Source organism: Martes martes (assembly GCF_963455335.1).
Source record: "Martes martes genome assembly, chromosome: 6".
Lineage (NCBI taxonomy): Eukaryota > Metazoa > Chordata > Mammalia > Carnivora > Mustelidae > Martes > Martes martes.
Genome location: NC_137893.1, coordinates 71812600 through 72966032, shown reverse-complemented (window position 1 = coordinate 72966032; position 1153433 = coordinate 71812600). Strand labels below are relative to the sequence as shown.

General features: G+C 36.6%; 4 protein-coding genes, 1 long non-coding RNA gene and 1 pseudogene across 7 annotated transcripts; 2 read left to right on the top strand and 4 right to left on the bottom strand.

Moving 5' to 3' along the window:
- Positions 1-56237: 56237 nt before the first annotated feature.
- Positions 56238-74016, top strand: LOC308344335 (protein LEG1 homolog; the record flags this gene model as incomplete). Its single annotated transcript, XM_080805903.1, has 6 exons — positions 56238-56538; positions 58179-58265; positions 59940-60124; positions 61056-61156; positions 65815-66053; positions 73985-74016. 6 exons carry the CDS (start codon positions 56238-56240, stop codon positions 74014-74016), a joined length of 945 nt encoding a protein of 314 aa, XP_080662029.1.
- A 34611-nt stretch (positions 74017-108627) lies between these two features.
- LOC308345204 (protein LEG1 homolog) lies at positions 108628-122509 on the bottom strand (the record flags this gene model as incomplete). Its single annotated transcript, XM_080807158.1, is given in 6 exon segments — positions 108628-110288; positions 118704-118804; positions 119950-120134; positions 120905-120951; positions 120953-120989; positions 122209-122509. Coding segments are annotated over 6 exon segments (978 nt in total). The 3' UTR covers positions 108628-109981.
- A 12337-nt stretch (positions 122510-134846) lies between these two features.
- On the top strand, positions 134847-155140 carry LOC308344334 (ATP synthase subunit d, mitochondrial-like; annotated as a pseudogene). The gene is made up of 2 exons: positions 134847-134930; positions 154615-155140. The product of its transcript is annotated as an ATP synthase subunit d, mitochondrial-like (transcript).
- A 7297-nt stretch (positions 155141-162437) lies between these two features.
- THEMIS (thymocyte selection associated) lies at positions 162438-357034 on the bottom strand. Its single transcript, XM_080807157.1, has 6 exons — positions 356703-357034; positions 312717-312875; positions 268682-269140; positions 254938-255986; positions 176342-176495; positions 162438-164118 (listed from the first exon to the last, which is right to left on the bottom strand). The coding sequence occupies exons 1-6, from the start codon at positions 356791-356793 to the stop codon at positions 164087-164089; spliced, it is 1944 nt and encodes a 647-aa protein (XP_080663283.1). The 5' UTR covers positions 356794-357034; the 3' UTR covers positions 162438-164086.
- A 61338-nt stretch (positions 357035-418372) lies between these two features.
- Positions 418373-987305, bottom strand: PTPRK (protein tyrosine phosphatase receptor type K). Of its 2 annotated transcripts, none has more exons than XM_080807221.1 (30): positions 986951-987305; positions 862069-862191; positions 787834-788105; positions 707725-707806; positions 705316-705431; positions 687413-687587; positions 655681-655974; positions 547391-547693; positions 541422-541531; positions 540032-540233; positions 535931-536036; positions 523297-523570; positions 520495-520531; positions 458569-458707; positions 450333-450493; positions 443844-444028; positions 442062-442149; positions 440816-440892; positions 437961-437997; positions 436539-436636; positions 436024-436140; positions 432512-432666; positions 430044-430179; positions 429672-429821; positions 428640-428813; positions 425205-425336; positions 424940-425065; positions 422255-422418; positions 421390-421525; positions 418373-418613 (listed from the first exon to the last, which is right to left on the bottom strand). In XM_080807221.1, exons 1-30 carry the CDS (start codon positions 987045-987047, stop codon positions 418560-418562), a joined length of 4320 nt encoding a protein of 1439 aa, XP_080663347.1. In that variant the 5' UTR covers positions 987048-987305; the 3' UTR covers positions 418373-418559. The 2 variants fall into 2 exon arrangements, with proteins under 2 accessions (XP_080663347.1, XP_080663348.1); XM_080807222.1 differs by having other exon boundaries at positions 458569-458704.
- A 124491-nt stretch (positions 987306-1111796) lies between these two features.
- LOC308345237 lies at positions 1111797-1137537 on the bottom strand. Its single transcript, XR_013967046.1, has 3 exons — positions 1137284-1137537; positions 1114879-1115048; positions 1111797-1114496 (listed from the first exon to the last, which is right to left on the bottom strand). It is a non-coding gene; the product is annotated as an uncharacterized lncRNA (long non-coding RNA).
- Between the last annotated feature and the right edge of the window lie 15896 nt (positions 1137538-1153433).

Sequence of the window (1153433 nt, the reverse complement as noted above, 5' to 3'; positions counted from 1 at the left end):
CCAACGTGAAGCGCCCATAAACATAGAAAATACACTCAACCTTATTAATAAAAAAGGAAATATAAATAAATGTACTTGGTCTACCATATCATACCCACCATTTTTTTCTTTTTTTTTAATTTTTAATTTTTTATTAACATATACTGTATTATTAGTCCCAGGGGCACAGGTCTGTGAATCGCCAGGTTTACACTTCACAGCATTCACCATAGCACATACCTTCCCCATGTCCATAACCCAACCACCCTCCCCACTCCCCAGCAACCCTCAGTTTGTTTTGTGAGCTTAAGAGTCTCTCATGGTTTGTCTCCCTCCTGATCCCATCTTGTTTCATTTTTCCCTTTCCTATCCCCCAAACCCCCCCATATTGCCTCTCAGGTTCCTCATATCCGGGAGGTCATATGATAATTGTCTTTCTCTGATTGACTTATTTCGCTCAGCCTAATACCCTCTAGTTCCATCCACATTGTTGCAAATGGCAAGATTTCATTTCTTTTGATGGCTGCATAGTATTCCATTGTGTATATATACCACATCTTCTTTATCCAATCATCTGTTGATGGACGCCTAGGTTCTTTCCATAGTTTGGCTATTGTGGACATTGCTCCTATAAACATTCGGGTGCACGTGCCCCTTTGGATCACTTCATTTGTATCTTTAGGGTAAATACCCAGTAGTGCGATTGCCAGGTCATAGGGTAGCTCTATTTTCAACTTTTTGAGGAACCTCCATGCTGTTTTCCAGAGTGGCTGCACCAACTTGCATTCCCACCAACAGGGTAGGAGGGTTCCCCTTTCTCCACATCCTAGCCAGGCTCTGTCATTTCCTGACTTGTTCATTTTAGCCATTCTGACTGGTGTGAGGTGATATCTCATTGTGGTTTTGACTTGTATTTCTTTGATGCCGAGTGATGTGGAGCCCTTTTTCATGTGTCTGTTGGCCACCTGGATGTCTTCTTTGCAGAAATGTCTGTTCATGTCCCCTGCCCATTTCTTGATTGGATTATTTGTTCTTTCGGTGTTGAGTTTGACAAGTTTTTTATAGATTTTGGATACTAGCCCTTTATCTGATATGTCATTTGCAGATATCTTCTCCCATTCTGTCAGTTGTCTTTTGTTGACTGTTTCCTTTGATGTGCAAAAGCTTTTGATCTTGATGAAGTCCCAATAGTTCATTTTTGCCCTTGCTTCCCTGAACTTTGGCGATGTTCCTAGGAAGAAGTTGCTGCGGCTGAGGTCAAAGAGGTTGCTGCCTGTGTTCTCCTCAAGGATTTTGATGGATTCCTTTCTCACATTGAGGTCCTTCATCCATTTTGAGTCTATTTTCGTGTGTGGTGTAAGGAAATGGTCCAGTTTCATTTTTCTGCATGTGACTGTCCAATTTTCCCAACACCATTTGTTGAAGAGACTGTCTTTTTTCCATTAGACATTCTTTCCTGCTTTGGCAAAGATTAGTTGACCATAGAGTTGAGGGTCTATTTCTGGGCTCTCTATTCTGTTCCACTGATCTATGTGTCTGTTTTTGTGCCAGTATCATACTGTCTTGATGATGACAGCTTTGTAATAGAGCTTGAAGTCTGGAATTGTGATGCCACCAACTTCGGCTTTGTTTTTCATCATTCCTCTGGCTATTCGAGGTCTTTTTTTTTTTTTTTAAGAGTTTATTTATTTGACAGACAGAGATCACAGATAGGCAGAGAGGCAGGCAGAGAGAGAGGAAGGGAAGCAGGCTCCCTGCTGAGCAGAGAGCCCAATGTGGGGCTCAATCCCAGGACGCTGAGATCATGACCTGAGCCGAAGGCAGAGGCTTCAACCCACTGAGCCATCTACGTGCCCCATATTCGAGGTCTTTTCTAGTTCCATATAAATTCTAGGATTATTTGTTTTATTTCTTTGAAAAAAATGGAAGGTATTTTGATAAGGATTGCATTAAACGTGTAGATTGCTTTAGGTAGCATAGACATTTTCACAATATTTGTTCTTCCAATCCATGAGCATGGAACATTTTTCCATTTCTTTGTGTCTTCCTCAATTTCTTTCATGAGTACGTGATACTCTTTCTGAGTACAGATTCTTTGCCTCTTTGGTTAGGTTTATTCCTAGGTATCTTATGGTTTTGGGTGCAGTTGTAAATGGGATTGACTCCTTAATTTCTCTTTCTTTCGTCTTGTTGTTGGTGTATAGAAATGCAACTGATTTCTGTGCATTGATTTTATATCCTGACACTTTACTGTATTCCTGTACGAGTTCTAGCAGATTTGGAGTGGAGTCTTTTGGGTTTTCCACATAAAGTATATCTTCTGCAAAGAGCGATAGTTTGACTTCTTTGCGGATTTGGATGCCTTTAATTTCTTTTTGTTGTCTGATTGCTGATGCTAGGACTTCTAGTACTATGTTGAATAGCAGTGGTGACCACCATTTTTTTTTCTTAATATTAAGAAGCCTTGGGGTGTCTGGGTAGCTTAGTCGGTTAAGCACCCAACTCTTGATTTCAGCTTAGGTCATGAGGTCAGTGTTATGAGAGTGAAGCCCCACATGGAGCTCCATGCTCAGTGTGGAGTCTGCTTGAGATTCTCTCTCCCTCTGCCCCTTCCCTTCTCAAATAAAAACTAAAATCTTGAGAACAAATTCTGATGAAACTATTCAAATGTATGTGAAGCAACAGGAAGTTTTATGTATGGCCAGTAGTATTATAAACTGGTCTGTCACAGGGCAGGGCGCCTGGGTGGCTCAGTCAGTTAAGCCTCTGACCCTTGAATCTAGCTCAGGTCCTGATCTCACTCTCATGAGATGGAGCCCCTCATTAGGCTTCCCACTAGCTAAGGAGTCTGCTTAAAATTCTCTATCTCCCTCTGACCCTTCCTCCCCTCTCTCTCTTAAAAAAAATTATAAATAATAATAATAAATTGGTACAATCACTTTGAGAAAGAGTGTAACCTTATCCAGAAATGTTGAAAGAATGCAGTTTCTATAATCTGGTACCTCCAGTCATAATAATAGAATTTCTTGCATGTTTACTAGGATATGTGTTCATAGAGACATTTGTAATGTCAACAACCTAGAAATTATACAACTTAAGTGTTGATATATTTATTCAATGGGTTACTGTAGAGCAGCAAAAATTCATGAACTATACTTACAAACAATATCGATGATTCTCAAAAATATGGAGATAAGCAAAAGAAGCAAATTACAAAATACATGCCCCCCAAATTTTACACATGTAAGTTTAGAACATGTGAAACTAAACAATTTATCATTTAGGGGTGCATGTAGAGAAATGAAACTGGAATGCGAAGCAAGGGAATAAGAACAAAATTCAGAATAGTGGTTACCTGAATGCGAGAAAAAAAAAGTAGTTTAGAACTAGTTTCAGTAACAGTTGATATATCTAAATTCTACTGTTTGAAACATATCTCCTATTTGTATGTTTCCTCTTCCATCCCTGCTTTCCTCTGTGTTAGTTTCAACTTTAGGCAAGATCTCCATTTATAGGGGACTACCATCACCTCCAGGCTTAGCAACCCCCCGACATTTGTTTTCTAGTTCTTCCAATGAAATTATGAGTATCACTCCCATTTTTCCACGATGGGTCTTGAGTTCATCCCTCTAGTGTTCATAGAGATGTGCAATTATCCCTACTAGTTCTGGGCCATGTGTCAACTGCTCAAGCTTAGATGGTAGGGTCAATCTCTCTAGTCTATGTGGGCAGGATGGAGGATTAATGGCCTTGCAAGGAAAGTGAAGGCCCTGGTACCAAAAGCTCTGTGACTAATGTTGAGATGCCAAAACAAGAGATGTTTGCTTCAGTCTTAAGGCAAACATTGACTCTGTCTTTGAATCAAGTACTTGACAACTCTTAAATGGAGGTTGGGAGTATGGGAAGTCTCTAAGATGCTTAGATACTTTGTTGAATTCTGACCAGAAATCAACAGGTAGGAGGAAAGACTACCATCTACACGAGACAAGATACCACATCTCTGTGCAATAAGCTTTGGAAAAGCGGACTCACTTGGAGAAGGTGATGGAATCAATTGGCACTAAATCCTCAGTGTGGAAACTCAGATTTCACGAAAGATTTGAAGGACTCCAAGAATTCCCAACAGTTGTGAAGATTCTACTGCAGAGAGCAGTAAGGAGAAGAGACAAAATTGGGTGCTCGCAGAGAACAGAACTGAATGCTAGGGTTAGATTTGAAGTATCAATTCAGATTGGGAGACCTGGCATTGATACAGCCACTACAAATTGAATTCCTGAGAAGCATAGGGCTGGGGAGTGGGTAAAACCTGCTGCTCATCACAGGAGTCCTGAGAGGACACATTCAGAATGAGGGGCCTGAGACCATGCAAAGCAGGTGAGACCACTTAGTACTCATATCCAGCTCTCTTGCACTCTCTAACCGAGATAGGACAGAAATAGAACAATGATAGCAAAAACAACTTGAAACATGAAGTTTAAACTTCAAAATATAAAGCTCAGGAATTTGATCACTGGAAATACCACACACCTATGTAGACACATCAGTTAGGATATTTTACCTATTTCATCTGCAGATTTTCAGAGGTAGACGTTCCCAGGAATGGCCAATTTCATTGCTCAACAACGTTAAGGTTTGATTCAATTCCTAAGGGATAACATTCCCTTAGCTTTACCTCTTGGGATAGCCGGTTAGTTGTCCTGGTTTAAAGTGTCGCATCCTTGTAGTGCAATGTCTAAAGGGAAAGAAAGAGAGTTGAGGGTTCTGAAGAGGGTAGATGGATTAGTCTATTACAAACCTGCCATGAATTTAATGGTACCAAAATACTTTCAGAGTACTTATGAGACCCCTCAATGATATGCTTTTAAAAAAGGGGTTAGACGACAACTTTGTTCATATTTCTACTCACTGGATTTAATGTACAAAATGAGACAGAGCTGTTCTGCATTGTGCTTGGGGAAAGCATTGTTGTTTCCGGGGTGGCAGAAAATCTTAAGTGGAGAAACAGAAATCAGTGAGACTGGGCATTTTGTGGGGCAGCAAAAATATTATATAGTTGGCAGAGAAAGAGCTTTGTAGAATAGGAAAGTCTACTATGGATTATTTATTCTACTTACATAAGTAATGTTAAGTATATTAAGTAGAATAGCTTAAAATTATGGAACTATATTATAATAGCCAAGTTATGGAATCAACCCAAGTGTCCATCCATAGAAGAATGGGTAAAGAAGATGTGGTATATATATGTATGTAGACACACACACACACACACACACACACACACACACACACACACAATATTACTCAGCCATAAAAAGGAATCACATCTTGCCATTTGCAACAACATGGATCTGTCCTAGAGGATATAATGCTAAGCAAAATAAATCAGTCAGAGAAAGACAAATACCAGATGATTTCACTCATATGTGGAATTTAAGAACAAAACAAAAAGAGAGAGAGAGCTAGAGAAAAAACAAACAAAAAACCCCAGAACCTTAACTATAGAGAACAAACTGGTGGTTGCCAGAGGGGAGTTGGATGGGAAGATGGGTGAAAAGGTGAAGGGAATTAAGAGTACACTTATTGTGATGAGCACTGAGGAGCATTGTTGAATCACTATGTTGTACACCTGAAACTAACACAACACTGCATGTTAATTATAGTTGAATAAAAAAATATAGAAATATGTAGACTAAAAAGTGAAGGTCTGCCTTCACTGTTCTCCTTTGTGCCGTTTTCCAAATAAAGATGGTCATTGTTGACTCTTATAGAATGTATACTTACTGGTCTTTCTCATGAATATTTATTATGAATATATAGATGAAAAAATAAAGTGTGATGGAGCACCTGTGTGGCTCAGTCAGCTAAGTGTCTGCCTTCAGCTCATGCCTTCAGGTCATGATCTCAGGGTCCTAGGTTGGAGCCCCACATCAGGCACCCTGCTCAGAGGGGAGCCTGCTTCTCTCTCTCCCGTCTATTCTTCCCCTCCTGCTTGTGCTCATACAATCTTCAGATAAATAAATAAAATCTTTTTTGAAAAGATTACATACATCATACTGTACGTATGGTCCTGCAAAATTCTTTATTTTAATTTAACAATAGGAATTAAATGTCTTTTCTTGTAAGTAAGGATTTACCTTACTCTTCAACTGCTGCATAGTACATCCTGCAATGAATATTCCAAATATTTAAGATATTTGTAATGTTTTGTATCTAACTTTCTTTTTCAAATAATAATGTAAAAAAACCAACTTTGTATCTTTGCCCTTACACTCCCGTGTTTTTTGTAGAATGGATATCCAGAAGTCAAAACTGATTGAAGTATATATTCCTTTACTTTTTTAGAAAATTTGCCCTTTTACTTTCTAAAATGTCATGGTTAATACATTTTCCTACAAACAGTACATGAGAAAAATTATTTTTCCTCCTTTTGTCAAAACTAGATATCTTTTTAATTGTTGTCATTATGTTACATAAGAAAACTGTAGGTCATGTTTATTTATTTATTTATTTATTTATTTTTTAAAGATTATTTATTTTTTTATTTGACAGAGAGAGAAATCACAAGTAGGCAGAGAGGCAGGCAGATAGGAAGGGAGAAGCAGGCTCCCTGCTGAGCAGAGAGCCTGATGCGGAGCTCGATTCCAGGACCCTGGGATCATGACCTGAGCCAAAGGCAGAGGCTTAACCCACTGAGTCACCCAGGTGCCCCGGTCATGTTTATTTAATACACATTTCCCTAGCTTTTGGTAATATTGAGCATCTTTTTATATATTTTTTATATTTAAATTGCCTCTATCTCTTTTACTTATGTTTAGATTAGATTCAATTTTACTTACTGACTTTTAGGAGTTTTTTAATATTCTGAATAATTTTTCTATATTCTTTTTTAAATGTTTTCTTCAGACTGACTTTTGCTTTATGACTTTATGGTATTTTGCACAAAAGTTTTAATTAGTATGCCCATAATTTTTTAGTCATTATGTCTTTAGTTGTTTGGGTTTGTATCTAGCTTAGAAATGTCTTCCCATTACAAAACTATAATTAAATTTCCCTGCATAATTTCATTTCAAGTACAATTTTGTTTTATTTTTACTTTGTACAATCAGTTGTTACAAATAGATCTGGAAGTTATTTTTGTGAATGATGTGAAACTGATTTAAGGATGTTTTAAGTAAATGAATAAACCATTATCCTTTCTCCAACGGCCTGATAATAGTAATGGATGTCTTCTTCTGATGATGATGATGATGACAACAGTATCTTTGATTGTTATCTAGGATTGTTTAGCCTTTCAAGTGTTTTATGTGAATTAACTAATTTAATTCTAAAAATAAGTAGGTAGTGTTATTATCCCCATTTTACACATTAGGAAATTAAAGTTTAGTGAGATTAAGTAGTTTTCCCAAAGTGACACAGCCAGTTAGTGTTAGAATCAGATTTGAACCCAGCCAGGCTGGCTCTAGAATGTATGCTCTTAGCTATCAGGCTATGTTTATAATACCCTAAATTCCAATAATAATAGATGTCTTTTCATTACTAGCCACTTATATTGTTGACCTATTCCTATGTTAATGTATGCTACTTTAATTACTCTGAATTCAAGATCATTGGTATATGATAGGGCACATCCCAAATTAATGTCTCTCTAATACTACGCTATTTTTACATAAGAACATAATCTATTCATTGCTTTTGGCTTTTTAAAAATTGGTCCTTAACAATGTTTCTTTTCTTCCTTTTGTTTTGTTTTGTTTTTATTGTTGTAGTCTTACACTTTTCTTTTGGTTTTATTTTCAGGTATTCCAAAATATTTGTTTTTGTTGTAAACAGGATACTTTCAATGATATTTTCTGATTATGTATGAATGTAATTATGTATCTAGGAAAACTATAATTAGTTGATTTTTGTCTCTGCCATGTAGCTGAAAGATCTTGTAAATTCTGTGTTTCCAATTACTATTTTAAATTCCCTTTAGAAGTAAAAACCGTGAAGCTTTTGGCTTTCCTTAGAAATGAAGAATATAAAATTGTTACACAAATGAATAATTTAAAAAAGAAAGGCACAGAGGACTACTATGTTCCTTGAATTTACCCATTAAAGCAACTAAATTTTATGTATTTTGAGCTAGCCCATGTGGGTGTGAAACAATTTTCTTCACTTGAATTTTTTTCTTTGCTGTCTTTTTTTTTCTTTTTGTTTTTTCTTTTGCATAAAAAATTCTAAGAAAAAAAACTATATGTCAATTTACATTACTATGATAATTTCAAATCTTGCTTAAGCAACTAAAGGGTGTCTCACTCAAAGAAAAAATGATCAGCATTGTGCAATGATTTCTTTAAGATTTGTCAATCTCAGCATCTTTAAAAGGCAAATTCTTCATCCTATGAATGTCATTGATGGTGTGAGACAACCTAAAGAATATTTCATCTAAAGTACAGACACACACACACATGCATGTATGTACCACATTAATGTACACCTCTGAAAACATGAAGAACAAAATCAGCAAATGACAAACTGGTGACAGCCATTATGAATAAAATGCTCCATTTTGACCAAGACCATCTTACCAGGAGATGACAACTAGCATAACAGCAGGTTTTAGTTTTATTAAAAAATGTTACTGTTATAAGAGTTCTTCCTCCACCGGTGCCCACGGTTCTTGGTCACACAACTTCAAAGAATGAAAAGGTAGACCAGACAGAGTGGTGGGCAGCAAAGCAAAGTTTACTGAACAATAGTGAAGTGATAAAACAAATGTCCCCAGGAAGGAGTGGACCCAAGAGGGCTGCTGCTATCCTTCATCACTACCTTTGCAGAATATCTCAAACTTGATCATGTTTCCAAACATTACTATTTTTAAAATCCTTACCACAAAGGGATAGTGGTTTAAATCAGAAATATTTCAGAGAAAATTAAAACAACATGCAGTGCCTGATAAAAGGAATATTTACATCTGAACTCTACCAAGGGTCTTACTAATATTTTCCTTTAAACAATTAAATTCTATCTTCAGATTATTAAAAGCTATTACTAATGTGAAACCGATGATATAGCTTTGAGTAGAGTTGATCAAAATCAAAACAGTATTTTCTTTTTTTTTAAAATTTTATTTATTTATTTGACAGAGAGAGATCACAAGTAGGCAGAGAGGAAGGCAGAGAGAAAGAGGGGGAAGCAGGTTCCCCACTGAGCAGAGAGCCCGATGCGGGGCTCAATCCCAAGACCCTGAGATCATGACCTGAGCTGAAGGCAGAGGCTTTAACCCACTGAGCCATCCAGGTGCCCCCAAAACAGTATTTTCAAAAGAAAGGAAAGAAAGCATTTGTAAGGGGAGCAAATAAGAGAAGAGGAGGCAGATATTGGAGGTAAGGGATAGCATGGTAGAGTAATGGAAGTCTGTGTACCAGGGAAATAACAGATAGAAAAGAGGAAGCAAATGGGAGAGAGCACTTGGAAAAAAATAAAATAGATTATTTGATTGATGATTAGATGGGCACAGAGAAGCAAGTTCAAAAGCTAAGTTGAAGGACAGGTTTCTATCATTTATAAAAAATTGTATTAGACAAGAACATCCCTTTTTATTCAAGGCACTGTAAAGAGAATGAAGTCTCATTGGAAAAAAAAATCTTTCTTAATTTCCCCAACAAGGTACATAATAAGTTATGTTTTCTCCATATAATGCAATTATTTTAGTTGTTGTAAAAGAGAAAATAGTCACAACATATTTAGTTGTAAACCAGGTGATAAAATTATGTATTATAAAACCCATCTAAAAATATGTTATGTATGTAACTATGCTCAGTAAAATGTGAAATATGTTGACACTCCCCAAAAAACCCAAACCTCCACACATCCCATAACTCATAGAAATTGTACAATATATGTGCAAATACTACAATTGTTTGATTTAAAATCTAAGGACTAAAATTCAAGACCAAATATTTGACTAAGTCTCTTGAACATTTAGTGGATTACTATTTTGGGCTGAGATGATACACACACACACGCGCACGTGCACGTGCGCACACACACATACATATGCACACACATATATAGATACACATATATGCATACAATTTCATATACATTATACACACACACACACATACACACACACACACCCTAAAAGGGTGAAGTGTTCTGTACTTTTGGGGAGACCTCCTTACCCTCCCCCACTCCTACTCCAAAAGCATTTTAAAATAATGTAAGATGTTTTATAATATTCATGCATAGTTATTTATTTATTTATCTATTTATTTATTTTAGAGAGAGAGAACAAGCTGGTGTGAGCCAGGGAGAGGGGCAGAGGGACAGAATCTCAAGCAAGCTCCTTGCCCAGTGCAGAGCCAGATGCAGGGCTCGCTCTCACAACCCTGAAATCATGACTTGAGCCAAAATCAAGCATTAGATGCTTAACCAACTAAGCCACACAGGCACCCCATTCCCATGCATATTTTATAACTTTCTCACGATATTTATTTAGTGTTTTTAAAGTTCAAAGGAAATTAATAAGATCAAGCTCCTGCTTTCAAGTTGACATTCCACAGTATAACTAATGTACTCTTCTAAGAAACTATACATGTAAGTGCAAATCTGGCTACTGCTGATCTGACACAGGTGCTGGGGAAACTCGCTGGCAAGGCACTTAGTTAAGGAAAGTAATATGGAATATGAAAACTCAAGCTATCTTGAGCCATCTATTGAACTCCCCTGGTTGATATGATCTCTTTCCCCTTTAATTCTGATGTCTTATGCTTTTCATTTTTTCATTTAGCACCTATTTAAAATCTCTTATACCCCACTGTGGAATGGTAACAACACTCAATGAACTTTCAGCATATGTTACAAGATTCTTGAGAACAAGGGTTATGTTTTGTTCATGATTATATCCCTGTTGTACCTCTGTACCTATTTACTATTCCTTGCTCACAAAGGTAATTTATTCATAAACATCTGCATTTTTGAATTATATTGTTATGTTATCTCAAATAAGTATGTTATTTTTCTCATATAGATTGTTAGAAATGTATGAGGAATCTTACATGTTTACATATCCTTCTAGTATTTAGCTCAGGACTTTGCAAATATCATAATAGTCATAAATATCCTCAACTGAATGAGCGTTGTGGCTTGGCAGATGGATCAGAGTTAAGTAGGAGACACAGACAGGTATAGGGAAGGAGCCAAAGTGAAACATGTACAATCTTTCTGTTAAGGAGTAGTTGGTATCTTCAGCCCTTCTCCAGTATCAGTTAGTAGAACCTCCATCTTTCCAGTCACTTAATTCAAAATCTTTGACTCTTCCATTTCTCCTCACATAACCCCTCAAGCAATCATGTAGTCCTGTCAGCTCTAAATACATGAATTCCAAATAGACCCATTTCTCATCGCTTGCTGCTAACCACTGCAGCCCAAAGGAAAATCATCACTTACCGGAAAGGATCTCCCTGCTCCCACCTTTGTTCTCTTTCTTATATGAGTAATGTTCACATGGTGACCAGAGGGATCTTTTCAATTAGAAGTCAGATCATATCACTCCTCACTCAACCCTTAAAAATAGCTTGCCAATTCTCCCAGAGCAAAACCCATGGCATATACGTGGCATGAGCAGCCCTATATGCTCTGGATCCCCTGTTCTCTCTGTCCTGCCCTCTTTCCACTCTCCCTTTACACTAGCCTCTTTGCTCTTCCTTAACACTACAAACACATCCATGACATAATTTTTGAAGCACTGTTTCCACGCTGTTAAGTGTCTGGGTGGCTTAGTCTGCTGAGCGCCAGACCCTTGGTTTTGGCTCAGGTCTTGCGATCTAGCCTGGATGGTGGCTCTGTGCTTGGCATGAAGTTGGCTTCAGATTCTCTCTCCCTGTCCCTCCCACTCACTCTCACTCTCTCTCAAATAAATAAATACATAAAATCTTTACATTTTATTTTTAAAAAATATTTTATGTATTTTTTTGAGAGAAAAAGAGCATGAGTGACAAGGAGGGGCAGAGGAAGAGGGAAAGAAACCACCCACCCCCCCAACTTGGGGCTCCATCCCAGGACCCAAGATCATGACCTGAGCCAAAGTCTAGGTGCTTAGCCAACTGAGCCACCAATATAATAAATCTCTTCTCCGAAATATTAGCTTGCTTCATCTTCACATCTCTTCTGGTCTTTTTCAAATGTCACCTTTTCTGACTATCCCAACATTTTGACTTCTTTATACAAATATATGTCCATTCAACAAACTCTACCTTTTCTATTGCATTTTAGTTTTTTCTTCATAGCACTTAGTTCCATCTAACAGTTTCTGTATTGATTTGTTCCCTGTCTGCCTCCCTGCTCTAGAATGAGAGGTCCAAGATGGTAGAGCTTTGTTTTTTTTTCACTGCTCTATTCTTGGGACTCAGGAAAGAGGACTATAGTATGTGCTCAAAAGTGTTTTTTTTTACTGAATGAATGAATGAATGAATGAATAAAAAGTAAATGCATGAATAAAAAAGAGAGAATTGATGGAGGTTTCAAATGTCAAAATAGAGTTTTGCTTTGATGTGAAAAACAACAAAGGTCCTCTATTGGTGGTTGAGGAAGGAAGTTGAGGTTACCTACAGTCAGAGAGAGAACAAATTTGAGAAAGACATTGTTATAATCCAGTCTGAGGTCACTGAAATCTGGTTTTGGAGAATAGTTATGGAAATGGAGAAACAGCAATGAATTCAAATGGGACAAAAAGTGAATTGGTTGAATTAATGACAGTGGGTGGAGGGAGGTAGTATTCTTAGACATTCCAAATACGGTGATCTTAGAGAACAGTGGTGCCACTACCAACAAGGGAGAAGTTGGAAAGGATGACACTGCTGTTATAGAGAAAGGACTATAGTTTATGATAGGTTTTTTTTTTTTAAATTACAGTGACATAGAGAAGAATGCATGAAAACTTTATAGTCTTAAATGACTTTTTCAAGCCATATTTTACTTTTGTATTTTATATTCCTCTTCTGTATATCAGACAGCCGTAATTTGACTTGTAAACTAATTAGCAGAGGAGTGATTCTGTACTTCTCCAAGTTAATTTAGGGTATGTTCCTACTGGATCTGAAAGAGTATTGAAACTCAGAGGTGAGTTCCCAGGTTCTCTTTGGTCTTACCACCCTAGTAAATGGATACATTTTAATGTGCTCTCAGAGACAGCACATTGGGATTATGGATTCTCAAGGTCCTACATTTGTACACTGAGCTACAGAAAGAGAGAGAGAAAGGGAGAGAGAAAGACCCAAACTGGTTTATTGCTTTGCACGAAAATATCTTTGCTATTTTCTTTAGTATTACATTTCTGAGAATGTAAGAAATACATGTCTGTCCTATTGGTTTATAAGGGGGTAATCAAGAATACTGTAAGTTTATGGAATAAAGGCTACCACTTACCTGCCCTTCAAAACCTGCAGCAAAATGTCTGGAAGGGCTGAGCCATCTAGTCTCGTAAGACTGAAGTGATGGTTATAAGAAGTAATATCCATTTGCATTTCTGGGGGGAGGTGTATCCCTTCAAGATTCTAATTGTTCCTAATGGATCATAAGCTTTGAATTTATTCTCCCTATTTTGGGAGAATTACATACCATGATATTATTACTTACCATTGTAGATAGACTTGAGCAGATATTAGGTTTGGTTACACTTTTGAATGGATAGAGTAAGTCACCACCTTGATTAGTAAGAATGCTTTGGTCAAAGTGATGATAATTCAAACACCTGTGGCAAAAAGGAGTATTTCCTGGAGGGACACTTTGTTGTCAAGTGTGGTTAAACGAATGTAACTCATCAGCCTCTGGGAGGGCAGGACGGTCAAGTGACTGATGCCAGGAACAGTTGGAACTGGGGACATGAACACTACAGGGACTCAATCTTGGCCCCTTGTTTCTTCTTCTCTGTTGTTCATTTTTTTTCCTATTTAAGGCCAGCTTCCTGCCCTGCTTCTCCAGCACATGCAGGAAGTACTAGTTAGCTTTCTCCAATTCTAGTCTGAAAAAAATCCCAGGCAAGGGTGCCGAGTTGCTTTTAGGTTCTAGGTTCACCCTTGCCATATCCGTCCAGATCCCAGAGGTCGTGATGTGGGGTCCTGCAAGAGAACCAGGAGTCTTCTGGTCATTTCATAGATGGGAAAACATAAATGAGGCATAAGGAGGATAACTGACTTGTTCAAGGTCGCTAAGCAAGTACAATATTATTTCATCAGTGTCTGTAGAAGTCATTAAATAAATATTAATTATCATTGGACTTGCAATCATTAAAAAAGAGCCACACTGAAAGAACCTGAAACAGCAGCAAAACCAAGGAGAGCAGACTACATTTACTAGGTTTTATAGTGCCATCTAGTGGTAATCTAAGAAATTTCATCATTGTTCCTATTTCACACTAAAAACTGAGGAAGATTTATTTTGCTTAATGTAATATTTAAAAAGGCACCATAAATGGGAAATACATTTATAATCAACTATGTATAGATTTTATGGGCCCAGAAAGAGAACAGCATATATTTATTTATTTACTATTTATTCAGTTATTTCATTTTTCTAAAGATTGATTTATTTATTTGAGAGAGAGAGAGAGAAAGAGAGAGAGGAGAGGGGCAGAAAGAGAGAATCAAGCTGACTACTGGCTGAGTGCAGAGTGCAATGTGGGGCTGGATCCCATTATCCACGAGGCCACGACTTGAACCAAAACCCAAAGTCGGGCACCCAACCAACTGAGCCACCCACGCACCCTGAGAACTACATGTATTTAAAGGTTTTTTCCAATTTATATTCAAGAAATCAGCTTTTTAGTGCTGTTGTTGACAATTATTTTGAAATTTTAAGAAAATTGGGATAAATTTTCTTATAAAAAATAGGCATTTGCTCTCAGCTTCAGTATAAAATAAGTCAGATTTCAAGGTTTCCAACAGTCTGGTATGTGAGCCCTCTTTCTGGGAAATAAATAGTTGTTAATAAGAATGAAGGAAAAAAGTGAGTGGTAGGGGCCCTTCCTGAGGATGTTCTCACTTATCCCCCAGGAGACCCTGGAGCTGCACTGGGGTTTGTTGCTAGGATAAGACAGAGGGAGGCACAGGGTGCAGACCGGGCCGGTCAGATTGCTTGTGAATTGTGTTCACTCTGGTCCCACCAACAATTTTGATACAATGCAGCCATGCTGTTCTCTTTTATACATACGATATTCAGTAACATGATTCTGGCATTTTTTTTATTTCTACGTATTACAACACAATTTTAAGGTAAGGGAAACCTGATAGCCTTTTATAAACATATTAACCATTTGACTGAAAAATTTTAAGATTGTGTTTAGTTCATCATTTGATGATTTTTAGTATAAACTTACACTCCTATTGCAGAAATATTTCATGGTACACGTGATCACTTAATTTGTCCCTGGAGCACTAGACCTTTAACAAGAGATTTTACATATCTTTAGAGAGTTCACCAAGCCATGCGATATAAGATGAAATCAAGCCAATATTCATAACTCTAGTTTTTTGGCGAGGTCATTCAAACCTTGATATGCTCCACAAGGAAAAAGTCATGAGAACCTCCATAACTCAAACGTGTTGTTTTCTTATATCGAGGTAACAAGACTTGATCATATGTGGAAATATTATTATACCTTTTCCCCTGGTTAAAAAAGAGCTGCTTCTCCAGCTAGCTAATTAGTTTAACCTTCAATTCCTGTATCAACCACCAACACGGGAACAGTTTTTAGTGATATTGGTAAACTAAATGCTAATGGATACAATTGATTTAGTAAGGTTTACAATCAGATACACTTTGAGAGTTAATCGCACTTATATGGAAGGGAAAGGTTTTTAATTTTATTTATTTTTAGTAGACTCCATGCCAAGCAAGGAGCCCAACACAGGGCTTGACCTTACAACCCTGAGATCAAGACCTGAGCTGAGACCAAAAATCGGATACTTAACTAAAAGCACCCAGGCATCCCTAAAAGTTGTTGTTGTTGCTGTTTTAATGGAGTCTCAAAACAAAATATACCTGTAGTCGTTAACATATTTTTTCATGATAAATTCGTGGGTGATATATATCACTAGTATATCTGGAACATTATTGAAACCATCTGGCTTCCTAGTATGTAATTTTAAAATGCATCAGGTTAACCATAATTTTTAAAACATTTCATATGTAGTAGAGAAAGTAGCAGCTCTTGCAGTAATTTCTCCTTTAACTCATTCTTCGCTTGTAGAGAAATTTGGAGGCAACATAGAAATCTCTTGGGAATTATCATTCATCAACTTGCAGAGCCTGGAAGAGTAGCTTTTAGGCAGATTCTCCTGACTGGGTGAAGCGTGCTAGAGAGCCCTTCTATATCCAAGCAGGAGGAAGGAGTCTGGGCCATCTCAGAAGCATGTGAGGTAACCTTACACAGTGAAGAGAATGAACGCTGTTGTTTACTTAATTTTCATGACAAAGCATAACTTATTGCTTATCTGAGTCATAGATTCTTCTAGACTGCCCTGCATGGCCACTGGTCAAGTGTTTCAGGGCAATCGCTAGCAGGACCATATTTGTGCAGATGCTGAGAAAGGTTTAACTGAAGACTTGAGCGAGAATTGTTAGAACAGCTCTATCTGTTCAGCTGCTAACACAGCAAAGTCTTCATTTACTTGGATTGAGAAAGGTCCCAATTTTAAGACCATCCAATAAATTCTGGATTTCAGTGGGTTCCCATGTCCCATTTTTCTAATTTCATTCTCATGTTTAACAGGTTTTTTTAAATAACAAAAATCTTGATACGTCCATTATTAGTTTCTGCTCTTGGTGACATAATTTGATAAGCTTCTATCAATCTGGGGCTATTCAGCGATGTTTTATTTCAGTATTTCTTCAATTACATATTTTCATTAACTCTCTCAAAAACTTTTTTCCTTTTTGCTTTGATGTGGAATTTATTTTTCTGAGGTACTGATCTACCGTGACTTTTAATTACTTAGACCAATATATTCATTATCCAAACAACCCAAACTGGTTTGAAAGTTCTTTTTTATGATATACCAAATTGTTTCAAGTATTTGGGTTAATTTCTGTTATTTTCTTTTCTTTTCCATTTCTGTTTTTTTCTTTTCTGTTTGTTCTTTAATCATTACCAGTGTCTTGTTTACTTTTCTATTTTTTTATTTTGTTTGGTTTTATATTTTATTTGTCTTATTTTTCTCAGGTATAGGAAAGACTTAAATTTTCTCCTTTTGTTCCAGGAACATATTGCCATTCTAAACTCTCATCTGCACTGATAATTCTTTATTTGATTTTCTTGGATTTTCTAGATAAATTATTTTATTGCTTGTAAATAATAAATTTGACTCTCCTTTTTTCATACATATACCCTATTGATTTCTTTCTCTTTTCATCCCTCCGTCTTGCCCTCCCTTCCCCCCTTTCTTTCTTTCTTTCAGATTCTTTCTTTCCTTTTTCCATCCCTCCTTCCTTCCCTCTGTTTCTTTCTCTTCCTTCCTTCGAACCCTCCATTCTTTCTTGGTTAAAACTTTCTAAATGATGCTGAATAACAGTGAGCAATGGTGCAGTCTCATCTTACTTATATTATTTGTGATTTTAATGTGACTAGCTAGATAAGTTTTTGCTCTCTTTTTCAAGAAAGTATAATATTTGCTGTTGGCCTCACTTTCCGGGGTACCATCTGAGCCAAGTGCAAGAAAGGAGTGACATAGCCTGAGGACCAGTTCCTGTATGACGTACGTAGGGTAAGGTTGAGAACTGCTTTTCCTCTCCTCACTCATCAGGGCCTTGCTTCAGGTTAGGCTTCTCTGCACTCCTCTTACCTTGGAACTTAACTGTCTCTTCAGAGCTTTCTGAAAACTCTCCACTGACTCTGCCGGTGTGCTAGTGAACTCCTGGATGGTTTGCCATTTACCAAGCTAATTCATCAGTATAATGTCTTTCAGAAATGACTTGAAGTCACCCTTTTCTGATTTTTCTTAAATTGTTACAAAATATCTCTTTGGATTGTGAATGGAAATTAAGTAAACAAAGTAGCTCAGCCAACTAACTTGAAATGGTTAATGGTTCTTTTGTAGAATAAAATCTATCATGTTCGATTCTTAAGTGCCAAAACATAAGCGAAACTTCTCTTAAGTAATAAGGACAGATGGAAATAATACATTGAAACTCAGTTCCTCTCCACATCAGTGTTGGTAGCTTGCTTTAAAATGTTATTCTGCTCAACTTAATTAGCACTGAATTAAGAACAGTGATTCCAAAATGAAATTATGGATATAAATTTGGTATCTCTTTCCAAAAAAAAGTGAACACTAAGCACATGTGTTGAAAGAGTTCTTTTTATTCAAATTAATCTATGAATTATTTTCCTTTCTTTTCATGTTGGCAAGGAACCTTCCTAAGAAGCAACATTGAATTTTAGATCAACACTGCATAGTAATTAGGGGGAAAAGTCCTCTTTTATTACTCTCTCTGAATAACAAGTATTTTTCCAGGAGAGGCACTGTAGATTTGTGCCTGTCAATGCCTGATTCTTCCACAGATTTGCTACTCTGATCTATGTTTTACAACATTCAGTCTCACTGTGTCTTTTACGGTGAAATGTCATCATTGTTTGCATTACATTTTTGGCAGGACAGTGTTGTTACATTTCACAGGAATTGTGGGAAGTTGAAAAATGAGGGAGATAAAGTTATGTAAGAAGCTTATCCTTGGATTCTTGTTTTGCTATGTAAAAAGTTTGCCCTTGAGCATGATGAGAGCTATGAAATATTTCCCAAAGCCTTGATAAAAAGTTGAGTTTCTCACAGCTGAGGGATTACACACAACAATAAGAAGCTCTTTTCTCAGTTGTTTCTATGCTTTTAAACTTAGTTCAGAATTCAGAATGAGTTTGATTGCTGCCTACAATCTATACCACTGCACCCCACCCTTGTTCTCTTGCCTCCCTTCTTCAGACACCCTATTTTCTTATTTTGTTCCTTCAGTAGAAAATAGCACTTTGGTCCCTAACCAAACCTGTTCTCTCTGTCAGCACCCCATGCTCAGAATCTCTCTGGTTTTTCTTTATTTATTCAACTACTTCTCTGATTTCTATGACTCATTCCCCTGGTTCCCCAGGTAAAAATTGGGTGATCTGGGTGCCTGGGTGGCTCAGATGGTTGAGTGTCTGCCTTTAGCTCAGGTCATGAGCCTGGGGTCCTGGGATCGAGCCCCATGTAGGGCTCCCAGCTCAGCAGGGAGTCTGCTTCTCCCTCTCCATCTTGCTTGTTCTCTCTCTCTTTCTGTCTCTCAAGTGAATATATAAAATCTTTAAAGAAAAATTGGTTGATCTGTCAAACTACCTCTAAGTCTATCCATGGACTCCTATCTCTCTATGCTATAGTCTCACATTAACTCACTATTGAGAATCTATGTTAAATATGTGATAGTAGGAGAGGTGTTGATTTTCAGGGACTGAGTACTTGATTTGACATCTTTGTCCTGAACAGCCTGGAAGTTTACCCTTGTTCCCATGTTTTCAATCACGCTGAAGCTGATATATGATTAAGGTGTTATCCAAATGTCATCTCCTCTTCTCCAGCTTCAAATTGAAGTTAATATCTCACAATTCTACAAAGTCCCCAAATGACACAGACCTTGGTTGTAAGGTTGGCCATTTTGTAACTTCTCAGGCTGATGGAAATTCTTTTCAAGAAGGGAGCTATGTGCCTCCTACTGGCAAGCTGCCTCTCTGGGGGGACACTTTGCTGGTGGAAAGGCTCATCTTTTCCCTAGAACTGTTTCTTCTTCCATATGGTGGAACCATCTCTAGCTCACTCTCCTGATTGATACATTATTACAGCTTTTTAAAGTAGGGAATGTCTCTTGCAAACAAGTATGCTGGTTAAAGAACTATAATATTTGCATTTAGTGCATGGTTCCTTACAGGGTTGAGTTGGGTCCTCATTTCTTGTCTTCTCAATGAAAGAATTCAGTTGAGAAATATTGACAGTGAAGCAGCAAAGAGGCTTTATTGACGGAAGTGGAAGTAGACTCTCAGGAAGGGATAGTGGGCAGCTTTGCAGACGGCAAATATGCTCTCCTTTTGTTTTCCAGTCCTATGCAGATCCTTGATGGGGGAGGTTTCTCAGGTTTCCTCCCTTTTATGATTGACAGGGATTCCTTTTCACAGGGTGCTTGCGCTGGCCTGCCATTTTCCCATGATCCTCTTGAAAACCCTAGGGGGAGGAAGGGAAACCACAATGTAAATGGCACCGTATTTGTATGTTAATTGTGTTAATACCAGGATACCTGAAGGTTCTTTCTGTGCATGTCCACCCTTCCAGAATGATCCTGTGGTTGCTTATGTCCTGGTTATTAGGATGTTGGTGACAATAGCCTCGGCAAATTCTGAGGAGGGCTTTTGACCAATAGGTGTGGTCGGCCATGGAAGCTGGCCCCATCTCATCCCCCTGGGTCCTCTTCTGCTCATGTCTAAACTTTCTACCTAGTAGTTCCATTTCTAACCCAATGTGTGATTTGGGGCAAATCATGTCTCTGGCCTGTACCTCAGTTTCGTGAAATGAGTGTTTTGAGTTATATGATATTTCATGTCAGTTCCTGTTCTAAAATGTAAAACTCTCACTCCTCTCAAAGTGCTTCCCTATCATTTATAGCTGATTATCATGGTCCATTGGCTGCTGGGAGAGGGAGAAAGGCAGGGAGGGTAACTGTTCATTCAAGACGTTAGGAAATTAAATCCTAGTCCAAGTATGTATTTTATTTTTCTCCTCTAGAACACTTCAGTTTTTATTTTTTAATATTTAATAACCCCTTCACTCATTTCTTCCACCCTCCAACCCCTCCCTGCCTCTGGCAACTATTAGTTCATTCTCTGTATCTGTGAAATGTTCTTTTTTTGTTTGTTTTAGATTCTATATATTAGAGAGATCATATAGTATTTGTATTTCTTTTACTGACTTACTCCACTTAACATAATCCCTTGAGATCCAACCATGTTGTTGTAAATGAAAAGATTTCATTTTTTTATGGGTGAATAGTGTTCTATAGGGGTGTGTGTATGTGTGTGTGTATGTATATATATGTATGTATATATATAAACAATTTTTTTATCCACTCATCCACTGGTAGACATTCAAGTTGTTTTTATACATTGGCTATTATAAACAATGTTGCAGTAAACATGCCAGTGCATATATCTTTTCGAGTTAGTGTTTTCATTTTCTTCAAATAATTACTCACAAGTAGAACTGCTGAATCATATGGTGGTTCTATGCTTAATTTTTTCCTGAGTGGGAATGACAGACCCCGGGTTACCAGAAAGTCAGGAAAGCCAGGAAGTCAGAAAAGGTGTTGAAAACCACTGTGTTGCTAGTAACTGATATGAAGACCTTTATACCTTAGATGTCTAGGAATTTCTAGTGTGTTAAAGTTTTTATAGTCTCTGAGTAGGATTTGAAGTTATCTAATTCCTGAATATTCAGACAGCATCGGAGATAAAAAAGCATCATTTGATTGAAGTTAAAACACAGGCAGTTTGTTTGTTTGTTTAACCATATATTTGCGAGTCAAAAATGTATGTGCAAAATGACACTGGAATTTCTGATTCTCTGGAACTCACCCTATTTGAACAGTGGAGTAGAGTTTCTGTTTTTTGCTTTGTTTTGTTTTGTTTTTCCTTCTTCTCATTTGTCCAGGCTGCTGCCCCCGTGGGCCACTAATCAAGTAGACTAGTTATAGAGGCACTGGGAAGTTCAGAAGTTGTGGTACATCAAAGGAAGGACAGTAGCATAAAACAAAGCTGTGGGAAACCAAGACTAAATACTGGGATTTCTGAAGAAAAGACACCTTGTTATAATAGCTGAACTTCGATGTCTTAGGAAGATGGGGATACAGAAATGGAGTAGCAATCTTTGCCACTACTCAGCAAGTCTTCTTGTTTGAGCCCATCTGATTATGTTAGGCTACTTTAAATAAAATCAATTTATTTAGAAACCAAAAGCTAAAATTCAGACCAACATTTTTGGAATCATTTAAATGCCATAAAATGCATCTTAATTAAAAACTTAGAACAGAATTACAACATTTTTTAAAGTGACTACATAAAGATCTTTTTAAAAGTTATTGATATTGCTTGGAATTTACCCTTTAATTTTGTCTTGGCCAGTCTTACTAGAGGTTTATGGGTCTTAGGGACCTTTTCAGAGAATGAGCTCTTATTTTTGCTTTTGATATTGTTTTCCCATTTTCAGCTATTTAAGTTTATACTCTCATTTTCATTATTTCTTTACTTCTACTATCTTAAATATAATTTTGTCATCTTTCTCTAATTTCCAATAGTAGAAGTGTAGGTTATTAATTTTGAATTTTCTAATTTTATTTTTATAATACATACATTTAAAGCTATAAATTATCTTCTAAGCATCATTTTTACTGTATCTTATTGATTTTCATTAGCTGTATTTTTAATTTGTTTAATCCAAAATATATTTTAATTTCTTTTGAGTCTTTTTGTTTGATCTCCATGTTATTTAGAAATGTGTTGTTTAATCTCCAGATGTTTGGGGGTTTTCCAGTGAACTTTCTGTTATTATTTCTAGTTTAATTCCATTGTGGTCTGAGAACATAGTTTGTCTGCAATTTATATTTTAAATGTGTTATGTGCAAAAATAATAAAAATAAAAGCAAAATTTTAAAAGTTGAAAATAAAGAATACAGAAAATAAATGAAAGCCTTTTGAAAATATCAATAAAATGGATAAACGGATAAACCTCTAATAAGGTTAACCAAGAACCCCCCTCCCCAAAAAAAAGAAGAAGAAAGAAAGAAAGAAGAAAAAAGAGAGAGAGAAAACATGAATTACCATATCACAAATGAAAGAGGAATCATCACCAGTGATCCCATGGACATTCAAAGAACAGAGAGGATAATATGAATAACTTTTCCCACAAATTTGATAATTAAGTTAAATGGACCAATTTCTTGAAAGATACAAAAACCAAAACTCACTCAAGGAGAAAAGAATAACTTTAATATGCCTCTATATATTAAAGAAATTAACTTCATAATTTAAAATCTTTCAAAAAAGAAACAGATCTAGATGGTTTCACAGGCAAATTCTATTCAAACATTAACAAAGAAATAACAGCAATGCTCCATAATCTCTTCCCAAAAATAATAAAGAGGGAACATTTCTCAATTCGTTTTATGATATCAGCATTACCTCAGTACCAAGACCAGATAAAGACACTACAAGGGGAAAAAATCCCTACAGAATAGTATTTCGCATGAACATAGACAGAAAAATCCTAAACAAAATATTAACAAATCAAATCCAACAATATATAAAGAGAATAATATATCATTACAAAGCGGTGTTCATTCCAGAAATGCAAAGTGGGTTCAACATTCTAAAATCAATTAATGCAATAATTACATCAATAGGCTAAAAAAGAAAAATTATATGTCATATCAACAGATACAGAAAAAACATTTGACAAAGTTCAATACCCATTCATGATAAAAATCTCAGCAAACTAGGAATGCAGGGAAACTCCTTAACTTGAGAAAGGATATGTACAAAAAAAAATCTACAGCTAACTCAGTAGTGAGAAACTAGATTATTTTCTTCTTAAGATAGGGTAGAAAGTAAGGATGTCCTTTTTCACTACTTAACATCTTACTGGAAGTCCTACTTACTGCAATGAAACAAGAAAAAGAAATAAAATGCATACAGATAGTAAAAGAAAAAAATCTTTATTTGCAGATGACATGATTCTTTATGTAGAAATAAGCACGTATATCAAGGTTGTACAATACAAAGTCAATATATAAAAGTCAATTTCTTCCCTATACTCTACCAATAAGTAATTGAAATTAGAAATTTTAAAAATACAAAAAAAAGCACTAAAACCCCGAAATGTTTGAGTATAAAAATCTAACAAAATATTTATGGATGTGTATGTGGAAAACTCCATAAACATGCTGAAGGGAATCAAAATGACCAAAATAAATATACAGGTAGTCCATGTTAGTTCATTGGAAGATTCATTATTGGTCAAATGTCAGTTCTTCCCAACCTGAACTATAGATTCAAAGCAATTGCAATCAGAATCATAGTAATCTTTTTATAAATATTGATGATCTGTGCTATTATTTTTTTTAAATATTTTATTTATTTATTTGAGAAAGAGACAGTGAGAGAGAGCATGAGAGGGGAGAAGGTCAGAGGGAGAAGCCGACACCCCATGGAGCAGGGAGCATGATGTGGGGCTCTATCCCAGGACTCTGGGATCATGACCCGAGCTGAAGGCAGTCGTTTAACCAACTGAGCCACATGGGTGCTCTGATCTGTGCTATTATTAATAGGTAATAAATTAAGTAATTTAAATTAATTTAACTAATTTAAATTAATAAATGAAGGAAGCTAGTCTGAATAGACTACGTACTGTATGATCTCATTTATGTGACATTCTCAAAAAGGCAAAATTATAGAAATGGTAAATAGATCGACTGCCATAAGTTTGGGGAGGGGGGAGGATTGATAGATGAAACAAGAGGATGTTTTAGGGTGGTTTGACTGTCCTGTATGATAATGTAATAGTGGATACATTATGCTATGCATTGAACTTCATATCACAAAGAATAAATTTTACCATATTAAAATAAAAGAAATTGACTAGAAGTTTGGGAGACACCAGGATGGAATGCAAACTGCTACATTATAGAATTATGAATACTCTCACTAAAGGGTATGAGGACAAAGGGTGCTAACCTAAGTCACTGTGGAAATGAGTGGAGACCTTTAGCCTCCACTAGTATATTAACACTATACTCTAGTTGGCAACATTATTTCCCATGGGGATATGGGTTAGCAATTCTAAAATCACTGTACATAAGCAGAAACTGAGTAACTAATTAAATGAGTGATGGATAGTGGGAGTTAGGTTTCTCACTTTTGTAATGAGAGATTGTAGACAAGCAAAGGGAGAAGGCTAAAACAGTGTGTGTTGTAATAGATCAGAGGTTGAGACATCAGTATGAACTCATGCTTAGTTTAATATAGATACAGGTGACTCTTTATAGAAATCTTTATATAAACTTGCATTAGTATATATACATATTTTTCCTCATCTGTCAGGTAAGAGGGCCTAGAAGTAAGGACAGCTTGGTAGTAAAGAGACACCCAGTGCCCACATCTTCGTTTCTAATTCTATTCTTCAGTACAAGGAAGTGAGGCTTCTTGGTGGAATGGCTGATTCTAAGACTGGGGAAGGAAACATACACGGTAAGCCTAGAGCATTCCATGGTCCCGGAAAGCAAGGAAGTGTTAATCACTACCACCCCCTCATAAAACAAAACGAAGAGCAGAAAAACCCTGCATCAATCACAAAATGCAATGATGTAGATATGTCAAAGAAGCATAGGAGCCAATTGGAATAGCTCCCTGTAGTTAAAGTTGGAACAGTTTGAGAAAAAAAAAAAAAGATAGCAGAGTACTGGATTAAATCCAAAATATGAAACAAATATTAATGAGTCCATACTGATACAAATGATCGAATAAATAACTCCCCCCCACCATAAGTGTGGGCTGTGCATGGTGACTCCTTTCAAAGAAAACAGGAAAAAAAGGAGTAATTTTACAATGGAGAAAACTCACAAATATGACCTCAGCCAGCTGATCAAATTTAACACCAGCAGGGATGTCATGTTGATAGTATGTACACTTGACATGAAGTCATGAGAGTGATACTGTACCTTTGTGATCTCCCCCCAAATCCATAATCTCAGTCTAACCATGAGAAAACCATCATACAAACCTCCACTGAAAAACATTCTGCAAAATATCTAACCACTCTTCCTCAAGACTGTTGCAGTCATCAAAAGTAGTGAAGGCCTAAGAAACTATTATAGTCAAAAGCATCTAACCGAGACATGCCAAGTAATTGCAATTCTTCCTGGGACAGGAGAAGAGTGTAAGGTGCACACTAAGAAAATGAAGGATAGGATATGTTTTAACTCACCAAGTACAGATCTGTATACGACCACCTACCTTTTTCTGGGTCCAAGTTTCAATCTAATTATCCTAACCACAGTAAATTTTCCGTTTCTCTCTTGTATAGGTTGCTTCTCCCTTTCAGAGGACCACTTAGGGAAGTTCCTTACTGGGGAACTCTTTGTCTTGCCTGAGCAAGCAAAAAAACTCAGCGTTCATTTTATTGATGGAATTGTTGACATTCTTTTAAAAAGAGATACCAGTGAGCGAACTGGTTAGCTTTTCTTCATCCAGATCAGGGTTTCTCAACCTTGGCACTATTGACATTGTGGGGTACTGTTCTGTGCACTATGGGACACTTAGCTGCACCCTTGGCTTCTACCAATAGATGTCCATAGCACCCTCTCTTTCAGTTATGGCATTGCCAAATGTCCCCCGCTTGGCAAAATTGCCCCTTGTTGAGAACCTCTGGTTTAGATCAACACGGAGCTTGAAGTGTCCATGTTAGGGTCTCTTGAGTCCCTGTTTCTGGCATCTGCTGTTCTTAGTGAGTGGCAAGTAACTCCGCAATAGCAGAGTATTTATTACTTTCCCTGATTTTTGGGTTTTGTCCTAGCCAGCACTCTTCTGTTGAGTGATACAAAATGTCACCATGTTGTGAACTGAACGTTTGTTGATGGAGCTCCCATCCTTGGTTTGTGGTCTATTTGTACATTAAATTTCCATAGGGAGAATAGTTTGTCACCAGAATTTGAAATACAGCATTAGTGGGCAGCTCACTCAATCTGTGCTTCATCTATTTGCCCCCTGCATCTTCTCCCCATCTCCCACAATATATAGACAGACCAGAATTGGCCAAAACATTGACTAAAAGTCTGTTGCTCTGTGTCATGTCTTATATGTTAGCTTTGTAATATCTTGCTAACTTATCTCCTGATTCTATGTTAAATGTGGGGGAAGGGGTGTCTCTGAATTCAAAAGTGTCAACAATCCCTTAAAGGGAATCCCAGTTCCTAACAGGTATATTCATTATATTTTAATTTATGTGCTGATTGGTTTATAATGGCAAATATATTGCTGAAATCATTTTGGAAAAGAGCAACTGAAGGAATTCTAGAAAAAAATATTTCTCCCAAATTAAAAAAATATGTTGATCTCTTAAGAAAAACTTTTTCTTCTAAAGTTGATCTTACTAACAAAAGGACTTTAACTGAGTCAAGTTAGTGGCCATGTTTTAAAATATTACTATATAAGAGTCTATATCACACTAGGAAAAAAGACTTGCTAACAGAACCAGAGCACTTTAAAAAAACTTAGTTTTAGTAAATGGGTTGCACATGTAAAATAAGTTCAAATGTAAGGGCCTATTTAGCCAGAGCAATTCCATCTGATTAAACAATGATTTTGTTGTTTATGCGGTAAAACTTTAACTGACCCTGCCCCCTCCCCCCAAGGGGAGCTTACTTAAAAGCAAGTCCGGGAAACCAGTAGAATATGGTTGACCAGTCCCAGATAACAGAGCCCAAATAAAAGGGCGGGTCAGGTCAGGTGGAGGTAACAGAGCCTGAATGCAGGAATGAGTCAGGCCAGGTGGAGACATCCAATCAGTAAAGCGCGCATACTGTCTCCCTAGCTACCAAGGAGTGTGGGCCCCGCCTTTTGGGTGCCTTTTGGGCTCCAATTCTGACCAAGGTGATAGGCTAGTTCAAATAGCTACTATGGGGTGAATTGTAATTCAATTGGCTACCTGTGTGTGACCTAGCATGACTGTGAAGCTTTCTCTGTGTGTTACAATCTCATTGGCCACCTGTGTGTGGCCAAGTTCAACCACATGGCCTTTGCTCTATAAAAGTTAATCTGTGAGGATGGGAGGGGTTGCCCTCTCTGTAAGAGGCAGCTCTGACCGGTCGGTTTAATGGGTCGGTTTGATTCTCGATGCTTGGCACGAAATAAAGCTTTGCTTGACTTTTGCTTTATATCAGTCTTGTTCCTTTGATTACCAACCCAACACAGGTAATATCCCCAAATTTGGTAAATACTTAGAAATTAGACTGGGTTGATACTATCTTCTGATTTTCTCATAGTTTTAAAATAATGTTAACATAATACTACAGTTTAAGCAAGAAATAAAGTTATATTTTTAGAGACACTTGGGCAGGCTAACATGACTTTGACAAAATTTTAGGATTAGGAACATACAAATATATGTGTTTAAAAGGAATTTGAATTATAATAGCCAATATCTTTATAAAAGAGATTGATTCTTAGAACTTGTTTTTTAAATATTTTAAAAATAATAATTATTCTTGTTATTTTCTGACCATCTTAATTCAAGGGGAAACTATATGCTCAACTCATAGTAGATTCAATGAAGACACAACTGTATCAGAAAAATCTAATAATAATAATGATATTTGTATCTATTTAAGTCAACATAATCAAAGTTGAAATATTTGGTCCACATCACAGAGAAAAATTTAATATCCATTCCATAGTATACAAGGGCATTGTATAAATCCTTAAGGAAAAACCGCATAGAAAGATAGGTTGAGAATTCAAATAGGCAATTAATCCAAGAGAGAAGAGGTAACTGAAAATCATTTGCAAATGTTGTTATTCTTACTAAAAGGAAAACAAAAAAAATAAAACAATTAAAATTTTATTTGATCAGTTAGAACGGCAAAGATTATAACACTTTATAATAGCATTGCTCAGAACTCTTGAAGTGTGCAAATTAATCAGTAAGTGTAGTAGTATACATCCTTCCTGAAGTTCCATGTGATAATGTCTCTCAGAATTTAAAGTCATATATATTTTGACCTAAAGGAAAAGGTTTCCTATTGCAGATATGCATTTTTTTATTTAGTAAGTGTTTATTGCCAACAATTTTGTGTCAGACATTATATGAAATACTGGGAATAAAGTGATAAATAATATAAAACTTCATAACTGTTTAACAAAAATTTAATCAAGTAGAATTTTAAAGATCTAATTGGCATTATTTTGAATCATGAATTGGGCAGCATTCCATCTAGCAAGGAGGGAAGAACTCCATAGGGCTACAGAAAAGGAAAGGTTTTTAAAAGTAGAGATAGGGAGAAAAAAGGAAAATTATTAACATAGAATCCACTGTTTTGGAAAGGTGGTCCTCCTAATAGGAATGGGAGGAGCCTATCAGCAAATTTCCTAGGGCTTTCCTGGAAGCTCCCATGGTGGCTGGTTAAATGTTACATTCCTGGGTCAGCGGTGGGTGGGGTAAAACCCGTGTGAGTTTGAGGATTAGGCCTTTCTTGGCTTACTGATTTGGGACCTTAACCTAAGTGGTGCCATTTTGGGCTTGTGGTTTTCTTCTTTACACAACCAATTAAAATTTCCATGCTATGAGGCTGGTTTGTATGTACTTATAATGTAGTTTGTTGTGAAAAATTGACATGACTGGAGCCATTTTAAAACAGAGCAGGAATGTCCTTTGCAGACAACAGCCCTACTCTGCTCTGTTTGAACTGGGCCAAAACCTTTGAACTGGGCAAAGCAGCAATTGTTTCTAGTAATTGCTTGAGAAGTCCTCAAGAATGATGGTTGTAGACTTTCTGAAAATAAAGTCGATTAATGGAAAACCCAAAGTAGCTTAACTTGTTAACACCCGTAGAAAAACTTTTTTTTTCTTTCGGTCAACTCATGTAATTGCTCCCCTTAACTTTTCCTCACAAAACTCCTTGTTTTCACACTATAAGCGGGAACACTAAATTTCCACCTGAATCTCTGCTTCCTGAATTGCAATTCTTTAATCTCAAATAGATGCTCATTTGTCTCTCATTTCAGTTCTTTATTTTCAGGTTGACATTCTGTCAACCGGAAGAACAAAGTAAATCTCCAAGTACTGGCATTTAAAATACATGTATTAATATCTCTAGATAAACTTATAAGATTAAGTTACATGTTACAAAAGTAAATTGAAAAATCGTATGATAGTATTTATAATGTCATTTGGGTAAAAGAAATTTAAGGATGTATCGGAAAGAATATGAGGAATATCTACTGAAATTTTGCCACCAAACTGTTTAATAGTTTTTTATTTTTATTATCATGAGATCACGTCTCAGCCTCTTGGCTAAGATCAAGTATATTTTTATTACCATCGGGATCACTGGCCTAAATGAATGAATAAATAATTAAGGAAATAAATTAATCAAGGTTAAATTATTGATAATTTAATTGCCTTCTTTCTGAATAGTGTTACTCTTTACATTTTTTCTCCAAATAGCATGATCAGAAAACCATGTTAGAAGCAATTAATAGAAAGACTTTGCATATAAAAATCAGTCTTTAAGTGTCTTCAAGGTGTAGTAAACCTAATATATTCGTAGTTATTTAACCTTTGGCTGTTGGGGGTCGCAACGAAGGGGAGGTGGTTGTGGGACTTCCTCAAAACTTAGAATTAAGTGCCCCTGGTTGTTTCTCCTTCCTGCTTTTCAGCTGGGATCCAGTACCTGCTCTCTTCTGCCACATGGTGGCAGCATCTGAACACTGCCGCTCATTTCCTCTCGCTCATGCACACATTGTTAGGTAAAACCATACTACAATGTGATTAGAGGGGCGTATCTCATGAGACCTCTGTGCCTGGACCACTAATGTCCTATGTCATGTCTTCCTATTAAAATACTGTCTGTCCTAAGAAAATAATATCTAGCGTTTCATTGCCATGTATAAAGATTAAACATATTTTAGAACATTTTAACTTTTAGAAAAACCTTACCACTAATTTAGTAGCCTTCAGAACAAATTTTTTTAGTCGTCATGCTTTCTACAGTTACTTGTGCTTTTTGGTTTGTTTTTGTTTTAGAAGATTTAGTATTCTTATTTCTTAATTCACTCTTGCTGTCTCTTATTAAAAAGAAAGGTAAAATATGCTTCGTGTGTTTTCTGGGGAGGATGAGTAAAGTAGGGAGAAGAACTCTTTTAAGGTAGTAGAGTTTAGCTTTAGAAAATTTGCTTGTCACCATGTGAATGTGTCTGTAGGAAGGATGATACAAAATTTTCATATTTAACATTTTCTTCCTAGTACCGAGTGCGGAGTGAATGAGCAAATTAATCATGGCCTCTTATTCACCATTTGATGACTCACCTTTCCTGGAGCTGATGTTTTGATTAATCCTTAATATCGTCATAGAATGATACTTAAAATTATTTATTAAAGATACTTCTAAAATGGACTTGCTTTTTAAAAAAAATCTGTAGCATATGCATTAAATGTTCATTTTAAAGAATCGTTGGAAGACTTCTGCATTGGTTTTCCTACAGTTTTGTTTCACCTGTTAAACTTGTAGCTCACAGTGAGAACATTGTATGAGATGACTGTACATCCACATAATATCAATTTAAAAAATCATCGGGTCAATTAAGATTTAGAAAGTATGTCTTTGTGTTAGACATTCCAAATTTCAGTTTTACTCACCTAGATCATCTTGTCCAAGCTACTTAAATTCTTTAAAATTTAGTTTCCTAATGCATTAAAGTAAAATTTTTTAAAAGCCTGAGCTTTAGGAGATGGAATAAGGAGTCTTTTTACCATTTCTGGTTTTTTCCCTCATGGGAGTTTAATTCTGCCTTTTATGGTGGGGGAGGTCTTCCCTCTCCCCAAGCTTTATTGAGACAAAATTGACCTATTATATTGCGTAAGTTTAAGGTGTACAATATGATGATTTAATACACATACATATTGCAAAAAAGGTTAATTAACATATTCATTACTTCACACAATTGTCTCTATTTTGTAAGTATGTGTGGTGAGAACGTTTAAGATCTGTTTTCTTAGCAACTTTCAAGTACATGAAATAGTACTGTTAGCTGTAGTCACAATGATATACATTTAATCCCCACAAATTATTTGTTTTATAGCTGGAAGTTCATAGTTTTTGACCAACATCTCTCCATCCCCTCCAACCGTCAGCCCTGGAAATTACCATTCTACTCTCTGTTTCTGTGGGTTCAAGACGTTTTCTGCCATTATTCTTTTAAATATACTTTGTCTCTTTTACCTTTTCTTATAAAATTCCTATGATAAGATTTTTTTTCATTGTGTTTCATAATACCATTCACCTTTCTTCATTTTTCATTCTTTTTGCTCCTCTGACTGGTTAATTTCTAATGTCCTATCCCTCAGGTTGCTGATTCTTTCTTTTGCATGGTTGAGTCTATTTTTGAAACTCAGTATTGAATTTTTCAGTTCAGTTATTGTGTTTGTCAACCCTAAGATTTCTGTTTTTTCTTTTTCTTTTCTTTTTCCTAATGGCTACTATTTTCTTGTTGAACTTCCCATTTTGTTCATGAATTCCTCCCTCCCAATTTCATTGTCTGTTTTCTTGTAGTTCACTACACTTCTTTAAGACGATTATTCTGAATTCTTTGTCTGACAGTTCATAGATCTCCATTTCTTTAGACTCAGTTACTGGAACTTTATTAGTTTCCCTTGGTAATGTCATATTTATCTGAATTTTTGTGATCCTTGATTTCTTATGTTCGTATTTGTGCATGTGAGTAATGCGACTTTGCAGATTTGCTTTGTTAGAGACAGTTCTCTACCAGTTAGCTCAATTTGGGTTTCTGGGTAAATGTCTTTGGGCAGGTGGGCATTGCTATTATGGTCTGTTTTGAGGGGAAGCAACTATCTGAGGTCGGAGGATGCAGACAGAGAGATGGGCCTCTGGCTGATTGGATAGGACTGCTAGCCTGGTTCCCTACCCATGTGAGGCTGTGGGATGGGCTACGTGGTTGCCTGGACTCTGTGGTCAAACTTACCAGATGGTTGGGATGGGGTACTATAGTAGTTGGGGTTATGAATTAGCTTCCTTGTGCTGGCAGAGCAGCAGGTCAAGGCCCAAGGCCTGCACAGCTCATTTTTGGGGACCTGAACCCCCTGGTTAGATGAAGCCACTGGTTTTGCTCTGCAGAAGGGCTATGCTCTCTGTTCAAGTGCACTATACAAAGGGTTTTTGAATGACTACACAGCCTTCTGTGTGCTCTGGTTAGGTTTCCTACTCAGAGGGGCTGAAAGCTATACGAGCAATGACTGGGGCTGTGAATTGTATTCTGTGCCCAGGCACAGTGGGAAAAGCAGCTCTAAAGTTGATAAAGCTCTCTATTGTCTTAGCTCATGCCAACCCACACCCCACGTTCTGTGGTTGCACAGGACCGGTGGCTCAGCTTTGCAAACTATTCCTCTGTCTTCCTTTCACTGAACTTGCATGCTACTGACCACACAACCTCCAGGTGTTTTTGTCCACCCTTCTGATCTGATGGGACTGGAAGACATTCTCCACAGCAGGTGGGACTATGTCTTAACCCCCTTGCCTGGATGGGAGGGGGAGGGGATCCTCCATGCTACACTCCATTTCCCAAACAGGCTTTCTGGCTGGGCTGGGCTGGGCTGGGATCTACCCTCAGCTCAGCCTTGACTATGAATTAATCCCCCGCCTGTGTTGTAGTAGGAAAGGAAATCTCCATGCTTGGTACTGGCCTTGCTCTAGGGTGGATGTGCTCTATCATAGCACTTGCCACTTAGCTCAAATGCCCTTGGGTTGCACAGTTTTCAGGATTGACACCAGCCCTCTGGTTAGATGGAACTGGAAGGAACGCTCCCCATGGGTGGGGCTGTGACTCACCGCTTTATCTTGGTGTGGGCAAATTGAGCTCTAGAACCACAAAACTCCTTGTTTGAAGATCTGAATAAAAGGATCTGCACCCCACCTAATTCTCTGGTCAGCATACCCCTCTCCATATGAGCAAAGCTGCTGGTTGGGATTACTACTTGGGCACTGCTGGTATGAACTTTGTCAATCTCCATGTGCTGGTTATTGCAAGCCACCCCCCCTTCTCTATCATAGTGAGATTCCCAGGGACTGGGCCCCCCAAATTTCTCTGCAAACCCTGTGGGTAAAATCAAAGGAGGGCTCCCAGAAAGTGACCCACAATGATGGGAGAAGCTAGCTATTGCCTCAGTTCTTTTTTTCCCACTGGAGGAATGAGAGGCTCAACCAAGGCCTCTTCATGTGGTGCTGTTCTGGCCTGGGGATGAGGCAGAGGAGTCAAATGTAGCCTCTTCTCTTATCTCCAAATGTAGTCTATCTTGGTCTCTGAGGTGCAAGTGGATATTTCACCCCCACCCCAGCCTTACCTCAGTGGTATCTTATTCTTGAATAGATGTTAGTTGTTCTTCTTGTGAGGGAGAAAAAAAACAAGAACTATCTATGTCACCACCATCTTGGTGATGTCATTCTCCCTATACCACATTTTCTTTCTCCAATCATTTGTTGATGGACACTCAGGTTGTTGCCATATCTTGGTTATGGTGAACAACACTGCAGTGAACATAAAAATATCTCTTTCAGATAGTGATTTTATTTCCTTCAGATGTAGACTCAGGAGTGGGTTTTCTGGATCCTATGCTAGTTCTATTTTTAATTCTTTGAAGAACCTTCATACTATTTTCCATAGTGGCTGCAACAGTTTGTATTGTGGTGGGGAGGCTCACATGGGAGTGAGATTTTTGTCTCTCCCCAGCAGTAGATCTTTCCTTTGTATCAATATACATCATGTACATGAAGAGGTTTTTGTCCCTTTTCCAGGGAAAGATGCCTTTTGTTTCTTTTTCTCCATCAACAGCAAGCCACCTTTTCCTGTGCCCTGGAGATAAGAGGGTTTTCTGCCCTCCTGTGGCATCAGAAGATTTGTGTTTCGTATGAGATAATGGCCTAATACTGTACCTATGTATCAGCAGTAGACAACAACCACTCACAGTTCTAAACTACGGAGGGACCTCCTGTAGGTCTCCTGGCTGGCACCACATCATTTTCATGACCTATGTGATGAAGTTCAAAGAAAAGAGTTGCTGAGTGAATCTATATTCTTATTGTGCCAGGGGACCCAGGGATACTAAACTGTCTCATTTGCTCACAGAAAATATTTTGTTAACATTTCAAGATGACTGGGTGGCTCAGTTGGTTAAGCATCTGCCTTTGGCTTAGGTCATGATCCCAGGGTCCCCGGATCGAGTCCTGTGTTGAGCTCCTTGCTCAGCGGGCATCCTGCTTCTCCCTCTGCCCTTCACCCTGCTAGTGCTCTCTGTGTCTGCCTCTCTCAAATAAATAAATAAAATCTTAAAAAAAAAAAAGAATTTGACATTTCAGTTGTTTTCCTCTTCCCACATTCTGGCTACCACTTCCTACCCGGTGCCCTCCAAACAAAAGACTGTATATCTCATCGTTCCTTGGAAGGGCTTGATATTCTCTAGAATTTAGTTCATTTCATTGCCTTTGATTGCATTTCTCCAATGGGCCCAGATTAAGCTATGGTTTTGTGAATCATATGACTTTTGTTTCTTACTGTGAGAGTGATATTCTCATATGGCTTCTACCTAAGCATAACAGAACTCCTGCATGTTTATATGTAGAGTATCTTGGTTACCTCAGTTCACTGAATTATTAAGTAGTGTAAAAAAGACACCTCTTTTGCCATATAATCTAAAATATAACAGTACATGGTATAGAAAAAGTAGAAACCCTGAAGCCCTTTCCTTTTTACCCCAATATATGTTCAGGAAAGAAACGAATAGCAGTAAGAAGTCATATGCCACAATTCTTTTTTCTCCTAACTTTTATGCTTTTGAGATTTATAAAAACATTCAGATATACTTGAGCAAACAAAGGTCATCAAAGGATAGCTCTCTCTAGCACAGAGGGGAAACTGACTGGAGGAAATCTCATAAGGAGGCTTCTGATGTGGTATGGGGTGAGAGAGGCTAGTGAGACAGGTCTGAGGTGGCACTCTTGCTTCCTACTGGGAGCAGAAGGACCAGCAATTGTTGTATGAGGAGACACAGAAACAAATCAACCATGGCATGAAATTGCATAATTCCTAAAGGTCAGAGGAATGAAGAGGAAGGTCTGTTAGCAGAACCGGTAGCAATCTCTAGGCAAGAAGGGAGGTGAGAAATCTTTGTCATCCTACTTCTTCCAAGAAGGAAAAGTTTATTATTTTCCTTTTCAAATTTTTATTTAAATTCTAGTTAGTTAACATACAGTGCCATATTGGTTTCAGGAGTAGAATTCAATGATTCATCATTTACATACAACACCCAGCGCTCATCGGGACAAGTGCCCTCCTTAATATTCATCACCCAACTAGCCCATCCCCGCACCCACCTCACTCCATCAACTTTCAGGTTGTTCAGGTGTTTAAGAGTCTCTTACAGTTTGTTTCCCTCTCTTCTTTTTTCTCTTGCTTTCTTTCCAACCCTTCCTATACATTCACCTGTTTTGTTTCTTAAATTCCAATATGAGTGAAATCATATGGTATTTGTCTTTCTCTGACTGACATATTTTGCTTAGCATTATACACTCTAGCTCCATCCATGTCATTGCAAATAACAAGATATTGTTCTTTCTGATGGCTGAGTAATATTCTATTGCGTATATATACCACATCATCTTTACTCACTCATCAGTCAATGGACATTTGGGCTCTGTCCATGGCTTGGCTATTGATAGTGCTGCTATAAACATTGGGGTTCATGTGCCCTTTTGAATCTGCATTTTTGGATCCTTTGGGTAAATATCTAGCAGTGCAATTGCTGGATCACAGAAAGAAAAGTTTAATTTCAGATAGACTCTAGCAGTTTATTTCTCTAAAAATGACTCATTTTCTGACCCTTACGAGTGGGTATAGCAGAGTCCAAAAATATTTCATAGCTATAATAATGATAAAATAATGCGTTTTTAAGGCCTTATGCACTAAAGAGGCAATTTTGGCAGGATTTAGCTGATATAAGTACAATATGTAGATGAAGTGATCTGATACTTTTTTGAGGTCTTGGATAATTAAGAACAAATGATATACTATTTCTTTGCTAGAGAAACTTAAAAATAAGAATTTCTAAGATGATCTTATGTTACATATACAGACCTCTACCAGCCATCTATGATATTCAGCCATCAATATTATTTATGACCCATAATATAACTCCCTGAGTTTGAGCAGTGATGACAATAGTAAAAATAAAAAAATAAACCAAAGGTTGCAGAGAAGCCACTGAACCAGAAACAAAGATCTCTTTTCTGGGGAAATTTTCTATACAAAATGAACCTTTTGAAGCTGAAAAACAAGAGGGATGAATCAAGAAAACAAAACAAAACAAAACAAAAAACCACTCATAAACACAATAAAGACACAAACTTAGAAAAGTGGATTTTAACATGCTAGTTTCAAGTGTAGTGCCCACTTATAGCAGAAGTGCCAAAAATGTATTAAAAGTGACAAAGGCTGTATAGCTGATTAAAGACACTAATGATCAGTGGTGATAAAATGTGGAGCTCTGAGTATGCTCTGAGCAGCCTGGATATAATTGGCAAAACATCTAAAAAGCTCATTGTTTAAATGATCCTTGTCTGAAAATGGGCCATCCACGATCACATGCTTGTGGCATTGAAGAGCAGAATGTGTTTGTCTACATATAATAGAACTTCACATCCACAAGCTCTTTCAGGTAGAGCAGGTTATGAAAACATGAACAGTACAACAGAGCGTGGAGGCACTTCCTGTGTCATAATGACAAGCTAAAGCAAAATGCAATGAAGTACTATTGCTAGGATCTTAGGTTGATTGCAAGCGATAGACTGTAACAATGTAATATAAAGTTATAATAAATTGAAGCAAGAGAAAAAAAAAAAAACTAATGTCAACTTGAAAGTCAGGCAGAGAATATTCCCAATGGGCCAATTCATACATATTTTATAAAACAGGACTCAATAGGACAATTGGTAAAATCTGCCTCTTATAGAACATGAATAAATACCTGTAAAATGAAATTGTTAAAAAAATATATTTTGCCGATATAAGGTTGTAGAGATAAATTTGAAGAAGCAGAGAAATTATCATTAAGCAGTATCACTACTTTCTAATTTATAAAATTCAATAAGAAAATGCTAAATAGGCTCATAAGAAAAAGTGGGCAAAAGACAATAATAAATACAAATGGCTGATAAACTTATAAAACTATTTATCATCACAAGATTAAAAAATGAGGGAGCCAGGTGGTGGTTATGAAGGAAGGCACGTATTGCATGGAGCACTGGGTGTGGTGCAAAAACAATGAATACTGTTACGCTGAAAAGAAATTTAAAAAAAAAAAAAGAAAAAAAATGAAGATGAAAATTTTTTTGATTTATCAAATTAGGGGATTACGTCTAGAAACTGAGACCAGTGTTAGACCTAGGGGAGAAAATAGACACTGTCATTAGCAGCTATAAGGCAAATTATTGCAGATTTTTTTCATAACAATTTATGTGTGTATCAAAAACCTTAAAAATGTTCATGTTCTTGGATCCAGAAATCCCAATTATAGAAATTTATTTAAAAGACATAATTGAGGGGCACCTGGCTGGCTCAGTAGATAGAGCATGTGGCTCTTGATCTTGGGGTTGTGAGTTTGAGCACCATGTTGGGTGCAGTGATTAGTTAAATAAATAAACTTAAAAAAAAGAGAGACATAATTGAGCATGAGTAGTAATATAGACTGGCATGTAGGAAAGTTGGAGAAAGTTCTAATTAGATTTCAATTTTGTTTCCTTTTCCTACCAAAATGCTGAATTTGGATAATTCCCGGCTCCCTCCTCCAAGATTAACCTATAGAGAAAACACCAAGAAAAAAAAAGAAAAATGGAGAAACTCTGGAGTGACTGTGATGGTGCTGGTGGCTTTTACCTAGAGCAGGAGGCAGCCAAGCAGAGAGAAAAAGAACCTACCTTAATTCCTGCCATTTACTAAGGAAGAAATCAGGGCAGCATACAAGACAGCTGCTTAGGAGTAGCTGATGATAACGGGAGGGAATGGATTGACTTCTGGAAGTCATATCCTCATGTTTCTTCTTCCAAACTACCCAGATTGATCAACTATTATCTAAAGAGAACCTCTTCCATATTCTGTTTCTTTCTGGAGAACAAAGGATAAAATCCTCAACTGAAAAGTTGTTTTACTAGGTAAGAAGTGACTGATTGGGGTTTTCTGTTGAGGTTGGGTTTTTCTACTTAAGGCTTATCTATTTCTCACCCACAAATGCAATCTGACACTATGCAACAAATGGAATTAAGCTTCCAGGAGAACATGAGCTTACAGACAAAATACAGTGGGCAGAGGTATTTCAAAGGAAAAGTGATATAATGGATCGTGGCTTACATTAGAAGTGAAATCACTAGAGAAAATGGTAAAAGAAGTTATAATTAGCTTATAAACATACTGAACAAGATAAGACATTACTAGCATAATACAATAAAATATAAAAAAGGACCCAACAGAACGTTGGGTATGAGAATTACAATGGCTGAAATAAAAAAAACACTAAATCAGATAACAAAATGGATACTCTTGATGAACAATTTTATGAAATTGGAAACCAGATGAAACATTTACAGTGATGAAAAAGACAGAAAGAAAATGTTAAAATAAAAGCTAAGAAATATGAAGACTGTGAATACCCACAGAAAAATGGGACCAAAAATGTGTTTTAAGATATTCAGATAAAAAATACATTTCTCAGAATTCTTAAAAATGAGGGAAAACAAAGTAAAGTAGAAAAAAGGAGGGGGAAAAAGAGAAACTCACACTTAGATATATAATAACAAATATAAGAATATAAAAAATCATGATACTGTCTAAAAACTTGCAGAGAACTATCAAATCGCATATAATAATCAAGCGTCTTAGATATTTCACCACTAAGTGCATACAAAGGGACAATGGAGTAGTGTTTCCATAGCAATGAAGGAAAAGGCTTAGATCCTAGAATTTTATATGTAGTCAAACTGTCAATTAAATTTCAGGACATAACTAAATATTTTTTCTGAACTCTAAGACCTTCAAAATTGTACACAAAGACTAGCATTGAATAAGTTTTGGATCAAGTATTTTAAACAAGAGAAAGGATAAGTCCAAGAGATGTTGCCAGAGATCTATGAAGTTCATGTGGGCAAATGAATAAAATTAATCAAAACCTTGGTAAAATTTCTTTTTGTTTTAGAAAAATACCAAAGATAAATTACAAAAGTATATATGTGTATAATGCACATTATAGATATATAAATATATATGCACATATTTTATATACCACATATTTATATATAAGCATAACTTAAAATACATGTATATATCCAAAATGAAAATGGTAGATAGTATCAACATGATGGGACCTGGAGGGGTTGGAGAATGAGTCAATATATTATTGAAGTAGGCTATATTTTAAAAGTAGAGAGAAGTCTCAAATTCTGATAAACTGTGACAAAAATGAAATAAAAAATTAAGATGGAAGAAATAGATGAACAAGAGAGTTCTTATATCTATAATAGCAAATAAAATAATCTCTACAACATAAATTATTATTAAGATAGGAGACAGTCATTACATATATATTCAATCACACTGGAACACTTGATGAAATAGGTAAATTCATAGAAAAACATTTACCATAACTTTCTTAAGATGAAGTATAAGGCTTCAACCATCTTTTCATTATTTTCTTTTTTTTTAAGATTTTATTTATTTATTTGAGAGAGAGAGACAGAGACAGAGTGAGAGAGCATGAGAGGGGAGGTGAGAGAGAGAAGCAGACTCCCCATGGAGCTGGAAACCTGATATGGGACTCGATCCCAGGACTCTGGAATCATGACCTGAGCTGGAGGCAGTCGCTTAACCAACTGAGGCACCCAGGTGCCCCTTTTCACTATTTTCTAATTTAAAAAGTAGTTAAACATCTTCACACAGAAGAAACAGATTGTAAAGGCAGGTTTTGCAAAAATTTTAAGATGTATATAATTCTGATTTTATTTGAACTCTATAATGGAATAATGGATTAAGTGAGAATACTGTCAGTGTATTCTAGAACTGTGCTGTCCAATACAGTAGCCATTAACATATGTGACTATAGAGAATAAAGCAAAATTCATTTCCCCAGTAACATCAGTCACATTTCTAAATGCTCAATAACTATCTGTGATTACTGGCCATCATACTGGATGTCATAAGATAATAGAGCTTTCCCATCATTACAGAAAGTTCTGTTGGTCATTGCTTTTCTAGAGATCAGAACCCTAATAACAAAAACAGCCAAAGCTATCACGAGAAAGTAAAACAAAAAATCCATTTTACCTATGAGTATAGATGCAAGTATCCTAAGCAAATCATTATCACATTAAGTTAAATAGGAATTAAAAAGAGAAAAAAACATAACAGGTGTAACTAAAGAATATAGGGATTAATTAATATTAGAAAAATTCATATCTGAAACTTTTCATGCTAATAGATTAAATAAAATGTAATTATCCAAAGGCAAAATAATATATGATAAAATTAACATCTGTTTGTGATTAAAAGAACAATTAAAATTTAGTAACTGAGATTATAAAGTAACTATTTTTAACACTGATAAAATGTATCTACAAAAGATTAAAGACTATCATCTTCTAACCATGTTAGACAAGTTGGCACTGGATTTGTCTTCTCTTTGTAAACACCTGAAAAATGAAACAAAATAAACAGTAAACATGGTTTTGGACACAGTGCCAGGAAACACGGTACTGCTATCCCCAAGAAAAGCAAAACATACAGGATGAGCTCTCAAGGTGCCCAGGCTTCCTGCCATGAGGCACTTTCCTGACCAAAGGGCAAATAAGGGGAGCCCAAGCAGAACATGGCAATTAAGTTGAGTTCAGGATGTAGAGAACAGAGTTTACAGAGGCCAGGAAGCTGGAACTTGCATCATAGAGTATCAGAGAGGAATCCAGAAGTCTGTATAGAGTTCCCTGGAGGCTATACCTTGACACAACCTAGGTGAACATAAGGTGAAACATCAAAGGGCTGGACAAAACCAGCCCAGGTAGCTGAAGCTTAACAATACCCAAGAAGAAAGGGCACTGGACATGATATTCACGCAGAAAATATGGAAGACATTTTTCTTCATTAAAAAACAAAACAAAACAAAACCTTTAAAGTGTAAGTGACTGTTTAAAGCAAGAATAGTAATTAGCTGGCATGGGTGGTTTATAACACATGTAGAAATCAAATGTATGACAAGAGTAGCACAAAGGCTCAGTGAGGGTGGGCCTCTCCCACTGGGTCCCAGACTCACCATGACTAGGTGAGAAAGTAGCACATGCTTAACCCATTACCTGAAGTTTGGGGGATTCATATCTTTTCGTGCCTCCCTATGGGACCAAAAGTCTCTACTGGTCTGCATATCACATGTGGGGCAGGTGCAGAGGAAGAGGGAGGAAATGACCAAGTTGGTATGAGAGGGGTCAGTTCTTCACAGCAGATGATGGTGGCAAGCCATAGACAGTCCTCTGGTTGGGTCCAGTTGAAAGATTTCTGGTTACTGTGACCGTGTGGGTAAACTAACAAGCTGAACTGTCCAGTGTATCAGTATTTTCATGCCTTAAAACTTGAGAAAAGTTATTTATTTCTGTGGAGTACAAACAGGTCTTCAACTTCTGTTGTACCTCAAATTACTACTCTTTATTCTATTTATTCTCAGCATACAGATGAGCAATGGACAATGAACATGGAGAGGTTTGCAGAAGTGCATGTAGTATTATAATTGGTGTAGGTCCTACAGGGCTTTCTGCAGCTGTTCCTCTAAAGCGTGGCTACTAAACATGAAAAGGACATCTGTGTGTGTCTAGCAGAGAATGCCATTCAGAGCATATAATTCAGAGCTCAGACATTCTCAGGAGCTTGCCTTGATTCACGTGCTTTTGAAGAACTATTTCCAGACTGGAAGGAGAAAGGGACTCGACACTTCTGTAACAAGAAGTCAGTTTTGGAATTTTAACAAAGAAATATATGATTCCTAAGGCCATATCTTTTAATGTATAATCATGGCATTGTAGTTTACACTTAGGACATTCAGTGACCTGGATGGAAGAACAAACAGAAGCTCTGGGTGTTGAAGTATACTTACCTGGTTATCCTGCTGCTGAAGTCCTTTTCAGGACACTCAACATTGTAAGAACACACATTCTTTTCAAGTGTTATTGAAGTATTCTGTAAGATAGACTATATGGTCAACCAAAACAAACAAACAAACAATCAAAAAAACAACAGCAAGCCTTGATATAAAAAAGGCTTTAAAATGTGTAATATATATCCTATGCAATAACTCATTCCAGGGACTATAGAACTAAATTAAAAATTAATTTAAAAAGATATCTGTGGGGTGCCTGGGTGGCTCAGTCAGTTAAGCATCTGCTTTCGACTCAGGTCATGGTCCCATGGTCCCGGGATCGAGCCCTGTGTCAGGCTTCCTGCTCAGTGGGGAATCTGCCTCTCCCTCTCTGCTTCCCCTGCTTGTGTTCCCTCTTTTGCTGTCTCTCTCAAATAAATAAATAAAATCTTAAAAGAAGAAAAATATCTGGAATATCCTCCCTAATATTGAAAAAAAATTACAACACACTTTTAAATATTTCATGAGCTAAAGAAGCAAGCATAATATAAATTAGAAAGAATTTGTATTCAATGAAAATAAGTACAACACATCAAAATTTGTGAGATGCAACTAAAGTAGTGCTTAGGAGAAAGTACTCTTGTATACTCATACAAAACTTACATTCTTATATGAGACTTTTTAGAAGGCTCACAATTAATGGCCTAAACTGTCTTCTGAAACTATGAAAAGAACACCAAATTAAACACAAAGTACAGTAAATAAAAAGGAAATGCTAAAATGTATAAATCAATTAAATATAAAATAGGTGAACAACAAAGAAAATCAACAGAACCAATGAATTTCAAAAGTCAATACAATTGATAAATGTGCAGTTTGATTGGTGAAGAAAAAAGAATAGGACACAAATTAGCAATATCAGGAATGAGACGAGATATCACTACATATTTTACCAATATTTAAAAGATAGTAACACAAAAATTTATGCAAGTTTGAAAACCGGTAAAATTGACAACTTTCTTGAAAGATTTAAACACAAAACTGGCACAGAAATAAATAGAAAATCTGAATAGTCATATGCTAAATAAAGAAATGGGAGATGTAATTTAAAAAAATCTTTCCCTGCACACAATAAAAACTTTCCAGGCCCAGATGTTTTCGTTAGTGAATTCTCTCAGACATGTGAGGAAAAAAATACATTCTTACACAAACTCTTTTTGAAAATAACAGAAGAGAGTAATTATCAAGTCACTTATGAGGATTGTCTTATCCTGTTATCATCACCGAAAACAAGAACAGGAAATTACAGTCCAATGTGCCTCATGAGCAGATACAAACAAACTGATTGTAACATTAGCAAATTGAACCCAACAATATATAAAAAGGGTCCCTGGAGCTTCCAGGTTGGTGAATGCACGCAGGGACTGGGAAGGTGTTGGTTGCATCCTGAGGGCAAGGAAGCTCCGAGCCCCTCCCCCGCCATACCTCTGCCAGATGCATCTTTTTCATTTGGCTGTTCCTGAGCTGTATCCTTTATAATAAACCAGTAAATGTATATGTAAAAAAGGTGGGGGCTCCTACATTATGGACAAATATAGTTCATCCTAGCAGAGTAGCTTAATTTGCTCTTTGAAAGTTAACTTATATAATTTATTATATTAACAGGACTTGGGGGGAAAATATAAGATCATCCCCATAGGTTTAGAAATCCCACTTGACAAAATTCAGCACATTTTGTGATTAAAAATAAGGAGACCAGGAATAGAAAGTTACTTTCACAAAATGAAAAAGTACATCTGTGAAAAATCTATGGGTAACATTATTGGCAAGGATTGCATTTCACTTAAGACCAGAATCTAAGCAAAAATATTCACTCTTACCACTTCTATATTGTTGGAGGCCCTAGTTAGTACAATAAAATAAGAAAAATTAAATTGTGTAGATTGAAAAACAAAAAACAAGTGTCTTTATTCTCAGTCAATATGATTTTGTAGTTAAAAATACTAAGAAATCTTAAAAAAGAAGCTATTGCATATATTTAGCAAGACCAAAGGATATCAAGGTGAATATACAATGTTTAATTGTATTTCTGCATACTAGCAATGAAAAACTAGAAATTACATTAATTTTTAAAATCTGCTTACAATACTCTCCCAGACATAAAATTTTTAGGGATACATTTACCAAAATATATGCAAAGATAAATACTGACAACTGTAAACATTGTTGAAGAAATTACAGAAGACATAAATAAGTGAAAAGATATACCGTGACTATCAACTAGAAACCTCAATGTTGTTAAAATTTCAATTCTCTAATTGAATCAATTCTAATTAAAATCCCAGCAGACTTTTCCTAGAAACTACAAAAGAGTAAATTTGTTAGGAAGAAATAGCAATTATAAGTTAATTAACTTAAAATGATAAATATGTACACATCTATGAATAAAGCACCAAAATAAATGAAACAGAATCTAACAAAATTAAAGGAAGAAATGTACAATTCAACAACATTAGTTGGAATTTCAGTACCATACTCTCAATAATGGAGAGAACAAGTAGGAAGAAAATTAAGAATGACCCAGAAGAGTTGATTAATATCATCAACCAATCGAGCATAATTCACATCTATAGAACACCACCCAACAGCAGAATTACATATGGAATTGTAATTGTTAGACACAATTAAATCTCATTAAGGCTTGATAAGTAATGGATGCATCAAATAAAATAGGGTCTGCAATGGAACCACCTTGTGAACACCAACACTTTATACTTTAGGTTGTGTGAACACGGATTTATTTATTTATAATGATTGTTTATACACCAAACAACATCATGAAAGCCAGATGGTATCTAAATATAAATAACAATGCAACAATATTTAAAGTGCCCATCTAGTGGTCTAATACCTGAGCTTAGAGGAAGAAGAATTCTCCTGTAGATACGGAAAACTGCAGAGAGGAGAAGGGACTGTGCTGTGTGTGGAAGACAGGTTAACATTTTAAAAATGGTGATCAGAAAGGAAGCTAAATCCTATGCAGAAAAATGTATACTAATCAGAGGAAAGATTTCCTTTAGTGTCTATAGGAATCATAATGTCTAGTTTGATTGAGAGAGCTAAGTTTCAAAAGGCTGTTTCTCGTGTGTTGTTTTGTTTTGTTTTAGTAAGCTCTGTGCCCAACATGAGGCTTGACTCGCCCAGAGATCAAGAGTCCTATGCACTACCAACAACTCAGCCAGTGCCCCTCAAGAAGTTTTTAAGGTCCAGATTATGGACCTTCTTCTGAGCACTAAGCTAAAATATTGGGAGTTAAAGAAGGTTGATAGTAAATCTTGAAGTCCTAAGGAAAATGACTTTGAGATCATGGTTCTATGCAATGTTCTTAAACTGACTCATTAGTAATTTTTCTAGTCATTTCCAAACACCTTATAGTTATTTTAATGGTGAAACATTAATTAATCACATCAATGTCCCAGTCTTTAATATTCCAGAATTTTGCAGGTTTTTCAGTTTCTGTTTAGAGTATTCCTCCCCTAGTTTGTTGGTTGCTTAATGTCTGCTTATCCTTGAATATTCTGCAAAGTCTTCCCTGACTCCTAGTCTGGATTAGGCCCTTTTCTTATTTCCTAGTCTAGATTAGGTCCTCTTCTTATTTATTGCATTATCTTAAGAACATAGTTTATATAAGAAGAATGATTAGAATTCACTTAGGTACTTTGTTGTTAATTAATCTTGGTTTAATTGCCTAATGTAAATATTAAAAACTAAAGATAATCCTATGAGAAACTGCAATAAAACTCATATCTAATAGTGCATAACGTGAATTTTTTTTCCAGAAGTGTTCTGTAGGTTACTGTGAAGTTTCTTACCAACAATAAAATATCTAACTAGTATGTAAGGCTGTAACCATGCACCTGTTCTGAATTTCTTGACTAATAGGAAGCATGCTAACATGATGTTAATATTAATACTGGTACCTATGAAGAGAGTTTTGATGATGATGGCGATGGTTTTCAATAGGAGGGAGAAAAATTGAGTTGATTACATTGTGAATATGTGTAATAATTTAATTGCTGACCTTGCAAAATGTGCTTTTATCAGTGAGAACATGGTTATGGAAGTTGATTTGAAAAGAGACTGCTTAGGGGTGAGGGGGGGTAGGGAGAGGGTGGTTGGGTTATGGACATTGGGGAGGGTATGTGCTATGGTGAGTGCCGTGAAGTGTGTAAACCTGGCGATTCACAGACCTGTACCCCTGGGGCTAATAATACATCGTATGTTAATAAAAAATAAAATAAAATAAAATTAAAAAAGAAAAGAGACTGCTTAGACAGAAATCTGTGCTGAGTAGACAGAAGGCACTGAAAGAAGTTTTAACAAAGCCTGCCTATTAAGTGTTGCTCCGTACTTGAAAGTCGTGTTCCTGACACATCCTCAGATGTCTAATATTAATCTAATGATATTGGTCATGCCAACAGTGGTAAACTCTATTCCTAAATGTCCTCAAGTGACCAGATTCAATGATATTTAGTGCATATATCTAAATATATCCGCATATATTTATGCATATATGTATTATAGATCTTGGATTAAACCTGAATTACATTTTTTATGAATAACTTGTGCTAGAATATTTATAGTCAATATTTATCCTACCATTTCATTTAACAGTCTTGTTTCATATAAATGGATCATAATGCTATGTATAGTCCTTATTTAACTTCTTGAGTGTGAATGCTCATTCTTTCATTACATACATTTTAATGTGTTTGATTATAGGATATTGTCTCGGACTATACTTAAGGTTATAAAACACAAATATTACCTTTAAATCTGAAAAAATTTTTTAGTCTGAATTACTAGTATGTTTGTATCAATTGTCTGTTGCTATGTTACAAACCACCCCAAAACTTAGCAGCTTGAACAACATTCCCTTATGAGCTCAAAATTTGAGGGTCAGCAGTTAAGGTTAGGCTTAGCTGGGCAGATTTCTGTTAGTCTTGTCTTGGCTCAGTAATGTGACTTTGGCCAGCTGGTGGCTAAATTGAAATTGGATGGTCTAGAATGACGTCTGTTTTGGTATTTGGTGGGTTGTCATCTGATTCTCCACCACGTGCCTCTTCCACAAGCTAGCTGGAGCTTGGGTTCACATAGTATTTGCTCTCTAGAAGGCCGAGAGCAGAAACTGCAAGGTGTCTTAAGGTCTAGGCTGAGAAGTGGTTCCCCATTGCTTTTACTGCAAATCACAAATCATCTAACACTTCCACCTCCCCCAGGCTTACACGTGTCAGGTAAAAGAAAGTGTGAAATACCACTATGGGATCTAAACAGGCCGACCCTCCCTGAAGAATGGCACATCACAAAGGGAAAATCTAAAGATGAAGATGGAGAGAGACTTAAAAAAAAAAAATTGTCTGGCAAACCAGCTCCCAACATAAAACACAAAGTATCATTATGGGAATTCTAAACCTCTGGTTCACTAAGTGCAACCATAGTAACAAAACAAGTATCACATCCCCACTAAAGGGCTAACAGAAAATTCCCTGTGCCCACATTCAAGCAAAAACTATGTAATTCTAGTATTTATCTCAAAAACTATTTGTCATTTTCCAGCTTCAGTATTTCCTTGCCCTGAGATGACCTAAATTCCAATAGCTCAGAATTCAATGTAACATTTGTACAAAGATAGATTAATACTTGTTATTCCTTTTGCTATGTTGCCATGTTCAAAAATTTGAGGCATAAGAAAAGTCAAAGAAATAAATGTACTCTAAAGCTAGAAGGAAATGGCACCAGACTCAGAAATATCCTGGATGTTTAAACCATCTCAAAAGGAATTTAAGTATGTAGATTAATATGTTAAAGTCTCTGGAGGAATAGGTGGTCAGTATAAGCTCGTACAGGTAATTTCAGCAAAAAGATTAATAAATGGAAAAGTTAAAAATCAGCACAGTAACAGAGATGAAGGATGCCTATGACAGGTTCATCAAGACACTTTGCTGAGGCAACACAAATTGGTGAACTTGAAAATGAGTGACTAGAAATGACCCAAACTGAAATGAATGAAAGATAGAGTACGGGAAAAACAGAACAGGGAAAACAGAATGGGGTGGGAGAAGTATCTGAAGTACTAATTGCTAAGAATTTTCTGGAATTAATGAAAAGCATAAAACTGCAAACTCGTGAATTACGGAAAACGCCAAACAAGATTCATAAACAAATAATTAGTATATTACATTCGAACTGCTGAAAACAAAAGACAAAGAGAAACTCCTGAAACTATCCTGAGGAAAAAAGATCACATCATCCGTTAGTCTTCAGAGTCACTGAGCTCCTCCTTCTGTCCCTGCCCCTCCTTACACTGGCCTCTTCAGAATACATCTCATATGCTAAAGAAAATGAAATTAAGAACTTTAAAAGGGTTACCTACTGCAGGCAAAGCACTGTGCTAAATCACAGAAGATTGGTGAAGGGCAGAAGTTGAACTGACATAAAAAGTATGATAGTATTAAGTGGAGATGAGAAGGGGAAAGACACAATCAGAGAGTGAAAAGAACAAAATAGCTTGTTCAAAGAAACAATGAATGCATTGTTTCTATGATACAGAGAACAGCTGGACAAGGTTGCAAAGCTCACAGGTAAGCAAACTGTTGTAGTCTTGACTTGGTCAAGTGGACAGTAGGGTTTAAAGGAATGTTTTGAGTGGTCAAAATAAGATCAAGACAGTGCTGAGACTTATTCAGAATGCAGTGTAGAATGGATTGAACCAGGAGGGCAAAGGTTTAGGGGCAACAGTACCCCAACTTGTCAGTGTTCCAGGAATGGGGTGATAACTCTTAGAATTCAGTTGTCAAGAATATAAGGTTAGGTCAGCGATTAAAAAAAGGGGAAGGAGTTTTCAAAGAGATAATCAATAAGACTTGTAGAAAACTGATGGGAGTCATGGGGACAGTGCCCTCTATCAAGAAATAAGAGTTAGATAATCAGAATCATGTCAGTATGATTTATTTTGCACTTTCTTCCTTTTTCTTCTAGGATTCCATACTGGTGTCCAGTGATAGTCCCTTGTTGCAGCTCCAGATCTTACAGAAAGTTTACCCTGTACCAGTCAGTGTATTCAGGGTACATTTTTACTTTAAATATGTTTAGAGTCTATAATTTTCAATACATCCATGTCTCTGTTCCAAAGAAGATGCAGTTTTGGTGTTTTTGTTTGGTTGTTTGCTTTTGTTTTTCCTTTTTCCCTTTATAGTTCATGCCGTAATGGAGGGACTAAAGATAATTTTGCACAGGAGTTAGTAAAAGCCTGTTTCACACAGACAGAAAGTATATCCAAGAAATAGTTAACCAGGAAAAATATGGCCTGTATACTATACTATTACATTTGTATAAATATATTTTATGTGATTAAAAATAGCTATAAAGTGTATTTTACGTGCTCTTAAGTTTAGGTCAGGTAAGTGTTTGGGGATATTTTATTTTATAAAAGTCAACCATATATTCTCTTTTTGACAATTTAAGAAATTTTATTGGTTACTATGACAAGAAACCTTGGGCTTTATATACAAAAGAACTTTTAAATGTTTCTACTGTTTGATCAAACATGGAGAATAGAAGGATGAAAGCTTCAAAGTAATTCAAGAATATAGTCAAATAATGGATAAGTCAAGCACATACTCAGAATATGGAGGTAGGTCAAATATATACTCAATCAGGATATTTATTATCATTCTAATAAAAATGGCCTTATGATTTTATTTCTGCAAGGTCTCATACTCTTACTCCCTTTGTCTGCATCTTTTCCTCTATGTTTCCCAATGACTGTGCAAAAGTAGAAAATGGTTTTATTGTCCTTGTTTTGCAGAAAAAATTTAGAATGAGAGTCCCCAAGTTCACACTGCTAGTGCAAGGTTGAAACGAGGACACATGTCTCCTGGCTTTAATTTTCTGGCAGTTTCCACAAAAGTTTGTCATTTCACACTTTCAATCAGCATTATAGGCAAAGAATCTTGACAAGTGCCTTAATATGAATAAAAGGCTGAGTTGCTTAAGCACAATTTCTTTCTTAAATAAATTTTTTCCTGTAATACGATTTGCATTATTATTTTGTGGCACATTATAGTATAGCCTACAAAAGCCTTGGCTTTGACCTCAGGCAGACCGGGGATCAGGCTTTCCAATCTGCATCCTGAGTGACTGTGGGTAAGTGCTTTGATCCTGATAAGCCTCAGTGTCCCTATTATGAAGTAAGTATTAGTGTTCATCTCAAGTGGATCTTTTGGAGTTTGAGTTACTGCATGTACGCATGTGCTTCAATTACAAATATAAATTGACTTGTTTTCATGTTTGTGCTCCACATTTAAATACAAAATTTCTGGGGCACCTGGGTGGCTCAGTGGGCTAAAGCCTGATCAGATCAGGTCATGATCTAAGGGTCCTGGGATCAAGCCCCACATAGGGCTCTCTGCTCAGCAGGGAGCCTGCTTCCCACCCCCCTCTGCCTGCCTCTCTGCCTACTTGTGATTTCTGACTGTCAAATAAATAAATAAAATCTTAAAAAAATACAAATTTTTTATCCAATAATTGAATCCAAATTTTCTATGTTATCACAAACTTCCAATGACTTGAAACAGTAATAATTAGTGGATATAAGAGTAGGTAACCCTACGTCTACATTACAGTTAAGAAAAGAGTCCGAAAGATACTGAAAGACGTCATTAGAGTGTCAGTTCAGATTAGTAACAAATCCTGCAAAAAACATTATCTTGTACAAGATAAAATTTCTTTTTTTTAGAAACAGTAGTCCAGAGGTGGGTAGTCTAGAGCTCCATGAATATCGGAAACCTAGGTTCTTCTATTTATTGTTCTGCCACCCTTTTCACTACTGCATAGTCTAAGAGGTTTTGTCAGTCTCAAGTTATTCCAGCCAGTGGACGGAAGAAGGAATAAATAAGAGACAAACTGTCATTTAAGGAGGTTTCCTGAAAGTTGCAACATCACATTTTGGCTTACAGTCCCTTGGCAGAACCGAATCACATAGTGACACCTTGCTGTAAGTGAGAGGAACTACTCTAACCTTTTTCCTGGAAGGACTGTCCTGCACTAAAAATATCATTGTCGCCTTACTAAGAAAGAGGGAAAATGACTATTGGTGTATGTACCTAGCAGTCCATGCCATGATAAGTTGAATATTCACTTGGGGCTTACCTGTAAGCTTCTAATTATTTTCTCTTTGACTAGGTCAATACACCTATAAACACTGTTCAGAGTTTTCTGGATTAGAAAATCCAGCTTCTTCTATTGACTTTATGATTTCTTGTAGTATCTTTAACAAATATCTTACTTCAGTAAGTATTCTTATTTTCCCACTGTATGTAGGAATCCAATGCCTATCACACCCATAAGGACTGTGCAGATCTATCCCTAGCAATTTCCCCGTAATTTGCTCACTTGTTTTGGGGTGGGGTCTTGATTTAAAAAACCTTTTTCTTTTTTTAAAAAATTTATTTGACAGAGAGAGACATAGCAAGAGAGAGAAAACAAGCAGGGGCAGAGGGAGAGGGAGAAGCAGGCTTCCTGCCGAGCAGGGAGCCAGATGCAGGGCTCGATCCCAGGACCCTGGGTTCGTGACCTGAGCTGAAGGCAGACGCTTAATGACTGAGCCACCCAGGCGCCCCAAAAAACCTTTTTCTTTTTGTTACTCCAATGATCTATATGCTTATATGCACATGGTCACATTATCCCACTGATGACTCTGGATGTGGATGACTCTCATGTGTTACTTTAATCATTAAGGTTTTAATATAGGTTAGGGGAAGTTACCTCTCATTCTTATTAGCCATCATTTTTAGAGTTTTCCTATTTTCTCAACTTATTTACTACTTCTAAAAATTCTCTTAATATTTCTCATTGTGACTGTGGTGAAATTTATAAATTAACATCTTGATAATGTTGAGTTTTTTCATTTAAGAACATGGCATTTCTTAAACTTGTTCCATTTTATTTTGTGTCTCTCATGAGTGTGTCTAAAGATTTTTTCCCATGTTCATCTAACACATTTAAATTTATTCCTAGGTATTTCAATCCCTTCGTTGACATTTTAAATGGGAACTTTCCCTCGAATATATTTATTCCTTTATGCTCCTAAATGTTTTTATATTAAAACTACTGATTTATATATTTTAATTGAGTGCATGGCCAATTTATGAAATTCTCTTTTTCTTTGAAGCTACCATGTTAGTGTATTCTCCCCTATTTTCCAGATATTATCATATTGTCTGCAAAAATATCTCTTCCTCACTGACAATTTTATACCTCTAATTTCTTTGTCTATGCTAACTTAATTGTATGGTATCTTCAAAGAAAAGTTAAATGATTATAATGATAGTGGTTACTTTTTATCCTATAGTTGACTTTAAAGGAAATACTCTCCAGAATTCTCCCATTAAGCATGATGTTGGCATTTGTTCTAGAAAAATATGTCTTATAGTATTCATCCATATGTTAACTTTTTATAAAGATGAAATATATTTTCTTGATATCCAGAATGCTTGGGTTCTTGATCCAGATTAAAAAATAATTTTTGCCACTTCCCCTTTATATTAATATATTTGGAATGTGGAATAATCAGTCATCAGAAGATCATTGGATAAATAAAATGACAGGAGTAAAACAGTTATATCCTGTTGAGGGATATTCAGTGTGGACCATGCCAAAAGTCAGCCTCACTTTTGGCCTGTGGGGAAACAGGGGCTTCTAATGATGCTACAAATTAGACTTTCCAGATGTACTGCTTATTTGTGAGGACATTATTTTTACTACGTGGAGGTGAAACCCAAATAACCATGATGGAAATAAGAAAGTTGTTTTTGTCTCAGGTCAAATCCAGATGTAGGGACTCAGTTATATTTCGTGGTTGCACAGCTTTCTAGGATTCTCACAATCTCCAGGTTTGCATTCTGATACCATCAAGATAGTATCATTGTCCATAAGCATTGAAATGGAATTGTAGCTATCACATCTACAACCCAAGCCACAGCATAGAGGAAGGGATGAAATAGTGACCTTTCCCTTTTTTAAAGAGCTACATGACACCATTTCCATTCATGGCCCAGTGATTGGCACTTACTAATGTGGTTCCTTATGCAAGGGATACTTGAACTGTAGCCTTAATTCTGGATACCCATGTTCCCAGCTAACAGTCCAAGGATGAAAGAAAGCTGGGAATTAACTAGAAGTTTTTGCCAATAGACTGGTTTGGTCTATTGGATACATAAGCTCACTTCAAGCTTCTTCCTTTCAATAGAAACTTCTACTAAGTGGAACATTCTTTTTTTTTTTTTTCCCAGTATAGACTGACACATTATTAAAATCCTGGTATATCAACCTTCATATTATTTGTGCAACACATTAAAGCTTTTTTTTCAATGATAAGTGAGTACCCCAATATCATTGGTGATATATTTTGTAATCACAGTGTAGGTTAGGAAACCCTGGAAGGTTTCTGTTGACAGTAGTCCTATCTATAATAATATAGGCCAACCTAACTTATTCCTTAAAGACTTTATTGATTTGACAGAGAGAGAGAGAGATGTTGAGAGAAGCAACACAAGCAAGGGTATAGGAGAGGAAGAAGCAGGCTCCCTGCCGAGCAGGGATCCTGACGCAGGGCTCAACCTGGGACCCTGGGATCATGACCTGACCTGATGCTTAAAAACCGAGCTATCCAGGCACTCCCAGGCTAAACTATTTTTTAGATTCTGACACGGAAGCAGTTACAAAATTCAACTATTTTATATGCTAACTAATATATCAATTTCCTTTACATTACCCCCCAAACACTAGTTCAATAGCCTCTGCATGGGGGAAAAACTCAGTCCTTTAAGGCAGTCTATTTCTTTTCTTTTTTTTTTTTTAAGATTTTATTTATTTATTTGACAGACAGAGATTACAAGTAGGCAGAGAGGCAGGCAGAGAGAGAGAGAGGAGGAAGCAGGCTCACTGCTGAGCAGAGAGCCTGATGCAGGTCTTGATCCCAGGACCCCGGGATCATGACCTGAGCTGAAGGCAGAGGCTTTAACCCACTGAGCCACCCAGGCACCCCAAGGCAGTCTATTTCTTTATAATGAAACTATAATCACAGCGAATTTCTTTTTTATGTTCTTGAAACTTATACACCCAAAATTAAAACCTGTTAGACTTTGTCTTTTCCTATAGGATCTAGAGATACCTAATGCAATATGGGGGCTAGAAGTTTTTATATTCACTAAACATACCAAATAAATGTTTTAAGTGTTTTTTCTTAGCATTTGGGGAAAGAAAACTAATGGGTATCTGAAGGTTTTCCTTCAGGGACCTCTGTTTAAATATGTTCTAGAAGACATACAAGATTCAGCATGTAATTATACTCATGGCTAAGGTTCTTTATGGTGATATAGTAAGAACTCACAGCTGAATGAAAGGGGAAAAGACACAGGCAGAGTCTGGAGGAATGCATATGTAGATTTCTACATGCTCTTTCCCTTCCATGAGAAGTCCCACAGAGCACAGTTTTCCCCCAGTAACAGAAGGACAGCATATATATGTTATGTTTCTGTCCAGGGATGCCCACTAAAGAGGCAGTATCTAAGCTGCTTCCTGGGGGCTGGTCATATATGAAAGTTCCAGACTCTGCAAGGAAAGCAGGTGTTGAGCATAAACCATATGGTTTGCACAGTCTAGGTACAGTGAATCATTTGTCATTTAACTGTTGACTAGGAACTTTGAGAGCCAAGTAGACAGATGTCAGCCAAGGGCCAATCTTGCAAGTCAATTTTTTTTAAATGATAACATTTTCAGGCTTGCTATATAAATTCTTTTCAGCAGGCATAGGTAACTGCCCATATCTTTAAATTTCTAGATGAACAAGGTCAAGATATATGTGTAGGAGTGTATTTAATTTAATAGGCATAAAAACACAATGTAAACTTCATAGCAGTTTTTTGAAAGTGTGTAGAATATTTATTCATTCAGCAATAAAAGTTTCAAAAGCTTGTTTGGACTATCATGTGATTAACAAACTATATTGGTAAATTTATTATCAATAAATCAATTTATTATTTAGCAAGAGAGGCACCCTATTTTCATTGGTAAGGCCTTCCCATCTTCACTCTATTATCTTCAGGGAAAAGAACAAAAAGTGTTGACATGCTGAAATATAAGCAAATACCATGACTTCTTCCTCCATTTCCCAATAAAAGCCTGGCCACAATCTCAGTCCCCAGCTTTGGTACAATGGCTTTCCTTCCTCCTTGGACCTGTGTGCTAGTTAGTTGCTTTTCTGTTTCTCTAGCAGGAGCATATAATTTCTCAGATCTGTATCCGCCGCTGTGGAAGAAGAGTCCTGGTCAGCTCAGTGACTACAGGGTAGAGAATGGAAAGTACCTCATTGATCCCTGGATATACTCTGAGAGACTGGGGATGTACAAAATCCTAGTGAACAAGACAGCTAGTTATTTTGAAAACATTGTAGCTAACAATGAACAAAATATTTTTTGGGGTTTACCTCTCCAGCATGGCTGGCAATACAGAACAGGTAAGAATGATTCTTGTTTTCATCTTGACGATCTACTAATATGACCACGTAGTAACTGGGAAGTAAGATTCTGTAAATACCATACCATGTTTTTGAAAATTGATTCTCTTCTTTTTCCTCTTTCTCCTCATAACCATATTTCTCCACTTCTCCTCCATAAAACCTTCTTTTACATGCTTCTGTCTTGACTAGAATCCACAATGGGGCATAAGGGGTAGTTGCCAAACACAAAAAGACTTCATATTAAATCTATTGAAATCTATTGAGCATACTTCAAATATCTATTGAACTCCTGCTAGGTGCTAGATGCCATTCGAAGCACTTAGATGAACAAAACAGTCAAAAGGATATACATTAAAAACAGAAGGTGATGTCAAATTAACCTGAATTTTTTTGAAGTCCCAATTGTGATTACCTATACATGGAGATAGGGCAGATAGGTAAGGAGTGCCATCTTGTTCATAAGGAAGTTTCTCTGCAAATGATTGATTCCTCTTGAAAATACATTCTAGTGTTTAGTTAGGAGATATGTTGTGGGCCAAGGATTCATAAATTAGATATTTTTGTTCTTGCCAACAGAAGAAGCTCATGAAGGAGCTTATCCACACTGATAATACCACCAATAAAGAAATATGTTCTATTCCAATAGAAAAAATATAGAGAGTAGATTATGGTTGATCTTAAGTCTGAGCAGTGGTCATATTCAGGAGCTACCGAGGAGGACAAGTCATGCTTCTTCGTTAGGGAATGTCCTGAGACCCAAATCTACTCCTATTTATCTGGCATTCGTTGGGGTCAAAACAACCCTTGTCCAAGAGAAATCATTAATATAAAGTCTACTATGGGAGGCATGCCAACCTCAGGGGAGATACGGAGTCTGAATGAGCTGGTAGATTAATGCTCTTCTTGCTCTTTCTTTGCATTCACACATCAGGATCAAGTCTGACTAAACTCATTCATTGATGAGCTGATAAGTGTCCAGCATTTGCTAAGAGCAGTGGAGAGATGGGGTGTGAATAAGTACTTTCAGACAGTTTCCCTGCCATCAAAGAATTTACAGCACAAGTGAAATAGGAAAGATAGCAGGAATTAAATAGAAAACAATAAACAAAAACTCTTGGATAGACATTAAAAGTGCAAAACAAGGGCCAGAGTGGAGTCAGCTGGAGTAATCAGAAAAAAATGAATTTGACCTGGGACTTGAAATATGGATGAAATTTTACTGGGGAAATAGAAATGAAATCTACTAGGAAATAAAAGAATGAGCCAAAGCAGTATTTCTCAATCTTGGCTGTATATTGAAAATAACTGCCTACTTAAAAAAAAAAAATACCAGCGTTTAAGTCCACCTGAGAAATTCTACTCTAATTTGATAATATTGGAAATTAAGCCAAAGGACAAGACCTGGAAACAGGATGGCATAGAAACATGTGCTTGACTGTAGAGGGGGTGTGTGTGTGTGTGCGCGTGTGTGTGTTTAAGGAAGGGACGAGAAAAGGACGGGAGAGAGGGATTTGGTGTGAGGGACTTGTTGGGGACCAATGAAAGAAGAAGAGACCAAATTAAAGCAAAATATTTATTGATATTCAAGAATTAATGTTAGTATATAACAAATAATCCCTGCATCCTCTCTTTTCTAGGAAGATTAGCTGATCCCAGACAAAGGAAAGGCTGTGGCTATGAATCTGGAGATCATTTGTGTATCTCTGTGGACAGCTGGTGGGCTGGTAGGTTCATTTATTTTTATTTTTTTAAAAGATTTTATTTATTTATTCGACAGACAGAGATCACAAGTAGACAGAGAGGCAGGCGGGGGTGCGGTGGGGTGGGGAAGAAGGCTCCCCGCTGAGCAGAGAGCCCGACGATCTGGGGCTCGATCTCAGGACCCTGGGATCATGACCTGAGCAAAGGCAGAGGCTTTAACCCACTGAGCCACCCAGGTGCCCCTGGTAGGTTCATCTAAATGGCAAAATAGGTAACAGCCATTCCCAAGGAAAGTATTCAACCTAAAATCTTAGGGACAGAGACAAAACAATACTATTCCTTTGTAAGAAGGAATCCATTTCATCACGTACCTTGTGGCCTTTATGCCACATTCTAGAATTCAACAGCCATAATGTCAATAATGATACCTCAGGACACATACAGCTTTTCACAGAAGGACTGAAACAAGGAAATGCAAAGGACCATGGCCTCTGAAAGCCCAGCACTGGCAGTCAGATGGGAGGTCCCACGAGAGACGGCGAGTCTCCAGAATGAGGAAGGATGAGAAATGAGAGAACAAGCAAATAGGGCTTTGCCTCATTTTGTTCAGACCGAATGTGTTTGACTTTAAAACCATAAATGTGTCAGAGTAGTGTGCCACAAATCATTTTGTCAATCCGTAATCGAAGGCTCCGTCACATACTTAATACGAAAATAATCAAAAGGTATTTTGTAATTCTTTAATTCTATTTTGTTTTTTAGTAATAAAATTAATTTCCACAAAATTTCTTAGAGATACTTCCCAATAACTAGAGACATGAATATATTAAGTTTCACTTTCTTGGATTTACATACATCACATAACACCTTTACATGTTTTTCTGATACTATGCAGATGGTTCTTTTCAAAGACCCACAAACAGTCATGGCCACAGATGTAGAACTCAGACTTCTTTATTCTCTGATTGATTTAGTAGTTTGGAGTAGCAGCCTGCTCCACTGGGGCGTAGAATTGCATTCATAAATGCATGTCTTATCATAGACAATGTTCCGCATCACCAGTGAGAATCAGTATAAGCTTTATAGCCATCTAAATTATAATGTCTAAATCTGATGGAATAGATTATATTTAGAGAGAAATAAAAAAGTTAATTCATTGTCAATTTAATTATCCAAAGATCAACTGTCAACACTTACTCAAAATGTTTGCTTTAAAAACCCAATATAAAACAAGGACTTTGTGATATCATGGTTGCACATTAAACTTGGCTAAGTACAAAGTACAAAGTGTTAACACTATAGCCACATTAAAATGTTTTAGAAAAGTATTGTTATGATAAACCTTCAGTTGGAGGTGTATCATTCTAGGCGCAAATAGATAATTTTCTTCCTTTTTTACTTATCACTTTGAAAAAATGGATATTAAGTAATATTAAATTAATATGAAATGTCAACATTAATTTTTATTTAAGATATTATAGACAATGGCTCAAGTCTATGTTTATTTATGATTCTAGGTTTATTAACAAAAGCTATGTATATGATCCTTAGGGAGATCTTTAATTTTTTTTGGTAGTGACTAACTTTTTGGTTTCTGGACCTGTGATTTTTGCTTACTGGCTTACAGATTACTTAAAAATATTCTCTATCACATTTGTTAGTGCTTGTGGTAATAATAAGTATTTTTGCTATTACAGATATGAATTACTTTCTAAGTGCATTACCTTTCCTTGCTGCGGTTGATTCTGGCATAATGGGGATATCATCAGAACAAGTCATGCTTTTGCCACCACCCAAGGATCAGAAGAATTTTTGCCTTAATGTTTCTAGTTGTCAATCATCCTTTCCTGAGATAATGAGCAAGTGGAGTGCCTTTTACCAGGTTGCTTTCTTAAGTTTTATAATTTATTTTCTTAGGAGGCGATTAGAGAATTTCCTTTTTTGTATAATGTTTTTTGTCTAGGTCTTTGTGTTCATCATATAATATTTTCCTAAGTGCAAAAATGTAAATTGTTATGCAAATTATATTATTACTTTACAGTGGATCATTATGTGCCATTAATACCCTCTGAACCAATACAGCATTACCACAAAGTCTATCCACTCATTTAAACTAAATTATACATAAATGTGAGAGCACAAAATGTATCTTACTAAATAAAAAGAGTATTCTGGCTAATTGAGACTGCATGGCAACCAAGGGTTAACTCTTGGGAGAAATACAATTATAGAGTTTGTTTTTTGAACAGTCAATTAACTTATTTCAACTGAATTAATAAATTATCATATATAGGTAGAACTAAACAATTATGTGACAATCAAAACCAAATATTCAATAAGCAAAATGCAAACATTGGCTAAACATAGAAGTGAGCTAAGGTCCACAATAAAAAGATAGATTTACTAGTTCTGTAGATTATTAATTCACTACTTTAGATATGATTAGATTAAATATCCTAATAAAAATTTCCTCTTTTTCTTAATTTTAAACTTTCGTGGTAATTTCTACTATGGTGGCAGAAAAACAAATGACAAAACAAAACCAAAATCCTCCTGGCCAGTATAAAATACTGACTCTTGTGAAAATTGTTGCAGCTCATTTCTTATAGGTGCATTCAATAATATTACTTATAATAGATATTTATTATACTCTATTATGGAGTGTTATTCACTAAGATCCTGCATAGTTCTTAGAAACAAAAATTCTCCTCTCTTGTAGAATATTTCTACCTTATATATGGGATTCAATGAAATGTTAAGGAGAGGAATTGTTATATTTTCTCAAATATGAATAAATATCTCCTTTGCTACAGCATTTGCAGGATCCTTCTAGTAGCTTTGAAGACCTGTTGAAGTACTTCTGGGCTGTACATGTTTCAACCTTGGAATATGCTAGCAAAATATTTGAAGATAGGTAAGAATGATCCCAAATCATTTCTATTTAAGATGGTAAATGATTTTGGCCTTACTTATGCCTTTTTATTCCTCTTCTAAAGTGACAGTTAATCTTCCTATTAAATAATATTATTCACTGAGTATTTTAATGATGAAGTATAACTCTCTTAGAATGATTAGATTAAAAAGTGTTTTATGAAGAAGGGGCAAAATTTTGTAGAAAAAAAACCCCATCTTGTGCTAACCAACTGATAACTAACAAAACAGCTAGCCAACCAACCAACAAATAAAACATAACAAGCAATTTCTCTATATTAAAAAAAAAAAGAAAAGAAATTTTCTTCATTATTTTGACCATGGGCACATCATATGGTAGGTACATACTTAAGGAAAAAGATAAACCAGCATCAGGATTAGCACACAGGATAGCTTAGAAGATTATCAAGCCTACATGTTACATCTAGATGTTACATCTACATGTTACACTCTTTATCTAGAGCGCTTAGTTGTGAATGATAATGTATTAGTCAGGGTTCTCCGAACAAACAGCGCCAATAGGAGATAGTGATAGATAGATAGATAGATAGATAGATGATAGATAAATAGATTAGCTAGATGATAGACAGATAAATAGATACAGATAGATAGATAGATAGATAGAAAGAACCAGGACTCTATCTTCCAGTCTGAAGACCATCAGTCAAGAGAATTCTCTCTTACTTTAGGGAAGGTCAGACTTTTGTTATAATACACCTTCAAAATATTGGATGAGGCCCATCCACATTAGGGAGGGCAATATGTTTCACTCAGTCAACTGATTTTGGAAACAGATTTCCCAAAAAACCCTCACAGAAACACCCAAAATAATGTTTAACTAAATATCTGGGCACCCTAAGGCCCAGTCAAGTTAACACATAAAATCAGCTATCATGGACACCGTCTGAGGGTAAAGTCAACCACTTTGAGTGAAGTGTGGGGTAGAAATCTGGGTATGCTAAAAAACAAGAACCAAAAAATTGGGGTCCTTGGCATTGTATAAGTAGACTGGTAAAGTCAGGCAGGAATGTGTGCCTCTTAATTTCACTGGTTGTCTCTCCCACTGACTCCCACTGACTCCATCAGTTAGGTAAATAAATCACGTAAGTAGCAGATTCAAAGCACATTTCCTACTTTACCTCCTTTCTTGATATGGTTTCAAAAACCAGATATTAAGTTGGGCAATGGAAGAGTTTTCTCCTGGGGCAGTGTCAGTGATAGGATTTGGGACTGCAGTTGTAACTCAACTGCTTTTTCTATTCTGATGACAGGAAATAGCAATGAGATTATTAGACAACGATTCTGGCCTGGGATTGCCAACCTCAAGATATGACTGATAGCAAGTCATTGCTCTAGATTACTTTTTTCATTTACAGATGTTCCAGGTTCATATACAAAGATAAATCACTAGAGAATCCAACTTTGTCCCTAAGAAATATAAGAGTACTTCAGGTAAATTCAAGGAGATTGAAGAAACTTTTTTCTTATAGGCATATTTCCTGTCTCCTGTGGACTTAGACTTTTAATCTTATTGTGTTTATTCCTGTATATGTAATGGAACTGCTTTTGAAAGAAATATCATATTTTTAACAGGCTAAATTTACTTAAAAACTCCAAAATCAGAGAGCATATGAATTTTTGGTGAATAATCTTAAATATTTACATGACTATTTTGATCACAAGCATATGACCTAAAAATTTTTTTTCTGATAGTTTTAGAAGCACTTCCCTCACTAATTATAACCACAAAATAGCTTTTTAATAACTCTTTTTATTCTCTGAAATTCGATCCTTCTTACTTGACCTTCTATTTAGGTATCAACAAATGACTCTCTCAACTGAGTTTTTTAAGCAGCTACTGTTTCTCAAGTACAATAAGTAAAAGAAATTTCATGAAGTATCCTAACATAAGATCTCACCTCAAAACACCTCCTTTCTCTAGATCCTGAGCATGTAGTTGAGCTGTTTAGGAACTTGCTTAAAATGTTATGGCCAGGGAGTAGCAGGGCTAGTATTCAAATTTCTCATGACTCCATAGCTCATTTTCTTACCTGCAAGCTGTACTGTCTGCAAGGTACATGGCCTACAAACTCATTTGATGAGGTCAGTAACTACCAAGGTTCTTCTTCCCTTCTAAAAAGATATTAAAAGCTACTAAACAACAAAAAAGTGCTTCCACCTTCAATATATAATTGAAGTGCTTCAATATATAATGAAGCAGGAATAAAATACAATATTCACTTCCTTGATGAAGAATCTTTCAATTCTGGGGAGAGATGAATCATGCAGGCAATCACCTAATTGAACAAAATATCATTCTTACCTCTTCTCCCTCCCTCTAGGTAGGTTAGCAGGCAAGTGAGTGTGATCGGGGCCTCCCTGTCCTAGGAGTTAGAATAGCGGATGGATGGCCCTTAGACCATCTATGGGAATGGTCTGTGGGAAGATCTTAGCATCTTCCCACAGCTGCTGCTATCTCTATTTCAGGAATTCTTCAGAGATCCATCCATCCTTCCTGTTTCTTTAATTCACATATTGAATTCAGGTGTGCTTTCTTATTTTTGTTTTGGATCACTTTTAGTTTGTATATTATCCACTTCTTATATGTCAATGATTTAAAGAGTCACGTGGTTCTATGAGGTTTTTCCATCTCTTCCACCAAAAATACATAAGTAAATGAAACAGCTGTATCCAGGGAGAATACAACTACAACCACTGATTACTTTGATATTTGGTACTATATTTCTAAAAATAAAAAATCCTAGAACATTTCCTGATTTGTAGATTTAAGTATAATCCTTTTTATCATGACCATAGAAAATTACCACCTAGTTCCCCTCACCCACACACCACACAAATTCTTCCCACTTCTCACTTTCTCTGCATGATTGTTTAGTGATTTGGATTGGGTCAATGTTCAGTGGCTACATTATTTTAACTACTAATTGCTCTTCATATCACATGTACTAAACCGATTACAATTATTTTCCTTTTTTATCTTATTCCCTTTAGCATTGATAATTTTTTTGTGCATTTTTGTTTACTTTCTATTGTACACAATGCTAATTACTTCAAGTTGGCAAATCAAGGAAGTTTCTTCTCAATATGTTTAAAAGCATGTGGAATTATATCAATTTTTTCTTCTTGAAGAGGTTTCTTTCGGAGCTGTTGACCTGGTCTGCTTTGCCTAGGTGGTCAGATAGGATTCTTAGGTCTCTAGTATCTTTGTAATAGATTTCCTTTGTCTCTTCTTTGAGTTGAATCACCCATTTCCAGTATCCTGTATCTTTTTATTTCTTGGATTACTTTGTTTGTTAGGACTTACATACTAGTCGATTCAGAACAGTTGTATAAGAAGAAAAAATTGTAGGTAATTTGCATTCTTATAGTATCATTATTCTATCATGATTTCTGACTGAGGCTTTGAGTGATTACAGAAACCTAGGCTGGTAATACTTAAGATTTTTGAAGGCATATCTCCATTACTTTTTAGCTTCAGTTTCATTGTTGAGAAATCTGCAATTTATTAGGTGTGTTGCCCTGTATTTCATTTTGTTTTCTTCACGAGAATGTAGCACAGGGGATAACTACTAAATCTCAGTGTCATAGACCAGTGTTTATTCCTCACAAGTTTAAGATTCAGCTGGGCAGGTCTGCTGATCATTCCTGGGCTCACACCATGTTAGCTGATTTTGATTGGCATCCCAGGGTTGAGTGAAGCTCAGCTCTGCTCCACTTGTCTTCTCATTCTTCATCAAGCAAGCTTGAGTGTTTACCATAGTGACAGCAGAATGGCAAGAGAAAGAAACCAAATTGTGAAAACATATTTCAAGCTTACAGGGTGTCAAGTTGGTTAATATCCTATTTGGCCAAATGAAATCTTATGGCTGAACCAGGATCAGAAAATTATGCCTCTTTCCTTTCCACCTCCTTCCAATGTAACAGGGAAGGGGCACTGGGAAAAACAAACACCAGAGATAGAAAAAGTTTGAAAAACTGCAGACATGTTTGCAGTCTACTACATACTGGGATATTTCCTTCAAATCTCATGTTACTTTTTTAGGTAAAAGAATATATTAGGGTTTTTTCTTTACATGAGACAATACTGAGCTCTGTATGGTCTACATATACTTAAAACTGTTGGATCTTGGATCCTCAGATTGATTGGTGCACGTATATCTGTATTTTAAATTAAAATGAGCTTTTTAAGGTATATTTTTATTTTTTTTACTTGGCTACATCTTAACTGAAATATTAGATGAATTGTCCATTAACACATTCAGTTAAATCATTTGAAAGGATTCCATTTGATCTGACTTTGCTTATATTTGTGCCTTGAACTGGTGCCCTCACCTCTTTCCTAGTGTTTATTTAAGCCATTGTTCTTAGGGCTTGCTGTTTATCTAAGCCATTGCAGTTTATTTAAACCATTGTTTCTCACTTGTGATGAGCACTGGGTGCTATATGTAAGTGATGAATCACTAAATTCTACTCCTGAAACAATAGTACACTATATGTTAATTAACTAGAATTTAAATAAAAACTTGAAACTAAAAAATCAAAAACAGAAACAAGAAAATAATGAGGCTGGAATTCTGAATGGACTAATTAAAATTGTACCTGTTTCCACTTGTCTGTTAGGTTGGAGTATTATTCTAAACCAGAAGCAAATTTTGGAAGAAATTGGTGTGTGGCTGTGAAATATTTAGCTGCAGCCCTCTTTCCAACAACTTTGGTCAGAACATATGAGTTCCAGAAGGGCCTGCCCCCACGAATGCTTGTTAACGGGGATAGAGCCCCCTTCATCCACGACTTTACTGACTTTCAAAACATGGTTCTTCTTGTTCTAAGTTTTCTTCGCCAAGTGGATAACTCTCCAGGTAAGAGCCTTGTAAGCAATACCTCAAAGGAAATTAATATTTCATTGAATAAAGGAAGAAATAATGATTTTATTAGATACAAAGATCATCATAACACATACTGTCAAAGAAAGTCATGATTATCCATGGGTATCCATTCCACAGTTTTTGGTCCTTCCAAGGGTGGCCTGTCCTTTCTTATGCATCTTTATTGATCCATGAAGCCACCAGACAGCCTTCAGTCCCCTTTTCATCCACAAACCCAGATACAGTCCTTTGCTGCTGTTACACTATTCCTTTTTTAAAAACCTTACACATTGTTCTTAAATTTAGCAAAAAAATAAAGAAATCTCAAAAGAAAACATGCTATGATTAATGGGAAAAACTAGCAAATTGACTTATGTGAGCTCACTTGATCTAGTCTTACTAGCTGTGGATGAAATATTCTGCTGCAGCCCCTCAACTGTAGGGCTTCCTTCAGAATGAAAAACAGAGGAATCTATAATTGTACCTTTGAATTACCACATCATTTCATTTTCTAGATATGGTCTTATGCAGTGAACAAAGCTGAAAACATTAAATTAAAATAATTAAAATATTACGATTTTTAACCCCTCCAAAAGAATCTGAAAGATACAAAAGCAAAGTAAACATAAAGGCATTAAATATATGTTTTGAAATCTTATTTGTATTAATTCAAGTAAGAAATAACCCCAAACATTTAAGGCTTTCATGCAATGGCAGTTTCTTCTTGCTGTAGTAGTGGTTCCAGTGAAATATTCTCGGTCAATGACAGTTTCCCTTTACACAATGAATAGAAGAGTAAGTCCCCTTCTACCTGTGCTTGTTCCAACCTCTGAGTTCTATATAATCTACATCCCACCAGCAGAAAGATGCTCCCATGTTTGGAGAAGCAGTGGGGGTAGGGAATTCAACTGTTGTCTAAGGACTACTTTTGTGTGACAAACTATACCATGAAAGGAGAAGCATGAATTTTGTTAATTGCCTGCGAAATTATCAGATGGCATAAGTTGCATTAGGCTTGGGTTGTATAAACTGGATTTCCTCTTAAGATGTACAAGGTGAAGAACTGAGTGGAGAGTGAAAGTTATTTCCTTTAAAGCTTGAAAGTACCATTGTATAAGATTTTATTACAGATTAAGTTTTACTGAAATATGACTTTGTGTCACAAGTTTGAATTGCTTTCACAAAAAAAAAAAGGGAGAGTAAATGTTGAAAGTTACTGGTGAAAAAATGGTGAGCCTTGATAGCATAATTGTATAGACTTTATATAACAAGGTACTTACTGTTGTCAAGTTGTCATTCTCACGGCAAATACTCTCCACTGACATTCAGAATTCAGTCTGTGTCAAAGGCCTTGGAGTTTTCAAATAAGCAGAGAATAGAGAAAACAGATATATTGAAAACAAAGCATGAGTGAAAAACAAATACTGATATTTAAAAATGAACATTTTCAGTTATCTTTGATAGAAACATATGTATACATTTACAATAAAGTTTTAAAGTGTCATGTAGCTACCTTTTAGTCTCCAGAAGGATTTTCCATAAGAAACTTAAGCTAAGTTCATTAAATTTAATCTACAAAATAAAATTAACCTTTTCAGGCTTCAAATTAGCTTTTTAACATTTTTGCTGATGGTAAGAATTGGCATGGAGTTTTTAATTTTTAATTATGTAAAATTCTGAACCATCTCTTTGTCTATAGTGGTATCAAGTTTTAATCCTTGACCATACATATTCTAAGAGTAAAGTTCATATTTAAGTTGAAAGATAACATTAGGTATAAATTAGTAAGAAAACAAAGCTTGCCTAGATTTTATTACTTTATTTCCGCATGGGTGATATTTAAAATGAACAATGAAGACTGCATGAAGATTTAAAACTGCCAAAAGCTGATATTCATGTTAATATAATTTTAAAATGCTTTTAAAAATTTGTTGAATTTTATGATTCAAGACTGAGGCCAGCTGCCCCTTTTGCTGCCCCTAACCTGACCAAGAGGTTTGTTACCTCCTACTCTTCTGCTGCAATGGTCACTACCTCCTCCTTTCTTTGAATGAGGACAACTGTTTGCTGAAGTATGATGTATGGTTGGGTGAGAGGAAATGAACTTGGGCATCTCAGAAGCTGCAGTGAAGATGGTGACATAGGGAGCTCCTAAACTTACTCCTTTCATGGACACCAAACCGACAGCTACAGACAGAAAAATTCACTCTGAAAGAAATCCGAAAACTAGCTGAGTGACTCTTACTCTTTGGGAAAATGAGAAAAAAATCCATATCAATGTGGGAAGGAGAGGCTGAGACACAATCTTGCCGTGAGCCCCAGCCATGGTGAAGCAACACAGAATAGGGAGAGATCTCACAACTCCCAGCTTCTCCTTAAGGAGTGATGAGTTTGGACCCCACATCCATCCATACATCAGAACCCCAACTTCTAAGACTTCCATGTGAGAGATGTGCTCCCAAACATCTAGCTTTGAAAGCCAACAGAGCTTGGATCCACAAGACTCAGAAGGCTATAGCAAACTAGGAGATAATTCTTGAAAGGTTTGTGCAGACTCACTGTGGCAAATTCCCAAGGGTCCAGAGCAGAGGCAGCAAACTGAAACACACCCAGTCTTTTCATGAAAGAAGGCTGTTTGTTCATTCTAATAGCTATGGACTGAGGGGCAGCTTTCCAATTTAATACTGCAACACTACAGAAACCAAGAACTTGGTGTCGTCTTGGCACTCTCCCTTTATTTTGTTTCAGAGTAAAGGTATCTCCTGGAAAGGAACTTGTACACACATCCGTGCCATGTTTTTTTCAGAGGATACCCCTTGATTGCATGGCTCCAATGGCCAACAGGGCTTAATTAAATTGATGGGTTCCATAGGACTGTAACAAACAAAAACTGCTACCTGAGGATCCAGGTTAAAACCATCTGGCATCCAGGTGCTGACTGAGCTCTGCCTCTTTGGGACACTGACAGGTCTTGGCCCACCTTCAACTACTGGGGGCCATTAAGAACACACTACGCAGTTTCACAAAGAATTGAAAGACAGCCAAGAGGAAGGGCATGGTTGAATGGTAAAATTTATCTTTTATACAGAGGCTTCTTCTTCAAAACTGGGAGAGGTGGCTCTTTTGTCTAATTCATAGAAACCAGCACAGAAATGCAAGGAAAATGAAGACACAGAGGAATATGTTCCAAACAATAGAACAGCATAAAACCTCAGAAAAAGACTTTACTAAAATGGAGATAGGTGATTTACCTGATAAAGAGTTCAAAACAATGATCATGAAGATGCTCTCTGAGGTCAGGAAAAGAATTCATGAACAAAGTAAAAATTTCAATAGGGAAATACAAAATATAAGAAAGTACCAAACTGAATTCACCGACCTGGAAAAATATAATAACAGAGCTGAAAAATTCAATAGAAGTGGAAGACAGGATCCAGAACTTGAGAAAAAGACAGCAGATTTCATCCAATGAGAGGAGCAAAAAGAGAGAAGAATGAAAAAGGATGAAGACAGGTTAAAGACTGTATAGAACAACATCAAGTGGACCAATACTTATGTTGCAAGGGTCCCAGAAATAGAAGAGAGAGAGAAAGGAGCAGAAAATGTATTGAAAGAAATCATGACTGAAACTTTCTGTAACTTGGGAAGGACACAGACATCCAGATTCAGGAAATCTAGAGTTCCAAATAAGATGAACCCCAAAAAACCTACACCAAAACACAGAATTAAATTGTCAAAAGTTAAAGACAAAAAGGGAATCTTAAAAGCAATAAGGAGAAAACTCATTTTGTACAAGGGAACCTCTCCTCCCCTCATAATACTCAGGAGATTTTTCAGGAGAAATTTTACCAGTCAGAAGGGTGGCATGAATTATTTAAAGTGCTGAAAGAAAAAACTTCCAACCATGAATACTCTACCTGGCAAAATTTTCTTCATAACTGAAGGAAAAATAAAGAGTTCTCCAGAAAAGCAAAAGCTGAAAGTGTTCAGTACCAGTAAACAGGCTTTATAAGAAATGTTAAAGGGTCTTCTTCAAACTGAAACAAAAGAGTTGCTGATTATAAGAAGAAAACATATGAAAGCATAAATCCCTCTGATAAAGGTAAAATACAGGTAAATTCAGGATAATCTAATGTAATGGTGGTGTGTTCATAACCTATGAACTTATAAATGAAGAAAAACAATTCCATTTACAATTACATCAAAAAGAATAAAATATCTAGAAGTAAGTTTAATCAAAGAGGTGAAAGATCTGTACACTGAAAACTGTAAGACAGTAATGAAAGAAATTGAAAAAGACACAAGTAAATGGAAAGAAATTCCATGTTCATGAATTGGAAACATTAATATTGTTAAAAAGTCCATACTACCCAAAACAGTCTACAGATTTAATGCATCATGTATTAAAATTCCAGTGTCAATTTCCACAGAAATAAAACGATCCTAAAATGTGGATTCAACCACAAAAACACCCTGCCTAGCCAAAGCAGTCTCGAGAAAGAAGACCAAATCTGGAGGCATCTCACTTACAAATTTCAAGCTATACCACAAAGCTATAGTTAGCAAAACAGTAAGGTACTAGCATAAAAAGAGACACATAGATCAATGGAACAGAATAGAGAGCCCAGAAATAAACCCACGCGTATGTGGTCAGTTAATTTACAGCAAAGGAAGGAGCCAAGAATAAACAATGGGGAAAGGACATTCTCTTAACTAAGTGGTGCTGGAAGAACTGGGCAGCCACCTGCAAAAGAATGAATTGGGCCATTATCTTACCTCAAATGCAGATGGATTAAAGACTCGACAGTGAGATCTGGAGCCATAATCCGGTAGGAGAAAACAAAGGGTAAGCTCCTTGACATTGATCTTAGTGATGAGTGTTTGAATTAGACATCAAATGCAAAGGCAACAACAAAAACAAAATACAAATGGGACTATATTGAACAAAAAGGAAGCAAAGGAAATTATTATTATAGAAGCTTCTCATCGTTGCTGACGTTAACTCCAAGAAATAATTACCTACTACTTTGAGAAGTAAATACGTCAAAAAACAAGGTTCTGATATGAGATGAAACTGAAAACCTAGTAACATTTGTAGACAAAACAGTGAAACAAGTTTTAGACCAACTTAAAAATCAATTTGTTTCAATAAACTGAGTTTTGGGGGGGTAATGATCATTGTTTTGTATTTCAAAAGTATTGAGTTTAGAAATCAGTTGTATGATAATGCCTTTGTATGTTTGTCTTTTCCCATGCATTTTTAAATAACCAGTAATCTACACTTCATTAAAATTTTTGGATGTGTTGACTGACTCAATATTAATCAAATTAGCCTAACTTCCTCACTAGTTTCAACAGAAAGAAGAGAAAAGAGCTATTTTGGTCCTTGGGACTTTATAACAGATTAGCTTTAGCCAACTGAGAAACATGAGCCAAATTCTCTCACCCACCAATCAGGTAACATGCTCCATCTCCATGGAATGTTATGTTAATGATGTTAACGAGAATAGCTCTTCATGGAAATTAATCTTCCCATCCTCAGAATGTAGGAAGAAAACAGAAGTAGATCTGGGACCAAGCGTTCTGGACACTTTCAAACCATTAACTCTCATATGTTAACAGATCTAACCTGAAATATTTCTTCTCTTCAAAAATCATTTTAAAAACTTTTATTTTTTTCTCTATTTTAAAAGCATTTAAATTACTGTTACTTTTACTGACTTATCTTAAACTATAATATAGTCAAACTTAAAAAGTCTAAGTGCATTGATACATTAAATGACAATTAAAGTCTTCTTCCCCACCTCTCTTCATTTATACCTCTTGGCTCTTCACCCAGTTTTTAAAAGTGGTGCAAATTGTGTTTGGCCATGAATATATAAATGGATAAATAAGACCTGTACTGTTTGCACAAATGAAATCATACTCACTGTTTTGCACTCCATTTTTTTACTAGAAAATTTTCCTGAAGCTCTTGGAAATGAGGATATATTGATCCAACTCATTCTGTTTAAAGGATATGTAATGTTTCATTTAATAAGTTTACTATAACTGTAGGCATTATTTTCTGTTGTAAACTGATGGTAATAATGTAACAATGGCATTTTATGTATGTTTTTCTTGGCAGAGTTTATGATTTTACCAATACATTTGTAGAAAGGAAATGAATTAAAGTCAATGAGTCATATATTGCTGAGTGGCACTTAAAATAGTTTTCAGGAGTTTCATTTTTGTCATAAAACTGAATTAAGGTTTTTGTTTTCTCTAAATTACTATCATATAGCAATTTCTGTAACTTACATTAGTTTCTTATGTAGAAAATGCTACTGCACTGTTGTATTAATTTACAGTTCTTTATTTTTTTAATTTAAATTCATTAGCCAACATATAGTACATCATTAGTTACCGATATAGAGTTCAATAAGTCATCAGTTGCATATAACACCCAGTGCTCATCACAACATGTGCCCTTCTTAATGCCCATCGCCTAATTACCCCATCCCCCCACCCGCCTATCCTTCCAGCAGCCCTCAGTTTGCTTCCTATAGTTAAGAGTCTATAATGGTTTGTCTCCTTCTCTGATTTCTTCTCATTCAGTTTTCCCTCTCTTTCCCTATGATTCTCTGCACTGTTTCTTACATTCCACATATGAGTGAAAACATATGATAATTGTCTTTCTCTGATTGACTTATTTCACTCAGCATAATACTGTCCAGTTCCTCCATGTCACTGAAAAAATTGTTAATGGTAGGATTTCATCCTTTTTGGTGGCTGAGTAATATTCCATTGTATACATGAACCACATCTTTACCCATTCATCGGTTGAAGAAGATCTCAGCTCCTTTCAGTTTGGCTACCACAGACATTGCTGCTATGAACATTGGGGTGCATGTGCCCCTTTTTTTCACTATATCTGTATCTTTGGGATAAATACCCAGTAGTGCCATTTCTGGGTCATAGGGTAGCTCTATTTTTAACTTCTTGAGGAACCTCCATACTGTTTTCCAGAATGGCTGTACCATCTTGCATTCCCACCAACAGTGTAAGAATCTTCCCCTTTCTCCACAACCTCGCCAACATTTGTTGTTTCCTGACTTGTTCATTTTAGCCATTTTGACTGGTGTGAAGTGGTATCTCATTGTACTTTTGATTTGTATTTTCCTGATGGCAAGGGATGTTGAACATTTTTTCATGTGTCTGTTAGCCAGTTGTATGCCTTCTTTGGAGAAATGTCTGTTCATGTCTTCCACCCATTTCTTGACTAGATTATTTGGTTTTTGGGTTATCTGATACATCATTTGCAAATATCTTCTCCCATTGTGTAGGTTGCCTGTTAGTTTTGTTGATGAATTTATAATTCTTTTGATGTGTGTGTGTGCACTTCCCCTAGTTTTCTGATTATTTGTATTTCTTATTGATTTTTATATGAGTTTGTCAATAAATTTTAAATTTAAAAACTTCATATGTATAATTACAAGTAACAAATATGTAATTTTTATGTGAAAATACATAGTTTTATTTAAAATAAACATTTTAAAAATTAAGTATTAACTTGAATTTACATGTAATAATTTTATATCTTTTCCAGGTTTATTTTCATTGACTGCATGGAAAATTTTAATGAGGACACAACATGCAAGGAAGCAAGTTCTAGGGCTTTTTCAAATAATTCTTGAAATCTTTAATCCAAAATTTCTGAGTGTTCCCAATGTTTAATTAGTGAACTAAAGATGAACAATTCTAATTTGTTGAGCAACAGTAATTTCAAAATTTTAATATGATCATAACCATATAGTTATCTTGTTTCTGATATTTTTGATTTATGCTCATTCGTTAGGATTTTATCCATGCATTCTAACTTTAAATTCAAATCAATGCTATGATTATTTTGCTTGATTAATAATTCTTGAGTTTTTAAATTTTAGGATCTAAAGAAAATTATATTAAGCCATCATAAATCATTGTGAAATCAATAAACAGACATTAAATTTATATGGCTCCTTTGTTGTAACCCTATATGACCTAATTACATGAAATTTAGAGCACTATGTCTTGCTGATTTATAACCAAAATCCAGAACATTTTAAAATAAATACTGACAGTCAACTAAGATTTTTAAAACTCATTAAACAGAACTGACAGAATACATACCTGATTTGTCTTTCTATGTGTGTGTGTGTTTCCTGTCCTTGGGTCCACACTTGATAATGAATGCTTCAGTGTCAAGTTTGTCAGTGTTGCTGTCTTTCAGGAAGGAGACTACTCTGGTCAGGAAGTGGTGACTTCCAGGGCTGAAATGAAGCTTTTGTATGTAGGTTTTCCCAGGGCCTCTTCCATAGACTGAATCTACCCTCTAACTGTTGGAAAAGGAAATGCTTCTACATCATGACCAGATCATGACCACATCATGTCCACATCATGACCAGAAGTATCTTTTCAGTTAAAAGTCAGATTATGTTTCTCCTCTGTTCAAACTTAAAATGGCTTGCTATCTCTCTCAGAGTAATACCCACAGCATATATACATGTGGCTCACACAGCTGACAGGATCTGGTATTAGATCTCACTCCCTCTTTCCTACTCTCCTCCCACTATCCCCTTTCACAATGGCCTCCTTGCTCTTCCTCAAACACTGAAACGCACTGTGACTCATGATTTTTGGAGCATTGTTTCTTTTCTGTCAAGAATGCTCTTCCTCCAAACCACTGCCTGCCTCAGCTCTCCACCTCTTACTGCTCTTTTTTCCAATGTCACCTTCTTTGACTGTCAGGATATTCTTTGACTTCTTTGTGTAAATTTGTACCCACACAGTAATCTCTATCCTTTTTATCCTGCTTTATTTTTTTCTTCATATCACTTATCTCCACCCATCACATGCTCTATTAGTTTCTTGTCTGCCTTCCTACACCAGTGTGGGAGCTCCATGATGGTAGAGCTTTTTTCTATAATAGCTGCATCCCTAGGACTCAGGACAGAAGTTTTGGTAAACACTCAATTATAGTCTTGTTTGGATGAATACATGAAAAATAAAAGAATGTTTGAAGAAATGAAAAAGAATTGATGGAGCTTTCAAATACTAACCTGAGTTTTGTTTTAATATGAAAGCCACAGGCATATGCTATGGGCACTGAAAGAAAAGAGCAGAAATTACCTGATAATCAAAGTGCATAATAAATTTCAGAAGACAAAATCAGAATAAGCAAGGAATTGATGATATCCAATCTAATCACTAGTATATTGCTTAGGAAAATAGTTACAAAAGCAAAGAAAAAGTAAAAAAAATCAAATGGGACAAGAAAGTAAATTGACTGCATTAACTAATAGTGGGTAGAGGGAAGTAGCATTTCATAGACACATCTGTGTCTTGTGTACTGTGTACTGTGATCTTTTGAGAAGTGTAAAGTACTGGGGCCATTCCCACAAAAGGAGAATTTAGGAAGTCACGCTTGTTTGTGAGAAGTGACCCTTCTGTGTATGGGGTGGGGAGGGTCAGTCTCAGTTCTGGTCTACCAATAATTTTTAAAAAATCATTTTGAACCCATAGTACACTTTACTGCAATGACGCAGAAAAAGTGAATGAATAGAAAAATTTTCAGTAATTAAAAAAAACAGTGTTTTTTAAACCATGCTTTTATTTTTTATGTTATTCCTACACATATCAGCTAACTGTAATTTGATCTGTATATTCATCAGTAGAGGAAAGATTCCATACTGTTCTTAATTAGTTTGGAGTATGTTCTTTCTGTGTTTAAAAGAGGCATAAAACTAATAAATGAGTCTCCATTTCCTCTCTGGCCCTATGTCCCAGTCACATCCTTATTTTAGGACTCTGCTTTTGCAGGCAGCACATTGGTATAATGGAATCTCACGATCCTACATTATTTCCATTGGAACCAAAGACGGAGAGAGAGAGAACCAGAGGAAGAGATCATCTGAATTGGTTTATTGCTTTAGGACTGATTTCACACAAGAACTAAGTCTACTGAAATCCCTTTAGTCTTGAACTTCTGAGTTTACATATCGGGGAAATATATGTTTAATTAATTGGTGTACAGGGATTGAAATCGGGACCTTTATAAATTAATGAAGTCAAGTCATTCTGACTCACCTAATCTCTAAACTAATGAAATTCCAAGGAGCAGAACATTTGGAGTGCTTAGTCTTACAGTTCTTGTTTGCAAAGTGCTTGGCATTTCTGGGGGCAGGCATCCCTTCAACATTCTAATTCATCCTGATGAACCATAAGCTTTGAACATATTAACTCCTTGATTTACCTTTTGGGTGAGTCTTTTTTGGTATTACACCCACATACTGTGAGAATTAAACCCAAACAGATTATGGGATAACAATTTACCCTCAGCTACACTTTTGATAGAACAAGCAATTACCTGGGTTAGTAAGAGTTCCTTTTGTGAAAGGGATGATAATCCAAACTAGTGGAGGGACACCTTGTTGTCCAATGTGATTAAAGGAGAGTTTTAAACAATCTTTGAGCCGTGAACACTTCCAGGACTCTCTATCCCAGCCTCTTGCCTCTGCTTCTCTGTAAGCTTCATTTTCTTCCCTTTAGAGGCTGCCTTCTTGCTCTGCTCCCTAGCACCTGTGTCCCACATGTTGCTTCTCCTTCTACTAGGAGGCACTGGCTGGCTTTCCCTAATTCTAATTTGAATAAAACCCCAGGAAAGGATACTGAGTTACTCCTTTTAGGTCATAGGACTACCCTTGGTGTATTCAGTCTAGGCAAAGAGCCCGTAGTGCCATGACTGACCCATCCTGAGTCTGGGGCTGAATCCTGGACTAGTTAATATCACAGGAGATGTTGGGGCTTGGAGATCAGATCTGAAATAACATAACAGCTCCCATTCAAACCATGTGGCCTAACGGGGTAGGGAGGCCACTCCATGATGTAGGAGAATGTTAACCTAGATTTTCTGGCAAATGAGCCCTGTGACTACATTCTGAATATGGAGAGATTTCAAGGAAAATGAGAAGGCCTTACTGTTTCTGAAAAATTGGTGTCTCATGTGCTTGGGTTCTTGAAATTGCATACTAGTGACCCATGTATTTCTTTGATTTAAGGAAGCATACACACTAAAAAACAAGTAGGGACACCTGGATGGTGCAGTCTGTTGAGTGCCCGGTTCTTGGTTACCAATCCGGTTATGATCTCGGGGTCGTGGGATTCGGCTCCTCATTGGGCTCTGCGCTCAGCCTCGGATCTGCTTAGGATTTTCTCTCTCATCTCCCTCTGCCCCTCCCACCCCAACATAGGTTTTAGGAAAAAAAACCCAAAGAACTATTTTTGGGGGAATGTGCTGCCACTCAGAATGACTTGCCCAAGGGTTATCTTATTCCACCTGTTTTCCTTGCCGGCAGAATCTGCCTCTCCCCGTAGATGCGAGAATGTTCCCTGAAACTACTGTCCTTTTTGGTTCATGGTAGGCACTTAATAAATGTTGAAGTACAGAGTGGTTATTGGAGATTGAATGCTTAAGGAGCCCCAGCCCAGCACACTGAGAGGCCATGTGCCTGGGAATTAAGTCCATGTAGTTTGGAGTCATGCAGATATTAGCTCAAGTCTCACTTTTGATCTTGGGAAAGTTAAAATTTGGAAAACATACACATGTATACACATTTTATATCAAAGTGTCTGATAGAGTATCTGGGAAATAATAATAGTAACAAACCTACCAGTGTCAAGGACTCCTCTAAAGGCTTACGTTCATTCGCTCGCCTCAACATCACAGCAACCCTTATGAGCTGGGTAGGTACACTTACAATTTACATTTTATAGATGAGGAAACTGAGAAGAGGGAGGATAAATGACTTGTCTAAGTCACTATTGGGCCACGTCTTTAAATAAACATTAATTATGATTAGACATGCAATCATTAAGATACAACTTGGAAAGAACCTAAAACAGAAAACAGGAAAAAAAAGGAATATATTATATTTAGGGTTTTGTTGTGCCATCTAGTAACAATCAAAAGAATCTCATCCTTTTACATATATCACTCTATGTAATAACTGAGGATATTTTATTTTGCTTAATGCAGTCTTTAAACAGGTATTATAAATTGAAAATATATTTACAATTACATGTTTACATATTTTATCAGTCCAACAAAGAAAATAGCGCACATTTAAAGGATCATTCCAATTAACATTCTAGAAATCAGCTTTCCAGTGCTGATGTTGATAATAACTTTTAAATTTAAAAAACATTGGCATACATTCTCTTGCAGAAAATAGGCATTTGCTCGCTGCTGCAGAATAAAATGAGCCAGATTTCAAGGTTTGCAACACTGTGGTTGATATGTGAGCCTTCTTTCTGGGAAGTAAATAATTGCTAACGATGAAGTAAAAAGTAGGTAAGTGCTAGGGGCCCTTCCTGAGGATGTGCTCACTTATCCCACAGATGGCACTGGAGCTGCTTTGCAGTTCACAGCTAAGAGAGAGGGAGCCACAGGTGCAGAACTGGCCAGCCAACTTGGTTCTGAATCCACCTGTCCACCAACAATTTTGATACAATGCAGCCATGCTATTCCCTTTTATAAATGTGGGAATTATAAGAGCAGGATTCTAACATTTATCATTTCTCCACAGTGCAGCACAATTTTAATGTGATACCTGACAGCTTTATATAAAAAATTGTTTGATTTGAATATTTTGAAGATTATATCTAGCTCAACATCACCTGATGATTTTTAGTAGCAACTTATATTTATATTGAAGAAATAATATTTCATAGTGTATGTGATCAATAAATTTTCTCTGGAGGACTAGACATGTACTGAGAGCTTTTACAGAGAATTCATCATACCATGTGCTAGAAGCCTAGTATCTGTCTAACATTCTTTTATTTTGTTATTTGATCAGGTCTTCAAAATCTTGATATTATTAGATAGCAAGGAGGAAAAAAAGAGAGAAAGCAGGTAACTTGTACATGATGTTCTCTTTCCTTGAGATAATGATACTTTTATGATTTGTGGACATAATTTTTTTCCTGCCCCAGGTGAAAAAAAGATGTTACTCTAGCTTGCTACAATTAGTTTAATTACAAATACCTGTATTAAATGTCAGTAAGGGAACAGTTATTTGTAGCATAGATGAACTAAGAGCTAATGAATGTCATTGCTTGCAACATTTAAAAGTTGATACATTTTGAATGTAAATCTCATTAGTGTCAAAAGAAAGTTGAGGGTTTTTTAAAGGTGCCTTAAATATGAAATATATACATGTGTCATCAATATATTTTTAGTTGATATAAATGTTTGGATGATAATGTATTTCATTAAATAAATCTGTTATATCACAGAATCATCTGGTATCCTTGCAGTTCTTTAAAAATAAAAATATTAAAAATGTTTCCTTTGGATATAGAAAGCAGCAGCTCTTGCAATATCTTCATTTCTACCCCATTCCCTCCTTCAGGAGAAATTCAGAAGTGAGCAAGAATTCACCTGAGATTTATTGGAAATCGATATTCACATACACACACTCAGAGCTCAACACCTTGAGAAGCCCAAAAGAATGGCATTTAGTCATATTCTCCTGATAGGGGAAAATACACTAGAGAGCCTTTCTGTGTCCCAGCAAGATGTAAGATTCCTGACCATCCTCTAGGTATGTTCCATAACTTACCATTAAAATAAAGTGAGCACCATTATTTGCCAATATTTTATAGCAAGACATAGATTAGCCTGTTCTTGGCAGTGACCAGAAACAGTTTGGCAAATTATTCAGGGACACAAGAGACAAGTCAGCTCAGGTATGGCTAGAATAAGATCTAAGCAGGTGTACTGAAGAGCTTGGGATTATCTGCTCATCTTTATCACACTGTCAGAGTCCTTCTCCAAGCTCTGGCACGGTGGGTTTTCCTTGTCTGGGTTATCTGTGCCTGGCCCTTCCTCTTATCTGAGCTGAAGGTTTAGAAACACAAGGGCCTCTGACTCCTCCTCATGAGGGCCAATATACATATGTGTGTGTATATCTATATCTACATCTATATCTATATATCTATCTCTATTTCTATCTCTATCTATCTATCTATATATATTTTTTTATCCATTTGACAAAGAGAGAAAGAGAGATCGATCACCAGCAGGGGAGCAGCAGGCAGAAGGAGAGGGAAAAGTAGGCTCCTCACTGAGTGGGGAGCTGGATGCGGGGCTTGATTGCAGGTCCCTGGGATCATGACCTGAGTCAGAGGCAGATGCACAACCAACTGAGTTACCCAGGCACCCCAAGGGAATATTTGAAAGGAGAGATTTATCAGGTCCACTGACAATACTGACAAGATCCCAGGCTTTAGCAGAGTTGGGTTTATGATGGAAACCACATTGGCTTCTTTCCCCAGATCTTCTTTTTTCTTTTTTTTTTTTTTTAAGATTTTATTTATTTATTTGTCAGAGAGTGTGAGCACAGGCAGACAGAGAGGCAGGCAGAGGCAGAGGGAGAAGCAGGCTCCCCGCCGAGCAAGGAGCCCGATGTGGGACTCGATCCCAGGATGCTGGGATCATAACCTGAGCCGAAGGCAGCTGCCCAACCAACTGAGCCACCCAGGCGTCCCTCCCCAGATCTTCTGTAGGATAATTTGAAACAGGGAATGGGAACAGGGCAAGGGTGTATTCTAATCCATTTTATGAACCACATCTCTGATGCAATATGGCCTTGGTGTCCCTCTATGTAGGATCGACTCTGCCAATCGGTGCCTTTAGATGAGGGTCCTGATACTGATAAAAACTCCCCTGCGGATCTTTGTATGGGAGACATCACAAAATTGTCTTGATCTCCATATCCATTTCCCTTATTTTCCGCAATACTATGTTTCTTGCTGGCAACCCACAGGACTACCTCCTTCAGGAAAACTTATAAACCATACTTTTGTAAAATAGGTCATGCTTCCTGCAGGCACAAATATTTCTATCCCATATCTATCTTTTCTTCCAAATTAAGTTCCTGGAACCCCATGTAACTCTGTCATCTACTAAGATGTGGAAGATTATTCTTCACCCAGGTATTGTACAATGGAGAGACCAGTCTATCCACTGAACTATTGTTCTAGTTCCCAGAGACTGAGAATAGGGCTTTTGCAACCGGTGATGGTTCATTTTTCCCATATCTAACTTTTTTCCTGGAAACAAGTGTAAGACAAACCTAGGAGAGAAAGTTAGCTTTAGGACATGCTATGTAAATCAGAGGAAGAGGCAGAGATAATTTTTGCAAAAAACTCAGGAATTATACTAGAAAGAGGCCCTTTTTTGTCCTTACTTGCTCTCCCACTGCTCCACCCATAACTCTAGGTCCTTGGAAATTGATGAAATGGAACACTTGACAACTTGTACCAGGGAAGGCTGAGGAGAAGAGGGATGAAATTGGGAGGAAGCAGAGGAATCAAGGGACATATGGAATTATGGTCAATGGAACCAGAGAGGAAGTTTCCTTATTCTCTAGTAATTACAAGGGTAGCATCCATGTTGAGTAGCCTTACTACTTACTTACCCGTCCTTTGGGACGGGACATGGTTTGTACAGAGTAGAAAAGTACTTCAGATATATTGATGTTGAAGATGTGATTCAAACCTGAATCCAAGGATTATTTAACACTTTCCTCTAGACTCCAAGTGTGTGATAAAGAAATAGATTGTTCAATATGGGAGTCTAGGGACACCTGGGTTGGTTTTAGCATCTGCCTTTGGCTCAGGTCATTATCCTGGGGTCCTGGGATCCCTTGGTCTGTGTTGTTGGACTCCCTGCTCAGTGGAGTCTGCTTCTCCTTCTCCCTTTGTAACCCTCCCCAACTCATGGGTGCTCTCTCTCTCTCAAATAAATAAATAAAATCTTTTAAAAAAAATATGGGAGTCTATCTTCCCTCTTCTCCACAGTTAGTCCATGGAACCATATTATATACTTTTATACAACATTCTATTAGTCAGGTACCATCCATTTCCTCTTGGGCTCTTCCAATGCGTGCCAGGAAGAAGAAAACTGGATAACTACATTTCTAACAGGTTTTCCTCACCCTTGCTGCTGTGTCATGAAAGACTACTGGTAAGTTTCACCAATCCTCTTCTAAACCAGCTCTTGGACAACTTGATCTTTATGCAGCCAGACCTTTGGGGAATGCACAATTACATTAATATCCAAGAGATAAATAAAAACATACTTCTAGAAATTTGTGAATAACACAAGTTCCTAGAGATACGTTTTGTGCTCTGGTTTCTTCTGACAGCAGACATACTACAGCTGGCTTGAATTTCATAACAACTAGAAATCACTGCTTATCTAAATAACACATTTTACAAGGCTTCCCTGCATGACTCCTGGACCAAGCATTCTGGGAATATTATAGCAGCACCATATTTGGACCAAAACTGAGAACTAAATATCTAAAAGACTATACATGAATCTTCCTGAATTGCTGCCTCTGTTTGAATCACCTGGAGAACACAAAACAAAATCTTAATTCACTTGCAATGAAAAGAACCCCAACATACTAAGAACAGCCACTAAATCCTGGATTTCAACAGGTTTCCATATCATTTTCCAAATTTACTTCCATGTTTCCTGTTTTGTTTTAATGAAAAAAAAGAATCTTGAGCAGATTATAATTGTTTTCTATCTTTGGTGACATTAACTTCAAAGGGTCTTTAAACTTAGGGTTATTCATAAGGATTTATTCTAGTATTTCTATGATTATAAATTTTTCAAACTCTCTGAATTATCAAAAAATCAGTTTTTTTGCATTGATACATGATTAATTTTTTGAAGTAGTGATCTACCATGATTTTTAGTTACATAGTTTAAACTTTATTGAAATATCAAACTGATTTTAAGCACCACTTTTATCCTATACCAAATTGTTTCACATACTTGGGCCAATTTTTAAAATCTTTTTCTGTTCCATTTATCTGTTCTTTCATCATTGCTACGTATTTTGTTTAGTTTTCTGATTTCTTTCTTTCGGTTTACCTGTTTTTCCCCTCAAATACAGGAAAGCCTTAACTTTTCTATTTTGAGTCTAGGAAGCGGTGGCTGTTTAAACTCTTTCATCTGAGTTACTGTTTCTTTTATTATCTTTGACTTCCCAGGTACATGATCTTATCACTGGTAAATAATCATAAATTTGATTCTTTCTTTGCCATATTTAAACCCTATTGATTTCCTTCCTCTCTCACCCTCCCAGCATCCTTCCCTCCCTTCCTTCTTTGGTTAAAACTCCCTAAATAATATTGAACAAGAGCAGGCAATTATGTAATCTCATCTTATTTGTACTGTATTCTTCACAGCCTAAATGTGTACAATTCAGTTTGTTTTTCCTTTTGCTTTATCCTTTAAACAAATATCTGGTACTGGTTTCATTTACTTGTATGTCTTCTGTGCCAAATGCAAAATGGGAATGATAGCCTGTGAGCCCTGTGTCAACATCCATGCACTTCCATACGGTGTATGTAGGGCAAGGTTGAGAACTTCCTTTCTCTTCTTCACTCATCACCTACCCAGCTTCAGGGTAGGCGTGTCTGCATTCCCTGCACCTTAACTGTGTTTCAGATCCCTCTGAAAACTGTCCATTGACTCTCCAGGTGGGCTGCTGAACTGCTTGGTGGCTTGTCATTCACCAAGTTAAATCCATCAATATCGTATCTTCCAGATATTGCTTGAAGTCATCTTTCTCTGATTTCCCTAATTTCATTTCCTTTAGAATTTCAATGAGAATTTAGTTAAAAATTCAGTTCAACCAACCACTTGGACCAGTTAATGGTTCTTTCAAAAATAAAATATATTCAATTCTCTGGTATTGAAGCATAAATGAGTCTTCCTTTAAGTAATACAGACAGATGGAAATGAAGCATTAAAACTCAGCTCCTACCACACATCAGTGATGATAGCTCCTTCATGATTGTTATCCTGCTTGGCTTAATTAACACTAGTTAAGAGGTTTGTTTCCAGGGTGAAAATACGTATACGAATAGGTCGTCTCTTCTCCCCCAAAACTGAAAACTGAGCACTTGTGTTGAAGGAGTGCTCTTCATTCCATTTATTCTACAAATTCTTCTTCTTTTTTTCTTCTGTTGGCAAAGAACCCTCCTAAGAAACAATGTTGGGTTTTAGATCAACACTATACACTAATTAGAAAAAAAGAACTCTTAATACTCTTTGTGAAAAACAAGTATGTACCCGAGAGGACCACTGCAGGTTTGTACATATCAGTGCCTGATTTTTCAAAAGATTTCATACTCTGATCAATGTTTCGCCACACTAGGTCTCGTTGTCCTTCACAGTGAAATGCCATCATTGTTTGAATCACATTTTGGGCAGGATGGTGGTCTGGTACATTCCATAAGAATCAACAGAGGCTGAGAGAGAAGAGAGAGAGTTCTTTTTACCTGTGTTTTACCTGTGAAGCTGTCAACCTGAAAATGAAGAGCTGAAATGAGAGGCAAAGAAGCATTTATTTGGGATTAAAGAATTGCGATTTGGGAAGTATGGATTTCTGCAGTAACCAGAAAAGTTATCTTCCTCTGGGGTGAAAACGGGAGTTTTATGAAAAAGAGGAAGGGGACAACTACATGATTTGGATAAAAGGGGAAAAAAGTTGTCTATTGGTACTAAGAGGCTGAGCCACTTTTGGTGACACACAGATTGACTATTCTGTGTGTGTTATCAAATGAAACTATTCCTGGTCTGCATTATTTAATTACTCTGTCTTCAGAAAGTTCACAATCAACAGACTTAGGATTCAGGATGGCTAATGTCCTGTTGACTTTTCACACAATTGCCTAAAACAATTGCTGTTTAGCCCAGTTCAAAGGTTTTGGCTCAGTTCAAACAAAGATGGGTAGGGAAGTTTTTTCATCGTGTTCTCTCCAACTCTGTTTTAAGATGGCTTTAGTCATGTCAATTTTTCACAAAATTTTATCCTCAAAATATCTCCTGGTTTTTCTTTTTCTTTTTTTTAACTGAAGTATATTTGACATGCAATGTTAAATTAGTTTGGGGTATACAACATACTTGCTTGATATTTCTTTATTTCACTCAACTAGTTCTTGGATTTCTATGATCCAGGTCCTTGATTTCCAAGGTAAAAGCTGACAGATCCGTCAAACTGCCTTTAAATCTAGCCATAGTCTTCTTTTTCTTTATGCTTTAATCTCCCATTATTATGGCTCTTTGCTAAAAATGTGATCGTATGGAGAGAAGGTGATGGGAGAATAGGGGGCCTGTGTTTCATTGGGTCCCTTGAATTCAGCTAGTTGTCCATCATCTCATTCTGAATACCTGTGAATTCAACCTGAAATCTAAGAAAATAATTTCTGCAATTCTACAAATAGAAAAGTGAACACTTTTTGCAAGGTAAGAGGTGTGGATATGACAAGATATGTCAGAAGATAAGTTGCAGGGGGAGGGAGTTTCTGCAAGCTGGGTACCAGAAAGTGATATAGCTGTGGAATGCAAAATCAGAACTTTTAGAAGTCTGCTCCTGTGAGGGACATCCCTGCCTGAAATGTGTTCAGATGGCAAAGCAGGGTAGAATCCTAGGTGGGACAGTGTGGTCTCAGGATCCTTGGAGTCACAGAAAGAATGGGGTTCCTTAGTGTAGCAGAATTCATAAACATTAGAGCAGGAAAGCTGGCTATATTTACTTAGCCTTGAAGAGGCCTCTCAGCTAGGTGCTGCCATAAATCAGAAACCAGGGAATGATGGGGTGACCACTGTCCAAGTAGGGGTCCTGAAAGCAGCAGAAATGGGGGAATCCTCCTCCTTTCCCCAGGAGGAGTGACATGGGTGCACACAGGATTGGGAAACTGCTCCTGGGCAGGGGGCTAGTGAGCAATGGAGCCTAGGTGAGATCATCCTCCCTCCCCTGGGAGGAGTGGTGTGGTTTTGCACTGCAGGAGTCAGCGGAGTTTGATGCACACAAAAGATTGACTGCTTTTCCCTGAGGGTGCACTGAAGAGTGGAGACTGCTATCATTCACCTCCTGGGCTGGAAACTGGAAATCGGGTGGTGCCATTTTAATTTTTTTTTTTTTTTTTTTTTTACATTCTTTTAAGTCATGAGAAAACCTTCAGGAAAGAAAGCCACAAAGAACAACTGGAAGCAACTGGCACTGAGCCTGACCCCCCAGGCAAGGGGTGGTGCAACTGCACCCCAGCAAAGACAGCTAAGAATCAGTGCAGCAGGCCCCTCGCCAGGAGATCAACAGAAACATCCGTTGAATACTAAGTTTATGGGTCACTCAGAACTGAAAAACTCATATGCTAGGGGAAAATAGCATAAAGAATTGAAGGTTTTTTCTCATGAGTCTTTAGTCTTTCAGTTTAAAATTTTCTTCTACCTCTTCCTTTTTCTTCCTTTTCAACTAGTTTCTTATCTTATCAACTCTCTGTTTTTAAGTTGTTCTTAAACTTTCATTTTTATATTTACATTTGTAGATATTGTCTTCATTTTTGGCTTCCTTTAACTTATATATATACACCTATATAGAATATGTTTTCCATATTTCTATATTTTATATGTATATATAATATATAATATATATTTTCTTTTCTTTATCATTTTTTTCAGTATTTTCTAACAAACCAAATACACCCAGGACCAAGTGGACCACCCATTTGGTCCACGTGTGAGATTATATGGTTCCCTTCACCCCTACCTTTTTTCCCCTCTCGTTCTGGTTTCTAACCTCTTCAGATTTGTCTAGTGTGAATTTCTCTCTGGGGTCTTGGTTGATATTTTTTATTTTGTTCTCTCATTCATCTATTCTTCTCTGAACAAAATGACTAGAAGGAGAAATTCACAGAAAAAAAAAAAAAAAAAAGAACCAGAAGTAATATTCTCTGCCATAGATCTAATCGATATGGATATAAGTAAAAAGTCACTAATCGAATTCAGATTAATGTTTATAAAGTTACTAGTTGGGCTTGGATAAAAAGCATAAAAGACATTATAGAACCTCTTAGTGTGGAAATAAAATCTAATCAGGCCAAAATTTAAAATGCTTTAAATGAGATGCAGTCTAAAATGGATGCTCTAACAGCTAGGGTAAGCGAGGCAGAAGAGAGAGTCAGTGACATAGAAGACAAAATGATGGAAAAGATAGAAGCTGAGGAAACAAGAGAAAAACACCTAATGGACCCTGAGAGGAGGTTTTAAGAAATTGGCAATATCATAAAGGAAAACAGTATTAAAATTATTGGGGTCCCAGAATAAGAAGAAGGGGGGAGCAAAAGGATAGTTGAGGAGAGGGAATAAGGCCACCAGGTTACTGTCAACTCATAATTTTCCAGATTGCTAGGAAATTAAATCCCAGCCATATATGTGTTTTATTTTTCTTTTCTAGATGATGTAACTTATCTCCACCCAGTGATTAAAAACTGAAATAGCAACCCATACATGGAGAATAAGGGGATTTTATTACCTCAAACCCAGATGATAAAATTCCTTGGAAAATGTACAATGTATATAGGCCATGTTTCCTAACAGCTGGTTCAGATAATGGCTGTCATGGTTGGACTATAGGATGATCCTCCCCTATGATTCTTGTGGGAATGACAAGGCTGGGGTTTACCTATTTGGCTAGAAAGTCTGAAAGGAAGTGAAAAAGAAATCTATGCTCTGGAAGACAATGAAAAGAACTTCTTTCCTTCAGATGAGTTGGAATTTCTCTTTCTTTCTTTCGTTCTTTCTTTTTCTTTTTTTCTTAACTGAGGTATAATTTCCAATAACATTGTATTAATTTCCTGTGTACAACATAATGATTTGATGTTTGTATATACTGTCAAACAATCACAATAAGTCTAGTTAACACCCATCACCGTATATAGTTACAGAAATTTTTTCTTATATGAGAACTTTAAAAATTTACACCCTTAGCAAATTTCAAATATGCAATACAGTATCATTAACTAGTTCTAGTTCTAGAACTCTGCTGTAACTAGTGACTTCCCACTCTTCCTTCCCCTCAACCACTGACAACCATCATTCCACTCTTTGAGTCTATGATTTGACCATTTTAGATAGCTTATACAAGTGAAATCATGCAGTGTTTGTGACTAGCTTATTTCACTTAGCGTGAAGGCTCATCCAAGCTGTTACATATTACAGAATTCCCTTCTTTTTAAAGGTGAAATAGTATTCATTGTATATGAACGAGACATTTTATTTATCCTTTTATCTATTGATGGACACTTAGCTTATTTTCATATCTTGGCTACTATGAATAGTGCTGTAATGGACATGGAAGTGCTAATATCTCTTGAGATCCTGCTTTCAATTCTTTTGTATAATTACTTAGAAGTGATATTTCTGGGTAACATGGCAGTTCTATTTTTTATATTTTGAGGAATGTCCATACTGTTTTCCATAGTGACCTCCCAGTTTGCATTCCTACTATGTGCACAAAGGTTCAAATTTCTCCACATCCTTGCCAGTGCTTGTTATCTTTTCTCTCTCTTTTTTTTATAATAGCCATCCTGACAGGAGTAAGATTTCTTATTATGGTTTTAATTTCCACTTCCCTGGTGATTAGTGACATTAAGCATTTTTCAAGTTGAAATATTCAGATGCAACAACGAAATTTTATAAACCAAAGACTAATTTATAAAAGTATTATTGTTCAAAGTTACCCTTTGGATTTTTATTTTATTGCACATTATTAGAAGCATTTACTTAAAGGGATGGGTCACAAATTCCAAAATCTTTACAAAAAATTTTCTTGCAAATTGGAACCTCATGAAAGTTTCTATATTACCAAAGATAATGGTCCTAGAAAGATAGTAAAGATATTAAAAAGTTATATTTTTCTCTCCAAATGTTGAAAGTTTGAAAACAAAATTCAATTTTGCTAATTTAATTTGTGCAAAATTAATATAAGTTCATACACTTTTTAAAATAAAAACTAAATATTGATATTTAAAATTAAGTTTTATGTTTTGATACTCAGACTTATAGGAAACAAAAGTATGTACATGAATAATGCTCTATATCTGCAATCACAATTAAATAAATGATAATCCATAAAACATTGAAATATCATTTCTCAAATAACAGACTGGCAAAAATCTGGAAGTTTATTGATACTCACTGTCAGTAGCTATAGAAAAACAATAATCTTAATAAACATTTCATTTGTAGCAGGAAAAGAAAAAAACTACAACAAACTATTTTGATTTCTATTTATCAAAACCCAAATCACCAGTTTTTTTCACTAACTAACTCTATTAATAGTCCCTACACTGAAAGTTACTTTTGTGTTGTCTGCAAGAGCATTTTGCTGGAAATAATGGAAATCCATTTGATGAGAAGTTATATGTTCTTTTAAGAGAATGATGCATATCAATACAAAGCAATATGAAGAACATAATCCTGTTTTTTGCAAACAAAAAAGGCTCTATTGGTTTACATTCATTGAATACTCACTTGTGTGTGTTTAATTTTACTTGCAGAAGGTGGCACCAAATTTTGTTCGAAAGATATTTTATGGGAAACGAAGCCGTGCAGTGAAAGAGTAGTGTTAGAAAGGGAAAGTTTCATTTCATTTAATAACTTTTTATAGACCTTGAATTTTATTTTATTTTATTTTTTTAAAGATTTTATTTATTTATTAGACAGAGATCACAAGTAGGCAGAGAGGCAGGCAGCGGGAGGTGGGAGGAGCAGGCTCCCCGGTGAGTAGAAAGCCCGATGCGGGGCTCGATCCCAGAACCCTGAGATCATGACCTGAGCCGAAGGCAGAGGCTTTAACCCACTGAGCCACCCAGGCACCCTAGACTTTGAATTTTAAAAATAAAAAGCATTAAATATACAACAAAATAAATAATAAAGCATTATCACCCTTGTGAATTAGGTACTATTGAGAAATAAAAAGCATTTAGTGTATAGAGTGATTTTGAACAGAAGAGACGTGTCAGGTTAGTTAATGTGCAAGAAACAATAGTTCTGCAGGATACAAGAACAAAGCCTACTTCTCTTTTTCCTTTTTGGCAGAAGTAACGCTTATTTACTACTGGACATTCCCCCCCATAAGTTAATATTTCCATAAATATCCCTAAACCCTTACCTCACCCCTCATTTCTCTTTCTGAAGGTAGAGCAAGCTACCTGTTGGTGGATGACAATTGGTCGAAGCTTACTTAATTCCAACTTACTCAACTCTGCAACTCAAATATCTTACCAATTCCAATGTTAATTTTTAATAAAATTGAAGATTACAAAAATCAAGAGATGATCAGCAAATCACCAAATTTTGTGCCCCTCTTGTCAGTGATAAACAGACAAAAAACAACTTTCCCAGCACATGCCGCCCACCCAAGAAACTCGGTGGTGTCATGTGAGTAGTTCTATACAGTATTTTTATTTTTACTTTGTTTCATCTTCTATTTTTCAATTTGATTTTGCATTTTTATTTATTTATTTTTAAAGATTTTATTTATTTATTTGACAGAGAGAGAGATCATAAGTAGGCAGAGAGGCAGACAGAGAGAGAGGCGGAAGCAGGCTCCCCGAGGAGCAGAAAGCCCGAGGCGGGGCTCGATCTCAGGACCCTGAGATCATGACCGAGCGGAAGGCAGAGGCTTAACCCACTGAGCCACCCAGGCGCCCCTGATTTTGCATTTTTAAAGAAAATAATATAAGTGTATATCTGGGTGTGTACATATAAAAAGTGTTTTTTTTTATTATGTTATGTTAGTCATCGTACAGTACATCATTAGTTTTTGATGTAGTGTTCCATGATTCATTGTTTGTGTATAACACCCAGTGCTCCATGCAATACATGCCCTCCTTAATACCCATCCCCAGGCCAATCCATCCCCCCACTCCCTCCCCTCTAAAACCCTCAGTTTGTTTCTCAGAGTCCATATTCTCTCGTGATTCATTTCCTCCTCTGATTTCCCCATAAAGTGTATGTCATATGTCTGTATAAACCAACTGGTCAATTCTGGTTCTAGACATTTAAAATAAGGTGATCGATGCTGTTCTTTCATTTCAAGTTAATTCTACTGAAGTGCCCTGGGTACCAGAATCATCCACCGTGGAAGAAAACTTCCTGCCATTTGGATTAACATCCTTGAAACATTAAGTTAGAACTGGAATTCCTTTGAGTAAGCCATTAAAATTTAGAAGATTATTTATTAATGCAACAACTGTTACCTCAAGTATTACACACATAATGTTTTTTAATGTAGCATACAAATGCATTCATTTTTGTTTTGGTTTATCTCAATTTTGAATTTGATATTTATATAATTTTGAATTTTTCTTTAGGGAATAAGAATCATATATAATACAGAGTATAATTACATATAATATAAATATCTGTAATTTCTCTCTAAAACAAAAATCAGTCAGAGAAAGAAGCAGGTGGGCTAGATCAAGCAGGCACCAACTGAGAAAGAGTGTGGTGCCCTCACTAGGCAGTCCTGCCTCCTTCGCTGTCACTATTGCTGTGGGCCTCCACGACCACAAGTCACATGAGTGCCAATAAAAGAGAACTCTTCCACAGAAAACCAAACCAAACCAGAACAAAACAAACTTTTTTTTTTTTTTTTTACAATTAAGCTTATATATCCAAAATATCACTTCATCATATTTCAGGCTCTTTTCTGCATGTTAAATCTTCAAAAATCTCTGATGCTAAATTGTTGTCATTTGCACTTGATTTGTGTTTGGAGCTCATAAAATCTATAGCTTAAAAAATAGATGCAAATATCCAAGTTGTTCCAAAATATTTTAAAATTTCCTATAACTGAATCAAGTATCCTTCTTAAAATTCAAACTTGAATAAGCTATCTAATTACCGTGGAATCCAACAATTCTGCTTCTGGTTATACACCCAAAAGAATTGAAAGCAGGAATTTGAATAGACACTTGTATATGCATGTTTGTAGCAGCATTATTCACAATATCAAAAAGGGGGGAGGAATTTTAAGTGTTCATCAATGGGTGAGTGGATTAAGCAATATGTGGTACATAAATACAATGGAATATCTTTCAGCCTTAAAAAGAAGTGAAATTCTGTCACATCCTTCAAAGTAGGTGAACACTAAAGACAGTCTGCTAGCGTGAAAATCAACCAATCTCTGAATTCTGCACTTCCAAAAATTTCTGTAGGATCAGCAGACTACAATGCTCACAGAGACTATTTTTGAACAAAATGACTCACCCTTCCTGCAGTAAGCAGTGAATTCATTGTTGCCTTTTATTCAAAAACTGAATGCTGATCTCACCAGATTTGAGAGTTGCTGTTAACAAAGTTAATTTATTTTGAGGTTTGGTTTTGAATATCGATGGGAAAGACCATAAATGAAGACAATATTTTATAAATTTTTTTCTGTAAACTGTAATGATTTTCTGTCAGTCAAGATCTTGATGTTGACAACCTTCTTGTCAAATAATCTCACCTATCCTTGGCAGTCATCAGAAATAAGATGAACAGTTGAGTCTCTGCTATAGACTTTTATGAAGGCTTCAATCCAAATGCAGCTCACAGGGATGACAAGAAAAATGAACTCTTCCATTGTCCAATCTAAAAGCAGTCCCCGAAGTAATACCAAGAGATAGCAAATGTAAAGTGTTGTGAGTCTTCTAATCCTGTGAGTTATAGGAAACGGCGTAGGTGGAAAAGATGGTAGAGATTAACCAGAAGTCTTCAAACATGAATGTTAGCATTTATGTATGTTGTTAAGATGGGTATCTTCTCTCCTTTTCTTTGTCCTTCTGCCGCATGGTTCTTCTACCACAGTGACAGGTACCACCCCGTATACTGTTATTCATATACATACTTAAATCATGATTTTATATCCAACTTCATTTACTGTAAAAGGGGGAGTGTTTTGCTATTATTCTAAGCTATCTGGTATGATAGCCCAGATGTTACTACATGTTTTCCCCAAAAAAGTACTGATCAAAGTAGATTTTCATAATAAGAATGACGCGGAGATCTGGATACTTCCCACTGCATCCCCTGAACTTTTAGACCTCAGTTGGTGTTAAAATAGCCCATCTCTTTTCTCAATTTCTTATTTCCCATTTTTTTATGATGGATGATCATTGTCTTGTTTTGGGTTTTGGTGCAAACTCGTTTCTCTTCAGATTTTGTTTCCCTACATATAAAACATATTGAACTTTATACAGTAAATTATGTCATCATTTTTTCCTTTCATTGTAGTATTCCCTCATAGTTAACATAGTGCTAAATAGGTAAATCAAAAGAGACTTTAACAAAAAAAAAAATATATGACTGAAAGTTGGTTACTATTTTAAACACAAGTAACTTGAAATCTCTTTTTACCTATTGTCAAGTCTGTTGTCAGAAACTTCTAAATATGAAAATATGTGACCCAGAAGTACTAAAACAGCTCATCAAATCTATTAGAAGATGATTTTACATGTGATCCAAGGAAAAATGGGATATTTTGCCAATTAAAATATTAATATTAATATAATGTAAATATTACTATTTTGACAACTAGAACGATCTGTCTCCCTGAAAATCAACTGTACTTGTATATATGTTATTTCTTCCTTCTAAGTGAGAGAACATTGTTTAAAAAAGATTAGTGGGGCGCTTGGGTGACTCAGTGGGTTAAGCCTCTGCCTTCAGCTCAGGTCATGATCTCAGGGTCCTGGGATCGAGCCCCACATCGGGCTCTCTGCTCAGCAGGAAGCCTGATTCCTCCTCTCTCTCTCTCTCTGCCTGCTTCTCTGCCTACTTGTGATCTCTGTCTGTCAAATAAATAAATAAAATCTTAAAAAAAAAGATTAGTGAATATGAAGACTTGATGGTTAATACTCTCTGAAGAGCTAATCATTAGTAACTGCAAATACACCTGAAAATTTTTAATCAACGGTTTTTTTTTTTTTTTAAAGATAGTATTTTTTTGCTGGCTGGGACCCGTTCAAGAAGCAGAAAGAAAACCAATCATTACACAAGCTCAGGAAGGAAGGAACACCATGGTGCTGAAGCTGGGAATTGGGAAAATGGTAGGGATTTTATTAGAAAATGGAGGAGGAATTTATATTATTTTTTACATCCCAAATCGATCACCATTTTGCATTTTTCTTCCTACTAAGAGTAGGGTAGAGATGGGAATGCCTTACCAACCAAAATAGACTGTCTTGCAAATAGTGGATTATGCCTCAGTTTCTGAGAAATGTTATTAAGTCTTGGTCTCATTGATTTCTGTCTTTCTCTTTGTTTGCTTTTCTCTCATAGCAACTACAATAGGTCATATGTTTTTACCTAAAGTACTTGTACTTCTCGTGGGGGATGGTTATTACTCCAAATAATTCAGATTAGTAAATTTTGGCACATAGCTATGTAAAATAAATAGTTCCATATAAAATTCAGGAAAGGTTTTTGTGAGATGCACACCAAAATCCTTTTTCCATTTCAGTCTATGTACAAGTCCAGACCTGTATGTCCAATCTGTCTGAACTTTAACAAGATTTGAGCCAGAGGCTTGCATGCAGGTAGTTATGTATGGAAATGTGATCCCAGGGATATATACTGAAAGACAAGGAAGGAGGAAAAAAGGAAAATCTAATACAAGGAGAGACAATGGTGTTACCACCACTAAGGTATGGGTGTGTAATGTCATGGGATATATGAGGAATATTCTGAAAGGTATCCTAAAACTTTTGGCTTTGAGATATGGAAGTGAGGGGTAATTTATGCATCTGCCATCATCATTCATTATTCAAATTATATTAATTATGATTTTTTTTTTCAGTATGTTATGATGTTTTGACATTCTTTGGGGCTTTACACATCTGGAAAGGGATTGCCCCTCAGGCTGGCTAATTCCTGGGGGTGATGGACAACTTGCCTAAAACCTGACTCTAATGTATAGATGGATGGACCCAAAGCTGTGCGCTAACTCACCCTCTTATCTCTCATACACCAAGCCAATATTTCCTCTGCCCTAAATCATTCCAAGGCCAGACACCAGGCAATCAGAGACTACCCTTATTGCCTAAAGTCAATCCTGGAATGTTTATTCTGCCCTGTCTGGTCTTTGCCAAAGAAATCCCAATAAAGATCAAACCACACCTTCCTCTACTCCTGTCATCTGCCTCCTGATCATCCTGGTGTTTCCCGTGAGTCCTCGTATGGTGTAGCATGTCCCCTTCTTTCCGGAAATAGTAATAATAAATTCTTCTTTCTTTTTTTAAAGATTTTATTTATTTATATATTTGACAGAGAGAAAGAGAGAGACACAGAGAGAGAGTGTACAAGGAGGGGAAATGGTAGAGAGAGAGGGAGAAGTGGTTTCCCTGTGGGACTCCATCTCAGGACTCTGGGATCATGACCTGAGCTGAAGGCAGACGCTTAACTGACTGAGACACCCAGATGTCCATAAATTCTTCTTTCAATGACATTGGCCTCTCCATGTTTTCTTTGTCATTATTTCCATAAACTAAATCCCAGGTATAACTTTTTAACACAAGTGTGGTCCAATGGATAATAACTCTCTTGCCATTCTGGTTGTCTCCCCTTCTCCTATGCCCATTTCCCATCTTACCCTGTTTCCCTAATCGGTTTTGCACTGAATTGTCAGGAAAAAAAGGGAAAGGAAGGGAAGGAGGAGCCTGGAATCATTTATAACATCTTTTTTCTTTTATATCTCACACCCAGTCTATTAACAAATTACATTGGCACTATATTCATAATATATCCAGAATAGAACTACTTATTGCCATGCTGTTACGGTCCAAGATAACAGCACATTTCTTCTGGATGATCTCAATAGCCTCCTTATTGTTTTCCCATTACCTCTATAGTCTAGTTTCAACCAGAGAAGCTAGTTTGGCCACTCATTTGCTCAAAAGCTTTCTCTTTGTTCTCTATTCCATTGTAAACTTTTTTTTTTTTAAATAATTCTCACAATGAACTGCAAGAAGTTACATAATTTGCCCTTACACCTGAGTCCTAATCATTGGCCTCCCAAATGCAACATTGCTCTAATTATACCTCCTACTTCTTTTCACCTTGTTTATTGGTCTTTTTCTGCTCCTCTAAAAGTCCTGGCCTGCTCCGAATTTCCAGCCATAATGCTTGCTCTTCCTCGTTGTCTGGAATAGTCTTACCCAAGATACCCTCAAGGCTCATTCCCTTTCAGCTTCATCTTTGTTGAAATACTTCCTCCTTACCAAGACCTCACAGATGAATCTTTTTACATTTAAGATACCTAATGTATTTTAACCCTTATCACTTTTCCCTAAGTTGTTATTTTTTCTTTGCATTAATATTTACTAAGACTATGAAGTTTACTTATTATCCAATTCATGACTGAGACTATAACCTTCATGGGGTCAGAGATTTCTATTTTTCTTGTTACTATGTAAGTATGGCCAAGGAAGGTGACTCTTGTATAGCAGGTACAAATAAGTATTTTTTGAATGAACAAATTTTTGTGTGTATTAAATGAAATAAATTTTTGATGCATAAATATATTAAAATACAAACTATATTCTATCTAATCTTCCTTCTTCATGAAATCATAAACCATTCCAGGTAAGGGATAATATATTATTCATTTCTTTTCCTCCCAAATTCACCGTAATTAGAACCACACTGTATCATTCAATAACACTTATTTATTTGTTTGTTTGTTAATCAAAACTTTCTTAAATTAGAGGCTTATTGAAACATTGTATCCTAAATTCTGTGACATTTGGTAAGATTGCAAGGCTGTGTTTTCTTATAGTCCTTGCCTCTCTGACACATAGTTGTATCTATCAGTGAGGGTCCAGGGATTTTCCTGTAACTGCCATTTAATAATGGTTTTACTGATACAAGAAAGACTCATTATTTTGTTTTCTTTCCTTAAGTACTTCCTCTCTCCCTTGTTTATTTTCACTCCCTTATTCAGATTCCTTTCCTATAGTAAGTGGAGTGATTTTAAGTAGATCCTAGTGTCAGAAAAATCAGAAAATTTTCCATTGAAAAAAAATCCCCGGAAGGGTTCAGTTTTGCTAAGGAATGGAGAAGGCAAAGATGTTTTTACTCAATCATATTGAAAAATGGAAATTTTCAACTTAAAAAATATAATTAAAATTTTTTAAATTCTTTTTTCTTTCTTTCTTTTTTAAAATTATTATGTTCAATTAGCCAACACATAGTATTTTGATTTAGGTCTTCTGAATTTATATGCTGAGATGGAGTTTGGGGTACAACACATTTATAGACACCAACAAACCAGAAGGAAGAAGAGAAGTAAATAGAATTGGACAGAGATATAAGGCAAACTGTGATGCAGACCCTCTCCCTACCCAAAGCGACAGCCAACCCAAGAGGGATCTTGGGAGGGAATATTGCTGAATATAGGCTTGTATGAGAGAGTAGAATCCATGGGAGCCTCAGATTTAAAGTCACATCTTATGCAATAAAATGTTCTTCTCCATGGGTCTTCCTGGGTATTTGCTAGAGTTTGGGGACAAGGCAGGAATTGAAAAAGGCTCCTTCTTGGTGTGTGCCTGGAGGAAGGGAGACTGCCAGAAAGGCATACCCCACTCAGAGCTTTCTCCTCATATCTACTCAATGGCACAAAATCCTTAATCTGCTGGTAGAGAGGCAGCAAGTCTGACTGCCTTACTCAGCTGGGAGAAGGCACAGGGAAAAAAAAAAAAAAAATCCTAGCTCTGTGGGAAAGGCAGGGAATCAACCTGACTTTAGCTCATTAGAAATGCTTACCTTTAAGTGGGGTTCAGTCACTGCTAAAGTTCCGGCTTGGAGAGTCAGCAATGCAAGGCCTGACTAAGGCCCAGGATGAACCAGGACAATGGAGAATGACCCTGCATATCTATCCCAGGCTAACAAGCATCAAATAATAACAAACTTCTAACATTAGAGGAAGAGAAAAACCATAAAAAAAAAAACCATAAAAAGACCCTAATTGTGGCACAGGCTGGTGCAGAAAAATATCTAAAGCTAAGGGTGGAAGAGCATTGTTGAGTAGAATTCTCCTGCAGTCCTGTTTACACCCTAACCACAAGAGAACATTACAGAGTAGTGATAAAACAACAAAACAAAACAGCGCAACCTTTGGCTAGATTTGCTCACCTCTTCCCTCCCCAGTTCTGAGCATAAACACTCTTCACTCTGGTTTCTCCGGTCTTGCACATGTGCTGGGCTTTCGACCAAAAATTATGAGTCATACAAAAAAAATAAGAGGCACAGAAATCAGCAGAACCAGTCACTTAGGACTCAGATGTTGAAACTATCTGGCAGGGAATTTAAACTATAATCATGATATTAAAGGTTTTAGTGGAAAAGACAGATAATTGCCCAAATAAATGGGCAATTTCAGCAGAGAGATTAAAACCATGAGAAAGAGGCAAGGGGAAATATTAGAAATTTTTTAAAAATTACATGGTAATAAAGGTGAAAAATGCCTCTAATGGGCTCATCAGTAGAATCTACATGGCTGCGGAACAATTAACAAACTCAAAGATAAGTCAACAGAAATTAATCAAAATGAAACTAAAGAGGAAAAGAGTAGAAAACCAGACAACATAAAGGAGCTTTGTGATTAAACAATCTAACATTGGTGTACTTGAAATCTCAGAAGGAGGAAGGAGAGAAAATGGCACAGTAATGTTTGAAGACATATTGGTGGAAATTTTTTTTTTTAAATAATGAAAAATATCAATCCCCTAGAGCTAAAAATTTCCAAGAACACCAAGCAGAATGAATATTCATATTAATTAATTAATATTCCCCCCAAACACACCTGGACACATCTTACTCAAACTGATGGGACCCAAAGATAAAGAGAACATAGTGAAGGCTGCTTGACAGAGAAGGAAATTACATAAAGAAGAATAAATGTAAGGATTCCAACAGACATCCTATCAGAAACCATCAAGTCACTAGACTATAATGTGAAATATATGTACTAAAAAATTGAGAAATAAAGATTTTCAATGAAACAAATGAAAGCTGACATGACTATCATGCTACTATTACCATTACCACTACCAACAACAAAATGGAAGCCATCGCCTGAGGTACTGCACTATAGAAGATGGTAAAGGAAGCTCTTCAGACAGAAGGAATTTGATACTAGACAGAAAGTAAAAAACAAAAACAAAAACAAAAACTCCCACAAAACACTGCTAGATATGATTAAAAAGCAAAGCAAATATAAAATGTGTGTATTTACTAGTAATTTCTCTAAAAGACAATTGCCATTTAAAGAAAAATTATGACAATTTGTTTATCCCATATGTATAAGTAAAATTTGTATCAATAGTGCAAAGAAGAAGATGAAATGGGAATATTCTAGTACTACACACAAAGTGACACAATAAAGTTGTATGCTACCATCTTAAGCACAACAGATTGTTATTTTTAAATAATTTGTATTTTTAAAGTGGCATGAATAGCAATAAGCAAATAGTAGAGATAAAATGAAATAATGGAAAAAATACTCACTGCAAAAAAGAAAGGTAACAAGAGGCAAGTGTGATAACAAAGGGACATACTTCTTAGCTATGTGTAGTTTTAATTTAAACATTTAACATTATAGTAGCTAATGTACAGTAATCAATGGCCTAGTCATAAAAGTTAAAGACACTGTTTGGATAGAAAAATCAAGACCCAATTATATAAGGTGTAAACATAAGATAAAGATAAAGGTAATATAAGAAAATAAGATAATCAGGAGATTAATGTGGCATAAATTCCAGTCTCTAAAATTTTCTACTTAAAATTTTAATTTTCTTAAAACAATAATGCAAATATGAGACCACAAAAAACTTACATTTTTGGAGTCTTCTTTCTTAGATATTTAAGAAAATATATAGATACAGATATATCTTTCAAATATATTCTATATATATTTCATATAAATTTTTCAGTATTTGACCTGAACCTCAGGTGTGGGTGGCCATCTATGAATAGTCTGGACATAACTGTTGAGTGCATATGCTCCTTTGCAAAAACAACTCACTCACTCTCTACATAAAATGGATGATTTTACTCTGTGACTATATTAGCCTTTGTCCGCAGCTCACTGGAGCTAGTGTGCATAACTAACAGGGAAATCAGTACAGGGAGTACATTCCATCAGATGAAATCTATCTCCAGGGAGTCTGTACATTGACAAGAATATGGGCTCACAGCCATAACTTGTAAACTGATGTAGACTCTAGAGCTTTAGTCAGAAATGATAAGTCATGTACAGATGGAGCAAGGGAAGCAGTCTGTGTATAGCAAGGAAAGAATAAATATAACGCCCAGAAAGAAAAAGAAGTGAGTTTTCATAAAACTGAAGAATATATAAAGACAACTTTGTTAGGTTTGTGATGACTTTTTAGCTCTTGTTCTAATAGCCAATGAAAACCATTTGTTCTTCTGTCCCATTGTTTCCATGCAGTATTTTTGTACTCTTCACATAAATCTTTCTTCCTTTTTGCTTAATTTTTTTGCAACTTCACTCCATGAAATTAAATTACTCTAATTTTTAATTAGTAATATTGTTAACAATTAAGATACTGCCAACCACCATTTCATAAAGAATACATTCCTGCTGCATTACAACCATCAATAGAAAACATACCTTTTACTTTATAATGATATACTCAGAAATTTATTGTGTGTTTATTGCTATGCAACTATTAATGTGCCACTTTCTTACATCTATCTTTGTTTCTTTTCATTATGTTCAAGTAGCCAGCATATAGTACCTCATAAGCTTTTGGTGTAGTATTCAATGATTCATTAGTTGCATATAATACCCAGTGCTCATCCCGACACATGCCCTTCTTAATACCCATCATCCGGTTACCCCATTTCCTCACCCACCTCCCTTCTGTAACCCTCTTTGAATGCATACAGTACAGTGATAGTATTATGAATAATGTGGTATCAAAATAATGGCCCCCAAAAGATGTCCATGTGTAACTCCTGGACACATGAAGATGTTAATTTAGATAACAAGAGGGATTTTGCAGATGTGATTAAATTAGGATCTTGGGATGGGAAGATACCCTGGATAATTTGGGAGAGCTCATTATAATCATGATGATCCTTATAAGCTAGAGAAGGGAGGCAGGAAGTTCAGAATCAAAGAGAAATTTGAAGATGCTGCTCTACTGGCTTTAAGATGAAAGACAAGCCATGAGCTGAAGAGTGAGGGCCGCCTCTAGAAGCTGCCGAAGTCAGGAGACTTAATTCTCCCCTGGTGCTTCCAGAAAAAACAAGGCTTTATCAACCCCTTGAGTTTTGTATCGTGAAATCCATTTTTGATTTGTGATCTCCAGAACTGTAATATAATAAATCTGTTATATTGGAGCCTCCAAGTTTATGGCAATTTGTTACAATAGCAAAAGGGAACTAATATAAATGATTAAAAGTTATTAGCAAATGAATATGATTTCTAGGAATGATAGAGTTGTAGTTTGTTGTATGTATGTTTCATGCTTTGGGCTTTCTGGAGTTTTGATTCAAGTTATCTTATTGGTGTCTTATTCACCCAACCTATATTTTGTATCACAATTACTGTATAGTAGGTTTTAGACTGGATGCTCATTGCCTTTTGCTTATTAAAATAGCCAATTTTTAATGAGAGGGTATTATGCTGAGCAAAATAAGTCAATCAGAGAAAGACAATTATCATATGATCTCTCTGATATGAGGAATTTGAGAAGCAGGGTGGGGGGTAGGGAAGGAAAAAAATGAAACAAGATGGGATTGGGAGGGAGACAAACCATAAGAGACTCTTAATCTCACAAAACAAATTGAGGGTTTCTGGAGGGTGGGGGAGGCAGGGAGAGGGTGATGGGGTTATGGACATTGAGAAGGGTATGTGATATGGTGAGTGCTGTAAAATGTGTAAGCCTGACTATTCACAGACCTGCACCCCTGGGACAAATAATATATTATATGTTAATAAAAATAATTAATATAAAAAACTAGCCAATTTTTTAAGGTTTCTATTTATTTATTTGAGAGACAGAGAGAGAACGAGCAGTGGGGAGGGGCAGAAGGAGAGAGAGAAAGAGAGGCAGACTACCTATTGAGCAAGAAGCCCAATGTGGGGTTCGATCTCTGGACCCAGAGATCATGACCTGAGCCGAAGGCAGATGCTTAACCTACTGAGCCACCCAGACGCCCCAAAGTAGCCAATTTTTAGAACAAAAATCTTATGGACTCTTCATTCATCTTCATTTCTTTCCCACAATTTTCATTTATTCAATAAGTATGTTGAGGTACAGGAGAATCCGATAAATTGCTTGGGATTAACCAGTTGACATTGGTTGAAAAATGGCAGAGCTTAGATGTAAACTCAAGTCTTTCTGATACCAGTGCTGAATTATTTTACCATACTATCTACCTGTTGGCTCAATTTATTCACTTTGTTTTACCAAATAGTTTGTTAGTGGATACATTTTGCCTGTGGTTGGAGCCCTATGTAAAACCTGTCAGCAAGCTGCATAAAAACTATGGAAGGCTAAAATTAACAAGTCAAGAAATGACAGATGCTGGCAAGGATGTGGAGAGAGGGGGAACCCTCCTACACTGTTGGTGGGAATGCAAGCTGGTGCAACCACTCTGGAAAACAGTGTGGAGGTTCCTCAAAAAACTGAAAATAGTGCTACCCTATGACCCAGCGATTGCACTACTGGGTATATATCCTAAAGATACAAATGTGGTGCTCTGAAGGGGCACGTGCACCCGAATGTTTATAGCAGCAATGTCCACAATAGCCAAACTGTGGAAAGAACCTAGATGTCCATCAACAGATGAATGGATCAAGAAGACGTGGTATATATACACAATGGAATACTATGCAGCCATCAAAAGAAATGAAATCTTGCCATTTGGGACGACGTGGATGGAATTAGAGGGTATTACGCTTAGCGAAATAAGTCAATTGGAGAAAGACAACTATCATATGATCTCTTCGATATGAGGAAGTGGAGATGCAATGCAGGGGGGTTGGGGGGAGGCAGGAAAAGAAAAAATGAAAGAAGATGGGATTGGGAGGGAGACAAACCATAAAAGACTCAATCTCAAAAAACAGACTGAGGGTTGCTGGGGGGAGGGGGGATGGGAGAGGGGGGGATATGGACATTAGGGAGGGTATGGGCTATGATGAGTGCTGTGAAAGGTGTAAACCTGGCGATTCACAGACCTGTACCCCTGGGGATAAAAATACATTATATGTTTATTAAAATAAATAAATTAATTAAAAAAAAAAAAGCTTTAGCTAACATTGGGGAAGGTATGTGCTATGGTGAGTGCTGTGAAGTGTGTAAATCTGGCAATTCACAGACCTGTACCCCTGGGGCTAATAATATATTATATGTTAATAAAAAAATTTTTTTAAATTAAAAAAGAAAGCTCTTTAAAAAAAAAAAAGCTATGGAAGGAAAGTCACCAAGAGGACAAGCAGGAGGGAAACCACCTTCCTGTCAGGACACATTCTTGCCTCTTAAAGGAGATAAATTTGAAAAAAAAGGTTGGGGGGGGAGAGGAATTTACCCTCTGCGACCCTAAAGTGCTCCATGATAAGTATGAACTAAAAAGAAAAGAGAGAGAGAAAGAGAGAAAGAGAGAGGGACATATGAGAGGAACATAATTTTTCTAACTTTGAGAAAAATAACAACCTCCCAAGGTATTGATGGATCAGGTAATACATTCTAAACGAATAGTTCATTTTTAAATGTTTTAGACATCTAAATTCATCATCCAAATTTTATTTAAAATCTTCTGCTTTTTGCCTATCGACCATGAAAATCTATTCCTCTAAATTCCACAACAATGATTTAGATAGAATTATATCCAAAATTCCAGTCAGGTTTTATGACCTTTATTAATTTAATCAGCATTTGTCAGTTATTCAACTGAATCTACATTAAAAAGTATACATTTTATTTGTTGATATTTATCCACTAATTATTAATTAAGCAAATTAATGGCAACATATTAATTCAAACTTTAAAATATAGACATAGACAATGACAGAATTATGCAAACATGCAAGGACTAATTTTTGAGAATACTGTTCTTTGAGAAATTATCATTGTAGATTTTTATTTTATACAATTTCCAGAAGCATTTAATTAAAAGAGTGAAGGATAAATTCCAAAATCTCTAAAAACAGTTTCCTTGCACCTGTCGACTTCATTAAAGTTTTTTCTAATGTTAAAGATAGTGTTCCTAGAAAAATAGTAAAGATATGTAAGAGTTTTAGGTAAAATTTTAATTTTGATCCCCAATGTTGAAATTATCTAAAAACAAAACTCAGTATAATTAATATAAAATTAACATGTTTTCATATAATCCTTTAATAAAACAGTATTTTGCTCTTTGAAATTATGTCTTTTAAATTTTGCCTTCATATTCAAACTTATGCAGAAGTAACTAAAGAAAATAATGGATATAGCAGTGATTGAGGCAATGAAAACCTGTAAAAAATGAGTTGTCATTTTTCCCCTATCAGATTCTTGAAAATTAGAAAGTTTGCTAATATTCATTTTTGGTGTCTTGAAGGATATATTAACTTTAATAAATAATTTGTGTTGTTTTGTTTTTGTTCTTTTTTTTTAAATTTTTTATTTCTTTTCAGCATAACAGTATTCATTGTTTTTTCACCACACCCAGTGCTCCATGCAATCCGTGCCCTCCCTAATACCTACCACCTGGTTCCTCCGAGCTCCCACCCCCCGCCCCTTCAAAACCCTCAGGTTGTTTTTCAGAATCCATAATCTCTCATGGGTCACCTCTCCTTCCAATTTCCCTCAACTCCCTTCTCTCCATCTCCCCTTGTCCTCCATGTTATTTGTTATGCTCCACAAATAAGTGAAACCATATGATACTTGACTCTCTCTGCTTGACTTATTTCACTCAGCATAATCTCTTCCAGTCCCTTCCACATGTTGCTACAAAAGTTGGGTATTCATCCTTTCTGATGGAGGCATCATACTCCATAGTATATATGGACCACATCTTCCTTATCCATTCATCTGTTGAAGGGCATCTTGGTTCTTTCCACAGTTTGGCGACCGTGGCCATTGCTGCTATAAACATTGGGGTACAGATGGCCCTTCTTTTCACTACATCTGTCTCTTTGGGGTTAATACCCAGTAGTGCAATTGCAGGGTCCTAGGGAAGCTCTATTTTTAATTTCTTGAGGAATCTCCACACTGTTCTCCAAAGTGGCTGCACCAACTTGCATTCCCACCAACAGTGTAAGAGGGTTCCCCTTTCTCCACATCCTCTCCAACACACGTTGTTTCCTGTCTTGCTAATTTTGGCCATTCTAACTGGTGTAAGGTGGTATCCCAATGTGATTTTAATTTGAATCTCCCTGATTACTAGTGATGATGAACATTTTTTCATGTGTCTCATGGCCATATTTATGTCTTCACTGGAAAAGTGTCTGTTCATATCTTCTGCCCATTTTTAATATGATTGTCTGTTTTGTGTGTGTTGAGTTTGAGGAGTTATTTATAGATCCTGGATATCAACCTTTTGTCTGTAGTGTCATCTGCAAATATCTTCTCCCATTCCGTGGGTTGCCTCTTTGTTTTGTTGACTGTTTCCTTTGCTGTGCAGAAGCTTTTGATCTTGATGAAGTCCCAAAAGTTCATTTTCACTTTTGTTTCCTTTGCCTTTGGAGTCATATCTTGAAAGAAGTTGCTGTGGCTGATAGCAAAGATGTTACTGCCTGTGTTCTCCTCTAGGATTCTGATGGATTCCTGTCTCACATTGAGGTCTTTTATCCATTTAAAGTTTATCTTTGTGTATGGTGTAAGAGAATGGTCGAGTTTCATTCTTTACATTTAGCTGTCCAGTTTTCCCAGCACCATTTATTGAAGAGACTGTCTTTTTTCCACTGTATATTTTTTCCTGTTTTGTCAAAGATTATTTGACTGTAGAGTTGAGGGTCCATATCTGGGCTCTCTACTCTGTTCCACTGGTCTATGTGTCTGTTTTTATGCCAGTACCATGCTGTCTTGGTGATCACAGCTTTGTAGTAAAGCTTGAAATCAGGTAACGTGATGCTGCCAGTTTCATTTTTCTTTTTCAATATCTCCTTAGCAATTCGGGGTCTCTTCTGATTCCATACAAATTTTAGGATTGTTTGCTCCAGCACTTTGAAAAATACCGGTGGAATTTTGATCGGAATGGCATTAAAAGTATAGATTGCTCTAGGCAGTATAGACATTTTAACAATGTTTATTCTTCTGATCCAAGAGCATGGAATGGTCTCCATCTTTTTGTGTTTTCTTCAATTTCTTTCATGAGTGTTCTGCAGTTGAAGCAGAAGGAAAACTTCCAGACTCTTTGTATGAAGCCGGCATTACCCTGATCCCCAAACCAGGCAAAGACCACACCAAAAAGGAGAATTTCAGACCAATATCACTGATGAATATGGATGCTAAGATTCTCAACAAGATCCTAGCAAACAGGATCCAACAGCACATTAAAAAGATTATCCACCATGACCAGGTGGGATTCATCCTTGGGTTACAAGGATGGTTCAACATTTGCAAATCAATCAATGTGATAGAACAAATCAATAAGAGAAGAGAGAAGAACCACATGGTCCTCTCAATTGATGCAGAAAAAGCATTTGACAAAATCCAGCATCCATTCTTGATTAAAACGCTTCAAAGTATAGGGATAGAGGGAACATTCCTGAACTTCATAAAATCTATCTATGAAAGACCCACAGCAAATATCATCCTCAATGGGAAAAAGCTTGCAGCCTTCCCGTTGAGATCAGGAACATGACAAGGATGCCCACTCTCACCACTCTTGTTCAACATAGTATTAGAAGTCCTAGCAACAGCAATCAGACAACAAAGAGAAATAAAAGGTATCCAAATTGGCAATGAGGAAGCCAAACTCTCTCTTTTCGCAGATGACATGATTCTTTATATGGAAAACCCAAAAGACTCCACCCCCAAACTTCTAGAACTCATACAGCAATTCAGTAATGTGGCAGGATACAAAGTCAATGTACAGAAATCAGTGGCTTTCTTATACACTAACAATGAAAATACAGAAAGGGAAATTAGAGAATCGATTCCATTTACTATAGCACCAAGAACCATAAGATACCTCGGAATAAACCTAACCAAAGAGGTTAAGGATCTGTACTCGAGGAACTACAGAACACTCATGTTTTGTTTTTATTCTTGTTTTGACAAGAATGTAATCCATAGCACACTGTTTAGTTGCCACTTGGCAACACCTGATCCATGAATTCATTCCTAGTAATATAATCTGTCACTATCCCAACAAATTAAACTAATTAACGTACACAGTGAATTTCACTTTTGCACTACCTAAAACCAAAAAGAATATCAGTCCACTCAATGGAAAGTTATATATTATTTAGAGACTAATGTGTGTCAATATTTGCTGACTTGCTAATATCTCAAATACATACAGCTACTGAAAAATTTATAGCACAGAGCAGTGCCATACATATAATCTCATTTATGAAAACAGCACAGTTTTTAACCCAATTATTTGTTTATTTTATATCTATTCACTACCTCGTGTAAATGTCTTTTGGTAGGAATAGGCCTAAAATTTAAACAATTAGAATCAGGCAAGGAATTAAGATATAGAAGTTAAATTGATGATGGCGAGAGGATAAATTTTACATGCATTTAATAGCTCTGTAGTGTTTTAATTTTTAATAACAGGCATATATTGGACACATTATTAAAATAAGTATAAGTGAAATTATAGTAAAAATGCAATATTATTAAGAAATGGAGAAAAGGTGTTTAGTAATGTTATGAATTTTCAGTAAGACGGATGTATCAGAATGGATTGATACATTGATGAGCAAAAAAAGAAATACACAGAAGTCATGAGCCTGGAGCTACTGACCTTTTTCTTCTATTGATTCTCTGTTAGGAAGAGCATGTTTGTTTCCCATTGCTTTATTTTATGTGCAAGTATTTCCATTAATATCCCTGGACTCTTGGCTCATCCCTGGGCTCTTGGCTCCCCATGGAGATCCCTGATTGGTGGCAGACCAGTGCTTGGAGCTTACATGTCAAAAATCTCAAGTCTCAAGAATCACTCATTTCCCTGTTGTTCCACACCAGCAGTGAGGCAGAGCAGCCATACGAGTGGTCTGTTTTGCAGACTAAACTCTCCCTGCATGGCTTTTCCCAAGTCTGGTTGTGGAAAATAAATATTTTTTTAAATGCCAAAATATGGAGACGTGAAGACTTAAAAATATCAGGGCACAACAGCTAAAGTATAAGGAAATGCAGTTCAGTTTCCAGTGTCAAGCAAAAGCTGAAATGTTCTGACCTCAAAAACGTAGCTGAATGTTATACTAAAAAGTTGGTTCAGTGTATGTTTACTGACTATACATCAAACATGTTCAACTGTAGAACTATTTTTATTAATGGTATCTTATTTTTTCTATACTTGAATTAATTAAAAATATCTGCTAAGGCTTAAAGCACTGTTTCTGAATTCTGAGTATCAATGAGTGCATGCAATTAGTAAAGGAAGATAGGAAACAAGGTAGCTAATTTAACTACATTCCATCTTGTCTTTGTTTTTTTTTTTTTTAATTGTAGCCCATAGAGTCAATTCAGAACTCCTTAACAAATCCAAAGGTAATTGTAGTAAAACAGGAATTTTTTTAAAAAAATCTAGAAATCTGTTGTGCACAATCTTTAAAATGTGATTAATTTTAACCATCCATTCTGTGCCTCCCTCTACCTACTAGGCCAGTAGAGTTTGTTCATATCATCTGAGCCTACATTGTACTTCCTATATCTGACAATGCGGCAAAGATGACTGGCAATCAATACACTTTATGATTCTGCTAACAGTGGGGCTCAGGCAAGAATTAACTTTCCCAAGTCCCTCCTATGCACCATCTAGTTGGGCTGTATTACCATTCTTACCAAAGTTATGTGAAGTACAGATAAGTTTGTCACTTCTAGTCTAGGCTTTTCAAAGAGGGGCCCTCTTAAGCTAATTCCTTAGAATTACTTTATAAGGAAGATATAGTGAAGCTGTGAAGGAGGATGGAGACCGAGATGGAAAGATCCTAGGTCTCTGAATTACCATGGAGGAAAGCCTCCTACCAATTGAGTTAATATCCTACATCATCATTATGTGAGCCAGAAATAGAATCCTTTGAGTTTTCCAACTACAATTTGAAGATTTGTTTATTAAAACAGTGAGTGTTACCCTAAGTAATACACATACAAGTTTTACATTTAAAATATAATGCATTCATTTTTATTTGACTCATATCTTTTTCTGATTTCTGCTTTAGGGAATATAAATGGAACATACAGACACACACACATACACACACACGCATAAATTTTTTTCCTCAGTAAAATAAGGATAAATGGTAATTTGGAAATTGAATGACAAAGTAATTTTCAAATTTACCTTTATGTGATTTCTTCTATGTTTTCCACTATTGGTAAACCTAGGATTTTGAAATTTTGAACAAATATACCTTCTTCAAAACCAGAATTTGGAGGGGGGGGGTCAAGTTTTTTTTCTTTATGTCTACAATCATAAATGATGAGGATGAGGGAAGTTCATAAAACACAACTTATTTCATGATTCTATTAGTCATGGCAAGTATCATTATTTGTTTAGTATCTTTCTTTTTTAAAAACAAAAATAAGATAAAATAGCAAAATTTATCCAAGGAAGAAATAGAGATTTCCATTGTCTCCTTGTCAAATTAGTATGTGGTGATATTGATCTGCTTTGTGTAAGGGTCCCAGAGGAGAGGACATGCTAAATAAGGGAGGGCCTGTAATACATGCTCATTAAATGAAGCCAATCATAAACCCATAAGGATTATTGTTAAAACTTTCAAACAGATATCTTAGGAAGTCAACATTTTCTTCTTTACATAAACTGTTGTAATGATTTATGATTCTAATGGTATTTCACTTCAATATGTATAAAAGCAACACAATATAAAGAATTCACACACACAAAAAAGTTCTCTGTTTCTCTTACCTGTATACTTATGCACTTTGTGGAAAAGATTTAGGGCAAACAGGATTGTGTTCTGAAAGCCATTAAAATCATTGATGAAGGGGACTTTATCTCCACTAACAAGAATGCGTCTTGGCAGCTCCTTCTGGAATTCATATGTTCTAATTAAGGTTGTAGGAAAGCATGGTGGAGCTAAATAATCCACAAACAAAGCCCAACTTCTTGCAAAATCAGCTTCTTGTTTAGAATAATATTTTAACCTAATAGACAAGTGGGGAAAAGTATGAATTTTGAATTAGTCTACTCAGAATTTTGTGAACTCAATTTTTTTTTGTGAACTCAATTTTCAAAATAAATAATTTGTTCAAAGTGACATTGTTCTACTTTTTAGAGTATAGATCATAGAAACTTGGTGTTGGTTTTACCACCTAGATTTTAAAATTTGAAGAGATGTTATTAGGATTTTAAATTTGGAATTACCATCTCAAAACATATGTGTTTTTAATCATATTTTTCCCTTTTCATAAAGCATCTGTATTACTTACATAAACTCTGAAATGCGACCAAGTCTCATTATTTTAAAATGTAAAGATGGGGCACCTGGGTGGCTCAATCGGTTGAGCCTCCCACTCTTGATTTAAGCTCAGGTCATGATCTCAGCATTGTGGGACACTCAACAAGCAGTCTGCTTGGAATTCTTCTTTTCCCTCTCTCTCTTTCCTTCACACTCTCTCTCACTCTCTCTACAGTAAGTAAATAAATAAAATACAAAGATAAAAGTCAATGAAAATTGGGAAAATTTCTGCTAAAATTAGGTATCTCTTAAAGAACATATAACATATAATCTTCATTTCAGGCAACCACTAAAAATGAAGTAACAGAATTTTTCTTGCTTTTTAGGTAGTTTGGTATTTTTTTTCTGGTCATGTATACTAGAAAGCTAATTTTTCTTTCTTTTTTTCAGGTATACATTGTAATCCTACTAGAACTCATACAGCAATTCAGTAAAGTGGCAGGATACAAGAATCAATGTACAGAAATCAGTTGCTTTCTTATACACTAACAATGAAAACACAGAAAGGGAAATTAGAGAATCAATTCCATTTACTATAGCACCAAGAACCATAAGATTCCTGGGAATAAACCTAACCAAAGAGGTAAAGGATCTGTATTTGAGGAACTACAGAACACTCATGAAAGAAATCAAAGAAGACACGGGGCACCTGGGTGGCTCAGTGGGTTAAAGCCTCTGTCTTCGGCTCAGGTCATGGTCCCAGGGTCCTGGGATCAAGCCCCGCATTGGGCTCTCTGCTCGGCGGGGAGCCTGCTTCCCCCTCTCTCTCCGTCTGCCTCTCTGCCTACTTGTGATCTCTGTCCGTCAAATAAATAAATTAAAAAAAAAAAGAAATCAAAGAAGACAGAAAAATATGGAAGACAATTCCATGCTCATGGATCGGAAGAATAAACATTGTTAAAATGTCTATACTGCCTAGAGCAATCTATACTTTTAATGCCATTCCGATCAAAATTCCACCGGTATTTTTCAAAGTGCTGGAGCAAACAATCCTAAAATTTGTATGGAATCAGAAGAGACCCCGAATTGCTAAGGAAATGTTGAAAAAGAAAAATGAAACTGGTGACATCACGTTGCCTGATTTCAAGCTTTACTGCAAAGCTGTGATCACCAAGACAGCATGGTACTGGCATAAAAACAGACACATAGACCAGTGGAACAGAGTAGAGAGCCCAGGTATGGACTCTCAACTCTACGGCCAAATAATCTTTGACAAAACAGGAAAAAATATACAGAGGAAAAAAGACAGTCTCTTCAATAAATGGTGCTGGGAAAATTGGGCAGCTATATGTAGAAGAATGAAACTCGACCATTCTCTTTCACCATACACAAAGATAAACTTGAAATGGATAAAAGACCTCAATGTGAGGCAGGAATCCATCAGAATCCCAAAGGAGAACATTGGCAGCAACCTCTTCGATATCAGCCACAGCAACTTCTTTCAAGATATGACTCCAAAGGCAAAGGAAACAAAAGTGAAAATGAACTTTTGGGACTTCATCAAGATCAAAAGCTTCTGCACAGCAAAGGAAAAAGTCAGCAAAACAAAGAGGCAACCTACAGAATAGGAGAAGACATTTGCAAATGACAGTACAGACAAAAGGCTGATATACAGGATCTATAAAGAACTCCTCAAACTCAACACACACAAAACAGATAATCATGTCAAAAAATGGGCAGAAGACATGAACAGACACTTCTCCAATGAAGATATACAAATGGCTATCAGACACATGATTTTTGTCTATATTGTGAAATGATCCCCACAAGTCTAATTAACATTTGTTACCAAACATAGTTATAAAATTTTTTCTTGTGATGAGATTAAGATTCACTCTAAATACGCAATACAGTAATATAACAATAATGACTGTGCTATATATTACATCCCTATGAACTACATATAACTGGAAATTTACATATTTTGACCCCCCTCACCCATTTCATCCAGCACCTCTCTCTCTATATATATATGTCATTATAATATATGATACCATTATAATATATATGATAGTATTACATATTTTTATCTATTCATGCATTGATGGATACTTAGACTGTTTTCATAGTCTAGCTATTTTAAATACTACCACAATGAACATGTATATCTTTTTAGATTAGTGTTTTCATTTTCTTCAAAAAAATACCTACTTATGGAATTGCTGAATCATATGGTAGTTCTATTTTTAATTTTTTGAGGAATCTCTACACTGTTTTCCATAGTAGTTGCAACAATTTATGTTCCTGCTTTTTCTTCTTACTGAGAAAAAATTTTTAATTTCAAATTTTTAGTGAATAATTTTATCTATTTTATTTATTTATTTGTTAATTTCATTAATTAATTAATTCAATTTAGAGAGAGCAGAAGTTGGGGAGGGGAGGGACAGAGGGAGAGGGAGAGAGAGAATTTTTTTTTTTTTTTGAGAGAGAGAATCTTAAGCAAGCTCCTCACCCTACTTGGAGCCCAGTGTGTGTCTTGATCTCACTAGGCTGAGATCATGACCTGAATTCAAATCAAGAGTCAGACACTTAACCAATTGAGCCACCCAGACACAACTGTATGTATGTGTATATATATATAGAGATATAGATATAGATATAGATATACATATACAAACACATAATTATTCTCTACAGATACATATATCTATACAGATATATCTATATCTATATAATCTGTATCTATCTATATCTATCTATTTTATATATATATATATATATATATATAATCTGTATCACCTGTTCTAGCAATCTTCTGACCATGTAAACAACTTGCTATTTTGAACCGTGCTTGTTCCTTTTGAACTATTTTACATGCTGTTCCTTGTTCATTTTGCCCTAAGTCCTTCAAGTCTTATTATGGAAGTTATATGGTTTGTTACATTCCCCCTGGAATTACTCTAAGTAATACATACATCAGGGTCTAGGTATTATGGATTCAGAAAGTAACTGGAACTTATCCCCCAGTTAATATCTGTGAAAAAAACATACCTGTATATACACGGTTCATATAGAGCCATGGGAGTATAGAGGATGAAATAACCAACTGTTCTTGATTATAGAAAAACTGGTTGGTTGTCCATGCTCTTATCAAATTGCAGCCAACTCTCAAATTTAAGAAGGAGAAAACGTGAATACATAAGGATGTTAAGTTAAGGTTCACACAATGTTAATAACAGCACAACTAGACATTGTGTAGACTGTGGGAGAGCCAACACGACATAAAAAACAGATGAAGACATAAGATTTTCAGTTTTCTCCAATATTTGCCTCAGAGTGGAATTGCTGAGTCATAAATAACACTCAGTTAATATTTTGGGGAATTGTTAAACTAGTTTCCAAAGTGGTTGCACCATTTTCCATACCCACAAGCAATTCTAAATACTCTATACCCTCTCACACTTGTTACTGTTTATCTTTTAGATTTTAGCTAATCTAGTGTTTGTAAAGTGGTATCTTATGGTTTTGAATTTTTATTTCCTTAGTGCCTAATGATTTTTAGCATCTCTGTATGTACTTATTGGAGAAATACCTCCTCAAATCAATTTTCCATTTTTAAAAATTGGGTTATTTGTCTTTTTAAATTGAATTATGAAATATTTAAAATATATTTCAGATGCAAAACTCTTACAGATATGTGATTTGCAAATATTTTTTCCCATTCTGTATATTGTCTTTCACTTTCTTGACGGTATCATTCACAGCACCAAAACTATTAAGCTTTTAAGAAATGTATTTTATCTATTTTTATCTTTTGTCCCATGTGCTTTTATTGTCTCATTTAGAAGAAAATGACTAAACTAAAGACCAAAAGCTTTAGTCTGAAATCTATAGGCTTAGCTCTTACATTTAGGTCTATAATGCATATTGAATTAATTCTGTTGTTTTAGGAGACAAACTTCTTTCATTGTATGTGGATTGCCAGTTCCCCCAGCACCATTTGTTGAAAAAATTATTCTTTACCCATCAAGTTGCCTTACACTATTGTTGAAAACAGCTTTTATTTCTGGACCCCAATTCTATTCTATTGATCCATATATCTACTATCATGTATCAACACTCTGTCTTGATTACTGTACTTTTGTAGTAAGAGATTAACAGAGATTGCATTGACTCTGTGAGTAAGTTTAGTTGCCATTTAAACAATATTAAGTCTTCCAATCCATGAACACAAGAAGATTTTCCTTTAAATAGTTCTTTTACTTCTTTCAAAAATACCTTATATTTTTCAGTGTATCCAAGTTCTACAGTTCTTTTGCTAACTTTATTTCTATACATTTTATTTTTCCTGATAATGTTGTAAGTGTATTTGTTTTCTTAGTTTCATTTTAGGATTTTTTTTTTATGCTAGTACATAGAAATACAATTAATTTTTGGATGTTGACCTTGTATCCAGCTAGGTTGAAGACTTCATATATTAATTATAATATTTTTAGTAGATTTCTTAGAGAGAAAGTATTATTTCTTCTCTTTCTATCTAAATTACTTTCATTTCTTTTTACTTCCTAATTTTCCTGGCTCAAACCTCCAGTGAAATCTTGAATAGATGTAGGAATGGGCAACCTTGTCTTGTTTCTCACTTTAAGGAGAAAGCATTTAGTCTTTCACAATATGAAGTTAACTGTAGATTTTTCTAGAGCCCCTTTAACAAGCTGAGAAACTTTTCTTCTATTCCTAGTTTTTTTTAAATGTTTTTATCATAAAAGAGTGTTGTCAAATGCTTTTTCTACATCTACTGTGATGATTTTGTGATTTGTGTCCCTTATTCTATTAATATGGTGTATTATTTGGTTATCAGATACTAAACCAAATTAGTATTCTTAGAATAAATCCTATATGGCCATGGTTTATTCTTTTTATACATGGTGGATTCTGTTTACTAGCATTACATTGAGGATTTTTGTGTCTACTATATTCACAAGAAATGTTGACATGTAGTTTTTGTGTAATGTTTTTCATTTTGCTATCCAAGTAATATTGCCAATTTGTTTCTGTTCTTATGTCTTATTTCTTTGTCCTCTTTTTCTTCATTACTGCCTTCTTTTGTGCTAAATGGATATTTTCCAGTATAAATGTTTTTCCCCATGCTTTCTTTTCTATCATCTCTCTCTAATATATCTACATTTTAATTTCTTAACTCTTCCTCTTTGCTGGTGAGATTACAATTACTATCTATCTTAAAACAATGTAGTTCATATTAATAGTAACATATTCTAACCATTTATATAAATTTTGCTGCAATATAATTCCATTTCCACTCTCCTGCAGGTCTGCGAAGCTCTCTTTATTTTTCTTCATCCTTTTTTCTTTTTGTTCCTCACACTGTGTAATTTCAATTTACCTATATTCAAGTTTATGGATTTTTTCTCCTGCCAGCTTAAACCTGCTTTTGAATTCCTCAAGTGAATTTTTCATTTTTGCTATTATAATTTTCAACTGCAGAATTTCTATTTTTTCTATAAATTCTACCTCTTTATTCACAATTTCTACTTAGTAAAACATTGTTGTCAATTCACACTTTCCTTAAATTCTTTAGACACAGTTTCTTTTATATTTTTTTACACATGCTCATAAGAAGTGATTCAAAAATTTTGTCCATCATCTGAACTCAGAGGAACTATTCCTAATGACTGATTATCTCTGTGTAAGTGTGTGTATGTGGTGGGGGGGGTCGGGGGGAGGAACTGTGCATATATGCACTATTTTCCCCATGCTTTGCACATCTCTCTCACTTTCCTATTTTTTTTTTGAACACTGAATAGTTCAGACACTATAAAGTGAAAACTCTAAAAATCAGATTCCCACCTTTATCAGGGTTTGCTGTTGTTTGGTTTTCTTGTCATTATTGGTTTATTGACTTGCCTAGAAAAATTCTGTTATTCACTCTGTGTTCTCTGTAGTGAGTCATCACAGAAGTCCCTGCTCAGAACCTTAATGGTCCACTAATGATTAGGTTAAAGATTTTCTTAAATTCCCTGAACTCAAGTCTTCCACCCTTTGCTGAGGAGCTCTGTGTATGTGTTGGGGTACACCTTCAGTGCTAAGGCCTTTTACAACTCTGCCCAAACCTTTACTTCCTATTTGTCCAGGCCCTCAAGGTAGTCAGAGGCGAGACACTGGGGTCCTCTCAGCTCTTGCCTGGGTATGCCCTCAGTTTTGCTCGTGTCTGTGGGTCCTAGAAAAAGACAAATTCTCTGTAGACATAGTAACAAGAAGCCACAAAACCATTTTTAGACTGCCTTGAATCCATCAACAAAAACTTGCTTCAGTGACCAGTGTTGGCAAGCATCTAATAAGTGAGATGCCCTCATTTCTGAAAGTCAGCGAATCAGGAATGGACTCCTTACATAAATATATCTCTAATGCCAATTGACAACTGTCTCACCCGAGTAGCCCTCTTATACTGATGACTCAACCCACGTAAATGGCTAAAAATCTACCAGTCTCTGAACTCTGCATCTCCTAATAACCCATCTAAAGATGAGAAGAGTGCTCTACTCAGTGATTCCATGCATGACAATATAACTTTCCCTTCCTAGAATTGCAATAAATACTGCTTTGTTGTTCTATTTCAGACACAGAGAGCTGATCTCATCCTTTGAGAGTTGCTATGAAAAATGCTATTTCCCAGAGGAATTTAGTTTTGTGTGTCTTTGGGGAAGTATACAAAAAATAATATTTTATAAACTACTTTCTATATAATGACTTGATCTCAGTTCCAATTTTGATGTTGACAACTCCTGTTTATTTCACTGGCTGATAATCTCCTCTCTCCTTGGCAGTGATCAGAATCAAGCCATTGAGTCATGGCAAAAAGATACTATGAAGGCTACAATCCTAATTCACCCCACAGACATGCCAAGGGGATGAGCTCTTCTGTTGACCAACATAAAAATCAGCCTTTGAAGCTCTTAAGAAATAAAGTATCTGAAACAATATAAGTTTCCTGATTCTGTGATTTGTTTAACTTCATGGGATTTGTGGTCAGTGGGAAAGGTAACAGTACTTAGTCAACAAGAAGTCCTCATACATGAGGGCCTATATCTGTTGTGTACTTTAAACAAGTCACCCATTCTTTAGTTTCTTCTACAGCATGTCTCACTCTGGGTGGCAGATACCATCCCCAATACAGTGTCATTCACTTCCATACCAAGTCATGCTGTCTTATTCAATCTCATTTGCTATAAAATGGGGACATTTTAGCCATCTGGCATGGTAACCAAGATCCTTCTTGGATACTCCCCTACAAATACATGCTAACCAAGCTATTTTTTCTTATCAAAGTGAGGAAGAGATCCTGTATTTTTTGCCATCACATCCTTTTTGTTTACAGACATCAGTTTGTGTTAAAACAACCTTAAAAAAAATCTTGTACTTCTGAATTCATTTTGTTTTATTGCTTTTTTGTGGGGTTTTTAAAAAGATTTTATTTATTTATTTGACAGAGATCACAAGTAGGCAGAGAGGCAGGCAGAGAGAGAGGAGGAAGCAGGCTCCCGGCTGAGCAGAGAGTCTGATGCGGGGCTTGATCCCAGGACCCTGAGATCATGACCTGAGCCGAAGGCAGAGGGTTTAACCCACTGAGCCACCCAGGCACCCTGGTTTTGTGGTATTAACATACTTTTCTTCATATACTCCCCCGCTGCTTGTAACATGGTTTTGAACTTTATCCAATAAAGCATTTTCCCATCACTTTTCTCTTTATCATAATATGTCCTCATGTTTGACATATTGGTGAATAGGTAAACTGAAAAAGCCTTTGATGAAAAAGATAGTGTAAGATGGAAAGATTGTTACCATATTAAAATAACATTCTTTTCTTTGCTTTCTTTCTTTTCTTTTCTCTTCCTTTCTTTTCTTTTCTTTTCTTTTCTTTTCTTTTCTTTCCTTTTTTAGAGAGACAGAGTGTGAGAAGGCAAGTAGAGGCTGAGGGAGACAGAGAGAGAATCTCAAGTAGGCTCCATGCTCAGTGTGGGGCCCAACATGAGGCTCAATCTCATGACCCTGAGATCATGACTTGACCAAAAATCAAGAGTCAGATGCTTAATCAACTGAGCCCCCCAGATGCTCCCAAACAAAATAACTTTAGATCCATTCTTACCTATTTTGAAAATTTTTATGAGCAACCTCTAAAGATGAGACGTGTGCAGCCCATAAGTACTCCAATAGGTCATCAAAGCTACTAGAATGTGACTTTACATGCTGCCAAAGACAAAAAATGTTACTGATAGTTAGGCAATTATAACAATCTGTCTTCTTGAAAATCAAATCTATTTACAAATATAATTTTTCAACATTCTGAGTGAGGGGAAAAGATTTTTTTTTTTCTAAGAGTTCGGGTATGAAAGATTTAAAGCTAAACACTCCCTAAAGACACTAATATCAAGCATTTTAATTACTAGTGATACTGAATCCATATGAAAGAAATAAACCATATGTTTTTAGAAATGTTCAGGATTTCACACTGCTCAGAACCACACCTTTAGTATTTTATGCATTTGGTTTTCTCTTGCCGTGCAATGAGCTTTCCACCAAGTGTCAAGTGTAAGAGTGTTTTATCTAATCATATGCAATTTAATGAACAAAACTAAAGGGAACTGAAGAGAACTAAAGGGAAACCCATCTTTAGTCATACTTTTTCACTCACGGCACATTACTTTGGACATCAATATTTGATTCTGACTGTTAAATGCTAATTCAGTCAACTCATATGTGATTTTTTTAAATCAAGACAGTTGAAATAAGCTGATCAAATTCACTACAACCTATTACACAATTGGATTTCTAGACCAGTTATTGCTCAGTTGACCTGAAATTATCATGAGCTAAGATACTTCATGCATTGTTAAGTCATAATTTCTCTGGGCTCACATGTGTGTATGTAATTTATTTGGTATGAGAATAGTAGATAGCATGACCTTGACACAGTATTGGTAATGAGGATGTTAATGAAGTATGATGTCATACAGCAATCCACTCATACTAATACTGTTGTGACCACAATAATTTCATATTAGCAACTTTTTTCACTAGAAACAATTGCTCGATGTATTAAAAAAAAAAAGCTACACTAAGTGCTATTCAAAAATTATCTGGCTACCCTTGAAGAGTATTAACTAAGACACTAGGGTCACCTGGGTGGCTCAGTCAGTTAAGTGTCTGCCTTTGGCTCAGGTTATGATCCCAGGGTCATGGGATCAAGCCCTGCTTCGGGCTCCCTGCTCTGTGGAGACCCTGCTTCTCCCTCTCCCTCTCTCTGGTCTCTTCCTACTTGTGCTCTCTCTCTATCTCTCCGTCAAAATAAATAAATAAGATCTTAAAAAAAAAAAAAACCACTAAAAAAAAACCTGGTAAAATTCATTCCACTTTTTCATTGCTTCTGGAAATGATGAATGGCAGTTAGAAACATTGTAACAAAAATTCATCTGATCCTTGGATGGTGGCAGAAAGGTGACCTTGTCTGATGATATCCCCATTATGCCAGAATCAACCGCAGTAAGGAAGGGCATTGCAGAAAGATAATAATTAGGGTCTGCATAAAAAAAAGTTATTAATATTGTTAACACAAAAAAAAGTCTTTTTCAAAGTAAAGGAATCTATCATAAAAGTAAGCCTAAAGATCTAGAAATGTTGTAAAACTTAAGTGGTAATTTTGGGAACTTTGGAAATTTTATCAGAAATTTCCCCTCGTGTTTTATGCAATTTGAATATGTTTCTCCTAAAAAACACATTTTCATAAAGCAAAATTGATATATCTTGTAGATTTATTATTTTAAATCACAGATAATAATGGTACTGGAATTTTAAAATATTAATTAAGTTCTAAGGCATAGTAAGTGAAAAATTTAGAAATTAGTAACAGAATTAGCTAACTAAAGTTTAAATAAAAACTTGAAACAAAAAAATTGGTAGCAGAATTCTATACTTCTCTAAGTTTTTATTTTAAATCTGAAAATCTGATGTAGCTTTATAATATTCTAATATTTAATCTAGATATTTCTCTTGTTAACAAGGTTTTATCTGATAACATAACAAATTCTTATTTCTGTATTGTGTATTTAAATCAAGTTTTGGGGTTACTGATTTTCCTTAGTTGATATTTTTATAATTGGATAAACTAATTGGTAAATTTTAAAAGTACTTAACTCGACTCATTTTCAAAACATCCAGATTTGGGTCAAACAGATGTTTTTTGCAGTGATTCTGGTTTTGGTTTTTGTTTCTTTAATTGGGATCCTAGGTTAAATTGATTTTTTGTGGAAAGGTCATCAATTTGAGGTTTGACTGTCACATTGAACTCACCAGCCCACCAACTGTCCACTGAGATACACAGATGATCCCCACTTTTGGCCACAGTCTGTACTTTGGGTAGGATCAGCTAATCTGCCTGAAAGAGAGGAAACCCAGAGTTGAGTTTACTAGGCACCTTTCTGAACTGTAGATACAATACATAACTAGACATAATATGTTTACAGGAATAAAGAATTGTACCAGCCTTCCCATCACTGTCTTTCCTTCGCTTGATGACTTTCTGCTTTCCATCTCCCATTCATATTTTTTCCTTTTCCTTGACATGTGTACAATGCTCTATTCTTTTTCATAGGCCCTATTTTTTTTAGCCTCTGCAGTCTGTGTCTTACATTTACTAACTACTCTTTATCTTCAATATTAAGGAGTGACTATTCATGTATAATAGGCAAGATCCAGGCTCTATTTGCTTAAAATCAAATCCTTTTTCATTGCTTACCTACCTACTGTTTGATCCTGAATAAATAACTTCTGCAAGCCTCAGTTTTCTCATGTACATACTGAAAGACTAGCAATAATCACTTCGTAGAGGTTTGGGATTGTTAAATGAAGGGCACAAAAAATGCTCAGCTCAGAGAACATGTGCTTCCATAAACATTAGCCATTACTGTATTTTTATCTCTTTTCTCTTTGTCATTCTCTCTCATCCCCTACTTTCAAAACATCCCATTCTGTTTCATTCATACTTGAGTTTTTGGTACCTTCTGCATACCCTCCCTGCAACTCCCTTCAACTATCTCTGACTTTAAGCCCATCTCTTTCCCTGTTTCCACCATTTTCAAACTGGCTTATTCTCTTTACTCCTCCTAACTTTCTGTTATCTCTGGCTTCACCCTCACACTGTTTTGGCTCTGCACTTGCCACTCCTTTCTCTTTTGCCAGCTTCATTCATTACTGGACACTTATTCTATTAGGAATAGATGCGTGCACCCTTTGGGGGAATTGGTTATTGTTTCCAGTGGACTTTATGTTTAAGTGGAAATTATATTGGATGTCTGGAGATTCCCTCACAAGCTTGGTTTTAACGCTAGCTTAGAATGTCATCACAGACCAGACCTACAGTCTCTTCTACCTTAACTATTTTGTTCCTTTCTTCAGTGCTTAGAACTAGACAGGCAAGAGGTATTCCATAAATACTTGCTAGAAATTAAGCAAGAGATTATGCAAATAGCTGGAAAAGTCATAGGAAATTGAGAGAAAAAATCAATTTTCAAAAACATGATGCTAAATGTGCATGTACTACTTCTTAATCAATTCACACTTAAAGGGTCATTGTAATGAAAAAGAGACCGTCTTACCTGTATGATATTGCCATCCATGATGTACAGGCAGTCCCCATAAAATATTTTGTTCATTTTCTGGTGAAAATTTTGCAAAATCCTTGGCCATCTTGTTCAGGAGGATTTTATATGTCCCCAGTCTATCGGGGTAATGCCAGAAGTTAATGATGTACTTTCCATTTTCTGTCTTGTAGTCACTGAACTGACCAGGACTCTCTTTCCACAGATGAGGATACACATCTGAGATATTAGATGCTTTTGTTAAAGAAGCAAAAACACAACCAGTTATTACACAGGCCCAGGAAAGATTGAAAGCCATGGTGTTTAGCCTGGAGATTGACATTATGGCAAGATCTTTATTGGGAAATAGAGGAGGAAGCTATATTGTTTTTCCGCACCTTGATTCATCAACACTTAGAATTCCCTTCCATGGCAGTAACAAGGTAGAGGTAAACAAATGCCTTACCAAACAGGTTAGGATACCTCCCTTGTTAATCATCTCCCAAGTAAAAATTATTGATTATATATCAATCTCTAGAATTTTTTGTAATTTTTAGCAGAAATTTTTCAGTAAGACTTATTTTTGTTTCTATCTTTTGGTCTGTTTTTCATATTAATCATAATAATAAATTGTATGTCCTTCCCAGAGTTACTTGAATTTTAAAGGACAGCTGTTTTTATCCAATTTAATCTCTAATTAGTGGGATTTCAGCCACTGGCTAACTAAACAATTTTTGATAGAATTTTTAAGACTTTTTAGTGATATTTGGGACTTTATCAGCTCTCCTTGAAATTTTAGTCCATGTGTAAGTCCATACTTGTATGTCAAGGATGTCAACCCAAATTCCATGTTAGCAGAATCTGAGCCAAAGATTTATGTGTGGGCCATTGGTTTGTGGCTATAGAGCAAAAGTAAAAGAGGGAGGAAAAAAAAAAAAAAACAGAAAGGAGGAAAAGTAAATACAAGGAGAGACTATCAGTTAGTCTCCACTAAGGGTATGAGGTACTTAATGTTTTCTAGAAACTAATGAGGAACACTGGCCTTGAGGATGGAATTGAGAAGCATTTGTTCTTTTTTCTTTTCTTTTCTTTCTTTCTTTCTTTTTTTTTTTTTAAGGATTTTTATTCGTTTGAGAGAGAGAGAGAGAGAGCACAAGAGAAGGAGGAGCAGCAGGTGGGGGACAAGCAGACTCCTTGCCAACTGCAGAGCCCAAGGCAGGGCTGGATTCCAGGACCCTGAGATCATGACCCGAGTCAAAGTCAGATGCTTAGCCAAATGAGCCACCGGGCACCCCAGCGAAGCATTTGTTCTTATCATTCCCTGGTCAGAGGTGACTCACAAGTAGAAACGCTCCCGTAATTCTGGTTACACAGACCTGTGAGGTAAGTGGATTCTTGCAAGTGTCTCAGGCAGCCACAGTAGTGCAGAAGCCCAGGGCAGTAGATACAAAATAAAAGTAGATACTGCAGTTAAGCTGCACACTGCATGCGTGAAGCAGGTCAGAGCTTGGTGTGGAACTATCTTAGCAGCAGTAGCTACAGTCAGCAGAGAGGCTAAGAGGATTCAGGAGTGATGCACAGACATCAGTTCAGAACCGCTATGCTATAACCTGATCATGAGCCATCATTGGGAATATGCAAGTCATGGACTCATGCAGACGCAGCGCTTCTCTATATGCAGGTGCTGTATTTTTACTATAATCACAGTGAGTTGCCAGGGAATTCTTTATCAAATAAATAATCCCAAGCCTCAGACTTCATTCAGTGGATATTTATTGAGCAGTGTCCTTTCTCCTGGTGCTCCATCACCACTGGTCGGCCATGATAAACAAAGTAGGAGAGATGCTTGTCTTTGAGAAGTTGAACAAAGGATTACTGTTAAGAAAATTAATCTTTAGTGAGTGTAGGGAATTTGCATATGTAATAGAAGAATTTTACCTTCTTTTAACCCAGCCGCTGCCCTTCCTTTCAATGTGAAGGTGGGGCTTCTCCTTCTCCCTGTTGCATCCATTATTAGCATAGAGAATGACAGGCTGATATGCCAGTCAGTTCCAAGTCTTATAATCTCTATGTCAGTTCCAAGTCTTATAATCTCAGCATTGCTTTTCTGTGGTGCAACCTCACTGCACGCCGAGGTGAACACCTGGCCCTTGTCGCAACACCCTGTGGAAATTAGGGCTTGAGGAACTGGCACCAAGATGTTCTATGAGTTATGAATGTCTGTTTTCTGATCCAGAGGCACCTTGTTTCCTGTCAAAAATTGTACGTACATGAAATAACAAAATACACAAATATACGTATGAAATAATTCTTGGATATAAGGAAGAGATTCTGTAAGGGACATAGAGCTGATGGGCACGTGGACATATTAACCAAACCACATGGTCAAATGGGCAATATCTGAAACTCTACTTTTTTTCCCCTTAATGGAAGAAAGTGGTTGAAGGTGGTTAAAACAAGTAGCCTAAGTGAGAGTTTTGGTTTTTCTTTCCAAGTGGGGCAAGAACACGTTTATAGATACTGAAATTAGTGTTGTTTTTATGCAGAAAGAAAACATTAGAAGTTTATTGTCTGTGCTCCTCCTCAGGCTGGAGAACAGATAAGGAAGTCCCAAGAGCTGGTATAGGGATTTGTATGGGCTAAAATCATAAGTCTATGGAGGCTTTTTTTGTTTTTGTTTTTGTTGTTTTTGGGTTATACTTTCTTTCCAGATAGGGAAACAGATTAAGTAGTTGAAAAAGCTAAACGGAGAGCTTTAAGCGGGCTGGAAACTATAAGTGTGATACTTCGCTCCACCTTGAAGGTAAATATGACTTCTTGATGGTTTGGAGACCCATTCCCTGTATCCCACTAATCCTCTGCTTCCTCTCTGCACTGACCTCAGCTGTTCCAAGAATTAGAGGTGGAGACAAAGTTTCCTTGTCCCTCACAGAACCGAAGGCCCTATGCATACTGAAGAACACCAAAGGCAGGGAGGGACTGAACTCTTTATAGCCTTTTTGGATACTGGAGCCCAAGTCACCATCTTGCTCAGTCCCATGTGAAAAAGTGATGCTGAGCAGAGGTGGCCAAAACCATGGACTCTAGAGTGGAAACCACAGTACCATGTGAGAGAGCAGAAATAGAGAGCTTCTGATCCAGGGTACCTTCTAGACACAGAGAAGGACGCAAATGAAGAATCAACAAGGACGAAAAGCTTCTCCAACAGCTCCAACCATCACCTCTAGTCTGCCAGTTCCTGCTTCCCTAAGTCCTAAGTAGGAAGTAACAGTGTCCTGCAAGAGTGATTGGATCCCTTGAAATAAGATGAACTGATAACAGATCTGTTTGTAAGAAATTTTTGTCAGAAAGTAATTCCTAATCCTCACACTTAATTTGACAGGTGTTTATTGAGCGGTGACTTTTACTCTTGGTGCTATATCAGCACTGGTCTGCCATGGTGAATAAGATAACAGAGATGACTGTCTTTGAGATGTTGTTGGTTCACAACCTTCTCAGGAACTTCCCCCATATCCTCTGAAACATGAGGAGAGCAGGGAGAGATGGAAGAAAGAGGCAGGCCACTCAAGGTTGGTAGATAGCAGCTTTCCTAAGCAGTGGAAACTTACATAGGAGGCTTGTTTTGGACAGCAGCAAGATAAATGTATCCCTGCATCCACCTCCCAAATCTTAAAATTTATGAAGTGGCCTTAACAGGATTTAGTCACATTTATCATGTAGGTGTTTTCAACACCTACATTGCTTTCTCATGACAATGTCCTTGGAATAGTGGGAAAGGCAGGTGTAAACCATATTCCAAGGACAGAGGGACAGAGGTGGGGGTGAGGAGCTGCTGAGGCTCTGAATCCAGCTCATGGGTCAACTGGTGGTTACACTTTTTTTCCCCATGTCTTTAAAAATGTAATATCTCAAGAAAGAAGGTCATTTGATTTGTGATAGATGAACTTTACCTTAAATTTGACTTTTTTCAATTTTTATTGAAGTATAATTGACAAAATTTGTATATATTTAAGATATATAATGTGATACCTTGATACATATACATATTATAAAATGATTACTACAATTGAGCTGATAGCCATCCATCACCTCCTATAGTTACTGTTTTGTGTGTGTGTGTGTGTGTGTGTTGACTAAAGATCTACTCTCTTAGCAGATTTCAAGTATAAAATGTACTACTAACTATACTTGCCGTATTGTACATTAGATACCCAGAACTTATTCATCTTATAACTGAAAGTTTGTGCCCTTTGACCAACATCTCCCCATTTCCTCCACCCTCCAGTCCCTGGCAACCACCGTTCTACTGAGCTTATGTGAGTTCAACTTTTTTAGATTTCACATGTGAGTGGGGTCATGTAATATTTGTCTTTCATGTGTCTAGTTTATTTTACTTAGCATAATGTCCTCCAGGTTTACCTATGTTGTCACAGATCACAGATCCCCTTCTTTTCTGTGGCTAAGTAATATTCCATTGATAAGTTCTTACAATTTATGTTCTAATAGAAGAGAACTAAGTGCATTTGCAATGCTGGAAGACTGCAAAGGAGGAGGAAACATCTTAATGTCTAAGAATCCTGACAGTGGAGTAAGAATGGTTATGCCTCATTTATTGGGTCCGAAAAATGTTTTTTCCAATTATGATATACTTAATAATATTATCTTAGTCTTTTAGGCAGTATTGGTGTTACTAATCCTAAGAATTCAGGATGACATTTTAAACAACCATGAATCTAGATGTAATGCTTTTTATTTCTTCTGGAAGAGGGATGTTGCTTTATTTTTTCATTTATTCTTTGACTAATTATCCATTTACTGAACATCAGATAAATGCAATATATTAAGGAGAATGAAAATGTTAAAGTAATCAGTTCATTTTTTTTTTCAGGAAAAAAATTCTTGAAAAAGTTATGAGCAAAGAATTATGGAAGTTGAGAAAAGGGAGTGATATCTGTAATTTTTAGATAGCAATGGTATCACCAGATAAGAGAAGATTTTAGGGGCGCCTAGGTGGCTCAGTAATTAAGCATCTGCCTTCAGCTCGGGTCAGGAACCCAGAGTCCTGGAATTGTGCCCTGCATTGGGAAGCCTGCTTCTCCCTCTCCTACTCCACTGCTCATTGTCTCTTTCTCTGTCAAATAAATAAATAAAATCTTCAAAAAAAAAAAAAGAGAGAGAGAAGATTTTAAAGATGAGATGGTATATGAGTTGGAACTCTTATACTGAATTCTATGAGTAATAAATATTATGTCTTCTGATTCAGAGGTATCTTGATTCATGTCAAAAACTGCATATACACAAAATAATAGAACACACAATTACACACAAATGTACATGAAATAATTCTTGGACACACACACAGCTTTATTTTTATTTACACACAATAGCTTTATTTTATACACATAGCTTCTCTTTCCATGTAACTTGTTCAACTCTGGTAAGACGTGTTCCAGAGGCAGATGAAAATACACAGTGGTGGGGCGCCTGGATGGCTCAGTGGGTTAAAGCCTCTGCCTTCGGTTCAGGTCATGATCCCAGGGTCCTGGGATCGAGCCCCGCATCGGGCTCTCTGCTCAGCAGGGAGCCTGCTTCCTCCTCTCTCTCTCTGCCTGCCTCTCTGCCTACTTGTGATTTCTGTCTGTCAAATAAATAAATAAAATCTTTAAAAAAAAAAAAAAGAAAATACACAGTGGTAAGAAGAATACAGTGATATGCACAGCATGAGGGAGAACTTATTTGTATGTGTTCAGTTGAGTTTTAGGCATAACTTGGAGCTTGGTAGGGTACTAGTTCAAATTTCTGCTCTTCCACAAATCTTTCATGACACGCATATTGCTAGGTACACAAACAGGCCTTCCTCCAGTGTATTTGATTGCACTTGCCATTAGCATATAAGAACATATTCTGGATATATTATAAGTAGGCCAGTAACAAAAGAAAGAAAAAACTCAATAACTATTAATTTTCTATTCCAAAGAAATTGTTCTGGACAGGAAAGCTATGTCTAAACTTTTTTGTTGCCCTCCAGGGTTATTAGTTCTCCTGATATATGCCAGTTTCCCAAGTCTTAAAATGAAACTTGATGTCTATTGGTGGTCCTTGCACTGGGTAAAGACACAGGCCAAGAAAAGTTTGGCTACTCATTGTTAACCACTTCTTACTTATGCAGAATTTTAATATGACATGGCAGTGAAATCAGTTGAAAGTTCATTTAGTTGCCAATATTTTTTCTTGGTTAACTATTAGTAAGTACCTAATAAATATTTTCAACTTTATAGTCTTTGTCAAATCCAATATGTCTTCTAGCATTCTTTTTGGTGAAATGTCTTCAAATTTACCTGAAGTTGGTGTTTTGTATAAAGGGATGACAGTGATATAGATTCACACTGACACTGAGACAGAAGTAGCCAAAGAATTATTTAAGGACATCACCATAATTTTCCAGGACATGAGATGGTTTACTCTATCACAGATACCAGGCACAAACTAGGATTCCTTCACTTTGGTTATATCTCTCTTGCAAAATTGAATAGAGAAAGTATAAAACTGTAATTAACCTGCTTGAAGGGGTACAGTCTTCCATCAGAGGTGTGTGCAAGTGTGTTTGTGTGTGCATATGTGTGTATGTGTTATATGCTTTTAGGTTCATTTATTTATGTTATCACTCAATTTTGCTCTTCAATCCAAATAAATTTAATTTTATTTACTTTTTTAATTTAAATTCAATTAGCCGACATACAGTACATCATTAGTTTCAAATGTAGAGTTCAGTTACCCATCCCCCTGCCCACCTCCCCTCCAGCAACCCTGTTTGTTTCTCATTGTTAAGAGTCTCTCATGGTTTTTTCCTCCCTCTCTGATTTAATTTTATTTTTCATGTAAATTATTAGTATTTTAAACACCAAAAGAGTATAGGAAGATAGACTTAAAGTTTCGTTCCTTTTCCTTTCCCTATCTCTTTCCAACCTATTTCCAAACTACAGAGTTTCTGGTTTAACCATTCTGAGGGGGGTTTATCTTTTTGTAAAAAAGATCTATCTATTTATCTATCTCTGTATTTATATACTTATCTCTTACTTTCCCTTTATTTTTCTACAAAATGTAGAATACTATATATACTCTTCGGCACCCTGATTTGTTTCACTTAATTTTTTTTCTGAGAAATTATGTCCTCATAAAGATTTTGCTCAACTGATAAAAAAGTTTTGTTTTGTTTGCTAATACTTAGTACTCCTCTGTATGGACGTTCAGTACTTTTTCCAACCAATATCCCATATATGGCCATTCAGATTTTTTCTTAATATTTTTCAAACACAAATAATAGCATGGTGAATAACATTGGATGTATATTGTTCTGTCTTCCATTTCAAAAGAGATAAAAATTTTAAGTAAGTTCCCAAAAGAGGGATTGCTCATTCAAAAGATGAGTGCATAGTAACTTGTGGTTCTGGAACACAAACACATTTCCCCGCTCCTCTATATCTAATAAAATGCCTAGAAATTACTCTAAAAAAAAAAAAAAAGGAGGGGAGCCCTGAAAGCTGAATAGTATAATGTAAACTGACTGGAGACTTCAAGATTTTAGAAATGACATTGTGGTGAGTTCCATGGGTTTTCACTTATCTCCTATGAAACCCCCACACAGGGGGAGACCTGCAACCTGGAACTGCCAACAGGAAACACAATAACAACAAGAAGAGATGCTCTCTCTGGCCAAGCACTAGGAAAGGGGAAACTCAAGAGAGACCTAGTGGAAACCCAGCCTCCCATTTCACAACCTGAACACTTCTAGGCAGTCTAATGTACAGGTAGGAGCAGGAGCAGTGGCAAGAGAAGATTCCAGGTCATTCCAGCTCCCACTCCACAAATATGGTATGAGGGGGTGGTCCCATCCTCCAATAGGCCTGTGACATGAAACCCCTCTGTGTCCCTATGACCTTCACACCCGCAGTATCTGTATGTCCCTCAGTGACATTAGGTGCCTCAAGGAAGTGACTTCTGTTCCCATAGATGGGACCAGTAGAGTTTGAGTGGGAGCCCAACAGCATCAGAACACAACAGACCAGAAGAACTTTGTAAAACTTGAGAAAGCTAAACTGTCATTGGAACTAAGCCCACAAAAGTAGACTGGAATCCATATGCTAAGCCTAAACAGGGTGATTTCCTGCTAAAATTATTTATATAGGATTAAGAGTATCCTAACATGGTAATCAGAATGTCTAGTATACAATCAAAATTGTTGGACAGAGTAAGAACCAGAAAAAGCACCATTTTAATGAGAAACTACACTGAACAGATGCCAATACTGAGATGAATCAGATGTTGAAATTATCTGCCAAGAATTTTAAAACAGCTATCATAAAGATCCTTCAGGCCCTAAGGGACATTTATAGACACTCCACCCAGTAGGAGTAGAGTAAAAAATTCCTTTCAAGTGCCACAAAAATAGATCATTGCCTGGACAATAAAATTAACTTAACAAACTTAAAAGAATTTTTAAAACAGAGAGTATGTTCTCTGACCACAATGAAATTAAGCTAAAAATCAATAACACAAGGACAATGGGAAAATCACCCAGGACAGAAAATGAACAAGCACCAAACCAATTGCATTTCTATACACTAAGAAATGTAAACTAATTTCTGTAAAGTGTCATTTACAATCACTCCAAGGAAAATGAAATACTTAGGTTTACATCTAAAATGAACATGCATTATGAAAGAAACTTTAAAAAATGACCTCAATACTTGTTAAGATATACAATATTCACTGTTTGGAAAACTAAGTATAGTAAAGATGTTAGTTCTCTCTGAATTTATCTATAGGTTAAACACAATTTCTACCAACATCTCAGTAAGTTTTTTTTGAGATGTAAACAATCTTATTTCAAAACTTATATGGAAAGGAAAAGCCCTAAAATAACTAAAAACTCTTTTGAACTAGAATAAGTGGGAAAAATAGTTCTTCCTGGCTTACCACATAGCCAAAGGAATCAGGTCAATGTGGTACTATTAGAGGAATAGACATATGGATCAATGGAACAGAATAGGAAAACATGAAATAAATCAGCACAAATATGTGCAAATAATTTTCACAAAGTTGTAAAAGGAATTTAATGGTGAAGGGAGAGCTTTTTGAATAAATAGTGCTGAAGCGTTTGGACATCCATAGGCAAACAAATGAACCTCAATCTGATCTACATACCCTATACAAAAATTAACTCAATGTAGATCAAGGACATAAATGTAAAATTATAAAACTTCTAGAACATATAATAAAATCTTTGAGACCTAGAACTAGGCAAAGAGTTCTTAGATTTGACTCCAAAAGCATTTAAAAGTGAAAATCTATAAAAGGAAATTGAAAAATTGGATTTACTAAAAATAAAAAAAATTATGAAAGATTCAATTAAGATGATAAAAAGTTAATCCATAGAAGGAAATTGATCAATTGGACTAAAAAAAAATTAAAAATGCACTTCTGTGAAAGATTCTGCTATGAGGATGGAAAGATAATCTACAGACTGAGAGAAAACATTTGCAAACCACATATCCAACAAAGGACTTGTATTGAGAATATATTAAAAAATTCTCAAAACTCAACAACAAATAATCCCATTAAAAATGGGCAAAAGACATGAACAGACATGTTACTGAAGAAGAGTGACAGCTGTCAAATAGGCACATTAAAAGATGTCTAACATCATTAACCATTGAAGACATTGAAAATTAAAACCACAATGAGATATCACTAAACATCCATTATAATGGTTAAAGTAAAAAAATATAACAGTAACACAAATGCTAGTAAGGATATAGGAAATTGGACCTTACATATGTTGCTGTTGGAAATGTAAAATGAGCAACCATTTTGGGAAATCATTTGGCAGCCCTTGACTCTGGGAAACAAACTGAGGGTTGTAGAAAGGGAGGTGGGTGAGAGTTGGGGTAACTGGGTGATGGCCATTAAGGAGGGCACATGATGTGATGAGCACTGGGTGTTACATTCAACTAATGAGTCATTGAACAATTGAACACTAGACCAAAAACTAATGATGTTGGTTAATGGAATTTAAATTAAAAAAATAAAAATGAGTTATGTTAACATATAGTGGGTTTACTTTTGCTATTCTCAAATGAAATAATAAATATTTCAAAAAATAATATAACTAAAGATGAACTTACCATAGACATATGACTCAGCAATTAAATTCTTAGGTACACATACCAAGAAAACGATCATTTATTTTAATACAGAGAGTTGTAGACACATATTCACAGCAACTTTATTTGTAATAGCCCCAAGCCATAATAGCTAAAAACCCAAATAGCTTCAGTGGATAAATAAAAACAAGTGGCACATCTCTGCCATAGAACACTATGCAGTAATAAAAAGAAACGAACTATAGTTGACCTTTGAACAACATGGTCTGAACTGTGCAGGTCCACTTAGATGTGAATGTTTTTTCAATAAATATGCTGGAAAATTTTTGGAGATATGCAACAATTTTAGAATTCTCACAGATGAACTACATAGCCTAGAAATAATGACAAAAATTTTTTAAAAAGTTATGTATGTTGTGAATGCATAAAATTTATATAGACACTAGTCTATTTTGCCATTTCCTCCCATAAAAATACACAGATCTATTATAAAAAGTTAAAATTTATCAAAATTTACACAAATACTTACAGGCTGTACATGATACCCTTCCCAGTAAAGAGAAATGTAAACAAATGTGAAAATACAGTATTAAATCATAACTATAGGTACAAAGCTACACCAGCAGGAATGAAAAGCTTATACTTTTGGTGAAATATCTTTTTATCTCACATTGAAAATGCAATTTTTATATGGGTGCAGGATTGCTATAAGACACTTTTAGCAAAAGGAAGGTGAAGAATCTAAAGCTGGAAAATTGAATTCCAGAAAAGGATGGTTTGATAATTTTAGAAAGAGGCTTGGCTTAAAAAAATGTCACAATAACAAGAGAAGCAGCTTCTGCCCATCAAGAAGCAGCACACAGTTTTCAGGTTTTATTAAGAAAATCATTGAGGAAGGGGTGGAAAAAAAATCATTGAAGAGAAAGGATATCTGCCTGAAGAGCTTTCTAATACAGACAAAAAAGCGCCCTACACTGGAAAAAATGCCACAAAGGGTATTTGTTAGTAAGGAAAAGAAGTGAGCACCAGGATTTAAGGCAGGAAGGGATAGGCTACCTCTACTGTTTTGTGGAAATGTAGTTGGGCTTATGATCAGGTCTGCCCTTATTTATAAAGTTGCTAACCCCTGAGCCTTGAAAGAAAAGATAAACACCAGCTGCCAGTTGTTGTACAACAAGAGGGCCTGGACAATAAGAACACTGTTTCTGAACTGGTTCCACTGATGTTTTGCCTCTGAAGTCAACAACTACCTTGCCAGTAAGGGACTGTCATATATATATATATATATATATATATATATATATAATTATATACATATATAATTTTATATATAAAATTATTTATTATTAAATCTCATAAGTCAAAAAGCTGAGTGTTAGTGACCTTGATGGGCTTGCTCATATTTCTGCAAGTTTTTAAAAAATTTTTAATTTAATTTTATTTTTTCAGTGTTCCAAGATTCATTGTTTATGCACCACACCCAGTGCTCCTTTCAATACGTGCCCTTCTTAATACACACCATCAGACCCACCCATCACCCCACCCCTCTCCCCTCCAAAACCCTCAGTTTGTTTCTCAGGTCCACAGTCTCTCATGGTTCGTCTCCCGCTCCGATTTCCCCCAATTCACTTTTCCTTTCCTTCTCCTAATGTCCTCCATGTTATTCCTTATGCTCCACAAGTAAGTGAAGTCATACGATAATTAACTTTCTCTGCTTGACTTATTTCACTCAGCATAATCTCCTCCAGTCCCATCCATGTTGATACAAAAGTCAGGTATTCATCCTTTCTGATGGAGGTGTAATATTCCATTGTATATATGGACCATATCTTCTTTATCCACTCTTCTGTTGAAGGGCATCTTGGCTCTTTCCACAGTTTGGCGATTGTGGCCATTGCTGCTATGAACATTGGGATTCATAGGGACCTTCCTTTCACTACATCTGTATCTTTGGGGTAAATATTCAGTAGTGCAACTGTAGCAACTGCCTTTTAAAGGCCTTTTGATATTGAACAATGCCTCTGACTACTCAGAACTTATGAGTTCAACACCAAGGATGTCAAAGTGGTCTACTTGTCTCCAGACATAACGTCTCCAGTTCAGCCTCTAGATTACAGGGTCATGAGGACCTCATTATACACAGTACTTTATGGAAAGGATTGTCCATGTTATGGAAGAGAATCCCAATGGAGAAAATATCATGGAAGTCTGGAAGGATCATACTATTGAAGATGCCAGTATTGTTATAGAAAAAAAAAATCATGAAAACCATCAATCACCAACAACAAATTATTGCTGGATAAAACTGTGTCCAGATGCTGTGCATGCCCTCACAGGATTTATAATGGAGTCAATCAAGAATATTATGAAAGAGAACATGGATATGGAAAAAGAAAAGAGTGGGTTAGTAAAGAGTTTCAAGATATGGATCTTGGAGACATTCAAGAACTAATAAACCCCACATCAAAGTAATTACCAGAAGGCAACCTGGAGATGAGTGCTTCCAAACCAGTGCCAGATGATGACGAAGGAGACAAAGAACTAGTGCCAGAAAACAAATTGACATTAGACAACCTGGTAGAAAGTTTCTGATTGTTTAGGACTGCTTTTGCCTTCTTTTATGACAGGGACTCTTCTATGATATGGACACTGAAACTAAAGAAGACAATGGAAGAAGGACTTGTATCATCTAGAAATGTTTTTAAAGAAATGAAAAAGAAAAAAGTCAGACAAAGATTATGATTTATTCTATAAAGTTATACTGAGTGTGCCTGTCTCTCCTGCCTCCCCTTCCTCCTCCTCGTCTCTTCATGCTCTGCCATCCCTAGGACAGCAAGATCAACCCCTCCCTGCTTTTTCACTTCCTCCTTCTCCTCAACCCACTCAGTGCAAAGATGAAGGTGATGAAGATCTTTATGATGATGAGCCACTTCCTCTTAAATAATCATCTTGCCATACCTGTAAATAAACTTTTCTGTTCGGAAACTTACCTGTTGTGAGTGTGACTGTCTTTGTGTGAAAATCTAATAACTATGGCAAGAACTCTATGGGACATTTTTGTGTCATCATGATTTTCATCACTGAGTATTCATCATGTAGAACACCATGTGTATGGCTTGTATGGAAGTGCACAGCCTATCCTTACAGAGGTAAAATGTGAGTGATATTTAATATAAAATTAATAATGTATTAGTTTTCTTACTGTTTTATACCTTTTGTTTTAAAGAATTACATTGCTGTACAGTATGCCCCTCTCTCTTATAATTGGAAAAACTGTGTATCAGCCTATGGTCATAGGTTTTTTAAAAAAGTGTAACAATGTTTCCAATATTGTATTATGAATATGACTATAATAGTGTATGCCATAATGATTCATTCACTAGTGTACAAGCTAGACTTCTATGAAGAAATTTTATCAATTACATGATGCTACCATCAAGCAATAATATTGCTTCTTCTTCATTATCAATGCATGAATCATTTACCCGTAAATAAACTTAAATTTCCTTTTCATGCTAACTTCTGCTTTTTATATTTAGTATTAGTAATACATATGACATCTACAGTGTTTTGTATCATAGACAATACTGTTGTAGATACTAACAGATTATTTGACTTATAAACAGATGATGTAAACTTACAGCATCAATAAATGCAGAACAGTAAATGTATTTTCTCTTCCTTAGGATTTTCTAAATAACATTTTCTTTCTCTAGTTTTAAGAACTTTAAGAACACAGTATTTGTTACATATAATATACAAAATATGTGTTAACTTACTGTTTCTTTTATCAACAATGCTTCTGGTCATCAGTAGACAATTAGTAATCAAGTTTTTAAGGAGTCAAGTTATATGTGGATTTTTAACCACGCAAGGGTCAACTGTAAGTATAAACAACAAAACTGTAACAAAAATCAGCTGCTGTTAATTCTTCCCAATAGCAATTTAAAAAATGCATTTTAACTACTTTTGAATTTAAGAGAGCAATTATATTTGAAAATGAGGAAGATATTTGGTGTATTGCACTTGACATTTTTCTAAGAATTGAGATTCCATAATGAAAATATAAATTATTTTTGTATATTATTGTTATTGTAGTAATTATAGTAGTAATTATTGTAGTAATATCATTACTATGGTGTGATATATCATTATTAATTATTTTCAACAAAGTATTGTCACATACTCACCCATTCCTTTCTTCACAAATTAAACATATAGCTACACCTCTTGAAGGATGGAGAAAGAGGTGTTTAGTTTAATTGAAATTTCAAATCCAGCAAGGCTAATTCTCTGTGTAGATATGATGGTGAACTTGGTTTTTGAAGAGTTGATCAGAAACAATTTGTGGTACTTAAAACTGAAACATTTGTTGGCCAAAAGTAGAAAGTAGACAAGGTCTAAATTTGATTATGAAAACATGTTCATTATGCTTTTCTATAGCCATGTTTTGGGGGTATAATCTTAGATTAAATGCTATATTTTTTCCTCAGTTCTGACAAGTACTATCCTTCTGGCAGAAAACAATGCAAGCATGTCCCCCAAAATCTGGTTCTATCCATCATGAAAACTGATCCACTTTGAAAGCATTTCAAAGCACATTCTTCCAGATACATATTAATATTTTTTTAAGATTTTATTTATTTATTTGACAGAGAGTGAGATCACAAGTAGGCAGAGAGGCAGGCAGAGAGAGAGAAGGAAGCAGGCTCCCTGATGAGCAGAGATTCCCGATGTGATGTGGGACTTGATCCCAGGACGCTGGGATCATGACCTGAGCCTAAGGCAGACGCTTTAACCCACTGAGCCACCCAGGCGCCCCCCAGATAAATATTTAATATCACTGAAATGCTTTCCTGTGTTTTAAACCTAAAAGGTTTTATATGTATGTGACAACCACAAATGGTGTTCTTCCCTCGTTTACAACATTGTAAGATTATATGTGTACAATTTTCAGTGAGAGGGATTTTACTGTTGCAAAAATATTAATCAGATTCTCCCACTTGGTTTAGCATTCACAGGCATCTTCTAGGAATTTGATGACCTATTAGGAACCAATGGACTGCATATAGTTTGTCCCTGGAAGTTGCTGGCAACATTTTTAATGATGAGTAATACTGGATTCCTATATTACTCTAAATCATTATTTCAACTTGATATAAAAACATACCTTCATTCTTCAATTTTTCTGCATGAATATCATTAAATTTTCCTATTTACCCATATAATAATTGTTGAGGAGGCAAAATGCAGGAAATACTATATAACATTCAAAAATTAAAATAGGCAGGAAATAATGTGTGAAAAAGCAGTCATACTCTCCCTACAAAAGCAAGAAACTACAAGGACATTTTTTAGAAGTCCACTTATCACCAATTTCTGCTCTTAAAAATGCAATGGAGAGGGAGGAGTCAAGATGGCAGAGAAGTAGCAGGCTGAGACGACATCGGGTAGCAGGAGATCAGCTAGATAGCTTACCAAACCATTGCAAACACCTACAAACCCAATGGGAAATTGAAAAGAAGAAGAGCAACAATTCTAGAAACTGAAAATCAATCACTTTCTGAAAGGTAGGACCTGCGGAGAAGGGAATCCAAAGCGACGGGAAGACAGACCCCGGGGGGAGGGGCTGGATCCCGGCAAGTGGCAGAGCAATGGAGCACAAAATTGGGACTTTTAAAAGTCTGCATGGAAAGACATCGCTCCAGAGGCTAAACCGGGGGGAAGCCCAGGCAGGGTCAACATAACCCCAGGTCCCGCGGGGTCACAGAAGGACTGGGGGTGTCTGAGTGCCACAGAGCTCGCAGGTATTAGAGGGGGGAAGCTGGCTACAGCGACAAAGCCGAGGAGTGAGCTCTCAGCCCGGGGTTACCTTGTGCTGGTCGCAGGCTGGGTGGGCTTGGAGCGTGGCCGGAGGCCACGGAGACGGAAGCCACGGAGACGGAAGCGACCGGGCGCTTTTCTCCAAGTGCCAACAATTGAATACTTTCTTCCAGGTGTGACCACAGGCCAGGGAGGCAGGGTGGTTGGATGCTTTTCTCTGGGGGTGCACTGAGGAGTGGAACCCCAAGCTCTTGGCTCCTCCGGGCCAGAGACTGGGAGGCTGCCATCTTCATTCCCGCCCTCCAGAACTCTACAGAAAGCACTCAGGAACAAAAGCTCAAAAACAAAAAAGCAAACCCAAGCGGATTACTTAGCCCGGCCCCTCGCAAGGGAGGTGCAATTCCGCCTGCGGCAAAGACACTTGAGAATCACCACAACAGGCCCCTCCCCCAGAAGATCAACAAGAAACCCAGCCAAGACCAACTTCACTCACCAAGAACAGCAGAATTCTAGAAGAGGAGAAAGCAAATCTTATCTGGACAAAATGACAAGGCGAAAAAACTCACCACAAAAAAAAGAACAAGAGGCCGTACAGAAAGCTGGAGACCTAATCAATACGGACAATGGTAACATGACAGATCTAGAGTTCAGAATGATGATTCTCAAGATTCTAGCTGGGCTCGAAAAAGGCATAGAAGATATTAGAGAAACCCTCTCTGGAGAGATAAAAGCCCTTTCTGGAGAAATAAAAGAACTAAAATCTAACCAAGTTGAAATCAAAAAAGCTATTAATGAGGTGCAATCAAAAATGGAAGCTCTCACTGCTAGGATAAATGAGGCAGAAGAAAGAATTAGTGACATAGAAGACCAAATGACAGAGAATAAAGAAGCTGAGCAAAAGAGAGACAAACAAATACTGGACCACGAGGAGAGAATTCTAGAGATAAGCGACACCATAAGACGACACAACATGAGAATAATTGGGATTCCAGAAGAAGAAGAAAGAGAGAGGGGAGCAGAAGGTATATTGGAGACAATTATTGGAGAGAATTTCCCTAATATGGCAAAGGGAACAAACATCAAAATCCAGGAGATGCTAAGAACACCCCTTAAAATCAATAAAAATAGGTCCACACCTTGTCACCTGATAGTAAAATTTACAAGTCATAGCGACAAAGAGAAATTCCTGAAAGCAGCCTGGGAAAAGAAGTCTGTAACATACAAGGGTAAAAACATTAGACTGGCAGTGGACCTATCCACAGAGACCTGGCAGGCCAGAAAGAACTGGCATGATATATTCAGAGCACTAAATGAGAAAAACATGCAGCCAAGAATACTATATCCGGCTAAGCTATCATTGAAAATAGAAGGAGAGATAAAGAGCTTCCAGGACAAACAGAAGCTGAAAGAATTTGAAAACACCAAACCAGCACTACAGGAAATATTGAAAGGGGTCCTCTAAGCAAAGAGAGACCCTAAAAGGAGTAGATCAGAAAGAAACAGAGACAATAAACAGTAACAGTCACCTTACAGGGAATACAATGGCAATAAATTCATATCTCTCAATAGTTACCCTGAATGTTAATGGGCTCAATGCCCCAATCAAAAGACACAGAGTATCAGAATGGATAAAAAAACAAAACCCATCAATATGCTGCCTACAAGAAACTCATTTTAGACCCGAAGACACCTCCAGATTTAAAGTGAGGGGGTGGAAAATAATGTGCCATGCTAATGGACATCAGAAGAAAGCTGGGGTGGCAATCCTTATATCAGATCAATTAGATTTTAAGCCAAAGACTATAATAAGAGATGAGGAAGGACACTATATCATACTCAAAGGGTCTGTCCAACAAGAAGACCTAACAATCTTAAACATCTATGCCCCTAACATGGGAGCAGCCAACTATATAAATCAATTAATAACAAAATCAAAGAAATACATTGACAGTAATACAATAATAGCAGGGGACTTTAACACTCCCCTCACTGACATGGACAGATCATCTAAGCAAAAGATCATCAAGGAAATAAAGGCCTTAAATGACACACTGGACCAGATGGACATCACAGATATATTCAGAACATTCCATCCCAAAGCAACAGAATATACATTCTTCTCTAGTGCACATGGAACATTCTCCAGAATAGACCACATCCTGGGTCATAAATCAGGTCTCAATCGGTACCAAAAAATTGAGATCATTCCCTGCATATTTACAGACCACAATGCTCTGAAGCTAGAACTCAATCACAAGAGGAAATTTGGAAAGAACGCAAATACATGGAGACTAAACAGCATCCTTCTAAAAAATGAATGGGTCAACCAGGAAATTAAAGAAGAATTGAAAAAAGTCATGGAAACAAATGATAATGAAAACACAATGGTTAAAAATCTGTGGGACACAACAAAGGCAGTCCTGAGAGGAAAATATATAGCGGTGCAAGCCTTTCTCAAGAAACAAGAAAGGTCTCAAATACACAACCTAACCCTACACCTAAAGGAGCTGGAGAAAGAACAACAAAGAAAGCCTAAACCCAGCAGGAGAAGAGAAATCATAAAGATCAGAGCAGAAATCAATGAAATAGAAACTAAAAAAACAATAGAACAAATCAACAAAACTAGGAGCTGGTTCTTGGAAAGAATTAATAAGATTGACAAACCCCTGGCCAGACTTATCAGAAAGAAAAGAGAAAGGATGCAAATAAATAAAATCATGAATGAAAGAGGAGAGATCACAACCAACACCAAAGAAATACAAACAATTATAAGAACATAGTATGAGCAACTCCACGCCAACATATTTGACAATCTGGAAGAAATGGATACATTTCTAGAGACATATAAACTACCACAACTGAACCAGGAAGAAATAGATAACCTGAACAGACCCATAAGCAGTAAGGAGATTGAAACAGTCATCAAAAATCTCCAAACAAACAAAAGTCCAGGACCAGACGGCTTCCCAGGGGAATTCTACCAAACATTTAAAGAAGAATTAATTCCTATTCTCCTGAAACTGTTCCAAAAAATAGAAATGGAAGGAAAACTTCCAAACTCATTCTATGAGGCCGGCATCACCTTGATCCCAAAACCAGACAAGGATCCCACCAAAAAAGAGAATTACAGACCCATATCCTTGATGAACACAGATGCGAAAATTCTCACCAAAATACTGGCCAATAGGATCCAACAGTACATTAAAAGGATTATTCACCACGACCAAGTGGGATTTATTCCAGGGCTGCAAGGTTGGTTCAACATCCACAAATCCATCAATGTGATACAATACATTAATAAAAGAAAGAATAAGAACCATATGATACTCTCCATAGATGCTGAAAAAGCATTTGACAAAGTGCAGCATCCCTTCCTGATTAAAACTCTTCAAAGTGTAGGGATAGAGGGCACATACTTCAATATTATCAAAGCCATTTATGAAAAACCCACCGCAAATATCATTCTCAATGGAGAAAAACTGAAAACTTTTCTGCTAAGGTCAGGAACACGGCAGGGATGTCCATTATCACCACTGCTGTTCAACATAGTACTAGAAGTCCTAGGCTCAGCAATCAGACAACAAAAAGAAATTAAAGGCATCCAAATTGGCAAGGAAGAAGTCAAACTATCACTCTTTGCAGATGAAATGATACTATATGTGGAAAACCCAAAAGGCTCCACTCCAAAACTGCTAGAACTTGTACAGGAATTCAGTAAAGTGTCAGGATATAAAGTCAATGCACAGAAATCAGTCACACTTCTTTACACTAACAAGACAGAAGAAAGAGACATTGAGGAGTCAGTCCCATTTACAATCGCACCCAAAACCATAAGATACCTAGGAATAAATCTAATCAAAGAGGCAAAGATTCTGTACTCAGAAAACTATAAAGTACTCATGAAAGAAATTGAGGAAGACACAAAGAAATGGAAAAATATTCCATGCTCATGGATTGGAAGAATAAATACTGTGAAAATGTCTATGCTACCTAAAGCAATCTACACATTTAATGCAATCCCTATCAAAATCCCATCCATTTTTTTAAAGAAATAGAACAAATAATCCTAAAATTTATATGGAACCAGAAAAGACCTCGAATAGCCAAAGGAATATTGAAAAAGAAAGCCAAAGTCGGTGGCATCACAATTCCAGACTTCAAGCTCTATTACAAAGCTGTCATCATCAAGACAGTATGGTACTGGCACAAAAACAGACATATAGACCAATGGAACAGAATAGAGAGCCCAGAAATAGACCCTCAACTCTACGGTCAACTAATCTTCGACAAAGCAGGAAAGAATATCCAATGGAAAAAAGACAGCCTCTTCAACAAATGGTGCTGGGAAAATTGGACAGCCACATGCAGAAAAATGAAATTGGACTATTTCCTTACACCACACATGAAAATAGACTCAAAATGGATGAAGGACCTCAACGTGAGAAAGGAATCTATCAAAATCCTTGAGGAAAATGCAGGCAGGAACCTCTTTGTCCTCAACCGCAGCAACTTCTTCCTAGGAACATCGCCAAAGGCAACAGAAGCAAGGGCAAAAATGAACTATTGGGATTTAATTAAGATCAAAAGCTTTTGCACAGCAAAGGAAACAGTTAACAAAACCAAAAGACAACTGACAGAATGGGAGAAGATATTTGCAAACGACATATCAGATAAAGGGCTAGTATCCAAAATCTATAAAGAGCTTAGCAAACTCAACACCCAAAGAACAAATAATCCAATCAAGAAATGGGCAGAGGACATGAACAGACATTTCTGCAAAGAAGACATCCAGATGGCCAACAGACACATGAAAAAATGGTCCACATCACTGGGCATCAGGGAAATACAAATCAAAACCACAATGAGATACCACCTCACAACAGTCAGAATGGCTAAAATTAACAAGTCAAGAAATGACAGATGCTGGCGAGGATGCGGAGAGAGGGGAACCCTCCTACACTGCTGGTGGGAACCACTCTGGAAAACAGTGTGGAGGTTCCTCAAAAAACTGAAAATAGAACTACCCTATGACCCAGCGATTGCACTACTGGGTTATATCCTAAAGATACAAACGTGGTGCTCCGAAGGGGCACGTGCACCCAAATGTTTATAGCAGCAATGTCCACAATAGCCAAACTATGGAAAGAACCTAGATGTCCATCAACAAATCAATGGATAAAGAAGATATGGCGTATATACACAATGGAATACTATGCAGCCATCAAAAGACATGAAATCTTGCCATTTGCGACGACGTGGATGGAACTAGAGGGTATCATGCTTAGCGAAATAGGTCAATCGGAGAAAGACAACTACCATATGATCTCTTTGATATGAGGAAGTGGAGACGCAATGTGGGGGGTTTGGGGGGAGGTAGGAAAAGAAAAAATGAAAAGATGGGATTGGGAGGGAGACAAACCATAAAAGACTCAATCTCCAAAAACAGACTGAGGGTTGCTGGGGGGTGGGGGGACGGGAGAGGGTGGTGGGGATATAGACATTGGGGAGGGTATGTGCTATGATGAGTGCTGTGAAATGTTTAAACCTGGTGATTCACAGACCTGTACCCCTAGGGATAAAAATACATTATATGTTTATTAAAATAAATAAATTAATTTTAAAAAATGCCATCGAAAGGAAATGTCTGCATATCTGAATATTTTTGATCACTGAACAATAATATGATCAGAACACTCTTGAATAAAAACTAACACTGTGATATGACAAATGAGGCAATGCACAAGAGCCAAATGAATTTACCTAGAAAATCACTCCCTAACATACAACATATAAACACAATACAAAACTGCTTGTTAGCATATAACACTGGAAATGTGTGTGCTATTAAATTAGGTATTGATAAACGACTTAATCTGGAGCAAGCCATCAGCTCCCTAAAGTGAGATAGATAGGCATGAGAAATAGTGTATCCATACATCCTAGCTTGCCTAACAGGGAGCTTGCCTGGCAACTTTTCACTTACAAAGCATCCAGATTTGGAAGAGAAATTATACATCCCTCTAGGCCATAACCTGCATTAAATCAAAAGAAACAAAGAAAACATACATGCCTGGATATATGTTTAAGGAATACTGATCCATGCTGTTGTTTATAAATGAGCCAAGTGATTACATAACGTGTTTAAATGGTAAAATAAATTCATAAAAAACAAGATTGAAACTATGATAGAAATTAATAGTTTATAATACTAAAACACAAAATTATAAAAGTGTTAATTAAAAATATTATATTATAAATTAATAGGAGTTAAAATGGAAATATTTACCAAAGGGAATAAAAGAATGACAAATACAGGCACAAGCACAAAATTGAGGATGACTTATTTGAGTGAAAGAAACTACAGATAGATAAACAACTTTGTGAGTCTAGGGTGTCTCTGACTTGGCTGCCTTTGAGGCTGAGATTTACTGCGCCGGGTTCATGGGGGCTGAAATCCACATCCAGCTGTCCTCAAGCTATAGAGCAAAAGTTACGTAATCATTACCACCAGACATTAATTTTCCCTAGTTGATTAAAACTAGCAAACATATGTATTTACATTGAATTATTGTGGAAGTTGCCAGGGAAGGATATTATGCCAAAACAACAACCAAAAAAGTTTCTATCTTTGCAATTCTGATATTTCAAGTGACTTCCTTGAAACTATTTTTTTTTTTAAAGATTTACTTATTTATTTTTGAGGAGGTTGAGGGAGAGACAGAGAGATGCCCATGCATACTCCCCTCTGAGCACAAAGGGGGTATGCAGAGCTGGATCACATGACCTTGAGCTCATGACAGGAACTGAAACCAAGAGTCAGACACTCAACTGACTGAGACACCCAGGCAGCCCCTTGAACCTATTTTTAATGCCAGTTGTATTTGTTATAGGAATAATTTATTTAATGTAATCAAGTATTTTATACATAGGTGATGAAATGTGTGGGAGTTTTCTTTGTGGGTTTTTTGTTTTGTTTTGTTTTGTTTTTTGGTTTGTTTGTTTGTTTGTTTGTTTTCATTTTGTTTTGCCCTACTCAGGAAAGTCAACAGAAGAAAATTTCAAAAAGTGCTGTCATATTAAAAATAAACTATAAAAGTTTAGGTAGGAGTTGGATTCTAGAAGGATTCTGCACTCAGAATACTTTTGAAGGATCCTAAATTTTACCCCACTTGTAGAAACTTATACAGGAAAACATAAGGCATTGTGTGGTTAAGAAAAGGATGAAGTTGAATTCTAACTAACCAAGCCATGGGAAGGCTTTGACTAGGAACTGGATGCTGGCTGACACATGGACAATTTTAAATGAGAACAAAATACTGAAGTCATGTTTACATCTATTTCGTTTATGATTCTCTATCCAATTTCTTCAAATCACTGACCATCTCCTTCATCATCCAATTGTGGCTTTAGGAAGACTTCTGCTGAATTTCAAAGTTGCTTCTGTGTCCTCTGAGTCTTGATCTGTATCTGTCATCTTCACCTCTTCCTCTTTACTGTGTTGCCAGCGACCCTGTGATTTATTCCATGTCTCAATATATTTTTATGAAGACTGTGCTGTCCTTACTAAATATACTTATAGACTCACTTTTCCATTCTCCTGTGTTTGATCAGCAGCTGTGGTAGATTGAAAAAAGCATTGACCAACACAGTATTGAAGAACAAAGTTGGAGGACTGACACTATCTGGCTTCAAGACTTACTACAAGGCTACAGTAATCAAGACAGTGTGGTATTGCTGAAAGAATGGACAAACCAATGGGACAGAATAGAGAACCCGGAAAGAACCATGGAAATAAAGGCAACTGATCTTTGACAAAGGAGCAAAGGCAATACAATGGAAAAAAAGAAAAGATTGCCTTTTTAAACAAATAGTGCTGAAATAACTGGAATTCACATACACAGAAATGAGTCTAGACACAAATCTTGCACCCTTGACAAAAATTAACTCAAAATGGATCTAAATGTAGAACACCAGGGGTTAAGGTAGAAGGCAGGATGGATAGGTGGAACATAGAGAATTTTTAGGGCAGTTAAACTATATAGTACTATAATGGTCACTTACGTTTGTCATAATTCATAAAATGTCCAACACCAAGATTTAACCCTAATGTAAACTATGCTTTCTGGGTGATAATCATGTGTTGGTGTAGGTTCATCAACTGTCACCCTTTTGGTCCCAATTGGATTTTGAGTGATAATGATCTACCAGTGTAGGTTATTTGATTATAATAACAAAGACACCACTGTGGTACAGGCTGTTGATAACAGGGGAGGCTGTGCTCCTATGGGGTTCGGCGGTATATGGGAACTCTCTGTACTTTCCAAGCCATTTTGTTGTGAACTTAAAACTATTCTAAAAATAAAGCCTATTAAAAGGGAAAGGGGGAGCCCTGAGGCTTACCAAACCCCTCCTAGAGGGAGGCAGAGAATGTTGCTATTAGCATCAAATTCTAAAGAGAGAACAAACACTGTCATCTGGGTTATGTTATTGTTTATTTAACATTAAGCAGGAAGTAAGCAGCTGCTGTGTAAGGGATACAGTGCTGGCTGGTTAGAGACTCGGAGATGTGGAGAGCAATGAGAATTGAATCCTTGTTCACTACATGGAATGGTGAGGTCCAGGACACATTACCCCAAAATATAGCACCTTAGAATGTTGCATATTTCAGGGTAAAGGAATTTGAGAAGTGGCTGCAGCAGGAAGGACTTTCTGACTCTCCCCCAAAGCAGGTCACACAACCCTCAGATGAGAAGTACCCTTTCTATATCAAGAGGAAAGGAACATCTCTATCTCTGAAGACAAGGGAAAGAGAGGAATCTGAACATCCTGTTAAGAAATTTCCCTCAGTTTAGTATATTTACCTCATACCTTTGTCTTATTATGTCTTTCCAATCTTCATCAAACCTAGCATAAAAACACTCGGGTTTAACTATTTCTTTGGATTTTCATTCCCTTATGAATGTTCTCATGTCATGTAAAACTTATGTTAGATAAGCTCGTTGAGGCACCTGGGTGGCTCAGTCAGTTGAGCGTTGGACTCTTGGTTTCAGTTCAGGTCATTGTCTCAGGGTAGTGGGATTGAGCCCTACACTGGGCTCTGGGCTCAGCAAGGAGTCTGTTGAATAGTTTCTCCCTCTCCCTCTCTCTTCGCCCCTCCCCCTCCTTGCACTCTCTGTCACTCTCTCTCTAAAATAAATAAATAAATCTTTAAAAAAAAATTCTTGTGCTTTTTCTTTGTTTTCCTGTCTTTTGTTACAGGGGTTGCAGTAGAGAATTTGAAAGAGTAGAGGAAAAAGATATTTTTTCCCCTACAGAAAAAAATAAGCAGGTAAATATATAGTCCCTATGGAGTGAGAAGTATGGAGGAAAAGGAAGTGATAAAGTCAGCTCTGGGGGCACAAGGAAGTCTCCTGAAAGATGTCATATATTCCCAGTCTTAAAGGATGAATAGGATTTCATCTAATGGAAATTAATGGCAGAAATAATATCACATAAAACAATTTACAAGGAAAGCTCCTGCTACATGTCTGGACAGTCAAGTGGACCTGTGGAATGATTTACATAGTTGCAACACTATTCACTCAGCTTAATATTTATTTTTTTACTTAAGATTTCCCTTGAAGAAATCCTGTCTTTTGGATTGGAAAAGCTAGCTTTTGGGTGGATTGCCACTTGAAAACTGTTTAAGACGGAATTCAAGTTCTACTCAATGGTGCTTCATATTCTTGATTTTAGCAAAGCAGCTCTACTTGAAAGATTACCAGATTCTAGCAGAAATTTTGCTTCAGTTTCTTTGCTTTTTAACTCTATGTTTTCAGCATTATCTAGTCAAGGCTCTAAACTTTGGTTTTATTCCATTATACTGAGCATTACTATATGAGAAAAATAAGTAAAAATTAAACATTTGATAAGAAAATCTTTAGAGATTTAAAGTTTTAATAATCTCATTTCATGTTTCCAAAGAAGGAAGCTTAAATCACCAACATCTTCCAAAATAATCCTTCTACTGAGTGAACTCATATCCTTGATTTGATGGCAGGTACTATTTCATTTTCCTACTCAAAAATTAGGGAAGGTGAGATTCAGAAAAGTCAATCAGTTTGCATTTATTTCTACCTTTTTTTATATTTGAATATTATGAAACAGAATAAGCAAAAAGCTGGCCCATCTTTGTGGACTGAAATACTCATTCCTATAATATTGATACAAAATCTTTTTCTGAAGGACCTATTACAACGGATTCTTGTTACCGGAGTTAAATACTCCTTCATAGTGGCTTTGCTACCTTAAAAGACTGTTGTTTGATTTATGTTTTCTCCACAAAACACCTGATTCTACATGTTCTCCAGATTCTTTTATACATTTTACATTGTATGGCATGCATGGGTAACAAATTAGAAGTTTAATCACAGATATAAATCATTGTGATACATCATTTTAAAGAAGGAAGTGTGACTTCCTCTAGAAATGTCATCCGACGTCTGCAACAACAGGTCCTGGGCACCTTTAGGGCTCTCCTGAAATCATACTGCTCTCTCCATGGGGTGCAGGCAGCATGTCTCCTGGAACATGCCCTTTGACTGACCTGGAGGTAATATGTAGCCCTTCTATTCCTTTCCTGGGGCTCATTATTTTTGCTGCCTCAATTGCTTTTGAACAGAAAAGTTAAACACAAAACGCTGCCTGAACAATGGAAGTAATCATTACAATTTTTTTTTATCAAAATTCAGCCCATCAAGTTCTGTAGATTTCAGACATAACCAAAAATCCTTTTCCCAAATCCTACTGTTCTATACCAGGCCTTCCCCAGCTCGTGGGTTATGTAGCAAAGGAAGAAACAGAAGCACACTATAATTGAAAGTTTGAACTGTACTCATTTAGCATAGTTCCAGAATAAATGTACCCTGTTGAAATAAGTTAAAACAGAATTGAATCATTTGTAATCCTCATGGCAAAAATATCCAAATTAATATGGGTATGAAAGGTAGAGGTTATACGTTAAAATTTATATTAAGAATCACTTTTTAGATATCATAACTATATTCCAGACTTGGATGGTACAAACTCTTACCTTTTAAGATATAATTAAAATAGATTGAGTGGAAAAAAAGAAGAGATTTAGTGGAGAGTTCAAAGTATTTTTTTTTTAACTTTGACATGTTACAAGTTTTAGCTTTTTATACGTTGTGATTTTACTGAAAGTGTCAGATTAGGTATTGTGTCTGGAAAACATTAGTGAAGGAACATAAGGTATAGAACTGTCAAATCACTATGCTGCACACTTGAAACTAAAATAACATCATAGGCCAACTACACTTTAAGAAAAAAAAGTGTAGTATGGGCTCCTAAAAGGGAGAAGCAAGCTTTCGGAAAATAGGGCCCTTGGATTTATGAACTAGATGACTAGCAGCATCTAGTGGTCATTCCTATAATCAACCCCGCTTGCTCTTCATTTCTCCACTGTTGCTTAGAATTCAGTCATATGACAGAAGTCTAGCAGGTATTGTGAATTAAGTAAGATTAAAAAACTAAGCTGTTGATGACGTGATTTCTCTGGCACTTCTGTTCTCAAGGGCCAGCATGTCTGCCATCTGCCCCTTGCCAGACCTTTAACTTCTGTATTGAAAGCTTTCCAGGACTTCAATAAAATAGTACATGCTGTCTGAAAAATAATAATGTTACTTAATTCTTTTTTTAAGAAAAGATTTGATTTATTGGTTTGAGAGAGAGAGAGACCATACAAGCAGTGGGGAGGGGAAGAGGGAGAAGCAGACTCCCCATTGAGTGGGAAGACCAACGCTGGACTCAATCCCAGGACCCTGAGATCATGACCTGAGCTGAAGAGAGATGCTTTAATGACTTAGTCACTCAGGTGTCCCCTCTAATGTTATTTAATTCTTAAGATATCATATTTATAGTTAAATTATGTATTTTACATTTTATTTTAAAATAAAAAAATAAAATAAGGCCACCTGGGTGGCTCATTCAGTTAAATGTCCAACTCTTGATTTCAGCTCAGGTCATGATCTTGGGGTCATGAGATCAAGACCTGCATCATGCTCCTTTCTCAGCAGGGAGTCTGCTTGAGATTCTCTGTCTCTCTCTCACTCCCTCTGCCCTTCCCCTGTAAAATAAATAAATAAATTTTTTAAAAAACGAAATAATAAAATAAATAACGGGAAACAACATAAACTGCAATCTAAGAAGTTGGTTTTAATACACTTATATAGCATAGATATACAATACCTATACTATTATTTATAGCTTTTGGTATATGAGCTATAGAATTTAATACATTGAAATGCGAGAGTGTTACTTGTCATGAGAAGGGTGGTAACTTTGCTAAACACGGGAGACTGGCCTTAATTTTGCCAACTTTAGCCCTAAAAGGTAAACTAATATTTTAAGACTCCTGCTACAGATTCTCCGTTATTTTAACTGATTAAAATGGCATGCATGGATTTTGAACCATTGTTTATTTTACTCAACTGTTTGAAATCAGACAATAGGAACAGCAGGTTTCAAACGTTGAATACACATAATCTGGCAGGGAGGGCTCATATGCATACAAAGAAATAATAATAGCTGATAATTACTTGGCAACAAAGTATTTTATATTTTTCATGGTCAATATACAAATAAAAAATGAATACCAATTAAAAATTACTAGGAAATGGATGATTACTATTAACAGAATTCAAATGCTTTAAAAGATTATTTCTTTCAAATATCGATAATATTTATTATTGATACTGAAAACAGAAGCAGGATTGCAAGCTAAAAACAGAGGGGAAATGAAGAAAGAGACTAATGCTGACCATGTACATTTCAAGTGCCAGACGCTGGGTATTTCCTCATGTGCATCAGCCATCTCTAAATCTCCATGACACTTCTGGAGACAGATGTCAACAGCTGTGCCACCCACCCCATTTTATAGGGAAAGAAATGGACTCCCGTTCCTGTGATCATACAACGGGTAAGTGACAAAGGTGGATCTGAATTCAGTTCACTTTGACTCCAAAATCAATGCTGTTGTAGATAATGCTGCTATAAACATCTAGGTGCATGTCACCCCTTGAATTAATATTTTTGTATTCTTCAGGTAAACTGCTGGTAGTGCAATTGCTGGATCATAATGTAATTCTATTTGATCTTAGTACAATTAACATAGTCTGTGTTATTTCAATCCTTTAAAAGATTGCCTTATGACCCAGTATATAGACAATTTTACATAGAATGTATTCTCTATATGTCCACTTGATTAAGGTAATTAAAAGTTTTTTAAAAATCAGCTTATTCTATGATAGAGATTGGTATATTAAAAATCACCCATTATAATTGTAGAATTACCTATTTTTAAAATTTCTTGTGAAATTTTTAGCTTCATCTATTTTAAACCTAAGATATAGAGGGTAAGTACTTACAGTTGTTAAATTTCTGTTAATGTGTTAAATTTGTAGTCTAATTTTTTTATTATAAAATATAACCATTTTATCTTTGACATTGATTTGGCCTTAAATCTTTTTTTTTTAATCTAATTCCAATAAAGCTTCACTAACATTCAAAGGAAAAAAAAAACAATGCTTTCAGTGCTTATCAAATTTTCATATATATACACTAAAAGTAAACTCTGGGCAAAATGCTCTAAATACAATATCAACAATTTTTAGTTCTCTCATTTTTTCACGAGCCTTGGAAAAATAGCTCCTGGGTCACATGTTGTCTTGAAAGCTGCCCCACTGCTCAAGTCTGACTTTTATTCATCAATGAACAAATTTCTTCATTTCACACTTTCATTCAACTATTATGTTAAGCATTCAGGAGACTAGAGAAAGCTTAAGATACAAGTCTAAGTTAAAGGCAACATAGTGTATTGAATTTATACAGCATTAGAGATTCATCTATTTAAAAAAAACAACAACCATGTATTGTGTATCTACAATGTGACATGACAGATACAAAGACCTGAATACCGGGAAATTACTGAAAATATTCACAAGTATGCACAACCCTGAAGACACATTGCACCCTATGTACTATATATAGTGGTTGAGAAGAGGTAAGAATGATGATGTCTGCTTGAAGAACGTCTTGCAGAACTTACAGAGATGTTTGAAGTCTGCAGTACACTAACCTGATTGAGATGGAACGGAAGAGGAGTCCATGGGAAGGCAAGAAAGAAATTGAGAGTAGTATATGGCCTTGAAACATAATTAGAAGGTAATACTACATCGTGGGTAATGACTCTTTATGGCTTTAGAATAATGAGAAATTGACATCACCACTGAGATGCAGGAGAGTTTGATGCAGCTGGAAGAAGCTCTTAACTTCTTAAGTTAACTTAATGACTTAAGTTAACGTTAACTTAACAACTCTTAACACATTAGCTGGTCTAACCTGACACATTCTCTTTCCACGACATTGTTCCCTAGGAGTTACTAATCATTCATTTCCTACTTTGGCAACACTTTCTATTTAATATAGTTGAAACATTGTCCCTTAGTTATGTTGAAGCTGTAGTGTGTTTATTGTCAAAGTTAAACAATAATACCTCTATAATTTAGACCCTCAATCATTGCTTTACACAGTGGCAAGGAACCATAAAAATGTACAAGCCGATGTTGCATAGTGATCTTAACTGTCAATGAGAATTTTTAAAATTGTTCCATGATCTTTACAAATTTTGCCTAAACATGAAAACAACTTACTGTCAGTTAAAAATGTGTAAGGAAATGAAAAACAACAGTAAAACTCATATTTGTCTAGTACACTGTAAGTGAAAGCAATTGGGAACATTGAGAATTAAGGTGTCCTATTTCTTTGTAAAAGACATACCAAGAATGGTGTGGCCAGTCCTTGCCTCGTTCTCCCCATGTCTCTTACAACACAGAGTGAGCATACCTTGGTGAACTGTCATTTTCCTTTCTAAATTTGAATGGCTTCCAGCGTTGCATCCTTGCAATGAGATGAAATATCCCAGAGTACTCCTCTAATGTGCAGGTTTGTGCAGTCGCCACCTTCCCCTCTTCCTCCTCCTTTATGCTGCTCCGTTGGCCATCACCAGGTTGCTCAGGCTGCACACCTAGAGTCTCCGAGGCAGCCAAGTCAACATTCCCATAGTCAGCTACGCTTCCAACTGCATTCACGTCTGACTCGAATTTTACTGCCAGTGTCACTGCCTTTCATTTCTTTGCTGCATTCTCATTTTCGTTGGCGTCTTTGACACCCATTTTGATCTATCTAATTTTCTAAATGTCAGTTGAGTTTATCACTGGGAGACCAGGGAGCAACACAATTACATGCGTGGCTGTCCTGTGTGAACACAAGGAATGACAGATGTGCCATGAGTGAGCAGCCACCAACATATTTCAAAAGAAATGACGTGATTAGCCACTGATCAATATTTACATGTGTTCTTTACATAGAGATTTGTGGAATGAAGAGCTAGCAGCCCTGTTTGCACTTTGTAAACTTAGCTCATTGACTGTGATACTAAAATTTGAACTCTGTTATTAGGGGGTGTCATTATTTGGTATTATTTAACTAAACCACGGTAGCTGAAAATTATGCATAGTGGCACAATGCAAGACACACACACACACACACACACACACACACACACACACACAGAGGATTAAGCACACCAAGGATGGGGAACAACTGGGAATCTCAAATGCAGCTGATTAAAATGAACATAGGATAATTTTGGGAAACATTTTGAGAGTTTCGTAAAAAGTTAAATATATACCTACTGTATGACCCAGACATGTCATTCCTAGATATTTACCCATCAGAAATAGAAGCATATATAATAGAAGAACTTGTAGACAGTTGTTCCTAGTAGCTTTATTTGTAATAGCCAAAAACTGGAAATAATAAAAATGTCCACCAACCTGTGAATGAATAAACAACCTGAGGTATATCCACACAGTGGAACACAGCAAGACAAAGGTTAAAAAATTTATATAGGCAATATAGCATGTATGACTCTCAAAATAATTACACTGACACAAAAGTAAAAGAAAAAAGTATAGACTCTGTGACTCCACTTATAAAAAGTCTGGAAAAATGCAAACTGATTCGTAGTGATAGAAAGAGGACAGAAGGCAATCAGAAAGAAGTGACCAAGAAAAGTAAGAAGACCAAATCAAAGTTACATGAAGAAATTTCTTGGCATTATAGATATGTTCATTATGTTGATAGAGATGGTGGTTTTAGGGTTTAAATATATGTCCAAATTAATCAAACTTTCCATTGCAAATATGTGCAGTTTATTGTCTGTCAATTATATCTCAACAAAGCTGTTGTAAAAGTCAATATATAAATATACTTCATTTTTCTTTGTCTTTTACTGTCATTAACTTTGCATATATTTTTAAATTGTTGTTTCATACTTGTTTAATGGTGATATAAATTAACTGAAATAAATTTGGTTTAGCCATTCCTTGCTGCTGTGGACTGTGGGCCATCAGTGAAGGATCTCAAGATGGCTGGGTGAAAACTTGCTCTAAAATTCGTTGACCAGGTAACTTTTGGAGAGATCATATCCTGAAACCAGAAGGCCATTTTTGACTCCCCCAAATCCTGGAAAGAGACACCTACCTCCAAATCAGCTATTATCCCTAGAAACCACCTGCTATCGACTGGGCTTACTAGAAGGCCAATGTCGCAAATGCTGGGTTGGTAGATGACTTTGAGAAGAAGTTTAATGCCCTGAAGGTTCCCATGCCAACCGTAAATATACTGTTAGGATGGGTGCTGAAGAAAAAGATGTGAAAAGTTGTGCTGACTTTTTGTCCTTCTCAAAGGCCAGAATTGAGGAATATAAAAAAGAGCTGGAGAAGATGAAGAACGTAATTCCGTTTGACTAGTTGACCATTGAAGACCTGAAGGAAGTCTTCCCAGAAACCTAATTAGACAAGAAGTATTCCTATTGGCTTTAGAAGCCAATTGAAAATGTATAAACTTGAGTTGGGGAGAAAGCTCTGGCCCTCGTATTATAAATGCTGGACATTAAAAATAATGATACTATACATAAAATAAAATATATTTGGTTTAACATTTTTCCAAGAATTTTTTCTGATCTTTTGTATTATAAGACAAGAATTAATTAATTATTGATACAATATATTTAAAGTTCCATGCCATTCTTACTATCCAGAAAATTTCTAAAAATAAGTAATGAAATCTGTAAGATTTTTAGACTTTTTACCTTAATTATGTGGCTACTAGATCTATATAATTTTATCATTAAAAGTAGTTAATGAAATCTGAAAGATTATTAAGCTTTTTATCTTAATTGAATGACTAAATAGATCAGTGTAATTTTATCATTAAACGTAATTAATAGAGCTGCCAGCTGTTAGAATAGGAACCTAACTGGTCACAGAAACACTTAAAAATAAAAACTGAGCTTCCTTTTTTCCAGTGGGGAAGTTTCCAATTACTTTAGAGAAAATAAATTAGGATAATTTAAAATATAGATTATAATTCTGGCCATACTATTCAATTTAAAATAAAATTAAAAATTTTACTAAAATATTGGTTTAAATGTACTCTCCAGAAATGACATAAATGGTTGGTATCCTAAGATGAATTTACTGAGCAAGACATTTGAAATAGTATTTTAAAATAAGTATCGGTAAGTTTTATACTTGCAGAAATCAGGAGGAAACATAGGCCTTCTCCTTTGCTCCTCATAATTTATGTTTAAGCCTATGTTTTGACATCACTGAGTCAAACTTTAAGGCGGACATATCTATGAATCAGAACAGGAGCAGGTAGGAGACAAGGGGCCAAATCTAATCATTCATGCTTTCTTGTTGCTGTTGCCAGATGGTAATTGGGTGTTTGTGGCCCTGATTGTGGTTAATGGTGAGGTATTCTTGCAAACAAAATTAAAATTAACAAGTTTACATGCATAGTTCACTTTATATACATTGATGAATAAGTTAAAAAATATCAAGTTTCAGAAGCATTAAAACTGCTAGTTGTCAGTTTTGGCATATGATTCTGTGGAGTACTGTTAACCTCACCCAGAGGTTGGAATGTTACAGTATCTTAGTAATGTTGCTTGGCATTTCCAGTGATTAAATATTTGCTCTAAGCTATAGTTCTTTGTAGCTGCTTTAACAGAAGAAGTGCAAAAAGAAGACAGGAATGTTGTTGAATACCCCAACATGAAATCAGAAACTGATCTAAATCTAATACAGCCTAAGCAATATCAAAATCAAGGTGACAAAATATTTTCACTATTGAAATGAGTGTATAGGAAACAACATGTACCCTAAAAATTCATCTTAATAATTCATCCAACATTAAAGCAACATTTTCTATGCCTGGAATATTTGTCTCAGAACAACGACCAAGATTATGGATGAGGACAATTGCTGCTTTTTGTGTTGTAAAATTTGATTTTAAGAGTAATTAATGTTAAACAATAAATAATTGTTTTATTATCATTTAATTTTAATGATTTTTATTTAAAAATTATTTCATTAATGTTCCCTTCTTTAATTTTTTTCTAATAATCAAATATCTATTTCAAGTAAACATTTTTACATTTTATCACAATAAATTGTCTCTTAAGAATAATAAATCATGCATTTATTATCATCTCTTTATTTTCTAACTAAAAACCTTTGAAACTAAAATTCTGTCACACAAAATGATTTCCTATTTATTATTATGGGCATTTACTATTATTTTCAGGCATACGGATAAATTGTCATTTTAAAATATAAGAAAAACTTGTGATTTGGAGAATTCCCCAGATCCCCACAAATTCCAGTTTCCTATGCCCAAATTCCCAGTATTAGTATCCATATGGAATTTGAAAGCACCTTGTTAGCAATTTTATTTATTCCCCACTTTAACAGTCCTGTATATATAGATTTATTTGAAGTCTAACTTCACCTTTAATTTCCATGGCTTGTGGGTCATTAGTCCTGGGTTATCAAGTTGTTCCAAGACTTTCTAAACCCATGTTCAAAATTTCCCTTCCCTATACTTTGTTGTGAGAATAGGATGTAGTAGTATTTTGAGTACATCTTTTCATACATATATCAAAATAAAATAACTCAGTTACTCCAAACATTCTACAATGACAAAAATCACCAAAAGTAACATAAAACAAAATATATGGTCTAATTCTCTCTCTCATAAATGAAACATATTTATAACAGACTCTGATAAAGTGAATTAATATTTTAGACTTTTAGGATCTAAATGAGAAAAAAAATGTAGGATAGTTTTTACTTTTTAATACTTTAAATATATGAACCAGTAATCCAGATGAAATTATTATCAGGGAATTATTTCCATGTAATGAGAGATGAGAAAAGATTTGGCCATTCTCCCCCAATGGCATACTATGAGTCTAGTCAAGGATATGACCACTTAAAACAGTTTTGCCACTATTTCACTATCAACCTCTAACTTAGAAATAAGAATTCTTTGCATATCTTAATATTCATTGTAAATACACAGCCCAAGCTTGAGGTTTCCTCATATTGTACAAAAAGAAATAAAAAGAATTCAATTAAATATCAGGGGTATGTCTAAAAATGTATAAATACCATTATTTGTTAAATACTTCGATAACACTGACTAAAGAGTTTAGCTTTTACTCTTGAATACTGTATAAGATAAGAATTTGGCATACATTGTAGAAGGCATTTATTTTTAACAAAAAGATTTGGGGGCATCTTAAGAAACATGCTGAAGAAAATGTGTTTCTTATCTTTTATTAGTATGTGGGATAAATATATGAAAATATTTATGAGATTATCCCAAGGGAAAAATGCATTCCAGCAAGATAAAAGTATATGCCTACTAACAGAGTAGTAGAGCAAAGGCAGAGGAAAAGTATGTGCCTAACATTACATACAATAAAATAAAGTGCTTGCAGGGGATTATAATGTGCACTTTGAAGGAGGTTTGCTGAATATCTACTTCCTCTGTTAGCCACATCAAATAGCAGTGTTTTACTTATATCATTTTTCTTATATTTATTATGAAATATTTCATATATACAAAAACCTAAACATAACATGATATAATATACATATAATATAAATACATACAAGAATAAAAAACATACACACAAGCATAAGAAATAAAACATAAGAAATAAAACATTACCGATATACTCGAAGTCCCTTAGGTTCCCATCCCAACCCCTCCTCAAATTTCACCGTAGGGGTAAGTACTGTTCTGAAACTTATTCTGATCATTCTCTTGCTTTATCATATGCATGGAACAAGGCAAACAACTGATTACATTTAAAGCTCAATGACTTCATATCTATGTGTATGCTCATGTAACCAGAACAGAGATTAAGATATATTAACATTTCCTGTGCCCCCAGAAAACTCTATTGTATCTCTTCCTGGTCATACCAACCCCAATGCTGCAAACAGTATACTTCCTTCTATTAATATAAAGTGATATTGCCTGTTCTTAAAATTAATATAAATGGAGTCAGAGAGCATATAATATTTTTAGAGGGTGGAGGAAGAGCAGAAGGAGAGGCAGAGAGAGAGAATCTTAAGCAGGCTCCATGCCCAACACAGAGCCCAATGTGCCCAGTGCAGGGCTTGATCTCACAACCTTGAAGACATGACCTGAGCCGAGATCTAGAGTCGGACACCTAACTGACTGAGCCACCCAGGTGCCCCCAGCATATATGACTTCTACTATTCAACACTGTGGCTTTGAAATATATTCACATTGTTGTGTGTCTCATAGCACTCAAATTGTTGCTGCCTCATTTTCCAGGATTTGTCTGGACTACAGCTCATGGGCATGGATTATTCCCATTTTGGACCTGTTATGAGTAAGGCTGATACAAACATCTGTGTACATGTCTTATTGGTAGTCTAATGCATTCAGTTTTGTTGGATTTACACCTATGAGTGGAAATTCTGGGTCAGAGGTAGGTATAGGATTATTTTTAGTAGATACTGCAGTTTGCCAAAGTAAATGTATCACATTAAACTCCTACCAGCAATATGTGTGAGTTCTGATAGCTCCACACTTTCTTCAAAACTTATTCTTTTCATTTTTTTTCTTTAAATTTTAGCCATCTGGTGGATTTGTAATGGTGCATGTCATTGTGGCTTTAATTTGCATTTTCCTAAAGACTGCTATGATTTTGAGCACATTTACATATGCTCATTATCCATTTGGATATCCTTGTACATGAAATGCCTGCTTAAGTCCTTTAAATTCTCTAAAAATTAGGTTGTCTGCCTTTTACTTAATGGTTTGTAGGCGTTATTTTTATGTTCTGGATATAATTTTTATGTTGAATGTATATATGCAAAAAGTCCTCTCCCATTCTGTAAATTCTCTTTTAACATAACCATTCCTTCTTGATTCTCAGATCTTTATATCTGGATTTATTTTCTTTCTTAGAGTACACCCTTTGTGTAGTCTAGTACTGAGAATTCAAGTCACTGCAAATCCTGGTTTTGATTACCTGTGAAAGTCTTCATTCTTATTTTTAAAAATTACTTAATTTGGTTCACATTTCTTGAGAGTTTTTCTCCTAGAACCCTGGCTTTTAGCTTCTGTTTTGACCTTAGAAAAGTCTACTGTTTTCCCAATTATTGCCCTAGCCTTATCTTTGTACTCATCTTATCAAATTTCACTATAACATGATGTGTTGGGAAATTACTTTTTTATCTTTCTTGAGATATGCTATACTTTTAATATCTGAGAATTAGAATCATTTATCAATTCTAGAAAATTCTCACATATCATCTTTGAATATTGCCTCACGTCAGCCTTGTACCACTCTCTTAATTTAATTACACAAATGCAATGCCTTCTTGAACTCATCTCAACATCTTTTAACATCTCTTTTATATTTTCTGTTCTCCTTCTTTGACGCATTCTGCATAACTTAAGGTCTACCATCTCATTAACTTTCTCTTCTGTTGTGTCTAACTTTAAAAAAAATTATTATATATTTTTTGTTTCCTTTGTACTCTTGCAAGAAAAACACCACTGAATCTCACTTTCAAGTTGTCCATCAAATATATGAGACACCATAGGTTCACCCAGCATCAAGTTTATTCAGCTTTAATAAAGGGGAAAAAGCAGATAGGAACACTACGTGAGAAGGATGACTCTGGAAGCTTCAGACACTCAGGTGCGGCATCTCATGTGCCCAATCATTTGTACTCTTCTAAGAAATGACAAGAAGGTGGTAAGAATGTCAGTCACATCAGAATAGGGAAGCCAGAGAGGCTAGAGCCCCTCAGTGCAAGTATCTTTTTGGTCACCTAAAGGGGTACGTAGCTAGCTCCCATTCTTTAGTGTGGCTTCAGTACCTTAATGACAGAGTATGAAATAAATAAGAATAACAGCCATGCACAGAGTGCTTGAGTTTATCCTTTCATAAAGTAGATCAAGTAATAGATGGAGTCTTCTGGGCCAAATCTATTTCACGGTAAGCTTACTGGTTCCATAGACACTACCAGTGGTCGTTCCCTCATTTCTCAAGTTATAATCAAAATAGACATACATAGTGGCTCTTGGAACCACAGCAATGGTCCCTTGGTCTGTGGAGCAAGAGCTATTCTAGTAGAAAAAGCTGAGATGAATCCTTTGAACCCCTTCTTCACTTTCTCCTGACCAATATTGTGAACATAGAACAAATCATATCCCACGTGTATTGGCAAAGATTTGAAGATATATAATATGTTAGATAGGAACAATCCTTAGGGAAGAAAGTCAAACAAAGTGTGGAAGGAGATAGGAAGAACCAAGTGGGGTTGAGGTTATAATTTGAGGAAGTGTCTTCTGGGCAGGCATTTGTACAGAACCCAAGGGACTGAGGTGTGTGGATATCTGGGCAAAACGCATTTCTCACAAAGAGAAAGCAAATGCGAAGGCCTTGAAGCCAGTGTCATGGCGTGCTGGATGAGCAGTGGGGAGGCCAGCATGGCTTGAGATCATTGACTGAGAAGAGGCCAGAGAAGTGACAGCAATGAATCATGTGGGACTTCACAGATCATTTTAGGAATTTGGGCTTTTACTCTTGAGTGAGGTGAGAAGCAATGTGGTGTGAAATAATACTTTTTTTTTTATATATGTGTTTTAATGAGATCATGCTGGCTACTTCATTAAGAATAGACTGATTGGCAGCAAGAATAGGAGACCAGCTATGGGGTTAGTACAAGTGGAAGCAGTAGAAGTGGTAAAATTGTGGAAGTATTTTTATACTTTCATTCTATTAGATTCAGTTGTTAGTATTCCAGCTTCTTGGGAGATATTACCACAAATTTCATATATCCTTTTCCCTTTGGAAGTACATGGAGCACTGGGTGTGGTGCAAAAACAATGAATTCTGTTATGCTGAAAAGAAAAAAAAACCTGCGACTTTTCATACAGAGCCTGTGCTTAACTTACTATTACTCATTTTTAAATATTGTATTAGTTTCTGCAATTGAATGAATATTTATTCCCCCCCCCAAGTTTATATGTTAAAATCCTAACCTCCCATTGTGATGGCATTAGGTGGTGAGGTTTGGGGAATGATCAGGTTATGGTAGGGATCTCACATAAATGGAATTAATTCCCTTGTAAAAGAGACTCTAGAGAACTATGTTGCTCTGTGAGAATACAGTGAGAAGTTTGCAACATGGAAAAGGATGGACTCTCACCAAAACCCAACCATGATGGCACCCTGGACTTTGGATTTTCAAGTTCTGAGACTATGAGAAATAAATTTTTGTTGGTTATAAAAGAAAAAAAAGAAAAGTACATGTATCTTGAGCCTTTGGATAAACATCCAGAAGTCTCGTTAATTGACCTTGATCTTAAAACAAACACTTTTTATATCAAAGTCCTGATTATAAGAGCCAAACACATCTCAAAAAAAAAATTTACCTTTGTTCATTTCTCACTCCCTTCCATCCCCTTCATAAAGTTGCTTGCCTGATTCTATTAAGAGGAGGGCAATATTAATAATTGGGAGTTTTGGCAGCTATCTATACAGCCTAACCATACTGTGAACTTTGGTCATTGTGTCCAGCATTCTGGGTCCCTGCTTGTGGCAGAAGGGCAAATTCTGGGTCCCTGCTTGTGGCTTCTTTAACACAGGAGGCCTTCTTCTTAGTGTGAAAAGCTGAATTCAATTCCAGTTAAAGAATTTTAACTTAGTTTTTATAGGATGAGTCATTCCACAGTTAAACATGATAAAGGACACACACACACACACACACACACACACACACACACATACACACAAAAGAAAATTAGAAAATTTATTTTCAACCTTCCAAAATCTTCCACAGATGAACTTGACATTGATTAACACTTTTCAATAGCAATAGCCCTGGAAGCAAAGTACCTAAAAGGATTTGTATTAAGTTAGAGATGTTTATAGATGATGTCCCCTAGAAAGACCCAGGTGGTTAATGACCAAACCTAAGGCATGCATTCTCTTGATTTGCCTATTAAAGGACTGTACTTACTAAAAGTACTAATTTAATTGTTCTCATATACCAAATGAAAACCACTAATTCTTCACTGTTTTTTGAAAAACAGAAAATTGGCCTATGAATTTTAGGAGTTTGACAACATTGTCCAATTGAGAAAGGATTCTCTGTGGAATTCAAATGTGGGGACGTAAGCTTTGAAAAGTTCTTGTTCTTATGGGCACAAACCAGCAAAATAAGTAAAGGCAAAACCATCTCAGAAAATTCAGAAGCTATAAATAACAAACTATAACATCACATCAAGTCAATAAATGATCTTTAGGGTATTGGAAATCAGAATTCATTTCTGCTTAAAAAGAAAAACAGGTAAGGGGAAGTAAGCTATAGTCAGAATATAAACATTGTGTGAAAGATCTCTTACTGCATTGTTTTTTTGTTTTTTGTTTTTTTTCCTGTTGAAAAGATGTTTCATGATTTGTTGCCTTCCAAAATTCTTTGGCACTAAACCAATGAATAATTTTTCTATCTAATATAAAATAATTATGAGATAGGGGATTAACCAACAGTTTTTGTATGGAGCATGACCTATGAACAAAGCCCAAAGCTTGCCATTAAATTCCTGTGTAACTAACAAGATCATTTCTCTGTCTCTTCATTTTGCTAGAGGCAAAATAATATTGTCCCTCTATACTTAACACATAACAATACATAAGTGAGATTGTTTTCTTATAATCTTAACAAGCATCCATCTAAAGTGTTATCTAGTACACAGTACATTAAAAATACAGCATATTATCAGATTTTCAATGATACTGCAGTTATGAACTCTGGTTGTTAGGAGTCAGGGGAGAAAGTTATAGAGAATTCCTGTGACTCATGATAGTTTTGGCTGTTAAGCCTCAAACACTTATTTACAAACAAACTGAAAATGTGAAATCAAACTAATTTTCATAGCTCCAAGGAGATCAGATAAGAGACTTAGGTATCTCAAATCACTCTCAGATATAATTGTTTTTTCAAGTTATTTTTAGCACAAATGAGGGTAATTCTAGAAAAATGGCAAGACAAATCCTGAAAAACTGAAAATATTTGGTGAGCTTTCATCCTATTTTCAACTGGTTTTTACTCAGAAACGGAAAGATAAAATTAATTTTCGATTACCTCATGACTGGAAGGGACGATGAGAACTGCAAAAAAGTAACAATACAGCAATATAGACAGATTGGGGCTCAACAGAATAGACTATGTGAATCCCCTATCATAGGTTTCTCTCTAAGTATTATCTGTTACAACTTTTGAGGTGTTTTTTTTTGTTTTTGTTTTTGTTTTTGTTTTTTTCCTTTGCAGTGGCCAGTTTCTTCTGTGGTCTGTTGGGGAATAGTTGTCTTCACCTGAAGGCTAAGCTTACTTTTCCATTGCAACATTTATGTTCACTGCCCAGCTGGCTTCAGTGGCATCTCATTATTTTTGATGTTTTTTACTTTTGAAGATTTCTGTAAATAAAGAAAAATAAGAGGGGTTCATCGGAAATATGTATTGGACGTAGCCAAGAAAGAAACTATGTGCTTTCAAATACTGTTTATAGTACACTCACAGGCATGTATGTTTTTTTGAAAAATAATTGGGAGCACATTAAGAGGAGGCAAACACACAAAAACAAAACTGAAGTAAACTAAACTAAACAAGGAAGAAATGTAAACTCAAGGCAGAAATTTCTATGAGGTAGGACGTAATACCTTAAATTTGCAAAGTGTTTCTCTGGGTACAAAGTGCTTTTCTTTACATTTTAGTTAATCTTTATAAAAACTCCAGTATGCAGGTAGTGTAAGGTAAAAAACCGAATCCGCCATAATCCGCCATGAAGAGACCTGCCCAGCAATCACACAGCAAATAAGAGACTGAAGCTTGATTGTGCTCTAAAAGTGTCTGATTGCAGACCCATCACCTTGGCTGTGCCATGATGCCTGCAGGATAGAGCCCAAACCTAGTGGAGTTCTAAAGACTGCAGAGGAGGAAAAGAGTAATGATAAACGTTAAACTGAACAGGTCTCAAGCATAAGCAGAGTGACTTACCCTCTCATGAGCATATTCGGACTTGACATTAACGTACAATAACATCATATCAAACCCTCAAGGAAAGCAAGCTACACTGCAGTTAGGAATTCTGTGTGTTCAAGCAAGACACTTCATTCCTTTCCATTTTGGCTTTGTGGAACATGGGGGATGGGTGGTTTAAAAAAATTCTAACAGCATGCGCTCTAATGGTCAAGAGGTACAGAAGACCAGTCCTCTCTTGCCTTCCCGTACTTCCACTGTACTAGTGATCTGTTAAGTGTTAGTCACATGACCCTGAAGAGGAGCACTCTGAGGCTCTTGACTCTGGGCTTTCATTTGCCTGTGACTTCCTCCCTTCTTTCCCTCCTTCCTTTTCTTCCTCTTTTCCCCTCCATTTCTTCCTTTCTTTTTTCCTCCCTCTGTCTCTCTGTTCTTCCTTTTGTTTTTTCCTTCTTTCTATCTTTTTCTCTTTTTCTCTTTTTTTCTCTCCCCTCCTTTCCCCTCCCACCACCCCCCTTCTTTCATTCCTCCCTTCCTTCCTCTCTCCCCCCATTCCTTCCTTTCTTCCTTCCTTCTTTTTTCCTTTTCTGCTATATACTAGCTTTATAATCTTCAAGAAGTTACCTAGCCTTTATGCACCTCATTTCCTCATCTTTAAAATGAAGAAGGAGGAAGGGATAATAATTCCTATTTTACAGGGTTATGACAAAGATGAAATGAACCAACAGATGTAAAGAATTTTACATTTAACACTAAGTTTACTGTCTCCCAACTGTTAGCTATTTTTATTATAGGTGTGAAATATAAAGACAAAATATAGCTTCGTGACCTCTGAGGAACTCATAAACTAACTGGGGAAGAAGAAAAGATATGTCAAAGCAGAAAGAAGTGGAACTTCTCCACATACCATGTTAATTTCCCTGGAAATCTCAATTTATGTTCTTGTGTCAACACTTCCCAGTGTTAACTGCGGCTGGGGTTGGGGGTACGTGGTGGGATGGGGGTAGTCAGTGGCCTAAAGAGAGAAACTCTGGATTCCATGGCCTTCTTGATTTTATTCTCTCTCATTATCTGCTAGCCCCAGCTGCTACCTTTAGATTTTTAGGTCTTCCTCATATCACAAACAGTAATAAAACTACCCACCATCAAGTACACATTATAGATGAAAGAACACAGGCTTTTTAGGCAGTATGCCCAGATTTAATTCCCACTTCTTTCACCTACAATCTTTGTGACTTTATCTGTAAAAAGGGATAACAACATTATTTCTCCTACGGTATTGCTTTTCTTCGGGGAGGGGAGGAAGGGGAGGAGGACAAATAAAATCGAGATTTTGTAGGACAGAGAAAGGGAATCTGAAGAACTAGGTCTGATTCCTGATTCTAAGACCTACAGGCTGTATGTCTGGTGGAATGTCTGAATTTCATTTCTCTATCAGGGAATGAGTTGTGATAGTAATAAGTGAATCACAGAGTTGAGGAAATATCAAACGAAATAATGGTCCTGCAAGTGCTTTGCACAACGTAAAGTGCTACAGAAATATTACCTGCTATTATCATCTCATATTCACATAAAACTATAATAAGCCTGAAGTCTGAAAGTTCAATCTGTCATCTTGACAGTTATTAGTCTCACTCTCCCCTGTCAATAAACTGATTTAAGATAGGACATAGTTAAGCAGAAAAATGGGAGGTGAGGGAATCAGAATAATCAGATTATCTCAATATAAAAAAATAGGATTTAAATAATCTTTGTTTTGGAAGGGACCTTACAAGTTGCCTTTCCTTGCCTGATCTAGCCCAATCTTCCATCCAGTGTAAGAAGGCCCCAAGTAACACTTGTGTTCTTGTGGCGCATTCAGGTTGACAGAATGAATTTTACATTGAATAGAAACTGAGTTCTTTATTGTGTTAAATTGTAAGAATCTCAATGCGTGCAGGAGCTGATTTTCCTGACAATAATTTAGATTTTAAAATTCAAATTGATTTAAAAGCTTCAACTCTTTCAGCATTCATCAATTCTTCCTTTTGGAAATGTGACAAACCTAACATGGAGGTGATGTTTCTTACATTGAGTTGAATATTCACTGATTGCTTTTGAATTCACATTTACTTAAATGATCAAATTAACTGAGGGGTGTGGAATCGAGTACACTCCTTTGAGATCAAGCCAAACACTTCAACCACAGAAGGACAGATAAACAATGCAGTTTAGTTTTGTTTTTCTCTCTATAAAGTATCCTCTGGTAGTTAAAATCTGCATCTTTGTAAGAATAGCCTACTATTCAATCCACAAAATAAAGCTTTATATATGTAACATCAGATGAATTTTTTGAACGAGAAGATTAAGGTGAAAGAAAAGCCTCCGTTTCCACTTACTTTATAAAAATCAAGTTCAAGTATATCTAAAATTGCTTTACATTCTCTTCTAGAGCCAATGCTTCCTAAAGAGTGAATTTGAACCACCGCTAGTCAGACCCTGCTCACTTTCCTTTTCAGGAACTTTGGGATCCAGTCTCCTCAAATTGCTCCAGCTGATGATGAACAGTAGAGCCTGAAGTAAAGAACATCTATTTCTTGTAGGGGGCAACTCAGCTGCAAAATGCGGTTTTCTGGAATCTCCTCTGAACCTTTTCAACCGGATTTGCACCCATGTACCTACCCACTCTCACAACAGTACCAATCCTCTCCTTGCCTTTTCTTAGGATCTTTTGTATTGAAGTCATTGGTTGAGATTGAAATATCTGCTTTATTCTTCCTCTCATCATATAACACCATTTTCTGGAGGCAAGTCTTATATTTATACTCTTGGCAACTGTTTCTGCATGCAAGAAATGTTTGATGGTTCTCACACATTATCTGCCAAGTCCAAAATGGGAGTCTGGGTCTCATTTCTCTGGTCAAGAAATATTTACCAAGAACCTACAACAAGGCAGATACTCTTTTAGAACCTGAGGATACAGCAAATTGCTACAAATCCCTGCCTCCATGGTACTTTCATGTGGGAAAGGTGTAAAGCAAAGAAGTAAAATGTACAGTATGTTGGACGGCATATGGGAGACAGGCAGCCCCAGACAGGAAGGTTAGAATTTTAAGTAAAGTCTCTGTAGAAGGGATCACTAAGAAGGCAGTGGCTAAGGAAAGACCTACAGAAGATGAAGCTGGAAGTCATGTCACTCTCTGGAGGAAGATTACACCACTTGAAGAAAACAGTCTGGGTAGGTGTTGAGGATGGAGCATACCTCTAGTTTTGGAGAAATAGCTGGGGAGCTGATGTAGGTAGGTAGTGAGAAAGGGGGAGAAGTAGAGAGATCATTGGAGGGATTGGTAGAAAGGTGTTATATGATCTAAGGATTTCACATATTCCTTCTGGCTACTGTATTGAGAATGGATTAGGTATGAGACAAGGGCAGAAGCAGACTGACTAGGAAGGAAGTTTGTGATACAAGAATCCAAACAAGAAATAATGATGACTTAGATTTGGCTGACAACAGTAAACATGGTAAAAAAAAAATCATATTCTAGATATTGCTTGAGGATAAAACCAATAGGATTTGCTGAGAGAGTGGGTGTGATGAGTGGGAAGAGGGAGTTTTTCATAATTCTTCTACCTCGTTGTTTTTCCAAGTGTGGTCCAAAGACTCCCTGCCTCACAGTCTTGCAAAAGACATGTCAAAAGAGATTCCTAGTTTCTACCTGGGAACTACTGAATCAAATTGTTAAGGGCAGAGGTTGGGAAAATTTTATTCTAAAGGGTCCAACAGTAAATATCTTAGGCTTTACATACAGTTTCTGTCAAAATCATTCAGTTCTGCTGATACAGTATAGAAGCAGCCATAGGCAACATTAAATGAATGAGTGTAGTTTTTGTTGCAAGTCAACCTTATATAGATAATGAAATTTGACTTTCATGTAATTTTCACGTGCCAGAAAATATATATATTTTTTTATCTTTCAAACACTTAAAAATGAAAAAACAAAAGTTCTTATCTCATGGACATACAAAAACAGGCAATGGGACAGACTCTCCCACTGCTAGTTTGCCCATTTTCCTCTAGAGAGCAGATTCCAAGAATATGTATTTTTAACATGCTCATTAAGTGACTTTTTTTATACACAAGAACTTAGAGAATCACTGCAATAAGTTTTGAGAGTTATTGTCATCTGTTCTTTTTTCTTTTGCTTTGTTCATTGGTAAGAATAAAGACAGATTTCTTTAATAAAATGAGAAACAGAATTGGTTTGGAATAATGGATAAAAGCAAGATCCTCATCTGCCAACAAGAAAAAAGGTTAGAAGTAAAGAGAAAGGAGCTGAAAGTTAATTATGAAAATAATTAGGCAATTGGAGAGAAACTCAAAAACTTACTTTTTAGAAGTAAACTATAGTTTAGAAATGCATTTATCAAAATGAAATCTTGCCATTTGCGACGTGGATGGAACTAGAGGGTATTATGCTTAGCGAAATAAGTCAATCAGAGAGAGACAATTATCATATGATCTCCCTGATATGAGGAAGTTGAGAGGCAATGTGGGGGGTTTGGGGGTAAGGAAGGAAAAAATGAAACAAGATGGGATCAGGAGGGAGACAAACCATGAGAGACTCTTAATCTCACAAAACAAACTGAGGGTTGCCGGGGGGAGGCGGGTGGGGAGAGGGTGGTGGGGTTATGGATGTTGGGGAAGATATGTGTTATGGTGAATGCTGTAAATTGTATAAACCTGACGATTCACAGACCTGTACCCCTGGGGCTAATAATACATTACATGTTGATAAAAAATAAAAAATTATTAAAAAAATACTGTAAAAGAAAAAAATGCATTTATCATTAAAAAGGATCAATCAATGATTTGTGCATGATTCCATAAAAGTCAAAGGCAGAGGTCACCATATGTACCCAGTTCCCTGTTCTACACAGGTTAAGGTACTGTCATTGGTCTGGAGAACAGTAGTATTTTGCCCTATGAAAGAATGCCACCTATCATAATTTGCACATCACGCATGCAGCTCATCTCTGCTTGTAAGCAACCTTGTGGTTTAGGTCTCAGGTAGTATTTGAATTTGCACCACGACATCTCTTTTTTTTGCTTGATCATCTAACGCTTTGATTGCTCTTTCTCTCTAGTGTCACACTCAAATCATAAGAAAATACAGGGGAAACAAGAAAAAATTAATTTACTTAAACAGATCTCTTAACCATAATCATAGTACAAAATAGTGATCATTTTGGGTTTAAAAAACTGACTTTGATTTTTCATTTAGTATTTCTCAACTTCATCCCTACTTTGCTGTCATTCTATTCTCTTCTTTGTCTCAAATTTAACTCACCAATGTTTCATTTCTGAGACTGAATCAAATAGAAATTGACAATATATATTTCAGAGAAAATAATTTTCGAAAATATAACTCAAGTGCAGTGTCAAGTCCTAATAGGTAGATACAAAACTCCTAGCAAACAGCCTTTGGGTTATCTCAAGAATTTATTGGTGAAAAAAATAATAGGTTTCTAAGCATTTAGTGAGCATTATGAAAACTATACGAGAGGAATGAACAGAAAAAGGAAGTGGAGAGGAAGACAGGACTTCAAACAGGTTGCTCAATAGTCCATCCTGGTCTAACACTCCTGACTCCTGACAGCTGGAAGCTATATTTCTTCAAATCTCTGATAGATTCTGTGGTAAACCCACATGAGACGCGGTTAATATGATGCCACAGCAATCCGTACAGTGCTAACCAAAAGCTGTTGATTGAGTCTATGATAACAATAATAATAAATTTTTTGCATCTACTCTGTGCCACTCGCACTCACAATTTCATGTGAGGCAGGGCTTTTTATTCTCATTTTACAAATAAAGAAACAAAATCACAAGAAAATGTGACACTCTTCAAAATAAGAGTTCAGTCTTAGGTCTGCCTGATTGCAAAGCCTGCATATTTCCCTCTATACTTCACTATCCTGCAGAATGTTTCCCCAGTGATTGATGTTCCTGTCCAGCCACAGATTGAGGATCGAGTGGAGTGAAAAGAAAAGAAAAGAGAAGAAATGAAATGACATTAAAAAGATTGTTTGCTTAGAGAAGTGTTTTTTTCCCTTTCAGTATGGTATATGATTTTACTTTTATAATTAACATTCTGCTGATGAGACCTCCCATTGGGGAAGGCTGACGAGTCCGATTTTTCATGAAGAACAAGCACTGCAGGAAATAAATTAATCTCTAGGGCAGAAGAGGGGCAAGGCTGTCAGTACTCACACAACTGCCTAATAGGAAATGATATTTCAAGATTGTTGAAAGAATGAAATGACTATGGGTTCTCTTCCAGCATATTCTTTACATTTAAACCTTCTGAGAAGAGAGAAGTAAATTGCTCTAAAATGAAGAGCAATCTTACAACATTTTACTTTGGGCTGTCAGTACTTCCAGGCTAAGACAGTATTCCCTAGAAACAGGAAAGAAATTCTACCGCGTCATTGTTTTGTTTGTATGATGAAAAATCTGCACTGTTGTTAAATAGAAGAATGAATAATATACCAGATTTTTTGATTACCGGCTTGAAACTATCCAACATTTTATGTAACAGGCTTTCTAGTCTTTGGAGTAAAAGTAATTATTGTGCTTGGAATTACACACTATTTACAATAATGCTGAATTATTGAAGTGTGCTTTTATTAAGATTGTGAAACAGTAATATGTTTTATGATATCTAAAGTACCTGTCTCTTGATGGCCTGTATTCTGTCATTCATCAGTCAAGGTCTTTAAGATGGAACACTGGTCCTGTCTAATTCTCAAAGTCGTTCTCATAGAGAACCACCTCATGTTTTATTTCTCATAATATAAGTAAAATCTGAAGTTTAGATTAAATATTAAGGTTAAGTTAAAACCCAGTATAAAAATTTGGGGGGGCAGCTGGGTGGTTCAGTGGATTTAGCATCTGACTCATGATTTCAGCTCAGGTCATGATCTCAGGATAATGGGACGGAGCCCCAAGGCAGGCTCTGTGCTCAGCTGGGATTCTACTTAAGATTCTGTCTCTCTCTCCCTCTCCCTGCTCACTATCTCTCTTTCAAATAAATAAATAAAATCTTTAAAATTCTTTATTTTCCTGTGGATCTATTCTTCATTTGTAGCTTCTACTTTGACCTCAGTGATGAATTTTTCCATGGAGCTTGTCTTCTCTCCCTTATTTAATGTACCACAATATGTAGCTTCCTACCTGTGGTGAATTACTTCTATGTGCATCTTGCTTAAGGATGACCAACAGTTGCATTGCTCGATGGTTATCAGAATAGACCACAGAATCCCATGCATTCAGAACTGACAGGGCACAAAGATTACTTGGTATGCTTCCTATTTGGATGAAGAAAGTATAACTCAGGAAAATGAAATGGTCTATGAAGGGCAAAACATCTAGCTGTGGCAGAGCAGGGACTAGACCTTAGGGTATGTGCTTTTTGTTTTCTGGCCTCAGGCTCTTCTCACTACTTGACAAGTTGAATTTATGGAGAACACGTCATGGCATGAATTTAATCTAAAGATGGAAGAATAATTAGAAGGACATATCAGAAGTTTCAAAAGAAAGGAAATTCCATTTGATAACTTTGTTCAGGATAGAGTATAAAATTTGTTCAGTGGAGAACGTTTATGTAGGGCAAAAACAAATAAGCATATTTAAATGACTATCTTTTCTGGCAGAGTGCAGTTTCTATGAGACACAGAAGGAGGAAACCCCTGTTCAGCCAGTCAGACCACCAGAAGTGATCTCTGCAATTCATGAGTGACCTACATAATGATCAGATCCTCTTTACAGCTTGCTGGTCATATTCTGATACCATGAGACTTTGCCCTCAACTGAAGGAAGCCACCTCACCCACAGCCCTTCTCAGAAGCTGCAGTATCCGGTGATTGAGTGATGCAGGGGCTATAAAGGCTTGGCCCCCTCACCTCAACACAGCACAGCTCCGAAGAGCCACACCAGCTCCAGGGCTTCGGGTGGGATCAGCAAAGGTCTTTGTCATGACTGTATGATGACTCAGCTTCCCCCTCTGCCCAGACCTGTTTTTGTCCCTCTGCTTTATGTGTTGTTTCTGAGATCATTTCCCAATAAATGTCCCAACCAGGTAATGAGGCATGAAACAAGTCGCTGAAAACAAACATTGGGTCTTCACACATGTTGTCTACCAAAAATAATAACCAGTGGAGTCCTCTGCTCTTCCTGAGCTACTGTGGCTGGAGGAAGGTGGGGAAGTTGTCCATCAGGGAAGGTCAGGACTTCCAGGCCTCTGCAAAAGTGCACTATTTCTTGGACTCAGAGGAGTCAGTGACTCAATTTCAAAGAAGGTTTCCACTTGCCGTCCATGACCACAGAATTCAGAGGGGCCATGGAGTTCCCAGGAGGATACAGTTTTCAAAGGGAAAAAGTGCCGGCAGAAAATGAGGAGCCACAAGAGCCACAGCACGTGGGCACAGCCGGCACTGTGCAGAAGATACAGTCCGGAAGTCAAGTTCTTCTTAGCAACCAGCTCATAAAGATGCAGAAGTTTGTTCTAACAGCTACGCTTCAATTGGAGTCTATGATGTCGTATACGAACTTTAACCTATTTCCTCTAATGTAGTCCTCAAAATAGCCGATGGTGTAGTACTGTTATTAACCCGATTTCAGAAATAGACAGAGACGTTAACAAATTGCTCATGGTATACAGCTCGCAAGTGGAAGCCGAGATTTAAACCCAGCAGTCTGAGTTCAGACCCCAAAGGTTAGCCCCTTAATCATCCTACTTTCAGAGGACTGTTCTTTGAGTAATTTATGGACAAAACAACGCACAGACTTAATAACAAGGTTCCTAAAATAAGATGTGGGCATTGCCAAGCTGCCAAGCAACCAGAGTGAATCAAGGACCCACAGAAGAAGGTCATGCAGGAGATGGGGTGAAGCCTTATCGTCAGTTGCTTAGGGAAGAGGAGCCGGGCCTGACAGCAGTGATCCTAGGTGCAATTTATTGCCCTCCAGGCTGCAGTAGAGCAAACTCTCCTCACATGGTGTGCGTGCAGCCATTCACAGCAAATCTTCTAGTTATTTCTGTTCAATTCCAAAATAAAGAATTTCCTTTGGTATAATTATCAGATACATATTTGAACTGGTTCTACGTCCTCTAACTGGAAGAGTAAGATCTGGGTGTCCAGAAGGAGCAAACCTGGAGAAGCAGCACCTTGGTCTTAATAAGATTTTGGGGTTTTGTCCGGGATGTACTACAAAGACTCTAAAATTGCCCTTCTCACCCAAAAAGAATTTAGGAAGTAACTGATTTATGTCTAAGGACAAAAAGGGGGAAAGTTCAGAAAGGGTATCATTTGCTCCTCCTGAACTCCAGGGTGGCTACTGGATATTCTGAGATCAGCGAACTAGGGAACATGGTAAATGTTAAATAGAGATCCAAGGAGTCTTTTTTTCTTTTTTCTTTTTGCCAAATAAAGACACATATATTGTATTGTACAAGACAAAAACAAAGTTTGAAAAATTTTATTTTTGTTACATCTGACTTCTGTATTTTTACATATGGAATTGTTTTACCCTCTAATTCCTAATGAAGACAGATTCTGTAATTGATTGTAATTGCAAATGGGAAAGAAAGTGAAGCTATTTCCCAGATGAGCATGATAAATAATTTCTAAATAAATGCATGTCGAAATTAACCTAAATAGGGAAATGTCATTTTACTCTTCTTAAATAAAGTTAGGAGTCTCACTTGCTTAAAACCACTTCTATAGGGGCGCCTGGGTGGCTCAGTTGGTTAAGCATCTGCCTTCAGGTCAGGTCATGATCCCAGCGTCCTGGAATCGAGTCCTGCATTGGGCTCCCTGCTCAGCCGGGTGCCTGCTTCTTCCTCTCTCTCGACTGCTTCCCCTGCTTGTGCTCTCTCTCTCTCTCTCTCAAATTAAACAAACAAACAAACAAACAAATAAAATCTTAAAAAAAAAACCACTACTGTAATTCCAGCTCTTCTTTTTTCTTAAGCCACCACTTACAGGCAACATGTTCCAGCAGGTGCTGCCCTGGTCTGGAACACTCCTGGCACTATCCATCCAGGGGACAAAGCTGGGGCTGTCCCACACCAGCCTGGGAAGATGCATACACAGGGTAGATCAGGTAAGTTTCCCATGATTGAAACAAAAACTTTGATCTCAGGAATTTCACTATCTGGTACTTTTTAGGATCCATAATCTTAAGGGGAAAAAAAAAAGTTTTCAATGAATTAATAATGGCTTGAGACTCAACACGCTGTAGCAATATTCACTGCAGTACTTGTTTCTTTATAGTCATGCTTGATTAGTATTTGAAATTTGCAGGAATTGCAATATGCGTGGTTTTCAAAGCCCTTCCCAGGATTTCATTTTTATCACTCGACAAGAGTCAATGAAAAGGCAATAAGAAAAGCTCTATGGGATATTTTTATACAAGTGTCAAAAGCCAGTAAGCTAACTACATGAAAGAACCCAGATTGCACAGACAGAGTTTGAGCAGAAACACTTCAGAGACTTTATATCTAGTATTTTGACTTTTACATGCCCTTGGAGGGGGAAAAAAAAAAAGTGCTAGCTACAAAACCAAATAAGGAGGGAAAAGGAACAAACCATATGCTTAAGAATAATTACAATTTCCATTTTCCTACAAACGAAATGTGAAGTTTCAAAGATAAAGTGTGATAGAAATTGAGCTGCTTTGGTGTGTCTAAAATATATCCAAGAAAGAAAATTCTCATTTCCCTTGCTAACTCATCCCAGATTTCTACAATATAGAAGTTAGTCTGAACGCTGTCAACTTCTCCAGAAGTCCATTTACTCTTATTTTACTTTTAGTAGAGATAAAAAAATATCAGATCGTCATCTCTAGAAACAAAATTATTGTAATTCAAATCTACATTAGGTTATTTATCTGACACATCTTTAAGTTAAAGACATCTCAATTACTATAACCTTTTCTCAACCCATTAATCCTTTTGTTAATTCTACCAAAAATTTAAAAACATTACTGTCATGATAATACAAGCAATATTAAACACTTCTTGGCCATGAAAACCATAAATGAGAAAACGCTAATAAAAAGGAAAAATGAACAGACATATCATTGTGTTTACTATTATACTGCACTTAAAACTACATTTCTTGGGCACCAGGGTGGCTCAGTGGGTTAAAGCCTCTGCCTTCGGCTCAGGTCATGATCCCAGGATCCTGCTCAGCAGGGAGCCTCCTTCCTCCTCTCTCTCTGCCCGCCGCTCTGCCTACTTGTGATCTTTGTCAAATAAATAAATAAAATCTTTCTTAAAAAACTACATTTCTTTTTTTAAAGATTTGTTTATTTATTCGAGAGAGAGAGAGTGCACACAACAGGGTAGGGGGCAGAGAGAGAAAGAATCTTGAAGTAGACTCCCCAGTGAATACAGAGCCTGTCCCTGGGCTGGATCCTAACACCCCAAGATCACGACTTGAGCTGAAATCAAGAGTTGGGTGGGCACCCAGACACCCCTATAATATTTCAGTGAGATTTGCGGTTGAGGCAGTCACATTGACGGAGCCTTATATTCCAAGCAAAGTGAAAGTTAGAATCTGTAAATTAGGCTTGTGGCATGTAAACAATTAAAACCAGTAACATGTGGCTTCACTGACCTGTGGTTACACTGGTAGCTGCTAGTTGAGCTGCCCCACTCTTGCTTCTCTCTTTCTCCAATTCGGCCAAATCACTTTGACAACCAACTGGTACTTTTGAATCCAGGCCAGCTTGATTTGAGCGCAGTTTCTTGGATATGTCTACATGGAGACTCTGAAATGACACAGACCAGAGTGACTGATTTCACAAGTAAATTATCAGTCCAAAATAAATGCTTCCCAGAGATATGACAAGGATAAACATTTATCATATGGCAAGTTATGTTTGTGTATCTGAATCAGAACATTCTATATGTCAAAGTGACTTACAAATTACACTTTCATCAATATATTTTGGTAATCTAGGCATGGGATTTTTGAGATGATCTAAGTGACCAGAATAAGTCATCTCAGACTCAGAACATCATCTTCAAATCCCATTTGAGTATATCATTTTCTTCTTGTGAAACTTAGAAGATATTTTTCATTTAAAACATTTTCACTCAGTTTTTATTATTATAGTTAAATTATCCAGCATTTCATCATATATCACATAATTACATATTGTATAATGAAGAGCAGGTTTCATTTCTGCATTATCTGTAGACTTTTTATAAACCAAATCACAACATCTAGTTTAAATTAACCCACATTTGTATCAGCATTATTCAAACTTGACGAAGCTCCTCCAGTCAGTTTAAGAATAATAATTCATCCTAACAATGAATTATTAATGCACAACATCAATGGACCTTAAAACACATCTCCCATATAAGAGATGTCATAGTGTTTGATGTTATTCTATCACATTGTACGCTTCAAAAGAATCACCAGATAGGAGCAAAAACTAAAGGCCTAAGTAGGAAATGGAACTTTAGGCATTTTGCTTCATATCCAAATTCAGATTAGAATTTTTTCAGTTTAAATATGGCTACATAGTATTCTAGATTCATGCAGTGAAAGTTAGCCAGTCAACTTTAGCCATCCACATTAACCATTTTGGTTCACTAAAGGAAGGATGATGAACATTTTCCTTAAGTTCCTCCTACAGACCATGTGTAGCATTAAATTTATTAAAAGCTTCATGAGAAGCTTGATTGAAAGGCTTTTAAAGTTTGGAAAGGGCCAATAAGGAAATTACCGCCCACCATAATTAAATAACTGGCCCAAATAAACAGAATGAATGGTGCCGAGCCTCAGGGATATGTCTCCCAACCTTTAGGAGTCCAGTGCTCTTCATGCCACTCTACAATCCATTTATTCATTTACCCATTCAGTGCGGTGGACTGGTCGCACTGACAGCCCTGATTCTTCAGCTCTCTCCGTATCCATGTCCCTTCCATGTAATTTTGCCATGTCCTCCTACTCTGGCTTTTGACTCATACAAGTGACTTCTTCTGGATTAATAGGATATTGGCACATGGACATAGACAGAGTCTTGAAAGATACTTGCACAATTGACTTTGATCACTCTTGTCCTTTTACTATGCCATGCCTAGACTAGATTGCTGGACGTTTGGCAGGACAGAGAGTAAAGTCAGTTTACCGTAGTCCTCAGAGCTGAGACAATCAACAGCCAATGGAACCCCAGATATCTGGGTGAACCCAGCCTAGGTCAGTTGAAACGAAGTCAGGTCAGCTGAACCCCACAGCTTCAAGGACTAAATAATGTGGTTTTAGCCATATGCATTAAGTTTTTCTGGTGAGTATGCAGCTTTGTGTGGCAATAGATAAATGATATCTCCAAGAGCCATTTATCTATAGAATCCCAGATACCAGGTATGAGAAAACAAATGTAATATATAAAATGTAATATGTAAATATGACATAGTCTCAGACTTTAAATGGTTTAAACATAGTTTCTTAAATTGTTTAAGTGGAGAATTAAGCTAGAGTGTGTGGGACGTGTGGGTGCCTCAGTCAGTTAAGTGTCTGCCTTTGGCTCAGACCATTGATCCCAGGGTCTTGGGATCGAGTACCACATTGGGCTCCCTGATCAGCAGGGATCCTGCTTCTCCCTCTGCCTACCACTCCTTCTGCTTGTGCTACCTCTCTTTCACACACACTCACAAATAAATAAATAAAATCTTTAAAAAATAAGAGTGTGGTAAGTCATTTGCAGATAATTCTCAAATTCCTTCTTTAATAACAAAAGTTGGGATCCAGGTAATACCACAGAAGGCAACTCAAAAGATCAGAATTTGAATATCAGCATTGATCAAAACAAAACTACTACACCTGCTTATATTTGATTCATCCACAGCCCACAAAATGTAAGTCCATCACCCAGTTTGAATTTTTAAATTTATTGTCAGGCCTGACACATAGTTTGTCTTAGCACATAGCTTTGAAAAGAAGCAGATTCAACCAGCATTTAAGTACTTTCCTGATTTTGATATTAGATGACTTTGGAAAGCATATTATTATTTCAAATGATTAGATGAGTATTAAATCATAGTTTTTCAGTACTGAGCAATAAACTAGATTAAACAAGAAATGTAGCTTCTTGCTTTTTCATAGCAATTTCAATCGATAGTATTAAAATTGCAATTGACAGGATTAAAACAATTAGCAATTTCAACTGATAATATTAAAACATTGAGGGGAAAATGTAAGGTCATGAGAATTTCATGTATTATAATATACCCCAGACTTCAAAGAAGAAACACAGAATTTCAATAAAGTTCTTAACCCTGAAATCTGTAACTTGAAAGGCTGAGCAGATCAAGGCTGATAGATCATAATGGGTCAAGTACTACACAGGCCTGGTGCATCTGGGTGCAAACCTCTGGCAGATTGGGCATTTTATGAACACATTAGCATTTCAATAATTAAGAACCCCATTTTTCTAGAGGCACCCCCACAAAGGGGTCTCCTCTATCTAGTCAAGCCATGTCAAATTTTCCATTCTCTCCTTACCTTTACTTGGTACAGATGGGCTCCTGTTCCCTAGTCCTAATGTAAAGGGAGGTAGATGTTTCTTAAGCTACTGACCCTGTCATATTCTTTCAACCTTGTCTACTTATAGTCAGTCCCTCCCTCCAGTTCCCTGGTTCTCCAAACCATTCACAGATACTGATTCTCCCCATGATGCTCCATTCTTCACTGCCCAATCGCCTTCCATTAAGCATCAATCCCTTCCTCTTTCTCTCTCTTCTTTCTTATCCCTTGGATTCCTCCACAGTGCCTTCAGAACTTTGCTCTGTAGTTTGTAATTTTCACTGCATATTCAGCTTTGTTTCAGAACATTGTCTCTACCTCCCTACCTTGACTAAAATTCCATTCTCCATTGAAGACAGTATTTCTCCTGCAAACAAAGATGGCTGCTTATTCCTCCACACCCTAGATACTCTCAGGACAATGTACTGTCCATTGTTTCTTTCCCTCCTTGCTAAATATCCTTGCTTCTTTGATATTCCTGCCAGCTAGCTATGCACCATCTCCCCTCTTGCTGGAACCAACTATCTACTAATCTCTAGTCACAATCCATCCTTCATAAAAAGAGGAGATCATAGTTTTCCCTTCTGCCCCAAGATCCTGGTTGATGTTCACATCTACACTGACATTCTACTCAATATCCTGACTGGATTTCTTTACTAAAAATGAACTCTTCATTTCTCTACCTTAGACTTTCATCCCCAGAATCACACCTGAAACCTGTCATAACCTTTTCCACCTCCAAAACAACTAAGTGTGTTCCTCTCTCACCTAATCTCCTATCCTTTATTGTCTGTAGTCCAGCCAAGCTCCCATCTCCAATACTGCTTTTTCCACTAGGATAGTTCTTGGGTCTCACCAGAATCCGAGCTCCACTGACCCCTTTGCTTTCTCCATATCCACCAGCCTTCTAGGTTCATTTTCCTTTGTTCTCTACACAATATCCATCCCAGTTTGAAAACTTTCATCTGCCCAGTAGAGTGTCGGACTTTATGCTGCTTTACCCCTCAGCGACATTTGATATGTCTAGTCACTACCTTTCCTTGGCTTTGGTGTCCCTACTACCTCTCTCACTACTCATTCTTAGTCCCTTTTTTGGTTTGACCTTCTTTACCTAAACAATTGACTGTTAAGACTTTCTCAAAGTTTTGTTATTGACCCAGTTTTCTTTGTACCATCCTGGATAATTCCAGTAATCACATGGCTTAACTTACTGTCTATGTGTTTATGACTCCAGGGATAAGGAGAGATTTATTAAATGAGATGACTCTAGGCCTGTGCGCCATGATCAGCACTCTAGATTCTGATTCTAATGTCTTTTAGCTCTACCATTACACCACTCTTCCTTCCTATCTTGAGGCTTAGCTTTTCTGTTTGCCTAGAACATTCTTCACAAACTCTTCCTCCTTAATTTTACTAAGTAAGTCTCAAATTCCTGCAGGTTTTCCCTCACCATGTAGCATTTAGCCAGCACCTTTGTTCTCTAGTCTTTGAGTACCTTGTAGTTTCACCGTGATGCAGTTTTCACAATATAATTAAATAATACCTGGTTTAGTGTTTAATGTCTGTCTCTCTCGTTAAAATATAAACTCACTCAGAATAAGGACTATGCTTGTCCTATTTGTTGTTCTCAGTCCTTATCGCACTACTTTTTAAAAAAATGTTAAAAAAGATTTTATTTATTTATTGAAAAGAGAAAGAGATAGAGCATGAGTGGGGGGATAGACAGAGTGGGAAGAAGAAGCAGACTCCTCGCTGTGCAGGGAGCACCTGTGGGACTTGATCCCAGGACCCCAGGATCAGGACCTGTGTTGAAGGCAGACCCTTAACTGAGCCACCCAGACGCCCCTAGCTCAGTGTTTTAAATATAGTAGATATTAAATAACTGCACACTAAATTAATGGAGAAATGCATGAATAAATATAGACTTAATTTTTACGAATTTTTCTTTGGCTAGTCTATCATTGGATACAACATCGTCACATGTTCCTATGTTAGAAGTGAGATGCAGTCACTTTTAACAGTAACACTTAGCATGTATTTGAAAGGAACACATATTTTAACTTGTTTGATCTGTTAAAAAAACACACATTGCAAATTTTGTGGTTTTAAATGAATTCACTGTTGCAATCCTTGCAAACACTATACGGTATCCCATCTATTTCTGTGGCTCAAGTTAGATTGGTTACTATCTGTGAAAATTATAAATCAAAGAGTGGTTATATTAGAGAAATTGAGAACTTAGTATGTATACACATTGGCCCCATATTCCCTAGGGAAGAAATTGTGACCTGACAATAATGGAAGAAATAAAACTCTGCCAGGTACTACTTCAATGATGTCAAGCCTTCAACCTGAAGATTAAGTCCAGAGGAAAACGAGAAAAATAAAATGTGTGCAGAGAATGGAGAGGAACAGAGATAAATTTGAACTGGCACACATCAAGTCTTTCTGACCACTCTATAGGTGTAGTTCAAATATAAACCCTGTTTATTTTGTGTAATTTTGACTTAACTTGTCATTGGAAATGAGTCGTTATAATCCTGCCTGCTAATGTAAAATGACTATTGAATTATTTTTCATGTTATTCTTAGCTTGTAGTTTGTATATTGCTTTTAGGGTTCCTGTTGAAAGCAATGATCCAAATATAAGAAACTGAATATTTTTCTTATGAAGGAAGAAAGGAACAAATAAATATTACCCCCCAAAATATTTTCTTTCTTCAAATCCATCTTTCATCTCATACCTATGGCCATGTTGTTGGGGAAAAAAATCATCCTTTTCCAAACAATTCATTGAGATTCCAGGTTCGTGATTACATTCGTTCGTGTCCCTTCTACCCAAAGGCTAAACTCATTTTTTTTAGAAAGTCACACAGGGCCTGTCTTGACCCAGGGACTAACCGTCATTCACATTTTAAACAACACAAAGTACCCCAGATAACGTACTTTACTTTTTACTTGGTAAAAAAAAAAAAAAAAAATCAATCACTCTCCTAACAGACTAAAAAAAGCGTCCTCTTCTCTCCTTATATAAACAACTACTCCTTTCCACACCCTGTACTTTTTCACTTCAGAAAAGTGAATTCAAGGGATATGTGGGAAGACATTTCAAGTGATATTTGGGAGGAAATTTCTCATTAAGTATCTTTCTTCCTCAGAATTAAATTATACTTAAGAACAGTGGTAACAGTAATTCAGAAACTATACATTAAAATAAATAAATGAAGTTCCAAATCCAATCATAAGAAACACAGGTTTGAATATTCAATTTACCATTCCAGGAGAACATGTAATCCTCTATGCATTTGTCTTTTAATGTGTATGTGTGTTTTCTCTTTTGTTTGTTATATAGTTGAATCACCATGAATAATTCAGAAGATTATTAAGTGGTTTAAAAAAACTAATAAGTTTCTCATGGTGCATTATAAAGACCCAATTAAATGGAGGCAAATGTTTGGTTTTTCTGAGGAAAATATTTAAACAAGCAAGAGTCTAAACTGAAAAATAATTTGAAGTTGATCATCCATATAAACAGTCCTCTCTTTCAGACAATAACGTGAGGTTTCATAAAATCATCCATCTATACTAATAAACTGTCTTTTTATGCAGAATATGTTCTTAAAAAAAAGATTTTATTTATTTATTTGACAGACAGAGGTCACAAGTAGGCAGAGAAGCAGGCAGAAAGAGGGGAGAGCAGGCTCCCTGCTGAGCAGAGAGCTCAATTCGGGGGCTCGATTCCAGGACTCTGGGATCATGACCTGAGCCGAAGGCAGAGGCTTTAACCCACTGAGCCACCCAGGTGCCCCGAATATGTTCTTTATACCAACTGCAAGAGAGTCCTTTTGAGCTTGTTCCTCCCAATCCTGACAAACCATCTTTGCACCTTTCCTGTCCCTTGTAGCCTTAGGGGGTTTTCCCAGTGCTGTGGTTGGCAGGCTTCATTTCATCAGTGCATCAAAAGCCCACTGTCCCCTCTCCCACCCATCCCAGAGTTCCAGGCTGTGGCCCTCCCATGTGAGACTCTTTGCTAGTATCCCTTACCCTCTTCAGCAAGGGCTTCCCCTACCCTGCTTCAACCAAACACACCTTCTTCAAATGGGACCATGCTGGCTGGATTCTGAACTGGCAGCTAACTGGGGACCTCAGTAATAACAGATCATGTGGCTTGACACTCAGACACTCTTGGCCCAATTGTAGTGAACAAGTGGGACAGATCCCTTTCTCCACTGCTGCAAGTACCACCAGAAGTTCAGGACATTGAAGATTTGGGGTCTTCTATCTGCCCTGCTCTTTCCCTTGGATCAGAGAAGAGGCAATTGGCCTATGGGGGGAAAAATGCCTGTATCTGCTTCCCTACTTACTCTGATGAAAAAAAAAAAAAATGACAGCTTTCCATCTCAGCCCTTCAAGAACTTCTTCTACCTGCTGAATTCACTGAGACCAGATCCAAGAAAACAAATCCCTCCCTGCTGGAACTGCTAGAGAACTGGAACTATCATCAGGCATCATATATCAAAGATTGTACCATGTTCTCTGGGAAAGAAATCATTCATTGTCAAGACTCCTTTAAACCTTCATTTTCAAAGACATCTTTCCAGAACATATCATGTATTAAGGAAAGATATTATTAGTATGCATATATTTCAGTTGCTTCTTTCTCTATCTTCCCTGCTGAAAACAGGAAACTAGATAGATTGACTTCTAGAAGTCCCAGCATCCTGATTTGATGTTGATTTGACCACCCTCTTGCAAAAAAGCAAAGCCTAGCTCATGAGAGCAGGAAGAACTCAATATAATCACACACTTTGTTTGATTTAAACAAGTTTAAGAATTTTCCTTCAGAGTACTCAGGGTAAAGAACCTCTTCACACCCTTTTGTCAAGCTCAATTCAATCTGCCTCTTGCTATTCTGATCTTCTATAAATTTAGCCATAAATGAAATGGACACTTGAAGCAAGGCTTAACCAATATATCTTTATTTGAAAATGAGGCCAGAAGAGACAGCTAATCTGTACATTTATTAATCTTAAGGAGATAAATGAGAGGTCCTGCTGCCCTCAAGCCCTCAAAGACGTTAGCAACGTCACTCCAGATAATGGACAAGCATGCCAAAGGGTTTGCTATATCAGAGCTGCTATGGTCAGGGCATTCCCTACAAAATACCAAGGACAGCTCACTTACAATGATTCATGGACACTGGAATAATTCTGTATATAAATAAATTTTCTTCTTTCTCTTTATTTTGTCTTCCTGCAAACTGTAAAATTACCAGTTCCCATAACTATTGTTTGAACTTTCATAGCTCCTATTTTAATTGGAAAATCATAACTCTTAGATGCCGTGGGGGCAATCTGTGGGCAAAGGGCAGGAAAATTAATCTTGGTCTGAATTAGAGAAACAGAAATTACAGTAGAATAAAGTATGTGACATATTTTTTGTTTAGATTAGTTTTTCATGCAATTAGTTTTTAATCAGTAGACATATGAACAGCATTTGAAAAGTGTCCAGCAGAGCAACACTTGCTGCAGATGGCAGATGGGAACGGCAGTGTACCATATAATAGTTCTGTGTCTAGGAAAAGTATTCTAAATTCATTTCTTAAAAAATTACATTTGAAATCATTTTACCCTTCTGGGTATGAAAACACAGGCTTCCATGTAAGTCTTTGGAAGGTATCTCTCCTGGCAACCTGATGTAAAACATTGCTATATTATTATTTGAGTTAGAAATGATGTTGATGAGTCTGATTCATCTAACTCTTATGTTGCCTGGTGATATCTAGGTCCTCAAGTTTTCTCAGTTATCTGAGGATCTCTCTTTGAGTTCCTTGTGAGGGGTCCAGAGACTATATTTCTATTTTTTCCCTCTTTTAGCAAGCTCGCAGTCCCTGCCCGGCATCCCGCAATCTTAGGAAGTTCTTTAATCATGTAATTGATTGAGATTGTGGCCGTCTGAAATCAATTCCCACAACTTTCCCTGTCTCGTCTTGGAAAGGCACTTGATCTCTCATCTTTCTCACAGAGGGTACCGTCCTCTTTCTAAAGTCAGAGCCTCCTCCTTTGACGGCGACACTCCGCCCCACTCCCCTTTGACTTTATCAATTACTCTGCCCACTTGCATTGTACTCTCTGACCCTGCTCTCCACTGCCTCATTCATTTTCTGCCAAGCTTTAGTAAGAGTAATCTATTCTTCCTGGTCTTTTTCTTTCCCTCCCACTCACTTAATATCTGGGTATTTACAGAGCGCAATCTGGTTTCTGTTCTTACCACTTGACTGAAAATATTTTCACCAATAACTTTTTAGCCATCAGTCATAAATCCCGTGGCCTTTTCTCAGATCTCACAGTTCCTGAGCTTTCTGCTGAACATCACTCTGATAACCATCTCATCATCTGAAAAAAAAAAAATTTTCCCCTCAATCTCCAGTAACACTGTTTTCTCATCTTCCTTTTATCTCTTGGATCCTTATTCACTCATCTGTTTTGCCATCTTTTCTCTTTCCTGCCAACCTCTAAATCAGTGATCTCTGAACTACTCTGCATGTGCCTAATAAAAACTTGAAGCATAAGACATAAATGCCACATATGTATATATACGTAAAATTATGTATGTGTGTACTCCACTGACATATGTAATTAGGTATATTTCCTCTACTGATAATATATCATGCACATTATAAAACAAATTCAAAGTAGACTTTTTAAAATAATAAAGTTGATTAAAGTTGAAGTAAAAATATTTTAAGTAAAATTATTTATTACCAGTATTGAGAAACATGGTTGAATCATTTTCATTATTTTTTAAATCTTGATTTAACACTTTGTGATACAGCAATTCAGTGGTTTGTTTCATAATTCAGTGGACTGATATACTGGGTTTTCGTGGCTGTCACTGCTAAAAATGATACTTCACAAAGGTACACGGATCCAAATGAGAAAAGTACATTGTTAGTTGCTGTAAGTCATGATACATCTTTTCAATGATGCCTACTAATTTTGCAAAGATATTGTTGAAATTGGCTGGTAAATTCCTATCTTCCCTGATGTCAGTGATGGTTAATTAATTCATATTTAACTATTGGATTTTTTAAAGGTTTTTTATTTATTTATTTGTCAGGAAGAGAGAGAGAGCAAGAACAAGCAGGAAGAACGACAGGCAGAAGGAGAAGGAGTCTCCTTGTGAGCAAGGAGCCCCATGTAGGAATCAATCCCAGGACTTTGGGATCATGACCTGAGCTGAAAGCAGATGCTTAACTGACTGAGCCACCCAGGCATCCATAACTATTGGATTTTTTAAATTCACTATTTATTTGAAAGAGAGGGAGTGTACGCTTGAGCAGGGGGAGGGGCAGAGGAGAGGAGAAGAGAGAGTCCACAAGCAGATTCCCCAGCTGAGGGCACAGCCTGATGCAGGGCTCCATTACAGGACCCTAAGATCATGTTCTGAGCAGAAATCAAGAGTCAGCTACTTAACCGACTGAGCCATCCAGCTGCCCCTAACTATGGGATTTAAAACACACTGAAGGGGCCCCTGGGTGGCTCAGTCGGTTAAGCATCTGCCTTCAGTTCAAGTCATGATCCCAGGGTCCTGGGATCGAGCCCCACACTGGGATCCTTGCTCTGTGGGGAGCCTGCTTCTCCCTCTCCCCTGCCTGCTGCTAGCCCTGCTTGTGCTCTCTCTCTCTCTGCCAAATACATTTTTAAAAAGATTAAAAAAAAATAAAACACACTGAAATTCTGTGGAAGATTTTATAAGTGGTTAGAAATTCTGTTTGCAAGTTTTTAAAGTTTGCAAAATGAGAAGTTACATTGTTTTTAGCTATGGAAGCACAGAACATCAGAAATATTGGAAAACAATCCATTTTCGAAATATTCTAGATAGGATAATTGATTCTTTTGTTACAGCTGTTTTTGCTCCTTTTAACTGAAGGGTCAACTCCAATACCTATGTGGGCATTCCTCTAGATGCCAGACTGCTGACAGGCCCCCGTGGATAAGGTAGACAAATCTGAACAGTCACCTTTTTGCAAAATAAATTTTACTCTTAGTACATCTTTAATTTGTTGAAAAATGATCTGTCACAAGACAATCAGCAAATCTTTAAATGGTACAAAAGTGTACCACAGCTACTCCTCATCTCACAAAGTATCTGAGGGTCCTACTGTACTTTATACTTTTGTTTCTATAAATCAACCTCCTATTTAAAACATTGTCCAGAACTTTGTAAACTTCCGGTTACAATTTCTTTGCTGTAGGAATTTGTCTACAGTGACACTGGGAATACATTTCAGAGGTGGAGTCATGTAGTTAATCTCCCTTTAGAATCACCTTTAGAAGTCTAGGCAGCGCCACTGCTCTAACAGCAGTTGTGCTGACTCAGTTCATCCATAAGGCGATGCTTCTGCTCAAGAGGTCATTAAGGGATAGAACAGTGGTTTTTACCATGCATTAAAAAAAATACCTCATGAATTTTATTATTGAACCATAATCTATCAGGTACAATAAACACAGATGTTGGGGAAAAACCGAGCTTTCATGCAACTTTGCAGACATTCTCCCTTACTGAGTCATTTGTTCATACAAATAATTGTAAAAGCTAACAGTTATTTTGTGCTTACCAAATTCCAGGTACTATTTTGTGCCTGTTACCTATATGAGCTTATTGAATTCTTCAGCATTTCTTTCCCAAGCACCTTCCAAGAGTATTTTCAGGAAAAGAAATGGTTTTGTTTTTCACCATATTGCCTCTTTGTATTATTTTAGCTATTTTAAGGGAGGACTGGTATACTTCATAATATGAACTGGTTTTTTTTTCTTTGTCTCTATTTAAAATCTCAAAAGAGTTGAACATTAATTTTAGTGAGGTCTGAGTGTAATGAAGTACTGGATTGGTTACAACATAATTATAAACAGCACTGAAAAACTGTAAACAATTGTCTTCACGTTCTTTTTGCTTAGTTTGAAAATATATTGTTAACCATGAAGGCTTCAATTTCTAGCTGCTAACATCACATAACACAGTATAAACTATGGTGAAATTCATTGTCACCGAGGATATTTGTAAATCTTCATTTCAATTATCTTGAAATTTTCAAATTTTTGGCTAACATCTTATGGGTATGATTAGTTCATCTTCTTATAGTTTTTTCCTCTTAATGTGGCTGGTGGAGAAATATGAGAAGTGTGAGAATTGTCAATTCTTCTTTTCTTTCTTTCTTTTTTTTAAAGATTTTATTTATTTATTTGACACAGAGAGAGAGATCACAAGTAGGCAGAGAGGCAGGCAGAGAGAGAGAGGAGGAAGCAGGCTCCCTGCTGAGCAGAGAGCCCGATGCGGGGCTCTATCCCAGGACCCTGAGATCATGACCTGAGCCGAAGGCGGAGGCTTTAACCCACTGAGCCACCCAGGCGCCCCTCTACTTTCCTTTTTAATCACTGTTCATATCATATCACTTCTGTTCATATTATAATATTTTAATAAATTTATCTTTGGAAGTATGTAATACTTCTAGAAAAAGCATGAATAATGACAGCACAATGACTTGATACACACTGAGTACATCTGTGCAAGTACTACTGAAATCTAGAAGTAGAATGTTGGTAGGTCCTAGCAGCTCCATCATGCCTTAATCCATCACATTTCCAACCCCTCTTCCCCAAAGCTAACTAGTATCCTGACTTCTAATGTCATAGATTAGATTTCTCTCTTGTTCGGAAGTTTTATATGCTCTAAATCATAGAGTATATTCTTTTCTGTGCTTGGATTCTTTCCTTTTATCTCTAATGGCAGAGTAGTCCATTGTATGAATACACCAAAATTTATCTGCTCTACTACAGAAGAACATTTGAGTTGTTTCTACTTTATAGCTATCATAAAAAAAATGTTGCTATGGGGGCGCCTGGGTGGCTCAGTGGGTTAAAGCCTCTGCCTTCGGCTCAGGTCAGGATCCCAGGATCCTAGGATCGAGCCCCACGTCGGGCTTTCTGCTCGGCAGGGCGCTAGCTTCCCTTCCTCTCTCTCTGCCTGCCTCTCTGCCTAATTGTGATCTCTGTCTGTCAAATAAATAAAATCTTTAAAAAAAATGCTGCTATGAATATTTCTACACATATGCTTTTGCACACATATGTAAACATTTTTTTCACATATGCATAAGCTTCTGTGGCATTTTTTTTTTTTTTTTTGGTAGACATTTAATTGTTGGGTGCAAGTGGCTATGTATGTCCGCCTTTAGTAGATTCCACAAAGTGGTTTTCCAGAATATATTCTCACCGGGAGTACACAAACTTCCAGTTTCTCTACAATCTTGCTATGATTTGGTACTTTCCAACATTTTACTTCATCATACTATAATTCTACAGTATTACCTCATCGTGGTTTCCATTTACATTTCCCAGATGACAAGATTAAATAGCTTTGGTGTTTTATTGGTCATCGTGAAACACCAATTTTGTGAAGTACTGTTCAAGTATTTTGCCCATTTTCATTATTGCGTTGTCCCTATTTTTGTCACTAGTTGGTAAGAGTTCTTTACGTATCTGAATACAAGTCTTTTTTAGTATCCTTTACCTGTTTTACAAATAAGCTTCCCCCTCTGTAGCCTGCCTTTTCATTCTCTTAATGGTGTCTTTAATAGTATAATCTTTGACTGATGGGGTTTTTTTAAAGTATTTTTTAAGAACACTTGTCCATTTTGTCAGATTCAATTTTGCTTGAAGTAGAGAACACAATTTCCAAACAACTTGACCACACGCGTTCAATCCACAGCATAGTACAATGCTCTCAAATGAACGGGGCCTAGTCAGGCTCCCTTTCTCAGATACTTACTCTCTGGAAACAAAAATAAGATCCAGTGGCCAGAATTGCTCTATATTTTTAGATAACAGAGATCATCAACAACTGGTAATTTTATTAAAAAAATACAAACAAACAACAGCAGCAGCAACAAAAAGCACCAGATGCTATGTATCTCTTGATAGAAAAAACAAGCACTCGTTATGGGGTAGTTTTCCCAGAAACTCAAACCTCACGTATTAAGTTTCAAAATTTAATTATTAATTCACAGGAAAACAGGTCAGAAGGACATCTCAGTAGGAAGCAACTCACAGGCAGAACAACTCCAGAATATATGACATAAAGACTACACATATTTCTAGAATATACAGCATATGAAGAAACTGATAGACAAAAATCATATGTGAAGTATGAGAAATTGAGGAATAGAAGGTGTTTGGAAAACAGCAAAGTGCACTAAAACAAAACAGTCCAGTTTCTACACAAATTGGTCTAAAAAATTCGCAAAAGAAAAACCATTTCCACCCCTCCTCACTGGCAATCCCGATCAGCAGAATTCATGTTTTGGGAAACTCTATAGAAGGAAGCCAGTTTCTTCAACCAATTTGGAAAGAAAGATAGGAAGAATTCTATACGTTAAAAGAGACTTAAAAGGTGTCATTCAATTGCAATGGGTGTACCTTACTTAGATCCTGATTCAACCTGTAAGAAAACATTTTTATGAGACAACCAGGCATATCTGAATTCTAACACGAGATCTGATATACTTACGGAACTATTGCTAATGCTTTCAGGTATGATACCTATATTGTTTGTTTTAAGAATCACCTATGTTTCAGAGGTATCCAGTGAATTATCTGCTGATAAAATTAAATGAAATGATGTCTGCTTTTGTCTTTTCCCCAAAATAGCCAGTGGGGCTGAATAGTGAGGGATATAGGTAGAACAAAATTAATCTTGAGTTTATAGTTGATGAAGCTGGATGATGGGTGTCTGGAGGTTCATTATGCCAGTCTCTCTACCTTTGTATGTGTACTTAAAATTTTCCAGGATAAAAAGTAAAAAAATAGCTTGGTCTGACTTGAGATGAAGACAATAGCTGACTTATGTACAATGCGGGGACACACAAAAAATATACTGTATGGCAGAGAATAGGCAATAGTTCCTTAAATCATCTAATCTGCCTAAATTTGGAGTTGGGTTAGCACTGACTTGGCTAGTATGACATTGCTGGACTTCTTACACTCTCAGAGGAACATTTCAGAGACTTGACTCGACATCTCCTGAAGCTACACACGAAGCTGCAGTCTGGACAACACTGAACGAGTTGGGGGAGGGGATGGGGTCAGGGAGTAATGTTGCAAGGTAGCAGCAAGGCTGAAAGGCCTGGAGGGATTTGCTGGTGGACAATAACACAGACCGGATCCTCCCCTGTGACCAAACTCACCATTTAACGTGGCATTTGCTTTTGGTTAACTACAGGGAATAAAGAGAGAAAAGAAGAATGTTTGGGCCCAGGTGTGTTTTCCCATCTATACCTGAATTTCTCACTTCATAAAGAATGAAAAATTTAGACCTATCCCTTGATATTTTATTAGTAGTGCATGTATTGAGAAGAAATTAATTTTATTATGTTATTTGTATATTGAGCAGATATTTTATTTATTTACTTACTTACTTATTTTTATTTTTTATTAACATATAATGTATTATTTGCTTCAGGGGTACGGGTCTGTGAATCATCAGTCTTACACAATTCACAGCACACACCACAGCACATACCCTTCCCAATGTCCATAACTCAGCCACCCTATCCTTTACCCCCACAACCCCCAGCAACCGTCAGTTTGTTTCCTGACATTAAAAGTCTCTTATAGTTTGTCTCCCTCCCCGATCCCATCTTGTTTCATTTTCCCCCCCTTACCTCCCAGGAGCCCCCCGACCGCCCTGCCTCTCAAATTCCTCATATCAGACAGATCATATGATAATTCTCTTTCTCGAGCAGAGAGATTTTAAATTCATACTTAGAAAATACTGACTATGAAGAGTCGTTCACACACACACACATCAAATGCATATATACATACCACTTAAAATTCGACAGAAATGTTTCAACTCACTCCCACGTTACTTTGAAAAGAGAGAAATTCAGTAGACAGTAAATTGATGATCAGGGATATTTAAGAGCCGAGCATTTGTCGATATCTTTATAACACTAAAATCTAGCCTCGGGATCATATAAGCACCCTAAATACATTAAAACCTCTCCACAAGTTCTGTGCGCAATCTGTCATTATCATCTGCCGAATTAAAACTCAGCTGACAGGCAAGCTATAACAGTCAAAGCTGAGAAATGCAACTCAAGTGCTAAAGGATTAAACAATATTCTCAAATGCAAACCAGACTAGAGTCGAGGCTAAAGGCTCCTTGTTTTCAGACCTATGTCCAGATTCTTTTTCTTTCCTGCCATTTTATTCATTTCTCCGTATTCTTAACCTCCCAAAGTTGTCAGAGTTGTGTATTACGTCGCCCTTATTGTAATTATAGGGTTTATCTCAGTTTCTGAAAACTAGAAAGTGATGAGTAAGGGAAACTGAATAACCAGATAGAATAAAAGCAAAATATCTGTCCGTTCCTTCTTTTTTTCCGATGTTAGAGAAAAGGTAAGCCAACAGAACAAAAACAAGAGAACAATGATAAGCCTATAGTTATTAATTAAAGCTTGGCTCAGGTGCTGTTTGATTTAAAATGTCATTTCCTTTTGCGTTAAAGGATAGGCGGTCAACAAATACTTGACAAAGCAAGGGGGAGCTTTTGACTGTATTTTAGCAGTAACTGCGTGTCCCCACCAGATGGCAGTATTCCCCAGACCTTTGAAGCTGCCTCCAGAAGGTAGCTATTCACTGCTGACAAAGCAGTGAGATTTTATCTAAGTACTCGGTTTGAATATGGGAAATCTGCCAGGACTCCGTGGCTCCAGGATTAAATGTCTCTTATTTGAAAAGAGACTTCCACGGGCAGAGGTTTTTATTTATTTATTTTTTTAAGTCATACATATTATCTTCAGGACAAAGGCTATTTACATAAACTTGAGGCTTAAGTTGAGCTTCTCAGGATCTCAGTTGGCACTTTTTTCTTGATGCTCAGCACCCCAAGAGGCTGGTAAATGCACTAGTGAATGTTTCAGAGTATTGTATTTCTTAAACCAGAGCCAAGGAAGAAGTATTCAAATGCCACCCATATCTCAAGTATTCTCATCTAATCTCAGCTCCTAGAGTATTTACTTAAAACATTTTCATTTTCTTGGCAAGGAGCTATGTAAATACATTCAATTTTACCTTTTTTTTTTTTTTTTTACATATGTCCTTGAGACATTTTGACTAATGTGTTAAGTTTGAGAATTTTACTCTCTAACTAGATGTGCACAAATATATCATAAACTAATTCTGGAATAAAAGGCTTATCTCAATGATCAGTGACATTTGCATTCAGGAATTATAAGTAATTGAGAATCATCTACTCCCTATATTCCTAGAGAGAAACCTGATGCATTTTCCACTTTTGTATTTTTAATTTGTATTTCTAACAAATTCATATCCTTGACACAGATCAGTATTAGTGTACTACTTTTTCAGTACAGGAATTCACACAAGGCTAGATGCTATCTATACCTTAGATAGGGAGCGGGCTAGGAACGTTCTCACAGGGTGCCTGCACAGGGCAAAAAGTGAGGCTCTGGGAGACTTCTCAGGCAGAGAGAACATGATGGTGATTCAGGGAGGCACATCGGAGGTGGGACTCTGTCCTTATTACCTTGGCTTTTTCCTACTGGAGGGCAGCAGAAAATGTCATCTCCAAATAGGATAACTGCAGGAGTTCAGGACAGGCCACCCCAAAAGATGCCACTTTGGGATATTGATTACCTTGAGCTGTAGGCACTTAAAAAAAGAGAGCAAATTGCAAGGAGACGCTATCTCTGAGCTCCCTTTATCTTCCTAGAGACAGATCCTCCATCGACCAGAAGACTGACTTTTACCACAGAAGAGACTAGAAGGTGACATCACACCCAGACAAACTTTGTCACAAATTGCCACACCTCCCACCTATTTTTGTAAAGGCCCATTCATTTTCCCTAAAAGTTATTTTTGAAAATCATTCTCCCCTAAGAAGCTTGAATCCCCTAACCCTTTTGGCCATTAAGATGGTATTTAAAACTGAATTTAAAGCTACCTGTGTTACTCGGTTTCCCTAGGTATCTCCCTTGTATAACATGAGGTCTACATGTTGGTAAACTTCTGTTTTCCTCTTGTTAATTTGTCTTTTATTGTATGGGTCTCAACCAAGAACTCGGAAGGGGAGAGGAAAAATTATTTTCCTTCACCTGCACTACTTATACCTATTAGAGAAAAGTGCAAGCTAGTGAGAAAAACTAGGGGTAAATTCTACCCTGTCCTAGATTCTCATTCTCTCATTCTCCCTCTCAACCCAACTCCACACAATGCAGTATGCTGCAGATCTAGAGATCTATTTTTCATATTTCATATGCATAATATAATGCAAGTATTAGAATTCAGTATAACTTTTGGTTAAAAAAAAAAAAAAAGTACTCATTACCCGGAACTAAATTCACAGCCATTCACAGAGAACAGTTCTGTAATCCAGTTGCCAAATAATGTAGTGTATGTGGATACAATTATGTATAGAAAAGGGAAATTTTCTATGGATGGGGAATTTGGGACAAAATTACACAGGTAAACTATGCAACAAGGAGAAGCTGTAGTATTATTCATGGTAGTTGAAAACAAAGAGTTCTATTTCAAAAGTGAAAAGTCATAGGCTTTTCTTATAAAATTAGAGTTTTTTTTAAATGCCTCTATTTTTAAAATTTTTAAAATTTTAAAATTTTTAATTTAAAATTTAATTTAAATTTAAAATTTTTTAAATTTAATTTAAAATTTTTTAAATTAAAAATTAAAAATTTAATTTAAATTTAAATTTTATTTAAATTAAATTTAATTTTTTAAAAATTTAATTTAAATTTTAAAAATTTAAAATTTTAAAATTTTAAAAATTTATTTAAAATTCCCCTCTAACTCCTATCCTGTAGCCCAAAGGATTAATTCCAGACCTCTTCCTGTGACCTTTAAGATGAGTCCACAACTCCATTTCATGGTTCCCCTTCTCTGCTTTTACTCTGTAATTTCCTGAGTAGGTTGTGAGTTTCTTATTTTCAAGTCCATCGTGCTAGATAGTATGATCCTGGCTATTCTTCTGCTTGCTTACCTTTGAAATTTCCAGTGAGTCCTTCATATATATATATATATATATATATATATATATATATGATGACTTCATTAATCAATTAAGTAACTCATGGCTAGTTTTTTGACTATGCTATTTCTGTAAAATTCCCGAACACCTGAGAAATACATGCCTATTCATTTTTCCCTGGAAAGCTCTGAAATACTCGTGTGTCGTATTAGTTCCCTGGGGCTGCTGTGGCAAACTACTACCAGCTGGGTGGATTACAGCAGCAGAAATCTCTTCTCTAAGACTTCTGGAGGTCAGAAGCTTAAAATCACAAGGTATCAGCAAGACTGGGTTCCTCCAGAAGCTCTGGGGGAGAAACCCTTTTTGCCTCTTCCAGCTTCTTCTGGTTGTTGACATTCTATCACGTCCCGTGGCCCCTGGCCACACGACTCCAAACTCTGCCTCCGTCTTCACGTTGTCTTTTCCTCTATGGTTTTGCGTGTCTAAACCCCTTCACCTCCTCTCTTGTAAGGTATGCATAATGGTGTGTAGGGTCCACCAGTTCAGCCAGGATAAAATCCTCCTCTCAAGATCCTTACTTTAATCACCTCATTGCCAGAGAAGGAGATATTCATTCTTTGGCCATATAACGTGATAGTCAGATTTTCAGGTGATTAAAGTGTCGGCTACTTTTTAGGGACCACATGTAACATACCACAACCTGAGAGTAAATAATTGAGACTGTGAGGATACAAAGTCAAAACGGGGTTCAGGCTACCTATCACCAACATAGTATTTTCTTCGAGACCTAAACCCAGATGTTTCTATACCCCTGATATGGAACCTTTACGTAGAGTACTCAGGTGGATTGCTAATGTGAAGGGAGCTTTAAATAAACTGACATTTCCTAGAGAACAAAGGGATGCAGAAGACAAAAGTAGAGAAGACCCTGCAGATAAAAGGTAAATGGGGAGACAGACCTGCTCAAGGCCCTCGGGCCCTGCCCAGTGGCAGGCCAGTGCTGTGAACATCTAGGGATGCAGACCTCAAATGCACAGAGTCCAGAGAGAATCATTTGGAGGCTGATCCAAAAGGTGCCCAAGAAGTCCAAGATGAAAAATTAATTTTCATTTCCCAGGAATAAAAACATTGAGAGAGCAAGAGCGACCAAACTGGGAGGTAAAAATAAATAAAAATTACTTCCAGCTACCTCGAAGGGCTCGGAACAAAGGACGAACCATCCCGTGGGAAGGCAGAAGTGCCATGTGAAATGCCTGGGCTTGGGCGACATCTTCAGCGCCGTAGGCCTCGCAAATTGTTCCAAACACAAGAACTAAAATAAGGTTTTATATGAATCTGCAATCTGTCTGCCACTTTGCCAATATTCTTATACTCTGAGATTCCATTATACTAATAGTTAAAAACTCAAGGGGTTTTTGCTAGCTTTCGCTGAAGGGCTCACATTCATACCGAGCAGACCAGCCTCGGTTCAAGGCACGTTCTGAACAGCTAGTGCTGTACTGATTTTTTCTGGGGTCATCTCTGGAAGTCTGGAAGCATGGGCATGTAAGGAGGGGGTTGCAGGAGGAACCACTGGAGAAGGGTTCCCTGGACCTTGAGAGAGAAATTCACCCCAATTCCTTCAGGGGAAGAAGTATAAAAATAACAGAGCATTGGCAATAAGAAACTCATTTATTTCCCCCCATCCCAGGCAGGTGGGAGTTTTTTTTTTTTTATCACAGCAGACATCTAAAATCACTTAAAAATACCCATATAATTATGTGCTGGAAACTCAAACATGAAGCAGGGCTCAAAACAGATAATAGAAGAAAAAGTAAGGACGACGTTTGTGACTGACTCCATGATTGAAGTCACCAGTTTGTCACCCTGGTTAATGACAGTATCTTCTCAGACAAATACTACTGGTCTGGAAACCTCTAATGGACTTGAACATTACTAAAATATCTATTGGATATAAAGTTCAAACTCTTCGTAGAGCCCAGTGATTAAAAAAATAGAACAAAAGTGATTAATTAGGTGATTTTAATTAAACTCGGTTGCATAGCCAATCCAATTGATTCCTTTAAAAGTGTCTTTTAATTGGTCTAAAACCTTCCAATGTCATTAAAAAATGGTGACCATAAAGGCCAGCCCCATTTTGCTGAGTTGCTGCAAACATACATGAGATCATAAACAACTTGACCATTTTTTTCCTTTTTTTTTCTCTTGCTATCTGAAAATTAAGCAAGTATGTAGTTACAAATGGCTGTGGAGAAGCGGATGACCTATTTATTGAAGCAGTCTGTGATGGACATAGCATTATTCCCCCAGAGAGCATTTATGAGTTACTAGGACTCCAATATACAAACTATAAACCATTTACTATAATATTTTTTAAGAGAAAGGAAATAGGAATTTAGGGGGTATTTTATTTTGTGTGTGTGTGTGTGTGTGTGTGTGCATGTGTACATATATTATATTTCCAGCAAGTGTTCAAACTAAAAATAAAAAGCCTTTTAATATTTTTGCTCTTCTAATCATGTTAGAAAATATTTCCACCTTTCTTCCCTCATCATTTGCACGTTTGTGTGCCCATACCTGAAAAGTACTTAAATTTTATAGATATCATCTATGAGAAACCAGTAAAGCCCTACAAATACTGTAGCTCTGTAGAAAATTCAGTTATAAACCTGGAAACCTACTATCCAACTTCTCTATTTCTCAAAAACATGTAGTTAATAGACACAGAAGGAGCAAAAGATAACAGTATACAGACACAAATTCTAAACATTTAGGCAAGATCACCATGTTCCTTAAACTTTGCCAATAAGTCTTCTGATGTGTTTTCAGTACTTTTAAGGGTCAAATAATGACCTTCACCTAATTTAAACATAAAAGTATCATTTTTATTTCCTTTTGGGTTTCTTCTGATCTTGAAACTAGTTCCTTGAATAGCATTGTTTGCTGTTGCTTATCAAATTCCATTTACAGTACTACTGACTTACAATCATAGAGGAATACTCTCCCAGATATGACACACATTTTATTCCATAATAAAATAAAGATGGAAATGAAGTGAATGAGGAGGATAAGCCAAGTAAGGAATGATTTCTTAAGGCTTGAAGCGTAAAAAAATTTGGAGACACAACAGAAAGTGGTCAGCTAGGAATTCAGAAACTCTTAAAACCAGCTTCTCCAATTCCCTAAGTGACTTATGAAGTCACTTATGTTTCCTCTGCTTTTCAGTTAATCCTTTACTATACCAGCTAATTCTCATAACAGATATGCTGATCTGATCTATTTCCTAATCTGCAAAATGGGAATAACAGCTACTGGCTGGCCAAGAAATGGGTCAAGTTTACATGAGGCTGGTCAGGCTAGGTAAGAGAAGAAGAAATCATTGGAAATCAGGTACTTTCTGTCAGGTGACACTTAATCCCCAAGCAAACAATAATAACGCCAGTGAAAAATTACCCCAAAAATGACTGCCACAGAAAAATTAAGGGAAAACAATTTACAGAAGTTCTTTGCAGGACAGACACATTACTTTATGGGAGGGAAGAGGGAAGAGATACAGATCATTATGGAAGACAGTATGGCACTTCCTAAAGAATTAACATAGAATTACCATTTGAACCAACAATGCAACTTCTGGATATACATTCAAAAGAACTAAAATCAGGAAATCAAATAGATATTTGTACACCAATATTCATAGCAGCGTTATTGACAATAGCCAAAAGTGGAAGCAACGTAAGTGTCTATCAACAGATGAAGGGATAAACAAAATGTGGAATATCCATCCAGTGGAATAATGTTCGATCTTAAAAAGGAATACAATTATGACACACGTTGCAGCATAGATGAGCCTTGAAGACAGTCTGCTGAGTGAAATAAGCTGGACACAAAATGACCCAAAAATATTGTGTAATTTCACTTATATGAGGTACCTGGAGTAGTCAAATTCATATAGACAGAAAGTAGATGGTGATTGCCAGGTCTGGGAGGATGGGGGAGTAGGGAGCCACTGTGTAATGGATACAAAGTTTCAGCTTGGGAAGATATAAAAGTTCCAGAGATGGATGGTGGTGATGGTTGTACAGCAATGTGAATCCATTTACTGCCATTGAATTTTACACCAAAAATAGATCAAAATGGTAAATTTATTCTACATGTATTTTATCACAATGAAGAATATTTCTTCCTGAGTTTTACAAAGCTGATTTATGAAAAAGGCTACCATGTAAGAGAATGAATTATTTTATTTTATTATTATTTTTTAAAGATTTTATTTATTTATTTGACAGACAGAGATCACAAGTAGGCAGAGAGGCAGGCAGAGGGAGAGAGAGGAGGAAACAGGCTACCTGATGAGCAGAGAGCCCGATGCGGAGCCCGATCCCAGGACCCTGGGATCAGGACCTGAGCCGAAGGCAGAGGCTTTAATCCACTGAGCCACCCAGGCGCCCCAAGAACGAATTATTTTAAAGATAATACATAAGATATGAAAGGTGAGAGAAAGAGAAATTGGGCCATTTTCTTGAGGAAGGTCTGCATGCGTATGCATGGTCGAGAGAGGGCTACAGGCAAGAAACACCTGTAGGTTACTATCTTCTCCAGATTAAATAATGAGATCTCCAGATGGCCAACAGACCCATGAAAAAGTGCTCTGTATCACTTGGCATCAGGGAAATACAAATCAAAACCACAATGAGATACCACCTCACACCAGTCAGAATGGCTAAAATTAACAAGTCAGGAAATGACAGATGCTGGCAAGGATGTGGAGGAAGGGGAACCCTCCTACACTGTTGGTGGGAATGCAAGCTGGTGCAACCACTCTGGAAAACAGCATAGAGCTTCCTCAAAAGTTGAAAACAGAGCTGCCCTACTACTCAGCAAACACACTACTGGGTATTTACCATAAAGATACAAATGTAGTGATCCGAAGGGGCATGTGCACCCGAATGTTTATAGCAGCAATGTCCACAATAGCCAAACTATGGAAAGAACCTAGATGTCCATCAACAGATGAATGGATAAAGAAGATGTGATATATATATACAATGGAATACTATGCAGCCATCAAAAGAAATGAAATCTTGCCGTTTGTGATGACGTGGTTGGAACTAGAGGGTATTATGCTTAGCAGAATAAGTCAATCAGAGAAAGACAATTATCACATGATCTCCCTGATATGAGGAAGTTGAGAGGCAACGTGGGGGGTTTAGGGGGTAGGAAAGGAATAAATGAAACAAGATGGGATTGGGAGGGAGACAAACCATAAGAGACTCTTAAGCTCACAAAACAAACTGAGGGTTGCCAGGGTCGGAGCGGGGGTGCGGGAGAGGGAGGGGGAGGGTGGTTGGGTTATGGACATTGGGGAAGGTATGTGCTATGGTGAGTGCTGTGAAGTGTATAAACCTGATGATTCACAGACCTGTACCCCTGAGGCTAATAATACATTATATGTTAATAAAATAATGAGATCTCAGTTCTGAAGACAGTTTTACTTTACAGCCTCTTAATTTCAAGTTTATCACATGGCTGCTGATCTTCAGAGCACCAAACACTCCAGATACGAAGTCTAAGCTGGGGAAAATGTCATCACCCTCATTTTTTCTCCCACCCAAAGCCAAATTAAATGAGAAAGTCAGCTTGGCATTTAGAAATTTGTAGACGTGAATGGAATGAAGGAAGTTCATGTTAGAAATATGCTTGGTGGTTAAGAGGAGTTAAAGAATTAGATATTTGGAAAAAGAGTAGAGCAGAATTATTTTGTTCAGAGGATCAGCTATTCAGTCCTTAAATGTAATGGGGATGGAGTATAAAAGATTTCTTAAGCTAAAGTCTCTTAAGGAAAGGTGTACTTGTGTTTCTTAGTTGCTATGGTGTTAGCTTTGTGGGCAGATGCTGAATTCAAACAAAACTCAAGACATCTATCTTATTGTGCCCCAGGCTACTTGACACACGTGATGATGAGGATGATGATTAAATCAATTCCTTTCATAAATCTTAGCCCAAATTTCCCAGGTACATAATACATCACAAAAGCAACTCTTGTATTTAGAATAAGTTCTATTGAAAACAATGTATAAATAGTGAAAAGCAAATCTATGTTTTGCAATATTATTTTAGTCATTTCTGTATTATGCCTACAGGTGTTCCCTTAGGTAAAAGAACAACAGCTCACTAGTTTTACTTCCAAGAATCTAATATGTTACCCTTTGAAAATTGCTTTTGGCCCAGAAAAAAATAAAGGTAGATAGTAAAGACAAATAACTGAGATTTTGAAATAAAACTTTTATTACATCATTGAAATTGACTAACCTTCCAATATCTGATACAGGTACAATGACCAGAGTTGCCCCTAAAACACTGGATTTTTCATTGCCTGCTCCAGGCAATTATTCTCCAATAAGTTACAGAAGCTGCAAATATCTTTATTGGGTTTGCCAGAATCGTCTGGACTTACCTCAGGAAGTTAAAGAGGGGTTGATCTTTCAGAAATTTCAGTGGAAAGAAAATTTGTCGTTAGTAGTCTCTCCTCTTGCTCATTCTCCCTCCTTCAATTCCCCAAATCCCCTTATTATTTTCATGTTATCCCAGACCCTTCATACTGTATCAAATGTATAACTGACAAATATGAGAAGGAAAGAAAAACATAAAGAAATAAAACACAGTGGTACTTACATAAGGATGGCTCCTGAGCTTTAGAGATATTTAAGCAGAAACCACTCCTTAACTTCACAAAGAAATCACCCAAAGTGACCAAAACAGCACTGTTACACATTCTAACTAGGGACAGCTTAAATTATTCCCTAACCTTTATTAAAAGCAATTTGGAGATAGGTATCAAGGCCTTTAAATGTTACTGTACCCTTGACCGATAATTCTACTTGTGGGAAATACCCCTAAGTAACTAATCTTAAACATAAAATGTTTTATACAGAAAAATTAGAAATAATCATTCAAAAGACAATTAAAATCCCAAGTAATGCAGAGTAACTAGGAAACTATAGTGAATCCATAAGGTATTTATTGAAAGCCATTTAACAAGGGCTTTTTAAATAAGTATTTGTAATACTTATAAATATCTTCATGCTATAATTCATATGGAAAAAAAGCAAATAATAGTGCAGGCAATATTATAGAATGTGTTTGCATTACGGTATCAAATTATAAGTACTGACCTGTTGGTGTGAACATAATAGATTAGTAATTTACTCTATAGATTTGGATCCCAATTCTAATTCAACATATTCAACTATGTTACTTAAAGTCAAAAGTTTTTAACATTTTGCCTAGGTCAATTCTCCTATATTTACAAATATGGGTAGAATGGGCAAAGATTATTCAAACTACTAGAATAGATTTGGAAGTATAAAATGCCTAAAGTTAATACCCATACTTAGAACATTGAAATTACTTGTTTCAAGTTCAGTTTCTACCCAGCTAGTTCTTTATTTCTTCCCAAATTATTCTTTCACCCTCTTCTATTTCCAACAGGTAATATTCTATGAAAAATTATTAGGTTTGGTTACCAGTGAGAGAAAACCCAAGATATTAGTGGCTCAATGGAGACACTGTATTTCTTTTTCACAGAAAAATACAACAGAAGTAGTAGACTGACCAGGGTTGATATGAACTGAACAGTGTCAGGCTTGCAGGCATCTCTGTCTCTCTCTTTCCTTCTCACTCTCCCTCATTTAACACCCTCAAACTCTTGCTTCCTCCTCAAGGCCCACTCACAGCTAAAGCTCTAAGTCATCACTGTCACTCCAGGAGCCACGCCCCCCCCATTTTAGAGACACTTCTTGGCATTTATGAATACCATTTCATGCTTCTATCTGACCAGTCATCACTTTGCCACATAACCAACCTAGCTACTAGGAAAAGCTGGGAAATACACTATGTAAACTGGCAGCCATACCCTAAAAGCCCAGGATTCTAGGTTACTGAGGTGGGAAGTGCAGAAGAACAATTAGAAAACAGTCAGCAGTTGGCCACACAGGCCTTCCTCCCCACTGTATTCTCATGGAACCTATCACAGTGCTTTGCACAAGGCAGATGTACAATTAGTATTCCATTGATAGTATTTTTAAAATTTAATTCGAAAGATAGATATTATCAGTCAGTCACAAATTTGGGAACAGGATCTAGAAAAGCCACTTCTAGTCATATATATTAAGTAACAAATCCAGGACGTGCTTAGGAATTTAACAAGATACACTGCTTATAAAAATATTCTCTTCAAAAGTAAAAAACGGGAAATAATAAATGACCAACAATATAAGACTGATTATGTAAATTACTGTATATCCCTAAAACATAATATTATACATGGGAAATGTTGGCTTGATATTAAATTAATTGAAAAGAGCTAATTACAAGTCAGATTGAGCAGAGAGTAAAGAAACTGAAAGGAGATTTATCAAAATTATTAAGGTAATTAACTAAGTAATGAATTGTAGGCAATTTTATGTTCATGTTTGTTTATCTCTTTTTCAAAATATTTTCCTCATATATGCAGAATCTAAAAAATAAAAAAACCAATACTAAGCTCATAGATACAGAGAACAAATTGGTGGTTGCCAGCATGGGGCTAGGGAGTGGGTGAAATGGGTGAAGGGAGTCAAAAGTACAAACTTCCAGTTACAAAATACATAACTATAATAATACTGTGTTGCATATTTGAAAGTGGCTTAGAGAATAAATTTTAAAAATCTTATCACAAGAAAAAAAGTGTAACTATGTATACTGTATACTGTATATAGTTATATAGTATAACAATAGTTATACTATACTATAGTATACTATACTGTAGCTATGTCTGTTCAGATGGATGTTAACCAGACTAATTGTCATGATCGTGTTACAGTACATGCAAATGTGAAATCATTATATTGTACACCTGAAACTCATAATGTTTTTGTCAGTTATACCTCAGTATAAAGAAGGAAACAAGGATATTAATTTCAGTTCCATTACTACTACTATATAGTCTTGGGAGAGTGACAATTTCTCATATACTTAGTTTTCATGTTAACCAATTATATGATATTTATATCCTTTACTGAATTAAAATTTGAGATTCGTTCCTCAGATTATTTCACAGTGAAAAGCAGCCTTGGACTGAAAACTAGGAGATTAAATGTCCATTCTCAGTTCCAGTCCTAATTTCTTATTGATTCTAGGCTAGACAATGCATTAGGAGCTAATAGCATATCTGTATATGAAGAAGTGGGATATGATGGACTGCAAAGTCTCAATGAGCTTAATATTCCATGATTCTTTGAGTATGGCCTCTATAACAATTTCATATGTCAGAATATTGCCATTGGCAAAAATTTCCTCATATGTAAAACTTGATTCAGCTCTGATGCCTTGTTGAATCTAGAGCTCACCGCAGTGTGAAACCTATACTTCCTTTATCTGGAAAAGCACAAAATTATTCAGTGTATGCCCCTCACAGTGTATATAACTTCTCTAAGTCTCCCTTGTTCAAATATGACAAGCGCATAAAAATGTATGGTGATTGTAAACTGACTATAAGCCAAACAACTGAATTTGATATTTATTCAGACCCCAGGATTGATGCCGTCTGTGTCAAGTTAATGGGGAAGAAAAGTCTTCATGAAGCTGGATATGAAGCATTGCACATCCGCAGCTTATTTTGAAAGAAGATTTGAAACAGAAAAGAATGATTCATATTCACAAAAAAGGCTTTATCACATTTTCCATTCTCCCATAGGATTTTTGCCACATGTTCCCTTTGCCTTCATGGGAAGTGGCATCTCTAATGAAGCAGGAAACTTACAGGTGAGCCTGAAATAGATGCTGTGATAGGACCAGAGACTTTTTAGAGAATTTGTGAAAAGAGGTTAAGACTCCAATTAAGTAATCGTATTTTGTAAGACCCCGACAAAGCATTACCAGGCCACAGGGTTAAGTGTTCCTGGACCTTCCTAGATTGAACATGAAGTTTAAGCCATAAAATAGGCCTCATCCCCCTGCACATGCAGCTGAACTAGAAGTTTATTAGAGCATCATACATCATGGAGAATTGCGGCCAGCTCCACTGACCACAATAATACCATGTCATGAGTTTTGCAGAACGTAGAGATAGATCTGGAATTTTTAGTAGATCAAGGGATTAATAAAAAAGCACTTTGCTTGATATTTTCTGGGGGCACTAATAAAAAGCCATTCCTAACCTCTATTCATTTCTTTACAAATGAGGAGCACAGTTTCCTAGAGCACTTGAAAACACTTATCAGAAATGTTCTGCATAAACAAAGTGTCAGTGTTCTCATTATAATCACTGTTATTAAACGATATTACCATGCTCTTTCTAGGTCTCAGCCCACAAACTTTGTTGGACCCAGGTTGTGATAAGAAAGCTGTCCTCACAAGGAAGAGGAAAAATTACAGTTGTCTTTTTCCAACTAATAGCATGTTCTGATCACCTGCAGTTGAAAAAACAATTTTTTTCTCAAGTGAGAGAAAAACAAAGACATATTTTAGTTTAGCTATCATTCTTTTGAGACAAGCATAATTTTTTGTCAAAGTCTTGGCCTACATGGAAAGTATCCCTTCACATACACATTTCAAGCACTAATTCTGTTTACCTGTGTTTATATATACCTCATACACTATTTACAGTAGCCATACAAAATACTGTAACAACTAATTAATTACAAAACAACTAATTAATTACAGGCACAATTTCATTAAAGCCTGATCACAAATTCTAAACCTGTATGTCGATGCATCATTAATATAAGAGCTGTTCTTCCAACATACGTTTCGATTTGGATTTCCAAACGGCGGCCCAAGATATGACCAAACTAGATCTTTTTACCTGATTTAAGACAGGAAAAACTTATTCATTCTAATACTGACTGGAAAATTATTCATATAATTTTAAATTAGTGGTTAAAAATTATGCAAAAGTTAGAATATTATAAAGTAGCTGCTTAATATTCCTTTCACATCATTTAAGTGCTTTACAAATGTTTAAATTACTTAAACACTATGCAAATTAAGTGCTTTATATAAGCAGTCACCAACTTGTGAAGGGATTGTATTCCCACACTTGAATAAAGTGATTTGGAGAATTTTTCCATAAAAGCATTCTCAAGCATTTGCTGAGGGTTTAGGACTTCTTCACAACTGTGGCTTTAATGTAGTTGAACTTTAGTACAAATGTTTTTAAACTGATATTTAAGTCATAATTCTTATGGTGAAATGTGCACGAAGTTGAAACTCAGGAGGCTGTGGTCCAGTGATGCTGTCATAGTTCCATCTTATTACTGTCTCTCCACTCTGCCATTTTTAGCATGTCGGTTTTGTCCATCAGCCACTTCCTCCATGGACACAGGACAACTACCGTAGCAACTCAGCAAAATGCTTCTTAGTTCACATCCACTGGAAGACAGGGAAATCTCTCCCTTAACTAAGGAATATAACATCCTCCCTTCAGTCCTCCTGGACAACCTTGTATCATGTGCTCATCTCCAGACCAATAATGGTTTGTCAGGGAAAATGCCTTAACTGAATCATGAAGTAACCCTGGAACTCAGGACAAAGGTTTAAAAAATGAGAGAGAGTTGTATTAAGAAGATGGAAGAGAGCAATGGGCTTTGGGATTTAGGATACAGCTTTAGGGATTGGGGAAGAACAGCACTAGAGACCATAAAGAGAGATGAGGAAAGAATGGTGAATGGTCCAACTATTCAAATTAGTGAATTCTTTCTAAGTTATCTATTGACAGTTTAGGGAATATTCATATTTTCTTAATAAAATATGTATGTAGGGTCAGGTTTCCAGAAATTATTGCAACTAATTGGAGAATCTGCCCAAAAAATCAGGCTAAGGATTATCCTAAAACGCCATCACATCCATTCTTTTCAAAGGCTTCCTTAAAATCCTGGTTGCTGGTATGGAAAGTTATCTTTCCTCTAAAACTGTCAGCATCTACAGAACATCTCTTCCAGGAACACATGATGCCCCAAATTTTTATCTGGCTTTAGCATTACCATTACCCTTTAGACTCAGACAACACAATTTGAGGTTATAGGACATGATAGGCAATGACTCCCTAAATAAAGATGACCCAAATACTTTTCAAATTAAATGTTACAGGGAACTGGTTAGTTTGGCTTCTCAGTCTGAGCAAGTTTTGGGTTTATACTGAGAAACCAATGGAGATGTTGAGGAGCAAGAATTATGAGGTTTCCAATACAATGTTTAACATTTTATATGTTTTGATTCAAAATATACATTTTTTCCCATCATCCTACAGCATGCTGGAAGGAACCATAGAGTATAACAAGATACCATTTTTTTAAGTTTTTTTTTTAACCTTTGGTATCAATGTACTATAACTTTAAATTATGGGTTGTGCAAGCATTCTCCACAATGAAATAGTAGAAAATAAGGAATATTCTCATCTTACATGTGATGCTTTAGCTAGCAATATCCAACACTAACTCATCTAAGTATAAAAAAGGATTCATGATAGGTAACAAAGGTATGTCCTGAAATGATGCCCCCCTCCTTTTTTTTTTTTTTTTTTAAGGAAAGCTCTATCATCATTGTCTTTTTAAAAAATTAGGCATTTTATTTCAACCCTGTTCAATTTAGTACAAAAATGTACTAAAAATGTGATAATCTCTAAAGGCACTAATATGTTAGGGTACTTTATATTTAAAGAGACATCAATTTACTCATTACAAAGATTTACATAAATATGCACAAATATGCAGATATACACACATATATGCATGTATATATATATTCGTATCAACTGTATTTGCTTAAATTATTTGTGATATCAAGAATCACCAATCTTTAGTACTTTGCAATAACATAGGTTTGTTTCCTACTCTTGTGTTTCAGGATTTAGCTGTAAGTGGGTTCTGGGACCAAGTTAAAGAAGTGGCTACTATCAAAAAATTACCAATTTCTTGGCAGAGAGAACAGTGGTGGAACCAAACACAGGCTCTCAAAGCTTTTGTTTGGAAATGGCATATGTTACCTGTGTCACATTTCATCAGTTAAGTCAAGACACATGGACAAGCCTGATATGAGTGGTGCTGAGACTATTATCTTCCTTCAGAAATAACCTGGTAGAGAAGGATCTGATAGAGAAGGGCAGGAATATTTTGACAATAATGCAATTTATTTTATATATTTTATTTACATATTTGCATATCATATATTTTATTTTATTTTTATATATTTATTTTATATATATAAAGATACAGATTCGGAGACACCACAAATATTATATATTTTATTTATATATTTATGTATATCATATATTTTTATATATTTTATTTTATTTTATTTTTATATATTTATTTCATATTTATATATAGATAGATACAGATATACCACAAATATGTATAAGTATACATATATACTTACACAGCTTCATTACAAAAGAGATTTGAATCATATACATATATATAACAATTATACATAAAACTAATGTAATGTCAAAAAAATGAAGAATTGAGAATTCAAGAGAAATAAGATATAGTCAAAAAAGAGGAAGTATATAAATATCAGATCAGAGGTCCTTTACAATTGATAGAGTTGGATTGTAAAATGGATTCAGAACTTTCTAGTACACTAAAAGAGGGATACATAATAATTTCTTACATTTATATTAATCATAAGACAAAAATAAACAATTTGCTAGAGAAACATAGCTCTTATTGGTAAAACAATTTATGAAGCACTGTGTGATAATGAAAAGTACTACCTCAGAATAAATATATCCTAAATACATACCATTACAATAGATAAATAGCCCTAACGCCTAGTAGGCATTCAGCAGATATCTACTGAATGAAAAGAAAAGAAGAGACAAGACAAGACAAGACAAGACAAGAGAGGAATGTCGTTTCCTGTAAAAGTAACGTGAAAAGTTACTTAATGTATAATGTTAAGGCTCAATAAAATAAAATGTCTTTTACAAGAAGGCAAGTACATAAACAATTATATGACTTGAAACAAGTTTAGCGTGTATAGAAGAATGAATCATTTATTAAGAAAGAAAGAATTATTAAATCATTTCATGGAAAAATGGTTCTTTATTGGTTAAGTAACATCAGAATCATAATAAAATTTTACAAGAATGTTTAATCTAAATTGTATACTTTAAATTGGATACTTGGGTAGTTGGTGTAGTTCTATGTACATTTTAAGGACTTATAAAATACCTAACTAACAAAAGAATTCAATGCTAGAGATACCAACAAGTCTCAAAAGAAATGTACTAAAGGACAAAAGGCATATTAGATATTCCTTTATAAATATCTATGTGTTACACACAGAAATTGGTTGTAGTGTCAGAATCTAGGAATTTCCTAAACTAAAAATGTTTAATATATTAAATTTATGTTAAACTTAAATAATTGCAAATAATAAATTATGAAAATATTATGCCTATTTATGTTGTATTTATTTATTCATAATAAATTATAATTACAGAATTAGAGAGGGCATCCTTTACTTAGCTCATTCTCTCTTTATATAGGTCTGCATTATCCAGTATATAACTACTAGCTGCATGTGGCTACTGAATGCTTGATTGCCAGTATGAACTGAGATGTAAGTATAAGATAAACACTACATTTTTTTTAATTAAAGAAGTTTTTAACTTAAAAGAATGTAAATGATCTCACTGGTAATTTTATATTGATTACATATAAATAAATGAAATTACTTATATTTTATAAATAACAGACTAAAGCATATAAATCAAATTAATTTCATCTTTTTTTGTTGTTTTTTTTATATGGTTATTAGGAAACTTAAAATTGCATATATGACTAATGTTTGTGGTTTACATTATAGCACTAATGAATGGATAATTCTGAGAGGAGACATGACAGACCAATTTTACACATTCTTTTTTTTTTTTTAATTTTACATATTCTTAAATGCTGGTTCAATTTAGATTAAATTTAGAAATAGATAAATGAGAGCACAAACGTATCTTATCACAGGGAAAGACACAGGTAAGTGTGCAACATAATTGTATTCTAAGATTGGCTGACAGAGACCTTAATTATTGATAACATTTACTGAGTGCTAAGTACCTGATATAGTACATACTCCATCCCATTTAATACTCATAAAACTCCTATGAGGTAAAGACTAAATCAGAACCACAGGCATTTCCTGTATATTTTTCCATGGTCATTTGCCAATAATAATAATATTATTATTATTATTATTTATAATATAATTATTATTATTATTATTTTGTATTTAGTTAAAGTTTGCAAACTTGGGGCTCTTTTATTTCAGTACCTTTCCTTTAGTTTTGAGATAGAGTTAATAGTAAAAAAATGTTAAAATATTAAAAAGTAAAGGTAGTTAGGGAATGTATGCTTGCAGAAGAATCCTGTGATCAACAAGATTAAAACAAAAAGTAAACTAATTATTAAGTAAATAGAGAGAGAGCATAGTCTCAGAGAAGGACTAAATGGGACTAGTCCATTGACACTTTCCCTTATCTTGACTTTTTAAGACCCTATTTCCTAAAGTAATGCACTTGGTTAAGATCTAGGACAAGCCCCCAGGAAGGGTATTGCATGCTGGCCTTATCTGGAGGCAGTGGTAATCACTGGTAATTACAATGTGATTCAGTAACAGATGTGTGCATTTGTTTTACTCTGCATTCTCTCACTCCATCTTTGAGTATCTATATTTTCTCACCTTTTATTTAAAATTTCCAGTAGTTCTAAGTCTACTTTTCCTGAAGAGACTAGTATAAAGGTTATTGTTTGTTTTGCTTTCTGTCTTCCTCATTACCACAAAATCAGAACCCCCAACTGCAATAGGAGTTTATACTATGTTTTGTTCTGACATCTCCTTTTGTATGGGCCACCACTAGGGAAACCTCCTTAACTGTGAATTTTAAAGCTTCATGTAAACTACAAGTGTCTCATAAATCTAATCCTGTTGTAGGTGACCCTGAAGGGTCTCCCACTCTTAAGTGATACCCCCTGAGACTTTCAAGAATTCTCAAAGTCAAGAGTACTATGATGGCACATAATTTATTCCTTAACAATCCAAAATGCAGGAAAAAAAAATATGTAAGTGGATCTCTTCAGACACTTAACGGTTCTACAAACACAAGGCCAAAATCATGTACAAAGCTGTTTGAGAGATAAGCACTGTTATTCTTAGGTCTCTTATACTGCTCGCCAACATTATCATCCAGTTATTTTCTGGAAACTATTTCACAAAGCAACAGAGTTTCCATCATGTCATGAGTGTAACTATTTAGAAGATGATGAAGAGAGAACAATTAAGCCCAAGTTGACATAGTTTGCCAACTAGAAAAAAGGGGATGGGAAGCTAACCCCAACCAACCTCAAAGCACGAGATTCAATTTCAGTTGTGGTAAATTACAAATTATTACATGTTATTGTGCCTAAAGATTGTTTACAAAATAATGAAAAGAAATTTGTAAGACCAAATGTAAAGGATTACTCAAGCAATTTAATTGAAATTGAATTGTATTGTGGTATATTTGAATGCTAGTTAACTATAATAGCATTCCTTGGAAAAGTATGTAATTATTATTAAATCTTATTTATGCAATCTAGAGCAAGGTTTTATTGAGTGGCTAATGTAGAAGCAAGTAGATCAAAATCTAGTACCCAAAATTCAGAGCACCTGTTCACATGACTTTCAATTTGTGGGACATATCTGAAATCACTCTTTCATTTTCTCTCTCCATGGTCGGTTAATATAAGAATTCTAATGAACTCTTAATCCTCATCCAATGAGCCCATTATCTTCCTGAGTTTTAGCCCTTCTAAAATAACTGCTTATGTCTTTGTGATGCCCACCAGGAATCCCCTAAGTGAATTTCACACATGCCATGTAGCTTTAATGTTTGTCTGATGCAATAACCAACAGATTTATTGAATGCAACATGAACCATGAATCAATATTTGTCTTTGTTTTAAAAAATGTTTAATGATTGTATTGATAAAAAAATAGTTGGTTATTAGACACATATTTAGCCCCCTGTCTATTCTACTTCTAGAAATAAGAGAATTCCCTTCTCAGGTAAGTAAATATGTAAATATGTTCTTCAACAGCTTCAATATAACAATTGATGAGTTCTTTATTAATGGCTTATGATAGAACCTCCAAATGTTCACAGATACATCTCCCGATTTCCTCTTACCGTCTCTTTCTCTGAACTATAGCACATAAATGTACACAAACACAATTCCCCCCATTTAGTTCTGCGCCTAGGTATTTAATGATTTTTCCATTCATACAGATTATAAATTGGTAGAATACTATGTTCCTTTCATTTAATTAGAGAAGTGCATTTGCAGAGCGAAATAAATGTTAGCTAACATTATTTGTATTCCAGGGATTCATTTTCCATCCCTTCTAACTAACTTAAATGCCATGCTGTGTTTCTGGATTCGTTAACAACTCCAGGCACATTTCCCTCCACTTGCCTCTGTCAACCCAGCAAGCTGTTCCTTCTGACTTCAAAGTGTGAATATTTTTGCTTCATCATCAGTTTTGTAATCTGAAGGGAGAGTTGGCTTACCTAAAAAGAAACCATACTTTCCAATGAAAACAATAGAATAGGGATGCTAATTACCACTTCCTTTTAAAATATGTATGCCTTTTCCTCCAAAAAGAAAAAGACAAGGGAACTTTCTTTTGTAAAAGAATAAAAGCAAAGTGTAAGAGAGATCTCCAAACAGTGTTAATTATATTTTTAAAATTCAGGGTATTAAAATTATAGCACAATATCAGCTGAATTATTTATGCATTCAGACAATTATTCAGATCAGAAATTGAACAGTTTCAAAAATATTAAAATGTTGCTAAACAAAAGCTCCCAAGTTGCTCATCATTTCTGCAAAGTTGCCTGGATATACCTCAATGCCCAATGTAAAAGTATCACTTTGTATTCATTGTATTGGCTTTGCTTTCTACTAGCGGGTTCTAATTGTTTTGGCAGTCCTGATCTTAGCTTCCAGTGGCACATAATCAATCTTGCTTGCTTACCACATAGCCAACCCTGAAGAATCTTTCCACCTTACAGAACACAAAGTTGAGTTGAATCTAAAATGCAAATATTACAGTGTTTCAAATATATCATCAGAAAACAACATTCATTTCCAATTCACTTTACTGACTTTTTTTCCTAAGTGGCTCTCTAAATTTTAGTCAACTTATGGCTCTGCAAGAAGATGGAAACATCAGTTATACTTGGAAGAATCATTTGATTTCTTAAAGCTATACTTCAAATAAAAGGTTTAATAAGGAAAGAAATAGACTGAAATAAAACTACCATTTTTAAGGCTCCCATTAAATTGGGGAAATCATTAGAGTTAGTGCTCCTGTGCTTTTTTCACTTTGTTCTAATCAGTCATTAAATTTCTAAGTTAGTTATATTTATTATGAATAAATGAAAACACATGCCAATATCTAAGGACTTACGTGCTTAGCAGTGTATGAAATGTTTTCCTACAATACCTTCTTTGATCTCCCCCAGGAACTTGTAAGGTATATATCATCTCCCCATTTTGTAAGTAAAGGAAGAGTGGCACAGAAGTGAAACAACATGTTCAATGTCACTAAGCCCATACGCTCAGGCTTTGCTCTCTACTGCCAATCATGCTTATTTCCTTGGCTTAAGATTTTATTTCTGCTCCATTAGATAAAGGACCTTACAAACCACCTTTATATTCTATAGTAATTACTAACCTCACATTGAAATTTGGAACTGCAGAAGTGTTTAATTATTTATGGTTCATCTAAGCATAGTTTAATTATGCTTCACCTAAGCATAGTTTAAAACCAAAAATGGGATTTTTTTAAGTTGCACTTTGGATTTTTTCCCATTCTTTTTATTTCTGCATAATTACAAAATGAATATATGCATAGCCTTTACTTCACTATTTCTCCCTCCCCCCTCTTCAGGGTCACTACCTTCAGAATAATATGTGTGTATCACATCATATACGTGTATCAGAATACAAGAAAGATCATATGAAAATAAGTAGTTTTGTTTTGTGATTTTTTTTAATAAATGGAAAATACTGTGTATTTCATTCTACAATTTTATTTCTTCACTTAATAATACATCTTGGACACTTTTCACTACATCTACATCTGTCTCATTATTTCAAAATACATAGTATGGATATTTTTAGATTATATAATCATTCTTCTATTAATAGATATCTATATTGCTTCCATATGTTTATTATTTGGAACAATGCAACAATAATTGTTCTTATGAATGCACCCATGGGGGGATTTTCTGAGACAGACAGTGGTAAGTGGAATTGCTAGGTCAAAAAATTATTCATAAGGAGTAGAAGAGAAGCTATTTCTTCATACAATATGATTAACTTTTTATCTTTCTTTTTTTATTTTGTCCTTGATGAATTAAATAGTTTATTTTAAAATTTGAATAATTTTTATCTTTATTGGGATTAACAACTCCTTTATGTATTTATTGGTCATTTTTATTTCTGTAAATTTTCTATTCCTATAATTTGCCCATTTTTTTTTCAAGGAGTATTGTTCATTTGTTCATGGAGGGTTTTTAAGGAAGAGCCCATATATTTGAGCTAATAAAGTATTTTGTTAAAAAATTTAATTGGTTAAAGATTAAGTTCTTGGAGTCATTTTTTGGGAAAAAAAAAGAAAGAAAGAAAGCTTGGATGTGATGGTTTCATTTCTGTATAGCCAGAATCACTCGAATATCTTCCATTCCATAGATTATACTCTTCTTTTAATAAGTATTCTTTTCAATAGATTTTAATTCCTATGGCTTTTTTTCTGAAAACAAATATATCATCAGAAAACAACATTGAATTCTAATGTGATTTTGATGTTTCTACTCCCAGAGAAGTCTAAAAGTGTAAGCAGTTTTAGTGAATGATTTAGAGGTCCAATCTTTTTGCTTAGGTGGCTCACTAAAAGGGTAGGAAAACTCAGTCTTCAAGGCATTCTTATCCTATAAGAAGTAAAATGCGTTTATTAGACTCCTCTTGGCTCTGCCAGTCACGAACTACTTAACAGACAAATGAAGTTATACTAAGTCAAGTTGATAACACTGGATAAGTTCCAGAATTCAAAGTCTGTCTTCATATAAAGATATGCTAATTCAAATGATATACCTAAAGTCTTGAAGTTACTTATAGCATGATTTTGAGGAGAGAAAAATAATTAAGAAGCTAGAGGTAATTCCAAGATTCTGCTGGTAATAGAGAATAGAACTTTGACCTAAAATGCACTTCCTTGGGGAACAAGGCAAAGAATATAGCTTGTTTTAATGGTCTCACATAATTAAGCTAATGTGGGAGCCTCAAGACTTAGAATGTTTCCGTCAAGGATCACCATTTCTGATCATCACACATACTCTGGATATAATTCAGTGTGACTACTAGTACGGCAAGTTGTACACTAGAAATATCCAAAAGAAGAATTTACATTTTTAGAATGTGTTTGAGCCTCTTTACCCCATTTTCTACCATTATACAGAAAACAGTTGAAAATACGCAGAGAGATCTTAAAATTATTTATGTATTATTAAAAAAATTACCTGCTTTCTCCTGACTGATAAGCAGCTACAAATTTACACTTCCATAAAGGATTTTAAAAGATTTTTTATTGACAACAAGAAGATTATGGATCGTTCCTTCACACACAGGACATCTGGTATCTTCTTCCTTGCCAAGATCTATAAATGGCTTAAACTGTCACTTAACATTGTAAACGGCAACTTTTTTTTGAAGCCAAACAATGTAAGGAATAATAATCAACATAGCAACAACTGTAGAAGACCCTACTATTAGTGGTTATATAATTATATGCCAGAATAAAAGGTTTAAGATTAACTCAAGTTCAAAGTAAGACTACTACAATAGCCAATTTATTCATTTTATTCTACAAAATCTTACATGTTTATACACAATTCATGGCTTGTATACATGTCTTAGCTATCTACTGCTGCATAACAAATCATCTCAAAATGTGGTGGTTTAAAACAGCATTTTATTATCTCCACCATTCTGTGAATCAACAGGCCCAGTTCCCTATCATATTATCTGGTCTGCAATGTCCAAGATGGCTCACTACAGGCAGAGGACTTTGGTAGAGAAAGTCAGGCTCTCCTGGGATGTTGGACATCCTGGTGGTCTCTCCAACTAGATAGCATTAAGTTCCCGGTATGACTTCCCCAACGGGCTGCATGAGAAAACTGTCTCCTCTCTCTCCCAGGGCCTTTCCCTCATAAACTCCTTAGATTAGACTCCTGCAAAGCTTAACAAAACCTCACTTTGGTTTAAATTGAGCAATTTAAACTTAGCCTGGGAACACTAAAGCCCTCCACCCAGGGACACTAATTAAGGCATATGCTCCAGTCCTCCCAGATCTCTTTGTTGCACCTTGCTTTGACCTTCCGCGTGGTCTCTCCTGGCTTGCTATGTATTTTCTCAAAGACTTCTCTATTTCAATTCTCTTGTGGTCTTTTGTTGAACCTCACCTGACCATCTGACACCCTAGTGTTTAACTTAAAAAATGTTAATCTAATAAAATTACGACAGAGGCCATCTTTGGAGAATAACCACCACAGTTCATCCTCTGGCCAAAGATAATACCCATCTCTTCTTCCATTGCCAACATACACTTACCAGACTCCCTAAACCCTCAAAGATTCACCCCATTTCAACCTCTGGATTATACTTTAAGTCCAGGATCACATGATATCAGGTTCTGATGTAGTTGAGGTTACTTGTGGGGGACCAAATCTTGATCAGAAGACAAGGAAGTAAGGAAACAAGCTATGTGGCCTCCACATACCCAACATACAATGGGGAGAGAGGCTCAGAAGAACCACAAGAGATGTTTCCACTCAAAAAGAGGAGGAAAAATGGGAGTAACATTGGTTGCTCCTCTGAAAGCCACCGACCTGAAAAATTACTGTGATCTAGCAAAGCACAGTCGCCATTTCACTTCGCTCAGAAGGCAGGGGTCTGTTGCTTTGGACCCAAATATGCTTTCTGGAAGGTCCTTCTTGGCTGCTGGTCCCATGATCTGGAGTCTTGACACTACACTCTCAGTCATTTTCTTTTCTTAAGAAATAGCTCACGAGTGCCTGGGTGGTTTAGTCGGTTAAGTGTCTGCCTTTGGGTCTTAGGCCTTTGATCTCAGGGTCCCGGTGTGATGTCCCACACCAGTCTCTCTGCTTACAGAGGAGCCTTCTTGTCCCTCTAAATCTCCCTCTGTGCTTGCATGTTCTCCCCGCTCCCCAAATAAATAAATAAAATCTTTTAAAAAAGGAAAAAAGAAAGAAAGAAGTAGCTCGTGTTTGCTGCTGAGTAGTGTTCTCAGCCTGTTTCCTGCCAGAAAGAAGTTTGGGGCTCAAAAGCCTTTTTGTTTTAAATGTTCTGTTCCTTTCTGTCCCAACGGTTAAAATTCTTTTGAAACCTGTGGATTTGTTATGTATAAATTATAATGAAGTTCACTAGACAAAAGTGACAGTCATGTGTTTTCTGAGTGGGATCTTTACTTTGGGTCATAGTGAGGCTACACAGGCTCACAGCAGAGAGGATGAATATATTTTATGAGTCTTAGATGTAATTTCTACTGAGAGAAAAAACAAGACATTCTTTTACAATTTTCTGAAGCCTCAAGAAACTTCCAGTCACACTTTTGGTCTCGTCTTGAACTAGAGGCCACAATACTTTACTGGTAGCATTCTGGCTTTGGTAATATTTCCTAAATTTAAAATTTATATGTTCTATTATCCCCCATGCCAAATTATTTCATACCCGTTTTCAGTGAATGCCTCCCACCCGTGGAACAAATGATCTGCTCTCTGTTATTATAGATCAATTTTGTCTTTCTAGATTTTATAAAAAGAGAATCATTTACTGTTTGCTCTCTGACTTCTCTGGCTCAGCTGCATGCTTTTGGGATTGACTCATGCCTTTGTATTCCTTTCCATTGCTGAGTAATATTCCATTATATGGCTATATAACAGTATGTTTATCTATTCATCTGTGAAAGAATATTAGGTTGTTTCTTGTTTGGAGTTACAATAAATACAGAATATATAAATATTTCTGTATATGTCTTTGTGAGGATATATACTTTCATCCCTCCTCGGTAAGTTTCTTCAAGTCGAATGGCAAAGTCTCACTGAAGATTTATACAGAACTTCTTTTAAAAATTTGTCATCTTGGGGTGCCTGGGTGGCTCAGTAGGTTAAAGCCTCTGCCTTTGTCTCAGGTCATGATCTCAGGATCCTGGGATCGAGCCCTGCATCGGGCTCTCTGCTCAGCAGGGAGCCTGCTTCCCTTCCTCTCTCTCTGCCTGCCTCTCTTCCTACTTGTGATCTCTGTCAAATAAATAAATAAAAATCTTTGAAAAAAAATTGTCATCTAGGGGTGCCTGGATGGCTCAGTCAGTTGAGCATCCAACTCTTGGCTTTGGCTCATGTCGTGATCTCAGGGTTGTGGGATCAAGTCCCACATTAGGCTCTGTGCTCAGCAGAATGTCTGCTTGAGATTCTTCCTCTCTCTCCTCTCCCTTCTCCTGTGTCCCTCCCCCATGCTCTTTCTTGCTCTTCTTGCTAAAATAAATATATCAATCTTTTTAAAAAATCTGTCGTGAGGTTTTTTTTAAAAGTTGTATCATTTAATTCCCATAAGCATTGTATGAGAGTTCCAGTTCCTTCACAAGCACAGCAAAAGCTGATCCTGTTAGTCTTTATAACCTTAGCTATTTGCTAACTCATTGTGATTTACTTACTGACAAAGATGATTTTAAATGTAGAGCAGTTTTTTATTTTTGTTTTTTTCCCCAAACATTTATGAACCATTTTGAATGCTGCTTTTGTAAGCTGGTCAAATTTCCTTTCTTTTCTTTTTTTTTTTTCCCAGTTGTGTTGTCCTCTCATTGTTAAGTTGTAAGATATTTTTTTAATGTATAACAAATACACATGTTTTTGAGATACATGTATATAATATTTTTTCTCAGACTAGGGCATTTATTTTCATCTTTAATAGAGTATCTTGAAAAGAGAAGACGTTTTTACATCTGATGGCATTCAACTTAACTCCTTAAAAATGGTTGATTCTTGTTGTTTCCTATTTTTACAAATCTTTGCCTTCCCAAATTACAAATATTTTATTTTTGCTTCTAAAAATTATGTAACTTAGGATTTTTGATTTGGGTTTATGACTTTTCTTAAGTTACTAAGTTATTTTAAGTTATTTTTTGTGTATAGTGTGAAGTTAAAGTGGAGGTACATTCCTTTTTCCCAGTTGATATCAAGTTGTTCCATAAATACCAGTTGTTTCAATACCTTTGATAAAAAGATTATCTATTTCCATTGAATTATGTTGGCACCTTTGTTGAAAATCAGTTGACTATTTATGTGTGTATTTCTCTGCTCTTTCATGCAGCATTGATTTTAGGCTTAGCCTTATTCTAGTGCTACAGTGTTTTGATTACTGTGGATTTATTAGTAGCATTGGAATGAATTTCTATTTTTATGAACTCAGCTGAATTTTTATTGGGATTGAGTTAAATGTATAGATCAATATATATTATACATGATAAATTATTTTTTCAGAATGAAACATCTTAGAAAGTTTTGTATCTAGTATACTTCTCTCTTTTAGATTTGATTTGGTGTTATCTTTAATATATGAAAAGATTTTTAAAATGTAATAGTTAAAATATCTCATTTGAGTATTAAAGATGAAGAAAAATTGCTGAACCAATATAGGCATTTTTCAAAAATCAGAGCCTTAAGAATACTAATAAATATAGCCCAAAAGAAAAGAGTATCTTTAATGAAGGGGATCATTAGGAATATTGTGCTTTATATATACATATATATAATGTATATATTATATTTGTTATTATTTTTTAAGTAGGCTCCATGCCCAGCATGGAGTCCAGTGTGGGACTTGAACTTATGACCCTGAGACCAAGACCTGAGCTGAGATCAAGAATCAGATACCTAACGGACCACCCAGGTGCTACTATTATGCTTAATAATAATTTATAGAACAATAGGCAAACAATAGGTAAATAATAATTTATAGAACAATAGGCAAATAACTAATTACTTTTCATAATTAATTACAATTGTTAGATTTTCTGAACTGGCCATTATGACTGTACATTAAACTTATTCATGGAATTCTCATGTGTTTTCTCCAATAGGCTGAAATTTGCTGATATTTAAGGCACTGAAAGAGCCCTATCCTACTCTCCCTTAGCAGGGAATGTCGTAAGAAAGCATCTTTGTCATAAAAATTTATAACATTTTATTAAAAAATCAGTAACTGATAATTCTAGGTATTTCATAAAATATTATAAATCTTATAGTTAGTCCCTGAGGCAGTCCTCTCAAAAAGTGCCATTTTATAAACCATGTTAAAAAAAGTATAAGGAGGGGGTGCCGGGCTGGCTCAGTGGGTTAAGCCTCTGCCTTCAGCTCAGGTCATGATCTCAGGGTCCTGGGATCAAAACCCGCATTGGGCTCTCTGCTCAGTGGGGAGCCTGCTTCCCCCTCTCTCTCTGCCTGCTGCTCTGCCTACTTGTGACCTCTTTTTCCCTCTGTGTCAAACAAATAAATAATTTTTTTAAAAAATGTACAGGGGCTCCTGGGTGGCTCAGTTGTTTAAGTGTCTGCCTTTGGCTCAGGTCATGATCTCAGGGTCCTGGGATTGAGATCCTGCATTGGGTTACCTGCTTAGTGGGGAACCTGCTTCTCTCTCTCCCTCTGCTCCTCCCTCTCTGTCCCTCCACTTGTGCTCTCTCTCTCAAATAAATAAAATCTTCCAAAAAAAAAAAGTACATGCATAAACAGGCTTATTTTTCTGAGGTAACAAAAGGCAAAATTACTCTGTTTTACTATGGTTTTCATCCTGCTTATCTGAATAGTTAGTATAATCATAATGTCTTAAACAGCTTGGCCATTGGTTATTGTTTCAAAAGGCTTCCGGGAATATTCAATATAATAGAATTGAAATCAGGATCTCAAAGAGATAAATGCATTCTCATATCCATTGCAGCGCTATTCACAATAGTCAAGATGTGAAAACAAGCTGAATACCCATTGGCAGGGGAATGGACAAAGCAAATGTGGTATATGCATATAATGGAATACCGTTCAGCCTTAAAAGAGAAGAAAATTCTGCAATATGTGAAAACATAATTGAATCCTGGGTACATGATACTAAATGAAATAAGCCAGTCATAAAAAGACAAATACTGCATGATTCTACTTATGAGCAGTATCGAAATACTCAAATTCATAGAATCAAAGATTGGAATCATGGTTGCCAGAGGCTGGAAGGAGGGGAAAATAAAATTATTAATCAATGGATATGAAGTTTCAGTTAAGGAAGATGAATAAGTTCTAGGGATCACCCATACAACATTGTACCTGTATTCAATAATACTGTATTATACCCTTGATTTGTTAAGAGAGTAGATCTCTTATTAAATGTTCCTACCACGGTAAAGAAAATTTTTAAAAAACCTTATTCTCAGGTTATTGTCACTGTTACACCAATCTGGAAGCTCCCTGGAAAAGCTCCTTTTATAGCCTGACTCCACCCAGTCTGGGAATGGCCCTATCACTAGACAATTATTGAAAACAATCAGCAGCAATTATTTAACATTGCATCTTCCTAAAACTGTGATTTGGTTTAAGATACAGGTTAAGTCTCCATATTCTAAATACCCTCAACTTTCTTGTTTTATTTATCTCTGACTCTCTCCAGCACCCTTGCATGAATACATACTCCCTACAAACCACACCTTCTTCCTTTAGCCAGAAAGCAAAAATCTTGCGTATCTATTCATGCAGATAAAAAGCCCCAGAAATCACCAATCCATGGTGTGTGCTGCTGCAGTCACCATGGTTTTCATATGACATCATCATTATAATAGTATGTTTCAGTGAAATTCAGACCTATTACTCCTGCGAAGGAAATGCTTTTCCCTATTCATCTCAACAGTCCTGCAAACATGTGTGTGTGAAGAACTCCATATTTATACACACACTATTTCTGGGATCTCTTTTTTGAATGTATCAGAGAGAACAAATGACATACAGAATATCATGACAACTAACACAAAATGAGTCTCATTCTCATCAGTACAAACATCAACATGGCATAAGCCTCATAAAGGAAAGGCATCAGTGTTCATTCTGAAATTTAAGTCTGAGACAATGTTCATAAGATAAGAAGTCAGTCTGCCACAGTGTCAGGTAGATAGGAAGATGGAGGATAGATGATGATTGATGAGAGGCAGACAGACAGATAGACAGACAGATATCCTAACAGGAAACACAAAGCTTCTTTTTTTAAAAAGAATATTTTATTTATTTATTTGACAGAGAGAGAGAGAAATCACAAGTAGGCAGAGAGGTAGGCAGAGGGGGAGGGGGAAGCAGGTCTCCTTTTTGAGCAGAGAGCCTGATGCAGGCCTCGATCCCAGGACCCTGAGATCATGACCTGAGCCGAAGGCAGAGGCTTAACCCACGGAATCACCCAGGCTCCTCAAACACAAAGTTTCTAAATCAGAACACAGTTTATTATCACAGAGCATCTTAGAACTGGTGAGGCTATAGAAGGCATCACTACTAAAATCATTCTAAATAAATGGCATTGATATAATTGGCTAATTATTTGGGGGAAACTGAGGATTTTGCACAAACAGAAGGACTGTACCACAGACTCACAAAAGTATCACACTCAGAGCTTGACTGGCACACTGCCCCAACCTCCCATCTGGAGAGGGAGAGGCTTTTATTCTGAGATATAAGCAAATATTACAGGAGAGAGAAGTCTCTGAATCTCTCTGAAGGAATATAACTATCTTCCAGAACATGTTTGCTATTCGATCATCCTTTAACCAAATTTGCCAGTGGTCATTCCTCAGAATGTTTAGACCATGAAGAAACACGAAAGCATTCACAGAGAATGGCCTTCCAACAATCAGATCTAGGGATTGAAGCTAAACAGTCTAGTGACCTTTATTGATTTATTTTACAACTTACTATTACTGAATAATGAAAAGTTCGGTAGGCTAATGTAAATGGGAAAAAAAGAAAATGCTTTCCTCACCATTATTGACATTTTGATTAAAGAAATCAATGATATTCATAATTATTGTCTTACTCTAAGCTACCTGAACTTTTAGAGTTAATCACTTACTGGCAGTAACTTGATACTAAAATATATTTTCAGACTGTAGTTCTCGTTTGAAAATAAGGTTGTTTTTTTTTAATTTTTATCACTAAATCTTTTCTTGAAACCTACAACAAAAACAATCATGCTTCAGAGATTCTCTCTTGTTATTACTGAATAGGCAATACATTTTTATATCTTACAAATTCTGTTCAGACCAGGTTATTTTACTTGATCCTTGTTACCTTCTGCCCACTTGCCCAGATTATGGCAAAACATTAGAAAAATAAAGTTGGCTTTATTTACTTTGATATAGCAAAGATATTTTCAAATAAATTTCAAAATCAAAACAAAATATCTCTAATATCTAGGTCACACTTTAGAAATAAAACTTCAGTGTCCTGAGCATTACTAATGTTAATATTTAGGACCCTCTCACAGCCATTGTGATTTTTTTTGAAGATTTTATTGATTTATTTGAGAGAGAGAGTGAGTGAGCAGGGGGAGAGGCAGAGGGAGAAGCAGACTCCCCACTGAGCAGGGAGCCTGACAAGGGGTTCCATCCCAGGACCCTAAGATCATGACCTGAGCTGAAGGCAGACACTTAACCACCTGAGCCACCCATCTGGGTGGTTCATCATTAACTAGAAATGATAGAGTTTGGTTAAGCCCTTAGGCAGAAAAGGAGAGAGGTCTGGAGAGAGAGCAACCTCTCACTATGAGAGCCCCCATAGTGATTCTTTTAGAGCATAAGTCATATCATGCTACATCTCTGCCCCCACTTTTGATGGCTCCCCATCCTAGTCATGGAAAAAAATCAGAGCCCTTTCAATGGCCTAGAATAGCTTTCATGGTCTGACCATCTCGAGTAACAGCTGTTTTTTGTTTCTTTTATTTTGTTATATCTACATATTCCAACTAATTGATGGATGATTTGATAAATTCAGTATGATTGGCATGTAGCCTAGAAATGTCCTAGAGTTATTTAGCTCTGCACTGAAACTGGATAAATTCTGTATGTAATCCAACTGGTTTCCCCTGGGAGGTTTTTTAATTGTCATGAAAATGTGTTCTCTTGTTCAGCCCCAGACAAAGACTTATTAAGCTACTTTTCAAAACAGTCATACACTCATGCAAGACATGGTGTCTAAACTACAGACTATCCCAGGTCTGACAAAGGAGCTAAGCTGTGTACATCAATATTAATGTTTGCAAAGTAGCAAAAGAAAGAAATGAAATCCTAAGTAATTCAAGGAAACTGTTGTCAAGATTGCTTGATTACTTGCCAAAATGGAAAATTCTAGAGACATATATCTAGATATTTTCTGGATATCTAGAGACATAATTCTGCTCTATCTCAGAGGAAGACAAAGCAGAAGTAGAGCGACACTAATTTTATAAAGTTCAAACAAAAAGTTAGTAGTGATGCCTATATACATACAGGTATATTGGCATAGCACAGTCTTTGTTTACCTGGTTAGCACAAAGAACTATAGATTCAGTGCAGACCAACTAGGAAAATGGCATACAACACCTGTCTCCCCCAACAATGTGTCAGCAACACCATTTTTGTATGAAAAGAAAAATGTGCTCACTTCTAAACTTATGCTACTAATGTACCTATTCACAATGCCTTTCAACTAGAAGAAGTGATTTTGTTTCAAATCATGAAATTTGCATACAAAATTGAGCTTTCAGGTGAGGTCACATTAATTCCCTTTTGATAGGGTTTTTCTTTTCATTTTTTTTTTTTTTACGATATGTGTTATTTCTTTGGATTTTGTCTTTACAACCACCTTAAGATGAAAGTATTGTTGCTCTGATTTGTCCATGATGAAAAGAATAAACACAGATATAAAGCAAGGAGCAATAGTGCAGAAAAGTTGCTAGAGATGATCATACACCACCTTTCTGGGAGATACCACAGGACCATAAGGAGTGCCTAGGCTCTGCTGACTACACTGGCTGCACTCTAGGAACTTTGGGCAAGTCTCTTTAGCTATGAAATGGAGACAGTGATCCCTATATCACAGGGTCGTGTTACAGGAGCTAAATGAGGTGAAGCACACAAAGCCACGGTCTACTATTATCATAGTTCCTAGGAAAGCACAACTTAAAACATGTGTGTGAGTATATATACCAATAACCCAAGTGCTAGAAAATTCTGAGAATCATCATTTTGGACTGAGTTTCTGGCTTTCCTCAAATGCTTCTCATTTTGAACTATTTCCTGAAAAGCCTATGTTGCCAGTCAAATCTGAATTACTGCTTACCCCTACAGACCACTCTCTTGAAGACTGATTACCTTTTAACTATGATTTGAGATTTAGTTTTCATAATAGGAAATACCAGTTTTGCAGAGTGGCCTGGCAGGGCTCTATAGAACGACTTCAGTCAGGCTGACATGAGCTTTTATTAACCATATTTCCTGTAGCTGCACAGACAATGAGAAATCCACTTCTGTGAGCAGAACCAATTATAGCTGAACAGGTACACTTTTTCTCCAGCCTGGTCATGATGTCAAATGTTTGATTAGAAAGGTCTTGTGCTTTCAGCAAAATGGGGGTGAATTTCTTTCCATTTGCAAGAACAAGCTATTTCTGCCTTTCATTTCATAGTCTCTTAGTATCTTAATTCTGGTCTCTCAGTGTCAAATAAGAGTTGCAAATGCAACGCCCTTGAGATGGGGAAACAATATTGCTATATGTGTTTCAAAACAGACTGAGCCAGCTTCTGGGCGGAATAAGCAGCACCAGGGCACGAATCAGACGTACTGTGGGTTCTCAGAGAGAACAGAGACCAAGGTGCCCATGAGCACTATGTTCCAGCGGAGGCAACATGGGGATGGACCTGGTAGCCCTGGAAAGGAATCTCGAGAAGACTGTCAAATATAGGGAAATGTTAGGATGAAACAGAAAAAACGGCGCATGGAAATATTGCCTGTGCATTTATAATACAGTGATACGACCACAGCAAATCAGGTTTTAGAAGTGCAGGACTGAAATAAGGAAGGGTAATTCTAAAAAGAGGCAGTTTTGGGGAAAATCCTCTCATGGAAGGTTGAAAAAAAAAGGGAGAGCAAATGGGAACCAAGTTCCCACTAAATGTAGGATTATAAAGACAAAGTAGGCCCCATGACATCAAGCATTACAAAGGCCCCTCTTCAGCTGCCAAAAAGAGAAACTTACCAGAAATGTCAAGGATGACCACCATCTCCCCAAAACACTGTAAGCTCATTTTTGGACTTCCTCTTCTCTTAAGAATTCTTCAGCTATAGAAAAGCAATCTGATGATATTTCAGGGGTCTCAAATGAAGATTTTTCAGTTACTTTTTTTTTTTTAAGCTTTTATTTATTTGTATGACAGAGAGAGAGATCACAAGTAGGCAGAGAGGCAGGCAGAGAGAGAAGAGGAAGCAGGCTCCCAGCTGAGCAGAGAGCCCGATGTGGGGCTCGATCCCAGGACCCTGAGATCATGACCTGAGCTGAAGGCAGAGGCTTAACCCACTGAGCCACGCAGGTGCCCCATGAAGATTTTTCAGTTACTTTTAACTCTTTACTGACCAGAGTATAAATACAGAATCATAGATTGGTAGACTAATTAAGCTAAAAAAATATATCAATAATTTACTCTAACCTCATTTTACAGTCAAGAATGAAGAATGTGAAGATTATCCCATATCCCATGGTGAACTAGTAACACAGCCAGGATAATAATCACATCCTCCTGATTTCTAGACAGTATTGTTTTTCCACCACAGCTCTCTAAAATTAAATTTTCAATATTTTCAAAAAAGAATTATACCTATATAAAGTCCAAGAGAAGAAACTTCTGTTAATAAGAGAATCTAGGTATGGATAAGCTAAATTTAAAAGGTCAGCAGCAAAGAGTTATGAAATGAAGATTTTTATTGAAAGTAAGAGGACAAAAATGCAACCCAGAAAGAAAAACCTTTTGCTTTGTACTCTAATATACATCTACAACTAACCATTTTTTGTTATGCCCATTGCTACCCTATAGCTACCCAGGGCAGCATCATGTAGAGCAATGTCCCCCTAGTTGGTTTCCCTGTTTCCATCCTTGCTCCCCTATTAACAGCGCACAGAAGTAGAATAAGTCCTTTAAAATGGAATTGTCACTCCCCGACCCAATCTTCCAATCGCTTCTTGTCGCATAAAGTTAAGCCAAAATTACTACATTTGAACTACAAAGACCTACACAGTTTGCTTCCCCCATTTTTTTCCTCAGAACTCATCCTCTTTTGTCTCTTTGGTCATTATATTCCAGCCATCCTGGCCTTCCAGCTGATTTTTGAATATGTTAGACACGCTCCTGCCTGCCTCAGGTTTGTACCATCCCTTTCTTCTGCCAGAAGTACTTAGCCCACTCTGTCTGCATAGCTCATTTTATCCATTCAAGTCCTTGGACAAGTGTCCTGTTCCCAGTAAGGGGTGCCATGACCGCCCTATTTAAAGTTATTCTATTTGCCTTGCACTCTTAATCCTACTTATCTTGCTCTATTCTTTTGTACATAGCACTTATAATGCACTGCCATTCTGTATTCTTTACTCCCACTAGAATGCAACATAACATAGAGTATCAAGCCATTTACCAAGATGTTTTGTTATTGATGTATATGCAGCATCTAAAACAGTACCTAACCAAGAATTATCTGCTGAACGAGAGACTTGACCAAAAACAGATGATCCCTACATTAAAACACATAATCTCTGGTTTTACTCAAATGAAAATACAGAAGTTCTACACAGGAGATAGTACAACACAACTAAGTGTTCCTAACTCTGAAGGGAGAGGTTTAATGTAAAGAAATGGCAATTTGAAGAAATGTCAGAAATACATCAGAGATTGTTATAAAGACAGTGCTCACTTCAGCAGCACATATACTAAAAGCATGGCCCCCCACAAGGATGACATGCAAATTCATGAAACAGTCCATGTTTTTAAAAAATGTTATAAAGATATACAGGGCTTTAATTACAAGATTTGACTAAACGGAGTACCAAACCATTTGCCAAGATGGTAAAATAAAAATCCGTATTCTCCCAAGTTAATATTTAAGTTTAATAAAATTCTGATCAAAACCTCCCAAGATGTTTTTACAGAAATTAATGAAGTGGCTTAAGTCCATTTGAAAGACTGAGGAGCTGAAAACCTAAATAATTAATGACAAGAAGAAAAAAATGTATACCATTATTATAACATATTAGAAAATATGATTTGTGAACTACTGATTTTAGAAAAGCCAGGTAAACCAAAGAAATAGAATTTAAAAAAAATGAGAAACTGCCTTCAGAACAGATGAGAAAAGAATAATTGAGTAAACATATGGAACTGGGAAAACGGTTTAACCACCTGTTTAAAAGAAGTTTTTTTCATACAATACATAATATACAAAATAAATTCCTCATGAATTAAGGAGTTAAAAATCAAAAACAAACACAGATTTAGAATAATTATAAGTGGGTCCGATTATAAGGCAAGTCAAGCTCTCCAAGCTTAAGATTACATAACTAAATTATGAGGTGAGCATTTTTAATGCATTAATAATTATAATGTTGCTGTTACTAAAAAGCAAACAACCCTATGCAGCCATCAAAAGAAATGAAATCTTGCCATTTGCAATGACGTGGATGGAACTAGAGGGTATTATGCTTAGTGAAATAAGTCAATCGGAGAAAGACAACTATCATATGATTTCCCTGATATGAGGAAGTGGAGACGCAATGTGGGGGGTTGGGGGGTAGGAAAAGAATAAATGAAACAAGATGGGATCGGGAGGGAGACAAACCATAAGAGACTCTTAAGCTCACAAAACAAACTGAGGGTGACCGAGGGGAGGGGGGACGGGAGAGGGTGGTGGGGTTATGGACATTGGGAAGGGCATGTGCTATGGTGAGTGCTGTGAAGTGTGCAAACCTGGCGATTCACAGACCTGTACCCGTGGGGCTAATAATACATTATATGTTTATTAAAAAAAAATTAAAAAATTTTTTTAAAAAAGCAAATAACCAATATGAGGTGATCCTAGAAGGAAAGGCACTAATTCTGTGAGATGAAAGCCTAGAGAGGGTAACGGTCAAGGATTAATCATTATTAGGGCTTAGAACTTTCACTTTCTGTTCCTAGCCATTATCACCAGATCTTCAGCAAGTTCATTTTTACCCACAAATGCGCTGTTAGTGGATCCCTGAAAAATCAAAGAGAATAAATTGAATTCATAGTTTGGGGTACTAAAGGCCAGAGCAATATGATGCAAGTTGGAACACCACTACTGAGGCAAAAATTAAACATGAAGTAAGAGTGAAAAGCAATAATAAAGGGTGGCAGGAAACTTTTGGAGGTGATGGACAGCTTTATGGCATAGACTGTGTTGATGGTTTCATGGATGTTTACTTATTACTAAACTCACCAAGTTATGTACATTAATTATGTATAGCTTTTTTATGTCAAAAATATAAAATGAAATAATAAAATCCAGAAAAGAAAGAATGAAGAAAAAGAGAAAAAAGGACACCAAAGGAGAATATATAAACCTCTTACATAAATTTTGGAAAGTAAAGGAGGAGGGCACTGGAATGCCAAAAATTATATGAAATTGGGGCTTTTTAAATTTTATTTGGACATTAAAAAAACTTGACATCCAAAAGAATGTCTGGAAATAACTGCATTGCACACACCCACACTTACATACTCATATACAGAGATATGCACACATGGGTGTACAAACACACACACTTATATAAGCATTTATTGAACAAATTGGACTTGATAGGATATAAGAAGGAACCAACTTCATTCTTATTCTTTTATATCCCTTCAAGTTTCTATAAACTGGTGCTTGTTCTAACTCTGCATAAAATCTGAAGGCAATCCCATAGCTTTAAGGAGCAAATAGTTTATAAAAACCCACATTTATGAATGAGGCACTGAGATCCAGTCCAGTTTAGTATAATAAGCAAAGCTCAAAGAGCTTCTCTAATTAAAAGCATCTTCCTGTAGTAGCTTAATCTCCCTTGAGGCTTCCAGACCTACAAATAGAGAAGAAAGTATGGTTGACTTCTTAATTATTAGCTCTTTCCATCTCCTTCCTCTACTCACTAATTTCTTTTTTACTTCTCCAGCACAGGGTCTAAGAAGAAGAGAGAGTAAGGAGAAAGGCTACACAGTCTTGGGTTGCTCTTATCTCTGTAATTTGGCCAGGGCAAATGTTAAAAACTGACCCCATCCATTCCTGGGATACTACAGTAGATTACCTGGAAACCATCCCAGTTGGGAACCACACTGTAACATCTTGCCCAGGGCTAGCTACTTACAACAATCACCCTCAGGTCCTGGACTTCAGGAAATGCATCTATCACGTAAGGTCCCTTCCCATCTTTCCAGTTCACATCTTGTCTCTAGAGAACCCATTTGCTCTGCCATTGATGGAAGCAAAGTTTACTCTTAATATCACTTACCCTGGAGGGGAAGATCTCCAGTTTAGAGCCTCTCACCTTTAGACTTTGTAGATATGGGTCAAATGTCAGTTCTTACTTGCCTCAAATTCCCACAGCCCAATCCCTCAAAGGGATCACTTGAAGACCCCATCCCGTAACTTGAGATAAGAAAGAAAAACTCAACTTTCTTTACCCATAATGTTGGGGATAAAATCTCCACAGGGTATGATTAACTCTCTGCAAAACGAATCTTTCCTCAACTGTTTAACTTCTTAACCTTTCTCTTTCTTTTGGTGAGCAGAAATGCTCTAGCACTTATAGAACATTTGTTCCTGGCTTCCAAGATGCAACACTGGCTAATGCTTTGGCTCTGACTGTATGACCTTAACCTTTCAAGTCTTGCATAGATAGTCTAGCAACATACTTTAAAATGTGGAGGTTCATGGGCTCACCTTCAGTTCTGAGGTTTGGGGCCTCTGGAATAATTTTAGGGCAGAGTCAAATGTAACAATGTGTTAGACTACACACATGTATACATATGCATGTATGTACATATATCACTTTACCACAGATACAAATACAGAATCATACATATATGTGTGCCTGAGTCTATATGTTAATGAATAATGGAAATACAATATTTATGGAAAATATATTAACGTGAAAATATTATTAGTGATTTTTTCTTTTGTTTTTCTCTATTTCCTAAAATAATATGCCTTACTCTTAAAACCATTTAAAAAGTATATCTACATACAAACACATAATAATGGATCCTATTTTTAAAATGCAATCTTGATTTCCAAATAAAATAAAAGATTACTGAAACAGAATGAATAACCCAGAAACAGACGTATATAAAGAAATTTATTATACACTAAAGGAAATATCCAAAAATTGGAAAGAATTACTTAACAAATGGCATTGAAATATTTTGGAATTACCTTCATAATAAAAGTCAAATGGGAGCTCAATAGTGTTTAATATGTATAATAATATATATACACACACGCAGACATATATGCACACCTATATACACATATCTATGTATGTATGCATATCTGTGTATATATATATATATAAAGTATATATATGAAATCAAATTCTAAAAAAAAATTAGAACCAGGGGCACCTGGGTGGTTCAGTCAGTTAAGCATCCGACTCTTGATCACGATCTCAGGTCATGATCTCAAAGTCTTGAGATCAAGCCCCACATCATCAAGCCATGCTCACCACAGAGTCTGCTTAAGATTCTCTCTCTCCCTCTTCCCCTCCCCCCACTCACAGACACTAAATAAATAAATGAAATCTTTTAAAAATATTAGAACTAAATAGAATTGAGGAACATGTACTGGATCAATTTTAAAAGTTTAAAAGCAGTAAGAATAAGCATAAATGAAAAGGTTAACAGGTTTGGCTTCATAAAAATTTCACACTTCCACCTAGAAGTATTAAAAATCAGTAGTTTAAAAATACCCCAAAATGTGACTGGTTTGTAGAATCTTTTTAATATATGGACAAAAAAGAGTTTACTTAGAAAAAAACCACTTCCCTCCTCCTCCATTCCTCCCTCCCAGAAATATTTATTGAGTGACTGTTCTGAACCAGAAGCTTTAATAAAATACCAAGGAAACATAAATAAATAAATAAATATTATAATACATTTATATTATATATATTATATATATAAATAAATTTATTTATTTATTTATATTTACATCTATATCTCTAGGCCTAAAGAAACAAAATATCTAATGGGTATGACAGATAAGTAAGAGAGACATTCTAACACTTAAAGGTAAATATTATGATAGCAGTTCACAAGGCCTGTTATGGAAACCCAAATTAGGAGCACCGAACAAGGACCCGTGAATTAGCGGATGGGAGACAGGGTGCCAAGGAAATTTCCTTAGAATAGGTAATAAGAGAGAGTAACTTAGATGAAGGACAAAGGATAGTTTAGAATTCTAGCTCTAACACTTACTGATAGCTCTCTTTCCATGGGCAATTATTCTCTGTGCCTCAGGTCCCTTGTTTATAAACTGGGAATGATAATAACATTTATATGGACACTGACAGGATTTAATAAGAATTATTTAGTTATTTAGCATTTAGTAGGTCCTTAATAACTGGTTGTTAAAAACAAACAAAAATTATAAAATGCCATTTGGAAAGATTGGGAACTCAGGAGAGAATAGTCTTTGCAAACGGCAAATCCACTATGGTAAAGTATAAATGTGAGGTATGGCATGGAGAGAAGTAAGGCTTGAGAACCAAATAAGGGACAGATAATAAAAAATTTAAAGGAAAGTCACAAAGAATTTTTAGCAAGAGAATCACACAGTAAGATTTTTCTTTTATAATGTTAACTATATCAGTGATGTGGATAATAAATTTGAATATAATATGACCAAACATAAAAAGACTAGTTAGGAGATGGTCTCAATATTCCAGAAGAGAAATGATGAGGACCTGAAGTAGAGCAGTATATACTTAAAAATGTTAAAGAAGTAGAATCCATAGGATTCAATGACTGATATGTGGGAAGAGGCAAAAATAGGAAGGACTGTTCCTAGATGGCTGCTTTAGGCTACTTAATAGATGCTAGCGACCTTCATAAAGATAAGAAACACAGAAGAAATATTAGTATGATTAATTTTTTAAAGATGGTATAGCTGTCCTTTTATTATTCAGTATTATCTGGTTTCCCTCTACTTTGAGGGATAAGGGAAAGTTACCCTCACCCTAAAATAGACATATACTGTAATTTTCTATAATTAAATGACTTCTTTTGTCTCTTGTATTTTGGATTTCCTCACAGAAGTACATCTTGTTTTTCCTCGTGAGCTACACACTCTCCAGCTTCATCTCATCCTCTCGCAGAACTTCATTTACCATTTATATTTGCTGACACCTGAATCACCATATTCAGCCTGGAATTCTTTCCTCAGCTATAGACCATCATCAACTTCATACTAGACATCTCAGCTCAGACATCTCACAAACATTTTAAACTGAGCATACTTTAAACGAAACTCTCATCTTGCTCCTGAAAAACCAGCCTTCTCTCTGCGTCTTGAGCTCCTTTTTTAATGAGTTTCACCACCATCCATGGTGATGATGCTTACATCAGAAATCTGGATATTTTCCTTATTTTGTGCCTTTCTTATTCCCTACACTTATTCAGCCATGGATCATACAAACACCATCTCCTAAAACCTCTTGAATATTTGTCTTCCAGTCACAGAGGCAGTCCTTGCTCTCTGTCTGATATTGGTAGTTTGGCTTTCTAATGTTCTCTCTACTTCTATCTGAATTGATTATCTGCTCTATAGTTAGATTTTCCAAAATGGACATTTTAATAGATTTATTAAGGTATAATTGATGTTTTCACCATTGTAAGTATACAATTCGATGAATTTAATAAATGTAAAGGGTTGGGCAACCATCCAGGTGTAGAACAACTTCATCAACCAAAAAATTCCTTCATGCCTGTTTGCAGTCCATCTCTAATCCTACCCACCTAGTCAACCATTTACCTGTTTTCTGTCTCTATAAACTTGCCTTTTCTAAATGTTTTGTATCTAAAACAGAAATTTTATTATTATTTCCCTACTGGGAACTCTAAAATACCCTCCATTTTTCCTCTATCCTCTATAGAAAGTACAGATTCCTTAAAAAATAGACCAGTTTAAGGAAGGACTAGTCTTTTTTTTTTTTTTAATATGGAATATAACTGATTTTGTTGGTCTTCATTCTCTTCCGTGCTAGAGGAATGCACCATTTCTTTTAGGAGGGTGAGGTGAAAATGGGAACTAACTTGTTTCAGGTGATAATGTTTTAGCTGTGGGATTAATGGGGCACTAGGGTCTATTGTCAAAAAAGGAGTGGAAGTACAGGAAAAAAACAAAACAAAACAAAACAAAAAAACAAAAAACAGTAACTCGTGGAAAAATAGAAAGAAAGGAAGAAATGACTAAACAGTTGAAAGCTAAGGGATGATGGGTGGAGTTCCCAACAACAGAGGTAACAATCTTTAGGAGACTAGCCCAGGAGAGAAGGGTCTATAGTCACTCAATCACTTCATGGCTGAACCAGGCAAAGGAGAGATCTAGTAAAGGGAAGACTGAGCCCTGAACACTGGGAGAGCACTGTGTGGCAGAGAACCTAAGAAGTTGATATTGAGGGAGTTGAATTCCTGACCTGGAACAGAATAATTAAGAAGTGAACCAAACTAGTTATGAGCCTGAACTAAGAAGCTTGATAATGACACACTTTTCCTGATTCGGCCCTATTTGCTCTTCCACCCTCATAATATCGTTCTACACTACAGCTATTATAAACCTCTCCACGATCCTGATAGAGTTATGTCTACACACTATCACAAACACCTGAGACTCCTTCTGGCTGGATCACAGTAACCATCGCTGTACGACTAATTGATTCTACTTGTCTAAACTCACTTACTTCAACTGGACATCTAAATATCCTTTTCTGAGCTCAATCCCAATTTTTGATACATCATAACAAACTTTCCCCCAAATCCATGCTCTCTCCAAATAAGAGCATTCTTGTCTTCCAGTTTTCATACTGAAATTATCTTCCTGTGTCTAATCCATTAGACAGAAAGTCTCCTGAGTTTAGATACTGTGCTTCATTCTCTTAATGTGTCTCCAGTGCTTATCATAGCAAATGGCATGCAATTAAGGCTTTGCATCTATGGAGCTAAAATAAGTGTAAACAATTATAATAATAATCATTGTCTTAACATTTTAAAATAATTACAGATATGAATAATTTAATAATATTTTACATGCAATATACAATTATAGTAATATCTAAAGAAATGCAAACAATAGATTTTAAATCTTTCTCCTCAATCTTTTAATGCAATTACATAGTTCTAGTTTTCCTCTATGTAACAGTAATATACTCTGAATTTTTCTTGGCTTAATAAGGATGTGTCCATTATTCTGAGCTCTTTAACATAGTGATCCTTATTAGTCCTCTTTTCATTAATAAAGTCATCTCTCCCTTGTTGAAGAAAAGTCTTGATAGTCTTTCTTGACCTTGTGTTATCACCCGCTTGGTGTAGAATTCCAAAATTACTGGTCCTAGTCCTTGTTTGCGGTCCAGCTCCTGACATTTATTTCAGTGAACTTTAATTGTTACTAAAAAGTTTTCTAATGATGCCAAGAATGGCCTTAGGCCTTCCCTAAAATTCTAATATCTCTTACATAGTTTAAGGTACTCTCCAGCTTTTTGTCACTGAAGCAGTTAAAAAAAAAAAATCCTAAGCATGATAAACCAGCACTTACAAGAATAACATCAAAAGGAAGTGTCTGTCCTCCCCTGATCACTTTTCTGACCTCTGATAATTCCAACAGACCAGACACAATGTCACAGACTACCATCTCTCAAAAACTGAACTTTCTTTAGAAGATGACATCTAAGCACATTAAAGTAGGTTTTAAAGGAAAAATATGAGTCCACTTCCAGTTGCTTTTCTTAATAAATCCATACATGTGACTAATTCTGAGAGCTATTTTATAGGTATAAAATAAGAAATTTGTGAGTAAGGACAGGGACTTAAAAAGTGAGCCTGCAGGGGACTTTTAAAAGTCTGCTCCACGGAGGGACATCGCTCCAGAGGCTAAACTGGGGGAAACCCAGGCGGGGTCAGTGTAACCCCAGGTCCCGTGGGGTCACAGAAGGACCGGGGCATCTGAGTGCAGCAGAGCTCGCAGGTATTAGAGCGGGGAAGCCGGCTACAGCAACAAAGCCGAGGAGTGAGCTCTCAGCCCAGGGTTACCTTGTGCCAGTCGCAGGCTGGGTGGGTTGGGAGTGCATCTGGAGGCCACGGAGACAGAAGCAACCGGGCACATTTCTCCAAGTGCCAGCAATTGACTGCTTTCCTACTGGCGCGACTGCAGGCCAGGGAGGTGGGGCAGTTGGACGCTTTTCTCTGAGGGGGCACTGAGGAGCGGAACCCCAAGCTCTTGGCTCCTCCGGGCAGAGAGATTGGGAGGTCGCCATCTTCATTGCCGTCCTCTGGAACTCTACGGAAAGCGCTCAGGGAACAAAAGCTCCCGAAAGCAAACCCGAGCGGATTACTTAGCCCGGCCCCTCGCAAGGGCGGTGCAATTCCGCCTGAGGCAAAGACACTTGAGAATCACCACAACAGGCCCCTCCCCCAGAAGATCAACAAGAAACCCAGCAAAGACCAACTTCACTCACCAAGAACAGCAGAATTCTAGAAGAGGAGAAAGCAAAACTTATCTGGACAAAATGACAAGGCGAAAAAACTCACCACAAAAAAAAAGAACAAGAGGCAGTACCGAAGGCTGGAGACCTAATCAATACGGACATTGGTAATATGACAGATCTAGAGTTCAGAATGACGATTCTCAAGGTTCTAGCCGGGCTCGAAAAAGGCATAGAAGATATTAGAGAAACCCTCTCCGGAGAGATAAAAGCCCTTTCTGGAGAAATAAAAGAACTAAAATCTAACCAAGTTGAAATCAGAAAAGCTATTCATGAGGTGCAATCAAAAATGGAAGCTCTCACTGCTAGGATAAATGAGGCAGAAGAAAGAATTAGTGACATAGAAGACCAAATGACAGAGAATAAAGAAGCTGAGCAAAAGAGAGACAAACAAATACTGGACCACGAGGAGAGAATTCGAGAGATAAGTGACACCATAAGACGACACAACATGAGAATAATTGGGATTCCAGAAGAAGAAGAAAGAGAGAGGGGAGCAGAAGGTATATTGGAGACAATTATTGGAGAGAATTTCCCTAATATGGCAAAGGGAACAAACATCAAAATCCAGGAGATGCTAAGAACGCCCCTCAAAATCAATAAAAATAGGTCCACACCTCGTCACCTGATAGTAAAATTTACAAGTCTTAGCGACAAAGAGAAAATCCTGAAAGCAGCCCGGGAAAAGAAGTCTGTAACATACAAGGGTAAAAACATTAGATTGGCAGCGGACCTATCCACAGAGACCTGGCAGGCCAGAATGAACTGGCATGATATATTCAGAGCACTAAACGAGAAAAACATGCAGCCAAGAATACTATATCTGGCTAGGCTATCATTGAAAATAGGAGAGATAAAGAGCTTCCAGGACAAACAGAAGCTGAAAGAATTTGAAAACACCAAACCAGCACTACAGGAAATATTGAAAGGGGTCCTCTAAGCAAAGAGAGACCCTAAAAGTAGTAGATCAGAAAGAAACAGAGACAATATACAGTAACAGTCACCTTACAGGGAAACAATGGCAATAAATTCATATCTCTCAATAGTTACCCTGAATGTGAATGGGCTAAATGCCCCAATCAAAAGACACAGGGTATCAGAATGGATAAAAAAACAAAACCCATCAATATGTTGCCTACAAGAAACTCATTTTAGACCCGAAGACACCTCCAGATTTAAAGTGAGGGGGTGGAAAATAATTTACCATGCTAATGGACATCAGAAGAAAGCTGGGGTGGCAATCCTTATATCAGATCAATTAGATTTTAAGCCAAAGACTATAATAAGAGATGAGGAAGGATACTATATCATACTCAAAGGGTCTGTCCAACAAGAAGACCTAACAGTCTTAAATATCTATGCCCCTAAAATGGGAGCAGCCAACTATATAAACCAATTAATAACAAAATCAAAGAAATACATTGACAGTAATACAATAATAGCAGTGGACTTTAACACTCCCCTCACTGAAATGGACAGATCATCTAAGCAAAAGATCAACAAGGAAATAAAGGCCTTAAATGACACACTGGACCAGATGGACATCACAGATATATTCAGAATATTCCATCCCAAAGCAACAGAATATACATTCTTCTCTAGTGCACATGGAACATTCTCCAGAATAGACCACATCCTGGGTCATAAATCCGGTCTCAACTGGTATCAAAAGATTGGGATCATTCCCTGCATATTTACAGATCACAATGCTCTGAAGCTAGAACTCAATCACAAGAGGAAATTTGGAAAGAACACAAATACATGGAGACTAAACAGCATCCTTCTAAAAAATAAATGGGAAATTAAATAAAATTAATTAATTAATTAATTAAATAAAATAAATAAAACCAGGAAATTAAAGAAGAATTGAAAAAATTCATGGAAACAAATGATAATGAAAACACAATGGTTAAAAATCTGTGGGACACAACAAAGGCAGTCCTGAGAGGAAAATATATAGTGGTACAAGCCTTTCTCAAGAAACAAGAAAGGTCTCAAATACACAACCTAACCCTACACCTAAAGGAGCTGGAAAAAGAACAACAAAGAAAGCCTAAACCCAGCAGGAGAAGAGAAATCATAAAGATCAGAGCAGAAATCAATGAAATAGAAACTAAAAAAAAAATAGAACACATCAACGAAACTAGGAGCTGGTTCTTTGAAAGAATTAATAAGATTGACAAACCCCAGGCAAGAATTATCAAAAAGAAAAGAGAAAGGACCCAAATAAATAAAATCATGAATGAAAGAGGAGAGATCACAACCAACACCAAAGAAACACAAACAATAATAAGAACATATTACGAGCAACTCTACGCCAACAAATTTGACAACCTGGAAGAAATAGATACATTTCTAAAGACATATAAACTACCACAACTGAACCAGGAAGAAATAGAAAGCCTGAACAGACCCATAACCAGTAAGGAGATTGAAACAGTCATCAAAAATCTCCAAACAAACAAAAGTCCAGGACCAGATGGCTTCCCAGGGGAATTCTACCAAACATTTAAAGAAGAATTAATTCCTATTCTCCTGAAACTGTTCCAAAAAATAGAAATGGAAGGAAAACTTCCAAACTCATTCTATGAGGCCAGCATCACCTTGATTCCAAAACCAGACAAGGATCCAACCAAAAAAGAGAATTACAGACCCATATCCTTGATGAACACAGATGTGAAAATTCTCACCAAAATACTGGCCAATAGGATCCAATAGTACATTAAAAGGATTATTCCCCATGACCAAGTGGGATTTATTCCAGGGCTGCAAGGTTGGTTCAACATCCGCAAATCCATCAATGTGATACAATACATTAATAAAAGAAAGAATAAGAACCATATGATACTCTCCATAGATGCTGAAAAAGCATTTGACAAAGTGCAGCATCCCTTCCTGATTAAAACTCTTCAAAGTGTAGGGATAGAAGGCACATACCTCAATATTATCAAAGCCATCTATGAAAAACCCACTGCAAATATCATTCTCAATGGAGAAACACTAAAAGCTTTTCCACTAAGGTCAGGAACATGGCAAGGATGTCCGTTATCACCACTGCTGTTCAACATTGTACTAGAAGTCCTAGGCTCAGCAATCAGACAACAAAACGAAATTAAAGGCATCCAAATCGGCAAAGAAGAAGTCAAACTATCACTCTTTGCAAATGATATGATACTATATGTGGAAAACCCAAATGGCTCCACTCCAAAACTGCTAGAACTTGTACAGGAATTCAGTGAGGTGTCAGGATATAAAGTCAATGCACAGAAATCAGTCGCATTTCTTTACACTAACAACAAGACAGAAGAAAGAGAAACTGAGGAGTCAGTCCGATTTACAATCGCACCCAAAACCATAAGACACCTAGGAATAAATCTAACCAAAGAGGCAAAGAATCTATACTCAGAAAACTCTAAAGTACTCATGAAAGAAATTGAGGAAGACACAAAGAAATGGAAAAATGTTCCATGCTCATGGATTGGAAGAACAAATATTGCAAAAATGTCTATTCTCCCTAAAGCAATCTACACATTTAATGCAATCCCTATCAAAATCCCATCCACTTTTTTTTAACGAAATAGAACAAATAATCCTAAAATTTATATGGAACCAGAAAAGACCTCGAATAGCCAAAGGAATATTGAAAAAGAAAGCCAAAGTCGGTGGCATCACAATTCCAGACTTAAAGCTCTATTACAAAGCTGTCATCATCAAGAGAGTATGGTACTGGCACAAAAACAGACATATAGATCAATGGAACAGAATAGAGAGCCCAGAAATAGACCCTCAACTCTATGGTCAACTAATCTTTGACAAAGCAGGAAAGAATGTCCAATGGAAAAAAGACAGCCTCTTCAACAAATGGTGCTGAGAAAGTTGGACAGCCATATGCAGAAACATGAAATTGGACTATTTCCTTATGCCACACACGAAAATAGACTCAAAATGGATGAAGGACCTCAATGTGAGAAAGGAATCCGTCAAAATCCTTGAGGAGAACGCAGGCAGCAACCTCTTTGACCTCAACCACAGCAACTCCTTCCTAGGAACATCGCCAAAGGCAACAGAAGCAAGGGCAAAAATGAACTACTGGGATTTCATCAAGATCAAAAGCTTTTGCACAGCAAAGGAAACAGTTAACAAAACCAAAAGACAACTGACAGAATGGGAGAAGATATTTGCAAACGACATATCAGATAAAGGGCTAGTATCCAAAATCTATAAAGAGCTTAGCAAACTCAACACCCAAAGAACAAATAATCCAATCAAGAAATGGGCAGAGGACATGAACAGACATTTCTGCAAAGAAGACATCTAGATGGCCAACAGACACATGAAAAAATGCTCCACATCACTCGGCATCAGGGAAATACAAATCAAAACCACAATGAGATACCACCTCACACCAGTCAGAATGGCTAAAATTAACAAGTCAAGAAATGACAGATGCTGGCAAGGATGCGGAGAGAGGGGAACCCTCCTACACTGCTGGTGGGAATGCAAGCTGGTGCAACCACTCTGGAAAACAGTGTGGAGGTTCCTCAAAAAATTGACCCAGCAATTGCACTACTGGGTATATATCCTAAAGATACAAACGTGGTGCTCTGAAGGGGCACGTGCACCCGAATGTTTATAGCAGCAATGTCCACAATAGCCAAACTGTGGAAAGAACCTAGATGTCCATCAACAGATGAATGGATAAACGCCTGGGTGGCTCAGTTGGTTAAGCGGCTGCCTTCGGCTCAGGTCATGGTCCCAGCGTCCTGGGATGGAGTCCCACATCAGGCTCCTTGCTCAGCAGGGAGCCTGCTTCTCCCTCTGCCTCTGTCTGCCAGTGCTTGCTCTCTCTCTCTCTCTCTTTCTCTCTCTGACAAATAAATAAATAAAATCTTTAAAAAAAAAAAAAAGAAGATGTGGTATATATACACTATGGAATACTATGCAGCCATCAAAAGAAATGAAATCTTGCCATTTGCGATGACATGGATGGAACTAGAGGGTATTATGCTTAGTGAAATAAGTCAATCGGAGAAAGACAACTATCATATGATCTCTTTGATATGAGGAAGTGGAGATGCAATGTGGGGGGGCTGGGGGGAGCTAGGAAAAGAAAAAATGAAAAGATGGGATTGGGAGGGAGACAAACCATAAACGACTCAATCTCAAGAAACAGACTGAGGGTTGCTGGGGGTATGGGGGACGGGAGAGGGTGGTGGGGAAATGGACATTGGGGAGGGTATGTGCTATGATGAGTGCTGTGAAATATGTAAACCTAGCGATTCACAGACCTGTACCCCTGGGGATAAAAATACATTATATGTTTATTAAAATTTAAAAAAAAAAGTGAGCCTGCAGAGAGAGGATACTAAGGATTAAGCTCTAAAGCACTCAAGATACTTACAGTTAAGGGAGCGAGGGTAAAAAATCCAGGAGGAAATTCAACCACTACAGTACAAGAAAACCAGAAGGGCGTGAAGTACCAGAAAACAAAGAATGGATTTCAAAAAGGAGGTAGTGTTCAACTATGCCATTTACTGTTTTGTATTCAAATAATATAAGGACTTTAGACACTAACCCTTTATTTGATACATCATTTGCAAAATCTTCTCCTATTCAAGAGGTTGCCTTTTAATTTTGTTGATTATTTCTTTCACTGTGAGGAAACTTTTTATATTGATGTGAGCCCAATAGTTCACTTTTGCTTCTATTTCCCTTGCCTTAAGAGATATTCTAGAAAAATGTTGCTATAGCCAATGTCAGAAACATTACTGCCTGGCTCTCTTTCAGGATTTTTATGGTTCCAGGTCTCTCTTTTAGGTCTTTAATCCATATTAAGTTTATTTTTGTGTATGGTGTAAGAAAGTGGTCTCGTATCATTCTTCTGCATGTGTTTGACAAGTTTCCCTGGCACCATTTGTTGAAGAGAATTTTTCTTATTATCTATTCATTCCTCTTCTGTTGAAGATTAGTTGACCATATAATTTTGGGTTTATTTCTAGGGTTTCTATTCTGTTCTATTGATCTATGTGTCAACTTTTGCATTAGTACAAAGCTGTTTTGATTACTAAAGTTTTGTAATATAACTTGAAGTCTGGAATTGTGATAACTTCAGTTTTACTTTTCTTTTTCAAGATTTCTCTGGTTATTTGGGGTCATTTGTGGTTCCATACAAATTTTAGAACTGTTTGTTCTAGTTCTGTGAAAAATGTTGTTGGTATTTTAATAAGGATTGCATTAAATGTGCAGATTACTTTGGGTAGTATAGACATTTTAACAATATTTGTTCTTTCAACCCATGAGCGTAGAACGTTTTCCAATTTCTTTGTGTTGTCTTCAAGTTCTTTCATAAGTGTTTTATAGTTTTCATGGTACAGGTCTTTTACCTCTTTGGTTAGGTTTATTCCTAAGTATCTTACTGGTTTGTTTGTTTTTTTACAGATGTGAATGAGATTGATTCCTTGATTTCTGCTGCTTCATTATTGGTGTATAGAAATGTAATAGATTTCTGCATATTGATTTTGCATCCTGCAACTTAACTGAATTTCTTTATCAGTTCTAGTATTTTTTTGGTGGAGTTTTTCAGGGTTTCTATACATAGTATCATGTTATCTGCAAGTAGTGAAAGTTTTACTTCTTCTTTACCCATTCGGTTGCCTTTTATTTATTTTTATTGTCTAATTGCTGTGGCTAGGACTTCCAGTAGTTTGTTGAATAAAAGAGTGAGAGCGGACATCCTTGTTTTGTTCCTGTCCTTAGGGGAAAATCTCTCATGTTTTCCCCATTGAGTATGATGTTAGCTATGGATTTTTCATATACGGTTTTTATTATGTTGAGGTATGTTCCCTTTATAAGAACTTATACAACTCAACGCCCCCAAAATAATCCAATTAAAAATGGCAGAAGACATGAATATTTTTCCAAAGACATACAGATAGTCAACAGACATATGAAAAGATGCTCAACATCACTTATCATCAGGGAAATGCAAATAAAAACTACAGTGAGATATTTCACATTTGTCAGAATGGCTACAATCAAAAATATAGAAAACAAAAAGTGTTGGCAAGGATGTGGAGAAATAGGAACCCTTGTGCACTGTTGGTGAGAATGCAAACTGGTCTAGTCACTGTGGAAAATATTGTGGATGTTCTCCAAAAAGTTGAAAATGGAACTACCCTGTGATCCAGTAACCACACTACTGGGCATTTACCCCCAAAATACAAAAATACTAAATCAAAGGGACATAAGCATGCTGATGTTTACTGCAGCATTATTTACAATAGCCAAACAATGGAAGCAGCCCAAATATCCATTGATAGACAAATGGATAAAGAAGGTGTGGTGTGGGGACGCCTGGGTGGCTCAGTTGGTTAAGCGACTGCCTTCGGCTCGGGTCATGATCCCAGGGTCCTGGGATCGAGCTCCACATCAGGCTCCTTGCTCAGCAGGGAGCCTGCTTCTCCCTCTGCCTCTGCCTGCCTCACTGTCTGCCTGTGCTCACTCTCTCTGACAAATAAATAAATAAAATCTTAAAAAAAAAAGAAGGTGTGGTATGTGTATATATATATATGGCTGAGTGATTTCATATGAAATTTCACATATACGAAATCACTCAGCCATTAAAAAAGAATGAAATCTTGTCATTTGCAATGGCATGGATGGAGCTAGAGAGTATTATGCTAAGTGAAATAAACCAGTCAGAGAGAGACAAATACTGCATGATTTCACTCATATGTGGAATTTAAGAAACAAACCAAATGAGCAAAAGAAAAAAAAAAGAGAGAGAGAGAGAAACCAAGAAACAGACTCTTAACCATAGAAAACACAAGGATGGTTATCAGAGAGGAAGTAGGTGGGGGAATAGGTGAAACTGGTGATAGGGATTCCGGAATTCTCTCATCTTATTGAACCCTGGGTAATGGAAGTCAAATCACCGTATTGTACACCTGAATCTAATATTGCACTGTATGTCAACTATACTGGAATTGAAAAAAAAATATGAGAACTAAGGACTGACCACAAAATTTGCCAACCAAAACACACTACATACCTTTCAGTCTCATTCGTCTCATCTGCATAATAGGGATAATGGCAGCATCCATTTCATGAAGCGTGTGAAGGATTAAATAAGATAATAATATATGTTAGCACTTAACATAATGACAGGAACAGAGGAAGAGTTCAGTAATGAGCAAGTAGTTTTTTAATTACAGAACACTGAGCAGCTTGGATCATAGACCTTATGATATTTTATTGAATGCAGGATGCCTCTCAACCCTGTGAGAGCAAATTTGGCTCAAGAAGAGTCTAGTGTGAATGGAAAAATACAGAAATGATTACAGCTCAGGGGAGAAACTAGAACCAGAGACAATGAAGAGAAAAATATCTTGGGCAGGGCAGTTCCCATCCTTTGATTACACAATTCATACGACTTTGTGTTTTATCCTATTTCACAACTAGTAAGCATGCACTTTTTAAACTTTAGTTAAGGTTTGGGGGGTGCCTGGCTCAGTTAGTTAAGCATCTGTCTTCTGCTCAGGTCATGATCCTAGGGTCCTGGGATCGAGCCCTGCATCGGGCTCCCTCCTCAGCGGGAAGTCAGCTTCTCCCTCTCCCACTCCCTCTGCTTGTGTTCCCTCTCTTGCTGTCTCTCTCGCTGTGTCAAATAAATAAATAAAATCTTTAAACATTAGTTAAGGTTTGGAAAGCACTTGGAAACGACAACGAATTTCCAATACGGACAAATGATAGATAAAGTTTAGTGATCTAAGTAAGTTTAATATCACAAGTTAAAATTACTTTCTTCTCTCTTACACTAGGAGAACAGATATTTCTTGCTTTTATATATTGTTTAATTCCACAATTTTACAATCAGCACTTTTCAATTCTTTGAATAAATAACAATAGACTTATTATACAGTACTTGTGGTCTATTTTTTATATATATAAGTATATACATGTATATATATATACATGTTGACTACAAAATTAGCCAAATGGAATATACATATATATATATGCATATATATATAAATAACAATAAACTTATTATACAATAGACTTATTATACAGTACTTGTCTATTTTTTATATATATATATGTATATACATGTATATATATATACATGTTGACTACAAAATTAGCCAAATGGAATATACATATATATATATGCATATATATATATAAATAACAATAAACTTATTATACAGTACTTGTGGTCTATTTTTTATATATATATGTATATACATGTATATATATATAATAGACCACAAGTACTGTATAATAAGTTTATTGTTATTTATATATATATGCATATATATATATGTATATTCCATTTGACTAATTTTGTAGTCAATGGCCTTATGATCTTATAGGATTTCCTCTTATTTTTTTCTCTCCTCACCAGGTTTTAAATTAGCTATGTGATTTGTTCATGGTAAATATCTTAAACAATGGCATGTCTTACAAAATAGCTAAAAGCAACTTGTTTTATTAGAAGTGTATATTGATAACTAAGCACTAGGTAGACATTTTCCAAGACATCACGATCATATTGAAGTTAGATTCTGGAAAAAGTACGATAAAAAAATTTTTTTAGTGCTATAATAGGCTGGCTGAAAGATTGTCCTTAAATAATGCATTAGCATGAATCATATCTCTCTCCGAATTTTTAGAGTTTTTATGGACCTCTAGTCTCTTAAATTCTATGTTCATTTTTACTTACTACTCTCCTCTAGTATTGAGATAAATCTTTTTCTTCTTCAGTTTTCTACTTATCAAATTAAAAAAAAATACTCATTTTAGGAGGACTCTCTTTAAGCATTTTTTCATAGTACTCTCGTGCTCATTTTCTATCTTAACATTTACCCAGGAAATTTGGTTTGGGAAACAAAACATAAAAGTTTTCATTTATATAGGCTTGGAAACACCACCAAAAGATTAAAAGTAATGGTTCACTTCCAAGAAACTGAGTTGTAGCAAAACTTATTTGCTCAAATATATAGCTTATGTCCTATCAATTTATTTCTAGGTAAGGTTTTTATTCTAAAATGAATTCAGAACTGATATAGAAATGGAAAACTCAGATAAATCAGTTTTTGAAAATGCACAGCCAGCTGGAACTAACCTAACCTCCTCTAGATTTCTCCAACTACTCTTTAGATTTTTTAAAAATTTAAAAAATGAAATTGAAGGTAGTGAGCTCAAACAACAGAACTTAAATATCTAGTGAGCCAACACTCAACTCAATGAATCAATGAATCCCTATAGGGATTACAGGAAGTGGGTAATTCACATGCCCTTACTTTATATATACTGTGCACTCAGCATTTCAAATTACTAATTCTTTAGTGATAACTGGTCATTTCTAAACAGGGATTTCTAGGTTATGAATATTTTTTAAAAATGAAAACTAACCTAATCTTTGTAAAAGCCAGAAATCTAATGTGAAATGATTTACTATAAATTTCTTTCAATCATTTTGCCAATCCACTGGAAAAATAAACAAATGTTTTAAATGACTTTTTTTTGTGTGTGTGGCTAAAAAATAATAACCACTAACACTAAAAACGTGATAATCACATATGCGGTGATGTATTTAGTTCTTGACTCCACAGATGGGAGAGGGAGGCAAGGAGCAATATTCACTAATGTTTTTCATCAGTCTTTCCTCACTCCCCTGCTGAGAATATTGTCAGTTGAAAACTCAAGGAGGGCCAAAAGTTTGGTTAATTCAAGAATTTCCGAGTAGGATTACACTTCAGCCTCGCAGAAGGAAAACAGTGTTCTTTGGACATAAACTCTCTAGAGAAAATGAGTATTTTATTATTAGTTGAATAACATTCATTTTTTGGTTGACATTTCCTGAAAATCAGGCCATCTCTCCTTAATGCCTGACTTTAACTAATTTTTTTCATTTAAAAGTCATTTAAGCCATTCTTTGGCTGTCCAGCTGTAAGTTTTAATATAGTATACATTATACCAGAAGAAAACTTCAAAAGTACTGTTTACTTTCTCACTTCCAAAAGCACAAAAAGAACCTATAACTATTCCACACTTCCTATTGAGTACAGAGTTCTACCTGCAGGGTGTCAGCTGGAACTTGAGTTTGGCTAATTTTCAACTCAGCACTTCCTTTATTCATCCTTTCCCTTCTCCTCCCACTTTTTTTACTTGCTCCTACTATAGTTGGCTGTTTACAGGCTCATGCCTTTAAATTAGGCTGCAGATCTTGGGCAACTCAAAACCCATGGTGTCTTAATCTGTATGTGCCTTAACCTTGAGGACAGCTCAAATATCTGCTGGAAATATGTTAAATTTGTCAACATTTTAAAGGAAGATCATAAGTTCCCTCTTTTTTATTTCTCAGATTTAAAATCCCAGCTTTTTATGTATGCCCATGTTCCACCATTTTTTGCCTTTGGTCTCTGAAGACTGCTAAAATCTTACTTTTCCCTATTCACAGGGAAACAGACGTACAGCTTCTATGTGAGATGGAGAGAATGCATCACACGTAGATAATCTTCAGAACTGTAGAGTTGGTTACAAACCCAAACACTCTTAATGTCTTTATACTCCATCAGGTTAACACAAACAAAAGCACAGGATATAATACTATTCTCTAACAATTTAGATTTACCCTAGGAGCGTGGTTTCTTTAACACTTTTCAGCCACTAACTGTCACACTGGATCAGAAGTGAGTCTTAGCACCCATTAGCAGCTGGTGAAGTGTTGTCTCTGCACCTCCCAGAAACTACTGCTTCCCTCTGTCTTTTTCAGCTCTCACTCTAATTCTGGTACCGGGCTTGTTTTCTGCTCAAATCACACCACCTTACCATTACTGCCTCCCTTGCTCTTTGCCTTAATGTCTCCTGTGGGTGTTCTTGCCCGACAGAAATCTAGAAATTCCGGCAGCAAAGTAGACACTTGGGCATTAAATGGCCAAAGAGAGTTAGTGAAATGCAAGATTTCTGGTCCCAGGTGCAGTCTCTGAAGGAGTGGAATATCTCATCTTTCAACCAAAGGTTTGTTTTTCTATCTGGTTATAGGCCCTTTCATCAGAAGACAGAAGTTACATTTCTCCTATGTGGCACTCAGAAGTCATAGCCATATATATCCACGACAGGCAAAAACCCCAGTGAGTACATGTTCTTTCAAACTATCTGAAACTACTTCTGACATAGGAACTAACCCTCAGGAAAGGAGAGTCTGCCCCACAACATTGCCATGTAGAAAACAATTTTAAGCCCAGCCATTTATTTAGCCATTTTATGACACCATTCTCATCTGATGAAGAAACAGAATGCAAAGATCTTAAAGATGTTATGTCTACACTGTCCTAAGCCCAAAAAGAATGTTGAGGGATCACTCAGGACATTTTCATCCCTTTGTTCAGACCCCATCCATTATTCCCCCTAACGGTTACCACGTTTTCAAAACAATAAAGTCCTTCCATGGAAAACTTCCTATGTCTCAAGATGTGCTGTTATCTTGGGGGATATCTACCGCCCACACACCCTACACCTGCCCCTGCTCATATCCATATTAAAATTTTCAAAGCACTACTACAGTCGATCCTTCCTTATTCTAGGCATTGCTCAAGCTAGAGAGCAGTTGCAATGCTACCCTGGAAAACAGTTCTTTCTATTTAACCTAGTCTCTATAACCTGTCCTCATACAGTCTTAATTTCTAAACTTCTTAGATGAACCCTGTAGGGTTCATCACTGGCGGTGGATATCTGTACTTTCAGGTAGCACATACATCCGTCCTGTTGTCTCACAGTGCAAGAAATGATCTCGGAAAAGTAATGACCCACTGGGAAGGCATAAGATATTCTTATCTACATATAGAATAAGGTATTTTAAGGAGTTAAGTGGGTTTGAATATTTAAACTCTGAACAGCCCTCCGAGTTTAAAGCAATATTCCATATGCAAGTTAAAATCTTAGAGGCTTGTTTTCAATGACTGCTTCCTGCCTGTGGAGTATAAAAAGTGTTTTAACCGATCACTTCTAAAAGCATACATAGATAGAAGAGCTTTAATGTAGATATGAGAAGAAACATAAAAGAAATATATGAACGGATGACACTGTGATGATAAGAAATAGTTGGTTGCAAGACTTTTCAAGTAGATTATGCAGAAACTGACAGAGCTTCTGTTTGTATTTCAAAAATGATCTGCTAAGCAGATTTCTATCTTCATGATAGGAAAAAGTGTTGAAAATGAGGTCAGTAGGTCTGAGCACAGGTAAATTGTAGCATTCTCTCCCATTTTAAGTGATTTCAGAGAAAATATAATTCTTTATCTACTACACTAGCATTGGTGAAACTACTTATAAACAAAGAATTATTGACCCTTCTCAACAGACTGATAAACTTTCAGCTGAGCTCAAGTGTCCTGATAATATCTCTGACCTAGGGTTTCTTAGCTTCTGCTTTCACCTTTTAGGGGACAAGGAATCTATTCCCACATATTACACACCATAATTGTCTTTCCTTTGACTCTCAGCCAATGTTGTGATATAAAATAAGAATCTATTCTTTGGGGGCGCCTGGGTGGCTCAGTGGGTTAAGCCTCTGCCTTCGGCTCGGGTCATGATCTCAGGGTCCTAGATCGATCCCCGCCTTGGGGTCTCTGCTTGGAGGAGAGCCAGCTTCCCCCTCTTTCTCTGCCTGCCTCTCTGCCTACTTGTGATCTCTGTCTGTCAACTAAATATATTTTTTTAAAATATATTTTAATGAAAGAAAAAAAAAAAGGAATGTATTCTTTGCCACAGAGTAGCTCCTTAAATGTATACAACAATATCATTCAAGTTTAATCACGCAGTTCCCTCAACTATTTCTCAGATGAAAATGGCTTTGGGATTTTTTAACATCTTAACAAATAATTCAACATTTAACAAACTTCTATGACTCAATATTCTTTAAGTGGGATTCAGAGGGGTGCCTGGGTGGCATAGTCAGTTAAGCATCTGATTCTTGGTTTCGGCTCGGGTCATGGTCTCAGTGTCCTGAGGTCGAGCCCCATGTCAGGCTCCATGTTCAGCACGGAGTCTGCTTGAGATTCTCTCTTTCTCTCTACCCTTCCCGCTTGTGTGTTCTCTCTCTCTCTCTCTGAAATACATAAATCTTAAAATTAAATTAAATTAAAAAGAAGTGAGATTCAGAAATAGACAAAAGAATCCCTGTATGGTCTGACCAGTGAACTAGCAGTTAGTGATTATTAAGTTGATCTGGAATCCTACACATATGAATTTAGTCAAAGATTGCATTAGTTTTATTTTAGTAACTGTGAGATACTAGGAAATGTATATACTGGTCTCTATCCTTGGTTCCTGATACAGAGTTCCTAAATCCTTTGGAATTTCCTGGGTAATAGGAATATTTTTTTGTTCTAATGAGGTGACACTGGATGGGCTTCTGGATGGAGGCTGTTCACCAGAAAAATTACCCCATAATTAGAAGCTTGGAATTGTCAGCCCTTCCACCACTGTCCACTCTGGAATTCTCCAGAGAGGGGAGAGGGACTGGAAATGGAGCTAATAATTGATCATTCCTAGGTGAGGAAGCCTCCACAAGAATCCCAAAAGTATGGGATTTGGAGAGCTTCCAGGCTAGCAAACATTTCCATATACCAGGAGGATAGTGTATCCCAACTATACAGGACAGAAGCTCCAATGTTCAAGACCCTACCAGACCTTGCCCTTCATATCTCTTCCTCTGACTATTTATCTTTATTCTTTATCGCGTCCTTTAATAAACTAGTAAACCCAATTCCTGAGTTTGCTGAGCCATGTTAGGGAGCTCACTGAACCTAAGGAGGGGCTTGTGGGAACTCCAATTTGTAGCCTTCTCAGATAGAAGTTGTAGGTAACCCGAGGACCTACTACTTGCAATTAGCATCTAAAGTGGGGATCAGACTTGAGGGACTGAGCCCTTAACATGTGGCATCGGACACTATCTCCAAGTAAGTAGTTTCAGAATTGAGTTAAGTTTTAGGACACCCACTTGGTGTCAGCAACCTGTTTGGTGTCAGAAAACTCACATATCTGGTGTCAGAAGTATTGTGATTGTGGCCATTTGTGTGAATAAAGGAGAAACTGAGGAGGGGATCTGAGGGTTTCTCCAAGTCAGTAACCTAGGTGTAACTTGTTGTTCTGTGAGTTTCTCTCCTAATAAAACACTTGGATCATTTTCATCTGACATTCTATGAAATGACTTGTAGCCCATATTAAATGACTTGTAGCCCATATTAAAACTTGTAGCCCATATTTTTTCTATGAATGCTTTCTTAGTAGTTTAGGATTTTCAACTCCTTCCTTTCTGACTGTAACAGATATCTCCAGTTCTTCACATACTACACACTTATCTCTACCATTTGAGACACCAGTCCTCATTCCCTTCCCCATCAGTTTTGACTGTAAGTTGGGACAGCCAATGAATTGACTGAACCAGGAAATAGGCAGGTCCTCCAAAGTCCCCCTCTTTTTAAAATGGAAACAAACAAAGAGATGATATTCTTCTCAAGTGGGAGAACATATGATGCTGGAACCATCATCATAGTGTGCCTTGTATGAGTAAAACTAGTCTGTGAAAATAACTCTGTGATGAAAAGCAAAATCCACTTTGGCCACATTCAAAATTCTCCTTCCAACTGTCCTTAGGACAGTTAGCTGTACCCTTAGGTTCCCCATGGGTACATGAGCTAATAAATTCATTAAAAAGAAAAAGAAAAAGAAAAGGCACTTTGCAAAAAAAAAAAAATTCTAACTTAAATATAGATTTTTCTATGCAAAGTTTTTACTTATTCCTCATGCTTAACTTCTGTCTTATATTAGCTTTCTATTGCTGCTGTAACATAAACTTGGTGCCTTAAACAATACAAATTGATTATCTTACGGTTCTGTAAGTCAGAAATCCTACATAAGTCTCATTGGCTAAAATGAAGGTGTTGACAGAGCTGATGAGGGAACAAAAGACTGGCTGAATCTTTCCTAGTCATCAGCTCCAGACCTCACTCCACCATACCTCACCTATATTCCAAAATCACATCAGAGCTGTGTTCCTTTCTGGAGGCTTTAGGGGAGAATGTTTTCTTGAATTTTCTAGCATCTAGAAACTACCTGCATCCCCTGACTCAGTTCTCCCTTCCTTCATCTTCAAAGGCACAACACTGTCTCCCTGTGACCATTCTCCTGAGTCACATCTCTCTCTGACCCTGACTTCAATTGGGAAAGGTTCTTTTAAGGATCTGTGACTAAGTGGGACCTATCTGGTTAATCCAAAATAATCTCCTCATCTCAAAATCCTTAATTTTGAGCACATGTACCAAGTCTATTTTGCCATCTAATGTAACATAGTCACAAGTTCTGGAAGATTAGGCATGAACATCTTGGGAACGTATTGCGGCGGGGGGTGAGGGGGTGGGGGGGGAATTATTCTATCTACCACTAAAAATGAGACCAGCATTCCATCTCTCACATCATTCCATTCAGCAATAAAAATATATCAAACAGTAGAAGTCAGACACACTCCACATTAATGGCAACCTGTTAATCAACATTATTTGGGAACAATTTTTTAATTTAAAATGACTCCTTCAAGATTGTTTTTTCTGGAGAGGAAATTTCTGCTCCTTTTATCTTTCTTCTGAAGATGAGCTTGAAGATTCTTTCCAAATTTATCCAGCATACACTCAGAATGCACTCTTTGAAATGTAGAATTAAAAGTATTTTCATACCCACATACTTGAAGCCTGAGGCTGCTATCATTCCTGAGTATAGAGAGTAAACACAGCATCTCTCTTTGTTTTACTAATTGCTTTGTTTCCCCAAGCTGCTCGAACAACATCTGCCAGGCCAGAATGCACTCCTTCCACACACTACAGCACCACTGCCGGCCAGATAAACGACCTAACACTCCATGGTGTACTGGCAAGTGCTTTCCAGGCACACAGCAGGCAGTTTTCAAGAAGCAAAGACTTTAAGTAGAAATGAAGCTGAAACCCCTCCCTTCCCAAAATCTTTCCAATGGTTATGGAGTTGTTGATTCTGTTATGATCTCACACTGTCTGCAATTTTATTGATTTTGTTTTTCAATAGAACTGTTAAAGATTACAATCCTCAGATAGACAGAATGTGGGCAGATGCTCATATGCTCACACACAGTTCTGCCAAGATATTTTTACATCTTTTTGCACATAAAACAAAATGAAGACATGTGTTATAGATGCATGCTACTGGTAACCCCCCCGAAGAAGGGAGTTTATTGTATGCTCATTTCCTGGATGAAGTATTAAAACAACTCTACCTAGAAAAAAGAACAGCACTTCCAAAATAAAAGAGATTTGCTTCTGAGGAACCTTATCAAACATTCCTAATTACCAAGATCCATTGAGACGGCAGTTTGGGTCATCACATCCAAATGTCATCCCTGCTATTTCTAATTCAATACAAACTTCTTGTCACATCTACTGGTTAAGCATCAAAATACAAAATGCTGCAACAGCTTATGCTCTGTTGATGTTCATTCATCTACTGTGCATCAGAAAGGCTCATTTCAAATATGGCATGAAAGAAAGAAAAGTAAGCAAAAAACAAACTTGGAGGAGACTTGAAATAAACTGCCTCAAGAAAAATGCTAAAAAGGAAAAACTACAAAATCATAGCCTTACCTTGGGAGACTTAAGCAGACCCACAGCCCTGTTTTCTGCTAAGGTGAACGGGGTTAGCTTTGTTTCCTCCACTGAGGGATGTTTGGGAGGGCGAGGTGGGGGGTGGGAAAAAGAGCCTTCATATCTTCGCATCATGTAATACTGTTCTTCGGTGATCTCTTCAACCAGACTCCTGACTAGAACTGATCCTGTGTCCCCAGAAAAACTATTAACTAGCTGAACAGTCATATTTAAGCGGCTGACAGGAATTTCCCAGCACACCTTGGGGCTGGCAAGGTCACTTATGAGTAGATAAGAGTCTGTGATAGCTTCCTCCAGCCGCAGTCCTGGTGTAGCAGCCAAAATGTCTTCTTCAATGGAAAGATCTCTCACAGATACCTTCACATTGAAGGGCAAGTGGAACTGTGCACAGAGCTCAGAAATCTGGTACTGTTTCTTATCGTGAATCACCTCTACGAAACCTCCTTCCATGTACAAAGGGAGCAGTGTTGCCTCATAGGATTTTTTGAGGATTTTTTCACAGGCCAGAACATTCACCACTTTTTTGATTCCCTCACAAAGGACTTCAGTCGTCTGTGAGTGATGCACTAGAAACTGGTCCCCGACAGATACGGATGATAGCTCATCATGAGGGGGATGAAAGGCTTTGGTGGCCACCACGTGGAGAGGCTCCTTTTCACTCTTTGCTATCTCAAGGTCATAGGCAGTTGGGAACTCCCGAGGTCGCCGCTTGAATTTGCCTTTATAACTAGTGGGGATCAAGAAGTGCCTTTTAGGAAAGTTGCTTCGAATTTCTGAAGCTAAGATTCTCGATGCCTGGTACTTTTTGTGGATCACAATGGTTTTCCCAGGCTGTAAAGTGCTTCTGGGCAGCTCATTTCCCTGAGGTGCCTCTATGACTTCAGCCACTATGGGGAACTCTTTACTGGTCATTTCAAAGAGATCTTGCGTAGATAACAGCTGAAGAAACCAGTTGGCATCATAACTGTCAGTAATGTCTTTGACTTCAACATCTAAACTGGGGAGGATGCGAACTATATCCTTTCGGACTGAAAGAAAAAAAAAAGATTATGACATTTTGTCCATCAAAATGTTGCTTTGAGATGGTATTAGAATCCTTACTGGTGTCATAGATAAATTCCACTGGAAAAAAAATCAGACATTTATGATGTAACACTTCTTATGTGTGACTTTCATTTTTTCACATTTTAAAATGAAGTAGATCATATGTAAAATCAATTCCCATAAGCTCACTGTTCAGCTTACAAAAGAGATATTAACTTGTCCCTTCCTTAGAGCCCTATGAAGCTTATCAAAATTTCGTCCACCTCACTATAACCTAAGGATAACTATTTTCCTGATTCTAGAGTTAATCATTCTCCTGTTTTTAAAATAGTTTTATCTCACACAACATAGATAAATATATGTGCATATTTATAAGTATATATCTGTGTGTATATATCTTTTTCAGAAGGTTTATAATATCATTTGAAGTCATGTTCTTGAGCTCCAGCCATAACATATGAAATTATCTTAAAAGAAATTTTTAGTACTTTGAATAAGACCCTTCCTGCATAAGGCCCAAGACAAACATTCTTCATGCAAAATTTTATTCTCTTGCAGAACAACACTGCAAGATCATGGGATATAAGGTACTTAAGACTAACATATGGAAGTGAACAACAAGATGCATGCTTTTTCCAATGTGAAAGTTATTCTTTCTCTACTGATGTTCCATTAACCTGGATAGAAAAGGAGAGTCACAGAATGGGTCAGAGAGAAGCCATTCAGGAGCCTTAGGTAAGCTGCTGGGTACTTACCAATGTATTCTTTGCCTAATGTGGCTCTGAGGACTAATAAATCTCAAATTCTTTCTAAGCACCCATTATCTTAGAAGTCTTTGTTTGAGACTAGAGAGACAATTAAAATATTGTCCTAAAATTATTTATCTGCTCTCCTTGCACTATCCCACATAGATTGTTAGAATGGTCTTGAATTAGAAATAAAGTTTCTATTAACAGAGTTGTATAATAGTTTATATTTTCTTGACAGTTTCCTACCGTGTAATGTTTTATAGCATTCTCACAATCCACTGTTGTTTCCCAATATCTCCAGCCACACTTCTATCAATACACTTTCTTCTTTGCATGCTTTTGAAAACAAATAATTTGGAAGATTTTGAAAACAGAATTTCCTCTTTAAAAGCATTACCTATGTTATTATGTTTTATATTTTAACTTTATGCAGCATCTGGAAACTATAACTTTATAAGTTGTGTTATATTATCTGCACATGCTGTGTAACAGAGTTCCTGAAGGCATAACATGAAAAAGCATTATTTTATATTCTTGAATAGAGAACAGAAAAAAAAAGAAAAAAAAATCAATGGTTGTCTATAGGATGAAAATCTATAAAAATGCTTCATTAAAAAAAATAAAAAGAAGGCTAAAAGAATACTTCTTACCTTCATCAATTCATTGTAAAAAGTTTAGCATACCCAAACTTTTTTAAAAAAGATTTTATTTATTTATTTGACACAGAGAGAGAGAGAGAGAGAGAGAGGAAGGGAGAGAGAGAGCACAAGCAGGGGGAGCAGCAGAGGGAGAAGCAGGCTCCCCTATGCAGGATTCGATCCCAGGACGCTGGGATTATGACCAAAGGCAGACGATTAACCAAGTGAGCAACCCAGGTCCTCCACATACTCAAAGTTTTAAGATTATTGCCACAGGCTTCCCTGCATCTGAAGGTAATTTTAAAAACTCTAAGATCTCAGCAAGTTGGATAGAAATTAATGAGGTCAAAAAATTGTAGCACTAGCATTAGGTAAGCATCATAGTCTCATGCCATTTCTCAAGTTGAGGGAACAGTGAAACATTGGTAAAACAGATTTCATTAAGGACTTTCTGCAGGCTCTGAACTGATCCATCAGAACATAGGGACCCTAATGTAACCTAGGTCCCAAACTATATTTGGGCACTACAGGTATTGTGGGTATAAGAATCTATGGTTATTTTGTTGACCAACATATCCCAGTGTCTCAAATAGTGCCTGGTATATAGTAGGTACTCAATAAATGAATTGAATAAATGAAAAACTATTGTCAGAACAATGTCCTTGACTGAGCATTAAAGGACGTGATCTGTTAAATAAGTAGAGTTCCACATAAAATTTCCTTGGGAAAAAAATTTTCTACTGCTAATACTCCTGCTATATGTCATAGAAGGTATTATATATATATCATTTAAAACATGCCCCTGTAGGTTGTAGTTTATCTTATTCAATGGCTTTTTCAATGCAGTAAGTATTTTTACTTTTACTGTTTAATTTCTGTAGAACAACAATCTAGACATTTTAAGGTATAAAAATAATAACAATGAATGTGCCTTAGTAGAAGATTCAATAAGGAACAATAGTGCATGCATTGAAAATTAACAAGTCTTCTTTGATCCACCAGAGAATTGAGGTTACAGGGCAAACCATCACCCCCAAAATGAGAGAAATAGGTTAATACACACTTACTGCTTATTGGCAGCAGAAGCCTCCACTGGATTCAACAACTAGTAAGAACACTTTAAGAGTAATTGACTACTTGCTGGAGACAAAGCCTAGACAAGTTTAGGAGACAAAACTTCTGGGGCCCATGTTTAGGGGGATTCCCCCCACACTTTCTTGTTTATTCCCAAGAGACCCACCAGGTTCTCAGGGTGAAGATCAGAGAAAAATCCCTTCATGCTTCTATCTAGCAGGATAATAGAAAAAGTCACAGCATTCAGTTTTCCTTTAAAAAAGGTCTGCTCTCAAGGAAAACTATTTTTCCACAGCCTAACCAACTTGGGTTTTACCAGAGTTGAACTGACATAGGAGAAGGGAAATACCCAATTATAACCTCCTCTATCTTTCCACACAAGGAAGGGAAATACCCACCTCCAGCCCCCAACTGCCATATTCTATCTCATCTAAGGAGGCATGGGGAAGAAAGCTGAGAAGCACTTGTGAAGGTCATAGGGCACAGTGCCATGAAAAGACTCAGACCCAAATACAGGATTATAGAATGCATCTCTTCCCCTATACCTTACTAACCATATCAAAAAGACTCCTGTATAATAACAGTGGATTATAACTGAAGCATTTATATTTCCATTTAAGAAGTGGTCTCTAGGAGTGCCTGGGTTGTTCAGAGGGTTAAGACTCTGCCTTCAGCTCAGGTCATGATCTCAGGGTCCTGGGATCGAGCTCTGCATTGGGCTCTTTGCTCAGCAGGGAGCCTCCTATCTCCCTCTCTCTCTGCTTGCCTCTCTGCCTGCTTCTGATCTCCATCTGTCATATAAATAAATAAAATCTTAAAAAAAAAAACTGGTCTCTAGGGAAAAACAACAGGGAGACAAAAAACAAGGACACTGAATAAAATTTTAGCCTCTAACATCTATAGATACAGAAAACAGTAAACACTGACTAACTCACAGCTAGATAAACATAAAACCTCATATTAAAGGCTTATTTGCATTAGTTTCTTTTATCTGATACATCGTGTCTGCTTTAAACAAAAAATTACAAAGTCTATTAAAAGATGAAGAAAAACAGTGTTATCTGAAGAGACAAAGCCAAACTCAGATATACAGAGATTTTGGAATTTTCAGACTGAGAATTTAGAATATGATTAATATCCTAAGAGCTCTAATGGAAGAAAATGGCAGAAAAGATGGTATAATGTAAGCAATGTAAGCAGAGAGCTGGAGACTTTTGTAAAGAATTAAAAGGCAATGCTAGGTATTAAAAAAACATACTAACAGATATGAAGAATGACTTTGATGGGTTCATCACTAGACTGGACATGGCTAAGGAAAGAAATCAGTGAGCTTAAAGCTATACCAAAATATATCAATAGAAACTTCCCTAACTGAAAAGTAAAAGAAAAAGAATGAAAAAAAAAAAAAAAGGAACAGAGTATCTAAGCATTATGGGGTAACTACAAAAGGTAGAACATGCACACCACAGTGATGCCAAAAGGAAAACAAGAGAGAAAGGAACAGAAACAATATCTGAAGTAATAATGGTGGAGAATTTTCCAAAATTGAGGAAGCTCGAGAACAGCAAGCATGATAAATACCAGAAACCCTACACCTAGGGCATATCATATTCAAACCATAGAAAATTTTAAAAAGAAAAAAAAGGAGAAAACCTGAAGAAGCCAGAAGAAAAGAAAATCTTACCTCTAGAAGAAGAAGTATAGAAATTAGATTGTACTTCTCTTCAGAAAGAATTCAAGCAAGAAGAGAGTAAGTGGCATAATTAAAGTGTTTAAAGAAAAGAAACCCACCAACTTAGTATTCTATCTCCAGCAAAATTATTCTTCAAAAGTCAAGGATGGCAGAATATGACACCCCAAAATAAATCACTTTGGCATCAAGATTATTTTGAGTTAAAGGCACTTGCTAAAATGGCAGGTGCAAGAAGGATATTCTAATCTCTCCTTTTCTTCCTGAAAACAGGAGACAAAACTCTGATGTGAAAGATGCCTTCCCTATACCAAGAGAGAAGAAACATCCTTCCACAGGGAGTTAAAGCCTAGTGAATTCTGTCCAAACAGACCCTGTTAAACTAACTCTTATCTTCTTTTAGTCCCCCACAATACTTAGTTTAGTTACTTCTCCACAGTTGCCTCTTTCATTCAAACCAATATAAAAGCATGTAGGTTTTGCCTTTGCGGGAGTCTTCACTCCCTTTTGAGGGCTACCCTTTCACATAAAACATGTAAATCTGCCTGCTTTTCTCTATTTAATCTGTCTAGGTCAATTTAATTCTCAGGCCCAGTCAAAAAGCCATAAGAGATTATTGTTTCTCTCTATATATTTTTTAAAACAAGTTTTGTCAATTCCAGCCCTGCAGTTTCTCTCAACTGCTGTTCCTCCGACATTATTATCTAATAATAATAATTCTCTTATTTGTTGGAAATTTTCACTAAGTTTGATTTCTTTGTCATTTACTTTCCAAGATTATACTCATATTTTTCTTAAAAGTGTTTTCATATCTGATTGCTCAGTGAATTGTTTTGTTGATATTTTTGTATCACATTATGCTCTTTATAGTGATTATTAGATGCACTAATAATTTCCAAACTTTGCCTTATTCTAGGCTTTTAAATTAAAATTTTCTTTATAGTTCATCCATTTGGTCTCAATTTTCTTTATGAATATTCTGTGAATTATCTTTTTTTCCCATTTATTCAGCTTCATTTCAACTTAAGAGACTATACCATCAATTTCATTTTCTTAGATAGTTCTTCCCTGGTTTTATTGTTGTTTGTATTTATTAATAGAGAAAGTGCCTTTTGGGTTGCTCTCTAACATTTGTAGCAGAAAAAAAAATCATCATGACCTTCACTCAGATATTAAGAGTCATTTAAAATGAATATACTTATATTTACTATGGGCTTATTTATAATAGTTTTCCTTTCATGTTTTTATTTAATTTATAAAAGCTATGAGAAGTGACTAGCCATTTTCTTATCCTGGATGACACACGTCAACAAGGTTCTCCACTGATGTTTGTGATAGTTATTATCTATCAACTTGACTGGGCTATAGTACCCAGTTACTTAATCAAACACTATTCTAGGTGTTTCTGCAAAGGTATTTTGCAGATGTGGTTAACAACTAAATCAGTTGACTTTGGGTGAAGGATGTTACCCTCAATAACATAGGTGAGTCTCATCTAATCATTTGAAGGCTTAAAGCAAATATTGGAGTTTCCCAGAGAAGAAAAAATGTTGCCTCAAACTATAGCATCAACTTCTGCCTGAGTTTACAGCCTGCCAATCTGTCCTATGAACGTTGAACTTATTAGCCCCCATAATTATATGTCAAGTCCTTAAAATTAATTAATATGTAATTTTGTTTATATTATACAATATAATTATATATAATGTGATAAATATCTTCTGTTTTTCTGGAGAACACTGGTAAAATATTTACAGTTGGTAGTATAAGAATAAATAAATACATATATAAATTGTACGTTATACTGTTTGATATTTCTATTAGCAATAGATATTTCTATATTTGATTTTTTGATATTTTGATATTTCTATTAGCAATATTTGATATTTCTATTTGATATTTCTATTTTTGATATTTCTATTAGCAATAAGATTACTTGCCTAAAGGAAGAAAATGAAATGAAAGTGGACTAAAGTATTCATTGGTTCTAAATATCATGTTAAGTCACAATATTTTCAAAGGCACATTAGGAAAAGCATCACTAATAAAAATTGAACCTGTTATACAAATATAAATGATACAACTTTGGTGCCCTGAAGTGAATATTCTTTCTCCTTAGCTACTAAATTCATAAATATGTTATCATAATAAATCATATCTGGATATGGTGAGGCAGAAAACTTTTCTTGTTACCTAAATAGGAACTTTGTACTATGCAGTCTGTGTGTGTGTGTGTGTGTGTGTGTGTGTATACACACACATACAGAAACAGATATTTTAGTTGCTTCATTAATTCATGTATTCGATTTTTTTTTAAGATTTTTATTTATTTGACAGAGAAAGAGAGATCACAAGTAGGTAGAGAGAGAGAGGGAAGCAGGATCCCCACTGAGCAGAGAGCCTGATGCAGGGCTTGATCCCAGGACCCCAAGATCATGACTTGAGCCAAAGGCAGAGGCTTTAACCCACTGAGCCACCCAGGCGCCCCTCATGTATTCAATTTATTCAATATTGAACATTTACTTATCTCATGCATTGAGAATATAAAAATAAATACATAGGAAACTCACTCTGATATGCTTATAAATTACTGAAAATTACGTTTTAATAAAAATATTGTTTATAAATTGTACTTCTCTTTTAGCAAAACTAGCAACCAGTTCTCTCAAGATTATTCTAGGTCCAGGAAAAGTTCTGGGCTGGGACTAGTTTAAGTAAGTAGTGAATTTATAGGTGAAATATGTGTCTTTCCAATCCCTCCTTTTTTTTTTTTTAAGATTGTTTATTTATATGTTTGACGGAGAGAGACACAGTGAGAGAGGGAACACAAGCAGGTGGAGTAGGAGAGGGGAACAGGCTTCCTGCCCAGCAGAGAGCCCGATGTGGGGCTCGATCCCAGGACCCCAGGACCATGACCCCAGTCGAAGGCAGACACCTAATGACTAAACCACCCAGGTACCCCTCCAACCCTTTTTTCTCTCAAATTTAGCATAAGGGCAAAAAGAAGAAAGAGAAAGAAAAAAAAGAGAATAAGATTCAGTAAATCTAAAAGACATCTACAACCCTTACATGGAATGAAGGTAGAGCACAAATGGCAGAATGGTCAAAAATTTGGCAGAAAAGAAAAAGGAAAGCCTGTGTTCCTAAGAAGCCATAGTACAGTGGAAAGCTTGTCCCATGAGATTTCAAAAAGGCTCATAAATTGGAGACATAAGGCTCCTATGACCTGTGGATGAGAATCTAGGGGGCAAAAGGGCTATCTGAATGTCTGAAGCATGGTTAACTCCAGGTCTCCAACTCTATTTTGGGGAAGACAAGTGGTCAGGCCCATGACCTCTCTCTTTGCAGGAAGCAGTTGATGCAGAGTCACAGAATCCGGAAGCTAGGCACAGGCAATCAGGGAAGTAACAGGGGGACTGAAAGCAAAGGAGTGAAGTCTAACCCTATGGGGGAATGGTGAAACCCTCAGCAACTTCCCCACTCAGCTACAAAAGTTTCAGAAGGCCCACAAGGTATCAGAAAGATTCTTCTCAGATGAAACTGAGCAAGTCCTAGAGGAAAGGCTTACAGAGCCTGAATTTAGGGAATGCTCTGATGACAAAAGCTGGCAAAATGAAACCTAGAATTCAGAAACAAAGGGCTATTACGTAAACATGCCTCACTTGTAAATTAAAAAAAAAAAATAGTGTCTCACATATAAATATGAACAAATGGCAAATAAGCACCAGGCATTTGAGGAAAACAGTTAATGAGAGTGACACAAAGCAAAACTTCTTTTTTTCCTTTTAGGGGGAGGGAGAGAGAGAATCTTAAGTGGGCTCTATGCCAAGCATGGACCCTGACTTAAGGCTCTGACGACCCTGAGATCATGACCTGAGCTGAAATTTAAGAGTGGGACACTTAACCCACTGAGCCACCCAGGCGTCCCAAACAGGCAGATAAAATGCAAGGAACACAGAAAACTTTAAGAAACTGTAAAATAGTCTCAGAGAGATAAGATATTGCATTCTTAAAACAAGAACACAGTAACATTTAAAAAATGATGTAAGAAATAACTCTTGGAAATTAAAAATATGATAGCTGAAATTAAAAATTCATTAAAACAGTTGGAAATGTAGTTAAGGAATTTTCCCTGAAGGTAAACCAAAGACAAGAAAGATGTAAAATAAGGAAGAAAATAGTCCTAGATCAGTATGGGAATTTCAACAAAAGATCAGAAGTTACAGAAAGAGAAAAGAGAAAAAAAAAATAGTTGAAAGGAAATTATTAAAGAAATTATCTAAGAAATGAAATATCTGAGTTTCCAGACTAAAAACTGCCATTGCAGTGAAAGAATGGGACTACCCAGATGGTTTTAAATGGAAGTCCCAAGACAACCCTATCATGGATTAAATGTTTTCATCCCCCAGTATAAACATATTGAAACCCTACTCCCCCCCACCCCCTGCCCCCAGAAAAAAAGAAAAAGAAACCCTACTCCTCCTGTGTGATGGTATTAAGAGGTGGGGGGTCTTTGGGAGGTGATTAGAATTTGATGAGGTTGCTAGGGTGGAGTCTTCATGAAAGGATGAGTGTTCTTCAAATCCTATATAAAGTCAATGCCTTGAATAATTGCACTACCTTTATCTTATTTGGAAATTCAAATGTAAATACAAGAATGCAGAGACAGAATATTTAAAGCAGTTACCTCAAAGTAGCAAAATTTGGGAATGGTGGTCAAGGAATCACTTTGTTATAAATCCTTTTACCACTATTTGACTTTTTTGACTTTGATAAATATTGAGATTATTTTTAAAAATCAAATGAAAGAAAGAAGTCATCTCAGAGGGGCACCTGGGTGGCTCAGTGGGTTAAGCCTCTGCCTTCGGCTCAGATCATGATCTCAGGGTCCTGGGATCGAGTCCCACATCGGGGCTTTCTGCTTAGCTGGGACCCTGCTTCCCCCTCTCTCTCTGTCTACCTCTCTGCCTACTTATGATCTCTCTCTGTCAAATAAACAAATAAAATCTTAAAAAAAAATTAAGAAGTCATCTCAGAATACTAAACAACCAATGTTTGTGTGTGTTTTTTTTTGCTATTGATTTATCACTTATTATTCAAAATTAAACTTTCTTTTTTTTTAAATATTTTATTTATTTTACAAGTAGGCAGAGAGGCAGGCAGAGAGAGAGAGAGGAGGAAGCAGGCTCCCTGCTGAGCAGAGAGCCCAATGTGGGACTCGATCCCAGGACCCTGAGATCATGACCTGAGCCGAAGCCAGAGGCTTTAACCCACTGAGCCACCCAGGCACCCCCAGATACTGCTTTTCTGATACCACCTTTCTATTTGTGTGATTCCAACCTTCAGTTTATAAATGAGTTGATATGTAATATATCTAAGCAAAAACTGTACCCTTAAATTTTGGAAGGCATTGACGTTTTTACCTAAAATGAAATGCAGCTTTTTCGATCTTGAAATTCTCATCAGGAGAAAAGTAATTATCAATCTGTACATCAAAACACAAGACAATTAAGAAGTTTTAACAAGCAAGATTTCTGATTTTTAGTAACAACTTTAAATAGATGACTCAGTTTTTCATTTGTAAATATTATGCATTCCATTTGCTACATTAACATGAATTTTATCTTCCAATGAAAGACACAAACAGATCTTACTACGACTTACATGAGACTAGTAGTTAAAGGTCCTGGGTGGTTATTTATATCTATTTTCCAAAGAGATAGAATGTTTTACAAATCATGAAATGTATAGTGAGAGTCAAGAGGGGCTTCAGGCCTATAATGGGGATTATGACCAAGAGTTTCCAGGAACGAATATTTCATGTAAACATGCCCTGCTACTTTTTTATGATGCCTAAATTTTCACATCAATAACATATTAAAAATCTAACACCAGGAGTAGTATATGTTATATTCCTTCTTTTCTTTATTTACTTACTATGTTCTCTTTTCAGCAAATCAATATTTCAAAGCTTCCCATAGTTCTCAGTCTTTTTCATCTTGCTTTTACCCCTAAGGTTTCTCTAAAATTTTCTATCCCTGCCTCAGACCTATTCTTTATCTTGTCACTTGAGAAAGGGAGGACTTGAGACAAGAGGGTTTTCAAATATGCCTGAACTCCAGGCCATCGGAAAGTAACTTAGCAAGCGATATGCTGTTGACTTCAAGGCAAGTTTGAATCTTTAATATAAGATAGAATAATGTAAAACAAGACCACAATTGATTTTTAAAAATAGCCTACATTTTATATTTAGAAGAAAAATGCCTACAACAGTAATTTTTAAAATTGGACTTTTTGTGTTGGGACACCTGTCCTCTATTTCCAGAGAATATTCTACAGTCAGTACACATGCAAAGCAGTACCATAACAGCATCTGTCCTGAAATTGCTATACAAAAAGAACTAATGTTTAAAATAATCGCTAAGAAAGTAAAGATCCAAAAGAAATAAAAATTTGATTTAAATACCATTAAAGAATGGAAATTAGACTAAAATATTTTGGAAAGGATGCTAACTTAACCGAAGGCCTTCTTCTGGGGCCTTGGTTAGCATGAAACCATACATAAGTCCATCTAAACAGTTGTGTCCTAGTCATTTGTCAATGTTTATATTTAGTAAACTGTATCACCATCCAACTAGTAGATCAAGTCAGCAGCCTAGGGATCAGGTTGGCTTCTTTCCTCCTTCCAACAGACCTCCAAATCTTGTTGGTTGTACTTCTTAAATACCAATTAGGAACAAGTGTCCTGCTGATATCACTATTGTGCTAACCCCCCAGTACCCTGCCATACACCTAATGGCCTCCTTACACTCCTCTGTCCTGTCTCTTCCACTGAAACCCTTTATTAATTTGCCCTTTGGACCCCTTAACATGTATGTCAAGACTCTCCATGAGTGATTCCACTACCCCGTTGCATGTTTTGATATTTGTCTCAACCTATCCTCTCTTTTCTCACACCAGCTATACTGAAGCTCCAATATCTTTCTTACTTGCTCTCCTAGAAATTGCTATCACTTCTTTCAATGTTGTCTCCTCTTGCTTTGCCTTACTGTCTCCTACTCATCCTCCAGGTCTCAGTTTAAATGCCGTTTCCTCAGAGAAGCCTTTGTTGATCTCTAATCTAAATTCATAAAATGCAGTAGCCACCTCATTCACATGCTTAGGTTCTGAGTTGCCCTACATTTGCAGCTGTGTGATAGGAGATGCCAATGGTTTTTAAAAATTAACAAATTTTAAAATAAGAAAATGCTATATCTATTTTTTATGAAAAGTGAGGAAAACTCAATTATCAATTTCAATTACACATCTTGGGACAGCTAACAAAACACTAATGTGAGGTCTAAGATTTGCTGCGACATCCATTTTTTGTCATAATAAAAAATGATCATGCTGTGGCCTCGATTTTTTGCAGTATTAAAATATAATCACTACTTGAATGGAATTCCTTCCTTGTACCTTTAATTCAGATGAATTAATTAATTTCTGGTTAAATCACTTACATGTAACACAATTTAACATGTAGTTCTAAAACCTACCCAAAGATTCACAACAGTTTTTTCATATTTATGTAAGTGACCAACAACCAACAATATTTATAGGAGCAGAGATAATTAGAATTTGAGATATCCAAGGAATAACCTTTGACTAAACATTTTTACATACTGCTTTTTTTCTCAAGTGTTATACACAGTACCTTAATACAATCTTATTTCATTCTTAAAACAATTCTAAGAGGTAGGCAAAAGAGGTATCATCATCCCCTTTGCAAAGACACAGTTTAAATGGCTCACTCGAAGTCACCAACTATTAAGTCACTGACCCAGAGTCAGAATCCAGGATTTCTGACTACCTACAGAACTCTTTGCCCCATGGTTGCCCACTTAGTGCCATGATCTTGAAAATTCAAAGTATTAATTCCTTTAGGGTTACAATGGTCTCTCCAGTTATTCCTATTTTTAAATACAAATAATCCTATAAATATTATATATTAAAGCACACTTGTGTGTGAATTAATTTGTCACACCATTTTCCCTTGAGTCAGAGGGACTCCTAGCTAGTAAGATTTATGACCAGTGGTAGCTGGGGGGAGGGGGGGGAAACTATTACAAAAATAGCAGTAAGGGACATATCAAGGAAACTTTGCATCCTTATCACTTTGCTGACCACCTTCATACAAGAAAGGCTCTTTCTAACCAAATGTACTCTATCTTTAAAAGTAGCTCTTTTCTGACCATGTTTAACTGGCAGTGATAGAAATGAATTAGTAGTTTAACCTGTCTGCACCTGCCAATTACTGCATTTACATTTCGATAGCACCACACAATTTACAATATGTATTTATATATATATTCAATTTGACCTTTGCACGAAATACATGGTTTACTTATTTACAGATGAAAATCTAACTCTCAGTGATCTTAAAGGACAAGTAGGGGACAGGGTCATATTCTTCAAACTCTAAAGCCTTCCTCCTTCCCAAACCCCACAGTCCTCACCCTCATAGAGCATCATTCTCAGTGGATACTTACATTTCATCACACCTTGAATCTCATAAACAGGCTTGAGAACCAGAGCACCATAAAAGCCTTTAGGGAATGGATTTGTTAAGTCCCACTTATTTGAAAAACCGGTAAGCTTCACAGTTCGTGTTCTGTTCTTTGGGATCTTCCATTCAACAATCTCCTTTAGGGTGTAAATATGCTCATCTTCACACTCATAGAATTCTCCTTCTTGTGACAAAGGCAAAGTAAATGAGTGATTCTGCTGATTCCTTACCACTCCACAGTTCACCATTATTTCTCCACTGATCTCTTCAACTGAGTTGAGCATGATTTGCTCACCACGTTTTACAGTGAGATTGTCTAGCTTTAGATCCTTCTGATGATAGAAGCAAGGATGCCCTAGTCTACTTGATCCAATGTGAATGGTCCTTGTTATTTCTTCCATAGTAAGGTATGGAGTTTTATCAGCCACAATCTTAAAAAGACCTAAGAACAAAAGAATTATGTAAATTAAAGAGAGTTCTTACAATGAAAGTTCTCATAAGAAAATCACAGTGAGAGAGTTATAAAACAAGTACAATGTAGCTTTTAAAAAGTAATGTATTTGTTTTAGTCCTGAATTTTTCAGGTCAAATTGTAATGTATTATTTGTAGGTTACTGGGTCATTGGATCCAGGCAACACCAATGGAAACAAGGGGAAAATACCTTGAAATAGAAAAGCCCTGTTCTTGGAAGTGGGAAATATGAATGAGATACTGACTGGCTGTATCCCAATGACCTGTGTAATCTTCAGCAAGACATTTCATCTCTTAAAATCACATTTTCTATTTTCAATGTTTAAATTGAGAGGATTGGACTAGATCATTGTCTCCATAAGTATATTTTCTGGACATACCAAAATTAAAAGATATCCCAGAAGAAAACTGTTTCATGGTCAAATTAACAATCACAAAGTTGTATACCTGGAAGGAGACAGTGGTGATGATTATACAACCTTGTGAATGTACTTAATGACACTGAATTGTACATTTTTAAAAGTAAATTTTATGTTATGTGCATTTACCTACATATTTCCAATTAAATACTTCTCAGAAACTTTAGATGCCTTGCAACTCCCAAGAAGAGAATATAACATGTAGAATTTTGAAAATTTAATTGTAAACTCTTGGGGAAACATCCATTAATAAATTATAATATACCATGATATATTGGTGCTCCATGTAACTCTCCTTTAAAAAATGTCAGGTTAGGCAGCTGCCCTTGATTGAATACTCTTGGTGATATATCATTCTTTTCATTGCTTCTCTAACTTTGCCATTGTTTCACTATTGGAAATTTTTTCTTCTAATACTATTGGGATAATCACTGATACAGTGAATTTTTACTGTTTAAGATATAGCTTTTGAGGCTTGTGTGTTTAATTTTCCTCTTTCAATTATGTTTATTTTATGGGCACATCTGCTTTGTAGCATTTTCAGAAATGACTTTATTGAAGAGGTTTTAATAAATTCCAGAGAAAATAAGAACAAAGAAGAAAAGTAGGTAATTGCTCTCTTAACACAAAAGTAAATGAATGACAGTATTATATACTAGCAAGAATTAAGGAGATAGATTATCTTGCTAGATACTCATTAGACAATGAGACAATCTTACTAGAATTCAATATAGCTTGAAAAATCATTTATTAGTTTACTCAACAAATATATTCCAATTAAATTCACCTACATATCAAATCATGATTAACAAATTATAATGTCTCATGTCTATTATGGGTTACTACACAAATGATCAGTTATTTTTGTAGCTAATCTTTGCCGAAACAAAAAAAGGATTTGGGTTATTTTTAGACATAAACATCCTGAAAAAGTCCCAGTGATGCAATCCTGGCAAAAAGTAAGGTAGTATATGCAATCTGTCCGGAAAAGCTTTAGAAATTTGACTAGGGTTCACTCACTGTATGGTGTGTTTGAAGACAGTGAAGCAAAGAAATATTTACTTTGAGGGAGCTTCTTATTTTATTAGATCTTGTATCAGGGAAAATCCAATAAGAGAATATTCTTGAACTCTGATAATAAATGAATGTGTGTGTATGTGTGCATGTGCATGTGCATGTGCATACCTATGTTTTATCTCATTTGTCTGTATGTGAAGATTTGTTTCTAAGAGCCTACACTCATTATCAGGGTATATAAAATTGACCAGTTTTTGTGAAATGTTTTTTTAAAAAAGCTACCTAGAACCTCATAAATGGTAAAGGCACATAGTTTTATTCCTTTTCTAGATATACTGATGACATAAGTCATAGAAGAATTAATTCAGCATCTTCTTTCTTGGGGAATTGCATTCACCTAAGGTAATAACAGACCTAAAATGTTACAAAGCAGAAAAGCCTGAAATCCTAAGGGCCACCATTTATTTCAAGTTAATCAAATACTTCAGAGCTGTCTTGTTGGATGTCTCTATTGCAAGAAAAATCTATCTATGAACCTGTGTGTTTTCCCTTAGAAGATGATTAAGTATACAGTTTAACATACTAAGTGGTAGACATAGGACAATATCTTTGATTAACTTACTTCTTCATCTACGATTGCCACCAATCCAGAGTTTATCCTTCTAAACAGCCACTTGAGACTATACAAACTAAGGCAAGTTCATATATATGTGTGTGTATATACACACACACACATATATATATGATTCAGTATTGAAACTTCAATTTCACAATAAACTAAAGTATCATAAGCTTGATCAGCTTTATATTTCATCAATTTTTCCTCCATCTTTTCACAAAGAGTACAATAGTTTTACACTGGAGAAAATATAATTTGCTGTTCATCCCTCCTCCCCCCAAAACACAATTCAGGAGCTGAGGGATCATAGGGTGATTATAAAATAAGGCAACATGTAACCTTCATAAAGTAAGCTACAAAGCAGAAAGAAAATATATTGCAATTTCCAAATTTGATTGTCACCTATTAAAATGGATATTATTACTTTTAAATTAGGAGGAATTCATAAAGAACATGCATTTGAGAAACAAAAATTATAAGGAAATGCAATTAATTGATCTATTGAAGATTAACTGATGAGTGAATTTAGTCTTTAAGATCTTATCTCTGGGGGTGCCTGGGTGGCTCAGTGAGTTAAAGCCTCTGCCTTCGGCTCGGGTCATGATCCCAGGGTCCTGGGATCAAGCCCCACATGGGGCTCTCTGCTCAGCAGGGAGCCTGCTTCCCTTCCTCTCTCTCTGCCTGCCTCTCTCCTTACTTGTGATTTCTATCTGTCAAATAAACAAATTTAAAAAAAAAGATCTTATCTCTGATTCTTAAATTTTTGGAGACATTATAATTTTAACCAATTCTTAATGATCTGCCATTTTAGTAGTAGTAACAACTGAAATTTGTATGGAAATTCACAAGATTGAAATATTTTTTTCAGCATCATTTATCCTGACAATAATCTTTTAAGGACAATATAACAAATTTTATCACTGAAGGATATAAAAATGGTCACGATTTTCATTGTCATGGCTCTAGAATCTCAAATCAGACCTTTGGCATCCAAGTTTTATGTTCTTGCCACCATACCAGGCTGCCTCCCCATCCTGCACATAACTCACAAGGACATTGTCCAGGAAAACATGTTTGTTCTCGTTCACAAGATATGTATATGGGTCTCATTACTCATTCTCCCTTGCATTTATCAGCCTTTCCAGAGCCTCCAGTGTAAGAACAAGAGTAATTTCCTGATTCACTGTGCATAATTTACGCTCATCAGATTTTTTTCTACCTTTTTTAAATCTCATCAATTCCCACCCAAATAGGGAGTAATTTTAAAAATTAAAATTTCTAACTGGATATCACATTATTTTAAAATGATTTTTATTTAAACAAAATTTTTTAAATAGACTTTCTGCCCACTGTGGGGCTTGAACTCATGACTCAGAGATCAAGAGCTACATGCTCCACCAACTGAGCCAGCCAAGCACCCCCACAATATTCTTTAAAATATAAAACATAAGATCATCATGAAGATTTTACAATCATTTTCATACGCTAATATCTAGCCTGCCTTACTTTCCCAGTTCCAACCAAAAATATTCCCTCCATCTTTGAGATAAGGAATCTTAGAGTGAACTTTGCCTACTAATTCTCTGAAAGTAATGGCCCAACACAGGGTAAATAATCAGTCTGTTTTGTAAAAGCTTGGATGTGTCCTAGTTGTTAATTGCCACATCCCCAATTCCAAATCCTATGGTTCCCTCTTCCAGGGAATATCCAAGAGATAAAAAGTAACATTCAGTAACAGTCATAAATCTTTTTCCCATTCACTCAAAAACACTATTTATTTTGTTAAAGTTAAACTGGATGATCTGTTGAGAGGTAAGTGGTAAGAGTCTAGTATGAAATATGTACACATTTTTCACATTGGATGGCAAGATAAAAGCCTTAGGCAATACCCCTAACTGAAATCTCACTATTCAGAACACAATACAACTGAGCTATGACAGAGGAGAGGAATCAGGCAACACCTAAGAATGCCAAGGACAAAACAGTAGCCCCATATTGCTGTTGTATACAGTAATATAGTTATGTTATGTACAAAGTTACGTGCATTGACTCACTGGAATCCTTGAGTCCCCACTAACCAGATGTTTAAGAGGTAGAAAGGGGAATTCACAGGACAGTGGTGATTATATGTGCTTAGCTGAAAGGATAAAAAGCAATATATATTGCCACATATGAGAAAGTCCTCAAAAGACTGCATACAGACATATAAATTCTATTATTCACATTTTACACATACATCATCAAAATGATCACAATACTGTAATTGAGGGGAAAGAAAGGTAACCAAAGAGGTGAAAGACCTATATTCTGAAAACTATCAAATGCTGATAAAAGAAATTCAAGATGATGCAGAAAAAATGGAAAGATATTCCATGCTCATGGGTTGGAAGAACAAATATTGTTAAAATGTCTATACTACCCAAAGCAATCTACACATTTAATGCAATCCCTATCAAAATACCAACGTGCATTTATCACAGAACTAGAACAAACAATCCTAAAATTTGTATGGAACAACAAAAGACCTCAAATAGCCAAAGCAGTCTTGAAAAAGAAAAGCAAAACTGTAGGTATCACAATTCCAGACTTCAAGTTATATTACAAAGCAGTAATAATTAAAACAATATCATACCGGCATAAAAATAGACACATAGATCAATGGAAGAGAATAGAAAACCCAGAAATAAACCCCACAGTATATGGTCAATTAATCTTCAACGAAAGAGGAATGAATATACAATGGGAAAAAGACAGTCTCTTCAACAAATGGTGTTGGGAAAACTGGACAGCAACATGCAGAAGAGTGGAACTGGGCCACTTTCTTACATCATACACAAAAATAAACTCAAAATGGTTTAAAGACTTAAAAGTGAGACTTGACATCGTAAAAGCCCTTGACAAGTGTACAGGCAGTAACGTCTCTGACATTGGCTTTACCAATGTTTTTCTAGCTATGTCTCCTGAGGCAAGGGAAATAAAGCAAAAATAAACTATTGGGATTACATCAATATAAGAAGTTTCTGCACAGCAGAGCAAATAATCAACATAACTTAAAGGCAAACTACTGAATGGGAGAAAAATATTTGCAAATGACATATCTGATAAAGGGTTAGTATCTAAAATATATTAAAAAAAAAACTTAACTCAACACCCAAAGTACAAATAATCCTGTTAAAAATAGGCAGAAGACACGAATTGACACTTCTCTAAAGAAAACATACAGATGGTCAAAACACACATGAAAAGATACTCAACATCACTCATCATCAGGGAAATGCAAATCAAAACTACAATGAGCTGTCACACTTGTCAGAATGGCTTAAATTAAAAACACAAGAAACAAAAGTGTTGGGAGGATGTGGAGAAAGAGGAACTTTCTTTCATTGTTGATGGGAATGCAAACTGGTGCATCCACTGTGGAAGACAATATGGAGGTTCCTCAAAAATAAAAAATGGAACTACCTGATGATCCAGGAATTGCACTACTGGGTATTTACCTCAAAAATACAAAGATACTCATTCAAAGGCATACATGCATCCCTATGTTTATAGCACTATTTATAATAGCCAAATTATGGAAGCAGCCCAAGTGTCCACTGATAAATGAACAGATAAAGAAGGTGTGGTATGTGCGTGTGTATGTGTGTGTGTGTGTGTGTATACACACACACACATATATGCGCGCACACACACACACACACACATATATGTTACTCAGCCCTAAAAAAGTGAAATCTTGCCATTTGCAGCAACGTGGATAGAGCTAGAAAGTATAAGGCTAAGCAAAATAAGCCAGCCAGAGAAAGACAAATATCACATGATTTCACTCATATGTGGACTTTAAGAAACAAAACAAATGACCAAAGGAAAAAAGAGAGAGAGAGAGGCAGATATCATAAAACAGACTCTAAACTATGGAGAACAAACTGATTGTTAGCAGAGGGGAGGTCAGTGGGGCAATGAGGGAAAAGGGTGATGGAGATTGAACAGTACACTTACTATGATGAAAAAAAACTAATAAAATAATGAAAAAAACAAAAATAGGATTATTAAAATATGCAGCTTAGAATATGCTGGAAATGTATATGTATATTTAATTTTCAGAATTGCAGTGTGAGGTAGCTACCAATAAAACACATACATTTCACAGATAAAAGGACATGAAAGTTTGAAAAGATGCCATAAATCCTCTATCTCCCCATAGCTCAAAGGTGCATAGTAGGTTTTTATGTCTCTAAAGTTCAAGGGCTTAATCACAGTTATACATTTCAATCCTTCATTAGTATTATAAATTATAAACTGTTTGTTTAGCCTTTCATTAGCTAATGAAGAAGGTTCCCTCCTTTTGGGTGCAGAAAATCTTAGAGCTTTTTAAATCAGGCAACATAAGAAAATGAACTTCACTGATATTTAAGATGTTGATTGGCACTAGTCTCATCTGTCCATGTGTCAGATGGCCAGGTACCTGGAGATGAAGGTGAGGCCTCTGAGGGAGGTGTGGGGACTACACAAAGTGAGGGGGTTGACAGGGCTGCCACACAGGCTCATGTACTTCCAATGTGTGGCAGGTCACGCGGCCATATTTAAGTGGGTTTTCAGAATACGTTATCATAGTTTTTAAAGAAAGTAATTCAGACAAAATTGACAAATGCCTTTAAGCATTACCTGCAAAGAACTCATGTATTGAAAATAAAACCAATATAAACAAAGAAATGAAAGTGTTGACATTTCTACTCTCACTCAAACCTTTCTTCAGCCATATTATGAGGTGAAACAAGGATACGCTAGTCTAACGATATATAAAAAGTGGCTGAAACTTCTCTAACATCTCAAAGTTATCAAAATGAGGGTTCATTTCCATGATCATCACAAAGAAATTTGCCTTTAAATTGGAGGTAAAGATATGTCAAAGATGCACACACAATTTTGAATAAATACATAGATATTTGAGATGCATGTTCAAAAATTTCTAATGAACTGAGCTATATGAAGAAGAAGATTTGGAGATGAATCAAACCACTACACATTTGATTATGTGTCTCCTCTCTGCCAATGATGCAAAGTGCATCTCACTTATTTTTGTGGGCGTGTGCTTCCGCTTCTTTAAAAATTTTAACTGCACTCTCTCCTGCAGTCATATTCTTAACGTCCTTGTTATTTTAAATGTATCTAAATAGATTTACCATTTCTCATGCTTCCTGTGGCTTTTCTATCATTTTTTTATGTTTCCAAGACATGGTTTAGGTCAGCATATCCTACAAAAACTACCTTTTTTGAGACTACCCCAAATCCAACATTTCCATGAGAAATTCTAGCTCAAGTATCTTTGACCAACTTCAAGCTGAAATGGGGTGCATGAAATATCTTATCAAGGCAAAAAATCATAATCCTTGAGCAAAGGATTGAGATATATTATAATAATAGTAATAATAATAATAATAATAATGTCCAAATTGTGAGAAAGTTCTCCAGATTTCTCAGAATCAATTATTGGATTATTAAACATCTTCAACGAATGAATGACTCCAAAAATCTTCATAGAAGAAGACAGAAGAGTCTAGATAGAACAGCAGAAACAAGAAATGTTAAGGAAAGTTAATGTCCATGATAAGAAAATTTGGCCTAATAATTTACTGAGTCTTTGGGAAGGCAGGAGTCATATCAAAGATGGCAACTGCATCTGTTAAATGTTAGAGGAGATTAAGTGAGACTGTAGAATTCCTGTGTTTGAACGTCTTTACATTTACAATGGGATCAAAATTGTCTATAATAGCTATTAGCTATTAATAGTTCTTTTACCTGGGGATAAAAAGAATAAATCATAAAAGCTTTCGATTCATCTTTACCTTTTTGGTTCAAACTTTGCATTAAAAAAAAAAAGGAAAAAAAGCAAACAAGCAAAAACGTCTTTTTCCCAATAACACTTAAACTCCTTGAAAGGAGTGACTGTACTATTCAATACAATTGGGTTAACAATTTACATTAATAATGTTAAGCCTTGAAATCAAATTATATAACTTGATGTCTATGCCTAAAGCTCTGTTATAATCTTGGGTTACTAACAAACGTGTCATACGTACTTGTTCACGTTAAAGCTTTCTCTCCGCCAAGCACTGAGGATGAGTAACAGTCTAGGAGGAGGTGAGAGAATGTGAGAACGTCTCAGAAACCTTAGCAAGAGCACAGCTCCCTGGACTGTGCAGGGCACTGCCCCTTGTATTCTAGGAAGACACACAGAGACATCGGGACTGGAAAGAACCGCCACAGACCTCAGCCACCCCAAAGTCTCTCACTAGGCTTTTTTAGGAAGTTCTTCAGAAATACTGCACATTTATTATTCCTGGCTTTGGGTGACTTTAGGCAGTAGAATTTTCAGGACAAGCAATACACAACTATCCCAATAGTAAAATGGAGTGGCTTTTAAAAATGTTAATTATTCATTTCAACAGCCTGGGTTTAATTCTGGCTTTAGTCCTTACATCACTGTGTAAACTCAAAAACTTACACCCCCCCCAGGGCCACAATTAATTTCCTTCTCTGCATAATGGAGAAAGTTATATCATCTACCTCATAAAGTCAATGTGACGATTAAAGGAGTTGATACGTGGAACATGCTTACACAGTACTTCACACATACACATAGCAAACACCAAAAAAGCAAAATAATAACAGTTATTCTTTCTCCTTATTTTCTTTTACTCTAGAATTCTAATCCTTTGTGGGATGGTTAGAAGGTCAGAGAGATCAGTATTTCAGGGCCAAAGAGGACAAAGTAAATATTCCAATCTGGATCAAATCAGATGAGACAAAATATATAGAATCCACAATGTAGCATCTGACACAGACTGAGCAAAAAAATCCTAGCAACAATCATGTCTACAGATTTTGTCAGAATGCTAGAATATGGAAATCAGCCTTAGGTGACCTCTTAGTGTGGACCGCTTTTGCTCTGAAGAGCTTGTCTGACCCCATGCTTTGATAAATTGCTTAGAATTTAACCACCATAATTTTATGTCCATAATGAGCAGATTAGAGGGAGATGTAAGCACATTTTAAATGCAAATATTGTGCTGCTTGTAGTTATTCATAAGGTATACATTATACACAGCTACTGAAGTTCCCTTGAACAAAAGAAACAGCAAAATGCCAAGGCATTTTTGAAAGTGTGTTTTATTCATGGCCCTGAAAGGTAGTTGAAGCCAACCAACTGAGGAGTATACCCTCCCTCTATTTTAATGATCTTAATTTTGCTAATGGAATGTTAGTGGAAGGAGTTGGGGAGCCATGTGGCGCTGATTGCGTTTTTCAGTATTGCTGTTGCCTACAAATTAAATGTACCTAAGTAGCCACCTGTTTATGCTTACGATTATGTAAAGCCCCATATGTTTCCCTCTCTACACATGGGAGGTAAATATTGAAAAAATTACTCTGGTGTGAAGGGTGAAAACAGCAGCAACTCTTCTAAAACTGTCAACGTATGGTATGGTATTTCCTTTAATGTTGTGCTTTGTCTGACATATTTGCTGATTTTTACCATGCAGTGTTCGAAAATATCTGTTACTCATGGTTATATGAAACAATTAAAAATCAGTTTACATTAAGTTCAAATTAGGAAGAGATATAATTTCCTGATGTAACCGTAAGTTTTAAATGGATCTCAGAGCTTATGATTTAAATAGATTTTGATTTGCACGAAAAAGAAAATGGAACTTCGTTTTTTTTTTTTTTTTCTCTAAATTCTCCAGCATATAAAAAGGAACATTTTCTTCCTAGGCACATCCGTTTGCTTCCATATTACTAGGCAACAAAAAGCCAACTTGAATGACATGAATTTGAAAACTGGCAGTGGGTTCTTCAGATAGTTAGCCTACCTCTGTGCCCACTGGATTTGCTCTGGAGAGCAGCTTGCTGGATCCCATACAGAAGATCTGACCTGGTACCTGGTCAGCAAGAGTTCCTGAGAAGTTCTGAGATGAATTTCCTTAGAGTATTAAGAAATCTGGTGCAGGAAATGACTATGGAACAGCCTCAGGCTATTCAGAGATTGGCCCAGATGGTAGCTAGCTGGAAAGACCAGAGAGACTGGGCTTGCTATTGTTGATATTTTAGTCAGTGAAGATAAATGAATTAGAGTTGTATATGGTTTTATATGCGATCAAGAGGAATTTAAATATTACCGTCTAGCAGCCTAGACATAAAAGCCCCTAACTTCTCTTTCTTTTGCAGAGACACAGAATGTGAGAGAAAAAGATGAAAACTAACCACACCGTCAACAACTAAGAATAATACCCTAAATGCCCCCAAAACCAGAAGAGTTACTTTCATAATAATGCATAAAAATACATAAATATATATAGCTTTATGAAATATATATACTTATATAGAGAGAGAATCCACAATATATATATTATATATTATATATATAGAATCCACTATATATATATTTTTCTATATGTATATATATTCATATGTATATATATATACCATAAAGCTAGAGCTGAAATAAGAACCCATGCTGGGTGTAATGAAACAGAGCAGCCACTCTAAATTTTTAAAAGATAACAATTAAAGTAATAATAAAAAAAGAATTTTTATTATTACTTTAAAATCATAGAGTAGTTTCTATAGACCAATGTTTATAGTACGCACTTAATGATCACTTCATTTTATTTATTTATTTCTTGGAAGAATTTTATGACATAAAGAGCACTGATATTCATTTCATTTCATTTCATTTATTTGTTTCTTGGAAGACTTTAATGACATAAAGAGTGCTGATATTTCCTAACTCTATAAATAAGGAAATCAATAAACTGATGCACTAAAACACATCAAGGAGATCATCCAGTCTTAAAATTTTGGTAATTTTTTTCAGTCTTGACATATATTTTAAAAAAAATTTTTTTAAAGATTTTATTTATTTATTTGACAGACAGAGATCACAGTAGGCAGAGAGGCAGGCAAAGAGAAAGAGAGGAGGAAGCAGGGTCCCTACTGAGCAGAGAGCCTGATGCGGGGCTGGATCCCAGGACCCTGAGATCATGACCTGAACCAAAGGCAAAGGTTTTAACCCACTGAGCCACCCAGGTGTCCCTTGACATACATTTGGATAAGTAGAGACAGAAATGTTTTAACACTGAAACTATATCATATACATTCATTTGGATTCCACTTGTTTCATTAAACATTGGACCATGATTAAACCGAATGTTTTAAAATATTTTTCCTAAGTATGATTTCCAATGACTGTAAAAACGTCATAAGGAATGTATCATACTTATCTTTTTCTGCACTATTGGGCATTTAAATTGATTCCATTATTTTGCTATTACAAATAATTCTATGATGATTATTTCCTTAGAGTTTATTTTAATATGTGGAACCACTGAATAAAAGGCCCTTTTGCAGGCAGACTACCAGCTCCAGGAGACCAGGGATCAAGACTTAAGTGTATCTCTGTCATCAATCACTATCTTTGTACATGAACAAAATGAACATTTGCCAACTGAGTTGCAGATGGCTCTCAAAACAGAATATCAAATTTACGTTCAGAAAGGTTATAACATTCTATACACCCTTCAGCTGGGTTTGAGAGTCACCATTTGACAGTATCTTTCTCAATTTTATTATCATAATTATAAACCTTAGTTAACAAATACTTGGAAAAGTTGTCATTATTGTTTTAATTTACGCTGAATCCAAACTACTTTATATGTGGTTATAAGCCATCTGAGTTTCTTCTGTCCTTTATCCAATTAGTGTTTCCCAATTAATGTTATACTAGACTATTTAATTGATTTTTTTTTTTTTTTTACATTTTAGTGCTATCTAGTCTTTTGGAAATTGTGTCAGTTTGTTATTAACCTTTTTTTTTTTTACTGTTTTTACTTTTCTGATATGCAGAAGTTCCACTTTATGTAATAAAATACATTGTTTCTTTATGGTTTTTCATTATATTTATAATCTGAAACTTGTTTCAAAAAGAAGTTTTACTTAAAATGTAACCTTTTCATCTACTTCAACCTTCCTTTGCTATGTGGTATTAAGATAATGATCCAATTTCATTTTTTGTTTTCTAAATTGATAACAATTCTATGATAATTTACTAAATAACTCTTTCCCTAACCTCAGATGTGCAGTACCAACTTCATCAAATAGAAAGTAATACTCTATATTAAAGTCTATCTCAGAGCTATAAACAAATGCTTAAGTTCAGTCACTAGAGTCAAATTCAAAGAATTACTTTGATTCTTCTAATAACTAGTGCCACTGTTATTAATCCATTAATTCAACTTTTGATTTTCTATAAGTAACATACAGTATAATTTACTATAACTTCATAGTGGGCCTTAATATTTGCAGGATAACTATCCTTATTTTTTTAAAAAAATATTTTCTTGGAAATTTTCACTTGCTCATTCTCCCAAATGAACCTTAGAATTAGTTTCATAAGAGCCAACATAATAATAATTATGATTATAACAATTATGACTATAATGTGGAAATTATGTTTACCATTGTGTTAATCTCACAAATTAATTCATGTGCAATTTATACACACACACACACAAAAAATATTGTTTTCTGATTCAAGCACCTAAAATGTCTTTTTATTTCTAATAAATTAGAAAGCCTTTACAATATTTTTTTTAAAAAAAGTAAATCACAAGTTAAAGTATTCTAATATTTCTTACACTAGGTTCTAAAGATATTAAACTTAGTTGTTCTGTTTTTACCTTGCTATTTTAAGTAGATTATCCTTACAAATTCTAAATGGTTATAACTGGAAAGTTATAACTGTGTTTATATATTCTTCTATATATAAATATATATTTATTTATGTGCATGTTTTGTATATATTTGTTTTCTATGCATTTTTTATTCTGTCATCCTGCTAAGTTCATTTGCACTGCTGACAGTGCGACCTTCTGCCACTCTGTGTCAGGCCTTCCATTTTCTAGGATTTTAAAGGTTTTTAAACTCATGTTGTTAAAAACAAATGAACAAAAAAGCTGAGATAGGGATACTAAAAACTAATGAATTACATACTTTAAACAGCTGAATTTTATGCTATATAAATTATAGCTCAATAAAGCCATTAATTTTTAAAAATCAGAGGGGGAAGGAATAAATAGTTAAGTAGTAGATTCAAAAAAACAGTTAGATTGGTCCTTTCATTAGGTCCTGGTGGAATGTGAATTGGCAGAGTATTTACAGAATGTGATTTGGCAATACACATCAAAACCTTTAAAAACATTTTTATCTCTGAACTCATAATTTCATGTACATGAATTTATTATAATAAGCAGAAGTGCAGACAAAACTTCAGTTAAAAGGCTGCTCATAATGGCATAAATTGTAGAAGTGAACATGTTTGGGATGGATTTATTAATTATGGTATATGCATGTGAAAAACTATTATACAGAAAATAAAAATTATGTTCTAAAGAATAATGACATGGGCAAGTCCTCTGAAACAGGCTTATTTTCCATCATATTAGAACATATGTCTATATGTATGCATGTGTATAATGTACTCAAAAACAAAGGAAGGAAATGTACCAAATATTAATGCTAGAAAGCTCTGGAGATAAGATTATAGGGAACTTTTATTCACTTCCCTGCATTTTCTCCCATTTTTTTAATCTTCAAATACACAAGATGTATGTAGTATTTGTAAAATTGAAAAAAAATCAATATATTTTATAACTTTAAAGAGTTGTATTCCTTATGTCCAAACAAAAACTTGCACATGGATGCTTACAGCAGCTTTATTCAATTGCCAAAACTTAGAAGTAACCAAGATGTCCTGTAGTTTCAGCAGTATGGATAAATAAACTATAGTACATCCAGACAATGCAATATTATTCAGCACCAAAAGGAAATGTGTTATTAAGCCATGAAAAGACATGGGGGAAACTTGAAGGCATACTACTGAAAAGGCTACATACTCCATGATTCCAACTGTATGACATGTTGAAAAAGGCAAAACATTTTGGAAACTGTAAAAAGATCAGTGGTTGCCAAAGGTTGTCAGAGAGGAAGGATGACTAGGAGAGGCACAGAGGATTGCTAGGACAGTGAAAATACTTTGTGATACTTCTGTAATGATGAATATATGTCATTATACATTTGTCTAAACCCACGAAGTGTACCATAATGTAAACGTGAACTTTGGGTGTTTCTGATGTATCAAGATAGGCTTATCAATTGTAACAAGTGTGCTACTCTGGTATGGGGTATTGATAATGGGGACTATGCAGACTTGGGGGCAGTGGGTATATGGGAAATCTGTGTACCTTCTGTTCAACTTTGCTATGAACCTAAAGCTGTTCTTTAAAATACTGTCTATTTAAAAAAAGCTTTTGTTCCAATGGCAGACCTGCTAAATTATTAATATGTAATTTTGTATAAATACAGTCACGTGCTTTATCAGCGCTCAGTTAAGAGAGTCAAGGAATTGAAGATCTGTGTAGACAATGTTTTAAGGACAACCTGATTGCTCTCATCAGAGCCCCTCTATGGTGATACCCTGGAGATAACACTATAAAGAACTTTAGAGGAATTATGCATGTAGAAAAGGGGGATGGGAAGAGCAAAATGTGATGAGACAGATTTTTAGAAGATGTACATAAAATAGTAATACTACGAAAACTTATAGAACAGTGTCAGTTGTAGAAAAACCCATTTTAAAATAATCTTTATGGGGCGCCTGGGTGGCTCAGTGGGTTAAAGCCTCTGCCTTTGGCTCAGGTCATGATCTCAGGGTCCTGGGATCGAGCCCCGCATCGGGCTCTCTGCTCAGCGGGGAGCCTGCCTCTCTTCCTCTCTCTCTGCCTGCCTCTCTGCCTACTTGTGATCTCTCTCTGTCAAATAAATAAATAAAATCTTTAAAAAAAATAAAATAAAATAAAATAATCTTTATGACAAAATTCTGGTCTGATGCTAAAATGTACAAAGGTAAGTGAAAAGAATATTTTAACCTAGAACTGCAAAGTTTCTTTGTCTTCCAGATAATATACATTTTAGTTATCCAAAGACCAAGGACTTAGAGAAATAATTTGATCACATGCTAAAGAATAGAAGAAAAATAGCCACCCCCCCACAAAGGAACTGAAAATTAATGTAAAATTCTGAATTCTTGTGTATTTAGATTACTTCAGATTTTCTTGCATAGTATATGCAAGATATCCCTTTTTGTTTAGGAAAGATATTTTGTATAAAAGACATAGCTCAATTTATTTTGCCTAAGTGAGCACAGTGGGAAGAGATGCCTTAAGAGAAGTTGACCCAGAAAATTTGGAAGAATACCCCATGAGTCCCTGAATAGCAAATTATCCAAAAGGCAAGGAGCCCTATTTCAGGCTTCTCTGAATCATATGTCATCATAACATCCAGATGGAAAAATAAGAGCAATTTGTGCCCTATATCTTGCTTCTTTTAACAAAAGTCCTTCACACAAAAAGAAGATAAAAAGGTTTTTCAACTATAAAGCTGCTAAATATATTTTAAATACTTTTTGCATAACACTTTTCCTATCAGGTCCTTTTAGAAACTGATATTTTAGGGGCACCTGGGTGGCTCAGTGGGTTAAGCTTCTGCCTTCATCTCAGGTCATGATCTCAGGGTCCTAGGATTGAGCCCTGCATTGGGATCTGTGCTCAGCAGGGAGCCTGCTTCCCCCTCTCTCTCTGCCTGCTGTTCTGCCTACTTTTGATCTCTTTATCTCTCTCTCTGTGTCAAATAAATAAATAAAATCTTTAAAAAGAAACTGATATTTTAGTCAAATAAAAAATGCCTACAATCATAAGATGGCTAAACATTAAAAAACATGAAAGATTTAATTATTTCAATGGTACATAAAACACAAAATGAATGACCACTGAAAGTATGATATGTTGTCTAGCAATTAAGTATACAGTTTCCCAAATGAAACAATGGGAAAATTCATTTTGAAAAATGTAAGTATTTTTCATAAGGCATAAAAGAATGGGTTTCATAAGTTTTAGTCATTTACTCTTAATTGATTTCTTAAAGAAAAAATTCTATTATTAATCCAATTTTAGCCACTGATTTTTTTAGTACTTTTCTGTATTTTTCACATTTATATTTAAAATGATTTTAAAAGAATCTTGCTGTTCAGAAGAGATAGAGATATTCTGGGAGCTAATTCTCCATGACATGTCTACATGATTCAGAAGCTGGAGGTTTTGTTTACTGACCAGGATAAACAAAATGGAGAATTTCTCTCTTCTGAGAGACATTCTAAGATAGCAAAGTCTTCTTCCTTCTCCCTAACGAAGAGTTTCTTACATTCCAGGATAATAAAAAGAATGTTTTCCTAGTGAGCAAAGATTGGCAGGTTTCCAGCAGCCCCTCACATTTTTGAGATTTCCTAAACTTGGTGTTTCTATGCTATGCATTTAGTACCCACCTGGTCCTCCTCTATCTTCACCCCCATGAGACATGGAGCTCAAGGGACACTAAGACATGAAGATAATGCTGTCTGTCATGCCATGAGAACTAACCTGCTACATTCATTTGGGCTGTTTCATTACTGACCGTATTTATGGAAGAGTGGCAAATCAGCATGGCAGCTACAAGGTTACTTGGGAATGGATTGTCCACTTGACATAAAATTCTTTTATCCCTTTATCTGATAGAAATTCTTTTCAGTAGGAAGCACTGTGTGAAGCTTGTCTTTAAAACATGGTTTAAATACATTAAACCTACGAAGGAAATTTTATATTTAACGAATTTTCTAACAGTCATCTAAAAATTCCTATTTCCTGTTATTTTAGGAGAGCAATCAGTTTAGATCCTTTTAGTATTATAATGTTTACTGCGCAGAACAGAAAAATTAGAAATGCCACATATCCAAGGGATCTGTGGATCTTCATCCTAACACTGATGCTGGTTGACAAAAAGACCATTTCACTCTTCTTCTATGATTAAGCAAGAAGTGCTTCAGAGCACAGACTCGGAAGCCATACTGTTTATATCTATATTGGTACTATCCAATACAACACCACTGTTAGAGGCATTGTACTGAGCGTTTGAAACATGGCTACTTGAAATTTGCATAGCCTGAACTGAGATGTACTATGGAGGGGAAATATGTTTGGATTTTAAAGACTTGGCATGAGGAAAATGCAAAATATCTCAATAATTTTTATAATGATTATATGTTAAAAAGATAATGTAGTTATAGATTTTAATAAAATATTTAATTAAAATTAATTTCATATGTCTCTGGCTCTCTCTGTTTTTGTTTTGTTTTGCTATTTTTTAACTTATTTAAATATCTGTGCCAGGTAGCCTCCATGATACCCTCAGGAATTCCTGCCTGCTGGTAGTCACATCCTTGTACAGTCCCCTCCTACAGTGTACCAGCATTTCTCTGGGAAATCAAAAGAATAGAGCAAATGTGATAGTATATCATTTCTGAGATTAAGTTATAGGAGACTAAGATTTCTATATTGGGTTTTCTCTCACTCTCAGGTCATTCACTCAGGAGGAATTTTATGGAGTCGGGATGTGTGGAAGAACCGAAGCCTCCTAGAATAGCCACATAAATGAATTTAAATGAATAAACATGAATGTATAGTCTCACATTATATATTATATTATATTATATTATATTATATTATATTATATTAGACAGTACTAGCATACATTCATTGCAACCATTTATCCACTATTTGTTCTTGGGCAAGTTCCTTGTTTTCTTATATGTAAATGTGAATTCATTTTATTAAATGAATATTTAAATATTTATAAGTATTTATATATATAAATGTATAATGTTTATATATATAATATATATAAATATATGTTCTATATTTATATATAATACATAATACATATTGTATATACAAAAATATAAAACATATGTTCATTATATATAAACACACATATATATTATGAATAATATATACATACACATAAAAGTGTTTAGAACAGTTTTATATGTAAAAGTTTTTAGAACACTGTTCAGCAATCATCAGGATTCTAATTTGAGTGTGTGTAGGGTAACAGAGATTGTTCCATCTCTCAGTTTTACTATCACATGCTTCCTCTCTCCAGCAATATTATTCCTATACAGTAATAAAGTTCATAGAATTTTAAAATTCAAACAGAAAACTTCAATGTGGCTATGTAATTTTAACAGCGGTTTTACAGATGAAACCACAACCTTTCTTGGACATGGTTTAGAGACACGTATGTAAACTTGCTATTGGTGGGAGGAAATGGGGACTCTGATTATCAGAAAAATGTATTTCTTCTTTGTAACACTTCCTCCAAAGAAATTCATTATGTCTAGAGATGGCAGTTAGTATTCATGCTTCAGAAGGATCCTGCCAGGAAATAACCCAGAAATTTGGAACTTCACTACAACCCAAACATTACATCAGTTACTAATCTATGGGGATAATGTACTTTACAACCAAATATCAGAATGAATTTTTGTTGTACTTGGCAAAAATGGCACATTTTCTAGCTCAGAAAAAGGTTCAGTCAAGAGTGCTGTCTTCTAAAAGAAGAGATCGTACTTCTAAAGTAGTATGTTTATGTCCATAAAGTACTTAAACAATTGTTTTTTATTTTTTAATATACTGAACAGTTTTTGAAGTGACAAAATAGAGACATATGGAAATATAACATTAACAAAGAATGCAACCAAGGATATATATTGCAAGTTTAGTTCCCCATTCACATTTTGGCAAAAATCAACTTCCATTTGTACCCTAAAGTTATCCTTACAAAATCTCTACAAAGATTTCTTTTCTTGACTGTTTCTTGAGCTTCCACTTACTGGAGCTGCATCTCTAAAGTTACATTTACTGATGAAAGTCTGGGTATCTTTTTTCAGTAGAGTATCTTTATTTGCAAAGAAATCATTATAAGCAACCTTGCCAAGTTTATGACCACTTTCCTCAAAACTTTCAAATTACAATGAGAAATTAAGGATCTCTGTTAATATACTTTAACATAGTAGGGTAGATGATGTCAGCAAATATGGTAGAATAAGGACCTCTGAAAATTATCTCTTCCTTTATGAAAGCAATGGAGAAACTGGTTAAAAATAAACAGTCAGAATTAATTTTTTTAGAACTCTGGAAATTAGCCAAAGGATTGCTGTAACCTAGGGAACATTTATTAAAGAAAAAAATAGTTAAATCTTGGTAAGATCCGCAAATTTTTTGACATTTGAACTTGAAGTATTCCATTCCTCCCACCCCTTCAACTTCATACTGAAAACTAATAGCTTGCAGTCATGGCAAAACCAACACTGCTGCTGTCACAAGAAGGAGCAGAAAGGAGCTGGAATTCTTTCAAAGTTCATTCTTAGAGAACTGTTATTTTTTGACATGTCTGGTAACTCCCTGAAAGATTCTACTTGCAACATTATCTTTATTTGATCTCATTTTGAGCTCACTCAATAGGAAAAGACAGTATTTGTCAAAATAGTATTGTATTTGATAGTATTTGTCAAAAACAATAAGAGATAATTATTTAATTGTTGTGGCTGCCTGCAGTCATGTATAACAGTTGGGGGGAAAAATAGGCTAACCAAAACAGTTTAAAAGGAAAAGCTGAGAAATGAGATATCTGTAAGAACATTGAAAAGTTTTGATATATTCCTGGTAATCTAGAAGACCATATACATGTGCAGGACTGTGAACATGCCTCAGACTGTATGTTCAGGAAAGACCTGAAAAGGTCCTAAACTCTCAAGTCTGGCTGACTTTGAGGCTCCACATGAGCAAGCAAGTAAGAATTTTTACCTGCCAAATTGAGTGTTGAAGGCATGCCTTCAAATGAACACTGACCCCTCAACAAAGACTGGGAGACCTCCTGGTTCCGGTTGTTTAAGAAAATCTGTGCCAAGGCATTAGTTACCCACTAAGCTAACTGAGCAGAGACTTCAATGGCCCCATATGACAAAGAATACAGATTTTACAGATACAGTTTAGAAAAGCTACTCAACAACCTGCAATAACAACAAGCCCTGAGATGGGGAGAAAATTAAATTTTTAGAGTTGTTGCATTATATTGTTTAAAATATCCAGCTTTCAACAACAAATTATGAAACAGGCAAAGGAACAAGAAAGTGTGAACCACCCACCAGGGGGATGGAGGGTGGCAGGGAACAGTTGATAAGAACTGTTTCTGAGGGGAAGCCCAGACATCAGATTTCCCAGAGAAAAGAATTTAAATAAACTACTTTAAATATGCTCAAAGAAATAAAGAAAACTACATATAAAGAACTAAAAGTAAGTGTGAAAATGAAGTTTACCAAATAGAGAATATAAATCAAATTTAAAGATAAGTCAGGTGGGATTATTCAACTTGAGAAGCAAAAATAAAAAAGTATAAAGAGAAATGAACAGTCTCAAAGATGTATGTGACACCATCAAGCATATTTATATGGGAATAATGTGTGCTCCAGAAGGAGAAGAAAGAGAAAAGCATAGGAAAAATATTTAAAGAAAAAAGGACCAAAGTTTCCAAAATTTGATGAAAAACAGTAATCTACACACTCAAAAAGCTCAACACATTCCAAGTAGGATAAATTTGGAGACTAATGTCATCCTGATCAAGCTATTGAAAACCAGACAAACAGGGAATTTTGGAAACAGCAAAAGAAGAGATTCATCAAGTACAAGGATTTTTCAATAAGATTAAAAGCCAATTTCTACTCTGAAACCATGAAAGCCAGAAATCACTGGGATGACATAGTTAATGTATTGAAATAAAAGAATTGTGAACTAATTCTCTATTCCAAAAATTTATCCATTAAAAATGAAAGTTTCTCAAAAAATTAAAAACAGAAATACCATATGATCCAATAATTCCACTACTATTTACCCAAGGAAAATGAAAACAATAATTCAAAAAGATATATGCACCCCTACATTTATTGCAGCATTATTTACAATAGCCAAGACATGGAAGCAACCTAAGAGTTCATAGACAGATGAATGGATAAGGAAGATGTGATATCTATGTGTGTATAAAGATAGATATATACATATATATGTATATATGTATGTATATATATGTATATATGTGTGTGTATATATGTGTATATATATACATACATACATATATCTATCTTTATACACACATACATAAATACATAAATACATAAAATAAATCGGATTAAGAAATAAATAAATCAGATTAAGAAAGACAGAAACCATATGATAGTGCTCATATGTGAGATCTAAAAAACAACAAGCAAAAAGCAGGATTAGACCTATAAGTAGAGAACAAACTGATGGTTGCCAGAGGGAAGTGTGTGTGTTGGGGGGAGGGGTGTAAAATGGGTGAAGTGGAGTGGGAAATACAGGCTTGCAGTTTCAGAATGAATAAGTCACAGAAATAAAAGGCACAGCATAAAAAATACAGCCAGTGATACAGGTAGCTATACTAAGTACAAAACAATGTATGAAATTGTGGACTCACTATGTTGTACACCTGAAACTAATGTAACATTGTGAGTTAGCTACACTCAAATAAATAAATAATAAAATGATGGAGAAATTCAGATATTTACAGGTAACAAAAACTGAAAGGCTTTATTACTATTAAACGTACCACATAAGAAATCTTAAAGGGAGGAGCACCTGGGTGGCTCAGCAGGTTAAGCCTCTGTCTTCCGCTCAAAGCCCTGGGATCAAGCTCTGCATCTGGCTTTCTGCTCAGCAGGGAGCCTACTCTCTCCCCCTCCCCGCCCCTCTGCTTGTCTCTCTGTATGTCAAATAAATAAAATCTTTTTAAAATTTTTAAAAAAATTGAAAAAAAAGAAATCTTAAAGGGAATCCTTCAGGCTGAAGGACATAAGACAATAACTTTATTCTGTGTCAAGAAATAAAAGTAACTGCAAAAGGAACTATCGAAGTAAATATAAAAGAAAATTTACGTGTACTTTTTATTTTTAAATATTTTGTCCTATCTAATTTAAAAGACAATTGCAAAAAGAATAATCATAAATCTATGTTGATGGACACATAATCTTTAAACATGTAATTTTTATGATAATAACACCTAGAAAGATAGGATAGGGGATAGAACTACAAAGAAGCCAAATTTTATACACTATTGAAATAAAATTATTTAATCCAGACTAGATTGTTATAAATTAAGATGTTAATTGTAATCCCCAGGCAACCACTAAAAAATGACTAAAAATGTATATGCAAAAAAAAAAAAAAAAAAGCATTGGACTTCTGGGCTCTGGCCTAGCATATAAAAAGTTTGGAAGTTGGCACTCTGTCTACAAAAAGTAAAAAGCCAAACAAACTAGAAAATCAACAACTATTCTTAAATCTCTTAGAGAAGTGAGATCAGAGGATAAACCGATGCCTCTAAAATTGAAAAGACAGATAGGCAAGTATAGAGAACCATAACTTACCAAAGAAACCTATATAAGAACCAATACCAGGCTAGGAAAATCTAAACTATAATTGCTGAATTGCTAGACACTCAGAATGGACAAGTCTGAGAGTAAAAAATCCAGGGTCCTAGTGATAAAGGAGCTCCCATAATTTTGTAAGTTTTACCCCTAGGCCTTGACCAGACTCTCACAGTAAATATGAGAGAAAAATCTCATACTTCTGTCAGGGGAAAGGTTAAAAAAAATTTTTTTTCAAAATAAGTCAGAACAATCTATTCTTCTTAATAAGGCTTTCCCTTAAAAGGCACTATTGGTGTTTTATTAGGACTAACTACCTGGGAGAAGGAAAATATATAACTAACACCCACTCTAGCCTTCCCATTCAGAGAAAATGTGCAGCTAAAGCCCACTCTAGTCTTTTCATTTAAGGAAATGGAAATACCCAGATCTGGCCTGCTCTAGTCTTCCACATGTGAGAAGAGAAATGCTCAACCCACTGTAACCACACTTTCCCACCCAAGGGGTGGGGAACAAGACTGAGAAACACTTAAGAAGTTCATGGTTCAGGTAACGTGATGCCACCAGTTTTATTTTTGTTTTTCAACATTTCCTTAGCAATTCGGGGTCTCTTCTGATTCCATACAAATTTTAGTATTATTTGCTCCAGCTCTTTGAAAAATACTGGTGGAATTTTGATTGGAATGGCATTAAAAGTATAGATTGCTCTGGGCAGTATAGACATTTTAACGATGTTTATTCTTCCCATCCAAGAGCATGGAATGGTCTTCCATCTTTTTGTGTCTTCTTCAGTTTCTTTTAGGAGTGTTCTGTAGTTCCTCGAGTACAGATCTTTAACCTCTTTGGTTAGGTTTATCCCGAGGTATCTTATGGTTTTTGGTGCTATAGTAAATGGAATCGATTCTCTAATTTGCCTTTCTGTATTTTCATTGTTAGTGTATAAGAAAGCCACTGATTTCTGGACATTGACTTTGTATCCTGCTACATTACTGAATTGCTGTATGAGTTCTAGTAGTTTGGAGGTGGAGTCTTTCGGGTTTTCCATATAAAGAATCATGTCATCTGCGAAGAGAGAGAGTTTGACTTCTTCCTTGCCAATTTGGATACCTTTTATTTCTCTTTGTTGTCTGATTGCTGTTGCTAGGACTTCTAATACTATGTTGAACAAGAGTGGTGAGAGTGGGCATCCTTGTCGTGTTCCTGATCTCAATGGGAAGGCTGCAAGCTTTTTCCCATTGAGGATGATATTTGCTGTGGGTTTTTCATAGATAGATTTGATGAAGTTCAGGAATGTTCCCTCTATCCCTATACTTTGAAGCGTTTTAATCAGGAACGGATGCTGGATTTTGTCAAAAGCTTTTTCTGCATCAATGGAGAGGATCATGTGGTTCTTCTCTCTTCTCTTATTGATTTGTTCTATCACATTGATTGATTTGCGAATGTTGAACCATCCTTGTAACCCAGGGATGAATCCTACCTGGTCATGGTGGATAATCTTTTTAATGTGCTGTTGGATCCTGTTTGCTAGGATCTTGTTGAGAATCTTAGCATCCATATTCATCAGTGATATCGGTCTGAAATTCTCCTTTTTGGTAGGGTCTTTGCCTGGTTTGGGGATCAGGTACTGGCATAAAAACAGACACATGGACCAGTGGAACAGAGTAGAGAGCCCAGATATGGACCCTCAACTCTATGGTCAAATAATCTTTGACAAAACAGGAAAAAATATCCAGTGGAAAAAAGACAGTCTCTTCAATAAATGGTGCTGGGAAAACTGGACAGCTATATGTAGAAGAATGAAACTTGACCATTCTCTTACACCGTACACAAAGATAAACTCGAAATGGATAAAAGACCTCAACGTGAGACAGGAATCCATCAGAATCCTCGAGGAGAACATAGGGAGTAACCTCTTTGATATCAGCCATAGCAACTTCTTTCAAGATATGTCTCCAAAGGCGAAGGAAACAAAGGCAAAGATGAACTTCTGGGACTTCATCAAGATAAAAAGCTTCTGCACAGCAAAAGAAACAGTCATCAAAACAAAGAGGCAACCCACGGAATGGGAGAAGATATTTGCAAATGACAGTACAGATAAAAGGTTGATATCCAGGATCTATAAAGAACTCCTCAAACTCAACACACACAAAACAGATAATCATATTAAAAAATGGGCAGAAGATATGAACAGACACTTCTCCAAGGAAGACATACAAATGGCTACCAGACACATGAAAAAATGTTCATCATCACTAGCCATCAGGGAGATTCAAATCAAAACCACATTGAGATACCACCTTACACCAGTTAGAATGGCCAAAATTAGCAAGACAGGAAACAACGTGTGTTGGAGAGGATGTGGAGAAAGGGGAACCCTCTTACACTGTTGGTGGGAATGCAAACTGGTGCAGCCACTTTGGAGAACAGTGTGGAGATTCCTCAGGAAATTAAAAATAGATCTTCCCTATGACCCTGCAATTGCACTGCTGGGTATTTACCCCAAAGATACAGATGTAGTGAAAAGAAGGGCCATCTGTACCCCAATGTTTATAGCAGCAATGGCCACGGTCGCCAAACTGTGGAAAGAACCAAGATGCCCTTCAACGGATGAATGGATAAGGAAGATGTGGTCCATATACACTATGGAGTATTATGCCTCCATCAGAAAGGACGAATACCCAACTTTTGTAGCAACATGGACAGGACTGGAAGAGATTATGCTGAGTGAAATAAGTCAAACAGAGAAAGTCAAGTATCATATGGTTTCACTTATTGGTGGAGCATAACAAATAATATAGAGGACAAGGGTAGATGGAGAGGAGAAGGGAGTTGAGGGAAATTGGAAGGGGAGGTGAACCATGAGAGACTATGGACTCTGAAAAACAACCTGAGGGTTTTGAAGGGGCGGGGTGGCAGGGTGGGGGAACCAGGTGGTGGGTATTAGGGAGGGCACAGATTGCATGGAGCACTGGGTGTGGTGAAAAAACTATGAATACTGTTACGCTGAAAATAAATAAAAAATGGGAAAAAAAAATAAATAAATAAATAAATAAAAATTAAAAAAAAAAAAAAAAAAAAGAAGTTCATGGTTCAGAGGCACAGGACTGTAAAAATACTGATATCTATTGTAGGGCTATAGAATGCTTACCCTCCTACTACAACTTACTGTTAAATTACTAAAGTCCTATTAACAACAGTGCACTTAAGAAGTTCATGGTTCAGAGGCACAGGACTGTAAAAATACTGATATCTATTGTAGGGCTATAGAATGCTTACCCTCCTACTACAACTTACTGTTAAATTACTAAAGTCCTATTAACAACAGTGCACTTAAGAAGTTCATGGTTCAGAGGCACAGGACTGTAAAAATACTGATATCTATTGTAGGGCTATAGAATGCTTACCCTCCTACTACAACTTACTGTTAAATTACTAAAGTCCTATTAACAACAGTGTCTTTCTATCCAGTACATCATGTCTGGCTATCAAGAAAAAATTACAAGGCATACTAAAAGGAAAAAAGACAATTGAAGAGACAGAGCAAGCATCAGAAGCAGACTCAGATCTGCAAGGATGTTGGGGTAATCAAACCAGGAACTTAAAACAATTATGATTAAGATGCTAGGACCCTAGTGGATAAAGCATAAAAGGTGAGCAATGTAAGCAGAGAGAGAGAAACCTAAGAAAGAAACAAAATGAAATGCTGAAGTTCAAAAACACTATTAACAGACATAAATAATGTCTTTATTTGATGGGCTCATTAATAGACTGGAAATAGCTGAAGAAAGAATCCCTGAGCTTGAGAATATATCAATAGAAATTTCCAGAACAGAAAAGAAAAAACAAAACCAAAAATACAGAACAGAATTTCCAAATACTGTGGAACAACAACAAAAAGATCTAAAATAAGCATAAATGGGAATACCAGAAGGAAAAGAAAGAGAAATAAGAGTGGAGGAAATACTTGAAGCAACACCTGAGAATTTCCCCAAATTAATGACAGGTAACAAAAAACAGTTCCAGGAAGCTTGGGAAACACTAAACTGGATAAAGGAAAACAAACAAACATAAAACACCAACTATACAGGAATATCATATTTAAACTGCAAAAATCAAAGATAAAGAAAAAATCATGAAAGAAGCCAGAAGAATAAAACCTCTTACCTACAAAGGAACAAAGAATTACATCCAACTATTCAGAAACCATGCAAGCAAGAGACTGGGCTGAAATATTTAGTGTTAAGAGGAAAAAAAAAACAACTTAGAATTCTGTATCCTGAGAAAAAATTCTTCAAACATAAAGGAGAATTTAAGACTTTCTCAGACAAACAACAACTAGGAATTTATTGCCAGTAGACCTGCTTTGCAAGAACCGAGAAGTTATACAGGTGAGAAATTTGGAGCTACATAAAGAAAGGAAGAACATCATCAAAGGAATAAGTGGCATTTTTCTCATTATTAATTGATCTGACAGGGGTGCCTGGGTAGCTCAGTCAGTTAAGTGTCTGCCTTTAGTTTAGATTATCAGCCCAGGGTTCTGGGATCGAGCCCCACATTGGGATCCCTGTATGGCAGGGGAGTCCGCTTCTCCCTCTCACTCTCCCTCTGTGCTCTTGCTCTCTCTCTCTCAAATAAATAAATTTAAAATCTCAAAAAACCCAGTTCATTATTAATTGGTCTAACAGATAAAGGCTTGTTTGTAATAATAGTATCAACAATGTATTTAATACGTATGCTTAGGTATAGATATACCCTTGTGTGTGTTTATGTATAAGTGAAATAAAATGACAGGATTGGTACAAGAGATAGGAGGAATGAATTAGGAATAGTTTGTTATGATTAAGTGCTTAGACACCTGGGAAGGAATATGGTCTTATTTGAAACTAAACTTGGCTTAATTGTAAATGTATATTGCAAACCCTATGGCAACCACTAATAAAAGCTAATTTAAGTGTAATAAGTATAATGCTTATGCTAAGAACAGAGAGAAAATGGAATCATACAAAGTGCTCAATTGGGGGCACCTGGGTGGCTCAGTGGGTTAAAGCCTCTGCCTTCGGCTCAAGTCATGACCTCAGGGTCCTGAGATCAAGCCCCGCATCAGGCTCTCTGCTCAGCAGGGAGCCTGCTTCCTCCTCCTCTCTCTCTGCTTGCCTCTCTGCCTACTTGTGATCTCTGTCTGTCAAATAAATAAATAAAATCTTTTTTTAAAAAATGCTCAATTAAACCCACAAAAGGCAGAAAAATTATGGAAGACAAAAATAAGAACAAAGAACAAAGGCAACAAATAATAACAAATAGTGTCAACATTAACAGAACTACAGTTGACCCTTGAACATCATGGGTTTGAACTATGCAGGTCCATTTATACACAGATTTTTAATAACAATTTATTTTCTGTAGCTTACTTTATTGTAAGAATACAGTATATAATACATATAACTTACAGAATGTGTTAATTAACTATGTTATTGGTAAGGCTTCCAGTCAACTGTAAGCTATTAATACTTACGTTTTCAGAGAGTCAAAAGTGATATGTAGATTTTCAACTGGGTGGGGGAAACTCTGCATTGTTCAAGGGTTGACTATATAACAATAATCACTTCAAATGTCAATGGTCTAAGTACAACAACCAAGAGACAGATTATCAGAGTCAACCAAATAACAAGACCCAATTATATATTTTCTATAGGAAATCCGTTTTAAATATAAAGACACAGGGGCCTGTGGGTGCCTCAGTTTGTTAGGCATCAGACTCTTGGTTTCAGCTTAGGTCATGACCTCAGGGCCATAAGATTGAGTCCCGCATTGGCTCCAGGCTCAGCATGGCATCTGCTTGAGATTCTCTCTCCTTCTCCCTCTCATTCTATGGACCAGCATTACTCTAATACCAAAACCAGACAAAGATATTGCAAGAAAAAACTACACACCATATTTCTCATAAATGTAGATGCAAAATCATCAATAAAATATTAATAAATCAAGCCCAACAATGTATAAAAAGAGTTAGACACCACAACCAAGTGGGATTTATCCCATTATACAAGGATATCTATGAGATATCAAAGATAACAGAGGGGGGGAGGGAGTCTCCATAAGCTGGCTACTTAGATTTATCCCATCTGAGAGACAACTAATGTAATTCATCACATTAACAGGTCTCAGAAGAATATATAATCATATCAATAGACACAGGGGAAAAAAGTGACAAAACCCAACATCCTCTCAGAATAAAACAAACAACAATAACAACAAACTTCTCAGTAAATTAGGAATGAAACCAAACTACCTCAGCTCAATAAAGAAAATCTTAAAAAAAAAAAAACAAACCTATGGATAACATACATCATGTTAAGTAAGTAGTTTTCTCACTAAGATCAGGAACAAGGCTGTCCCCTTTCTCCACTTCTTTTCAACATTGTACCAGAAATCCTAGCTAATGCAGTAAAACAAGGAAATAAAAGGTATACTGAGTGGGAAGAACAAAATAAAACTATGTTCACAGGTAATATGGTTGTCTATGTACAAAATCTGAAAGAATTGACCAAAAAACTCCTCAAATTAATAACTGAGTGTAGCAAGACTATAAGATAAAACATTAATATGCAAAAGCAATCACTTTCTTATAGACTAGCAATGGACGAGTGGATTTTAAAACTAAAAACATAATACCATCTTCATTAGCACCCCAAAAACGAAATACTTAGGTGTAGATGTAACAAATATGTACAAGGTCTATGTGAGGAAGCTTACAAAATTATGATGAAAGAAATAAAGAAATAAATAGATATTACATGTTCATAAATGGGAGAACTTAATATTATTAAGATGTCAGTTTTTCCCAACTGCATCTACAGATTTAATGCAATGCCAATCAAAATCACAGAAAGTAATTTTGTGAACATTGAAACTGATGCTGTAATTTATATGAAGAGGCAAAAGACCCAGAATAGCCGACACAATACTGAAGAACAACAAAATCAGAGAACTGACACTACTCAACATCAAAACTTATGATAAAGCTACAGTAATCAAGATAGTGTGGTATTGGTGAAAGAATAAACAGTGATCAACAGAACAGAACACAGAACCCAGAAACAGACCTACATAAATCAGTCAAATGATCCTTGACAAAGGAGTAAAGGCAGTACAATGGAGAAAAGAAAGGTTTTATTTAAATGATGCTGAACCAACCGAACATCCAAATGAAAGGAAATAAATATGGGCACAGATCTTACATCCTTCACAAAAATTAATTCAACATGGATCATAGACCTAAATGTAAAATGCAAATCTATAAAATTTTGAGAAAATAACAGGAGAAAATCTAGGTGACCTTGGGTTTGGTGATGACTTTTTAGTTATGACACCAAAGGCACAATCTATGAAAGAAATAATTGATTAGCTAGGCTCCATTAAAAAAAAAACAGTTGTGATTAAAAAGTGGGCAAAACCCTGAACAGACATTTAACCCAAAAATATACACAGATGATACTTGACTCTCTCTGTTTGACTTATTTCACTCAGCATAATCTCTTCCAGTCCCGTCCATGTTGCTACAAAAGTTGGGTATTTGTCCTTTCTGACGGAAGCATAATACTCCATAGTGTATATGGACCACATCTTCCTTATCCATTCATCCGTTGAAAGGCATCTTGGTTCTTTCCACAGTTTGGCAACCGTGGCCATTGCTGCTATAAACATTGGGGTACAGATGGCCCTTCTTTTCACTACATCTGTATCTTTGGGGTAAATACCCAGCAGTGCAATTGCAGGGTCATAGGGAAGCTCTATTTTTAATTTCCTGAGGAATCTCCACACTATTATCCAAAGTGGCTGCACCAGTTTGCATTCCCCTTTCTCCACATCCTCTCCAACACACGTTGTTTCCTATCTTGCTAATTTCGGCCATTCTAATTGGTGTAAGGTGGTATCTCAATGTGCTTTTGATTTGAATCTCCCTGATGGCTAGTGATGATGAACATTTTTTCATGTGTCTGGTAGTCATTTGTATTTCTTCATTGGAGAAGTGTCTGTTCATATCTTCTGCTCGTTTTTTAATATGATTGTCTGTTTTGTGTGTGTTGAGTTTGAGGAGTTCTTTATAGATCCTGGATATCAACCTTTTGTCTGTACTGTCATTTGCAAATATTTTCTCCCATTCCGTGGGTTGCCTCTTTGTTTTGTTGACTGTTTCTTTTGCTGTGCAGAAGCTTTTGATCTTGATGAAGTCCCAAAAGTTCATCTTTGCCTTTGTTTCCTTCGTCTTTGGAGACATATCTTGAAAGAAGTTGCTGTGGCTGATATCAAAGAGGTTACTCCCTATGTTCTCCTCGAGGATTCTGATGGATTCCTGTCTCACGTTGAGGTCTTTTATCCATTTTGAGTTTATCTTTGTGTACGGTGTAAGAGAATGGTCAAGTTTCATTCTTCTACATATAGCTGTCCAGTTTTCCCAGCACCATTTATTGAAGAGACTGTCTTTTTTCCACTGGATATTTTTTCCTGTTTTGTCAAAGATTATTTGACCATAGAGTTGAGGGTCCATATCTGGGCTCTCTACTCTGTTCCACTGGTCCATGTGTCTGTTTTTATGCCAGTACCATGCTGTCTTGGTGATCACAGCTTTGTAGTAAAGCTTGAAATCAGGTAACGTGATGCCACCAGTTTTATTTTTGTTTTTCAACATTTCCTTAGCAATTCGGGGTCTCTTCTGATTCCATACAAATTTTAAGATTATTTGCTCCAGCTCTTTGAAAAATACTGGTGGAATTTTGATTGGAATGGCATTAAAAGTATAGATTGCTCTGGGCAGTATAGACATTTTAACGATGTTTATTCTTCCGATCCAAGAGCATGGAATGGTCTTCCATCTTTTTGTGTCTTCTTCAATTTCTCTTATTTGTGGAGCATAACAAATAATATAGAGGACAAGGGTAGATGGAGAGGAGAAGGGAGTTGAGGGAAATTGGAAGGAGAGGTGAACCATGAGAGACTATGGACTCTGAAAAACAACCTGAGGGTTTTGAAGGGGCGGGGTGGGAGGGTGGGGGAACCAGGTGGTGGGTATTAGGGAGGGCACAGATTGCATGGAGCACTGGGTGTGGTGAAAAAACAATGAATACTGTTACGCTGAAAATGAATAAAAAATTAAAAAAAAAAAATAAATATATAAATAAATAAAGAGGAAAATATATGATAGAAAAAAAAAAGAAAAAAAATATATACAGATGGAAAATAAGCATACGAAAGATGCTCAACATCAGATATCCTTAGGAATTGAAAATTAAAACAATAATGAGATACCATAGGTATATATGTATTAGAATAGACAAAGTCCAAAACACTGACCACACAAAATACTGATGAGGATGTGGAACACCAGAAGCTCCCATTTATTGCTGGTAGGTAAGCAAAATGGTGCAACCATTTTGGAAGACAATTTGGCAGTTTTTTTAACTAAATATATTCTTACCATATGGTCCAGCAACTATGTTCCTTTGTACTTATCCAAATGAGTTTAAAAATTATATCCACACAACCACCTGCACATGAATGTTTATAGTATTTTAATTTATAATTGCCAAAACTTAAAAACAATCAAGTTGTTCTTCAGTAGGTAAATGGCTAAATGATCTGTGGCACTTCCAGACAATGAAATATTATTTAGCACTAAAAAGAAATGAAGTATAAATCATAAAAAGAAATAATGGTATTTTGATAACAGGGAAGCTGTAGCATATTTGGGCACAGCTAGTCAATGGAAAATCTCTGTACCTTCTGCTTGATTTTGCTATGAACCTCAATTGCTCTATAAAATGGAATTTTAATTTAAAAACAGGTAGGGAAAGGGATTAAAATGGCACACTAGAAAATGTTCATTTCACAAAAAAAAAAAAAAACACACAGAAAAGCCTAAGACATATGGAAAACAAATAGCAAAATGGTAGATGTAAATCCTATTTTATCAGTAATTACAATAAGTATAAGTGGATTAAACATTCCAATTCAAAGGCAGAGATTGGCAGAACAGATTTAAACCATCATCTGTTTGCTGTCCACAAGAGATACTTCAAATTCAAAGACATAATAGTCTGAAAGAAAAAGAATATAAGAAGATAAAACAGGGGTTAAGCAAGATGGTGAAAGAGTAGGGGACTCTGTTTCATCTGGTCCCTTGAATTTAGCTGGGTATCTATAAAACCATTCTGAACACCCCCACGAAGTCAGCCTGAGATATAAGAAAATATATCTGCAATTCTACAAGCAGAAAAGAGACTGCTTTTTGCAAGGTAGGAGGTGCAGAGTCATCAATCTCAGAGCCATCAATCTGTGGGGAGAGATCAAAGATAAACAGAGTGGGGAGGGAGTCTCCATAAGCTGGCTACTGGAAAGTAATATAACACCAGAGTACAAAATTGGAACCATTATAAATCTGTTCCAGTGAGAGACATCCTTTTCTGAAAGGGACTCAGGGGATGAAAAGTGCAGAATTCTGGTTGGGTCACTGTGATCTCAAGATCCCAGGAGACACAGAAAGAAATAGGGGTGCCTGAACTGGTAGAGTGCCCAAGCAATGGAGCAGAGAAACCGGTTATGGTCAGCAAGCCCAGGAGGGCCTTTCAGCTCAGATTGCCATAAACCTTGAGCCAGGACAGTCAGACGACTGCTCTTTACCTGAGCACCCTGAAAAGGACTGGAATGTGTGGGCCATTTACCATCCCTTGGGAAGGCTGAAATGGCTGCACCCACAACAAGGCGACAGCTTTCAGGGCAGTGGCAGCCCCTGGAAAGGACAATAGGGAGGCACCCAGCAGTGACCCAAGAGCAGCAGAGCAGCCTGCATGTGTGAGCCTGCAACTACTAGCAGTCCCAAGGACACAAAGGGCAGTGGTGCTCAGGGGTCCCCGGGACTCCCCGGGAGGACTGCAGGGGGCTTGTCCTGCAAGATTCTATGGAGTTTGGCACATGCAAAAGTGAAATCTGTTTGTCTCAGAGGATTTATTGAAGAGGGGGGACTGCAATCTTTTGGCTCTCAATGGAGATCTAGAATGGCCATTTTTGCTCTGATCCTCTGAAGAAGAGCAGAAAGCCTCTGGAACAAAAGCCACACAGAAGACTAGCTTATGCTGAGGGAAGCCTCCTGACAAGGGGTGGGGGAACTCTGCTCAGGTAGAGACACCTGAGAAGCAGCACATCCAGCCCCTCCCCCAGAAGACAGACTAGAAGAACAAGTGGAATACAACTTTATGGATCCCACAAGACTGTAAAACTCCAGGACCAGGGGAGAATAGTATATTGAGCTCCAGGTATTTTCTCATGACTCATTTATCTCTCACGAAAATTTTCCATTTCTTTTTTTTACCTTTACCCATTTCAACTAGATTTTTATTTTACCGACTTGTGTTTTTAAGTCATTTTTTAACTTTTATTTTTTACATCTACATTTTATAGATATATGCTTCATTTTAGTCCTTTTTTCACTCTACTCAATTACATGTATATATATATATATATATAAAGAGAGTGTGTGTGTTTTGTTTTCTTTGAAATTTGGGGGTGTAGTGTCTTCTAACACAGAGACCAAAATTCAATCAGAAACAAGTGGTGGATCACCCTGCTTTGTCCACCCTGGGAGAATAGTCTCTCTTCCCCTCACCCCCTTTTTTGTTTTGTTTTGTTTTGGTTTGGTTTGGTTTTCTGTGGCGGCTTCCAACTGCTTCGGATTTGTCAAGGGAGCACTTTGTTTGGGTCATGGTTCATATTTTGGACTCTGATCATTCAATTACCCATCCTTCTCTGGGCAAAATGATTAGGAGGAATTCACAAGAAAGAAAGAACCAGAGGCAATGTTCTCTGACATAGAGCTAATCAATATGGATATAAATAAGATGTCAGAGATGGAATTCAGGATAGCAATTATAAAATTAATAGCTAGGCTTGAAAAAAGCATAAATGACAGTATGGAACCTCTAAGGGTAGAAATGAGATCTAATTAGGCCAAACTTAAAAATGCTATGAATGAGATGCAGTCTAAATTGGATGCTCTAACAGCTAGGGTAAATGAGGCAGAAAAGAGAATAAGTGATCTAGAGGACAGGCTGAAGGAAAGGGAGGAAGTTGGGGAAAAGAGAGAAAGATAATTAATAGCTCATAACAAAAGGCTTTGAGAAATTAATGATACCCTGAAGCAAACTGATGTTGGAATTACTGGGGTGCCTGACAGGGTGGGGAGAGAGAGAGAGAGCACCAGAAGGTATATTTGGGCAAATCTAGCTGAGACCATCCCTCCACCGGGGAAGAAAACAACCATTCATGTCCAAGAGGCATAAAGGACCCCTCCCAAAATCAGTAAAAATAGATCAATACCCTGACATATATAAGAGTGAAGTTTGCAAATCTTAGAGAAAAAGAAGCTATCCTGAGAACAGCTAGGGAGAGGGGTTCCTTACATATGGAGGGAGGAACATCAGAATAAATCTGACCTATCCACAGAAATCTGGCAGGCCAGAAAGGACTGGCAATGTACATTCAGGGTACTAAATGAGAAGAGCATGCAGCCAAGAATACTTTATCCAGGAAGGCTGTCATTCAGAATGGAAGGAGAGATAACTTCCAGGACAGACAGAATCTAAAAGAATTTGTGACCAACAAGCCAGCCCTGCAAGAAATATTAAGGGAGCTACTGTAAGCAAAAAGAAACCCTAAGAATAACATAGACCAGAAAGAAACAGAGAAAAATCTACAGAAACGGGGACTTTATAGGCAATACAATGACACTAAATTCATATCTTCCAATAGTTACTCTAAATGTAAATGGGCTAAATGCTCCAACCAAAAGACACAGTGTATCAGATTGGATTAAAAAAAAAAGCAAGAAACATCCATATGCTGCCTACAGGAGACCCATTTTAGACGTAAAGACACCTCCATCCTGAAAGTGAGGGGGTCAAGAACCATTTACCATGCTAATGGACCTAAAAACAAAGCTGGAGTAGCAATACTCATATAAGATAAATTATATTTTAAACCAAAGACTGTAGTAAGAGATGTAGAGGGACACTATATAAAGCTTAAAGGGTTATCCAGCAAGAAGATCTAATAATTGTAAATATTTATGCCCCCAACATGAAAGCACCCAATTATATAAACCAGTTAATAACCAAAATAAACATATTGATAATAATATAGTAATAGTAGGGGACTTCAACACCCTACTCACAGCAATAGTCAGATCATCTAAGTGGAAGATAAACAAAGAAACAAGGGGTTTGAATGATACACTGGACCAGATGGACTTCATGGATATATTCAGAGTATACCATCCTAAAGCAACGGAATACACATTCTTTTTGAGTGCACATGGAATATTCTCCAGAATAGATCACATATTGGGTCATAAATCAGGTGTCAAATGATACCAAAAGATCGAGATTATTCCCTGCATATTTTCAAACCACAATGGTTTGAAATTTGAACTCAATCACAAGAAGAAATTTGGAAGGAATTCAAACACTAGTAGGTTAAAGAGCATCCTGCTAAAGAATGAATGGGCCAACCTGGAAATTAAAGAAGAACTTAAAATATTCATGGAAACTAATGAGAAGGGGAACACATTTGTTCAAAACCTCTAGGATATAGCAAAGTTGGTCCTAAAAGGGAATTACATAGGAATACAAGCCTCTCTCAAAAAATTAGAAAAATCCCACATATGCAAGCTAACCTTACATCTAAAAGACCTGAAGAAAGAACAGCAAATAAAACTTAAACCTAACAGGGGAAGAGAAATAATAAAGATTAGAGCAGAAATCAACAAAATAAAAACCCAAAGAACAGCATAAGAGATCAACAAAGCTAGAAGATGGTCCTTTGAAAGAATTAATAAGATCGATAAACCTCTGTCCAGACTTACCCAAAAGAAAGGGGAAAGGACCCAAACTAATAAAATTATGAATGAAAGGGGAGAGATGATGACCAAGACCAAGGAAATACTGACAAATGTAAGAACATGCTATGTACAACTATATGCCAACAAATTAATGAACAACTATATGCCAACAAATGAAAGAAATGGATGCATTCCCAGAAACTTATAAACTAACAAGGCTAAAACAGAAAATCTGAACAGACAAATAGCCAGCAAAGAAATTGAAGCAGGAATCAAAAACCTCTCCCAAAATAAGAGTGCAAGGCCAGATATCTTCCCAGAGGAATTCTATCAAATATTTAAAGAAGAATTAATACCTATTCTAAAGCTATTGCAAAAAATAGAAATGGAAGGAAAACTTAAAAACTGATTCTATGAGGCCAACCTTACCTTGATCCCAAAACCAGACAAAGACCCCATCAAAAAGGAGAATGGCAGACCAATATCCCTGATGAACATAGATGCTAAAATACTCACCAAAATACTAGCCAATAGGACCCAACAGTACCTTAAAAGGATTATTCACCATGACCAGGTGGAATTTATTCCTGGGATGCAAGGGTGGTTCAACATTCACAAATCAATCAATGTGATAAATCACATTAATAAAAGAAAAGACAAGAACTATATGATCCTCTCAGTTGATGCAGAAAAAGCATTTGACAAAATACGGCATCCTTTCTTGAATAAAACTCTTCAAAATATAGGGACAGAGGGAACATACCACAATATCATAAAATCCCATCAACAAAGAGCCCACAGCAAGTATCGTTATCAATGGGGAAAAACTGAGAGCTTTTCCCTTAAGGTCAGGAACATGACAGTGATGCCCACTCTCATCACTACTGTTCAACATCGTACTAGAAGCCTTAACCTCAGCAATCAGACAACAAAAAGAAATAAAAGGCATTCAAATTGGCAAAGAAGAAGCTAAACTCTCTCTCTTAGCAGATGAAATGATACTTTATGTGGAAAACCCAAAAGACTCCATCCCAAAATGGCTAGAACTCATATAGGAATTCAGTAAAGTGACAGGATACAAAGTCAATGCACAGAAATCAGTTGCATTTCTATACACCAACAGTGAGACAGAGAATTTAAGAGAAATTAAGGAATCAATCCCATTTACATTTGCACAAAAAACCATAAGATATCTAGGAATATACTTAGATAAAGATCTATACTCTAGAAACTACAGAACACTTATGAAAGAAATCGAGGAAAGCACAGAGATGGAAAAACATTCCATTCTCATGGATTGGAAGAATAAACGTTGATAAAATGTTTATACTGCCCAGAACAATCTAGTCATTCAGTGCAATCCCTATCAAAATACAGAGCTGGAGCAAACAATCCTAAAATTTGTATGGATCCAGAAAAGACCCCATATAACCAAAGGAATGTTGGAAAAGAAATCCAAAGCTGGTGGCATCACAATTCCAGGCTTGAAACTACATTACAAAGCTGTGATCATCAAGACAGCATGGTACTGGCACAAAAACAAAAACATAGATCAATGGAACAGAATAGAGAGCCCCAAAATTGACCCTCAACTCTGCTCAACTAATCTTCGACAAAGCAGGAAAGAATATCCAATGGAAAAAAGACAGTGCTGGGAAAATTGGGTAGCCACATGCAGAAGAATGAAAGTGGACCATTTTCTTATACCATACACAAAGATAAACTCAAAATGGATGAGAGATCTAAATGTGAGACAGGAATCTATCAAAATCCTAGGGAACATAGGTGGTAATCTTTTTGATCTTGGCTGCAGCAATTCTATGCAAGTCATATTTCTAAAGGCAAGGGAAACAAAAGCAAAAATGAACTATTGGGAGTTCATCAAGATAAAAACCTTCTGCACAGCAAAGGAAACAGTCAACAAAACTAAAAGGCAACCTACAGAATAGGAGAAGATATTTGCAAATGACATATCAGATAAAGGCCTGGTACCCAAGATCTATAAGAAACTTATCGAACACCCAAAAAACAAATAATCTAATCAAGAAATGGGCAGAAGACATGAACAGACACTTTTCCAAAGAAGACATCCAAATGGCCAGCAGACACATGAAAAAATCCTCCAAATCACTTACCATCAGGGAAATACAAATCAAAACTACAATGACATACTACCTTACACTAGTTAGAATGGCTAAAATTAACAAGACAGGAAACAACAAATGCTGGTGAGGATGCAGAGAAAGGGGAACCTTCTTACACTATTGGTGAGAATGCAAGCTGGTACAGCCACTCTGGAAAACAGTATGGAAGTTCCTCAAGAAGGTAAAAATAGAACTACCCTAGTACCCAGCAATTGCATTACTGGGCATTTACCCCAAAGATACAGATATAGTGAAAAGTAGGAGCACATGCATCCCAATATTCACAGCAGCAATGTCTACAGTAGCCAAACTGTGGAATGAGCTTCAACAAATGAATGGGTAAAGAAGAATGAATGGGTTCATATATACAATGGAATATTAATCAGTCATCAGAAAGGATGAATACCTACCATTTATATCCATATGGATGGAACTGGAGGGTCTTAGGCTAAGTGAAATAAGTCAATCAGAAAAAGACAATTATCATATGGTTTCACTCATATATGGAATGTAAGAAACCATGCAGATGATCATAGGGGATAGGAGGGAAAACTGAATGGGAAGAAATCAGAGAGGGAGACAAAGGACAAGAGACTCTTGACTCTGGGAAACAAACCAAGGGTTGCAGAAAAGGAGGTGGGTGGGGTGATGGGGTAATTGGGTGATGGGCAGTAAGGAGGGCATGTGATGTGATGAGCACTGGGAGTTATATACAACTAACGAATCATTGAACACTATGTCAAAAACTAAATGATTTACTATATGTTGGCTACTTGAATTTAAATTAAAAAAAAAAAAAGATAGACCATGCAAGTAGTAACCAAAAGAGAACTATAGTAACTACATTAGTATCAGACAAAATAAACCTTAAAACAAAAATTTTACTAGAGGGGCGCCTGGGTGGCTCAGTGGGTTAAAGCCTCTGCCTTCGGCTCAGGTCATGATCCCAGGGTCCTGGGATCGAGCCCCGCATCAGGCTCTCTGCTCAGCGGGGAGCCTGCTTTCTCCTCCCTCTTTCTCTCTCTCTCTCTGCCTGCCTCTCTACCTACTTGTGCTCTCTGTCTGTTAAATAAATAAAAAAATTAAAAAAAAAAAAAATTAAAAAAAAAAAATTTTACTAGAGATAAAGAATACTATAGAACAATAAAAGGGCCACCTTATCAAGAAGAAAAAACAATTATAAGCACATATACACTTAACATCAGAGTCCCAGAATACATGAAGCAAAAGTTGACAGTAATAGTTGGAAACTTCAATAATAGTTGGAACTTTCAATAATGGATAGATCTAGACAGAAGATTCTCAGGGAACTGGAAGATTTGAACAACACTATAAACCAACAGACGTCTGTAGAACAATCCACCAAATAACAGCAGAATACTCATTCTTCTCAAGTGCACATGGAATATTCTCCAGGATAGGCCATGTGTTAAGCCATAAAACAAGTCTGAAAAAATTTAAGAGAATTGATAAAGTATGTCTTCTGACCACACTAGAATGCAGTTGAAATAAATAACAAAAGAAAATTTGAAAAATTCCCAAATAATAAAGGATGTTTAAAATATATATTAAAGTACTTTTTGAGTTTAATATCTAACTAGGAGTATAAATTGACAGTTTTAAATACAGTATAAATAAAGAGATGTTTCTGTTGAAATTAATTTTAAAAAGTTAATGGCCTTAATTTCTCTTTCTCCCTAGTGCTAACATAGAAGAATTACTTCTATACTCGATCTTTCATCATCACCTCAGAGACCTCTTTGAAAGAAAGTATTCTGTAATCATCACTAATCACTTTTCCCCTCCACATTAGTCCTGATCCATACATTAAAACTAGTTTTGTAAATAAATTTTTCTAATTGTTGCTCAATTGATGCAAGCTTATCATGTCAACTGAAGACTCAAAAAATTCTAAATAGTAACTCCCCAAACTAAACTGCTAGTCAAAAGCTAAGTGGGAAATTGGCTTTACAGATTTTAGACTTGCCAATTTCCATAATCGTGTGAGCTTATTCCCCCAAATAAATATATAATATATATTCTAAAATAGAAGAGGGGGAGATGGGGGTATGGGTTGTCCCAGTAATAGGTATTAAGGAAGACATGTATTGCATGGCACACTGGGCGTAATATGTAAACAACGAATCTTGGAACACTACACCAAAAACTAATGGCATACTGTATGGTGACCAACATAACACAATAAAAATTTAAAAAAAACTAAAAATTAAAAACTAAGTGTTTTCACTACTCTCATAAGAAACACTCCTTCTACTAGAAGATTCTAGTCATTTTAACTTGCTAAATATTTATATACATCTTCTCCTAAACACTGTGGGGATCATAACAGTAAATGAGATTCAGATTCTGTTGTTAGCAATGTTGTAATCTGTTAAACAGTAGTCCACAAATAACTTCAATTACATTGAAAATGTAATAAATGCAATCACTAGGGCATGAAAGACTATAGTTATTCAAAAAGGGAATTGTTACATTCAACTAGAATACTCAGGAAAAGCTTCTCATAAAGAAATGGTCTGCAACCTTGACTGCATATTAATATCATCCTGGTCACTTTAAGATACTTTGGTAACCAGACTTCATTCCAGACCAAATAAATCAAAATATCACAGGCGAGTGGCCTGAGCATCAGGATATTTTAAACCTCCCTAGGTGATTTCCAGTGTGCAGCCATGTTTGAGAACCATTGCTATGAAGGATGGGGTTACGTAAGGAAGGAGTCAATAGAATTGAAAACTAGGTAAAATTCCAGTAGAAAAGAAGAAGATACTGGAACACTTGGAATAATCCTCTCCTCACATAGCTAATTTATTTTCATTCTCCAAATCTGAGCTCAAGTATAACATTTTTCAAAAGTTTTGAAAAACTTGACTCCACTTGATAACAGTATAAAACCTGACATTTGCTATGTGACAAGTACCATTCTGAACACTTCAAATTATTTCAATGTTCAATCCTCTCCAAAATACTAGAAGATAGATAGTATTATTATTCCCATTTTACATGAGAGGAGAGTAAGTAATTTGGCAAGGTTATACAACTAACAAATGGCAGAGTTGAAATTCAAATATATGTAATGACTCCAAAATCCATGTTCTGAAACATGACCAACAGGAGTTAGATATTCCTTATCAAGACTCTCATGGAACCCATGCATATCTCTCCTTCCCCTCCTCCCCCCATCCTCCTCCTCTTCCCCCCTCCCCCATTTCTCCGCCTCCCCCTTTTCCTCTGGAAACCAAGGATATTTCAATCACACCATGAATCACATAATATTTTAAGTGTTTCCTAGATTTTTCTCCTCCACTAATCATTTATTCACTCATTTCACTCATTCATCCATTCAATAAATGACTACTGAAAAAATGCTTGGTACTAGATATAAAGTCATATATGTCACGCTTTATTTGCCAAAAAGTTTTAGTCTAGAGGAGAAGTCAACAAACTACAGTCCACAGGCCAAATTCTACTGGCCAGCTATAATTGTAAATACATTTTTATTGGCCCATAGCCACAACCATTGGTTTATGTATCATCTTTAGCTTCCTTCATGTTACATAAACCACAACCATTGGTTTATGTATCATCTTTAGCTTCCTTCATGTTACAGCATCAGAGTGGAATGGTTGTGACAGAGATCATCTGGTGGCAAAGTCTAAAACATTTACTATCTGGTTCTTTATAAAAAACATTTGCCAACCTCTGAATCTGGAGAATAAGACAAATGAGAAAATCATCAATGACTATCCAATACTATTGGCAAAAAAGATATTGGGAACATAAAACAGAGATACCTAGAGTAGGTTAGGGCAGCAGCAAAAGCATTACAGAGGATATGGTATTTGAGCTCATTTTGGAAGGGTGAGTAGAGTTAACTAGACAAAGAGGAGCAACCAGATGTGTCAGTAAGATCAGACTCGGAAGTTTAGCGGTGATCCAGGGAGCCAGATTCTACTTACAATAGGAATAAAGAGAGTAAATATATTTAAGAGCTATTAGTCCTATATAACTTTGTGAAATATCTTTGATTTCTTCATTCTCACTAGCATAATAAGTAATGCAAAGATGACTTGTTAAGTCATCTTTAAGTTAGAACTCATTAAGTATTTGTTAACAGATGATATTAAGTCCTAAATGAAGAATATTTATTAAAAAGGGGAGAAATAATTTACCTTCTAGTAGTCCTTACAAAGCACTGGTGTGGAGAAAAATGAACCCTCATGCACTATTGGTGAGAATGCAAATGGGTGTAGCCACTGAGGAAAACAGTATTGCGTTTCCTCAAAAAAATTGAAAATAGAGCTTCCATATGATCCAGTAATTCACTACTGGATATTTATCCAAAGAATACAAAAATACTACTTCAAAAAGATACAGGCACCCCTATGTTTACTGAAGCACTATTTATAAGAGCCAAACTATGGAACTATGGAATCAGCTCAAGTGTCCACTGATAGATGAATGGATAAAGAAGATGTGGTGTATGTGTGTGTGTGTGTGTGTGTGTGTGTGTGTAGTGTATATATATTGGAATATTATTCAGCCATAAAAGGGACAAAATCTTACCATTTGCAATAACATGGATGGATCTAGAAAGTATAATGCTAAGTGAAATAAGTCAGTTAGAGAAAGACAAATACCATATGATTTCACTCATATGTGGAATTAAAAAAAAATGAAACAAAGAAAAAAAAGACAAGCCAAAAACAGACTCTTAACTATAGAGAATAAACTGATAGTTACCAGACAGGAGGTAGAGGTGGGTGACTGGGTGAAACAGGTGAAGGGGATTAAGAGTATACCTATAAAGATGAGCAGTGAGAAATGTATTAACGGTTGAATCACTGTACCGTACACCTGAAACTCATATAACACTGTATTTAAAAAAATAAAAAAGAATTCTAGTTTTTTAATCCACTACCCTAGAGTGAAAAGAAAGCTACCACTTGTTTTCAACTGTATAGACGCATATTAACCATAGTTTTATAAATGTGAAATGGTTGCAATATACTGTACCTGGAAAATTCATAGGCAGCTCAAATGGTTGTAGAGACTCACAACCCTCAATGTGCTCAGAAATTTCAGCTATGATCTTCTTAATTTTGAGATCAGTAACTTTAATCACTTCTCCTGTTGACAAACAGCATTCATTTCCAAACATTTCATAAATGGAACCTTAAAAAAAAAAAAAAGAAGAGTTTGAACAGCTTAAAAAAATAAGAATTAAATCAGGGAGAATGAAGTAGGAATCTAAAGCTTCATATAAAGTGTTTTTATTCAGTTCCTCTCCTAGCTACCTACTAAACAGGAATTTAATCAAGCTTGGCAAAATGTACAGCACGTACCAAGAAAAATATTAGATTTTCACTCCATCCACTGGGCAAATTATAAACAACCTTATTTTTGTTATTATTGTAAATTAAATTTATGGTTTCCTCAGCACCTTTAGCTCATCATTCCAAGGTCAAACTACAAACATATCTTCCCTTGCTGGGATTTATGATCTGTTTTTGCTGGGTCACTGAATTAGGCTCATATGAGTCAACAGTGATCTAAGCATGTATTGCAAACAAGGTTGTAATGCAATCCAACATTCAAAGACAGAGTCTATACACCAGGGCCTTCCTTATATTAAGAGCATTGTATCTATTTATTAAACCTGTTTCTCTTTGTCATCATGAATATAAGACTTTCTGTCCATTCTCTCTCTCGATTTTTGACAAGTTGGAAATATCTCTTGGTATCTTTATGGCAATAGGGGGCAGAACAGCCCAGATAAACTGAAAAGCTTTAGTTCGGTTCAGAATTTCAGTCTCTTTCCTAACAAACCTCTTATCATAGATACTAAAGCTAAGCTTTTCACCCGTTTACATTCCTTTTAGATCTCCTGATGGAAGAAGAGTAAGCAGTGAAATAACCAGAAATGAGCAACAGAAAAGAGGAAAGGCAAAAATCTGGATAATCTACCCAAAGTAAAAAGAGAACAACTCCAAAATTACATCTTTAATATATTATTACTTTACAACTGAGCATTAAATGAAAGGTTGATGTAAAGAAACATTACAGAACTGTGGGGATTTAAACATATCAATTTTTCCCTACCCCCAATATAATTTATATCCTCTTTACCACACTAAAATGTGAACAATAGAAGTATGAGATTTCAGGTTGGTTTGCTTTCCGAATTCTTCTCTATTGAAGCTCCCTCTCACAGAATCTCACCTGATACATAGCACCTAAAACATTTTTGTAGCATTAAGGATTATCATAAAAGTTACTAAGCCTGTCATCCAAACTAGTATTAAACAACTCCATGATTGCATCAGAGTGTCAGCAGGGAACAGGGGGCACACTCAGATTAGAATAATTTAAGGAGATTTTAACAAAGGGGCAATTTACACAGAGGCACAGCCAGTTCTAGGTAACACAAGAAAATAAATATTCTGACCTCACTCTTCTCCCTCCATCTGATCCTTGGCCAGGGTACCCTCCTTTGGCCAAATTAAGCCAGAAGCCAGAGGACAAGGGAGCTACTGATGCCACCACAGAAGTCAGCCTCCAAGGTAGAGAGTGGAAATGGAAGTCCAGCACACCATCCTTACTGCCCATTATTGAATGAGGGTCATTTTTGCAAATATGCTAGTATATCTGCTCCCCAATTTCTGAGTATGTACTTCCATAACTCTCTGCTTTTCTAATACTATTCCCTTAACTATATATGTGTTCATACCTCTCATTAATTCCCAAATATGGGATTGTCAGCTATCTCCAATCTTTTGTGGAACAACTGGAGTATTAAAGACATAGCAATAGGGGCGCCTGGGTGGCTCAGTGGATTAAGCTGCTGCCTTTGGCTCAGGTCATGATCTCAGGGTCCTGGGACCGAGCCCCGCATGGGGCTCTCTGCTCAGTGGGGAGCCCACTTCCCCCTTTCTCTCTGCCTGACTCTCTACCTACTTGTGATAGCTCTCTCTGTCAAATAAATAAATAAAATCTTAAAAAAAAAAGTAAATCCCCTGTTTAAAAAAAAAAAAGACATAGCAATAAATCTATAGTGACATTTTCCTCCAATGAACTTAGAACAGTTATTTTCTATGATCCTCATTTGGCAATTAATCACATACTAACATTTTATATCTTCAGTATTATCTCATCCTGTACTTAACTTTTTATGACTTTAATTTTTAACACCCAATTCAATTTAAACTTCATGAAAGACAATATTGCATCATATTATTGCATAACTACAACACACCAACTGCTCTTCCTTATTCATTCAGTAAACTTTAATGGAAACCTACTATGCGTCAAGCATTGTGATTAGCAGCAGGTAACGGAGATAAAATGCATAATCTTTTCCTCCCAAGAAGTGCTATCTTGAAGCAAGAAGACAAGTAAAGAGACTCTACAATAGATTACAAGAAAGTTATAACATTGGAAATATAGGGCATTGTGGGAGAACCCTGGAAGCATTTAATTAAACAATTACAATGTAGAGAGATTAGGGAAAGATTCCTGGAGACTACAGCTGAACTGAGGGGTTTTTTTCCTTTTCTATTTTTCTTTTTTCAGATTTATTTAATTGTTTGAGAAAGAGAGAGATCATGGCCAGACAGGGGGAGGGATAGAAGGGGCAGAGGGAGAGGGGGAGGGAGAGAGAATCTCAAGTAGACCAAGTGCTGAACATGGAGCCTGCCATTGGGCTTGATTCCAGGACCTTGATATCACAACCTGAGCTGAAACCAAGAGTCAGACACTTAACTGACTATGCCACCCAGATGCGCTGAGTTGAGCTGAATTTTAAAGGAAGCAACACAAGATGTTGGGGCAGGCAGAGGAAATAGTATTTGAAAAGGTACTGAGATGTAAAAGAGCTTGACACATTCTGGAAGTTTCAAGTATTTCATTATGTCTCAAACGTAAGTAAGAATAGGATAAGAAAGGAGACTAGAGAAGAAAAAGAAGTCCAGATCATACAACATCTTTATGAGATTACCAATAAACAAAAAGGTCAAAGTCTGATGCAAAGTCTGATGCAAAGTCAGAAAACCTAAGTTTTCAGTTATCATGTTCCAGGAACTAATAGCAATTTAATAAGGGGTCATATGTATCTAGGTGCTTGCTATCCAAGGTGTAGTCAACTGCAGGACCTGGAAGCTTGTTAGAATCTTGGCCAGACCCCAGGTGTGCTGAATCAGAACCTGCATTTTTAACGAGGTCTCCAGATGAAAGCAGTGATCTGGGTTACAAATGCATAACTGAACGTCTCTGTCTTGAGACTGTTGCAAAACTAACCGGAAAAGGAAGGACATGCCATGCGAAAGCATTCAGTGTCATTGAGGTGAAAGATGTTGTAAGTGGGGACAAGTAAAATGAAAGATTTTAAGTAGGGAATTGACATGATAGGATTTTTCTCTGTCACATGAAATAGAATATTAGCTGAAGTCTGTTGGGCTCAATTTCCACGCAATGAGTGTCTAATTGTAAATGTAAAGTATATCAAACTGACTGACTTGGAATGCCATCTTTCTCCCAAAGGTTCCACTGGAATTCAAAATTAAAAGATGAATTTATGTGAGATTACTTATCAATTTACAGGAACAGAGGCCAGAGAATTCTAAGAAGAGAAAACTCTATTTTAGTCACCACACAAGCTTTTGACTCTTCAGGTCTCCTTCCAAGAATCTCTCCTTTTGGTAAAAAAAAAAAAAAAAAAAAAAAAAGTCACCTCTTTTAGTCATATAAGGAAAAGAACCTCATGCAAATACTAATCTTTTACATTTATCTTTAATTATTTGTGACTTTCAATTTTCTCTACCCAAGTATGGTGTTAATTCATTTTTAAAAAAGAAAGTGGTTGCTGATACACAACACTTGGAAGTTATGTCCATGAAAGGAGACAAGAACATACAGCAACTTCAAATCCCTGAAACTTGAAGGATTCCTGTCTTTTGTTATCACCAATATAATGTCTCCTAAAATATATTTTTTCCTCAGTGAAAATATAAAATGGTTAATTTTTAAAATAGCCAACTTTCATAATCTTAGAACAAGCAAATATAACATATGTAATTGCTTTTCAAAAATTTGCTGAGATATGTCTGAACTACATCTTTATGTATAATACAGATGTAGATATTAAAATAGTTTTCATTTCATTTTAACCATGACATGTATTTTGAATATGCAAATCTAAAATCTATTAAATCTTTATAGACTGATTCGTCCCAAGTCAGAGCATATGTATTCAGGATAATGCCAAACATCAGAGAAAGCTGGAACAAAGCAGGCTGTTTTCAGTGATCAAACATCGCCCCTGAAGGCTGTAATGAAAGAGCCATGTGCCTTTGAAATCACCTTTCCTGTAATGCTACTTTGCTCAATAAAAATGACACATTAATATCCTTTTATGAGCTCATCCCTTATTTGACAATCCATACAAGCAATGCTATGATCACACTGGAACAGCCAAGACAGTTGGTTCAATAGATTTTCCTCCATTTCCAATAGAAAGTTTAAAACTTACCTTATTTAGAGGCTCTTTTTCCCCTTTTCTCAAGATGTACCCATTCCTTCCATTCTCCACTGCTTTCCTCTGTCCTACCAGGCCACTTACTCACCCTCCTACCTCCCCAACTTTCAAAGTTCAATCAATCCTGAAGATTCAGCTCATATCCATCATCTTCTTCAAAGTCTTTCTTGATCCCTACATCTAGGTGGGAATTAGTTCTCTCCTCTGTCCTCTAAAGCAGTTTGCATATATCTCCATTATAGCCCCTATGTGATTATTATCACAGCCTGCTATTGGGATATCATTTCTATCCACTGAAATTAGGAATATTTTAGAATTTGTCATGAGTCCCTAGAGATATCTCTTAACTATATTTATACCCATCCTCACAATCCACACAACTAGTAATACAGTTTTTGACACTTAGTAGATCCTTAGTGAATGTTGAATTATACATACCTTAGCTTTACTGTAAAATGACAATAAATTATTGTGAATGTAGTAGAAAGCATAGTCAACCAAAGCTTTGGCATGAGTTATGTTTTCATTTGGTATGTTTAATAGCAAATGTACAAGCATATATGAGATTAGGTAGACAAGGCATACTAGAATGGACTATTCTAATATGAATCTCTTACTTATTAAGTTTCCCACTTTACCATTAGGTCTACCATTTTTATATTGCTGAACTTGAGGGTGGTGCTCATGAAATAATCTGAGATAGGTTTAGAAGAGTTAAGAAATTACATGTGCAAAGTTTGATTGATATTGTATGGTAGTGTATATAGAGCCATGTCAGATTGGGATTGCCAGTGAAGATGTGTCTTTGCTCCTCCTAAACAGGTGTGATTATTCTTTCTTTGCTTAAGGGTTGTGCAAATTACCAAGAAGAAGCATTCCCACAAAGGAAACATATAAGTGTGAAATAATTTTATTAGTAATGCTGTCCCTAGACTTGGTGGTTGATAAGGCATTCAGAGACCATTAAAGTAATAAGTTCAATTTTCCAAATGAATCTCTAGATAGCTTACCATAAGAATAAAGCTTGAAGTGGCCTATGATTGTGACAGACATTAACATAGCCAGCCAGTCTTCCATAAAAAGACTGTCTCTATCCCCTGTAGAGCAGAGCAAAGTTATTCTCACTGTATGAAGAATATGCCTAAAAATAGATAAGCACGATATTGGAATGCACTGTGGAAATAAGTAAGCATGAAACAACAATCTTGCAGTTTTACTAGGGCTGGATTCTACCAGTTGACACTGGATATCCACAGTGAGGTGTATAAATCTGAATGTTGACAGGAAATGATCTTATAATGTCATACAGACTCTCTTAACCCATTGCCAAAATACCAATATAAGGTATACTGGTGGGCATGATCAGATGCCCAGCAAAACATGCGCATCAGGTAGTAAGAAAAGTGATGGCCACACTAAGAAAAATTAAGGTATAATAATCTCTCTCACCTCTAAGAATACGGGGTTCTTCTTGTGAGGTGGAAATTGAAGTGTTATGCAGGAAGTCAAGCCTAAACACAGAAATATGCTAGAAACTGTAGTGAATGTTGTTGAGTCTTAAAATGTATAAACATGAGGGATGCCTTAGTGGGGCAGTCAGTGAAGCATCCAACTCTTGATTTCAGCTAAGGTTGTGAGTTCAGGGTTGTGAGACCAAGCCCCACTTTGGGCTCCGCACTCAGTGGGGAGTCTGCTTGAGATTCTCCCACTCTCCCTCTGCTCCTATCACCGCCCCCATGCTCTCTCTCTCTCAAATTAAAAAAATAATTTTTTTAAGTATAAACATGGAAGAGCAATGAAAACCACAACAGGCTGGAAAGGCTGAGGCCTGAGAGCCAATATAGCAAATTAAAATAGTAGTGAGGACAGAAATTAGAAAATGCCCACTTTTCAGTCAGTCTGTGTGATGTGTGTGGCACTTAAATGACTAAGTTTTAGTGGCTGAGGAACAAAAATGCATAGTTTCAGATGCTAGCTAAAAACTTGATATTTGTCTAATGGCAGAATCAATGTAATAGATTCAATAAACTGTGATGAAATTTTGCATGTTGGGTATTAGGACAGAAGTCATCATTGTGTCTCTTTGTGTTAACAATTATCAGAGCAAAGGGATTTGGGATGTGTATCTATGAAATGAATATCCCTCCTACACATCAATGAAACATTTCCCTATGGTGATGAAACAAATCAGTGATTCTACATTTCCCGACACCACCATTGACAAAATATTCCCCATGTTTTACCCAAGTTTTAACTCTCAAAATAATATCATAAATACTATTATAGTTTTTTATATGAGCAATGTTTCATTGGGAGCTGACATTATTTTAGGAAGAACTTGGTTTCAAGTACATTTTATATACTTTAATATAATTGCCTATGCTTTATATCCTAAATATTAAATATAGCTACTACAGACCTCTATAGTCATTTAAAATAATAAACCTGTTCTCTTCATCTCATTTAATGAATATAAATATACTGATTGAATTGATTATACATGGGCTCCAAAGCACTGTAATGTGTTCATCCAATGCATAAAAATTAAGCTTCACTGTATTATAAATTTTCCTTAAGTTCATTAGCATTGAACACCTCATTAAGTATTCTGCTTATGAAATATGGTTTAGACATTGAGAGTAAAGGTTTAGAAACTTTTATAAGAATTTTGAAGTTATTTTATGCCCACTGTATTAAATAATAAAAATATGTTTGTATTATGCATGTTTTTAATTTTTTAATAATAGCTCATTCATATTGCATCTTATTAAAGTACCAGTCCATAATGGATTGGGAAAACAAAGAAATTGGACCTTCAACACAGTAGTTTGGCCCTAAGCCATTAAGTACAAATGTATGACCATAGTCAGTGCAGGAATCAGGAAGTAGTCTTAGAAAGTTTGAAAGTTAGAGTGAAATTTGAACACACTGGAAAAAGAAAGTTATAAATGAATAGACTAAGTCTTAAGCATTATTATTAACTAATCTATCTCAATGTCACCAGCTGCCTGAGTGCCCTGACTAAAAAACACAGGAATTTTAATCAACTTGACAGTAATAGTTCTAATTGAAAATTATTACATTGTCATTCTAATTTGTACATTATAATCTTCTGATTGTATGAGGCAGTGCTTGAACCTAATTGACCCTGGATGCTTTGAGTTTTTGGACCTACACAGCTAAGGTTCAAAACCCTGAGCAGGTGAAGTCTCTAGGGAATGAATTCCATGAGTTCTATCTAACTAGAGTGCCAAGTATTCTGCACGAGAGAGATGGCAAATATCTAGACTATATTATACCATTTTCTCTTCCCAGCATTAGTCACCCATGGCACATTTCCAGCTGAATCAAAATAAGGCCTAATAATCTTCCTCAATGTGAAGTTCCAGGTGACTAACCATCAAGTGAAGACAGCATACCAGGTATGAATTACTTCCAGCCCAGTCCTGCACTATGACATCTTGCTTTAAGCCTCACTGGCTGATTAGATAGATAGATAGATAGATAGATTTTTAATTATGTTTAATTTATTTTATCACTATTTATTTATTTTATTATATTATTTATTATAGTTATTTTTATTATTTTTATTTTAAAGATTTTTAATCCTTGGATTAAGCTAAATTTTTAAAGGATTTTATTTATTTCTTTGTTAGAGAGAGAGCACAAGTAGGGGAAGCAGCAGGAAGAGTGAGAAGCAGGCTTCCTACTGAGCAAGAAGTCTGGTGTGGTATTCGATCCCCGGACCCTGGGATTATTATCCGAACCGAAGGCAGATGCTGAACCGACTGAGCCACCCAGGCATCCCAGATTGAGCTTATTTACTACCACAGGCTTAGTTACAAGAAATCTGGCAGAATACAGACTCCCTGAATCCATCGTTTTTTTGAGGGCAGCTGTCTGTATTGAGGCATAAAACACTTAACTTGATAACAATCACAACTTCATATAGCCCAATGGCAGCCACAGGATGTGTTTCAATTTCATTTACATCTCCAAGTACAGTGCTGCTAATTCTAAAGTTCTCTTGAATCACTGAGTTTCAGTGTCAGACAGGAGCTTAAATACCATCTTATCCCCTCAATGTTATTACAAAAACTGAGTCCCTGTACAGTATCTCTACCAAGTAGTTGTCCAAACTATATATGAACACTTTCACTGATTGAATTCCAACTATTTCAAGGTAAACTACTCTACTTTTGAGCCATTCTGACTGTAAAAAAGCTCTGCATTTTTTATTAAGTGCAATATGTGCTCTTAGAGGATATACCCATTAGAACTATTTTTAACCATTGATATCATACAGAAAACATTTCTTTTTTTTAAAGATTTTATTTATTTATTTATTTGAGAGAGAAGAGAGTATGAGCAGGGGGAAGGGCAGAGGGAGAAGCAGACTCCCCTCTGAGCAGGGAGCCCGATGTGGGGCTCCATCCAGGACTTGGGATCACGACCTGAACCAAAGACAGATGCTTAACCAACGGAGCTACCTAGGTGCCCCTTTATTCTTTTTTTTTTTAAGTGTTATTTATTTAACTAATCTCTATACTGAAAGGGGTCTCGAACTCATGACTCTGAGATCAAGTCACACACTCTTTGGATTGAGCCAGCCAGGCATCGCCCATTTAATTCTTCTACAAAGCAGCCTTAAAATGTTTGAACAAAGCTATCACAGTTGTCCTTTCTAACAAAGCTGTCAAACAACTGAAATATGTTCAGGGCCACTCCTCAGAGCATAGGCTGCCCCATTATATTACTACTTGTAACACCTTACATGGATGTGAATGGCATTCTCAGAGGTGCGTAACGTGTATCTTGCCTCTCAAAAAGCGTGGCCTTGTGTGAGCCTGGGAACGGTCCATCGTGCCTATCGAGGATGAAACTGGCCACAAAACTAAAAATCTTTATGCGAACAATAAGCCAGCTATTTCACACTAGCAACGTTTGGCTTTACAACCAGTGAGTCAAAGTAATTTCTATAAAAGAAAAAGTAAAAATGTCCTACAGCTGAGTAGTAAATTTAAGCAAATAATTCCTCACCAGCAACTGGATTTCTATCTGCATTTCTTCTACTATTAAAGCCAGGACATGAAGTTTATTTCTCCAGTCAAGGAGAGAGATTTAGTCATTATTTAGGTCTGAGACACAAAGAATTTTTCAATACTTGGGGAGATTATAATCCTGAAAAGAGAGATTTTACTGGAAGATGACAATGGTTTTTTTTTTTCTTTTTTTCCCACAACTGCCAAAATCTTTTTATGTGACTATAAGAATTAAATAATGGAAGATTATCATATTGTAGATTGTAGACAAGGGAGACTCAGTGCATGACATAAAGGAATTGTCTGTCTGGCTGCAAAAGAATTAGGATTTTTTTAAAATTGCAAAGATGAAAAAAATCCAATACCCTATTTTTTTATTTCCAAAATTTGCTCTTTGTGCCATACCAGGAAACAAATTAGTTTTGTAAATCAAAGCTTTTGATTTATCAGAGCTGTTTCTTACTGAGAGAAATAAAAGCCAGGTTTTAAAGAGAAGGTCACAGAATTTATGCTTTAAAGGTAATTTATAAAGAGAATAGAGGAATCCAAGGCTGCCTTTTGAGAGGCAACTAGGAAGAAGAGAGTTGAGTTCAGTGGAGAATCATCTTGGAGATTAGTTGGGGAGAGGTACAGAGAACTCCATAAACAGCCTACCCAATGTCCTTTATGATCAACTCCAGGAATCTGTGATTGCAGTCCCGGACAAATAGCCATTATAATAAATACTACATATACATGAAAAAACAAGCCCAGTTTCTCAGCTTCTCACATCTATCTTTTAAGGGCCTTCCTCAATGAGGCCTGAATGCCCAGTAAAAACTAAGTCTATCCATACTTACAGAGGTCCTTATGTCCACCTTTGGGTTTGACGACTTACTAGAAGGACTCATGGAATTCAGGAAAGCTGTTATACTTACACTTATAGTTTATTATAGGCAAATGTTACAGATTAAAATCAGCAAAGGAAAAAGACACAGAGGGCAGAGTCCAGGAGACAAGTTTCTAGTTGTCCTCTCCCAGTGGAGTCACATGAACAGAATTTAATTCTACCAGCAATGGTAGATGACAGCATATACAAATTATTGCCAACCAAGGAAGTTCACCTGAGGCTTGGTGTCCAGGGATTTTATTTAGAGGTCAGTCAAATAGGGATAGAGTATCCATAAGACTAACCTTAACTACTCAATGTTCAGCAACCCCCTCAGAGGTCAAAGTAATACAGCACGTCCCAGGACCCCAGCCAAACAAGAACTGGCATTCGCCATAAGCCACATTATTAATAAAGCTATCTAGAATAGCCCAAGTCCCAAAGTATACATTCTTATCAGGCAAGATATTCCAAAGGAGCCAGTCAAAAGCCAACCCTTTGTTTAGATTATGCAGAATTTGAACAACCAAAGGCTGTTGAGTTAACCCTTTACTATACACCATAGATCAAGATCTTGTTAAAGCTTGTCAGAAAAAAGTTGTCCAAGACTTGTATAGAGCAAAAGAGAGTAAGAGCTGTCCTAGTGGAAAGCTGAGTGTCATCTAGCAGACCTTTTAGAAATTGTCAGATTCTATAGAGATATGCATCTTCGAATGGCACTAAATTGACTTAGAGAAAATTGATAGAAATGTAAATGTTATTTAGCTATAGCAATGCAAGTGATTATTTTCCACTTAAATAAAAATAAATTTTCCCACTATACATACAATTGACCTATGCCTTGTAGAAAAGATAACCCTAAACATTACATATTCAAGGATAATCAGGCTTGAATACTGGAAAATTCATTTTAGCATTTCTGATTGTATTTTTGCATGTGTGTATGTGTGTTTTCAAACTGGTTTTAATATCTCACTGGTCCCCTCATTTAGTGAGTTTAATAAAATCTTTCATGTGTTCATTTTATGTTTAAATGAGTAATGTTTTTATCTTTGTGAAAAAATTTATTTTATCAACCTCACATTAGTTGCACAGTGTTTGCATTCTCTTTTCAGTATGTTTACTCATTTGTAACAGAGAGTAGGATCCCTGTTTCCCAGAAGTGCACTGATAATCTGATAAGGAAAGTATTCATTGCCCATATTTGGGTGGAAATGCAGTGTTGAAACTCACTCCCCTTACATATGTAAAGTGTTATATATGACTTATACTGCAAATTTCCTTTCCTTTTTTTTTTTTGTTTGCCCTGCTTTCCCGTCCCCTGTTTTCTGATTTACTAAAGAATTTAAAAAAATAATTGATAGGTGAAGAGAGACTAAAGATCTATATTGTCTCCAAAATATATTAAACTACTCTAATCCTTCTATAAAGTACAATATTCATTATAAGGTAACTATCCAAAATGTCTATAGTTTTATTCAGTGAATAAAAATTTTATTTTTTTAATTTTAATTCGAGTTAGTTAACATGCAGTATTATATTAGGTTCACATGTACAGTATAGTAGTTCAACACTTCCATACATCACTCTGGTCTCATCTGGACAAGTGGACTCCTTAATCTCCATCACTTATTTGACCCATCCTCTACCCTCCTCCCCTCTGGTAACAAAAGGTCTGTTCTTTATAATTAAGAGTCTATTTTTTGATTTGTTTCTCTCTCTGTTATTTTTTTTCCCTGTGCTTATTTGTAAAAATTTTAAAATAAACACTGATTAACACCATTATATAGTTATGTGACTTAAAAATATATTTTTACAGATCAAATTATTTTTCTTATAAGTGTTTTACCATTTAAAAAAGTCTGCAACAGATTAAATTTCAATATAATTTTTAAGAATAATGTTTTTTAATTTTATGTTCAAAAGAGACTGAGAAATTTTAAAACAATAAAATTCTAAAGTACATTCTAAATATTAAATCACCCTATGTTAAAGAGCTCACTGTCCTCATAATTCTATAAGTTTTGAAAACAATCACACTTAATCGAGATGACAGGTATATTATTTAAAGAATTTCCAGTATTCAATCTTATTAATCAGTAACTATCATCCACTGAGAACCTATACAATTCAGAGCACAATACCAGAAACTAAAAATACAAAAAGCCAACTGACCAACCAAATAAAGAAAAACAAAGATCCCTTTAGTTTATGTTCTAGATAACTAGAAGTGAAAGGCACATACAAATGGTAAAGAATGAAAACAAGTAAGCTAGTAATGGTAAAGAATGAAAACTAGGGCTAGGCACAGAGAATTGTGGCTAAGCTTACTAAAGTTTTTTGATATTTAATAGAACTGATAGTAGCCAAGAAAAAAAAAGGGGGGGGGGGGTTCCTGTGCTGTAGAAAAGGAAATGTGACTACTCTCTTTCTAAAGACTGTTCCTTTCTTTTGGGTGGGGGGGGAAAAAAAACATGAAGAGCTCCTTTACTTATATAAGTCATTATTGTTGGAAAAACTCTGAGGCAACCACCGACTTCCATGCAACTGTGCTTAGCCAAATGATTTCTCTGTAATATTAATTGATATGTTTGAGGCAAAAGTCTTTCTCTACACCGAGAAACAAAATAATGAATGGTTGTGAATTCACCCCAAGAAGCTCAGTTCAGCTGCTGAAGCAAACTGCAAAACAGTTGCTTAAACAAACAAACAAACAAACAAACAAAAAGTATGTCTATTTCTCTCTCAAATAACAATTCAGTGGTAACTTGTCAGGATTTACATGAAGTCATTATTGGTTCCAGCTTTTTCTATATTGCAATTCTCACCTCTTCAACATGAGGCTTTCCTGTTAGATTCAAAGATGGCTGTTCCCACTCCTAATAACATGTCTAAATTTTCAGTTAGTGAGAAATAAAATATGAAAAAGAAATGGAGAAAAGGAGGAAACATTTCCATTGTTTTACTGGCTTGCAACAGAAATTTCACACATAAATACTTTAACAACCCTTGGCCAAAACTTAATCAAATGTCCCAAACAAGCTTCAGGAGAGCTGTGCAATGTCATCTTTAACTGGGCGGTTGTGTTCACAGCTGAAACCTTTGTTACTACAAAAGAAGGAGAGAATGGATATAGTTAGGGGGACAGTTAACAGACTCTCATCCAAAAGGTGAGGGAAAGGTATGTATATTTCATGATTTAAGTTAAGCTGCATTGTGCCTGTAAATCTTATATTGCTGGGGTGGAGAGTGCAGATTGGAATTTCAGGGCTGATCTTTATCTCTTCTGAAAAGATATAACCATCAAACACACACACACACACACACACACACACAGCAGCACATGCATAAAATTCCTCTCTTCATTCATTCATAGGCATTTAACTACGTAAAATTCACAGATAAGAATTCCTCTAGAGTCGGGTTAAAATCGAGGATCTGTCTTTAAGAGATGTATGACCTCAGGCAGTATCTTCATCTGTAAAATGGAGATAGTACCTCAATATCCTTATCTTTAAAATGAGAATAGTAACATTACTTTAAATAGTTACTTTGAGGATCAAAGAAGATAATTTTTTAATGCATATGGATCAGTACCTGGCATCTATACAGGGCTTAACAAATATTAGCCATCACTGACATCATCATTATTACTCCCTATGATGTTAAAACCAAACAAATCCATATAATGTTATATTATTATAAGCTGGTGTGATTTTTCCTGGCCAAGATGAAAGATAAGTGTGCTCTTATGGATGAAGGTAGGGCTTTCCCTGAATAAAAAAGTCATTATTTCCTTTATCATCCTAAGAAAGAGAAGATTGTGGAAGAGAAAATAGAAACTTGAGAATGGCAATGAACCATATTCCCAACTTGGATTAATGAAACTTGGTATGCTACAAATTTTACAAGGATGCCAAAGAACTGATTTCCTCATTCCCTGAAGTGACCAGTTGAGGTGGGTCTGAGATGACTAGTGGCTTTGGCTGGTAACCTCTGGTAAGTTGCCTTATCTATTTTCCTCATGTGTCAAATAAATATTGCTATTATGTATATGTGTCTGACATAATTTAAGGAGTTGGGAGGAATGGTCAAAGAATGCTCCTAATGGAAAAGATAAGTGCTCTCTCTCATATGGAAGTTGTTATGCCAGGGAAGGTTACAGCTCTACAACCATTAAGAAAGGCACCCTCAAAGACAGTTTATTTGTGTCTTTATTAAATTATTCATTTTTCATTTTTAATCTATTCAACAAATTAATTGAATACATGCTATGTGACAGAGGAATTATGATAAATTCTAATGATATAATGTTATTTGCTCAATGGTGAACAAATAACATGTGGACTCAACCTTCATGAAATTTTTAATATATTAGAATGAAAGATATTAATAAAAGAATCATATAAATACGTGATTACAAAATGATAATTACTATGAAAGAAAATTGCATAATACCAAGAGAAAGACCCTGGGCTTCTGGGCTCCTTGAGTGTAATATCTGTAGTATATTTATTTGTTAAACCATTCAACAAATATTTATTGAGTGTCAAGCATACTAATCTCAAGGTTACAGTAAAAGTTTATTAAAAGATTGCAGCTGGGACTTCAGTTTCTGGGAAGATGAAGTGGACATAAATTTTCCTAACCTCATATATCACAGTCTTGAAGGTGAAGAAACTGGCAAACTAGAAATGCCAATGGGTACAAACAAGAACAAAACAAAATAAAACCTCCACAAATCCTGTTCTCTCTAGCTAAACAATCAGGAAAGGAACGGCATAGTAAGAAAGAAAATCTTTTGACAATTACCTTATACCACAGAAAAGAATTTGGTTCACACAGGAAAGGATGTATGGAGATCTTAGAATTCCACCCTTGATTAGTGTAATTAGGCATTCACCCACCCATTGCTGGGATGGTATCAAGAAAGATAGAGTTGAGATAGGACTTACATTATTGTGAGCCAGTAATAAGCCTCTGATGCCTGTCAGGAAAATCATGAAAACAGTCTGGACTTTCACCCTCACCCACAAGTATTGAGCTGCCCTATCCCCTCACCACTGGAGTGATGTCAAAAGATGTCTAGTGAAAAAATGAGGACTTTCACTACTGTCCAGTGTAATGAGGCACCTCCCCAGTATAAGGCCATGTGAGTTATAGTAATGACGCACTGCCATCTCTCATCGAGTGGTGCCAGTGAAGGCCAAATGAGGAGCCAGTACCTCCACTCTGGCCAGCAGGAAGGAGGATAGCTTCCGCTTCATGTGTCAGTAGAGGACAAAGGGGGAGACTGAACTTATAAGCCCATCTGACAATAATGAAGCAGTGCACTCCATCCCTGACTGGAGAAACAAACAACAGAAACTAAACAAAAAACTAGAGATATAATGGTGATTTGAGCCTTGATATATCAATAGTTACATTAAATGTAAATGGTCTAAATGTATCAATAAAAAGACATAGCTTGACAGAGAATATTTAGAAACATGAATTAATTATACGTTAATTCCAAGAGACTCATTTTAAGTATAACGATAGGCAGGTTGAAAGAAAATGGATTTTCATTCAGTTCAGTTTATGTATATATATGTACACACACTTTATATATTACATATGTATACAATGATGTGTATATATGTATACACATAAACTGTATATATGTGTATATGTATATACATATGTATATACATAAGCTGATCTGAAATGAAAATGAAAATACAATATATCAAAGTTTGTGGAACACAGATAAGGAAGTACTAAGCAGGAAATATGTAGTATCAAATGCTTATATATTAAAAAGGGCAGGGGCACCTGGTTGGCTGAGTCAGAACACAAGCGACTCTTGATCTCAGGGTTGTGAGTTCAAGACCAATGTTGAGTGTAGAGATACTAAAAAGTAAATAAACTTTAAATAAATGAATGAATAAATATGATAAATAAATAAAAATTAAAAAGGGCAAAAAGTCTCAAATCAATAATATAAGCTCTTCAGGAACTTGGAAAGAAAAACAATTTTTTAAAAAAAAGAGAATATCAATGAACCAAAAAGAAGATTCTTTGAAAAGATCAATAAAATTAACAAATCATTAGCAATTCTGAAAAAGAAAGAGACAAAATACAAATTACCAATAAGAACACTAAAACAGAGGAGATAGCTACATACCCTCTGGCAACGTGCAGAAATTTGTTGCATTTCTATACACTAGTAACAAAGCAGCAGAAAAAGAAATCACAGAATTGATCCCATTTGCAACTGCATCAAAAACAATAAGATAACTAGGAATAAACCTAACTAAAGAGGTAAAACATCTGTACTCTGAACACTATAGAACACCTATGAAATAAACTGCAGAGGACATACAGAAATGAAAAGCATTCCATGTTCATGGATTTGAAGAACAAACATTGTTAAAATGTTTATACTACCAAAAACAATCTGCACATTTAATGCAACCCCTATCAAAATATCATCAGCATTTTTCACAGAGCTAGAACAAACAATCCTAAAATATGAATGGAACTACAAAAGACCCCAAATAGTCAAAGAAATTCTGAGATAGAAAAACAAAACTGGAGGCATCAAGATTCTGTATTTCAAGTTATATTACAAAGCTTTAATCATCAAGACAGTATGTTATTGGCACAAAAACAGACACACATAGATCAATGGAACAGAATAAAGAACCGAGAAATGGACCCACAATTACATGGTCAACTAATCTTTGACAAAGCAGGAAAGAATACCCAATTGGGGGGGGGGGACATTCTCCTTAACAAATGGTGTTGGAAAGCAGGGCAGCAACATGCAGAAGAATAAAACTGGACCATTTTCTTACACTATACACAAAAGTAAATTCAGAATGGATGAAAGACCTAAATGTGAGACAGGAAACCATGAAAGTCCTAGAAGAGAACACGGGCAATAATCTCTTTGACCTTGGTCATAACAACTTCTTACTAGACACATCAACACAGGCAAGGAAAACAAAAGCAAAAATGAACTACTGAGACATCAAGATTAAAAGCTTCTGCACAGCAAAGGAAACACTAAACAAAACTAAAAGGCAACCTATGGAATGGGAAAAGATATTTGCAAATGACATAGCTGATAAAGGCTTAGGATCCAAAACCTATAAAGAACTTATCAAACTCATCACCCAAAAAACAAATAACCCAGTCGAGAAATGGGCAGAAGACTTGAATAGACATTTTTCCAAAGAAGACATACAAATGGCCAACAGACGCATGGAAAGATGTTCAACATCACTCATCATCAGGGAAATACAAATCAAAACCACAATAAGATACCACCTCACACCAATCAGAATGGCTAAAATTAACAAGTCAGGAAACAATAGATGTTGGCAAGGATGTGGAGAAGGGGAACCCTCTTGCACTGTTGGTGGGAATGCAAAGAGATGCAGCCACTCTGATAAACAGTATGGAAGTTCCTTAAAGAGTTAAAAAGGGAATTACCTTACAATCTAGCAGTTGCATTACTAGGTATTTACCCAAAGAATACAAATATAAAGATTTGAAGGGATACGTGCACCCCAACATTTATAGCAGCATTATCAACAAGAGCCAAACTATGGAAAGACCACTGATATTTACTGACTGATGAACAGTAAAGAAGATATGGTACACACACACACACACCCATGCACACACACACACACACACACACACACACAGGAATATTACTCAGCCATCAAAAAGAATGAAATCTTGCCATTTGCAACAATGTGGATGGAGCTAGAGTGTATTATGATAAGCAAAACAAGTCAGTCAGAGAAAGACAAATTCCATTTCACTCATAAGTGGAATTTCAGAAACAAAACATGTATATATGGGAGGGGGATAAAAAGAGGGAAACAAATCAAAGGAGACTCTTAATGACAGAGAGCAAACTGAGGGTTGATGGAGGGGAGGTAGGTGGGAGGGTGATGATGGGTGGTGGGTATTAAGGAGGGCACTTATTCTGATGAACCACTGAATGGTACTCCTGAAACCAATACTGCACTGCGTGTTAACTAGCTACATTTTAAATAAAAATATGAAGAAAAAATTTTTTTGAAATGACAAAACCATAAAAATGCTTAACAGATTAATGTTTGAAAGGGGTTAAGGAGGGGATGGGGGAAGTGGGAAGGAAATGGGTGTGACTATAAAAGAGCAACATGAGTGATGAGATAGAAATGTTCTGTATATTGAATAGATCAATATCAATATCCTCACTGCGATAGTGTTCAATTACTTTGTAAGATGTTACAATTGAGGGAAACTGTGAAGGATACATGGGATCTCTGGATCATTGCTTATAGTTGCATATGAATCCACAATGATCTCAAAATAGTTTAAGTTAGAAAGTGTGTGCATATCTGCAATCATCTCAAAATAGTACAATTTAACTGAGAGTGTGTGTGTGTGTGTGTCTGTGCTATGCACATGCTGCACTGCAACTTTCCACATCAGTGACAGACTGAGAAAGCCTAGTCGAACACAAACACATTCAGACAAGGTAAAGTGGTAGAAGCAGCCAAGAACATTTATAACCACAAAACTGCAGTGAGTCCTTAGGAGAGTGGTAGCAGAGGTAGAGGCAGTGGGTTATATTAATATTAGAAGACATGTGAGTCTCTTTCACCTTTGGGCCTCCCTGAGAAACTCCAGAACAGCACCATCCAACAGAACTTTCTGCAGTGATGGACATAGTAAAATGTAAGCTATCCAGCGCTGCAGCTAATAGCCACATGAAGTTAATGAGCACCTGAAATGAAACTACTGACTAAGGAACTTAAATTTTAAATTTACTTAATTTTAAATGTAAATTGCACCATATGGCTCGTGGCTTCTATATTAAATAGAATTTCCTTTTCCTATTAAAGAAAGGGGGGGGTTGCTTAGAAGAGAGCCTAGATTTTGTTGTGGATAAAGTGATTCAGAGCTCTGTCAGTTTGGGCATCCTTTTAGCACCTTGATTGTCCTCTCATGTTAATGAAGTCAGCAACAAACAACTTAGAGTACAATCTCTTATACATGTAAGTAGTTAAAATGTGATTATGGCCAAAAGGAGTCAATCTGGATGGCTGGTTATTAAAAATGATGGAAAGGGAACTCCGGAAAGAAAATATATCACTTTTCAGATTTAAATTAACAGGTGTTAAAGGATTATCTGACTTCAAATATCTTTCCAAGATGATCTGATTAAAAAGTAAAAAGTCAGGAGTTGGAGAAAACTTGACAGTAGATTTGAACTGCAGGCAATGCAGTGCTATGACTCTACGATAGCTCTCCCAGGAGCTGCTTGCAGAGTCACAAAAGACCAGGGGCAATGAGACATGTTACAGGTACCACTGGACCAGAGCCTGAATAGAATGGCAGCTGCAAACCTGAAATGGCCCTCCATGAACTGGTAAAAGAAAAGTAGAAAAATGAGCCAAAATGACTTCCAGACCGTGAAGCTGGGGCACTGAGTGAATGATGACTCACAAGAAGAAAAAACTGGCAGGGGACCAAGGAGCTCAGTTCTTGATATATTGTTTCTATTGTCAAATGCTCATCCTCAAGCAAAGATGGTCCCATCTAGTTCCTCTTAAACAGCTATTTGCCAACGGGCTGCACAAAAACTAATTGGGAAAAATTTAAAAATCCAGATTCTTGCACTATACTTTAGGAATTCTAAATCTGATTCTCCAGGGTGGAACCCAGGAGATTTTTTTTTTTTTTAAGATTTTTTTTTTTTTTAATTTTTAAGTTCACCAGTATATTCCAAAGTTTACTTAGGTTTGTGAAATACTGTTACAAATCAGTAACTAGGTAAAGAGGAATTCAGACTACATATGTCAGCCTGAGAAATCCTACAAATTTAGGACTTAGATAAAACTCTAAGAGCAAAACCAAAAAAGCAACTCTAAGGATAAATCTCCACTGAGAGCTAGAAGAATAGAGTATCTGGGACATGTGTGAAGATAAATGTTTAATATTACCATCATGTGCATGTAATTTATTTCAAATACTTCAGCATAGACAGTGAGGTACATATGTGTATGCTCATTAGTTTTAACCTATAGCCCCCCTAGGGAAGAGATGAGGAACACGTTAACATTTGAAACACAATAATCAGAAATATAAACCCAAGGTGACTAATTAATACACAAAAGATTAATCCAAAGTCCATATTCTTTAAACAACTACCACAGGTCTCACCTACACTTATCTCCTATTAACACAGAAGTTTCTTAACTAGAAATATGAATATTAGTAAGACTACTTCATTGGTGAAATGAATGATGTTTGAACTATGTTGATTAATTCTAAAGGTAACATGGCCCTGCCTGCCTTGCAAAGGGGTGAAAGAATCTAGTAAGTTCAACATGGGCTCCAGGTTTCACAGCCCTGATTCAAAGCAGTTCTGTCGTTAATTAAAAAGGTAGCTGGATGCTACTTCTGGAATATTGCTGACATCTCTAATGAACCATTCCTGCAAGGTGCTATCAGAGCTTATAAAAAGACAAACAACCAGGCCTATATCGAGCTGACACCCAGGTCATATAACTGTTTTTATGCCTGGCTGCAAATAAGTGTTGCACATTTCACAAAATTTGATCCAAGGTTTTATTTTACTGCATGCGACCCTGTGTTTCCAAGGACTGAGGGCAATACACGTCTATCAAAAATAACCTAATAATGGTGAGTGACCAAATCAATTCTGGTCAGTTTGCAACAACAGTCATATTCTCCAGCAGGTTTGGGATGATTTTTTAAATTCTTATTACATAGCATGAAATTAATATTCATCAATGGGTTACTTTAATAAATAAGAGCTGCTATTTTTTTTTTTTGAAGATTTTATTTATTTGACAGAGAGAGACGCAGGAAGAGAGGGAACTCAAGCAAGGGGAGCAGGAGAGGGAGAAGCAGGCTTCCCACCCAGCAGGGAGCCTGATGCAGGGCTCCGTCCCAGGACCCTGGGATCATGACCCGAGCCAAAGGCAGACAGTTAACTGGCTGAGCCACCCAAGTACCCCAAGAGCTGCTGAATTTTAACTGAGCAGTGAGCCTGTGTTTTTTTTTTTAAAGCATGCTATTTTCGTAATAATTCTCCTTTTCTTTATTCAAAGGAATATAAATTAGAAAAGCAACTAGCATGAAGCCCAACAGTAAAAACACAATGCCATAGGTCACTTGTTAGATGAATGGCATCAATCACTAGTTAATTTCACTGTCAAATTTTTAATGGGAATTTGCAAATGAATGGCTCAGTATTCCAAGTAAGAAGAAAATGTTCTTAGTAGCAGAAATTAAAATTTCCATTCTTACTTCTCTCTTTAGTGGTTACTTCTATCACTCATTTAAGTTTTAAAGCATGTGTTACAATAATAAGTAGCTTATTAAATGTCCACTTTAAAAAATCTACTTCAAGATAATACTTTTATACTGAAAAAAAGAAACTTCAGATGGTCTAATAGTGCACAGAAACTGTAGCAATCCAGGAGTGATCACAAAACCTGTCGAGCATATATTACAAAAAAGCGTGTCCTGACATGGAATAAATGCTCAAAAACATAACGTTAGCTAGGTGTCTTCCTCTATAAAACAAGGTTCGTTTCGTTGCTCTAGAATGCTGTCTCATTCTAAAAGGAGTAGATTTACTAGAAATGTAGAAAATTACGTTTTAAAAAACCGGCACTTCATTCGGGGGCAGGGTGTAGGGGGGAAAAAAAGAAAACGGATCCTTAGGGCTGTTAGGAAAGGAGGGTGAGTGAGCCACTTCAGTCTGCCGAGGCGGCTGTGCCTGCGGCACCAGAAGAGGCGCTGGAGGCGGGAGGGGGGCGGCAGAGGCGGGGCAGCCGCATCCCGTCCGCCCAGCCTGCGGCTGGTATTTCAGGAGCTGGAGCTGTCCGCCCAGTGCTGGGTTTCCGACCTGACGTGTCTAGCTGAGCTGGTCTTCGAGGATGTACAGTCTGCGCTCCCCGGGGGCCGGTCCTCTGTTTCAGATTCTCCCGCGGGGGCCACGGTGGTACACCTGCAGTAACCTTCCTCCGGAGGTCTTAATCTATGACCCCTGAGCCCACTTCTGCCCCAACTCCTGGCCGGGTCTAATTGAATCACTAGGGTCATAGCCACCGGGTTCTCCTGATTTTTTAAAGAACACAATGCCTGTATAGTTGATCTGAAATATATATATTGGATATATTTACCGATGCTCCTTAACAGTAAAGTACTTTGAGTACCCGTTATGTACTGTAGTAAGACATGCGGCGTGGTAAAAATAAAACCCAGTGCCATCAAGTTTTCATTCAAAGAAAGGACAAATAATTAAGAGAATAATAATGGAGATGACACCTACTGTATAAATATATTATACAATACATTACTGTCAAAGACCATCTGTAAAATCTCTCCGATCTCATTTGACTAAGGTACAAAGGGGAATGGAAGGAAGAGAGAATGGGAAGAGTAGGGGTCAGCCTATTTCTGACCTAAGACAAGTTCAAATTTCCATTATTTTCAAGATTCTATAAATTCTTTTAACATGCTAAATCGCTGCAGATTTTAACTTCTGTAATAAATTATATACACTATATTTAAATAGAATTTTAAATTACTATGTTATTAATGTTCAAAAGCACAGTGGTCTCTGACAATGAATGGTTAATTCAAAAGTAAGATGATTTGATTTCAGGAGTTCTGGAAAAAAATTGTTTAAGTATGTTTTAAGCTTTTCCTGATGTCAATTGAGAAGTCCAAAAAAAAAAAAGTACTTGAGTTTGTGGTTAGAATTGGCACATTGTTTACGGGTCAGGTGTTCTTTCCCCAACTGACACAAATGCTGAATCACTAAAACCAACACTTCTAACCTAGAATAAAACTTTTTAAATCTAATTACTGCTCATAAGAATCAGAAAATTGGATAGCCAATTTCATTACACAGATTGGTAGAAAACTTGCTCCATTTTCCGTAAGTTATTTTTCTTTAACAAAATTTTAAATAAGGACCATTCATTACCATTTAAAAAGCATTATTTCATGTAAAAAAAAGATATGTTTCTTGTTTAAGTACATGTCATCTTATGGCTTTTGTTAAATCTTAGTTTTTAAAAAGGGCAGTGATTCCAAATATTTACTAGTAGTAAACAAAGCAAATGTGCTAATTAAAATGTAAAGTTTTTAAATTCAAGAATTTGGACGTTGCACCAAAGACATTTCTAAAAATAATTTTTCAGATTTTTTTACACAGTACTTGAAGTAACTTTCTCTTCCATTCTCAATACTTACTCACTAGTCATTTAGCAGTGCCTAAAAAAAAATTAATCAGTATCATAATATACAAAAATATTTGTATATATAATATACAAAAACATGAACTACCACACTTAAGGCAAAATTTCTATATTCTCTTCCTTTTGTAAATCTTGCTCAATGTGAAATAATTGAGACCAATAATTTTTACCAATTAAAATGAATTTAGGGAGGGGTGCCTGAGTGGCTCAGTGGGTTAAGCCTCTGCCTTAGGCTCAGGTCATGATCTCAGGGTCCTGGGACTGAGCCTGCATCGGGCTCTCTGCTCAACAGGGAGCCTGCTTCCTCCTCTCTCTTTGCCTGCCTCCTCTCTGCCTACTTGTGATTTCTCTGTCAAATTAAAAAAAAATCTTAAAAAAAAAAATGAATTTAGGAAATTAATAGCCCAAACCAAAATGCCCATTTTCATGGCATCTGAAAATCTAGCAGACAATACAATTTTTACTTAACCTCTTGCTCAGTCATTTCTTTATACTTACAAAATGAAGTAAGCACGTGAATAATCTATATTTACATGATTATATGCAAAACATATGCCAGCATTCCATTTTTTAACTTTGTATTGCATAGTCAAGGTCAGTACTTAACAATAAATAGGTTAGAAATGTTTAAGTGTGAACACTCCCCTACAGATGTGAATAATGTACTCCATTATACAAAAATGTCCACATTTTGGAACATCTCCACTTAAGTAAACAACACAAAAATTTTTCTGGCAGTTATTTTGCTCTACAGCTTTTGTTTGTAATACAACTGCAATTACTCTTCTCTGAGCTGCTTTTGTTTGTTGTTAAAGTACCCATTTTAGGACTTTCTCCTAAAATAAGCCCTGTTTGAGCTAAATTTTAAGGAAAAAAGTATTCCATTCAAGCCCACAACCCAAAAAGCATTGAACTTTTAAAATTCTTTTACATTTTGAAACCTCAAACATTTTGATTCTTATTTTTTTAAATGTAATGTTTAATTTACACTGAAAGGGTACCTTCTCATTGACCCATAGTATACAGCCTGAAGGCATTCTAGGAGCCAAATTATACAGTTAACTGAAGTGTCAAGTCTGAGATAACAAAACAAGGCTCCACAGTTTTCATAGAAAAAAAACTCAGCATAATTTCAAACAATATTACGCTGTAAAAGAATGTAGCTACAAATGTAATTTTTGCATAATACCAAATATAATTTCAATTCATATTTTTAAATGAAACTGAATATTTAAGTTTTCCAAATTCTATTCTGATACTCATTTTAGTGTCCAGCTGTATGCCAGTGGCAGAAACAGAGCAGATTTCCATTTATTTAATAAATCATTATCAATTTTAAATTTGGAGATATAATGAGCTTTACTTCATTTTAAAGCTCTTATATAAGGGCTCCGGGGTGGCTCAGTTAGTTAAGCATCTATCTTCAGCTTGGGTCATGATCCCAAGCTCCTGGGATCAAGCCCCCTGTTCTCTGCTCAGTGGGGAGCCTGCTTCTCCTTCTCCTCCCCGCTCAAGCTCGCTCTCTCTATCTCTGTCTCTCTCTCTCTCAAATAAATAAATAAAATCTCAAAAAAAAAAAAAAAGCTTAGATATAAAAGTTTTCAATTTTCAACATCTGTGAACTTAGGCTGTCCTAACTCTCAACAGCAGTTTCATGACTGTGAAGCTCAACAGAACATGTTACAAACATGCAGAAAAACCCCACTTTAGAAATATTGTTTTCTTGTCTTTAGTAAATATTTATACATATACTGGGCAGCCCAGGTGGCTCAGTTGGTTAAGTGTCTGACTCTTGGTTTCGGCTCAGGTCATGGGCTTGGGGTCATGAGATCATGAGATCCAGTCCCACATCGGGTTCCTGGTCAATAGGAAGTTTGCTTGAGAATCCTTCACTCTCCCCTTCCCCCAGACCCTCCCCATGCTCTCGCGTGCACACGCTCTCTCTAAAATAAGTAAATAAATCTCTTAAAAATACATAAATAAATAAATATATAAAGTATAAATTCATGTAGATAAATACTGGTATTCTGTTTTGATTTGCTAAAATTCTTTTTTAAAAATGTGGCAGGCCATATTTCCTTAGATTTTTGTGTAATCTCATTCCTAAGACCACATGAACCACTATCAGTGTTGTGATAGTGGTTTCTCAAAAAGAGAAAAAAAGATTTTTCGTGCCTGAATACTTTAACCCTATGAAATATGAATAAATGCTTGTTGAAAGCAATGCCATAATTTTCAGATTTGCCCTGCTTTTACTATCATGTCCTTAGCTGAGTAAGCGTGAAGAAAATTAAGTTCAATTAGCCATAAATAATTATGTTGGCATTAAAACAGGTGTAATTTTTTGCCATATGAACTCTCATATATGCATCAAATCCATAAAAGTCATGTTCATATAATGCACAATTCACTAAGTATCATTATTCACTGTACTTATTCAACCATTTTTAGAGTTAATTATTTAATGTCATACTTATCAAATTACAATCACAGTCATTAATCAGTAATAAGTTATTAAAAACACGGATGGTCTATAATGATAGGATTCACTACAGAATTTCATAAACTTTTTAGGTGGGCAGAGCAAGAAAAAAGCCCTAAGTTTTATCCTTGGGCCAGAGGCAGGTGATAATGGCAAATAGGGGGTGGTCTTGAAAATGGAAATAATAATAATCATCTCACAGGATACCTCCAAGGATTAAATGTCTTTATAAACATCATGAATTATATTTACACATATGAACACTAAATTTGTGTACAGATAAGCATGTATAAAGTTTCATTTATTTGCATATGTTGTGTTAGATATATTTAGATATATTTATGGATAAACAAACACATATATAAAATATATTTATATATGAATTACATATGCTTACACACCCAAATCTATATACAAAGGGCAGAGCACAGTGCCTGGCCCATAAGGCTTCAGGATATAGGGCTACCATTAAAATTAATTACCTACCATAAACCATGTGCTGAAAGTAAACATTTATCCCTGACACTCTCTTAATCTAGTGCTTTATGCCATTTCTTTTCATCATTGAACTACCTTACTTTTTCCTGCTTCTCCACCAACACACAGGAGGATTTGAGGGTTTGGGGGGTTTTGTTGTTGCTGTTTGGCTTGACAGGCTTCTCCTCTGCCCACACCTCCAATGTTGGTCTTCACTGAGACCCACATATTTCTTTGGACCTGACATAGGGACTATAGGACAATCCCTGAAGAAACAAGTCTTCTTTCACCCATTTACGAATTTGTAATGATAAACCTGGCAAGTCTACTACTCCTTTTAAGTCAGAATACGTTTTTGATGGTCCAATATTCATTTGCATCTGAATCTTCTGTGGCAGCTTTAAACTCATTGGACTCTAACTGAATCATGCCTCCATCTTCAAAACCACTGCTGCTCTTGTAATAACTCTTCAAAGTAATATTTTTTAATCATCTACCACATTTACTTAATCCAGGAACCTCACGTCTGTCATCAGCTCCTCCCACTTGCTCACTGCTTTTCATGTACTTTCAAGTTCAGAAGACTCTACCCCAAAAGACCAACGGATTCTGCCTAGTCCCCATATTTATAGCTGCTTTTAATTTCTGGTGTTTGTCTTACATCTATACAATCTAGCATGGATGTGAGGTTTGGTTTTTGTTTTTTTTTTTTGTTTTTTGGTGGTTTTTGTTGTTTTTTTTTTTTTTGCCTTTCTGACTTTTTGTAATCAGAAAAACACACTACAAAGTAACATTTTTAAAAGTCCTATTGATTACAGAATAAATTCAATATCCTTCTTACAGTTCAGAAGCCATTCAAAATATGTCCGTAATTACCTGATTACCTACTATTCCCTGAGCTGTTCCTGGACCATATTTTGAATGTTCAAACTTGTAAAACATTCTAAGCACTTTTCTCTCATTCTGAGAACTTCCTACTTACCTGCTCATCTTCCATATAGGCTGTAGCACCGAGCAAAAAATGCCACCACCTCCTGTCAAGCTTTCTCGGACTTCTTGGGTCATAAGCTGTGCTCTCCCCAGTGTTCTCAAAACAGTTCTTATCTAGTAGAGCACCTTTTGCATTGTTTCATAAATACTGATTTTAAAAACCAATCTCCTTTTACTGACCTATGGAGTTCTTAAGGACAAAAGCCATATTTCATTCATTTATAGAAGGAAGAAAAAACAGAAGGAAGTAATGAAGGGAGATAGATATGTAATTTTCAGAAATAATTTCCATGATTTTGGAAGGAGAAAAATAATATTTTTGTATTTAAAATATGGTGCTTAGAAGTTTTATCTCCCCAAAGGGGAAAAACATCTTCACAGTATTTAAATTTTGCTATAAGAAACATATTTGAACATTGTATTTATGGGCTCATTGAAGCAAAACTGCGGTCTGACTTCTGCAAATGTGTGGTTTCATCAGCATTGTCCTTCTTGATAAAGAGTGAAAAAAATGGGTGATGGTGTCTAAATTCGTTGTGAAGAGAATTCTAGCGTTGTTTTAGTTGTTTTTCTAATTTAGATTGGTATCTCCACATTCCCAATTCTTTCAAGAGTAAATTGGAATGTACAAAAGGCCCTTATACAGGGCTCTGCATGATTTCCTCTCTGATATAATTTCTGATCACTCTCCTCTTCCTTCCAATCTCACTGGTTTCTCACTTTTTTTCCTGAAATATGCGAACACATCCTTGCCATAACATTTTGCTGAAGATGCTCCCTTAGCTTGGAAAGCCGTTCACCCAGATACCTGTTTGAATAACCCTCTCATTCTCTAAATTAGAGTGAACATTTTCTAACCTGAGTTGTTCCTGTGTAGAGATTTGGTTAATTCTTCCATTACCTGAATTTAAGGCTTTAGAAAATTCGAGGTAACTCAACTAGATCCTAGATATAAAGATAAGAGATAAAACTCTTCTAAAAGAAAACTATGCAGTAACGGGTTGAAATGCTCAAACCCTGGACATTCCAAAGAAAGGACTAGCCCTTTGACAGGCTTCTAAGAGATAAAATCTAAATCCTTGGAAAATCCTGCCTGAAAATAGTATTTCTGTACATCTGGATTCTTGGACGACACCAGATAGTATATGATAACAATGTGATTTATGATGAATGCCTGTTTTTATTCACATGGGTCCTGGATCACACTGTTTCACTTGACCTTTAGAGAGGCTGGAGACTCAGTAGCTAGGGTCTGTTACACAAATATTCCATGCCTGTGTGACCACTGCAATAAAAACCCTGGACATGAAGGCACAGACGAACATCCCTAAACTGGAGATATTCTGTGTTGTGACACATTAGCGCTAAGAGATTTAAGTACTTTCCATATATCTCCACCAGGAAAGGACAACTGGCAGGTTGTGCTTGTTTTCTCATGAACTCTGCCCTATATTATGCCATTTTCCTTTCCTGATTTTAATCTGTATCCCTTCCCTATAATATACTATAACTCTAAGTATAACAGCTTTACTGAGCTCTGTATTCCTAAAAAAATCATCAAAACTGGGGGTCATCTGGGGAACTCCTCCAACATAAAGCATAGGGAGAAGCTTTTGTGATCTCAGGTTAGTAACATGAGAATAAAAACATGAGCCCAATGGACAAAAAAAATTGATAAATTTGACTTCATCAAAATTTAAAATCTTTTTGTTTCAAAAGATGACATTAAGAAAATGAGAAGAAAAGTCAGAGAAAGGAAGAAAATATTTGTAATTGTATACAAAGAATACCGAAATGATTTTTATGTAAAATTTTATATAAAAAATAATAATTTTTTAAAAGATTTTATTTTTTTGACAAAGAGAGAGACACAGCGAGAGAGGGGACACAAGAGGGAGAACAGGATTCCCACAGAGCAGAACCTGATGCAGGGCTCCATCTCATCACCCTGGGATCATGACCTGGGCTGAAGGCAGCTGCTTAACTGACTGAGCCACCCAGGCACCCCTCCCAAAAATAGTGATTTTGTAGACAGAATAACTCAATAACAAGAAGATAAAGACAGGAAAAAAATCTGAAGAGACATTTCATTTAAAAAAGGACAAATTGCTATTAAGCACAGGACAAAAAAAGTTCAACACCATTTATCATAAGAAAATTAAATTAAAACTACAATGAGATACTATTGAGCAAAATATAAAAAAACAAACAATACAAAGTTTTGGTAAAGATTTGGAGAAACTGAAAAAACCTTAATACATTGTAAATGGAAATGTAAAAATGATACAGTGTTTATAGTATCTCCAAAAGGGAATAATACAAGAGTCTTTTTACTGGGTGTTGGAAAACAAAAGTGGTCTATCCATACAATAAAATACTAATTAACAAGGAACAAAATACCTCTATATGCTACAACATGGATGAACCTCAAAAATTATGCTAAGTAAAAAGAGCTAGATGCAAAAGACTAAATACTGTATGTGAAATGTGAAGGAAAGGCAAATTTATAGACAGAAAGCAGATCAGTGGTGGCCTAGGGCTGGAAATGCAAGTGACCATCATTAAGAAAGAGTCCAAGAGACTTCTTTGAGGAGATGGAAATGGTCTACAATCAGTGGTGCTTGCACAGCTCTATAAATTTTACTAAAAATCATTTACTAAAAAATGATGGATGAATTTTATAGGCTAGAAAATTATACCTCGATTAAACTGCAAGAAAAATCTTGTAGGAAGAGACAGAAAAATAGACAAGTGACTTACATGGTATGTAGGAAAGAGATAGGTGTTCTGCTACAAACAAAATGAGGAACATGATAAGGATAGAGAATATAGAGAAGGAAGATGGTAAATTTGCAGTATCAATTTGCAGTATCAGGGTAAGCCTTATAGATAAAAGAGCTAGCCAAGGGGTGCCTGGGTGGCTCAGTGGGTTAAAGTCTGCCTTCGGCTCAGGTCATGATCTCAGGGCCCTGGGATCGAGCCCCGCATCAGGCTCTCTTCTGTGAAGAGCCTGCTTCCTCCTCTCTCTCTGCCTGCCTCCCTGCCTACTTGTGATCTCTGTCTGTCAAATAAATAAATAAAATCTTAAAAAAAAAAAAAGAAGCCAAGGTGACATCTGGTAGAAGAGCTTGCCAGGAGAAGGGAAGAACATGAGCAAAGTTTTAAGTCAAGAGCACATCCTCAAGTCTGAGGAAAAGTGAAGAGGCTGGCATGGCTGGAAGGAGACTGGTAAACAGGAATTCATATAATTGATTGGAGTAAGGAGGGAAAAATATAGGGTCTCACTATCCATTGTAAAGTTTTTACTAAAAAAAAAAAAAAAATGGAGAGCCATTGGAGGCTTTCTGACAGGAGTGGCATAATCAGATGTACAACTTCAAAGTGTGACTCTGGATACTATGTTGAGAATAAATTTTAGATATGAATGAGTAGAAGCAGGGGGACCTGAAATTCAGCATAGATTTTGATAATCCTAGCAATAAATTATGGTGGCTTAAACCAAGGAGCTTGTGGGGGAAAAACAAAACATGGGAAAAGGAATTTTGGCATCAATTTTTCTCTTTTTTAAAGTTAATTCCAAATTTCATAAAAATTAGAATACATAAAATATTAATAGTATTTCTCCGATGAAGTTATTGATAATTTCATGTTTCTGCATTTGCCAATTTGCCAGTCATGTGCATACACTATTTCTATAAAGCAGAAAAACCAACTGTCTCAAAATCCAGTTCATTGAATGTGATCATAATGCAAGCAAACTTTCTTTTTTGCCAAATTTTTAAGTCAAAATGGTTACATAAGTGAGGCAAACGGTGATAAACAGTAATGTTAGCAATATGGAGAGTAGCTAAAGAACCAACAGATAATGTTTCCTGACCCAGAATGGTGAACTCACTCTCCCATGAACATGCAGTAACATTATTACCAAGTAACTTTCCTGGCATTACAGGACTGTCTCCTTTGTATGTCTGATGTTTAATTTTTTTAATTGATAGTAAGTACAGATCTAATCATAATAAATATAAACCTGAATCAATCAGGGAAGTTAAGGTTATGCTCATATAACAAATAATCTCAAAGTCTTGGATATTTAAACAATAAAGGTGTATTTTTTATTCCACTACATGTCCACTACAGGTGGATGAGGGAAACCTACCTAATTATTATAGTCATTTAGGGACCCAAAGTGTCAAAGATTCCATTTTGTCATGGTCTAGCACAATGAAATATGTTAGATTATGAACAGGTTCATAAAACATCTCCCTCCAAATGATACACATTATTTCTGCTCTCATTCCATTGGCCAATACAAGGCCTATGGCTACAAAAGTCGGGAATTATAATCTTATAATGTACTCCAAAGGGAAAATTGGAATAAATGAATACCATTTTTTCTTTATTCTTCAAATTTGTTCCTTGGTGATAAACTATTCTTTCAAAGAACTGAACATGATAAGGTGACACAAGTCAAGTAATCTACAATTATAATTATTCATGAACTAGCTTACCCAGGCTTTAATCTGGGATTTATGATGACACTTATGTTATCTCCTAACACAGATCTCTAAAGTAGGCTACAACACTCCATAGAGTATTAAAGATATGAGGTAAGAGAATAAAATATGGGCTTCAATTCATGTTCATTTCTATATTAAACAAATAAGAAAATTAAGTTATACTAGTAGTTAATATAAGTGTTTTCTAATATTTAACTTTATTTTTTAAAGTTTTATTTATTTAAACAATCTCCACACCCAATGTGGGGCTCAAACTCACAAACCCAAGATCAAGAGCTGCATGCTTTTCTGACTGAGCCAGCCAGACATCCTTCTAATATTTAATTTTAAACTTTACTAATATTTACTATTAAAAAAACCTAGTTTATTCCTACATCAAATGGTCACATGACAAAAATAGGCTACATTATACTAATATTGGGAATTCCAAAAAATGAGAGTTAAAAGAATTGTCCTAATCAAGAAAAAGGAATCTTTGTGCACTGTTGGTGGGAATGCAAACTGGGGCAGCCACTGTGGAAAACAGTATGGAAGTTCCTCAAAATGTTAAAAATAGAGCTACCCTATGATCCAGTAATTGCACTACTGGGGGTTAACACACAAGAACATAAAAACATGAATTCAAAGGGTTATATATACACCCCTGTGTTTATGGCAGCATTATTTACAATGACCAAGATATGGAAGCAGCCCAAGGGATGACTGTGGTATAAAGATGTGGTGTATGTACAGTGGACTACTATTCAGATTTCAAGGGTGAAATCTTGCCATTTGCAACAACATGGATGGATCTAGAGAGTAAAATAAGTAGTCAGAGAAAGGAAATGCTGTATGATTTCACTCATCTGTGGAATTTAAGAAAAAAAAATGAACGAAGGGAGGAAAAAGAGAGAGAGAGAGACAAACCCCAAAACAGACTCTTAACTCCAGAGAACAAACTGATGGTTATCAGACGGGAGGTGGGTGGAGGTGATCTTGATGGGCACCAAGTGATATATGAAACTGCTGAATCACTCTATTGTACATCTGAAACTAATGTAACAGTATATGTTAACTACACTGGAACTAAATTTTTTGTTTTAATTTTTTATTTCTTTTCAGCGTAACAGTATTCATTGTTTTTTCACCACACCCAGTGCTCCATGCAATCTGTGCCCTCCCTAATACCCACCACCTGGTTCCTCCGACCTCCCATCCCCCGCCCCTTCAAAACCCTCAGGTTGTTTTTCAGAAAAAAATTGTCCTAACCATTCATTGACTGGCAATACTTCCATATAATGGATTTTATATGCATCAAGTTAAGTTGATTTAAGAATTATCATAATCTAATTTTAACTATACTAACTCACAAAATAGACAATAACTTTGCAAGAGGCTCACAGAGACACTTACTTGAGAATTGAAGACTACAGAGCCCATCAAGAAGAAAAATGGCAGAGTGACACATCTATTCCTAGCACTAACTTGTCATCAGCTGCACACAACTACTACCTAAAGAAGCTGCCAAAATCGGATTTATGAAGAGTATTTCACATATAGATTGACAGCCACCAACAGTAATGAAAATCTGCTCTAAGTATATGTTATATATAGTGCATATTGCTAATTTTCTCTTTACTTCTCTTATAATTTTTATTACAGTGTATGTTTTAGAATGACCATAAATGTCAATAAAGAAATGCATATATAAAGGGTACTTGTTCATTTTTTTTAAACTGATGAACTCTATGATCAAATAAAGTCCTGACCAATTAAGTCACAGATGGGGCATTCCAGCCATGATCTCGCTCTGTGGCCAAAACTGGCTTTTCAGTTGTCTACCTGAAATTTCTACATGGATAAATAACAAGTATTTATATGTCACATGACCACTACAGAGCTTTTGCATTCTGCACCGAAGCCCTCTTCCCCTGGTCTCCACAACCACTCTACCGAATGCACAAACATCTATCTTCTCTTATGACTTTCCTTTCTGCTTTCTTCTCTATGTTCGAGGTGACAGGAATATTTTTCTATCCCCCAGACTAAGCTCTTTTTGGTCTCCAGATGTTTACACTAGCTTTTCACTTTGTCTGGAACATTCATCTCCTAGATCTTTTCTTGGCTAATTACTCCTCATCCCTCAGGCCTCTGCTCCTAAATCAGTTCCTCAGAGTGGCCTTTCCTGATCACTTTATGTTACAGGCCCCCACTGGCTTCCCCACCTGCCAGTAGATTACGTACACCTAGAGCCTTCAAGGCCTACACAATCTGTGTCTACCCACATCCTCAGCCTCATCCCCATCATCCTCCCTTCAGTTGCTCTGCTTCTTTCTCACCGATTTCCTCTGAGTTCCGCCCGATTAGATGAAGAAAGCCATTAGGTGGTTTGCACTTGCTCTGTCCTATGTGGGAATGTTCTTCAAGATCTGTGAAAGGCTTATTTCTTCAGTTTATTCTGGCCCCTGCTCAAATTTCATCTCATCAGAGATACTTGCCTTAATCACCCTACCAAAAACGTATCCCTGGGGTGCCTGGGTGGCTCAGAGGGTTAAGCCTCTGCCTTTGGCTCAGGTCATGGCCTCCAGGTGCTGGGATCAAGCTCCGCATCAGGCTCTCTGCTCAGCGGGGAGCCTGCCCCCCCCCCACTCTGCCTACTTGCGATATCTCTCTGTCAAATAAATAAATAAAAAATCTTTAAAAATAAAAACAAAAACGCATCCCTTCCGTCTGCCTGTTTACTTCCTAGATAATTCTCATGGCACTTGTAAATATTTTAAATCAATCATTTGTTTGTCATTTATCCAATGCACTGGAATATAGAATCCAGTAGGATAGGGGCTTTGTGTTTTTCCCCACTGTAATTCTAGGCTGTTGAACAATGCCTGACCAATATTATCATAATTTATATACACTATTCCCTGCTGAGCTTCACTTGATGTTTCTCTGTAAAACAAGCTGTTAGGATCACTGTAGTAGAATCATTATCCTTGCTTTTTATAATTATATTTTAAGTTAATTTCTAAGAGTCAGATGTTTATACATATTATATATTGACACATATTGCTCAATTGATTCCTAGAAAGTCTAGAATGGTTTACATAACCACTGATCATGCCTCCTCTCATTTCTATACATTCATGCATACAAGTATTGTGAATCTTCTTAATATCTGTGATCTCAGAGGTGATTAAGAATGATTTATTACTTATTAGCATTTTATGGTTAATAAATTTGAAAAATTTGGGGACACCTGGGGGCTCAGTCGTTAAGCATCTGTCTTTGGCTCAGGTCATGATCCTAGGGTCCTGGGATCAAGCCTGGCATCGGGCTCCCTGCCCAGCGGGAAGCCTGCTTCTCCCTCTCCCACTCCCCCTGCTTGCGTTCTCTCTCTTGCTGTCTCTCTCTCTCTCTCTCTGTGTCAAATAAATAAATAAATAAATAAATCTTAAAAAAATTTTTTTAAATAAATAAAATAAATTTGAAAAAATTTTATATGATTTCTGGCATATGAATTGCCCTTTATATATTTTTCCACTTTAAAATTTTTATTCATTTTTGTTTATTGTTTTTTAATGATTTTTATAAACATTTATGCATTTTTTAATAAAGAAGTTTTCTATTTCACAAGTTCAGTTTTTCATTTTTTAAAATCCTTAGTTTAATATATTCTTCTATGATTTCTCTGAGTGTTTTTATTGTTAATGTTTTAACTTTTAATGTTTTTTCTCCATATTTAATTTATGCTGGTACATGTAACAGCAGTGGAATTCAAATTAGTTTTATTTTACATTTTAGAAATTATTATTATTATTTTTTAAGATTTTATTTATTTATTTGACAGAGATTACAAGTAGGCAGAGAGGCAGGCAGAGAGAGAGGAGGAAGCAGGCTCCCCACCCAGCAGAGAGCCCAATGTGGGGCTCAATCCCAGGATCCTGGGATCATGACCTGAGCGGAAGGCAGAGGCTTTAACACACTGAGCCACCCAGGCATCCCGATTTTAGAAATTATTGATCAGTTTTCTTCATTATATGTCAACATATGGTAATCATAATAGTAGTTAAGATTTCCTGTAAGATATCTATGGGCCAGTCATTTTGCTAAATATTTTACATACAATAGCTCAATTAATCTTCATAACAATCTTCAGGGTTATGATGAAGCCTATTTTTCTCAAAAGAGGGACAGAGAAAATGTCAAACATTGTAAGTTGACTGTGAAATCATCTCTCATTTATAACAGACAGGAGGCAGAGTCTTGAGTTTTTAACCTAGTTTTATGCTTCATATCAATAGTGCGATTTAATACGAGCAACATGTTATTAGAGTATCATCCTGCCTATTATTACTGTGGTTAAGTTGGGAGCATTCAAACCAGTGCCACTTTTTCTCAAGTTCCCTCAAACCTCTCTTCTCCCAAAATCTCCTGTCATGGAATCATAACCACAAGATGGGCAAAACCTGGTTCGACTTTCTATACTATTAGAAGAAGCAAAAAGAATATAAAGAATATGTTTCCCTGCACTAAAAACAAGACATCAAAATACTGAGAGTAGATGCTTAGAAAAAATATTCCAAAAGAAAACTGGAAAAGTCATATTATTATCTAACAAAATAGACCTTAATAAAAAAAATCATTTGGAAAAAGGATGACAAAAATAGAGTAAGAAGCTATAACCCTCATTAATATAAGCACATGCAACAACTCAACCTCAAAAAAAAAAGACAGAAATGAGGAATGATTTAGATAAATGAACAACAAAAGGATTTCTTTTATATAACCCTTTCAGGAAATGATAAAGCGATGAAAAATACACAATGAGAGCAAGATTCAAACAAAACAATGAAAAACTCAAGCTACTTGGTATATATGGAGAAATGTTATACCAAACAATAAAACATATGCTTTCTTTGAGCACATGTGAAATACTTCCAAGGTAGGTTATGTCATACCATAAAGTGATAGAAGTCTTAATCAATTTCAAAGAAACAATGTAATACAGACTATTATTTTCTAACATACAACAAAATTATTAATTAAAAGCAAAAGAAAAGCTAAGAATAGCTAAATAGCTAAAGAAATCCCATATTATCAGTAAATAAATAAAATAGTCATTGGATTAAAAGGAATAAACTGTGAGCTGCATAATCAATCCTACTTGACAAAATTCACAAGACACAGTTAAAGAAATGCTTAGAGGAAAAATTACAGTTTTAAACTATAATCAAGAGAATCATGAAATGTCTTTAAAACAACTACTGATTCAACCTAGGATACTAGAGAATAAGCAAAGGAGCAAAAAGAGAAATGAAAGAAAATAATGAAAATCGAGTCAGAAATCAATGAAAGAAACAAAAGAAGAGGGCATATTAACAAAACCAAATTCTGATCTTCCTCCAAAAAATTCTGTGGTTGGTCAGTAGTTCTTATAGAAGATTTCTACCAAATTTTAAGGAAAAATTCCAGTTTTTTTTAATTACCCAGAAAATAGAAAACAACAAAAATCTCTATAGCTTATTTTAAGAAGTTAGTGTTGCCTTGAATTGAAAACAGATGAATTTATTGGCTCATTTCAAATGTGATTAAATGTAAAAATCTTAAATATCAATTCTACAATTGTATTTTGAAAATGTATATATAATATGAAAGGATCTTCAACTTGAAATTTTTTTTTAAGATTTTATACATTTATTTGTGAGAGAGAAAGAGAAAGAGCATGAGTGGGCGGAGGGGCAGAAGGAGAAGCAGGCTCCCCGCTGAGCAGGGAGCCCCATGCAGGACTCCATCCCAGGACCTTGGGATCATGACTTGAGCTGAAGGAAGATGCTTAATCAAGTAAGCCATCCTAAAAATTCTTTAAAAAAAAAAATATTTATTTTATTTATTTTTTAGGTTATATTTATTTATTTGACAGAGAGAGAGAGAGAGAGAGAGCCTGTGTATAGCAGGCAGAGCAGCAGGCAGAGGGGAGGAAGAAGCAGGCTCCCTGATGAGCAGGGAGCCTGATGGAGGACTCAATCCTAGGACCCTGAAATCATGACCTGAGCAAAAGGCAGAAGCTTAATTCTCTGAGCCACCCAGGCACCCCAGATTTATTTTTTGAGAGAGAGAGAGAGAGCATGTGCATGTGAGTAGGCATGCAAGTAGGAGTGGGAGCAGAGAGAGAGACTCTTCAAGCAGACTCCCTGCTGAGCACAGAGCCCCATGCAGGGCTTGATCCCAGAACCCTGAGCTCATGACCTGAGTGGAAACCAAGAGTCAGACACTCAACTGACTGAGTCACACAAGCACCCCTCAACTTAAAAATTCTTTAAAGGTAATATACATTAACAGACTAAAGAAACCAAAGTACATTATCATCTTAATCAATGAAGAAAAAATATTCATGGAGTTCAGTATCTATTTACTATGAAAACACCTAGAAAGCAAGGAATAGATGAAAACTTCCTTAATTCGGTGAAGGTTAAATTTAAATACCAATCTTAGAACATTAGGCTTAAAGAAAGAATTTTTTATGTATTTTCTTTATGATAGGAATTAGACAAGGATTCCCATTATTGCTTAAATAGTATTGGAGGTCCTGGCCTACAATATAAAGATAAGGGGAAGAAAAGGCTGCAAAACGTAGTAGGAAATAGATGCAACTCTTGATACTTTCTACTGGTATCAATACCTATCAGTTTTAGGAAAACCAACACAATAAAAAAGATAAACTATTAGAATTAAGAGTTCATCAGTACCACTGATATTTACTTGATTCCTCTATGTCAGTGATAGTCCATGAGAAAACAGAAGAAATATGATTATCAGTCAATATAGCAATACATATATATATGTTTATGTGTGTGGATTCTAGGAACTAATCTAGGAGACATTTTATTGAACTCTAATACTTTATCTAGATGGGTTTTGTTTTTGTTTTAATGAGAGAGAAACTATGCTCGCACATAGGAAGACCTTACTATTTAAAAATCTGAATCATAATTAAAAGATCTCTATATTAGAAATCCCAGGTCAGAATGGCTTCATGTGGAAGTCTACTAAATATTTAAATGAGAAGTAACACTAAATTTGCATATTTTAGAAGACTCCATCCAAGAAATTCTATTAATGTCAACATAACGCAGTACAAAAACATGGTTAGGACACTATAAGAAATAAAAATTATAAGCTAATTTCATTCTCCAAAAGAGATACAAAAATCCTAAAAGAAAAAAAAATTAGTAAACCAAATTTAGTGCTATATGACCAGGTTAGTTTTATTCCACAGGGAAAAGTCTTATTCAACATTTTAAAATCAATATATACAAAAAACATATAATCATCACAAAAGTCACAGAAAAAATATGTGATAAATTAAACATACATTCATGATTCTAAAAATTATCAGAAAATGGAAGCTTATTTAACTTAAAACATACTTCAGGATGAATTACTGAAATTTCTCTGTGATTGTGATTTTTTTTTAAGACTTTATTTATTTATTTGACAGAGAGAGAGATCACAAGTAGGCAGAGGAGCAGGCAGAGAGAGAAGGGGAAGCAGGATCCCCGCTGAGCAGAGAGCCCGATGCGGGGCTCGATCCCAGAACCCCAAGATCATGACCTGAGCTGAAGGCAGAGGCTTAACCTACTGAGCCACCCAGGCACCCCTGTGGTTGTGATTTTTTTATCATTATTCCTATTCAATGTTACAGTAGAAACACTAGTCAGTTCCTTAACTGAAGGAAAAAAAAATACAATAATTGGAAGGAAGAAATAAGATCCATCAATATTCATAAAATAATAAATATGTACATAACAAATCCAAAATAACCTAAAGGTATTATTTTTAGAATTCAAAAAACATAACAAAGAGAAAATGAAAGTTTCAAAAGATGTTATTTATAATGGAATGAAAAAGTCAAATTAAGAATAAAAAGAAGTATAAGAACTCCACAAAAAAAAGCTATAAAATGAAAGGAGATCTATATAACTAGATAGCTATACCAGGTTTATGGGTCAGAAGACTTAATTTAAAATGATGCCAATTCTCTCTAAAGCAACGCATTGCTAAGCAAAATGCCAAGAAGACTTTTGTGAAAGTTGATAAGTTAATTCTAAAGTATATACGAAAATTCAAACTGCCCAACTTGAAGGAGAATAATAAATTGGAAGAACTTATTCCATAGTATAATTCTCAAATTTGGCTGCATATTATAGTCATCAGGGATATTTTCCAAAACCTGATGGTGATACTGTATCTTTCACACAATTAAATCCTTATCTTTAAGGAGAGATCCAGCATCGTTATTTTTTTATATTTTCCAGGTGTTTCATGTGCATCCAAATTTGAGAGCCACAACTTTTGCAGCATATTATCATACACAATATAAATTATGTATTATTCCAAACGTGCATTAATTAAGATAGGGTGAAACTATTGTAAGGATAACAATTAGTCGAATGGGACAGAATAAAAGCTGTGGAAAGAGACCCACCCACGCATGAATGGACACTGTTTATGACTAATATAACACAATAAGGCAGTGGGAAAAAAGCAGTTTTTCAATTAAAGTCACTGCACCAATTGGCTCTATAGAAGAAAAAAATAAACAGTGATCTCAATCTCAAATCATATACAAAAAATATCAATTCTAGTAGACTGCAGATCTAAAAGAGGGAGTAAATAAATGGGATAGATGCTAAGAGAACATCTTCATGAACTTAAGGTAAAGAAAATCTTCTTTGACAACATACAAAAAGGAAAATAATTATTAACTGACTACACTAACACTAAAATTAAAAACTTCCATTCATCAAAAGCTGCCATTTAAAAAATAAAATGTCAATTTATAGACTAAGAGAGGATATTTGCAACACAAGTTGATGACGAAAGTTCAGGACCCACTATATGTATATACATAGATACATATGTAAGTGTGTGTGTATAATCAATAAAAAGAAGTTACAAAATCTAATAAATAGATGAGCAAGAGACATGAAAAATGTTTTCATAAAATAGCATTTCTGGGGGCACCTGGCTATGTCAGAGGAGCGTGCAACATTTGATCTCAGATTTGTGAGTTTGAGCCCCACGTTGGGTGCGGAGATTACATAAAAATAAAATCCTTAAAAAAATAAAATAGTATTTCCAAAAGGCCAATAAACATATGAAAATGTGACCAATCTCATTAGTCACTGGGGAGATTCAAACTCAAACCATGAGCCACCATTATATTCTAACCAGAATAACTGCAATCACGAAGACTGATAACATCAGGTGTATTGCCAAAGACACAGATTACTTGGGACTCCCAAACACATGCTGCTAGTGGGAATGCAGATTAATATAACTACTTTGAAAACCTGTTTTACGTTATCTATCAAGGCTGAACATACACATACCATACGACATGGCAATTCCACTTACGTATATACCAAGTAAATGCACAGACATGTGAACACACATGTGTAGACATGTGAACACACTTGTACAAGAATGTTCATGACAACGTTACTGGTAACAGCTCCAAACTGGAATTAGTCCAAATGCCCATGAGCAATAGAATGGATATATAAATTGTGGTATAGTTAATGAAGAGAATATTATACACATTGAAATGAATAAGTTATATAGAATATCATGGACGGATTTTACAAAGATAATGTTGAATATATATGCCAACCAAAAAAGAACACATACTATAATTTTTTCATTTATGTAAAGTTCATAAATGGACAAAAGTGAGGATAATGGTTACCTTTGGGGAGGATGGTAGATAATTATTGAGAAAGGGCACAAACTGGGGCTTTTAGAATATTTGCAATTTTCTATTTCTTGACTTGAGTGTTGGCTCTATAAATGTGTTTACTTTGTGAAAACTCATCAAACTGTACATTCTTTTCTCTTTCTTTCTTATTTATTTATTTATTTGACAGAGAGAGAGAGAGAGAGAGCGCGCGCACGAGGGCACAAGCAGGCAGAGCAGCAGGCAGACCAGCACACAGAGGGAGAGGGAGAAGCAGGCTCTCTGCTGAGCAAGGAGCCTGACACGGGGCTCATCCCAGGACCCTGGCATCATGAGCTGAGCTGAAGGCAGTTGCTTAACCAACTGAGCCACCCAGGCACCCCTGTACATTCTTTTCTCTTAATTGAAGTATAATACAGTAGTAAAACATTTAAGAATGATGATAGTCAGAACACATGGAGAAATAAGCTATCTTCTTTTATGAGTTAATATAAAAATGTCAAATTTTCTCAAGTTAATCTATAAACTCAATACAACCTGATGAAAATTCTAGTAGAATTTCTTCAGTAACAAAACTAATTTCTTTGAAAACACAATTACACGTCTATGAATAGCTAAGTCAACTTAGCAAAAAGGAGTAAAATCAAGGGTCTGGTCTATACATGAAATATATTACAACACTTAGCCTGGAACCATTGTTACACACAGGGTGATTTGAGAACAACTAAAAAAAAAAGGCGAGTGGAGTACAAGAAGTATTTCAGAGACAGACTAATCCAGATGTGAGCCCATAATATGATTTAAAGTAGCAACACAAATCAATTGGGAAAGATGACTAGCTTAGTAAATGGTACTGGGAAATCAGGTTTATTATATGGAAAAATTTAAAATTGGATTGCTCTACAATGTATCACAAAGTGTCTTCCAAGTGGATTAAAAACTAAATGAGAAATATAAAACTGTAAAATTGATATAAAATAATAAAGAAAAATATCTTTGTAACTTCTCATGCAAAGCTTCAAAAGCACAAACCATGAGACAAAAAAAAAAAAAAAAATGATTTGGGGCCGGCTTAGGAACAAAGATACATTTCATAATATGGTCTGATTACACATAACCAATTTACAACAATGAATTCAACAAAACCCTATGTCAGGCTGATGATGACAGCAGGTGAGTGTGTGTATGTGTGTATGAGCTAGATCTGACATTTGTCAATCTTTATTTCATAATATAATATCTAAAACACTATTTTGTCTATGAATGGGACAGATTTGCCTACCAACAGTTATTTAACTTAATTTCCCAGTAGTTTTTTTTAATCTAATTCTACCACTCTTGTGACTAGAAATATATATTTTCCTAGAAAATAACTCTTTGTCTTACATGTTTTCAAATTCACTCCTTAAAGATTCTAGGGTATATTCCGTAGGATTTAACATTCTTTTACTGAATTAACACAGTAAGTCACCTCAAAACACACTAACTTATTATTCAAGAATCTTAGCAGAACCCTAACTTTTCAACATAGATTCTTACAAATCATCTTTGATTAGCAGATATTAATTTCTATGCCTTCAAATCAGAATGTCATTATTTAAGGAATTAGAGGAGATAGGCCACTACAGAAAAAGTGAGCGAAATCTTGGCATAAGCAACACTGCAAAGTGGTTAAGAGTTTGGTTAGTTTTTCTTTCTAAACACTGTGTTTTTAACAGCTGTTTTATTAAAAAAAAAACCACTAAATTTTATTTTGCATATTCTAGAGATATAAACATGCATAGTAACTCTTCACTCCTGGAGTATAACCCATTTCAAAGAAGAGACATGTTGGACTGTTAAGAGGCCTACAAAAAAGCTCAAAAATCTTCACTTAATTCCTTTTCCCTTACCTACCCCAGAGTCCTATCTAGTTTCTTCTCTCTAGCACTCTGGGATTGTAACCACCTGTCCGTTAATTACTTTCTCTCTTTTGTGATTACCTTTCTTTCAACAGAACTCACATATTTTCCATTAAAATTTCCCCTTCCAGTTCCCAAGAGTGCATACCTTATCAGCAGTTTCTAGCAGCCAAGGGAGAAGAGGGTGCTTACCTTCAAAATAGATGCCTGACTGGACTTCTAGGACCCTAGGAAGGGTCCTGAGGTCAAGGGAGTGGACGAACTCTTCCAGCGACAATGCCATGGCTTGGGTCTTGCGCGGTCCAAGCACTTACAGAAGCTCCTGCCTTCTGGGCACCACTTGTTTGCAGCTGTTGTCCCTGTTGATCATTCCTCCTTCGGCAGGCGAGGATGTCACACTAGAGTCCCACTAGGGTGGAGTAGCTCTATGTGGGGAGGACTGTGAGGAGGGAAGGAGGAGGCAGGGGACAAAAGGTGTGACAGCTCTTTTTGTTCTCATTGTGGCTTCATTTCCTTCTGACACTGAAGCAGAACAGGATGGGGGGGGGGCGGTGAGCATGTCTGAACAGACAATGCCAAAAAAAACCAAGAGTTGGTAAGTAGCTCACTCTGTCTGTTGCCAGCCCAGGTGCGCCTCTACAACACTGGCAAGACTGTTGGGAGTTAGGGCTGCATGTGGCTTTTTGAACCAGAAAAGAACAGGAATGCAGGACTAGAGTCTAATCTTAACATGGCACCATGTTAATTCTTTATGTCTTTAGCTCATTTTTAAAGTTTGGCTTTGTGCCTTATTTGCATACTCTCAGTGCTTTCACATTAAATTTGGTTACAAAAGTGCTCTGTGTCAGCTCTTTTGAGAAATCTGATATTCTGAAGAGAGAGGATCGAAACCACTTTTTATTGTTCCACATTAAAAATTTTGCTGAATCTTAAAGGAGGGTAGGGGAGGGGCACAATATGCAAAATGATACAGTAAGTTAATCCAGTAGGTTAATACGAATTTTCTAATCACTACAGAATAGTGAAAGTATCTAAATCTGTTGTAAGGAAACTGGGTTTCCTGGGTTTAACTCTCTTTAGATATATAGGTGACTTCAGCCTTATTGTCTCTGTTCCTCATTTGGCTCAATTATTAAATGAAAAAAAAAAAAAAGTAGAAGGAGTCAATGAATCAAGCAATTTCTCCCCAGACTAAAATTCTGCATTTCGGATTTTGTTGTCCAAATAGTAGGGAGAGGGAAATGTCCAAAGTCAAAGAAGCAAGAGAACCCTTGTTGAAACAGATCCCTTAAAAATTCTCCCTCTTCAGGGGTGCCTGGGTGGCTCACTGGGTTAAAGCCTCTGCCTTTGGCTCAGGTTGTGATCTCTGGGATAGAGCCCCACATGGGGCTTTCTGCTTATCAGGGAGCCTGCTTCCTCCTCTCTCTCTGCCTGCCTCTCTGCCTACTTGTGATCTCTGTCTGTCAAATAAATAAACAAAATCTTAAAAAAAAAAAAATTCCCCCTCTCTATTCTTTGTATTTAGCACAAACAATGTTTTATACCTAGTTTATACAACTCAAGTTGATATTTTCTTTCTTTTTTTTTTTAAGATTTTATTTATTTATTTGTCAGAGAAAGAGAGCGAGCACAAGCAGGGGGAACTGCAGGCAGAGGAAGAAGCAGGCTTCCTGCTGAGCAAGGAGCCCCCATGCAGGACTAGATCCTCATGACCTGAGCTAAAGGCAGCCGCTTAACCAACTGAGCCACTCAGGCGTCCCTCAAGTTGATGTTTTCTAAGTCTCTTTAAGCATAAATAAAGGAAGACTAGTTAGTATAGATACAGGTGAAAGATACTAAGAAGCTGCACATTCTCCTTATAAACTGGGGACTCACGGCTCTCTGTTGGGAAACTGTTATAGCTTCAGGCTGCAGAGTATAGCTAGACAGAGGGGGTCAGGGCTCACCCCAGCTCCACCATTCCCTTCACATAAATGACCAAGCAATAAAAACATAACCTTATTGTGATATAGAGCTTACAAAACTCTTTCAGCTCAAATCATATTTGACATTTGCAATAATCTGCTTGGCTTCATTTCTCTTTTTACAAAACTAGAATTTATGGGGTCCTAGTCATAGTTTTTCACTAGTAGCTTCTACTTCCTCACTTGGAACTATTTTGCCCCAAAAATCTCCCAAACTTGATCACTCTGCCTCCTGCACACCCAAGCTCAGGCTCTTCAATTGGCTGCAAATACTGTTTACAGCCTAATAGCATATCTCACATTGCAGATCATATAAAAAAGGCTGCTGTGGATGGCTCCTTAAAAATCATACATCTTTTAGAACTGGTGCCACAACCAATTTCATTTCATACTTACTCCAAGCTAGATTTTACTTGCTTTTTTTGTTTGTTTTTATTTTTGTTTTTTAATTTTCCCAAATCAACTTTCTATCCTACTAGCCAATAAAGCCTTTTTGAAACATCACCTGTATCTTAGTTATCTATGCTATTCCTGCTTCTGTTCTTTCAACAGATAACCCTTGGTTTCCGCGATAATCTGATTCTCTTATATTACCAATCTTAGTTAATGACACTACCATTCTACCAGTTTCCCAAGCCAGAAGGCTGCATCATGGGAGAAGCCATTTCTGGCCTCTGAATCCCTCAATTCCTCACTGTCACTCATTCTGTTCTTGTTCTGTATCTCCACGGTTACTACTTTAGTCTAGATAGAAATCACTTCTGACACCGTAGGCAAGGAATTCGTGACATGAACAGCCAAGACAAAACTGACAAATAAAAATTTTGAGACGGTACCTGAATCTAAAGTGGATGACTACAGTTGAACAACTGAAACAGGAAATTACAAGTGCAATAATAATGATATTAATGAGAGCTCAGAAACAAACCAGAGTACAATGATTTCCTATATGAAAAAGGTGAAATTCCAACGCAGTAGAGAAAAATGTTTTATTCAACAAATAGTTGTTAAATATCTTTTAAATAAGTTAGTTCCCTAACATTCCATGCACCAAAATTAAATTTAGAAAAATTTAAAAGTTAAGCTTAAATAAAAGTAAAACAAAGGAGAAAGTAGAAAAATGTCTGAAGAAAGTAAGGGAAGAAATTTTTAAAGAATTTAATGCAAGGAAAAGACTAATAGATTTGATGACAGACGTAGGAAATATGTCTATAAATAAACACACACACACACACTTCAAACTAAGAATCGATGTCTGGGATGCATAAAGAGCACATATAAAGTGATATGCAAATAAAAAATATTCTAGGACTTCTGCTTCTGGCTATGAGCTTGTATCTGACCAACCCTCCAACCAACAGCAACGAGAATAGTGAATGGTTTTTTGACACTCTTGTTTTAAGGAATAGGAGAGCTATCAGAGCAGTTGGGACTTGAGATGCCAAAACCAGAAAAACAGGGAAACACAATGAGAGGAACCCAACCTCCCACCCCTTTTTTCCCCTCAAGGTATTTGTGGATTAATATTTGGCATCAAAAGAAAAGCTGAGAAGCAGAGCATACGTGATGGTTAAGGGGGACGGAAGCCGAGTTGAATTGCTAGCAGTTTCAGATAGCTAAGGAGATAAAAATTGGAATTTGGGGCTAGCAAGGCATCTAGGGAAACAGAAATGAGTTGTTTAGCACCATTTTCCCCCTTCAGGGTTTTGTGCATTCAAAACCAGCATAGAGTTGATTGTATGACACTGGTTAGAAAGTGATCTGTAAAAAGCTGACAAAACCAAGCAGCACTTTCTGGGGTCTCATTGGCGGGAAAACACACCCTGCTAAGGGGGAGGAAGGAGCTCTGGTAAATACCCTGTGTTTTTGGCGGGGGCCCCTGAAGCCTAGTCCCTAAAAGAATGGGTTGACTATAAATAGGCCTTACAATATTGACGCCCAGATCAAAGTTACCTCAACCCCTGATTGGATTAAAGTGATCTGCCCCATTTGAGATGCCAGACAAAAGCAAACACCCTGTCACTGGGGAAAAGCAGCCAGAACTTCTATAATATTTTAAACACAATGTCTAGCATTTAATAATTTAAAAAGCTCAGATATGGAGTTATGAAGCATGCAATTTAAAATAATTTTGATTAACATGTTGGAAACTAGAAGACGAGGAGAATTTCAGTAGAGAAACGCCACCTATTAAAAGTACCAAATTAAATTCTAGAGTTGAAAAATAACAACTGAAATTAAGACTTCTGGACATATGGTAAGAGAAGGTTGGTAAGTGGACCAAGGAAAGAAGAAAATATTCTCTATTAAAGAGAGATAAAAATAATTCAACATATAAGAATAGAAGAGACATTGTAGCCACAGTGAAAAGGTCTTATGTGGACCTGGCCTCCTCACATGAAGGGAGAGACGGCATAGAGGGAGAAGCAATATTTCAAGAGATAATGGCTAAAGGTTCTCCAACACGGTTCTGGGTATAGCCCTGCGGTGGGGGTTCCCGGGGAACCACCTCTTGCTACAACAGTGTGGGGGGGGGGGGTCGGGGAACAAACCCGAGGCCACCCCTTCCGGCAGCCTTGGACCGCCCTCCAACCTCTTTTCCAGTCTCAACCCTCAGAGCAGTCGTCGCAGCCATCCTCTGCCTCCAGGACCAGCCAACACTGATGTTTTGTTTTCTTTTGTTGTTGTGCACTTAGCTCCTCACTGCCGTCAACCATGAGCCCCAGATTCACGGGAATTATTCCAGCGACAACACGCATCTGCGGGGCTCCTACACCTGCCTCTCTCTGGGCCTCTGTTTGCCTCGTGACGAAGTGGCTCTGGAGGTCTCCCGCCACGTCCTCTGGCGTCGCTGAGGAGAAGCGGGAGGCCTCCGAGCTCTCCCAAATGCAAAACCAGCTCGGAAACCGCGCCCTCTTCCCGGGCCTGCACACGCCGCCCCAAGACGAGTGGTAAAACCCAGGACGCCCCGCGGTCGTCACGGTCCTGGACAAGAACCTGCCCCAAGGCGCGGGGGTCTGCAGGCCCTGGGTTCCCCCCAGGCAGCCAGACCCCACCTCTGACTCCCTAACGAGCCGCTTCCCGGATGAGAGGCGAAAAGCATGGGGAAGGAGGCGGCCACCCAACTCTCCTCTGCAGGCTGGCCAGGGCAGCTGGAAAGGCTCAAGGTCAAGCAGGAATTAGGAGCCCCCAGAGCCCAGCGGGCCTTGAGGGGTGCCTCTGGCGTTCCCAGGGTGTTAGGGCTTCTGCCTGAGCCTCTCCCTTCGGCCCCTGGGCAGCTTTTTAATGACCTGGAGCACTTTCCCTAGCCAGGGGTCTCCCTAGCCAGGGGTCTCCCTAGTCAGGGACCTCCCTAGCCAGGGACCAAATGGAAACAAGGCAGCTTTTTGCAGGGGGGCGGGGGGGGAAGTGCACAAGTGGACCAGTGCAATTCAAACCTGTGTCTTCAAAGGTCAATTGCACTCAATAGCTGAGAGAACAACCATGTATTTAATTCTTAAAACCCGTATATTGCTGAGGATGTGGTATATTCGCCTGTACTACAAACTGATGTGATCTATTTTGAAATCAATTTGATCTAGTAATTTTACATTGAAATGTAATCAGATAAAGATTATACACACAAAGATTTATTTATACCATTCATTGAAGCATTTATTACTTTTAATGGCAAAAAAAAAGGGAAAAAACTAAAGTACAAGAATAGAGGTTATTTACATAAGTTATTCACATGATTATATACTACGCTGCCACTAAAAAGCATGTTTTCAAAGAAAATTGTTGACGTGAGAAATTTGCCAGCAACATAATGTGAAAAATTGAGGATAAAGGATAAGCAGCATAGAAAACAAAGTCTAGAATAGGTACTAAATTTTATATTTTTAATATGCTTGTGTGGTTTTATTTTTTAAAATATTAAAAAGATTAAGAGTCAATGAAATAGTTTTCTTTTGAATAAATAAAGATTACTTTTTTAATTTTGTAATTTCTAACACCTTCATTTCATTGTTTTCACCTAAGCTACCTATTACTCTATCCCTCTTTATTACATTTAGTGGACATTTTTATTCTTTATCTTACCTTTATACTCATGACCATGCTCTTTACATTGAAATGTTCTCTTTACTTGGATTCCCTCAGTTTTCATCCTATTTTTCTACTTGCCCCATCTAGGTCAAATTTGCAGTTTCCCCTTTCTCTGCTTTTTAAATATTGTGTTCTTGCTCACATTTACTTGGGATATTCAACTGCAATTTCTATCTTAAATGCAATGTATAAGGTAATATGAAGCACCAAAAGGGCCAAGTTTAAAAAACAAATTTTCTTGGACAAAGGGTCTTATGGAGAACAGGCTGTCCCATCTCTTGTTGTTGTTGTCAGGAAAAAATATAAGGCCAATGGTCCTGGTTTAAAAAATTTTCAAAAAAATAAAAATGGGGGTACCTGGGTGGCTCAGTGGGTTAAAGCCTCTGCCTTCGGCTCCGGTCATGATCCCAGGGTCCTGGGATCAAAACCTGCATTGGGCTTTCTGCTCAGTGGGGAGCCTGCTTCGCCCTCTCTCTCTGCCTGCCTGTCTGCCGACTTGTGATCTCTGTCTGTCAAACAAATAAATACAATCTTTAAAATATAAATATAAGGGAAAAAACCAAAACTGATGTTTTTCTTGTGAATTCACCTTTTATGTGTCAGCAACTAATTCTCATTTCTAAAACTGATGGCCAAGTTAATATTTTTATGTGAAATTGCTTGATCCTTTTACTAAAAATTTGCGACTTGTTCTCAGAAAAAGGAAATGATAACCGAAAATCAATCAATTAAAGGGCTGTCCATTATGACCTCCAGCCTGTACCAGAAGAGTGATGGCTTCTAAGTCTTTGTCTCTGGCCCTAATTCTTAACTGAGATCCAGACCTGTATAAGACCTTCTGGATATTTTTCAAATTTTATATTCAACATGCACAAAATTGAATGGTTCATTTTTGCTGCTTTCCCCACTCCCCCTCCAATCTCCTATACTCTCTGTCTCAGGAAATAGTAACAGCCTCCATCCAATTTGGAAGTCAGAATCCTGGGTCTTTTAATGACATTTTCCTCTCTGTCATACCCTATATCAAACAATCGGGAGGAAATCCAGGTCTATTGCTAGGATATTTTTCAACTCTCGTACCTCTCCCCAAGGCCACTGGCACCTATGGAATGAAGGCCACCACCATCTCTTGCCTACATGAGGGTAAAAGTTCTTAGTTCTTAAAACTTCCTTCCTCACTGTGAAGTCCGTTTGACCTTTCTAAAGTATTAATCTGACCAAATTCCTCCCTTCATTAAAACACTTCTTTGAAATGAACGTAACATTTTTTTTTGTCAACTATACCTCAAACAACAAAACTTTCGCAGTTTATTCTTCAGCGGTTATTATCTGGAGACTCTGTTGCAATGAATAGATTGCAAGTGACAGGAGCTCAACTCAAACAGTGTGTGCCACACAACTTGTGGCCACAACCTGTATGAGACATTTGGTCCTTTCATTTAGGAAAAGTTGGAATAAATACTTGTGGCTGAAAGCTTTTGTTCTCAGGTAAGCATCACCAGTGTTTGAGGGCATCTCTCTCAGAAAGATGCATTTCACATTATTCCAGTAACTCAAACATGCTTGGAAATTTCCTGTAGAGAAAAATCTCTGTTCAAACACTGAGCTTGCCCCTCAACGATTTTACCAAAGAACAGAGATGGCCTTGCCCATTAGCCAACCTAAAAGGAAACGATAGAGTTATAGTTAGTCATCATCCCATCATTGCCAATCATATCTGTCCTAAGAGAAGTAATGTTGGAGAAAAACAAAGAAAAACAAAGAAAAGCTAAAAACAAGTTTTGCTCAAGATGTTCATTCCTTTGTTAAACACTCAGTACCTATTTTCCTAAAAAGTAAGTGCAACTAGCTGAACACAAAAAACAAATAAGAAAACAAAAACTCACTACATAAGCTACAAAACAGGGGTTTAAAACCACTATTTGGGGGCGCCTGGATGGCTCAGTGGGTTAAGCCTCTGTCTTTGGCTCAAGTCATGACCTCGGGGTCCTGGGATCGAGCCCCGCGTTGGGCTCTCTACTCAGCTGGGAACCTGCTTCCCCCTCTCTCTCTCTGCCTGCCTCTCTGCCTACTTGTGATCTCTGTCTATAAATAAAAAAAATAAAAAAAAAATCTTAAAAAAAAAGTTAAAACCAATATTTGAATATTTGAATATTATGAGATAATACTTTTTGAGAGGAGACTAAACTTAGAGATGGATCATTTTGACTGGTATCTAAGTCTCTTAATTTTCTAAAACATTCTCGTCATAGTTTATTTCTGAAATAATCAACAAGTAAGCCTTTCCTAGAAAAAAGGAATTGCTCCCTAATGTGGAAATTATTGTTTCAAGTCACTGATGTGTTGAGAACCAATTCTAACTACAGGATAAACTGATTCTGGGCGATCAGACAACATCATCAGAGCATCAGGTTCAGATTTCTTATGCATGGGTTGCATTTCAGGGAGGTCATGCTGCCTTGGCAACACCTGGCAACTCAAGACTTATATCGCTATTGATCCAAGTGCAACGGAAAGAGTACTCCTCTCTCCTACTTACACCAGGAAAAATCCCAGGATAAGCTGAGATTGATTCACATTGGGTTACATGTTCATCTTTCAACCAGTCTTTGTGACTGAGGAAATGAAATATGCTAGTTGCCCAAGTCAAATTCATATATTTTTTATTAGGTTGTTGTCCCTGCTAAGTCACCATAATAGAGTTGGGAGAGGACAGGTCTCAAAGGAAGGTCAGCATGCTATTACCAACAAAAGGAGAAATTGGTGTTTGATGGGCAAATTCATAGTATACTTACCATAAGCGTTCCCGGTGCTATATATGGCTTCCTATTTGCAGTACTTTGATCACCTCGTTCTTCCATCTCCAACTGGAGATAGAATTACATACATTCTTAATTTATAATTTAGTGTAATTTCTAATTAAATTAAATTAAAATAATTCATATTTATAAATTAAGTATGTACATAATTTATAAATATGAATTATTTTAATAATCCAGAAAGTATTTTAATAGTCCAGAAAGAAAATTGAAACGTGCTATTAAACTATTTAATTATCTTGTCAAAATCCACATAGGCATATCTTTAAAAGGATTGCTAAATCAAAACTTCTCCCTTCTCCAGTTACTCTGTGTATATATCTCACAACCTGTGAGTGTGTGCCTTCCTCAGGGCCTCATTTTCTAAGCACCAGCTTCTACCATGCTAATTCACCTTTTGAATGAAGCTCCATGCAGGGCTCACATTTCTTCCCAGGTAGGTTCACCATGGTGGTTACCCTTTTTTCAACCCTAATGCTTAATTGTTTTTTTCCACAAACATTTGTTGAACCTTCTCCTGCATCTGTCATTATTAAAGGCACTGAGAAAATAAATAGCCCTTAAATAAGATTACATTTTAGGACACCGTGCACACAGCTTAAGAATCGTAATCTAATGTACAAAGTTCTCCATAGAGATGAACAGGCTACTCTATGAGAACACACAGGAGGGACACTCAACCCTGGGACTTGAGAGTTAAGAATGGTTTCTCCTAGGGACAGTGTTCCTGAGCTAATTTTAAAATATAAGTGGTGGTGAGCTAACTAAACCTGCTCACCTTGTAAAAGCTTTACTCAAATGGATGCACATTTTCCATGGGATTCTGCCTATTACCATATAGTACAGAGCAAGAGCACAGGTTGAAACAGGAATGTTGCAAAGAAGAATGACCTGGATATTAGCATCATGTGACTCCTGCACGGACATTGCCCTTGCTGTAGAACTCAACCCCTTTCTTCAAAACCATAATGACTTATCAAAAATAAAACCCCTTCACTCATGAAATATATTCCACTTTCTCTCTCCAAATGGTGAAGTTTCTGTGATGATATAACTCTACCATTTTCTCCTGACGTTTATATGGCATTATTTAACAACTCCAATATGCCTGTAGAAAAGATATTCCCACTTCACCAGGTCTTTTCTCCTTCTCATATATTTGTTATATCTGAAAGATAATCAGGGATGTCATTTACATATAAGTGTGATAACATACTAGAGTCTCTGAGGAACAATTCAGTCCTAAGCATTCAAAAAAATAAATTTTAAAAGATTCACAATAATTTCTCGTTACAAATTAAATGTTAAGTTCTGACCTCTTTAAAGGATCAGGGCTTTCTTTTCAGACCTAAAGATTTTAAAATACATTAAATATAAATGATATTATAAAATACAATCTAGAGAAAAATAAAATACTGAAATGTATGTTAAATATAAATTATTTGGTTTGGCAAAGGTTATGTATCTCTCTTTTTTTTTTAAATTTCTTTTCAGCGTAACAGTATTCATTGTTGGTTTATGTATTTCTTTAACCCAAGTCAGTTTCATGAGCAATAGACTTTCTGTTTTAACTGTCATATACACACACACACACACACACACACACACACACACAGACAAATACATATACACACACACACACATACAAGTACACACACATATATATATATATATGAAATTGTTCTTTGTAAACTTTTTTTCACTTGTTACCACCAGACTGAGTAAGGTACCAGGTGACTAAAACTCTGGAGTATCAATAACAGATTATAGGGAGAGTGATAGAGACAGTAACAAAAATAAACAAACATACAAATATAAAATAATGACCAATGACTCTATATATGCTGAAGACAGAATGGTGCATGTTGCGGCTTGGTAGGATTCCTACTTCCTAAAGTATTTTAATAACTGAATTAAGTATTTTGCTCACATGGCAGATAAGCAATATATGGTTGAGATCATTATGTTTCTCAAAGTCCCCCTATTTTACAAACTAAGTAGTAATACATAATTTAACTGAGATCATTTTCAAAGTTGGAAAAGTCATATATCTAGTGACATGATAACCTGAGTCAGGAACTACTTATGGAAAAAAAAACAATTTGTTGAGAAACTGTTTAATTATCTTCCCTCAACCCCAAGTAAAAATCTCAAAGAAAGAGATTAAAGAATAGCAATGTGAGGGATTTACAGATTCACTTTATATAAAAAGAATGATTTTAGATTTCATTACTTTCCAGTACATCCAATTTATTTCCCTTCCTTCCTTCCTTCCCTTCTTTCCTTTCTCCCTTTCTTTTCTTTCTTGCTCTTTCTTTCTTTCTCTGTTTCTTTCTTTTTCTAAACATGAAATAGCTAAGAATAAATGGAATAAAAGTCTTATCTTATCTCCACCTCCTTCAGGTGGTTATGTTATACATTTATACACAAGTACATGATACGGTTATGTAATCACTGTGTATATAATATGCATATCATGCATAATAATACAGCTGGAGTCTTTTGTCAAAGTCTGGATTCTGTCCCAGAATTCCTGGGCAATTATCACTTTTATAAGTTCTTTATCACCTAGCAGTGAGATGTCTAATTATCTTTTCTAAGATACAGAAGAGAGACCCAAGAATACATATGAGTATTAAATTCCAAGTTAGTAATTATGTTTTGCTGTTGGAAGTATTTAAATACATGTTAACATATGAATATGTATGGGAAATGAAAATTCTAAAATAATCCAAAACAATACTAGAATGAATAAGTACTTCAGGGCCTATTCCTGCATTGGAATACTCTGCAGAGTGAAAAACAAATTATATACAAATGTACACACAAACATGAGTGCATTTCAAACACAAGAATAAAAGAAGTCACCAAATAATACATATATAATTACATTTAATACAAATGTGTATTTCAATTAATACATAGTATGAGAAGCAAAGAAATAAGAGACACAAAAATCAGGATACTACAAATATTGTAGAGAAGAAAGAAAGAGATGTGTTCAAGGAACTCAGAGGTAGTGGTAATGGTCTACTCCTTAGGCTGACCAGGTGTTTGTTATTATTAATATTATTTTTATTTTAATTTATTAAACATCAAATGAGTACATATGTTTATGCACTTTGTTATGTACTTAAAATTATAAAGCTGAAATAGCCAAAGCAATGTACTCATTCATTCATTTACCTGATAGAGATCTATTGTTCTTGTGCCATATGCCAGGCACTGAACTTGTTGTTAGAGATTCTGCTAATCCCAAACAGGTCATGATCTCTTTACTCAAGGAGCTGATAGACTAATGTTTGATTGTTTGCAAGCAATAGACAATCTGATATTTTCTCAAAAAATATCATGAGTTTAATATCCATGGACAAAGCTTATCTGTACTACCTCACTTTCCTTTGGTTGCCTTTCTCAAATCCTGAAGCATGGACTTAGCTTAACAGGGTTGAAAAGCTATGGAAGTCACCTTAGTATTCCAATTTTCCATATCATCTTAGACTCGGAATCCCTTATGTCCAGGACTAGTTTGAGAAGTTCTCACTAGAAACCGGAACCCTTCTTTGAGAAAACTTTGAACTCTAGACTATGACTTGCTTGCATGGTCCAAGTTGAATTATTAATAGACATAATATATAACTGAAAAATATTTAAAAGCTCTAAGCAAATGCAAAAAAGAAAAGCTATGATCTTCCTGAAATTATGAAATATGTCATATGTCTTCTGGTACTCCAGAGCAGAAACTTTCACAAAAAAATAATTTTTTCACCTCACAAAGTCCAATCCATGTAGTATGGAAGTTAAGGCCTCCAGGACCTGCCCTGAAGTTACCTCCTTTCCAGTGCTTCTGCTATGAAACCCATTGTTTAAACGATGTGAACCTCATTCTTTAGGAATGTGTCCCTTAAATAATGGGGAAAGATGACTCTTGAAGGTGTTTCTTAGCAGTCTGATTGGGTGACGCGTCCAGCCCTGATTTTTGCACAACGTCAGTGGCCACAGAACTGCAGGGCTCTTTCTGGCCAGGTCAGATCACAGCCCCATGTTGACACTCGATATCAAACAGCTGGATGGGCAGTGAAGTAAGAACTGATTCCTCAGAGTAAGGCAAACAGTTCCTGGGTGTGGAAAAAAGTGTCTCCTCCATTCATCATTTAAGTTCCCACTAGAATTCTTTTACCTCCCTGAAGCCTTTTTTGATCTTTAAAGTATTTTCAAAAATCTCTGTTCTTTCATAGAAGTTTCAGTAACCGACCATTTCTTACTACCTGGCCTTTTGTATGCTTTTTCTCTGTTTCTGGATTTAAAATTCTAAAGGGAAAGCTCTGTGTCTAATTCAGCTGCATGCACTTCATAGCTCCAAGCACTGTGCTAAGAATATTTCCCAAAAGAATGAATGAATGGCTTTTCCGTATTTGTTGTATTTAATGGAATAATGTGAAGCTGATCCAGGTCAAGCTCTGCCTCCACCCTCCTCTTCTTTTCCTCAAGATAACAGAGTAAAGTCCTGACCAGACCTCAACACGGGCCAATGCTAAGGCATTTGCCTCACCGAGAGACTTCTCTGTTGAAGTAGGACTATAAATTTAGGTTTTTAATCCCCAAAGCACTATTTACTCTGCATTTGAAGTAAATATTGACCACATAAAGACGCTAAATATTTTCCTCCTGAGTAAGATTTTATAGCCCATACCTTGGAATTCAGTCACATGTGCTATATTCCTAGACTACTGCTATTGAATTGGTAATGACAATCAAGGACTGTGTTATTTCCTCGGACTTAATCTAGAGGAAATATTGCTCTCAAACTCCTTCCTGAAGAGTACAGAGAAATGGTAGATGCTAAGTCTTATACTGCTATTCCTATAAAGGCCTATCTGTGAAGATACTATGAAAAATGTATATTCCCTTTTCTTGTCACTTTGTAAATCTCTACAGGATGAATCCCTTATGCTGTATATTATTTCACATAATGATAGAGTTTAAAGAATAAAAGGAACCTCAAAACATAACTGTATGTCCTCTACAAAGTCTTATTTTGTTAGAAGTAAAGTGGTATTATAAATAAAATTCCAAGTACAATATTTTATAAATGCACACCGTTTGGTTATCAGAAGAGCAACTGACTTTGACTTTCTTTATATATTACCAGTGAACCTAATAATCGCCGGTATTGGATTCTTTTTAGAATCAGCTACATTTTATTTTTTTCCAGTTTTACTGAGGTATGGTTGAGATATAAAATTTGAAGTTGTACAATGTAATGTTTTGATAAATGAATACATTGTGAAATGATTAATGCAGTCATTAATATAATCACAAACATATCCATCACCTCAAATAATTACTTTCTTGTGTGTGTGATAGAACACTGGAAATCTACTTTCTTAGTAAATATCAAGTCACAATACAGTATTATTAACCATAGTCACCATGCTATACATTAGATCTCTAGAACTTATTCATTTTATAACTGAAAATTTGTACTTTTTGATCAATATATCCCCTTTTTCTGCCACCCGCCAGCCCCTAGTAACTATCATTCTACTCTCTGTCATGATGACTTCAACTATTTTTTCTTTAGATTCCACATATAAGTGAGATGATATGATATTTATCTTTCTGTGTTTGGCTTATTTTACTTAGCATAATATATTCCAGATTCATCCCTGTTGTCATAAATGGCAGGGATTTTCTTCTGTTTTGAGGCTGATTCAAATGGAATATGATTATATATATTACATACCTCACATTTTTTAATCCACTCACCCATCAGTGGACACTTAGGTAGTTGCCATATCTTGACTATTGTGAATGAAGCTGAAATGAACATGAGAGTGCAGATACCTCGAGATCCCATTTTTATTTCCTTTGAATATATACCTAGAATTAGGATTGCTGGATCATGTGGTATTGCAATATTTTTGAGGAGCATCTGTTCTGTTTTCCATAATTCTTGTACCAATTTACATTGCCACCAACAGAGCACAAAGGGTCCCTTTTCTCCACATTCTCACCAGCACTTGGTACCTTTTGACTTTTTGATAATACTCATTCTAACAGGTTTGAGGTGATATTTCCTTGTGGTCTCCATTTGCACTTTCTGATGACTAATGATGTTGAACATCTTTTCAGAAACCTGTTGTGCATTTTTGTGTTTTCTTTGGGAAAATAACTATTGGTTCATTTACTGATTTTTATTTTTATTTTATTTTTATTATTGTTATTTTTTTAGTTAAGCTTTCCACCCAATGTGGGGCTTGAACTCAGAACCCTGAGTTCAAGAGTTGAATGCTCTACTAATTGATCCAGCCAGGTGCCCTTCATTTACCCCTCTTTTGGACAGATTTATTTATTTATTTTCAGAGAGAGGAGGGAGAGGTAGCGGGAGAGGAAGGGAGAGAATCTCAAGCAGGCTCCATGCCCAGTATCAAACTGGATACAGGGCTCCATCTTGTGACTTTGAGATCATGACCTGAGCCAAAATCAAGAGTCAGACGTTTAACTGAGTGAACCACCAAGGTGCCCCTCATTTGCCCATTTTTAAATTGAACTTTTTGGCTTTTTGCTGTTGAGTTGTTTGAGTTCCTTATATATATGGGGTTATTACCCCTTAGCCAATGGATAGTTTGCAAATATTTTCTCCCATTTGGTTGGTTCCCTTTTCATTTTGTTATGACTCCTTTGCTGTGCAGAAACTTTTTAGTTTTATGTAGTGCCCGTTACTTATTTTTTCTTTTGTTGTTTGTGTTTTTGGTGTCAGATCCACAACATCATTGCCGAGACCAATGTCTAGTAGGTTTTACCCTATGTTCCCTTCTAGGAGTGTGTGAGTTCAGTTGTTATGTTTAAGTCTTTAATTCATTGTGAGTTGATTTCTGTGCAAGATAAGGGTCCAATTTAATTCCTTGGCATACGGATATCCGGTTTTTGCCACACCTTTTATTTAAGACACTACCCTTTCCCTATTGTGTATTCTTCGCTCCTTTGTCACAAATTAATTGCCTGGGTATGTCTGGGTTAATTTCTGAGCTCTCTGTTCTGTTCCTTGGTACATGTGTCTTTTTATATGAATACTACACTTTTTTGCTTACTATAGCTTTGTAATATAATTTGAAATCAGGAAGTAAAATGCCTCTAACTTTATTCTGTTCAAGATGACTTCTGCTATTTGTAGTGTTAGGTGGTTCCATACAAATGTAAGACTGTTTTCTCTATTTCTGTGAAAAATGTCATCGGAGTTTGATAGGGATTCCATTGAATTTGTAGATTGATTTGGGTAGAATAGGTATTCTAACAATATTAATTCTTCTAATCCATGAACACAGGCTATCTTTCCATTTATGTGTATCTTCTTTGATTTCTTTGGCCAACTTGTTATAGTTTTCATTGTATAAATCTTTGACTTCCTTGGTTACATTTATTCCTCAGCACTTTATTTTCAACTCCATGTTACTTTAATTTTACATATATTAAAGTCCCACTATAATAGTACCTTACTGATGGATCCATTTTTGTCCTTTTGGTGGGAAATCTACTTTTAGAAGAACCACAGAAAAACATTTTAAAAGCTTTTGTTGGAGTGCTGAGTGGGGTTTATTTTACTTCCCTTTTGGAAACAAACAAAACTGAAAACAGACATTAGAAGCAACATGATGATGTTAGTATTTGGTTGTCGTTTGTTTCTTTTGGTATAGCTGGACTAGAGAACATAACTGTGACTATTAGCTAAAAAGCTAAAAGTAGAGCCTCCCATCACCTTCCACCAAGTCTAGAGTTTGGAATTGACAGTTAAGAGAGTTGAAGTTTCAGATTCTAAACTCAGGAAAATTCACAGCCTCTTTCGCAAGTCAGACTTTCAGGCCTATCTCTAAAAAACAGGCCTCAGGCCCTGACTTGGTTGGGCTTACCAATTAAAGTCAAGGCAGAGAAAGATCAAGTGATCTGACTGGGGGCAGGAGCAAGAGACAGACAGAGGGGTAGAGAGACAGGCAAAACCACACATGAACCTTTATCCCACTCTTACCAAAAATGAACTTCTTTTATGCGGGGAGCAAGTAGGGAAGAAAAATGGATAAACTTTTTCCCCAGCATTTGAAATGGAGTGCAGAAGTTCCTATTTTATGTGAAATGGACATCTAGAAAGAGTCAGAAAATCAGCCCTATATTTGTTTAATTTAAAAATTATTTTATATTTGAAACTGAGAGAAAGTGTTAGAAGGAAAATCTATATTTTTTTACATTGCAATTAAATTCCTTTATTGAAAAAAATAAACTTAAGTAAAGAGTCAGAAGGATGACCAAAACTAGAACCATATCCTTTCTGTGGGAAACTTAAATGTTAAGAGCAATAAGACAAAGGGAGTAAGAAAAATAAAATGGATGGCCTTCATTCATTTCAGTGGTTTGGACAAAATAGTTAATTCCTAAATATAGCAATGATAGCTTCTAAATCTTGTACTTTCACCTTCTGATAGAATCAGTGAACTCTTCAATCTGCTTAAAATAAATCTCTTTGCATAAATGAAACAAGACGGGGTCGGGAGGGAGACAAACCATAAGAGACTCTTAATCTCACAAAACAAACTGAGGGTTGCTGGGGGGAGGAGGGTAGGTAGAGGGTGGTTAGGTTATGGACACTGGGGAAGGTATGTGCTATGGTGAGTGCTGTGAAGTGTGTAAACCTGGCGATTCACAGACCTGTACCCCTGGGACTAATAATACATTATATGTTTATAAAAAAATATTAAAAAACAATAAAAAATAAATCTCTTTGATTAAACTAGTTAATTTCTGTTGCTTGTAGCCAAGGATCTTAAGTAACATACTACCAGACAATTGTTTCAGATTGCCACATGGCACAGGACAAGATGGAGGCCATTAAATTGATGGACAGGTCAAAACACCTAGTCTCAAAGCCGCTGATAAGAAACAGAGACTCCCAGGCCAGGACTAGAACTGAAAGATTTGATTCTGCAATATCATTTGTTTTGAAATCTAGTCCACCTCTGGTCCAAGAAATGGAAATAGACACAAACAATGGAAAAATCTTAAAGGGTTGTATTTCTAGCAAAACAAAGCCTGGCAAATGACAAAGTATTTATAATCCCAAATCTCACACACTGTAGAAGAAGGGTTACAAAAGTGGGATAGTTTCCAAGCCTTCCCCAGAACTATCTCAGAAATGGTCTGGAAGTCAACGTCAAGAGAGCAGAGTGGAGTCAGTTTTCCAGTTACATTTTGGGACTGTAACATGGAACAGCTTCTTCTGGTAGCAACCTCTGTATTATTTAGTCCTTTAGTTGTGAGCAATATGTAAGAATGATAATTAAAATAAAAAGGTGAAATTTATTAGGAGGATAACGTATATAGAATTGATCAAATACTAAAACAGCACAGGAACCAAGCAGCATAATCCAGAATGTATAAGCACTATACCTAGTCTTTCACATTAATCCTGAAATCACTACTTTTAAATGTTTCCCTGAGTCAGTTCCTCAGGAAGAACATTGTTTCAGATATTTTTTTATCTACTGCCCAACCCCTGCTCATAATTCCCTTTCTCTTGGAATGAACAGCAGGGGACCCCCTCTCAGCGATATTGTTATGATCACGTTGTGGACCACAGTTGATTAAAGAGGAACCAACACCTAGGCAAGCTGGGTCAATGAGATTCTCTTCACTAGAATTTAGAATTTGATCTAAAAGACATGCCAGAAATTGGGAGTTGTCATTAAAGTGAGAATTTTTAAAGAACTAGCCATTAATCCCTGTTTCCGGGATTTGTTTTTCCTGGTTGCCACATTCAAAAGACCTAATTGTTCAACATTTCCTTGGATTTCATGAGATGTCATAATTATTTCTAAAAAAACTTTCTCTTTCTGTAAGTTAGCATGAGTCAGTTTATGGCATTGATATCTGGAGAAACCTAACCCCTAAACTGACTAGTTAAGTTAAGTTTCTTGATAACATTAGAAGCCATCTTCTTGGATAGGCCCTAATCCCAGTATAGAGAGTGCCTCTTCATTAATTCCAAACTGATGCTTGAGACTCCAAAGGAGAGCCTCCCACCGTTAAAAATAAACAAATAAACAAACAAACCCATGTATAACACATTCCCTGAGATCAGCATTTTAATCCTAAAGGAAGAAGAGAATTATCAATCTGAGTCAGCTGGTAACAGTAATTTTTTTAGAGAATTTTTTTTTCTAGACTAATCTCCTTAATTGGCTACCTCGAAGAAGAAATCCCTGAGAGTATAAACATGACCAGTGATAACTGTGGCCCTCAGATGTCTTATAAGAAAGGGATTATTCCACAAAAAGCTGTATGCTTGATCAGATACTGGTGTTAAGGATCATTATCTGTGTAAGGGCATTGGAGTAGTGTAAGTCTTCCAGTGTCCTGTAGGAAAGAAGGGAGCCATGAAGCCCCAACAGCAGCAAAGGAGACCAATGCAAATATAAGCCTTGTCAATGTAAATATAAACTTTGAGTCTTCAGAATGTACCATTTGTGAACCTGGTCTGTCTACAAAGGGTGTGGAGCTCTTAAATCTTGATGTGGTTAAACCCAGATGGGACCAGACTTGGTATTTCCTGCTGTGTTAGCTGAAAAGTAACAACCCCCAATTCGTTAGAATAATCTGAAGAGTAAAATTATTACAAGGTTTCAGAATTGTTTAAAGGCAGGCTTGAAGTTGGGGAGCAGGTGAAAACTAGAACCACAAATCAAAAAGCCATCTGGAACTTAAAGTGTCCTCTCCCCATCTTTCGTTTTTATTTTCTCTGCCTGTCATGAAAAAATGTAAGTAACCCTCCCACGTTCACTCAGCTAGTTTGTTATAGAGGTAGAACTGCAATTCCAAGCTTCCAACTTCCGGTTTTGAGCAATTTTACTTCACTGAACTCTCTGCCTTGAGAGCCACTAAAATCAGCCATGCAAATCTAACTCCTTCCATGTTCTATTGACTGGTAAATTGCACCGAATGAACAGGTATTAACTGAGTTTCAAGGAGTAGTTGCATGAAGGCCCATATATGTTCCTCCTTTCACCTGTCTGCTGCTTTTCCAAAATAGTGTAGTAGGTGGAGTCATTGACCAAGAAGTCACCTGGTCTGTCCAGGTCCCTCATTAAGCAGACTGTAAGCAAGTCATTTAAACCCTCCCAAGTCTGGCTTTCTTGTCTTTAAAGCAAGGTAGTAATCGTATCACCCACGGAGTATTGCTGTGAAACTAAAGTAAAATATTGCACACACGTGACATCCAGTAGTGCACCAGCACGTGGTGAACCTTTTGATGGTACTAGAGCTGTTAGTATCGCCATTCCCACGTCAGTCCTCCAGACAGCTTTGCCATCCCATCTCCAGTTCTAAACAGGAACACCACGGCCTTGAGCATTCCCCAAACAAGATACTTACATTGATAAAAACAATCTTTAATGTCTTGGTGGAGGGGGAAGTGAGGGGAAGAGATGAACTAACATTTATTTGCAACCGAATGTAGGAGTCAAAGTCTGGTTTCCCAAAGACAATGGCCAGTATTTCTGGGCAGCTGTTGCACCTCCCCAATTTACACAGATGCAACAGCACCTGCTGAATTAACCTGTGGCATTTGCCAAAGCCAACCTCTGCCAGAAACAAATTTCTTTCCTCCTGGCATGTTGAATAAGAGATAGGAATGCATTAAACATTTACTGAGACACTTCAAGATGGTCTCAGGTAACAGGAAGTGTTTTGAGATTTATTTGGCATACTTTAAGTGCACATAAGACAGCAGGAGATATGCAGGGAATGTTCCTGAGATTTTTTTTTCTTTTCAATCAGCTTCCTCTGTGACTTTTACACTATAATTTACTTTTAAAGAGGCATCATAGTTTTCTGGGTGCCATAATAAAATCTAAAATAAATGTTTTCACCCAGATAAGCACTATTAAAAGGAAAGGATACTGAATTCATTTAAATACATTTGCAAAAGATTGATTTTCCCAAGAGAGTGTACATATTCTATTTCTTTAATTATTCTTGAAGTTTTGCCTATCAACTGACAATTTCCTACAGAAGGGAAGCAAAACAGCCTGGCTTTCCTGACAGCAAAGAGTTATAATAATACTAGAATGAAAACAGGTTTGTCACTTTCCTTATCTGTTCTAATGTCTGAGTTCTGGGAGTCAGAAATGAAATAACCCACCCCTCTCTAGTGAACACAATTGCTAAGAATATATTAAACTGAAAATTAAATTCAAAGTCAACTTTCTCTAGTTTTTAAAGTTTAGGATGCTCATCTTTAACTGTAAGTAACCAGTAGGGTACGTTATACAAAATTAAAGTAAAAGGTGGTCATACTTACTTTACTTTTGTGACTACTTTAAAGCTTCTCTAAAACCCAGCCCCTGCTTTGGTGGTTGTTGATAGCAGGTTTCTCAGTAATACATAAGTAACCCATTAAGCCCTGCCTAGCTCTTTTGCTTAACCTAGGTCAGCAACCTCAAATTTCCTTCCTATCTTAGCATAGTTCTTCTTTCGAAGCCATAGTTTCTTTCTTATCATTGAATTTGGTTCAGATCTTCCTGAACCTGGTCCTCCCCCAAAGGCCATGATCTCTGTTGAAAAGTAGTGTTAGTTACACAACATTTTGAATATAGCTAATGTACAAATTGTGATTTGTTCACTTAACCATGGTTTAAAAACAGTAAATATTATGTTGTGCATATTTTAGCATACACACAAAAAAATTAACTGTCTCTAACTTTATTCCCAGGTAGCAGAGGGGCTTTATCTCAGAGGACCCTGGCCATTAGGGTCCACCTATTTGTTTCCAAGAGGTCCAACATCTCTATCTTTGCATGCCAAAAGTAAAAGCTTTTTGTGCTAATCATAGATATACAAAATACAACTATGTCTTTATACCCTTTCCCTTCTCCTTCACAAGATGAATACATTTCCCCCCTGGTATCTATGTGCGCTTATGACTCTCTTGAAACCAACTGAATGTCGTAGATACCATGCTGTGTAAATTTTGAGGATAAATGATTAAAGGCAATTCATCTTTCTCACTTGCTCAAACTCTCAGGTTGGCCTCCTCAACTACCACGTAGGCAGTCGAAGTATCCTGGGGCCACTATGCTATAAGGAAGCCCAAACTAATGAACACAGAGAGACCAATGGAAAAGCTCAAATACTGCAGGAAGTCAGAGAAATGTAGCCCTCAGCTGTTCCAGCTTCAGTCACTCTCTGACCACAACTGCATGAGGCTCTGAGCCAACACTACACCGTCAAGCCCTTCCCAAATCCCAGATTCACCAAACTACAAGAGGTAATAAAATTATTGTTGTCAATTTGGATCCATAAGTCGTTATGGAGCAAATAGAGAATTGGAACAGAATTTGGTGCTCAAAGGTGGGTGCCGTAATAAAACCCAAAAATATGTGACACTGGGTTTAACACTAAGCAGACATCGGAAGAGCCTTGATGAGACTGTTAAGCTTAAAGGACCTGGAGAAAAGTTCAGCAGAACCTTAAAAGATCTCAAGAAGCCTGTCTGTGGAATCATGAAGATTAAGGAACGTATTATTAGAAGGATAAGGAAAGAAGATCCTTCCATGTAGCAACAGAAAGTTGAGCAAAGCTGTCATCTGAGGTAACGTGGAAAATAGCAGATGTACTTAATGAACTTGATGATCTGGCTAAGGAAATTTCCAGGCAGAATGATGAGAGTGATGCTTGGTTTCTTCAAGCTGCCTATCAAAAAACGAGAGAAGAGATGAACTAAAAAACAAATTCTGCAAATTTTGAGTTGGATTTAGAAAAGATCCCCAAAATAAACTTTATGGCTAGCAAAAGCTTCTCAAAATAAGAAAGGGTCTCAGGTCAAAGATCAAATCCAAAATGTGACTATAGGATTATCAGAAAGACCTAAGGCAGGGCCTCGTGGCACCTTTCAGACAGACAAAAGCGCCTCAGAGGACCTTAAGGTCATCACTTTCAGTTAGACAAAGAGGTTCTTGAAAGTCTTAGAGCATTGTCCCTCATCAGCTTCCCAAGTAAACCCAAGGTGGAAAGGGGCTTATCCTGAAGAAATCTGTGGATCTGTGGATGTGGCTTTGTCTACTGAGGTAAATTAGAAACGAATAGCCAGGAAGCCTCTGCAACAGTTCAAAAAAAAAAATAGTATTTGAGAAAACTGAAAATTAAAAGAGGTTTTTGAAAGTGATCCACCTGGTAGCTTCTTGTTTGTCTTTGAGATTTTGTGTGTTTCTGAGCAGGAGCCACAGAGAGGCCCAGTTCATGAGTGAATGTCTCAGGAGATGCCCCAGAAAGGGTCTGGGTCCCTTTTGTTAACTGGGTCATTCAACTAATTGTTGTCCAAGGTCAAGGATGTCTCACTCACATCATCAATTAAAGGGACAATGTGGAATTGGATTTAGTTTGGAAGCCCAGATACCTGTATCTGAGGGGAAGCAAAAACAACAAAATAGAATTGTACTGAGATTGGAAATAGAAAAGCAGAATGTGAGGACCAAGCCAAGCTCATAACCCCAACAGTAAAGGTACAGTGAAGCAGAGTGGTCCTGGGATATTAAGAAGAAATACCTAAAAACAGATCACTGTAAAAAGATTTAATATGCCTGTGTATCTGGTTCTAACTCACCTCTAGAAGCCCCTGAAGGTCAAATCCACATCTTTCCCCATAGAGTTTTAATGAAGGGGATATGGAGGTATAATTTTGATCCCTAACCTTGAGGCCCTAGGAATGGAAAGGGTTTTAGATACAAACATCACATTTTTCTTTTTTTCACAGAAAACCCCATGTCTGATTTCATAAATTCAAAACTTAGCATGATACATTTAATTGTAATTTCTTTCTCGGCCTAGGTAAAGTTCAATCTGAAACAATTTCAAAGTGTTTCATTTTAATGATTGAAATGTGTATTCAATTCCTATAAAAATCCAAAGCTCCATTCTGAATGCAGTTGACATTCTCCAGCACATCATTTAAATTTCTCCTAGTAATTTTCTGCCTTCTGTGAGACAGTGATATTACATTGCCTCAAGGCATTTTGCATATTTTGTTGATTTTAACATTTAAAGTCCTGGTGGTTTTTACTCTCTCATTATGTCCCTGTTCATGTCCCATATTTCCCTCTACTCCTCCCTAGAGAGCAGTGAGAGAGTTGAAATAATTTGTATGAGTTTAAAAAGCAATTTCTCTGAGATGGGGACAGATGAGGGTTTGAGACAGGAGCACTGATGAAGATAGAAGAAGTAAAGGAAGTTTGCTCTGGTTATGATGGCCATGAGGATACAATAATTGAATTCTTCTACCTACCATGTAGAAGGTCTCAAAAAAATATGGAAACTGAATATTAGAGTCACTTTCAGCATTTAGGGAAACAAATTTGTAAAACCACTATATTATTTGCAATTTCTTAGGCAAAAAAAAAAAGACTGGCATGGGGTAAAACTAATAGGGTATACCAGGTCTCTCACCTTTCAAAGGTAAACTCTCTTGAGGAGAGAAGAAAAACTTGAATGAACACAAGAGAGAAGAATAAGCTCATCTGATCAAAAGGCAATGTCAAGAACCATTATATCTATTATAAATTTTCAAATACCTCCATTCCAATGTATGGAAAAGAAGAACCTGTCTTGTATCAAATGATTACTGTATCTATGTATTACATATTTTACTTACATATTTGATAACAATGTCTAGACCATGATGCATAATCCTAGGAAATTTTACACTTTATATGGTAATATTCTTTATAAATATTTTCATTGTTAATCTTAACCCATCATTTCCTCTCATTCATCTGCTTTCTTTTGCTTACATCTTTTTCATTTATCTATCCATCAATCCACCCACCCATCCAACACTTACTGAGGAATGCCAGTGTGGTAGATTCAAGATGGCCACACATTTTTTGACCCTTTCCAATTGAGAGCTAGGATCTATATCCCCTCCTTTTGAATTCAGATCGGTTTTGCTACTACTTTGACCTATTAGAATGATTGGTCAAACTGAATTAAGATTGCTTCATCTTTTTTGAGCCAGGACTTAAAAGATTGGGGCTCTTACTTCCTGCTTGTCCTGGAATGAGTCAGTCACCTTGTGAGAAGTTAAATGCCCCTGAGTCTAGCATGGTATGAGGAAGCCCAGGTCGGTTACATGCAGAGGCCACATGGAGAGAGATGACCAACTAGCCCTTGAGATAGACATGAGTGAGGAAGCTTCCTGACCCCAGCCACAGGTCATCTGACTGCAAACATGAGTGACCCTAATAAACAACCTACCACTGTGTCTATCAACACTCAGGAGAGCTAAAAATAATATATTGCTATTTGAAGGAATTAAGTTTTGGAAAGGATTACTATACAGCAATAACCAGAACAACTCTTCATCACATGGAGTGTTGGGAGCATACAAAGAGAAGGAAAGTAAGAACACTTCCCTCAGGAAAACAATAGAAAAGATTTTTAATTCACATAATAAGAAGTGTTACACTTTTTTTTTTTTTCTCAAGAGAGAGCACACACATGCTGGACAGGGGAGGGGCAAAGGGAGACAGAGAGAGAGAGAATCTTATGCAGGTTCCACACCCAGTGTGGAGCTCAAGGACAGTCTCACCACCCTGAGATCATGACCTAGGCTGAAATCAAGAGTCAGATGCTTAACCAACTGTGCCATCAGGTGCCTCACTTCTTTTCATGGTTAACTAGAGCTAGAATGAGGTGTCAAAACAAGCTCACTGTTGAAGTAAAAGAGAGAGGTGAATTTCACTGTGTGATTTAGATTATCTGAGTCTTGGTTTCCCTATCTGTAAATCTTGTAAAGATTAGATAGATTAATCATGCACAATACTTAGACCATGGCCTGGCCCCATAGTAAATGATCAGTATGTGTTAGCTGCTATTATTATTACTATCCTATTATCAGCAGTAGCAGTGGCAAAGACACCTCCATCCCAAGATTAACTAAAAAGGCCAATAACTCTCTCATGTTAGTTCTGCTGGCCCTTGGTGGGAAACAGATCCATAGTTACGCTTCTGCATCCCATTCTAATGTTCTTTTGAGCATCTTTGACCTTCAATAGCCTCCAAAGTGTTGTATTGCCTTACATCATGCTAGTCTGTCTAAAATCATTGTTTCTCAAAAGTACATAGGGAAAAACATTATGGCATAATGTTTAAGAGCCAATGTATGTTCAAATCCTGTTTTGAACATACATTGGCTGTGTGACTTTCTATTCTTCGGCTCTCTCATCTTCAAAACAAAACAAAATTCTTTATCTACCTCAAGAAATTGTAGAGAGGATCCAGTGGGATAATATGTGTAGAGTCCTTAGCATGTAATGTGGAATAAATGTTGTTATTCTGATTATTATTATTATTATTACCACTGGCAAGTACAAATAATACAGTCTCTACTACATGCAAGTCATTTTTCTATATTATTAATGAGCCATTCTATAGCCTTTGATCATAATTATTACCATTGCTATAAGAAAACTGAGGTTCAGAGACAAATTACTTTCCCACTGCCCGCTAGCTATGAACTTAGAAAGTAGGACTTCAATCCACATCTGTCTGATTTCAAGCCTCATTCCTTTGCTGCTATGCAATTCCTTCCTTCTTGAAAAAACAGTAATATTTACCAGAAACAGGAATTAATATACATTCTTACTTTATTTGGGTTGCCAGATTTATCAAGTACAAATTTTAAAAAATATTTGCTTTTTTACCTGAAATTCAAATTTAACTGTATCTGGTAACCCAGTGTTTTTCTGTCTTTTTAGCTGTTAAACTAAGCATTTTTGCTTTTTGCCTAGCCATTGAAAGCCAGAGATCTTGCCTTTTGTGACTTACATTTTCATTTTGTTAGATGAAATTTGATTGAGGGAAGAAGCACGTTTTTGTAATAGATATCTCCTACCCTTAGAGTCACAGATTATTACCCAAGCAGATTGAAAGTGCCCCTTGGAGAAAAAGGCTTTTCCTCACTCATGTTTGTGTCTCCCAACACTATCTATAACATATCTGGGCACTAAAACAATGCTTGTGGAATGAAAACAGCCGTCAAGTTTCCTAGGGGTCCTTCAGAAGAAAGATTTGAGCTGTTAGAAAGTGTTTACTACCAAATGGTGTGCATGGCAAATATGAAGCAGCAAGAACTTTGTGTAGCTGTTTGGCAACTTAGAAACTGACATTCTCTTTCCCTTCCACGACCAAAAGAAACTCCAGATCCATTTATCCAAGCCTTAGGTAAATGCTCTGACTGCTTATTCATGTTGAAACTCTAAACTGTCAAAATAGACTAATACTAGCATACCTAAAATGCTAAATACTTTGGACCATAGTCTGATTCAAAACTGTATCATAGCAGGAAAGCGTCATCATCATCATCGTTGTCATCGCCGTCGTCACTCCTAGCTGCTCACGGCATCATTTTTAAGATTCCATTCCTTGAGAACATCGTAAACTAAGGCAACCCTTTTATTTATTTATTTATTTATTTATTTATTTATTTATTTAACAGACAGAGGTCACAAGTAGGTAGAGAGGCAGGCAGAGACAGAGAGAGAGGGAAGGAGGCTCCCTGCTGAGCAGAGAGCCCGATGCAGGGCTTGATCCCAGGACCCCGGGATCATGACCTGAGCCCAAGGCAGAGGCTTTAACCCACTGAGCCACCCAGGCGTCCCTAAGGAAACCCTTTGGAGCAAGCAAGAGAAGGGTCAATTAAAGGTCAAGCACAGGCATAGACGGTGGGGCCCCAGGAATAAAATTACCACAAGAGACAAAAGCAGTGTGCTTGGAATGGAGGAAAAGAAAAAAAAAAAAATTTGATCTGTGAACTGGAAAAAATGGGAGATCTGACTCAGAACAGTCTGGAGAGGTACATGCATCTAAAAAACTATAACCCTGACAGACTTGGCCAGCTTTTGCCTGGGGATTTCTGGACACAGTATCTCTGGAGGCGTGGAGTTATCTGCTTTGCCCAGGCCAGGGATCTGAAGTAGCAGCCATCAGAGTGGCAAGAGATCCAGAGTAATCCAACCCCATTGCCATGAACTTGACCATCAGTGACAGTATAGTTGACCCATGAACAACAAGGGGTTTAGGGATGCCAACCGCCAGTGCACTCAAAAATCCGCCTACAACTCCTGACTTCCTAAAAACATAACAACTCAAACAGAAGCCTAGCCAATAAAATAAGCAATCAATTAACACATTTGGTATGTTGTATGTATTTATGCCATAGTCTTACAATAAAGTAAGTCACAGAAAAGAAAATGTTACTAAGAAAATCGTAAAGAACAGAAAACACATTTACATCACTGCCCTATATTTATTGAAAAAAAAATCCACTTGGAAATGGACTTGCATTGTTCGAACTTGTGCTGTTCAAGGGTCAAATATATGTATTTACTGTGGACAATTCTCTGCCTTTTATGATCTTGTATAACTTACTTAACATCTCTGTGTCTCTATGCTCTCATCTGTAAAGGGGGTTAAAAATAATACCTGTGTCATGTCTGTCATACAAGCTAAAGTTAAGGAACAATATTATAAATGCTTACTGTTAGTATTACTATTTTTCTGTAGGCACTCTAGTATGCAGAGACATTACTTTCTTATACTAAAATAAGCCGTAGTCTTGGGAACCCAAAACAGTCTGGGTCTTGAATTCAAGGGAACAAGAGGGAGTTTCCCTTTTGAAAGTCCGCCTATTCTGGGCAGTAGGAAGAAACACCTAATTCTTCCAGTCTACCCCTCCAATTCTGACACCAATTCTCAGGCCTAGGGTCTAGCAGAATGCCAGAACACCTCAAAAAACCCCAGAGTACAATGGGTGTAGAGCATTCTCCAGTCTCAGAGCATGCCCTTTGGGGCCAGCACCAGCTCTGGGATCTGGAGTGAAGAGGACTGGCACCCCTGGCCAGTGCTAGACACACAGGAATTCCTGAACATGGAGGGGTCAGAAGAGTCCCTGATGAGGGCAGGCAGCTGTTTAAGCTTTACCCTTTAGTCTGCCATCTCAAAGTATGATACCGCCCACCCAACTACATGGACACAGAAAAGAAAATAGTACTACCAGGTGTCTGGGTGGCTTAGTTGTTAAGCAACTGCCTTTGGCTCAGGTCCTGATCCCAGAGTCCTGGGATCAAGTCCCACATCAGGGTCCCAGCTCCACTGCTTCTCTCTCTTTCTCCCCTCTCATGCTCTCTCTCACTGTCTCTCTCTCTCAAATAAATAAATAAAATCTTTAAAAAAAAAAAAAAAAAAGAAAAGAAAAAGAAAAAGGAAATAGTACTACCAATTTTTTTTTTCTATAAGGAAAAGAAGGACCTGTGGACAAAGGGTAAAAAGATACACATTGCTGGGGTAAAGAGAGGAGAGTAAAATATGTTCTATATATCACTGATATGAAATCTTCCTGTATTTTGCATTTTAATTAAGGAAAAAAGGGACACAACCTCTACATCTCCTTTTTCAGGACCTGATCCATTTTTTTCCTAGGTTCTGGAAGCTAAACTTAGATTATTTTTATTTTTCCATTCATGCAGTATAGCATATTTTTAATTGTTACCAAATCCTGGATATGGCTAGGGTGAGGAGTTTGATGATAGCAGTGTGTGAAATTTGATTTTTTTTAAAGAAATTTCAGAACATTCCTTTACCCTTTAAGTAGACTTTGTTTAAATTCCTAAGAATTTATTCAGAAAAATGAAAAACCAAAAGAACAAAAAGTAATTCTCTATCTGTTTCTCAACATTTTTTTCCTCCTGTTGATTCATCTTATTTTTGTTTTGCTGACTCACTTTTTCTCTGAGGGTTGGGACCCTAAAGTAACTAACTACTTTAATTTTTTTTTGCTCAAAACAAAACAAAAATCCAAAAAATAAACAAACCACAGTTTCCTGGCTAGAGCACATTTACAGAGATTTATCTTTTTCTTTCCCCATCAGTACTTATCACAAATACAGTACTTACAATTCATAAAATGACAGCATGCACTGCTCTTTTCAACACTTTCAGAAATACATTTAGTGGTATGTTTGTGGATAGCAAAATGATGTCAACACATTTATCCGTCTGCCTTTCTACTAAATTGGAGTTCAACACAGGGTATTTGATGTATACTGTGGATTATAAGTGCTGTCCTCAACACTTCTGAAAATGGGTTATACCAAAAGCTGTAAACATGAACTCATGATACTTTATTTAGAATTGGAAAACTACAAATATCAGAATAGCTTATTCTATATTGATCCTTTTGTGGAAGACATATAATCTTTGGAGATTATGTTGGCTAGAATTCTCTCTCTAAAGAAACAAAGCAAACAAACAAAATAGTGAAAGTCCTTTTTCTTATAGAGAAGCCCTTGCAAGTTTTCCTAGGAACGAATGGGTAAGAGCTCATCACATGAGACTTCTATTTCTACTTCTGTGTATAATGTGTGTGTGTACGTGTGTGTGTGTGTGTGTGTAATTTTGAAGGTTTGGGGAACTGCTGAGGTACACAGAACTTGAGGATCCAAGTTCTTCAGCTACCACGTAAGTAGTCCAAGTACCCCTAGGCCACCATGCCGTGAGAAAGCCCAAACTAGACCCCAGAGAGAGTCCATATGGAAAGCCTGAAGACTACATGAGGAGGGAGACTTAAAATTACATGACAAGCCAGTACCCAGCCGTGCCAGCTCCCACTCTTCCAGCTCTACATCACCGTCTGACTGAAACCTCCTGGAAGCCCCTGAGCTGGGAACTTTCCGAGTTTTTACCCACAGAAACTGAGAGATAATAAAATGATTCATGTTGTTTCAGGCCACACACGCACGCACGCACACACACGCACACACCCGTGTGCACATGCTCACACAAGATAGAAAACTGACATTTCCCTCAGGGCACTTGCCAATTTTGGGAGCATAGTGAGAGACCAAGAATCTGGATGCAGAGTTTAACCAAGGGCAATTGCAAAGAGGCAAAGAACCATGAGAACTTTTGAAAAATCAGGGTGCTGAAGAGACAAAACTTGGAGACTGTCAAGCAGCCAATATTTATATTAAAAGATGGGTTTTACGCCTTATTGACTGCTCTTTCCACCTCACACCCACAAAAATGGCTACATTGAAAAAGACTGATGATAACAAGTATTGGTGAGCTTGTGGAGTGGCCGGAATTCACATACACTGCTTGTGAGAGTTGACGGTGTAATAGGCACTTTGCAAATCCATTTGGCACTCAGTATCTGCTCATGGTAACCAGGTATATTCCAGTCCTAGATACACTCTTAAATATACACTTAGCAGAAATGACTACATCTACTCATGAAAAGAAAGGTACACTAGGGCATAGCAGCACTATCTGTAATAGAGAAAACCAGGAAGCAATCCAAATGGTCATCCCATTAGAATGGACAAATAAATGATGTTATGTTCGTACAATGAAATACTGTGCAGTGCTGAAGGTGAATGAGCTACTTCTATATGGAAACAGCTTAACCTAACAAACATTATGTTGATTAGAATAAAGCCAAACACAAAAGAATTCCTTCTATTTGATTTTATTTATATAAAGCTCAAAACTACACAAAACTAATCTGTGCTTATTGGGTATTTACCCCAAAGATACAGATGTAGTGAAAAGAAGGGCCATCTGTATGCCAGCGTTCATAGCAACAATGGCCACAGTCACCAAACTGTGGAAAGAAGCAAGATGCCCTTCAATGGACGAATGGTTAAAGAAGATATGGTCCACATATACTATGGAGTATTATGCCTCTATTAAAAAGGATGAATACCCAACTTTTGTATCAACATGGACAAGACTGGAACAGATTATGTTGAGTTAAATAAGTCAAACAGAGAGAGTCAATTATCATATGGTTTTGCTTATTTGTGGAGCATAAGGAATAACACAGAGGACATGAGGAGATGGAGAGGAGAAGTGAGTTGGGGGAAATTGGAGGGGGAGACGAACCATGAGAGACTGTGGACTCAGAAACAAACTGAGGGTTTTAGAGGGGAGGGTGTGGGGGGATGGGTGAGCCTGATGGTGGGTATTTTGGAGGGTACGTATTGCATGGAACACTGGGTGTGGTGCATAAACAAAGAATTCTGGAACACTGAAAAGAAATAAATTTTAAAAATTAAAAAACAAAAAAACTAATCTACGCTCTTAGAAGTTGGGATAATAACCTCAGATAGGGTAGTGACTGGCAGTGGTCATTAGCAGGGTTCTGGGGAGCAACATTCTAGTTCTCAACCAATTGCTAGTTCCATGGGTATTTTCTCTTGCTGAAAATTTATTGAGATTTACACTATGACTTGTGTCTACCAGTATGAAGGCCATGCTTGAATAATTAATTATGTTTAAAACGTAAGATCTCACCTCTACATTTTTATGAGTTTTACTTCTGGGAGTTTTCCAGGTTTTCACAGTGAAGAACCAAGATATATCCCATCAAGGCTCTGGCAGGGGGAGGAAGAGTAATCATTTTGAAAAAGTAAATACAACTAACATATTCTACATAACAAAGGCCTACTCTCTAGGGGCAAAGACTTTACCAGAGTCTTCTCCCAGGTAAAGTGAAGAGCCTTTACCTAACTCTTGCTCCTTCTAGCCTGGAGTGGGGGTGGGGATTGGAATGGGGACAGGGGAAGGGAAAAAACACTTGTGAAAGTCAAAACCCAGGAATACAGGCTCAGTAAATGGCTGAGGTTTAAATATAAGATTATAGATCATTTTCCCTCCCCTACACCTTACCACCACACCAACACGGCTGTCACAATAACGTTAGATCACAGTTAAGAGTTGCACTGGGCAGACTCCATTTGAAGACTTCTTAGGAAACCCAAGACAACAAGGAGAGACGACACTAGAAAAATCAGAAGTCAATGGCACCTATAGCTAGCTATTGCTAACATTAAACACAGCCCAATTCCTAGACAGACTAACATAAAACCTCAAATTTAGGCCTGTTTACCTCAGGTTCTATTATTATCTCATGTCTAGCCTTCAACAACAACAACAAAATCACAAGACATGCTACAAGGCAAGAAAAAGAAGGATCTCCAGGTTGGACCAAGACATAGTTTTGTTTGTTTGTTTGTTTTTTGCTTTTTGTTTTTTTAAAGATTTTATTTATTTATTTGACTGAGACACACAGTGAGAGAGGAAACACAAGTAGTTGGAGTGGCAGAAGAAGCAAGCTTCCCACAGAGCAGGAAGCCCGATGCAGGGCTCTATCCCAGGATCATGACCTGAACACAGATGCTAAACCACTGAGCCACCCAGGCACCCAAGACATAGTTTTTACATAAGTATAAATTGTCTCTGAACAACTGAATTAATCTACCTGAATTAAGGTAACTTTTCTTCATTGAATATAGGGCTTAGTTACCTGTTTGAGTTGTAAATAGTACTAAACTTTTAGAGGTTATAATACTGAATTTAATTAACATTGTCTGTTAACATGCTGAATAATATTCTCTGCCTCAGCTCTCTGCTCAAATGTCATGTTCTCAGTGAGTTTTTCCATCACTTAAAGTAGCAGCACTTCTCTATATTCCTGATCTGTTATCTCTGCTTTACTTTTCTTCATAGTTTTAATCTTTGTCCAACACATTGTATATCTCATTCAACTGCTTATTATTTGGCCTTCCCCTACTAGAATGTAAGCTTCATGAGTGTTCTCTGTTTTATTCATTACCCTTCCCACTTAACCTACAATGGTTAAGTGTTTGGTAAATATGTATTGAATAGTGAATAAATATAAAGTCCATCAGTACTTATCTATAGTTAGATAAATACACCAGATTATATGATGCTTGCTAACATTGATTGAATTCTTACTATGTACTAAGAACTGTGCTAAACAGCCATGAATTTTACATGGGTTACCTTTTTTAAGCTTCACAACAATGCTGTACATCAGTGCTATTAACTTCTCCATTTTGCAAACTAGAAAACTGAAAACAAAGAGATAAGGTAAATTATCTAACATCTTCCATAGATAAATTGGACTTTTTTTAATCTCTTAGAACTTTGGTTAAATTACCAATATTATAAGCCATAAATGATAGGAGCCCACTCACTCTAAAGAAGAACCAACATACACATCTCTGTAAGATCTTTTTTTAAAGATTTATTTTAGAGAGTGTGAGTGGGGGAAGGGGCAGAGGGAGAGAGAGAGGGAGAATCTCAAGTGGACTCCCCACTGAGCATGGAGCCTACACAGTGCAGTGAAGAGACTGTGATAGCTTTACCTGTGTCTCTGGCGTTTGGAAGCATACATGGACATAGCAGCATGTCTCTAACTCTCACCTGGGTAATCCTGAAGTTAAACTGATAGCAGAAGTAGCTTCTGATGGCAGGGCCCAAGGATAGGGAGCCACACATAGCCATCACTCCCAACCATTTGCTATGACAGAGCAGGGATTAACCCTTGTTGAAGTTCCCCATTTATGAAGGGGGACTTCTGGGGCAGCAGAAGCTCAGCAGTCAGAGACCATGGAGTAAACCCACCAGATGAAGGGCCAGAGTTGAGCACAACCACATGTCAGTCAGAGAAGGCATACAGATATCACAAAACCAGGCCAAAGTCCCCAAACGTTCTCTAAAGAATGAAATGCTCCACATACTGACTGTTGGATGTCAGCTCCAGAGTAACTGTAGCCAGCTTATCAGGGGTAGCCAAGAGAAAACAAAATTACAGGACCAAAGAAGCAAAAGGTAAATGCCTAAGAAATTTATACCCAGTTCTAATTTTTTTTTTCTCCTTCACAGCGTTGATTTGAATTTCTTTTACATTAGGCAAGAGGGAAGAAGAGTAAGCGAACAGACTCTACACTAATGTAAGACCACAAGCCCAGGTCAACATGAGTTGGGATAGTAAAAGGAGTTGCTTTTAACTGGATTAAGATTTAAGTCAGTTGTGGTCTGTTCTGGAATTTATAACTCCTAAACTTCTTTTAATTGAAAGTTCTCAGGAAACTATGGGATCCGCCTGCCTTGGATATCATCAAGAAATGAAGGCAAGATCAAATCAGACATGTTGAAAGTGATAGTGAAGAAAAATTAAACTTTCCTGTTGTACTCTACCAAGATTAGATGATTCTATATATAAGTTACAAAGACAGCGTTCATACTATGTATATTCTATCAAAATAAATAATTAAAAAGGAAGATAAAATAATTCTCATGATCTCCAAAAACTCTAAAGTATGGCACTATCTGGGATGAAATCAACTTCCTATTTAGTATAAAGGGTTTAGGCTTATAGTGTCAGTCCTGCCATAAACAGGTTATTTTTGACACAGAATCCATGCTTAATCTCATTCAACTCAACTCAATTTTGCATCTGCTCCAATAGCCATATGTGAAATTAAAATATGTAGTAAAGATTAACACAGTAGAGAGGACATGATGGCATATCCAATCTGCTAAAATTGTAAAATTATCAAAATTACATGTGAAGAGATTAACATACAATGTTATGTTAATGTACAATATGATGACTCAACAGTTCTATGCATTTCTCAGTGCTCATGATGAGTAAATGTACTCTTAATCCCCTTTATCTATTTCCCTCATCTTGCCACCTATATCCTTCTGGCAACTATAAGTTTGTTCTCTATATTTAAGAGTCTGGGTTTTTTAATTATCTTTTTTTTTCTTTGTTTGTTTATATGTTTTGTTTCTTAAATTCCGCATGTGAGTAAAATCATATGGTATTTGTCTTTCTCTGACTGAATTATTTTACTTAACATTATACTTCTAGGTCCTCCCATGTGTGTTGCAAATGACAAGATTTCCTTCTTTTTTTTTTTTTTAAACGTTTTATTTATTTAACAGAGAGAGAGAGAGAGATTACAAGTAGGCAGAGAGGCAGTCAGAGAGAGGGGGAAGCAGGCTCCCCGCTGAGCAGAGAGCCCAGTGCGGGACTAGATCTCAGGACCCTGAGACCATGACCTGAGCTGAAGGCAGAGGCTTAACCCACTGAGCCACCCAGGCGCCCAAGATTTCCTTCTTTTTAATGGCTGAGTAATATATATATATATTATATACATTTTATATATATGTATAATTTTATATATATATATATGCACACTACATCTTTTTTATCCATTCATCTGTCAATGGACACTTCACTTAGTTGTTTCCATATCATGACTATTATAAACTATGCTGCAATAAACATAGGGGTGCATATATTTTTTCTGATTAGTGTTTTTTGTTTTCTTGTGGTAGTAGAATTACTTGATCATATAGTAATTCTATTCTTAAGTTTTTGAAGGACCTCCATACTGTTTTCCATAATGACTGTCCTGATTTACATTCCCACCAACAGTGCATGAAGTTTCCTTTGTATCCACAACCTCACTAACACTTGTTATTTCATTTGTTTTTGATTTTAGCCATTCTGACAGGTGTGAGGTGATGTCTCCTTGTGATTTGAATTTGCATTTCCCTGATATTGGTGATACTGAGCGTCTTTTCATGTGTTGGTTGGCCATCTGTATATCTTCTTTGGAAAAATGTCTATTCAAATCCTCCGCCCATTTTTTTAGAAAAGATTTATGTATTTATTTGAGAGAGCATTATGGGAAGAGGCAGAGGGAAAGGAGAATGAGAATCTCAAGCAGACTCCCTTCTGAACACGGATACTCCCACCCAGGGCTTGATCTCACGACCCTATTATCATGACCTTAGCCAAAATTAAGAGTCAAGAGTTTGACACTTAAATGACTGAACCACCCAGTCACCCCCCACCATCCATTTTTAATTGGATTATTTATTTTTTTCATGTTGCATTATATAATTTTTAAAATATTTTAGATATTAACCCTTTTATCAGATATGCAAATACCTTCTCCTATTCAGTAGGTTGTCTTTTTGTTTTGTTGATTGTTTCTTTCATTGTGCAAAAGCTTTTTGTTTTGGTGTGGTCCCAACAGTTTAATTTTGTTTTTATTTCCCTTGCTTGAGGAGACTTATGTAGATAAATGTCTGTATCATGGATATCAGATAAATTACTGCTTATGCTTTCTTCCAAGAATTTTATATATGTATTTATACACACACACACACATATATAAAAAAAAACATATTTTATATATGTGTGTGTGTGTGTGTGTGTATATATATATGTGTGTGTATATAAACGTATGGCCACAATCATTGATTGAATGATGCCAGTCCCTGTACAAAATACTTGACTCATTTAATCTTCACAGTCAACCCGTGAGGTGGGTATATTATCATTCCCACATATTTCACATATGAGGAAACTGAGGCATACAAAGACTTAGAAACTTATTTGTCACCCAGTTAGTAGGTAGCAGATAGGATCTGAGTCCAAGCAATCTGGAGTCAATGTATGCTTCCTTTAATATTTACATAAAAAGGATGCCTCTAGTGGCAAAACAGAACTAGTCAAAATTCTTTAAAAGTAGTTATAAAATTATAAGAGTTGCTCCCCTGTGTTTCCTTAAGAGCCCAGAACTCATAATGCCAGAGGTGTCAGTTTTGAAAAATTTCCTCTGTCCAAAGTTGATTATAGCATTATTATAAAATTCTCAGTGCTTGTCTCTTTTGGATCTTCAAACCCAGTATGGTGGGCAGGGATTTCTTTAAAGTCAAATTTAGCTGGAGGGGAAATATTAATCATTAAAGGTGGACTGGCCCCAAAGGCTTAGGGTTTCTGTTCTTTTATCTTTATACTTACTTCCTGTAATACAAATATTACAAGATTACATATTTTCTTTTTTTCCTTTTTTAAAAACCGAAATATATATTGGTTTCATACTTTTTATTATTATTTTAGTAACCCTCTAGTTGAAACAAATGTGAAATGCTCGCAAGTAATGTATTCACTCCCTCAACTACTAGGAGTATTGCTGGCAATGGCTCCCGATTGAATTTATCTCTAGCAATTATCCTTGGCTGAAAGAAGTAGGCTCAGTCAATATTAAGACATGTCCTTGAGGGCTGTTTGAATTTAATAAGTAGTCAAAGTTATGGTACAAAGCTCTTGATACCCTTGGCTCAGTTGAGACAATTCTGAAAGGCTATCTCAGTTTCAGAAACCTCTGTAGCATCAGGTGAAGCCTCTGTTGCAACTTATTACAATTCAATTTTATCCTCTGCCCTATTTTGACTCCCTCATCCCTAACTGGTGAGGTTCCTCAGGAAATGCCTCCCCAGTAAATCTGGATGCTAATCCCAGAGTCTGTTTCCTGGGGAATCCAACCTAAAAGAGGTGGTACTGGGAGTATACCTAGGAAGCAAACTCAAAAATGTGATTTTGGAGCTAGATCCTCCACTGACCATGTGGCTAATAAGGAACCCATCACCAGAGGTAGGTAGTGTGCTCATAGCCCCTGGCATGTATTTGCACTGGAACTCTTAAAATTTTTACCAGTAGCGCACTAGGATGAGCTATTGGTCAAATGGAATGTGCTGGCAGGTGCAGTATCTTAGGATTTTGAGCGTTTGGGGGAAAGTAATAATTATAAGAATGATGGAATCAGACAGTTATTGCTGGGCTAATGGACATAGTGGGAAAAATCATGAAAAGCTGATAGTACTTAATCACCATCACATGTGAGAGTGGCAAAATCAGTGAGTCTCCTCGACACCATACAGAGACTCTCATTTCCTTTAGCTAGAGAGCAGAAAAAGTTGAGAGTCAGACCTAGGACTTACTTATAAAAGGATCTGCTCCAGAGCAGGTTGAATTCTTGACCCCAGCAGGTCTAATATGCCAAGAGCAGGGCACTTATTAAGAGAGAGTGTGACCCTGAAAGTCGGAGTGGCTGCATCTGGGGAAATGCACTAAGGATCCTGAATCTCCAGAGTCCTCAGAACCACTAAGCTTCCTCACCGAAGGTTACCTCCCCTCCTTCTGGGTAGTCTGTGGCCAGTGATTTGCCAAGGCAGGCCTGTAGAGGCTGGGCCTCTTTGCCTCAGTTGGAGCAGTTCTGCAGCTCTGAAGGGCCATCTCAACTCTGTTGAACACAGCCTAGGAGATCTGACATTTACTCATCCAATATTCAAAAGTATCATAATCTATTTTCTCTATTTCTCTAGCCTTGACATAAAGAAAACCCCTGCAACAGCTCCTTTTAATATGAAACAATGCATAATCTTTACCAAAGCCACCAATTTCCTGTACCTTTAAGCCTCTTTGTCTCATTTCAAGAACCGCAAAACACTATCATTAACAAGAGCCAACAACATTTCTCAACCTAAATTCAAATTTGATATTTCAGTTTAAGTTTACTACAAAAAGCATCTTCAGAAGAGTGTTGTTAAGGATAACTTTTCATTGACAGCAAAATAAAGCCCGAATTCCTGCCATGTTAGGTCCTCCATATTTTAAATTAATCTCCAGCTAAACTGATTGATAGTTCACTGATATGTCTTGTTCAAGAAAGGGACACCCTTGGGGGTGCTCTTCTCTCTCACAACTCTCCCACCCATTAGACAAGCCCATCTCTCGAGTTATCTCTTCTACCAGTTTCCATGACCAACAGCAGTCGTGAAAGTGTCTCCCATTGCTCACGGGAGAAAACCCTAATCTTCAAGCCAGCTCAGAAGGTCCTGTACAGCCTGGTCTCTCCCCAAACCCAGCTTTCTGTTGTACCTTGCTCTCTAATTTTTAGCTATACTGGAATTTTCTCTCTTCATACCACCATGTTCTTCCTCTTAAAGTGTTATTTGCATACCAGCCCTCATTCCTATAATACCTCCTCTGGCCTGAAAGCTTCAGTCCTTGCCTAGTTAATTCTTACACTTTCAGATCTAAGATCAGCTTTCCTTTCCTCAGGGAAAATTTCCTTGATTCCCCCAAACAGATAAGAATTCCTTTATTATATACTCTCACAGAACACATCATTCCAGTCATGGCTCTAGCAAGGCATGAGTTAATTTTCTTTTCCTTATTGATTTCAGGGCTTTTCTGATTGACACAGTTGAGGTCCAGGTAGATCAGAAATACCTTCTTGAGGTGTTCCCAGGAGGAAGGGGTGGAATATAGGAAAGCAAGGCTTACATAAGTCTTTGGAAAATTGGGAAGAATGAAGCCTGGGGGGAAGCTACAATCAGAATTCAGGAAATTATAACATACAATAGTTACTTATGATCTCCACTGGGCTTCATGGCTAATTCATCTAGGGGATACCTAGAAGCTGTTGACAAAACCTGCTCTCGGCTGTCTGCCAAAGCTCTGAAGTTTCTTATACTCTTTAGAAAAAAACTATCTTGTGCTTCTTTTCTTTCTTCTAAGTCTCTTATGAGTACCCCTCATTAGTGAAATTGAATCTACAGGAATTTGGGGCAATCCAGTTCCCAGGTTTCTAGATCAGGTTTGACACTTTTTTTTTTTTTTTTTTTTTTTTTGTGAAGGACCAGAGAGTCAAATATTTTAGGCTTTGTCATTGTAGCTCATAAAGCACACAGAGGTGCTAAAATTTGAATTTTTACATGTCATGAACGCTTATTTTTATTTAGATTTCCCCTGAACCATTTAGAAATGTAAAAACCATTCTCAGTTTGGAAGCAGTACAAAACAGGTGGCAGCCTGAATTTGGTCCACAGGCACTTTTTTTGCCAACCCTTGTTCAAGAGCCGGCAAAACAAGTAGGGTGGATATGGTGACAAGCCAACAGACAACCTAATCACTGACTAATAAAACCATGATGACTTTAGAATCTCAATGAGGCCATAGGCATGAGTTTGCCAGAAGAAGTGAGGAGTAGAAGCACATGTCGGGAGACATCACTTCTGAAACGTACTCATAGCTTCTTGACCTGCTCAGGCTCAGTCTTCTATGTACCAATCACATTTCATACTGGAATGCTGCCCCACACAGCCAAGTTCATAATTCCTTGGACCAGAGGACACTCAGATGTTGATGGTAGCTATTCTTATCATCCACTGTCATAGCCACTGGTGTTCCATTCCATAGTGTGCTGTTCTTTTCCTGTAGTGGCAAATTCAAAGCAGCTCTACTAAAGGAAAATGGTAGCAGGCAAACGAGCAAGCAGCCTTTCTCCAAAATCTCAGTGCTCTGCATTATGACTTCCCACTACTGGCTACATGTTTTATCTCTTTCTGCCACAAATTCTCTAAGCACCACTCACTCAGTCTGCTGAGTCAAAGGCCTAAGTGGCAGGGCAGTCTGTGCAGAAGTGTGGACCTGATGCAGACTCCTTGCTGCACATAGAGCTTAGAAAAGCCTTACAGGTTATCTGGTAGGTGGACTAGAGCAGTACACCCATATACAATCTCTTAGATATCCTAAGTGCTAGGGCCCTTTTGCTGTGGGTTATGCAATGTGAGATAGCGTATCTCTCACTGAAGAGGGAATATCTCGATATTTTTCAGACCATTTGTCCTATTAGATACTTCATAAATATCACAGGTCTGTGAACGTTCACTTTTTTTTTTTCTCCCTTCCTCAATCATGCTTTTTCTTCCTAAGACATCTAGTTGCTAGTTTCTTCCTAAAGACATGGACAAATTAATACATCCCAACATGATATTCTGTTGCATATCAAGATGATCAAGGTCCCTCCAGACCAGAATAACAGCTATTCAAAGTACCTGCCTGCAGCAATGAGGTAAAGAGTTTGCATCCAAATGTAAATCAATGTATTTCTCCCTCATCAGAAAGACTTGCTAAGGAAAAAATCTGTGACTGCACCTAAATATACAGAGTTTCATATTCTGGTGCAAACTCTTTAATTCATTGGGACAAGCAAGAAACAGGACCAGAAACCAGTTCACAGATGACACCTTGAGGATCTACAACATGACAGAGATCAGACAGAGTTTTGATAAAAGGCAGCAAAGTGTACTGCTGAGCCACTGGACAAAGATGAGATGTTACAGGTTATATTTACTGGTGGAAACTAAAAGGAAAGTATTTTGCTAGACCAATAGGTTCATATCACATGCCAGGGGCAAATTGTTTTAGTAAAAATACCAGCTATAGCTTGCCCCAGGTTACTAGGGTCCCATTTCCCTCTGAGGAAGGATGCACTCATTAAATGTATGCATGACCCAACTCCATAACCCAATTTGATGGACTGTGTCTTAGAGCCACTTCTGGAACCAATTACTATTATCAGTCAAGATTTTGACAAGAAATGGAAGGTATACTTGAGCAGTAAATTCAGGGATTTAAAAAAAAAAAAAAGATTGTTTACAGTGGTGCTAGTAAGTTTAGGAGACTGCAACAAAGATTTCTAAAGCACCCAGAAAGTAACAAGAGCGGAAAGTCACTATCATCCATAGACTAAATTGTAAGAGCATGAAGCAGTGTTGCTGGAATCAGGAGAGCTAAAACCGTGGGGTGAAAGGCTACCCTCCAGGAGGCTGGTAGAGGAATGTAGCCCCTATATAAAAGTGGACCAGCAAAGGGAAAGCACCATTTCTCTTTCTGCCAGCTTATCTTCTTGCTATTGGTGCCTTGCAAAACCCAATTCTGAGTCAGAAAGCAAGGGAATCCTGGTGATGCAATTGCAAGAGGTTAGCCTCCCATGACACACAGCCAGGTAGAGAAAGCCTCTGGAGAAGCCAGTAGAGAAAAACACACGCACTCATGAAAGGAAACAGATAATAACATGCATTCATTCACAAGAGAAAGTTCTGATGATAAAATAGGTTATATCTCTATAATCCAGTACCATAAAGCAATTAAAAAAATGAACTAGCTTTCCAACATAAATATAATTCAAAAACATAATAAGTGAAAAACAGAAAGCACCTGCAGAATATCCACACTATAACATTTATATAACCTTTGAAATCCAATAAAACCATATTTTATGGAATCCTAAATATGTAGAAAAAGATGTTCTGGCAGTAACCACTGGGGAGGCAGTTCTCTCTACATCACTGTTATGGGTTGAATATGCCTGAAAATATCCTCTTTCTACCTTCTTCACACTTGAACAATTTGGTGAGGTGTATTAGTTATCTTGCTATGTGTTGGGGGTTCAGTTGCCTCCTCCAAGAAGGTATGTTGAAGTCCTAACTCCCAGTACCTCAGAATGAGAACTTACCGGAAAACAGGATCATTGTAGTTGCAATTAATTCAGTTAAAATGAGATCATTATGCAGTAGAGTGAGCCCTTAGGCCAATAGGACCAGTATCATAAGAGGAGAAGAGACACGGGGACACCGTGTGAAGGTGTAGACAGAGATTGGGAGTGATGCAGCTGCAAGACAAGGAAGCCAAATATTGCTAGCAAATCTCCAGAAGCTACAAGAAACAAGGAAGGAGTCTCCCCTACAGGTGCCAGAGAAAGCATGGCTCTGCTGACACCTTGAGTTTGGACATCTAGCCTCTAGACCTGAGACGATAAATTTCTGTTGTTTTAAACCACCCAGTTTGTGGTACTTTGTTGTGGCAGTCCTGAGAGGCCCTCTTGGGTAGAGGTGGGCCTCTCGATCTTTCAGTCCGGGGCAGTCTGCTTTTCTCCTCCCCTGGAATGACTCCGGTCCCAGATGTGCAGACACAGTGTGATCCAGAAACCCAGCTCGGCTATGGTCCTCTATATGCCTTTCAGAAAAGCCTCTCTGTTTCTGATTGATGAGATTTTCATTTCTAGTTTTCATAGTAGGCTTGGTGTTTATAAAATATGTTTACATGCTGCTATCATTTATCTGTTTAGACTGGAATAGAGAAAGATTTTGTTTATGTTCAATCAGTGGTATTGAACCGGATGAATTGCCATAGTCTACTTAGACCCAGATTTATTTTTTGTTTCTGATGGTCCTGAGTCATATTACTTACTAAAGAGCTCATTGAATTCATGAATACTATAAATGAAGTGCCAAAGTACTTAGGAGAATGAGCTACCCAGTGTACTCAAAGGATAATCCTGGAAAGTGCCCAGGACCAGATGCCTGTGGGTTTCATTTATTTATTCTGCTTTTTTAGAAGAAGAGACACTGTATGATGTTGTGGGGAAAACATCAGAGAAGAAAGAAGAAAACTGGATCCTAGCTCTGGGTTAAATTATATCTAATAAACATTTATTGATATCTGCCATGTGCAATGCAATGCAGTAAGCTCTGGATTATATAGTATGAAGGTAAAAAGAATGGGAAATTTAAATGAATAATATCCAAACTCTTGGCTCTGGCTTACCATGCCCATATGCTGGACCACTCTGGATGACCTCACTCTGTACCCCTCTCCTCAATGTGCTTCAGCCTCACTGGCCACTTTCTCACCATTGCACACATCCAGTTTCTTCCCACTTGGGGACCTTGGATTGAAAAGGTCCTCTCCTTTATTCTCCACAGTGACCGATGTCACTCGTAATGCCATCCATTGTAATCCTCTGCATAACTCTTATTACTATCCATTTGTCTTGATCATCTGCTCTATGTATTTTTTGTCTTTCTGTCCTTTCTACCTGGTTTTACTCTTTTGGGCATGGTTTTGGAAAATCAAGATTTTGATTAAAATCCTATCTCATATTTCCTTCCTTTTGAATACTATTGCTATTCTAACAGAAAAGAAATAAACCAGAAAACGTACTTTCTCTGCTTGAAAAAGAGATTATGGACCCAGGTGTTAATGACTATCTAAAATTTTCCTCTAGATTATATAAGTAGGAAGATGGCTTGGAATAATTTGCCACTGGGGAGTGGTTGAAAAAATTTTAGTCCCATGTTGGATAAATTGAATCACATGGGAGGGATATATGTGCTATGGCATATCCTTTGGTCAATTGAAGAATTTCTCCCTTCAAGTTTCATCTCCAAGGAAGCTTTTCTTTTCTTTTTTTTTTTTTTTTAAAGACTTATTTATTTTAGAGAGAGTGTGCATGTAAGCAGGGGGAGGGGCAGAGGGAGAGAGAGAATCTTAAGCAGACTCCCCACTGAGCGTGGAACCCAAGGTGAAGCTAAATGTGGGGCTTGATCTCACAACCCCGAGATCATGTCCTGAGCTGAAATCAAGAGTCACATGCTTAACTGACTGAGCCATGCAGGCTTCCCTTCAGGGAAGGTTTTCAAACTGAAATACAATATGACAACCAAGACATAGACATTAATACAGTTCACTAAACTTACTCAGATTTACCCAGTTTTACTTTTACTCCTTTGTGTGTGCATGTGTATTTGGTTCTATGCAATTTTGTCACATGTGTGAGTTCATGCATCACCACCATAGGCAAGATACAGAAAGGTTCCATCATCATAAGGATCCCTGTGCTGCCCTTTATAACTACATCACCTCCCATTTACCTACCCCACCCATTTTCCTACTCCTTGACAATAACTAATCTGTTCTTCATTTTTAAGATTCTGTCATTTCAAAATATAGCTTAAATAAAATCATACAGCATATACTCTTGGGATTGGTTTTCTCACTCAGTATAATTCCCTGGAATTTCCTCCCTTCCTTCGTTCCTTCCCTCCCTTCCGTCCGTCCTCCTTTTCTCCCTTCTTCCTCTCTCACTCCCTCTCCTCCCCATCCCTGTCTCTCTCCTTTTTACTCTTTTTCTTTCTCTCTTTTCAAAGAACTAAGAAAAACATACCTTTTTTCTTTCTTTCTTTCTTTTTTTTTTTTTTTTTTTTTGGTGTCTACCACAGCAAGGTCTCAAAGAGCCCAAGCAATCTGTTTTTTGTAGAAATCTCCTTGATCAGATTTCTTGACTTTGACCATCTTCACCTGCCCAGGGCATTCAGTTGTCACTGTGGCACACAAGAAAGAGTTCTTTTTCTTTTTCCTGCTTTGCAGACATTGGCAATACTCAGCAGGTGTTCATCATTTGGTGTAAAAATGTCTCTCTGTAATGCATGCTTGATTGCTGTCATTTTTACTCAGTGCAGGGCTGGACAGAGTCCAGCTGCGCCAAGGTGGGTCCTCCAAGACAGATACAAGACTGGGTTGGGAGGCCACCATTACTGGGATGAACCTGTCAGTTCCCTGGAGATCCTTTCAAGTTGTTACCTCTATCAGTAGTTTGTTCCTTTTTATTGCTGAATAGTATTCTGTCTTACATATGTACAGTAATTTGATTAACTAGTCACCTATTTCAACATCTCTGGACTGTAGTTTGGGACAATTACAAATAAAGCCGCTCTGAACATTTTTATACAGGTTTTTGTGTGAACATAAGTTTTCATTTTTCATTCTGCCTGGGAGTGGAATTGCTGAGTTGTATGTGATTCCATGTTTAATTTTGTAATAATCTGCCATACTCTTTTCTAGAGTGGCTATTCTATTTTTCCATTTTACATTTCTACCAGCAATGTACACACGATCCAGTTTCTCTGTACCTTTGGTAGTGTTTGGTGTTGTCATTATTTTTTATCTTAGTTATTCTGCTGTGTAGTGATCTCTTAATTTACATTTTCCTAATGGCTAACAATGTTGAACACCTTTTCTTTTTAAAGATTTATTTAGGAGCACCTGGGTAGCTCAGTCGATTGAGGATCAGCCTTTGGCTCAGGACATGATCCTGGGGTCCTGGGATCAAACCCTGCTTCAGGCTTCCTTGCTCAGCGGGGAGCCCGCTTCTCCCTCTCCCTCCGCCTGCTGCTCCCTCTGCTTGTACGCTCTCTCTCCCTCTCTCTGTCAAATAAATAAATACAATATTTAAAGAAAAAAAAGATTTATTTATTTATTTTAGAGGGGAGGGGCAAAGGGAAAGAATCTTTAAGCAGACTCCCTGCTGAGCTGGAGACAGATGTGGGGGCTCAATATTACATCCCATGAGATCATGACCTGAGCAGAAATCATGAGCCACCCAGACGTCCCTGTTGAAAAACGTTCCATAAGCTCATTTGTCATCTGTATATCTTCTTCAGTGAGATATCTGTTCACATCTTTTTTTTTAAAGATTTTATTTATTTATTTATTTGACAGACAGAGATCACAAGCAGGCAGAGAGGCAGGCAGAGAGAGAGAGGAGGAAGCAGGCTCCCCGCTGAGCAGAGAGCCCGTTGCGGGGCTCAATCCCAAGACCCTGGGATCATGACCCGAGCCAAAGGCAGAGGCTTTAACCCACTGAGCCACCCAGGCGCCCCTCTGTTCACATCTTTTACACAGTTTTTAATTATGTTGTTTTTTTACTGCCGAGTTCTGAGAGTTCTTTATATACTCTAGATGCTGGACCTTTTACCAGAATGTAGTTTGCAAATAATTTCGTCTAATTTGCCTTTCATTCTCTTCATATGGATTTTCCCAGAGCAAAAGATCTTAATTGTGATGAGGCCTAAATGATCACTTTTTAGTTTTAGGGATTATATTTCGGGGGCAAGTCTAAGAATTCTGCTTGTCCTAAATATGGAAAATTTTTTTCTATTGTTTTTTCTGTCTAAAACCAATATTGCACTTTTCTGAATAACATGCCAAAATAGTAAGCTTCAACATTGGGTAGAGCAATTTTTCTTACTTTTTAATTCCTTGTCAAGATTGCCCTTCTGTATGAATTTTAGAATAAGCTTGTCTGTATCTATAAAAATTCTTGTTGGGGTTTTTATAGGATTTACATTAAATCTATAGATCAGTTTGAGAAGAGAATGGTTTTTCGTTTTTGAAACTTTCAATGCAAAAATGAGTATATCTCTCAATTTATTTAGGTATACTTGATTTCTTTTATCAGCATTTTATAATTTTCAACATGTAAATCCTATAGATATTTTAATAAGTATATATCTAAGCATTTCATTTTCAATAGAACAACTGTAAAAGGTATTATATTTTTCAGTTTTACAAGGTTTATTGTTAATATATAGAAATGAAATTGATATTTTTATATTGGTTTTGTATCCTGTGAAATTATTTAACTCATTTATTAGTTCTAGGGCTTTTTTTTTCTAGATTCTCTGGGACTTTCTACATAGAAAATCATGTAATCTGCAAATAGCGGTTATTTTAACCTTCAAATCTGTATGACCTTTGTTTCTTTTTCTTGTCTTATTGCATTACTAGAAATTCCAGTACTATGTTGAATAAAGTAGTGAAAAAGAACATACTTGCTTTGTTCCCAGTAGTATAGAGAAAGCATCCAGTCTTTCACCATTTACTATAAAGTTAGCTGTAAGTTTTTTAGATGTTATCAACTACAGGAAGGTTCCCTGTAGAGAGTTTTTCTCATGAATGAATGCTTTCATTGAATGCTGTTTCTCAGGCAATCTCTCAGGCAATTAGTTATAATCATGTACCTTTTTTTTCTTTAGCTTGTTGATACATGGTATATAACATTGATTGATTTCTGGATGTTAAAGCAGTTTGCATATGTAGAAATAATTTCATTTTGTTATGCACATAATTCCTTTTAACTTTGTTGGATTCAGTTTGCTAATATTTCTTTGAAGAATTTTATTTTATTTTATTTTTATTAAGATTTTATTTTTTTGACGAGAGAGAGAAAAAGAGAGAGAGAAAGAGAGGGAGAGAGTAGCAGAGGGAGAGGGAGAAGCAGATTCCTTACTGAGCAGGGAACCCGATCTGGGGCTTGATCCCAGGACCCAGGATCACAACCTGAGCTGAAGGCAGACAATTAACTATTTCTTTAAAAAAAATGGATGGGATTTTGATAGGGATTGCATTAAACGTGTAGATTGCTTTAGGTAGCATAGACATTTTCACAATATTTGTTCTTCCAATCCATGAGCATGGAACATTTTTCCATTTCCTTGTGTCTTCCTCAATTTCTTTCATGAGTACTTTATAGTTTTCTGAGTATAGATTCTTTGCCTCTTTGGTTAGGTTTATTTCTAGGTATCTTATGGTTTTGGTTGCAATTGTAAATGGGATTGATTCCTTAATTTCTCTTTCTTCTGTCTTGCTGTTGGTGTATAGAAATGCAACTGATTTCTGTGCATTGATTTTGTATCCTGGCACTTTAATGAATTCCTGTATGAGTTCTAGCAGTTTGGGAGTGGAGACTTTTGGGTTTTCCATATAAAGTATAATATCATCTGCAAAGAGTGAGAGTTTGACTTCCTCTTGGCTGATTCAGATGCCTTTTATTTCTTTTTGTTGTCTGATTGTCAAGGCTAGGACTTCTAGTACTATGTTGAATAGCAGTGGTGACAGTGGACATCCCTGCTGTGTTCCTGACCTTAGGGGAAAAGCTCTCATTTTTTCCCCATTGAGAATGATATTCACTGTGGGTTTTTCATAGATGACTTTGATGATATTGAGGTATATACCCTCTCTCCCAACACTGTGAAGAGGTATGATCAAGAAAGTATGCTGTACTTTGTCAAATGCTTTTTCATCCTCTATTGAGAGTATCATATGGTTCTTGTTCTTTCTTTTATTAATGTATTGTATCACATTGATTTATTTGCAGATGTTGAACCAAAATTGCAGCCCAGGAATAAATCCCACTTGGTCCTGGTGAATAATCCTTTTGATGTATTGTTGGATCCTATTTTGTACTGTAATGTACTGTTGGCTAGTATTTTGGTGAGAATTTTTACATCCGTGTTCATCAAAGATATTGGTCTGTAATTCCCTTTTTTGATGGAGTCTTTGTCTGGTTTTGGAATCAAGGTAATGTTGGCCTCATAAAATGAGTTTGGAAGTTTTCCTTCCATTTCTATTTTTTGGAACAGTTTCAGGAGAAGAGGTATTAATTCTTCTTTAAATGTTTGGTAGAATTCCCCTAGGAAGCAGTCTGGCTCTGGGCCTTTGTTTCTTGGGAGATTTTTGATGACTGCTTCAATCTCCTTACTTACTTACTTACATGGGTCTGTTCAGGTTTTCTATTTCTTCCTGGTTCAGTTTTGGTTATTTATATGTTTCTAGAAATGCATCCATTTTTTCCAGATTGTCAAATTTGCTGGTGTATAGTTGCTCATAATATGTTCTTAAAATTGTTTGTATTTCTTGGGGCGCCTGGGTGGCTCAGTGGGTTAAAGCCTCTGCCTTCGGCTCAGGTCATGATCTCAGGGTCCTGGGATCGAGCCCCGCATTGGGCTCTCTGCTCGGCAGCGAGCCTGCTTCCCTTCCTCTCTCCCTCTCTGCCTGCCTGTCTGCCTACTTGTGATCTCTATCTGATAAATAAAATCTTTTTAAAAAAATTGTTTGTATTTCTTTGGTGTTAGTTGTAATCTCTTCTCTTTCATTCATGATTTTATTTATTTGGGTCCTTTCTCTTTTCTTTTTGATAAGTCTGGCTGGGGTTTAACAATCTTATTAATTCTTTCAAAGAACCATCTCCTAGTTTTGTTGATTTGTTCTACTGTCCTTTTGGGTTTTATTTCATTGATTTCTGCTCTGATTTTTATTATTTCCCTTCTCCCGCTGGGTTTAGGCTTTCTTTGCTGTTCTTTCTCCAGCTCCTTTAGGTGTAGGATTAGATTGTGTACTAGACAACTTTCTTATTTCTTTTTTTTTTTTTTTAAGATTTTATTTATTTACTTGACAGACAGAGATCACAAGTAGGCAGAGAGGCAGGCAGAGAGAGAGGAAAGGAAGCAGGCTCACCACTGAGCAGAGAGTCCAATGCGGGGCTCGATACCAGGACCCTGTGATCATGACCTGAGCTGAAGGCAGAGGCTTTAAGCCACTGAGCCACCCAGGTGCCCCAACTTTCTTATTTCTTGAGAAAAGCTTGTATCACTATATACTTTCCTCTCAGGACCACCTTTGTTGTGTCCCAAAGATTTTGAACATTTGTGCTTTCATTTTCATTTGTCTCCATGAATTTTTTTTTCAATTTTTCTTTAATTTCCTGGTTGACCCATTCATTCTTTAGTTGGATGCTCTTTAGCTTCTGTGTGTTTGAGTTCTTTCCAACTTTTCTCTTGTTATTGAGTTTTAGCTTCAGAGCATTGTGGTCTGAAAATATGCAGGGAATGATCCCAATCTTTGGTACTGGTTGAGACCCAGGATGTGAACTATTTTGGAGAATGTTCCATGTGCACTAGAGAAGAACGTATATTCTGTTGCTTTGGGATGGAAAGTTCTGAATATATCAGTGATGTCCATACGGTCCAGTGTGTCATTTAAGGCCTTTACTTCCTTGTTGATCTTTTGCTTGGATGATCTGTCCATTTCACTGAGTAGGTTGTTAATGTCCCCTACTATTATTGTATTATTGTTGATGTGTTTCTTTGATTTTGTTATTAATTTGTTTATGTAGTTGGCTGCTCCCATGTTAGGGGCATAGATACTTAAAATTGTTAAATCTTCTTGTTGGACAGACCCTTTAAGTATGATAGAGTGTCTTTCCTCATCTCTTATGATAGTCTTTGGCTTAAAGTCTAATTTATCTAATATAAGGATTGCCACCTCAGCTTTCCTTTGATGTCCATTAGCATGGTAAATGGTTTTCCACCCCCTCCATTTTAAATCTGGAAGTGTCTTTGGATCTAAAATGAGTGTCTTGCAGAGAGCATATCAATGGGTCTTGTTGTTTTTTTATCCACTCTGATACCCTGTGTCTTTTGATTGGGGCATTTAGCTCATTTACATTCAGGGTAACTATTGAAAGATATGAATTTAGTGTCATTGTATTGTCTGTAGGGAGACTGTTACTGTATATTGTCTCTGTTCCTCTCTGGTTTGTTACTTTTAGGCTCTCTCTTTGCTTCGAGGACCCCTTTCAATATTTTCTGTAGGACTGGTTTGGTGTTTGCAAATTCTTCCAATTTTTGTTCTGGAAGGTTTTTATCTCTCCTTCTATTTTCAATGACAGCTTAGCTGGATATATTCCTGACTGCATATTTTTCTCTTTTAGTGCTCTGAATATATCATGCCAGCCCTTTTAGGCCTTCCAGGTCTCTGTGGCTAGGTCTGCTGCCAATCTAATATTTCTATCATTTTATGTTACAGACCTCTTGTCCTTAGCTGTTTTCAGGGTTTTCTCTTTGTCACCAAGACTTGTAAGTTTTACTATTAGATGATAGTGGGTGGACCTATTTTTATTCATTTTGAGTGGGATTCTCTGTGCCTCCTGGATTTTGATGTTTGTTCCCTTTGTCAAATTAGGGAAATTCTCTGCTATAATTTGCTCCAATATAGCTTCTGCCCCCCCTTTCTTCTTCTTCTGGGATCCCAATTATTCTAATATTGTTTCGTCTTATGGTATCACTTATCTCTTGAATTCTCCCCTTTTGGTCCAGTAGTTGTTTGTCTTTCTTTTTCTCAGTTTCTTTATTCTCCATCATTTGCCCTTCTATATCACTAGTTCTTTCTTCTGTTTCATTTATCCTAGCAGTAAGAGTCTCCATTTTTGATTACACCTCATTAGTAGCTTTGTTTATTTCAACTTGGTTAGGTTTTAGTTCTTTTATTTCTTCAGAAAGGGATTTTATTTCTCCAGAAAGGGATTCTCTAGTATCTTCCATCCTTTTTTCGAGCCTAACTAGTACCTTGTTAAATGTCATTCTTAACTCTAGTTCTGAGACATTACTAATGTCTGTATTGATTAGGTCCCTAGTTGTCAGTACTGCCTCTTGTTCTTTTTTTTTTTTTTTATGGTGAGTTTTTCTGCATTGTCATTTTATCCAGATAAGAATAGATTAATGAGAGAACAAAATACTAAAAGGGAGCAATGACCCCAGAAAAATATACACTAACCAAATCAGAAGAGTCCCGAAACTGCGGGGAGAGGAAAGGAGGAGAAAAAGAAAAAAAGAATAAAACAGATATATATATATAGAGATATATATCAGATATATCTATCATATCTATATCTATTTATTATATATCTATATATACTAGACTGGTGAATAGAACAGAGCCACAGACCTGATTTTGGGTGTATTTTGGCCTGTTAGAAGAAACTACCTCCCAAAATTTTAAAGAAAGAAAACCTTATATATATATATACAAAAATAAGGGTAAACACAATGAAGGGATGAAATATGACTATAAAGATGAAAGTTTAAAAAGATTCTAAAAAAGGAATTGATAGGTAAGAAGTTGGTTGAAAAAAAAGAAAAAAAAAAAAAGGTGAAAAGAATGTGGTCAGGGTGGAGACTAGAACAAAGCCATGCACGAGATTTAGGGTATATTTTGATCTATTAGAAGAAACTGTATCCCAAAATTTTAAAGAAAGAAAAACCTATATGTATACAAAAATAAGGTTAAATACGATTAAGGGATATAATATGACTACAACAATGAAAATTTAAAAAGATTTTTAAAGAGGTATTGTTAGGATAAAATAGTTAAAAACATGAAAATAGGAAAGAGGAAAAATTTTTTAAAATAGAATAAGAAAAAAATAAAATTAAAAAAAATTTAACTTTGAAAGACTAAAGAATCATGGGGGAAAAAACTATGAATTCTATGTGTTGCCTTCCCCTAGCTCTGGAGTTCTGCAGATTGGTGAACTTGGTCTTGGCTGGTTGTTCTTGCTGATCTTCTGGGGGAGGGGCCTGTTGCAGTGATTCTCAAATGTCTTTGCTGGAGGCAGAATTGCACCGCCCTTGCCAGGGTCCAGGCTAAATAATCTGCTTGGGTTCACTCTCTGTGGCTTTTGCTCCCTGAACACTTTCCATGCAGTTTGGAGGACAGGAATGAAAATTGTGGCCTTCCAATCTCCGGCCCTGTAGGAGCTGGAAGCTCAGGGCCCCACTCCTCAATGTGGCCTCAGAGAAAAGCAGTCAATCCCTCCTGTCTCTCTGGTCTCCGGCCACGCTCCAAGCTCACCCAGCCTGTGACCAAGCATTTCTATCTCAGGTGTATGGCCCTGTTTGAAGTCTCCAAACCCAGCAGATGCGTGCTCCCACACCATTCCTCCCAGAGGAGGAAGGAGGGGAATCTCCCTGGATCTGTGACTTGTGGGGTCCCTGCTTGAAGAGCAGTGGTCTCACTGTGCCTTGGATCATGGATTAAGGTAACACTGAGCTAAGAGCCCACTCCTCAGCTCCGTTTCTTCAGCCGTCTTCCCGGGTCTGACACCTGAGAGTTCTGCCACCCTCAGACACCCCTGGTCTTTTTGTGACCTTGTGGGTCCTGAGACCACACTGTTCCCACACAGGCTTCACTACTCCCCCACCCCCCCCCACACACACACACACTCCCCTGCTTAGCCTCTGGAGCGACCTCCCTTAGTGGAGCAGACTTCTAAAAGTTCGGATTTTGTGCTCTGCTGCTCTACTGCTTGCCAGGAGCCGGCCCCTCCTTCCTTGGTCTATCTTCCTATATATTGTCTCGGATTCACTTCTCCACACAGCCTACCTTTCAGAAAGTGGTCACTTTTCTGTTCATAGAATTGCTGCTCTTCTTGTCTTCAATGTTCTTTTGAGTTTGTAGATGTTCAGAATGGTTTGATATCTGGCTGAACTCTGGGATCTGATGATATTTGGTCTTATACTCCTCTGATATCTTGCTTCTCCCTTTTTTTGTTTGTTTTTCTGGTCTGTTTCTTAAAGTTTCCTTTGAAGGGGCGCCTGGGTGCCTCAGTGGGTTAAGCCACTGCCTTCGGCTCAGGTCATGATCTCAGGGTCCTGGGATTGAGTCCCGCATTGGGCTCTCTGCTCAGCAGGGAGCCTGCTTCTCTCTCTCTCTCTCTCTCTCTGCCTGCCTCTCTGCCTACTTGTGATCTCTCTCTGTCAAATAAAGAAATAAAATCTTTTAAAAAAATTTCCTTTGTAAACTTCTCCTTGTCCTATGAAATATTTAGTAGTGTGTAGCTTAATTTACATATGTTTAGAGATTTTTCTGTTGTTTTTCTGCTACTGAATTTTAGTTTGATACTTTTCTGGTCAAAGAACAGAGTTTATAGAATTCTTTTCAGTTTGTTGAATTTTTTAAAAAAGATTTTATTTATTTATTTGACAGAGAGAGGGAGCTCACAAGCAGGGAAGCAGCAGAGGGAGAGGGAGAAGCAGGCTCTCTGCTGAGCAGGAGGCCAGATGCATGACTCGATTCTAGGACACTGGGATCCTGATCTAAGCTGAAGACAGTTGCTTAACCAACTGAGCCACCCACGTGCCCTCATTGAGGTTTGTTTTATGGCTCAGGATATAATCTCTCTTGGTCGTGTTCCATGGCTGTTTGAAGAAAATGTGTTCGGCTGTTCTTGAGTAGCATATTTAAAATTTTTCAATTAGACCCTGTCAGTTGATTGTATTGTTCTGATCTTGCATGTCTTTGGTGATTTTCTATATACTAGTTATATAAGTTGCTGGTAGGAGCCAGTGTGGGGTATGAAGTTTCTACATATAATTGTGGATTTGTCCATTTCTCTTTGTTTCATGCATTTTGAGGCTCTGTGGCTTGGTGTGTATGCATTTAACATCATTTTGTCTTCTTTGTGGATTGATCTTTTTATCATTATGTAACATCTCTTTATGTAGTAATTTTATTTGATCAGAAGTCTATCAGATATCAATAGTAGTTACTAATTATTTTCAAAATTGAAAGCTTGCATAGCATATCTTTTAAAATTCTGTTACTATTAGCCCACCTATTTCATCGAATATATAGTGAGTTTCTTGTATGTAGTTAGCTTCCTTTTTCTCAATCCAATATGACAATCTACTTTTATATTGACATACTTAGACCATTTAAGATAATTATTAATACACTAGCACTTAAGTCATTCAATTATTTGTTTCCTATTTATTTTATCTAGTTCTCACTCCCATTTCTCTTCCCTTAATTTTCTGTGTTATGTTAGCATATTTTAAGATTCCATTTTTATTCATTTATAGTGCTTTTGAGCATATATCTTGACATAATATTCTCAATGGTTTCTCTAGGCAGTTTAATATACACATGGCACTTGTTATAATTTAGTGGTATCATTATTTTATCACTTTGAGTAAAGCATGGAAACCTTATTTCTATTTAGTTCCCCTTTTCTTCCCCATTTTGAAGTAGCATTTACTTGAATATCATATGGTGTTATAATTTTTGTTTAATCATCAAACACAATTTATAAAACAGATATATGAGGGAAATGATTTTCTATTGCATGTACCCATAATACTGTTCTTTCCATGGTTCTTTCTTCCTTTCTGATGCTTGAAAGTTCCTTCCATCCTTTTTGGTTGTTTGAAGAACTTGCTTTAAACATTCTTTAAAAGTAGGTCTAGCAATGAAGATAACAGAAGCCAATGGCCTAGAAATCTCACAATGTTTACTATCAGAACTTTTCCTTTTAGACACATGATGACTCTTGGCTTTCATTTCTTCTCTTTTTGTTTTTTTTAAAGATTTTATTTTTATTTATTTGACAGACAGAGATTACAAGTAAGCAGAGAATCAGGCAGAGAGAGAAGAAAGCAGTCTCCCCACTGAGCAGAGAGCCAGATGCAGGACACGATCCCAGGACCCCGAGATCCTGACCTGAGATGAAGGCAGCGGCTTAACCCACTGAGCCCCCCAGGTGCCCCTAATTTCTTAAACTTAACAATAAGAACATTGGATTTGATAATCTTAAATATCCCTCTACTGCCTTTCATTTCATGAAGAAATCAATCATGATTTCCCATGTGAGGGAATATTTTTTCCCTCAGTGACCACATTTGAGCTCAGAGAATACAGAAGTTGACATTGGAAAGTAACAGCACTTACTCACTTTATCATGCTAAGAACTAACTGGAAGGTGTAAAGAAATCAAATTCAGTCTGCTGACTGTGCTTCAGGTAACTTGATTTATGGAACTGGAGTTCAGGTTCCTACAGTGGGCTGGCAAGAGCCCATACTGTTTTGCACCTGCCATGGAAATCAGCCTGTACCATTACAATCTGGAAGTGTGGTGCTTCCACAGATGCTTGTCTGCACTTGTGACTAAAATGGGTCAGGCCATCCCATGGCTCACAGAATAAGCACTTTCTTTTGATGTTCTCAGTACTGTAAGAATTATTTTCTTGTCATCATTTTGGAGCTGCTTATTAGGTGTGATATGTGTGATTTACCTTCTGAAATACACTCTTTTGCATTTAGTCCAGGTAGGAGGGAGCAGCAAGAGATATTGACCTTGTTTTTTTGTTGTTGTTGTTTTTTGTGGTTTTTTTTTTGTTTCTTTGCATCTTAGGAGTCAAGACTCATCTACACATATTTTTAAAACAGAGAAGTATGTAAGAAGAGAAGGTAAATTGGATAAGAATAAATATGAAAAAATAGTCATGATAGCTGTTTTAAGAGAACTAAAGCTTGTATTTCTTTAAGAATATTTTTAGAAAGTTGAATGGTAAAACAACAGGTATTCTACAATGGAAGTCAAAACTGGGAGACTGTGTTTCTTACAGACCACATCAGATGCAGCTTTCTGACAGGGTTTTTTGTTTTGTTTTTGGTTTGGGGGGGGGGGTTTGCACAGGGTTGGGCCAGAGGTTTTTGTTTGTTTGTTTGCTTTTGAATTTAATTGGTTGTTAACATTCAACGGTCTTTAAGAGTCTATGTAAAAATGCAATGTTCCGCACTCTTGAGAGATGATACACTGTTGGGTCCATATTCTCATGCAGCAAACACTGCTGGGAGGTAAGTGCCATTTTCTTTAGGCATCACACCTGTCCAAGTTGGGGTTGGCCTCACCACATTGTTTCCTCTGGTTCCCATACCAAACAGCAGTTGTCACTTATCATTAATCTTATTATTTTGTTTTGTAATAGTAAGAACTGAAGATGGCAGAGTAGCTCTAGTATCCATTTTTCAATCAAAATTGGGAAAAGGAAAACTTGGGGAAATATTTTTAAAAGGATTTTAGTAAGTAATCTCTACACCCAATGTGGGGCTCAAACTTACAACCCCGAGATCAAGAGTTGCATGCTCCAGCCACTGAGCCAGCCATGTGTCACAGGATGTTGTTTTGATAAAAATGGGACATCTATTTTTGTAGAAATGAGAACTATTTCTATTAGAAAACACATAAGCTAAGGGTGTCTGTTATAATAATACAAGAATGACCATTCTGAAATCCCTGTCCTGTTTTCCCCACTCAGAGCGTCTATTGGCCCTGCCGGCATTTAGGTTTGCCTCTTCTATTTCTCAACAAATAACAAGTGGATGTCATACTGATCTTATTTTTGTCTGCTCTTCCGTTTTGATTTTTTCTGAGACCAGGCAAATAGTGGGAATGTATGGCCTTTGCTTGTCTGCACATCTAACATCTATTTAAGAAAAGAACTCTTTGGTGACTCAATTTAAATATTCTTGTTCTTCATATTCTGTTTCTACTTAGATTGCATTTAAGTACTGAAACATTAAAGAAAAATGTTTTTTGGCTTCCATGCTACGTATCTCCTAAGGGCATCAAGACTAAAGCTTATAAGACTAAGAAGACTGTAAGACTCATAAGACAATTACACATCAGAACCAGCACACAATATTCTGTGTTAGATTTCAGGTATTGTAGCTTTTCTACAATTGCCTAGTGCCTCATGAGAGATGGTATCTGTCACAAAACCTCTCTCCCCGAGCAGACTTTGACATTAAAAAAGGGACTTTCTGATCCCCAGTAGCGACTTCATGTTTGCTTCAATGGTTTAGAAACACCTTCAACTGGTTTCTTACAGGATTTGATAACAACAGTATCTCTCTGGTGTTTGTTTTCTTTCAGGTTAGCATTTCAATTCACTTTGGAGGAAGCTGAAGTTCAGAAGTCTTATAGATCTACCATCATTGATTTTTGGACAATTTATATTCCAGAAGCCACTTATAGCTTACTTAACTAGATCCCAAGACAGAGCTTTTCCTTTTAGTTTCAGAGATAATATTCTAATACTCTGCAGACCACTTGAATAGACCAGAGTTATGAACAAATTCAGAAAATATTGCTCCCATTCTGAGCATTCCCATTCCCTAAGCTATGGGGAAACTTTATGAAATAACATGTAAGTAGAAATTATTATAGGAGGCACAGCTGGCCATCTTCTGTCTTCACATAGGAAGGTATTGAGCAGAATAGCATGTTGTAGGGGGGGTGTTTACTAAAACACTGAAATGCATCTAGGTAGGCTGTGGAGTTTCTGCCTGTGGAAATATTTTATAAGTATTCTACATATTGCACTGGGATGGGGGCAGAATATTGACTTTTAGCTATTTTGTTATGAAAAAGGACTGCTTGCTGAAGTGCACAGAAATTAAATTAAAAATGTAGAATTGTCACTCTCCTATGTAAGTTAGGCAAATCTCAAAGGCATTCTTCCAAAGCTAAAAGATTATCTCATATTTCTAGTTGAGCTACAGCGACTTCTCTCCTGCATCCTAATATTTCTTGTTGTCTACTATGTTTTTTAGATGCCAGGAGCCTCTTCCCACCATTTTCTAGCAACAGAGTGGATTTGAGAGGGAGCAGCTGCTGAAGTCTGCCTTCCAAGCTTATTACACGAGTACCTGGAACCCAGGAGAATCTCAGTAAGGGGAGGATTGAACGAGCACATCGACACATCACTTTAGGGATAAATATCTTTCTTCTCCCTCTTTGTCCAAGCAAAAAGATCTTCCTTTCTCTCAAAATGAGATCATTTAGTTGTGATAAGCAACACATTCACATGAAAACCTTTCTCCAAAGACCAAATATTAGAAAAAGTCTACACAGCTCAAACCAGAAGCCTCACAGTTATTTTCAAGAGGATTTTGTTAAAACTTATAAATTCCCAAGTGTTTGTGTCTCTTCCAGCATTTCCTTAGTGATAATATCTAAGAGGATGTATAAAATTTAACTTCATAACTGCCATTCAAGGAATAACTGATAGGGAGATAAGAGGACTTTCACTGTGAAAAGCATGACAACTTTTAAAAGTTGTGCCAGGACATCGCCTGCCCAGAGGGACACGGCTGAGTGGGACATGGCCATCAAGCACAAGTCTGCTCAGGGAGTGCCACAGGGTACTGAGTAGGACTTTCTGAATAGGAGTTTTGAGGAAAACAGATTTATACCTCCCCACATTGTCTCCTGACGGAATGGCTTCTGTGGTGCCCGCAAGGAAGCAAACACAGAACTGTTTCTTGTCAGAGAGAGAGAGGACTCTTATTTTCTTTGCTTAAGTTTTGGAGGCCACAGGTACCCTAGAGCTTTGCAAACAGTATTTACGTGATTTTGGTGAAGTGTGGACACAATCAGGTGAGAGGAAATGAAATCAGGGTCACGCAGCAAAGCAGAATCCTCTGTAGGATTAACATCCTGAAAGTTATTGGGTAAAAAAGTCTGGGAGGAGCTTGTGGATTTTTTTTGTTAAATGCATCCATGTTTAAATGTAAATTAGTCTTTCCAGGAAAAGATAAAAGTTTCTTTGTCTAAATTCTTACTAATGAAAGTCACAAATGTTCTAATAATGTACACAGCAAATAGAATTTTGAAGATACCCATAATGAGACTTTATGAGAAAATTAATTAATGAGGAACAGTAAGAATGAAGTGCCAAATTTTGTCATGCCATTGGGGAAGCAGTGTGTTTAGTGGAGGAGAATGAACTGCTAAATCAGACTCAGATATGAATATGTTGACAAATCATTTACTTTCTCATTAGCTTCAATTGCAACATCCATAAAACAGGAATGCTACTTATTTTTCATTTGCTATAAGAAGTATGAAAATGTATATTACATAAGAAGACAGTGATGTACATATATAGCAATTAAAAAAATTATGTCAATCCTCTGGCCTTTTCCCCCTCCATTCATCTGGACTCGTTGATATTCAATTAAAAAAAAAAAAAAGATACCAGTGCTTGGAGATTCATTTTACTTTTAATAGAATTTTTGGGGTATACTACTATCAAGGAGAAGAGGCTATTTATTTGGGAATGAAGGCATGAAAATTTAGAGAAAATAGGTGCAAACAATTGTTGTAATTATAAAAACTTTATTTCACGCTTCCTTTAGTTAAATCTTGATAAGCACCATGTCATGTACTGGCAATCTAGGAGGAGAGGACTGGAATGCCTTAGTCAATAACAAACTGCAAGCTGATGATGTGAAGTTACAGCTACAGGGAGCATCTGAGTAAGACCACATTTAGAAAGGTTCCCTTGCCAATCCCATGACAATGCACAAACAGGAATCTGGCATCGATTTGTTCACACTTCCCATGGCCAGAACCCAGAGCTTGTGCATGTAAACATCCAAAGAAACACTCTATCATCTTGACAGTTTACAGTTTGCTGAAACTTGACTCTGAAAGCGTGAATGTTGCCATCTTGTTTTCTTGACCAGTGCTTGCTCATAGGCTGACAAAATCAATTCCTTTAAAATTTAAATGACGCTTAAAGGTGTGTTCAGCATTGCGTAAGTCATCAGCAAGGCCTTTGAATGTGTGCAATTCTCAAGTATGATCACCAAACCATGATTTACCTAATGAAATTGTGAAAAATTACACATTTTCAGCAAAATGTTTGAATTTGGTCCTATATTAAAAGACCCAATTGCCAAGGTGTTTTACATAAATTTAATTCACGAGCATGTACACAAGAGAATCACTATAAAGAACATTGCTTCCTCATTTATGAATAAAAAGTTTATCCTCTACTTACACTAAAACATACAAAAAATAATCTACAAAAATCGTTTACAATTGATTTTAGTGAAAGAAAAAGCTTTCTTCAGAAAAAAAATGATCGTGTGGTGGTAGTATTTTAGCCATCAAAAAGGAATGTAAGTAACCAATAAATATAATGTGCTTTCTCCATATAGACATATTTACACTTGAGTCTTTGGCTTATGTTTTTGTTTTTTTTTTTCCTAAAAAGAACTTTAAATGATCCAGCCATCATTGCACATCAAAAGAAAATAAGCCAGTTTATATATATTTATATATTTATATAGAGATCTGCTACACTGGAAACATATAAAAAATGAACTTTACTATGAATTTGCACAGCTTTTCATACTTCTGCTTAAAGGTTTAACATCTTTTATCCAAAAAAAGGGAGAAAAATGCCACATAGAAAGTATTAATTCATGCAACATGTGGTGTTGCCAGGCGAGAACCAGGCGAGAAAAAGCTGCATATTCACTGTACAAACACTGATAAGCTCTCATTGGAATCTGTTCTTATTAAATATAATTCATGTGGCACGAAATGTTGATGCTTTCATACAGTAATAGAAACTAAATGAATCCTTTTTATTAAGATACACAACTTCATAAGAAAAATACTTTCACTTCTCGAATGTAAAAGCCTCCCACCCCCCACATTAAAATCTTTCTGCACGACTGTAACAGGTACAATGGCTGCTGGCTCAACAGACGAACAGGCTTCTGGGTGGATGCACTCTGAGGTCTCACCCAACTAAGAAGATTCCAGGTACTCCAAAGCGACATCATAGCAGAAACGGTACTGCTCCTGGAAGAGGCGAAAACGTAAGAGTTGAGAAAAGTTAAGAGAAGGGAGACTAATGCGAACCATCGCCACCAAATGAACACCCAGCCACTGCTTAAAATTATTCAAGAATTACCTATTAGTTTTCCTATATAAAGAAGCTTAATTTCTGGGCATCCATGTTTTATGTTTGAGTCTAATGTTTCTGTTTAAGGAAAAGGAACTCGATGTAAAAAGATATATTATCTTTGCCTCATATTTTCTATTAATTTTTGAAAATCTCCAGTATTTTTTAATCCAGTTATAATAGTAAAACCTGATCACTACAGAAAAATTGCCCACTATAGGAAAGTAAAAGCCATCAGAAAAAGAGTTCCATAATTCTATTACTAGAAACAATTATTGATAAAATACTGCCTGAGTTTTGCTCTAGTCCTTTTTAAGGCATGGTTGAAATAATAATTATTTTAGGCCAAATATAATTACCCTCACAGATTTGAGAATACAAGCTTATATTTTATTTTCCTTTAACACTGTTATGTATCTTTTTCTTATGTTATTTAACATTTCTTTTCACACTATATAGAAGTCTAACATACAGATTTGACTATTAGATTGTTTTTATTTTTTCTTTAATAGAAATAAATGCTATAGTGAATATGTGCAAATGTTCCTCTCTAAACTTCAGATAATTTTTCTTAGCAGGAGGAAAAAAAGTCACTTTAAGCTGCCATTCACAATTTCAAGTTCTTAATTTTTGATACAGCTTTTCATTTGTCAGAGTATTTAAGTAAATTTTTAAAATTTAAAAATTTTTTGAGCTTATTTATATCTGAAAATTTATTTCTGCTGTCTTTATATATTTAAGACAACTTGGTTGACAAGTTCAGTTAAAACTTCCTTTCCTCTATCTATGCACTTCTCCATTATTAAGAATTTAGAGAAAATCAGACTGTATTACAAGTTATGACTTATAATATGTCATTAAAAACTTCTCAACTCAGTCCAAGTGGGTAAAATTCAGGCTGGAATGGAGAACAGTCTAAAATGCATATTATTTCTAAAGAGAACTTCCAGGTGTCTCCAGCAATAAACCAGGCTAATAAAAAACTTCCCCAAGAGATCTTTATCAATCCTACCTTTAATTATCAAGTAGGTGTGATTTAAATTAGCCTACCACTGTGGCAAGTGCATCTGAAGAGCCAAAAAGTGCTTGAAAACAGTTATGTCTCTTTAATCTGTCATTAGCAATTTTGTTTACACTCTAAATTTTCTTACCAAACTTGTCAGTTCAATTCAACAGCACACTAAACTCATCATTAACACTGATTAAACACAAATCAGAGGGTAGGAGTTCAGTCAGGATTAATGGGACATGAATGTAAACGTACAAAGAAACTTTTTGGAAGGTTCTAGAATGGCTGAATTAGACCAGAGATCCACCCCCCCCCCCCAAGTTATTGTAGGAAATCAGAGTTAAATTTGGAGGTAAAACTTGAATTCTGATGGAGAAGTGAGCCCACTGAGGAATTTAAGAAGACGTGATCTTAGACACCGAGGCAGAGTTTACGTTGAGGAACCTTCAGACAGCAAAGAATCAAAAGACATAATCACTATGTTCTGTAGGAAGACTTCAGAGTTCTACATCAAAAATCCTTCAGATCCACCCCCCTTTCTCTATCTCCACTGCCAGTACTCCAGTCAAAACCAACATCACCTTGTCCAGACAACAGCAATAAAACCCAAGGGATGAGCTGGAGAAGGGACGGTTGGAGGGGGTCTGTAGAAGGGGAAAACGTCTGTTACCACTTGTAAAAGCGAAACGGTATAAATGTAACTCTTCAGATTTTGTCTCAGGAAGCAATGCAGTTTTTGTGTGAACAATCCATGAGCAGGAAGTGGTAAGAATACTTTAAAGGTTTATTGAATTGCTCATTCTAGTTATCTGATCATCTTGATAATGTAGGGCAAGCAACAATTTTGCCTTGGTTTTTCTGGTTTACTTTTGTGTGAACATAAACTAACTACACAGCTGCTCCTGACCTTATCCCACCATGTACATATGTGTAACCCACAGACAACTCTCTTTAGAAGTAAAATGTGCTCGAGGAGTTTAACTTTTCTTTCTTACTGTTCACACAGCTCCACCCAGATGAGCTCCCACATACCCATTCCTATCAGCTCTTATTTTGCGAGCTGTGGTCTGATTTTATGAGCCCTGGCAAATTCAGGTGGCACCATCTGAACCACTCACTCTAATTTGTAAAAGCTGAAAAATGTCAATGATGACAGTTTAAAATTTATGATTTGACCAGAAGTGAAGAATTATAGGAAATGACTAAAATAAATTTCATTTGCCAGTTAAGGACAGACATTAGGTGCCTAAGTGCTGATACAATTTAGGAATATATCCGTTGGATGACTGCTTTACCAGTTAACCTAAATGCTTTAAGAAATTAAAAATAGACAAGAATAAAGACTAGCGAGTAGAATTTATTCTTATTATAGATCTATTTACTGAAGCTTCTTACAGCAGATATTTATGGTCTATCACAGGAAAAAACCCATAATTCTATACATTTCCCAAATCAAGTGAAAATAGTTTCCATCATGAACATTTGTGATATGTGATTAGGATTCTGTGGGTAGAGAGAGATACTCAGCAGTTCATCAATTAGGCAGAAAAATCCCCACAAAGACTCACACATCTTATTGCCTTGGGTGTATGAAGTCAACCCAGTGAGTAGGTTAGGATTGTCTAATGTCTCTGCTCCCTTCTGTGCCTGAGACTCTGACTCACCGGGGCTTCCACCATGTTGGGCTTGCTGTTCCTCAGGGTCTTGACTGCATGGAACACGTCCACCACATTTTGCCGCTTCACCATTTCAACAACAATGCCTATAGCACAGAACATACCGCTTCGCCCACCGCCATTTCTGGAAGCAAAGAAAGCCAGGGCATTTTTTTTTTAGAGAATTTTTTTTTAAGATTTTATTTATTTATTTAGTCAGAGAGAGAGAGAGCACAAGCAGGCAAAGTAGCAGGCAGAAGCAGGCTCCCCACTGAGCAAGGATCCTGATGCGGGACTTGATGCCAGCACCCTGGGATCATGATCTGAGCTGAAGGCAGTGGCTTAACTGACTGAGCTACCCAGGTGTCCCAGCCAGGGCATTTTAAATGGCAGCTTTTGGTCACCAGAGGTCACACAATCTTATAAATTGAGGAAATGAAAACATGATTTTTATTTTTTTTCCATTTTGTATTATTCTGCTTCATTTGTGTGCATGTATGTGTAGAGGGCAGAGTGCAAGGACCCATGAGGATGATGTCAGCTCTATAGCTTATGCTTAGGAACATTCTGGAGTCACCAGCTGCTGCAACTTTGATCCCCTGAAATTTTGGTATATTTGTATACTGTGTACATTAGGAAAGTGGTTCTGAGTAGTGTTTGAAAGAGTTTAAATCATGTGACAACTATATAATAATCAATTTTGAAAAAATATGAAAATGAAAATTGGTAGTTAATTATAGAATCACGAGACAGGAAGATTATTTAAAATGCTATCGATGGAGATCCATAAGATCTTTAATGTGGGAAACATGAAGTCTAGTGAGGAAATGAGCACCAAAGCCCCAGCACCGCCAAGCTGAGGCGCCATACTCACAGGCAGTGGATGATGGTTCGGCCCTCCCCTTCCTCGCACTCCTCCTGCCATTTTTCCACCTGCAGTATCAGTTTCAAAAATGACCGTTTGGAGCCTGGCACTTCTCGGTGAGAGGCCCACCCTAGATACTGAAACTGCTGTACCATCAGATAACCTTCTTGTGGCTGTAGAGGGAAAAGCATTTTTCTGTAAATAAGTTGGGACTAGAATTTTTACTAAAAAGTAAAGGTGCATAAAAATTTATACCGTGACATAAATGCCGTTTATACCGGATTGAGTCTAGATGGTAAGTCCAAAATAGGTACATGCTAGTACAGAAACATTCTAAGTTACAGAACCAAGAAACATGAGAATTACCTTTACATAAGCTTCTCCCTTGCACCCCATATCCAATAATCAATCACACTTCTTAAATAACTTTCAAATCCTTTCTACTCTTTATCACTGCTGACATCATTGCATTGGCCCAATTACCAGTTATGATAATTGCTTCCTAGTTGATCTCCTTGAATAAACTTTGATCTCCTTCCAAATCTTTCTTACTGCAGCATCATGATTATTTTGAAATGCAAATATGATCTTGTCATTCCTCTGCTTTAATGGCTTCCAAATGATCTTACATAAAATCCAAATTGCTGCAGTGGCTTAAAAATTCCTACATGATATGGCTCCACTTCCTTCCCATTTATCAAGTCATTTCTTGCCTGGGAACTTTGCACAAACTCTCCATTTGGCTTCAAAGATCTCCTTCTTGTTTGTGCCTCTTAATCTCAAATACAGTGACCAGTTTGTCTTGGGTTTGCCTGCGGCTCTTCTGGTCTTTGAACTGAATTTGTGTGTCCTGGGAAACCTCTCTATTCTGTGAATACTGAGATAGTTGGTTCTCCCACCGCCCAAAAGCTCCTATGGTTTTCAAATTTTGCTTGAAAGATCACTACCCCAATGAAATCTTCTCTAGTCACTCAGCTATGTCAGATAACCCAAACATTCTGGATTCTGTCTTTTGCCTAAAATTTCTCATATTTGTAAATAAATGATTATAGAATGAGTTGTTCAGTGCTTGTCTTCCCTGAAAATATAAATTCTTTAAGGATGAGGCAATCTCTTTCTTTCTCCCCTAAACTCTATATTGCTAGAACCTAGCAAAATACTGTGTCCAAAGAATAGTACTGTTGAGTGAATGAAGCAAAACATTAAGCCCCATATGAAAATGTAAGAAAGAATTTGCAATACATGAGTAAACTGTATAAGGCATCAGATCTGAATTTCCATATGGCAAGGGCTCACACATCATAAGGACCTACTAGTACAATACCCCAACTTCTCATTGGTGCATATTAAATATCTCATGAACTACAAGATATTAAGATTGGGAATAGAAAAAAAAAATCAAGCACTAATAAGAACCAGAACACCAAACATAGAGGAAGATAAATAAACAAATACGCTGACAAAAAAACCAGATTTCAGTTTCCATCCTTAGAATATTCTTCATACAAACAGCTCAATAAAAAGACAAGTCTTACTTTCTTAGTTTAGCAGCTATGGTTTCTCAGCTAAAATATTACTAGAACCATAATGGAACAGATGTGCAGACAAAATGAGATTCCATTTAAATTAACATCTAAGATATGCATGAATATTATGACATGATTTGAAGTTATCTTTTTTTCCACTGAAATGAGCGACAGAATTGGCAATGACTACATCCTCTGCTTATAGTTATACATATAGACTTATTAACCAGAAACACAGATAGCTATTTTGATATGAAAACACCGAAACATGACAATCTGAATTACACACTTAAAATAATACACATACGTAAAGCTGCTGAGCTAAAAACAGAGTAATTCTCTTTAAAAAGAGAGTAATCTCATGGAAGTTACTAATGATTTCTTTTCAAATTCTGCTTGCTATTTGGTTACACAATCTAAATAGTTTTTATTAGCATTTTTTTTTTTTTTTGCTTTTTCAGAGGAGAGACCCCAGACTTAATTTGTCATTTAGTGTAAAATATATGAATACTCAAGGAAAGAAAGATTTCTGAGAAACACAGCTGCTGCTTTGCTCCTGGGAAAAGTGGTAACAATGCTGGTTCTACAAATCTGGGCAGAGCCAGATACTGAAATGTGTAGGGAGATTAAATTATAGGTAGAAGGGGAATCGATGGCTGTAACTTACCTTTTCTCTTCATGTGTGGGATTCTCCCTTATATGCAATAGTGACATGGAACCTGTCTATAATGGCTGACATATCCCTTCTTCCCGAGGTAAAGCTTTTTATTCATCATCATCACTATTATATCTTTATTTTTCAATTATATGCCTTTTCCAGGCTGGGTATCAATACTAATATCACATGTAGTTGACCTTGACCAAAGTCTGCATATACGCAGAAACCAGGCTCCAACCATCGAACTCAGTTGAGTCAGTGCATCTGAATTTAGTTTCCAGATGTAATACACTAAGTAACTGACCAGGACACCCAGCTTCCTACATTTCTGCTTTCCTATTTTTAGAATGCATTTTCCTTCTAATACTAAGGTGTAAGATGATTACTAGCTTTGGAACTGATTATGCAACACCTTAGTTCCACTCTTCCTGTTGTCTGATTGGAATTGTGCCCCAGCATGGTTATGATCGGTTGTTCTTGATCAGCTCAGGTTAAATATCAACGACTTACTCTTGTTAGATTGCATATCCTAAAAATCCGGTTTATCACATCACAATCCATTGAACAAGACATACATTCCACTTGGATAGGGCCATATCTTAACATGCCTTCCTCTGGCCAGTACTGAGGGCAGCCCTAGATGATGAATGTTTGGGAGGAAAAAAAAAAGAGCATTATTCTTCTCTATTGAGGGTAGTATGAAGTGGACTTTAACTTTTATTACTACTTTATTAATTTGTCTATGAGTACACAAAAGCAACTCATAGCCATTGACCTGGGATAAGTCGACTTCATTCAACATCACGATGGAGGTACAGCCATAATCATACACTAATCTCCAGAAGTCTTTCACAGTGTTCGGCAGAGGGTATTGTGTGACGATGAAAGCAGCTGGCTGTCTGTAACTCTGTGAAGAAAAAAGGAAGTGGGAAAACATGAGAACTTAAACCAAGTATCAGTCGTACAAGACAATTCAAAACATTTCCGTGTAGGGCCAGGTGAGGTGAAGCAGGTCCACGTGGAGAGGGAGGCAGATGCTATGTAAGCCACGGAATAACAGATGTGGGCTGCTGGAATGTACTGGAGCTAGTAATATGCCAATCCGATGGCAGGACTTCAAAGTCTCAGCAGCAATTCAAGTCAAGACTTCAAGTTTTATTTTGTTGAGGAAAGTAAACATAGGACAAAAACAAAAGAAGAAACTCAAGAACTTGTCAAGGTTAAGATCCTCCATGAGGTACCCATGGGCTCTTTCAGATTTTCAAAGCTAATCAATCTGAGAGGCTGAAGGCACAAAATTCCCCGGTGTATGTGTACATCCATCTGTATGTATGTATCTATCCACCCATCAAAATCTATCAACATATACATGTATTATCTATATATTTATCTATGTATTTTTATATATTTCATATATTATATATTTTATATGTATTATATACTTATACATTTCATATATATGAAATATATACATACATATTTCATATATATACATATACATTTCATATATATGTATATATACACACATATATATATCCAGCAGTCCTATATATATATATATATATATATATATATAGGACTGCTGGATTCTCTTCCATTTCAAATAAGAAAAACCACATATGCCTCAAACTTGTGTGCTTTTATATTATATGGATATTAACGGCACATTCTGTTCATCTTGCAGGCCCATCCCAGTTTCCTGGACATTTCTAATGTATATTAATGGTCAGAATGATAGTTTCAATCACTAAAGATTTATCTTAAACTAAAATGCACTTCTCGGTGAAGTGTATTCCTTCTACCAATAAGGGAATGGCTCCTTTCTTACCAAGTGCCCCCTGACTGGGACATGACACATTATCTCTACCCAGAAGGAGAAGGTATGCTCATCAGACCTGGGCAATCTGTCATTCTGCAGACGAATGATCTGTATTTCTATGTATTAAACAGTTTATAAAAAAACAACGAAAAGTAGACAGCTGCCTGAGATAGATTTCCTTCATGTGGATAAAAATTGTCAGTGAGGGGCGTCTGGGTGGCTCAGTGGGTTAAAGCCTCTGCCTTCAGCTCGGGTCATGATCCCAGGGTCCTGGGATCTCTGCTCAGCAGGAAGCCTGCTTCCCCCCCCCCCCCCCCGCCCTGCCTGCTTCTCTGCCTACTTGTGATCTCTGTCAAATAAATAAATGAATAAATAAATAAATAAATAATAATAAATTAAAAAAAATTGTCAGTGATCCCCTAACTCATTTTTACCACGTAACTCCTTAAATCTTTCAAGTGTCTTAAATGTTAGCGTAGAACCGGATTCCCGAACATTGATCTTATCGCCATTTGGGAAACACCGCTAACCATGGCATTTAACTCCATGGAAGACCGTGGGATAAATCTGAGTACTGACAGTTCAAATGGCTGCTTCTGAGTGACCTCAGGCCTCACAGAGTTACACCTGCATCTGAGGTGAGTGTCTCCTAAGAAAGGTATGATGGCTCATCAAAAAGGGTCAGAAGAAATAAGTAAAATTTCCCTCTAATCATGTATCTGTTCCATGGGAAGGTGAGCTCTTTACTCAGTTTTTGAGTCACAGGGGAGGGGAGATGGGTAAGATGATGTGAGAGGACAGAGCTGCTTTCCTAGATCCTTCCTCTGTAAGGACAGGAGGACATCTGAGGCTTTGAAATCACAGAATCCTCGGCCTTACTTCCAAACTCTTCACAATCATGGCACAAGGGTGTGTAACACTGAGAACGTTGCTAGAGGGTAAGCGGAGCGGGAAGTGCTGACCAGTGAACCTGTTCTTATAAGACAAACCAAACCTAACTTTTCTGAGGCCCCCAACTATACTATTGAATCTAGTGAATGGTCTCAATTATGAAATATATCTATGTTAAATCATAAGGAATTAAGCAGAGAGTAGAAAGAGGTAGAGAACAAGTTTCAGTCTTCGTATTGACTAGAAAACAACCTGGAAATGAAGAAAAATTTGACAGCGATCGATGCCAAAGACAAAAAATGCCTCAGACATAGGCCTCATCAATCTCTTTCCTAATGGTATTTTCTCCTTCCCTTTTCCACACAGTCTTTTAAAATTCCAAATCTAGACTCAGAAACAAAAAGGTCTTGTGTGTTTTCTCTGTATTTAGTATATTTGTCTTTCCAGACAATTAAAATGGGAAGAAAAGCTACAGTGAGGATCCAGTGTGATTTCAGTGGATATGATTAATGATCAGGCAAGATTCTGGTCATAGCAAGAAAGGGAACTTTTCACTTGAGCTTGTCTTTAGACTATTCTACTCTGCAGCATAAAAGGAGCAAAGTAACTGCATAAAGACTGGTATCAGAGGTAGAAAGTAGGCTTTCTAAGTCCTTAGTATCAGAAGCTAATTTTGGAAAACGCAATAGGAGCAACATTGCAGAAAGTTTCATTATTAGTCACACAGGAATGGACCCTGACTTCTAGTTTCTCCTGGCGATGGTTCCACAGATGAAAAGGCAAAACCTAGAAATGTTTATAAATGAAGATGATGAGCTGTTTAAAAGGATTCTGAACCAGGAGAGCCTTTTGCTTCTTTCCAAGGTAACCCAGCAAGGTAGCCAAGGACTGACTTAAAACTCTCTCTCCGTGTTGTTCTGTCTATGGGAAGCTAACCTTCTAAGGAAGTACTCTACCTTTTATACTTTGTGAGGGCTGGAGTGGGGCAAGACAGTTCTTTCGTTAATGATGGATATATTATATCCTTTATAAAGGATCTCTATTAATTACTGGCCAATAAAAACAAGTTAGCCATAAATTACTGGAACTTTAAATGTCAGAGATAAAAGATTTCCCAAATTAATACAACTTCTATAAGATAAGGCATTATGTGGTTTTAAAAAATTCATTCCTCACTTAACATTCAAAATACACAAGCATGATTTTCTTTTCTGAAAATAACAGAGATGAAAAATTTGACTTGCAGTTATCTCCTGTACAGAATATCATAATTGACAATCAAGCTCCAAATTTACAATGGGGCCTAAAATTTATAGTTCCTAAGAATCCCTGTAGGGAAAATTCAAAATCATGCTCTGAGAAAAACTTGTATTTCAATGAAAATTTCCAATTTTCCTTTCTAGGCCCTTTTAATTTTCTTGAAAAGAAAACAAGCCAGTGTTCGTCACATTACGTAGCTTTTCACGACACTTTATATTAACAAAGACGGCAGTCTCTTACGTCCATAAGAGCAGCATTGATGTAGTTACTACTCTCCCCATCAATTGTAATTAAAAAAGGCAGACATCTGTCAGGTGGCAGCATGTCCATAAAACGATTCTTGTCATGATTCCTTGGCAGGCACGCTATACTGCAGTCTTCGGCTTGTAGTCGAGGGGTGACTGAATTTAAAGTCTAAAAAGAAAAGGGAACGTAGGTTAAAAGCAAGTGACCCATTTAATAGCATAAGGCAGATCCATCTAGCAGCTGGGAGGCCAAGTACAAAGTGAAGGATCTGTACAAGGCAACGGCATTTGCCATGATGACAGGCTGATAGACTTTGTAGTTAAAGCTAATGAAGCCTGAGAAGTGACAAAGAAACAATACACACGTTGTTCACTGTTTCCTAAAAGGAAAAGGGAAGCTGAAAACCATTGCTGTCTGCAAAATGCAGTGTCTAACCAAAGAAAACAGAGTTAGAGTGGCCCATAATGATGACCCATCATCAAAGTTGGAAACTATCATTTGTAGTAATGTTTTGCCGGGCCGTATTTGAAGACAGGCTGTAACATGCTAGAAAGGGCACTGCACAAAGGATCAAAGTATGAGGTGTCCAGAGCTACTCTTGACTTCACATTCACACACCTTCAGGGATGTCTTAAGGGCAGTGGAAACATTTGGGGTTATACAGGGACAATGTTTAGTACAAACTTCAGCTATTATTATTAATACGCTTGATTTCACATTGTGAGTGACACAGGTTAAAATCCATACGACTGCATATAAATACACACAAATCACCAAGTTTGACTTTTATGATACCTTTGTCCATACCCTCCCTGAGTCTGAACTCATTTCAGATACAGCAGATATGAGCTCATTAATACAAAAATAACTCCACAATATGTGAAATGAAAGAGATAGGTATTATACTTAAAATAGGGTCAAAAATTATCAATTTGACTTGAAAGACCTTCCTTAGAGGAATTAATAATGCCCAGAACACACTGTAATAAGTTGCTCATAAAAGAAACTCTAGAAATAAGTAAATACCTGGAATTCATCTTTGAGATGTGAAGAGTTAGTCTGAGAGTCTATTCTAATCATATCAAAATATGCAGCTTTAAATTCACAGACAGGTATGGCAGTTTCTCCACATAAACAGGCTTCTAGAATGGCATCATGAATAAAAATGTACTGTTCCTAAGAAAGAAAAAAAACACTATTTTAATAAAAATCCTCTGTCATCAAAGGTAGAGAATACAGAGAATTTTCTCTATATATAAACATTAATAATGATATCAATATTTTCCTATATGACTTGAGGTAATATTGATTCTATGTGAAAAACATTTACTGTTTTTGATAAGTGTTGGAAACCAACAACAACAAAAAAGAAGTCATTAGAGATAACAAGCAACATACCTCTGTCTGGACCATATTGATACGACGAGATCTTAAGGCTTTGACACAGTTGTAGATGTCGACAACACCCTCTCTTTCAGCCATGTCCAGCATGATGTCGATCACAATGTAACAGCCAGTTCGTCCAGCACCAGCACTGAAACAAATTAAACAGATCTAAAGAAGTGCAAGACTTACGTTCTTGCAATGTTATTAAATAAAGATCCTTTTGAACTGTCAGGTGGAATCAAATTGATTTAACAAACTGCAAGATGTAATTTGTATGTGTTATATAAACACTTATTTCATGTACAAATAACTTCAGGTAGAGTATTTGTTTTGGTGCAAAATGAAGACGGGAGCAGGAGTTTGAAATTGAAACGACAGACTCTGTATATCAAATTGTGTTTTAAAAATAATGTACGTATGTTGTACAAGTTCCATAGCTCTCATACAGTCTTCATTCTCTGGCAATCTAGGGCACATGATTTCAAGCTCATAGAAGTGATGAAGGGGTGCATTTGGGCTTTAAAATTTCACCTCAGAAATACTCTTACTCATATACTTGTGAGTCCTCTGGCAAAATGCAAGAATGCTGGCTTACTGTTTCAGTCTAATAGACTCTTGTATATACCAAGGCTAAATAAATAAATAAATAAATAAATCCAAAACATTTACTGGGAAGTCTGAGGAGTCAAAATTCAGAGGAAGTGTTAATCGTGAGGGTGGGAAGGGAAATGGTTATCAGCAAGGAGGAGACCAACAGTAGAAAGAATATTTGAATGGTGATCTGAAGCAAAAATGAAAATGAACAGTTAGGTATAGAATATAATTCTTAACAGGTCACAAAGACAGCCACTATCTTACTGTATTTAATTCAGTAATTGAATCTTAATATACTACTGATTATTTTATCTTTTGGAAATGTTCCCTCAATTTTTGAAAAAGATTTAATTATTTATTTTAGAGAGAGAGAGTGTGATGGGGAGGGGCAGAGGGAGAGAGAGAATCTCAGAGACTCCCTGGTGAGCAGGGAGCCCAATATGGGGCTGGATCTCAGGACCCTGAGATCACCACCTGAGCTGAAATCAAGAGTCAGATGCTTAACTGACTGAGCCACCCAGGCATAAAGATATAGTTGGGATTTGGCAACTATATCTGGGGTGGGGGGGGGGGATTTCACTTGGTAGTCAGCTTCCTCTTTTTTGTATATTCATGGATACCTGAGTATAAGTGAAAAATGACACTTCTGTTCAAGAGAGTATCTGAGCATCTTGGAGCACTTCTGAAGCAGGCAATTCATAGGGAAGTAAACCTCTATGATAAGTCAAGACACTCCTGAATTGAAAACATATTTATCTCATTTTCTAATGCATAGAGGGGATATTAACATTATACTTTGTTGTCTAGATTTGGTCACTTCTCTCAAACACACCGTTCTTTAAGAAATTTAATTAAAAGATATTGTGGGTATCTCTCTCTTTTTCCTTTTTTTTTTTTTTTTTTTCTTTTGCCTACCATCTTCTCAATCACTGTTCCCAGGGTTTGAGACAGGAAGATAATTGAAGAGTACATCAGATTTCCTGAGGAGGATTGAACTGAAGATTTTCTTTTTCAGGGTACACTGTATCTGATCCTTATGGGATCCCTTATTTTTATGTCATTCTCTGGGCTGTTTTCCCTCTTCCATACATGGTCATTTAAATTCTGAATAGGTCAGATTTTCAGGAAAAAAAAAAAAAAGAAAAGCTTAAGTACAACGTATTATGTAGTTTGGAGGGGACAGTATTTGAGAATGATGTGCAGCATTTAGGAAAAGCTTTTCAGATTCAGTACATATTTTTCTGTTCATATCTCCAAACGAGGCCATGTAATTTGCTTTTAGTGTCTCTGAATGCTTGTTTTAAGAGAAGTTTCTAATCAGAAGGAAGCCTGGATATAATGTTCACATTTTTCTGGCATATATTTGCTGGCTCTCACTGATGTAGTTTTTAAGGTCCTCTGATGGATGGCTTTTTTTTTTTTTTAAATTCTTAAGTAGCTGTTTTATAGCACAAATTCTTGCAATTTAGGCCATTTAGTAACTCTGTATGTCTCGAATTTAGTTTTAAAAGCTGGGCTTCTATTGGGAATTTACTAGATTGGCAAGAAATCTGTATTTTAACCTCCCATTCCATACAATATGGGATTTGCAAAAGTGATTAAAAAAAAAACACAAAAAACCCAGTCACAGATGTTGCCAGTAAAAGACAGAGATTCCACACGCCCATTTGTGAACAACACTACACATATTAGGATGAATGTATTTATTTTTTAAGTTTCTATTTTATATCCTCCTTTGAGCTAACTTTTCTTTTTTTAAAACCTTACCTGTAATATCATAAACCGGAACCTTATAAGTATGCACTAGTTCTATGCTTGAAGGCCTTGTCTTCCCACTTTAAAGAAGCTGGCTGTATACAGTCCAGAGTGTCCGGTCCAGTACTCACCTGCAGTGCACAACGATGGGGCCGGCACTGGGAGGGTTGGAGAACTTCACTCGCCGGATGAAGGAAAGGAGCCCCGTGGCATGGTAAGGTACTCCGTGGTCAGGCCAGCCGGTGAAATGGAACTGTTTCACTTCGCGGATCTCATTGTAGCCCCTCTGTGCAAACATGTAAACAAGCGTGTTCAAAAGTGCCCAAAGAAAGCCATTCAACACCAACCACAGGCACTAGACCTGGCTGCCAAAGGAAAAACAAAAACAAAAACAAAAGCAAAAACAAAACAACAAAAAAACAAAGAATCTATCAAAGATCAGGATTTTTCTGAAAAAGAATGCTGGCCTAACATGTTTGGGAGCTTACCTTATTGTCAGACACCTGCCAAAGAAAGAAAATTAGAAGTCTTGCTCAGTTCTGTAACTCTGTGTAAATTTTTATTTACCTTGACAGTTTGTTCCTTACTTGGAATGACAACACATAAAATTATTAGGAGAAAAGGAAAAAAAAAATGGGAAAGCTAAAATGCTGCCCTCTGGACCCAAGGCACTGAGTTTTCGAGTGGTGCATAAAAGCAACTTTCTAGCTTCTCACCTCAAAAAGATTTTAATGCCTTGCTTATCCATGTTGAAAATGGTTTTGAAGCCCAGCATGCAGGGATTTTCCAGGACAGAACTACTTTAGATTCTTTTGTAAAAAGAGCTGGCTAAACTTCTTTGGGCGAATGGTTTTTCCTAATTCTGTGAAATAATGCAGCACCAAATATTATTTATAGTAACAAAAATACAAAATAAAAGGGAACCATCATTGTTATGCCTCTTTCCTATTGGGTTAATTTGATAGAACTTTTAAATGAACACTTCAAAGCTTTAACCCTTTGGTTAAAGCAGCCTATAGATTGTGTTAGCGCAGCTCAGAGAGCATAGATAGAATGCTACGGAGTTTATTTTTAAGAATCCACATTTGTAACCCCTCAAACCCCACAATAATCTATACGATGCCAATGGCTCTGTAAGCTATCTGTGATATCTCCAACTTACTTGTTCAATCAGAACAGTGAGAAAAATGTCAGTAAATAAATGAATCAAATTGAGAAAGGTTAGATTCTGTCCTATATGGATAGACAACCAATAGCACCAAAAACTTGGAAGCCAGTGATCAGGTCTTATTATTCTTTCTAGTTCCAGTTCCTACATAATACCCTATATAAGGCGGCACTCAACAGATAATTATAATAATGACAATGATAAACACTCTCATGGAATCATGCACAGAAAAATCACTTTTTTTTCTTTTTCTTTTTCTTTTCAAGATTTTATTTATTTATTTGACAGAGAGAGAGAGGCAGAGAGGCAGGCAGAGAGAGAGGGGGAAGCAGACTTCCTGCCGAGAGGAGAGCCCCATGTGGGTTTCAATCCCAGGACCCTGAGACCATGACCTGAGCTGAAGGCATAGGCCTAACCCACTGAGCCACCCAGACGCCCCGAAAAATCACTTTCTTTACTACTTTTCAAGTCAACTCCAGTGAGTAAGATCATAAATTTTTCCAAGACCTGATTTCAGACAATTACCTTACCTCCTCCATATTAATCCATCACTGGAGGTGCTTGCCATAAGGGCCTTGTTCTTTTTAGTAAACTTCAGCTAAAAGTTCTTTTTAATATCTGGCGAGGCATGTTCCTTTACTGTTCTTTCTGTTTCAATCTTCCTGAGTAATTTTCAAATATGTGATTAAAAAAAACAAAAACAAAAACAAAAACAAAAACCCCAAACTACTCTTTTACAGTTTTAAATAATAAGACAGATTAAAAATAAAAATCCAGTGATGTTCTAATTAGTATGACATTAACTACAGAAAGTGGTATTAACATAAAACATTCCCATTCTGGGCCACAGTGCGTGTCTCTACTTACTGATTCACATCATATTTTACGTCCTTTAATATACTTTTGAGGATTTAGTCACTTAGGACTTCTATCTTTGTTGAATCTATTCCCAGATACTTTAGAATTTTTTTATTACTGTGAAAGAGATTTTTTAATGTCTACTACTGTTTACAGCTAATATACAGAAAAGCTATCATTTATGAATATTTATCTTGAATTAGCCACTTCAATGATTAGTAGTTCCATTTTAAAATATTTCTAGTTTTCTTCATATAAAATCATTTCTTGTTAAAATAATCTTATCTTTTCTAATAGTTAAGCAATTTACTCCTTCAGTTGTCTCATTTCATTTACTAGAACTTCCCCCAATTTTGAATACTAGTGAGACCGATTATCCACATCACACTCCTGATTACATAGCGATACCTTTAGGGTTTTCACTCCTTAATATGCATGCTATTAGTTACTGTTGAATCACCTTTATCATGCTTAAATAGCCTCCTTATTTTCCTATTATAGATTATTTCTATAAATGTCTTTAAAGCAAAAATAAGTATATTACAGTATCTATTAATAAAACCATATGTTTTTGGTCCTTTGACAAAGATGCGATGAAATGTTTGGCTAGATTTCCTACCACAGGTGTATATCCTTGCATTCCTAGAAAATAGTCATTATAGATCATGTTGTGACATTTTCTTAATTCACAGCTGGGTTTCAAATTTTCAATATTTTATTTTGAAGTTTTTTTCAAGCATGTTCTTGAATGAAATTGGTCTGCAAAGCTCTTGTGCACACAGAGAGAAAGAAGAGGAGGGGGGCGGGGGAGAGAGGAAGAAAGAGATTTAAAAAAAGACAGAGAGGAAAGAAGAGCTTGAGAGAGTGCCATCTTTACCTGTTTCTGTTATCACAGTTATGTTAGCTTTTAAAATATATTTGGTTTTAATGGTCTATGGTCTAAATAGTTTTATTAACATAGGCATTAATTGTTCTTTAAAACTTAAAGGAACCTTAACTATAAAGTCATAGTGAAATTTCAACGATATATTTTAAGATTCTATTTTCTTCTATCATCTGCTCAGGTTTCTAAGTCTTCTTGGGTCTCATTTTTAGAAATCAGTGTTTGCTAGAATATAAAGGTATTTAGACTAAAATCTGTCTCCAAGTTTACATGTAAAATTTTTACCTATTTCCCAACACCAAGTATAACTACAGTTATATCCTTTTTGTGTTTTCTAATATTGCATAGTTTTGACTGTCCCTCATTTAGAATTGACAATGGTTACTGATCTTTTCAAGAAACTAGCATTTTGATCTTGTTTATTCTTTTCTGTTGGTTTTTGGTTTATATTTGATTTTTTTCTTTTATGCTATTGATTTTTCTCTGATGCTCCAGTTTTGTGATTTTTCATATGATTCTAGACCACCTTTCTAAATAGAAATCATTTATGTATTTAATATGTATCCTGGGGTTTACAAACATGACTGGCATTTGAATAAATATTTGTGGAATGAGTGACTGAATGAATGAATGAATGAATTTTATAGCAACAGCAAAACAAATCTTGATGGGGACTTTATGAAAAAAAAATTTCCATAAACATATTTTAAAGAAAGAGAATTTAGGGTACTTACCCTTTCCAGGGTGAATGTCCTAACTACATATTCAGCAAGTGGCTCCATTTCCACACAAGTTACTTTGAAGTCACCATAAACTTCAGTATCATCAGGCCAATACTTGTAGCACTTAACCTAAATGACACAAAGGGTATATATATGGACTTGAATATACATGAACCAAAATGATTAATTCCAGTGGTAACTCTTTAGGTTATAATAAAAATATGGTTTAAAAAAACTATATATGAGATGAAGGAGTCTATTTCACAATAAATAGAAAAACTCTGTATAGTCTCATTATAATATACAAGCCTGATGAGACAATTAGAATCTAGTATAAAATCAAAGTTTCTTTCATTACTCAATAAGAAATCAAATAATTTTCTCAGCTGAGGAGCACTCAGTTGAAATGCTCTGCATACAAATATTTAAAACAATATAGTGAGTGTTATTTTAAGTTTGTTAGGTTTGGCTACTCAACTTACACTCATGTTTTGTGAACAAGGAAAAAAAAATCTTTTTTCTCTTACCCGGCCAACCTCAACTAAATTTGTAACCATCACAATGCAGGCAGACTGTTCTTGCCAGATCATTCTCCAGAAATCATATACTGTTTCATGAACTGGGCCTTTGAAGAAATTAATTTGAATATTATGTTGTCAGAGAAATTTTGTGGTTAGAAAAAATAAGTGGTAAGAAGTATACATAAGGCACAAATCACAGTAAACTAAATAACCCAAAAAATAATATTAAAGGCCTAATATAAAATGTCACTGAAATTACTTAAATTCAGTTTGTATCTAAATTCACACTATAGCAAAAACATAGGCATATACAACTTTTTTTTTTTTCAATTTACCTGCTATACTTCTCATGAAGAAGACATCAATAGATTCTAGGATATTTATACCTGTCACTAAATTAGTTAGATATATCTTCAAATACATGTTAAAAATAGGAAGACTTATTCCACTATCAACCAAACAGCATATATTACCAATTAGATATACCCACATCATTTATAAAACAGTGCATGTTTAGGGGTTAATGAAGAAATATCCACACATATAAGCACACATGCCAACCTCTATTACCATCTCCAGACTACAAACTGGGTTATACTCGGCTCAGTGCCACAACCAAACCTAGAACATTGTTCACCTTGGATGATCTTTGACTTTAAAGAGCTTATAATTCAACACAGTTAATCCAAAGATATGTGAAAATACTCAGAAAATAATCTCTGTCAAAACAGTAACAGAGCTTTTGCCCTCCCTCCCTCTTCTAAGAAATAAGTAGATAAATAGGTTTCTCTTCTGATGGCCAGTGGTCAATCTGGAGAGAGAACTAAAGGTGTTTTAGGAGGCTCTCATTCCCTGGGGTGCCACTATAACAAGACTCCTCTGCCTTTTCCTTATTTTCTACACAGAATGAACTTGATGGAGTTCCCTTTAAGCCCTTCATTTTGTCTGTCTTGACTTGTAAAAAAACCTGCTGGAAGACAGTCTAACATCTCATTATAACAGTATCAGTCTTGGATGATACTCCATTCCACCCACAGACCTCGCTACCTCCCCACCCAAAAAAGGCCACTTATACAAGGTAAGACCTCTCTAGCTCTTATCAAGAGTCATTCCTATGTCCAGCTCTATTGACTAGTGTGCTCTGGGACATCAGAATACCAAACCCAGACCACACATCAGCAGCTTCTCTTTTATTTTAATTAAAAAACAAAGCAAGCTTTAATTTATGTGTTTTACACAGATAAAACAATTTGTATTATACAAATGAATAAAGAGTAGTCTCACTCAAATGATCTGATCTTTTTTTTCAGTTAAGTCAGATAAAATGGCAAAAAAACCACAACGCCCATTTCCAAACCCAAATTGACCCCATATGGATGAATAAGCAAGTTTGGTTGCTCTAGAACATTTAGAAAGGCCATGTTTTACCTTGAGTTGCAATATAGTGGCTTGGTCTCTGGTAACCCTAAAATAGGAGAGCAGATTGGTTATCATTTTACATCAGTATCAGAAATAAATGAATGAAGGCATAAAAAGATGAAGACAACCACCTGTTAAGATTAAGTTATAGTAAAAAGTCCAGAAATGAGCAGTGAACTCAGAGTTCACTTCTCAAACCTAGGTTATCTGAAAGGTAAACATAAAACAAAAATTAAATGTTTTAAGGGCTCAGATTAGAATATGTATTGCATAATTGAGCTTTGTTTGCTAGGGCATAACCTCGTAGATATTGTTTGGTTTTACTAAAATGTTTATGCCTTCATGTTAATCTTTAGTCATTCATTCCTGGCAAATTGTGCTCAAAAATATTAATTCTCATCTTATCATCCAAAAGTACAACACACTGCATTACAAATGGACAACGACATATTAGAACCATAAAAAAATAACAGAACATTCCAATGTTAGAGCTGGACAATGCATGTGTGCATTCAGTCAAAGTCCTGCTGAGCTATTTTAGAGAATATTCCTGTATATAATATGTTCAGGAATCTGCCAAAACTATTTTGTGTGTGCTGATAATATTAGTTTACACACACATAATTACAGGTACACACATATATAGGAAAAGAAGAGTTTTAAATAAAATGCATCTCATCCTGAACAAAAAATTTAGCACTTTTTTTCTTTTTAGTGTGCCAAGAGCTTTAGATGGTTAAATATTTAATACTGTTTCAACAAAGAAATTATTTTCTGATAAGAAATAAATTGTTAGTTGCTCTCGATTGATTTGAATTCTGGTACATCATGAGTAGCACAACTGTTAACGGTATCATAGGGTTAAGCTTTGGGTTTGTTTTGTATTTATCAAAGTACTTTAGCAAAAGCCTCTGGTACAATTTGTCCACATTTGGTGTGGGCAACTCGATGAGCGTATTAATGCACATAAACTGAGATCTCCAATCTAAGACTTAATAGGCTGAGCATGATACTGATGCCAATTTGGAAGTTTTCTATTTCTTCTTACATCAAATAGTACAATTTTTCATGGAAAAATTTTTTTCAAGCTCTATAAGCATTTCATCTCCCGTTTTTAATGAAAAATTTACCAATTACAGAAGAGTCTTACATGTAATAAACTAACAGGAAAGGGAACATTATGGAATTGTGCAGTAATCAGCCAAAATACACTGGGGTCTTTACAGAACGACTGGGTAACAACACAGTCTCATTTAGAACACAGTTTTACCATATGAACCATAAAGTAGTATTAGAACAAGGCTCCAGTGTACATGTCTTGGCAGAAAACCAAGGTTAAACTGAATAGGTAAGAACAAGTACAAATTTGTCACAAAACTGTTGGAATTTTTTATTCTAAAGAATGGATCATTAGCTTACTCTTTCGAGATGTCTGATAAATTTAAAATATTGAATGAGAGTCAAATGATGATCAAAATTTTTACCAATATACTGAGACTGTACGTAATAAAATTAATTAATTCAAAGGTATCAATGATGACAGTTCACAAAATAACTATAAAACATGAACTTAATAAATGTGACAGAGGTCATTGCCTATTTATGGAAATTAGACAAAGTCGGGGCCTAATTTTTGTATGTTTTATAAAAATATAAATGTGTACATCATATACACTGCAATATTTGAAACTTCTACCTTTTCCCTTATAATTAGTGCAAGTCTTAAACTGATTAATCTCAGCACACCTAGGACTGAATTATTTAAAAATAGCTGATGTTTTATGAGTGCTTTGTGTGTGTGCTAGGTATTGTGCTGAATGTTCAACATGCATTACTTTATTTATTTCTCATAAAAGAATGATGAGGTTCATACTATTATTATCCCCACTGCAGAGAGAAGGAAACTGAGGCACAGAGAAGGGAGGCAACAGTCCCAAGATTCCCAGCATGATTTTGAACCAGGAAATATGAAAAAAGAGCCTGTCTTTCTTACACGTAATGTAGTATTATTACTTCCTTGACAATATTTTATCTTTGATTTGCTAATTACTTTCCATTAAATCAACAATTTGCATGTAGATATGCTTGTAACCAAAATGTAACAGTGAAAACCTGTGACCAAAACAGCTTTTTGGTTTGCACAATTCGATATATATGTGTGATATGTGTATTTTACAAATGCAATTTAGTAATGATTTTGCCTAAGTAATTTTAATACTTTAACAAGCCAATACCACACACCACAAAATAGTCTTCCTACCCATTTTTAACATCAGAAGTCAAATGTAAAATGTAAAATTTCAGAAACACTAATACACATCATACTATCCAGCTTCTCACATGTTTAGGGAAGGGGAAGAATAAAAGCCAGAAACAGAAATCAACAACAAATAAAACTCGAGTACATCATAACTTGTCAAAAGCTAAAAATGGTCCTGTTTTTCTAAACATAGCAAAGGGAAGGAGGTAAAATAGATCTTCACACATGTAAAGGAGTTACAAAAAAATGAACATAGATATACCATATGAGGCTAATTAGGTGAAGCATGCAGAGGTAACTAGTATTAAGCATTAGTAAGAACTGTAATTAAGAGTAGTTATAGTAAAGATTTATAATAGGGTGCTGTTATTTACATATAGTGGTACTTACATCCCTGTACAGCCAAATCTACAGCCCAAACCAAAGTCAGGTGTGAAAGAAAGCACAACAACGTCAGTGAGTACTAGGACGTAGAACAAGGAAAAGTGTACAGTTTGTTCTTTATTTTAAAAAGCTAGCAATCACTTTATAGGCAATAACAAGGCAAAAAGATTCACATGGATAAGCCAACAAATTGGGCTCACCGAACTGTAAAAATACTTACATCTATATAGTTGGCATTAATGTAATCTGAAGAAGGGTCATCCTCGACAGGTTGCAGAATTACTCTGGAGTGGTCATCTACGGTTTTTAAACAATAAAATAAAGCTATTCAATTTCCCCTCTGTTCCGAGACAATGACCTCAGTAGATAGTTAGAGTAATTCAAGGGTTGTTGATAGCTTCTCCATAACAGAGGGCTATTCAAATTTCCTTAAAGAAATACAAGAACTCTTTTTTTATTTTGTTATGTTAGTCACCATAAAATACATCATTAGTTTTTGATGCTGTATTCCAAGATTCATTGTTTATGTACAATACCCAGTGCTCCATACAAGAGCTTTGATGAGTTCCCTACTTATCATAATATTCTGTTAATAAAGCTTCAATGACTAGCATCTTCATAGTTGGCAGGTTTTTAGGGAACATGGGAATGTCAGATGAATCATCATTGGATTTGTCTAAAGGACCGAACTTGTAACTTCTAATTCTGCTTCTTAAACATGGTTTGAAATGGGTGGGATCCATTCCTGCTGCTGTGTACAGAAAATGAGCTGGAGAACTAGAGAGTGGATTTTGAATCTCTGCTCTCGACTGCTTATTTCTTGAAAGTCAAGACTGAATTCTGATGTATTTGGAAGATATTTTAAAATAACTTAAATTGAGGTTTGAGTGGGCCAAGTACATCACTAGCTAGTCACAAACTAAACTATGCTACTTTCCTTACCGCTCCTGTGATTTCAAGGATAACCAATTTATTTATCCCACACAAACACCCTGAAGACTTAATGAAGTCCCTAATGACAAGTAACACGGAGTGGCAGGAGTTCAGCCATTGGCTCCAAGGAAGAAATAAAGGTTATACGGAAAGAATAACACTCTCACCTTGAATGTGTTTGGTAGAAGTGTTACAGCAATTTGTCACTGAAAAGACCTTTCTTTTTCATTATCCTGATATTCTCAGCTGTCAATAACACCTCCATGCATTTACATGCAAACATAACATCAAACAGCACGTTATCTCCACAGGCTGAAGAGTCTGAGTCAATTTAATTAATGAAGATGACGACAACTTCAGAGTCACTGCCAACAGCCAATGCTGCTTTAATATTAAATAGATTACTTTACAAACAGATGTGCCACCCTCTGGGATTTTTCTTAAAGTTTAAAAGCAAGTAAGGAGGACTTGCCACTATTATTTATCTTCTACACACAATATTTACACTCACCAAGAACTGTATGAGAACTTACATGCTATAATGTTTCCATATCGATTTTTTGCTCTATTTTGATCTTTTTTAGCTACATCCCAAGATGCGGACTGTCCTTCAAAGAAGCTCTGGGAAAAGAAAAAATAAGAAGACTGAATTTAACTCCTTTTCCTGGATCAGGTTTATCTGTTCTGAAGACCAAAATAATAAAAGCCACTCTTCTCAGGGAGGAAGGGAGTACTACAGGAGTAAACAACTTCTCTTTTCAGATCTCAAAGCTTGTTTGTTGGACTCCTACTTGCTCATTTTGGATTGGACTGAGTTCAAAATGAGGACAAAAAGCAACTTTAGGGAAAAAAAGGAGCTTGAAACGATTTCAAATTTAAGACTGCTGCAACTCTGAGAAATGGAAGTAGAGAAAGCATCAAAACGTCAAAACTACCTTTAATGAGTATCTTTCAAATGTTTTTCTCTTAGCATTTGTAACAGGAAAAAGAAAACCTGTTTTCCCCCATAATTATTCATTAAATCGTGTGCAATACATCCCATTTCAGTTCTTTGAAGATCATGAAAAGGACTGAGTCTCTACAACAAGGGACCATATGAAGATTAAAAAGAGTCTCCATATCCAAGGATCTTGGAACAGATGAATTTGCTGATTGGTTTAATTACCATATGCAGCAATTTAAAATATGGGTATAGATTTCTTTTTGCAGTAACACTTAAACTTTGCTCAACACAGGAAATGGGGTCTTCAAAGAATCAACGGTTTTTGAAGTGAGGTACACAGGAATACACACGAAATGAAGAAAAAAACCCAGCTCTGGCACAATCTTATAATTCCTTGCACTATTCTGTGGCCACAGTACAGTGTTTCCGGTGTGTCTCTAAAACCAGCTTTCAAAATTCACAGCTAATTTTATTTGCTCCCAAACGGAGGTATACAAGCCATCTGCAAATAAAATACAGAGTTCAGAAGATTCTTCACGCAGTCAAACTCATTTTAGATGGTCTCTCAAAGTCAAGTACTGCTTGGATTCTTTCACTTTAAATGTGTGTACACGGTAGTTTTGAGTATGGCGGTTGAAGAGCTTCCTTCTATGCCCGAGGCTCACGCTTCTCAGTAATTGCCAAGTTGCAAAGGAAATTTGTCCTTTTGGCTATGTTGTGTTTATTGAGATGTTCAGTTTAAACCACTTCCTGGGCAGTATGACTTATATTTATATTTTGGATTTAGTAGGAAGGGGAAATCAAGTTGGAAGAAGAATTTCCCACATCCTTCTTTTGGCTTCTTAAAATTGTCTAGATTTGCAGTGCTCTGTTTTTCTTCCTGGCCACTTTCAACCAATAAGCCACAAGGAAAACTAAGAGTGACAAGCAGTACATTTAGAACACAAAGATCGACTCCACTTCTCAGCAGATGGCCAATAAGCAAAGAGGCAGAGAAGTACCTCCTGCTTCCATCATTTAACTGGTTGAATCTGTAATGATACATTGGGACTCAAAGGATCCTGTTAATGGATTTTTCCAGGGTGAAATATAAGATCTAATATAGGGGTTTTTAAATAGCCCAGTAAAATTCTGGAATCCAACATTTCAGAGTTCTTCAAGTGAATTTCGACCCAGAAAGTGCCCTTTCTTTCAATTCTGTCTGCCCCTTCTCCCTGCATGCACATTTGAGGATATTCTCAGAGACCCAAGATTAGAGTCTACAGAGTAGACTCCCTTCCTTGTGACAGTAAAGGGAAGGCGGGGGGGGGGGGGAGTCCAATTCTATTCTTATCATTAGAAATAAAATTTAACATAACAATGAAACTTTCACCTCATATTCCTCTTTGAACCCATAGCTGTCTGATGTCTTCATGAGATTAATGTGCTGCAGTAAGTCGGCCACCCTGATGGCTGGGTGCAGCTGTCCCGTCTGGTAAGGGGATTCTGTCCCCTCACAGAGGTAGCGAGGCACATCTAGAAGACGACTGGACTCTGCTGTGGCACTGTGGTTCTCATCTGGTGGTTTTCAGATTCCAGAAGATTAAAAAAAAGACAAAGTTATCTTGTTTAATATATATCTATGCAAAGAAGATTGTAAGAACTTAAGATTTTTCTGATAACAGGAGGAAGAAAAAGAAATCTAGCATAGATCTAGGGCAGCTTCCCTATAAAGACAAAGCCTTTTACATCAGCTCAAGTTATGAAGTCAGAGTATATTATATTTAGGTCAGTGAGATAACAGATGCTGGGAGACGTAGACAGCTGATCCACTTTCAGAAAGTATAAGTGGAAGATTTTGCTGCGTTCTTCCTTTTTCTTGTATCTGCAGTCCCAGCAGCATAGAGTAGGACCAGAAGATCAAGTTGTCAACTTGGTGAGGTGTTTTCATTGGTGGGTAAACTGAACAAACTCCTTCCCCACCATATCCCAACCTTGCTCACAGACCCCATCTAGGCAATCCATCCCCACAGGGCTGCTCTCTGTGGCCTTGTGGGCCTACTCTGCCACCTGGGGCTTCTGAGTACGGCACAGTCCAGACTGGGAAACATGGGCCTTCTCCAGAATCATCCCCTGGCCGCACTTGTCCGCCAGTCAGGTTACACATGTGTTTATACTCAGTCTCTAGGCTTTTGGGTTATTATGATGTGGTTGTTTTTATTGTGAATATATTTGGACTTTTGTGGCTGCTGTGTGAAAGAAACTACAGTATGTCTCTGGGGCAAAAGGTGTAGGTTGTTCCTCTGGAATTCTTCCCTGACCCATCATGGCTAAGCCACACGCTGCTTTATTATGTTCCCATGGCCTCCTGTTCTATGTGTCCTTTCTCTTACTCTATATTTTAGTCATTTGTCTCCTGATCTCTTTCTTTTCACTAAACTCTGAACATTTAAAGTGTAGAGACAGAGTCATAGCTGTCTTTTTGTTCCTAATGACCGGTGCAATGCAGTCACTCAATAAATATGTCAGTGAATAAATTCATTAAAATAAGCTGAATCCCTCACCACCCACATTTAAGTGTAGGCCCCATCCCCATTGTGTTATTAGTTGAAAATGAAACTTTAAAGTCTCTTTATGTCATAAGGAAGAAATGAACAAGAACATTGTACCTATGAAGAATAAATATTATTTTAATGACCACAGCACTAATCATTACAATGAGAAAAAGCATGCTTATATTTACCACATTTAAACTTACCCCTTAAAAAAAAAAAACAAATGTTTTAAGGGGTGTTACTTTGGAAAGCATTATACTGCCATATTCATTAACAGAAGAGAAAGTACACTCTTAGGGGAACTTTTGTTTTTAATGATAATGCATACTGTAGAGAACGATATTTAATTAACAGTTAAACATATTTCAAGTGCTGGTACATTTGCCTGTTCTATCACCAACTCTACAAATAGGATATGGCAAAAAATGAATTGTTGTCCCCATGATAAACATTTTTTCTTCCTGGAGAAAGGAAAAAAAAAAAAAAAGAACCCCACAATCAGACTTGTGTGTGTCTGTAATTTAGTTTGATTGCATTTAGTTTATATTCCCTTATTAGGCTGAATGCTTTTTTCTTTTTCTTTTCTTTTTTTTGGGGGGGGGGGAATTTATTTCTAAAAATATCACATGGAATCCAAAAACCCCTGGTGGATTCTGTTGTGACCTAACCACCCAACTCAGGTTTTGCCCACCCCTCTACACACCAACATTTGTTAGCAAATATGATTTATGAATTTCCTTTACTTTCTATGAGACTACACTCAACTGATCTGTCTTTGCTACAATATTACAATCAATACACTGACATAAAGGTTAACATAAAAATTAAACTAAGAAGCCACTGATTTGGGCACTGTCACAGAATATACAGCTTAATATGAGAAGTAAAGAGGACATATAATGTTGGAGACACAAAATGCAATCACCCAAGCCGGACTAGGATAGCCCAGGCTCTCTGGAGCAGCCCCAGAGCTCATATCGTATCTCCTGGTGCAGCAGAATATTTACAATTATAAAAGGCTCAGTGAGAAACAAAGAATTCACCCATATTCCAAATCTTACATGGTATGTGCAATATAAAATGACAGTGTTTTCTGTTTTGCATTAAGCTTTAACACATTAATACAAAGAGCAGTATTCATTAAAATAATCACATATGAATTATTAATCTCAATACATTTCCACCTCATTATACCACCTAATAATATCACTAGTAGTCAGAGTACATGTTCTAATCATTATCCTTATTACACATTTAAGAATAATAACTCCGTATACTCTTGATGGAAAGGTTTTCTAGAATTCTTTGCAATGCACTTACCAGTTATAGGGACTTTAACCCAATGAAGCAGTAAAACACAAAAAACACAAAAATATGAATCAATATGAAAAGTTTGAAGTGTTTTTAAAATCAGTACGTAGGTATTAATATTAAGCAATATTTGAAGTGATCTCAAAAATTGCTTCACAAATACAAAATCAAGTGGGTGAAAATAACCGTAAACACTATGATTCTAAGAATGATGAAAAATGCAACAAATAATTTCTACAACTAATATGATTCATGAGATTTAGCTTTTAAAGAATATTTAAAAAAAAACAACAACCAGCTTGACTTTCAAAATGCAATAAAATGACAACAATTGCATCTATGGATAGATTTTGTGACTTTTGTGTTAACTCCAGCCTTCCTTAAACATAAATATCCCTTTTCACAGGGCAAGTTCTTACAATAATCTTTTAAATGTTATAGTTTGTAAAACTCACATATATTATTTCATTTTCTCTTTATAAAACTGTGAAAAAGTTTACAGATGGGAAAGCAAAGACATAAGGCAGTTTCATGGGTTCATACTGTGAGTCCCCAGGAGAACTGAGACTTGGACCCAATTCAACATTTTCTTATAATATTACTGTAATGAAATTTTAACATTTAGGTAACTAACTTTTCCTCAGTGAGTTTTTAGTATTTTAAGTGGATTTTACTTATTAATTTGATGGTGACAGCATTCTGCTTAACAGAAGATGACATTTTCAGAGGCATTTGGTGCCATCCCAATGATCATGATTCCTGGCTCCTCCTTACATGATTGGTCTACCCATTGGGATGAATTCCCCAGTTTACTTCCCTGCCATTATTGGTGTGGACATCAAAAGGAGAGTTCAATCAGAGAAAGAGAACATTGACTTTCAGATTTTTTCCAGAATATATATTCTTTATATTATAAAATTGTAAGTTTAAAAATTATTTTAGTAAAAAAGAGGTGTGTTTCACTTAACTGAATTAGTTGAACTGTTCCCAAATACTTTAAAAATATATTTAAATCTTGAATACATGGATAGTAAAAACATGCATAAAATGTAAGATAAAGTTTTATGTTTGCAAGAAATTTGAATTAAAAAAAAAGAAATTTGAATTTTTATGTTTAATGAGAGAATTGGTAACTTTTAGGTATATTTATCAGGCAATTTCCATATTTCTTTGGTTAAATCTTAAATAAAACATGGGGGTAAAACTAATACAGAGCTTCTTAACATATATGCAAGCTGGTCATGAATCACTGGTATGTAATTAGTCAAAGAATAGAGTACAAATTAAAATGAAACTCATTCCATTCTTCAATATACAGTTAAACATTAATTTTACATTTGAAAAGGCCTTATTCATCACAAGCAGTACCACTGGTCTTAGATGTTGTATAGTGGTAAAGCTTGGTTATTCTAGATATCTTGAAGGATAACACATCATGTAAGATGCATAGAGAATGCAGAACTCCACATCAATATTATAGTAACTTTACCTGCATTTATAAATTCTTAATAAAGACAAAACTAAAGCAAATGCTCCTTGGAAATGTGTTCTTTATAAGTTGCTATAAACTTAGGAGGATTGAGAAAAATCTTTCCATCAAGCAGATTTTTTTTTATATAAACTAATCATTCAGGTAGCACTGGCCCCTGAGATGTGTGCATTTGCTTCATTCTGCTAACCTGCATATGCAAACGTTTGTTAGTCATATACTAAGAGTCCCCGTACTTTTGCTCCAAATCTAACAGAACCAAGACTTTAAAAATAATGTTGCTTTAAATAAAGCATTTTACTAATTTGAAATCCAGTAGCTCTGACTGGTTTGATGACAGTTGCTCTCTTTGATAAGATCATGACTTAGTTTTCAAAATCAAGCTGCTTCCTACACTGTAAATAATTACTATGTAGACAAAGCTTTAAGTCATGCAAGGATGTGTGATCCATGCAAGGAAGAATAATAGAGAATTAGGGCCTCACCTAACACAGCAGTCGGCACAAGTGGATCATTGGGCACTGCAGGAAAACAGAGCTCATGAAGGAATATATTGCCCTCAAGTTGTACTTTACATTTTTCCTTAAAATAGATTAATGCTTTCTTAAGAAATATAACTACTCAACTTTGATTATTATAACCGGCAAAGGCAAAATTCTCTTTTTCAGCTTGGGTTATCTCAAAACACCAGGAAAGGTGCATCTATAATTAAAGTTCAGTTTTCTGTTCAATTTTAAAAGCCAAGAAGATTCAACTTGACATTATAAAGATTATAACATGAAGGGAGGGGGACCCATTTAAATCTCTCAAGTGCAAGGTACTTGGAGAAATAATTATCTCACATTCATTCCAAATATATCTTTTTTCAGCCAACTGTAATAAATAGAGTTTATCTTTTTTCCAAGTTTGTAAGTGGATATCTACAGTTGGTTACAATGCTGAATTCAAGCTTCCTAATAAAGTACTAACATAGGCAATAGGTAAAAAAGTGTGGGGAACAAAAATGCTCTCAAATGTCTTTTGAGTAAATGAAGTGGTTAGAGAGATGGTACATCTATATTTTCAGCAAAACTTATTTTCAACAAAACCAGTATTTTATATTTTTCTCTATCATATATATTATAGTGAAATAGGAGTAAAATAGATAAAAAGACCCTATCATGATTAAAATTAAATTCCAAAATGAGTCATACAGTATTACAGCTATTAATTTGGTGTCAATATATATCAAGGAAAATGATGCCTGCTTATAGGGCCAGTAATTACTGAAAATTTTCACCAAGCTGCACATTGCAGGGAAAAAAACCTTCCCTTTCTGAAAAGACATAAATACACACAACCGGGGCGCCTGGGTGGCTCAGTGGGTTAAAGCCTCTGCCTTTGGCTCAGGCCGTGATCCCAGGGTTCTGGGATAGAGCCTGCTTCCCTTCCTCTCTCTCTGCCTGCCGCTCAGCCTACCTGTGATCTCTGTCTGTCAAATAAATAAATAAAATCTTAAAAAAAAATAAATACACACAACCTACATATCCCTTATTTTCTCAACCTCCCCACTACATATGTGTATAATCTGTATAGGAAATAATATTTCTTTTGTTTGCTTCTTTCCTTATATCCATGTTTCAAACTGGAGTAGACAAATCTCTGGAATTTGAGAATGCCTCTGTGTATACATGGCCAGGGATAAAGATGATTTGTTTTCCTCATGCATCACTTGTACATGAGGATTTGAAGGAACAGGTAATTTCACTTAAAATTTAAGTACCAAAATGAACACAGTGCTATAGAACAGAATATAAAATTCATAGGAAATCTGAAGATAAACAGTAATATTGATTATGGGGCAATTATTCAAATCATCTGCCATGAAGGAGTACTTAAGCATAAATGTTTTAGAAGTCCTGCCTTTAAAGATCAACATTAGGAATTTTTAATATGGATGAACAGATGGATGGATGGATTTTACCATTCCCTGCCAATCCCCCAGTTCAAGTAAATTTTTGGATTTCACATCAGATACTTAAGAGCATGTTGTCTCTTTTTTCCCCTAGTTAACGTTTTATTACTGAAACTCTCCAGGAGTCGTTGTAGAATAATAAAATAATTTTACCCATGCCATTAATTCCCAGAAAGAATTATGATGTTCAAGTTCTAAAGGAACTTTACCTTACACAAAAGAAGATTCAAATGGCAAAATAATTATAAATAAATTCTGAAGTGAGCTAATTTTATGTAGGCAATCAAGTATTTCAACTTAGAGCAATGACATATGATTTGGTATTGAGTCGTACATGAATATCTTTTATGATACAGTAATAAAATTCACAGTTTGCAGTTCAACGAAATCCAGTATCAAGACTGAAAACAAGTCCTCTTAAAAATTCCATAATATTCCCTAACATGTTTCTCTTTCTGGCTGCTTTCTCCATTTCTGTCTTACTTTTTCTCACCATTCAAAATTAACGTATTGAATTCAAAGTGGTTTAAAGGGCTTCAAAATCACTTATTAAGATTTTAATGAAGAACTTACATCTTGGACTGAAATTATGCTGGTCCATGAAGGTGATGGAAAGAGGGTCTTCTGCATGCAGAGTGCTCTGATCAGCATAACTTCTGTCCATAGCATTCACCATGTGAGTCATCTCCTGCCGGGTATTCCCCATGGCGTCTTTGCGTTTTTTAGCAAGCTTGCTGCCAAGGCAAATACAGATGGGAAACCTTAGTGTGAGGTTTGAAGGAGAGTTGACACCAGCAGTAAGTAGTTCAAGAAAGCCCAAGGATAAGAATACATATAGATGTAGTTTGGAATCTCTAAGTTTCCTAATTTCAGGAATTAGGTTGGATATTCAAATGACACCTGCTGGTAGCTATACGACTATTTGTCATAGGGATATTTCAACATTCAAGCGGTCAAACGAAGCCTTTCATTTCTCATTATCATTAAAACAGTCATAAATTATAACTATGCTTTATTAAAGCCATAAATAAATACTTCCTTAGTAAAATTGTTCAAGGAAAATTTAAGCTAAAGCTAAATTTTGTTTTTCGGGTAATTAATTCTTTTGATCACCTTTTATAAGTTCTTCTGGGGAATAACATGACTAGTTTTCCAAGTTTAATTTACTCAAGTTACCCAATTAAAATGCACAAAGAAATCTCATTCTTCATTCTCTGTTTTATCATTCAGGAAAAATGGAACGTGTAGCATTAATGCATTTAGCAGCATATTTATAACATTAATTCCCAACTTAATCTGGAGAATTGCAGAATTTACCACTGCTAGATTTAATGCAAATACACAAATAAATGGAAAAATTATATACTATGTAAGAAAAGTACCCTGAGAAAGGTTGAAAAATATAATGTTGACACATTATACAAATGATCATAATCTTGACTTATAGCCATGGTCAAATCCTAAAAATGTGTTTTAGAACCACATGGCAGAGTCTTAACTGAGGAAGTGCCTTATAAATGCCGCAGGTCAAGTATCTGAGGGGATTTAGAAATTAGCAGAGTAAGACTTTGGAACTACTCAAATATTGACATCTTTATCTAGGATGTGAAACATATTCTGGTTCTTTGTGAATGTTACACATAAAACATGCAATAAAAGACTATTAAATGTATATAAAACATTTATATCACATTAACAAAGAAATTTATATATAATATAAATAAAGGCATTCTAAAAGCCTGTAGTAGCCAGCTTATGTTTATGGCAGCAGTTTATGTTGCCTTGGAATTATTCCTCAGTTGTCTGAAGAACGCCATCTCTCAGCTAGATCATTAAGTAGGACATATTCTTCTCATTCTCATTAGAATCTATCCTAGAGTAAATATACTACAAATATTTTTTTTAAGGTTCATGTAATGGTTGTGTTTGTGTCCAAGGGCTTTTCTTTCACAAAATGAGTGGCAATTTGAGACACAGTCTGGATTTTTCTTCCTGAGTACTATAGTACTTGGCCTCGGTGGGAGGTTCATACCCAACACACCCAATACACTGATATGACAGATTTGGCACTTAAAAAAAATAGTCAGAAACTAGGCTTTAGGATGCAAATGGCATTACTTTTTTAAAAGAAATAATAATAATGGTAATGACAGTACTAGTAACAGGACAACAATGACAAAACTGTAACAAGAACTACCACCACCACCATCACTACCATGACCATTACCATCCTCATTTATTAGTAATATTTGCTGCATTCATTGAAAGGGTTATTATCTCTTTTTTCTAGGCTAAGGGGTAAAAACCCTGCAAAAATCTTATAGATTCCAGACAGGGAATACAGATGACTGCTGTTGCTAGTGCTAAGACATTGTGTGGAAGGGTGGGGTTGGTGGAGAACTGGAAAGCCATTTAGGGGGCAAGTAGGCCTAAGTGACTACTGGCATTTAATCCCAGTGTTGAGCTTCTGATTTTAAAAATTATTTTTAAAGACAAGTCATGAATCTGAATATTTATGTTCAATTTCCTGATTTTTTTCAAGTTGATCTATTTCTTAAGACCATGTATGGGGCAAATTAAACATCAGCAGGTCATATTTTAAGTCTGTAGACTTTACTTTGCAAACTTATCTCTAGACCATCATATAAGGTATTTGTTCTTTGACCTACAATGTTCCTTTCCCTCCAATATCTGGTGCTCTTCCATTCTGTCTCACTGCATCAAGAGGCTTCTCTGATCCCAATACAACCCGCCTCCAGTTAGGTTTCCCTGCTAGGTGTTTTTTGTTTGTTTGTTTTTTAAAGCTAGGCATGGAGCCCAACACTGGGCTTGAACTGATGACCCTAAGATCAAGACCTGAGCTGAGATCAAGAGTCCAACGCTTAACTGACTGAGTCACCTACCCCTGCTAGGTATTTTTATAGCACCATGTTTTCTGCCTATGACATATATCAATGCATGGTTAATGGCAATGGTTAATGGTATCACTCTGTTTCCCCACTGTGTGTTCCATGGAGAGAAGACGATTACTCCTAGCACTTACAGTGTCTCTGGGACATAGCAGGAACTCAATAAATGCTTTTTGAATGGATGAGTTAGGCTTGTTATGCTTCACACTTTTCATTTGTTAATTCAACTAATTCTCATATCAACCCACTGAAAAAGGGATGAAGATTCTAATTGCATAGATGAGTTCACTGAGGCTCAGACAAGTTCAATAACTTGCACAAGGTTATTAATCTAATAAATAGTGAGGAATGACCTGGTTCTAGCTTAAACTGTTACACTATATCCAGTTGCTGACACTTTTTTAAAATGCCACATTACAAGTACATAATATGAAGCATCTACTAGGCTCTAGGAGTTAAACATTAGTTGTCATAAATTTGAGAAAAATAATGTGAATACAGCCAAATGTTTTGCCCCTTAAAAGTGTTAAAAAAGTTAAAAAAAAAAAAAAGCACAATTTAAGAAATAACTCCCAATCTTTGTTTCTTGGGGAAGAAGAATGAATTCATCCGTCAAAAAATTAGAGACTGAACTGGATAAAAGTAACACAATTTGAATATGGATTAAAAATAATGTTAAAATTTTGAGGATGGGCAGTTCAAAGTATTTATAAAAGACAAGTTTAAAGTTTGAGGCTTTACTTTAAAACATATATAATTTATTGTACATTTTGTGATTAAGGAAAAATAAGAGGCAATTATCAAATGTACAACAGATAAAGTTTTCATGGCAATGAAAGATTTCAGATTCACAAACCTTTGTTAGATGACAAATTATGGGGGGGGGGTAGTATAAACTTTGTTACTATTTGCCAGCCATGCATTATCAACTTGGTTTTTTATACCTGAACCCTCACAACAACCCTGTGAGGTAGGCTTTAACTCAGGTTATTACAAAATAAAAATTAACATTAGAGTTAAAGTGTTTTGGTCATGAGTAACAGTCACTATGACAATGCCAATGAATGTTAGCTCAAAGATTACAATTGGTTTTCTTTTAAATTTTATTTATTTACTTTTATTAAAAAAATCTCCAATTCAGGGTAGGTATGTTTAGATTAGATATGTTTAGATTTAGATTAGGTATGTTTAAGCAGCTTTAAAAATCACATATCTGTGACATTCTTTTGAATTATAATTATTAATGTTAACAGTCCTAAGTATTACAGTAACAGTACCATAACCTACTATATAGACTAGAATAAAGAAATGTTACCCAACCACTAAGAAGCCAATCCCATTCTAACATTATAGGTACATCAATGGTTAATGGTAAGCTTACTGACATTCTTATCAATACTTATTGATTCCTATACGTTTGATGCTTTTTTCCTCTCTGAGCAGTATGTGTGTGTGTGTGTGTGTGTGTGTGTGTGTGTAGAAAATATATGTATATATGGTACACTTCAGGACAATTAGGCAATTCATTTTGCAACTACTTGAGTTTGACAGATGTGCAAATGAGTTTCATTATCTAAGCAGCCAACAGCATAAACTTCTGCAGGTGGATATATGGGTGGGCTATAAAGAGGAAAAGTGTTCCATAATTGTATGAAATGGTACAGTTAATTACCTTTGGCTTCATCAAACATGATTTAACAAGGATATTATGATTCATCACAATAAGCTAAGAGCACTGTTAGTTTACACCTGCTTGTTTCAGCAGATTTTAAGAAGCCAAGCATTTATGATATTTAAAATATTGGCAGACCTCTGTTACAGTCATTGAGACTCTTACCAAATTTTATTGTAAAGCTAGCTTAAATTTACCTCATAAAATAAATACTGTGGGATAAATGCCACCAAACATACTTAATCACAACCCTTTAGTCTTAGAAGTTGGTGCATCAAAATTGATCAAGCAATGTCCAAGAATATTTTTTTACATCATTCCTTTGACTTGGATGAATACCCTGTCATCTTAGGTAAGAAACTGAAGATGACTAGAGAAATAGAAGGAACAATATTCTCTGTCCTTATTCAAACTAACGGTCCATACCTAAGTATAGGGTGAGCTAAGGGTTTGGAAGAGAAAAGGAAAAGAGGACACCTAGGTGTGTTTTGTGTAGGATAAGAGGGTTCTTTTGGTCTTGGTTTTATAAAATCATTGTCCTGTTTAAGTTATAATAAACTAACTCAATTTTTCTTTTCTAAAAAGATATTTTTTATTTCTTTATCATTGCAACATTATCATTTTATCTATTTGTTTTTAGAAGAATTTATTTTATTTTATTTGTTTTATCTATTTCTTCTTTAAACAATAGCATACTGCTTGCCTAGATGGCCAGACCAAAGGTGTTCTGAAGTTATAATCCATCCTGGATTCCTGGAAATGTGGAGAAAGATGTTATCACAGTTAGACCTGACCTGATGTATAGTATGAGGTATCATGTTTATAAGATACAGGTTTGACTTAAGTAAATAAATGATGTTTTGGGCTGTAGTCTAAAGCTACTAGTGGAAAATTATAAATAAAATTAAAAGTAGCTGAACATACAGAAATACAATATCCCTTTTTAAAAAGATTAACAAAATAAGTTAATGGTTAACTTTATATTTTAGAGCCCAGAAAATATCATCAAAATCACAAACATTTTAAGATATTTTTGTTTTTGTTTTTTGAAAAGGGATACTGCATCTTTAACACATGTAAAGTTGTATATCACCCGTTTTCTACTTACAGGTAGTAGGAGTAAGAATAGTAGCTCCTCCTGGCAAGCAAATCACAGACAGTGGAAAAAGAGAAGCAATGGTGAATGAAAAGCGTGACTCTGTCACATTCAATAAAGCAGAAAAATGTGTGTTAAAAAATAAAATAAAATAAAATAAAGTAAAATAAAATAAAAGTCATGTTTTTTTTTTTTTTGGTTTGCATTTCAATTTGCTCATGCATTTGGTTAGATATTTTTTTTTTTGCCATGCAATTAAACAGACAGATATGCAGTAGAAAAATAAAATTTAAAGTACATAATTTGGAAAACAGCATGCTGATATTTCTCTTGCTGCCAGAAAAATTTTAAAAATTAAATGGATTGTGTATTTCAACATGCAGTTAAGCATAATATTATCTATTACCATCAAAAAGCCATGACAGATGGAACTGCTGTGTATAGAACTTGTACACTAAATTGACTATTTTTCTTCAAATACAGAACATAAATATCTATTAAGTTAATATAGACTATATGCAGAGTAACATCTAAATTTCTAAACAAGTTGTTATATCTTAATGGTACAGGGATGCATACATATATTATGTGAATATACATATGCCCCATGCACTATATATACACAGAGATATTTCCACAGTAGATGTATGTGATCATAATATCATACACAAACATTTACTGTATTGAAACATAATTTCAATTTATGTTGGGAATTATAATGTATTCATGCTGCACATTTAAAATATAATACATAACCAATGAAAAAATGGCATACATTTGGAAATAATTCAACAGCGTTTAAATTAAAAAAAAAAAATGACATTGTGTTTTGAGAGATGCACTATCCCTTTTCTTAGCCTAAAAACTTACTTTATATATACCCTCAGCTGTAGAATTTTACTAAATTAAATTCCAAACCATATCTTTACACAAAACTCAAAAATACATAGAACTTTTTTCAACATAAGAAATATTCCTCTGTCTATTATTCCCAGTAAGGGATAAAGTCTTGAGAAACTTAATTTCCCATAAAAATAAAGATCATAAGAGACTAAAATAGTTTGGTCTTATATTAGTTTTATTATAAATTTGTGTATTAAGAGGGAAACATTATATATTAAAACTGATTAAGCTTGATACTATGCAATATGTTGTTATAAAATCTGTGCCTTTGTGTATGTATAATAAAGATTAGTGATTAAATCATACATGATACATGTGAGACATACTATATACGAATTAAAGTCATTACAAAGTTGCTTAGATAAGGGATTCACATAATTTAGTTCTAATATTATATATTGGAAGGAAATATATCTAAATATGTAGCTTTCTCTGTCTATAAAATTGCAACTTTTCCTAGTCATAAAGGTTGTGGTGAGGAAGAGAAACAAAGGCCCTGGTATACTTTCTATCAAAAGACAATCAATGCATAATTATGAAAAGTCAAATGTGAAGCATTTTAATAGAGAGGCCAACCATTTAAAATATGAACCATAAAAAGAATTCGTACATTATGCAATTTTAGACAGTTGCCAGAGCATTTTACCCACACAAAAATAATCATGCTTAGAGATCATTTTGGTTTACTTTAGGAAATTTATGTTTCACATTTTTTTTGTAGTTGTTATTTCTGAAACAGAGGGCCATGGATAATGAAGGCTACTATAACATTTAAATAAGTGTTGAATAAATAACAAATAAAACCAATAAGCTTAACCCAGTTCTAACTAAGTGAGAACATCATCAGAGGCCAACTTCATGCTCTCCTTTCCAATCTGAAGGGACTGGAATGGTTTTAATTGTGAAGCAAAGTTTAGTTAACTCTCTATAAACAGTTTAGTTAACTGCAAATATAAATTGAAATTAAATAGAGACATAAGATCTGAGAGATTACAATCAGCCATTTTATTGACCTTGATTGGCAAATTCATATTACTAAAATACTTAAACCTTCCTGTCTCAATTATGATGTATTCTCCAACCACAGAGGTAGACAACAGCAAAAAGAGAAAGCACTATTAGGGAAAGCACGTATGTAGCTAATTTAACACAAAATACTATAATGCATACCTAATGTTTCTAATGCAGATGTGTCTTCTCCAACATATATATCTCCAGGGGATAATTGTAAAGAGGCAATACATTAAAATAAACTCTGATGGATTGATTAAACATGTAGTATGAGTCTTATCTATACTGTTAATGATTTGAGTATAAAACAATCCTAATAGTATATGATTTAATGTAATGTAAGCAACATCATTTAATATTTGATATAATCAAAACTTTCAAACACATCTATACACAAAGCTATTTTAGGACTGTACTCTGCATGTAAAGACTTGTTTAAAAGTCCTTCCAAACTGCAGTATAATCTAAAACATATGATTGGAAGGATTGGAGAGTTGTATCAGTTTCTAAGATATGCCTTGCAGATAATGACATTTTATAGAATGGAAAGAAGTTCAAGTTATAAAGACTGTATACTTTGAAATGTTTTTCAGCAGGAGTATACTTTAATCTCCTGAATAGAGTTTAGTTTAAATTCCAGTAGGTCTTAGTATCTTCATAGAATTCCAGGAGATGGCGGTATTGGTTGATATTGTATAAAAGACTGATGTTCAATTAAAAAAAAAAGACTCTTCATATTAATGTGCTGAAATATCTAGTCAGCGAATATTTAATATACAATTTCACAAAATAATATTTAGATTCTTCTCATCTCTTACATGTAGCCAACATTTAGAAAAATAGAGAAAGAGTACAAACTAATTCACAGACCATAATCCAAGTATCATAATAAATACTTTTGTCATTATTAGTAAATAACATTTCAAAATGTAAGAAATGAGTATCTCAAGTTTCTCTGCATCTGAGAAATTTAAATTCATACATTAATTTCAAAGTTAACTTGATGAAAATATACCTTTATATCCAAAATCAAACTGCAAGGAACTGATAGGAATTTATTTTAAAACCATGAGAAATAGACTCAGATGCTGGCAACATTGTCAAAATTCAATTCTTCTTGTTTGTTCTATTTCAAAAGAGCTCAGGAAAATAAAACATTATTTGAAAACTACTGACATAAATGGTAGGTGAATGAGACAGAACAAAATCAGGTCTTACCTTTTTTTTACAATTAGTATGACAACTAGGAGGAGGAGGATGAACACCAGAATTCCAGCACTTATTCCTGCTATTTTCACCACTCTGTCTGTCTGCTTTGCTGGGTCTGGAATCACTTCTGGTTCTTCTGTTGCTGCTGCTAAATGAATTTAAAAAATAAGTTACTGAAAGCAGCTAATTATCACAGAAGTGGAAATTAGTTCCAGCCAAAAATTACTACAAAAAGAGAACTTGTTTTATTTTATTTGAATAAAAACCCTGGATATATAAATACAAAAGCATGCTGAACTACAGCATAAGGAATTTAGGGTGGAGATAAGGGGAAATAAAGCCTTCTGAATAGGAATTCTGTTATCACATAAAAATAAAACAAAACCTAGAAAAGACTATCAAAGGGAATGGTGAACTACTTTTCTCCAAATGTCTGTAAAAGTCAGACACAAGATTTTTAGCCTAGGACACAGAAAGAGATGGTGTCAGATCTAGGATTCATTTGTTTGCTGGCCCATTCAGCAAACACTTCTGAACTCAAGCACTTGGTGCTGTGCTTGGCCCTTCACGGTAGATGTTAATAGCTCTTGGCTGGGACACAAGAGGTTAGGTGAAATAACGCCTTGTCTAACTAGTGGAGGTGTCAGGTTATGATTTGATATGAAATGATTTGAAAGGAATAGTTGGTTTGGAGGAAGAGAGAAACAAATACATCGAGCAACATTTCTCATTCTCTTTAAAAATAAAACCCAGATGATGAACTTGGGGAAACTGAACTTTGAAAAGATAAAGTTGTTTTATTTTTATTTTAGAAATTCTTTATTTCCAAAAAAACTTCTTTTTCCCCCAATTTCTTTTTTATTTAAATTCTAGCTAGTTAACATATAGTGTAATATTGGTTTCAGGAGTAGAATTTAGTGGTTCATCAAAACAAGTGCCCTCACCCTCCTTTTTTAAAGTAGCCTTCATGCCCAGCATTGAGTCCAACACAGCCCTTGATCTCACAACTGTGAGATCAAGACCTGAGCTGAGACCAAGAGAAGGACGCTTAATCAACTGAGCCACCCAAGTGCCCCACAACAAGTGCCCTCCTTAATACCCATCACCCATGTAGCTCATCTTCCGCCCACCTCCCTCCAGCAACCCTGTTTATTCCTTATAGTTTAGAGTGTCTTATGGTTTGCCTCCCTCTCTTCCCCCCCCTTCCCATATATGTTCATCTATTTTGTTTCTTAAATTCCACACGAGTGAAATCATATGGTATTTGTCCTTCTCTGACTTGTTTTGCTTAGCATAATACACTCTCTAGCTCCATTCACTTCATTACAAATGGCAAAACTTCATTCTTTTTGGTGGCTGAATAATATTCCATTGTACACATATGCACACACACATCTTCATTTATTCATTATACCTCTAACTTTCCCTCTTTCTCAAAGCCACTCCCATCCCCCAGATATATACACAATCAAAAGCATAAACCTTATTAGTCAATTTACAAGTTCCACTAACCTTCTGAAGCTATTTTCCTTTTACCTTATTAACCTTGAAAACTGGCAAGAAAAGTATTTCACATTTTGCAACTACAAAAACTGAGGTTTAGAGACACAAGAATAGATTATAAATTGCTCAAGTATAGTAACAAAACCTAACACATCTTCCATCTTCTAAAACAGCATTTCTCAATGTTTCCAGATCTATGGTCCCTCCTGTTAAGAGTCTGGGTGACAAGAGTATGGGTGACTCTCAGAATTAGGTACTTGGGGAAACTGCCTTAAAGCATCCACAACAGCATGAGGAGATGGTGGCTGAGTGAACAAACAAACCCCTAAATTAACCTCATACCTTTCCAATGGATAATTAATAAATTCCTTTAAAAATGATCTATTGTTCTGTATTTTAATTCTTTCTTTAGCGTCTCTATCTTGGCTTCCAAACCCCCTCCCTATGCTTTGATTCCAAGTTCTGCGTATCTGCACATCTCAATATCTGTTCCACTTTCCTGACCAGCCACAGTTTCTCCCCAAAAGAGATGGACACAAGATTACTGATTTTTTAATTTTCCCAAGTAGGAAATTAAAAATAACTAATATATCTAATATCAGTATCATTTCATAAAATAGTAATTTAAAGTAAAACCAGTAGGAAACATAGTTTGAAAAAAGTGTTAGAGAAACAGTTTACTTTGAAAAACAATTCACTATAACTATCTTAATTTATCTGATTTCAATTGGAGAGGATAAAACCTCTCCATGGTTCCATATTTCATAACTGTTATGCTCAAGTAGGAAAAGCAAGCCTTCAGCTTGTTTCTTCTGGTAAGCAAGGGAGTTTTCCTTTCTGACATGACACTTTCCATATATCCAGGCTTCAGGAAATTTCCAATCTCATTAATTATGAATAGAGGTAGTTCAATGCTTACCACATTTCAAACTATACATTACAGTTCATTTCATCAAGGCATGTATTAACTATATTGCAGATCTCTTCTTTCCTAAGAATAATTTTAGAAATATAGTACATATATGTGTATGAAAATAGGTAGAATATATTTCAAAGTTGGATATAAAGGTAAAGAGAATATATGTTGATTGTAATTCTCAAGTACATTGGTTTAAATAGCTTCAAATAGGGAGACAGAATGATGTAGAAGTCTCCAGGAGAAAACTTCAGTGCATACAAAAAAAATCATCATTATTCATTAATTAATGCTTATTCTCAACAGGTTCTAGGTTATGCTTGCCTTTCAGAAGGTAATGATGATGGCTTTGTGATTTGACATATCTCACAGAATTAAATGTTTGTGAAACTCTTTGAAAGAGCAATTCTTGTTCAGTGAGGTTAGAATATATTTAATAAACCATTTTAATTCAACAAATAAAGTTATGAGCTACCTTTCTAAAGATCTTATGCCATAAGGAGCATATATCTCCTAAAAATCTTCAGAACTGCTAAGCCTGCCAGAAAAATCTCAGAATATATGCAGATTCAAATATAAACTCCGATCCTGAAGTATTAACAGGCAGTCTTTTTTAAAAAAAATTTTTTTTAAGATTTTTATTTATTTATTTGACAGAGATCACAAGTAGGGAGAGAGGCAGGAAGAGCGAGAGGAGGAAGCAGGCTCCCTGCTGGGCAGACAGCCTGATGCGGGGCTCAATCCCAGGACCCTGGGATCATGACCTGAGCTGAAGGCAGAGGCTTTAAACCACTGAGCCACCCAGGTGCCCCTTAACAGGCAGTCTTAATACTTGCTGAGTTTACAGTCAGAATGGCTAAAATTAGCAAGACAAGAAACAACAAATGTGGGTGAGGATGCAGAAAAAGGGGAACCCTCTTACACTGCTGGTTAGAATGCAAACTGGTGCAGCCACTCTGAAAAACAGTATGTAGGTTCCTCAAGAAGTTAAAAATAGAGCTACCCTATGACTCAGCAATTGCACTACTGGGTATTTACCCCAAAGATACAAATGTGATCTGAAGGGGCACTGTACCCCAATGTTTATAGCAGTATTGTCCACAATAGCCAAACTATGAAAAGAGCCCAGCTGTCCATCGACAGATGAATGAATAAAGAAGAAATGGCATGCATGTATACATATAATGAAATATTACTCAGCCATCAAAAAAATGAAATTTGCCATTTGCAATGATGTGGATAGAGCTAGAGGCTATTATGTTAAGTGAAATAAGTCAATCAGAGAGAGACAATTAAATGATCTCCCTCATATGTGGAATTTAAGAAACAAAATGGGAGCATAGAGGAAAGGAGGGAAAAATAAAATATGATATAATCAGAGAGGGAGAAAAACCATAAGAGACTCTTAACTCTAGGAAACAAACTGAGGGTGGCTGGAGGGGTGGGAGGTGGGGGATGCAGTAAGTGGGCAATGGGCATTAAGGAGGGTACATGATGTAATGAGCACTGCATGTTACATACAATTGATGAATCACCTAACTCTACCTCTGAAACAAAAAATACACTTTATGTTAATCAACTGAATTTAAATAAAATTAAAAAGAAATACTAGCTGGGTTTAATGATTAAGTAACAAAACTGACATAAAGATGGTGGGTAAATAATTTCAAATTCAGAGATGGAAGAATTCTTATAAGTCTTATTAAATAGATTTGCTGATGAGTTAATCTAAACATATTTTCAGAAACAAAAAGCCAAATATAAAAGTACATTTCTGACTAAAGACACTGATAACCTTGCAAGTAAGTGTATTCTGGGTATAAAGTAATGAAACTTTTATAATCTGTTATGTAAAACAATGTTGCTATTTTAAAGTCATAGTCTATATGTCTTTGCTAAACACTGGACTTCAATTAATTTTTCCCAAACAGTTAAAGAAAAAAACACCAAGTTCATTCATTTGGGTTAAGTAAGGGTGCTTGTCTGTCATGATTACAACTCTGGTGCAGAATTGCTCATCAAAGTTTCAACATCATTATTAAACTTGAGTATTAGAAGACTAATCAAATTCTCCAGGAACATATGATTTGGTGTCTGTTTTCCCTTGATTGTGAATCCCCCTTAAAAATCTTTAGCTGTGATATTTACTATTATTATTATTATTACCAGTATTTTTTATTAAATGTCCGCATAAATTTATTACTTTAGATACTTTAATCACACATATTTTTTTCTAAGTTCTTGGCCTACTAGAACCAAGGAACATAAATATCCTATTTAAAATCATTCAAGCTTAGAAGATTCATTAATGGAAATACAGAATAACCCCTAAGTGAGCATTTTCCATTTTCTTCAAGAGAGCAAAAAGCTATTATAGTGACTGAACACTTGAGCCCTGTTTATAATTTATGCACATACACAAAGGCGATGTGGAACACCTCTTTCAGAAATGCTTTCCTTTGCCATAAATCTTTACCTTTTTTACCTGTCAAAGAATATTCGAAAAGTCCCATTGTTCTGAAGCCAAAGGCAGCATAATTCTTTGGACAGTGAGAAAGAACTAAAGGTGTATTTCCTTTTAATTGAGCAAATTTAAGTGTTGCGGGGCACCTGGGTGGCTCAGTTGTTAAGCATCTGCCTTTGGCTCAGGTCATGATCCCAGGGTCCTGGGATCGAGCCCCACATCGGGCTCCCTGCTCCACGAGGAGCCTGCTTCTCCCTTTCCCACTGCTTGTGTTCCCTCTCTCACTGTGTCTCCCTGTCAAATAAATTAATAAAATCTTAAAAAAAATTTTTTTAAGTGTTGCATTTTTTTTCAAAATAGTTAAAGTGACCTCATAAATTGTGTCCTTCCTCCCACTATGTAAAAATAATTTACCTAAAAACTTTAGGTAAAAATTTTAGATTAAAAAATACAAATACCACCTAAATATACAAATTTACCTAAATTTAAAAGCTGTGGTCATAAAAAACAGTCTTCCATTTTCATGATGTACTAGAGGTGGAAGCCTCTAAGTTCAATATATCAGGTGATCTCATAACAGCTTTAGAGGCACTGTGATCCTGTAAATTCCACAAATTCTCCGGGTATTTCATTAGTGCTTTCTTTCCTTCTCAGTTTTAATTCTGAAGATTGTTTACACTCACTTCTCACTCATTAATTTAAATACTATAATCAAAGGGAGGAAGATGGCAGAGGAGTAAGGGACCTAAGTTTTGTCTGGTCCCTGGAATGCAACTAGATAGTTACCAAATTATGCTGAACACCTGTGAACTCAACCAGAGATCTAAGAAAAGAATTGCTGCAATTCTAAAAATGGAAAAGAGACTGCTTTTTGCAAGGTAGGAGGTGCAGAGAGGTGAATCTGAGGGAATATATCAAATGATAAAGTATAGAGGAGGGAGCCTCCATTTCCCAGCCATTTGGAAGTGGTACAGCAGCAGAGCACAATATCGGAACTTTTAGAAGTCTGCTCCAGTGACAAATGTCCCTGCCTGAAAGGCACACAGGTGGCTAAGCAGGGGTGGAACACTAGGTGGGACAGTCTGGTCTCAGGATCCCTGGGATCACAGGAAGACTGAGGTGCCTGAGTGTGGCAGAGTTCCCAGGCATTGGAGTGGGGAAGCCAGCTGCAATCAGTGAGCCCTGGAGTGGACTTTCAACTCGGGATTGCCATAGATCATGAACCATGGCATGGTCAGGTGACCACTCTCTTATTAGGGGCCCAGTAAGTGGCAGAAATGGGGTGAGCCCCCCCTCCCTCCATGGGAAGGTCTGCATGGGTGCCTGCTGCAGGAGTCTTTAGGGTTTGGAGACTCCAAATGGGGTCATGTGTCAGTGTCTTGTGTCACCCAGGTCAGTCCCAGGCTGGGTAAGCATGGAGTGTGGACAGAGACAAAGGAGACAGAAGTGACTGACTGCTTTTCTGTGAGGGTGTACTAAGGAGTAGGGCCCTGAGCTTTTGGCTCTGGGACTGGATATCAGATGCTGCCATTTTTATTCTCATGCTCTAAAGCAGTGCAGAAAGCTTTCAGGGAATAAAACCCATGTAGAGCAATCCTGAGCAGATTACTTAGCCTGGCCCCCTGGCAAGGGTAGTGTAGTTCCGCCTCAGATAAAGACACTTGAGAATCAGTGCAACAGGTCCCACCCCCAGAAGATCAGCAAGAACATCCAGCTAAGACCAAGTTTACCAATCACATAGAACTGCAAAACTCCAGCGCTAGGGGAAAATAGTATATAGAATTCCTGTTTATTTTCCTCATGGTTCTTTAGTCTTCCAGTTTACATTTTTTTTTCCTTTTAAATTTCTTACTTAATTTTTAGAATCTTTTTTAATTTTCTTTCTTACAGTTACATTCTATCCTTACATTGTATTTAAATTTTATTTTTCTATATGGAAGTTTTTCTTTCCTTACAATTTTGGAATCTGGTTTTCTAACAGACCAAAATACACCCAGGATCTGGTGTATTGCTCTGGTCTGTTCACCTGTCTGATCATATTCTCTCTCTGTTTTTTATTTTATTTTATTTTCTGTTTCAGATCTCTTCTGATTAGTTTCCTGTATATTTCTCTGGGGTCATTGTTGCTATTTTAATATCTTGTGCTCTCTTTCCTCTACTCTTCTCTGGACACAATGACAAGACAGAAAAACTCACCTCAGAAAAGAGAACAAAAGGCAGTACTGACTGTGAGGTACCGAATCAGTATGGATATAAATAAGATGTCAGAACTAGAGTTCAGAAAAATGATTATAAAGATACTAGTTGGACTTGAAAAAGTCATAGAGTACAGTAGAGAATTTCTTTCTGGAGAAATAAAAGAACTAAAATCCAATCAGGTTGAAATCAAAAGGCTATTAATGAGATGCAATAAAAAATGGAGGCTCTAACTGCTAGGATAAATGAGGCAGTAGAGAGAATTAGTGATACAGAAGACAAAATGATTAAGAATGAGGAAGCTGAGAGAAAGAGAGATAAACAACTACTGGATCATGAGGGGAGAATTTGAGAGATAAATACCATAAAGCAAAACAATATTAGAATAACTGGGATCTCAGAAGAGGAAAGAGAGAAAGAGGAAGAAGGTATATTTGAGAAAATTATAGCTGAGAACTTCCCTAATCTGGGGAAGGAACAGGCATTTGAGTCCAGCAGGCACAGAGAACCCCCTTAAAATCAATAAAATAGGTCAACGCCTTAACATATAACAGTGAAGCTTGTAAATTTCAGAGACACAGAGAAATTCCTGAAAGCAGCTTGGGACAAGAGATCCTTAAGTTACAAGTGTAGAAACTTTAGACTGGCGCTGACTTATCTACAGAGACTTGACAGGCCAGAAAGAACTGGCATGATATATTCAGGGTGCTAAATGAGAAAAATATGCAGCCAAGAATACTTCATTCAGCAAGGCTGTCATTCAAAATAAAGGAGAGATAAAGAGCTTCCAGGACAAACAAAAACTAAAGGAATTCATCAACACTAAACAACACCGGCAAGAAATATTAAAAAGAATACTTGAAATGAAGGGAGAGCCCAAAAGTAACATAGACCAAGAAGGAACATAGACAATATACAGCAACAATTATTTTGTGGGTAATACAGTGGCACTAAATTCATATCTTTCAATAGTTACTCTGAATGTAAATGGGCTAAATGCCCCAATCAAAAGACACAGGGTATAAAAATGGATAAAAAGCACACCTGGGTGGCTCAGTGGGTTAAGGCCTCTGCCTTCAGCTCAGGTCATGATCCCAGGGCCTGGGATCAAGCCCCGCATCGGGCTCTCTGCTCAGCAGGGAGCCTGCTTCCCCCCTCTCTCTGTCTGCCTCTCTGCCTATTTGTTATCTCTGTCTGTCAAATAAATAAATAAAAATAAAATCTTTAAAAAAATGGATTAAAAAAAGCAAGACCCATAGGTATGCTGTCTACAAGAGACTCATTTTAGGTCCAAAGACAGCTCCAAATTGAAAGTGAGAGAGTGGAAAACAATTTATCATGCTAATGGACATCAAAAGAAAGCTGGGGTAGCAATCCTTAAATCACACATATTAGATTTTACACCAAAGATTGTAATAAGAGATGAGGAAAAACTATATCATAATTAAAGGGTCTCTCCAACAAGAAGATCTAACAATTGTAAATATTTGTGTTCCTATCATGGGAGCAGCCAATTACACCAACTAATTAATAACAAAATTAAACAAACACATTGATAAAAATAAAATAATAGTAAGGGACTTTAACAACCCATTCACTGCAATGGACAGATAATCTAAGAAGATCAAGAAGGAAATAAGGGTTTTGAAAGACACACTGGATCAGATGGACTTTACAGATATATTCAGAGCATTCTATCCTAAAGCAACAGAATACACATTCTTCTTGAGTGCACACAGAACATTCTCCAGAATAGATCACATACTGGGTCACAAATCAAGTCTCAACTGGTACTAAAAGACTGGGATCATTCCCTGCATATTTTCAGACCACAATGCTCTGAAGCTAGAACTCAATCACAAGAGGAAAGTTGGAAAGAACCCAAATACATGGAGGCTAAAAAGCATCCTACTAAAGAATGAATGGGTCAACCAGGAAATTAAAGAAGAATTTTTAAAAATCATGGAAACAAATGAAAATGAAAATACAACTGTCTGAAACCCTTGGGATGCAGGAAAGGTGGTCCTAAGAGGGAAGTATATAGTAATATAAGCCTCTCCCAAGAAACAAGAAAGGTCTCAAATATACAACCTAATCTTACACCTAAAGGAGCTGGAGAAAGAACAGCAAATAAAGCTTAAACCCAGCAGGAGAGAATTAATGAAGACTAGAGCAGAAATCAATGAAATAGAAACCAAAAGAACAGTAGAACAGATCAACAAAAGTAGAAGACTGTTCTTTGAAAGAATTAATAAGATCTATAAACCTCTGGCCAGACTTACCAAAAAGAAAAGAGACCCAAAGGACCCAAATAAATAAAATCATGAGTGAAAGAGGGGAGATCACAACCAACACCAAGGAAATATGAACAATTATAACACAGTATGAGCAACTATATGCCAACAAATTAGGCAATCTGGAAGAAATGGGTGATTCCTTGAAACTTATAAACTTATAAACTACCAAAACTGAAACAAGAAGAAATATAAAACCTGAACATACCCATAACCAGCAAAGAAATTGAAGCAGAAATAAAAAATCTCCCAACAAAGAGTCCAGGGCCAGATGGCTTCCCACAGGAATTTTACCAAACATGTAATAAAGAAGAATTAATAGCTATTCTTCTGAAGCTGTTTCAAAAAATAGAAATGGAAGGAAAACCCCCAAACTCATTCTATGAAGCCAACATTACCTTGATTCCAAAACCAACAAAGATCCAACCAAAAAGGAGAATTGCACACCAATATCCCTAATGGATGCCATAATTCTCACCAAGATAATAGCCAATAGGATCCAACAGTACATTAAAAGGATTACCTACCCCGACCAAGTGGGATTTATTCCTGGGCTTCAAGGGTAGTTCAACATCCACAAATCAATCAATGTGATACACACTACATTAATAAAAGAAAGGACAAAAACCATATGATCCCTACAATAGATGCAGAAAAAGCATGTGACTAAATAAATCATCCTTTCTTGATTGAAACTCTTCACGGTGTAGGGGTAGAGGGAACATACTAATATCATAAAAGCCATCTATGAAAAGCCCACAGAGAATATCATTCACAATGGGGGAAAACTGAGAGCTTTTCCCTTAATGTCAGGAACATAGATGGCAGGGATATCCATTCTCACCACTGTTGTTCAACATTGTACTAGAAATCCTAGCCTCAGCAATCAGACAACAAAAAGAAATAAAAGGCTAGCTTGAACTGGCAAAGAAGTCAAACTCTCACTCTTCACAGATGACATGATACTCTATGTGGAAAACCTGAAACACTCCATCCCAAAATTGCTAGAACTCGTACAGGAATTCAGCAACGTGGCAGGAAATAAAACCAATGCATAGAAATCAGTTGCATTTCTATATAATAACAGTGAGATGGAAGAAAGAGAAATTAAGGAATCAATTCCACTTACAATTGTACCAAAAACCATTAAGATACCTAGGAATAGACCTAACCAAAGAGGCAAAGGATCTGCACACTGAAAATTAAGAATATTCATGAAAGAAACAGAGGAAGACACAAAGAAATAGAAAAATGTTCCATGCTCATGGATTGAAGAACAAATATTGTTAAAATGTCCATGCTAGGGGCGCCTGGGTGGCGCAGAGGGTTAAGCCTCTGCCTTCGGTTCAGGTCATGATCTCAGGGTCTTGGGATCGAGCCTCGCATAGGGCTCTCTGCTCAGCAGGGAGCCTGCTTCCTCCTCTCTCTCTGCCTGTCTCTCTGCCTACTTGTGATCTCTGTCTGTCAAATAAATAAATAAAATCTTTAAAAAAAAAAAAAAGTCCATGCTACCTAGAGCAATCTAGACATTCAATGCAATCCCTATCAATATACCATGAACATTTTTCACAGAGCTGGAACCAATAATCCCAAAATTTGTATGGAACCAGAAAAGACCTCAAATAGCCAAAGGAAGGTTGAAAAGGAAAACCAAAGCTAGTAGCATCACAATTCCAGACTTCAACCTCTACTACAAAGCTGTAATCACCAAGACAGTATGGCACTGGCACAAAAACAGACACACAGATAAATGGAACAGAATAGAGAACCCAGAAATGGACCCTCAGCTCTGTGGTCAACTAATCTTCGACAAAGCAGGAAAGAATATCCAATGGAAAAAAGACAGTCTCTCCAACAAATGGTGTTGGGAAAATTGGACAGCCACATGCAGAACAATGAAACTAGACCATTTCTTTATATTATACACAAATATAGACTAAAAAAAGGATGGAAGACCAAAATGTGAGAGAGGAACCCATCAAAATTCTAGAGGAGAACACAGGCAGCAACCTCTTTGACCTTGGCTGCAGCAACTTCTTGCTAGACAAGTCTGCAAAGGCAAGGGAAACAAGGGCAAAAATGAACTATTGGGACTTCATCAAAATAAAAAGCTTTTGCACAACAAAGGAAACAGATTAAACCAAAAGACAACTAAGAGAATAGGGGAAAATATGTGGAAATGTCTTATCAGATAAAGGACTAGAATCCAAAATCTATACAGAACTTATCAAATTCAACACCCTAGGAACAAATAATCCAATCAAGAAATAGGCAGAAGACATGAACAGACACTTCTCCAATGAACACATACAAATGTCCAGCAGACACATGAAGAAATGCTCAACATAACTTGGCATCAGAGAAATAGAAATCAAAAGCACAATGAGGTACCACCTCACATTGGTAAGAATCGCTAAAATTAGCAAGTCAGGAAACAACAAATGTTGGGGAGATTGTGGAGAAACGAGAACACTTTTACATTGTTGGTCAGAGTGAAAGCTGGTACAGCCACTCTGGAAAATAGTATTTTTAACTCAAGAAGTTAAAAATAGAGGTACCCTATGACCCAGCAATTGAACTACTATTTACCCCAAAGATATAAATGTCATGATCTGAAGGGGCACCTGCACCCTAATGTTTATAGCAGCAACGTCCACAACAGCCAAACTATGGAAAGAGCCCAGATGTCCATCGACAGATGAATGGATAAAGAAGATGCAGTATATATACATATACACATACATACATACATACATACAGTGGAGTATTCCCAGCCACCAAAAAATGAAATCTTGCCATTTGCAATGATGTGAATGGAACTAGAGGGTATTATGTTAAGTGGAATAAGTCAATCATAGAAAGACAACTATCATATCATATCACTCATATGTGGAATTTAAGAAACAAAACAGAGGAGCATAGGGGAAGGGAGGAAAAAATAAAACAAAATGAAATCAGAGAGGGAGACAAACCATAAGAGACTCTTAAATCCCAGGAAATAAAATGAGGGTTGTTGGAGGGATGGAGGTAGGGAATGGGGTAACTGGGTGATGGGCATTAAGGAAGGCATGTGATGTGATTGAGAACTGGGTGTTAAATAAGACAGATGAATCACTGAACTTTATCTCTGAAATAAATAATACTCCATATGTTAATTAATTAAATTTAATCAATTAATTAATTAATTAAATTTAAATAAAAAATGGAAAGAAAATAAATGCTATAATCAAGTTTGTGTCTCACAATGTCACCAACTCACTATCACCAACGTCACTGGTGACTTACTAGTTACTGAGTTCAATGTATAGTTTTCTCATTGTATGTGAGCTCTTGATAGAATTTGACATTAGTCTCTCTCCTCTCCTTGAGCTTCCAATTACCTGTTCATCTCCCAGCTTTCGTATGACCTTGACCTTTCTTTTCCAGATCTCCTATGTGAGCCCCTCTTTGCTTCCCTTAAAAATAGATGTTGCTTTGAGTTCCCCTGGGGAAGCAGGCCTCTTCATGCTTTCTGGCTTGGTGAACTCATCCACTGCCATCATTTCAGGTGCCATCCATGCTGATCATTCCCGAATCAATGTATCTCTAACCATGAGTCAGGGCTCCAAGCTGAGCTCCTGACCCCTGTAGTCATCTGGTTCTTGTTAAACGCCTTCACTTCAATTAAGACAGTTACTTTAGACACACAGTACCCATTCTGAACTCAGTCTCCTCCCTATACCACTTTCACCTCCAATGAACCCTCTTTCAGTATATGGCACAACTATTCACACAGGTGTTCAAGCCAAAAACCTGAGCAAAATTCTTGAGTCTTTCTCTTGTTTCTAGGATCAACACATCTTTATCAACCAAACTGAAATGCTTTTGAAAGTAAAAGGGGATACTATTAATAATTATGATAGAACAAAGGCAAAAAAATTGAGCTGTCCTGGGTAAATAGGACAAAATGACTGATTACTATACTTTTCTTTCTCATACAGTTAGAGTACTGCTACTTCCTAAATATCTCTTGTGTCTACTTTTCCCATCTCCACTGCTACTACCTTACGTCAGGTCAACATCACATCTCACCCAATTTACAGAGCAGTCACCTATTATGTCTCCCCGAATGCGCTCTGCCTGTTCCACATTAGCTCATGGTGTAGCCCATAGAGCATCTGTGACTTCAACTGTATCACGTCACTCCAATGATGAGAACCCGCCAGTGGCTTCCCACTGCTATTAAGATAAAGCCCATGAAAGCAGGAACCACGTTTGTTTTCCTTAGCATTGCATTTCTAGTAGGGTCTGGAAAGCAGCAGCAATTCAAAGTACTGGTTGAGTAAGTAAAAGAACAACAGTAAGGCTGCTTATGGTAGCTTATACTGACACACAGAAAATTGCTTGTCTTCCTAAAAAACAAGGATAGATTTGATCGATATGCATAATCTTGTTTTGGATGCCAGCATATGCTTCTGAATTGTTTCTAGAAATTTCTAACCCCTCTGCTAGCGACTATACATACACAAAGTTAACTGTTTCTACCATCTGACACCATCTACCACCAAACCAAAGCGTAGGGGAATTTCAGTCATGGGAAGTACAAGAAACTTGCATCAGTAAGGCCCTATTTTAACTCTCAGCAGCTTCTCTTACTTGTTGTGCAACAATGAGTAAGTTGGCATCTGTGAGTTAATATTTTACCTATAAGATAAAAATAACAGTAGCTGTATCATACTAGCTTTTAAGAGTATCAAGTGACACAATGATGGGAAAAGTTCCTATAAAAAGTGGAACACTGGTACTAATAGTAGTAACAGAGGTCCTGCTACCCCGAGTGGAGATAGATGGTCCAGATGTCAGCCCATTGGGTCCATCACACAAAAAAACATTAAAAATTATGAATAGGGGAACTGACAGGACTAGAAAACAGTTTTTTAAAATCTTAACAGTCTACTGTATAAATAAGTTATGGTGAGTTTTGTCAAGTACATGTTATTAATTAAACAGTCTGCCACAGTGGACTTCTCAGCCTTACAGGCATCTTGAAGCGTGCATTATTTAACTCCATGATTCTTTGAAGTCCTGTTGCTTCATCATGTCATATGATCTTATGAAACCTGTCCAGTCTCAGGGGGTTGGCAATAAAAAACAGGGTCTACTGGAGTTTTATATAGGTGAAAAACGAAAACAGATAAAGTATGTATTTTCTTTTAACTGTTAACTAAAATACGGTTTATTCTTGTTTAATTAAGGTGTGGATATTACCTGAAAATTTCTGATGTGGAAAATAATAGTTCAGAAGTCTATGAAGCCTTTAAATAACTATGAAATAAAAGTACAGAATAACATTACAAAGATTTAAAATTCATTTCACACTGCTTACACATGACATCTTGTAGTCTTTGATTCTCTACTTTTTTAAAATTTTAAAACCACAGTTTAAGTTTTACATAAAATCCTGAAGAAATGATAGAAATTCTTTTTTAAAAAGTAGTAAAATAAGTATCACGTTTTAGAAAGGTACTTGAAGGTTAAAAAACATGTTCAATATTTTTTGCTTCACAACAACTTAATGAAGGTCAAATATTTTACATATGAATTTTTCATTAAGCTTTCCATTCAGTTAAATTTATTCAACTGGGTAAAATAGAGCCTTAGTGTTTTCTCTTACTTCTTAAACATGGTTAAGTCTATCTGCTAAGTTATGTCTGGAGTCTGTCCTTAATTCTCCATTCCATTTTTTCAGTGTCTTACACAAGACCCAGCTCTCTTGCTTTTTCATGAAGCCTTTCTGCTCTCCTTAAAGGCCTCCTCAGATTTATCCTTTCTAATGCCACAAGAATGAGTTTTCTCAAATGCAAATGTGACTAAATGACTTTTTAAGCTGCTTCCCATGGAAGAGAAAAGACAGAAGTTCTTGGTACAACATAAATAAAGCTTTTAAGGCTCTAATCAACCTTTTCCATCTCATCTACTGACAACTCAACTCCTTTAGGCTATCACATACCCCTGATCATACAAAAGCACCAGCCCTTCCCCAAATACTCCTCTATTTCAGTGTTTGGCAAACTGTGACCCCCTGGGTTGTATCCAGCAGATTTGGACTGCAACTATTATATGCTTGCAAATATTCAGCTTTACAAGATAATGTTAAATCATGACCCAATTATATACCCACCAGCCGTTTACATAAACTCCATTTAAATTACATCTTAACACTTTGTATTACCACACTTCATGATTTTTGCCAATTTAGTGGTAGAGACTGACATCTCATATGCATTTGATTATTGAAATTATCTTTTCAAAAAAAGAAATTATCTTTTGAGATACTTATTTGAAATATTTATAACTATTCTTTCTCTTTGCATGGTGTAAAACTTTGGGTCATATTTTTATATTTAGTTTTCATCTTTTTTTGTTTATGGAAAATATTTTGTGTATGGATAATAATCTTTTGTCAGTTACGTGTTACACATACTTTCTATGGGGTGGTTTTCCTTTCACTTTATTTATGACAGTCTGATGAATAGCAGTTCTTAATATTAATGAAGTCAAATATATCAATCATTTATTTGAATTCATAGAAACAATCTCTTTCTCTAAAAGTTTTAAAACTACGCACTTCCTACTTAATTCTGCAACCATCTGAAATTGCTTTCTGAATATGATATACACTAGGAAGACATTTCGGGTCTAGCCCTCCAATCCTTCACATATAAGTATTCAGTTATCTGTGGACAATTTTGGAATTTATCCAGTTATCTACAATCAAGTTCTGTCCTATAATCTAATTACATAAATGCATGAATTCAGTTTCTGGATTTTCCATTATTTTGTAGGAGGCAATATATTTATTCTGTACTGATATGATATGGTTTTAATTACCACAGCTTTATAATACGTTATATGATGGGCATGTTCCCAGGCCTTGTTCTCTTCGTGAGCATCTTGGCTGGTCTTTACACTTTGCTGCAGCTTCTTTGGATTAAAGTTCAGCTGATTAATTATCTTTACACTTCTGTCAAAAGTGCTCTGTAGTCCATCCAAAGAGTTTTTAAAATTCGAACAATTTGTGCTTTTGCTTCTTAAAAGTTCCATTGGGCTCTTTGCAAATTGTTCTTGGTTTAGTTACTCTTAATAGCTTATTGCTAAACTTCATGATTTGCACTTTGCCTCTCTGAGTGTTTTGTACACCACTCTTTTGTATTCTGAATGGGACAGTCACAATTTCTGCGGTCCTTTGAGGATGTACATCTGTTGTTTCTGCTAACACTCACAGTGAATTACTTCCAGGAATGCTTGGTGACCTTTGGTTGTGAGTTAATGGCTTTATGTTAGTCTGTGGGAATCCCGCAGGCCTAAATTGATCATTCTTTCATCTACAAAAGAACCTGCATCACCTTCTGCCCAGTAACCATGAGGGACCTCAGGAGTCAGACCACCTCTGCTCTCCTCAAGAGTATCAGCTCTATATGAGAGTTCAGGCTAGGCAACCCTCTTATTACCAGCCCAAGCACCTGTGTTTCAAGGACAATATAGCTTCAGCATCCCTTCAAGGACTACCAACCTCTCCTCGTGCCTATTGTTCACTATTCTTACCTCCGTCCACCTACTTTTTTGGGTGGGGGACAGAAGCAGAATACTAAATCCTTAGAGACCTCTCCTAGGTACTGTGAGGCTGGTAATGTACCTAGAAATGTGTCCTATCTAGGTAGGCTGTTCTGCAGACCCCTTCAGAGCACCTCACCTGCCAGATTTCCAAAAATGGAAGTCAGACCATGGGATTTTATGTTTTTTCTTTAGAGCTTACTCAAGACCTTAATCCTTAACTACCCTCTCATCTCTAAAACAGTTAATTATTTGCCCATAACCCATATGTAAAATTGGATTGCAAATATTTTTAATAAATCTACAAAATATGCTAGATTAGAAGCTAATTGAGGGGAGATATAATTGCATTCATCTCTTATGTCCAGCGATTTACAGTGACCAGCAGTTTAGTTTAACGAATGAGTAACAAAAATGTTCATCTGTCAAAGAGTACTGCCTACATAAAAGCATGTATCATATAGCATAAAAGCATGTTTAAAGTTTTAACATTTTTGAAATAAATACATTAACACCAAGCTTAAATGAATTAATTTATGAAATCTATAATTATGCTTTAAAACAAACTGTTCTACATAGCAGAAATTGCTATGGAACTTCAATATCTGGAAAAGATAGTGATAAGGGACACTCTAATCAGGTGGCATTAAGTATTTTTGTAATAACAAAACCACTGGTCCGGGTTGGAGTTCCAGGTCTGCCACGTACTAGTTCGGGGGGCCTTAAGTAAGCTACTTAACCACTGTGTTCCTTCATTTTCTTATTGGTACAATGGAAATGATAAAGATACATATCTTCTAGGCTGACAGAAAGTCTAACCATGTTAAAATACATAAAATACTTAGGATAATACCTGGGTACTTAATAAGGCCTCAGTAAGTGTTAGGGTGAAAATAATCAAAGTCAGATAAAATCCTTTTTCCAAATCTAAATTTCCAAAAATAGAAGTCAGACCATGGGATTTTATGTTTTTTCTTCAGAGCTTACTCAAGACCTTAATCCTTAACTACCCTCTCATCTCTAAAACAATAGTTAATTATTTGCCCATAACCCATATGTAAAATTAGATTGCAAATATTTTTTAACCATAATTAGTATGAGTTCAAATAAACAGCTAATGGAGAGAAGTCTAATTTCTAAAAATACAGAGATATTACTATTACCATTCATCATTTATCACATATTTGTTGAATACCTTGGGGGTAAAAAGATTGTACTAGGCTAAAAACCAGAAAGATGAACAAATGCTCCTCCTTCAGAGCATGTATAATCTAGAAGTGCAGCCAAGTACTTACATAATTGTACTTAGTAGCAGAACATGGCAAGTACCAAAGAGGTACAGGTGGGACTCTGAGGGAGATGAAATCATATCCAGTTTGCTGACATCCTAAAACATTTCTTAGAATCGTTCAACATCAAAGTCCAACTTTTATTTTTTTATTTTTATTTTTAAAAGATTGTATTTATTCATTTGACAGAGACAGAGACAGCAAGAGAGGGAACACAAGCAGGGAGAGTGGGAGAGGGAGAAGCAGGCTTCCCACTGAGCAGGGAACCCAATGCTGGGCTCAATCCCAGAACCCTGGGATCATGACCTGAGGCAAAGGCAGACATTTAACGACTGAGCCACCCAAGTGCCCCAAAGTCCAACTTTTATTTTATTTTATTTTATTTTTTTTTAAGATTTTATTTGTTTATTTGTTACACACAGAGAGAGAAGGCGCACAGGAAGGGGGAGCAGCATACAGAGGGAGAGGGAAAAGCAGGCTTCCTGCTGAGCAAGGAGCCCAATGTGGACCCGATCCCAGGATTCTGGGATCATGACCTGGGCCGAAGGCAGACACTTAATGGACTGAGCCACCCAGGTGCCCCCAAAGTCCAACTTTTAGATAAAAATAAAACTTCTTAGATAAAAAACTCAGAGGAAGTACACACCTTTTTCATGGTCATGGTATTAGTTACTGACACAATAAAAATATAGCCCATGCTTCCTGACCCCCATCTGGCACTTTCACTTGGGAGCAATGTGGTTAGCCATCTAGTTAGGAATATTTTTTTACCACCGTCTTCTCAGAGAACGATACAGGAGAGGTATCAACCTCAACCACTACTTAACAAAAAGAAACAAAGTTGGAGAGATAGAAATACAAATAAATTGGTAGTTAGATCAAACCTTTCCTATAAATATCAGAGATGGGTATATAGATGGATGGATGCAATCTGGGAGTATTCTTAGAGGAAGTTATAAGGGCTTTTTTAAAAGATAAAATTATAAAATATAAATTCCACGACCCATCTCAAATCCATGAAGAAGGCATGGGTTTCCTTCCTTTCACCAATAAATTATTTGTTGCTCCTGGCATGTTCTCTGTCCATTTCTAGGCTCTGATTAAACGTCACTGAACAAGACAGAGAATATCTCTACTCTCGTTAAGTTTGCATCCTTGTGTTGTGAAGCAGATGATACATGTGTAAACCAGCACCTTACAGTGAGAAGTCCCATGCCAAAAATTAAAGTAGGGAATGAGACAGAGCATCACAGTGACCTTTTCAGGTTTGAAGGTGAGGGAAGGCCTCTCCAAAAGAAACATGGAGGTGGATGATGTGGTTTTTATTGAGATGACGAAGGCTGTAGCCTATCAATAGCAAATACTTTGAGTGCCTGCGTTGTAGGCATTGAAGTGAGTTCAGAGATTATGAAAATGTCTAGTTGATGAAAAAAAATCTTTTCGAAAGTAATAAAGGAGATCAGAGAATAACAGTAGAGTAGTAAGGGCCCCTGGCTGGTTCATTTGGTAGAGGAGGTGACTCTTGATCTTGGGCTTGTGAGCTCAAGCCCCATAGGGGTCTAAAGATGACTTTAAACAAAAACACAATAGAGCAGTAAAAATTAACTTGAGGAAGTAGAAAGAAAAAAAAAAGACAAATAACATAATGCCCTAACCCTGGCCCACATTTATACTGAAGGCACAGGAAAAGGAAACTGTAAATGATGAGGAACTGTATCTTCCATATAGTGATTAGTACATGCGGGACATCCAAGCAGGAATGACCTATTAAGACTAAAAGAGGTTGAGCTGAGGCTTACTGAAAAGTCAAAGGAGTAAGTTAAAACTAATGATGCTGGATCACATATCCATATATGGGCTTTATAGCAAAGTAGTCTATGGAACAACCAAATTTGAATATTAAATTAAGATGTTTATAAAATGATAAATACAGGTATCTGGAGATGTTTGGTAAAAAAAAAAAAAAAAAAAAGCTTCATGATAATGTCAGTGATTTTTTTTTCTCCTATGAACTACAGGATCAGAAGAGTCTCTCCTTCAGGGAAAAATGTGGAATATTAAAATCCGGGCAGTGCATGTAATTAAAAGGCAAATAAATGCACTTGACATTTTTGTTGGCACAGAACTCAGAATGCCAGATCTAGGCCAGTCATCCAAACATGCCATTCAAAGTACAAACAGGAAAAAAAAAATGCATTTGAATGTACTATAATTTGAAATATTAGAGAAAGAAATAGAAACCAAACAAAACCTTTAACAGCGCTGAAGTTAGAAGGATGTAGCGTGATCTAAAATAATAAGTATGACTTATCTTTTAACCTATTTATACTTTCCTTATTTGTAAAATGAGGGGTTAAGATTAGCTGCTTTTGGGGCTGCTTTTAGTTATGAATTCCACTTTCATTTTCAGCAGGTCATTTTCCACCAAGGCCTGGATAATTCATTAATCTGGCATATCTCAGGAGAACACACGCATGATTTAAATCATATTAATAGAGGTTGCACTGCAATTTTCACAGGTGTTTATTTACTAAATTAAAGACTGCCTTAATATTGCACAGAGGAGCCAGATTAAAAAATGATTTTACTTGAGTTCCAGATTTTCCAGGATAATTTAGTTTAAAGTCTAAATTATTAATAAATGTTTTAGAATTTGAGATTGGGTTTTTAATCCTAAAAATATCTTTTGGCCTTGGGTGAAGAGACAGGAGCCACATTTTTAAATGGTTCTTGATAGGGGCACCCGGGTGGCTCAGTGGGTTAAAGCCTCTGCCTTCCGCTCAGGTCATGATCCCAGTGTTCTGGGATCAAGCCCCGCATCCATCGGGCTCTCTGCTCAGCAGGGAGCCTGCTTCCTCCTCCTTTCTGTCTGCCTCTCTGCCTACTTGTGATCTCTGTCTGTCAAATAAATAAATAAAATCTTTAAAAAAAATGGTTCTTGATAGTCTAAAATGATCTGAGTGTGGACTACATTTCACAATTTCCTAATCAAAACATCTAGCAAACACTTACATCCAAGACACTTTAACCGACTACATTTTGTCTACTTTTAGATAATGAACTTTTTTTTTTTTTGAACAGCCAAAGCCCTTCCCTTGTCTAAATAGGATCCTTTCAGTAGAGAAATTTCAATCTGTTCAGTGAAGCCTTTCCCACTGCTTTAATCTCACTTGCCTCTTCTTATATTCCTATGCACTTATTGGTCCTATTTCTTCTCTGTGCTTGAACTCATGGCCTAAAAAAGGTAGGCTGGAGTTTTCGGAATAGCAAGGGTTTCTGAGGTCACCATTCACTGATTATATGGACTTGGGAAGTTACCTAACATCTTTGAATCTCAGTTTCTTTATCTATAAAATAAACAATAATATTCTTCCATACCTATTCTAAGTACTAAATGAGATAATCTTAAAGAAAACTCCTAAAGGGTTGTTTACTGTACTTTCCCTATCTTTCTTCTTTGTGAGCACACACTAACACCTGCACTCTCCAGTATGGCTAGGGATTCGGGAAATATCTGACCTCCAAATTCCTTACTTACGTTACCATTTTAACCACCAACAATCTGCATGCCGCTCTTTGGGAAAGGATTTCACAGTATAAGTGGAAACAGGCTACTTAATCTTTTGCCCACTATTTCACTGATGCCCAACAGTGGAGCCTTCAGCTGTCCCATACTCTGAACAGTATCTTTTCCTCCTTCATCCTTGCTTCATATTCTACTGCAACCAATTTTTAAATGGGGGGTTTTTGCCATCCCAACCTCTGGTCTCTTACTTTTCTTCCCGTAACATCTAACTCTCAGCAGCCTCCAAACAAGTGGCTTCATTTTTCTTTGACCTTTGGTTTATTTACTTTTTCAGTTACCTTCAAACTCACTGAATGTACTGTTCATTTACTTCTCCCACGACTGCTTTGAATTCCTTTCTAAGCGCCTCACTCCCAATGAGTCTTGCTATTGTCAAGGACTTCTAGCTGATGAGAGACAGACAAACCTGTGTTATGTTCTGAAGAGATCCCTGAGGATCTCTCAGATGCTGTCCCCTATTTGTCCTACCGGATCACACAGCCTGGCTTCCAGTCCTCAGTATTCTCTAGAAGACTTACCTTTCTTGGATGATGATGATCAATCCTTTTCCATTGGCTTCTGTGTGAATTTGCTCTTTCTCATGGAATTCACTAAGCCTTAGATTTTATGAATGTACTTCTTTTCTCACTCCCCACCTCCCCCCCATAGGTTTTCCTATTTGGGGAGTATAGAAAGCCAAGCTTTTTCAAAGAATATTTTGCTCTTTTACAAAGTTGACACACATACTTGGTAGATTAGGTGTGGAATCCTGTCTCAGCTTAGCTACTTGACATCACTGCATCAACGAACATGCTCTGACAGAGATGAAAAACTTATAAAATCCTATCCTCTACAAAATTTTCTGCATTAAAAATATTGAACTCCTCTTCTTTATAGTGAATGGAGTAGTGGGATTGGCAGAAGCAAGGAAAAAGGAGAGGCAAGGCGAAGACTGAAATCTGGAAAATCAAGCATAATTTGGGAAAAATATCTGTAAAGATATTCAATAGATTATTAATAATACTGTCATGTGTTGGGGCACCATGACTGGGTGGCTCAGTCAGTTGAACATGCAACTCTTGGTTTTGGTTCAGGTCATAATCTCATGCATCATGAGATCGAGCCTTGTGTCTGGCTCTGCGCTCAGTGGGGATTCTGCTTGGGTATTCTCTCCCTCTGCCCCTCCTCCGAGCACGCTCTCTCAAATAAATAAATAAATGTCTTTTTAAAAAAAGTCATGTGTGCACATTAACAATTACTCCAAAATTCTTAGCTGAAGACTGATTTCTAACTACCTTGACAAAAAACAAGCTGAAGTTCCAAGTGAAGAATCAGGTGAAATCACAGGATCTTTTTCTTTTCTTTTCTTTTCTTTTTTTTTTTTTAAGTTTTTAAATTCCAGTTAGTTAATATACAGTGTAATATTAGTTTCAGGTATACAATATAGCGATTCCACACTTCCCTACAAGACTCGGCGCTCATCACAGCAAATTCACTCCCTAATTCCCATCATTTTATTTAACCCATGCCCCCCCTCCTTTTTCAACAACAAAATAATTCCTTCACTTTTGCAACAAAATAATTTTTCAATTTTGCAAGGATAAAGATTAGCCTTTCTTCTAATTCTTTCATTTCCTTTTCTTAACTTTTTTCATTTCCTCTAGATTATTTTCACTGTTCCATCTCCTTTTCATATCGTATTGGATCTATGAGAGGTCACCAAACAATCTACTTGTGTCTGCAGGAAACAAGGCTCTCCAGTCATCTGCACATCCATGTTGCCTCTGTGGTTTCAAGCTGCATTTACCGGGGTGGGGGATGGACTGGCAAAATTCCACCCACTTCTATTTCATCAGAAGTGGACCCAAAGTCAGAGAAACTCAATCCAAGTTGGCACATGAAGGCTGGCCCTGTCTCTTTCTGATAGCGAAATAAATGGGCCTTGACAAAGGGTGTGAATTCTCCTGTAAACAGGCAGGTCTCAGGTGATGCGAACAGACCCCACTGTTTTTTTCTGTTTGTTTAATTGTGGACATGTTTAACTACTGATGGGCTGTGGGAATGAGTAGGTTTCACTAAACAATGATGTCAAACCCATGTTGATGGAGACATATTCTATTCTGGGTTTCAACTGTATTAAAAAGAAAAAAAAAATATTCTTAGCTTTGTAAGGTATCCTTAAACCACAGAGGGATTTAATAAAGGGAACCAAGCACAAAACAACCTTCCCTGGAAAGGAAACCACACTAGAATTAGGTTCCTCTAGTCATGATATTATAACCCACCTCAATTTCACTCCTTACCCTCCTCTAACCTACCCCATAGGCCTAAAGAAATGGAACAGCTGGCTGGGACCTAGGGCTCCAATGTGTAACAAGAAATGATCTAAAGTGTAACACATTCTTTTGAGGGGACATTGGATGGTTTCTTGAAGGAGTGAGAGTCTGAAGACTCTCAGGTAGCTCTAAGAAAGAAGGAATAGGGAAGAAAGGAAGGAGTGATAGCCTTAAAGAAAATCTCTTTCCTTGAGGTCTAAGAAGAGAAGGATACTTCTCACTGGTGGTAAAGGAACTATGATATATTCAAGTCAGCTAAATTCCCTAATGTTTGTTCCTTCTTCACATATGTCTATAGTCTTCCTTCAGGACAGAACCCTGGATAACTAGGTTGTTGTTAGAACCATTTGGTCTAGTGGAACAAAATGGGATGGGTATGAGTCCAGGAAGGAATGGACCTGATGTCCTTCATTTTCTTGCATTTGGAAAACCATCTGGCTCTCAAAGAGGATCAGCAAGTCATGATCTTAGGATTCCTTTTGGTTCCCAGAAACATTCTTTAAGGAAAAAGATAAGATAAATGGTTTCCTATTATATGTGTGCAATATAATAAATAAATAAGTTTAGTATCAAGTTTTAAAAAATGATAACATTTTCATAGTATGCAAAACTAAAACTACATTTCAACTAATCTCTGCAAACTATTAGAATTAACAGGGAATTCTAGGCAACCCACCAGAGTAAGGACAAACATTTTTGGTTGTTCTGCAGAGCTAAGTGAAGATAACCACTCTTGGACAGGAAAGAGAGGGTGCCCAGCTTTATTAGTGTTCCAATTAAGATTTGAGAGTATGGGGGGCAACATTTATCTGAGATCAATGGTCCCCACTCTCGAGAATTTGTGGGATCTAAGCATGGATGTGGAAACCAGTACCCCTCTTTAGAGAGCACTTGACAACCTCAGATCTCTAGTCCTCCTGCATGTACTAACTTCTGACCTTGAACTCACGCTTTCCTAAAGTGAAATTTTATTTATCAAACCTATCTAGAAGATATACTCATGGTTTTAGCCCCAACAAATTTTCTCTGCTCTCCTTCAGCTGTAGGCCTGGTGTTGCCACTCTTCTCTTCCTGTGGTAGTTAATTTTGTGTTAATTATGACTGGGCTACAGGTCCCCCAATATATGCTTAAACATTATTTTGTGTGGGTCTGTGAGGATGTTTCCAGAGGAGACTGGTCTCCCCAATGTAGGTGGACTTCTTCCCATCCCCTGAAGGCCTGATGAGAACAAAAACACAGAGGAAGGGAGAACTGGCTCTCTCTGCCTATTGAGCTGAGAGATATTGATAGGTCTTCTGCTGTCCTTGGACTGGGCATCAGTTCTCCTGGTTCATAGGCCTTTGGACTCAGACTAGAACTATACTTTTGGCTTCCTGAGTCTACAGTTTACAGACAATAGATGAGGAACTTCTTGGCCTTCAAAACCATGTGAATCAATTTTTCACAATAAATCATGATAAATCTTCTTTCAGTTGTTTCTCTGGAGAATCCCAATATTATACTACCCTTCATATTAACTCCACCACTGAATTGGCCCCCACGATGTGTATATGTTCTATATTTTGCAATGGTTTCCCATTAAAACTCTGCTGGAAAGTATTCTTTTCACAAATATGATAAAAACAAAGGAACAAACAGTTTTCATCTAGTCTATTTTAAAACAGAACTATTTGATCTCTTATTTTTACAAATAGAGAACAACTCTAGGGCAATCAAGTAATTCACAGATTTTAGTCTCTGTCCACCCATATTTTTCTATTCCAAATAGGCATTTAACCTACTCCTGAAGTTAAAAGCTACTTAAATATTCCCAATATGCTTCAATCCTCTAAGCATAAAACATTTCAACCCATATGAACACACTAAAATAATTCCTTGTAAGAACTGTGTAAACATCTGGACAAATCTTATCCTATCACATCACCATGTACCTTAGCAACTGAAAGTCTATTCCAAGCACATGACCACAACTACTTGCATTGTAAAGGATCATATTCTCAATAAAAGATTATGTTGCTACAGCATCAGCAAACCATGATCTTATGAACCCTTTTGTTTGCCAGGAACATTTTTAATGAAAAAAAATATTAATGGTTCTCTATTATGCATTTGCATTTATAATAAATATAAATTTAGTTAACAACTATGGAAATTCACTGACTAGTTTCTCAGTGTATAAAACCAGAACTATGTTTTAGCTAATCTGATAATTCCCAGAATTTACCAGTAGACTCTGCAGCACTACCACTATTATTTTTGCAGCTCATTAACATATGCTGATAACATGAACAGGAGAGAATAATATGTAAACTGCATTATTTACCATTTCAGCTAAGGTCACGTGCAGTTCTAGTTTATTTGTAGTACAATAAGTTTATCTTTGACATATGTGGAATAAATTCTATAAAGCTAAAGGAATTTGTCCATCCTTTTAAATTAGATTATCTCCAGCTATTTCCAAATCCCCAGCAAAGAGTGAAAGAGAGTTTTGCATTCTGCATGTATGAACTTGGCTGATGACAGATTTGCATAAGACATTCTTTCCCTATGAGGCCAAGTTTGGTTTTTCTTCATTAGTTTCTATGAATTCACATTCCAAAGTCTCTGATTCAGACAGATTGTTTTCTCCAACTTTTGTTATATCAAAGTTATTTAAGCCGAACCTCAAAGGAGACAAGGCATTCTTATAAATCTCTTGCTATATTTTCTACCTTATAGAGGAAGAATATGTAAACTTATTTAAAAGAAGTCGAAAATCAACGGTCTGTAGATGAGAAAACCCTGGTTCTATCCGTGCTCCAGATACAATGCTGACTAAACAGCTACACCTCAGGGAAAAGGGCATAAAATAATTTCTATCTATATATTTGTTTCCAATGCCATCTAACAAATTTACACAGACTTGGCGGCTTACAACAACATGCGTCTATGCTCATAGAGTTCTGGGGACTGGAAGTCCAAAGCAGGCTCATGGGGCCAAAACCAAAGCACTGGCAAGGCTACACTCTCTCCAGAGGATAGGTTTCTTCCTCTGCCTCTCTCGCTTAAAATGTACATGATTGGATTTAGGGTCCATCCGGTTAATCCAGGACAATATCCCCAGGTCAAGATCTTTAACTTCATCACATCTGTATATACATTTTCCATATGAGGTAACATTTACAGGTTCCAAGGATTAGGAACTGATATATTTGGGTAGTCCTTATTCATAAAACCTATTTGCTGGGGCGCCTGGGTGGTTACATCGGTTAAGCATCTGCCTTCCATTCAGGTCACATTCCCAGAGTCCTGGGATTGAGCCCTGCATTGGGGTCCCTGCTTGGAGGGAAGCCTGCTTCTCCCTCTCCAGGTCCCCTGCTTATGTTCCCTCTCTTGCTGTGTCTCCCTCTGTCAAATAAATTTAAAACAAAACGAAACACCAAAAACCCAAATCAAAAAACAAATCTATTTTTCTTTCCAGTGGGTCTTAATCAGCATTTTTCAAGGTACATACGTTAGGTAATCAAGAGAATCCCATAGGAGAGAGAACAAAGTGGGGTTACTGAGAGGCAAGGAACAAGGAAAGACAAAGATTATCGTTGGTCATGTTGGACAGATCTTGTAGGCAGGTCTACTTCTCTTTACTCCCACAGTTGTTTCTGTTGTCAATGACCCCTCCTCATACTCCACAGACTCCTACACATGGCAGCTACAGCAGGCCCTGTGACTTGCTTCAATACTTTACTCTTCTATGTGTATTGTGTATATGCATTAAAGTCATCTTTCTTTAAATCAGGTAAGATAACACAATCCAGGCATGACAGTTGTGGCTCAACAGCTGAAGGACTACCACTTGAAAGGGGATGACAATCATCCATGCACTCCAACCTTATTTTCACATAGTCCCTACTATAATTACAGGAGTCCAATACTATTCCATGTGCTTCTTCATATGTTCTAAGCTCATCTGCATATCCAGACTTTAATGGGTCTACTCTTTGGCCCTACCCTCTTCTGCAAGTCTAATCTCTTTCATTCCTTCAATGTCTACCTCAGATCGAGTCCTTCCATAAAGCTTTCACCACTTGCCCTAGTAATAGATTATGCCTTCATATATCAGAATCTCATGGTCTTTTAAGACAGTTTTGATTATTCCTTGTTTTATTCTTAAATGTGTGTATTTTGTCTCCACTACACCATAAGCTCCTTAAAGGCAAGAACTGTCTCACGCAGAATTGATGGTCTCGGCCCTGATCTCCATCCGTATCCATCCACCTCCAGCGACAGAGGCTTCTATATAGCTAAGACTCTGTTCAATTAATTAAGCTTGCTCTTTACTTTGGGCAAAGTATTTCTGACTATATGACTTGGCTTCCCTAGTGAAATTATAAAGCAGAGAGATTATCTCTTCTAATTCCTGGTTAAAAAAAGAACATAGTTATGAGACACAGAATACATATTTATTTCTTAAGGGTGTGAATTCCTTAAGAGGAGCAAGCTCTAAACTTGAAATTGGTATTTTAAATAGCTACCCAGAATGAAAATTACCTTTTCAAAGAGGAGAAATAACAGTTAAAGTAGTACCTTAAAGCGTAGGCTTTAGTCTTTCAAATGACAGCATTTCTTTGGGAAAAACCAAAACTATTTTAGAAAGTAGATTCAGATAATATGTGGAATTCAAATGGCAAGTCTTATTTTTATTTTAACATTTCAAAATATAGGAGATCACAGATAAATATATTTTATCTAAGCCATGAAGTATAGAACCATTATTTGTTAAGCAAATACTTAAGTGTTTTTGCAAGCCAAGTACCGGGTACATGGGGGACGTATTGCCTAATAAGACGGAGAACCTAAGTTTTTAGCTTAGAGATGGAAAGAGACCCCCCCCCCCAAAAAAATTACAATGAACTGTGATAAATCCTCTGACATAAAAGAGGGCATTATGAGAACACATTAAGAGAAGACTCTAGTCGAGCTTGGGAATAAGAAAAGATAATTCTATTGAGGCCTAAAAGATGTGTGCCAGTGAGACAAAGATGTTGAATGAATAGATATTGCAGTCAGAGGGCTGTAACTCTGTAGAGAGGTCTGAGATAAGAGAAACAGGTTTGCAAGCCATTTTAAGTATAGAATAATGTGATTGCAGCCATAGTGAAATCTTGTGGTGAGAACATAAGAGGAGAGGGTCAGCTCCAAGACCTGAGTTGTAGTTACAAATGAAGGAAAAAGGGTGAGTAAGCATTTCAGACAGGTTCAAAGGTCTTTCTGCAACAAGCAATTAAAGACAGCTTCGTGTGGCTAGTGAGGCTGACGCTGAAACCCAGGGTACAACCAGATAGTGCAGGACTCTGCAGGCCAGACAGAAGACTTAAACTTCTATATTAAGAGAATTCGAAACTCAGAATAAGAACTGAAAAAGAGTAACAATATTTTAGGCAAGTATAGTCAGACTTGCATTTTTAAATGCTCTCCCTGGCTCTCATTACGGAGAATCAATAAGAAGGCGGCAATGGTAGATGAGGGAGGAGAGGCTGCAGGGATGGTACGGTGGTCCAGGTAAGAGAAGAAGGTGTCTCGCTCTCAACTAGCAGCAGCGGAAATGGGGGAGAAAAGTAGATTTAAGAAGTGTAGGCAGTGGACTCAGTAGTACTTGATGACTAGTTGGCCAGAAGTTAAAAGAGAAAAATCAACCATCATTCCCGAGTACAGCGATTCAGTGGGCAGCAATCATATAAACTGAGATAAGAACACCAGGATAGGAGATTTTAGGGGCAAAGCATCATATTAGTTGTAAAGTTCATGAGTCCGATGTGCTAGTGAGAAGGAAAAATTGCAGAGATAGGGCTGTAACTCAGAGGAGATATCTGAGATTAGAGAAACAAGTTTGCAAGCCATCCTAGTACAGAACATGATGGCAGCTATGGTGAAATTTTACAGAGAGAATACAAGTAAGACAAGAAGAGGGACCATATTCAAACCCTGAGGAGTAAGAGCTAGCAAAACACACTAAGAAATTGTGGGTGGAAAAAAGAAAAACCCATGATAGTAGGTTACTACAGAGGAAGCCAAGGAAAGCAAAACTCTTGGTTTAGTCCTATTTTAAGTTTGGATAAACAGGGGAAGTATTTACCCAAAAGGCTATTTTTAATTGTTATTTTTAAGTCTGAGAACTAGAGGGCAAAGAACATGTTTATCTGGACAAAACAAGTTGCACAAAAAATTTCTTTATTAAGTAAAAAAATAAATGTATTATTTTAAATCTCATGCATTGAACAAGTCACTAAGCGTCATTTATCTGAAGTCTATGATCTACTTATAGATTCCAGCTAAGAACTGACATGGAGTATTTTTGGGGCCAAGATGAAAAAGCAGTGGTAAATTATCAAAAATTTCCAAAAGTTTATGGTCCATGAAAATTTCATCTACCTATGCACTTTTGTATTATTATAAAGATGAAACACATTATGTCTAGCTTGAATTTCTCTAAGACCTCTCCTAAATATCTGAGAATAAGTGTACTGGTTTATTTTTTTTGGTGGTACACTTGCCAAAGGATCAGGTATGACACTGCTTTCCAGATCAGAGAGGCAGCAGAAAAAACCTGAGTCAGGAAAAATTGCTGTGTACTCTGTGGAAAGTTACTCTGCTTTTTTGGGGGTCTATGTTTCTTACCTTTAAATGGGATAAATAATTCTTGCTCTCTGGGTTTGTTTTGCAGATTATTGAATGCATAAGTGTCTGGAAGTGCTTGGCACAAAAAGGAGCTTAATACATAGTTATTATCATCAGTATCAGGGAGTAAAAAATTGCTGATATGCAACACATATATTGTGTCAGGATTCCATAATTTTGAAAAATATTACTGGCATTCTTTTTGCACGTGTCCCAGGCAAATCCTTTTGTTGTTTTTAAAACAGAAAAAGGATTCAGTAGTAGATAAGGAAGTTATTATTCATTTTCTATAACTTTTAATTCTACTAGGAGCATCTGGGTGGCTCAGTGGGTTAAGCCTCTGCCTTGGGCTCAGGTCATGATCTCTCGGTCCTGGGATCAAGTCCTCCATCAGGTTCTCTGCTCAGTGGGGAGCCTGCTTCCCCCCTCTCTCTGTCTGTCTCTCCGTCTACTTGTGGTCTCTCTCTGTGTGTCAAATAAATAAATACAATCTTAAACAAACAAACAAACAAAAAAAACCCAAACTTTCATTTCCACTGCAACACATAGAACATATCCTCACACTGAAATTGTGGCTGATCCAACACTCTAAGCAGTGTCCCATTTCATTCACTCAGGTTGTATTTGTTAATTCATTTGATAAATATTTTTCAGCATCTGCAAGGTAGCTGCTATAGGCAGATTCAAGTCTGACCCAAGCCCTGCTCTCATGGAGCCTGCAAGGGGAGAATGGCATCAAGCAAACAATTAAAATTGAGCCCAATGCCACAAAGAAAAAATGTATTCCTCTTCTAGACTTAACTCATATTTCACAGGGCCCAGAGAGCTTGTGGATTCTTCTTGATGGACCTCATGGCTTCATCTCGTCCTTTACACCAGTCACCTGCCTGGTCCACGAATGTAAAATGGCTAACATACACTTTCACTACAAGAGAAGAAAATCCCTATTACCATGTGATCACTGAAGCATTCTGACTTTTCCATCATCTCTTAGAATAATGAGTCTGTCATTTCCTTTAAAAGCAGACTCTACTAGCATGTTTCCCATAGGATGGAAGTGTGTGTCCATTGAGCAAACAGGTAATTACTGCCTGGCTGTTCATTAGTTTATTCACCAAAGACATATGTACGTTGGGCAATAATGTAAGTCAGGAGGGGTAGTTAGCACGTGATGATGAATAAGACAGCACCTACCTTGAAAGAGTTCAAAAAGTCTTTCAGGAAATCGTGTGCTTAAAAGTCAAAGTGACCTTTAAAATTTTTTCCCCACAACTTCCTCTCTTGAATGAATGACTATTTAAGAGCTTCATAAATGCCAAGTTCTTTTAATATATTAAGTTTTCAATTAACTTTCACAAGCACTTATGAGACTTGTAGGGCAGGTGTTTGTACCTTCTTTCATAGATGAGGGTGAGGACGCTGAGGCTGGTATTCCTTCTTTCCTCCCTACTGAAGCGTCTGACTCCAAGTCCCACTCGTCTGGATCCACCTGCAGATTTCCTGTGTGGTTTTCCTAAGACACAAATACGATCCTACTACTGCCCTGCTTAATAGCCTACAAAACTTTCAGAGAGCATGAAAACGAGAATTTGAATTACATATAACATTTATATCAGTGTTCACTCACTTAAAACGAACACACATAATAATGTAGAAAAAACCTACAGATACAATTTGCAATCACAATCATGGAAAATATTTGTGTAGGCATTTCACATGAGACAGGAAAAAGGTAACAGTTGTTTCTAGGATATTGTTCTAAAACACTTTTTTAATGTTACTACATTGTTTTAATAGTTGTTTTTTTTTTTTAAGATTTTATTTATTTATTTGACAGGCAGAGATCACAAGCAGGCAGAGAGGCGGGCAGAGAGAGAGAAGGGAAGCAGGCTCCCTGCCGAGCAGAGAGCCCGATGCGGGGCTCGATCCCAGGACCCCGAGATCACGACCTGAGCCGAAGGCAGAGGCTTAACCCACTGAGCCACCCAGGTGCCCCTTAACAGTATTTTAAAGCAGAAGAGAGAAAATGAAACTGTAAAGCACTGTTGATAGTTGGTCCTCGCTCTGAAGCTTGAGTTCAATCCTGAGTCTTACTGTCCTTCTGTCTTTCTAGAACCCTGCATCAATATACCTCATAGCCTCATTTTTCACCAGTTTTTCTACATATTCTTCCCCGAATATCCCATTAACTTGCATGTCTACATACATTTGCTCATGTTGTTCCCTATGTCTCTGATCCTTTCCACCAGCTGATCTCAAGTGTCATTTTGTAGGGAATTCTGTTTTATGTCCTGGTACCCCATATCACAGTTAATAGCTCATCTGTCAGGGTTCTCACTCCTCAACTACTTTAAAGCATGAGCTTCATCTTATTCCTTTTTCTTTTCTTTTTAAGATTTTATTTATTTATTTGACAGAGATCACAAGTAGGCAGAGAGGCAAGCGGATGGAGGGGGGAAGCAGGCTCCCTACTGAGGAGAGAGCCTGATGTGGGGCCTGATCCCAGGACTCTGGGATCATGAGCTGAGCCAAAGGCAGAGGCTTCAACCCACTGAGCCACCCAGGTGCCCCCCACCCCCACCAATTTTTATCTTCTCAATATGGCAGAGAGTAGGTGTGCAACAAAATTTTGTTAATTATTCTTGTACATTTAAAAAGTGAGAACATTTTTATTTGACATGATTTTTTCTTCCAAAAGGCATGATGACTTTCATTAATTTCAAAGCAGAAACATGGAATGAGCGAATTAGAAATTCTCCTTCAACCTCTATACAATTTTGAGTCTGGCCCAGAAAGTCTACCTCAAACTACAGACTATCCTGAGAAGCCACTCTAACAAAATGAACAATTAGAAAGACCCTTCATAAGTTTACAGAGAGTTCAGTGATTAAAGCAATGCATATGATATTTTGTTAAGAAAACACAGTTTCTTTCTTTCTTTTTTTTTTTTTATATGCTGTTTTGATGGCTTCTGATTCCAGGTTAAAATATTAAACGAATTCCACCTTGCCATTATCCTAACTCTGGTCCCCAATTCTGCCACCATCCTAATTCTTCAGTGAGCTGAGAATTCAGATTCAATGTAAGACTGAATTGTGCTGGACTACTTGTGAGCAGTTGGCCAATAGCAAGTCAAATGTCTTACCTTTCCTACTCTTCAAAATACTTGTTGTATTTTGTACAACAACTGTTGTACAAAACACTTTGTACAACTGGTACAAAGTTGTACCAGTGTGTGCTAGGTGTGCTGGAGACAAAGGGTGAAAGATAAAAGATGACGGGATCTATGCTCTCAAATATATCACTGCCTTAGTTTAGCTTCCCTGGAAGCAGAGCCTGAGACCCGGATTCTGGTGCACATGATTTAAGGGAGGGCTCTCAGAAGAAAGGAGAGAGGGAAGAAGGGTAGGACTCGAAAAGGAAATGAAGTTAAGCATGTGGTCTCAGCCAGAGTCTAACCTCAGTCTGATCCGATGCAGGATGAAGTGCTCCAGAGTGGACCTCATCTTGAGCTGAGGGCTTTGTACCTCCATGTCAGTCATTGGCTTAAAGGTGACAGGTTTGGCAGGTGGGCACATGAGGCCCAGGGCAAAGCATTTTTTTTTTTTTTTTTTAAACTATGAGCTATTGTGAAGAGTGGGGAGGAGCTGTGAATCGTTAGCCCCTAACATCCACAGAAACTGGGGAATGGGCCTATAGGTTGGTAAAAGGTATCTGGCCAAAGCACCAAAAATAATTAAAGTTATACAAAAGCACAACCTCGGGGTGACAGTGTCACTGGCTCTTTAAGAAAAATATAAACCGGTAAGAAAAGAGACATTTTGAAGACACACCTCATAAGATTTCTAACACAGCCAGCAGTGTTTCTAGCTCAACCAGAAGTTGCTCATATTTATCTGTACTCCCTGACATTGTGTCTGATTCTTCCATTAGCTGACGTTGTCATGTGTGACATGGATGTTTCTTAGTTCCTGTTTTTGCCTGTGCATCTTGACATTGCTTCCTCAGATTGTTTTAATCTTATCAAAGCCTTCATAAATGTGATTCAAACTGACAAAGGACGGTTTCTTCATTTCTACAGAACGGTCCCACATGACCAATCAGAGAGCAGCTGATTTATTCTCTCAAAAGTAGCTCATTCTCTGCACAAAACATGTGCATGTTGGGTTTGCTTTCTATTTCCCTATGTCAGAAATCATGTTCAAGAAGAATTTCAAGCTGACATGAAAAGACTTCTCCTCACAAGTTAAAAATGCCATTTGCTAAACTTTTCACACAGAAGCTGTTGTGAAATATCTGAACATCACATGATTGGGCCACAGCATTCCTTCCCCCCACCCCCATTGAATATATTTTCTCTCAAATATTGGTTAGACACTCAGTCCAAAGAAATACAGTAAGAGATATGGCAGATAAAATGATGATGTAAAATGAAACTTCAAGTTTGGAAGAGATTTTAGACGGTATCACATCAGTGAAACTTTTTTTTTAAAGTAGGGTCCATGCCCAGCCTGGGCCTTGAACTCACAGCCCCTGAGATCAAGAGTCCCATGCTCTACTGACTGAGCCAGCCAGGCACTTTTAACAGCAGCAGAAATTAAGAAAAAAATATATTTTAAAATCTGATGCAGAAGCCCAAGATAGGAAATCAATGAGAGGGCAGACACAGTAGCTGAAGCAGTGATAAGGGACCCAAGCCTCTAACTTCATCTTGCCCCACATCCGTAAAGCCCCTCGTCCCACTGGAGTTGCACTCAGGAAACCCAGATGCTGACTGATGATCTGGCTATGGTCACACTGCTGCTTCAAAGAACCCAGGTCATTTGATTCCACACCCGGTAGATTTTCTTTCATACCACAGCTAAAAATATGGTTCTTGCCCTCTTAATTAAACTTCGCACCTTTTCTGTAAAGAAAATAAGTGTACAAAATAATACACGTTGTAAGACATTAATGCTATATACATACTAAGGAGTAACTGTTGCCCATTCAGGAGAGGGGGAATGGTTCAGGAGAGAACCATTCTCAAGAGAAATTGGGGAAGTGATCTCAAGGTCTGTAAAATTTCTGAATGTCCTCTGTAAGAACAGATTACGGCCATTACCTTTTACTTGGGGAGTGGGTGGAGAGCAGGTCATGAAAAAAGCGAAGTAACCAATACTTCAGTTCCATTTTTAACATTACCTATGCTCCTGTCCCCTAGTCACCCATTCCCCGAATGTTTCTATAATCAAATTGAGCTTTGCCTCCTTTTTTTCTTCCTTCATCTTTTCCTGTAACTTTCAGTTTGTAAATTTTGAACTAAGGTAGCTCAAGAAACCTGAGACTTTAAAATGGCAAAGACAAATGGTATTTCCCATTTGTCTACTTTCTTTCCCTATAAGAAAAGGATCTGGCCATATGGTCTAGTAAATCTGTCTAACATCCTTCCTCACTCTCATGCGTGGCCTTTTCCTCTACCCTCAGTCAGTGTCAGGACTCACAGGTGTGACGACTTACTAACTGCACTTGTCTCGGGTTCTGCTAGACGACAGTCTAGCAGCAGTCACAAGAACAAGGACTTCCTGTGGAAGGCAGGTGTTATTTGAACAGTGCAATAGTTTCTGGTTCATTGCACCTGCTGTGATCTCTCAAAATCCTACCTCATTTTGACCTCTGACCTATTCCTAATTTCCAGCTTCTGCGTAAAGCAGACTATGAAGGCTTCTCCTGGCTGCTGCCTTTTGCTCTCAGACTACACTTCAGCTCTGCCTCCAGCTTAATCTTCCTTCCAAGGCAAGGCTAGTTGGCTTCTGTCCCACACTACCCCCTGCTTCTAGACTCTGGGCTGTTTTCGTCAGCCTCCTTGTGGTTTTCCTCCTTCTGGCTTCTGGTTCTGTGTGAGGGGCCATGCTGCTTCCCACAAGCTTTCCCAATCATCTAATTCAGTTCAGTTAATAGGAGACTTGCTATTTTGCTAAAGATCTGTAAAGGCCGCAGCTGATAGCTTCATCAAGTCATACTTCTAGGAGACTGGGAGAGTAATTCTAAACTCTGATTATAATTCAAGAAATCTGCAACCAAACATATGGGGCATTCATAGTGTCTGACTTGCCTAGAAACTGATTGTAACCAGACTTTTAAAAAAATCCAATAAATATCAAACATGACCAGTCAATTAAATTCTCAGGGTGAAACCATTCACCTCTTTAAGAGGATGAATAGATGCAATAATTCAGGTTTCCAAGGGTTGAAAGGTTCCGTGGGTCTACACTTTGCTTTTGCTTTTAAAACATCAGTCCCATGAAGAAAGGAGTCAGTGGGTAATATCTGTGACAGATGGCGGTTCAGTTACTGAAAGAACATGAGCAGGAGGAGGTTCATCCTGTGAAGGGCACACTCGGGACAGTATTGTCTGGACCTGGGACCAGATGTGATTCCCGGGGGGGGGGGGTAAATATTCTTTAAAAGATTAATTTTGATAACCCCTGGGTATACCCTGTATTAGTTGTAAGCTATGTGGTCTTCCCAGGGAAAAGGCAGTCAAGTTTTTATGTCAGAACAATGAATGGGAATGTGGGTGAAGATAGTATGGGCTCTTGGGAAGGGAAGGGGCGGTATTGTGTGGAGACCTCAGAAAAAGAATGGGCACATTGTTAGTATTTCTAAATTGTTTCCAGTTGTTCGTATTCCTTGAGGAGTAGCTTGGAAAAGCAGTACTGATTTTGGTACGTAAGGGTAACACTTGGGGCCTGGCCCAGATGCCAGAGCCACGCTCTTCATTTCAAAGTGGATTTTGCTGGGCAATGTCTGGAGATTCCGAGGTACGGTGCACAGATAAATTTTGGTAGAAGGTAGCAGTTGTTGAAGTCAGATTGAGAGTATGAAAATCTAGCTGACAAATCTCCTTCCAAGGAGTTTAGTGCTATGTTCAAACTTGATGAGATCACAGCTATCTTCCCAATGTTCACCTTGCCAGATTTTCTGAGGATTTCAGAAGAGCATATGTATGCCATTATTGCATGAAGATAAATTTTCATTTTTACTGACACACAGATGTAAAAGTTAAGTGAAATGGTGGATTTACATTTAATGAGAAATTATGTATTATGAGGTAAACTTGGTGAGGAAAGGTCAATTTCCCCAGTCGGGAAGGGTTTTGTATACAATATTGGGTCTGATTAGGATCCTATGACAGCCTATGAGGATCTGAAGGCCTCAGGGATCACACATCTTCATATAAAAAGAAATGCTCATGTACACTTAGGACCAGCTCCTTGAATGAAGACCAGTCCTCCAGTACAAGCTATGTCCCGGTCAATAACTGTGTAGACGATAACTCGGCCATTCTGAAAATGATGTTATCTGTATTATGTTTTTTATACAAAGGGCAGTAGATTTTTAAAAAATCAGCAGAAAGAACTATATGCACAGCTAAAGCAATTAGAGTTTAAATGTATCTCCTTATAGAGAAAAGCAGATAAGGCAGCTCAGTCAACTTTTCTGTTTTCAGAAATAATCTAACCTCATAGAAAGCTATAACCTACATTTAAATTGATAACTGATTTTTGATCAACAGCATTTCAACCAAAGTGCTTAGTACAAGCTTCCCTTTGATAAAGGGAAAGAATCATTAAGATCTTCATCAAAGAAATATATTTGCATGTTTAAGTTCTCATACTTGCATGTTTAACAAACAGGTTGTATTCATTCACATATCTATCTGTTCAGTACAGTACAAAATTATTAAATATCCAGAGCACTGTAAAGTCAATGAGTTGGTGGAGGAGAGACGGACACAGAAGAAAAAAAGGTTCTGAGTTCTGTGAAACCTGCCATCAACAATGTTTTACCACACTTTATTAAACTGTTACAGTTTTATATTTTTGAATTCCTCTTTGGAGAATGAAACAGTTGCGTCAGATGCTATTTTTGCTTTGTTTTTAATTTCAGTGAAAAAGACTGGGAAATTAGAAGATAAGCAAGATTTGCTGACAGAGAGTTGAGCTGCAGTATTTAAGTCTTCAATAAATACATGTGGATTAACTGAGTGAAATGTTTACATCAAAATGGTACACCCTGAAAAACTTGTTGAAGAAGCCCTAGCTGAAGGAACATTGTGTTTCAGAGCTGTGTGAGCCCTTCGAGAAAGACACACCAGCAAAGAAAAAGATGCAAGTGGAAAAAGACACACAGATTTTGAAATGACTGAATGTTGTTTGTGTTGGTTGAAGAAAATTCAGGGGCTTCTCATTTTCTGCTGCTTAAAAAGCTATCTTCCCACTCAAAGGACATTATCGATTAAGAACAATTATTTTCTTTTTACAAAACATTACCAAATCCCTCAGTGAGTGGTTTTTGCCAACATCAGTCTCCACACATGATGGCAACATGGTAATGATATAAGGAAATCCAGATTTTCACTTTATAATTTGCCACTTAAAGATATACTTATGAAAATATGTCATGCCCAAGTGTGGCATGTCTGGGTTCTGTTTTAGGGACAAATAAATAAATAAATAAATAATTCTAAGATCTGTGGTCATAAAAGCTCCTCAGCAGGATTTTTCTTGGAGGAACCAAATAGAGACAAATGCCAAAAATAAGCACTGATGTTGAAGATTAAGTTCTACGATGGTGGTTCTCAGTAGGGCAGATAGCAAAGTCATCTAGAAAATGTATAGGGAGATTTTGGTCTCCCAGTGATTAGAACTGAGAGAGTTCTGGGAGAGGCTGGGAGAGGGAGGCAAGGCAGTCTGCATTCATAGTTGTTGCATTTTCAGAGTCTGAAAATTGCAGCAGTATTGCTTATATCTTCATGTAGATGTGTCCAGTCATTTAGGTAAGGAGGTACACATTATTTGAAGTTATTCCCCTTAGGTCTTTTTTTTTCCTTAAGGTAGGAATTTTATTAATTATTTTAAATCATGTATGTTGGTACACTGGGGGGATTTTATTTCACGAGTACTTGGACTCGTGAGGTCTGAGAAAATAGTTCTATGAGGGGACTGCCCAGGGTGCGGAATCTCTGTTCCACAAACATGCCTCAAAATGTGAACAGAAATAGGCACAGGCAACCGAGGCAAAGGGAGTCCAAGGGCTGTGGGAGAATGAACCCAACAAAACTACCGAGTTTTATAATTTTGATATTCTGTGGTGGTCACATCCTATTCCTGGGAGCAGCTGCATCTGGGAGATCTTTGGAGATGGTAAGATGGCTGCTTGCAACATCTTTACAGAGGGAGCACTAACTTAATGAGTAAGAAATAATTACCACACACACACAAAATATTTAAGGTAAGTGATAGTTGTTATGGCAGACAAAAGAGAGAAGTTTCATCATTGGAAATTGTCATGATAAAGACAGGAGGTGGAAAAGCAACGAGGGTCTGAGTGCCTCAAGGGCATAAATGTCTCTTCTGCATCTTGAGACTGTTCATCCCTCATGTACCGTGTGACAAAGACATAATAACATGTTGAAATATGTATGGGAAATAAAGAATGAACAAAATGGCAAAAACCAGATTCATCCCCCAATTATAGGAGATCCTTGAAAAGGACTACCAATCATCCCTGATTTTTTTTTTTTCTTTTTTGGAAGTAAAAGTAAATGACCTGATTTCTTTCAGTCCTTCCTAACTCATTCTTTTATTTGTGCTTGGAAGGGAGTCTTGTTCCCATTGCCACCACCTCCCCCACCCTTTTATTCTGGACTAATCAGATTTTTCTACCTTCTCTCAGTAAGCAGCCGTCCTGTATATTTGATCACTAGAGCTATGTCTCTGTCACTGATAGATCCTCTTCGAGAGAAACAAGAGACATTATAGACTAAGTCATTTAAGTCATTCCAGATAGGGACTGAATGAATTTGCATCCCAGGGGAAATCTGAAACTGGAGTCTCCTATCCAGAGGTCCCTCTACTTCCTGCAGAAAAGTTAATTTAGGTCATTTTCCGATACCCTGCATGAGGAGCAACTGTTCATGGGAATGGATCCAAATAAAAGCATGATTCAAATGTGAGGCAGGTCATTCCTCAGAGAGGGCTATCCTACTGCGGCTCCAGAGTTCTCAGCATCTCCTGGAACACCTGCCTATCAAGGTTGAAGAACACGTATCTTCAAATTACACTTAGAAAATCAAATAGAGGTTTTCTTATTCATATGACACTTAAATGTTAGGAAGTCTAGCATAATTAGGATTTTACTCTGTGTGGTTTTTTTTTTTTTACTCTGTGTTTTTTTAATGGACTCTTTATTTAGATAAAGAAAAATAAAGAGCAGGTAGTTATGTTTTAATTATCTACAAAATCATTTTAGCATCATTTTAGTCACTACTTATCTAGTGATCATAACAACAGATTGTGCCAGGGAGATAAGCACACATCATTGGTTACGTGGCCAATTCTACAACTGAATGCCTCTGAAACTAAAACAGAAGTAATCAGGAGTTTAGCAATGTGCAATATTCTATTTTTTCTGCAATCTATTACTTTAGATGGCTGTATATATCGTGGTGAACTCTTTCTTCTTTAAGATTTTTACAACTGAGAGTAAAACTAAAATTTTTGCTTCACAAAGAACTTCCATGTGGTTTTAACACTGATTTCCAAAACCATATGTTCTTTATCAACAAACAGGATATATAGCTTAGATGTTTCCCAGCAATGTTTCCCAGACAGCATTATATTGAACACTGAAAAAAACTTCCATCAAAACATCTGGTAAACAGAAGTCGAACTGAACTTAAGTGGCAATGTGCATATTTTTCTAACTTTTTTTTTTCCTACTTAGGTATGTATCTTAAAAGAGAGTTAACTCCTTTTTTTCCAGGAGAAATTTAAAACACTAATGTACTTTATGTGTTTTTTATGATTGTTGCAGCAACCATCTTTTCATTCTGCAAGTGTTGTGTGAATTTTTCAATTAACTACTTTAAAAGAAGTTCTCTTAGCAGTGAATTTGAAAACACTTTCCACATTTGCCTCTGGCTTTCTTAATGAATTCCAACTTATTCCTCTGGTTACTCACACCTTCTTACATTTTGATCATTTTTTGGGTACATCTTGTTTGTTTTTAAAGAATAAAAAGTACAGTTTTTATAACCTTCAGGGATGCTGCACTCAATCTGAGAAAGTCTGAAGAATTCTGAAACCAGAGACTGCTAGTGATTAATAAAAGTTATCACCAACCAAAACGATTTAGAATCTGTAACAGCTCAGGAATTGGGATAGAACGCTGTGCACTTAGATATTCCAAAGCAAACTAAAACACTTCCAGGCTTTTTCTAAGCATTAGATTTCAATACAAGCAAGAGCTTGGAATGTTTGTTAATTTCTTTCATTCACTGAGTTGGAACAAAATGCCACCTATAAATTGAATAGTTAACTACATTCAAGTGATCGTCTCTTCATTCTTTATGGGACAGTTTTAAAACACACGGTGGTATCATTATGTAAATCATTTAAGAATAAAACATAATAGGGGAGGAGTCAAGATGGCGGAGAAGTAGCAGGCTGAGACATGACATCGGGTAGCAGGAGATCAGCTAGATAGCTTATCTAACCATTGTGAACACCTACAAATCCAACGGGAAATCGAAGAGAAGAAGAGCAACAATCCCAGAAACAGAAAATCGATCACTTTCTGAAAGGTAGGACCTGCGGAGAAGTGAATCCAAAGCGACGGGAAGATAGACCCCGGGGGGAGGGGCCGGCACCCGGCAAGCGGCGGAGCAACGGAGCACAAAATCGGGACTTTTAAAAGTCAGCTCCACTGGGAGACATCGCTCCAGAGGCTAAACTGGGGGGAAACCCAGGCGGGGTCAGCATAACCCCAGGACCCGCGGGGTCACAGAAGGACTGGGGGTGTCTAAGTGCCGCAGAGCTCGCAGGTATTAGAGCGGGGAAGCCGGCTATAGCAACAAAGCCGAGGAGTGAGCTCTAAGCCCAGGGTTACCTTGTGCCGGTCGCAGGCTGGGAGGGCTCGGAGCGCGGCCGGAGGCCACGGAGACAAAAGCGACCCGGCGCTTTTCTCCAGCTCCAACAATTGACTGCTTTCCTCGAGGCGCGACCGCAAGCCAGGGAGGCGGGGCTATTGGGCGCTTTGCTCTGAGAGCGCACTGAGGAGCGGAACCCCAAGCTCTCGGCTCCTCCGGGCCGAGAGATTGGGAGGCCGCCATCTTCATTCCCGTCCTCCGGAACTCTACGGAAAGCGCTCAGGGAACAAAAGCTCCCGAAAGCGAACCCGAGCGGATTACTTAGCCCGGCCCCTGGCAAGGGCGGTGCAATTCCGCCTGCGGCAAGGACACTTGAGAATCACTACAACAGGCCCCTCCCCCAGAAGATCAACAAGAAACCATCCAAAACCAACTTCGGTCACCAAGAACAGCGGAATTCCACAGCAGGAGAAAGCAAATCCTACCTGGACAAAATGACAAGGCGGAAAAACTCACCTCAAAAAAAAGAACAAGAGGCCGTACCGAAGGCTGGAGACCTAATCAATACAGACATAGGTAGCATGACAGATCTAGAGTTCAGAATGACAATTCTCAAGGTTCTAGCCGGGCTCGAAAAAGGCATAGAAGATATTAGAGAAACCCTCTCCGGAGAGATAAAAACCCTTTCTGGAGAAATAAAAGAACTAAAATCTAACCAAGTTGAAATCAAAAAAGCTATTCATGAGGTGCAATCAAAAATGGAAGCTCTCACTGCCAGGATAAATGAGGCAGAAGAAAGAATTAGTGACATAGAAGACCAAATGACAGAGAATAAAGAAGCTGAGCAAAAGAGAGACAAACAACTACTGGAACACGAGGAGAGGATTCGAGAGATAAGTGACACCATAAGACGACACAACATTAGAATAATTGGGATTCCAGAAGAAGAAGAAAGAGAGAGGGGAGCAGAAGGTATATTGGAGACAATTATTGGAGAGAATTTCCCTAATATGGCAAAGGGAACAAACATCAAAATCCAGGAGATGCTAAGAACGCCCCTCAAAATCAATAAAAATAGGTCCACACCTCGTCACCTGATAGTAAAATTTACAAGTCTTAGCGACAAAGAGAAAATCCTGAAAGCAGCCCGGGAAAAGAAGTCTGTAACATACAAGGGTAAAAACATTAGATTGGCAGCGGACCTATCCACAGAGACCTGGCAGGCCAGAAAGAACTGGCATGATATATTCAGAGCACTAAACGAGAAAAACATGCAGCCAAGAATACTATATCTGGCTAGGCTATCATTGAAAATAGAAGGAGAGATAAAGAGCTTGCAGGACAAACAAAAACTGAAAGAATTTGCAAACACCAAACCAGCTCTACAGGAAATATTGAAAGGGGTCCTCTAAGCAAAGAGAGACCCTATAAGTAGTAGATCAGAAAGAAACAGAAACAATATACAGTAACAATCACCTTACAGGCAATACAATGGCACTAAATTCATATCTCTCAATAGTTACCCTGAATGTTAATGGGCTAAATGCCCCAATCAAAAGACACAGGGTATCAGAATGGATAAAAAAACAAAACCCATCCATATGCTGCCTACAAGAAACTCATTTTAGACCCGAAGACACCTCCAGATTTAAAGTGAGGGGGTGGAAAACAATGTACCATGCTAATGGACATCAGAAGAAAGCTGGGGTGGCAATCCTTATATCAGATCAATTAGATTTTAAGCCAAAGACTATAATAAGAGATGAGGAAGGACACTATATCATACTCAAAGGGGCTGTCCAACAAGAAGATCTAACAATCTTAAATATCTATGCCCCTAACATGGAAGCAGACAACTATATAAACCAATTAATAACAAAATCAAAGAAATACATTGACAGTAATACAATAATAGCAGGGGACTTTAACACTCCCCTCACTGAAATGGACAGATCATCTAAGCAAAAGATCAACAAGGAAATAAAGGCCTCAAATGACACACTGGACCAGATGGACATCAAAGATATATTCAGAACATTCCATCCCAAAGCAACAGAATATACATTCTTCTCTAGTGCACATGGAACATTCTCCAGAATAGACCACATCCTGGGTCATAAATCAGGTCTCAATCGGTACCAAAAGATCGAGATCATTCCCTGCATATTTTCAGACCACAATGCTCTGAAGCTCGAACTCAATCACAAGAGGAAATTTGGAAAGAACCCAAATACATGGAGACTAAACAGCATCCTTCTAAAAAATGAATGGGTCAACCAGGAAATTAAAGAAGAATTGAAAAAATTCATGGAAACAAATGATAATGAAAACACAACAGTTCAAAATCTGTGGGACACAACAAAGGCAGTCCTGAGAGGAAAATATATAGCAGTGCAAGCCTTTCTCAAGAAACAAGAAAGGTCTCAAATACACAACCTAACCCTACACCTAAAGGAGCTGGAGAGAGAACAACAAAGAAAGCCTAAACCCAGCAGGAGAAGAGAAATCATAAAGATCAGAGCAGAAATCAATGAAATAGAAACTAAAAAAACAATAGAACAAATCAACAAAACTAGGAGCTGGTTCTTTGAAAGAATTAATAAGATTGATAAGCCCCTGGCCAGACTTATCAAAAAGAAAAGAGAAAGGACGCAAATAAATAAAATCATGAATGAAAGAGGAGAGATCACAACCAACACCAAAGAAATACAAACAATTATAAGAACATACTACGAGCAACTCTATGGCAACAAATTTGACAACCTGGAAGAAATGGATACATTTCTAGAGATGTATAAACTACCACAACTGAACCAGGAAGAAATAGATAACCTGAACAGACCCATAACCAGTAAGGAGATTGAAACAGTCATCAAAAATCTCCAAACAAACAAAAGTCCAGGACCAGACGGCTTCCCAGGGGAATTCTACCAAACATTTAAAGAAGAATTAATTCCTATTCTCCTGAAACTGTTCCAAAAAATAGAAATGGAAGGAAAACTTCCAAACTCATTCTATGAGGCCAGCATCACCTTGATCCCAAAACCAGACAAGGATCCCACCAAAAAAGAGAATTACAGACCAATATCCTTGATGAACACGGATGCGAAAATTCTCACCAAAATACTGGCCAATAGGATCCAACAGTACATTAAAAGGATTATTCACCACGACCAAGTGGGATTTATTCCAGGGCTGCAAGGTTGGTTCAACATCCGCAAATCCATCAATGTGATACAATACATTAATAAAAGAAAGAGTAAGAACCATATGATACTCTCAATAGATGCTGAAAAAGCGTTTGACAAAGTGCAGCATCCCTTCCTGATTAAAACTCTTCAAAGTGTAGGGATAGAAGGCACATACCTCAACATTATCAAAGCCATCTATGAAAAACCCACCGCAAATATCATTCTCAATGGAGAAAAACTGAAAGCTTTTCCGCTAAGGTCAGGAACACGGCAGGGATGTCCGTTATCACCACTGCTGTTCAATATAGTACTAGAAGTCCTAGCCTCAGCAATCAGACAACAAAAAGAAATTAAAGGCATCCAAATCGGCAAAGAAGAAGTCAAACTATCACTCTTTGCAGATGATATGATACTATATGTGGAAAACCCAAAAGGCTCCACTCCAAAACTGCTAGAACTTATACAGGAATTCAGTAAAGTGTCAGGATATAAAGTCAATGCACAGAAATCAGTCGCATTTCTTTACACTAACAACAAGACAGAAGAAAGAGAAATTGAGGAGTCAGTCCCATTTACAATCGTACCCAAAACCATAAGATACCTAGGAATAAATCTAACCAAAGAGGCAAAGAATCTATACTCAGAAAACTATAAAGTACTCATGAAAGAAACTGAGGAAGACACAAAGAAATGGAAAAATATTCCATGCTCATGGATTGGAAGAACAAATATTGTGAAAATGTCTATTCTACCTAAAGCAATCTACACATTTAATGCAATCCCTATCAAAATCCCATCCACTTTTTTTAAAGAAATAGAACAAATAATCCTAAAATTTATATGGAACCAGAAAAGACCTCGAATAGCCAAAGGAATATTGAAAAAGAAAGCCAAAGTCGGTGGTATCACAATTCCAGACTTCAAGCTCTATTACAAAGCTGTCATCATCAAGACAGTATGGTACTGGCACAAAAACAGACATATAGACCAATGGAACAGAATAGAGAGCCCAGAAATAGACCCTCAACTCTATGGTCAACTAATCTTTGACAAAGCAGGAAAGAATATCCAATGGAAAAAAGACAGCCTCTTCAACAAATGGTGCTGGGAAAATTGGACAGCCACATGCAGAAAAATGAAATTGGACTATTTCCTTACACCACACACGAAAATAGACTCAAAGTGGTGAAGGACCTCAATGTGCGAAAGGAATCTATCAAAATCCTTGAGGACAATGCAGGCAGCAACCTCTTTGACCTCCACCGCAGCAACTTCTTCCTAGGAACATCGCCAAAGGCAACAGAAGCAAGGGCAAAAATGAACTATTGGGATTTCATCAAGATCAAAAGCTTTTGCACAGCAAAGGAAACAGTTAACAAAACCAAAAGACAACTGACAGAATGGGAGAAGATATTTGCAAACGACATATCAGATAAAGGGCTCATATCCAAAATCTATAAAGAGCTTATCAAACTCAATACCCAAAGAACAAATAATCCAGTCAAGAAATGGGCAGAGGACATGAACAGACATTTCTGCAAGGAAGACATCCAGATGGCCAACAGACACATGAAAAAATGCTCCACATCACTCGGCATCAGGGAAATACAAATCAAAACCACAATGAGATACCACCTCACACCAGTCAGAATGGCTAAAATTAACAAGTCAAGAAATGACAGATGCTGGCGAGGATGCGGAGAGAGGGGAACCCTCCTACACTGTTGGTGGGAATGCAAGTTGGTGCAACCACTCTGGAAAACAGTGCGGAGGTTCCTCAAAAAACTGAAAATAGAGCTACCCTACGACCCAGCAATTGCACTCCTGGGTATATATCCTAAAGATACAAACGTGGTGCTCCGAAGGGGCACGTGCACCCGAATGTTTATAGCAGCAATGTCCACAATAGCCAAACTGTGGAAAGCGCCTAGATGTCCATCAACAGATGAATGGATAAAGAAGATGTGGTATATATACACAATGGAATACTATGCAGCCATCAAAAGACATGAAATCTTGCCATTTGCGACGACGTGGATGGAACTAGAGGGTATCATGCTTAGCGAAATAAGTCAATCGGAGAAATATAACTATCATATGATCTCTTTGATATGAGGAAGTGGAGATGCAAGGTGGGGGGGTTTGGGGGGAGGTAGGAAAAGAAAAAATGAAAAGATGGGATTGGGAGGGAGACAAACCATAAAAGACTCAATCTCAAGAAACAGACTGAGGGTTGCGGGGGGGAAGGGGGACGGGAGAGGGTGGTGGGGAAATGGACATTGGGGAGGGTATGTGCTATGATGAGTGCTGTGAAATGTGTAAACCAGACGATTCACAGACCTGTACCCCTGGGGATAAAAATACATTATATGTTTATTAAAATAAAAAAATTTAAAAAAAAAAAAAGAATAAAACATAATAGTAAAATCTTAACCATATTTTCCAATTAGATAAGCAAAATCTTAAAAGATTGGTATCAATTAGTAGTGATAAGTGTTGGAGAAACAAGCATTCCACTATATGGCTTGAAATGCAAATTTGTATAATTCTTTTTGATTATAATTTGGCTGTAATTCTTTTAAAAGACATACACATCAAATGACTTAGAAACACTACTTTTAGAAATTTATCCTATAACAAAGAACGTAATAATCTTTGCTAAGATGTTTCTTCCATTACTGCATGTAATGCAAGGAAGATGAACAGCCTTAAATGTCTACCAAAAGAGGAAAGATTAAACACACATTCATATAATGGGATATCTGTATTTTCTAACTTGAAAATATTTTCAAGACATTTTAAGTTAAAAAAAAAATGAAAGCCCTAAACTATTATTTTAGGATGACTGCAGTTTCAAAGATCTGTGTATTTTTTTTTTTTTAAGATTTTATTTATTCGTTGGGTGGAGAGAGAGAGAGAGAGAGAGAGAGAGAACACGCACACAAGCAAGCAGAGTGACAGGCAGAGGCAGAGAAAGAAGCAGGCTCCATGCCGAGCAAGGAACCCAATGCGGGACTCGATCCCAGGACCCTGGGATCATGACCTGAGCCAAAGGCAGCAGCCTAACCAGCTGAGCCACCCAGGCATCCCGAGATCTGTGTATTTTTAATCTTTAGATAGAAATACAGATACACCTCCATCATCATAAGTCAGTCTCAAAAAGATCCTATATTAGGTAAATGTATAAAATTTTTATAATACAGCATTAGATTAGTGATTTGTTTTATAAAATCTGAACCAAAAAGCCAACGTAATTTTCACACAAGAATATCTTGTTTAATGGAGGTTATTAGCAAATTCTAAATTATAGCAGATCTGTAACATAGACTGTAAATATTCCCCCAAAATGAAAAAGGAAGCATCCTACTTTCAAGAATCCATCTTGCCAGAGTTGAGGAATCTCCATGAGGAGGAGGATAGTTTGTGATTGAAGACAGATGTGGCCAATGACTATTTTTGCCTCAAACTACTCTGCATAGTAACTGCATACAGGTGCCATGCCCTACATCCCACAACTGTCTTTCTTGGAGCTCAGTATCTGGCTTAGAGCCTAACAGAGAATAAGCACACAATAAACACATTCTGAATGGATGACTAAATTTCCAATGTTTAGCAGCTGGTGAAATTATTAGGTATAGGAAATTAAGTAATGGACAAAGATGTATTTAAGGGATGACTATTGTTCACCACAATGATGTGAAATTTAAATTAAAAAAACAATCACATGCCAATAAAGTTGCTGTTACCATTATCACTTCTGGAAAAGTGATGTGGCAGGAAAGCCTAGCACACAGCCTGAATTACAGGAGGTGATGTCTCAGCTACATATTCCTTGGGACCTTTGATTTTCTTTCTTCCTTATCTCTGTACAAACATTCTCTGATTCTAGTCTTTAGCACACTGTTAGACCACCAACAATGAACGATGTTGACTTTAAATTATCTCCCATAGTGGCTAAAGTCGTCAGAAAGACAACTGGCCAACACCAAGCAACGTTTTATAAAGCAGTCAACCTGAGATGATGGTTATCAAAGCGAGCAAAGAAATTTTTACTAGTACAGTAAAGCCCTCCCTCCAAAGCAGAGCCCCGTTGGATTTTCATCTGGGAAATAACGGCAGCAAATAGACCAGGAAAGCTGGAGGTATACAAGCATGGCTGGTTTCCTCAAAAGCAAAGGCTGAGATTATTAAGAGGCACAGATGCAAAGCCAGGTGTAGTAAATAACAGCAGCCAGTAATTAGAACATCGTCTTTCTGAATCTGCAGTGTGGAAGGCACAGCTGCATACACAAACAGCTATCAGGAAGAGGGGCATTGCTGTAAAAGGATGATTTGTGTGTACTTAAGGGTCAGTGATACTCCAACTGTGAACTACTACCAGGGATATACAAAATATGGGGGCTGTTACTTTCCCCTCCACCATCATATTTACAAATGGATGGATTTCTGCATTTCCTTAAAAAATGAAGTACAAATGACAATTTCTTTGCCACTAAATTCAGCAGAAGGTCTTGAATAGAAGAGAAAAAAATGCAAGAAGTGAACAAGATTCCAAATTTTGAAGCTCAGTCGAGATCCTTGTCAAAACAGGAAGTGAGAGATCTAGAACTATTTAGATGTTTGGGTGATAGTATGTGTTCAAGTATGCCACTTTCTTACATCTCATTTTCACGAAACCTCAGAAATTTTTATTTTTAAAAGAAATTAGAATTTCTCCATAGTTTTTATAAGGGTAATGGGGGCTACATAATTTACTTGAGAAAACTGATCACAAAAAATACTAATCTAAAAGCTCAACACATAAATTCAAAAATATGTCATTTACTATCTTTTCCTCCTATCAATCACACATAGTGGTCACTGCTTATTCAAGAAAGATCCAATTAACTTTCTACTCTAATGCCATTTATTAAATCAGAGAGATAATCTTTAAAGTAATCCACATTTCATTAAAAATTGAATAGAATGCATAATATGAGACACTAAACTGAGAGAGGATAAAGAATACTTTGTCTACTACGGAACAAAAATCATAAACCAATGCTCTAAGACATACTTGCTGAGTGTTATAATAAGGCCAAACTGGATTTTACCCTTTTTCCCCCCCTCCAATAGGATAATAATACAGAAAAAAAGAGAGGCAGAGTTCTTGTTACTATAATATTGCAATAAAGCTAATGTAATCCTTCTCATGTAGGGATTCACTCTAAAGACCTGTTTTTAATAGCTTAGAATTAAAAATACTTTAAGTTTTCTATAATCTAGCATTTGCCTTCTTCAAAATCAAAGGATTAAAATAGGGGCTCTGTACCACCACTATGCAAAGACAGTAATAACATCAACATATATATATATATATATATACATGTATACATATATATATGTAACATGTGAGTGTGTCTTTCTGTCTCTCCATATATATGTACATATAACATGCGTGTTTTTATTTATTTATTTTTTTTAAAAAGATTTTATTTATTTTTTGACAGAAAGAGAGAGAGCACAAGTAGGCAGAGCGGCAGGCAGAGGGAGAGGGAGAACCAGGCTCTCCGCTGAGCAGGGAGCCCCATGTGGGGTTGGATCCCAGGACCCTGGGATCACGACTTGAGCGGAAGGCAGCCACTTAACTGACTGAGCCACCCAGGTGCCCCAACATGTGTGTTTTTAGAAAGGCTGCACCTTCAACACAGCTTGGAAAACTCCTCACCTACATATCCAAGTTCATTGTTTATAAATTTTGCTTCCCACACAACTATAGAACATAATTCAGCTAAATTTCTGCCACATAACAAGGATCCCCTTTGCTTCAGTTTCCAATAGCCTGTTCCTTATTTTCTTCTGAGCCCTTGCTGGCAGAGACTTTACATGTTCATATCGCTACTAAAAGTCTGTTAAAGGAAACCCAGGTGTTTTTCTACCATGCTCTTAAAATTTTTCCAAGCCTCTGCCCACTGCCCAATTCCAAAGTCTCATAGCACTCATAGGTGCTAAAAACTGCAATAGTAACTTTTTACAATGAAACAAATTTCGACAAATTTGTGGTCAAAACAACACAAAATCATTATCTTACGTTTCTAGAGGTCAGAAGTCCTGCATGAGACTTGCAGGACTTAAATTAAGAAGGTGTTGGCAGGCCTGTGTTCCTCCTGGAGGCTTGAGGCGGGAGATGGTTTCTTGGTCTCCCCCATCTTCCCAAGGCCATTTGCATTCCTTGGCTCAGGGCCCCTTTCCTTTTTCCGCAATGTACATCACTCCAATTCTTGCTTCTTTCCTCACATACCTGCTCTGAGTCTGACCCTCCCCCTCCCGTTTATAAGAACCCTCATGATGACACTGAGTCTAGCTGCACAATCCAGACTAATTTCCCCATCTCAAGATCCTTAACTCAATGTATCTGCAAAATTTCTTTTGCCATGTGAGGTAATGTGGAGATCGGAACATGGATATCTTTAGGGAGCCCAATATTCTGCCTACCACAGAGCCCCACACCAAGAATGACTATGATTACAAATCACTTATCTACTTAATACAATATGATTCTCTAGAAATGATAACAGGTTCTGTTCTGATTGGCAGCTTGAGAAAAGGGATCGTAGGGAGAGATAATCCTATTACCAGATGTTTTGCCATCTTTGCTCTGTCAGATAATGTTGTTTCTGACTCTTCCTCGTAAATGTCTCTGAAATGTTCTATGAGTCATAAGGTGACTTCATTCTCTTTAGTAACTGAAGCAATAGCCTAGAATTAAGGTCAATAATTAAGACTTTGCTGTTGATATTGTTTGAGTGAAACTCTAAATTATAAAATTCTCCCTGATAAACAATTAACATCCTCAGTTTGATGCTATCAGTATACACTCCCGAATAAACCTCTCTGAATTCTTCTTAATCACATTAGAGAAATGATTATATTATAATCAACTTCTGGCAATCCTATTGCCTTGGATTCATTGACACGAAGATGGGGACTGAACATATACTGATATTTAAGCTGGTGATCCTAGATAGGCAGTGTAGGATGAGTGTGCCATTTTGTAAAAAAGAGTACAGGGGGTTGGTTTCTATTCCTACACTTTCAACGATCTATTCTACTTTGGAAATCAAATCCTAAACGAAGTCAGTTTTCTCATCCATAAAACGAGGGCATGATTCAGATCAAGGATTCCAAACATTTTAGTGTAAAATCATTTTTTAAAACAAATACTAAATGGAATATATCTTACTAATATAAGTTTGTAAGTTCAAATTTCTTACCAATACCATTTCCAGTATTTATAAAACTAATCAGTAAAAGCGGAAGAACCACTCAGTGTTAAATTCGAAATCGGAGGTTATGAATGGTAGCTGCAGTATGTTAGGGACCTATTTATTTTCATATTCTTTTGGTTGCACATAATCAATATCTGCACTTGCAAATGACACTATCACTTTAGTTATTCATTTTGCTATTTCAAGATATACTTAAAAACAGAGGCAGAAGAGAAGTTTTATTTTTACATCTTTTCAGAAATAAACTTAGCAGCACACCTTAAGGGAAGATATTAGGTAATATATTCTGCATATAGCAGATTTTTTTTTCAGTTTTAAAAGTAGTTTATTACAAATGTAGAGTAAATGCTCTTGAAGTCCCTAAAGTGCTTGCAAAATAAACTAGGAAAATCTTTGTAGATTTTTCTACTAGATTTAGCACCTAAATGGTAAAAATGATAAAATAATAAATAAGTATAATAGTTAGATAAATAAAGTACAACTGGCTTAAGACAGAAATTAGAATTTATTACTTGCTAGAAATTTCCTATCTGTAACTTTTGCTGTTTTTGAAAACTCCCCACTGCTTTAACAGAATACTGTGCAATACACAGACTTATATTACACATACAATTTATATTGTATTTTTTCTATTCTTTAACTTTTCTCAGGCCATTGTGAATGTACTATAAGCTTTTCAAAGTCAGGGACTTCCGTATTATGTTCTTCTTCCATTTACAGTACTGAAAAGACTTTCTGCCCAGTAGGGGGAGAGGGTAAAAATTTACTTTTTAAACTTATTCTCTTTATGAAAAAAAAAAGTAAAATTTAATATAAGAAATAATGAAATTATTGAAATTTAATATAAGAAATAATGAAATCAATAACTGAGGTAAAACTTTCTACATTTTGTCCATTCTAAGAATATAGTACAATTTAGATGGAGGGGGAAGCAAGAGCTGATTAGAATACTAGCAGGGCAAGAATTTTATTCATATTAATTTTTTCTGTAGAAGAACAAGAAGAAAATAAACACTTCAAAATTATTTCTAAATTATGCCAATAAAATAAACATGTAGTAGAAAAAACAAATTGATATATCTTTAAGGCATTAAAAAGTGAAACAATTCTCGGGCGCCTGGGTGGCTCAGTGGGTTAATAAAGCCTCTGCCTTCGGCTCAGGTCATGATCCCAGGGTCCTGGGATAGAGCCCAGCATTGGGCTCTCTGCTCAGCAGGGAGCCTGCTTCCCTTCCTCCCTCTGCCTGCCTCTCTGTCTACTTGTAATCTCTGTCTGTCAAAATAAATAAATAAAATCTTAAAAAAAAAAAAAGGTAAAACAATTCTGGACAACATTCATTTATTCATTCATTCATCCATCCATTCCAAAGAGATTGACCATATCTATCTTAAATATCAGGCACAGATAAAACAAAATATAAACAGATTATCACCTCTAGCCTTGTAAACCTTATAGCCCATGCAGACGATTCTTCATTCTAAGAGATTTCCGAATAATAAACAACTTGGACAATTTCATTAGACTTTGAACCCATTATAGAAATATACATTTTTATTCAACTCTAGTTTCTCAAAAACAAAAGGATAGCTTCATTTCCCAAACATGTTGAAAAATCCATTAGCTATTAATTTTTTAGTAACTTTCTATGAAAAAAACAAAAGAAGAATTTACAATGATAAGGCCTTGGACAAAGCACCAGGAAATACTGGTGTCTAACAGAGGTTAGTTCCAAGCCATGAACCATTGATTCAAGCTTTATTAAAATTGTACTTGTTCCCAGCTTGGTTTCTCTTAGATATTCTTTCATTTCTCCTAGGCTGTAGTCTATTATTCTATTATTAATATATTTTTCTGTAATTTCTTCCCTTACAAATTCAAGAAAAATGCAACCCCAAATCAGATTAATTTCTAAAAGCTAGTACACAGATCTAATAGGTGGGAAGAATGAGGCACACTCATTCCCTTGCAGGAGAAAGGAGTTCAAGTGCCAGCAAGAGCACTTAGGCATTCAGAGGAAAAACAAAGTTATTCTCAAGGATTACAATTTGTCAGAAGAGTTGGCAGTTTTTTTGAAAGCCTATTTGGTTCTTGGGACCAAGAAAAGCCACACCCCTGCCCAGAGTTTCGTTTCTTTCTTTCTTTCTTTTCTTTTTTTTTTTTTTTTTAAAGGATTTTACTTATTTGCAGCAGGAAGTGAGAGTAAGGGAGAGAGAACGCAAGCAGGAAGAGGGGCAGAGGGAGAAGCAGACTCTCGGCCAAGCAGGGAGCCTGATTCAGGGCTTGATCCCTGGACCCTGGGATCATAACCCATGCTGAAGGCAGATGCTTAACTGACTGAGCCACACAGGTGCCTTTGCCACGAGTTTCTTAATGGCCAAACTAACTCCCATAGCTGACCTTGATTTCTATCAGCTTAAAACAGGAGCACGAAAGAATATGACATCTCTTCCTGATGCTTTACCATTTTCTTCAACATGTAGCTGGCAAACAGAAAGCACAGTAGTACAATTAAAAAAAAAAAATTAAGTTTAGGATTTTAGACCCTGAGGCCCAATTAAATAATTTTTTTCTGTAGACCTCACCCTTGCTTTCAATCCACCCTCTACCTCAGGTGTGAGCTAAGAGATAAAGCACAAAAGTGCATTTTAAGAGCTGAGATTGAGTCCTACTCAAGTTTAAAATCATCTGTGGTAAATATGGTGGGAATGAATTCAGTCAAGTGGCTTCTACACACATGGCACAACCAACTGGAGCCTCTATGGTTTTCCTGCAACTTCTTGACAGACTAAGTTCTTTTTCTTCTCATGTTTGCTTTTTCTGAATGTCTAATCACTTAAAGAGGCTCTTTTATCCATCTGCACACTCAGAGAAAAGGGCACAAAGAAAGATTTGACAAAAGCAGCATGAGACAAAATTAAGGTTATGAAAATGCTTTAAAAATCCTACTTTTTATCCAGTAATTAGGGAATAGACAGCAAAAGAGAGGAGAAAGAACAAAGTAAATTAAAATATTAGCAGTGTTTGTATATTCTAATATATATTTTGAATAAAATCTTCCACACACACCTACTCTTTCACGACAACTGAATTTTTCTTAATATTGGAAGGCATGTTTAAAATGTACACTAGCAATGAAGTCAAGATATTTCTGAGGAATCCGGGAAGGATGCATATCATCATTGTTTAAAATAAGTGGTATTCTGAGTTAATAATCATCTGAGTTAGACCATTCCCTGGACAGGGATATATAAAATGAATTAAACCCACCTTATAGGCATCCTTCACAATCACCCGTCAAATTTAGGTTTATCAAAATAAGTAATAACCTGGTAATAAGTAAGTGGATTAATGCAAATATGCATGCCTTAGCTTTTGGAATTCCCTTTCTTCCACAGCTTCTGAAACTATCCAGGTTCCTTCTTTCTAGCTCTCTCAGAAGGCCAGTAAGGATGTGTTCCTGGTGTTCTAGACTGACACCTAAAAGGAATTCCTTATTTCTTTTTTAAAGATTTTATTTATTTATTTGAGAAAGCGTGAGAGAGTGTGACTGAGCCACCCAGTTACCTGGGAATTCCCTATTTTTAAAATGCCACTGGTAATGATTAGGTTATATGGATTTTAGGTGCTTTCTTGCAATCACTGAATGAAATAATTGGTCCTTGACAAATCACGTTGGATCCTAACCACTATTTTTAAAAGATATTATTCCCAAGGTAAAATAAAAATCTAACATCAGCTCAGACAGTATTTGCTGCAGGGGACAAATTACCCACAAGTAGTGATTTTCATAAAGACTTGCTTTTTCAAACATAACTATCTGGGGTTAAGGAGCTCTAGCAATGGGTAATTCAAAAGTTCAGAGCTGTTTGGGTTTGGAGTTGGCTTATTTGTTTTCCTTGACTTTCCCTTCTTTTTAACCCAGTTGGCTCTCAATTTTCTAAAAATCACAACTTTACAAAACAATGCCCCAAGGTAAGAAAGATGGATTGAAGATTGCTCTTGGTTTTATAAATCAGGAAGGAACCAATTTGTTAGAATACCTGATAGAAGACAGATCCTTAGATCTCCCTGACCAAAACTGAGTAACACACAAAACCCTAAAGCAATCACTGGCCAGGTGCATGGGATTTGTTTGGATCAGTGGTTCTTGAAGTGTGGTCCCTGGAGCATCAGCAGTAAACTTGTTAGAGATGCACATTCTTGGGCCCCTCCCCAGGCCTACTGATATAGAGGCTCTGGGGTCAAGGCCTAGCAATCTCCTTAACAAGCCCTCCAGATGATTCTACTAACGGTGAAGTTTGAGAACCGCTGATCTGGACCCATCTGATTCATCCCCTCGGTCTGAGCCTACCTTTCTTGAGCAGCCAAGGACACGTTCTCCTCAAGGTCTTTGCACGTGTTCCCTCTGACTTGTGTGATCCTTCCCCACATGGATTACTCCCTAGTGTCCTTGACCTTACCAGGGAGTCTTTTTCTGATAACGGTATGTGAAATAGTTATGGCCAAGACATGTGCCCCAGCATTTCCTATCCCCTGTTTACTGCTTGCTTTATCTCCAAAAAGGTATCACCCTCTGACATATCACACATTTGTTTTGTCTGGTCTGTTTCCTCTACTGGAACTTAAGTTCTACGGAATTAAGGTCTTTGTTCTCTTTATTTCACTGCTTTATCCCCAGAGCCTAGAACATTGTGTGGTAAATTACAGGCATTCAATAAATATTTGCTAAATGAGTGGTTAGAATACTGATATCCAAATGAAATTGGAAGAAGTCAAAGAATGGCTAATGGGTAGACAAACAACAGTCTGCCACAGCAAACTACTTATAAATGTAGATGTGGAATAAAATCCATTTGTGAAGTACTTTTTGAAAATTATTTGAGTAAATTTTGTTATAATTTATATAGTATTTGCATAAACTGGATAACCATAGAGGCATTACTTTTCTTAACTTCCTTAAGAAAAGAATAGTTATTGCGCTATAAATTATTTATGGCAGCAAAGCACAAGATCTTAGCTAAGAATTTGCAAATAAATGTGTATACGTATATATGGATTTAGAGCACTGTTATAAATTATATGTAAAAGGGCAGAGAGCAAACCATCATTAAACAACCTAAAACACTCTTTCCAGTGGAGGTTAGAGATACTTGTACACTGAGCACGCGAAGCTGCGTGGCATTCCCACCTCACTGCACAAGTGACTTCCCAGTGTTGTCCCTCCTCTTTGAGGTACCACAAAAACCTTTCCTGAAACTTACTCTCGTTTTGCTTTTCCAGGATACTTTTGGTTAAAGTCCTTTTCATAGGTCTGCGACAATTTTAGTTTGGGATATGCTATTTTATAAATGGAATGACTTTCGTGTTTCTCATGATAATTGAGATCAGCCCTTCCATGTCATTCCTGACACATAACTTCTCAATGACTTCTTACCCACACACAAGTCAGAAGGCAGCACCACTGATCTCAACTGCAATGAACACAACTTCCAGAACACCTCTTCTTTCACCCCATAACATTTTCATAGCACTCTTCATTTTAGACATTATAACCTTGATTATTTACTTCAAACTTTTTTTTTTTTTTAAATAATCAAGCCAATGTCTGTATAGTCTTTATAGGCATCATGAGGAATGAGTTCCAGTAAGGCAGGAAACAATATACACTGGAAATTTCTTTGAACAATTCTCACATGTCAAAAAATTTTCAAAATCATCATGCTACTCTAGCGTGTATGCTAATTGTTCTTGGCTTTTATATTCTCTCACATTCCCACAAGAATTTTCAGTGCCTTAAATTAGCACAGTGTACACATTTTTTATTTTTAAAGTAGGCTCCACACCCAGTGTGGGGCTTAAACACACAACCCTGAGATCAAGAGTCACCTGTTCTACTGACTGAGCCAGCCAGGTACCCCAACACATGTTTCAAGTATATAATTTAATGGGTTTCTACCTCTGTGTTTTCCTATGACATACTGAACCATTTCCTTGGCCAAAAATTTCCTTCATGCCTCTTCCTCAGTCAATATGGTTATGCCATTTTGACTAGTAAGTCTGTCTTCAAAATGTTCTGTGAGAAACTTTTTTATTTTCATACCAAAAAATTTATTCCAAAGCTGAGTAATACTTGTATGGTGTTAGTTCAAAACGTAATCAGGCAATAAATTGACTTTAAACTAAAAAGTGTGGTTTTCATAAATGGAAAAATGCTAAACGTTCAGAAAAGGAATTAAATTAAAAACCCACTTTTTGCCAAGTAATCTCTATCACAAAAATTCAGTTTTGTTTTTATATATATTTATTTCATAACTACATAACACAAATTACAGTAGTTCCCCCCTTATCCAACTTTGTTTTTCAAGGTGTCCATTACCCATGGTCAGCTGTAGTCCAGAAACATGATCTACTTCCTTACTTACTGTCAGAAGGTCAGTGGTAGACTACTATCATTCACCTCAATTCATCTCATCAGGTAGGCTTTGTCAAGTCACATCATCACAAGAATAAGAGTGAGTACAGTAAAATAAGATATTTTGAGAAAAAGAGGGGTCACAGTCACATAACTTTTATTACAGTGTATTATTATAACTATTCTATTTTATTATGATGCTGTTAACAATCTCTTATGGTGCTTATTTTATAAATTAAGCTTTATTATAAGTATGCATGGATAGGAAAAAACTGTAGTGTATATATAGGGTTTGATATTATCTGTGGTTTCAAGCATCCACTGGGGTCTTGGAATGTATCTTCCACAGATGAGGGCAGAATACAGTATGTCCTTCGGAGGTAAGGTACACAATGATTGTAATAATTATGATGATGATAAAATGGCAATTAACTTTTATGTAATAGTCACAATATACCAGGCATTATTGAAGCACTTCATATATATAAACTATTTCCATCCTCACAATAATAGTAAGAGAAGGATACTCTAATATTCTTATTTTGAGGATGATTGATAAATAATTTGCCAAGAGTAAAGAACAGTAAGGAGCAAAGTCAGGATTTGAACCTAGATAGTCCAGGGCCAGAGTCCTTTTCTCTTACTCATTAAGCCACACTGTCAACCTGAGACTCAGAAGAATAGCAGGGATAGATTACCAGACAAAGCAGAAACTACCACAAATGAACTCTTTCTCGCTACCTCTTGGTTTCTGGCAAGTACTGTATGCCACATGGTAAGTTCAATTTCCATAATCTCACCTCTCCTACAGTCTAAATATCATGTGATATTTGTCATTATAATTTTATATGTATTGAGATAGGGACAAAATGACATTTAAACAGCTTGTGTAAATGCAAATAATTCAATAACCAAATATGAAAATTTAAAATTTTAGAATCATTTATAGCATTCTTTTCTCAGCTATAGAAACGTAGAATGACCATATCTAAAGACCTTGTTGGAGGATGATGCGAGACCATTTTGTATTTCTGGCTCTATTTTAAATCTGGAAAAGCACAGGTGATATATATCTAAATGTCTTCTGCCATTGCCTTCTAAAACTTGAACCCTAATTTTTTGATCTACAAGCTAAGCTTTTAAAATAAAATAAATGCCCATACATTATATATATCTGTATATATTCTCTTCCCCTTCATTAAATATTGCCTAATTTTTAAAATTATGAGGAGACTTAGTATTTGAATTTTTTAAAAAAGGCATTTTTTTTCTGTGAAGCTTTTTTATTATTTCTCATAGTCAAGGGAAAAGTCTTTCTTTATTGCCTTTACAAATCACGAGTAAAACACAAATGCTTAATTGAGCAGATTGATGATTAAATGGAGAAAAATGATGAAAGGAAAGATGCCAGCACAAACAGAATATGGCCATTCATTTCTACCCCAAATGAATCAACTACTGCTCATGAATGTGGGTTTAATACTAGTTTTGGCAGAAACCACCCAGAGCACCAACCCTGTGCGGAGTCCCACGTCTGCATGGGGACAGCTTTTTCCTGTTTCTTTTGATAGAATACACTAAAAGCCCTCTCTCTCATTGGCACAAAGAACTCTTCAATGAAGGATTATAAACATAGTGAACGCAGGAGACTTTCTCATACCTGAACTCCAAATACCCATTCAAAGATGGAAATGTTTCCCCCTAAAGAAACTAGGCAACTAAGCTTAATATGCAACATCAGCAAGATTACCCTGGTCGTCAGCCATCACAGATCTAATTCCTTGGCATCAACTGGATTAAAACCATTTTCTTAAGTTAAAAAAAAGCAAAATAGTTTCAACTGAATTGCGCGACTCAGGAAGATAAGGATCGGTCTCCACATCTCTGCTCTTCCACACGCACGGACTAGCTCAGCTCCTATTAATGTCTGAGTGTTTACCACGGAAAGTAAAAGAGGTTTTTAAACAAGCAGCTTGCTATTTTGAGCTGATATTGCTGAGCTTTCCCTAATATATTGGTGGATCAGCAGCATAAGACCTTTTAGACACTAAATGGCAGAAATGAGCCCTTCTAAGGTTTTCTAAATCCTTCCTATCCTCATAACAGGATTCCTCCAGTCAAGGACCAGAGGATGGAAAGTAGCACCCATGAGGTGCTAAAGACACCCAAGTGAGTCAGAGAACTCGGCTGGCAGTGTACCTGGGTACCTGGGCCCTACTACAAATACTCTGTAATAGAAGTGTCACATTTAATTAGCCCTGAAGGGGGAACAAAGCTCTTTCATTTTAAAAAGCAGGGGAATGGAATCTCAAGAGGAAAAAAAAAGGTAAACCTCTTACCTTTTGTAGCAATTCGTACACACTGGGTTTTAGTTTCCTAATGGAGTGAAATATGAAAGAGAACAGTCAGTGTATAGACAATGTTTCCTATTTCATAATCCCGGCTTATAAATTAGGTTTAAGAAGAGCAGAATTGCAGTATCAAGGAAATTTTTTATTTTTGAAATGTATCCTCAGAGAGATCTTTAAAAAATCTGAAGTAAGAACTTTTAAAATGGTTTCAGTATTCTCTAAAAATTCAGGTGTCCTGTTTTTATCTTGTAATCAAATAGGCTATCCTGTCTGGGACATGTAGTAAAAGCACTGTCTTTGTACTTATCGTACTTTTTTAACAATTAGAAAGAAATATGTGTTCGCAAAGCAAATACAAATAGGACCCAGACACCAACTTTATTTTCACGACACAGCTGTAGACTCAGACCAAAGCTGAACATCCCATAGCCTCACCTGCATCCCGGCATGACTACTGAGCTCAAGGACAGTAGTTAGAAAGATCATCCAAAAGTTGCATCACGGCTGCAGTATGATTTATCTGTTCTTTTTTTCCTTTTTAATTTCGCTGTTAAGGGTTATTATGGGTTAAAAAGATTTCTCAATGGGATTATTTTCCTACTCTTGCTAGACAGATGGAGTTAAGGAAGGCAAAGTTGAAATGGGAAAGGACAAAGATTATTTCAGGTTCTTTTTAGTTTTGTTTTGTTTTTATTTTCTTTCTTTCTTTTTTTTTTAATGAGGGTGGTGTGGCACGACATGGTGAACTGCACTTCTAGGCCCGCACCACAGACCTCCAGGACTTAGTTTCTTCAGTTCGTATCTTTGAACATACCAGAGGCTGGAAAAGAGGGTAAAGCCAGTGAACAAGACACAGGCTATTTGTTTTTAGGAGGTATTTGTAACTCCATCTTGAGTATTTCTATATATTGACAAGCCAAGAGCTTATCATTTTCTCTTAATTATACAAAACAAAGCACCGAGGGGGAATTAGTAGTTAAAAATAAAACTTTGCATTCTATTACTTAATTGTGACTTGAGGCCTTTACAGTCTGCTCCAGGAGATTGTTTCACATTCCTACAAAGGCCCAAAGAGATTCTGATTTCCTAAAAGCAATTGCTGTTAATTCTGTCAGGATTTCCAGCTTCTGCTGGTAGGAACCACATTCATCTTGCAAGTATTTGCCAAGATAACCGTGAGATATATTGCTGCTACTCTGTACTTTGATTAAGCCACATGTAGATATACTAACAATTAGAAGAGAACATTCATATCAAGGCTTTTAAAGAGTGCCAGAGAAAATCCTTTATAAGTAACATTCATTAACACTCCCCTCATACTACAGACCCAGGAACGAAAGTTAATTGAGAATCACTCACATCTCTAAAGATGAATACCCAAATGCAGAACTATGTTTTCTGCCACCACGCTACTTTATACTCAGAATGGAACAATAACTTCCATGGTCTTCTCTCTTTTGAGCAGCCCAGTTGTACCAGTGATGTGGAATGATGGGCATGTGGGAGGCAGACAGCCAACTTGCCTCAAAAGACTCCCACTTACGTAAAAATAAACTAGAGAAGAGATAAGAATAACGTTTTCAACCACGGGCAGCCTGTGGCTTTGAAGTACATCCCAGAAGATGCCATTGCATTTTTCTTCGCCATATACTGGCAAAGGAATATGGGTAAGCAGAAAGATAGAGAAAGTAGCCAGTCAATACCTTAAGTTCTCATGACTCCTTCAGAAAATCCAACTGGATTATGTCTTTTAACTCAAATATTCCAAGGTATAATATGACTGTTGCAATTGCCTATCACCTATTTCACAATATCTCCCAGGAACCCACCTCAGGGACTCAATTACTCAAACCCAGAAATTTCCTATATAGCTACAAGTACACAAAAATGCCAGTCTTCTACTGGGTTCTAAATTGTAGGAGTTTTCTATTCTTGACATTCTTTTTTCTTATCCCTCTCTGAAAAAAAAATATTAAATAAGTTTTAAGAAAGAAAATCTTTCAAAGAGAAACAGCACGAGGCGTGAAAGGCCAGGTTATTTCCCCCCATATGGAACCACCGGTACTTTCTATCTTCCTGTTGTGTCTTCCTCTTCAATATTCATTTGGGATCAGTGGCAGTGTTCAAAAACAACTGTGTCCAAAATGGGAAAAGGAGGGGCAACCGGGGAAATGGAAAACAGACTTCTCTAATGGCACAGCACCCGGCCATCTCCAGGCAGCCTTCTGTTTAGGTTCTGGCAGATATACCACAGGCATCCTATTACTTTGTAATCAGAGGATTGTTACTTGTTATTTACTATTTGGCTTGTACCCTCTGAAAAGTTTATAAGGGTTTATTAGCCTGCTGTGGAACACGCATTCTGTTTATCCTGCAGTAAATTTAATCTTCTGAAGTGTGCCACCACTGAGCAAAGGAGACAGAACAATGCCCAGTATTTACTGGGGCTAGAGTCCCAGCAGCAGAACACCCACCTTTTCAAATCCTTTTGCTCACAATTGTTCTGGTGGGCTTTCCTGAAGAAGGCTGCAGGAGAAGCAGTTACTAGGAAACAGGAATCCCATGCCACAGAACGCACTTGGCGCCTCCACCTGACAGTCCGCCCAACACTGTACACACTGTTGGGAACAGGAACAACACCCCCTACACACGGGTGTGTTTTTTCCTCTCCGTCTTTCTTTCTTTTTTTTTTTTTTCTTCTCCCCCTGACAAATGCTACTGGGTATTTATAAAATTCAACCGCAGTTTTTCCTCAGAGGAGTGAAAAAGCAAATTTTGAAGGAAGCTCACCTTCTCCACACTGCTCATTGCCTGGAAATAGATGTTGTATCCTTTGCGTGGAGCCAAAGGAGGGTTCCAAAAGCCCTGATAGGTCCTATTGTCACCCACTGTGAATGGGGCAGGTTCTGGAAGATTCCCTGGGGGCAGTTCCGCAGCGAAGTAGTATGGCGCACCCCCGCTCAGGGCGTTCTGGTATGTAACGGGGACCTGGTAGCATTCCATTGCTCCAGCTTCTCTCTTCGTTCGGTGTGGGTGCAACTCCTCCACAACAATCTGATAAGCACTTTTTGGAAAAAGAAAAAAAAAAAAGCACACATTTAGAGATTCTATATACTAAGATTTCTCAAAAAAAAAAAAAAAGAGGTATTTAATACTAACATGCAACATTTCAGTCTTTAAAGTCCGTTTAACCCACTGCATGCTTTTTCCCCAGCTATCCTGCACTAAAATAGAATTCCGTGGGGATTCTCCTTCCCTGCAACTCAACGTAGACACAAAGAAACTGGAAAAAAAAAGTAAGAAAAATCACCACAGAATTCTACACATTTTTTTAATGTTGAGAAATGAGCCTCCTTCTTAAGAGATCTGACATTAACAAGAGACACGTAACAGATTAAGTTCTTTGATATTTTAAAATATTTAAAGTTAGCATTTTCCTTTGAGATCATCGTCAGGAAGGCCTCGCTCTGAGGCCCAACAGAACGAATGCCTCAGGGTGGGGCTCGAGCACCCGTGTGGGGTTGTCATCACATTAGAGACAGAATGTGCTGACAGGCTTCTCCACCTCTTGACCTTGCCACGGCATCAACACTGGCTCAGAGCTCTGCAGATCGAAAGCGCGAGTGGCATGCAGCAACACGGGCACAGATGGACAGAAATCTGTCCTTGCCACTGAAATAGGCTGCTTCCTTCTTCTAGCGTTGTTAATAATAAAATGTTACAAATTATAGAAACAGATGGCATTTGCCCTATTAAAGCTCGAACCTAAAGCTTCTAATGCCTTTCTTAAAATTCTCAAAACTTCTCCACAATAGCTATTATTTTACAGAGGAAAGTAAAGAAAAAAATAATGCAACTTTAAAATAAAGGTCTGCCTAATCACGAATGGTTTTTTTTTTTTAAATCAATTGCTGAAACTGGTATATTAATATTATTCTTTCCTTGTAGTATGTTCTTCAGGCAAATTTTTCTTAGGTAATATACACCTGAGAAAGTTGGCATTATTCATGTATTTTATATGTTTTTAATGAATTTAAAATCCCTGAAAATTAAGATAGAATGCATTGTTGTTGCTTATGTAAACTGAATAGAAATAAGCCGTATGGAGGGTTGTCTCTAGACAAATGTGCTCATTCTATTTAGGGACAACAGTCACTGAATGACTCTCCAGCAGGGATAAAATCTTTTCTTTAATGAACTTCTATAAAGAGAAAGAAGAGGGAGAGAGACAGAGAGAGGAGAGAGACAGACGGACATACCAAAAGAGAGACAGAGAGAGAAAAACTGAATTTGCATTTATGATAATTAAAAATAAAATTTTATATTGGTTTAGAATCTAGTCTAAAATTCTAACTTAGTATAAACTCTTTTATACCTACAAACAGAAAACCTTCAGAGGTTAAAAGAAAGAAGCTTTATAAAGTTTTTCTTTTCTTCTCTAATATTTCAAGTTCCCATTTTCCATTAAAATATTGCTAAGAACTTGGTGGTTTGCTATGTGTTGCCTTTCCTGTAGAAATAGAATAGAAATTGTATTAATGTCAGAAATCTAGCTTTGGGCAAGCAACTAAGGCAGAGCCTGTGTTATCTGAAATCATGTCTAGTCCATCGTTCTCTATACTTTGGACATTTTTTATACTTTGGACATTCTCTGTACTTCGGACGAGTTGGGTCCGAAAGCTCCTAGGAATGCTATTGACAGGATACAGGCTCTCTGAGGGGTCCAAGGAACAGAGACCCGTCAATTTTAAAATGAAATAGGAGCACATGGGTAGCTCAGTTGGTTGGGCCTCCGACTCTTGGGTTGTGGGATTGATCCCCACATCAGGCTCCATGCTGGGTAAGGAGTCTGCTTGAAGATTCTCTCCCTTTGCCCCTCCCTCCGCTCATGCTTGCTCTCGCCCTCTTTCTCTAGCTTGCTAAAAATAAATAAATAAATCTTAAAAAAATAAAATAGAATACAGGAAATACGTAAGCATAGCCCTTGCAGAGAAAGAGGAATCACAGTTGACATATGCTGTGTTAAGCAAATGTAATCTTTTTTTCTGTTTATCTTCAACTTAGAATCTATATTTGTATATTACACAACTGCATATCCTGTGGATACATATTCTTTGGCAGACAGACGTACATATGCACAACCCCAAACAACCCTAACATTGTATTCTTGCCCTACTGGGCAATAATGATAATTGCTCATACTTGTTAATCATTTCACCTAATCCTTAAAAATAAATTTCTCATCCATTATCCCATATCTCTAGAAAAATCCAGAAAACCTAGTAAATAGTCTTAACTAATTCTGTTACATAGTTGACAAAAGTTGTATATTCCAAATTAAAGAAGTTCATCTAAGACAGCTTGTCTCTCCGCATCTATTAGGAGCAAAGCAAACTGATGATGCTGGAGAGGATTAAAAGAAGAAACGGTGCAATCCGGTCTTGGGGAAAGAGCTCACTGAATTTGAGATGAAACCCCAAACTAAAAATGATAAAATTCATTATTTTTAAAGAAATTTTCTTCCCTTCATTGATTAATCTGTGTGAGCACGCTGTTGTACAGCCACACACTTCGACTTTTTAAAAAAGTCTGTTTTCACCTTCTACTTTCTTATTTTTCAATACAAATTAACTAAACAGAAAATAAGGAATGAGAAATCAAATCAGAAGTTATTTGACTGATTACATGAAATGGGCCAATGCTTTTCCATCCTTGTGGGTTGTCTAATTACTGAACGGTACTTAACTCAAGCTGGATCTAAATATTGTTTGAGCTTAGTACTCTAGCAATTTAAAATATCCCAAAGCCACCTAAATAGTTATATTCACTCTGCCCATATTTTGTATTTAATTAAAGTTTTAAAATATTTCTTTTTTTTTATAAAGATTTTATTTATTTATTTATTTGTCAGAGAAAAAGAGAGAGACAGAGAGACAGAGAGAGCACAAACAGGCAGAGTGGCAGGCAGAGGCAGAGAAGAGAAGCAAGCTCCCTACCAAGAAAGGAGCCCGACGTGGAACTGGATCTCAGAACCCTGGGATCATGACCTGAGCCGAAGGCGGCAGCTTAACTGACTGAGCCACCCAGACATCTCTAAAATATTTGTATGATTAAGTTAAAATCAATATACTGGCATCATGAATCTTCACTTGATGCTGAAAATATGATTTCTTTATGTTAAAAAACTAAAAATGATTTCACTTCATTATACTTTAATTTGATTAGACATTGGTATGTAGCCACCTTTAGTTTTTTGGGAGGCCAAATGATGACTTCTCATCATACAATTTTCCTTCAGTCATAAGACTAAAAAAATAAGGGGATTTTGCCATTAGCTCAAAAAGTGATTATATGATACATGTAGTAGACAGCCTGTTTGGTTTCATGCTTAAAATTGTTGAAGTTGAAATCAAAATTACCTACAACTGTCTAATATATTTTTTTTAACCTGCTAGTAAATAAAACCTCTGAGAATCTGGTCTTAGTTTTAGGTTGTGCAACTTCTTAGTGATAGCAAATAATGAATTATACAATTGTATACTCTCATTTCATATCTAAAATGTCTCCTTAAATCTTCAGGAGAAATTTCCTATCTCCAGTGTTTTGCTATTTTTTCTTATGAGCAGACTTCCTGAGATCGCACAGTCACCGTAGCTCTTATGGACCTAATGCAAATATTTTCAGGATCCACAGAGTAAAGGTTTAAATATTTTGGTGACCATCATATTCCCTGTGCTTCATCTCTTAACTCCTTAAACACACAAGCCATGTCCCTCAGGGCTTCCTTATTTCTCTAAGAGGAAGGATCAGTTTCTGAATCAACAAAGCTCAAAATCCTGGCATTAACTTTAATAAGTTCTATTTTAACCATGTTCTACCTCCCTTGTAATATGCCATTTCTTTTCATTCCCACTGCTTCCACCACTAGGGGGATATTTACAACTTTACGTCCATATTACTGGTTTAGTTTTCTTGCCCTCATTTTTTCCTTCATGTTCTCTGGGGACCCATCCATCCATCCATCCATCCATCCATCCACAAATCCATCCATCCACCCACCCATCCACCCACCCATCCACCCACCCATCCACAAATCCATCCATCCATCCATCCACCCATCCATCCATCCAAACTTCTATCCATCCATTTACCCATCCACCCATCACACCATCGATTCAGTCTCTAAATGCTATGAACTGTTCATGAAGAATGCAAAAGAGAACCATTTTTCAAAATGCTGATACTTTCCTAAACCACCACTTTGAGTATTAACCACTCTTCTCCAACTTTTTACTTTGTCAAAACTATGTGGAGCCCTCCCACTGTCAAAAATCTATACTTTTTGCACTAAGATTAATATCTTACTATGTCTCTTACCTTATCCCTCCACCCTTTGTCTCACTAGATCCTGTTGTATATTCTTCATTTCAAATTTGAATGACCATTGTTACTAAATATACCAAACATCCTGTTGAAGAGCTTCTAGCTTTTCTACTTCTGCTATAAAACCTTCTCCGATTAGTTCATTTAGTGTTACTCTGTCTTCTAAAGCCAATGGAAGTAATTCTAAAGGGGAGGTAGGTATCAAGGATGAAACTGGAGTACAAGTTAGAGTCAACTGGGATGCTTTTTCAATTTAGTTCTCAATCCACCCACAAATTATAATGATACAGATGCACTGAGGAGACCATCAGAGGTATTTCTCAGGAATTCTGGGTTTGAAAAAGGCCCCAGACCACTGTCTTATTTATTGTGCTTATCACTGACATGCTACATTAAAAATATTACCTGCTATTTAGCTAAAGAGAGTGGATATCCTATTTTCAAGTCAAGTGCCTATTCATTCATTCATCAGATGTCTATTCAGTGCCACGCTATGCTAACCTTAAAGTGCTGAGCTTAGGGCAATGAACACAGTAATAAAAGTCTCTGCTCTCATGAAGTTTACATTCTAGTGGGAAATACAAATAAACGAATTTTAAAAAACACACAGCATGTCAAGATAAGCGCTCTAAAGAAAACTAAAGCAGGATAAGGGAAATAAGGAGTAATAGGATTGAACATGTCTATTTTATATGCAGTGGTCAAGAAAGACCTATGTGCTAAAGTGCCCTTTAAGGAGAAACCTGAAGAGAAGGTTTCTGGCTATGTGGGTGTTTCTATCAGTTATCTCCTCCTGCAAAATAAATTACCCTAGAACTATGGCTCAAAAGAATAAACATTTAATATTGCACAGTTTTAGTGGGTTAGAACTTTGGAAGTGGCTTAGCCAGATGGTTCTGGCTCAGGACTTCTCATAAGGTCACAATCAAGTTATTAGCTGGGGGCTGTAGTCACTTAAAGGGCCACAGACAATTGCACTACTAGGTATTTATACAAAGGATACAAACATAGTGATTCAAAAGGGATTGTGCACCCCAATGTCTACCTCAGCAATGTCCACAACAGCCAAACTATGGAAAGAGCCTGATGTTCTCTGGCAGATCAATGGATAAAGATATGGTATGTGTATATATACAATCAGGTAATATTATATATATATCCCATCAAAAAGTGAAATCCTACCATTGCAATGACATGGATGGAACTAGAGGATATTCTGCTAAGTGAATGAAATAAGTCAATCAGAGAAAGACAATTATTGTATGATTTCACTCATAGGTAGAATTTAAGACACACAGATGAACATAGGGAAAGGCTGGGAAAAATAAAAGAAGATGAAATCAGATCGGGAGACAAACTATAAGAGACTCTGAACCATAGGAAACAAACTGAGGGTTGCTGGAGGGGAGGGGGTGGAAGGATGGGGTAATAGGGTGATGGGCATAAAGGAGGACAAGGGATGTCATGAGCACTGGGTGTTATACACAACTGATGAATCACTAAACTATGCCTCTGAAACCAATAATACACTATATGTTACTTAATTGATTTTTAAAAAGGGCTGGAGAGAATATTTAATAGAAAGTTAAGACTCTTCTCATTTTCTGTTAGTAAAAAACATCTACCTACTGCGGTTCTGTAGAATAAATTAAGAGATTTTACTTGGACCATATAGTTTGTATATAAGGATAAAAAGAAGGCAAAATAGGGAAAAAGATGATTTCTGTCTTAGTTTAAATTTCAAAGCATTTTTATCTGGAATTCAAGTAAGTTCGATGTCATAGCAGCAGTTAGAAATATCAGGTGCAACTATCTGATCTCTTTAAATTCCTGAGATGAAAAAGGATACTCTGCAAATGGAAGAGGGTGGTAGTCCTAATGTTTCAGGTTGTGTATCTGTGAACTGACCCAGGGAGCAACTCTAACATACAGTGTTTGAATTCCAACTAATACAGATACAGATATAAATGTTAATCTGTATTTCTGTTAAACTATCACTGGGCATCAGACAATTTCTTGACCTAATACAACTGTAGAAGAAATAGTGGTTTTTAAAAAGTTTTTATTTAAATTAAAGTTAGTTAACATACAGTGTAATATTAGTTTCAGGTATACAATATGGTGATTCAACACTTCCATACAGTCCCTGGTGCTCATCACAAGTGCCCTCCTTAAGCTTTATCACCCATTTCACCCATCTCCCTGCCCCCCTCTCTGGCGACCATCAGTTTGTTTCCTATGGTTAAGAGTCTGTTTCTCGGTTTGCCTCTCTCTCTTTTTATTCCCTTTGTTCGTTTGTTTTGTCTCTTAAATTCCACATATGAGTGAAATCATATGGTATTTGACATTCTCTGACTGACTTAATTTTTTAAAAATATTTTATTTATTTGAGAGAGACAGACAACACAAGCACAGGGAGGGGCAAAGGGAAAAGTAGGCTCCCCCCCCCCCCATGAATAGAAGCCTGTACTTGATCCCAGGATTCTGAGATCATGACCTGAGCCAAAGGCAGATGCTTAACCAACTGAGCCACCCAGGTGCCTCATCTAACTGATTTTGCTTAGCATAATATTCTCTAGCTTCATCCACGCTGTTGCAAATGGCAAGGTTTCATTTGCTTTTATGGCTGAGTAATATTCCGTGTGTGTGTGTGTGTGTGTGTGTGTGGTGTATATACATACATACATATCACATCTTCTTCATCCATTCACTAGTCGATAGACAGTTGGGTTGTTTCCATAATTTGACCATTATAGATAATACTGCTATAAAAATCAGGGTGTATGTATCCCTTTGAATTAGTATTTTTGTATTCATTGGGTAAATACCTAGTAGTACAATTGCTGGGTTGTAGGGTAGTTCTATTTTTAACTTTTTGAGGAAACTCCATACTGTTTTCCAGAGTGGCTGCAAAGAAATGGTGGTTTTGACTGCATTTCACGACTATCTCCTAATTACCTAAGAATACATTGAAAAATTGGGTTCTACCTATAAAATAAACATTTCATCACCCTAGAATAGGTAGCTTCCTGGCAGCTTAAAATAGATAAAGCTTATATTTGGAAAATGCTGCAGTTAAATACATATTTATTTGTTACATCTTATAATAAACTGAGTTCACCATTGAGGGGCTCTTCCCTGTGTTTTTGCAATATGCTGCTGCTATGTTCATTATTTGAAAACACAGCTACATCGGGTCAATCTTTTAATAAGTGGGACATTCTACACACTATAATTTATAATTATATCTACTCAGGCTAGAATTTGAATCCATCTATGAAAAATGGAAAATGTTTTTTAAAAAAGGGAAAATAAATTATGCATTCTAGGGAACTGGTTCTAAATGTGGGTGATATTCATGCTGAACCATACTAATGATTGTTGAGTGATGCCAGTTTTAGAGATAGATCTTAAAAAGTCAGTAAGGAGAGAGTCAAAGGTCTAGCTAAGTCAGACAGCAACTTTCAGCCTTTAGAATAATCATATATTTGAAAATTAATTTTGTCAAAAAAACCCCTCACACCTGCCAGAATTGTACTGCACATGTTTATATTAGCGTGTAAACATGTTAAGACCAGTCTTAAAGGAGAACCGAAGAATACAGTGGTCGGTGATACCGAGAGCTGCATTATTTGCCCTGTGCACATCATGATGCCTTAGAATGAAATACAAAAAATATATAACATATATTATAATTTCTAATATCCAAAGAACTCATTCCAAAGAGAGCATGCCTTCTTTTTGGTTTTAGACAGCAATCCAATACAACAAATAAAAATATTTGTTATTACTTAATAATCTCAAAAAAAAAAAAAAACCCTTGAATTCTTAGATGACTTTTTGCTTTGCTACCACTTCTCAAAAATTGCTACCATGGGGCACCTGGGTGGCTCAGTCAGTTAAGTGGCTGCCTTGGCTCAAGTCATGATCCCAGGATCCTGGGATCGAGCCCCACATTGCGCTCCCTGCTCAGCAGGGAGCCTACTTCTCCCTCTCCCTCTGCTTGCTGCTCCCCCTGCTTGTGTTCTCTCTCCGTCAAAAAAATAAATAAAATCTTGGGGGGGGGGGAAAGCCCTGTTAGTGATTGTGGGACCCTCCTTCTCTACCCTCTTGGTAGGCTGTGCCCTATTTAAAAAAAAAAAAAAATTGCTACCATTTCTCACCTTAAGTCTCCATTCCCTTCAGTTTCTCATTGAGCTTTATCTCTCCTACTTGTGTAAAACTTCGTGGAAGAGTCACAGCCTCGTGCATTTCCACTGCTTCTGTCTTAATGTGGCCCAACAGCACCTCTTGTTGGGACTGGTTTCAGTCTGCTTTACTCCCAGTTCATTCTCTACGTTTCTGTCAGAGTGATCTTTCCAAGAACATAAAATTGCTCATAACAGTCTCCACTTTCAGTCGCTCTGTGGTCACCTTCAGTTGTTGGACTGGCAATAAACAGCCTCTCCCTCTGGCCCTTGCTTATTTCTCTAGCCTCTCTTCTCCCACATGCCTTCCCCTCTCAATGATCTGAGCTGCCTGCAGTTCTGGAGTGCACGCACCACACTGTCACATATCCAATTATCCGCTTTGCAATTATTGGGGAGGATTACTGTGTCTTCTCTTCTCAGCTACCACCTCCCTCTTTTCAAAGCGACCCTTGGCTGAGCTCATTCTTATGTCAGCTCTAGTACCACCTTTTCTGACTGCTGACATTTCACTTCTCATACTGCATTGTTATCATTTATTGATTTCTGAGTCTGCAATTAACAGTTGAGGGCACATATTAAACCACCTTATGTGGATTTCTGTCCCAAGTATCCAGTTCAGTCCCTGGTGCATATTGAATGTCATTGGAATCAATACATTTATAGTAACTATTGGTAACTTTGGCTTTCTTGATAACACTATTGAACTCAATGTACAGACTCTCTGTAACAAGGTGCTATGATAGAGGCTTCAGGAACTGGAGTTTATTTGACATTAGGAAGACTAGAGGATAATGATTTAGGTATTTCCACTGGCCTTGGGACAAATGGATCTTAGGGTGCAGTCTGGCAGAGGCTACTAATATAGTGAAGCAGGATCTCAGGAGGTTGAGCTAGGTGGTACATAGGTCTAGCTTTTACTGGGAGGAGAGAAGATGGGCGACATACCGGGTGGAATGGCAATAAGCATGAGCAGATAAGAGATTCTAATAGGCCGACATAAATATGAATCTGGCTGAAAAGTAAAATAGCTTCAAGAATCTGAAGAAGTGATGGGAACGAATCCAAGACTGGAAGTATCAGACATAAATAACAGTGATATGAAAACTGATTACTTTAATTTGGGTCCTCATTTTCAAAGAATTTAGAGGATTGGACAAGATAAGCCTCAAGATAAGGCTCCAGTTAATGGTAGCAATATCAAAGGTAGGAATGTGGTCAGAGGAAAGAAGACAGGACTATGTCCTGGGAAGATTCAAAAAACAAAGGAAGCAGGGCTCATCTCAGGCCAGACTGGTCAACAAGACAAGTCTAGTCCTGCTACCTGGTCCCCATCTACGGGTACTCCCAGATAGTTGAGCAAGTCATTGTAAAATATAGATGGACAAGATGGGATTAGAATATTAGTTGGAAGGCAGATTTTTTTTTCCCTGTTAGTAACATTCTTTTAAAATAGTTGTTTATATATAATTTAATTATTTCTTCCTATAGTATTCCTGGTTATAAATTAATTTTTGAACCCTAATCTCCTACTATGTAAAATTTGGGAGTTCTCAGCCACTGGAATCAATTCCAGGGAAGGTGAAATGTCTTCCCAACAAATACAAAGAAGTACATTTCTGTGTCAGAGAAAGAGGATATAGAATTACTATTTTTTTTTAAAGATTTTATTTATTTATTTGACAGACAGATCACAAGTAGGCAGAGAGGCGGGCGGAGAGAGAAGGGAGGAAGCAGGCTCCCTGCTGAGCAGAGAGCCCGATGCGGGGCTTGATCCCAGGACGCTGGGATCATGACCTGAGCCGAAGGCAGTGGCTTTAACCCACTGAGCCACCCAGGCGCCCCTAGAATTACTATTTTTAAAGAAAGATTTATTTATTTGTTTATTTGACAGAGAGAGAGAGAGAGAGAGAGCGCGCGAGCACAAGTAGGCAGAGGAGCAGGCAGAGGAAGATGGAGAAGGTGGCTCCCCACTGAGTAGGGAGCCTGATGTGGGGCTCAATCTCGGGGCCCTGGGATTATGACTTGAGCCGAAGTCAGATGCTTAACTGACTGAGCCACCCAGGGACCCCAAAGATACAGGATTATTAAAGATGATTTTTGTATAACCACTAGTTCAGACTGTATGAATTTTTGGAAATTAGAAATTTTCCAATAAGAAAATGTAAAGGAAGTAAAAGAAAGATTTTTGATTTCAAACATGTTACTGATAACACATTCATTAATTCAACAAAGTTCCTCAACACCAATTATGAGCAAAGGATTTACAAGGCTACAGACTCCTTTGATTGTCCATGATAAATATGGGCACAGGCTATTTTCTGTTCTGATCATTTTGTCTTTAATTTACAAAATTTAGCACAGTGCCGGGCATGTGATACATAGTTAATGTCTGTGTAATATAATGATTAAATGAATAAAGAGCTAGCATTTTACATTGCGTATGCAATTTACACTAAGTAAAGCTGAATTCACTCAAATATCTAAGTCTTATAAGATAAATGCAAGTATCTGGTAGCTCATTCAAATAGCAGTAGCAGAACTGAACACTTAGTAAGTAAATTTTATCACATGTAGGAACATGTGAATGACCCTGATTACTTGTCAATAGAAAAAGATGTTGAATGGAGGCATTTTCTCTTTCTCCTCTGGATCAGCAATCAGACTCACTCACAGATCACTGATTCATGAATAGCACTATATACGTACTTTTCATTTTCAAGGAGCCCGTGCTTCATAAGTGTTTATATTACAAGTGTATTCAGTTGTCTCTCTTGTTCTCCAGCATGGTTTTCCCAAGATTTTAAGGCAGACAGAACAGAAGGAGTTTTCTTTATGGACTCAGGTTCTTTTAATAATTTTTTTGTTATAAATTTTTTTAAATGGGAAAAGGTCTTCCTTTCCTATGATATAGGAATTTTATTATAAATTTTTTTAAATGGGAAAAGGTCTTCCTTTCCTATGATATAGGACTGTTTGAATGGTTCATATATGCTCAGAGGGTTAAAAGTATTTATTTTATACACAGAACAAAGATTAATTTTCTCAATGAACATGTAAACAACTTGAGATGAATCAATTCTGAAATATCTGCACTGATTTCTGTGCTCGGAAGTATAAAAATAAAAGTATCCCCCAAATCTACAAGCTTCACGTGGACACTTGCTTAAGTTTTGGACATTAATCTAATTACAAATGTGAAAAATTAAAATCATTGGAATAATTTAAATCACTTCTAGAAAACAACATGGCTCATAATCTGCAAGATGAGGGTAATATGGGAGATTTTAATATCGAAAGGAAATGGCAAATTGAATTTTAATATTTACTATGGAATTCCTGAGAAGCAACAATTGAGGAATTAAAAGGTCACATAAGCTGCATTCATTATAACTAATCTCCTTTTATTTCCTCAAAGCTTCCTATTTTTCAAGTGTTCATAAATTATTATAACAGATTTAATGCACTAGATAGGAGTTATTTTCCCCTTTTATTTCTGACAAGTACCTTCAAAGCTCATATCCCATAGATAGAGAGAGGAAGTGGCATGAAATAGAACTAGAGAAAAATAAAAATCAAAGAGCAATGCTCTTAAATCAGAGTACAGAGAATGGTTCAGATCATGAATAATCTCAAAAACCCCTTCAAACCTCACTCTTAAAAGTCTATCTTCAGGCTTTGTCCAAATGAAAAATAAACAAAACCAAAACAAAACCAAAATAAAGCCTTTCTGACAGCTGTCGTCAACTGAACATCTCTTAGAAATGAACCACTATATCGACCGTTAAGCAACTGTGAGAAGACATCTCTCCTACTGCTATTTTTCCCTATTACTAGTACTTTCCACCTCTTACCTGATTGGTGCCCCTTTGGCCTGTGCAGGTCTCAACAATACTGTTATTGTGGTGGCCGTTTCATTGAGAGAGGCATCAACTCCTTCATAGTCAGGTAAAGTTGGAGCTGGTAAGTGATTAATGAGAGAAGAAAAAAGTTTCTGTCAAGTAACAGAATTATATCACAGTTCAGGATGAATGAATGATCTGGAATGGGGGGAAACCAATTTCATGTTAATTTTCTAAAATGTACTTCTGTCTGTAGAATAACATTATTAATGCATGTTAACCCTGGGAACGCAAAGCAGCAGAAAACATGAAGCCATGATTTTTTGTTGAAATTCAAATTGTCATCTGGCAACTTGGACACACACACACGCCAAACATTTTGTGAAGGTGCTTTGGCTTCTGGTTTCCTGAGACCCTGAAACCAGCACAGACAGGATGGGAGGTAAACAGTGTTGACTCTGGGGAGTCCCGGTTATGGACGTGCACAGGGAGAAGTGGAGGCAGAGAGGGTAGGAAGTGAGCCTGAGGCTCCGTGGTGAGGCAGTGCTGGGTACCATGTAAAGGTTGTGGAATATGTTAGGTCCTGCTGCTGTCCCCCCACCCCGCCCCCTCCTTAGGAAATAAAAATTAAAATTAAAGTGGAGACTCCAGTTTTAATTTGAAATGTAATCACAGCTGCAGATATTTTTGATATCGGAGCCTATAAACTTATTTTTACAGATTTGAACTTTTCTAATACTGATTTGTAAACATTCCCTACGTTATTTACCTTAAACCTTTCTCAGAGCTGTTAAAAAATCCCATTTGTTACTTGTTTTTAAATTTTGTTTCTATTGAGGCAGAAAAATATTTAATTATATAGGATTTTATTGATAATTTCCTATTTCTTCTATTGCTTTTATATGAGAAGGTCCTTCTGCAACAAAGTTAAGATAATTACCCTTTTTTTCTACTTTGTAAGAAAAATGCTTAACTCTTTAATTGGCTCTTGTACAAAGTTAGAAAAATAACTAGAAACGTATTGAGGAAGTGTGGTGGAGGGGAATGAGAACTGTAGTATTTATTTCGCATGAGCTAGTACATAAGTTGCCAGATTTCCTGAAAAGTAGAAACTTATAAATTTTCAAAATATTTGATAATGGTTGGGGTCCGGGGGGAGGGCTCCCTAATCTTGAATTGGGTGAAAAAGTAACCTCAAATGGCTTTTGGTTATTTCCACGTAGAAAGATCTTTCAGGGAGGACATAACCAGTGAAACGTGTCTATTATCAGAGAAACTGGGAACAGATGGCATCTAATATAAATTTCAAAGTATTTCATTCACTCATTGAACATTTACTGAATATATATAATGTGTCAAATTTTTGTAAGTATTGTGAGTATAAAGACAAAGCATGGTCTCTGGCATTTAGAGAACAGATTCACATTTTATCAAGAGTGAAAAAATGTTTTCTTTTAAAATATTTTATTTATTTATCTGAGAAAGAGAGAGACACAGACAGACAGACAGACAGACAGAGAGTACAGGCAGGGGGGAGGAGCAGGGGGAGAGGGAGAAGCAGACTCTACACTGAGTAGGGAGCCCAATCCCAGGAATCTGAGATCATAACCCAAGCAGAAGGCAAACGCCCAACCGACCGAGCCTCCAGGTGCCAAGAGTGAGAATCTTAAACAAACAACAACAAAAAAATTATAGCCAAATTTTAGGTGACTTAAAGGGGAGTCAGTTCATTTGCTAAAACAGTGGTTCTCAAACTAGGGAGATCAGAAGACCATGAAGGCTTCTTAAACCCAGATTGCTGCCTTTCCCCCTTGAGTTTGTAATTCATTAGGCCCAGCAAGGAGTCTGATACTGTGCATTTTTAGAAATTTTTCAGGTGATGTTGACGCTTTTGGAGTGTGAACCACACTTAGGAGAACCACTAGTCTAAACCAGGGTTGGGAGTAAGAAAAATGGAACAGAGAAAACTTCAGGGTTTAGACAATGCTTGAGCTGAATATTAAAAGGGCAGTAAAAACTCATGAGGACAAGAATGTCTCAAATAAAATGCAGGAGATGGGAAACAGAATATTTGAAGACATGATCCCATGAAAGGAGACTTTGTGTTATGACAGCTACAAGCTGTCTGCTAGGCTTGGAACTTCGGGTTCATGGGTAGGAGTGGTGGATGGAAGGAACTATAAAATTAAGGGGCACAAATGCTAATCACGCATGGATGTTTGGGCTTTATCCTAGTAAATACAACATACTAGAGTCTGAAAAAATTTAGGAAATAAATATGTGTTGTACAAAGATTGATAGAAAAATACACTGAAGTAAGGTAAGTCTGAAGGCAAGGATAGTGCTTGGAAAGATTATTTCAATGATCTGTTTAAAATATGGTCCAGATGGAAAGGAAGAAACAGTGACATCTGAAAGAGATAAATTATCTGAAGAGTTATTTAGGAAGTTGAATCAACCGATATTAAGTATGTAAAATATGTATATACATGTAGATTACATATATAATATGTGTATTAAAACACACACACATACCATGCCTCCAAGCATCATGCCTCCAATAACTTGATTTCTCTTTTATTTAAATTGTTTTCAAAATGCTGAGTGATATAATTTCTGTACTTGAGGGATAAATAACAATAAATTACCTTAAAATTTCAAGTGATGCTGAGAACCACACTAACCATAAATTTTATTAGCCTTAGCTTGATTACTACATGTTCTGAGGGTACAGTGATTGCAATCAAGCTTTTGAAGTCCAAATCAAGTACCCATGTATATAGGATGATTCAAGTAAAACTGCAGTTAAATAATTCAAAGAAAATGTTAGATGGGTGTTCCAGTCTTTAATTATACATTTTTTATTCAATAAAAAACACCATTTCTAAACCATAATAAAATATGGTTCTTGACAATGCCCATTGTTCAATGTTCTCAGTTTTACAAGTTCGTGTAAATTTCTAACTGTCTCTACTGAAGGATCTTATTCAAATACAGCGCTACGGCTTATTCTAGAGGGCGGGAAACATGTTTCATTGTACAATGCTATCACCAGGTCATATTTTCTAGTGATTCAATAAGTATTTTAAATGGGTGATTTAGAATTATTCCATTAGGAAGTGAACTAGCAATTTTAATATACCGCTATTTTCTAACATCATGGATGATATTTTAAAATCCTTTTTATTTAGGAATAAGACAAATAGCTCATATTGGAATAGCTAATATTTTTCATGATAAAAATTTTAAGGCTTCATATTCAAAATATTTCCAAATAGAAATATTACATTTATAAATATATATTTATGTTAATAATCTTAAATAACTAAGATAAAACATTACATAAGCTAGAGTAGAATTAGGGCATATGACAACGCTAATTATTAGCCAAATTTAATCAGGTTTAACTGATGACTTGACCGAAGGAGAAATCATATCTATAAATAACCTAGTCAATTACAAACTGAAATTGTGAGCATAAAATAATGTGAAATTTAACTATATTTGTTTATCAGCTTAAGTTCTCTTGTACCTTACCATTCCGAAATTTAGATGAATTTATGTGAGATTTCTAAGAGAAAGAATTACTCATGTTGCTTAAAAATATCAGAATGCCAGGGAAAATGGAAAAGAGAGACAAGATAGGTATGTGGCACTCTAACAGTGGATCAAAGATCTGCTATCATTCTTTTGATAAAATCTGCTTCCAATAGTTCTGATACCATAATAATTACCAACTCCTCAAAGGTATAATCAGTCTGTTCGCATTCATAATGAACTTTTAGTACTTCTAATTAAGATAAAATGACATTTTTAAAAGGACCCCTGTCAATTAAAAAAGTGACTGAGATGTTTTTGGGTTTGGACATACAACCAATTGTTATCTGTATTCACATAATTCTTTGTTTCAAATTTTTATTTAAATTCTAGTTTGTGAACTTACAGTGTCATATTGGTTTCAGGAGTAGGATTCACATAATTCTTTAACGAACTTCAGTCAGGAATAGCTAGCTATATTAAAGATTTAATAAGTGAGATGATTATTTTGAGTACATATTCTCTAGGACACATTATTACAAACCAATCCTGTTTGCACTTTATTCCTTTGCATACCTGAGATGTTAGTGGTCACATTGATGGCTGTGGCTGGCCCAAAGCCTTTGACCGTGCTGGCTCTTATCAAGAACTGGTAGGTGGTTCCAGGATGCAGATGCATAAAGACATGGTGTGTACTGTTCCATAAATTTGATACAGTCTGGGGAGGTCCAGCCACTGGGACTGCAGGATCAAATGATCTTATGCTGCTGTAGCTGACCTGTTTTAAAGAAATATATTTGCTATTACACATCCAATGTATGTCATGATATAATCTAAATAATCTAAATAAACCTCCTTTAAATAAGGTAGTATTCAAGGGTATCTCTGTGGAGTGAATCACATTTTTCTTAAACTTTGTTTCCTTCTTATTTTGATATGGTTATTTCACAGTCATTCTATATCTAATGTCTGTCCATCTATCCATCCATTCATCCAGCCAGCCAGTCATAGATATACCTAGAGGTAATATATCTGACTGACCAATATGCATCTATTTTCTTTCATCAAAAGATATATTTTTTTAAAATATTATGGTTACATACACATCCACAATCTTACGGTCATTATATGATAATGTACAGGAAACACAGAAAGTGTTCAACAAATGTTTGCTGTGAGTCATATCATCCCACACTTTGAGTTACATAACAGATTTCATGTAAATAGCACTGTGCTATAGCACTGTGCTATAAATAGCACATATTTATAAATAGCACATAAATATAAATATAAATAGCCCTGTGCTATAGCAGTGCCATAGCACTATAGCAAGTGTGCTAATGGAGTCACGGTTTATAAGACTACCCTAGTGATTCCCATTCCCATGCTGCACTCTGTAGCCACTAGAAATTTAAACATTTTATGCTCTAAACACCACCGCCTATACAGGAACAGAACTACACATTTGTGCAATTATAATGATCTTTTCTTTATTTTAGCTTCTCCTCTTTAAAAACAAGATGATGATTTATAATCAAAATTGAGATGAAGCTCTGGAATAGTCAGGTTTATAATATATTTTGCTGTTTTGGTAGGAATCCTTTATTCTGAAACAACTGATATTCAATGGCCTCCCCTGATTACAGCATAAAATATGAGTATATTAATTTTATAAAAATTCATTCTTTATAACCATCAGTAAGTCTCTTCAAAAAGGCCTATCCTGCTTCCCTGAAACAACTATAAAAACATACATTTACTTTAAGAATTAGAAAATTCTGGGTGCCGTCCAATATTTGTTTTGAAACTCAATTTTGGGATCAAGGAGTTTGTAAAGTAAAACAGCGCAGTACTAAAAATGACTTTGATCCCCTAAGCCTCACTTACTTATTTTTCATTATTTCTCTTTTTCCTTTTACTTTCCCTTCAACCCACATTTCAATTAACTTCCTTATTCTCCCAATACCTCATATTGAGTGATGACCCCATTTGGATCCAGAGGTTCTTTCCAGTTCAAGAAGATCTTATTTTCAAAGGATGTTCCTTGAAGAGAATTGACTGGTACAGGGCCAGGCACTACAAATATATACAGTTTGGGTTACAACAATCCTTACATCGGAAACAGAAAAGGTAAATACTGTAAGTTATATAAGCCAAATTAAAAATAAAAAATCATGTCCTTAAAGAGAAAATGAGCTATGTGACCAGTTTCCTGATTCTAACAAACAGGAATTTAAAGTAATCTATAAGCTTCTAATGCAGACAACGTACAACTCCAAAGTTATTTTTATTCAAAAGAATATTCTATCACCTTAGAGAGCTGAATAAATTGTACAGTCTAGTTTTCTCTGTTGTATACCTCTAATAACATGAAGATCTCATTTGTAATTTGTTTCAAGAGCAGAGCTATAGTCCCTGAAAGATATTCTGAAGATTATGATAAGCCCCTAAAGTGTCTCCATAAACAAATTTCATTAAATAATGAATTATAATAATAATTAATACTCCTCAGACTCAAAAGCCAAATCATAGAGTACTGAATTGAAATGCCCACTAATAGTCAATCTGACTCTATTGCTATTTTTATTAAATTTCTATAACGTAAAAAAGACAGCACTGATTATTACAACTTAAAAAAAAACTTTAAGACGAATAGGTTCAAATATCATTGCTTCAGTCTTTTAAATGAAATTCCCTTTTGTAAAGCTAAGGATCAAACCATTTTACAACATCAGACTTGTCTAGAACTCAACAATCAGTATAACTAGTTCTGAAGTGTCCGCAGGTATGACAAGAGTTGAGAAACCTTCATACCAGTCCTTATTTGCAAATGTCATATAACTGACAATACCCAGTGGCAGCAATGAACAATGTGTCAGTTTCTATTGACAAAATATAAAACATCAGATGCTTTTGCTCTTTGTTTTTATGTACTTTATCTAAATATATAGTTGCTACTTATTCACAAAAATATCCAGTTTCTTGTTCTGATAATGTTTAAATATATATCCTGTTCATCTTTGCTTAAAATATGTTTTCTTTTGAAATATTGACCCAATATTGGGCAAGTACTGTTTTTAATTAATATTTTTCTTTAATCTAACGTTTCAGTGAACTTCACACATGGCATTATCTAGAAATATAGTTGCAGAGTATACAGCAATTTTGTAAGGATTGAAGTAAATTAAAAATCACTGGATCAAAGGAAATGCACTGCATCGTAGCTAGCAGCATCAAGAAATTCTGAATGATACGTCAAAACAGGAAGATTTATTTCAGACCAGAAGGAGACGATGAATGATGCTATGACCTCTGGGACAACCAATGTAATTTGGAACATTAATAATAAATTCATAAAGAGAAAAACCATAAAGGAAAGAAATCCATAACAGAAAAGATGCCAGCACTAAACTTCAGAAGATAATTACATGCGTCTGTCAGCTGAGGGTTTAGGGAGCACTTAACCAAAGGCATCCACTTCCTGCAAGTCCCAGGTCCCCTGTATTGGCAGAGCCTATACAGTTGATCAAGGCAGAGAGGCCATCACAGCCCCTGTGTGTACTCTGGGACACTTACGGAATCTGCCATGGGCCTTCTTCGGTAACTAACAAGGGTGATAGGTGTTACGTCATTTGAGCAGAGTGAAAACAAGCTTATGATTGTAATTAAGGAAAAATATTTCTTCACCTTTCCATAACTTTCATAGATGGTGGCTGCTGAAGGAAGGAGAAGGCAAGACCCCAATTAGTGAGAAAATGTTTATTTGCTGGTATAGTAATTACTAACTGTGTTCATTAACCACAATTTGGCCAACAAATATATAAAGTGGTGTGGATATATTTCAAATTGTTTACAAATAAAGATAGTTATAAATTTTGCATAATTCTGCACTGGAAGAGGGGCAGAATTAAAGAGTATCTTTCCTAGAATTTATGTATTTCTCTGCTCTTCTTCTTCTTCTTTTTAAAAGATTTGATTTATTTATTTGACAGAAAGAGAGATCACAAGAAGGCAGAGAGGCAGGCAGAGAGAGAGAGCGGGAAGCAGGCTCCCTGCCGAGCAGAGAGCCAGACATGGAGCTTGATTCCAGGACCCTGAGATCATGACCTGAGCTGAAGGCAGAGGCTTAACCCACTGAGCACCCAGGTGCCACTGCCTTTTTTTTTTTTTTTTCCAAGTTAGCTCCAAACCCAGCATGGAGCCCATGGGGCATGAACTTATGACCCTGAAGTCAAGACCCAGAGATCAAGACCTGAGTTGAGATCAAGAGTTGGACACTTAACCTAGTGAACCACCCAGGCGCCCCTCTCTTCTCTTCTTACACATATTCTACTTTGTCAATAAAATTCACTTAAAGTACCTACAGGTCATTATTTGTAAGAGGGAAAAGTTTGTGGAAAAATTATGGCCAAGATAGAACCATGTTATGGATTTTGCACCAGGACTAGTACAGTGGACAAGACAAAGAAGTACACTTAGGTGAATGACAAAACACACACATAAACAGGTGGGGCGAGGAGTGGGCACAGATGAATTATATTTAATAATTCTCCAACTGTGAAGGAGGACAATGTCTATATATAATGTCTCTATATACTTGTGATTTGTGTAAATACAACATGAAGTTACTAAGGCCATTATCATGGCCATCTTTGTATTGCAGGGAATGTCACTTCACATTTTCACATCAACAACTTTTAATGGAAGCAGAATGCTGACTTTCATTCCCCTGCCTGCGATTTATTTGAGAGCTGTTTCAGCTATTTGTATGTGTGTGTGTGTGTGTGTGTGTGTGTGTGTGTGTGTGTACAGGAAAGTCCTTTAAAATATAACTCTCAAAATGGAAGAGAGGAAAAATGAAATGTGGGTGGGGCAAGATTATATTAAATAAGCACTACAGACTTTAAAATATTATAAATGTACATTTAAAAATAGCTCTGTATTAGCAAAAAATGTCCCCAAACCAGGGTTTTCTGCTGAGCTAACTTCATAATATTGATTTTTGTAAATGCTAGGATAAAAAATGAAAACAAAACCTCATATGAAAAATTCTACCCATGCATTAAAAAATGTATGCAATAAATTAAATATAAATTCTACCTTAGGGTTCTGGTGGGAAATCATTTTAGCTTTGCTCTCATGATTTATGGATGTCCCTAGAATTCTTTTCATGAAATTATATTCTTTTATTAGATGGCTGATAATTTATTCTTTTTCTATGTATATAGGGCAGCAATAATTTAGTAAGACTGACTTAATTAGATCATCATAACCCATCGATCTTTGCAACAATAGATTATGATTTAGATATTCTGTCCCTCCTCTCAGGAACACTGAGTCATATCAAGTATTCTATGTAGAAACTGGAGCTCACGTGAGCAGATCTTAAGACTGAGTTACTTGGAAATATACAAAGTTTGTACTGCAGTCATTTAGTTTTTTACATAGAACAAAGGAGAAGAAAAAAAATTCTCACAGTAGAAAGAATTACTTTGTGACCATGCTATGAAATAACATGCAACTCAATATCATTACAGCCAGTAAAAAAGTTCTTCAAAACATACCTTAAAATAAAACTAGAATAAGAAACAATATTGAAATTATATGTCGTTAATTTGATCTTATAAAACTGTTTTTATATAAAATAGCACAGTCATGAAGTTGATGGATTTAGGACATAATTTAAGATTTCATAGCAATTCGGTTCCTGATTATTAATCTAGTTGTAGGTGTACCCAAAAATACACTTAAAAATTTAATGAAATATGAAAAAGTTACATGAGCCTGACTGCATTCTTTGGTTTATGGGAAAGAAAGGCAAACTAAAAGCCATGCCAAAGTATACTACCAAAATGAATTATATCATTAGAGAGTGATTGGCAGAAAAAGCACAAATGTAACTGAGTCTAAAATGATCAATTAAGGGATGCCTGGGTGGCTCAGTTGGTTAAGCGTCTGCCTTCAGCTCAGGTCATGATCCCAGGGTCCTGGGATGGAGCATATTGGGCTCCCTGCTCCGTGGGAAGCCTGCTTCTCCCTCTCCCACTCCCCCCTGCTTGTGTTCCCTCTCTCGCTTTGTCTCTGTCAAATAAACAAATAAAATCTTTTAAAAAATAAAATGATTAAGAAATCAAGTTTTTAAAATTTTAAGGGTAGGTAATAAAGTACATTCTTATTACTAAAAACATGACTTACAAAAGGTCTAGAGTAATACAGACATTTTAGTATTTATCCCACTTTATGAACTGAAATAGAGAGTTTTCAGAGCTTTTGAATCTTAGACTTTCCATTTCTACCATCCATCTATGAAACAATTAGGCTAATTATTCTTTCATATATAATCATGTGTTGGGGTATGTTCTGTGTATGTGTGGGGGTTTATGAGTGCTCTAATAAGAGCAAGTTTTGTTGTATGAAATATTATTAAGGCTTAGATTAGGTGCAAATACAAACATGATAGTTGAGGTAATCATGTTTGGTTACCTTAGACATGACAAAATGCATTTATCATAAATAAGTCTTAGGTTTATTCTTTGAAAATTTTAGGAATATGAAAATAACTCCATGCGTAATTTTAGGACAATATTGTTTTCTTCAAAATCTGAGCTAAATGAGGCTGAAAAGCTCTCACTTCCCTTTATAACATCAAAAATAATAGAACAAATCTGGGTCATTTCTACTTTTCAGAGTGACAGAGCTTGAAGTGATATGGAAAAACTTCTAGAAACTGTGGTATATTGACCTATCTTAAGGCAATCTCATACTTGATAGTCATCCAAATATATATCTGTGCCTAAAGTTCAGGACTTGAGGGAAACTGAAAACACCTGGGTATGAAATGCATCCTGTTTTCTGAAATCCAAACAAAAATGTGGCCCTACTGACAGGCTATTCAAGGAGAAATTCAGAAGGGGATGAAACCTGAGAGATCAGCTTACTTAAACTTTCCATATAGAGATGAGAAATGGAAATCTAGAGGAGAAAACAGATTGGGTAAGGTGACAGAATTATCGGTGCCAGGACCGAAAACTCAGGATTCCTGACTCCCAGAGTTCAGCTTTGCCTCCATTCACTAAATAGGTCATGGGTTTTTTTTCCCTTCATGCTTCCTTTCATAATGGTAAATTTTGAAAATGAAATGTCTAATATCGAAATAATACATTATTGTTATTATCAGAGTATCATCATTTGTACAACTTTTGGGTACAGGGCACATTTCTGTTCAATCAAGAAATGTACTTATTCACACTAATGACAAACTACAATGCTATAGCAGGTTTGGGTAAATTATAATATTAATATAAATGTTTGTACCTATTAATAATTCTGAAGTGACACATATAGACATTGGACATTATATAATTAAATTCCTTGGGTGGTAATAAAATGGATAAAAGATGACAGCTTGCTGATATCTGATAAGGGCCTTTATTGAGACTTAAATATATGAATTTCAACCTTCTTTTATACTTAAACTTACACGAAACCATCTAAAATTGAGTGAAAGGCAAATGATGCTGTTTTCAAATGTTAAGGAAAATGAAAGCTGCATTATTGGTTTGTAAAATGTAAAAAACTAAATTTTAACCAAGTGCATTTCACCAATAGGTAAATGATGTAATGCCATGAATAGTGAGAATTATTTTTGTATATTTGATAGGAAAAACTTTATTTAAACTTTAGTATAGCTGCTATTACTCTAACATATAAAAACAGAAAACAGTAGAGGTACATTTGATCTAGTGTTTGATGCTACTCTGAAGAACATTGAGCTTTTTAGTTAAAGGCAAACTCTTTTCAAAGTTAACCTCATTAAGAGTATTTAGCAGCTTTTGGAATCCAATTCAATTTTGTTGACTCTAGAGAAAATTGTAAGCAATGACATAACCTGATTATACGATTCCCCCTTTTTAAAATAACGAAATATGAACATACCATCTTCATCAGTTTGAATAATTGTCTCTTCACTCTCCTTCCTGCCTTCTGGATTGGTTAGGATCATCTTGAGGCTGACATTTGTATAAGGTGGCAGATGGTTCACAACATGCTGAGGGGCTTTGGGGTCCATGTCCAAACAGTCTGCCTTGCTCTCGTTGTGACCACGGAAGTAATGGTAGCAGATAGTGACATTAAAAGTGTGGCAACGAGTAATGTTATAACCCAAGGATTCCCAGTCCACAGCAATGCGTCTTGCCTGTATCTCAGCAATCTTTAACGTCTTTGGAGTTCGCATAGGTTCTGAAAAATAAATCAAAGATGCAGATGGCTGTCAACTTTACAATGAATAATCTTGGTAAAATCAAACACTGAGCATGACATAGCAGATGTACACCTAGGAAAATGTGGAAATCATCTTTTATTTTCATTTTATTTACTCATCATCTTATTTCTGAAGGTTTTGGTCAGGGGCTATGATTTACCAATGGGAAAAGAAATGGAAAATGTTAACAATCCACAGTACTCAGGAACATGGTGGAAAGACAAAATCCTGAAAATGTGGCCATACTGCTTTTATAGTTGCTATTGTTACTGCCCAATTCCCCGTCTCTCTTTTCTCTTGTCGTTACTGAGCAAGTCAATTAGCTAATACATCATAATGGATAAGAGTCAACACGTTCTGCTCTATGATTTGTCATGTCACCAGCTATGGTGTATACTAATTAGTCTAATTGTAATACTAAACTACCATTTACCAAAAAGTGATGCAGATATTAATTAACATTTATTATTTCAGTAATGATGTTGTTCATCAAAGCAGAAAAATATCTGAGAAAAATTGCAAGAACACATGTGGATATTCGCATTGTCATTGATCCTTCTTGATCTCTTTCTGTCTTTTTCTAGGAAACACTCAGGTCTGACAGTCCATTCACTGTCACCCAAACCAAACTGGGAGGTGAATTTCCATTCAACTGGAAAATGCTGGCAGAACTAAACACTCTGAAGACTGGAGTCCATCCATCACCGTTTCCCAAGTGTATTCTTTCCTCATGCAAGACTAACTTTAATTGTCTAACTTAATCAAAATAATTACTCTATGAAAGTCATGGCCACGGCAAAGTCTACACAGTAAACAAACCAAAACACAGCTAAGCTTTCATACATTGATTGAACAAAGAGATTAAAATCAAGGCCTAGGTCAAAGCCACGTTGGAACCTCCCTTAACTCACTAAGAACAGTTAATGCCCTTGCTAAATGGGAGTCAGTAGACAAAAAAGAAGGAAAATAAATAATACAAAAAACCCAATTTGAGTGTTTTTATAAATTTTCATTTTTGAGATTAAAATCCCAGTTCTGTAAAAATAATCAGCATGGTACACAGATGGCAAGCCCAAACTGGGATTCTAGTTCAATGTATTATATATGCCATCTGAAATACACTCTGGTGGCCATTTAAAACCTCAAAACTACAAAAATACATACATATACATGCAAATTAATCCATGGTAGAATCCAATGCTTGGGTTTTAAATGCTCTGTGCCAGTCTTCTGATTACTCAGAGTATCCACTCTCCTTATTTTAATACTTTTGTTTTATGTGTTTACATTAAGCATTGTAAGTAGGTTGGAAGAAAGATGTGGCTTTCTAATCATTAAAAAAAACAAAACAGAAAAAAACAAAAAAAAAAAACCAAAAAACCCTCTTTATATGTCTAGCTCTATGCTCACATTTCCCCACCAGGCACAGGAGGGAGGTCACGACACAAACTTCAGTCTACAGTTTAATGAAAACACATTCTTTGGCATCACTGACCACCAAGATGATGGGCAGTTATAGGTAGCATCATCTTAAATTCCCAGATAAACTAATTTTACTGCCTAATGGTAGCAACCTGATAGAATTTAGAGGTCATGTTCGGGTTAGGCCATTCATTGTGACAAAAGTCTAGAATAAGAAAGTAAGATTGGAGCCCCTGGGTGGCTCAGTGGGTTAAGCCTCTGTCTTTGGCTCAGATCATGATCTCAGGGTCCTGGGAAGAAGCTGAGCTCTCTGCTCAGCAGGGAGCCTGCTTCCCCCACTCTCTCACTGCCTGCTTCTCTGCCTACTTGTGATCTCTTTCTCTTTCTCTCTCTCTCTCTCTCTGTCAAATAAATAAATAAATAAAAATCTTAAAAAAAGGAAAAAAAAAAAGAAAGTAAGATCTCTCCCTAAAATACTTGGAGTATATGAATGAAAATTTCCCATAAAATGATGAGCACAAACACCAATAAATATTTACTCCTCTGTTTTAGGTTTTTTGTTTTTTTTTTAATATATATCTAGTATTTAGGTACTTGAAAACATCTTATTTTGAATTTGAAATTTACCCCTTTATATACTTCTCTTTCCTTTTTTTTAAAATTTCTCTATTTCCAAATGATCACTCTCTTTCATCCATCTTTTCATTTTATCCTACTATTCAATTTACACTTACCTGAATTCTAACACCATTTTAAAAGCATAAGAAAAGCATAAAAAAAGTGAAGAAGATACAAATAAATGGAAAGATATTCTATGCTCATGAATTGGAAGAATCAATATTGTTAAAATGTCCATACTACCCAAGGCAATCTACAGATGGAGTGCAACACCTACCAAAATTTCAGGGGTGGATTCCCGGGTGGTTCAGTTGGTTAAGCATCTGACTCTTGGTTTTGGCTTAGGTCATGATCTCAGGGTCATGAGATCAATCCCCTCGTCTGCTGGAGATTCTGTCTCTCCTTCTCCCTCTGCCCCTCCCCACCTCTCTCTCTCACACACTCTCTCTATATAAATGAATCTTTAAAAAAAAATTCCAAGGCAGGGGCACCAGGGTGGCTCAATGGGTTGAGGCCTCTGCCTTCGGCTCAGGTCATGATCCCAGGGTCCTAGGATCGAGCCCCGCATTGGGCTCTCTGCTCAGCAGGGAGCCTGCTTTCTCCATTTTCTCTGCCTGTTTCTCTGCCTATTTGTGATCTCTGTCTGTCAAATAAATAAATAAAAATCTTTAAAAAAAAATTCCAAGGCATTTTTGAAAGAAACAGAACAATCATAATATTTGTGTGGAATCATTAAAGACCCTGAACAGTCAAAGCAATCTTCAGAATTAAGAACCAAGGGCAGAGGCATCAGACTCCCTGATTTCAAATTACATTACAAAGCTACAGTAATTAAAACAGTATTATATTGACACAAAAACGGACACATAGATCAGTGGAACAGAGGGAATTATTTACAACAAAGGAGCCAAGATTATACAATGGGGGAGAGAACAGTCTCTTTAATAAAAGGTGTTGGGAAAGCTGGACAGCCACACAAAAAGAATGAAACTAGACCACTATTTTCCACCATATACAAAAATTAACTCAAAATATATTAGACTTCAATGTAAGACCTGAAACCATAAAACTCCTAGAAGAAAACATAGGCAGTAAACCCCTTGATATAGGTCTTGGTGATGATTTTTTGAATCTGACACAAAGAAGTAAAAGCAAGATAAGCAAAAAACAGAGAGTGAAACTGTATCATACTAAACAAAATGCTTCTACATAGCAAAGGAAATCATCAACAAGATGAAAAGACAACCTACTCAATGGAAGGAAATATTTACACCTCATATATCTGATAAGGGGCTAATAACCAAAGTACATAAAGAACTCATACAACTTAATGGCAAAAAAAAAATCTAATTAAAAAATGGGCATCAGATCTGAATATACATTTATCCAAAGATGACATATAGATTGCCAATGGATACATGAAAAGATGTTCAACATCATTAATCACTAGGGAAATGTACACAAAAACAAAAACAGAAACAAAACAAGCTCAAAAGCAAGTGTTGGCAAAGATGTAGAGAAAAGACAGCCCTTGAGCACTGTTGTTGGGAATATAAACTGACACAATCACTATGGAAAACGGAATGGAGGTTTCTCACAAAACTAAAAAATAGAATTACCCTATGATTCAGCATTTCTACTTTTGGGTATTTAGACAAATAAAATAAAACACTAACTTGGAAGACATATGTACCCCTGTATTTACTGCACATTATTTATAAAACCAAGATACAGAAACAAAGTGTACATGTGTCTGTACATTTAAAAACAGTGAAATATTATTCAGCCATAACAATAATGAAATCTTGCCATTTGTGGTAGCATGAATGGGCCTTGAGGATATCATGCTAAGTGAAATGCCAGGCAGAAAAAGACAAATACCATATGATTTCTCTTATATGGGGAGTCTAAAACAATAAAAAAAAATAGAAAAGAAAGAAAAATGAATGAAGTTCATAGATGCAGAGAACAGATTGATGTTTGCTACAAGTAGGAGTATGGGAGAGGAAGGGGTTATGAATTTATTAAATATAAAAAGTAAATTTAAAAAAATGTAACCGTGTTAGAAATGTATGACCTAACTTCACTGAAGACAGTGGGGGAAAATTACTTAAGTAAATTAGGAAATGAGTAGAGACAATGAGACAAGAAACCAACAAAAAAACAAAAACAGCAGATATTCCTAGTAATAATCTAAAGTTTACAGATGACTTTAGGGTGCAGTCATCATAGTGACACCATGGTTCTGAACAGCAAATGTAGAGGTCTGTTCAAAGAAAACGAAAACCTGTCAGAAAACCTGTCACGCCTGTCAGAATGGCTAAAATCAAAAACACAAGAAACAGCACAGGTTGGTGTGAGGATGCAGAGAAAAAGGAAACCTCTTGCACTGTTGGTGGGAATGCAAACTGGTGCAGCCACTGTGGAAAACAGTATGGAGGTTCCTCAAAAGATTAAAAATAGAACTACCCTACAACGCATCAATTGCACTACTAGGTATTTACCCAAAGAATACAAAAATACTAATTTGAAGTAATACATGCAACCTGATGTTTACAGCAGCACCTACAATAGCCAAATTATGGAAACAGCCCACACCCCATCAACTGCTGAGTGGATAAAGAAGATATGGTGTGTATATATATGTATGGAATTATTCATCATTAAGAAATAATGAAATCTGGGATGCCTGGGTAGTTCAGTCGACTAAGCATCTGCCTTTGGCTCGAGTCATGATCCCAGGATCCTGGGACTGAGTCCCACATCGGGCTCCCTGCTCAGCGGGAAGTATGCTCCTCTCTCTCAGCCTGCTGCTCCCCCTGTTTTGTGCGCACTCTCTCTCTGACAAATAAATAAATAAATATTTTTTAAAAATACACTGGAATTAATGTTAAAAAGGGAAATAATGAAATCTTGCCATTTGCAACAAGAGGGATAGAGGTAGGGAGTATAATGCTAAGCAAAATAAGTCAGAGAAAGACAAATATCATATGATCTCACTCATATGGGGAATTTAAGAAACAAACAAGCAAAAGGAAAACAAAAGAGAGACAAAGCAGGAAACAGACTCTTAACCACAGAGAACAAATTGATGATTACCAGAAGAGAGTTGGGTAGGGGGGTGGGGGAAATAGGGGATAGGGATTAAAGAGTACACTTATCATTATTAAAAAAAAGAACAAAAACTAGAAAAAATAATAAATTAAAAAATAAAGTAGACATGTGAACGTGAAAAAAGTGGAAATGAAAAGTAGTAAGGAAAAAGGAAACTATTTAACACTTTCTGGACTGAGAGCCTTAAGAAGTAAATCTTAAATCTTCTTGTTATATTACTGACTATACATTTCAACATTTTCTCCTAAGCTAATCATAAAATAATCAGAGAATTAATTTTCCTATTTATAGATTTAAATAAATTATAGAAATAAGTAGAAACGTTCTTCTAACTAATCTTATTATATCCAATTTCTTTTTGCATTCTGGCTTCCTCTATAAAACTCCTCTATAGAGCACTGAAAACAGGGAATGTATGTGCTATTTAATTCTGCTCTAGTTGAATTGCTATTGGAACTGCTTGAAGAAGTTCTGAATAGCCCTAGAGCTAAGGCAAAGTATGCACAAACTTGACGTTTCTTTAGGCCTGGAAGAGTAAGTCCAGATGCAAATGTATCCACACGGAGGGACTCAATGTCAAAAGCAGAAGCTACTTGGCGGCAAGAGAAAGAAAAGCAAAAATGAACTATTAGGACTTCATCAAGATAAAATGCTTCTGCACAGCAAAGAAAATAATCGACAAAACTAAAACGCAGTGTATCGAATGGTAGAAGATAGTTTCAAATGACATATCTGATAAAGGGTCGGTATCCATAATCTACAAAGAACTCATCAAACTCTATACCAAAAAAACCCCGAATAATCAAGTTAAGAAATGCCAGAAGACATGAATAGATATTTTTCCAAAGAAGAATGTTCAAATGGCTAACAGACACATGAAAAGATGTTCAACATCACTCGGCATCAGGGAAATACAAATCAAAACCACAATGAGATACCATCTCACACTAGTCAGAATGGCTAAAATTAACAAGTCAGGAAACAATAGATGTTGGCAAGGATGTGGAGAAGGGGAACTCTCTTGCACTGTTGGTGGGAATGCAAACTGGTGCAGTCACTCTGGAAAACAGTGTGGAGGTTCTTCAAAAAGTTAAAACTGTAACTACCCTTTGATCCAGTAATTGCACTATTAGGTATTTACCCAAAGGATACAAAAACAGAGATTTGAAGGGAAGCATGTACCCCAATATTTATAGCAGTATTATCAACGATAGCCAAATTATGGAAAGAGCCCAAATGTCCATCGACTGATGAGTGGATAAAGATGTGTGTGTGTGTGTGTGTGTGTGTGTGTGTGTGTGTACACGTTCATATGGATCTACAATGGAGTATTACTTGGCCATAAAAAATAATGAAATCTTGCCATTTGTAACAATGTGGAGGGAGCTAGAATATATCATGCTAAGCAAAGTAAGTCAGTCAGAGAAAGACAAATACTATATGATTCCACTCATATGTGGAATTTAAGATACAAAAAAAGATGAACAAATAGGAAGGGGGAGGGAAGAGAGGGAAACAAACCAAAAGAGACTCTTAAAGACAGACAATAAACTGAGGGTTGATGGGGGGGAAAGGGCTAAATGGGTGATGGGTATTAAGTAGGGTACTTGTTATGATGAGCACTGGATGTTGTACGTTAGTGATGAACCACTAAATTCTACTCCTGAAATCAGTATTACACTATATACTAACTAGAATTTAAATTAAAAGTTGAAGAAAGAAAAAAAAAAACCAGCAGAAGCAACTCACTACACTTTACTTTCTTAATCTCATATTCAATAAATAAATACATAGATAGATAAATGCTCACAGCTTATACACTGGAGAAAAAACAGCTCTACATCCTCAATTCTTTGAGGATATTTAGTATTTATATGAATTGGCAAAAATTCTATCTATTATGTAGTACATAAAAAAAATAACAAGGGTTCAAATCTAACAGTAAGCATTTTGTTTTTGGTGCATTAAGTGCTGCTCACTCTGACCCTCATATAAGTCAAATTTTTAAAATTCTCATTTAAAATCAGGGGAGGGTAGCTTTATAAACCTATACATTTGTGAATAAACCACTACCATAATTTCAGTAGTCAGTATTTTATTAACTGGTATACAAAAACACAAAGAGTTGTGGAAAGAAATAGTTTTCTAAGAGGCAGAGAGATTCATTCTACAAGGTCAATATAGTGTTTTTAAATCTGTATTTTTTCACAGTTGCTTAATAAATGCTGCAAACTGCACTGTTATTACTAAAATAGTGACTTAAAACATAATTTTACTTTGACCTAGTGTAATATTCAGAAACACACATTCAACAAAGTAAACACACAGAGCACAAAACTCAATTATTTTGAGCTCTATGGCATCTGTAATAACTCAGAGGACATCACTGTCTAATTACATTTTCTCATAACTGGCATGTGCCCTTTTTTCCCCAGTTTTTATTGAGGTGGGACCTTTTCAGCTACACACACAAGTATTTGTGCATGTGCATTTATACACATATACTGTCTATACGATGGGCACTCTGCTATGTCATTCCTCCTAATTCTACTAGGTCTGAATGGGGGGGCTGACTACATACAGATGAATTTTTATATTAGAGTATAAATAGCAGAGACTTGAGACTGTTCTATTACTATGACATTAATTCAGAGAAAATTCTATCAAAGAATTCAACAATAAAATTATCTGAAGTCTTCACAATGATCCATTATTCTTGTGCCTTACCAATAACTTTTTTATTTCTGAGATATGAATACATGAAATTTTTCATTTTCTAAATTGAAATAAATAGTCATAGAATAACCTGAGGTAGAAGGATATTTCTGAAAACTCACCATGTTATATATAAGCTGGGTTCAAGTTCTGTTTTGAGGACTAAATAATTAAAAGAAATGACCTAGCATGGTGAGTGGCACATAGGGACATCAAAGGAAATACCATCTATAACAAACAACATAAGTAACCACAATGATGAAAAAACAATGGAGTTCACATTCATTAATGCCGTCAAGTGTTCTGAAATTTATTAAATGTTCTTTCTTCCCAATTTTTTACTTTCCATTTTTAAATCTGTATTAGGTATTCCCATACACGTGATTTTATAAAGCAGTTCTCTTTCCTTCTCTCTCTTTTACATTTCTGGTAAAAGAAATTCAGGACAGAAATAAGAAATTGAAGAAAGTTGTGGGGCAAAATTTTGGCAGAAACTTGGGAAGAAATAAAGCAATGGAGTAACCATGCAGCAAAGGATATTAAAATATTTTGTATAAGTCATTCACCTGTTATGAAATAAAAACAGATTGCCTCTTACATAAAGTTGATGATATTAGATACTGTGGAGCATGTTAAAATGAAAGAAACAATAATGGGCCTCAAGGAGCTCACCATGTATTTAGCAAAGATGTTAGCTAAGAAAAAAAAGATAAATAATTAAAACCGTATGATGTAAGTGGTATATGAATAGAATAAAATACTACAGGAATTCAAAAGGGAGAAAGAACTTCCTCCTGTCAAATGGAGGAGACATCTGGCAGCATTAGATTTCAATGGATAAGGCAAGACGATCCATAGACATAGTTTGGGTAAATAATACAAAAGGAGAGGGAAAAAAAATCCTGTTTGGTTGCTGAACAAGTTATCTAGTAGGAGATTATGTAGGAAAAACTGATTGGTAAAAGATGGGGAATATGTTGGATGGCATGGTAAGAGATTACACTTGATCTAAAAGGTTACGGAGATGGGGTGGCTAGGTGTCTCAGTGGGTTAAAGCCTCTGCCTTCGGCTTGGGACATGATCCCAAGGTCCTGGGATGGAGCCCCGCATGGGGCTCTTTGCTTGGCCGGGAGCCTGCTCTCTCCCAGCCCATCTGCCTACTTGTGATCTGTCTGACAAATAAATAAATAAAATCTTTAAAAGGAAATAAAATAAAAGGCTACGGAGAGTCACTGAGTAGGCAGAAAATTGATATAATGAATTACTTCAGAAAACTGAATTTGGAGGTCATATCAAGTGTAGGACTGGTAGAGAAATCCAAAGATTGCAGTGTTTTAGGGGAGACTAAGGGGCTAAGAAGTAGTGTGACTTCAGTAGGGATAGAGGTAACTTTGGGTTGGAAATTGGTGAGCCATGAACAGTTCAAAGTTAAGTTGGTAAAAAAAAAAGAAAAACAAAAAGAAGTCAAACTCTCTAGATCATTCTACTTTTTGTAATCTGTGTTCAGTATATACCCTAATCCAACTCTTTACCCTAACTCATCAGTCAGGGGGGGTTCAGACTGGGTGAAATGTGTGACATAAGGACTGAGGACACCAGCAGTGGAATTAAAAGATTTGTTTGTTTGTTTATGAGAGAATGCATGCACATGCGGGGGGAGGGGCAGAGAGGGAAGGGGAGAGAGAGAGTATCTTAAGCAGGCTCCATGCCCAGCACAGAGCCCAACACAGGCTCCATCCATCTCACGACCTTACAATCATGACCTGAAACACAGGCTCCATCTCATAACCTTACAATCTTGACCTGAGCCAAAAAAAAATCAAGAGTTGGACACTTAATTGACTGAGCCACCTAGGCGCCCCTGGAATTAAAAGGGTTATAAGGTAAGGCCATTTATGATAATAAATGGGTTGTAAGGTATTAAAAAGAATTAAAAGGGTTGTAAGGTAAGGCCATTTGTGATATACTTGGAAAACAGGGTTGGGGGAGTTTACATTAAGAAGCAGGTAAAGAAATTGGAACTTCAAGCAAAATCTAGTCCTTTCCCATTCTATTCTTTAGCTGTTGAATCTCAACTCCTTTTATTAACTGCCCTGTGGACAGATATGCAACCAAATTGGCATCAAGCCCTCTTCCATTCATTCATTTCCAATAAATCCTAGGAAAATACTAACCCTTAAATTGAAAAAAATATGTGATGAGATATGTCAGTTTTATTAGATTTTCTTTGTTTTCCCTGCCAAATGTTCATCAGCCAATTTTACTAACTTTTCCCATTCCTTTTTTTCCTCATATTGCTCACCTACTTCCTAGTTGTTACAGTGAAAGTGGCCACATAAAATCAAGAAAAAATAAAGACAGGGCAAAAAATTTACTTATCAAATCTATAGCCAGGATTATACAATTAGCAAGTAAACAAAGAAGTTCACATATCACTGCCCTTACTTAAATTCTAAATAGATCAAGCCTGGGCTTTATAACTGTAACAATTTTTGTGTCAAATATTTAACCCAACTTGATAGGATAATATGAAGAATTCCTTAATAATTCTCTAAAGGTTAAGAAAAATAAAGGCAACGAACAGACAGAACATGTTGACTTTGAGTCAACTCTCAACAGCAAGATGATTTAATAAGTGGTTCTAGATAATAGATAAAAGGGAATTCAATTTTTTTTGGTACTTGCTAAACAACACGTGACAAGACAGGTCAATATCCATGTCCTTTTGTAGTGATAATCTCTAGTTATTCTGAAAGAGTTGTGAAAACAAAAGCTTTAGCAGCTACAAGAGAATCAAGAGCAAAGATCGTCTTTCCTTAGAATCAGTTTTTAATGATAAAACTTATTATCCAGCTGTCAGTCAGAGAAAAATAGAAGATGTCCCAAAGCTCACGCCAAGGGAAAAAAAAAAAAGATCTTGTCAAAGATGTACACAAACTAAGAACACTAAAGCATGACAGGGAGCTTCCATGCTCCTGGCTGCCTTTCTATCAGAAATCCTCGAAGCTGACTGCAAAGCACAATTTTTATTCCATTTATCAAAACAAATACGAGGAAAGTGAATTTCCTGACTGCCAGGAAAAATATTTGTTAGTGTAAAGTAAAAAAAATAATTGAGATGAAATTTCTGAATAAAGGTGAACTAAAAGAAAATAAAAAGGAAGAAAACACTGGCATACCTTGGGGGAGGAAAAACTTAAGGACTTTGGAAGAGACTGTCTTTACTTTTCCCTACTGACACTTTGTATTTTTACTCTTTTCCTTGTGCTAAGGATTGAGGATAATCAAGGTTTTACATTGCACATCTTTTCAATCTCACAGCATCATTAGTCTTGCCAAAAAGATTTCATCTCTGCTCCCATGGGTCAAATCGAGTTAATGATAAGTTGGCGAGATGACTTGATTAGTACGGTAACATGAGGGAGCCTGAGGTCCAGGAATAATCACAAACCAACTGTCAGCTCTTCTGGCTTTCTGGCTGTGTTGTTAAAATGACAAGCTTGGACTCAGGGGATATAGAATGACAGGGTGTATGGCTCACTCAGCCCTCCTGCAGAGTCACAGAAATATTTACCCAGCACCATCAGAATAGTACTAAGCACATCATCAAATTAAACCAAAACATGTCACTTTCACTGCTTTCGAGAGTCTGACTGAAGTTTATTAGATAATTCTAATAGCTTTAACATTTGCATGCTCTCTAAAATAATATTAAGGAAAGTATCTGATTTTTAGAGAACAAGAATACCAAACTGACAAAGAAAAAAGACAAAGATAATTCTTTTTCCAATAGATAAATCTTATGGAATGTCTTATCATGAACCCTTGTTCCAGAACAGGAGCAGTTGAAAATTTGGGGACTCTTTAATGCTTTTTTCTCTTAAATGTTTATGTGGTAATATTAGACTGTATTGGAAGAAATGAGATTACCATCAACGAATCCACTTCATCTCTGATATTGGATATTCTACTTATGTGTTATAAACTAAATAAAATAAAATAAAAAACAGTCTCAATAGATACCTGCCTATACTTGAATAAAGCATAAAATAGAAAAAAGAAAAGGCATTTTCTTAATTTATGGAAGGAAAAAAAGAGAAAAATCAACTCCTACTTTAAAAACAACTTTATCTTTCACAAAAATATTTAGCAACAGCATTAATCAGACACAAGAGGTAGAGTGATTTTTATACAACCCTAAAAAAACACAATACAGACATATAATACATAGTGTAAAAAATAAGATGGCTTTAGAGGAGTTGTATATAGCGATGACAAAACTCCAGAGGTGATTTTCAATGCCCTTTTTTATACCTAAAAGGAGATAAATGACATACTCTTAGGTTGTCCGAAAACATGAGGTAAGTATTTTGTATACCAAGCATACTGGTTGGCCCATGGTATGTGCTTGGAAATTTTATTTTCTGAACAGTAAAGCAAATCATTTTAATATATTTTTAATGTTAAAAACCTAATGAAAATAAAACCTAAGAACTCAATTCTGTGTAGTAGTTACAATGCAGGTTCCAATTCTGAACTTCTTGTAGTCACACTATTTGCCATGTGACTTTGCTCACACTGAGGAAGTGGGGTCTCTTTCTCCACCCTTTGATTTGGGGCTTGCCTTATGACTTGCTTTGGACACAGAACGAGGCGAATGTGATGGCATGGGGGTTCTCAGCCTGTATCTCAAAAAGTCCAGTGAGCTCCTGCTTGTTCTTAACCTCCACCATCACTTTTAGAATAAGAGATACAGGTAGAGCAGAGCCTCGTTGCCCGAGCTGTAGTCCAGAGGCTGGTCTAGATCAGCCAATAGCCATTTAACCAGCAGATCAGCGAGACAGCCGTCAGAGGCTCCTAGCCTTCCATGCCAGAGCGTGAGCAGCACATGCTTGCTCTGTGCCACTGATAAGACTCTGTGGTTAGCTGAGGTTCAGCATTTGGCTGTAATTTCTATTTTTTATCTTTCCACTTGGTAAATCACCTTAATATTTGTGTGAAGATTATGTCCATGATCTCTCCACTGAAAGTACTTTACAAATTTTATTGCTCCACAATGGGTTGTGCTGAGCCACTACAAGCTTATTTAGTATTCCTTTTGTAAGTGCTTGCCATATGCAGATACTACAGTATATAATATATGTTTCAAAAATTACTTTAGGTGAATTTGTTTTTGTCTTCATTTCCTGTATGCTCTTTGAGGATAGGTTCATTTGCTCACTATGCTCCCACAGATACTAATATATCGAATGTTGGACCAGTAATTCTGAGTAAGACACGCCAGTACTTTATTCTAAGCCATTATAACTGAGCCAGTCAATTTGTTTCCCTACTCCATCATCATGACATAAAATTTATTAAAATTGCTTAGTTTTTCATATCTATATGACTTTGTAGGTACATATAAATGTGAATCTGTAATATATTTTATTTTTTTTTCTTTTGAATGGATAGGTCTGACAGGAAAAAAAATGCATGTACATGTATATTTTTATCCCAACATTTCTGACACTGCTCAGATGCAGAAAAGTACATGTTTTCCTCAATTACATAATTCCCTTGTAAACATCTTACATCTGTCCTTGAATGTGTCAGTCAATTCAAACTAGAAACCTTACTATAAAGAATATTAGTTAATGAAGTGTTAAGAGGGTCCATTTTAATAACAATGACATTATAATGATTTGCCAAGTATGTATGGACCATTTTGCTCTTTACAAAGACCATGATTTTTACTGTGTCAACTTGGGTCCTTCTTTCATTCCTTCTGAAAACATAGTCAATAGACTAATATGCTTTTGATCCCAATTCTGAAGAAGAGAAAACTTCTAAATTATATGTAAAAAGCGACAGTACACAAATTTCAAAAGTGATAATGGCTACTGACACACTTTAACACATCATTTGATTTTAAAATTCAAGTGTCTGGTAACACGCTTGCTCAGGGGAATAGAAAGACAGATAAGGACTGCAGGGGTGATGATTATTTGTCCATTTCCTTTTCTGAAGCCACCATTTATCCTATGCTTTCATGCATGATTAACAGCTTGCAGATCCTTCACTTGTAATCAATAGTTGTGAAGTTTTATATTAGGTGCAGAGATTAGACAGCCTTGATTATAAATTTTATCGATTTGTACAGCTTAGCTGCAGAAATCCCTGTACATTTTTCAGAGATTAAATTAAAAGGAGATATATGGCCTACACACACTAGAAATGCCAGTGCGATTATAAGGTGTGACCTCTTTATACTCATTCCTCTAGATGAATAAAACCTACCTAGTGCACTAAAACATGAATCAGCATGTCAACGAGCATCAAGCTGAGATAGTAAACACAGTGAAAATGTGACAAAAAGAATTACAAAACTGCAAAGAAACCTGCCTAACGCTATAATTAATACAGGAGACTTGCAGAGAATTAATTGCTTCAGCTCATTTGTAAATTAGGAAATTGACAGAGATAAGAAGAATGAATTCCTTAACTTCTACCTGGAAAATCTGAGACTATATTAAAACCGAAGATTTATGATCTCTTAAGATAAAGGAACCAGGGCAATTTTTTTTTAATTACTAGAAAAACAAATATGGTCATTTTAAAGTTAGTGAATAATCTAACAACTGTAAAATTCGTAACCAGGTCAGCTTTATGAATATTTCCACCTTTAAAACTTTTAAAGCACCACTGTTTATTTTATGTCTATTATTTTAAAGTCTGAGAATGTCCAGGAAAAAATTAATAAACATCTTTACACTCAACAAATACAGAGGGGGTAACTAATATTTTCCAACTTCAAAACCTCATTTTACTTTTTTAATGTTCTATTATGGATTTTCTATTATGTCCTATTATAGCCTTTCTTCTCTTGTGAAATATCTTTTATTATACTAATTGATTTTGTCCCCGGATCTGCATTAAGTCCCATATATGATGACATAGAAAGCAGGAATAGGTTATAGGTGATTCATCTTGGCATGCATTCTAAAGCACTCATTTCCTTACCTTTGGAAAGTTATTCAACAATTAGGCTTAGAGCATGGACTGAGCCTTGAGCCAGTCTATAGGGTTAGACAAATGTTCCAGTGTGTTTTATATTGGCCTTAAAAAAAAATGAAATCCCCTTAAATCGTCTAAGTAAAAAAGCGCCCTATTTATCATTAAATACTTTATGCAAAATATTCGATGAAGAGGTTTTCTTTTAAAAGTTACTAATATTTTCAAATGATTCCACAGAACAACACAAAATGGTGACAACATATGGAAATGAAGACCAAGGACACTGCTTTCCTTTGTTCCTAATAACTAGTACTAGTAAGGCTACATTTTAAAGTATTATGTAGAAGCTCCTAATTTCTAGATAGTCACAGAAGAAACAATAAAAGTACAAAAGCACTAAGAAATTATTTTGTTTGTTCTTAGTAGCCTTGAACACTTTGGTTCCTCTACAAAAATCTTGACAATATTATTGGCTCTTCTGTTCCTCACTTAGCCCCTAATCAGTGACCCAATCTATTTACTGCACCATTTCATAAGATCTATGACATTTCTCTGTACCTCTCTTTAATCCAGGGCCTAATCCTCTCTCACCTAAACTACTGGAAATTCGTGCTACTACCAACACTCTCCAGTGCTTTCTTCACCCAGACCTTCCAAAACGCAGTTCTCGTTACATAACTTGCTTATTCAAAACACTGTGGAAAGTTTCCTAGGTTAAACAAATAAGTTAAACAAACAAACAACACCTCCTAGAAACTAAGGATCTCCAAATACAACTTTATCTCATATACTTCTCCCAACGCCTTATATTCTACTCGCTGATACTAAAGCTAATGTGAACTCCCCGACATACGTACTATTGTTCATTTCATTCCATCTACTTACAGTATCTTCCTCCTGTAGATCTCCCTATGGAATCTTGAATGCCCTGTTAAAAATACACTGTTTTCCCAGTGCAAGCCTACCCCAGGATACCTTACAAAGTAATAGGTGATCTTTAATTTTCAAAGGCTTTATCTATACTTCTATTAAGGCATTTAATGCATAATATCTTCCATTCATCTTGTATGTCTGTGTGTTCAGGTCTCCTGTATTAACAGGTAAACTTGAAACCAGAAACTATGCCCTATGTGGACATAAGCAGAACATGTAAAATGGGCCTTGAGGAAATAGTGCTAAATAAATAAATGTTTAAATAATCAGAAACAATGTTTGAAATATTTTTAAAACACAGCATAAACTACAATGCTAATTTTCACTAGAACAATTAACTTTAACAAATATTTAGCGAGTAAATACCTATAAGCCAGACCAATTCTGTAGGATATAAAAGTAAGTAAGATATGACCTTTTTCCTTGCAAAACTCACAGTGTGATGAAAAAACAGGCACACATACAGGTAAACTGCACCTTAATGTGGTAAAATTAAAGCATACTGGACCAAAGAGGTTAATGAAATTTTACTGATGACAGGAACAGTAAGTCGTTTCACTGTAAGAATAACAGTCAAGCTCTTTTCTGAAGGATGAGGGAGTGTTTTCATTGCGGAGGGAGTGAATATGAAGAGCCTCCATAAAGAATATGGTTGCAGGGAATCCTCACTGCATGATGGACCGCAAAGGAAAATTTCCTCTCCTAGTGTATCACTGTACTTCTCTATCACTGTATTCGTTCTTGCCAGGAGGAGCAAAGCCTGTATGGTGAAGGCAAACACTTCTGGGTAAACTCCTGGGACCCAGAAGTCCAAGGAAACAACCACCCCCCACCTACCCCCACAAGCATCCACTCTTCCCTAATCAGGCCCACCTTAGAGGAACCTATGGCTTCATTATAATACATTTACACTGCGGTTTTGATACCCACCTTGTGGGGGATGGCTGCCATGACAGTTCCAACAAGAACCAAATTGGGCCCCAAACTCCCCCTACCCACAGGTAGAAGGCTTCCCTTAGATGACTGGAGGCAAACTCCCTCAGAGACCCATAACCTGTGCAAATAGAAAAAAACAAGACAGCCTTGACCCCAGCACAGCCACTTCCCTGGACCTGCCTGCTTCCCACCTTGAGAGTGCACTTTCCTTTCCACCACTAAATGCTTGCTTGCTTAAGAGCTTGGCTCTGAATTCTTTCTTGGCCCAACTCGGGAACTGAAGCCAGAAAACAGGACCCACTGCTAACAACCCTACTACCCCAACCTCAGTTCTTGTGGCCTCAGACCCACTATTCTCCGTCTAATCTACGCTTTAGACTCTATTCAAACAAGCCAGGCACATTGCTGCCTCTTGCAGGGGCTTTACACTTCTTCTTCTCGGGGTCTAAAATGTTCTTCTCCAGAATAGCCACTTGTGTCACTCACAGCTTTACTTAAATGTCACCTTCTTCGTGAACTTTTCCTTAACCATCTTTTTAAAAATCCAAGATCCACCAATGCTTCATTTATCTCCCTACACTTACTGCCATCTAATATCATTAATAATTTATGTTTTTAATCTTTATTATTTCCAAGCTCCCCATACTAAAATGCCTGGTACAAAATCACTATTCAATAAATATTTGGGTTGATGAATGAATGAATGGATGAATATATAAATTAAATGGATTTAATGCAGTCAGTAAGTTCCTGGAACATAATAAACGAGCTATAAATTTTTGCTGATTGAAGGTTACTTTAATAACAGAAAAGTCACCATTAAAATTCTATGTCTGAATTTAGTTGTAAAGTGAAATTTAAACTACTGACCATATGTATTCTCTGGAAATAGCATTAACATATTTAATGCTTAAGAAGCAAAGTAATAATTTCAATTTGAATAACAAAAATGTCAAATTACTGGGAGAAATCAAGTGACAGGAAGGGAAAAGGTTACTGCAGAACCTTTGAAAAACCGAAGGTGGACAATCTTTGACAGAAGGAAGTGTACACTTAATGTTGAAAATTTGAAAAGTGCTTAAAAAATTTTATCTATCAAGAATAGCGGGCTAGTATAAATGATATTCATTTTGAACCACTTTTATTGTTTTCTGATCTTTTAAGTATTTTTTCTTATTTTCCCAACTAGAGAGCAAGTTTCTCCAGGGTAGGAAACATAGTTATTACTTCACTTATTTCTTATTCAGGGCTAAGCATAGAGTAAGAAAGCGATGAATATATTAACTTTAAACAATTTTACCCTAAAGGAGTTGTTATGAAATCTAAGGACTTTGAACATTAAAAAACAAAATAGTCCTCATCAAGACAGAGGAAAAAAAATATCCTTGAAGCCAATGGATGTTATTTTTCAAAGCATAGGAAGAATAAACTTTTGGTATCTTAGATGATTTGATATTCCAACTTAAAATTTAGATGTTCTGTATGAGTTTAATTTATAAACAATTTATTGTGTTTTACGTTACACTACAGAACAGATGGTATCATTAAAAGCATATTAAACATCTTTTTCACTCACATGGAGACCTAAAGAATTAGTTCTTTAATTAGAACCTGCATCTGTACTGTTTATGTGGATTTACTGTCAATCATGCTCTGTGATTCCTGCGGTCAAGAACCTTTGGGCACTGCTTTTATTTATAGTAGCCTGTTTCATTGGTTTAGAACAAGTTTCATGGGAATATTGCCTAGCTTCTATGCTTCTACACATGTTCTATTAACTAAGTTACTGAATGTAGCCACAATAGGAGAGTTGAGACTTCTATTTGTGAGCCCATGTATGAGTACGAAATAGATAAAAGGGCATAAGCTGCGGAATGGGACTTCCAGATACCTTTTTTTGTTTTGTTTTGTTTTGTTTTAAGATTTTATTTATTTGACTAAGAGAGAGACAGCTCACAAGCAGAGGGAACAGCAGGCAGAGGGAGAGGAAGGAGCAGGCTCTCTGCTGAGCAGGGGTCTCGATCCCAGGACCCCAGGATCATGAGCTGAAGGCAGATGCTTAACCGACCAAGCCACCCAGGTTCCCCGACTTCCAGTTACTTAAGTGCAAGTTACTTAACATCCACATGCATTATTTCTAGATCGGTGAAAAGGGGAAAGATGGTATCTACCTCAAAGTACTGTGGTAAGGATTAAATAAGATGCTACATGTGAAGTGCTTAGAAAAATACTTGGCACATTGTATGAATGCAATGTGGCCATTAGTTTTATTATAATTCTGTATTAGGGGTCTAATAACATTATCACTTACAAGAATAAAATCCTGAAGGTGGGGGTGCCTGAGTGGTGCAGTCAGTTAAGTGCTTGACTCTTGGTTTCGGCTCAGATCATGATCTTAGGGTCATGAGATCAAGCCCCATGTCAGCTCCAAGCTCAGTGTGGAGTCTGCTTGAGTTTCTCTCTCCCTCTCCTTCTGCCTCCCCTCAGTTCCGCCTCTACTCTCTAACTAACTAAATCTTAAAAAAAAAAAAAAAAAAAAAAATCCTGAAGATTTTTTGGAAAAGGTTTTTTTTGTTTTTCTCCCAAACTGGATTACATGTTACCTGTGGCTATTTAACTCATCTTCTACCCCCCATATAGAAAATAAAAGCACTCATTTATAATTTCCAAAATGTAGAGTTAAAAAAAAAGTATGTTTCTGAATTACTTTGCCTGTTTTCAGGTCCTTGAAGAATGCGTGTGTAAAGCACTAGGGAAAACATCTAACCCAAAATAAAAACAGCCCCCAAATCTAACAGAAATCTAACAAATAGAAAACTTTAAAAAGAATAGATAATGCTGCTAAACATAAAGTTTTCCTGTTAAACTGAATCCCTTGAGCCCACCCAGTCATTTTCATATGTGAATGCAAACTCTTTTTCTCTGCAAGTGAAGTCTTCAATATATCATTAAACACTAGTACTGAAAATTTCAAAAATTCTGGTTTTGAATGTAAAGGGTTTTGTTGCTTATTTATCTTCCACATGAATGGTTGCTCAAGGACATTTCCAGCAACCAAACGTCATGATCAAACTGTAGCTATTTATAATATTCAAATTTACTCTAATGCTTTCTTGGAACATTCTGGTATGACTTTTAAAATGTAAAAAGAGTTTCTGGTAAGCACAAACCATCTGAGCAACTAGTAAAAGGTACCTTACTATGAACTCTTCAAAACTGGGTTTAAAGAAATATCCAAGTAATTAGTTTTTGATTCTTCTGAAATTGTAATGATTTTTCTTGAATGAGGACTGTATATCCAGTCATCTACTAATAAATTCTCATAAGTAAACTAAATTTAAAAATTCAAATAATTATACTTCCACAATTAAGGTTACTTATACACTTATACTTCACTAGCACATAGGATTTTTGCTTGCTTGTTTTTTAAAAAAAATACGTAGTAAGTGGAAGGCCTTAAAAAATCATTAAAATGTACTCAGCAACTGAGGTATAGTAGTTTCATCTCATTTCTCTTTCTTCTATATGCTCTGAGGATACATTTTTGTATGTATTTTCTAAAGTATAACTCATCTGTCCAGTTCATCAAGGAATGAAGTACATCAGAAATACATGTTTTAAAGACATTTTATTACATTTTACTTTATTATTATAATTATTTAGGAAATTATAATTATTTAGGGAATCCTTTTTCAAAAATATCATTTGTACTTTCCTGACACCTTAAAAACAGTATATTGAAAATATTAACTAAAACAATGATTCAAGCTCATCATCATGGCTGTGGCTTTTAATCTTACTCTCCTGGTAAAATACTAATTTCAAATGCTTTTTAGACTTTTAGAATACCTTCTCTCTTCCAAGGGGACTGTGCATTTCACAAAGATAAAAATCATGCCATTCTTTGCATTCATCACGGATTTAAGCACAATGTTACATAGTAAATGCTCACTTAAAACTCACCCACCGAATGAAGAATTACTTTATTAGTTTTCACTAAATGAACATATTAAATCTGTTTCCTTTAAAGACAATCATCTCATCCTTTTGATGTTCCTTGGGTGAGCAGAAGCATGTATTACGTCCTCTAGCCCAAAGGAGTACAATGCACAAAGTGATGGGGGAATAAATGGTATTTATTCTATCTATGTCCTTAAATATTAGTTACGTCCAAGTTAAAAAAAACCCAATGATGTTTATAACTAATTATAAACAAATTATAAATCATCAGTTATTTTATCAAACCCTGAAAAAAAAGGAAAGTGTTCATCGTATGTCATTTTACATGCATCACAGCTCTTTTAAAAATATAATGAGGGGCGCCTTGGTGGCTCAGTGGGTTAAAGCCTCTGCCTTTGGCTCAGGTCATGATCCCAGGGTCCTGGGACCGAGCCCCGCATCGGGTTCTCTACTCGGCAGCCTGCTTCCTCCTCTCTCTCTGCCTGCCTCTCTGCCTACTTGTGATCTCTGTCTGTCAAATAAATAAATAAAATCTTTTAAAAAAAATACAATGAAAATATCTGTGTTAAATGATAATAGCAAGACATTTTGGAAAAGCAGGACTGTCAAGCTTCTCCAAAGGGAAGCCTGATTCCCTCACTGCAGCTCCTTATCACGGGGTAAAGACTCACAGTGAGAGATGTAATTGAGATGACACGGCGTGCTGAGCAAGAGAACAGCCCCCTATTCATGGACGCACGCCAAGGGCCCTACAGCAAGAGGCCTCTACTTTTCTCTTTGACACAATTGCATTTCTTTTCATTTGTCAACCATCTCATCATTGCAATTTTCTTTTCATTTCACATAGATCTGAAAGTGATCTCAACTGCTTCATTATGTCACCAGGTCATGCCAAAACCAAACCAAAGCCCTTGATATCAGCAAAAACATACTTCACTCAGAATTAGTTGTTCCAAGCACATTGTTAAGAGCCAACAGTGTTCTAGTGCCAATACTAGACTGTTTAAAAATTATATCAATTTTATTGCTTCCTCTATATGATGCTAAAATAATAAGCTCATCTAATCATTTTAGTGAATAAAAATTAGCCCAAACAATTAAATATCATTGATTAAAAACCCAGTAAAATAACAAAAGAAGCAAACCTAAATTTTTAACTTATTGATGTGATTACACAGTGTGGAAAAAGACATAGAAGCATTTAAGTATTAAATCTATAGTGTGTGCTATGGAAAAATATTATTTCATAGAATGTTCAGAGCAACTCTAAAAGACAGGTATTTCCCACCCACCCCCCACAATTTTATAAAACCTGAAACTGGAATAGGAGGGGATTGTGTAACTTATTGATGGTTTGGCTAGAATTCAATCTAATTTTGGCAACTCAAAAACAACACTCAGTTTCTAACAGTGTACAGAATTTGTATTAAGAAATCTGGAAAACAGAAGTAGTGATACATATCTATAGATATCTATATAATGCTTTCCACAGAAGGAGATTAAAATTTAGTAGTAAATTTTTAATGTAAAATACTATGTTCCCTTAGTTATATGTAATTTATATTACTGTTATTATAGCTCTTTAAATAGTATCAGAGTAGGGAATCTGGGTGGCTCAGTTGGTTAAGCATCAGACTTCAGCTCAGGTCATGATATCTCAGGGTCCTGGGATCAAGCCCCACATCAGGGAGTTGGCTTCTCCCTCTCCCTCTACCCCTCCCCCTGTTCATCCCCTCCCTTTCACCCTCCCTTTCTTTCTCTCAAATAAATAAAATCTTAAAAATAAATACCATCAGAGTAGCTAAATGCAAATGAACAGCCACATCAACCTTCTAAATGAGCCCCATCCTTCCCATCTTTGCCTCTTTCCACGTTTCAGAAGTTTAAAATCTAAGATTATGATTTTCAATGAACCCACTTACATTCTTAATAACTGCCACATTATTAATGGCACATACCTGCCATAAAGACTGTGCTGGTCCAGTTCTATCATCTAACTTATTTTCAAGCCATGTGCGTTATTATTCACAAATGTTAAATTTGTTTTTTGAATTTGTACATTTTTTTGCTCTATGGGCAACAATTAAAAATGTATCAATGTCTCAGAATTGGTTCATCGAGCCTAAACCAATCATGAACACATCCAGGTCCTTAACATATATAATGACCTAAGAGTCAAGTGCCAAAATACCATGGGCATCTCTTTGTGGTCAGACAAGCAGTGATAAATAAGGAAACAAGCACAAAAAGTGAGGCACAACTTGAGTACCTGATTTTCTTATATTGGTGACCCATTCATATCTAGGTCTCATGGTTCTGTCTGTGATAAATCACTCTTAAATAGTGGCTTACATCTATTGATATGTTCTCATCATTTTCAAAACAAGCTCAGTAACCTTTGTAGTAAACCAAACAAGTTCTTACTTTACAGAATGAGAGCAAATAATGTTTCCCCTCATAAAATTAATAACTTTAATCACCAAAGAGGAAGAAAGGCCAAGGTAGATTTCAAATTCATGATATTCTGAGAGGCCTATAAAGCCACTGAGAAAATTAATGATAAATATTATGGACTCAAAAAATCAGGAAAGCTATTGACAAAATGTCCGCATCGATGAACATCGTTAGACGTCACTTAATGACAATGTGGGGGCCCCATAAGCTGTCTCTCATAAGCAGGAGCTGACATTCCATTTAACAGCTGAACAAACCACTGATGTACAGAGGATGAGCTCTTGGTGAATGAGTGGAATAAACTTGAGGGCACAATGCTCCATAAATTCTGGTACCAGTCATCCCCCAAAACCGAGGCTACATACAGATGAAGAAACAAGGCAGTGAATTCAACACACATAGAACACGGCTATTAATGCGGAGGGGAATGCTGGCACTTTGAAATGAGTTAAATAAAACGTCAATGTCAATATAGATATTTGATTCTTGAAGAACAGGCAAGAGTCAAGCATAATGCAACCTGATTCTGACTCAGTATTGAGAGAAATAATAAAATAAGGAGTATAATTGCCTTCTATTTTCCATGTTTTGAATGAAAAAGTGGGCAGTGAATACAAGACTGCCTTTGCCATACTCAGGTATATGCTGATTAGGGAGGCAATAGAAGCTCACATAGGTTTTCAAAATGAAGAATGCAATAAACACATTTCTTCCTGACACTAATCATGCTATTAAAGGGCATTTCAATGATTTCGAGTGGCATGCCCAAATATCTCAATTTCAGCAATATACTCAATTTATTTAATAGTCTAAAACTATTACATCAGGGCTAAAAATCACCATATTTCATTCTAAGGATCAGAAAGATTTCTTAGGATGACTGAACAGAGGTACAAATAACACAATCACAAGCAAGTTTAATCTAATTCAACACATATCGGTTTTCTGTATTTGTAGATGAAGAGATTGGTTTCCTATTAGTAGGCATATTTAAAAATACTTGCAATACTGCAATGAAATATAAAAACATAATTTGTAGTGCTGAAAACAAGGGGAAAAAATCCATTAAGATCAATTTATTATTACGTCCTAAGTTAAAACATTTGACTTTCCAGCTTCTGAGTAGGATATGCTTGCCAAGTGAGAATCTGGTAGTTTGCTAAAAGTACTTTCCAAAAAAAAAAAAAAAAAAAAAAACAACATCGATATTCATCATTCCTCATTCCACATTAGATCCAAACATTCAGACCTGACAGTCACCAAACACTTGCTAGAGATCATTCCCATTAACCTATAAGTTATTACTTACTAAGTTAGAGGAAATAAGGAAAAGAGAAAATACAGAATATATCTAGAACTTAAGAATTAAGATATTTCCAAGAATATTTATCTTTAATTCTACAAACAAGTATTAATAAAAATTGCAATTAGTGACTTTTTTTCACATATGAAACAAATACCATTTTCAGTTTAAGGTAAAGCTTAATTTTTTTTTTTAAGATTTTATTTTATTTATTTAACAGAGAGAGAGAGAGAATCACAAGTAGGCAGAGCAGCAGGCAGAGAGAGAGGGAGAAGCAGGCTCCCCGCTGAGCAGAGAGCCCGATGCGGGGCTCGATCCCAGGACCCTGAGATCATGACCTGAGCCAAAGGCAGAGGCTTAACCCACTGAGCCACCCAGGTGCCCCAAAGCTTTACTTTAATTAAAAATTTTCCTATACCTATGTTTTCCAAGTTGCATTAAATGCCCTATGTCATCTGTAGATGCCAAAGTTATGAGTAACACTGATCTATTGGATAAAGTTCAAATTCTCTAGTGAAGTACATAATGCACTCATTGATCTAGGCTCCTCTTACTTCTTCATGGTTTCTCTCTTCATGTCTCTGGATTACCAAATCTACCTATAGTTCTCCATACCCACATGAGCATTTCTTGCTTCACGATTCTGTTTTTGCTGTTTCTCCTGATGTAATATCCTGCCCTCTCTGATGGCCCCTCCCCCATTCAACCATTTCATCTGGCTAATTCCTGCAGCTATCCTCTATTATCACTTAGCTCAATACTATCACTTAGCTCAATACTATCACTTAGACTTTTTATTTTTATATTAGCTCAGATGCTCTCCAAGAATCCTTCCCTGATGCACATATAAAAGCACAAATGCTTTTATAATGCCTTTTGATACTAAATTTAAATTACTATTATATATGCTTATCTTTACTACTGGAATGTGAGCACCTCTGTTTTGGGGTTTTGTTTTGTTTTGTTTTTTAATTCCCAGAATCCAGCACAATATCTAACACATGGTAGGTGTGTCTATAAAAGGCTTAGATGAAATGAATGCTCAAGTCTACCTGTGAGGTTGGAGGACAGGGTACTGGTAATGGTATTATGGTCATAATACATTTTTTCTTGAAGTCGCTGCTCTAACTATCCATGTTGGAACATGGTGAAGTAAATCCTGATGAGTCATACAGCTAGTTATGAGGATAGTTACAGATTTGCTTGACAAAGAAATTATTTTGGAAACTGATTCTAGCTTAATATTCAAAACTTTTAATACAGAATGCTTAATTTGTGTTTTATTTTATAATTTTATAATTTTTTTAAATGAACATCTAATGTATTATTTGCCCCAGGGGCACAGGTCTGTGAATCATCAGGCTTACTCATTTCATAGCACTCACCATAGCACATACCCTCCCCAATGTCCATCACCCAGCCACCCTATCTTATTTTAATGACACCAAACCCTTGCTTTCTGCATTTTGTTTGGATTACACGGAATAGAAAGTTAAGGAAGAAAATGGAGTTAAACATGCAAAAACAACTGCATTCAGGACTGCATATATGATACAGTTTTCTGTATATATTCTAACTCTTCTAGATGAAAACACAGCACATGGAAAACCAAGGTACTGAAAATTTAGTACTTTTTAAAGTTAATATGAGATCTTGGCATTTAATTTTATGATGGGGAGAATACATTTTAGTAAGTTACAATGAATTTTTGACTTAGCAAAGGGAGACCATTTGTTTATAAAAATTGTGGTACACTAGAAGCATGTGACAGAGCCAACATAAAAATAAATGTATCAAGGTTCAGAGCTCTGGGAGAGTTCTAGACAGGTTATCTGGGCTGGCAATTCCCTTGCCTTGGCAAGATCATTTTCAAAACATAGCAGACAAATGCATCTGAGTACTTAAAAAAAAAATGCCTCTAGGGGAAGAGGAGTCATAATCTCCCTTAATAATTGAGTAAGCCTGTTTTAAACATGGTACCTAAATATAGTTTAGCACATAGAGTTCAGAGGCCATATTCCTTTGCTTTCAGCTTAGTGATGAATTAGAATAGCCTAATTCACTGGGTAAATATAGTTTGATTTTTTTTTTAAAGATTTTATTTATTTATTTGTCAGAGAGAGAGAGGGAGAGCGAGAGAGCGCGAACACAGGCAGAGACAGAGGGAGAAGCAGGCTCGCCGCCAAGCAAGGAGCCCAATGTGGGACTCGATCCCAGGACGCTGGGACCATGACCTGAGTCGAAGGCAGCCGCTCAACCAACTGAGCCACCCAGGCGTCCCTATAGTTTGATTTTTGACAGGCAACTCAAAATCATGTCAGCATCTGAAATCATCATCTTTTTCCCCTATCTCCCTTCCCAAACTGGATCCTCTTCCCACAGTCACCTGCTCATTTGATCAAAGCCAACAGTTACCCTGGATATACTGGTTTTCCCCCTCTTCCATACACTTACACCAAGACCCAAATCTTACTATCTGTTGTTACTCCAATATTTATCCCATTCTCCTTACTCCTAGGTTTCACTTAGAACAATGAAATAGCCTCCTAACTAACCTCCTTACTTCCAGTTCTCTATGCTTTTCCTTGTTCCTAGTTACACAGAACAAATCTCTTGTTATAACTGTCATACAAAGAGGGACACGAAACATATCTGTGGTGTTTTTCCAATTAATAATACCTGGATACAATACACACAAGAACACCCAGATAAGAGAAAAACATTCAGTAAAAATTACAAAGTGTTGTTATTAACTGTTTGTGTGTGTGTGTGTGCACACATAATAACAGATACACCCCCACGTATATAAATACACACATACATATGCCTATTATCCTTAATAGAGTAATGTATATACCCGAATGGCATAACATATTGTTTAATTAAAATTGTGATGAATGTTACAAAGGAAAACTAAAAGGAATTCTGACAACATACAACAGGGAGCTTTGATTGGTCATAAAGCATGGAGGAAGGCTCCCCCGTAGGACCAAGGTATATTTCGCAGGATGCAGAGGAGTTCAGCAGTCAGGTGTTGGGGCGTGACTCCGGGCAGGCACTGAGTGTGGAGGCTGAGAGGCAGAGCACAGGGCAGTGCAGAGCGGCCACAGAAATAAAGACAGGTGAGGTGGGAATAAGGAATTAGGAGTGTAGAGCTCTGACATCAAAGTTTGTGAAAAGGCTGGTGCCCACATCAAGCTGTGCCATGATGTAAAAAGATCACAGTCTTTGCATTTTTCTGTATTCACCCGTCTGTTATACGTGTCTCTTAAATTTGTGATTGAAAAAAATTAAACAAAAATACTGTTCCCCAGAGTGATATTCCTAAATTGTAATCCTATCGCGTCATTCCTGTTCCCCAGCACATTCAGGACCAGGTCAAACAGCTCCGAAAGCACACCATGTGCTCTTCTGTATGGACAAGTTCTGGCTGTTGACTGCTCCTCTCACCACACCCCACAATCATGCTGGGCTCCAGCCAATCTGAATTGCTCAGTGTCCAACGCAATCACTCACTCTTTGTGTCTTTGGGCCAAACACACTTGTCCCTAGGATCCCCAGGCTGACACACGTAGGACAATCAGAACCAAGGTCCCAGCTCCTACAGCAAGTCCTCCAGGCAACACATCTGTGCTCACACATAAAATTAGGATTCCCCACCCCGCCTCTATTTTCACACATGGGAAAGCAGAAGTGTAAACAGCCACAAGGGAAATAATTTTATCAAAGAACACGGATTATAAAAATGAACTTTGGAAGCACCTGGTATATAACAGAAGTCATTTAAGAAAATTAAAAGAGTGAAGAGAGAAATTTCATACTACAGTTTTATGGAAGCATTTTTCTATAAATAAAATGGGACTAATAATAACCTATCTTACAAAAGCTCTCAAGCTTGGTATGATTATTACGTGGAACAATATAAATGAGAGGGATCTGAAAACTATGTCTGAAAGAGTATCTTATTATTAGTTTTGCGTTTCTTTGATCATGAAAAGGTCATGCTACAAATACATATTCATATATTGGCAACTATGTATCTGAGGGAAAATCAAGAGTTTGCTCCCCAGTAATCCTTCAAACAGAGAAGACAACACTATCAAAGAAGAACAGGTAAGATGTGGCATAACCAAAAAGGAACAAATCCAAAGCCTGAATTAAAAATAATTAAATTATTCTTTGTAAGACTGCAAAGGACATCCACAGTCCTCTACCTGAACTAGCATAACTAGCATGCGACATATGATGCAGTAGATAAGAGCAGGGTCTCTGGAGCTGGACGGCACGGTTCCAATCTGGACCCAGGACTAGCTGTACCTTCATGGAAAAGTTACAAGCCTTTCCAAGCTTTTGCTCATGCATCTGTAAATTGCTGGCAGAAAGAGGATCTTGTGTTGTGCAATGTAAGAAGAAATAAAGTTGTTACTAAAATCTAGTTTCAAATTTCAAATTTATAACACGAAACTTTTAAGTATAAATTAATTTAATTATTACCTACTAATTTCCATTAAGAAATAGCAAAACTATTTTGCTGTACAATTTTATTCCGATTTCAGAATTATGGATGACAGCATTCATGATCCCCTCAAGTTTTTCCAGGAATACACAGTTTTGTAAAATACAGTTTGGAAACCAATTTTCTGTACTCAGCTTTGTGTGATAGTAACTTACGGTAATCATCAATATATATTCAATAACAACAAGCGAAACAAATTGATTAGGTAACAGTGTTGAAAAGAGTGTAACATTTTTTGTTGTGCTTTCAAGCTTTAGGAGGAAGAATCTCAAATTAATAAATTTAACCATATTAGCTACAGTAATAGGTATTTCCCAAAGATGACATTTTATAATCTACTATATTTACATTCTGCAGCATTCTGTATTTCAATCTCCAGGCTAATTTACTTTTATCCATTAAGATCTACATAGCTTTTTTTTAAATGTGGTCTACTTTTCACAATATAAGTATTCATATTGTTCTAAATGTTCTTGTATTTTCATAATTAAGCTATTTGTGATTGAGTAAATATGATTCAAGAGCCAGAAAATGCACAAGTACCACAAGGGGTTGCCTTAGTGCAGAATGTAGGAGTAATGTAGGCATTATCTAAAGGTTTTCCCATTACAACATTTATATGCAAACAACAATGATGATAATAAAGAACAGTCTTAGTGACCTATGATTCAAAATACCTCCACTTATTCTTCTAGCCATCAGATTTTCCTGTAAAGGGATCTTTGACTCTATATGCACCCGATGACAACAAATCTGGGTATGGGTAACCATGGACTTGCACTATGGCATGTGCTTGTTTAGCAAATCCCATGAACTAGTTAGTGTCAGCTCTCCAGTCCCAAATCTGACAGTACAAGAAATAGGTAGTTCTGCTCTACATACAATTTTGGTGTGTATGTATATATTATTTTCCTTAAATACGGATACTACTTTTGATGAATATAGGATACAGAATTCAGAAAAGCAAGAAGAAAGCTGAATTACACATCGTTTCTTCTCTTATGTTAATAATGAAGCTTGAAACATTTTCCCTGGTAACATGCAACTATAGGACAGCCAAAAGTTTGAGATTGACTCTTTGATGTATTTTTTTTTAATAATGACCAATGAATTTTAAAAATGTACATTTTCTTTCAGCTGTGTTCCTAATCTTTCCCTGTTTTTACTATGAAAAATAAAATGATGACATTAGCAAAACTCCATCTCATCTTCTAAATCATTAATAGATTTAATGCCATCAATAATAAAATTGATCTTGAGAGCACCCCCTATTAACCTCTTGCCACTTGAGAAATCAGCCCTTTCTTTCTGGGCTCGCTTTCCATCCATTAATAAGTTTTAAATCTGAGGAGGAAATTTTCCTGTTAATCCTTGGTCATTAGCTTTCTTTAGCTTTGTTTTGTAAAGAACTTTACCAGAAGTTCTGAACCACACTAGCATTTCTCTTCCCCATACATAAATTTTGCCAATCCACTTCATTTATTGGATTTCACTCAGGTAAAGGTCTATTTAGTCTTGAATAGAACAGTCAGAAACATTATTTAAATACTCTAATAGAACAAATCAGCTGCTTTGAAAAAGCCAGGCGAACAAATTAAAGTGACATGAGTAAATTTAAATTTCACCCATCTGCTAGACTAATGCATAATCCATTAATTAAATGAAACCTACTATGAGTAAAACACACTTTTATGGGCTTGATTCTCTCCAGTAATAAAAATGTATTTTAAAAAACTTTAGCATGAACATATAATGAAACAAAAAATAAACTGACATGCCAGGGATCTGTTTAAAGTTATACTTTTTGATCAGTATTCCTTTAATTTTCAAAGATCAAAATGACATTCTGTTTTAGATGACTATTCCTTAAGTATCAATTGTATTCTCCAAATGAAGAATACAAAGTCTCTTAGAATATTAAAGGTTTTGCATATTTAACTCCTTGCTAAAAAATATTGAACAAACTTTCCTAGGTATACTGAAAAAAATCGGAACTATAGAACAGAGGCTTGAAAATATTTCCTCAAAGGATTTATTTCTAATAGTGCTGCTGGCTTTAGCAGTTATTTTTAGGAATAGGCGAAAGCTGCCTGTAAGAAAATAATAGTTAGAAAAGTAAATTTACTCAAGGACCACAATGACTTCATCCCAAAAGAAAAAAAAACTTTAGTTTTACAAAGTTTTCTCAATTATGATTTTCCCCCTATTTCCATATTAATTTCACAATACTAGAATGGGCTTAAGTGTAATGGAAAATAAGTAACACAATGATTATGAAAAAAGCTTCTAATATATTTGTTAGATATTCCCCATTTTCAGTTGAACTAATGGACGTATTTTAAAAATCAATGAATGGCAGCATGTATAAGCAAGAGCTCTGAGCCGAGCACTTAAATAAGTGCTTTATATGTCATTCCCTTTAATTCCAACAACAACAAGAGATTGTTCTTATTGTTATTTCTCGATTAGAAATAAAGTTAATAAATCCTTTGTCCAATGCCACGATAACGCAGAAAGAAGTCTATATTGTAATCCAAAGACATCTGAAAAAAATGTTATCTGAACTAAATGTTCTTAACTAATTTACTAGAGACTACTCAGTTTTTTTTTTTTTTGAGACTACTCAGTTTTATAACATTTAACTAATTTACTAGAGACTTCTCAGTTTTATAATATTTTGTTCTCATTATACAATTTTAGCCTTAATGCTATTTTCAAGGATGATGCTATTTGTTTTTTTCACAAACCAATTCTTGTTTTTCTTTGCTATGCAAATCTCTTCTCATAGATGTGGATAAAAACTGAAATTGTATTCCCAATAATGATCTTGGTATTTTGCTCTTAATATCAAGAAATATTTGAAGATATTATTCTTACTTCTATCCAGAAATGCAACATTCTTCTTTTTCAATGAGTCCCAACTCAGAACCTTCTTACCTGGTTCCACCTAAAACAAAGGTGTCATTGAACATAGATCTTTATGTCAATTTTAGATTATTTGTTTTGAATACAGTAATTCCACTATTTGAAATCTTTCAAAAAGATACTGGCTACACATTGCCATGTGGGTGGAATGACAATTTTTTAATGCTAATGTATTACTACAACCTAGAAACCAAGTAAGAGTGAAGGTGTGTGCTAATGATTGTATTTTATGTATGTAATGCTTACAGTAAAGTTTGCTTATCGACTGGCTTTCACCATGATCAAGGCAGGAAAGTATAATATTCTTAACTTCACAAGAAAAAAGGAAAATTAAAAGCATCAAGTTTGTTGATGAATATTTTAGACAATGGAAGTCAAACCTGCTTTTCAGCTTAAATTAAAAAAAATTAATACTTAAAAAAATTAACAGTTGATTTCAACTATTATCAGAGGGAATATAATGCTAAAGGAAAATTATGACATATTTTAATAAAATAACATTTATATTATTAAAAGATCAAGATTTTCAGTATAAGGGAAAAACGATACAGCACAATAAATATGTCTCCCATAACCATCTGTCTCTGTATGTTAGCTGGACAAATTAACAACTTTAAAAGGATGTTACCAAAAATATATTTTATAGTAATCAACTCATTGAAGGAATATCTCCCCCTAATTTGTAGGGGAAAAACTCCATTCCCTTTTTTCTCTTTAGAATTAGAAGATAAAAAGTATAGTAAAAAACTAGTTATTTAGGACAGGTTTTTATCAATCAATCAAAAACATTTATCAAGGGGCGCCTGGGTGGCTCAGTGGGTTGGGCCTCTGCCTTCGGCTCGGGTCATGATCTCAGGGTCTTGGGATCAAGCCCCGCATCGGGCTCTTTGCTCAGCAGGGAGCCTGCTTTCCCCTCTCTCTCTGCCTGCCTCTCTGCCAACTTGCGATCTCTGTCAAATAAATAAATAAAATCTTTAAAAAAATTATCTAGTAATAAGTATTACTCAAGTAATAAATATTAAAGATAACTGTTGTCCAACAACAAATAAAATACCTGAGAAGAGTCATACTTATGTTCAAAGACTTTACAAAATGATTATAAAACTGTTACTTTGTAAAACAGTAAAAACAATAACGAAGAAACCACCACTTCAAACAAATAAAGGAAAGTAATAGAAATAAGCATGAAATTATGGTGCTGAGTATAGCTCACGTTCAGAGACTAAGAGTTGACTAGAGGTAGAAGGGAATGGAGACAATTTCCGAATTTTAATCACACATCAATACCAGTGGGGAATAAAATTCATCTGATACTTCCCTGGGCTCACAGCTGCAAATGATCAAAATGTTAAGTGGAAGCTTCAAATATTTATTCTTCATAAAACAAAAATAAAAGTGGTAATTCTTGAATGACCTAATTTGTGCATGTGTGTGTTTTTCTCGGTTTTCAAATATTTCTGGTCAAAATGATTACAACATAACGACATTAAAAATTATATTTGCATTCTAGCATAATACTCTTCAGCATATAAAGAAACATATACAAACTAATCTATACAGAAGTTTTTTTTTATTTGAAAACAGCATCAGAATGCCATTTTGCACATGAAACTCAGGTAATTTTTAAAAACTCAAAGGAATACTTTGTAACAGCTGCTTCCTTCTCCCTAAACGATTGCCTTTTGGACTTTGTACCTTCCAAATGTCGAGTGTATTTTAAATGTCTCTTAATGTTCAGAGCTTTTTTTTCCCCACCCCAGCAATCAACGTTAAGATTATACCACACCTGCTCTCCTGTTCAAGTTTCACTTTTTTTGAACTTAGCACTAGACTCTAAGAACTGAATTTAGCTTTCTGATTCATGTCTAAAAAAATGAGCCAGTAGGATTTTTACTAATTTGTGGCCATCAGTCATTTAACTGGGCCTCTCTAGTGTTCAGAGATGTCTCATTCCGTGATAGAAGGGCAGTTAACACCTGTAAGGTAATTATATCTACCAAATGCTGTTGGCCAGAAATCTGAATATATAATTGTTCCTGCCATCTGTTAATTGTTCTATTTGAATCACTTATTTCATCTTATACATTTACTTGGCATCTACAGGCTTTTGCTAGCCTTTCGAAATACTACATTTGCTTGTGGTTTATAAGTCTTTACATCATTCAGATGGGATTTTTAACTCTTTGGGAGAAGATGTAAATTAAATGGATAAAAAGCATGTGTGTGCATGTGTGTGGGGTGGGGAGGAAGAAAATGATACTGGTGAGAGGGAAGCCCAAATAAGAAAGTAAATCCTTTTCAGAGGGTAACAGAAAATGAACAGTGATTTCAGGGTCCTGGGATCTAGTTCCAGGTAAGGCTCCTTGCTCAGCAGGGAGCCTGCTTCTCCCCTGCCTGTCATTCCCCCTGCTTGTGCTTGTTCTGTCTCTGCCTCTCTCTCTCTCTCTCTCTCTCTTGCTTTCTCTGTGTTAAATGAATAAAACCTTTAAATAAATTCATTAAGAAAATGAACAGAGAAGGTAAGAGTTGATGGGATGATAGCTGGATAACTGAGATGCAATTCTACTTGACATCCTAGAAATTAAAGAAAAAGCATTACTGATCTCTGTCACACAGAGCCCCCAGCCCCCAGCTCCCAGGGATTGATAAATTTTCTTCACATCAAGCAGCTGAAAAAACATTCAGTGCCCCCCAGGGATCTAAGCCTTAAAGTGGAATCCTCAGGTTGCCTGGAGTGACTCAGAACTTCTACATATGTTTGATATACATTTTATTTGCAGTATTTTAACATAATAAATACTATTAACAGGAGTCTGAAATTCACTAGCTTTGTGATTTTCGGCAAGTTTCTTCACAGTATCTCAATTTCAGCATCTATAGATCAAGGAAAACTAAACAGGAAGCCTAAGAGAGATAATATAGGTGGAACACTCACATGGGTACCCAGCATATAGGGAGAGCTCAGTAATGACCTCTCAAGGTGCACCTGGGAGACTTGTGGCTCAGGTCATGACCTTAAAGGTCCTGAGATGGAGCCCAGCGTCGGACTCCATGCTCAGTGGGGAGTCTGCTTGAGATTCTCTCCCTCTCCCTCTACCACTACCCTTCTCCCTTACACCCTCTCTCTCAAATAATCTTTACAGAAATAATGATTACCTATTATTATTATAATCATCACTAAGACAATTTTAACACTTGGTAGACAACTAGTATGTTCATTTTTACTTCAGATTAATTTTTCTACAGGCTTCTTTAGCCATCCAAGTGTTTGAGTACCTTAAGCAGATGGCATGGCTAAGTGGGCTGAACAGTGGCCCCCAAAACAGATATCACTCTCTGGAACATCTGAATGGGGCCTCATTTGCAACTAAGCTCTGTGAAGAGGTCATTAAGGAGAGAATTTCTACATGAGATCAGCTTGGATTAGGGTGGGCCCTAAATTCAATGGTGAGCATCCTTATGAGACAGAAGAGGAGAAAACAGACACCCAGGAGTGAAGGTCATGTGCACACAACACAGAGATCACAGCTACGCATCTATAAGTCAAAGAGCTCCAAGGAAAGCCAGAAGCACCAGAAACTGCAAGAGGCAAGGAAGGATTCTGTCCCAGAACCTTCTGAGATGAACATGGCCCGGCTGACACCTTGAGTTAAGGCTTCAGGCCTCCAGAACCATGAGAGAGAAACTTTCTGCTGTTTGGTCACCCAGTTTGTGGTTATTTGTTAAGCCAGTCTTAGGACATTAACACATATGACTAAGAAGCAGTTTGTTTGCACAAGGCTTTTTAAAGTCAGCCCTGAATGTTCACCCCAGTAACACTGCACAAGCAAGATCATTGTTCTTTTTTTAATACACGATATATTTTAGACTAGTTATAGATTTAAGAAGACATGCAAATATAGTACAGATTTGCCACTATCCCATACCCAATCTCTGTTATTATTAACATCTCCACTGATACGGTACCTTTGCCAATTAAAGAACTAATATTGATACATTATTAACAACTAAGCTCCTTACTTTATTTTGACTGAATTACATTCACTTGGCTTTTATCTAAGGTCATTTTTCTGGTCCAGGCTCCCATCCAGGAGACCCTGCTACATTTAATCAACATGCCTTCTTTAGCTCAAGTCTGTGATAGTTCCTTAGCCTTTCCTAGTTTTTGATGACCTTGACAGTTTTGACAAGCACTGGTCAGATATTTTGAAGGATGTCCCTTTATTGGAGTTTGGCTGATGTTTTACTCAGGATTAGAATGGATCTGTGGGTTTGGGACAGGAGATCATAGGGGTGAAGTGCCATTTTCATCACATTTCGTATCAAGGGTACAGAATATCAGTGTGACTTGTCACTATTGACGTTGACATTGATCACTGGCTGAAGTTGTATTTATCGAGGTTTTCCATGGCAGTGCTACTCTTTTTCCCTCCACTTTGCAAACTATCAGCTCTGGGAGGAAGTCACTGTGGAAAGCTCAACCTCGAGGACAAGAGAAATCATGCTCCATCTCTGTGAAGGTAGTATTACCTACGTAAATTATCTGGCATTATTCTGGAAGGGGGGGGTATCTATTCTTCCTCATTTATTTACTCAGTCACTTATAACATTATAGAGTCATTTTTTTGTTTGTTTGTTTATTTTCAATATTCAGGTTGTAAATCCAAAGCTAAGCTACTTTGTTTTCCTGAAATTGTTCCTGCTTTGTCTGTTGACCTATCTCAGTTGCCTCCTGTCCCTTTGACAAATTCCCCTCTCCCTCCCCACTCACTGTGGGCTTTCTTTTTCTTTTCTTCTTTTTTAAAGCATTTCCTTATTTTCTGACACTATATGATGATCCAGGCTCATCTTGTCTTTTTTCCTGGCTCAGTCCTAGAATCAGCCATTTCTTCAAGAAGCCCTGTTTCCTGATACTGAAAACCAGTCCTGGGTGGTAGGAGGTATGCTCATGACTACCAGGGCGGCATTGCTCCTATACCCTCTCAACTGACAACCTGTGTACATGCTATTTCTTTTTTTTTTTTTCTTTTTCTTTTTTCAATAGTATTTTTATAAAATCTATTACATATATATGTATTTGGGGGGGCACGAAAAAGGGGGAGGCAGAGAGAGATCTCTGGTAGACTCTCCATGGAGCGCAGAGCCAGACACAGGTTTGGTCTCACGACCCTGAGATCATCACCTGAGCCCATATCAAGAGTCTGGTGCCTAACTTACTGAGCTGTCCAGATGTCCCCACACCTTTTTCTTCCTTCCTTCCTTTTTTTTTTTTTTTTCCTGTCTTACAGCACGAGCTAGGACTGTTAGTATAATAGTGAATAGAAGTGGTGACAAAGGACATCCTTCCTCGTTCCCAATCTTAAGGCAAAGATACTACTTTCATATATGTTCAGTGCATTCAGTTAAATTTCAAGCCAAGCTGAGGTGCATACCTTTGGCTCATGTTTTTTCTGTGGTGAGTTTTTTCCCCTTATTATTACCATGCCACATATTATACGATTAGCTTATTTACTATGTTATTGCTCCAAAGGGCAGGGATCTTTGTTTTGTGCACTTTTGTGTGCCAAACACCTTGAACATCTTCCTGGCACATATCAGGGTGCAATTAATACTTGGTAGAATGAACTGGGTACAATCTTGGGTTGTTGTGGGTACTGCTTATTTAAATTTAAGTAATAAAACATTTCACGTGAGTCGAAATAAATACTACTAGAAAATTTCTAAATAAACTTGATGATGGAAGAATGAAGGCTGTAAAGATCAATAATAAATAACAAATCATATTTGGACAATGTGATTTTTCAACCCGTGTAGACAATATTGACAACAGTATAAAAGCAATATACCCCAAATTATCACTCAGAGCCAAAGGTTCATCTATAATATGAAAAATTTTATGAGTGCTTCTTGTCATCTATGTTCACTATTTATGACAATAACGAGTACTTGAGACCTCGGTGTGTAGAATGTAATGAAAATCTGCAATATTATTTCATGGAGGAATAAAACTGACACATGACCATGAGACAAAACAAAGCTCTAAGTCTGCTTTACCACATATTCTACGATGTAATGTCATTAAAAACAAACAAAATTTATGTCTGACATTAAATATGCACTTAATTTCCATAACAATGGTGATAACAATAGCTACAATTTGTTGATTACTTACTTAATTCATTTCTAGGGATGATGTAATAAATTACCACAAACCGATATCTTAAAAGAACAGAGAGGGACACTTCCATAGTTACAAGTCTGAAACCAAGATGCCAGGAGAGTTGTTTCCTATGAAACGCTCTGACGCCTGCGAGTGATCCTTGGTGTTCTTTCACTGGCTCATGTCAGCATGACTCCAATCTCTGTATCTGTTTTCACATGGCCTTCCTTCCTGCGTGCCTGTCCTCTTCTTCTGAGGATATTAGTGACTAGATCGAGGATTCACCCTAACTCAGCATGACCCCATCTTAATTTATATCCTAATTACATCTGCAAAGACCTTATTTCTAAAGATTTTATTTATTTGACACAGAGGGAGAGACAGCGAGAGAGGGAACACAAGCAGGGGGAATGGGAAAGGGAGAAACAGTCTTCCCACTGAGCAGGGAGCCCAATGTGGGGCTGGACCCCAGGACTCTGGGATCATGACCTGAGCTGAAGTCAGTTGCTTAACCAACTGAGCCACCCAGGTGCCCCTAACCTTATTTTTAAATAAAATCACAGTCACTGGTACTGGGGATAAGGATTTGAACCTCTCTTGGAGGGGATACAATTCAACACTTTATACATAATATCTGCCAAGAACTAGGCTAAGCATTGAACAAATGTCAGTTCTCCTAATCCTCACAACTATTATTATGAAATAGTACTAAGGTTATGAATAGAACAAGGGTAATCATATCATCTCATCAGGGAACCGAGATACAGAGAGGTCTAGTCAGTTTCCCAAGGCCACGCAGTGAAGCCTCCTAAGAGAATGCTATGACGGTAGCAGGAGAAACCAGAGTGACAGCTTCTACAGAAGTGAGGGCCTCACTGTGTTCGGGTGGCTGTGGCCGGCTGCACCTGCCAAGTACACGCTGTTCAGTAAGTGCAGCATCTTTCCAAATACTGTGAGATAATGGCCTGCAACTTGTACTTCATATTAGCATACAGTCTTTGCAATATGGCAGTGACTTTTACAATGTGTTCCTGCAAACCAAAGCTTACCACCGTTGGTCATGAGTCCAAAGGTGGACTACTGGAAATGAAAAGAATAATTCCTGCTTTATTTTTGCTGAAGAGACATAAAGATCTCAATTAGAACATAGATGCAGGGCTTTGGCTGGCTTTTGACTACGATTTTATTTAGTGGAACAAGATCACTTTCTTGAAGCAAGGCCAAAATGTTACCTGCAGGGAATGTGTCTTTGGTGAAATTAAAAGTTGTAGTTAGACTCAACATGCAAAGGTAAAAATGATATTGTTAACTCATACTAAATATCTGATTGAGCAGAACACTGACATAATTAAGATGATTTTTAAATGGTACCTTATAACACTTTGCTTTACCTCACCCAAACTGAACTCTTTGCTAGGAAGCACTGAGAGCAGCAGATAAATTCTCTTAGTAATTCAGGACTAAAACAGTTTCCAGTGATTCTTCTTTTAAGCTTCCAGACCAGCTTTGTAACAGATTATCCTGGAATTGCAAAATAAACTTAAAATACATTTTTTTCCAAATTACATGAATTATCTACATGAATCCAGATTTTCCTGACACTATGAAACCAAAACAAAACACAAAAATCAACTGGATGTTGAGGTTAACAAGACAGCAGCTGCCATCTAAAACCAATAAAGTTCAATTTTTTAATCAAAATACTCTTGGCTTATAAGTAAAGTACATACATTTTTGAAATAAATACATGTTTATAGAAGTATCTGCTGGGCTTTCATTAAAAAAAAATGACTCTCAGTGTTGAATCACTTACATACTACATGAGGACCAAAATCCCTGGTTTCCACAGCTAGCCAAAAAGGTGATGGTTATTCATCTTTTCATTGTCAAATTTAGATACTCTCACCCCATCCTCCAGCCATACTGCTTATGCATCTGTAGGCACCTTCCTTCAGATTGGAAGGCCCTCCTCTTCTCTTTTTCTCAGGCTGCCAAAGGCACTCCTATCTTTCAAGTTCAGCTGAAAAATCTCCCTCAAAGGACACAGAGCCAGCCATCACCTCCTTTCTTGGGGCTCCCATAGTACCCCAAGCAAATATCATTTCAAAACCTCATGACAAACTCCATAAAAGCAGTATCTGCACGTTACTGTGCTTCTCAAACAAGGGGTCTGTGTGTGTCCACAGGAGACAGGAGAAAACTCACTTTAATTATGGCCACCATTCCCTGGATTCCAAAGATTTAGGGAAGATGTCCTGTTAAAATGCCAGAAGAAAGAATGCAAAATTCACATGAATTTTTAAGAAATAGCAAAAAATTCCAAAGGAATTTTCCTGTTGGAAATTAAAAAGTCAACCTACCTCAACACTCTCAGAGGTAGTCCCTCCTCTAATGCTGAAGATCTTTGATGGGAAAGTGTGACAGTGAGGTACTTGTATATATTCACAAGCTAATATAAAGCATCATGTTTGTGGAATGAGTGATAAATGGGAGCTAAATAAGCCACTGACATAAACCAATACTTCAATGTACTACAGCAGGAGTTCTTTCTATTAAAGCTGTTACCAGCCCCATTTCTGAAAAGTGAGGCTAAAGGGGGCCTATTGATTTCATCAGGAAATATTTCTAGTAATTGCATTTACTGCTTATTGGACTCATGATTTGTACAGCCAGAGATCTTGGCTTAGTATGGGTCTTCTTTCTTGCTTTGAAAATCATACAATTTGTCACAACTTGATTTATCTTTTATCTGTTTAACTTAGATCATGACTTTGCCTACACTTATTTCTTTCTTTTCGTTCTGATTATTCCACACAAGCTCAATGTCTCTGTAATGATTTTTCCACACATCTCAGAGTAAGCATCTCTTCATTGCTTTTAAGGTAAAATGACCAATATTGATCATGTGTGGCACATTTTCAGTAATAAACTTGCTTATAGGAAAAATTAAAAAAATATTTCTTCCCTTATTGCACTAGAATCTATTGTTTTCATGTAACACTGCTAGTTACTTGTTTTCTTTTGATCACCAATTAACTTTGATCACCAGAAATTAAATATTTGCCGAAATTAACTTGGTGCTCTCAGATTCTTTCCTCCTTTTTGTTACACTCATGCAAGAGGTAGTTTCACAGTATCTTAACAGAGAAATTACTCAATAAATGTTTGCCATATTTAACTGAAGGGAATAAGAAATGCTATCACTTTTCTGAGGTACTGGAGTCAAGGCAAAAGTGAGGTGGTCTATCACTGCTAACAAAAACAATACATGCACATAAATGTAAAAACATAATGGCATATTCAACCCATTTACAAGCTGAACATCATTACTTCCAACACAATCTCAAACTAATAGTATTTAGAAAAAAATTAAGGTAGTGCATTTTATTAGGCAGATCCCTACTCCCATTTCATACACACTTTATTGTCATTTCATGACGAGATGTGTCATCATGTCAGTTGAGAACATTAATCTTGCTTAGACTCAAAGGAGAAAAAAAAAAAGCCATCCAAGGAAAGCAATGATGCATTTCCCTGTATCTTTTATGTTTAAAGGCTTTCTGAGTGTCATCAGATAATGTCACATTCCGACAATCATCTTACCAGTTCTGAAGGTACAGCTCTGCTCCTGTGGCTGGGCAAGAAGTTTTTAATACAGTAGGAATTATAACATGGTATGCAACAGGGTTCTAACATGGTTTAAATTAAAGAACATTTTAGAAGACAATACTGCAGAAATTAAATAACTGCTTAAGTCAAAAGATTAAGGCATCTTAATGTGGAATAAAATGTGTTCTAAGTATTTGGCTTATAATTTTTCTATTTCATTTTTTAATTATTTTCTCACATAGCTAGAATACCAAATCTGTTTCTGCAAATAACACATTTCTTCTAAAGATGTGCTCTCAGTAATAAATCCTGCAATGTACTTACTGATGTGCTTTTCTTCAAAGAAAGTTTAGTTCCACTTTGCTGTCAGGACACGTATGAATGTTGTAATATACACCCAGTGTCCATTCTCAGTGAGTGGTACCATCAACTAATGAATTATAAGTAGGAAACCTAAGAGCATGGCTCCCCTTACCTCCATATTCCTCCCTCAAGTCCTATAAATATTTCCTTCTGTGTCTTTTAAATCTAAGTCATTCTCTTACACAAATGTTGATCTAGGATAGTGAGATAAAAATAGGTATTATGGGGCAAAAGGGTTTTATTTAAGAAACGCTAGGTTAAACAAATCGAGGTTATTTAACATATGACTTATTGAGCATTGAACGTGTTTACTGTCAATTTAACACTCCATGCCACATTTCAAAAATTCATTCAGCAAAGACATTTAATATTTGGGAACTATTTGAACAAATAATGAACTATTTCTTCAAAAACAAAAGGCTTGCTGTGGTTTAGAAAGTATATAAAAATGCAAACAGTTCACCTCGAATTTAAGATCCCTAAAACTCTGGAAACAGACACATTAACAAATGCACTAGATACAAAACATCCAAACAAATGAATAATTGAATTTTATTTTAAAGAACTTGGTTTGAAAGCAAAAGGTTGTGGGGTCAGCTTCTCCACTCCAGAATTATATAATTTGCTGTTGCATGAATGAGCAATTGTTGTCTTCTGTCTTATAATTTCCATCCATTTCACATCCTCATGGGACTGGAAATGCCTACTCTCTGCTCCTCTTCACAAACACCTTGTGCCCTAATTTTTTTTTCTTTCTTTCCTCCATTTTAAGATGAGAGAATTGAGGGGAAGGTGGTACATTGAAAAGAAAAATCAATTCCCTAAGAAGCAGTAAAAAGCGTAACTGAAATAATACACTACAAATTGTGCAGGGACGGAGCTTTGAGCATTCAATTCATGCCAGGGCTTTCTTTCAAAGTCACTGGAAGATAAAGCAGCAATTGTGATTTTGGAAATCTTCCAAATCTCAGCTGTGCATTGCTTGAAAAACTACTTCTGTGGTGACAAAACATGGGTGATCAGGTGGGAGCTAAGCAAAGGACACATGACCTAATAAAAATCTATGGGGAGCCATGTTGGAGGAGAGACGACCACTAGGAAAGTTCTAGTCTGCATCTGCTTGTCGGGGGGATGACAGGTGTGCAGTAGGACACAGGTAGTCTTTAACTACTGTTCAATGTAAAATTAGCTCTTGTCTGTTCTCAGGCATCTCAGCATCTCAGTATAGAACAGATATCCAACTTTCACTGCAATTTTGGCTGAAAAATCATCCAGGGCCCCACCAGCCAGAAGTGAAATTAGGACACCTGTAGAATAAATGCCCTCCTTCAAGTCAAGTGGAGTTGTATAATAGTGCTTTTATTTCCCCTTAGTAAGACTGGGTTTTAAAAGGGATATCCCTAACCTATCATCTCCTAGTTTATGAGAAGACATGATTAACTCTTCAAGGATTAGTTTTCTCACTCTTATATAAATAAAGATTGTTAAGTTAGAGGTAACAAATGCTGTGATAATGTAACTCGAAAGTTGCCAACTGCCAACAATTAGTGTTTTTATCTGAGCTCTGATTTCTGCCCTAAATAAAACTACTACACTGGTTAATAATTTGTATATAAAACATTTAATTATTGCCACTGATGTACACAAATTATGTCTTCAAAGGTCAAATACCTTTTCCAGGCAAATCATTATAAAGCATTGTATTGCCCCCCAAAAAATGAAAACAAAAACCAAAACAAAACCAAAAACTACATCTGTAATCAAAGTAGCAAAATGAAATGTATACTAAACATATTATATGAAAGGTCAAGTATAGAAGTAGTGACAGGTGTGCATTTTTAGAACTAGAACTAATGCCATCAGTTACAGTTGCTTCCTCTGATTCTCTTGTTCTAATTAAGGCCCACTCCAGAGAACAGTACTAATATCAAGCTTTATCACAGGTCTCTCCCGAATCACACAGATGGCATTACCATTATGTGGACACAGGGTAAGAGTCATTAGTTAAAATATATGGCATACATGAAGTCAGAAAATGACAGATGCTGGCGAGGATGCAGAGAAAGGGAACCCTCCTACACTGTTGGTGGGAATGCAAGCTGGTGCAGCCACTCTGGAAAACAGCATGGAGGTTCCTCAAAAAGTTGAAAATAGAGCTAGCCTATGACCTAGCAATTGCACTACTGGGTATTTACCCTAAAGATACAAATGTAGTGATCCAAAGGGGCACGTGCACCCAAATGTTTATAGCAGCAATGTCCACAATAGCCAAACTATGGAAAGAACCTAGATGTCCATCAACAGATGAATGGATAAAGAAGATGTGGTATATATATACAATGGAATACTATGCAGCTATCAAAAGAAATGAAATCTTGCCATTTGCGACGACATGGATGGAACTAGAGGTATTATGCTTAGCAAAATCAGTCAGTCGGAGAAAGACAACTATCATATGATCTCCCTGATATGAGGAAGTGGAGATGCAACATGGGGGGTTTGAGGGGTAGGAAAAGAAGAAATGAAACAAGATGGGATCGGGAGGGAGACAAACCATAAGAGACTCTTAATCTCACAAAACAAACTGAGAGTTGCCGGGGGGAGGGGGATTAGGAGAGGGTGTTGGGGTTATGGACATTGGGGAGGGTATGTGCTATGGTGAGTGCTGTGAAGTGTGTAAACCTGGTGATTCACAGACCTGTACCCCTGGGGTTAATAATACATTATACGTTTATAAAAAAATTTAAAAATTAAAAAAAAATCAAAATAAAACAGAAAAAAAATATGGCATACATGACTCCTCGTTTAGCGTATGAACATCATATTCATTCTATCTTCCACCAAAATCTTCCTACCACACACAACCTGAGATCTACCTATGTTACCTGCTGATCCAATAGCCTTTTCTTGTGTAATTTTGTGAAGTTTGATGCCACATAAACCAGGGAATGGCGTGACTTTCCCATCAGCCAGATTTGAACACCTGGGGTCAGCATCTTCCACTCCAGTAAGAGAGCAACTTGCCACAGAGAGACACTCAAAAGCTACTAAGATTTTCACATTTACTCACATTATCTCATCAGGTAGAAAAGGAAGTGAAACTGATATGTTTCATTTCTTTAAAAAGCTCATTTCTTTAAAAAGAGCTATTTAAAATCAAATATTGAAAAATTAACATTTAGAGCTTAGGCAGATAATTTATGAATTAGTGTGATTTCCTTTGCTCTATGTAATACATTTACTATGGAAAATATGAGTAGAATGATGTGATTTACAGGAAATGATACTGACAATAAATCTCTCAGGTCACTTCTACTTTAAACTTTATATTGTTCTGATACCTAATGTAAACATCAGAAACAGAACATTTTCGTGCATGAAACACACAGATCATAAGATAAACCTGAGAACATTAGGAGCCTTGATATTTCTCATTCTTATGGACAAAATTTTAAAAATAAAACATGCAGACACATTTTTTTTTTCATTCTGAAACATCCTTGCAAGGTGATTACATTTGACTTAAGTGTATCTATCCACAATTGGTGAGCAAAATTACATCTGAGATAACAATGTTAAACTTCTTTGGAGGATAAAAAACATAAGAGTTTATATTTTGAATGAATGCATTTCACAATGTAAAAATTCATACTGGATATCTTAATTGGTATGCTGTTAAACAGGAAAGCCACAAGTAAGTATAAAATAATAATATTTTCATAGCTATCTGTATGGAATAATGACTAAAGAAAAACTGTCCAGGTAAAATTATAATATATGTGATGTACTGACTCTCAAATACTTATACAAACCCCATACCCTTTATTTCCCAGAATGGTCCCAATGTCAAACATTCTAGCTTTTTCTACCTATAAATCATTAGAATTGTATAAAATTCCAAATATTTTAAGATTCAAACACTGCCCTTTGCAACCAAATTGGCAAAACAATTTTGGCAAACTACAAGCTGTAATATTTTTACATTAATATGGTTCCAACAATAATATATTTGCCATACCTATCAACAAAATTATTCACCCATAATTAACAGGAAAAACTGTATGTGTGGTGATGCATATGTTTCTATTTCCACACCTAAATGCATCTATATGATGCCAAAACAAACATACATGCCTATTTACAGCTTCTCTGAGGCATGCATGACCATAAAAATTATTCCTGAGTTCTAACTGTTCCTACTCTCAAAGGCTTTATTTTTTTTAATTCTGCTAACAATACAAATATGGTATTTAAAGTGGTTGTGTATAATACTGTCAATACTATGTTCTATTCATGCATTTTGAGTGTTGTATTCTTAATGAATTAAATTTTAGGAAACTGACATATAGTCCCCTGAGTTAGTTAATTTTAGATGTCAATTTGGCTAGAGCATGAAGCCTTACTACCTGGCAAACACCAGTCTAGATGTTGCTATGAGGAAATTTTTTAGATGTGATTAGCCTTTAATCAGTAAACTCAGTAAGGCAGATTACCCTTCATAATGTAGGTGGGCCTCATCCAATTAGTTGAAGGTCTTAAGAAAAAAGACTGAGCTCCTCCAGAGAGGAGAGAATTCTGCCTCCAGACTGCCTGGAGCTCTATCCTCTTGGTTTGGCAAGCCATTGTGCCAGGATCCACATTTCACTTTGGCTGAGGCTCTCCCAGGTATAAGCAGTTGCTCTGTCTCACCAACTTTTTGCTGCTTGTACAACAAAAAACTCTGCTGATTATCTGCTTATTAACACAGCCATGTGAATGCTGGAGTCTCCCAGAACTGCTTTCTGTGCTGTTAAGATTCAGCCTAGGAAGTAAGCCTGAAGGATGGTGATGTCCACCTGCCCATTGCGACCCCTTAATACACTTGAAAAGTGGACACTTTCAGTTAAGTTGCACTGGGGACTACACCACCCACTTTCTTTTAGGAGCAAAGCCTTCTTAGCTAACTTTGCATCTAGGATACCCCTGTGATTTCTGAGTCTGCCAGTGCGGCTAATTTTGAATCCTATTGTTTTGTAACAGAGCAATTAAGCATATGAGATGTGCTCTGGGTTTGCCCCTCAGTGTGAAAATCATGTAAAGAGGCTGACTCTTGTTCTTAAGTGCTCCAAAAGAATAGTATCTGGGAAAGTTTTAAGAGATCATCAGGTACATGAATAAATATGGTGTTATGGGCTGAACTGTAGCCTCCTATCCCCCACCCCAAATCCGTATGTTGAAGCCCTGACTCCCAGTACTTTAGAATGTAATTACATTTGGAGACTGGGTCTTTAAAACAGTGACTACACTGAAATGAGATCCTGGTTGTCCTTATAAGATGAGGACATTTAGACACACAAATGCCGGGGATACGAGTGCAGAGGAAAGACCACACCACATGAGGACACAGTGAAAAGGCTGCCATCTGCAAGCCAAGGACAGAGCACTCAGGAGAAACCAAGCCTGCCCGACAGCTTGATCTTTGAACCTCTCATTTTCAAGAACTGTGGAAAGGTAAGTTTTTGCCATTAAAGCCACCCAGTTTCTGGTATTCTGTTATGGCTTACCTGACAAGCAAATACCTACGGTGTCGGAAAATGAGGAAAAGTACATCTGAGAAAGGGATTTCAGACAAGGCTTAAAGTTCTTCCTGGGCCACACAGTCTACCTATCGAATGCACATCACAACCAAGTTCCTGAGACATGGAATTCAAACATGCGAGGGAAGACCCCAACCACTGAAGAGCAACGGCATCTTCAAGCTCCCCCTTTTTTTCATAAAAGTTGCATAAAGGTATATTTCCTAAAATCCTGCTTCATAAAAATGCCTTTTTGAGGCCTGCTCATCTGAATACTAATTTGATCTGCTGGAAAATTCTCAGCTCACTAGTCTTCCTCAAAACAATATAGATGCTGTTGCATTTTCTTTAGGCATTTATTGTTGCCTAGTAATTCTGCTGTATGTTCATGAAAAATAAAAAAGCCCCACGCTACTTCTTCCTGTATGTGTATTTTTGGTCAAGTCTAGAGCTAGACGGAACTTGGGTGATAGCTTGCAAACAATGCATCCTTTGCTCTTTGCGCCCCACGCTGCCATGCACCCTTCTGACATGGCTGAATCTCTTCCGCAATGGACAACTAACTGGATGGCTGGGTGACGTGCACGGTTCCTACCCAAGCTTCAGAATCTAGCAGACTACAGTCGGCGGAAGTGCCTCGGTCCTGAGGTAGATAGATCTTCTCTTCCCGCTGTCCAGTGATCTAATGTTCAGAACAGCTGGAATACATGACCAACTAGAAGCTCCTGCATAAACTGCCACGTGGCCTTTTCCTCTCTCCTTTGCTTTCTAGTGTCCCATTTGTGAGAACTTTGCTCTGTATGGTGCAAAATGTAACCACAGATTCTCCGCATCCTATTCCTCATTTACTCTTTCAGTTAGTTTCTTAGATGGATTTTAAAACTGAGCGAGGTATTTAAAGATGGCATTTTACTTGAGAAAGCAAAACTTCTACAATAGATGAGTGGTTGTCTCATTTTTCACTTTGAAGAAACTTTTGATTTTAGTCCAGTTTCCATACACCTTTTACGTCTTGCTTCAGGGTGAACTCACTTAGCTCTATTTCCAGAAGCACAGCACAGGTGACCCAACAATTGCATTTTATTTTTTATTTTTTTATTTTTGATTTAAGTATAGTTGACATAGTGTTATATTAGTGTCAGGGGTATAACACAGGGATTCCACAGTTCTATACATTAGTCAGTGGTCACCATGATAAATACTGTTACCATCTGTCACGATGCAAAGTTGTTAGAATATTACTGACTACATTCCCTATGCTGTATATTTCATATCTGTGACTTATTTTATAACTCGAAGTTTGTACCACTTAATCCCTTCACTTATTTCGCATACCCCCCTCTCATTTTCCCTCTGGCAACCACTAGTTTGTTCTCTACATTTATGAGTCTGTTTCTCTTTGCTTGTTGTTTGTTCATTTGTTTTGTTTTTCAGATTGCACATATAAGTAAAACCCACCAACTGCATTTTAAAATCCAGTTCCAATAGTAGAGATATTTATATATGTGTGACCAAACAAGTAGAATAAAATGGTAAATAAAATCTTGGTGGTGGGTACATAGTTGTTCACAAGGAGGTGATTTTAGCTGCTATATTCTTGAACTTTCACGTAACTAAATACAAGGAAAAATCCAGATTCCTTCTAAATTCTGGCAGTAAGTTGAACATCAGTCTATGTTTTCCATATCACGAACTGTCATTTTTTTCTGGGCCTTCATAGTTAATTTGGCAGCAAGTTTAGGGTTATGATCTCTAGGGCTGCCAGCCAAGCACCATTTAAAATAGAAATCTTAGTATCTCTTAACAGTAACAAATACTTATTTACTGAATCCAAACAGCATCCAGGATATTCTTTTTGAAGAAAAGAGAGGTTCACAATCTAATGAAGAAGAGCCAAAGCAATTATATTAAGTGTTCCCACAAGCTAAATAATACAGTAATGCAAAATTTAGTAATCACATGAAATTTTCCAAGCACTGAATACAAAGATTATGTATCTCCTATGAATCATTTAAAAAAAAATACCAAGTATGAATCAAGAAAAATAAATGAGGATTATCCCATAAAACTGGTGTCTCCCATTTCAGGTATTTTCTTGTCCATTTAAAATATAAACACCTGTCACATAGTCCTTAAGAAGCTGGTATTTCATTTTCACAGTATGTAACTATAAAAATAGGGGCTTATTATTATCAAGGGCAGATATGTATACATGTCTTACTTCTTTTCCTGATTCTTACCTGCCTTTCACTACAGAAGAATAGGTATACAATCTGGATACAGATTTTTGAACAGTGATCAATAAAGATGGGGAAACCTCATGAAATCTCACTTACTTACATGAGATTTCCATAATTTTCTTTCTTATTCAAAATGGTGTGATGTTTCTGTTACATTCTAGAAATGATTGTACCACTGGTTTTCCAAAACTTCTTAAATTCTCCTATCACCACCTTGATTGTTTTTGGAAAACACTAGTTGAATTCTTCCCACCTCTCCTTCTGCGATTAAGTTAACTCATCATTTTTCTTTACTACTTTTCATTTGTTAATTGATTTCATTTTTATACAGAAACAATGATTTTTCCACTCATTATTTAGGTGTTCAGGGAACGACACATACTGTCTTTGGAGGATCAGCAATCCTAAGTCTTTCAGATCTTCTGTTTAGTTTTCAGAGTGGCAACGTAATGGGAGATAAAGGGTATTATACTGGGGAAACTTAATGGACACATTCTATAATCACTTGAGTGCTTTCTCTGCAGACAGCACTCCTCACTGCAACAGGGATGTGAAAAACACAAAAGAAATGACAAGGCTTCCATTTCCCCAAGAGACTGCAACGAAAAGGCATGAGTGGTAGGCAACTGAGAAACACATGCAGGGCTATCTATCAGTGCCAAGTTCAGAGAGAGGGAGAGTAATGTGAACTGGAGCAGCCTGAGGAAACACTGTGAGCAAGTCTTATGGGCAAGGCATGGTGAGCAGGGAAGACAATGTATCTACTGGGAGTTTAGACCCTGGTCAGTGACCAATGGAAGGTAAAAGTAGAAAGTGAACAGTCACAGTATTGAGAATCTTAAACACTAGATAAAGAATTTGGATGTGTTGCACAAAGGGATAAGCTTTCATAGGTTTTAAGCAGGGGAATCAACTACAGGTAACCCTCTTCTTTTTGTGCTTCACTTTTATTCCGATTCGCAGATGACACGTTTTTTGTTTTTTTGTTGTTATCGTTTGTCTTTTACAAATGGAAGGTTTGTGGCAACTCTGTGTTGACCAGTCTATTGGCGCCATTTTTCCAACAGCATTTATCCACTTCATGTCTCTGTGTCACATTCTGGTAATTCTAACCAAATTTCTAAGTTTCTCTTTATTGTATTTGTTATGGGGATCCGTGATCAGTGATCTGGGATGTTACTACTATGACTGTCTTGTGGCATCATGAACTGCACCCACGTAAGACAGAGAACTAAATAAATGTTGTACATTTGGGCTGTTCCACCCTCTGGCCAGCTGTTCCCTCTCTCTTCTTCTCCTTCTGACCTACCTATTTCCTGAAACACAACAATAATGAAATTGGGCCAAGAGCCCTACACAGGGTTCAGGTGTAGGGCTCTAAGGGCTCTAAGTGTTCAGGTGAAAGGAAAAGTTACATGTCTCACTTTAAATCAAAAGCTAATATGATTAAGCTTGGTGAGGAAGGCCCATCAAAAGCTGAGATAGGCCAAAAGCTAGCCTCCCGAGAAACAGCTTAACTGCAGATATGGAGAAAGTCTGAGTGGGCTGGACAGGAGATCCTTGACATTCTCTTAAACCATAATAGTCCCTTAAGCTGAAGCCTGATCCAGAGCAAGGCTGTAACTTTCTTCAATTCCATGAAGGCTGAGAGAGATGAGAAAGCTGCAGAAAAAAATTTAAAGCTAGCAGAGGCTGGTTCATGAGGTTTAGGGAAAGAAACTGTCTCTATGACATAAATAAGAGCAAGGTGAAGCAGCAAGCTATCCAGAAGATCTCGATTAGATCATTAATGAAGGTGGCTACATTAAAGAACCAATTTTCAATGTAGATGAAATAACCTTATATTGGAAGAAGATGCCATCTAAGACCTTCATAGCTGGATAAATGTCAATGTCTGGCTTCAAAGCTCCAAAGGACAGGCTGACTCTCTTGTTAGGGGCTAACACAGCTGGTGAGTTTAATGTGAACCAGTGTTTATTTACCATTCCAAAACCGCTAGGGCCCTTAAGGAGTTATGCTAAATCTACTCTGCACTCTATAAATGGAACACCGAAGCCTGGATGACAGCACATCTGCTTATAACATGACTTACTGAATATTTCAGGCCCATTGTTAAGACCTACTGCTCAGGGGGTGCCTGGGTGGCTCAGTCGGTTAAGCCTCTGCCTTTGTCTCAGGTCATGGTCTCAGGGTCCTGGAATCAAGCCCCGCATCAAGCTCTCTGCTCAGCAGGGAGCCTGCTTCTCCCTCTGCCTCTGCCTGCCTCTCTGCCAACTTGTGATCTCTCTCTCTCTCTGTCAAATAAATAAATAAAATCTTTAAAAAAAGTCTACTGCTCAGAAAAAGATTCCTTTCAAAATATTACTGCTCATGGACAATGCACTTGGTCACCCAAGAGCTCTGATGGACACATACAATGAAATTAATGTTATTTTCATGCCTGTTAACACAACAGTTGATTCTGCAGCCCATGGATCAAGGAGTCATTTCAACTTTCAAGTCTTATTACTTCAGAAATACATTCATAGGGCTATAGCTGCCATAGATAGTGATTCCTCTGATGGGTCTAGAAAGGTATGTTGAAAACCTTCTGAAAAGCACTCACCACTCTAGATGCCATAAAGAACATTCATGATTCATGGGAAGAGGTCAAAAGGTCAACATGAACAGGAGTTTGGAAGAAGCTGATTCCACCCCTCCTGGATAACCCTTGGGGGTTCAGAACTTCAGTGGAGGAAGTAACTGCAGATATGGTGGGAACAGCAAGAGAGCTAGAACTAGAAGTGGAGCCCAAAGATGTGACCGAATTGAGGCAGGCTCATGATCAAACCTGAACAGATGAGGAGTTGCTTCTTACGGGTGTTTTTTGTGATGGGATCTACCCTGGGCGAAGAGGCTCTAAGGATAGCTGAAATGACAACAAAGGACTCAAGAGTATCACACAAACTTGGTTGATAAAGCAGTGACAGGGTTGGAGAGGACTGATTCCAATTTTGAAAGAAGTTCTATTGGAGCCTTGCACGCCAAAGAGAAATCATCTGTGAAAAGAAGAATGAAGTGATGTGGCAAACTTGACTTATTTTAAGAAATGGCTACAGCCACCCCAGTGTGTAGCAACCACCACTCTGATCATCAAGCAGCCATCGAGGCAAAAACCTCCACCCGCAAAAGATGATGACTCACTGCAAGTTCAGGTGCTAGTTAGCCCTTTTTAGCAATACGGTAATTTTAAATTAAGGTATGTACATTTTGAAGTCATAATGCTATTGCACACTTAATGGACTATAAAATAGTGTAAACATAACTTTTATATGCCCTGGGAAACCAAAAAATTCATTTGACTCATTTTATTGTGCTATTCCCTTTATTGAGGTGGTCTGGAACCAAACACACAGTATCTGTGAGGTATGCCTCTTATGTTAAAAACAGTATAAGGAAAAGGTAAATCTGCTGGTATATAGAATAAATTTCATTTTTGAGGAAAGCCTGGAAAAAGGTTGTCTTGGAAGCAGCTGCAGTGGTCTGTGTGAGAAGCAGTGAGAGCCCAAATAGCTTTACAGTCATCTCAGACATCTTAAGAATAAAATGTCATGAAAAGACATGTGTCTAACATCTAAAATGTGGAATTTCAAGAAACTATAAATAAAGAGCTCCTATCTTCTTTTTGTTCTCAAAGTTCCCCTATACAGATCAGAGTTATGAAAACACTTTTGATGCTAATGAAGAAATATGCAACTTTGAGGAAGGCCTTTTTGAATAATTAGGGTTCCTTCTGATCATTAAGTTAATGCAATCAATAAATCTCTCTCCTTCTATTCTCTCCCGCTTTCTTTCTAAGACTAATCCTAATATACAAACATACCTTAAGCCAGGTCTCCCTTCACTAACAGTTCCTGATGAGCAGTCTGGACTCTGGAATCAATATCCAGGGGCTCTGGGTAAACTCCGGGGGTACAGAAGAGTTGATGAGAGGGGACCCCAAATTCAACTGATGTTACATACCATGTTTGGTTTGCATTTTGTACTTTGGACACGGTAGTTTTGCTTCTGTTTCTCCAGCAACAATTTTTTTATTTTTTTTAACCCAAATAAACTGGCATTGAGCAATTAAAAATAAAATTGAGAGTACAGAAGCAGACTACACAAATGCTGTGAACAGCCATAGGTTCCTCAGACACTGTCATCTCAGGATTCCCATCTCTGCAGTGGAGAAAGACATTTCCTCACTTCCTGCTTAAAAGACTACTGCACCCTTGGCTTCCATGCAGATGCCCATGTTGCTTCCTGCCTGTTTAACGTTGGCATTATGTAGAATTCATCATATACCTGGCAATCTAGAAGTAAATGAGTAATGTTTATGATGGCTAAATATATCATTCACACCACTTTGAAGAAAAAACCCTAAACATGAGGTTTCATTTACAGTCGATGGACACAATGAGGAGACTATATTATAATCCTATGGGAATGAGACAGAATTTGGAAAAGGGGGCATTTGAAATTGGTAAATTAAGAAATGTATAACCATTGCTTTTTTTCCCCTTAATTTCAAATACTATCTTCAAAATAAGTAACTCAAAGTACAGTTAACAGTAGTCAAATATCTCACAGTAAGTGTCAAGAGCTTGCCTAAGACATCTCTCCTTTACCAGTTCCATCTTCAGCCTGAATTATTGCTATGGTGTCCTTTGGTTCTAAGATAAGTGCAACAAAACTGATCTGGATATTGACTAGAGTCATATACATGTGATTTTTCTATAATTTGTGGGAAAAATGATCTTTTCAAGAAGGAGTAAGGTGATTATTTGAGCTACTGAATACACTCCCAGCATTATTATGGCTAGAATTTGGGATGTCCATTTACAGGCAAACATTTTCAGGGTAATAGACTAGATCCAAATGAAGTAGGTTGCTAAATGCAGTTGGACTTTTGGGTTTAATTTCTTCCTTGGCTTTTGCAATTTAATGTACTTTTAAATTCATACAAAAACCCAGTTTCCACTTAATGAAATAGTCTTATATTGACAGAAGTGATCTATATCCCTTAAATATGAAGATTAGTTATCTAAAGAGGACCACGGCATTTTGCTTTGACTGGGCAGCAGATGACTCCATTCAGAAGTGGGTATCAAAGAAAACCATTTCCAAGGCTTTAAGCCTGTCTCGTGACTTCTCTTGTCTTCTAGAAAAGCCTACTGACTTTCACTTTTACACTCAATGCGTTTTGATTATTTATTAAATGTATCTTGGTTTCTTGATTGGTGAGAAAAAATTAAGCTCATGAAGGCTTGATGCCTATTAAAATTAAAGTACAAAAAGGAAGATCTAGATTATTTTATCTTGTGTGGAATTTCATTAAATCTCATTTAAAACTATTATACCATAAGTCAAACTTTGAAAATGTGTAACTAGCATTTTATCTTGTTAGTTCTGGTAATTCAAGTTTCTTTATAGCTCAAGGGAAAAATCTTGACAAAGAAAATTAAAATTTCAATACAAATTATTGACTAATATCATATTTCTAAAGATAAAATAATATCCTTCTACATATATCGAGGAAGAGTTATATATTAAAAACAAAGACACACCCTTATTTATGTGTTTGACTATTACCATAAAATTTACAAAAAAACATATTTGAATAACAAGGTTTTCTGAAAGAAAGAAATGTAAGAGGATGATTTTAAAATATTTTAGTCACAATATTAGTCACAAGTATTACCTTAAAAATAAAAAGAAAAGCAAAACAATACAAATCTCAACTAAATCCCTAAGTACTCCAACAGCTAAAGCAGTATCAGAGATACAGGTCTAAGGGCAAATTTGAGGTACAGCCTCTGACTACCTTTTAAAAAGATCTCCTATGTTCTCAAGCAGAGTTTTGAGTGGCTAGAAATATATTAATTCCATTTTGGCTGCAAAAGCACTTTGTATTTATTTGTTTTGATTATAAAATTGTTGCATATCATCTTGGCCTTGGCTCTCTGATACGCTGCCCTTTTCTTAATGTACTGGGATGAGTTTTAGTAATCTGTTTAATTCTCACTTTCACACAGATACTGGAAGAAAAACATTTAAATGATTTTCCAACTTTACCTTCAATTTTGTAAGTCTTGTTCGTTTTTCAACACATATGGTACAATACATTGTACCATCTAAAATAAGATAAATTTTTTATTCCAAACATCAAATTCTAATAATCATTAATCAGCTCTTCTCCCTTATTCCTCAAATACCTCAAAAATGCATTAACATACATGTGTGCATACAGGTATATATCACTGTGTGTATTTATACCTATAAGTACATGTATATATAAATGTCTATGTGCATATGCATATGAAGACCATAGAGATATAATACAAACATTATAAATGACAATCCATGAGCTTGCTTTCTATTCATTAGTCATCACCCCAGAACCAGAGAGCAGACGGAGCTCAGAACATGGGCTCAAAAAGCAACACAAATTTCATTCAATTTTACTTTAAAATTCAAATTGAGAAGCCTGCAGAGAGGCTGATAAGCTGTCTAGTAGAGTATAAAGTCAACCACAGGCCTTAAGATCTTACACAGGTGGATTATGTATAATGAAGTAAAAGGAATAAATGTCATCTAAGGTGAACAAATCCATCACAAGTCTCACCCAGGCAAGTCAAACACTGGAAGTGCTCTGGAAATTATGAACACAACATTCCATGGGATGTTACAAATATAAATACCACAAAGTGTATGTATTGCTTTCACAGATATGTGTCTTCCAAATGCAAATATACTTCTTCTTAAAGAGATAATAATATAGAGGAAAACTTGGAACTTTTTTTTCATAGAGAAGTGGACTCGGGAAAATTAGAATGTGTGAATAAAAAGAAAATACCACTAAGTCTTAGCCATAACAACAATAAACCCTAAATTTAAAAAGGTGTGAATGCTTTTCTATTCACACAAAACCTCACCTAAGTATCCTGATATCATACACATACCTGCATTTTTCACACACAGAAAGGTTTTGGCAGTATCATAGACAGGAGAGGCTATATTTTAAGCCACAGCAAAAGAGGGGCAATTTGGTACACTGATTCTTAATATAATTTTATATTATTGCAGCATAACTATTCAAGTTATTTATGGTCTCTGAGCTAAAATACTGACTTCTCAAAGGCTTTTCAAAACTTATCTACTTTAAAGGAACTGGAAAATTCTGTATTTTTTTTTCAAAACTGATTGGTCCTGAAATTTATTACACTGTCCCCCTTTTCTCCCATAATGCAGATCCCTCCACTCTAAGTGCCTCCTCTCCATTTCTCAGACATAAAGGAGCTAAAGGAAACAGCAAGAGATTGGCATGGAACTACACGAGAACAGACACAAATATTATTTACTTCAGCTCCTTACTCTCTTTCCTTCCTTCCAGTACTCTGATTTATCACCAAACACAGAACACAGTTTACTTCTCACAGAAATAGAAGGAACTATACATTCACTTAATAAAATCATTTGATGAAAACCTGATTAATTATTTGATTTGAAACATTAAATGTCATTAGTACATGTAATACTTTTAACGGTGACTGACTTCTCCTAAAGCATGAAAGTGTAATGCTATGCTGTTCTATGTCATTCTAAAAAGGAGACTCCCCGTTAGTATTTCAGCATATAACCACAACTGGTGACTTCTTTACGTGATCATTACCAATTATTCTGCTTTCAAAGCACCGATTTGACCATCCTTCTCATTGACTCGTTCTCCTCACCCTTCAGGTCCTGGTCTCCAAAGCTCCCATTCCAGGATTTCTCTGACTTCCCTGGTACTTCTAGTCCACTGACCCAACCACCTGCTCATTGCTCATCGTCCTCTTATGACCTCTTTTCCCTCCTTATCTGGCTTAGATTCTTGGAGCATTATTATAATCACATCCTTTCATAAGCTCTCAACTCTTTTGTTCCTCTTAATACTTTCCCAGAGAAGTCCTATTCTCAGCCTATTCAGCACTTGTAATGAAGTAGCTGAAAGTTGCTGAAGGGAAAAAGAAAAAGCATAACCATGATGACTGGCTTCACATTTGATTTTTAACCACAGACCTGAGGTGGGCTGTCAGCACAACCAGGCTACTATACCATTTCTTGACCTAGTCACCCTCCTGGAGGACCACTTCACATTTTCCCTATCCTCAATCTCACTCTTAGCTTAGCTCTTTTTCACTCAGAAGAGAACCTCTTCATCATCCAGCAGCTAAGTGATCCAAAGTCCTCCTCCTAACTCACACCACTGGTTCTGCTTCTCAAATTATGTGTGCTGAAGGACCAGAACCAGCCCTTGTACCCCAGTCTAGTCTATACCTATATTTTTGTAAAATGCAATAAAGCAAATTATTAATAATAAAATAAAAAGTAAAGGCATGCACCATCTATCAAATACAAGACTTAACACATACAGGGGCACCTGGGTGCTTCAGTGGGTTAAACCTCTGCCTTCGGCTCAGGTCATGATTTCAGGGTTCTGGGATCAAGCCCCACATCGGGCTCTCTGCTCAGCGGGGAGCCTGCTTCCCCCCTCTCTGCCTGCCTCTGCCTACCTGTGATCTGTCTCTCTCTGTCAAGTGAATGAATGAAATCTTAAAAAAAAAAAAAAAAGATTTAACACATATAATTACAACATCAAATTTCTATGAAAACTTCCTCTCAAGTTCTGTCTTATCTTGTTGCAAATCAATAAGAAATAGCTTGCTATGGGCACCAGGCCAGTGTTCACATTTTGAATAACGCCGCCCATTTCAGACCCGAGCTCTGGTTGTTTCCTTTGCTGGGATATTCTTTCCCCAGAGAGCCACAGTCTTGCTTGCTATCTTACCCACCTCAGCTATAATATCACTACCTCAAAGAGGAATTCCCTGACCATCATAGGTTACCTGTCAAAATAAAAGCTTGCCATCACTTCCCATCCCCTCACATTATTTTTCCTCCAGCTTTTATAATTTACTTGCCATTCTTACATAATTATTTTTTATTATTTGTTCTCCCAAGATGAGTTCAATACCATAAATTCAGTGACTGTCTTTGTGTTGAGTTCCCAGCATTTAAATTCTACCTGGCACACAGTAAGTCTTCAATGGTATTGAATGAATGCATGAATTTCACCAAATACATAACCGAAGATAACGTGTATGGTATTATCACAGGTATCTGGATCATGGTGAAAAGTTTCTATGGTTTTCTAAATACTCACTTGCAACTTCTTGACAATGTGCCCTGAAATTAGGGGTGGAGGGAAAGCAGAGATCAGCTCTCTCTCTCAGGAAAGGCAGTACTATGGTGGTAGGGATTAAATTTTAGCTGTTAGATGAGTTGCTTAAAATAAATTCTACTGCACAAAAGCCACCTAAGAACTAGGGTCTACAATGTTAGGATGCTTGGGGGAAAATCCACAGTAATGAGCTTTCATACAAAAGAAGCACCTAATGAAATGAAGGCATGAACAATTAAAACACCCTGTTTTATAAGAAAAGTAGAAGTGAATTCATTAGATTACTACTCTTTTACTTATGAAGGGACCTGAGTCTATTTGACTTTAATTCAAAGCTGATTTGAATGTGTACTCATTACATTAGACAACAAATATGTTGATGTAAAATTTAGAATAATAAGAAAACAAATTAAAAGGGAAAATCATATTTCTTATTCTTGAGGTAAACAAGCAAGAATAGAAGTATTATATATGGAGGAATTAAAAATAAAAAAAGAGTATCCTTATTTTTTAATAAATATTAATCATTAATTCTTTCAGATTATATTTGCATTATAAAAAATTTTACATTAGATATAATGTATATTCTATTAATTTACAATATAGATATTTACAGTTAACATATTAAAGAAAATTTCCTATTAAAAATAATTGTAACTAGCTTGTTGAATGTTAATTTTTACCAAATTAGCATAATAACTGACAATCATTATTTTATGTTCCCAGAACTCCAACCCTGTGTCTTCAGGAACAGCAACCATCCTCTGGGAAATTCACCTACTTCCCTCTATTTGATTCGATGGGTGCTCACAGACCCAGCCTTAGCCACAGCTGGGTCAGGTATGGCACGTGACTCTCCACATATGGTTGCTGGGGGAAGAGTGGTCCTTGATCTAGGCCAGACAAACCAGGGCCCTTCCAGTGAATATGGAGTGAGAGGATCACTCCTTTTTTTTTTTTCCAAGATGGAAGACAGTAAGCTACTGAGGTTGAAACTTGACTACAAAAAAGGCAAGAGGTACCTTTTTGGGGTGATGAAAATGTTCTGTATGTTGATTATGGTAGTGATTTGTATAAGTCATATGACTATATACTGAAAAAGACAAACTAGTCTATATAAATTATACCACGATTAACCTGATTTAAAAATTAAAAACCCTTTGTACTGCTTTAGAGAAATCTGTTTTTGTTGTTGTGTCTTATCATACTGTTTTAATATATACACCAATTTGGTAAAACTGTATTTTCCTACATTCTAATATGCAAATATGATATAAGAGGCCATGACAAGGTATTAAAATTAATACTTTAATATCATTCTGTGGAGCAGTGTGTAGTACTCAATAATTTTATATCTCATTTGCAATAATCTATAAGCATCATGTAATTGTTTCAATTAGAAACATGTTTTAATACAAATGAATAGCTTGAAAAAACAGACACTAGAGAACTAAAATGGGAACATTTTTCCTATTCCAATCTAAGTAGCTCATTCTTCTGCTTCACTTTGCTCTCCTGTTATCTTCTGAGGTACTGCTTTGTATAAAAAGTTTATTACTTCCATTTTTAACTATTTGCTTAAGTAGTAAGTATATTCTTACTTATCATATATAAAAATGTATATGGTATAGAACATGAAATTTATACACGGTTCGTGTGAACAGATATAAAAAACATTTATGAATAAAAATAATACTTAGAAATGCTTAAACATTCTAGTAAAGTCATAATCTGCTTAAGGCTAAGTAGCTAGATTTTTTTCTATAGTTCTTGTATTTAAAATTACAAGAAGCCATCTTTCTGGCACTAAAAAACAAAACCCTAATACTTTTTCCAGGATGGTCCTTCAGACATCAATCATTCAAACAAGTTCATTAATGCCACTCTTCCAGCAGAGAAGCATCATCTAAATATCTATGAATTTTGCAGAGTTCTAAGACTATACAACTGATGAAAACATAATATCATTAGGAATAAGTACCACGCTTTGAAAAGAAAATGGATGTCATAAGTAAAGGTCAATAGTTTTCAATACTCATACAGAGAAATTTTCACTGGCTCTTCATTGAGGGCTGAACAGAGTACTGCAGTTGTGTTTTTAAAACTCTCTCATTCAAATAAATGTGTAGATGCCCTGGCTCAACAAAAATTCGTATGAAAACAACCTAAGATAAAAAAACAAACAAACAATAAAACCTGAGAAGTGACAAAGTGTTCTGCATAGGAAATTATTTAATAGACCAAAAATCACTAGTATTTATAGTTTATAGTCATCTCTCCTCCTACCCACTAAAGCAAAGGTTTTTCTTTCTGCTCAATTTCTTCCATCTCAGGCCCTTAAAATGTACAGAATCTTCTTTCTTGTGGAGAAGTTTAAAAGGACGATTTATATAATAACATGATAGAGACAAATAACAAAGGACATGCAAGAATTCAAGTTGATTGGTACACTGAGCCAAAAAATGGCTGCCAACAATTACAATGTAATCTTAGTGTTAAGAAAAAGGGAGGAGAAAAATCTATTACCTGCAGCATTGGTTGAACCACTGCAAGAAGAGTTCAGTTCTCTGTATCATATTTTAAGAGTATCGATAAACTTGTTTGAGTGATGAACTCCTGCAAGGTCATCATGGAAGATTTAGAGTTTTGTTATCTAGTTCTAGAAGAGTGAAAGAGAATACATTTTCCTTAAGTAGGTAGATGCTGTCTGAGAATAAACAGGGTTGTTTTATGAGGTAGAAAACCCAGATTATTGGAATTTAAAAATACACATTCAAAAATTTCACTAGAATATATTATGTAAAAGGCTAATATGTAAGCCAGTATGGAATTAGAGTAAGTCATAATAACAAAAAAATTCTTCCCTTAAGGAATTTTTACTCCACTGCGTGCCTTTGAACATGGCTGTGTGAAGCTGTGATGCCTGGGCCAGGACAACTCTGGGAACTCAAACAGGAAAATTACATGAGTTGGAGAAGTTGAGCTGCTACATCAACCACACCTGCAACAGACTACCTCTGGATTTCCTGTGTACAAGTACTCTCATCAACAGATGTACATAGCACACTCAAATCATCCAACACCAGACTTTGTGTTGAAATTATGTTATGATCATTGAGGAGAGAGGCAAGATGGCAGAGGGGTAGCAGACTGATATGACACCAGGTCCCAGGAGTTCAGCTAGATAGTTACCAAACCATTCTGAACACCTACAAACTTAATGGGAGATAGAAGAGAAGAAGAGCAGCAATTCTAGGATAGAAAATTGACCATTTTCTGAAAGGTAGGACGTGTGGAGAAGTGAATCCGAAGCCAAGGGAAGATAGATGGTGGGGGGATGGGCTGGCTCCAGGCAAGCGGTGGAGCAGCAGAGCACAAAATCAGAACTTTTAGAAGTCTACTCCACTGAGGGACATCACTCCAGAGGCTAAGGGGGTGGAACCCTTGCGGGAACAGTATGGTCTTAGGTCTCGCGGGGTCACAGAAAGATTGGGGGTGTCTGTGTGTGGCAGACTTCCCAGGTATCAGAGCAGGGAAGCCGAACAGAGACAGAGCCAAGGAGCGAGCTTTCAGATTGGGGATACCTTAAGCCATGACCTAAGGTACAGTCAGGCCACTGTTCTATGAACAGAGATACCACAAGTGGCAAATCTGGGGAAACACACCCTCCTCCTCTGGGAGGAGTAGCATGGCAGGAATCTGCTGGGTTTGGAGACTCCAAATGGGACTGTGCTAGAGAAACAGAAATGTTCAGTCACAGGCCAGGTGAGTATACAGCACAGCCGGAGACCAGGGAGAACGGAGTGATTGACTGCTTATCTTGAGGGTGCACTAAGGAGTGGGGCCCGAGTTCTCGGCTCATCCAGGATGGAGATTGGGAGGCCACCATTTTCATTCCCATCCTTCAGAGCTCTACAGAAAGCCTTCAGAGAACAAAAGCTTCTCAGAGCAAACCCCAGCAGATTACTAGCCTGGCCCGTGGCAAGGGCGGTGCAAATCCGCCTCGGGCAAAGACACTTGACATTCATTGCAACAGGCCCCTCCCCCAGGAGATCAACAAGAACATCCAGCCAAGACCAAGCTCACTGATTAAGGAGAACAGCAGAGCTCCACAGCTAGGGGAAAGCAACACACAGAATTCATGGCTTTTTCCCCATGATCCTTTAGTCTTGCAAAATTAAATTTTTAAAATTCTTTTTTCTTATTCTATTTTTTTTAACTTTTCCTCTTCTAACATTTTTAATTAGTTACTCTTAATAATACCTTTCTTTAAAAAAATCATTTTAAAGCTTCATTGTTATAGTCATATTTTATCCCTTCCTTGTATTTAACCCTATTTTTTGTAAACATAGACTTTTTTTTTTCCTAAAAAATTTTAGGATACAATTTCTTCTAATACATCAAAATATACCCTAAATCTAACACAGGGCTTTCTTCTAGTCTCCAGCATGAGCACATTCTCCTCTCTCTTTTTTTTGTTCCTTTTTCCAAACAACTTATCTTATCAATTCCTCTTTTGGAATTTTTTTTAAATTTTGATCTTTTCCTTTTTCCAAACAACTTATCTCATCGATTTCTCTATTAGAATTTTTTTTTTAATTTTCATCTTTACAGTCATATTCCATCCCTTCATCGTGTTTACCCTTATTTTGGTATATATATAAGTTTTCCTTTCCTTAAAATTTTGGGAGGTAGTTTCTTCTAAAAGACCAAAATAGACCCAAAATCAAGTGGGTGGCACTGTTCTAGTCACTCTAAAATATATTTAAATATATATATATATATATTTTTTTTTCTTTTTTTCCCCATTTCTTTTCCAACTGGTTTCGGGTCTCTTCTGATTTGGTTAGTGTACATTTTTCTGGGGTGTTTGCCACCCTTATAGTATTTTATTCTCTTGTTCATATATTCTTATCTGGATAAAATGACAAGGCAGAAAAACTCACCACAAAAAAATCAAGAGGCAGTACCAAAGGCTAGGGACCTAATCAATACTGACATTGGTAATGTGTCAGAACTAGAGTTCAGAATGACGATTCTCAAGGTGCAAGCTGGGCTCGAAAAAGGCATGGAAGATATTAAAGAAATCCTTTCTGGAGAAATAAAATCCCTTAATGGAGAAAGAAAAGAACTAAAATCTAACCAAGTTGAAATTAAGAATGCTATTAATGAGGTGCAATAAAAAATGGAGGCTCTTACTGCTAGGATAAATGAGGTAGAAGAGAGAATTAGTTATACAGAAGACCAAATGAAAGAGAATAAAGAAGCTGAGCAAAAGAGAGACAAACAACTACGGGACCACGAGGGGAGAATTCGAGAGATTAAGTGATAATATAAGATGAAACAATATTAGAAAACTTGGGATTCCAGAAGAAGACAGAGAGAGGGGGGCAGAAGGTATACTGGAGTGAATGATACTAGAGAATTTCCCTAATATGGCAAAGGGAACAAGTATCAAAATCCAGGAGGCACAGAGAAACCCCCTCAAAACCAAGAAAAATAGGTCCACTCCATTATCTAATACTAAAACTTACAAGCCTCAGTGACAAAGAGAAAATCCTGAAAGGAGCTTCGGACAAGAAGTCTGCAACATACAATGCTAGAAATATTAGATTGGGAGCAGACTTATCCACGGAGACCTGGCAGGCCAGAAAGAACTGGAATCATATATTCAGAGCACTAAATGAGAAAAACATGCAGCCAAGAATACTATACCCAGCTAGGCTATCGTTGAATATAGAAGGAGAGATAAAAAGCTTCCAGGAAAAACAAAAATTGAAAGAATTTGCAAACACCAAACCAGCCCTACAGGAAATATTGAAAGGGGTCCTCGAGGGAAAGAGAGTGCCTAAAAGTAACAAACCAGAAAGGAACAGAGACAATATACAGTAACAGTCACCTTACAGGCAATACAAAGAAACTAAATTAATATCTTTCAATAGCTACCCTGAATGTAAATGGGCTAAATGTCCCAATCAAAAGACATAGGATATCAGAATGGATAAAAAAAACAAAACCCATCAATACGCTGTCTACAAGAAACTCATTTTAGACCCAAAGAAACCTCCAGATTTAAAGTGAGGGGGTAGAAAACAATATACCATGCTAATGGACATAAAAGAAAGCTGGGAGGCAATCATTATATCAGCTCAATTAGATTTTAAGCCAAAGACTATAATAAGAGATGAGGAAGGACACTACTATATCATACTCGAAGGCTCTGTCCAACAAGAAGATCTAACAATTTTAAATATCTATGCCCCTAACATGGGAGCAGCCAACTATATAAACCAATTATTAACAAAATCAAAGAAACACATCGACAATAATACAATAATAGTAGGGGACTTTAACACCCTCCTCACTGAAATGGACAGATCCATTTGGATCCATCCATCCAAGCAAAGATCAACAAGGAAATAAAAGACTTAAATGATACATTGGACCAGATGGACTTCACAGATATATACAGAACATTCCATCCCAAAGCAACAGAATACACATTCTTCTCTAGTGCAGAATAGATCACATCCTGGGTCACAAATCAGGTCTCAACCAGTAGCAAAAGATTGGGATCATTCCCTGCATATTTTCAGACCACCGTGTTCTGAAGTTAGAACTCAATCACAAGAGGAAAAGTGGAAAGATTTCAAATACATGGAGAATAAAGAGCATCCTACTAAAGAATGAATGGGTCAACCAGGAAATTAAGAACTGAAAAAATTCATGGAAACAAATGAAAATGAAAATACAACTGTTCAAAATCCGTGGGACACAAAAAAGGCAGTCCTGAGAGGAAAGCATATAGTGATATAAGCCTTTCTCAAAAAACAAGAAAGGTCTCAAGTACACAGAATAACCCTACAACTCAAGTTGCTGGAGAAAGAACAGCAAGGAAAGCCTAAATCCAACAGAAGAAGAAAAATCATAAAGATCAGAGCAGAAATCAATGAACTAGAAACCAAAAGAACAGCAGAACAAATCAACGAAACTAGGAGCTGGTTCTTTGAAAGAATTTTTAAGATTGATAAACCCCTGGCTAGATTTACCAAAGAGAAAAGAGAAAGGACCCAAATAAATAAAATCATGAATGAAAGAGGAGAGATTACAACCAACACCAAAGAAATACAAACAATTATAAGAACATATTATGAGCAACTACATGCCAGCAAGTTTGAAAATCTGGAAGAAATGAATTTATTCCTAGAGACATATAAACTACCAAAAGTGAACCAGGAAGAAATAGAAAACCTGAACAGACTCGTAACTAGCAAGGACATTGAAGCAGTCACCAAAAATCTCCCATCAAACAAGGGCCCAGGGCCAGACTGCTTCCCAGGGGAATTCTACCAAATATTTAAAGAAGAATTAATACCTATTCTCCTGAAACTGTTCCAAAAAATAGAAATGGAAGGGAAACTTCCAAACTCATTTTATGAGGCAAGCATTACTTTGATCCCAAAACCAGAAAGAGACCCTACCAAAAAGGAGAATTAGAGACCAATATCCTTAATGAACACAGATGAAAAAATTCTCACCAAAATACTAGCCAATAGGATTCAACAGTATATTAAAAGGTTTATTCACCAGGAACAAGTGGGATTTATTCCCAGGCTGCAAGTTTGGTTCAACATCCACAAATCAATGTGATACAATACACTAATAAAAGAAAGAACAAGAACCATATGATACTCTCAATAGAGAATGAAAAAGCATTTGACAAAAAACAGCATCTTTTCTTGATCAAAACTCTGCAAAGTGCAGGGAGAGAGGGTACATACCTCAATATCATCAAAGCCACCTATGAAAAACCCACAGCGAATATCATTCTCAATGGGGAAAAACTGAGATCTTTTCCCAGGTCAGGAACACAGCAGGGAAGTCCACTATCAACACTGCTATTCAACATAGTACTAGAAGTCCTAGCCTCAGCAATCAGACAACAAATAAACAAATAACAAAGCTTCTGAATCAGCCAAGAAGAAGTCAAACTCTCACTCTTTGCAGATGATATGATCCTTGTGTGGAAAACCCAGAAGACACCACTCCAAAAGTGCTAGAACTCATACAGGAATTCAGTAAGGTGCCAGGATAAAAAAAATCAATGCACATAAATCAGCTGCATTTCTATATACCAACTGCAAGACAGAAGTAACAGAAATTAAGGAGTCGATCCCATTTACAATTGCACCCAAAACCATAAGATACCTAGGAATAAACCAAACCAAAGAGGCAAAGAATCTCTACTCAGAAAACTATATATAAAGTACTCATGAAAGAAATTGAGGAAGACACAAAGAAATGGAAAAACATTCCATGCTCATGGATTGGAAGAACAAATATTGTGAAAATGTGTATGCTACCTAAAGCAATCTACACATTTAATGCAATCCTTATCAAAACACCATCCATTTTTTTTCAAAGAAATAGAACAAATAATCCTAAAATTTATATGGAACCAGAAAAGACCTCGAATAGCCAGAGGAATGTTGAAAAAGAAAGCCAAAGTTGGTGGCATCACAATTCCAGACTTCAAGCTCTATTACAAAGCTGTCATCATCAAGACAGTATGGTACTGGCACAAAAACAGACACATAGATCAGTGGAACAGAATAGAGAGCCCAGAAATAGACCCTCAACTCTATGGTCAACTAATCTTCGACAAAGCAGGAAAGAATGTCCAATGGAAAAAAGACAGTCTCTTCAACCAATGGTGTTGGGAAAATTGGATAGCCACATGCAGAAAAATGAAACTGGACCATTTCCTTACACCACACATGAAAATAGACTCAAAATGGATGAAGGACCTCAATGTGAGAAAGGAATCCATCAAAATCCTTGAGGAGAACGCATGCAGCAACCTCTTTGACCTCAGCTCCAGCAACTTCTTCCTAGATACATTGCCAAAGGCAAGGGAAGCAAGGGCAAAAATGAACTATTGGGACTTCATCAAGATCAAAAACTTTAGCACAGCAAAGGAAATAGTCAACAAAGCCAAAAGACACCTGACAGAATGGAAGAAGATATTCGCAAATGACATATCACATAAAGGGCTCGTATCCAAAATCTATAAAGAACTTATTGAACTCAACACCCAAAGAGCAAATAATCCAATCAAGAAATGGGTAGAGGACATGAACAGACATTTCTGCAAAGAAGACATCCAGATGGCCAACAGACATGTGAAAAAGTGCTCCACATCACTCAGCATCAGGGAAATACAAATCAAAACCACAATGAGATACCACCTCCCGCCAGTCAGAATGGCTAAAATGAACAAGTCAGGAAATGACAGATGTTGGTGAGGATGCAGAGAAAGAGGAACCCTTACACTGTTGGTGGGAATGCAAGCTGGTGCAGCCACTCTGGAAAACAGCAGGGAGGTTCCTCAAAAAGTTGAAAATAGAGCTACCCTATGACCCAGCAATTGCACTACTGGGTATTTACCTTAAGGATACAAATGTAGTGATCCGAACGGGCACGTGCATCCGAATGTTTATAGCAGCAATGTCCACAACAGCCAAACTATGGAAGGAACCTAGATGTCCATCAACAGATGAATGGATAAAGAAGATGTGGTATATATGTGTGTCTGTGTGTGTGTGTATATATGTGTACACACACACACACACACACACACACACACACACACACAATGGAATACTATGCAGCCACCAAAAAAATGAAATTTTCCCATTTGCAACAACATGGATGGAACTAGAGGGTATTATGCTTAGGGAAATAAGTCAATCAGAGAAAGACAATTATCGTATGATCTCCCTGATACGAGGAATTTGAGAGGCAGACTGGGGGGGGGGGGTTGGGTGGTAAGGAAGGAAAAAATGAAACAAGATGGGATCGGGAGGGAGATAAACCATAATAGACTCTTAATCTCACAAAACAAACTGAGGCTTACAGCGGGGAGGAGGGGTATGGAGAGGGTGGTTGCATTTTATGCATTGGGGACGTTATGTGATATGGTGATTATTGTAAAGTGTGGAAGCCTGATGATTCACAGACCTGTACCCCTGGGGAAAATAATACATTATATGTTAATAAAAATAATTTTAAGAAAAAGAATTTCTGCTCAAGCAATGATGTGGGAAGTACCAGTGATTCCTGTGTTGGGTAACTTTTTAGAAGGTAACCCTCCCTTTATAGGGAGAAAATACAAATGTTCCTCTATAATCCATTCCAACTCAAATGATGAATGCTGACCATTAGCACTGATTTATGTATTTCTTGAAGAGATGTGATATTTTTAATAGGTTACTGATATATTATTAGCATTTCTTCAATGTACCAATTAGAGCAGAAACCAAGAATTGGCAAACTGTGCAATAGGAATGTATCAGCCTTCCATTTTTTATATTTGTAATTTTTCCAAAATATTTTAATATTATGAAAAAAATGTTTTAAAGTTCTGCTTTAAAATGTTTCTAGCTACACTGATTTACTTAGCGAGAACAATCACTACTGTGTCGGAAATTTATTTGCACGTTAATTAACTTTGGGGGAATGAGATCTGGTTTACTCTAAGATTATATAATCTTTCCAGGAAAAGAACAAAGCCAAAGTTTGGGGAAATGACAGAATTTAATTACCTGTTTCCATGATTTCAAGGGGAATTCATGTACCATATCGTACATAAATGGTTGATGCATTTTAATCAAAAGGAACCATGAACTGCATCAGCCTGCTTGATACCATAGCACAGGCAGTCACTGAATATCATTTAAAATCTTTATGACTTCAGATAGCTAATGAAAAATTAACATTAATGATAATAATAGTAATCGCACTAAAATAATCATATTAAATGTGAAACGTGCTGCAAATTAGATTTGTCTGATTTAGGAATAATATTTTAATGTTTGAATACCTATTATGTTGCAGTAGCAATGTAGTGTTGCCCACATGCAGTGGACGGTTTAGAATCTGATGGTATAGGGTCCAATCTCAATCCAGTATTCACTGGGTGATACTTATCTAATCTCAAGAATGTTATATCTTCAATATCTTCACTTATTTTAAATGAGGTTAATAATACATATATCACAGGGCAGTTGTAAGAATTAAAATAGATAAGGTGTGCAAAGTACTTGGTAAAGAACCCAGCACTTGATAAAGTCTCCGTAAATGGAGGCAAAGTTTCAATAATTGGAAGCTTTATATAATGTTCCTAGTATAATTTTTTATATTGAGACATTAAAGTCTATTCCTCTCATCACTTCTCCCTCCCTCCACCTTTCAGCCCCAAGTGAATCAGCATTGGATCTGTGTGCAAATAAATGACAGGCAAGAGAGGAAATAATCATTGCCGAACTGAGATCCCCTTCAGCTACTTGCAGGCCTTGACTACGTGGAATGGTATTCTGGGCATTATCACATGCCAGGAATTCATAAGAATTCTGAGTTCTTCCTCAGTAACCCTACATGATTCTTATCATTTCTGTGGGTAAAAGTAACAGAATGCTTGCTCCAGGACTGGAAGCAGAGTGTAGTCTTAAGACATTCATTAGTACCAATTTGGGTTACAGAGGATGCCAAGAAGGTCAATGGATTTGGCTGTGATTTCTTGCTACAATCAAAATAGAAGCAAGCCAACAAGTAAAACCCCCAAGGGTTGGGGTGAGGATGAGGTAACAGATCTATAATTACTATATGGGGCTGAATGCTGCTTTTTTAAACTTTTAATATTATATAAAATCACTTCTGATTTTACTCCCTTTGACTTTCACAAATACAAACAAGGCAATGGGCCAAATAAACTGAGGGTTTAAAAAAACTAAACAACTAAATGTGAGAGAGGAGCTACATAACTATTCCACTGTTTGTGAAGCAAATAATCAAAACAACTAAACTGATATCTGTCCTATATTCTAGGTTCACTGAACTCTGAACAATCTGTACTTTGCACTCACCATTCTTTCTCGCAGGAGTATGTCACCCCTTCTCTCTCTTGCCTGCCTTGTTCATCTTTCCAGAGGCATCCCAAATGCCACTCCTTCTGTTCAGCCTTCCCTGCTTTCCTGCAACTTTCAAACAGTTGACTGCTATCAATGCTCTCAAAATGTGCTCTGTCATCACATTACATAAACATCTGTTTATCTATCCCTTCCTTCCTTGATCTCACATTTTTATTAAGGAGTCATAGGCTTATAAATATATAAATATGGGAGGAGGGAAGTGCTAAGCTTGAGAACAAATTCAAGGTCACACCATGACTGAGTCTAGGTGATCTAGGAGAATTTAGTTAAACTTCCTGTGTTTATTCTGAATTACTCTGGGAGGACAACATCGACTTTCAGGTTTGTATTGAGGGATTAGATGTGACGTACGTCAGGTGATTAGCATAATATTTGGGAAAGAAAAGTATGAGTTTAAATGTTAGCTATTATTATAATTAGTCAATAACTCAAATGTGGAATATCATGTAATAGCACTTTGGTTGGAGCAAAATAAAATACTAAAGGAATTCAAGGTAAAAAGTAATTTTGATTGAGATACCAGAAGCGTGAAGCCTGTCATTTAGGAATTCAATAAATGTTTGTTAAAGTGACTTGAATTTCCAGATCTCTTGAAAGCTGAACTGGAAGTTAATGGATAGACAGAACTTTGAAAAGCCAAAATAGAGAGAAAAATATTTTTCCCAATTTTATGGATTTCAGCTTTACGCCAGTCCATTTGTCAGGTATTCCGAATAGTCACAACTCAAGAAAGTCCTATATGCTTGTTATACTATATCATTTAATAGATTTATACAGCCATAAAGAAATAATTAGGCAAAGAAGGGAAGGGTGGAGAGAGAACTCATTAAGATATTCTTAAAGAAAGATAGTCTTTCATTCTAACCTGTAGTTTTAGGCATTTCCTTAGCACATTATTTTGTCTATCAGATACATAAAGAAAATACAAATAATAAAAGAACCCAGACAGAGATCAACACACATCTAATGAGATGATCCCCACCACATGGTAGGAAAGACAATAAATTCTTCACAGATGAAATCCTAAATCAAATCTTCAACAGTACACACACACACACACACACACACACACCTATGTGGCAAGTGACATGCATATCCTATAAACCTTTGTTTATTGTATTTTACATAAAAACTTCTCTAGGGAGGGTGGTATCTAAGAGGACTGAGTTACAGTTGCCTATTAGAAGGTTATTACTTCAAAAACTTCTAAAAGAAGTTTTAATGGAGTGGTCAAAGAAACAGAATAATAGATGATGAATGAGTGAGTAAAAGCTATACAGACAAAAAGCGTATAAAAAGGAAATTCTTTTGAGACTTCTATTAGTGAAGAAAGAAAAGGACAGAGCACTGTGAGGAAAAATTGGGGTCAAAATAATTTTCTTTGATAAAAAGATTTAAGAATATGAATATTTGTAGGCTATTTGGAAGAAGTGGTGTAATGGGTGGAAAAAACTAGCTAAGCTGAAATATTTGAAGGAAAATGTCTCTGGAAGGATATAAGCAGCTAAGATTAAGTGGACTCTGGACGGGGTTATTACACCTGGAAAGCACAGAGGATGCACTAGCCATAAGGTCAGGAGGAAGGGAGGAGGAAGTAAATTCTGAAAAACGTTTTACTGAAGAGAGGGAAGAAAGAGTAATCAAAGTTGAGGGCAGATGGCTTTATTTTTCCCATTAGAATCAAAGGTGAGATTTTCAACTAAGAGTTAAAAGAGAGGGTGGGTGTTTAAAAGAAATGTTTAAAAATACAGATGAACGAAAGTGCTGATGGTAGACTGGGCTTGTACTAAAGTCAGTCCATACAGGGACTTCTGGTCACATGGTATCAGGAAGGGGGATTCTGCAGCTTATTGAAGGCTGAGGCCTGGCAAGCTAGCCAGAGGATACAGTAGAAAATAGTCAAGTAACAGAACCTGATGCAGGGGAGGTGGGCAAGCTAGGAGAAACCATCGAATTGGGGTTTATAATGAGAATAGAAAAAATTAGAATCTGAGTCGTGGAGAGAAAGAGCTTGAGGCAGCAAGTTGAGATATCAAAGGGTCTAGGAATGCAAGGATGGATGCATTTAGAAACAGATACTCTAAGAAATGAGCTGTCTGTTTTGGCTGACAGTTTAGTCACCAAAAATGGTGGTAGAGGAGAAAAAGCATGACCTTGGTGGCAAAATGGTGATTGGAAATGAAAAAGTTTACCTAGAGAGTTGGCAGAATGCTAGAGAGTAGCCTTTCTATGTTGTGATTCACAAAGTGGGAGCAACTCGGGAAGAGAGAAAGGTGACAGAATTCTCAATATGCACTACTTCAACCAGAGGGAGCACTTGTGACCTACCTGGGTCCGGTATGAGATCTGAACCCACAATCCTAATATACCAATTGCTCTTTTGTAAAATATAAATAGTCCAACTCAACTACAATCTGTCACAAGCCTTCCAACTTTCTAATATAAGTTGATTAATGAGAAAAAATACAAATAATTGGTTATGTATTACATGTGAAATCGCAATCAAAAGATCAGAGACGAGAAACAGGCAAAGGTGAAAAATGGCAGGAGGGCGAACACTGTGTGATTAAAAGAGACAATTTTCTCAGAACAATGTGCGGCAGCCCCTGGGACATAGCTGAGAAAGCTATTAATATATAGTATAAGAAAAATAAGTAAATCCATTTAATCATGTTCATTTTTCTCTAGCTTGTGGGTTTTCCCATTATTACTTAGAGCGTATTATGTATTTGCTATCAGAAGAAAGAAAATGTTCTTTGCAGAATTTGATTTAGATTACTGGGGTATAAAAAGGTACTACCAGAAGGTGACTGGACCATTCAAACTACAATTAGCATGACATTTTTTTAACTTACCGCAGTTCTATAGATTGAAATCCATCTTTCAGGTTACAATGAATATAAGCAAATATGCTCTCCAACTTTAAGAATCAGTCGGCTTAGAAAGAATTTAAGATAAACGTATTATTACATTGCTGGTCTGTCAGACAATGACGTTTTAGATACAATGCCCACTAAATGAAAAATATAAAATTCAGCAAGGCCTTGTTAATCATTTCATTTGATGGAAATTTATTCATTCAATATTCCTGTGGAAAAAAATGGCCCTTTTCCTCTGAAATATTAAAATAGCTAAAAAAGGGATTATGACAACCAGTATAAAGGTGTAGTTAGGGCCTCCATTTATCAAAGTAAGCTTCACTCTCCATGGTCCCAAGAAAAAAGTGAAACTCCATAAATACTATCAATAATGATGATGGAAGATTAGGGATTCAGAGGCATGTATTCTTTAGCTAAGAATTGATTTATGACTGGAGCAGGCTATGAGTATGATGAAAAATTCCGTAAGGAGAGAGAAAGCTGAGTCAGGGTTATCGGCTAAGACTTAACAGATAGGTCATGATTATGTATAATTTAGTGATCTAATTTGCATGTCACAGTTACAGGCATTTGTTAATAATCAATATACTATTAATTAATAACAGATATTATAATTGACAAAAGAGACAATTCAATTCATAATAAATGATTGTTAAATCATTAATATTTATGTCATAGAGATTATAGTATCAGAATAGCAATAGCAAAAATTAGTGAAAAAAGGAGAAATTAATTGAAATTCATTTTTTGATAATGATCATTAACATTTCTAAAAGACCACTATAACCAAAAATGATGTAGAAGACATTAATAATATAATGACAAAGAAGACTGAATAATGACAAAATGCCACTTTTTAAAAGAGAAGAATCCACATATCCATGCAAAAAAATCATTTACTTGGTTAATGAATAAAGATTTAATAAACTCTGAACAGGCATAAGTTCCACTACCTCATTTTCTGATCACAATAAAATATAAATAATTAAAACCAACTGTAGATTTGAAAAAAAATAAATGATTCACCTAAGGAATTACTTCATCAAAGAGCAAATAAACATGCACCTAGAGATAATTTCAAAAATAATGAAAATGATAACCCAATTCCAGCTATTACAAATCCTCAAAATTTGTTACTTGGGTAGTGGTACAAGAGGAAAATGCAATTTGATGCACAAAGTTATATTTCATTTTTATATTTGTCATGGAAATGTTAAGCATATGGAAAAGTAGAGAGAAAAATATAACAAACCCTCATTGTACCTAGTTTTAATTATTAGTTGATGTGTTCAAAATCTGGATCTAAATAATGTCCATTTGGTTAATACATCTTTCAAGTCCATTTTAATATATAAGTCCTCTCTTTCATATCGATCCTTAGATTGGTAACTAAGGATTGATAACTAAGAAACTAGATTATTTATCCTATAGAGTTTCCTATGTTCTAGATTTTTCCGCTTATATGTGCTTAGTATTATTTACACATCTCTCAGTGCCCAGAATTTCCTATAAACCGGTAGTTAGCTATAGCAGCTGGATCAGATTTGGGCTTAAATTTTTTGGCATGAATATTTCATAGGTGCTGTGTACATCTATCAGAGGCAAAAAATGTTCAATGGCTGCTCTTTATGTGGTATTAATAGTCATTGATGACCATCAAGTGGAGCCATTCTTTCATTGAGTTTTGCAAAGTGGAAATATTATAATTCTCATTCCTTCTTTATTCCTTAGGTTGGAATAATCCTTTAAAGAGAGCTGTCTATCTTCAACTAGATACCCTGAATTATAGCTAACACAGGAAAGGCAGGTTAAATGTTTGATGTGTTCCCTACATTTACAAGTTTTCAGAGTAATGTGTTGGTTTCCTAATATCACCCAAAGATTATTAATGTCAATTCTTAAGTATTGTTATGACCTTAAAACTTTTAACATATTTCATACAATTTAATCTATTACAGTTCTTTCCTTCCTTTCTTTTTTTCCCCATTCCCTTATTATTCTTTCCTTCCTTCCTTTTAGTTTTTTCTCAGAATATCCTAATTTTGGCGAGTGGAAGCAATTTCAAGCTCTGTCACTGTGACACAACCCTAGCAACCTTTCACAGCTTCCTTAGTTTCTCGTGTTAGGAGACGTTTCAGGCTCCATCTGTGTATTTCCTTCTCCAGATGTAGTTATCAGTCATTTCTCCAAAGGGCCACAAAAGCTTGGATAAATTAAAAAGTGCAATTCCAGGAATATACTACTACAAACTATATGATTATTAAAAAGCAGTCCTCAGTGCTGAGAGAGACATGAATAAGCACAATTCAGTTGTCAGTCAGTCAGTCTATATATCTCTGGATGCAAATACCAGGTTTAACTGTAAGTTCTATACCCATGTAGCAATTATTGTAAAGTCTTAAATTTTATAGTTTTGATTATGGCTTTTTCTCATGATTTATTGTGAGTATGTTATGCTTGGTCATCTTAAATATTTTGCTGTAATCTGTCACAAAATTATAATTCCTAATATAAGCTAATGCTTTATAAATTGTACCTGAAATTTAAAAAAAAGATGTGTAATTTCCAGAAACCCAAACTAAATAGAAGGTATATATAAGGTTCAATAATATTTATTATAAGAATATAAACTTAATTTAAGATAATCCTGTAAGTGTATAGAATTTTCAGGACCCACTTTTAAATGACTCTTAATTTACTGCTTGCTTACGTATGTCTCTGCCTGTATGCATGCATGCGTGTCTGTACATCAGAGAGACAGTAGAGTATTAGAGTTAAGAATATGGATTACGGAGCCAGGCTGCCTCAGTTTAAATCAGGGCTTCCTCTTTTAGTAACCATGTACCTCAAAAGGAGTCCCCTAACTCCTCTGTTTCAATTTCTTTGCCTTTAACATGCTATTATTGTGAGAATTTAAATGAATACAGGTCTATAATTGCTTATCCTAATTCTGAACTATGATTACAATATTTATAGGTTTTCAATGTCCCCCTTGGTTTTTCTGTAAAATGTGTCTGATCACAGTATGTTGCTATAGACCCCACTGGAGAATTTTTATGTTTCCATGTCTGAGCACAGGCTATTGATCTTTCATATTCTCCTTAATTTTCTTGATTATGACTGCATCTTTTCAACATCCATCAGTTTCTCTTTTTAAACGGAAAATGAGGGCACCTGGGTGGTTCAGTCAGTTAAGCGTCTGCCTTCAGCTCAGGCGGGCTCCCTGCCCCACTCCTCTGCCCCTCCTCCTCACTCGTGTAAGTGCTCTCTCTCTCCCTCTGATAAATAAATAATGGAAAAAGTATTTCAAGACTGGTCAGGATTATCTCATTTCTGAAAACATATATATTATTTTCCTTACTATCATTTATTGATCTATATTATATTCTATTGGTATATACATGTAAAATAAACATATGAAGTACATCATATTTGACTAAAACACAAGCAGAACCAAGAATGACATTCCTCTAATATCAGTGATTTGACTGTCTGTTCTGGATTATTAGGCAGTTTGTGAATGGTCAAAAGCATTACACAATCATTTGAGTGTCTAATTTTATCTTTCATCCTAAGACATTAAATATAAATAGTCAAGAAAAACAATTTTTAAAGCATCCATGATAAAATGTCAACTTTTTAAATGAATGGCTTCTCTGTCTAGTGCTTATTGACTTGCTGTGTTCACCCTGGAAAGTGAACAAGGCACACATTTAATAGTGGAGGAACAAGGCCACTGCGGAAAGTCTGAATGCTTTATACACAACACACAGACATTTTAAAATAAATCACCAGGCGTTAAATTGCAGAGGTCTACATAAACTTCCCAGTTTCTATTTCTCATTTCTCATTCTTTTTCTTCACCAAACCCACATGAAGCACTAGTGCTCTCAAATACTTGACTCTCTAAGTAACTCAAAACATCTTCGCACAGCGGCCACTCCGAGTCCTCCTTTCCTCTTCCCAGACCTTTATCAAATAGTCATTTATTACAGCTTTTTTCTTCCTTGCCATTTGAAATGGAAACCTATTTATTTCTTCCATTTCATTCTCTTAGATATATACTATCTCTCCTTTCTATATGCACCTGGAAAATGTAATACTTGGCAGTGTCTCATCTCTCAGGTGATAATTTCTAAAGTTTTTTGAATTCCTGAGGACTGATATACACGAAAACCATTTTGCGGGCCAAATGCGCTGCTCTTGATTTACTATATAGCACTCCTTTTAATTTCTGAATGTATATTGAGTTGTCGATGAGGTCAAAATTAGTTTTGGGTGACAAAAGACACTACTGCAATGCCTCTCTTTAGATTTGACACTACTGCAATGCCTCTCTTTAGATTTGAAGAGAACAAAAATGACTTTATGAAAAAAGAAGTAGAGGCCATTATAGAAAGAAGAGACTCTGAAACCTAAGTTGTCAGTTTCATCTATCTGAATAATTGAATATTGAGTGTACCTCATACCAAAAGGTATGAAAATGTCTCAAGATTTAATTTTTCATCTTTTTGATCCAAGTAGATCAAAGTCCCCGACTAGAAACTTTCCATAGTCTACATATAGAAGCTCCAAAGAACTTTTGTCAGCCAGTTTCTTTACCGGTATAACAATCCACCAGTGAGGTTTACTCAAACTGCTGTATTTCTGTATAAAAAATGATAAAGCTGGATGACTTCAGTTAGTACAATTTCTAAGCCAGTAGTGCAAGCTAATTTTATATTTAAGATATAAATTAAAAATTGTATAAAACACACTATCTGAACTCCTTTTATAAAACATCATCATCCAATATGGTTTTTGAAGGAAATCACAGAATGAAAAGTTCATATAACTTTCTGAAAAACCAATTTCTAACTTTTGTATTTTAAAGGAAAATGAAATAAAAAGAGGTCCAATAACACTTAAAGTCCACTGGTGCCAATAAAGTCTATTTTTTTCTGTCAAAATCCTTCTTAACCTGTTGTGAAGACAGCAAGATAAATGTAAAGTGTCAGTCATTTCTATGTCAATACATTGTGATGTCAAAACAGAGGAATGTGGATTTATAATAAGAACGAGCTGTAAGTAAACACAAAATTTGGCACAGCATCTACAGAATGGACAAAACAGACCAGATCACATTCATTTATATTCTAAGTTTCTCTCTATTTTCCCAAAAGCACAAATTATTTCTATAGCACCAGTAAACTTGACTTATGCCCTGACATTCTACAACTCTTCAAAGTTATTCTTCATATTTCAAGATACTGAAAAGCTCACTGATTTGGAAATATACCTCATAGTCTTAACAAATAAAACTATCATGCATATCAAATAAAAGAAATGTACAGAAGCAGTCAAAGAAGTAGAGTAATAGAGATATACTGCTTTCATCCTCAAGGAGAGACAACAGGTATGTGAAGGGGACAAAAATATTACTCTTTTTAAAACATACATACAAAAACAGATACCTAGTATATTTGCGGAATTCTTATTTTATGGAAGGAGATTAAAACGTAATTCTGAGGTAGCTCTGGAAATGGGTGATAATGAAAAAAGACTGGGAAACACTGAACATAGTCCCATTAACTAAGAAAAGAAATTAGTAATGGGATGCAAGTGGCGGAACCATGAAATCACGGAAATTTAACTCAGAGACAAAAGGAGTTTGAACTCTAACACTGAGGGGATAGGTCGGTGGAAAAGAGTCAAGTCAGAAAAATTTGGGTTTAAGTTACATTTCAAACTTTTCATCAGACATGTGCCTTTATCTAATTACTTACCTTTCCTGAACCTCATTTTCCTAAATCTATAATGCAGATAAGAAGCAAACTTACTAGATATTTTAAAAGCTTATTAGATTTTTGAACTCAATGCAATAATGTAAACAAATACTTAGTACAGCATCTAATACATTGACAATAACCAATGGTATTAAGTAAATATTAAGTACATAGTATTTCTAAATTAAAAATTTATATTGACAACTGAAACACCAAGGTAATGTCTAGTCTTCAAACCCTACAAAATGACATTAAAAGATAGATTCAAATTAAAATAGTTTGAAAATAAAAGAGTTCCTTAGCAATCAGAGTGCTCAAACTCAAATTAGTGAAGGAAGCTTTACAACCTCTATTTCTATAAAATTTTAGGTGACTACACCTCCATCTGTTCAAGGCGATTTATACATTCATGAGCCTTAAGGAGAGGGGCTAGACCAGATGGTCTGGAATTCTCTTCCATCTCTATTATTTTCAAACCTCAAATAGTTTGTGTTAAATACGCCAGCTTCAAATCATATATAATGGATCTAATGGAAAGGAGAGGACTCTAGCCCATGTTCTAAAGGACACAATAACTTACATTTTGAAACAATTTGTTTAGCGTGTGAAATTTTGTCAGAAATAACAAATGATGACTGCATTCATAATTAACAGTTTCAGGGCTATCTGGAATATAAATCAGAGAGAAACAATATTTGATTAATGCATTACTGAAAGTTCATGTTCTCATAGCCCTATGTGAATTGTCAGTGTGTATTCCATAGCTCATTATGATTTATCTTCATCAGCCATAGGCCAAAATTACCAGACTCCAATTACTTTGCTTCCCAGTTTCAAGAGAAAGAGAGAGAGAAAAATTATGTCAGTCTACCACAGGAGATGGCTTAAAATGCCTGAGGTAAAGAAAGTAATCTACTGTTCTCTGACATTCACTGCCTGAAAGTCATTCACATTAACAACCATTCAAACTTGTTTAGTGCAAGCCAATTGCTTCTATTTCCTTCTTGTCAGTTACATTAGCTTCAATTCAAATTTAGCTCTTATAAAATTAAAAAAAAATAAAACTTTGGCAAAGCCTGACAGGGGCATATATGGGTCCTGACAGAACATAATGCTTTTGAATTTACCAAGTTTAATATAATAATTTTCAAATTTTGATTTTCACAAACAACAGTCTACCCTTTAAAACATATGCTCGTTTTCATTCTCTTATTTTTGCCCTTAAACCAGAGTGTGACGATGGGCAAATAAATGTGTTTACCCAGATAAAAAGAAGAAAAAGGAAAATCCTTCACTTATTACTAAGTACGGCAGCAGCAGAAAAAAACAAATATCCTTAATTTGAACAAAGACTATACCATTATTTATTGTTATGAGATAGAGATCAAGTTACATTTCAAACTGCATAATATAATCTAATATTCTTTCACTAAGAACTATTATACTCATATAACAGACCATTAACTTCCAGACAATTTAGAGCTCACAAGGTTAACATCAGCACTACAAAAAGGAAATGGGTGACATTTAAATAACAGTAAGTGCCAATATACTATTACACAACCTAATGGAGATATTAGTTTTGATGTTTATCTATTCTGTAGCACTTCAGGACTTTGCTGTTTGACAAGTGGATTAACTAATTATGGGCATTATTCAAGACATCAATCTTATATGTGTGAATAAAAATGTACGATATATAATGCAACTACCAATGAACTGAATCTACCCTTTTCTTCCCCTACTTTTGCTATATTTTATCTTGTTTTCTCCTCTGTGTCTGTGGATGAGTATGTAAGTTTGTATGTAAGAGAGAAAGACGTTTGAACAGCTATTTCTAGGTTTACCAAGTGTGTCTGTGGTGGGAAAAGCCAAAATTTGGGCACAGTTGATAATACTCACTAAAACAGTCTTAAACTTCCCACATGTAGAGAAAGAGCCTGAGGTAAAAGCAATAGATCCAATTATATTTAGAAATAATTGTCAAATCTGGGGTGAAGGCTGCATTTCAATTCAAGAATGAGTCAAATATTTCTTTCTGTGTTCAATTAAAAAAGAAAGAGTAGACTCTTTCCAGTTAACTCCACATGGGTGAGGTCCATTAATGTTTAAAATCAAGCAGTGAAACGTCAAGGAACCTTCAAATATTGAAAACATCTGCAACAGTATCCTTTTCAAAGATGATGATTGAGACCTCATAGAAAAATGGAACATGGACATCAACACTGACAGTCTCTTCTGTTTCCTTTTCTATGTGATTAGCACAATTTTAGGTATCCTCATTACTTTATCACTGTATCACTTTTCTTCTTAAAGTTATTTCAAACCATCACCATGAAACCTAAAATAAGGAATATAACTTGTGATTTTTCTCTGCCATCATTTATTAAAACAAAATCCTTTCCTCCCTCATGAGAAATTTTCATAAATGCAGTTACATTCTGCCCTTTCTTCACTGTGATGTTTTGAATGTCTTTGGGCTAGAACAGATGTAAATAAGTTACTGCTTTTTCTTTCCCCCATTATATGAGGTATATTTATCCCATAAAAAATATGAGACAATGTGATTAAATAGCTCAGTAAAAAAATGTCTCAACTTCCCTTAAAATTTATGCTTGATGGCAGAGAAAATGGAGAAGTGTCATATTTGAAAAAGAAGGTTAAAAGCAAGCTGAGTTAGCTTAACAATTACAGAAAAAAGTTCTTACACTTTTTTATGCCATGACTCCCTTTGACAGTCTAATGAAGTTAGACTTCGGTCAGAGTAAGGTTTCCAAAAGCATAAAATACAGAGAATTGCACTGGAAACCAGTTATAATGGACAACAGCTACTAAATTATGTTATATATGTAATACAGTAATAAATGTATTAATTTGGTAATGAATTAAATAGAGGCAGGTCTTACAACTACTCAAATCCCAAAGTAGTAATAAGAGTAAATGATATTCTATGCTGTCTATAATACCTGTAATATGATATGAAAATACCTGTGATGTTTGTTGGAAACCAAGTCATCAATGTTACTAACACTATTGTAGGTTGTGGCCTTTATTCACAATGAGAGGAAACATTAAATTGCAATTGGAGATTAGTGAAAATAAGATGTAATTTTTTTCATGTTCAAATTTTCAAGTGGCCTGCGTTCAGTTCAAGAACACCCAGGTTTAAGAACCCATTTGAAAGAAATAGTTTCCACTCTCCTCCATCATCTTCTCTTGAATAGCTCACTCCCATCACACACACCAATACCTTACTGCCTATCACCTTCTGGAGGACACCTCGTAACCAACTCTAGGTTATTCTTCTCCCAGTAATGGCCAATGCTGAACTTATTACATGGAAACCCATAAATATATATATAAACATCCATATATAAATAAAGATATTAGAAAGGGAACATTAAAGATGAACGAGAGACAGAGGCAATACACTGAGGCAATAGTTCAAATCCAGGGTATAACTCTCATCATGAAGACATGGCCACTATTTTTTAATGAAGCATAATTGTATTCTTCGTTATCACAAGTTGTGACCCTATGTTTCTTTCTAAGCCGTTTCCTCCATAAAAGAAAATCTTTACCCACTAGTTATACTGGATTACTAATTGCTTTATACTTTAACTGGGTTTTGTGTACAATATTACCATGAAACTGGCTGTCCAACATACTATGGTTTCTTCTGGTAAAACTACAACCCTTCAACCCTTCTAACTAGTGGTAAAAAAAAAAAAAAATGTGCATCTGCTTTGACACCATTAATAGTGAATTAATATTTCCACTTAAACTAATTTCTGCATTTTAATCATTAGCTGAGATGAACTGGTTTGCTGATGTGCATTTAATAAATGCAGCCTCAAAAGAGCAGAAAATAAAGATACAGATGGGGATTGTGGAAGATTTAAAAAACACTTAAAAATCACTGCAGGTGGAAGGAAGGTGAGAGGAAAGGACATGTGTAAAAAGGCAGACAACAGACATAAAAATAAAATTTGCTAAAGAAAAACAGGGAAACAGTCAAGTGTTCTGCATATTTTCAAATATAGGTCAGATAATAAAAATGTTCCAATTATAAACAATGAAAGTTCAAAGAAGAGAGTATAAAACAAAAAGAGATGACACTTAACATTGCCACATTTCACTAAGAAGAAGATCCAAATGGCCAATGACCAGATGAGATGTTTAAGCTTGGGATAATTAGATATATAATTAAATAAGTATGACTAGAAACACAAAAACAGTTTTACACTCAAGCTACCAAAAGTTAACATATAACACTACTGAATATTTGTGCAAAAGTCTAGAAATTGGGACTTCACCAATTTTGATAGTAAGAATGGAATGCAATCTGATAATATCTAGGAGTGGTAAAAATGGATATACCATATGACAGTGCCATTTCAATTTTAGCTATATACCATAGAAAAACTTACATATGTTTACAAGAAGGCATATACAGTACACAGATTTTTTAATCTTTCAACTATAAAACTAATAAACTAGATTAATATATTTCCAAGTGGATAAATATTATAAATAGGATATGAGTAAGATAAAACTAAATAAATATTATAAATAGGATAAAACCTAAAATCAAGAGAAAATGTTACTTCTTATATTTGTTTATATATTTAATACATTTTTCTAAAATACCTTCAAAACACTGCATTCTCTAAAATAACCGACTGGAAAAAACCCAGTCAAAAGGGACATATGAAATAAAGAACACACGGGTCAGTAAGTTATGGTAAAAGGACTAGTTAAAAACACCTAAATCTGGAACTGGGTTGAAACAGGAGAGACAATATTGGCTACAAAATGGAAGACAAATGTTATATAATACCACAGTATAAAGTAGTAATGTTTCTCACACATTATTAATTACTAATTATGTAGCAGTGAACTAGGATGTTCATGTTTATAGTAAAAAGTTGAGATATCATCCAAAGTAAACATATAGAAACTGAATTTCAGAAAATAATTCTAATCTTTTAATATTTTTCATAATCCATTTTCTTAACTTGTGTAAATTAAAATACACTTGACCTCATTACTAGATTAGTCTTCCCACATTATAACAAATACATGTTCCTTCAGACAGATCTCACAGGTGTAATTCTACATATGTTTGCATGGAGATATATACATCCTGCAAATTCTATGCTTGCGAGGTCAGGTTTAGAACTGCCATGAAATCACGCAGAACTTTCTGGCGCATTGCATTAATAAAACATAAATAAAGGAAGGAACCAAAGGAGGGAACAAAAGAACACTAGTGATAGAAAAATCTTACCTAGCTGATAATCATCATGTCAGTTTTACTTAGTTTCCCACTTTATTGTTATATGAAACAATTAAATATGTATTGTGAAGAACTAGTATGCATGGAATACATTTTGCAAATTATTTTGTTTGATCACTCACCCTTCCCCCTCTTTCTCCTCTTTACACACATACCACACACACACACACACACACACGCACATAGAGAGATGTATAAAATGAAGTTCACCAGAAAAGCTAATGATCATTTTTTCTGCATGATAGGGGTTTTAGGTGATTTTGGTTTTTTTCCTTTGTACACTTGCTTTCCACATTTAAAACTGTGATAGAAATGCAAGAAAAAATCAAATTAACTTTGGTTACTGAAAACAATTAGTAGAAATAAATTTTATCTTTAAAATATTTGCATACATAAAGTAATACAAAGCAGACCTAAAATGTATGCCCAGCTAGGAAAGTAAAATAAGCAAGATTTTCAGGGCACCTGGGTGGCTCAGTGGGTTAAGCCTCTGCCTTCGGCTCAGATCATGATCTCAGGGTCCTGGGATTGAGCCCCGCATCAGGCTCTCTGCTCAGTGGGGAGCCTGCTTCCCCCCACCCCGCCTGCCTCTCTGCCTACTTGTGATATCTCTATCAAATAAATAAATAAAATTAAAAATAATAAGAGCAAGATTTTCATAACTAATAATAAAAGGATTTAAAATTTTTTTCACATTGCCTTCACTAAGAAAAATGTTCAAAAATATCTCTGGTTAATAAAATCCATAATAAAATTTATTACAAAATCATATGGTACTATGAATGAATATTCAAGTATTTATTAAAAATTAATAAACTAAAACCAAATCTATCCTCTTCATAAAAGTTTATTATCATAAAACATTTGCAGTTCAATTGGTTAGAGAAAAGATGAGAAAAAGGAAAATGGATATGTAAAAAAGTTTGAACTAAAACACCATTGAACATTTATCAAAATTCTGCAAGATAAATGAATTTCTAGACTTAGTTGTCAGTTTTAAGAGTATTTCTTCTAGATCGTGATAAGGACAAAGTTACTAAAATTCTTACCAACAGGTCTTCCTTTTGGCTTTAGTATTAACTGTTCATAATCAATTTGCTCATAGCTTCCAGACAAAATAATTTGATAACAATACAGAACAGAGAGATATTCACTAGGATTGCCTGAAAGGATATGCATTACAGACGTTCCTCTAGACAAACACCACTGTATCCCTGAATCAAGCCTGAGCCCCATAGATTTTTTTCTCTTATCAAGGTATATTTTTCTGAAGCAACTAATATTTTATCTCATGAAAACTGACTTCTGTGGATAAGATTATGGATTTTGGAGACAGCATTATCTGGATTCACATCCCGGCTCAACCAGTTAATAGTAATGTGACTTCAGACAAAACACTGCATTTCATTGAGAGTCCTTTTCTGCATAGATAAAATAGAACAACATCACCACTTTGGAGATTCATTGCAATAATTAAATAACATAATCATATTACAAAGGCCAAGTACAATTCTTAGAATACTATGTAATTGATAAACATTAGTTCTTTAATCATAAATAATATTGAATAGTATCATATTTACTGATTGATACAAATTTTGCTTTTACTACTAATCAACTCAGAACACAATCTATGATCTTCTTTATTAATACCAGATTCTATGACATAAATATTTATTTTCCTATTACCCTCTGAATTTATCTATGGTTTTTCTTCCCTGGGGTCCCTTTTCCTTCATGTTATTTATCAGTTTAGTATTCTGTTCAATCTTGTATATTCTAGTAATTACTCTTGAAATTAAGAAGCATGTAGAAAATACATATATACTTTTTAAGTATATAAATAATAAAATAAAGACTGGGTCTTTAAAATTATTAAGTAAACTCTATCCCAAACAGGGGACTGAAACTCATGACCCCCAAATCAAGATTTGCATGCTCTACCAACTGAACCATTCAGGCACCCCATAAAGACTGTGTGAATAATGTTTTATATCCTGTAAAATTAACATTGGTATTATATTTTCTGTTAACTAAGATCAGGTTATCGATAGCATCAGGAAAAAACTAGGAATAAAGTATTACCACTTCAGAATAAAATATTCAATTTGCCCCAAGTTAATCGACAATGATAACAAAAAACTTACTTGAAATCAGTCCAGTGTTTTTACCTGAGAAATAGCCTCTGCTATGGCTTATACATAAATATGTATGAAAAACTCACCGCATTACAAAATACTATTACAGCTTGGTTGGTGAAAAAGCAAAATGGTACAGAAACATATACACAGCTAGGGAAAAAATTTTAATTTTAATAGCAAAGATTACATTAACATATTGATTGCTGGCAAGCACTCTAACAAATATTATAAATCTTAAACATACAAGTTTAAATTAAAAAAAGAAACAAACTATACTGGAAGTTAAAAAAAAAAAAGTTCTCTGACATTACTATTTGCCATTGAAAAAGACTGTGGTGATTCATTCTAAATTGAACAATATAAATTATTTTCCAATTTGTTATTCTAGTGTCTTTTTCATAATACTCTCACCTAGACCTGGTAGGGTTAAGTTACATTTTACAATACGTGGTTAGTATCCAAAGGTAAATGGGTCACACAACTAGGTAGATTATAGCAAAATTTCTACTTATATGCCTTTTCCAAATATAATTTAAGGACTGATTTTTATCCACTGCACCTGACCTAGAAATTTACTGAATTAAGTACTAAATAAAATTTGCCAGTGCAGGTATTATCACAATATATCTTTAAATAAAAACTTAACTGAAATTCTAGTCCAAGGCCAAATATTTTTAGTTTTGAAATTTTTAAGAATCTAATTTAAAACAACATTGTAAAGAAGCAGAGTAAAGTGGTATTTTTTAAGCCTGTAAAAAGAAAATAACACTCAGAACTTGAAATCCCCTCCAAACTAAGTTACTGGAATGAAAAAGCTGCTGAATGATCCATGAGTGCCAGAAAATATGTTCTCACACCGGTGCGATCTTAGATGTAAATCTTGAGATATGTCCCAAAATGGAGCAGTTAATTTCCTTCTCTCATGCATTTTGATTGAAAAGGAAAAAGGGTTTTGCTTAAAATCAAACCGCCCAAACCTAAATTAATTGTAGAGTTCAAAGAACATGACTTTATAAAACCCTCAATTATACCTATTCACAGAAAAATGTGTGTGTGTATCCTGAACTAAATTTTCAATATTACCTTGCAACATCATTAGCACATTTAGTCCTTAAATGGATCCTTTCTGTTAATATGAATCATCCCAGTTTTAAAGCTATGGAAAGTAAGGTCAGAAAATTTAAATGAACCATGAATTAGTTCCTTTCATGTCCATTGCTAAACACCAATCTCTTCTCTCTACTTTGCTTTTGGTAAATTTTCTTCTTAGTATTTATTTTTATAAATAAATGACTTTAAATAATGTTGAGAGGCAATAAAACTAACTGTAAAATTATTACCTTAATTGTTCTTATTTCATCATACCTTGATTTTCTCACTTACCATATTATACTCAAATTAAGACTTTATACATACAATTTCACTGAGTATGCAATACTTCATACAGAGACGGCATAACTTATAAATAAAATTACTCCCTTACTGTTGACTATTTAGTTTCTTTCCAATTTCTACTACTCTATACCATATTAGTTTAAAAATATGTGTGTGTAGGGGTGCCTGGGTGGCTCAGTTGTTAAATATCTGCCTTCGGCTCAAGGGTCCTGGGATCAAGCCCTGCATTGGGCTCCCTGCTTGGCAGGAAGCCTGCTTCTCCCTCTCCCACTCCCCATGCTTGTGTTCCCTCTCTTTCTGTGTCGTTCTCCGTCAAATAAAGAAATAAAATCTTAAAATATATATATATGTGTGTGTATGTGAGGGGGTGTTTTAAGGTGAGTTATCACAATGGAGGTAACTGACCTAAACATTTTTATAACAAATTTCACGCACTGTCTAGAACGTGGGAGAAAATTATTTACATTTGTTTGAAACAAAATAAATTAGCAGTGACAAAATGCTGAAATCTATTGAATGAATATTTTCAGGTGATCAAGGAGGCTTCTTCCGTTTTAATTGCTTTATTACTCAATGTTATTTAAATTAGACTGTGAACAAACTTTTTAAATGACACATGGATTTCTGGAAGTATTAGTTCAGATACTATAATTAAAATTTTAATTTTGAATAACTCAAAGTTTTAAAAAAAATTATAAACTCCATGCCACGATTGCTATTAAGTTCACAAAGGCTCTTCCCGATTGCTGCCTGCCCATAGGAGCGTTGAGCACCCAGGAAGGGAGAGAATATCCACATCCCTGTATCTCTGTCCACATTTAATTTCTATCTACCCACATTGATATCAATACTATAACGATTTCTATGATTTTGTTCAGCACATTCTACTCTACTGGGAGAGAATGATAAAGAGACTGAAGACACAGGTAATTCCTGGCCATCTTATTTGGGAAATTAGGAAAACTATTCATTTTAGTGGGCATTTTCTAAAGACTGTATCCTAAATCGATGACTTTGTTTACAATACAGACTGTAAGTGCTGTATTCAGCTCCCAGAGAAATAACCTCTTTCTCAGGAGTCCCACTTTGGGAGTTAGCCCTGAGAATTCATGGGTCATCTTTTAAAGACATAATGTAACGAACCTTTTCCTGTTTATTTCAATGTAATAAACCTTCCCTCCATGAGAAGATACAGATGTAACAATTAAAGAAGAAACAATTAAACAACTACATCCATACCATCCATGACTGCAAAGAACATTTTAGGAGACAAAAACCTCTAACTATAAAATTACAAAAGCAAAGTGGCAAAATGTTCCTATTTCACACCAACTGACAGATTGTGAAAAACTTTAAAGAGGTTAGGGTTATAAAGACTGTATATTAGGCCTTCTTAGAAAAAGAGCCCTCAAAAGAAAGTAACAACTTTGTGAATCCCTCTATTGTACACTGGTGTGCATGGATACATGTGTGTACACATGTAATTGAGAAAAATAATAAAACAAAGAAGCAAACTACACACTTCTAAGAAAAGCTACCTCCAGTCTCACTGTAAAAGATTTCCTTGGTATAATGATACAGCTTATAAAAGAACAAGGAAGAGGCTGAATCTAAACTCAGGGCAAGAGTGAGGGCAGAATGGGGTCAGGACAGAAAGAGAGGGGAATGGAAAAATAACACCTTAAGTAAAATTTTACTTTCCTCAATACAGTTAATCCAAAGTCATTTCAGCCAGCATGTCACAACCCACTTATACATCAACGGGGTTTGAGTGACAAAAATTTGCCAAGCCAAAAGGGATGCAGTATTTGTCAAAAAGACTGAATTACACTTTCATATTAGTACAAAAGACGACAGTGCATGATGATTGCCACAAGCATGAGGTTGTTTAGGGGATAATAAGGGCACCTTAGCAGTAGGTAGTAATGGAAAATGTCTATCTCTTTTTCTTTCCTTTCAAGGTAGGCACTTGTAATGTGCCTTGTTACACTGCCAAACCATTTCTCACTCCAAACTCCTTAAATACCACCTGTCCAAGCTGAAAATATGTATTTTTTTAAACTGAAGACATATGCACTATTCCTTGCTGAAAACCACAATATAACAAATGCTTTATTGCCCCCAGGAAAATTAAAATATCATGCACTATCTGTAATATAGGAGCAGCTCTGTTTCACTGTTCTGTTAACATAGGCACACATTTATTTCTCTGTTTTTTAAGAATTTTGATGACTGGTCTATGAAAGGACTGTAATAATGCCCTTCTACTTTTTGAAAGAACATTTCTAACTCTAGAAGAACTGCTTCATCAGATCAATTCTTAATTTTAAGATAATACCACTATTATCCAATTTTAACTTTATTATTACAAATATATGTATACATATTTCTGTCAAAACATATTTCCAGAAGCTTAGCAGATTTCCAAATCTGACACTTTCTCTCATAGCCAATTTTATATTAGAAGAGATACCAATGTCTTGTTAAAATATAATAAAGGAATTGATCAATTTAAAATATATTGTGAGTCTTTTTTACTAAAATTGCACACAACTAAATAACTGATTAGACTAAACATGGCTTTAAAAAAGACTTACTGATTACAAAATTATAATTATAAAAATATTGTAACTGAAAGAAAATGTGGTCAGCTAAAAAAGCAGAACTCCGACTTAACTAGCCCATGTAATAAACATTACACAAAGACTAATGAATCATTTAAGGAATGAATCACTAGAGATTACCCATTTTTGTTTTGATAACAGGCAATTGTGGAGTCATTTCCTTAAAATGATATTTGTAGTGCTGTTTTATAATATAGTCTCAATCTTGCTGACCTACTTTTTAGTTTATAAGAACATTCCACTAAAATCTGACAAAGTAGAAGCACTTATTTTCTGTTCCTCGCTGAAATAGAGAGGTGCTCGATTCTCCATCTCTGGGGGAAAATCCTTGGAGAGTCTAGATATTTAACTTTGTCCTAAAGAGTCTTTTTTAAAGGTTTAGACAACCAGACTGATTATTTTTAGCTCATTTTCAAACTCAAGTGTAGAATGTGATATAACACTGGAGAGAACAAGTTGTTAGAACTCAAAGTTCTAGTAAGATATCTGTTCAAGACTGTCCCACACTAGCTTTGCAGAAAATGAGCACAGCAGCACTGCTGTTAATCCCTAGTACACATGACCCTCTCCTGTCATGGTGTGGGGGTTTCCTGCAGAAAAGCACCATGAATCTTCGCGGGGAGGCACCATGAGAGGTCAGCGAGCGATAGAGAAAAGAAGATACAAGTGAATTCAACAGGGTTGAGCTGGGTGGCTCTGCTAGTTATGCGTCTGCCTTTAGCTCAGGTCATGATACTAGAGTCCTGGGATTGAGCCTCAACAAAACCTTAAAAAGAAAAAAAGAGGTGAACTCAACAGACATAAGCCTATTTGCAAGTTTGCACAGGATCAGCTGGTGAAAACCAACAGTAAACCACATTTTGATTCTGCCCTCGGCATAATGCTCTGAGCTGCCCATTATGGGGAACACTTAAGTTGCATCTAAGGATGTCACAATTAGACAAACTCATCAGTCTTTCTAAAACACACTGAACAAGCTTAATGTATTTGTAAACAAAAAACACTGTATATTTTAAAGTTGGTTCTTTGCAAAAACATTAACAGTTTGAATAATCTGGACAGATAATGCATATAGTATAAAATAGTATAATAGTACATTCTCCCCCCAAAAGAGTGTAATTTTTCATGTTGTTGAATAAGACATACTTGAATTTCTAATTCAAGAAGAGCATACCCATGACTGCCAACACCATGAATGAAAGCATGATGACACCCAAATTCTTGTATCCTGCTCTATACCTTCTCTACTTACCTGTAGACCCATGAATGTTAACTGCCTACACTCAATATCTTACTGCATAAACTCAACATGGTAACTTCTCTTCTAACATTTTCCTCAAGATTTAACTTAAGACCCATCACACTATACCTTAATTTTCCAAGCCACAATTCAATTCCAATATGTCACAAGATTTGACTGATTGAGTCTCTCAAATCTCAACTCTTTCTTCTCATTGGAATTCTTATCTCCACTGCTTCAGTTCAGGCACCGATCAATTTTTCCTTACACTGAGGTAACGGCCTTCTAATCTCCCTGAAATCTTTCGATCCTTTTCCTAAACCACCACTAGAGAAGTATTTCTTAAAAAAAAAAAAAAAAAAAAAAAAAAAGATTTATTTACTTGAGGTGGGGGAAGGACAGAGGGAGAGAGAATCCTGAAATACACTATCTGCTGAGCAAAACGCCAGATGTGGGCTCAATCCCAGGACCCTGAGATCATTAACTGAGCTGAAATCAAGAGCCAGTCACTTAACTGAGTCACCCAGAAGCCCCACTATGGAAATATTTCTAAAACAACCCGAATCATTCTAAACATTTTAATTAAAGAAAATAAAATTAATTATTCTTTTAAAAATCATTCCCTACAACAAAATATTTTAAAGTACTAGTGAAAAAAATTAAGATGGACAGATGGACAAATAAAAAATGGATAGGTGGACTGATAAGTGATATGGTAAATATAAAGAAAGGTAAATTAAAGTGATAGATGTATGGGTATTCACCACATAGTTCTTCTAGATTTTCTGCAAATTATAATTTTTGAAATATCAGAGAAGAGCTATTTTTAATGAAATGGCTAATATTTATTGTGTAGTAATGTAGTAATGGCTAATATTTATTGTGAGCTTCTAATATGCTAAGTAGCATTTCTCCAAGCATTGTTTCTAATGGTGTGCAAAAATATTTAACATTTTGGATGTTTTTGACTCTCCAGAAAATAGAGGAGGTGGTGAGGGAAAAAAGCTCTGATTTGTTGCATTTGCCAATATTCATGCTATAACACTCTGACTACAGTTTTTAAGCTTCCCAAGATCGAACTGGAAGAGATATGCATTAGTGTATCATCATATATTATCTCCAACATACATATAAAATAGACATAAATAGCTGGAAGGACATAGATAATGGTGCAATATATTAAAATAAGTAGAAAGCTTGGATACACATTACTTTTGTGCAAAATATAACTGGCATAATTTTAAGTTTGTATAATTTTTAATAATAATTCAACAACTGGCTGGCAAAATTCCTAAAAATTTAACAATCAGTTTTCTGCTTTAGCACATCACTGATTACCTGACAAATATCAAATTGGGAAGTTTCGATTTTTGATCATTATTTTACAGATGGCAGTATAAAACATTAAAGAGACTTAAGTTACTTGCCCAATAGTAATTATTACAGCCAGTTTTCAATCTAGATTTTACTGACTCACGAACCTTAACTCGTAACTGCGAATTCTCAGAGTCTTCTGCCTAATGAAATTCTACTCATACTTCAAGGCTCTTTTGTGCTCCCAGAGAGCCAAAAGCACCTCTATTATACCACTTATCAGTCTAATTATGTACCTACATGCCCATCTTCTAACCTCTCCAGGCAGCTCTGCACAGAAATTCACTCAGGCAGCCTGGATTTGCACCCAAGAGTTTATACTAGTGCCTGACACTTAGTAAGTACTCACTACATGTGAACTATTATGACCATGATTCCTTAGACTTCGAGAGGTTACAGATCAGAGTCTTTGTCCTAGAGTATCCGACACTTAAGGCAGTGTCTGGGACATAGGAGACAGTCATGTAAAAGAAAGCAAGAAAGTACAATAGCAATGATAGTCTTGGTTTCCTCATCAAACAGCTTTTTGATACTGATCAAATCACTTCACAACAGTATCCAAGTGTGCAGAATGGTAATAATGGGGAAATTGGACTTGATTGATTCTCAAGTACTTTCTCGTACAAAAACTTCATGGCTGCATGCATGTCCTTGCACCTGCCAGTAAAGTGTACTGATATAATACTTACAAAGTAATTGAGCAACATGCGTGAAAAATTTTTCAGCCACGTAGAAGAATGGTATGTGCAAAATTCTTATTGTAGCATGTACAATGGCTGATCACTGGAGTCCAAAATTTCAGTAATAAAGGAGTGGTTAAATACATTCTAGTACAAAGTTCCAATAGAATATTATGCAATCATTAAAAATGATGGTTAGAATGTTCTACAGAAATGAATTAATAGGGTGGCAAGTAAAATAAGCAGAATGTAAAACTGGGTCTGTCTTACACTTACAACTTAAAGGAAAAAACAGAGGCATGGAGAAAAATAATACTGCATTGACAAAAATAATAACAGTTTTATCAACACTGTAGCATTAGAAGTGCTCTTTGAAAAAATTCTATTTGCAAAATTTTGTGTAATGTTCTGTTATACATAATTTATAAAAACAGTTTGGGTGTTTGAATTCTAATGGAGTCTTTACAAAATCTGGGACTTCCAGCAAGGGGCTTTAAAAAAAAGAAATAAGCTTAGGGATAGTTAGTGCACCCCTGGCACCTTTTTTCCTCCTATGGAGAGTGCGGCTGGTTGCTTTACAGAGCAGACCCACTCATAACACACACACATGTATTTGCTGCAGAATTCACCAGAGAGGAGAAAGAGAACTCCAGAATAATGATTCTGCTTTTTTAGTATTCCTCAGAAATGTCATTTTTAAGATAGTGTCCAAAATGTTAAAATTGCAAAATTTTAAAAGAAAACCTAAGTTAGTTCAATTAAGCTTAAAAAACAACCATTAATTCAATGATCCGATCTTTTCCAAAAGTAACAGGTTCACTGATGAAACTTAGCCTTAAAAATGAGTTTTTCTCTGAGTGGAGATTAAGCCAGAAATAAAGAGGAGACAGAAGTTAAAGGATTATCTGAGACAGCTGGAAGGAAGATTCAGAGAAAACCTCTGCTCCCAGCTGATTCCAAAAACAAGCAGCTTTCTGTATTCTGATGGGTTTGATGTGAGGTGGCAACATATGGGAAAAATAACCCCAATGGAGTGAAACTGAATAGAATAAGGAGTTGCTTTCTACATCCTATCACTTGTTAGTAGTGGTCTGTCTCCATATTAACCAAGTTTCCTGTTGAAACTGCTTTTAAAAACAAAACAGATGAGAAATATTGTCTTCTCTTCACTAGTTTATGTCTAGCTCTCCCAGTGTCTGGTAGGGGTTCAGAATTCATTGACTAAATCATCAAGGAAAACAAAACCATTAGCCCAACCCATCAGAGAGTTTATGTTAATAATCTGATATAGACAGACTGCTTTGATTTAAAAGGACAAAGCTTCATACTCTACAGCAGTATTGTGCTTCATGATGGCATCTCCCTGGACAGAGAAGAGCTGTTGTCATCTTCATTTTACAGTTCTTAAATTACAGAGCAAGTTCCAACATACTCATCCAAGTTCACAAATTCATCAATATACCAATTTGTTTTGCAATTACAATAGCTATTTCCCAAAAGCACTGTGCTTTAAAATGCCATCATGTAAAGGTGAAAAGATGAATGACAGCTTAAGATAATATTGTTTAGTATTGGAGAAATTAAACACTTTCTTAAATTCCCTGTATTGTTATAATTTACTGAGTGGCAAAAAAGGAGTTAAAAATCAACAGTTTCTAGGGACCCCTAGGTGGCTCAGTCACTTAAGCGCCTGACTCTTGGTTTCAGCACAGGTCATGATCTCATGGTGGTGGGAGCCCTGTGTTGGGCTCTGCACTCAGCACGGGGTCTGCTTCAGATGCTCTCTCCTTCTCCCTCTCTCAAATAAAATAAATAAAAATCTATAAATAAATAAATAAAAATCAATGAAATATCTAATGAAAAGTTTGCAAAGACTACTGCCATTTATATTTCAATACTAGATACCCGTTCCTTTATTCACCTTTAAGGTCTATCATGGAGTAGAAAAATCTCTAGAAAACCCAAATATTATGATTTCCAGTAATTGTTACCATGAGTGTTGAGCAAGTATTTCAGGTGCTCTTGACTTAAAGGAATACCTAGTAATTGGTACAGAAATTAATTACTGTTAGAAGGGGAGCCTACTATATAATAGTTTTGATAACAAATTAGTACAGATGCACATGCAATATCAGTACAAAATGCATGATGTGTGTAAAATTTTGAAGGGTGGATATAACACAACTGAATATAGTATCTACTTAGAAATAAGATAACAGGGGCACCTGGGTGGCTCAGTGGGTTAAAGCCTCTGCCTTCGTTCGGCTCAGGTCATGGTCCCAGGGTCCTGGGATCGAGCCCCACATCGGGCTCTCTGCCCAGCAGAGAGCCTGCTTCCTTTCCTCTCTCTGTCTGCCTCTCTGCCTACTTGTGATCTCTGTCTTTCAAATAAATAAATAAAATATTAAAAAAAAAAAGAAATAAGATAACAGGTAAAAACAAACTATTTTTCTGAATGATTATTATTCTTCATTGTGAAGGACTAAGTGTAGGTGGGAAATAGCAACCAAGCTAGAGAATGACACATGTGTTATTTCAACTCAAACTTTACCCCTATGATTTGGCTAAGACAATTAAAAAGGACATCACTCAATGATTTCTAGGCCATATCATATGTAGTGACAGCTGAATTTGCACAGATCTTGCTTAGGGTGACATGAAAGGCATGAATTTCTGCCCTTTGAAGTTCATTTTTTATTGGGTTCACAAAGTATAATACAACTTACTACACTCCAGATTAGAATTCACTCATTATCTCTTTCCTTTGAATATGCTTTAATCCCCTCTGCAGTTTATATACAGGCTGGCGGAGAGGAAAGAGCACCGAAGAGCGTCGCTACAGCAATTATTAGCTATAATAAGACCATATCTTGCAGGAAGACAGTCAAGACCAGAAAGTGAGATTCTGTGATGACCCCAACTTCAGATTTAGCTAAGAGTCAAGTTAAATGATGAAAATAACGAGATACATCTTTATAGAGTCATTTTTTTTCTATACAAGAAACTGTACAGAGTGACTAACACTCTCCAAAAACACTAATTATAACTAGGAAGAGTCTGGATAAGTGAGTTCCAAAATAATCATGAAGGCCATACTCCTCCTCACCAACTGTGCCCCCAAAAATGTGATGCGTGTTTGTTTTTGTTGTTGTTCTTTTTTTGTTTTGTTTTTTGTTTTTTTTTGGGGGGGGGGGCAGAACGTGATTTAAGTTTTCTTCCTTATTCCAAAGCAAAGAAAATAAATTCTAAGTCAAATAAGGAAGTAAACAGGGAGTGATAATTAAAAGCGGAGGAATGTTCTCCAGGTAAAAAGGAAGAATATCAAGGGCAAGTCTATATGCATCAGTGTGACCATCTAAGAGAGGTCTGAAGCTTACAGGTTGTCTTTGGAATGCATTTTCATAATTAACATATCCCTTAGTGTTTATCTGGATCCATAGCTTTTTAATTCTACCTAGGACATATTCTTCTCTAGACACTCTTGTGTCATTATCATTAAGACATTATTAACATATCATTTTATTTTTATTTCTATTCCCCAATATCAAATAAAAGACCTAGGGTTGGAGGGGAAATCCAGGACATTTAATGGGAACGATGCTGTTATTTAAATCATTTCCACCTGTCAGCTTTACTGTAGTATGCAAAATTCAATAAAAACAAATGAAGCCAATAAAAAGAGTACTTAATGATACCGTTAACAGACTCAGCATGTGGTAAAGTACTATGGATAAATAAAAAGTGTCATTTTCACTGGTTACCAAATGCTTTCTGGCAACAAAGTTAAGTCAGAAGAAGAAAATTTTAAGCTGAAAGCAACACAACTCTATTTAGTTAATTACACAGCTACTAATCAAGTACCCTATAAGGAAATGTGCTGTGAACTGTATGTATGGTTAACCGTACACCCCCTGCATGAGCTGAAAAACAAAGGACTTAGTAGAAAAAGCGATTTCATAATTGTTCAACTTTCATGAACCTTATGCTGGGAGTTCCTAGCATTACAGACCATTGGAAGAGATAACAACAACAAAAAAATGATTATATTCTAAATCTCTCTTTCTCTCCCTTCCTCTCTCTATGGAAATTTTGAAAAAAAAATTGTATGTGTATATAAATGTGTATATATGTGTATATAAATGTGTATATAAATGTATATATATATTATATATGTATATATAAAAAATATATATACAAATATACATATATATGTATATATCATATATAATATATATGTATATATGTATGTATATATGTATATGTATACATATACATATATGTATATATGTATATGTATACATATACATATATGTATATATGTATATGTATATATGTGTATATATTTATATATATACACACATATACATATATATTATATATAATATATATACATATATAACATATGTATATATAATATATATTATATATATTATATGTATATATGTATATAATATATACGTATAAATGTATATATACGTATATATTATATATGTGTGTGTATATATTTATATATATACATATATACATACAGTTATAGAAATGTTATTGTAATTTCCATTATATATATAATGGAAATTACAATAACATTTCTATAATCCATGGGCCCCAGATAATTCAAAACAACCAAATGAATTTCTTTGATAATTTAAATCAGGGTGTGACTTATAGTTTCCATTTAATACCTCCATCTGTGCATATGCTTTTCCTATGTGTTGATACAAAGGAAAGAGTGAAGGCAAATCATCCATATGGTGATTATTGGCTGTGCATTGTTTTATGCATTGTTCCACAGTTAAGGAATTAGGGATAAGGTTACAGGCTCATTCATCACAAGTGTTAATCCAGCTCTGTTCAGAAAAGAAAGGTTGATACTGTTTTCAAACATACTGTTGGAAAAAATTATTTTCCAATCAAAATTATCCTTCTCAACCCTGGATTTCCAAAGTACCTTGTATTTCTATTACACCACTTACTACATTCTTCTTCTTATTGTGGTTCTAACACTAGATTGTCAGTTCCTTAAGAGCAGGAATCCTGTCTTATGAATGTTATATCTTCTGCACTCTTAAGTGCAACAACGTATACAACTTTGACCCCCAATAAAATTTATGAAATAAATCAATACTCCATCAACTACACAGTAGCTCTTGAATTTCTCTGCAATCTTTCATAATTTTCTCCTCTAAAATAATGTGTCATGTCATGGAAATTGCATGCATATTAATAACATTGGACAACCAACTTACCTGAGAAAGAAAAGTGAACCAAACAATAAAGTTAGATCACCTAAAATGTCTTTAAAATCTCTTTAATAAAAGGAACTTTCTTGATTAAGAATAATGATATGACCCAGGAATTTACAGATATTCTCCTTTGGATCTAAGATGAGAGAGACATGCTATAGAGAAAATTATGGCCAGGGTAATTTTTTTATTCTTATAAGAATGTTTTTGTGGTCACTCTGCCTCCATCTTTCCTTAGTTCTAACTCATCTTCCACAGAGATGGAATAATCTTTCTGAAAGCAAATCTAGGAATGTTAGTCTTCTTCTTAAATACAACTGGAGAGCAGTCTGGATTATCTTAGACCTGGCCACATGCCACCTGTGGGCTCGGTTCTACCACTGCCCAGAGTAACCCAAAGCTCTACCTTATTTTCAGAACCAAAAAAACATCAACAGTATTTACAAATGGGTTAAACACAGGTTTCCTCTGTTTTTAACTCTATTTTCTGATTTTTTTTTTCCTGCCTTAAAAATTCAAAGTCAAGTTTTAAGGTCCATATTTCATGTTTTAAAGCCATCCTTTCTTGGTGACAGCTTCTCTTAAACACTCTGAACAGCTTCTTCTCCTAAATTCCTATCATTTTGTATTTCACTCCGTGTTTATAGGTCTGTCCCTCGAGACTACAAGGGGCTTAAGTGCAAGACATTGCTTGTATAACTTTGAAGACCTAGTACTTAACCCATGCTGCTAACAAAGAAAGAAGCTAATAAAAGTTTTTCTGATGGGAGAAGATATTTGCAAATGAGAGTACAGACAAAAGGTTGATATCCAGGATCTATAAAGAACTCCTCAAACTCAACACACACAAAACAGACAATCATATTAAAAAATGGGCAGAAGATATGAACAGACACTTCTCCAATGAAGACATACAAATGGCTACCAGACACATGAAAAAATGTTCATCATCACTAGCCATCAGGGAGATTCAAATCAAAACCACATTGAGATACCACCTTACACCAGTTAGAATGGCCAAAATTAGCAAGACAGGAAACAACGTGTGTTGGAGAGGATGTGGAGAAAGGGGAACCCTCTTACACTGTTGGTGGGAATGCAAACTGGTGCAGCCACTTTGGAGAACAGTGTGGAGATTCCTCAGGAAATTAAAAATAGAGCTTCCCTATGACCCTGCAATTGCACTACTGGGTATTTACCCCAAAGATACAGATGTAGTGAAAAGACGGGCCATCTGTACCCCAATGTTTATAGCAGCAATGGCCACGGTCGCCAAACTGTGGAAAGAACCAAGATGCCCTTCAACAGATGAATGGATAAGGAAGATGTGGTCCATATACACTATGGAGTATTATGCCTCCATCAGAAAGGACGAATACCCAACTTTTGTAGCAACATGGACAGGACTGGAAGAGATTATGCTGAGTGAAATAAGTCAAACAGAGAGAGTCAAGTATCATATGGTTTCACTTATTTGTGGAGCATAACAAATAATATAGAGGACAAGGGTAGATGGAGAGGAGAAGGGAGTTGAGGGAAATTGGAAGGGGAGGTGAACCATGAGAGACTATGGACTCTGAAAAACAACCTGAGGGTTTTGAAGGGGCGGGGGGTGGGAGGTGGGGGGACCCAGGTGGTGGGTATTAGGGAGGGCACAGAATGCATGCAGCACTGGGTGTGGTGAAAAAACAATGAATACTGTTACGCTGAAATTAAATAAAAAGTTTAATTAAAAAAAAGTTTTTCTGAATAAAAAGGAAAGAAATCTAAAAAAGGATTTTAGGCAAGAAATAACAAGATGGTGAAGATACAGAGAGAAGGGAACACTTGTGTACCGTAGATGAGAATGGGTATTAGTTTAGCCACTACGGAAAACAGTATGGAAGTTCCTCAAAAAGTTAAAAATAGAACTACTATATGATCCAGCAATTCCACCACTGGGTATTTAAGCAAAGAAAACAAAAACCCTAATTCGAAAATATATGGGCACCCTTATGTTCACTACACTATTATCTACAGTAGCCAGGATATGGAAACAACCCAGTGTCTGCTGATGGATGAATAGGTAAAGAAATTGTGGTTTATACACAGGTATACACACACACACAAGCGTGCGCGTGCGCGGATACTACTCAACCATAAAAAGAGTGAAATTTTACCATTCACAACATTATAGACAGAACTAAGTGTATTATGCTAAGTATTATACTAAGTGAAATAACTCAGAGAAAACAAACACCATATGATTGATTTCACTTATATGTGGAATCTAAAAATCAAACCAAATGAAAAAAACAAAGCAGAACTCATAAATACAGAGAACAGACTGAAGGTTGACAGGGGAGATGGGTAGGAGGATGGGCAAAATGGGTAAAGGGGATCAACAAGTACAAACTTATAATTATGGTGTAAATAAGTAATGAGTATGTAATGCACAGGTTGGTGACTATATTAAATAATATTGTACTACATATTTGAAAGTTGCTAAGAAAACTGAAGAATTATTTTCCATAACTTTTCTTATGGCTTTTAATCTTTAGCTTTTTTTTACTTCAGTATTAATAGCAATGACTTTTGAAATTCTTGCTCAAAAACAAAGAAGCTGTATAAATATCAGATATAAGAAATTAATACTTTAGGGGCGCCTGGGTGGCTCAGTGGGTTAAAGCCTCTGCCTTCAGCTCAGGTCATGGTCCCAGCGTCCTGGGATCGAGCCCCACATCGGGCTCTCTGCTCAGTGGGGAGCCTGCTTCCCTTCCTCTCTCTCTGCCTGCCTCTCTGCCTACTTGTGATCTCTGTCAGTCAAATAAATAAAAAATCTTTAAAAAAAAAAAAAGAAATACTTTGAAAAAATTAAAACAAGCATTAATGATAAGCCTTCAATTCAAATCAAAAAGTATGTCATCCATACAAACCATACAAATTCTTTTAAGAGTTGTTTATTTTGTTTTAACCTCAAGGCTGAGTTTCAATGATAACTAGTTGTTGTGATTGATAACTATCTTAGATCACAGTAAAAATCAATAAATGCTTCCATTTTGCTGACAAAGCTATAGCCAAAAGGCCAAAATTTAATTCCTCACCTTGTGATTTCCTGAATATGCCTGAGTATTGTTTTGTTTTCCATTGTGGATTCATAAGAGAAAAAAATGCATTTTTAGTAAATGTTTACCTCTAAAATAACACATTGTCCTCGTCAGTGCTTCGTAGATCTACATGTTTCACTAAAACTTGCCAAGAGCATTGAACTTCAGTGTAAGAGTAAAATGTAGTTTTCCCAACTGTGTAAATATATTACGCTCTGGACACCCTGAACTCTTGACCTTCCCTATGAGGGAGATGTGCTAAAATGTCAGTTAATCATAAAACAGTGCCACATGGGTTACCCAGAAGCAGTAGGCAATTTAAAAGAGCAATTTTAACATGCAATTGCCAAAGCACGCAATGAAGACAATTTCTGATGATGGTATACTTTATTTCCATTTAATAAGAGAAAAAGAAACTGTATTTTCTTAGCTTCTATACCAGATGGTATACCCAGAGGAAATTGACACAGAGAAAAAACAAGCATACTTTCTTTGATTGTTCAATGGAGTTTTTGAATTACTTCCCATTTAAAACAACTTCACATTTATACCTTTTTTTAAAATTCATAAAATGCCTGAAGAAGCATTATATGAACAATAACATGGGTCAGGCTGTAAGCTAACAGTGCAATAATCATACCCCTCAGGTGAATAGAGAAGCGTGAGGCAAGTGTAGGAGGCCACAGCCACCAGAGGCTGTAATTACCATCTCTTCTAACTTGAGAGACCCTGAAGCAGGTAATTGCACTTACCAAATGATTTAAATGTACTTTAGAAAGAAAACAAACAAACAAAAAATAGCTTCAGCACCTAGGCAGGGCATTTCAGAAAAGGATAAAATAAAACAATGTTTTACACCTCTTCAACTGCTTAAAACATTTAAAACACAGCATATATTTGAGTGTTAAGCTCACTAATCAATTGTGCTTTCAATAAAAGTGAAGTGGCAAGCATTTAACTATGTTCCTCAGGGAATAAGTTAGCCGTGCAGATACTCTTTTGTAAAAATATACATTTTTCCCAGATTTTACCTGTTATACTTTCATTTAGGCATGCCATATTCTTCTGAATGGGAGAGAAAAAAACCACCCATACTAGGAGAAAGAGCAAAGAGAATTCAGGCTTTTCAAATACTAGAAAATGTGTTTTGAGTCCTAGCTGCCCAGTTGTCTGACATTAGGTAAGTCATTATTTCACTTTGTTTTGACTGAGTCTCAGATTAACCAGCTACAAAATTGGTAAAATAATATATCTACCTCACAGGTGTGAAAATAAAGTATCATGATGAAGTCACTTCATATGCTGATTATAAAACAAAAATAATCAATACTTCACTATGAAAATCTACATTTCCATTTTAAAATACAAAATTTACTTGTTAATCCACACAAATAAAACCATTTGACTAACTTACTCTAAAATTGTTTATTGACATATTTCTGCCAAGAAAATAAAATTTACTACTGCCAGAAATAAAATTTCAATGGCTTACAAATATTAAAATGGGATCTTTAACATAATAAATTGTAATGAATTCACTCTTTGATTGGTACTCAGTAGTCAGAGAATGTTCTGTGATACACCAAAACAATGGAATTTCTAAGAGGCAGAAAATAATCTTCATTTGTTTGTTATTTTACAAGAAATTCATGTGAAATTTATTTCAGATACAAAGACATAGCTGAGAAGTTCTTATACTTATTTTTAAGGCTTCCTGATTGTCAACATGCAGGGTGTATTAAAATAGCTATGTCATAATAATCAGCATTTATTCTACCATATGATATTAATACTACAACTATAGTGTGGCATTCTCCTACCCTTGATTAAAATGGAATGTAGAACCAGTATGCAGAGCTTGCAAAAATTAACAGAATGAAATAGGAACTCTTTCAAAGGTTACTATTGGGATTTCAAAGGAATATCATTTCCACACCTTGTGAAAAATCTTTAGGCTTCTGAAATCATTACTAAATACCAGCTACTATTACAGTTAGCATAAGCTGTGTTCTATTTCGTGTTATAGGATACCAGGCCGAGGCCAGCGGAGGTGCTGGTTAAGGCTGAAAGATCTTAAATTTGGAGAAAGGAGTATGCATCTTGAAGAAAAGAAGTAGATGGACATCATACTTTCACCATCAATAATGACCCTGTATTTAGATATACAATACTTATCAATTATCTACAATTTCGGCTTTTCAGAGATTGTTTAAAAATTAACACAATATATATTTTTATTAGCTCTCCTCCCTTTTCTAATAATAGAGAGCAAGAATAATAGACATTCCTGATAAAACAGTAACCAGTTTCTCAAATCTACAATGTATTTGAAAATCTAAGCACTTTCCTTAGCCATAAAAACATGCACCAAACACATCTTCTGAGGACGTTTATAAAGAAGAAACATATGTGACAAAGACTCAACACATGTGAAAGATAGTTTTAAAAACAAATAAACTTTCTACAGTGGGAAGTAAAACTACAAGTGTCAGTGAGCCTGACACCATTTTATGCCACAGGGCCCACAGATTAAATGTTTCTCAAATAAAGAATTAGAAGAAAAAGAGCACCGTAATTCCAAAATGTCAAGACATTTATAAATCTGAAAGCAACTATGAGTGTAAGTTATTTTTACTCTATTCTCTCCCACATAGATAAGGTTATTCTTAAAATAAATTACCTCAAAACACTTTATAGTCATATTTTTACTTATTACAGTCGATATGCATTCTCAACATAAGCATTCAATAGGGATAAAACAATGCTCCTTAACATGCTGTTTTCTCCACTTAATACAGCATAACTAGCTTTAAAATGCAACCTCATATACTTGCAGTCTCCATTGGCTCACACATCAATAACCGATTTCAAGTAATTCCCGGTTAAACAAAAATCACATTATATTAACAATATATTGTATGGCACCGCTGAACTTTAATGGTCTACTTTGATGAAACCCTTTAAAAAATAAGAAAACAGATGATATATTTAAAAGAAAGAAATCTGGGCATGGAAGTCAAAAAGAAGTTATCAGCAAGAACCAAATTATGGAAAGAGCCCAAATGTCCATCAACTGATCAATGGATACAGAAGATGTGATATATATTGAATGGAATATTACTCAGCCACAAAAAAGAATGACATCTTGTCTTTTGCAATGACATGGATGGTGTTAGAGAGTATTTTGCTAAGCAAAATAAGTCAGAGAAAGACAAATACCATATGATTTCATTCATACGCGGATTTTAAGAAACAAGCAAATGAATATGGGGGGGAGAAAAAAAGAGAAGCAAACCAAGAGACAGACTCTTAACTATGGAGAACAAACCTAGGATTACCAGAGGGGAGGTGGGTGGGAGAATGGGTGAAACAGGGTGATGGGGATGAAGGAGGGCACTTGTGATGAGCACTGGGTGTTGTATTTAAGTGATGAATCACGAAATTCTACACCTGAAACTAATATTGCACTGTATAACTTGCTGGAATTTAAAAAAAAGGGGGGGACACTTGAGGGGCAAAGAAATAAAAAAGAAGACACTAGAATAGTAAATTACTCTTCATAATTTTAATTTGTATATACTTTATAAAGATTAAATGTAGAAGGAAAGATAGTTTTATTAGGAAATACGTATAGGCAATATCCTGAGTAAAATGAATTTCATTGTTCATCTTTTTATGTTAACATGGGGAATTTAATTTTGGAAGACAGAGTGAGCTATTCCTCAATGTCCACAATGTCTCCTCTTTAAATTGTTTCTCTGACTTGCTGAGGTTGTGGAGTCTACTTGCCTCTCCCTCAGAAAAGTCACCCACTACAATTAGAATACTTTGCCACATACCTAGAATAAAAAGACTGAGCTGCAAGAAAATTTAAAAAGCAAATTGTGTGCTTTAGGCTGAGCCATGGAGACTTAACCAACATCTTCTAAGTCAAACTGCCTACCCAACCACAGAACGTAGAAACAAAGGACAAATTAGTAGACTCTCTGTTGTCTAAATCTCAGATTAATAATTGAGCAGTTAAACTGCCTGTTAGTGAGCATCTTCCAATATAAATATTTAACGATTTATACATAAACATCAATATATTAAAATTGAGTCGAAACTTAAAATATTTAAAGATGATAGCATATTAGGTAATTTCATGGGTTTTGCTTTGATTATAGATCAGTTCTCTTGGTGAGTAGCCCCGGAATATTGTAAAAACAAAAATACTATAAATGCCAAACACATGTTCAAGAAACAAAAGACATTTTATAGGCATTTACATTTTCATAGATCCCTACAGTCTTAGTTTTCAATTTTCAGAACCTAAATCACTAAATGTTCAGGATGCATAGATCCATGCACTAACTCTGCAGGTGTTTCAACATAATACTTGATGGTTAAAAAATGGCTCTTCCAACTAAACTAAAAAATTAAGCTACTTTCAGTAATAAAATAGTACACTAAAAATGCTCTCTAATCACAGAGACAATTGAACTTTTCAGTGGCTTTTGATAAAGAGTCAACAATTTCTCTTACTATAACAACATGGTATAATTAGGAACTGGGATCTATATTCATATATTACTTTTTATTTCACGTCTCATCCTTCCTTCCTGTTTCATGCTATTATTTTCATCACTTCGTTTCAGGCATGGGGAGGGCAATTAACAAGTCTCTGTATATTGTAGAGTTGGGTGTCAAGTTAATCCTCAACCACAGGTTTTCTGAGTTAAGAGAGTAATCTCACCAAGGCCGGCTTCAGAGTAACTTTTTAATCTATATTATCAGATAGGGCCTCTGCACTGCCCGTAACAAAGTTACCAAGGGAGACAATCTTCACATAGCCGAAAGGTATTCAGCACTTGCTGAACTGTCGAAGTTTCCTCTCTCAATGGTAATGATACCTTCACCAGCATCTGTCAGAGATTTTGGACTGAATACAAGCAGGCTGAGCAAAATTGCTGCTCAAGAAAAGATTATGAATTCATCATAATACTGAATAATAACAGAAACACACTGCTCTTAAATTAGTCCATTATGACATAAAGCTACAATTTACCAAGTTCAATAGAACTCTTAGTGTGACTCATCATGTGCCAAGTAATTAGAACATTTAATAGTGCATTTATACTAAATGTCTAATGCTTGACAAGCATTGATCCCTTCATGAGGCAGAGGGGCCTCCTATTCAGTCTTACCTGCACATTTGGTTCTGGTAATTAACGGAGGTCCCGGGAGGCCCGTTCCACCTTCACCAGGTCTTGTAAGTAGAACACGGATCTCGTATTCAGTATCTGGGTCCAAATGCCATAATTTATAAGTTGGAGCATTGACTGCGTGCGTTTCTGTCCAGGACCCTGATGTCATCCGGTACTCGACTTCTTTCAGAATGATGGGACCATCGCCAATGATGGAGTTAGCATTTAGCTGAATCAGCAAATAGGTAGGCCCAACACCAAGCAGCTGGGGAGGAGCAATGGGTCTTGGTGGTTCTAGGAGAGATGAAGGTGCAGCCCAATTAGTTAAAAATCCAAAAGACTAAATAAAATACAGAGATATATTAATGTCTCTCAAAACTGAAAGGTTTAATGCATAATTTACTTAGGAGCACATAACAAATTCTTAGGGAAAACCACAACATGAGTGATCTGAAACTGTACTTTTAAGGAGTAAATACTTTCACTGATGGGATATGACCCTTTTTAACACAAGTTTTCTTTTATTAAAAACATGTCTCTCCAGAAGATAAATTTGTACAGGCTCAGTAACCAAGGGAAATAAAGGGAAAATATTTAAGGATGGATAGCTCTGATTAGCTACTAATAGAGTACAGTTGGGTCTCTGACATTCTTGAGGTCCTAAGACCTCAACAAATCTCAAATTAATGAATACTGTTATAACTCTTTATTTCATTTATGAAATATGGCAAAGCAGTACTTTGGTTTTTGCTTTGTTTTTCACTTCTGCAGAGTTCCTGCAGAGGAGATGAGAGGAAGGAACAGCAAAGCTGAACTTAGAAGCTGATACCAAGTGCTGACTTGTTTCTACATACCCACCACAGAATTTAAGAGAGTGAAATTTATACCGAGGCAAAATCACAAGTCACTACATATCACTAGCCTTTGGGAATAGCATGCAATACGGCAATGAATCAAACATTAAACTCAAATGTCAAAGGTACAGTGCAATTTAATTTTGGACAGCTTAGATATTTCCTTGAAAGAAACTTTGGAAAACATTATTGTGATGTCTGAACTTATAGAAACACTGAAAAATCAATTAGGGCCCCCCTTTTATTTTTCATTTAACAATGATGCAGGTGAATTTGATACTGGACTTTATGAAGGACTCTATTGCTCTAGCTCTGTCTATGCGGTCCCTCTATGGGAATTCTAAGTCACGAAGATGCTCTAATTAGTACCTTGCGATCAGATTCTTCTTTGAATCTCTTGAACAACATTTCTCAGGGAAGCTAAAAGACTTTAAAATAAAGTGTTAATTTTCATAAAGTGGTAACTGCCCAAAAACTGATTTAAAGGTTTGTGTGTTCCTATGTAGAATTTAAGAAACAAAACAGATGAACATATGGGAAGGGGGGAAATAAGAGAGGGAGGCAAAACATAACAGACCTTTAATTATAAAGAACGAACAGGGTTGCTGGAGGGGAGGCAGGCACGGGAAGGGCTAGTGGGTGATGGGCATTAGGAAGACACATGTGATGACCAGTAGTAAGTGTTACTGTAAGTGATGAATCATTTAGTGATGAATCGCTAAATTCTACTCCTGGAATCAATATTACACCATGTTATCTAACTAGAATTTAAACAAAAATTTGAAACAGAAAAAAAAGGGGTAACTGTTGGCAAGGTAAGCAATATACAGTAACTTTCTGTATTTTCTGTTCAATTTTCATATAAACCTAAAATCTAAGAAATAAAGTCAATTAATTATTTTTAAATGTGTGTGTTTTAAGAGATAAAGCAATATATATGGAGGAAAACTATTTTTTTTAAGATTTTATTTTTAAGTAATCTCCACACCCGACGTGGGGCTCAAACTCACAACCCTAAGATCAAGATTGCGTGCTCCACCAACTAAGCCAGCCAGGTGCCCCAAGAAAAGCTATTAAATGTAACCACACATTGCTTCCTTCTTTCCCTCAGTAGGGGTGGACTGGAGAATATGCAAATAGAAGAAAGTTATGAAAAGACAGCCAATATCTTTCAAACTGGATTTTCTATTTTAATGGCAACACACACTTGGAGTAACATACAATGCAAAACAAACAAACAAAAAACCTTCAGACACAGGTTTTACTTTCTAATACAGGTTTAAATGAAGCAAGGGTTTTCAGCTGTAGCCCAGGACTTGCTTTTAAACCCTAAGAGTATAAAAAAGTATAGTTTCCATTTTATGAATCCCTGAGTTACAAACATCCCTAACATAAGGAATAAGAATAGCTGGCTTAGATCTCTAACCATACTAAAGTCACTTTCAATAATGGTCCTCCAAAATTCATATGACAAATATTTACTGAGTAACTACTAATTGCTAGTCTGTTGTATACATTGGTTAGTCATATAATATGGCAAGGGAGATGGAGTAACAATAAAACAACAAATTCATTATTTTAAAATGAGAGTCATGCAGAAAACAGATACAATGATATTATAATAGCACTGTATGGTGAGAGACGGTAGCTACCCTTGGGGTGAGCACAGCATAAATCACAGTAGAGCCTTATGGAATCACTACTTCATATACCTAAAACTAATGGAGCACTGTGTGTCAACTATGCTCAAATAAAAATTAAAATTGGAAAAAATAACAACATGGGTGGAGACACCTACTGAGGAACACCAATTTTCTTCTATCCAAAAATATTTGAGGCATATTAAGTTAGTGCCATCAGTAATCATGGCTCATCATGGCAATAGCTTTCAAACTCATTATTGGTAGAATCATAGGAGTTTGTGGTTCACGAAAGTGAAAATAAATCTAAGATTGTATAAAATAATGTATGTACTATGTAAAATCTACGTGTAGAATTATTTCCATTTCTATGAAAAAGTAATTCTTAACATCTGATTTACAAACTTTACAATATCTTTTCTTTATGGTTTAAAAATTGTTTCAACAACATAAAGTCAAAACTGTGTAGAAGGCGAACTATTCCAACTTTCACTACTGACTTCAATTGAGAAGCTACTCACAAAGTAGAAAGTTTAAATAAAACCAAAATAGTTCAGAATTTTCATTTATCTGCTAAAGAAAGACAAAGCCAGACATTTCATATCATGAAATTTTACCAACTAACGACTTGTATATTTCAAGTTTACAAAAGTCTCAGTAGACAGAAAGAGAAAGTTGACATATTTTCTAAACCTTGAGCTGAAATGAAACTGAATAGAGAAATGAGCATAATAGAAGAAATGCAAATATCTTCCCAGACTATCTCAATGTTGCACATATTTTAAGAAGCAGTCTGTACTTTGCGAATAAACTGAGTTGCCTCATATGTGCAATGTTTGTTTTCATTCCAGATGGCTCATATACTGACTAATTTAAGTTAAGTAGTAAATGAAGCTAAATCCACAGCTTCCTAGGGTTCTAACCCAAAGCTGCAATGCCTCCCATACAACACAATGGAACAACAACTTGAAGAGGTCTCATATTTAACATGACGGACTGATTTGTCAAATGAGATATGAATAACAAACCTTGGTTAATCTATAAATTTGCAAGTATTATGAGACCTGAACTATAACCGTATACTGAATGATAACTCTCATCCACCCAAACTCTCCACACCACTGCTGTGGAAAATAAGAAGCAAACAGAGGAGAGCTGCAGGGAGAGAAATGAGAGGGAAAGAGCGACAACAAAACATATTATTAGAAACACGTGAAAAAGTAAAGCATAATATTTCTTCTGTCATTTCTATCTTTAAGGAAATGACATGTAAAAGAAAATGAAATTTGAATCAGGAGATTCGAGGTTCACAAAATGCACCCGCGAAGAGCTGGGTAAATGTTATTTACCTTCTTGACTTTACAGCTTCTTCACTGGCAAACCAGGCATTATTTCAAGAATTGCTAAAGACTTTTCTAAATGTGTCAACAAGCCCCATATTGGCTGTTATTTTGCTTTGTTTTTCCAGAGAGCATGTAAATTTTTAAAACCAAAAATTAATAGCCATCACTAGTGTTTTGTGTACATGAAGAAATGACTTTGATATAATCGGGTGCTTAGCTGGAAGAAGGGTAACAATTCACCCTGATCAGGTTTGTATCTCACTTGCTATGGTCAACAATAAGGGTAAGTGCACTTGCCAAGGCAGTAGCTCAAATTTGGAACTGTGACAATGTTCAGAGAGACTCAGAAGCATAACATTGTTTAACAGCATGACTAGAGTGAAATCTAGCATTAATGAGACTAATATACCACTACATATTAAATTTTTTATGTTAGAAGAAAAGAGTAGCCTCGTATTAGCATATGTGTTTTTGTTTTTAGGCCCTTGAGAACAAGAAGGCTTATTTATAAAATCTCTATTCATTTCAATAAATTATGCATGAATTTTCATCAGCTAGCAAATGAACAAGTAATTGTTCTGCAGCAATATTAATATTCTTCATAACTTAATACACTATCAGACCCAGAGGTGTGTTACGAATGAATCCCAATTGTATACTAGGTATCAGATGAAGCATGCAATCCCCAAAATACAGGATAAACTTTGCCAATGTTACCAATTAACTTTCAATTAATGACTTACATTCATTACTCTAGATCTAAACCTATTATACAATCGTAATTGTACATTCAAATCGCTTTATTTATTTTATTTCAGATAATTTCAAAAAGTGCCTTGAAATCAAGATAAGTCATTATGAAACTATATCCTCATCCAATTATTCCTATTACAACACTATTTTATAAACATATGTATCACTTATTAACATTTGGTTAAATAATAAAATGCAAAATCAGATCTAGAAGTCACTAAGCCAGTAAACATCAAGGCCAATGGCACTTCTACATTCACCTTTCCAAACAAATAAATCAAATACCTCTCAGTCCTATCACCTTCCAAATTGTTTCATTTACTTATCAAAGAAGGCTTGATTAAAAGTTTCTCAAGGGGCACCTGGGTGGCTCAGTGGCTTAAAGCCTCTGCCTTCGGCTCAGGTCATGATCCCAGGGTCCTGGGATCGAGGCCTGCATCAGGCTCTCTGCTCATCGGGGAGCCTGCTTCCTCCTCTCTCTCCGCCTGCCTCTCTGCCTACTTGTGATCTCTGTCTGTCAAATAAATAAATAAAATCTTTAAAAAAAAAAAAAAAGGTTTCTCAAGATTAGCACTCTTACCATCAAAGCAGGCAAGGACACTGAACTTGTCCCCTTATGGCCACTGTAACAAATGATCACTCCCTGGATGGCATAAAACAACAGAAATTTATTCTCTCATGGTTCTGGAGGCCAGATATTCGAAATCAGTATTGCTGGGTCAAAATCAAGGTGGCATGGGGCCATATCTCCTCCAAGTGACTAGGAAAGAATGAGTTCCTTTCCTTTTCCAACATCTGTGGCTATGGGTATTCCTTCCTTGGCTTGTGGCCACATCACTCTAATCTTGTTCACATTACCTTCTGCTCACACTACCTTCTGCTCTTCTCCTACTTAAGGTCACCTGTGACTGTACTTAGGGTCCACACTGATAACTCAAGATCTCCCCATATCAAGACCCCTCAATCACATCTTCAAAAACCACTTTTCTCGAGAAGCCAACAGTCATGGGTTCCAAGGATGAGGACTTTGTGGTCTTTGGGGCCATTTTTCAGTCCACCAAAGAGACACACTATGATCTCATCCTTCTTCCTGGGCAATATCTCAGCTCTATCTTTTCTCCAGTTGTTTAGAGCCCATGAGCCGAAAATACTTCTAGGAAAGTTTCACAGTTAGGTTTCGAACAGTGGAAATTACCAAAAGCAAATAATTTATCCACATTGCCTTTTTTTTTTTTTTTGCTATTTATATTTTTAAGGAAATAAAAATAAAGATGAACATTACCACTTCGAATGACTACAGGAGTGAATGTTCCCTTACCATATCTAAATTCCTGTAAAAATCAATATTAGACTGCCTTGGAGACAGATATTTTATTTACTATCATTTATTTTCCATTTATCCATTATTGAATGGATCACTTCAAAATCAATGTTATTCTATTTCTTTATCATCCCCCTCTTCAAAATTCTGATCCAGTTCCAGTTAAAAAAGAAAATTCACTAGTTCATGCTTCATATTGTTTAATTTTCTTCCTCATCACCTATTAAAATGCTGAAGTAAAGGGAGACAGACAGTAGAGACTGTGAGCAGGAAGAATGACATCAGTGCACCAAATTATTCAAGCATTTATTTATCACCTACAGTCTCATAATTTTAAATCATTTTAAATTATACCCTAAAAAGATAACAGCATAATTTAAGGGTACCTGAGTGGTTCAAGAAACCTGAAATAGTAACGTTGATGAATAAGAAGATGACCTTCCTTCCCATAAGAAATGGAAAGCAAGGTATGGATAATTAGAAACATTTTCTTTGGGCATTTAATATCATATGCATGACAACAATTTGTTTAATTTTTCCTTAGATGTTGAAACATAAGGTACACATTTGAAAATTTCAGATTCATGTACAAGGTTTCTCACAAATGCACACTTTATGAACTGCAAAGCAGATATTATGAGAGGAGTAATAGTTCTTTCATGATTTTCACTCTGACTTCCCTGATACTTCAGATTTCCAGGCCTAATAAACTCCTTAAGGAGCCAAATCCCTCTCCATTCACTCTTCTGGTTATTATCGCATATTTTTTGCTGATATCAATGATGTAATTAGTAAATTCTATAAATTATCTTTCAGATAAACTACTATTTTAGTTATGTTTAAAATTTGTGCATTAAGAGAAAATTTTTTAAGCAAAGTGATCTTAAAATTTAATATATTAAAGTCCCTTTTTAAATCCAACAATCCAATTGATGAATACTTTTTCCAAGTCATATCATTCAGATGGCTCCTAAGCTTGACCTGGTCAAATAAAGTTAATACTTAGACAACACACAGTTTGGATGTTGTTAAACCTGGGGTTCCTATGCCAGCACCTAGACCAAGTATCAATTAAAAGGTGCTACTGTCATCTACTATCATCTCCATGAAAATTAGATGAGTGTTAGTGTATACTTATGGTAGACTATAGAAAGAGTGTGCACTGTGACCCACTGCCCACACTCACAACACTTCACATACCAAAAACTTCCGATAACCATGAAATAAATACACATGATTTCTGTTAAGTATGTAGAAATACAATGAGAAAAATGAGAAAAAAACTTTGATTGAATAGCAAAACTCTCATTTAGTGATATATATGTTTGTTTATAGTACATATTTTTTAAAAGATTTATTTATTTATTTATTTATTTATTTATTTTATGGGGAGGGAGAGAGACAGCACGGTGGGGAGGGGCAGAGGGAGAGAGAAACTCAATCAGACTCTGCACTGAGTGTAAACCCTTATGACCTGAGCTGAAAATAAGAGTGGGTTGCCCAACTGACTGTGCCACCCAGATGCCCCAATGCTATGTATTTTTACCCATGAATAGTTATGGAGAGCTAAACAGAAGTTTCTTCATTCCCTTCCAGTGGTTTTTCCTTAAGGGCAGTTGCTCAAATGATTGAGGAGTGCTAATGGTTTTGAGTGGGCTGAGAAAAATTACTTAAGTTTAAGAAATGCACAGGACAGTCCCACCAAATGAAGAATTCTCCAGTCCAAAACACCAACAGCCTCCTCTAGAGAAACACAATGACAATGTTAAAAATAACTTCCCCTCAGCAATCCATGGCTTAGGCTTACCTAAAATCATATCACTTCCATTTCTATTTTTCAACAGGGCAGTGGAGCAGAATTTTGAAGAAAAGGTTGCAAACCCTGAACAGGTGATCATGTATTCACACAGGCTTGACCATGGTTAATGGGGCATAGCTAAATGGCATTTGATGATATAGCTTGCTTATGGGCAAGTGAACTGATAATGTTTTTGGAAAACAATCTACCAATATAATATCATGAAATAAAGATGTATTTAAAAAGTATAGTAGGGGGGCGCCTGGTGGCTCAGTGGGTTAAAGCCTCTGCCTTCGGCTCAGGTCGTGATCCCAGGATCCTGGGATCCAGCCTCACATCGGTCTCTCTGCTCAGCAGGGAGCCTGCTTCCTCGTCTCTCTCTGTCTGCCTCTCTGCCTACTTGGGATCTCTGTCAAATAAATAAAATCTTAAAAAAAAAAAAAAAAGTATAGTAGGGGCACCTGGGTGGCTCAGTGGGTTAAAGCCTCTGCCTTTGGCTCAGGTCATGATCTCGGGGTCCTGGGATTGAGCCCCGCTTCGGGCTCTCTGCTCAGCAGGAAGCCTGCTTCCTCCCTCTCTCTCTCTGCCTGCCTGCCTCTCTGCCTACTTGGGATCTCTGTCTGTCAAATAAATAAATAAAATCTTTTTAAAAATAAATAAATATATAAAATAAAAAGTATAGTAGTCTCACTTCTGGGAATTTAATATAAGAGGAAAATTTAAATCTTTGTTTAGAAGAGCAAAAAAGTAAACAACCAAAATATTCAACAACAGGAAAGCAGAGACACAAATTACGGTATATCTTTTCAACAGAATTTCATACCAACTTCAAGAACTCAAGTTGTCAAGTTTATATAATGCCTGTCAGGGGACAGTTAAATATTTACGTGTATCAGAGCTTGCATTTTATTTTTTTTTAATTTTTTTAAAAGATTTTATTTATTTATTTGACAGAGAGAGAGATCACAAGTGGGCAGAGAGGCAGGCAGAGAGAGAGGGAGAAACAGGCTCCCCGCGGAGCAGAGAGCCCGATGCGGGGCTCGATCCCAGGATCCCGAGATCATGACCTGAGCTGAAGGCAGAGGCTTAACCCACTGAGCCACCCAGGCACCCCCAGAGCTTGCATTTTAAAAAGTATATCCCTATGGTAGAAAAAATGAAAACCACCAACCATCACCACCAGAAGGAAATACACCAAAAAGCTACCAGCAGGGGTGGGCGAACTTTGGGACCATGAGTGGTTTTACCTTTTCTTTTATCTCTGCTTCCAGTAAAATTTATAATGTGCTTGTAAAACTTTCTCATCATTACATTCGCAGTATTTACCAGTGTCTAACTAAGTTCAATAATATCATTGGAGAATGAAATGCTGGCTCAATAACACCTTGAGAAAAAAAAGTTGCTCATGCCAGTATAAGAAAAAAACGTATCTATATAAATTCTAACTATTCGATACAAGAAGATGTAGTCTACAATTTCAGTGTGAGAGCCATCATTTGGAGATGGCAATAGTAAAATTCTGTATATTTGTTTATTAATTTGTTTAATTTATTTTCAGATGATGAAATTAAGTCCTCAAAATGTAGGATTTCCACCTTGAGCTTTGAACCATATAGGTAGCGGATTGCTCTGACATTGATACACAGCACCTACAAAGCGTTACTATTTAATTAAAGGAGTTAGTTGACTGGAACAAAAGAACATTTTCTAAGCAATTGCTTAGTAACCAAGTGGCATCAGATGATTTATCCAGCTTGTGAAAAAATAAATAAATAAAAGGCTCAGCTACAAACATAATAATTCGTCTTTTAACCAAATCAGATCAATAAATTTTTAAAAGGATTTTCCATGTGAAGAAAAAGTATTATATATATTAAAATTTGACTATACGATATTGCTTAGAAATGTTATCAAAATATACAGTGGCACTAATATCAGAATAGACCAAGAACTTGAGTTTCTTGAACAAAATTTAATTCAGGGTAGGAAAAAAATTCTGAAAATAGGCCACTCTTCATATTAAACAGCCATTTTGTCTTTCAATCCCTGTGTGATATGTATTCATTTTTTTTTAAACTGGAAGATCTGTAGAATTACAGTATTTAATCTCAATGACATGGCTCTTTTCTGCTGCCTAAAGTGCTGAAATAAGAAGAATCGTTTTAGCAACGAAACTGCAAATTTTGCATACTGAATTTTATCTCCTATGCATTACCATGGCATTTTATTCATCTTGATTTGAAAACATTGCAGCAATAACTTTATTACCTGCTTGAAATAAAAAGGCACAGCAGCAGCATGCTATTTTAGATCTGCCAGCAGAAAGTAAAAATAAGCTTAAGTTCATATTTAGGGGATGTGAAAAGGTGAAAGGATTCTGAAAAATGAAGTTTATTTGCTTTTTGACCCATATAATTTAACTCTGAGAGGACAATGAATTTTTCTCTCATTTTGTCCCCAAACTAGACTCTGTCTCATTAATATCTATGCAATGAATTGGTTCAGAGTTAGGAATTACTACAATGATCAAACAACTTTACAAAAGCATCCTTCAGTCCCACAATCCAAATGGCAGCAAATCACACATGTTATGATAAAAATTATGGGTCCCTTTGACTGAATCAGAAGTTAATACAGAAGATTTCTCTTATGGGCACTGAATCCCTTATTTCAGTTCAGTCAGAGCTAAACTGTTCATGCATTTAGAGGAAAGAACATCCAGTTGATTCCAAGAATAACAATCAGGTAAGTAGTAAAACCTGAAAAGCCTTCAACTCTGTTTGGTTCCCTCAAGTCTAGGACCATAAATAGATGGTAATCTCACCATCACCTTTATGAGGTAGGAGAATAATATATACATACATACACACACACACATTTTCAAGAGAAAGGAGGGGAACTGCATTTGTCAATGACAATAACATGGTAAGTATGCCTAGGTTATACAGGCTATTATTCCATTCTAGGTTAGAGGCTGAAGGACTTAGAGTAATACCATTTATATTCGTTTTACATTAATATGAACTAAGATATAATGGCTGACTCATAAACCAAGAGGTAGCAAATTAAAAGAAAAAAACTCGATTGCATAATCTCTATAATGAGATTGATACTTCTATCTATCTACACACAAGTACAAACATGTATACATGTATATGTACATGTACATATAATCTGTTTAATGTAATTAGAAAAAAAAGTATTATTTAAAAATATCCTAGGGTGCCTGGAGGCTCAGTCAGTTAAGCGTCTGCTTTCGGCCCAGGTCATGGTCCCAGGGTCCTGGGATCGAGCCCCACATCAGGTTCCCTGCTTTTCCCTCTCCCTCTGCTGGTCCCCCTGCTGTGGTCTCTTTCTCTCTCTCTCAAATAAGTAAAATCTTTAAAAAATAAAAATAAATAAAAATAAAAATATCCTGACTCTTCCACAGTTAGAATATAAAAACATGGAAAAATCTCATGAACCTAAATTCCAAATTTTAAGGTATTTTAGCACTATGCAATTAGAAGAATTTTCCAGCATCTAATTGTAATCAAACACAACCTACATTTGCCAACTTGATCCCTGGGTCTAAATAATCTGTTGCATTGACTGTTTCTAATATAACACATAATAAGCACATGTTCACCATGAATACATACTTTGTAATTATTCCAAGTCAATTCAAAGCAATGCATGGAGTTTTTATGTATGTGTAGCTGGCAACAGATGGCCATGAACTAATGACTTAGTGCAGTCATGGAATCAGGAGATACCATTCAATGATCCTGGTTCCCATGCATGTAAAAATCCAAAACTTTACTTATCTCAAGTTAATCAGGAGAACTATTATTTATCTCTTACTTCTACATGACTCTGGAGGGTACAGAATGGCCATCTTTTAGCTAGGTATATCCTTCTATGTATACAAGTGCTAGATTGACATTTTTTAATAAAAAATAATCTGTGATGACATGGGGAAAACAACTGAATAAGACTTCAGTCATATAGATAATTCCTCTAGATAACAGGCTTTATATATGCACTACTAACCACAGAACAGTCATAATTTTAAGATGCTTTTTTGTTCAAAAAGCATAAATCTTTAGAGACTTTAAAGATCTTCATAGCAAAGAAACTATGTCATTAGCTTAAACCGCAACTCAGTTTTGTAATGTAAAGATTTCCAATACAGATTTATTCCGAAGGACAAATGATGTAACTTAGCAATTATAGAGCATTTCCTCAATTTTGAGATAAAACAAAACGAAAAACAATTATGTGCCCTACTCGGTTAGATGTTCTTTTTTTTTTTTTTAAATTAAATTTTTTATTTATTTTCAGCGTAACAGTATTCATTGTTTTTTCACCACACCCAGTGCTCCATGCAATCTGTGCCCTCCCTAATACCCACCACCTGGTTCCCCCACCCTCCCACCCCGCCCCTTCAAAACCCTCAGGTTGTTTTTCAGAGTCCATAGTCTCTCATGGTTCACCTCCCCTTCCAATTTCCCTCAACTCCCTTCTCCTCTCCATCTACCCTTGTCCTCTATATTATTTGTTATGTTCCACCAATAAGTGAAACCATATTAAATTGGGAGATAGAGAACTCACCAGATGCCATTAGTGGCTCCAGAGAAACTCTCCCTGATGTAACCAGGTAAAAGTCAGGCAATCTGAACAGGGATTAGAGGACAGAGTTCTGCGCATCTCTACTGAAGTCTCTGAACCAAGAAAAGCAGGTTTCTATGGGTAATTTGAGAGTGTACAGGCATAATGATAAAAAAAAAAAGGCGATGTTGTAAAAATAGAGCCATCAATGTGGTCACTATAATTACAAGGACATCTGAATACCTATTTTAATCACACAGTTCTATTAGCTTTCCTTTAGGGGACAATATCCGTCTCCAATAGTTGAAGTGCCATCAAAAATAAAATCACCACACCTAGTTTTACCATCAAATGGAAATAGGTAGACAAGAATAATTACAGACCTCTCTGATAAAATAACAAGATGGTGACACTCTAAAGATATTGAACCATGTAAATGGTTACCAGCCAAAGGACACTTTACACTGGTGTGACAGCTCCACCAGAAAGAGAACTTTGATTTTCATTCCCTTTGACCACCCCTATTTCCACACCATAATGGGGTATCTGGACATTCAGAAAATCAAAATAAACTGTAGTATATAAAACATAAAAATTGGAAGGCAGCCCAAGTTGTGAACCACCAGTGCACAGAAAGAGAAAATAAAGTGTGTCGAGACCATAAGTAACACAATTATTCAGCAAAGGGGCTGCGCTCTTCTTTTGCAGCTACTGCTACTAAATGGCAAGAAACCTCACTATTCTACTTTGACTAAATATCATGCCTTTTAAAAATAAGGACATGAAATGGCTACTGACCTAGACTGTTCATATATTCTTTCTGTGAACTTCAAATTTTCCATCCTTCTGCAACATTAGCCAGATCAACTGAAAATTTGCTAGGGGAAAAAATAATGCATAAAATGTGCATTTTCATGGACACTGAAGTATCTTGTAAACATTACTTTCATCAGTGGACTGAAGATAACTAAGAATTGGGTAAGAAAATTTATTTTAAATAATATAAAGAGGAGAAAAAAAGTATGTTTCTTTGGCATAAATTTTTATAAAATGACACACATATTTAACTTGATAACTGAGAGATCTCCCTATTATACCTGAAGGCCACCATTTCTTGTTCCAAAGCCATATGCTTTTATTTTCAAATATGTATATTTTTGTCTACATTCAAGTTTTTTTTTTTTAGATTTTCTTCACTTATTTGACACAGACTGAGAGATCACAAGTAGGCAGAGAGGCAGGCAGAGAGAGAAGAGGGAAACAGTCTCCCTACTGAGCAGAGAGCCTGATGCAAGGCTTGATCCCAAGACCCTGGGATCATGACCTGAGCCAAAGGCAGAGGTTTAACTCACTGAGCCACCCAGGTGCCCCTACATGCAAGTTTTAAATTAAGAGTTTGATGCTGGGCAAAGGTCCAGAAGATTAGTTTAGAAATTAATCAGAGGTATATCAGATATATTACTCCTAAAAAGCAGAACGATGTGTTTAAAATGTTAAAGCTCTAAAGAGAGAGAAAGAGAGTGAGAGCATGAGTGGGGCTGTGGGGGGTGGGGGGTGGGGAGTGGAGGCAGAGGGAGAGAGAATTTTTGTTGTTGTTGTTTTAAGATTTATTTATTTTGGGGTGGAGGGGTAGAGGGAGAGGATCTTTAACAGATTCTGCACTGCACATGGAGCCCCAGGCCTCAAGCTCATGAACCTGAGATTATGACCCCAGCAGAAATCCAGAGTGGGATGCTCAACAGATTAAGGCACCCTGCAGAGAAAGAATCTTAAGTAGGCTCCATGCCCAGTGAGGAGCCCAACTTGGGGCTTGATCTCACAACCCTGAGATCATGACCTGAGCAAAAAATCAAAAGTCCGACACTTAACTAACTGAGCCACCCAGGTGCCTGGGCCTGGATATTTTTAATATTGTTTCAAAAGTTAGTTCATTTTAACATATAAATGCACATCATATTAAATAGATACTTTACTGATTGTAAATGTAAATTCTCTTTATAAATTCAAATGTCAGTTATGTGGTGAGTAAAAGAACAATGGTCAAGTCTGCATTCCTTAAGCCATGATGCCAGCAACTTTTCTTGAGGCTTATCTAAATATTTTTTCTTTTCCCTCTTTAGTTCTTGAGCACCTAGAAGGTAAGAATTCTACATTATTTATTTTTGAGTTTGTGTTTTCAGGGCTTGGCATATTAGGCAATCAATGCCTGCTAAGTAAATACATTTATGAACAAATGAAAGAAGTGAACAATGAGAAGATAATTAAAAATAGAAGGTAGGGTAATACCTAGTCTTGGTGAGGATATGGGACAAGTCTCATGTTTCAAGTTGGACTGCATATTAATACAACAAATTTTTAAAAACTCTGTAAGACACTACAAACTAAAGCAGAACATTAGCCCACCCGATTATGTGGAAATTCCACTTCCAGGTATAGGCTCCCCTCAAAACGAGTACATCCTGTTCCTCAAAAGTCATGTACTAGAATATTCAAACACCACTATTATAAATAGCGCAAAGTGAAAACAAATTACATGCCTAACATCAGTAAAATGAATAAACCGTGGCAGTCACCAGATATAAGATTTTATAACAATGATGTCAAATGATCCACATGCAACAAAAGGAACGAATTTCATGAACTCAGAGGTAGAGAGGGAAGCCAGATAAACTACAGAATTCCACTGATTTAAGTTACTCATTACTGTTAGAAGCCAGGGACAGTGGTTACCCTGAGGGAGTCGGGGAGTGATGTGAAGGGAGGGAGGTGGGCTTCTGGGATACTAGCAATATTCTTTTTTAAGAATTCTTTTCTCTTTTAAGATTTATTTATTTATTGAGAGAGAGAGAGAGATGGAGAGAGAGAGGGTGAGAGCATGCAGGGGTAGGAAGCAGAAGGAGAAAAATCCTTAAGCAGATTCCCTGCTGAGCACAGAGCCTGATGCAAGGTTCAAACCCAGGACCCTGAGATCATGACCTGAGCAGAAACCGAGTCTGAAGCTCAACCAACTGAGCTACTGAGGCACCCCCATAGTCTACCTTTCTTTTAAAAAAAGTATTTTATTTATTTATTTGAGAGAGAGAGAGAGAGAGAATGAGAGGGGGTAGGTTCAGAGGGAAAAAGCAGACTCCCCACTGAGCGTGGAGCCCAAGGAGACTGGATCCTGGGATGCCAGGATCATGTCCTGGGCCGAAGGCAGTCAGTCAACCAACTGAGCCACCCAGGTGCCCCCCCCCCAATATTCTACTTTTTGATGTGGATTGTGGGCATACTTAGTTTGCGAAAATTCATCAAGCTATACATTTATAAAGTCATATTTTTTAATGTACAGTGTTATGTCTCACTATACATAAATAAGAAACTAAAATATAGATAAGGAGAAAGATAACTGTGTATCTAATTGGTCCAAATCTCCTGCTCATAAACACACCTCCACCACACAACTCAGGGACTATCAATACAATGTGAGTCTCATCCTAACTGAGATTTAAAATTCTAAGGCAGTATTTATGGCAAATCCAATTTAGTCAGTTTCTCTTGAAAATACCTAAATCATCAGAAAAGACAATATTTTTTTTCTACACTTTATTGCATCAGCTCTTTTGACTTCTAAAATTTTAGAATACCTATCTTCAGAAGGACGTCTATCTGCAAAAGTATGGGTATTAAAATCTTCCTGCCTTTAAGACGGGTCAAGTTCATCTTGGAAGGAGTAGTTGAGTTCCACAGTCACCTCTGAATATTAAGCATGAGGTCACTCCATCATATAAGGGCATCAAGTAAACTTACTTTCTGCTTTGTAACTATAAGTTCTTGAGAATTATTTATTTGAATTCATTTATATATTAATACTATTTTTGCACAGTTCATACATTTCCCACAGCATCTATTATAATTTCCTTTTATTTAACATTATTCTAGAATCATACCAGTTTTAGGTAGTCAATAGTGTCTTGACATTATATAAACTTCAATTGCATTGCCACTGTCAGTTCATAGAAAAACTCTTAGTTCACCTGATAATATCTCTCTAGATTTTAACTCGAGCTAGGACATGGAAATGGAGCTACTCTGTGAGTTGTTTGAAAAAGGGAACTTGGCCTATGATTTGACTTTCAACATAATGAATCTGAGCACATCCCTATCTTGAATATAAAAATAGATTAAGTGAAAGAGGAAACTTCCTCCAGAGCATACATTAAAAGTTTTCTAATCCTCTTACAACCAAGCTGAAATAAGTAAGATAATAGAGGTAATCTGCAAAGAAAGGAAAATAAAAATAAAAAATAAGCCAGAGAGTCTGAGATATTCATGTGATTTGATCAGAGATGGTTGGACCACAGAAAAGCCCACCTTGCTAACGGTGTCCAGGGGACTGTCTAAAGTTGTTAATATTCATGTGAAATTAACAGCAAGTCTGGATGCACTTTCTTTGATTACCAAACACTGTAAGACCAGAAAGAAGATAGGTTATTGAATTCTGAATTATTTTTCTGCCCACAATCAGGGAAGCTTTGGAATCCAAACAACCACATAATATTATTAAAGACATGTTAAATATTTCCAAAGTTTTTGTGGAAATACAGAAGTAATTCATAATTCTTGGTATAAAATCCAAGAGGAATGCTCAAGGAAGAGGGGAAGAAGAATGCAGGAGGAATTTTAGAATAGTTTCTTAGCTTTTCAAAACCACCCATGTACCAGTTATCTAGATTCTAACAAAACCTTGCTAGGCTTGCTAGGATCTAAGTTGAGTGAGCAAGTAAATTTGCTTGGGTGTGGACGTTTAAGTTAGTACCTCAGAATCTGGGGAAGTGATGTACGGGAACCATAGTTTTTTAAAGATCCTGTATTTGATTTAAAGAGGGTTATATATTCCTGCTCCTCTATCGAGAACCACTGCTATAAAGTGGTAGTTTATATAAAACAATAAAAATAAATAAAATGGTAGGTTATAGCCATAATGCTACTTTTGTTGGGACAGGATGTGGTTAAAAACAGTAGCCAAGCAACCTGAAGTAAATGCACTATTTCTAAAATGACAATTGAACAATCACAGTGACATAGTCATTAGAATGACTGAAACTTAAGAAAACTCACAAATCTGTTTCTTACTGATATCTATCTAAATCTTGCTTCAATTCAGTTAGTTTATATACTGTATAATGTTACCGTGGTGCAGTGAAAGAAAGAGCATGAGCTCTAGAGTCAGATTTGGGTTACAATCTTGGCTCAGCCCCTAAGAGCCACATAGTCTGAGCAACTCTACCTAAGAGCCTCAGGTTCCCTGGAGGTAAACTGGGGATATTAAGAGTTGTCATGAAACTAGAGAAGTAATGTATGTAAACCTTCTGTAACAGCACCTCACACCCTGTAAATGTATTATGAGTGCTTTTTTAAAATTACAACTTACACTAAGCATTTATATTGTTTCACTTAATTTATATTTACTAGAAGTAATGAATGTTTTAATCATGTTCATTATGCCCCATTATAGCAATCAGTTACTAAAATAAGCTTATGAGTTGATGCTCTAGCTACCTTCATCACCAATATATATGGAAAGTACAGAAATTTTAAGCAAGAAATTTGAGAGGAAAACCAGGTCTCTAGGGTCATGCCTTGCTTACTGATATATTTCATTTAAAAGAAGAGCCATATTGAGGCACCTGGGTGGCTCAGTTGGTTTAACCATCTGAGTCTTGGTTTTGGCTCAGGTCATGATCTTACAGATGTGGGATCGCATCTGGCTCTAAGTATCAGCTTCTCTCTCCCTCTCACCCAACTTTCTCTCTCTCACTCAAATAAATAAATAAAAATCTTTTTGAAAAACCCAAAAAACAAAAACAAAAGAAAATCCATATTTCCAGATCACTTTGAAATTTCTGTTTTGCTATTAACTAAATCCAGAAAAGTTCCATTTTCATTGTAAATGGAAAGAAGAGGCGTAAACAGTTTGTTTACCCCTCACAGAAAGAAAGTAGAAGAGAGGAAGGAATTAGTATCGGGTAAAAGGAGACATTGTATAATGTTAAAACTTCAAGACTAGATATTCCCACAGCTACATATAGACTTATAAGACCCTAAAGATCATACATCTTCCCATTTTTTATTAGCAACAATATGATGATTAACCTATAATAACTGCTTAAAAATGTTAATAAAGTCGTGAATAAATTAAGAGTGCTTTTATGTTTATAATAAAACAATTTTGTTATTTAAAGTGAACTGAAGAGAAGTGAGAGGGAAACGGCAAAACTGATGATATTTAACACAAACTCTATTTTATTCTGGTATTTCCAATACATTCCCATGTAAGAACCAAAACAACAACAACAACACACACACACACACACATTCAGCAAGAGGGCACACTTCCATAACCCAGCAGGAAGACATGTGCTGCTAATAATAGAAGATATTCATAAAAACAACTTCAATTGTATTCAGCCAAGGCAAGGGCAAGAACAGAATGTTTTTATTTTCAATACCCAAAGAAGATTATCAGTATCAAATGCTTAAAAGCATTTTAGATAAACAAGATACTTTCAAAATATAGGCAAGCAAGGCAAGAAAAGAGAAAATTTAAAGTATTGGCTATTTTTAAAAAATAATTGTTATAAACTTTTTATAATCATCTGAAGAGTAATTTCATTTAACACCTTAGGTTCAAGATGGTGGTAGGTCACTAAAATATTGCCAAACACATTTTTATGAGATAAATTTAATTATAATTGTTGCAACTATTCCAGCCACAATATAGACATAGAATCCAATTATCCATTTCATTTTCATTTATACCTCATGGGCTAGATCATTTATCATGTTTCATGATAATGATCAGAAGACACATGGAAAGTGATTTCTGGAGGTAACAAATTACCTACCATATTAGCATAGCTTACAAGATCCTGTCAACAACTACTATGCATAAATATGAGGTAATTAAATTTACAATGTGCAGGAGTGTGTGATATGCTACTTGTTTCCTTCGCAGCTGCCAAAAATCTGGGCTGCTAAATGCAGCAAACCCGTTTGGTTGCAAATCAGGAATCATTATGACCCAGGACGCCAACAGGTAGCCAGTATGCAGTGGCTCAAGATGCTGAGATGCATCTTTCATCACCTGGTATTATTACTTGCCACCAAACTATCCATCATTACTGCAGAGACAGGTTGGAACGAAAGTCCTGGACCTTCACATTACTGCTCCTTGAACTCTGCCTCATCCATCTTTTGCATCATTCCTGATTCACAACTAAGTACCTTCTCCTGGCTGCAAAACCAAGTGTGAAGTTGTAATGCCTTTAGCCCACAGTGTTCTCTAATAGTAATTGATTTCTCTTTATTATGGAGCCACTGTTCAGAAAAGACTCATGCTCGCTTGCTGATGCCAAAAGATGCTTTTTACAAGACCTGAGTTACAGAATTCCAACACTTACAGGGAAAGAGTATCATTTTGTTTCATTTTATTTTGTAAGTTAGCCTTCAAAATTGCATTAGAATTTCAATTTTATTAATATGTATTAATATTTATCCATAAAACTCAGAAATACAAACTTAGATAAAGACAGACACAGGTGCCTCTGCAGATGAAGGTATAGACACTGAAAAGGACTGATAGCTAAAACGTGTACAAATGCAATATTTCAATCTGAAATTCATTAATCAGTGTCAAATATGTTGGAGAGTCAAAACCAGAACTTTAAGGTACTTTAGTATGTTAAAATCACAAAACACATGTTTATCCTTCACACAACACAAACAAAAGAGAAGGATTTAAAGTTAGATACAATAGTATTTGTGAAAACTGCCTTTTAAAATAAATCTCTCACTTACACCCATTTTTTTTTCCTTCTTCACCAACTGCTAAGAGAACCTTCAAGAATGATACCAGTTACATTGGTTGGCATGCCATAAACTATCCAAGACTAAAGGGTTTTAATTCCGCTCCATCTGAATGCTGTTATAAAAGTTTAATAAATCAAAATGATCAAAATGTTCCCAGTGGCAGATTGGGATTCGGTTTCCAATTCAAATTCTCTTTAATATATGGCTTCTCTGACATCTTCCATTTCTGCCATCTACATTGAATCCCAAACACCCTGCTTTTCATCATTACCATGCACCAACCAGTCTGGTCATGGTAACTACTTTTTAACATTCCTGCACAATACAAAGAAATGTCATACCTGGTGGGGGCTTTAAGACAGGAAAATTACAGCAGATGAGAACTCTTTATCTACAAATATTTTTAAACCACCTGCTGCAGTGAATGACATTCTTTCAGGATTGAGAAATGCTGCTGGCCAAAAGTCCTCTTAGAAAGAAAATCCCCACTCCCTTCGATGTTTTTAAAAACTGATGCAAGAAAAAAGGTGTATTTAAAAGCGTCATTATCAGGGGTGATCAAATTCTGAAGAGCAGAGAAAGTGAAGTCTTTAGAGACCTTGCCTCATTTCTATGAAGTATAAAATTTTAACATGCAACAGGAAAAAGAATTTCACTTAGCTTCAAATCTGATCAGAAATCTACACTGAACTAGCAGGGGGGAAAAATTACACATGATATGTTTTACATGTGTTTTTATATGTGGACAATGTCAGGAATAAAGAAAAAAGACATCTTTAAACAGGGTTCTCTTTCTAAATTTTCCACTTATTTGAATATATCTGTTTGTATTCTAAGTTGAGCAACATGAAAAACTGTAAAAATATTGGCTAAAGGCTATGAAATGGGAGCTTACAAAATACACAAATGTTTCTATGCCTTAAGTATTTATTGTTTAATTCATCTTGTGTTGAATCCCTATTCAACACCCTACAATTAGTTAAAACATTTCCCCACATGCTAATGATTTTAAAACCATCTCTCTAGTAACACAAACAAAAGCTTACAACTGAAATTATGATCGTGCTGTTAAATAAGTTTTTCTACAAGTCTTCTGACTGCTGTCCATAAAGTCATATATTTCACCTAGTATCCCAGGCTGACCGTCCCTTCCACTATCATCATCTCTCACCCTTGACTTGCTCTTTGTACCAAACACTCCCTCAAAGACACCTGATCATCTCAAGCTCTTATGGCGTTTAGAGTCCCTATACTGACTCCCTGCAATTTTACCATTCTCCAAATCATCTCCCATCCTCGTTTTCTGAGACAGATAGGAAGACATAAGTAACCTATGTCAAAAACCCCCAAAAGTCCCCAAAGCAGATTATATAATGTATGTATATTTCTTAGTCTGGATTCAAATTCCTCCACAATTAGGCCTCAAAGTGCACCTTCAGGCTCATCTTAAACATTTCCCTTGGAAAACACTATGCTATAGTCAATACTTAACACTGCGCACAGGAACATGTGTTCTCCCACGCCCTCTGCTTTAAATTTCCTTTCTTTATCTTCAACTATCAAGATCCCACCCCCTCCATCAATGCTATGATGAACTGCCCAGCAAAGGTCGTTAATGAGGCTGTCCTCCTCTGCCCCATACAACAGGTCCGGGCCTTTCATAAGGCATTCTACAACCCATGTTCTTTTTATCTCTCAACGACAATTATTTGATTATATCTGCTGGGTGTTGGCCATGGTGCTAGCTACAGAGACACAATAATGAATGAGCAAAGGGAATAGTTCTTAACTTTGCCAATCGAGCGTTGGATGTTAGGAACACAGATATATTTTGAATACTGATGAGGAAACTCTACAGGCAGAAAAAGGTAGGAGACAGCATGCTGTATTAAAGTAAGTGAAAGCAAGCTGGTGCTGCTAAAGTTTGGTGAGCAAAGGAGACTCTCATGAAGGACTGAAGAGGAGGGCAGAACCAGATGAAGGTGAGCCTTGGGGCTGGTGATAAGATATCTAGAATTTATGCTACATGAACAAAAAGCCATCAGAACCTGGGCAGCACAGTCTTACTTCGTGCAGTCTGAGCTGTCTGATTTTTGCCAAGGAAATACGGACTTGAAGGAGGGAAGTGTTGATGGGGACAGAACCATGAGAAAACCTTTAAAGAAGAAGGTGTCAGCGATGAAAATGATGGCAGTGAAGTTAAGGAAAGCACTGGGCACCCACAGGATATGTAATAAAATTCAGACAAATGAATGAAATAGTTAGTTAATACACATACATATTTCTGTATACTGTATCTCACCCAACAATGCAAAGATATTTGAGACTGCTGTCCTGTACAAATTTTCATTCTGCACATACTAATAGAAGGCATTACCTAAAGATGTTTTGAGAACTTAGAGCCAAATAATTTTGGAAAAAAAATTTGTAATACAAAATTAATAATTCTCTCCTGTTCTGGAAAATAACTATCATTTGGCCTTCAGGTGTTTTGGAAAAAACTGAGACAAAACTAGAATGAAATAAGAATATAAAAGCACGCGTATGTTTGAGGAAAAAAAAAAGAGCAGTTGGGGGTGGAACAAGAAATACAAAGGCCCTAAGGCAAGAGCATCCTTGAAGAGTCAGCATGTCTGCGGTGCATTAAGGAAGGAGGTGAGTGACAGGAAACAACTTTTGAGTGATACACAGAGGATATGTCATTTATGACTTTTTGTACCAGGAAAGGGCTGTAATTTCTTTTCTCCCTTAAAGTGAAGAGAAGCTATTGGAGGAGTAACATGGTAACATGAGAGGAGCAATGGTTTCCTCCAGATATATTTGAGGATGAAAGGAAATGTCAATGGCAATTAGGAAAATGTAAATAAAAATGTGGGTAAAATTTCTTTCTAACAAAGGAACAGTTAACTATTCATTCGTTGTCCGTTTGTTTGTTTGTTTGTTTTAACACAATGACAGATTCCATGCTGAAACCACTAAATCTGATTCCAAACTGTAATACTGCAGAGAGACAACAAAATAATTTTCTTAGTTTAAGGCTCAGAAAGGAGAAAATGGAGAGCAAAAGAAAGTTAACTTTCAAATTATATCCTAAATTTAGAAGCAACCCTTTCCTTATATCTGGTAAGAGATAAGAACATCTGTAAGCCACGATTTCTCCAAGAACATCGGAGCTTAGATAAAGCTATAGAAGAAGTTGTTGTTGATTTATGTGTTAAGAAAAACTGCCCGTATTTTGTCACAATTATTTAGTCTCTGTCTGGTTCTCAATCCTCAAACCTCACTTTTAACACCAAAATGGTACACCTTTTCCTTTTTTATAAAAGCTACTATGAAGTAAACACAGTCTATGCCGAGAACTAACAAAATATAAATCTTTACCTGTTCTTATTTGTGTTATCTTTACAATTGTTTTTAATTCTTTCTAGAGTAAATGTTTCTTAGAAAAGGAAATAACATGATTTATATTAATCCAGATAGAAAGAAAAGTGCTTTCTGCAGTAATACAATAACACTTTGTTGAAAAAGCTGGTTTTGACGGATTTACCGAACATCTGACGTCTCCTTAACATTTTGTGAAAGCTTTGTGTTTGCTGTCTATTTCTTAGTTTGTATTCTTAGTAAGTCAGGCTCCTGATGACATTTTACAGTAAGCAGAATGTGTGTTAGCTAGCTTTTAAAGGATGTGAACATCTCAGTGGTAAACAGTTTATTCTAACTGTAAAAAGCTAAACACCAGAACTCACTGACTTGTCAGTCATATACTGGTAAGGGGAGCCCATTACTCTTGACTCTCTAGAAGATGGAAGTCCTGGGAGAATAGACCAGACTCCAGAACTAAAACTAATGAAGTAATGTCCCACATCCCTCCACAACACATTGCCATCTTTACTCATTGCACTGCTAACAACACTATGAGTTAGTTCTCTGCCTCACTGATTGATTTCAATCTGTCAGCTACAGAGCTTCCATTTAATTAACATTCTGTAAGACTCTCACAGTACATTATTTACCAAAATAGTGCTTAATAAAGGGCTTTAATGGAATAGCTCCTTAGGTATGGTATTTTCTATTTGTCAGAGAATCTTATTTTTTTTTCCTATAGAATTAGAAATGTGACTAAAATCAAAGATCTGTGCCAAAATATCCGGTAACTCTACCTTTTTTAAAAATAAAATTAATTAAATTATAAATTGCTTGAGAGCTGGAATGAAGTCTGCTGTTTCTTTGTAATTTCCTGCTGCCTATTACTCAACCATTTTAAGTACTCAATAAAGGCTGCTTGCTGATTTTCCAATGAAGTTACAAAGTGACTTCATTGCTTCCTTTTTGGTTTGGAGTAAGGAAAAGAGAAATAGTCAGCAGGGAGGAGAATATAAATTCCAAAGACACAGTTAGTTCATGAAATTGATATAAGTCCCCTGGAAGAAACGGGCCCAAATTACATTTATCACAAACTACAAGAGAATGGAATTGAGAGACTCAGAAGCAAAATACAGGCCTAGGAATAGTTCTCCAAAAGCAGATTCCCTGGAGCTCACAGGAAGAATCATTTGGCATGCAAATTATCCTGCTTCCTCTTTGATCCTTCTCAAATTCTTAAGAAGTAAGCTCCAACAAAAGCAAACTCCCCTAAGATTTACTACAAAAAACAGTGACCAGCACCTCAACTGCTAAACATTATGTAAAGCTCTACACATGAATCACCTATGAAAACACACTCAAAGCTCCTTTGGGAAAGAATTCAGATTGGGTTTTTATTTTTAAAGCAAACAAAATAAATAACATGAACATAACCACGTGGGCAAAACAAGCGCTTCGTGCTGCCATTCTCGCTGCCATTCTCGTGAAGTAGCCTAAGAAAACTCAGAGGAGAAAATTAATAGAAAAAAGTACTTGAAATAACAGTGTAGGAAAGTGGATAGAACAGAGTCTCTGTAATAACATACTACCTAAAATGAAGACATCTAGTATCCTTTTGCTCATTTAGAATTTAAAAATGTACCAGACACCTTGTACATTGAATCACCTGAATTACAAGTAGCTACAATGAATGAGAGGAGACTCCAAATGTTTCTTTTATCATACTCAAGGGTAGCAAAGTGAAATTTTAAAATATGTAACATTTGAAGTCTCCTTCAAATTTGAGACATTTGATTACCCTCCCCCCAAATCCCACCCTCACCCACTGCATGTCCTTTCCTAACGATATAAGGGAGGGTTGGGGAACATTAGTGTGCTGTCAATTTATATGTTCTTAGACTTTCATTATAGTTCAGATTTTATTAAATATAGATGCTTGCACTGAATTCTCCTGGATAACTCCAAATTTCCTGTCAAGGTGACTAGTTTTCACAGTAGAAGCAAAGAAAAGAGATCTTCAAGTCACTATTAAGAAAAAGGATCTTTATATGAATGCATAAGTCTGACAGCTGTGCTTTTAAAACTAGTTAAAAATCAATAGTGTGTGGCATTAAGCAGCATGCTGATGGACTCAAGCTAGAAATTCCACAGCCTTTAACCACCAACGAGCAAAAGTATTAGTTTGTCACGTTTCCCACTTCCCAAATGTCCTTGCTTCTAATATAAAAACATTTAAAATGAAATATTCAGACCTGATTTTTAACATTATATACAAAAAAGACTAGAGTAGGAGATATTGGTCAAATCAAAATTATTTTTTTTATTTTTTCAAAGATTTTATTTATTCATTTGACAGACAGAGATCCCAAGTAGGCAGAGAGACAGGCAGAGAGAGAGGAAGGGAAGCAGGCTCCCCGCTGAGCAGAGAGCCCAACACGGGGCTCTATCCCAGGACTCCAGGATCATGACTGAGCTGAAGGCAGAGGCTTTAACCCACTGAGCCACCCAGGTGCCCCTCAAAATTATTTTTTAAGTGAAAGAAAAATCATGCCTAACTTAAAGTCACCCTTACTAGTTTGTAGGAGAAGACAGCCTGATTCAAACACTACAAAAAACAGTTGCTACCATCCTTTCCCAGATGCCAGAAATCTCCATCCCCTGTGTAGACCAGGTGGCCTGTGGCTCATCATCCATTCCCTTTGTCTTTCAGGGTTAGCCCCACCACTCTGACTTCAACCAAACAATTTTATTTGTTAATTGTTAGAGAAGTATCGATCGTCTTTGCAAAAATATCGTGGCAGGTGCTGTAGCAAACAAAGATAAACTAGACAAGCTGGGATGGAACAAAAACCACAAATGATTTTGATAGGAGCAGAACCTGACAAGTCCAAATGCAAATGCAGTGTTAGGGTGGACTTGTATCCTTCTTCACCAGTATAGTGGGTAACTGGTACCGGGCAAGTGAGTCCAGTAACAGCTTGCCATTCACCAAATAAGCTGTGATCCCACTCCATACTTTTCCTGACTTAGGATAACACCTTTCTCCTGCACAATAAAATTCCAAACTGTATGTCCTTCAGAATTAACTTGTATATTCTTTCAAAATACTTCCTCAAGGTTGCCTAGGTGGCTCAGTGGGTTAAAGCCTCTGCCTTCAGCTCAGGTCGTGATCCCAGGGTCCTGGGATCAAACCCTGCATCGAGTCTCCGCAGGGAGACTGCTTCCCTTCCTCTCTCTCTGCCTGCCTCTCTGCCTACCTGTAATCTCTGTCTGTCAAATAAATAAATAAAATCTTAAAAAAAAATACTTCCTCATTTCCTATCTTACCTGAATAGAATTAGTAACTCTCTATGAATAACACTGCTTGTGCTCTGGTATCCCACGTACAAATGTTCTATACTGGATATTCCAGGTGTCTCTCCACATGCAACCATACTATCTTTGATACTTGTGAGAGTAACCTCTCTAACCCCAAGGGGGTAAGACCAAAAAGCATGTAAGTATACTGCTATCCTATGACCATGAGGAGACACTAGTTTAGGATGGAAGACAAAACTATGGACTACAGTGAGAAGAACTGGAAAGAACTTGGATCTTTCAAGACTAAATGAACCAACTCTAAAGCCTATTTTGGTACTTTCCAGGTACAAAGGTTAGTAAATACCCTTATTTTTAAGCTAAGTTTCACTGTTTTACAAAGGGAAGTATGAACAACAATCCAAACCCCTTAATCATCTTAAACACCAAAATTTGTTTTTACAGGTCCACCTGCTATACAAAGTAAGGTTGGGGACAGACAGCCACCCAACTGACTCTATAGCTAGAGGTCACTAGTACTCACTGAGAATAGATAAAAATATTAATGGAATATGTTTTACGTCCACAGCATTTTGATGATGGTTGATAGCTGGTGCTAAAATTTAAAAATCAAACCAACAACAGAGACAAAAGAACAAAAATTGTGTTTTTCCCATTAAATAACTTAAAACATGACTGGAGTTTCACTGACAAAAAAACAGAAAAGCATAACTAACAAATAGGAATAGAAATTGAGCGTCCGTTGCATCAGACAGTGAATTTCACAGAAGTTTATTGTGGGTCAGTTGGTCAGGAATGTAAGTGGACCCTTGATTTAGAGGCAGGAAAGAACGGAGAAGATGGTAAAGGATCAGAATCTATAACACAACGCAGGCTCCAAAGTCAGGGCTTTCAGCTTTCAGCTTGTAAATGCCATTTCAACCTGTATTTCACATTTTTTACACTTCAATTTTGTAGAAACACTGAGTAGAAACATCTGCTCTTCATCTCATCTCTGTAAAAACTTTTTGTCAATAAAGATTGGCTTCCACAAGCTGAAGACATTATCATTACTCAAAATGATCTGGAAGCAATGCTAAAGTCATGACAAAGTAAATTCTGTTTCAGCATACTATTTTTTTCTTCTTCTTCTGGCTGTGGGAACACAGAGATCAATACTCTTCAACACAAGAATTTTGCAGAGAAATTTTCATTTGTAACAAACAGTAGCAAAAGAGCCTTAAGCATGCCCTGTCACTTTCAGTTTAGGAGAAAATGCACTAATAAACTCTTACCCTTGGGTCATTTTTGACAACAGGCAATACTATGCCAGCTCTTATTAAAGACTATTCATATCACTGCCCCAAAAATTTCCTTTAAAATTACCATCTTTAGTATCGATGTAACAGGATGTCAGTTTTAAAAGTGCCAATGAGAGACAGGACCTGTCACCATAGTTAATTCTCAGCACTGTTTTAACACCAGGACAGCTGACCCCAAAGGGTGGGTTTTTGGTTAACAATATTTATTTGTGGTTATCTAGACAAAAAAGAAAATGTATTCCTTCATATTCATTTTCAAATAAAACAACAAGCAAAGTATCACCTGTAAGTATTTGATATATAACAACCTAAAATATGTTGAAAAGAAAATAAAACTGCCAAAATGATCAAAATATGTTTCTAAAATGTTAGTGGACTCTGGATAGCAAGATTCAAAGCACCATTGTATTTTATAACCAACTAGGTACCATATAAAATCTGAATCAAAACGTAGGTTAAATGGCAGAACTTTAAAAAGGAAAAAAAAAGTTAAACTTTTCTATGAAATCCAAAGATTCTCCATTTATAAGTCTTACTGAAATATTTATTCCACAAGTAACCCTCCCAGAGCAGCCATAATACATTTGTCTCCAGGTAAAGAAAACCAAGCTTTGATAAAATGATAAAATCTACTTTTTTTAAAAAAAGATTTTACTTATTTATTTGACAGAGAGAGAGAGACAGCACAAACTGGGGGAGCAGCAGAGTGAGAGCGAGAGGCAGTGTCCCCACTGAGCAGGGAGCCCCAGGTGGGGCTCAACCCCAGGACTCCGGGATCATGACCCGAGCAGAAGGCAGACGTTCAACAGACTGAACCACCCAGGTGCTCCAATAAAATCTACTTTTTGATTCAGATCAACAAGAAAGATCTGGTAATGCCAAAACAAATCTCTTCGAAAATACACAAATATAAAACAGCTATATGAGAAAGGGAAAAATGTATCTTTTAAAAGGGAGCGCCTGGACAGAAGCTTCAACCCTGCTTTCTATAAACTGTTGAATACACCACAAGACCACTTCTTCAAAAAAAGGATATGTATGCATGTAAATATACAGACATATATATACACACAGACATAAGCACATGCAGACAGACAGACACACACATATAAACAACTACAGTATTCAAAAGCACTCCAACTGTACCATGAAAGGCCACCAGATCTTCAGTGGCTGCACACCAAATGCCCAGAGGACCATACAGATCAGTGAGCACACCCAACCTCCTCTCTCCAGAGCATATTGATCACTCTGAAGACCACCTAAGGACACCTTCAGACTCTCCAAAGCAGGCTCAGGTGAGAAAGAGGCTGCAACAGGCTTAAGAGAGATGAGTATACAGCATCTACCAACATAAAAATTGTCTCTCTGCCTTAAACTTGCCTGGGCACTGAACACTTAAATACTATCCTATCTTCACATTATTCAATTAACTGGAACTGTGCTTTCATGAACTTAAGCAGATGATATGATCTGACTCTGGAGACACAAGAGAGGTCTTATTTAAAACAGAGTCGTATCCAGTCCACAAAGATAAACTTTAAAAAAAAAGATCTATAGGATCTCTCAAGACAAAAAGCATTACAAATGGCTAGTGGCATTATTTAATCGTGATAATGTGAGATAAAGCTGTGCTGGAGAAGAAGGAGCCCAGCATCAGGACTCAAGAAACACAGGGTTAAACTCTGGTTCAGTCAATTATTAGATTTTTGTGGCTCTGGGCTATTATCAAATAGTCTGAATTTCAATTTTCTTCTCTCTAAAGCATGGTTAAAGTATTAAAATCAAGTAAATCTTAAAATGAAATAATGTATGTTAAAGACATTTGATGTCAAGCATTTCAAATAGATTAACTTGAATATGAATGTCTCTCATGTTCTCCTTCCAGCCTCTGGGCCTTGACACATGCCTTGTTCTCTGCTGGCACTTCTGGTAGCATTTATTTCTCTTATCCCTGCCCCCACATCCACACCCCTCACCTGGACAAGGGTTCTCAACCTTCAGAGTCTATCTCAAAGAAAACTCACTCACAAGGATCTTGCCTTGATGTCTCGAAAAAAATCTCAGTTCAGGTTAGACATTCTTGTTAGGATCTCCTAAACTTGAGGAAACTTCGGTGGTTTATAATTATTTTCATTTGTGTCATTATTGATTGATGCTGGAGTCTTTTCAACAGCTGTATTTCCTCTAAATTTTCACATAGGAAATAGGTTCCTTATTTTTATTTATTTATTTATTTTTAAGATCTTAAGAGAGAGTGAGCAAGAGAGAGAATGCACAGGAGCCAGGGGAGGGGCAAAGAAGCAGACTTTCCTCTGAGCAAGGGGCCTAATGTGGGACTTGATCCCAGGGACCTGGGATCATGATCGGAGCTGAAAGCAGAGGCTTAGCTGACTGAGTCACCCAGGTGCCCGATTCCTCATTTTTAAGGGTTCAGCTCAACCGCCCCCTCTCAAAAAGGTCTTCCAAACCACCCTAACAAAAATATTAATCACAAAAAAAATTTTTTTAATTAAAAATAAAAAAAAATTAATCACCGTCATTTTGAGTGTTTATTTTTCCTCATGGCATATACCATAATTTGATCTATTTTCAATATTTTTCTATACAGTGTGCCTAATGCACCTCAGTGTTAAGCTCTGCGAGGTCAAGGACATTATATTTTATTTATGATTTTATCTCCACAAACTGGAATGGTGTATATGTTTCATAATATCAGGGACACAGTAAATTTTGAATGAATTTAATACACGCTGTGTACTTGTACTTGTCAAGCTAAGCTAAAACCACTTAGCAAGTCTAACTTTCTAAGATCCTCTAGGAGGCCAGAATTGGTGAACATCCACCACCACTGGGTTTTGATACCATTAAAATTTACAATTCTCAAGGGGGACAGAAACTCTGACCTTGACCTCATGACCACAATGCTTAAAGAACAAAGGTGATATCTGTGGAGCTATTTTATTTTATTTATTTTTTATTTTTTTAAGGTTGTATTTACTTAGTTGTTAGAGAGAGCACAAGCAGGGGAGCAGCAGGCAGAGGTAGAGGAAGAAGCAGGCTCCCTGCCGAGCAAGGAGCCTGATGTGGTACTTGATTCCCTGACCCTGGGATCATAACCTGAGCCGAAGGCAGCTGCTTAACCTATAGAGCCACTCGCATCCCTGTGGAGCTATTTTAAACAGGAAAAGCAAATCTAAAATTAAAATGCAAAACTAGGTGGTTGCAATATGGAATAAAGTGTTCTACATGGGTAGCCCTATTACAGTTTTTAAAATAGATTCCTTTCTATGGAAAACACATGTTGAAACTTTGTTCAACAACCTTGTTCAACAAATGTACGACGGTATTACTTTACCTTAAGACATTAGCAGAACTTTTTTTTAAAGTTTTATTTATTTATGTAATCTCTGTACCCAATGTGGGGCTTGAACTCATGACCCTGAGATCAAGAGTCACATATTAGCAGAACTTTTATATGTTATAATTTCTTGGTGACTTGAAATGAAGAGCAGCAGTTTTAAAAATCAATCAAAATCTCTACAAGGTTGCTTTGTTTTAACCAAGCCAAGCAATTTCATGAAGTGAAAGTGACTTTACCTCTTACAATGAGTTGGGCAAAATTGGACACACCGGAGCCTCGTTCTGACTGGGTTACACAGCGATACAAATCCTGGTCAGTTTTTGTCACTTCCTGCAATCTAAAGGAAGCAGCAAATCTTCTGTGATTGATGTTCTTAGTCTGGGCTACTGGTATATCTTCTCCATTTCGTCTCTGCAAGCAGAAACCAATCTTTAAAAAACAGGTTCTTAACACTTCCATAAATCTAAAGCACTTTAGCAACCAATATCTGTGATATATTATTCTTGTTCCTAAATTAGGAGGAAAATGTCTATGTAGTTCCACAAATCTCTTCCATTGTCATTCAACCCAAAAAAAGCATGGAAATAAACACTGGTATCCTTTAGGGGTACAGCACTGACATTACAGATTACTTCTATTTTCCATAAAATTGTTATTAGCTCACAGCATATGAATTAACAGAAGAGTTAATGGCCCCGTGGCATATAATTCACTGCCCTCCTTCTCCCAAAGTATACGTATGGGAGCTTCCTTTAGCCCTTATTCTATACAGCATGTGCTATATAATAGGTTTGTCCCATGAGAAGACCAAGAGCATGCCCAATGCATCTTTGTATTCTAAAAGTGTAGCATGTGACCAGCCACAGAATGACAATAAAATACTGATGAATAATTTAGAGTCAAACCAAAATCTCTCTTCTTTGCAAACTTTATCTCTTTGGCATTAATGACAGCCAATTTATATCATTTAAGAGAAGTAATCAAAAGAACCTAAATGTTAATAGCATATCTGTCAACTTTCAAAATGAAATACTGAAAAGCCTATTTACAACATCAGGGTACCTTGCACAATACCAGTAAGTATAAGCTATAAAAGAAATGGTTGAAAAATTCAACTATAATAAAATTTATAACTTCCATATGTTTAAAGACAACATAAATAAAGTGAAAAAAAAACAAGCCACCAACTGTTATATGATATTTGTCATGGAAATAATCCATCAAAAGATAAATAGCCAGGTTATGTAAAGATCGTCTACAGTTCAATAAGAAAAAAGACAAACAACCCTATCAAAAAGTGGACAGGCTATAAAAAGGAAAAATGTATATGTCTAATAACCATGAAAAGAGATCCTCAACCTTAATCTTAAAACGTCTATATGTCAAAGATAGCATAAAGGGCAAAGAAAAGTCATAACTATGAGAAAGAACTGGTCATGATCCTCGACCTCATCTCTTATTGGGGAAATGCCAAGTGTCTCTGGTATCCTTTCATACTACTTAAAAATCATCTCGTACTCTAGCTGTGGGAAACAAACCCCCTAAGATTATTAATGGAAGTATAAAATACTACAGTCACTTTAAAAGATAATTTGTTACTCTCTAGAAAATCCGAAGATGTACATAGCCTAGCATCCAGTGGTTCACGTCTACATTTCTACATCTGAATCACTTTTGCACATGTGATCACAGAGATACTGTACAAGAATGTTGAACTCAGAATCCTTTCAATATAGGAACAGTTCAATATGGGAAAGATCCAAATTTTCCTGAATAGACTGAGATTTGGCCATCCAATAAAATACAATATAGAAGTTTAGGCAAGCTAAGGCCAGCAGTGTGCTGGTAAAATGCTGAACAGCTCGTTCATAACCAAAAATATAAAGTGTTGATTTGTATCATATTTCAGTTTCTATGGCGTAAACTGTCTCACTGTGGCCACTTTCAAATTACCAATGTAATATCATTTGGCTCCTAAAACTACTAAAAACTCAGCAATAGCCATCACAACCAGCTCAATTATCTCGTTAATGTGAAATACACATACACATGTTAAAATCTCAAATAAAATTCTTTAACAAAAATTAGTGTATGAAATAAAAATGCAAACTTCAACTTCTTTTAAATTTGGTGGGTACATTTGTGGTCATCTTACTGTTTTCTATAATTTTTTCATAGCTGAAACACTTTGTATTTTTTAAAAGAGGAAATAATAAAGGGATCATTCTATTACTTAAGTAATTTTTTAAATCCTAAAATCCACTGTATCTGTAATCATTTTTCTCCACATCTGAAATGATTTATCTGTGCATACTGTGTAGTATATAGTCATGTATGGGTATGCATACAGATACATATATACCTAAGGACACAAAGTCCCAACTACGATTTTACCATATTTTATTCATTCAGCTTTTTAAATAACTCTTTCCTTACCCACCTATTCCATGAATTTTTGCACCAAGATCTCTGATCATTCTCCTGGATAAGAATGAAGAGAAAATACTTATATTATATAAAGGGGCCTGTTTAAGGAGATCCAGGAGTACACAAAGCTGATTACATTACATTATATTTATATTTGTGTTTATTAATATGCTAACATAAGCACAAAATATATATGCTTACATAGGATATACATTGTTAATATAATTAAAGAGCATAGCAGACATACATGCTATTTACCTCTTGAAATAACAATAACCATTCGTCATACCATTATGCCCTCATAATATTCAGCCTTACCTTCAATAATCATTTAATAAATGCCTCCATGTACCTGATGGTATATAGGCTATCATCTCGGTACTGCCACTGCTCTCTCAAAAAAACCTATGTGACAGTTATTTCCATTTAAAGAGCATAAAATCCAGATTCAGAAAGATTAGAAATGTGGTATGTAGCCTCTTAGTAGCAGGATTAAAACTCAAAACCAGGTTTACTGACACAAAATCTGGCAGTATTTCCTCTAAACTAAACCAAAGCTGCTTTTTTCTTTTTTTTCATTTATATTCTAGGTCCAGTCCAATGAATTGATTATTTGCTGTAAAGCCTTGGTCAAAGCATTATACTAATGAGAAATATAATCTACTATACTAGACATTGCATTATTTACTCAGCTTCCAGTAATGCATTACAGTTAACAGTAGTAAATGAGGACATGTACATTTCAGAAGTCAAAAATAATGATAACTTTTCTTTTATAATCCAAAATAATAGGTCTTCGCCTGACTACAAGCTATCAATTTAGCAGAATGCACAGCCCTATGAAGGAAGAAAGAAGTAGTGTTAAATTTCTCCCTTACGCAGTAGTGTTTGCATATAGTTTTCTGCTTTTACATTCTTCAGTTCCAGGCTCTTTATCCTGTTTTGAGTTTTTTATATGATTTCACCACTGCAAATATCCCCAACTTTGAGAAATACTGAGAAACAAATCACAAAATTATATGATCAAAGGATTCTATCCCAACACTTGGCCTTTTTCTCTCCCTCAATTCTCATACGCTCTCCATGCTTTCTGATTTGCTGTGTCTCCCATACAGGTTGCTGAGACTTGTCATTAAAGCCCCTGAGTATTATTACTCCTCTGTTTACCTAAGTAAGCTTCCTCATGCAGGCCATACGCAGTGTTTACTTGACAAGTTCAATTCCTGGCTTAAAGTAGTGTAGTGATAATATTGGTTAATTCTCAACATCTATAATAGCCAAGTTATCAATCAAACCCTTTGCTATTCCAAGTGTGGTCTACAGACCACCAGCATCAGAATCCCCTGTCAAATTGTTACAAACCCTAAGCCTAGAGATCACTCTAGACGTACTGAATCAGAATCTACATTTTCATAGATCCCTAGGTTATGCACCAAGGCATTACAGCTTGAAACACACAGGCAGAAACAATCATGGAGGTCTTACTCCTAATCATAGTGAGAGTTGTAAATACGGGTGTGTGCTCTGATTCTGGCTAATGAGATTCTACAAAAACAGGCCAATTCACTTCCAGAAAGGTTTTTTTCACATTTCTAGAGAAGACACAGTGGGTCCTCTTTTCTTTTTCTCCATGTTATGCCTAAAGCTGGAAAGAAGACTTGTCAATGTGAGAGAATCCAATGTGAGGGAAAGTGGACACACTGAGGACGGCACCTCAGGGATGAAGACAGAATCAGGTTCTTGATCAAGTGTCTGAAATGGTATCAACAATTTCTGGAGCCCCCTTCTCTCTGGACTTCCTGTTAAAGGACATAATACACTTGGTTTTATATTACTTTCAGCTAGAACTCCTAACAGTTAATATGGTACAGTTAAAACATGATACAGTTTATCTCAGCTTTTCTTTTCAAAGCTTGAGGAATAGAATTAATCCAATTTAATTTAAAATTAAATAATGTGGTTCTTAGAACACTTGTGGGGATTATTTCACTCTGTTGACTTGAAGAAAATATTAAATTACATTTATCGTTTTATTTATTTTTCACTGTCTTTCTTGGGCACATGATGATATATGATCCCTCCATCCTCTTGAGTCAGAGAAACTGTTAAGAGACTGTTTTCCTACATTTGGTATTTAGGTTCCTAGTGAATACATTAAGAGGACTAAGAGGGTGGCATATGATTTGTCGGTACTTGCCCTTTTGTCCAAAACTAAACCCAAAGTAAATCTGCACAATATGATTAAGTAAGGTTGAAGTGAATCATACAATAATCCAACCAAATTAATGCCGAGGAACTGAGGGTTCCTTACCAAGGCTTGTCCACCATATGAATGTTTTTTTTCTTTCTCATCAGGAGTTGTTATTATTATTATTATTATTATTATATCGTTATTGAACAATTAAACCAAAAATTTGAGAAACACAAAAGGTTTTATGGTAAAATTAATGGCTTAGAAATCTAGACATTTCTAAGATTAAAAACATGTTAGTTTTGAGAAAAGCACTTATTTATAGCCACTAGAAATTATTATATTTATTTCAACAGATCAAGCATTTAATAAGAACACAGTGTTCTTCTAGGAAAATCACACTAAAATGACAATACTAAGTTGGCCAACATATTTACTATTTGGCAATGAAAGGACTGAACACGGTGAAAGATAGTTGAACAGAAAAAAAAGAGAGGTGGCATATATAATTCTGATTTTTAAAAAGCAGGGTAAAAATGTGCTGGGGATAACAAATTCCTAGAATCAATCACTACCCAAGTGCAATAAAATGTAAATTCAGCTATTAAACAAGAAAAAGAGTTTGAGCCTATGAAGCATAGGTGTCTTTGCAGCATTGCGGTACAAGGGGCAACACAGAGAGCATGAGAAAGTGCGCTAAACCCCGCTGGATGGAAGAGGATACCTAAGTTCCATTCTGAAACAACCATTTAGTAGCTTCACAATTCTCAGTATTTCTCACATCTCCACCTTTTTATCTAAAACTGGGGGTATCTCTTTGTACCTGCTATTCAACACAGATGTTGAGAATATTAATGAGACTACTTGTAAAAAAGTTCTCATTGCAAATCTTGATAATAGCAATATAATGAAGATAATAATCAACACATTATCTAAGCGAATAACACACTTAGTAACTGTGGTGGTCTTTTGATAATCAACTTGTCTATGCTATAGTCCCGAGTTACTTAATTGAAGTAGGTGTCCAGGTGAAGGGATTCTGGAGATGGAAGTGAAGTTTATAACCAATTGACACTAAGGAAGGGAGATTATCCTAGATGATCTGGGTGGACTTGATTCAGTTAGTTAAAATGGTTTAAAAGCAGAGCAAAGGCTTCCCCTGAAGTTGAAGAAACTCCACCTGTAAATAGCAGCTTGAGTTTGTGCCTGAGGACACCAGCTTGCCCCTCCGATGGTTTGACGTGCAGACTTCAAACTTGTCTTGCCAGCCCCACAATCACATAAACCAATTCCTTGTAATAAATACTTTTAGGACTTAAAAAAACAAAAACAAAAACAAAAAACAAAGTGGGTGTGTATATACACACATACACCTATGCTTTTCGTGTTTGAACGCTGACTGATACAGATGATTTTCTTACCAGAAATGCTTCTGGGAGAACAGATTTTTTAAGACTGAGTTTTCCAATCTGGTTTGGTTCTGGGTTTTCTAGAATTGGTTCTCTAAATGTGATTAGATTTAGAGGCAATAGTAACTATTTTGCTAGTAGTAAAGAAGACATTGCTAGTCCATAGCATGATGTAGTAAAGAGATGCAAAATATTACCATTAGATATTCCTAAACAAATACCTATAGAAGGTAAATTTCTGGGTGACCATGCATTTGTGACCTTAAAACATTTTAGACAAACTAAGGAATATAAATAATGGTATTGGCTGGTTGCATCAAACTGTGCTGGAGAAAATGGGAAATATAGAGCATGTGACTTTACAACTATAAACTATACCATTCAGAGTAAAAGGGAAGTTGAGTAGAGCAAAGAGACCAATACAATTAAAGCACTACACTTGAGGGATTCTGGTAACTTGGTGGCAGTGGGATAATTTTCACCCCTTCTGAATCTGCCACATAAAATCAGACAAAACAACAAGAGGAAGTATGGAACGAAAAGGTCCAGACAGAGTTTAGGTGAGAACAAAATCAAGAAATCCCAGAAAGCAAGTGGCCATATTTTTAAACATAACTCACAAAAACAAAAGAGGGATTCTTGAAATCAGGAAAGTTTTCCTGAACTCCATATCTCATTTTAAAATTTCAGGACAACATAATTCACATAAAAATGAACAACTTAAAAGTATCAAGGTCAAGTCCAACATAAAGTTATCATAAGTTTAAAATAGAATAAGGAGCAGAGTATAAACCCCAGAGTCTCTGAAAGTAAGTCAGGAAAATATGCCCACAAAACAGATCAAAACTGAAACCTAATATTTCAAGCTATGCTAAAACATATTAAGAAAATGATTCATGACATGAAAGAGTAATATAAATTTGAATTAATAAAACTCATAAATAAGATGACAGAACTTAAGAAAAATTGGAAATGAAAGAAAAATGTCACTTCAGAAATATGATTAACTTGAGTAAATAAAATCAACAGATGATGTCTTAAGCAAAACAGAATGTGGGAAAAAAAGAGACTTTTAACTTAAAGAGAACAAAAAAGATTTCAGAGAAAATGACTATTAATGATGAAATGCAAAGAAGATCAAACACAGAGATAACACGAGTCCATACAAAAGCAAGGAAACAAAAAAAGTACTAAAATAATAATTAAGGGGCGCCTGGGTGGCTCAGTGAGTTAAAGCCTCTGCCTTCAGCTCAGGTCATGATCTCAGGGTCCTGGGATCAAGCCCTGCATCAGGCTCCCTGCTCAGTGGCGAGCCTGCTTCCTCCTTTCTCCCTCTCTGCCTGCCTCTCTGCCTACTTGTGATCTCTGTCTGTCAAATAAATAAAGTCTTTTGAAAAATTAATTAATTAATTAATTAATAATTAAAATTACCTTCTGAAAATTAAAAAAAAGTTTTAAAAATACACAATGGAAGAACACACCACATACCTTAGAACAGTAACCTAGAATGACCCACAGCAATACACAGTCTGATAAAATTAGAATCTTTAAAAAAAAACAGGAAAAAATCCTTTGAATATCTAGAAAATGCAGACATATGACTTGTAAGGAAACAAATATTCTGAGACTTTGATAACAAGGCTGTATGCCAGAACAAAATGAAATAACATATTAAAGTTACTCAAGTTAAGAAAATGTGAACAAAGGATTTTATATCCTGCAACTGACTTAGGAAGGGTACAGGAACACCTCAGTGGCTCAGTCAGTTAAGCATCCGACTCTTGATTTCAACTCGGGTCATGATCTCACGGTTGTGAGATGGAGCCCTGTGTCAGGCTCATGCTCAGCGCACAGTCTGCTTAGGATTCTTTCCCTCTCCTCCGCCTGCTCATGCTAATGCTCTCTCCCCCACCCCCTCTCAAATAAATAAATAAGATCTTTAAAAAAAGGATCAAGGGTACAAAAAAATCTGTCAAGTTCACATATAAACTATAATCAACATTCAAGAACTCAGGAGTATTAATTCCATGTGCTATTCCTGAACAATTTACTAGAAAATGACTTTTAAACAAGTAAGTTACTGGGAAAACATGAGATATAAGCAGATGGTGATCATTAAGAGCATAGTTACCTGAAGAAGTAAGTAAATATGGGCTACATGAGAGAGAGAATAGTATGCAATAGTTACATGCTACAAGTTACATGGTGCAAGTATTCAAAATGACATCAGATTTTAAAAATGAGGAATTATGAAGTATTTGAATTCTCTCTTTCCCTGTGTCATTGAGACTCAAGAATAGTAGCATGGAAAAAAGAAGCCATAACTGACAAATTGTAATAGAGAAAACATTAGGTGAAAATCTTTAGGCTTGAAGTTGAAATATAAAGAAGAACTCATAGATCGCTTATCTTTAAATATGCATTTTACCTTAGTTCTTTTCACTGAAAAGGTCTAACAAAATGAGTACCCTTCAGCATCCACATCATGGTCCTGAAATACATGATCTCACTAAAACAAACCAGCGCACTGGGTCTGGAGAAGAAAATGTACAAAAGAACGAAGGAACATCTCACAATATCAGACAGCAGGAAACTACCAAAAACTACTGAAGTCATATCAAAAGAACTCTGGAGCCAACTTGAAGAGGTTCTCATTAGCCAAAGATGGGGCAGTTTGAGTTTTAATAGTAGTAATAATAGTAATAATTACAACAAACTGAAGTCAATTAAACAAGTTTAAGTCCACAAGTTCAGAAGAAGAATCAGTCACCTTTGGAGATGATATGGGATCAACTCATTATATTGACAACTAACAGCTAAAACAAAGATTTGAGCCTTTATCCCCTCTTTCCTTAATAAAGTATGCTACTGGGTAGAGAAAGGCAGATGAGAAGTTTTTCTTCTTTAACTAAACTAGCACAAAATAGACAATAGTACAAAATAATAGTACAAAATAAATAATAGAATTAGAATATCACAATTTACAGCCTGAACAATGAATACAGGCATTAAGCATCAATGGCTATGAAGAAAACAAAAAAAAAAAAAGGTGGGGGGAGGGAGAAAGAGACATTTTGTGCCTCCTGTAATCATACCAGGCACCATCTCCAGCATTCCAAAGGATCAAACTTGACTCTGGATGTGGCTGCCTATTTCAAAAAAATTCAGAAGAACATGTTAAATCGAAGAGGACATTAATATGCAATCAGTAAAATGACTGTGCAAAACTACAAGTCAATGGTTTGGGTTCCTCCTCAATAGACAACTGTGAGGAAAAGAAAGGTATGGAGGACAAACCCACAGATTAAAAGACACTTTAAAAACCTGTTTTAAAAATTAGATAAGACTAATCTGGAGTGTTTAGGAATGTACATATAAGTGAAAAAAAAAAAACCTATGAAAAAAACAAAGAAGGGCTAGAAGTGAGGAAAACCATTATTTGCAGTGGTAGGGAGCTGGCTCAGGTGTGGCTGGGACTGAACCCTCAGAAGGAGCCCCTAGGATGGCTGCCAAAGTCCCTTTCTTGTCCTGGGTGGTGTGTACCTCATAAAAATTCATCCAGTCATAGTTCTTAATTTTGTGTGATTTTCTATGTTTTGTTGTATAAAAACATTTGTTCTATGTTTTGTTGTATAAGTGATTTTATAAATATTAGATTTTTATATCAGATTGCTTTTCACAAAGAAGAAACCCAGCCTGCTACCAGAGCCTCCATGTTGTAACACTGATCACAGGAAGTCAATGGAAAGTTGTAAAGTGCTTGATGTGACACACTTAGAAAACACACCGAAGGGCAGCTTTAGGAACAGCAGAAGAGTACATTACTCTTGCACAGAAAAAGCAGTAAATTGTTATTTATAGATATCGATAGGAAGAAATCCTTGAGCTTCTATGACTGCCGGGCTTTCAGTCATGCTCCAGGGATAGATAAGAAAGATAAAGTATTTTCCACACATTATTCATTTATAATCAATTATGTAATCTGCAGACAACAAACCCAAGAGTTTATAAATTATTGAAGACGGAAAAGAATCCACTCTATCTTCAAGGCATTGAACTCTTTATGGTAGAAAGCCACAGAAAGCCAACCAAAATGACCTCAGGGATATTTAACAATCCAAAACATTAAACATGATTAAATGTTCTGATGTTTACTATTTACATACATACACACCCAAAATGCCAAAGATAAAAGATAAACATTACAATCCACAATACTCAGTCAATGATTTTACTTCAAGACCAACAGCCATAATTCTTTGTATGAAGCCATGAAGGAAGAATATAATGCCCTGAACTCAAATAAACCAACGTCCTGAGGAAAAGCAGCAGACTGACGAGAGTGATAGCTTAGCTACCAAATGGTACATGGTCTCTCAAGTAAAACAGAAATAACTGTAAATTAGCATATACACAGAAAAAAAATCACTACTGCTTAAAGTAAGAATAAAAAGAGACAATTAGAATTAAATAGCATTCTACTGTTTATCAGTTTACAAGAAATCAGGGAAATACCACAGATGTGGTTAATACTGCTCTCGGACATTACTCTGTTCTGTGAGCCACAAGGTAGAGAAGAAGCCAAGGGTAAAAGCACCAATAGCCTTCCAGTGGATATCAGGACTATCCACAAGCTTCAAATTGCCTTGACAAACTTTTATTAAAGCTCAAAAGAGCCAAAAGGAAGCGGAAATGTCCTCTCAACTTTCACTCCTATCTAGATAACTTATATGCAATTATGAATGTAGGAAAAATAAAAATAAAAAAAAAAGAAACAAACAGATGTGTCTAACAGTAAAACCAGTCCCAAGACAGAAAATGAGAAAACAAACTCACTGACTGGCTTTAAAAAATAAACTTTTGAGGAAATTTGGAAAGCTGTCTTGATCATTTCACTCACATCCTTCCCAATTCTGTCAACTGGTACTTCTTTCATCTATCCTTCTCCTTCGCTATTCATGTATTTTTCGATTCCACCAGGACCAGCTAATCCCAGACCCTTCTGGTTTATGTCTTCATCAGGGCCCAGTCCCAATCCTGCCAAAAACCTGTCTTGTCTTCCACTTCTCATTGAGAACCTCCTTCTCCTGACGTTCCTATCCCACCCACGCACATACACTAACCTGCGGTGATAACCGTGTTCACGTACCTTTGCTATTCACCACCCTATAGATCCTTCAAAGACTCAATCAAATCTTCCTTAATGATCTCACCAAACATTTCATTCCATACAGCCCTCTCTCGACTCTCAAACAGTTTAGTGCTTAGATTCTGTATCATCTTTTCTTATTCAGTTACAGAGGCAATTCTCGGGGCTGAAGGGATCTTAAAATGTATTCAGCCTCATGCTTAAACATCCCCAACAGCTCTAGCAAGTGCTTATCCAGATTATGCTTAGATACTTCCACTAATTGTAGTTTTACTACCTCCTGAAAGAGCTCACACTAAGTTTCAACAACCCTACAATTACAAAGTTCTCTCTTATAATCAGCTTATATCTCTCATCACAGAGCTTCGAACTATTAGTTAGTATTTTACTTTAGAACCTATACAGAACAAGTTAAGTCCCTCTTCAATATTCCCAATAATCTAAGATTTTAAGAAGTTTATCTGTTCTCCCACGAATCTCAAGATATATCTATGCCATGTTGTTTTAGCCATTCTGACATCATGTCTTCAACTTTATTCACTGTCCTAGTAACTATATGCTGCCTTTGGTTAGTCTAATATTTTAGACATGAGTCAGCCACTCTTAAGGCCAATGACTTAGAAAATGTCAGGACTTTCACAAAGTCCGGACAGTAGGACAATTTTCACTATAATTCCTTCCTTTTTTTTTTTTCCCTCTTCTTTTCATGGTATCCAATATATGCTAATCACATATGTTCAGTCAATCAGGTTCTGAAATACTCCTCTCAAAGTAGTTTTCAATGAATTGCCCATCATAAACTTCATTGTTCTAGGCATAGATCAATTTCTTCTAAGAATTTTCCTTCGTTATAATAAATACAAAATTACCAGATTTTTTTCTCAAAAGGAAATCCTATCAGGGATAGTAACATCTCTTGTAGAAATGCAATATGCTACAAACATCCAGGCACTTCATGTGGCAGTATAAATAGGCGTGGAAAAATACCATAGCATGGAAGCGTCAGAGGGAGCTCTGTGAGCAATGACTACGTGGCATTTGAAATTGTGTAGTGATGGGTTTCATCAGCTAAAATTTTTATACTTTCGAATTAACTCATTTTGTAAAATACCATGTTTCTGATCTGATTTCCACTGCTTGCATGATGCCATTCACCTGCAGTTCAGGAAGAAGGCCATGACATCTCCCTGGACAGACAAAACACCGTATGCCCAGAAATTTCAGACCACCCATTTTCATTAATCCTCAGCTGACAATAACTGGTACTGCAAGAGGTCAGCCTCTCTTTGGTTGTTGTTGTTTTTTTTTTTTTTAGATCAATTTGCATTTCATTTTACTAATTCTACTCTCCAATTATTACTCTCAATCCATTGCTTGAATTATCTATTGCTCCATAAGGAATGACATTTCCTTTGGCTGAGAAACTAGCTGTATCATACTACATTAGCTGTGACAAATCTTACCAAGTGCAAAGTGATGGCTGACTTTCCTGTTTTGGCAGACCCACTGAGGAGGCATAGGGCCAGCACCTGCGGCAATTACTGACAGATTGGCCCAATTGCCACAGCTTTGATGGCAATCTGCATAGGATTATCAGTCACACATTAAACAGCCTCCTTTCAATTCACCAAAACAAATGGTGTCACCAAATCTACCCACACAATTCCCTACTTTCAATAACTCCACTGTTGAATTTCTCTGTCCAATCCAATGATGCATGCCCACCAAGCTCTGTGATGATGGATGGAGTCGTTAGCATTTTAGTTTCTACACTGAACCTGAAGCCAAAGCATATGGTCAGACAGATGTTCCAGCAGTGGGCTCTATTTGATTTGCCATGTAGGTGTCCACTTATACTGGACCTTCATAAAAGAACACTAAGTCATAAGTTACAGTCCAACCCTGTTTCGACTCTTTTACACCCTCAGAATTTATAACATGTTCTGATAACAGAACACTCAGAACATGTTTTATTCTGTATTTCAGAATAGACTAAATATTACCCTCACACCTAATCAAATAACTTCAAATGACCAAGATGGACAAAAGGCAGCTAAATGTTTATAGACTACTGCCATCTATGGCTTGCTTAGTAATGCCAGAATGTACCACATACTCACTTTGTCTCATGTATTACTGAGGTAAACTGCATACACACTGAACTGGATGGAACTTAACTTCTAACAAATGTACATGCACCCATGGGCCCAACACCCCAGTGAATATACATGACATTTACATTACCTCAGGAAGTTTCCCCTGTGTACTTCCAGTCCCTCCTCATCACCCACAGTCAAATACTGTTCTGATTTCCATCACATAATTTAGCTTTATTTTTTTCTGGTACTTAATGTAAATGTAACCATACAGTATGCACTCTTTTTTATCTATCCCCTTTCCAAAAACATACTATTGCTGAGATTTATCCACATTGGTAACTCATTCTTTGTTATTGCTGAGTAACATTCCATTGCTTGAATGAACCACACACTGTTTGCCCATTCTCCTCTTAATGGACATTGGGGCTCCTTACAATTACTGGTTTTTATGAATAAAGCTGTCATAAACATTCTTACACAAGTCATTTTCTGAACACATGTCTTTATTTCTATTGTGTAAATGTCTTTATTTCTATTGTGTAAATATTATGTAAATATTTCTATTGTGTAAATATGGGAGTGGAACTATTGTGTCATGCTAGTTATTTCCTTATATATTCACTTTTTGCCACCATCACTTTATTCTTCATATCAGTAAACACTGCAATGAAAGGACACGACTAACACTTTCAACCTAAAAAATATATATAACCTAACTTTTCTCTTTCCTGTGAGAAAATTATCTGACACTTCTCAAAAAATATAACCAGGTTTTTTATTATTTTATTTCAATATAAACTGTACATTAAAATTTCATTTGTGATCTTATTTCCTATAACCTGTGTTTACCATAAGCCCTAATTTATAATCCACAAATTCCCTATCATGAGGGTTCCTTGAAATCACAAAACAGCACAGTTCTAAAACTTGTTGGAAGCACTGGAAAACATCTGTTGATGTGGGAAAAAATTGCAAATCTTTAACCTGACAACAAATATTGTGCTTATACCTGAAATGCATGCTACTTCACTGAGTTTTATGATCAAATAGGAATTTGGAAATTCTCTACAAAAGACTAAAGTCTTTATTCTAAGTCCCTTTTCCAACATGAATGAGCTTAACACACCATTTTAAGCTATGGCCCAAAAAACCTCATAATTTTACCATATTGCTAGCTTTTTGACACTAAACAGACTTCTAAAAATAGTCATCCATGTTGTTTTACGCATCCCTAGCTCACTGAGCTTGTATAAGCAGGTTAATTTAGGTAATGTATTTTGTCATTGTTTTCTAAATATCTAGAGTGAATGACCTAATGTTTAGACTCAGTAATTATACTGAGATCTTACAGGAAAGAACCCTCCCTAAAGATAAATCCAAAAACCACTATGATATATACCTTATGAATTATCCAAGGTTAGCCCAGGGAACTCAAGTGTTCGCTTTTGTGCGCTCTATTTTTTAATTTACCTAATAATTTGTATGTCATTTTAAACAATAAAAAATGCCTGACAAATCAATTGTGAGCTAAAGATAATGAACAAGTGAGAGATTTATCTTTTTAAATATATTTCCATACATAAATTCTTTTATTTATTTGTTTATTTTAGACAGAGGGAGAGAAAAGAGGGGGCAGGGGAGGGGCAGAGGGAGAGAATTTTCAAGCAGACACCTCACTGAGTATAGAATCAGTCACGGGCTCAATCTCACAACCCTGAGATCATGACCTGAGCCCAAACCAAGAGTCAGATGTTTAAAGGACTAAACTACCCAGGCATCTCTCCATATATAATTTTAAATATCAAATGCTATCAGGTATTATGGTTAAAGTATTTGTAGTATATCATTTCCTTTAAAACAGAAATTTGGCTGCTTTTCTGTTCTTTGGTGTTTTACCCCATATTTAAGCATTTATCAATGGACACTTAATACTGTATAATGTAAGTGATTTGAAAAACATAAAAAGTCAATCCCATTTTTTAATGACACCTACCATGGCAAGTATAACAGCTACTCCACTATCCCATTACTTCTGTGACAGGATGCAGTGACCTTTCATTTTGGGTTGCTTCCAATACATTCTCAGTACTGTCCACAGGTATTTTAAGCAGCTGTTCTCACAATGGTAGTTAATTTCAGTGGCCATTTTTACCCATACAAAATAAATAACATAAACAATTTCACAGTCTTACATCAAACAATAAGGTCATGAAGGCCATGTCTCAGGTCATTAAAAGATAATGCAAAGACCTAGTTTAGCATCTTATAGCTGGAAGGGATCTTAGTTTCTACCCACATCTCTTTTCATAGATAAAGAACTTATCTATAAAATAGATCAATAGTTCAATGAATTCTCTAAGTACACACACTTAACTGGGTTGGAAGGGTTAAAACTTTCAAATTAAAGTTAGAAGTAACAGTTCGGCCTCTTGATTTCTTGAAGTCATTCTGCACCAAGTAAACAAGACTTGACATCAATTTTTATGAGTTGGCTTGCAGATTCATTATGGAATCCAGACTCTTTCTGCTTTATTATATTTCTACCACTTTAAATCACTGGCCACATTCTGACGGACTCACTATATATTTATATAAAATAACTAGTCTCAATTCATTTGAAAACATCCCTCAACTAAGTAATGGATAGTTTTCAATATTAAACACAAAGAAGGTAGATTTAAAAGAATGACTTTTAAGTTAATTTAAGTGGTATTACTGAGAAAGTAGAAAAGCTTTTATAAACAATAAGGCAAATATGTAAACTGCTGAGGAACTGGGCAATCTCACTGTCAAAACAGAAGAGAAATACCCAAATTCACCTTAATGATGTGTAAAGGATGTGTAAAGGATGTGCAGAGAAGAGGAGAAAAAGGAAAGCAGATTAGATGTTTAACAGAATTATTTTTTATCTCTCATCTTTCTTTGAAAAATGACAGAAGGAATATTTTTTAAAACTATTCTGAAATAGGCCAATCCACAAAGTAGGAAACAAACAATAAATGAGCAGCATTTTGACTGCAACCCACTCAGACCAGCAGGGCCAGAAAGTCTTTGTTACCACAAGGCAGCTGGTGTCTGAGTACACAAAACCCTTTTATTTCAATGCCACATTAAATCCTGGGGCATAAAACCAGAGGCAGACTGCAGAGTCTCTAGTTCTCCAAGACAAGACTGTATGGATCACAACTAAAGTCAAATGCCAACTAATATTCCCACCTAAATGAAAGAAAAATTAACTGATTAGGAAAAAATGTCTAAAAATTGTTTATTTAGTCTGAAAGAGAGAAAGAAGGATTCCAACTTCATGTTTAGCTGATAAAATGGCTGCATATTATATAGTACCCTCTCTATAAATAATTATCTTTTTTTTTAAAGATTTTATATATTTATTTGACAGACAGAGATAGCAAGAGAGGAAACACAAGCAGGGGGAAGGGAAGAGGGAGAAACAGGCTTCATGCTGAGCAGGGAGCCTGATGCGGGACTCGATCCCAGGATCCTAGGATCATGACCTGAGCCAAAGGCAGATGCTTAAGGACTGAGCCACCCAGGCACCCCTATAAATAATTATCTTGTATTTCAATATCTATAGAGGAAATCAGCATAATCACAGAAAAAAAATAGAGGCTTCGTTTCCTTTTCACATATTCAGGATGATATCCCAATACCTGCAAATCAAATGAATTACAAAAATAGTGATAATTAAGTCTATATGAGTATATGGGTTATGACATCCAAGGAGATATGAGGATTTGATAAGAAATTTATAACCTCTAGTACAATATTAGATACTCTACTAGGTATGACTTAAAAAATCATTTATTATAATCATGACCCCAACCTCCCACAACCTAATGATTACCCCCAACACTAATTTCACCTCTTTAAAAAGATGGTAAAATAAATGCTGAAGTCTATGTCCAAAAAACTATGCTAATCTTACAAAGATTTTTCTCTTTTGGTCCCTGTTGACAGTCTCAGGAATTTAGTTCTAACCAATTAAATCCCTTCCTTCATTCTGATGCAAATGGCACACCAAAATAAGAAGTGCTCAGAGAATATTATTACATGTGTTCTAGCCTCAAATATTTAGCTCAACAGCCATCTTTCCTTGGGCCAGCCTCCTGACTTTAGAGCTGCTCTCAGCCCCTCCTGCCCCCACCCCCAGTGCCCCAGGACTGGCAGATACTCTCTGAAGGCACAGCATCTTCCTTCCTCTCTGAAGACATGGCACATGATCTCTGAGTCATTCAAAGTTCTCTGTGATGTACCCTTTACATTTCCCCAACATATACTAAATTGTAATTCATTAAATACATATTTACTGAGGATTTAATATGTGCAAAGCAAATGTCTTGACCTTGTATCTGTGATTAGCCCTTATACACAAAAGTTCTAAAAAAAATTTAATTGGCCCTCTTCCAATTCATATTTCCAGAAGTAATCCCAAAGGTTTCTTAAACTATTTTTTTAAATGTACCAGAGTATGAAAGTTCCTACTTAAGTGACATATGCTCTTGTAAGTTGAGTTTTCAAAACATTAAATGAGGAAATTTTCATTTTTTCCTACTTTGAATGGATTTAGAAAAAAAATTATTTTTACAGTCATATATAACTTTAGAGAAACATTAGTTTTCACTAGAAACTAACTCAAATATTTATTAACTATATACTGTCATCTACTTATTCATCTTCTCAAAACGGAAATATCTGAGACGAATCTGCTGTCAATTAAAACAAACCTACACAAGAGAACTTTTCTCTCTCACACACACACACACACAGGAACGACACCAGAAGCAGTACTCTGTGATTTTTTAAAAATCAAGTGTACCCGATAGTTCAGCTGTCCACTTGGCCTTACCTGCAGCCATAACTTGTTATGCACAGCATCTCTCCCCGTAGCAATACACTGAAATGTAGCGTTCTGCCCTGCATTGACCTCCACGTCCCCCAGACGGAGAAAATGAGGAGATTTATCTGTGAAGGCAGAAAAGAAATGTATTATTTTCACATGAAGAAAACATGCCATGTTACTTTTTCCCAAGAGAATAATGATAATAGTTTTACCTTTGGCCAACATGAATACCATATGGAAGAAAACGGAGTTTTCTTTGTGATGAGATACACCACCCCCCACAATCCTCCCCCCCCCATAATTGCTAGAGCATTGTTGTATACAGAGACAGCAGTCAATAACTACTGCTGACGGTTGGCCACAGCATGTTGTGTATGGGTGATAATAAAACAGTGACACGTCAAAGAAAGCAAAAGAGGTCAAATAATCACTGAAAAAGAATCAATCAAACAGGCATAAATCAGAGCATAATAGAAAAGTATAATGAAAACATACAATGATATCTAACATTCTGACATAGACATGGTTGTCAAACTATTAATTTACAACTTAACCAGTGAGATCACCTCTCTTTCAAAAAAATTTTTTTTTCAATAGCTGTAATTCTCTAGTACTCCAAAGAACAAGGGAATATTTTCGTTTCTCTCAAATGGAATATCTGCTTCACCGTTGCTAAATCTACTTCTTCTTCCTTCATAGTTGGAAGAAAGTTACCCTAAAGCAGAATCAGACCAACAAAAACTGATGACTGTAATCAAAACCTACATGACTTATATAACTGTCAAATTAGTGTTCTCTACAATTACCCTTTAAAACTGAAGCTTACTGATGTTTTCAACAGAAAGAAAGTAAACATACACAGGAAAAGGTAAGCCTCGATAAGGAAAAGCAAGCTCACAGAGGACCATATCACAGTAAAACTGCCACTGTGCTTAATTCCTATTTTTATTTGTTTACTTCTGAGAGCCTTTCTTTTACATTGCTCTTCCAGTAAGTGTAAACAAACAGCAGACAGAAACATCATGCTCATATACTAATGGACTGAAAGAATTAATGAGCAAACCAACTTGAACTTTCAATGAGATGATTTTGCTCCTCTTTTTCTTAGAATGTACTGAATGGCATCACTTGTTTGACCCTTGCCTGCTACCTCTTTCTGCAGCACCTCATCTTGGTGCAGCCTTTAAAAAGGGAAATGCTTGAACTAGAACAGTGGTTCTCAAATTGTGAACTTGAAGCCGGCAGCTGCAGCACCACCAGGGAACTTATTACAAGGGTAAATTTTCCGGCCCCACCCCAGACTTACTGAATCACCACTAAGGCAGAGGCCACACAAACCGTGATCTGCCTCCCCTGTAGGAGATGCTGATGCACAATGGGGTTTAACAAGCTCTCAACAGGAGCACAGCCATGGCCGCTGGCATAGTGCTCCCCTCCCCATTCACAGTGCTTACAGTGTGTGAGAAAATTTCCACCAGGAGGATTACTGAAGAGATCATCTAGAATTCATGGGCCCTATAAAATACCGCTGTTGGGAGATATAGGTAAAGTCTGAATTTATGCCAGCTGTTTTATGTCTGGCCGGACTGAATGCATGTAACAAATGTCTTTCAGGAAATGTGATGTACACACAAAATTAGTTACACCATCTGAAAATCAACCAATGGGCATCTAAAGACACAACAAAACCAAGTGCTCATCCACTGAGCTCTTTATTTTGTTTGCTTTCTTATTGTTTCGTATGGATTAACCAGATACTTATTATAAAAAATTTAGTCTGAAGCTTGGAATATGGTGAACTAATTCATTCTCTTCCCTTCAACTTCCTTTTTTTATAAGATTTCATTCATTTATTTGAGAGAGAGAGAGCATGAGCGGGGGAGGGGCAGAGGGAGAAGTAGACGCCCCACGGAGCAGGGAGCCCAATATGGGGTTCAATCCCAGGACCCTGGGCTCATGACCTGAGCTAAAGTCAGACACTTAACTGACTGAGCCACCCAGGTGCCCCTTCCTTTCAACTTTCAACTGAGCACATCACATGTTAGTAAGGTATCTTTTAGTTTCCTTTCAGTTGAGCTCTGATTTGTTATTCTTCTTTGCTTTCCTAGACTACTTAATAAAACCAAAAGACGGAGTTCTGCCCTATCTAGAGTTTCATTTACATTTGCATTTTGTTCTCTGTAATTAAATAATTAAAAGAACTCTTCAGTATGTGTACAATTAGTTACAATTCTGAAAACTATTTGAATCAAAAATTCTAGAAATACTTCAGTGTTCTTTTAAAACTGAACGAAAGGTTAGGACTAACAACAGAAGAGACGGCCACAACCAAGTGATAAACAGTCAACAGTCACTGCCAATATAAAACAAGTGCTGAAAGGACATAGAAAAATACAAATCTTAATCACGACCTACCACAGGGATAGCTCAGTACTTGGATGTCATCAATGGCAATATAACCACTCCTCCCTCCTGAGACTTCAGCTTCAAATATTACCTGTCAGGAAGAAATTGAAAACATTTACAATCATTTTTAAGGAATTTTCACAGTAAAAGAAGAATAGCTATGGACACTTAGGAAAATTAAATTTGAGTTGTATCCTGTAAGAATTAAAATTTTATTTTATACTGTAAAGTAATTTCCTAAATCTTGTTCAGTGAGCAAACAAAAAATTACTGAGGCTGAGCAGCTAAAAAAATTATTCAAGCAACTGTTACTATGTGTTAGAATTCCTGAATGGGCATCATCCAGGCAGAATGAATAGGCCATACAGCTAATCTCATATCCCTGAATTTTCTCTTAATGATTTTTCTCCATTTTTGCTATTTATTTAAAGTACAATGAACACATACAATGTATCAGGCAGTAGTGAAAATACCAAATGATCTACTTTTTTTTTTTTTTACCTTATTTTTTAAAAGATTTTATTTATCTGACAGAGAGACACAGCAAGAGAGGCACAAGCAGGAAGAGTGGGGGAATGAGAAGCAGGCTTCCTGTAGGGCAAGGAACCTGACACAGGGCTTGATCCCAGGACCCCAGGATCCTGACCTGAGCAGAAGGCAGATGCTTAACAACTGAGCCACCCAGGTTCCCCCAACACTTTTAAATAGCTAAACCTTCAAAGACAGAGGCCATTGGCTAGATTAGCAGTATTCCAGGCAAAAGGAACAATGTATAGTGGAATAGAATAGAGGTGTGTTTGAGGGGAGCCAAATGAATGTCATCTATATGGCTACAAAGGTTCAAAAGGGAAGAGGTACGATTAGAGAGCTAGGCATGGAAGACCTTAAATACCATTGGACTAAAATCAGGAATACATTCTGCCGATAATTCCACATTAACAAATATTAAACACAAACATTTCCATGTTTACATGTAAGCTCACGTTATAGAGTTTTGTTGTTACAATCGATAGAAAAGCTTCATATAGTCTTCGATTTTTTAATAATATGTAGTGTGACTTTTCAAGAGAAACTATATTTGGCATGCCACATTTCAACATTTTATTTGACTATGGCCTCCTTTATTCATGGAGATACACAGATTATTTTTGGAGTATTCTGCAAAACATTTTGGGAAATGTGCTGGAAATTAATGTAAAAAGTAGCAATATAGTATATTAGAAACATATATGCCTGTAAGGTGGAAGATAGACTGAAAGAAACCAAGACTGGAAACAGTCAGGCAATGTGCTAGTAGGAGTGGACATAGAGAGATATAAAGAAAAAGGAAAGATAAAAATAATGCTAAGGATATGGATAAAATAAAACTTTTTGGCTTGTCAGTTGCGGTAAAATACAGGGCAATTCTAACTCCAGGCTTGCACCACTAGGTGAATGGTACTATCAGAGTCCCTAACCAGAACTAGTGATACAGAAAAAGGTACAAATTTGAGGGAGAAGACGACTAATAAGCACATTTCAAATCTGATTTGCCTAGGGTACATATGGGGTAAAGGCTTACAGCATAACTGGACAAACATATCTCAAAAATAAGAGATAGGGGCGCCTGGGTGGCTCAGTGGGTTAAGCCGCTGCCTTCGGCTCAGGTCATGATCTCAGGGTCCTGGGATCGAGTCCCGTATCGGGCTCTCTGCTTGGCAGGGAGCCTGCTTCCCTCTCTCTCTCTGCCTGCCTCTCTGTCTACTTGTGATCTCTCTCTGTCAAATAAATAAATAAAATCTTAAAAAAAAAAAAAAAATAAGAGATAGATCCACAATAAAGCCACAGATTTGGAAGTCATCATCATGGAAGTGAGTTACAGATTTACAAGTTAACATGACTGGTGAATAAGACGGCACTGGAGAAAACCACTGAAATGGAAAGCAACAATACAACAGCAGAAGTAAAGCCAACAAAGTTTGGTTCAGACATGATGTCCAAGGAAAGAAGAGAAGTATCAGGAGTTTTGAGGCAGGTCAACACTCCCACCAAAAAAAAAAAAAAAAAAAAAAAAAAAAAAGAAGCCTGAAAAATAGTAACTATAACTTTAAAATATCAGATATCTGCATAAATAATGGCATTTAGATGAACACAAATTTTAGGAGGACAGAGCCTCTCCAATGCAACCCCTGATTTTCGGCCATGTCTCCTTTCCCCTGGGAATTATTTGCCAATTCCAGGATCAGAGTGTGGTTCTAGCTTAGCACAGACAGCAGGTCCTCTGCTAGGAGAGTGTAAACAGTGACACTTGCTGTGCAGCACTCCGGAAATTTGGAAGTCTAGATTAAAAAAAAAAAAAAAAAAATGTTGGCTGTGGCAAAAAATATGAAACGTAGGGGAGAGGTCAAGAAAAACTAAAATTAAAAAGTATCAATTGGAATTAACAATTAGGAGTTTTCCGGTAATGTTTGGCAGACAGTTTCACCAAACGGAAGGGGTAGAAAATTGAGTGACTGAGTTGATAGTGACTAACATTCATTGGACACTTATTATTTACAAGAGACTATCCTAAGCTAGCATGCACATCATCACACTCACATATGTCATTCTCTCTCTCGTCTCCCCTGCCACCCAGACACAGACACACACACACACACAAACACACACACTTAATCCTCACTACAATCATTTAAGGTTAGTATTATTTTCATCCTCGATTTAAAGAAAAGTTAAGTAACTGGACCAAAGTCGTTAACTGTTAACAAGTGGTGGGGCCAGGAAAGAGCTGAGCCCCACTGCCTCCAGCTTCTATTGTTCCATCAATTCTACAACACTGTCAAGATAATAACCAAATGCAGAGAGAGCATTTCTTTTTTTTTTCTTTTTTTAAAATTTAATTTTTTTTTCAGTGTTCCAAAATTGTTTATGCACCACACCCAGTGCTCCATGCAATACGTGCCCTCCATAATACCCATCACCCAGCTCACCCAACCCCCCCAACCCCTCCTCCAAAACCCTCAGTTTGTTTCTCAGAGTCCATAGTCTCTCATGAGTAGTCTCCCTCTCCAATTTCCCCCAACTCACTTCTCTTCTCCATCTCCCCATGTCATCCGTGTTATTCCTTATGCTCCACAAGTAAGTGAAACCATATAATTGACTGAGAGCATTTCTTTTAAACAGGCTTTAAATTTCTTTAAAAAGTCTAAAAAGTTAAACTTTAACGATTAACATAATTTCAAATAGTACTTCCTTTAAACATTATACTGACTAGATAGCAGTATCATCAACATCACACCCTTCCCATTATCCTCCTGTACTCCTATACCCACCCCAGAGCCAATGCCAAGGGGACACAGTAGACCAGGGGGCTGGTTGGTCTCCCATCCACCCATTCCCATCACAGACCTTCTCCTGTGATACTTCGTTCCTACTTTGTTTGTCTTTTAAGACTACTGATGTCATTGGCATAAGCTGAAGCTGAGAAGGAGAACGGAGTCTTTGTGGGAAGAGAAATACTTCACAATGAAGGATGCCAAATCTATGAACACAGAAATGTGTGTATGTGCCTGTGCATGCACACATGTGACTTACATTTCATGTATGTATATCTGAAATAAAAACGACTGTCATGCCACTCTCCAAATATTGGAACAGAGGCTTAGCAAGAAATAGAGGTGAGAATCAGAGACATTAAATAAAGTATAACTTGGAGTGGCTGTGGTAGAAGTCCCTTTCCTGGTGATGAGAAAACTTGTACTTGACTCCCAACTCTCCTGTTTACAGATTCTTGAGCAAATCCCATAACCTTTTGCAGCCAAATCCCAAGTCCTTATCATGGATATAATGCAACTTTCATTATAGAGTTTTATGAGAAGTAAACAGCAACAGACATAAAAGTGCTATATAACCCAAAAGGTAAGCTCATCAACACTGTTAATGTATGAGATTTATCTAAGTGTATCCCACAAAAATAAGTTTTATTTGCTTGAATAGTAGCTCAGGAGAAGGGAAAGTAGAGAATGAAAAAGTCAGACAACTTTTTTTAAAGAAAAAAACATTTTTTAATGAATAGACCACATATTTGTGTAATTAATCATTGTTGGTTATTTCACTTCCTTTGTAGCCAACATTAAATTATTTTAATTTCTTAAGTTTATCTTAGTTTTACTTTCTCTAATTGTTCTACTTCCTTTGCTTCATATAGGTGATAAGCTTATATATGTTTACTCCACCCCCTGAGACAAAGTTTCTTACTTGTTCATTTAAACTGAGCTTTTATTCTGGACAATAAATTTAGGCCTGGATTTAAAAGAGGAGCAAAATAATCGGTCCTTTATTAGAGAAAAGAAGTGTTTCTGTTTTTAGTGACCTCATTTTCTCTGCTAAGTGTTGTCTTTGCCTCATTAACAAGAGCTGGAGGAAATTTCTAAGATCAGATTCCTTTACTATGAAGGATCTAATCAGCTTTATCACTTCAATGGAGCCCTCACCTTGTAAGGCTCTTGTGTCCAGTCAGGGGAAACAAATCGCAGTAGCTTAATTACGCAAAGCTTGCTTGAGCAAATGCTCGGGTCAGATCTAATGCCTGGTGTCAGGTAGTCAACCAGGGCTTCCCACAAGAAGAGAGCAAAGGAAGCCATACCAGATATCAACTTTCACCTATCTAAGAGGCCAGCCTGGGAACAGAGTGGACAGACTCTGCTTTGCATGCTGTTTTCACTCCACTCCATTACCTGAAATACTGAAGGTAATGATTCCAATCAAATTTTTGCTACTCTAGCAACATTCTTGGATTGTTAACTAAATAAGTGAAGTAAGGCTGAATTAAAATAGGGGAAAAGGCTAACCCTAAAGAACAAGGACTTCATCCTTTAGCAAATGAATTAATGCAGAGAATGTACCTCATATAAAGGAAAGCTGAACCCGAAGTCAGGAAGCCTGTGATCTAATTGCTATCACCGGTAACCCAAGCAACTGATTTAAGTGGGTCTTCCTCCTTCCTCCCCTCATCTGGCCCATACTGGACTTGCTTGCATCACAAGTTTGTGGTGAAGACTGAATGATATACACACAATGATTAAATGATACATGAAATACATGTAATATAAGATATTATGGATATGAGAAAAATCTGGGGGAAAAAACCCACAACTTTGTCCTTAATTTTCTTTCAATATTATCAGTGTTGAGTATAGGCCCCAAAGTCAGAGATATTAGCTTACTTTTTTTTTTTTAAAGATTTTATGTATTTATTTGACAGAGAGACAGCAAGAGAGGGAAGACAGGCAGGGAAGCAGGAGCCAGAGAAGCAGGCTTCCCGCTGAGCAGGGAGCCCGACATGGGACTCAATTCTAGGACCCTGGGATCATGACCAGAACTGAAGGCAGACACTTAATGACTGAGCCACCCAGGTGCCCCTAGTTTACTTTTTTTTTTTTTAAAGATTTATTTATTTATTTGACAGACAGAGATCACAAGTAGGCAGAGAGGAAGGCAGAGAGAGAGGAGGAAGCAGGCTCCCTGCGGAGCAGAGAGCCCGATGCGGGGCTCGATCCCAGGACCCTGGGATCATGACCCGAGCCGAAGGCAGAGGCTTTAACCCACTGAGCCACTCAGGCGCCCCCCTAGTTTACTTTTTTTAAGGGTAACTTTAACTTATGAAAAAAATGTATGTAAAGTTGTACCTGAAATTACCTTTGCAACTTTGTTTATAAAGTTACTTTGGTGACTTATGTAAAATCTAAGCCTCAATTTCTTTTCCTTTTTTTTTTTTTAAGATTTTGTTTATTTATTTGAGAGAAAGAGAGACAGAGACAGAGATAGCAAGAGAGAACAAGCAAAGACAGAGAGGGAGAAGCAGGTTCCCTGCTGAGCAGGGTGCCCAACATGGGGCTTGATCCTAAGACCCCAAGATCATGACCCGAGCCAAAGGCAAATGGTTAACTGACTGAGCTACCCAAAAGAGAAGCTGTTAGTAACCACATCAGGTCTTAAGGAAAGATTAAATGAGATATGCACATGAAATATTTAGCACAGCCCCGGCACACAGTAAGTGAACTAGGTTAAGGAGCACTATCATGGGAGAAAGCATCCATAAAGAACATATGTAATAAAGTGAAATTTCTTCTCTTTTCCTTCTCTTTCTCATCAAAAACTTTACCCTCTGCCCCAATTTGGGGGAAAAAAGTAGAGGCACCTGGCTGGCTCAGTCCATAAAGCATGTGACTCTTGATCTTGGGGTTGTGAGTTGAAGCCCCATGTTGGGTGTAGAGATTATTTAAAAATAAATTTTAAAAAAAATGTGGATATACTATACATTATGAACAGAAGTAAGTCAGAATCATTAAGTATAATTGACCTCTCTCTCTCATGGGAACTTTAAACACGGGAGCTTCTTAAGGATATGGACTAGGCCACCTTCTCTCTTTTTGCCATACATTCTACCATGATAGGATTGAGAATGATGAGCCTGCAAAAGGATGAAGGTACTGAAAAAAAAAAAGAAAAAAGTGTGTAGAGATATTAAAGGGAAGTGAAGGTACACAGCATCACAAAAGCCAATTAAAAAATATCTGAAGTGGAAGAGATGTCAGAACCAAATCCTGGTAAAACACTAAGTAAAATGAAGATTAAAAATAGCCTCTCATACATCTGACCAATATCTCCCCATTACCCCAAGCCCTCAAACCCTAGTAACCACCATTTTAGTCTCTCTTTCTGTAAGTTTGGCTTTTTCAGATTCTATGGTAAAGATGATATCCCACCAAAGAGTACATACTTCCAGTTATTAAAAAGTTCTGGAGATCTAATTTACAGCAGGGTGATTCAAGTTAGCAATGCTGTATTATATACTTGAAAGTTCCCAGGAGAGTAGGTCTTAAATGTTCTCACCTTAAAAACAAAAAGGCATTACATGATGTGATGGAGATGTTAGCTAAGGCTATGGTGGTAATCATTTTGCAATATATATCAAATCAACACACTGTCTGCCTTAAACTTACACATGTTATATGTCAATCATATCTCAATAAAGCTGGGAAAAAATACCCTTATATGTGCCATTGAGGTTAGGAATGACCAAAGGAAGAGCCATCTGTATGAAGCAATAGAAATGGAAACCAGGGGTGCCTGGGTGGCTCAGGGAGTTAAGCGTCTGCTTTCTGCTCAGGTCATGATCCCAGAGTTCTGGGATCAAGTCCCACACTGGGTTCCCTGATCAGAGAGGAGCCTGCTTCTCCCTCTCCCCTTGCTTCTCCCCCCTGCTCATGGTCTCTGTCAAATAAATAAATAAAATATTTAAAAAAAAAAAAAAAGAAAGAAAGAAAAGAAATGGGGACCATATTGGACAATGATGAAGACAGCAGAGGAGTGAGATGAATATTAAAAACTCCCACAGGAAAGGCATCTGAATTTGTGGAAAGAAATTTACCTAAAAATGGAAGAAGAGGGGTACTGGGCTGGCTCAGTTGGTAGAGCAGGTGAGTCTTGATATCAGGATTTTGAGTTCAAGCCCCTCAATGGGTATAGAGCTTACTTTAAAAAAAAAAAACTAAAAATTAAACAAAAATTAAAAATGGAAGAAGATATGGGATCAAGAGAAGTATTTTAATTTATTATTATTATTATTATTACTTTTTAAGGTGGAAAAAAATATTTAGAGATTGATGAGGATGATTCAGTTTGATATGGAATTTTGAGTGTATGTGAGAAGGAAATGATTAACTCTTAGTTTGAGATAGGAAAGGACAGGATCCAAATCGTAGATCATATGAAGGGGTTCTAGTTTTTTATAACACAAGGGAAGATGAGGATGAATGAAGACATGAGTAGTTTGTAGGATTGGTAAAGGGAGTTTCTACTACATGGCCTCAATTTTCTCAGTTCTACGGGATGAGCTGGTAAAAAGAAGACCAGTTAGAGATTAGAAAGTATTGAGTGGAGTAGAATGGAGAGGAGGATTAGAAAGGGAATTGAACAGAAAAAAGTAGTAGGATTTCCAGGAGTGGTGTGAGCCCATTCCATTTGCAGTTGAGGACCATGAATTTCTAGTAATCCCAACATGAATTTCTAATATGAAGTGTGCGATTTTTAAGCAGATTGCTTGTTTTAAGCTTACAAAAACTAGCTTGGGGGGGAAAAAAGCAAACAAGGAGTTTACAGAAATGGCAAATGTGACCAAAATGATTATGATGAAATCAAACTTTGATACAATAAGCAAGCTGTTGAAGAATTGGCAAAAGACAGATGGTTTGATGACTTGGAGCTTCCCTTGAGGTTGATGGATGAGTTCAGCAAAATGAATGAAGGAAAAAGAGATGAGTTTATGTGGTGGTCAGAAAGTGAGATACTACATGCAATGTTAGAAGAGATGAAAAGGTGAACGAACTGTCAATGGACTTTCCATAAAGACAGCAAAGTCGGGACGAAGGTGGGCCATGGCAGGAGAAAGCAACTCTAAATGACGCCAGTAGAAAAGTTTATGACGAATGGAAGAAAATGACTTAGAGGGAGGCTATGGGAAGGCAATAATGAAGATGATGGCATGCGTGAAAGAAAAGAAACCCAAATGGGTAGAAGTGTTCCCTATCCTCTGACTTAATCCTAAATTACATGGGGATTAATATTTGCTCTGTAAGAGACTGTTTGGGAAGACATGTCCTCAGGCTAGAGCTACAAACAGAGCACAATTTAATTACATAATTCATTGTAGAAATAAATTTTTGAGATTCATCTCCCCTACTAAAATATAAATTCATTGAAGACAGTGAATTTTCTTATTCCCCACAGCATCAGTGAACCAACCATAAGAATCCTATTGAGAACTGAGGCTGGAAAGAGTTCCAACGTGTCACAAAACAAAGTAATAGAAGTGGATTTTAGTTAACAGTTTTGCCTCATGGGGAAATATGGGATAAGGTATTTAGTTCACTTTTACTTAACTTGTAAAATTTTGTTGGCATAATAAAATGACTCTCCCTTGAGAAAGTTCCAAATAATTTTCCCAAGCTAATTTGTAAATCATGAAAACATAATTACTTCCTTTGAATAGTTAAATAATGCTGTAAGGAATAAATTTCTGGTTATAGGCCCCAGAAGATCTTATATTGAGTAAGTCAAATGTCTATGTGGAAACTTCAAAATCTAGAATCTAGTTTCTTTTCAAATGTAGAAATATTCTATTTCTGCTCACACTTAAAGATTAATATACACATAACTGGCAGGTGAGAGCAAAAGTCTACTGCACATTGTAATGGTGTGTGGATAGATAACAGAGAGAGAGAAAGGACTGTATGTGTGTGACAGAGAGAGAGAGAAAGAAAGACAATAACTAAACCCATAGAGAAGCTTCCACTGAGTGGCAGATCCCGTAATTTCAGAAAGACTGTGTGTATTCAAGTAACAGAGTGTAGATTTCAGAATCTCTGAAACCTTTATCACTTGCTGTCACCCACTGCAGCTCCTCTCCCAGGTACTGTCAATCTGGAATTCCGCTTTCTAAACTAAAGTTTCGCTCAGAGTGTTGAAGAAAAGGAGCTTCTCCATGCCAGACTTGAGTATGGCAGGCTGGTTTGCCTATTGAGTCATGTAATAGTTTATTTATAAGAGTCTAATATGCAAAAAATGCCTTTAGTAAAATGCCTTTAGTGCTCTCAGAAACCAATAAATTATTTTTTTGAACTAATGAACTCTTAACAGTCCTTCTCTATTGGTTGCTGATTTGCTTATTTAGTTCCTTGAAGAAGAGAAATACCTTCCATTGCAACAGGTACACAGAACGTGGAACCAAGGGAAATACTGTTACATTTTGACTTTAGAGCTGCTTCCAAGAATAATCACGGGATTCTCATTGTATGTTACCTAAATGTGGGAGAAAATTAAGACATATGGTCAAGCCCTAATTGATTCTTCATCTAAAACTCTTTCCTATTTCAGATTCTAGATATCCTTAGCACCTCCAGGAATCATGAGTGCATAAGTGTTCAAAATCAGCTCTTTTCCTTAAAATGTCCTGACATTAAATATGGCCAGCTTCTTAGGAGAACTAGTCCTGTGTCAAGACTTCGTATTAGGACTAAACTGTTTGCAGAGAGTTATAAGGGTTCCAGAGATTCCAAAACCTGTACTCAGTTACCTGAACACACACAGGCTTTTTGTATAGTTATAGGGTCTGCACTCAACAGAAGCTGCTGTTTGGGTTCAGATATTCTCTTTCTTGCACGCACGTGTGCGCTCACACACAGACACACACCCACCCCACTCCTATCTATCTATCCAAACACCACTATAATAATATAATAAAGACTTGAGTTGATTCTAGGATCCAAATTCTAAGTGTACTATAGCCAAGTATTCTTGAATAAAATGTCAGTATTACAAAAACATCCCGAGGCTTAGCATTACCAATGTTTAGGTTATGAGAAGGCCTGCTACATTATCTAACATGGATGAACATATTAGGTATAACAAGACCATACCTGCATGAAAAGCAACTACACCATCCTTCCACCTATAATCCTTTGCAGACTGGTATTGTATTTGCCTGATCAACAACAGACATCAGTCCAGGCACACACCAGTGTCCAGGAAACAGTAAAAATGCAGGCCCAGAGATCAAAAGGAGAAAATAAAACCTAAGAGATTTCATGCCAAAGTAGCCCACATAGAAGAAAAGCCCAAAGAAGACAATTTTCAGAAGGCTCCACACTGAAATGAATATGCAAGCCTAGTACATTCCTATACTTCAAATTAGCCCAGGGAGTTGGCTATCCCACCAAAGTATCCAGAAGATCTAAATAAAGAACTAACAATAATCATTTTTAGAACTCATGCTAGAATATTTAAGTTGATAAAAGTCTATGAGTTATTTAAAATTAATTTTCATTCCTAAAATCTTACACTTGCAAAATAATTGTCAATGGCCTTTTAAATTTGAATAGATACTGACGTAGGGTAGTATGTATCAAAAACACATGACTCCATAATGTGGTTAAGAGAGACCCCGACAAACATTTCATCTCTCAAAGCAAACTAAAAACTTGTACCCAAAATAAATAATAATCACAATATAAAAACAAGATGAGTTTTTTTTCTCTGCACAAAAACATGCTCTCTGAATGTTTTCTATTTCATTAAGATATCTTTGGGGGGAAGAGGTATATGCAGCTTTCTGGAGATGTACATGTCCTTTACCACAATGGAGATGTCCATACACGGACAAGGACACACCAACGTGAGGCAGAGCCTCAATTCTGTGTTGAGGTTATAGGCCTCAACTCAAATCCCTGTGAGGACCTCACGGGGCCATTGAGAAGATCCTCCTTAACGTCAACCCTTTCCTCCCTTTTCTTCTCCAGGGACTGACTATCATAGGTAATGGCATAGCACCCCAGCCAGGGAGAAATAAAGAGGCAAGAGGGCAGTCCCACATGGCACTGATGCTGGAGACCATGAGAAGTACCTCTTAGCTCTTCGGTAATGCAACAAACTCAGCACACATGCTACCTTTCTAATCTCTACCACAAAACATTGTGAACAACCCTACACCCATCTCATTAACCCACCCTTAGAGGAGGACTCCTTCATTCAGTTCAAGGCCCAGTGTGGAAAGAAGGCTGAGACTACAGACTACAGAGCCCACTTCCCCTGCTCTCTCTAGAGGCATCCCCAATTCCGAGGCAGACAGGCAGACAGAGCCCAGTACTATATTTTGAATGCCTGTAATGTGTTCAAAAATAAATTGAAACAAGGCCCACTGTTCATGGCACAACCTAATTTATGTTACAGGATAAGTTTAGCAAAAGAGAGAAAATCAAAAAGGCAATTAGAAGAGGGAAATGAACAAAAGTTAAGTGAAATAATCCAAGATCTAAAAATGCTATGAAACACATTTTTCATCCTGTGGGTCTGTCCTTAGATACATAAGCAAGCAACTTACACCATAAAAGATTTGGTATAAGATTGAAAGTAGAGAAGCAAAGGGTTGCAGAAAATTCATCAGCAAAATGTCATTTCTGTATCTTTACTATCATAGCTCCACCATCTGGGTTATATTTTATAGTTAGTTGTCTGAGCCAAAAATAAAAGATGACTGGTTAAGGTTGCTATTTCTATCAACATGACACTGAATTACAGTACTATTTTTCCTCACTTCTAGAGATGAGCCATTTGTCTTCCTACAATCCACAGGCAGAACCTTTTAAATTTTAGCACCAACAGTCCAATCTTACACATAGCAGAAGTAGATCACTTTGCTTGCACAGCTATATCTGAAAAATGCTCTCCACCTAAACAGTAAGTCTGTTCCTCGCCAAACTTGTGACTCTCAAGAGCTTCAATTGATAATTGCGGAACTCAATTTTTTTAAAAATTAAAATGAGTAGTGAAACCTATACTTACTGTCACACTAAATATCTATTACATATGAAATCTGTTGGTAGTACATACTACGTTACAGAGAAAAGCAATCATTAAGTGAACCAGGTGATTAAATGCCACTCAACTGACAGTATAACCAGATCAGTCTACCTCAAAGCAAAGTTCAACTGGAGGCTAAACTTGAATTCTCACATCACAAATGCAAACATATTAATAAGTAATTGTTTGGGTAAGACCACATGGAAAAAAAAAAAAAGAACTCTTTGCTTTCATCATACGGGTCTAAGAACTAAATAATTTCAAAAGTACTATAAACGTTCCCTCCTGGAAAAATAGGTTAGGGTTAGGGTGGGGAGAGATTATGACACAAAGTTAATTAGAGTAATCAGTCTGTGTACTCCTACTTGAATTCAGGGATTTAAAAAAACAAACAAACAAACCTCCATGATTTATTTTTATTTTTTTCCTATCTTATTTTACAAGTAAATGGGCAAGTACAGTGACATCTTTGATTGTAAGCACTAAATAGCAAATATAACTTAGCTATTTAAGACATAGTGCTTTTTAGCTAGTAAAAAGTCTCGTGAGCACTCAAAAATATTTACTAGGGGGAGTACTCAACAATACATTTCACGGACAGCTCCTACAGAAGATAACAATAGAACTTTAGAAGATATTCTAGCACTATAATAGGGCCAGGCATCCTAGCATTGCTAAAGAAAGAAAGAAAGAAAGAAAGGAAGGAAGGAAGGAAGGAAGGAAAGTACATACACATAAAAATGAACTCACATATTTACTTCAACTTTAAAAAGAAATCTTATTTGAGATAATTAACTAAAAGTGTACATTTCATTTAATTCTTTGCAGAATATCGATTAACAAAACAATCATACGTTTATAAATCAGCAAAGGAAATGGTCTTCCTTTAAGAATACTTCTTCCTAAAATCTTTACGACAAAAAATTGTTGTGTAGGATATTCAGAAATCGAAGTTACCTAGTATTGAAGCCTCAAATTTCAGTCAAAAAAAGAAGGAAAATGACATCCTTTTCCATATCCCTTTCCGTATCATAAAATCAACATCATTTCTGAAGAATACATATAACCCCTCTGGGTGTCTGACAATTAATAAAAATGGTTTACCTGAGGCAGAGAATTTTAGAAATTATAATACTGATGAAAAGAAACCCTGGGAACTCTTTATACAATTACAAAAGCCTGAAACTCGATACACACACACACACACACACACACACACACACAAGTGACTGATGCACAAACAACTTTTTATCCATACAAGACAAAAGGAATAGAATAAAAATGGACTTTAAAAATAGATGGAGAGAAATGAACTCTATCATCCCTGAGTACAGGAGATGGAAAAGGAGGGAAAGCCTAATTCCATTGGTAGGTTTTAGTTACAGGTGAGGGAAAGTGGTAGAAGCTGCCATGACCAAATGCCTCCTTTAAATAAAGACCCTAAAGCATAGAAACCAACTTCCAGTGACTCAGGTGACCTGGAAGTCACTCGGACAAATCTAGAAGTAACTTATGGAAACCAAAGACCTCTTAGAGACTTCAGGAGGTATTTAACCTAGTTAAACTCTGGCTTGCCTCTGCAAATTGTCAATAAAGTATCAACAAATTAGAGAGACCAGCCCAGGATTCTCAACATGGGATCTGTCAACAGCAGCATCAGCAACATCGAGGCACTTGGAGGAATGTATATACCTGACCCCCACCCACAGAGTTTCCATGGGTGGGGGCCAGGGATCCACAGCTCCTCTAGGTGATTCTGATGCAGCCCGCTGTCTGAGAAACACTCATTTAAGTTGATTTACCTTAGTTTCGAGATAAAGAAAATGGGCTGGAAATCTTTGTCCTCGTCCTACAGTTCTTTTTTTTTTTTTTAAGATTTTATTTATTTATTTGACAGACGGAGATCGCAGAGAAGCAGACAGAGAGAGGAGGAAGCAGGCTCCCTGCTGAGCAGAGAGCCCGATGCAGGGCTCAATCCCAGGACCCTGGGATCAGGACCTGAGCCGAAAGCAGAGGCTTTAACCCACTGAGCCACTCAGGCGCCCCTGTCCTAGTCCTACAGTTCTTTAACGGAAGAGCTGGTTCTAAGAACAGTCTTGTTTTGGTATCTTTTCATTTGCATGGAAAAGCACTTCACAGTGGGATTCATGGGTTTTCTTTTTCAGATGCCAGTTAAAATTAAACAAACAAACAACAAACAAAACCCCTAAGGTTGTATAAAATACTAATTTTTTAAAAAGTTTAAACAATTGGCCACCCACTTATTCATCAAAAAATATATGCAGTGCCCAATATTTGATAGATGATAAAAGGAGAGAAATACCTAATTTTTTTTTAATCCCTGTCCTGAACAAAGTCACAGTATGGTAGAAGAGATGAGTGTGCTAGGGAATAAGTACAGTACAGCTCTAGGTGATAAAACAGAGTTAGAGAGATAGGAAAGGGTTCAGAGGAGGGAGAGTTGCTCTTCCTGGGGGGAGAGCCAAAGACTTCAGAGAAAGTGACCTCTAAGTGATGGTGTGGTCAAAGGGTTCAACCTCATTCCCCAAGCACTTAGTGAACACAAACTAAATACCCCAGCCACTAGGGATATGAAGACTGAAACCAGACAGAGCCACAGCAGCTATGACGGAAGATCTATAATGTACACAGAGCACTAGCATACAAGGGACAGGGGCTAGGAACCATTTTCTATCTGGGAAAGCAAACAGTGACTCAAAAAGGAAATGATTCCAGAGCAGTTTGCAAACATAGGGCTAATAGGAAAAAGAAAAAAAAAAAGGTATCACAGAGCAAATGAGGTGCATTTGCAAAAAGGAGGACAGTAGGAAACTGCCTGACCTATTGGCACAGCAATTTATAGAACATTTAGGGTTAGTTAGAACAGTGGAGATAAGGCCTACAAAGTAGGAGGCTGAGAGCTTATCTCGTGGAGACTTTTATGCTGGAAGCAGGAGTCTGTCCTTTATCCTGAAGGTACTATAATGCTTTTGAAGGGTTTTCTAAATGAGAAGATGTGACAGATAGGTACCCAAATAAAGGACACTGTGGGAGCAACAAGTAGACTGAGGGACTGGAATCTCATAGAAGGACCTAACATGCTTGTGTATTAGCCAGCCAGTCAAGAAATATTTATTGCACACTGCTTATGTGCAATGATACAAGATTTTATTCCTACACTCATATATATATTTATGGAGTAAACAAATACGTATTATTATATTGCCATATATGCATACATGCACATGTATGTGTGTGCATGTGTGTGCATGTATGCATATAGTTCATTCTTAAATCTAAAATTGCACTAACAAAGGAACAGTGCTCAATGCAAATAATCTTAGAGACTTCACTTTTTTTCAAGTTTCTATTTAAATTCTAGTTAGTTAACATACACTATCGTATTAGTTCCAGGACTAGAATTTAGTGATTCATCACTTACAGTAACACCAAGTGTTAAAGACTTTACTTCAATGTAATAAATATCGTATGTAATATGTAACACGTAGTATTACTTCAATGTAATATTGTAATAAATGTCATAAACATTGTTAAGATTTATATAATTGTAAGAGAAGTTGGTGTTATAAAAGAAAACTCTGCATTCCTTTTACCCTACGTTAAATCCTGTTTTCACAGGAGAGTGGTCAAAATTTATCTTTCAGTTTGTCTATACAACATGTCATCAAAACCAACAAAGATTCACTGAGCTAATCTAATTCAAAGTTCCAACTCTCAAAAATCAGAGAAGCCTCTGATATGTAAATAGACCTAAACTTTACTGTTGATAAGCTCATAATGAACAAATCTTGGCAGAAAGAATATAAGCCAGAATACAGTTTGTTCAGAAATCAATTAGAACCACTGAAAATTATTTAAATACGATTTTGAGGAGAGACACAGGGAGGAATGTTAGAGGAAATAAAATCATTTCCTTTTTACTTAAACTACAGTTTTAGTTATTTTTAAAATAATACTAGTTTAGCTAGTTTAGTTATGTCTATACTCTTTATAATCTTTATTCATTCTCATTCCCCAAGCATTTCATGAACACACACTAAATACCCTAGCCACTAGGGATATGAAGACTAAAACAAGACAGAGCCACAACTGCTAGGAAGGAAAAGATCTATGTACATTTTCTTCTGTTAAAAAAAAAAAAAAAAAAAAAAGGAGGCCATGAGAGATCCCTTAAAATTTCTATAATAGGATCACTACATAATGTTAAATCAAGCAAGGTAATAATTAAAACTTCCATTTGATTATGTTAAAAAGATCAAAATATTTTATACACTCAGTGATACCAAGAGTTAATTATGCATGGCTTACTTGGCTAATAGATTAACTTGAGTTATAGTCTTGAGTTATATTTTCCTTTACCTGTCCCCAAATTACCCACGCTAATACTAGAGAAATGCAAGACCACTGGAAAAAGGAAGTAAATGAAACAAATATGGAATGAAAAGATCAGTTGCATTGTCTACTGACCCTTTTACCATAACATATGCATTTGTTTATTATATAACTATTTATTGACTACCTAACATGTATAAGAGATAAATAGCATTCTAATAGGGAAGAAAGACAGTAAGTAAATACAGTATGGTAACAAAGTTTTATCGAGGCAGGGAGCTATAGCACAAAACAGTAGGAACCCAGTGATCAGGGAAATCTCTCAGAAGGTAAAATATGAGCAGAGACCTGAATGTGAAGAAGAAAGGAATACCATTCCAAGCAGAGGGAATAACAACCACAAAGGCTTTGAGACATTGGAACATTCCAGAAGCACAGGGCAAAGTGAAGGAGGCATACAGCAGTGGCCAAATCAATTTGGAGTTAGCCAGGAGTTAAATTCATGTTAGAGATAGGATTTTATTCTAAATGTGTTGAGAAGCCATGGGAGAAGTTTGGGTAGAATCCTTAATATCTGACATGTGTTTCAAAAGATCAGTCTGCTGTGAGGAGAATAGCCAACCAGGGACAAAAAAGGTAAGCTGGGAGAACTGCTGGGAGGAGATGTTCGACATGAGAGAGGTGCGAAGCCTGGACTTACGTAGTGCTTCCCTAACATTTTCACATTATGGGGGGGGGAGATAATTATCTGTAAAATATCTTAGAATAAATGGACAAGGCTGTTCGTAGCTCAAGTCTCCAGTAATGCACTAGATAGATAAAAAAAAGATGTGTATATTACATATAAATATATATGTATATATAAAATACACATATATAACATATATCATATAGCAAACATACAATATGAATGTAATTTCATAGAAAAAGGTCTTACACAATATAGACCCAACTTAAAGATAGCTACCTTAAGGGAAGTATTGGATAGAAGGGAGTGGAATAATACGAAGGAGGAATTGCACTTTTTTGCTCTATTACGATATTTTAATTTTTGCAAGTATTTATCAATGTATTCATTGTGTAATGGAGAAAATCTTTTTTAGCCTTCTGTATTATATTACTTTTCTCTAAACTATACTTTGATGACATGGCTTTCTCAAAATTATATTTGAAATTTCATTTAAAAAAATTGAATTTTATCCTAAGTGTAATGGGACAGGCCTACAGCAGAGGAGTGGCATAATCTGAATTATAATCTAAAGCAGCTTATTGTGATGACTATGGAGAGAAGAGGTGTGTGGGACAGCAAAAGCAGAAGCAAAGACAATAATTAAGGACATCATGGCGGGTGTTCAAGGAAAAGATGATGGTATGCACTATGGGGATGACCTAGGAAATGGAGAAAATGATCTTATCCTTCCTTATCTAATATCCAGCATAGCAAATGGCATGCAGCATGCTTTCTGTACACAGGTCTTCAGGTAAAAAAAGAAGGAAGAAGCTGTAGCATACTGCTTTTCTATTTTGAGGTAGAGAGGTAAAAACTTTTTCTTGGAGATACTTGAAGAATGTCCATTTCAGAGAGCAGTTCATCAATCCCCTGGGTAGAGATTTCTATAACGACTATTAAAACAAGTTAATGTTGGAAACAAGTAAAGTGAAAATTATTTTGAAACAAACTTCTTTCTCAGTTTAATTCCAGTATTAAAATACGCTGTCACTGAAGTTTCAAATATGTTGGAAGATATTACAAAACTATGAGGTCATAATGAGTTACTCTGAAGGCACCTAAGAAATAGTGCTTTGAAAGTTTAATATTTAATGGTACAATTCCTCTCTAAAATCTGAAACAAAATTAACCTAAATTACAAAACTGACTGACATTGTCTTAGCTTCTCTCTCTCTCTTTGTAAATTATAGGCTGAGATCTCTCATCAGTTTTTTAATCTGAGCCTAGTTGGCTGTAATTTCTATTTTATATGACTTGCTCTGTCACTCTGTCCGGCTCTGAATTTCATTTTCTATTTTACCTACATAAATATAAATCCCATCTTGTCATTACTTTTTCCATATATCAAACCTAATGCTTAAAATAAAAATCTCAAAAAAAAAAAAAAAAAACCCTTCAGGTTTTGTTTCAAAATAACTAGATTCATTGTTTGATTTCTTTGGATCATATGATTAAAGATGTAGCAGCAGACATCAATGTCCATATGGATTTCTGAATACAAGTTATATGGATTTGAAATTTTCTAGAGAGAGAAAAAAAAATGTTACAAATAACAAATGGCAGTTAATTTTCTAAGTTAGCCCTTAAGATGTTTTAGTCCATAATATAGCTGAAACACTATACTTGTACTTGAATTAGCAAAATACTTACAATACAATCTAGCCACATGTCTACAGTTATTGAAGGGGGGGTACTATATGGGGTGCTTCAGAGTGTAGGTCAAAACTGTTCAACAGAACTGTGTGCCACAATGCAAGTTTTCTCTATCCGTCCTATATGGTGACCCAGTGGCATGTGGGCTCCGAGCACTTGACATGTGGCCAGTGTGACTGAGAAAACAAATTTCTAATTTTATTTAATTTAATTAAATTTAGATGATCACATTTCAATAGAGGCTACCTCAACTGGACAGTGAAGGTCTGAAATATGGATAAAAGCACTTAGGAGGTCTATTAATGATAGTGAAACCAAAAGTAAAAAGAAGCAACTGAAGGGGCGCTGGGTGGCTCAGTCAGTCTTGATTTTGGCTCAGGTCATGATCTCAGGGTCGTGAGATGGAACCGCACCTCCGGCTCTGCAATGAACATGGTACCTACTTAAGATTCTCTTTCTCTCTCTCCCTCTTCCTCTGTCCTCCTCCCTCCCCCACCAAAAAAAAAGAGAAGAAAAAAAGAGAAAAGAAGCAACCTGAGTGTCACTGTAAATTTCCATATAAGAGTAATATGAATTCTCTAGGAATCATGAAAGTAGGTTCTACCCTTAAGGAAAGCTTTGAGTTGGGCCCTTATATGGTGCATTAATTACTGAATGGCCCCAACAAGCAAGAGTGTCAGGTCTACATCTAGAAACCAATGGTAGCTACTCAGCCTAAGAAAAGTCTTTCCATGTGTGCAAATGACAACCGATCAAGGGCACTTTATTTGGATAGTGCAAGGCTGGGCAGTTCACTATTATAGTCAAATATTACTTTACAAGTTTGAATTTCATCCCAACTATACGGATGAATGACAAACTAAGCAGAAAGTTATACTACATACTACATACTACAACACAAAATTGTTGATACACTGATTTTATCTCATTTCTAACATATTTTTCCCCTAGATTCAAACAATGTGAGACAAACTCAAGATTAAATTATTAAAACCAAGTAAGTTCACACAGTGAAAACATATTACAAATGATACTTTCTTGACTGAAGATTTTTATCTTAAGAGAGTCAGATTAAGAATCTTAATTTTACAGATGCCTGTGTGGCGCAGTCAGTTAAGTGTCTGCCTTAGGATCAGGTCATGATCCCAAGATCCTGAGATCTCATCTCCCATCAGGCTCCTTGCTAAGCAAGAAGCCTGCTTCTCCCTCCCTCTGCTTGTATTCTCTCTCTCTCTCTCTCTGACAAATAAATAAATAAAGCCTTAAAAAAATCTTATTTTTAAATTAAAATGTCAATACTGATCAATATCAGTAGCTTAAAAACCTAAATATTCACCCTTTTGTTTTTTAAGCTGCAGGAATGAATTCTTTGTAATTGTTTTGAATGTTAAATTCTCTTCATGCAAAGAGAATACTAACTTCCCCAGGGAAATAAATTAATGTTTATTTACTCAGGTTATCTTTATAAAAGATAAACCCTAAACTGTCCCCAATCACAGGACTATGGAGGGGTACAGGGCAGAGAAAGGAGACTGATATTTCACCCATACTCATCTAAACTCTCAGTTGCTTTTGGAAAATCCACTTAAGACCACAGCCTTACATTCTACTTTAATTAATTTACATGTCAGTATGAAACACTGACATGAAAAGTCTATCTTGTGAAATAACTAAAAAATATATAATATTATGGCTCCTTTTGTCTCTTTTCTGATACAAGGTTAACCGGTACTCTTTTTCCCCCCAAGAATTTGCAGCTACAGTTCAAAATGTGGAAAAAATGGGCAAAAAAATGTTCTAAGTACTTTACACTCTAGAGAATTCATGAATACCTGGAACCAATCTTCCTTCAGTGTTTTCTGACCAGTGGCCGACCTGGTCCTACTACACCCCACCAGCTCCCACACCCAAATGATCAGAGCAGAATGTTGGGGACAAGGGAGAGAAGTGCACTATTGACAGTCATGGGCATCCCTACCTCTGGGAGAGAGGGGAAGCAGGTGCCTACCCCATGGGAACCTTCCCGGGGCCAAAGAGAAGAAGGTTCTAAAAGAATCACTCACCAAGACTGGGAGTACCTGTGAGAAAGTGAGGCCGGCAAATGGCTCCTAGACAAATCCTTCATGAGGGAGTCCTTGGGGAAACCTGGCAAAAATCCCTGAAGAACAAAGAGGCTGTCCCTTTCTCATTGTTGAGACTGTTAATGCAGAGACATTTGCTGGGATGGCCTATAGCAGTAGGACCAGAAGGGGCAAAAGGTGACCTCAGTGGTCTGCTGGTAAGTACTCAGCAAGTGACTGGGAGATGACAGGTCCTGGCTGGTGGCCCTTGTTGATTTCAGGGACAGAAATCCTCTCACCATGGCCAATTTCAAGCTACCAATGCAAAGCTACTGAATGCACAGTGAAGAGATGGGCAGGAGCAGGTTCCTGTGCGGTATTTCTACCATAAAAAGACAACAGACACAAACAACATCAAGAGCATAGATGATTAAATAAAATAAAATAGGAAGTATTAAGTTTTGAGTATTTATTACTTTGTTTTTAATACAACCCATCTGATTATTCACTTCCATGATGTAATTAGTAGTGCCCATGTTTAACAGCAAGATCACAAAATTCCTGAAAATTTAACAATTCGTTCTACCAAGACAGTATAAGCCAGCTACTGCACACCGCTAGTGTGCCTAAAAGGTGAACGGAAGTTTCCCTGGGGACATGGAGGAAGTTCGCCTTTCTCTATATGGAGAAGTACCTTGTAGACATGGTGCCAGGGCTCTAAGTTCTTTCCAGACAACAGCTAAGTGAGGGATTACCCCTGCTGGAAAGTTTGAAGTAGTGGGCCACTTGCCAGAAGTTCAGCAGGGACAGAACAGCCTCTTTCTAAGGAGTACTCTGAGATTAGAGGGGGCTGGTGTGAAGCAGAACACCACACCAAGCCAACCATCCCCATAGCAGCTAGGAGGAAAGACCACACCCATCATCAGAGCTAAAAAGCTATCTGACACAGGTTCAGTTAAGAAAAAAGACCTCTACCTCCTTTATGTCTGCTTCTAAACCCAGTCCTTGCAAGGGGAAGATAGAAGAAACTACTGACTCCTTGCCTTCAAAAGACAAGCTGCAGGTGTAGGTGACGACGGGCAGATGAAAGACAAAGTAAGAGCATGTACACTTAAACTGAACCGAAGAAGATTTTAATAAATGAAAATGAACAAAAGCTAAGAAATTTGTCTAATGTATCATTAAGAATCAGGTCAAAGAGAATTAAGTATAACTGAAAAAAATGGCCAGTGGTAGGAAAATAGGTTAAGTCTTCCCTGAGTCGAAACCTCTCAACAAACTGGTTGCATATACGCTTAAGGTATCACTACTTAGAATACTGTGCTAGGTATCCACTGCTAACAAGGCAACTAAAATAAGCAACTTTTCCTTTAAAGAAAAACAGCCTGCTATTTCAAATACTAATGTCATGCAAATGATGATATATTCAATCCTGCTATTTTTTTTTAAGATTTTATTTATTTATTTGACAGACAGAGATCACAAGTAGGCAGAGAGGCAGGCAGAGAGAGAGAGAGGAGGAAGCAGGCTCCCCGCAAAGCAGAGAGCCTGATGTGGGGCTCGATCCCAGGACTCTGGATCATGACCTGAGCTGAAGGCAGAGGCTTTAACCCACTGAGCCACCCAGGCGCCCCCAATCCTACTATTTCTATGTGGGCATCATTTCTCCGTTACACACTGACACCAAATGCAAAGAGGTATGGGTACTCAAAAATGCAAGGCATCCTTATCAGGAACAGTAGCAACAGCATATCTTAATGTACATTATTTTATTTGATTTTCACAGAAGAGCTGCAAGGTAGACAGGACAGTTATTAATAGTCACTCATGTCTTACAGATATTAAAAATGAAGCTAAGAGAAATTAAACGATATGCTCCCTTAAAAGCCAAAACTTGACTACACTTCACTATTAGCTAAGGAACAGTGGCTTTAGAAGTCAGGGCCAGGTTCTAATTCTGGTTATGCCACTTATAGTTATGAGATACTGGGTCAAACATTCTCTCCAGGCCATGGTTCTTTCTATGAAATTAAATCACCGGACCACAATATCTGTAGGTCTCTTCTAGGATCATGATACTATTTCATCAACAGGAAAGGCAAGATGTCCAGAAGGCCAGGGTAGATTACACAACTAAGCACACAACAATGCCAAAGGGAAGAATTCAGGCAAGGCTTATGGGGTGCCAGAAATAAAACAAACTTGTGCTAAACCAGCTCTCAAGTCAAGCTTTGCTGTGCTTCCTGAAAACAATGCTTCCAAGTATTTCCAAGTTTGCCGAACTAACCGGGCTTCCATGTGGAAGAAAGTGAAAACCCAAAATTGAAGTAGCACAGGAAGGAATATAGACGAGAGGAATTTCTGAAGGAAAAAAACTGCTAAGCAATTCATGTAAAAATTATCTCACTCTGTTCTAGAAATTGCCAATAAGTATCATAATGAAATATTTTATTATTTATTACGATATTCACTAGTAATTTTACAAAAGTCTAGCTAATTAAATATTCATTTTGATATGTAGGTTTTCAGGAACAAGCAGAAACAAAATAGCCACATATTAATGCACATTCAGAAAATAACAAATCAGTATCAGTGATGAGTCAGTACAGACTAAAAGGAAAAAAGGAAGAAAGTCTCCAATTTATCTGCATGCCATAAATGCATCTTTGAACAGGCAAAATGTAATGCGTTTCTTCAACCAACTTACCAAGAATAGAAATTGCTAGGTGAATCAATAAAATATGAATTATTTTATGTTCTCTCCTATATTTCTCTCTCATTTATTATTTCACCAAAACCTATTAACTGCTCTATTATTTAAAACTCAAGTGTTCTATGGGTGAGGTAGAAGGGAAGAATCTCTTTCTTATTTATATTTGTTCATATCTGTAATAAAATCAGAATGAAAACATGTGGGTACATACATATGTAACATATAAATAAAAAAATAGCCACAGTTAGCTAATTCAGTAAACATGAGATATTACCGTGTGAAGTGATGAAAATGTTCTAACCAAAAGAGGAATCTTTCAAATTGACCTTGAAAATGGAGCCCAGCTTTTCTACTAAGTTTACAATACAGCCTTGACCCTCCTGGGCTGTGATCCCAGGTCATCACTTACTGTGTGATTCTATAAATTTCACATAAGTATCCCACACCCCCCATTCATTCTGTGAAACACAGGGTTGATTCAAAGGGGTCATGTGATAACACATGAACTGTTCTAACATAGGATTGTCACTCAATACATTCATCTCCTATCAAAGCCCAGCTAAGAAAGATCCTAGCTTCAGTGAGGCTTCTTACACAGCAGCTCTCAGCAAAGGCCTTTAGTCTGTTGACAAAAAGAGTCATACTGACCGAGTTCAGGAATCTCTTGAGTTATTCATGCTATCCTCAGGAATACAAAAATAACTGGATATCCTGATTCCTGTTGGTTATACAAAACTATTAACCACCTCCTCAAACACACCTACCCGCCCATCCAACATACATATTCCAACCAAACTTATGGACAGGAAGGCAAACTTCGGAGAGAAAAACCAAACAACTGCTATTCACTGAACACTTATCTGCCAGACAGTGCCATAGGCAATTCTGAACAAATTTGCAGCCTAGACACGGTAAATAAGTTGTACAGAGAAAGAGATAGCAAGGGATTCAGCTGGGATTTTATCATAACTAGATTTGATCCTAAAGCCCATGGTCCCTAAAATTGTGCAACTCTTTCTCCCATATTTAACTATTACCAATAATGCACAGAACAGCTTCCCAGAAAAGTTTATACTAAGTAATTAAACCAAACAGCACACAAAACTCCACACTTAACAACAACATATACAACTCCCTTGTTTGTGACCTCGGGACTGTGGCTATGCACAATCCTTGAAACACTGAGTACAATATTCATTTCTAGTTTAAATATTCCAAATAGTATGAATCCACACAAACAAGAATATATTTCAAAGCTGTCAGTAGCAATAAAATATAAGTTGAAATTGGAGATTTCTGAAAAAAGATTTGGGAGTAGTATTGGGAAAGGTATGAACAAAGTAGCTTAAGGAACATCTATGTTCTCTATTATATCAACTACTTGGGCTAAAGGACCATTCTGATTTCCTTTTGATTATAAGGAAATGTACACTTTAGCTGAAATATATACTGAACCATCACAAAACTTCCAGCATCATATTTTAGCACATGAGAAAAATTCTATTATTCCTCTTTCAGCCTAATAGAATAGGGGAAAAAATGAGATAGTGTTGGCAGAGAAGACTGAAATGGAAGCACTTGGTTATTATGAAATAATCATTATGTCAAAGGAATAGATACATTTGCCTGTACCTTTCCCATGCTTATGCCCTAGAGGTGTGTGATTATCTTATAATCATTGCTGTTTCCCAGAGAAACACATTTTGCTTCATGATACAATTTTTTAAAAGTGAAAAACGTATTACCAGAGGTGCTTGTTAAATTGATGATGATGACTTAAATTAACCTACATTTGTCACTAAGTTTCAAGGGTCATCCATTATTGAGCACAAAAAGACATATTTTCTACATGAGGGGAAACATAAAATGCAAAGAAAGTGAGAGAACCATTAATTAAAGTTTATGTAAAAGAAGACAGAGAAATATTAGAAATACCTATGATTTCAGCCTTTTTTGGGGGACAGGGTCCATATTCGGAAAGACAAAGCCATCAATGGTAGTCAAAAAAGGAAAGAGGTCTACTTACATTTGCTGACCGCATTACCAACAGAAAATCATTATTCTGCAATAATCACTATGCCCCAGTGAACAGTAAAATTATTTTTAACATTTCATTTGTTTTACAATCTCTAAAACACAATGGCTCTAGTTAAATTACTGTACAATAACCTGATCGTTTAATTTAAAATCAGTATTTTATCCATCGTACTAAGTCCTCTTCTGATACAAATGTCATCTAAAGGAACATAATTTCAATATACTGAACGCACCCTGACTATTTTAGTCTTTGCTGGCTACATATTCTCTTAAGACAAAACTAGATAATTAAAGTGTTCAGCGATGAGTCTATTAACAAAAGCAAAAGATTTAACATACTGCCTTGAGAGAGACTTTTCAAGTTTCTTTCCTTATCTTGTTAGGCAAGAGAGAACTATATTTTAAACACTCCTGAAGGGGATAATTATAACTCTTATCATTTGCTTCCTGCTGATAAAAGGTAAATACGAACTTTTTTTTTTTTTAAGATTTTATTTATTTATTTGACAGAGATCACAAGTAGGCAGAGAGGCAGGCAGAGAGAGAGAGAGGGAAGCAGGCTCCCTGCTGAGCAGAGCGCCCGATGTGGGGCTCGATCCCAGGACCCAGGGATCATGACCTGAGCTAAAGGCAGAGGCTTTAACCCACTGAGCCACCCAGGCGCCCTGGTAAATACAAACTCTTAATGAAGATGACTGTGACTGTTCCTCCATCGTGGGATCTTCTTCAGTCATTTCCTGTGCTAGAACCCTCATCAAAAGAAACAGCCCAGGTGAAATCATAAGCAGAAAACTATCACTCTGATGTCACACACAGCAAGAGAGATCACATCAAACAGTACTATTCTTGTCCAGTGAGAATTAGACAGGAGAACGACGTGGTAATAAGTGGCTCATACCTCATACGATAAGGGCTAATTAGTTCAAGAAAAGTCCCAGAGGTCAGGGATTTATTTTCTACCATAAAATAGACAGTTTAATGAAATGTCCTCTAAAATTCAGCTCTAAAATTCCAGTTTATCAATCTTATAAGAAAAGGAAACTGGAATCAAATTATCCTGCAAAAATGTAACTGCCTCATTCATTAAATTTATTAATTTCTCCATTAGGGTAAGAATTAAATTGCCTGGTTGTAAGCCTGCAACTAACTAAACGTAAATGCTATGAATCTGTCATGAAAATACATGAAGAAAAGCTAAATTTCCACAATTATATGTATAAAAAGTATGCTGTGATATTTCCAGTAATAAAATTAACAATGTTCTGAATAGCTATATATGTGTGGAACAAACGTCATTATATAACATACATCAAAATGTGTAAATACTTAAAATGAGATAAGAACTCAAGAGGCAATTCTTAATTCTAGCACCTAATTTGTGCCCATTCCTGTAAAGCCAATATGGAGAAGAGAGTTAAGGTAAAGCACAGAGATCCTGTCCTCAGTAGCGGAAAACTTATTTTAAATAACATCCATCAGGGACACCTAGGTGCTCAGTTGGTTAACAGTACGCCTTTGGCTCATGTCACGATCCTGCAGTCCTGGGATCAAGCCCCACATAGGGTTCCTTGCTCAGCGAGGAGCCTGCTTCTCCCTCTGCCTGCTGCTCCCCCTCTCTGCTTGTGTTCTCTCTCTCTCTGACAAATAAATAATTAAAATTAAACAAACAAACAAAAAACATCTATCTATAATGTGTCAGTGAATGCATCGAGGTATTGGGCTGTAAAGCTAAATAAAGGACAAGCCCGACGGTCGAAAAGCCAGAGACACGGTAAAATGAGGGTAGTTACAAAACGACATTAGATGGGCTATGATTGATGCAGCTACCTAAGTCTGCTGAAATGCAAAGGAAACACTGAATGTCAGGGGAAGCTGCAGAGGCTCAAAAGAAGGTTACATTTTAACTCACCCAGAAGCAAAAAGGGGTTTAGAGGCCTCAAAATCAGGGAAACCATTTTGGTTCCCCATGCTATTTGCAGGATACCCAAACTCTGGATAATGATGGCAGGGAGGCCAGTTTATCAAAAGAATGGCACGGAGAAATCTAGGTAAATGGTGGGAATGGCAAACTTTACCATATATGAACCACACTGCAAAGACAATGTAGTTCATTAACTGGCTTTGATATGGAAAAAGGAGGAGAGGTTTTGGTCTGTGATGAATGTTGAGTCAGTTCCAACCACAAAGTTTCCAGGCGGAGGGATTCTGAGAACGATGTATCACCGATAGAAATACAGAAACTGATATGCAGTTGGAGTATGAAGAGTAAATATAAACCATTCATGTCTAAATTCCTGATAGCTGAAAATATAAAATAGCCAACTTTACTCATGCAAAATCTTCCTTTATTTACAGCATTCCTTTGACTACCTGCTGAAGCTCGAAGAACTGACAGATGTTAAATTTGAAATTGTTTTCAAGTTTCTTAAAATCACTGGTGGTAGTATATAGAAGGTAAAATATTCTCTAGAAGCAACTCCAGCTGTGTAATGAATGTGCTGCGCTTTTTCTATGTAATAAGGCAAAATCAATTTAGCATGATCTGTGGCTGCAAGAAAGTCTTTAAACCAATTAAATTAACTTTCCCTTCTGCTGATTGTACTTGCTAGTCGATTATCCTTAACCCATAGCAGACAGTGTTTACTTCTGGGCCAAGATGGTTTCCTGGAAACATCTTACAGACATAACTGTAAGGGGGATTATGCTTCCCCATAGGGATGACACAATCTGAGATGATTTTTTTTGACATCAATAAATTTTGATTATGTCAATCATGTATTATTAAAACAAAAGAATAATGCAAATTATAGTCATATGCAATGTAATCATTTTAAATAATAAAATTATGTTCCAGGTCATCTCCTAGAATTTCAGTGCTGAAGAAACCTCAGAAAATTTCTAAATTGAAATACTGTATTTTTTCAGACAAGAAAAGAGACACATATTCTATGACACTTCACCCCCCAACTTTACAAAGTCACATACAATGACCATAAGTAATTAGCACTGGCTCTCAGACAGCCAATGGAATACCACCATATTCAATTTGAGCATTTTCCACCTACAGGACAGATGCTGGCAATCATTTATGTAAGCTTTATTTTTTGTTGCATCTATGCTATATAAAACAAAAAGGACAGGACTGAGTGACCAAGGCTTTTTTTTTTTAATCTGAAAGAGCTATGATTCTAACTTCAATTCTAAACTTTTGGCAAGTAAGACATGCTTTATTCAGGTCCTTAACACCAAGAGCATCAAGAGCAGCCTTGAAAGAATAAAAAGGGACAGACTAAAGGCTGCCTGAGCACGGTGGTCTATGGATGGAAGGAGGGAATAGAAGTTGCTGCCCTTTGCCTTGATAATAGCAGGAGAAACATAAACCCTAAAAAAATAAAATAAAAAAATTTAAAAGTCTTCTGTGGTTAATCCAAGGGGACAGAGATGGCTGGCAGAAGACCAGGTGCTGAAGAAGCCACAGCTATTGCCAAGTTAAAAGCAAAGGAAACATGGTTACCCAACTACCCCAGAGTCAAAGCAGTGATTACTAGTTAAGTGCTTTAAACTTTGACAGGGATAGAGAGAGGACTGACCAGGTGTCCCCACTGTAGACATGGTCCTCCCTGGTTCTTAAACAAATCAAGATGAAAGCACCACAGGGAGGTTGAAAGCAGATGATTTTATTCACCCCCACCCTGTTATCAGCTTTATAAGAGCTGTAGCTGGAAAATGGCCGATAAAACCAATGTAGTAATCTCTCCTGCTAGGCTTTGATCTGGTTTTCTGCCAGAAGTAGCTATTATCTACTCAAAAAAAGAAAGGTCTGATCAGGTGCAAATCTCTATTGGCACCCAGGCCGAAGCTCAGAAGCCCCCCTCCTTGATCAAAGTTTAAAGCATTCACAAAACACTAGCACACTGGTGTTCTCAACTTTGAAGAAATCATTACTCAGATTTTGCAAACTGTGATTATAAGATCTCTGCTTACCTTCCAAGATACTGATGCATAATCTCTGGCCAATGCTGTGTGTCCTTGGGCAAAATGACTAGATTATTCACTTTATTTGGAAGAGTTGGAACAAATGAACTTAAAATTAATACCAAACTAAAAAGGTTTAATGTGGCGCTTATCAGAAAAATAGGTACTATCATATTAACAGCACTCATTATTTTAGTAATTCTATTTCCTAAAATAAGAACCCGGTATCAACTATAATATTTGGCATATAATATTTGATTATAATGGACTTATTCACATATGAATTAGCCATTAAAACTTAAGTTAAAAACAACAGACAATGGATTTTTTTTAAATATGAAGTTAAAGAAAATACCAAGTGCTTACAGAAAGCAGTAGTATTTAATCTTGAAGCCCCAGAACCCATTCTATGAAAACCAAAGATCCTCCACCTTAATGGAGAACGTAAAAGTGAGTTTACAAGCCTTTCAAGTTCAAAATTGGACAACCTAATGAGCCAGAGACCCCAGATTATGAACCTAAATCTCCAAATTTATAATCTAACCTGCACAGTCTTCTGCTGTAATCTCTTTAAGATTGAACTGTAGACCAAAGCACGCCTGAGGGTCATGTGCCAACAATCCTTCTATTTTGCACATAGGAATGTCTACGGTCATCAGCCTTCAATATACTTATGGAATTTCCAATTAAAAAGCTTTCTAGTAGAGGACAAATGGATACTGGTCAATACAAAAGTAGCAATTTGTTACTGTAATGGCTCAAAAACCTCATAATGGTATGACACTTAATAAGCACTCTTCTCATTATAAAAATCAACCAACTGTTCAGCATATTAAAAAAAATATATATTACAAAGTAAAGCTATACCCCCCTCTTTCCCAACTACATACATACATAGAAAAGCCAGGGTTCCTTTTTTATTATTATTAGTGAAAGCATAGTTATTAAATTATTATAGTAAGAGGGAAAACAACAGAAACTACTTGACAGGCATCACTAAAAGATCAAGATTCCATTTTGCAAGATGCAAATTTCCCCTCTTTGAAATGTTTAAATCCTACCTTTATAATATAATTACGATTTTAAAAGTTAGCAAACAGAATAACAAGTTTAAATAATGCCCCTCTATTTCAAATATATTACAACACCAAAATATTATTACTTACTTGGTTATTGCTTTTTAATTTCTTGAAAGAACTGCATTCCTAGGACTTCGGATATAGGGTTCATTCCTCCTGCCTAGACTCGGTTTCTGATAAACTAAATCACATTTTCCAGCTTTTAAAGAAATTCACATTCTGTAAAAGTTAGAAAATTACAATTCCAATCAAGTGTCAGGCTAAGTAGATTATCACTATAGGCCTATCAAGGTAATTTAGTAATTACTAAAAACATGACTTGAAAATACTTTTGAGAACATTTTAAAATTTACCATCCATGTTATCATAAACTATTTCCTGTGATTTACAACTCTCCTCAATAAATTTAAAATTATATCATAGTCCCATGGGCAGATAAATTTGCATAAATCTGACATTCACACCCAGATAAAGAAAGTCCAGGTTGTTCCACTGGTCACAACAGAAACAGACCTGCAAGCATTTTTATTCTGGGTCCAGACAAATGATTCAGAAATAACTCCTGAAAGTTACAAGTCGGTTGGCATACTATTAAATTTGTAGGCCAACTCATGGAAGAGTGTAAAGTAAAATAGCCTGATTAAGCTAAAATGAATGTCTGTCTCTACCATTTTAGATTATCACAGAAAAAGTCAAAAGGCAAATTTCTGGTTTCAGCTAACCAACAAAAGCAATACGAATGAACATGGCCTTTTTGTTGCTGGTGAGGTCTGATAACTAAAATTATTCAATTGAATCAAATTTGAAAGCCTCTTGCAATACCATCAGTTCAATTACCCCATAAACCACATTACGCTCCTATTTCCAAAGTGAAAAGTAAGTAAATCCGTGTAACTGCAATATATCAGATGTCAGGTAGGTACCCTGAATATTACCTTGTGCTTCAATGGCACTGCATAACACACAACACTATTTCATTGCATTCACCATAACACACTTATGATGTAGGTATTATCGCTATTTTAAAGAGGAGACAGTAGGCTTGACTAACTTGACGGAGTGTACGGTAAATTAATTCCAATGATTCCAAAGCCTGTGCTCCAGTTTTGCGTGCAATGCTGCAAGTATTGTTTCCATATGCATATGTTTACAGTTTTCAGTGTGAAGCTGAGTGTTTGGAGCCTTGAGGTGGTTAACTATTTGTTTGTTTACAAAACTTTTTTGTTGTTCATTTATTTACAACTAATAAACAAATTCCATAATGTTGCCTTAGAAGAATAAAGAACGGTTCAAGGACTATAGTCTCCCCTGGGTCTATTTGTCTGCAAAGAGAAAAGAGCTAATATATTGATAAGTGAGGGCAGTAGCCATTTAATTTTGAGTGGTCACAATAATGAAGGACTGAAAGAAAAAAAAAACACTGCACCAGGAGTTGAAGTCCCTGATGGTAGTCACTGGGTTTTAATAAGGATTAGACTACTCCATTCTATTTGAGGTTTTACAGGGGGTAAGCATGGTCCCACTGAGTAGACTTTACACGGGGATTTCACATTTATTTGAGTGTTCTGGAATTAGAATGGACTAAGACAACAGGAGATAGGGCCTAATACAAAGACAACTGGACTGGTTATCCAGAGACAGGACTTTAAATCTCACTATCAATAACTAATTGTATAAAATCATGTAAGTGGCAAATTCAGGACCCTAACTATTTTCACCCATAAAATGATAGGGCTGGCCAAACTGCTTTCCAAGGCTCCTCTCAGTACTAATATTTCATGAGGTTAAAAGACAACTTGTTACAGATGATGAATTATAAAGAAACTCAAGATTAGGGAACTTATTTTTCTTTGTCACATGATATATTTTCCTTTCTTTTTTTCCTTTTTTTCTTTTTTTGGCAAATTAAAATGCAACCAAGGCTCTAAAATGGGAATTATATACATATATTGTGTCTACTTTGTAGAATTCAATCAGCATGATGGTATATGTAAACGTTTTTAAAGTTTTAAATATGCACATGAGATAATAAGTATTTAATTAAATACTGAATGGTTAAATGTTAAAATCCTTTGTTAATATAAAATAGTATGTCTTAATTAGAAATGCCAAGGTACTAAATTATTGGATAAACAAGAGCATTAAGATTTGCTCAAGGCAACATATGTAAAGTTCTATACTATCTGTAAGTAGCTTAAACACAAATTTCTGTATTTATGTGTACTAATAGCATTTACCAGGACATCTTATTTAAGACAGCAAAAATACTGTCTTTAACCACAGAAGTTCAAGAGAAATTCAAGAAAGAAAACAAATTTATTTATTTCCTAATTATTCTTTTCTGCTTACATATGTTTTGTATTCCTTTATTTAGATCCCACCCCCTTTCTAGAAAAGACTAAAGGCAATGGAAAGAATATAGTAACCACAAGTAAATTCCACGTGTATAAAATCAGAGGGAGAGGAGGAGGGGGGAAAAAATAAAGACATCATCTAAAGTGAGGAATAAAGCTCAAATATGTTTACTAGAAACATTTATATACTTCATATTAGAGAGTCATACATGGGCTCGAAGCTTTCTCACAGTAAATGCAGCACGCAGCTACCGGTGTAATTCGATTCAGTGATACAATTCCATTGGGAGGCAAATTGATGGGTTCCTTGTGCTTGTCTCCACAATTGCTTGATTTGGCAATACATTTTAGATAATATAGGAAAACTAGAGGAAGAAAGGATTGCACATCTTTTAAACAATCTTCCCCAAATACTGTTTCTTTAAACTATGGGCTCCAATGAGTTCAAGACTACTCCCTCTCCAGAAAGGTCTGTGGCATGAAACTATTCAACAGTGCCATTTAAATGCAGAAACACGTTTTAATAAACTCTAAATTTTAAGAAATTATGTATACAGGGTTCATATACTCTTATGAGACTTAAGGTATCTAGCCTTAAAAACACTTTGTGTCCAAAAAGATATCCCTTCTCTGGTGAGGCCATAGCACAGGAACAGATCTCCTCAGAAAAGTTTTTCTAAATCTTCTCCAAATGAAAAATTATGCATGACCCACTGCCTGTAAAGTCTACTCTTTATTTCCTGGTACAGCAGGGTGAATCTGAAGAAAAGTGCCACTAATGTGAAAACAGCTATCTAATTCAGTTGATTATTTTTTTAAAAAAGTAATTCAATAAAACATACATTGAAAGTTTAACTTGGAATGAAGCTTAAGTAGTGCTACCTCTGATAAACCAAAGAAACCTGGAAGGGTCTTTTAAGTAAAAGACAGCCATAGCACATTGAGAACGGAAAATAACCCATCAACTGTACGAGCAGTTGTCACTGGATGCCACTTTTGGATTGAGATAACAAAACTATGAAACTATCTATAAAAAAATAGTTTTATCTTTTGTCCTCTATTAAAGAACAGGCATGCAAGAGCTCTGTCAAAATAGTGAGATTCAATTTAAAGAGAAGAGAGGTCAGAATACAATTACATTTTACCTTAATGAAATATGTGACCTGCTCTCTCAAAACAATATTCCTACCAACCATGATTCTAGAAATAGTAATATAGAGACAATTCCGAAATGAGATCAATAACTGGAGTGGGCAGTGTAGGCAAAGCTTTGGCAGCCTAGCTCATAACAGACTCCTGACCAAAGAAGTACAGGTTGGGGAAAGGACGGACATATTCTTTGTGATTAGAAAAACATTCTGGCCTGATTTACGAAACAGCTGCAGCCAATCGCTTAGGCTTAAATTAGTATCTATCATGAATGAATTCTAGCCTCCTAATCCAAACAAATTATATCCTAAGTTATAGAGAAAACTTGCAGAAGTACTTGATCCCCTCTCTAATACTTGCAACTATCTGAATGAATGGCTGAATGATCCAATGTGCTATTTCCTAATTCTGAGAATCATAAAATGACATGATATGTGAACATGGGGGACAAATACAGTCCTATTATTTTAAAAACTGAATAAATTGAGTCAAAAATCCTATAAAAGTGTTTCCAACTTCTCAGTGAAATTAAATTATTAATTAAGTGAAATTAATATTATTAATATTTTAAATGAATATTTTCTGAGTATTTCCAAAGAAAAGCTAGTAAGTACCAGAATAACAGATAAAGGAAATGATACAGTTCTTAATTTGTCCACATTTCAATAAAACATTTGGCAAAATCTCTGGCACTCCCCTGATGGGCAGACAAGATGCAGAAATGAGAGATGGATAATAACACAGCAGTGTTACTTTCTGACTAATCTAACCTCTATACTGGAAAAAGATTAATACATTGTTACCAACCAGGAAGAAGCCATTCTAGAGGAGGCCACCAGGCTTGGTCTTTAGCCTTAGTCTCTTTATTATTATTATTATCAAACACTTGAAAGGGAACATAACTAACTAATACTTATCAAGCACACACAAGACTAGAAAGCACATCTAATGAACTGGCTGAGAAGATCAGGCTAAAAAATTCTTAATTAGATACATCCAACAAGATAAAAAGTATTGAGGACAAATACAATCCTTTGTTTAAACCCAAGCCTCCTTATTTCTCAGATCAGTGCTCTTATTACACTCTAATACATTCATACCTTAAAAAAAAAAAAAAAAGTGAAGACTTCTACTCAGTAATAAGAATAATTCAGGAAGGGGACCTGTGCCAAGAAGCCAGGGATGGGAGTAGAATCAGCCTGGTTTGTTCTGATCTTCAGTCCACAAAGTGCTGTGTTTACCTTCCCCACTCAGTCATTAATCACCCTGAGATATGGCCTAAGCACTTATTTAGACTAGAAGTAGCTCACACTGTGAGCCATTAGAAGTTGAATATAACAGAATTCAGGGCTGGAAATCGTACCAGCCCCTGGAGAAAGAATTCTCCCAAATTTCTACTGAGGGCAGATTTTTATTTTTATTTTTTTTTTAATTTTTAATTTTTTTATAAACATATAATGTATTTTTATCCCCAGGGGTACAGGTCTGTGAATCGCCAGGTTTACACACTTCACAGCACTCACCATAGCACATACCCTCCCCAATGTCCATAACCCCACCCCCTATTGAGGGCAGATTTTTAAAAGATACCTGGAAAAACTGCTTCGTGCTTAAGTCTATTTTTTGAATGTATAAAAATCTGATTTTAATTAACAACAACAACACAAAAAATAATATAAATCAGACCCTAGATTAAAAAAAAAAATAAAAAAGAATTGATTTGTGATGTCTGAGAATAGAGAAAAGCAATAGGCTCTCTAGCATTAGACACCTTTAATTAAAAACACAAAGTAAATGGACTCATTCCCCAGTGAATAGCTTTCCTTAGACTACAAAATTGCTTATCAGTTAAATCTGTTACAGCAACAGCCATTTCGATAGGGCTCAATGCAGTTGAAATCCAAGTAGATATATACTCCAGTGGTAAACCAAAGAATTATTTGGGGCTTTTTGCAGTTGTTGTTTTCCATTTTGGTTTTTTGTTTTGTTTTGTTTTGTTTTGTTTTTAATTGAAACCACTGGAAGAAAGTACTCTTCCCAAGTTTCTTTTGCAACCTTTCAGACAGGCATAAAAAGGAATGTAAAAATGCATCCCCAAAGCAACTATTAAAATATTATTCATTGTAATGTTTTCAGGAACAGTTATGTATGATCTCTGCTACATGTTCCCTGACCAAATTTTAGTTGGTGGGTAGAAGAAAGAATTCATGGATGAAAGCTAAAGTCTTATTATAATCACTTCTCACACTCCATCCGGAGCCCTATCCAAGCATCTTGCCACCAGTATATTTGTAAATAATAGTTACTAGCAGCCTGAAAAGCCCATGACCAAGCAGAAAAGGCTATATTAATTAACGACTTAGAAAAGACCCAAAGAGAGAGAGAGAAAGAGAGAAACAGGGACAGAAGAAAAACAGAAAGAGGGAGAGAGGGAGGGAAATGCATTTAGTATTTTCCTCTTAATTAGTACCAATAATTTGTCAAAGATCATGTCAAATATCAAGGATTTTAATATATCAACCTCATCTCTTCTCCTCATTCTCCTCTGGGCTTGTAGGGTTGGGGTAGGGCTCTGTAGACTCATCCCTGGGCACTTGGCATCCAGGAAGAGTAGCTTCTCAGTGTCAGTGAAAACATCTTACAACTCTGCTTCTTTATGACCTTAGTGGCCATGAAACAATCACTATCCTTTTCTTTGTGAATCTCACGTCAGAAAATGTCATCAAAGAAGAAAATAATACTATCTAATAAAACAGAAGTTTAAAAAGTAACTGGCAGTGGACAACACTTTTAGAAAGAAATTTAACAATACAGTTTATAAGCCATTCTCTCTGAGTTCAAATGCATCGTGGGGGAATTAAGGTCTAAGGGTATGATATAGTATATGATAAAATACAAAATGTACATGTAAAAATTTAAAGGAAAAAAACACATGAAATCAACAGGATAAGTCAACTATAAAATTTTCTTAAGTATGTTTTCTAGTCTCAAAATTATGGTCATACATAGAAAACTGTCAAAATGACAGGGTAAAACTTTATCACACTCAAACATTTTAATTTCTAAGTAGGATATGATAGTATACTATGATTACAACTAAATGAAAACATACTTTGAAAAATCCAGAAAGTGTTAAAATATTAATTGTGGTTATGTTAGATGTTTGGAACTTAAAATAGGTAGAGCAAATTACTTGAATAATTCTTTTCAAAAAATACTTTGTACTGAAAACTTTTAGGAAAATATCTAGGTAATAGTGATTTCCTGTTTGATCCTTTAAGAAAATTAGACGTGCTAAAATAAATCTATATTTGCAAACATTCAGTCACATTACATCACAAGGCAGAAATTATTTCTCTGCATCAGTACAGGAAGACTGTTTGACATCACTGACCCCACTAACATGATCCACTCTGTGGAATCCTGCCGAGCTAGTTAGGGCTCCAACTCCATCGCTAAGGGGAGTAAACAGAGAACAGGGCATGCCCACATGGGACTTCTCCAAACAAGAAAAAGGCAGGAGGTAAGGACTTGAGTTTTAGGGTCTAATGGCAGAGAAAACAATCTTTAGTCTTTTGTCCAAAAATAATCAGTATCTTGAGCATATTTAATAAAGAATACAATCCTTTTCCCCCTCCACCCAAATATTCCCTCCAAATGCATACTGAAAAGGACCTTAGAAGTCCAACAAAAAGGTCCTTTGAGGCTACACTGATGATAAATCTGTTTTCCCTTCATTTCCTTTTTATCACCCCACTTAAAAATCCTTAACAATTTCTAGGATCTCCTTTATGCCTGGCATTTGAGTACTCCAGAATCAAGGATTCTGGAATATCAAAATCTAATTTTCTGTAAGTTCTACTCAGGAAGGAGCACTTTACCTGGTGCTAAGAGAACCCCTCCCTCCCATCAACCCTTGTACCTACAAATTAACACCCCTTATCTTTGCCCTTAAAATCCCACCACAGGTCCCTCTCTCGTAATCCTATCAGAAAACAGAAAGGTACCCAGCGGTCAGATACTCATACACAAACTTAATTTTCTTATAACTCCCAAGCTTCTCTGATACATGAAAGAATTCCTACCAGAATTAATTTGCTATCTTTTAGCAAATGTTTTTAGAATGTTTTTAAAAACATTTTTAGCAAATGTTTTAGCAAATGTGTTTAGACGGAATGGGAATCCAAGTACAGTACCTTCCTTCTTGTTCAACAGCTGCAAGAAATGGAAGGGCGTGGGGCAGGGAGAGAAAGGTGACATGCATAAACTGAGCCAAAAGAGAAGAGAAGCAATAAGAAAGACCTCCCTCCCTAGCCTTCCTTTTCCACCCCATGGCTTATTTGTTATTTTCCCAGTGAATCCATATGACACAGTGGAGGAAACACTAAGGCACTCTAGGACCATATCTTGCTTTCAATTGAGAAATATAATGGAGCTCCTCCCTTAAGGGGAAAAGTCTTCAGGGTGTTTTGTTTTGAAAAAATGGTGATCTAGATGAGCCACATCAAAGTCTGTAAAAAAACACCTGCCTCTCTTTCAGTAAATATTATCAAGATTGCAACATAAAAATACTTAAGTCAATTAAGCTATTATATAGATGTATCTGAGCCACACACATGCCAGAGGGAGCTTGCTGTAATTTTTAAATACTTTCAAGAACCTGAGCTTGCCACTTGCTGAAATCCCAGTTCAATGGCTCACTGCCCCTCCCCCGCCCCCCATGAGGCAAAATAAAGGAAAAGGAAACAATCTACCCAACAGAGGTTTAGTATGTAGATCTGGAATAATTCTTTAAACACCAGAAGTTGGTAAAGCATGCTTTACAATTGCAATTTTATGCTATAGGCATGTTCACATTCTTGCCAAGGGATTTGGTTTACATCGATCTCTACAAATTTATGTTCTCAGTGTATAAACATTTTAACATAATAATAATCCTCTGTCATAATAGAGGCCACATGGTCTAGTGAATTGTGTGCTCAATACCTTATCTACCCAGCCCTATCTACCTCATAGGAATGCTGTAAAGATTAATTAGTAGATTAATTAAAGCACTGGAAAGCACTATGAGTTTTTTTCCAAAAATACCTTACAAACACAATGCAATCATTATAACTGAAAGAAAAAAGAAAAAAGAGACAATAATACAGCTATGAGAATAAAAAAGAAATGGCAGTTGGGATCAAAATGAGTTGAACAAGATTAGAGGGAACACTAAATATGAGAAATATGGGTGTATTTGTTCTACAGATACAACAAAGGCTGGTGCTTCCCACAAGGGTATGACAACAAGGGGTTAAAACAGGCTTGACTTTCCCTCAGCCAAGTGCTGAGGGAAGGCAAGGGCAGCCAGGACCCAGCTTGTCTTTCACCTGCATTCACCCCTAGACTCACTCCCTACCTGCCCTGATGGCCAGACCCTGAGTGTACAAACATCCTTCACAGATCATTTCCTGCAGGGGAGCCCCTATCAATTTAGGAAATGACAAGGGTGACTGGGAACCAAGAAAGGAGAAGCTCTGCACTAGGGCCCAATCTAGTCCACAGGTGTCAGAAATATGTATTAACCTGGGAGTAAAAGTTGTGGGGGAGAGCTAAAAATACAAATAGTACATTTTTGATTTATGAGAAGAGTTTCACAGTTATGTAAGCCACATTGTATCAGTAGTATTGCTTTGTTTCAGGGGGAGGGGGTAGATTTTTAAAAGCATGCAGCTTTATGTGCAAATCATTGCTATTATAAACTCACAAATGTTGCCTGGTAGGTTAAATAATTTTTAATATTTTACTCCATAAATGAATCATTTGTGGATACAGCTCAAACTTGTTAGCCTGACATTCACATCTCTTCACAATCTGGCCCCATTCAACTGCTATGTTCTCACCCTCTGTTCCAAACTAATCCTAGATTCTGTTTGTTTGGGCTTCTATAACTCACTGAAAAAGCCCATCTCCCAACTCTCAAAACACCTTTTTTAAATGCCACTTCCTGTCCTTAGGAGTAAATCCTAACAATTCAAATGCCTCCTCATCTTTACTATCTTTTTACATTATGATGATTAGATGTCCACCTCCCTACCCTCTAGTCAGAGCACAGACCCTGCACTCATCACACCATACTTTCACTCACTGATCTGATTGTAGGTACTCACCCATGTGTGTTCTGAAAGGAGAGAAGCCTGCCTTCTACAACTCTGTGCCTCATGCCCTCCCTGCTTCAAATGTTGACTCAGTGAATAGCATCAAATGCAACAATGAAGTTCTACTTTTCACCAAAACTTCTAAAGGTCATTCTCAAATTCACTGGAGTTTGGAAGGACAAAAACATAATGGCCTAGTTTTTAAAAATCTGCATGATATTTATAGGAAAGGCACATTTAGAGAATATTTTATCAAGTACATGGCATTTTAAAATTATTGTTCAAAATACTTACAAAGTAGGTCAAAAACATCATCTCCCCTTTAAAACTAAGGAAAGCAGACTGCAAGTAATATTTCTATACACCTCACCATACAACTATGTAACAGAACTTCAAGCCCTTGTTATTGTGTTTGGCTCATAAGTATGTGGAATTTGTTTTACATTAAAAAAAAAAATCTCAATTTAACTTTTGGTATTAAAGAACTGTCACCACTTAAAAGAGAGGATGCAAAAGTTCATTAAATATCTTATCAAGAGGGGGGCCTGGGTGGCTCAGTCGATTAAGCATCTGCCTTCAGCTCAGGTTGATGATCCTGGAGTTCCAGTATCAAGCCCCACATCAGGATCCTTGCTCAGTTGGGCATCTGCTTCTCCCTCTGCCCCTCCCGCAACTCCTGCGCAAGCGCGCGCGCTCTCGCGCGCTCTCTCTCATAAATAAATAAAATCTTTTAAAAAGATAAAATAAATATCTTAACCTAAATTATGGGCCCGGGATCGTGCTATGCAGTGAAAATAAAGTTGAAAAAGAAACAAATATAGTCTCTTATTCTTTCGAAGTTCACATGTTGATACACTATATATACATAATACTAAGAAGGAGATAGTTCTCCCTATCGGAATCTTACATGAACAGCTAAGAACTGATTTGGGGCCTCCCTTCGCAAATACAGCAAACCACATCCATTGTCCTGAGGCCACAATGGTCACTGTCTGAGGATCTCAGGCAGTTCTAACATCAAAATGTCATTGAATGAAAATAAGAACATGGACGCTATTTATTACAATGCTGGCAATTGGCAGGCACCAGGTAATACTTCCTTTTCATAGTTCTACTCGATCTCAATGACTCCCTTCCCTCTCTCTCCTTCCCCACCCCCAAAAAATCCTATTCCATGGGCTCTCTGAAAGATCACTGCCATTGTTACATTTCTCTCTGGGTGGGACCAAGTCACCCACCTCTGAGCGCTGCTGGTTGTCTCAACACACCCAAGGGTGAAAACAGGAGTCCAGCCTCAATTACATACCCCTTTCCCACAGCAAAAAGCCAGGATTATGCCTTTTTTTTTTCTGACTGCTTTTAAAATTGTCTTTTATCTCTGGTATTCAGCCACTTTATTAGGATGTACCTTGAAATGGTTTCATTTACATTCAATCTGCTTAGAATTCCCTGTATTCTTGGATCTGTAGGTTTATAGTATCCACCAAATTTGGAGAGTATTTGGACATTATTTTTCCAAATATTTTTCTGGGGTTTTTTTTTTGTTTGTTTGGTTTTTTTTTTTTTGGTCTTGTGGAACCCTACTTACAGATTAGACTACTTGATATTGACCCACCGTTCACTGAGACTCTGCTCATCTTTTTCTTTCATACGTTTTCTCTCCTTGTGTCCCTTCTGGTAGTTTGTATTGTTATGACTTCATAACAATAGGAATATCCCTAGAAGCGCCATTTGGTCCATTTTTCTATATTCCATTTCTCTCCTTATTATGTTTATATTTTCCTCTGTCTCTTGAACATATGGCACATATGCATATAATAGCTGTCCAGCATCTTTGCGAATTTCATCATCTCTGTCTTTCCTGGGTATGTTTCCATTAATTATTGTTTCCGACTACTAGTTACAGTTCATATTTTTCTGCTTCTTTACATGCAAGGTTATTTTTTTTAAAAGATTTTGTTGGGGCACCTGGGTGGCTCAGTGGGTTAAAGCCTCTGCCTTCAGCTCAAGTCATGATCCCAGGGTCCTGGGATTGAGCCCCACATCAGGCTCTCTGCTCAGCAGGGAGCCTGCTTCCCCCTCTCTCTCTGCCTGCCTCTCTGCCTACCTGTGATCTCTGTCAAATAAATAAGTAAAATCTTTTAAAGAATAAAAATAAATAAAAAAATAAAAATAAAAAGATTTTGTTTATTTATTTGTCAGAGAAAGAGAGCACACAAGCAGAGGAAATGGAAGGCAGAGAGAGAAGCAGGATCCCCACTCAGCAGGATGCTCAATGCAGGGCTTGATCCCAGGACCTGGGATCAAGACCTGAGCCAAACCGAAGGCCAATGCTTAACAGACTGAGCCACCCAGGTGTCCTGCAAGGTAATTTTTTAATTAAATACTAAGCACTGTGGATTTTACATGTTTTGGTGCTAGATTTTGTTGAATCCCTTTAAAAGACTATTGAGCTTTCTTCAGTATACTCTTATGTGTGAATCAATATGATTCTCTGGTAGGCTGGTTTGTTAGAGTGGGTCCAGAGCAGTCTTTAAATAAGGCCAATTTACCTCCTCTAATAAGGCAGTATCATTCTGAGGATTCTACCCAAAGTTCTGGATGTACTGAAGGCTCTCCATCCTGACTGTTGAGGATACAAGTTAGTCCCAACTCTGGGGGAATTCTGAGAATTATTTGTCCTGCAGCTTTCCAGTCATTCCTCATCCTGCTCTTAGAGTTCCACGTGTGTATCTGCTAATTTGAAAGGACCCCCTTTGCAAATCTCTGGAGCTCTCTCTTTCTATGCATGTGTTTCTACCCTTTCTGTCCTACAAATTCTCACTGCCTTACCTTCCCCAGCTCTAATCTCAGATCTGCTACTCAAAGTGCTGGATTCTGTTCTGGTTCCCCTCCCTGTGCTAGGTGTGGATACTACCTCTGGGCTATAAACCGGAGTAATTTGAAGAATCACCTCATGTGTATTCTCTTCCAGCTTGCTTAATATGGATGTCACTCAAGATTCATTTCTTTGCCTTCCCCCCCCCCACATACATGTACCTTTTAAGTCATGCTGCTGACCCTTCTTCTTTCTTATCATCAGTATGTTGACCTTTGTCCATTTTCCTTCTGAATCCCATCTTCAGTGATCCATTCTTCCTCCCACCAAATCTATGCAACACCACCACCATAACCTAGACCAATGTTTCTCAAAGTGGGGTCCCTGAATCATTTGTATCAGAGCCATCTAAAATAAATGATATAAGTAAATATTTCTAGGTTATACTGAAGACCTCATGCGTTATCTCTGACAGTTAAGACCCCCCCCCCCGGACTTGCATTTTTAAGAAGCAAACCAAGTGATTCTTAGGTACTGTGATATAATCCACTAGGGTAGGCCTTCAATTCTAGAGATTCTTGTTCCCATTAGAGTTCTAGGAGCTTTCTCTATTTCATGGTACAGAAATGCACAATTACATTGTCTCGCCAGGACATTTCAGTCAACATCACACCGAATACAGCTCATTAATTCATTGTCTATTTTAAGTGATACCCTTCTAGGAAATGAGCCACAAATCGAATTTATAAAATCTAAGCTCAGCATAAGTTCAAAAGTATTGAAACAGAATGTCTGACTTAATAAATCACCCAAAAGTTCAAAGTACTTCAACAATGCATTTGATTCTCCACTGTTCAATCAATGCAATGACATTAAACTTCCTTAAAAAATTATATATATTTTTAAAGAGCAATTGATTCTGTAGGGCTATACATTTTTAACAACATACTTGAAGGTTATAAAGAGACTTCTCTGAGATCTTTTTCCTCCCTCTAACATATCAGTCTCTTACCACATAGATAAATACAGAAAATTTGATCCATGCCCCCTTAATATACTTTATAGAGATGAAATAATTTTTGGAAAAGTTATTGTAGGGTTCTATATCAAAGTAAATCTGAGTTTAAAAATGGCACAGATTGTTAGGTATTTTATAGTACTATATCTCAAGGACATTTTCAAGGATGTGTCAAACATTATTAATTTAACATTTTATTTTTCATGCATAAACATCATGTTGCAAAACACTAGCACAATGTTTAGTAACTTCAAGACAGTATTATTAAAAGACACTTGATTTGTGAAGCAGTAACACAATCAGATAGCGAACCATTTAGTTTTGTGATTTTCACACTGAAAAACAGCCTGCCACAATGACTAGAACAAAGAGATAGGGAATAACCAAAATACCTCTATGAACCCCCATCAGATACTCTTCCTTGGCCAGAAAGGAAGAGATTTCTGATATCTACTTTATGGTTAAAATTTGCCTTATTTCAAATAACAATGTTTTAGACAAAGGATTTGCATTTTGGGATAAAGAAAAATGTTCTGTTTCCATTAAAAATTAACATTTTCCACCACAACACAGATCTTTTCACTACTGGGGGAGCTTTCAATCAAAATATAAAAACAAAAATAGCCAAACAGAGCTGTACTTAAGTGCACAATGGAACAAAGCCAATTTTCTTCATGGTTATTTCTAGAGCAATAGTTTCCGAAGTGTGCTTACCAATCAAAGCATTCAATGTGCCTTGGGACCCTGTTAGAAATGTGAATTCTCAGGTTCTATCCTAGTCCTAATGAGTCAGAAAGTCTGGAGGTGGGGCTCAGCAATCTAAGCTAACCAAACCCTCCAGGTGGTCTAATTCCTGCTTAAGTTTGAGGACACTGGTATGGAGTTTAGTGGAACAGGAACTTTAGGATGTAGGATAGAGAATTAGAGGATGCTTTAAAGCATTCTACATATAAGCAATTTAATTCTAAAGTTCTCAAAGTTTCTAACTTATTTAAGCCCCTCTGTATGCTTATTAGTATAAATGCAACACATCTTAAACTCCTTATCACCTGAATAAGACTGATTTTAGAAATGGGAGCTTTTGCTTATTTTTAAGGAATAAAGGGCAGTGTAATAGGACAGGAAATTCAGGAAACAAGAAATAAGCGCAGATACCATTTACTGAGTTCCTACCACCTACCAGGCACTAGACATGGCATTTAATACACTTTATCTCTTCTGTTGTTAATCTTCACAACAGTCTCATGTCACAAATGAGGGAACTGAAAATAAAAACTAAGTATATTAAAAAATAAACAAACAAAACAAAACAATACAAAAACTAAGTATTAGTAGGCAGAATAATGGCCCCCACAAAACATTGGGGGCCTACTAATCCCCAGAACCTATGAAGATGTTGTTACATGGCAAAGGGAAATCAAGACTGCATGTGGAATTAAGGTTGTAAAAGGGGATTAGGGTTGCTATCATCTGGCTTTGACATGGGGAGGGCACCCTGGATTAATCAGGTGGACCCAACATAACCATAGAGTCCTTAAAAACGGAAAAGGCAGATAAGAATCAGAGGCATGGAATTACAGAAGGAACCAGAGGGATGCAATGTGGGAAGAATTAACCTGCTATTGCTGGTTTTGAAGATGAAAATGACCATGAGCTAAGAATGCATGTGAGCAGCCTCTTGAAGCTGGAAAAGGCAAGAAAACATTCCTTCCTAGGTAGAGCCTCTGGAAAGGAACACAAACCTGAACAGAACTTGATTTTAGCACAGTGAGACAATGTCACGCGTTTGATCTACAAGAACAGTAAGATCATGAACTTGGTAGTTTTAAGCCAATGAAGTTGTGGTTGATTTGTTACAGAAGCACAGAAAACTAACACAGTAAGCAATGTGCCACAACGATAGGAAGGGGCTGACCGATATAATGTGAACTCAGATTCTTTCTTCGGATCCTGTTGCTTTCCCATCAATACCCATTGATATTCAGGTCTTAACAGCTCTTAGAAATAGCATACTGCTATTTCTAATGCTGCCCTACTTAAAATTAACAATCTCTTCAGGAGTACTAGACTCTTTCCCAGTGCGGATCACCTATCAGCAGTCCTTCACCGGATCAGGCTTGCAGATGTTCTGTGATTGGCTGACGCAGTGTTTTAGAAGTCTATACTCCCTACTTCTCCAGTTCTGTCATTTACACTTTTCTTACAGGTGGCCTGGTTCACACATTTATGCTACCAGCTTGGCATGGTAAGCATTTTTTCTTTTTACTATTCCTGTTGTAGATAAAAAGTGAAGTTCTCTCATCACAACTTTCAGCTCATTTTACTACCTGGGAAAAACCCATGGTTTTAGAAGTTCATGCCAATGTACTAGAGCATGAAAGAAATAAAATATATTACTGTTAGAAAGGAAAAGATCTAGATGGCATTCTTTGCAGAAGATATCACTGGCTCCCAACAAAGTACTTTAAAATTTTTCTTGGATTAAATGAATTGGCTCACAAGAAAAACAATTTTATATTTTGTGAACTTGCAAAAAGTAGTTAAGAATACAACAAGAAATATACTAATACATACTTCATTTTAAATACACTGATATTTACACCAAAATACACTAATATAAATATTAGTTACACATATACAGATAAGTTTTAGATAATTGGGTTGTTGATTCCATGACTGCAATCCACACATTTCTCATGGAAATTATCCCAAATATTTTAAACATACATCTTTTAGTATGATACTTGAAAAGAAATTCAAATACACTTTTTTTTATCATACTCAAAGGGTCTCTCAAACAAGAAGACCTAGCAATCTTAAATATCTATGCCCCATGGGAGCAGCCAACTATATAAACCAATTAATAACAAAAATCAAAGAAATACATCGACAGTAATACAATAATAGCAGGGGACTTTAACACTCCCTTCATTGAAATGGACAGATCGTCTAAGCAAAAGATCAACAAGGAAATAAAGGCCTTAAATGACACACTGGACCAGATGGACATCACAGATATATTCAGAATATTCCATCCCAAAGCAACAGAATATACATTCTTCTCTAGTGCACATGGAACATTCTCCAGAATAGACCACATCCTGGGTCATAAATCAGGTCTCAGTCGGTACCAAAAGATTGAGATGATTCCCTGCATATTTTCAGACCACAATGTTCTGAAGCTAGAACTCAATCACAAGAGGAAATTTGGAAAGAACGCAAATACATGGAGACTAAACAGCATCCTTCTAAAAAATGAATGGGTCAACCAGGAATTTAAAGAAGAATTGAAAAAATCATGGAAACAAATGATAATGAAAACACAACGGTTCAAAATCTGTGGGACACAACAAAGGCAGTCCTGAGAGGAAAATATATAGCGGTGCAAGCCTTTCTCAAGAAACAAGAAAGGTCTCAAATACACAACCTAACCCTACACCTAAAGGAGCTGGAGAGAGAACAACAAAGAAAGCCTAAACCCAGCAGGAGAAGAGAAATCATAAAGATCAGAGCAGAAATCAATGAAATAGAAACTAAAAAAACAATAGAACAAATCAACAAAACTAGGAGCTGGTTCTTTGAAAGAATTAATAAGATTGACAAACCCCTGGCCAGACTTATCAAAAAGAAAAGAGAAAGGACCCAAATAAATAAAATCATGAATGAAAGAGGAGAGATCACAACCAACACCAAAGAAATACAAACAATTATAAGAACTTACTACGAGCAACTCTATGGCAACAAATTTGACAACCTGGAAGAAATGGATACATTTCTAGAGACATATAAACTACCACAACTGAACCAGGAAGAAATAGATAACCTGAACAGACCCATAACCAGTAAGGAGATTGAAACAGTCATCAAAAATCTCCAAACAAACAAAAGCCCAGGACCAGATGGCTTCCCAGGGGAATTCTACGAAACATTTAAAGAAGAATTAATTCCTATACTCCTGAAACTGTTCCAAAAAATAGAAATGGAAGGAAAACTTCCAAACTCATTCTATGAGGTCAGCATCACCTTGATCCCAAAACCAGACAAGGATCCCACCAAAAAAGAGAATTATAGACCCATATCCTTGATGAACACAGATGCGAAAATTCTCACCAAAATACTGGCCAATAGGATCCAACAGTACATTAAAAGGATTACTCACCACGACCAAGTGGGATTTATTCCAGGGTTGCAAGGTTGGTTCAACGTCCACAAATCTATCAATGTGATACAATACATTAATAAAAGAAAGAATAAGAACCATATGATACTCTCCATAGATGCTGAAAAAGCACTGGACAAAGTAAAGCAGCCCTTCCTGATTAAAACTCTTCAAAGTGTAGGGATAGAAGGCACATACCTCAATATTATCAAAGCCATCTATGAAAAACCCACCGCAAATATAATTCTCAATGGAGAAAAACTGAAAAGCTTTTCCGCTAAGGTCAGGAACACGGCAGGGATGTCCATTATCACCACTGCTGTTCAACATAGTACTAGAAGTCCTAGCCTCAGCAATCAGACAGCAAAAAGAAATTAAAGGCATCCAAACTGGCAAAGAAGAAGTCAAACTATCACTCTTTGCAGATGATATGATACTATATGTGCAAAACCCAAAAGGCTCCACTCCAAAACTGCTAGAACTTATACAGGAATTCAGTAAAGTGTCAGGATATAAAGTCAATGCACAGAAATCAGTCGCATTTCTTTACACTAATAACAAGACAGAAGAAAGAGAAATTGAGGAGTCGGTCCCATTTATAATCGCACCCAAAACCATAAGATACCTAGGAATAAATCTAACCAAAGAGGCAAAGAATCTCTACTCAGAAAACTATAAAGTCCTCATGAAAGAAATTGAGGAAGACACAAAGAAATGGAAAAATATTCCATGCTCATGGATTGGAAGAACAAATATTGTGAAAATGTCTATTCTACCTAAAGCAATCTACACATTTAATGCAATCCCTATCAAAATCCCACCCATTTTTTTTAAAGAAATAGAACAAATAATCCTAAAATGTATATGGAACCAGAAAAGACCTCGAATAGCCAAAGGAATATTGAAAAAGAAAGCCAAAGTCGGTGGCATCACAATTCCAGACTTCAAGCTCTATTACAAAGCTGTCATCATCAAGACAGTATGGTACTGGCACAAAAACAGACATATAGACCAATGGAACAGAATAGAGAGCCCAGAAATAGACCCTCAACTCTATGGTCAACTAATCTTCGACAAAGCAGGAAAGAATGTCCAATGGAAAAAAGACAGCCTCTTCAACAAATGGTGCTGGGAAAATTGGACAGCCACATGCAGAAAAATGAAATTGGACTATTTCCTTACACCACACACGAAAATAGACTCAAAATGGATGAAGGACCTCAATGTGAGAAAGGAATCCATCAAAATCCTTGAGGAGAATGCAGGCAGCAACCTCTTTGACCTCAACCGCAGCAACTTCTTCCTAGGAACATCGCCAAAGGCAACAGAAGCAAGGGCAAAAATGAACTATTGGGATTTCATCAAGATCAAAAGCTTTTGCACAGCAAAGGAAACAGTTAACAAAACCAAAAGACAACTGACAGAATGGGAGAAGATATTTGCAAACGACATATCAGATAAAGGGCTAGTATCCAAAATCTATAAAGAGCTTAGCAAACTCAATACCAAAGAACAAATAATCCAGTCAAGAAATGGGCAGAGGACATGAACAGACATTTCTGCAAAGAAGACATCCAGATGGCCAACAGACACATGAAAAAATGCTCCACATCACTCGGCATCAGGGAAATACAAATCAAAACCACAATGAGATACCACCTCACACCAGTCAGAATGGCTAAAATTAACAAGTCAAGAAATGACAGATGCTGGTGAGGATACGGAGAGAGGGGAACCCTCCTACACTGTTGGTGGGAATGCAAGCTGGTGCAACCACTCTGGAAAACAGTGTGGAGGTTCCTCAAAAAACTGAAAATAGAGCTACCCTATGACCCAGCAATTGCACTACTGAGTATATACCCTAAAGAGACAAACGTGGTGCTCCGAAGGGGCACGTGCACCCGAATGTTTATAGCAGCAATGTCCACAATAGCCAAACTGTGGAAAGAGCCTAGATGTCCATCAACAGATGAATGGATAAAGAAGATGTGGTATATATACACAATGGAATACTATGCAGCCATCAAAAGACATGAAATCTTGCCATTTGCGACGACGTGGATGGAACTAGAGGGTATCATGCTTAGCGAAATAAGTCAATCGGAGAAAGACAACTATCATATGATCTCTTTGATATGAGGAAGTGGAGATGCAATGCGGGGGGGTTGGGGGGAGGTAGGGAAAAAAATGAAAAGATGGAATTGGGAGGGAGACAAACCATAAAAGACTCAATCTCAAAAAACAGACTGAGGGTTGCTGGGGGGAGGGGGGACGGGAGAGGGTGGTGGGGAAATGGATATTGGGGAGGGTAGGTGCTATGATGAGTTCTGTGAAATTTGTAAACCTGCTGATTCACAGACCTGTACCCCTGGGGATAAAAATACATTACATGTTTATTAAAAAAAAAAATACACTTTTTTAAACAGACTTTGAAAAATACTGGTTTAGATGAAGAACAGAGTATTTTAAAACAAATTAAATGGCATTCCTGTTGATATTTTTTTTAAAGATGTTATTTATTTATTTGACAGAGATCACAAGTAGGCAGAGAGGCAGGCAGACAGAGAGAGGAGGAAGCAGGCTCCCCACAGAGCAAAGAGCCCGATGCGGGGCTCGATCCCAAGACCCTGGGACCATGACCTGAGCTGAAGGCAGAGGCCTTAACCCACTGAGCCACCCAGGCGCTCCTCCTATTGATATTCTAATTGAAGTTTTATCAAAACTAAAATTTGGTATCTATATAATTGAAACTTAATTTTTCTTTTCTCTTTGAGACACTGACTTATATGTCTAATAGCCTTTTATATTTATTTTTCCCAGGTTCCAGATACAAAGAAATACAATTCCCAAAATATCTCTTTCACAACTCTAGATTTATGTGCTATATTCTCTATCCATAATGAAGTCCCCCCTTTTCCCAAAAAGAGAATGCAATGCTCCTTCTAGGACAGAGAGCATCTGCCCTGTCAATTCTTCTTTTGCCAATCTCAGGCAACATGTAATCTTCCTCTGTATTCCCTAGTACGCTGACGCACGCCCAGTATAATACTTGAATTTTAATGTAATTATTTGCTGACTCCTTTGCATCCCTCCACAAAACAAGAAGCTACTCTAGGACAACACCAGTGTAATTCATATTTCTATCCCATCTAAAAGAATTCCTATCTCACAGAAAGAATTACAAAAACCTTAAAAAACAAAAACAAAAACAAAAACTCCTTAGGGGTTAAAGAATATTCCCTGGAAGGAGACAGTTTGGGGTTCAATGCATAACTAACTTTAATTTTGTGACCCTGGTTCAGTAAATTTCACCAAGTCTTCAGTTTCCTTCTTCATAAATTGGACATAATATTTCATTTTATCTGGGGCGCCTGGGTGGCTCAGTGGGTTAAGCCTCTGCCTTCAGCTCAGGTCATATCTCAGGGTCGTGGGATGGAGCCCTGCATCCCCCATGAGGCTCTCTGCTTAGAGGGGAGCCTGCTTCCCCCCTCTCCCTCTGCCTGTCTCTCTGCCTACTTGTGATCTCTCTCTGTCAAACGAATAAATAAAATAAAATAAAATAAAAATCTCACTTCATCCATTGTGAAAGTCAAAGCAGGTAATATCAATATAAAGTAGAGGTAGTTGTTACAATAATGACTCTGTAACAACAGATAAAAAACTGTGGGTTGATGGAGGGGTTGAGGGGGATGGGCTAGATGGGTGATGGGTACTGAGGAGGGCACTTGTGATAAGCACTGGGTGTTGTATGTAAGTGATCAGTCAATTAATTACACTCCAGAAACCAATATCGCTCTGCATGTTAACTAAAATTTAAATAAAATAATAATAATAAACGACTCTGAGGGGCACCTGGGTGGCTCAGTGGGTTAAAGCCTCTGCCTTTGGCTCAGGTCATGATTCCAGGGATCTGGGATCAAGCCCCGCATCGGGCTCTCTGCTTGGCAGGGAGCCTGCCTCTCCTCTCTCTTGTGCATGCCTCTCTGCCTACTTGTGATTTCTGACTGTCAAATAAATAAATAAAATCTTTTAAAAAATAATAATAATGAACGACTCTGTATTCCAGACTTTTATAGAATTTTACTTTGCTTTAGTTGGTTGAGATTTCTGAAGCCTTACCAGAAATACCAAACATCATTTACCAGACTCTCACTACAAAAGTAAAATGCCTAATAAAATTTTAGGAAAAGCAAAACTCGGGCTTTCCCACAGAAATATAACAGGCCAAAACATTTTCCAGAAATTTCCTGACTTACAAGTTGTTGGGTCTACTAAAATTAAATAACAATAATAATTAAACTGTCTGAGGAAAGAAGAGATACCCCATTAACTGAAGTAGAATTTGATTCATTTCAGCCATCTTTCTGTGACGGCTTAGCATAGATAACACACGTACCAAAAGCACAGGGGGGATGTACAAAAAGAAAGTATATCCAGTTACCTACCCACACACTGTAATCAGATGGACTCAAGCAGACAATAATGCAGAATTTGAGAAAGCCTATTTGATATACCAGTGACAGAGCTTTTATGCTTATAGATGTGGATGATGTTTTTTTAATCCTTGCTTTTACCTGATTTCCCGGTCTCTATCATATTACATATTTTCCACAAGGACAATTAAAAATGTTTCTATTTGACACATTGGTATACAAAGTATGTTCTTTAAATTTATTTTTTAATTTTATTTTACTAAATTTAGGTATATGTAAACAACTATTCTTTTAAAAGGGCAACCAATAAATGTTTGCTGTGCATGTCTCATGAACAGAGCATTTTGTTATTCCTAACCCTGGTACCAATAATCAGTATTTCCAGAGTGACCAATACTGATTAAATGACCCTTTCCTCAAGACACAGTTTTTTTCCCTCACATCTCTTCGTATGATATATAAAGAAATCTTTCTTTTTTTTTCTTTATCCAGTGTACCCTCAAGTTAAAGTGTTACTTGATTTCTGTTTCTCTTCTGTCACCTGAATTACCAAACTAGTCTTCTTTGGGGACTCCATGGGTTTCAAAAACACCAGCTTCTCATTTCTGTCCATAATTATTGAATTTTGCAAACACCTGCCTGTATTTTATATATTGGGTTTTATTAATAAGTCAATTAACTAAATTAAGGTTTTAGAGCAAGAGATAAAACTTGTTACTTTTCATCTCTCTCATTTTGGCAGACAAGAGAGTATTATTTGAAAATAACCTTAAGTATACCAACAACAACCAATGAAATTTTAAGATTTACCTAAATTATACATTGGCGAAGAGCCCAATTTTTGCTTATCCATTATGATGGCTTAAGACATGCTAAGAGTAGAGTTTACATATTTATGTAATATATATTCTGCCTCTGCTTTATCCTAAATTCAATTAAGCTTTCTTAAATAATTTATGACCATAGAAATTACTATCATTTTGCAAATATGAATAAATGACAGAGGGCTGACCAACTCAAGAAGGAAATCACAGGACTTTGGGAACAAAGCCAGAGTCATTAAAAAATATATTTGTGCAGAATTATGGTAAAAAGCAGGAATTATCCTACATAAACAGGTATAAAATCGCGTATGTGATTCCATTATGCTATATGGAAATCCTTCAGTTCTTAATAACGAATTTTCTTCCACAAGCTAACCGTATGAATAATCTGCATTTGAGGCAGACCAGATAATAATCTATATGTGTGTCACCATATGACTATTTTCAATTACTATTCTCCAAATTTAAAATAACGTAATGAAAACTTCATAGCACCTACATTGCATTTGCTGCTTAAAAAGACAAAAGACAAAAGAAACCTTGACTAATCCAAGAAGAATAAGATATTTCAGAGAAATGAAATGTAAAATACCATTAACCATTCTGCATAGCACAGTAATTTATATATAAATGCATAGAGAATATTTTATGTAGGAAGGCCAGAGTAGAAAAGGGGAAATGAACATTTGTGTACTAAAATACACTCAGATATATGTTGAGAGTACAATACTCAGCCTGCATAACTGTCTAAGATTCCATTTGCTTGGGCTAGGTCTGCAGCTTGGAGGAGACTGCTAGGAGGTTCATTCAAAGACAACCCCCTCTACTCCCTTCTCCAAAACTGGTTAATTACCATAAGATAGGGGAAGATAAAGACCTTAAATTCACAAAGGACTACTTTAGCAACACCACTAAAGAAAGTATTGTCAGTTTGTGGCCTGGCTGGATCTGGATCACTTGAGAGGAGTCTTGTGCCCCACCTCATAATGATGGAATTCCTGGGAGTGATGTTTAAGAACATGGGTTTAATGATTTTGGTGAATTTAACTGTAGTAGTTGAAAATATCCATATGGGGACATACAGAGTCCTTCTAGGGTCCTGAAGTCTTAGAATGAAACTCTAACCCCATGCAATTCTATACACACAGCAAAGTTTGAAAAGCACTGCTCTAGGAGAGAGGTCACCAAACTTTTACTTAAAAGTACCTGAGAGAAAAATTTTAAGGCTTTGAAGGCCTTTTGCTCTCTGTCACAACTTCTCAATTCCACCATTATAGCACAAGAGCATTGTAGACAATATGTACAGGAATGAACATGGCCAAGTGCCAATAAAGCTTTGTAGATGGAAACTATAATTTCATGTATTTTTCACGGGTTATGAAATCTTCTTCCCTTCTTTTACAAAAACCATTACTGGATCATAATGTACAAAGATAGGCCAAAGGCCAGATTTGAACATAATTTGCCAACCTCTGCTGCAGAATATGGAAAAACCACAGGGCAGAAATCAGTGTGCATAGAGGGCAAGAATGTTTAAAAATTGGTCCTGAGGAGGAAAAAAAAGGGTTGATTATGATACAGTACTTCACAGGAAAGACCCAGAAGTAGAAGCAGTAATATACATGGACATAGGCTAAGGGCTGTGTAGAGGTTGCAGGAATAGAATTTAAGAGGGGAAAACGACCTGGATTAGAACAAAGTCAGTAAGGGACTGAGTCCAAATCTGATCACAGTAGCTAGTTTTCCATTCCTGTTTCTCATTCTCATTTATAGTCAGGAAACCTAAACACTAATCCTAGGTCTGGCAAATCTAACCAAGTAATCTTAGGCAAATTAGTTTTCATATTACAAATTAAGGTGATTGTTTCTAATAAATCCTAATTCTTCAAAATGAAACTTTCAGAATTCTGAAAGCAAGGCATATGTGAAGCCAACACACCTTCAACTTCAGAACCCTATAAAGTCACATGCCAATGGCATACATGGACAGCAGATGCCACGGAGGCAATTATTCATAGCATACTATTAGAAACATTAATAAGGAACATGTAAATAATGTAAAGTTTAACTTTACATCCTTATACAGTGTGTGCTCAAGAACATGGAAACAACTGAACTCACCACAATCAAATATCTCCTCTACACAGAAGCATCTAATCGATCTCCAAGTCCTCTGAGTGAAAGTCAAATTCCCAGGCACTACTATAAATGTTCAAGTCACTGGAGCCAATTGCCTACTCAACCTCGTTTCTTTCTGTTATCCACCTGGCTCCTTGCCCTCCAGCCTCAGTGGCCTCCACAGTGGCTATTTCTGGACACACTAGGTAGGCGTCCACCATATGACCTTTGACCTAGCTCTTCCCTTCCCTGAACTACTCTGCTGGCAGATGTCCCTGTGGCTCGTACCCTCACCTTCTTTACACCTCTGCCCAAGACCCTACTCAGTGAAACCACCCAGACTATTCAGTGTAAAATTACAACCTGTCCCTGCCCTCACCTCTCGACAAGCCCCCACCATCCCAGTCTATCCTCTTTTCCCCAGCTATTACTACTTTCTAGTCTTATTTAGAATGGGAGCTGTGGATGGTCTCCTGTGACACCACCCCTCCCCGACAAAAGCTTCTCCAGAGAACTGATTAATGTGTTCCTTTTATTCACTGGTGCATTCTAAGTATCCAGCACAGTGCCTGGCATGAAAAAGGTGCTTGAAAAATACTTACTGAACAAATGAATTAATGTTTGTCTTCATGGAAGGCAAATATCACTACTTTTAAACCATAGGCATAAAAATAGAACAATTGCACCATTGTAAAAAAAAATTAGCATCACTTTAAATACAATTCTATTTCCCAAAATAACAATGTTTTTACTCACAGTATATTTTTTAAATCGAAAATGAGAAATTTTCTTGTCAATTTTCTCAAATATCTTGATGTCCGGTGCTAAGTACAGAAACCAAAATAGTGTTTTTCATCACTCTCAATGTTTTAAAGATGTTAAGTAAAAGTATGTATCACATTCAAGTGCACGAAAATTTTACGTTTAATTGCTACTTGCTTTAAAATGTAAGATAAAACATAAGTTAAAAGAAATGTTAAGCACAAAGGCATATTATGTTTTCAAGCATTATAATATCTGCATTCAAAAACTAAAACTAATGAAGTACTGTATGGTGACTAATGTAATAAAAAATGTATTTCTTTAAATTCTAAAAGCAAAAACTCTTTTTTCCTTCTTTTTAGAAGAAAACACAATTCCATAAATGCACATCTAACTATTATACAGTTTATACAATTTTGTGTTAATATGCATACTCTTTGAATCCACTTTAGAGTTATCATTGCTGATACATTCTTTGATAACTAGACTGCCTTGTATCTACTATGAGAAAACTCTATTATTATATTCTTATTTTAGATAAGCACATTATCTCAATGATTTACATTCTAGATCTACCTAAACTAAAACAAAGCAGTTTACTTTTATTGCCTTGCCTGACATAGGTAGGTTATTTTCTAGCACATTCAAAAATGTCCATTAAGAACAGACAGTGCAGACAGTTCCACTCATTCTAAGTCCCTGCTACTAAGCTAAAAAACAAACAAAACCGCACCAAACCCCTCCTCATTTTTAAAGATGCCAAGGAGGGGGGGAACCCTGAGTATCCTCCACCTAAGGACTATTTACCCTCTTTTTGTTCTATTCTACTTACTCAAAACATGTATTTGGAAGAAGTTAAAATTAAAGTCTTCCATGCTGCTGTCAATAAACCCTTTTACTTGATCTTCTTTGAAATTTCTTCACGATCTGATATTCTTATCCTTTCCCTTCTTGAAATGTTCTCTCCCCTTCAGTATCCTGTTGCTCAGTTTCACAGTTTTCTCTTAATTCTCTGAATCTCCCTTCTGTCTCCTTTCCAGGCCTGATTTGCTGGACTCTTACAGATTACCATAAGTGCAGGTGTTCATGAGAACCGTTTTCGTAGTTAAGATCTTTCTACTGACCTTCAGGGTATTCAAACTATGGGTCAGCTCCACCTGGATGAACCACACTCACTAAATCAGTACCATCCACACCCCCCTTAACACACACACACACTCTATCTGCCTCCTCTCAAATAATCCATATCTCAAAAATGACATCACAATCCACTACACTTGCACAGTTAGGAAGGAGAACATCACCTCTGCCTTCTTTTTAATCCCATATGCCAAATCAACCCTCAATTCCTATCAGTTCCACCTCCACACCATTTCTGAAATCAACTGATTTCATTCAAGTTTGTGCTACCAATGGCCTAATTCATGTCTTCTCTCCCTATCTCTGACCTGAACTACGAACAGAATCTCCTAAATTGGCAGGCTAATTCCAGTACTGCCTATCAGCTCTGCATTCCCAACTAGATCTTCCAAGGTTATGCCCCCCCCCGCCTTTCTTTGTCCACTGAAGTTACTTCTGGATATCCTGGGACTATTTACTATTGGTCTCTATTACTGGCATTCCTTTAAGGAGTAGAGGTCTCTGTCAATCTATAGCAGATGACTTTGCTGGGTGGAGGGGGGGCTATGTGTGAAGCTGTCCCTATGGCCAAAGAGTGGGACAAAGAATAGGTACTTAGAGATCACATCCATTAATGTATTTGTCCTGTTATATTTCTCATATAATATATGAGATATATATATATATATGCCACCACCTGGGTTATTTTTATAACAAAAAAAGGGATTTAATATGAATTGGATAGCATTCAGTGTTCACTTGTATTACTCTGTTATAAATCATGTATTCTCTAATTAGAAATGACTTTGGCTACCACAAGAGGTTAATGTAATCTCTTCTATAAGTGATTTTCTTAAGCTGGAAGACTTAAAGCTGTGGCATGAAGATTCATTGCTTCATTTTATTCCATTAAAATAAAATGTTCAAACACATTTCTTTATAAAGTGGAAACTTTTTCTTTAAAACACTTTGGGGACACCCAAGTGGATCAGTTGGTTAAGTGTCTGCCTTCGGCTCAGGTCATGATCCCAGAGTCCAGGGATCCAGCCCCTCTTCAGGCGCCCTGGTCAGCAGGGAGCCTGCTTCTCCCTCTGCTTACTGCTCCACTTGCTTGTGCGCTCTCTCTTTCTCTCTCTCTCATTCTATCTCAAATCAATCAATCAATCAATCAATCAATAAAATCTTTTAAAAAAATAAAACACTTGGAATATTTTTACATAGAATTTAAAGAGCATAGGATCTCCACTGTCATTGTAGCTCCAAGAGCTGATTATCCCAATTACAACACTCATTCAACAATTACTTTAATTCTAGGTACCTGTTGAAACAACAGAGGAGTTTACCATCAGAAGACAAAAACTGCACTGCAGTCAGAATGAAAAACAGTCATGGAAGATCCTATCACAGCCCATGACTTACACAAGCATTAAATTCACTTTGAATATATTCCATATTTTGCCTGTGGCTTACTTCAAAAGACTAAGAGAGCAGCACTGTGCCTTCTGCTCTTCAGTGGTAAACAGTGATGTAAGAGCTCTTTCCACATAATCCTGTCAAGCAAAACCAAAGTGTGATACTGAGAAGGAGGAACATAACTGCTTTATGAGAAAAAAATATCTGAGGATAATCCTCAAAATAGCAGGTTTTCTTAAGTTAATATAGTTAATATAGTTATATATAACTATATATAGTATATAGTATATACTATATACTATAGACTATAGTATATATATATATACTATATATATAGTATATATATAGTATATATATATAGTATATATATATATAGTATATATATATATAGTATATATATATATATATATATATATATATATATATATAGTATATAGTATATATATATATATAGTATATATATATACTATATATATATATATATACTATATATATATAGTATATACTATAGACTATAGTATATATATATATAGTATATATATAGTATATATATATATAGTATATATATATATATATATATATATATATATATATATAGTATATACTATAGACTATAGTATATATATATATAGTATATATATAGTATATATATATAGTATATATATATACTATATATATATAGTATATACTATAGACTATAGTATATATATATACTATATATATAGTATATATATATATACTATAGTCTATAGTATATACTATATATATATAGTATATATATATACTATATATATATATATATATATACTATATATATATATACTATAGTCTATAGTATATACTATATATATATAGTATATATATATACTATATATATAACTATATATAGTATATATATATAGTATATATATATATACTATATATATACTATATATATATAGTTATATATATAACTATATATAACTATATATAGTTAATATAACTATATATAGTTAATATAACTATATTAACTTAAGAAAACGAAAGATAACAGCATTTACCATCAGGGAGGCAAAACTTTAGTAAAGGCAAAACTTTACCAAATATATTTTAACGTCTTTAACTATTCCTGATTCATTATATCTTATTGAACAAGTAATTTCAATGGATACAAAAGATAAAATTATATAAAACATACTGTTGACCGACTTTAAGGGGGAAGAAAGTTATTTGATAGTGAAATGAGTAAAATACGAAAGTTATCTTAAAAGTTGAACAGAAAGGAAATCCTGGCCCACACAAATACCTTTCCACAAATTGTGTGGTCTCTATGAGTCTCCAAAAGCAGGGGGTTGAATAAAATAATCATCCAAACCTTTCAGTTTACAGCATGCATAACACTACCAACTGATAAGGTTAAAAGCCATCTTAACCTCTACTGAAATGCAACTCTGCTATTTAAAAAAAAAAAAAAAAAAAAAAAAAAACCAGCATTTCCAGATTTACTTTTTCAAGAGAATTTAAAAGAGTATTAAATTCCCATAGAAATCATCTTAACATAAAATCAGTATATGACCCCAAATCCTGCTAGAAGGATTCTAAGGACAATAATTTAGAGAGGAAGAGACAAGAAATGAATACTTTATAGAACAAAACTTAGAGAAACAAGCATTCTAACTGACCATAGCATTGTAAGGAATGGATTAGATAGCACACCTCCCTGACTATTTTGCTATTTCTGTTTTTCTTAAATAAAATTGTTTCTGAATATAAAAATAGCTCTTTATTCTACTTGTCTTCTAAGTATTCTCTTCTTGATTGCTATAGAGGGAACTTAAATAGTAAGTTTCAAAAAGAAGAAAAAAAGAGGTTGATATACCCTTTTAGTAGATTTGTAAAGAACCCCCTTCTCAAAGCCAGCATTTCATTGATTTATCACTGTTGTTTCAGTGTAGACCAATTAACAGCTGAAATAAAGTTGACTAATGGAAAGGCTTGAATTAGATTTTCCCTTTTCTTTTTTTTTTCCCCTACTTTACATGAATCACCAAAGAACACTGGATTCACCCTCTACATCATTAGTAGCTTAGAGAATTTAAAGTTTCTGTCCACCTTCTGACTTGAATAGTTTAGTCTAGGTAGTCTCACTATTACTTGGCCTTCTTATAGAAAATGGAAAGGGAAGAAAATAAGTCTGTCAGAATCTGGAAGAATTATTTCTATAGAGACAGTGAGAAAGTCAATGAAGTCACAGAAACAAAGGAAAAAAAAGTCGAGAGAGAAAAATAGAAATTAACCACTTATATACAGTTAGCATAAAAAGATACATAAATTCAGGAAGACAAGACACTCCATGGAGATTGAAAAATTGGTTCTCTCACAAAAATACAGAATCTGTCGATTATCCTAAATACAGCTTTCACATGGAAATGCTTAAAATCCAACTCCCCGAAACAGATAAAATTTTAAAAATTCACCCAGGACAACCCAAATAAAATTGTATTGTGTAATATTAGTATTCCTCTACTAATCAACCCACTGATATTTATTAATTACCTATCATATGCAAGGTATTGTAAGAGATGCTACAGGGAATACAAAAATATGTAAGAATTGGTACCTTGGTTCAACAAAAATAGTCAGGAAAGTTATAATTCAGTCAATAATGAATGCCAAAATAATGGCAGAAAGGGTTTGATTTAGATTTGCTAGAAAGTTGAACAATAGGTACAAAGGAATGAAGTAATAAATAAACACAAAAAGCACAAGTCAATTTAAAGAAAAACTAATTTAGAAGGGAGATTTTCCACTGGAAGATAAAGGAAAACAGAGAAATACTTACGTAGTGTTGGCATGAACACCAATTGTTCAATCATTTTAGCAAATAATTTCTCTGTATTCAAAAATATAATACAGCAGAGAAAAAGAAATATAGCTACACAAAAAATATGGGAATGAGTGTAGGTAGGGATGGATCAAGCGGTCAAAACTGTACGGAACAGGATACCATTTACATAATAGTCTGTAAATATAAAAGTTGACAAAATACTTAAATAAGGTAAGGAAAAAGGAAGAAAGTGATGACCACAAAATTCAGAATACTATTTTCCTTAGAAGAGAAGAAAAGTTTTAAAAGAAAGAGACTCTCAGGGGATTCTACTGATGTTATTTTAGTTATTATATTGGTACGTGTACGTTTGCTTATTGTTCTTTATATCTTCTACACAGTCATATATTTAGAAAAATATTTCCTACTTTGTATATTTTATATAAAATTTTATATATCTTTATTTTTATATTTATTATTTATATGTTTATGAGATATTTTCTTTGTTTCATATAAAAATAAATATTTATAAAACTGACATACTCAGAATGAGAAAGACCAGAAAAAGAGAGGGGGGGAAAATGGTCAGAGTTTTGTTTTTTATTGTTGTTGTTGTTTTGTTTTTAATAAAAGTACAACATAGGTTTTTAGATCTAAGGAAGGAAAAGATGGTCCGGTAATGTCAATGTTACACCAAAGTCAAGAGAATAAGGGCTTGAAAAAAATCAGAGCCCTCTCATCATCTAAAGACGGTAATTTTCAGATCCATGAAAGGGATAACAGTCAAGCAATAAGGTATCAAGCTATTAGGTATAAGAGAATAATTCTGAGAGAAACTAGAGGCATTAAATAAAAACTCCCCTCCAAGAAGTTTGGCTATGAAGAACAGATATGCACAGTACAGTGAAAATTTTTTTCTGCTGGATGAAATCTTAGATTTGCAGAGTGAGGTAGGTATCAGTGCACACATGGTATATGTTGGGTTGGGCTGATCTGGGAGAAAGAAATCAAAGATGCAGAAGAAAGAAGATAATCACAGAAATTATATGGGCACTTTTACATAAATAATAGTATAGTCTTAGGCATTAAAAGTCAAAAAGGATGAAAGACCTAAAGTGAGACAGGAATCCATCAAAATCCTAAAGGAGAACACAGGCAGCAACCTCTTCAACCTTGGCCGCAGCAACTTCTTGCTAGACACATCCCCAAAGGCAAAGGACACAAAGGCAAAAATGAATGACTGGGACTTCATCAAGATAAGAAGCTTCTGCACAGCAAAGGAAACAGTCAACAAAACTAAAAGGTAACCCATGGAATGGGAGAAGATATTTGCAAATGACATATCATATAAAGGCCTAGTATCCAAAATCTATAAAGAATTTATCAAACTCAAAACCCAAAAAACAAGTAATCCAGTCAAGAAATGGGCAGAAGACATGAACAGACACTTCTCCAAAGAAGACATCGAAATAGCCAACAGACACATTAAAAAAATGCTCACCATCACCTGGCATCAGGAAAATACAAATCAAAACCACAATGAGATACCACCTCAAACCAGTCAGGATGACTAAAATGAACAAGATAGGAAACAACAAATGTTGGGAAGGATGTGGAGAAAGGGGAACCTTCTTAACACTGTTAGTGAGAATGCAAGTTGGTGCAGCCACTTTGGAAAACAGAATGGAGGTTCCTCCAAAAGTTGAAAATAGAGCTACCCTATGACCCAGCAATTGCAGTACTGGGTCTTTACCCCAAAGATACAAATGCAATGATCCAAACAGGCACCTACACCCCAATGTACATAGCAGCAATGTCCACAATAGCCAAACTGTGGAAAGAGCCGAGATACTCATTGACAGATGAATGGATAAAAAAGATGTAGTGTATATATACACAATGCACTACTACTCAGCCACCAGAAAGGATGAATACTCACCATGTATACTGATGTGAATGGAACTGAAGGGTATTATACTGAGTGAAATCAATCAATCAGAGAAAGACAATTATCATATGGTTTCATTCCTATGTGGATTATGAGAAACAGGGCAGAGGACTATAGGAGAAGAAAGAGAAAACTGAATGGGAAGTCACGGGAGACAGAGACAAACCATGTGAGACTCTTAAATATAGGAAACAAATTGAGGGTTGCTAGAGGGCAGGCAGGCGAGGGGCAGGGGGGCAGGTAATTGGGTGATGGGCATTAAGGAGGGCACGTGATGTGATGAGCACTGGGTGTTATAGGAAACTGATAAATTACTGAAAGCTACATCTGAAACTAATGATGTACTATAAGTTGGCTAACTGAATTTAAATTTTAAATCATAAAAAGTTACGATTCTCTGTGTTAAATGTCTCACTCCACAGTCAGAAAATAGTCAATAGGCTATCAATTACAACTCTGCCACATAACTGCTTCTTAGTTCAAAGGGTTAATCTCTCATTCCATTTTAACTCCCCAGGAAGTCTAATCCAACTGAGCAGTCACTAGACTTTTTAAAAGTGTTAGTAAAGGGTAACTCAGAGGCATCACCTCTCCCACTCCCCAGTTCTTCTAGTCCTTAGTACCAAGAACAAGATTCTTCCCTAAGGAGCATTGTTTCCCTTCAGGAAGAAGTGGTAAGTGTAAATGGGGCCTCCCTGAGCAAGGCAGAAACAGAGATTGGGGGAGGAATCCATAGTCTAGGAGAAGTTAGAAGACTCTGGGAACCATCCGGAACAGTATGGAACTGTCCAAGACCAGGTGCAGCCATCCAGAAGTGTAAGCAAGGCTTACCCTATGCAAAGCAATGGCCATAGTGGGATATGGGGGCTGCTCCATAAAACAGCTTGGACCTCCTCTCACTAAAGTTACTGCCTCCAAAATCTGTTACATGAGAAGCTCTGGTTTAATCTTTATAGGCCTAACCGCTTTGTATTGCTGAAGAAGAGAACTATATTAATACTCAGGAATTAAAGCATTTTTGTGTAATCTGGTTACCATAAAAAGAACAAATGTCTTTCTAATACCTATTTTCCAAATGATTCCCTCCAAATTAAAATATTCATAATTTTAAAATTTCTTCTTCTTCTCAAATTTAATAAACAATTTTAACGGACAATTTCCCATTCTCAGATTAATACCAGTTCACTCTCTTCCGGGCAATCAGATCACAAATTTAAGCATAGGTAATCTCTTTTATCCACTGTCTTTTTAGTAATGGTTATAAGATGAAAAATATAAAAGAAAAATTTCCAGTCTCTGATTCTACAAACCAAAGTAATCCATTTATATGATAGCTAATCAGAGATGCAAAGGTACTAGAAAATGAACACCCTTTTTCTTTTTCTTTCCCTCTCTTTTTTTTTTTCCTCCCCAAGCTTAGTGAGCTATACCTCGTCTTGGCCTAACAGGCACCAAGCTTTACCTTTCCAGGCTTTTACTTGGAGGACAGAGGAAGCAGATTGTGCCTTTCTTTCTGATTCCCAATTATTCCCTAAGGTGGCTGATAGACACACATGATCCCACTGAGTGTGGAGATGGTTTGCAAGGAAGGTTTACATGGCTGAGGTGAGAGGCATGTTTGTGCAACCTGAGCGCTCTCTGAACTACATGGGGTTCTAGGCTGAAATTCAATGCAGGGCATAACCTCTCAACAAGGCATCCCACTGAATTTCAGTTAGTACAGTGATAACTAAGAAAGAGTGGGTAACTTTGCCTCCTCTGTTCTTTGCTTGACCCTTTTCCAAAAAGAACCCTGACTAAGATCCAAAAACAAACTCATTTCGAACTTCTGTGCCTTACCAGTCAGGCCAGCCACTAAATAACTCAACTGGCTCCAAACTGAGAGGTAAATGGCGATGAGAAAAAGGAGAAAGGCCTTTGGTGGCATTGCAGCATCACAAAGGAAGCACAGGGACAATTCTCAGTGTCTAGGAACCCAGCAAAAGGAACTCTCAACGTGAACAGGGAGCTTCCTGCTGCCAATCAATAGGGCACTCCTGGCTGTATGGTGAGCGAATGCCATTCACTAAGTGGGTTGCATTAAAACTGCCAAGTTCATTTGTGAACAGCAACTCACTTTATTATCCCAGAGATCTTGGGGCACAGAATGCCCTTTTATGGCACAAGGGAACTTACTTGCCACATGTGACATGGAACTTGGAAGCACTGGGAAAGAAAGCAAATAAAGGATTAGAAGCCACCCAGGTGTAGGAGATTAAGGGTTTAATGGGCAGATGGAAGAGAAGAGCATCATCTGGACACCCTTCATTCTTTATAATAAGGAAAAGTTCCCCAGCGATCCCAGCAGAAAGAATAAGCTTAAATGAACCAAATTTAGCAATTCTCTTGACAAAGACAGAATCCTTGAATAGACTTTTTTCTTTCCTAATGTTAGTCTGTCTGCCAAAACCTGATTACCTTTCATAACAAATAAATCTCTACCTAGCAGAAAGGGAACTAAGTAACAAAAGTATGCCTTGCCCCCCACAGGTCATCCTCCAAATTGTCGAATGTCCCAACTTCAAGAGCCTAGTTTGAACAGATGGGGCATGGAGAATACGGTGTGGGGATGGTCAGCGAATGCTAAGTCAAGGCCCACCTTTGACCTGCTGAGCTCTGTCTTAAAAGAATGACTTCTAAAAATCCTGACTTACCACACTGTTCTTGCTAAGAGACTCTTCTGAGTGAGCCACAAGCAGTTAGGAATCAAAGTAAAGTAAATAAATCCCTTGACCTGGATTTGGAGACTTCTCAGTATTAGGATCTAATCTATTCAATGTAATCTACCATTCCTCCCAATTTCAAAACCCTGACTTCAGCCAGACAAGGGTGTCTGTCCCCTCACAGTGTGATCATTCTCGTTTCAGAACAGCTGAGGGTGCTATCTGGGCCTTGTAACTGGGAAAACTAAACCTCCTTTTACTCCTGCCTTTATATACCTAAATACAGCTCCGTTTTTGACCAAAGAACCCATGTGTTGCTTCCTTTTTGGAGTTCCATTAATTTGTTTTCTTCCCTCCATTGGACATTTAATTAAATAACAATACAAGACAGCCATTATGGATGGCTCATCTCCTTCAAAAGATGTGCTTTTCCCCCTATTATTTCATCACAGCATTTCTAAACATACATAAATTTTGAAATAATCATGTAAAAAATCCAATTTATCATCAGTTACCACAAAAACTTAGAAACACATGGCCAATCTCCTTGGTGAACTTTATATTCCCTAAACAAAAGTATGAAATTATTTTCATACTTTCATATTTCATACTTGTTTGCTTTCTCCCCAAATTTAGCCTGTAGTAACACACTCAATAAATACTTTGTTCGTTATGAAAATGAACTGAAATTCAGTCCACCAAAGTTCTGAGAGTATTAAGTCCTTAAGTATTAAGCTTACTTCATCCAACCAAATCTTGAATAGACAAACCATAAAAATAGTTATTTTTTAAGGTAATATTAACAAATAATATTAAGAAAATGTCTCCTAGGGAGCCACCCAAGTGTCTCCTTGGGTGGCTCAGTTGGTTGAGCATCTAACTCTTGATTTCAGTTCACATCATGATCTCAGGGTCCTGAGATGGAGCCCCGCATGGAGATATTTTTTCTCTCCCTTTTCCTCTGCCCCTCCCTCACTCTCGCTCTTACGCTCTTTAAAAAAAAAAAAAAAAAAGGAAAGGAAATTAAATGAAAAGAAGAAAACAACAAAAAAAAGAAAATGTCTCCTGAAAAACTACATGAAAGTGAAAAAATTATAACCCTACTCTTATTCCATCACTTAGTATTTCATCAGCAAGCCAATTTTCTTTTGATGCCAAAACTGGAAAGTCATTATCAATAAACAGCCTGGCACACTAAAGAGATACTAGAATTTATCCTTAGGGGGACCTAACTCAATTCTAGCTAGTAAGATGACCTTAAATAAGTCACTTATATCATCTCTCAGTCCTTATCACTAAAATAAAAATCATTATACTCTTCCCAGTGACCTCATATTATTTTAAGGCTGGTTTTTTTTTTTCAGTTTGTCAAACTGTTTTATAAAATACAAAGCACCATGTAAATATTACACTGGCCTCATGGCATACCCAGTCCCCTTTTAAAGAGGATCTACAGTCCACTTGGAGGCACAAGACACAAAACTATCTGAAATATTACAAGCTAAATGTCTAATTAGCGATATAAGCAACACAGACATGAGAACTGAAGTGCCTAGCAAAGGCTTCTTGGTAGCAAGGGAAAGGAAGAAAAAAAGGCACTTCAGAAGGTGGATATACTGTGCGCAAATTCATGCACACACGCAAGTGCCCAATTGGTCCAAAGCACAGCTAGAGTAATTTGCAACTTACTAAACAACTACTAAAGCAGATGGTGTCAAGAAAAAAATAGTAAGTACAGAGACTGAAGCAGTTGACTGAAGCTAAATTATGAAGGGCATCAAATGATGGCCAATCATTTTGACTTTCAAGGAAACAATGGCCAAATCTGAGGAATGCAACACCAGCAAATCAGCATACCAAGAAAAGTAACTGATTTATAAAAGAGTCAGGAAAACATTACCATTATCAAGATGGAAAACAACAGGAGCTGTGACTGGAGAGTAAGTACTGAAAAGACTAAAGAAGAATATACATTTGGAACATGGGTAAGATGAGACCCAAGTGAGTAAATAGAATCCCTTGATGACAATCTTCATAAAGTGTTCAGACTCTTTCCCTTGGATTACAAAGCTTCCCATCTTTTCTTTTTTTTTTTTTTTTAAGATTTTATTTATTTATTTGATAGAGATCACAAGTAGGCAGAAAGGCAGGCGGGGCAGCGAAGGGGGGGGGGGGGCGGGAGGCAAGCTCCCTGCTGAGCAGAGAGCCCGATGCAGGGCTTGATTGCAGGACCCTGGGATCATGACCAGAGCCGAAGGCAGAGGCTTTAACCCACTGAGCCACTGAGGTACCCCCAAAGCTTCCCATCTTTAAAAAGGATCCCTTTGAGCCCCAGACCCTTCATTGTCCCTTCACCATGCCAATGTCCTCCCAGATTTAAGGACCTTCATTTAGCTGTTTCCTCTGTCTCTGGTGCATTTTTTCTGATCTCAGTGGGCCTAGGTCCTTTTTGTCATTCAGATCTCCAGGTGAAGGTCACCTTCTCAAACTCACTCTCCCTGAACAACCTGGTCCAAGGTGGTTTCCAAGACCTAACTGTCCTACTACTCTACCTTAATTACCTGCAAAATGCTTCTTGCATTTTAATCCTTTTCTTGTTTATTTACTTATCCTTCCCACCACCCCCACATCCCAAGACTAGAATTCTGGGAGAACAGGAACTTCCAGATTTCAGGATGGTGCATGCCCCAGCAGCCAGAACAGTGCCGGGTGTAGATTTAAATAGTTGTCAAACTGATAAAGAAAGTTGTTCACTGTTGACCTTCACAGAGAAAGTCAAAGTTACTATTGTCCTCACGGCTACTCCAGGCTCCATGTCTTCTTCAGGCCTGAATATCCCACTCCCTTATGCTGTGACTGAATCCCAAATTCTTTAAAGTCTTTTTCTTTTTTACTTTACTAGCTTTAGTTCCAGTTTTTCCTTTGTAAATATGAGCTTTAAAAAGACTACTTCCACAGCTTCACGACCTCCTTTGAACCTCATCACACACACATAGACTAGCTAGCATCCCATATTGCAGAGACTGAAACTCAAAAGGTCCCACAAAATAGTCACTCAGTGAACAAGGAGGTGTTGACCACTGGATGTGGAACTGAACACAAGCCAAATGACATCTAGTTTAAACTTTTACCCAGTATATAAAAGGGCCCCCACCCCATATTACCCTAACATTAAAAAAAAAAAAAGGTAAGACTTAATTCTCATGTAGCATGTCAGAATACTTAGTGTTTTATATATATATATATATATATATACACACACACACACACACATAACCAAGTAATTTCATATATATAAATATATAAAATATATATATATATAAAATATATATATAATTACTTGGTTTTATATATATACATATATATAAAACTTGGTTATATATATATATAAAATTACTTGGTTATGTGCTTATTGTCTGCTTACAATTCCCCTTCCACCGAGAGAGGGGAGAAAAACAGGAAAAGGAAAAAACGTAACAGAAAAAGAACAGCAATCAAAAAATAAATAAATAACAACAACAACAACAAAGAAATTCACCCTGGTATTTATGGGGCTAAGTGAACTTCATCCCTTTGTAAGTCTTACATTACTGAAGTTCACAACCAAACCATAAGTGGGTTTTTTTTTTTAAATAAATATTAATGCAGAGAATCATTGTATCTGTTTCCAAGTATTATATTTGTGCTGTTGTTGCAAAATACCAGGAGCTAAAGATGTTTAGGTTTGAACTAAACTTTGATCTCTAAGTGCTAGAAATTTTCCATTCATTATTACTTTACTGAATTATTACTTGGTATAAATTTATGACTACAGACCTTATTTTTAAACATAAAATGAGAATTGATTTACTGCTTCGAGAAGAATTTATTGCTGAGGAGAATGATTTTTTAAAAGATCATCCAAAGAATATTAAGAATCTAAATCTCATCAGGGAATTCCAGTGGTGTGCACAATGGTTATTTATATAACTGAATGCAGAAATAACATGTAGTAGCTACTTTTATAATGACAGCTTTAAAAACACCTTTTGAAAATGAAAACAACTAAAATTAATCACAAATTTTCCACTAGATTTCATTAAGTAGATGTTTTAATTTACAGAATCCAGTTTGTTTCCCTTCATATTCCAACTTGTGTTACTAACAACAGAATAGATTCTATGTAATATCATCTAAAGGAATCATAAAATAGATACAAACTCTAACTATGTCTTACATTTCCCTTATATTTCCTTCCTACTACACTCTCTCCATTGAAAAACTCATACTAAAACAGATAATTATATCCTTTTATTTTTCCATTATGCTCTAAGAATAAAAACTGAAATTCCCCACAGCATACAAATTAAATTTTAAATAAAAATATAATGTCACTCAGTTTTGCTTTTCCTGTGAAGAGCCAACAATTTTGTTGGCATACTGCATGTAGTCTAAAATTAGAGGGAAAAAAAAAAAAAGAACAGTCTTTGAAATGGAAATGGACAAAGAGGTCACACAAAAATTCAAGTTGTACAGAAATTTGAAAGCACACCCCCCCCCCCCGCAAAAAAAAAAAAAAAAATGACCACTTACAATTAAGTATCAAAGTCAACAGACAAAATAACTGCAGGAAGAATTTTTTTTTTAATTGTTGTCTGTGTTTTTTCTTATATGAAATGGTACCACATTAATAAATGGTACAGCATTGTCAAAAACATCATTTAGCTGATTAGAAAAACTAGCAATTTTTTTTTCTGTTTAGGCAGGAATCTTGCCCCAGTGGCATACATTTTTTTTTTTTAAATCTTGGTACACGAAGATGAGCCCATTAAATGCATGCTAAATAATTAATAAAGAGGTGTGGAAAACAAGGAAGCAGATGTGTGTTAACACAGACCCAACGAGCTGGGCTGAGTGCAAGGGAGTGAGCCAGCAGAGAACTGGCGCCCCTTCTGCTACTCTTTGGAGCATCTGTCTTCCCCAGCCCCCTTGCACGAATCAAACTCCTAAAGAAAAAAAATGTCATACATTGAACAAACACTGCCTAACTCTCCTTACTGCTCATTATTTTTAAATTCACTAGTAAAAAAGAAGTGAATTAATTTCATGGAAATAGTTCTCAAAAGAATTAGTGAAGGGGCACTTGACAGCTCCCGCTTACTCTAAATAAAAACAGGTATGATTTAGTAAAATAACAAGAGACCTTTGTCATCTATTTGCAGTAATTATTGTGTTAACAAGCAGGACTCTCTTCTTCCTTTGTTTACATTTATTTACAAGCTGTAAGTTTCATCAATGAATCAATTATAGAATCTAAAGGAAAAGTAAAGCAGATGTTTTATAGTAAAAGCAAATCACCATCAGGACAGAGGGAGAAGTCATCCTCACAGGGTTATAAGTTTTATGAAAACAATGACTATAATAACATGGGAGTTTTTTCCAAACCCATTTGGAGTACTTTAAATGAAACAAATAGGAAGTCATTAAGATTAAACATCAGCAGCAAAAGGCTGCTTTGTTAATAGCCTATCAAACAGAAGGTATTTAGACAATGTAAAAATGAGCCCAAGTGCCCCCGTTAGGCAATTACAGTTGCCTTAAGAAGGAGAAGCCTATCTAGTTGTGACTAAATTCAGAAGTCACTGATATGGCTAAAGTCCAAACTTTTAATAGCAAGATTAAATTGGTAAAGAGTAAAAAAGGGGGGGGAATGATTTTGACCACTACATAACCAGCAACTCACCCCATGTATGAAGATAAGGAATATTCATTTAGCATGTGATCAAATATTAAATCAAACTGAAGAAGACAGACATGGAATTATCCAGCCCAGTGTCTAAGACATGGTAGACACCCAGCAAATGATCTTTCCTTCCTTCTTTTCTTTCTATTCCCTCCAGTCATTGACTCATTGCCTTACAGCCCTCTTGACATTTTCAAGTATATAGGTCTGTCTTCTCTGTACGCCTGGACTAAAAAATTGTTTCATTCATAGATAGATATGTGTTCTTTTAATTCTACCATATGGCTCACAGGTGCTATCCACAAATGCCATGGATTATAGGTGGGAAAGCTCAAGAACGATATGACAGGGTATATTTGGATGCTCTTGTCTGCATCAGAGAATACTCATCTAAAAGTTATTTAAAAATAGTTTTTATCTTAAATATTATTGTCATCATTATTTTGCCTAAGGTAAGACGCTGACCTCTTTTCCTTACTTTGTTCTGTTACCCTAGGTTTATCACCTTCCTCATAGTTACAAGACAATGGAGCAGTGCCAAGTATCATGCTCTCAGGCAAGAACAGGTCTCTCTCTTTTTTATCAGGGACAAACATCTTTCCCAGAAGTCCCCCAACAGATTTTCCCTCATAGTTCTTTGACTAGAGCCATGTCATATGGCCACTCCCACCTGCAAAGGAAGCTAGGACAGCAAGTAAGTTGGGACGGAGTCCTGCCAGTGTGCAAGAAAGAGAGGAGAATGAAGACTGAACAGATAGTAATTGCAACATTGTTATAGAAGATGATGAGTTGGATCATTTATAATGCTTGTAAATAAAAAAGTTGTAAGTGTAATATACATCTAGTCCTATGGACTGAATTCTTTCCCTCAAAAATTTATGCTGAAGCCCAAATCCTCAATGTCACTGTATCTAGAGATAGGGCCTTTGGGAGTTAAGGTTAAATGGAATGATATGGGACCCTCACCTAAGAGGCCTGGTGCCCTCACAGGAAGAAGAAAAGCTGTCTCTTTCCAACACGTGAGAACACAGTGAGAAGGTGGCCATCTACAAGTCAGGAGGTAGCTCTGACCAGGAGCCAAAAACGGCCAGCAGCTTGGTCTTTAGACTTCCCACCATGAGAGAAGTCCATTTCTGTAGCTTAAGCCACCCAGTCTGTAGTACTTCATTATGGCAGCCAAGCAAACTAATATATCTAGGAAAGAAAAACCTTGCCACCCTGCTTTCTTCAGTGGGACCCTACATGGCCAAATGAGGAAGAGTATAAATTGGCAATATTCCAAGAGCTCTTTTCCTTCCTCTTTGTGTGGCTGGTTCATGAGCATGCTCCTACTTCAGCCCCATCCCCAAAGATCAATCTTTGAGAGGTTTTTTATTTAAGTAAACAGTCACTTGGTTTAAGTCCTAATCTTCTTAGATCCAAAGCCAGCAGTATCTCTGGAGTGTAACAGTCATTCCATTGCCAAAGTATCAGTGCAGTATGTGTTAACATAAAGCTTTAAAAAGGAGACAAAAACCAGAAAATCCCATGCCCGTCCATTCTTACATTTTTTCAAGCCAAGAGAAAATGTTAAGAAGAAAACGGTTGCAGCAAAGGTTCAGTGTTCGTTTCTCAGTGAATTAGGGAACCAAAAAAAAAAAAAAAAAAAAAAAAGACACATTGTGCTATATTATCACTTTCTAGTTTCTGGCCAAACCCCTGTAGTTTTCATCATGCATCATTTTTTGTGATTAATGATGTGCACCCAGTTAATGGAAAACAGCAGATTAGGTTTCCACTAATAGTTTTGAAGTTATGTCTGCCTGCCTCATTTAGTAACAACCTCACTGTTCAGTAAGAAACTAATGGATTTAATCCCAAAGCAGAACTGAGTTTTATGCATACAAGACAGGTCAGATTTCCAGACTGGAGAAAATTACACTTTTAAAGGTGTGTTGATCTTCAGTTGAAATTTAACACTGAGATAATGCCTCATAATGTTTTGGGTATATTTTTTCTTTTTACTTCTATTTGGTGATCAATTTGAAATTTTACAGTACTCACTTGAGGCCTATAAAAATAGGTAGAATTAGCAATTTGTAACCATGGCAAATAAAAAAAATATGATATGATACTTCCTATAATTAGTATACTGAGCTGAAAAGACATTTATTGCTCTGAAGACACAGGTGAGAAACCGTTCCTTATGTATTAGAATATCATTACAACATTTATGTCATCAAAAAAATTTGCCTTTGCTTGTTCTCTTTCATCGTAGAAAATGTTGGCTCCAAATTACTGTATTTTTAAGAAAAACAATGTGGTACAGTGAAAAGTATACTAATCTAGAAATATAGGAATCAAGAGACAACTATTAGAGTTCCATTTATGCCTTAAGCTACTTTGGAAACAAATCTATCTTTTGTTTTCATTTTCTCCACAATATTTTACACTTATCTGTCTTAAGTCATTTAACAAATGCTATACTGTCTCAAGTTCTATCTCTGTGTATCTCACACTTCCCATCTGGACTAGGCCCCCTAATGGCAGACCCCACATCTGATTTACATTTTTATCTCCTCCAGTGCCCAGCTAGAATGTAAGCTTCCGGAGAAAAGGGACTTGCCTATAGGTCCCCAGGGGTTAGGATGGTGTAACCTCACATTAATAAGCTGTTGAATAAGTGGATAATTTATTTTTATTTATTTGAGAGAGAGAGAGAGAGCACAAGTGTGGGTGTAGGGAGAAGTAGATTCCCTGCTAAGCATGGAGCGCAATGTGGGGCTCGATACCACAACCTTGAGATCATGACCTGAGCCAAAGTCAGACACTTAACCAACTGAGCCACCCAGGCAGAAGACATTTTAATAAACACAAAACCTACGGGCACCTGGGTGGCTCAACTGGTTTAGCGTCTGTCTTTGGCTCCGGGATCCAGTCCCACAACTGGCTCCCTGCTCAGTGGAGAATCGGCTTCTCCTTCTCCCTTTGCCCTTCCCCCTGCTCCTGTGCTCTCTCTCTCTCTTTCTCAAATAAATAAATTAAACACAGACACAGACACACACACACACACACACACACACCCTAGGGTCCTGGGATCAAACCCTGTGATGGGCTCCCTGCCTCCCTCCCCCTCTGCACCACACCCCCAGCCCCCGCTCGTGTTCTCTGTCTCTGAAATAAACAAAAATTCAAAAATAAATAAATAAATAAATAAATAAACACAAAACCCAAAAAGAATGACAGGGAGGAGGACAGATGAATAGGGAAAGCACAGAGAATTTTTAGGGCAGTGAAAATCCTCTATAACACAACAATGATGGATACATGTTATACACTTGTCTAAACTCTTAAGACTGCACAGCACCAAAAGTAAACCCTAAAATAAAATTACTATGAATTTGAGTGATTACTACTTGTCAGTTTAGGCTTATCCATTGTAATAAATGTCCCACTGGTGGGGGATGGTGATAATGGGGCAAGCTGTGCATGTGTGGGGACAGGGGGTTTATGGGAAATCTCTGTACCTTCTCCATTTTGCTGTGAACCTAAAACTGCTCTACAAAAAAAAAAAAAAAAAAAAAAAAGTCTTGAGGGAAAAAAAGTGAACAAACAAAAATGGCATGTTTTCAAAACAGGAAAAGAAAATGCAGAGAAACAGAAGAAAATGCTGAGCATATATTAAACCCAATAGATTTTGCCAATGTTTTATCTACCCATCATGTTGATCTAACTTTATGGTAAACACATGCTTTGTGTCAGATACCTTTCTAACCACTATATATATATATATACATATATATATATATGATACATATTATTGATTTATCAGATAAGGAAACTGTACTCAAAAGAAATGCTACAGGCTGTACAACTGTTAAATAAGAGAGTCAAGATTCACCCAGGAAGAAATGGCTCCAAAGTCCATGAGTGTTATACTGATCTAGCAAGTAACCAAAATTCATAAGTTGGCCTTTTATTTCATGATTTCATACATAGTTTTCTTTTTTCCTTTTTCAAATAAGAGTTCAACTTTCTTGAGGTTAAAAACTGGTATCTTCTCATTATTAAACAGTCCACAAGATACTTAATTTCTTGTTTGGGCATCTTCTGTTTAGGCATCTAGCTAGTTGAAATTTCTAGGAAGGGTAAATCACACCAAAGATAAACTACATCTGTTTGAGATTTTTCAACAGAAAAAGGAGGAGGAACAAAAAAATAAAATAAAAAAAAAAAAGCTAGCTTAAAGAGAGGTGTTTGTTTTTTTTTTAAATCCACTTCTAGGAGTATGATCTTTATATAAAAATTATCCTATACTAATTAAAAGTAATAGCACCCTGGGGTAATTTTCTTTTTGATTGTTGTTGTTGAAGTGGATGATAAGGAATGTATTGGAGGGATGGTCAGGTAACTAATGGCTCAGGCAAAAAAAGACAGGATTTTCCACTAGAAGAATGAAAGAAAAGGGAATCCAAAAAATGAGAAGGTTTAAAAAAAAAAAAAAAACTTAAAAGAAGTTTCGGAGAGTGTAAAATCTCTGGAGAACTGAAGTTGAATAAACTGTGGAACCAGGAAGAATAGTTTCTATGCATATCACAACTTACTTAATCTATAGTCTAGGAAAATTTTTTTAAAATGCAGTGTTTCTTTAGGAATTAAAAAGTAGGTAGTAGACTTCTAATATACATAGCACAATGTGATGCCTACATTTTTTTTCTTTTTTTTTTTTTTTTGTATTTGTTAGAGAGAGAGAGAGAGAGAGCGCGCGCGAGCACAGGCAGACAGAGTGGTAGGCAGAGGCAGAGGGAGAAGCAGGCTCCCCGCTGATCAAGGAGCCCGATGTGGGACTTGATCCCAGGACGCTGGGATCATGACCTGAACTGAAGGCAGCCGCTTAACGAACTGACCCACCCAGGCATCCCGTGATGCCTACATTTTAATTTTTAAAAATCCATAAAGATTCTGCATTAAGCAATAGTCAAAAGTTTTTCATGCTATTTCCTAATAGCAAAAAGTCTTACATAAATACAATTTATGTTATGCTGGTATTTCTAAATAACTGATACACAGGTACAACTAGTTACCTAAATGACAGAATCAACATAATCATCAATCAAGTAATCTATTGAGCACGAAGCACATGAATAAAAATTATTCTACTCCGTTTTTTGTTCCATTGATTGTTAAGTTTTGCAGGTTAAGGAAAAAAGATGTGGAAGTAAAGTAATTAATCACTTAAGTAATGATATATTGCTCAAATTTCAATCTGCAAGAAAGAAATGTTTACCCACAGGTTCCAAGTTATATAGTAATCTTTTTCTCTGATAAGACATCTCCAGAAAGATCTCACAGGCCAGGTTAAAACTTGCACACATACTTTTTGCCCTGCTTACTTAAAATACCATAGGTACACATTACCCTAGGGAGCTTTGTCATGCAAAAGGAGACTGAACAAAGAAGCATCCAGTCCATGACAGCAACTCAACATTAAAATCAATACTGCAGAAACGTGTGCCATAAGAAAATGTTATTAAAATACCAATGACTCAAAGATAGATCTTGCAAAAAATAAGAAAAGGTAATTAATTATATGTATGCTATTTTTTAGTCGTGAAGGCATATTAGCATGTTACCTAGATTATTTGTTGGATTTATCAAAATCCACTTCTATGTTTTTCTTTAAAGATATAACTAACTATCTCATTCCTTAAAAACAATCTATACAGATAGCAAATAGCAGTGTTGAATACAGGCAATCTGACTCCAGGAATCAAATTTTTAACAATTTTGCTAATTTGTTATTTGGGTTTAAATTTATTTTAAGGAGGCTGAACCTGCTGACAGTTTTCTTTTGTTAAATCAGAGCTTTTTCTTTTCAGTAGTAAGCTCCAATAAAAGGTTCTAGTGAAGTCACTGAAAGGACAGTGGATTGTGAGGGTGAACCAGCAAATGACAACCCACTGTTGTCAGGGATGAGCCCACTGATCTTGCTTCCAGTGCCTTAGCATTAGTTTCATACACTTCCAGCCACCTACCTACCATGTGCTGCACTCTCAGAGCTGGGGGCCCTGGAAAAGCAGATAGCTTTCCTACACTGAAGAACAACATCCTTCAGCTCAGGAATAACAGAATCAAGCAGTACCTGAAGAAAATCCATTACAATCTCAATAGACACATAACCCTGAACAAAGAACCTTACCTGTGGAATGATACCTATGAAGTAAGAGACTTTTTAATAAAACAGAAAAATCAATTCATGACAAAGCAATTTAAACAATGTATTGTGTTTCCTCCCCCAGGAATAAATACAAGGTCCACCTGAAGAAATTGTTCATTTTTTTAAAAAAGCATAAATGAATTGTTCTTAGTTTATAAATTACCCAATGGCCATAATAAAATATACTTTTACATTATACATTCTCATTAGGTTCTGTAACAAATTATAAATAGACAAGTATTTTAAATCTCGAGACCTAATGCAAAAGTGAACTTTCAAAAGAGGTAATTTTAATTTTCTGTGTCCAGGGACAGGTTTTCCCCGTTACTGAAAGTATGGGGTCCTTATGAAACTTTTCATAAACCTAAACAGAGAAAGAAGCAATTACATTAATTTATATGGAAAATTTTTTAAGCATTCCCAGACCCCAAAATAACTCTTCGCCTTTTCTGATACCTTAGGACACATCTTGCTTACAGATGCACAAAATAAATGCAGATAAAGCACAGATATTCATGCAGTTCAAAGCTATGGTAGCTTGATGCTAAGATATTGAACGTAGTTCCTGGAGAAGGAGCTTGGCGGGGGCCCCCCTTGCAGCTGGGCTGTGTGCTGGCTGCTTCCATAATGGCTGGCTACAAAACAAAGTCGGCTACTTTAGCTTTTCACTTTTCTCAGAAAAGTGGAAATCCTTTTTAGATTTCTTTCGGTTAGCATAACGGTTTACTAAAACTTCACTTTAGTAAAAGCAAAGTGGAGTAAGGCGATATTTCAAAAAGCGGGTGGATAGTTCTACTGAACCTTATAGGGAGGATTTTGAACAATTCTCCAAACTGGTAAATGATTGTTTTTTTGTTAAACCATATAAAATCAGCCTCACAAAATATAAAGTAGATATATTATGCATTGTCCAGTTAAATCATAATTAAATGAAGTATTTCTGGGGAAAAAAACAAAGACATGTGGACAACTTTTCCTTTTTTGTTTGCTTATTTTGAAACTACATGTAACTGATAAAAATGTAAATAATTATTCAAAATGCCTCCCCCTTGGATAATAGAATTCATGAAACACTATTTCATGTTTAGTTTCCAAATGTTATTGTCAGAAGTCAGCAAACCAATTCAGTCTGAATAATGTACTCAAATAAAAAGGACTTTTTCTTCCTGAACAGAAACAAGGAAATAAATCTGTCAATAAGTAGCTCTTAGTCAACCAACCAACAAATTTCATACCTAAAACTACTGTTTTTCAGTATGTGGAAATAGTCTCACTACTTTGAAGTTTGTGTGCCAATGTTTTAAACATTTCCTCAAGAACAGGGCAAAAGGAGGGCAGAAGAGATGATCTCTGTTCCAAGGTGCTAGTATTTACCTCTAAGTATTACATACACAGTGAGATCCAATGACATGAAAACATAAACCAGAAAAGCATAGATGATTACCTGATATTCATTGGGCCAAAAGGTGCTCACTGCTAGCTCTGCCCGAAGCCAATCTCTACCTGTGAATCCAGTCACATTCCAAATTGGATTGGCAAGAGGTCCTTTATTCACCCTAACCAGTATGTTCAAAGTGCCAGGATTCAACCCTTTCTGGCTATATAACAGGTAACTGAAATCAATACAGTGAGTGTCGTTCTCCTTCATCGTAGGCAGCTGAAGTCTGGCTTTTTCTCCAGGGTCATGATCTGAAGAGTCCACTATCATATAGGAACCTGAAATGACATTACATATAATAGAGCTAAATAGACACATAAACAAAAGGAATCTCTAATAACAGGAAAAAATGCTAAAAATAATACGAATCCATTTTCTGGATTATATTTAACTCAAAAGGGCTATTTTCCAGAACAGAACCATAGAAAAATACCAAACAAGTGGGTGAACTCAATTTTTAGTAAGTAACAGATATTGTTCAAAGTACGTAATATGTATCAATTCGTTTACTCTCTGAAACAACCTGTTTTACAAACTAGTAAACTGAAGCACAATTAGTAACTTATTCAAAGTCAAATAGAGTAGGTAGAGTCTGGTTCAAATCCCAATCCCAAACCTGTAGCCTAACTAAACAAAGGTCTTTCATTGTCAAACATGCAAACAAATAGGAGCAATACCTTTTCGGCCTGGCTTCCATAGAGGGGGCATCGTTCCCTTTCCCTATCATACTAGTCTTGCAGAGAGATGACTTAACTAAGTGTCAGCACAATCCTTTCTGATTTCAGATCCCAAGATCATCATTTATATAACCTGGGTGACTAACCACTCTGGACTAACCACGCTGATCTTAAGGGAATAAGGATACTTTGCAGTGTACATGTGAGGAGAGAAGCTGAAAATGTCAATTTTTTAGATCTGAGAATCTGACACGTCGTGGATTTGCCTACTTCTTTAAGCCTTGCCCACTAAGCTGCCAGCTACCCACCATGGCCACTGGTCCCAATTCTGTCACAGTCCTGCCATTAAGCCCCTCAGAGCTGCAAGAAACCTGCCTTGAAAACACTAGTCTAACTCCATTACCTTTGATTTAATAAATATTTCTTGGTTGTCTCTCATAGGACATAAGAAGTCCCAACCTCACAGCACCTCACAGTTCCACCCTCAAACACACAGTCTTAGTGATAAGTACAAACATGGGGCTTGAACATCAGCTGCTGCTATTAGTCCAAGGACCTCTGCAGAAAAACCACCAGATTTTCTCACATCACTGTGGATTTTAAGAAAGATGCATATCACAAAAATGTCAATATACCTATTTGCCACACTTAATGTAGACTGCAAAATTTTACTGTAATGTTCTCCCTAGGATGTAATTTTAACCAGAATATATTAGGTGTAGAATTACAGAATCCACTGTTACAAGGATTATACCCGGACCTCTCTTCCTGACCAATCAAACCTGTTTCCTCCTTAAAACATAGTCACTTTCACTTTACACACTAAATATTCATTGATTACCAGTCTAACCAGTTCGATGTACCCCCAAAGCAAGTTCAAATCATGGCAGATAAGAGGATTTTTACTACTTAAGAAACTGAAATTTCAAATCTGATGAATTCCCATTCTAGAGCTCAGAACTTAAGTAAAGATTTCCTATGATAACACTACCAGTTACCAGGCAAAGTGCAGAATACGTTTACTATAGTGGTGGTTACTGATATTACTTCCACTTGATTTTTCTCCGTTTCTGAAATTGTCTTCTTTTTTAATTTCTTCTTCATTCTCACAGATTGCAGGCAGAATAATAGAATAAATTGGTCATGTCTATTTTGGGAGAAATTACATCTTTTTTCTTTTTAAACAGGATATCCTAGATCCCAACCCAACTTATACAAGTAGGATGTCTCTATTCTTGGTTATACTCACATTCGGAGGTCCATGTCTGATTTTCCAGGATGTCTTTCAGACTCACCAAAGCAGAGCTGACCAATGACCAGGCCTAAGATCTTAGACATGTTACTTACTGTTATTGGACCTCAAGCTTCTTCACAAACCTGTGACTTATTTCTCCACTGCCAGACAGATTTGTTTGTTGTTATTGTTGTTGTTGTTGTTTTCAGTGATATGTTATGGCAGTAGTGAGTTTAAATTATTCTTACAAGTCTTCATCAATTATGGCTTCTGATTGTCAATTTCAAGGTAGTGCTCTTTAACTGACTTATGGGCTTTCAAATAGTTATTTTTTTCCATTAGAAAACAAACTTTGGCATAAAATATGCTTTGTCAAACATCTTAATTACATACTGTGATACTTGCCATTAAGACCATTTAGCAATTTTCATCCAGTTGCACTTTTAAGCTATGATAATTTTCTTATTAAGGAAATGGGATGAGCAAAGTATATTAATTTGTAGGAATTACCAATTGGATCATTAGAAAAGACAAAAGTCACAAAATAAAAGCTTCCTCAAACTACTCCAGCATTTCAATACAAGTTAATTAAAAAAAAAAAAAGTGCTGCTATTTCATTTCTATAGAATGTTTAAGCTAAATGAGCTTCTTTCAATGCAGTCTTATTATCGCTACATTTTCTGAGTGTTATCAAATAATATACATTTATTGCATGGCTCAGAAAGGAAGAAGCAAGCACTAGCACCAAAGAGCCAACCAAATACTTCTGCCAGCTGATTTCATACAGTGGCAATTTACCCAGCAGGCACCATGGAGGTAGCTGCCTATCTGACATAAGATTTACTTTCATCATCCCAAACATAGAGAATACTATGCTATTCTTATCAACTTCTAAAAATTACTTCTACAGTCTCCCAGAATAATGCTTAGAGTCAGGAAATTCTACAGTATACATTTCCCTCACTTTTACATCCTAATTTAAGCTTACTTGCTATAGTTCTGTCATCAGCTAACTAATCCCTCAGGTTTCTAATAAGAGTTCAGTTCTATTTAGTTGTGATTTACCTATCTCAAGACTTAATAATGAAACATCTGTGCCAAACATGTATTATGTAGTAACTTTTAATCAATGTGATTTCTTTAATGCGGCCTTACAAATATTCCTTACGGTCTCTGGAGCAACAGAGGTATCAAATATATCATTTAAGACATAAAAGAAAAAGTATTAGGCTTATGATAATATTTTTTAAGAAGTATAACTTTTCTGGAGAGCATTCTGACAATGAGAATCAAAAACCTGAAAAGAAATAGATGCTCTCACAATTTGGAGGATTTGATCCTCCAAACCAAAGGATGTAAACTAGATAAACAATCTGTGTACGTACAAAGATATAGCTTTAAAAAAAGATGTCCATCTCATCACGACATTATTCAAAACAGAAAAACAGGGGGACCTGGCTGGCTCAGTCGGTAGAGCACTCGATCTTGATCTTAGGGTTAGGGGTTTGAGTCCCACTGCTGGGTGCAGAGATTACTTAAATGTAAAATCTTTTAAGAAGTATAAAATAAAAAATAAAACAAAGAAGAACAAAAGTATTTTAAATGTCCAATAACAGACAATGTAAGATTATGGTAAATCAGTTTGATGAATAATTCTGCAGTCATTAAAAACAAATAACTAAAACCACTTGGTGGAAGATACTCACAATATGTTAAGTAAAATAAGTTTATAAAATATTATACCCATTTTGAAAAACCATATATATAAACTAATTACAATTTTGTAAATGTGTGTATTCATATAGGTGAACATACACATATAACAAGAAAGAAAGAATATATAACAAAGAGTTAACTGTATTATCAAAAGGGACCTATAATTGTCATCTCTTTTTCTTATTCTCATGTGCATTCACTGAATGTTGCATAATGAACACGCAATAGATTTGTACTTTAAAAAAAGAGAGACTGCGTGAAGACTATCTTACGTAACAGCAAATAAATAATGATAAATACTTAATAAATAAACATAGGTATTTGCCTTTTAAAAATAAATCCTATTTGTAGCCTACAGATTAACAGCACCTTGGCTTTCAAAAAAACACAATACAAATATCAGAAACTCCTTATTAGCATTCATTAAAAGAGGGGGACAGTGAGTAAACTAAATAGCAGTTTTTATTTAAAAAGAATAACCAAGAAAACAAGTCCCATATTCAAAAATGCCATAGTCTAATATCTGAATAAGTAAACCATGTCCTATGGATTTTATGTATTAATGAAAATCTTATCTTTAAGATATACTTCTAGGAATAACATAGTAACACAGGAAATGGGATTAACTGCACACAAAATAATGAATGATAAATAGGTTTCCATACTTCATTTTAAAACCCTTTATTTATATAACCGTTAGTACACTAACATAATTATTTTTGTTAAGTTGATTCTTATTTAGAATGCACTGAAGGTGCCCTGTTAACTAAAACGGAAAGGAATGTCCACTTCTCAGCCTGGTACCGACGACCCTCCATGATCTTTGCCATCGTACCCCCCTCTGACTTCTCCAGTCTGACAAAGCCCTCACTACCTTCCCCACACACCATGCCAGTTTCTTCTCCAGAACGGGCTTAGCCCTCCATAAGAAAGCCTCCTTCATCTCATCCCTGTGCCAGCTCTTGCCCATTGATCTTCCTCAGCACCCCGTCCTTATTGAGCTTTCCCTGCCTTGAAGCTCTTTGATACACTGTCTGCCTTCCTGGTTCTGGCCCTTAATTATGCACTGCTTTTGTACAAATTTTAAATAATTTATACAGGTATTGTTTATCCCTCTCAGAAGAGTGATAGAAAGTGCCTAATTTATTCAGAGTCCCATCAGCAGAGAGAAGCCACACAGAAAATCTAACAGTGAAAGTGTAATATAAGAATCCCAAACTATGAGAAGAGAAACTCTTAAGTTATAAAGAGAACCCTAACACATAACCACAATACCTCAGGAAGGACAGACGTGGCAAGGAGAGGGAGGCTGCAGAGAAGCAGATCTCCTTAAAGAAGGTGTAGCTTTGCAGCCCACTGGATGGTGAAGGAGGTTGCTGGGCCACTCAGGCCAGAACTGGTCCACGAGCAGGAAAGACTCCCATGCATCAGGGTGCCATGAGGCCGGGGATGGGCTGTGAGCATGTAGGGAGGTCCACAGCAAAGTCAGCAGGCCTGGGCTGGGGCCAGAAGCACACTAAGGGGCTGCGTGTGCTGTGCACATCACTGGGCCACTGCCAGCTCTTCAATTTTAGCATGAAAAGAACTAACATAGAAGCACAATTCAAGGGAGTAGAAGCACCTTCCTGCTAAAATCCCTTCAGCACCCACTATGGACAAACGACAAGACACTGCAGGACAAACTGCATAGTGTTAACGCTGCACTAGCTACAAAGGAGAAACGTTTCAATGGTCAACCTCCACTACCACAGAGCAGGTAATAAGGGGTGGGTTTGGAGCTGCAAAAGCAATGATCTGAAAACAGGCATAGCACCGAAGGAGGGCCTTACATGTCAGAAGTTCAATAAGTAGTTGTTAGTTGGTCATCTGGATGACTGAATAAATGAGGAGACAGACACCAGCTCTCAGTTATAGAAACATATGACTGTCAAGGCAGTGACAACTTTACCTTTATGTGAGAGAAATTATCAGAAGATGTCAAAACAACAGCAAAAAAAAACTGGAACTGGTTTGTGGTACTTTCAGACAGAATCATTCGATGAAAGAGTATAATATTTGGAAGTACATACTTAACATTTTTACGAGAGCCACTCTTGTGTATATGAAAAACCTTCTATTAAAGCAAAGGTTCTGTAATGTTTTAGTCTCAGGACCACTTTTACACTCTTAAAAATTATTGAGGACATTTTCAGAGAGCTTTTATTTCTATGAGTTCTAACCGTCAATCTTGACCATAATAGAAACTCAAACTGAGAAACTTCAAAAGGCTTATTAATTCTTTTAGGATTAGCAACAATAAATCCATTATATGTTCATCTGAATAACATGTTTTTATAAAAACTACTGTATTTTCTAAAACAAACAAAAAGTAATATGAAGAGAGGCACCTGGATGGCTCAGTTAGTTAAAAATTTGCCTTCGGCTTCGGTCAGGATCTCAGAGTCCTGGGACTGAGTCCCACATCAGGCTCCCTGCTCACTGGGGAGTCTGCTTCTCCTTCTCCCTCTGCCACTCCCCACCCCCTGGCTCATACCCTTTCTCTCTGAAATAAATAAATAAATAATCATTTAAAAAATGAAAAGAGCATTGTTTTTTACATTTTTGCAAATCTCTTTCATGTCTGACTTAATAGAAGACAGCTAGGTTCCTGTTTTCACTTATCCACTCAATCTGTTGTAGTATCAGATATCATGTAGCCTCTGGGAAACTCAACCATATACTCATGAGAAAATTGGAGAAAAAAGGGAAAGACAATATCTTACTGCTATTAGGACAATAGTTTTGACCATGCTGAACCCAAAAAGGGTCTTAGAAACCCAGGACTACATGTGGAGAGCCACTAAATATTAATATACATAATCCTTTTTATCTTTATGATCTAATGAGAACATTATCAGTGATTTTATTTATATTACATCTACTTCGCTCAGTCTCTGCAGGGTATAAAGATGTACTCTGAAATGAAAGTCTTCACTGGGATGACAGAGAATGAAAATCAAAAAATGCTGAATTTTTATATATCAATATAAATATAAAGGTTCTATTATAACAGTCAGGCTTCATCAGAGAAACACAACCAACAGGACACACCACACACATAAATACACAGAAAGAGATTTATTATAGGGAATGGTTTACATGATTATGTAGACTAAGAAATCCAGACCAATTATCCAGATATAGTTCCAGTCAGAGTCCAATTATCCAGATACAGTTCCAGTCAGAGTCCAAAGGCTTAAGTAATAGTCTATCTTAATAAGAATTTTTGTGTGTTCTGAGGACCATTTTGAATAGCTGCCAAAGCACCAACACACTGTGCAAAACAGTTACTTCTTAGCATTGAGTGAGATTTTCCTAGTAGGAACAAAGAACATGCCAGAAACCGTTGGTACGAAAAAAATCAGAGATGCTGTACAGTAACATAGTTTTGTGCCTAGACAGCTTAAGAAGAAGCAAACAGGATCTCTGGATAAAGAGAACAGTGACAACTGAAACTGTGTTTTGGGGTCCCAGCTCATCCGGGGTGATTTCTTTGTTGTAAAATTAATGTCTCTTAAGCCATTTCTGTTGCTGTTACCTTTGTGCTAAAGACAATGTCACTGTCTACTTTTTCATGTTTCAGCTTCATTTCCTTTACTGAAGTTTCTTCTCCTCACCCCATTTTTCTACCCCTGATTAGGTGGCAACATAATACACCAAGTGACTAAAATTAAGAACCTAGGAATCAGTTTGATTTTTCCCTGTCCTTCAGGTTCCTCTTATAACCCACTAGCAGTTTCTTTGGTCTCTACGTCCAAACCATCTCCTCAATTCATCTACTTCTCTTCATCTTCACTAGCTTATCCAACTCCTCTTATCTCTCAGGGGGATGACTAGAACCACTCCCAACAGGTTTCATGACTCCCTACTCCTTTCATGACTCCCTACTAGCAGTCCTACAACAGCTTTCTACAGACACCCAGATCCACTTTTCTCAAAACATACAATTAATCTTTTTTCAGCTGTGCAGTGCAATGAGAATTAAATCCAAACTCTGCACTCTAGTCTATCAGCTTCAATATAATCTGGCCCCTGCCTTCCCCTCATTTTATCTCCTTCTCCTTTCTTCCCTCACTCAACATGCTCCAGGCTTCCTTCTGCCCATTAAAAATCCAAGCTCATGCCTGTCTCAGGTTGGAGTACGCTCCCCTCCACTGGATTACTTTTATCATTCAGGTCTTGGCACAAATGCCACTTATTGGTGAAGAGCTCCTTGGCTTGTTAACTAAAGTAGTTCCTTCTAAGATACTTTTTTTTTTCTTTTTGAGAGAGAGAGAGACAGAGAGAGAGAGCACATGAGCAGGGGAGTGAGGGGCAGAAGGAGAGAGAATCTTAAGCAGGCTCCATGCTCCGTTGGAGCCCAACTGAGGGCTGGACCTCAGGACCCTGAGATCATGCCCTGAGCCCAAACCAAGAGTTAGACACTCAACTGCCTAAGCCACCCACTCCCTTCTAAGATTCTAACATGTCATTCTTTGTTATTTCCTTCACAGCACTTGCCAATTACTGAATTTGTTTACTTGAGTGAAAAACTCCACAAAAAATTTAGAATTCATGTATCTTGTTCATCTAAAAATCCAGAACAATGTCTGGAGCATCAGTATGAAACTGAATGTCTTTATGAAAAAATCTGACAACTCTTTACTGCTATTTCCTGTTCTGCATATCCTTAGCACTTCTATAATGCACTGTTATATACCAAATAAACAATATCTATCTGTGCATCTGCCCAGCCCCAGTGTAAGCTTTTTGAGATCAAGAACTTTTTTCCCCCACATTGTACCTAACAGAGGGATTTTTGTAGCTGTAAACTTTTGGTGAATTGAATTGAAGGCCAAAAAAAGGAAGACTCTCAAAATGGTAACTGTGTTGGTTTTAATTCAAATATAAAACAAAGAGGAAAAAAACAGAGAACCTGAAATGACCTTAAACAATGTTCTCAATCTTGACAATTCCCCTAGAAGGTTACAACACTTTGGTAAGGCCAAGATAGGTGCTCTCACTTTTTTGCATGGTCTGTTATTAATTCTCTAAACTTTCACATCCTATTATTTCTTAAGATTATGCCTCTCTTCTAATGGAATTCACTCCCTATGTCATATAACTTGTTTCCATAAGAATGAAACACCCATTACAAAATGTCAGGGTGGGAAAAATAAACTTGTCTCTCAAACTTCAATACAAAACTACAGACTTTGCATCTTAGCAGAAGGCAATTTTCAACAAATTTCTGTCCCCAGAATGTCCCTTCCATTGCCCTGGCAAAACATGAAACCACTTCATTCATATTCTGCAGGAATAAAATTTCTTGTAATCCCTGAGAAGAACAGCTTTGTATTTGTTCTAGGTATCCAACTGACATTTGAAAATAGGACAGCTGCTAAAACTTTCAGACAACACAAAACACTAAAAAGAAGGTTTCATGTAAAATTAGCACAATTCTTGGCAGAGTACGGAGTTTACCTGCTACATGTTAAGATTTAGGAACTGGACCAAACATTGTGCTATAGTTTAATCTCCTTCCCCTACAACATCTTAGAACATAGAAGCAGGAATCTACCTGGCACTTTCTTTGACCACCAGGATTTTCACTTTCCTCTGCAGGACACAAAAAACCTGCGCGATAGGATTATCAGACATGTTACTGAATACCACCTGCCCCCTCTTCAGAAGAGGTTGATTTCACAATCTGCTGGGCTTTTCTCTCCAGGGTCTTTCAGGAGTCCAGTTTTCCTTACCTCTTACCCATCGTCTAGCTTGGGCAAATAATTTAACTTTTCTCGGTCTTAGTTTCCGTTTCTTGAACTCCTTCAACCGTTGCAGTCTGCTCTCAGGACTAACTGAGATTATCTACATGACATGCTAAAGTCCTTATTATTTGTCCCTTCAGATAGATTCATTCCTTTTTCCATTAAATAGTAGACAAAATCAAACTGGAAAAGGTAGGAAAAGAACATTTTCAGAGATAAAAAATGAGATGACAATGTTATGTTATGTTACTTATGTTATGTTATGTTACTTAAAATCTTCCAATTCGGAGATACTTGAACCTTTCTCAAGCTTTCTGTTTACAACCTACCCAACCCCTTAGGTCCCAGTGTATCAACCCTCCTTCTCAGCTCTTTCCTTCTATTCCTCTCTAACCTTCTTTCCTTACTTTCTTCATTATTTTTGAAATCTCATGTAAACATAGAATACTTTCCCCAGAAACACACATACACACACATGTATACCAACAACTGTAAAGAACCACAGATCTAAGTTTAAGATCTCCTCTTAGATTTGTCTAATTTCTGAAATCCTGGCACTTATCCCATAGCTCTCCAACCTACATAGCTTTTATGTAATGTGGTACTGAAATGTTTTGAGAAGTAGTTGCTAAAATGAAAAGCAACTTTAAGAGAATAATCAGAGTTACATTACCCCAAAAAGTAAAGGAGTCTTTGTCCTGTAGCCAATTTTGTAATCACTTGCCTTTTCAAAGGAACCCAAATTGGAAAGAACAGTGGAAGGTAAGAGAAGGTAGTACAGCGTGCTCTCTCTAGAAACTGTCTAACGACTAAATATCATACAACAATTCCAGCCTGTTGTCTGGATATACTGAGCCCTGTTAATAATAGAAGGCCAGAACTTACAGTTAGTAGAGAAAGCCTGTTCAGTGCTCTATATTTCCATATAAATATATTTTTCAAAGTCAAAATACTCTACTTCATAATCACAGTTTGTCTGAAGGTAGCAAAAATTTATTTTATTATATTACAAGAACTGGCTCTATTTGAATCAACATTAAAAGAGATAATAACAACTATTCCTGAATAGGCAACTAGCATGTAATGATCAATTAGAGAAGAATTCAGGTTGAGCAAAATTCCTCAACTGAGTTCTCGGGTTCAAGGGGAATCAAGCTACAGGAGCAACTCAGCTGACAAATCAAGGAAGTTGCTTCCTTTATCAAAGTACAAGGACCACGAAAGTTCCTGACTATACTAGAAGACGTGTCATAAAAGTTTCAAAAGGAAAGCATAGCATATACCCCACTGTCACTCAAATAAAAGCATATTCCTAGCTGTGAAATGGTTTAAGAATTTGTGCTCTGAAGCCAGAGACCTGATTTTGCAGCCTGGCTCTGACATTACCCACCCCAACCATCCACGCCTTCCGTCTACCATTCTACCGATGAAAATGTGAGGCCCAAAGAGATAAGTATTTTAGCTATCAAAAAAATACTGTTTGAGAGGATTGTTGCAGGGATTATAGAAACGGGAAATAGCAAAGTAAAAACATATTCCTACCTTTTTTTATTTACAGAGTATTATCTAAACCAAAAATCTATCTACTTGTTTTTGAAAACAGTGCCTCTCTTAGAAGCCCATGGCAAACAAAGGAAAAGAAAACCAAAATGGTATGAAAGCATAAAACACGAGGGAAAAAAGTAAGAAACTGAGTTTACAGAAAGGAAGAAAGAGTCCAAGTGAGAGGAGAGAAAAACAAACTGCTTACACTGAAAAGTCTAAGATGCGGGAAGACAGGACAACAGAGGGAAGGACAGAATGGTACAGAAAATGGGGTTATACACAAACCATCCAAATATGCTAAAAGAAATTGAGGCCCCAGGAGACAAAAAGGCAAAAGAGAACAGTATCATCACCTCAAATGTTGAGATTGGTGTTTTTGTTCACAAGATGTTTAATCATCTATAATTTGAGGACTTAATATAAAATAAAATAAAATAACACCAGAGACCCATCCATTAATTACTGGCTCTCCTGAGTCTACATTAATTTAAGGTAGTTCTAGTGGAATTAGTGGTTCCCTATACTAGAGCAAAGTAAAATACCGAATCATATCACTCTAGCTTAGGCCAAGCTATTCCATTTCTGGGGCTGCCAATCCAGCTTATTTAAACAAACAAACAAACAAACACACCTGATCGGCTGTGAAATGCCATACTGGCCAATGGGGGTAAGAACAACATACAAATTCTTCTCTGACTGTTAGCAGACAATTAATTCAACTTCCTCTTAGCAAGTACAATCACCCAAGGATACTCCTCCAACAAAACATTCCTTTTAAACATAATCAGAAAAGCTGCATCATGTAAGTGACCTCCATTCCAACAGTGCTCTTTTTGCCCTGAGAGCATCTTAGGACTGTACTTGAATGTTTTCATAAATGCTAACTTAAGGCTCAATGGATGAACACAAACATTGAGAAACTGTAGAGTTTCAGTTCCCACACTAACTTTTTAAAGTTTCCCTCTGGGGTGTACTGTAGAAGCAAAAATAACAGTAGGAACTCTGACCAACAATCCAGCACAGGTGTTTCCCAACCTCCCCTAAAGAAGGAGGATCTTTCCTTTATGGAAAAGAGAGAATTTTCAATAATTTCAAAAATTTGATTTTCAGATCTTTCGATCTACTATGAAGATGCACTTTCAGCAAGTTAAGATAAATGGAAATACCTTAAGCACACAGAATAAGATCAAATTTCTCTCCTTGAGAATAACCAGAAGAATATGTCCCAACATTTTCTTCTTCTAGCTACAGTATCATCACATATCTCTCGAAGAACTCTTTACATGACTTTTAAAATGAAGGTAATTAAAAAAAAAAAATAGTTCCTACAAACAGTGACTAAAGCCTGCAAGGACCATGAGCTGGCAGTGATCATGCCAATCACGGTGATCTATATCAAACTGGATGCAACACAACTATTGGCTGAAGAATCGACCATACGCCTAGACAGAGATAAGGCAATACATTCTAACTTATACTCAAAATCCTCACATCTGATCCACAGAAATCTTGCACTGCTTATTTGCCATGAATTACCAGCATGAATTCACAGTTCATAATTCATAATGCCATAATATGCATTTTTTCACCCCGCCTTTTTACTTAGAAGGCTGGTAGTCTCTCTTTCTTCCCTAGGGAGCTCAATTTCCACCTTCTCCATGAATTCCTATAATTGACCATACAACTCTGTAGGTGATTCACAAATTTTACATTTCCTACCTCATAGTGTTATGATGTGCTGTATTTTCCAAACTCAATAGCAAACTTCTTAAGGTCTATTGCCTCTCATTATGACTTTTTGCATAGTGATCTATATACAGCAGATATTCCATTAATGGAAATGATGTTGGAGTCTAACTGGAATATATTAATTAATAGAACTGCTTAATCCTATAAAAATATCTAGTAAGATACAATCCAACCTTCCAATGAGAAAGGAAATGGATACGTAAATTGCTAAGGATTACATAGAATATGAGGATGAGAAAAGTTAAGTAACTTATTCAAATCTCAACCCAAATCTAATACTATAACCTTCTGCTTTATTATACTGACTATAAAAGTGAATAAGAAGTTTGGTTCAGGGGCACCTGGGTGGCTCAGTGGGTTAAGCCTCTGCCTTCAGCTCAGCTCATGATTTCAGGGTCCTGGGATTGAGCCCCGCATCGGGCTCTCTGCTCCCTCTGAGAGATCCCATTGGGATCTCTCTCCCTCTGTCAAATAAATAAATAAAATCTTTAAAAAAAAAAAAGAAGAAGAAGAAGAAGTTTAGTTTACAAAGAAGTAATATAACTCAAATATTTTCAAACTACATGGAAAACCTAGTAAACATGCATTTAAAGTTCTCTAACAAATACAATCTTAGTGCTTTTCCTTCAATGGGGTTTCTTCCACAACAACGAGGTATGACACAAATGAGCAAAGCATCAACAAACACATGCCAAAACAAAACTGTGCCAACCTTTGTAAAAGAGAGGCTCGTCATGGGATCATATAATGCAAAGATATGACCTCATCCAAAAGGCCTGAAGGTTATTTCCAGGAAAGAGAAGTCGGATCTATGGTCTGAAGAATGAAGGTTATTAGAAGACGAGAAGAAAGAAGATCATTTCAGGTGGTAGAAACCAGTAGCGCAAAGGACCTAGAGCAGGGCAGATTATAACAAATAAAAGGACTGAATGTTTGGCTGGACTGGAGAAAATGAGAGCGATGAGGATGGAGATACAGAAAATAAAAAGACCAAGAAGTTCTTATAGACAAATATATGGACTTTTAAATGTTATAGAACATTAAAAAAAAAAAATTCAAGCTGGGGGATGCAGAGGTTAGTGTCCTAAGTCTGATTTTGGTATATGTGCTGCCGAAGCGAGCACCTAAGTCAGATTTTGGAAAATCACCCCAGCTACATCTATATAGAATAGATGGCTGATGGGGGAGAGTAAGCAATCAGCTGCAGCACCCCAGTAAATATATATATGTTTAATTCAGGTAGTAGATGATGGGCATGATGTGAAGCAACCATCCCAAACCTGCAAAAGATGTATAACTTAGCAAGACTTGGTGTTGTATGAAGTGTGGAAGTGAAGAAGAGACAAGTGCTCAGAATGTACAACTATACTTCTTGCTCACACACCCAGATAGACAGTGGTGACACTCCTTGAGTCTTGGGACACTGGATAAATCAATGGGGGGGGGGGGAAATCAGTTTAAGTTCTTTATTTTAAACAGTAAAATCTACTGTATCATTTTCAGCAAAAAACAAACAAAACAAAACAAAACAAAAAAACATTATTAAAGGATATCAGGAGGCCCAAATAATGACCAAGATATACTCTAGGATCCCTCCACTGGGGACCCACTACTGGGCACAGATAACATCGCTCCCAATATCCAGGCTGGATCCTAGACTTTGCTGCCTCTAAATGTCTATGCTTCCACTTCTACAGAAGGAAATCCTCATGGTGCCTCCTTTCTACAGTCAGTAGTTTCCTAATCAAAGCTCTTTGGGTTGCCTGAATGGTGCAAATTTGGTCACCTGTTGATCTCATAAGCCATAAGGATGGCTGGAAAGGTAAGTGTTCAACTTGCTACTGAGACCATGAGAACTCAAAAGGCAAGAAATCCACCACATATAGGAAAGGCTGCCAAAAAAGAATAATAAATATCATATGAGAAAGAAGAGGCATTAATTTTGTTGTGACATACCAGAGAAGATGTCAAGTAGGCAGTTGGATATATGATTCCAGATCTCAAAGGAAAGATTTTGGCTACAAACACATTTATAAATCGTCTGCATATATATTCCATAGCGCTATTGAGGGGTGAAGAGTTTTGTTTGTTTTTGTTTTTTGCTTTATATAAACATTTCAACAAAATCTTAAATACTTTAGGAACCTAATATAACAGTAAATGTAATTAATCAAATTAATGTCACACCGTACACTACTATGCAATACAGAATACAACAATCTCGTTGCAAATCTTTTTATCACTAATAGGGATAGAAAAACTACAGGAGGCAAGGGAGAAATTCATTCATAAGCCTCTAGCTTATATGGCTAGCTCTTATAACTAAGAATGTTCTTACCATCTTCTACCAAAACATTATTTCAATAGCAATTAACAATTTGGATGACTTCCAAGACCCCACAACAGACTCTGCCTGCAGCTGGATGAAAGCCACTTAATCTTGCCACCCACAAGCACACATGACTAGTTTGGGTACCTCGAACGGATCCATCTCTTTGACCCTCTCTAAACCTATCTTTGAATCTGAACAGCCATCTCCTGATCGATTTTTTTCAAATACGAACCCAAAACTCCCTGCTGAGTATGTGTATATTTACTCTGATCAACACTCAGCTGAAAAGACAATGTGTTCCAGAAAATTTTAAAAATTGACAAGATGCTAAAACAGACATATGTATCCGGAGGGCCAAAACCGGAACCAAATGTGATGGAAATATCATTGTGATTATCCTCTTCACAGTAGTTTTGGCCTAAAATTGCCTCCTGGAACACAGAAAAGTTCATAAATATCCTTCTACACCTGAAAAATTAAAATAAATAAATGAGAATCTAACGAACAAGTGAGTCCATGGTGACAAAACAGCTTCAGTGACATCTGCTGCATGAAGCGATTCACCCTGCTTATCAGCACTGGGCTTCCAGCAAGGCCCTAAGGACTTCCTTAGGCTTGGAAAAGCTCCCCACTTGGGGGGCAGTCACAGCGTCAGGCCTCTGAATTCTTCTTTTACAGGTAGAAATGGCCTCAGGATCAATTTCCTTAGGGTAGTGATGTAAAGAGTGGTTTCACCCACTTTTCTGGTTTTCTAGGATCATATCTGGAATGAAATGCAAAGGTCACAATTCCTACCCTAAACGCCCTCCAGAAAAAAACCAGACCCGGAGAGAGTGGTAGCAGGACAGAGGCAGGCTAGGGAGCTCGGCAAAGGAAAAAAGCAGGAGCCTGAGAAATCTAATTCAACAAACTTAATAGATTTGTTCAGATGACCTACAAGAAGGATAAGATTTCTCCAGTGGCTAGAATTTCCTCCTAAAATAAGTCCGTTTGTCTAAGTATAAACTATTTCTTGGTTCTCTATCAAATCAGTAAAAATAGCCTAGAGTCCATGGGTCTGAAGTGTCAGAGTAAACCCATAAGGCTCGTAACATAAACATGAGACCAGACAGGGTTTCCAGACTTTTGCTGTTGATGAACATTTCTTTCAAGCACCAGTCTCACTATGTTGGTTTCCTTAAGGAGTGCTCATTCTAGCAGACCCAGCAACTGGGTAAGCATTATTACTTTTACCTTAAAAACCTCTAAATGTGCAAGAAAGCATGCTCGGTTAAATCCCTATGGACATGAAACCGTTTAAGAGTAAAAGTCCTGATTCAGTGTTTCTCAAACATGAGTAAAATACCAAGCTTTAAAAAGGAAAACTTTCTCAGAGACCTTAGTGTTAACTTGCACACAGATAATCTCTGAGTATCATAAGTTCATTCATACAAACAAATGTAAAAATCAATAAAATTTAATTAACATTTATTTAGCATAATAAATTATGTTCTGTGGAATCAATGTTGCAAATATTACATTATTAATAGTGAAAATATATATACTTGTTTGTTTTATATTTTACATTTCCCTTTTGGGTTGGATTCTTTTCATTTTGATCACAATGAAACATCACTTGAGTCACTGTTATTATAATATTTGTTACTTTTCTTTGATAGTGATTTTTAGCCACTGACCCATGCTTTTGATGAACCAAAAAATTTAATAACACATTCCAAATTACAATAATAAAAACTTAAGGCCACTTAAGTTTTTTCATGATTATTATATTTGTTGTTAACAAGGTTTTTCAAGTTCATATGTATAAATTCAGGAGCTGTACAATATATATGATTAAAAAAAAGTATATCAGCCTGATAAAAATATCACAGTTTACTTATTTTAAGTTTCCTATGCTTATGACATGTATTATCGGCCACATAGTACCTAAATTCTCCCATCACTTTTACCTATATGAACTACTGTTAAACCTTCATGAGTACCCTAAAGTATGATACAATTCATACCTTAGCAAAGATTTGCAAAGTTTAACAAAGATATAACATCAACAGAAATATAAATAATTTCTCTGAATTATTCCTTAATCATCCAGATCATCTTAAATACATATGAATTTTGGACTCATAAAAATAAAAGCTCCAATTTTTAAAATTTTCACAGAACTCAGAGAATATGCCTACACACTGTAGTTTGAGACACGCTGCCTTGGCTCACCTAGTAATAAATTCAGCCTCAAAGAAAATTTATCATTTACAACACAGATAACTGTAGACAAGTACCAAAAGGCACACTGGAACAAAATTATGTTGACACAACCCTAAATTCATTTTCTTGGAAAAACAACCCATAATTCTCTTTAATTTTTCTGAAGAAAAACATTTTTTTAAAGATACTTAGAAGGATTAATCCCCTTAAAATAAGAACCACTGCTTTATAATCTGTGCCTTCCTCTTTGACCCCAGCTTTAGAATTTAATACTAACTAGGAAAGGCTTTGCTTCCACTTAAAGTAGTGTAGAAAAAAGAAGGTAACTAATTTATGTGTTTTCTTTTCAAGCTGGTGCCAGGAAGCTTAGCATCAAATTTGATGTTCAACTAGAACAACAATGTAGGCCTTGGCAGAAACATTTAGGTTCATTGGCTACACATTGGATTTTATAATCATATTTGCATTCTTACATACCGGGAGTCTTTATCCTTATTTATCTTTGCCATTTGGATAGCTATCTTGGAGTAAGTCACCTCAAATTATCTTTGTAACAATGCAAAGTAAAAGAAAGTACATAAATTAACTAATGTATGATTAGTAAATGAAGGCAGCCCCAACATGTTCATAAGACCGAGTTTTCTGTAGGTGTCTACCGCACCTTGTCAAAAGCCCAAAAGTCACTTCTACATAAAATTGTGAATAGACAAGTTAGTCAACTGTGATCGCCTGCTAAGCTATACCTAAGAGTAAGTAAAACCACCTACTAGCTGTCTCAATATTGAAACACAGTTACAAACACAGTTATGTCAAGAAAAATATGTAGTTACACCTCCACCCAGTCATTGGCTCATCTTCCTTGAATAGTGCATGCTGCCTATGGGATAGGGTATACTAAAATATATCAAAATGTATTAAAAAATTGTGAAATGATCCCCACTTGTAGAAGAAAGTAGGAAATCCGTATTATGAATAAAATTAAAATAGTAGAACCACAGGGGAAAAAATAAATTCAAAGGAGAGTTTTAAAAATCACCTTTTTGGGGCACCTGGGTGGCTCAGTGGGTTAAGCCTCTGCCTTCGGCTCAGGTCATGATCCCAGGGTCCTGGGATCGAGCCCCACATCGGGCTCTCTGCTCAGCAGGGAACCTGCTTCTCCCTTCCTATCTGCCTGCCTCTCTGCCTACTTGTGATTTCTCTCTCTGTCAAATAAAAAATTTAAAAAAAAAATCACCTTTTTTATTTTAATAAGCTCATTCTAACAGATTTTCAAAGAAGAAATCTTTTGATTAGAAGAAATCTTTTAGGGGTGCCTGGGTGGCTCAGTTGGTTGGGGGACTCCCTTCAGCTCAGGTCATGATCCTGGAGTCCTGGGATCGAGTCTCGCATTAGGCTCCCTGCTCAGTGGGGTGTCTGCTTCTCCCTCTGACCCTCACCCCCTCTCATGTTCTCTCTCTCAAATAAATAAATAAAATCTTAAAAAAGAGAGAGAGAGAAAGATCTCTTTCAATTTTGAAATCTTTCTATGCTACCAAAATCTACAGTGATCATCTTTCCATTGGTGAAAGAAAATTCAGAAATACTCCTTTTAAAATCAGAAATGGAAGAAAGAGGTCCCCTATGTTTCTAATGAATGTTGTTCTGGATATACTGGACAGTGCAGTAGGATAGATGATATAAAAGTCTATATATTTTTTATATCACTAGATAGTTTGTTATCATTAATAAAAGCAATACAAGGTTTTCTAACATGTAAAGAATAAACATAAAGAAACAGAAGATAACTGGATTTACATTTTTAAAAATGTTATTCTTATAGGTTAACTCTACAGTACAGTAAAATAGATATTAACAAATTCCCTTAGAATAAAAAAAATTTAAATAGAAATTCGACTGTTAAATCCTTTGTCCAAAAATATTTTATAAATTATGTGAAACATAGTTGTTTGCATTTTTAGCTGCTTGATAAAATATACAAGGGCAAAGTTCTTATTTCTCCCAGGTCCAGCTGAAATAAACAAGACAGATCTTAAGCTAAGAAACATCTGTAATTTTGTCTATTTTTCTAAGCATATAGTTAAGAGAATGAACTCTGGAGACAGATCAAACTTGGTTTATTCAAATCGTAACTGTAGCACTTTAAGTGATTTTTCACAACTTAGTTCCCCTTTTATAGAATCGACCTCTTACCTGCAAGAGAGTTAACACGACCTGCCTTACAGATCTTTTGAAGAGGTATACACAGACAGCACTTATCCCGTTAAATGTTTCAAATATTTCATAGAAAAACAAATTTCTGTGCTTTGCTGTCTTATCTTGAAAATAGGCCCTCACTTTCCTCACCCAAAGGGAAGCCCAACTCCCTCTCACGGGTCCTCTGTTGCAGACAAGTCAACAAGTGTATCCTGATCAACAGAACCAAGATGGAATGTGTCCCTGATGCCATCCTCTCTGCATACACCTATGGCGCTCATTCTCTTAGAAACCCTTCATTCGCAACTTCTCCAAAGAAGTCGCACTCATCTCTCAAAAACCAGCTCAAGTCACATTAGGATCCATATCCTGAATTTGTGAGCAATGGGAGATCTGTTTGCCAAAACACATAAGGTGATACCCCCCCAATCTAACACATATGCAGCCTGACAACAAAATAAACCAAGGTTCTTCACAGTCTTTCTCCCAATCTCTGCAATCACCGCTCATTTCTAAAGACAGCTTCTATTTATACTTCTCAGCTTCTGTCATACTCCTGGAGGACAGCGAGAATAAGACGGGAAGCTGTTAAATTACTCTAAGGAAACTATACATTTGCTTATTTAATATAGGGCAGAAAGCTACAGAAAAATAGTATCCTGCAAGTAGAAGAAGTGAAGAAGAGCTACAGAAAATTAGAGCCACCGCGCTGTGTTGTAGAACAGCAAGGAGTCATATAAAAAGTTTTTTTAAGCAAGTTTTCCACTTACAATGATGCATAGCATATACACACACAAATACATTAATACATACATCCACCACATAAATTTGCAGAAGACTTAGTGAATGCACACTATTTCAATGCTTTTTGATACTGAATATATCGATGCTTCTCTTTGATGTGACACCAAAGGGAACTAAGCCTTCACATATGAACAAGAAGATGAAGCTCTGTCCCCATTATATATATGAAACACTTGACTCTGAGATTGCTACAAAGTATCCACCGAGTGGTGGCTGCTCTCATCCCACTGTTTATTCTTTTTTTATTCTCTCTTTGTTCCCCATATCCTCAAGAAGACAAGCCATCTTGCTGATGACCATATCTTACACTACTACAAGCTCAGTATCCAGCACTGTACTAAAGAAGGGGTCAGGAATCAGTAAGTATTGGATAATTGAATCACTGACATTTGAGAAAATCCAACAGCTGAGACAGAAATAATTAAGTTATAAGGTGAAGCTCAGCTTCAGGAGAAATAAGAACGTTTTCCAATTTATTTCTCCTCCAGCACCATCTAGGTTTCCTCCTCTGTACATGACTCGGACTGGAGAGATAATATATGTGCTAATCCTCATGCAAAGGAAGAACACACTACTTGCATTTGTATCCCAAATCACTGATACATCTTATAACCATGAAGGTGTTTCATACAGCCTGGCCTATATACCGAAAGCCCTGATATAATGAATCAAAATGTATAAGCCTTATTTCCATTAGAAAAATGTATCTCAAATAGAAGGACTCAATTTTAATTACAAAAGAAAGTGGTAGGTGTTTTTCTTTTAAAACCCACTGTATCTATTTTCAAAGAATATATATTTCAAGAAACAAACGCCTTATCTACTTTTACCTTAGTGAAAAGCAGAGAAGAATGTGCTTTCACCTTAGTATACACCTACTGTCTCAAAAATGTTCCAATGAATAACAATCCGAAGCAGGAAGGACAAGAGAAATGCAAGGATATTATACTGCTATGTTTCCCTGTTATGCTCTGAGTATCTAAAATCCCACAAAATTATGCGGGTTTTACAGACCTCAGAAATCACTCCATTTGCTATATGTTTTATAGATTAAAAATCTGAAAAACACTGACTTGAAGTGACATGTCTAAATGACAAATATTTTAAATATTCAAGGAAGCAAAGGAAAACAGAAAGATGAAAATTGAGAACCAGTCTTTTATTTTTGCCTGATAGTGAGTAATCCTGTCAAAAGAGTTGAAGTTTTTAGCCACTCTTCCAGCATATCCTTTTGTAAAATAAACTTCAATTAGTTAATTTCCTAAGTACAATGATTTTATTAATAGTCTGTTATAAAGTCCCAATCCAAAAATTTCATAAATTGTATGAAATAGAATTGTTTTCCTTCTCAGCTGCCTGACAAGTTAATCCAATACAGATTCTATTTCTCTCAATAAACAGACGGATCTTATGGAAAGATAAAACATTTATAAAGCTTATAATTGTTCCCAACAATAGGGATGGGGTCAGAACAGACTAATTTAGTCCACGTTAAGTGTGTGACTTGCGCACGTCATTTCTCCTTTCTAAAACACAGGTCCTTCCCCTATCAAACAGGGATAATACAGCCTGCCTCATAGGACTGGCATGCAGAAGATATTGGAGAGCATCAGCAAAGCACTCAGCACAAGGCCTGACATAGAGCAAATCAAAATAAACGATAACCCCATGCTTTCTATCCCTGTAACAATTGGAAAGGAACGAAAAAATATTAATTTACATGCCTCGAAAGTCTGATCTTAAGTGTCAATACCTTAACTCTCAAGCACACTAAAAACAGTAAATGAGGATTCTAATAAATGACTATTACAGCATTGTCTCATTGGCAACAATAATATAAATAGTACTTTAATCTTTAATCTACATGAAAGAGATCTTAGTCACACACCAGTAAGCTTGGTGGGACAGTGGGAGCAATGGGAAAAGAAGGGGAAGGAGGCATGATTGCTATTGTGGAAGCACTGTCTTCCTGACCCAGAGAGAAGTCTGATTTCGCCCTGTCAAAACAATGAGAATATCATTCTGCCTTGCTAAAAATGATACCATAAAAATGTTGCTGATGCAGGCAACTGAAAAATGAACTAAATTCATTACAGAGTCGATACCTAGCATTCTGAGGTACCTCTAAACTTGTAGAAGCTGGAGATAAATCTATAGTGAAGAAAGGCCAATAAAATATGTTGAGATTATTTTTTCATTATTTGCTTATATGCTTTTAAGAAACACAAAAGTCAACCTGTATCAGGGACCTTTCAGCTTTTCACTTCATCTATGAAAGTCTGTACAGGAGTATGTATGTGAGAGGGAGGAGGCTGCAGGTGCATGCACGCCTGCAATCTCTTATCTCGTATGTTTTCTTTCTTTTTTTTTTAATTTTCTTTTTTCTTAACATATAAAGTATTATTTGCTTCAGGGATACAAGTCTGTGAATCATCATTCTTACACAATTCACAGCACCCCCCACCAATGTCCATCACCCAGCTACCCTCTCCCTAACCCCCACCCGCCAGCAACTCTCAGTTTGTTTCCTGAGATTAAGAGTCTCTTATGGTTTGTCTCCCTCCCTGGTCCCATCTTGTTTCATTTTCCCTCCCTTCTCCCACAACCCCCTGCCCTGCCTCTTAAATTCCTCATACCAGAGAGATCATATGATAATTGTCTTTCTGAATGACTTATTATTGTTCTCATCCTCATGTAAAATACAGTTAAAATACATGTATACTAACACTTAACCATTACATATTCAGCTAGTGAATCCCATTATTTGGAAATAAACTCTTGAAGAAAATTAAAAGTCTCCTACATAGTATGTATTATTAACACTTCAATCTCTACATTGTAGGTATAAACACAACTCAGCATCAAAATATAATATTCCATGAATTAGCAGTTCTCATTTTTGCTCAAAAGGTTTATGCTATGCTCTTAAAATCTTGCTTTGTCAGAAATACAGTACCCACAGAAATTAGATTATATCAACAGCCCAAAGATTATGACAAAAAAATATGAAGACATCACTCTCAATATATAGCTCATCTATTATAGATTTCACAGAAACACAGATGCTTTGGTAAAAAACTGTGGAGAATAGTAATATTAAAAAATCACTATAGCATTATTAGTTTGAAAATATGAAATGAAGCTATATTATTTCCAAATATGTATTTGCTTATATAATTTGCAAAAAAATTCTAATTGACTCATTATATAAAAAAGAAATATAATATAAACTAATAACAAATTATAAAATTATGCCAAAAGTGAGTTATTTTTGTCAAATGCCAACATAAGACTTCTAAATAAAGTTTTTAATTCACTAGCTACTGTCTACGGCCATACCACCCTGAACGTGCCCGATCTCGTGATAATTCACTAGCTACTATCTCTAGGTCGATGAAAAAGTATCTTCTACTTGCAAATAAAATGGCTGTTAGATATATTAAAAGATTTTTTCTATTTACATTAAAATAACAAAACTCCCTCCCAAATCTTTAAAACATGACTTCAATTAAAACCTATCTTTATTGCATTTGATTCAGTGAATACTAAAGCCATAACAATTTATTAAAAAAAAAAAATCCTATGGGAATTACAATCCAAATATTCATTTGTAAATCAAAATATTTTGGTTTATTTTAACAAAATACATAATCAATTCCTATTTTTCCTATTTTCATTATATGAAAAGTTTTACTAGAAATATAATCCTAGCAGTCAAATTGAAGAGAATTACTTTTCTGTGAGTTATTAAGTATTTTTAGCAATGCTTTTAATAAGTCATGTATGAAAACTTGGAAGCTTTATAACAAATTGTTTAACTTCTAAATTGGAGGTGGAGCAAATCAAACATCCTGTTGAACACTGATAAGAAAAATAATCACTAATTTGGCTACTGATGAATAAAAATATGTGGGCACCACAGCACACAAATGACTGTGTCCTTACTAAATAAGAAAGTAAATGAAAACCCACCTATCCAAGAATGCTAGTAATTGCTATGGGCTTTTGCAAACAGAGATTTCTATACCTCACCCAACCTGCCTTATACCACACAAGAAAGTGATTATGGGTAAAGAAAGTAATGAAGGTAAATGAGAAATCATGAAAGGAAGTATGAATAAGGCATAAGAAAAAAATTCTCATGAGACCACCAAAGGACTCTACTGTGAGATATAAAGAGAAAAAAAAAAATTCACAGCCAACCAAGGACAATGGGAAGTACTACAGCAAATCTAAAAACATGGGATGTTACTATTCTTCACACACATTAGGCTCATTCTCCTAATCAAATGTAAGCAGGAAACAAAACACAGAAATCAATTTGCCCATAAATATCCCCTAGTGTTGTTTTTTTTTTTTTTTCAAGAATTAAATCCCCTGGACAGTGGTTTATAATTGAATGTACAATTGCAGATGAATGAGAGATTTTATCAACAGGAAAACACAGAAATCCATTCTAGCTTTATGCTTTCATGATCCCTGCTTTCTTATCTTCTTTTTATTGTATCAAATGTAAATAAATGGATAAATGAAACGTGCAGTGAATTGTCCACTGGGACAATTTAGGTAAGCTGCTTCTTCTGTTTTACTGCCTTAGTTAACAACAAATGTGCGTATCCTCAGAAGCTGATGCTAAGAGGGAAAGAAAGGTAACCCAGCTATATTCACATTACTCAGCAAAGATCAGTATACATCACAGGCTTTTTTGTTTTTTAAGATTTTATTTACTTACTTGAGAGAGAGACGGTGAGAGAGAGCATGAGAGAGAGGAGAAGGTCAGAGGGAGAAGCAGACTCCCCACAGAGCTGAGAGCCCGATGCAGGCCTTGACCCCAAGATTTCGGGATCATGACCTGAGACCTGAGCCTAAGACAGTTGCTTAACCAACTGAGTCACCCAGGTGCCCCATCACAGGTTTTATTTAGAAAATACATGTAGAATTTTGATGAAAAGAAATGCTGTTGAATAAATGTAGGTGTTATAGTCTGTCTGTTTGTTTTACTTCAGTGATAAGGAAATTTTATACATTTCAAATCTACTTGAGCACGGGGTTTGGGCTAGATTTCCAAGAGTTGAAACATGGTGATAACTGTAAGAGAAGAGGCCTATGGGTAGGGTGACCATATAAGTCTTCCTCCAAGCCAGAACAAAGAGTAAAATAGGGCACTACTAATAAAGCATCAGGTAACAGGTATAAACCGGGACTGTCCCAGGACAACCAGGACACATAAGCCCTCTACTCACAGGTTTCAAAACACAAAGCAGTGTTTTCCTTGTGGCTAGTACCGAGAGAAAACTGTGTACTAAATCCATGTGGATGGACCTACCTACGCATCCACTTGATGGGGACGGCAGAAAGGAAGAAATAAAAACTTCAGGCAACAGGGCCACAGCCAGAAATAACAGACCATCAGGAGGAGTTATGAGATGATTAAAGACACTTAACTATTCAGGAGGTCCTAACAGGCTCAGTCAGTGGAACACGCAACTCTTGATCTAGGGATTGTGTGTTCAAGTCCCACACTGGGTATGGAAATTACTTAAAATTAAATCTTAAAAAAAAAAGAACAATTTTTCATAGGGCACCTATGGATTAGTTCACAGTCAAGGCAGACACTAACAAGGGTACCAATCAGGGTCAGATACTAAATGTTCTGAAACTTCAAAGGCTTTAGTCTGTCATAAAAAACAAATCATCGATATTATATGTGTTGGAGGTGAAAGGTAGAGGATGGAGAGGAAGATAACTTTGTTGAAATTTGAGAACATGTAGACTCATCAACGCACTATCAAAACACCTCAAAAGAAAAGAGGATAGAGGGTAACGATGAGCATCTAAAGAGGTCTCATCAGTTAAGCCAACCTTGATACAGTCTAAGTATATACAGCAACAAGGTTTTCAAACTGATAGGCTAAGAGTGCGAACCTTCCACAAGAATCTTCTATTTGGCCTGCACAACATTTTATAAATATTCAAGCCAATATTTTCAAACGGAAAATTTAACATAAAAATCAACACTTTTAGTTTCTCTAGAATACCTGAAAGTAACAGAAACATTAGGTCTACCTTTCTGTGAAGCAAAAAACTGTAGGATCGGAGTACACTTTAACATTTAAACTTCAAATGAAGAAAGTATGAGGCCAGCTTTTATTACCTACTGGCCTAGCAGATTTTCAAATGTGCAAACCACATTAATTCCTTTGGAGGCAGAAAGCTACCCTTTCATCTCCTGTTTAATGTGGTACTCTTCTGCCCCTAACTCTCTAACCCAGAAAGTTAAAAAGAACAAAAGAAAAAAATGGGGAGGGGGTACAGAAAAGATGGTTTCATACATCTTCAATTCTAAGCACTCTACATACAAGGATGTGTGATGGTTTGCCAGGTGTTAAATTGTACCAGTGAGGCCTGTCCTGAAATGGGCCAGGAACCGGTAAGAGAAGTGTTGAGGCTACGGTTGAAAAATCACTCATTCCATCTTGGAGTTATAACTTCTACCACATCTTTCTCCTTGAAGTTCAAGGACCTGAACAGTGAGGAATCTGACCAAGAGTAAGGAATCTCACCACTTCGAGGAAATCAAAGATAGCATCATTATGTCAAAATTAGCAGTGACATGATATAAATATAGAACAAAAGCATCTGCAAATCCAAAAGCAACAGTAGTCCTATTTTATATAGGCAAGGGGATTCATGTGCTTTATGTGGTAGAAAATGAAGTGTGAATTTAAACACATGTTTAGACAGGTAGAATAGAGTGAAATCATCACCCTAATTCTTTAAAGATCTGAAGAAACATTTGATAGATAACTGTTGAGGACATGAGAATTTAAACTTCAAAATCAAAAAATATATATATAGATCTCTCTGAGGACAGATCATCAGCTTCTCACATAACTTTCACAAGTCAAATTGATTAAATGAAAGTTCCTGATAGTTCATTTTCTCACCTAGTTCTTAATAAAAATGTGCCTCGGAGTTTAAAATTTCCCTTCTCTAAATTAGAATTTACCAACCTGAATTCCCAAAACCCTAAGGGTAATAAAGCCTTTCAAACATTTTTTTCACTGAGAATTTTTTTGTAAAAATGAAATCACACAATGAAACTGACACAAAATAAAAGCTACACTGGCAAGGTTAAAATGGTAACGGGTCTCCTTGCAAAGGCACTCCAACCTTCAGCGGACTCTGGTTTGGAGAGATGGGGGTCAGGATGGGGTTGGGAGTAGGAAAGGGGAATCGGGTGGTGCCCTGGCATCTGGACCACCCATTTTAAGCAGAGTAATCGGCTCTTAGCAGTTTTACAGTTTGATATGGGGCCTGTAAGTTAGTAAATAACCATTTAAAACATAAAACATAAAAAACATAAAATGTAAAATAAAAATCATCTGCTACTCATCAACACCAAAACAAACACAAACACTTAAACATCTTGGAATGTAAAACATTTCTACAAAGTAGTAAATGCTTTCATTTTCCTATAATTCATTCTCCATACTGCAGTCACAGGGATTTCTGTGAATTGTAGATTTAATTAGGTTTCTCTCCTGGCCCTTGGATAAAGACACCGTGTTTCACAACATTCTGGTATCTTTACGACCCTACTTCTCCTATCTTTGTAGCTTTTCTACTGCCCTTCTTACACCCTATGCTCTAGCCACACTGAACTTCTTTTATTTCCACTGAAGTACGAGTGCTCTCTCATTGCTCCAAGTCTTTGCATATGTAATTGCTTCTGCCTCAAAGATCACCCTACCACCTGTCTCTGCCTGGTTAGCTCCTACTCAGGTACAGACTCCAAGTGAGACATCATTCTCACAGGCTATGTGCTCCTACGGTAGCTTGTACACCCCTCATAAAGCAGCTGTCCCATTTTACAATGACAACAGTTCTCTCCTTGCTCAGCAGTATGGGACTGTAAAAATCAATGTGAAAGGTGCAATGGTGCAAATAAGTCTTGATAATCAATGAGAAAACTTATGATTGTCCAAGATCCTTTAAAACTTTTTGTCAAGACTTCAAAAAAATTCTTTTATTTTGTCATAAATTTATGTCAATGAAAAAAGTGAAATTAATTATTTAATACTTAATTATTAATCAATTATTTAATAAATTTAGGAGGGAATGAAAAGGTAAAAATAATTACTTAATAGTTAATAATTATTTAATAAGTTTATAAGGAAATGTAAAAGTGAGATTAATGAATATTTAATACTTATTTAACACTAAAATATAAAATATTAGAATTGTTGAGAAAACTAATTAAGGACACTCAAAAGTCAACACTTTAGAAAAACAACAGTCCAATAAGAAAATGGGCAAAGGAAATAAACACTTCAGTAAAGAGACTTCACAGATGGCAAATAAGTATATGAAAAGATATTTAAATTATTAGCCATTAGAGAAATGCAAATTAAAACCACAACGAGATCACCAGACAATTGCCAGAATGGCTAAAATAAAGAATATTGCTAACACCCAATGTAGAGAGGATGCTGAGAAAAAAATGGATCACTCATATCTTATTGGCGGGAGTGTATAAAATAGCTCAGCCACTTTGTAAAATAGATCCGTAATTTTTAATAAAACTAAACATGCACTTACCATACTATACAGCAACTGCACTCTCAGGCATTTATCCAAAAATAAATAAATAAATAAATAAATAAAAACTAATGTTCACACAAAAACATGTAGACAGGGTGTTCATAGCCGTTTTATTCATAACAGCCAAAAAGTAAATAACAAAAATATACCTCAGGGAGAAAATGGTTGAAGAAACAGGGGTACATGGTGGCGAGGATGTAAGAGGAAAGAAAAGGAACTCTTGTGCACTACTGGTGGGAATGCAAACTGGTGTGGGCACTGGAAAACAGTATGGAGGCTCCTCGAAAAACTAAAAATAGAATTACCATATGATCCAGTAATCCCCCTACTGGGTATTTACCCACAGAATATGAACACTAATTTGAAAAGATATAAACACTGCTGCGTTTACTGCAGCATTATTTTACAACTGCCAAATATGGAAGTAAATCAAATGTCCATTTATAGATGAATGGATAAAAAATTGGTAATAATGAATATTCAGCCTTTTAAAAAGAATGAAATCTTGGCCTTTGCAACAATATGGATCCATAGGGTATAATGCTAAGCAAAATAAGGTAGTCGAAAAGACAAATACTGCATGATCTTACTCACAGGTAGAATTTAAGAAACAAAACAAATGGGCAAAGGGAAAAAGACAGATTAACAAAAAAAAGAACCTTAACTGTAAAGAATAAACAGATGTTTACCAGAGGGGGGTGGGGGGAATGGGTGAAATAAGTGAAGGGTATTAAGACTACACTTACCATGAGGAGCACTGAATAATATATAGAATTGTTAAATCACTATATTGTATACTTAAAACTAACAGAACACTGTTAACTGTACTGGAATTAAAATTTAAAAAATAATTGTTGAGTCAGTATATTGTACACCTGCAACTAATACAACACTGTATTTTAACTATACTGGAATTAAAAAAAATAAAATAAAAATACAAGGGAGAGATAAAAAAGAAAGTGGTACATCCATTCTACAGAATACTACTCAGCAACAAAAAGGAAGAAACTACCAATACACAGCAACTTGCATGTCTCTCAAAGAAACTATGCAGAGTGAAAAAAGTCAAACCAAAAAGAACACTATATATACAAGTGTGTGTGTGTACTCACATACATACACACACCCATTTACATAACATTCTTGAAATAACAAAACTATTGAGAAGGAGAAACAATTAGCGGTCCCCAATGGGTAGTAAGGAAAGGAAGATGTGACTGTGACTCTGAAAGAGTAGCCCAAGGGATCCTTGTAGAGACAAAACTTCAATATCTTGACCATATTGCTGGTTACATAAATCTATACATATGATTAAAGCTGCATAGAGCTTAATACATACGCGCGCGCACACACACACGCACAAACACATATACACACACAGGAGTTTTGCGCAAAACTGGAAAAATCTGCCATAAAGTCAGGTTGTATCAATATCCATTTCCAGATTGTGATATTGCACCGTAGCTACACAAAACCTAAGAGAGCATCATTGGGGTTAAATGAATGAAAGGTATACGAGAGCGCTCTGGATTGTTTTTTTAAACTGCTTGTGAATTTACAATTATCTCAAAAATAAAAATTGAATTAAGAAATTATCAAAAGTAGTTTGGACAGTGCTTGCCTTCTTTAATCCTTCATAAAACTTACGATACGTAACTAGCTAGCATCTTTTTCCATGCCTTAGCAAACTGTCATGTTGTTTTCCAAATCTGGATTAGCCTCCAACCTTCCATCCTTTGCATCTTCGTTGTCATGAAATAACTCCGAGAATTCCTTTGCTGTGAATATTTTTGCCAGTGTCACTTCTTCTGGAACAACTTTTCCTCTTTATCGTGACCACTTCTTCACTGATCCCAATAAGCCCACCTTCATTAAGTTTCTCCTATCACAGATCTAGCATCTCTTAAATAGTGGGAAGGTCAAGATTCCCATGGTCAAAAACTTCTCCTACACCTCCATATAGGTCTGATTCAAACTGTACTTCCAGCATTATCACTTTGTTTCTTCACTGTACATTCACCTTTGTGAGTCAACTTCCACTTTATTTTTTTTTTTTTTTTTTAAAGATTTTATTTATTTATTTGACAGATAGAGAGATCACAAGTAGGCAGAGAGGCAGGCAGAGAGAGAAGGGGAAGCAGGCTCCCCGCTGAGCAGAGAGCCCGATGCGGGGCTCGATCCCAGGACCCTGAGATCATGACCTGAGCCGAAGGCAGCGGCTTAATCCACTGAGCCACCCAGGCGCCCCTCAACTTCCACTTTAAATTACTCTTTTTTACCAAATGTCACACAGGGAGACAAAGAGACAATACAACTCCATGTTTGTGTACTGCCTGAACTGCCCAACATATGAGCAGGGACCATTCACCAACAGACTTTGAAAGAACTGACATGGCTGGTCACCAATGATGATGTACAGTGTTATATATGTAGTGATTTGTGAGCTGAAGACCTAGCAATAAGATTTGTGCTTTACGCAATCACTCACAATTAATAGACCATGGTAACTGAAACTTGAACCATGTTGCTGGAGGACCAATAAACAGGACAAGTGAGGACCGCTGGCATTTGTTCCATATACTACTATACTGTCCCCTACTTTCCTAGCATTCTTATCCAAAGATTCTTTATCCTATCCGTTATTTCCTCATTATCTGAATACCTACATTTACTTTGATGAGTGTTCCCAATATGCGCTCTCATAACTATTATGAAGACATATGCCTGAAAATAAATAAACGTAGTCATACTGGTATTAATAACTGTGTCAACACTGAACTCCAGTGAAAGAACACTATATAAATTCTGGGGTCTAAAATCATTTCATGATTATCTACTGTTAACAAATTAAGAAACAAACAAACAAAAAAAAAAAAACCTCTCCAGAAATAATTTATATGTGTTTGGCAGTTTTTTGGTTTTATTTTGTTTTCTGTCATTTTAACTTTACTTCTCTCTCCTCGGCAATTTTCCATGCTAAAATGCTGGTTTTCACTCCATGAACAGACGCCCACTGACATTAGGATGAGCCACTTCAAAAGTGTGCTGCAACGTGGTGAAAGAATCTTATCCCAGGACGTAAAATTGGCTAAAAATGTCCACTTAATTACTATGCTCACTGATGAATCCAGAAAAGTACTTCCACTTCTTAGAAGAGAACTGCATCCCAAACATAAAAACTCTCCTTTTAATACTCTAATTAACTTTGTATTTAGTTTCCCAATATTTCGTATTTAGAATGATCTGTATTATTTCATAACATTTGCTACATATTTTTATGAAAGTGATACATATTCCTTAAAGAAAATATGAAAAATGCAAAAAAGCTTAAAGAAAATTTAAAACACCCACAACCATACCATCCATAGATAATCATTGTTTATATTTTAACATTTGTTTTTTCTGGTCATGGAAAGAATTTTTTCCCCCAAACAAAATTAGATTCCTAGGATACTCATTCTTATAAATCACATTTCTTTACATAATATATTCTCAATGTGTTATATCTTTTATTCAATTTCCTTTTACTACCTAACATTGGAATCAATATAAATGGCAATAAGAACGGCTAACATCATTAGAAAGAGTAGGGCAATGTGCTAAGCGGCTTATAAGTATTAACTGATCCAATTCTCATGACACTGTGAGGGTACTAACATTATTCTGGTTTTATATGGAATATGAGGTCTAGAGAGTTTAATTTGCTCAAGATCACATAGCTAATGTATGATGCAGTGCAGATTCAAGCCCAGGCCACTTCCATCTAGACTGCCCTGTAGTCACACAGTCTCAGTCTCTAATACACAGCCCCCACTGGTTCAAGATCAGTTTGAATTAATTAGGTCCAAACTATAGCATGTTGCGGGGGGGATATATATACATACATACATATATGTATGTATGTATAGTCATTTACCGGAAAACATTTAATAAAAATTAAGGAACTAAACATAATAGACATTTTAACAAATTTAACACTTTACTAAAGGATTAAGATTATTTTTACAGAAATTGGGCGCCTGGGTGGCTCAGTGGGTTAAAGCCTCTGCCTTCAGCTCAGGTCATGTTCCCAGGGTCCTGGGATCGAGCCCCACATGGGCCTCTCTGCTCAGCAGGGAGCCTGCTACCTCCTCTCTCTCTTTGCCTGCCTCTCCATCTACTTGTGATCTCTGTCAAATAAATAAATAAAATTTAAAAAAAAAAAGATTATTTTTACAGAAATAAAAAGCTGTGGGGCGCCTGGGTGGCTCAGTGGGTTAAGCCTCTGCCTTCGGCTCGGGTCATGATCTCAGGGTCCTGGGATCGAGCCCCGCATCGGGCTCTCTGCTCAGCGGGAAGCCTGCTTCCCCCTCCCTCTCTGCCTGCCTCTCTGCCTACTTGTGATCTCTGTCTGTCAAATAAATAAATAAAATATTTTTTAAAAAAAAGAAATAAAAAGCTGTTTTTTTCCTATAGTAAAAGCTAACTCTGAAGTTCTTAAAGGTATATTGACTTCACTGTTGTGCAGACATTTGAACATTCTCTCTTTATTAGTGTTGACAGTATGAGTATTATGTTGTGAAGACAAAAGTGTTTTTCTACACCTACATGCAAAACAATCGAGTTCAGTGAATTACACCATATCCCAAAGCAGGAAGGGACAGGCTGAAGCTGCTTAGCAAACTGTTTTAACAAAGATTATAGAAAAGTACATTTCTAGCCATGATGCTCAAATTATTTGAAATTTAAAATAGAATTGAAATACTTAAGGTTTAGTATTAAGTCAGTCCTTTACTTTCCCTTTCCCTTCTTATCTAGAGAAAGAGTATTTTTAATGCTTTTAAACAAGGTGCAGTGGAAATATTTTTATAGAGAGCCTAGAATGTGTAGAGTAGCCTCTCTATACCAATGAGACTGAGGTGAGGGTATGTGTGTGTGTCATATTGTATAATTTTAGCAACCATAGAGCAAAGAAAAAGATGCAGGTAACTTTTCTAAAATATTTTCACCAAAGTTCCCAATTCTTATGTAAACATTTTTTCCACTAAAATTTCATAATCTGAGAATGCTGTTGAAGTTAATTTTGCCCTAGTCATTCTCAAACCATCATCTCTACAGTTGTGAAAAATCAGTGAACCAACCAAAATGTAAATCGCTTTGGGATAAGTAAAGGAAAGGAAAAAGGAAAAATCAGTCCACACAAAGTATATAACTTAGCCAAACAAAGAAATATCTAAGTCACAGGTCTTACTCATCCTGTTTGAAGTTAAGCCTTCTTTCAAAGCGTAGGATCTCATCCTTCCTGGATCCATCAGTTAACTCCTTTCTCTCCTGTTACTTTAGTCTATCTCTTTTGACTGAACTAGACCCTGCAAATAGTCTCCTCCATCTTACAGCAACAGTAACAGCCCCTCCATTTAGGTCCAAATTCTTCCACCCAACAATACTGAAGGCATAATCAGTGGGGTTCCTCAATTGTACAGCAAACTCACTTCAACGCAACCGTGCTTTTATTCCCTCCTGTGGGTGAAACTATTCCCATTAAGGTCACCAAGGAGTCCTTAATTCATTAATCTATTAGGAATTTTTCATTTCTCATCCTAGCTACATCTTTCCATACAACAGGAACTATTTGCTACTCTTCTGCCTACTTGAAATTCTCACCCCCATGCGCTTGCACTCACTAGTGCTGTTTTTCCTGCTACCTCTCAAAGTGCTTCTTCAATTTTCTTATGGATTCTTCTTTTTCTGCTGACCCATCAATTAAAAAATTTTATCCGGGTTTCTCTCTTCTTTCTTCACATCATAAATTGCAATGTTTTGCAGACAACCTTCTACACCTATGGCCTTGGCCATCAATTTGTGTTGATGATACATAAATCCACATTTCTACTTCTGATCATTTTCCAAACTAGTATGCACAATGGAGGTCTGGAAATTCTTGAGTCCTACATCACACAGGTAACCAGAATCAGAGCTGAAACTGAAAGCCATGCCCCCTAGCTCCACTTTAGTCCAGGCTTTTTCTACCATGGTGCAAAACTTCTCCAGGTCCACAGGGAGGAAATACAGAAGTTCCAAAGAAGCAGTGGAAAGAACTTGAACTTCAGGATTTCACATAAGGGTAGTACTTCATGGCAAAGTGGGGGCTTAGAAATTAGGAAGGTTTAAACTTTCTAGACACAATTTAAGAATGAGATGGAGCCCGGAAGTGTAGGGAAATAAGAGCACAACGATCCATGTTTCATAAATCAAGAAACTGAGACAGTTTTTCATCTTCCACATTGTTCTTCTTACTCTATTTTCAGTTACAGAATAAAGCAATGCAAGGTATCTTCTATCACACTATTAAATCTGAGCTTTAAGCATAATCATTCTATAGCTGTAACTTAGGAGCTATTTAATCAGCTATGGATCAGAGATCACATTTTAATAGTCTCATTTGATATCACAATATTAAGCAGCAGAAAAGAAGCAAAGACAGAGATCACAGACCTGTGATTACTAACTGCCTTTTACAAGTTGTATAACATGATCTAGGAAGCAGTCATTTCCCTAATAGGGCAAGAAAAGCAAGAGTAGGAAAGAAGTATGGAGAGATCAATCGTTCAGGGCCTTGAGGGGGAGCCCCAGCTCCCAGATATCTAGTTCTATCACCAATGTTAAGAATTAAGCATTTCTGGCCATTGGCACAGTACACACCGTTCCCAGCCTGTCTATTTATATTTATAGAATAGCTAGCTCTCTGTAGCCAGAAGACAAGACCAATACCACCCAAATAATTATAAATATTCATGCTTATTATTCATAATTATGATTAAATATAAATATTCAAAAGCAACTGTCTTTATTTTTCAAAGTGTTAGAAAAATGATACAATATTTCCATTTCAAGTACTCTACTACAATTACCTTATCACTGATCACATTATACTGGTACTATGTTTTATTATACTATAACTATTATTTATTTTCTATCTGTTTACCTGGACTGCAAACATTTCTTTCATCAGTGTGTTCTTTTCTAGGAGTGTAAGACACAGCATCACACTTATGAAAAGCTGAAGTATTAATATGTTTTAACGGGAACTCATACTGATGTTACATAGCCCTTATTCTATTCTTTCTGCCATGCCTACACTCCTACCCAAATTTCTGTGAAATATGTGAATAACTATACCAAATGGGACCACACAAAGAGTCTGTATCAATTATGATTTTATATCCGACCTATAAATTAATCTCCAAGTTCAACTCAATGTGCTTTTATAACCTTTAATCCTCAAATACATCGAAACAGGTATAACATCCAAAAGGTAAGAGTTAAATGAAGCCCAATGAAATTCTAAGCAGTCGTGGTAGAGCAGAGACCAAATTCTACTTGATCTGTAATAACCACTCTTTACTATACTGGTCCTCAGCCCTGAAGGAGGGAGCTTACTCAGGCTGGAGTCTACAATCCTATTCGGACACAATCAGTGGAGGGGCCTGGCGGTGCCCCCTCACACCTTTGTATGCAACCTGACCCTTCCTCTCTCCATTCACCGCAGCTCATGAGTTTCTGCAGAACTCAAGGAGCTCAATACTTGCCACCTATTCAGAACACCCAGCCATGTGCAGCTGAATGAAAACACTGCTCCAACGACACAGAAAAGTTATTAGAAGGGGATCACACATCCCTAAATTTCAGCCAGAGAAGAAGAACAAGAAAAAGATGAAAGAGGAAACTTTCAGCACAGCTCTCAAGCATTTCCCAAAGCCTGGGAGGTTTAATCGACCATAACTTCTCACTGGACAGTGGGATAACTCAATGACACAATGCTGTCATCAGGAACAGACTACCTGCAAGTGAGACATCTTTCTACATCTGCTATTTCAAAACAAATAATTGTCCTGATAAATCATGCAAATAGAACTCTTCTCCAGCTGAATGACAAAATACCCAGCGCATTATCTCAGCACATGGGTAGGCAGAAAGATAATACAAAATGAGATGCTTATTTCAATTTTTAAATATCTGCAAGCAGCAGCTGGAAAGCAATATATTTCCATGGGGAGGAAGCAGTTCTGAAATTATAATAGCCTGGTCAGATTTAAAGGCGGAAGGAGAAGAATGGGGAGACTGACATACATATGGATAAAAGTCTTTACCTATGCAATATTTATACTCATGGTTTCCATCATGTGAGCTAGTTAGAAAGGGTGTGCAATGCAGACCATATCCTATTTAGCTTTGTTTGTACCAAGATACAAACTCCTCCAGGATACTGGCACTTCAATGTGGCACAGGATTCCACTGGAAGGCAAGCACACAACCCAACAGTTGTTCATTACAAAATATGATTTCCAGATATGATATCCTAATTTGGGGGCCAAGGAGTCCCCCTTTAAAATAAGCACCCAAAGAAATCCTGATGTATGAGGTCCACAGGTCACACTTGGAGAAACAGTAACATTATTTCTTAGTACTCTGTGCCCTCTCTATCATTGGCCGCCTAAGAAAACATATAGCGTATAATTTCAAAGAAGTTTTAGGAAAATTGGCTTATGTAATGATAGAAAAATTACTACCTTACTGAGTTTTATCAAGTAGGAAACAGTTAATTTTAGAAATGATTTCCGTTTCCCAGTTTGATAGCTACATGACATTTTTTCATTTATTTTATGCTTGCATTTTTGTGCCTCCTGGATTACGAAATTCTATTTTATTTTATAGACATGATTAAATATTTAAGAATCATGCATTTCAATTGCTTGCAAAAATTCTTTTTATAAATTTGCAACAGTACTCACACAGTCTATAAATTTACTAGTATTTTCATTTTATTCCATTTAAAGGAGTATTTTCTACCTATGAGTATATCTAATATTACTCTCTATATCATTCAATTTTCCCTAAAGAATAAAATTTTTATAACATTTAATAATATTCCCAAAGTGAAAAATATTTTTCTTTTGTGTTTGCACATCTGTGAGTGTGTGTCTGCCTATTACCTCAATTGGTTGAGTGAGAGGAATTAATCGTACAGAGTAGTATCTCAGTACGCTGCTCAGAGGGCATTATCCTTTAGTCTAGAATCAAGGAAATAATGGTCTTTTTCACAGATTTCGTTCTATTCCTTGTAGTTCTATTCATTGTTTCCTGAGTAATGCAAGATAGGAGAAGACCTTCTTCATTAATAAATATTTATCTAAAATAAAAGAAAAACATTTTTTTCTCCTCAATACAAGTACTTTTGCATTTATTGCTGCTCAAAGTTAGATGTGACAAAGTTTATACAATATAAAAAGCCATCTGAGACCATGCATGATCTTCTGAGAAGGACAAAACTCATAGAGAACAGCTTTGAAAATTCCATTCCAGCATAAATAAAAGAAAGTTTAAGACACTTAAACTCCCCTCATTCCCAAAGTTTGTTAATTTTACTATCAGAAAAACAAGCAATGATTTTTGATTTCCTAATATGTATAAGGCCACACTACTAAAACTTGACATGTATTACTTCATTTAATCCTCACTTAATCCCATACTTCAGATGAGGAAGTGATGGTCTTAAAGTCACAGGCCTGTAAGTGGCACAGAATGGATTCCCAAACTTTGCTCTATTCAAGATCATTTTCTTGGAATTTCATCAAGCAGTGTCAAAGAAGTAGAGAGACAGCACTAAGATGTGATGACAGCTGCTACTACTTCATGTCAAGGTAAATCACAAATTAGCATTTGAAAAACATATCCAGAGTATTAACCTAATATGTATGGTAAGTGTAAAGCCAATTCACCTCCAAACCCATTCTTCTATGTCTTCTACTACACTTGGCAGAAATCCTAGACTAATTCTCCAAAGTGTTCATAATCCAGAAGACCCAAGTGATTCCTTTCACGTTGATTTGAGCATTAATAAAATTTTAATGTGCTCTTAATATGCTTTTAGATAAACACTGATAAAACTAATAGCTAGGAAACCAAACTGGGTTGGATGGCGATATTATTCCATACCACTACCTACAACCCAAAGTCTTGGCTATATAAATACTGCCAATCCAGAGCTTCTGAGTAACATGCAACTTACGTCACAATTTTGAAATAATATAACTTCAATAAAAATCAGAGAATAATGATGCTTTAGATGGCATAAAAATTTACAATGTAAATATAATAGCTTCTAGATTTTTTAAAAAATATATTGAAATGGGACATTGGACACCCACTGTCCCTATTATTGCTTTCTTACACTCAAGCATTTGGAGCAAACTGAGAATCATTAGGTACTTGAAATAGACATCAGCAAGTGCCAAGTATCCAAATCTATAAAGACTAGCTTTTCAATTATTTAGAATGTTTTATGATTAGCACAGTTTATAGGGATTCCAGAATTTATTTCAACTATTCAATCTGTAAACTCTGCATATACGTAGTCCCTGGACAAAACCAAACACATAAAATGACTATCTCGAAAAATTTATATATTTATCTATAAGAAATTCTGCTCTCCCATTTTGTGCTTATGAATGGTTACCTGTTTTCCTCTGTGCAACTATACTTCTGTTTCCCCATTAAAAAAAATTAAAGCCAGGTTCCCCTGGGTGGCTCAGTCGGTGAAGCATCTGCCTTCAGCTCAGGTCATGACCTCTGGGTCCTGGGATTAAGCCCCGCCTCCAGCTACAGCTCAGCTGGGTGTTTGTTTTCTCCCTCTCCCTCTACTTCACCACACCCCTGCTTGTGATCTCTATCACTCTCTCAAATAAATAAAAATAAAATATTTTTTTAAAAAAATTAAAGCCAGCACCTAACTACTTTTTGTTATTTTGTTTTTATTCTGTTATAGCACAGGTGGGACTCTGGATCATTAAGCACACTGGAAGAAGATTCTATATCTTAAAAAATGTATAACTTTCAATTAATAGAGAACATTTTATATATTTAAGTAATACATTAAGGAGATTGTTTAATTCATCTAAATAAAAATACAAATAGCAAATTTCACAGTTTCCAGCTCATTCCCACACACCCATACATTATCTCAACATTCCAACAGAATATGATGTAAACCAATCAGAGAAAGACAATTATCATATGATCTCCCTGATATGAGGAAGTTGAGAGGCAACGTGGGGGGTTTGGTGGGTAGGAAAGTAATAAATGAAACAAGATGGGATAGGGAGGGAGACAAACCATAAGAGACTCTTAATCTCACAAAACAAACTGAGGGTTGTGGGTGGGGGGGAGCAGGCAGCAGGTGGGGAGAGGGTGGTTGGGTAATGGACATTGGGGAAGGGATGTGCTATGGTGAGTGCTGTGAAGTATGTAAGCCTGATGATTCACAGACCTGTACCTCTGGGGCTAATAATACATTATATGTTAGTAAAAAAATATATATATATATAAAATATATATATTTTTATATATAAATATATATAAAAATATATAAATATTTATATTTATATAAATATATAAATATTTATATATAAATATATAAATATAAATATATATATAAAATATATATATTATATATATTTTTATATATATATTATATATATAATATATATACATATATTTTTTAAAGAATATGATGTAAACCAGATACCCACTGAAATAAATCTACTTTTCATATCTTAGAGCACAGAAAGGAACCTTTCATGTACTTGATTTGTCTTCAAATCCATGAAGAGTCCACAGATACCATCAGGTAATTTTAAGTATTTAAAATTCTAGAGAGGATTTATGAACAAGGATCTAAATTATACTCTTAAGGTGATTTATCAAGGTTAATCTTTTGATTCCTCGTTAGCCAAAAACTTAAGAGAAAGAATGGCTGTGTAACTTCTCGCTAAAGCAACAGAAATCCTGGTTTTTACACTTGAAAAGGCAGACTGTGAAGCCCTGAACTTCTAATTTTACTAAAATGAATTTTAAACACTGAATTAAAATTTTAAAAGGGCCAGCAACAAATAAAATAGCATTTACAAATGGAGGTAATGCCAAATTTGCAAAGAAAATAAGTGCAAATTAGAATATAAATACATGTGTCATATTTTTCTACTAAGAGAGCACAAAATATAAATTGAGGCAATCAATTTAAATGTAAGTTTCAAATGTATGTATACTTTCTCTTCAAATAGATGTCACTGTGCTAATGACACAGAATGAATTGAAATTTGGCTTATGAAATAAGTCATCATAAGCTGAAGAAAACTGGTACCAAAATAGAAAAGATAGGAAAGAGAAGAATTACCATAAACACAGTAATAAAAACCCAATTTGTTTTAGTTACTACAACTCTATGAACTTTAAAAAAGTAGGAAGATTTAGAAAACCTTCTTCTATAGCATTTCTTTGTATCAGAAGTGGTTTTGAGCATCAAGCATTCCATCTGCTGCCCGCACACGCCATCCTGCATGTAGAAAAATGATGTAATGTGACTTTTTGTGACCAATGAGCTATTACTTGTGTCACTTCCTGCAAAAAGCAGCAGAACGCTGATGCAAATATTCTAGTCACTGTCTTACCTTACCACTAGAGAAAGTTCTGTGTTCCAAATGGTGCAGAGCTCCAGGTGGGCATGGGTCTCTGAGTAACTACAGGACACAAAGCCCTTACTGGCCTGCTATGAACATGTCACATAGGTAAGAACTAAGTTTTTATCATCTCCCAGTGCCACAGCTAGTTAGGAAATACAATGTAATCTAGTCTAGCTCAAATAAAAGGCCTTCTGAAATCAAAGAGATAGTCATAACAGGGTCTATTCTGAACTATTTGGTAGAAAACTGTGTCTACTTCCATTTCTATCTGTGTGTCTGGAAGGCTCTTTCATGCCCCTATATTTTGTCTTATAAATTACAGTTTCACCAGAAACAGAGATAAATACTGCCTCTCCATGATCTGGAATTGGTTTCTTGATCACTCATTTCTATCCCTTTCGCCACTAATGGTCGAGCAAATCATGGCAAAGTGACAATATTCACAAAACTCTAACTGTCCCAGAAATACCCATCACAGAGAAAGACCCTCTTCTGTAAATCTCATTGGAGATTTCCTGGTGTCTTTCTTTTAGACCCAGAATTTAAGTTCCTAACGCAGTCTGTTTGCATGTTGCTTTTTGATAGTCAATACCTTCCCAAATGACATTCCCCTAGTCATATTCATCGTTAATTACCTTATCAAAGTCACAGCATTTCAGAAGTAGGAAGAGCAGATTATTTTGCCAGCCCTCCTTCTGTCATATGGATGAGGAAACCAAAGCCCCAGGGGTAATAATTAGCAGAGCAAAAACCTGAACTTTATGGTGTTATTGTAATCTCCAAATTAGATAGCTAGTGATTAATGCAGTAAAGGGACCATATTCAAATTTTATTATCTCAGTTATTATTATATAATTATAGTAGTCCAATGTGAAAACTTATTTTATACTATATTATATAATAAAAGTCTGACGTATTGTGATTCTGAGTCATGACAGATTTGTTCAAGGCTTAATTTTTCTTAAATATTCTTAATTTTAAAATTGCAAAAATTTGATATATTTCTTAGAAGCAAATGGCATTCTAACAATTGCATTTCATTTCTTGTGCTATTACAAGGGGCAAATGATCCATGTATAAACTCTGCAGATTTATTACTTTTACTAAATTCAATACATATTGTATGTTAAGACAGGATAACTGTAAAAACATATCATTAGAAACACATCATTGATTTGTCACCTGCATGAAAACAGGTTCAGTTTATTGTCATGAATGTCTCTCACATCTTGATAAGCTATTGGCAGTATTCAAAAAGGAAATTGAAGGCATTACAAGTAAGCTTTATCAAAAGAGTCAGTAATGATCACTGACTCCTTCAAAACAAATTAAACATACAAATAAATAACCTCCTAAGCATCAATGCTTAGATATTTTATTTTAAAGTATATGGATAATAATTATCTCACTTATTTTTTCACCTATGTAAATACAAGTTCAATGCACACATATTAGTTTAAATTGAAAAATGAACAGTCACAATCTTTCTATTGTATACTGACTTTCCTAGTATGGCGACCCACAGGCCTACAAAATCTTTAATATTCTGAATCCATTAAAAAAGAGAAAGAGAAAGAAAATTTTTCCTGCCAGCTCATATATCCAAGTCTGAGTTTACTAAACAGGATTACTATGGTAGAATCAATGATTTCATCTTTAACTAGCCATGGTGTGATTGCGATGAACTATATATTTCGGTATCAGGAGTGGTAAATTTGAGGGTGGGTTATTATAAACCTACCTCTCTATATATCTGCATTACATATATTTGGAAAATGGCAAAAGAATGTCTGATAAACACCGTGATTCAAGCCTATCACTAATTTCTTAAAAGTGTCCTACAAAACCTAGAACAATATGCAGCATGAAGTGCATACAGACATAGATAAAAACTTATAGGCATCATAGGCCAAATTCAAGTTCTAATCAGGGTACAATACACACACTCAATTTTCTTTCTCTTAACAACCTTATCTACATCTCTATAGCCACGAACAATCAAAGATACTTAGTTTAAAGTCATTTCTGAGTTTAAAGTTTAAGGGCCCTAATGTGTCATTTGAGACTTTCTTTCATTTGAATATGGGTAGAAGTGAAAGGGAAATTGAGGTCATATTTAACTATGAACAAATGCTGGAAAAATGCAAGTATTTTCAGAGGATCAAAAATTAGATTAGAGAAGTCTTTCCAAAGTCTTTTATAATGAAAATGAAGTGGAACTGGCATTTCTTCTAGCCAGTGACCATTCATATTGACATGCCATCAAGTATTTCAACAGGCCATAACCACCAGCCATGGTGTCCCTATCTTCAGCTACTGATAGCATCTGGGCACTCTGGAACTGTATTTATGGTTTATTATATAATTTGTCAATATTAGTCTTTTATAACAGAGAGAACAGGTCCCTGTTCTAGTTCAAGGTTTGGGTGTTTTCCAAGACAATGGACTTGTCTAATGTTTAAGTTAAATCAAGAACAAGGAAAACCTGATAAGACTGGTTTAAAACTTAACCAGGTTTGATACCCAAATGCTAAGTTGTTCTTGAGTACTCCCAAAGAAACTATCAGTAGTGCTATAACTATGATAATTGTCACCCACATCTCGAGTCTCAGAGTAGTGTTTACCTACTCTCTCAATCTTTTTGCAAACATTGTGGAAAAACTGAGACAGGAGATTTCTTCTGTGTTCAAATCAGTCAAAAAAAAATGAGTTACTTGAGTAGAAGACAGATAAGCCTTTCCAAAGAGCACACCCGATGGACGAGCCCTACCTATTAGAAAAAACTTGTCAGCACAGGGGTCAAACAGAAAAGCCCAAGGTAAGCACAGAAATGAAATGGACCCTAGATGCTTCGGGAAGTAGTTTATCACCCTGAACAGCTCTCTCACTGACAAATTGTTAATGTTAAGGCACACTTTTGGAAAAGTCTGCAGAAAAAGAAAACTTGAATCACTGAAGCAAAAACACTGCTGCTGTCGCTGTCCAAAGCAATTCGAACTAAAACAACAGATTTAAAGAAATGCTGAAAATCTGAAGGATTTACACAAACAAATTATGTCTCATGCCTCTTCCATTGTGATGCATTAAAATTCCTATAATTTCCCTATTTCTTAATTTTAAGTATTAAATAAAAACTGCTGCTCCTTTGCATAATAACAAAATATTTCTGTTCACAAGGCATCTAAATATAGCAAATAGTAGGCTGAGGGCTATACATAGATGTCAAAGCCGCACAAGATCCCTACAAAGTAGATATCATTTTATCAACTTTATTGCTTAGCAAAGAAAGGCTTAATGAAGTTTCAGGTTAACTTGTCCACTACAGGAGACAAGGTTGAGAAATGAGCCGGGTCCTTCTGACCCCAAAGCCTTTGTGTTCACAATGCCTTGCAGCTTCACAGCAATAAGGGCACCCAATGAAGATAAGGAGACACCTTAGTTCTATCGAGTTAATTGTATGAATTAAAGACACAGAAAAGAGTGAATTGCAATCATGGCAGCATTTTCCCTGCTTTTAGATTTCATGAGCATGCACATGAGACAACAAAGAGGTCTGTTCTTCCCTTCATCGCCTCATGTCCTTCCTACCTCTCACATTATCCGATTTGTTAGATGCAGAGGATGGCTTTGGTGTTAGAAGGTATGTGTCCTTACAGAAGCAGGCTTGTCCCTCCCAGCAAACTACTCATCTGATATTCTACTTCCCAAACACTGCAGGATAGGAGCTAGGTTGGACCTACTGTATGATAGTACCTTGGGCACTAGTGGCATTGTCCTAAGTCATCTAAACTCTCTAAGGAAAGAACAGTTTACTATTCTGTTCACTTTTCTAACCCCTGTCCCTGGTATGCAGCAGGGCCTCAATAAACATTTGTTGACAGGTAGTTAAATGAAATGCAATTCTACTGTATGTGGTATTCTTCATATGCATTATCTAACATTGGTAACAGGTGTACTGAATTATCCACGTAACCCCACAACCTGTCTACCATTGGTTTATCTAGTTGGATAACATTTAGTTAAAATATTACCAATATCACAGAATTTTAAAATTTTAGAGAAATGTAAAATCATTCATTAGAATACCCACTTGGACCCAAAATAGTAGGTCGTGTTGAACTCAGGGATTCCCCTAGTGTATCCAATAGTCTCCATCCTGACAACTCTTGGAGTACTTTTAAAAATACCAGTACTCTAGTCCTGCTCCTGGGGTTTTGAAATTAACTGGCCTCAAGTGGGACAAAAACTGGTAATTTTTTAAATTCCCTATAGAGTCTAAGAAGTCAGGTTTGATCACCACTGCTCTGCTGAATCTGAGTGATGCTGATGAAGGCCTATAATTAAAAAATGATAGTACTAGGGTGTCTGGGGGTTCAGCCAATTTCACATCCGTCTCTTGATTTCAGCTCAGGTCATGGTCTCAGGGTTGTGAGATGGAGCCTCACATCAGGCTCGGCAAATAGCAGGGAGTCTGCTGGAGACTCTCTCCTTCTCCCTCTGCCCCTCCCACTGTTCCTGCTCTCTCTCATTCTCTCTCTTTTTTTCTCTCTAAAATAAATAAATAAATCTTTTTTAAAAATTCTAATAAAAATAAATAAATAGATAAATAAATAAATGATTGCAGTACTAAGTATAACAATAGAGAATGTCTTTCCCTCCAAGTTATTTCCTATATAAATCAAACCCTTAACTTGGGCCTCATTAATAATAAGTCCCTACAATCAAACATGGATCTCTCAGCACATAATAGCAGTGCTAAAGTGGAAACCATTAACTATTATAAAAAATACAAATGCCCCATTTGAGAGTTCGAGAGAACCTTCAGGAAAAAAAAAAATCTCACTTTAATGAGTTGCAGTGTTAGTTCAATTTTATAAAGCAATTAAATGAAGTAAATCCAGGACCTAATTTTTGAGATTTGACTCTCTAATGTGCATACATAGACTTCCCCACTTCTGCGATAAAAAATAATGCAAAAATGCATAGATGTCATCTCATTCTAGAATTGCTGGGCTTATTTTGTAAGTCACTGGGCTTAAATCTACAGATGTCAGGAAATGATGAAATCGATTTCACAGAAATTTAGATGTGGAAAACGAAGGGTGTAGGGAGTAGGCAAGGAAAACAAAAAGCAGGGACTGCAGGAGAAAAATAACCAAATTTAGGATGACAGAGAGCAGAGGAAATAAATTGAAGGATCTGGAATGAAAAAAAGGGGGAGTGGGTGGAGGGAGGATAAGGCCATGATCCACACTTACTCTATTTAAACAAACAAAACAAAATCAATAAACTAAGAGCAATTCCAATAAAGGGAGAGGTGCCTGAACAATTAAGTATTCTCTTAAAAAATAATAATAATAATGCAGGCAAACCTGTGACAAGGCCAATGAGCAAGATCCTGTTCTTTACTGGTTGCTTCCTCTGACTAGCTACAGCTTCCTTTGAGTAATCCTAATTTTCCCCCAATAAAGCTTTCCCATTCTTTTCAAGTAACTTCCAATTTATTTTTAACACACGGAAGTGCTACTGACCCAAGACTGCTACTAACTGGAATGAGGAGTATATGAATCAGAAGTCATTTTGCTTAACTCTTTAGGCTCATAGGACGAGAGTAGAGGGAACAGCCACCCCAGTTATAACCTATCTCTAGGTAATTCTGTGATCTTCACCAAGCAATTACTGCTAATTCTCTGGGACTGAGTTTTCATGTCTATCAAGTAAGGAAGTAGAACTTGTTTTCTAAAGCACTGCCCAGTTCCAAAGTACTGCAAGCAAGATGATAGACTACAATAATGGTCTTTAAAATTCAGGTACTAGAAATCTTTCCACTATTCAGAGAATATGTAAGAATAAAACTCTTGACTTCTTTCCAAAAGAACAAAAATCACCACCGAACTAAACTGCACAGCCAACTCAATTCACCTTCTTTTAAAGAGCCTTGGCTTTCTATGCAATTTGAATTCCACCACCTCTCCACAAGTAAGGCTTTCTGTCTTGATGATATAGTAGGCATTTCACCAAAGGGAAAAAAAAAAAAGCCTGAAAATATATTTCTATACTGATTTTGCCTCCTTACTGTCCCACTACCCTTAACTAAAGTTCCACTGATCATTTCCTACTTTGATATTCTGGAGAAGAGATGAAGTGTTCAAGGAGCCGTGGTAATGATTTTAGAAAGTAGGCTTTTCTCCAACGTAGAAAATGAAAAGGTGCCGCAAGGAAATAAGGCTCAACAACTGGGCAGTTTAGTAAAAACCTCAGTAGATACCCACTGTATGGATGGACATCTTGTAAGGCATTCAAAATATATCGGCCCCCAGTCTGATAATCTAAATTTAATTTTGCCTTTCAGCAGGTGAAATAAAATGCTACACGTGAAAACTGAAGATTCTTCCTCCTTAAATGCTTGACACGGATGTGGATAGTTAAAAGAAATTAACATGCATTCCATATCCAAAGAACTAAATTCAGTAGAGTAAATTTTAATAAACCTATAGAAATTACTTCTTTTCAAACCCAAAGTACATTTATTGAGAAGCTGGATGGACTATGAAAATTTAATAAATGAAAAAAAAAACAAACCAGAAATTCTTAAAAATTTATTTAATTTGTATCTCTTTGATTTCAGCACATGCCACATAGAGGTGGGTGCCATGTTTCTGAAGATTATTCTATGGCTATTATGTTAGGAAATCTATTCCGGGACTGAGCACTGTGTTCTGATGATGGAAGATAAGTAGAAAGTACGACTCATGGGTCCCTTTCCTCTGACAGCCTAGTAAAGAAACAAACCATTCGAAACAGGAGAGAAGCAAAAATAATAATAATAATAACTCAATAAAACAAAAGCACATGGGAGACTGAAAATCTGAGGGGAAACAGTTTAATCATGAAGGAAATAACAGTGAAGGCAAATAAAGTTTAGAGGTCTTGTTCAAAACAAGAATCCCTCCTATTTCAGCCTGTCTCCCCCATACACACATACATAAACACTTTTTTTAAGGAATCCTTAGAAGACTGCATCCTTCATACTTATGATCTAAATAAACATTTGCTAATTATTCCCATGTAGAAGATTCAAAGTCTTGAATAGACAGGATGCAATAATGAGTAAGAAATGGAAGCCGCATTTCAGGGGTTTAGAATCTACCAGGAAGGACGTATCATTTGGTCCCTTGCACATAACAGATCCAAAATAAACATCTTTCCAAACAAACATTTAAAAAAAAAAAAAAAAAAAACAAGCAGTTCAATAATAACAGCTTGGCCTCATACTGTAGTCCTTGCCTTCCCACCTACAGAGCTTAATGCAACTAAATAAACATCATCCACTGGGGCATCCTTGTAATTGATGTAGCTGGAAAGTATTATTCATTCTTTATCCAAATGAGGAAAAGGTTTTGGAAGGTTAAATTAGTTGCTCATAGCTACAGAATTAACGGTAAAATAGGGAATAGAATTCAGAGTTCCCTAAGCTATTGCTCCAGATTTTTTTTTTTTTAATCTCCTAAAGAAAATATTTCTACTTTACAGGTCTTTAGGTGTCTTAAGTAGTTTTTCATAGTAATATTATTCATGAACCAGTGCCTTTTGAACATCAAGATAATTCATCATAACAAGTTTACATTTTTCTATTTTAAAACCTCCTTAAATGAGTATTATTTTTCAATGAAAATTTTCCACTTATGAAATCTCTTAAGTTTTAAATTCTAAATGATCACCTAAAATTCCAAATTTTTATATAGAAGTCCCACCCCTCCTCCAAAGTCATCATTTTCTAAGCTAGTCTTAGGTATTTGCTACTATATTTCTTCAAGAAAGGAATCAATTGGTCTCATTAAAAAGAACATTTAACTTCTACTTGAAGGATAAAAAGATTAACTTCATGATTTATAACAAAAATATTCACCATAAGAATGAAGTCCGTTTGCCTTGGAAACAATTTGAAGTATTTAGTTCCAAGAAATAGCACCAACACTTAAATACAAACTGTGTTTTCCCATTCTGCCCTATGTTAACATGGCAATAACTTCACCATGTCTTGTGGCTATTGTTTCAGTATAATTGAATTCTTAGAAGATTTCATTTGCCTCAAAACATTTCAAGAGCACAATATGAACAACTCAATTATAATCAGACAACTCAGTGAACTGAAACGGAATAAACAGAAACACTGGGATTTGTCTGAATCGCCCCTCACTTTTGCACACTCTAGCACTCCCAGCATCCCCATCAGCAAGAAACCCAAAAACACTTGCTTTGTCTTCAGTTCTTCCCCCTTGCAATTATTGTCCGGCCAATTCATTTTATTAGTTTTATCTGTCTAATCATTTTGGACTCTATCTGTACTATACTGTGGAGTTAGTAAAAATAAATGATTACTTCACTATCAATCACATGAAATAACACTTTTATTACAAAGCATTTCAAACCCAAAATGGATAGCTTGTTAGCATATGTTAATTTTATATATTCTCATTAAAAAAGTATTTTAATGGGAATCAGTTTAGATTTTGACCATAGCTATAACACTGTCATTACCTTTACAGGTCTGAACTAGTAGTTACTATAAAAACTTGGAACACTTCAAAATCTACTACAACCCACCACTGTCCTCATAATTCATCAGTGTATTTCCATCCAAGCTCATTTCTTAACTAAGCAGCCGTCTTAATCCCCCAAAAGACCATCCATTCTGTTCATCCTTTATCCCAAATTCTCCGCTCTTTAATCAATCTTTTGAAGCTCAGAGTTCAATGGCATTTTCCTGCAAGGAAAGTGCTTAGAGATTAGAAACTCTGGGGACACACAGCTGCATGGAATGGGCATTGGTCCAGTTGTCCTAGGTTTGCCCCATTATCTCAGGCCTACCCAGTTAGGTTAAAATTATATTCATCCACAAGATCATCCAAGAACCAAAGAATCAAGCCAAATACTTAGGCTTCAGCACATTCGAACATTCAGTGTATCCGGGAAGACCAAATGAAAAGCGATAGTGGTACAGTAGGCATGTTGTATACGTTGTTCATTTAATCCTGGAAGAGAATTTCCAAAGAGTAGCAAAGTTAGTCAGAAACAGATAAGGACAAGTAAGGCTCTCAGGAGTTGATTTTTCCCACTGATTTTTAAGTTACTGAAGACAGATAATGATAACGAGGACAAATTAATTTTAGCTAGGCTATATTATAAGTGCTCACACATGCTCCTCTGGTGAGCATAAATGACTGGTAGGAATGACCACTCCCTGGGACATTAAACAGAGCCTAACCCTACTCTCAGAAGAGTGTGTTTAACTTCCTAGTATGTCACAAAGACATTTCTGGTAATTCAGTGTCATGAGTTATTTTACTCCCTCCCGCCAAATTTTGAATAGAAATATGGAAGGGAAAAATGAACAGAAAATAATGACATATATGTACATACAGATCTGGGTTGCATATAAAACTGCATGGAAGCACCATACACTTTAAATGTTGGAAAATAATGAGAGGGGTAATTTTAAGACAAGAAATGGTGACCCAAGACTGAAAACACTGTAACACATTTTTAGTGAGTATTTCCAAGTCAAAGTACACACGGCACACCATGACTTCCTCCCAAAATTTTTGTACTAAGGCTGCTAGTCAAGGAATTCAATTTACTCCTAGTTTTCACATATAATTTTTTTAAAATTTTTCACCAAATGATCATATGCTTAAATATACTTTTAGGATTTGGGGTGCCTGGGTGGCTCAGTGGGCTAAGCCTCTGCCTTCGGCTCTGGTCGTGATCTCAGGGTCCTGGGATGGAGCCCCGCATCATGCTCTCTGCTCAGCAGGGAGCCTGCTTCCTCCTCTCTCTCTGCTTGCCTTTCTGTCTACTTGTGATCTCTCTCTCTCTGTCAAATAAATAAGTAAAATCTTAAAAAAAAAAAAAAAAAAAGACTTAAGCCTTGGACTTTATCCCTACACAGTTATGTTGATTCACATTGTAATGTGCAGTGCACATACATCAATCAGGCACTAATGCATATTCAATACATCTAGAAACAAAAACAGGATGATTCATTGTATTACAAAGTACTAGAAATGGTTTACACAAACCACACACAAGCACTTCCTTTGCTTCCATTACTTTGATGTTTATTCCTTTGGTGTTGCACACTACAATCACCTGGGGATTTTAAATAAATATCTATGCCCTGGCCCTAATTCAAACCAATTAAACAAAAGTTTCTGGGATTGCGGCATTGGTCCTTTATAAAGAACCTCATTATTCTAAAATGCAATCAGCTCTGAGAATCAACATTCTGTAATTGTCTTAAAACAGTCCCTAAATATTACTCATAATTATCTTCCCTTCTAGACATAGTATCCTATTTTTTTCTTTATGCTAATAATAATATAACACTATAAATTACTAAAGGCAATTATACAATACACATGTGTCCAGGTATGTATGTGTCCAGGTCTAGTATGTGGGTTTCTCCATCATCTATTCATCTTTATGTTAGCAGTAAATGCAAATTTATGTTTGAGACAAATCTTTTGTCTGACTATGGGTACCCCTGAGTTGCTCAGTATTTTAAGTATTTATCATTCTTTTGAATAACAAATGTGTTTCTATTGTATGTTTATCTCTTATCATAAGTTGCAATTAATTCATTTTTTTCTCTTGCTACCTTTAAAAAAAAAGACTCAGAAACAAATATGTAGTCCCCATCCTCCAATTTTCTGGCACCTCTCCAGTGTACATTTAAGTATTAATTTCATACCTTATTTTGTATCACTTTCTTTTAATGAGAAAGAGAGAAAAGTAGATTTTTATTTTTTTTTAATTTTTTTATTTTAATAAACATATAATGTATTTTTATCCCCAGGAAGAAAAGTAGATTTTTAATTCTACACTAAGTTCATCTGCATCATTTCAATATCCACTGCTGTTTTTGTCAATACGGTACATCTTCCTCTGATGACACAGGCCACTGCTGCTTAGTTTCCACTGTGTATTTCTCCTCATCTTTAGCTCTGCACATTGGAATAATGCTTGATTCAGTCCTAGGAACGCTTCTGCACTCTGTTCACACCTAGCACTGTAATCTCATCTAGTTTCATGGTTTCACATATTGTCTGTATACTAAAGACTCCCAAACAGTCCTCTCCCCTGAATATCAGACTTTGATATCAAATAAGTATTTCAAATTTAACATCTCTAAAACCCAACTCCTCCATTCATGCCCATCTCAGTTCATGCCTAATTCATCCTTCCAAGTGCTCAGGCCAAAAGCTTCTTATTCATACTGGACCCCATGACTCCAATCCCATCAACCCTAATGTTGAATCACCTCTTTTGATAACACCCTGGTTCCAAGTCACAATCCTCTCACATGAGTTAACCCAGGAGCCTCCTAACTGGTCTCCCCGCTACTACTCTTGCTCCGTCACCATGTCTGTTCTTCACACATCCTATAGTCACTCTGACCCTGTTAGGGCAGAAGTCAAATCATGTCACTCCACTTAAAACCTTGCAAAGTCCTCCCAATGAGCCTATTTATTTACTATCCTTTACTATCCTGACCCCGTCTTCTACTGCAACCCTCAGACTCACTCTCCTTCAGCCCAACTGGCTGTATTACTGTTCTTCAAACACTGGCATGTTCCTCGGTTAGAGATTTCCCTCTGGCTAACCCCTTTGCCTGGAATACTTTTCCCTGAGACGTCTGAATGGCTTGCTCTGTCACAATCTTGTGAAGTCTTTTGTTTTCTCCATGGCACTCAGAAATACTGTATATTTTACTTCTAACTTTTTATTATCCTTCTTCCCATCAAGATAAAAGCTCCTTAAGGGCAAGGAATTTCATCTGTCTTATTCATGAATTTTCCAAATGCCTGGAAGAATGGCTGGCTAATATACTATTAAATAGATATTTAAGTGAATGAATGAACAGATGAATGAATTGGCAAGTAATAGGTTACTAAAACTGACTAAATAATCTTCATCATAGTACTTTGATTTGTTATGCAAAATCTTGAGGAAAGTTAAAAGGAATCTGAAAGTGACCAACTTCATTAAAGGAAGAAGAAGCCAAAGAAACAGAATCAAAGTTTACTAGACAAAGAAAACGTACTTAGCTCCAAAATAAATGAAAAAATGTCCTAATTAACATGGAAGGTCAACTAAAATGAGAATTATATGCAATTTTCATTCACTCTACAGACTTTAATCAACTTCAGAACTGTTATAAGCATATAAATTAGTTTGTATCTTAAACACATTAAAACTCTTCCTTTCTTAATGTGAAAAAGAAGTCTTGTTTCTGGCTCTGTTTAACTCTATCAGTCAGGAATTATTCTTGAGATGTAATCTGCAGACAGTGTGCCTTTTAGAATCTGCAGCTTCACAAGTTTTTACAGAAATATAATAAATTAACTGTGCACATTAAAGTGAAAGTTATTTCAATGCATATAGATTATAAATTGCTTTCATTTATATATATTAAGAAACTATTGCATTATAGAGTGGAGAGCAAATATTGTAAAGTAAGATAAATAAATATGTTATCCTTTGCTCCTGGACAAAACTGAGTAGCTCCTATTGAACCAACCTTCTCAAAGATAACGATTAAAAGCTATAGAAGTCTTGGATATTTATTGCAGCATTAATTATGATAGACAAAAGAAGATATAATATATACCTATAGCATTACAGACATTTTTGAAAAAATTTTTGAAAATGTATGCCACTTTTATATGATAAAGAATCAATATACGTCACCCATACCAAGTTATCTTGGAAGATGAGGAAAATAATAATCCTGTATTATCTAGTAAAAAGGAGGAAGTATCCTACATACTATATCGTCACAATTTCATTACATAAACATACATACACATACATGAAGATGTACACACAAACACCATATACACACAAATATAGGCTGTCATGGGGGGGGTGGATAAAAACAACATCACAATATTGATAGAGGTTTTCTCTTGGTTTTGAAACTTATGTGTGATTTTAAATGGTTTTCTGGTTTATTTAAATACTTGTACATTATATATCTACTAGCTTTAAATTAGAGAAAAAGGAGTATGACAAATATCTACAAATACAAATAAAGAAGAACTCTTCAAAAAAATATTTTTCAGGAATGTGAAAAGAAAGACTAGACTCCAAAATACTTACTATTAATGTATATGAGAATCTCTCTTTTACAAAGAAGCCCAAAGAATTTCATGTGAACTATGCTATATAACTAAAAGTTATATACATCTCACTTTGGGAGAAATTTTACAGAGCAGAATTTTATCACTACCACTTTCTGGTGTCACCTATTTTCTCTTTTCAAAGGCTATTACTTGTGTATAATTATCTTCTACCTTTATCCCCATTCCAGTATAATTGTTACACTAAATTCAAATAAGATTGAAAATAACAGAATGACATAATGAGTTATTTGTTACAGCTAAAATGACCTCAGAGACTAAACCTTAAGAAGCTCTTTTAATTGTTGAATATTTATCACAGTAAAGTACTATTGTAGGCACTATGAGGAAAAGAAAGCGTAAGACACAGTAGCTAACTATTGCCCACTTTGCTCCACTCCCTAATAGTCTTCTATTGGTCTGTCTAGTTTTTGACTAAAAGTTGGACTCTGTGAACTTCTGTATTCCCTATTCCAGCCACTTTATTTCCACATATTCCAATGTACCTGCCTCTTGCTTATTGCTGTCTCTCTACACTCTGTTGTTGCTACCTATTGTCATGGGATAAAATACCGTTAAGCAATTAAATGATATACAGTGCACTGCTGTGACTATGTAATTCGCTCCCATTCTTTGAAGTATTGATTAGTAAAACGACATGGAATAATTAAAGATACAAGGTCCAATATATTTACATCACCAGTACAATACACTTGTTACTTATTGGCTTATTAAGATCTACTTTCACTGTTTTCAAAGTATGTTCACAACCATGTATTATTTTAGTCCTTACAAGTACCCTCTGGGAAAGGACAGGCAACTATTAATTTCTTGATTTTATTTTCCAAAGGAGAACCATTCTCCAAATCATGTGGATGTATACCCAAGTCACAAGTCTTAGAATCTAGAGCCTGAGTCTTCCAAAATAATCTCTTGGTAAAATATCCTTCAATTACTTCCTTTTCTTCATAAGACATTGGGTTTATGCCCCCAAAATACCAAATCCTTCGTAGGTTGGAGATATTCTCAGACTCTTGGAAAATGCTTATTAAGTCATATATGTTCTCTAACACTAGTTGGCTAGCTCAGGGAGAAAAACTTTGGAATTCCAGGGTATTCATTTCATAGAGTGAAGAGAAAACTCCCTGGTGCTTATTTTGTCATTTAATATTTGCTAGCTAATATTTTGTTGCCTAATGATGTTTTTGGGCTTGTTTACTTTGTTTATACTTATGGCTTTTCCTGACATAATCAACAGTGAGTTAAGGAAATGGAGGACACAATGAAGCTCAAAGTAATTTATCTAAGCTTTCCAATGGACAATAGGTAAGCACATGGAAGAAAAAGTAGGAAAGCTATGTCCTAACTCTTGGTCAGCCTGGATGCAAATCCCTGCAAATTGGACTTCAATCCCAATACTGTGTGACAAGAAGAATATTTTAAAAATGGGTTAATCTAGTAATAGAAAAACCTACAAATATTATATTCTTGGGAGTGAAAATATTCAGAGAAAAAAATCCTTTGAAAATAAAGGATTTTAAGTCCTTTAAACTCTGGATATGACTCTCTTTGAAGTAATGGAGATGAAATTAAAAGGATTTCAGAAACTCTGTAGAAACACATGATCTCTGAGTCAGTATTAAAACACCATATCAGGAGGTGAACAAAGTATAAATTTTGCTCTCCATTATGAACTCAACTTTCCCCTAAGGACTGTGCCTTAGAGAACTCTCCAATTCTAGACTCTAAAGAATTCTGTACTATTCGGTGTGGTTTATCTAATATTCACTGCCGAATGTTTTCCTGGAAAATTACATACATACCTACACACAGATAAACACACACACATATATAATACTACAACTTTCAAGGGTTCAAAAACTTCTAAAAACTCATTAATATAATATGTAGATGAGCTATAAAAAGGGCAGAGAGAACTGAATTTACCCTTTTCTCACTTTTAAAGAGGAAGTGAAGCCAAAAGAACAAGAAATCACAACTGGTAACCTGGGTATACCTTTAGTCTGTTAAAAAGTTAAAAGACTTCCCCAAATATGTAGGTGCCAAATGAGTACTTATACAAGTTCTATGAAACCAAAATCAGTTTGCATAACAGAAACTTTGGATTTAAAAATAATAATAATAAGCCAGATCAGATAGAATCCGATTTGATTTTTCAAATCTAGATATTTGTTAGTGCTTGCTTAAAGATTCTTATACAGTAGCAGACACTCAGTTTCTGTAGCATGAGATACTTTTAACAATTTTTCCAGTTTCTCCATGTTTCAAATGTTGTTGCACGTCTTCTTCCTATGCCTTTATGTCATTATAGGCTGCACCTGCTTTTGACATTAAATAAAATCCAAATCTGGACTTCGGGTGAGGAATGTGACTTAAAATAATGTCCTTCATTTTTCAAATGTTGAAATAATAATGATCTCAAAGCAATTCAGGAAGCCAAATAAAAAAATAATGTGTAAAAAGTCTTAAAAGAGCTGAGATAATAATTTGGATAATAATTTCCAAATTATTACCATCTTTAAATATCCTATCTCTGTCAAAAATAATATTTGAAAATTCAAGAAGACCTACAATACTGTTCTATGGAAATCATTTTCAGACATCATTATGTGTCATAGTCCAAAGCATCTGCATTCAGTGAACAGTTATGTAGGAAAGGTGATTTTCTGAATTGGACATAAAATAATTCCTAATGAGTAGCTGAAAAATTATAATTGGGAAATGCAATTTACTTCTTGCTAAAAAAAAAAGTAAGTGAAAGGAATTCAAATCAATTTCTTACAGATTAATGAGATTACTAACCAGCCATGTCACCCTGGGCCAGTGGAAAGAAGAGAAAAAATATTTCTTCAGTATCAACTACCTATAGATACTAGCAGATACCACATAAACATTTCCTTTCCTGGTACAACAAAATTAAGAGAGAGATCTTATTATTCCTAATTTACTGATGGGAAAATGGAAGCACAGAAAGATTATTATGTCATAACCAAATAGCACGCAATAGAACCTGGCCTTAAATTCAGGTTACTGGAGTTCCGGTCAGTTTACCTGCTTTTACTCTATTTTGTTTGTAAAATGACAGGCTAAATTAGAGATCATCTCTAAGGTCTCTTCTAGGTATAATGGAAACCCATTTTGATGATGTTAAGGGTACTGTTCCAGTGTTACCACCCAAACAATTTCTACAACATACAGAATTTGGGGACTTCACGTGTCAAAATACAAGAAAAACTGAACACAAAGTAACAGGTCTTCTACTATGATATCCTATTATTACAGTATAACCCCATATAACCAAGAGTCCATGAAAAAAGGGTAGTACATATTTAAAAGCAGCATGAAGGAAATCTACATGAACACTGTGACCAGAGAAACCAACTTAGGGTGAGGAATGTGACATATAATAGCAACAGTCAGCTCTTCTCACTGGCTTACTGTCCTCATTGATTTTAGTTTTGAGTAAAAGAGAAAAGAAGAAAGAGTCACTTCGACGAAGCTGAGGAGACTCCTGTTTCTTGATTTCATTGGTAATTAATCTACCTGAATAATCCCGTTTAAAAAAAAAAATCAAAATCAGTGTCTGTCACACAAAGCAAGATTTCACAATCACAATTAGACTCTCAACAGCCAAGTTAAACTATAAAGCATAACATGAAATGTCACCTCCCACTATTGCTGCAAAAATCTAAAATTCCAAAGATTCCACATAACACATAGAAAAAAGCATAAACAGGAACAATGAAATATTATATAGTGTTAACCATTAGAACATGTTTAATAAGAAAAGTGATAAGGAAAAAAAAAAGGCACCAGAAATCATTTCTACATATAGAAAGAGGAGGAAATACAACACATAGAATTAAACTCAACCCAACCCATGGGATGGGTAACTAGACCCATCCCATTTCTCCTCATGGAAATGCTTCAAAGGGCCAATTTAGAAACTGCAGAATACATTAACAATAGTTAATTCAAATCATTTCATAAAACGTTCTTTTTTTCTTTTTTCAGCATTATTATCATTCCTTCTATTTCTTCATTCAAAAATAATTTGCATTTCAAGGTAATTAATAGATGCTCTCAAGAAAACAAGTTGAGAAAAATCTCATTTATATTTTTAAAAGATTTTGAGTCGTGCTGTGTTGATGGCAGTGTCCTTAACATAAAGATACCTTGTCATGTGAGATATTCATTCATGATGGGCTACTTCTCTTGTAGTCAAAAAGCAAGGAAAAGTATTGCTCCTTATATTCTCAACTGTATTTTTGCTCTACCTGGACTTCTTAGGAACATTTTATATTTCTTTTGAATTATATTAAACACATAGAAACAGATCACTTTTATCTCTATAATTAGCTGTATGCATATTATAATACCATGTAAGTTCACCTAAATTGACAAGCATTCCAGGCTTTCATTTCAGAATAATTCAAACATAAAAACAAAGTTAAAACAAGCCTTCTTGGGGAAGAAAAGATTTTGAGTCATTCACCAATTATTGATTGCAAGTCCAAATGCCAAAAACAGTGCTAAACTGCACAGAAGTGAATCATGGTATTGTTTCACCTTATTCTTAAGTATCAGTCACTTAACTCTGTTTTCAAGAACTATATCGTTTTATTAACACTGGCATATCCTTTAGCATTATTTTAGATATCATTGTTCTAAGCCACAAAACTGGTAAGTCAAAATCAACAGTAGGAAGGATTACATTAAAAATCTTCTACAGTTTAAACAAATTTTTCTTTTTTTTTTAAATTTTGTAGAGATTTTATTTATTTGAGAGACAGAGTGAGCGAGATAGCACACGAGCAGAAGCAGAGGGGTAGGGAGAAGCAGACTCCCAACTGAGCAGAGGACCCATGCGGCTCGATCCCAGGACCTAGGATCATGACCTGAACCAAAGGCAGACACTTAACCGACTGAGCCACCCAGGCACCACAAATTTTTATTTTCTATGTAATTCTATGTTATTTTTTAGCCCCATAAAGAGCAAACAATAGAACCTTGAGACAAATTAAATACCCAACTGCTACCTACAATTAATACTGAACTTATTTCTTAAACATTTCAGAGAAGGATTATCTATTTGTTACAGTACCTACTAATTTAGGGAACATAATCATATCCTAATAGTCTGGTTCATTACCAACAATTAGATCTAGAATTTCAAAATAACATTTTCTTGTTTTAAAACTTACTCCTTTCTCACTGAATAACTTTGTCTTGACAAATGGTTTCCAGCGAACTTCTAATTGATGCATTCTATACATAGATATATCCTACAAAATGTTCCCCTTGTTAGAATTCTTATCAACACAATCTTCCTGGGCTAATTCCCAACTTAACAGAGATATCTTTCAATATACTAGATTTTTGGCCAACCTTTTTTTTTTTTTCTGAGAAAACATTTTTACTTATTACTCAAAAATTCAATACAGTAAATGAATTAACCTATGCACAGAAAGAATTGTGAATTACATTCTAATATAGTTAGTAAAACATCAAAATTATATATAACTATTTGGAAAGCTCACAGTAACTATAAGTTGCAGGTGTGCAGATATAATGAAAATACAGCAATGTATTCCATTTGAACTAACTACAGTAAATTTAATATTAATTGTTTGGATCACAAAACAATGTTTTAAGCATTAACTTTAGCACCTAGTTTGAAAACCTACTCTGTATGCTGTGTTTTAGTTACTTTTTAATTAACTGGTCAGGCATTTTGGCTAGCAGTCTCAGACATTATAATTTTTCCCATCTAAAATAATAAGAAATTGAAAGAATATCTGATTTTCAGAAAAAGACTTTTACATTAAGTGGGAGAAGCTTATAACTAGTGACAACTTATTATGTGCCAGGGAAAAGACAGTTATTTTGTCTTAAAGAAAAAACACATATGACTGTTTCAGAATATGAAAGAACATAGTCAAAAGCAGAACTTCAATGGCTATAATAAACTGTAACAAGTGTGAGAGAAGTTTATTTATCCTAGAATATAATACTTACAAGTAATGCACCCTGAAAAGAAGCACGGAACTGTGTTAAAACTTTTGTCAAAGTTGACAAAGTTTTGATAGGCTTTTTTACATTTTTTAAAGGTTTTAATGCGAGATATTACATTAATGCCAGACTGTAATTATGTCTTCTTTCTGTTAAAATAATTAATTGATTTTAGTAATCTCAATCTCCTCTGAACAAGAGGCTGTAAAAATTAATCTTAACGTTCTGTTTGAGCAGAGGTTCTGTATCTCTCTAGAACAACATTTTGTGCATTATGTTGACTTTATTATAGTTTTGATTATTAAGAACAAACATAACTTCATTACTTCTGAAAGAGCTAAGTTTTCTTAAAATTGTGTTATCATCTATTTTATTTTTAAATACTAAATATTAATACAATTAATATATTAATGCAGTTACTATTATGATAATATTAGTATAGTGATAATATTCCTTGTTCTCAGGTACCTATGCTACTATCTTAATCATGTGTCCAATCTCCTGTAATAACTTTAGATTTTGCCTGCTAAAGATCCTAAATTCAGAAAAATTTTAGTATCAAGAAGTCTCTTATAAACTGTGGAACTCCCTCTAGAACTTTGGACAACCATAAAGATATGGTCCTTTACCTGATAAGACCAGGGAAACTAAAACTCAAGTTTGGTATGCTCTACATTTTTTAACTAGCTCAACAACACTGTAAGGATTGCACAGGAAGAGCTTTGAATCAGAAAAGTTCAACATTCTGTACGTTTTCTTCAGATAAATGTTATTAAAATAAAATACATGCCCAAGATAATACAATGTATAGGAAGAAACTGAGATCTGTTACTACCCTCACTGTCCGTATTTCCTTACCCTCAAGCGAAACAACAACCAAATCCTTATGAAATAGTTAAGTCCAGTATCCCAAAGGGGAACTGTTCTCTTCTCCACTCAGGTACTATTGGTTACTGCAATATATTAATCACAGCCATTCAGTCTTAATAGCAAGTGGTTTATGCTTTTTTCCCATATTTTGCCTCAAGCCTCTGCTAAAAGCTATAGGCTCTAGAAATTGGGTCCTCAACTAATGGTCTCAAGGGAATGAATGGACTAAGATAGATTCTTCTATAATGTCTTCAAGGACTAGCCTCACGGGTATACGCTTCCGTGTTGACAACACGTATTAGTAACACCATACCAGGACACAGAGCCAGAATTTCCATGAATAATGACTTCCTGAAGCAGAATGCTATCCTGAAATTAAAGGGACAATGAATTTGTTAAGCCTAAATTAATGAACTAATGAGGGAAATCTAATTGGAATTGTTTGGAAGATTATTGGTATATTTTTAATGGTCTTGATCTTTAACCCAGTTTTCTTAAAACCTGAAATGGTAGCTTGTTCCCACTGACCACTCAGATATACAGGAATACATTCTTTATCTAAGTTTCTTTATTGTTTGGGTATCGTTAATGGTAAATACAAGAATAGGCTCTTCCTTTTCACTGGAATGTAATCTGACAAATGAACTATGTAACCAAAATGTTCAAATTTTATGGAGTGTTATATTTAAGAATAGTGCTTATTAAAACAAACATAGTAAGCCCTCCAAAGTAACAATATGTGGAACCAATGCCTAACAACACCTCCTCAGTAATCAGATCTACTACTTGGTCTGAGTTTGCAGGTTCTCTGCTTGAAAGAAAGATCAATTTCTGACAGGCTAGGAATCCCAGCTGATTTGAGACACAGATAGAAATTTATCCACATTTACAGGTACTTCGGGTAATACCTAGGAGATATGAATAATTTGAGTTTGGTTTCTTAGTTTCTGGATAGAAGAGTAAATAAGGGCAATTTTTTAAAAACTTTCAAGTGACAGAAGTTATTAAAAATACAATCCTAGATTTCTAATAACATTCCCAAGCAGAAGCTAATTTTCTGCCTTTACTGGCTGTTTAACTTTCCAATGCACTAGATACTATATATTTTGATCTTGCTATGAAGCTTTTATCTGTCAGTAAACACTTCTTGTTGTACCTATGTAAATGAATCAGACCAAAAAAGGAAGAGGAAGAAGAAGGAGGATAAAGAGCAGCAGGAGAAGGAAAAGAAAGGAAAAGAAAAATCATCTTTTTTTTAATCAACTTTTTTGTTGTTGTTTTTATACAAATTTATCATTGGAGAGTATTTATGATCATAAGAGGAAAACGGAAGGAGAAAAAGTACAAACCTTGGAAGTAGACAAAAAAAAAATGACTGCTTATCCTTTACTCTAAGAGCATGTAAATTTGTCGGAGCCACTATTCACTACTGATTAAGATAATTTATAAATCTGTAAGAAATGTTAATTTGTAGAAAGTTCATAGTAATACAAATGATACTTATAATAATAGCCCTGCAAATAAATCTGATCTAGTAGAGAAGCAAATGACGCCTGTTTATAGTGAAGACAACCTTAAGGATCTCAGATTTACTGCCCTGTTGGACATTAATCTATTTAGTATAAAAGTAGGAATCTTATCCCAGCATTCTTTCTTTCAGTGAATTATAAATGCTTCCCTTGTTCTTACAGTCTTTTGAGCCAGATATATTATACTGCTGGTTCCCTCATTAATAAATTAAATATAACTTCATCATGCATTCATCCAATGTATATAATACTCGACTCACTTTTAGGTTTTGAGTTTTTTATAAAGTATGTTACTTTATTTCTTCTATTTCATAAAAGTCAAGGGCAAAACAGGAGAGAATTAAAAAAACTCTCAATAGTAACATTTGCACGTGAGAAAGCTAAAATAAATTTACTGAGGGCATGAAGATTTCCCACTTCTTGAGTTATAGATCCAATAAATGCTTTGAAATAAAGGAAAAACTGACACTAGGCTGACAATGCATTAGAGAACGTCATGCTGCTCTAATAAATGATTTATTCATCCACTCTTCTAAATTCCACAGCCTCAAAATTCTACCACCTACATAGTCATCTTACTATATCTACACTGAATAGTTCTGTAACAGGTGCTATTGTTTACCTACCCAATATCCACCCCATTCTTATTCCATTACAATCTGGCCAGCCATGAGCCTCAGGGGAAGCTGGCACTGACTTTAACCTCATCTCCAGCTGGGAGAGGCGGATGGGTCTGGAAGTAAAAGCCAATCACGCCTTATTGTCCCCATCACTCATTGGTTTAGGCATGGATAGGTGACATAATTTTGGCCAATTAGACAAAAAGATGAATCTATTGATGGACACCTCAGAGTTCTTTATGCTTATCAAAAAACAAACAAACAAACAGACATAATGAAGAGATGACCTGTTTTTCTTCATTTCTGAAATTAATAACTTGAGTAGCTACAGATCTGAAACCCAGGAAAGTAACTAGCCCGAAGTAAAAAGATGACCTATCAAAATGGAGAAGCAGATAGACAAAGCCAACAAAGCCAATCCTGGACCTTTTGTTATGTGAAAGCAGCTTTCCCTATTGTTTAAAGGCATTTTAAGTTGGGCTCTTCATTACTTGGAGCTGGAGAAAGCATAAGAGATTCAACTTTGACCATACTTCCAAGTCAGCCCTATAGCTTTTTTTCCTGTAGTCTCTAAAGAAGGATCTCTACTTATACTTGTTTAGACTTCAAAAGCTGGATCTTTTCCTCCTCTATCTGTACATACTTAGATTCCTAACCTTGACTTTCCCAAGGCATGAAATCTCTGGCGATTTATTTCACCTCTCTGAACCCCATTTCCTTCATCTATAGAGTAAGGTTAATACATACCTCAGAGGGCTTTTATAAAAGTTAAGTGATGGGGCCCCTGGGTGGCTCAGTCAGTTAAGCATCTGCCTTCTGCTCAGGTCATGATCCCAGGGTCCTAGGATCCAGCCCCACGTTGGGCCCTGCTCAGTGAGGAGTTATCTACTTTTCCCTCTACCTCCTCACAACCCTTACCCCCAGCTCATGCACTCACTCTCTCTCAAATAAATAAATGAAATCTTAAAAAAAAAAAAAAAGTAAATAAAATAAAGAAAAATTAGGTGAAATGCAGTATTTTTTAAAAATGCCTGAGATTAGGGGACGCCTGGGTGGCTCAGTTGGTTAAGCAGCTGCCTTCAGCTCAGGTCATGATCCCAGAGTCCCGGGATCGAGTCCCACATCGGGCTCCTTGATCAGCAGGGAGCCTGCTTCTCCCTCTGCTTCTGCCTGCCTCTCTGTCTGCCTGTGCTCACTCTCTCTGACAAATAAATAAAATCTTTAAAAAAAAAAAAATGCCTGAGATTAGGTAAAAGTGGTCAGGAAAGCATCTAACCTGGCTTGGATAAAATCATACAACTGAGCCTGGGTGGCTCAGTTGGTTAAGCTGCTGCCTTCGGCTCAGGCCATGATCCTGGGGTCCTGGGATCGAGTCCCGCATCGGGCTCCTTGCTCGGCAGGGAGCCTGCTTCCTCCTCTCTTTGCCTGCCTCTCTGCCTGCTTTTGTGTACTCTCTCTCTCTGACAAATAAATAAAATCTTCAAAAAAAAAAATCATACACTCAAAATATAACTTTTTAATAGCCAAATTGACATTCCAATTTCCTACTTAATTCACCAACTATCTAAAATCAGGGGGAAAGGAGAAGGTATAGAAATATATGAAATGAAGTTTGTGGAATTTTTCTATTTAATTTTCTTCTCATCAACTGCTTAAGAAGCACATCAGCCTATTTCTCTAATCTATGTCCCTAGGTGAAGAGTTCATGATGCTGCTGGCATTTATAAGGTGTCAGGCACTCTAAGTATAGAAGACATTCATTTTTTTGCTGAGAGATATTTCCCAATCAATAACATGCTCCTTGAGGGAAGGGGAATATGTCTGTACAACATACCGCAGTACGCTCAGCAGAAATTAGATTTGGAAACTGACAAAACTCCGAGATTTAAAAAGCATCTTTTTATGTAATGATAAGTACATAAGCAGAGCTCTACATTTTTTATAATATCAACTATGAGATAAGCAACATCACATATTCTTTAAATAATCTCTAATTTAATTACTTATCATCTGTTCTTTTTGTAGACTTTTCTTTTCCTGGTATTCTTCTTTTGTTTGAAAGATAATAAGCTTTTAAACTGGGACTAGGAGAATTTCTTAGCCACCATGAGGCAAGTTTACTTTTGGAGAGTAAAAGTATAAGGTCATCACGGCACTTGCAGTCACACTCCCCCAAGGAAAAGTAATTTTGTTTCTTTGGACTATGTATTGATTTTAAGGTACGTTAAAGGTACCTGTATAGTCTTTGAAATTACTCTGTATTCTTATCCTAATCCATTTAAAAGGCTGAAACTTCTCTAGCCTGACACCAGTATTAATTTTTTTCTTTCTTTTCTTTCTTTCTTTCTTTAATGCTAACCTGTTTTCTTCCACTGAGATATATTAGGACATATCTAACTTTGATACATTATGTACCTGAAATATCAGGAAAATATCCCTGTCTCAGCACGCCATTTCTGTCCACAGTAATTTAGACATTCTTCATGCTGCATTTATGTCCACAAGGGTAATAGTCCTTACATTAAAAACCAGCCTTCAAGAAGTGTTTCACCCTTCATGAAGTCCATTACTGCTTTTCTCTCTCTGACCCTGCACTGCCTTCAACTCCCACTGTTTTTAATAAGCAACTCAAATGTGGTAAACTATCTTCTCCGTGCTGAGGGCAAAAACACCAACAGATACATGATAACATGGTTTGGAAGAACACACTGAAATAAGCCCATAATTCTAGTCCTAAAATACCCCACTACAAACAAAGTCTTAAAATTATTTTCAAACCCTAAACTTTAGTCTGATTCCTGTAGTCCACTATTTTTTCTTCTGTCATATGTGCTCTAATGAGACAGCAGATAATATAGGTGTTTCCAAAGGTCTGCTTAGACAGACATGGGGCAAGTGTTCATCAAATCACTAAAAATAACATACAGGTAAATCAAAGAGAGGACAAAGTATCTCCCTAGGGATTGACAGTCTCAATTCCAAACAAATCTCAGAGTCCATTTCATGCAAAGATTAAAAAGGAGATAGTCATTTACAGCTTTTAAATTTCAGAAATAGTATTTTAGATGAAACAGTAAAAAATCAAAATAGATGCCTCATTATACAGTGGATTAAATGTTCATGAGCAACTCAAGGAAACGTATCAGCTACACTATGATTACAAAGCAGGATGATACTGTGGCAAGAGTAATTTTGATATTAGACACATGAACCTAATTTCAAATCCCATCACTGGGGGGCTTTAAGCAAATTATTCACTCTACTTATCTCTAAAATGTCACTAATTTGTAGGGTTCATGTGAAGATTAAGAAAATATATCATGTCCCTAGTATAGTAAAACCCAGTAAGCCACTAACAAGTCATAGTCAATAGTAGTAAGTACCTTCATCTCTGAACACTTTATGTTGAGTGTGCACCAAACCACTGTTTGCAGAGTGTCTCTTGGAGACTTCTATCACTGTTTTTCACAGAAGCCATCTTGATAGAGCTGGGGTAGTGGAGAAGGGGGTAAGGGTAGGGATATAGGGAGCACAAAGCAAACAGGTTCTAGGACCATTAGCTCCTTGCGGCTGATTTTACATATGTGAGTACTGGGAAATATTATTTTCATAAAAATAATTCTAGTACTAAAAAAGAAAAAACTGAAAATCATCAAATGATGCATGGCCTTACAGTTTTAAACCTGTAATGTTTCAGGCTCTGTCACCTTCTCAGAATCTAATGTCTATTGGGATGCCTGGGCAGCTGAGTTGGTTAAGCATTTGCCTTTGGCTCAGGTCATGATCCCAGGGTTCTGGGATTGAGTCCTGCATCAGGCTCCTCGCTCAGCAGGAAGCCTGCTTCTCCCTCCATTTGCCCCTCCCTCTGCCTGCTGTTCGCCTCTACTTGTGCTCTCTTTCTCCCTGACAAATAAGTAAATAAAATCTTTAAAAAAAAAAAAAAAAAAGAATCTAATGCCTATATCCACTAGTTAAAAGTTTTCCCATCTGTGTTAATGAACTGATGTTAAGCTATTCTCTTATTCTTCTCTTGTCTGTCCTCGTCTCCCTGTCTTTCGTCTCCACTCTACTATCCATCTCTCAATTCTCCTTAAGACAACTGCACAGGTTCACACACATACACACATTATCTTTAGTCATATTAATAGACAATGATAACTAGACTACAAAAAGAAAATAAACCAACATTTTGGCCTGATTTGCTTTATCCTCTAACACAAACAAAATCAGCCACAATACTACAACTTAATATCTCTATTAACCAACACCATATACCAACACTGTATACAACTTTATCTTACCATCTCTGCCATCCTTTGACTTTGGTAAATTTGCTGTCAAATAATTCTGTTCATTCAGATGTGTGAGATTTTGGCAGCTATGACCTTGTAGAAACCTGTGTCTTACTATCAATTGTTTATAATAGAGTGATGAAAAGATTAGGCAGGTGATCCACTGATTTTTATAAGTGATTAAGGTTCCCAGAGATAGACTTATAGGTTAGAAATGGTAAGTCAATGCAAAAACTCCCTTGAAATTTCTCTAGAGGTATATAAAAATGTGAATCACTGCATACATAATAACACTGTTTAGTAAATTATGACTTTAAGACCTCTCCTATAAAACTAAGACACTATCATCTTAGCATAGAAAACTTAGCTGCAATTGTATAACCTATAAAATGTTATCATATGAATCAAATTGTGGAACTCAATGTTTTATTTGACTTTTAAACATCACACTATTAGAAGAAAGCCAGGCACACAATCATGTGAACCATGCACACTCCCTACTAAATACACAAACACATTTAGTCTCTCCAAATAAATATTTGAAGAAGGCAACTTTTATTTAACAACCTGGCTAATAATTCATGTTTGAACTCTGAGATTAAAAAAAAGGGGGGGGGGTGGGATACACAGTTCTAAATGTAAAAAATTAATATAATTTCTTTTTTTTAACGATTTTATTTATTTATTTGACAGACAGAGATCACAAATAGGGAGAGAGGCAGGCAGAGAGAGAGGAAGGGAAGCAGGCTCCCTGCCGAGCAGAGAGCCCGTCGCAGGGCTCGATCCCAGGACCTTGGGATCATGACCTGAGCCAAAGGCAGAGGTTTTAACCCACTGAGCCACCCAGGCACCCCTAAAGATACATTTCTTAACAGCATTGTTCATTCCTCACCCTTCTCTGTGTAATTTGTTCTCTATGTTTTAGTTTGGGGGCTTGACAAGGGGGCAGAATTAAGATCTAATAGGTTCTTAAACTAATGAATGACACCTCACTAGGTTTTATGACAAAGGAGGAATGGTTTCCTACTTCAGTCTTCAGATTAATTTAATGACAGAGAGTCTTATTTTTTAATGTCTACATAGCATGTATGCATTTTATGGAAGGAAGTGTGTATACTGATTTACATTATTATTAGTGAAAAGTACCAGACTAAAGGTGAGACACAACATAGTCATAATTTTAAATACTACCAAAGGGGTACTCTAGAGACTCTAAACTAAAATTCAATTAGTCATTTTACAAAAAGGTGTTTAAAAAAAAAAAAGCAGTTATAGTAGATGATAAATGTATTGAGAAGTCAATTATGATCCCCAATCTCAGATCTAGGCAGAACATATAGCAAAATGGTCAAATGAGTTTGCTTCATGAGGTCATAAGCATAAGAATATCTGACAAAGAAGGTCACAGACACAGATGTATTTGAGATCAAAGAATAATTTCTACTTATATGTAACATCTCTCATTCTCATTCTAGGCTTTTCTGGAATAAAAGATTGAGATGAATCTGACATGCAAAAGACAAAGGAGAGAGAGAGAGAAAACCTAAACGGAGCTCCTTCTTGGTAGTATTAATAACATTTAAAATTATATTTGAAATAAATAGGTAAAATCATTTACAAAGGCAAAAACCATATATTAATAATTATATGATGATCTTCTAATCACATTAAAATCTGAACTGAATATAATGTCCCAGAACTAGGGCATTTGTTTTATTCAGTTAAATTTTTAGCAAGCGAAAGAAAAATTTTGTTTAATCCTCAACCAAAGTATTTTAAAAAACATTATATAAGTTGACATTTTTGCTTAAATAAAATGAAATAGTGTCTTGGGAAATCGAAGAAAAAAATACAGTTTATGTTCACGAAGAACTTATAGTTTAGAGGAGAGAATGACATATACAAAGATGATACTCTAACAGCTACAATTGAAATATGTACAAAGTGCAGTGGAAAACATTCAGATATGAGGACAGAAAAAATATGAGTTCTAAGCCAATCAGAAAAATCTTTCCAACACAGATGGAAGCTGAATAGACACTGTAAGGATGGGTAAGAATTTGGTGAGCAGATAAGTGGACAGATAACTGTCTAATCAGAGGGAAGAGAGCATACAAAGGCTCAGAGATGCTCAGAGACCACAGTTTCTTTGAATGTTGGGGTGCAGATCCAGAATCATGGAAAAGAGTTTGAGTCCATTTGAGATGCCCTATGATACATCTTTTATTTTAATCTATAACATTTTTAATTATTAGTTCGGTTTTCCGATGGCATCCCTGTGAACACTGGCTTTATTTTGCTTTATTTTCTGCCACTTTTTATTAATAAATAAGATATATAGAGAAAAGTCCCGAGGTCATAAATATACAGCTCAATGATTTTTCAGTTTGGGCATACCCATGAAAACACCATCCAGACAAGAAATACAGTATTTATTGCCCAAACAGAAGGCCCACCATGCCACTTTCCGAGCACTAATAATCCCTCACCCCTGCCACCCCCTCCTGCAAGTAAATAACACCCTGACTTCTAACATCACCAATAGTTTTACCTATCTTTGAAATTTATATAAATGAAATAGGGTACATATTCTTCTATGTCCACTTTCTTTCCTTCAACGTGATGTTTGTGAAATTCATTCATATCATATATGGCAACAGTTCATTCCTGTACATTGCTGTGTAATATTCCCCAAGATGAATGCACCACCATAAATGCATATTTATCCACTGCACTGTTAAGCGATATCCTTGCATTGCTTTCAGTTTGAGCATGTTATGAACACTGGTGCATTCCTGCACATGTCATTTGGAGAACGTGTACTCAATTCTACGGGGCTTATACCCAAGAATGGATTTACTAGGTCATTAGGTTGTACAAAGTGCTTGTACAGATTTATACTCTGACCAGTAGTATATGAGAGTTTCACTTGCTCTATACTCTTACAAAACCTGAAATTCTGATTTTCATCTTCCTGCTGAGTGTGTAGTAGTTTCTCATTGTGAATATAGTTCACATATCCTTGGTGACTGAGTTGAGGAGGTGCTCATATTTTCCTATGATTTTTGGCCTTTACCCTAATACTAAATGGCCCAAATTAATTCTTTTGCATACTATTTTTAATGCACTTAGGAGGCCTTTCAGTCACCACCATGGTCACCTGACAAAGGGAGTGTTGGGGCTAGGAACTGCGGAAGAATATTTTAAACAATTATTGATAGCAATATGTCTTTAAGAAAGAATTTTCTTCTTTCCTTTTTCTTGTTTCCTACGCATCTCTATTCTTCTATTATTCTAGTCTATTTGTCCACCCAATCTGTCTTCTTTCCTTCTATGTTTCCAGTCCAAAAAGTCAATAAATAGAAGGCAATTAACAATGTCCAAGTGCTGTCTAGAGAGTTCAATAGATCAATAACAAGTTTACATCTGAGACCTAGCCTTCTTACTTAAGGGTTGCCAAAGGTTTGAGAGTTTTTGTTTGTTTGTTTGTTTGTTTAATAAATGAAACAAGTAAGCATGCCTGACTATCTATTTGAAAATAAATGGACCCTTCATAAAATTTTAACAGGATAAATATAAATGTCTCCTTTTTGTTTTAACTTTTGTTATGAACAGTGTTTTTAAAAATATATCAGAAGCATTGTAAAGAAATATCAGAAGGGAAGTGGGGAAAAAAATGGTATCTATTGTAAAAAGAGAGCAATAAAAGAAGATACACAAGGGTGCTTTCTTTCACTCTCCCTAAAGACCAAATAGAAGTCACATTTGGCAAAACTAAAGTAGCCATGACCTTTTCCCTCCTCTGCATGATTAATTACTTAATGTCCTATTAATTGGAAGATGTGGCTGAATTTCAAACACTTTCATTTTCTGTGCATATCATCCTGTACTCTAACCAGCGATTAAGCTGTTCATCAAAGGTGAGCCAACAAGGTCATCTGAGCAGTATCTCTTCAGCTATTCATTATCCATCTTCAGTGGTAATTAACAATGGTAACATTTCCATAAATCAACATCTTTCTGATTATTCTCTGATGATAAACAGTCAAAATGTGTGCATCCCAGCCCACCCCTTTTAATTTTATATTTAAAAAAAATTCTAAATATACCACAGAGAAAACTCAGGTGAAATATTACAGGAGTTTCTTCAATTAAAATGTATGAAGAAAATAAAGTTCTGTACCTTTGAAAGATAAATACACACCTATGCACAAAACTAAATGGGTCTGCTGGCAACACAGGAGACATACATAAGAAGCAAAGGATGTCAGCCACCTAGTACCAGTTTATTCCTCTGGCAAGAAAATTATGGCTCAGTTCAGCTTCTGAGATAACCACTTGCCTACTCAGCCAAGGAAGGTGAGAATTTAAAATAGAAAGCAGATTTAATTTACCTTACTCTCAAAATACACATTAGAGGGGGGACCAATAAAAACCTGTCAAAGAATATAGTTACTGTATTCTTTTCTGGAGCCATAATTGGGAAATGTAATTTTTAGGTATGGTTTTGTTTACTTTGTGCACTTGTGGTGTATTGTCGTTTATTGCTGATTTTTCAGCTTTTTGGCTCTATACATCAGATTACTTAGTAAATTCAGAAATGCTATTGATAGAACTTTCTTCCTTGGTTCACCTGAATTGACATTTTCATCTCCAGTGGCCAGTCTAAAATTGTCATTTCATTTTTTTTATAGATTTTATTTATTTATTCAACAGACAGAGATCACAAGCAGGCAGAGAAGCAGGCAGAGAGAGAGGGGGAAACAGACTCCCTGCTCAGCAGAAACCCCGACGTGGGGCTCGATCCCAGGACCCTGAGATCATGACCTGAGCTGAAGGCAGAGGCTTAACCTACTGAGCCACCCAGGTGCCCCTAAAATTGTCACTTCTAAAATTCACTCACGACAGGAACGTCTTTCTAAATTTGCAGAAAATTAATTATAAAGTATTTTTAAAAGATCATAATAACACTGGGTGTGGTGCATAAACAATGAATCTTGGAACACTGAAAAAATTAAATTAAATTTTAAAAAGATCATAATAAAAGTACTGAAAACACATGTTAAAACTTAAATTATCAGCAATAGGTAATCAGCTTATCAAATACATATGATTATGTATAAAACTGCATAATGATTACATATTACTACATGGCATATTAATATATTATGTTGTTAAATATTGTGTTGTATATTATTATATATACATGATTATATATAATGTATAGGTATAAACTATTTATTTCTAAATATTAGAAGGAAAATAGTTCATGCTTTTTAATATTATATTTTAGTATTCCTGTTGACATTTTTAATTTTTACAATTTAATAAATTATTGCTGAACATACATATACAGAGTTTGGAATTAACCCCAAATTAATATGTAGAACTGAAGGCATATATATTAATCTGATAGTACTAATAAATGATGCATTATAAAATAATACATCTAGATGGCTACTGTACATTAATGTGTTTTTCACAAGTAAGAGAAAACGCAACTCAGACTGGCTTAACCAGTAAGATGCATTATTTCACAAAACCAGAAATCAAAGGATATATCAAAGTCTAGATAGAGAATGAACAGGGCACAGCCCTATTTATCTAAAATCTACCCAGAAAAGACCTCCTCCTCCCTTTGACAATTTTGGGTCCTGGCTGCCTCTCCTCAGAGCCACTTGTATACTTGAGAGCAGAGCCACAATGAGATAAGGCTTCTCCCCATCATGGACTATAAACCCTTCCTTTCAGTCTGATTGTACTAAAGCCATGTCATTTAACTGAATAGATATTAAGTAAATTGATCTTCCATTTTAGGTTATTTTAAAAGAATTTTGTTGGCTATGCTTTTATGGGTTTTTTTCTTGGTTTTGTTTACATTTTGCCTTTTTATTAAATAGGAAAAAAAAAAAAAACCCCAGGGGCGCCTGGGTGGCTTATCCAGCTGGGCTTCTGCCTTCTAAAACTCATGCCATGATCTCGGGGTCTGGAGATCAAGCTCAGCATCAGGCTCCTGGCTCTGTGGGACGCCTGCTCCTCCTGCTCATGCTCTCTCTGTATCTTTCTGTCTCAAATACATAAATAAAAATCTTAAAAAAAATTTTTTTAAATAAAAAACAAGAACCACAAATACTTATATTTTTCCAGTCAGATTTAACAAAAATATAGTGAGCACTCTTGAAGAATACAGGATTATAGAAAAGTTATTGCGGGAAAGGCAAAGACAAAAATAAGGCTCTTAGGCGTGATCAAGTAGCTTGCCCATTAGTAGTTTACTGTAACAAATGATTGTGTTACACCTAAAGTAAGAAAATGATACATATTCCAAAGCCATTCCCTCAATACTGGGTAAAAAGAATGATTCTCACCTTGAGGCATCTCAGGTGGCAGATAATGAGGTTCTTGGGCACTAACATGTACCCATTCGAAGTCATCATATAGATCCTGGTGGTAATCACAGGCCCCTAGACCATCATCAAAAGTACAGCCACCTAAGAGAAGAGAAAAATTATTGTTACGTTCTATACAGATTTGCTAAAAACTGAGAATGTGCTGGAGAAGGAAAGATTATTCTGAATATGTAAAATGGCACTCAATAATAATTGGTACTCCTGTTTTTGACTATTCCCTTAAATTTTCACATAAAATGAATTTCTATCAGTAGTTTCTGTTTGAATAAGAAACCAGTTTGAGCCTCAGACGGAAGGCTAAGGCACAAATTTTGAAAGACTAAAAATAGTAAAAGATACTTGTATAGCGAAGCTTTCCTGAAATATGCAAACCCCCTGAAGTCTAAATAGATTTTAACAACTTTGGTGTGGAGAAGGGAAAAAGTAAAAATTGTCTTTTTTCATGATGCAAGTTCAAAAAGGTGAAGTTAATATTTAAATCTTACCAAACTCCTTGCTTGAAAAGAACACTTTGAAAGAACATTTGAAGTAGCAAATGAAACAAATAAAGCTTTAAAGCGTCTATAAGTGTTTGAGGTCAGTGAAACATTCATTCTCCTATACCTTATTTAGATTACTTTCATACACACTTATGACTTAAAAGGAGGGAAAAAACTAAAACGTAAAACTGATCAGATTTAGCCTGTAATTACTCTCACCATTACCACTTTATTTAATAACCTTTTTTCAAAAAAATAAATGGAGGTAGCCTTTCCCTTTTATATCAATCATTTTTCCTGCCCCCCCCAGGGGTAATTTTATGGCAGAAGTAAAATGATTACTTTTGCTTCTCAACGTACATATACAGGCACACAAAACTCAACATACTCAGTTTATTCATTTCATGAAAATAAGAACTGGCCTGTATGTCTAATCTTGAAAGAAAATGGATTAGAACTAATGAAAATTCAGCAGTGGGTTTAATGAGAAAAACCAAAAAGCTGTCTCCTTTCAAGTAAGTTATTTGATTAGCTTCCATGGGGATCTCTGTGAAGAAATTCAGGGAATTCTCTGACCAAACAGCAGACTACGGAGTGTTAAACTTCTGGCCTATAAATTCTTCTCCATAAACAAGGAATTTTTTTTTTTTTAAAGAAAAGTTTGCAGCTTATATATGAAAAAAAAATCGCTTTCCTCACCAATGATGGAGATAAGTCAAGAAGGCAAGATCAGATATGTTCAGATGACATTATGGCCCTAATAACCGTTTTTTAAAGCAGACCATCAATGTGGGCATCCTTGAATCATTCTTATGACTACATGAATCCTTTAAAATAATCAAACTTCAGTAGCTTGAAAGCTTAATAATGTCTTTTAAATATCCTAAAATAGCCTCTTATAAATGCTTTCATGGAAAATGATGTACGTCTTAATTTAAAATTAATCAATGGGAAAAAAAAGGTTGCTAGGAAATGCATCTTCACATAGCAAGGGGAAAGTTTTTCTCAAGATATAATTTGCTATCATAAGCCCAAAATGACTTACTACTTTGTAACATAAGCCTTCGGGGCCCCGACTGCCCTTTAAAATAGTGTGAGTGGCCTTTGTATATAAATTTAAATTACCAATGGAACCTACATTGGCTCATTTGGAAGACAAATGACCTTAATTGCTGCCCTTCATAGCCATGGTTAATTTTAGACTCCAGGATTCTGACTAGTAATAACCACTGGAAGTATCTGTACAAAAGAAGTGGGTCAACCCCTACTATTTGTTGTTGCACATCACTGCCCTATCAGTCAAGAGTTTTGGAAATAGTTACTAGTCCATTTGACTTGATTGATAAGAAAATTTTCAAAAAGATGATTTTTACTACTGCAGCTTACAATAAATTCTAATCTGAGATGTACCATATATCTTTGCAGCACATAGGGCATATCAATAAATCTCTCATAAAAATTTTTAAAAATCTTTTTGTATTTTATATTTCAAGGGTAAATACTTAATACTGTATACTGAACTAGATGACAGGAAATTTAAAAAAAAAACAAAAACAAAAAACTGCTCCTGGCCTGATGAATGCATAGTGGCACAGGTACACACACACACGCAATGTGTTATGAAGGATAATGACAGTATGACCAAGGTCAAAGGAACACAAATGAACTGGCTACCTACACCAGGGCGGGTTAGAGAAGGCTGCATGTCCTTAGGCCTATTAAGGCAAGTAAAGATAATGCTGGGCCAGAATGACAATGGGACCAAAATTAAAGAAAAAGCGAAAGCAAAGGCATACAACACTAAAGAAACATGAGACTTTGGGGATCTCAAATATCCTCAAAAATGTCTGTGTTATGAAAATGAAGAAAAGTATGTAGGGGACAGTCAGAAATACAACTAAATATGAAAGATTTTACACATAAAATGCTTAGATTTTAATCTGTAGTTGTACTGAAGACATCAGAGAATTTTATCCAGGAGTAGGAAAAAATTCAAGCCATGCTAAAAATAACAGCAACAACAATAATAGTAGTAACAACTCTAATAGTCATGCATAGTTTAAAGAGGAATGGAGGAAAATGGAAGTAGAATGTTTGGCTCAACCTTACAGCAGATAACACGTAACAGATAACACAAGAAAATACACCCTGAGGTAATCCTGTTATATACAAGGCCTGTTTACCATTTAAGGCTCACTAGAAAGTCTGATAACACAAAGTCTTCTAATACATTGTCTTCTCTACACATGTTTCTGAGTTCAACACACCTTTTATATACAGCATTAAAATCTACTTAAAGGAGAAGCATCTTAGCAAGATTCTAATTCATAAAAACATAACAAATGAACTTAACATTTCTCTGAACTATACGGCACAACAAAAAGAGGCAAATGTGAAAGAACTTTAGGTAGAGGAGATGAAAAATCAAGGAAGCAGCCTACATTTCAGTTGTTGTATTTGCCACCAGTAAGACCACAATGAGTATCTGCAAATCATGTCAGAGAAACCACAATCACAAGTTCCTTGACCCTTGGAGGAAAATCACTTCTGAAGAGCCATTTCAGATTGCTAATTCCTCCCTACCAATCAATCATCTAACTACAGCTGCAATGGTCAGCTTCCTCTATCGCAATCCACTTACAGGGATTTGCAAACTGCTCACCTAAAGATAAAAATCAAGCTAATTTGGAATTGCCTGAATTTCTTTCCATTCCTAAGATGCTCACTGAAAGGACTGGTACTAAGAAACAACCCCAAAACGATATTGCCTAAACATTCAGCATTTAAACTCTTGACTCCTTATTTATTTATTTATTTATTATTATTATTTTTTTATTTGACAGAGATCACAAGTAGGCAGAGAGGCAGACAGAGAGAGGGGGGGAAGCAGCCTCCCTGCTGAGCAGAGAGCCGGATACGGGGCTCAATCCCAGGACCCTGGGATCATGACCTGAGCCGAAGGCAGAGGCTTTAACCCACTGAGCCACCCAGGTGCCCCTTGACTCTTTATTTAAACAGATGGTGACAGACTTGATGAAAGAAAGAATACTAAACTCAGTCTTCTCTGATGTCAAACTTTTCAATAAAAACCAGTGTTGGGGTTAATTTAGAACAAAGTTAAATTGGAGAAAAATAATTTCAAAAAATTAAAAATAAGTAAATTAAATTAAAAAAATAAAATTTAAATAACTGGAGAAAAATAAAAAGTCAATAGGGCCCCGGACAGCTCTGAGCATTTTGTAAACGGCATTCTTTTTAAAGATATTGTGCTAGGGGCGCTGGGATGGCTCAGGGTCAGTTAACCAACTCCTGATTTGGACTTAGGTCATACTATCAGGGTCCCGTGATTAAATCCTGCCCCCCAGGCTTCTTGCCCAGTGGGGAGTCTGCTTGAGGACTTTCCATCCCAATTCCTCTGCCCCTCCTCCCACTGACCTGCGCCTGGGCTCCCTCTCACTTGCTCCCTCTCTCTCTCACACACAAATAAATAAATCTTTAAAAAATAATAGTAATAAAAGATATTGTACTAGGATATTTCACATTCTCCCCCTCCAGAGCACTTGCATCCAGTCTTAATTTCCTGACTAAATAGAATAGCAAGAAACATATGAAATTTTCTTTCATGTTTCTTTACTATATATAAAGAACAAACTTCATTTAGTTGAAGACACAGATTATTTTTCTTTTTATTTTCTTAAATAGTTTAGAATAACAAGGTTTTAAAAAGAGAAACTCTTTGACAAAATATGTTGGCAAACACAATATCCTTAGCACAGCTGTTAATGGTCTTCAAAAATGGACACAATCTTTTCCAATTGTGAATTAAGCTGTAATGCAAATTCGCTCATGTAAGTGATCATCAACTCTGAAATGATCCTTCTTCCATTAAGAACAAAAACAAAGATTGACACATGTTACATTAGGACACATGGAATACTGAATTAAACTAACTTTATAAATAGATCATCTTTATCTATGCTAATCAAAACCATAATATAAGTTTACTGATATAATCCCCAAAATTCATTACAAAGAGGCCAATACATTTCACAAAAAAATTCAGAAGAACAGAAAAGGAATTTATTACTAAATATCTTAAATGTTAATTCTACATATAATCTGAGTCAATACAGTCTATTCCCAGAAAAACAGATTATTGGAAAAAGGGTAAAAATTAATGCTTTTATATAAAGTTCTTATTTCTTCTGAAATCTACTGGGTTATCTTAATGACTTTTTTGTTGTTTTTCTTACAATTCTGGGACCACTGAAGTTACAAAATAAGAATTAACAATGCCAGGAGCAATGTTTAGGTAGTCTACATCTGCTCTAAAAATAAGCAACATTTTTTTCTCAATTTAAGTACTGAAGTTCAAGTAAGAAAAAAAATCCAAATAGATGCAAAGTACAAATGCCTTTGGGAGCATAAATATGAGCCACTGGTCGTAATACATTGCTCTGATTCAATACTAAAGAGGATCTACTGAAGAAAATTAGAAAATTCATGTAAAAGAGTTGCTTAAAAGATAATTACTTCAGATCAAAAAAAAAAAAAAAAAGTCTTTTACCCTGCTAGTAACTAATTAGTATGTGAAAATATTTTTTGAGCCTAGTTCCTTCATAAAGGAAAAGAACTTGAAACACATTTGTGGAAATCCAAACCCATCATTTATTGATAGATACAAATGATTCTTAATGATCAGAGAAGAGCTCATTTCAAACACACCCATAAATTATCTAATTGTTCATCCCTAAAGTTCCATTTCTAGCCAAGAATATATGTTTAATATATATAATCCAACACTATTTAGCTTGTAAGACTTCTATTCCCACTGTCTGTGATTCAAAGCAAATCTGACTGAGTAATCTTCCTTTAATAAGACTGAATTAGCCAGAATAGAATAATAAACCCAAATTCACTCCCCTCCATCTTTGCAGAGGCAATATTAAAATCTCCTAAATTTCAATGGATAAAACTTAAGGAATTTCAGGGTGCCAGGGTGGCTCAATCAGTTGCTCAAGTCATGGTCCCAGGGTCCTGGGATCAAGCCCTACATCGGGCTCCCTGCTCAGCAGGGAGTCTGCTTCACCCTCTGCTGCTACCCCTGCTTGTGCTGTCTCTCTATCATAAAAATAAATAAAATCCTTAAAAAGAAAAAAAAAACTTGAGGAATTTCAAGGAACTGACACACACACCACTTAGGTGGTAGGAGAGAGGCAGTTTTGAGACACAGCAAGGAGTGAAGATTCAACATATACATAGCTTTGCTATTTTACTTCTATGAGCTTTAATCTCCATTCCAGGAAAATCAAGACAATAATAGCTACAGTACAGTTAATTGTATCAGTATTAACGATAATGCATGTAAAGCCCCTAACACTCAACAAGTTTTCTGTTAACAGTAGCCTTCTTTTCTCATGTCTCATTCTTGAGTTTATTATCTATATATGCTGTACAGATGCAAACCTATGCACATATCTAAGTACTAAAGCCTAAACCAGAAACTTACAATTTCCATATAATTTACCCAAAAAGTTGAAAGCATTTCCATAAAGGCAGTATTACCATAATACCATCACCAGATATGCTTTCACTTAGGAAATACCTTCCTTTAGATCAGGGGTCAGCAAATATTATCTGTAAAAAACAAGTTAATAAATATTTTCAGTTTTGCAGGCCTTACCATTTCTTTTTCGTTTTCTTTTTTCTTTTTAAAGATTTTATAACTTGAGGCACCTGGGTGGTTCAGTGGGTTAAGCCTCTGTCTTGGGCTCAGATCATGGTCTCAGGGTCTTGGGATCGAGCTCCGCATCAGGCTCTCTGCTCAGCAGGGAGCCTGCTTCCCCTTCCCCCTCTGCCCACCTCTCTGCCTACTTGTGATCTCTCTTTCTGTTAATCAAATAAATAAGATCTTTAAAAAGAGAGAGAGAGAGAGAGAGAGAGATTTTTCTTAATTTATTTGAGACAGAGATAGCATAAACAAGGGGAGGGGTAAAGGGAGAGGAAGAAGCAGACTCCCTGCTCAGCAGGGAGCCCACAGCGATGCTGGATCCCAGGGCCCCAAGATCATGACCTGAGCCAAAGCCAGATGCTTAACCAACTGAACCACTCAGGCACACCCAGGCCATACCATTTCTGTCACAACTATATGTCACTGAAGCAAGAAAGCAGCCACAGAGAATACCCACCAAATGGATATGGTGGTATTCAAATTATACTTCTATTTACAAAAATGGGTGGCAAAATGGATTTGACTTCTGTGCCATAGTTCAGCAACCCCTGGTTTAGATCACTTTGCTCATAAGCTGCTGCTTCTTTTTTTTTTCCCCCCTATTTTGATATTTATTTATCTGAGAGAGAGAGAGACAGAGATAGGGACAAAGAGAGCACATGCAGGAGGAGAGAGAGAAGCAAGCTCCTCACTGAGCAGGGAGCCTAGTGTGGGGCTTGATTCTGGGACCCTGAGATCATGACCTGAGCCGAAGGCAGATGCTTAACCAACTGAGCCACCCAGGTGCCCAAAGTATTCTTGAAAATTATATGTAATATACAGTCTGGTTAAAAGCTTAGAACCAAGGGTCTTTCATTTCTGCACCACCTCTACAGTACTGAATTTTTTTCCCCATATATCAAGACAAGCAGCAGTGGTCCACAGCCAGGAACTGAACTGAATGAGTTTGAATGACAGAATTACATCTGAAACCAAATCAGATTATATGACTGGGCAGAGATTCAAGTCAGAAAGTGAGAATATGGAAATGCCAAAGAAACTCTCAAAGTCCTCTAGTCTGGGTTCCAAACTTTTAAGACACAAAGGGAAATAAATATATTTTATATCATGATTCAGTTTCTACATGCATACAGACATGCAAATATTTATATGCATAGTATGTGTGAACAATCACACTCTTTCAATCATTCATTATCTCATTCTATGGATCACTAATCCAGTGCTCTTTTTATAAATGAAATAAAATGAACAGTAGTTGTATGAATCAGAGGAGTAGATAGATATGAAAAAAAAAGGGGGGGGCGACTACCAATCCTTTGTCTCAAATACATGTGAGTACCTGTCCACTATGGGAGGGGACCCAGAAGATAGGTGTGAGCAGTCCAAGTTTCCATACCTAATTTCCAGGGCTCAAGATGAAGTCCAAAAATAAGCCTCTGACAGACATGGGCAGCCTGGCAATATGTGACCATCCAACTTCATTATGGAGCTAATGGATGATTACGTGCCAAAGAGCCATAGAAATGATATCACACATGAAAAGAGGCTTATTTAAATATAAGAGGAATATATTAATGAAAGGCACCTTATAGTAGAAAAAAATTAAAATTGCCCAGTCACAGATCAAGAAACTATCAGAGCCAAGATCTGAACCTGGGCACTGTTAGGTTCTTTACTCTTAACCTCCCTAAATTAAATGGCTCCTCAAAATCAGGGGAGATTAGGTATTTTCCGAATCACCCAGTACAGCTCCCTCCACTGGTCAAATCCTCACAGTATTACTCAACACAGAGCACATTACCTATCCCACCCATAGGACGTTATGGTAGTGCTCCATCATTTGAACATAAAACATAGGGAACTTTGAACCACATCACATATCGAAGTCTCTCAGGCTTAATGCCACCGACAGGAAAGGGTCTTTATTGGATAGAGCTATAATAGCCTAGCTGATTAACTGGTAACTTTGGCAAAGAATTTTATTGAAATAGGGTCACTTCAAGCTGAGAATTCATATGTTCACAACACTGTCCTATCCTCCTTGCTTAACATTTACTTCTCACCTCATGTCCCCCAAAACAGGTATAAATAAGCAGCTTTTCTATCTTTGAAAACATTAAAATAAATTAAAAGCTATTTGTTCTGGAAATTTTTACAGTAGCCTTCACATTAATCCTACGTTTAAAAGCCAGGTGTTTTACCCAAGATCATTAGTGTATTTACACAAATTTCTCTTCTTATTTTTTATCCTTGTATCTATCCCAGTAAAATCTCGTCTTTTTTGCTTAGCGTTAGATACACAATCTAGACAAACCCATCGAACAAAGTAATGGAGAGTAAATGTACTGAAAAATAAAATTCCCAATTGAAGCCATATTTACATTTCAGTAAAATTGGAAAACCACCCAAGCTCACACTTAAACATTTCTTTGTTTTGTTTTGTTTCTCATGAAGGGATTGCTGGTGGGTTCTACTTGAGCGATATCAGAAACATCCTGGCTTATTTCAGCCCTTGCTCCTGACTCAGCTCAAGCATGATGGGTAACAGACCATTTTTCATTTATGAAGGGAGTTCTGTGAAATGCTGAAGTCATGTAAAACCGAATTCCACAACCCACCCTCCTAGAGGAAGGGTAAAGATCTGCTTTGAGGCTTTGAATTTAAAGATTTATATCAGACTGGCAAAGGAATCTTAAATACAACCAAGCACATTTTAAGAAGGTCAACAATTCTGTTTCGTAAGACTGTGAAATACACTTCAAGGAAATGATAATCAACTAATTTAGGGAAATAATTAAAATGCATCCCAAAGTAAAAAAAAAAAAAAATTTCATTAACATGAAGCCCCTTTCTTATCAAAATGATTCTAGACTTGGTGTAAGATATAAGGCATACAGGTCAATGTTTGGGTTTTCCATAGTTTTTATTTGTCTATTTATTTGAGTGGGGAAGGAGCACAGTGAGGGGAAGAAGCAGACTCGCAATGAGCATGTGCCCTATACAGAGCTGGATCTCGGGACTCTGAAATCATGATCATTTGGCTCATGACCTGAGCCAAAATCGAGTGTCAGATGCTTAACTGACCAAGCCACCCAGGCACCCCAAGTTTTCCATAGTTTCCAAAACACATTCTTAAAAGAAAAATTATGGTTTTTTCTGCCATTATCTTTATTTAGATAAAGAAAGTTGGGTGTCGTTATTTCATTCTGTATATACACTACTGATACTGGCTGCATTAACCACTTCCTCTCATTCTAAGCATCATTTATACAGTGTTTGGCACCTTGCCAGGTCCACAGCAAACAAGCCACTCCTACAACCCACAAGTAAATCATTCCATTAATATGAAGTGATGCCAGAAACCATATTGTCAGGAATTTCTGTCCCTTTCCTCATAAAGTAAGCATTCCAGGCTTTAACCAAAATTCTGGTACAAATTTTACTACAGTCTTTTATCAACTTCTGACCAAACCAGTGCGGCAGCCTGAGTCAAAATAACTCCCTCTTCTCAAGGTTCCTTTCTCAGCTGAGTGCCCGCGTTTACGCAGAGGAATCGCCACGAAAAATAAAGATTTCCCAAGTAGCAAAAAACACTGCTACTCACAGATATTTAAGTGACATGTAAGTCAAGTCAATGGCCATTCTGACCTAACAGAGAAAGTCTTTTTTTTTTTTTTTAAAGATCTCATCTATTCATTTGAGATGGGAGAGGAAGAAGCAGACCCCTCACTGAGCAAGAAGCCCAATGGTGAGGCTTGATTCCAGGACCCTAGGAACATGACCTGAGCTGCAGGCAGACACTTAACGACTGAGCCACCCAGGTGCCCCAATAGAGAGAGTCTTAATTGGGAAAATATTGAGTAAGATTTTACACTCAATACAAGATTCAGACCTGCCTGTATCTTCATTTTCTCATCTCTATACCAACTAAAAAAACACCCAATTTGGCTTTACTTTCCCATTTCGACTTCCACCTACTACATAGGAATGCTGTGCCAATTAATTTGAAAAATCTCTCCACAATATCCTGTGGCATTAAAGCTAAATGCTATACACACCTAAGGTATCATTAAGTTAGAATTTTAGTTAGCAAAACATGTAGGTGAAATCTCTATTCTTGTTTTACACTTACATGAAATTTTTAGAGTAATATGGCCAATAATTTGGAGGATTAGAAGAGGGAAAATGAGCTTACAACAATATCCCATCATTCATGGGCTTTTGTGAAAAGATAAAGCAGCTGTATGGTAACAGACTCAGCTGTATGTCAGAAACTCATGCTACTCCCCAGTAGAACTCCTAAAATATAAATTACCACAATCTAACTACTCTTACATAACAAAAATATTTTAAAGATGTTGACTCTGCCAATATTAGAATTTCAAATGAAACTCAAAAATATTAAAAAGTGCTTCAGTGCAGAAAAGAGGTCTGGGCATAGAAGAGTAATTTAATAGAGATAAGAAGTTAACTTTCTTTTGTTCCAAATTCCATGCAGATCAGAGCAGTAGATATAATACCTACAGACTTGCAATAGCCTTGTCTCATCATGTTTAGATTGGCTGAAGCTTTATATCCCATTTATTTAACATTCTTATTTTAATTTTCCCTTCAGTTCTTGCTCTAAAACATAATGACTGACTTTAAATCTATCCAACTGTACAGTTTACTGATTAAAGGCAAACACATTTCTTCAAAAGGAAACATAAAAATCTGGAAATTTCTAATTCCAAATACGAGGGGTTGAGAAGCTGGCAAATAAGATTTGAATAACAGATTAAAAGCGGTAGCACGTGAGGACAGCATGTGAAGTCTGGGATCTGCTGTGCAGAGTAGGACAGCTTTCCTGTCTCACTGTTCACCTCAACCTAGAGCTTCTATTTTGGAATTTTCAACTCTCTAAAAAACAGACAAAATAAAAGGCATCATTACAACATGGAGCTGACAAGGCCATCCTAGCAAATAATTAGTAAAAACAAATTGCCCCTAATTAATGTCCCAATAAACTTAACCAAAGCCTGTCATACTCACTATTCAAATTCGAGTAAAGGCAAATTCCAATAAAATGAGCAATTTTTTGGCCACAGCATTTGCAAAATGTCAAAGGACTGATAATATGTAGTATTGATAGTACATGGAGTAACAATTGGAAAGGCAAAGGGCACTTTGGTTTTATATACCAAAGTTGTTAATCACTTACTTTCTAAACCAGCAATTATACTTCTAGAAACTTACCCTACATAAATGTTCACATATGTGCAGTTCTGAGTCCTACGAATACAACCCAGGACTACCAACTCCCCTGAAAACCAAGAAAAATTATTTATGGGGCTCTCATGATACCCAAAGACAACAAGACTACCTCCAAGCCTAAAGGGCACTTCCAGCAATAGTGCTTGCAAATAAAATCCCAAACTTCAGGCTAATGAACACTAGTAAGATATTATAATAGTTATTTTACACAGGGAACCTAAATATTCAACATTATCAACTAGCGAAGATAAAAACAAAGCAAACTTTAATAAGCAATATAGAATTCAGCAATTATCTGGCAAATGTTGACAGAGTCGATTAAAATATCTTAAGATATTAGGCAAAGAAATGTTGACTCAAGTGCACAAATGGAAAGAAGAAGGTGTCACAGGAGATCAATGATGTAGAAGTATCCCTCCCCAGCTACCAATTTTCACCTGGCTATTTAAGCACATTGGGAAAAACAAACACAGGGAAACCACTTACGAGAAGTAACATTTTATGATAAACCATCCAAGATAAGATTGATTACAGCAATAGCATTGTAAGTCAGCCAAAAATAAAACTATCTGAAAGAATGGCTTTGAGTATAACTTCCTAGTATTTTCCTGACATCTAATAGCATAACTTAGCTCCTTTTCACTTATCACTTCAGCAACTTCAGGCCTCATCTGAAAGTACAACCAGAATGCAAAACAGATTAGGTTATAATAGAGGGCTAAACATGTCAAAAGCATTTCTGATGTTACTTTATCTGCAAAGGATAAGTTTATAACTTTGTCAGAGAATGCATTTATGTACATATTTCCACATGAAATGCTTGGACCATGATTGGGACGATCTAGCTACTACTCGTAACTTTATTTAATTCAAAAATTTTCTAATAATCTAGTAAATCTAATAAAATAAATAGCAGAGTAAGCTGCTAAAATAAAAATCTATTCCTAGAAACAGCGTTTTCAATTTGTGAAATACAATAAAAATCAATTAGAGAAATCACATGATACATTTATTAGGGGAAACAGAAAAATATCCTCCAACTTCAAGTATCTTCCTAAGTCCTCTTATCTCTCAAGTTCATGTTTATTTTTAATCTATAATTGGGATGTTAACATAAATTTATTTAGATCAATATGATGCACGAAGGAAGTAGAGCCAGAGGAAGCAGAGCATGAAAATCATAGTAGAGAGCAACAATCAGCTGACATTCCTGATAGTTGTATTTGACTAAGATTCTTTCAGGAGACAGTCTATAGAATAGGCAGTAACAGAAAGAAGGGCTCCTGGATTAGAAAAAACAGGCGACAGAGATCTGGAGCAATGAAAGCATCTCTTGGGGAAGGAACAGAATGGGGCATAATAGAGTGCTGGGCTAAAGACTAAGAGATTAAAGAGTCCTAGAGTTTGGAAGGTGGGGGATCAGAAACCACTGAGGTAAGGCCTCAATGGACAGAAGAGAGGAGTTTGTGACCTACTCAATCTAAATAGCAAAGCCATAATCCAGGTATAACTCGCAGACCACTCATGATACCATGAATTGTATGAAGTTAAGAATTTTAAGAACTGCCTGTATATACATACAAAGCAGGTTTTCAGATAAGTAATTAGGCATTCGGATTCTTGCTCAAGCGGTTTTAACCTCCAAGCCTGGTAAAGACTGTCCACATCCAAAAGGAAGTGTGTGAGGCTGGAAAGCTTCTTCCCGCTGTGATCAGATGAACAAGCAAGTATCCCTCCTACAAAAGGAGAATCACCCATTTATAGGATTCTGCAGTCCACCTCCACTCTCCACTCCTCCTCTTTATAATCCATAAAAGCAATTGGCTATGTTTCACATTAGGATTTGTTTTTCATGTATTTGAGGCATCTTGTAAAAACAGAAAAAAGGACTTCTTTTTACTGTGGAAATATTGGCAATAACATGGTCACGTGTTCAAGAAAAATTATTTCTACCAAAACATCAAAAGGCATTAAAAGTTAGTGACCAGTCATGTGGCCTCACTCCAAGCTGCAGCAATGTCTACAAAATACAGTCTTGAACTAGGGTATCTGTGATTTCTTTAAGACAACAAAAGCTCAATGAGTGAAAGGCTATCAAATCTGACTCAGTGGCATTAATTACACCTCCAAGGGTGAAGTGAGAATTGTGTGAGTCAAAGAATAAAAGTTTATAGTACTATAAAACACTGGTCTAGAAGTCACAAGGGAAGGGAACTGCAGGGTAAGTAATTGAAGGCAGGAGAGTTGACTTCCTGCCCAATCACTAACTTGGCTGAGCCTTTAGTGGTAAAACTTTCTTCCCAGCCTTAAATTTATATTCACAGTAACAACCACAGCCTCCAAAAGAAAATCAAATGAACACTCTCCTCTTCTTAAACATTTAAGATACAATGTAAATCTCTCCAAGGATCCAGGGTGCCAGGCATATCATACCTTTTCCAAATCTCAATGTTACCATGGAGAAAAGTCAGATCTAAAACCAGACAACATTATTGCACACATTATACACCAGAACATACAAATAAGTGTTTTCATTCAGAGAAGGGAAAAGGAGATTTTTAAAGTTTCCATTCCTAAATTGCAAGCAGTTTTACCTCAACTGTAGGATCAGATCTATTCCTTACATATGGACAGCTTCAAGTGATATAAGTAACAGCATATTACAATATGCATCATTTGGTATGCAGTATGGCAATCGCAATCTTTAGATGAATTGGAATTCACAAACAAGATTCAGACAGGCTTTATGAATCTCAAAGGGTATTAATGAAAATATCTGGCCAGAATACAAAGTATAGCAACAACAGTTATTATTAACATACAAAAATATTTAACACAGTTGACAGCATATTAAACTAGATAAACATTAGTATTTTTTTCAATTTAAAAATCACATATATGCTCACCAACCAGAGATAACCAGTGCTAACATTTTCATGTGCATTTCTTACTAGGTTTTCCAACATTATATTTCCTTACTGCTTATTGACAATATTTAGGAAAGCCACTTACCTTTTTTTTTCCCTAATTTGGCATACCCAAACATTTTGCAAATGCTCTCAGTCTAATAATGTTACTAGTTGATGTTACTGGGACTTCTAAGTAGAAGGAGTAGAAACTCCTATTGTCTAAATAATGCTAAGTTTGTTCTCCTTTGTGTGTATTATTATTTAAATCCACAGGAATCTCTAAGCCAATATTAATAATGGTGATACTGAACAGATATTAATTGATTAATGCACCTCCTACTAGCTGGAGCATGACCTTTTCAGTAGGTTAGTATCTCTCTCCACTCATCCTTGGTGATACTTCTGATCAGGCGGGTGTTCTTGAGGCACCAGGCAAGACTAGTGATAAAAGCTGTGGCAGTGTCGGAGGTGGGAAGAGAAACTGCTGTTGTAACAGCAGAGGAAGAAGCCACAGCAGCCGTAGCCAATGCTGACCAAGCGGCCACCATGTACCGGGACCTGCTCCGAGGACTTCATGCAAAGTTAATTCACCTAATCTTCACGCCAAAACCTAAAAAGGTGGCCCTATTAGTATGTCCATTTTAGAGATGAAGAACCTAAGGTAAGCTTAGTTTACCTGTGATTTGTTCAAGTCACACTGCTGGTAAGGCACCAATCCAGAATCCAAATCCAAGGAAGGTGGACATTTCTGAACTTCCTTCAAATGGGTGAAAGGAAGCACTTCAAAGGGAAGAGCAGCATCAAACTCAAGGAGAAAGCCAACAGGCAAGCCGGGTATTACCAAATAAAAAATGCAGACTGGACAAGCAGTCACAAACCACAGGCCAGATACCACCACCACGGCCTACAAATACTGGATTAACACAAGATGATTTTGCACAAACTATGGCAAATCACAAGAGTTCCCTCAGGAGAAGCAGATTTCATGCTCCAAACCCTCCCACGTAGTCAAATAATGGCTTCGTCTTGGTTCAAGCCAGCAATTTTTTTTTTTAAGATTTTATTTATCTATTTGACAGACAGAGATCAGAAGTAGCCAGAGAGGCAGGCAGAGAGAGAAGGGGAAGCAGGCTCCCTGAGCAGGGAGACTGATGTGGGGCTCGATCCCAGGACCCTGAGATCATGACCTGAGCCGAAGGCAGAGGCTTAACCCACTGAGCCACCCAGGCGCCCCAAGCCAGCAAATTTTAAATAAGCAATTGGTACTGGCCTTCTTCCACTCCATTGTCCCTGTTCCTTCTCTTGGAGAGAGGAAGGATGCCTAGTCTCATTTCAGCAGCTGTGACTCAGCTGTCCACTCTACAAGCCCACACCAAGAATGTGGACATCCTTTCAGAGATGCCATTTACAGGCAAGAAATTGTTGGGAGAGCAAGGATACCCGCCTGTTTCAGTTCGCAACTCTTTTGTGTAATAAATATCCTTAACCCAGCTTACCTCAGCATCTACAACCCCTACATTTCTTCAGTTCTTTACTAGAACTAGCTATTTGAAGACGAGGACTATATTTAAGCCCGCCTACATATTGCCAAAGCAGGGCAAGGCAGTGACCTTCTAACCTGACTCCTGATAAAGTTCAAAGCAATCCCATAAAGAAGGAGAAACACAATATCAAGGGTATCTGCCAAATGTCCATCTGCATGGAGTGCTGCTCACTCACTGCATAAAAGGAACATTTATGTGTCCTGTCCCTCAAGAAGTCCACCTCAGTTTTGTTTCTTTGTTCGTTTTTAGGAAAATGCCAGGCTCCGTTTGTTCTGAATGTTCCTTTACTTAAAAAGTGAAGTTATTTGAAAATGTGAAGAGTTGCAAAAAATCCTGAAGCCCATTGAGTACGATTCTCCACCCAGTACAGGAATGTCTTCTGGCATTTCAGGACAGATGGCCTCATGGCATCTGCTTGGATATTTGCACACCCTTCGTGGTAAGGCAGGACCTCTGGGGTATCAATGGTATTCCCCCATGATGGCTTTGAAATCCCTTGACCACTGGCATTGCAATCGCATTACATTTGTGATGACATTTTCAAAGGCTACATCCTGTAGAGTGTCGTACAACTATTAGACTTCAGAACTGGAAAGGACTCTAGGGATCATTTAAGTCCAGGTCACTTTTTGTTCAATCTAGACCACAGCCTGGGTTCAGTGGCGCCTATAGGTGCACATAGGTGCAACTTAACCTCTAACATTCACTATACAAGGATCACCCTCCCATTCTGAGCCAACCTCTCAAAAAAAAGCCTCATTTCTTTTTTTTTTCTTTCTTTTCCTTTTTTTTTTTTTTTTTTTTTTTTTGGATGAGAATTCACTGGGTCTCACCAGGACAGTTTGGCTTATAATCTGTCTTTCACAAAGAGATGATTCCTCCCAAGTGTCAAGTCTCTCAAAGTTCAAGGGCAGGAAGTCATTTGCATCCCAGATGGGAGGAAGAGAAGCAGTGGGCTGGCCCCAGACTGCAGAAGCCCTGGTTTGGGGCAGTGGGCACACAGACACTTCCTTAGCCCTGAAGAGTGCTAATTCTTCCTTCTATTGAGGAACAATGACCAGGTAGGCAGCTGGGGTGAGGAAAAGGAACATGGGACTCTTGGCAGGCCCATATACAAGTATACAACCTCTTCTTTGGCAAACACACAGACACAGACAGACAGACAGACAGACACACACACACACACACACTCACATACCCCTCTCCTTGCTCCTACTTCCCTTTATTTTCCCCATAAAGGTATGTTTCACAAAGCTTCATTTCTGTTGACTTTTTCTTATTCAAAGTGAAATCCATTTGTAACTTTTCTCTTTCCATCCTATGTAATTGACAAGGAAATGGCAGGAACTGCATCAGAGCACAGTCTAGATTAGGTAAATGGTCCTAAATCCGGTAATTTCAATTTTTCTCTGATAAAATTTCTTTAATTTCTGCTCACTTGCTCACATGATTCAAGGGTCAACACAACCTGGTTGAGCTATTCTCTGCATGTCACCTTCCAAATCTCCTTCCTAGCAACCTCAGAATTCTCGATGCCAAGGCTGCTATGTGAAAAATAAAAAGGAAAAGAGACTTTTCTTTAAGAAATAATCGTATTTACTCTTAAGAAAAATCTGGATGAGGCATCATATATAAACTTGTGCTTCATGTCCAAGGCCACAAGACAATTACCACAATTAAAGAAAGCTTTTCCTTTTAAAGAACAATGGTTTATTATTTTAATAAGCACAGAAGAACTGTATTCATATTTCAGTCGTAAAAAAGGTGCCATTTGAGACATAAACTGAGAAGTTAAAAAAAATCCCTTTTTTTTTTTTCACCTATCACTCTCATAAACCACTTTGGCGAAGATGACTCTTGAGGATAATTTCCATTTGTCAAGTCCCCTTCTCTTCTGAAAAGGACAGACTTGAGCTAAGGAGCAGTATCTGAAACCAAGAGGCCACCGACGAGCCTTGCAGAAGAGAAAGCCATGAAAAAAGGACCTTAATCCAATAATTGTTAGAATTACAATTACATTAAGTCCCCATCTATAAAAGACTCTTAGTGTTTATTTGTTCAATCACAGTAGCCTGTGTGAATTTAGCAAGAGCAATGGCACAAAGGAAGGTCTGAATAAAAACTGCTGAAATAATTGAAATTATAAAATCAAAAACGTCATTCTTCTACATGATTTTTAAAAAAACTTGGTTGTATTAAATTTGTGATGGTTAGGATTAAATACTTGGGGCTAATAATATCTTTACAGGTGACATCAGAGCTCAACCAATCTAGTTACCAATAAAGAATTCAATTCAATAAGCATTTATTGAAGAACCTGTAATACTGGTACTATACTAGATATTGAGAATACACAGACAAAAAAGTGCCTGACATAAAGGGGGCTACAGATATATAAGTAAATAATTATAATATGAAAAATATACATCACATGTATAGCAACAGGACAATAAATGATCAATGAGCACTATACTCAGGTAGGCGGTCAAGAAAAACTGCTCTGTAATGAACATATTGAACTAAGTTCTGAAGGAAGAATGAAGACCAAAGAAAACAGTACAAAAACAGGGATGACCAAAATTGGATTAACTTTGTTTTGTGGCAGTATTAGGTTCAGGAGAGGGATGCTAAGAGAAGATCTGGAGAGATATACAATACTCAGTAATACCTGGCATTGTGTGTCATACCGAGGATCGTGGACTAACCTTTGTAAGTAAAGGACACAAGTGAAATTTGTTTTAAAAAAGACCGCACTGGCAATAGTACAATGAACCAGCTGTAGAGGGCCCCACACAAGAAAGACAAGATTTAAAGAAGTGAATGCAATAGTCTGGGTGAGAGTTGGTGATGGTAACCAAGGTTTAAAACCAGATCTACTGTTAGTATAGTGGTAAAGAGATGTTTCCTTTTTTGTAAGTGTTGGGGAAAACCACATAGGAGCGCCTGCGTGTCTCAGTCAGTTAAAGTGTCCTACTCTTGATTTGAGCTCAAGTCATGAACTCAGAGTCATGAGATCAAGTCCTGTGTTAGTCTCTGTGATGGGCATGGAGCCTGCTCGAAAGTCTTTCTCCGCCCTCCCTTTGCCTTTCCCCCTTTAAAAAAAGGAAAAACATGTAAAACTATAAATTGATAATTAAAATCGTTGACAAATTCAATATGTCTTGGCTTTCCTTTAGAATTAAAATCAGAGGAGAAGACACTGATACAGAAACACATTTTAAAGCAAATGAGAATTTCCTATCATTCAGTAGATATTTACTAAGCAAAGACAAATCATATAGAAGCAGAAAATATTATCTAAGATTCGTATCTTCCCTTGTTATTAATAGTACTCTGGCACGCAAAGAAAAAATTATTCCTTTTTCCCTTAGGATAATGTTCTACATTTGCAGAATGTGAATTAGTTAGGCTTAATATATGGTCCAGGATTAAGGATATGTGGTATGTGTAAGGGTTAAGAGGGCCTAGGAGTTAAAACAGTAAGATAAGATGAGCCACTATAGTCATAAATAGGAAAAAAACAGAAAGTTAACTCTAACTTCAGAATTGCTCCATGGATAACAGAATTCTCCTTGAACCATACACAATGATAGGCCATTAAAATATCAGCACCTCCAACAAAAAAATTATATACTATTTATACATAGAAAAAATATAATGGTTAATAACGCAAATACAAAAAACAATAATGTTACGATGTAAAATAGGGAGTCATCTGATAATACTAACAGGAACACTTCACCTTAATACAAGAAAACTAATTTGTCGGCATAGCATTAGAAATTCTTTCCTAATATATTATATCATAAATCACTCCAACTTCACTAGCAAATATTTAATACTCAGGTAATAATACTGAGCCTTCCATTTTGATTTGCTTAATAAAAAGAAAAATTTCTTTGATCATAGCAATTATTTTTGTCAGTCTCTGTTCCTTAATTTTTTCACTTCTAATAATACTGCCATGAATTGAGGGTCCACTTTTCTTCCTTGAGGAACAAACAGCATTCCACAGTGAATCTCATTTACCTGATGTGGATGAGAAAAAACAAAAAGAATATGGTCCTTTTCATCTCTAATTCCCAGAGACATTCTCAGCAACTCTGCTTCCACCCTTCACAGTCTGGGGTAATGGAATGCACTACTTCCTACCCATACCCACGAGATGAAAGGCAAAGTAAAGATGGCTCAGCTGCAAGTGGGTGTGTTTGTTTATTGAGATTTTTTTTTAACTATATACATATATAAAGGATAGATGCTAACATTTCAATAGAAACTCTATCTGCTCACCAAAAAGTTAATGCTTTTTACCAAGAGTAACATTTTCTGAATTCTATTTATCATAAAGTTATGATGATTTAAAATCCATTAGGTACCATTTTCTTAGCATAATCGTAGTTCCTTTAAACTCTCCCTCCACAAAATTCCAAATACCCTAAACAAAATTTTCCTTTAGGAAAAAAATGTGGTTTGAACCAGAGACCATAGTCCTTAGTAAAACATTTTTTGGATGTTCTAAAGCATGCACTGCAAGCATAGACCTGTGCCACTACATCTTGCAAAGGTGTCCTTGGGGATCAGCCTGTCTCTTCCTCAGTACCAGAATACTACTAAAAAGAAGCAACAAAGAACTAACTTGGGCATATCATAACTCTTCCAAAGTTTAAATGTTGCATAGAGTGTCTGACTTTTTAATAAAACCACCTTCTTGCCTACACCATTCTCTTTCACTACACCCATTTTTAATGTCTCCCCCGCTCACTCTAATGATTCCCCCTAGCTCTGGAAAGTACTGTCACCAATCCACACCTTTCCCTCAACACACTCCATCAATTATATAAAGGCTTTGCCCTCTTTCCTTTCTGAAATTCTTATCAAAACTTTGTGAAGAAATCCCCAAATGTCTATAAATACCCAGAATCCAATGATCCCAAATAAAGTATAAATAGTAGTACTAGGGTTCTTTTTTATCTTACCACATGAAGTTCAGAAAACACTTTGGGGTAAAAAGCCTTTGGGGCCTGGGGGTCATTATTTGAAACATGAGACCCATTCTACTCAATCTGTGTATTACAGATCAATGAGGGAGGAAAAGGGAGGCTGAAACTTTAGTTAGTTGACTCTTTCAAACAACGAAAAGTGAAAAAACAGAGAACTAAAGTTCAATGGGAAACCAACCTAAGAACCTGCAGAAGACTTCAATTTCCAGGCGCCCCTCACCGACAGTGCTGAGGAGCCAGGGCAAGACCCATTCTGGAGTGGAAAGGATCACTCACTGTTTGTGTCCCTCCCCCAACCAAAAAAGCTGTTAAGCAAAAGTGGTGAGGAAAACACCTGTTCCTCCAAAGCCTTCCCTCCAGAAAAGAAACCCCAAGAGCTCTCAATGCTGTGTTTCCACCCTTCCCAAAATCAACCTTTTACTCTTATGGAAACTCAGGAGGTGGGTTTAGTTAGGTACATAGCAAATGAATAATCATGCCAACATTGAACATGCATTAGATTTACTCTGTTGTGAGTCTATGCCATTACCTTTCCAAACTTTAGTTCATATACACTTAGTCCACTTTGCACATGGCTTAAAATATGGCTGCCTATTCTCCCCTAAAAGGGGGAAGGGAATGCTGTCATTGGCTATAAAGTTTACAGAGAAAAAAAAAAGAGCCAATTTAAACAACTATAACAAATTGACAGAAAAATATATACATTGTTTCAGTGAGGCTGAAACTCTGGGAATAATCTTTTATTCTGACACAGAGTGAAATTAATCTTTTAATATAAACACAGGTCTCCAAACTGATTTGCACAATTATGCCTGAAAGTCTTCCTAGTAAAAAACTAAAAGGTATATTTTCCCTTCTTTGATCTGTGAATCAACGGTTGTTTAAAATCAATAAATGTTTAATTACCACCTACTAAATCCAAGACTCTACACTAGATACACGAAACATGCTTTGACAAATGAGACCTTGTTGATGCTCTCAGAGAGTGTAGAGCTCCATGGAGAAGCCTGGGCAAGGATACAAAACACAACCACACAGAGCGATCTGTGGTAATTACAACAAAGTGTGAGCAAAATTATGTAAGTGCTCAGAAGATGGCAGGGAAGCAATCCTACATTTGCCACTTATGGCTGAGAAGATTTTATGGAAATGGCAGCATTAAGACTAAGCCATACACATTTTTGCCAACAACAGCTGAAGGAGAACATTCAAACTGTGGGAACAGCATAGGACAGAAAGCCACAGGGTGTTGGGGAACCATGCATTATGCAGCTTATAGCTGAGTCAGAAAAACACCAGTAAAGATAGAAATTAGATGGTTGCTTTTAGTATAATCATCTTCAACTCTGGCCAAAATGACAGAATCCAGTTTCAGTATTTGCAAGAGATTCTCTACGCCCAGGTGAGAGACCCTTACTTCCTACCTCAGTGGCCGGTCTGTGTCTCTCAAACTTTACCACTTTTCCTACATCACTTGCTGGTTGCTTGTATATAACACAATCATTCATTTTCAGATTCTTTAAAATCACTATTTTGATTTGACAGTAAACAAAAATTTACTATATTTTTTGTACATGAACTGGTAGAGAAAACCATTAGAATAGTTTACCTTTTTTAAAAAATGATAAAGCAACAAAGTTTGGGGTAGAAAACAATCTCACCACATAAAGTAAAACTGGAAAATATAATTTTTGAGTCTATGAACTTGGAAAGCTAGAGCAAAAGGGGGAATGAAAGCAGAAGAGGGGCACCAGCTCTCAGAAACATCTCATGAGTATTTTTTTTCATTGGTGATTGTGTCAGAATATATTAGTCGGTCTTTCATCCAAAAATGTGGAAATAAGATAAGAGTGGGAAATAAGAAATTATTGTGTGGTTGGGTGTTTTCCTCTCCTTCTTCTCTTTTAATCTAACAGAAACACTGTTCTGATAAAGATTTAAAACGTGTTAAATAGTAAGAACAGGATTTTTTACAAAGCACTCAAGACTATCTTCTCAGGCATTCACCCTTCCAGAGTTACAATCCATTTCATGAAGGAGAGACTTGGTAAATATACAAGAAAGCCCCTCTCTGCTTCCCACCCCACATAATAAACCCAAAATGAATTGCTAAATAGTAGAATTAGTCAGAAATGTTGTTCTTCTTTAGCTGGGATCACAAAGATCTGCGTACAAAAAGCAGAGCTAGAGGTTGATTATAATGACAGAATTATCATCACATAATAACTCCTCAAGCTCCACAATAAATCTGAGAAGCTACAATTCTGTTCTTAAAATCCTTCTGGTATAAAAAAGGTCTGGGTTTGGTTACCGTTCTGGCAGGCTTGTAAGAACACCTTACTCTTATAAACTAACAATTCATGATTCATGAGGCTAGATCCATTCAAATACACACACACACACACACACACCCCACACACACACATTGCTAAGCAACATACAAAGGCGTACCCACCTCTGAGTCCAGGCCAGCAACCAGGAGCCAACAGAGCTGCTTTGTACGGAGTTGCTTCAGCCTACAACCCCGGTTGTACACTGTAGATTTTCTAAAGTGCGTTGATAAAATGTTACGTTTAATTTTTCATGATGCATTATTTTCCCCGTGCACATGTTTTAATCTGTTATTTAAGCTATGAACTTAATGTACTTCTCGTGTGTGTGCAAGCATGTGTATGTGTACAAATGATTTTATTACCTTATAATCACTATAATAAAAACCCAATCTCCTCCACTCCCCTGCAAGAAATATAACTATCTGTGAACTGAAGTACCACAAAAATTTCTTATCCTCACTTTGGAAAAATAAACATGTGCCACTATGAAAATTCATCCAGATACAAGTACTGACAATTTATTCAGAAAATTGCAAACTAAGTAACATATGCAAGTCATTATTTTTTACAGTGGCCACACATGGGATTTGGGCCCAGCCCCCAGCTATCTCGAGGTGGTTCTACTGCCTCCTCAGCCCTAATCAACATGCTTATTCAGGCTGCTGCACCGTCTGGTCCACAGACCTTGTTCCCTTACCACAGTGAATTGGCACCAGGGTGGGACCAAACCCAACACAACAGGATTCTCTGCCTGGAATTTTGGACCCAATTAAGACTCACTCCGCTGACAAAAATCACGACCTAAAATCTGGGAACTCTCAATGATTGTACCATTGTATGAGAAAGGGTGAGGAAAAGGGTGTACCTCAAAGAAAGAAAACTGAAGCCAACACACAAAGAGAAATAGAGAAGTAAAATGAAGATGCGCCCTGAGGGGTTTCGTGTCCCAGTTCTTCTCGTTCCAGAGGTCAGACTGCATGCCTGGCCTCCCCGTGGCTGTTGTTTATTTTTCAGTTCATCCCCGGACTTCATTACATTCCCATGTAGCTTTCTCATATATTCCCTTTCCCCTCCAAACAGTCAGACCTTTGTCTATAATCAAAAGATCTTAACTAACACATCGGTCCCATGAAGGCTTTTTTCCCCAGAGAACTCAAAATAAAAAGTATCACAGATGTCTTTTAGAAAATAAACTGAGCATTGCTGCTCTTTAGAAATGTTGAAAAACAGAGGTTAAGAGGTTGAAGTGACTCACATAATAACCTAGGCAATCAGCGGTATACATACTGTGCTAAAATAAAAATTTTCAAAATTACTCTTCTTTGTTCCCTAATCTATGTGGTTCAAACTCAACCCTAGCACACAGTCATCTTAAAACAGGTTCAGCTCTCTCTGCCAATTAAAAACCCTTTGATGAGTCAAGTTGGGTGTGGTCTTTTCTGAGCACCTAAGATCACATTAAAATGTCTGGCTGGAAAACCTGGGAAAGTCCAGCTTTTCTGATTTAAAAAGTGGAAACTATTTGGGAATTCTTTCCCCTCCTTCCCTCCCACCCTCCACCAATTGGTCTTTCTGTCTGTCTCTCCCAATGCAAGATCTGGCCATTGGTTAGTAGTAACAGCTGTAAGCAACAATGAACCAAAACTACTCTCAGACTCTTCTCATGAACTGGAAACATTATCAACCTAAAATTTAAAAGAGGGAAAAAGAAGAGCTTAACATTTTATGAAGTGACTAAACTATCAAACCATTATGGACATGCTCTGAGACTTTTATTTTTTAATAGTTTTGTTTCATCAAAGCTGTGGGGACAGCGGAGTAAGAGAAGAAAAAAATATGATCATGAGTTTCATGACATTAACTTTTATGCAGGTATAAAGAGTCGAATAATATATTTCAGAGCAACTTAAGAATTATATACCGAATAAACCTTTTGCCTTTTCATGATAGCCCGCTGGATCAATATTTCCGGATAAGAGGGAGCTGGTGTTTTCTAATAAATATTTCTTGAGTTTTGTAGACCTACAGGAATAGAATGTATGGGAAGGAACACATATATTTCAATTTATTTGAATCTTTAAGAAAAAAAACAACAGACTTAATTAAAAGAATCACAGCAAATAAAATGTTGTGATACAAAAGGTTTTATATTTTCAGTTATTTTGTAAAGAGCTACTGAAGAGAAAGAATGGCAGCCACTGAAAAAGCATTTTTAGACAGGAAGTTTGGTTCGGCTCACCTTGCCAAGTTAATGTCTGGAAGAATGAGGGTAAGGTCTGTATCTTTCAACAGAGCGCATTTGCCTAACGTCATACTATTCACAGCTGGATAAAATAGGACTAAGTAAATAAATAAGTGAAAGTTCAGAAGGATTCCCTCCCTTGTTTTGACAGCTTAAAAAGACCATGACCAAAGTCATGAGGGAATCCTGGTCCTAATGCCTTGGTCGCTCATTTTCTCTGAAACACAGTACATTTCCTTTGGCCCCAGTGACAAGAAGAGGACACTCTTCCACTGCCCTCTTCCTAAAAGGAGTGGCCAACATCACACCATTAGAAACTAAACCCCAAGCTACTCTCTGGCAAACGTTATTCCCTTATCTTGAAAGCTCCCGTGACAACAATGGTATTTTCACAAATCTCACTTTATGTGCCACTCAGAAAGGCACTGGCAACTAAACAATGACTAACTGCTAAGATACTTCCTGATTTCAAAGATGGTAAAATGCAGGGTGGAAGAGATTTTTAGAATCAAAAAGCCAATCTAGACTCTGTCATATTTGCCACAGTCCACTGACATCAAAGAACTGCTGGCTGTTCTTCCAGAAGGTCCTTTACTTACCAGCCCAGGCGAGACCAACATCACTTCATACCTAGTCTGCTGGAAAAGACATATTACTGAATGCCCCTCCATACACCTCTTGCTAGTCTCCAATCCATCCCATCTCATGCACAGTCCCTAGATGAACTCTCCTGAAGAGTACACCAGACCATGACTCACCCACATCAGAAAGCTTTACTCTGAGGTACAAACCTTCCACCACCTTCTCCCAACCTACCTTCACGGACCAACATCTCCCAGTAAGGGTCTACCTGAAATTGTTTCATAACATTTTCATGCGATTTACTAAAAAAGAGGGTTTCATGATTTAAAATGCTACCGTAAACAATATTAAATACTTGTTTTAATAGAAGATATCTCAGAATCTTTAATACTGGACCATCTATAGGAGGCATACATAGTATATAAAGTTTCCCAACTGAATTTCACCATAGAAACCTCTCTGCACACATTACTTCTCAGGATTAGCATTTTTGAGAAATAAACTATGACTTACTACTTCCCATAATCAGTCCTCTAGTCCTTGCACATTCTAGTCCCTTTGACGAAGATGCTTTCCCCCTCATGACTTACAATGTGTATCCATTCAAGGCCCAGCACAAATACCAGTTCATTTTTTAAGCTCTCCTTGAGGTCCCTAGCTGGAAGTAATACCTTCCAAAGATCAATGATTGTACTTTTCTTTCAGTATCTACCGCCTTCTACTTTCTATTAAAGCTATTTTTCTAGTATTTTATTCAATCCCTATAATCCCTTTGAAAGCAGCATCTAGGCCTTATTCATCTTTTTATTCTTCTCAGCACCCAACAGTGGATTTTAATTATTTCTTAAGTGAAAAATTCAAATGTAGCCTAATCCTTATAACTTCTTATAACTCCCTATGACCCCATCACACACCATGCTCCTTCCAACGCTCTTTGCTTTGAGGAAAAAAAATGAATAAAAAGTCAGGATTTCCAGTATTCACCACATCTTTAAGATCATATAGGAATAAAACCTAACAGTTTCAAAAGGAGATTCTACTGAACATTTTGTCACTTCATCTTGTCATTTGTAACTAAAAAGACTCTTATAACCCATGTTTTGGGGGAGGAAGTGAAAACAATGAAAAAGAAAATCATTTGTTCCGCATTAGACAAGCTTATAAAGTCACCTTTTTTTCTTGATTTATCTGAAATTAATACAGTGTTCCCAATCCAAGGCAGAACTGTCAAGAAAACTTTTTTCTTTTTTTTTTTTTTAATAAACTGACACAGTCTGAAGATTCAGAGCCTTTACTGTTCCTGGTATTCATCCATTTCCGCTTTCCAGCAGGCAGTTGTCCACCAAGCTAGTGTGGCCAGGGGTGAGACACAAGCTCTCCTTTCAAAACATGAAACACCAGGAAGTTGAAAGATTATGACTTTCCTTTACTTTACTGTATCTCCCCATCACATGCATGTTTGGTTTTTTTTTAAGATTTTATTTATTTGAGAGAGAGAGAATGAGGGAGAGTGCACAAGAGGGGGTAGAGTCAGAGGGAGAAGCAGACTCCCTGTTGAGCTGGAAGCGGGATGTGGGACTCGATCCGGGAACTCCAGGATCATGACCTGAGCCGCAGGCAGTTGCTTAACCAACTGAGCCACCCAGGCGCCCCACCCCACCCCGCCCCTGCCCCTGCCACGTGTTCTAATGAGCATCAGTACTGGACAGGCACAGGTTAAGTGTGAAGAGCCAGCACAGACTGTATTAATAACAACAGCAAGGAGAGCTAACACTTCTGTCACTTAGAATGTGCCAGAGAGTGGTGTGCTTATGTGCTTTACAGACATGATCTTATTTGACCATCCCAGTAGCTCGAGGAAATAAGGACTATTATTATTTCCACAAATAAGAAAACATAGGGAGATGTTATATAACTCGCCCAGTTCACACAACTAGCAATGATAGCTCCAGGACTTAACCCAGGTAGTCTGATTCCAGAGCTCCTCTTCACCACAATGTTCTCCCACCTGCCTTATTAAAGCATACAAGAAACACCAGGCAATTACATTCACGATCGAGAGCTACTCCTCTCCAACAGCACACTTCTTACCATTACTGAAAGTCTGAAGCTTATGTCAAGATATGGGAAAAGCAATAATGTCCATGTTGCTTCCTAGACAAAGGCCAAATGTCTTCTAGGAAGAAGACACTGTGTGAACTATGAAGAGGACTTTCAAAACTTTTGGATTTAATTAACAGATCTATGGGATAATTAGATAGATTTATTTAATTTATTAATTACCTTGAAGTAATTACTTCCTTGAAGTAAAATCAGAAACCTTTGTCAATTCTTGGATGACTACCATAACAGAATCAGTCCTTTCTCTTAACTTCTCCATCCACCAGCCTCCTCACTTCCTGTACCACGTATCACCATCAGCTAACAAGACATTATACAACAAAATGTTTAACACTGCCTTTTCCATATACAGAGAAGTAAATAGTAAAAGAATTTGTATTTCATTTTCTTTTCAGAAGAATTTCATGGATTTACTTGCTCAGGGACAACACGGAGTCCATTCTATCAAAGAACTAGCTGCTTGGAATTCTAGAGCAGCACTGCCCCATCACTAAGCATTGTATCCCTAGCCGAGGGGGAAAGCAATCCCAGCAATCTAAAAATGCACATCGTAAGTAGACTACTGAAAAGACCATAAACCTACCATTAGCTGTACAAACTTCCAGTTTGCTCTGAAAATATTTATTTAATGCTAGGCACTATTCTGAGCTTACCAAGATCAACAAGACAATGAAATGTTCAGGTAGAACATGGCAGGTGGATCTGTGAATGTAATGCCAAGCAGTAGAGGGGATACCTCTCAAAGAAGAGCTGGAATGACTAGAAGGAGAAAAGTGTGAAGATCTGTGGTTGACTCATTCCAGGCAGAGCAAACCTCAAGGACAGAGTATCTAAAGTAGGAGCAACCTCTTAGGACCCACAGGGTATCCAGCAGGTATAAACCTAGGACTTCAAACTCACTACTGCACTATTCCTAACAACTGAACAAGTCACCACTATCAAAATTTCCAAGGCATTCCTGATAAAAATAAAGATTCATATTCTGTGATCCATTCCTACTAATTAAAAAATAACAATAACCTGGAAATAAGGTACTAAAATTTACCTTTATGACAGCAAGGGCTAGACTATGATAAAACAAAGGTAAAAATACCACTTCCAAGGTAATAGCAAAATAAAGCTTGGCAACTAGAAACCTATCCCACCCATCTCCTCTATGAAATATAACTCCCCTTATAATGCATTCTAGGGCATTCTAGTGGTAAGACATTGGCAAAGAAGGGTTTTAAAGGAAGCGGGTATCTTAATAAGAAAAAAATAATAAAGTCCTTTCTACAAGTTTACCTTAATGACTCAGAAAACAAACTTACTCTTCTCAATGAGGTGTGAATTAGATGATTTCTGCCTTGAAAGACTTACAGTAATAAAGACCAAGTACAACTGAGAAATTCCACCATGATGAGTTATGTCTGCATAATAGCCAATGCTATATAAAGTTTATTTTACATTGCAGGTGTAGTTTTCATGTTTTTAATTCACTTCTTAAGTATGACCTTTTAGTCATAAAGGATCAGAATTCAAACCTCAATAGTTTGTAAGATTTTACATGTAATTGTGATGATAAAAAGGTTACCTATAGGAATAATGGAATCACCTCGATAAATGAGTGCAAAACTGGGTATATCTTCGTAATGAGCAATTTAAGCAAAGACCTTAGATTTGAAAATAGTAGAAATAGTAGAAAATAGTAGATTCTATCATCTCAGCTTAGTAATGATTTAAGAAACAAAAGAAAAGAAAATCTACCAAAAAAAAAAAAAAAAATCTCTCAGGAGATAGCTTAAGACAGTCTGATAGGAGACAGAAGAGGAAAGAGCCTAGTTCTGCTCTCATTAGTCCCATAGGTTTCTTGTCTAAGGTAAAACAGTAATAGTACCTCCTTTGTCCCAAGATTATTTGAAAATAGTATAGAGGCACTAAATTCTAAAGTAACCAGTGAATTGCTAAACATAGATTAGGTAATCAATATATGATAGTTCTAGTCCCAAGTCATCCTCTTTTGAACCTCGTTTGATTTCATTTCATTCAACAAGCATTATTGAGTGCCTATTATATGTCAGAAAGTATATTAAGTGCTGGTGATGCAATGATGACTGAAACATGTCACAGATCTTTAATGATAGCAGAAAAGATAGAAAGGACAAAATAACTAATGCAGCATGGTATGTACTACAGGAGAGGGTAAAATATATATGTGTGTGTGTGTGTGTGTATACACACACACACACACACACATATATATACATAAAATTCTGCTGAAAACAAAAAAGAAGGAAAGCCACAACAAAGTGACTTCTAGATTTGACCTTGAAATATAAGCAAGAATCCATCATGGCAAAAAAAACAAGAAAGGCCACATAAAGAAAAAGGAGCCATAAAATCAGTAAATATTGATTAAGCAGCCTAGTGTGTGCTAAAACCCCAGTCTAACACCAAGTATGCCTAAGCAAAAGTCTGAAGATATGCATATACATGGCATTCTCCAGAAAGAACAAATATATACTGTGAACTGCCTCCCTAATGCCTATCCCACAATCCCACATAAAAATATTAATCAGCACAGTAGTCTTTTGTAATCTTAATTATTGTGTAAATGTGCAGATCTTATATTGTTGGCAGTGTTCTCCAGAGTTCTTTATAAATGCTAAATAAATGTACAGTCTTAAAACACAAGTATCTATCATATCTGAAATATTTTGAAAAAGAATACAAACTATCTTGGTAAGCTAAAGAGTCTGAAAAATGTTTTATTCAATAAATAATTAAGACAACAGATTCTAATCTCTCCAGCTCAACTAGTGGTCACAGCTGATGATGTGAGAATGAAATCAGTTTCTTAAATACATTTTAAAACTTATCAGATGCTACAAATAATGCCAAGAGTATATCAACCAAAATGAAATGCCATTTCAGTTGAGGCAGCCTCATTATGAAGCTCAAGACATGTTCATGTTAAACCATCAAACGGTCTAGCCTTCTCCTGGATCTAACTGCTTGTTCTTCTTTCCTTTTTAATGAAGCAACTGTCTCTTATAAAATCTCATTTAAGTAATGGAACAAACTGAATCTTAACATGAGATCTCCTTTTAAATCACAGATATCCTTGTAAAGCTGGGAGAAATATCCAACTGAGTAAGACCTAGTCCAAGGATGCGGTGTAGCTATCATGGTATCCTGACATTCTCATGAAAAAGTTTACTGTTTTCCACTCCCAGTCTTTGTAGAAACATACATATGTTCTTACTTCTGATACTGGATGGAAGGAAGGAAGGAAGGGAGGAAGGAAGGAAGGAAGGAAGGGAGGGAGGAAGAAAGGGAGGGAGGGAGGGAGGAAGGAAGGAAGGAAAAAGGAAAGGAAATGAAAGGAAGAGAGAAAGTCTGCTGAAAACATAACTCCTTACAGTTTTACCTAAATACAATTTGTGAGAACTGCCATACACCACCATGGATCATCGCCTATATAATCATTTTCAAAGGATTTTGTTTTTAAAAGCTCAAACAGAAATTCAAAAATCCCACAGAAAAATAAAAGTTGTTCCTTACTTAAAAAATAGGTAAATTGTGATAATGTGCTAATGTATGAATACTCTGGTATTTTAAACAGGATTTGGTTTTTTAAAAATAATCTGATATAAATACATCTTTTACAAATTACTACTGTAATATACAAAATCAAAGTCCACCTTTGGTACATTTGCAAATGCAATAATGTAACTGAGAGCAGTTCTTAGAGACACAGCTAAACAAATACAAGTTTTTATTCTAGGACTCTGTGCATTTATTGTTCTGTAGCAATGGGCCTTGACTAACATGCTTTATATAACATTGTAGCATCATTCAGACAACTTGCAAATTGCTGAGATTATCAGATTTCATTCAAACCATATAAAAATATGTCTATGTCTCTATGTTACTCCCAAAATCAAACTATTTCAGGTAGGACATCAATTCAACATTTTCTAATTAATACTTTCATAAAGAGTTCAATTGAGTCATCTGACCAAAAGCATGAAGCTTAAGATTAGTCTAAACCAATGTTGTGTTCACAAATAACACATGTAACTCAATGTAATTCAATTCTACTTTTGTATTTTTACTACAAACTTTTATTTTAAATTTTCTTTCTTAATCCAAGTGTATTCATTTAATTGTTTTCTGACTTTGTAACTTTATTCTACCCTGCTTTTAATATTATTTTAATTTTTAATTTTAAGGCATTTTCTAACAGTTTGGGGGTTTCTGCTTTTTTTTTTTTTTTAAGAAATTTCTAAGTAATTTTTATTCCCTTTTGAGTAAATATAGAGAAGTCACCTGGGCACAGCAGATAAAAGTCACAGGAACACAATGCATAAACCATAACTGAGAAAACAGGACATCTTTCTTTTAAAAGGTTTTATATAGTCATCCATCTCCCAAGTCAGAAATCTCCTAGGCATTCCTAGACAAGATATCTGATCCCAACCATCACTAACCAATCATTACTGAGAGAACTATTTTTTAATCCATTTAGACAACAGTCTTGGAATAGGAACTACATGGGTAAAATTACCCCTGTACAAGGATGACAAACTAGCCTACGGAAGAACGCAGATGAGCTGCAGCAAAAATATTATTCTGCCTTGGAACAACTCACAGCCTCTCTGAGGAGGCTGATGGATATAGTAAAAACCACAGTCTCTGAGCATGACTGTGGCTTTTTCTCCAGAGCAAACCAGCTGTGGATAGAGAAGGCATGTGGGACTTCCCTTAATAAGCCTTGCACTCCATTTCAAAACAACACATACTAGGGCTTAACTAAATACTTCTTAACACCCTTCCATCCTTTTTGAAGAGACTGACACTAGAGAGGACAGGAGAACACAGTTGTGAGCAATAGCAAAGCAGACCCACCACCTGAGAGTTACATGACCTTGAGCTAACTTCTTAACTTCCAGAAATCTCAGTTTATTTACTTGCACAGAACTTGCCATATATATACATATATTTCATATGTATATACGAAAGTATTTAACAGGTACATATTAAAGTAGTAAATGAATATTAAGTGAAGCATGATGGCACTTCAAAACTCAGTAAGTGTAAATTAATTTAAAAAAAAAATCAAATCCAAAGTACTGGAATCTCTCTTATGCTAGTCCATTCCAAAATGAACCTGGAAAAATAGTATTATTTCACTTCAAGAAAGGAATTAAATATTCCTCATGTGTAAACCGCACCAGTCTTCTATCTTCATCACAAAAATCAAGAAGATGACTAGGGCTAAGATTCTCTCAAATGGGATCTATAGTTGTTTAAAACCACTTCAAAGCTTAAAACTTCCAAAAGCTAGATTTACAATGGTCATCCTGATAGGGTATAATATTTTGAGCCCCATAAACATGTAATTAAATAGCTTATCCTAAATTAGTTGGTCATTTGAGGATGAAAGGTTTGACTGGAGGTGTATGATACAACTAACTCTAATAGTATGGGTTTTTTTTTTTAAACAACTTTTTTTTAATGTGAAATTGATCTCAACATAATTGGCCAATGACTTAGATCTGAGTCTACTACAGCATCTAGGGAGAAGCTGGACAAAGACCAATAGTCCCACAGAACAGCCTGGGTCAGCTGATGAAAGGAGAAGATGATAGATTTCCATCTTGCTAGTGGGTGACTTTAAAGTAGTTCCTTAACTGTTACTTGAAAGAGACACGCAGACCCAAACAATCATTAGAGCTTACTCTTAAGAGACAAGTCACAAAGAGTTGATGGATCAAAGGGCAGGACAGCAATCACGACTGCTTGTGAAGAAGTAAACTCCTGTAGTATCAGAATAGTTTGGCCACTATGTGAAGCTGGACAGAAATTTTCAGAAGACTCAGCACTCAGAAATTATAATGAAAACAAGCTGTTATGTGCTTTCTAGTGATCAAAAGTCTTCTAGTAAAAATTGAGCTCTCAAATAAACCACACCAGAAACAAACATTTTGGCATTAGTACTGCAGTTTAGGGAAAGAAGCCAACTAATGGGCTTGCCCAAAAAAAAAAAAAAAAAAGAAAGAAAGACAAGATTTATACTTCTTAGGAGTTTTGGAGAATCACAGGTAAAGGGACAAAGAATGTAAATGAAAAAATAATTTGTCAGTTGTTCAATCAACTTTGTTGGTTGGTTGGGGTCTCAACCAACATTTTTCCAAAATAGTGTATAAAAATCCTAAACACTGGTAGGTAGTTTAAATCAAGTTTTAAAAGATACTTTTAAAATTCTGTATTTAAAGTGGAAAATGACAAAGGAAAAAACATGAGCAATTAAAACACTAAAATGATCCAAACGAAGGAAACTTTTAAAATATATCTCACCTGTTACAGCTTAAAGAAAAGCAAATTTGAAAATTTGTGGAGGAGGAATATTTAGAGATATATGAAGTATCTGAAGACAACTTTTGACATTTTTCCTCACTTTAGAAATTGATGTAAAGCTACTTTCTCTAAAACACCTTTTCTTTTCCATGCTTTGAGTATATCCTGACACTAATTTCATCAACTGAGAGTATTTATGGCACATAAATGAAAGGGCAGAGTGGCAGCTAAATAATAAAAGCTAACAATCACTGAGTAACTTCTTCCCATAAAATGATATGCTGAACGCTTCACATACATTATTTTATTTTAGCCTCAAAATAATCCTGTAAGGTAGGTATTGCTTTCCCCATTTTATAGAAAGCAAAACCACAGAGTACAAGCTAACTTGCCCAATATCGCCAGGTAGGAAGAGAATTAAAGCTCATGCACTAAGACTCCACAGCCTTAACCATCATGTTATCTTGCTTCTGTGAAAGGTTTTCCCCAAAATTTAGCTGGCCAAAAATTGAAAGAGAAAAAAGAATAGAGATAAAGAAGCTCTTGCTAGAAAGAAATGTAATGAGATAAAATTAAATGAGCAGCAGTTGAAGAAATAATGAAGGCACATCCAAAAGTAACAGACTAGGCAGTGCAGATCCCTCTGGGCTGGGGAGTGGGGCCACACAGGGATATAGCCTATGTGCCCTGCATGTATGAGTTAACTAGAAAAAGACAGCTCCCACTATTGGCCAGAAGGTGGCGCTACTCCTAGAAGCGCAAGGTTCAGTGGAGCCCAAGTTCCTTAGGTTCCTCTGACTGGCTTTTTTACTGCTTCACATCACAGAGATTTCAAAAGAGAATCTTGTCTGTGGGTGACCCCCCCCTAACACTTCCACTCTGCTCAGGAGTGAAAAAATAAATGAATTTTTGGCATGCCACTTTTAAATGGATGCCAATTTCTGGATCTTCACTCTACCTACTCTTACACACACATTAAGACTCTAAACCATAATAATTCTTCTACTGGAACTTTCTTCTTTGAAACAGCAATCGCCAGCGGGGATTTCTCTAAGAATAATGTGTTTTATCACTGCCGGGGCACAGAGAAGTTTGAATTAGGGAAACAGCTCGCTGCTGGCCACAGGCAGGGAATGGGGAAGAGAGAGCCACTCGCACTTATCTCTACTTCTGTCCAACTAACTACTTCTCTCTTCATGTGCCTTCATCTTACCTCCTTTGATTTGGGGATCAAATCAAAGAGCTGCTGCCCACCTCAGATGCAACACTCTATCAACTTAAAAAGAGATAAGAAGAGTTAACTAGAGCTGCCCCAAGTGCCAAGCTATGCTGAGAAAAACCTAAAATGCATCCTGAGTGCGAAGGCTAAGAAAAGCCTTAAAAAGGAGTTACTACTCCAAGCCTGAGACTTGAACACACCGCCCACTACTGGCTAGCACTTACAGAGCTCCTACTGTATGCCAGACACACTACAGATATACCTCCAACTTTTACATCAACTCTAGGAGGTAATTTTTGCTTTCCCATTGAAACTGAAGTTCAAAGAAAAGGTAACTTAAATAGGACCATTTAATCATTGTAATGGATCAGTATTCCAATCTGATCTCCAAATCTTTTGTTCTTTCCATTAGACCATGATATATTTCTAATACCAGGGGCACACTGAGATGTGCTTACAAAGGACTTCAAGGCAATCAAGGAATTACTTTAAAAAATGAAAAAAAATATTTTTTAATCTATTTATTCATTTGAGAAAGAGAGAGAGAGAGAGCATGAGCAGGGGGAGAGGCAGAGGGAGAGGGAGAAATAGACTCTCCGCTGAGCCAGGAGCCCAACATGGGACTCAATCCCAGGTGCCCCGTAAAAAATAAAAAAATCTCTTAAGAGATCAAGATTCCGATTAATGATGATAAAGTTATTGACTAAATGGGACTGAATGTTTAAGAGAGAAACAACAGTTGAACAACTATCCATCTTTCTCCTCCCCTCCTTCTTTGAAATATTTTACATTGAAATTATCAAAGGGGGTGTGGGGACTATGAATAAACACAGATAACACTTTCATCTGTAAGATCACAAATTAAATGAAGGCAGAAATTTTGTCATTCACCAGTGAATTCCCAGAGCCATAAATAAATTACGGCGCCTGTCAAAAGGTCAATATATATTTTTTAATAAAACAATTTAAGAAAAGTGAAAAATATTCACACTGATACAATTTGAAACAATCAGCCTTAGTACTAAGGCTAGTTCAACTGTGAAATAATCACAGTAGGTTTACGGTAATACAATCTCCTTTAACATACTATCTTCATGATTTCTTCTCTAAATTCAGAATTCTAAAATCTTTCCTTTGTAGGGTAAAGAGAAAGTACTAAGAAAACAGGCCAAACACCAAGAAGTAAAGTCCACAGTGAATGACAGGGTCTATAACCCTGCAAATGATTACATGCTGTTCCCAATTAGTCTTTCAAATGTCTGAGAATTAGTTTGTTGAAAATGAAAACTCAGCTGCAATCAGATACAGACTTCGAAACATTAGTAAGGTTCCCAGAGTAGATAATTAAATATATTTGGCCTGTAATAAACCTCAACCATGTGCTAATACAAAGAATTACTTTAAATTCTGCTTCTGAATCTGATTTAAATTCTGATTCAAACAAGAAGCAGGAAAATGGAAACGGAGGAAAGTCCTCATGCTAGCTATTTGCTTTGTTTGGAGCCTGCTGGCTGTAGGCAAAATTCCCAAGTAGTTTAAATTAGCCTTTGGCATCCCTTTACCTCCAATTTCTTGCAAAGCTCCTATTACCTAAATTTCAAATATCCAAAGGACATCAAGATGCCCACGTTGTAGGGTATGGACATATCCTGTCTCACCTGAAGATTTAATGCCCTGCAATTTGTTCAGGTCCTCCTTCCTTCCCAATCAACTACACTCCAACTCCTACCCCCAACCAAGTGAAACTGATTTCAGATGAGCGTTAAGAAGGAAACAATGTCATTAACTCACACCAACTTCCAGTTTTTGAATTTAATTTTCAATAGATAATGTATTTGCATGATTCACAAATTTAAAAAAAAATTAAAGGAACACAGTAAAAATTCCCCCTTCCACAGGTATGGCATTTTGTGGATCCTTCCTAAATTTCTTTGTGTATATATATGGACGAATACAAAAAGTAGGAATACACTTTATTTTCTCTCCTATTTATTGGAAAAGCTAGCACACTATATACATTACTGGGCACATTTTTCTTTCCCCCCCTTTTTTTTAGAGAGGGAACAGAGGGAGAGGGAGAGAGAGACACACTTAAAGCAGGCTCCAAGCCCAGTGTGGAGCCCAACAGCAGGCCTGATCTCAAGACCCTGAGATCGTGACCTGAGCAGAAATCAAGCGTCGGACACTTAACCAAATGAGCCACCCAGGTGCCGCCTTTTTTTCTATCTTTAATAAATTCTCTCGAAGACCTTTCTGTATCAGTATATATGGTACTGCCCCTTTTTTTATTTTTTAAAGATTTTAAATTTATTTATTAGAGAGAGAAAGACAGTGAGGGAGGGAACACAAGCAGAAGGAGCAGCAGAGGGAAAATCAGGCTCCCCTCTGAGAGGGAGCCTGATGGGGCTCCATCCCAGGACCCTGGGATCAGGACCTGGGCCTAAGGCAGAAACTTAAAGGTACCCCTCTTTTTTATTTTCCCCAACTTCTAGAGAGTACTTCACGGTATGAATGGACTAAAAGTGATTTAAGTATTGCCCTGTTGGTGGACATTTTATGTTTTATGGCTTTTCAATCTTTTACTATTGAAAACAATAATGCAATGAACATCTTGCATATAACTATTCTGAATAAATTCCCAGGACAGGTATTATTGGCTATACCCATCTACATTTGGATGGACAATGCTAAATTACCCTCTAGAGTGTGTGTTCTGTTTTACACAGCAAACAACAGCATGCAAGAGAGTGCCTGCTTCCAAAACCTGTTCCAGAGACTGTTATCAAATTTCTGGATATTTGCCAACTTGATAAGTGAACAAATGGCATTTCTCTGTAATTTTAATTTGCATTTCTATACTATAAGGGTAATTGAGTATCTCTTCATCTGTTTAAAGGTTTGTATTTCCTTTGTCATAAAGATTTTGTTCACAGTCCACCTAAAGTATGAACTTGGGGTAGCCACTTAAGTCTCTGAAAGGCATTTGATGTTTTTAAAGGAGACTTAATCACTGAAATTAGTCCTCAAGTGGACTATTTCAGGAGAACATGAAAAGGTGAAATGAAAACTTTAGGCAGTGCAGGGAGAACAGACTATTGGATAGAAATCATCAAGAAAGAGCTAGGTCAGTCTGGTCTAGGTGTTCTGAAGTGCTCTTTTATGAATAAGAAAACCGAAGATTAGAAAATTAAGCCAATTGGGAAGAAGTGTTTGTTTTCATGCTGGTGAGGACCACGGCTCACACTCAAGGCTCCTCTCCCAAAGACTAGCCCTCATTCCCTTCAATTAAGGCCTTATGTTTCTCCTCTAGGCAACCTAGTAAAGTATTAATTTGTGTAAGCTTGGGGATCAAACAGATCTATCTTCCTTGAATAAGACATAATAAAGGTATAACACAGTTCCAAAAACAAAGGATTAAAAAAGACAGATTCACACTAAAACTGATCTCCTAAGAGGTAATCACAAAATTAGTAATTTAAGCAGGTATGTCCAGGGTGGTTACATAGGAAAGCCAGGAAGCTGGTGTTATTCACTATTATAGTAATAAGACAGGTTAGGAAAGCACAGATAGTCCATACCATCACCCTAAATAGAAGTCATCAACAAAGAAAGCCTAAAAACACAGCTCAGAAGAAACCTCAGCCCAGCACCAACACTCACACCTATGGTAAGTCCCACTTCTAAAGATGAAGCATCACTAACCCTTTTGGTCATTCAGACTTCCAAACCCAGGCCAAATAACAAGTCTTCAAAGGCCAGTATTGGGACACCTGGGTGGCTCAGTTGGTTAAGCAGCTGCCTTCGGCTCAGGTCATGATCCCAGCGTCCTGGGATCGAGTCCCACATCGGGCTCCTTGCCCCGCAGGGAGCCTGCTTCTCCCTCTGCCACTCTGTCTGCCTATGCTCGCTCGCGCTCTCTCTCTCTCTGACAAATAAATAAATAAAATCTTTAAAAAAAAAAAAAAAAAACAAAGGCCAGTATTAGGTACTGAATCAATATCTGGATAAATATCAGCAAAGACAGGCAAAGATGAATACTGGGCGGATGTGTCCTTAAAATACTCCAGAATACTATTTACAATTCTGAACAGAGATGCAGCTCTGTAAAGTTTAAATATGCAAAACTTAGTTCTGGAGCCATAAATACACTAAGCAGGTGGACAGTCCTTGCTGAATTCTCTTCTACTCTGCCAGAAAAATCCTCCTAGCCCTGCCACCACAGTCACCTCATTTCTGTCTACAGCTCCTACTCCCTTCTGAACTACAGTCCCTTTGTAGCTCCTGCTTTCACTATTCTATCTCTGTCCGTATTCTCTTCCTTTCTTCTGCATTGGTGGAACCAGAATGTAGGGATATATGGTCTCACATCTCAGCCCCCTTTTCTCAGGTCCCCAGAATTACCTCAGGTAAACTACATTCCAAGTAAATAATCATGTACATGCTATCAAATGTCTTTTCAAAACAAGCCCCTCAGCCTCCCACCCACAACCACATAACCACCCACAAGTCTCTCCTTTGTAGAAAACTGGACTACCAGTGCCCATAAAAATACACCTACTTGATTTTAAACCCAGATGCTTGTACACTACCAATTACCTATGTCATTTCTCCTACGCAGTGGTGAAAGTCTAAATAACAAGAGTATGTCTTTACAAATGGCAAAATATATATTCAAATTGAAACTGTATAAAAATGGTGAGGTAGGGCACCTGGGTGACTCAGTTAAGCGGCTGCCTTTAGCTGAGGTCATGATCCCAGGGTCCTGGGATCAAGTCCCGCATCAGGCTCTCCGCTCAGTGGGGAGCCTGCTTCTCCCTCTCACTGTCACTCTTAAATAAATAAATAAATAAAAATCTTTTTTTTAAAGAAATGGTGAGGCAGTCTCCACTATGTCCTTAGTAAAGCAACTGAGGACATTCACAGGCACATAAAGGGTTAAGGAAAGAGCTCTTATTCATTAATTGACTCTTGCATTTTCATGGCTCTAATTAGTGTAGCCAGTACATTAATACAGTATCAGTTAAGTAACGACCAGGAACCTTAATGACTAATTAAGAAGAAAAATCAAGATTTATTGTAAAAGCAATTCAAATTCTGATAGCATTGGTGAATAACACACATGTGTATTTTTAGCAGAACTCTAAAGCCCAGAATTTTAGAAGTTGCAAGTTTAAAACAAATCTGGCAAATCAAGTTACAATAACATAGTAATAATAAGGGAAGCTCATTTCACAAAGGAAAAAAAGATTAATTTCTTTAAAATGGTGGTAGCTAAAAACATTCTGGTCATTCTTTAAAAAGAACAACAGGTAATTTACACACTGTCTTTAAATAAGTTCAGTCTAAATCATTAATAAGCTCCACTTAAACATGTAAGTCTTCTTCATTGCACTTGATGGGCACCTGGAGAAGGGGAAGAAGACAGGAAGAGCAGAGGGAGCAGAGGGATAGGGGAGGAGGGAGATGGGGAGGAGGAGGGCAGAAGGGGAAAAGTAATATGATCCTAATTACAATTCAAAGACATATGCTCTATGAAGAATGGATTGGAGGGAACTCTATGTGAATTGCAGAGCAAATCCAGTAATCTAGGTGGCATAGACTAAAACAGTGAGGTTTGGGAAAATGTAGTAAGGAGAAAGACCTGGTAATAGAGTAAAGCAAGTTTACCAAGGAGAGGGACAGAGTAAGAGTGACTCTCAGGCTTCAGAGAGTAGACACGGTGGCTAGATTAGCAATGGGGGTTGGAGGAAGAAAATATAGATTTCTACAGGAATTTGACTATTTCAGTTTGCCTAATAAATAACCAAACAGAGATACAGAAGGAGTGAAAGGAAGGTCGGGGGACTTGACAAAGATTAACTCCTTGACCAAACTTCAGAAAGGCTCCTTTAAGCCTTCTTCTCAATTTACCACACCTGCATAGCCCAATTTTAGCAAAGCTCCTGCTGAATCCGTTTATCCAGAATCCCTACCCTCCAAATCTGATGAACCTCAGTATCTGATCAAATCCCTCATCCGCCACCACCCTCCTTGGTGGTATCTCAACACCCTGCCTGCCTTCAGTGAGAATCCCGTCAAGTCGGTTCAACCAGAATCCCCTCTTACCTCTGAGATTTCCTCTTAGTAATTTTCTCTCCATCAACACGCACCCTGCTCCTTGGCGATGAATCCCCACTTGTTCCCGCTCAGTTAGGAATTGAGACCAGGTCTCTTTTTCTGTGTAGTTCTACAATAGTTCCTGAATGAAATCTGGTTTTATCACTTTAAATACTGCCCAGCTCTGGTTTTAACAGCTCAGAAGAGAGGTCAGGACTTAAAAGACTTATATTTAGAATAATTTAAGGGTTTATAGATGGCACTGGTAGCTATGAGATTAGATAAAACAATCAAGGAGAAAGTATAGAATAAAAAAGAGAAGAGGACCACCCCGAAGCACCAAGGACATCAAACTAAAATTTCAAGTTGAAAGGGTAATGACTTTCCAGCTGGAGCTAAGCAGAAGTGGCCAGAAAGGTAGGAGGGGGAAAAAAAAATTTGTGAAGTTTGTAAAGCTTAAATATGCAAAACTTAGTTCTGGAGCCATAAATACACTAAGCATGTGACAGTCCTTGCTGAATTCTCTTCACTCTGCCAGAAAAATCCTCTTAGCCCTGCCACCATAGAGAATGATATTAGAAAAAACAAGGCAAGATACTTTTTAAGGAGTTTGTTGTCAAGAGTACTGTCCAGGGTACCTGAGTGGCTCAGTCGGTTAAAGGTCTGCCTTTGGCTCAGGTCATGATTCCAAGGTTCTGGGATCAAGCCCCACGTCCGGGCTCCCTGCTCACCAAGAGTCTGCTTTTCCCTCTCCCTCTGCCTGTCCTCCCTCCCTCTCTCTCTCTCTCTCTCTCTCTCTGCGTCAAATAAATAAACAAAATCTTTAAAAAAAAAAATATTGTCCATTTGAAGAAAAATAGAATTTTCTCCAAAACCAGAATTTTCACATATAACTAAAATAGGCAGGTAATCACTAAGAAAAAAAGAGTTTGAGCCTCAGTTATTTGTGTGTAAAGAATATGTCATTGGACTGCTAGGAATGAATATATATATATATATATGTAATACACACACACACACACACAATGTGTGTGCACATGTGTACATAATTATATATAAATTATATTTATTATATAAATAATATATATTATATATGTGTATATGTGTGTGTATATATATATACACATACAATGTGTGAGCACATAATGTATACATAATATCTGGGACATACTGTGGCTCAAAAATGAGAATTCCTTTGTATTATAAATTGAAAGGCTGAAAATAAAAATGCATTAAATAAGTGTACATCTATTTATGGTATACATTTTTCTTTTTTTAATTTCTTTTTTAAAGATCTTATTTATTTATTTGACAGAGAGGGACACAGTAAGAGAGGGAACACAAGCAGGGGGAGTGGGAGACGGAGAAGCAGGACTCCCACTGAGCAGGAGCCCAATGTGGGACTTGATCCCAGGTCTGGGATCATGACCCGAGCCAAAGGCAGACGCTTCACGACTGAGTCACCCAGACGCCCCTACATTTTTTCTTCTTAACAATGGGAAGGCCACCCCAAAATATGCCACTTGGGCATACTAATCATTTTGAACTAAAGTTACTAAAGAAACAGCCAGTGCAACAAGAACATCAGACCCTCCTCTGTCCCCCTAAAAACAAAAATAAATTCTCTATGTGAAGTTACCCTTCCTGCACCTGGAGGGTTAATAGGCATCCTTATTGCCAGAGGTCAGGAATTCAAGGCCAAGAAGGCTACCTAAACAACTTTGTTACTTTTTTACTAATTTACTACCCTAAGTCTAAACCCTTTTGCTTGTCAATTCTTCACAAATTTACTGTTTCTTTGTCTAAAAAAATATAAAAGATGCTTGCTTTGGTCACTTCTTTGAGACTCCTATTTCTACAAACTCCCGTTTGTACTAATTAAATTGCTTTTCTCCTGTTAATCTGTGTTAGGTCCATTGAATCATGAGACTAGTCAAAGAACCTAGAAGGGAAAAAAGGAAAAGTTTCACTTCTCCTACATTAATGTGTGACCAAGCTGGAAAAACCATGCAATGGCAATAGGTATACATTTTCATATCTTGATTTTTTTTTAATGATTAGTAATTTCTTAGCTTTCCCTTAGGAATGTATACTGACATTTGTGTTACCACGATAGTTGTGCGGCCCCAGTAAGAAACACTACATTATCAAGGAGATGTTAATTCTAATTTGAGAGGGTCCCCCAATAATGACTGTGGGATGAGTAACAAACACACGGCTCACAATGCCAAATTCTTTGCCTCTCTTTCTCTGGGTTTTTGAAACTGAGCAGCAATTAACCTTGATACAGTTGCCAGAAACCTCCATGTATAGATAGGCCAAACACGTTCCATCTTGTCTAGGTTAAGACTGGGCCAGTTTTCTTCACTGATAATCCTAGGCTGGCCTCTCACCAAAAAGACAGGCTAACTGAAGGAGGAGAACAACAACAACAACAAAAAACCCTGCAGATTTCTCTAAGTAACTGTGATGAACTCACATATGACTTTGTAACCTACCACTTCTCCATAACGTTTCGAGATGTCTGGCTGGATAAGAGATTTCCAGATAAACAAGAGAAAGGGTAAAACCTCTCTCAGAAACTCCCTCAATTAGCAATCACCTTCATTTAGCAGCAGCACCTCCACTATGCCAGCTGCAGGGGAAATTAATTAAATTTAATAGAAGCCACGGGGGAAGTAATTAAATTTAATAGAAGTCATGGATTCCAAATGAAGATAAACTGTATTTGTAATCAGACCTACTGTGTCACTTACTCAACTTGTGGGTTCGTAAGAGCGTGAGCCAAGTACAAACCACCTTCCACGGAAACACCAAGTTACCTGGAACCCCTCCCTCATTCTCACCTCAAAATGTAAAACGATTGATGCAACATGCTATGCAAAGTATCCCTAACTTTTTTGAAGTTCCTTTTTTCAAAATAAAAAATCTGCACCAGCGTAACAAGTCAATTATGTGTAAACAAGCCGATCTGAATAGCACAGAAGCCATAGCACAGACAAGAAGTAATGAAAGGTTGGCATGTTTGCTCTGGGAAGCAAAACTAGCGGCCCATTCATCTAAATGCAGTTATGTTTCAATTTAACTAAATTACAAGGTTTGAAATTAGCAATGCTTCAAGCGCTCCGGGCTACCGCTCCCACCAGAACACTTCATCTTTAATACCTGCTCCAGCTTGCAAATAAAACTAAGGAAAACAGTAGGGGAAAATGCTCAAAACATCTCTTAACAAAGGCCTTTCTAACAACTGCAATCTTACGGTTTTTACCCCTCAGAAAATCTAAAGCTTAATGGAGTCAAAGCTAAGTAATACTTGATCCTTTATTATTTTTTATTTTTTTTACTATACGTTCTACGCATGGTTATTGAAATATTTTATTTATCATGATAAATTATAAGCTACTTAAGGACAAAAATATTTTCAGTTTCAAGTTTCTTATCTCCAGAATACTTAGCACAGTGCTTTGTACACAGTGAGGGATTAGAAAATATTTATTATCCCACTTTAATGGGAAAGAGCTGGATAGCATTACTCTCTATGAAATCATTACCAACACTGGTTTGAGCAGACATGCTTTTCTTGGTTGGTAGTACAAGGCCAGGCAAGAATGCCAAGATTTCCACCTAACCTATGAAATAAGAAAAAATTATATTTTGGAGTTATTTTGAGGACTAAGTGCTACGTGGTTCATTAAAGCACTTTAAGACAAAATAATAAAAAATAACATATAACAAGCATCTAACACATGCCAGGCACCATGCTAAGCACTTTACATAGATTATGTCATTAAATGCTCACCGAAACCCTAGGAATTACCCACTATTTTCATCTCTCATTTATAGGCAGAGAAAGTACAGTTTAGAGGAGTTACATAACTGATTTAAGAACCTAATAGCTAATTAGTGATGGGACCAGGGTTTGAACCAAGCTTAACCTGTAATGCGTGCTTGAAGATAATGGGAAAATCCTGGCCACTTTCCAGTGTGCCAAATCAAGACCGGTGCTCCTTAATGATAAGAAATACAGCACAAAAGCAAAGGCCTCTTTTTATTTAAAAATATCAGTGCCAAGTACATAAAAAAAAAATTCCATGACTCAGTAAGCATCTTTTTATGTTGTGACAAACATAAATGTCTTGGTGATGTGGCCAGTCACGGGCCATATTTGGGGTTAAGTACTACAATTTTGGGGGGCATGTACTACCTCATAGTGAAATTATATGACCCTCCCACTAGACTACAGCCCAGTCAATGATAAGGACCATGCCATTCATGACATTATCACCAGAGTCCACCACATAATAGATGATTTATGAACATTTGTGGGCTAAATGAACTATTAATTTTTTATGACGTTAGTTCTAGAGTCCTAGAGAATCAATAAATGATGGCTACTTATAATTATTAAATTATCTGAGTATAATTCCAGCTGGCCATATGTTCTAGAAGAGACTTCTCTAGTCTTTTCATTTCATATACTCCTTTCTCCATAAAAATCAAATTCTTACTGAGTGCCCTGTACATATTCCTATTATAGACCTCATAACACTTTTTCCTCACTTATATTCCCCACGCTCTCCCTCTGTTAAACTATGAAGATCTTATATTATTCCTCCTTTATCGTTAGAACCCAGCATAGTGCATGGCATATATGAGCCACTGAATAATTATTCAGAATAATTATTTATGTATACAGCTCTTTGTCATCAGGAATTTTTTTTTTTTTAACCTTGTGTGTTTGGAATGGGTAGGGGCAAGAAATTACAAATATCATTTACAACCTAAACTATAATCATTAACCTAGTGCAAAAAATATTAACCAAGCACAACCCTTAAAAGTGGACCCCTCACAAAATATTTTACCTTATCTAAGTAGCAAAGATCACATCAATTTCTTGCATATTTCTTATGCCAGCCCAGTTTCACAAACTGTGTTTCCATGTTTTTGCTTTCCATGTTTTTGTTTTGTCATTTTTAAACATAAACAACTACATGCATCAGGAAGGGGCTTTACAAAACCTTATGCTGCACATGGTTGAATACAGGCTCCTTTAAAACCCAGTTTACAATTTATTCCTTTGTCTACAGAACTTTGCATTATTTAAAACAAAAACTAGAATTTACTATTTTAGTCACTCTTAGTACTTGGTATCAGCTATACGACTGGTTTAAGTTCTTAATATACCTGTAGAACTTAAAAAGAAAATGTACTGTAGGTGTTCTTATCACTAGAAGGACATTTCTCTTATGGTTCCATATAACATTTTAGTGTTGCTTTTTTTTCCCACAAGAGAAACCTGAAAGAGAAGGGGAAACCCAGGAAATACTAGAAGAATGTACATAATCTAATATGTTTCCCAGGTTAAAAAATGGTATTTTTCCCAACATGTGAATTTTTTTAATGGACTGTTAATAAAAATTAGGAATAAAGATTTAATACTTTGTATAGAACTGATCATATGTGAATTCAATACCTTAAGAGTCAAACACATTCACCCTTATTTTTGCCCATATACTTACTGTATGATATTGAACAACAGAAGCAGAAAAATCCAACCAAGAACTCTATAAACAGAGAAATATACCTTGACAGCGAAGAAGTATGTCACCTGCTCAAACCATACTTGCTTCTAAGGAGACATACAAAGTTATAATAATAAGCAAGATCACAATTAAGAAATTCACTGTGAGGCATGATTGTACTTAATTTATTTGAAAATTAAAAACAAATTATCCTCTTCTCTAAAAAGCAATTTAATTTTTTCAAGCTGTTAATGAACCAATTAAACAAAACCATTTATTCTAATGCATGGAAGAAATTCCATGGTTAGAAATACATACCAAGAGAATATTTTTTACATGTGAGAACTGCTTTACCTGTATATCACAACCTCTCCCCTAAGCCAATGATACTCAAAGTATGAGTTCCAGAGACCCTTCTAGGAATCATGAGATCAAAACTATTGTAATAAAGATACTGAGACAGTGTTACCCTTTTCACTGATGATGCTATAGCAATGGTAGGTCAAGCTGCTGATGCCACTAGCATGAATCAAAGCAAGGGCACAAAATTTTACTAGTAGTTATTTTACTCTTTGTTGGCATGCAATCAGAGTAAATAAAATGCAGTTTCTTAAAAATGCCCTTGGTAAGCCTATAAACTAGCTAATTTTAAAAATCACAATTCTTGAGTACATGCCCTATGTGATAAAGAGGGGAAGCATGCATTACGCGTTTCTGCTGCAAATCAAAATACAATGGGACAGTTGTCTCAAGAAACAGCACTTATGTGACTGAGATATGAGGTGAACTAGTCATTCTTTTCATGAAACACTATTTTTATTTGAATGAATGACTGACGACAAACTATTCAGAACTGGGGATGACTGACATTTGTGGGAAAAGAGCAAGTTAGCCTGTCACTTCAAGGAAAATACCTGACAGTATCTGTTGCCAATGATAAAAATTGAGCTTTTAAGTGAAAATTAGTATCTTGAAAATTTTATCCATCATCCCGAACTTGACAGCTTTCCAGCGCTTAAAACATTTTCTGATATTAATGAACGTGATTGTTTGATTTTCTATAATGAAATGTGTCAACATCTGGAAGATCTGCATAACTTAGTGGACCAGAATTTTCCAACTGACCAATGCATGGGTAAAAGATCTACACAAAGTACAAGAAATAGCAATGTATTTTAATGTAACAAAGTACAAAATGTTCATTGATAAAGTTTTCAATTCCTTAAGAAACTAACTTTTAGGAAATTACAATTGATTTTAGCGTAGTATCAAAGAAGAATACCAACAGTTATTTGGAAAGTCTATTAAAATACACCTCCCTTTCTTCCATACACTATACCAAAACAACGTATCACAAGAAATTGATTTCAGAAGCAGATGCAGAAACCTACTGCCTTCCATCAAACCACAAATTAAAGGGAATTATAAAATATGTAAAGAAACACCAGTCTTCTCACTAAATACTTCGCTTTGGAAATGTGGCAGGTGGAGAGGGTTCCCACATGTAAATGTTTTATGTTAACATGTAATGAATGTTTTAGTTACTGTTTTTTAAACTTTTCAGTTTTAGTTTCTTATATGGTAAATATCAATAGACATACTCCACATAAACAAAAGTTCCTTTGAATCCTCAATTATTTTTCAAATCATAAATGGTTCCTCAGTCCAAAAATGTTTGATAGCCTTCGACCAAACTCATGCAAATAAGGCTCATTATCTACCTTATAGTATGCTTTTCTAAAGAATGTTGACCAATCCCCTAATAAAACTAAAATATGCTTTTCCTATGCACACTTAAAAAAGAGAGCCTATAAAATGTCAAGCATCATATGAATTCCTCATGATGTATGATGAAAGTGCTTAGTCTCAAGTTGCATATAATCTCACAAGGAGATGTCTTAGTCACCTCAGGACTATTTGGGGCCAGGCCATGTGACAGCTAGAACCCACTCTCAAAGTTGGCACCACTCTTCTTCCAGTTCAGAACATTTGTTACCAGTTCAGGTGCCACCATTAATCTCTACTGAATACATTTTTTGTGTCTTTTGTGTGTGCTGGCCTTCTTTCTCCTTTTCCGGACTTCTAAATTTCACATAAAAGGTCCCTTTATAAAGGGGTGTGCCCTTTAAATAAACAAAGCTATCCATCGGAGACCACCCCTCTTTTCACTTAAAGTATACACAAGTGTGTTCAGTATAACTTTCAGATCATTTTTTATTTCCTGAGTTAATTTGTTGCTGGCTACTGATTATGTCTTCATTACCAAAGAATGTTGCAGGGGTTCATTTTATGAGCTTTTAGGTTTTAAAAACTTTGGATTAGGTAAAATTCTATACCTATAAAACCCAAGCTTTAATTATGGGAGAAAGTAATATAAGCTTAATTTTCTTAAGTTCAAACTCAACATCTACAATGAGGCAAACCATACAAGAATAAGATACAGCAAGATCTCTTATTGAGATCATTTCCAAAAAGTAACACCTACGGAAAAATCACAGCAAAATTCTGAGTGGATCGTAATTAGTCAACACCCCATTCTTTCACTGTTCACCACTAGGAAGTAATGAAAAAGTGAGAACAGACTACAGAGATATGACCAAATCTATCACGGGGAAAGTTAATTGGACCATACTCTCTAAAATTCATGTTTGCTGCTACGTAGGTCTTCTGTATTGGCTGAGAAAACACATTAAATGGCTTCTGGAGAAGGTTCTGTGCTACTCTCCAAAGGACTCTTAATTCCTATGAACTCTTCCTCTATCTAGTCAGCATAATGTGGCTAAGAATAAAGACTGAGCAGAGGAGCCCCGGTTCAAAGTTCACTACTTGACAATGAGCACTTAAATTCCTTAAGCCTATTTCCTCAGACATAAAAAGAGAGCTAATAACTAACCTGCAGATTTTATGACTGAATGACATCATAAAAGTAAGTAACCACATTTTAACCATTTGGAAAATGCTAGCTAAATGGTCCAATCAAAATTCCAACCAGTATATACAATTATACATATATCCCTTTTCCTATGGCAGAATCTGAAGATTAAAAATAGTCATTCCATTTCATTGCCCAAGAATGGAAAATAGAAAAAAATCCACATGCAGAATAGAATTAAACATACACAATGTTCCACGCTGAGAGCAGAAGAGTATTGGGTTCCACTACATAGGCTCTAGTTCTCCCAACTGTCTGCACCCCTCAGCCTCAACCCCATCCTTTGCTAATCCCATAATTTTAGACAAGTAGGTAAATTTCTGCTTCCACTTCCTCCTCCTTTGCCTGAAGAATTAGATTACCCACTCCGTAGGGTCAAATGGACCAATGATTGCAAAGGGCTAAGCGCAAAGCTGAACATAAAATGAGCCCTGAATAAATGTTACCTATTCCATTAAGATTTTCAGGTTGCCTTTGGAGATTTTTCTATGATTCATTTACTTTATAATTTAACAAAAATAAGCAAGCACTTCCCAAAACACTCCTACATATGTTGCTTTGAATGAACTTCATATACTGTGATAAAGTCTGGCAAAAAACTGTATCATGTAGCTATCTTGTAAACTTGCTTTTATAAGTAATAAAACTTTGGGATTTGGGATGTATCCAATTTCTAGCTTGGGACTTCTCTACCCCAGCAACATCTGAGAATCACCTGGAGAGATACCCTTTAAAAAAAAAAAAAAAAAAGCGAACTGAGGACCTCAGTGTGCTGGAAACAAATACATAAAGATTGTCCCACTGTCCCATTATGAACTGTATTTCAAGGTAAACAAACAGCCCTAGCAGATAAGAGTTCTTTTATATAAAACAATTCTAGATAATATACAGAGAAGAAATAATGTAATAAGGAAATCTCCATTTCGCACCCCTAAAAAAATGAGGCAATACTCCTCAATGAATGAACCAAACCATTAGGTGTTAGGTCAATGAGGAATCCCTTAACAAAACAATTGGGCTTTTACCACTTGAAGCTGCTACTCCAAGTCCATCTTCCCACTGCTACGTGTGAGACAATTGGTCCTATATCCCTGGAGATAAGATGCGACAGAAGTAGTTGAGGGAAGGGAGGTAACAGGATAGGAAGAGTGGTTTGGAGAAAGGAGAGTGGTTTGGAGAAAGGAGAGGGACAACAGAAAGAGAAGGCGGAAGGGATAAGGGAGAGAAGGAGGTAGGGGAAGGGGAAGAGAGGAAAAAGAAAAGAGCCATGAAGGGAAAGGGAGGAATACAGGAGAGGAGAAAGGATATAGGATGGGAAGAATAAGTGAGGAAAGAGGGGGAAGGAGAAAAGAGAGGCTTGAAGCAGAGAAGGCAAGGAAGCACAACAGAATCCAGTCCCTGACTCAACCTGATCCTGAAACACTGTGTTCTTGTCCTTTGGTAACTAGGCACCCCAACTGCCTTATGGTCAATTTTTCTGTTTGCTAAAGATAACCAATACCAGTTATATCACTTAAAATCTTCAGAGTTCTATTCAGAACTCTGAAAATTGAGAGACCAGAAGAGGGATCAACTTTATCCCTAACTTAAAACATGGCAATTATAGGGACTATTTCAGATTGATTATTGATAGATATCCCAAATGACAAAACAGAAAATGAATGCAATCAATACTTTAACCACACTGTGAAATGATTCAATCCAGTGAGTCTAAATTTGAACTATAACAAGAACTTAACGAAATAATCACCAAAGAAATTAAGAAGCCGAAAATCTACTTAAGACAAACACATCTCTGCTATTTCAGAAATATAAATCTAGGCTAATGGACAGATGGATAGATAGAAAGAAAGAAGGAAAGGAAGGAAGAAGGAAGGAAGGTAAGAGGGAAGAAGAGAGGGAGGGAGGGTAGGGAAAACACTTAAGTCCAGATGCTGCTTAACAAACTTTAATGATACTCAAAAAGGAACGTCTAATGGTAATTTGGGTAATGACAATAAAATGCCTCAAAAGACACAAGTTCTAGACCAGGCTCCGGCTAACGAACAATGCTGTTCTGAAGAAATCATTTTACTGTTCTCCTTCCACATCAAATTGGCAAAGTCTGAAAAACAAGGGTTCTTCTGAGGCTTAAATGTGTTGCTATACATGAAGCTATTTGCAAAGAACTGATCCCTTATGTAGAAAATATTAAGGTATTTCAAAAGTCAATTAATAGCATAAAAAGATTTAAGGCAGAGTACTAATGTAAAATAAACTATTCTAATAAGTAACTCAGAAGCTTAGTTTTCTTAGCTCCTAAACGATAGGCTAATTATATGTATCAGAAAAATAATAAAACTTAATTTCTATAAAATTATTTTGCAATTCAGACTTTGTTAATTCAAGACAGGTGTTGCCCACAATTTATACAAATTAGCAAGTTTTTACTGAAATGCTATTAAGGTGACCGGGAAAAAAATAAATGAACCTAAAATGGGTATATTAGCTCATTTGAAATCTCACTATAAATTCTTAACATTAAGTACACTCATTTTCTTCTAGCCTTATGCCAATTCTCTACTTCTGTGCCCTTGAAAGCAGGAATATGACAGGGAGGAAACTACCATTCCCGCTTAGGTGCTACAGTGAGACATTTCTCAGAATCTGGAAACAAGCTCGCCTTCTAAAATTGAAAATAAAAATTAAAACATAAGCAGCCTATTCCACCTCAAAAAAAAAAAAAAAATTTAGAGAGTGAAGGTCTATCCCTCTGTGGAAGTGCCCCGACTTTAGAAGGAGCAGAATCAGATTCAAATCCCAGCTGTTCCACTTATTTCAGGATGTGACGTGAGGCAAGCTACTGCACATTCCTCAACCTCTCCTTCCCTCTCTATTCCATGAGAATATCGAGAGTAGCTATCTCCTAGGGTATTAAAACAATTTGAATGTGATATTGCACATATAAAGCCCTTAGCACCACATCAGGCACAGAAGAAACCTCTGACAGACACTGCAATTGTCATGACACAGTCCCAGGGTAGATTCTCAGGAAGGTCAGAACAAGTTTTGACAAGTTTATTCACACTCTATTGTCTATAGAATAATTAAAGGAAGGGCAAAGATATGCAAGTCCTCTTAGGAGAAGAGGAAAACATAATTATTGATCGTTCTATGAGTCAGAGTTCTCAAAAGACACAGAACCAATGGGGATATGTAATATAATATACACATGTACTCTTATAGAACCAACAGGATAATATGATACATATATGTATTATATATTTATAAAGGAACTTAATATAGGAATCAACTTACACAATTACAGAGGCTGAGAAGTCCCACAATCTGCTGTCTGCAAGTGAGAGAACCAGGAAAGCCAGTGGTATAGTGCACCCCAAATTTCAAAGGCCTGAGAACCAGAGGAGCCAATGATTTAAGTCCCAATCTACGTTTTAAGGCTCAAGACTTGAGGAACAAATGGTTTAAGTCCTGGTCTGAGCTGAAAGTCCAAGAGAAGGAGAAAGATGATGTCTCGGCTCAAGCAGAGAATAAATTCAGCCTTCCATGCCTTTCTGCTCTAGTCACGTTAGAGCAAGCAGTTAAATAGACAGATAAAGGGGTGCCTGGATGGCTCAGTGGGTTAAGCCTCTGCCTTCCGCTCAGATCGTGATCCCAGGGTCCTCGGATCGAGCCCCGCATGGGGCTCTCTGCTCAGCGGGGAGCCTGCTTCCCCCTCTCTCTCTGCCTGCTGCTCTGCCTACTTGTGATCTCTGTCTGTCAAATAAATAAATAAACTCTTAAATAAATAAATAAATAAATAAATAGACAGATAAATAGTTAAAGAAGCTAAACAGATAGACAATTGCCAGGGACTACCCCTACTCTACCCAGAGACCGCCCCAACTCCCTTGGACCAACCCATTTTGCAGTTTAGCACTGATTTGGAAAGCAGAGGCTACGGGCTACAGGAACCTGCCCAACTTTGGAGAATGCGCACTTAAGAAAGACCTTGTCTGCTAGTAACCCAGAGGTGATTATCATTTTCAGAAAGGGAAAATTTGAGTTATATGCTGGACTCAGTGGATCAACAATACATGACACAAAGTTTATATTTTAAAACTGCAAATGGCAAGATCAGAAAGCAATCCAAGAGACTGCACACGCACGTGTGTGTGTGTGTGTGTGTGTGTGTGTGTGTGTGTGTTACAGGAAAGGAAGTGGGCAAGTAAGGAAAAAATACACACTGAGCTTTCTTTTTTCTTTTTTTTAAAAGATTTTATTTATTTATTTGACAAAGAGAGAGACCATAAGCAGGCAGAGCAACAAGCAGAGGAAGAGGGAGAAGCAGGCTCCTGCTGAACAGGGAGCACTATGTGGGCTTGATCCCAGGACCCTGGGATCATGAGCCAAAGGGGATGCCCAACTAACTTAGCCATCCAAGCGCCCCTGAGTGGTCTTTCTTATGCTACAATTAGAATTGCATCCTTCTTCCTCAACTCTTTGAAGCTGTAGAGCTTAAAATTCCTAGGGGATTAAAAAAATAGTAATAATATCATTATAACATCATTTGCATTGTGGTTTGGACACCTCTGTGGGTTGTGTTTAGGCACTCGTGGGAAGATGACTACCATCGACTTGTGCAAAGGGCTGGAGGGCTGGAGGGCAGGAAACCAAGGCAGATTCAAAGATGGAGTGATAATAACAAGATGGAAAGAAGGAGACCCAACAAACCCCCATAAAAGAGCACAGTGAGAAACTCAGTGGGCTGCCACCCATCCTGAGGGTCAGTCTCTCCTCTGTCTCTGGAGTGTACTTTCCCTTTGGAAAATTAAACCTTTTGCTGCTTTAACTCTCTATCGGGTCTTTCCCTGAATTCTTTCCTTCAAGAAGACAAGCAAGGAATTCCACAATCCACCACCCAGTCACAGACTCTCAAAAGACTGGATGATGCCCGCCGCCCAGCCAGACTGAGGGCAATCTTCTCTACTCAGGCTGCCAAGTCAAATGGTAATCTCCTCTGGAAACAGCCTCACAGACACACCCAGAAATATTTCACCAGCTGTCTGGGTATACCCTTAGCCCAGTCAAGTTGTCACATAAATTAACCATACAGTGGTATTGGTCCAACACAGTTCAGAGGGACAGAACTTTTTCATCCTAGAGATGGTTATCAGACACCTACACAGAAATGTCCAGAGACAACTTATATACTTTGAATACCTAATTCACCAAGTTTCAGAATTTGTATACCCAGGAGCCATCTAACACATAACATAACCCCTTACATGGACTTTGTCATCAGAAGAAGTTAATAGGATAAGGGAATTATCTCCAATTATACATTGTACGTCATTCTTTTTTTTCAGTTTGCTTATGACTCAGTCTCCTAAAAACAGATAAAAACAGAAGGTTAAACCTTTGAAACTTAAAATCCAGCAGTAGAATGGACACCATCAACGTTCTGAAAATCTATCATGCACTGAAAACCCATTAGACCACACCTGTTTTTCAACTGATGTAAGGTACCCAATGTAAGCCAGACACTGACAGAATAAAGACAGCCCCTGTCTTTTCAATCTAATCAGAGGCAGAAGCCCAAACAAACTTAAATATAGTGAGAACAGCCTTATGACAAGTTACATACAAAAGGCTAAGGAACAGAAAAGTGTTAGAAATAACTTAAAATCTAATAAAGAAGTTTGTTCATGGGAATCAAATCTAATTATTTCCCCTGAGCATTAGCAATAAAGAAAAGGTAGAATCACATTTGGAATAGGTAACAGAATACTAACTACTCCTCAGTGGAGCACAAAATAACACAAGAAGGAAGGCAAAGTACCACAACATCTTTGACATTATGCCAGCCATAGAGGGGAGAGGGACAACTCTAAGTATGAGATTCTAAACCAAACACAGAGAGATTACATAATTGGTAGTTTACATATTGGTAGTTTATATACATTACTTAACTAAAAGTAAGATGGTTCTGGGCCCTCACCATTCTGTACTACTGAGAACTGCTTGAGCCTTGACTCGAAGTTTTTGACTGAACGGTAAATCAGATTCAAAGTCTTACTGGCAACTGTCACAGAGAGTATATGCGTGTATGTATGTGTGTGTGTGTGTGTGTGTGTATACATATAAAGATAGAAGAGCAGTATTCATATAGTTTATGTAAAGTTTTATATTTTCCTCTTTAAAATTAAACAATTTTTTAAAAGCTTAAAATTATTTCCCAAAAATATTTCTATTTCTCTTTCTTAAAGACCTGTGATTCAGTAAGAACTCCCAACCACACTGTAATCCAAATTATATTTGGTCCTGCAGTGAAGTCAAATGTGAGATCCCGACATCAATTTGTTGCCATGGAAATAATTGAGATGTCAATGTTTGTGCATTATGACTGTACTATGGGAGCAGATGGGCTGACAAAGGAAAAAAAATCTTTGCAAATATCTCTCTAATAATTAACCAAAGTGTCAGGCATTACTTTAAATTTACATTATTAAAAAACTTGAGAAAGATCAATTTGAACAGTACAAAATACAACCAATTTCAACTTCTGAATTTTTACTAAAGAAGACTTTTTAAGTTATACAACTAGAAGGGCTTGCATATTCTTTTATTCATTTGATGATGTTTCCTTGCTTGTTGGACAACTTTTGTGGTGCCTAAAAATACATGTGACCAAGTAACTCATAGAGCCAACCATTTACAATATAGTTCTGCTATAAAAATGTCTGTCTGGTTCTATATTCACCAATGTCCAATGAATTTGTTCCAGAAAATTACTTACTTGAATACAAAAACCATATTCCTTTCTGGATCCTCCACAGTAGTTAGCCATGTCTCCTGGGCTAAGCTGAATGAATAGTCATTTGTGCATTCCCTTACAGAGGATTTTTTCCTAAAAGTAATTAGTAGGAACAGACAAATAAAATAGGCCGGGCAATCACTTATAGGTGCATGTATGTGCCATTAATGTCTAAATCATGAGGTATAAAACTGTCACTCTCCTAATCTTCACAAGGTATTGTCACTTGGAACCTCTTACTCTGCCACCCACAGTGAGCCCTTTTTATCCAAACATAAAAAATGTTGTTCTTCCCCATTGTGGGTTAATTATACCATCTGTTTAACCACAGTACTATTAATGTTAACTCCTTAGCATTCCCACATGCACTGCCCTCAAACTCCTTATACTGTCAAATGTGCAAGTAGTAGACAAGGCAAGGAAATCAGTGTCCTGATTTGTACTCTATTTTCTGTGCTTGGGCAATATTCCAGTCTCCATAAGGGACCTGAGCATTTGGACAATTCCCCTGCATCTCACCTCAGTTTAATGGTGCTAGATGTAAACATAAGTAACAACAACAAAAATCAATCCCCATCCCTCCACCAAAAAGATAAACTGAAAAAGATATCAATGTTTTGGAAAACAAACGGGATCAAAATCAGGAAAGAGAGGGAGATGAGAGTGAGTCATCAGACAACCATTGCTGCCCCTTGAAATTAAGCCAATCAGTTTATTTTCTGTATTATAAAATAAAGACAAAATAAAGTTAAAAATAGGTATAAATATCCTCACAGATTAGAGGTATGTGGCCATATGCCTACTACAGATAATTAGCTAATTCTACACTAAGAAATTAAAAACATAACCTCAGGAAAGATCATAAACTTGATATCTGATTGTTAACTAGAAATAAATGGCTATCTTCTTTAAATTGCTCACAATACAAAAGCAAATCATTTGAAAGAAGCAGAGCCTTTTAAAATGTAATTCTTTATTAAACTTACAAAAGAAATTTCATTATGTTCATCTTCTCCAGTGCTCTTTAACTATCTCTAGCACCAGTAAAAAGGCAAACACAGAATGATCTATAACTTTTCTCATGACGATTTAAAAATAAATACATCCTTTTGATTATTAAAGCTCACAAATTTTGGAAATATACACACTTAGCTTAAATTTACATGCACAAAATGGCGCCTGCATGGCTCAGTCAGTTAAGCATTTGACTCTTGGTTTTGGGCTCAGGCTGTGATCTCAGGTTGTGGAACCAAGCCCCACATCCCCCTCTCCTCATGCCCCCCATCAACAGCACCATCTGGCTCTGTGCTCCGCAGGGAATCTGCTTGAGATTCTCCTCCACTCCTTTTGCCCCTCCCCCAGTTTGTGCACTCTTGCACAGGCACACACTATTTCTCTCAAAAATAAATAAACCTGGGCGCCTGGGTGGCTAAGTGGGTTAAGCCTCTGCCTTCGGCTTAGGTCATGATCTCAGGGTCCTGGGATCGAGCCCCACGTCGGGCTCTCTGCTCAGCGGGGAGCCTGCTTCCCCCTCTCTCTCTGCCTACTTGTGATCTCTCTGTCAAATAAATAAATAAAATCTTTAAAATAAATAAATAAATAAATAAATAAACCTTTTTAAAAAATTACATGCACATAAACAGCTAACCTCATAGCTTAAAAACTATGGGTTAAAACTATCAGGAGTGTGTTATGAAGGATTAACTCTATGTTCCTTAAACTATAAAGCTCCTTATAGTTAGAGTGTCACACTAATTAACATATCTAGTTTCTACAAAGGTCAGGTCATGATACCAAAGCTTGGTAGAGTTCAGCATATCCTGTAGTTTTTAAGCCAATTGCTAGAATGGGAGAAAAGAACAAAGGACGAAGGCAGGAAACCCACAGACATCAGTATACCTTGTTCACCTCACACCTCACCAAGACTCACCCTGGAGGCCAATGATACAGGCCAACTTCCCACTCTCCAAGTCCTTTCTTATGAACTCTGAAAAGATGGCTTTGAAACCTTTGTACCCAGAGCTGCTACTGCAAAATAAACTGACACCCACAAAAACAACAAATGGAGTCATCTGAACCAATAAAGAAGCACAGGTCTTCAGGTCGGCTCTATCCTCTACAGACTACAAGAAGCTATTATTCTTTAAGATTCTGCAAGTAATAAGCCTTCATGGGTTGCCATTATTAGCAAATACGGTGCCTATCTCTCAAATGAGCAATACTAAATTGAAGATAATAGTAGAGTCTTAGTCCATTTAGCTGCTGTAACAAAATACCATAGGCTGGGTGGCTTAGACACAACAGAAATTTATTTCCCACATATCTGAAGGCTGAGAAATCCAAGATCAAAGCCACCAGCAGATTCTGTGTTTGCTGAGAGCCGCTTCTAGGGTCATGGATAGTTGTCTTTTCATGGCATCCTCACATGGCGGAAGAGGGCAAAGGAGCTACCTGGGACCTCTTTATGAGGGCACTAATCCCATTCATAAGAGTTCTACCCTCATGACCTAATTACCTCCCCAGGACCCCACCACCAAATATGACCACACTAAGGGTTAGGTTTTAACATATAAATTTTGTGGGGATATCAACATTCAATCTCTACCAAGTAGCCTATAACTAACTGGGAAAGATACAAAGAAGTCAAGAGTCATAATGCATAATTGATTATATATTTGTTATATGAGCCAACCATGGCTTGAAAATCATAAAGAATGATTTTTCCTCCCCAAAGAAGTAATATTAAGGATAAACATAGTTGCAAATTTTGGGGTTCCTTGCTCTTTAAGTCATGGTATAATTCAAGAGATTACAAAATTCTTCAGGAGAAATAGAGATTATAAAATCCATTAGGAGAAACAAAGCACTCTTAATAGAGTCACAACTGCAGCTGATGGGAAAGATATAAGAAAAAAGCTTCCTCATTGAAGATGCTAAACTTTTGTAATGAATGACAAACTTACCAAACTTCAATTTCTCCACATTTTTCTTACTTTAGGACAAATGGATCAAAGGGGCAGATAGCACCTGTCAAAGTTTACATTAATTTTGTAACAGTTTACTTATATTTAGAAAAGTAAGCATCTCAAAATGGTGGACAAATGTAAAATAATGAACACTTAGAGACATAAAGGTAAAAATAATATTTTCTTAAGATATTGCCACCTGTAGCCATCTTTAAAAGAAAATGATGAAAGGAAAAATGCACCTTAAAAATTTTTTTCAAAAAATACTTCCCCACTAATCCTTTTTTTACTTCTTATAATGGGCCACTTAATCAAAATGTTTCTTTTTGGCACCAAGATCCATGTATTGTCCAGGTGTTAGAAAAAAAATATGTATTTAAGCACTTGTAATATAAATAGATATGTGTACCATTTGAAAAAAAAGATTTTTTCTCTTTTGTTTTATATATATTACATGAATCCCAGATGTCCTAATGAAAAGCCACAATTCATCAGATGTTGGAACATCACAGAGGTAGAAAGGAACAAATAAAAACCACACAAATGCATTAAATGACACTGAAATACATTTGCCTAATAAGTCCCTTTAGGGGGAAAACTGCATTAAAATATCTGTTCTGCGCATACACCAATTTAAAAAAGGGATTGTAACTGCTTACAAAAGTCTCAACACACATTGACTGATTTTTTCATTTTTTTTTTATAATGAAAGCCCCTGACTACTACTAACATGAACAAGAAAATACACTTAGTTTCTGGGAAGGTTAAAATGATTAAAAAAGATAAGGCAAATTTGGAGCAAAACAACAAACAAAACCAATCCATAACACTTTGATGTGATGAGAATGATCTAGTATTTATGAACGACAACTTAACCAACATACAATTCTCATAACCATAAAATTCACCCTTATTTTATTTTTTTTAATATTTTATTTATATATTTGACAGAGATCACAAGTAAGCAGAGAGGGAGGCAGAGAGAGGGAGAAAGCAGGCTCCCTGCGGAGCAGAGAGCCTGACGCGGGGCTTGATCCCAGGACCCCAGGATCATGACCTGAGCCGAAGGCAGAGGCTTTAACCCACTGAGCCACCCAGGTGCCCCAAATTCACCCTTTTAATATAGTGTACAGTTCACTGGTTTTTTAGTATATTCAGAGTTGTGCTGCAAACACCACTATGTGATTTTACATTTCATCTTTCCTAAAAAAAAACTAGTAATGCCAACCAGTAGAGTAATTCCCCACAACCCACTTTCCCACCCCTACCATGTAACCACTGATCTCCTTTCTGCCTCAATAGACTTACCTATTTTGGACACTTCACATAACTAAATTCACACTGTGTATCTTATGACTGGCTTCTTTCATTTAGCATAATGTTTCTGAGGTTTATGCATGTGTTCACATGGATCAGCACATCATGATTGCTACTGCTGAGTATTCCATCTAACATTGATTTGTAAAGATAGTTTCAAGAGATCTGCCTTTTTTCTAATTTCTGGACTCTGTGAAAATATTGGGGTGCGAGGGGTGTATTTTAAGCCAAAGGTCAAATTACAACAAACACAAAAGCTGGATATAGCTTTGTAACAGTTGTTTTGAGGTGGAATCATTTAAAAAGCCTCAAATTCAACTATTAAGTTAGAGAGGCAGTCTAACCACTACATGGAAAGAAAATGCTAGCTCATAAACCAGATAAATACTAACATGGAAGCCAATGTAAATTTCTTAAGATCCTTAGAACTTCTGAAAAAGAAAGGAGTACAGGAAATGTCCATTTGTGGGGTCTGCCTTAGCAGACATTAAAAAAAGCTAAAAGTGAATGTGGATAAAACCAACAAAGCAGATCTTTAAAATCTCAAAAAAAATTCTTTTTAATGATGCTCTACTGATAGAACTATAAATCAAAAGTAATAAACTAGCTGGGATATCTGGGTTGCTCAGTCGCTTAAGTGTCTGCCTTCAGCTCAGGTCATGATCCTGGGGTCCTGGGACTGAGTCCTGCATAGGGCTCCCTGCTCTGCAGGGTCTGCCTACTCTGCCTGCTGCTCCCCCTGCTTGTGCTCTCTCTGTCTCTGACAAATAAATAAATAAAATATCTTTTTTAAAAGTCATAAATCAGCAATCTTTAAACATCTCATTATTGTTTATTTCACAAAATGCCCTTTAGAAGCTTTATTTTAGTTTTAAAAAAAAAAAACAATAGATGTCTCCGGCACATTCCCCAGCGAGCACCTGTAACACCAGCATGATCAAGTCTTCCAACTCCTGACAAAGACAACTCAAACAGTGACACCAATACTTTTTTTTTTTAATTTAGAAGAAAATAAGGTCATTGAGGTGATTTTTTTAAAAGACAACAACAACAACAAAAATATTGCCAGTTCACATGTGTGGGAATAAGAGAGGTCACAAAAGCTATTGATGGAAAGATTAAATCCAATTTGTTCTCTCCATCTCTTGGGTTTGATTTTTGCTTCAAAAAAAGGCTTTAGAATTTGCCCCAGGCAGCCCTACATTACTTTTTTGTGTTAAAAGGCCCTGTGCAAAGCAAATATGGCCTTCAGTAAAACAATCAAATAAAACATACATTTTCCAACAAAAGCAGATTGCTAACTTAAGTCATTGAGGGTAAAAGAGCAGCTGAATGTGCAGTGGGAGCCAGAAAGAGGCTGTGATAGTACAGAAAAAGCTCAACTTAAAATAAGTCTCCAAATACAAAGTAAAAATATATAATCATAATTTTTAAAACATCATGAAAAAGAATCTTTAGTAAACAATTACTATCCAACAGCTTATTTTCCAACAGAGTACAAATAATTGTGCAATATTTAGTATTAATTTTGTAAATTCATATTTGAAATTCAAGTTCCGTTTTTTACTACTGTGAGGGTATAAAGAGCTCAATTTCAAAACCCATTTTTAATGAAAAATAAATTTAAAGACTAAGACCATGATCTGTGGAAAAATAACTACTATTGTAAAATAGTTGGTTCTAATTACAATCAAATCCATTTATATACCATGTTTCAAAAAAACTAAAAATTATGAAAACTTTTACCTTATTTCTAATACAATCAATAACTTGACAAGGGGAAGTTAGTTTCTAGGCACTAGTTCACTATTAACAACTGGCAGGGCCAATGACATAATCTGACCAAAGGAAAGTGAAAATGCATGTCCCTTGTTTACACAAACAAGTAAAAATTCTTAGTGTCTCAACTTGTCAGATTTTTCATTTGCTATTTAATGTCAAAAATTCTCAAGTGTGGGAATACCCATAGGATGATTACAGACCCTCACAGGTGCCTAAGGTCCTGTACTATAAACTCAAGTAGCAGGAGGCACATGCTAGGTTCAACCCTTGCCCCACCTATACCCATATGCCCTCCAGGGGCAGAGGAGTCACTGAACTGGGAGGGGGCAGGAGAGTGAATGGCCAAGAACCCAACCCAAAGGGGATGGGAGATGATGGGAGGTGGACCATGTGTGAGGTAGGATTCCAAACCTCAATTTCTTGCCCAGGTGTCCCATTTCACAAAACCGAAATCAAAGAAAACTCAGTAAAAATTTCAAAACAGCACTCATGGGGCATTAAACCTCAAGGGTGGGCCCTCTTCTGAATTTGAGACCCTGTGTGACTACTTTGGTTACTTGCCCACCAAACAAGGCCTGAAAACTGTTATTCAAACTAAAGAAAAAATAACTGTTTTGTTTTGTTGTAGCAGCTACTGCCAATTTACTTGGTTAAATCTGTCTTCATAATATCTACCTCCAAGTCTTCAACAATGTACAATCACAAATAAGAGTAATCTGATGAGAAAAAATACATACTGCATATACAATATCTTATCTATTAATTCCTGTGTCAGACAATCTATCAACTACAAAGCAAACTGTCCTAAAATTTAAAGAAGACCACAGGAGTACCAGGTGGCTCAGTCAGTTAAATGTCCAACTCTTGATTTTTGTCTTAGGTCATGATCTCAGGGTTGTGAGACTGGGCGCCAAGAATTCTCTTTCTTCCTCTCCCTCTGCCCCTCCCCCACTCTCTAAAATAAACAAACAAACAAACAAATAAACCAATCAACCAACCAACCACAGTATGGGCAGGAACAGCAAAGACGAATATGCCAACTAATAATTTTGGATTTTTTAACCTAGAAAACAAATATACAATTTATTTATAAATATACAATTATAGCTGAAGCACCTCCTATGTGTAATGTTCAAGGGGCTCCTACTGACCCCAGGGTAACAACTGGCAGTAGATGCATTTCAGGTCTTTGAAAACCATAAAACGACCATAAATTTTTGAAAATCCTTGAAAAGCAAAGTGATGAGAAGGCAAGTAGGTTTCTTCCTGATAACTAGGAGGGGAAAGAATAGTATGTAACATCAGATATATAGACATTTAAAAAATAAATTATTTTTAACTGGGGTGGGGAAATCATTTTTATGAGTTCAAAGGAAAGGGACTAGTCTAATTCTAACAAAACAAACAACTGAATATGCAATTAAGATGAACCAACAGAAAAGGCAGGATATGCTTAAAAGCAATGTATGGTCCTTTCTTTTTTTTTTTTTTTTTTGTATGGTCCTTTCTTTGACCAAGGTATGTAACATACACAAAATCTGCACAAAACTTAAGAGACCAAAATAGTACAAATGAAATGTACCCTCAAATAATGTCAGGGAGACTATAGCTGAAAATAGACTAAGACTCAAAGAAGATACTAAAAGTAACAAAAGAACTTCTACTATTGAATTTGATACAAGAAACAAAGAAAAGATGTTAAAAAAAGAAGAAGAAGAAGAAAGAAAAGATATTCATACCAGGACATATAATGTATTGTTCACAATGGCAAATCCTATTTCGCAAATATCATTCCATTTGGTTTTGAGAGGGTAAGATAAATATCACAAAGAATGAATGAATTCATTAACACGAGAGTGAGTGAATGAATGAGTAAGAAGACAATAAACCCTATATTTAGATGAGAATTCCACATAACGACTTCTGGTAAGCTTAAGTAGCCACTCCCAGAAGAATTATACCCACCGTAAGAAAACTTGCAGGTTCATGCCATTAAAACCATTTTGCCTAAAGTCTCTGATGACTTTCATTTCACTCATGCAGCAACAGGCATTTTTCAGCCCTCACTATTCTTCATGTTTCATCAGAATTCAACACTGATGATCACTCCCTCTTCACATTTTTGGTCTCCCTAATGTAAACCTATAAATTTCCTCCAAACATTCTGGCCACTCCTGGGTTTGCAGATTTATTTGCCTCTTATTGGCCATTTAATGTTGGAATTCCTCATCAGTGTCCCTTACAAGCCAACACAGATACACCATGTCTCTGACCAAATAATTCCTTTATACTCTTGACCTATATATCCAACTGCCTAATTGATCTCTCAATTTGTCCGTCACAAAGGTATTTTAAAACACATCCATATCTAGGCTTATGATCTGCACCCCCAACCACAGCCTCAAATGTGGTCCTTTCCTAGACCTCCCTCTCTCGGGGTAGTATCTCCTCTCATTCAGATAAAGAAAGCCAGAAAAACAAACAAACAAACAAAAAACCCAGATACATTCTTGACCCTACCTTCTCATCCTCAGTCCCTCACCAAATCCTGAGATTTTAACCTTGTAACTTTTCCTCAAATTCATCACGTCCTCTACATACCCTGCAATACTAAACAAGTAATGAATTTCTCTCACTCAGACAACTGCAGACATCTCAACTCATCCCCCTGTGGTCAATCCTACCTGCTTCCATCCTGCCACCGACATTGTAGCCAAAATGATCTTTTGAAATCCAACTTTATCACCACCATGATCTAACTTATTATAACCTTTTACTGATTTCCTACTACCTGTTCTTATCCTGGGTATCACCTTATTCTCCATCCTCATCTCACTCAACACTTTCTTCCACTCTATACTCTGTGAATTCCAACACCTTCCAGCCACATAGTCTTTACAAAAGCCGTTTCCTCAAACTTGATTGCGTTGTCCTCCCCAATTCATCTCTCTTCACTGTATTACTTTCCATCTATCCCTCTGATCACAGCTCACCTTTTGGGGAAAGGTTTTCCAGATTCTCATAGCAGCATGGACCTTATTGTTGTATGATTAACCCATTAAAATGTAGCTTACCGGGTCTCCTGTGTTAGTCAGTTTAAGCGTCTGACTGTTGACTTCAGCTCAGGTCGTGATCTCTGGGTCGTGTGATGGAGCCCCACGTCCGGCTCCACACCAGCTCAGTGCAGAGTCTGTCTGGGATTCTCTCTCCCCATCTCCGTCTGCCCCTCCCCCCACTCAGGCACTCTCTAGACAGATAAATAAAATCTTTTTTTTAAAAAAAAAAGATTTTATTTATTTATTTGACAGAGAGAGACAGTGAGCGAGGGAACGCTAGCAGGGAGAGTGGGAGACAAGAAGTAGTCTTCCTGCCAAGCAAGGAGACCAATGTAGGACTCAATCCCAGGACCCTGGGATCATGACCTGAGCTGAAGGCAGATGCTTAATGACTGAGCCACCCAGACAACCAGATAAAATCTTTAAAATAAAAAAATTAAAATGTAGCTTCCCCATTGGACTATAAACTGCATAAGGTCAGGGACTAAAATTGCTTATATTCAATATCTTACATCTACCACGTAATATAATGCCAGGCAATCAAGTTCTTGTCAGGTAAGTTAAGATTGTTCTAATTTGAGAAATCTTGCTGGACAATGAAGAGGACAAGACTTTTTTATTGGTGATTGAGTCATCAGGACGACCTAATTTAGAACTCACAGTTTCTAGGAATATTAACGGGTTGATATTTCTACATTTACTAAATATATATGCAAAACATGCCATCTTAGACAAAATTTCAGTCTGGCAGCATCACACAAATCTTGAATTTCAAGCTTTTAGTTAACTATAGTCTTCAGCAGAAGTTTATGAGGACCTTCATTTAACTCCCTGTCAATACCACAACTTGACACTTCTTAGCATGTAAGTTTATTTTCAAGTAGTGTAATACGTCTCCATTTAGACTGATAACCTTTTTCTTTTCAGTGCTCAAGTTTATTATATTGTTGAACCTATTATCTTTGATGTCATTTCATGAGTACAAAATTGTTCTGGAACAGATTTACGGACTCCCAACAAACTCATCAGTAATTCCCAACTCCCATGGACAGCATCCAAACCCCCTCACTGGCCATTCATTTATAGACATGTCCGTTTATTCCCACTAGGGAATAATCGCTAGGGACGTCTGGGTGGTTCAGTCAGTTAGGCATCTGCCTTTGGCTCAGGTCATGATCTCGGGGTCCTGGGATCGAGCCTTGCATTGGGTTCCCTGCTCAACAGGGAGTCTGCTTCTCCCTCTTCCTCTACCTCTCCCATTGCTTGTGGGCACTCTCTCTCAAATAAATAAGTAAAATCTAAAAGGAAGGAAGGAAGGAAGGAAGAAAGGAAGGAAGGAAAAAAAAAAAGAAAAGAAAAGACTGCAACTAGTTCTGTTCTATTTTCTCTCAATTATCTTTTACCTAACTATTATTTGGAACTTTCCTTTAATCAGAGATTCCTCCAGCCCTTCGAAAATTTCCAATGTTTCTAATGCAATCAGAAAAAATTTTCTGAAATCTTTGTACCATACAGAAACAGTGCCTCAGACTGGGGAAATTCAATATACACACACTAAACACCTTTACAAAACAAAAAAGGTCTAATGTATCTGATTCAACCAATACAGTGCAAATTCCTTTCCCACAAGTTCCCTTTGATAAATAAATCTCACAGCTTTGAAACAAGGTAGTTTGTGGATAGAAATGATAAATGTACTTTTCCTATCTGTAGAAAAATAAGATCACAATATCCATGACAAGATTAACACAACCAGACCAGTATCTAACCTTGTAAAAAATAGAAATGACCACTATAAATGACTGCTTTCCTCCATTTATTTTATCTAGTTAGAACGCATATATTAAGCCATCTATCAAGAAACAAAAAGGTTATCTTGTATACTTAGCTGCAGGTGTATGCCAAGAAATGTCATTACAAATTAGTAAGATAAGAATGTGCACAAGGAGAGCACCCCTGATTTGCTCAACTTCTCATAACTTGAAAATACCTCCAAAATAATTTATATCCTGACCCGGAAAGCCAATTCAAATACAGTGAAATAAAATGCTAGCCATTTCTTATATTGGTGTTATTTATTAATGCCCTATAGTAGCTTTATTCTAACATAAGGGTTGAGAATGGGGGAAAAAACAGGAACATTAAACAATCAAATAAATTCCTATCTGTGCCTCCAAACAAATAAACATTTAGGTGCTTCTAGTCATATTTTTATTTTAACGTAAGTATTTAGATTAGCACTTGTGATAGGCAAAATAAAAGCCTCCCCAAAGTGTCTATATCCTAATCCCTAGAAACTGTGAATATGTTAGATTATGAGACAAAAAAGAATGAAGGCTGCAAATGAAGTTGAGGTTACTAATCAGCTGACTCTGAGATAGGGAGATTTTCCTGGATTGCCACGGTAAATCCAATGTAATCCTGAGTGTCCTTATTTGTGTTAGGAGGAAGTAGAGGAGGAGAATCTGAGAGACAGCAATCCCTGACCTTGCAGGCTTTGAAGATCAAGAAAGGAACCATGAGCCAAGCAACGTTGTCTTGGCTTGAACCTGCAAAAGGCAAGCAAATGATTCCTTCCCTAGAGCCTGAGAAGAAGTCCAGCTTTGATTTTAGCCCACTGAAACCCAACTGACCTCTGACCTCAAGAAATATAAGTTAATGAATTTTTGTTTTAAGCCACTACCTTTGTTGCAATTTGTTGCAGCAGCCATAGAAAACTAATACACTAAATACTTTGCAATGAACAAAAATTTTAAATATCCTGTTATTTCTAAGCATAATAATAAACTAACCATTTTACTTTATATACCTTGTAGTTAAAAAAAAAAATACCTCAGAGTCTACTTCAGACTTCAATAAAACAATCAGTTACTTCTCCTTAGGTCACAGTTTCCTTCTTTTTAATATAATGGAGTTTGTTGGAACGTTGTTAAGTTTCCTTTGAGCTCTAAAGTTCTTTGTGTCCTTGTCTCATAAATGCTAATTATAAAGAGTTGTCTGAGCTTTGGCTTTTTCTATGAAATCATTTTGTTAACCTCTAATGAGCTTTTTAACAAAAGTAGTCATGTTAAAATAAATCTGATGTAAGTTCACAAAATTATTCATAATAACCTACTGCTTTTCACTTGAGGTCCCTAACCATTTCTTTGCTTTACTATGGCATTTCTCTTGTCTTTCAAAAAGACCGGATCAAGTGAAGGAATGTTTCAGTTAGGAATTGCTTGCAGCTTTTTTGCTGTTACCTCAGGAAAGGCAAGGAAAAAAAAAAAAATCAGTACAGTGCAGAATTTTGCTTTTAAATAATTCTTAACACACAGATTTTTAGGGGTTCAATAAAGCATTATCGAGAGATGAAACAATATTATCCCCATTTTAAATAGCTAAAAAGCCTTCCCTGTAAACTTTTACAAGTCCTAGATATATCACTTGATATGTATGTACAGTCTTAAAAAAACAAACAAAAAAAAGTACTCATTTTCACTGCATTTAACCATTTAACCAGAAGTGAATTTCTTCCTCTTCTAAAAAGAGAATATGTCACCAACTGAAAAGAAGCCAAACAAGGAAAGTTAAGTCACATTACATAATGGGCTGCTAAGTGTCCTTTAAGCTGAACAGTCAAAATATCATTAGAATACATGATAGTGCTTTCAATAAATACAACTGAAGGACATCATTTGAAACTAAATTTTATGCAGCAATGTTCTCCTGACATTAAATGAATTTAACTAACCAAGTAACTGTTAAGACCAGTAGGTGAAAAAATTTAGAGGGTACACATGTGCCACATTTTCTCACTCACAATCATAAAATATGCCAAATGGTAAAGGTATTTGCAGTTTTCTGTAACTGTCATATCTGTTGTGTAAAATTTTACTGAACAAAATAAAATGTTTAATTTTCAATAGATTGGAGGGCAGAAAATGAATAGGGGAAAAAAAAAAAACATCGGGCAGAGGATTCTAGGTATTATGGAAAATGAGCAGAAAAGGTTGAGACAAACCTCTTGCAAAAGAAAACAAAAGACGATTTTTAAAAAGACAAACTTACACAACGAGAGAATAGAATGGTGGTTTCCAGAGGTGAGGGAGGGTAGAGTAAATGGGGAGATATAGGTCAAAACATATAAGCTTTCTCTCTTTTTTGTTTTTATTTATTGTTTTTAAGTTTTTATTTTAATTCCAGTTAATTAACACACAGTGTTATATTAGTTTCAGGTATACAATATAGTGATTCAAAAATTCCATACATCACCTGGTACTCATCATAATTGCCCTCCTTAATACCCATCACCTATTTAACCCATCCCCTAACCCACTTTCCCTCTGGTAACCATCAGTTTGTGCTCTATAATTGAGTCTGTCTCTCTCTTTTTTATCCTTTGAGTGTTTTGTTTTTTAAATTCCACATATGAGTAAGATCATATGGTATTTGTCTTTCTCCAACTTATTTCGTTTAACTCTGCACTCTTTAGCTCCATCCATGTCATTGAAAATGGCAAGATTTCATTCTATTTTAAGGTTGAATAATATCCCACTGTATATATAACCACATCTTTATCCATTCATCTATCAATGGACACTTGGGCTGCTTCCATAATTTGGCTATTGTAAATAATGCTGCTATAAACATAGGAGTACATGTATCCCTTTGAATACATTTTGTATTTTTATTGAATTTTGTATTTTGAATTTTTGTATTTTGGGGTTACATACCCAGTAGAGTAATTCCTGGATCGTAGGGTAGTTCTATTTTTAACTTTTGGAGGAACCTCCAGATTGTTTTCCACAGTGGTTGCACCAGTTTGCTGTTTATCAACAAACTTTCAGTTATAAGATGAAGTTCTATAGATCTAATGTACAAAATGGTGACTATCATTAATAATACTGCAATGTACACTTGAGATCTGTGCTAAGAGAGTATATCTTAACTGTTACCATCACATACACATAAAAATGGTAACTATGTGAGATGATGGGTATGCCAGTTAACTTGATTATGGTAATCATTTTACAATGGATACTATGTCATTACACTGTACACCCTTTAAAAATAAAATAACATTGTTATACATGCCAAAAAAAAAAGAAAGCTGTCAGAAAGTTTGGGGTAAAGTGCAAATGGGGCAAGAAAACTGTGATGGAGGCTAGCTATATTATTAGAGGAAAGACATGTCTCAAAAGGGAAACAATAAATGGAAATAGAAATGAAAAATGCATTTAATAAAAAAAAAGAAAGGAAAAAACCCTCCCAAACCCTCCCCCCCACCACACACACACACTCTCCCCCAAATCAGGCCAATCAATAAGGAGAAAATGTCCTGGCTGTGAAACGGACCAAGCTAATGCACAGATGAACCACATTCTTTCTTATTTTTAATCATAAGCTAAAGGTCCAGCACCTATACGTAAGTACCTATGGAGTTAACCCTGGATGTTTCATACTGCAGTTTTGGAGCTAGGTTTCTAATGATCTGAACATAGTTGTGCTGATTATGGTTTCTCTACATTGATTTTAACTCATTTGATGTTTAGTAAGAATATATCAGAAGCAAATCCATATACTACCTATCTTATGAGATAGAAGTAAAGAGTTTGGGAGAGAAGGAGAAGACTTAAAAAAGGCTAACAACGGGGGTGGGGGGGGAAGGAGTACAAAAAAGAGGAAGAGAGAAGAGAAGGCATTGAGAGGGGAGGGATTGAGAGGAAGGTAAGGAAGGCAGAGCAAAAGCATCAATACTTCCAGATTTTGCTTTCTCCCCAAGGCTTTGTCCTTCAAGAGAGCTCAAAGGCCAAATAAGGTTCTGCTGAGCCTTTGTTCCTAATTCAGTTCTTTGTTTACATCTCCCTCATGAATTCTGCCTTTTAACTGAATAGTCCCCCAGAAGCCTGGTTTTGTAGGTTCTGTTTATTCACATGGCTCTGTATGTCACAGATGGTCCAAGACTGCAAGTGGGTGTGTGTGCACGTGTATGTTAACTGTTAGTTTTTTTTTCTTGCTTCCTTCCCCATTTTAGTGTAGGGAACTCTTTTAATTTGCTTTTATCTTTTTATTTTGAAATAATCTCAAACTTAGAGAAAAGTTGCAAGAATAATACAAAGAACTCCTGTATATCCTTTACTAACCAAATTCAATTTTCAACATGCTGTCACATTTGTTCTCTATCTTTCCATATGTTTAACATTTATTCTATATAATTCTATACATTTAGTCTATATAATTCCATACAACTTATTTATACTTCCTAAACAATTTGACAGTAGATGGCATACAACATGCCCTTAAGCCTCCAGTGCTTCCATGGTATATATTTCCAAACCACAGAATATTCTCTTCCATAGCCTTGATACTATTATCAAATTCCGAAACTTTAACACTGACACAATATGATTATATAGGGCAGAGTTCAGCAACCCTGTGGGCCAAATCCTAGCCTGCCAACTGATTCTGTAAATAAAATTTCACTGGAACACACGCCCATTCTTTGTGTATTGTCCATGGCAACAATGTGAACAACAGCAAAATTGGGTGTTTGTTGCACGGAGAGCCAAATGGCCTGCAAAGCCTAAAAAATTTACTATTTGGTCCTTTACAGAAAAAATTTGATCACAATATAATTCATAGTCCATATTCCACTGTCAATTGTCTCAAGAATGTCCTTTTTAACTGGATTTCCCAGTCTAGGATTTAATCTAGGGTCATGAACTGTACTTACCTGGCACTTCTCAGAGTCTCCTTTTATCCAGAATAATTCCTCAGCCTTTCTTTGTCTTGCATGACATTGTCATTTTGAGGAAGAAAAGCCAGGCTTTTTTTTTTTTAAGGAAAAAAAAAAACCTATTTGGGGTATATCTGACGTTTCATTAGGTTAGATTCAGATAATACACTTGTTGTCAGAATGTTATAAAAGTGATTTTATGTTCTTCAACATAAAAAGGGCCCCCCTCTTTAATGATGGTCATTTTGATGTTTTTTTCTCCATTATATAGGTATTATTTTTTTGTACTTGCAATTAATAACAAATCTATGGGAGATGCTTTAGGAGCATGTAAATATTCTGCTCTCCATCAAACTTCTCCTGCCCCCAATTTAACATCAATTGATGATTCTTTCCCAAATCAATGTTTACTATTATTGATGCAAAATGAAAATTTTCCTAATTTGTTTGTAGTATCACAAAATCCAAGATGCTATTAGTTTGTGATTAGAAATCAGGTGTTCAAAAATACTAAATGATTTATCTATGGCTACCTATTTTTCAAGTAGCTCTTTCGAGAACTTTATAACTTTTAAAACTCCTGAACTTCCGTGGTCCTAAATTCTCTCAGGCTACAGACTACTAATTCAGGCAAATGTTCTCAAGACTCAATCAGAATTTCTTGCACATCAGCATATAAAACCTATCTTATGAAGCTACCACTTATGCTCAAAAGCTATGTTTTTAAACTTCCATTGTTTTTTACTTTATCTTTTTTTCATTTAAAGATTTTATTTATTTGGGAGAGTGAGGGAGGGGGGGAGAGAGAGAGAGTGCGCGCAGATGTGGGGAGAGGGGCGAGAGAGGGTGAAGTAGATTCCCTGTTGAGCAGGGAGCCCAATAGGGGGCTGGATCCCAAGACCCTGGGATCATGACCTAGCCCAAGGCAGACACTTAACTGACTGAACCATGCAGGTTCCCCCATTGTTTTTACTTTAGAATGAACTTCACTTCTATAGTAGAGAAGAAGTAAAGTAGAGAAAAACACCCACAACAACCAACATGGGGGCACTTAGCTGGCTCAGTCAGAGGACCAAGTGACTCTTGATTTCTGAGTTGTGAATTTGAGCTCCATGCTGGGTGTAGAGATTACTTAAAAATAAAATCTTTAAAAAAATTTTTTTAAAAAACTAACAAGTTTTGGATAATATCAATTTTGAGTCTGCCCATAAATCATCCCTTTCCACTTAATCTACCAGGGCCACAAATCATGGTTCAGTAACCACTATCTCAGGCTTAAGCAGTTAAGGCATAAAGTTTACAGACTATATTAGCTTGCTAAGGCTGTCATAACAAAAAACCACAGACTGTATATCTGAAACCATTGAAATTTATTTTCTCACAATTCTGGAAGTCAGAAGTCTAAGATCAAGGTGTGGTAGGTCTGGTTTCTTCTGGGGTCTCTCTCCTTCACTTACAGATGCCCTCTTCCTCACTATATCTGTCTGTGCCCTAATCTACTCTAATAAGGACTCCAGCATATAGGATTAGGGTTCACCATATGACCTCATTTTTGTACCTACTTATGGCCTTCATTTTAAGTACCTCTTCAAAGGCCCTGTCTTTGAATACAGTCACATTCCAATGTACTGGGAGTTAGGACTTCAAACATGTGAATGTGAAGGGGACACAATTCAGCCCCTAAGAGGGACCCATAACTAAGATAACTGCCATAAAATTATGACTTTTCTAGGACACAAAACTATACCAACTTATATACTAGGCTCTTCTAATTCCAAGTGGGATCATAATGGTAAAAAACCTGAAAGTCATCCTGTGGGTAGAACGTGAATGTTTACATAAAGGAGAGGTAACAAGTCGGGGAGGCGTGATGGCCACCAACAAAGAGATAAAGGGAAGATGCATTTAGAAATTTACCTCTTTTAAATCACTCGCAAAAGTTTGAACTTGACCAAGCATTCATTTTTCAATGAAAAAAGTGATCTTTCTAACTTATCTGACACTAGAGGGAAAATGAGTGATGTCAAAAAATAGGATAAATGCTCAGAATAAACTGTGGATTGAAAGAATGGCAAAGAGTGGGAAAAGGAGGCTGTGTATTTGGATTTATATGTTGCTTTTCTCAAATGAAACTTAACTTGCAGACAGAAAGCTTTTGATGGCTCCATCCATAAAAATTTCAAAAGTTTTCTCAACTTCTGCAACAACTGAAAAGTCATGATTGCCTCAGGCAGAAGCAAGAAATGAAATATCCTCATACCAAAGGCTCAGTGTCATTATATTTTTCTCTGGAGCAAAATGTATGCCCCAAACTGTCAATGACACAACGTCAGGAATAGACACTGCTAAAAGAAAAAGATCATGTCCAAGTGTTGCAAAACCAGTTAAAAATGATTCAACTACAACTGAAGCCATACAATGCACTAATAGCTTAAGAGCTATTAGTAATTATGACATACCACCTCTCAGGCCAAGAACCGTCCACTGCCTTTCAACATTCATTTCATACTGTAATTTTTAAAACAACCTCCTTTACAGAAAGTGGGTATGTGATGATATAAAATGAGTACATCCTCTCTGTTCACTTTGAATTTCAAACCTTGCCTTTATGGGAAGCTAAGTTAGAAGCATCACAGCACAGTGTTTGTGGACAAACAGGGGATCTAGCATCAGGCTGTCTGGGCCAAATCCTGGTCCTGTCATTTATCAGCTACTGTGAGCCTGGGCCAGGCACTTAATCTCTCTGTGGCTGTTTCCGCATTTGAAAAATGGAGATAATAAGAGGTAGTAAGCACCTCATTTACTTGCTGGGAGGATTATACAAGATAATATATTTAAAGAGTGCCTTATACATAGAAACAATTTAAGAGGCAAGCTATATCCTGTTGGCAATAGGGAGGCAGTGAACATTTCAGACAGGGCTCACATGACCAGATTTTTGTTTCAGATAATTCACTTTGAGAGCACAGTGAAAGATGGATTGATTAGAGGTCATTTGTGCAGCCAAAGTAGGAGACCAGATAAGAAGACTACTGCAATAGTCCAAGAAAGCTATTCTGAGGGTCTTAACTGAAGCAGCATTTGGAACAGGCCGGAGGTACAGATAGGTATGTGAGATTTTAAAGAGACAGTACAGGATTTTGTGTAAGAAAGGAAAAGAGAAGGAATCAGTTGGGTAACTGGAACTAGGAAGGATTATAATGAAGCACACTTGAGAGCAAATGATACAATTGCTTTTAAATGTGGTGAGATTGAGATATACTCCTGGGCATCCCTGTGGGATACTATCTTAAAAAGATCTAAAGCATAAAGGAGAGGCCTGAGCTAGAATACCATTTTGATTGACAGTCAATCATATTTTACTGATGAGAAAAACATTTTAAATTTATTTTAGAGAAGGAACAGATGGCACTTCCTAATAAAAAAGAGGGTTTACAGCTACATCCTAGTATAAAGTTTGGTGTTGAGTATTTTTATTTTAAAATAATATCAAAGTCATTCGATCAACATCACATTCGTTCTTCAATATCAGGACTGGTATTGACAGACCAAATCCTTTTCTTAAAAAAAAAAAAATAGGAATGGGGCACCAGGGTGGCTCAGTAATTGTCTGCCTTCAGCTCAGGTCATGATCCCAGGGCACTGGGATCCATCCCTGCTTGTGTTCCCTCTCTCGCCGTGTCTCTGTCAAATAAATAAATAAAATCTTAAAAAAAAAAAAAAAGTAGGAAGGCTACTTTACAAATACAAGTTTTCTGCTGTTCCATTCATTATTTCATTCTGTAATTCCCAAAGAGGACATTCATAGTGCAGATCTAATTCTGCTGCCCAAGAACTACACCTCCCTGTGGCAACCCTTGTGTTCACCAGCACTTTTTCCTCTCCTCCCAAGAAAGGATCTAATTTTTATTGGGACCATATAAACGGACATTCAAAAACATGTCACATAGTATCTTGGTCATGAATATATGTTCAGCATGTCCTGTGCACTGAGAAGCACCCTTTTTGTGTAAGGTAAACTCATGTGAAACTATGTCAGCAGTATTGTCAGCTAGGTGTGAATCTTTGGATAAAATACATACAAATTATTCACTGGAGAATCTTAAACTCATTTTAATAAAGCAGGCTTAGTTTAATAAGTTATCTAAAATATATAGATTTAATTGTTAGGTTTCAACCCTCTTTTTACTATAATTTGGTAGTCTTTAAATAATTTAGTTTCATTCATGGGTAAGAAAATATAATTTCATTTTGGTTCGATTCCACGAATTACTGTGTATTTTTCAGGTTTATGGTTGATTACTTATTTAAGTCCTGGAAACCTTTAAATAATTCCTGAGGAACTTGGACAATATGACATTAAGTTCTAGAAGATGATAAATGTCATCAACAAGCATGGGTTCTTTCTAAACTGTTCTAAAAAATCAATCTGGAGATTTAAAAAAAATCAAATCTTACTAGGTTGTTATCACAACCTAGTAAAATCAAGATGCTTCCATGTGTTTAGTGTTCCAAACACTTAGTAAAAAGGCAATGAAAAGTTAAAATGTGATTTCCAAATTTTATGACGAAGTCAGAGCAATCAAGCCAGGAAGAATAAAAATGTTTACCCATTTCGGTATGAAATTATCCTGACTTAAATTGTAAGAAAAGTAACACACGACTAATAAAGCAAGCCAACTTTATTTCAGGAAAGAAGTTAACAAATTCTATTAAAGAAAATGCACACTGTTACACTTCAGAATCTCTAGTAGATGTAGCCAAGAGAAAGAGAGACACAGAGAGGGAAAAGGTAATAACACTATTTTCATAGTTGCATTCAACATTTACCAAAAAGTTGCAATCTCTTTTCTATAAGCTATAAATTAAAGTCTAAAAGCTAGACCTTCAGGAGAACTAATTACCACAAATCAACTAATATTTAAAAGCACCAAGAAAAGGCTACATTCACCCAGTTCTTTCTAAAATACTCAAAAGCAAAAAACCCTTTTGTTTAAAAAGCAGTTGATATTTGTCATGTAAGCTTGACACATACAGAATGTATTCAAATATACAAGTGAGACACTGACGATTTTTTTTTCATTAGCAATAGAGCAGAGTGGATGACAATTAAAGTTCCTACTTAAAAACACCCTCTTTTCACAGGTGTATGAGAAGAGGCACAGCTCAATTTCGAGGCATTACAATAGCTTTTCTTGCCATTTTTTTCCCCAAATGCCATTGCCACTGCCAGCAAATGAAAGGGCCTGGAGAGAAGAACTATGCACTCCCCGTAATAAAGGCATGTTTAACCATCACTGTACTTAGCGCGTATGTGCAAATGCTATTTAAAACTGGCTGAAAGAGGGGGTGTGCCATTCCTCCCTACTTGGAATTAATGAATGCAGCCAATATTTGCAGACGATGTTTTGATATCAGTGTTCAGTGGGGAAAAGGGTTAGACAAAGATTAAAGGGTTTAAGACTGGCACAATTTTGCTGGAAGTTCATGGATGGCTTCCCACCTTACCTACATCTCCCCTCTGCATGCCACTGTTTTCTGATACCGATACCTGTGTACACATAAGAGCTGCACTTTTGCCCTCCTCACGGGATCCAGTCCAATGGGTCCTTGCACTGGTGGCTGCAATGGGACACACGCCCTCCCCCAACAGAGAGAGACTCCTGTGACTCCACATGAACTGCCTGGTAGCTGGAGATCTGCTTGGTACCCCACCCTATACTTGTGCCAGGACTGCCTGCATGTACCCATGGCCACCTATCTACTCTGGGAAGTAGAATCCATGTAACCAGCGAACCCTCATTCCCCTCATTCGAGCTTTATCCTGATAAAGGTAAACAAAATAATGCTATGACATAAGAGTGCAGATACAGGCCATTTTGCATGTTTATGGTCTTTTTGTCACTTCAGGTGAGAGAGGATCTCAAATACGTGTGGGGTTTAGTTGGTTGGTTTTTTGGCCAAAGGAAAGAGAACTGTGCCTTGGATTTCTGTTACTTAAAACAGTTTCATAGTTGCTTTGTGTTCCACCTGCCCACCTCAAAGAAAAGCACTATTATAGCTAGAAAAAAGTTTTTTTTTTTAAAGAGTATTTTAAAAGTTTTGCTAGTTCGCTGACAAATTAGGAAGTGCTCTCAGTTATAGGCTAAGATATATTGCTAGGAAATAAAATCCCTAGGATACCAAATTCAGCAGCTGTTCGGTATAGCACTTCCTTTTCCTGGACGAACAGGTAAGTGGAACATTCTGTTCCACACCAGCCTCACTGAGGCTCCCTCCTGGCTTCATCTTCCTCACCCAGGCAGCTGGGCTCCCACTCCTTCCTGAGGAGCTGCAGAGGAAGCCAGCTATTCCCTGTGGGTAAAAAGAGATGAGCCTGAGGCTGGGGTAACACCTCAGCACACACAGACCATACCAGAGCGGCCCTGGGATTGTTCCAGCTGCCAAAAAGTTGTTCAGCAACGTGCCCACACTCTAAGACTCAGAAGACTTCTGGTCCTGCACAGTGCTAGACATGTGCTCAGTGGCGCAGGTGTTCATGAGAGCTTTACTCCCCAGCATCAATAAAACAGTATAGTTCTGGTGCTAAGTCATTGCAACTAATTAGATGTCTCAGAAAAACAAACAAACAAACAAAAAAACATATTTTACTTCTGAAATGATATTGGTACTTAAAATATTAGTAGTGGAAAACAGTCATCCTGGCCAACCTTTGGTAGATAATTCTCACTACAACATCTTGTTTCAAGTTCTTATTTACAAACTAAACAAAGTCATATAAAGCCCTGTATTGACTGAATTCCACTGTCCAAATTCCACTGTAACAAAATCCATCTTAACTCACACAGAGTGTTTACAGATCAGGGTGGTCAATCCAAGCTTGCCCAGGTCCTCTTTGTAGTAAACAGATGGGAGGGAAGGGTAATTTTTAATCTCAGTGGTTGTGAAAGAGTGGGTGTCACACATAGGTTTTCTCTGTTTCCTTTAAGGGAAATGCTTTGTTTGGGTAGACCATAGTGTAGTTTTGGTAGGATTTGAAAGAGGAATGATAAGAAAGAATTGTTAATTGCTCACTGAAGACAGAACAAAAGGAAGAGAAAGTTTTTCTTTTCTCTTGGCACACTAGAAAATTTAGTGCCTTAATTTTACTTAATACTATTTATTTTCCTACTTATTAGAGCTCCTGCATTCTGTCTTGTGGTTAAAATAAAGAGTCTATTCTTCCACAAAATTCTTTCTTACACTTGAGTATTCTGGAAATAGTCCAAGGACACTACCTGGGGCCATCTACTATCACAACCAAATTCAGTGGCTTTCTCAACCTCTCAGTTCCCCTTGGCTTTCTCCCATTCCTCTAACTTGGTTTTGTTCTTACCTTCCACACTACTGGCTATGAATTAGATGAAGCCTTTTCGTCCCTCCTCAGTTCAGCCTTAGGCCAATGCTCCACCACTTTTCTCATTCCTCCCTCAAGGAGCTGGTTCACTTTAAGTACTACAGAGAGCCTGTGGCTAACACCCAGGAACCTCCCTCATTCGCCTTTCGCTCTTATACTTCCAAGTACCTGTAGGACATCTCACTCAGATGTCTGCTAAAACCTGACATGCGACTGTATCAAGTGCTTTCCAATGTCATATTCACCTCCTGTGGTCAAGGCCCACCGAGTCTCCATGCATCATACTCTACAAGGCCTAAAATACTATACCATTCAAGCCCTTAAAAATACATCTACTTGTTTCTCCAAATTCACTTCTTATAACTCATCATTATGCCCCTCTTTCTTTTTTTTTTTTTTAAAGATTTTATTTATTTATTTGACAGAGAGAGATCACAAGTAGGCAGAGAGGCAGGCAGAGAGAGTGAGAAGGAAGCAGGCTCCCCGCTGAGCAGAAAGCCCGATGTGGGACTCGATCCCAGGATCCTGAGAACATGACCCGAGCCGAAGGCAGTGGCTCAACCCACTGAGCCACCCAGGCGCCCTATGCCCCTCTTTCTTAGGTCACTCTCTTTATCATATCCATACCAATAATATTTTGTGTTTTTTTAAGGATTTTTTTAAGTAATCTCTATACTAAACATGGGGCTTGAACTTACAACCCTGAGGTCAAAGGTTGCACTCTCCACCAACTGAACCAGCCAGGCACCCCCATACCAACATAACTTTGAACCCCAGTGCTGGCTTAGTGTACATACAACACCCTGCAAGCACAGACTTCTAATTCTGATACATTGTTAAGTCCTAATAGCAGTTTTGAGACAAAGACAGGGGTCAAATAGGCTTACATTTCTAATTCCAATTTCAGAGAGCAAAAACTTTATTTAAAACCCTAATTACATCTTACTTTTGAAGTAATTTTGAAAGCGTTATTTTCATCTCATACATATTTTTTAACTTTGTTCTACCATTAAAACTAAATATATGGCCAATTACTTATGTTCACCTGTTCACTGACCATTTCCCTTATGCCTCATTTACTAATGGTTTTGCCAAGATTTAGAATGTGAGATCCTTTAACATTTTTACAAGTTAGCAATTTTGCATACCAAAGGTTTTGCATTCTTACTGCTTTATAGTGTTAGATGCTTACAACATACAACAATCTTCAAGAGATTAACCAATCCAGATTGTAAGACAGTGAGCTGAGAAAAGATGAAGGACCAGAGACAAGCATTTTAAGCGATGGACTAATTCATGATTCTCCCACTTCTCTGTGCACCATCTGCAATACTGTCTTGCGGGGACTGTGGTAGCAAGGCCCCCTTCAAGAAGAAAACATTTCACACCTTTTCCTCCTCCCGTTCTGTATCTCTCCCTCTTCCTTGACCTAATTCAATAATTATTCCTCAGTCACCTTAGAGATATTCTGATCACATTACATCCCTTCAATTTGTTTGTTGTAAACTGCAATATTGTTGGGGCACCTGAGCATCTCGGTCAACTAAAGTATCTGCCTTCAGCTCAGGTCACGATCCCAGGGTTCTGGGATCGTGCCCTGAGTCCCCACACTGGGCTCCCTGCTCAGTGGTAAGCCCGCTTCTCTCTCTCTCCCTCTGCAGCACCCCACTGCTTGTGGTCTCTCTCTCTCTTTAAGAAATAAATAAAATATTTAAAAATAAATAAATAAATAAACCGCAATATTGTTAACTCAGTGAGAGCTAGTCCTCAATTTCTACGGAGAATTTTTATAAATATACATTTCAAGAGTCCCAACAAGATTTACATACTTAAAGGAATGGGGTCTCAGAAGTATTTTACCTCTTCCAAGACTACACAGCATCCTAGTTTCCAGAAGTCAAGCACTGAATAAAGGCTTGTTAACTCACCCAAGAGGGGCTCTAAAATGGACCATCTGGCTGCTGTGTGTTTTCTTCTCAGAATTTAATTTTGTTCTAATCGAAATGTTCTCAAAAAAATAAAATGTATAAAAATAAATGAATAAATAAATCCTGCTGATGTGGATTTTAGACATGAACACAAATTAGCAATTTACAGGTTTCTTTCCTATTGTTTGCTTGCTCTTACTCCTCCCCCTTAGTGGCAGGAAGCCTGACCCAGAGTCCCAGTAGGACCTGGGCTGAATGGGATTCAACAGTACAAATGACCCTTGAACGGCACAGGTTTTAACCATACATGATCCCCAGAGATGTAGATTTTCTTTTTCAGTAAATATAGTACAGTACTGTAAGTGTATTTTCTCTTCCTTATAATTGTCTTTACAGCCATTTCTTTGCTCTAACTTCATTTATTTTAAGAATACAATATATAATGCATATATAAAGTATGTGTAGTTTCTTGGTATTGATGAGGCTTCTAGTCAACTTCTAGTAAAATTTCTGGGGGGGTCAAAAGTTATACATGGATTTTCAGTGGCACTGGTGCCAGTGCCCTCCACCCCTGTGTTGGCTGTACTCCCCAGGGTGAGGAAGGCATGAGGCATCAAGTGAAATAGCCAGGGCTGTAAGATGCACCTTAGCTTGTAAGTAGAATTGAAAATCTATTCCCTGTGACCCAGCTCCTTCTCTCTTTTCTTCATAATTCAAACCACCTTATCGTTGATTTGTTTTTACCCCCAATGTACCACTTAATGTACTCTGAAATAGGAATAAAGCAAAAGAAAATCCTGATTATGAATGTTTGCTCATCAGATGAGAAATAGGAGGAGGTAGAGAAGGAAGACTGGAAACAGAGACCAGTTTAACATAAAGTGTATACATCAGAGGTACCTGGATGGCTCGGTTGGTTAAGCGTCTGCCTTCGGCTCAGGTCATGATCTCAGGGTCCTAAGACGGAGCCCTGCATGGGCTCCCTGCTCAGTGGGGAGTCTGCTTATCCTTCTACCTCTGCCACTCCTGCCCCCATACTCTCTTGGGCACATACCCGTGCACTCACTCTATCAAATAAATAAAATCTTAAATTAAAAAATTAAAAAATAATAATAAAGTGTATATATCAGAAGACATAAATAGAAACACACTGTGGGAGGCAGGTTCAACAGAAATGCTACAGACGAGCTAGCAACGTGGCCATTTTTAGATACTGTATGCTTATGTCTAAGTAATAAGATTAACAGCCAAATCACAGAAAAGCAGTCTCTCTTCAAAAGCCGCCAATGTTCCATTTCAGTTAATCAGTGCAGTTTTTGCTACTGATGTACACACATGAACAACAACAACAACGAAAAACCAACGTGTGAGAGAATACAGAGAATCCCTAGTGTTTGCAATCAACAAGACACCAATTGTTCTTGGTTGAATGACTTATTCTGGGAATTATTCTGACAGGAGAGATCGGATAGCATCTGTCTCTACAAGTAGAGGCATTAAGCCAATGAACAGTTCTCATTATCCCAGACAACAATAAATGAAGTCAGAGCAGGGAGGAACCAGGTAGTATATGCTACTCATAAAACCACTTGATGCATCCACACCACGTTTTTTTCTGAGCTTAGCCAATTTGGGGCTGACTCCTTAGATGCATGATGCTTGATCAAAATAAAATTTTACTAATCTGAAGCCTAATTAGTAAGTATTTAGACAAGACCCTTAATAGTGTATAAGGCCATCAATACTACATCCAGCATGTCTCTATTCATTATCAAGACCTACAAGAGCAGTATTTTTTTCCCCACCATTGTATTTTATTCTATTGACTCATTTATATCACATTTTCTGCCACTCGGTGTTTGAAGGGGAAAAAGCAGCATGACTTTCAAAAAAATAATCTAATTCAAAAGTAATTTAATTCTGATTTTTCACTTCCTTTTCCTTCTCCTTTTCTCTTCCTTGAACATTATGAATTAGATCTAAGTGTAGTAATATTGAGCCTGACTCTGAGTAACAAGGAAATAGAAAAAAAAAAAAATAGTAATGGAAATCTAATGGACTAAAGGAACTCACACTTTTCCCTAATGCTCAGGTCACAGACACTAGGCTGTGCATTCAACGTCATTTTGCATACAATCACGGCTCCCACTTGAAGATCCAGTCCTAAATAAAATCTATGCACTCTATCATCACACAGCGCCAACAACTAGTTTAGAATTATAGCGTAATTAAACTGAAACCCTAATTAGAGGTACTTGGCTAATGTGATATGAAATGTCCTTTATTATCACAGGCCAATTATGTCTCAGTATGCCACTGACCTCGAATATGTATAAATTTTATCTTTTTATAAAAATAATGGAGCACAGATTTGGTAATGACATCCTGGACAGGATCTCCTGGTAATTTCCAGGATCAGTCTTCTAAATTTATTTCTCCTCTTCATAGCTCTGTTATATATCCCCAGTGTCCCTTGATTCCTTGGAACATATCTTAGCTACTGACCAAAGTATCCTTCAAATACAGTAACTGGTGAATTCTAGATATACACATTACAACTGCCAAATTTATCAAAGAAAACAAAAGCATTTTCCTTTTCTCTTTTGGTCTTAGTGAGCTTATGCAACATTCTTGGTCTTAAATTATTTCCAAGACAGTACAAAAGAGGTTTAATAGGGAGTATTCTTTCAGCAAACCTATATTTTCTTCAAGAACAGGGGATTTCAGTTCCACTAAACTTTCTTTCTATTTCATTCTATAGAAACCCTAACAATCAAGGCTCCGCAACATTTTGAACTCCTAACAGTAAAACTAAGATTTACTCTTTTTGGAGAAGTAATGCTTTTCTTGAGGTTATTCTCAATTCTGTCTATAACCTTAAATTTTCAAGTGAATAATTAGCCTTCAATAAACATCCGTCTCCAAGTTTCAACAAGTTAACAATCAAAATACTAGATATAACAAATTTAAGTAAGACTGAACGTGCTGCTAATTTCATTGCTACTGAGCCAGTTATCAAATGATAATAGCAAGACCTTTATGTTCCCAAGCTCAGAAGTAAACTGAGCAAGAAAATACTTCCTGAGTAATCCTTTACAAGGTAATACAAGGTATTTACCTTGTAAATTACAAAGTAATTTACAAGGCACTTGTAAATGACTTTTGTTATTCCCCTATTTTAAAAACAAAGTTCTGGGGCACCTGGGTGGCTCAGTGGATTGAGCCTCTGCCTTCAGCTCGGGTCGAGATCTTGGGGTCCTGGGATCAAGCCCCGCATCAGGCTCTCTGCTCGGCGGGGAGCCTACTTCCTCCTCTCTCTCTGCCTGCCTCTCTGCCTACTTGTGATCTCTCTCTCTGTCAAATAAATAAATAGATGAAATCTTTAAAATTAAATAAATAAATAAAAACAAAGTTTGAAGAAAATATTGAGTTATACTTTTCAAATGCAAAGAGAGGCAATGAAAATTTATCCCCATTTACATTTTTTCAGATATTGTCCTCAAAAATAAATTCAATTAGCATGGTTCGTTCAAATCAAATCATATTTTTAAACTCAATATTTCCCTTCCTTTCATAAAATACAAATCAAATCCATAACCCTAACTGCTGTAATTTTAATTTGTTTCAAAATACATACAAACCTCATAAAAATTAAATTTCCATTTTAACAAGCAGACAATCTCAACAGAATGCTCATAGGATCAAAAGCATTAGAGTGGAATCTCTGAGCCCACAACAAAAAGGAAGAATGATCTACATATAACAATGTCAATTATGTGAAGTTTTAACGCTACTCACAAATAAATACAAGCCATATACTTATAATTCAACTACTATATGGTTAGGAAAATTATCAGAAATACCTAGTAGTCTATAAAAATGTTAACCTATGGGGGCGCCTGGGTGGCTCAGTGGGTTAAAGCCTCTGCCTTCGGCTCAGGTCATGATCCCAGGGTCCTGGGATCGAGCCCCACATCAGGCTCTCTGCTCAGCAGGGAGCCTGCTTCCCCCCTCTCTCTCTGCCTGCCTCTCTGCCTACTTGTGATCTCTGTCTGTCAAATAAATAAATAAAATCTTTAAAAAAAAAATGTTAACCTATGGTTTTGTTGCAATCAATTCATAATGACATTTTTTAAATAACTTAAGTAATGACATTCTAAATACAGAACTATTGTTTATAATGGCACACATCACACATTTATCGTCTGGTTCTAAACAAATAATGAGCACTCATGCTATTTAGTCTTCACTCAGTTCTGTTGCCATCAAATTTCTAACAATTCTCTTCACTGAGGGAAAAATAAGAGTGAAAAGAGAAAAGCTGCCTGTCATCTCATGTAGGGTCATAAAGATCCGTATCATTAAAATGTTATACCTAACAAATCATTCACTAGGAATACGTACAGATGACTATACTTAATACCGTACTGAACACTAAAAATATGCTAAAATAGTAGATTTCAGGTGCATTCATCACACACACAAACATGTTAATTATAGGAGAAAATGATATGTTAATTAGCTTGGCTGTAGTAATCATTTCACTATGCACACGTTTATCAAATCACGTTGTACACCTTAAATATATACAATTTTATTTAAAAATATATTGATAAAGAAAAAACTGCATATACACACATACATAAATAATACCTCGAATATGGAAAGCATTATTATTACAAATACAAAGTCCCACTGGTGGAGAAGAGACACTGAACTAACTCATATGTGTTGCTACAATTAAAAAAAAAAAAAGGAAAAATGAAGTAAAACAAAAGAAGAAAGAAAAGAAAAAAGGACTGTTTCGGCTACAGTTGCACCAGTGAGGGATGCCAGTGAACAAAGGGAGAGCCCACAGAGCAATTGAGAGGAGCTCTGCAAGGGGACCAAGTCTGGAGGTGATCATTACACAAAGAAGACAGAAGCAGAAGAGGGAAGTTGACTGGGTCCAAGAAGAAACAGAACTTTGCTTCTGCTGGAAACATGTTATCAAAGAATACACTAACAATACTCAGCCAAGCAATAATGGAAAATACTGTCTAGAAATGAAAATAATCAGCAGTTTTTCCTGAGCATTGAACATACTTTTTAAAAAAATCTATGTACCATTTTCTTTTTCATTTCATCTTTTCAGAGCCAGAAAATAGGGATTTTCCCTATTTTTGACAAAGAAGTTAAATAAACACTTTAACTAATGTAACTTAGTTTGCAATTGGCAGAGTTTGGATTTACATTAAGTTTAACTGGGCTCCAGAGTCCACACTTATTCCATTATTCTGAATTCTGTGACAAGATCAACAAGTGCTTACCTCCTAACCCCAACACTACTGTGCCATACATTCTTTTTTCTCACTAAAGTCAGTATTTGTTTGGGGACAGAGTACACCTAATGTGAATGAGGGCTCTGTCCGACTTATAGAATTCTTAAGTATTCTAGAAACTTAGTACTTGTCTCACATCTATATTCTATCAGTGAACCTTGATCCCCTGAGTAACCATGAACCAAGTCTACCCCCAAAAAAGGGAAGGGGATTACCTAAGGATACAGCCATAAGAAGAAAAGATACTCCCAGAGGTACTGAAACTACTTATAAGCCAACAAAGACAGATCCTCAAAAGTAGACAAATTGCACTGGTTTCAAGGGAAGGATACACCCGGTGCATAAACTTCTTATAATTATTTACACCCTATGTGACAGATACCATGCTAAGCATGCATTATACCACTCTAACATGGGTATTATTATCAATTCCATCTAGATGAGTCAACTGAAGATTTATTATCTTCTTCAAGATTGCACACTTAACGTGATGGAGGTGAAACATGACTGGCAATGGGAGAGACCAAATACATTAAATGTTAGCTAGGAATTTATTCCAATAACACTGAGGTAAATTGATAATGGGCTGAAATAGGGTAAAAGTAGTAAAAATTAACAGAAGGGGAGATCACAGAGTCTAAACAAAAACTTGATAAATATTTAAAGAATTTAAGTAGCTGAATACAAAATGCGTTATTAAAATATATTAATTTGGGAAGCACTGGGTGGCTCAGTTGATTAAGCATCCAAGTCTTGATTTTTGCACAGGTCATAATCTCAGGGTCGTGAGATAGAGCCCCACCTCAGGCTCCATGCCCACTTAGGATTCTCTCCCTCTCCCACTGCCCCATTCCACTTCTTTTTCTCTTAAAAAAAAAAAAAAAAGTTAACATGCATTAATTTTTTTTTAAAGATTCTTATTTATTTATTTGTCAGAGAGAGAGCAGAAGCATGGAGAGCTGCAGGCAAAACAGGCACTTCAGGCAGAGGGAGAAGCAGACTCCCTGCTGAGCAGGGAGCCCGATGGGGGACTCGATCCCAGGACTCTGGAATCATGACCTGAGCCAAAGGCAGATGCTTAATCAACTGAGCCACCCAGGCATCCCAACATGTATTAATTTTTAAAATTGTAGTAAACAAAGCTGATACAGTTGTGAATAGTGGAAGTTAGTGCTATTTTCAATACAAATGTGGAATATCCATCTAGGAAACAAATATGAAATTACATTACAGAATATTAAAATAGTCTCAGGGAACTAGGGTGGCTCAGTCAGCTAAGCCTCCAACTCTTGATTTCAGCTCAGGTCATGTTCTCAGGGTCATGAGATGTAGCTCTCCATCCAGCTCTACACTCAACGGGGAATCTGCTTGAGATTCTCTCTCCCTCCCCCTCTGCTCTTCCCCCAACTTGCTCACATGCATGTGCATGCACTCTCTCTAAAATAAATAAAATCTTAAAAAAAAAATATTAAAACAGTCTGGACCTCTCCCTCTCATGCTCTCTCTCACTCTATCTCTCTCTTAAATAATAAATAAAATCTTAAAAAATAAAAAATAAAAAAATAAGTCTTATCTTTTCCTTGATAATAAAGCTTTTAGAAATTAACCCAGGGAATATTACTCAAAATGCACAAAGTTCTTTTTTTTTTTTTTTTAAGATTTTATTTATTTATTTGTCAGAGAGAGAGAGAGAGAGAGAGAGCAAGCGAGCACAGGCAGAGAGAGTGGCAGGCAGAGACAGAGAGAGAAGCAGGCTCCCTGCCGAGCAAGGAGCCTGATGTGGGACTTGATCCCCAGACGCCAGGATCATGACCTGAGGCAAAGACCTGAGCCCAACCAACTGAGCCACCCAGGCGCCCCAGTTCTTATTATTTTTAATTGTTTAAAAAAATTTTTTCAGAGGCACCTGAGTGGCTCAGTGTTTAAAGCTTCTGCCTTCGGCTCAGGTCATGATCCCAGGGTCCTGGGATCGAGCCCCAAGTCGGGCTCTCTGCTCAGCGGGGAGCCTGCTTCCTCCTCTCTCTCTGCCTGCCTCTCTGCCTACTTGTGATCTCTGTCTGTCAAACAAATAAAATCTTAAAAAAAATTTTTTTTTCTCAAAGGTTTGAAAGGAAACCTAAATATTTAACATAAGTTAAATAACAAATCAAACTACAATAAAAATTCACCTATCAGACAGGTCTTTATAACAAATAGAAAGAAAATATTTAGGGGAAAAAACATACATTTATTGGATGAATGAACTGGGGAAAAAAACAGAAAACAAAATTGTTTATGTGCTGTGATTATAACTACTGGGAATAATTTACGGATAGGAGAGAAGAAATATGAACACGCACAAAAATAATATGAGATGATTATCAATTTGGTTTTAAGTGACTGAAATTGAACCCAAACTAGCTTAGGCAAAAGGAGAAATGCACTGACTTGCAGAATCAAAGGAAATGCTGAATAATTAAACCATAAATACACAAGGAAGAAATGTTCTCATAAACATTTGAGTAAAAAAATTCAGAGGCACCTGTGTGGCTCAGCCGTTTAAACATCTGCCTCAGCTCAGGTCATGGAGCCCTGTGTCAGGCTCCCTGGCTTCTCCCTCTCCCTCTACCCCTTGCCCTATTCATGCTCTCTTTCTCTGTCCCTCAAATAAATAAAATATTTTTTAAAAAATTCAACTGAGCAAATTTAAAAGCACTTATTGGCTTTATTCAACAGTTCATGAATCAGGCAGCATCCAATCTAATAAAAATAAAGGAACTCCAAGGAGCTGTACAAAATGAAAGACTTGCACAGACCGAAGGAAGCAAGAACAGGAAGTTATACTAGACAAAAAAGTGGGTTGGTTATTGCCAAGTCTATGAGGCAGATTACCTGATCCTGATCACAAGATTCCTGGTTGACTGGTTTAAGAGTTCATTTCTGGGAGAGCTGGAATCTGTAATTAAGTATTGGTTTGGTGACACAGTAAGCAAGTCCATTTTAGGCCTGGTGTCTTGATTTTAACAGTTGGAACCAAGGATTTTTAAACATGGCAGGGAATCTCCAGGTCCTCATTCTAACATCCTTCCACTGCTTTCTTCACAAGGCAGAAAAGATGAATGCCACAAGCTCTCTCATTTGAAATCCTAAAATTTTCTCTACCTGTTAGCAAATGACTTTTTTGATCTGTTGAAGAAATCCTAGGGTAACAAGAAACAAGTGCTGGGGAGGATGTAAAGAAAAAGGAAACCTCTTACACTGTTAGTGGGAACACAAACTGGTGCAGCCACTGTGGAAAACTGAACAAAGGTTCCTCAAAAACTAACAACAGAACTAGCCAAGATCCAGGAACCACACTACTGGGTGTTAACCAAAAAAACACAAAAACACTAATTCAAAGTATATAAACATATACCCCTATGTTTATTGCAAAAATATTTACAATAGCCAAATTATGGAAGCACCCCAAGTGTCCATAGATAGATGAATGGATAAAGACAGACAGATACACAGACACACAGACACACATACACACACACACACACACACGAATATTATTCAGCCATAAAAAAGAGTGAAATCTTGCCATTTGCAACAACATGGACTGAGCTAGAGAGTATAATGCTAGACAAGTCAGAAAAAGACAAATACAAACGATTTCATTCATATGTGGAATTTAAGAAACAAAACAGATGAACATGGTGGAAGGGAAGGAAAAATAAGATGAAAACAGAGAGAGGCAAACCATAAAAGACTCTTAACTGTAGAGAACAAACTAAGGGTTACCGGAGGGGAAGTGGGTAAGGGATGGGCTAAATGGGTGATGGGCATAAAGAAGGGCACTTGCTGTGATGAGGACTGTGTGTTTTATGTAAATGATGAATCACTAAATCCTACTTCTGACACCAATACTACATTGTATGTCAACTGCCTTGAATTTAAATAAAAACTTGGGGGGAAAAAAAAGGGAAGAGGTCAGAGAAAGACAAATACCATATGATCTCACTCATATGTGGAATCTAGGAAACAAAACAAATAAACAAAGGAAAGAGAGACAGAGAGAGAGAGAGAGAGAAACCAAAAAACAGACTCTTACCTACAGAGAACAAACTGAGAGTTACCAGAGGGGAGGTGGGTGGGAATATGGATGAAATAGGTGGTGGGGATTAAAGATGGGGATTAAATAGGTGATGGGGATTAACACTTATGATGAAAAAAATAAAATAAAATGATTAAAAAATAAAAAACATTTATATCTTTAAAAAAAAAAAAGAAGAAAGAAATCCAAGAGCAGGGCTTTTATTTTCCTAATGTAGCTAAGCTACCCGCCGCCTGGATAAAGGAGAGCAGGACACCTTGGTTGAAAGCTACTCCAAGACTACACAGAATGAAGTGCTACAGTTTACCAAAGTGAAATCTGGATGCTGCTATTGGAATAAGGAATCGATGCTGGGCATCCAAATACCACAACTGCCTACTTTGGGATCCAACATAATATGATATTTGTAACCTTAAAAAAATCAGGTAATTATCTTTGAAACATGTTAAGCATTCTGATATTGTGATTTATAAAAAAAATATAATCTTCATCCCTGTTTCTGACACAGAGCTTCTAAAGCCCTTGGAATTTCCTAAGCTGTAAGAGTAATAATGGTATCTTGATGAATCACTTCAGAGAGTTTCCAAGTTGGTGACGATGTGAAGGAAGATTCAGGGAGCATGGCAAGGCCAAAAAGCCTTGCCCCTTTCTCCATACCCTGCCCCGTGCTTCTCTTCCATCTTGCTGTTCTTGAATTATACCCTTTTATAAGTAAATTGTTTCTCTGAGTTTTGTGAGCCATTCTAGCAAATGAAACAAATACAAGGAGGAAACTGAGGGAACCTCTCATCTGTGGGTCGTTGGTTAGAAGCAAAGGTGACAACCTGGACTTAACACTGGCCTCCAAAAAGAAAGTGGGGACAGTATTACAGGACTGAGGCCTTAAGCCATGGGATGGGATGTTACCTCCAAGTAGATAGTGTCAGAATTGAGTTAACTGCTTGGTGTTGTTGAAAGAAACACACATAGGAACTCGTGTCAGAATCAGAAGCAGTCCAGATAATTCCAAGCAAAACTTGCTGGAATGTAGAGAAAAACCTCCTATTACAGTTAGTTTGGGCAAAAGTAACCCAGAGTTAGCATTTCTGAGAGCTGGTATTGAGGGGATGAGGTTCAAGAAGAAAATCATTATAACCTATATCAGTGTGGTGGTATTGATGTTTTTCAATAAATAAATGTAAATGTCATTTAACTATTCAAAATCTGGTAAGAATTCTTAAAATAAAAGTGAATTTCAGCTACAATAAAAAATGCAGTGATTGCTTTCTTTGACTTTTCACTGGCAAATAGAATGCTTTAAAAGTAGAACAAGTTTATTGATATAAAAAAAATTTACACTAACACATGAAGCCATTGATCTCTAAAGTAAAAGAAAAACTACTCTATACGAAAAAAATCTCTTTCTCATAAGTTACAGTCTCTCAATTTATTGTGAGTAGGCATGAGAAAAGAGCATGCTTAAAAAAAAAAAATCATGTGATTCTCTGATACACTTTCCACAATCATCTAAGCTTAGGCTTTTGAAAATACTTCCACGGCAACCACTTTTGTGCTGTAAATTGAAGAGTATACATTCAGGTATTAAACAAACTTATAAAGACAAATGTATACTTACAAAGACAAATGTCTCGTTTTGAGAATGGAATATATTTCCTACTGAAATGGACACAGAGAAATGCAGAAATAACAAAGTGGTTCCATGATAGGAAAAAAAATTTCATAAATCATTCCAAAGGCAATATGCTTGGAGTTTCACATGTAACAAGTAAAGTGCAACACATATACTCCTGTTTCTTCTGATCCTGGTAAGAGTCCTGCTCACGGAGCAGGTGATGGGTTGGTCCCTGAGCAAACTTCACTAGGAAACAATGCACATTCTCAAGCCTCTATCAAAACACTAAATGAAATAACAGTAACATGGTTTCAGAAACGAAATCATCCTAATCATTAGCTCTCAATCATATAAAATTAAGCAAAATATAAAACATAAAAACTTAGCCCTCAATCATATAAAATTAAGTAAAACATAAAACATAAAAATTAATCAATAAAATATAATTTTATCATTTTTTAAAGATTTTATTTATTTATTTGACAGAGAGATCACAAGTAGGCAGAGAGAGAGTGGGAAGCAAACTCCCTGCTGAGCAGAGAGCCCGATGCAGGGCTCAATCCCAGGATCCTGAGATCATGACCTGAGCTGAAGGCAGAGGCTTAACCCACTGAGCCACCCAGGCGCCCCTAATTTTATCATTTTTATGGGTCTTAGTATTTGTATCAAATGGCACTATTATATGGAAGGCAACTGATGACGCACACAACTAGTCTTCTTTTAATTACATTATAAATGGAGGATCAGGAAAGGAGTCCAAGTATTCATTATAAGTTCTACTTTCTTGGGGTGCCTGGGTGGCTTGGTCAGTTGGGCCTCTGGCTCTTGGTTTCGGCAGGGGTCATGGTCTCTAGATCATGGTCTCTGGGTTGTGGGATAGAGCCCAAGTCTGGCTCAGCTGGGACTCTGCTTTCTCCTCCCTCTCCTTCTGCCCCACCCCCGCCCCCGGTCTTGCTCTCGCAAATGAATAAATAAATCTTTAAAAAAAAAGTTCTATAGCCTTATATAACTTACATAATTACAAATTCATAAATGTTTGATAAGCTCAGAGGTAAACTTTATTATCTCCCAGACCAATATACATATATTTTCAGGAAAAATCCCACAACTTACCCTCAATGGTCACTGTATTGCATTTTTACAACCACATGATTTCTTTAGGTTTACTGAGGCATAAGATCTATACTACCATATTTTAAAGACCATTTTAAAATATGTAAGATACTAAACATATTTTTAGATAGTGAAAAAGTGCTCAATTCACCAGCTAGAACAGATTTGGGCATTAACAATGACTTTAATTCCAAAACCTTTTCTTTTCTCTCCCTTTCCTTCTTCAGAAATCCTCTGGCAAAAGACAGAAGTCACAGAAATACCACAAAAGCAGCCTTTAACAGAAATAATGAGACTAATGCTGAGGGGAAAAAATGAAGGTGAGTTTTGCTTTTATTTGAAAAGTTAATGCGTGACAAGAAAAATCCTAAGAGTGTTTGCTGACCCTGTTCATTCTGAACCATGAAATTGCCTGAGCGACACACAGCAAATTGTCAGCCGTGATAAGTGTAAGGGATTCTGCAGATATATCATCTCTATACAGTACGGCCCAAAGTGAACAGTCCATGAATACCGCACACTAGAAAGCAAAGGGATGGGAGGAGGAAACGAGGGACCAAAAAATGCCACAGGCAGTATGGAGTCACACCACCCAGGCCCAGGTATTGGGAGGCTCTACCTTTAAGAAATCCAGTATAGAAAAGTGGTTAACCACGCTGATTACATAATCACACTTCCCAAGCACAAATCTTGACTATGTCTTTTTTTTTTTTTTTTTTTTTTTTTTTTAGTTATATGACCTTGAGCGAGTTGCTTAATCTCTCTGCCTCCATTTCCCTGTGTGCAAAATTTCTATGTATTAATCTGTTAGGGCTGCCATCACAAAATACTACAGACTAAGTAACTTAGAGAACAGATTTCTTTTCTTGCAGTTCAGAAGGCTTGAAGTCCAAGATCAAGGTGCTGGTAAGGTTTTCCAGAGGCTTCTCTCATGACCAGCAGAGGGCTGCCTCCTCTTGATGTCCTCAACATGGCCTTTTTCCTTTGTGCCTGCATTCTTACTGTCTCTTTCTCTTCTTATGAGGACTCTGGTCCTATTGGATTAGGGCCCCACTGAAGATCTCATTTAAACTTAATTACCTCTTTAAAGGTTCAATCTCCAAATATAGTCACATCAGGAATGAGGGCTTCAACATCTGAATCTGGTGGGGGGGGGCACATAATTCAGTCTGTGACAATAACATCTAACAATAACATCTACCTCAGACGGTAGTGAAGATTAAATGTGTTCATTTACATAAAGTGTCTGGCACATGGGAAGGACTATGTAAGTGCTTACTATTAGGCTAAGCTCCATTAAATTTCCATTTCTAACAAGTACCCACAAATCACAGCATCAGGTGGATTAAAAACAGACATTTATAGTCTGTCTTTAAGAGATCCTGTACTGCAATGGTGGTATCTTTGAGAAAAATGTAGGACACATCTTGCTGGAAACATTTATCTCAATTCAAAACCTGGGTGGTTAATATAGAAATGTTAGTGGTTCCTAACCAGGAGCAAAACCAATCTAGAGGTTTGATTTTCTCACATTCCCAGTGGGACACAAAGGCTTTTTGTGTCTCAGGATTATGTGCTGATAAAGAATGGGGAAAGAATGTTTATGAGGAAGCAGACAAAAGCAGCCTGGCTCCCATGTATCCACACTTGGCAGCTGTAATGTAGTTTGGGTTATACCAATAATTTCCAATTATTTTACCTGTGGTCAATTACCGAGCTCAAAAACTGTGATGAGAACATCAGCTTAATTTAAACAGACTCGAGGACTCATGTGAACACGAAAATCTAGTACCAAAATAAACATTAGGCTTATATTAATATGTATTTTTTTTCTCTTGTTCGTTTTTCAGTCTCCCTGCATGATCCTGGCTGGAGCGCGTGTACCACAAACATGATGGATGCAGAAGAGAATGGTGGGTAGCAGCAAGGCCAAGGGTAGCAAAAATTACAGCAAGCACAGAAGGGTAAAAGCAAAGGCTGCTAGGTAACTTAATAGCCCAAGCGTTAAAGCAGGAAGAGAGCTAGGTGATGAAGCTTCCCCTGGGAAATGATTCACCAATGTTCCCAATTTTTTTTAACGAATTTAACATAATCTTCTAATTGTAAAAATCAGATCTATCACTCCCCTACCTAAAATCCTTTAATGTCATCAGGTGTCCTCTAAGATAAAGTCAATGCTGCCTGGCACAGGACCCAAAGGTTTCATTGGTCTAGTCCCAACATCCCACCACATTCCTCTGGTGCCTTCCTTCCAACAAAGGCTGGTCTCCCTGCCTTTCTAAACCCTCTTCGGCTCTCTCTTCACTCTATGAATTCCTACACATTCTTAGACTGGTAGGTAAATTCCTTCCTAAGTAAACTCCATTCATTCACCCCCTCCACATGAGTACTAGGCCTCTGCAGGGTGTTCCCACAATGCCAAAACCTAACTCTATTACTGAATTTATCACACTGTCACTCTGTAAATATTTGAGCCACTCCCCTGCTCTTCCTCTGGAAACTCCAACCGTACTGTCCCTTCATCTAGGATACTTTCCCCAACTTTTCCAGAGTACAGCCAGTCCCTGCCCCCTACCCTGCCCCCATCTGTCTTTCAGCACTTCCTGCCCAAGTGATCTATAACATTATCATCAAGTACATTTCCCTCAAAAGACTGAAGCTGCTGGAAGGCAAAGTCTAAACAGAAGGAACCTAACACAGTGCCTGATATACGCTCGTGGCTTAACACCTTTGTCGTTAACTATTAATGATGAAAGAGTAAGAGTAGTTACTAGAACTAGAACCTGCTATTCGATGAATTTGCTTGAGGTTTCTTAGACTAGGCTTTATCCTGAAGTTCACCATAACCATTTTTTTAAAGGATGTAACAGTTTAATGAAATTAGATTTTATATTTAAAAAAAAAAGTAAGCTGCATTCTGGTAAGTGTTGACAAAGATCTCTTGTCAAAATATATCCCTTAAAACTAGTATATTATACTTCAGATAAGACTTAGGAAGTTTTCGGATCAGTCAGAATTACAGTGTGTAAATAAGGAACAACTTTGAAACTGCTGCCCAACAGCTGGAGGACGCAGCAGGAGCACCAGAGTAAGAAAACACTTTTGTTTCCCTGGGGGTAAAAGGTTAGAGCCAAACACAATGGTACAACAGAAACAACAAAACGAGAAAAAAGGTTTACAGGATTTATCTTGACTCTTTGGGAAAGAAAATAAAATATTGCAAGCCTTCAATCGAAGTGGCACCATGCTGTCATGCAATCCAAAAGCATTTTAAAATCTGCCCACGATGTTTTCTAGTAAACATTTCCAAAAGAGCCTGAGACTTGATTTATGTGTGTGAAAGGGAATTAGAGTATACCTCCTACATTTTACAATTCACATTAAAACTGTCATAATGCCCTGAAAGTATGTAGGGGGAAAATAAGAGTGGAGTTCCTATTTTTTCTGACTTTAGTAAGCAGCCAAATGGTAGAATCTTTGCTTCTCTTTAAAAAAAAAGAAAGAAAGAAAGAAAAGAAAAAGAAACAAAAAAGAAAAAATTCTCAGTTCTCAACTTTCTATGTGTCCATTTCCTAAGGCAATCCATTAAAAATTTTTTTTAATTTTCTTCCTTTATCCCTATTTTATTACATACCAACTTCAGTGCATGCAGTCTAAAAGAAACCATATGTGTGCATACACAAATACACACATATATATACATATATATGTATCTATATATATTCTAAAGAAGAGAAAGTTAACAGGAAAAGAACTTCAAAAGTAGTAAAGCATATCACTCAGGGAAGCTAAAGTATAAAGGAGAGAAAACCAGTATGTAAAGGTGCCTGAGGGCAAGAGCCCTGTTGTTTGGAACTGAAATGGGTAATTTTAAGTGACTAAGTTTTCAACAGACACATATGGCCAAATCCTTACATACATACCTTCAACCGTAATTGAAAAATAAGGATATTCAGTCATGATATCTAAAACAGAATCTTGCAGGGGAAAAGTAACAGGCAGACTTGTTTTTAAATTCTCAGAGCCTCAGGGTGCCTGGGTGGCTCAGTCAGTTAAGTGTCTGCCTTTAGCTCAGGTCATTATCCCAGGGTTCTGGGTTTGAGCCCATATCTAGCTACTTGCTCATCGGGGAGCCTGCATCTCCCTCTCCCTCTGCCTGATGCTCCCCCTACTTGTACACTCACACTGTCTGTCTAATAAAATAAATAAAATATTTAAAAATAAATAAATAAAGTAAAAAATAAATAAATTCTCAGGGTGGCAAAAGCCCTCAAAACCTAACCTTAATGCTCCCTCTCTTGGTAAACGTTATGCTTCAAACCTGGTGCTTAGGCAGCACCTCTCATTTTTCCCCTTCACTCATCTATCAGCAAGCCCCATCATCCCTGTCCACTTCTCTTCCACCTTACCCTCAACAGGTACCATCTCTCACTTAGATTCAAAATATGTTCTCCTAAATGCTCTCACCAAAATCCCGATGGCTCCTTCCAACTATTTTTTGCACTGTGCTCAGAGTGATCCTTATAAAATGAAAATCCGATCATGACTTTCTTGGGTTTTGGTTCCAATTTTTATTTTAATAAAATCCCCACAATTAGTGATAGTCAGTCAAGCTCCTCTTTGCACTGCCTTACAAACTTGGGATTACTTATTTACAAGTATCTGGTTAAAATCTGCCTACCCTAGACCATAAGGACCATAATAAAAGGTTCATGCTGAAAAGGATCATGTCCTCATCCCTAAAACATGCTATAGTGAAGGTGCTCAAAATTATCTTTAAGGATTCTTTGAAAATGTCCTCCAAAATCTTAGAAGAAGAAGCACTGCTAATGAGGAAGTCTCATCTTAGCGTCCAGCAATGAGACAGCTAGGGGAAAAATTTTTTTTCCTCAATATTGAGGTAGAAAAGTAGGACAGACAGGTGGCTGGTCCTAAAACCCTATCCAGTAGCAAAGTGGAAAGCAAATGATATTAATAATAAAATTCTGCCTATGCTTGTTATTTATTAAAGAATTTATCATGTATTTGGGGCACCTGGGGGGCACAGTCAGTTAAGTGTCCAACTCTTCGTGTCAGTTCAGGTCACAATCTCAGGGTGGTAAAATCGAGCCCCATGACCAGCTCCACATTCAACGGAAAGTCTGCTGGAGATTCTCTCTCCCTCTCCCGCTGCCTCATCCACCCCCTCAACCCCTGGCCTCTCTCTCTCTCAAATAAATAAATAAATCTTTAAAGGAACTTATCATATATTTTATATTCTGACAGTTTCTAGCTAAGTACACATATACAGTTAGTATTTAATAAATGACTGTTTTTTAATGTAAAATATTAGGCCAGAATGAGATACTGGAACTTAAATTTCATTTAGGATCTTGGGATGTATGACCAGGTCTGGAGGTTCAGATTTAATGCTTAGATGGTCTTGTCCCAGAGGATCAGAAAGACTGCAATCTCTGAAATAATAAAACTTCCTCCAGCTTGACCATTAGTAATAATATATACAGCCCTTTAAATTACTATCCTTTAAAATTCACTGTATCTTAATGTATAAACAAATAAATATTATATAAACCAACCTAACTGCTTCTAGATTTATAAAAAGCGTAAATGTGACGCAAGGTATGATAATGAACTAATGGTGATGTCAGGTAACATTTTCAAATGTGGCTTGTGGAATTGGTCTTATTTTCATCATGATAAGTGTACTCTTTAATCCCCCCACGATTGGTTTGTTTTCTATAGTTAAGAGTCTGTTTCTTGGGGGCCACCTGGGCAGCTCAGTTGGTTAAACGTCTGCCTTCGTTTCAGGTCTTGATTCTAGGGTCTGGGGATCAAGCCCCACATTGGGCTCCCTGTTCAGCACTGAGTCTGCTTCTTCCTCTATTCCCCCTGATACTCTCTCTTGCTATCTCTGTCGCTATCTCTGTCTCTCACTCCCAAATAAATAAATCTTTATTTAAAAAAAAAAATTTTTTTTTCTTTCTCACTCTCTTTTTTTTCTTTTGGTGGAATTATCCTTATGTTATAAAATTATAAACAAAGAAGATCATAGTTTCCCTTGGAAAATTTTACTCAAAATATGTTTATAATACTTGGCATCACAGTAAATTAAGGAAGGCCAAGGTAGCTTTAGAATCAGTAAACCATTAAGGGTAACAAACATTAGGTTACTTACAAGATAAAAAGGGTAACAGTCAAACAAGCTAACAAAATAACTCTATGCCATAACCCTCCCACATATACAGTAACAGCATGTGATTAATCACTTATAAAATTGCCTTATATCAATTGTCAACATTGGAGATGGCTGTGTTCTATACTACCAGCAGCTAAGTTTTCACCTCAGAGGGACAAAATAAACATGCCAGTGGAGTCAGTAGCAGAACACTAATCTTAATCTTGATAGTTTCAGGATTCCAGGGAATGAAGGGAACAAGTAACATTAAAAAATAAGCTCCATTTTAAATATCTTTATTTTAATTATCCCTGGCCATACACTAAAAACTACTTTTAACACCTCCTAGACAGAAATAAAATTGTTCTAAATACTTGCGATTTTCATCTTGCTTTGAAATGAGTAAAAGCAAAATTTCACAATCCCGTAAACAACAAAATGAGTTATGCATTTAAATACCTCAGCATTCCTGTTTGACTCTATTCTTCCCATTTTTTCCCTCCTTTATTTCTTACTGCAACACCCTTACACATTCTCTCCCAGTTTTTATTCACCCATATTTTAATGATCCCTGTTCTCTTTGTCTGGATCTAAAGCTTATGTGATTACCACTTACCAGAATTTTTTCCCCCTATACATGTAGCTAACACATAAAATAAAATCTCATTATTTGAAGGTGGGCTAAGATTATTCAGTGAATTGTTTTAAAATCTGAATTGCAGAGCATTTTTAAAGAATATGTTTTTATACTTTGAAGAATTTTTTTCTAATAGTAAGTTTTTTTTTTTTTAACATGTTGACTAACATAACTCCTCTAGAGAATTTGTCTCATGAATAGGTATGGATGCTTTGCTATTAGCATAGGGCTCAGACCTGAAGTGTGAAAAAGTAAAACAATTAGTTCTCTTAGGAACCATAAATAAATCCCCTGAAACTGTAGTCATCTTATTTCCTTAATTCTCTCTTTCTGTCAAGTTGTTAAAAAAAAATAAATCACTGCCTAGCTTCCATTCCAAGGAGCCTAACTTTCAAACTATGGACAAGTCCCAGTTTTAAAACAGATCATCCTCTCCACCTGGGCTACTGGATGGGGAGGAGCCTTCAGGCCTGCTCCTCCCACCAGGGCCCAGGGAATCTACATTTGGGGTAATTCTTTGAGAAACCTCAGCACTTGGAAGAACCCTTGCTCTTCCTGCCCACTTAAACCAACCAGCTCCAACCCACTGGGGAGACATTTACTCTGTTCAATAAACAACAGTTGGCAAAGAGCCTTCCTCCACCTAATTTGCATCCCAATATCCTCCTCTGCTTTTCCTAAGACTACATTAAAGGGCTGATGGAGAACAGAGGCATCAATGCTCCTCTGTCCAGATAACTGCCTGTTCCTCTAAATGTCTAATTATGATAATATTCATAACTCTAAGACTTCAGGATGTACACTGAATTATGACGTTAGTCCATACTGACATACAAAATGCAAAGTACACATATTTGTATCATTATATCCTGGGATTGGGCTGCAGAATAAATATGGAATAAACAAGAAGTCTGGGTAGATGGGTACATAGAAAGATGACTGAGAGAGAGAAAGAATGATAGAAGACAGGCAGAAGACAGACAACTAGTTATGTTACTAGCTTTTATTTATTGAAATACCTCCACCTGCAAGTTGTACAATCAACTGAAGGTTTTGTATTTGTTTTTTGTTCCGTGGCTGTTGTTTTTCGTTAAGTCTTGGATATAGATTTATTCAGAATTTTTTAGATGTTCCATTGAGTATCACCATTTTTTTTTAATCAAATTTTATTTACATAGTATTTTCTTTTAAATCAAGATGCAGGTTTATTTGAAGACAAATGGAAATAATGAGTTTGTATAGGTATGTCCAAAGAACATTTTCCTTCTGTTGTTTTGTCAAGAGTAACACCAAAATAGGAAAAGTAAATATAAATAAAAATCATAGCTTCTTCATTCACTACAACATTCTGTCATAAACAAGATACAAAAGCTATAAAAAGTACCCAACAGAAGTAATCTCTACTCCTGAAACACTGGATTGTAAACTTCTCAGTTTGAAAATTACTTTTTTTTTTTTTTTTTTTTTTTGGTAATCTCTACATCCAGCATGGGGTTTGAACTCACAACCCCAAATCAAGGGTCACACGCTTTACAGCCTGAGCCAGCCAGGTGCCCCCCGAAAAATACTTCAACAAAAGATACTTAATTCAATCTCTAGTCAAACCTGGGACTCAATTAGTATTTGAAGAGCCGAACAGTGAGTCATTATAATAATAACTTACATTTGTACAGATCATTGAAGGTGGAAAGCATATTCACATAAATTACCTTATTTGATTCTTAAAATCCTCTAAATAGTGAGTGTGGTAGTTGCATCATCCCCAAACTGAGGATAAGGAAACAGACCCAGGTAAATTAAATCACTCATTCACCAAATTGGGCAAATCTGCGTTCTTTAGAGTACACCAAAAGTGCCACAACAGAGTTTATAAATTGTGTGACCCTGCACACACCGCCTGCCCTGGGTTACTTCACAGGATTATTGTGACCATTATATGAAAAACTGTGGTGCTTTCCCGCTTTTTTGGCAAGACCCACAGTGAGAAATTCATTTCACGCTGTGACTCAGTACACAGAGAAAAAGATATATAAATCTACTTAATTAAAACCAAAGTTCCATGAAATAATACTTCCTCCATGGTATGCATGCCTATTTTTATTATTGTTGTTATAACCTCTTCTATTTCATGTTTGTTTGTTTGTTTTTTAAAGTGGCTGCTACTTATAGAACTGAATTCCATACCCACAAAATGGGTGGTTACATGCAGTTTGAAAATACTGAACTGATCCTTATAAAGTACTTAGCCCAGTGCTAGACCCAGTAAACACCAAAATTTTAGCTACTGAAAGTAATATTTTTGGAATTTAATGTCACTATAGGTTAAGGCCCTAAACATTAAAGAAAGATTTTTTTTTCTCCCTTGAAATGACAGTCTAGAAAAGACATGTAAAGAGCCCAGAAAAATGTACACCAATGGATCCAGGTTCTGACACAGTATCAGGTAAAATCCTAACGCCCACACATTGTTGTCATATCATCAGGCTTCAACAAAAAAAGCAGCTAGCAAAGGGTGCCTGAGTAGCTCAGACAGTTAAGCATGGGACTCTTGATTTTGGCTTAGGTCATGCATGATCTCAGCATTGTGAGATCAAGCCCCACGTCCATCCCCACATGGGGCTCCACGCTGGGTGTGGAGCCTGCTTAAGATTCTCTCTCTCCCTCTCCTTCTGCCCTTCCCTCCCCTCCCTCTCTTAAAAAAAAAAAAAAAAAAAAAAAAGGAAAAGAAGAAGAAGTGTTTAAGACAGTGAGAAACAAATTATAGATCTTCATCAGGCCCTGAACAGTGCTGCCACAGAAAGTAATACTAAGGAGAAGTTGTCTATTAAAAACAAATCCTATAAAATGGTTTGTCCTAGATAATGTAATAATCATTTGATTACCTCAGAAATGGGGGCGTGGGGGAGGAGTGGAGCTACTTTCACTTCAGCCACTGTGGCCACTATTGGTAAGCTTTCCAGACTTATGAATTACTACAGTATACCTAACATAATTAAATCTCCTATTATGCTTAGCTAATTCAGTCACCATTCTGAATATCAATTAATAGCTATAGTATTATAGGCAAAAAAGAAAGAGACTGAATTTAATATTTACTGATCCCAGTCATACAGTAGGAATTCATTGTAAAGTAAGTCCCTAAGAGTTTATATTAACATATGCCTCTTTCCTATAATCATGTTTAAATGCAGAAAAATAAAACGTCCAGCCAAATCAGTACTACAACTTTATTAATAATACTAAATAGCATTTGTCTCTATCTCTTTTCCCATTTGGTTTCTTCAAGGAAGAGAGACCACTAATTAAGAATTAAAATCCGGGGGCGCCTGGGTGGCTCAGTGGGTTAAGCCTCTACCTTCGGCTCAGGTCATGATCTCAGGGTCCTGGGATCAAACCCCACATCCAGCTCTTTGCTCAGTGGGGAGCCTGCTTCCCCGTCTCCCTCTACCTGCCTCTCTGCCTACTTGTGATCTCTCTACCTGTCAAATAAATAAATAAAATCTTTAAGAAAAAAAAAAAAAGAATTAAAATCCGTATTTTGTTTTGAACAAATGAGAAAAAATTTTTATGAAATCTAGTTTTAAATCATAGTCTGGAATGCTTCCAAATTCTTAAAATTGTCCTTATGTGAAGGAGGAAAGATTTTTTTCCAAATATGAGATGAAAGATTTTATGTAAGATACACAGAGAAAAGTCATGCAGAGAGAAAAGCATTTTGCCAAAATAAGTTACCTGAGAGCCTTGCAGCACTTTGTCATTAGATTACTAAACTTAATTCACACACACTTACACACACACACCCCTTCCTACCAAAAACAAACAAACATACATACACAACATATACAATCTGCCAATTTCACAAAATAGCTTACAATATACTCCCTAAGTATGAATATCTAATTTTTAGACACCAACTTCTTTATGGGCAGAGCTTAACAAAAGCATACAGGACACAAGAATTTTCATTTAGCACCAAAGGATTAACTTATATGACTTTTTTTTTTAAGATTTTATTTATTTATTTGACAAACAGAGATCACAGGTAGACAGAGAGGCAGGCTGAGGGAGAGAGGTGGAAGCAGACTCCCTGCTGAGCAGAGAGCGGGATGCGGGGCTCGATCCCAGGACTTTGAGATCACAACCTGAGCCGAAGGCAGAGGCTTTAACCCACTAAGCCACCCAGGTGCCCCTATGACATTTTTTAGAACATGAAATACTCTTGTCTTACGGAAATAAATTTAAGAGCATGTGTTAAAACAACATTCCACTTGTATGTGACACTGGGAGAGATTAAAAGGTGAAGAAGAATTTTAGATAAGCAAAATTGTTTCAGAAGTAACTTTGGAAACAATTAATAATTCAGTGAGAAATAACAACAAAAGATCATTAAATCAACAACTCAAATACAGGGGCGCCTGCATGGCTCAGTGGGTTAAGCCTCTGCCTTCGGCTCAGGTCATGATCCCAGGGTCCTGGGATCGAGCCCCGCATCCGGCTCTCTACTCGGTGAGGAGCCTGCTTCCCCCTCTCTCTCTGCCTGCTTCTCTGCCTACTTGTGATCTCTCTGTCAAATAAATAAAATCTTAAAAAAAAAAAAAAAAAAGAACTCAAATACATTTAAGAAATATATGCCTTGGGGAGCCTGGGTGGCTCAGTGGGTTAAAGCCTCTGACTTCAGCTCAGGTCATGATCCTGGGGTCCTGGGATCGAGCCCCACATAGGGCTCTCTGCTCCCTGCTTCCTCTTCTCTGCCTTCCTCTCTGCCTACTTGTGGTCTCTGTCAAATAAATAAATAAAATCTTAAAAAAAAAAAAAAGAAATATATGCCTTATATAAAAAAATGCAGGTTTTGTAGCTATAAATTTCATATACATCAAAAAAAGCCCATCAAAGAAACAATGTAAAGCACACTGGGATGCAAATCCATTCACTCACTGGCATGTTTATTCTTCACATATTTCTGAGTAACTTAAATGTTGGGTGCTTTTGTCTGCCACCGTGATATGTATAATAATTTTAAAGCTCTATTGGTTGGAAACCCACCACCTACTATGTAATATTCTGGAAAAGATGGTGCTTAGCATGAAAATGTACATAATTCAAAAGCATTTTAAAACTGACTTAAGTATAATTAGCAGGGCTCTAAGTTAACAGTCCTTAAGGAGAGTGACTACTCACACCAACACTCATGACCAAAGATACTAACCCTGTGCAGTGAGAAAACTTCAATTCAACAGACAAAAGTCTTCCTAGGACTTTTTCCTGAGAGTAGATGCCATAGCAGATGGCTTCCAAAGCCTTCTGACCTCAGCATTTCCTCTCTATGAACCTAGGCCTTGTTAGAAACTAAATCCTCACCAATACGTTTCAATGTGAACTAGTCTTTCTCACACTAAATTCTGCTTTACTGGGAGACTGTTACCGAAAAGCCTCATAGTTAGAGGATTCACACTCACTATACCCATCTGACCCATATCCAAGATTATAATGCACTGAGTGGGTGCTAGAGCCAGCCCATACCAGCTCCTTACCATCAACTATTAAAATTTCCAGCAACTCTGTCATCCAGTTATTATTCAACAGCCATTTTCAAAAATTATCTCAACTTACAGTTGAATAAATTATACTTAAAACAGCTGTATTAACTCAAAATACATAATTTCCCAAATATTTTACATTTTACTATTATTATATTATCTTTATGTTCTTGAAGTTATTTACTTCTCCTGTATTTGCATGGTGCAAACACTGTATAAAGGTGTGCTACTACTCATCTCTTCTCAACTCTGTGTTCATTGATGTCACTCACATTGGTATTTGATATCAGCTATAGTGGTAGCATTCACAACCATGGAAATTGGCAAATGCTAAAACCTGAATGTGGGGTTGTTGTTTTTTTTTATCCCACTTTAAGCATTTACCATCATCACTATTATTTCCCCAGTTTTCCATGAGCATAATATGGCCATTGTTCTTGAGCATTTGCCATTGATTACCTTCTGATCCAGAAGAGCCTAACTGATCAGCAGTGAGTGACTGTCCTTTCCCCATATCCAGATGGTACTTTCTCATTGTACTTCCCACTCTGAATTATAACTTATTTATTTCCAGATCCTCCAAATAGTCTGTGAGGTCCTTGAGTGCAGGGACTTGGTCAAGTTTTTCATTTTTTGCCCTCTTTGCCAAACACACTGCCTGGCACAAAAATGGACAATAATTCAATATTTGGTAAACTTAATTAACATGAAATGAGACAAGCTCTGCCATATATATCCTATTGAATGAAGAAGCCACTAGCTCACCAGTCTCTCTAATAGAGATCCTAATCAATCATATGAATGCACAAATCAATGTCATCTGTCCCAAACATGGCACTGCCAAAAAAGAATATGCTGATAATTTAGACTGGTATCACAAGCTCATAAGGATGTTATATTCAAGAAGCTGTCATATAGTGCTGAAGTCCACTGCCATAATGCACAGAATAAATAATATCATTTTTCTTATTGTTCACATAAAAGACAATACTTGAGGGGTATCTGGCTGGCTCACCTGGAAGAGCACGTGACTCTATAAAAAAATAAACTTAAAAAAAGGCAATGCTTGATATAGCTCTAATTCCAACAATTAATGGGAGTGTTAACAATAATAAGTCTCCACCTCAAAAGAATTCTCTTAACTGCTTTCAAGGCATGGTACCTGAATAAGTAACTGCTGGTAGGACACCCTGACTTCCATTCTCTCCTACCCTTTATTTGACCATATTTCAAGCAACATGAGATACTTTGTTTTTTTAAAGAAAGAGGGCACAGCTAGTGGGGGGAGGGTGGGGCACAAAGGGGAAGGGAGAAAGAGAGAATCTTAAGCAGACTACATGCCCAGCCAGCATTGAGCCCCACTCGGGGCTCAATCTCATGACCCTGAGATCATGACCTGAGCCAAAATCCAGAGTTGGATGCTTAACCGACTGAGTCACCCAGGTGCTGCAACAACATGAGATACTAAAATTACATGCTTTTTTTGGTCTATATATTTATTTATTTATTTTATTTATATATGTATTTTGTATGTATTATATATTTTATTTATATAATCTCTACACCCAATGTGGGGCTTGAACTCACAACCCCAAGATCAAGAGTTGCACACTTTTCTGACTGAGCCAGCCAGGCACTCTGAAAACTATTGTTTTTATTTTTACTTTTTTCAAGTAATCTCTATAGCCAACATGGGGCTCAAACTCACGACCCCAAGATTGAGAGTCACATACTCCATGGACTGAGCCAGAGAGGTGCCCCTATGCTCTTCTAAAATGTGCTGCAACTGCGGAAGTTGTGGTGTAATTATGAATGAGTGATGGGGTGGATGAAGTGCCACTTTCTAGAGGTATCCTGACTCCAAACTGTGAGCAAATTGCTGAGAGACCTGGAAAGATCTTAAATGGTATGTTAAGTGATCGCCAAGGTAACTGTGGGAAATCCAGAGCCTTTTCCTATAGATTCCCGTACCTAAGCTAAAGAAGTGAACAACAGCCCTCAAAAAAATTCTCAGTCCTCACCTGGGATCTGTCTTCCTAATAAGAATGAGTCAGAAACCTACTTTGCAAAATCTAAGCAAGAAGTCAAAGCACCTGGGTCCTTCTGATATATCTGCTCTAAGATTCCCCAGTTATGGGCTTCTCCAACTTCCTCATGCCAAAAGACAAGAAGGCCAGTCTAAACCACACTGGTTAGAATTTACAGTTCCTATGTTTCACATATATTGGTTTTTCTTTTTTTTTTTTTTTTCCCCAATAGGCTCTACTCTCAGCATGGGACTCGAACTCAGGACCCTGAAATCAAGAACTGCATTCTCTACCAGCCAGCCAGGCACCCCAAGTCCTATATACATTATATTTAAGTACTGTCTGCTATATACTGTTTCCATTCCATACATAGATCTGCCATTCTTAATCTTTTTCCAATTCAATACCCTTTAGGTACATGTTGTGACGTATATAAGAACCAGTCTGCTTTCCAAATAACGGCTGGGTCATGATTCCAGAGCACAAAACAGGCAGTCCACTATACAGCCCCTTTTTGAATGGTTCCATATTTAAGTTTACATATGCTACAAGAGTTTGTTTTGTTGCTTTTTTATGCTCCTTTCTATTAAGACTATGAACTTGGTCAAATGTTGCATCAAAATGACAACATCTTGGCGCCTGGGTGGCTCAGTGGGTTAAAGCCTCTGCCTTAGGCTCAGGTCATGATCCCAGGGTCCTGGGATCGAGCCCGGCATCGCATCGGACTCTGTGCTCAGCAGGGAGCCTGCTTCCTCCTCTCTCTGCCTGCTTCTCTGCCTACTTGTGATCTCTGTCTGTCAAATAAATAAATAAAATCTAAAAATAAATAAATAAAATAAAATGAAAATGACAACATCTTAAGTAACTTTTTAAATGGAGAGGAGCTTATAAAAACACCTTCTGCCACCATAATCACAAAGACCTATGTTAGTAGGAACATCCAGTCAATATACAAAATAACATTATTACGGTAAACTGAATATTATAGAAGTATGTACGTCAGCGAGATTCAAACCTGCAGAGCAAAGAGCTTCTCTGATAAGAAAGTTGACAGGAATTTTTTTATTATTTCTGGAGAGCAAACATTTTCATCAGTATAACTCAAGGAAAAAGGAGGTTTATTTCAATTAAAGCTAGAAGAGGTACAGTAAGGAAGTGAGAAAATAAGAAATCTAAAGCTTGAGTGGAACATAAAATCCTTGTTGCAGTTTAGAGAGGATTTCCTCTACAATGACTGGCCGCAGAGCAACTCTGTAACAGAGCTAACAATTATCAAAAGTTTAGGCAGACCCTCCAGCCATATGCCAGGATTCTAAAATGGCTTTTCCCTGTTGACAGTGGCTTGAAAAAGTCTTGGGGTTTAAATGGATCTGAAACTACCTGAGCTGAGAAGATTAAATATCAAGAGCAAACTTCCCAAGGAAAACAAAAACGTTATCTAGAATTCACAGGGACATAGACGGTCTAATACTAGTAATTCATTTACTCAGCCAGCGTTAAATGCAAATGGCACAGTACAGATACCTTTTTCTCATTCCATAACCCTTGGAGAAACAACATTCTTTAGGAACTAAAGAAGCATCTCTTTATCTTCTGCTATTACCTATTATCTCATTTCTAAATCTGAGTGCTGGTCCTAGATTGGACAATAGTATCACTGGGATGGACACTTCTTGTAAGTGGCAGAGATTTCACTGCTCAACTGCCTGCTCAAATGCCGGTTTTAATCGTATTCCCAAATTAGAATTTTGTATTTTTATCTGAGATTGAATTTGTCCAGGCAGTAAACATGCTTGTTTCTGGAATGCACCAATTTTCCCACCTTCTCCAACGTGGGTAAGAAATGCTAAATGCATCTTGCAAAGATTTCTGAGGTATTTATACCCAAAAGTTAATGCTTCTGGTACTCTCACTCTACATATATAGATTTGGGTTTTGTTTATTTGTGGTTTTTTGTTTTTGTTTCGGTTTATTGGTCATTTATCCTAAGATTTTGGTTCTTTAGGAATCAGTATAAATTTGCCACTTGTTTTCATAAATAAACATTGGATGATACTCTTCCTAATGTTTGCTTTGGTCTTTGTTAATGAGTATACTGAGTTGTTTCAGGTAGCCTATTGTCTACTGTCCGCTGGTTTTTTTTTTTTTTTTTAAGATTTTATTTATTTATTTGACAGAGAAAGACACAGAGAGAGAGGGAACACAAGCAGGGGACTGGGAAAGGGAGAAGCAGGCTTCCCCGGAGCAGGGAGCCTGATGCAGGGCTGGATCCCAGGATCCTGGGATGATGACCTGAGCCAAAGGCAGATGCTTAACTACTGAGCCACCCAGGCACCCCTATGTTGGGTTTTGTTTTTTTTTTTTTAAGGATTTTATTTATTTATTTGACAGAGAGCAAGCAAGCGAGCGAGCTCAAGCAGGGGGAGTGACAGGCAGAGGGAGAGGGAGAAGCAGATTCCTTGAGGAGCAGGAAGCCCTATGTGGGGCTCGATCCCAGGACTCTGGGATCACGACCCGAGCCAAAGGCAGATGCTTAACTACTGAGCCACCCACGCACCCCTATGTTGGTTTTATTTTAAAGTAAAAGATATTACAATTGTTTTTAAAGATAACAGCCTGGGATAGGATATTGTGCAAACATGGGTTAATTTAGTCCACTCATTAGGATGATGGTAACACAAGCTGAAGTGAATGATTTATTAATGTGTCGGGCACTCTTCAAAGCACTTTAACTCAATATTCTTCCAAAAAAAAAAAAAAAAAAAAAACTAAACCCAACATCCAAGACAGGTAGGTTACTGATATTATCCCCATTTCACAGATGTGGTGTGGAAACTAAAGGAACATGGTTAGGTCCCATAGCAAGAAAATATTAGAACCAGAATGCACACTCAAGCACAATCAGGTTCCAAAGTCTGTGATCGTAAACATTATGCTATATATTTTGCAAGTGGAGATAAGCATTCCACTCCCCCTTGTGTAAATGTAAAATAGGCACAAAATGTTACTGACTCAACTAAATTAAAATAAGTTTTCTAAATCTGGGGCTCCTGGCTAGTTTAGCTGGTGGAGCATGTGACTCTTGATCTCGGGGTTGTGGGTTTGAGCCCCATGTTAAGTATAGAGATTACTTACAAAAACAGATTCTTAAAAATAAAATAGATCTTCTAAATTCTAATTTTTGAAGCTTGGGCCTATTGAATTTGGGATTACTTTTCCTTAGAAAAGTGTACATATCCAAAATTACCTATCTCCTTCATTCACACACTGCAGGTCATTTGGGCCTCTTCTAATACAGAGGTTCAAAATCCCCATTTCCTGGTAAAGCAACAGGTATATTTAAATGACAATACTGTTGCCCCCTCCAAAATGAATGACTAAAGCACTAGGAATTGAATTTGACTCTTCCAGGATGCAGGTGCAGAGACAGTCTGGGGATTATCTCAGCCCACTGATTCTGGGCCTCCAGCCCTCTCTGCCAGCCTCTGGCCTCCCTCCCCAGGGTCTGCCCACTCCTTGGGACAATGAGCTTCCCTGAAGCAGCAGCAGAGAGAAGGCTAATCAGAGACTAGTGAGCAGTTGATAAACAGCTGTACGTCGCAGCAAATATGAATCTGCAGCCAACCAACCAGGGCCTCTGCATCAGAACGCTGTGAATGTACACTTACATACAACCTAGATGAGGCTGCCCTCCAACAACCTTCCTGCTCAAGTTCCCAGAGGGAGAATAAATGAGTGACTGTGAGCCTCTAGAAAAACAAATGTGCCCTCTCCTCTGCCCAACTTGTTTACACTTGCTTACACTTCCGATTACTCAACTTTTGGGAAATTCCACTTCATGGAATTTTATTATCATTGCAGCAAATTTTTGCATAATGCTCTTTTGGTAGGCTTCTAGCTTTTTGTGTGTAGACTCAAGGATATGGAAAGATTGCTGACACACTGGATTCTCCCAGGCAATATCTAAAGCAAACCAGCAAATTGTGAGAGACAGCGTGCACTTTGAGATTTGCCAAGCCACAGGGCAGCGGTATGGTCAGTTACTGAACAGCCCCAGGCTTCACCCATGCATCGCTAGATGTGAAGCTATGCAAAGATTACCACTCCTTAATAGTCATAAAAGTCACATATATTGCCAAAGTTCAAGGACCACGCCTGGCTTGCTTGCCAGCATACGCAAGACCTGACACAGCATTGACACTTAGCAAATGTTCAAAAATATGCAGAGTGGAAGAATTAAATAAAGACATACAGGGCGCCTGGGTGGCTCAGTTGGTTAAGCGACTGCCTTTAGCTCAGGTCAAGATCCCAGAGTCCCAGGATCAAGTCCCGCATTGGGATCCCAGCTCCATGGGGAGTCTGCTTTTCCCTCTGACCTTTTTCCCTCTCCTGCTCGCTCTCTCTCTCTCTCAAATAAATAAACAAAATTCTTAAATAAATAAATAAAGACATACAAACCAATCCTGGAACACTACATCAAAAGCTAATGATGTATGGGATGGTGACTAACATAACATAATAAAAAATAATAATTAAAAAAACAAAGAACAGACCTACATCTGGAACAACAACAACAACAAAGAGACATACAAACCTTATCTAAATCATGCTCTCGCCAGCCAAGCACACCAGTTCAGATATCAAAAGGATTTTCTAATTCTTGATGAAAATACAAAAAGGAAAAACTATTCTGTACATTAAACTTGCTGTATATGATTACAGCCCTTAAAACATTTGGTTAAAATTTTTTCAATAAAAATATTCCATAATCATGTAATCTTTACTGACACATTGGAAGAAAATACAAATACTATTTGGTAGCATCAGAGTAAAGTTGACTTATATATAGACAAAATAAGTATATGGGTGAAAATGAATCTGGGGGGTTCATTGTATGATACATAATGACAAATTTTTTCAGTGTTCACAAGAACCATACCAACTTCCTTATTATACCACTTTCCCCAAGCCTTAGATATGCAAACAAATATGCAATGTATAACTGCAAATATACAAAGCACCTATTGGTTTCATTTCCATTGTTCAGCATATTATTTTTGCCTTCCGTGACAATTTATCAAAATTTCTACTCCCCCAAAATAAATTGTATTTTATGGTAGTTTACAATTTAAAAAATACTTTCACATATATTTCAATTTTACCTTTCAAAATTGTCCTATTGAGTAACCAGAGAAAATATTATTCATAATTGTCCTATTGAGTAACTGGAGAAGATATTATAATCACTCTTCATTGTAATATTCCTATTTTAATGATAAGGAAATTAAGGATTCAGCAGAAAGGAATTTCCTCCAGATCTCAGTGCCAGAAAGTAACAAAATTAAGACTGGCATAGGTCATAGCAAGCCCGATGCTCTATGCACTGAATGGACTCCTACGTAGCTCTCTAAAAGAACCTTTTGCTCTATCTGAAGCTGGTCGCTGCCAACCTTTTGACCTCATATATTACCTAAGTATTTAAATGTCAGTTTAGATAAAGGGGCAATAATGGGCCAACCCTAGATAGCACTCTGCCTCAACCTGCCAGGTTGTTAGGCAAACTTACAAAAGTTATCATTCAAGGAATCACAATCACACTCGATAAGAATATAAATAAGGGGTTAAAAAAAAGTCACAGAAAAAGCAGGCAATACACAGGGGAAAAATAATAATTCAGTAACTTATTTAAGATAACACTCAAAGGTGTGTGAACAGAAGCCTCCAGTGACAGAAAGAAGCATGCTCTAGTCAATAAATCTTCCACAACCACTGTCTTCACCCCTGCGTTGCCAGGACAGCTGCTCTGGCCAGAGCAGGGCCATTACCAGCCATAGAAGTGCCTGGGGATAATACTCTGGTCTAAACCAACACAACCGCGTTTGAGCCCATGGTCTTCAGTCACATTCAGGTTTAGGCCACCAGCATGGGCATGTATCTAACACAGACTGGATAAATCTTTCCTTGTAAGTGGGCGAGGCTGGGCAAACAGCTGCTACTTCCCTACATTTCATTCATTATCTAGTACCCTAATTATCATATAGCAACTCTTGAATACCCCATGTTGTGCAGATATGCATTAGAAAGTTAGGCAGCAGAGGTGAGAAGATCCAAATTATAAACAAGTTCACCTTTGCCTCTTGAGTTTTTTTCAAAATTAGTTTCCAAAGTGAAGGGTAACCAGGTTCTATTTCTCTATGCCAATTAGCATCATTTATCAGAGGTTAGCTTACCCTCTGGCTTCTATTAAAAATAAACAAATGCATGCATGCAAATACCTATTCATGTACATATGTAGAATATATAGGATAACTGAAAACCAAGCAGTTATCTAAAATGGTCTCTCTTATTCACAGACATATTAATTATTATCACCTCATATTTGGACTAAAATTTTAATTAAAGCCAATTATTAAGTCTGCTTTGCTTTTGGAAACATTGTTTTAGAACTTTAAAATATAAACCAAAATAATTAAAGAAAATTCTAAATAATTAACCACCTATATAAATTACCATTAAGCAAAACAATGTATATGTTGGCGACAATGGTGACCTAAAAATAAAAGTGTTGAATCTGAGGAGCGCCTGGGTGGCTTAGTCGGTTAAGTGTCCAATTCTTGATTTCAATTCAGGTCATACCCTGAGGGTCCTGAGATCGAGCCCTACGTCAGGCTCTGCACTCAGTATGGGGTCTGCTCAAGATTCTCTCTCTCTCTCTCCCTCTCACCTGGCCCTCCCCACTGCACTCACTCTTTCTCTCTAAAATAAATAAATAAATAAATCCTAAAAAAAAAAATCTTGAATTTAAGCTAAGTTCTTCCAAGCTGTAGGACTTTGGACAAGTGATATCAAATGAAGGGGCATTAATGTCTAAAGTCCCTTTCAGCACTTAAAATTCTGTGTATTTTTAATGTTGATTTATTCAATACTGAGGCAAAGAAAATAAAATAATGAAAACAATAAAATTCATGCTTTAAAGCATGGCTTAGAAGATAAACGAAAAAGAAACACTTTGAAAATTATGAACTGCTGATCTGCAAGGCACACAAAACTGCCAGGTGCAAAGTACCTCTTTCCCTTCTACCTACCCCACCCTCTTCCCCTTAGAGACTACAGCTTAGGCCACCATGTCTTCTTAACATTACTACTTAGTGATCCAGAGCTAGGAAACATCTGATGCAACTGTCTTTTCCTCACCATATACTCTCCTCCCCCTCAAAAGATGCACCCCACTTTCTTTGCTTTTACTTCTGATGCCTCATATAATTCCATCTTGAGCAACCACACTGTAGTTTGGTGCTATTTCCAGAACCCATCCCTGTATCTGTTGATAACTGATGGTTTGATCCACAGTGCCCCCATCAGTCCATGTGACCTCAGTGAGGATCTAGAGCTGAACCCAGAATTCTGTGAACTAAGCCAATGAGGGCACTTACTTCCCCTCAGCCGGAGCCTCTGATTCACTGAATCTGATCAGTGAACTTTCGGGCCTTTGCAGGTGCAACCACTACATAAAGTATACATTTTCATACCAGACTTGAACCAAGAATCTCGTGGTATGAAAGCTGCCAAAGCTACCATGCTATATATGAAGCCTGAGAATGAACCTCCTGGAATGCCCCACAGGGAAGCTGAGTGGGCAGAAAGAGGTCATACCCCAGTGGAATTATGTGAACTCTAAGCCAAGTTATACCTGAATCATCAGTTAGGAGAGAAAATAAATTCCTCTTTTGTTGTAAACAGTCTGAGTTGCATTTCCTGCCAAAAAATGCCTAAACCAAAAATGCCTGCAACCAAAAAAAAAAAAAAAAAAAAAAAAGCCTAACTGCTACATATATGTATATATTTGATAATGAATTTTGGTTCCAGTAGTTCCTCACATTGTCACCTGAGGCAAGTTATTACTTAACCTCTTGAGTCCTCAGTCTGCAAAGTGGAAAGGATTCCAATCTTCAAGGATTCTCACTGAGGATGTAAATTCAGGTGAAACATTGACCATGAGGCTTGGCAGGTCGTCAGCACTCAACACATGGCAGTTCCTATTGTTGTTTTCCAACTGCTCTTCTCCACCGTGTGAGAGAATAAATGAACCTAATTACTGCTGACAAGAATAAAGGCAGAAGTAGTAAAAAGAGAAAGCTCTAGAATTTGTAGTAAAATTGAAAATATAACAAGTCAGATTCTTCAGACTCTAAAGCTCTTTAAGATGTATGGAAGTACCTTTCTGGGTTTTTCTCCATCACTAAGCTCCACTCAAGCACTTATCTATCTACGTATGGTTAAACTTCTTCCTTTAAATGCCAGTGTCTAGAATAAGTAAATGGGGAGATCACTGATTTGTAGCTTATTTATGAATCTAGCAACTTTATATTTTGTATTTCAAACAACACAGGTTAAGAGACTCATTTCCTGTCAAACGTGCAGAGAATTCTGCTGTGCCTTGCCCCAAACTCCTGCTCCTGATAGCATACTACAACCAACTATTATGCGTTAACATTAATTTATATTTCTTGTTTTTCATTAGTCTCTGCCATAACCATGTCATTATGCCAGTATATTCTGAATCGCTAGTGAATGGCAAAAACAAATATAGCAGTCGTGATTTAATCAGAGACTTCACTGTTAAAACAGCCAGCCAAAGTAGACACGTTTAGAATAGTAAATGGATAACAAAACACACTTACAGCCTCATTAATAAGAAGGCAATTAGGTCTTCTGGGAAAATTCACTTTCTAAAAGAATGCTAAAGCAAGCTATAAAATGCGAGTAAAACTGTGTTTTGACATGAATACTGTACACTGTCTATTACATCATAATTTTTCTCTTGAGAAAACTGACAAGAATCTGTTCTTAAGTATGAGCACAAAAGATAGTAAAAAGAACGCCAGTGATATTTAATGCATTCTACCTAACTCCCATTCATTAAATTTGACTGTCCCATAAATGAGCTCCTCATTACAAAGATCCTTATATTACACTTACAAGAAAAAGAGAAATATAAAACAAGAAATTGCTTCTACCATTACTACAGAGGGAATATCATTTCCTGTATCAACATATCAATATGCTAAATAAAAATTATTGGCCTATATTATGTTTGGTTCCTTGATAATATCTTTACCTTTAAATATTCCTCACACAACACGTTTATAGTCAAAACCATTTAGCCTTATTTTTATTCTCCTATGAAAATACTTCTTTCAAAATCATCTGAGTATTCTTTTTTAAAAAAAAGTGAGCAGTACTGTTGTTTTGATATGTCTAGGGCATTAAATTATAATTAAGAAAATACTGATCAGAAATATGATTCCAGGGAAATTTGTTTCATATTGTAATTAATCCCTTCACAATACTCCTACAATTATACAGTAAAGTGCATGTGACAAATCTTTTCAAGCTGAGCTTTCTTTGTCCTAAATCAGTGTTTTGCAAAATTACGTGTTCAAGCAAATCACCTGGGGATTTTATTAAAATACAGATTCTGAGTCAGTAGCTCTGAGAAGAGCTCCGATAAGTGACCACAAGATCATCACAAGTTCCCAAGACTGACGTTGCTGGTGTATGGACCACAATTCAAGCAGCAAAATTCTAGGGCACCTTGGAGTTAATGAATCCATTGACCATGAGGCAGTCAGCCACCAATCCCTAGGTGGGCTGTGAGGGTATAAGAAAGGCTTCCTCTCTACTCTTGAATTTGTTGAATGACCTAAGGCGAATCACATCGAGGAGTTGTGGCCATAGGAAGCAGCTGCTAGGTCACCCCACCACCCAACAAGGATTAGGGGAATTTCTGTAGCTGGTCAGCTGCTGCTCTGGATAGGGTTTGGAGAATCGGCCTTTGGCAAGCAGCTGGTAAGGAGCAGGCTGCACTAGGAAGGATTTATATAAATAGATACCAATCCAGAGGAAGGTTTATTATTTTCTCATTAAAAGTATAGTACAATATATTATAGACTATATAGTTCGTTTTTCCATTTCAGTTTTTTCATATATGAAATAGGCAAAGTAATTATCTGTTTTCAATTCTCTTTCCAAAATATGAGTACAGGAGTTTGATTCCATCTGTAGGTGTCCTTAGCTTCCTTCTCATCTGAACCTTTGGACAATGAAGTTCTATCACTATTAAGATGTGTGTGTGTGTATCTACAAAATACATTCTTTTATCTTTCAGCTTTCCCAGCAAAATAAATGCAAATAATAACTCACCCAGACACTCTTATTGGGCCTTATTTCTATCTGCATTCCTCTTAAGAAGATAATTCCTAGAATGACTAACCTGCAGAAAAATTCAGCCAGCACTGCCCTGCTCATCATTTTTATTAACAGAGCTCTACAATCATATAAAGTGGAAACATGGATTATTTCATTCAGGACTACTTAATTTGCTCCTAAAACAATTGTAAGTGACAAAATAAGCCACTCGTAATTTTTATGGATTATCAACACACAGCCGAGAATGCCAAAAAACTCCAAGCAGAGTAGAGTGGTGAAATGGCAACGTTCCACGACAGGATCGATACGATCTTTCACCCTGGCCACTGTTTTCCCAGAACCTCAACATTCTGCAAAACCTCACAAAACTAAGTTGAATTACGTACGTTCAGTTTTTATTACTAAAATATTAAATAAAAAAGAATTCCCATAAGAACACTTCAGGAAAATAAACAACCCTCTCTCAACAGAATCTTCATGGAACTAAGAAAAACTTGTGTGTGGAATGAAGTTTCTTTAAGAGCGTTGCTCATAAAAACACAGCCTAAAGTTTACAAACTACCTCCAGAGTTCTCACCGATCATCAAAGATTCAAACATGGGTTTTTTTTTTTTTTCATTTTTTCCATTTTCCAAAGCATAGTTGTATGCTTATCTCACTGTTCTCAAAATGACAGGCAATATGGTCCTCAAATTTGTCCTGTCCCCACCTACAAATAGGAAAGTCTCTCTTCCATTCAGAGATACCTAAGCACAAACACTCAGAGACATTAAAATATCACTTCATGGATTTACAACTTTATTTCTGGCTTCAATTAAACTTAAAATTAGCCTGATGGACAGACTGACTTACTTTGTTATCAAATACTAGTTTAAGACATCATGAACTGGGAAGATATCATTGTTCAGTAACCCGTGACAAACAGCATGAGTTTTGGTGAAAAAACAAGTCATGTTCAAAAGCAATTATAACCTTTTTAGGGAAAGAGAAACACCATTTGATAAAGGAACACAAAACAAATACATATGATCAAAGGATAAAGTCTGAGAGGAATACACAGAGGGAAATTTTTACATCTACAGAATAAGAAATGAATGTGTTTGGACAAAGGCAAAGGCTGACTCCAATAAACAAATCAAAAATAAGGTGCTTTTTTCCTTCTTTAGAAAAGTAAGTAAAAGATCAAACACACGCCCGCACACGGCGCGTGCACACACACACACAGAGAGAATCCTAGTGTTCTTTGTTTTGTCTTTAAGAACAATCTGTAAACTCTCTTGATGTTTCCTGCTCCCAGTTGTGCAGCAATCCTCTTCCTGCCCTCCATGAAGAGCAAGTAGAGGAAATGGGAATAGCACAGGGCAGATGAGGACAGCATTTTCCATGCTTCTGATAAGTACATCCATATTTAGCATGACTTACACTGTTTTTAATACCACCTTGAGCGGACCTAGATCATGGCACTTCAAAAGCACTGGTAGGCAACAACACAGGTTCTCTATATAGGACCATATCACACGAATTAAATGCTTTTTAAAGGCCATAAAAATGTATAGTAAACCATTACTGGTAGAAATATGAGATTTGATGGGAAAACTGGCATTCGCTCTGGGTAGTGGTTGAATCATAGTTCCGGTTTTTAAGAACATGTCCGGCACCAAAAGATATTTAGCGGGAACAAAAAGACTATGATGTGTATGTGCATGTGGGCTTTGTTGTTGCTAAAGAAGAGTGGGAAGGAGTGTGGGAGAGGGGCAGAGCCGCAGAGGGGTTGATTTATTTTTCAAATTCGCATTTATGAATACAAAGAGAAGAGCTGTCAGCAGCACACATGCCAAGCCCACATAGCAGCCAGACCTGCCTCTTCCCGTCTGGGTAGGCCAGACACAAAACGACATCTTGCAATCCAGGAAAATCAGGAGAGCCAGATATATGGAGAATAATGAGAGAAAAAGCAGTCCTGGAAATGTCCACTTATATATCATTACTACTGTTAGAATTTATAGTTTTAATGAACTGAGGGATGGAGCAATTCTGGTCAATCAAAACCAAAAAATCAGCAAGGAAACCTTGAAACAAGCTGTTTCTGATATATTTTCCGAGTAGGTAGTATGTATGAGAGGAATTAACTTCACATACAGAGACATCAAGGAGTCAGACACCAGGAAAGGGGCATTGTTTAGATGAGCTGCAAGGTCATAAGGGATCAAGTCTGAGGGCACACTTACAGTATGACATGCCAGGAACCAGATCAAATGAGGAGGATCCTAAGCTGCATTTCCAGGCTCACATCATACTAGAGACACAATAGTCCCTCTCTAGGTCATTGATAAGACTGCATCTAAAATGCTGCATATTTTTTTCTCCATACTCTGATGAAAAAGCTGAATAACCAACAGTTGAACAAACAGCTAAACAAATGACTAAAAATATATTTTTTCTATTGCTAGAATACTAGGAATGTTAATAATGACTTTTCCACAGATATAGCTCAAATAACAATTTACATGAGATAAGCAAAAAAAAAAAAAAAACAAGAATAATTTCTCTCACTATACTGATAAAAAATTATAGTCCGGCCAATAGGATATTTACGTTTAATAATGATTAAAATGAATGACTGGCAGAGGAAACACACACACACACACACACACACACACACACTCCTAACAGCCAATCCTCACTAGGCAAGTGTGGGAGCAAGCAAAGGAGACGAAAGCCAAGGCACTTAGTTACCTTAATGTATGACACCTACACCCCAGAGAGCTGCATAATACTTAACAACTTATAGTGCCAATTCACATAAATTATTTCATACCATCCTCATAAAAATCAGGTAGAAAGGTCAGATATTATTATCTCCATTTTACAGATGAGAAAGCTGAGTTTCCAAGTAACTTCTGTGTGACTGGTTTTGTCAGGCATCTGAGTCCCAGGACAGAATACTGTCTTACATTATAATATCAAGAGATAACAGCTACATAATCCCATGAATGTCAGTGCATCTTTGTGCTTCTATGCCTCAGTTTCCCCAGATATTTCACTGGTATCATTTTAAGTGAAAGATTAAGCTAAAATAACATAAGTTGATATTTACAGGCTGTTCTGGTTTTAAAGAGGCTCACCACGCAACATGTAGCATTTTTACATTTTCATTCCAAAAGCTAAGGAAAAACTCACAGTGATAAAAATATTATTAAATTTGTGGTTTAAAGAAAGCACACTGGATGAGTATATGACATATCCAACAATCCTTAGTACTTCAAAATTTGCTTTTCAAGTGTACTTCATTAGAAACCACATGATAATATCTAAAAGTAGTAACTGGCCTTAATGGATGTGATTTAAAAGACCTATTTAATAGGATATTTTAAAGTTCTGAATATATATTTGTTTTAGACTTTTAAAGCATTTTATTCAAATTTCTCAAAAGAAGTAACGGTTCATTAAAGTAGAATCTAAGAGTAAAAAACAGCAAGAAAGTATACACCTTCAATCTCTGAATCTATGTATTTGCAACAAATCTGACTACCATAAAATCTGATGACAGTAGAATATCAAATGGCTTAGGATAACCAGAACATGAAAATGTTTACAAGACAAACTTTTAATTCATGATGAAAAGGAGATTCACAATCTGACTTTAAATAGGGGGAATAAAAAGCACTCATTTCTGGGCATATATGTAAATCCTGAATGGCAAATTTTTTGATACAGTTCTACAAGAATTGCATTTATTAGGACTGCACATTCTCTTACTTAAACGTAACATAAAGTCAAATGTTTTGCTTTGTTACTAAAGCAAAGCAGGCATATTTGGTAAAATTACTTAGAACGGGATATCTAAGAACACAATTGTTCACTAGAGATACCTAAACTCCAGGGTTCAGAAAAGCTCATCTGCACATTCTGTTGGAGGGAGTTTAGTATTTGCTAAAAAATAAATAACATTTGAAAGGAGAAATATAAAAGTTTCTTTACCGCTGAAAATATATCCATCAGCAGTTGAGACATTAGTAGCTGCAACTCTGGAATACATGTAAATCTAATCACGCAACTGGTAGAATCCAAACTTTCAATTAACAAACTACATGCCTTTTGAAGCGTAGGCTCTCAATGCAGTGACAAACACTGTGCAGAAATCAATACCCACTCTAACTTGCCTGCATATAATGACTTCCATCAAGCATGGTTCCAATACCAACCAGCATTATATGTCAGAGATGCATTCAGCAGTAATGCTTACTCTAGAAGAATTAAATTAAGCCATCGGATCATTCACTGCATAGATCTGTCGTCTGCATACATCACCAATATACACAGCTTTTCCTCTACATGCTGCATTTCATAATATGCCTTAGTGCACAACACATACTGCCACCTGAATCTGTGGTCTAACTCCTTTTACGGCGTTCTACGGGGGAGGTGGGGGGATGTAAGGGAAATAAACATTACTCCGGATCACAACAATCTGAGTTTATTTCCAGGAAGCAGGGCAGCCACAACAAGGAGAGAAATTAACAAGCGCAAAGTAAGTTCGTTCTCCGCATTCTGCAGCCTCAGCCAAGAGCGCGGCTGTCACTTGCCGGGTCTTCTCCGTCACCCCTCGGCCACCAATGTGTCTCCATCTGCACCAAGACCCAGGGCAGCAAATGCGCTTGCCAGCCAAGCTGAGCTGGGTGAACTGGCCAGAAAAGTTGTCAGGACCGGCGAGCAGCAGACAGGCGCCCGGGAGCCCGCTCCCCAGCATCCACCAGGTGAAACTTCAGAGCCCCCAGAGGAGAGAACGAAAGAAGCAACTAACAGAAAAGATAACAAAACTGGAAGCGTAGAGGACGGGACTGGGAGAGACGGGGTTCCACGGACTTCTCTGAGTGGCTTTACCAAGAACCCAAAGAGCCAACCTGCAAGACCACACCACATCCCTCCCTCTGGGCTCAGCCGGTTGTCGCTCGCAGCCCCCAGCATCGAGGCGGGCTCCGGGGGTCACCGCGTCAGCTTCGCCGCGCCTCCGATGGAGGAGTGGTTGCCACAGCCAGGGTCAGGCTACCCCCGTCCGGCACCCAGACCTCGCCGCCCAGGACGGCTCGGTGTGGGTCCTTAGAATCATATTTCAAAACATCTTACAGGCTCCGCCAGCACACACACGGAACGTACTCCACGCAGCGCCCTAACCCACAGGGCAAAACCAGGAGCAGCCAACACTGGGGGAGGAGAAAGGGACTGGGGGAGGGACGGGGAAGTAGTTAGACAATAGTCAAGGGAGGTTATTCCCGGGACAAAAAGCACCTGGCAAAGCGCGCGGAGGTCAGTCCCTTCCAGTCTCCACATTTCTGACAATGGCTTCCGGGGGAGGTGGGGGGTATTCTTTTTTTTTTTTTTTTTTTTTTTTCTTAAACGCTCTAGAGGCAGACAGCAACAAGCCCACACCACGAGCAACAGAGTAGCCGGTCCCCAGAGTCGTAACTACTTTTTCCTTCTCTCTTCCCCAGCGTGGTGCTGCGTGCGCTGGACGCGGAGGCTACCAGTTTCCCAAGAAAAGCAGTATCTCCCCACACTCCCGGACAGCCCTGCCAGCCTTGGCCCCGAGCGAGCCTCCGAGAGGAACAATGGGTCGCGGGAGATGAAAGTTACCTGCGCCAAGTAGCGCCCAGCCCGGTGCCCTGCGTCCCACCTACCACAAACTCTGGGGACATCTCTCTCTCTGCCCTGTGCCCCCGCCTGGGCCGCCAAAGCTTCCCCGAATCCTTGCCCCCCCGGGCCTGGCGAAGAGCCGGCTTCAGCCCCCGCGAGCCCCGGGCCGGGGGCATTTGTCTGGCATTCGGAAACCCTTCCCGCTCCCACGCCCACCTTCCGGGCCACTCACCTGCGGAGAACTGGCCTTGGGCCGACCCCAGGGGAGACCGAGGGGAGAGGAGCAAGAGCGCCACAAAAACAGGCAGCGCCGCCGCCGCCGTATCCATGTCGACTTTGGGAGAAGTTTCAAGCAGCTTTGCAAAGAGCTGCCCAGAGAATCGCCGCGAAATCCACTACCGAGGTGCCGGCCGGGCCTCGCGGGATGAGGGCGGGAAGTCCGCTGCCGCCCGCCGGCACTTTTTCCTTCTTCGCGGTCCCCAAACTACCTCAGGGGCGCAAGCGTCGCCCGCGTCGCCGGCCGGCCGCGGCGGCAGCTCTCCATGCTCAGCGGAGGCTGCTCCTGTTAGTCAAGAGTTACTTTGCTCGGGGAGGGACGGGGGCGGAGCCGGGGGTGACGTCGCCCCGCGGGCTCCGGGAGCTTCTGAGGAATGCAGGCTCGGGCGCGGCGCCGCCGCCTCCTGCCGGAGAGACGCGCGCCAGCCCCGGCCGCGCGCCCCGCGCCTCTCGCCGCCTTTGTTCGCCGCCCGCCGCCGGTCGAGGGAGCGGGCGGGAAAGGGGACCCGCGCCGCTGGCTGCCCTGTTGCAGAAATGGGAGTCTGAGATGCGAGTGATTGGTGAGCCGTGTAGCGGGACCACAGAGGACGGGCGCGGAGAAAGCCCCAACGGCCGATCAGAGGCGCCCTGGGCTTGTGTCCCTGAGGGGAGGTCCCGCCGGAGCGGATGCCGGTAGGAAGAAGCGCGAGTGTGGAAGCGCCCTAAGGAAACACCCACCTGCATGGAAAACTCACTGTTCCTTATTCCTGTAATGAGGACTAAGACACCCCACCCCTACAGAAAACTTATTATTCCTTATGATACAAAAATAAAACTTGAACCAAAATAAACGTTCGGTAACTTTCCAGTGTGAGCAGCTGGCGTGTCTCCTTTCTGGTTTATTTGTCATTTGCCCAATATTTGGATTTACTCTCTGCTTCGCTGACTTTGCTTGTTGTTCTGAAACCTTCCGGCCTCTTTCCGCTTCTTCCCTCAGCAAGAACCTAAGAACTGCATCAGGGCTTAGTATGTTTTCCTTTCCCTTAGGTCTGCTGGAGTAGAAAAGGTGTTTTGCTTTGTTTTTAATATCTAATGGGTACTTAAGACAGAAGTATTTAACAAAAGGACTTTCCATTGACAATGAAAATGGCAACCAATGATTTCATCCGGAGGAAAATGATGTTCTATTATGACAGTAAAGTATTTTACAGTTTGCTAGTTCTTCAGCAGCTTGAAGTGGTTTCACCATATGCCACATTTACTTGCTTCTGTGAGAAGACTATTTAGTTGTGCACTATATTCATTTTTGTAAAATTTTTAAATAAAATAAATGTCACAATTGAATAGATATTTTTATTGAGAATTTTACTGTCATATGTACAATTCCTAGAACAACAGAATCTATTGATTGACATCTGTCAGGTACTCATATCTTCAGCCTTTGTAAACAAGACAATGTGAAATCCAATTTAACATTCATATAATTTATTTACCAAGCAATATATCCCTCCTCTATACAAATTAAATATATGCTATTAATGACCAAGTTTATGATAGAAGCGGAAATATATATATATGTATGTGTGTGTGTATATATATATATATATATACATGTATAAAATCAGGAAGAAAAAGACTTATTTTGCTAAGAATAGAAGCTTGATTAAACAGAATTTGGAGTCTGCCGGCTGGCTCATTAGCACACTGACTAGCCCAACGCTTGTCAATTCAATTCAGCACAGTAAAATTCATTTTTCCTTAGGGTACAGGGTATAATTTTTTTTTCAACTCACTAACTTAGAATTGTTCACATATCACTGTTCCTATTTCTTTGATTGGGAGACATTCCTAAATCCTAAGTAATAAAATACTGAAGGTCATATATTTTCTTTTTGAAGGAGTAAGCAGAACTTCGTAAAATTTAACAGGAATATACTTCATGAAAAACAAACAAAAACCCACCACCCATATACTAATACTTTCTTGAAAGAAAGCTGAAGGAAGTTCATGACTTGGTAGATTTGTTTAAGCACACAAAATGCTTGTTTGAAAAATTGACATACGGTGTCGGGGAGAGTTCACACACAGTTTTTACCTTGCTTATTCCTTGGGTCACCTGATAGAAGATTCATTTCACTTTACCTATCCTGTTATTAATAACAGTAACAGGCAATGTTTACAGAGCACTTAGAACGTGCTAAACTCTGACTTAAGATATGCAGTGTCTCACTGAGTTCAGACAACAATTCTTTGACATTGGTACAATTATTACTCCCATTTGACAAATGAGGAAACAAGATTAGGGATTAATTTGGTCATCAGCACTTCTATGAGTGAAAAGTGGGTAAGGGGAAACAGGCAAGAAAATTCTCGAAAAGGAATCAGCAAACTAGCAAGAATGACTTCTCAACAGAAGTCAAAGGAATAAAATAACACTTTTAGATAAGTAAATTGGTCCTTTTGTCCTTAGTTGTCACAAATGCTGGCCATAATAACTAATGCTGGCCAGAGTGGATTGAAATCCTTTGAGTAGAGTATATTTGTCTCCACAAGGTATTTGGCAAGTATTTAGAACTTACTAGATCTCCGTTTATTTCACAGAAAATAGAATAAATGAATTTATCAATCAATCCACAGAAGAAGTATAAATTTGGTATAACTTTTAGAAAAAGTTAGTCAACATGTATTTAAAAATGACTAAAATGATCATATTCTTTGATCTACTGGCTATTCTAAGGAAATAAGCCAAAATATGGAAAATGCTATATACACAAAGGTATTCGTCATTTCCAAAAAGGAAAAGTGGAAATCACATAAATGTCCAACAATAGGCAGATTCACAAACATTATCTAGATAGAATATCTCACAGCCACTAGAAATGAAAGTTATAAAAAAAAAAAAGGAGCAAGTTGCAACATAAGAAAATGCATATAATAAAATGTTGGGTAAAAAACATCAGAAGATAGTGCAAAGTTTCAGTTTGGGAAGATGAAACGTTCTGGAGATACACTGTAGTGATGGTTATACAACAATGTGTACCTAATGCCACTGAACTGCGTACTTAAAAATGGTTAAAATGGTAAAATTTTATGCAATATATGTTTTACTACAATAAAAAATTAGAATACAAAAATCAAAATGTAGTACAATTACAACAGAAATCATGAAGAATGGAAAAAAATTAACCATGATATTGATAAAATTAGTAGTAGATATAGACTAATAAAATTTCATAATTGCCCTTCTCTATTTTCTTACCATTTGGGGTGTATGGTGAGAGTATATCCTTTAAAGAGGATAGGTTTGTATTCTGATTGCAGATTTACCACACAGTAACTCCAGTCATGAATTTAGATCTGTATTTGAGAAAATGTTTTCTGTGAAATCCCAGTTTTATCAAAATTTCCCAAGTATGTTTGGAAAATAGGGTTTGGAGAACACTGAACTGAACAAAATTAAAAGGTTCCTTTCCCAAAACAGTCTTCTTTTCTTTGTAGTAGTTTTTCCGTGGTTATCAATATGGTATTAGGCACTGTGAATCTGGAGAGGGGAAAAGAATGCAAAGTTTTTCAAAGTTTTGGACCATGGAACTCTTTAATAAAGAAGTATTTCTCACAAGTAAGATTTCAGGGAACAGAGTTTGGGAAGCACTGTCAAGTAACATTTAATATCTCTATATCTCACTTCCTTCATATGAAAATGAGGCTAATCAATCAGATTTTCGGATAACTAAATGAAATACAGTGACTCAAACTCAAGGGTTAGAGGCACCGACCCCCTGCACAGTGCCTAGTCAAAAAGCCTCATATAACTTTGACTCCCCCAAAACCTTAACTAATAATAGCCTACTGTTGACCAGAAACCTATGGCTAGCACAAATGGTTGATTAACATATATTCTGTATGTTATATGTATTATACACTGTATTATTATAATAAAGCTAGAGAAAAGAAAATGTTAAGGAAATCATAAAAGAAAATATATTTACAGTGAACTGCACTGTATTCATTTAAAAAAAATGCATATAAGTGGATCCATGCAGTTCAAGCCCAAGTTGTTCAAAGGTCAAGTATATAGATTTTTAATATAGATATAAATTCAATTATAGATAGAGATATGAAAGGACCTGGATGGTAATAGCTGCTGAGTAAATACTAATTTCCTTCTTTCATTCCACCGAAGGCTTAGGCACAAATCTATACCCAGCTGAAGCAAAGTTTTTATTTACCCAGTGACAGACCATGAGTACCCACAGCATGTGTTTATAAGCAATTCGGTAATATTCTCAGCTTGTTAATAACAATTAATTGCTTACATATGCTTTTCAGTTTGTAATGCCTATTCACCCACATGATCACAATCTATCTTCCATCTATCAAACCCCAGGAAGATTGAAGCCAGGGCAGGTACTATCACTAATTTCACTTAACTGACAAGGAAAACCAAAGCTTTGAGGGATTAAAATTAGCCAAGTATTGACGCTGGTCATTAACAGAGTTATCTCTTGGATCTGGGCATTCTGACCACTAATTTCATTCCTATCTTCCTGCCAATGGCTATGCACATCATTCTCTTTTTTTTTTAAATTTTTATTTATTTATTTGAGAGAGAGAGATGACAAGTAGGCAGAGGCAGGCAGAGAGAGAGGGGGAAGCAGGCTCCCCGCTGAGCAGAGAGCCTGATGCGGGGCTCGATCCCAGGACCCTGAGATCATGACCTGGGCCGAAGGCAGAGTCTCAACCCACTAAGCCACCCAGGCGCCCCACTTCATTCTCATCTCTAAAAATGTTCATTTGAGTTAGAGGCAAAATCCTCAATGCCAATTCACCAGGCTGAGCCTCTTAGGCAGGCAGGTGGAAATGAGTTTCTATTTTCTCTTTGCAAAGAGAAAAAAGAAAAAAGAAAAAAACAACCAAAAAGCATTTCCTCGCTGTAATATTCTTGCATGGGTGTGTATATATTCAGGAAAGGAGGGGCAGGGAATTTCTGATAAGAAAGCCCTTGAACAGAGAGCAGAGACTTCCAGAAAAGGAAAAAAAAAAAAAGTGCCTGTTATGTCTGTGAAACCGTTGTTCTGGGTGGGTGGTGGGTCTTCCACTGTAGGGCAAAGCCCAATTGCTCCCTGGAGTAGTGCTGGGACCTGGCCAATTACTACTTAGATATTGACATCAGAACATCCAGGAACAAATTGAATAGTGATGGCTGTGTGCCTAAGTCTCTAAAGAAACTCTTCTCGCTATATGTTCTTATGTAATTTTGGATCAAATGGAAGAAATGCACTGTGTTCAAAACCAGAGTTATTTTGTGAGTCCCTTGAACCCTTTAAAAAACCCATAACTTGGGATTAGTTCAGAAACACTAGTCAAGAAAATGCATGCTCCAAAGGTTTTATCCAGGGAAGAAAAAAAAAAAATTTGAGCAGCTTGAGAGCTCGGTGTTGCCAATTTGGAAGAGCAATTTGCCTACAGCTGGATATAATTAACAAGCATGGGTCAAAAAGGAAGCCAATCATAAAAGTGTGAATTGGATAGAGGTGGAGGGATGGGGACAGTGACAGTCACTTCAGAACTGGTGTATTCTGACTTCAGAGTCTCTCCTCAATTTCAAAAAGCCTAGTCTAATGATTAATAAAAGATTGAACTCAGAGGGAAAAAAATCGGGGTCTTCATAGTAATGTGGTTGATAAATTATCTTTTCTGGAACACTATAGGGTGCCTTACCCACCCTTTATACTAGCAAGTAATTTCCATGCCAAAAAAAAGAAAAGAAAAAGTTGTTTTGTTTTGTTTTTTTTCTCTCTCTCCTGGCTCACTAGAGGAAAAAAAGGAATAAAGGTATGAGCAATATAGTATCTCATTGAATACTGTTTGAATTCTTTTAGTCTGAATAGACCAATTATCCTGAAATATTTTGTATGTTTGTTATTTTAGTAAAACCAAGAAAGAGGATAACTCTTACAACTAATTAAATTCATCATGTATTCAGTAATACATTTTGCAGGGTTAAGAGCTCATATGCAAAGTTGCAGCCCGAGGAGAACTAACACAGCTGAATGAGAAATCCTCTAATGATTATGCTCCTTCCTCCTATTTACTTCTGAAGGGGGTTGGGGGCCAGCTCCACATATGGAACACTGTGGATCTTGCCATCTTTCTTCTCTGCTTAGTCCGATCTCAAGACAGAAAGAAATAGAATTCTGAACACACAATGTGGTACTTCCAAGGCTCTGGAGATTTTTCTAATCCTCCAAATGTTCTCCAATAAAATCTTCCCTTTACATTGTTGGTGCTGCCACAGCATTCATAACCAGAGGAAGTCTGACAAGAAAATGAGCCATTAAAACCTACACACCAACATAGGGGCTCATTTCAGTGCTGAAGTCCTCTTAAACCAAAGCAAAGAATTCATTTTGTCATTTGCAAGCGTTAATATTAAGTGTATAATACAGTGCTAGTTACTCTAGCACTGTATTATACACTTACATTATTTTACATACATACACTTACATTATTATACATTTACATTTGAATTTAACAGACCAAAAAAAAATAAGAGAAAACAAGCTATACTGTTGCGTATGTATGTGTGTGTAATATATATGTACAATCGCATGTATAATAATACACTTGCACACATGCACATCTCTTTAATGTGAAAGAATAGAAAACAAAGTATTTGGTCATGGTGGAGTACAGTTAGAGGGAAAAGCTTTTGGGGGCTGAATAGTTTTGAGCTACATCTTGAAAAAAGTGATGGTTGTGGGACTCCTGACTGGCTTAGTCAGTGGAGCACGTGACTCTTGATCTCAGGGTTGTGATTTCTAGCCCCACATTTGGGGTAGAGATTACTAAAAAACAAACAAAAAGAAAGTGATGGTTGTGGCTGGCAAGGAAAAAGTCCCAATACGTAAACCAGTTTTTGGAGGTTGAACTCTTTTTTTTCAGAGAGATTCTATTTGTTTATTTGAGAGAAAAAGAGAGAGAGAGAACACAGGAGTGGGGTGAGGGGCAGAGGAAGAAGCAGGCTTTCTGCTGAGCAGGGGCCCCAGTCCGAGACTCGATCCAGGATCTGGGATCATGACAGGAGCAGAAGATAGACACTTAACATACTGAGCCATTCAGGCACCCCTGGAGCTTGAACTTCTCACTCAAACTAGCTTTCTGTGAAGTAGCTTGCTCTTGATAACTGACCAAAATGTGTCTCGCGTTGACTTTGATAGCTGCCTATCCTGGAGACGAGTTCTTATTTTATTGTTGAATGTTTTCAAATCACCTAAGAAGCTTTGTTGGAAGATGCCTAAAATACAGATTTCTCATGACATCAGTTTATATGCTTTGAAAGCTTCACAATTGCCTAAACTACATAAGGCCAGGAAAGAGTTCATTAAGAAGTAGGCTTACAAGCCCAGTAGACTATTAAAATCACATGCAGTTTCTTTGTGGCCGTAATGAAATAGTCAATTAGCCCTTTTACTTGTTGACAACTACTGCAGATATAAACCAATGGTCCACTGATCTCAGCAAAAAGTCAGAGACCAATGAGCTACACTAGTCTGGGGAAACAATCGAGGCTGAGTTGGTCTAAAACTGGTTTTATTTGTTTCTGCATGTGAAATGGCCACATAACTATTTCGTATAAACTTTAGAGAAGCTCGTTGGACAAGGGGAGTATACATAAGAAATAATAATATTAGATAAACACTTTACTTGGGGTGTTAGGAACAATAATGACAATATACTATACACCCCTCCCCAAAATCCGTGTCCCTGGAACATGTGAATATGTTCTTTTGTATGGCTAAAGAGACCTTGTGGGTGTGATTAAGGTGAGGATCTTGAAAAGGTAATACAAATGAGGAATATCTTGGTGGGCTCAATGTAATCCACAGGATCCCTTTAAGAGAGAAGCAATAGAGTAAGAGAGATGTAAGCACGGAAGCAGAAATCTGAAAAGAGAGAAAATGCTACATTGCTAGCTTTGGAGATAAAGGAGGGGACCATGGCAAATGGCTCTAGACGCTAGAAAAGTCACGTGAATGGATTCTTCTCTAGAACCTCCATATGGAATGCAGCCCTGCTGACACCTTGATTGTAGTCTGGTGAAGAACACTGCAGACTTCTGACCTTCAGAACTGCGAGATAATGAATGTGTGCAGTTTTAAGTCACTAAGTTTATAATAATTTGTTACAGCAGCAATAAGAAGCTGATACACATGGGTTATCTCATTTGGTCCTTATAGCTATTAGACACATCATACATGCTCAAACAAGGAGTGAGAAAACTGATACTCCAATAGATTAGGCAAACCTCTTAAGTAAGCAATGGAGCTAACAGGCAGACTCAGGCCCTGACTCCAGAGTCTACAGGGTTATGAAGTATGCTGTTTCAAAACAGTAATTTTGAATGGCAAGAATATATTGAATTACCACAAAAAGGTGATTGTGATAGAAAATTTATAAAATTTTTAAAATATATTTGCAATTTTCTCTCGTCTGTATTTGCAATGAATACAGATCTTAGCATTCTGGCACAGTTCCTTTGCTTTAAATGCTAGCAATCACATCCTATTCTGATATAATCATATTGTTTAATCAGAGAAACACATAAACTGGAAGATAGCCATTGTCAGTAGTTATTTGGAAGATTTAACCATCATTTACTTTTGGTATATTTTCTGTCATAACTATCATTATGTTGTCTTCTATAGACTGTGAGCTGTTGAAGGGCTGGACCTATAGTCGCTATATTTTCTACAAGGCTCGCACCCACATCTTTCCATACACTTGCATAAATCTTTTATATGTGAATCTTTTGGTCATAAATTGTAGGGATCATTGCCTCCTTAGGAATCTAACTTTAATTGGTGAAATGGCTGTCACTCTAATTTCCTGGAAGTTAAGGATTATCTATTGTTTGTCATTGTATCCCCACCCATAAAACAGGTACTGTCATAGAGTTGTTCAAATAATGATAGTTGAGGGATGGATGAATGGATGGATGGATGGATGGATGAAAAGACTTTTCAAGGTCAAGAAGTTTAATAGTCTGGCAGATAAAGTTGTAGAATTCTGAGACAATTAAGGAAGAAATCCCTGGAGAGAACATTAAAAAAAAAAAACAAAAAAAACAGAGTAAGAAAATCTTAACTTCCATACCATTTGAAGTTAAAGTATCATTATGATACAAGATACTGAAGACCATTTTTTCCTTTATTCCTTTTCTTTTTTTTTTTTTTTGCTTATAGCTGCAATATTGATCAAGAATAGCAACTTATTAGTTTATACTTTTGTATTCTTTCTGCTGATGAAATATTTTCTTTTAGGCATGACAAATAACTGTCAATATCACTTATTTACACCCAGAGATATTGATGGTTTATAATCACATCTCATCGTTTGATACTCAGAACTCCATTCCTATTATAGCAATGAAATCTGTGAATCTAAATCCAAGGCATCCTGGATAAAGTGAGATTGCACCCTGAAACAGTTTAGGGATTTTTAAGTAGCCTCCATGCCCAATGTGGGGCTTGAACTCACTTCCCTGAGATCAAAATTAACATGCTCTGCTGACTGAGCCAGCTAGGTGCCCCCAGTGTAGGGCTGCTTAAGTCATCTAAGATCTGAGTGTTCGGGATTTTACCCTTCCTACATAGATTCAGGAAGGGAAACCTAACTTCATAATCCTTATTCAAAATGTTGCCTTTTGGGGGTGCCTGGGTGGCTCAGTGGGTTAGGCCTCTGCCTTCAGCTCAGGTCATGGTCTTGGGGTCCTGAAATCGAGCCCAACATCAGGCTCTCTGCTCAGCAGGGAGCCTGCTTCCCCAGTCTCTCTGCCTACTTGTGATCTGTCAAAAAATAAATAAAATCTTAAAAAAAATTGTTGCCTTTTAATCATAAAATACGTTAAGAAGTAAATAGTGATCAGGTTTATGGCTGAGGATCCAGTTACTGGTTATAAATCCTTAATTTGGTGGTTTGAGTAACATATCTCTCCTTCCAGCCTGCCCTGCACAGCCTAATTTTTTTTCTTCATTTACTTAATAAATATTCACTGTGCACCTCACAGTGCTGGGTACTATTCTAGGTACTGCTTATATAGTAAGGTGCAAAGTAGGCAAAAAGAATCTCTGTACTATGTTTATGATCTAGCAAAGAGAGATGGGGAATAAACAAATAAATGAAACATTACAATTAATAATGCAATATCTGAAAAATATCAGAAAAAAGAGAGGCTTTTATTGCATTTTGTTTTTGAAACTGAGACTAGGTTCAGTATAAAAATGTTACTAACATTAAAATTTTGACTCCATATAAGAAAGGAATACACGGTTAATGGGTAAGAAAAAAATTTTTTTCTAAATCATGTGTATTTCTATTTCATGAAAAATGTGTAACTATAGGGGTATTCATTTTTACTTTGGCTGCTAGAGCTAAATTTGCAGTTATATTTAGTAATTATGTAGTTTGTCGGTCTACTTTGTTATCTGTTAAATTTCTAATGATCTTATTTTACTAGTCTACCCTATTTTCCTTTCGCTTTGATTTATTTACTCATTTATATTGTAATGTACTAGTTTCATTTTTGTAAACTAAGAGCTAAGTCTACCACTAAATAAGCAAATTGATCAATCAATTGATCAATCGATGGGTCTATCCCAGGAGAATGAGTACTTAAGTTTTGCAGATTCACAGAATAGATCAAAAGGTTCTACCTTCCTGCTTCTTAAATCTTTCTAGATGAAAAAATGCCAAGTCACAGAAAGTTAGGGTGTCTTATCTGAGATTTCATGGTGCATTCTTAGAGCATGTGCTAATTAACCACTTGTCAGGGTGAAATGGGAATGGGGATGGTTTCTGCATTATGAAAAGCTATTGGTTACAACGTAATTTACAGTTATACATCTCCAAATCACAGAATTCTACTAGCTTTTGAATTTCTATGTCCTCTATGTGACATTCTGCCCGTTATTCTTGGATTTTGGAGAGAAAGAGATTAAGATGACCCACCAGGTCCTCCAGATTCTTAACAAAACTGTCAAGAAAAATAAATCTTGGTACAGAATCTACAAATCTTAGCAAATGGACATGTTTGAGACTAGGTAAGACACTAGAAATGCCTTTAAATTATCATAACCTACTCCTGCATTTAAAAAAGATTTGTGATTCAGATCTAAAGATATGATTTCTCAAGAAGAAAAATGACACCTGAGTTGGTAAGTGACAAGACCCATCACAGAGGTATTTTGTCCAGTAGTAATACAGCTGCTGATCAGTTTACTAAAGAGCCCAAGGGGAGATTAATTATTTAACAGTGGAATAAATTGCAAAGTTGGCCCTAACTACTTCAATACAAATTGAAACACCAGACTCTGCAAAATTCTCAGCAATAATCACAGAAAAGGCAAGTGAATTTGAAGCTAGGTTTTCCAATTCTTCTATCATCAACATCTCCCTTTTCTGCCTCTTCACCCTCAGCCTCCATTTTTCCCACTCCAGCCCATTCAATTACCTCCACTCCTCCATCACATACGCCCACTTCTTGTTAACCAGAACCTTCCTAATATGGCCATTCCCCTTTGCATCTTTTCCCCCTCCCTTCCTTCCTATATTTAATGCCCTGCGCCGGGCATTGAGGGAAAGAGAGATGGAACACAAGGAGCTATATATCCAAGAGCATAAGTTGCCATCTAATGTTGAGTATGGGACCAGGGAGAATGACATGGGAAAAAAGAATTAGAAATAAAGGCAAATATAAGAAGCACAATTAAGGTACAAACAACCTGCTGTAAAAACACAGCTGAAGAAGCAATTAATTTCTGTCATTTTCTAGCAAGGATGGGTGACAAATATCTTTACTCTGTGTACTCCCCTCCCATCTGTTTCTCTCACTTCTAATGGGGACAATTTGGGATCTGAGTTGTCAGTTTCTGCTACGGAAATGTGAAACTGGAGGATGAAATTTATTCTGATGTCAACCACAGAAGAAGCTGTCTTTAACTTAATATAGTGAGAAAGCAGTTTGGTGCCCAAATCTCTATGAGCAACAATGATCCAAGGTCCCTGTTGCCAGTTACTGCTTTAGGACGCCCCCAACCCCCATACTAGTTGCTTTCAGTCATGTTTTCTCATCTCTCCCTCTCTCTTCTAACTTCCCAATGCCTTCTTAGGATTTCCCAGTGTTTTGCTTTTGCTGCCTCACTAGTTTCTCGTCCCAGACAATTTCAGCTGCTGTACACTTCAAGTACAGACCAATCCATGTACCAGGATGACCTTGAGTACCTACAGGTTATGAATTTGGGGGCACTCTTCAGAGTCACTTTGCCTAAAATGCCATCATCTTCTGTGTCTTGTCAAATGTTCAAATGTTCCCGTGAGAGTAGAGCAGAAGGTCTATGTGTTGTTTATACATCTATTGGAATTATTTCTACCATCTAGAGGAGATGAGCTACCTTCAGAGGCTAATTCACTCATTCAGCCACTATTTATTTAGCATCCTCTTACAGGTTAACTTGTTACAAAACTGAGTGAGCTTGTCAGTCCTATACTCTGGTTGGGGAAAGAAACACAACTTTGATTTTAATAAGTGATAATTATTGGGAGGAGGAGCCACCAATTGCTGCCTTGGGAACTGGGTAAAAGCTCCAGCAAAAGGACTACAGATTTGAGGTAAATCTTGAAGTTTAAGTTGGAGTTGGCCAGAGTTAGGAAAGGAGGGGGGGAAATTGGAATTATGAATACTTTGAAATGGGGAGGTTTTGGGTGAAGGCCAGGATAGAGACTTGAAGCAGCCAGGAATAGCATAAGACACTGTGGGTAGGGGAAAGGAGATAGATTCAGAATCTGGGAAAAAATGCCAGAAGGGAGAAGGGAATAGGGGAAGATTATAAGACAGTCTGTGACTATTTTAGACTTTTACCATTGAGAACTTGTTTTAAGAGGCAAAGAAACAAGGCAGCTGGGATTACATTAGTGGGATAATTTAGAAGAAATTTGAATATGAATAATGGGACTGACAGTACATGAATTGTCAACATTCCTTTTAATTGACCCCCCCCCACCCAAGATCTGCATTGTTTGTTATACAGAAATATGTTAAAAAGCACAGAAGTCCTGGTTCTATCATTAATTCGCTGCTTATGAGTACCCTAAACTCCCAGGGATCTGGTTCTTCATATTTCACAGGAAAGCATGGGAAATGATGATCCCTAAGATCTCTTTTTTAGTCCTAAAGGCTGTGGTTATTTTTAGGTCTTGGAAGAATTGTGCTGTGTATAGCACTATCTAAATAGATACAATCTCCTCCTACTAGGAACAAGAGCGTTACCAGAACTTTGGCACCAAAGAACTCAGGGTTTTATTATTTTAAATTTTAAAAATAACTTTTCTTCATTACAAAAATAACACAGAAAAATTCAAAGGAAGAACTTTGTGACACATTACAACTCCTACCCACTTGGACACAACCATGGTTAATACTTGGTATATAGCCTTACTGAGAATACTGTTATTTCCATATCATATTAATAGTGAATTATTCTCTACTAGAAAAAACTGTTTGTTTGCTTCTTCTAGAGCCAAGAGATTTTTTATGCACACACACACACACACACACACACACACACAACAATTGAGCACTTCATGGGACTCAACAAATCCAAGCAGATTTCATTCTTACTAAAAAGTGACTCACTTTTTAGTGAGTACATTACGTACATTACGTAAACGTAGAAGAATTACAACTCAATACAAATGTCTTCCCTGTGATTGCAGATTAATGATGCTTCTTTAAAGTGCTTTCAAGGAACATACTCAAACATTAATACGTGTGATTTATGGTGTATGTGCCATGTGTCAGATACTGTACAGAGTACTTCCTTTGTGCTACTTTTAAACCTCGAAATACTATTTAAGGCAGGTATTGTGACCCCAATTTCACAGATAAGATTTCAAAGGCTTGAAGAGGTTAACTGACTTCATAATGGCCACTTTTCTAATAAAGAGCTGACCCATGATTTGGACCCAGAACTTCCTGGTACAAATGTCATCTTCTTACCACAATACCAACATTCACCAAGCTGTTATCCAAATAATACTAGTGTCCTGTGAGATAAGACTGTTCCATGAAAAAAGGCTTTATTGTTTGCAAAACTATGTTTGCAAAACATTACACTGTAGGAAAGAAACATTTAACTTAACTCTTGGTTTCTTCTATATATTTATATATGTAAAAGAGTACATACACACACACATTCTTTGTAAATATACATGTCTGCCATTTATTTATTTACTTACTTACTTATTTTTATTCTTTTATTTTTTTGAGAGAGAGAGAGAGATCATGCAAGCCCAGTGTGGGGGGTGGGGGAGAGGGCAGGTAGGGAGGAGCAGAGGGAGAGAAAGAGAGAGAATCCATACTGGGAGTGGAATCCAACCCATGGCTCAATCTCACAACCCTGTTCTCTTAGTCTCTTAGTCTTACTTGGGCACTACACTTATATTTTTCACTGATGGGCCTTTAGCCACATCACCCTAGAGACCAACGCCAGAAATAATGAATGAAGAAACCCAAGAATTATTCAGTGATCTAGGTTTTTCCCTCTGCAGTCCAATTTTAACAATTATTGCCCATTGGGAACATTTCAGACAAGTTCAGGGAAACCTGCCTAATAAAGCATACAAATACCAAAAGTCATTCTTTTCTTTTTTTTTTAAAGATTTTATTTATTTATTTGACAGAGAGAGAGATCACAAGTAGGCAGAGAGGCAGACAGAGAGAGAGGGGGAAGCAGGCTCCCCACTGAGCAGAGAGCCCGAAGCAGGCTTCCCACTGAGCAGAGAGCCCAACGTGGGGCTCGATCCCAGGACCCTGAGACCATGACCTGAGCCGAAGGCAGAGGCTTTAACCCACTGAGCCACCCAGGCGCCCCAGTCATTATTTTCTTTGAAGTCTCAAGTACAAACAGAAAATGATTTATCATAAAGTTAATAAAGCTTAATTTATAAGCCCCATTTCATGGACCTCTTCCAAAACCCTGAGAGGTACCTAACAATAGTTCATGTAATCATGAGCTTTTTGTAACATTTGCAGAAAAAAGATATTATACCCACAATTTCTTAAGACTTTCTCTCTTTTCCCTTCAGTTTGCCCTGCGCTGTGTTTTGCCCTGCTGAGTGATATTGGAATAGTGGTAAACTTTTTTTGGTATTCAGTTAACTAGACATTTTTGGGTGTCATAACTGGGGTGGGGAGTGAGAATGTTACTGGCATATAGAGGCCAGGGAAGATGCCAAACACCTGGAATTCACACCCACCAATAAAAACTGATTGGGTCCCAAATGTCAATAGAGTCAACTCTGAGAAATCCTGGGTTAGTGGAATAAATTTTTATGGTTTGCAATTACTTTTGTATATAGTTAAGTTATTCCTGGCTGTCCTGATATAGAAACAGCTTTCATGAATATTCGGTGCTGATTCACCCAGGGTCATTATATGGAGATAGAAGAACAGAGGTTGTATATGAATTGGCCCTACAGTCATTGACACTAGAAGTGTATCAGTGGTGATGAAGAAAAAAGGGTTTGCAATATATGGAGCCAGAAGCTAGTCTGAGATAAGTTTTTCAAATATTGAACATTTAAAAGTAAGAGGAAGATCCCCACTCAAAACCGAAGTCTTCTGTTAAGAATTTACCCATTAATGCAACATGTACAATTATAAATGCAGCATACATTTTTTTTCCTTTTCCTTTTTCTTTTTTTTTAAAGATTTTATTTATTTGACACATAGGGAGAGAACACAAGTAGGGGAAGCAGCAGAGGGAGAGGGAGAAGCAGGCTCCCCACTGAGCAGGGAGCCTGATGTGGGGCTTAATTCCAGGACCCTAGGATTATGACATGAGCCGAAGGCAGACACTTTACCAACTGAGTCATCCAGGCGCCCCCATTTTATCCTTTTCGTTGAGAATTATGTGCAATGGAGTTTATAGAACTCCTCAGATTGTAGGACACATGCCTAAAGCAGCACTGTAAACATTGTGTATGTCTGTTTTTAAGGTCACCTATTTTTAACACATGCCAGCATGGGGGCATCATGGCATGACATTGCCAACCATGACTTACAAGATGGAAATAAAGTTTTCTAAATCAACATTAATTTAAAACTCATTTGATCTACCAGGTTAGAAGACAGATTAAGTTATTTTTTTCATTCCCTTTATGGAAAATACAGGAATTGTCATATAAAGAGGTATTGGGGAGTAGGGTGAGTTAAAATTAGGCAATAATTCATAAAAATGTTATGTTTTCCTTGAATTTTTGTGGTTTATTTTACTTGTCAGCCTTCTAAAATATACAATTTGTTGTGATTTCTTTCATCATTTTAAATACTCACTTTGGAATCTAATTTTTAAGCTTAACTTCTTTTCTTAAAAAGTGTCCCCAAAGTTGTATTAAACATCAGGCTCCACAGAGCCTAGATATTCTTCTATATATACATTTTATTTTGATATAAAATCCTGAATTGGTATTTCTTTTATTTCTTTAGAGACAGTGTTTGCTTCCTACTCATGGCTCATTGCATAAAGCAACCCCACTGAGAAGTCCATTTTTTCCCTCTTCTGCTCTGTCTTACTAGGACTGAAATACTCTCTTCCATTTCCTTTACTTAATGGAAAATGAAGATGCAAGAAAAAAAAAATCCCATTTCCTCTGTGAAACCTGCTGCCCTAGAGTCACAAACATAATTTATGGATTCTGGCCATGCTTGCGTTCCTTGCCATGCCAATAAAGTTTATTGAAATTGGAATTGGAATTAAAAAGCTTAAACCAAAAGAACCATTCCAGAGGTCAGAAAAATATATATATGTAGGCTATAACCAAATAAGACTGTTGCTCTACCTTCAGCCAGACTGTAATGTAAGTTAGCAAAAGCCATTCTGTTTTTTTTTTTTAATCCAAGCTAATCATGTTAACATTGAGGAAAATTTTCATTTTTATTTAATATTTTATGATCTAATACTTGTCATTCCATATTAGAATAAGGATCCAAGAAAAAAAAAAACAACTTTTTTTGCCTTATGGCTCAGAGTTCTAGGGCTTTACGGTTTATAGGGAACATGACAAAAAATATCTATGGTGAGGCTAAAATTACTAGTCAGGGTGAACATTATAAAAATGTAAGTAAAAATGAATTTAAAAGTGATATGAGTACATTGAATTGGTTGAAACGTAAAATCCCACAGAGAAGTATTTGTGGATTGCTGCAGGGAATCTACATTAAAGTACATTATTTCATGCAGAGAGAATCTTACTGAAATTATAAAGTAGTCCTATGGCAAAAAGGAAAGAACAACCCACAGCTTTACAGCAGCAGTCAGGGTAACAGCACACATCTCAAAATAAATCTCTCACACTTTCAGAGGAATAACTCCTGCTAATCAAATGTCTCAAAACATCTGGGCACTACTTGAAGTTCCTTGCACATTCTGGCCACAGAGACAGAAACGTAGGTTGCAATAGGGCATAATAATATTTCGGAGATGCTGCTTTAGAAACATTTCTAATTTCATTCAATCTTAAAATGCCCCAATCTGATAGGAAGACACAAAGCTGATGGACATCAAGAGCCCTAGATTGCAGATTAGGGAATATGTGAAGCTAAAAATAATTAATTGGCTGGTTATGTGGGGGATAATAGCACAAATCGAGCATTTGAGTTCCTGATTCAGCTTCTTATACTCTACTTTGTGTAGTTCTGAAGTGATTGGATAGGCTTGCTGCCAGAAACTTCTGGGGCAAAATCTATATACTTTGATGTTTTAGTGGGATAACTTGGTCAAGAACTCTATAAAGAGCTCAGCATTAAGAAAAATATCTATGTGATTCAATGGTTTTTTCGTAGAATCAGGAAAAAAGGGAGTAGTCCAATATAAAGAAATGGTTAGCAATCTAGAGAGAGAGAAACTGTACATAGCTGGGTAAATTTCTTCACCTTATCTGTAAAATAGATGATAGTACATATATGAGCTTATTGTGCTAAATATGAAATAATAGTTATGTACGGTGAAGTGACTTCACATGGCACCTGGAACAGAATGGTTTTGTTGTTATTTTAATAGTTATGCCCTTTTTTTCTTTTACTTTTTTAGTTTAAAATTTTTTTTTTAATTTATTTATTTTTGTGAGAGAGAGAGAAAACACGAGCGGGGGGGAATGGGGAGGGGCACAGAGAGAGGAGGGCTCCCCGTTGAGCAAGGAGCCCAACTCAGGACTTGATCCCAGGACAGGGGTTCTTGACCAGAGTAGAAGGCAGACACTTAACTGAATGAGCCGCCCAGGTGTCCCTCTTCTTTTATTTTTTTAAGATTTTATTTTTAAGTAATCTCTCCACTCAAGGTGGGGCTTGAACTCATAATCTCAAGATCAAGAATCACATGTGTTCTACCCAATGAGCCAGCTGGGCACCCCTTCTCTTCTGTTAGCTACACATAGGTGATTATGTTTAAGAGGACATTGTTTGTCTATCATATTTTGAAATAAATCATAACCATTTTGTTTATATAGATAAACATTTTGAAATTCGAGGAAGAACACGTTAACCAAACAAAGAGAAAAACTTATCAGATGATTCACAGAATAACATCAGATTTCATACTTGCTGAGGTATGGGAATGGGGATGTGACATGTTAATAATATTTTACCTTTGTAAGTACTCAGACTACTTTATGTATTCAGCATTTCTTTTCGATTTGCAGAATAAGTCCAACCCAACCTGAATAAAAATCAAGTTTCTGAGAAACAATATTATATATGTAAACCATGCTGAAATTAAGTAAGTACATATTTAAGCAGGAAGTTTGAACTAACAAATTTCTACTATATAACACATGAAATGTCTAATACATTACTCACCAGAATGAAATACACTGAGATTTTTTCCTTCCTTCCATCCTTTCATTCATTCGTTGATTGATTCAAAAGTTTCAGATAAAACACAAGTGAGTTGGACCTCAGTCTTCAATATACTACATTAAACCTAAAAGATTTCACTATGCTGATCTATAAGGTTATTCTACATAGACCCTGATGATATTATTGTAATGAGATTTCAATGTAGTAGGAATATAATTTGCTATTTTAAATATAAGAAATATATAAAAGTATATCTTAAGTATGCCCTCTTGAATATGATATATTACAATTTTTATAGTTCTGCCTATCACACCACTATTGATAATTCTTGAGTTTTTTTCTCCAATAATTACATTGGTTTCACGATCCACAGCCACACTTTTCAAAAACTACACGGCCATTCTGTTAAAACTCCAGGAAGATGAAACTGAAGTACAATAGTTGAAATTTAACAGCCATCTATCTATATTATCAGCACTTTGAAAGCTAATGGGAATCTGTTAAAATGTATACATATATTTTTTTCACACTTAAGCCCATCTTCTCCAGTATTATGTCACCATTTTCTTCTTTTCAACATACTGAAATTACAAAATTGAATCCATATTGTCTTATGGATTATCTCTGCAAATTGGAAATCCAAAATAATCTGAACACCAAAGGTGTTTTGAAACACATATGATGGCAAAACTTGGTTAAACATGAGGTTATTGATAATCTCTATTTGACACATTTATGGATATTTACACATTTCCCTCCAAAAATAGCTGTGTCTTTGATTCCAATGCTTCCACAGACCCCTTTATGGAAGTATGCGATATATGGTATATGCACCACGTGATTGTTCTAGAATGCCAGAAGTTCTTAACTTTGATACACTTCTTGCACCAGGATTTCAGGAAAGAGACAGTAGACCTGGCCTTCCTTCAGGATTGCTTTTGTTGTATTGGTTTTCAACTTTCCTTCCTTATTTCTATTTTTAAAAATTCAATAAACTTGGATTATATTAAAGGTCAGTTGTGTTTAGAAATTGATCAAGGGTTAATAATTCAGGGCCTCTTTTGTGAGCTATTAAAAGTGGAATTAGAGTGATTTTTATTAGAGAGCAGGAAAGAACACTAGATGTCAAACAGGATTATGCATTTGAAAATAAACAAACAAAGGAATATTATTTCTTACCATGGAGGGAAATAAAATACTAAATTCTAGGTAATCTTATTTAAATGAAACTAGGTACACCTTAGTCTCATTTTATCAACTCATCTCAAAAAGCAGATGCCTGGGGCGCCTGGGTGGCTCAGTGGGTTAAAGCCTCTGCCTTCGGCTCAGGTCATGATCCCAGGGTCCTGGGATCGAGTCCCGCATCGGGCTCTCTGCTCAGCGGGGAGCCTGCTTCCCCCTCTCTCTCTGCCTGCCTCTCTGCCTACTTGTGATCTTTCTCTGTCAAATAAAAAAAAAAAAAAAAAAAAAGCAGATGCCTGGCACTATATACTGCCACCAGTCCTCTGAGTGTCTACCATAATCCAGCTGTTTGCAAAGTTTTTGATAGATGGCTCTTAGTGTTCTGCCACCCTGCTCTGCGAATCATGTAATTGTTTACTGTACTGGTCCATTTAACACCCATTTAGTATCATATCTCATACATACTCACAGTATTTCAATTTCCTTTCTTTGGCAGATAAAAGAAAACATTTTATATTTTCTATATATGGGATTTTAGAAGTAAAGTTATTAATGTAAAAGAGACGATTTGGAGGGAGTCTATGTTAGATCCTTTCCTTCCTTCTTACGTTCCTTCATTCCCCTTCCTTCCTTCCTCCCTTCCTCCCTTCCTTCCTTCCTTTTTTCCTTCCTTCCTTCCTCTCTCCCTCCCTCACTTAATTCTTCCCTCCTTCCCTCCCATTTGGTCTTTCTTCCTTCAAATGAATATTATTTTTAAGGAACTTTGAAGCATGTAAAGATCTTCTCTTAAGATAATAATGCTTTTTGCTCATGTGGAAGTTAATCACATAAATATTGCCCTATTTAAAACAGTAATGAATTTTTGTCTTCAATTATAAAAATATTATTAACATTTGATCAAATGAAAATGTGATTATGTCAATTAAACAAACATAGATCATATGTTAATGACATTTGGTCTGGATAGAAAAATAGGAATTTGAAAGTAGATTTCTCTAACTTGGTAAAAATTTTCAAATCACCTCAGATAGATGAAAATAGCATCTAATAAACTGCATTAAAGTACATAATCTGACAAATTTTGACATATGGATACACTTGTGAAAACATCAACACAATCAAGATAATGAACATATCCATCACCCACAGGAGTTTCTTTGAGATTCTTTTCACCCTTTCCTACCACTCCTCTTGGCCTCCTCCCCCATCTTGTCCTCAGACAACCACTGATCCACTCTATGTCACTGTAGATTAGATTATATTTTCTATGAATTTATATAAACAGAATCCATACAATGTGTACTCCTTTTTTTGAATGAAATTCCCCTTAGTATAATTATTTTGAAATCCATCCATGCTTTTATGTGCATTAATGGTTTATTCCTTTAAATGTTGAGTAGCATTACGTTACGTGGGTATGCCACAATTTCTTTATCAATTTACTTGGTCATGAATCAAATTGGTTACATTGCAGTTTCTGATATTACAGATAAAACTGCCATGAACATATTTGTGTAAGTCTTTGTATAGACATTTGCTTTCATTTTTTTTTTTTTTAGTAAATATCTAGAAGTAGAATAGATGGATCATATGGTAGGTGTATATTTAACTTTTCAAGAAATTGCCACATTGCTTTTCAAAGCAGTTGTACCATTTTACATTTCCCTCAGCAGTGTAGGAGAATTTTAGTTATTTTGCATCTTCATCAACATTTGGTATGGTCAGCCTTCTGGTGTGGGACATTCAAGTAAGTGGGTAGTGGTATCCAACTACGGTTTTAATTTGCATTTTTCTACTGACTAATGATGTCAAGAATCTTTTCATGTGACTATTTTCCATCCATATATCTTATTTAGTGAAGTGTTTTTTCAAAGTTTATATCCATCCTTTAAAAATAATTTATTTTTCAGAAGTTTTAGATTTACAGAAAAATTGAGAAAACATGAGTTTCCATGTACTCTGCACCAGTTTTTTCTAACATTTTACATTAGTATGGAACCTTTGTTAAAATGAACCAATATTGATTCATTATCCTTAACTAAAATCCATACTCTATTTATATTTCTTTATTTTTTTAACCTAATGTCCTCCATTAGTTCTAGGATCCCATCTAGAATATCATACTATATTTATTTCCCATGTCTCCTTAAGCTCCTCTTGTCTGTGGCAGTTTCTTAGACTTTCCTTGTTTTCAATGGACTGGACTATGGATCCAGTATTTTTTTTTTTTTTAAGATTTTATTTATTTATTTGACAGAGAGAGAGAGAGAGATCACAAGTAGGCAAAGCAGCAGGCAGAGACAGAGATGGAAGCAGGTTCCCTGCCAAGCAGAGAGCCCAATGCAGGGCTCAATCCCAGGACCCTGAGATCATGACCTGAGCCGAAGGCAGAGGCTCAACCCACTGAGCCACCCAGGCGCCCCTGGATCAGGTATTTTATAGAATGCTCCTCTAATTGAATTTGGTATTTTTCTCATGGTCAGATGAGGAAAATAGTTTTTTCTGGAGAATACTACAAAGGTAAAATACCATTTTTATGATATCATATCAACAACATATACTATAAACTTGATTTGTCACTATTGATGTTAACCTTGATCACCAACAAAGATAGTGTTCGACAGATTTCTTCACTCTAGGGTGTCTCTTTCCATACTGTACTCTTTGCAAAGAAGTCACTATGTGCAGTCTACACTTAATAAGTGAGAGATTACACTCCCCTTGCTTGAGGGTGAAGTATTTATATACATTATTTGGAATTCTTCTGCATAGGGAACTTGGTTTTTTTTTTTCATTTATTTATATAATCATTTATTTATATAAAGACGGACTTACTCACAAAAATTTATTTTACACTTTGGCTTATAAACCGGTATTTCTTTTTTGTTGTTGTTATAGCTCAAGTTGTTCCAGCTTTGGACATTGGGAGCTCTTTCATTTTGTTTTTGCATCCCTTCGACATGACCGCGTGTTCTGAGCATTTTACTTTCTGGTTATACATAAAAGATGGTCCAGCTTAATTTTCCTTATTACCATTTTTAAATTAGTTTGTTGTTTCCTTATCAATGAGCTTTGAGTGTTCTTTATATATTTTGGATGTAAGCCCTCTACCAAATATAGAATATGCACATATCTTCTCTAAGTCTCTGGCTTATCTTTTCATTCTCTTAACAGTATCTTTTGAAAAGTAGAAGTTTTTAATTTGACGAACTCCAATTTATAATTTTTTGGGTTATGTTTTATGTATGATACTTTCAGTATTATATCTAAGAACTCTTTGGTTAATCTAATGTCATATATTATCTGTGATTCTTCTAAAATCTGTAAAGTTTTAGGTTTTATCTCCTGCTCTCTCTCTCTGTCAAATAGATAAATAAAATCTAACAACAACAACAACAACAACAACAACAAAAACAGAAAGAAAAGAAAAGAACAGAGGCACTTGGGTGGTTCTGTTGGTTAAGCAACTGCCTTTGGCTCAGGTCATGATCCCAGGGTCCTGGGATGGAGCCCCACATTGGAATCACTGCTCAGTAGGCAGTCTGCTTCTCCCTTTCCCTCTGCCACTCCCCTCACTTATACTCTCTGCTCTCTCAATCTCTCTCTGTCAAATAAATAAATAAAATCCTTAAAAAATAGTTTCAGAGTTTACTCATAAGTCTATGATCCATTTTGATTTTTTTGTGTGTATGATGTGAAGTATGGATTGAGGTTCCCTTTTGTTAGCCATGGGTATTCAATTGTTCCACTATCATTTGATGAAGAGAGTAACTTTCTTTCTCCACTGGATTATATTTGTACCTTTGCCAAAATACAATTGCCATATAGGTGTACCTATCTTTATACACTGTATTTTCTTCTTTTGGTCTATAGTTCTTTTTTAAAAATATTTTATTTATTTATTTTGAGAGAGAGAGAGTGTGAAAGCATGGGGGGAGAGGCAGAGGGTGAGGGAGAAGCAGACACCCCAGTGAACAGGGATCCAGATGTGGGGCTCAAACCCAGGATCCTGAGATCATGACACTTAACCAACTGAGCCACCCAGCCACCCATCTATACTTCCATCTTTACACCATTAACAAACTATCTTGATTACTGTACCTCTATATTGTTTGGAGAAAATGTGATATAATCCTTCTAGCTTTATTCTTCTTTCTCAAAAGTTGTTTTGACTATTTCAGTTTCCTTAAATTTCCAGATAAATTGAATCAGCTTCTTAATTTCTACAAAACAAAAATACCTGGAATTTTGAACTGGAACTACACTGAATCTATACTTAAATCTGGGGAGAATTGATATCTTAATAATATTGAATTTCAGATATATGAACATAATATATCTCTCCATTTGTTTAAATTTTTTATTTCTCTTAGCATTGTTTGGAAGTTTTTAGTGTCTATGTCTCACACAACTTCTGTCAGATTTATTCCTAATAATTTTATACATTTCATGCAATTGTGAATGTTATTTTAGAATTTCAACTTCTGGTTATTCATTAAGAGCATATAGATATACAATTGATTTTATATCTTGATTTGTATACTTCAAATTGCTTAACTTATTGACTCTAGTAGTTTCTTGTAAATTCTAAAAGATTTTCTTTGTATGACCATGCCATCTGAAAAATGAAGATAATTGTATTTTTCCTTTCCACTCTGAATTCCTTTTATTTTATTTTCCTGTCTTGTTGTACTACCTAAAATTCTATGTTTATTTTAAATAGAAGTGGTGAGACAGTCATTCCAGCTTTTTTTTTCTGATCTTAAGGAGAAAAAATTTTGTGTTTCTCCATTTAGTATCATGTTACCTATTCCATATCTTAACCAGAAAGCATTCAAAATTTTACTTAAAGTAGCCACAGGTTAATTAAAGATTGTGGACTTAATCAGATTGAAGATTTCCCTTTGATTGCTGGTAAGTTGAGAGTTTTTACTGTGAACAAATGTTGGATTTTGCCAAAGGTTTTTTTCTGAATTCATTGAGATGTTAATAGAATTTTTCTTTTTTAACCTGTTAATATAGTGAATTATGTGATTGATTTACATATTATTGATTACTATTTTGCAAAAATTTTAAGAACTATTTCATCTATGGCCATCATAAATATTTGTATGGTTTTGGTATTAACGTAATAGTCCTAGTATCATAGAATGACATAGGAAGTATTTCTTCCTCTTTAATTATCTGAAACATTTTGTGGAGAATTGCATTATGTCTTCAATAAATGTTTTGTGGAATTCACCAATGAAGCTATCTAGTACTAATATTTTCTTTCTGAGAAAGTTACTAGCTACAAAATCAATTTTTAAGGTAAATATAGAGTGATTCAAAGGGTAAGTGAAATTTGAGTAGGACAAGCACAAAGAAAATGACACAAAGTGTCATATCAGTGTCAAACTTCTGAAAAATCAAGACAGTGAAACCTCTTAAAAGCTGAAAAAGAAATGATTTTTCACAGTGGATTTCTCATCAGAAACCAGGAAGACCATAAGAATGTGGCACAATATGTTTTTTTAATTTTTTAATTTTTTTATTTTAATAAACATATAATGTATTTTTATCCCCAGGGGTACAGGTCTGTGAATAGCCAGGTTTACACATTTCACAGCACTCATCATAGCACATACCCTCCCCAATGTCCATTTCCCCACCACCCTCTCCCGTCCCCCCTCCCCCCAGCAACCCTCAGTCTGTTTTTTGAGATTGAGTCTTTTATGGTTTGTCTCCCTCCCAATTCCATCTTTTCATTTTTTCCTTTTCCTACCTCCCTCCAACCCCCCCGCATTGCATCTCCACTTCCTCATATCAAAGAGATCATATGATAGTTGTCTCTCCAATTGACTTATTTCGCTAAGCATGATACCCTCTAGTTCCATCCATGTCGTCGCAAATGGCAAGATTTCATGTCTTTTGATGGCTGCATAGTATTCCATTATGTATATATACCACATCTTCTTTATCCATTCATTTGTTGATGGACATCTAGGCTCTTTCCACAGTTTGGCTATTGTGGACATTGCTGCGATAAACATTCGGGTGCACGTGCCCCTTCGGAGCACCATGTTTGTATCTTTAGGATATATACCCAGGAGTGCAATTGCTGGGTCATAGGGTAGCTCTATTTTCAACTTTTTGAGGAACCTCCACACTGTTTTCCAGAGTGGTTGCACCAGCTTGCATTCTCACCAGCAGTGTAGGAGGGTTCCCCTCTCTCCACATCCTCGCCAGCATCTGTCATTTCTTGACTTGTTAATTTTAGCCATTCTGACTGGTGTGAGGTGGTATCTCATTGTGGTTTTGATTTGTATTTCCCTGATGCCGAGTGATGTGGAGCACTTTTTCATGTGTCTGTTGGCCATCTGGATGTCTTCTTTGCAGAAATGTCTGTTCATGTCCTCTGCCCATTTCTTGACTGGATTATTTGTTCTTTGGGTATTGAGTTTGACAAGCTCTTTATAGATTTTGGATACTAGCCCTTTATCTGATATGTCGTTTGCAAATATCTTCTCCCATTCTGTCAGTTGTCTTTTGGTTTTGTTAACTGTTTCCTTTGCTGTGCAAAAGCTTTTGATCTTGATGAAATCCCAATAGTTCATTTTTGCCCTTGCTTCTGTTGCCTTTGGCGATGTTCCTAGGAAGAAGTTGCTGCGGTTGAGGTCAAAGAGGTTGCTGCCTGCATTCTCCTCAAGGATTTTGATGGATTCCTTTCTCACATTGAGGTCTTTCATCCACTTTGAGTCTATTTTCGTGTGTGGTGTAAGGAAATAGTCCAATTTCATTTTTCTGCATGTGGCTGTCCAATTTTCCCAGCACCATTTGTTGAAGAGGCTGTCTTTTTTCCATTGGACATTCTTTCCTGCTTTGTCGAAGATTAGTTGACCATAGAGTTGAGGGTCTATTTCTGGGCTCTCTATTCTGTTCCATTGGTCTATATGTCTGTTTTTGTGCCAGTACCATACTGTCTTGATGATGACAGCTTTGTAATAGAGCTTGAAGTCTGGAATTGTGATGCCACTGACTTTGGCTTTCTTTTTCAATATTCCTTTGGCTATTCGAGGTCTTTTCTTGTTCCATATGAATTTTAGGATTATTTGTTCTATTTCTTTAAAAAAAATGGATGGGATTTTGATAGGGATTGCATTAAATGTGTAGATTGCTTTAGGGAGAATCGACATTTTCACAATATTTGTTCTTCCAATCCATGACCATGGAATATTTTTCCATTTCTTTGTGTCTTCCTCAATTTCTTTCATGAGGACTTTATAGTTTTCTGAGTATAGATTCTCTGCCTCTTTGGTTAGATTTATTCCTAGTTATCTTATAGTTTTGGGTGCAATTGTAAACGGGACTGACTCCTCAATTTCTCTTTCTTCTGTCTTGTTGTTAGTGTAAAGAAATGCGACTGATTTCTGTGCATTGACTTTATATCCTGACACTTTACTGAATTCCTGTATAAGTTCTAGCAGTTTTGGAGTGGAGCCTTTTGGGTTTTCCACATATAGTATCATATCATCTGCAAAGAGTGATAGTTTGACTTCTTCTTTGCCGATTTGGATGCCTTTAATTCCTTTTTGTTGTCTGATTGCTGAGGCTAGGACTTCTAGTACTATGTTGAACAGCAGTGGTGATAATGGACATCCCTGCCGTGTTCCTGACCTTAGCAGAAAAGCTTTCAGTTTTTCTCCACTGAGAATGATATTTGTGGTGGGTTTTTCATAGATGGCTTTGATAATATTGAGGTATGTGCCTTTTATCCCTACACTTTGAAGAGTTTTAATCAGGAAGGGATGCTGCACTTTGTCAAATGCTTTTTCAGCATCTATTGAGAGTATCATATGGTTCTTACTCTTTCTTTTATCAATGTGTTGTATCACATTGATGGATTTGCGGATGTTGAACCAACCTTGCAGCCCTGGAATAAATCCCACTTGGTCGTGGTGAATAATCCTTTTAATGTACTGTTGGATCCTATTGGCCAGTATTTTGGTGAGAATTTTCACATCTGTGTTCATCAAGGATATGGGTCTGTAATTCTCTTTTTTGATGGGATCCTTGTCTGGTTTTGGGATCAAGGTGATGCTGGCCTCATAGAATGAGTTTGGAAGTTTTCCTTCCATTTCTATTTTTTTGAACAGTTTCAGGAGAATAGGAATTAATTCTTCTTTAAATGTTTGGTAGAATTGCCCTGGGAAGCCATCTGGCCCTGGGCTTTTGTTTGTTTGGAGATTTTTGATGACAGTTTCAATCTCCTTACTGGTTATGGGTCTGTTCAGGTTATCTATTTCTTCCTGGCTCAGTTGTGGTAGTTTATATGTCTCTAGAAATGTATCCATTTCTTTCAGATTGTCAAATTTGTTGGCATAGAGTTGCTCGTAGTATGTTCTTATAATTGTTTGTATTTCTTTGGTGCTGGTTGTGATCTCTCCTCTTTCATTCATGATTTTATTTATTTGGGTCCTTTCTCTTTTCTTTTTGATAAGTCTGGCCAGGGGTTTGTCAATCTTATTAATTCTTTCAAAGAACCAGCTCCTAGTTTCGTTGATGTGTTCTATTGTTTTTTTAGTTTCTATTTCATTGATTTCTGCTCTGATCTTTATGATTTCTCTTCTCCTGCTGGGTTTAAGCTTTCCTTGTTGTTCTCTCTCCAGCTCCTTTAGGTGTAGTGTTAGGTTGTGTATTTGAGACCTTTCATGTTTCTTGAAAAAAGCTTGCACCGCTATATATTTTCCTCTGAGGACTGCCTTTGTTGTGTCCCACAGATTTTGAACTGTTGTGTTTTCATTAACATTTGTTTCCATGAATTTTTTCAATTCTTCTTTAATTTCCTGGTTGACCCATTCATTTTTTAGAAGGATGCTGTTTAGTCTCCATGTATTTGCATTCTTTCCAAATTTCCTCTTGTGATTGAGTTCTAGCTTCAGAGCATTGTGGTCTGAAAATATGCAGGGAATGATCTCAATCTTTTGGTACCAATTGAGACCTGATTTATGACCCAGGATGTGGTCTATTCTGGAGAATATTCCATGTGCACTAGAGAAGAATGTGTATTCTGTTGCTTTGGGAGGGAATGTTCTGAACATATCTATGATGTCCATCTGGTCCAGTGTGTCATTTAAGGCCTTTATTTCCTTGTTGATCTTTTGCTTAGATGATCTGTCCATTTCAGTGAGGGGAGTGTTAAAGTCCCCTGCTATTATTGCATTACTGTCGATGTATTTCTTTGATTTTGTTATTAATTGGTTTATATAGTTGGCTGCTCCCATGTTAGGGGCATAGATATTTAAGACTGTTAGGTCTTCTTGTTGGACAGACCCTTTGAGTATGATATAGTGTCCTTCCTCATCTCTTATTATAGTCTTTGGCCTAAAATCTAATTGATCTGATATAAGAATTGCCACCCCAGCTTTCTTCTGATGTCCATTAGCATGGTACATTGTTTTCCACCCCCTCACTTTCAATCTGGAGGTGTCTTCGGGTCTGAAATGAGTTTCTTGTAGGCAGCATATTGATGGGTTTTGTTTTTTTATCCATTCGGATACCCTGTGTCTTTTGATTGGGGCATTTAGCCCATTAACATTCAAGGTAACTATTGAGAGATATGAATTTAGTGCCATTGTATTGCCTGTAGGGTGACTGTTACTGTATATTGTCTCTGTTTCTTTTTGATCTACTACTTTTAGGGTCTCTCTTTGCTTAGAGGACCCCTTTCAATATTTCCTGTAGAGCTGGTTTGGTGTTTGCAAATTCTTTCAGCTTTTGTTTGTCCTGGAAGCTCTTTATCTCTCTTTCTATTTTCAATGATAGCCTAGCTGTATATAGTATTCTTGGCTGTATGTTTTTCTTATTTAGTGCTCTGAATATATCATGCCAGTTCTTTCTGGCCTGCCAGGTCTCTGTGGATAGGTCCACTGCCAATCTAATGTTTTTACCCTTGTATGTTACCGACTTCTTTTCCCAGGCTGCTTTCAGGATTTTCTCTTTGTCGCTAAGACTTGTAAATTTTACTATCAGGTGATGAGGTGTGGACCTATTTTTATTGATTTTGAGGGGCATTCTTAGCATCTCCTGGATTTTGATGTTTGTTCCCTTTGCCATATTAGGGAAATTCTCTCCAATAATTGTCTCCTATATACCTTCTGCTCCTCTCTCTCTTTCTTTTTCTTCTGGAATCCCAATTATTCTAATGTTGTGTCATCTTATGGTCTCGCTTATCTCTTGAATTCTCTCCTCGTGGTCCAGTATTTGTTTGTCTCTCTTTTGCTCAGCTTCTTTATTCTCTGTCATTTGGTCTTCTATGTCACTAATTCTTTCTTCTGCCTCATTTATCCTAGCAGTGAGAGCTTCCATTTTTGATTGCACCTCATTAATAGCTTTTTTGATTTCAACTTGGTTAGATTTTAGTTCTTTTATTTCTCCAGAAAGGGCTTTTTTCTCTCCGGAGAGGGTTTCTCTAATATCTTCTATGGCTTTTTCGAGCCCGGCTAGAACCTTGAGAATCGTCATTCTGAACTCTAGATCTGTCATGTTACCAATGTCCGTATTGATTAGGTCTCCAGCCTTCGGTACGGCCTCTTGTTCTTTTTTTTGAGGTGAGTTTTTCAGCCTTGTCATTTTGTCCAGATAAGATTTTCTTTCTCCTGCTGTGGAATTCCGCTGTTCTTGGTGAGCGAAGTTGATTTTGGATGGGTTTCTTGTTGATCTTCTGGGGGGAGGGGTCTGTTGTAGTGATTCTCAAGTGTCTTTGCCACAGGCAGAATTACACCGCCCTTGCCAGGGGCCGGGCTAAGTAATCCGCTCGGGTTTGCTTTCGGGAGCTTTTGTTCCCTGAGCGCTTTCCATAGAGTTCCGGGGGACGGGAATGAAGATGGCGGCCTCCCAATCTCTCGGCCCAGAGGAGCCAAGAGCTTGGGGTTCTGCTCCTTAGTGCGCCCTCAGAGAGAAGCGCCCAACCGCCCTGCCTCCCTGGCCTGCGGTTGCACCTTGAGGAAAGCAGTCAATTGCTGGAACGTGGAGAAAATCGCCTGGACGCTTCCGTCTCCGTGGCCTCCGGCCGCGCTCCAAGCCCACCCAGCCTGCAACCGGCACAAGGTAACCCCGGGCTGAGAGCTCACTCCTCAGCTTTGTAGTTGTAGCCGGCTTCCCCGCTCTAATACCTGCGAGCTCTGTGGCACTCAGACACCAGCGGTCCTTCTGTGACCCCGCGGGACCTGGGGTTATGCTGACCCCCCCCAGGATTCCCCCGGTTTAGCCTCTGGAGTGATGTCTCCCAGTGGAACAGACTTTTAAAAGTCCTGATTTTGTGCTCCGTTGCTCCGCCGCTTGCCGGGAGCTGGCCCCTCCCCCCGGGGTCTATCTTCCTGTCACTTTGGATTCACTTCTCCGCAGGTCCTACCTTTCAGAAAGTGATCGATTTTCTGTTTCTAGAATTGTTGCTCTTCTTCTCTTCGATTTCCTGTTGGATTTGTAGGTGTTCACAATGGCTAGATAAGCTATCTAGCTGATCTCCTGCTACCCGATGTCATCTCAGCCTGCTACTTCTCCGCCATCTTGACTCCTCCCCTGGCACAATATTTTTTAAGTGGTTAATGAAAAGTACTATTAACTCATAGGTCTACACCTATTAGTTATATCCTTCATGGATATAATAGAAATCGAGAAATGTTCCGGGGACCTGGGTGGCTCAGTCAGTAGAGCATGTGACTCATGATCTCAGCTTTGTGAGTTTGAACACTGCATTGGGCATAGAGATAAATAAATAAATAAGTAAACAAAGTGTATGTTCAGATGAAACAAAACTAAGAGAATTTGTTGTCTATAAATGTATTTTCAAATAATGGCAAAAGGAAGTTTTCTAGTAGGAAGAAAATTATAAAAAAGTGAATATTGAAACATTAGGAAGAAAGAAAAAATAATGGAAAGGTAAAAATATGTTTAATTGCAGTGATTTTTCTTTTCTTCTTGAGTTTTCAAATTGTGTCAGACAGTTCAAGTAATAATTATAAACATTTATGTAGAGGAAATATTCTAAATTTAGCTAAATAACATGTAAATAATTCATGAGCCAAAGAAGAAGTCTTAAGGAAAATGAATACATTGAACTGAATCAAAATTAAAAAAGAAAATCAAAATGTGTGGAACATAGATAAAACAATATTGAGAGAGAAATTTAATGCACTAAATGTGTATTAGAAAAGAGGAAAAGTGTCAAATTGATAATCTAAACTTCCACCACAGGTGCCTGCCTGGCTCAAAGGAGTGAGTGACTCTTGATCTCAGGGTCATGAGTTTGAGCCTCATGTTGGGTGTAGAGAATACTTAAATAAAAACTTAAAAAAAAAAATGAAGCCTCTCACTTCAAGGACCTAGAAAAATAAGAAAAAAAAACCCAAAGCAAGCAAAAGGAAAGAAATAAGAAAAAACAAATATTAATGTAAAGAGCAGAAATAAGTGAAATTGAAAACACAAAAGCAATAAAAAAAATTAAAGTAAGAAGAAATCATTCTTTGAAAAGATCAATACGTTTAACAACTCTAGAAGACTAACAAAAAATAAAGGTATGAATCACCAGTACCAATAATGAAACAGATTATCATTATATCACTATCACATCTTGCAGCTGTTAAAAGTACAGTAAAAGAATGCTACAAACAATTTTGCTCTCATAAATTTGATAGCTTAGCAGAAGTGAACCATTTCCTCAAGAAGCACAAACTAATTCAACTCAATGTGAAACAGATAATTTGGATAGAGGATAGACTTTTAAATAGTAAGTAAATTAAATTTGTAATTAACCCTCCCAATATTCAGACTGAGATGGTTTCACTGCAGAATTCTACCAGACATTAAAAGAAGAATTAGTCCTAATTCTTAACAATCACTTCCATAAAATAGTAGAGGCAGGTATACTTCCTAAACTACTTTATGAAGCTAGTATCTCTCTGAATCCAAAACCAAAGTAAGATGGTACAAAAGAGGGTGCCTGAGTGGCTCAGTTGGTTAAGCATCTGCTTTTGGCTTGGGTCACAACCCCCAGGTTCCTGGGATCAAGCCCCACATCAGGCTGCCTACTTGGCAGGGAGCCTAGTTCTCTTTCTCCCTCTGCTATTCCCCCTGATTGTCCTCTCTCTCTCTCTCTGTGTCATATAAATGAATAAAATCTTTTTAAAAAAGATGGTACAAAAGAAGAAAAATATAAACTAATACTTCCCACAAAGATAGATGCCAAAACTCCCAAGAAAAATCAGGGAATAGAATTCAGCAATGTAAAGTGAATTATACAGCATTACCTAGTGGGATTTATTCTATGGGCACAAGGCTAGGCAAATATTTGAAAAGCAAAAATATGATTTACCATATTAACAAGATAAAGTAGAAATATCATATGATCTTATCAATTAATACAGAAAAACATTTTGACAAATTCAAAACCTATCTATGATAAAAACTCTTAGAAAACTTGGAATAGAAGTGCATTTCTCAAATTGATGATGAACATTGACAGAAACACTGCAATAAATATCATACTTAATACTTAATGTTTAAAGATTTCCCATATAATCAAGAACAAAACAAGTCTATCCCCTCTCACCATCACTATTCAACATGGTACTGGAAGTTCTAGCCAGCACATGAAGTTCAGAAAATGAAATAAAAGGCATACAGATAAAAAAGGAAGAAATAAAGTTGTCTCTATTTGCAAATGCTCTGCATGATGTTCTACACATACATTTCTAGGAATATACAGAAAATAAAGCAAAACAAAACTCTTAGAACTAAGAAGTGAGTTCAGCAAGGGCACAAGATAAAAGACCAAGACAAAAAAATCAGCTGCATTTTTATATTCTAGCAATGAATATGTGGACACTGGAATTAAAAATACAATACCATTGGAGTGCCTGGGTGGCTCAGTGGGTTAAGCCTCTGCCTTCAGCTCAGGTCATGATCCCAGGGTCCTGGAATTGAGCCCTGCACTGGGCTCTCTGCTCAGCAGGGAGCCTGCTTCCCCCCTCTCTCTCTGCCTACCTCTCTGCCTAATTCTGATCTCTCTCTCTGTCAAATAAATAAATGAAATCTCAAAAAAAAAAATACAATACCACTTAAAATTGCTCCAAAAAAGTCTTTTAACTCTAAACAAAACATATATAAATCTTGTAAGGTGAAAATTACAAAATGATAAGGAAAGAAACTTTGAAATTTCCAAATAAATGGAGAAATATAAACTTTTCATGTATTGGAAGTTTCAACATAGTGTAAATGTTAATTCTTTCCAAATTGATATATAGTATAATGCAAATGCTGTCAAAATATTGGTGATTTTTTTAGATATGGACAAGAATTTTATAAATTTATATGGGAGGCAAAGAGACTAAATCAGCTAAACAATTTTTAAGAATAAGAATAAAGTGGGAGAAATCAGTTTACTTGATTTTAAGACCTATATAACTATAGTAATCAAGGCTGTATGGTAATGGTCAAAAGATAGACACACATACCAATAGAACAGAATAAGGAACTCATAGATACTTCTAAACAAGTATGATAAACTGATTTTTTTACAAAGATGCAAAAGCAACTCAATGGAGGAAGGAAAGTGTTTTTAACAAATGATGCTGGAACAATCAGATAGCTGTGGACAAAAAAAAAAAAAAAAAAAAAAAAATCCTCCACCAAAATGTCATAGCTTGGGGGAGAGGTCAAGATGGCAGAGAAGTAGCAGGCTGAGATGACATCAGGTAGCAGGAGATCAGCTAGGTAGCTTATCAAACCATTCCGAACACCTACAAATCCTACAGGAGATCGAAGAGAAGAGCAGCAATTCTAGAAACAGAAAATCAACCACGTTCTGAAAGGTAAGACTGGTGGAGAAGTGAATCCAAAGCCTCGGGAAGATAGACCGCAGGGGGAGGGTCTGGCTCCCAGCAAGCGGCGGAGCAACGGAGCATAAAATCAGAACTTTTAAAAGTCTGCTCCACTGAGGGACATCACTCCAGAGGCTAAGCCAGGGTGAAGCCCACACGGGGACAGTGTGGTCTCAGGTCCCAAGGAGTCATGGAATGATTGGGGGTGCCTGAGTGTCACAGAGCTCACAGGTATTAGAGCGGTGAAGCTGGCTACAGAGACAGAGCCAAGGAGTGAGCTCTCAACTTGGGGTTACCTTAAATCGTGATCCATGGCACTGGTGATCCAGTGTGATCACTGGATCAACTTGGGGTTACCTTAAATTGTGATCCATGGCACTGGTGATCCAGTGTGATCACACGTGATCCAGGCCACTGCTCTGTGAGCAGGGACCCCACAAAATCTGGGGAGACCCCCCCGGAAGAGAGGTAGGGATCTGCTGGGTTTGGAGACTCCAAATGGGTCTGTATGCCAGAGGCAGAGATGCTTGGTCACAGGCTGGGTGAGCTTGGAGTACAGCTGGAGGCCAGGGACACAGGAGTAATTGAGCCTTTTCTCCAAGGACACACTGAAGAGTGGGGCCCTGAGCTCTCGGCTCCTCTGGGCTGGAGATTGGGAGGCTGTCATTTTCATTCCCGTCCCACAGAACTCTACAGAAAGTGTTCAGGGAACAAAAGCCCCTGAAAGTGAACCCAAGAGGATTACTGAGCCTGGCCCCTGGTAAGGGCAGTGCAATTTCACCTCGGGCAAAGACACTTGAGAATCACTAAAACAGGCTCCTCCCCTAGAAGATCAGCGAGAAATCCAGCCAAGTTCACTTACCAAGGAGAACAGCAGAATTCCAGAGGAGGAGAAAGCAAAGCATGGAATTCATGGCTTTCTCCCCATGATTCTTTAGTCTTGCAAAGTTAATTAAGTTTTAAACATTTTTTTTCCTCTGCTAAATTTTTTTTTAACTTTTACCCTTTCCTCTTTTAACGTTTTTTAACTAGTTTATTTTAACAATACCTTTCATTAAAAAAAAAAATCCTTTTTGAACCTTCGTTGTTATAGTCATATTTTATCCTTCATTCTATCTAACTTTATTTTTTGTATACACATAGGGTTTTTTCTTCTAAAGAAAATTGGGCTACAACTTCAAATATATATATATTCCTTAACTTTTTTTTACACCCCCCCCCCAAGATTTGGGCTTTCTTCTGATTTGGTTAAAGCGCATTTTCCTGGGGTCTTTGCCACCCTTTTAGTATTTCATTTTCTCCTTCATATATTATTATCTGGATAAAATGTCAAGGCAGAAAAACTCACCACAAAAAAAAAAAAAAGAATAAGAGGCAGTAATGAAGCCTAGGGACCTAATCAATATGGACATTAGTAATATGTCAGATCTAGAGTTCAGAATGATGAATCTCAAGGTGCTAGCCTGGCTTGAATAAGGCATGGAAGATATTAGAGACACCCTGTCTGGAGAAATAAAAGCCCTTTTTAGAAAAAAATAAAAGAACTAAAGTCTAACCAAGTTGAAATTTAAAAAGCTATTAATGAGGTACAATAAAAAATGGAGGCTCTTACTGCTAGGATAAACGAGCAGAAGAGAGAATTAGTGATATAGAAGACCAAATGACAGAGAATAAAGAAGCAGAACAAAAAAGAGACAACTACTGGACCACAAGGGGTGAATCTGAGAGATAAGTGATAACATAAGAGATAAGTGATACCATAAACTACATTAGAATAATTGGGATTCTAGAAGGAGAAGAAAGAGAGAGGGTAGCAAAAGGTATATTGGAGAGAATTATTGTAGAGAATTTCCCTAATATGGCAAAGGGAACAAGCATCAAAATCCAGGAGGTGCAGAGAACCCCCCTCAAAATCAATAAGAATAGTTCCACACCTCATCATCTAATAGTAAAATTTGTAAGTTTTAGTGACAAAGAGAAAATCCTTAAAGCAGCCTGGGACAAGAAGTCTGTAACATACAATGGTAAAAATATTAGATTGGCAGCAGACTTATCCACAGAGACCTGGCAGGCCAGAAAGAACTGGCATGATATATTCAGAGCACTAAATAAGAAAAACATACAGCCAAGAATACTATATACAGCTAGGCTATCATTGAAAGTACAAGAAGAGATAAAAAGCTTCTAGGACAAACAAAAACTAAAAGAATTTGTAAACACCAAACCAGCTCCACAAGAAATAATGAAAGGAGTCCTCTAAGCAAAGAGAGACCTTAAAAGTCGTAGATCAGAAAGAAACAGAGACAATATACAGTAACAGTCACCTTACAGGCAGTACAATGGCACTAAATTCATATCTCTCAATAGTTACCTTGAATGTTAATGGGCTAAATGCCCCAATCAAAAGACACAGGGTATCAGAATGGATAATAAAACAAAACCCATCAATATGCTGCCTACAAGAAACTCATTTTAGACCCGAAGACACCTCCAGATTTAAAGTGAGGGGGTGGAAAACAATGTACCATGCTAATGGACATCAGAAGAAAGCTGGGGTGGCAATCCTTATATCAGATCAATTAGATTTTAAGCCAAAGACTATAATAAGAGATGAGGAAGGACACTATATCATACTCAAAGGGTCTGTCCAACAAGAAGATCTAACAATTTTAAATATCTATGCCCCTAACATGGGAGCAGACAACTATATAAACAAATTAATAACAAAATCAAAGAAACACATCGACAATAATACAATAATAGTAGGGACTTTAACACTTCTCTCACTGAAATGGACAGATCGTCCAAGCAAAAGATCAACAAGGAAATAAAGGCCTTAAATGACACACTGGACCAGATGGACATCACAGATATATTCAGAACATTCCCTCCCAAAGCAACAGAATACACATTCTTCTCTAGTGCACATGGAACATTCTGCAGAATAGATCACATCCTGGGTCACAAATCAGGTCTCATCTGGTATCAAAAGATTGGAATCATTCCCTGCATATTTTCAGACCACAACGCTCTGAAGCTAGAACTCAATCACAAGAGGAAATTTGGAAATAACCCAAATTCATGAAGACAAAAGGGCATCCTTCTAAAAAATGAATGGGTCAACCAGGAAATTAAAGAAGAATTGAAAAAATTCATGGAAACAAATGTTAATAACACAACAGTTCAAAATCTGTGGGACACAGCAAAGGCAGTCCTGAGAGGAAAATATATAGCAGTGCAAGCCTTTCTCAAGAAACATGAAAGGTCTCAAATACACAACCTAACACTACACCTCAAGGAGCTGGAGAAAGAACAGCAAAAAAAGCCTAAACCCAGCAGGAGAAGAGAAATCATAAAGATCAGAGCAGAAATCAATGAAAAAGAAACAAACAAAAAAACCCCAATAGAACACATCAACGAAACTAGGAGCTGGTTCTTTGAAAGAATTAATAAGACTGATAAGCCCCTGGCCAGACTTATCAAAAAGAAAAGAGAAAGGACCCAAATAAATAAAATCATGAATGAAAGAGGAGAAATCACAACCAGCACGAAAGAAATACAAACAATTATAAGAACTTACTACTTGCAACTCTACGCCAACAAATTTGACAATCTGCAAGATATGGATGCATTCCTAGAGACATATAAACTACCACAACTGTACCAAGAAGAAACAGAAAACCTGAACAGACCCATAACCAGTAAGGAGATTGAAACAGTCATCAAAAATCTCCCAACAAACAAGAGCCCAGGGCCAGACGGCTTCCCAGGGCAATTCTACCAAACATTTAAAGAAGAATTAATTCCTATTCTCCTGAAACTGTTCAAAAAAATAGAAATGGAAGGAAAACTTCCAAACTCATTCTATGAGGCCAGCATCACCTTGATCCCAAAACCAGACAAGGATCCCATCAAAAAAGAGAATTACAGACCCATATCCTTGATGAACACAGATGTGAAAATTCTCACCAAAATACTGGCCAATAGGATCCAACAGTACATTAAAAGGATTATTCACCACGACCAAGTGGGATTTATTCCAGGGCCACAAGGTTGGTTCACCTTCCACAAATTAATAAATGTGATACAATACATTAATAAAAGAAAGAACAAGAACCATATGATACTCTCAATAGATGCTGAAAAAGCATTTGACAAAGTACAGCATCTTTTCCTGATGAAAACTCTGCAAAGTGTAGGGATAGAGGGTACATACTTCAATATCATCAAGGCCATCTATGAAAAACCCACCACAAATATCATTCTCAATGGAGAAAAACTGAAAGCTTTTCTGCTAAGGTCAGGAACACGACAGGGATGTCCATTATCACCACTGCTGTTCAACATAGTACTAGAAGTCCTAGCCTCAGCAATCAGACAACAAAAAGAAATTAAAGGCATCCAAATTGGCAAAGAAGAAGTCAAACTATCACTCTTTGCAGAAGATGTGATACTATATGTGGAAAACCCAAAAGACTCCACTCTAAATCTGCTAGAACTTGTACAGGAATTCAGTAAAGTGTCAGGATATAAAATCCATGCACAGAAATCAGTGCATTTCTTTACACTAACAACAAGACAGAAGAAAGAGAAATTAAGGAGTCCATCTCATTTACAATTGCACCCAAAACTATAAGATACCTAGGAATAAATCTAACCAAAGAGGCAAAGAATTTATACTCAGAAAACTATAAAGTACTCATGAAAGAAATTGAGGAAGACACAATGAAATGGAAAAATGTTCCATGATTCTGGATTGGAAGAACAAATATTGTGAAAATGTCTATGCTACCTAAAGCAGTCTACACATTTAATGAAACCCCTATCAAAATCCCATCCATTTTTTTCAAAGAAATGGAACAAATATTCCTAAAATTTATATGGAACCAGAAAAGACCTTGAATAGCCAGAGGAATGTTGAAAAAGAAAGCCAAAGTTGGTGGGATCACAATTCCAGACTTCAAGCTCTATTACAAAGCTGTCATTATCAAGGCAGTATGGTACTGGCACAAAAACAGACACACAGATCAATGGAACAGAATAGAGAGCCCAGAAATAGACCCTCAACTCTATGGTCAACTAATCCTCGACAAAGCAGGAAAGAATTTCCAATGGAAAAAAGACAGTCTCTTCAAACAATGTTGTTGGGAAAATTGGACAGCCACATGCAGAAAAATGAAACTGGACCATTTCCTTACACCACACACGAAAATAGACTCAAAATGGATGAAGGACCTCAGTGTGAGAAAGGAATCCATCAAAATCCTTGAGGAGAACACAGGCAGCAACTTCTTCCACCTCAGCTGCAGCAACTTCTTCCTAGGAACATCACCAAAGGCAAGGGAAGCAAGAGCAAAAATGAACTATTGGGACTTCATCAAGATCAAAAGCTTTTGCACAGCAAAAGAAACAGTTAACAAAACCAAAAGACAACTGACAGAATGGGAGAAGATATTTGCAAACAACATATCAGATAAAGGGCTAGTATCCAAAATCTATAAAGAGCTTAGCAAACTCAGTACTCAACGAACAAATAATCCAATCAAGAAATGGGCAAAGGACATGAAGAGACATTTCTGCAAAGAAGACATCCAGGTGGCCAACAGACACATGAAAATGTGCTCTACTTCACTCGGCATCAGGGAAATACAAATGAAAACCACAATGAGATACCACCTCACACCAGTCAGAATGGCTAAAATTAACAAATCAGGAAATGACAGATGCTGGCAAGGACGTGGAGAATGGGGAACCCTCTACACTGTTGGTGGGAATGCAAGCTGGTGCAACCACTCTGGAAAACAGCATGGATGTTCCTCAAAAAGTTGAAAATAAAGCTACCCTACGACCCAGCAATTGCACTACTGGGTATTTACCCTAAAGATACAAATGTAGTGATCCAGAGGGGCACGTGCACCCGAATGTTTATAGCAGCAATGTCCACAATAGCCAAACTATGGATAGAACCTAGATGTCCATCAACAGATGAATGGATAAAGAAGATGTGATATATATATACAATGGAATACTATGCAGCCATCAAAAGAAATGAAATCTTGCCTTTTGTGACAATGTGGGTGGAACTAGAGGATATTATGCTTAGCGAAATAAGTCAATTGGAGAAGGAGAACTATCATATGATCTCCCTGATATGAGGAAGTGGAGATGCAATGTGGGGGGTTCGAGGGGTAGGAAAAGAATAAATGAAAGAAGATGGGATCGGGAGGGAGACAAAGCATAAGAGAATCTTAATGTCGCAAAAACAACTGAGGGTTGCTGGGGGGAGGGGGATAGGGAGAGGGTGGTGGGGTTTTAGACAATGGGGACTGTATGTGCTATGGTGAGTGCTGTGAAGTGTGTAAACCTGGCAATTCACAGACCTGTACCCCTGGGGTTAATAATACATTATATATTAATGAAAATATTAAATTTTTTTTAAATGTCATAGCTTATATAAAATTTACTTCAAAATGGATCATCAATTTAACTGTAAAACACAGAACTGTGAAATGTTTCAAAGATTATACAGAATATAATCTTTAGGACCTAAGACCTAGTAGAATCTTAGATGTTGCTCCCCAAAACATGATCCTTGGATAAAAAGAAATCCAATAAGTTAGACTTCATCAAGATTAAGAACTTTTCTCTTCAACAGATCCTAGTACAATCATAAAAAGACAAGCTATAGACAGAGAAAATATGTGTAAACCTCATAAGGAAAATGACTCATATTTGAGTATACAAAGAATTATCCTAACTCACCATTAAAAAGAGAAACAAATAAAAAATAATACAATTATAAAATGGACAAAATACATGAAGAAACATTTTGCTGGAGAAAATATACAGATGTTCAGCATCACTAGCTATTAGTGAAATGGAAATTAAGACCATAATGAGTTATCACTTCACATACATTAGAATAGCTAAAAGAAAAAAATAATAGTGACAATTTCAAATGCTGATGAGGTTGATGAGGTTGTAGAGAAACTCAATTTCTCATGCTTGTTGGGGATGTAAAATGTTACAGCTGCTCTTGAAAATATTAGGACAACTTCTTCAAAACTACATACCTTTAATGAGCACTAGGAATTGTTGAATTACTATATTGTACAACTGAAATTAATATAACACTGTATGTTAACTATACTGGAATTTAAAATCTAAAAAAAGGGGGGCCCTTGGATGGCTCAGTGGGCTAAAGCCTCTGCCTTCAACTCAGGTCATGATCCCGGGGTGCTGGGATCAAGCCCCGCATTGGGTTCTCTGCTTGTCAGGGAGCCTGTCTTCCTCTCTCTCTCTGACTGTTTCTCTTGCCCACTTGTGATCTCTGTCTGTCAAATAAATAAATAAAATATTTAAAAAAATAAAATAAAATAAAATAAAATCTAAAAAAAAAAATAGCAAGATTGATAACTGTCTCCCCCCTCAAAAAAACAAACAAACAAACAAACAAACCCAACTTACATTTACCATACATTCCAGCAATTACCCTCCTGAGCATTTATCACAGAGAAATGAAAATTTATTTGCACACAAAACTTGTCTATGATTTTTTATAGCAGTTTTTTTTTGTAATAACCTCAAACTGGAAAAAACTAAAATATCTCCCAAAAGTCAAATCCCTTTCAAAAGTATATCTATTCTGTAGAATACTACTCAGCAATAAAAAGTCATGAATTTTTACTATATGTGAAAATCTAGATGGATCTCAAAAGCATTATGCTAACTTTAAAGAGCCAAATCCAAAGGTTATATATTCTATGATTCCACTTATATAATATTTGCAAATGAAAAATTATAGAAATGGAAAGTAGATCAGTCCTTTTTAAGGTTAGAGATAGTGAGGAATACAGGGTAAATGTTGACTATAAAAGAGTAGCCAAAAGAAGATCTTGGAGGTGATGAAATAGTTCTGTATCTTGATTACAGTGGTGGTTACATGAATCTATATGCATCATAAAGTGAGAAAAAAGTATACCCAAACAATGTACCAATGTCATTTTCCTGGTTTATATTGTAGTGTAGTTTTGTATGATGTAACCATTGAGGAAATTGTGTAAATGAGACCTGGAATTACTCTGTACTACCTTTGAACCTTTTTGTGACTCCATAATTATTTGAAAATATAAACTTTCTTAAACATAATAATAAAGCAGCCAAAATGCAACAGCAGAGTACACAGAACTTATACCAGAACCATTCCTGAAGTGCCAGGCCCTGGACAGTGTAGGACCTCTTTTTAATATAGTATTATTCTGAGGTACAGGAAATGTAACAAGCTTTCACAACATGAAAAAAATAGAAACTTAGCCATAATGGCAAGATAGAGAATTCTCCCCATAAGGAAGGGTAGGAAGATATCACAGTCAGGGACTTGCTGAAAACATATATAACAATATATCTGAACAAGAATTTAGATCAACAGTCTTAACACTACTAGTTGGACTTGAAAAAAGAATAGAAGACAATAGAGAAACCCTGACCCTGCAGAGATAAAAGAGCTGAAAACTAGTCTGGCTGAAATAAAAAAATGCTGTAACTGAGATGCAAAACAGGCTGGATACAGTCACGATGAGGATTGAAGAAGCATAGAAGAGAACAGGTGATATAGAAAAGAAAATTATGGAAAACAATGAAGCTGAAAAGAAGAGGAAAGAAAACTAATAGAACATGAACATAGATGGAAGGAACTCAACAATTCCATAAACCAAAATAAAACCATGTCATAGGAGTCCCAGAAGAAGAGGAGTAGGAAAAAGGGACAGAAGGTTTCTTTGCACAAATTATAGCTCAGAATTTCCCTAATCTGGGGAAGAAAAGAGGCATTCAATCCAAGAGGCCCAGAGAACCTCCCTCAAAATCAATAAAAATAGGTCAATACCACAATATATCATAGTAAAGTTGCAAAATACAAAGATAAAGAGAGAATTCTGAAAGCAGCTAGGGAAAAAATTTCCTTAAACAACAAGGGTAGAAATATAAGGCTAACAGCTCACCTGTTCACAGAGACCTGGCAGGCTGGGAAGGAGTGGCATGATATCTTCAATGTGCTAAATGGGAAAAATATGCAGCCAAGAATACTTTATCCAACAAGGCTGTCATGCAGAATAGAAGGAAAGATAAAGAGTTTCCAAGACAAGCAAAAACTAAAGGAGTTTGTGAACACTAAAGCAGTTCTGCAAGAAATAGTAAAGAGAGTCCTTCAAGAAGGAAAGAGATACCAAAAGTAACAAAGACTACAAAGGAACAGAGACAATCTACAGGAACAGGAATTTTATAGGTAATACAATGATACTAAATTCATATGTAATTACTCTGAATGTAAACAGATTAAATGCTCCAATCAAAAGACACAGGGTATCAGAATGGATTAAAAAAACCTAAGACCCATCAAGATGCTGCTTACAAGAAACTCCTCTTAGAACTAAAGACACCTCCAGAGTGAAAATGAGGGGGTAGAGAACGATTTATCATGCTAATGAACATCAAAAGGAAGCTGGAGTAGCCATACTTATATCAGATAAACCAGATTTTAAAACAAAGACTGTAAAAAAAGAGATGAGAATCTCTTTTTGTATCATACAAGAAGATCATACAGAGAATCTCTTCTGTATCATACAAGAAGATCAAATAACTGTAAATATTTATGCTCCCAACTTAGGAGAAGCCAAATATAGAAAACAATTAATAACAAACTTAATGAAACTCATTGATTAATACAATAATAGTAGGGGACTTTAACACCCCACTCACAGCCATGGATAGATCATCTAAGCAGGAGATCAACAAGGAAACAAGGGCTTTAAATGACTCACTGGATCAGATGGACTTAACAGATACATTCAGAGCATTTGATCCTAAAACAGCAGACTATATATTCTTTTGGAGTGCACAAGGAACAGAATAGATCACATAATGGGTCACAAATCAGACCTCAACCAGTACAAAAAGACTGAGATCATACCATTCATATTTTCAGACCACAGGGTTATGAAACTTGAGTCAACCACAAGAAAAAGTTTGGAAGGACCACAAATACATGGAGGTTAAAGGACATCCTACTAAAGAATGAATGGGTTAACCAGGAGATTAAAGAAGAATTTTAAAAAATACATAGAAGCAAATGAAAATAAGAACACGACAGTCTGAAACCTCTGGGATGCGGCAAAGGTGGTCCTAACAGGGAAGTATAGAGCCACACAGGCCTTCCTCAAGAAGCAAGAAAAGTCTCAAATACACAACCTAACCTTATACCTAAAGAAGCTGGAAAAATAACAGCAAATAAAGCATAAATCCAGCAGGAGAAGGGAAATCATAAAGATTAGAGTAGAAATCAATGGAATAGAAACCAAGAGAACAATAGAACAGATCAATGAAACAGGAGCTGTCTCTTTGAAAGAATTAGCAAAATTGATAAACCCTGGACAGACTTTTCGAAAAGAAAAAAGACCCAAGTAGATAAAACTATGAATAAAAGAGGAGAGATCATGACCAACACCGAAGGAATACAAACAATTATAAGAACATATTATGAGTGTTGTTGAACACTACATCAAAAACTAATGATGTCCTATATGCTGGATAACGGAACATAATAAAAATAAATAAATAAGAAAAATAAAACTATTAGGATCAAGATATGAATTCTCGACAAAAAAAAAAAAAGAATATATTATGAGCAGCTATATGCCAACAAATTAAACAATCTGGAAGAAACGGATGCCTTCCTAGAAACATATGAACTACCAAAACTGAAACAGGAAGAATAAACCTATATTCAGCAAAGACTTTGAGTCAATAATCAAAAATCTCCCAATAAACAAGAGTCCAGGGCTGATGGCTGCCCAGAGAATTATACCAAACATTTAAGAAGAATTAGTACCTATTCTTCTGAAAATGTTCCAAAAAATAGAAATGAAAGGAAAACTTTCAAACTCATTCTATGAGGCCAGAATTACCTTGATCCCAAAACCCCACTAAAAAGGAGAATTACAGACCAATATTCCTGATGGACATGGATGCAAAAATTCTCAAGGATTTATTCCTGGGCTGCAAGTGTGGTTCAATACCCATAGATCAATCAACGTGATACACCACATTAATAAAATAAAGGATAAGAACCACATGATCCTCTCATAGATGCAGATCTTCTCAATAGATGCAGAAAAATCATTTGATAAAATACACTATCCTTTCCTAATAAAAGCACTCAAGAAAGTAGGGATAGCAGGAATATACCTTAACAGCATAAAGACCATATATGAAAAACCCATAACTAATATAATTCTCAATGGGGAAATACTGAGAGCTTTCCCCCTCAGATCAGGAACACAATAGTGATGTCCACTCTCACCACTGTTGTTCAACATAGCACTGGAATTCCTAGCCTCAGCAATCAAACAACAAAAAGAAATAAAACTCCACCCAAAACTTGCTAGTACTCATACAGGAATTCAATAAAGTATATATAAAATATATATAAAATCAATGCACACAAATCTGTTGCATTTCTATACACCAATAACAGAGCATCAGAAAGAGAAATCAAGGAATTGATCCCATTTGCAGTTGCACCAAAAACCGTAAGATACCTGGGAATAAACCTAACTAAAGAGGTAAAAGAGGGGCGCCTGAGTGGCTCAGTGGGTTAAGCCTTTGCCTTCAGCTCAGGTCATGATCTCAGGGTCCTGGGATCGAGCCTCGCATTGGACTCTGCTCAGCAGGGAGCCTGCTTCCCACCCCCCTCTCTTTGCCTGCCTCTCTGCCTGCTAGTGATCTCTGTCAAATAAATAAGTAAAATCTTTTTTTTTAAAGAGGTAAAAGAAAAAGAGGTAAAAGATCTGTACTCTGAAAACTAAAGAACAGTTATGAAAGAAACTGAGGAATACACAAAGAAATGGAAAAATAGTCCAGGTTCATGGATTAGAAGAACAAATATTACTAAAATGTATATACTACCCAAAGCAATCTATACATTGAATGCAATCCCTTTCAAAATCCCCCAGCATATTTTCAGAGCTGGAACAAAAATTCTAAAATTTGTTGGAACCAGAAAAGACCCTAAAAAGAAAACCAAAGCCGGAGGCATCACCATTCCAGACTTCAAGCTGTGTCACAAAGCTGTAATCATCCAGACAGTATGGTACTGGCACAAAAACAGACACATAGGTCAATGGAACAGAATAGAGAACCCAGAAATGGACCCTCCACTCTGTGGTCAATTAATCTTCGACAATACAGGAAAGAATATCCAGTAAGAGAAAGACAGTCTCTTCAACAAATGGTGTTGGGAAAACTGGACAGCAACATGCAGAAGAGCGGAACTGGACCACTTTCTTACATCATACACAGAAAGGAACTCAAAATGGATAGAGATTGACCTAAATGTGAGACAGGAAACCATCAAAATCCTAGAGAAGAACAGAGGCAGCAACGTCTTTGACCTTGGCCACAGCAACAACGTCTTACTAGACACATCTTCGAAGGCAAGGGAAACAAAAACAAAAAGAAACTATTGAGACTTCATCAAGATAAAAAGCTTCTGCACAGCAAAGGAAACACCAACAAAACTAAAAGTTAGGGCAACCCTCTCGGGTTCCCTCCCTCTTCAGGGAGAGTATTTGATATAGTCCTGTTGTGGAAAGTTTGTTTTGTTAAAAGATAGAGCAAAAAGAATGAAATCGGGGCACCTGGGTGGCTCAGTGGGTTAAGCCTCTGCCTTCGGCTCAGGTCATGATCTCAGGGTCCTGGGATCAAGCCCCACATCAGGCTTCCCGCTCAGCGGTGAGCCTGCTTCCCCCTCTTTCTCTCTGCCTGCCTCTCTGCCTACTTGTAATCTCTCTCTCTGTCAAATAAATAAATAAAATATTTTAAAAAAAAGAATGAAATCAACTGTTAGCAATTAAAAAGAGATGGACAAATTTAAATATCAAAAATTAGTCATCTAAACTGCAATAAACCAACATATTTATCAATATCAGAGTTCAGAGAACAAACCGTAAATTGAAGAGTAAAATACATAATTCATATTTTAAAGAATGTAAGTTGCTTAAAGCATAAACTCTGGAAGCTAACAAGCTAGGTTCAGATCCCACCTGAAACTACCACTTTATTACTTATTAGGCTTTGGGCAATTTATATAAGCACTCTGCCACTATCTATCCAACTATCATCTATCATCTATCTATCTGTCATCTTTCTATCTACTTATTTACTAATTTATTTAATTTATTATGAGATTATTTTATTTTAACTGATTATAAATCTCCAAGACTAAAGAGGACATGAGAAAAATAAGCATTCCTATATAAACCACCGAAGAGAGGGTAAATTATCAAATTTTGTTTTGTTTCCTGTGTTAAACATTGGAGGCTTTCCTCAAATGTGTTCTGATCCATAACTCATTGCTGGTATTCTTGGAGATTGGCAAAAAAGAGAGTTGGTGGTTGATGGGAAAGGAGCTAAAACTATTCAACATTTGGTCTTTCGCTTACTCTAATTCTTTGTTCAGTGCTAAGCCTCCATGTCCCTGATTAAACCTGGGGCCTTCTGTGGAAGTGGGAGAAACTGATGTCAGGACCCATGGGCTCCAGGGCACACCTCTGCCTGGACCAGTCCTGGGAGCCACTGTGGTCCAGGGCTTTCTGGGATTCTGAGGGGTGAGTCTGTTAGTATTTTAATATTCTCCTTTGCGGGTCTTAGATTACATCTTCGTCTTGCTCTGCCAATTTGCTTACTCTCCATCTGCTTTCCTGTTCTAGAACTTTGTTCACATCTCTTGCCTGCTATTGTCTTCTCTCTAATTCTCTTTGTCCTTGCAGATTTGTTCTTCTATTCGCATTACTTTCATTTCTAGAGGTAGTAGAAATAAGCACAAGAGTTCAACATATGGTGCTCAAGTGAAACTTGTTTCTGAAGTTACCGCAAGAAATATGACTTAATTTTAAAATGAAAAGTTAAGATGAATGTTTAATTTGATGGACGAGGCCACCTCCATCTCTATATTTCTACGATTCTTCAGTTAAGCATGAATCAAACACAGAGTAATTTGACTGTTCTATAATGTCCACATCCCATATATTTACCAGAGCGCTATCAAGTATGTTTTTCCTTTTTAGGTCAAGATTTGCTTCTCAATTTGTCGAGTTCTTGCTTATGTTGTAGGACCACAGCACACAGAGTGGGGCTTGCCACATTGAAGAACTAACTGTGCACCATGAAGGAAATCTTCAGGGTTAGAATCAGGGAGCAGTTGTCTAATTTATATTTTTTCAAAGTCCAAATTGTGTGGAATTTATAGAAGAGACAATTTAGTAACAACATTAGAAATGTAAAAATGCCAGATAATTGCTAGCCATTCCAGGAAACTGTTAATTGGAATAAAAAAAGAAAGATAGGGGTTCCTGGGTGGCTCAGTGGGTTAAAGCCTCTGCCTTCAGCTCAGGTCATGATCTCAGGGTTCTGGGATCGAGCCCCGCATCGGGGTCTCAGAGCCTGCTTCCTCCTCTCTCTCCGCCTGCCTCTCTGCCTACTTGTGATCTATGTCTGTCAAATAAATAAGTAAATAAATAAATATCTCTAAATAAATAAATAATAATTTTAAAAAATCCTCCACTTACATAGGATGTTATTGATTTGTTGGCTTGGGTGGACTTTCACAGATGTTTCCTACAAGATTTGAACACAGAAATTAAGTTTAACTAGTGTCATGTGGTGTGTAAATACCTACCTTATGCATGCATTTGTCACTTTATACCTCTTCCTCAACCAGAATACAGTACTCTTAAAGAGGAGCTTTATCTCTTCTGCTCTATAATTGTTTTCATTTCCATTAAAAGAGAAAGATACAAATAATAGATAGAACGAAAGCATGTAATCTATGTTATGTCAGTAAATCCTTGATGTCTATTAAACCCCACCTAAACTTGCCATTCCCTTGACAGAGCACGTAGCAAGGCCTTTCTCCAGCTGCTGTTTTTGCTGATGAGATGCCAAATGTCTTTACAGATACATCTCAAAAGAGAGAGAGAGAGAGAGAGATGAGAAAGCAATTATAGGAACTCTGTTCTCAAAGGAAGTATTTCAGAGAAGGTAAGTGGTTTTTATACTTACTGGATCACTACGCAAGGACGATTTCAAATGATATTCATTAACAATAAAAAGATAATTTTATCTGATTTTTAAATGTTGATTTATATCTCATAAATAATGTATGAAATATCCATCAATTGCTCCTCAAAACTGTGGAGCTTCATCCTGTCATAATTTTTTTTAAAGATTTTATTTATTTGAGAGATACAGACAGAGGTAGTGAGAGAGAGCTTGAGTGGGGAGGAGAGGGAGAAGCAGACTCCTGCTGAGCAGGGAGCCTGATGCGGAACTCGATCCTAGCATCCTGGGATCATGACCTGAGCTAAAGGCAGATGCTTAACTGACTGAGCCACCCAGGTGCCCCCATAAATTTTTTTTTGTTTAAAAAATCTTTAAATTAGGGTGCCTGGGTGGCTCAGTGGTTAAATGTCTCCCTTCGGTTCAGGTCATGATCCCAGGGTCTTGGGATCCAGCCCTGCATCAGGCTCCCTGCTCAGTGGGGAGACTGCTTCTCCCTCTCCCACTCCCTCAGCCTGGGTTCCCTCTCTGGCTGTGTCTCTCTCTGTTAAATAAATAAATAAAATCTTTAAAAATAAATAAATAAAATCTTTAAAAATAAATAAATAAAAAGTCTTTAAACTTTGATTATTTTTCTCATTTACCTGGAATCCAATTTATGTTTATACAACAATACTCATGAGTTCTACTCTGAACACTTGTTATACCATAATGAATATAGAGCCAATCAACAGGTAAATATTACTTATTTTTAGGCATATCATGTTTTTATGGAAATAATGTAAGAACGGTAACATTAGTGTTGTAAACTTAATGAATTGTATAGTCTGAAACTAAAATTTCAATAATTTCCTTTCTTATTTTTATTAAAGGACCCCAATATCCAAATAATTTTCATTACTTCTGCTTCTCAAACTATCCACCTTCCAAAGAGCTTGCTCCTTATGTATAAGGATGTTAGTTTAGATAAATATTCATATTTGTGTGCATATTATTTGCATTAATAGTCTTTAATGAGGATCAGCAAAACATTAGAAATTTGTAATGTCAAATTTGAGGTTTCAGAAATATTGATTGTTTATTTATTGTTGTATTCCCCAAAAGTTTACAATCAGCATTACAATTTGTTACTGTTAGGACTCAGTAAAAAGAAATCTTGGAAGGTAACAACAAAAAAATTAAACAAAATAACTTGTTTCTTTCTCTCTCTTTCTCTCTCCATTCTCTCTTTTTTTCTCTCTCTCTCCCTCATTTTTCTTCTCCCTCTTTCTTCTCTTTTTATTATAGTAAACATAGCAAATTGAGTTCACAGTTGAGATTGGATATTTCTTATTCATCCTTTCTAAGTTAGCTTACATATCTATTCTTTAAAGCATCACATTGTTACAAAAGTCTGCAGAAAAAATAAAACTACTTCTGAGGCTGGGTGATACATTTTTAGTGTTCTTGAATATAGGTGTAAATTGAAATGAAATAAAACAAGCAAGAGCAAACAGGGTAAGAATTAAAAACACTTTATCTTTGTTCTTTCATTTCCTTTACTATGGAGCGCAATCAACACTTTACAACAGGGTTAATACACTCTCTTCAAACATGCTATTATTCTTTCACAAGAGCACAATAACTTTATTAGTTATGCTGTCTACAGTCTTTCCAAAGTGACAAGACTGTGTGGGTGGGTAGATCACGAGCAATTCTTGGTGCCCTCTGTTGGAGTGTTTTCAGTGAACACCAACAATAGCAGTGAGAACCGTACAGCTGCAGGTAATTTTAATGGTGGAAGTTCTAATTTTAATTAGTATAATTAACTGAAAAAAAGAAAGAAAGAAAGAAAGAAAAATCCCAGCGGTTTACTCTTTCTGCTCAGCAGTTATTGAATATTCCAATCTACATCTGCTCTCCATTCAAGCAAAGCCTGAGTTACATCACTTTGTGTTAAAGTAGTCTTAGTTTTCTTTCATAGGAAGGCAGTATGTCAACTTATTCTTGGATCTTTCAGCTTGGTTCAGTTTACTCTATCTGGATTTTTGTGTTTCTAAAAATATTTTAAAAAATAAACGCAAAAATATGATTTGAGCAGCATATAAAATATTGAGTAACACATCATTATTAAAACTTGTATTTCAACCTGTTTTTTGCAGTGAAAGCAGAAAATCCTTTCCTGTTGCTTTTTCTTATTATTACTGTTACCACCAAAATAACTGATAGTAGAAAGCCTTATAAGTGCAGAAATCAAAATCAAATAATGTGAATTAAGCATCTACAGTATATATAACATCATATTTGATCATCATTGTGGTTTCAAATGGGAAAAAATTGAGAAGGTATCTCTTTATGGGCTGAATTGTGTCAATAAAGTCCTAACCCTGGCAGCTATGAATGTAACCTTACTTGGAAATAGGATCTTTGCGATGTAATCAAGTTAAGATGAGATCATACTCGATTCAAGAGGACCCAAATCAATGGGTCCTCCATGGCTGAGGCTGACATCCAATGGCTGACATCCTTGCAAGAAGAGGAAACAGAAAGAGACACACACACTGGAAGAAGGCCATGTGAATACGTCAGAGACTGGAGCTATTCTTTTTCTTTTAAATTTGAATACAATTAATTAACATACAGTGTATTATTAGTTTCAGAGGGAGAGTTCCATGATCCATCTGTTGTATATAACACCCAGTGCTCATTACATCACCTGTTCTCCTTCATGTCCATCACCCAGTTATCCCATCCCCTCATCCTCCTCCAGTAGCCCTCAGTTTGTTTCCTCTGGTCAAGAGTCTCTTATGTTTTGTCTAGATTGGCGCTATTCTGCCATAAATAAAGGAATGCCAAAGATTGCCAGCTACCACCAGAATCTAGAAAAAGGCAAGGAAGGATCCTTCCCTAGAGCCTTTAGACACGTCAGCCTTGCTGACATCTTGATCTCAGACATTAAGTCTTCAGAACATTTTTGTTGTTTTAAGCTCAGAGTTTGTGGTACTTTCTTATAGTAGCCCTAGGAAACACACACAGTATCCTCTGGCTAAGTGGGATTGGTTCTAATCAAGCAGATTCTGTTATATGGTACAACCTGTAAAGCACTACAAGCCATACAATTTGGCTGGAAATGTGGGTAATGCTGAGAGAACAGTTTGTAGGAGAGGAAGATACATAAACTGATTTTGTGCACAATTACAGGAGGACAATAACCTACACATAACTGATGAAGCCATAAGATATACAGCAATAATGGGAGACATCCTGCTGCTCTTCAAATACTGAAATTCTAAGAAGGGAAAATTTAATATGTGTATCATCACTTTATCAACTACTTAACACAGGTGATGTTCTCCCTTAAAAACATTTTTCAGGCAATTAGCAAAGTAGGGAATTACAAAATATAATGAATGAAAGTTTCAAATAAGTTTAGGGCTGGAAGTCTTAGCACAAATATTGATAACTTATTACTCTGTTTCCTGTTTCCCTGGCCCTTGCTCTTCTGTGTTTTGGTTCTGACTTAATACAACCAAGCATGAGCTTCTAATATTATTTGCAAATAGTAGGAATCCCCTAATACTGAAAGAGCAAAACATAGATGAGCCAGAGAGGATAAGGCATTAGATTTAGAGAATAGAAGAAAAAGATAGAAACAAAATCTTTACAGATGGACTGGATACAAAATAACTAAAAGATGGCGCATTACATCAAGGAGAGGAAATAAATATTGGAAAGGAAGCAGGGGAAAGGAAGAATCAGAAACAGTGTCCTGGAAAAACAAAGAAGATTGAAACAATATTAGAGGCAGAAGAAAAAAACAACACCTAAATTGCATTTCAGAGCAGTATTTCAGAATAACATATGGGATTATAACTTCACAAGTATCTCTTTGAAATGATAATTTGACTCAAAACAACTATTAAGTAATTATGTAAATACATATTTTGATCAAATACGTGATTGAAGAGGTTTATAATACATTTGTGAGAACTATAGAAGAGATATTTAGAGGTTATAACTGCCAGTGTCTATATATAATAGAAGCCCTATTGCTAATAGGAGTTTGTATGATATGTAATTAGTATTTATAAAATACTTTAATCATTTTTGAAAAATGTGAAATAGAATATTATCAGAGTTTTGTGTATACACTGTGTGTGTGACAGGATCTATGAATAAACCATATAAGTTTTTTCAGAAAACCTTATCTGCTCAAATAATGTTCACACTCAATGACTCATATGGTGAGAACAAAGTGATCTGCTCTAATGAATAGATAAGAGGCACAAAGTACTTGAGAAGAGAATGCAGCAGAAGAAACAGTTCATAATTTATCAAGATCTGCTATAAATTATTTAAAAAACATAATTGTTATTACTATATGGTTATTCCATTCTATTTGCTTTTCTCTATGCTCTTCTTCCCCCGCCTCACCCCACTTCTCAATTACTTTCCTTTTTGTACACTTTGTTACCTTAGTCTTCAAAATCATTAAGTTTCCAAAGTACTATGAGCCTGGAAAATGTATATTCTCACCATGCAGATTAATCTATTAATCCATTAATCTCATCTCTCTCTCTCTCTCTTAGCCTTTTCCCCCTTCTTTCTGTTGCCTGGAGAACCACGCATGATGTAAAAATTCTCTCCACTACTTATAATTCCATAATGGTAAGAATGGAGATGAAGGATGATGCATATTAGGTTTAATTCAAACTCCTAAATTTCCTTCAGATTATGAGGATAGAAAATATTCCTTTAGGAGAACAGGGCATATGTATGCTTCTTTACAGAACACATGCAAAACAAACAAACAGATAAACCAGCAAACAAATAAAACAAATAAACCAAAACGTGCCTCTCTGGGCCCAGAGGAGACGAGTATCCTTGGCATCTCTAACTCTTCCCGTCTTTTCTCTGAACACCCAGTGCTAGCTGCCTTTGTCTAGCTGTCTAGAAGGATTTGTACAAGTGTTTTCTGTTTAAATGCAAAACACATTAATCTATTATCAAGTGGCATTTTAGTGGGGATTATCCATTATTATCCAATGGCAGGCTCTGGGGGAAAGAGATAGGGCCCTAAGAAGGCAGAGAACCTGAAAGATTAGAAGGATTCCAAGGGAAGGAAGGTGAGTAGAAGGAGCTACCGACAAACTGCTTCGTCATTTTTTTTTAAAGATTTTATTTATTTATTTGACAGACAGAGATCACAAGTAGGGAGAGAGGCAGGTGGAGGGCGGGGGGGCGGCGGGAGCGGGCTCCCTGCTGAGCAGAGAGCCAAACACCACAAACACACTGAGCCACCCAGGCGCCCCTGCTTTTGTCATTTTGATAGCCTTGCCAACTGAAAGTGCTACAACTGCCCCATTGAGAGACAATTTCTTGAATATTCTATATTTAATTCTCATCTGTTGCTATAATTTAGAGTTTCTCCAAATTTGAGAAATCTCTAAGTTTGAGAGCACAGGTAGATTTTTTTCCTCCCAGGTACTTTTACTCTGATATGACCAAAAGCCTATATTTGTTTGTTCTGTACCCAAATGTATTAAACAAATTTGCTAATTGAAACTATGATATGGGGCACCTCGGTGGCTCAGTCAGTTAAGCATTTGATTCTTGATTTCAGCTCAGGTCATGATCCCAGGGTGGTAAGAATGAGTCCTGCATAGGGCTCCTGTTTAGGATTCTCTCCCTCTACCCCTCCCCCACCCCCACTGCTCTCACTCTCTCTCTCTCAAAAAAAGAAAAAAAAAGGAAAAAAAAAAGGAAATATGGTATGAAAAACTCATCATAAATACATGTGTCTTCATTTTGGATTTTTTCATTTTGGGTTTATCATAGTTTGACTTCTCTAAAAGATTTTTTTCTTTCTGAGTTTAGTGACAATTTCCATATTACAACCCTCAGTTCTGTTGCAATAACTTTCACACGGTGACTGATTTTACAAACATGTCTTTTAGTTCCTTCTTTTCTTATTATTTTTGCTTGCTTGTTTGTTTTTTCACCTTTGGCCAATAGCTCCCCAATTTCCCCACTCCCTAGCCCCTGGTAACTACCATCCTAATTTCTGTTTCTATAACTTAGGCTTTCTAAGATTCCACATATAAGTGATATAATACAGCATTTTTCTCTCTCTGACTTATCTCACTTAGCATAACGTCTTCAAATTCCAACCATGTTGGGGCGCCTGGGTGGCTCAGTGGTTAAGTGTCTGCCTTTGGTTCCTGTCATGATCCCAGGGTCCTGGGATGGAGCCCCACATTGGGCTCCCTGCTCAGTAGGGAGCCTGCTTCTCCCTCTCTCCCTGCTTGTGTTCCCTCTTTTGCTGTGTGTCTCTCTGTCAAATAAATAAATAAAATCTTAAAAAAATAATTCCATCCATGTTGTTGCAAATGACAGGATTTTCTTCTTTCTCATGGCTGAATAGTATTCATATATATATGTATGTGTGTGTGTGTATATATATATATATATATATATATATATATGGCACATCTATATCTCTTCATCCATAGATAAACACTAGGTTATATCCATAGACAAACATTAGGTGTTTTCATATCTTGGCTCTTGCAAATAATGATTCAATAATGAGTTTAATTTTTTTCCCCCATGAAATCTCTATTTTTCCTAAGTTTTGTAAGATGTTCAAAGTCAGTTAATTAGGGAACAGACCTTTGCTCATTCTTGTTTGTCTCTCTTTTTCAAGCTTTCTATAACCCATCATGCTTTTCTTGGGATTTGAGTAGCTCAGTTATGTGAATAAGATAAAGCCTTATTTATTTTGCTTATTTACATAAACACAGCAGGTATTTATGGAGGTTTTTTTTTAAGATTTTATTTATTCATTTATTTGAGATCAGGGTGGGGGGAGGAGAAGAAGGAGAGGGAGCATACTCTGTGACCTGAGATATTTTGGGGGTAAGGAGTGATTCTGGTGTTTGGAGTTCTTCATTTTAGTCGTTAACCTCCCACCTGCATTCCCTGATTCATCAAGCCGACACTTTGGGAAATAAACATTACCTGGCAGGCTGGCTGATATTTTCAGACCAGTGGTTCCCAAATTTTATTGCCCATTGGAATCACCTAGAGATATTAAAACAAAAACAAACAAACAAACAAACAAACAAAAAAACACTAATGCCTGGCTCCCACTCCTAGATAAGCTGTTTAATTGATTTGGTGTCAGACCTGGCTTTGGCATTTTAAAAAGTTCCACAGGTAGTTCTAATGGGCAACAAAGCTTGGGAAATAGCCCTAGTGAAAAAGAGGTCACAATACAGGAGGATATTTGAGGAGCATAGCCATTCCGGAACAATATTCTGGATTGCAGACATCCATAGGGTAGAAATATTAAGAAAACCAGATTGTGAATTTAGAATTAGGGAAGAGGGGCACCGGGCTGGCTCTGTTGGCAGAACAAGCAACTCTTGATCTCAGGGTTGTGAGTTTGAGTCCCATGTGGGTGTAACGATTACATAAAAAATAAAAAGGAATACAATTAGGGAGGATATAAAAAGATGGAGAAGATTAAAAAAAAAAGAGAGAGAGAGGGAGGGGGACATCTGGGTGGCCCAGTCTGTTGAGCATCAGGCTCTTGGCTTCCACTCAGGTCATGATCTCGGGATCCTTTGATGAAACCCCATGTTGGGGTCCACACTTAGCTGGAATTCTGCTGGGGATTCTTTTCCTCTCCCTCTGCCCCTCACCTGTTCGTGTGCATGCTGTCTCTCAAATAAATAAATAAATCTGAGAGAGGGAGAGAGAGAGAGAGAGAGTAGCCAAATTCACACCACATAGATATACAAAAATTTCCAGAGCAAAGCACCAACACAGAATCTAAAATCAGATTTACCAACAGAAAACACTAACTGCAAGAAAATAACAAAATGATGTTTTTATAAGTAATAAAAGGAAAAATATAGAATTTTCAAGCCAAACTGTTTTCAGATATGTCAACATAATTAAAAAAAAAATTCTCCGGCATGGAAAGTCTTGAGAGGATTGCCATGCAAAAACTCATATGGGCAATAGTTTTAGGTAAAGTAGAAGGAGAGAAAAATCCAAGGAATGCTGCAAAAGATATCTGATTAAAGGTGATTAAATAGCTCACTTTATTGTAGTTGTTTATTTAAGACCAAATAAAAAGAAGAAATATATCTACAATACTCCAGAATTAGAAGTCTAGAAAAAAATTACATGATAGGCATTCTTGTAGAGGAAAATTAAAGATTTTAAGAATTGCTAATTTTTTGTCTTAAAAGGGAGGATTCGTTTTTTTTTTCTTTTGAAAGGAGAAAGCGTTAAAAAGAAACAGAAATGGAAAACAAAAATAAGGTTGGAGAAACATGCCAAAGTGTATCAGTAATAATGATGACAGATTAGACTCACAAATTTAAATTCCAATATTTAAAAATCCAATATTTAAAAATCCATATATATATTATTTATGAGACACATAAATTTTATTTGTATCCAATATAGAACAACAGGAATAAGATTTAGTCTTCTATCTGAAATAACTAAAAAACGACACATATAAAAAAGAATGGGTTTTAAAACATTGGTCTTAAACAACAAAGGACAATGATTTCTGGCAGGTAGGAAAAAAATGAGGTGGGTTCTATGATTGCTCCAAATTTGAAAGAATTTCCAGATTATAAGGCAGGTAAGAGATCAATGGACTCCCTGATTTGAGGAGATTGAGCTAAGAATTCAAGGAGAAGAATGCAGTTAAATTTCACAGGGCAGCTAAGGGAGTCTGGCTGTCTCGGTCGGTAGATCATACCACTCTTGATCTTGGGGGAGTCTTCATCTTGGAGTTGAGTTTGAGTCCCACCTTGGGGATAAAGTTTATTTATTAAAAAAAAAAAATCAGGGGCGCCTGGGTGGCTCAGTGGGTAAAGCCTCTGCCTTCAGCTCAGCTCATGATCCCAGGGTCCTGGGATCGAATCCCGCATCAGGCTCTCTGCTCAGCGGGGAGCCTGCTTCCTCCTCTCTCTCTGCCTGCTTCTCTGCCTACTTGCGATCTTTGTCTGTCAAATAAATAAATAAAATCTTTAAAAAAAAAATTCACAAGGTAGCCAGAGTACCAGAAAAGAGACAGAGGCACAAATATAAAAACTCTGGACAACGACAGAGACTCATCCTCTGATATTTATCAAAGTACTGATCAGGGCATCCATTTAAGAAAACTACCTCACTCCATAGTAATTGAAGAGCACCCAAAATGATTAAAGAAAACAGGACCCAACATTCATGAAGGTTGGGGAATAATGTGTCTTACTCCCAGCCACACTGGAAAACTACACAATTCACAAGGCTCAGGTATAGGGTCTAGTCTTGGTACTGGGAATATTTAGATCACACATGGCTCAAGTCTTGCATAACAAATCTTAAAAGCAGGACACCAAAGGATCAAACTGTTTCTAAGTGACTTAATTTTATCTCAGAAGAAGCTCAAAAATATTTTTGGAATGCAATATCCACCACTTCACAAGATAAAATTCATCTTGCCTGATAGCTAATAAAAAATTACTAGATATAAAAAGAGTAGGAAAAACACATCCCACAGTTAGGAGAAAAATCATGTGATCAAAACTAATCAATCAATCGATGAGAGCTGACAAAGATGTTGTAATTAGCAGACAAGGACATTAAAATACTTATAACTCTATTCTATATGTTAAAGTAGGTAGAAGAAAGATTGAATATGATAGTAAGAAAGTTGGAAGATACAACAGAGAACCAAAGAGAATTTCTGCAGATGAACAATACAATGTCAAGACTGAAAAAATACACTAAGTGGTATTAACTGGATACAAAGCACTGCGGGAAAAAAAATATAGTGAATTTATAGATACAGCCATAAAAACTATTCAAATGAAATAAGTAAAAAAAAAGACTTTAAAAGAAAATGAAAGGTGTATCAGTTGGCTCTGGGACAATTTCATATGACCTAGTCTACAGATAATTGGAGTTTCCAAAGGAAGAAGGAAGAAATAGCCAAAGAAGTAATGGTCAAAAACTTTACAAATTTGATGAAGGCCATGAACCTGCAGACCAAAAAAACTGTTTGAGAGAACACAATTTAGTTCACAACCCTTTCCAACCTGTATATTTTAAATTCATTTTGTAACCTATCAGTAGGAAATCTGTTTTGAAAAACCACAGTGAAATTGTTTATATAATTTTAGGTTATCCATTTAGATTTTTCAAATTTTCATACTGCTCCTGGAGATAATTGTACATCTCCAGAGACTCTTACCAGGTTCTATAGAGCAAGCAAGTTTGCATGCTTGCTTCTTTCCTCTTGACGCACCCTTCACTTCATAAAACCAATAGAAAGATGTACATCAAGTTCTAAGTATAGTGCCTAAAACATGTCTTGGCAGGTAGCAGGCTACCAGGAAATGAGACATATTTTCTTTTTTTTTTTTTTTTAAGATTTTATTTATTTACTTACGAGAGAGAGAGAGATAGCAAGAGAGAGCATGAGAGGGGAGCAGAGGGAGAAGCAGACTCCGCGCAATAAGCTGGGAGTGGGACGCTGGGCTCAGTCCAAGGCCCCTGAGATCCTGACCTGAGCCAAAGGCAGACACTTAACTGACTGAGCCACGCAGGCACCCTTGAGATGTATTTTCTGTGATAATATGTCTCTCTCTCATTCCAGGCCATAAAATAAGGACTAATTTTGACTCTGTATTAATAAAGCTCAGGCTATTTGTGAGGGTAGCATATATCCTTTTTTTTTTCTCCTCTATGAAAGTTTGTAATTTGTCTTGACTTGTCATCCTTATTTCAATTAAGGTTATGTCCCTCTTTCTCTTATCATATAAGTAAGATTGGTGTGTTTATTTATTGCATTAATTTTTTTAAAAGATTTTATTTATTTATTTGACAGACAGAGATCACAAATAGGCAGAGAGGCAGGCAGAGAGAGAGGAGGAAGCAGGCTCCCTGTGAGCAGAGGGGCTCACATCCCAGGACCCTGGGATCATGACCTGAGCTGAAGGCAGAGGCTTTAACCCACTGAGCCACCCAGGCACCCCATTGCATTAATTTTTTATTGCTGTTGTAACAAATTACCACAAACGCAGCGGCTTCAAACAACAAACTTCTTACCTTGCTGTTCTATAGGTTAGAAGACTGACATGGGGGGTGCCTGGGTGGCTCAGTGGGTTAAAGCCTCTGCCTTCGGCTTAGGTCATAATCTCAGGGTCCTGGGATCGAGCTCCACATCGGGCTCTCTGCTCTGCAGGGAGCCTGCTTCCTCCTCTCTCTCTGCCTGCCTCTCTGCCTACTTGTGATCTCTGTCTGCCAAATAAATAAATAAAATCTTAAAAAAAAAAAAAAAGACTGACATGGTTCCCACTGGGCTAAAATCAAGGTTTTAACAGGACAATGTTCCCTTCTGGAGGCTATTGGGTGAATCATTTCCTTTCTTTTCTCCAGCTTCTAGGGGATGCCAGCATTCCACCTTCACAGCTAGCAAAGGCGAACACAGGTGTCCTTTTCACATAACACCACTCTCGCTTTGCTTCTGTCTTCCCATCTCTTCCTCTGAGTCTCTCTTCCACTTTTTAAGACTCTCGTGATACCCAGACGATCCAGGATAATCTCTCTATTTTAAGGTTAGTCAGTTAATAATCTTAATTCTATCCTATTTTTTCTTTGCCATGTAGCTTAATATATATATTCACATGTTCCAAGGATTAGGATGGGGACATCCTGGGGAGGGGGAAGGGAAGAAGGGGCATTATTCTGCCTACCATATCTTTTCATAACACCAGTTTTTGTTCTACTGTCCATATTTATTGCCCTGTTTTCATTTTCCTATATTTGTACAAAGTGAGTTCACCTCACCCTACTTGTCATAAGTCATATCTTAACCATTTCATGTATGTACAAGCATCTGAGTTCATACATGCTGAAATAGAAATTATTTTATTTTCCTATTATGACTCTAAAATTTTATAGTTAGGACTTCTTTCCTTCCTTCCTATTCTCCCTCCTTCACTCCTTCCCTCCTTTCCTTTTTTGAAATTATACATACTAGTAGGTCACATTATCTATGAACTTTATTTCAGAATCATAGAGAGAGTAACAAAATAATTACAACAAGAAGGGAGGGTTGTTACCATCAGATTGAGAGCCACTGTGTTAGAAGTAGAAAGTTGATTCTGAACAATAGATTGAAACCTCTTCAAGACTAATTAAAGTGCCCCTATCCAAAACAAAACAAAACAAAACCAAAACTAACGAACAAAAAACCCCCAAACAAACATAAAACCAACATAAAAATATCACCCACCCGGGACGCCTGAGTGGCTCAGTGGGTTAAGCTGCTGCCTTCAGCTGGGGTCATGATCCTAGGTCCTGGAATCGAGTCCCCGCATCAGGCTCCTTGCTTGACGGGGAGCCTGCTTCTCTCTCTGCCTCTGCCTGTCACTCTGCCTGCTTGTGCGCGCGCGCGCGCGCTCTCTCTCTCTCTCTCTGAGAAATAAATAAATAAGATCTTTAAAATTAAAAAGAAACAAAATACCACCTACCCAATACACACCTCCAAATACTTTGGATATTCAAGCAGATCCAGAGGTACTGTCAGCGAAGATATGGACCTTGGTTTGTTTTTTATTTTAGTTTTATAAAGAACCTCTGCTTGCAGACCTTTAACTAGAGTAGAAATAGAGCTTATCTAATATATTTGTTAAAGGCTTCACAAAACAATAGCAGAAACTAAGCAAATTAACTGAACAGCTCAAACCAAAAATGGGCTAGTTTAAGAAAATTGTTTAGATAAAAACTTTACTCCGTTATTTCCTTTAATGCTCACAATGTCTCTGTGTGATTAGAACTATCATTATTTTACAAAGGAAGGAAATCAAAGGACATTAGGAAAGTAAACAATTCTCAAGATGACAGACTACATAAATCACAAATCCAGTAAATGAACTATGATTGTTTAATACTAGTTTGCCCAATTCATTCATTCATTCATTCACAAAATATCTGAGTACTTAATATATGTCAAGCAGAGAGCTGGGTGTTGAGAATGCAATGGTCAACAAGACAGTGAAGGTGCTTGACCTTTGGGAACATAAAGTCTACTGAGGGGAATAGATATAAGCAAGGTAATAGATTAAGTAGTTAACAATTCAATGATAAACACTGGTTTGTAAGTGATGAATCACTGAATTCTATTTCTGAAACCAATATTGCACTGTATGTCAAAAAACAAAAATTTAAAAAGAAAAGAAAAGTAGTTAGCAATTCATAAAAATTTTGATTAAAGAACACAAGGAACCCCTGTAGGGAAGAAAGATATTCCAAGTAGAAAGTTCAGGGAAAGAGGGGCACCTCGCTGGCTCAGTTGGTAGAGCAAGTGACTTTTGATCTCAGGGTTGTAAGTTTGATTTGGCTTTAAAGGTATATTTTATTTAAAAATGAAATTTTTAGGAACGTCTGGGTGGCTCAGTTGCTTAAGTGTCCAACTCTTGGTTTCAGCTCAGGTCATGATATCCTGGGTCATGAGATCAAGCCCCAGACTGGGCTCTGCGCTTGGCTTAGAGTCTGCCTGAGTTTCTCTCTCCCTCTCCCTCTGTCCTCTCTCTCTTTCTCTCACTCTATAAACAAACAAATAAATAAATAAATAAATAAAATTAAGAAAAAATGAAAATCTTTAAAAAGAATAAGAAAGAAAGTTCAGGGAAAGTGTCTCTGAGTTGGTGCCACTTAAACTAAGTCTTTAGGAAGACGAAGAGGGGGGCAGGGAGAGAGTGTAGGGGCACCCATAGCCTCCTGGTCCCTCACACAAACCAATGCAGAGGATGAATCCCATGTGGTTTGTAAGACTGGAGAGGTCATATATATAGGTAAAGCAATTTTTTTGGAATATAATTTGAATATACATTTAAAATACATTTTAAATTTGCTTGGATATTGTACTTTGTTTTCTTGTAGGCTTATAAAAATATTCTTGCATATGTAAAATAAGCTACTTCAAAAAGCAAATAAATCTTTTCCTTTCTTAAGGGTAAGGAGGACATGGGATCCCAGGTTTTGTTGATGTTTTTTCTTTTCTTTTTCTCTCCTCTGGGCTGTAAGTTACAATGCTCCATTTGGGATTTTTTTTCCTCTACTCTGCAGGCAGTCACTGATAGAGATCTTTCCTGGAATAGTAATAGGAAAAAAATGTACAGCAAAGCTGACGCACCACATTCTGGGTTGTATTGGAGGTGCAATCATAACTTTCAATTAAAAAAAATAAGTTTATTTTGGTAAGATAATATCTTTCCAGCTGTCCTAACAGATACCAGTGAGAAATGCCCGCTGTGGACAGAACGGTGGTGGGAGACCATCCCACATCCCCAGGGGTGTGCCCTTGGGGTGGAATCCTAGAGCACTCAAGCTGAGGGGTAGTGAGATTGCTGCTACACCAGTAAAACCTGCTCTGTGGGACTACGCCAGGCTAGCTTTCTATTTGTGCTTTTGCTTTCCTTTAAATCGCTTTTCAGTTTCTATTTCTCAAGTCTGGAAGCAGCAGGCAGGTAATTTTGGTAGAACATTTCTCGGCGAGTTTCTAGTTGTTTTTATTGTTCATTTAGAGTGTGGGGGTGATTAATAATGAAGAGACTAGTACCCTAGGTTAAGACTGGGCAATTTTCCATTTGTAGGTCTGCCAACTCTCCACATTCCTGGAAAAATGGAGAGTTGAGCCAATTGCCCAGCTAGTTGAGGCAAAAAGGTATAAATAGAGGATGATTAGGTGCTTCCTCCTCCTCCTGCTTGTGTCTTTGAGGTAACAGCCACAATGTTCTGCTTTAGTCTGGCTGTGGAAACCTGAGCCTCTCATGGCTTAAGGTGACTTGTATTGTGAGACTAGACTCTGTCCAGCTCAGTAGGCTGTGACTTCTTTTTATGTGGCAAAAGAATGTGTATGCGTGCACACATACACACACACATATATATATATATATTTTTTTTAAATATCTCTGAGAGTGCTTTTATTATTTTTTTTAGAGACTGGGAGAGGGGCAGAGAGAAAGGGAGAGAGAATCTTAAGCAGGGTCCACACCCAGCACAGAGCCTGACACAGGGCTTGATCTCACAACCCTGAGATCATGACCTGAGCTGAAATCAAGAGTCTGACACTTAACCGACTGAGCCACCCTGGGGTTCCTATGGCAAAAGGAATATATAATGTTTCCTAGGATATGTAGATAGACATGATCTAATTCCTGGTATAAAACTTACCCCTATAGCTTTGTTTGTTTTGCTTTTCTATGTCCTTAAATCTCCAGCATTATTTGGCATGATTTATTTAGTTCTATTAAAAAATTCTCCAGGTTTTGGAGGGCCTAGCTGGCTTAGTCAGTTAAACATCTGCCTTTGGCTCAGGTCATGATCCCAGGGTCCTGGGATCAAGCCCCGCATTGTCTGGCTCCTTGCTCAGCGAGGAGCCTGCTTCTCCCTCTGGTTCTCCCCCTGCTTGTGCACTAGCACTCGCTCTCTCTCTTTCTTTTATAAATAAATAAATAAAATCTTAAAAAAAAATTCTCCAGGTTCAGATCACATGATCATTTGCAGTTAACTGTGACTTGTATTCAAGTGACTTTTTATCCCCTTCCCTTCTTCCTGCCTTTCTTCTTTCCACATTTATTTGGTATATATAATATTCCAGGTACTGTTAGATATTAGAGAAACAAAGCCAAACAATAATCCATATCTTAGTAAACTCAGATTACAGTTGTTGGGGATATGGACAAGTAAATTAATAATTATAGTAAGCTGTGGATGAATATTTAGATAGAAGTTGCTGGAAAACAATACACGATAATATGGGAGTACTCTGAATAATACACTCATGCATGGAGAAAATACACAAAACCAAAAAATAGTAAAGCTCCCCAGAAGGGAAAATCCAGATTATTGACCCAGATGCATATCATAAGATTTGGTTGTTTTAGTTTTATAAGATGTGAACCTGATATATAATTATTAATGATCTAGGAAAGTAGATTGACTGGATAAAAGAAGCTTAATCTCTTCTCTTTCATTGAATTATAAACTCCATTATTGTATGGGATATATTTATTTCTTCTTTGAATAATCTGTATTTCATAACATGTAATAGATGCTTAATTAAAATGTTTGGAGGAAAGAAGTACCACAACTCTAAAAAGTAGTGATGCTTTTTATGAAGAAAAAGTATTTATGAGACTTTACATACCTCTCTGTATTAGTAAGGACAACACTGAATATAACTTATCATTTCTTGAGAATCCAGTGTCACTATTATGAATGATAACTATTTAATTGAAATTTTGAAATTTAGGTGTGCATGCAGATAGAGATACAGGATGTAAGAAAAAAAGAGTAACAGTATGAGGAAGTACGTCACATTTTGTACCTTGAAAAGATCCCTAGATTGCTGAATGATTGCTTTTAGTTTATTTTCATAGGTTTGTTTTCTTTCTCACCTATGCAGAAGAAAACCAATGTATTGCTTGGCCCTGAGGGAAATATAATATGGCTATTTTTTTTTTCGAATTTGTTGTTGTTGTTGTTGTTTTGTTTTTGGAGCCCAACATGGAGCTTGAACTCACAACCCTGAAATCAAGACCTGAGCTGAGATCAAGAGTGGAATGTTTAACTGACTGAGCCGCCCAGGCACACTTCCATTGTGAATCATGGAATACACTGCTTCCTCTCTAATGATTTCCTTACCCTCCAGAAAATTCTTCACTCTCATTGCCAGCTGATTCCTCAGCACACAAATCATTATCTTTTTTTCTTAACCCGTCACTGCTAACATATAGACTAATATATTTTTCCATATATTTATGTTAATATTTATAGAACACCCACTATGTATCAGGCATTGTTCCAGGAGTTCAAGATACATCAAGAAACAAAACAGTCAGAATCCCTATCTTCATTGGGTATGTAATCTGTAATATGTATAACTTAAGAATCTCTCGGTTTTAAGGATTTGTGTTAGTGTAATTGGGACAAGAACACCTATTATTTAAAGATTTTATAATATTTCACAGTTGACAATGCTCTTTAGAGAATATAATTTTATTAGAATCTTACAGATAAGATACGTGGATAGGTGTTAATATTACTTATTTTTCTGCAATGTACAAATGCAGAAGTTGGGCTTTAACAAAGTAAATGGCTTCTCAAGGTCACAAGGTCACATAGGTGTAAGTAGCTGAGCTGCTTGAATCTCGAATTTTTAAATATTATAAAACTGAATACTTTTAAATTTAGAAAGTATTTTTATATTCATAATTTAATGTGCTCTTCACAAAGCTCTATGTAGTACTTATTGATTCCTCTCTAATTTTGGTACCTGAGAGTGTAGAATTGGGTTATTTGTCCAAGGTCATCTAGCTGGTAATAGCTGAATGATTGCTTTAGTTTATTTTCATAGATTTGTTTTCTTTCTCACCTATGTAGAAGAAAACCAATGTATTGCTTGGCCCTGAGGGAAATATAATATGGTAATAGCTGGTAATGGTAGAACCGGGAATCCAACCATGTTCATTAAAAAATAAATAATCCCTTTCTGTTAAACACCAGACAAATATTTTCTTTAATTTCTTTATATTCTTTTAGGCAAATGTAATCCTAAAAGTTCATCATAAATATGACAGAAAATTTTAATTTCTTTATAGATTAATATCCCATTAAATTGATTTTTGAATAACATTTCATACTCTGAATAACATTCAGGTATACAGTTTGAATAATGAAGTGACAGTGGCAGGCAGCAAAACCACAAAAATATTATGCAACACATTCTGCTTTTTGGAGTGTATTCTATGATTTTCTTAGGTGAACCTATCATTCAGAAAAGTCTTTTAAAAAAGTATATTGTTGATGCCAAAATAAGGTTAAAGCAACCAGAAAAAAGAAAAACAAAATAAAACAAAAAGACAACATCCAGAAAATCAAAACATAAATCTGGCCTCTTATCCATTAATATGTACCTATAACTATAGAGGTAGAAATGTACATTAAAAAAAATTTAATTGATGTATAGTTGGCATATAATTAGTTTCAGGTGAATAGCATAGTGATTCAACAATTACATACATTATGAAATGTTCACCATGGTAAATGTAGCTACCATCTGTCACCATACAAAATTATTATAATATTATTGAGTATATTCCCTGTGCTGTATTTTTCATCCCAAATGTACATATGTATATTATTTTTGATGGATGGGATTTCTTTTTTTTTTTTTTAGACTTATTTATTTATTTATTTGTCAGAGAGAGCGAGAGAGCGAGAGTGAGCACAGGCAGACAGAGTGAGAAGCAGGCTCCCTGCCGAGCAAGGAGCCCGATGTGGGACTCGATCCCAGGACGCTGGAATCATGACCTGAGCCGAAGGCAGCTGCTTAACCAACTGAGCCACCCAGGCGTCCCGATGGATGGGATTTCTAATAGTGCAGTTTTTATTACATAAAAGAGAGCAAGATTGATATATGCAAAAGCTGTTAACATATCCCTTTCCTCCCTCCCTCCCTCCCTTCCTTCCTTCCTTTTGAGAGAGAGAGAGAGAGAGTGAGATTTCAACTGAAGTTGAGAGGGGTAGAGGGAGAGAAAGAGAGATAATGCAACTGAGATTGAGAGGGATAGAGGGAGAGAGAGAGAGAGAGAAAGAATCTTAAGCAGGCTCCAAACTCAGCACAGAGCCCAGTTCAGAGCTGGATCTCACGACCCTGAGCCAAAATCAAAAGTCCGACTCTTAACCAACTGAGCCACCCAGGTGCCCTGGGATCCTCTTTCTTCTTCAGCTCAGTGGTTTGACATTATTACTGTTTGGTAAACAGGAGTAAATGGGACCACAATTTCACCTGCTTTGTGGAAGTATTCTAGGAGACTGTATTAATAAACAAGTTCTATAACACCATGTAATTTTCGTGCAGCTTTATTTTTTGATGACTTACTTTCCTTGGACACACTCGGCCCTTAGGTTTCTTGTCCCACTGTGAAATATGAAACCTGCTTATTGAGAGGCACATAAAGAGCTTCTGCACTTTTGTTAATAGGAAACACTTTGTTTCTATGAAACTATTTGTTATCCTTCTTGTATATACATGAATGCTGCCCTGGTTGCCCTGGATATCATTATGATTTCCTTTGCCAGTAGATACCCCAGTGGAGGGCCCCTTGCCCAATACTGTTCAGGAGTAACCTCAAAATTTCAGCCCATCTAATATGGCAATGCCCTTGAGTTTTGTCTGGTCAGTAGGACACAGATTGCCTTCCTCCCTGAATAGCCTAAACCATCTGTTGAAACGTAACTATTTTATACTTTGTTCTAAGAAGCTATTGTGGCCTTCAGGGTAAGAGTAAAGTAGTTAACTAGTTTTTGTTGGTAAATATAAAGCATATACAGATAGGAGTAAGTTTGGTTAAGGTGAAATTTTGTAAGTGGGTTGGGAGTAAGCTGCCTAACTGGTTCTGCTCACTCTTTGCCCAAAACTCTGTTATGATAGGTAAATTCGATTCAGTCCAGACATCTGTTTGTAAGAATATGTTAGAATGTTTCTTTTCCTTGAGATTTTATGATGTTGATCAAAGAATTATTAAGAATGACTCTCTACACTCTAGAGTGGAGACTGCCTTCATATTCTGTATAGATTAGTACAGATTAGTCTAACTCCTGGACCATGGAAATAATTTCTAAAAGTCATTGTTCTGGATATTTTGTATCTTTTCACCCTTTTGTTGATTTATCCAGGTTCTACTATCTGAAATTGATACTTTGTTTCAGAACACTTACACTTACTAATATGATCTTGGTGCTTGCATGTAAACATAGCCAAAGTCCACTTTATTTATTTTTTTGGAAGAGAAAGTGAGTGAGCACAAGCAGAGAGGGAGGGTGAGAGGGAGAGGGAGAAGCAGGCTCCCTGCTGAACAGGGAGCCCAACAACATGTGGGGCTCGATCCCAGGACCCCAGGATCCTGATCCAGGATCATGACCAGCCACTTTACAGACTGAGCCACCTAGGTGTCCCCAAAGCTCACTTTAAATAGAATGTTTATCAGAGGATTTCTATGGAGACTTTCCATTCTCCCAATATGCTTGCTGCTTGATTTAATTACTAGTTCTTGTCTTTTCCTTCCCCTATTTGTACATATTTAGGTAGGGTTTTTTTTGTTTCTGTTTTTTTCTCTTTTGACTTGTGTGTATGTGTGTGTGTATGTTTTTATATTAAAAAAAATTTTTTTTAAGATTTTATTTATTTTCCAGGGAGAGAGAGAGAGAGAGAGAGAGAGTACACACAAGCAGGCAGAGAGGCAGGCAGAGGCAGCGAGAGAAGCAGGCTCCCGGCCGAGCAAGGAACCCGATGCGGGACTCGATCCCAGGACCCTGGGATCACGACCTGAGCCGAAGGCAATGGCCCAACCAACTGAGCCACCCAAGTGTCCCTGTTTTTATATTTTTAAAGTTATGAGAAGCCCAACTCCAAATTTAAAAATTAAAAGCGGTTAATCCACTCACAAAGTTGATAGTTTAGTAGGAGTGTAGGCTTCAGGTTCTGTTCAGTGAAAAATCCAGCTCTAGTTTTCTGTTATTTTCTTGGCTCTGGTTTTCTGCAATTTTAGGTTTGCCTTCTGTCTGGCTTGTCTTATGATTATTAATGGCTGCCAGCAGCTTCTGGGATGACCTGTTTCTTCATTCAGGTTTATAGAAAAGAATGAAACCCTTGCTTTCCAAATCACTGAAGTTTTCCTCTGAATAAACCATGGATGCTCAGAGGAAATGAATTTAACCTAACTGATTTATTCTAATCAAGGCTCATTCTTGGAGGAAGTCAGTTGCGCCAGAAATCCATGGTTTCTGTATAACGGAGAATGACAGATACTCGTTGGGAAGTAATCCAAATGCCAAACATACTGCATGAACTTAAACTGTAAAGTTGTTTATATTTTCTTTGTTGTTTGTTTTGCTACTAACACTGGAGGAAAGGTTAGAGGAAGGTTTTGAGGATCTTTTTCATAAGAAAATTATATTCTTAATGGTAATCACGATGAAAACAGATGTTCTCCTTTACGTAAGTACTGAGACACAGTGTGGTCAACTGCTTTCTGCAGCAGTTGATAAGGTGTAATGAAGAGGTTTCCAAAATATGCACACACCCCCTTCCCAGTTGTGGCAGGTATCTCCTGAGACTCTTTAGAAACACAAAGACTAAAAAAGAAATTCCGAGATTGGGACAAATCTGAGTTTTAACAAATACTGCAGTTGATTCTAATCAAGTTAAAGTTTGAGAAACATTGGCTCAAGAATTACTTCCACTGTCATTATCCTGTAGTTTCCACTTGTACTTGATAGGATCATTTACTTTCATTTAATTCCTATTTGAGATTGGGGTGTATCAGACAACCGAATCTCAGATAAATGATTTTTTTGTTTTTTGTGGTACATACCAATAAAATTTTGATTCAACCAAGATTATACAGCCAATTCTGCTATCATGGTTATGTTTTAAAATGTGGATTTGTTCCAATGCCATTGATTTATTAAGAAACAAGTTTAGGGGCACCTGGCTGGCTCAGTTCTCTTGATCTTGGGATTGTAAATTCCATCCCCACACTGGATGGAAAGATTTCTTAAAAGTAAAATCTTAAGAAAAGGGGCACCTGGGTGGCTCAGTGGGTTAAAAGCCTCTGCCTTCGGCTCAGGTCATGATCCCAGGGTCCTGGGATTGAGCCCCACGTCAGGCTCTCTCCTCCACGAGGAGCCTGCTTCCCTTCCTCTCTCTCTGCATACCTCTCTGCCTACTTGTGATCTCTATCAAATAAATAAATAAAATCTTTAAAAAAAAATCTTAAGAAAAAAGGAAAAAGTTTAGCATGAGACAAATTTTGCATTTGCTTATACATGATTTCATCTGCTAAAAAAATTAGATGAAAGCAGATATGAAAATTAATAAAGGGAAATCTCACTAAAATAATGTCAGGACGTTTCGCAGGGGGAGTTCTCATGTCCTGCTGCTCAGAGTCAATTGTGAACCCAACAGGGAGAGACAGACCTTGCGAGCCAGTACAGCTTTGCTATCCCCACAGGTGGAAGAAATGTTTTCCTCCTGCCTTGGCAATAACCCAGCCAATGAGAGACAATCACAATCCAGCCAATGAGAACCGTTATACCTCAACTCGCAGTTTACTACAAGGAACTTTTTGTTGGTAACAGCCCTCCCCCAACCGCAGACTTCACACTTTCCTCTATAAAAGAGCATTCCTCTCCTTTGTTTGGTGCACATGCCTGTGGTTTTTGCCATAGCCTGCTTGTCCTGTATTATAATTACTGCTATTCCCCAATAAGCCAATTTTTGCTGATAAAATGGCCATTTTGTTTTCAATGTTAGCTTAAGAAACAGCACACAGTTCAGCTGAGCCTTGTAGAACATACAAAATGTGCACACAATCAGCAGCCCACCCTGATCCACATCTGGTGTTACAACTTCCCATTGATTGAGAAAACCTTCCTTGCAACGTTTCACAATAACTCACAAGCCGCAGCCCTTCCACAAACAAACCTCAGGCCGTTTTTTTAGGTAAAGTGCCGTGTCTACTGTACTATATATGTATTTCTTATCTATTTAACAAGTATAAAACTGTGCAACCATTTTTACTAGGTTCTTTTCTATCCTTTTTTTTCTTTAGTGTTCTACTTGACAATTTTTTTTTTGACAAATTTTTTGAGTATCATGCCCCAGTTGCATTATTTTCCAGAGTGTAGAGATTTTTAGAAACACAGATGTTGCATTAAAGCAGAACTGAGTGTAATTTGAACAAAATTTACCAGCTTAGAACTGTTGCAATCCTTGTTTCAGGGTAAATTTTTTTTGTTTTATAATCATAATTATTTAGTTTCCTTATTAAGGCCCACAAAACCGAATTTAAAGTTTTCACCGTCAGGGAGTAACAGCCTTAAAAATATTTACCACTTTTTATATTGATATATTTTGTTTGAATCTAAAACTGCAGGTTTTAGATACTTAACTATATTACTCTATATTAGAAAACATTCCAAAAACATTGCGTTCTCCTTAGTTTCATCTCTTTCTGATAACCAGTTATCATTGTAATATGCAAATACCTGAAAATGTTCAAATTATTCTTATCTTTTTAGAATAAAGATTTATTGTTAAGATCCAGAAGATATTTAAAGAATATTAGGAGTTTAACATTAGGAAGATTTAATAGCAAAGGCTGTTATTACTATCATTATTACTATTATTATTTCCTTGAATATATATTTCTTTTTGTTATTTACCCTTTCCAAAAGATTTTTATTCTTTTTTTTAATATTTTATTTATTTATTTGACAGATCACAAGTAGGCAGAGAGAGAGGAGGAAGCAGGCTCCCCGCTGAGCAGAGAGCCCGATGTGGGGCTCGATTCCAGGACCCTGGGATCATGACCTGAGCCGAAGGCAGAGGCTTTAACCCACTGAGCCACCCAGGCACCCCAAGATTTTTATTCTTATATGTTTAATCAAGTCTTTAAGGAATACAAAAAATATGCTTGTCAATTATAGTCATCTGTTACTGTATGAAGGAGGAAAGTTCTTTGGTAATTAGCCGTGTATATGATATGTGCTATTAAAACAATTAGCTTAAATGTTGTACAAAAGTGACTCTGAATTTATTTGTTTTTCAGTGTGTGCCTCATCCTGTCTTCCCCCCACCCAGTGATGCCAAAGAAGTATGATTTTTGGAGTAATGAGAGCTCAGTGAGGAAATAATAGCACCTGACGGCCCTTTAAAGCATTTAGCAATCAGAGGTGGGTTGTCCAAAATGTACTTACCCCAAACAGAAATACAGTGAAACTGCTAAGCTTTATCTTTATAATTACTCATTGCTTATGATTTTGGTTTCTGCATATCCTCTATGTTTTCTAGATCAGTATTAACTGTCTTAGATTACAATCTGTCTTGATCTAGACTCTATTGCCTAAATTGGTCTGTCAATTAAATGCTTTGTGATTATGATGAAAAGCATCATTATAACGCTTAGAACAGAGGTCTATGAACAAAGCTGTACCCCATGGAGAGCAGCTTCCATCACGGAACCATGGCTGCATACGGTCGGGTAGGGCTGACATCACTCAGTGCAGAACAATCACTTACATGTATCTTTCAGTACAGACTACCAGGTCTGTGTGTGTATGTCTATGTATTCACTTCTTATTTTATGATAAGAGAATAAGATTTAAATTAGGTTTTACAGGATGATCCATTAATACATTTGTCAACTGGGAAAATTTTGATGTCTTTGTTGATTTTCTATGGTTTGATCTCTTAAATCTGTAGTCTTTATTCTCACTAGTGATGTACAATAAGTATCGAGGCATTTACATCTATAAATATATCTTAAAATATCAAAGTTTATATTTTGTATAATGAAAAAGTCCCGTGCAGTAGTCTCAATAGCTTCCATTAATATTTGCTCAGAATCTAATAAATCATTAGACACCAGGGTCCAATATCACCAACAAAATGGTCTTTTCTTTTTTTTTTTTTTTTAAAGATTTTATTTATGGGCACCTGGGTGGCTCAGTTGGTTAAGTGTCTGCCTTCGGCTCAGGTCATGATCCCAGAATCTTGGGATGGAGTCCTGTATCCGGCTCTCTGCTCAGCGGGTGCCTGCTTCTCCCTCTCCTTCTGCCTGCTGCTCTGCCTACTTTTGATATCTCTCTCTTTCTCTGTGTCAATTAAATAAAAAAGAGATTTTTATTTATTTATTTGACACAGCGAAAGAGAGAGAGAGCATAAGCAAGAGGAGCTGCAGAGGGAGAGGGAGAAGCAGGCTCCCTGCTGAGCAGAGACCCCCCCCCCTCCAGCGTGGTCTTGATCCTGGAATCATGACCTGAGCTGAAGGTAGGCTCTTAACTGACTGAGCCACCCAGGTGCCGCCAACTTACTCTTTTCCAAAATAAAACTAACAGTATTTATAAAGATGTTCACATTTAAAGGGTAAATCATACACAATTATATAAATCAGGTCAATGAGCCAGAGTCAGTTCCTAAAAATCACAAATTTGTGACTTCTTCTTTAAACAGTGTATAAAAACCTCCAGGGAACCATCAAGTCGTTAACTTCCTTATTTTTGAAAGATTTTTTTTCTTCACTGAGTTTGTAGTCTTCTACTTGTCACCAAATACCAACTGGGCTTTAAAAAAGGAAAGGGAAAAAAAAAAGCAACAACCCATACACAAAGGTCAATCATGCATGTAAACTTTTGGCATTGTATAATGAAGTACCCTTAAACTCTTGGTGAATAAACATCTTGAATGCCAAGTGGATTTTCAGGGGACACACACATACTGACATTCTTAACGTTCCAAAGCCAGTTTTCAAATTCCAAGTTATTCTTTCATAATGTACAAAACCCTTTAGTCTTCAACAGAAAGTCCTTATTTTAATTAAAAAAAAACAAACCAAAAAACCTTGAAGTTTGAAAATAAAAGCTTATATTTTAGAGAGTTGATGAGGAAAGAACCTGTGAATTGCTGCTGTATAAATATAAACTGCCAGAGGGACGCCTGGCTGACTTAGTCAGAAGAGCGTGCAACTCCTGATCTTGGGTTTGTAAGTTCGAATCCCACGCTGGGTGTAGAAGTTTCTTAAAAATAAATAAGTAACTTCAAAAATAAATAGATACATATAAACTGTTGGGGAGAAAATAAGAATTTTAAAAGACAACAACATTCTGACATCTCAACGTGATGTTGCCTTGATGAGTGTATATTTTGCAGGAAGTCTTTTTTTCTGGTTCTGACTTGTTCACTGACTCAAGATTCGACCTTGGGTGGATCATTTCATTTCTCAGGTCCTTGTTTCTCTTCTGTCGAAAGAAGAGGTTTGTCTGCAGAATCTTAAGGTTCTTCTGTTTCCAAAATGTTGTAAAATTATCATTCAGACATCATGATATTATTTTTAAAAACTATTTATCTGTTTACAGGAAGAGTTTTGGAATGCACACTGCATAGGGAGCTACTGGGTTGAAAGAAGCTAAAACAATTTCAGGCGTTACGGAAAGGCCTGTTGTTCTAACAGACCACGACTGGAAAGGGGTGTGTAATTTCTCCCTTAAAACTGGTTTATTTGCCTCAAATACTGATGGAGGAAAGAGTACACGAATGTCTATTGTTAAAACAAAATTAGATATAATTTATCATACTAGATCTGTAGATAACATGGACCATTACCTATATATTACTTGTTAAATTTAATGCCCTCTAGCGCTCAAGTAATTGTATTGAACTTCTCATTTGTGTATGTTGTTTATCTTGAGTAAAGTTTGTTTCAAAGATCAGTGCCCCTGAGTTAGTCAGGAAAAGGTCAAAGCTCTTAAATCTGTCTGATGTACATCAACTAAAAGCCTCGGAACTAGTGGCACCTCTTGTTAGAGCCTTTCAATTGCAAGGTAGAAAGAGAGAGAGAGAAGAACCATAAGCAGGTATTTTTCTATAGTAGTTCGATTCAGTGATTGTGAGACTAGTAAGCCATTAATTGAATATAAAAACATTGCAAATACATATTTTTGTGCTTGTTTTAAGGCTGTCTGCCACCTTGACAAAGAAGAGGAAAACAATGCATTTGTAGGAGTAGATAAACCTTGCATTTCTGAGTTTCCTGGGCCTCAAATAATTGGCAGCATGACTCTGAAATGCAGACACAGAAAGTCACATTTGATTTAATGCCTTTTTTTGGTCTTTTCATGTTTTTATTTTGGTGCATTTTTCCCCCTGATATTTCAAATATTACTTTGGTGCTAAAAAATCAAGAGGGGAAAATTCAGGCAGAAAAAAAGGAGAAAAATCAGCTCATTACTCCTTTCCCACGTGTGATTGGGCTCATGTGATTGGTACCTTGGACTTTGTACTGTCATTTCACTCCTTTCTCTGCAGACATCAATCCTAGGAAATTAAAAGCAAAATTTGGAAGTGTGAGGGAAAAGCACCAATTATTTATGTATGCACAGGGTTTGTGAGGATTTCTAACTATTGATCTGCAGGTAGGTGTCTAGGTTGACATAGGTTTAAATGTGTAGGTGGCCGTGCTGTAGTTTTACATTTATCATAATTAATATCTAAAACAGGAAGGAAAAGACAAATCGTCACTCTTCTTACTTCCCCCATTTGCCTCTGCAAAAGTAGGAGAGAGAGGGGATTGCTTTCTATCTACTTGAAATAAGACATTTAAACCATAGTGAATTCAAAAATCCTTAGGCATTTTCCTCAAAGTTTCCTTCAGTGAAAATTGATATGAATCAAAAATTTCATATTAAAAAAAAATGGCAGGACCATTGCTCCTAGCAGAGTTATCTGAATGATTTGCTAGGTCAAGCAATCTGCCAACTATTTTCCTCTAGATCAGAGGATTAGTATACCAGGCCAGATTCTTATCCTGTATAAGGTGGAACAAAGTTATTTTTGGAATCTGAGAGTATATGATTTGACACTCCTAAAGGAGACTTTCTGAGACTTTACTTCTAAAAACGAGTGGATATTATAGTAAAATATAATTCCTACGCTTAAGTACAGCTGTAAAATCTAAAATGCAGTTTGAATACATTCATAGTGAGTCTTCAGTGCTTTCTCCATTAAATAAAGAGATTGCAAATTAAAAGTAATCAAAAATTGCAGTTGACATTCAGGAACTCATTAACTTCATTCTTTTCCAAAATCACCATAGCAATTAGTCTAATCTTTAATTGACCGAAATTGTTCATCATTAAAACACTGATTTTTAAGAGACTATTTTTTTTTTTTTTTGACTTGGACTTTCATTTTTTAGAATTTTAAATCCATTACTCTGAAAGGATCAAGCATGTTTGCATTTGCATTTTATTTGTCCAGAGAAGACCCTCTTATGCTGACCTCTTCTGCTTGGTCAGATGTCAGTGAGCATCTTGTGCCAATCAGCTATAGATTACATGACAATCTCTATTTCCCCAGAAAACAGGGGAAAATGTGTATACTGGAATCTAATTTATATTTAGAAATCTTGATAGGATCTTTTTGTTAATTCTTAAATTTTTTTTACGATATAATCTTTATCTTTTTATCTTGTTTAACTTTTTCAGTTTAAGATACCACTTCCTTATGATCTTATCTTATCTTATCTTATCTCTTCCTTAAGATCCACCACCTTAAAATTGCCCACCTCAACTTCAAATATACGAGCTCTTATAATCCTTCCTTCCTGTGTTCAGTTAGTCATTTGTTCATTCAACGGCATCCAGTGCTGACACTGCTAGCACCATGGAGTAAGAAGAGGAAAAGGATGTGTTCTATGATTCAAAGTGCTTATAAAAGCCAGGTAAATAAGTAAGTGCATTTAAATGTTAAGAGAACAAAGGCAGGGGTGACTGGGTGGCTCAGTGGGTTAAGCCTCTGCCTTTGGCTGGGGTCATGATCCCTGGCCTCTCTGCTCAGTGGGGGGCCTGTTTCCCCCTCCCCCTCTGCCTGCTTCTCTGCCTACTTGTGATCTCTCTCTCTCTCTCTCTCTGTGTCAAATAAATAAATAAAATCTAAAAAAAAAAAAAAAAAAAAGAGAGAGAGAGATAGAAAGAATAAAGGCAGCAGAATATGCATGTCATGCTTGGGGCCCAAAGGAAGGTATGGTTTTTACCATCTGGGAGTGGGGAGGGGAAAACAGAAAGCTGTGGGTGTAGTTGATGCTTGATCGGAGTGTTCCAAGGTGTTTTTGCCAGATGGTCAGTGAATGAAAGTGCTTTCCCTACAGAAGGAGAGCCAGAGGAAGAGGAAAAACCATGAGACGACATAGTGAATTCAAGAAACAAGTAGCTAAGTCAGGCTAAAGCAGAAAGAAAAGCAAGACACAAGGCTGAGGCAGGGCCCAATTACATGGATGTTACCAAGACCAAGAGTGTAGATTTCAAACAGCAAAATATAGGTCATGGGAAGAATTAGCAAAGTTAAGCAAGAAAAATAATTATGACATAATGTATTTTTTTATTTTGAAGAGAACACACCAAATACTGGAAGATATGGAAATGAAACATTTCAGAATCTAGCTTTTGCTTCTTGTTAACAAAGTCTCCACTCTGGTTCAAGGAAACCAGAGGTATGGAGGACAGGGAGAGATGTTGCTTTCCTTCCTGGGATGACGAGAAGGGTGGACCATAGAATTCGGGGAATGTGAGGTCCTTAACTCTGCCTTTTTCACCAGTGCTAAATAAATACCTGAGTAAACATAAAATTATATTCAATTAGTTTCTTTAAAAGTCATATGACAAAAACAAAAATTATAAACTTAAGATAAGAAAATAAACCACATAATTGAAACTATATATTTTTGTAGACATAATATATATGACAATAATGGCAAAGGGGACAGGGAACTCTCATTTGATAAAGTACTTACCTTTTATTTGGCACCTTATAAAATTAAGTCTAAGTAGATCATGTTCAGTTAATGATGTATCTTGTAATCCCATAAATATCTACCTAAAATAATGCAAAGATATATTTTTTAAAAAAATAGAGGAATTCAAAGGGAAAAACAAATTCAGTTAGCTTAAAAGAAGCAAGAAAGAAGGACAAGAACAAAAAAAACCTAGTGAGACAAATAGAAAACAAATAAAAATGTATACTTTGATCTTATTTATTTATTTTTTATTTTAGGCTGAGAATCTGTGTCTTTTAATAAGAAGGAATTAACTTATATCTAATATGATTATCAATTTTGTTAGGATAAAGTTTTATTAAAAGATACAGATTCTTAGCCAGGATAAAAATGTAAGGCCCAATTTCATCTTCCCATAACAAAAAATCTTGCCATTAAAAAAAATGCACATTGAGGGGCGCCTGGGTGGCTCAATCAGTTAAGCATCTGCCTTCGGCTCAGGTCACTATCTCAGGATCCTGGGATCCAGCCCCACATCAGGCTACTTGCTCAGCAGGGAGTCTGTTTCTCCCTCTAACTCTGCAGCTCCCCATGATTGTTCTTGATCTCTCTCTCTGTGTCAAATAAATAAAATCTTAAAAAAAAAAAAAACATTGATTGAAACAAAACAATGGAAAAAATCATACCATGTCATCAGTCAACATAGAAAATATGGAGTGGCCCTATTTTTTTTTTTTTTTAAGATTTTATTTATTTATTTATTTGACAGATCACAAGTAGGCAGAGAGGCAGGCAGAGAGAGAGAGTGAGGAGTCAGCAGGCTCCCTGCTGAGCAGAGAGCCCGATGCCCCGGGGTGGATCCCAGGGCCCTGGGATCATGACCTGAGCCGAAGGCAGAGGCTTTAACCCACTGAGCCACCCAGGCGCCCCTGGAGTGGCCCTATTAATGCTAGACAAAATAGACTCTGGGACAAAGTGTATTATCAGATATAAAAAGGAACATTTTGTAATGATAAACTGTTAATTAATTAAGGAAATATAACAGTCATATATATATGTGCATAATAAAAGACCTTTAAAATTTTTGAGAAAGCACCTGACAGAACCAATAAGATAAATAGACGTATCTAATTATCATACTGTGTTTCACTCATTAAGATAGAACAACTAGACAAAAAAGATCAGAAGGTATATAGAAGATCAGAACAATATCAGCTACCTTGGACTAACGGACATCCATAGAATACACCTAGCAACTGCAAAATATACATTCTTCTTAAGTGCCTCATAGAATGTTTGCTAATATAGTTGATGTGCTAGGCCCTGAAATGAGATTGAATAAACTTCAAAATACTGCAATATTCCTGAGTATATTCTCTGACCACAATGAATGTAAATTAGAAATAAATAACAAGATGTCTAAAAGAGTCTGAAATATTTGGAAATTAACAGATTTTTAATAATAGATGGGTCAAAGGTAAAATCATGGGGATTATTAGAAAACATTTTTTAAATGAATGATAATGTAGGTACAATACTCCCTCTGCCTCTCCCTCTAGCTTGTGCGCTCTCTCTTGCTCTGCTCTCTCTTGCAAATAAATAAATAATATCTTTAAAAATAAATAAATAATAAATATTCCAATTAAAAGATAAAGTCTGTCAGATTAGATTAAAAACTGAGTACCCAACTACATGCTGTCTGTGTGAGATAGAATTTTAATATAATGACTCAATTTTAAAGGTGTAAAAGAATGGTCAAAGATGTACTAGGCATTTGAAAGCAATTAGGATACACTGAGGAGAACGTGACACCACTTCTGTGACAGTCCTGCAAAAATGTGTATCTTGAATTGAGTCATGGGGAAATATTGGACAAACCCAAACCAAGGGGCATCCCACAAAATAACCTGTCCTGTTCAAAGTTCTCAAGGTTATAGAAGCCAAGGAAAAACTAAAGAATTGTTCCAGACTGCGGGAGGGTAAAGAAACCTCGAAGAGGTGATTCTGAAGCATATCTTTTATAAATGTAAATATTAGTGGGACAACTGACAAAACTTGAATAGGGTCCAAAGAGGTGTCCTAAAGAATCAAACTGAACGAGTTAAGTGATAATATTGCAACTGTGTTAATTTTCTGATTTTGATGGCTGCATTTTCTTCTATGTTGAAGAATATAAAATATCTTTGTAGGAAGCTATATAGTAAAGTAATCAGGATTCTGGGGCTTAGAAATGATAACTTTTTCTCCAGTGGTTCAAGAAAAAATTCATTGTGCTAGTTATACAACATTTCCGTATATTTGAGAACTTCGAAAAATTTTTTAAACTTTAAAATTGACCAAAAAAAAAAAGGAACAATAATTAGAAGGAATAACATTGAACTTCTCAGCAGTGATGAGGGAACAGAAGGGTAGCTGAAGACAAAGCACAAGCTGACAACCAGCAACCTCCCCTCACCCCCCACTTCTGGGTGGGACCTGTGCGACATTCTTCCTGGGATCTCCCAACTATCTTAATGTTAATATCTTGCTAGAGGGGAAAAACAACTTTAACCTGACAATGGCAAGACCCCTGGTATCTTGGAGGTTTCTTGTAGGTTGGTTCTCTTTAGCATATGAAAGTTCTTTTGAAACCACCCTTTTCCTTAAGTTCCCCAACTCCCAAGTATGTCATCAGCAATTCCTCAAGACCCTGGGGTAGTAGCTCTTTCTGCCCATGAGTACCGTACCCATGCCTTAATAAACCACCATTGTGCACCAAAGACATCTCAAGAATTCCTTCTTGGTCCTCAGCTCCGGATCTCACTCCGCTGAACCTCACCTATATTCCAAAACCACATCCAGAGTAATACTAGATGTTTGAGATACTGGAATAGTGCCTTTAAAATCTGAGGCGAATCACAGAATTCAGTACCCAGATGGCTATTAGTCAAGTATGAGGATAGAAGAGCAATGTTTACAGATACACAAGAAATCAGAAAGCTTATCCTCTTTGTCACACAGAGAATCTATGCTATCAAAATCAGGAAATTAAAAAATAATCTGTTCTTGAAGAGAATGGCAGTGTTCAGTTGGCTGAAGCATTAAAAGACGGGCCCTAAAGTAGCCAGACTGGGAGGTGACCAGAGGTATATCTGGAAACCACTCTTCTTTAGTCTAAGTCTTTTTTATTTATTTTTTATTTTTATGTTATTTTTTACACCTTGAAAACAATTTTAATGTTTATTTTTTAATCTTTTATAAAGTTTTAATTAATTTTAAATTGAAGTATAGTTGACACAGGGTGACATTAGTCTCACGTGTATCATGTAAGTCTTTTTTAGTAGGTATATGTATTATTTGAATGATGTTAAAGAATTATATTTAAAATGAATGAGAAGTGAATGAGTAAACACAGATGGTAAGTGAAGGCAGGTTTCCTTAACCAGAAAAAGAGAAAACGGGAAAAGTAACTAGAGAAGAACTTAGACTTGAGAATTTTTTTTTTCTTAATAAGTTAAGACAAATAAGCATGGTGCTATATTCTGAGGGAAAACCAGAGGAAGAGGTAGGTGACCAACCATGCTGGCAGTAACAATATGATGTCCCAGGTAGGTAGAATTGATTCTGTTGTCTTGTGTGCTACAGAGAGTTGCACTTTCCCTCACATAAGAGCATATGCTAATAAAATAATAGCACATCTAGAAGAAAGAGGAGTGTAAAACTTGGTGGAGATCTGAAACAACACTGGTGGCTTATAGTTGGGGGAGCTGAAAGAGGGGCACACAGGATCGCCAAGCATTATGGATGGCCCAGGGGCAGAGGTGAGTGTACACAGTTAGGAACATTAGCCACACCTATGCTTGTTTATTTTTCCTCAAATGTTATCACAGCCTGGGTGTAGGTACTAAATTTAGATTTGGAATTTGCCCAATGGGCATGAACAAGCGATAAGGCAGGGGGTGGTCCAAAGTGAGGAGAAAAGGAAGTGAACCTGCAAGATTGACAGACGCCATTAAGAAGGAGGGGTTGAACGACTGGAGGGCAGACTGCATTGAAATGTCAGTGAGGGTGGGAGTAAAGGAGCCCCAGACTGGGCTGATGGGACCTTGGAATCCATGGAAGAATAGAGTGGGGGAGGGACTGTTCAAAAGAATTGCTGTTCGGAGAAAGCGGCTGGGGGAAAAGATCACCAATAAACACTCAGAGCAGCTTTTGCAGAAGGAAGAAAATCAGAGAGGTGCATAGGGGACGGAGGAGCTCTTCAATTTTGGAGAAGTTAGGCCGACTTAGAGCCTCTTTGCTGTTTCCTTGCATTTCCTTCTTGGGGATGATATTTCTTGGATGAATCAAACTTCCATCACATTAAACTATCTGTGGGCAAAAAACCACTTACTGTGATGTCGGCCTTTGCCTGGTTTCTACCTTGGCACCAATTTAACACCTTAGTCTTTTCTAACAAGGTTATTTTTTATTTACGTTTTCGATTTCCTCTGCATTTCAGTGATAGTTGTCTTGGCACACAGTCCCAGCTGCAGACAGCTTTTATTTTTAGGTTTCCCTATTCAGAAAGAGTAGTCCCTGTTTAGGGATTTCGCTGTCATTCTAAGCTTTCCACTGAGCTACGACCCTGCAGCTTTCTTCAAATTCAAGTCACTGGGGAGGCCTTTTGAAATGCTGAAAAGACAAGACAACATTTTGTACAAAAGAGGAAAAGCAACCAAAAAGAGACTCCAGAAGCAAGCAGATACCGGAAAAAGGACAGGGAAGTAAAGACAGTGACAGGAGCCAAAAGGACAAAAGACAATACATCAAATCCTTAATAAGCCAGCCAGGAGCACCAAGACCAAGGGCAATAACTTATAGCTAGAGGTTTGCCAACAGGGAAGGAAATTCTTGTTTCATAATTCCCAAAAGTACCTCCCAGGGTACTACAGGTCATAAAAATGCTTTCCATTGTTAAAATAAGGAAGTTATTTTCTGGTCCACAATATTAGTGAACTGGTTAGTTTTGAGGACTCTTCTTGAAACTTGTTCAGGTATAGACATTTGAAGAGGTAATGACCTTGTCTGAATGAAACACTCTTATGTTGAGTCTATATTTTAAAAAGGAATAGTGTAGTTAGGTGATGTGCATAGATGTTAAACGTATATTTATCTAAGCATTGCCATATTTTATAAAGGATGTTAGAATTCCTTTCCCCAATATTTAGCAGTCCTAGCTATGAGGAACAAGCTGAATGCTATAAAGTAACTGTAATCACATATAATGGTCCAGTTCAGGACATGTTTGGTTGGCCTCTGAATATGGATGTCAGAAGCAATAACTACTTCACAGGATCCCCAAATATGCCACCTTTTGGTCTGTTTGAAGAGCATGAAAGTAGAGATGGTCAGGATGGGATGCAGAAAGCGAGTTGTAGTGCAATTGTAAAGCTGTAGGAGGAAAATCCTGGGTAGCCTTAACATTCATGGCTCCCAAACGAGCCTCTTTTTATCCTAGAAGATTTTAAGAGTGATTTTTCAATCCCTTCTTAAAAATAGAAGTGTTTTAGTCTAAAATACATCAGCCACTTTGGGTGACTCATAAGAAACATGGAAAGACCACTTTTGTGCCTCTACTAACCATTTAAACTAACTCAGCCAGATCACTTACTGCCCCCACCCACAGATTCACTCCTGGTTACTGCCTTCTGCTCTCATCATTTGTAGTAGCTGCAGGGGGAGAGGGAGCTCAAGAAGCAGGGGCAGGACAGCTACTCAGAGGTCCAGCCAGGGTCCAGCCCTGGCTTGTCTCTTCCCCACTGTCTGTTTCTTTGACTCTCCTGACAGTTTCTGATGGCCTGCTTATTGGTCAACGCATTTTGCTTTTTCCACTTCCATTTCTGCTGATCATCCAAAAGCTGTTTGCCAGGTCCTCCTAACTTGCTGTGGCTGTCTTCCCATATTTATTTCTGTTCTCTTGGTTCTTCTTTGTTGGGTTTCCCTTAAAATATGTGTCTCCCCAGTTTTAGCACTTCTCTTGACCTCCACGTTGCTCTGTTCCTGGATATCCTGTTGTAATTAACGGTTGTATGAAAGAAACTAACTAACCAATACTTGAAATTCATAAAAACGTTGAAGTGAGAAAGATCTTGCAATTGTTTTTTCAATGTTTTCCCATAGATTTGACTATTACCCTTTACAAAGGGGCATCAGTGGCATTAAGTGACAAATTATTTCTGGGGGTGTACGAGCAAGCCCTCCATTCAGATCTAGTAAGTCACAGGTTCCTACTTTTGGAACGATATTAGTTTTACCTCATTTGCCAGTATCAGCAAGAATTTTGGAGATAAACCATGGTTACTACAAGTTGTAGCTTTGGGATAAATGAGGTTTCTATCCTAGCTCTACTATAACTTTGATCAGGATAATAATAATAATACTTTTCCTCAACTCTTATCATAGAGCTTGGTACATACAAAGCGCTCGTAAGTATTACTCTTATGGTGTTGAGTAAAAATGTCCAATACATTGCCAAGATTTAGACTGACTTTTGGAGGGATCTTCTTTAGCTGATGCCTGGGCTCCTTGGTTTCTCATGTCTATGGCGTTCTCTCTAACCTTAGAAAAACATATCCATATCCTTTGTTAACCGTGCTATTCTCTAGAATGTCTGTATCTACACTTCTGGCATCATGGAAATACTGTCCTTCCAACAGTCTCTGCCCACAGGTCTTACCTGGTCTGACAGTCCCAGTCCATCAGATGCTTTCCTTCTGTGACACCTCTCCTTGACCTGTCTGCTAGAGGTATATCTTACACAGTTAGGAACCACTTGGAAAGTTTCCCTCCCGAACATGACAGCACTCATACCTCATCACCAAAGACCATCAGGAACAAGATCAGTAGGAAAATGGCATTCACCTCTCTTACTGTCTTTATTTTTTCCTCATTATGGTGAGCCTCCCACTCCATACGCCCTCCCGCTGGAGCTCTTCCTTGGCTCTTCCAGCACTTGCCCCTGGAGATTGTAACTGTTTTTTTTTTTTTTTTCATCGTGTCTCTCCTTCAAGATGTTAAACTTTATGAAAACACAGAAAATGTATGTACCTCTCAATTATTTTTATTATTGTTTCTAGCCCAGGGATCGGCAGTCTTGAGCAGCAGTTAAGAGTTTGATCTGGAGCCAGGCTGCTTGGTTCAATTTATGACTCCTCCCCTGCTGTCTGTGTGAATTTAGGCAAGTTACTTAAATTATTTGTACTTCAGCTTACTTGCCTGAAAAATAGGTATTTTAATAAGAGTGTTTACCTCTTAGGGAAGATTAAATAAGTTAATATGCAAAAAGCACTTCAGATAGTGCTTGGCACAGAGCAAATAGCTATTAAAGTAGGTGCTCAATAAATATTTGATGGATTAATAAATGCCACAGTAGGTCCAGTCATCAGCGTGCTGCAGACATCATATAATCAATCTGAGTAATTCGGGCTGCCTTGAGAGCCCCCTGGTTTTTTTTCACACATGTTTTCCATTTACTGCCTTTTAGGCATTATTGTATTTGTGTCAAATCCACTTGTCTAAACATTTAAGGAAGCAAAACAGTGCTACATAGTTTTAAAAATCATTATGATTTGACTTTATGGATTTCTAGAACTTCCATATACAACATGCCTAATTGCTTCATCTGAGGTTTTACATGGCTGATCAAATCCATTTATTTAATAGAAATGTGGTCATGTGGTGTGTAAAGAAGGATGCTAGATTAGTGTGTGTGCGTGTGTGCGTCTGTGTGTGCATGCCCACCTCTGTGTATTTGTCTGTGCACGCCCACGCCTCTGTATATTTGTGTGTGTTTTGGGAGTGAAGCTGGCAATGCCAAACATGAACAAGATGAAGTTTCTGCTCGATGGAATCTTGAAATTTAATAATGGAGATAACCATGCAAACGTCTAACTAAATCACAAAGCCCAGTCCTCTGAGAGTCTGTGGATATCTGCATCCTGCTCTGGGAAAGCATAATCTCTCTGTCTATAATTTTACCCAGGCTGGCATCTGAGTTAGAGTGTAGGCTCCTAATGTTTCACTTTATCAGTTTGTATAATGCCCTCCATCTCTGTACACCGAAATAACACATTGCTATACCAGCACAATATGAAAAGAATGTTTTTTTCCCTGAAAGGAACAAAAGGGGTGCCATGAAGCTATAGAAAAAGATAAGTCCCTTAGTAAAAAGACTTTTCCTAAAAGGATTTCTTAAGAAACATTCAAAAGTATTTAAACAAACAACTAAACAAATAAAACATGATAATTGAGTAGAGTTTAAGCGTGTGTCCCTTCCGTATTCTCTCATCTTGGTCCCATTGACCTTTAGTGAATCACTTCTTGGGTTATTTATTTCCACCACCATTTTATTGTAATACTAAGAGAATTCCCAGAGGGGAGACTATAGAAGTCTGCCAGCAGCAGGGTCTCTGCTGGCAGGAAAACTATTCTATAAAAGAGAAAAGAAATGGATTTCCTTTCCCTGTAGTTCAATATTTTCTTCCTCTACACATTGGCTAAATTCCTCCATCCTATTTCCTCACAAATGTCAGGGGTGGGTTGCCCCACTCTCAGACAGCTCTCTTCATTATGATTATCAGTGTTAATGCCATGTCATTAATCCTCATGGGTGTACGGCGGCCTCACACTGAATGAATGGGGAAGGTCACCATGGAAACATTTGTCTCCATAGCTGACTCACTGCAAGCCCCGTAACTGTTGAACCACATCCTGTCGACCATCTGAACTGCACTGGAAGAAGCCACAAATTTGGCATCTCCTACAGGACCATATTCTTCACGGAAGCTATTAAAAATCTATGCCAAGGAAACATTCCTCAGACGAAAGGTAATAATACCATTTGAGATAGCTTTAAGTGGGTGATGCTCTACAATTAGCTGTTAACACCTTTTAATAAACATACGCGGTAAACATAACCTGTGGTGTTTCAGCTCCCAGTCACCGCACGGGCTTCTGGTCTCTGGAGATAGGCACTGGCAAGGAAAAAAGCACCCACCTAGAAAATAAGCAAAACACCTGCACTCTCACATTTCAGAAAGTCCCCCTCAGGGGTTCATGTGATCTATCAGTCTGTAGCACAGTAGAGGGGAATAAAATGGTCTTTGCTGGATTTTCTTTGGCTGTTTCATTGAAAAAAAAAAAAAAAGCAAGCAAGATAACCCATGTAGAAAAATCACATTTGTGGACTGCAGACTTCTCACTTAGCCTTATCATGAGAAGGCAGGATATCATTATTTCCTAGATGGGAAATTAGGTCTATGCTGGGAGATCTCAGGCTTAAATAAAATCACATGAGAACTATCGTGCCCTTCCCAGCCAGTGCAGCTCAGCTAAACAGAGCAATCTGTCTGGGCTTTCCGTGTTCGGCTATGATTATACAACTCTAGGGCCAGCAGGAGAAGCAAGCATGGGAGTGTAAGCGGGATCAGACTATTTCTCAAGCTGGGCGTGTTCACTATGTCTTCAGAGGCTGGTAGGTCCTCATCTCTCACTTATACCTCGGATCCCAGGTAGAAGTCTTTAACAGTAGACGTTTCTACAGTATTTGTTTAAACATATGCCAGGCTATACATATGTTATCTCATTTGATTCTAAGGATTATCCTACGGGGTAGGTAGTGTTCTTGACTTCATCTGACAGGTTAAGAAACTGAGGCATGGAGCAATTTCGTGATTTCCCCATGGTCACATGGCACTTAAGTAACTAAGCTGGGACAAAAACCAAGGTCGTCAGCTTCCAGAGTTCATTTACTTAAACGTTAAGCCATATCTTAATCTCTTGTGGAGTTCTATTTATTCACCCCTCTCCCTGTCTACTTTTTCTCTCTCCTCCTTCCTTCTCTCCTCTCCTCCCCCATCCTTGACTGGTCTCTCTCTCGCCTCCTTCCTGCTGCCGTCCCCCAACGGCCTCCTTTAGGCCCATTCCCCCTTTGCTTTCCCTCACTCTCATCACAAAGTGGACAGCTGATGGACCGCACCTGGGTACACCATCTGGTTCTAGGACCAGGGAGCTTAATCTCTCCCAAACTAACTTCTACCTGTAAAACAGTAAAAGCTAATCTTTGCTTCCACATCCCTCCCAATCCACCACCGTCCTTCTGCTACCTTTTCTTCCATAGGTTTCCAGTTCTCTTGTATTGTTTTCCCTCTCAGTATTTTTCTCGGAAAGGATAGGGCATCTTAAACTCATACAGTGAATTCGGTCTCTGTTTTTATTAAAATGTTCTCATTTTATGAACATTTGCTTCTTTTATTTATTTTTAATTTAAACTTTGCTATTGAAATATACCATATATGGTACAATGGATTGAAATGTGTGCCTCTTCCCCCAAATTAATATGTTGAAGACTTAACCCTCAATGTGACTGTATTTGGAGATGGGGCCTTTAAAAAGGTAATTAAGGTTAAATGAGGTCACCAAGGAGGGGCCTTACTCCGGTAGGACTGGTGTCCTTATAAGAAGATCAAGGGATCAAAGAAAAAGCCGCGTGAGGACATGCAGAGAAGTCAGCTCTCTGCAAGCCAAAGAGACAGGCCTCAGGAGCACATTGTCATTGAGTTTGGACTTCCAGCCTCTAGAACTGCAAGAAAATAATCCAGTGTTTAAGCCACCCCATCTCTGATATTTTGTTATGGCAGCCTTAGTAGACAATTACATGTGGAGAATACAGAAATCTTCAGTGTACACCTTGACAGCAGTTTACATATTTATAGTCTCATGAAATCACTGCAGATCAAGAAATAGACTATTTTAAGTATGTAAAGAAACTCTCATGTCTCTTTCCATGCACTTTAGTCACTTGTGCCCGAATTTTCAGATGTGCCTGCTTGCCTGCAGAGAGGGTGTGCTTAGATCAGTCCTCGGTGGTGTGGGGAGCGGGGTGAATGAGTTAATTTCAGAGACCAGGTTTAGCAAGGCACTTGGCTCAAGATCTAAAGCTGCATTCTCCAAGCTATTTCACAAATGCTAAAGACGATGTCATAATCTTCATCTGATTTCTCTGTGTATTCTCAACTATTTCTGAATTGGAGAGGGAAAAGAGGACCCTTAGCATCTTAAAACCTAACATCTTGGTGCTTCACTGAGCCCAAGTTTGGAATTTAAAAAAACAAAAACAAAAAGCTTCTTGTTTTTATCATGAAATATTTCAAATATTCAAAAACATGTAGATGCTAATATAATAAACCTACCACCAGATTTCAATAAGTTGAGACAATTTACTACTGTGAAAAAAAAATTTTAATTTAAACTACTCTAGGAAATCCCAGTTTCTTTTTATTATGTTTGAAGTCTAAAGGCTTTGGGTCTTGCAAATAAGGAGTGCCCCTAACTGAATCAAATAAAAAACACAACACAAAACTCCCCTAATTGCCAACCCCATTTTTATCTGATGTATTTTCCATCATGTTCCATATCATCTGTTAATCTAATTAAATGCCCCAAGGCTCAAATTGGTAACCTTTAAAACTTCTCACTTCCTTTGAAATGTGATGAGGATCTCGGCTTGATTTGGATTAGACCTCTGATGAAGGAAATGGGAACAACTGAAGTTTAAGCAGATTTGGGACTAGCCTGCATGACTAATGTCAGTTGTCTCAATTCCCAGCTGCCAGGCAGGCATGGTCTTGGGATCCATTTACTTACCTATCCATCACTTCAATGATACATATAGGAGGACCAAGGGGTGAACCACCCCATGAAGATGGGGCAGCGATTCCAAGTGATTACAGAGAATCTGAACAGATTTGAGAGGGGATGGGCAGCATAAACTCCTCAAAGAGTTGCTGAATGAGTTTGGAGTTGGCAAAACTATTACTGGTGAATAGTGTGCATGAAGAATCCTGTGTTTCAAAAATGAGAAAATTGGGACTGTGAGGGAAGACAGACAAATGCAACTATATTAAAGGTAAGCCAGGCAAAGGATTACATTCAGGGTAGGATTTGTTACTATTTTGGGGGGATTATCCATTCTAGGATGCTGAAGGTGAACTGTGGATGGTTCTTAACATAAAGAATGTAATGGCTTCTTGTGGCTACCCCAGAGTTCTAAAAAGGATGTGGGGAAGTCAAATGGCAAGGCCTGGAGAGAGAAATTGAGAGATCATGAAAATAGAGAAGAAATTAGTCACTGAAAGCCTCCAAATGATAAGAGCCCTACATAAAATAGAGAAAAGAGACCAATGTAAGAAACAGGTGAAACTGTTAAAGGGTACATTCCTTGATTATCTTGGGCAGTCATCTGTTAGCTCTGGATTTATCAATGTGAGTGATAGACCACGTGTACTTCAGTAATAAGAGATCCCAGGCTACAGCTGCTAGAGAATTTACCACCCATCCCAGTGTCTGAGTAAGATGTTTCTGCCAAGACAGGGCAGTAATTGTAGAGAAGTAAGTATGGACTTTAATTTCTTTAAAAAATTAACTTACAAAGGGAAGGTAATTGGATTTCATACTTTCACTCTTTGGACTCCCACTTGTAAGGAAATTTAATTTTTTAACTTTAGTTTCTTCCAGGGTACTTCATAAGAGAGGTAGATCTAATTGTTATATTCCTTTGTTGGCATTAGTACTAGAGCAGCTTTATGTTGTCATTTAGTTTTACTGCAGAACTTCTGAAGATCTATGTCCAACAATTGGGCTGGAAAGAACTTGAAATAGGAGATAACATAAGAAATGAGTAGGGCATGGTGTGGTTTGGAGCTAATTTATTCAGTGAATCTGACCTGTTGTAGACCCTTCTTGGATATGAAGTCAACTATTCCTTAGTGTTCATAGGAGAATTCCAAATGAGCTATGGGCTATTAGGGAGGGTCCTTAAGAAGAGAGGAGTAAGATTTTTCATATAGATTTTGGCTCTTTGGCAAGGGAGTTGCCATTTCTGGCTGCTCTGTTTAAGAATAATGAAATAAGTGAACAAAAGCTGTTAAATGTTAAAGGAGATCTGTCCTGTGCCAGGGTAATTCTTCCAGTCTCTATCCATCTTTCATGTTTACCTACTCTTAGGAAAGGAGAAACTTAGATTTGTGACTCTGGGCAAAGTAGTCAAATCTAATCAAGGCAGCTTCTTCCCGTCTTTTACTTGAGTTGTTATGCCAGGAGAAGAGGTATATTGTTGTCAGCTCTTTGCCATTTCATAAGGACCCTGCCCCAGTGTGATAGGTCAGCAGCTTTCTGGTCCTCCCTGTGATCAGTGGAGGAAGGGGTTAAATTTGTGGATTTCAGTGATACAGTCTTAAGTTCACTCTGCACATAGTCTCTAATCACCTTTGCCGGATATAAAAGTGATATTTTTTGATATTATTTAGTCTGAGACTTATACACACAGAGGAGAGATCTTATTAGACAATACCCTCAGTAACTTTCTCCATACCCAATACCCTCAGTAACATACTCCACAAATGACTGAATAGAGCTAAAATAAGTTTTCAATATATATACTATTATACATAAATAAAATAATATACTATTATACATAAATAAAACATCGGTAGTATGAACATATAAATTCGGAGACAGAATATAGACTTGGACAAGGTGGGGAGCAGAATATAGGACCTTACATAATGATCATAGTAATAGCCAACATTTGTTAAGTGTTTATTCTATCCAATTAATTTTGGTAATATTGGAAGTCCCATTTATTTTATTTTATTTTTCTATTTAAAATTTTTTATTAACATATAACGTATTATTTGTTTCAGGGGCACAGGTCTGTGATTCATCAGTTTTACACAATTCATAGCACTCACCATAGCACATACCCTCCCCAATGTCCATGGGGTGACTAGGTAGTCACCCCATCCTTCCCATTCCCTTTCTCTCCAGCAACCCTCAGTTTGTTTCCTGAGATTAAGAGTCTCTTATGGTTTGTCTCCCTCTTCATCTTGTTTCATTTTCCCCTCCCTTCCCCTATGATCCTCTGTCTTGTTTCTCAAATTCCTCTTATCAGTGAGATCATATGATAATTGTCTTTCTCTGATTGACTTATTTCGCTTAGCATAATACCCTCTAGTTCCATCCCCATCATTGCAAATGGCAAGATTTCATTTTTTTTTTTAATGGAAAGCGCCATTTATTTTTAAGATTTTAATTATTCTTTTGAGAGAGAGAGAGCATAAGCAGGGGGAGTGGTAGGCAGAGAGAAAGGGAGAAGCAGGCTCCCCACTGAGCAAGGAGCCCGATTTGGGGCTGGATCCCAAGACCCTGGGATCATGATCTAGGCTGAAGTCAGACAGTCACTCACTGAGCCACCCAGGTCCCCTGGAAGTCCCATTTTTAAGATGAGGAAATGGAAGCATAATAAAGGTAAATGACAACAGCAAATGAGAGGCAAAGCCTGAATTCATAATCAAGTTCCTGGGTGGTTAGGTTTAGGTGTGAACCTGACTGGGCCAAGAGATGCCAGAGGGCTGGTTAAACATTCTTTCTGGGCGTGTGTCAGGTGTGGGTGTGTCAGGTGTGGGTGTGTCAGGTCTGGGCAAGTCTCAGGTCTCTAGAAGAGATTAGCATTTATATCAGTAGATTTGAATAAAGAAGATAACCCTAACGAGGGCAGGTGAGCATCATTCAATTTGTTGGGTCCCTAAATAAAATAGAAAGGGGGAGGGAGAAGAGTGAATGCACTCTCTGGGCTTGAGCTGAGACATGCATTTGCTCCTGTGCTCAAATATCAGTACTCCTGGTTCTTAGGCCTTTGGAACCTGGTCTTATACCATCAGCCTCAAGACTGCCAGGCCTTTGAACTTGGGTGGAATTATACCACCAGCTTTCCTGGTTCTGCCACTCGCACACAGCAAATTGTGGGATCTCTTAGTCTCCAACATCACATGAGCCAATTCCTATAATATATTCCTAAATAAATATCTATATGTATCCTATTGGTTCTGTTTCTCTGGAGAACCCTAACACATGGTTGACCTCTGAGTGGTACTTCTATCTTACAATACACTGGAAATTTATTAAAACAAATTTGCTTTGAACTTCCTGGTAAATGAAACTTGTTATAAAGGCTAACACTTTTTCCCTTTTCCCTTTTTTTATTAGGATAGAGTACCAAGAGAAAAATGAATAATTTAATAATAATCTCTTAGGACATTCTGACAGAGTTTATACCAAAAAGTTCACCCAATTGTACCTGCCTGTAACACTATGTAAAGTATGCAATTTTAACACACCTTGTCAGAATAGGCTATTATCACTTTTTATATTTCATTTCAGTCAGGATAAACTATGTCATCCAAGTAATAAGCAACCCCAAATCTTCAGTGATTTATAACTTAGATTTATATCTTGCTCAAATTACATAACTTTTTTGGGCCAAATGGACAATCTGCTCTGTCATCCTTCCTGGAATCCCACCCAGGAGACTCTGGAGAGTTTTGCATCAGCAATTAAGTGTTTTGGCCTAGAAGTGAAAAATAATCACTTATGCTCACAACCTCATTAGCCATAACTAATGGGTGAGGCCAATCTCAATTTGCCTACGTAAGGCCAATCTACCATGGACTTCCTTATTCGGAAGAAAGCTAGAAAATACTTCATAATCAGAACTAGGATTGTTAAAAATTTTCACAAATTTCATAGCTGAAAAATGACAAATTGCTTTGTTTTACACTCTTATTACAAGAGACATTGAAAACTTTTTCTCTATGAATTCTTTGTTCATGTTCTTTTGTTCTATATGTTAAAATGAGTATGTTGGTGGAGTCCAGTAAAAAAGTTGGTTGAGGAATTTAAGTTGTTCCCAAGTTAAGATCAAGATTTGCCACTCTCCCACCTTCCCCAAGAAATTCCATCTAGGGAAATATTTTGGAGGATAGCGATCACCTGATCTGCAACACAGTATAAACAACACTGTATCTTAGAATTGTTTCAGTAGGGGCATTGACAATTGACAATGTTTGATAACCTATGACCGATTTATGTTTACGCCAATATAACATTAGTCATTCTATGTTACATACTCTGCCAAAGGTACCATTTTTTCCAAGTCTGTTTTTTAGGCCTCTTTCAATTGAGAGTGACAGAATTCAAATTCAACCTAGTTTAATAAAACAAAAGCGTATGGCCTCAGGTAAAAATTATGGGGGCTCCCTAGGTTTAGGCATGGCTGGATAATTGTGGTCCATTGACACCATCTGAATTTTCTCTTCTTTCCATCTCTTATGCCTGTTTTCCTTATGTTGATCCCTGTAGGTTTTCTCTACAGGGCTGCAAAGAGAAACTTGGCAGCTTATGGAGAAGCTTCCAAACCTGTATCATCTTTGGAACTAGGAATCTCAGAGTAGACCTTCCTTTTTCTACATTCTTACCAATCCTCAAAAGGACAAATCTTAAGCTTGCTTGAAAAGTATACCCGCAGGACCGGCCTCTCTCTTTAGAGGCATGGGATATACTAATTGGCTAGCATTGGTTACAATAAAATTCATATAATGAAGTTCTAACTTTATCTGTCCAGGATATACCTGTACTTCTTGAAATAGTTTCTTTTGGGAGGTAATTACATTAAAATAAAGTCATTAGGGTGGGCTCTAATCCAACATGACTGACATTCTTACCAAAAGAGGAAATGTAGACCCAGACATGTACAGAGGGGAAGACTCTGTGAAGACACAGGGAGAAGGCCATCTGCAACCCTAGAAGGGAGGCCTCAAAAGAAACCAACCTTAGTGATACATGGATCTTAGACTTCCAGCTTTCAGAACAATGAGAAAATACACTTCTATTATTTAAGCTACTAGGTCTTTGGTCCTTTGTCATGGCAGGCCTAGCAGATGAATACACATTCCCTACTCTGTGGTATGAAAGGATAGGTGTGGCTCTTTGATTATCCCCCCAACTGCAAACTCCAGAATGGGAGACAGGCTGTTCTCAGGAGGAAAGGAGAGGTTCCAAGACCCAAAAAAGGAGGGAATGATGCTGGACACACCATAGTTGCTGATGTTCCCACAGATGGAGAATAACCAATCTCCCTTGACCCAAAGATATGATTTCACATCACCCTTCTGGAAAAAGAGTTTACTGTTTATGATAGATGTCTCACTGAAATTGTTCTAAAAATTTTGAACCTCAGCTTCAATCACCACAATTTTTTATAGGTTGGAATGTCAGTAGAGCATAGTGCTTACAAGGCTTTTGGATCAGTTGTGTCTGGATTTGGATACTGAGATTGTCTACTAAGATTACTTTGGGAACTTATTTGAATCTATGTTTTGTCACTTATGAAATGGAGATAATGAGAGTACTTTTCTCCTACAGTTGTTTTGAGGGTTCTTTAAGTTAATTTGTGTAAATCTCTTAACAAAGTGTTTAATGCGTTAATAGAAATAGTAGACACTGCCTACTATTGTTTGCATTATATCTGTTATTACTGTTATATATAGATTGTTCAACACACTAAAATGGCCTAATTGTCTATAAGTCATTCAGAGTTTTGACTCTTAGCTTGACCTTATCATTGACATGCAAATGAAGGTGATGAATAGAAAAGCTTTGAAGCTCATCCTAAAGCATGTTTTAGGAAGATAATAGAAATTATACTTGCCACATTCCACACACTTCAGTGTTGAGGATCTTGAATTTGAGGTTTCTATGTGATAATAAAATGGAAATACCTAGTTTATAGCTAGAGTCCTGATACTGGACCTAAGGATAGAGGTCAGGACAGTTGATATTAATTCAGGAGTCATTTGTTTATGCCAGAGATGGCAAATTAGCAACCTTGAGAAATGTGTTTTTTTCCCCTCCGAAGTAGGCTTTAACAAATGAATGGGCTACCCATTTAATATTCTTGGGGAAGAAGACCTTCTGCCCTGTGGTCCTTCTAGCTGGAATTAGATTCAAATTGACATGAGACAGATTAATAGGAAAAATCAAATTTAATAGTCATATGTATGGGATGCCTCCATGACTCAGTTGGTTTGGCATCTGATTCTTGGTTTCGGCTCAGGTCATGATCTCAGGGTAGTGAGACTGAGCCCCAAGCAAGGCTCTGGGCTAGGCATGGAGCCTGCTTAAAATTCTCCGTCTCCCTCTTTCTGTGCTCCTCCCTACTCCCTCTCTAAAACAAACAAACAAACAAACAAACAAACAAACAAAATCTTTGTCAAACTGGTCTCTCTTGGGACAATGTGCCCTGCACCCCTACATTATTATCTTACATTAAATAAATAAATGGGCTACTATTTAATATTACATAACATTTTTAAAAGATTGGGTGGCTTTTCTTAATAAATCAGATGATCTGGGCGTAGTGCTTGGCATTTTCATATGGCAAATATCAAAGGGAACTGAGGAATAGCTGCCCTTTTTGGTCATGAATCCAACTCTTCACTCAGGGTATGCAAGTGCACATATTCCCATTCATTTGGCCATCTCCCTCCTTTCTGGAGGCATGTGAGCAAGACCCTTGATGAAACTTATAGTTGAGGAGATGTAAATGAGATTGCCACATGGATGAAGAAGGAAAAGGAGCCAGTTATGGAAGTAGATGGAGGCCAAAGAGTCATCCAAGAAACTGAGCAGTTAGTAAAAATGTCTAACCAGTTAGTAAGAAGTTAATAAGTTAGTAAGAAGTTAGTAATAGTAAGTAATAGTTAGTAAGAAGTTAGTCAGTCAGTAAGAACACCAGAAAAGAGCACTGTTATCACACTCAAAGTGGCAGATAGTGTTAATTAGAGGAGGGATGGTCAAACAGTGTCATATTTCCAAAGATATCTGGTAGTAGAATGAGAAGAATCTACTAGTTTTGTCAACTAGAAACTCACTAATGGCATATAATAATGAAAGTAGTTCGTTCTTATGAGTGGGCAGAAATCTACAATAGCCAGAGGAAGTAAGCAAGTCCTTTCTTTTCTTTTTAAAAATCTTTCATCTATGGAGCCTGGGTGGCTCAGTTGGTTAAGCTTCTGCCTTTGGCTCAGGTCATGATCCTGGAGTCCTGGGATTGAGTCCTGAATCCAGCTCCCTGCTCAGCAGGGAGTCTGCTGCTGCTTCTGCCCGGCCCCCTACTCACGCTTACTCTCACTATCTCACTGTCTGTCTCTCTCTCTCTTAAAAATAAACAAATAAAATCTTCAAAAATCTTTCATCTAATGGAGGGATAGCTACATGAGGTTTTATGGGAGTTTATTATTATTATTATTATTTTATTATTATACAATTAAAAAATGCTTATTGATCAAATGAAAAGTAGTTCAAGTAGGAGATGCAGCAAATAGAACAAAGGGAGAAACAACTGATGGAGCCCAGTTCTAGTCAGCTGAGACCAAAGAACAACATTTCAGGGGCCATGCTATTCTTCTCTGTACTGTTCCAATTTTACTATACATAGTGCTTGTATATGTAACTTTGGAGGCTTACTAGTCTTGTTGTGAATGTCCCCATAAGTCCCTGGAGCTCAAAAAGGTTAAAATTAGTTTCATTAATTGATACTACCCATCCTCAAACATATTTCTATTCCTATATCATCTCTCCTAGTTACTCAACCTCCCAAATTAGAAGTCTGGAAGTTATTTTATATTTCTTATTCACCACGTCAGTTCTGCTCACCTTTCTTGCCACCTCTTACCCAATCAGACACAAACCCCTATTGATTCTTCTCTTCAGTTTGTCTGGAGTCTATCTTTTTTCTTAATCACAGTTTTCTATTTTGTGATACCACTGAACTGGAGGTTCTTTGAGGATGAGACCTGTGCTTTATGTTTTTCCTCATTTCAACTCCTAAAAGTATACATAAAACATATTATAAATGTTTGATAACTTTTGTGGAGATGAACTAAATGATCGCCCAGTTTCATGTCCTGTTATGCTTGGATCTTACACTCCAGTCACACACACACAACCTACTCTTCCTCCCATACCCAGTACTATGACACATTTTCTTGTACTTTTTCTGCCTGGATACTCTTCACAATGCATTGTCCACCTGGAAAGTGGACCATGTTTCTGAAAAGTTAGTAGAAGAATTAATGCCCCTATGAAATTGCCCTTTATTACTCTGCTTTGGGGAAGACCTTGCTGCAGGTTATCAATTACATTTCTTTTTCTATCTAACACATCACAAAATACTTTTCACCCTCACTTGTTTGACATGGCCATAGAATGTGAGCAGAAAAATTGTGTACACTCTTAGGTTTAGCCCACAAATTCCTTCTTATTGTCATCCTCCATTCTGTTTTCTACTTTCAGGTGGTTGGTTTAAAGAACCCCCTCAAGGGGATCTCAGGAGGTGTGTGTTGAAGATGGTAGAGCTATTATAAAAAAGGAACCTGGGTCCCTGAGTCATTGGTTGGAGGAGAGCTACCCAACAATCAACTCCTGTATGGGAACATTGTAAGAATGAAAAATAAGCTTTGTGTTAAACTGCTGAGAGTTTGGAATTCATCCAGCATAGCCACTATAAGGAAGTACCATTTGCCACTCCAAAATATGTCCCTTTGAATTAAGGATTATTTTTTAGGAAACTGCAAACTTAGGAACTCTGAAAACCAAACGGAAGTTACCTTTTAATAAGAGACTCAACATGTATAAGGAAAAATCTCTATTTGTAGAGATTTTAAATCTCTATTTGTAGATCTCTTGCTCTACCAGGAAAAGGGGGATAACTCAATCTTTAGAAACTCTTACCAATGGAGAAGGCAAAGACTTAGATGTGGGTAACAACCTTATCCTTGTGTACTGTGCTTTTCTGGGTAACCTCTCATAGCTGACTCTCCATCCCCAGTATCTTGTTTTATCTTTAGCTAAAGATGGTTTTAAGGTGATGGCTTTGGCCATTTCAGACACTTAGTTTTTCTGGGTCTCTCCCATGTATATGTGTTACTAGACTTTTTTTGTTTTCTCTTCTATTAATCTGTCTAATATCAATGTAATTATTAGACTATCCAAGAAACCTAGAAAGGAAGAAGAAAGAACTTTTCTGCCCCTACAGTTTTGGCAACCTGGATGGGATTTTCACTGGCTAGACCCTACTGGCTCTGGGGCTGCTACAGCCAAGAGATCCTGGGACCACTGACAAAAAGCTGGCAGAAGGTAAGAATTCTTACCATGTCAATTTCCAGGATCTCTGCCTGCAGGATCCAATGGAAGTGAGAGTATTTTTTTTCTTTTCTTTTCTAACTGTAGATAGTCTAAAATATTTGTGGAACTAGTTCCTGGGATATAGTGACTCTTGTAAAGATTTGGTAACAAGTATTCTTGTTTTCTATTTTTTTTTTCTTCCCAGAGATGTTCTTCATTTTCTTTTGTCTGCTTTATGACCAGAGAGAATATTCTCTCTGGTCTTTACCAGTTGGAAGATGTATATTCATCTGAGGAACAGCTGAGTAACCTATGGATCCAAACTTAGGAAATAAAAAGTTTGGGGAGATGGAGACACATGTGATTCCCCAGGTTTGCAAAAGCTATTTAAAACTGGGCACTTTATAATTAGTGTCTCTGCTTTCTTAGGCTAACTCTGGGAGCAGTTTGTCTGGATCTTGTGAGGCCTGCATCTCTTGCATTCTCCTTTGGGATACCTCTTGTGTCCATGGTTAACCCACAAAAAGACTTATTGATAATTTGAGTCCCCATTAAGATTAATAGATCCTAGTCATCAATGACCAAATGATGGAACCTTTGGAGAAACTTCTAGATTGAAAAACCTTTTTAGGCAAACCATGAACGACTCTTTAAGAAACAAACTGAAGGTTGCTGAAGGGGAGTTTGGTAGGGGGATGGGGATAACTGGGTGATGGGCATTAAGGAGGGTGCTTGATGTAATGAGCACTGGGTGTTACATGCAACTGATGAATCACTAAATTGTACCCCTGAAACTAATTATACACTATATGTTAACTAAATTGAATTTAAATACAAAATTCTAAAAAATATATTTCAAACATAAATGATTTGACACACAGAAAAAGTTTTTTAGAGTGGTCTAACCTAAGCAATTGTCTTATTGGTACTTATGGAAAGGCTAAATTAAAAAGAAATATAATGGCTAACCTTAGGGACTCTCTTAACAAGATGAAAGAACAGAAATTAGACAATTTTAGAACAAAATTTAACATTCACATCCAATATAATTCCCATTCTCAAAATTTGGCTCTGATGCAGGCAGGCCAATTCTCAGGACCCAGAGGCACCCCACAGGAACAGCCAAGAGAGTCCTTGGTTATGTGCAGAATAGAAATGAAATGCAAGTCAGCAGGAAGTAAGAGCAGAGTTTATTGGAGATAGAAAGCAGATGCAGACAGAGCAGCTGGGAGACTCAGAAAGAAAAAGAAGAACTGAGTCTCATCTTTGCTTGGGGCCTGGAGTTTTTACTAAGGACAGTGGTCTGGAGTCTATGAACTCTAAGGCATCTAGGAACTGGTCAAACAAGGACGAGTGCTCTTTGGAAAAGCACTTGTGTCCTTCCTAAGTTCCTTATGCCCTGGAGCCAAGGGTCTTGGTGAGTCAGTGGTCTTGAAAAATATACATTAAGACCTGGCCTGGTCACTCCTTACATGTTATCTATTGTGCTGGAAAACTCCAAAGAAATCATTAACTTGACCTTTACAAGGAGGACAGACATTAAGACGTGGGAGGTGAGAGTGCAAGTCCTAGCAAGAACAGAAGCAGAAAAAAGAGCAAAAAAAAAAAAAAAGCTTTTTTTTCCCCCCATGGGTTTTCTTCAGTTTCCCTGTCTTAGTTCCATCTACTTATTTTCACTTCCCTTTCCCTCAAAGATTTATAGAGAGCACTCCAGCCCGATCTCCCACTTCAGGTATGTAGGTTAGTCCTGTGAAGACTGAGTCAAGAAGTGAATTTAGCGGAAGCTCCTGAGACTGGTGGCCGTTTGCTTTGCTGCCACTCCCAATTCCTCTTACGTTTCAGGGCTCTGGAACCAGGTTCTGCCTCTTTCAGGCCCTCCCATGCCATGTCCTTTGTGGAAGTGTTCTGGAACCCCCACCGCAAAGAATTCATGTCCCTTGGATATCAACAGATCTAAATTATAAAGTTCTTTTGTCAGAAATCAAGTCTCCTTGATACAAATAATTAAATTTAGTTGGAAAGGGGGCCAGTCCCTTGATATTCAGGTTATAATCCTGGTCTTTGGGGAATGGGAAACAACATTTTTGTCTTGCAGCTCTCTACAAAACCAAAAATGTGTCTCTAGAAACAGTTCAAAGCTCATCTATCTTTACCAGTTCCAAGCCTCCCTCCACTCATCTCAGAATGCTTGTAGATATTGTAAAATATCAGAATATCGGAAACAGAATTGTCTTGCACTTAAGGAAAGGAAAAATTTAAAGTGTGATTACTTCAGACCTCAGATAATATCCCAAAGTTCCTGGAAGATAACTGGTATATTTTCTCTGTGCCTCTGTGATGTAGATTTTCTACCCCATCTTCTCTAGGATTTAAGAGCCATTCCTTGAAATGCAAACATTAGGGAGATATTTCTCATTAGAAGAAAAAAAAGGCAGGGGAGCAGGAAGGCATCTGGAAATTAGGCTAATGAAAAATCTCAGGGGTGCCTGGGTGGCTCAGTCAGTTAAGCCTCTGCCTTTGGCTCAGGTCATGATCCTGGGGATCGTGTCTGCATTGCGCTACCTGCTCAGTAGGGAGTCTGCTTCTCCCTCTACCCCTCCCCCCTGCTTTCTCTCTCTCTCTCTCTCTCTCTCTCTCTCTCTCACCCTCTCTTTCAAAGAAATAAAGAAAGATCTCAAGTTTCTTCTCCACAAATGTTAGTAGAAATGGCTTTAGACATCTGAGCAAGCAGACTTATTCCAACTGCCAAAAAACAAAACAAAAAAATATTAGATCCAACTATTCTTTTGAAACTGGTGAGTTTTGTGTTGTGCCTGACTCATGGCTAAAATTTTAAGGCAATAACTTGTGGAGGGTCTCTGTTGTGTCTGTATGTATCTCTCTCTCTCTCTCTCTCTTTCTACTGTGTGTGTGTGTGTGTGTGTGTGTGTGTATAGTGTGTGTGTGCATATGTGTGTAAAATTACATGTGTTATATTTTTCTACTCTGGATCATGTTACCAAAATTAATTTGTAAAGAGCTCTATTTAATTGGGTTAAAATTAAGTGCTTATAGATTAAATATTCCTAATGTTCTCAGAAATATAACAAACTGACCCAGTGTTTTTCCTGTTTACATGATCTGGAAATATATTTGGTATTAGAGCTAGTTTAAGTTCGTTGGTTTAATTAAAGTAGACATGTCCTTAGAGTTATCAGCATTGAATATAATGCAGACATACAAATTTTTTCCTGTCTGGGTTTACTAGTCTAATAAGTTTATGTTATATCTCTGTTTTAAAATTTGTCAGGAAGAAACAGCTTGGGATGATGGCAGATTTTGTCTAACGCTTCATGAGGTTTTCATGGAAAGTCTAAATTAATTGTTGGGAGCAAGTGATTTAGATAGATGTAAGTGGAATAAGAGTTTTTAGGTGAACTTGTCAGCAATAATTATATTGTATGGTATATATACTTAAAAATAGCTTTTGTTAACCTTAAAAGTTAAACTGCCAGTTATTTTACCAGCAAAAAATGGGTTTATTCAGGAATAGCAGAGAATTGCAATCCGGGACAAGCAAGCTGAGGGGAAACCATTGGCAACTCTGCCAAAAGAAAAGTAGAAGAATGCTTTTCAGTTGATTAAGTGTCTGCCTTCTGCTCAGGTCATGATCCCAGGGCCTGGGATGGAGCTCCCTGTTGGTCTCTCTGCCCGGAGGGGAGCCCCCTTCTCCCTCTACCCCTCCCCACTGCTTATGCACTCTTTCTCTCTCTTGCAAATAAATAAATAAAATCTTAAAAAAAGAAAAAGAAAAAGAGAGGAAAAAGAAAAAGGAAACGGGAAGTTTGGAAGGCTATTATCAAGAAAAAGTCCATTGCAGTAAACTGGGAGCTGGAGGTATAGTGGCTTTTCATTGGCCGAGTTGTGACCATCTCTCATTGGCTGGGCTGTAGCTGGGGCAATGAGGAAAGCCTTTCTCCCTCCTCTGGGATAATCAAGTAGTATCCAAAGTAGCATCCATGTGCAAGGTCTGTCTCTGGTTGCATTTGCAATTAAAGATGAGTGGTGCGGCATGAGAGCTCCCCCTGCCCAACTTCCCAACTCAAATTTAGTGAGGTTTCTCTTAAATCATTTTCACATTTTTTCCTTTTGATTGAGATCTTTTTTTTGGAAAGTATTGGTGACAAATAGTCATTTTAAAAAATTAATTAATTTTTGTATGTATGAGAGAGAGGGAGCAAGCTTGAGCACGAGTTGGGGGAGGGGAAGAGGGAAAAGCAGACTCTAGTGAACAGGGAGCCTGATGCAGGACTCAGTCCCAGGACCCTAGGATCATGACCTGAACAGAAGGCAGATGCTTAACCAACTGAGCCACCCAGGTGCCGAGTCGGGTTCTTTATAGTAGTGGTTTTTGTACCTCAGTGCCAGGAAGGACCTTTGCTGGTTGTCAGGTCCTATGTCAGAATGAAAGTGCTTAGCAGTTGGAAACTACTTAAGGTCATGTTTGAGTAAAGGGAAAGTTAGGAGGGAGAATCCTCAGGTGTTTCTCATCTAAAGGCTTTTTCTCAAGGTCATAAGTATTGGGGTTCATCCTGAAACACTAGCATCACCTTACTGGGTACATCTTTTAAAAAATCAACAGGCAACCAAAGGTGAAACTAAAAATAATTTTGCAAAATTTCTTGGGCATTGGGCTGGCTCAGTTGGAAAAACATGTGACTCTTGATCTTGGGGTTTTAAGTTCACCAAAAAGAAAACAAAAGAAGAGTTTCCCCCTTTCACAAGGGCTTGGGAAATACAGACAAGGGCCTTGTTTTTCCATGAAAGAGAAGCAGAAGCAACAGTGAGAAAAAGGCCTGGCCTGAACGTCTTGGGAAAGCTGCCTCAGATGTCATCTGCTTCAATTCCAGAAAATCTTTACTTTCAGGTCAGCAGGTGCGGTGCAGGTCCAGTCAGGGTTTGGCTCTTTCTTTACATGTGTCATGTGAATCCAAGAGTCTATTCCCTGGTGTTTGGCAGCACAAAGTTTGGTAAACAGTTCCTGGTAAAGGCCTCTCCAGTGACAATGAAGTGTCTTTCTAGAGATGTCTTTTTCCAGGTTGCAAGGCGTGATGCTTATTAACTCCCAAGAGTATGCTGTAAATACATCGCTGTACCAAAGAATGGTTATTTTTTAAAGATGGAACTGGGCCTTCATGCTATCGAAGTCTATTTCCTGTTATCAACTATGGATATAAGGAGGTGGGGACCAGGTATATTGGATGTCCTCTGACTCTCTCAAAGTCTGAGAGTCTACACATTCCAAGGGGGATGGATTTGAGATTTAAAGGACCAATAGCAGTGCTTCAGTCCATGGTAATTGGAGGGTTTCTGCAAATTTTGCCAGTTGAGTCTTAATAATGTCATTAGTACATTTGACCAACTCTGAAGACTGAGGCTAGTATGTGCAATGAAAGTGTCGTAAAGTAGCACAGACTTGTCAAGGCAGTTGACCAATCAGTGGGTTCCCTGATCACTATGTAGTTTGAGAGGGGTTCCCCAGGTGGGATAATTTTTTCTAAAGAATTTTAGCCGCAGAAGAGGTACTGGCTTGTCTAAAACAAAAATCTTCAGTCCAGTGATAAAACACACAAACCACGACTAAAATATATTTATACCCACGAGACGGGGGAAGCTGCATGAAATTCATATGCCAAATCTCAAATGGTCCATTGGGCAATTTAAAATACCCAGGAGTATTAAGGACATATTTCCCAGAACTGTACTTTGGATAGGTGGACAAGCAAAGGTAGGTACTTTCTGTGGTCTTATTAACTTTTCCAACCAACACTGATTCATGAATGTTAAATTTTGTCAGCAGACCAATAGTTTAATACATGTACAGTTGTAAGTACTGGGAATTTTAGGATTTCTGGTAGGGTCATATTGGTATTTGGATAGTTCTTCATTTTTATTGAATCAACAATTATTAGATTTCTATTAATGTTTCTCCTTTCTGGGGACAACTGCTGGGCAGCTGTGGTCAATTTGTCTAAATTGTCATTTAGGAGAACATCCTCTTGTACTGTGACAGAGGCTTCACTTGAGCGCAGCATTTTTAGTGGAAATATCAGTGAGTTGGATTATTCTGGCTTCCAGGGAGTTGAGTCTAGAATGTCCATGAATTTTTTTTTTTAAAGATTTTATTTATTTATTTGACAGAGAGAGATCACAAGTAGGCAGAGAGGCAGGCAGAGAGAGAGAGGAGGAAGCAGGCTCCCTGCCAAGCAGAGAGCCCAATGCGGGACTAGATCCCAGGACCCTGAGATCATGACCTGAGCAAAGGCAGAGGCTTAACCCACTGAGCCACCCAGGCGCCCCCATGAATGTTAATAATAGTTTGAGCCACTGGCAAAAGTATGGCATCTAATAAATTTTGGACATAGGAGCCATTTTTATTTTTAGTTTTTAAAAAAATTTTTTTTATTTTTAAAAAGATTTTATTTATTTGACAGAGAGAGAGAGCACAAGCGGGGGCAGTGGCAGGCAGAGGGAGAGGGAGAAGCAGGCTCCCTGCAGAGCAGGGGAAGCCCTATATGGGACTTGATCCCAGGACCCGGGATCATGACCTGAGCCGAAGGCAGTGGCTTAACCAGCTGAGCCACCTGGGTGCCCCAGGAGCCATTTTTAATCTTATTCCCATTGGAGGTAAGGAAATCTCATTTCCATAACATTCCAAATTCATGAGCTACTCCAAAGGTATACCCACTATCAGTATAACTGTTACTAGTTTTCCCCTTGGCTAAAGTACAAGCCTGAGTAAATGCATATAACTCAGCCTGTTGGGGTGGAAGTAGCCAAAGGTAAAGGTGCTGTGTCAATGACTTCAAAGGAAGTGGTAATAGTATCTCCAGCATGATGTTTGCCATTAAAAAAAAAATTATCTATATTTTTATGTTGGGGGAAGGAAGTAGAAAAGAAACCCCTATAATGGGCCCTACTCAGTTGCAGCTCCTTGTTCCAGAAGGTTAAAGACTTTGAGGAAGTAAAAGTTGCTTGGAAAAATCCAGGTGTAGTTGCTTTGTATGTCGTGATGGTAGAGGGATGAAGTGAAGAGTGAAGGCCCCTCATACCCTGCACCTTAATTCAGACTATGTGCTGGAAACCCGGGGCAGAGAAAGTGCCAACCTCATTCCTGCCTCTTGGGATTGTTAACAGCCACGTAGTGGTAGAGAATGACAAGCAGGAAGAGCGACATGCCCGGCATGTTGGCAAAGATGGCAAGATGGTGAGCAGCATGTCTGTGGTCCTCCTGATCAGCTGGGCTCCCCGCGATGCAGTCTGCAATCTGGCTTGATGTTTACCATTTTTATACTTTAAATAAGAATCCTTGGTAAACCATGCAAAATCTGTATTGGTTAGAAAATGTTCCATAATTATCATGAGGAGTCAAAAAGTAATCTGTCAGGGTTAAGCAGGTATCAGAGGTTTCATCTGGGGGCAAATGTAGTCCTATTCTGAGATCAGATCCCCTAAGTATCTAATCTGAGCTTGAGAAAGCTGCAATTTTTTCGGAGACTTTACATCCCTTCAAGGCCAAAAGGTTTAACAGGTAGATGTTGCCTCCTGTGAATAGATTTGAGAAGGAGAGCAGAGAAGCAAATCATTTATGTATTGTAACAAGGTAGATCCTGCATAAAACTTTTTATCCTCCAAATCAGCTTCTACATTTTGTGAAAAATAACAACTCTCTAGAACCCTGGGGGCATTATTGTCCACGTATTTTTCTGTCCTTCCCAAGTGAAACCAAAAAGATGTTGGCTCTCCTTATCAACTGGAATACCAAAAATGCATGGCACAGATCAATCACAGTGAAAAAGTTGCTTTCACTGGGAATGGATGTTAGTTGCACCTGGGGTTAGGAACAATAGAATACTAAGAGATAACTGTGGTTTATTGCTCAGAGGTTGTGGACAAACCTCCATCATCAGACATGGGGTTTTCTCACGGGTAAAATAAGAGTATTACAGGGACTAGTGCAGGGGATAATGAGGCCCTGAGACTTGTAATCTTCTATTATGGGCTTGATGCCCTAAAGGGCTTCTTTACCACAGGGCCTTGATGAATTCTGGGAAGAGGTTTTGAGGGATCTATTTGAATCTTGATGGGAGGTGCACTGTGGATTCTACCCACATCAGATGAAGATTTTGCCTATAAAGAGAATAGTAGCTGATCCAATAGGAACAAATGATGAGTGTCCCCACACTCCTCTATAATGCTATCAAAGATGGAGCATAGAAAAGATGCTGAAGGGACATTTAATTCTCCTGGTTGGTTATTTTGAATACTACTCTCAGATTCTAGAATTATTTCTCCCTTTTGGAGAAATTCTGGCATGGTGGTTTCTATAAAATTTCAGCCCAATAAATTAACTGGGATGGAAGAATTAAGGAGAAAAGTGATGAACGTCTGTCAAAAAGCCTAAACCAAAGGTAATAGTTTCAGAAACAGGAACCCGTTGAGGTTATTAGAGCCCTTCACTTGTTGAACTGCTTTAGCGCCCTGGGGCAGGAGCCGCTTTACAGGGGCAGAGTTGAGCACTGACAACAAGCTCCAGCGTCACTACAAACAGAGACTCATTCCCATTTTGAAGAATGGTTTCTCTAAGCTGATGAAGAGAAAGGACTGGGAAGAACCCATGGAGGGCACCTGGGTGTCTAAGTCAGTTGAGTGCCCCGTCCCACTCTTGATTTTGGCTCAGGTCATGATCTCAGAGTTGTGGAATCAAGCCCCGTGTGGGGCTCCACACTGAATGTGGAGTCACTTGAGATTCTTTCTTTCCCTCTTTCCCCTCTCAAATAAATAAATAAATAAATAAACAAACAAACAAAATCTAAAAAAAAAAATAGAATCCATGTAGTTCCTCAGAGCCACACCATTGAGAATTAGGATGACACTGGAAGACTGGCTAGAGGGCTGAGGACACCAAAGTGCTTCTTAAGTTTGTAACAGTCTTTTCCTCAGGCCCTGGCCCTTTGTAACAGCAACAAAAACGAGAAGGTTTTTGGTTTTGTTTGGGGGCCTTCATTTGCCAGAGCTGAAAATTGAGAATTTTAGTGGTCTTTCTTTTAGGTGAGTCATCTATCTAGTATGTGAGCAAGCTGGTTTGCCATATTAACTAAACCTGGAGTGGTCAATTTCCCATCCTGGTCCTTTTAACTAAAAGAGAAAGATCCCAGCTCAGCCCATTAGTAAACATAGAGTTAAATGCTGCCTGGGTGGATTCAACATTTAAAGGAGGATAGGAACATTCTTAAAAGAATTTAAACTGATTCTAATAGTCATGGACAGTTTCATTAGACTTTTGTGGGAAAGCCTGAATTTTGTTCCAGTCAGCAGGTGGAAAATGCTCCTGTAGTTCAGTGGAGACTTCCAGGGAATGTGCCAAAAGTTAGAGATCTATTTCTCTAACCCCCCTTTTGGATGTTTCCTTCAGGCTGGTTTCATCCATTATTTGACCTGGTCCTCACCAATAAGTGTGTGGACTAATTTAAATCTGAGAAACCAGCTTGTTAAGTTTGAATAACTGTGTTAAATTCTTCAGCAAACTTATGGGGGTCCTCGGGCACTTTAGGAAACCCCTTCACTATGGCCCACAATTTGGCCCTAGTCTAGGCAACATAAGAAATTTGAAGTTTATTTAGATCCTCGGAAGACTTAACTTTAAAAAGGCAGTTTGACTCGGCTTAGGAGAGGAGTGAGTGGGGAGAGATTCAGAGGAAAAAGTAAGTTCAGTAGACAAAACAGAACAAAATGGCACTGGAGGTGGGGCCTGAGCACAAGGTGGCCACCAGCTGTTTGCAGACAAAAAAGATGGAAAAGGGGAAAAAGGGGCCTTAGAAGCCATTTTTGCCTCTTTGAACTGTTTGCCTCAGTTAATTTAGAAATAGTCTTTTGCAAAAAGGAAATTTAGAATTCTGAAAACATTTGGAAGCCTTGAGATACCGTTTAAACTAGCCATCCTGGGCTGCTTGGTGACTCATCAGTTAAGTGTCAGAACTCTTGATTTCCACTTGGGTTATCATCTTGGGGTTGTGAGACTGAGTGGTGCTCTGGGCTCTGCATTGGGCCTGGAGCCTGCTTGGGATTCTCTCTCTCCTGCTCCCTCTGCTCCTCTTCTGCCAAACAAAGGTAAAGTAAAGAAAATATTTTTAAAAAGTAGTTATTGTATTCAGTATTTTTTTTTCCTTTTCTTATATTTTAAGGAACCATGGCTTTCGGATTCAGTTTTGAGTAAAACAAGTGTAGGGAGATCAAAAATTCCCCATAATAGCCATTGAAGTTTTAAATTACTTTTGGTTAAGTCAGTCCACTTAGTTATAAATATGCATATAGAGGGGACCGTGGTTTTTAAACATAAAACTGGCCAGAGTCCCAGGTAGGAGTGGGGGTGGGGAGGCATGATCAAGGCATTTTGATGACTGAAATCCCATGTCTTAGAGATTTTTCAGGAACAATCTGATTCTAGAAGGAATCAGACAAAAGGACAGCGCAATCCCAAGCAGGAGTTGGATGGAAGGCTAGCACACTTCCAATGGGCACAATTCCAAAGGGAATAGTCCAGTCCTCACAAGGAGTCAGATCAAAAGCTCCACAGTTCCATCAGGAACAGTCTGATTCCAAAGAAGAGTTGGACTAAAAGCCAAATGAGTACTCTCAGACATCAAAAAAACCCCAAAACAAAACAAAACAAAACAAAAAAAACCCCAAACCAAACCAACCAAACAAACAAAAAACAAAAAACAAAACAAAACAAAAAAGGCCTTGAACGGATCTCAAATAAAGCCTGGATAGCTCAGACACAAAGTGTGGAGCTCAAAATCTGGAAGAAAACTTACCCTCAAACCCAAGGTCGGCAAGAAAGCAGTAAGCCCAATTGGCTCTTGGGTACTGTAACCTGTTTGCTCAGCAGCCTCAGGGCTGTTGGGGGTCTTTTCTGGATCCCCAGATGGGCCAACAAGTAATGTTAACCTTAACCATCAAACTGCCAGTGATTTTACTAGCAAAAGATGGGTTTATTCAGGAATAGCAGAGAATTGCAATGCAGACAAGCAAGCTGTGATGAAATCATAGGCAAGTCCTCCGAAAAAGGAATGGAATGCTCTTTTATAGAGGAGAGCAAGAAGTTGGAAAAGAGATTATCAACAAAATGGAGTAAACTGGGAGCTGGAAGTATAGTGGCTTTTCATTGGATGAGTTGTGACCGTCTCTCATTGGCTGGTCTGTTGCTGGGGTGGGGGGCAGAATGGGGAATGCCTTTCTCTCTTCTGCTGGGATAGTAAAGTAGTATGCAAAGGAGCTTCCACATGCAAGCTCTGTCTATTCCAGTTGGATTTGTAACTGAGGATGAGTGGTAGGTAAGGCATAAGACCCCCCCCCCCCATCCCCACACGCCCCCTACCCGCCAAATCTCCTGATTCAAATTTGAAAGAGGTTTCTCGTAATTAATTTTTGCACTGTTCCAAAATCTTTTTGGTAAGTTGAAACTTTAGAGTTTTACTAAGTTAAATAATAGACATTCATTGAATAGAGCATTTCCAAATAAAATAGTGAAACATTAGTTACTGAACAAAGGTTTATCTACATTTGGCTTCCTTATTACAGAAAAACTAAAGATAAAAACGTCTTGTGCTTTATTGGAAGATTATGTAATGAAGTAGCACATGCCTCTAGAAATTATAAAATATTTCATAAATTTGCCAATCTAAAGAATACTGGTATAACAAACAGTTTACAACTGTTTACTTCTTAGTTTTTGCTGGAAATTAAGGTTTCTGAGTTAAGAATTTAAATTAGTATATGTAACTAAAAATATTAGAAATATGAAGGGAAACGTCTCCATATGCAAGGAAATTAGGATGTGTGTTTTGAGTAAAGGAAAATATGAGAAATAAAAACACATTTTTATTGAAGGAAAAAAAAAGTAAATTTGTCCTAAAGTAAAACTGGTTATTTTTAAATGGGAAAGAAGAACATCATGGGATAAAATCTGAAAGTTCTAGGTTTTTGGAAGGAAATTCTTAGAAAGGAATTTTATGCATGCTCAGGACTGGGTCAGACTGGAATTAATTTAATTGAGTGAAAGAGTTTTAATATCAAAAGTAAACTAGTACAAAATTAGAATTCAGTTTTCTCTTTGTTAAAAGAACAACATTGCCTTGTATTATTGGTCTGCTTTTGATGAGAGATTAGAAAAGGTTTTATTTTATTTTTTTTACCTTTAAAGTAATCTGCCTAAAAAGCAAAGATTTTATTTTATCAAAATAATTCCCTGTGCTTCATGTTACCTTTATCATCAGGGCTTTAATTACTTATGTAAACCTAATTCTCTTGATATTAAAAGAGCTAAGCTTTGCTCAGAATAATGTAGACTCATTATATATTTACCTGTGAAGTCTTTGTTGCTTTGGTTACATAGATAACTTAGTGTTGTTTCACAGTGACCTATGTTCCTATTTATTCAAGTGTCCAAAACTTTTCATATTTTTGACAAGATTCCCAAAATAAATTCTCTCTTTTTAAAAAAGATTTTATTTATTTATTTTAAAGATAGAGAAGGTGAGAGCATGAGAGCAGGGGGAGGAGCAGAGGGAGAAGGACAAGTAGTCTCCCTGCTGAGTCCAGAGCCTGACATAGGGCTCAGTCCCATGACTATGAGATCATGACATGAACTGAAATCAAGAGTTGGCCACCCAACCAACTGAGCCACATAGGAACCCATCTAAAAATAAATTCTAAATGAAGTCTTTTTAGGGGCATCTGGGTGGCTCAGTGGGTTAAGACTCTGCCTTCGGCTCAGCTCATGATCTCAGGGTCCTGGGATCGAGCCCCGCATTGGGTTTCTCTGCTCAGCAGGGAGCCTGCTTTCCCCTCCCCCCCACCCTAGCCCCGCCACCTGCCTCTCTGCCTACTTGTGATTTCTGTCAAATAAATAAATAAAATCTTTAAATGAAGTCTTTTTAACCTAGAAAAAACTTTGTGATATTCTGGACTGTACTTGGAACATCTCAAAAAACCCCAAAACAAAAACCAAATAAGTAACAACAACAAAAACCTCTTGTTAAACTAATTAAGCTTATTTGGTATTTTAAACTACATGGAAAGCATTGTCAAGAAAGTGATACTAAACCTTCTTAGATTATATATTTATTTTATTTTATTTATTTATTTGAGAGAGAGAGATCACAAGTAGGCAGAGAGGTAGGCAGAGAGAGAGAGAGAGAGGAGGAAGCAGGCTCTCTGCTAAGCAGAGAGCCTGATGTGGGGCTTGATCCCAGGACCCTGAGATCATGACTTGAGCCAAAGGCAGAGACAACCCGCAGAGCCACCCAGGCGCCCCTAGATTATATTTTTATAGATATATATTAATAAGTGTTATAGAAGTGGTATGAAATTCCTAAAAATCTGCTATGTTCTGATATAATATTATCACTTGTAAGTCTAGTTATCTCAAAGTGCTGTGTGTCAAGGAAATAACCACATTTCCTTATCAACTGCATTGTAGATAATTCTCATTAGATCTTTAACCATGGCAATTTTTAAGTTTTTATCATTTACAGAGAGTTGTTATTTCACTCTGATGCTTTTTCAAAAGTGTTTGCAAAGTGCCTTATCTTCAAGGAGACTCATGGAAGGTCTTCTAGAATACAGGTTGCTGACAACTGTAAGATTATAAAACTGAACTGGGTAAGAATTTCCAGAATCAATGGTAAAATTGGGTCTAGGCAGAAAAAAAATTTACATGGGACTGAATGAACTAATGAAGATGATTGTAATTTTTGTGACTTTTTGTTGATTTTTAAAATGTTTTGTTTTTCCCAATTTTAGAAAAATTTTTCTCTTAAGCTGACTATAACTTACAGAAGTTTGGTAAAATACACCTTCATGAACAATCAAATATTTGTCTGTTTCTCCCTACCTTGTCCCTCCCCAGAATCTGGAACTTTCAGTGAGGACTCTTATATTTTCATGGTTGTATATTTATTTTCATAAGTTCAGTAAGAAGCTCTTCTCCCTGTATTAGGACACAATTGGAAACATCAGTTTTGTTATTGAGGCTTTATGGAATGTTGTATTTGAGAGAGACACGCTCTAAAGAATGAGACAGGAAAATTTAAGGAACTAAGATTGACTTTATGGAGCCAATAAAGCCCCTTGGAGAAACAGCCTGGTACCTTGTTTATAAGGTTTCTAGCTCCCTTACCAGATGAGGAAAGTCACTTCCTGGCAGGTGCAGGAAACTTTAGGATATTTTGGGGACCTCGAAAATGTTGGAATTCACCCAATCTATATGCATCGCATGCGTGTCTAACAGCAGATCCTTGGCTTGGCTTCCTGGCCTTGAGAGGCATTTAAGAGTTCAATCTGAGACTCCATAAGAAAAGTTCCAGAAAAACAGATTTAAAAAGGACCTATATAGACAGTTGCTATTCTTTTTTTTTTTTTTAATTTTTTATTAACATATAATGTATTATTAGCCCCAGGGGTACAGGTCTGTGAATCGCCAGGCTTACACACTTCACAACACTCACCATAACACTTACCCTCCCCAATGTCCATAAACCCCCCTCTCCCGACCACCCTCCCCGCCCCCCCCGCCCCCCCCCAACCCTCAGATTGTTTTGTGAGACTAAGAGTCTCTTATGGTTTGTTTCCCTCCCGATCCCACCTTGTTTCATTTATTCTTTTCCTACCCCCCAGAACTCCATGTTGCCTCTCAACTTTCTCATATCAGGGAGATCATATGATAAGACAATTGCTATTCTTACTGCAGGTACATAATCAGGCCAAGTTTACTGAAACTTAAATGTTTTGGCAAACAAATTCGTCTTAATTTGCCTATCTTTTTTGGAAATGAGGATGATTTTTTTTTATTTGTTTATTTTTTATAGTTCACAGATTTATTGTGAGAATTAAAAGGAGAGGGTAATAACATGTACTCAGCAAATATTAACATAGTAAACAAGAAATGAATTCCAATATTACAATTATGATGAGACAGTTGTAATATATGTATTACAAGTAACATGCATGCATACATAACATGAAATATTTAATATTCAGTAAAATTCTTACATATGTGTGTATATTCTTTTTTGTGTATGTATTCTTTTAAATTAAATATTCTTTTTTTAGATTTTATTTATTTTATTTGACAGAGAGAGAGACCACAAGAAAGGGGAACAGCAGGCAGAGGGAGAGGAGAAGCAGGCTCCCTGCTGAGCAGAAAGCCTGACGTGGGGCTTGATCCGAGGACCCTGGGATCATGACCTAAGTCAAAGGCAGACGCTTAACTGACTGAGCCACCCAGGCACCCCTAATTTAACAAATTTTTTTTTTAAAGATTTTATTTATTTATTTGACAGACAGATCACAAGTAGGCAGACAGAGAGAGAAGGGAGGAAGCAGGCTCCCTCCTGAGCAGAGAGCCCGATGCGGGGCTCGATCCGAGGACACTGGGATCATGACCTGAGCCGAAGGCAGAGGCTTTAACCCACTGAGCCACCCAGGCGCCCCTAATTTAACAAATTTTTAATTTAAATTCAATTTAGTTAACATACAGTGTATTATTAGTTTCAGGGACAAAAATACAAACTGGAGCAGCCACTCTGGAAAATGGTATGGAGTCTCCTCAGAAAGTTAAAAATAGAACTACCCTATGATGCAGCAATTGCACTTCTAGGTATTTATCCAAAGGCTATAAAAATTGTGATACGAAAGGGCACGTGCGAGCCAATGTTTATAGCTGCAATGTTAACAATAGCCAAAATGTGGAGAGAGCCCAGATATCTACCGACAAATGAATAGATAAAGAAGATGTTGTATAATATATATATATTATATAATTTAATTATTATATATACACACAATGGAATATTATATAATAATAATAATATATAACAATTATTATACATTCTATGGGATATTACTGAGCCATCAAAAAGAATGAAATCTTGCCATTTGAAAGGACATGGATGGAACTAGAGGGTGTTGTGCTAAGTGAAATAATTCAATCAGAGAAAGACAAATACCGTATGATTTCACTCATATGTGGAATTTAAGAAACAAAATAGATGAACATAGGGAAAGGGAAGGAAAAATAAAATAAGATAAAGAGAGAGGGAGGCAAATCATAAGAGACTCTTGGCTCTCGGAAACAAACAGGGTTGCTGGAGAAGAGGTGTGTAGGGGATGGGGTAACTGGGTGATGGGCATTAAGGAGCACGCTTGATGTAATGAGCACGCTAGGTGTTATACGCAACTGATGAATCAGGAAATGAGGGTGCTTTTAGAGAGAAAAATTATTTTAGTAACACACCTTTGTAGGTATTATATTCTAGTTCTGATGAATATCTTTAAGCATTTTTTGTTTGCCTATAAACCAAAGTGGACCTGGAATTCTTCTGGTTTCCTCAAATATCTATGCTTCTTCAAACTAATGTTTCCATTTTTTTCTCAGTCTTTTGATTTGGAACCAGTGAGAACTAAGCCTGCCCTTTTTCCTGGAGCTCTGCAAACTGAAGCTGGATGACTTGGTATGAGCTTCAGTGAAATCATCACAAGAGCTTATCTTTAGACAATCTGAGTGCTTGTTCCTGTGTGGGCCACTCAGAGTTTACCTGAACACCCAATGACATCATCAGAAACATTCAAACTGCAAATGATGCTTTGACCCTTACATCTGTCAATGGCATGTTCCGTTTCTGGCCTCAGTTCCTGAGCTCAGTCAAGAAAGACTTCAGAACCAAACTCTTAGGTAAGCAAGTGTTAATAGCAATTTAAGCAAAAGTACACCCTCAAGATAGGAAAGTGTGCAGGCCCAGAGGTGGGAGCTGCATGGCGGCAGGGAGTCAGTGTTGTCTTTTCTTTTTATGTTTGGATAGGTTATGACTTATAACTAGGGCAGTTTCTGACTCAGGTCACAGCCAAATCATATAAGGGACTTCCCCTACTAGTTGGGAGGGGGAGTTTTGGCCCTATATGGTCCTTGTCTGAACTGTCCTGGCAGCCATTTTCTGCAAGGTGGGTTAAAACCACAATGTGAATGTATTATATTGAAGCTATAGGTTACTATAGGGCAGTGGTCATACAGAAGAACCCACAAATATCCCTTGGGGTCTGTCCAGGCTGTTTGGAGCTTGGCCTCCACACCCTTTCATAGGCTGGAAAGCATTTTTTTCCTACTCATATCGAGCTAACTGCGTACTCTATCACATCTAGAAATCTCTTCTCTTGCCTGTCCTCAGGACTCAGACTGGGTTTATAGTCAACTCCATTCATTAACTTTTTGTTTTCTTTTGCTTCTACAGAAATACCTTATTAAATACCCAATTACTCACACAATATAGACCTAACTTTGGGAGTCTTTGCAAGGAAAAACCTGCAAGACCCACCTCCTGAAATGATACACAACCGTTACACTAAACTGACCTCTTCTTTGGAATAAGAGACTGGGTCAGTGAAATGTTCACTCTATCAACTTCACTTCTGGACTGTGAAACTTGTTGGGGAAATTTCAAAGTCAAGACCGTAGGGGAGTAGAATTTGCCACCTCCGAATATGTCCTTTTGGTGTAAGGATTGTGCTACGTGTTTTTTTGTTGTTTGTTTGTTTGTTTTTAGAATCTGTGAACACTGGAGAAGCTCTGAAAACCAAGTTATACTTCAGTAAGGGATATTTACATGTATGTATAAGGCAAATCTCCATTTGTAAAGGTGTCTCCCTTAGCTCTACCAGGAAGAGGGGGAGAAGGTCTCAGCCTGTAGAAACTCTTTTCAGTGGTGAAGGCAGTGACTTATGTCTGCAAAACAACCCTCCCCTCCTAACCGTGCTTTTCCTGGCAACCTCCTGTAACTGACTCTTCACCTCCAACATATTTTTTTTGCCTTTAGCTGAACATGATATTTAAGGTGATGGCTTTGGCCATTGGGGAGAGTTATTCAGTTTTTCTGGGTCTTGACCACATGTACATGTTACTAAACTTTTGTTAGTTTTTCTCTTGTTAACCTATCTAATATCAATTTAATTATGAAACCAGCCAAAGAACCTAGAAGGCAGGAAGGGAAGACTTTTTTACCCCTATGCTACTAATGTAATCTGAACTAATATAGCTTTCATTGCATCTTGTGCTCCATTATAACTCATTTTATTAGACCATAATACTTGGTAGGATATGTTTGTCTCCCATCCTGACTGTACTTGTCCTATAGACATAATCTCTATTAATGTTCCCCAATATCTGCTACAAAATATGTACTGTTTTAAAAATATGAAACTTAAATTTTATATGAGAGCCATGATTTACTATATTGGCCTTTTCTTGAATTATTTTTTGGGGGTAGGTTTCATAAAAACAAAAGGAATCCTCATAATTATAAGTAACTAGATTTTTTTGCGCATGAAATTCTCTTATTAGAAAACATATCAGGGAATGCCTGGCTGACTCAGTTAGTTGGTAGAGCATGCAACTCTTGATCTCATGGTTGGGTGTCCAAGCCCCATATTAGACGTAGAGCTTACTTAAAAATAGATGAATGAGCAAGTGAATGAATGCATAAATAAATAGAAAACATATCAGATGTAAGCAATCATATGTTTACCCAGTTACCACAGACATTTCCGTCTATTCAGAATGAGTAACAGATTTTCAAACTCAAATGTAGTTTTAAAATGTATAATTTGTTATTTGTATTTTCATTAGTTGTAAGTGACAGTAGTTTGTGCCAATTAATGCTCACAGTAGGAGTGTTTTAGTGCTATTGAATGTAACTGTGTGCAATTTGAAAGGTAATTCCATTATGGCAAACTCCCTGGGAAAAACAAGTGGCCTGACCATTAATAGGATTAGGAATAATACTTAGAAATTACAAGTTTATTAAATAATAAATATAGTAGTCATTTGGCCTTTAAAAGTGGAGTTTTGAATTATTGGTAAAAAAGAGGTAGTTTTATACAGTTCTTTTCATTACCTGCTTCTTCTTTTGTCTAAATTATCAAACCCTGGATTGGAAGTAAGAGTTGTGAAGGGAGCAAAAGGGTAATTGTTGTTGAAGTCAAAATAATAGCTCCTTTAGTTCTTTCTAAGCTTTCCCCTTCAATCCAGGGCAAAAAAGATATTTTCAAGCCAATTTAATTATAACAAATGATTGTTAAAATAATAGAGAACAGAAAATTCCTTTGTTATTCACAATTACTCTAGAAAGTAATTAGTACAAATAGAGTTAGGAAGTATTAGTTACTAAAATTTAATATGAAGATATATGAATATTATTGTTTTTTAGAATCTTTTATATTTTATCTTTAGAGTAAATCTCAATTTAAATTGGTAGTCATTTAGACTTCATAAGTCAAATATTTTAGTCTGAAGTTCAAAATGAAATTTCAGAATCTTTATTTACTTAGTGATTTACTTTATTTATTTATTTATTTATTTATTTATTTATCAGAGAGAACAGAGGAAGAGTGGGAGGGAAAAGCAGACTCCCTGCTGGTCCGAGAGCCTGATGTGGGACTTGATCCCAAGACCCTGAAGTCATGACCTGAGCCAAAGAAGAGACTTAACGGACTGAAATACCCGGGTGCCCCTACCTAGTGTTTAAAAAGAAAAAAAATGCATAGTCCTTTTTATGAAATTAATGCCAGTTACGATGGATTCATAGCTATTTACCAATGTAAATACAGGTTTTGATACATCAATAATTGAGTTTCTGTTATTATACATACTTGGAGTGGGTGCAATTACATTTCTTTTAAAATATCATAGAATTTTATAATTTTTTGCAATTTATTCATATATTTCTTCATTAAACAACAAGGGACAAGCAGACAGATTAACATTAACATTATGATTAACATTAAATCTTTCCTTGCTGGGAATAATATCTCTGTAAGTTAATATGTAAAGATTTGAAACAGAAGTTTCTAGTCAGACAGTGATCTGAATTGGTGTTCCTCCCTTCTATACCTACTCCATCCAAATTGTCTGTGTCTCTTGATTCAAATGGTTGCTGGAACCCATTGAACAGGTGGGTGGGGCAAGTTCCCAAGACTATTAAAGGAGCCTTGAACTAAACTGTTAAAATCCCTGGAATCTGTAGAGAGCATTGCCCTTAGAGATTAGTGGAAACATGGTAGAAGATCAACATATTTGTGGGCCTAATGGTCATTGGTTTCTAAAGAGGAAGACTTTCTTTTCTTTTTCTTTCTTTCTTTCTTTTTTTTTTTTTTTTTTAATAAAAGAGAATTGGACTCTCCTCAGACTTCTTCCATGTACTCAAGCCAGGGAGAGAACAACAGGTGCTTTAGCAATCACTTCTTAATGTCTGCTGGACTATAAGAGAGGCCGCCAATGTTTGTCCCCCTTTCTTCACTTTGGTATATTCCAATCAGCCTCGAGTGCCACTGAGCAGAAGAAAATGAAACAAGCCAAAAACTTCTAAAAAGTCCTGGTAACTAAAGAGAGGAAGATCACTCAGAACAAACAAAACATGTCAAAGGAAAATGAGCTTCTGGAAGAGGAAGACAATAGTTCGAACTGAAACACAGAATATTCAAGGAGATTGAAGTACTTCTCAAGACATCTTTTTGGGGAGTAAAAACAAACAAGCAAGCAAAAGTAAAATTCACTCCCTCCCCAAAAGAGATTTCCTCACCAAAGAATTTATCAGAAGAATTAAAAGAGTGGTAGGCTTTGGTGAAGATGACAGGACTGCTATGTATTCCATAAGACCCGGCCTCTCTTTGTTGTGGGCGTGTAAAGTAGTGTTAAGGAGGAAGAATTCTTTGCCCTTCAAGTTCGTTCTAGCTACACCAGGAATTATACTGATGTGAGACATTAGGAGAAAACTCTAGTTTAAAAGCATATGTACAGAGAATCCACACAGACATGGGAGCTGTAAAGATAGTGAGACAACATGATGCTTATATGAGCTAAGAAGTGGGGTAGGGGATCTGAAGGAAACAAAGGGGAGAAAGATCCTTAGTGGGAAAGTGAGAGAAGATGCTTGGAAAATAAAAGTTGCCACATTATGTACATAACTTTCCTAGATAAAGAGGAATTTGTTAATAGCTCTCTTCCTGCTATAAGCAGGCAATGGAGGGGAAGGTAATATAGCTTTTCCTGAATCTGCTGGGTTTTGATTGCCTTTAACTCAAAATTGTGTTCATGCCAAAATGGCACATCTTGGAACAACCTGACCTTGGTCCATACAGTAGATTTCATTCCTTAGCCATTTTTGTACTTACAAAGGCCCATACAGTCAAGTTCTTGCTAATGAAGACTGAGAATTAATGTGCAACAATTATAGAACTGACATGCCCACTTCTAATGGCGATCCCTCACTCTCCCTATATCTTAGCTGGAGGTAGATGCCTGTGGTGACCTGGGAAGCCCTATGTAGAAGGTGAGAAGTCTCCATCAGACCAGGTTGACTGATCAGAGCAGACTACCCCAATTTCACCATTTACACTTTATATGATTAAGAAATACAATGCTTAACTGTATTATGCAACTGAGTTTATCTGTTATGTTTCAAGAATAACTTAATGGATACAGTGAGCTGAAAAACAGTGATCTGAAAGGAAAGAAATATTCCAATGTATCGTTTATGAAAGTAGATTTATATTAATTATACAACATTTGTAAGATAACTATAAAATGTAAATAAATGGAGGGGCACCTGGGTGGCTTTGTTGACTCTTGGTTTTGGCTCAGGTCATGATCTCAGGGTCCTGGGATCAAGCCCCATATCAGGCTCTGCACTCTGCTGGGAGCCTGCTTGAAGAGTCTCTTCCTCTCCCTCAGCCCTTCCACCAACTCATGTGCTCTCTCTCTAAAATGAATAAATAAATCTTTTTAACAATGTAAACAAATTGAGTTCTAGAAGGAGAACAGAGAACAGAGAGAGCTAAGCAGGGTCAGGCCTGGTTAGTACTTGGATGGGAGAAATGATTAAACCAATAGTAGAAAAAGTCTCTGATGAAGAGACCCAAGAGAACTTAGCTATTTTCAAGTAGAATTGATGAGAAAAGACATGGACATAAAGATTTCATGGTAAAATGTTTAAAGAAAGATCCTTATAGGGCACCGGGGTGGCTCAGTGGGTTAAGCATCTGCCTTCAGCTCAGGTCATGATCCCAGGGTCCTGGGATTGAGCCCCACATCAGGGCTCCCAGCTCAGTGGGGAGCCTGCTTCTCCCTCTTCTCCCAGCTCATGCAGTCTCAGTATCTCTGTCTCTCTCTCTCAAATAAGTGAAATCTTTTTAAAAAGAGAGAAATATTCTTATAAGCCTCTATCCAAAAAAAGAAAATAATTCTTTTTTTTATAGATTTTATTTATTTATTTGACAGAGAGAGAGGTTGCGAGAGAGGGAACATAAGCAGGGAGAGTGGGAGAAGAAGAAGCAGGCTTCTTGCCAATCAGGGAGCCTGATGTGGGGCTGGATCCCAGGACCCTGGGATCATGACCTAAGCTGAAGGCAGACACTTGACCGACTGAGCCACCGAGGCGTCCCAAAGAAGGAAAATAATTCTTACATAGGAAAGAGGATTTGACTATCAATGGACTCCTCATCTGTAAGAGGTAAATATAGATGAGATGGAATAATATCTTGAAGGGAGAGAGGCTTCAAGCCAGGAATCCTAATGTACTCATAAAAGATATATTTCAGGGTGTGAGAAAAATACTTACGATTATGCAAGCCATGGGGTATATGCTGCATTAGAAGGAAATAATTGAGAAAACAATGTATTCAAACAATAGGTAAAATAGAAGAGAGACTTTGTGATGGAGACAATATTTAGCCATATAGCTAACCCTGTATGGATAAGAGTACCCTCCTGATTTGTAAATGTTAATTATGGAATCTTGAAACTAAAGGACATATGGGGACTGAATATTAGCCTACAACCCCAAATACTACATTATTTGAGCAAAACCAAAGAATTTGCAGTGGGTGGGAGAAGAGAAAAGTAAACACATTTAAAAAGCTTTGTCTGGAGCATGCAGAAGAGGGGAAAAACTAAGCATAGCTTATTTGGTGTGGGGTGTGGGTCTGAGGGTGTGTGTGTGTGTGTGTGTTTATGAGTAAGGGTAGAAAAGCAGGAACTATGATGGAATTACAGCATCTTGGTTGAAAAAAAACTTGCCATCTGATTTAAAAAATCTTATTATTAAATACTCATCCTTTATTTTAGGTAATAGAGAGATACAAATATGGCATGTGCATAAAAACTAAATTTGTGGGGTTTTTTTTAAGATTTTATTTTTAAGTAATTTCTTCACCCAATGTGGGGCTCGAATTTACAACCTTGAGAACAGGAGTTGCATGCTCTGCCCACTGAGCCAGACAGGTGCCCCAGACATTGGCTTTTTTAATAGGAGAAAGATAGGAAAGATATGTGTCTGATTAAGAGTCTCATTAATATAACCATTAAAAGGTGGAAAAAATAGATTAATTAACATGAATAAAAGCAGAAATAAGTTCATAATGTACCCAGCAAAACTAAGGAAAAGGAAAAAGAAGGAAAGAGAATATAAAAATAGTCAGTTCTATGACTCAACATATTCGTTTCCAAAATGACTGCCTTCTACAAAATCATAGAATTAAAAAACCACAAGGCTTATGGGAAAAATGGGGTGAGGACCACAACACTCAAAACCTTTATCAGCGATAATAAGAAGATTAGAACCTAATAAAAATGGGCAGGACAGCTTAACATGCCAAATTGTTAAAATAATACATAAATACTACAATAAATATCTCAAAGTACCTTGAAAAAGACTGCCATTTACTTGTGAAAGTGGGAGCTGGAATGGTTGCAGATTGAGTTTCTGTAAAGGGGTAGAAGGAGGGCTATCAACATTTGCAGTCTTTTGCAGCATTAAATCTGGAAGCATGTTTGTCTTTGAGATGTAGTTCCTTCAAGGCACGTGTTTATAATAGATAACTTGTTTCATCAATATTTAAAATTTTATCCAATGCCTGGCCTTCTCTTTGACTGACTTGGGTATCACTGCTGGACAGACACCATCTGTGGTTTCCTCATGTGCACTCACAGCTATACCAACAGGGAATGGTAGTGATGTTTAGAACCACCAAAACAGTTGCTAGTAGGATTAAAAGGAGCCAGCTCTGCAGGGTTTGGTGATTGAGGTCTTTGTATATAGTAAGTAATGCTTTCTCTTTGATTGTGAGAACTCATTGTTGTACTATTTGATCTTTAATTTATATGCTCAACAATCTTTCAATTTCTTCTTCTTCTTTTTTTAGGTCTTGTTCTTACTGACTTTCACAACACTTGGAGTCATTCCAGGCACAAATATTTATTCATTTATTTTTGGTTAAGGTCAACCAGTAGTTTTCTGCCTTTAAGGATATTACTCATGAAGTGATTCATAAGAAAACATGAAATTTATTTCCAAAGTTTTCCCTAACATGTCAATCATGTTGGAACAAATTCATATTTAAACAAAATCACCATACCAGAACTGACTATACATGATAAACAAGTAACATAAGGGATAAAATGTTCTATCTGTCATTGCATTAAATGTTAATTGACTGATAACTCCCTTTACAAGAAAGAGACCATCAAATTGAGACAAAAAAAGCACAGCTCTGTACTGACTTTACAGGAAACATGTTATAACAAAGGGATCAGTAGAGAGATATGACATAAATTCAAACAAATTAGGCAGGAGTAGTATTATAAATATCAGAAAAGCTGAAATTTAAGGATAATGACACTAATCAGAATAAGGACATTCTACAATAATAAAATTACTATTTATAAAGGAGATACACTGATACCTTTTATGTACCCAGCATGGCAACTAAATAGATAAACTAAAATCTATTAGAAACTAAATTAGATCCAGCAGAATTTATAACAAAATTTTAAGATAATGTTTTCAATCTTGAATAGGTCTGGTAGGGAATAAATAAAAATTGTTTTGAGTAAAACAGTATTGTATGTATATGTATATACATGTACATGTATGTGACCATAAATATAACATTTCTATATCCCTTAAGTAAAGGAAATATTATAGGTCAATCTTATGTTTTAACAAGTAAAAGAATGAAATATTAGAAAAAGAATTTTTATAATTTATCAATTAATACGCTATGATAAAAGTTTTATTTTACCAATGGGCAGTGATTTATTATCAGGAAATCTGCCACCAAAATTTAATCCGTGATTGAATATAAAACAAACTTAAAGAGAATAAACATGTTCATAACAACGGATGTTGAAAACAGCATTTAAAAAATTTATCAGGGGGGCGCCTGGGTGGCTCAGTGGGTTAAGCCTCTGCCTTCGGCTCAGGTCATGATCTCAGGGTCCTGGGATCAAGCCCCGCGTCAAGCGCTCTGCTCAGTGGGGAGCCTGCTTCCTCCTCTCTCTCTGCCTGCCTCTCTGCCTACTTGTAATCTCTGTCTGTCAAATAAATAAATTAAATATTTAAAAAAATTTTATTAGGGATTTCCAGTAAAACATTTAGAAAAAAACACATTACAATCATAAAGTGCATTTACCAAAAACATAGCTGAAACTTATTTCTTCCCTAAATGGTGAAAGGCTAAAAATCCCTGAAAAAGGGGGGCCTGGCTGTGAGTCTTGGTCTCCGCCCTGCATTTAAGCTCCACATTAGGTGTAGAGCTTACTTAAAAAAAGAAATAAAATAAAATGTTAAAAATCCCTGAAAAAATCATTGAAGGTATTGCTTCTAAATGAAAAAAAAAAAAAAATGGACAAAGGACATGAGTGGACAATTCATAGTACAGCAAATGCAAAATATCAGTGAATGAAATGATGATCAAACTCACTAAGAGTTGAAGATGCAAATTAAACTAACTGAGATGGCATTATAACCTGGTTAGATTGGCCTAAATTAACAAAAATAACAACAACAAAAAAACCACCAAAACACTGATATCTTCCTATTGCTTGTGGTGGAAAAGAGGAGTTTCAGAAATTGCTAGTGGATGTGTGAATTCTTAGTTTTGGGGGAAAAAAGATATCTAGTAACAACTATCATAATTAAAAAGAAAAAAAAACACCTCGTATTCCCTTTTACCTAGTAATTTCATCCTGGGTAGTTATGCCATAGAATTAAAGGCACCAATATATAAGTATAAATATGTAAAGATGATTGATTAAACTTGTTCATAGTATCACAAAAACAGGAAAAAAAGAGAGCTTGGGGGGCACAGTTGGTTAATAATCTGACTTGATCTCAGCTCAGGTCTTCATCTCAGGGTTGTAAGTTTGAGCCCACAATGGGCTCCATGCCTAAAAAATGGGGTGCTGGGTGGCATGTTCAACTCTTGGTTTCAGCTCAGGTCATGATCTCAGGGTCATGAGATCCAGCCCCGTTTGGGGCTCCACACTAAGCATTGTGTCTGCGTGAGATTTTCTCTTCCTCTCCTTCTGCTCCTGCTCCTGCTCTCTCTCTCTTTCTTTCTCTGTCTCTCAAATAAATAAATATTTTTTTAAAATCGGAAAAAAGTGAATATCCACTCTGATGGTTGAATTTTATTCATTATTCATTTGAATAATGAATTATTTTTCAGCTATTAAAAATGAATTAGAGCTAGATTGAGGTACTTTGCAGAATCTCTATAAGGTATTATTGGGTTAAAAGGAAAAGAATCAGAGAAGTATATGTAATAAGATTTTTTTGGCAGCAAATCATGAAAACAATCTCTATGCATGTGTATACTGAAAAATATGGTGGAATAGTACTACATTTTTAACATGATTTTCTTGGAGAAGAAAGAATAAATGTTGTGAAGAAGGGAAGGAGGGAAAGGTGGTATCAAGAACCAAGAAAAGGAGGGGCGCCTGGATGGCTTAGTCAGGTAAGCGTCTTCTTTCAGCTCAGATCATGATCCCAGGGTCCAGGGATTGAGCTCTGCATTGGGCTCCCTGCTCAGCAGAGAGCCTGCTTCTTCCTCTCCCTCTGCTGTTCCCCATGCTTGCGCGTGTGCTCTCTCTCCCTCTTTCTGTCAAATAAATAAATAAAATCTTTTAAAAAAAAGAGAACAAAGAAAAGGATAAACAAGCAATAACAGACTCTAAGGAACCAAAATGTCCAAGATATGATCACATTTATTCATCTATGTAAAGTAGTATTATTTGTTCTTATGCTTTCTGGAAGAAGAGAAAGATTGATATTTCACCATTAATAGGCTTATTTATAAATGCAATGAAAGCCCCAATAATGGACAGGCAGCTTTACTTTATGAGAATATCAGGCTCCAAAAATGTGGAATTAAATGGAAAATTTGGGTTTAAGAAGGGCGTGGTATGTCTAGGCTACATTTGTATCCTGCAGATCAGAGAGGGCATAGGCAAGATGCTGTCCTTATTTTGACATTACCTTACCTGGAACAGTAGTGATGAATGCAGGGCTTGGGTTTCTCCAAAGGGAGAAACTCTACACATTTCAAAAGGAACCAGCAAGATTGTATTTACATAAGGGTCTCATCATTCTGCTTTGCTTTCTCCATTGACAGCTGGAGCCAATTGTATGGAAGGCTGTGGCAAGCGGCCATCTGTATACAAGAATATAAAAAAATTTCTGCTTTGCGGAAAGTTTCCCTAGGTTTGAAAAAACATTTTGATGTCTGGGTCCCAAATGAAGAGATTCTGATTCAATTGGTATGTGATTGGGGCTGGGTTTTTAATATATAGTGGTAGAGAAATATAGAGATAAGAGGGAGAACTTAATTACCAGGTCATTTTATTGTTCAGATAGAATTGTAAAGTTGTAACCAATTTCAAATCTATCTAATTTTTCCGCTATTACACAGCATTACACATCTAGCTTAGTTTCTAGAAGGGCCAAGATCCAGTGAGGACTGCATCATTTAATGCTCTCTGGTCAGTAAACCAGGGCATGGGTTAAAGATGGATTAAAAGGGAATGGTGATGGTGATGTTTGTCATCAAGTTAGTATGTATGAGGCAGGACATGGACTAACATAAAAGAGCTGAACCTTTCATTGTGGTCAACGTTACATTACATTGGAATCACCTGGGGGACATTAACTACTACTGATGCTTCCCCTCCCCCAAGGTTCTGAGGCAATTGAACTGGGCAATTTTATTTTTTTCTTAAAAATTTGTTTATTTTAGAGAGAGAGAGAGCGAGCTCGCGAGGTGGGGAAATGGGCAGAAGGAGAGGGAGAGAGAGAATCTCAAGCAGATTCCCTGATAAGCATGGAGCCTGATGTGGGGACTTGATCTCAGGACGCTGAGGTCATGACCTGAGCTGAAATCAAGAGTCAGACACTTAACAAACGGAGCCACCCAGGTGCCCCGGTCTGGGCAATTTTAAAGGTTGCCAGTTGATTTTATTATGTAGCCAGGGTGAAAAGCCACTGATCTAAGAGAAAATAGCACTAAAAAAAAAAAAAAAAAAGTGTAAAGGTACACAGACACTTTGAGATGGATGCCATGCCATTCATTTATTTATTCCTGCAGTTTAGGCATTCAATTTAGTCATTCTTTTCATTACATTCAGTTAATTCAGTGTTAAGCACCTACTTTGTATTTGGCACTAAATTAAGGGCAGAGATTCTCCACTCAGTCGCCATGGAATGCCTAAAATGCAAATCTGTTTTCACTAATTCCTCTTGTGCCTGGAAGGTGTCTCTCATTCTGACTCCAGCTCTGTTAGAAAGAGAAGGAAATTTTCTGTTCTATTCTCTCCCTCACTCTCTCTCTCTCTTTCCCCCCCTTTCTCTTGTTTGGTTTTAGCAAAGTGGGCAGGACAGAGATAGGAAAAGAGACTAGGAAACTTCCAGTGAATATCTGTTTTACATTAGGAAAGGGTTAGCATTTCATAGTTGGAAACTCACAAATCTATGGAGGGATTATTAAATCCATCTTACAAATGAAGAAACTGACACTCAAAAAGTAAGTAACTTGTTGAAGGTCAAAAAGCCACCTTTCAAAAACTAATGATGTTCTGTACAGTGACTAAAGTAGCACAATAAAAAAAGGGGGGGGAAGCCACCTATTTGCAAAGGTGGATATAAACTGCAAAGCTCTTCTCAGAAAACTTTCAATTACACATCTCTAAAATCAGAAGAGTAAAATTATGTCTCCACTGGAAACCGTAAGAGTGTATTTGGGGGGTGTCTGGAAAGGTAGTTTCTTTGAAGTTTCTTCATGTATCTTGCATACTCATTTGGATTTTTATGTCATTCCTTATATGCTACTTAAAATATAAAGATTGTGGGGGCACCTGGGTGGCTCAGTCGGTTTAATGTCTGCCTTCAGCCCAGGTCATGATCCTGGGGTCCTGGGATGGAGCCCTGTGTCCTGCTGAGCGGGGAGCCTGCTTTTCCCTTTGCCTCTCCCCCTTCTTGTCTGTACACTTTTGCTCTCAAATAAATTCTTTAAAAAATTTAAAAAATAGAAATTATGTTTAATTTAGTATTAGGAAAAAAATCTTTAAGAATTTTTTTTTAGTATAATTGACACACAAAGAATAATCTTACATTTCTCCTTTAATGGGTACAATTCCATCAACTTTATCAATTTCAGAAAACTATGCTAAAGACAACTGACTGTATGTATAAACTTCAGTATCCAGGAAAATTGTTGTCCACTCTCTTGTGATCACTAAATTTCAGGATTTTGTACTAACATAAATCTGGGGATACAAATGGCAATAGGTCCTTTTTCACTGTTTTGAGACATCTTGCTGAAAGAGACTCTCAACTCTTAACCTGAATTGCAAAGGTCTTGGCATCCACTGACCCGTCTTGCTCTCTGATGATGCTCTTTACTCCTAACAGTGTAATTCTCATCTCATGAATCAAGAATCTCAAGTGACTCATGGTCCCTATTATTAACTCCCTTCATCCAATTAAAACTTCATTTGCTGTGTAGTGATCATGTATGTATTTCAACCACTCTGTTTGCAGCACTGTGAGCCTTTGTGATTATTCAGCTCTTGTAATTATCTGTTTAATTTGTACATTCCCTGCTGGTATAAGCTCCAGGAAGGTAGGAATTTTATCTGTATTTTTAACTAATGAAACTCCCACACTTAACATTTTGCCCTGTGCATATCAGACATTTTGTTGAGTGACTGCAGTATAGGCATTTCCAAATAACTTACTCCTAAAATTTACTTTTTACATGCCAACCTTCACTGAACTTGAAGAAAGCCTGAAGTAATTTTTAATTTCATTGCTTGTCCTATCCACTATTTTTTAATTGCATAATATCCTAACAATTTTTGAGAGATTTGTTTGAAATGTTGATATGTGAGTGATGACTTATTGCCTAGGAATTTTAAGAAACAAAATTCCACCCAACATTTGGGATTATTTATGTCTTTATATAAAAAAGTTAGACTATAACATCATCATATGAGCATCAAAGTTCACCAACATCGCTAGTATTAATAACTTCTGTGGACTATAAATTCACTCGTTTGGATTCTAGTAAGACCATCTCAAGGATATATCAATGAGAGCTGAGGGACAATGGACCAGATCACTATTCATTTCTGTTTTTTGGTATGTTTTTATTGGTTTCAGACATCTTTTTAAATGATTAAGATTCAGTGTTGCCTAAGGTCAAGTAAACCCATCCCAAATTGGAACCAGTCATAGACCTGCTCTTTTTGTCTGATGCTGTCCACTCTAATTTCAAAGTAGAGGCTCTTTTCCACTTTTTCCTATTGTAATTTGCAAGTTCTGGCAGAATGGAAGAAGCATAAAGAAAATGGCTCACTGCTTCCTCTGGTATATACTCTATCTTGTGAGAATTTATGGTAGGTAGTACTTGAGAACAGGGCCTGCATGGCAATTCGGACAGCATCTCTCCTGCTGTATATCATCCCATTTTCTTCTTTGCCACACTGTAAATCAGCTTTGCAAATAGCCACTCATGCAGGGAAGTAACCCTTCAGGCTGGATAGTATAGTACTTTCTAATCTTGTATATGCTTTAGTAAGCTGTGTCTGCTAAATATACCGTATTTTCTTATCATTGTCATCCCAAACCACAATTAATATTAACTGACAAGTGATGGCAGTCTCAAAACTTTTTGGGCAAAGAAACGATGTTATTGCACACCGCTTTGTTAGGCAGGGTGTTACGTGGGCAATTAATAATTTTAGGTTATCTAAATACCTATTCTAGAGGGTCGAGGTAGAAAAGCTTCACCAGGGGTGGGTGAAAAAGAAACAAAATAATGTGGTATGGTAAGATGCAGCTAAAATATAACCTTGGCATAAAGAATAACAGGCACAAAATACAAACTAGCTCTTTTCAGGAAAAGTTTTGCACTGATCCAACAGAGTTTAAAGTAGAGCTGCATGCCCAGGGTAAGGCTCTATAAAAAAAATTATCTGTGTATGTGTTTATGGTTTTCAAAGCCAGAACTAGTTCATGTGCCCACAGCTTTGATGGGTTCGAGGCGATGGGAAGCAGCGGGAGTTAGGAGGGTGTGTGGACTAGCCAGCGGCTCCTGGGCTCCTCAACTCCTCCGTGTTAGCTGAAGAGCTGGCCTAGCCTCTTGCCTGGGGCTGAGAAACTAGTCAGCCTAGATCAAGGTCCTAGGGAGGGACTGAGCAGGTGGTTTGATTTGAAAGATTTGAACTGGCACCAAGTCAAGTAGGTGAGCCAGGTGGGGCAGAGGCAAGCATGGCAAGAGCTCCATAACCCTGTGACTTTGAGAGGGGTATTTGACCTTGAAGATATTTTTGGTTAACGGCTGCTCTGTTTTTGCTTTTTCTGCTCCCCTGTGCACTGGGATTCTCATGTCTAAAAGGTTCAGAATGTTGGGAAAGAGACTTATTGTCTACAGTAGTATCGTATCCTTATTCCCAGGAAGAGTCTTCGTGTCCTGAATTAGAACTAGTTACCGATCTTTGGTCTCAGTGGTAAAATCATGGTGCTAGTGAAGGGGGAATTTTAAAGCCATGGATGTATCTGTGCTGCAGCGGTAAAATTCTAACCTGAGAGGATCCATAAAATCTGCAGCTCTCCTTACTTTGCCCTTGACTCTGTCAGCTCCCTTACTTAAAAAAAAGATGTGGGGCAGACTGATAAGATGGGTTCCCCAGAGTATATCTACCCCCTCTTCAACCTGTCTTGGGTTGACAGTTTATGTAACACTAACTCCGAATGTGTGGCACTGACAGTTGTCAAATTAATATTTATACAGAATTTGTTCCATATGCAAAAAGAGTCAGGCTCAAGTTTTTAAACAATGGACACCAGTTTTACAGTTTGGGATGCTTTAAATATCATCCCAGTAGGACTGAATCTTCACTTGGCATAGAAGTGTGGTACATAAGCGAATGCTGGGCCACTTATAGTGCTCGGTAATTACGTGTCTCTCACAAGATAACTTTATCATTATCCCTCAAGAGAACTGTGAGACTTTCAAAAGTATTCTTTTTCTCTCTTGTCTGACTCCAGTCACACACTGTCTCAGAAAGGAGCCTTAACTAAGTGTCCGTTTTCCCCATAACTTTTGTACAATGCCATCAAGGCTTCAGCATTTGGAACAAGCCCAAAAGCTTCCTTTAGGGCCATTCACTATCCAAAATATCTCTTTTCTACATTTACAAGATGGACAATAAGCTTACGGTATCATTATTCCAAGAAATTGCACAAGCTGAAAATATGTGCAGAATTAAAAGGTATATACTTAAAAATATTTTTATTTTTATTTTTTATTTTATTATTTTCTAAAGATTTTATTTACATATTTGACAGAGAGAGACACAGAAAGAGAGAGAACACAAGCAGGGGGAATGGGAGAGGGAAAAGCAGGCTTCCTGCCAAGGAGGGAGCCCGATGTGGGGGCTCGATCCCAGGACACTGGGATCATGACCTGAGTAAAAGGTAGACATTTAATGACTAAGCCACCCAGGCACCCCCTTAAAAATATTTTTAAAACAGTTAGACATGTCTAAGGAATGTCTCTATCACTTGAAAATCTTATGGAAGAACATTATTTTTATAACAGTTGAATGGTCAGAGCCAAACTCTATTATCTGGAGCCATGAAGATATTTGAGAAATAAGGGTTTGGTCAATGGATAGTCACTAGACAACTTCTGGGCTGGGAAATAAGACCAACAGGACTTCAGAGAATGTAATAAAATGGGGAAGGACCTCGTTCTTTCACTTTACCATCAGATACATAGGGAAAAATAACCTATGTATTTTTCCTTTATGACACTTAGCGAGTTTAGAATTATTCATTTAAGTTAATAAAGTCTACTTCCCAAATAAACTCTAAAATCCACAGGGGCAGGAACATTGCTCATTTTCCTCATCTTGAATCCTCCATGTACTGTACATAATGCACAGAGTGTGCACAAGGTGAGTACTCAATACATTTTTGTGAAAGCATAAATGAATGAATGGAAGAATGAACGAGTCTCATAGATAAGAAGAGGTTTAGACAATGAAGGGAGTTAAATCCAAGGATACTGTAGAGAGTCGGCAGATAGAATGATAGACTAAAGTTTCTGTGCCCTGGACCATTGTTTATAGCCTGTTGGGTAACAGTGGCTTGAGTACCCAGGTGCTGGCCATGGCCAGGGAGCCTTGTGACACCGGAGGTAACTCTTCTCTGTGATCATGATGATGGCAGCAAAGCTGTCTTCTCACCCTGGATTCGGATTACAGTGTATACAGTAATTGTGCAACAAGCCAGGTGAGCAGTAAGCAAAAGCTGTTTTCATTTCTTAAACTTCCTAGGCGATTCTTTAGCATAAGAGATGATAAAAAATTTTGGCGGACAATCAAATGTTTTAAACATTTTCAGGGTGGTTAAGAATATGTTGTTATTGTAATTCTTCAAATTTTTGGAATTTAATTGTATGTGCAATAGGAATAAATCCATGCTGACCTAAATAGTTGGTTGTGTAATAATTAATACACGTAATAAAGACATTGAAGGACCATCTTAGCTAATAATAGCAAGTTTATCTTCCTTAAATGGATTATTTTCTTCTAAAACAATTTGCCATGTAATTTATTTGGGCTACTTTGCATTCACAAAATTTCTTTATGTACTGTCTATTGGAAGCTATTTGTCTTCTTTTGTTAAAAGGCTTATAAATTTCAGTTTTAAAGCCAATTAAAAAGAAAATAACCAACTGAACTAACCCTAATTTATTTAGCTAACTGACAAGCTTTTGCATGTAAAGAATTTTTAAAATATATGTATTTTATGTTTTATTTTGTCTTAAAGGCTTTCATTGTACTTAAGACTTCAGTGGCTCTGATACATAATCTGAAGAATGGGGTGAGTCATTTAATGGTTACTCTCTTTTTATGGAGGTGTTGTATTATAAACGAAAGAGCATCAGTCATGAAATGCTGAAAACAAAGCTATATTAAGGGATTTGTTTACTATTTATTAAAACATTAAAAAAAGTCTAAATGGCCTCAGGAAACATTTATTTATTTGTTTGTTTGTTTGTTTATTTATTTATTAAGATTTTATTTATTTATTTGACAGAGATCGCAAGTAGGCAGAGAGGCAGGCAGAGAGAGAGAAGGGGAGGCAGGCTCCCTGCTCAGCAGAGAGCCCAATGCAGGGCTCGATCCCAGGACTCTGGGATCATGACCTGAGCTGGAGGCAGAGGCTTTAACCCACTGAGCCACCCAGGTGCCCCAGAAAACATTTATTTAAATCCAGGCTGGATATTGGGATATAGAGATGAAAAATGTAATCTTTGTTCTGCGGAAGCTCACTGTCTGGTAGGGAATATAGATAAGGCATATTTTTTTTTATCCTGAAAATAATTTATTTTGTTGTCAAAGAAGATTATCTAAAGGTGGTTATACTTGATGTGCTTCTTGAAGAAAAAGAAGATACCAGCCAGAAGGAAATTGTGTGTGTGTGTGTGTGTGTGTACACCAGCCTATGGTTTGGGTATTTCAAATAGAGAAAATAGCATGTGCAAAGATATTAAGGCATCAAATAGCTCTTTATCGCTTGTAGCTTTATGAAGTGTTAATGTTAATGATCATGGATGAGAAGCTGGGGGAGATAAACAGGAGCCAGATCATTGAGAACCTTATAAAACATGCTAATTCTAAGCTGAATGTGGAAGCACTGAAGAGTTTTATACAGTATAGTTTCTTTTTTCTTTCTTAAAAAAACACAAAAAAACAAAACGCACATGCCATGTTTCAATATACATAAGCATATGGCTTTCTTTAAAATATTTTGAGTTCAAAATAAAAATTATTACTGCAAACGGTATCATCTTATAATCTCCAATAAGATTTTCCAAATTGTCATAAACATGGTTTGTTTAATTAAAGAAGTCTTTCTTTTTTTCACCCGTCTTCTGTAACATTTGGATGGGATTATATGATTTCCTTCCAGTCACTCCATTAAGAGTAACAGCTCTAGCATCTGTGTGGCATGCAGATAAAGTTTCAGAATAAACTGGGAGGATCTGCTAGGACATCAGGTATTACAGGTAAGAAGTGATAAGTTCCTGAGCTACAGGAGCAGTGATAGGAGCTGAGAGATTGGGGTTGATTTAAGAAGGTTAGATTGGTAAGACTGGATGAGAGAGGGAGTGGGGGATGGAAAAGATAAAGTGGTTAAAGATGATTGCTCAGTTTCTGGCTTAACTTAATAGTTAGATGGTGACCCACATCAAAGTGTTTTGAAGGAGTGGGTATGGAAAACAAGTAGGAAAAATGGTGAGTTCAACTGGGGATCTATTGATTTAAAGATGAATGATGTGAAAGACATATGGGCACATGGGTTGGAGCTCAGGAGGGAGATCTGAGAGGCAAATATAGATTTGAGATTCATAGCTGAAATCAGAGACTTGACTAAGGTGCTCCAGGACACAGTATTAACTGGAATCAAAAGGGTACAAGTGAAGGAACTTGGGGAAAAACACATTTACAGGGAAGAGAGAAAGGCGAAATTTGAAAGAGACCGAGAAAGAGTATTATTTTTTTTTAAAGATTTTACTTATTTATTTGAGAGAGAATGAGAGAGAGTGCAGAGAGGGGGGTCAGAGGGAGAAGCAGACTCTCTGCTGAGCAGGGAGCCTGAATGTGGGACTCAGTCCCGGGACTCCAGTATCATGACCTGAGCCGAAGGCAGTTGCCCAACCAACTGAGCCACCCAGGCACCCCAGAGTATTATTGAAGTAGGAATTAAACCAAGACATTCAGAATCTTGGAACATGATTGAGGAAATAATTTCAAAGTAAAAGAAATAGTCACAGGGACAAAAGTGACTGTGAGGTCAAGGAAGACGAGGATCTACAAGTGTCCCTTCAAGTTAGGAGTTAAAAAATCATTGTTGGAAAAGCAGGATCAAATCTATAAATTCAGAGAATAAATTGATGGTTGCCAGAGGTGGGGGTAGGAATTGGGGGGATGGCCAAAATGGGTAAAGGGGAGTGAGAGATACAGACTTCCAGTTATGGAATGAGTAAGTCACAGGAATAAAAGGCACAGCATAGGAAATATTATGGTCAGTGATATTGTAGTAGTATTTAATGGTGATAGTTGGTAGCTATACTTGTGGAGAGCGTAGCATAATGTATAGAGCTGTTGAATCACTATGTTGTACACTTGAAACTAATGTAACATGTATCAACTATACTCAATAAAAATTTAAGAAAGTCATTGTTGCCTAGATTACTTCAATGTGAAAAGTCAAGTGACATTGTAACAATTTTTAAAGAAAAGGATTTCTCTTGAAAGGATAAAACCAACCAAACCAAACTAAAAATAGTTTGGTACCAGCAAATTATTTCTTTGTACTTATTTTTCTAAATGTTACAAGACGCTTTGGTCATTTGGTTGGGAAAAAAAGGGAGGGAGGAGTTATGTTTGCTGTACCAACATCTTTATTCATTCAATGTTGATTTTAATAAATCCGTATAATCAAAATGATGAAATTGGCCTCTCAGATTCTATTTCTTTTCATTATATTATTTGTATTTCTTTTCTAAATTTAAACCTGAATGTCATTTTCTAGAATACCATTAATGCTTTTAAATTTATAATGTAGGTATTATCAGGTGAATTTTTCCCCCAGCTTTTTAGAGATATAATTGACATATAACACTGTGTAAGTTATGGTATATGATGTGATGATTTGACATAAATATATATATTGTGAAATGATTACCACAATAAAGTTAGTTAACATATCTATCACATCACATAGTTAACTTTTTTTTTTATGGTGAGAACTTTTAAGATCTATTCTCGGAGCAACTTTCAAGTACACTATACAGTATTGTTAACTGTAGTCACCATGCTATATATTAGATCCTCAGAACTTAATCATGTTATAACTAGAAGTTTGTAACCTTTGACCAGCTTTACCCATTTTCCTGTCCCACTCTCTTCTGGCAACCACCAATCTACTCTGTTTCTTTTTCTTTTCTTTCTTTTTTTCTTAACTATTTATTTAAGAGAGAGAGAGAGAGAGAGGGAGGGAGAGAGAACACACACGCATGAGAGTGGGGTGAGTCAGAGAGAAAGGGAGAAGGAGGCTCCCCGCTGAGCAGGTAGCCAGATGTGGGTGTGATCCCAGGACCCTGGAATCATGACCTGTGCCAAAGGCAGATGTTTAACTGACTGAGCCACCCAGGTGCCCCTTACTCTCTGTTTCTATGAATTCATTTTTGTTTTTGTTTTTTAGATTCCTCATATAAGTGAGATTATACCGTATTTTACTCTTTCTGACTTATTTCACTTAGCACAATGTTCTCAAGGTCCATTCATGTCACCAATGGCAAGATTTCCTTCTTTTTTATGGTTGAATAATATTCCATTGTATATTTAGCACATCTTCCTAATCCATTCATTTATCAATGCGCACTTTGGTTGTTTCTATGTCTTGGCTATCTTAAATAATGCTACGATGAACACAAAAAGATGCAGACATCTTTTTGAAATAGTGATTTCATTTCTCAGAAGTAGGGATTGCTAGATCCTATGATAGGTATATTTTTTATTTTTTTTTAAGCTTTTATTTATTTGACAGAGAGCGAGAGAGGGAAGACAAGCAGGGGGAGTGGGAGAGGGAGAAGCAGGCTTCCTGCTGAGCAGGCAGCCCCATACAGGACTTGATTCCATAACCCTGGGATCATGACCTGAGCTGAACGCAGATGGTTAGCCATCTGAGCCACCCAGGTGCCCCTATTTTTAATTTTTTTGAGGAACGTTCCTACTGTTTTCTATAGTGGTTGCACCAAGTTGCATTTCTACCAAAGGTGAGGAAGGGTTCACTTTTCTCCACATACTTGCCAGTATTTGTTATTTCTTTTTGATAATAGCCATTCTAACAGAAGTGAGATGATATATATGGTGTGGAATTTAACACTAACTTTAGATGAAACTGAGAGAATTTAATTCTTTTCAAACCCATAGAATCTCTCAGGAAGAGGAGCTTTCCTAAGTTAATCAGTAAATTAAAAGCATCAAGGAAAATTTATGCCCAGGGCTAGTTTTCTCCCCAGCTCACTTAGGCTTTCAGTTAACTCTTAAATGTGGGAAACACTATACATCAAGTTTCAATCTGGTGACAATGAAGATAAGAAGAGGAAAAAAAATATAAAGACTTACCTGTATTACCTAGCAGTATTGTTTTAAGCAATAGACTAATTTCTATTTCAAAGTAAAATGATCACAAAAGCTCAGAATAGCCTTAGGCAATACAGGAGAGGTGAGAAAGCACTGAACTCAATGCCAAAGATGAAATCTCATGAGGAGAACAAGTTAAATGTTGCAGAAGGAGTAATATTTTGGACCTAGGAATGACTAGGATGTTTCCAAGAGGCTGCCTACTCCCTGAAAAAGGATTGTGTGAATTGTGTTTCCTAGATATACAGCGCCTGCAATGTAGATGTTTAGGCATTTTGGAGAAGTTGAATTGATTATTTATTTCATTCCAGGCCAATGTATATATTTCTCAATAAATAGAATGTCTCCAAAATTAACAAAGGAAAGTTCCAGAAAATGTGGCACTTCTTAAGCCAGGGTCTCCTTTGTGAATGAGAAGATGTATTTTTACTTCTGTCCTCTCTTATTCACGCAATGGGCAGACGCAAGACTAAAGAAGATCATTTTTATTCTCGTAAAAATCTAGTAGAGCTGGTTGAAGCTATTGGCCTTTGGAATATCCTCAGGGCTTTGATGTCCTCTAATCCAACTTGTGAGGGACAGAAGAGCTCTTGTCTCTTCAAGATCAGAGAGGTACTCTACTCTAGCCTTTAAGTGACAGTTAGAGGTACAAAACTTTCCAGAAATTCCCCATGAAACTATATTTGGAAGTAGGAATTTCCTTTTTAATTCTCATTGATTTAAAAAATTGTCTATGTAGAAACCAATTAGATCATTTTCCTAAATATTTCAATAATCTAGCACTGTGCATCTGACTTAGGATAACCCTTGAAAATCACTGCATATGTCCATATAAGTATATAGATCACATACAAATGAACATAAGATTTTCAAGGTGTGACCCAAGGAAATAACAGTTATTCTCTGTGATGGAAAATTTTGGTTTCTGATATTTAAATCTATAGAATAATTTCCATCTTGCTAGATTTGAGTAGAGAAATTTTACAAGAATGATGCAAAGTTACTTTAGAAAAAACACATACTACCTTAGAAAGACCATCAACCAAAAGATAACCAAAGGTTGCTTATCAACAAGGAACAGGTGATTGTTCAAATTTTTTGATCTTTTGAAATGTCATAGGAATAGCTAATTATTGCATAAAATTTATTACCAGTTTTAAATATGTGAGGGTTGCTAGAACTAAACAGTCTTAGAGTGTCAAACTCTCCATTTGGATGTTATGCCTGGATGGCTCAGTTAGTTGAGGGTTTGATTTTGGCTCAGGTCATAATTTCAGGGTCCTGGGATTGAGCCCTGTGTGGAGCTCCACACTTAGTGGGGAGTCTGCTTGTCTGTCTCTGCCTATCCCCCCACTGTGATCTCCCTCTCTCTCATTCTCAAATAAACAAAATAAGATCTCCCTTTGGGATGAATAAAATTTCCACTAAAAAGGTTGAGGTACTTCCTCAGCTGTTATTTGTCAAACCCTGGGTATAGAGGATGGCATCCTTCTGATATCAGATGCCTATAATTCCTGTTCAAAAATATTCAGTGATTGCATATTTGCTAGCAAATAACCCTTCCCCCAGTGTTACTTGACAAAAATCCTAATCATTTTAAGGTTCTTTCTTGAATGTCACCTCTTCATGAAGACTTTTCTGAATCTTTTCAAATGAGTATAATCTCTCCCTCCTCCGACTCTACCAACTGCCATGCTTTGTTAGAATTATTTAATCTGTTCATTTGTCACAATATTTTGTGGCAAATTTCCTTGAAGTCACAGAGTTTCTTCTTCAGCTTTGTATTGTCTATCTCCTTAGCCCAATATTAGATCGATGAAGTAGATAGATAGATAATAGATAGTTGATGTTTGAATATTTTATTTTCAATTGAAATTATATAGAGGAGAAACAGGCAGACAAAAAGGGATTTTGAAAGAGAAGACACGCTGTGGCCAAAAAGATCATCATCATCATCAGTATACGAATGGTCTGTAATTGAAAGTATTATGCCAGTCCATGTGGGAACTAGGTCATTTTTTGGTCAACCCATGGTTTTTACTCATGTCACAATAGCTTATTTATTATATTTTGATGTTAATTCACGTGCCTTATACTGCTGTGTCCTATAATGATCATGTCTCAATCTGACAAGAGGAGGAAAAGTTTAGGAGTTTATTTATGGAGTCCATCTTATTTTAGGTTTAGGTTCACCTCACTGCTGAACTTTTAAGAATTTTTAAAAAAGATTTTATTTACTTATTTGAGAGAGAGAGAGAGTGAGCAAGTGCATGTGTGCAAGAGCAGGAAGGTGGGTCAAAGGGAGAAGTAGACTCCCTGCTGAGCAGGGAGCCTCATACCGGGCTCCACCCCAGAACCCCGAGATCATGACCTGAGCAGAATGCAGATGCTTAACTGGCTGAGCAACCCAGGTACCCCACCCCTGAACTTTTAATCAACTATTTAGTTCATCTCAATCTTTGGCATTTGTATACTTTCAACTTCTGAAAGTAATGTTGCTTCTCACTTTGGATCCCATTTTAGGACCTGCAGTTCTGAGAGTTTTGGATCCCAAATCCCTCTTGGCTCTCTCAGTAACTCATAACCCTGGCATGATCTTTGTAAGGTTCTTCTTAGGTATTTTTATTAAAGAGAAAGGTAGGTAGGAAGATAGTACAGAAGAAAATAAATTTGATTGCCTTTAAGTGTTACCTAAATTCATGTGATTCTGGGGGCACCTGACTGCCTCAGTCAGGGGAGCACGTGACTCTTGATCTTGAAGTTGTGAATTTGGGCCCCACATTGGGTGTAGAGACTACTTAAAAATAAAATCTTAAAAAAAAATTTGTGTGATTATTGTCATGCTGTCTTTGCCCTTAATTTTGCCTGATCGTTGTTGCTATGCCAAGTGGTCCTGAAATCTTAGGGCCCCCTCTGCATCTATAATGATCTCCATAGATCAAATTCAGTCCAGAAGATTCAAAGCTTAGGGTTTCTATCTTCTTGATTCCTAATTGACTATAACTTCCAATACTCATAAGTAAAAATTCACAATCAAGTTATAAGCAATTAATTGATTCAATTTGGAGGACAGAATTTATTTCCATGGAATTTCAAAATCAAAGGAGATGAAATTTCAAAAAGCAGTATTTTGATCCTCAAAAATCCTCTGATTTTATATGCCCTTAAAGGTATATAGAAACTTGAGATATTCTCTGATGATCTATATCATAGCTTTTAGGAAATAAAGATATGAGTAAAAATAAATTGGAAAGACAGTAAATTAGGTATTTAAAAAACTTGAATATACATGGTAAAAATGATGATGTCCTTAATGTTACTTTGTTTGAATAAACAGAGTAAGTTAATTTTGGAATAATTCTACTTTTATAACTTCTAAAGCAAATTATAAAATTAATTATACCCTCAGGGTATGTGGGTGGCTCAGTCAGTTAAGCATCTGCCTTTGGTTCAGGTCATGATCCCAGGGTCCTAGGATCCAGCCTGGGGTCCAGCTCCTTTCTCAGTGGGGAGTCTGCTTCTCCCTCTCCCTCTGGCCATCTCCCTCCCCTCACTCATGCTCTCTCTCAAATAAGTAAAATCTTAAAAAAATTAATTATACCGTATAAAATAAATTTCTTTACAGTAAATCTTTTATTAAAAAATGATACCCTAATATCACACAGTTATAAATATTAAAGCTCAGATTTGAAGTATAATATTATATTCTTTCTACCATCATCAAAGAAGGATTACCTAAGTCTAAGGAAAAACACTCAAACACTTGTTGATGTATATTTGTGTGTGGACGTATGTGGGACAGAGAAGGGGAGAGGAGGAGAAGGAGAGAAATCCCAAGAAGCTTGAGTTTACATTTGGTTGTCCATGTTAGATTACCTTCACACTAATTATTTGTGCAGATCTGAAAGTCCTTTCCAAATTGCATATAAGGATATTTTTTAATTTTGTTGGCTGCTACTGCAAAGTCATAAATATATTTATAATTACTTTCAGAGTATTTAATAATTTAGAGTTCTAGGCAAATTTTGGTATAGATCCTCTTAGAATAGGAGGACCAGCCAGAATTTTTGTGACATTAATATTTAGTTCAAGGGAATTTTACTAAGATCCAGGTTAGAAAATTCCAAATCAAACCAATGGTGTGCAGAAACGATCCTGGAACAAAGAAAGAAATCTATTTGAACAAGAGAGTAGAAGTAGTAATTGGACCTGAAAATAACAGCCTAACAAACAACTACTAAGATTGTATTACAAAGACAAAATCAGCAATAAAAGAAAACAAACGGACATCTGGGTGGCTCAGTTGTTGGGTGTCTGACTCTTGATTTTTGGCTCAGGTCTTGATCTCAGGGTCATGAGATCGAGTCCTATATTGGGCTCCACACTTGGTGGGGAGTCTGCTTGAAATTTTCTCTCTCCCTTTCCTCCTCCCACCCCATGTGCTCTCTCTCTCTCTCCCCATCTCTCCCTCTGAAATAAATAAATGAATTGAAAAAGAAAGAAATGAATTCAAGAAAGAAAGAAAGAAAGAAAGAAAGAAAGAAGGGAAGGAAGGAAGAAAAGACAAAGACTGGTGACTATATCAAGGTCAAGTATGATAATGGTCATGAATCCGCATAATCAGCACCAAAGGTAGCCAGAAAGAGATGAGTAAATTGTTGCATGTTGTGGGTTACTTCAATCTCCTTCAATCTCCTTGCTTCTTCCTTTTTCCCCCTCCTTCCCTGCCTGACTTTCTTCCTCTCTCTCTCTCTCTCTCCCTTCTTACCTTCTCTCCTTTTTAAATCTCCTACCCTCTTTCCCTTCCTTTTAAAAGAATAACCTTGGAGCACCTAGGTGGTTCAGTCAGTTAAACATGTGACTCTTGGTTTCAGCTCAGGTTGTGATCTTTGGGATTGTGAGGATGAGCTCCATGTTAGGCTCTGTGCTCAGTGGGGGGTCTGCTGGAAGATTCTCTTCCTCTGCTCCTCCCGTCTCTTGCCCTCTCTCTCAAATAAATAAATGAATCTAAAAAAAAAAAAAAAAAAAGAAAAAGAACTTCTACTATGTGCACCATGCTAAGCACTTATTGTAATAATGAGTAAGATGTATTTCCTGCCTAAACAGAGCTCTTAGTTTTTTAATCTAATACTGAACACACGTCTTGTGTTGTAAAGAGTTACGTGTTTATGGGCAGAAACCCACCCCTGACCTTCAAACTGAAATGACTGTTTTGATTGATGTAATGCCTGTAGCTCATGATGTTATACAGTAGAATTCACATGTAATAGTGGAGCTGAGAGACTTTGATAATGGCTATATGTAGACTTGGTGATCAAATAAGAGAAATTCATAATGAACTTTTAAGTAAGGGTGCATGATTTTCTTGTAGTGCAGCTGAATCCTTCCTACTATAAGAAACATTAGGGTGAAATTTTATGGAATTACACAAAACATATTGAACTACCATTATAATATGAAGTATAATATCAAATCCATACTTGGATAGCATACATGCTTAGGCTTAAAATCATTGTATTTCAAGTTGAACTTCATGAAAGCTGAATAAGGGATAAGATATTGCTTTTTTTTTTTTTTTAAAGATTTTATTTATTTATTTGACAGAGATCACAAGCAGGCAGAGAGGCAGGCAGAGAGAGAGGAAGGGAAGCAGGCTCCCTGCAGAGCAGAGAGCCCGATGTGGGGCCTGATCCTAGGACCATGGGATCATGATCTGAGCCGAAGTCAGAGGCTTTAACTCACTGAGCCACCCAAGTGCCCCAGGATATTGCTTTTAATGAGCTAATTCCTTCCCAGTTTTGGGACTGATGAAAGATCAGTCCTTTCAGATTGTCCAGCACACACTTGTATGAAACCCTTATAAATCATCCCCGTGATGATTTATAGTTGCAAAGCAACCATAACACAACACTGTGTATCAAACTGAAAGTGCTTTCTAAAGTAGGGGAGAGAAGAGGAAATGTTCATAATGACAATATGCTAAGTGCATGATGAAATAGAAAATTTACTCTGGTAGTTTCTCATTGGACAAGGTATGGATAAAATAGAAAGTTATTCCCTATAATACCAAACCACGTAGAACACTTCTCATTTGGATGGAGAGATATGTGCCATCTGTTCAGTGCTGGTGTCCCTTCCTTTTGCTTTATCCCCAGATTTCAGAAAATGTATACTGTGTACAGCATGGCTATAATAGATCAGGTTTAGAGAGGGGTTGTCTGAGCATTAGAACATTTCTGAAAGTTGTTTGGAGAGATTGAAATATAGCAAGTGTCACACCTGAAACCTGTGCAGAATTAGGGATTAGGTAGCTGGTTTCGGTGGGTTACCAGAACTTAGAATCCACCTCCCAGCTTCAAAGGAGATTCAGAGATGTGTTTCTAACAAAATTGTAGTTAAAGGGGGATGGCAACGGGAGTATAAATTGCTACCATCTTTTTGAATGAAAAGTTATTATTAAACACTGGCTAGCATTAATTAGTACTTTCTATATGCCAGAAACTATGCTAAGTTATTTATATATAATTTTATTACTATGTGTCAGGAGTCTTAAAAGTGTTAATTTTCTTGACCTGGTATTTTTACATCGAGGAACTTATAGTAATAATTAATGATCCATATAAAGCATTGTGCACTAGAATGTTTGCTACAACATTATACAGCATGGAATGTGAAGCAAATGTCCAACAATGAAGAATGCTTAGGTAAAGTTACACAATGAGATAATATACATTCATTGAAATCATGTTTACAAAGAATATCTAATATAATTAGAAAATGGTCTCTATGCAGCATTAAGCAAAATTAAAGTAGGGTGCAAAATAATATATATAAGGTATCTTCTATGTTACAATAAACATGTATTTTTATGAAAAGGACTTATGGGGAATACACTGAAACATTAGTTATGGTTTTATCTGGGTGATAGGAATTCTGAATGACTTTTGGAGATCTTTTAAAATTCATTTCTGTAGTTTACAAATTTTCCACAAGTAATACATTAATTTATAATTAGAAAACGAAGCTTAGGAAATTTTCTGACAATATAATTCTTGGCTTCTCTGTAGTAAGATTCCCTTCACTTGTCTCCCTGCCCAACTACCTTGTCAATGGGAACTCCTTCTCATCTGATAATGTCTTTGAGGTAATTTTTGAATCTCAGGTTAGATTGATTTTCTTCTGGACTTTGAGTACTTAGTTTCTCTCCTCTTAAGAAACCATTCCCCATGGTATATTGTTGATGGTGGCACCTTCCTTTGGTGGAGGCCTCCTTCAGGTAAAAACTATCCCATTCTACCTTTAGTTACTCACTGACACCCTGGCTAGCTTCATGCTTTACTGATGGTACTCTGATAGGACTTCTGGGGATATAATGAGTGTCTTGAAAGGTACTTGAAATCTTGGGATACCTACAGGGGAAGTCTGGTGCTCCTCTGCCCTCAGAGGAGTGGTTGTACTTCTACACACCTACCAATCTATTTTGAAGACTTGGCTGGCAAAACAGCATATGAGAATGTTTTCATAAAAGTCCTTAAGTGTCCTAAGTAAATTAAGGATAAGAGACTTTCAGATTAAATGTCAGTGGCTGTTACAGATCTTGGAGCATTATGGGGACTCAAGAAATACATGACGAAGGAAGGAACATAGAAGAAGATAAAGGAGATAAGGGTAGCCTTTACTATAATAAATATTTTTATTAATAGGAAAAATATTGTTTTTCAGAAGATAGGATGTGGGGAAGACATATGAAGAAGGTAGGGAAATCATTCTAGGGTAGGAAAAGTTTAGGGACAGTGTCCTTTCTTGGGGTAAATACTCTGGATCGATAAGGGACAATGTAGGCTGGTACTATATAAATGTACATAGAGATGTTTGCTATCAACTCTTCATTAAGAGAAATCATAAATTGTTTCTTCTAAAGATAGAAAGAAGCAAAATTACTTATGACCCAGACCTTCTATGGCTGAGTGTAGCAGGCTGAATGATGGTCACTGAAAGATAGCGATCCTAATCTCTGGAATTTGTAAATCTTACTTTATTTGAAAAAAGGGATCTTTGTGGATGTGACTAAGTTAAGGACCTTGAGATGGAGAGATTTCCCTAAATTATCCAGTGGGTCCAAAAATACCATCACTAAAGTCCTTAAAGTTTTACAAGACAGAGGCAGAAGGAGAGTGTATACAGACACACCTAAAAGACAAGCAAAAGAGGAGGTAATGTGAGCCGGGAGGCAGAGATTGGAGTGATGCCATCACAATCCAAGAAAATGTTTAGAGCCACCAGAATGTGGAAGAGACAATGAAGGGTATTCCCCGGGAGGCTTTGGAGAGAACATAGTCCTGCTGACCTCCTGATTTCAGACTTGTGGCCTTCAGAACCCTGGGGGAATATAGTTCTGTTGTTTTAGACCACTAAATGTGAGGTACTTTGTTGCGCCCCTAGGAAATGGATACATAAAATAATTCTTACATTGGAGAACAGCCTCATTATGAGTGGTTGGTGAGGTACGGGATTCTAAATGTTGTGCTTGTGATATGCTGAATACTAAAATTGGTTCTTAAGAGCAGGTAGGCAGTGGGGGTAAGTATCTAGGAGTACAATGGCAGCAATGATGTCAGCTCTTGCAGAGAACTGGAGAGTGACAGGAAAGGAGAATAAGTAGGAAAGGGTCTCCTTTTTGAGTGCCCCAGTCTGTCTCTGACTTGAAACTTTAAATCTAACCACCTAGGTGAGCTGAAATTGCTCTAGTTACAATACCGGGGGATGGAAACTGAACGCTGATACTCTGTGGGTTATTTACCCAAATCCTGAATTATTTTTCAAAATTTCATAGCTGGGTAAATAGAAATTATGTTATCATTTATCACCATGGGAGCCAACGGAAGGAAAGTTGCCAGACTCATCTTTCTGGACTTGCAGAATAATCATTTTTAAGAAAATGGTTTAAAATACTTGTTTAAAAACAAAACAAAACAAAAAAAAAAGAGAATCATTGCTTCAGAACTCAAACCTGATCCACTCCAAAGCATTCTTTCCTCAAAACTACCTTGTGGCTGCCAGACCTAGTAAATTTACATTTGACAGACAAATAGAAAAGTTTTCCTTGTTACACAAAGGCAACATTATAATCCAGCTCCACTGATGCAGAGAGATGTGGGACAGATGAAGATAACTCAGGGAATCCACCTGCAGCCACGGTCTCAGGGAGCCTCCCTCAGTCAGTTGAAATCCCAAACGCTTATCACAAAAGCAAGAGAAATTTGATAAGGACCTGGCAGTTGTGACCAGACTTACCCTTGCTAGAACAAGAAAGTGATACGCAGAGATTGACATACTCTTAAAACGATCAAAAGAGTAAATGCAAAGGTTTTCTTTTCAGAGGTTCAAGTCACACTGAGTTTGGTCAGATAGTGTGAGGGGCCCAGTTAAGTCACTTGTTAGAGTATGTAAAATAAGTTGGGAAAGAAAGGACAAGATTGAAAAGAATGGGGTATTTATTTACTGAAAAGACCAATGAAATCAATCCCTTCTGAGTGGAAAAGGAGGAAGGGAGGGTACTCTGCTAGGTATTCAAAGTGTGTGGACTCAGGATTATTTTTAGAAGGCACTTAGTGGATATTTGCATGGTGTGCACTGAAGGTAATAGAATTAGGTCAACTATCACAAAATAATGGTTAAGAAATCAATATTAATGTTTGTTAATGAAAGTTTAATACATATCATTATTTAGGAATAAGGCAACAAGAGCCGTAATCAAGGTATATAACATGGAGGGTGACAGTCCCAAGCTCCTCTTCTTGAAGTCAGCTTGGTATACAAAATTCTAGAAGTTAGAGTTGATAAATTTGAAAATGTCATCCAGCCTATCCCCTTATTTTATAGTGGAAGAAAATGAGGCAGAAACAAAGCTACTGAGTTGTTGAAGTTTGCCAAGCTAATTAGAGAATGATCTTGGTTTGCACATATGTCACCTAAAGATACAAATGCTTTTTATTCAGCTGATTTTTCTCTTGAGCTACCAGGACACACATCCTAGATATTCTAAACCTCTTACTAGGTTGACTCAAACAAAGCAAAGAAAGAAATTAAACAAAACAAAACAAAACAAAAGGGACAAGACAGAAAAAGCTCAGGACAGCTGAAGAGAGCTTCCTAAAGTAATCAAATGAAGAGGTATTTTGTGATGGAATCATCAGTCTCAGTAAGTTGAAGAGGGTTCCATTCTTATTTTCAAACTAGAAGAAAAACATATATGCCAATATCCAGAACTTTCTTTGTTTGATGCAGAAGTATATTTTTAGCTTTTTTTCGAGGAAATCAGTCTCCAGTCTCTGCATCGTTTTGGCTGGTTTCTACATCCTGCTAATCTATCTTCTGCAGCTTCCCCAAAGCTGCTTATTTTATGGCAAATAATGTGAAAGAATTTTTGAATTTTCTCTGAGATATCAAAAAATTTACTAAGTGCTGATGCTTTTTCCTCAAAAATAATTCTCATGAATGTTCCTTTCTCTATTTCTGTATCTTATAAAAACCATATTTAATACTTAACCTTTCCTAGGGAGATTGTTTTCAGTACTCTGAAAATCAGTCCCAGAAAACTGATTAAATCATTTACGTATTCTTAGTCTGCACCGAAACCCTTTCTCTCTTAAGTGAGTTTCCATTTTTTTCATGATTTTATGATTTTTCAGTCTTTCAAAATAATAGAGCAGAAATACGGTCTACATAGCTTTCCCCCTTAAAGTGCCTATTAGAGTTTTCAAAATGCCCAAGGAATTGTTTACGAATGATATTCTAAAAATAGGTGTATTCACAGCGTGAATACATGTTTGTTTGTAGATGTATATAAGCAATGATAAATATGAAATTCACACATTTTTGAATAGGGAAGAAGCTTAGACTTTGAGCCATATTCATTTGGGATCAAATGTTGGCTCTTCCACTTGCTAGCTGTGTGATCTTGGGCAGTCGCTAAGCTCCTGCAGCTTACTCATTTAAAACATGAAAATAACAAGGACTGTTTGGAAGCATTATTACCAGAATTAAATATGTTAAAGAAATAACGGGTATGATACAATGTCTGGTATCTGGTGGGTGTCAGCAAATGGAGATTAGCATTATTTTCTCGTAAGTCATATTACATTTTCAAGAAATTAAGCAATATTACCTGAAAATATCCAGGCAATTTTCTCACCAATATCTATCCTTTAGAAAATGCTGCTGCTTTGAAGATCATTCGTAGATCATAGCTTCTGCAGTCATTCTCGAACTTAAGGTTTCTCCTCTGCTCCACTCCAACAAAAATAGCTGCTCTGCTATCACTTTCTGGCTCTTCTACTTGATCATGCATTGTTTCAGACGGCCTGTAACATGTTCTAGAACCATCAGAGGGATTCTGCCCTCTGCAATTGCCTTAGAATCAACTTCTCCCACAATTGGTTGTCACTTGTAACATTTGTTATCAGTTGACCAAAATGCTCAGTAGAACACAGATTAGGTTGTCATGCCTCTGGTGTGTCTGAGGTTCAGAACTTTTTACTGGACACATTCTCTTGTCACTTGATGCTAAGAGGAACATGTCAATAGTAAAACTTATCTGGAAGTTGAATATGATGTTACTGATAGAGTTAGGTGTCACATTATATAGTAGGCAGTAGTGTTGCCTGATAGAACATTGTTTGACTTTGTGCCAAAAGCACATTGGGTTCACTATAACTGTCTAGCTCCTCACATGTCAGTATGTCATTTGCTAGCATGCTAAAAATGTAGCAAGTGGCCAGGATTATTTTTAGTTGGAAAAGCTTCATTTACTTCTTATAGGCTAAATAGATCTTTAATGAATAGCTTCTGTAATTTAACCTTGTTTTTAACAGATGAAAAGGGAATAAATATTCAGTGATTTGAATGATGGGTTCTACATAACAATGAAATATTTAAATGCTCTTACCAGGAGCATTAATGGACCATAACGTTTCTTTTGACAACAACAAGTATTTTCTATTAACTGAGAGTGATCTTTTTTAAGCTGAACATAAAATCACAAACACAGAGAGCTACATTTTGAACTTTTTATTACTTTGAAGTGAGCTTTTACTCAGGTTGCTCAAGAAGATGTTTTCCTTAACTGGTGCATGCATGAAGATCTCTTCTAAATCAGCATTAGTTTCGTGATTAACTTTGAAACAAAACCCTAAATTTTAGTCACTGGTATGAAATGTTTCTTGGAGCAGGAAACTGGAATTTGCTTTCCTCTAGCACTAACTCACTCATCATTTAGTGCCCTCTGATATTAAATGTCATATTTTCAATAATATAAAATGATGCATGATTTATAAAATATTTCAATTTTATTGTTATAACACCAGGTACAATAGGCTGAATATAGTAGCATGAGCTCACTGGTAAAGAGTTTGATGAGATTAATTGAAACCAAAGTGAGATCTGTCTGTGGAGTTTTTCCTGACTTAGAGTAAGAACCCAAGTGATGGTTCATTCATTCATTTCAAGCTTTGAGTTTATGCTCCTGTGGTGAACTACTTTTCCTCCAATTCCTATTAACCAAAATAAAATGTTTTTGAATAATTCCTTATAGTAAATTAAGAATAGCCCTTCTATTTCCCATAAAAGTAGCCCTTTTAGTAGATCATTATGTAGCAAAAACCCTGATCTCTGGCTTCACCAGAAGGGTGATTTTGTTGTTTATTTCTTTGTGTTTTTACTTTCTAAAGGGTTAATTCTTCGTCATTTTTTGGGACATACCAAAGTTGTGGTATTTTCCTGTATTACAGATTTCTGCCAGAAGATCAGAATTCTCTCTAGATAACTTGAACAGGTAGGGGTTTGTCCCAGGAATTACAGGCATAACCATTGTTAGGGCTGGCTAGTGAAAGTAAGGGAAGCCAACCTGCTGGTCTGTGTGACTGGTAGACCTAGAGAGGATTCTCAAGAGTTCATTTGGATGTTACTATGAATTTTAAGACTCTCCAAAACATGACTACTAATGTTTCTGTTACCTGAGGTGCCTGAAGTGGATGATTTGGAAGTCCTCACTATGTCTCATGTTGTCTGCTCATCTTTTTAAAATTGTTGTCAGAAAAGAATGCTACTTTCTTTTCTGCTCCTTTCTGCATCTTAATGCTTGCTCACCATTTGCCGACTAACCTGGAACCATTCAGTTAAAGGGGGCCTGGGTCTGGGAAATGGAGTTTCGGGTTCTCCTCTTTTGAAGCACACTGGAAAATAAAATACTGTCTTAGATGGGGTTGCTATAACAAAAATACCGTAGATTTGGTGACTCAAACTGCAAACATTGATTTCTCACAGTTTGGGAGGCTGGGAAGTCCAAGAATAAGGTGCTGGCAGAACCAGTGTTTGGTGAGTGAGCTTTTCCTGGTTTACAGATGGTTATCTCTGTGCTGTGTCCTTACATGACAGGGAGACAGGGAGATAGCTCTTATGTCTCTGACTCTTTTTACAAGGGCCCTACTCTCATAACCTAATATAATTCTAATTCTTTCCCAGAGACTGTATCTTCAAATACTATCACATTGCAGATTAGGATTTCAACATATAAATTTCTGGTGGACACAAATGTTCAGGCCATAGCAAACAGGCACAGAAGAGATGCGAAGTTAAACATAAATCTGGTTTAGTTCATCATTTGTCACCTCTGTATCTACTTATGCCCTTTTACCCATATGTTACCTTCAAAAATAACAGCCATCTGACCTCAGGTTTCCTCATGATACGAAGTAAATCTGCATTATATAGCTACATATGCATATGGCCATATACAACTCACTCTTTCATCAAAAGGGTAGACTCACAATTCCATGAATCACTGTATCTCTGGGTGATGTCCATTCTTTTTCAAACTTGGTTTGAATTTTCCTTTGATCTCTTATATCTTTATTCTGAACTGTAAGGTTAATCTCTACTGTTGTACTTTATATTAGAGGAAGAGGAAGCTTGGAAAACAAACTGGTTGATATACACAAATATATATATCATAAAGCAGAAAAGGAAATGAGCTTACTTTCTACACGCCTGATTTCTGCAAGTGAATAAGAAGCCATAACTGGTATTTATAATTTTCTTCTCTCACTATCCATTTCATTTGCCTTCAGGAAGCTCCTTAGCTGGCCATGGTTCTTTACCTGATGTGGGGATACAACACTTCCTTTTCAAAGGACTGGAGTACTTAGTGGCCCTGTTTATTTGGGTTACTCCATTCTTTTATTAACCATTTTCACTGGACCTATAAGTACTAAGATGCAACCCAAAGGATCCCTTGAATACTTGTTACTTTCAGTATATAGCAACAACTCTATTTATTCTTGATAATCATTATAAATCATTCCAGCTGGTACAGCAAACACTTCTTTGCCTATTGACTTAGTGGTGTGAAGAGTTCAAAGTGACAGAGGGTAGTTTAAACTTCAAGTTCAGTGGAATCATTGTCAGGTCCACTAGAGCCAATAACGGCAAATGGGAAGAAATGATTTTGTGATTGGGTCCCTAAGGATAACAGTGAGAGGAACTAACCACTCCCATTCCCACTTCTTAGTTCCTTGATTCATGTCTTCTAGTTATAAGAAAAATGGCACAATATCAGTTGCTGGTTCAAAACATACACAAAATCTTGCAGAACAGCACTTAGCTGGTCCAGGTATTATTAGCTGGTACACTAACTGGGTCTTCAATAGGGTATTCCACTGTCATATCAGGTAAAGAAACTTGAAGTGATGTTGTACATGATAAGATCAATAGATTCCATGGGGTTGAAATTTTTCCCATACTTTGCTGGCAAACACATTGTTTGGTCCAAAGCAAAGTTTTGGGGGATTCAGGATAGAGAACCAGAAATTCCATTAACCTTTGGGTAGTGGTGCTTCAAAGAAGGGCAGATAGTAAAGGCATAACCATATCTTTTGCATTTATTCCTATGAAACATGTTGCTTCCTCTTCCATGAAGAGGTAGAGTAGTCATCCTTGCTAGTTGATCCCCTTGCGTATGGTGTCATAAAGGAAATCAGCATCAGACTCAGCTTATAGCATGCTAGATATTTAGCAATAATGGTAGCCAGAATAGTCTTGTTGAAGGTAAGACCAAGTTTTTAAACCCATGCGTAGCCTCTATCCCTGATGCTTGATAATTTTGCTCATGAGCCCATTGACAAGCTAGAGTGGCTGGGGAAAGAGGGTGTCTAGTATCCACAGAAAGTGTTATCTTCTTCACTATCAGTAAAGTGAAGAAAAATTATTCAGAATATTCTTTACAGTTGTTGCCTTTTTGTGAACACTTCCTCAAGATACAAATAATTTCACTCCTACACATTGCCAGAAGTTTACCACTTTTTATTCTGATCTTGCTATCAATCCATTATTTTGTTTCTTTCAAAGTGTAGAGCAGTGGAAAAAGTGTTATCCATTTGCCATGATATAGATCTGTCGTCTCAAGGAAAGTAAAAAATTGAATGCATTAATTTATATATAAAATTCATCCATTTTTGGAGAATATGGTATATAATTTGATAAATTTTAGCAGATGTGTACATTGTAACCTCCCCCAAACCCAAAATACAGAATATTTCCTTCATTCAAAAATAACCTTGTGCCTCTTTATAATCAATAACTCTACTTATTCCTTTTCCCAAACAAATACTGACTTGCTTTCCAAATTAGTTTTGACTATTCTAGAATTTCATATCAATGAAATCATGCATTAGTTTTGACTATTCTAGAATAGTCATATTAGTCTATAGTCTATATTCTAGTCTATATTCTATATTCTAGAATTTCATATCAATGAAATCATGTGGTATATAATATTCAGTGTCTGGTTTCATTTCCTCTGTAGTAGTTCTGAAATCCATGCATGTTGCTGCATGTATCAGTAGTTGGTTCTGTTTCACTGCTGAGTAATATTCCATTCTATGAATATATCTTATCTTCTTTCCCCATCACCTTGATGTTTTCTTTTTTTAAGATTTTTATTTATTTATTTATTTGACAGACAGAGATCACAAGTAGGCAGAGAAGCAGGCGGGGGTGGGGGCGGAACAGGCTCCCCGCTGAGCAGAGAGCCTGATGCAGGGCTCTATCCAGGACCCTGGGATCATGACCTGAGCCCAAGGCAGAGGCTTTAACCCACTGAGCCACCCAGGCACCCCACCATGATGGATTTTTATAAGCATTTGTTATTCATTCTCATGGGTAAATACTTATGAATGGAATTAATGATTCGAATGTCAAGTGCATATTTCACCTTATAAGAAACTCTCAAAATATTTTCCAAATGGTTGTAGAATTTTTATTCCCACCAGCAATATATGAGTGTTACCATTGCTACATATTCTTGCCTGTACTATCTATTGTCTGACTTTTTAATTTTATTGATTGGTTTTGGGCATTGATTGGTTTTAAGTTGCATTTCCTAATAATTAGTGATTATTATATTGGGCATTGATTGGTTTTAAGTTGCATTTCCTAATAATTAGTGATTATTATATTATTTTTTAAGATTTTTATTTATTTTAGAGATAGAGTGTGAGCAGGGGTAGGAGCAGAGGGAGAGGGAGAATCAGACTCCCTCCTGAGCATGGAGACTGACACAGGGCTGGTTCATACAACTCTGAGAACATGACCTGAGTTGAAATCAAGAGTTAGAAGTTTAACCAACTGAGCACACAGGCACCCTGATTAGTGATTTTTCAGATGCTTATTGGCAATTTATGTATCCTGTTTTGTAAAGCATCAATTCAAATATTTTGTTCCTTTATAATTTTGTTATTTTTCTTATTATTGAATTGTAAGTTGCCTTTATATATTCTGGAAGCAAGTCCTTTGTCAGATATGTGTATTTTGAATGTTTTCTCCTAGGCTATGGCTTACTTTTTTATTTTTGTAAAGGTCTCCCCAAAGACAGTCATCTTTAATCTTGATGAAGTACAAATACCAATTTTTTTATGGTCTAGCTTTTATGTACCACCTAAAAATAGTACATAGAAATGGTAAAAATAGTACTCCAAGTTCACAAAGACTTTTTCATGTTTTATCCAAGAGTTTTATACTCTTAACTTTTACAGTTAGGGCCATGATCTATTTCAAGTTAATTTTTATATATGGTTTGAGGTAAGGGTTGAGGCTTATTTGTACATTGTAGTGTTCATCTCCAGTTTGGTTTAGGTATTTTTCATATTACCCACATCTCTGTTTAAAATGTTCAGTCTTTCCCATGGTTATATGAACATGTGGGTCATATTACAACACATAATTGTGGTAACTGTTTTAATGTCCTTGTTTATAAATTCTGTCATCTTTATAATTTTGAGTGAGTTTTGATATTTTTCTCCTCATTATGAGTCTTATTTTTCTGTTCTTTTTATTTTTGGAGAACAGATTTTATGAATTTTACTGTGTTGAATGCTGGACATTTTTATATTACCATAAATGTTTTTGAGCTTTGTTCTAAGACACATTAAGTTATATGGAAACAAGTTGGTTCTTTTAGGTCTTGAGTTTATTCTTTGGTAGATGGGATAAGAGCAGCTGATTTTGCCACACTGCTAAGGGAAAACCATTATGGGTATTCTGCCCAGTGCCCTATTTTCCACTGTCGTTCATGAGAGGATAATTCCTGACCGTATGAGAGCCTAGTGACTTTTCCCCTCAAATCCTTGTGGGTTGTTCTGTTTCCTCACACATTTGTACTCACCAGGACTCAGCCAAGGACTCGAGGGAAGGGAGATCCTCTGAAGATACTGAATATCTCTCTGGGTGCAACTGTCTCCAGTCTGGCACCCTGACCAGCAAAATGTAGCCTTCTCCAAAGAGACCTGAGGAATTTGTCAAGGATTTGAGTACACTTGTTCTGAAATTATGGGAGATGAAATGCTGTTGTGGCTATCCAGTCAGTTTTAGGGCCATTTCTTATGCAGGGGTGAAAGTTCTTATCGGCTGACTAGAAGTCCTCTCTCTTGGGGATAGTGCTAGAAAGCCCCTGTGACTCTGGTCCTCAGTCTCCTTTGCCTTTGCTGCATGTGGACATACTTTGCTTGATAAACCCTCTTTCTTTAGTGATAATTTTATAGCTCTCTTTGAATTAGTCACATTGCAATCTTGTTAAGTAGCCATCTGACTTGGGGTTTCCAGAACTCTTTACATATATATACTGATAGTCACATGAGTCATCGCCATAAATGAGTAATTCAGTAGTTATGTGTTGGTTTTTAACAGTTTTCCTTTCAGAGATTAATTCCATTGTAAAGACTGTGACTACAATTATTGTGAATTAAGAATCTGGGAACATATTCCCGATTAAAAAAAAAACAAAACTTTGCTGGGGCCTTCTATCTAATTTGTATGAACTCCTTTATGATCTAGATTTTTTGGGGGGAGGTATCATTTATTTGTTAACATTTTGTGGTTTGCTGTTTCCCTTTTTGTTTCAATTATATTTCATTATTTACAAAATTTAAATTCTTATACAGTGAAAGTTATTAATCTTTACATTTATATCATTTCCTTCCCTCATTTCAATGCATATGAATGAATTAATCTCTAATCCAGAGAGCTGATAATCATTAAATACTATTTTCTCCTAGATTGGCAGACATTTTAGAGCGCTCTCTCATCTAGCGTATTTCCCTCTGTAATGAGGCCAGTTCCTTCCTTCCTGGCTGTCCCCACCCCACATTTGGGTAATCTGTAACATCATTGGGATGGGTCCATGAGAGCCATGTTGGCACAATATGGTTCTTTTTTTTGTTGATCGTATATTATAACACAGCTCTAAAATTAAAATTGGAAACAGGGGGAACCACTTGAATGGATATAATATATTCCTAGGATGCTGCAAAATGGACATCTTTCTGCACTGTATCTTTGAGGCCTTTAATGAAAAATGAATGGATGAAGTTAGTTCTTAGTGAGAAGCAAAGGAGAGAGGAGAAGAAAGGGAATTTTCCGGGTTTTTGATGTCTTCCCCTTTTCTATTTCATTTTTTCTCCAAAGCCAACCTATATTTCTGTCCTTAGGCATTAATGAAATGCAGCTGTATCTTTATAATAAATTCTCTTTCTCATTTGCTTGCTTTATCTAGCTAAACTTATAGTGCTAATAACACAGGAGTTCCACTAATAAACTATTCAAACTTTTTTTTCAGTAATTATTTTGATATAAGCTGTCAGATGTATTATCCAACATCCACCATAAGAGTAGAAGCTGTGCAAACCATATGCCATCTTCTGGGCAGCACGTGAAGGCAATTTGCAGAGGAAGGACTAAGGTCAAGTCAGAGCCTGGTTATGAAGAAATCTATCAGATTCTATAGTTTCTAAGAAAAAGAAGATTGTACTTGAGCTGAGTTAAACAAACAAACAAACAAACAAACAAAAAACAAAAAAGCACCACCCAAAACTTCTGTGTGGGTAGTTTAAGTACCAGGATTTTATAGCTGGAGAAGGGACAGGAGCAAAATATAAGGGTAGTAAGAGAAGGCTGGAAGTATCATTTAGTAAAATGAGGTAATCCACACAGGATCAGTCTAGGATGCATCTCAAGGATACAGAGTTTAGTTTAACCACTTATTTTTTTCACTGAGCAGCTTTGAATGCATAAGACATTGGATATTTCACACAAACCAACAGATACCGCCCTTTCCTTATGGAGCTCATATTCTTGAGGGGATTGAAAAGGGAGATCTTAAATAATTAATTTCTTAATTATTTACTTCATTGTTATTATGATGAGTGCTATTCAGAGAATCATTAAGAGAAGGAATTTGACTAGGGCTGCATGATATGAAATGATTTTTTGAGGAACTAAAATAAAGTGTTTTTGTATATATTTTCTAAGCCAGATGCTAAAGTGCCAGACTTGTTCCAATGGGCCTGCGGATTAAAAAAAAAAAAAAAAAAAAAAACGTTTTATAATTTCTTGTAACAAAAAAGTGGCAGAAATGTAAAAGTGTATGAGTATAAATTTCTGAATTCTTTTTTTGTGCTTTTGACATTAATTTTCTTCTTGAAATAAGTGTTAGTCTTGTGACATAAAATGCAGAGAATAATACACTTTATCTAGTTTTGTCAGAAGCAAGTAGTGAATGCAAAGACTTATCCTGCCTTAGAAATCTGCCATTCTAAGTAGAAAGGCTTGGACTATCAAATAAATACAATACTGGTTATATATATTTCCTTACATTGTTTTAGTAAGACTTGTTTCTTTCTGCTGTACAACTGACATTGCTCAGACTTCTCCCCAAAACATCAGGCACTGGAAAGAGAAAGAGGACAGGAGAACTAATCAGATTTTAAGCATGAATTATGTGCCATCTTGTAGAGGAGAGGTTGGCCATTTTTGGCTGTTTCCTTATCCTTAGAAATCCATTCTTTTATTCACCAATCTAATCATATTGAATCATATCTAGTCATATCTAATGCCAACAGAACAGAACTATTTTTCCCAAGGCCATGGATCTTTGGAGTTTGTGTTTAGGCTTCAAGGAGTCGGTGAATACTTGGAAATTGTATACATAATTGCAAGTGTATTTTGGAGTGAGGATTGGACAAGAAAAATGAGTCCATAATATTTACCAGTTTTAAGAGAAAGCAGTGAGTCAAAATTGTTAGGCAGCCATTCCCAAAAAACCTTGTTCGTCTCTGAAAACTCTATCCCACATTGATCTCATTCTGGAAGCAGTTCTGAAAGATGTAATGTGCTTAAACATAAACTGATGCTTGTGCTTCTTACTGGTTTGAGAAATGAATATTTTCTCTTGCAGATCAGACAGAGAGTTCCTAAAGATATAGTTTTTATGTATTTTGTAACTTTCTTAGCTTCTAGCACAGGGATTTAATCTTAAAGAGTAATTAAAATTTCTTTTAAAAATAACAAATCCTTGCTTCTCAAAATTTAAAAAAAAATTTTAGTGAAAATTTATCTACCATCATATATTTCTACATTTCTGTAATTTACAATTGCATTCAATTATTTTTATAGAAATATTTTTATTTGTAAAAATATCAATAAAAATGTTTAATGAAAAATACACATACAGTTAGTTGGCTTTGTTATTACCTAATATAATTGCGTTATTTTGAAAAGAGATCTTATAAATGTCAATCTTTTCCTATTAGGCCTAACTTTAAAAAATGGTATAGTTAGTAATTGTTTACTCAGTATATGGTAAGCAGAATAGTAGCGTCCCAGTGATACACACCAGCTAATCCTCAGTAGTCTGTGAATAAATTATGTTGAAACAATTTCACAGTAAGGGAGAACGAGATCACAGATTGAATTAAATCTAATAATCAAATAACTTTAGGATAAGGAAATTCGTTGGGGTACATGGGTGGCTCAGTTGGTTAAGTGACTAACTCTTGATTTCAGCTTAGCTCATGATCTCAGGGTCCTAGGATCAAGAGGAGTTTAGATTCACCACTCAGCAGGTAGACTGCTTTTCTCTCTCTACCTCTTCCTCTCCCCTGACACACGTGCATGCACACACACCCCCCCCTTTCTCTCTCTCTCTCTAAAATAAAAAAATAAATCTTAAAAAATAAAAAAAAATCATAAGGAAAATATTGGATATTTTCAAGGTGGGTACAGTGTAATCACGAAGGCCCTTAAATGTGGAAGAAGAAGGCAGAAGGATCAGAGTCAGAGTGATTTGATATGAGAAACTCAGTAGTCTGTCATTGGCTATGAAGATGGAGAGGGACCATGAGCCAAGGAATGCAGGTGGCCCCTAAAAGTTGGCAAAGGCATGAAAATGGATTCTTCCCTAGAGCCCCCAGATAGAATAGAGTCCTACTGACACCTTGATTTGAGCCCAGTGAGACCCATTTTGAACTTCTGACCTCCAGAACTGTAAGATAGTAAATTTGTATAATAAAAATGGTAAAATTAGTGATAATTTTCTACAGAAAGAACAGAAAACTGAATACACACTATCTGGTAGGGATAATAACATTAGGTTATGTTACTTCTATATACTATGCAGAGAATAATTACTTAAATACTTAATATACTTTTTTTTTATTAGACTTTTACAGCAGTGGGAAAAAGTAAGTTTTGTATCAAGCTCTGACTCCAGAGGCTATGGTCTTAACCACTATGCTATACAATCTTCTTTTTACAAATCATTGAGTGAATGACAGAGATATGTAACACCAACTTGCGTATATATGGAGCACATAATGAACTGTTCAGAAAATGCTTGTGAATAACTAATGTTATAATTAATAAAGTGAATTTTCTATTAGAATCCAATTCTTAATGTTCTAAAGAGAAGTACTTTCATCAGTAGAATATTCAGGAGGCTGGAATTATTCTACCTTCCTGGACAGAGGTGTCAGTGGTTGGAGCACCTTTGAGCTTGGCTATTTCTATCTTAGCTGTTCATTACATCAGTCATTGAGAGATACTCAAAGCTTTGAGAGCTCATTTCTTATAATTTTGAGAATAAGAAGATATATGAATGTCCTAAGCACACCTTGGTGAATCATATTAATCTGGGTGTTTCCCTCAAGGTGTTCCAAACAGACATTTTTAACAGTATGAGAAAGTGAAAGCATATCGAACGTAGGCCAAGTTGTAGATTCCCTACAGGTAGGCATCATATAAAACAAGCAATCCATTTTTTCTTCAACTTTCCAAACTTGTTTTTATCCATTTGCTTGAAATGTTTCTCTCTTGCTCTATAAGTACGTTACGTGTAGTGCCTGATTCTCCCTATGGTATTTGTTTTCCATTAACTTCCTATTGATTTTCGGTTATGTGTACATAGCACTGAACGAACATAAACTGCAAACACCAGACTTAAAGAAGTTCTGCACTGTAACTGTTTTATCTTGGTGACAGAGCACTACAGCATGAATATTGTCTGTGCCCGCTTTAAAAAAAAAATGTATTTGATGAAAATTGTGACAGGTAGGGTCAAGTCTAGCCAAGTGATGATGTCTGTAAGTTATAGTGGGAAGAAATTTGGCATGTGGGATGAAGGATGTTCATGTAAAAAGGACAAATCAGAGTAGATAAAGATGACCTGTTGAAAATATAGCATTATGGAAGGTGAGGTACAGTATAAATCATGATGAAAAGAAAGGTATACAAACACAGGAAAAGTGAGGAGGAGTGGTAAGGAAGAAATACATAGCAAGTCGAGATGACACCTAGAAGGGAACACAGTTTTGAGACAAGTGAAATTTTAACAGTTATTTTGACTTAAAATGATTAATCATGACTTTCACATTTTAAAAGCATTTATATTTTTGGTGTTTTGCCTGAGAATCTCAAACACAATCACGATACTTTGAAATCAGAGAGATGGAGCTCTATGTTGGGCAAAATACTTAACTTCTTGGGGCGCCTGGGTGCCTCAGTGGGTTAAAGCCTCTGCCTTCGGCTCAGGTCATGATCTCAGGGTCCCCGGATCGAGCCCCGCGAGCCCCACATCGGGCTCTCTGCTCAGCAGGAGCCTGCTTCCCCCTCCCCCTGCCGCTCTCTGCCTGCCTCTCTGCCTACTTGTGATCTCTCTATCTCTGTCAAATAAATAGATAAGATCTTTAAAAAAAGATACTTAACTTCTTTATTAGTTTCAATTATATCATTTGTAAAATGGTGATAAATATTAACTCAGGGTTATTGAATGGCTTTTGCTGTATTAAAGAAACTGGAAAAGTGCCTATGAAACTTTTATATTCTTAAAACATAATAGAAACAACCAACACGCATATTGATATTGAAGCAGATTGAAATAAACAGTAAATGGAACAGAAAACACTAGCCATAAATACAAGAGATTGAAATCATCAAGCAGAAAAGCAATTTTCTTTTAAAAATTTGAAAGAAATTTTAAAACCTTTAAAATGGTTTTAAAGGTTTTAACAAAAGTCCACGATTCTAATTAAATGTATATCTCCATTAGTGGGCATTAATAGAGCAGAAGAAATAAACTAAGGAGACTGATGGTAGAGATGGGATTTTTTAAAGCTGATCTGTTGTGGAAATGATCTGAAATTTAAAAATTGTATGAAATTCCTATATATTATAATCTCATGTTTCAAGAGTTTATGAATGTATCACTGCATTAAATTGAGGATTTTTTCTCTATCGAACCAATAACAAGTAATTTTCTAGAATTCTAAGATTGTATTCCACTTTTAGATAGTATTTTTAGTATTTATTATGTGTGTATTTGTTTTTTAAATACTTTATTTATTTATTTGAGAGAAAGAGCATAAAGGGGGAAGGGTCAGAGGGAGAAGCAGACTCCCTGCTGAACAGAGAGCCATTTGAGGGGCTCAATCCCAGGACTCTGAAATCATGACCTGAGAACCAAAGGCAGATGCTCAATTGACTGAGCCAGCCAGGCACCCTTTAGATAGTATTTTTAGAAATGGAACCTAGGGACATATGGGTGGCTCAATTGGTTAAGCTACTGCCTTCGGCTCGGGTTATGATCCGGGAGTCCTGGGATCGAGTCCCATACTGGGCTTCCCCTGCTTTGTGGGTAGCCTGCTTCTCCCTCTCCCTCATCTTCTCACCCCGCTTGCGCTCTCTCTCTGTCTCTCTGTCAAATAAATAAGTAAAATTAAAAAAAAAAAAAAGAAATGGAACCTAAATTATAAGAAAATTTTTATCATATTTCTAAAAACTGTTTACATAAGAGACCTGTATTGTATAAAGAACATTTAAACAATATTCATCTACATGAACACGATGTCTCCTCTGAAACATTTTTCTTATTAAACAAGGGAATAAAAAATGTGGGTTTTTTTGGAAGAAAGATAAGCTGGCTGTTTTATCTTAGCATTACGCCTTCTTTCTTGCATATCATTTGTACAAATAAGAATTTCTATTTATCTTTTTTTAATTATTTGAAACACTATTTTGGTTTTTTGTAGCATATTTTGTTTGAAGAGTTCAAGATTCTAAAGCAAGAAGCTTGGTTACTGAATATTTTATATTGATCTTGTTTTTTCCCTTTCCATCAAAAGTACTTACAAATACTTCAAGTGTAGGAAATAATACTTTGATGTTTTTCTCCTTTGGACTGGTTGAGTTGGACCAGAGTGGGTTACTGGAATATAATTGACAGAATGACTTTTTCTTGCAGAATGACTTCTTGGACTGCTAACTAATTTGTAAAAACTTAATCAAATGTTCCTGGCCCTACTGCAAACTTAACTCAATTAAATATTCCTTATACAAATTATTAAAAAAGGAAAAATAGTGTCTGTTGAATGCCTATTTACACATTCTTACCTTTCTCAGAAATACCCTCCTAGTTCAGACAAACATTGGATCTTGTTAGGCTACTTTATTTTGGTATGTAAAGCCTTCTTCTGGACCATGGCTCAGTCTTGTAAGTCACCATTTTTTCCTGACTGGGGAGGAAGGAAGCTGGGTTTCAAAGTGCCTTGGAAGAGAAGATGTGGATGTACCCCCCGACTGTGGCTGTCCAATTATATGATTAGGCTTTAGATCTTTTAAAAGTATCTACTTCCAGCAAGACTTCTTAATGTGGCCTCTCATGCTAACTGATTCCCCTTCTCCAAAACTGTTACATCAAAGAAGAGCGCAGAGAAACTTGGAATTTGGGTGAGTTTTGCATGCATTAAGAAAGGGTGCCTAATTCTTTTTGGCTTGTTTCCTCATAATTCAGTCAAAATTTGTATATGATGGCATTGTTCTATTTGTTTATCTACTTTATATTTCTTTGGGAAACAAGATTAAGAAATCAGAACATTCTACTGAGTTCTCTTTCCCAAATTTATCTTTGAATTGTCCTAATTTAGAACCACAACATAGTTACTCTTTGAACACAGCAATTTGGTGTATTTTTAGCTTCTGTTTTCCAAGGTGAGAAAAACCAAAGAGTAAAATTCCCACTTGAAGCCAATTCATTTACGAACTGGAACTTCAAGCCTGTATCACCTAACGAACATACTGACAAAAAATACTCCTGATCGAGATTTTGTTTCACATTGGGGTATTCCTAGGGCACCAGTTCCAGATTCGGAAAGCATGCAGATAAAGCAACTGAATTTACTCTTTTCAGACCAATCCTTGCCTTTTTAGTCACATAAATCTTGGTTCTCTCACTGTGTTCATAATGTCAGCCCTTTGTGTTAGAAATTTAAAGTGGGAGTAGGGACATTATAATACATCCAACTCTTTCTTCCGTGCCTTCTATGTGGAAGCATGGTGACATGTGCAGCTAGCACTGAACAAAAGTTTTAATGGGAGGAGAAACTAGTACAGAAATAGGAACAGAACAATAATACACATAACCATCAGTCCCTCAAGTTGTATTTATATTTGCTTTAGTCAACACTTTCTGTGTTTTAGGCAGACCACTGATATTTTAAGGTGGAGGAGAGAAGAAAGTAGAGATGATACAGGAAGAGTTTTGAGAAAGTTTATTGCAGAGTCAATGTGCAATAAATATTTGGCATGTTAACAATACAACCTTCATTATGAACTTCAAAAATTAGACTCTACATTTTTATGATAAAAAGAAGATGGCCCTGAGACTTGAGCTCGGAGAAAGATGTTCAGCAGGCTACTGACCCAGAGGACAGCTTTTGCCTTAGTGTGATCATCACCATTATCAGTTCTGCCCTGTGGCCTTTCAGGCAGGGATTCCCGATCCATCACACATCAAGAACAGACCAGTCTCCAGCAGTGAACTCATTTTGACCAAACATACAGAAAATGTGTATAAAATTAGATTCATTAAGGCCACATCTTATAGAGTGTTCATTATTCATTATCCAAGACTGTGGAAAGCATAGAATGGCTACCTCTTAGTTGCTTTCCCTTCCACCTGAGACTGCAGATATCAGTTGGAAATTACTACACTCTTCAGCTAAGGACGTTTTACCAGATGTTCTGCTTTCAACTTTCTACTGTATTCCTCTATGAACATGTTTTCTCTCATCTAGTTCTACTCTTCCCATATTATGCTTCTTCCCACCCCCCCCCTTTTTGGAGAATCTCTTTGTATCGATGTTTTTAATCAAATGTTTGATTGGACATTCATATCAACTTTTCCTTTGGATGTTGCCTCTCGAGTGACTAATTTTTCTTTTCAAACACTTCAATACAATCCCTGTACCCATCTTGGGCTCTCTGGATACTATATCCTAGTGCATAACCAGAGACTTAGGAGTCTACCTGTCTGGAAAGGAGAGTTAGTTATATAATGTGATGTTTAATGGCATCTGACAAAAAGAACCTGATACATCCATCTGCACAATAGTGATGCACCTGTTATTGGAATTGGATAGGCCGCATCTTTGGGCCATAAC

Bases quoted from the DNA above. Each gene is read 5' to 3' on its own strand.
- PTPRK (XM_080807221.1), bottom strand. From the start codon at position 987,047: ATGGATACGGCGGCGGCGGCGCTGCCTGTTTTTGTGGCGCTCTTGCTC. The intron at 437,998-440,815 runs GTAAGTATTTTT...CTCCTATTTTAG, and splicing joins TTAATGCCAACTATATAGAT to GGTTACCAGAGACCAAGCCA. The intron at 421,526-422,254 runs GTGAGTATGGCG...CTTTGCTTCCAG, and splicing joins CGAACCATCATCCACTGCCT to AAATGGCGGTGGGCGAAGCG.
- THEMIS (XM_080807157.1), bottom strand. From the start codon at position 356,793: ATGGCATTGTCGCTGGAAGAGTTCGTCCACTCCCTTGACCTCAGGACC. The intron at 269,141-312,716 runs GTACAGTATATT...TTTTGTTCTTAG, and splicing joins GCTGCCTATGAATTTTCCAG to GTCTTTTTAAGATTGTGGCT. The intron at 164,119-176,341 runs GTCAGTGAAGCC...CTTTATTTACAG, and splicing joins AGCTACCAGTGTAACCACAG to AAATCTTCAAAAGTAAAAAA.